The 882,490-nt window shown below is 37.5% G+C and overlaps 10 protein-coding genes, 1 long non-coding RNA gene, 2 other non-coding genes and 2 pseudogenes across 43 annotated transcripts; 9 read left to right on the plus strand and 6 right to left on the minus strand.

Moving 5' to 3' along the window:
* Positions 1-9,118: 9,118 nt before the first annotated feature.
* Positions 9,119-129,184, minus strand: ERBIN (erbb2 interacting protein). Of its 8 annotated transcripts, none has more exons than XM_043887895.1 (27): positions 128,894-129,184; positions 88,142-88,189; positions 81,132-81,329; positions 77,836-77,953; positions 67,155-67,233; positions 64,968-65,057; positions 62,832-62,888; positions 58,746-58,809; positions 56,505-56,579; positions 54,590-54,734; positions 53,228-53,300; positions 52,792-52,921; positions 52,365-52,480; positions 50,836-50,905; positions 40,317-40,416; positions 36,601-36,722; positions 35,144-35,317; positions 33,903-34,088; positions 30,401-30,515; positions 28,378-28,561; positions 25,149-26,697; positions 21,075-21,218; positions 18,373-18,492; positions 15,792-15,920; positions 14,585-14,677; positions 14,025-14,099; positions 9,119-11,206 (listed from the first exon to the last, which is right to left on the minus strand). In XM_043887895.1, the coding sequence occupies exons 3-27, from the start codon at positions 81,318-81,320 to the stop codon at positions 11,099-11,101; spliced, it is 4,305 nt and encodes a 1,434-aa protein (XP_043743830.1). In that variant the 5' UTR covers positions 81,321-81,329; positions 88,142-88,189; positions 128,894-129,184; the 3' UTR covers positions 9,119-11,098. The 8 variants fall into 8 exon arrangements, with proteins under 8 accessions (XP_043743830.1, XP_043743828.1, XP_043743829.1 ...); XM_043887893.1 differs by having other exon boundaries at positions 15,792-16,001; XM_043887894.1 differs by lacking the exon at positions 128,894-129,184 and adding an exon at positions 119,974-119,998 and having other exon boundaries at positions 15,792-16,001.
* TRNAG-CCC lies at positions 102,155-102,227 on the minus strand. The gene has a single exon. It is a non-coding gene; the product is annotated as a tRNA-Gly (tRNA).
* A 6,845-nt stretch (positions 129,185-136,029) lies between the features above and the next one.
* On the plus strand, positions 136,030-136,586 carry LOC122683937 (annotated as a pseudogene).
* An 81,899-nt stretch (positions 136,587-218,485) lies between these two features.
* Positions 218,486-315,898, minus strand: NLN (neurolysin). Of its 4 annotated transcripts, none has more exons than XM_043887698.1 (13): positions 315,708-315,898; positions 278,409-278,668; positions 274,237-274,385; positions 263,450-263,557; positions 261,903-262,005; positions 260,895-261,055; positions 256,923-257,058; positions 253,998-254,364; positions 245,118-245,319; positions 234,289-234,475; positions 233,636-233,764; positions 232,296-232,432; positions 218,486-220,423 (listed from the first exon to the last, which is right to left on the minus strand). In XM_043887698.1, the coding sequence occupies exons 1-13, from the start codon at positions 315,746-315,748 to the stop codon at positions 220,289-220,291; spliced, it is 2,115 nt and encodes a 704-aa protein (XP_043743633.1). In that variant the 5' UTR covers positions 315,749-315,898; the 3' UTR covers positions 218,486-220,288. The 4 variants fall into 4 exon arrangements, with proteins under 4 accessions (XP_043743633.1, XP_043743634.1, XP_043743635.1 ...); XM_043887699.1 differs by lacking the exon at positions 315,708-315,898 and adding an exon at positions 307,529-307,603; XM_043887700.1 differs by lacking the exon at positions 315,708-315,898 and adding an exon at positions 303,102-303,126.
* Positions 315,832-364,916, plus strand: SGTB (small glutamine rich tetratricopeptide repeat co-chaperone beta). 3 transcript variants are annotated; one of them, XM_043887712.1, is made up of 11 exons: positions 316,051-316,188; positions 317,324-317,443; positions 324,593-324,696; positions 327,685-327,754; positions 331,563-331,662; positions 352,346-352,450; positions 357,877-358,015; positions 358,112-358,174; positions 358,853-358,890; positions 359,727-359,810; positions 360,885-364,916. In XM_043887712.1, exons 2-11 carry the CDS (start codon positions 317,344-317,346, stop codon positions 360,994-360,996), a joined length of 915 nt encoding a protein of 304 aa, XP_043743647.1. In that variant the 5' UTR covers positions 316,051-316,188; positions 317,324-317,343; the 3' UTR covers positions 360,997-364,916. The 3 variants fall into 3 exon arrangements, with proteins under 3 accessions (XP_043743646.1, XP_043743648.1, XP_043743647.1); XM_043887711.1 differs by lacking the exon at positions 317,324-317,443 and having other exon boundaries at positions 315,832-316,188; XM_043887713.1 differs by lacking the exons at positions 317,324-317,443; positions 324,593-324,696; positions 327,685-327,754 and having other exon boundaries at positions 315,832-316,188.
* Positions 364,917-365,646: 730 nt separating this feature from the next.
* On the minus strand, positions 365,647-397,006 carry TRAPPC13 (trafficking protein particle complex subunit 13). Of its 4 annotated transcripts, none has more exons than XM_043887708.1 (13): positions 396,869-397,006; positions 387,530-387,598; positions 386,877-386,976; positions 385,149-385,233; positions 380,557-380,684; positions 377,663-377,735; positions 376,606-376,650; positions 373,338-373,355; positions 371,339-371,472; positions 369,904-370,102; positions 368,692-368,792; positions 366,032-366,179; positions 365,647-365,906 (listed from the first exon to the last, which is right to left on the minus strand). In XM_043887708.1, exons 1-13 carry the CDS (start codon positions 396,912-396,914, stop codon positions 365,799-365,801), a joined length of 1,254 nt encoding a protein of 417 aa, XP_043743643.1. In that variant the 5' UTR covers positions 396,915-397,006; the 3' UTR covers positions 365,647-365,798. The 4 variants fall into 4 exon arrangements, with proteins under 4 accessions (XP_043743643.1, XP_043743642.1, XP_043743645.1 ...); XM_043887707.1 differs by having other exon boundaries at positions 366,032-366,182; XM_043887710.1 differs by lacking the exon at positions 373,338-373,355.
* Positions 391,795-396,998, minus strand: SHLD3 (shieldin complex subunit 3). The gene is made up of 2 exons (XM_043887714.1): positions 396,869-396,998; positions 391,795-393,270 (listed from the first exon to the last, which is right to left on the minus strand). The coding sequence occupies exon 2, from the start codon at positions 393,151-393,153 to the stop codon at positions 392,395-392,397; it is 759 nt and encodes a 252-aa protein (XP_043743649.1). The 5' UTR covers positions 393,154-393,270; positions 396,869-396,998; the 3' UTR covers positions 391,795-392,394.
* A 598-nt stretch (positions 397,007-397,604) lies between the features above and the next one.
* TRIM23 (tripartite motif containing 23) lies at positions 397,605-431,039 on the plus strand. 4 transcript variants are annotated; one of them, XM_043887702.1, is made up of 11 exons: positions 397,605-397,746; positions 404,335-404,497; positions 409,485-409,606; positions 411,840-412,118; positions 412,690-412,872; positions 415,693-415,908; positions 420,349-420,483; positions 423,574-423,703; positions 424,524-424,634; positions 425,895-426,019; positions 428,979-431,039. In XM_043887702.1, exons 1-11 carry the CDS (start codon positions 397,666-397,668, stop codon positions 429,156-429,158), a joined length of 1,725 nt encoding a protein of 574 aa, XP_043743637.1. In that variant the 5' UTR covers positions 397,605-397,665; the 3' UTR covers positions 429,159-431,039. The 4 variants fall into 4 exon arrangements, with proteins under 4 accessions (XP_043743637.1, XP_043743641.1, XP_043743640.1 ...); XM_043887706.1 differs by lacking the exons at positions 397,605-397,746; positions 404,335-404,497; positions 409,485-409,606; positions 411,840-412,118; positions 412,690-412,872 and adding an exon at positions 412,975-413,111; XM_043887705.1 differs by lacking the exons at positions 397,605-397,746; positions 404,335-404,497; positions 409,485-409,606; positions 411,840-412,118; positions 412,690-412,872 and adding an exon at positions 413,129-413,633.
* A 2,192-nt stretch (positions 431,040-433,231) lies between these two features.
* On the plus strand, positions 433,232-439,082 carry LOC122683618. Its single transcript, XR_006337790.1, has 3 exons — positions 433,232-433,288; positions 435,927-436,063; positions 438,616-439,082. It is a non-coding gene; the product is annotated as an uncharacterized LOC122683618 (long non-coding RNA).
* PPWD1 (peptidylprolyl isomerase domain and WD repeat containing 1) lies at positions 433,581-454,808 on the minus strand. Of its 2 annotated transcripts, XM_043887353.1 has the most exons (11): positions 454,593-454,808; positions 451,296-451,398; positions 450,264-450,364; positions 450,001-450,121; positions 446,271-446,718; positions 441,903-442,093; positions 440,883-441,072; positions 437,763-437,944; positions 436,499-436,580; positions 435,390-435,572; positions 433,581-433,890 (listed from the first exon to the last, which is right to left on the minus strand). In XM_043887353.1, exons 1-11 carry the CDS (start codon positions 454,780-454,782, stop codon positions 433,747-433,749), a joined length of 1,935 nt encoding a protein of 644 aa, XP_043743288.1. In that variant the 5' UTR covers positions 454,783-454,808; the 3' UTR covers positions 433,581-433,746. The 2 variants fall into 2 exon arrangements, with proteins under 2 accessions (XP_043743288.1, XP_043743289.1); XM_043887354.1 differs by lacking the exon at positions 454,593-454,808 and having other exon boundaries at positions 450,001-450,047; positions 450,342-450,364; positions 451,296-451,347.
* A 48-nt stretch (positions 454,809-454,856) lies between these two features.
* On the plus strand, positions 454,857-487,754 carry CENPK (centromere protein K). Of its 4 annotated transcripts, XM_043887357.1 has the most exons (11): positions 454,929-454,998; positions 459,486-459,574; positions 459,651-459,789; positions 461,824-461,880; positions 466,310-466,382; positions 470,497-470,543; positions 474,832-474,914; positions 475,014-475,112; positions 475,440-475,566; positions 481,768-481,821; positions 485,416-486,312. In XM_043887357.1, exons 3-11 carry the CDS (start codon positions 459,673-459,675, stop codon positions 485,572-485,574), a joined length of 816 nt encoding a protein of 271 aa, XP_043743292.1. In that variant the 5' UTR covers positions 454,929-454,998; positions 459,486-459,574; positions 459,651-459,672; the 3' UTR covers positions 485,575-486,312. The 4 variants fall into 4 exon arrangements, with proteins under 4 accessions (XP_043743294.1, XP_043743291.1, XP_043743290.1 ...); XM_043887356.1 differs by lacking the exon at positions 459,486-459,574 and having other exon boundaries at positions 454,860-454,998; positions 485,416-486,311; XM_043887355.1 differs by lacking the exon at positions 459,486-459,574 and having other exon boundaries at positions 454,887-454,998; positions 459,638-459,789.
* A 1,140-nt stretch (positions 487,755-488,894) lies between these two features.
* LOC122683735 (WASH complex subunit 3-like) lies at positions 488,895-489,488 on the plus strand. Its single transcript, XM_043887555.1, has one exon. It carries the CDS (start codon positions 488,895-488,897, stop codon positions 489,477-489,479), a length of 585 nt encoding a protein of 194 aa, XP_043743490.1. The 3' UTR covers positions 489,480-489,488.
* A 3,506-nt stretch (positions 489,489-492,994) lies between these two features.
* Positions 492,995-776,074, plus strand: ADAMTS6 (ADAM metallopeptidase with thrombospondin type 1 motif 6). 9 transcript variants are annotated; one of them, XM_043887166.1, is made up of 25 exons: positions 492,995-493,115; positions 506,721-507,093; positions 509,414-509,778; positions 522,249-522,417; positions 529,165-529,376; positions 529,812-529,895; positions 530,389-530,534; positions 603,325-603,368; positions 607,452-607,557; positions 629,467-629,613; positions 638,544-638,685; positions 662,905-663,012; positions 673,372-673,517; positions 675,648-675,711; positions 694,926-695,028; positions 701,423-701,556; positions 703,182-703,305; positions 703,811-703,891; positions 717,530-717,693; positions 718,109-718,247; positions 736,888-737,017; positions 745,929-746,133; positions 756,208-756,384; positions 759,039-759,195; positions 772,958-776,074. In XM_043887166.1, the coding sequence occupies exons 2-25, from the start codon at positions 506,997-506,999 to the stop codon at positions 773,065-773,067; spliced, it is 3,354 nt and encodes a 1,117-aa protein (XP_043743101.1). In that variant the 5' UTR covers positions 492,995-493,115; positions 506,721-506,996; the 3' UTR covers positions 773,068-776,074. The 9 variants fall into 9 exon arrangements, 5 of the variants coding, with proteins under 5 accessions (XP_043743101.1, XP_043743104.1, XP_043743103.1 ...); XM_043887165.1 differs by lacking the exon at positions 492,995-493,115 and adding an exon at positions 499,072-499,614; XR_006337768.1 differs by lacking the exons at positions 492,995-493,115; positions 745,929-746,133; positions 772,958-776,074 and adding exons at positions 499,064-499,614; positions 718,915-719,003 and having other exon boundaries at positions 759,039-759,175.
* Positions 621,056-621,162, plus strand: LOC122684014. The gene has a single exon (XR_006337910.1). It is a non-coding gene; the product is annotated as a U6 spliceosomal RNA (small nuclear RNA).
* A 32,372-nt stretch (positions 776,075-808,446) lies between the features above and the next one.
* Positions 808,447-822,157, plus strand: LOC122683849 (annotated as a pseudogene).
* Positions 822,158-882,490: the final 60,333 nt, after the last annotated feature.

Consider the following 882,490-nt stretch of genomic DNA (forward strand, 5'->3'; position numbering starts at 1 on the left):
TGGAGTTCTTTGAGCTTCTTGACTCTGTATATCTGTATATCCATTCCTATTTGGGAATTTAGGAGCCACTATTTCTTAAAATAGATTCTCTGCTCCTCCTTCTCTTTCTTCTCCTTCTGGCACTCCAATAATGCATATGTTTTTCTGCTTGCTGGTATTTCATAAGTCCCCCAGGCTCTTTTCATTTTTCTTCATTATCGTTTTTTTTTTTTCTCCTCTGCCACAATAATTTCAATATCCTATCTATGAATTTGCTGATTCTTTCTTTTGCCTGGTCAAAGTTGCTCTTGAGTCCCTCTAGTGAATTTTCTAATTCAGTTATCATATGTTAGTTTCAGAATTTTTGTCTTCATTGTTTCTCTTTGTCAGTATTCTCATTTTGTTAATGAATCATTTTTCTTTTTTTAGTTGTTTACCTGTGTTCTCTTTTAACTCATTGAGCACCCCTATAATGATAGTTTTGAATTATTTGTCTGGTAATTCGTATATCTCCTGTTTCTTTTAGGTCACTTTGTGAAGACTTCACTTGTTCCATTAAATGTGCCATGTTTCTTTGCTTCTCTGCATGTTTCTTGTTGGGATTTTGGCATTTGACAAATCAGCAATCTCTGTTAGACTTGCAGTTTGGTTCTGTATAGAGAGGATTTTCTCCACTCAACCTGATTAGAGGTTCTGGAGACCTCTCAAACCTTTTCTGTGGATGCAGTCTCTTTGGGCTTATCTATGTAATCTCCTAAATGAGGAGTTAGCTGGTTTCTACTCAGGAGTTTTCTCACGTTTGTCCGCACTAGGGACTCTCTAGGGCTATAGTAAGCAGTGATATCATTGCTTATTGCAGTTCCACATGTCTGTTCCACAGTACTGCACTCTGGTGTATACTGATTGTTCTCTAAGACTCACAAGCTTGCACCTTGTTCCTGCCTGTGCTTAGATTCAGGCAAGACAGTAATCAGTCCCTCACACAGCACCCACTAAAAGTCAGAATGTTAGGGACTTTCCTGGTGAGTCACTTGATCTTAGTCAAAAGGCCGAGAAGCGATTTTCCTGGTGATTCAATGGCTAAAACTCCATGCTCCCAATGCAGGGGGCCCAGGTTTGGTCCCTGGTCAGGGAACTATATCCCACATGCTGCAACTAAGATTTCACATGCCACAACTAAAGATCCCACATGCAGCAGCTAAGAACTAGCACAGCCAAGTAAATAAATACTTCAAAAAGTTAATAAAAGTCAGAATGTTAGACGTATGTTCTGTTCTTTTCTCTCCCCAGGCAGTAGATGGGATCTGAGGGTTTTCTCCAAATCACACTGCACAGCATAAAGGGCTCTGGCAAAATCAGTTGAGTTCAGTGCAGTCACTTAGTCGTGTCCAACTCTATGCAACCCCATGGACTGCAGCATTCCAGGCTTCCCTGTCCATCACCAACTCCTGGAGCTTGCTCAAACTCAGGTCCATCGAGTCAGTGATGACATCTAACCACCTCATCCTCTGTTGTCCCTTTCTCCTCCTGACTTCGATCTTTCCCAGCATCAGGGTCTTTTCAAATGAGTCAGTTCTTCATATCAGGTGGCCAAAGTATTGTAGTTTCAGTTTCACCATCAGTCCTTCCAATGAATATGCAGGACTGATTTCCTTTAGGACTGACTGGATCTCCTTGCAGTCCAAGGGACTCTCAAGAGTCTTCTCTAACACCACAGGTCAAAAGCATCAATTCTTCGGCGCTCAGCTTTCTTTATAGTCCAACTCTCACATCCATACATGACTACTGGAAAAACCATAGCTTTGACTAGATGTACCTTTATTGGCCAAGTAATGTCTCTGCTTTTTAATGTGCTGTCTAGGTTGGTCATAGACAACACTTTTGAGGAGTAAGCATCTTTTAATTTCATGGCTGCAGTCACCATCTGCAGTGATTTTGGAGCCCAAGAAAATAAAGTCTCTTTTTCCATTATTTCCCCACCTATTTGTCATGCAGTGATGGGACCAGATGCCATGATCTTAATTTTTGAATGCTGAGTGTTAAGCCAACTTTTTCACTCTCCTCTTTCACTTTCATCAAGAGGCTCTTTAGTTCTTCTTTGATTTCTGCTCTAAGTGTCCCAGATTTTCGTACCAGGGTTTGACATGGTTATTTTTGCACCTTGCCTGGGGTGCAGGAGCCTTTTAACTTGTTTTCTGCTATCTCATGTAAGTATTTGGTCTATGTATTGTTGTGCCTCCACAAAAGGATGAGAGTCTAGGGTCTCCTATTCTACCACTTTACTGATATTTTTCTGGTTTTGTATGTGTGCATGCTCACTCACTCATGTCTGACTCTGTGCGACCCCACCAGGCTCCTCTGCCCATGGGATTTTCCAGGCAAGAATACTGGAGTGGGTTGCCGCTTCCTCCTTCAGGGGATCATCCTGACCTAGGGATCGAAGCCATGTCTCTGGCATTTCCTGCATTGGCAGGCAGATTCTTTACCACTGGGTCACCTGGGAAACCCATTACTTCTGAGCTTGACCCTCTTTTAAAGTTCTCACCTGATTAGGCTGGGTCCATAAAGGATAATCTCCCTTTTGATTCTTAAAGGAACTTAAAGGAACCTGATTAGGTATCTTAATTTCATCCACAAAACCTTTACAATTTGCTATATTCGATTAATTAGAAGCCAAATAACAGGTTCTATCCATATTCAACGGGAAGGAATTATACAAAGATACATGTATCAGGGATCAGAATCATGGATGCTTTGTGAGAATTCTGCCTACCACACTAGTCACATCTTAGTTGGTGATATGGGTACTTACAGAGATGCTAGAGTCTAACCTGAAGTGCTTCCAGGACCTATATTAAATCTTGGCATAGAAGTGTTCTCTGACCCTCTGAAAGATAAAAATGGAACTCTTGTTCTAACGCCAGTCTCTTCTCTCATTAACCAAGGATGTGACAAAGGCTAAGAGTACATGAGGCAGGCTCTGACCAAAGATTTTATTTTCGAGTAAATGACTACATTTAGATTCCCTGGTGTTTCACTCCATTGTTCCCTGAATGCCCCACATCTCTCAGCCTTTGTTTGGAAAGTTTTATGTGTCACTGAGTTGTACAAAACAGAAACCCACTCAAGTGAGCTTCAGAAAACATTGAGAATTTTTAGTGTGGATCTAGAGGAAACTCCCAGAATCCAAGAATATTAATTGGGTTTTTATCAGGGACTGAAACTAATATATATAATTTTAGTTAATAAAGAAATGTAGTACATAAAATACATAAAAGCTAATCTAGAAAAATGTTAATGGAAAAATCTAGATGACGTATGTTCCTTAAAAGCTTTTACACTTACTGGAAAAAAGAAAAAGGTGTACGTATAAGAACAGAAAAACAGACCAAAATACTATAGAGAGCTTGGAAAGTCTGTGTATGAAGATATATCTGATATATAATAAAGACTGCAACACAGATCAATAGAAAGACACAAGTTTGTTTAGTAAATGATGTAAACAAGGAGGCTGATCCCAACATTAGATCATATACCATGATGGACTTCAAAGGATTAAAATCTGAATATTAATAATAAATAGCTAACTAGTGGACAGAGGAGCCTGGTGGGCTGCTGTCCATGGGGTCGCACAGAGTCGGACATGACTGCAGCGACTTAGCATGCATGCATTGGAGAAGGAAATGGCAACCCACTCCAGTATTCTTGCCTGGTGAATCCCAGGGATGGAGGAGCCTGGTGGGCTGCCGTCTATGGGGTCGCACAGAGTCAGACACGACTGAAGCGATGCAGCAGCAGCAGCAGTAGAAGTAAATGTGAGAAAATAGCTTTTTGATACAGCAACAGGGAAGACCTAAGAACAATAAAGCATGATAATTTGTCTTCATCTATGTTAAACTTTTTTTTTCTAAAACACATCATAAACAAAGTTAAACAAACTAGACTGGGAATGGATATTTGCAACGCCTAAAATGAAAGGAGAACATTTAGGACAGACAAGGAACTACTACAAATCAGTCTTGCAGACATCAGAAAAATGGGCAAAGGGAATAGATAATTATTATAATGGTAAACCTTAATGGCTAAGAAGTCTATGTACTTGTCAAACTCACAAGTAATTAAAGGAATGAAATTTAAACCAAGTCAAATAGAATGTTATATTCATCAAACATGCAAAAGTTAGAAAGTCACATAATACTATTTGCAAATATGTGGGGAAATGAGATCCATATTTAGCTAGTGAGAGTATCAACTGATGCAGACTTTATGGAATATAGTTTTAGCAATATTCTGTGAAATTAATAGTATCTATGACTAAGCAATTATACTCCTAGGTATATATTCTAGACAAATTTTCACAGTTTCAAAAGAATGAAATGAATGCAGATACTTACCATTGTGGTGTTTATGGCAGCAGGGAGGTGATGTGGAGGCATCAGAAGCGTCCTTCACTATAAAAATGGATAAGTCAAAGGTAGTGGAGTCAAACTGTATGTATACACATCATGTGTGACAGAAAAAATCAAGAGCCTGTGGCATTTACTTGTGTAAACAGAAAACACAAACACGCATAATACTAAATGTCTATTCTTTGTGTTATCACTATTCACCACATGAGTTCCAACTTAGAATCTTCTAATATTTCATATCCACATTATTATCAATACTAAGTACACTTATCTCTGCTCTACAAGTGGTTTTGGTTCCATTATTTCTTGGATCCCAATCTACTTTTGAGATTAAATTTTCATTTTATTCCAGTATATTCCCTAGTACATCTTTTTCATTTACATTTAAAAAATTCTTTTTGTCTGTACCACACAGCATGTGGGGTCTTAGTTCCCTGACCAGAGATCAAACCCATGCCCCCTGCAGAGGAAGCAGAGTCCTAACCACGAGACCACCAGGAGTCCAATCCTCTGGTACACCTTTTGGAAAGGTTATATGGGAGATAAATTTTGAAACCTTGGATTTCTGAAACTGTATTTTGTTCTCAGACTCAAACAACTTAAAAGTTTTGGATATACTGCTTTACTGTATCCTTGCATCCAACGATGCTGATGAAAAACTTTAAAGTCAATCTGATTTTGTTCAATTTGCAAGTAACTTCCTTCACATTTTGGAACTTTGCATGGTGTCCTTTATACCTGCTCTGAATGTTATGAAGATGTATTTAGAAGTGTGTGCAAGTTACAGCTTTTGTTGCGTTATGAATGGACCAAATTTTATCTGCGGACCTATGTTGTGCTTCAGAACTAGGAAACTTTTGAATTTTTTTCCTCATTCTGTATCTATCACCTCTCTTTTCCCTTTAAATTCCTATTGGATCCAAGTTGGAACATGAAGACTTCTCGTCTCACATCACACTATTTAATTATTTTGCCTTATATTCTATGGGATCCAAATCTAGACGGGGTGATTTTCTCTTTAGATGTATACTTCCTACTTCTCAGCACAACTGTTGAACTTGTGGCAAATTCTACTTTACACTATAAAGATATTTAAATGTTCCTAAGCTTGTTTTGTAAATTCAACATTCTCACTTATCAATCAGAAGACACTGCTTTCAAATATTGATTTCTTTGCTGAGTTTCTTCATGGTGTTGTTTTTCAGTTGTTTGCTAACTATTGTTGTCATCATAGTATCTGATTGCGATAAGTGAATAACCTTCTCAAAATACCCACACTGATGGTAGGTGAAGGGGACATTAAACTGGGTAGGCCATGCCACTTCAAAATGACCTCACTTGTTTTCTTTCTAATCTATGCATCCACACTCACTGCTGCTGTCCTGAGTCAGACCTCTCCTACACACTGCTTGGCATAAAAAAGGCCGTTATCCTAAAGAATCTCAGTCATTACAAGAACACTTTCTTCATTGTCCCTCTCTACTTTTGAGGTTTCCTTGATATCAAATTCACCTTCCATGGTAGTCTTCTGTCTCTATCTGCCCTAGATCTTCCAACTTACTCTTCAAAGTTTATCTGTCCACTGCACTCCTGTTTCCCCAAACTTTGGAAATTTAAATACTTTCACCTATTGGAGTATTAAATAATGTTTGTGACTTCTAGGGTTGTGGATGGGAGGGGAAGCAAGAAGCATGAGTGAATATGCAACCGTGAACAATTTTCTTTGGGAGATAAACCTGAACATGGTTCTAGGGAAAACCAACGCTCTCTTGAAGGACAATCCTAATATGAAAGAAATGTTTTAATATCCATTCCAGGATGGCATTAGTTCTGAGCATTAGATTTTGCCCTTCATGAAGAAGGGGAGCCCTACAATCACCCATCCTAAAAACTCATGCTCCACATACTAATTTTTCTTCAAATTTAATTTTTATTTGATTTTTTCATTCTTACTTTTCCTTAGTGTTCTATCAAGGCAATTAGTTGGGAAGAATACATAAAAAAAGATCCTTCTAAAGCTCTACCTTGGAGGAACAAAATTTGTTTGATTAGATTTAAGGAAGGTAGTTAGGAAAACTATATGTCAGTAATGTTCTTCATAGAAAATAAAAATAGCTCTATTAACTCACAGGGTGGTGGGGAAGAGAACATAATTTTATATACTATTTAATTCACCAGTGATACATGAGCTTCTCATACTTCATCCTGAAATTATACCGAGGACTGTTTTAGAAGTTATATTGGCCAGATGAAATCCCATGAGATATTGTAATTGTCCCTCCTTGTTATATTTGAAGTGGGAATGCTATCAGTTATATCATTTTGCAGGCTCTTTCTTAAGACTCCCACAGTAAGGTTCAGGAGTACCTTAATCTTTCTCTAAAATAAAACCTGAGTAGATTCTACTGAAGTATTTTTCCCAAATAAACTTTCACAGTTTAGAATTTTGCTTAAATTTTAGAACCGTACCTTCTGAAAGTGAAAGCATCAGTCACTCAGTCATGTCTGACTCTTTGTGACCCCATGGACTGTAGTATGCTAGGCTCCTCTGTCCATGGAATTCTCCAGGCAAGAATACTGGAGTGCATAGCCATTCCCTTCTCCAGGGGATCATCCCAACCCAGAGACCAAACGCAGGTCTCCCACACTGCAGGCAGTTTCTTTACCATCTGAGCCACCAGTGAACATTTTTGGGGAGTATAAATTTTAATTTTGCAAACTGCTTCACAAAGAGAACACAAAGTTCTAAAAAGAAGATAGCATTCTCTTACACATTTTCCAAAGCTATAAATGACTGTGCTTAAAAATTCTGCAGATGTAAAGAAACTATAGCTTTAGATGTTAAGATGGTCAACCTTGTCTAAATTCTCTTTTAGAAACAAAGTGATTACCTAAAGGTTTGAGTTGGCTGTTTATATAATCTAGAGTACCTTTTAAAAGTAGTTTCTTGTTCTCTGTACATCAACTATGTATATTTATTAATGCTTTTGACAAAACAAAATTAATTTTAACTTCACTCTCTTTCATAAGAAACCTATTTATTATACATTAGATAAGAAGGATAGCAAATAAGAACGTTAAATAATGAAAAAAAAATCTTTTCAAATAGATATGACTGATCACCAATCTTGAACTAAGTGAAAAAACATTTCCATCCCCATGGCTTCCTTCAGAAGTAAAAAAACAGTAGGGTAAACCTGTATTTCCTTCACACCCAGGAATACAAGGGACTAAATGGTTAAAGAAAATAGCCATCTTTTTATCACAATTTTTCTCACCCTGAATTTCTAAATCACACTTTAAATAGCATTAGTTGATTTAGTTTATTATAAACTAATTTATTTATTAAATTTATTTGTAATAATTTATAATTATTTATTATAGTTTATTATCTATTCATTGTGCTATTTCTAACAATCTAGATGTATAATAAAAATTTAGAATGTTTTACAAATGCTAATAGGATTTGCTTTTAAGCATAGCAATTATCTAAAACTTTACTTCTGTTCATGGCAATGTTTGTGTTTAAAGAATTTTTCAAGTATATATACAACTTTAAGTCCAAAGATCAGAGAAATATTTACAAAATAAGTATGTAGGGAATTTTAGAATTTCATGGACTCAGAGGAAACAATGATTCTTTAATGAATCAGCATAAAACTGTAGTTTGTGTAAACAATTCTATATTGGACATATAATTTTTAATTGTTTAAAATTTTAGGGTGGTCAATTTTAAACACTGTTACTAAAAATAAGATAGTTTTGGTTTTAATGACTTGCTACATAATACTAATTAAAAAGAAGTATGTCAATTATGGGCATGGGCTTTAACTACAAATTACTCATCCTATTTCTTCAGAAGATTTAAATTATTACTTTTATTCAAATTTTGAAATTTTATCACTATCAAAACAAAAATTCTAATGAAGCGTTATTATTTAATTCTAATTTTCCAGGAGTTTAGAAGAAAACTTTGGCTATCCATTTAAGTACAAAACTACTTTTAGTTTTTTATATGTCATGTTACTTATCTTGGTAACAAACTTTCTTACTTGACTTTGTGTTATGAGAACATTAAAAAAAATTTTTAATTAACTAGAATAGAATACTAGTGCATATAGAATACTAGTGCATATAATACTTGTTGCACTTGTAATATTTCAATATAATATGCAGACAACTAACTTAAGTTTAATCACTGATAAATCAATTGTTCTTTGTGGGTTATTTCCCTTTCCAAAATCATAGTCTGTGTATCTGATTCAAGGTAAAGAAGTAAAAAATGTCATAATTATACTTATTTTTATGAAAAGCAAAAGTCGCTCAGTCGTGTCCAACTCTTTTGGCCCCATGGACCATACAGTCCATGGAATTCTCCAGGCCAGAATACTGGAGTGGGTAGCCAGTCCCTTCTCCAGGGGATCTTTCCAATCCAAGGATCGAACCTAGGTCTACCAAATTGCTGGTGGATTCTTTACCAGCTGAGCCACCAGGGAAGTCCAAGAATACTGGAGTGGGTAGCCTATCCCTTCTCCAGCGGATCTTCCCCACCCAGGAATTGAACCAGGGTCTCTTGCATTGCAGGCAGATTCTTTACCAGCTGAGTTACCAGTGAACAGAATGTGACTGTGAAAAATCGACTGAAACCAATACAAGATGGGAATAATTTTAGAATGCCAAAATTAGTATTTTAAAATAAACTATGAATAAAGGGGACACCGAGTCTTGTCTTAAAGAAGCTGTTTGTCATTTTTTTAGAGATTACAACACACATACAATAAATGAATTTTATCAAAATACAGCACATTTTTCTACTATATTCATAAAAATCAATTCCTATGCAAATAGTACTGAAAATCAACTAAAATGAGTTAAAATTTACAAAGAGTTGTTAAAGGGTTTCAATCAATATTATTAAAACTATACAGTACAATAATCAATTGATAACATCTTGAAAGAAGTGCAGTATTGGAGTTCACATCTTTTAAAAAGTACTGCCTATTTACGATGACTAGCAAGAAACAAACGAGTTCAACTCACTTTTGCAAAAATAATGTCGATTACTATTTTTGCTAGTCCTATAAAAGACTTAACCTTCAAACAAGGTTGAAGAACAAAGCATAACAGATTAAAAATTCCAAAATTATATTCTTAGTAATTAAAAATGAATTGTAATAACTGAATATTGCTCTAAAGAAAGGCTCTAGACTAGCCTCGACTAAAAACAGTTCTTGGTCTTCTACGGCACTTTTTTCTGGTCCAAATAACTATGCGTTAATTCTCACCATTGCATGTTATTCAAATTTTATTTGATTACATAGACAGAACAAAAAGAAAGAAAAGTAATGGTCTGAAAAAAATTCATAAACCTCTATCAAATATTTGTTACACTAACGAGGAACAAAGGCAGTTGGTGGTAAAACACTATTACACTGATACGCTTAGAAACCCTTTAAAGACTCTGAAGTGTCGAGTTCACATTTAATGTTACCTGTAGGAACAGCCCTTTTTTTGAACACCATTACACACTGGTAGGCCTCAAGGGCCCACTCCTTTGCTCTACAATTCTCCACAGCAGTTCTCTATCACTATGCCAGTTTCACAGACTCACTTTGGTTTCCTAGCTCCATGCACAGTTTCCTTTTACTTTACCAAGGCAATGTGAGGCCAAACAACATCAAGAGGCCTTCCAAAATCTTCTTCCATTTTCTGTTACAGCAACACTATCTCAAAACTGGCCATTTTAGTTTCACTTGTTGCTTAAGGTAAAAATTATAAATTAAGTTTAAAATGGAGTACTAATTGTAAAACAGATTGCAAGTACCACCATTTGAAAAAAAAAAAAAGGGGGGGGGGATTTCTGCAACACAGAAAATGCATGGACCAAAAAAAAAAGAAAGAAAGAGAATGCATGGACATGCATCTACAGGAGAGTTAAAAATTTCCTTTGACTAAAAAATTAAAAATTGATTCACTAGTAGCAACTGTATAGTCAAGGGCTATGACAAGAACAAATCCTATAGAGCTCATAAAACACAATTATTGTCTTTTTTATTTCTTTAAAAAGACATCACATTTTATTTATTCTATTAATAAGAACACATTAACAACTTTTTTCATTCTTTGCTTCCAGATTTTTATAGAAAATAACTGTTTTAATCTGGCCTTGGAAAGTGAACCCACCTGCACCACCTTCACCTACTCACTCTTCAACTCAATATGCACATAGCAAAAGCCAACACTTCAAATCTCTTGCCCACATTAAAAAAAAAGTTTCAGCAGAAAAACATTAATACCAGTTGAATAAAAATAAGGGCATAAAAGCTATGAGATAGACAGCTCTGCCATCTGTCTCTGGGCTACAATCAAGGCTAACTAGAGCCTTGCACAGAGTTCAATCATGTGTATGAAATCCAAAAATAAACCTACACTCTATACAAAAACAACATACATCTGTTTTTGTAGCCTTGACTGCTATGTTTAAAAACCTAACGAGAAGTTTTATATGGTATGAATTCAATAGTCTCCCCCATATACTGTACAGTGGTTCTTTCCCTCTAACCACAAGGTCCATTACTTCATTAATGTACAAATTTGAATATAATTTTTTGAGTTCTTCTTTATATATAAAAATAGTCAAAATATTAATTTCCCCTGCAAGCATCTTCCAATAAATCTTGCTGTCTCTCCATTTTTTTAGTCCACGGCTCTTATGAGGAAACCTCTCTTAAGATGATGAGTTCTACTGTGTTCTGGAAAGTTTTTAGCAAGGACACTGCTTGTCCATGTTCAATATTGATAAAACTGTAGCCGTTAGCCTAGAAGAAAGAAGAAAAAGACTTAAAAATTTTTTTCATAATAATTTGTGTTTGCACATTTAAATTTCTGCCAGGTAGTCCACAAAGCTGGCAGAAAATAAGAATCATTTTGGCAATTTAAAACAACATCTACACTCCTGGGCTCCATCCCATCTCTATGGAAATAAAAGCTCTAAAGCTAGGACCTAGAAACCTGGATCTTGTCCACTTTTCCAGATGATTCTTATGTAGCAATCCTAATATTAGGAAGCACTTGTCTAAGACACAGTGTTAGACATGGCGTTGAGTTTCACACTACGATGAAACTGAGGTTGCCAAGTTACAAGGGTGGTAGAAGAGGCACAATAAAGGACAGAAATGGTATGGATCTACAGAAGCAGAAGATATTAAGAAGTGGCAAGAATACACAGAAGAACTATACAAACATATCTTCATGACCCAGATAATCATGATGGTGTGATCACCAACCTAGAGCCTGACATTCTGGAATGTGAAGTCAAGTGGGCCTTAGGAAGCATCACTACGAACAAAGCTAGTGGAGGTGATGGAATTCCAGGTGAGCTATTTCAAATCCTAAAAGATGATGCTGTGAAAGAGTTGCACTCAATATGCCAGCAAATTTGGAAAACTCAGCAGTGGTCACAGAACTGGAAAAGGTGTTTTCATTCCAATCCCAAAGAAAGGTAATGCCAAAGAATGCTCAAACTACCACACAATTGCACTCATCTCACATGCTAGTAAAGTAATGCTCAAAATTCTCCAAGCCAGGCTTTAACAGTATGTGAACTGTGAACTTCCAGATGTTCAAGCTGGACTTAAAAAAGGTAGAGGAACCAGAGGTCAAATTGCCAACATCCGCTGGATCATCGAAAAAGCAAGAGAGTTCCAAAAAACATCTATTTCTGCTTTATTGACTATGCCAAAGCCTTTGACTGTGTGGATCACAACAAACTGTGGAAAATTATGGAAGAGATGGGAATACCAGACAACCTGACCTGCCTCTTGAGAAATCTGTATGCAGGTCAGGAAGCAACAGAATTGGACATGGAACAACAGACTGGTTCCAAATAGGAAAAGGAGTATGTCAAGGTTGTATATTGTCACCTTGCTTATTTAACTTATATACAGAGTACATCATGAGAAACGCCAGGCTGGATGAAGCACAAGCTGGAATCAAGATTGCCGGGAAAAATATCAATAACATTAGATATGCAGATGACACCACCCTTATGGCAGAAAGCGAAGAACTAAAGAGCCTCTTGATGAAAGTGAAAGAGGAGAGTGAAAAAGTTGGCTTAAAACTCAACATTTAGAAAACTAAGATCATGGCATCTGGTCCCATCACTTCATGGCAAATAGATGGGGAAGCAGTGGAAACAGTGGCAGACTTGGTTTTTTTGGGCTCCAGATGGTAGAGATGCAGCCATCACTGCAGATGGTCACTGCAGCCATGAAATTAAAAGACGCTTACTCCTTGGAAGGAAAGTTATGATCCACCTAGACAGCATATTATAAAGCAGAGACAGTATTTTGCCAACAAAGGTCCACCTAGTCAAGGCCTTGGTTCTTCCAGTAGTCATGAATGGATGTCAAAGTTGGATTATAAAGAAAGCTGAATGCCGAAGAATTGATGCTTTTGAACTGTGGTGTTGGAGAAGACTCTTGAGAATCCCTCGGACTCAAGGAGATCCAACCAGTCCCTCCTAAAGGAAATCAGTCCTAAATGTTCTTTGGAAGGACTGATGCTCAAGCTGAAACCCAATACTTTGGCCACCTGATTCGAAGAACTGACACATTTGAAAAGACCCTGATGGGGGGAAAGGTTGAAGGCAGGAGGAGAATGGGACAACAGAAGATGAGATGGTTGGATGGCATCACTGACTCAATGGACATGAGTTAGCGATTGACAGGACTGATGCTGAAGCTGAAACTCCAATACTTTGGCCATTTGATGCGAGGAACTGACTCATTTGAAAAGACCCTGATGCTGGGAAAGATTGTAGGCAGGAGGAGAAGGGGATGACAGAGGATGAGATGGTTGGATGGCATCACTGACTCAACGGACAAGAGTTTGAGTAAACTCCAGGAGTTGGTGATGGACAGGGAGACCTGGCGTGCTGCAGTCCATGGGGTCGCAAAGAGTCAGACACGACTAAAGTGACTGAGTCACTGAAGTGACTGAACCGAGAAGAGGTTGAGGTACAGTCTTCCCACTTGCCTAGGAGTCATGAGAGCAAGAACACTACACCTATTGTGATTTAGGTTAAACATTTAACGAGGTCTTACTATACACCAGATACACAGTTCTAAATGCCTCTCAGTGCTTCTTAAATCTTTCAATTCTCATAACACAGAAAAGGGATTCTTTCTCATCTTATTTTAGAACAAGTTAACATTTATAACTTGCGCAACTTGTTCTTGCCATTAATGGTTGGATGGCATCACTGACTCAATGGACATGAGTTGAGCAAGCTCTGGGAGATGGTGAAGGAGAGGGAAGCCTGGTGTATTGCAGTCCATGGGATCCCAAAGAGTTGGACATGACTGAACAACAACATTCATAAACTTAATCAAAAGGCTAAGATATATTTCAAAAATGCTAAGGTGTATTTAAAACTATTAGTATGATTTTCCAAGGTATAAGGTAGAAATATTTCAAGCTATGAAAGCACTAGAGAGTAGCCCATAAGAAATGCCTCTGTTCATCCAAAAGTATCTAAGGATAACTTCATAAAATGCTTATTTTCTAATCTGGCATTTGATGAGATCAGATATTATTTTAAAAAAAGAAAATAGTGAAAAATGTATCTTAAGTTACCTGAATAATTTTATCACCTGGCTGCAATAATTTTGATGCAGGTCCTTCAGGTTGTACCCTTGTTACAAATATACCCTTTAAACAACAAAAAAGATAATTATTTACTGGAAAGAAGTATGCATAAAAAGAGAGTACCAAGGAGCAATCTTTTCTATAGTATGCAAATATTTGAACTGTGGTACAAGTTTTCTCCCTGTCTTTTCTAATATTGTGATAATGCTATGTTATTTGTGCTTCTGGTTATTCTTACAGTAGTACAGTGATTTTTTTGTTAAAGTAATAAAAAAAAGTACATATATAGCTGTGTAGAAAACTATTAACAATTAAAATGTCACTTCACAATATAATGAACATTAAAATTTTAGAGTTAAATTTGTATTCATCAAACAATTAATTTGTACTGATCACATTTCAAAACTAAAAGCTGAACGGGGAAATCATTAGGTGATGTCTGTCTAGATTTAAATAAATATCTGTTAGATTTTTACTTATGCATAAAAGACATTAATTTAGTGAATAAAAACTAATGGGCATTTCAAGGATATATAAACAAAACTCACATCGTCATCAGGTCTGAACGGGTTTCCTCTTCCCCCAACCCCTCCTGATATGCTAAATCCAAGTTCTGGATCCTTTTCAACTCTCACTCGAATCTGAGTTAACACAAAAATAAAGTTACTGCTGTATCAGAAAAAGTTACAACAATATTCATATTGGTAAATTAAGTTCAAGAAAACATAAATATGTAAGAATACACCTAAAATAAATATTTGGGCAGATGAAATGAAACTACAATGTGAATAATATGTTAATGAGTTAGTGAGTTAAAGGCACAGCTAAGATTATAAAGCACAGCTCCTAAATCAATCTATTGCTATCTTATGAGGATTATACAACCAATTAAAGTTGAGTTTATATATTTTGGACATCACACACTCTAATGACATAGAGTATACACACAAAACATGGACTTTATCATCAATTTCCATTTGCAAACATCTAAATTACATAGTATTTCTTACTATAATATGTTTCATAAGACATATAAAAAGATCCCTGGGTGGTTGTTGGGAGGCTAACTTCTTTCCTGAATCTGTTTATACCCTTCAAAGGAGCTAGGATTTATGATCAATTGGTATTATTTTTTACAACCAAGCTATAGAAAAAGAGGCAAGAGCTAAATTTTGTTGTAAAACACTCCCTTTCTCCAGAAACTAAAACGAAATGAATGATACATTTCTCTAAGTTTCTAATGATATTATTTCTCTAAGTTTCTAATGATATTATTTTATTAATAAGCTATCAAAATACATGAATATATGACTGTTGGCTTTCAAAGTACTTTTTAAGATTTAATTCTCAAAGCTCTTTGGAGACTATAGTCCAGTTTCAGAAACCAAGTATCAAATAACACTTAGCAGATATAATACACCTTTCAAGTTTAAAAGTCTACTATTTATACTCCTGAAGAATGTCTGATTATTGGAACATCATCAACCAGTTTGGAAAAACAACCACCTTAGGGAAAATAAATCATGCCCTCAACGCTATATCCTATGTCAATTTATCAGAATGGGAGGGGGAATCATATAATCAAGTTAAACCACAAAGTTTAATACCTTATAAACTTAACATGAAACCAAACCATTAAACAAAATGGTAAAAACTATGTTAAAATTCTATATGGATTTATTGCTATAATTAAATCACCTATAAAATACATTAAAAGCTTAGTCTCATATTCCAAATATTCTTGTTCATTCTTACCTCTTGCCTTGCCAGTTCATGGCCTTGTCTAGGAGAACAATGGGGCTGTGTGTATGGAGGCTGGTGGGCCACTTTCAGCATCAAGTAATCAATTAGTTGTTCTCTAGAGGGATGCCTTGCCACAGATGCCTGAGGAAGGGGGTGATGTATTTGACTATAATTTGCCTGAGGCCTGAGAGGCTGGCCCATCTGTCCATTACTCAAAGGCATCTAAGAAAAACATGAAGTGTCTTAAAATGACCAATAATAATGCCTTATAACAAACACTTGGATTTTCTTCTTGGAGCATTACAAAAGCACTTGAGTTTAACATTCTAAATCACATTATCATGCCATGTATGCCTTTTTTTTTCCCTCTGATTTTACACTTTTAAAAGGAAAAGAAGAACCCTGTTAATGTCTTAATTCTAAGTTTGCCTGATGCTTGCTGATAAGATTCACTCTTTTAAAGCTTCAAATTAATCACATCTACATTTAAAATTATTTGCTTTTCTGTAACTGTAACCCAATGTTAAAATGATAAACAGTATGCCAAAATTTTAAAATTTAAGTAAGACCGTTAAAAGGGAATCTTTTCCTATACTTAGTCTCTCACATACACTCCAAAGACGCAGTTGCTGTTTTGTGGTAGAACATTTTCATAACCTGAGTATATTCTTGTACCTCCATTCTCTCCTTTCCAGAACTAAAAAGCCAATCAGCAATGCAGGAGGAAACGGATTTATTCCTTGTGTGTGTGTGTGTGTCAAGTTATGAAATTTTACACTCTCTAAATACTAATTTCATAGAATGTGAGCCACAAAAATTAAACCTTGACATTTTACTTTTCACAGACTAAACAAAAAAGTCAAGATTATTCTGTTGCTGTTAAAGAATTATCTTGGTTTAAAGACTCTTGTCTTTTAGACTTAAAAATAACCTTTGTGGAAATGTGATAATAGCTTATTCTGTTAGTGTGAGGAATCTATCTGAAAAATAAAAGGTTATATTTATATTACAAATATATGCATATAAAGAGATTTTTGTGTATAAGAGGAAATAAATACATTTAAGCTATTCAATCATTTAAAACTTCACTGTTAACTTTTAACCCACAAGGAAATTACAGAAAAACTGTGAGGGAAATTATTTGAGTCCCGTTTCCCTAAAATTACCCAAAGTAGAAAAGTTTGGGAAAAGATCATGACAACAATTTCAGAACTATTTATCTTCTTATGTGCATCTTGCTGAGGAATACAAACTTTGGTTCTGGTGAAGATATTTTTATTTAAACAGAAAGTTCTCTTTTTCACTGTATTATACTTGAGAACTTAGTAAAATATGAAGTCTGGCTGTTTTATGACAGGGCACAAAGATAACCCTCTATCACAAATCTTACATTGCTTAGGGAGAAGAAACAGATGCTATATTCTCTCTCTTTTTTAAACTGTGGTTGTTTCCCACTTGGTCACTAGACTTGAAGCAATTAATCTGTCCAGGAGCGCTTAAATATTAAATACTGTGTGTGTGTGTGTGTTCAGTTGTGTTCGCCTCTTTGCAACCTCACGTACTATAGCCCGCCAGGCTCTTCCGTCCGTAAGATTGCAGCTATTTTTTCAGGCACGCTCTGTAGACAGCACTTGTTTTTCTCCATGCTAATAAAATTTATTCCTATGGCCAGATTCAATACCTTTCTCCCAGGGAGAACACTATAGACAATAACTACTTCTGACCCATTCTTAAGACTCCTTGACACATAGAACTTACGCATATTTGACATTCTACATCAGTGTTAAACACAGCCATGGAATATACTAAACTATGATTAGCAGGTAACTCAGGAGAACAAAACACATAAAACAAACTCAGCAACCAAAACTACAAAATGGATATTAAAAAGAAACTGGATAGGAGTGCTCAATTAAAAGAAAAGCAACCAAAAACGGGTAAAATAAATAACTATGTATAAACTTAAATGGCTGGGTTCCTACTCTCAAGAACAATGCAAAAGTTTATATAACTGTGCTTCACAACTATATCTGGTTATACTAGGGATATAGGCTTAGTTAAGATAAAAGAACTGAGGAAAATACTAAAGAAAAGAATTACGTATCTAGCACTGGTGACAAAAAAGTAAACTCTCTAAATGAGTGATGTTTTAGTTATAAAAGTAATAAGACTACAACCATCATCTATTTTATCATATACAAAAGTCTTTCAAGGTGATTTCCAACTACATTAGAAGTATTATCTGTTAAAATGCCTTCATCATCCAATGATGAACTTGAGACAAGTTCATTTTTAACTCTCCAAATAGTTTACTATCAGGAACGCCAAAAAGCCTTTGATTCAAATGACAAGGTGATAATACTACAGAAATCCAAAATTAACAAAATGATTCTTCAGTGTGGACAAAATCATGAAATAAACTAAGAAACAGCAGAGTGAAATTTTATATCTTATTTCTCAATTATTAAAAAACTTACTAATCAAGAGGGAAAGGTCCTCACAAAAGCGTTTTCAGTGTTAAAACATATTTCCAGTTCAAAAGCTGTAAAACACAGTAAGCTCACAGATACTACTTCATTCCCTGAGCACCTACTTTCATCAGGCTGTCTGGAAGAACATCTTTGTGACTAATTGGAGCTGATGGGTAGTTCTGCTGTCCTGAAATGAATATATCATCTTGACAAGGATCTCCTGGACAAGATGTCTGGGGATGCTTCAAATGAGGGGGAAATAAAAAATAAACAAATAATGATCTTTAAGATGTGAAACCAAAACAGTGACGACACTTAAGAGGAGATACTGCTAGACAATGGAAAGATGAAGGACTAAATCAAACATTACCATCATAACTGCACCTTTATAAGGGCTGTTAACTAGCTTTATTGTGGTAATCACTGTACAATACATACATGTATCAAACCATCAAGATGTATACCTTAAACTAAAACAAGGTTGTATGTCAGTTGTATCTCTAAAACTGGAAACAATATTAGTACCTTTAACAGTCTTTCAAAGTTACGTGGCAAAATGTTTATTCTTATAATGTGTAAAAAGTACATCTGAATATATATTGTTAAGATATTCCTTTATGATGCTTTTATGATTTTATTTACAGTAATACCTAGCTTTTAATATTTGCAGCAATAAGTTTAGTTATTAATCCAAATTAAGAGGCCCAAATTTTTTTTTTTTTTTAAGAGGCCCAAATTTTAAGAGCAACTAAAACATATGTACTTCTGTTGGGTACAGCAAAAAGTTTTAGTTAAAAAGAAAAAAATTAACTGCTGTTCTTTTAACAGCACAGCATCATCCAGGATTTACTTCTTAATGATGAGCAATATCAGTAAATATACAGTCTTATGTGCCTATTTTTCACCTTAATTTAGCTCTAAACACACCTAGTTATATTTTAGAAAACTAAACAGATTCTGATAAATAGCAGTATTGTTACCTCCAAAAAAGTGTTATGGCTGGCAACACAGATACACAAACTACTGCAAAAGGTGTTATGTAAAAACCCAAACGAACTTTCTGGCCAACTCAATATATCATCATGTTGAAAAATAATGTGAAATCTACTTCATTATTATATGCCACAGGATACAAACAAATCTAAGTGTTTGTAATTTAGTCTTAGGAACCGTATCTGCAACAAAGCTATCATGTGCAGTGTTGCTAGTTCACATTATGGCTTAGGGGGCTTTTGTTTGGTTTCTGCTGTTTTGTTTCTCTCGTGGCCGGGCTGTACAGCATGTGGATCTGAGTTCCCTGGAGTCTTAACCACAGGACCACCAGGTAGGTCCTGGCTTAGTATTTTTAGATGTAGCTTGATCTGATTTTGTGTATTTATACAGTGAATACTTTATTTGCCTTTTCCATTTTTGAGATGTGTTTTCAGAAATGTGTAATCAACTTAACTCACAGCTTGAAGTTTAAACTCAAGTGTGAATGTACAACTATATCTTTAAATGAACATGTACATTACAGATGAAAAAGTTAAAGTGCAACAGACTCAAAGATTCTGAATTTAATAAGAAGCAAAAGATATTATTGATCAAGAATTTGTTTAAAAAAAAAAAAAACCAATTGCTCTCAATGACTATAAAGATTATCCCTGAGTTAATAACCCCATGGCTTCAGCTGGAAAGAGCACCAAAAATTCAGGGCTTAGTAGCCATCATCCCCTCTCTCCCTGTTTAAACTGCTAAGTTCCAAAATGACTGCTGCCACTAATATGTGACACAGAGACTGAGTGGCCGCAGGTGACAGAGGACAGCAAGATGAGGGAGGTCCCGGCAGAGCAAAGTGAACCCTGGACACTGCTCCTGAGAAAACAGACTCAAGCCAGGAGGGTAATAAAAAGTCGGAGGGGACTGGGGGTGGTGAGAAAGGGGACGCTCAAGTAAAAAGCAAAGGACCCAGAAACAGGGTCAGTATGGAAATAAAACTATGTGGGAGAGAATAAGCTTTACAAAGGGAGAAAGGTCTTTCCAGGATGGCAGAAGGGCAGAGGAAATATTTACTTAGAGGTCATGCTACCACCTCAAGCTGTCATGGAAAGACAAATTTTATAACAGCCAGAGTTGTTCTGGTCTTTCTCCTTTTCTGTCCTTCTTATCTTCTACCCTTAACTTTCATATTAAGAATAAACCTTCCTTCTTCCCACAAATGATTAGGTGGGTGTTAATGGATTTGGGTTTTGCCTTTTCACTGGTACTTATTGCAATTTCTCCAGCCTCACATTTAATCATATTCTGCAAATTATGATTAAACTGAATTCCAGGTATTTATTTGCCAACTCTCAGTCACTAAAGTGAAAATTCTTCTTTCCTACAACCCCTCTATGTATTATGCATGGCACAGCATTAACATTCTGAGTTAGCGGAAGCAAGCTAATTTTAAGAGAGAGCACTGCAAAGAAAAAGAATTTTTAAAAAAACCTCTTCAACTCCTATTGCTCACCCCTTTTTACATAAATAAGAGCTGACTACACCTTTAAGTTATGACCACAGAAACTTAAGAGGTAAAGTCTAAATCAGCTTTGCAGAGCTTTACAACTAAGCCATGCAAGAACTGGGAGGTAATCAAGGTCTTTAACCCACAGTACAGATTTATTTTCTAGAACTGTTAACACATTATTGACCCAGGGATTTTTGCAGAAACTGAGGCCTGTGGCAGGTGATTTGTTATGTAAGTGGATATTCAAACACTCTGGTCAGTAACATTTGGGTAACATGAAATGTGGGCTTCTTTCTCATCTATGTACTGAAGTACTGATCTACTGCAGGTACTCACTCGAAAAGTGTGCCCACCAGAACCTCTTCCGTCTGCAACACTCAAGGCGAGACTGCCCTGGCTGCCATGCAGATCCCTAGAGCTGCCATAGTGAAAGTTGCTTACAGCAGTAAAATTGGAATTAAAGGACCTTGACAGCATGCTCTGAATAAAGAGGGGATAGATTTAACAGAGATTAGTGTAGCATGCAAAATTCACAAGACACGTTATACACATAGACATATATACAAGTAACCCCCAGATTACGCAGGAATACCATGCAACACTGAATTTTCAGAGACACTAAAAGAAATTGGCACTATTTACCATATATTTACATGAAAACATATATGTATACGCACATAAATTATATGTAAACCCAACCATTTACATGTTTAAACACCAAAAAAGAAAGTGCAAACATACAGCCGCTCTTAGGCTATTATGTTTTACTCCTAACCTATCTTATTAGAAGTTCATCAGAAAATAGGAATTGATGTCACATCCAGAAGTATTTGTATGTATAAGGTTACACACAGAATACGAACTAATTTCTTTGTAAAGGCAAACTTTACCAACACTCAGTTATTTCTAAGTCAAAATGGTTTTCTAGAAAGAATGCTTCATTCTGTAGAAATGAATTGTCTTATTAAGTAAATGGAGACTTTAAACATACATAATATAGCACAAAATGTATTTGCAAAGAAATACTTGGCTCTTATAATGTCTAATAAAAATTACCTTTCACACTTAAAAAATGTTTTAAAGAAAAGTTTAACACAAACACAGACTTTTAGGGGTATAATATTTAAAAGGCTCCTACTGCTCTGCAATTATCAGGGAAAAAAATCCAATAAATCTAGAAAATGTACATGAAAACTCTTTTCTCATTCAAATAGATATTAAAAGTAATTGTATTTTTAGAAGTCAGTAGTGGCTCTACTGTTTAACCTTGAAGAAGCCTTCAAGTTTCACTGATAGATGCCTTCCATGACTGAGTTTACATAAATGCCTAATCGCCAATCTCAGAGGTCCCTGAACAATGTACTTCAAAAAAGCACCGCCTGACTCTCCCTGTTCTTGCTTGGTTATTCCCGGAGTTCACTACTGTCCTTTCACATGTGGATGCTTGTAGTCATGTCCCTGAACACTGAAGGTCTGATGGTCAAACCAAGAGAAACCTCATTTTGAACATGGCTTCTTAGTAAGAAAATACACAAATGCTTGTTATGGCCATAATAAGCATTTCTGTATTACTCTTAGGAAGTACTTAATTTTCTTCATATATGAAGTTGATCTCTTATACAAAGAAACAATATAACATTTCAGAAAGAAAGGAATCTATAAAACTACAACGAACAAATTTAGTTATTTTGTGAATTCTAAAGTAAATATCAAGGAAAAAGCTGAATAGGCCAGGCTCAGTACTTTCTCAAAGCATTTCACAAAGAATAAGGATTTGGCAGAAGCAATTCATAGGTTCCCCAAACATGTGATTAGAAAGTAAAAATAAATTATACACATAATCACACACAGAAAACATATAAAAAACACACATTCATGCATTATAACACAGTTTTACATGTTAACTTGAGTGGTCTGATTGATTCTTTTTAATACTATCTTGGAACAAAGTCTTTGCTGTCATCTTTGAACATATATGAGGTTTTCGTAAATATCTCACTGAGTAAGAAGGCTAAAGTCCAGAACAGGTCTGACTTTGAATTTAGGCCTGTACAGATACATCCACGTAAAACTGCACCCTATCAAAACATATCAACACATTGTGCAAAGTTCAATTAAGTGCTGAACATATGTCCTGGACATTGTTTACTACATGCTAATAGTTGTATAACAGCAAGTGAAAATGGAAATTATCATATTGTGTTAATCATATGGAGTGCTTATCAGTTTTTAATATAAGAAGGAATACTGGCAAATGTTGACATTAGGAATAACTTTACAAATTTTTATTTCTTTGCAATATCTGTTGATAAGTTTAATTGAGTCAGTCTTGAGATTTCTGAGGTGAGATCTATTTTCTTGTTTGTGTTCCAGGTACAGTTTGTAGGGGAAGTTGGGAAGGAGGGGTTACTACTTAAAAAAGCCAAGTAAGCTTCAATAACTAATCGCTTTCTGTTTTACTATTAAACTCCCAGCTGGGCAGAGCAGCACCTTTTCCTCTAGAGGTCAGGCAGGCATTGTGAACTCCCCTGAGGAAATTTTTCAAATGCCCACCATGCCATTAGAATTATGTTTAAAGAAGAGGGGGAGATGCAGAGGAACAAATAGAAATTTCCCATCACCCTCCACCATTTTCAGCCAATGCTTTCAAGTCTGGGGTCTAAATTATGTTGCCCTGTGTCCTCTAAAGCTTTTTCCTAATTTCAATGAGTCAATTCTCATCTCTAAATTACCAGTGGGCACAACTGGGAAACTACTGCCATGTATTCTCCAAGCCATCATACAGTAAATTCTAAACATAAAAAGCAGAAAAGTGCAAGGAACAATGAGATGGCTAATCTTTGCTTCATAATTACTGAAGTCCAGGCAAATCTCTGACCAACAGGAAAGTAGTGGAGAATAGCCATCTGAGATGTCAACTAATAACATCAAGGTAACCAAACTCATTTCGTCCTCCAAATCTGCTATTCCTCATCAGTATCTAGTTTTTTGGGCATTCCCCAAAAAACAATTATTTAAGGTACCAACCTCAAGTTTAATCCATTTTCCTCAATGAATGATTACAGGAATATTCCCTTCAGAGTAAACCCTTAAAAGTCTATCTCAGAACTGCCTCTTGAATTTGCTGTTTTGTCTCAATTCCACTGATACATTTCTCATTCTATTTATTCTCAGGACTGTCAGACAGTCTCATAACTCAATCAACTTAACTGTAACTATAGCTATAGCTTCTTCCTCCTCAAATCCAGTTCCGCACCATCACCAGAAGTTTATTTATAAAACAGCTGTGTTACTCCTTTACTTAAGAAACTTCCAAATTCCTCAGATAAAGTACACAAATTCAAGAGCCTCAACAGAATGTACAGAATTACAGCTGAAAAAAAATGGATAAATTACAATGAAGTTGCCTAATGCTACAGATGCTCAGCTATTTAAAGCTACAGAATTTAAAAGAGCTAATTATTACAAAGGTTCAATGTAAATTGATATAAGGTATTGATCCTTATTTTAGGCATTGATTTCCAAACATTTTGACTTAAAGAATTTATTGAGGTTGTATACACTTAGCTCCCTAAAAATATCTTATATCAATAAACAAAGCTGAAATAATTCTTGGGTAAAATACACTGAGAGACAGGAAGCTGAATCTTGCAGAATGAGTATGCCTTATATATTTGGGCCACAGAACTGTCCTAATATATCAGTTTTAAGGTTAATTTTTTAAAAACATTTATCTCTTTTCAAAAAAATAACATCTACATATAAAGTTATAAAAGCTCATCCATATGAGCTTAAGTTACTTAACAACAATCTTCTAACTATATTAGAGCCACAGACACCTGAGTTCAAATAGGCCAGAAATGCAATATAGGAGAGTCAATAGTAAATGCCATGCCAGAAGCCATCTGAGTCAGTGACAGTGTTAGTTATACAACATGAACTGGGAAAAAAAATCTTAGGTGAAAGATATACATTTACAATACATTTCTTGTTATTCTGTTAACTATATAGTAAACTGTTGTTTTTACACACATATTTACATAATTAATTATTAATAGATGAGCAGGTCAGAAAATACTGAACAGGGGTAAACATGTAGATACATGTATTATGAGTAGTATGTGTGGCACAATCTAAGAAACACAAATGAATGTAAGCCCATCAGAAAACTTTAAGGAGTAACAGGAAAGAAGTTCCTATCACTATCGCAACTGTTTTGATTCTGGGTATGTCTCAATTTGGACCTCTAATCCCACTACCAAGGAAAAAACTTCTAGGATATAATAAGTATGTATTCAATAAGTCAGAGTATTTTATTTCATCTTGTTTAAAAAACAAAGTATGCCAAAAATTTTAAAGGAAAATTAGTAAATTCATAAAGAGGCAAATGAAAAATTCATGTTTAATTACCTTTTCTAATTTTTTGGCCTCAATGTGTCGTAGTACTTGTTCTCGCCAATCATGAGGAACTTTACTTTTTCCTGGCGGATCTAATAACGAATGCTCAGAACCAACCCTTGTATTTGGTCTTTTTGAAGGACTAGTCCGTGAATAACTGAAGTCACTAACTGACATAGTTCTCTCTGGTATTTCACTAACAGAGGGTCGAGCACTCTGAGGCCTTGAGGCATTTGGACCATCAACGCTGTAGGTTCGTGCAGAAAGAGGTCTCTGTGATCCTGACATCATTGGAGGAGTTCGTCCCACTGAATGTAACTCTCTGTATGACAAATAATCTCCTTCAGGAACTTGGGTCCGCCTCGTGGGACCTGGATCACCAAGATTTACAGAGGCTGTTGAGGACACACTACTCTGTCGCTGAATTGTAGTTCGAGTTGCTCCAGGAATGAGTCGGTCACTTGGTGAGATGGCCCACATGTCCCCATGTCTTCCTGGACCAAGTCTCTGGTGTAAATGATACCCAGTATTAGCTCGAACATTGTTATGATTAGAGAAATTCATATTGGCAGAATGTTTAGCATAACTGTGACCTTCTGTACTCTCTGATCTAGGAAAGCGCTGTGAGGGAAAATTGACAGGATCTACTTGGGGATTTTGTTTGGAGTGCCACAAAGTGTCCTTGACTGCAGCACTGCTACTGTACTGAATATTATACTGTGGAGGACCATATATCTGAGGCATAGACTGGGGGCCGCTTGTTGTGGGACCTCTTATTATATTTGGTTCTTCAGGATTATGATTTGAATCAAACTTGAAAATTGCCTTTGCACCTGATATTAAATCAGAAGATGAAGAAGAACCAGTAAACACTTGCAATGGTTGATCATATAAAAGCGTAGCTGACTTGCTCCTGACTATATTTTTTCCATCAATAGTAGATGTTACTTTAGCTGTGGCACTTGGCTGCTGAGGTCCATTGTCACTCAGAATGTCATAGATTTTTAGCCCTCCAGTTTCCATATTAGTTATGCTATGAGATTTCACAACAGATCCAATTGGCCCACTTTTCTGAGGGGAGAGATCTTCAGTGCTTTTGGAATGACCCACATCAACAGAAGAATCAGTGTCATGTGGTTCGGTCCTTGTAGGAGATTGGGGAGTTTCCTCAGAATGTCCATTTACCTTATTTATGCATTCAACATTAGGAAACTTGTTTCCGTTTTCCAAGTGCTCAGCTTCTCCTTTAGCATTATTGCTTAAAAAGCCCATTCCAAGCGCTGTATCTTGTGTCTTTGATCTTTCCACTATCTCTGGTTGAAATGTATCATTAGTTACAAATTTATTTAGATTCATATTGATATGGTCTAATTTGTGAGATTCATCAGATGTGGCTGTTGAGTCAACACCTTTTTCAATAAGAACTAACCTCTCTTCAATATTCAAATCATACTCAGTTAAGTTAAAATCTTTTTTATCAGGAACCTTGATTTTTTCCTCTGTTGAATGATTTAAAATATCTCCATTTTGTAAAAGACTGTTAAAATTTTCATCCTCTTGCCTAAAAGAAAGATAATTTTATCACAAACATCATAAAGCCCAGTTAATGGGGAACATTAACAACTAGCTATTGTGTAGATACACACAGGTAAGAGTGTTGACAGGAGTCACAGAAAAAAGACATTTAGTATCAAGCATGTAATTTTAAAATATTATTGTAACAGTCAAATAATAGAGATTTATATTAAATAGAGACAAGTAAAACATACTAATCAAAATGCACAGATAAGATTATTGCCACTATCATAATCACTATATCACAATAGTTTAATAGAGCTAAACAATGAAGAAAAATATGCATATTTTGTAATGAAATAATTCTCTTCTACTGCTTCACCTTTTCATGAATGTTCTAAAATATGAAATGCTTGAAAGATAGGCACATACATGGAGATAAGGTCAGTAAGTTGAATAGCTGAGTAAGAGCACAGAATATTTTTATGAATAATTCAAAACCTCATAGTATTGATTATATTAAGTAGGTATTATTAGATTCAAATATATATAAGGAAATTATACAAAAAACTAAACAATCACTCAAAGATCTACAAAGTATGAGGATCAAAAGAGAATCTAAATCTAATTATTCTCTTAAGTGACTACATTGTGTTTGGCAAATATTTATAAAACATGCCATTCCAAAATTATAGAAGATATTTTATTTCTATTTGATAATATGAAAACATATTTGTGTTCTTTTGTGTAAATATGCAAGTTACATTTCAACAAATATTTTTTAATACCGATCTTCTGATTAGATAACAGAAAATATTATTAGAATTACAACCAAAGAAGGTATGACTATACCCCTTTCTTAGCCTTTATTTCATTACAAAACACATGATTTAGAAAATGCTGAACTACTTGCCAACTATATCAAATTTTACTTTTCAACAAATTAACCATTATTTTAACATCCAAGAGGTTATAAAAGTAATATTTTACCACACTAGATTTTAGCCTCAAATTCAAACAGTATAAGTGATTAATCTTAAATACAACTACATAAGAGTTAAAACTCAATGTGAGACATAAAATTCATCTTCCTTTTAAAGTAATGCAAATCAATATATAGAAAAATTTGACTTAAATATACCCAGAATTTAAGTACTATATAACTCTAAAAATCAGTTAACAATATCCATACAATAAGCTTTGGATTCAGCAGTAATCCAAATCCTTCTATCAAGCATAACCCTTTAACTTGAATTATTCTAAACAGGCTATATTAAAAAACATTATAAAACTGTTCAACCTTTTAAAGAAGAGAATTAGAATATATTTTAAGCCTTTTCATTTAAAGACTAAGGTGAAAATATATGTGCTGTGCTGTGCTGAGTCACTCAGTCTTGTCCGACTCTCTGCGACCTCATGGACTGTAGGCCGCCAGGCTCCTCCATTCACGGAGAATCTCCAGGCAAGAATACTGAAGTGGGTTGCCATGCCTTTAGCCTACGGATCTTCCCAACCCAGGGAAATGTATAAAAGCTAAGTAATTATAATTAGTAAATAAACTGGGGAAGAAATTATATATTGCCTGAACCAGTTCTATAATATTAATTTGCAAAGTCTTTTATGTTTTAATAATATATAATAATGTACTATAAATAGTATATATTTATTTGCCTTGCCATCTCTATGTATTGTACAAATAAATTATCTCATTAAGATGGTCACAAACCTGATTTTGGAATTAACACCAATATGAGTTTGTTTCACTGGGGAGCAGAGTGAGGTATCTTGACTGCTGTCAGTATTAAGAGAAACTGAATCAGACATCCGAGATGGAGAAGAACAATTGCTGTTATTCTGATTGCTATTGTGTGTAACTTCATCTGATAAAGAATCCGTATCCTTTGTATCATCTGTAAGAAAAAAAATTAAGCTACTGATAAAAGCCACACAGAATTTCCAGTAATGACAAATGGCATTTATATTGTCTTGGTTCAATATATAAGATAAGGAATTATTTGGATAGAAGATAACCAGAGGCTCACCTCAGAAAATTCAGTCCTAATACATACAAAGATTTAAGAATTTAAAAATAGTGATACCTTCAGTTAGTTTTTAGTGATACCTATATATTTTTTTAATATGAACAATGATAGAGTTACCCAGAATCTGATTTAAACTACTGACACAAATATTATCACATGTTTTTAAGGCCATTTTAGTGAATATACTTTTCCATGAATTTAGTTTTAAAAAGTTGTAACAGTAAGAAATACATACTATAGTTCATAACCTCAATAAATTTGTTATCTGGGGTATAAATGATTTCACATGTGTATGGAATTGTTTTCACCTATTCTGATAATAAAAATGAGCAGCATAGTCAACCAAAAAAGAAACACCAAACAAATCCAGAAATTTTCACAAGGTCAGCTTTCCCCTTTCTAATATCATTTCAAAGAACTATATATGAATAGTGAACTCTCAATACGTGAGATGGCTATATAAACAAATAGCTAATATTCATATTCCACTATAGGCAGGTAGTAATAAAAAGTACCATTTTTTAAAAGTAGTGATAAAAAGATAATAACTTAGTATGTTTACAACCCTACAGGCATGGTAGCACATGGGGCTCTGTAAATTCTGCTTTAAGGAGTTTGGGTCTGAGAATCTGAATTTTTAAGACACTGTTAAACTACAAGGCACTTAAGTTCTCTATTTATATTCTCCTACTTCCTTCTCATGGGGTAACTGTGACAATCAGATAATAATATGTAAACTATTTAGGATAGTAAGTAACAATTAGTAACAAATATAAGTACCATTATTATGAAACCCCAAGCTATCCTTTAAAGGGCCACCTTGCCAATAAGTTTCATCAATGCCATAAAGGTACAGGCTGGATAAATCTTTGGTGGAGATAATGTAGACATTTTCAGACATTTGGTAGAGAAGAGTGAGGAAAGGATAAAAGGAAGGGATAGCTACTCTCCAAGTTGTCTTTCATTTCTAAGAGTCTGAGATTCTATGTTAGGTGGGGGTGAGGGGGTATGTTAAAAAAAAGTTCCTTAACAGATAAAATAACAACAAGCATCTGCTATACATAAGGTACTATGCTAGATCTGAGTACACTAAACCAATATATTTGAAATTCTCAAAATCTTTCCTTAGCTTCATTGTATGTCTAGTTAGATGTATGTGTGCTAAATCACTTCAGTCATGTCTGACTCTTTGCAGCCCTATGGGCTGTAGCCCGCTAGGCTCCACTGTCCATGGGAGTCCCCAGACAAAAATACTGGAGTGGGTTGCTGTGTCCTCCTCTAGAGGATCTTCCCAACCCAGGGATCAAATCCACATCTCTTATGTCTCCTGCATTGGCAGGTGGGTTCTTAACCACTAGCACCATCTGGAAAGCCCAGTTAGATGTATACACATGGACAAAATTAAGGAGCTCAAAGATCATACAGCAAATAGGTGGTAGAGATGGAATCATAATCTAGGCTTATCTGCCTTAAAAAATCCATGTCCTGTAAGTAAACTTGCATGAATGAAGGAAGAGATTCATCAAGATTTTTCTTTAAAAACAAGAGATAAGGAATAGACCCTTTACGAAGACATGTTTGAAAAATTGCTTCCGAAAAGTATTTTAAATAACATAGTCACATTTAGTGAAATTTATTTGAAAAAGAAATTTATAAATTTTATTCAGTCCATTTCTGTTCTTAGCGAGCTTTCTTTTGACATCTAACCTTTTTTGTTACTACTAAGTGCTACCACTTTGGGCTGGTTAATAGAGGTTTCAATTAATGGTGGTCGCATCTCTGCCATTTTCATCTCTTCATCAGAAGAAAGTTCTTCAGATTCCTATTTTAAAGAAAAAAGAGAAAAATATTCACAAAAATAAATTTTGGTTTCTTTAAATGAATATTAAGTTATATGAACTTCAAAGAGAAAATACATGACACAGGCATAAAACCTTTTTAAGGTAACCGAATAAAACTAGTAGGTGACTTAAATTTTTCAAGGCATTGGCAATAAAACTATGGAAATTATTAACACTACACCAAAGTGTCTAAGGTATAATTTTCTGTGTGGTCCTTAATTCAACTGTGTTAATGATTAGTGTGTACCTGGTACTATATCAAGTGCCAGAGAAACAAAAATGAGTAAAACAATCCCTGCTGGTGAAAAACTCAGTTTAGTGAAGATGCTCTAACAAAAAGTCTATTCCTAATTCTTAAATTTATTCCTTCAAGGATCACCGGGTTCCAAGGAATCAGAAGGACTGAGATGCTCTTCCACCAAGATAAATTAATGGCAATTTCTGCCCAATTTGAAGACAGAATCTTTTATTACTTTCCATTATTTTTTTCTCTGATATTTGGCAATTGTCCCAGGCAATTTACCATTGAGTGCTGTTAGCACACACACAGAGACTCTTGTCAACAAGTATTAATAGAAAGATTTTAACATTGTATATAATAGACATAAAATCAGAGCTTCTGCAGTTTTAGATAATATAATGAAAATAAATAAAAGGTCTTAAAACAGTATTCTATTAAAAATACTAAGATTTCTAAGTGCTTTAAGTGTCACAACAAAATATGAACTGAAATCAGAAAACTATTTCAATAAAAAGGCCAGACAGTAAATATTTTATACTGTGCAAGCCACACATTCTGTTTCAACCAACCAATTCTGCTGCTGTGGCATAAAAGTAGTCACAGACAATATGTAAGCAAATCACCATGGCTGTGTGCCAGTGAAACTAAATGTCATCTAATTTTTCATATTTCACAAAATATGCTTTTTCTTTTGACCTTTATTCAATGTTCAATAATGTAAAGCTGTTCTTAGCTTGCAAGCCATATAAAAATAGGCAGCGGGCCAGCTTGGGACAACAGGCCATAATCTGCCAACCCTGTTCCAGACTGTACTACAATGGAGTTAGACTATTAAGTAGTTAAGGGAGAGAAATGTAAATTGGGTTTAGTCTTCAAGGGTAAGTTAAGAGGTAAATAACATTCTGAGTAGAGGAAAACATGGAAATAAGAAAATGTATGGCAAGTCAGCTCCATGAAGCTGAAATTTAGAAAAAAGGGCAGGAGAGACAGAAAAGGCAGACTGGATTGCATAGTAAAAGGTTATGCTCTGAGTATGAACTCAACTAAGTACATGCTTTCATTACTGAAAGTTGCCAAGCTAGAAACTCACAAGGCAGATTATCTTTTAAAATAGTAACTCTGAAAAAAATAAATAAATAAAAATAAAATAGTAACTCTGATATTAAAGGTTTATGGAAAGAGAAACTAACAGAAAGAAAACTAGGTATAGCAATAGTCCTGAACAAAAAAAGACTACATTTGTCTTGCAATGGCAATAATAGCTAGTACAGAAAAAAAAAGAACTGGACAGAAATTTTATTACCATTAACAGAACTTGACTGGTACAACGAATACAAAGAATGAGATAACAGGTTAAGGAGGTCTGTCTCAGCCTTTTGATATCTGCAGCATCTAAACTGCTGACCAGAGCTTCTTCTTCATGAAATTATATTATACCTGGGCTTCTGCAAACTATAGTCTCCTAAATCTCCTACCACCTTTCTGTTTCCTTTGCTCATGTCAATTAATCTTCCTGCAGTTTGCTCATATTCTTTCCTTTCTTACTCTTTCCCCCAGCTACTGCATTTTTTCCAATGATTATGCTTATTTTCTTAATTAAAACTTTTTATTTATTTATTTTGACCATGCCCCACAGCATGTGGGATCTTAGTTCCCCAACCAATAAGCAAACCACTGTCCCTTGCACTGGAAGCATGGAGTCTTAACCACTGGGCCACCAGGGAAGTTACAATGATTATGTTTAATGTAGATAATTCTGCTAAAAAATGTTCAGTGGCTCCCCAAAGACTATAGTATAGAACATTAAGTCCAGACTTCTCAGCATAGCTATCAGGAAACAATCTACTCTACTAATTTTATATCCTCTGATATATTTGGTCAGATGGTCTGACCAATGCTCTTTCCTACATTTTCTAAAGGCCGTTCATTTGCTCTCATTATTCTTTTCACATTTCATTCAATTCTCCTATTTCTGTTAACTGAAATACTTCAAAATACAAGTTAAACAATTCCTTCATCTTAAAGCATCTGTGTGGTTCTTTATAGCCAGAAAAAACCTCTTTCTAAATTGCTATAAAACTTATTTCCTCCAGCAGTGTATGAGGGGAATGTAGAATGGTACAATCACTTTTGGAAAACTGGCAGTTTCTCAAACAGTTAAACAGAGTTACCACACAATCTAGCAATTCAACTCTAGAGGAAAGAAAATATATATCCACACAAAAACTTGTATACAAATATTCAAAGGAAACTCACTCATCATTAGAGACAAAATGTGGAAATAACTCAAATGTTCATAATGGACGATGACAATGAAATATATAGACATTAAAAAAAATGGATGAAGTACTGATACGTGCTACAATGTGAATAATCTTGATGACATTATGTTAAATGAAAGAAACAGTTACAAAGACCACATACTGTGTGATTATTTATATGAAATGCCAAGAACAGCCAAATCTAGAGGCCGAAGACCACTAGTTGCTCAGGACTGGGGAGGAGGATACAGAAGTTGTAGGGAGACAACTAAGAAGTACGGACTTTCTTTTAGGGTAGTAAGAATGTTCTAAAAAGTGTTTGTGGTGAGGGGTGCACAACTTTTAACACTAAAAGCCACTGAACTGCACCTTTTATTTAAATAAGTGAGTTGTATAGTATATGAGTTATACCTCAGTAAAACTGCTTTAAAAAAAAAAAAGCTTTTACTGATCCAAGGGGAAAATCTCTTTAAAAAGTCTCAGATATTCAAGAAAAAAAAAAACTTTACAATCAATGATAAATGCCTAAATAAGTCAAATAACTGACTTATTATTTGGTAAACCAACAGCAACTTTCTCATTTTTAAGTTACTGAGATTAAAGCAACTGCTATTATAAATTTTACAGAATTAGAACTGCCACAATCTAATTTAAATAGTAAAATTTTTTATAACCTCTGTACTCCAATGTTGAAGCTTAAGTGATAAATGAGTGGTAAAACAAATATTATGAAATTTCTCAATAGCAAAACTGTATTAGCATATTTTCTGCTATTGGTATCAGGCTTCCCCTACCTCTAGTGAGCAACAATGAACTGTTAAATTCTTATCATTTAACATTACTCCAGAATAATCATAAAGCCATACCTCAAAAACACCATCATGATTAACAATATGCTTCAAGTTCTCAGAGGCTTTCACATTTGCAGTCACTGGCAGATTTCCAGAATTGACCTCAGCTTCAGGCTCATTGGTCTTCTGTATTGAGTTTCCTATCATATACTTTTCTCTTTCATCAGCTTTGCTTCTTACTGGAGTGGTACTTTCAGAAGTCTAAGCAAAAGAAAAGATAAAGAACTCACATTCTTTACACTTATTACTGTATCAAAGTTCAGATGAAAATTTAAAAGTATCTTCCTATTATGGGTAAACTGAAGAAGTTTTAAACATGGAAATCTGTAGCACTGAGAGAGAAAACGCTCACTGTGGGAACAGGCAGTCACAAAGGTCCATGAGCCACATTAAACTTTACAATTTAGCTAAGGTTCTGTTTCATCCTAGAAGGTGCAAAGCTGGTATTTATGAGTGAGTCACTTGGCATGTGCAAACTCAGGAAGGCTTGATTTTCTCCTGCTCATTGTGGAATGTACAGTAACTTCAGTGACAAGAAAAAACTTCTGTTTCTGTGATACAGGTGCAGAGGGGAAAGTTCATTAAAGGAACACACAATTTAGGGATTTGTGTAGGTTTCGGAAACATCCTAGGGAAACGTCAATGATCTGTCACAGTAATTACATTTAAAATTAAAACTGGGTAGAATGGATCAATATTACCAGGGGAAAAAGTATTTCTATAACCATGAACTTTCTGACACTATTATCTTATTCTTTGTTAGGGCAATGTTAGTTCAAAAGCTATGCTGATACTCTCCTGCCCATTTGGACAGTCTGTAACCACAACTGAAGTGGTAATAATAGCATTTCAGTTTGCTCACTATGACAGCTTTTAGTTCAGGTATCTGAGGACTCTGGTCACCTGATGTGAAGAGCCGACTCACTGGAAAAGACCCTGATGCTGGGAAAGATTGAGGGTAGGAGGAGATGGGGGCAGCAGAGGAGGAGACGGTTAGATGGCATCACTGACTCAATGGACATGAGTCTGAGCAAACTCTGGGAGATGGTGAAGGACACGGAGGCCTGGCGTGCTGCCGTCCATGGGGTTGTAAAGAGTCGGAGATGACTGAACAACAGCAACAGTCTGAGAATACTCCCCAAGTCTGGGAGTGTATTTTGGTGTATATAAAAAGGATCATCGTATCAGTTATCATTTAAAAATTTTGAAGAACTGGAAATAGACTTTAGTCAATGTTTTAAATTGAGTTTTCTAACCTTCACACCCACATCATTATTTACAACTTGCTGATCTTCATGTGGTTTCAAATCTTTTCCAGAGTCATCATTAGTCTCTTCATCTTTTAATCTATGTACAATGGTTTGAACAGTTTTGACCATATTTTTAAGCTCATCCGGGTATGGTGTTGGGTATCTCTTCAAATTTCCCTCCTGGAGAAATAAAATAAGAGATAATTTTAAATTATCTCACAATTCAAAGTACAGGTATTTCTTTTTTAAAAAAATTTTATTAGAGTATAGTTGATTTATAGTGTTGTGTTATTTTCTGTTGTAGAGCAAACTTAATCAGTTAAATCTATACATAGATGTACTCTTTTTAGATTTTCCATATTGGCCATTACAGAGTATTGAGTAGAGGTCCCTCTGCTATACAGAAGGTTCTTATTAGTTATCTACAGATAAATATTTCTAACATCAATCTCAAAATTTAATAAATAGTCCATCTTAATTATACTACATACCTAGCTCATAAGGTAACTGTGAAGACAGATGATAGGCCTTTGAAAGCATTTTAGATCAATAAATGTATGGTTTTATTGATAGTAAAAAAAAAAAACTTCACAGTTACAGATTTCAATGTTTTAAAAGCTTTTTTTAGTACACTTAAATATATTCCATTTGGAGATATATGGTATGGATATTGCCAACACTGTCACTTGGCTTTGAAACAGATACATGTTTTCCAGCTAGATAATTATGCAAACAGACATAAAATTCCTACATTATGATGACTTATGTGCCAGAAACCAAACACCTCTAAGATCAGCCTAATCATCATTTTCTAGAATTCAGCCAGCTTTATTATACAAGGAAAAAATAATCACATCCATAACTAACTTGGAAATGTGTATTTGCTACTTCTATTACTACAACACAGTCTCATAAAGAAACAAAATGTTCACCTCAAAGAGTTGTTCATCCCTTTAATATACAAATAAATTATTAAAGAAAGGAAAGGGGAAACAATAATCTGTTTTTCTCTTATATTTATGTACACTATGAAATTTGGTTTTTATTCACACAATTTTATATTGTTCTCAAATACTTGCACATCATAAATGTACTGGATCAATAAAATTTCAAGTGCCTTGAGGGTAAGGAATGAAACAAATACTTCTTTGTATCCCCGAAAATAGCACAGATGAGCTATATAGTACCTAATAAATGCGGGCTTCCCAGGTGGTGCTAGTGGTAAAGAACCCGCCTGCCAATGCAGGAGACAGAGGCATAGGGTTGAGAGGATCCCCTGGAGGAGGACATGGCAACCCACTCCAGTATTCTTGCCTGGAGAATCCCATGGACAGAGGAGCCTGGCAGGCTTATGGTTCACGCAGTGGCAAAGAGTCAGACATGACTGAAGCGATTTAGCATACATGCACCCAATAAATATCAGGAGACTGGTTTAAAATTTGAAGGAAAGCAAAGAGACTCACTCTGGGAGGCGCCTCCCTCTCATCTTTGTCTTCGTCGCACTCAAAGGCCACTTGCGCTCGCTGTTTCCTCTGTTCCTCCCACAACGAAGGGTTAAAACTTTCATTATCTGATATAAACATAACTAGAGAAAAACAAAAACAAACAAAGCCCCACTATATTTTACTATAAGTATGAAAAACTGTTACTTGCTCATAATTTTTTTTTTTTTTACTTGCTCATAATTTTATGAGATGTTCATTATAATAAATTAAGACCGGTCAATGTCAGCAGCTATAAATGCTACACTAACAACTAGGCTGTATTTCTAACATTTCTTCACAATAGCGATCACACATCTTTTCTTTCTTAAAGCTGATCTGTCTTGTTTTTTAATGAGAAAGATTCCTGAAGAGAATACAATATAATTAAGACACTATAGATACGTAATTGTGTGTAGTTCCCTACAAAAAATAACACGGTACTACAGTGTTATTTCATGCAATCATTTCATCCAAGTTTTGGCATTCAGAAATCTTAATTCCAATATTGTTTATTATGTACTAGAGGAGGAGAGTTAACACAGAAAAAAGGAAATATTTTGGTAAAAAATGACTACCCTGATGGCCCCTACTTGCATTAAACATTATACATAGTTTGACTATGTAAACAAAGTAATTGCAAGATATTCTTTATATCAAAACTAAGGAAAATTTAAAATTTAACAAACTCAACACTTACATATCCTGCTATCTGATACAATATTAAAGAATTAACAGCTGTCAAAGTTTTTTGCTTCCTAACAGGTAACCAAAACAAAAGGTAAGGCTTAAAAAATTAATCCATTTGACTATTATATATCACCTTACAGAAGTTTGTACAATTAAAAAAAAAAATCACAACTTATTTTCTGCCCATTAAAAGAAAACAACAAAAGAGATTAAAAGCACCTTTTTAGCTAATAGAAAAACTGAAAACTCAAATACAGTCAGCTTGATTATTTCCACAAAACCAGCATAATTATCATTCATTTTTAGTCCTTCTTTTCGGCTTCTTACCCTTCTTTAAGCTCATATCCACAGGAAGAATACCATGAAACTAAATACTAACAAAAGGCATAAAGCTTTATTTACCTTTTTCTTTAATTACTCAGTTCAAAATTTTTTACTTGCTTTGTGTTGTTGCTTAATATTAAATGAATTACAGTGTTTGTTTGTGCAATGAGGTTCAAATTCCTGGGAAACCTTACTGACACACTTTTTGTGGTATACTTGGAAACGCAAGTATTTCCAGCGAAGTCTACTTCCAGGATTGAGAGAGAGGATTTCCCCTCCCATCTTAGGATTGTTTTGTTACCAGAAGGATTCTTGAAGAGAATCTAATAAAACACTACAGATGTGTGACTTTGTGCAATTCCCTACAAAAAGTAACATGGCAATTATATAAATATTTCATTCAAGGTTTGGCATTCAGAACTAGTCTTCCTAATTCCAATACTGTTCATTATGTACTAGAGGTGGGGATGAGGGTTAAGACTACCAATCATCAGCCTAGTCCAAAGATCTCTAAGAGTTTTAGATTTTATCAAAGCACTATTACATCAGAATTTTTTCAGAACCCCAAGGAAAATAACTTTAACCATTCCTCTCACTCCTGTCAACTTCTGGTCACCTACACTTTCTACCCTTTAGTATAAATCTCACATCTTTTGAGATAGAGGGCATTAGGTAGTAACATTACTTTTTCTGCATTTTAGAGGCTACTAGATCTGATCACACTGGCATATTCATTTGGATTCTAGCATTTGCCTAGCATGTTTCTCTCTACCTATATGTCATATGTGAAACTTGCTCAGTTGTGTCCAACTCTTTGTGATCCCATGGACTATACACAGTCCATGGAATTCTCTAGGCCAGAATACTGGAGTGGGTAGCCTTTCCCTTTTCCAGGAGATCTTCCCAACCCAGGGATTGAACCCAGGTTTCCTACACTGTAGGCAGATTCTTTACCAAATAAGGCACCAGGGAAGCCCAAGAATACTGGAGTGGGTAGCCTATCCCTTCTCCAGAGATTTTCCTGACCCAGGAATCAATCCAGGGTCTCCTGCATTGCAGGTGGATTCTTTACCAACTGAGCTATCAGACAAGGCCTACCTACCTAAGACCTGTCAAAATCCTGAATGATGACGATGTGTGATGACCCCAACAATACAATTTCATAATTTCTTGATGTCCTCAATTTCAATGTCCACCTGCATCTCACCCATGTGATTCAAAATCATGGTACTCCTCAATACCTTAGCTTGTGTAATACCTGACCACTCAACTTGTCCTTCTAATTCATTCATTTATTATTGCTGGTAAATGTTGAATTCCTTAACCTCATTTCCTTTTCTTCCTGTAAAAGCATTCTTTTACTCCCTTCTCTATTCACCTTAGATTTCATGACATATTATTTCTACCGCTCTCATCTTTTTTCCCCCTTTCCTTAAGTCATACCTACCCAATATTTCCTGTAACATGGTATTTCAATCACCTACCTTTGCCCTGGAATTCAACCAGAGAAAAATGATATAACCTTGTGGTTTGGAACCACTACAAATTTATGGTACTCCCTACTCTTTGTTCCATCTTCAACACTGCTCAGGAATTCATTCCAAGTCAGCCTGCTCTCCCACACAAAATCACCACCACTTACCTCAAATGCCCTTCCCCCAACCTTTACAGGCAATTTTCTCTTTGACTTCACTGAGAAAGTAAATACAATAAAAACCCTCAGACTGATACTGCTCCCCAATATCCTGTTTTCTCCAGTTATAAATTTATTGTTATATGGATCCATTCTTCCCCTTTTTCCTGTTTAAGACTGATTCCGCTAACTAGGCTCAAGATACCACACCTTCTCTTTCAAATTTATCCATCATTATCCCCCACCTTCTCTTTCAAATTTATCCATCATTATCCTCCTTTCACATCATGAGCTTCTTGAAAGTAAGTATGTAAGATCTTTAATACTTAGATCTGGGACTTCCCTGGCGATCTAGTCGTTAAAAGACTCTGTGCTTGCAATGAACGGGACATTGGTTCCATACCTGGATGGGGAACAAACACCCCACATGCCTCAAGAAGCAGCCAGGGGTGGGGCAAAGATCTTACATACTTAGATCTAAAACAATGCCTGGCACATGTGTGGTAATAAAAATAGAATGAATTAAACGTGAAGTGTCTACTCTCAAAGTATTAAAAATTTCACCTAAAGCACATTATGTTTTCTGACTCATTTATTTCTCAGACACTGTGATAAAGGAAGATGCTTCTCTTGCAGTTAAATAGAAATTCAGCTGCCTGACCATACCAACTGTAGTTTCTGATTCAGTACTGTGTACTAGTTATAGTGCTCCCATAATACCCATAGTGAAATACTTTACATATGAACTCTTAAGAGGACTCAGAATATTATAAACTTACACTTTTCTGGTAAAGTCTCCCCACACTAAAATGCATCCAACAAAATCAAAGGAATCATTTAAGGAAACATGCTATAGACATACCTCTAAATTCAACTATCTATAACTCTGAGATGCTGCCTTATTTTCCTATTTTCAGAGAACTTCATTAACCAATTCGCTAAATTTTCTTCAAACTAGTACAAGTCTCTGAGACTTAAAATTCAATTCACATCTTTGCTATACTTCATCAGTATTAGTTTTTTTAAAGAAAAGAGATTCTTAAACTCCTACCATCCTCAGTCCTTGGCTGCTGGGGGAACATGTAGTTAGTAAGCGCCATGTTCTGGGTCTCTGAGTCGGTCTCTTTTTGAAGAGGTATCAGGGGTTTGGACTAGGGAAAGAAAACAAATGTTCAATTTTCAATAATCCTATAGCAAATACATATCGAGCAATACTTCTGAGTAAGTACTCACCATTTTTTCTATTAAGTATCAATGTGTAGGTTACAAAAAATATCAATATACATAATAAAACTTTAAACATTGATTTGAAACCTTGTACAAAACTAAAAAATAAAATTTAGCTTTTATTTTTTTTTTTTTTTTTTTTTTTTTAATTTTTTTATTAGTTGGAGGCTAATTACTTCACAACATTTCAGTGGGTTTTGTCATACATTGATATGAATCAGCCATAGATTTACACTTATTCCCCATCCCGATCCCCCCTCCCACCTCCCTCTTCACCCGACTCCTCTGGGTCTTCCCAGTGCACCAGGCCCGAGCACTTGTCTCATGCATCCCACCTGGGCTGGTGATCTGTTTCACCATAGATAGTATACATGCTGTTCTTTTGAAACATCCCACCCTCACATTCTCCCACAGAGTTCAAAAGTCTGTTCTGTATTTCTGTGTCTCTTTTTCTGTTTTGCATATAGGGTTATCATTACCATCTTTCTAAATTCCATATATATGTGTTAGTATGCTGTAATGTTCTTTATCTTTCTGGCTTACTTCACTCTGTATAATGGGCTCCAGTTTCATCCATCTCATTAGGACTGATTCAAATGAATAATACAAAGCAAACTCATTCTGTATTGCAATTATCACTATCAATAGTTTTAAAAGTTCTCATATATTAAGTACATTAAGTACATCCACAGTCCAATAATTACTTATCACAGTGATTTTAGTAACACCAAAAACTAAGCCTCTTCATTTTATGTTATTTTGCCCCTACTAGCATTCTCCTATGAGAAGATGCTTTTGCAGAAACGAGTTAAGAGGTTTAGTCTAGTTATTTGCAGGTTTATTTTAGCTGAAAACAGAGTACAAACACTAGGCTGTAACCTTTTCTCTTCTCTCTTATTCCCTGTGTCTCATTTCTCCATTAATACAACACCAAGTTATTCACTGGCAGAGCTGGAAACTCCAATTATTTCAGATCTCATTTTTCCTTAAGACTTTTTCCCTAACTGGTTATTAAGTGTTCTCAATTTACTTCTTAAAATAACTAATACTTTTGCCAGCCTATTGACCCAACATTCTACCAATCCAAGCCTTGGCTAACTCCAAACAAGCAGGAACTACCCAATTCGCCCCTCAACCTGCCACTCCATCAATTAAATCTTTGGACTTACTCTTGTGAAAACTGTGCCGCTAGCTGATGTCATCCTACAATCTTACTCCCATTCAGACATTTCCTCTGTGCCCCTATCCTTGTTCCACAGTAAAGATATTGCCCTGTGTCTCAAACATCATCAGTGAGAACTTTCCTGACCTCCTCAGATAATAGCAATGGTAGACGTACTTCCTTCCCAAAGACAGCAGTTTCCTGAAGCCTTTTCAGATACAAGCTGCTTCTTCTCCCACATTGCATAAATGCTAGTTCATTAGGTGGAGATAGTTTACAAAGGCTACAAGATCATGACTCCTCTTTCAAGTATAAACACCCCATCTTTTGAGAAAGATTAAGCCCTGCTTCACTCAAGCTCCTTTCCTTTCCTAATATACAATGACTTTCTAGTAGTATCCAACCACTTCTGACTCTTTTACGCCAAATCCTTCAATAGTAATGGGTAATTCCATAGATATAAAAATGACACAGCCATACTTTTAGCCCAGTGATTTCTCAGTAGATGAGGAGTGGGTTGGAAGAAGGAAAGAAGTCTACTTAGGTGGACATATCAAAATTATCTGGGAGGGACTTCCCTGGTGGCCATGTAGTTAGGATATTGGGCTTTCACTGCTATGGTTCAGTCCCAGGTTGGAGAACTGAGATCATGCAAGCTGTGTGGCATGGCAAAAAAAAAAAAAAAACACAACTAAATTTAACTACAATTTCATGTAATTACACAGGGAGTTACATAAAAGACAAAGTTAAAAAAAAATTATCTGGGGGGGAATTCTCCAGCAGTCCAGTGGTCAGGGTTCTGGGTTTGATCCTTGGTTGGGGAACATCACATGTTATGTGATGGACTAAATAAATAAATAATTTTTTAAAGGTAAAACTTATGTTAAAAAATTATGAGAGGCTTCTAAAAAACTAATCACACTCCTAAAAAAGTTCAAAAGTAACTGTGGCAATGGTTGTACAATTCTATGAATATATTAAAAACCTAAGAATTTTGCACTTTAGGTGAGCTGTATAGTACATGATTTATATTTCAATAAAGGCGCTATAAGAAAACTAATCATCTTTTATTGAGAGCAAAGACAGAAAGAGATTGAGAACTATTTATTGAGCCTCTCCATTCCCTAAATACTTAACTCCAATGATCTATTTCATTTTGGATACTCATTCTACTCCTTTGTCATAATTTCTCTAACATAGCCTGTTAAATGTTCTTTCTCTGAAACCTAAAATTACTTGTTCAACAAGTATTTCCTAAGTGCCTCCTATATGCAAAGCACTATGATAGTCACTAGTATAGAGTGGTGAGCAAACCATCTTTACTGATTCTGCAGAGCTCACAATACACGAGAGGAGGGGCAGAGACAACAAAGTAAATACGGTACAGTAACGTCAGACCTAGGTAGAGAGGGCACAGGGCGCTAGGAAACACAAAGGAGGAGGTATCTGCTTACCAACATCTTGGGCGATGAGGAAGGCATTCCTGAAAGAAAGCCCTCCAAGATGAGGATGAGTAGACATTAACAGGTCAGAAGAGGGAGGAAGACTGCTCCAGGAGCACAGAACTCATTTGGGGAATGAGAATAAAGATGTGAGGGGAGGAGATAAAACTAGGCAATAACAAGAGTAAAGGGCCAGATGAGTTACAGTGTGGTTCTGAATGGAATTCGGGTGATAGAAGACTGGGGCTGTGGCAACACTGGAGGAAGAGACCTCTTAGGAAGCTATCTCAATGATCTTAAGTCAACACCATCCAACAGAAATATAAAGAGATAAAAAATGAGACCCATAGATAATTTACAATTTTCTGGTAGCCACATGTTCCTAAAAAGAGATTAAATTCATTTTGACAATGTATTTAATCTAAACTTATTCAAAATACTGTCATTTTAATGTGTAATCAATAGTAAAAATTGTTGATTGATTTTACACTCTGTTCATACTAAGTGCAGAAAATTTAGTGTGTATTTTACACTGATAGCACATCTCAATTTGGACTACTCACAATGACTACTGTTTTGGACAGCGCAGGTCTAACTGAAAGATGATGGTGAACTCTATTTAAGGGAAGGAGGAGCAGGGATAAAGCAAAGCATAGAAACATCTGATATATTAGTATTTAATGGTTAAGCCTAGACAGAGTTTAGTGATTCACTGCACTGAAGTATAGGGAGACTCAGTAGTTAAGAATTACATTCTCAGATCTCTGTATCCAGCAAGTACTTTTTACTGACCTAGGGAACACTAGCAAAGAAAAAGATCTGAAGCAGAAGATGAAATGTTCAGCTTTAGGTTGGTTGAATTTGAGACATCTAAGGGGCAGTGTTAAACAGACAGTGAGTGTAAAGTTAAGGAAACAGAACTGAGTTGAAGACAATTATTAAGAATAATGATGATATAGTCAGTAAGTGGTATCTGTAGCTTATATGGTAAAGAATCTGCCTGCAACACAGGAGACCTGGGTTGATCCCTGGGCTGGGAAGATCCTTTGGAGAAGGGAATGGCTACCCACATCAGTACTCTTGCCTGGAGAATCCCATGGACAGAGGAGCCTGGTGGGCTACTGTCCATGGGATCACAGAGTCGAACATGACAGAGCCACTAACACTACTAAGAGAGTCAGTAACTGGTACAGAGAAAGTAAATAAAGCAGAGCCTAGAGCACCATGAGGGGCTTCAACGTATAAGATACTGGCAGAAAAAAATCCCTGAAAAGGAAACTAAGGAGTGCTCAGTCAAAAGACAATCAGCAAAAAAAAAAAAAAAAGGCAATCAGCAGAGCATGTAACATAGACTTCATGCAGATTCCTCACTTCATTGCTCCTACATACTTGCTCATCAATCCCACCAAGACTGTCACTCTCTTCAACTTTCAACTTTATCACTATCATTCTTTCCTGTCTTCGCTTCTCTTTTCATACCTCAACTTATCTCTTTATAACCACTTTCCTGCCAGTTACCAGACCTCCTTATTGCATTGGCCTTCTCTTGCACCTGGGTTGACAAAGTGCAACCCAGAATTATTCCAATTGCATGCTTTCTCTATATCACAGTTGAGCAAATTTGTATTAACAACAAGGTTGTGGTAAAAACTTCAACAGACTCCCAATGCTGCTTGAAAATTCTTCCAAACTTCCTAAATTGAATTTTGAAGAAGATAGTATCTTTGAAAAAAATTTTTAACAAATATAGGATTCAAGAACTGCTAAGAGTTTGGAAAATGTTACGTTCTAAGAATTTTACCGTGAACATTTTTAGCCCTTCCTCTCACAAATGTCACATCCAAGATCCCTTCAAGAATGTAAGAATACCTGCCAGAGCTTTTGATTCCATCAGCTTCCACTCCAGTTATCCATCACTCTCTAATCCCAATCTCCATAGAGCCTCTTTCCAACAACTTAGAAACATGCTCTCTTGCCCCTAGTTACCAATTTCTTTCTGTTCTATTCCTTTTCTTTCTTATCCAACCTTCTTAAAAGACTAATCAATAACCATAGGCCTCCATTCAGTCATCTATTTATTCCTTAAACCACTTCAATCTGGTATTTGACATATACTTCTAAAACTGCATTAGCTATAGCCAAGGTAAGTGGCAAGATAGCTATGACTTGCCAAAATATAATTGATGTTTTTCAGACTTCATTTGAACTAACCTCTCATTAGATTTATCCTGTTGCAACTCCTTTCTTCAGGCCAGCTGCTTCATCCTTATCTTAAAAAACACTATCATATAGTTCTCCTTCTACCTCTATAGCCACTCCTTCGAAGCCTAGTAACTTGTTTGCCACTTAAATGTTAGTATTCCACAGGATTAATCCACCCCTAACATTAAAAAGAGAAGGAAATGGCAACCCACTCCAGTATTCTTGCCTGGAGCATCCCAGACAGAGGAGCCTGGTGGACTGCCGTCTATGGGGTTGCACAGAGTCGGACACAACTGAAGCAACTTAGCAGCAGCAGCAACATTTGAAAAATAATCTGACAACAATCCCTTTTGAGAAAATAATAAAAAGCTATGAAACCACTCCCAAGAAAAAGTGATTAAGATGATGGGCTGATATCTCTTGTCACACTACAAGTCTTCTATAAATTTTACAAATGAAAGGAATAAATATATAGCAGTACTGTGAAAAAAGAAATTAGGTCTTCAAGAGTAATTTGAAGAAATCCTTGGAGGTTAAAAATTAAAAGAATGGAGAAACCAAGAGCACAGAAACCTTAGTTTAAAACAAGGTGGCAGGTGGTGGTCATGGTAGTGGTTCAAGGTCACTCGAATTGTTCTCTGCATGTCTACTTAATATGCCAAAGGTACTTCAAACCCAATAAACCTTACTAGAACTTAATACCTTTATATAAACATATTTCCTTCTCTTGTGGTTCTTAGTTATGGAATCAATATCCACCTAGTCACTCAGGGTACACCTCTGAGGCTGATCTTTGCCTTTACTCCTTTTCTTCTCACATATATGCATTTTCCACACATTCTACTAATGTGATGTTTAAAGTTATGTCCTAAATACAGTCTTTTCACTGGCTCTGTCATCACCACTTTACTTCAGCCAACATTTTCTGTTGACCTGAGTATGGCAATGGCCTTCAACAGGCCTTCCCATGGGCATCACCACTACTAAATCTTCCATAATGCAGGCCCCAAAGCCTTTCTAGTAGACCCATCTGACCATGTCACTTGCCTGCCTATATGTTACACAGGTTCCTTATCTCCTATAGTAGTGCTGGCATGTATCCCAGGATCACTTCTCTTAAACTGATTCAGTTCAGTTCAGTCGCTTAGTTGTGTCCGACTGCGACCCCATGAATCGCAGCACGCCAGGCCTCCCTGTCCATCACCAAATCCTGGAGTCCACCCAAACCTATGTCCATTGTGTCGGTGACGCCATCCAGCCATCTCATCCTCTGTCGTCCCCTTCCCCTCCTGCCCTCAATCTTTTCCAGCATCAGGGTCTTTTCGAATGAGTCAGCTCTTTGTATCAGGTGGCCAAAGTATTGGAATTTCAGCTTCAGCATCAGTCCTTCCAATGAACATCCAGGACTGATCTCCTTCAGGATGGACTGGTTGGATCTCCTTGCAGTCCAAGGGACTCTCAAGAGTCTTCTCCAACACCACAGTTCAAAAGCATCAATTCTTCGGTGCTCAGCTTTCTTCACAGTCCAACTCTCACATCCATACATGACCACTGGAAAAACCATAGCCTTGACTAGACGGACCTTTGTTGGCAAAGTAATATCTCTGCTTTTTAATATGCTGTCTAGATTGGTCATAACTTTTCTTCCAAGGAACAAGCATCTTTTAATTTCATGGCTGCAATCACCATCTGCAGTGATTTTGGAGCCCAGAAAAATAAAGTCTGACACTGTTTCCACTGCTTCCCCATCTATTTCCCATGAAGTGATGGGACCAGATGCCATGATCTGATTACATACATGAATAATTGATTATGACTATAATGACCAAACATTCAATTTGCCTGGGACATTCCTATTTTTACACTTACTATTCATTCTGACAATTATCACAGAGGACCCTTTCACTATCAAGTGTCCTAGTAAAGTCAATAAATTACACTGAACCTAAGCACAACAATTTTCCTCTGAGCCTAAATATGGCTTTAGAATCCTTTTAAAAATTATAATTTATCAAAGTTGACATGTAAAATTTTAAAAATCTATTTGTCATCCTTGAAATATAATGCAAGTTCCTTTGTATGGCATATAAGATCCTCCATGACCTGGTCTGTGTCTACCTCTGTGGCCTCATATCCAACTCTTCCACCTTACAGGTTATGCTCTAGTCATAAAACCACTTGTACAGACACTGATTACACTGCTTTACTAATAAGTGCTTAGGCTGCTGATATTCCTTCTAACCAGAATACTCTTCCTCTTTCATCATTTAATACTATTACTCTCTTGAGAAGATGTATTCCTCTTTTAGGCACAGCAGGCATTTCCTCCTCTGGGAAACTGGCTATCCCCAAGTGAAGTGCCCCTTCTCTGATCCTGAAGCCTATCAAGTCTTTTATCATACCATATTAAAACTAGTTTCTTAATATCCTTATTTGGCCCATCTTAGTTTGCCTGGCACAGAGTAGCTGTTCAATAAATGGTTCCTGAATAAAAATGACAAAATGAATGAGGAATGAATGATCAACTGTTCTGTTTGAACCTTCTAGAGACTTATGAAAGATTATGTTACTGCATGTACTGCCTATAGGTTTATATTCTTCATGGTCAGTGAAATGTCCAGAAGCAATTTATTTTCATAATTTATAATCAAACTACTTTCACATATTTTTCTCCCCTACATTTCATCCTTTTACATGGAAATGACTACCTCATACTGTAAGGGAGGTTTTATAGCTACATCACGTATGTTTTACTATTTATTACTTTGCTACACTAGGGAAAACAAAGCCCCATATCATCATAATTTTTACTTTAATCTACAAATGAGGTGCAAGAAGAGGTGAATGACAGAACATTGTAGACACTACGCTATTAATTTCACCTTAATAAGTCATCTGGCATAATTTTCTGGCACAGATTTATCCACAGCAGTTCTAATATATTAACAGTTCAGAGTCCTCAAGACCAAGAGCCATGTCTCATTCATACTATTGTAATAGGTACTTGAGCCAGAGCCCAGCAGATGTTTAAACGTTTTGTGAATCCAGCAGCTAAACTTCGTATCAGACTTAAAATGTAAATATTCAAGTAAGAGAGATATATATATACACACACACATGTATATATACATGAACTGACACATTTAATAGATGTAGTAATCACTTGTGTTCAAGTTCTAATGAAAACAAAAGTATCATTATTTTAATATTTCTTTCTCTAATTTGTAGAACAAAAGGATATACAGACTGATTCATAAGTGTGGAGCAATATCAACATAAGGTTTTTAAGATATTATTAAGAGTTAGGGCAAAAGGGTTTCTTAGTTAAGAAGTTTAGAGAATTCTGAAATATAGACAAGATGGTTTCTTTACTATCAGAACACATCAGGGTTGCTAACATAATCCAAAAGAGGGATATAACATGTCTCCCAAGCGAATTTGATGATGGAATTTAGGACTATCTATTTATATGAGACTTGTGTATCTAAACCTTGTGTTTTCCCTGGGAAAACACAGCTTTAGGTAAATTATAAAGTATTGCTCAAACATAAAGCTTTAACTTATTAAAGGGATCAGTAAATGTTATATTGTTTTGTTTAAAAACATTTACTAGCAAGAAATACTTGAGAATAGATACAGAAAAAATGGTTTCCTCATAATTACAGATGAGGTAGTCCTTATTCTTTTCTTTTTGATCAGAACCTACAATCCATTATTATGGTGACATTATACAAGAGATTTCTTATCCATTAAAACAAGCTTAACAACAGTCTACACAATGAAACTTAGCTAGGCTACTAAGATATGTTCATTGCCCCAACCTTCTTTCTTTCCATGCACTATAATACACTTAAATCAAAATTTAACCCCCACCATTTCACTAAAACTATTACTCCTCAGCATCAGTAATTACTTCTGTCTTAACAAACCCAATGGCTAATTAGCAGTCCTCATATACCTAACTCATCAACAACATCTGACTAAGTTGATCTTTCCTGAAGCACTTTCTTCATATGTCTCTCTAGATAACACATTCTCTTGGTTGGCTGGTGGTTTTTATTTTCTTTCTGGGATCCCTTTCATTCCTGAGTTCAATGTTTGACCTTCTTCTCTATTTCTCTAGTAACTGAATGTACTTCCATGGTATAAAATTCCCTTTGCACAATGCTGACTCCCAAATTTTATCTCCAGCCAATACTTGAGTTGCAATTATAGACACTCAACTAATGACTTGACGTTCATAAAATCAAACTATTAAGTTTATCCCCAAACATACTCCTCTCCCATCTTTCCTATCTCAGAAAATGGCAACTCCAATATTGTACTTCGTTAGGTTAAAAACCTAAAAGTCATACTGTTTCAGTTCTTTCTCTGAAGTTCCACATTGAGTCCATCAGGAAGTCCCTCTGGCAACAGCTTTCTTAAAAATGCATCCCAAATTGGAGCTCTCCTCACAATCTCCACTCTTATCCTATTAGGTGAAATCCAGCAACATGTCCTTCTAAACTAACTGCAATAGCTTTCTTATTTAACTTTTGCTTCCAATACAGAATATCCCACCCTCACCCTCAGCACCCACAGTCCATTCTTCACAAAGCAGCCAGAATGATCTTTTAAAAATGTAAATCATATCTCATTATTTCCTGGAATGAAATACTTCAACAGATTTCTTTCTACCTCAGGGTGAAACCCCAAGGGATTAGTATGCCTACAAGGTCCCAGGGGACCTAACCTCAGTCTCCCTCCCCAGATCTAACTATATACGTCTCTCCCTTGCTCACTACACTCCAGTTCTCTGGCCTTTCATCTGTTCCTCGGTCACACTGAGCTCATTCCAGTACTGGCATCTTTATTCTTAGTAGTCTTTAAATGTACCCCTCACCCAACTCACATTGTGGCTCGCTCTTAATTTCATTTGAGAAACTGCTCTACTGTTCCCTTCTTCAGACAGGTATTTCCTAAATCACTCGATTTAAAATAGTATATTTACTCCAACCTTGCTACTTTTCCAACGCCTAGCAAACTCTTTCTCTGTAGTTCTGAAATATTATTACTTAGTTATTAATTTGTCTCGAGTGCTTCCCATGAGAATGTAAACTCAATGAGAATGTAAGAAGATTCTATCTGCTTCATCAGTATAACTCCAGCTCCCAGAGTCATTCACGTCCTACTATAAGTTTTCAATAAATGTCTGTCAAAGAAAAGTTCAAGGAACAACTCTTAATTCGTTAGAAATACTTCTCTAAGGTTTGTCAAATTGTTTGATTAGAAATATAATTTAAATTATCAAATGTATACAGATATAAACCACAGAGAGTCTCTATAAAAACATTAAAATTTAGGGAGGATTTTGTCCTAATCTACCTTTTTACAGATTTAGGAGAAGTCAGGCCAAAAAGGACTTCATAAATCTACACATATTTCACAAAAATGATCTGCATCTGTATGTTTTTACATGTGTATCAGATTAGAACTACTCTTAAATAGTCCTAAATAAATGAGAATGCATAATCAATTTACAAAATCAGAATGCCTACCTGATTATCTGAGAGCCACATAGCAGTCAATTGCTGTAGCTTTGTAAAGCTAAAGGGCAAATTTTTTAATCTGTGGGAAAAAATGCAAACAAAAATTAAACTTTAAAAATGAGAAACGTTAAAATGAGAACTGGATCTAATGGTCTTCTAAATAATGCTATGTTATTGCATATGAAAATAGGAGAAAAACATTTAATTCAGGAGAAAATCAATTATCAGTCTTTGAATAGGACATAATACTATCCAATTTTATAAGAATTAATTTTAAAAATACAAATCTTCCATTGAGTCAATTTGATTGGGGGGGGGGGGAATTGGATAATTTAATAACCTCAAAAAAATTACCTAGGAAAATCTAGCAACTATCCATACTTTAATGCAAAGGCAAGGACAAATTAAACAATGTTTCATAAAATTGATTTGGATGTTTTATTTGCATTTAGAGAGAACAAATTGCTATAGGAACCACTCTTAATAAGAGTTTATGTTATAAATATGGCACTCTTTTTATTTCACTGTGAGCCAGCACTTCCATATGCAAGACTATTTTAACATTATAATGAGTGAAAATTGAGTAACGGAGATATTTAGTAGAATGCTAACTTGAAACAGGACCCTGTTTAAAACAAAATGACTACTTAAACTTTCCATCTTATGTTTATCTATTCTTCTATACCTAATTTCAAAGGAACCTAGGGAATCTAGGTCTCTGAAACTCAAGGTGTTGGAACTTAGGGCTCTAGTTTTAGGGTATAAAGTATGAGCTGAAAGAATTTAATTTTAAAAGGGATTTAGTTTAAAACCACACTGCATAGCTATAATTAACAATTTAAAAGGAGGAAGGTGTGAACAGTCTGAATACCCTAGTCAGAAAACCAAGTTTACACTAAAAGCTCTCTTTTATAAGCAATGTGAATCACCTTAAATCTGAGTCTTAATTTTCTCCCCTCCATAAAATGGGAATACCTGTTTTATTATTAGGGCTGTTTTGAGTATTTTTAAGATACAACAAGAACAAAACATAAAAATGCTCTACAAATATTCTTTTACCACTATTAGCCTCTTTACACCAGAAAAAATTATAGACATTTGTTCTTAACTTAAACATTGCTTCAATTTAGCATCCCTAGTGATCTATTTGCTTTGTACCTTGGCTGTGTTGTCCAAATTATTTGAGTGGGTGTCTAGTCACATGTCTGCCCAGATTAATACAAGGAGTAGGTAAGATTAAAAGCTGCTTTGTTCAACAGCTGTATTAAAGCAAAAATCTGACTTTAGGAATAAAAATGGCTATCATAAGATGATTAAGACTATACAGCAAAAGTCAACATAAAATAAACCATAACAATCACTGTATGATAATTAACATCAGGTAAAATTAGTCTTTCAAATGAAAATTCTACACAAAACCCAAAACTAGATATGCAAAGAAAAACATGTATTAGATTTTCTATCACATATAATGGAACTTTAATTTCATCCAATAGATGTCTTCTATAAGCCAAACGATGAATTACACTGTTACAAACCTATTGTCACTCAAATTAATGACTTTTAATTTCTGCATATCACCCATTTCCTCTGGAAGTGTCTCAAGTTTATTAGAATGGAGAAATAGCACAGTTATATTTTTCCAACTTCCAATCTGAAAGAGAAACAGAGAATTATTGATTAAAACTTTAGCCTACTGCTTAATAAATGTAAGTGAAGTATCATTTTCAAAAGTAATAAAAGTACTCTTCTCATGTATAAAAGTAATTACATTTTTCCTTTTCAATTATTGACTTTCACATATGAATAAAAGTATTAGCAAATCAATATAACTAATTATTATCCAGAAAATACATAACTTAGTTACATAATTATCTCTGAAAGAAACTAAAGAAAACCACACTGGACACCTATAATTAATAATTATAAAAAATAAAAATTCAAAATAAAATGTAAATACAGTACCTCTGGGGGTAACTGTTGTAAGTAATTATGATCCGCAGCAAAGGTTCTTATATTAGTAAGCTGCCCAATAGATGAAGGCAAAGCTTCAAGTTCATTGAAGCTACAATCCAGTTCTTCTATTGATACTAACCTTTAATTAAAAAAGAAAACACATATTTTAACAAAAAATTTCCTGTATATAATCCAAAACTCAAGAACATATGACCGTTTGAACTTGACTTTAACTAATCTAGAAGAAAATCTATTTCTACTAAGCTAAAGTTCACCTGTAGAAAAACTGGCCTATCTTGATTATAAATAAACCCAACCTGCAGCCAATTGCTTATTTAAATGTTTTTAGACTCTCCTATTGATGTTAACAATTATCTGAAAAATTATATGGGATGCTGAACTGAAAGAAAAATCTTCTGGTTCTTTTAATACACAAAAATCTTACCCTCCTATAGAGTCTGGTAGATACATTAACTGATTTTCATCTACTTTAAGAGTTGTTACATTCTTCAATGAACCTATTAAGGGAAGAAATAATAAACAATTTTTCATCTTGAACTAGAAGTCAATCAACAGTCAAGTGAGCCACATATTACATTTGACATGAATCATAAAGAACTTTTAAAAAGCCAAGCTATCTAATAGAGACACCACCCCAACCCTATCATCTCTCCATGCCCTTACCCAGCATTTACAATTTTCACATACGTATTCTCTCTTAACATTAGTGTATACTTATCCATTTAGGCCTCACTAAAATGTAAGCTTCATAAAGAGTATGTACTTTTTGTCTCCACTGCTCACTGTTGTAGCCATGCTCCTTGAAACAATTCTGTGACATCACATTGAGGATACACAGCACAAACTTATGGTATCAAAGATTAAAGAAGTGGTAGTCCTAAGGGAGCTTTCTTAAGAGTTTAACAAGCTATTCTGCATACTTTAAGTGTACTAAATCCTAAAACAATAAAAATGGAGTTTAATTTAAAATAAAAAGTGTTGGAAAAATTATAGTAGATTTGCAAAACACAACCTGAGCTATAACAGTTATGTAATTCAATTGAAAAATATGTAAAAATATTTCTGATTTTTATATTCAAACATCATGAAGATGCCAATATGTAAGTTTTTGGTTTTTGATAATTCAATTCCCTTGATGCACCACCAGGTAAGTAACTACATAAATACAGCTGACCCTTGAACAACACAGGTTTGAAGTGTATGGATCCACTTACATGTATGTGAACTTTTTTCACTTTACTACTACAGTACTACATGACCCACAGTTGGTTGAATACAGAGATGCAGAACCATGGATAGGGAGGAAGTAAATGTGAATACAAAAGTACATTTATAAACTATATGAGATTTTCCCACTGCAGAAGGTTGGCCCCCTAACCACCATCACTGCTGAAGGGTCAACCGTATAATTTTCAAAGGATTTTGCTCATCTGGCTGTCTTCCTGTAAGTATAAAATGAAGTTAAGATAGGAAAAAGTTAGTAGGTAAGGGCCATAATCAAGAGTTAAAGCGAATTTGGGTAAATTAATCTCTTTTAAAGAATTCAAACTTTATTACAGTGATAAAAATGGTATTTCCTTAAAGAAAAACAGTAATGTCAACAAGAGAGTAAACTGAGTAACTGATCACAACAGGAAAAATTCAAATAGGATCTGTGACTTCAGAATACAGTAAAACTATCTCATAAATAAAATTTGATATATGGAAGCTTTGAATCAAGCAATGGCAATAAGTTTCTCAGATTGTATACTAGTTTTAATCACATGAATTAGAAATCAATACAAACCAATAGTCTCTGGCAGTTGTTGAAGTGAATTGCTTGATAATAGGAGATCTTGAAGGTTTTCACATCCTGAAATTCCTTCTTCAACCATCTCAATATTATTTTTAGAAATATCCAAATATGTGAGCTGTTTCAAACTACCAATAAACTGTAAGTTAAAAAAAAAGGAAATCTAAGGACTCTGTCAATAGCAGTTTGTGGAAAGTTTAGATAAGAAACTTAGTGACAAATTATAATTTATAATTAAATGTTTATATGAGAGGATTCATATTTTTTAATGCCATTAGTGATACAGTCAGTAAAAGCTAAGAGCCCCTACTATTTTAGCCTAGCAGAGTGACAAGTACATAATTTTCTTTGGGAATTTAGTTGCCCACCATTTGCAAGGGAGTTAGCACATATGGGGATTCATATGGCTTTAGGTCTGAGAATGAACACAATTGTCAGCTGCTAAAATAGCCTATTTCAACAATTCCCTGGGCAAAATGAAACAGGATATAAGCTCAACTGCAACCCCTGGGAAGGACATGCTCCATGACATTAGAAAGAGACTTAAAGTTGACCCTTGAACAACACAGAACTTCACAGACCCATTTACACATGGATTTTTTTCAACAGTAAATACTACAGTACTCCATTGTAGTTGGTTCAATCTGTAGATGCAGAACATCAGACCCTGAGGAGGAATCCTTGTTATGAGGAATTTCAAATAGGGAAAGGTGACTATAAATTACACACACAGATTTTTTTCACTGTGTAAAGGGTTGGTGCCCCTAATCCCTGAGTTGTACACAAGTCAACTGTGTTTTACAAAAATTTATTATAGAAATATAAAAATTTTAATCAAGAATGTGTTGACAAACCCAATCAAAAAATGCGTGGAAGATCTCAATAGACATTTCTCCAAAGAAGTCATACAGATGGTTAAAAGGCATATGAAAAGACGCCTGACATCATTAATTATCAGAGAAATGAAAATGAAAATTACAATGAGTATCACCTCACATACAGTCAGAATGGCCATCATTAAAAAAAATCTATAAATAATAAATGCTGGAAAAGGTGTGGAGAAAAGGGAGCCCTTATACACTGCTGATGGAAATGTAAATTGGTACAACCATTATGGAGAACACTATGGAGGTTCCTTAAAATACTAAATATAGAACTACAATATGATCCAGCAATCCCACTCCTGGGCATATATCTGGAGAAAACCACAATTCAAAAAGATACATGCACCCCAAACTTTACTGCACTATTTACAATAGCCAAGACATGGAAGCAACCTAAATGTCTATCGACAGAGCAATGGATAAAGATGTTGTACATATATACAATGGAATATTACTCAGCGATCAAAAAGAATGAAATAATGTCATTTGCAGCAACGTGGATGAACCTAGATACTGTCACAATGAGTGAAGTAAGTTAAAGAAAGACAAATGTCGTATGATATCACTTGTATGTGGAATCTAAAAAAAAGAAAAAATGGTACAAATGAGCCTATTTACAAAACAGAAAGAGTTACAGATGTAGAAAACAAACTTATGGCTACCAAGGGGAAAGGGGCCAAGGGATCAATCAGGAGATCTGGATTGACATACACACACTACTATATACAAAACACGTAACTAATCAGGACCTGCTATAGAGCACAGGCAACTCTACTCAATACCCTGTAATGACCTACGTGGGAAATGCGTCTAAAAAAGAGTGGATATATGAATATGTATAACTGACTCACTTTATTGTACACCTAAAACACAACATAGTTGATAAAAAAATATAATTTGCTTCCATCTAACAGTATTAAGAATAATCATTTTAAATTGATTAATCGTACTTAAAAACATATGATCTGTAAAAATGAGAAAGACAGACAGCAATAAGCAAAGTCTTTAAAATTTGATATACATACCCCTGGAATAAAAGTCAGTCTATTACCATCCATCCAAAATTCTTTCAATCCACTTAGCTGCTCAAGTACTTCAGGCTGTTTAGATGGAAGTGGAGGGGGAGATACATTAATTTACTTGAATATATTTATTTGGCAAAAGAAGCTCCCCTGGGTATTTCTACTTTAATAATAACTTTCAGTTTTAAAGACTTTTTTTTTTTAAATTACAAGGGGAAAAAAGCAGAGCCAAAACTCAAGTCTTTCCACTGTGTTATAATTATTACACAAATATTACTTAAGACATTCCATAATAGCAGATTGTATAAATTAAGCTTTTGATTACATAACAGGTTAAAGTATTTACACAATTAGTAAGATCCATTACTTTCAAGAATACAATCAAAGTATACTCTCAATCATTCTCCACAAAAAGATGTAGACTTTTAGGAAATCTTAAAAAAAAGCTATTCCCTGTTGACTAAGAGGGGGGAAGAAAGAAATAAGGCAAGCTACATCTTAAAAGCCCAATAATAAGGAAAAGTAAGTAAACCAAGGCATAATCATATGATAAACCTATTGTGTTATTTTAAACTTCTAGTAATTACATAGTAGAATGCTGTTTAGAATAAAATGTTGAGGACCAAAAAATTAAAGTTACTTAGTGGACTTGGTATTCAGGCAAAATTTACCCTTAGGTTATTCACCCCTGGAGGCTCTTCTGAATGAATCCTTTAAAGATATTTCTGTTAACCCACAAACCTGTGTCCAATCATTGACAGTATGATGGCATTGAGGTGTCATCATATCTTATCACTATAACACAAGTAACACATACAAGGCATGTCATTTAGATTTACTGTTAACATATAAGTAAGAATTCTAGGTTTAACTTGGATTAAAAATCTCTCTCTTTGTGCTTTGAATGTGTGTGTGCTCAGCTGTGTCCGACTCTTTGTGACCCTATGGACTGTAGCCTGCCAGGTTCCTCTGTCCATGGGATTTCCCAGGCAAGAATACTGCAGTGGGTTGCTGTTTCCTTCTCCAGGGGATCTTCCCACCCCAGGAATTGAACTCGCGGTCTCCTGCACTGGCAGACAGATTCTTTACCACTGAGCCACCTAGGAAGCCCCTTTTGTGCATTATCTGTTACAACCGTAATAGTAATTTTTTTTAAAATGTGTAATGCTTGAAGAAGGAAATGGTCCAAAATTTAATGATTTTGAATTCTGCTCTGATTTATAAAATTAACAGCAATTTAGAAACTTAAAATAGTTAATATGGCAATAGATTAATACATGTAAAGACAAAACACTGAGAAAATATGTAACAGATAATTTACAAAGCACAGAACATGCATTGTTTAAAAAAGAGTAAAAACATCTACAAAACAGTAAGAGTCATCATATATCAGCTTCAATTAAAATACAGAATATGAAGGATAGTATTTTAGAAAAAATATGAGATACCCAAAACCACCATGCTCCTCCAGTGACTTCAGCTGAAAAGCTATTTAGTGAGCTAATAACTGTCCCACAGGACAATTATGCAGCACCAGTGCTGAGAAACTCTTGTTCTTGAGACTAGCACTTGAAACTTGCAACAATTAAAAAAAAAAAAACTTGTAAACATAGTGTAAAATTTTTAATGATGATTTTTCAAGTTAACGAGCTTTTCTTCAAAAAACAAATATCTAGCTTATTATCTGAGTTCTCTTGGAGCAATGACTGAAGACAACAAATTGCTTATATTATTTTCTTTTTGATTCAGCATACTACTTTGGAAACAAAGCAAAAACACAATCCAGACGTCTCATTATCAACTCGAAAATAACAGTTGTTTCATTCAGTTTTTCTTTTAGCTATTAAGTAAAATTATAGAGAAGTATACTACCACTGAATAAATTCCTAAGCAATATTCCCATGAAGTTATTTTTGACTCAAGTTCTTTTCCTGATGCATTCTAGTCTGATGAAAGCTTTTCCCTTATAATCTTTCAGAATTTCTACTTTCTGTGCCAAAAACTTTTAATTACCTTTTCCATGGGCTTCTCATTAATTTTACATTTTTACCCTCACTCCTATTAGATGTTGTTATCTGTTTAATTATCCTGTCAAAAACTTTTATATCTTGTCTCTCTAAAATATGTGTCTATCTTTATCTGATTTTATACTTTAAAAATGCAAAGAAATAAATACCTTAATTTTCACATTTTTTTCTTGATCAAATGAATGACTTATGGATAGTAAGGCTGGTGAGAACTTACCACTTCTGTGAATTCATTACTTCCCAAGTCCAGTCTTTCCAGCTGGGTCAGTCTATTCATGGTTCTATGCACAATGGAGTAATAAGGAATTAAGTATACAAAAATAACAACAAGGAAACTTGTAAAATATTCTTATGTATTACCTAGTAACATACAGGCTTTCAAATGTTGACAAAATAAAAATAATGATTTTCTAAGAAATAAGTCAGATTTAATTTCTAAATAAAAATGAAATAAGTTATTAATTATTCTCTGATTTTGGTTACTTCTTCTTTGGTTAATTCTCTTCAGGTTATTTCTATCCTTTTTTATTTTACTTTTTGGCCATGCCACACAGTATATGGGATCTTAGCTCCCCAACCAGAGATTGAGCCTGCACCCCCTGTATTGGAAGTGTGGAGTCTTAAAACACCGGGCCGTCAGGGAAATCCTAGGTTATTTATATTCTTAAGAAGTAATTGCAGTAATTACACAGTCCAGAATGCCAGTAACTGACTTTTCATTTTTTGTTTTTTTCACAGAATAACTTCTCAGATAGTATAAATCAACTAATGATTAGATTGTTAGGTAGCTTCATATTAATTACTACCATTTTTCAAGACTGATGGTGTATTTGTAAAAAACTTTAAGATAATTAACTGAAAATTCCAAGAACAGTAAATATTACATTGTTCTCCACATTTTCAAATTAAATTCAATACAATTCACAACAAAGTTTTACATGAATCAAAAATATAATTAGGAGACTGTATTTATTTGAAATTAAAGCTACAATATACCATTTTCAAACTTTCAACTCAATACCAACAGTTCCCTGCCGTTACAGAAACCTGAATGTACAAACTGATTTCATGATGAAATAAACTAAGTTGTATTTTACATTCCTTCAGTAACTTCTTAATTGAACTGTTAATTAATTCAAATATATTTTTATTCAAATATATAATTCAAATATATTTATATATATTATAAATATATAATTTATACTCTTAAATTATTATTTTTAGAAAAACCTAATATTTAATAGATTGCTACCAGGTACCCAGTTAAGGAACTACATTAAATTAAAAAAAATTGGGGGGCGCACCATCCCACATGGCCTGCAGGAGGTTCCCTGACCAGCGACTGAACCCTGGCAACAGCAGTAAAAGTGCTGAATCCTAACCACAGACTACACTAGGGAACTCCTTAGGAACTATATTAAATCTTTTTTGCATATGGCAAAATACAATCATTATAATATCAATATATCAGTGTGTTAACTGGGAAATTAACATCATTAAAAACCAACAGACTCCTTAAATTATGACATAAGAACACATATTATTTCTATCTTCTCTTGACATTCAACAAATTCGTAATAGAAAGTAAGACAAAATCAGCTTAAATCTCTCTGGCTTTTTAGTGAAAAAAAAAAAATATATAATAATTGTAAAGCAATGTATTATGTTGTGCATGCATGCTAAGCCACTTCAGTCGTGTCCAACTCTGTGCGACCTATGGACCCAGGCTCCTCTGTCCATGGGATTCTCCAGGCAAGAATATTGGAATGGGTTGCCATTTCCTTCTTCAGGATATCTTCCTGGCCCAGGGGCCAAACCTGGGTCTCTTATGTCTACCTGCATGGCAGGCAGGTTCTTTACCACTAGCGCCACCTGGGAAGCCCAATTATTATGTTACTCACCTAATATTACAGAAAGCTAATTTTCCCAAACCCTTTCATTTTAAATATGCCATTTTATCAACACTCCTTTAATTTAATTCATCTCCCAGTACCAATTTTTCTCAAAGTTGCTTTATTTAACTTTGATTTTCTGAGTGCCTATTTTCAGGTTCTATGAGCTATAAAAATTTGACTTCCTTTACTCATATCCGTCTTTGTCCAGAAAACCTGTAATTCAGTTCCAATTTGCTTTATTACAAAGTGAAAAGGTGTTTCCAGGATCTTTCTCAAGAAAGATTAGATACTAATTCCTATGTCCATAGTATTACACCAGGTTGATATGTGAGAAAGGTAAAGAGAGCTGTGTGGAGGGAGTAAGACTTAAAATATGGCTCTATTTTTCTTAATTCAATATTGTTATAATGATAACACAGAAATTCTCATGTAGCAATTCACTTTATATCAACAAGGGTAAATTATTTTTCTAAAAGGGTATAAAAAATTTTACACTGGAAAACTTAATTACAAACAATATCCTTAAAAATCTAAGTTTTAAAACTGATTTAGGAAAACACAAATGACACAGATATGTAATAAAAAAGAGGAAATACATTGTAAAATTTTAAAAGTGTCTCCATCTCAACTTGCTATAGCTAACATGGGCATATCTGGTCCTACTTCATTTAAGATCCAGCTTCCTACTTCAAGGAGAAAGTAAAAGCAACCATCCCTCAAATTTCCTCCTGCTTATCTCTAAACTTTCTTCATATTTAACTCATTTTTACCTTCTCTTCTCCTGTCTCAGATGGAAAATATACATCATTTGTGTTTTTGGTACTGGGCCCTCCAGGATTAACATGGTATTAAATTTCACTGAACTATATACTTAAAACAGCTTTTTCACTGTTCGAATCTTTGATCATAAAAAGATCTACTCACACACACACACAAAAAAGATCTACTCACATAACCTGAATGCACATGACTTTCCTGACACATAAAACCATGGCCTCTTTTTAATTTATGAGGCCTCATATATTGTAAACATGTCTTTAAAAAAGCAATAAAGAATTACATATGCAAATACATGAGAGAGTCCAATCTGAGGTTAAAATTAAAATATAAGAAAAAAAATTAAAATATAAGGAGATAAAATAAGTGAATTACCTATGATATCAGAGACACCGTATTAACTGTAGGCTTAGCTATTTCAGTAAACAGTTTATACCCTTATTATTCAAATCTCTTAACAGTCAAGTTCTGAGCTAATGATTCATCAATGCCAATACCAAATCTCCAAAAAGTCAAACCTTTTTGAATTTTAATAAGGATAATTCTCATTTTAATTTATACTAACAACCAACAATATACACTGTAATCATTCCAGTCTTTTGGGAATCAAAACCATGTACCTTCTTGCCCTCAGAGATTTATACTCATGGGTTGGAGTGGGGAAGAAGAAGGATCAAGTACATGTGCACATGAGAATATGCTAGCCAGGTAGGAAGAGAGTAAAATGCATTTTAAAAATTAGACTAATGTGGTAAATGTCATAACTGATATAAACAAGATGCTACAGAAGTTGAGTACACAGAACAACTAACTCCTGGAAAATGGGAGATGCTTCTATCAAGAGGTGACAACTCTTGACAAATAAATTGCAACAGGAGACTGGGAAGTTTTCTGTAAGGGTCACATATTTTAAGCTCTGCATACAGTCTCTGTCACAACTACTTGACTCTACCACCGTAGAGCAAAAGCAGCTATTAACAACATGAGAGTGAATGAAATGAATGAGCTTCTAATGCCATTTATTTAGGAAAAAATAGGCACTGGGCCAAATTTAACCAGTCTGTAGCTTGCCACTGCCTAAACTATAAAAACTCAGTAGTGAATCAGGATGTTTTAAGATATATCTTCAATATAGGACACAGACGTGCATTTCGAGGCTGTAGATCTGTTTTCATTTTCTTTTTTGCTCTTGGACTGTCATCTCCTCCTGATTTTAGCTTACCAGTAGGGGGCCTTCCATCCCATTTCTAATTTACAACTGACTAAACCATACAAGTTCTGAGAACTAGAGTTATCAGACTTCACACGGAAGACTTTATGGATCTCTCTAAGGAGTACTAAGAAAGAACTGTAGTATAGAAATGGAGACCTTTATTTGGGACTTAGGTGGGCTTTACGTGGTTTTGACTTTTGTCACATAAGACTGAGTTCCAGAAAGCTATGAAATCACTAATAAATACTAAGAGATGTATAGATTGTTATATTGAACACCACTAATTTAAATACAATGACCACAAATGTCAGTCTTTTAAAATAATTTGTACTCATATTTTAGATAATAGAAAATTAATATTTCTCTAAGAATTTAAAATGCTGAACTAAATTTTGGAAAAGATAACACCTTTACTTACTTTGGCAACATTTTCAACTGGTTTTCTCTAAGTTCTAATATTTGGAGTTTAGTTAATCTGCAAAACAAATAAAATAAATCAAGCACCTATGACAAAGATGAAGAATTTAATTAATGAATTAATGTCATCCTCTAAAGTTTTAAAGCAACCAATATTTTTTGTGTAATTACAATGTGTAGAATCCAGTGTTAAAAATTGCACAAAAATATAAAGACAGAAAAGACGAGTTTTGCTCTTCAGAATTAATGGGGGAGAAGCTGCAGTAAATATTTCTAAACATATCCGAAGCACAAAGTAATGGTCCCCTAATGTCAATCCTAATAAACTTCCTGCATTTTAATGAAATCCTCCCCCAAATTATTAGTCATTAGTAGATTAGAGAATAATAATTTAAGTCTAGAGTTGAGGTCTGAGAGAGAAAATAAAGAAACACAACAGGACATGGAAAGGGAGAAATCCTCTGGCACTTCAGTGATGCACGTTCCAATAAAATTAGAGGATAAATGAGCAGAAGTACTGGTCCAGAAGTGCTTGCTAATGCTACAAGTGGCAACCATATTATAATATACAACATATCAAGTCAACAGGGTATATACTTTAAACTTTACAGAGTGTTACATGCCAAATATATTTCAATTTAAAAAAGTGGTCCAAATGCCAGACACAGAAATCTAACAAGTACATGAAATGTATGTATATATGTGTGTACATAGATCCATATATATGTGTATGTATATAAAAATACAAAGTATTATAATGTGGGTCCCACAGTTCACTGGGATACAACAATGCCCCAAATTCATTTTTCTTCATTGAAGTACAAATAACAAACAACATTTTGTTAGTTTCAGGTATACAACATAATGATTTGATACCTGTATATACATCTGACCGTTGAACATGGGCATCAGAAGATGGAGTACCCCTTGAGCTAAAGTTAACCCATGGTTGACCCTTGAAAGGCATGGGTTTCAATTGTGTGAATCCACTCACATACAGAGTTTTTTTCCCAATAGTAAATACTATGGTACCACACGATCTGTGGTTGGTTGAATCTAATGGATTTGGAACCCTGGACACTAAGGAACTATAGATATGGAGGGCCAACTGTAAATTACATGCAGAGTTCGACTATGTTGGGAGGATCAGCACCCCTAACCCCCTGCATTGTTCCAGGGTCAACTACATTGGGAAATGGTTACCAGAACAAGTCTAGTTAACATCTGTCACTATACTTAATTATAAAAAAAAAAAAATGCTTCTTCTTGAGAAGACTTTTAAGATCTATTCTCTGAAGAAACTTTCAAATACACAATATAGTATGGTTAACTATAGTCACCATGACCTTACATCCCCATGATTTATTTTATAAACTGGAGGTTTGTATCATTTGACTACCTTCACTCATTCTGCCCATCTCTACCCACTACTCCACTTCTGGCAAACACCAATCTTTTCTCTGTATTTATGAGGTTGGGGTTTTGGTGGTTACTTTAGATTTCACATTTAAGTGAGACCATATGATACATCTCTCTTTAAGAAAAAAAAAGAACATTGCCATATTAACACATATTTGGATAGCACTTTCTCTAGTAATTAATTGGAACACATTAATAGTTTAATACCTACTGTTCATTTACTGATTCATCTTTTCATTAGAAAAATTACTCAGGGACTATAATACAACAAGAAGCACAAGTTTAAGGAGGGAGCAACGGGCTGGACCCCAGAAACACATTTTTCTTTTCTCTAGAACTTCGATTCCAGTGAAGACAGATAAACCAGTAATTAGACCATTTAAAAAATATGTAAGTGCTGAGAATAAAGCATTCCACCTCAAATATACAAAAATTATTCCAATTTAAACTCATTCTTAAGTACTTTAAAACCAACTCTTAAATTACTTTTTTCTTTTAAATTTTCACTGCTTAGTTTTATTTGGGAAAATAGATTCCAAGTCAAAATAACAAGTGCTGAAGAAACTATAAAAACTACAATGCTTGGAAATAATTACAAAAGAAGAGCCCACGAAACTGTAATTAACAGTATCGCTAAAGCAACCTGTAGTTTGGTAAACTTTGCAAAAGTTTTGTTAAGAGCTAACAAGAGAAGGTTTTAGAAGAAACTATAACTTACCTGCCAAAATTAGCTGGCAAGAACTCAAGGAAAGCATCATTCAGATATAACTGGGTTAAGTTTAACAGCTGAGAAAATCCATCAGGAAGCCTATATAAAATAAACCAGGATTTAAATTTAATTCATATGCAGAATTTAGTCTCCTATTAAAATTGAAGAAACAGTCTAACCAACAGATGTTCTTAACAGATAACAGCTATCTCTTTTATGAGTGATCCTCAAATTGAGATTTACCTTTTATAATAAGTTACAGCTTCAATGTTTGTATCTTCATCATTTTGTAAAAAAGAAGTAAAGCAGTATTTGTCTCAATAAGATAAAATCTGCATATAACAGTCAACTATGAATGAACCTCAACACAGAGAAATGTATTTAGGACATGACTATGACATCAGTAGGCACCCTTGAAATTCACCTTATCTACCAGAAACTGAAAGGACTAAATAAAGAATTCTGAACTTTGACAGTATTGACTTTTGTTGTTGCTTAGTTGCTAAGTCGTGTTCAATTCTTGTGATCCCATGGACTGCAGCCAGGCTCCTTTGTCCATGGGATTTTCCCAGGCAAGAAAACTGGAATGAGCTGCCATTTCCTTCTCCAGAGGATCTTCCCAACCCAGAGATTGAACCTGCAACTCCCGCAATGGGAAGTGAATTCTTTACCACTGAGCTGCCTGGTAAGCCAGCTGACTTTTAGGGCTGGATAATTTTGTGTTGCCAGGAGGCTATCTTCTGCATTAGCACCTTAGCCTCTAAATCACTTGAAGCCAGCACTGCCCACCACAAGTTGTGTAAACCAAAAAATGTCTCCAGAATTTACCAAATAACTGTTAACAGCAAAACTGTTCCCATTTGAGAACTATTGGTTTCAATTATTTTCCATTTCAATATTTGGTCCCTAAATAATCAAATAAAGATCATATAATTTTATAATGACCAAATGAGAACTAATATGAAAAGCTCAATGACATTTAGGGTCATATAAGAACCTATAAATAACTTTGCTTTTATTTCTTCTGGCTAACAAAAGAAATTACACATCTAGAACTTGATGCTAGAATAGTATTTTCAGGTAAAGGTAAAACATCATCTTTACACGTTTTCCTTTACATGTTTGTCTACGTTTGGAAAAACCTGTTAAGTTTGTACAGTAAGTCCGCTACATACAAACCTTGAAGTTGTGAGCTTTCAAAGAGGCAAACCTGCATCTACAGGTTCAAACATCAGAGTCCACGTGTCTGGAATACACTGTCATAGGCATGTGTCCTCTGCAACTGCTTGTGCTTCTGTGTACTTTACTGAAGAGTATTATATACAGTAAGAAGTAGTACGGTATCTTTATTTCAAGCCCAGGATGTGCAGAAGCAAGCATAAAAGCAGCACTGATGTAGCTGGTAGTACTGCATTTTTCTAGGTACTATACTGTAAGATTAAAAATGTTATCTTTACATTTTGTTTGTTTTTTATGTATTATTTGTGTGGAAAGTATTATAAACCTATTACAGTATTGGGTATCTAGGCTAACTTATGAATAAACTAGCCTTATGAATGTGCTCTCAGAATGCAACTCGTTCATATGTAGGGGATTTACTGTAATATGTGAAAGCTGGTTTCAACTTTCATTTTAGCTATACTAAGCTATGCTTTACAATATTCATCTTTTGCTTTGTCATTCTATTTTTTCAAAATTTAACAGCTCTGTTACTAGGAAAGCATTCTGCTTCAAGCCATTATGATCACAAAAGAATATGTGTGACCTTTCATATATAATACAACCAATCATCTAGCTTTTTCTTTTTTTGTTTTTAGCTTTTTAACTTTTCAGTTTTTCTTATTATTTTCAAAAGTTTGAGTGTGCCACACATTGGATGTGCAAGTGAAGACATTCTTATATTGCACAAGTAGCACTGAGCTAAGAAGGCCTAGGTTCTAGTCTCATTTTTGACATTAACTAATCATGGGACTTGGAGAACACCACTTGCATTATCTGTATGGATGTCAGATTCACCTTTATAATATATGGGGTTGGAAAGAATATTAAAAAGGCTCCTTTTTAATCTAAAACTAAAATTTTGTATAGATTTAAGATTGATATGAACTGTTGATTCAAATGTAGAAAGCAGTATTCTACTTTATCAGAGTTGCTTTATTCACATAGGTAACTATAATTCAAAGGAGAAGAACTTACTTGGAAATAGGATTTACACTGGCCTCCACAACTGTCAAAACTTTACAATTTTTTATATTTTCTGGAAACTCTTGTATTCCTAGAAAATGAACAAATAATCATTAAGTGTAAAGAATCTATTACAAAGGAGAAAATCATAACAATATTAATAATTAATGTACACTTTACAGATTCAAAATATATCAACAGAGTAAAATATTGATAAACTGACACCAATGTCAACCAAACAGAATCACCTCCACAACAATTTCTCTCTTCTCTTTGGCCTCTTTATGACAACTGCTAATTATCAGACATGACTAAGAAACTAAACAACGACGACAAACCATCTTTTTTAGTTTTACCCTCCTTTCCTTCTCTCTGTTCATCAGAAAATCAGTGCCTTCTCTGTGTGGTGGTAAGGACACAAAATGCAGAATAATCAGCATTCTTCCTGTGTTTTCACATAAAAAGAGGCACTACTTTAAAAAAATGTTCATTGGAGTAGAGTTGAGTTATAATGCTGTGTTAGTTTCTGCTGCACAGTAAAAGTCAATCAGTTAAACATACACATACATTCATTTTTTAAAAGGTTCTTTTCCTATATAGGTCATTACAGAGTATTAAGAAGAGTTCCTTGTGCTATACAGGAGGTCCTTATGGTCCTTATTATTTATCTAATTTTTATATAGTAGTGTAGAAAAGAGGCATTACTTTTAATATCCTGGGTTCCAGATTGAGCTGGCCTCTAATACATATAGGGTAACAAAGCTGAAAGCAAAGCTGAAGACAGAAGAGGTACTGATAGAGAATATGCATCAGATATGCCAATGGACATGCCTGAGGCAGTTATACACCAATACTTCTGCAAAATATAACACAAACGTGACAAGTCAAATTATGGTAGAAGTTTCTAGGAACTTAATCTTACCTCAACTTACCTCAGCAAAAACATAGCAACAATAATTGAGTTAGCAACAATAATTAAGTTAGCAACAATTCATAGACCAACCTTAAGTAGCACTGTTGTAATCCAGACTAGAGGAATGCAAATTAATAACTTTAAAAAAATGTTCCCAAAATTCTATTAATAGAAAACTCATTCCTTCACCAACACAACATGACTATTCAAGAGGGCTGACACTGGAGGGTCACTGAAGGCTCTGTCAACTTCATGAATGTACGATTCTAAGCAAGTTTATTACCGAGCCAACCACAGAATTTCAGATGATGAAAAATGAAATGATACAAAATCATCAACTGGCAAATACTATAGCAATAACTGATCAGTCAAAACTTATCAATGGATACTATAATTAGTGGGTAAAAGAATGAAGAGAAACAGTATATCAATATAGTTTCAAAGCTTCTCCCGCAAAATGCATATTAATTTTTAAGAGGGGAAAGAGTAAAGAACTCTCCTAGGCACCAACCACTTCAGCTATTTAAAAGTTAGCAGTTACCAGTGTCATCATAGTGCAATTCATCTTAAGATACACTGGGAAGGGGTGCAACACCTACTGTCATATTCCTTCCCCAAACACCAACCTGAATTTAATCATAAGCAAATATCAAACAAATCCAAATGAAGAGAAATCCTACAAAACTGGCCAGTAATCATCAAAACTATCCAGTTTAAAAAAGTTGAAGACAAAGAAAAACTGAATAACTACCCAGATAAGAGAAGATGAAAGAGAACTAGCTATGGTAAATATCTAAACCTACTACTACTATTACTACTACACACACACATGCATGCACATAAACTGAAAAGATCTGAGTAAGACTGGGAGGCCGTATCAATGTCAGTATCATTACTGTTCTATAATAATTGCAATTATTACCAATGAGGGAAACTAGGTGGTAAGGACAAGGGTACCAATTTGTACTGTTTCTTAAAAACGCATGTAACTCTACAATCATCTCAATAACAACTTCAAAAATCTGGGCTCAATGGTTCCTTAAGGAAAGGTTTTTATCATTGTTGTTGTTATTAAAAGTCAATTTCCCTAAAGGTTTCAACATGATTCATTTTAAAGAACTTTTGCTAGAATTTACAAAGTTCATGTAAAGCTTCAAATCAGAAAATGTTAACACTGATGAATATCTAATGATATTAAGGAATTACTGTTAGCTGTTTTTTATAAATTGTGGTAATAGTAGAGTGGCTTCATCTTGAAATATTTATGTATGAGAGAGATTGTTTGGCAAAGTATAAGGTATACATGTAACATACCGGTATGTTACACTTCTGGTTGATAGGCACATCAGATTTACTGTATTATTCTCTACTTAGATAACAAGATTTTAAAAAAAGGACTTTAAAACAGCCATGGTACTTAAAGGGAAAAAATTAACTAAATGATGGGGAGGAAAAGATTAAATATAAGAAATGGAAACTTTACAAGTGATAAAAACAATACATCTAAATGAAAAAACCACAGGATAGGATTTAAAGATTAGTCACTGCAGGAGAAAATGTCAATGAGACAGAAGACATGGCAACAAAAACTAGCCATTCTGAAACACAAAGGGCAAAAAGTAAAGAAACCCAGTGATACCTGGGACAATGTCAAACAGATTAACGTACTTATCTATCTTTAGAAGTCTCTTTCTAGGCACCACAAAGAGTACTTGTTCTATGAGGGGAGAATCTTTGCCTCTCTTGTGCATTACTGGAATAGGACATTGTACATAGTTACCAGTGTCACTCAATAGCTTCCAAATTCTTTACCGTGGGGGGCAGTATCAATTTTCATACTACAATGCCTATTTATATCTTGCCGACATTTGATGATATCTTTACTTTTTGCCAATAAACACTTTCTGAGAGGGTTGAACCTCACAGACATAAACGAGATATGAACTAAAACTAGATATTTTCCTGATATTTCCTAGAAAGTCAAAGTGAAAGTCGCTCGGTCATGTTCGACTCTTTGCAACCCCACGGACTATGCAGTCTACGGAATTCTCCAGGACAGAATACTGGAGTGGGTAGCCTTTTCCTTCTCCAAGGGATCTTCTCAACCCAGGGATCGAACCCAGGTCTCCTGCATTACAGGTGGATTTTTTACCAGCTGAGCCACAAGGGAGACCCAAGAATACTTGAGTGGGTAGTCTATCTCTTCTCCATTGGATCTGCCTGACCCAGGAATCAAATCAGGGTCTCCTGCATTGCAGGAAGATTCTTTGCCAACTGAGAGCTATTTCCTAGAGTTGAACACATTTTCACATTTACTGATCTATTTAAACTTAAGTATAGCTGATAAACTATATTACATCTCAGGTGTACAGAATAGTGATTCAATATTTTTTACAGATTATACTCTATTAAAAGTTATTACATGATAAAGGCTATAATTCCCTGTAATATAAAATATATCCTTGATGCTTATCTGTTTTATACATGTTTGTGCTATGTTAAGTCATTTCAGTCATGTCTGACTCTCTGCAACCCTATGCACTACAACCTGCCAGGCTCCTCTGTCCATGGGATTCTCCAGGCAAGAATACAGGAGTGTGTTGCCATGCCTTCCTCCAGGGGATCTTACTAACCCAGGGATTGAACCTACATCTCCTATGTCTCCTGAAATGGCAGGCAGGTTCTTTACCACTAGCATCACCACATAGTAGATTATATTTCTTAATCTCATGCCCCTAACTGGTCCCTCTCCCCTCCATGGAGGAATCAATCTCCCTGACTTCAGACTATACTACAAAGCTACACTAATAAAAACAGTATGGTGTTGGCACAAAAGCAGAAATTGAGATCAATGGAACAGTATAGAAAGTCCAGAAATAAATCCACATACCTATGATCAATTAATCTACAACAAAAGAGGCAAGAATAAACAATTGAGAAAAGACAGTCTCTTCAATAAACAGCACTGGGAAAATTGTACAGCTACATGTAAAATAATGATTAGAACATTCTCTAACACCATACACAAAAATAAACTCAAAATGGATTAAAGATCTAAACATAAGACCAGAAACTATAAAACTCCTAGAGGAAAACATAGGCAAAACACTCTGACATAAATCACAGCAGGACCCTCTATGACCCACCTCCCAGAATATTGGAAATAAAAGCAAAAATAAACAAATGGGACCTAATGAAACTTAAAAGCTTTTGCACAATAAAGGAAACTATAAGCAAGGTGAAAAGACAGCCCTCAGATTGGGAGAAAATAATAGCAAAGGAAGAAACAGACAAAGGATTAATCTCAAAAATATACAAGCAACTCCTGCAGCTCAATTCCAGAAAAATAAATGACCCAATCAAAAAATGGGCCAAAGAACTAAACAGACATTTCTCCAAAGAAGACATACAGATGGCTAACAAACGCATGGAAAGATGCTCAACATCACTTATTATCAGAGAAATGCAAATCAAAACCTCAATGAGGTACCATTACACGTCAGTCTAACTGGCTGCTATCCAAAAATCTACAAACAATAAATGCTGGAGAGGTGTGGAGAAAAGGGAATCCTCTTATACTCTTGGTGGGAATGCAAACTAGTACAGCCACTATGGAGAACACTGAGGAGACTCCTTAAAAAACTGGAAATAGAGCTGCCATATGACCCAGCAATCCCACTGCTGGGCATACATACTGAGGAAACCAGAAATGAAAGAGACACGTGCACCCCAATGTTCATCGCAGCACTGTTTACAATAGCCAGGACATGGAAGCAACCTAGATGTCCATCCAACCAGATGAATGGATAAGAAAGCTGTGGTACATATACACAATGGAATATTACTCAGCCATTAAAAAGAATGCATTTGAATCAGTTCTAATGAGATGGATAAAACTGGAGCCTATTATACAGAGTGAAGTAAGCCAGAAAGAAAAACACCAATATAGTATACTAATGCATATATATGGAATTTAGAAAAGTGGTAACAATAACTCTATACGTGAGACAGCAAAAGAGACATAGATGTATAGAACAGTCTTTTGGATTGTGTGGGAGAAGGTGAGGGTGGGATGATCTGAGAGAATAGCACTGAAACATGTATATTATCATATGTGAAACAGATCACCAGTCCAGGTTGGATGCATGAGACAGGGTGCTCAGGGCTGGTGCACTGGGATGACCCAGAGGGATGGGACGGGGAGGGAGGTGGGAGGGGGGTTCAGGATGGGGAACACATGTACACCCATGGCTGATTCATGTCAATGTATGGCAAAAACCACTATAATAGTATAAAGTAATTAGCCTCCAATTAAATAAATTTTTTTAGATGTAAAAAATAAAAATAAAATGCAAGTCAGATCATTCTCTGAATGACCTGACTCAAACCCTTCCAAGTGATTCCACTTGAATGAGAGTAAATGTCAAAGTACATACAAATGCCTACAAGACTCTACCTTTTTGCTACCAAATCCCTACCTTTCTGACCTCTATTCCAATCACTCCCATCTTGCTCACTATGTTTTAACTACTATAGTCTTCTGTTTCTCATACATGCCATGGACACTCTCACCTTACAAACTATACACTGGCTGTTTCTTCTTTCTGGTACATTCTTACCTTAGACATATGCATCGCTAACTTCCTCACTTCCACCAAATCTTTGTTCTCACTTTCTCAATGAGGACTAACCTCAATGCTTTCGTTAGCTTGTCTCCAAAGATGGCTCTTTCATCCTCATACATAAAGCGGGCATAACCTGAATTTCATCATGAATTAGTTCTTCATTAACAATTTCAACTACCTGTTCCTTTTTCATTCGCACTTGACTTCAACAGTGTTCTTTCTTTGTCATATACTCTTTTCATAAGAATTTAACTCTGTTGCTAAAATTTAATAAAATGAAGATACTATTAAACATGGCTATCCTGCTCAGATTAATCTATTTTGGTTATACAGAAGAGTTCTCTTTTTACTGCTGAGAAAGAGAAAATACCTCCTGAAATCTAATCTAAGAACTGGCCTGGTACTATCAGCTAGTCCTTGGTCTTTCTATGAACAAGATGCAATTAAAGGGAGACCTTGGTATTTCCCTGTTGAACTAAGCAATTTCACGTAATACCAATATTTAAGGAGGCCATTCTTTAACCACAAGAGATCAAGACAATCTTGATCAATACAATACAAGACAATACAAGACAATCAAGATCAATACAAAAGCGTATTTGTATTCACAACTTAACAAAGACAAAATGTGAATCTTGTCCAAGTCATCCCTTCTAACGTATGACTGCTGCTACTTTATTGATTATAGCTTTAGCTTTGCTCTAATCTGCCCTCCCTATAGATAACATTTATTAATATTCTCAATCACATAATTATACCTCTTGACAGCATTCCATTCATAGCAAACACTCATATTCTTAAATCCTCTTCCAATCAAGTACAAACCCAAATCCTGTAACAGTCTTTTAGCACCTGCTGCGACTCCCCTTCCATTCCCATGGCCTAATCACAGGTAACCCTGGGAATCTTTGTTTGGAGGGCATCAATATCCCTCCAATGACCCAAATGTACAATGTAAGTTAATAGTGGTTCTTTACTGTTTCTGTATTTTAAAGGCTATGGTAACAAATAGTACAGAATGTAACACTGATTTCCAGTCAAGAGTCTGAACCAGAAATTGCAAACTTAAATGATTATACTGGCTAGGGGATAACAGATGTATGGTTAGCATCAGGTATAACACAGTGAGTGCTAAGGCCTATGGTAAGGCACAGTGACTGTACACCCCACTTATGGTCTACATTAACAACACACTTAGCAGTGACCAGGGATCACCAGACTGTGTTTTTTAAGTTCCATGTCAGTTTAACACAGGATTTTTCTTCTTTCATTATCTTAAATAAGCTGATTTATTAAAACAGCTGAATTTAAACAACATTAACTACTAAGCAAATCAGCAACTTTAGAAATTTTAAAACAGAAAAATAAGTGACTTCCCCAGCAATCGATAATTTTCCTTGTAATCAATATAACTTCTTTGAACTTAAAAGTGAAGAGCCTTTTACAGTATTTTGTCCCCAATCATCAGATTTTCTCAGATTCAAGGAACTGCTTCCTGTTTTGACCCATAAACTTTCAACCCATTCTTTCTGACTTCTCTCCGTTAAAATTCCTAGTTTTTATTCAGTTTGCTTATATAGAGAGAATTGACAGCTAGATAGTCTTCATTTCTTTTCTCTCTCCATCAGCTTTCTCTATCAACCCCTTCTGCAAATTATTTTAATCATCATCCCTATTAGTCTGCTCAAGAAAACAGGCCAGGACTTCTCTGGCAGTCTAGCAGCTAAGAATTCATCTTGCAATGCAGGAGACGCAGGTTCAATCCCTGATTAGGGAACTAAGATCCCACATGCTACATAATACAGCAAAAAAGAAAAAAAAGCAGCAGCAGCAGCCACTTGAACACAATGGATATTAAATGTTAATTTCTCTAACACCAGTTGCTATTTGCAGTGGCTTGGCATAGCAGTTTGGTGAGCTTTTCCTTTCTTTAAAAAGCTAACAATAAACCAAAACTTTAGACAAGAAAAAGAATCAATTGACTCATAAATTAAGACTTTAGCTTTATCATCAAATATAAATGATAAAAAGTGAATTCCTTACAAAATGAAGAAAAATATCAACACCTTACATTTATGTACTTCCTGTACACACACTGGTTCACAGTGTGGTTAGCAGTCGCATGAGGCAGAACGGGAAGTGGTGATATTGATGAAATTATGTATAGTCTAACTGAGAACGGAGATTAATTTCCAAATATAGCAACATGGCAAATAAACAAAGAAGTAACGATCAGAATACAACTCAATTTTTCTCTTTCTAAATAAATATTTTAATCACTAAGCCATATTACTTGGCAAGTGAGAAACACTGGAAGAAATATCAAAATATCAGAAACTAAGAAAAATGAAAGGAAAGAACCCTAAAACAAGTGCTTTTAAATAAATACAGCTTGCTGAAACACTAATAAAGTATGCCACAGTGTTTCCTGCCTCCTTCCAAGCAGGGAGCACATAGATAGTAAACACGAAAAAAATGTTATATTAAGATATAATAGAATATCGTTAATTGAACTGATAAAAACACCTCAAAGGAGAAGAATACTAGAACTTTGATACGAGATTAAAGCATCTTATGCAACATTTAACATGATGAGATGCTGTAATAGAGAAGATATGTAGGGGTGCTGCTGCTGCTGCTGCTGCTAAGTTGCGTCATTCGTGTACGATTCAGCAACCCCACGGCCAGCAGCCCACCAGGCTCCTCTGTCCACGGGACTTTCCAGGCAAGAGTACTGGAGTGGGCTGCCATTGTCTTCTCCGATTTAGGGGTGTATTTAAGGGTAATTCAATTTTCTCATTCAGAATAAAAGATGAAACTCATCCATCTCTAACATAATGGCCATCTTAATACTAAATGTAATTAATTCCATAATTTGATAAACACTGCTTTCATTTAGCATATGCTATCCTTTCTTTTAAGCAAGCTGTTAAATATACAACTAATGAAACTCAAATTTTTCATAATCAACCACATCACCCTATAATATGCATAATATAGTCTTATTTTCAATAATGTAGACTTGGAGTTCTCTGGCGGCCTAGTGGTTAGGATTCTGGGTTTTCACTGCTGTGGCCTGGGTCCCTGGTCAGGAAACTGAGATCCCACAAGCCATGAGGCACAGGCAAAAAGTAATAGTAACGTAGACTTGTATAAGCATATACTTGAGGATTACACAGTTAATTAAAATAGTCTCAACTCTATAAAAGTAAAATGGGTTAATTACATCAGCTGTAATGATGACTATCAGATTAGGAATTAGAAGTACTAGAATTTTTGTCAGTCAAGGTAATGGTTCTGACATAATCATAGTTTCCTGTCTCTCCTCACTTACTTTGTTCACCATCAATGAAATGCAGTTGCATTGAGACATTAAAGACCAAGAAGAGAAGAAAACAAACAAAAGGCAAGGGGCTGATTCTGCCATTTAAAAAATAGATGAGATCACATAGAAAGAAAAGAATAGACAAAATCAACTTGCTTTTTAGTGAAATAAACTGTAAGGTTTTATTGACAATTATAACTAATGCCATTCTCTTTCAAAGCAGAATACTTAAGTGCTTATCCTAAATCTTTTGGTCACATAGAAATTATCTCTAACTCTTCAAAAAAAACTCACAAGCTGACAGAATTGTACAAAGCAGGTTTTCAATAACCCACAAAGAATTGCTGAAGCTAGAATGAAAAAAAGAGAGAAACACTATATAGTCCAATGGGTTGTCATAACTCAAACACGCTATTCTTTGTGTGAAAGTCTAAGATATTGATGGAATGATGTTGTAGGGCATAATTGCACAATTCTCAGTTTAGAGAAGTCAGTCTGGAATTAGTGCATTTTCAGGAGGATAATAAAGCATGTGCATTATTGAGCCAAGGAATAGTTTCATACTATGAAGACTAATAACATTGCTTGCTAGCCTTTCCCAGGTGTATGTAATTTTATCAATAACACCAAAAAGTAGAAGAGATAACCCTTCAGAGTGGAAGGTTACACTTAATGACTTCTAAGGTCACAATTCCAAAGTTCAACAATGCTACTTAACTGTCAGTGTATGTACAGCTACAATGGTAATGGATTAAGTTCATTTACTTTGGAATTTACGCAATACTTGCCACTCTATTAAGCATGAGGAATGGAAACAAATTTCAAACTGCCCTTGAAGAAGCTGAGGAAATTAATTAACCTCAAATAAAATCATGAGAGGAAAACTCTTAACAATTAAAAACCAGCTGATCTGAACTCTACAAAAACAACAATGTCACAAAAAGAGGGGCAAGCTGTGGCAAAGAGACACAACTGAAAGCTAAATGTAATTTTTAACTTGGTATAGGCTGGGCAAATAGCTAAAAAGGGCATTATTAGGCAACAGGGGAAAATATGGTGTCAAATTTCTTGAGTGATAATGATACTGTGGTTATGTATAAGAATTTCTCTGGTCTTGGGAAATGCTTATTCTAATATTATTCCAATATATTATAATATGCTCACTCTAAAATTTTTAAGTGTTACTTCTCGCTCACTTCAAGGTAAGGAGTTAACAATTTGGAACATCTCTTCCACACTTTAATGTTTATCAAACTAGGCACACAAAACCAAGACAGTGTACCCCAAGAGGACAGTGACTGTGTCCTTTCACTTTCCATCATTAATTTGTAATCCAAGCTCCTAATAAAGTATCTGGCGCAGAGTGGTCTCTCAATAAGTATTTGCTGATGTTCAATTCATTAATGTAGCACAAGTTTTTTTTAAACTTTAACACTACACTGTAAGTATTTTATGTCAGTATCATATGGAGCTACATTACAGTCCATGCTTACAGATCATTCAAAATGTGTGATCAACAACAGACATTACAGTTAGTTGTTACTTGTTTCTCACCATCACAAACAAGGCAGTAAATAAATACATGAAAAAAGCAGATTTAAGGACACATAAATACATATCCACAGCATTTCAATTAAAGCTATTTTAAAACATTTATACTTTTTCTTCATTTTGCTTTAAATTCTCATAGATTTATACATATATATATAAACCTAATATAACTGACTACAATCTGACTTTTTAATCCTTTTTTATCTGGTAAAATACAAAAGAAATTTTATTTATTTAACATGTCCCCAAGCACAAAAGTTAGAAAAGAAAGACTCTTACCATTCTTGCTGACATCCAGTTCCCTGAGATTAATGAGATTTGCAATAGATGCTGGTAATGCTGTTAAATCATTATCTGGCAAACTCAGTTTGTGTAGAGACTGACAGTTAAAAAGTTGCTGTTGAAACAAGGTAGAGAAAGATTTTGATTATTCCTTCAGTTTCCTTAAATATGTCATTTATTAACCTTTAGAAAGACAAATATTATCAATGTCATTAAAACTGAATGAATTATACCTACACACATACCAGAGAAGATCTCTTATTATTTTATGCTATTACAGATCTGAATACAATTGGACTACTCAGAATGATTTATATCCTCACACTTCTACCCTAGGCAAAATGCACTTAACAAAATCTACCATATGGTGTATATTCTGTTAGGATCATAAGAAATAAGTGGCTGCTAAATATAGTAAACTAAAAGGGCTTCCCCAGTGGCTCAGATGGTAAAGAATCTGCTTGCAATTCAGAAGACCCAGATTCAATCCCTTGGTCAGGAAGATCCCCTGGAGAAGGGAATGGCTACCCACTCCAGTATTCTTGACTGGAGAACTACATGGACAGAGGAGTCTGGTGGGCTATGGTCCATGGGATAGCAAAGAGTCGGACACAACTGAGCAACTAACCCTTTCACTTTCACTTTGAATCTTATGTTTCAAGCATCCTTATTCCAAAATTTAAGTTTATAATTTATATAAATTCAAATATGTAAAATTGGTTTTAAATGAATCAAAATACAGAATTCTGATTTGAGAGAGAAAAATAAAATAAGGGAGCACACATACTGTTATGCTAAAATCACAATAATGAAAATGTGACTTAAATATATTTAACCAAAGGCAGTAAGTATGTGGGCTACTTCTAAGCTTCATACCAAAAAAAACCTTTGCAGAGTACAGAGGATTTTTAGGGTACTGAAAATACTATGTTTGATTGCATAATGATGAATACATGTCATTATATGCATTGTGCTATCCACAGAATGCACAACGCCAAGAGCAAACCATAATGTAAACTATGGACTTTGGGTGATTCTGATTTTTCAACACAGGTTCATCAGTTCTAACTACTGTGATGGTTTAACCACTCTGGTACCAAAGAGGGGTGTTGATAACAGTGGAAGCCATGCATGTGTGGGGACAGGGTACATATTTGGTAAATCTATGTGCGTCTGTTAGTCACCTAATCGTGTCTAACTGTGACCCCATGGACTGTAGCCTGCCAGGCTCCTGTGTGCATGGAATTCTCCAGGCAAGAATACTGGTGGGTTGCCATTCCCTTCTCCAGGGGATAGTCCCGACGACCCAAGGATCGAACCTGGGTCTCCTGCACTGCAGGCAGATTTGTTACCATCTGAGCCATTATGTGGCCTTGGGAAATCTCTATACTTGCCTCACAGTTTTGCTGTGAATCTAGAATTGCTCTAAAAAGTAAAATCTTTAGGAAAAAACAAAAGTGTCTGCAGGATGGCACTGAATAAATCCTATTTAGGGAGAGAATTCTTCCAAAAATGGAAAATTGCTAGGCAAGATAAGTGATTCAGTTATTTGCACTATCAAAGCATCCCTCTCTCTTTTCAACACAGTCCCCAAAATGAGACCTCACTGGCAGTGATTAGAAAATGGGACTAATTTTGGTCTTCCATTTTCTCTAGGAGACCTAGCTAAGGAAGATAAATTCCCTGCTGAAAAATAACATGCAAGCAAACAGTCAATTACAAAGCACCCTATCATAACCTAGGGAATAAAGTCATGAACATACAATCCACAACTTCTAATATTTTATCCATAGCTATATAAAGAGCTCTTTATGAGACAATCTTGGATGGTGCTGGCTTTCAGAATGATTTTACTACTATACTAGCCACCCAAAGAGCAACTCTTCCAAAACAAGGCTGCCATCCAGGATGTATATAAACACATACATAAATCTAAAACAAATATTTTATGTTACAATAGATACATGCAACACTCTATTTTCTACTCTATGATAGTTAGGGTTACCAAATAAAATACAGGATGCCTGGTTAAACTTGAAGTTCAGATAAACAATAATTTTTTTAGTGAGAGAGATGTCCTATACACTGCATGAAACACACTTATACTAAAAAATTACTCTTTATTTGAAAATTGTAATTTAATTGGATGTCTTGTATTTTTTGTCTTCTAAATTCGCCAGTCCAAATAAGAGTTTATTTTTTGGAAATGCCCCATACATTAAATAGATTTTTATGAGCCACTAATGAGTCTACACCCACAGCTTAAAAAACACTGTTGTTCGGGTGGTAAAACTATTGCAACTTTTTCTGCAAAAATAAGAAACTGAGTAGGGGATGAAGTCAGGTTAGAATTTAAGGGAAAAAAAGAAGTAACCACTAAAATATTTTAGCAAGCAAGTTGTTAATGGGAGAGGATGTTTCATGGCAACAAACCAACTTTCTCCTGCTAGTTGTTCCTCCATTTCAGAAATATTAAGTCCTCCAAAGCCTTTCCAAACAAAACTGAAATGGGGAAAACAGAACAATACCTTTGCAAAGCTGTTAAAAAAACCAAATTCTGATGTGATAACTAAAAGGACAATTTATCTTCAATTGCTATAATGTAGATCGAAGTCTCATGAAAACTAGAAAAACATTAATTTCAATTCTTTGTCTAGGTAAATCTGCTGGCTGCAGAAACTGTACAGTCTTATTATCTACCTCAGGCTTCCCTGGTGGCTCAGCTGGTAAAGGATCCGCCTGCAATGCAAGAAACCCCAGTTCGATTCCTGGGTCGGGAAGGTCCCCTGGAGAAGGGATAGGCTACCCACTCTGGTATTCTGGGGCTTCCCTGGTGGCTCATTTGGTAAGGAATTCAATCTGCCTGCAATGCAGGAGACCTGGGTTTCGATCCCTGGGTTGGGAAGATCCCCTGGAGAAGGGAACTGCTACCCAGTCCAGTATTGTGGCCTTGAGAATTTCATGGATTGTATAGTCCATGAAGTCCCAAAGAGTTGGACATGGCTGAGTGACTTTCACTTCACTTCATTATCTACCTTAGTGGCTCTAACAAGCCTGGAATTAAATATAAAATTTTAAATTATTTGCATTAATAAGCAACTAACTTGAAGAGATAAAGGTTAAAAATTCAATTTAAAAATCTGAATTGTGTTACATATCCTAAAGATGAAATTAAACCAAAACAGGGGCAATAATATATACATATGTATTAGCATTATGGCAACATTGGGAATATCATACTTCTAGGCATAAAAATAACCAAAGGCAATTCTTGAAAGACCAGATTAACATACCTTTGGAAGCTCTTCAATCTGATTAGCATCTAAGTAGAGCTCCTCCAGAGTTTTCTCAAAAGTAAAAATCTCTTTGGGAACCTGTTCCAAACTGCAATGAGAATAATCAAGAGTAGTGACAGTCTCCTCTTCTCCTCGTAGACAACGACATGGTACCAACCGCACAAATAAACTTCGTTTTGTAGTCATTTTTAGACACTGAAATATGCAAACAAAAATAAGTTTAGTAAAAGCATTGTAACAATTTTTAAAAACAAACTATTCCCGTTCAATTCTCAGAGCTTATACATCACAGATAAACATCCCCTTCTGTAAACACACTCAACAGAATGCATTTACACTGCTTTCCTATCAAATTTTATATGTGTTGTTGTTGTTCAGTCACTAAATCCTATCTGACTCTTTGCGACCCCATGGACTACAGGATGCCAGGCTCTCCTGTCCTTCACCATCTCCTGGAGTTTGCTCAGATTCCTTCATGTCCATTGAGTCAGTGATGCTATCCACACATCTCATCCTCTGCCCCCTCCTTCTCCTTTTGCTCAGCAACAGGGTCTTTTCCAATGAGCTGGCTCTTTGCATCAAGTGACCAAAGTATTGGAGCTTCAGCTTCAGCTTCAGCATCAGTCCTTCCAATGAATATTCAGGACTGATTTCCTTTAGGATTGACTGGTTCGAGCTCCTTGCAGTCCAGGAGACTCTCAAGAGTCTTCTCCAACATCACAGTTCAAAAGCATCAATTCTTCAGTGCTCAGTCTTCTTTATGGTCCAACTCTCACATGACTACTGGAAAAACCACAGCTTTGACTACCCGCACCTTTGTTGGCAAAGTGATGTCTCTGCTTTTTAATATGCTGTCTAGGTTGCTCATAGCTTTCCTTCCAAGGAGCAAGCGTCTTTTTCATGGCTACAGTCACTATCCACAGTGAATTTGGAACTCAAGGGAAAAAAAGTCTGTCACTGCTTCCACGTTTTCCCCTTCTATTTGTCATGAAATGATGGGACCGGATACCATGATCTTAGCTTTTTTAATGTTGAGTTTTAAGCCAGCTTTTTCACTCTCCTCTTTCACATTTATCAAGAGGCTCTTTAGTTTCTCTTCACTCTCTGCCATTACGATCGTATCATCTGCATATCTGAGGTTGTTGATATTTCTCCTGGCAATCTAGCTTGATATTCTAGCTTGATTCTAGCTTGATATTCATCCAGCCCAGCTTTTGCATGATGTACTCTGCACAGAAGTTAAATAAGCAGGGTAACAATATACAGTATTGTCTCACTACTTTCCCAATTTTGAACCAGTCTGTTGCTCCTTGTCCAGTTCTAGCTATTGCTTCTTGATCAGCATACAGGTTTCTCAGGAGGCAGGTAAGTTAGTCTGGTATTTTCATCTCTTTAAGAATTTTCCACAGTTTGTTGTGATTCACAGTCAAAGGCTTTAGCACAGTCAATAAAGCAGAAATAGATGTTTTTCTGGAATTCCCTTGCTTCTTCTATGATCCAATGAATGTTGACAATTTAATCTCTGGTTCCTCTGCCTTTTCTAAATCTGTTAGGGGAAGCACACTGATTGAAACCGCCCACCCTGGCCAGGCACCATAGTAACCATTTGCATGAGTTGTTTTATGACAGGAGATGCTGATAAGGAATACAGAACTACTAAGCCACCACCAACCGGAAGAGTTCGGGAAAGGTCAAAAGGAAACACCGCGTGTCTATCCACTTCCCAGAATCCCTCTTGCTAGCAACCATCTTGGCTGAGTGATGCGTGAGCCACCAGGAAAGACTCTGAATTAGAATGATTGGCCAAAGACTACCCAGAAACGAATCCCATCACCATAAAACCCAAGACTGAGAGCCACGCGGCAGAGCAGTTCTCCTGGGTTCCCTTACCTACTGCTCTCCACCCGGGTGCCCTTTCCCAATAAAATCTCTTGCTTTGTCAGCATGTGTTTCCTCGGACAATTCATTTCCGAGTGTTAGACAAGAGCCCAGTTTCGGGCCCTGGAAGGGGTCCCCCTTCCTGCAACAAATCCAGCTTGTACATCTGGAAGCTGTTAGTTCACATACTGCTGCTGAGGCCTAGCTTGAAGGACTTTGAGCATAATCTTCCTAGCATGTGAAGATTTGAGCACAATTACACTGTAATTTGAATGTTGTTTGGGATTGGAATGAAATTACTTTTTCCAGTCTGGAGGCCACTGCTGAGTTTTCCAAATTTGCTGACATATTGAGTGCAGCACTTTAACATCATCATCTTTTAGGATTTGAAATACTCAGCTGGAATTCCATCACCTCCATTATCTTTATTCGTAGTAATGCTTCTTAAGGCCCACTTCCCTTCTTACTCAAATTTTATATATAGTGAATTTAAAAATAAACTCAAGCACTTTTGTACTTCAAAAAATGATCCTGAAAGTAACCATTTATTGTTGTTGTTTGTTCAGTTGCTCAGTTGTGTCCAAATCTTTTTGACCCCATGGACTGCAGTACACCAGGCCTCCCTGTCCATCACCACCTCCCAGAGCTTACTCAAACTCGTGTCCAGTGAGTCGGTGATGCCATCCAACCATCTCATCCTCTGTCATTTTCTCCTCCATCAATCTTTCCCAGCATCAGGGTCTTTTCTAACGAGTTGGCTCTTCACATCAGGTGGCCAAAGTACTGAAGCTTCAGTTTCACCATCAGTCCCTCCAATGAATACTCAGGGTTGATTTCCTTTAGGATTGACTGTTTGATCTCTGTGCTGTCCAAAGGACTCTCAAGAGTCTTCTCCAATACCACAGTTCAAAGTAACTATTTATATGCTCCTAATAAGAACCATTTTAGAATGACACCTCCCTTATGGCAGAAAGCCAAGAAGAGCTGAGGAGCCTCTTGATGAAAGTGAAAGAGGAGAGTAAAAAAAACTGGCTTAAAACTCAACATTCAAAAAACTAAGATCATGGCATCCGGTCCCATCATTTCACGGCAAATAGATGGGGAAACAATGGAAACAGTGAGAGATTTTATTTTCTTGGGCTCCAAAATCACTGAAGATGGTTACTGCAGGCATGAAATTAAAAGACGCTTGCTCCTTGAAAGAAAAGTTATGACAAACCTATACAGCATATTAAAAAGCAGAGACATTACTATGCTGACAAAGGTCCGTCTAGTTAAAGCTGTGGTTTTTCCAGTAGTCATGTATGGATGTAAGAGTTGGACCATAAAGAAAGCTGAGCACCAAAGAATTCATGCTTTTAAACTGTGGTGTTGGAGAAAACTCTTGACTTTTCTCCTGGGACTGCCAGGAGATCCAACCAGTCAATCCTAAAGGGAATCAACCCTGAATATTCATTGGAAGGACTGATGCTGAAGATGAAACTCCAATACTTTGGCCACCTTTCAAAGAACTGACTCATTGGAAAAGACCCTGTTGCTTAGAAAGACTGAAGGCAGGAGGAGAATGGGATGACAGAGGATGAGATGGTTGGATGGCATCACTGTCTTGATGGACGTGAGTTTGAGCAAGCTCTGGGAGATGGTGATGGATAGGGAAGCTGTCCATAGGATCACAAAGAGTCGGACATGACTGAGTTACTGAACTGAACTGAAAAGAACTATGGTTTATAAGTCTGCTCATCAACAAGAAAAACCCTAATATAACAAAGATATTTATTTAATTTCTGATTAAGAGCTGTTTCTTAATTAAGAACTTGACTATATGCAATTTTAAGTAGAAAAGTGGGAGTGCAAAAATATTTTCAGGTCTCCCTAACCAGCCGTTCAACTTTCCTGTAACTCTCCCACATCAAAATTCCAATCTATGCTAAGTATATTTTGTTTCAATTAATGTTGTTCTTTTAATTTTTCTAAAGTTTACAGATTTTATATTTGCTTAAGGTTACACACTAGAGAAGAAACTTGCTTCAATAAAGTGCAGACTTCATTATTTCAATCTAACCGGGGGAAAGATTCAATTTTGAATGAGTGAAAATTCTCAAGGCTAGTTTTATTAAGAATACATACACATTAAAAAAAAAAGAAAAGAAAAAAAAAGAGCACATACATACATAGGAGGCTAACATTAATTTCCTTAAAAAAAAAAAAAAAAAAAGGCCCACCTCAATAGAGTAAGAATGACTTCTAATTAATGCTATCAATTCTTTGCAAAATAATAATAAATTATTGCCCTAGGCAGAAGACTCCATTAGAGTATTAGATTACTTCTACCCAGAGCCAAGACTAGGTTGAAGCCAGTGAGGCAAATGCCTCAGACACAGTAAAACCCTTCAGAAATCAAATTAAATATATTAATGCAACATTTTTGTAAAAAATCAAACTCTTGGAAAAATAATTCATTAATCCATAGTTAATTTAAAAATAAAGACAGAATCAGTATGACTAATTTTTCTCTTTTGCCTCAGGCTCCAACATGAATCTGCAAGGCACTGCTTCTAACTCTTCAAATTATATCATATTCTTAAAGTGTTTGACAATAAGGGTAAGTATTTCCCTAGCAAGTAAAGAAAAAAAAATCTGACTATTCTTACTTAATCACCATGTGCACCAGGCATTGTACTAAATGCTTCATATAAACTATATGCTTATTCTCATTTCATCTTCATGTATCTTAAGGCATGTACTATTATCATCCCCATTTTCCATAAAGAAACTGATTCTGTACTCATACTGCACTATACTATTTCTCAATATATTAGGATATACTTATCTCAGAATTCAAACATCAATAGGTCTTTACTACATACTTCTTTAGGGTTTACAGAGACAAACAACTGATGGAGTTCAGGACAAAATACAGTACTCAGGAATACTTAGTATTTTAAACTAAAGGAGTTTGAGAAAACAGAAGCAGGAAGGTCACTCTGATCTCTGTGCCTTTCTCCCCTGAAACAGGTCATAAAAATGTTTCTGTGAAAGGTGTCCTCTTTATACTGGAAGGTATCTCTAAAGACGAAGGGAGAGAAATTCTAATGAACAGGGCCTGCTAAATCTCCTCGTTTACTACATTTACTCTTTGACCTATTGTATTTCTACACAACAGTCCACTTCATCAAACATCACATTTTATGTTAAATACTGTTTCTTTGGGTCTTCCTTCCCTTACAAAGGCTTCCTGTGTCCTTTAAAACTTACATTAAATAAATATATACATTTTTCTCCTATTAATCTGTCTCTGTCAGTTAAATTTTCCGACCCAGCCAGGAACCCTAACAGGGGGAAGGGAAAATTTTTCCTCCCTTACACTAATGTCAAACATCAAATGTTTCTATCTAAAATTTCTGAGTCATGGGGATATAACGTACAACATGGTGACTACAGCTAATAATACTGTATTGCATATTCAAAAGTTGCTAAGAGAGTAGATTGAAAGCTCTCGCCACATACTCACACACACACACACACAAATTGCTTCTATGTATGGTCATGGATGTTTGCTAGACATATTGTAAGGATTATTTTGCAACATATACAAATAATAATCATTATGTCATACACTTGAAACTAATATAATGTTATTTATAAACTATACCTCAATAAAAAACAAAAAATTACTTTGTCAATAAAGTTTACTGAATATGCTTAACCTATGTTTATATGAAGGTGCATTTTATTAAGAATAAGCAGTTTTATTGATCTAATAAGAATTTAATCACTAAAGGGGAATTTAGCTTATACTTGTATGTTTAATGAGATAATGAAAAAAAGATTCTAAAAATGAATATACACTTTCTTTTGCAACTGATAATGACTTAGGGGGACACTTAAGAAAAATGGGAAAAAACTATCTGCTTTGTCCAATATGGTAGACAGAATGGCATTTTAACCTGAAAATTCAAGTTAAATCAAACGAAATTTTAAATCTAGTTTCTCAGTCACACTGACTATATTGCAAACGCTCAATAGTCACAGGTGGCTAATGGATACCATACTGAGTAAAAAAAGATAAGGAACATTTCTATTACTGCAGAGACAGCACTAATAAAATACTTCAAACTATTACTCTGGTTCATATTATAAGTACTGTATGCTTATATTTATATATGATAGTATTCAATAATTCACAAAATATGGCCTTAAAAAAATCCACTTTCCAGAAATCACAATGGAGGTGAAAGCATAACTCCCAGCTGAGAATAATGGACATGACACGCTATTACCAAATACAATGATTTACGAGTGTGGGGATTTCCCTGGTGGTCCAGTGCTTAAGACTCCACACTCCTAATAAAGAGAGCATGGGTTCAATCCCTGGTCTGGAAATTAAGATCTCATGTGCTACACAGAGTGGTCAGAAAAAAACAAGAGTTTATTTATTTTAGTATGTTATTTAAATCATATGTGCAGGGCACTTGAGGTAGAAGGCAACTTACAGAGCAGAATAATTGTTAATGGAAGTAAAATGACCTCTAAGACATTTCTGTAGTCCTAATCATACTGCAGAACTTCTCAGAAAAGAATGTGAATTCAGAAAAAAAAACTTACTTAGCTCTAGGAAACTGCAAAGAAAGAGTTTATATCTCAAATGAATACTTTCAGAATTTAAAAAAAAAAAAACACCAAAACAGAACTTCCTGTGGACAGAGGCAGTGAAAAGAGCAACTGAGGCCTCAGAATAAATTCAGTGGTCCTTGAACAAATACAAAAATGGATCCTAATTTAGCAGACTAAAACTGCTGATTGGTAAGAAAGGAGGGGGACCTTAATTATTGAGGTCAGAGGAGGAAAGCACACATGAGAGAGAAATGAGTAACAAAATCCAAAGAGATCCTCCCTTACACAATACTGCAAGGAAGTAAACCACAGGGGGAAAGACTGACCTGATCTGAACAGGAAGTGATCCACATGGGGACTGTTCATTAAAATTTTAGTGTTGTGATTTAAGAGTCACGTTATAAATCAGGCTTAAAACGGCAGATACAAAAACAGTGGAGGAAGAGGCGCCAACCAAATAAAAGCCATAATAATAATGCAAACACTTTCTAACAAAAGAAATTAAAACTACTTACCACTGGGTTGAATTTATCTCCCTGATGTTTCTTAATTGAGCCAACATTCTATGAAAACCAAAAAAAGAAACAAAATTAACAATAAAAATAATTTTTATGACTTTAAGGAACATCTCTTCCAATTTCTTATCTCAAAATCGAAATTAAAATCCTCTATAAATCAGCCACATAAACTGACACACAGCAAATCGCTAATTTCTCAATAGTCACTGGATTTATTGTTCATAATGCATTTGTGGACTATTGAGAGCCCTCACCTATACTAAGTAACAGACACCACTCTATCTACCATTAAAATCCCATTTATTTGAGCTGAGAAATAATAAAAGTTTTCCCAAGCAAATAAACTCTAATCACCAATTATTTTTAAATCTAGTAGTTTTTGATGGTTCTTTGTAGCAAACACTGTTAACTGTTTATCAGTCTTTTCCCTCTTTTCAGAAGTTTCTTTTATTCAAGGTGGTAATGGACCTAGCTAAATACCCACTTTCAGCTTTCCAAGAAGGGTGGACAGGTGACAGATGACACAGTTAAGCTCAATGACACATACTTAGAAGTCTACTTTGGGGATAGAAGGGTAGTGGATTCTGGAAAAACATCTGCTTCCTTATCTAGGGATGGGTGTGAACATGATGAATATCAATCAACAAGCATGAGGATTAAAAGCCTACCAATAAGGATGATAAAACAGAAAGACAAAGCAAGCTGGGGTCTCTTAACAGCACTGCTGAGTAGCTAAGCCAATGCTAACCACAGAAATATCTGGATTTCTTGATGTATAAGAAAATGAAATCTTCTGTTTGCTTAAACCACTGCTAGGTTTTCTGTACCTGAAGCCAACACATTCCAAAATAGGACAGACCCAAACCCAAAACAGCAGCATTAATTAAAAGTACATATATCACGAATAATCTTTTTCTTAAAAGCTCAGTGATATTAATAAATACGTGTTTCAGAATTTTAAAGGGTCACTTTAAATATATTAGACTATTTGTCTTTATAAAAAATTGTTTAGGACTGCTGAGTTAACTTTCTCCACAAATTCTACACATAGCACATACCACAAAAAATACCTTCTGTGTTAATCAAGCAAAGACGGCCACTTATTTTGTCACTGAACATACTCCCACATACACGGTAGTCTGATAAAATGGGACTGATAATGAACTAACATGGAATACGGCTACAGAAGGAGGTTAGAGAGAAGAAAAGCTTGTGTTTAGAGACTTTAGTTTGAAATAACCTGAAAGCTGTCCTAGTGGGAGCCTATGCAGACAGCTGCATGAATATTCAGAGATGTGGAAAGAAATCCAAACTGAGACTATAAATTTGGAAGTTATCTGTTTAGATATTTAAAGTAATGAAATTAGGGACTTCCTTGGTGGTCCAATGGTTAAGAATCTGCCTTCCAATGCAGGAGACACGGATTCAATCCCTGGTCAGGGAACTAAGATCCCACATGTCACTGAGCAACTAAGCCCACATGCTCTGGAGCCCACGGATCCTGAGTGCCACAACTAAGACCTGACACAGCCAAATAAATAAATAAATATTAAAATATAAATAAAGTGATGAAATTACATGAAAGAATCAAGAGCATCAATGTGAATAGAAGGGTACAGGTTCAAAAAGAAAGGAATGAAGGAAGAAAACAAATTCAATGGTTGAGCTCTGAGACATTATAAAAACAGAAGTCATAAAGAAGAGAAGAGAACCAGCAGAGGACACTGAAGAGCAGTCAGTGTCAAGAGAAACCACCCCTCATTCGCCCACAGGATATTTTTAAAGCTAAATGGAAAAAAATATTTCAAGGAGGAAGTTATCAACTATGTTAATAAGAACTTTAATTGCCACTGTTTAATAAGGTAAAGGTACGTCACTGATTATCTTACTGAGGAGTAACAGAGACAAAACACTGTTTGTAGGGGATTCAAGAAACAGGGAAAGGATAACATCATAGCAAATACAGACAACCCAGGTAGTTCAGTTATAAACGACACTGGGAAAACAGGGGAGTGAGAATAGATGGTGAGTCAAGACTCATAATAGTGGATGTGTAGGGAATAATCTAGTAAGACAAAGACACATTTTTATAAACAGATTTGGAAAACCATTCATAGACCATCCAACAAAGTTTCCAGCCAGTTAAAAGGAAAAAGTTGCTCATGGACCCCAAAGAAACCTTGGGTGCCATGGTACAGTTTAGGGTTATTTTTCAAAACTACAGATTACTGTAGCTTCTCCCTTAGAGATTCTGATTTAGAAGATTAGCTATAACTCAAGATTCCTTATCATAAAGAAAATGCTGATGTGATTTTTTTTTCCTAACAGTTTCAACAATAATCCACAGTCATCTATACTCAAACTATCATCTTTTCCCCTTCCCATTCTTTTTTGATAAACACTCATTTGGGAAATATTTGTAACTGAAAAGTGAAATCACTATAAAAGTTTCTAAAAATATAGTATGTGTATTTCCCTATGGATCTGAAGAGATCACAAGTTATACTTGGCTAGATTAAGAGAAATCTTATGTTGGAATGATCTTTTTAAATAAGAGTTCAAGTTAAAATGCACAACAAAGGCTCCTCAGGCATGCCCATAGCTATTAGATGGTGTTTAGTTGTTCTGAAAGATTTTAGTTTAATCATGGCTATCATATTTGCTAAGCTGTATTTGATACAACCTGTGCTTAGTTCTGAGAAACTTTATGGACATTATTAACCCATTACCTGTAAGTATATGCTAGTAAACAATGAAAATAGTTACATGTGAAAGAATAAGAATAAAAAGGTAAGAAACTTATGTAATGAAAAAAACAAATACTGTAAAGGAGCACTTGATCCTGAAGGACGAAAACAACTGTATGTATAAAATGCGCTATGCCTTACAACACATACAGCAAGAGATGAGGAAAGAAGGCTGGTAAAATAGCTACATGTCACACTCTCAGGGTCAGCATTGCTGTCTGACCCCTGCTAGCCTAACTCTAATTCAGTAGAAAGTTTCTTCAATGCCAACAACGTTAACCAAACAAACTTTTATATCAAACCATGGTTAGCATATATATGTTAAAAAAATCTTAATGTGGAATAAAGCAGTTGACACACATATTGAAGTTATAAGGAATTACCAAATTTGCAGAAATTTCCACTTTTATGTTTTTACATAATTTATACACTAAAATAGACCTTTAGAGTATAGTTTGGCAAACGCATACATTCATATAACCAACAGCAATCAAGATATAAAATCTGTCCTTCACCCAAGAAAATTCCCATGTGCCACTTTCCAGTCAATACCCTCACCAAGGCAATCTGTCCTAGAAAGAGTGCTATGACATTTGTGTACAAGTATTATGAGAATGTAGGCTTCAGTTCTTGCAGGTAAATAAAGGGGAGTGAAACTGCTAGATCATAGTTCATAAAGAAAGCTAAGTGCCAAAGAATTGATGCTTTTGAACTGTGGTGTTGGAGAAGACTCTTGAGAATCCCTTGGACTGCAAGGAAATCAACCCTGAATATTCACTGGAAGGACTGACGCTGAAGCTGAAGTTCCAATATTTTTGCCACCTGATGTGAAGAACTGACTCTGGAAAAGACCCTGATGCTGGGAAAGATTAAAGGCAGGAGGAGTAGGGGACAACAGAGGATGAGACGGTTGGATGGCATCACCGACTCAATGGCCATGAGTTTGAGCAAGCTCCAGGAGTTGGTGATGGACAGGGAAGCCTGGCGTGCTACAGTCTGTGGGGTTGTAAAGAGTGGGACACAACTGAGTGACTGAACTGAACTGAGTCTATAAACATATTTAATTTTATTCTTAAAAAATAAACACATCATTTTACAAAGTAGTTTTATCACTTACCACTCCCAGAGTTCCAATTAAATCCTCACCAACACTTGATACTCTCAGTCTTTCTTAATTTTAACCTATGTAGTAGGTGCAGACCAGTATCTCATTGTATTTTTGTTTTACATTTCTCAAATTACAAAATGGCATAGCAGAGCCTTATCTGTATTTGGACCTCAGCTAGATGATAAAGATATTGGACTCAAGTCTGACATGACACTCTAGTGAGAAGAGTGATAAGATTTTGATATATATGGGAAGAATGCATATTATTGTGCAAGAGGATACACTATGTAAGAAAATAATTCTCCATAAACATCTCACATTTCTGCATAGCCTGGGTTCTCTGAGCATGTCATTTACAGCCAATTTAATATGTTTCTATAAGGATACATTCCAGATAATAACACTTAGTGACACTGAGACAGTTCAATGTCTTCTCTCCAGAGACGGTTGCTCATTGCTTAGTCGCTGTATCATGTCCAGCCCTTTGTGACCCCATGGACTGCAACACACCAGCACACCTTCCCTGTCCTTCACTATCTCCTGGAGTTTGCCCAAATTCATGTCCATTGAGTTGGTGATGCTATCTGCCGCCGGAGAAGATCTGTTTAAATTCCAGAGTAAAGATGAGGTTTCTGTCTCTCACTCTCCTGAGGAGAGGACAGGTCATGAGTGGCCCTGCGTGCGGTCAGGCTCCCCCTTCTTCAGTGCACACGACTCCCTGTGCAGGTCCCACCTGACCCTCACTGTGAGGCCCAAGTAACCAACACAAGTACGGTCCTGGTGGCTGCTTGCTTTCCAGGGGGTAATAAACCCTTCCTTTGTCTCTGCTTTGTGTTTTCTGGCAAGTTAACACAGTAGCTTGTAAGTAGGGTAAAATCCCAGACCCCTGACCTGAGATTTAATCACTAGGAATTAAGAAACATGGCCACAATGTCATTTCACCACCAAGATTAAGAGATCCAGAGTCTACTTCCCCACTACTTGAAATTGGGCTGACTGGAGGAGGAAATGGCAACCCACTCCAGTTTTCCTGCCTGGGAAATCCCATGGACAGAGGAGCCTGGCAGGCTACAGCCCCATGGGGTCACAAGACAGTTAGAAATGACTTGGTGACTAAACAACAATGACTTGCTTATACCAACTCAATGTGGCAGAAGTTAAGCAAATAACAGTGCCTCTGCCCCAAGAAGATTTACTACTACTGCTTTTACCTTCTTTGAATGCAGCCCTGAGGACATGATGCCATAAAGAAGCCAGGGATAAAAGACCACATGCTGATTCACAAGTTCAAGAGTTATATAAATTGCTCTAAACTTAAGTTTACCAATTAAACTGATTCTTTTTTAAAGAGAAAATTTTACAATTTGTTCATTTACTTATGGGACATTTTCCATTTTGCTCATTTCAGTGTTCTCTATATTTTCTGCCTTTTTATTTGTTTTGAATTTGTCTTTTTCTCTTAGGCTAAAACTTACTAAGTAATTGATTCTAATACCTTCTTCTTCAAGATTTAAAGCTATAAATTCTAAAGTTCACTTCATAAATTTTGATATGTTGTCTTTCCATTTGTTTAAAACGTTCATTTTCCATTTGATTTATTCTTTTAACCATGAGTTATTTGGAATCACCTTAATTTTAAAACATTCAGATTGGGAATTCTCCGACAGTTCAGTGGTTAGGACTCCGAGCTTCCACTGCCAAGTGCCTGGGGTTCAATCCTTGGTCGGGAAACTAAGATCCTGCAAGCTTCATGGTATGGCTAAAAACAACAACAAAAAACACCACCATTCAGGGATCTCCTAATTCCATCACTTCATAGCAAATAGATGGGGAAACAATGGAAACAATGAGAGAAAATCTTGGGGTGCTCCAAAGTCACCACAGATGGTGACTGCAGCCATAAAATTAAGACTCTTGCTCCTTGGAAGAAAAGCTATAACCAACCTAGACAGTATATTAAAAAGCAGAGATATTGCTTTGCCAACAAACATCTGTCAAGTCAAAGCTATGATTTTTCCAGTAGTCATGTATGGATGTGAGAGCTGGACTATAAAGAAAAAAAAAGCTGAGCACCAAAGAATTGATGCTTTTGAACTGTGGTGTTGGAGAAGACTCTTGAGAGTCCCTTGGACAGCAAGGAGAACAAACCAGTCAACCCTAAAGGAAATCAGTTCTGAATATTCACTGGAAGGACTGATGCTGAAGCTGAAAACTCCAATACTTTGGCCACCTGATGCAAAGAACTGACTCCTTGGAAAAGACCCTGAAAGAAAGACTGAAGCCGTGAGGAGAAGGGGACGACAGGAGGATGAGATGGTTGGATGGCATCACCAACTCGATCGACATGAGTTTGAGTAAGCTCCAGGAGTTGGTGATGGACAGGGAAGCTTGGCGTGCTGCAGTCCATGGGGTCACAACGATTCGGACACAACTGAGCCACTGAACTGAACTGAATTCTCATTTGTTACTGATTTCTAACTTAATTTCACCGTAGTCAAAGAAAATATTATAATTTCAAGTCTTCCACAGTATGTTGAAGTTTTGACATCCTCACATGAGATCTACCTTGGTGTTTCATGTATATTTAAATGTCACATTCTGCATCTCTTATGCTTAGTATTCAAAAAAAAAAGTCAGGTGAGACTGACTGACAGTGGTGTTCAAATCTTCCATACCCTTCCTAATTTATGGTATTCTTTTTCTAATAATTACTGAAAAGAGAGACAGCAAAGGGAGAAAGAAGATAAAGGAGAGAAAGGAGAATTATTCCAAAAAATAATTTGGAATACTTAGATAAGAGTGATTCCTTCACTGAGAATCTGTATTCCAAAACATACTAAGGCAAGAAGAAACTAAAGAAAATGAATCCACATTAAAAAAAAAAAAAAAATTACTGAAAAGTACCGAAATCTCTAAGTATAAATGTCTATTTCTCCTTTTATTTCTATCAAATTTTATTTCACGTATTCTGAATATCTCATAAATATACATTTAGGGTTCTTATATCTTCTTGATAAATGGATCGTTTTATCACTATAAAATGTCCTTTTACTCTACTAATAATCCTTGTTTTGAACTTTATTTTGCTATAGCAACTTTCTTTTGATAAGTGTTAGTACACCTTTTTCCACTATTGCTTTTAACCAAATTTGTCTTTAAATTGCCCATTTGTACAAAGTATATAGTTGGTTCTTGCTATTTTATCCAACCTGACAATTTCTATGTTTCAATGCTTGGATTAGACCATTGTATTTAATATAATTATTTGTATAACTTAAGTTTATTGCATTACTATTTATTTTTAACTTGTTCTTTGTTCCTGCTTTTCTGCAGCCAAATATAGCTATTTTCCTATATAATCTCATTGTGCGGACTTTTAAGTCATACACACACAACACATGTATTTTGGCTGCTCTAGGAATGTACAGCACATTTTCTTAATTCATCATAGTCCACCTTCAAATAGTATTATACTATTCTAATTACATATGTAATTTTATATATAACAAGGGCAAAAGAGTATAATTTATTTGTTTATACTCTCATATTTCATGCTATGGTCATAAATTTTACTTCTACGTGTTATAAATCCCAGGGCTTCCCAGGTGGTGCAGTGGTAAAGAATGTGCCTGCCAACACAGGAGACATAGTAGGAAATGGCAACCGACTCCAGTACTGCTGCCTGGAAAATTTCATGTCAGATAAGTATGACAGGCTGCAGTCCATGGGGTCACGAAGAGTTGGAAACACCTGAGTGTGCACGCGTGCGCACACACACACACTCACTGTAATTTATATAAATTTAAAGACCAGAAAAGACTTTTTTATTTATTCATACATTCACCATTTATTAAGGTCTATTTCTTATAACAGATTTGCTATCAAGTCCATTTGAGCAGTTTTTTTTAAAAGATATTGCATTTTTTAGTTTTAGAATTTGCATTTGGTAATTTTTCAAAGTTTCCATCACTCTCCTGAAATATTCAATCCCTCACATGTTATCCTGCTTTAAAGTCACTGTCTCCTAACTCATTGACTCCTAACTCTGGGTCATCTAAGACATTTGTTAACTGTTTCTCTTAATTATATAATCATGTTTCCCTGTTTCTTTTTATGTTTCATAATTTTTCATAGTATTCTAGATCCTTTTTATAAAATAATGGTTGAGAAATGAGTGTAAAACTGTTAAGTTTTATTTATTTCTCAGAGAATCTATGCTCTTCTCTCAGGCAGGATGCATGCACGCGTGCTCACTCACTCACTCAGTCATGTCAGACTCTTGGCAACCCCATGGACTGCAGCCTGCCACGCTCCTCTGCCCATGGAATTTTCCAGGCAATTTTCATTGCCATTTCCTACTCTTGTGTCACCTGTACTGGCAGGCAGATTCTTTACCACTGAGCTACATGGAATCCCCTAGTAAGAATGAGTCACAGATAATTCAGATTTCTAGCAAATTCAATTTGAGCTGAAACTGGCTGCAGCTTTCAGTTCAGTTCAGTCGCTCATTCGTGTCCGATTCTTTGCAACCCCATGGACTGCAGCACACCAGGCTTCCATGTCCATCACCAACTCCCAAAGCTTACTCAAAATCGTGTCCATTGAGTCAGTGATGCCATCCAACCATCTCATTCTCTATCGTCCCCTTCTCCTCCTGCCTTCAATCAGACTGAATTTTTCTGTGATCAATTCGATCCCCAACTTCTCATCCTCAACCACAGTCATATCTTTTTGATCTTGTCAAAATCTGAGATAGGAAGAAACTGGGCTGTAGTTCTACATATTTTTGGTTTGGTTTACCTTTAGATTCAACTCCAGCAGTGTCCCATAATTCAGGAACCATTAAAATTTGCAGAACTATACATTTCTTTAGGTTTTTCAACCCCTCCTGTACTCCTCTTTATGGCAAAATTCAAAGTAGATAAAACTATCAGGCTTAATGATTTAATTTTGCTTTGGGGCTTTGTCAGATACCCACCCTTTCCCAAAAGCCCAAAGTGTCTCTTGAAGATTGGATGATTCATCTTCAGCCCTTCAGTCTTTCCATTTATGGCATGTCCTGCTTCATCCTATACTGAAACCAGGCTGGGAAACTGCCACTCTTGACTCACCTATGAGAAGTTCATGTATCTCTGGAAATCAGTTCACCAAGGCTTCCTTGATTCCACTGATTTTTTGCTACCTCTAATTTTTTTTAACTCAATTTTTATTCTTTACAGGTTTTTCTTTTCTTACCAGGGGACCAGAAAGGTCTTGTGCGCTCCCATATGCTAACTCACATGCACTTTCATGGGTGGCAAAGAGTCAGACTGAGACTGAACACCACCACGCTAACTAGAAGCAGAAAAGGAGATGTCCAGTGTAGATAAAATAGTTCTCTTTACAGATAAGACACTCCCAGGGAAGAGATTCAGTCTGTTTCACCCTTTTGTGAAACAAATTTGGTAAAGGTAGAAGAACAATCTTCAAAATTCTCCTCTATCTCAGTTTAGAAGGAATTACAATTTACGAAACAAAAAGAGGGCCTAATTATTCCTACAGAAAGATCTTCATTCCACAATTAGAAATAAGACTACAAATGCAAGCATACCAGACAGAATTGATTTATTTAACTCTGAAAACCTAACATTAGATCATTCTAAAATCAGAGGGAGGAAGTAGAGGGAGTTTTTAAAATTAGTATGGCTCAGAACCAAACTTAGAGAAGGTGAAAACTGTGCCAAAAAGAGGAATACCGAAGGTTTGTGAGTAAATTTCAACTTTTTATAACACACAGTTGGTTCTTTCAACAACAGGTCAATAAAAGCTGTGCACAGAGACACTGTGGCAATAGGCACCACAAACATACTCACAATGACGTTGCACTTAATGTGATAAATCAAATCTGGGCATTATTTCAAACCTAGAAATACTTTTTCATATAGCCTTGACCAGATTCTAAACTATTCCCAAACACAATCCTGTGGCAGGACTAACTTCCTTGTATGTATTCCCTTATTTCTCTTTACTTTCTAGTATTCAACTCTATGTCAGAGTAAATCCCAATCTTCTTAGATTCTGCTTATGACTTGTAACAATTTCTTTTCCTTTGCAAACTCATTATACATGATTTGTAAGCCTTAACAGAACAAGATGGTCAAATAAACCAAAGAAAATCTTGATTCTCTAACATATCCTAAGAATCAACTGATTTTGACCACACACAGCAATATGAGACACTGAGTAGGTATATCTTCCCTCTCATCTTAAAAAGGATCTCATCTTAGATATCTCTCCAGTTATCAACCCATTTCTCTGCTATCCTTTACAACAAAATTCCAAAGAAGTTGTCTATATACACTCTAACCAATTATTACATCAACTTTTCTCAAACTCACTCAAACCACACTTTTGACCCCATTACCTCAATGGAAACTGTTCTTCCCAGGTCATTAATGGCTTCAGTTCAGTTCAGTCGCTCAGCCGTGTCCAACTCTTTGCAACCCCATGAACCACAGCACACCAGGCCTCCTTGTCCATCACCAACTCCCAGAGTCCACCCAAACCCATGTCCATTGAGTCAGTGATGCCATCCAACCATCTCATCCTCTGCCACTCCTATTTCCTTTTGCCTTTGATCTTTCCCAGCATCAGGGTCTTTTCAAATGAGTCAGCACTTCCCATCAGGTGGCCAAAGTATTGGAGATTCAGCTTCAACATCAGTCCTTCCAATGAACACCCAGGACTGACCTCCTTTAGGATGGACTGGCTGGATCTCCTTGCAGTCCAAGGGACTCTCAAGAGTCTTCTCCAACACCACAGGTTCAAAAGCATCAATTCTTCAGCGCTCAGCTTTCTTTATAGTCCAACTCTCACATCTATACGTGACCACCGAAAAAACCATAGCCGTGACTAGACGGATCTTTGTAGACAAAGTAATGTCTCTGCTTTTTAATATACTGTCTAGGTTGGTCATAACTTTCCTTCCAAGGAATAAGTGTCTTTTAATTTCATGGCTGCAATCACCATCTACAGTGATTTTGGAGCCCAGAAAACTAAAGTCAGCCACTGTTTCCCCATCTATTTGCCATGAAGTGATGGGACCAGATGCCATGATCTCCGTTTTCTGAATGTTGAGCTTTAAGCCAACTTTTTCACTCTCCTCTTTCACTTTAATCTAGAAGCTCTTTAGTTCTTCACTGTCTGCATATCTGGTAGTTATGTTATCTGCATATCTGAGGTTATTGATATTTCTCCTGGCAATCTTGATTCCAGCTTGTGCTTCCTCCAGCCCAGCGTTTCTCATGATGTACTCTGCATAGAAGTTAAATAAGAAGCGTGACAATATACAGCCTTGACATACTCCTTTTCCTATTTGGAACCAGTCTGTTGTTCCATGTCCAGTTCTAACTGTTGCTTCCTGACCTGCATATAGGCTTCTCAAGAGGCAGGTCAGGTGGTCTGGTACTCCCATCTCTTTCAGAATTTTCCACAGTTTATTGTGATCCACACAGTCAAAGGCTTTGGCATAGTCTATAAAGCAGAAATAGATGTTTTTCTGTAGATGTTTTTATTGTTTTTTGTGTGTGTGCAATAAACATTAATGGCCTACCTATTGCCAAATCCAACAGACAACTCTAAGCTCATCTCTCAATTGACTTAGTAGTAGCATTACTTCCCACTACTTCAGGTATTTTCTTCACTTAGCTTCCAAGACACGACATCCTCCTGATTTTGTTCCTACTCCACTGGCAACACCACAGTCTCCTTCGATAATTGTTCTGCTTTATATCAACCTCAACACATTATAGTGATAGAGAATGCAGATATTAGCCCTATCCTCTATCTATACTCATACTCTTGTTGATGATCCAGTTTCAGATGTTGAACTATTACCAACTCTTTCAATACTAAGCACTCTAATGATACCTGTCTTACTTTGGGTTCTCTCAAAAACAGAGGCTAAGATAAGGGTTTGAATGCAGATAGTCCATCTAAGAAATGACCTAAAGAGCAGTTAGAGTATGTGATAGGGCAGAAAAGCCAATATAGGAAACAGTATATTATTGAAATCATCCCTAACCTAAGGACAACTGGGGTTCATTCTACTTAAATTCTCTGAGAAGCACATGGGGATCTCAAAATTGTCTGTCTATAAGATAAGAGGCAAGCTGTTACATATCTGCTCCTGTCTCCTACTAGTTAGGCACTGCTTCTATGGGTGTTAACTTTCCCAAACTGCTAGCTATTGCTTGCTTTCTGGTCCAGCCGGCCTCCCACAGCACAGAAATCACTGTTATTCACTTTCACTAAAAATACAAACAACAAAACTTAACAATGGGCAAAGGATTTGAAGAAGCATGTCACCAAAGATATGCTAATGGCCAATATGCACATGGAAAGGTGATCTATATCATTAGTCATTAGGGAAAGAGAAATTAAAACCACACAGAGATTACACCGACTAGGGATAGCTTAATAAAAAAATTTTACACCGACTAGGGATAGCTTAATAAAAAAGCCAGGTATCAGAACCGATGTGGAGAAATTTAAACCCTCATACATCGCTGATGTAAATGTAAATTACTGCAGGCACTTCTGAAAAACAATTTGGCAATTCTTCCAAAAAGTTAAACATAGTTACCATATGACCCATCAATTCTATTCCTGGGTATTTAATCAAAAGGACTGAAAACATCTGCTTTCAGAAAATCTTGTAACTAATGTTCATAACAGCATTATCTATATTGGACAAAAAAGTGGAAATAATCTAATATACATAAGTAATGAATGGATAAGCAAAATGTTTTATATTCATACAATGAAATATGTATTATTCAGCTATTATATAAAGAGATGAACTATTGATACATGATACAACATGGATGAACCTTGGAAACATTATGCCATGGTAAAGAAGCCAGATACAAAAGGCCATATATTTTATAATTCCACTTTTATGAACTGTTTCAAACAGGCAAATTAATAGAAAGCAGATTAGTGGTTCCAGGGTTTAGGGGCAAAGGGAAACAGGAGTGACTGCTAACATGGATGGGGCTTGGGGCAGTGATGAGATTTTTTGGAATTAGATGATGACGGTTGCAGGGCCTTGCAAATGTACTAAAAATTACTGGAGTGTACACTTTATAAACAGGCGAACTTTTTCATTTATTATGTGGGCTTCCCCGGTGGCTCAGACTATAAAGAATCTGCCTGCAGTGCGGGAGACCTAGGTTCAATCCCTAGGTCTGGAAGGGATCTTTCTACAGAAATTTATTTTCCTACCTTCCTCCTCCCTTTAAAAACTTCAGTTACTTCTATGCAACCCTCTAATCGAATCCCAATTTATAACTTTACTGAGTCAAAGCTTTGCTCAGGTGAGGAGGCATTTTACCTTACTACTGACTCCTCTTTTCCACCTAATACTTCACTATGCTAATTACTTCTCTGGTTCTTTAAGTGGTGTTTTAAATAAAGCTGTCTATAAATAAAATGTTTTTATGCATTGTGTACACTGCCCTAGAAACAGAGTCAAATCTGTTGAAAAGCGTGACCTGATTTGTGAATCCTGGACACAAGTGCCATAGTGCTTGAAATTCCACCATTAGTTATTTATTATATTTTGGACTTTCTCCAAACAATCTCTATTATAATGCAACCTACTTAGTGAAGACAAGGCCCTAACTTAAGGTAATTTCTTTATATTCCTTCTTAAGTTCAAGAGAAAAGAAGCTTTAGAGAAGGAACCATGAACAAAGAGCAGAAAAAGATAGAAATCAGCAAACACACACACCTATAAACACATGAGGCCAGTTTGAAATCATTGTTTTTCTGTAAAGCTAATGTGTTTAACTTAGCCTGATTATGATTATAACCACGACAAACCTTCCAAAGAAAATCAGATCAGTCTTAACACCTCGTAACAGAGGATTTTAAGTTTAATTATTAATATGGTGGCACTAGTGGTAAAGAATCTACCTGCCAATGCAGGAGACCTAAGGTATTACTTTTGAAAGTACTGTCCTACCTATACCTAAATCCTCTTGGGCTTATCTAATATACAATGTGTGAAATCAGCCTTAGGTTTTCAAACAGTATTAAAGTACTGCTTTGTTTTTTAAATATTTATTTGTTTATTTGACTTACCAGGTCTTAATTTCAGCATGTGGGATCTGTTTCCCTGACCAGGGATTGAACCTGGGACCCCTGCATTGGGAGTGCAGAATCTTAGCCACTGGGCCACCAGGGAAGTCCTGAAAATACTGTTTTAAGTAACAAACTTCTTTAAAATTTTTTGTAGAAAAGAAAGTGGGAAAATATTGTTAGAACAGCTAAGGACTGCCAGGTGCTTTGTGCCAAGTTCATTCACATATTGAACTCTGACATCCCTCCAAATTAGGTATTATATACACATTTAAATATAAACAAAGGTCACAGGACAGATAAAAGGCAAGTCTGAAAGCTCCAAGTGTAATAGTGTTTCATTTCATCAGTGATTCTCAATGAATGTAAGGACACCTTAGGTCCAAAACTGTCAAGGACAGACATGATATAAGAATTACACTTTCAATATTCTTAAGAAAACACTTACAGTTATATGAGTTTGGGAGTCTCTTGCAATAAAACCCCATGGCCTAAGGGTAGAAACAATTCTAAAATTTCAATAGAAATATTCTCTATCAAAATGGATGATGGGGGAAATGACACAGCAGACGCCAGTCAAATAATCTCACAGTTCACAATGACCCTTCCTTTCTCCAAAAAAAGGCAACCACAAATCCATAAAATATTACCTTCATGCAATTTAAATAATATGGCCCTTAAGGTGATACAAAGGCACCAGTCTTCTCAACAAATGGTGCCAGAACAATCAATCACATGCAAAGGAGTGACCTCGACACAGACCTTACAACTGTCACAAAAATCAACCCCAAGTGGATCACAGGCCTAAATGTAAAATATGAAACTATAGAACTCCTAGAAGATAACATAAAAGAAAACCTATATGACCTTGGGTATGGTGATGATTTTTTTTGATACAACATCAAAGGAACAATCCATGAAAGAAATAATTGATAAGGTGGACTTCCTTAAAATTACAAATCTGCTCTGCAAAAGACAATGTGAAGAGAATGAATGACAAGCAACAGACTGGCAGAAAACAGAGCTAATCCTTCATATTCACAGTTTCTGTACTCTGAGATTCAACCAACCTTGGATATTTGAAAAAAGAAAAGTCCAGAAAATTTCAAAAAGCAAAACCTGAATTTGCCACAGGTTGGCAACAATTTACATAATATTTACATTGTACTTACAACTATTTACACAGTTTTTACATTGTATTAGGTATTATAAGTAACCCAAGATGATTTAAAGTATATGGCGAGGACATGCCATGGTTACATGCAAATACTGCGCATTGTACATAAGCGACCGGAGCACCCTCAGATTTTGGTATCCCGAGGGGAGGAAGGGTTCTGGAACCCAGCCGCCGCACATGTGAGTGGGAGGGCTGTACCTGCAGAAGACACACCCGATAAAGGACTGTCATCCAAAACACACGGAGAACTCTGAAAACTGAACAGTGAGGAAACAAACCACCCAACTAAAAATCGCCAAAGATCCTAACACTCTCACATCCCCACAGAAGACATACAGATAAGCATATGAAAAAATAAGCATATGAAAAGATGCTCCCCATCACAAGTCATCAGGGAAATGCAAGTTAAAACAAGAAACCACTGTAAATCTATTTAGAATGGCTAAAATCTGGAACACCAACAATACCAAATGCTGGCGAGGATGTGAAACTCTCATTCAATACTGGTGGAAATGCAAAATAGTACAGCCATTGTGGAAGACGGTTTGGTAGTTTCTTACAAAACTACTCTTAACATACTCTTACCATACAGTCCAGCAATCATGTTCTTTGGTATTTATTCAAAGGTACTGGAGACTTATGACCACAAAGGAAAAAAAACCTGCACACAGAAACTTATAGCAACTTTCTTCATAATTGTCACTACTTGAAAGCAACCAAGATGTCCTTCAACAGGTAAATGGTACACAAAGACAATGGATTATTCAGAGGTTAAGAAGAAATGTGCTGTCAAGCAATGGAGGAACCTTAAAGGCATACTGCAAAGAAGTCTGAAAAGACTATATACATACATCTGATTAGAACCACATGATATTCCATAAAAGGGAAAACTACGGAGACAGTGAATAGATTAGAGGTTTCCAGGGATTGGGCATGGGAAAAGGATGAAAAGGCAGAACCCAGAGGATTTTTAGGGCAGTGAAACTACTCTGCATGGTACCATAATGATGAATATATGCCATTATATATTTGACCAAATGCTTAGAATGCACAATACACGAACAGTGAACTCAAATGTAAATTAAGGACTGCGGGTGATTATTATATGTGTCATTGTAGGTTCACTAACCATAACAGAGTACCATGCTAGTGGGGGATGGTGATAATAGGGTAGGTTATGCAAGTGTGGGAACGTGCAGTATATAGGAAATCTCAATTTGGCTGTGAACATAAAACTGCTTAAATAAAAAAACCTATCTTAAAAAAAGAACAACTAGTCCTGATGTTTTACTTACTATGGAAAAAAGAATGGAGGTGCATTAACTAGAACAATTACAATCTCTGTCAGTGGTCCTCATTCCAACATGCAACCACTTAAAGAATACCTGACTCTCAGTTCAGTTCAGTCGTGCAGCTCAGTCTTTGCGACCCCATGGACTGCAGCACGCCAGGCCTCCCTGTCCATCACTAACTCCCGGAGCTTACCCAAACTCATGTCCAGCAAGTCGGTGATGCCATCCAACCATCTCATCTTCTGTTGTCCCCTTCTCCTTCCGCCTTCAATCTTTCTCAGCATCAGGGTCTTTTCCAATAAGTCAGTTCTTCATATCAGGTAGCCAAAGAATTGGGTCCACTTCAGCATCAGTCCTTCCAATGAATATTCAGGACTGATTTCCTTTAGGATGGACTGGTTGGATCTCCTTGCAGTCCAAGGGACTCTCAAGAGTCTTCTCCAACACCACAGTTCAAAAGTATCAATTCTTCGGTGCTCAGCTTTCTTTGTAGTCCAGCTCTCACATCCAAACATGACTACTCGAAAAACCATAGCTTTGACTAGACGGACCTTTGTTGCAAAAGTAACACCTCTGCTTTTTAATATTCTGTCTAGGTTGGTCATAGCTTTTCTTTCAAGGAGCAAGCGTCTTTTAATCTCATGGCTGCAGTCACCATCTGCAGTGATTTTGGAGCCCCCAAAAATAAAGCCTTTCACTGTTTCCACTGTTTACCCATCTATTTGCCATGAAATGATGGGACCGGATGCCATGATCTCCGTTTTCTGAATGTAGAGTTTTAAGCCAACTTTTTCTCTCTCCTCTTTCACTTTCATCATTATGCTCTTTAGTTCTTCGCTTTCTGCCATAAGGGTGGTGTTATCTGCATATTTCTCCCAGCAACCTTTTAACCATAGTGTTTTCTTTTTTAATCAATTTATTTTTTATTGACGGATAATTGCTTTACAGAATTTTACTGTTTTCTGTCAAACCTCAATGTGACTCAGCCATCAGTTTAGTTCAGTTGCTCAGTCGTGTCCCACTCTTTGTGACCCCATGAACCGCAGCACACCAGGCCTCCCTGTCCATCACCAACTCCTGGAGTCTACCCAAACTCATGTCCATTGAGTTGGTGATGTCATCCAACCATCTCATCCTTCGTCATCCCTTGTCATCCTGCCCTCAATCTTTCCCAGCATCAGGGTCTTTTCAAATGAGTCAGCTCTTCGCATCAGGTGGCCAAAGTATTGGAGTTTCAGCTTCAACATCAGTCCTTCCAATGAACACCCAGGACTGACCCCCTTAGGATGGACTGGTTGGATCTCCTTGCAGTCCAAGGGACTCAAGAGTCTTCTCCAACACCACAGTTCAAAAGCATCAATTCCCATAGGTATACATATACCCCCTCCCTTTTGAACCTCCCTTCCATCCCACCCCTCTAGGTTGATGCAGAGCCCGTTTGAGGTTCCTGAGCCAGACAGCAAGTTCCCGTTGGCTATCTCTTTTACATATGGTAATGTAAGTATATAATAATATAAGTGAAAGTGAAGTTGCTCAGTTGCGTCAAACTCTTTGGGACCCCATGGACTGTAGCCTACCAGGTTCCTCCTTCCATGGGATTTTCCAGGCAAGAATACTGGAGTGGGTTGCCATTTCCTTCTCCAGGAGATCTTCCCAACCCAGGGATTGAACCCGGGTCTCCCGCATTGTAGGCGGACGCTTTACAGTCTGAGCCACCAGGGAAGCTCATTTTACATATGGTGATATAAGTATCCATGTTACTCTTTCCATACATCTCACCCTCTCCTCCCCTCTCCCCATGTCCATAAAGTCTATTCTCTATGTCTGTTTCTCCACTGTTGCCCTGTAAGTAAATTCTTCAGACCATTTTTCTAGATTCCATATATATGTCAGAATACGGTATTTATCTTTCTCTCTGACTCACTTCACTCTGTATAATAGGTTCTAGGTTATTCCACCTTATTAGAACTGACTCAAATGCATTCCTTTTTATGGCTGAGTGTTATTCCATTGTGTATATTTCTCACAACTTCTTTATCCATTCATCTGTTGATGGACATCTAGGTTGCTTCCATGTTCTAGCTATTGTAAATAGTGCTGCAATGAACAATGGGATACGTGTGTCTCTTTCAATTTTGGTTTCCTCAGGGTATATGCCTAGGAGTGGGACTGCTGGGTCATATGGTGGTTTTATTTCTAGTTTTTTAAGGAATCTCCATACTGTCTTCCATAGTGGCTGTATCAATTTAGATTCCCACCAACAGTGCAAGAGTGTTCCCTTTTTTCCACACCCTTTCCAGCATTTATTGTTTGTAGACTTTTTGATGAGGGCCATTCTGACCAGTGTGAGGTGTTATCTCATTGTAGTTTTGATTTGCATTTCTCTAATAATGAGCGATGTCTCCCAGCAATCTTGATTCCAGCTTGTGCTTCATCCAGCCCGGCATTTTGCATGAGGTACTCCACATATAAGTTAAAAAGCAGGTGACGACATACTGCCTAGATGTACGCCTTTCCTGGTTTGGAAACAGTCTGTTGTTCCATGTCTAGTTCTAACTGTTGCTTCTTGACCTGCATACAGATTTCTCAGGAGGCAGGTCAGGTGGTCCCATCTCTTTAAGAATGTTTCACACTTTGCTGTGATCCACACAGTCAAAGGCTTTGGTGTAGTCAATAAAGCCATCATAGTAATGCCACCTGACTCTAAATCACCTCTTCCAACTACCTGAAAAATTTGTCTCTTTTTTAAAGACAACTCAAGACACCATGCTGCCCCAAATCTGACATTCCCTGAGACTAAAAGGATTTTTTTTTTTCTTTTACAGTAGACATGTGATTGGTTATACTTAGGAATCTTGAAAATCCGTTAGTCTAAATCATCTGTACCATATTGTTTGGTATTTAAGTGGTTTCAGTAAAGCACCTACATTAGATGCCAGTAACAGCTCTAAACCTGCCTCCTGAGGAAACTACAAGCTTTATAATAGCAAGTGCCCCTTGTAAAGAAGGAATGCTGGCCAGTCAGATATAAATGCTTACCAACTTTCTTAATCTGACAATAAACATACCACTTTCTCAATGATTTCTGAAGCATTAAGAATATAGAATTCTGATATGCCATTATTTAATTAGAAAGAAAAATCCTGAAATTGTCTGCTATTCAACTAGCAAAACTACAAATTAGAACAATGATGGTTAAGAGGAGTATAAGAAATACTGTCTGCACCTATGTATATTTTGACCTTATCAAGTTAAAAGTAGCAACAATATATGTATGTATATACACATGTGTATGTATATGCTTTGTGTGTTTGTGTACCTATGCATGTATAAAATCTTGAACCATATTAGCCCACCCTCATATATGATGCATCTTTACCAAGATTTTTTGGTATAACATCCCTTTTTATTAAAATATATATATTTTAAAAAGTCTGAGAGCTATAGAATATGTGCTATTAAATTACTGTCAACAATACTGTACATTCATTGCTCAACAGCTCGTACATAAGAGAAGTCACATTTTAGAAATCATTTAGAATTTAATGCAAGGAAAATCTTCCAATCCTTTGGATAATTTGTGATGTACTGGGTTGTGATAGGCTGGCCAAAAGTTGCCTTTGGTTTTTTCCATAAAATGGCTCTACTAGTGCTTAGTTGTCTTTAACTTCATTCAAAACAACTTTGTTAAGACTGTATTGCGACAGCTGTCAGAGCAGTGTACATTTTTTAAAAAACTTATCAACTGGTGAATTTTTGTATAGTCATTTTAATATTGAAGATGGAAGGGGAAAAAGCAACATTTTAGCATATTATGCTTTATTATTTCTAGAAAGGTAAAAACACAACTGAAATGCAAAAAAAAAAAAATGATTTGTGAAATGTATGGAGAAGTTGCTGTTACTGACTATACATATCAAAAGTGGTTTACCAAGTTTCTTGCTGGAGATTTCTCACTAGACAATTCTCCATGGTTGAGTACGCCAGTTGAAGTGATCAAACTGAGAGATTAACTGAGAAAAATCAACATTATACCATACAGGGAGATAGCCAACACACTCAAAATATCCATATCAAGCACTGAAAATCATTTGCACCAGCCTGATTACTCACTTCGATGGCTGGGTTCCATGTAGGTTAAGTGAAAAAGACCTTCTTGACCATGTTTCCACATGTGATTCTCTAGTGAAACATAATGAAAACTTTCCATTAAAAAAAAAAATTTTGACGGATGATAAAAAGTGGGCACAATAATGTGGACTACAAAAGATCATGGGGCAAGTGAAATGAACCACCACCAACCACACCAAAGGCCAGTTTTCATTCAAAGAAGATGATGCATGGTGGGATTGGAAGGGAGTCCTTTATTATGAGTTCTTCTAGAAAACCAATTAATTACAAGTACTGCTTTCAATTAGATCAATTGAAGGCGGTATGTGATGAAAGCGTCCAGGATTAGTCAACAGAAAACACATAATATTCCATCAGGATACTCCAAGACCTTTGATTTGGCAACCAGGCAAAACTGTTACCCCTTGGCTGGGAAGTTCTGATTCATCTGCCATATTCACCAGACACTGCACCTTCAGATATGCATTTATTTTGGTCTTTACAAAATTCTCTTAATGGAATAAATTTCAACTTCCAAAAGACTCTAAAATTTGATACCTGGAAGAGTTCTTTGCTCAAAATAATAAAAAGTTTTGGGACAATGGAATTATGAAGTTGCCTGAAAAATGGCAGAATGTAGTAGAACAAAACGCTGAATATATTGTTCAATAAAGTTCTTGATGAAAATGAACAATGTATCTTTTATTTGTACTTAAAACACCAAAAGAGTTTTTTCCAATATTTCTTTATTTAGGATAATGAGAACCTTGGCTCCTAGGAAGCTTAGCTAAATCTGATGTTCTATCACAGCTAAATTACCTTAAAGTTATATATTTCCTCACTCCTTTCTTTGTATCTGATTTTTTATTTCTATTATCTAGTATTCACATCCTATTAAAAGTCACCTCAAATCTTATTTTTAAGAAGAAATAGTTAAAAAAAAAAAAAAAAGAAGAAGAAAGGTTAAACTGAACAGACAGGGATCTTAATATGATATAATTTCATATGGAGAAAAAATAAAAGAAAAAAATGTTAAGGCTGCCCTTGAATTATCATTTGAACAGATCCCCAAACAGATCCACAAAATGCTAGAAAGTCACAAAGAAAACTAACGGCATAAGTACAGAGGCTGAATGACATAAACAATCCAGGCAAACCAATGCCTATGTGCCTCAGCTCACCTGTTTACCAGATCATAGGTAGGGCTACTTACAGACTAGGAAAGTAGGACCTCAAATATTTGTTCTTTGTCCTCTCCTGAGCTTACAACAGTTCTTATTCTTAGCACAAAGTAGATGCTCATGTGTGCAGTTATATCTAATATCTAAAGCAAGAAGAAAACATAATCTAGACTTTATATTATCCACCAAAAATCTACCTCAAATCCCTGCTCCTACATGGTGAGCAGACTCTATAGGAGAAGCAGTACAGTGCAGACAAAACCTGTACTCCATAAACTGCTACACTGGAACCTTTTCACCTTATACACAATTCAAAGAATAAACACACTATTCTTAAGAAAGGGCTCAATACTAGTTTGTAATCCAATGCATGGCAGAAGACAGTAACTCAAAAAGTGGAACTTTTTTTGTCTTTTTAAGGTATGATGAATAGGGCTAAATTAATTTATCAAGTATATGCTGAGAATCTATTGTCTTAAATACTATGCTATGAAAATAACTGATAGAAACACTATAAAATCCAATCAATGATACACTACACCAGAGTCGCATAAAAGAAAATTACAAAATCACTAAAATGGTGTCTCTTTATGCAGAAATGGAAAACTACTCATAATTAAAAGAGAACAAAGTTAGGAACAATTTTTTTTTTAAACACAAAGTATATAATCTTATGTACATATACACAGGCTTAAGAACAGACTAGAAACACACACATAAAAATATTAGCAGTAATTATCTTTGCGGTGAAACTGCATGTGATTTTTATTTTCTATTTTGTACCTCTCCTTATGTCACACACATATATTCCCAAGCAATTCAAGAGAGGAAGAATACAGCCTTTTCAAGAGGCGGTGCTACAGCAATTAAGACACCCAGAGGCCAAAAAAATATCCTTGACCTAAATCTCATACTTTACAAAAAAACTGAGTCAAAATGGATTACAGATTTAAATGTAAAATGATAAACACACATGAGAAAATTTTCAGACTACAGGGATAGGCAAAGTGTATTAAGCACAAACCATAAAGAGTGACAAACTGGACCTCGTGAAAACTAAAACCTTCTGCTCTGCAAAAGACTTGGTTTAAAAAAAATGAAAAGACAAGCTATAGAATGGGGGGAAAATATTTGCAAATCACATATTAAGAAAGGATCAGTTCTAGAATTACAAAGAACTCTCAAAATTCAACAGTAAAAAACAAACCCAATTAGAAAGTGGACAAAAATCATGGACACTGCACTGAAGAAATACACAGATGATGAATAATCACATGGAAGATATTCAACATCATTTGCTATTAGGCTAAAAGTAAGATATGATGAGATACCACTATGTACCAAAAAAGAATGGCTAAGATAAAAATAGTAAGAAAGGAAGAAATAGTAACACCATCAAACACTGGTTAAAAAAAAAGTGGAAAAAAAAAAAAGTGGAAAAAACTGGATCTGTCCTACGCTGCTGGTGAGAATAATGCAAACCAGTATGGCCACTCTGGAAAACACGTTAACAGCTTCTTATAAAATTAAAACAACACATTAATTACACTCTTTGACATTTATCCCAGAAAAATGAGAACTTACCTTCACAGAAAAAACCATACACGAATACTCATAGCAACTTTATTCCTAACAGCCCAAAACTGGAAACAACCTAGATGTCCTTCAACGTGAAATGGTTCAACAGACCGGTTGTACTTTCAGACTGTGGTGCTGGAGCAGACTCTCTAGAGTCCCTTGGACTCAAGGAGATCAAACCAGTCAATCCTGAAGGAAATCAACCCTGAATATTCAATGGAAGGACTGATGCTGAAGCTCTAATACTTCGGCCACCTGATGCAAAGAACCCACTCACTGGAAAAGACACTGATGCTGAGAAAGATTGAGGACAGGAGGAGAAAGGGATGACACAGGATGAGATGGTCGGACGGCATCACTGACTCAACAGACATGAGTTTGAACAAGGTCTGGGAGATAGTGAAGGACAAGGAAGCCTGGCGTGCTATAGTCCATGGGGTGGCAAAGAATCGTACCAGACTAAACAACTGATCAACAACAGTGTATCCATACTGTAGAATACCACTCAGCAATAAAAATCAATGAGTTATTGCTATAAGAAACAAGTCTGATGAATTCTCCAGGGACTCAGGCTATCAGCCAATCCCAAAAGTTATATATGATTCCACTTACACAGTTTTGAAAAGACAAAAATGGAGGGAGAGGGATGGGAGGAGGAAGTCATAGTAATAATAAAAGGGCGACAACAACAGGGATTCCTGTGACAATGGATCTATTTTGTATCCTATCAATTTCAAAATCCTAGTTGTGATACTGTAGTATAATTCTTGAAGATACTGCCTCAAGGGGGGAAAATCTCACTATATTATTTTGTAAAACTGTAGGTGAATTTACAATTATTTCAAAATAAAAGGTTTAATTCAAAGATAAGCCTAAAAAGCAGTATCTATAAACTAGGGGGAGAGAGAAGAATGCTAGCATTTCTACTTTGACTTTCAAAAGAAAAAATTTAGTTAGGCAAACCAAATATCCAAAAATAAATAGAAAACAGTACGAAACAGTCCATATTATTTAAGCTAAGCCCTTTTTAAAAGTTACAAATCCAAACTACACTCTTGGAAGAAAAAATGGGGCAAAAACTTCCCAACATTGGATATGGCAATGAATTACTGGCTATGACACCAAAAGCTGCGGCAACAAAGGAAAAATCAGGCAACTGGATTTCATAAAAATTTTAAAATGTTTGTGCCTCAAGCCACTATCAACAGAAAAAAAGGCAACCTACAAAATGAGACAAAGTATCTGCAAACCATGTATCTGGATAAGAGATTAACATCCAGAATACAGAGCACTCCTAAAGTTCAACAACAGGACATGATTCAAAAATGGACAAAGACATTTCTCCGAAGAAAACATAAATAAGCATGTGGAACTATGTTCACTATTGCTGTCATTAAGGAAATGTAAATAAAAAAGATGAGATACCATCTCCACACACATTAGGATGGCTACTATCCAAAAAACAAAACAAAACAGAGAGTAAGTGCTGACAAGGATGTACTGAAATTAAACCTCTTATTAGACCACTTGGGCTCCGTTGGTGGAAATGCAAAATAGTACAGCCAAATGTGGAAAATATGGCAGTTCATCAAAAAACTAAAAATGAAATGATTATATGTTCCAACAATTCTGTTTCTGGGTATACACCCAGAAGAACTGAAAGCAGGGTCTCTCAGGATGGGGTGGGGTTAGTGAGTAGGAAGGAAGGTGGGGGAATCTAATGCACAGCACTGTAACTGATTATAATTGACAAGTACTATATACTTGAAAATCGCTGACAGTGGGTCTTAAATACATAAAAAGGAAAAGGTAATTACAAGAAGTGATGGAGGTATTAGCTAACTCCAAGATGGTAGTCATATTGCAATGTATGTGTATCAAATCAAAAAGCTTACATTTTAATTATATCTCAGTAAAGCTGGGGGAGGGACAGGGAAGATGAGAACTGAAACAAGGCAAAAATAAACATTTGGCAAATTTTTTAAAAATAGTGCTCTTCTACAGAGTCTATTTCAGAACGTATCTAGGAAAACTCTGATATAAGAGAAAGCCACAGAGTCAGGGAACTTGGATTCTTTTTTTTTTTTTTGGTGCCAAGTGGTCTGTGGGATCTTAGTTTCCTAACCAGGGGCTGAACCTGGGCCCACAGCAGTGAAAGCACCTCTGCCAGGGACTGCCAGGGATTTCCCTAGATTTATTTTTTGAATCTTTTTATGTCAGTAATAAACTACATGACCTCTAGGATTTCATCCCCCCCTCCCCCCTTGGACCTAAAGTTTCCTCTTCTGTTAAAGATAAAAGAATGGTTACCTAGATTAGACTGTTTCTAAGCCATTTTCAGTAATAAAATCCACTGAATCTGAGGAAAATACCATCATTCTGGGGACGTCTTTTATTTACACCAAATTACCTATTAGACACATATTTTAAGAAAGGATTAGATCAAGGTCATTGATACATGAAAACTAACAAAAATAAATCCAACGGCAGGGGTCCCCAACTCCTGGGCATGACAGGTACTGGTCCGTGGCCCATTAAGAATCAGGGCACACAGCAGGAGGTGAGCAGCAGGCGAGCGAGCAAAACTTTGTCTATATTTAGACGAAGCTGCTCCCCATCACTCGAATTATCACCTGAGCTCTGCCTCCTGTCACATCAGTGGCAGCATTAGATTCTCATAGGACCACAAACCCTACTGTGAACTATGCGTTCAAGGGGTCTATGTTGCACGCTCCTTTTGAGGATCCAATGCCTGATGATCTGAGATGGAGTTGAGCTGGAGGTGGGTCACTCTGGGGAACGACTCCAAATACGGACTATCATCAACAGAGGTGTGACTGCACAGAGACCATAATAAATCAACTGCTTGTAGACTCCTATCAAAATTTTATCCATGAATGGCAAGTCACAACTGAGCTGCATCTGGTGGCAGACTTTATAGTGGCAAGTGAGTTGATGTACTTCGATTATACAGCTACATCTGGTGACAGGCTTTAAGTCAGAATCCAACACTTTCGCCCATGCATGGCCCGCCAATTATTTACCATTTCTGTCCATGCCTCTCTCCTGCATTGCATACTTATCTCAGTCACAGCTTTTGTAAGCCCACAAGCTAACTCTAGCCAAAATGAGCAAAACACAAAGCAAGCTTCTTTGAAAAAAAGGAAAGATCTGATGATGAGACAGCAAAAGACTATAAGACTGCCAACAAAAAGAAAGCTAGATTTAAAAGAAAATACCAAGAGTCCTACTTAATTGTGGCTTCACTGCAACAGGTGATTCACATCTCCAAGCTCCTTTGACTAATATGTGGTGACCAGCTATCCAACAAAGCCATGAAACCTTCAAAACTGCTTCACCACATGGAGACCAAGCATTCCACATTGAAAGACAAACCTTTGGAGTTTTTCAAAAGTAAAAAATGTGAATACAAAGAACTTCTCAAAATAAAGAAAAATGAACATCATGAACAGAAGCAATTACCGAAGTCCACCACTTCATCAATTGTGTCTACACTGAGAGCATCATTCATAGTGCCTAACTGCCTTATTAAAGCAAAGAAGCTTTTACTACTAGCGAAGAGAACTTTTTAGGAGAGAATTCAATTCAAAAAGGTGGTATGTGTCCCTCTTTTGGCTAGCACCATAACTAGATGAGCTGATGAAATAGCAGGGGATATTGAGGCACAACTATTAGAGAGGTTTAATGAGTCACTGTGGTACGCAGTCTAGGTTGACAAGTCTACTGATGTTGACAAGATAACAACACTTGTTTCTGTGAGCTATATTTTCAGGAGGATGTGCACAAGGATATGTTATATGCACTTTTGTGCCAACCAACACCACAGTTGCAGAACCATTTAAGTCTTTGAATGATTAGATATCAGGAAAACTGAATAGGTCATTCTGTGTCAGTATATGCACAGACTGACCAGCTGCCATGACTAGACGGTTTTCTGGTTGCACTACTCAGGTCAGAGAGGTAGCTTCAGAATGAGAGTCTATGCACTGTGTCATCCATAAAGAAATGCTGCCTAGCCAAAAAATGTCACCTGAACTTAACATTTTGAAAGATATAAGTAAAACTGTCAACCACCTTAAAGTGTATACCCTTAACTCATGTCTGTTCATGCAGCTCTGAGAGGACATGGATGCACGGCACACACATCTTCTCTTACACACAGAAGTGAGATGGCATTCTTAAGGTGGATCACTGGCCAGAGTTTCTAAATTACAAGAGCCACTCCAGAGATTTCTTTTAGAAAAACAGTCACCACTGCAGCACATTTCAGTGACACAAAATGGGTCGCAAAACTTGCCTGTGTGACATTTTCAACCTGCTCAATGAACTCAATCTGTCACTTCAGGGGAGAACAACTGTGTTCAAGTCAGCAGATAAAGTGGCTGTACTCAAAGCCAAACTGGAATTATGGGGCGATGAGTGGACACTGGGATTTTTCACGTTTCAAAACATTAGTAGAGATTTTGAAAGATACTGAACCTGGGCCTTCTTTCTCCCAAGCTGCATTATCACCTATGTCAGCTTTCAAAAGAGTGGGCATTACTTCTCAACCACAAACGACCCCACTACTGGAAAAGAATGGATCCACAATCCATTTGTGAATGAGCCAGGCGAACTGACTTTGTCCAAGCTAGAAAAGGATCAACTGCTTGAGACCGCAAATAACAGTGGCCCTAAAAGTATGAGACAACTTCAAATCTGTCCATTCTGGATTCAAGTCAGGGCGGAATATCCTTAGATTGCTGCAAAAACACAGAAAAGCCTGTTTCCACTTTAAACATCCTATCTTTGTGAAGCAGGGTTTTCTGCAGTGACAGCAACCAAAACGAGATTACAGAGTAGACTGGACAAAGACTGGCCACACTTTTGAGTCACTGACTCCCACCACCTCCAGATGGGACAGTCTAGTTGCAGGAAAACAACCTCAGGGATCCCACTGACTCTGTATTATGGTGACTTGTATAATAATTTCATTATATATCACAACATAATAGTAATAGAAATGAAGTGCACAATAAATGTAACGCCTTGAATCACTCTGAAAACACCCTGCTCTGCCCTCCAGTCTATAGAAAAATTGTGTTCCATGAAACTGGTCCCTGATGCCAAAAAGGTTGGGGGCTGCTACCCTAGGGTGTAGTAAGCAGTGGCAAAGATCTCTTGGGAAACATTTACTATGTGTATAAACTACAAAGCTGGAGTTTAGTATTATAATCAAATGAAGGACCAAAGTAACTATCATTAAAAGAATATACATAATTACTACTGTGCATCACAGTAACATACCAAGAGTTCAAGGGAAATGTTTATAAGTCGTACTATTTTTCTCAGAAATAAATCAAAAAGCAGTCAAGGAAAAACAATATTCAAGAAGCCATTCTCATACCACTGAAGTCCCCGTCAAAGGCAGTTAAAGGGCAGAACAGTGATAGAAGGAACCAACTTCTACTTAAATCCACCTCAAGAGTTTAGCAAGTTTTCTCATTCACTTTCCCATTCCCAAGTCAGACAATGCTGAGAAAGAAAGTGTAGTATGATTAAATTGAAACTCCTGGATAATAATAAAAATCCCCCTTTCGAAGATTAATCAGACTGCAATCCTAATCTTGGAGGATGCTCTCAAGCAATGAAAGAAAACAAGGAAAGAATTTTACAGTTAAAAAGATAGGTTATTAAATACTTGTGAGTATCCATATTAAATTATGAAACATGAGAATATACAATTTAATAATTATTCAATTTTTTAAAAAGTGCTATACTGGTTCATTTATAATTATATATCTAGAAAATCCAAGCATACATCTAAAAATCTATTAGTGATTTTCTAAAGTCTTCAGGAGAATGCAATAGGTAATGAACATGAGAAATCAATCTCTCCCTTCTATTTAAGTATCCAGATAAGAATACAATTAAAGAAATAGCCCCATTCACAGAACAGCAGCTCTCACCTTCCCCTCCATTCAGGTTTTTGGAAATAAGCTTAACAACAACAAAACCCAACATAATTCCTCACAGTATTACACATACTAATAAAAATTTTTAAAAAAATTGGATATAACAAGAAGAAAATACTAAAATCCACTGAAGAGCATCAAGTGTTAAATGAATGGAAAATTTACTTTCCTAGAAAGAGCTATGCTATTCTAATGGTATCAATTACTTCTTAAACTAACTTATAAATTCAAGCATTCTCAATCAACATACACACAAGAAGTATTTTTTAGAATTTAATGATTCAAATCCACCTGGTAAAATTTTTCAAAAGTAGAGTAATAAACTGACACTTCCAGATATTAAGAATACTATAATGGGGGAGGGGAGAATCAAGATAGCATAATATTAAAAAATAAATACATAAAAAAGAAAACTTTGATATGGTTAAGTGTATTTGGGAATTTACTATTGATAAAGACAGAATTTTTAGAAGCAAAAAGATGATTTATTCAACTAATGGTGTTACACCTGGAAAGAAATGTGGAGAGAATCAACCTAGATAATTACTTCACTCCTTAAGCCAAAGTAAGAAAACAAGTTATTATTTTTATAATCCTTGCATTAATGCTTCCTAGAATACCATTAAACCCAAAAATGCATAAAAACTGACAAACTTGATTATATTAAAATTTAAACTACTATATAGCAAACAACACAACCGAAGTATATAAGCAACAAATCAACTAAATTCATGTATAACACAAAAGACATACAAATACGTAGTATTTCTAAAATAATTTTTACATTTAACTTGGCAAAGTCTCACTCAGTAAGTAGCAATCTGACTCCAAAGCCTAAATTATATATAAGCCATTCTACACTGCCTGTCTCAGATTTATACAAATATTTCAGGACAGCTAATATCCAATTTGTTCAAGAATGCTTATAGTGAGGTACTCTCATATACTATTGGTGAAGTATAAATGGACACAAACTCTTCAGAGAGAATCTATCAATCAATTTCAACTACACATACAGCAAATGCACTTTTGGTATTTAGCCACAAAAAAAAAAAAAAAAATTCTATGTAACAATGTAAAAATTTACATACAAGGAATACAAGAATAGGGGCTTCTCTGAGGGCTCAGGGGTAAAGAATCTACCTGCCAATGCAGGAGACACAGGTTCAATCCCGGATCTGAGAAGATCCCACAGGCTGCGGAACAACTAAGCCCACGTGCCCCAGCTATTGAGCCGGCGCTCTGCAGGCCGGAGCTGCAAATACTGAGCCATGCGCTGCAAGTACTGAAGCCTGTGCACCTAGAGCCCACGCTCCACAACAAGGAAAGCCACCGCACTGAGAAGCCCATGCACCTCAGCCAGAGTAGCCCCTGCGTGCCTCAACTAGAGAAAAGCCTGCGCAATGACGAAGACCTGGCACAGCCAAAAAAAAGTAAGTAAGTGCAATTGTTTTTCAAAAGAGTATAAGAATAAACCTATATTCTGTACAGCACTGCCATGAATATGAAATAAAATTCATATTTATGCCAAGGAAAATTTAAACATAAAAATTTCTCTACCCTTTAGTCTCCTCTGTGCGTTGTGGATCCTCATTTTGCATTGAACAAACCTCCCCTATCAACAGGCACACCTGCTCAACCATAAACAGCAACATTCTCCTGGACGTCCAGTGGTTAAGAATCAGCCTGCCAATGCAGGGGGACACTGGTTTGATTTCCGGTCCAGGAAGATTCCACATGCCACAGGGCAACTAAACCATGGGCTGCAACTACTGAAGCCTGAAAGTCTGACAGGCTGTGCCTGGCAACCAGACAAGCCACCACCACGAGAAGCCTATGCACTGCAACCAGAGAGCAGCCTCCACTCACCACAATTAGAGAATGCCCATGCACAGCAATGAAGACCCAGTGTAGCCAAAGGGAAAAAACCATTATCCCAACAACAACAGGACAACTCAAAGGATAATATTCCTTCTTGACCTTATAAAGGGTCACATGACCCACCACGATGGTGCTTAAATCTGGATTATGTAAACTGCCAATAATACTTCATTTAATGTAGAGCCCTCTGTCTCAAAAAAGCTTATATAAACCATGTGTTGACTTCTAATGGGCGGGACAGTTCTCAGAGCTTTCTGAGATGCTCTTTCTGGGTTACAGTCCTTAAATTTGGTGAGAATAAAATTTTCCAAATCTTAGACCGCCTGAGTAATTTTTCATCGACATGTGTAACAACCTAGAAATGTTAATGCTAATTAACATATATACATACATACCTACTATAACCTCTTACATTGAAATATTTCATCTTCCATTTTTATCTAAAGATACTTAGACATGTACATATATGCACACTTACATGTTAGAATACATATAGAAGTCTTCAGAAGAACACACAACACACTGAGAATCTCTGGGGGATGGAAGTATAGGGAATTTTCACCTTCTATATTATAAATTTCTGCATTTTATAAATAAAAAAAAAATTAAGGTAATTGTTTTAGTGCTTTGCCTAAAAACAGTCTCTCGCTGCTTGTACCTTGTCCAGCCCTCCAAGCCTGAAAGTGTTAATTGCTCAGTTGTGTCCGACTCTTTTGAGACCTCACAGGCTGTAGTGCACCAGGCTCCTCTATGGAATTTTCCAGGCACAAATACTGGAATGGGCTGCCATTTCCTTCTCCAGGGATCTTCCTGACCCAGGGATCAAACCTGGGTCTCCTGCATTGTAGGTAGATTCTTTACCGTCTGAGCCACTAGGGAAGCCTTACCCTGAAGTGTTTCACTCTACACATACCTAAAAGACAGAACTGATAGAAATGGTACTCATTTCGGTAATCAAGTTCAAAGAGATAAAGACAGACTCCCAGAGTTTCTGGTTTAGGAACAGTTTTCAAAAGAAAGAGCAGACGGGACATTATGTTGCTATCTGATGGGTCGAACTGCATCTACTATACACATGCTAATATTCTGCAGTTAGCCCCAGCACAATCAACTAAATCTTTTGAAGTCTCCAGAGATTAACAGGGCACCCAAAGAATCCATTTGTTGCTGCCAGGATCCTTATCTTTTCCTAGAAGACTGAGAGTAAATCTATTCTAGTCACAAGATGATATCCCAATATACCTCTAAAATCACTTCCATAATCTTCAGAGATGGGGCAAGTCAAACAAACTTATTCTAGACTAGGAGACAGCCTTGGTAAGGAGATTTTGAGATTACAGGTTTCTTGTGCTAGCCCTAATACAAATGACACAACTTTCCCTCACCCCACCCCACAGGATTCTAGAATTGGTCTACTGGTCTACAGATTGAAATTCCAAGGACACAATTATCAAGAAGGTAAGGTAATTCCAAACTTTGGAATTATGTAAAAATAAAACTTTCATATGGAAAAACACAGTTGCACCAAAGTCACTGCATTCAGACTAAAATCAAGCCCCAACATTATCTCCACAAGTAACCTATCCAATCTACACTATAAAAGTACTGATTCATACCATCCCCCTGTCATACAGTAACCTGGAATTACTCTGGAATGAAATATTTCACCCAAGTGTATTTTACAATGTGCTACATTTTAGAATTTTATCTCTTTATAAATACTTCAAAGATTAACTGAACTACAGGGACTTGTAGCTAAAAATGTCTGTCTTATCAAATGCTTACCTCATCTCCCTCACCAAAAAAAAAAAAAAAAAGAAACAAAACTAGTTCTCCCTAGCAGAGAAAGGTTACAAAAATATGGAAAGGGAAAACACTAGCGTGAACTCTGTGGTGCTAGACTAGAATTGGCAGTATCATTGTGAAATCATTCTGTATTCACAGAAATATAGATATGAATGCGTATGTCTGTGCACATAAAAATATTCCCTAGTTCTATATACTAAGAAGGCCAGGAGCAGCAACACTCCAAGAGCAGCACGTATAAGAAGTGCCTTGATTTTGGCTTCTAAGTACCACTTTCCACTAAAAATAACTGAAGCAGCAGGTTTGAAGGTAAGTCTGGAACAGCAAGCATATTGTGCTAGATACAAAAAAGTGCTCAAAGAAGGAAGAAAGAAGATAAAAGTATGTCAAAAAGAAAATAAACCAGCTGGAATGGGTTCTCACTAGCAAAATCAACAACAATTTGAGCATCACAATAAATAATAATGGATTGTAAATCAGTGAATATAACAGGTAATCATGAATAGATAGATGTAAATAAATAAATTAAAAATCTGATGAGGAACAAAATATTTACATAGTTTCAATACTCAGTGCCAAAATACTTAATAATTACAAATGAAAAAGGAGTACCTTGACATAGGAGATGTCTAACAGTTACAATCTTAATTACCAATTCCTATCAGTAATAGGACAACTTAAATTGCTTGCCACCTAATAAGATACAAGAATCCAAAATCACTTCCATGATAATCCTGCCATGAAACTCTAATCAAATCGAATTAAAATGTCAGAAAAAATGCAAATTAAGATTTTAAAAAATAGATCTGTAATCTTTAAAGTATCAAATCCCCTGAAAGTAAAGATTAATTAAAATTGTTCCAGATTAAAGATGACTAAAGAATATAACTAAATGTAATGTATGATTCTAAACTGGATACTTTTAATCTAAAAGACTTTAGAGTGACTTGTCAAATTGAGATGTTAGTAATGGATTATTAACTTCCTAATTTTGACAGTTATGATATTATGTAGGAGAATGCCCTTATTTGTAGGAAATAAGCATTAAAGTATTTAGAAGTAAGTGATAAGGCATCAGGTTGACAGGAACAAAAAAATTATTTGCACTATGCTTCCAACTTTTCTGTGTATCTGTCATTGTTCCAAATTTTAAAATATGAAAAAAATACAAAAAAAAAAAAATTCCCTGGATAGAAGGGTGGTTTAGGGGAGAATGGAAACATGTACAAGTATGGCTGAGTCCCTTCCCTGTTCACCTAAACTACAACCACATCGTTAATCAGCTGTACTCCAATATAAAATAAAAAGTTTCAAGTTTGGAGGAAAAAGAAAGGAAAAGGCTTTCCAAGAGTCTGCCAATTCCCAAAGCATGGATTTTCACGCTACAGCAATAAACAAACTTATTTTTCACTGGCAAAAATGTGTTGATTGCAATGGTTCCTATTTTGATAAAGGTGTTTAAAATTTAACAAAGCCTAAAAATAGCTATAGTGGTATTAAAAAACCTAGGAGCATCTTCATACATCTTCAGATAAGAACAGAAAGGAAAAGTGGATTGGGATGTGGGGTTGGTAGGGGGGTAGGGTAGACAACAAACACATTTGAAGAACCAGATACACAAAACAAGCATAAAGTGGGATCTCCAAAAAGGGTAAGTTTTCTTAGCAAGAAGAATTGGGAGAAGTGTGTCCTGGGCAGTGAGCCAGGTACTAAAACCACAGCAGAACAGCTGCATGGCTAAGGCCTCTGGCCAGGGAGCTCCCTCTTATACGACACTTGGGCAGTTTAACTGTGAAAAGAGGGGAATGCTATCTCCTGCGGGACAGGAAATACGTGTGAGAGGACAAGCTACTCTAAGGAGAAACTTATTAGCTAAACAGACCAAAGACAGAACAGGGATTCACTAGGTCTGGGGAAACACACTTAAATAACCAATACAGTATAGTCTGGACCGTAATACATACTTTTGAAAAATCTAACATCTGAGGAAAAACCAAAAGCATGACATAAATAAATCCCAAGCACAATAAGAACAAACTTCCTATATTTTTAATAGAGCAAAAAGAAGATAATGTAAAAGTAACATGTATCTTGACTTTCCAGGTGGCGCAGTGGTAAAGAATCTGCCTGCCAATGCAATGCAGGTGACACAGGAGACTTGGGTTCGATTCCTGGGTCAGGAAGACCCTCTGGCAGAGGAAATGGCAACCCACTCTAGTACTCTTGCCTGGAAAATTCCAAGGACAGAGGAGCCTTGCAGGCTGTAGTTTATGGGGTCACAAAGAGACGGACACAATTGAGTGCACACGCATATACACACACACACTATATATATATACATAGCAGAGATTCAAATACATGTCGACCAAAAATAACACTTAAAAAATAAAAATCAATTCCCACTATATCAACAGCAACAGTAGATAAAATCTCTAGTATCTTAGCACAAAGGCATGAATATTAAGCTAGAGAAGCAGCATTATATACTCACAGATTTCTTTTCAAACACTTCAGGATATTTTTAATGAAGCAATTAGAAAAAGAAAACTTTTCTTAAAATTTGACAATGCGGCATGGATCAAATTTGGACCCTCCGCAGTAAAAGCATGAAGTCCTAACCACTGGACTGCCACAGAATTTCCCCTCCAAAAAAATAATAAATTTTATTAAATCTCAACTCTTCAATATATGTCTTCTTCATATTCTGTAGAGAATTGGCAATCTTGAGGAAAAGGACTTAAGACTTATGAAGTAAACTGGCCTTTTTTTTTTTAATGGAACAACATTTTGACCTTAAAGAGAATGAGAAACTATGGTTATACAGATTTAGGAATTTGGCAGACATTTTCTCAAAAATAAACCAAGTAAGCCTGTAACTTCAAGGGGAAAACACTGACAGTTTTTGTTACCAATGATTAATATTTGAGCTTCCAAGTGAAAATCTAGAATTGTGGAAAACTTATATCTGCCATACTGAGCTTGACAGCTTCATAACTAATGAGATCACTGGTGATATTAACAACTTTTTTGGTTTTGTTACTGCAAAATGAAATGTGTCAACTTTTGGAAAAAACATGTAATAACGAACCAGTATTTCCCAAACAACCAATACATGGTGTAAGATTCATTTGAAGTGCAAGCTACACCATGGACTTTCAGGAAACAAGAAATGGAAATTCATTGATATGATTTCAGATTCAACACTGCAGGTCTCCTTTAAAAAACTACCACTTGCCAAGTTTTGGCTAAAATATCTCTCCCTTTTCCAACCATATGTGTGTATGATACTGGATTTTCTTCATATACTTCAACCAAAACAGTATACTGCAAGATTGAATGCTGAAGCAGATATGAGAATCAAACTGTTTTCTATTCAACCAGACACAAGAGCCTTGCAAATACATATAATAATGCCACTCTTTGCTAAAGATATGTTTTGGGAAACAGTTATATCTTTGTTAAAAGTGTTACACTAACACACAATGGTTTATTTAATTTGTAAAACTCTGTAATACAGGAAATAAATATAACCCATGTAAACTAAAGCTCTGTGGGGTTCTCAGCAAATTTTAAGAGTAAAGGGAACCTAAGAACAAAAAGTTTGAAAACAGCTGCTTTAGGGCTAATTAGTATTACTTGTAATTTTACTATGCTATAATTGAGCGAATCCTCCAAATGACAAATAAAATGTATACAGCACTCTTTCCTAAAGCAAGCTGAGACTATTCTTTAAATTTTTATCTTTATACAATTTTTAAAGGTTACTTTCCATTTAGTTATTACAAAACATGGGCTATATTCCTTGCAATGTGAGACGACTCTGTTTTCTAAGTCAGTCTTTTTTCCACTTTTCTGTTCTCTCTTTGTATCACAGTCCCTAGCTTCATGATGATGTCAACGTGCTTTCTCACCTCTTCTAGTACATGAAAGGCAGGAAACAGCTCGGTATAATCAAAAACAAATGCGCTGTGAATAAGGACGCCCCTATGAATGAAGCCCCCAGATCTTAGTACATCTATTTTAATTATTTAAATATCTTTATTATTTTCAAATTTTTATACTACATTCTATAGGTAAATAATCTCCAGATGAGTAGAATCTTCTTTTATTAACTTAATTTTTAGATATTCTTTTCTATTGTCTCATACACTGTCAATTATAAAGGCTGGCATGGCCTTCATCCAATGGTACCTGGAAAAATTTGAAGTGAGAAGAATAAAATAAGTGATAGAATTTCATGCTATTTCATAAAAAGATAAAAGAAGGCAATTTCAAAAATTGAGACATTGACAAATATGACACCTAATCTGAGAAGAAGGAAAGGAACAGACAGAGAAGGGAGATACAGAAGTACAAGCTTTAGTGCTGTAAGAGGCCAAGAGCATAATAAAGCAAGAAGGTAACGGGGTTAGTTAACATAAGAATACATAATAACGTGATATTATCTTAACAGAGGTCATTTTAAGCATATTGAAGAGAAAAAAGAAATGAAACAATGTAAAAGTAAAACAAAATATACTGATGAGTATTAGGTTAAATATTGGCATGTAAACTGAGTGGGAATGAAAAGGGATGTTGAAAGTTCAATGGAACTGACCAAATAAATGTCTTCTACTCATCTTTTAAACAATTTTTGAAGTGGTCAGCATAAACTGGTAACGTTCAAAAATGGGAGACGAGCAAAATATAATTAAAAAAACAGAAGCTGAACATGTAGAGAATAGGGGAAGTAAATGAAGCTAACTATAAAAATAGGAAGATAAAGGAATTAGAGAAGAATGCTGAGTAAAGCTAGATTTCTCCCTTACAATTAGGAAACAAGACAGAAAAAGTTAAAAGTTAAAGCTGAAAAAAATAGGTGTACTACCATTCAAGTGATTACAGGCACAAAGAAATAAAAAATAATAGGGAGTAAAATCACAGAAAAAGTGGAAAGCAGAAATGCTGAGTTTATTTCCTTAGACAATTCAAAAGTAGGTATTATACAGCATAATTCACACACAGATTTTTTTCATGGTAAATAGTGTGCATTCAAAAACTGAATAATCTATTGTGAAAAACTAAACACAGGTACAATATATGTTATTAGGAAAGGAAAAGAGAAAGGCTTCTTTAGGAATTTATAACACAGGTATCCACCACCCCCCAAAAAAGACATGACATGTGATAGAGAAATGGATGAGCAAGGGTAAGAGTCAAAATTAAAATGCAAGCAACAGTCTGTTTAAAGACAATCTAGATAAGTAGCAATTACAAAAGAAAAAATTACTTTCCTATCCAACATTACTAAAATCTGCATTAGCCCAAATACTTTATAACTGCCATAATCTATTTCTAAACCAAAAACAACTTAAACTCTAAACTGTGTCATCCATAAGCAATTATTTAAAATAAATGGCCAAATATGCACCTAATTTTCTGAAATTTTCATGTGTTTCTTACAGTAAGGTATTGTTTCCAGACCAAGAGCTCAATACCAATATCACTAAAATAGCTGAATTTTAGAGATTTGCCAACAATACATACGAAATATCGCTAACTATAGTTACCACTTAATTAAGAAAAAACATGCAATAAAAAATTTGCTTTCTGTATCTGAACCTCTGTAAGCTTTTTAGACATGAAAAATTTGTAATAGTTTGTTCTGAAACAGCAGGCAGACTTCATAATATAATATTTGAATCAATCAGTTGAAAGATTAAATTTATCGCCACGGAAAACTCTTAAGTACCTTCAGTAACCAGTGCCATTCCGTGTGCATTTTGTGCAGACACCTTAGAAGTACTCTAGATTTGCCAATTTAATCCAAGAAAACTCTTAGAATATTAAGAATATCCAAATCTTGAAGCCATTTTAAAATATTTTAATTATCATCTTTTTTTAAATCTTTTTAAACCACTGTCACATTTTAAACAAGATTTTGAAAAATATAGTTTGATAATACTTTAAAACCTAAAATTCATTTAAGTTAATTCAATATCAAACTGAGTCTGCATTTAAACTTACTATTGCTCCCCCAAAGGAAAAAGAAAAATCAAGAACTGTATCTAAAAACAGGGATTTAAATAAGTATTTTCCAGGGCTATAATACTTTTTATAAGTAAAATTTACTAATGCAGAGAAACATTTTTGCAAAGTGATAGCTCTCTATAAAAGACTTGCTCTATTAAGGCTTTGTTGCTCTGAAGCCAAGTATAAACCATATAAGGAGACTGAAGTTCAATGCCATTTATTCTGTTCCCCTCTTTCAGATGCCCAAGAATAACCTCTTTCGTTGCCTAATCATATGTTCCAAAACCATAAAGTAGATCAGTTAGGTACTTTAAATTCCTTGATAGTTACTTTGACTTAACAGAAATTACCTGATTGTTCACAAATCTTAGCAACAATTAAAAAAAATTTTAAACGAGCTCTAGAGATTAAGCTTTAGGGAAAAAATTCAAAACAGAGGCGAAACAGATTCCTATTTTGAAATGTATTTGTGAAATAATTTGATCCAGTCCTTTACGACCTAACTTTTCTCTCCTTAGAACTAAAGAAAGCCAACTATTCTTTCTTGAGGTAGCATGGGCAATTAAACTTCCATTTATATTTAAGATATGCCTACCAACTAAACACCATACTTATTTAATATTTACTCAAAAGCATAGTATAATCTTTCACCTCCCTTTACCACAAAAGTACAAACGGAAAAAAACCAACCTTAAAGACACACTTTAAAACACCACTGAAGAAACCGTTTTGTGTTTTCTGCGACCAGGGCTGATTTGATCTATAAAGACTACCGATTGGTCTAGAAGTGTTTATATTTATGACTGACTGGTGGAATGTCTCCCATGCTTCAATAACCCCTGCCCCCACCGTAGATACTCATCACCTCTTAGGCGGCCAAAACATTCGGGCCAACACAAAAATGTAAATACTGTACTATTCCAAAAGCACAGATGTTTATCACAATCACTGTGATGCCCATGAAAATTGTTGCAAGCGTTTTGGTCTCCTTCCTCTGTGTCCTGTTCTGAATTGCACCTAAGTCCCAACAAACGAAACGACTTCACAGGTGTTTACGTGTTTTTAATTCTAACACTCTTTATCGACAATACTTACTCCCTCCTTTTTCCTTCTACTGTCAGTAACAAGAGAAATCTAGCCGACAGTTGTTTTCAATTGAAACAAGTATAATCGAGTTCTAAATGTCTGAAAGGAACAAGTTATTGAAGGAATCTATTTATTACCCACCTAGAAAAACGACTAAAAATGGCAAAGGTTTCTGTTTTATAAAACCCAATGAAATACATCCATAAAGACTGCTACTAAAAACATATCTATATAGATACAATTAAACGCAAAGGCCAAGTAATCGGTAACAGTATAAACAAATGTGGCAGCCATCTCAGCAGCAGCAAATAGCTCCCCGCAGTGAGCTAACTTTCTCCCGAAACAAAAGTTGCCAGGTTCAGCAACTTAATGAATCAGAAATATACACACTGTATATGTTCCAGGAATCTATGAGTTCTGGACCTTGTGCCGAACAAAGGCACTCTTTCTTCGGATTGCTTAAAACTTTTCGTCCCACCTCATTCTTACAACCTCTTCTAAAATAACCAAAGAGGGAGTAACATCTTACTATTCAGCACCTAAAACATTATCCCGTTCAACATCAGAAAAGGAGAATTTAGGGGAACTTGAGAAAAAACTGAAAAACACTAAAGTTTCCTCTCTTTTCTGGCCCGGGAGCTTTGTGGCTTGTAGACACTTCTCGTGAAATTTACCTTTCGGTCGGGCAGTGTCTCAAGGCAGCTTTTTCAAGGCTTCGCCTGACATGATTTCCTTCCCTTCATTAGTCACTTCGGATCCAGATGAATTTCTCTCTCCGGTGAGAGCGGATGTGGAGTGGCCTCCCGCAGTAGGAAGAGTGGGTGGCTTTGGTGGGGGCTGGGACGCGCGGGCTGGTTTCCCGGTCTCGAGTTTTGCAGGAGTTTCCCAGCCCCAACTAGGATCTCCGCCGAAAAAAAAAACTTTTCACTCGTGACACCGCCCGGAATTACCGTGCGAAACTCACTTCCTGCCTTGGCGAACGGCAGGATCCAGCTCGGTCCAGGGGAACCCGGAAAACCAGCTCCACGCGCGCCGGGGAGGGGGAGGGGGAGGGGAGGGGGCGTCCGCCCCGAGCCTGGGACTCCGGGCGACCCGCGCGCCCCGATACCCGACGGCGGCCGAACGCGGCCGGCGGGGGCGAAGACGTCGCCGGGGCGGGGAGAGCCGCGGTCGCGCTAGGCCGCCACCTCCTCCTCGCCGCCGCCCCCGGAGCCGGGCGGCGGGGTTATTGTCTCGATAGAGCCTGCCGCGCCCTTCGCCTGCGCCGCCGCCGCCGCCGCCGCGGCCGCCCCGAGCCGGAGCCGAGCGGCCGGGCTGGCTCGATGGCGGCCCCCTCCCCGGGCCGTCCGTCGGGCTGTCCGTCCTTCCGTCCGTCCCTCCCCGCCTTCCCTCCTCGCCCTCGAGCCCTCTTCTCCTCCTCCTCCCGTTTTCCCGCCGCCGTCCCCTCGCGCCCCTCCTCGTTCTTCTTCCCAGGCGGCGGTGGCTCCCCCGGGAAGCGCAAAGGCTGAGGGCAGGCGGCGGCTTCGTCTCCTCAGGAGCTCGCGGGGCCGCGGCAGGGGCCGAGGCTGCGTCCCGCGCCGCCGCGCCACATTCACTCGAGCGAGAGACTGCGAGGGGCGGGGAGGGGAGGGAGGGAGCGGAGAGAAAGGAGGAGGAAGGAGGCTGGGGCGCCGGGGAGTCACTACCTCACAGGCCGCGGCGGCAACAGCGCCACCGCCCCGGCGGCGAGGGGGGAAGAGCAGCGCGCGGCGGCGGCTCCGCGGCGGGGCGGGGCGGCCTCCCGCGGGCTTCGCCCCAACTGCCAACAGCCGGGCTGGAGGCCGGCGCGAGCCAGTCACCGCGCGCGGGGGCGGCGCGGGCCGACGTCGGCGGCGGGGTGCGGCGGGCCGGGGACCGGGGGGCGGGGCCGGTGGCGGCCGGGGGTTCGCTGGTGAGGCCCGATGCAGCCCAGGCCCCGGAGGCCTGCCTGCCGCTTCCCGGCTCCCCAAGGTGGGGGACTCCGACGTAGTGGAGCCCGGCTTGCCCGGTGCCCAGCGTGAGAGACCGAGAGGCTCCAGGCCTCCGCCACCCCGGCTGATTGAGTTTCTTTGTACGACAGTGATCGGTTCAAGTCCAACCCCGATTTCAAGGCTGCAGGTATCTCTTTCAACTGCAGCACTCCAACTTCCTCTAATGGCACGCTCGGTTTGCAGGAAACCACAGCGGCAGCTCGGAGAAGCTTCCCACGCCGGCCCTTGCTCCGAGCTTGCTCGCTCAGCAACGCAGCTCCTCCGAGTCTCAGCCTCACACCGGCGGGGAGACAAAGCTGGCCCTGGGAGGGGAAAAATGGCCCGCGAAATTGCCTCAAGATAATGCCTTTGTTAGAGGAAACTCGGATACGCGACGTAGGCTTCCAACCCTGGAGGTTTCGGTGGTGCAGTCGTTGAATTTCGCTGGCCCTGGTGATTCAGCCTGGCAGCGTTTGCGTTTATTGCGGAGAGAGCTGCTTAGGCATTCTGTCAACACATATGGCATAAAACGCCTCAACCATAACATTGCACAGTTTTTGCAGTTACTGCCTTACATATGTTAACAGACAAGACGGCCTTGTTTTACCCCGAGAAGGAACGCAATAGCTACGAAACAAACCATTCCCCGCCCCCAGTCTCTGCTGTACTTAACAGCGTACAAGGATGGTAATTAGTCTAACTCTGTGTCCCTGAAGTCATTCCTCCAGTTCTTCCTTCTGTGTTCCAGAGATAATTATTTATAACCAAGTTTGAATAAAGAGCTGTATGCCCTACAGATGATTTTGGCTTGGATCCAAAGGAAGTAGTTGATAAAGTCCATCAAAGAATTATTTACCAAAGTGAGTTGTTCTCTAGTGACAAACAGTTGAAATAACTCGGGAGACGTTCAAGACATTCTATGAGGGTGGGGAGCTATTAACTACTTCAGGACTGCTAGAATTAACAGACCTAGGGCCTTAGCCTAAGAGCAGAAGTGTTCAGGTTTATTCCGTGCTGAACTGAAGGTAAAAGCATTAAACTGGAAGTTAGGAAGAGAAATAGCAGCAGGGTATACGAGTAATACCAAGCTAGTTATCCATTTGGGCCATTGTATAAAAATTACCGTATTATATAAACTAATTTTAATCATCACAAGAAAGATCTCCTACCCCACTTTCAAAAACTGATTTAAGTTTGCCCAGACTCAGTGGTAGAGCTCTTTCTCCTAAAGCAAGCCAGGATGGAGAACCTCCCAGACCAGCAGGAGACCGGATGGCTTCTGGGATTCCAGTGTTGCATCTGGTCTCAGGTGGGTTCAAAATCCCCTTGAATGTGGCATCATAGATTCAGGTAGACTTAACTTCCCCTTCCCCATCCCAATCTTCAACCTAAATAAATAGGACCAGACCAGTCTGTGGGTTAGAACCTGCCCTGTTCCCCTAGCATCTTTTTTTTTTTTAACCTTAGACTGCTACTGGTTCCAATAGGTTCCAATCTGAACCTATCTGGGAGATTACTGTGTAGGCTTAGAAAAGTACCTATAACCCAAAACCCCTCCTCCAACTCACCTGCAGTTTTGCCACTAGAGTCTAATCCCTTTGAGTGGTTTATTTCTCTAGCACAAAGCCATAATCTGAGCGAAAGGTAATATTTTAAGCCTTATTAGTCATTTATACCAATTCATCAGATTGTTTCCCCAAAGCAGCTTTTGATGGAAGGGAATGTAGAGAGAGCATATGCTGATGCTAGTAGGTAGGAGAGGGAAATGTGGTTTCATTCTTTGGGGCCATCCACAGAGAGTAGAGAGGTAGAGACAATAAAGTGCCCCTGTCCCCATTGGCTGTTAAATAAGTCGTACTTACTCATACTGTTAGAATGAGCCCCAAAACACTAGCCTTAACAGAATAGAAGCCAGGACACACTTATCAATGTTACCCATTTGGGGCAGTTCCCTAGTGGTCCAGTAGTTAGGATTTGGCACTTGCACTGCATGGATCTGAGTTTCATACCTGGTCGGGGAACTAAGATCCCACAAACCATGTGGTACAGACAAATTTTTTTTTTTAATACCTATTTTGACATATTTCTTTAATAGCCCCTTTGCAAAGTTTCTTCAGCAGAAATTCACACAGGTGAAAAGACAGCCATATGATCACGGTACTCAATAATCAAAAATAATGATTCATCTTTGTTATTCATCGATGACTACTTAGTTCTAACTCATATGAGCAGCACATACAGATGGAGCTAAATCTTCCATTTGTTCTTCCATTCCTGTTCCATGCTAAATGTTCTTCCATTCCTGTTCTGTGCTATACAGATTAGTTTGTTTTGAAAGTCCTACTATAGTTGAACTAAGATGGACTTAACATTTCAATTTATGATTAAAAGGAGAACTTAAATCCCACTTTAAATAAGAGTGCCTGTGATTCTGTAATAATTAACGGAACTCCAGGACCACCTTAGAGAGTAAACTAATAAATATTTGTTGATAGTGTAGCTCAATCTTCCCCATTGTGATTCTCTAAATAATTCTCTGTGAAAGCAGGAATTCCTTCTTAGGGATTCCTCTTGCCAATGGCTGGGCTCAGGAAAGGTCTATGAGAGATAAGCCACATATCTGAAGGAGAGCTGTAAGGCCTTAAACGTTCCAGGGAATGCACATCACCGGCTTGGTGGCAGGGCGGGGGTGTGGGGGGAGATGCAGAGAGCCTACCCACTGTTTTAGAAAGAATTCCCCTGTCATTTCCCCCAGGCCTGCCCAGCAGCTGTGCCGAAGCACTGTGGGCACAATGTCAGCAGAAGGTGAGGGAAAGTTTCGGGTGCTCATTTTTTTCTCCTGTTCTCAACAACTGTAAATAATTGGTTACCTAAAAGCCAAAGTTTTTATCATAGCAGTTTCGGGAAAAATTAATTTTTGAGCTAGAATAGTGTTATACTTGGGGGGAAAGCTGTCTAGAATCCTTAGATGAAGTAGATCAAAATGCATTATAACACGTATTTTTAGTAGGAACTGACTTTCCTATTTTCACTTCCATCTTAGTGCCTAGATAGAGAGGGCAAGAGGTTAAGGTGGCAAGTGTGTGAGAAAGGACTTTGGGCTCAAAAGAGGAAGTACATACAGGAAGCAAAATTAAGAATTTTATAATATACAGGGAATGGAATCATCCCTCCCATAGCATATTTCTTTCTTTCAGACCTATTTTCAATAATATTTTATGAATCACACGGAAGTCTGCCTAAACTTATGAAAAGGTTTTGAAGTATTCCCCCCAATATATGCTTGATAATTTTTTTCTGTCTTATACATTTGGTAGCCCACTTAAGTTAAATTTTCAGATGTCTTATGAAATTTTTAAAAGTATGGAGAAAATAAATGGTGCATGGTGATTATTCTTGTGACCTCTGAAATAAGACTGCTTGAATTAGTAATGGCTACTGTATAACCTTGGCCAAGTTACTGAGTATCTATAAACATAAGCTTGAACTCCCTCATCTCTAGAATGGGGACTATAATACTGTCTCATAGACTCTTGGAAGGACAATGTAAGACAGTGCTCATAAATTGCTAGGCAGACTCAAAAGTGTAAGCTGTTACTAGTAGTGCAATTAAAATGCACTGATAATATTTACCATGCTGCCTCCACTTCTAAGGTGACCATACAGTGTATCATCCAACATAGAACACTTTTGAGAGTGAAAACAGACAATAATAATTACATGGGGACAAGAAATGTTAAAACCAGGACTGTCCTGGGCCAATTGAGGCAAATAGTCACCCTAATAATTTCCAACTTTATTACCATATCCTGATACACTTCCCCTGTCAAGTCTTCCCTGATATGAATCACAATCTGTTTCAATTATATCACAATATGCACACTTTTTTTCTAAATGATAACAGTGTTAAGTCAACAAAAGAAAAGATTAAATACTGCTGCTTATTGTCCTTCCATGCAGGCTTTCACTTAATATTTCCTTTGGGTAATGAAATTGCTGTTCTCCTACTCATTTAAGGCCACTTATAACTTTACATTTTTTTCTATGCATGTGTGCGTGCTAAGTCGCTACAGTCGTGTCTGACTCTTTGCGACCCCAAGGACTTTAGCCTGCCAGGCTCCTCTGTACATCCTCCAGGCAAGAATACTGGAGTGTGTTGCCATTTCCTACTCCAGGGGATCTTTCCCACCTAGGAATCAAAGCTGTGTCTCCTGCTATTCCTACATTGCAGGCAGATTCTTCACCGCTGAGCCACCGGGGAAGCCCTTTTTTTCTATAGTACTTAAGAAAAAAACTGTTTAACATCACATATGCCAAAAAAAAAAAGTAGCCAGTACATGGCTATTAAGCATAACTTGAGATGTAGAATAAGGCTAAATGCCCTGCTCTGAAATGCCATCTCTGTTTCATAAAACCTTGTTTTCGTTTGTTTTTTAGTTAAGCAGCAAATTATTCCTATATCAAAGTAAAATATCATCTCTATTTGTTGATGATGGCCATATACTCAGAATACTGAATAAATCTCACCTAACTCTAGCTTAGTCAGTATTTGGAAAATAATATATCTCAATTGAATTTTCTATAATAATTCTGAATATACTTTAACTCATACTTTCTTCCTTTAGAAAGAAATTTATTTTCTGGGAATTGACTGCAAATATCCTTCAAAAATGCTGATCTGAATAGCATATTTTAAAATGCTTCCTCTCTGTTTTCCTTGTCCAATCTCTGTTTTTATGCCATTAAATTTATGTCAACCATCAGATCATAGAGTATTCTAGTTCTCTTAGTTTTTAATTACTTTTAATTTTCTTGTTCTCCATTTTTTTCCTTTAAAACAGATGCTACATTTCTCTTTCTTCTATCTTGGGAACCTCCCTTTAAGGATTTTTGTTTTCCTATACCAAACTTTATATGGTACATTTTTCATATTTCCTGCTATACCGCATACCAAACTACTAATAAAAATGTCATTTCTTTTCAAAAGGTTTGCACTTCTTTATGAAGAAGTAAATATATTGAGAAGAAATAGCCTTCAAATATTTTATAATTTTCAATGTAATTTTTCTTTCATTCTTGACATTTTCTGTCATTTACCCGATTTCTAGCCACCCTTAGTCATAGACAACTGATATTTCTATTTTGTCTTCCTTAGTAATGAAACCTAGACTATAGGTTCTTTCTTGTCAATATTGTCATCTTTCAGAAAAGTTCTGGCAGAGGCATTAGCATTTACTAGCTGGTGACCTTGGAAAAATCATTTAATCATGTGCAATAGTTCATGATCTATCAAATGGAAAATAAAGCTCTGTCTTATCTACCTCATAGGGTTATTGCAGGCACCAAATGGACGGTGGACTTGAAAGCATACTATATAAACAAAAGTATTTTTTTCTTTTACATCAATAGTGATACATTTCATCATTATCATCAAATAAAATGTCATAAGCCATATTCAGGGTCCATGGACTTAGTAGCTCTATGATATGCATATTTTAGATTACATATTAAATGCAGTGTCTATTCTCTATAAAAAAATTCACCTGCAATGCAGGAGACACAGGAGATGCAGGTTCAATCCTTGGGTCAGGCAGATCCCCTGGAGAAGGAAACGGCAACCCACTGCAGTATTCTTGCCTGGAAAATCCCATGGACAGAGGAGCCTGGCAGGCTATAGTATAAAGGGTCACAAAGAGTCAGACATGACTGAGCGACTAAACACATACTCTCTTTAAAAGTCTATATCCTCCTTTCAGCTTTCGGCTAGGAGGAGGCGAAGGTGCAACTTTCTTCGGTCGTCCCGAATCTGGGTTCATCCGACACCAGCGGCCTCCACCATGCCGCCTAAGTTCACCCCAACGAGATCAAAGTCGTGTACCTGAGGTGCACCGGTGGGGAAGTCGGTGCCACGTCTGCCCTGGCCCCCAAGATCGGCTCCTTGGGCCTGTCTCCAAAAAAGGTCAGTGATGACATCGCCAAGGCAACTGGTGATTGGAAGGATCTGAGGATTACAGTGAAACTGACCATTCAGAACAGACAAGCCCAGATTGAGGTGGTACCTTCTGCTTCTGCCCTGATCATCAAAGCCCTCAAGGAACCACCAAGGGACAGAAAGAAGCAGAAAAACATTAAGCACAGTGGAAACATCACTTCTGAAGAGATCATCAACATTGCCCGGCAGATGCGGCATCGGTCTCTAGCTAGAGAGCTTTCTGGAACCATTAAAGAGATCCTGGAGACCGCCCAGTCTGTGGGCTGCAATGTTGATGGCCACCACCCTCATGACATTATAGATGATATCAACAGTGGTGCAGTGGAGTGCCCAGCTAGTTAAGAACTGCAAAGGAAAAAGAAAAATAAAGGATCATTTGACAACCAGAAGAAAAAAAAATAATAAAAGTCTATATCCTATAAGAGCAGGTAGATAGAAACTCATCAAATTTTATATAAAAATTTAAGACATTAATTCAGATGCCAAAAATTCAGAAGTTCTAATAGTTTAGACGCTGGCTAGATTTTACACTATGAAAATGTTGCTAGGCAAATTAGAAGTGATAGTTTCAGGGAGAATGTTTGGCCTACTTAAAGAAAATAAGCTTTTAAAACTTTAGAATCTAAGAATTTTCAGTAGTGTTTGAATATGCAGGAAGTAGACCTTAGAAGTCATCTGATATCTAGTCCAGCTCCATTTTATAGATGAGATTAGATTTGAAGACTAGTAGCAGAACCATAATCAGAACCCAGTTCTCTTCCTGTCCAGTATATGTTTAGTGTATATCACTTTGGCAGCACATAGAAATTGCAACATGGGACAACCAGAAACCATCAAAAAAAAAGACACCATAAACAAAGTTAAAAGACAAATGACAGTTTGAGAGAAAATATATATAAGGAAGAATAACTAGCATCCATAATATGTAAAGAGTTCTTACAATTCTATAAGAAAGTAACAATCCAATGTAGAAGTATTTACAAAATATATAAACCCACCAATACACACACACACAAAATACAAAAAGGAATAAACTTTTGAAACATGTAAGGGCCTTTAAAAGCAGGTGAAGAGAAACTCCAATTAAAAACCAGCATAACTGAAACCCTACCTAGGTTTTGCTATTGTTATTGTAGTCGGGGTGATAGTTCTTTTTCAGCAATCTCAGTGAGCAAAAGGAACTCCAGTTGGACGCATCAAAGGGTGCTCCTGTGACCTTGACCTTGAGCCAATCTAATGACAAGTAAATGGGCATTAAGCTCACGGAAACACGGTCCCAGAAGCTAGGCACAATATTTCTGGCATCCCTGTCCATGAACGTGTGCAGAGAAGCCCAGCATCACCACACCAAAAGGGTCAGGCCTCGGCACACGCTTGCAAGCCCCTCTTGCAGCATATTCCCCTAGGCCAAACCACCAGACTTCTGGATATGTATCTGCCACAAGCTGCCAAATTTGAAAGATTAGATACTTTGGAAACCATGGATTTTAAGATTTTAGTTTCTGCAAATACGGGCTGAACATGGTGAGATGGTAGCAAATTGTCCTAGCAAATTGAAAGTGCTGTTTGGGCTGGTGGTAATACATTAGAAGCTTGGGATTAACAGGCTTCCCAGGTGGCTCAAGTGGTAAAGAATCTGTCTGCAATGGAGGAGACACAGGAGACGTGAGTTCGATCGCTGGGTCAGGAAGATCCCCTGGAGGAAGAAATGGCAACCCATTCCAGTACTCTTGCCTAAAATATCCCATGGACAGAGAAGCCTGGCATGCTGCAGTCCACAGGGTTGCAAAGAGGTGGACATGACTGAGCGCACACACATACACACACACACACGGCATTAACATATACACACCACTATGTATAAAACAGATAATCAACAAGGACCTAATGCAGAGCACAAGGAACTATACTCAGTATCTTGTAATAACTATAATGGAAAAGAATCTGAAAAAGGAAAAAATACATGTGCATATCCATATCCAAACTACTTTGCTGTTCATCTGAAACTAACACAATATTGTAAATCAACTATACTTCAAAAAAAAAATTCAAGTGCTGTTTGTGTAGTGAGTTTAAAGCCCTGAAAGAAATTAATCCCCAGCTCCCCCCAGGTCCCTGGAATAAGGTTCTGTTGGGGCTGGAGAAGCCTGTGAAGGATCTGATGCAAGTGCAGGAATAGCACAGGAGAGAGGAAAGGCACGAAAGGAAGCCTCTCTCCTGTTCTGTAAGGGGGACTCTCGACCATTCACACTTCTTGAACTTGCTTCCTGCCGACAGTTATAAAGACAAGTGATAGAGACAAAATATGGAATCAGGTAGGAGTAACTGAGAAAAAAGTAGGCTTAAAATAATTTCTTTGAAAAGACTAATGCAGGGGCTTCCCTGGTGGCTCAGTGGTAAAGAATCTGTCTGCCAAGGCAGGGGACTTGGGTTCCATCCCTGGTCCAGGAGGATCCCACATGCTGCTGAGCAACTAAGCCCCTGCATCACAACTACTGTGTCTGTGTTCTAGAGCCCGGGAGCTGCAGCTACTGGGTCCACGTGCTGAGCTAGTGAAGCCTGTGTGCCCCATAGCCCCTGCTCCACGAGACAAACCTTTGCAATGAGAAGCCTGCACACTGCAACTAGGTGTAGCCCCCGCTCGCTGCAACTACAACTCGGCGCTCCCCGCCGCTTTAAGAAAAGCTTAAGCAGTAATGAAGACCCAGCACAGCCATAAATAAATAGGTAATTTTTTTAAAAAAAGACAAATGCACACCTAAAACTATGAATACTAGGGATAAGTAAAATATTTTTAAAATATTGAAATGTTTGTATGAAACAACAGATTAAGGGAGAAGAAAAATGAGAGCTAAAAACCACTAGAAAGAGCAAATAGAGAAAAAAATTTTTTTGTTTAAACTTTCCTAAAAGCCAGAAAATCAGATTCATTTCAATATATTATATATGGTGGGGAGTGGGGGACTTAACAAAAAAATCACACTGACAGTAAGAGGAGTGTGGATAAACTAAAATAAAGAGTCTAGGGAATCCCTGGTGGTCCAGAATTCTGAGCTTCCACTGCAGGGGGCAGGGCTTCAATCCCTGGTGGTGGAAATAAGATCCCACAAGCAATCCACCGGTGTGGCCAAAAGAATTAAAAAAAAAAAAAAAAAAACTGTAATATATCCCTCTATCCATCTATCAGTCAACAGTTGTGAATTGGTTAAAAAAGAAAGAAAACATCTAGAGAACATTCAGTTTCTGAGTGAGTCTGATATTCCCAGGAAATGGGCTCCTACCGCACCAGGAGCCCCCCAAGCAGAATAGTCCTGGAACCAAGGGATACTCTGAAAGTGTCTTGGGACACCTGGAGGCTTATGGCTCCCAAGTGTCCTTATCAGATACTTGTAGAAGCAAGTACAGTGTCATCCGTGGTTCCACATCTGTGGGCAGGGAGGACCAACACTCCTGTGCCATTTTATATAAGGGACTTGAGCATCCGCAGATCTGAGTATCTGCAGGCAGCCTGGAACCAATCGCCAACCACCCCCACTCCCGCCCCTGGCAGACACTAAGGGGTGACTATTTCTGACTCCTGCAGCTGGTCCAGGCAGCACAGCCTGGCCTCTGAAAACTTCTCCCAAGCTCTCCACTCCCTCCTCCTCTTGAATAGATCCTTATCAGAATAATAAATTATGTATCTGGTTAGTAGATAACCTCTTGCAAGATCACATAGGTAGGAAGTTGTAGAGCTGGAATATGAACCCTGCAATCTGAGACTAAGGTGTTAAGTGCCACCTATTCAGTTCTATGCAGTACTGTAAGTACTTTTAATACCTGTACCAGTAGATTTTCCACATCATATAAAAGCCAACATTTTCGCTTTTAGTCACAGGGGATTTTTTTTCTCTTGTAATTCACAACCTTCTGTAAAATAAAAACAAAAGCAGCTTTAATTTCATCTCGAAATACTTCCTGTTTCTTTGTCCTCTTCCTCTGCTCCTTTAAAACAAAAGTTGGTCTCTTGCTTTTCTTCTCTTTTTTCTTTCTCTTACAAAGGCAATGTGTACGTATTGCTGAAAAGCATACAAAATAAGCAGAAAATATCCTATCAAGTACAAACTACTAAAAGTAAGAACCTGATAATGGTGTTATTCAACTGCCTGGGCATACCTCTAGAGGCTAGGTGATTTCAAAGACTTTTCTCCAGAACATAATGCTCATTATTTTGTAGCATCAATAAAATAATTGTGCTAGATCCATAACTAGAGTTGTCACACATTCTTTATTTGTGAGACTGAATAAAAAATGAGCTATTCCAATTTGATACTACAGTAATTTACCTTGATGTGTTTATCAGACTGTTTTCTGCTCATTTATAATCATTCCATCTCATTTTACCAAAAAACATTTGCATTGGAATCTTACTGATAATCATTCTTTACATATGTCTAATGGAATAAAATAAAGAGTGAGCATGGCTCCAATACTGATATGCTAAGTGGTGTCCAGCATCTTGGTGTTCTCTTTTTCTTCAATGTATGTATGACTCATTGATGCTTCTGAGTCAGTAGTAGAGAAGATAGTTTAAAAGTCATTATCAATGTAAATTTTCATCTACAGACTCTACCTTTAACTTTCTCACACCACTTCATTTAAAGTCTTTTGTGTTGAAAAGTTTGTAATAGTCCTAAAAGAAGGTATTATGTGTTTCATCTGTTGTTCCAAAAGAAGCGAAAAACTAGACTATTAACCCGCTGTGTAATCCCTGCACAGTCTACAACACTTTTCAGTGGGAAGCCAGGCTCTGCCAAGAGTAGGGAGGATTGCAGTTTAAACATTACAGGGTCAAGTTCAACATTTGTTCCATTCACAGAACTCCCACTGACATCAATGAGCGTTTTGTGCAGAGTAGAATGTCTTCTTCAGTTAAGTGATTTCTGTAATGCTTTCTATTTTGCCAGAACATATCCTACAAAGATTGTAATAAAGACAATATATGTAGCACTCCTTTTTTTTTTTTAGGTCTACCCGTTATTTCAATAAAATGTCATCTACAAAAATGCTTTTTTCTCATAGAACATGATTTAAAAGGTAAATAAGACATTTTGCAGAGAATGGAGAGACTTTTAGATCATTCTAAACTCATCTGCTTGCAATTATATACATACATATATATATATATACATAGACTTCCCTGGTGGCTCAGTGGTGAAGAATCCACTTGCAACATAGGAGCCGAGATGGAACGATCCCTGAGTTGGGAAGATAGCATGGAGGAGGGCATGGCAACTCACTCCAGTATTCGAACCTGGAGAATCCCATGGACTGAGAAGCCTGGTGGGCTACAGTTCATAGGGTCACAAACAGTTGGAAACAACTGAAGCGACTTAGCATGCATGCATATAGGAATATACATATATATATATAGAGAGAGAGAGTTTTGTGTGCAATATAAAAATTACAACTGAATTCAGTCAGAAGGCTTTGACCCTCTGAAATTTTATGTCCTATGATATATCATTGATTGGAAGCATGGAGTTCTTAAACTTATTAGACCAAGATATGTGGAACTAAATATCAATTGCACAGATATTCCTAGGTAAATAAAGTCGGCTAAATAGGAAAAGTGAAAGCACTGAATTTTATATAATGGTTGAAAGGATAGGCAGTCTATAATAATGAAGAGTATGAACACACAATATAATTTTTTGTTAAGTGAAACAGTAATGTCAATGAAAATTAACAAAAGTATTTTAATAAATGTATAATCATAATTTATAGTTAGCCCATTGCTTATGTGACTTATAATTTTAAAGGACCTTTAAGGGGAAAGAAAATATTAGAATATTAAAATATTAAATTTAAAGGGAAAGAGAATATTTTCTTTCCTTGCATAGCTATAGAAATTATCTGTTTTGCTTCTATCAGTTTGGGAAATTACACATTAATTTATATTATGAATGAATTTCACCATAATTTAAAGTCATCTTTGACTTTTAAAATTTAAAAAGAAAATCTGAAGCTTCTTATAGACACAGAAATCTGGCATATGTTTTGCTTAATCTTCAGAAATATTTTAAAACAGATTGCATTCCAAACATCATTAGTATTCTATAAAAAGCATGGGCATGACACATTCATACTTCACATAAGGGAGATGCTCCTGTTTTTCTGTTGTTCAGGAAAGTTTTTAAAAAGGCAATAGGGGAAGGAGAAAACTGATAGAAAGTAAAAACAAAATGGAAAAGAAAATAGTCACTCTGGACTGTGAAACAACTCACTTCTTGTTATCTCCAACTATCACCCAATTGCAACATTTTAGAATGAATTTTAGTTTCTACCAGAGGTTCCATTTCTCCTACAAACTGTAAGGATGACAAGCCTTTCAGAAAATCATGAGGTCACCTCAACTATAACTTACTGATGGTATGCTCACCATTAATAAATGCAGTAAAAACTTCCAAGTAATTTAAACATGTATCAGATGTCACCAGCATCTGTGGACCTATTAGTGGGCTGAACATTTCACATGTAGTACCTCATAAGGTAATTTAAAAGATTCCAAGTTATGAAGTTTTAAGATTACTCTGTAAGCTATATGGGAATTTCAAAAGGAATCAGTTGTTCCATTCCATGGTCTTAGGAATTAGAAAAAGTCCCTACTTATGAATAACCATCATAAAGCGACTGTCAATTCTTTTGTGGTCTTTTGTGTTGAGGACTGTTCACCAGATGTGTGGGATGATGTGGCAGTTTTTAAATACATCTACAAATTCTTTGACATTCCTCTCACCAAAAAATGCAATCTATGAACTTTCTCCTTGAAAATGGGCTGGCTTTTTCTTCTGCTTCAACCACTGGAATACAGAGGAAATGACACTCCGGAGACTTCCCAGGTGAGGGCATAAAAAGAAGTGTGATTCCACTGTGCTCACTGAAATACTGGCTTTTGAAAACATCAGCTACCAAGTAAATACTCTATCTGCCCTCACACTTAACGAAGTGTGAGAAAGGTCAAATTCTCCCACACGGAGAGACCACATGGAGAGGCCCTGTGGTTACACATAAGAACTGAGAGAGAGAGAGAGCTGCCTGGCCAGTCTCTCGCTGCTCCAGCCTCTGCACTGCCCCCATCTCCCACCCCGACTCTGGTACAGTTCCAGCCATCAACATGAGAAACTGGGAGAGCCACGACTGCCCAGACAAGCTCTTCCCAGACTTCCAGCTCAGAGGATGTATGCTACATAGCAACAGTAACCAAAACAGATAAAGACTTCTTAGTTAAAAATTTTGGCGGGGGGTATTGAAAATTTTGAAATACATTCTGGAGGTCACATAATGAACTTTCATGTGTAATTACCCAGATTCAACCCATTAACATTTTTCCCACACTTGCTTCACTTGTTCCCCCTTTATATTTTCTTTGCTGAAATATTTTAAACTTTATCACAGATATTGTGTCATGTCAAGTGTCATATGATGCTTCAGTGTGTGTGTGTATGTTCAGTCACTCAGTTGCGTCCAACTATTTGTGGACCCATGGACTGTGGCCTACCAGGCTCCTCTGTCCATGGGATTTCCCAGGCAAGAATACTGGAGTGGGTAGTTATTTCCTCCTCCAGGGGATCTTCCCAGCCCAGGGATCAAACCTGCATCTCCAGCGTCTCCTGCATTGCAGGTTGATTCTTTTAGCACTGAGTCATTGGGGGAGCCTGATGCTTCAGTATGAATATCTTTAAAAACAGACATTTTCTTACATAACCAATATGTCATTATCACACTTAACAAAATTAACAATAATTTTCTGGGATCATTTAAAATCTAGAGCATAGTCAAATGTGATAATTGCCTCAGAAACATGATTTTACATGATTTCTTAGAATAATGATACAAATAATGTCTACACACAGTATTTGGTTGTTGTGCCTCTTTGCCTCTTCGTCTAAACAGTCACTCCCACTCCTCCCCCTTGCCTTCTGCCATTAACTAGTTGCAGAAACTAGATAAGCAGTCTTAGGGATGTTTGTTTCCTTGCAGTGTCATTTAACTGGCTTCTTTATCCCCTGTAGTCCTGTAAATGAAAGTTAGATCAAAAGGATTAATGAGATTCTGGGTCAATTTTTTGCCATCCACAGGGATACTTGATAAGTATTATATTGTTAGCAATGTATCACGTCAGGAGGCATGTGATACCTGGTTGTTCCACTTTTTTTACTCTTGGCCATGCCACCAGGCTTATGGAATCTTAGTTCCCTGACCAAGGATCAAACCTGTGCCTCCTAGAATGGAAGCATAGCATTCTAACCACTGAATCACCAGGAAATTCTCTGGTTGTTTCACTTTTAGTGATGCTAAGATTGATCCCAGCTGAGCTATTTAAAATCCTAAAAGATGATGCTGTTAAAATGCTGTACTTAATATGTCAGTAAATTTGGAAAACTCAGCGGTGGACACAGAACTGGTAAAGGTCAGTTTTCATTCCAATCCCAAAGAAGGGCAATGTCAAAGGATGCTCAAACTACTATACAATTATGTTAATTTCACATGCTAGCAAGGTAATGCTCAAAGTCCTTCAAGATAGGCTCCAACAATACATGAACCCAGAACTTCCAGATGTACAACCTGGATTTAGAAAAGGCAGAGGAACTTGAGATCAAATTGCCAACATTCACTGGAACACAGAAAAAGCAAGGGGATTCCAAAAAACATCTGTTTCTGCTTCATTCACTCTGCTAAAGCCTTTGACTGTGTGGATCACAGCAAACTATGGAAAATTCTTCAAGAGATGGGAATACCAGACCACCTTACCTGCCTCTTTGAGAAACCTGTATGCAGGTCAAGAAGTAACAGAATTGAACATAGAACAATGGATTGGTTCAAAATTGAGAAAGGAGTACGTCAAGGCTGTATATTGTCACCCTGCTCATTTAATTTCTATGCAGAGTACATCATGCGAAATGCTGGACTGGATGAAGTCAAGCTGGAATGAAGATTACCAGGAGAAATATCAGCAACCTCAGCTATGCAGATTATACCATTCTAATGGCAGAAAGCGAAGAGGAACTAAAGAGCATCTTGATGAGGGTGAAAGAGGAATGAAAAAGCTGGCTTAAACTCAACATTCAAAAAACTAAGATCGTGGCATCCAGTCACATCACTTCATGGCAAATAGATGGGGAAATAAATGGAAACAGTGGAAGATTCAAAAAAATTACAGATACCAAGGGAACATTTCATGCAAAGATGGGTTCGATAAAGGACAGAAATGGCAGGGACCTAACAGAAGCAGAAGATATTAAGAAGAGGTGGCAAGAATACACAGAAGAACTGTACAAAGAAGATCTTCACGACCCAGATAATCACGATGGTGTGATCACTCACCTAGAGCCAGACATCCTGGAATGTGAAGTCAAGTGGGCCTTAGGAAGCATCACTATGAACAAAGCTAGTGGAGGTGATGGAATTCCAGCTGAGCTATTTCAAGTCCTGAAAGACGATGCTGTGAAAGTGCTGCACTCAATATGGCAGCAAATTTGGAAAACTCAGCAGTGGCCACAGGACTGGAAAAGGTCAGTTTTCATTCCAATCCCAAAGAAAGGCAATGCTAAAGAATGCTCAAACTACTGCACAATTGCACTCATCTCACACACTAGTAAAGTGATGCTCAAAATTCTCCAAGCCAGGCTTCAGCAATATGTGAACCATGAACTTCCAGATGTTCAAGCTGGTTTTAGAAAAGACAGAGGAACCAGAGATCAAATTGCCAACATCCGCTGGATCATCAAAAAAGCAAGAGAGTTCCAGAAAAACATCTATTTCTGCTTTACTGACTATGCCAAAGCCTTTGACTGTGTGGATCACAATTAACTGTGGAAAATTCTGAAAGAGATGGGAATACCAGACCACCTGACTTGCCTCTTGAGAAATCTGTTTGCAGGTCAAGAAGCAACAGTTAGAACTGGGCATGGAACTACAGACTGGTTCCAAATAGGAAATGGACTACGGCAAGGCTGTATATTGTCACCCTGCTTATTTAACTTATATGCAGAGTACAGCATGAGAAACGCTAAGCTGGAGGAAGCACAGGCTGGAATCAAGATTGCTGGGAGAGATATCAATAACCTCAAATATGCAGATGACACCACTCTTATGGCAGAAAGTGAAGAAGAACTAAAAAGCCTCTAGATGAAAGTGAAAGAGGAGAGTGAAAAAGTTGGCTTAAAGCTCGACGTTCAGAAAATGAAGATCATGGCATCTGCTCCCATCACTTCATGGCAAATAGATGGGGAAACAGTGGCTGACTTTATTTTTCTGGGTTCCAAAATCACTGCAGATGGTGATTGCAGCCATGAAATTAAAAGACGCTTACTCCTTGGAAGGAAAGTTATGACCAATCTAGACAGCATATTAAAAAGCAGGGACATTACTTTGCCAACAAAGGTCCGTCTAGTCAAGGCTATGGTTTTTCCAGTGGTCATGTATGGATGTGAGAGTTGGACTATAAAGAAAGCTGAATGCCGAAGAATTGATGCTTTTGAACTGTGGTGTTGGAGAAGACTCTTGAGAGTCCTTTGGACTGCAAGGAGATCCAGCCAGTCCATCCTAAAGGAAACAGTCCTGGGTGTTCACTGGAAGGACTGATGTTGAAGCTGAAACTCCAAATCTTTGGCCACCTGATGGGAAGAGCTGACTCATTTGAAAAGACTCTGATGTTGGGAAAGATTGAAGGCGGGAAGAGAAGGGGATGACAGAGGATGAGATGGTTAGATGGCATCACTGACTCAATGGACCTGGGTTTAGGTGGACTCCCGGAGTTGGTGATGGACAGGGAGGCCTGGCGTGCTGTGGTCCATGGGGTCACAAACAGTCGAACACGACTGAATGACTGAACTGAACTGATACATATGCTTGCAAGAGGAAAACTTGTGATATGATATACTAAAATATTAATGTTATGTATTTGTGAAGAGTGAAATTTCCAATGATTTATTCTCATTTTTACCTGTATTTCCTAACTTCCTATAGTGATGATATACATACACAGTATGTATGTATGGTTAGTGTGTGTGTATGTATGTATGTATGTATGGTTAGTATGAGATGGTTGGATGGCATCACCGACTCTATGAACATGGGTTTGGGTAAACTCTGCGAGTTGGTGATGGAGAGGGAGGCCTGGCGTGCTGTGGTTCATGGGGTCACAAAGAGTCGGACACGACTGAGCAACTGAACTGAACATATACAGTAGTAAAGAAAATGTGATTACCATTATATAAAATATTTTAAAAATCACTTTAAAATGAATACATGAATTATTGTCATTGTTGTATTAGTCACTCAGTTGTGTCTGACTCTTTGTGGCCCATGGACTGTAGCCCACCAGGTTCCTCTGTCCATGGAATTCTCCAGGCAAGAATACTGGAGTGGGTAGCCATTCCCTTCTCCAAGGGATCCTCGAGACACAGGGACCTTACTTGAGTTTCCTGCATTGCAGGCGGATTCTTTACTGTCTGAGCCACTAGGGAATCCCCAAATTGTTGTCACAGGTGTAGAATTTTTGTTTGGGATGATGAAAAAGTTCTATAAATGGATTGTGATTATAGTTGCACAACATTGTGAATGTAATTAATATCATTGAACTGTATTCTTAAAAACAGTTAAAACAGTAAGTTTTATGTACATTTTACTACAATAAATAAATAAATGGGATTAAAAAAATTACTCCATATTATCTCTAGTCATTAAATTAAACTTATTAAATTCCATGATTTTGCCATACTTCAGTTATGCTCTGTTAACCGGTATCCAAAGCATGATTACTTGCTTGGTATCTAGGAGTAATAAATATAAACTAATACTAAAAGACTGAATAGGATTTTATACACAGTAAGTCATTTAATATTCTCAAAATTCCCTGAGATAAGTACCATTATTGTCTCCATTTTGAATGTGAAGTTAAGGCTCAGAAAGCTGAAGTCATTTATAAAAGATCACTCAGATAGTAAGTAACAAAATCAAGGCTTGACCCAAGGTCTATTTGACACCAAATCACTGCACTCAATACCAAGTTATAACAGTTTGACTCTACTGACTCTGCATTGCCATATGGAACTTACAACACAGCATCTTTGTGGTTATAAAAAGTCTTTCAAAACTTTCCAGCTATAAGTTTACTTAAGAAGCCTCCCACGTTTACTTTTAAACTTTTGTGTTTCTGCTATGTTTAAAATTGGTTAATTGAGCTTTCATGGAAATCATTGCCATGATTATAATTATTTTTATAGTCATGTCAAATAATGATAATCATGGTACACTTACTCTATTTCAGTTAGAGAAAATGTCGACAAGAAGGTACAATTTAGGATTCTGAACACATTTTTTCCAAGGTGGAGTCAGCAGGTTTCTGGAAATGCTGGAAAACAAAAATCACATGATTATATTTCTATACCCAGTACCTTCTGCATATCCAGAGTCTAGGGAGAGGACCAGGGTTCAGGTTAGGCCTGAGTTTAAGAAACATAGCGTGGATGGACCTGGAGATTACTAAGAAAAGAAAGTCAGGAGGATAAATACCATATGATATCGCTTGTATGTGGAATCTAAAATGTGACACCAATGAACGTAACTATGAAACAAAAACAGATTTATAGATATAGAGATTAGACTTGCCAAGTGGGAGGTGGGATGGGAGAGAGAAGGACTGGAAGTTTGGAATTAGCAGATGCAAATTTTTGTATATAGGATGGATAAACAATAAGGTCCTATTTAGCACATGGAACTATATACAATATCCTGTGATAAACCATAATGGAAAAGAATATGAAAAAATATATTAACATATGTACAACTGAGTCACTTGGCTGTACAGCAGAAATTAAACAAAACATTTTAAATCAACTATATATACGTCAATAAATTAAACAAACAAACAAACATAGTCAACTCACATATTCTCCTTCCAACTTAGAAGCTTACTGTGGTGTGTTAGTATATTCCCAGGGCAGCACACTGGCTCTAAAACCTACTCCCTACTTCTTGCTCATACTCCAAAATCATCAGATGTGAGCTCTGGTTAAGAGTTTGTAACACGTGGGCCCCCTCTTTTTTTTTTTCCAGGCATGGCTTAGAGCTCCTGAGATGGGGATTCAATGGGTCAGGAAGATCCCTTGGAATAGGAAATGGCTACCCATTCCAGTATTCTTTCCTGGAACATCCCATGGACAGAGGAGCCTGGTGGGCTGCAGTCCATGTGGTCACAAAGAGTTCAACATGACTGAGAACACACACTGCACCGCAAGAATCCTAGAACCAATCCCCTCCTTTAGATGCCGTTATAAATGTCAAATCTGAACCAGTCCTGCAGGGACTATTAATAGCAGCACATTTCTTTGGGACTTTTCACTGGCCTTCAGACATTGAAGACTCAACTTTGCAATGCAGTAAGCTACTTAGGGTTTGAAGTGCAAACAGCCACAAATTTAAAAAAAGGTCTCTACAAGGAGCCTGCTTATACCTTTACATTGTATTGACTTAATTTTCCCAAATAAAATTTGATTTATTCAATTAAAAGAAGAAATGCTCTTTCCAGAACTGTTGAGATAAATGTTAATTTAAGAGCACTACAAGCTCACTTCTGAAAGAAATGTGAAAAGTCATTAAAAATTATTCAATATTAACAACACTTTTAGAAGGAGGGTGAGAAGGTTAGCCTCATTCCAGGAATTTGTCCAGTCATGCAGAAATTAAGTCTGAGCTTGCAAGAAACTCAGTTAATCAGGGTCAAAAGAGGAGACTGAAACAGGTCTTTGGGGGTATGGAAAGAACACATAAAAATTGGATGAATGTTCAGAAACCAAAGTATCCAAGAACTGACCTTTTTGAAGTCCAAAAGACTTAATATTGAGAATATTTTCCACACTCTTGGTTAAGGCTCTATGAAATGCTCATGTGAATTTCCACTGCCCATAAATATGCCTCAGCCATCATGCAAATGCCCAGCATTAGACATTCTCATTTGAAAAGAAAGGGTGTCTCCCACTGAAAGGTGTGCACAGGGAATGATGAACATATCGTCTGTATTCATTTTCCTTGTTCATAGAGGAAAGCTATGGAATAGAGAATCCAAAACAGAGGACGACTCCTCTTACTCATACTTCAGTTTGACATGTATTTGTTAATTGTAATCACTTCCCTATTTTATCCTTACTTACCAGAATTTCTCAGCTTTAAGACTATTGACCTAATTCTTTGTGGGTACTCTGTGCATTATGTGATGTTACCAGCATCCTTGGCTTCTATCACCAGATGTTAGCTGTGACAACCAAAAATGTCCCGCAGGGGGACAAAGTCAGTCCCAATTAAAAAGCGCTGATTTATACCAATATCAAAATGAGTGTGTTATTTCTGCTGGCACATACAAGCAAGATGGGAGGGAGAGTGACCTAAGAGACTATAACGAGAAGCTAGCCCAGGAAGAAGAAAATTTATTGCAGTTAATTTGCAGTGGAGATAACAAGTAATTTACAGAAATTAAATATAGGGCTGGGACCAACTTATTAGAAGCAAGGTTCTCCACTGGTACACAGCGAGTGATTAAGGTTGATATAAATACCAGACATAGTTACAATCACCATCCTGCCACCAGACCCCAGCCACTGAAGATCAAATCAGTATTCCTTTTATAGAATGGAATGACTTGATACACATCGTGCGATGAGAGCTTGCTTGTTTTTCATTCATTGACAGCTGGTCCAGCAGAAAGGCTGCCAGATGCTTTGCCCATGCAACCAAATCTCAAAAAGCATATTGGGCCTGAGAAGATAGATTGGTGATGAGAAAGGATTTTAAGAAAGAAGTAATAATTACTTCTAACTTAAATATAAATTGGGTGGTATTGCTGACTCATGTAGGCAAAACATGGTTTAGTCTTCTTTACATTTCTTGAACATATTTTGTGGAAAAAAAATCTTATTTCCATCTGAAAGTCTTAAGCAGGATGGTATACGAATCCGTACCCTGAAGATCTGTGCTACAAAGTATAGGCTAAACCTCCCATGTCGTCTTTCAGTCACGACCTTCTCCAAGGATACCACTAGACTGATTTCCATCCTACAGATAACTTTTGCCTGTTTTTATGCTTTAAGTGGAAAAATTTAATGGGTGTTATTTTGTGTCTGGGGCTTCCCAAGAGGTGCTAGTGTTAATGAAGCCATCTGCCAATGCAAGAGACGTAAGAGACGGAGAGTTTGATCCCTGGGTTGGGAAGCTCCCCTGGAGAAGGGCATGGCCACCCACTCCAGTGTTCTTGCCTGGAGAATCCCATGCACAGAGGAGCCTGGCTGCCTATAGCCGCTATTGTCACAAGGAGTCAGACATGACTGAAGTGACTTAGCGTGCACGCACATTTTGTGTCTGGCTTCTCTCACTCAACATTATTTTGTGAAATTCATCCAAGTTGTTGTGTATTAACTGTAATTTGTTCTTTTCATTGCTATGTATTATTTCAATGAGTTAATATATCACAATTAATTTCCCTACCGTTCGGTTGTTTCAAGTTTAGGATTGTTAAAAACAATGATTCTCTGAATACAACACAGGCTAGAAAACACACATTCTTTAGGAGAATACACATGTTAACGCATTTCTTCTTGTTCTTCCATTAGTCACACTGACTGATCCTGAACTCTGCTGTGTGTAAAGCATTTAACAAAATGTTGCATAGATGTGCCTGTGGACTGGGAAAATCTTTATTTAGTTGTATTTATATCAGATCCAGCAATCATACTCTTTGCATGTTCAGTAACAGATTTCTATTTACTTACCCACCTAGAGAAAAAGTTAAGGTTAAGAGATATGTCTTACCATATCAAGAGGTTGATCCTTGAATTTAAGTGTGAATTAATGAAGACCTCTGGAAAGAGCATCTATTGTGCATCTAACACAGTAACTGGTGCAAGGAAAGCATGTATTTGTTGAATGGGTGAATAAATTAATGGATGGATGGCAAAAATGGGACAAAATCAGTACCATTAGTAAGAAAAAAATGTTATTTAAGAAAATAATATTAGCAAGGTAAAGTATTTTGCCCAAGAAAGAGAGCCAGATAATGGATGAGCTGAGCTCTGAGCTCAGGCTGTCTAATTTCAAAGCACTTTACCTCTAAACCAGGTAGAATGATTGGAAAAGAAATGCTAATAAGGATGAATATAATTTCCTGAATTTAAGAGGAAAAATAAATTGCAAAACTGCAGAATTGTGTACTGCTGATAGTCGCAGTTCAAACAAGAGACCTGATAGCTCTGGCTGACCACAATCTCAGCTGAGCCCATTGTGTGATGTACTACTAAAAAAGTGACCACCATCTGAGGCTACATTAATCAATGTAGAATATCTCTCTTGAAGAAGTAAAAGTCCTGTTCAAACCAGCTCAGCACCTTTCATTTTTCTCTCCCTGACCAATGTCTTGGAGAAGATGTTGTAAAAAAGATTCAGCTCCTTGTACCTGTGTTTCTGTGCTTTATTGTCACTGGAAACCTATAGGGTTCACTTCATACAGACAAGAAGCGAACAGATTAAGGAACTCCCATGCAACCATTCTGAATTACTAATCTTTTATCTCAGGTCCAATTCTTGCCCTCTGACTAATCCCCTTACTTGACATTTTGGATTGTCTCTTCTGTTCATACTTACATGGAAAGTGACCACTGAATGTCTATTTATAACTCAGAGACACAAGCCAGCAAGGTTCACTCCCACGGCCAACCTAAAAATTCTGGCCTGGATCCAGCCCTGGGTACTACTAGTGAGGAAAGGGGATTTACTCTGTGATGGAACATTGTATGTGGTTATGGGAGTCCTGCTAGCACAGGTATTGATAAGTGAGGATATAAGATAATCAAGACAATGAATTATCTAGAAACACCTGAACACAAATGATCTTAGCCAAAAGACTAAAAAAGAATATGTTATCCAAGAAAAGCTGGAGAAACTAGAAGAGTTTTACCTGGACATGAACAGGCATACTGTGTGTGGGGCCCGACTGTGGGCCGCACGTGATAGCTGTTATACAGAAAAAGGAATTACTCATTCTGTAAGGAAGAAATGCAAATGGGTGGAAACTTCTAGGGGGCACCTTGGGTTGCTGAGAGGAAGAACTCAACCATTAGGAGGTATCTATTGCAGTCATGTCTACACACTGAAGAGAAGGTAGTTTTCTTAAAAAAATTCAGAGTTCTTGGACTTGAGAAGAAAATGGAGCAAAAGTACAACAGAGGTAAGGAATCCACAATATCCATGAGTCACTTTAAATTATCTCCAAAGGTTGGAGCGCTTTAGGGTCAATTTCTTGAAAGAGGTTGGTTTATTTTGTAAGTACTTTGAAGAAAAGAACAGAGATGATTTTCGGGGAAAAAATGGCAGACTGTTTCACACAATACAGCTGGGGTTGAGAGAAGAGAATATTGGGTGTAGTGAGGGGCCCTCTGTTTGACGAGACTTTAACAAGAAGTGTACAGAAGAGGGACAGAATAGGAAATTCGAGGCAGTGGCAGGACAACTGATAAGTAAGTCTATTTCTAGTTCTTAAGGTATTTATGAAACATTTTAGGTCATAGACTCCTAAAAGTTCCTAAATGTTTATTTAAATGTAAAATAAGATCTGCTTATCCAGAAAAGAATTACAGTTTTCAAAAATATACTGATATGAAAATTTCACATATCATTGAATACTTTGCCAAAATTTTAATGAGGATATTCACAGACCTGAAATTTCTAAAGAAAATATGGAATATCAAGATACTATGCTATAATATATGCCTCTTTATGTATAGCATATCTTTGGAAAAAGATACAAGAAATTGGTAGTAATTGCCTAGGAGGGAGACCTAAAGGACAGTTGTTGGGGTGGAAAGGACAATTTTCATTTTATACCTTTTGAAACTACTTGCAATTCTATAACATGTGTATGCACTACTTATTCAACTTAAAATTATTAATAAAATAGCAATCTTTTATTCCTGTTTAAATCAATATCAAAAGTTTGAAAGACTCTATATACATCTTACCATCCATCTGACTGTTTTAATTTCCCTCCTTTCCCACATAATTTGGATCCTGTTTTAACATGTTCCTTTTGACAAGGCTTTGCTGGTGGCTCAGATGGTAAAGAATCTGCCTGTAATGCAGGAGATGCAAGTTCAACCCCTAGGTTGGGAAGATCTCCTGGAGAAGGGAATGGCAACCCACTCCAGTATTCTTATTAAAAAAAAAATAACTTTTTTTTTCAGATCATTTAGTTGGCTATGCTGGGATTGGCTATACTAGTTGCTGCATGTGGGATCTAGTTCCCCAACGAGGGATCGAACCCATGCCCCCCTGCACTGGGAGTGCAGAGCCCTAGCCACTGGACCATGAGAGAAGTCCCCCACTCCATTATTCTTGCCTGGAGATTTCCATGGACAGAGGAGCCTGGTGGGGTCACAGAGTCAGGCACCACTGAGTGACTCACAATGTAAGTGACTACCTCTCAATGTGTCCAATTTTTCTATTGCGACTGCCTTAACCCGGGGTATCATCTAACCTCTCGTGGTTACCTCCCCAGTCTCCTCAATGGTCTATCTTTAGTCTCGTTTCTCTCCAATTTATTCTCCACATTGTGGCCAGTGATGTAATCATGTCACCACTGTCCTTAGGAAGAAGTCCAGACCCAAGTCTTTCAGGATGCGTCTCCTGCCTCTTCATCGTCATCTCTTGCCACTCTCACTTCTATGCTCCAGTCTTCCTATCCTTGGCCCTCTCTTCCTCCTGGAAAGTTCTGTTATACCGTTTTGCCTGGCTTATTCCTATTCTTGAGTTCCTATAGATATCACCTCCCCTGGAAAGCCTCTCAACCCCCAAACTCTGGGCTAAGAAGCCCTCCCAGGTATCTCCAGAGTCCTCTGTACTTCCTTTCATTGTCTTTTATTTCATTACCCTGGACTTATTTTACTTTTCTTGTTTCCCACACACGACTATCATCTCCATGAAGACAGGGGCTGTTTGCTTGTGCTCACAGTTATACCCCCAGGCCTTAGAACAAATCTCAGAATTGATAAAAACTTAAGTCAATTAGAGGAATATTCAGGAGAGAGGAACTATACTTTCTCATGTGTTGAAAAATAAGATTGTCATATTTGGTAACGGAGACTTGCCTGACAGGAACATCAGATAAGAGGGATCTTATCAGTTTAATTTATTAAATTGTGTTCATATAGTTTTGTTCATGAATATTGTCTTTGGTGAATTCCTGGAAGGAAAGCATTAGAATGCTTCCTCCCCACTGAGGATATATTTGTGTCCAGGACATGTATTAATAAGGCTGGCTCTGCTGTTAGAGAATTCTATGGTATAAGAATACCTGGACATCTAATTGTATTTGACTAGAACTTCATGAAATTTTCCTGAAATTACCTTTTACTCTCCACCACTCTTTTTCTTTCTTTTGAAAAAAAAAAATTTTTTTTACAGTAGGTCCTTATTATTTATTTTAAATTTAGCAGTGTGTACATGTCAATCCCAAACTCCCAGTCTAGCCCTACCCACCACTCTTTTTCTTATACTTCTCCCCAAAATACTCCAAAATAACCTCTTTCCAGTTTTTTGTATTTTGTTCACATACTTTTACCTCTGAATAAAATAGTTGAAACTCAATTCCTATAAAATCATAAGTTTGTAGTTTCTCAATTTTAAGATGACAGAGATTCTCTTTTCTTTACAAGGCAGAAGCAAACATAAAAATATAATAGCCAACAATTTTAAAACTCATCATAATTTCAGATACATTATAATATGGAAGAATCTGTGTTTTAAGTACATGCATACCCACCAAAACATGCATTCGTTTGAAGGAAAAAAATGAAAGAAAATACTGTAAAATATTAACGTTGCTGGGATGTGGAATTATGATTAATTTTTCTTTTCTTCTTTTACTTTCCCCAGTGTTTCTATAAGAGGAAGGGCTATATTTTTTTTACATCATCAACAAAAACTAGTAAACTTTAAAAAGTAAGCATGTTGTGGGGCTTCCTTTGTAGCTCAGTGGTTAGGAATCTGCCTGACGATGCAGGAGACACGTGTTTGGTCCCTGATCCAGGAAGATCCCGCATACCATGGAGCAGCTAAGCCTGTGAGCCACAAAAGCCGAGCCTGCTCTAGGGCCTTGGAGGTGCAGCTTCTGAACCCACGAACTAAATTACTGAAGCCACGCACCTTGAGCTTGTGCTCTGCAACAAGAGAAGCCACCGCAATGAGAAGCCCACGCATCGCAGCTAGGGAATGTCTCCCCCCCAACTAGAGAAAACCGAGGCAGCATTGAAGACCTAGCACAGCCATAAATAAATAAATTTTTTTGAAAGTATGCTGTATTGAACACATTTTCTGCTTCTCCGCTAGATGCTTAAAGTCTTTGAGTTCTCAATTTATGAATTGTATTAACACATTCTTGTCTTAACTTTGGGGCCCATCCTCCATTTCTTTGAGCCTGGTATTAATGACTGCTTCTAGTCTTTGCACAAGATTGCCAATCTTCCTTCCAGATGAAATTCCATAGAAAGCTTTAACATAGAGGCTATATTCCTTTTGTTTTCACCTGTTCTTATGTGTTTTAGTATAATCAGAAAATGAATTAGTGTCTCTGACATAACTGCACTTTCTAACACAAATAGGACATTATAGAAATCACTTTCCGAGAGTCGGCAGATGACACTAGACTTGGTGGCTAATTAAATTTATTTGTTAATGATGGGAAACTTGCTTAGGGGGTGTTCAGTAAATGTTCTTTCCTTCTCAGGCTCATGGTGCCCGAGAAAAAACAAAACGACTCAAGAATAGTTTTTTCCTTCTGTTTCTTTTGTCTGTAACATTTCTTGTGCAAACAAAATTCTCCAGATCTTATGGATCCCTTTTCTTTATAAACACATAAACAAGCTTCTTGGAAAATGGCACTTTGAGTATAGCAAAGTTAACTTCAGTTCTTGACAGTTTTGCCTCAGAGCTGCCTTACTGGTTCATAGGAGCACTTAATTCCCTGAAGGGACAGGACGTTTTACCTTAGGGAGAAAGAGCCAATATGATCAACATTTGAACATCTCAAAGCACTTTTAAAAAAGCTAATTAAGTAGAAGAAACATGGACTCCCACCTTTAGTAATGCATTGTATGATGTATGAGGAGTCGCTCAGTCGTGTCTGACTCTTTGCGACCCCATGGACTATAGCCCACCAGGCTCCTCTGTCCATGGGATTCTCCAGGCAAGAGCACTGGAGTGGGTTGCCATTTGTTTCTCCAGGGAATCTCCTTGACCCAGGGATTAAACTCAAGTCTCTCACATTGCAGGCAGATTCTTTACCATCTGAGCCACCAGGGAAGCCCCAGTTAGTAGTATAGAGCTCTCCAAAAAGAAAAAACTTTTTGTTGCTGTTGTTTAATGATTTTTTAAAAATTTTATTGAAGTATAGTTGATTTACAATGTTATATTAATTTCTTCTATACAACAAAGTGACTCAGCTATACATATATATTTACTCTTTTTCATATTCTTTTCCATTATGGTTTGTCACATCATAGTGAATATAGTCCCCAGTGCTATACAGACGGACTTTGTTGTTATCCATTCTATATATAATTGTTGGCATCTGCTAATCTCAAACTCCCACTCCTTTCGTCCCCCACCTCCCACCGCCTTGGCAGCCACTAGGTTGTTATTTATGTCTTTAAGTCTGTTTCTGTTTTGTATATATGCTCATTTGTGTCATATCTTAGATTCCACATATAAGTGATATAATATGGTATTTGTCTTTCTCTTTCTGACTTACTTCATTTAGTATGATAATCTTTCGGCCCACCTATGTTGCTGCAAATGGCATTATTTCATTCTTTTTGATGGCCAACATTCAGTTATATATATATATATATACAAAATGGAATGTTTTATATATATATATACACACATATATACACATTATATACACACATATATATATACACACACACACACACATATATAATGGAATGTTATATATATATACACATATACACACACACACATATATATACACACACATATATACAAAATGAAATGTTATATATATATACACACACACACATATATATATATACACACATATATATACACACACATATATATATATATACACACATATATATACACACACATATATACACACACACACATATATATACACACACATATATATATATACACACACACACATACACACACATACACACACCACATCTTCTTTATCCGTTCACCTGTCAATGGACATTTAAGCTGCTTCTATGTCTTGGCTATTATAAATAGTGCTGCTATGAACATAGGGGTACATGTATCTTTTTGAAGTGTACTTTTGTTGATTTCTTTTATTGAGGCATAATTGATGTATAATATTATGTAAGTTTCAGGTGTACAACAGAGAGAGTCATAATTTTTAAACATTATACTCCATTTATAGTTATTAGAAAATATTGGCTATATTCTCTGGGCAAGAAAATATTCTTACCTAATTGCCACATGGTCATTTTATACTTGCCGAATCTTGGGCACTTAGCCTTGAACTTAAAAGACTATAAATTCTGATACCAATAATGGTACACTGCTTCAGTGTTGTCTTTTTGATAACACATTTATATTGTTAGCTATTTTCATGAAAGAGACTGGTGTTTAAAAAATTAACCAGTTCCTTTTTCCAACATGCCTCCATGAAGAACAGTAACTCTTATCCACTTCAATGGCTCCGGCCACCATCTCTCTGCAGGGGCTGCTGATCTACATCTCTGGCTCAGATTTCTGTTCTACGCCCAAGATGATCAACTGCTGGCTAGACATCTCAATTTGGATAGTCCAACACACCTCACACACCATATATTCAAAACTTATTCTCTCCCCATACCCTTCTCTCATCTTTAGTTTCCTACCTAGGTAAATGCCCTCACCACTAACTAGTTTCCCAAGCCAGCCACCTATCATCTTTGACCCATCCCTGTCCATCATCTCTCATATCCAGATGCCAAGTCTTGCAGCTTTTACTTGCTAAACATAACCCGAATCACTTCTTTCCATCACCACTGCCACTAATAGTCCAGGTCACTAACATTTTTCACCTCAATTACTGCAAAAGGCTTCTAAATCATTTCCTTGCCTTTGGTGTCTATCCTTGAAGCTCTAATACATACATTGTGGCTAGAGTGATCATTCTAAAACACATGGAATCATGTCACCCTCCTGCTACAAATAATGTACTAGGTAGCTGCTGCCCTCAGAAATAAATCCAAATTTCTGAACCTAGGTTTATAAAATTTTCATTATCTGGTCCCCACTTATTTCTGAGCTTCATCCCTTCTTACCTCCCCTCCTCTCAGGCCTTGCTATAGCTAGTGAGTTTCTTTTTCGTTGGCTCTATAATTTCCTGGTCTTTGTACATACTACACTTGCCACTTGGAACACTCTGGTTTTTCTGTATCACCTAACATTGGTTATCAACTACAGTCAGTCTCAGAGCTTGGTATGTGCCATGTTCCCTGGGAAGCCTTTTTAGTATTACACCCCTGCTAGACTTAGTCAGGGGCCCCTTCTTACTCCTGATGCTCCATACTTACTCCTATATATATATATTTATTTTTACTTCTCTGTGTTCCCCTCCTAGATTTTTAGCCCTCTGAGGACAAATACAGTATCATTTACTTTTATATCTCTTGTAAAATGATCTTGTCTTACAAAGAAACCAGTAAAGTTCTGGAACCAGTAAGCTCTCAATTAACATACGTTGTTAAAGTATTGCACTCAATATGCCAGCAAACTTGGAAAACTCAGCAGTGGCCACAGGACTGGAAAAGGTCAATTTTCATTCCAATCCCAAAGAAGGGCAATACGAAAGAATGCTCAAACTACTACACAATTGCACTCATCTCACATGTTACCAAAGGAATGCTCAAAATTCTCCAAGCAAGGCTTCAACAGTACATGAACCAAGAACTTCCAGCTGTTCAAACTGGATTTAGAAAAGTCAGAGAAACCGGAGATCAAATTGCCAACATTCATTGGATCATAGAAAAAGCAAGAGAGTTTCAGAAAAACATCTACTTCTGCTTTGTTGACTATGCCAAAGTCTTTGACTATGTGGATCACAACAAACTGTGGAAAAGAGATGGAAATACCAGACCACTTTACCTGCCTCCTGAGAAATCTGTATGCAAGTCAAGAAGCAACAGTTAGAACTGAACATAGAACAATGGACTGGTTCCAAATTGGGAAAGGTGTACATCAAGGCTATATATTGTCACACTATTTATTTAACATCTATGCAGAGTACATCATGGGAAATGCTGGGCTGGATGATGCACAAGCTGGAATCAAGACTGCTGGGAGAAAACTACCAATAACCTCAGATATGCAGATGACACCACTCTTGTCGCAGAAAGCAAAGAACTAAAGAGCCTCTTGATGAAAGTGAGAGGAGAGTGAAAAATCTGGCTTAGAACTCAACATTCAAAAAATGAAGATCATGGTATCTGGTCCCATCACTTCTTGGCAAATAGATGGGGAAACAATGGAAACAGTGAAAGACTTTATTTTGTTGGGCTCCAAAATCACTGCAGATGATGACTGCAGCCATGAAATTAAAAGACGCTTGCTCCTTGGAAGAAGAGCTATGACCAACCTAGACAGCGTATTAAAAAGCAGTGACATTACTTTACTGACAAAGGTCCATCTAGTCAAAGCTATGGTTTTTTTCAGTAGTCATGTATGGATGTGAGAGTTGGACCATAAAGAAAGCTGAGTGCCAAAGAACTGATGCTTTTGAACTGTGGTGTTGAAGAAGACTCTTGAGAGTCCCTTGGACTGCAAAGAGATCCAACCACTCCATCCTAAAGGAGATCAGTCCTGAATATTCATTGCAAGGACTGATGCTGAAGCAGAAACTCCCAATACTTTGGCCACCTGATGTGAAGAACTGACTCATTGGGAAAGACCCTGATGCTGGGAAAGATCGAAGGCAGGAGAAGGGGACAATAGAGTATCAGATGGCTGGATGGCATCACCAACTCGATGGACGTGAGTTTGAGCAAGCTCCAGGAGTTGGTGATGGACAGGGAAGCCTGGCGTGCTGCAGTCCATGGGGTCGCAAAGAGTCAGACACGACTGAGCGACTGAACTGAACTGAACTGAACATTTGTTGAGCTAATGAATAAAGCAGGAGTAACAGTTTCCCTGGCTGCTAGAACATTTGTAAATAAAGCTTGTCATGGAGAAGGAAATGGCAACCCACTCCAGTATCCTTGCCTGGAAAATCTCATGGACAGAGGAGCCTGGTGGGCTGCAGTCCATGGGGTCGCAAAGGGTCAGGCACGACTCAGAGACTAACACACTTACTCTGACCACTTGCATTAGCAAGTAAACCTTCAGACGTGGGCTAGATCAGGGAGAATCAGGACTCTGACTTTTGATGGAGGGCCTAATCTAGATTTAGTTCCTGTATCAGACTGAAGCATGTTACTTTAAAAGCCCTTAATTCCCGATTCTGACAGAAGAAACTTCATCTTTAAAATGGGCTAGTAACTAGGTAAAGTGAGTTTCCTATTGTTCTCTTCCTTGGATCATTCCTCTAGGGATTAGATGGTTTCAATCTTAGATTCCACAAAAACAGATAGGCAAGAAGAGATAAAGATTACTGGTAGAGAACAATGCAGTGACCGAGTTGTTGAATGCATGGATTGAATAGTTAGAATATTTTTACAGGAACATTTCAGAAACAGGTGAAGAAGAGACAATGCCCCTACTGAATAAAAGAGAAGGGTCAGACGACAAACACATAAATCAATAAAATAAAATCAGAAAGTGATCGATGCTATGATGTCTGAATAGGGCGATGTGCTAGGAGGTAGGGTTGGGAAGTGGCTGCTGACAATAAGGGGTCAGCTAAGGCCTCGGAACTAAGGTGACATCTGAACTGAGATCCGAATGGTGAAAAGGAGATAGGTATGTAAAAAATGAAGGAAGAATAATCCTGTTGGAAGGAATAGCAAGTAAAAGGCTAAATCTGCAAGTTCAAGAGACAGAAGAAAGAACAATGTGAACAAGGGAGCATTGGTAGAGATGAGAGCAAGGAGGTGACGGGGGCTGGCTATGTAAGGCCTATGGCCAGTGCTAGGGAGTTTGGGTTTAAGCGTCAGCGCTCTGGGAAGACAATGGAGGGTTCTCCCATGTAATTGACTTTACCTAAATATCCTTAAACTTATAGACTGAGGAGGAAGGAGTTAAAAGTGAAAAAAAAGAGAAAAAGTTTTTAAACTTTTTTTCCTTAAACTAAAACCATTCATCTGTGTTTTGCAGCATTTCAGTACTCAAAATGAATTGCTGACTTATTAAAATGCATTTATTATACATTTTATTTCCTTAATTGAAGGAAACTTAAAAACATCCCCTGCAAAAAAAAAAAAAAAAAAAAACATCCCCTGCATTAGTGAGTCTAGCTGAAGAACCAATATTCCCTGCACACTTTTATTTTTTCACTGTTCCTACCCAATGGGAGATTAGAAAGTAATTTTGTTTAAGAACTGAAGTTAATTACAAATTTTAACCTATTCTGCTCCCAGGTGGTTATCACAATTAAAATCAGAATTTGTAACAATCACATCCAACCAGAACTCAGGTTTTAAAACCTTTCATTCTAGACCTTTAAGTGAACAACTGAAATCTTGCAAATCTTCTCTGTTTAATTTCAATTTATACAGCCTTTCTAGTAAAACTGTTAGGTTTAAAGGTGAATTGAATCTGAGTGCAATTAAAGTTATTTGGACAGCATTCCTTGCTGGGAAATGTTATCAACATAGTGTTTGTTGGTGATTATAAAACTTGGTTTGTTATCTATAATTCAGAAACTCTGTATGGTTCTGTCAAAATAAAAATGTAATATACTGATGTATTGAAAAAATATTTTTTTTTTCCTGAGGAGCTCAAAGCACTTCACCAGTGTTTTCTCATTAGTCCTCACCATTTCCCCAAGGTAAGTAGATGGAAACTGTTACACGCATTCAAAAATGGGGGAACAAGGCCAAGAGAAATGAATGAACATGCCCAAGGTCATAGAATACGTCAGAGGCATGGGAGGGATGAATCTCAGGTCTTCTAATTCCCAGGAATCTGGCATTTTGTAATGTAGGGCAAGGTACCAAACCAGTTCTTCTTTGGTTTGGTACATTAATATTTACATGTATACAATTATAGCAAACTAATAATAAGACGCAAAGAGTCGGACACAACTGAGTGGCTGAACTGAACTGAACTGAACTGAATAATAAGACATCTGTTCTAGGGTATATCTCTATATTTGTTTGGTGTTTACATTGGCAATGACTCTTTGAGTTATTCCTAAATGACTACATTTGAGGGATCTTAAAAAATGCAGTAAGATTAAAATATTTATTTCATATACTACATGTGGGCTGTCTGCTAGGAACCTATCTGGCTTTATGATCATTATCATTTTATGAAGACTGCATTTGTTGCCTGCTGTTTAAGGACTTAGAGATACAAAAATATGTACACACACACACAAATTTCATTGTTTCATTTTCTCACGGAATGTTTTTCCTCCATAATAGGATATTGGAACTTGTGAGCTCCTGGAAAAAATTAAAGTTGTCTAAGCTTAGGTTTGGAGAAGGCAATGGCAACCCACTCCAGTACTCTTGCCTGGAAACTCCCATGGATGGAGGAGCCTGGTGGGCTGCAGTCCATGGGGTCACTAAGTGTCGGACACGACTGAGTGACTTCACTTTCACTTTCATGCATTGGAGAAGGAAATGGCAACCCACTCCAGTGTTCTTGCCTGGAGAATACCAGGGATGGGGGAGCCTGGTGGGCTGCCGTCTATGGGGTCGCACAGAGTGGGACACGACTGAAGCGACTTAGCAGCAAGCTTAGGTTTTCAGGTTTCAAAGTTTATATGCTCTTTCATATTAGTATTTATTCATACTTTGCCTTTTTCTCTCTCTTCCACATCTGAACATTTATTGTAAAAAGTTCCAAACACAGATAAGCATAGAAATATAGTACAATAAACCTCCATTTACACCCTGATTACAGTTATATGTAATTATAATTATAAAAACTTTGTGATCTTTTTTGCATCTGCCAAACTTTCAAAAAGTAAGTCTCACTCCTGTGTGCTTTACCTATGAAACTCTAAAAATAAAAGTTTAAAATCATAATCATAACCAAAAACTTAAAAATTGCACCTTCATATTATCTAAAATCCATTCCTTAATAAAATTCCCAGACTGTTCAAATCAGGATCCAAACACATGGCATTTGTTTATTGTTCCAGCTGTTCCCCTTTATCTTCATCCACTGCTGTTAACTACAGTGGACCCTCCATATCTGTAGGTTCTGCATTCTTGGAGTTAACCAACCAGGATCAAGAATATCTATGAAAAAAATACAGAAAGTTCCAAAAAGCAAAACTTGAATTTTCCATGCACTGGCAACTATTTACATAGCATTTACAACTATTCACATAGCATTATCTTGGCCTCAGTATTTACCTTGCACTGGAAATGAATTAAACTATATGGGAGGATATAAGTTGGTTATATGCTAATTCTTTACCATATTATATAAGGGATTTGAGCTTTCTTAAATTTGGTGTCTGTGGGGGTCTTTGAACCAATCCTCTGAAGATACCAAGAGACTGTAGTTTCGAAAATGAGTTTAGTTGCTGTGAAGAATATCCCACATTCTGAAATTATCTGTTTGCTTCTTTGTGGTATTATTAAATTATTTCTCTGTCTCTCATATTTTCTAACTTGTAGAGCCTTGTTTATATCCAGCTTCAATAAAGAAAAATGTTGCTGCAAGAACACGACATGGGAGATACTGGGAGTCTTCTATTACATCATGCAAGGAGGCGCACAATGTCTGATTGTTCCACTCTTAGTAATGCCAAGATTACTAAAGGGTTCATATGGTGACAGCCTGATTCCTCCATGGTAAAATTCTCCATCAGCTTTTCAACTAACGGTAGTAACCACAGATGATCTTTGCCTGAACTAGTTATTCATGTGTTTCAAATAATTATTTCTTATCATTTCTTCTACATTTATTAATAGAAATTCTTCTGTGAAGAAGAACCTTTCTTCATCAACTAAGCCTACTAGGTTAAAGAAAATCAATTCCTAATTTTTTCTTTTTATTTGACAAGGGGTTGGTATCCTAGATATACTCATTGGTGTCCAATTAGGTTAAATTTCAATGAATTGTATTCATGATTTTTCTTCATGCTGAAATTCATGCACTGAATTTTTATTTCTAACAACAGCAAATAGTGAAAGGAAATAGTACAGGTGGACTACTAGGGGACATCAATGGAACAGCACATAGACCTCTGTCTCTAGTACAAAGTATTTCACCATTTCAACTGAGCCTTTTCTTTTACTGTCTTGGGCTTTCTTCAACTTAGCGGGGATGGGATATAGAAACCCAAGAGGAGAGAAAAACAGAAAAAAAGAGTCAGGTAGAAACAAGAGGGGGAGTATTGTGATTAATGGTCCAAAACCAAGAAAAAAGAAATACAATTAAACACGCATTTCAGAAAATACTTCTATACTACCCAGGATCTCTTGAAGGAAATAAACAACTACAGAAAGTTCTTTATACCTCTGTTCAAGGCATATATAATGAGCTTTATCAGTATTTTGCTTTAATAATTATAGAATTAATTGGTGAAAGTAGCTAAAATGGGGAGATGCTGATCATCAAGACTCCTGACAATGGCGGAATCTTTCATGTTATACATCAAAACAAGATCACTAGGGAGAATACCCTTATAAATTCACGAGCCAAGGTGGATTGTACTTTTGGTTTCCCCATGAGCCACAGGGTTTGTAGGATACTAACATTAAAAGGGAACACGGTCCTGTTTATGCAATTACCACAGGCCTAACTGGTTGGATAACTTCTTTCCAATAAACAACCTTTTATTCTACAAGAGTATATTTTTTATTGCAGGTGTCAGAGATAATTTTATCTTTTGTTCAAGTACAAAATGAGGTGGGAGACTAGTTTTCAGCAATGAAATTTATAACATTTTAATAGTTTTAATATTAGAGACATTTACATAACATGAGATATTTACAAAAACATAAAAGGTAAGGTTGATTCACATTATTTTTTGAATGTCCCCAAAATTCACGTTGAACGTCTTCCCTCAAAATAAGAACACTTGATTTTTCACGCACCTTCCTATAATGGATATTAATCTAAGGTGTAATACTTTTGTCTGCCTTGCCAAGTTACACATTCTAAAAATCAAATATAGTTTGACATTCCTCGAAGATAAACAACACTAGGGACAAAAGTTTGAGAATATTTGAAGACAAAGTAGAAGTAGTAAATTACTGACATTTTATACAGAACAGGCTTAAATGGCGTTTTTTTTTCCAAAAACAGTTGAAAAGAATCTTGACACTCAATTCTGCTATCAAGTTGGTGGTAGCTCTTGTGGAGAAAGTTATCCGAAGGTTTGTTGGTGTTGTTCAGTCACTAAGTCGTGTCCAACTCTTTGCAACCCCATGGACTGCAACACTCTAGGCTTCTGTGTTCCTCACTATCTCCTGGAGTTTGCTCAAACATATCCATTGAGTCAGTGATGCTATCCAATCTTCTCTTCCTCCATCACCCACATCCACGATTCCTGCCCTCAATCTTTCCCAGCATCAGGGTCTTTTTCAATGAGTCGACACTTTGCATTAGGTGGTCAAAGTATTAGAGCTTCAGCATCAGTCCTTCCAATGAATATTCAGGGTTGATCTCCTTTAGGATTGACTGGTTTGATCTCCCTGCTATCCAAGGGAATCTCAAGAGTCTTCTCAAGCACAATTTGAAAGTATCCAAAGGTTAGATTGGGAAAGTTTGAATAATGAGTTCCCAGAGGTTAAAGTGGAAGTAATTGATTTGGGGTGTCTTGACCAAATTTTCATCTATACATAATGGACAGATGAGAATGGGCATGAATGTAAAGATCTTTGTACCACACATTAATGCCCACTGGGGACAATTCACCATGCAAGAGATTCTAAGCAACCAAAGAGATAAGATGACTGGGCTGGTTGACATCAGTCAGTCTACGTCATCTGCCAGACCAGTGCCGATGTAACAGGCACAGGAACAGAGTCATGGAGGAAGATGGAGGCTATGTATGAACCCAGTCTCATGCACTGCCACTTGCCAGATCTGATCTAAGTGTCACTGACAAATGGGCAACATGTCAGCAACAGAAACCAAGAGTCACCAGGGCAAGACTATCCCCAAAGAGACCAAAGAGCCACTCAGTAAGAAGTTGAATACATTGGGCCCCTTCTACTCAATATTTTCCTGTTAATAAGAGGCAAATATTCTGGCTATATGTTAACTTTTCCTGCTTACACAGCCTCTGTCAGCATAACTCTCTTAGAGTTTATGGAGTGTTTGCTCCACCAACAAGAGATTCCTCATAACAGTTGTGAGATCAGGACAGCCCACTTTTCAGCAAAGGAAATGTGAGAGTAGGCCCATGACCATGGAATTCTCCAAACTACTTATCACTTAACTACACCAACCATCAGGTGCTGACCAGAAAGAGAACTGAAATGGTTTGCTAAAGACATGCTTGAGTGCCAATTCAGAGTCAATACTTTATAAGAAAGGGGAATTTTCCTCCAGGGTTCAACATCTCTACGAGGAAAATTCATGGGACTGGGAACCAAGGAATCAAAGCAGGAATGACCCTAGTCACCATCACTCACAATAACCCGCCTAGGGAATTCATGCTGTTCATTCTCATTACATGTGGCTCTGCAGGATCAGAGCTTCTGATCCCCAAAGGAGGAACAGTTCACCTAGGAAACACAGTGAGAGTTCCATTGAACCAGACAGAGGCTATGCCTGAGCATTTCAAGCTCCTTGTGTAGAGAGACCAGCAAGTAAGAAGAGGAGTCCCTATTTAGGAAGCATAATGAACTCTGGAGAAGGAAATGGCAACCTACTCCAGTATTCTTGCCTGGAGAATCCCAGGGACCATAGCCTGCCAGGCTCCTCTGCCCATGGGGTCGCAAGAGTTGGACACGACTTAGCGACTAAACCACCAATTAACTCTGATGGTCAAGAGGAGACAGGGCTGCTCCTATACAACCAGGGCATGGAGGAACATATTGTGGAGCTTAGGTGCTCTCCTTGAGAATGTCTTGTTATGCTCTCACCAAAGTATGATGAAAATAGACAAGAGAAGGGCATAGAGATGAGGGTCTCGCTCCCCTCAGGAATGAGAATTGGATCATGCCACCATGAAAGTCACCCAAACCATCAGAGATGCTAGCTGAGAACCAGGGTTTTCTATAAAGGTTAGTGGAGGAGAAATTAAAATAGAATATCAGTGACAGGACCAAGACCAGTCTTATCAGCAAGGGGTATTGTTTGTTCCACCAGCTTTCCCCTTTTAAGGGACAGAGGCCCACTGGACACACAGGATGCAGTGGATCCAAGTAGCACAAGGGGTAGTCTGGGCATGCAGCTGTCAGGTCTTTTAGGTGTTGCATCGGCTGCAGAGATCCACTTTCCCGCATCCTTATGGATACCCATATCCAGTAATTGATGGAGGGGAGATCAAGGCCTGGCTAATGTGGCCCAGTTTGGGACAACTTGGGAAAATGGTTTCTGCTCCAGAGCTCCCCAAGGAATGGGCTAAAGCTGCCAGACTTGCATCACAGCTTGACTTCCCTCTTTGCCCAACCCTCCTTTCTCTCCTCTAGTGAATATCCCTAAGTGAATATCCCTAAGTGAATATCTCCTCTAGTGAATATCCCTAAGTGAATATCTCCTCTAGTGAATATCCCTAAACACTAAGCTCTGTGCCAGAGTGCACCTCCCAGTGTTCCCAAACTGTGAATACTGGTTATTGGGAATCTGCTTTCTTGAATCTTCCTCGGTCTGCAAACCTCTTTTTACTTTTTAAAAAATATTTATTTTTATTTATTTGGCTGTGTGTTTATTTAGTTGCAGCAAGCACGATCTTCAGTCTCCATTGCAGGATGCAGAATCTTTAGTTGCAGCATGTGAACTCCTAGATGCAACACATGGAATCTAGTTCCCTGACCGGTGATCAAACCTGAGCCCCCTGCATTGGGAGAATGGAGTCTTAACCCCTGGATCACCAGGGAAGTCCCTGCCAACTTCTTTTTTTTAATTAATTTATTTATTTGGCTGTGCCAGGTCTTAGCTGTGGCATGTGCAATTTAGTTCCCTGACCAGGGATCGAACTTGGGCCCCCTGCATTGGGAGCTCGGAATCTTAGCCACTGGACCATCAGAGAAGTCCCCGCCAATTTCTTTTGTTAGTTGTGTCCACGTGAGGCCTATCGATGGCCCGGGCAGAGCTGGCCCTTGGCCTCTCCGAGTCACCGTAGCTTTCAGTTTATTCTTTCCACTGTAGCACTCACTACGTCGTGCTGAACGTGTCACTTGTGTCAGCACGTCAGTCTGCCTCTCCAGACTGTCAGTCTCCCTCTTGAAACCAAGGATCCTTTCCTCACTAACCTTTGTCTTCCCAGCGCCCAGTGCACAATCAGCTCTCAGACAACGTGGCTGAATAGTAATGAATGAAGGGAAAAGCCTCATCTTTCAACAAGGCTTTTATATCACTCCTTCTTGGAGTCCTAAGCTCTTTATAAAACAGTGACCAAAAAAAAAAAAAAAAATCCTCATTAGAACATCCTCCCTATTTGACTCTGTGTCAAGGAAAGTTATACTGAATTTATTTTCCCATCGTGTTGGGTATGAATCAAGTGACAAATGGGTACTGGCAGCAAAGCAGCCATAGATTTTCCAAGCCAGGGTAAAGGGTAAACGAGCTCTGTCTGCTCCTCTGGTCCATGTCCTGGAAGTCTCTGCCTTTCTGCTGACACAAGAAGCTGTCTTGTACTGAGAAGCTGATTTTTCACCAAGTACATGGCTAGGTCAGGAGTCAGACAGGAAAGACAGTCCTATTCTAGGAAGGCTAATGAGGAAGACAGATGAGTAAATATTGTACAACTTGGGTGTAGATTAGCCAAGTTCTTCTTAAATCACCTGTGACAGCATCAGTACAAGAATGAAAGTGAAATGTGAAGGATTCTTCAAAATGAAATAATAAAAGCCAACAATAACTAGAGTTCCATTGAAGACATACACATACCCACTACCATCCCCCACCTCCTCAACATGTATACATTTTTCTCCATGAGTAAGTAGTTAAGGAGTCACAAACCTTTACAGCAGAAATATGTGTAGAAAGGGTTGCTTACTTACTGGGAAAAGAAATTCAGTGAAGAAGTGACAGTGAGGGATTTGTGCAACAGAAGCTCAGGAAGAACCGAAGATGAACTAAAGGATGAATAGAGGATGCCAGAAGGCTCCTGTTCTTTTTTTCTCTGCTCCACTTTGAGGGGGATGTGCAATCAGGGGATAGAGAAAAGAGTGGAATGATAGCTCCTTCTTATAAGATGAGAAGCTATCAAAATTGTTTTATCTAACAGCGTTTAAATGCATAGGATAGGAGGAATAAAAAGCTTTTTACCAGGATCTGAATTAATTACTTACACATGGAAAAAGAACGAAGTGTCAGAAAGCTAATGCTTCTTCTGGAAAACTAGCATAAGAGCTGACATCAAGATAATAAATTTTTTGCTAAATTAGTGTGCTGCCTTTTGTCCACAATAAGGATGCTATGCACCACTCCCTTTCAGTAGGACTTGCTCTTTGATGAATAATAGCGGATTTTATCTAAACCAGTTATACTCTTTGATTTCTTGGTCAGGAGTGAGAACAGTAAATAGGTTAGGAATTAGCAGGATCTATAGTTAGACATTCACAGAAAATCACATGCTCTGGGGAGAACCCTGAGCATGTGTCACATTCCGAGGAATGCAATAAGGGAAGATGCCAGAAGATAAGTGAAACATAGTCTAATCAAGGCAAGATGGAAAATGTGCTTACCATCCATGCTCCTCCTCCAACACTCCAGGAAAATCACTATCAAGCTTTGGTCCTAAAGTCTATATTGGAACCACAAGTCCTACAGCTGGGTAAATGGTGGGGAGCCAGAGACCACTTCTCCTCTGACCTAAGGTCTACCCCGAAAGCATGCTCTCTCCTCTGGTCTCGGAGATGAATCTTGGTTTCACCACCCCAATGGGGAAATGAGCCAAGGGGAGATAAGCCCAAGGAAATGAACCAATTAAAAGAACATGGATCTCAACAGACATACAGTGAGCAAGAGAAGCCAGACATAAAAAGAGCATACTGTGTGATTCCATTTATATGAAGTTCAAGAACAGCAAAACTAACATATGGTGATAAAAGTCAGAATAGCAGTCATCTCTGAGTCCAGGCTGGTGGGGGTGTTAGACACTGCCTGGGAAGGAATTCAGGACATCCTTCTGGGGTGTGGGAAGCATTCCATATCTTGATCTGCATAGGGATTACCTGGGTGTCTCCAATATGCAAAAATTCATTAAACCAAGCATTTAAACTTGTATGCTTTATGTATGCATGCGTGTTTCAGTCATGTCTGACTCTTTCTGACCCTATGTACTGTAGCCCACCAGGCTCCACTGTCCATGGGATTCTCCAGGCAGGAATACTGGAGTGGATTGCCATTTCCTTTTCTAGACCTAGGGATCAAACCTATATCTTCTGCATTGGCAGGTGGATTCTTTATCACTGTGCCAGACTTTATCTATGTGTTGTGCTATGCTTAGTCGCTCAGTTGTGTCCGACTCTTTGCGACCCCATGGACTGTAGCTCACCAGCCTCTTCTTGTCCACGGGGATTCTCCTGGCAAGAATACTGGAGTGGATTGCCATGCCTTCCTCCAGGGGATCTTCCTGGGCCAAGAATCCAACTGGGGTCTCCTGCATTGCAGACAGATTCTTTACCAGCTGAGCTACCAGAGAAGCCCCTTATGTATAAGACATATCAAAAAGAAGTAGACAAAGAATCTACTTATTTTTAACCCCATTTTTTTTATGCATACACACATACATGTACACTCACAGCACACAAGTTATGCAGCCCAAATGCCCTGGCTGGTTTATGTCTGCCCTCCTCTTCCCCAGGAAACCCCCGTGGGGAGAGGCAATCTTGCCTTTGCCACAGTGTTTGGTGCCAGGGATGCAGTGGCACATAAGACAGTCCCAGACAAGGGGGCTGGGTAGAGACGGAACTCCATTTCCTGAAATTTGGGAATGAGAGGGGCATATCTGGAGCCCAAAAGCAAAGGGTTATCTACAGAGACAAGACCAGATACTTATAGAGACTAAAGAGACTTGGCCACAAAAAGCTAGACCAGAATTCTTTCCTGCCTGGAAGTTGCCAGAACAAAAAAGGATCAGAAAAAGGAATGATTTTTGTGGAATACCATGAAGCTAATAGGCCAGGTTCTGTGATTCCCCTGGTCTAAAAACAGGATTAGCTCCAGAATCTGCAGTGGAATTAGACTACAGTTAAGAATTGTTCTGTGGCCCCATTTTTGTGAAAGGAGCCAGCGTAGTCATTAGAAATACCATCTGCAGCCACAGAGACCAAAGGAAACTAACTCTCACTAAGGGATTAACCTGAAACCCTAGACCCATTAGCATTGTACTTTAATCAAGTGTCTTCCAAAGAGGTAATAGGCACTCAAAACAGAAGCAATTTTGAACCTTTTTAGCATCTGCGACCTTGTTCATTACCTTCATAGCTTTTAGCTTTGAGAAAAACATGTGTCACTGGCATAGTGCATATTCTAGGAGGGCCAGATGGACCCTCCCTGCAATCGGTAGACCCATGAATATAAGCAAGGCTTGTCTCAGTTCAGACATAGATGCTATTGTGCCCAGAAGGACAGAGTGGCTCTCCATGTAGTCATTTAAGGACAACGTTAACCATTTTAGCAAGCAGAGAGAACAATGCCGTCAGAAACAACGGCTGCATCAGAGACCGCACTACTCAGCAAAGACCAGCACCAAACCGGGCAAGCAAATAGAAGTCCAGTAAGTAATTTAGAAATTGTCCCAAGCTGCCTACTGGTCTTATTCATCAATGCCATTTATTGGAAGCATTTTTCTTTTCAGCTTGTCCAAGAGTACCCGTTTATGAAGGTGAAAATACTTCGCCTAGGGACAGGAACTGCTGCTGGATTTCCCTTCCTGAAATGCCGTTTCCAGGATGTTCCTCCTCTGCTCACAGTTGTTCAAGGCTCCTCTTTCTGACATATCAAATCTGCATCGTTTTAAATGTTTTTCGGGATACTCCATTTCCGGCCTTATTCTCTGTAGCAATACTCTAACTACTTACTTGACTCCTGCTTTGGCCAGTGTTTAAAAAGCCTTTGCTGGTGCTGTTTCCTTGCTTGGAGCACCCTCTCGGCTTCCTTCTCACCTGTTCAACCCCTGAGCAGGGTGCAGAACCCACTTCTAGATTCCCCTTCTACGGACGTGCAACTATTCTTGATTCAATCAACTTTCACTGAATCCATCAAATCCCTCAGCCCTTAGCCTTCCCAGACAAGTTAACCCTTCATTTTATGGGAATAATCTTTGGGTTTTGTTCTTGTTTGAGGTAGTCTTTTCCAGGACCTGAGAAACCCCATATGGCTATCTCTTTCCACCAAGAAAAACCCTGTAGTAAATTTTTGTGAAAGAGTTTCTCTAGAGTATACACCTAGGAATGGAATAGTAAATTGTAAAGCGCATGCAACTTCAGCTTTATCAAGTAATTTCAATCTGTTTTATAAAATATTGGTATAAATTTACTTTCTACCAGGGAAGTAGAGATTTTGTATGGAAAGTTTCTTAGGGAGTACTTTTAGAGTCAACACGCGTGTAAGGGGAAAGGAATGAAGTGGGATAGGATAGAGGGAGAAGTTGGACTGCGATACAATCTCAAGAAAAGCCTCAGCTGACCAGGCCAGGAAGGAACTGGGAAGCTGAGACACTTTAGAGTTGACCCATTTGGACTAGAGGACCAGATTTTTATAATCCCACTGGATCAGGGAGAGTACATAACTCAGGGCAAGACAAGTTTTTTTAGCTGTTTTACCACATTTTGTCATAATGTGCAGTTTTGTTTCTGGGCTCTCCACCCTATTCCACTGGTCTGTTTGTCTGTCTATCAACACTGTGTTGTCATAATAGTATTCCTGCACTATAGCTACAAATCAATTTTATGAGAATATTTTTAAAATATTGAGTCTTTCTACCTAAGAAGATGGTTTATCTCTCTGGATAGTGAGATCTTCCTTAATGTCGCTCAGTAAGTTTATAATCACCTCTGTACAGGTATTTTATAATTTTTACTGCTATTGTGAATGGTGTTTGCAATAGCTTGCTGCTGGTGTTTACAAATGCAATAAATTTTGATTTTTCTCTAGAAATCTTACTACATTATTTTATTAATTCTAATAACTTTCCTGTAGATTCTTTTTAGTATTCTAGTAGTGTAATCTATCTATTCCATATTGTCAAACTGACAGCAATGTTTCAATACTAATTCGTTATAATAGTGCATGTCTAGTCACTCAGTTAGTTGTGTCCAACTCGTTGCGACCCCATGGACTGTAGCCCACAAGGCTCCTCTGTCCATAGGATTCTCCAGGCAAGAATACTGGAGTGAATTGCTATTTCCTCCTCCAGAGGATCTACCTGACCCAGGGATTAAACCCACATCTCCTTGTCCCCTGCATCACAGGTGGATTCTTTATCAACTGTTCTATCACGAAAGCCCATTATAATACAAAAATACCTTAAAAAAAGACCTGATTATTTTCCTCCTCCCCTGCCATATTCCATATTCTTTGTCTTCCTGAGTTTCCAGCCTTCTGCGCTTGTCTCCTTGTTTATTCTCCATGTGCACCTGTAGGCAGGGGTGGGTCTGTGGGTTGTTGGCCTTCACTGGAATAGACTATCACAGACATTATTCTGCAAACTTTTTTTTTACCTGCCTATTAAGAGTTTCCCTAACTCTGCCTTTTTTCCTAATATATACATTTTACATAAATGATCTCAAATCCTCTATGCTGGCTGGGGCTTTGGTTTCCTGATTATTGATTGGTTGGTTGGAGTGCCTCACTCCTTAAAGAAACAAAAAAATGATTGTGAATAATCAACAGACCAAATATGAAGGCTTTGACTCTCAATCAAAAGGTTGCTGAACTAGTTACATATATAAGTTGTAAGTTATTTTTTCAATTTTTATTGGAGTGTAGCAGATTTACAATGGTGTGTTAATGTCAGGTGTATAGCAAAGTGAATGTTTTATAGATACACACACACATACACACACACACACGTGTGTGTGTGTGTGTGTGTGTGTGTACACAGTCCATATATACAGTCCAAACTACAGTCCATGGGGTCACAAAGGGCTGGACATGACTGAAGTGACTCTTATTTTAGACTCAATTCCCATTTAGATCATTACAGAGTATTGAGCAGAGTTCCCTGTGCTATATAGTAGGTCCTCATTAGTTATCCATTTTATATACGTGTGTGTTAGTCGCGCAGTTGTCTCTGACTCTTTGCAACCCCATGGACTATAGTCTGCCAGGCTCCTCTGTCCCTGGGATTCTCTAGGCAAGAATACTGGAGTGGGTTGCCATTCCCTTCTCCGGGGAATCTTTCTGACCCAGGGATTGAACCCAGGTCTCCTGCATTTCAGGCTGTTTCTTCACCATCTGAGCCACCGGGGAAGCCCCCTTTTACATACAGTAGTGTGTAAACATCAATTCCAATTTCCCAATTTATCCCTCTCCTCAAGTTAAAGAATCCACTTGCCAAGATAGGAGATGCAGGAGATGTGGGTTGGGAAGATCCCCTGGAGTAGGAAATGGAAACTCACTCCAGTATTGTTGCCTGGAAAATTCCATGGACAGGGACGCCTGGAAGGCTGCAGTCCATGAGGTCGCAAAGAGTCATACACAACTCCGCACACACACACACATGTCCAAGACTGAAGTTTAAACAAAATATTTAAGGCTTCTTTGTATCCTTTTTTTGCACTTTGATTGACTTTTTGGATTACTGGACACAATTGGAGTTACACACTGCTGAGGGACAAAGTCCGTTTAACTATAAAGTACTGAGCAAACACACAAACCAAATAAGAAGCCGTGCTCAGAAAAATATTTTTTAGGCCTCCAAAGAGAAAATAACAATCTGACTTTATTTGCTCTAGGCTAATGCACTGTATCAGGTGACTGCAGTTGTTTCAGTGGCACTCTGCCGCGACACACAGATCATATCTGTCCGGTGGGATTAAGTGGGGACAGAAACTGTTCCAATCAAGCTGCCAGCACCTTGACTGAAATGTGAAGGCTGTAATCCAGCAGTGATTTTGAACTGGACAATGTGAGGAACGAAACATAGCAAGACTTGGTCATTCCTGCTGTGTCTCTGCACTAGAGCATTCTATCTCTATGACAGTGTATAAAATCCCATTATGTTAAAATTCTAGAACACATGGAGCCTTCTGCAGAAGCACGATGTGCTATCTGCCAAGAGACTAAATAAACCAAATTCATCTGGTGTTTTCTGTAAATAATTCACTAGTATTGTCTAGCATCTTGTATGTATTGGCTATGTTTGTGGAAATACAATTTAAGGAATGATCTATCCCTATTTTCTGTGATTTCACTGAAGAAAGAACATATTGTTTTATTTGTATATTTCATCTCAGTAATGTTTTACTATGATAACTCCATGTTACCATGTTATTCTTGGTGCCATGAAGTCATAGTATTTTCCAAACTAAGTGATTTATTTCTTTGAAGGTTAGAAGGTTATATGTATTTCATAATCTTCTCTGTCACTATTAACAGTAAATACAAAGTGTGTTTCATATAGAGCTCTACTACACAGGGTTTGGAGAAGGATTCTGGTATATATGATGTGCAGTTTCTGCCATCTGGGATTTGACCATCTAGATGGAGAGAGGACATGTCAGTAGATGAAAAAAAGATAATCATAATGACAGTTTTCGAACTATGAATTACTATGTTCTGGTGTTGTCTTAAGTACTTTTCATAATTATCATACTCCTCACAATAATCTAATATAATGGGTTGTATGTCCCCATGTTACAAATGAGAAAATTAAACAGAAACTTGAAATTGGCTGTGAAGATTCATTTCTTCAATAACTATTCAATAACAATTTTGTCGAGGATCAGATATTGCATAATGTAGGAATTCATAGGAGGGGGAGTTCTACTTGATCTGAGCTTCATTGTTCAATTGGATTTTAGTGAATGGAGAGAAAGAGAGGAGAACATTCCAAGCAAAGAAAGCGGCACTCCCAAAGGTTGAAAACATGAATGCAAATTTGGCGAGAATAGTTGGGCTTAAGTGAGTATAATTAGGAGAGTGAAGGTAAAACTCAATTCTACCCACAAACTTCCTTAAAAATTGGCAAAAGTGGTTTGGAGACAAGTTGTTGAGTGCTCATAAAGCTAAGGAGTTTAGACTTTATTTTACAGAAAATGGTGAGTCATAAATGATTTAACACATGTAAATTATTTAAATTATAATAGTAACATGTACATTAAAACAAATTTAAGCAATACAGAAGTATAGAAAGAAGAGGCAAAAGTTCTTCTCCCTTGCATCAGACCATAATTTTACTTTTCAGAAATAATCACTGTTAATAGTTTGGGTATTACCTTCCAACCTTTAAAAATTAATAAAAATATAGATCTACTTTTAAACAGTAGTGGATTACACTATACATACTTTTTGGTTACTTGATATTTTTTCACTGAGTAATATATGAATAGTTTTGCATGTTAATACATGCCATGAAGACCTTTGTACAGCCTCAAGCATTTCAAAAATTGGATGCAGTAAAATGAAAAAAAATCTAGAAAACATACATTAACATAGCCAATGATGCCATACGTATCTTTGATTATCTTCCTACACTTGCCAAATTACTCCTTTAGGCTAAATTCTTAAAAGTGGAATTGCTGAATATATTCATATTAAAACTTGATATAAAATTTCAAATTTTCCTCTGAGAAAATTGTATCAATTTATGCTTTCAAAGAAGGTGTTTAAATGCTTTTTTCTCTGTACTTCACCAATACCAGATCTTATCAACAAAGAAACTTTTTGAGTGAGAATGTGACATGATCATAGCTGTGGTATGTGAAGTAGCTGGCTTATTCTAGATCATTCTTTGTAATGCATGATTCATTGTCTATTTAAAGTCTTAAAGCCAACAACTGGGTAATCAGACACTAAGGAAATGAAGGTTTCTAATGTATTAGGAAGGTGACTAAACAGAACAAATCTCACCTGGCGGAAAACTAATCTTATTGCTTTAGGTCAATGGTTCTCAAACCTTGGTGCACATATAAATCATCTAGAGAGCTTTAAAAATTATCAATGTCTGAGTCCCATGCCCCAAATTCTCATTTCATTGGTCTGAGCCTGAGATTTCTTTTTTAAAGCCCCCTTACATGATTCTAATGTGAACCACGATCAGGAATTCCTGCTTTAACTGACAAGCGCATAATCTCCAAAATATACGAAAGGCTCATTCAACTCAGTAACAAAAAACAACCCAATCAGAATATGGGCAGAAGACCTAAATAAATATTTCTCTAAAGAAATACAAATGGCCAATAGGCACATGAAAAGATGCTCAACATTGCTAGTTATTAGAGAAACACAAATCAAAACTATAATGAGGTACCACCTCACACTGGTCAGAATGGCAATCATTGGTGGGATGGGGTGGGAGGTGGGAGGGAGTTTAAAGAGGGAGGGGCTGTATGTACACCTATGGCTGATTCATGTTGATATGTGGCAGAAACCAACACAATATTGTAAAGCAATTATCCATCAATTAAAAATAAAATATTTTTTTAAAAAACCTCTACAAATAACAAATGCTAGAGAGGATATGGAGAAAAGGGAACCCTCTTGCACTATTGGTGGGAATGTAAATTAGTGTAACTACTGTGGAAAACAGTATGGAGGTACCTCAAAAAACTAAAAATAAAGTTGCCATATGATCCAGCAATCCCACTCCCAGGAGTATATCTGGACAAAACTATAATCCAAAATGATACATGCACCCCTATGTTCATAGCAGCACTATTCACAATAGTCATGACAGGGAGACAACCTGAATGTCACTGACACATGAATAGATAAAAAGAAGATGCGGTTTATACGCATGATGGAATGCTACTCTGCCAAAAAAGAAAAAAAACTGCCATCTGCAGCACCATGGATGGGCCCAGAGATTATTATACTAAGTGAAGTAAGTCAGAAAGAGAAGGACGAATACCATATGATATCACTTACATGTGGAATCTAAAATATGACACAAATGAACCTAACTATGAATCAGAAACAGACTCATAGAGATAAACAGCAGACGTGGTTGCCAAGGGGAGGGGATTGGGGAAGGGATGGACTGGGAGCTTGGGGTTAGGAGGTTAAGCCATTATATAGAGAATGGGTAAACAACAAGGTCCTATTGTATAGCGCCGCTAACTGTATTCAATATACTATGATAAACCATGATGGAAAAGAATATTTTTTAATGTATATATTTATATGTATAACTGAATCACTTTGTTGTATAGCAGAAATTGACACAACATTGTAAATCAACTATACTTCAAAAACAAAACCCCAAAACCCAAACCAAACCAACAGAAAACACTTAGCTCAAGTAAGAATACCTGTGTCACTCTGGAGGGGAAAAAGTTCCTGCTTTAAATGTTAATTTTAAAAGCTCCTGAACTCCATGCCCATCCATCTCATAAAGATGTCTGAGGTAGCTTGCCTTTCTGAGGCTCCTTGAAAGCATGATATGGATTCTACATTTGGGGGATGTCTCACTAGCGTTATAGTACCAGCCTGAAAGAATTTTTACTTCTTTTCTTGGCAAAGACACTGGATTGTATTTCAGGGCTTGATTTCATTTCTATACCTTAAACCACAAAGACAAAGAAACATAAGTATTCATAGACTTGAGTCAAACAGTAGGTAAGCCTCAGGTGAATTAAATAGAAGCCTGGTAAGTCTGCAGAAAACAAATAAAATAAACATCATTCTTAGAACAGTTTCTGGAAGATGAAATGTACAAGTTAAAGTAGCTTTGGCCTGGCTGATATACAGAGAAGGCAGGATTTACACAGGGCACTATTAGAATAATGAATAACCCAGTCCAGTGGAGAATTGTTCTTCAGTTATTTCAGTTGTATGAGGTCTAATTTCTCCCATCTTAGTAAATCATAATCTTTAAACATATTCATTGTGATTAATAATACTGGAAGGAAAATCCCATAAGATTTTGAGGGATGAATGTCTCCTCACTTTGCTGACCAGGGGAATGAGTCATTCACTTCCCTTAGACCTTGGGATATTTTAGTTTTCCATGTCACCCATCACTGCCAAGCAGCAGCTGACACTTTAAAGTGAACTTCTCCCTTTCAGAGATAAAAACTGAGCTCTAAATATTGGTATTCTGAGTTTCACATTTACCTCGGTTGCTAATTTTCTAGGTATGATGAAAAGCAGGTTGCTGATAAATGATGTCAGAACATCAGGCTTGGGGTTAGTTTCCTGACATTTCACTGGATACAGGATAGCTTGACCCAAGGTGTGAAGGCAAGCCAGAGCTTTGGGATGGAAACCAGGTGTAACGGGGTGAATCTGCAGTGTTTGCCAACTTCTGTGGTGTAAATACTCCCACTGTGGCTAATTTTAGGCTACCAAGTTTTAAAAATCAGCACTAAAACTGCAAATATTTAACAACTGTCTCTCTCCAGCTGCTCAAGCATGCTACTGGTTCTACCTCACTAAAAACCGACAGTCTTGGTTTTCTGGTGGGTAATTATAGATTGACAGCTAAAATATGGCATAGTTATTAGACTTGAGGTTGTCTGTTGTTCAAAACTCAGCCTAAGCAAGCGGCAAAGCTCAGTACCCACCTAGATCACAAGTTTCACAGCATCTACTTTCAAAGACTCTAAGGGTCCAGCAGTGTGAAAGCTCAGTCATTAGCACTTTGGAACATTTTATTTACAAGAGTATAAGAATTACAGTCTAAGGACTTCCCTAGTGGTCCAATGGTTAAGACTCTGTGCTTCCAATGCAGGGGTCTGGTTCAATCCCTGGTCAGGAAACAAAGATCCCACCTCTGAGGGGTGGGGTCAGAAAGTGAAAAAAAAGAAAGAATTATAATCTAAACCAAAACAGTTATTTTGGACTGGCACCGTGAGATGGATTGAAAATTAAAAGATATTTAACTTAATAACTAAATCACTTTTCTCAGGAGTAACGAGAAGGTTGTCACATGCTTGACCACGCTCCATCTTTTCTCATAAAGTTCAAAGGCTCGTTTAGGAGTGAGCAGCTCTTCCAGACTCCGTTTTATTTGACCCAAATAAAAGTTGTAATCTCCTTGGAAGAAAGGACTCCTCTGTTTCTTCTGTGAAAGTCTATGTCCATCAAATGGACGGCTTCTAGACTAGAAACAAGAGCCACTGGTTGGCCTGGCTCCTGTTTGAAAAAAAGAGTCAGTCCCATGTTTTCCTAGAAAATGATCATTTTTATACACACACATGTAGGAGGTAGTCATTATTTTTATTTAGCACTGTTCCCATAAAAATATAAGAAATGAATATGTAAAACATGTCAGTCAATAACTTTGAAATAATTATACAGATATTCTTTCTATATCACCATGTCATAAAACTCACTTACGTTATTAACATACAAAATAATAATAATACCTTGCATGTGCAGAGACGTTAAGAGTAATTTGGAATCTGAACAGATGTTAGTTTGTATCCTCACTTGCATCCTCAGTTTGTAAATCAGTACCCACATTTGTGGGCTTCCACAGGTAGCTCAGCGGTAAAGAATCTGCCTGCAATGCAGGAGACCCAGGTTCCATCCCTGGGTCAGGAAGACCCCCTGGAGAAGGAAATGGCAACCCACTCTAGTATACTTGCCTGGAAAATCCCATAGATAGAGGAGCCTGGTGGACTACAGTCCATGGAGTCACAAAAGGGTCAGACACAACTTAGTGACTAAACAACAGCATGTTTCAGGCACTGCTCAGCCAAGCAAGTTATTGTATCCTAAGAATTCCAAAGAACTTTATACTAACAACACATCTTGGCTTTACACATCAGCTATACATATCAACTTTACAGGCAACTATCAACTTTCATCCTTATTTGTTAAATAAAAATAGTAACTACTTCATGGGATTATTGTGAGGATTAAACGAGATAATGTAAATGAAGCACTTAACATAGGTTTAATATTTAGTAGATGCACAATAATTGAGAAATTATTATTTTTATATAGTTATTCTTTTGACCTTTTGCAAAGTTCATTAATTAAACCAATGTCACACGATCTTTTACAATAGTTTCATGCTGAGTATGTAATGTATGCATTATGATAGCCCCCCCTTTTTTTTATAGCCCCTTTTAAAGATAAGAAATTGAATTAAGAATTTTCTTAGCAGCTACATGGCAGAGTTAGGGTGTGTTTTTCATTGTGTTATTTCTAATAAATAGATCAAAACTGATATTCTAGTCAGAAGATTTTTTTCATTCATGAACAGGGTAAATATTGCTAGCTACTGATTTGGGCAACACTATTATACCTTGAAAACAACCACAGATTAGTTAGTAGCAGCAGCAGCAACTATTTCCACGTGTTTTCTGTGAACCAAGCACTACGTTAAGCACTTTATATGTTCCATCCTTTTTGAACCTTAGAACAACCCTCTATGGTAGGTATTATATTCCCTTCACAGATAATCACAAGAGCCAACATTTATGACCACTTGGTCTGTCACAGATATTGTGCCAAGTATTTTACATCCATTAATCTCATTTATGACTTAGCGACTAAACAACAACAAAAATCTCATTTTACTCAACCCAACAAACTTCTGAGACAGGGAGCCACTATTGTTATTAGTATTGTAGTTTGTCAATAACGATAATATATAGACAAATTTGCTGTTAGAATTTTAGCGCAGGAAACTTTTTATGAGACATTATCTCTGTGTATTATAGAGTTTAAAGGTCCTGCCAGAATTATCTTGCTAGACCCAGTCCCATTAAAAATAATCGTTGAGATAGAGATAGGAAAGAAACAGTTGTTGGGTTAAAATTATGTTTCAAGCGTGTTTGCGCATCACTTTGATACAATCCCCTCTCTCAGAGTTGTAAATTAAAAGACAGTTTGTGGAAAACTTGAATTTGGGGGAGTCATTGTATTAGTCAGGCCCTATCCAGTTTGAGTAGAAATAAATTCAGTTTGGCAACTGCATTATGAAGAATAAACTATTCTTAACACCTGGTATCACTTAATAGACTTTCTGAAGATAAAAACGGTGATGGGGTCAAAGAAGGATGTTATTTCAGGGCATGTGTTGCTAATAATAAAGCAGTCTCTTTGCAGGAAGTATACACAGACAGCTCACAAAAACAGGAAAGTCACTCAGGAACCTGCTATAAAACTCCTGGTCTAAACTCATGAAACTGCCCTAAAGTCACAAGGAAGAGGTACCCCACATTAGAAGTCAAAGAGAGGAACACAGTTTTTCTCACACTCCAACCTCAACAACACTGTGTTTTCAATCCTGTGAAGACTGATCTAGACAGACGAAGGAATAGACCCTTCGACACCAAACCCCTAAGCATGCACACACCCATCATTTTTCAGATAAAGAAACTAAGACCCCAGCTGGATATGATGGACATCTAGTGTTTTTGTCTGCCCAGAATCAATTTCCCCTTCTGGTAATAATAAATTCCACCCCATGGAATTTTCTTTGGTATTCCTCCTTGATTCATGATCTTTGGGTTTGGAGAAGGCCAATCACACCCCTAGTTCCAGGGGTGGGCACAGAGCAGGCATGGACAGACGGGGTGATACCAGAGCATTCAGGGGAAGCACAAGGCGGAATCTGAACTGATTTAATACAGAGGTTAAAGTAAACCCCAGACCACACAGGTGATGCCAAAGCTAGGACTGTACCTCAAGGCCCATGCTCTTTTCCTATTATGATACCACATAACTTAGTTAAAAAAAAAATTCTTACAACTTAAAAAATAATTGTAGGGTCCATTTCAGTGCTAATAAGCCAAGCTGTCTCAGGGACTATGCTACTTCCTGTTTATATATTAGGTAACTGCAACATGTACCCACATTTTTTTCTTTCTCCTTAAAGAGAGTAACACTTTATACCAGGGTAAGGGTAAAGGATAATTTACTTTATAGTCAATTTCCTCTAAGGCCTTTAAAATATTATCTTATGCCACTAGGATACCACTATATATTTTATTCTATTAATGATTACAGTATGGTTTATAGCTATGTGAAAAGGGGGCTGGGAAAGAAATTGATAGAGTATTTCGTGATGTTTACAGTGGTTGCACTGAAGTGACTGGGTTATAATTCCCCTCATGCCTTAATTTTCCAATTTTGGGGTAAAATTATATTTCAAAAATAAATAAGCTTATTTTTTCTAATAATCTAATTATTCTAAGGTCAATTATGTGTGCTTCAAATTATTTTTTTACTCTCTTACAGCTGTTTCTATTTTGACCATTAATCTCCTCCTTAATTCTGCAGTGAGAAAAAGATATGAGAATCAAATTAGACAATAATCTGCCTATCCCGGGCGGAATTTTCCTATGAGCATCCATGTGTAAGTGTGACTGGGTCAGAGTTGGTGCAACACGGCTCCCAGGAAATCAGTGAACATTGAAGAGAAGGTTTAGAAATTACCCAAATCAGTTTTAATTAACTATATCAACATGGTTTTTCATTACTTCAGGAAAATTAAAGTCAGCATCTCTGAAAATCATATTTGGGAGTCACACAAAATGTCTGAGCTGAATTCTTTATTTTCCCCTTTCCAAAACAGTTGTATACTCAATACACCCATATCTCTCAATTCTTCCTTACCACCTACCTTTACTAGTAATCAAGTCTTAATATGTTTTTGTCACCATTCTCATACTGTGAAATGGCAACCCACTCCAGTATTCTTGCCTGGAAAATCCCATGGATAAAGGAGTCTGGTGGGCTACTGTCCATGGGGTCGCAAGAGTCAGACACGTCTTAGGGACAAAACCACCATAACAAGTGATGTTTGGACTATCGTTTCATAGTCAGCAGTCTCCTCTTCCTCCCTTTAATCCTCCACAAAGATCTTTAAAATCACAAATCCAACAAAAAGAAGAAAAAAGATTTATAAAAAAAATCACAAATCCAATCCTTCCATCCTCCTGTCCCACCTCCCTCCACTCAAAATCATTCCCTGGTTCCTTATTTTCTTCAGGATAACACCCATACTTAGAACGGCATTCAAAGCCTTTCAGGATCTGGCATATAGTTACCATTTCAGTATCCTCTGTCAGCAGCCCCTGAACACTCCCTGACTTCACCTGTCAGTCCACCAAGCTACTTGAACTATCTAGTTGCAGATTTATAGTCCACTCTGAACAAATTACTGCCTGAAATACCTTGACCATTCTTTCTGGGGTTGATTAATTCACAGTTGTTGACCAAAGAGTTTGTGCCTTTTCAATTTTTTGCTATTTAAACACACCAACAATTTGACTAAAGCTGAAGATATGTCCCCTCTGTGACCAAGCAATTCCACTCCTTGTTATATGCCCAAGAGGAATGAATGCATATGTCCACCAAAAAAACATGTGTAGGAATATTCATGGCCGCTTTTCTCATAATAGACAAAAACTGAAAACAACCTAAAAGACCCTCAATGAGAGAAAGCATGTATAAGCTAAAGTATATTTATTTAATGAAATAACCACACAGCAATAAAGAGAACAGACTATGATATAATCCATCAGGGATAGAGTGTTGAGCTAAAACGTCCAACATAAAAAAGTAAATAATGAATGTTTCTAGTTATTTCAAGTTCAAAGACAGGCAAAACTAGTCAATTGTAATAGAAACCAGAGAAGTGATTACCTCAGGCAAAGGTGGGGCATGGGGAGCTAGGTAAAAAAATAATTGAGCTTTACACTGTAGATTAGCATATTTCATACTGTATGTATATTGATAACACTTTCAAAGTTTTAAAAAAGCATAACGAATGTACATAACCAATTTGAAAAAAGTAGATAAAATAATTAAAAAAATGAATTCTCCCTTTGCCTTGATAAAAGTCAATGCAACTTCCATACTGGGGGTCAATTTAAACAAAAAAAGAATAGGGAGAAGGGTAAAACTTTCTTTAAACTAAGAGAAAAGAGAATGGTTTGAAGCAACTTTGATTTTAAGAATAAACTTTTGATTGGGTGCTGTGTTTAGTCCCTCAGTTGTGTTCAACTCTTTGCAACCCGACGGCTTCCCCGGTGGCTCAGGCGGTAAAGAATCCACCTGCAATGCAGGAGACCTACGTTAGATCCCTGGTTTGGGAAGATCCCCTGGAGGAGGGCGTGGCAACCCACTCCAGTATTCTTGCCTGGAGAATCCCTGCGGACAGAGGAGCCTGGAGGGCTACAGTCCATGGGGTCTCAAAGAGTCAGACACGACGGAGGGACTCAGCACAGCACAGCACAGACTCCTCTGTCCACGGGGATTCTCCAGGCAAGAATACTGGAGTGGGTTGCCATGCCCTCCTCCAGGGCATCTTCCCAACACAGGATCAAACCCAGGTCTCCTTAATTGCAGGCTGATTCTTTACTAGCTGAACTACCAGGGAAGCAATTATAAAACAAACAAAAAGACTCCAGAATTTTCTATGATGACCATACGGCCTCAAAGTCTGTAACGGAATGCTTCAGCCCACCAGGGGCAAAAGGTTCTTTTACAAATTTATTAATCAGCTTTTATAAATATGTGATATGATTCCATTTAGACTAGCATTTTATCAGGAAATGCCATCGTAACTCAGAGTGAAGAGTTCAATTTGAGGGAAAGTGGAAGCTAGAAATGGAAGTGACAGGGGCAATATTGAGTAAATAAGGTTTATCTGGTCTGCCGAGAGGCAGAACAATGGCGATCTTTGTAGTTAAAAGGAGAGAAGAACCAGGTGGATAAGACAAAGGGAAAGAAGCAAGGAAGAGACAGGTCTCTAGGCATTCCAAATACTTACAAGGGAATTTTAAAAGGTATGTGAAGCTGTAAAAGAAGCTGCTTTAGAATATTTCAGGTGGGCTCAAGAATAAGAGATTGGAGGGGGAGAGTCTCCCAAAGTGAAAGCAACATTGCTGCTTTTTTAAAAGAGTCCTTTTCAGTTCAGGAGAGGCAGTAAGATTCCAAGAGAAGGTGTTTAGGTCAGCCTTCCCCTCCCAAGATTTAATAATTTGAACATCTAATTTGTCAGGTTTTTTCCTTTCTTAATAAGGATTTTTTTTTTTAAATCAAAAAGAGCCCCAGACGTCCCTGGTGGTACAGTGGATAAGAATCTGCCTGCCAATGCAGGGGACACAGGTTCGATCCCTGGTCTGGGAAGATTCCACATGCTTTGGAGCAACTAAGCCCATGGGCAAGCCACAACTACTGAACCTGCTCTCTAGTGCCTGCGAGCCACAACTATTGGAGCCCATGCACCTAGAGCCTATGCTCCTCAACAGTGAGAAGCCAACACAATGCAAGAAAGAGAAGACCCCACTTACTGCAATTAGAGAAAAGCCACGCACACACAATCAAGACCCAGTGCAGCCATTAAATAAAAAGCCTCATTGTCGTATATTTAGAAAATACAAAAAAATTTTAAGGAGAAACCAAAAATTACTCAAGGGATGATCATTGTAACATTTCAGTGTGGGACAATGTCTAATTGGCAGAGAGATGCAAAAAAAAAAAAAAAGAGCAGACTTGGAGATCCTCCTGCCCTAGGAACCCAGATGAATTTATTACTGGAGCTTTCGCACTGTTATTTTACTGGTGCATTTTTTCACTAGAAGCTTTGTGAGGGCAGAGATTTTTGTCTGTGCTGTTCATGGCTGTAGCCTGGTGCCTCACACTCCAGAAATATTTGTTGAATTAGATATATTTTTCCACATTTACTTATGAAGAGTAGCTGCTACTTGTTTTTTCCCCTTAATTAATAAAGCAGTTAAAATTCTTCTCATGTTCTTTCATGACTTTATCAGAGCAAGCCAGTTATTAAATGAAAATGTCTTTTGAAGTTTAGGAAAATGTAAGCAAACTTCATTATTCATATTAACATCACATTGCATTTCTTCTGTAATGTCTTAATGTTCACTCTCCCTGAATACTCATGGAAACAATTCCTTCCGTTCCTTAGGTTAATCTATTGCCCACATAACTTATTAAAAACCAATTTAACATTTGGGGCTTTGTAACTGCATTTTTCTTGAAAACCAGGGTTTCTTTTCCAAAATTTGAGTCAGAATATTATATTCCAACCCCCCCCCCCCATATTTAGGACTTTTCTTTGAATAAGTGAAAAATGATGGAGAAGATTTCATGATGCTTAGAAGTCTAGTAAAGGAAGTTAAGAATATTGAATATTCTTGTAGGAAAAGTTTTTAGGGAGGGCAGATGGAATTACTCAAGCTTGAAATGTAGCCAGAATTCTGTAGTCAACATTCCCTCACTTGGAATTAAAATGAGACCCTTGCAATCTTTCATAAGAGGTAGGCAGGGCCCTTCAACAATTCCAAGGCAACCAAGGTCTCCAGAGGCTACAATGCAGTTATTTTGGGGGAAAAAATGCTACATAGTTAAGCAAAAGGGGGTTTTATCGGTTCACATAACTGGGAAGTCTGGAGGAGCAACTATACTGGACATTGGGTACAGAGGTTTTCACAACATCAGGGTTCTCTCAACTTCCATGTGATCAAATCTAGGAGACCCAACGGTCTTGCTTGGATCATGTACTCTATGCTGGATCATTGATGTTGTTGTTTTTCAGTTGCTAAGTCCTGTCCAACTCTCTGCAACCCCATGGACTGTAGCATGCCAGGCTTCCCAGTCCTTAACTCTCTCCCAGAGTTTGCTCAAATTTATGTCCATTGAGTCAGTGATGCTATTTAACCATCGCATTCTGTCACCCTCTCCTACATTCAACCTTTCCCAGCATCAGGGTCTTTTCCAATGAATCTTGGAGCTTCAGTTTCAGCATCAGTCCTTGCAATGAATATTCAGGGTTGATTTCCTTTAGGACTGACAGGTTAGATTTCCTTGCCGTCCAAGGAACTCTCAAGAGTCTTCTCCACCACCACAATTTGAAAACAACCAATTTTCTGGTGTTCAGCTTACTTTATGGTCCAACTCTCAGACCCATACATGACTACTGGAAAAACCATAGCTTTGACTATATGAGCCTTTGTTGCAAAAGTAATGTCTTTGTTTTTTTAAAAATATCCTGTCTAGGTTTGTCTAGGTTTGAGTAAACTCCAGGAGTTGGTGACGGACAGGGAAGCCTGGAGTGCTGCAGTCCATGGGGTCACAAAGAGTCAGACATGACTGAGTGACTGAACTGCACTGAAGTAGGTTTGTCAAAGCTTTCTCTCCAAGGAGCAAGTATCTTTTAATTTCATGGTTGCAGTCACTGTTTGCAGTGATTTTTGGACCCCAAGAAAGTAAAGTCTGTCATTGTTTACATTTTTTCCCCAACTATTTGCCCTGAAGTGATGGGACCAAATGTCATAATCTTAGTTTTTCGAATTTGAGTTTTAAACCAGCCTTTTCATTCTCCTCTTTCCCCTTCATGAAAATGCTCTTTAGTTTCTCTTCACTCTCTGCCTTTAGAGTGATATCATCTGCATATCTAAGGTTTTGATATTTTCCCCCACAATCTTGATTCCAGCTTGTGATTCAACCAGCTCAGCATTTTGCATGCTGTACTCTGCATATACGTTAAATAAACAAGGTGACAAAATTATAGCCTTGATGTACTCCTTTCCCAGTAGTGAACCAGTCAGTTGTTCCATGTTGGGTTCTAACTGTTGCTTCTTGACCCACATACAGGTTTCTCAGGAGACAGGTAATGTGGTCTGGTATTCCCATCTCTTCAGGAATTTTCCATCTTTTGTTGTAATCCGTGTAGTCAAAGGCTTTATTATAGTCAATGAAGCAGAAGTAAATGTTTTTCTGGAATTCCCTTGCTTTCTCTATAACCATTGAATGTTGACAATTTGATTTCTTGTTCCTCTGCCCTTTCTAAATTCAACTTGTACATCTCAAAGCTCTCGATTCATGTACTGCTAAAGCCTAGCTTGAAGAATTTTGAGCATAACCTTACTACCTTGAAATGAGCCCAACTATAGTGTAGTTTGAACATTCTCTGGCACTGTCCTTAGGAACTGGAATGAAAACTGACCTTTTCCAGTCCTGCTGCCACTGCTGAGTTTTCCAAATTTGCTGGCATATTGACTACAGCATTTTAATAGCATCATCTTTTAGGATTTGAAATAGCTCAGCTGGAATTCCATCACCTCCACTAGCTTTGTTGGATCACTGATGGTAACCAAAAAATAAGATACTTGAATGGGCAGGGCATGGGCAAAGCCTGGACTGGATACCCTTCCATATACGGAACCAAGTGGGGTCCACTTCACTCAAACCAAGTGAAGAAGTGGATTCACCACAATGGATGTTCTGTTACCATATGCAGTGGCCAAGGGTATTGTGACAATGTTGAAATCACCTAAGCCCCTTGCTCTTGGAACACTAACTCCTCGGATACACACCCACTCACCTTTGTGTTGCAGGGAATGTTTTACTGCAAAGAAACCCTACCCACATGACTTAGACAGGACTCAGGACCCCTTGGTCTACCTATGACAAGGCCAGACATAGACTCTCTAACTTCCTATTCTTTGTCTCAAACCGATTAGCTGAGCTGTTAGTTCCACTGGCTAAGCTGGGCAAAATACCAGCTAACTCAACTTGAGCAAACTTTAGTCAAATTTATCTCCTTCCCCCTGAACTTGGTCCCAGAACTCCACCTACCATTGAGCATGAGAACAGGGAATAACCCCTCCTTAACTGCCCCTTCTGACAATCAGCTGATGTCTGGGGAAAAATTCTCTGACCAACTGACTGTCTGATGACTCCATCTACCATCCCAATCTCCCACACCTGGTTCTTTCCATCCTCATTCACTCCTCGCACAGGGAACCCTGCTCAGTGCTCTGTGGTGACCTATATGGGAGGGAAATCCAAGAGAGAGGGGATATATTATAGGTACAGCTGATTCACTTTGCTGTACGGAAGCAGCTAACACAACATTGGTAAAGTAACTACAAAAAAACAAAAAAAGGACTGATCAGAGAGACCTTTGAGCTGTTTGCAGACCTTACAGCCTATGATCGAAGCACTCTCCCTATGCAATAGTCCTCCACCCCTTGTTGCAATAATCCTTGTGAGTTAAGTCTCTCCTTACCTCAGTTCATACTTGTGCTTTATTTGACACTGGCCAGACAAAACAAGGAGACACGGGAGATGTGGGTTTGATCCCTGGGTTGGGAAGCTCCACTGGAGGAGGAGGAAACGGCAACACACTCCAGTATTGTTACCGGAAAAAACCTCATGGACAAAGGAGCCTGGTGGGCTACAGGCCATGGGGTCACAGAGCAGCAGACACGACTGGGTTGCCATTTCCTTCTCCATTATTATTTAACCCTAAAAAGGATGGTAAAGTTAACACATGTTACAGTACGGATGAACCTTGAAGACATTATGCTGAGTGAAATGAGCCAGTTACAAAAGGACAAATACTATATGATTCCAATTAACAGAAACAGAAAGTATAATGGTGGGTTGTCAGTGCTGGGAGAAGGCGGAAATGAGGAGCTGTTGATTAATGTGGGTAGAGAATTTCCGTTCTACGAGACAAAATAATTTCTGGAGACTGCACAAGAATGTAAATATAATTAAAACTACTAAATCAGTCACTCAGAAATGGTTAAAATGAAAAATTTTGTTATGGGCTTTTTTATCATAATAAATTTTTTTTAAAGTCAGCTTCATTACTAATAAAGCTAGTCGGAGAATGTGACATAGATCTGCAGTTATATGGGCTCACTAATACTTCACTGAATTAAAATAAATTTCCCTAAACATCAGGCCTTTTCAAAGGACATGGCTTATCACAAAGTCCTCAAGGACAGGCCACTCTGAAAGAAAGAAGGACTGAGTAACACTATAATTCCTTCCCTCATTTTCACTCCTAACCAGTACAATGCAGGAAAAACATAGTAGAATAGAGACTAGGAGGGAATATACAAAACTGTGACATTTTTGTAGTTTTGTTACTACGATAACAGAATTTGAAGTGATCTTTTTCTTTTCTCAAAACAGTATAATTGGTATGCCTTTAAAAAAAAGTTAATTTAGTTTTTATTGAAGGATAATTGCTTTACAGAATTTTTCTGTTCTCTGTCAAACATCAATATGAATCAGTCATAGGTATACATGGTATGCCTTTTAAAAAATATAATTTGCTAACATTGAGAATATCACATTTATAATTATCTAATACACCAATTTATTAGGTGGCTGAAAAGGAAAAATAAAAGGGATTATTAATGTACAGTTTGCATTTCATAATTATCTTATTTTCTGGCTTTTTATCATGTCATATTCATTAATGCTGTCAGCGAAGCTGAATAATTTCAAAATGCTTTTAATTGATATTAATGCCAAAACAAGAGGACAATTTCACATAGTAACGCATGCATCTGACTTCTATGTTTTCATTTGAAAAAGACCCTCCCTTGGGCACCAAAACTTCAAGGTCAGACACAAGTAAATTCAATATATTTGACTGGACACATATTTATTTAAATGTATAATTCAAATCACTAGAGTACTGGGACAACCCCCTCTTTTCAACATCTCTCTGGAGAAGGCTGAAGATTTCACATTTCTAGGTTATCAGATGAGGAAACAGCATATCATGTTATGTGCTTGAGCTCTTATATTCAGGATGTGAAATAGTTGAATTCAAAGCTCTATTCTTTTTTTGTGTGCTTTCTCAAAGAGAGCATGTTTAAATATATATTCCTCTCTCCTTAATTTGTGGTGAAAGGGCTATCTTAAAATGTTGCAGTTGTTTACAATCAGATTTTAAAGAGAAAAATTTATTTACATTGAGCATACATTATGCCTCAACTTAAAATTTTTAAAATGATAAAACCAAGTTAGGAGAAAACTCCCCTGTAGGAATTTCCAACAAATAAATGAGTACATTCAGAATAGGCTATAGTATGACACTTTGGATAGTATAAAAACACTTAACATCTTTTGAAGAAAGATGGATACTGTTACACAAAAAAAATGTATCTCCTCTATCAACCCAAAGCACATTTGTTTTGAGTAATTTCTACATACTCAGAGACATTCTCTAAAGAATCAATCCATCTGGGAAATTACTTCCTTGAACTTATACTAGAAAATGAAGAGGGCTTATCTGTCACATTTGCTTTGAGGGGAAAATGGTGTGTTTCAGATAAAACAGTATAGCGACCAAAATACTTCCCATCTGTCAACTTCATATTCCTCTCATTTAGTTTCACATCATGCACGTTGGCAAGATTCATAGGAGAAAAACAGACAAGAACAAATATTTAACGTTGTTGAAAGTATGCCAGTTTGGCAAGCGTGTGGAACAATGGGCATTCTCACACAGAATGTCAGCTAGTTCAGCCTCTCTGGAAGGTAGATTGGCAATGTGCAGGCTATCAAAATTTTAAATATGCATATCCTTTGGCCCAGAAATTCAACTTCTGGGAATTTATCCCAAGTGAACAAACTGGACAAAGATGCAAGACCTACATACAAGCTTTTCATAAAGCACTGTTTACAACAATGATGAGTTAGGAGCCACCTAAATCTTTTCTCACTGGTGGACTGATCAAATACTTTATGATACATCTATTCAATGGAGAACTTTGTAGTGCATTACAATAATATGAATATCTGTGTGTATTGTTAAGGAAAAGTTATACAATAGAGTATATAATCTGTGCTGTAAAAAAATTTTCCACATGCTTAGGATAAAACCTGGAAGGATATATACACCAAAATATGCTTTTATCTCTGAGTTGTGGGGTTTTGAGCAATTTTTACTTTTCTATTCCTGTGGTTTTTTGAGAAGTGTTCTGATACTACACCATGAACATATGTCATTATTTAGTCATAAAATATACATGTTCTGGCTTGAAAAAAAATTAAAACACATCAACTTAATTGTTTTTCAGGAGAAAATATTTGCAATTCATATCTGAAAAGAAATTAATATCTACAATACATAAAAAAACTCCTATAATTCGACAACAAAAAAATCCCCAAATCACCCAATTTAAAAATGGGTGAAGAACCTAAATAGACATTTCCTCAAAGAAGATGTATATAAATGGACAATAAGTATATGAAAAGATGCTCCACATCACTACTTATTAGGGAGATGCAAAGCAAACCCACAGTGAGGTATCACTTCACACATATTAATATGGCCATTATAAACAACCAAACAAAATATCGAGTGTTGGTAAGGATGTGGAGAAATTGGAATCCTGCATGACTGATGGGAAATACTGCTCTGGAAAACAATATGGCAGTTAAAAAAAAAAAAAGAAATGTAACATTAACACATGATCTAGCGATTCCACTTCTGGATATATAACCAAAAGAATTGAAACCAGGAACCTGGGGAAATATTCACCCGTTAAAGTTCATAGCAGTATTATTCACAATAGATAAAAGGTGAAAACAACCCAAATGTCCATCAACAAAATGAGTGGATAAATGAAATGTGGCATATTTATATGGCGGTATATTATTCAGCCTTAAAAAAGGAAGGAAATTCTGATACATGCTATGAAATGGATGACATTTGAGGACATTATGCTAAGTAAAATAAGCCAGACACTAAAAAATAAATACTGTATGATCTCACTTACATGAGCTATAGAAAGCGGTTAAATTCTTAGAGTCAGAAGTAGGATGGTAGCTGCCAGGGGCTGAGGGAGAGTAGAATGAGGAGTTGCTGTTTAGTTTATATAGTGGTGACAGTTGCACATCAATGTGAATATACTAAACACGTTGAACTGAATACTTAAAAATAGCTCCAATGCTAAATGTTATGTATTATTTTACCACAATTTAAAAAGAAAGAAGGGAACTATATTCAGTATTTTGTAATAACCTGTAAGAGAAAAGAATCTGAAAAAGAATATATTTTAAAAAGTTGTTTTCTACATAGAGGTATTTATTTCTATCATGACTAAGGAAGATCTAACTCATCAGAAAAGTATCTATAGACTTTAAAGACAGAAAACATATATTCATTTCAATTCATATTCTCTTTCACACTGGCCTACATTGGTAGACATGTGACATTAATCCAAATCAATAGGAACTGAGTTAATCCTCTTTATTTGCCTCAATCCAATTAGGTTTATTTATATATGACCCTTATTCCAGACTGCACCAGATACCTGAAAGACGAGGAGAGATTGTGGGGTAGTGACAGGCAGAGATATATTCCAGTTATGTCAGCTCTTGCAGCCCACCCGATGTAGTCTGGCTTATAAGTGATTACAGCTCCTGGAGTTCTCAGAAACTGACGTGGGGCTTCCTACCTTTTGCTGAGTCCGACTCAGAGGTTCTCGATTTGATCCAGTTCTTCCCTGTGTGAAGGCAGCCTCCAGATGAGTGGCCTGTTGTTTATTCTTGTCCTCTTTTCTCCTGAACATGGTCCCTGCCACTAAGAACTTAGAAGGCAATTTCAAGTTGAAATGTGGGCATCCCTAAATTCCTTCTACTCTTTGCAGTTTCTTTGGTATGTTGGAGGCATTCTGACCAATACAAGTCATACTGACCATCTTTAAATTCTCTGGGGCCTCAGAATCTATATCTGTATGTTGCCTATAGGCTTATACCTATCCTGTAGACTTTAAAAACCCTTTCTAGAAATTCTGAAGAATCCTCATTCTGTTCCTGTTATACCTCCTGTGCTTTATTAAGGCTTCTTTCTTTTGGCATCTCTTTTCGCAATCCTGCAAGAATGCAATTTTGATAATGCTCAAGTTTTGGCCTATCCCCAGCATTCACATCTCAATGAGGATCAGCTGTCGGTATCGCTACGCTTGCTCCAGCTCCCATGGGGTTGCCAGGGGTTTTTGAACGTAGCCGATCTGCTTCCTCCTGGCCTTATCCAGCACTATTCTACATTCTTCTGAAGTGAGGGTATTTAATAAATTTTTAAAATTTGCCCAGGTCCAGTTGTGGGTTGCAAAAATCAATGAAAAAAAGATTTTGCAGTCTCTTTGAATCACCTCTAAAAGTTGGCTTAGCGTTCTCCTAATTAAATAAACCTGACGTTGAAAAGGGCACGTGGGACCCAGATCGATCCTATTGGCCGCCGGGTCTCAGCATTCACTCCCCCACTGGGCACTTGCCTTAATGGATGTTGTGCTCTATGAGCTTGGGTAACTCCCTGGCCACACTGCCCTGGTGGGTATAAGAGAAGGAGACCTTTTCTATTTTTCTGAGCCTCAGATCCTGAGGCGGGAGTCGGGGGTGAGCCTGAGGCTGCGGCTCAGGCGCTGCAGCGAAGGAGCGGCAGCACAATCGCCATCGCATGGGGGTGCAGGAGGCCTGGTCTGAGTGTTTGAATGAACCACAAGCCCTCTTTTTTCTCACTAGAGTCAAGCACAACAGGAAAACAACTTTCCATCTTCTCTGCACAGGTTTATTCTGACACAACAACATAAAAGACTGTACACAATGTATTTCATCCCGTTTTTCTTCCATTTACAAAATAAATCTAGTTGCAAAAGTTGTAATTTAAGGGTCCATTTTCAGGTCATTTTTCTCTGGAGTCTAAACAGTATGCAGGGTTAGCAAAAAAATACCATCATTTTCTTCTCTATGGGCTTGTAACTGAAAGCCATTCAGTTCTGGAGAATGAAGCCTAGAGGGCTGCAAGAGAGACCTGAATTAACTTTTCCCATTTTGAAGGGGTTTGCTTCCAGGTGGTTGATGTAAAGCAATCTATCTCTATAGGTCCTTGCTACTGACATGAAGAAATTCAGTCACCAACAGCCCATTCTTAGCAATTAAGACAATCAGAAATAGATGGACATGGACTAACGAGACCCCCCCCAAAAAAGCAAAGAAAAACCAAAACCAAAGCCCAGAGGTCTCTAACCCATGTATGGAATATCTTGGCAGAGTAACCTTTTATATATTCTGCCAAAAGTACCAAAATCCCTCCAGATGGTACCCAGTTGGAGGATCAGTTGTTCTATCTAGTTTGAGCTGAGCTGACTTCAAGTTCTTGGAAAACAGCAGCTTCATATATCTCATTGTTTAGGCTATGTGCCCTAGGAGGTTATGTGCCATGTTAGGAGGACATGCAAATCATAAAATGACCTTGATTACTGAAAGCAGGTGAAATATATTTGTCTAATCATCACCCACAGTTTCAATGCTCCCATTCTCATTGATATTTGAGTTTACGGAATTTAGCATATACTTAAAATTAGCTTCTATGATAAAGTGCTATGGGTTATTCAGCAAAATAGCCAGTTGAAAAATAATCTAATTTCTGAAAATAAAGTCACAAAGTTAGGTGTGTACACACACAGAGAATTTTCAGTCTCATCATTGGAAAACTGGGTCTTACTTGCTTTTTGGAAGAGGCCTTATTCTCTATGATCAAGCCATTCATGGTTAACTGAAATTGGTCTTTCTAACCACCTTTTATAGTGTATGCCATGAATATTGGAAGCTTGGTGCTTTGCTGTGGCTGCATGGAACTGGTAAGGTGGGAAAGGTTTAAGATCTGCCTGTCATGGTTGAACAGCAAGATGGACCTGGCTGCAAAAGTTGACTCCAGAAGTTTAGCCACCTGGGACAGGGAAAGCTACTTACACCATGTCCAAAGGACACAGTCATGTTAATTCCAGATGTGGCGACCTCTGGCTTCCTGATAAAGGAGGCTGGGTACAGTAGTAGGAAATTCAGATGGTACTCACTACTCAGGATTTAGACTAAAGGGTGAAATAGTGGAAAGGGTTAGAAGGATAGGGAAGGGCTTAAGTCTGGTATAATTTGGGTATAGTTATCAATATAAAGCCTGTCATAGGCGTGGAGAGGGAAGAGATGGTAATATATCCATGATCATTCATGTAGACACCCTAAGTCCAGCTAACAATATGAATACCCAGGGAATAATTAGCCCCAGAAATTAACATTAGAACACTAATAGTTGGAAGAATTCACATTCTTTCAGCACTCCTGCATGCTTTTTGTAAGTCACACACAAACTTTCTCTCTCTCACACACACATACAGGCAAAGAGAGATTTATTGCAAGGAACTGGTTTATGTAACTTGGGGGGCTGTGTAGGCAAGTCTGGAATCCGCAGAGCAGGCCATCAGAAAGGGTAGGCTGGAAACTCTCAGAAAGGAGTTGACACTTCAGTCCACTGGAAGAATTTCTTCTCGTTCAGAAAACCTAAGTTTTTTCCTTAGGCCTTTCAACTGATTGGATCAAGTACATCCAGATTATAGAGTATAATCTTTCCTTAAAGTCCACTGATTGTTCATGTTAATCATATCTACAAAATATCTTCATAAAACACCTAGATTAGTATTTGATTGAAAAATTAGGCATAGCCTAACCAGGTTGACAAATAAAATTGGACCATTACACCAGTTAAATATCATTAAGTAGTATCAAGTGTCTGATTTTTGCTTTGGATTTGAGCCTCTGAAAGGTAATGACCGTGGGTTTTTTTGCGTTATACTATGTCTTCCAGATGGAGAAGGCAATGGCACCCCACTCCAGTACTCTTGCCTGGAAAGTCCCATGGACAGAGGAGCCTGGTAGGCTGCACTCCATGGGGTCGCTAAGAGTCGGACACTACTGAGTGACTTCACTTTCACTTTTCCCTTTCATGCATTGGAGAAGGAAATGGCAACCCACTCCAGTGTTCTTGCCTGGAGAATCCCAGGGACGTCGGAGCCTGGTGGGCTGCCATCTATGGGGTTGCACAGAGTCGGACACGACTGAAGTGACTTAGCAGCAGCAGCATGTCTTCCAGAGGGGAACAAATACATTTTAATCATCTGTATGATTAGTGTTCCTAAGATCTTAAATGTGTGGGAGAGACAGAACCATAGATGTATTGCATAGCTCAGAGATGTATAAATCTGAAAACAAGTGAGACTAAGCTTTCTGGTTGAGAACTCAGTGGGGCCAGTCCTGGAAACTAGGTGGGGCAGAGATGACGGGATGTGGCATAATTTCTTAAAAAGATGACAGACTCTGGAATCAGACCCACCAGACATACTTTGAATTAGAGCTTTACTACTTTGCAAATACTGAGACCTTAAGCAAATTGCTGTCAGTTCAGTTGCTCAATTGTGTCCGACTCTTTGCGACCCCATGGACTGCAGCACGCCAGGCTTCTCCATACATCATCAACTTCCAGAACTTGCTCAGACTCATGTCCATCGAGTCGGTGATGCCATCCAACCATCTCATCCTCTGTCGTCCCCTTCTCCTGCTACCTTTAATCTTTCCAGGCATGAAGATCTTTTCCAACGAGTCAGTTCTTCTCATCGGGTGGCCAAAGTATTGGAACTTCAGCATCAGTCCTTCCAATGAATATTCAGGACTTCCTTTAGGATTGACTGGTTTTAAAAAATTGCTAGTTTTAAAAAATTCCCTTTATTAACATATAGTTTACATATAATAGTAATGTACCTATTTAAGTGTACATGTCAATGAGTTTTAACAAATTTCTACACCTGCATAATCATATCCATAATTCTAATATACATATGTAGAAATATACATATTTCTACACCTGCATAGTCTATATACATAATATAGAACAAGTTGCTTGTGTTCCTTCCCAGTCAAATCCTCCTACTCACTGATCTGCTTTCTGTCCCAATTTATTAATGTATTCATTTCAAACAATATTTATTGAGCACCTATTATGTTTAGGTGTTGGTGCTGGGATATAGTAGTGAATAAAACAGAAAAAAATAGCTGCCATCATGCAGAGGGAAACAAAAAGCAAACTAAGTATGTAAAAAGTATATGGTAGGTCACATGATGAACACTTCTACAGAAATTATGGGAAGTAATTGTAGAGAGTCAGAGTAGGGTGGGACACATGTTGCTTTTTTCAAAGGGCAGTCAGGGATCACATCACTACTTTTTTTCAGCTTGAGATGGATTTGTTTTTTTTCTTACAAAAACAAATAAATGAATACACTGACTTGAATGTTCTTTTCTCTCTCGCAATTTCCCCCTTCCAAAAAGCAATCACTGTGAGAATCCTTAAGGCGGAAAGGCAGAGAGTGCGTCACCGGGACCCACGTTAGAGGGAAAAGATGCTCCACACATTAGAGGTCAGAGAAGGGCAGTGTGGGCGAGCGTGGCTTGTACAATCTTGGCCGCTGTGAGGGGCAGAGTCCTTCTTCAGCATGGACTGGTCATAAAGTGCGTTGGAACAATGATCTGATGGAAGTGAGGCATGAGTAACGTGGATATTAAGACAAAAATGTTCCAGGTAGAGAGAACAGCAAGGGCAATGACCCAGAGGTGACTGTTGTTGGAATGTTTGAGAAACTGCAAAGAATCCAGTATGGTTGGAATGAAGGGACAGAGACAGATAACAGAAAAGATAAGAGAAGAAAAGGGGTCCAGGTATGAGATGGTTTTGTAGTCCACTGTGAAAACTTTGACTCTTAACCTTAGTGTAAAAAGGAGCCACTGTAGAGTTTTAAGAAAAGTTGTGACATCATTTGATATATTTAAAAAGATCACTCTGGCTACTGTGTTGGGAATTGACTGTAGGGGCAAAGTTCATGATTAACATAAAGTACCTGATAGCTAGTAAATGTTCAAAAAAATTTTATCTATTTGGAGGTTACTGATTTCCTAGTACAAATGATACTGTGACCTCTTTTTGTTTGTTTATTTGTTTTTGTGTAGTGCAAATATGGATTCATTCATTTACTCACCAAGTATGAATATAGTAGGTGCTGAGTAATAAAAGTGAGGTATGAAATATAAGATTGCCGCAGATTCATAGAAAGTAGAATGGTACCAGGGATGGTGGGAGTAGAAAATGAAAAGTAGTTGTTTAATGGGTGGAGAGTTTCAGTTTTGCAAGATGAAAAAGTTCTGTACATATATTGCACAACAATATGAGTATACTTTATGGAATTGTAAAATTAATTGAGACCAGTAAAAAAAAGACCATACGTTCCTGTGTATGTAAAGGTGTATTTAGGTGTCTGCTGCCTGTCTAGACTCTACTCACTTATAAGCAATATCCCAAAGAATATGAAAAAGACTTACCTCTTTTATCCTCTAGGATGTAGAACTGGCTATACAGTTTTAAAAGTACTGCTATTTTTTCTTTTTGTCTTTCTAAAAAAAAAATGTGTACACATATGTAAATGACATATATGTCTGTGTAATGTACATATACAGGCTTCCCAGGTGGCACTAGTGGTAAAGAACACAGTGGGACACAGTGAAAGTCACTCAGTCTTGTCCGACTCTGCGACCCCATGGACTATACAGTCCATGGAATTCTCTAGGCCAGAATACTGGAATACTATACAGTCCACAGAATTCTCCAGGCCAGTATACTATGGAGGGTAGCCGTTCCCTTCTCCAGGGGACCTTCCCAACCCAGGGATTGAAGCCAGGTCTCTCACATTGCAGGTAGATTCTTTACCAGCTGAGCCACAAGGGAAGCCTAGTGGTAAAGAACCTGCCGCCAATGGAGGAGATGAAAGAGACTCCAATTAAATCCATGGATTGGGAAGATCCCCTGGAGGAGGGCATGGCAACCTACTCCAGTCTTCTTCCCTGAAAAATCCCACAGACAGAGGAGCCTGGAGGGCTACAGTTCATGGGGTCGCAAAGAGTTGGACATGTCTGAAGCGACTAAGCATACACACACATACATATATGCACACATATATGCTCTTCTATATGAATGTGTACATATGTGTACATGCCATATTAAACAGAGAAGTGTCTAGTAGCTTATCCAGCATCCAAGTAATAAGATGTAATTTTGGGTGACTTTTGTTACATTTTTGTACTTTTCTGTATTGTTTGAATTTTTTTAATTAATAGGAATATAATTTTCTTAAATAGTCACTTTATTTAAAAAATTAAAGCTACAACAATGCAGCAATAGAGTTCTGCTGTATGGAACTGATGAGTGTGAAGTGCTTGGAACATGTCTGGAACACGGTGAGTGCTAAGTAACTGTCGGCTGCTATTATTCTGCTTGTTGCTATGCGGCAGGCCCTGATCTAAGTTTGTTACAGGTGTTTCCTCCCTTAGCCCTTACAGATACTACACGTACTGAGACTCAGACAGGTTATGACAAAGATCACATGGTTTTTAAGTAAGAAGACCATATTTTACAGACAAATGTCTTTTAAATCCTTTAACATAAATAGCTACTGTACTTGTGTAAAAACTCATTGCTGAAAATGTTCTCAACTGATACTGTAAATGTGTAACTATTTTATATGATATAAAAGAGTGATGTGTAAATTCTCATAGAGTTTCTGGAAGTATCTATCAATTTAAAATAAGTTGAATGGTTATATATTCTAAGACATACATAATTCCTATAGTGAACAAATAATTTGTACCTCACACTTCATACCAAAGTTATTTTTTCTTTGTCATTATGGTTTGTACCAGGATATTAAATATAGCTCCCTGTGCTATACAATAGGACTCTGTTATCCATTATACATATAACAGTGTATATCTGCTAATTCCAAACTCCCAATTCATCTCTCCTCCGCTCCCCTCCCCCTTGGCAACCACAGGTCTGTTCTCTATGTCTGTGAGTTTGTTTCTGTTGTGTAGATAAATTCATTTTGTCTTATTTTAGATTACATGTGTAAGTGATATCATACGGTATTTATCTTCTCCTTTCTGACTTCACTTAGTGTGATGATAATCTCTAGGTCCATCCACGTAGCTGCAAGTGGCATTATTTCATTCTTTTTTATGTATAATAAAATCATTATTGATACTACCAGTTTGCCCTTGAACAGTAATTTATAGCTTACAAAGCACACTCACGTACTCATCTTGATCTCCAAAGCCACAGAGTGAAGTAGGAGGGCAGGGCAGGCAGTAATGTCCCCGCTCACAGTTGAGGAAGCTGAATCATATATGTCTGCTTCATTCAGTAACAATGTCTTTGGCCACAAGTAACAAAAACCCAACTCTAACTGGTTTACACAATACAGAAATAGACTGACTCGCTTGCTTGGATGCCCAGAGGTGAGGTATTCTTCAGGGCTGACATAATCTAGCTGCACTGACTCTGTTCACTTTAACTCTCTTGGTTCTGTTCTTTACTCAGGGTAGGTAGTTAGCTTGATAGTTAACTTCAGCTTGATAGGTAGGTGGCTGGTACTGTTCTGGGTCTCAAATCTATATAGAACAGTGACAGAGGAAAAGACCCTTTCTTTCTGTAACTTTATCTTGAGAAGTAGGGACGTGTCATTGGAGGTCCTTAGTAAAGTTCTCCTTACTTTTTATTGGCACAGATTAATTTGTATAACCATCCCCAAATCAGTTATTGGCAAAAGTCTTGTGATAACCCTTAGATAAATCAAGGTGCTTGATGAAAGTCTGGGCTGTGTTAAGAAGAAGGAGAAAGGGGGCTGCTAATGAATATGGGTCAAGCACTACAACCTGGGAAGGAGCAGTAAGGGATCTAACCCAGCTCCTGTAGATCAAGTCTTGGGGCCAAGCGTACCACTGGGGCCAAGGTTGCAGGACTCAGGCGTGCTAACCCCCATGCTTTTCATATAACAACCTCAACTGTTTCAGATTTTCATTGGAGTAGGGTGCTCATTTTTGGCTTTTATGGAGGCAAGGGACATTCTTAAACAAAATGTTTGACTGTGGGAATTCTACATGACTGAGTTTACAAAACTGAAGTTGGATGGACTGGCAGAAATTTGCTTTGAAAGCTACATTCTTACAAATTCTGCATAAGTATTATTATATTTTATTTATAAAATATTTCAAGCAATAAACAACAAAACTTTGAAAATCTTATATCACACAATATTTGCACTGGATTTTGTAAGAAAAAAATTGCAGTTAGAGTTGAAGTTCCCTGAATATGTTTTGCAGATCCCCTTCTTCTTTATGCTTCACCACAGGGAAACACAGTTCTGAGTTTGGTTTCCATTTTCATGTGGATGCTTGTTTTTTAACCTAAAATTTTTTTTATTTTGGCCTGCCATGTGGCATGTGGTTCTTAGTTCCCCTGCCAGGGCTTGAACCCTCACCCCCTAGAGTGGAAGCACGGAATCTTAACCAATGTACCACAAGGGAAGTCCCTGCATGGGTGTTTTTATGCTTTTACTACTAAGAATAGATCCAAGATACATAGTATTGCTTTGAATATGTATATAAATAAAGTTTTATACACACACACATACACACACATTTATATATATGGTACCCCCAGACATATCCTTCTGCAATGACACTTTTTGCTCAACATTGTTCTTGAATTACATATATATTGATATATATAGTTTAGTTCACTCATCCTAAATGCAATATAGTCCATTGTTCAAATATATCACAATGCATTATTCACTCTTATGTAGATGGATATTTTGGTGATCTTCACTGTTACACAATTCCCAACAAAGATATTGTGAATGCCCCTGAAGACCCTCATGGTACATATGCTGGAGAGTTTCTGGTGGCACCTATGTTGGGGTGGAATTACTGGATGTGTGCAACTTCAATCTTAATAGATATTGTCAGGTTGCTGCAAGTCTGATGGTGTGAGTGGAAATATAATAATTTCTTTTCTTCTGTGATATTTCTTACGCATTTGAAACTCATCAGCTTCTAACATTTAATCCCATTTTCAATATTGAAAATTTGTTTTCTTTCCTTTATCATGGGCAATTGCAAAAGCTATTATGAATCTCTTCATTTTGTTATGTAAGTTACCCTGTTTTGTCCTTTGAAATATATTTTATTGCTTATTGGACATAAAGAAATGACAGTGAGAGAAAAACAATAAATACATGTATTCAGACACTTGTCGTTTTCTCTCCAAACTGTTATTTGAGACAGATAATTTTGTCTTGATAATTTCCTGCTCACTTGACTAAGTGTATAATGTGATCGGAATTTTTGTATTTTGTATGGGGAATGGAAAATAGCCCCCTTTCTCACTGGAGAAATCCCCAGATCAGAAAATTTAAGAAGAGCATTGATAATAAATTAGTTTGATTCATATTTGGCAACCATGTCTAGTAGAATTCTTGAACTTGCACCTGGAGAATGACAGTGACGTTACTGAATGATGTCTCTTTAGCACCTTAAAGCATCACTCTATTTTTATACATTGTCTACCTTAGCGATTCAGCTGCTCTCGGAGACACTCACAGCAAGCTCCCTGAAGAGTTTCCCTGTGTTTGGGGGACGAAGTAACATCAATAAATCAAAATTTATCCCGTATCGTATTGGCCTGTGAAATAGAAAGGCAACACAATAAACAAACATGAGATCATATTTCCATTTTGGTTGAGCACAAGGGGAACATTTAATCCTGAGCAGAGTGAGAGAGAGATGGGAGGGAACAAATGCACACCGACTGAGGATGGATTGTTTCTCTTGCAGTTTGCTTTGCAAAATCCAGTTGGGAAACGAATAAACATTTACTTCTCTAATTTTTCTATACTTACCTTTAAAGTGTCTTAGCATCAAAGGAAACCCCCAACCTAAAACTGTATTTTCTTTCCTCAAAGAATGTGGTGTGAGTGAGAAAGTGTATGAGAGGGTGGAGGTGCAGAGTGAGTTTTGCGGGCACCAAGAAGTGTTCATTCAGGATAAAAATGATAATTTCCAATTTTTGTATGTTGATTCTAGGTTCCTAGAGGATGGAGCAATACCATTTTCCCCCTTTTATTTATTGATTAGGCTGTTTAGGAATGTTATAAACTGTTGTTACGTTTGCCAAACAGCTCCTATTATGCTTCCTCTAGAGTCTCAAGGTGACAGCTAGGTTTCTCTGGCATGTGCAGTAAAGGTCACCTTTGGTAATGTTCCATTAAAATATGACTATAAAGCTTTGAATACATAGCAGGTAATAAGGAAGTATCTAGGAGTTTCCTTTTAATTTCATACCTGTTATTATGAAAGCTTAGCAAGACCTGAAAAAATTTTGGAAGTGGTTAGATATTTGCTATATTGTTTTTGAAAAGTAAAACTCCCCCTACACCTCTTGAATTAAAGTAATCATTTGTTAATCAAGTAGGTCCTTGAAAGACGACATTTTCTTCTCTTGAATGTTAGTTCTGCTCCCCCTTTGTTTCCCAAAATTGCCCCAGTTCATAGACAGTCCTTCGAACTGTCAAGTTCTCAGCGCTCCATTCTAGCACTGACCTCTCAGCGTTTACCTTCTGATTTACCTTCTGACACATTTAAACTTCAGTGTCTATCAGCAACCACTGTCATTACCATCTCAAATATCATAAACCTCAATGCTCCTTAAGTGACATTTCTGTCTCACTCTCTCCTGGGTATTAGAACTCTTCCAGCTGATGGATTAATGACCTTAAACTGGGAGAGGCTGTGTGTTCAGGGTGAGACGTGTACCTGGACCCATGACTCATTTTCTAATGCAGTGACTTCATTTCTATTATCCCAGAGGAATGCAGCAGGCATATTGACATTTTGTCTCCTGGCACTATAGAAAACAGTGTGTTGTTGAACTAACACACCCTGCCTGAATTCTGATAGGGCTCTGAGAAACCGACTAGGTAGTCAGAGCAACTAATAAGATCGTTATAGACTTGAACACAATTGCACACCACCCTTATAACACAGGTTGTTCTTAACTAGGGAAAAGTTAAACTAGGGCTTAAAAAGTTTAACCAGGGCTTAGCAGTTTTTCCCCCCTTCATCTGAACTTCAGCAGATAAAGGTCAACCAGGTAGCTGTCTGGCTTTCCTAGAACAAGTTTATAATCTTATTTAAAATTTAGTCGATGAGTTATGAAAGAAGCCAAAGCTTTATGCGCTCTCGCAGATCCTGTACAGACATCGAGGGAACTTCCCCAATCAGAGCCCCACTCCCCAAAGGAGGAAATATACTGGGGTGCATAAAGGCTTGATGAAGTGTGAGAAATTTCTCTCTTGCCACCTGATCCCAGTTGGAAATTCACTGGCTCGCTGTGCTGCTGACAGAACAAAACAGAGGATAATAGCCTCTGGCTGAAGATTTTATAATTGAAGCTGAGACAGAGTGGGCCATGTGCATGTTTAGAACAGTGATTTCATTGTGAATTATAACAGAAGTCCCACTTGTCAGTCACACAAACATTTAAGACCACAGAAAGCCATCTGATTTGAGACAGGGGATGGCAAAATGGATCTTTTGGTTTTCTCTACTTTGCCCCGAATACAAAGGGACTGATGACGGCTTTGTTCTGGGATAAAGTCTTACATTCCTTTGGGGACCTACCCAATCATTAGTAGAGAAAGAAAATTCCTGTCTGGACTCACTCCTTCCATTTTCTAAAAGAAGTAACCTTTAGTCCTCATCAGCCATGGAGAAAGAAAGCGATATAAATGATGTCACACCAGATATTTTGCTTTGTTTGCTGATCTCTTTTCCTCAGTTATCTCTAGTGACTGCCTCAATGTTAAACAATTATTGTAAACATTATTTAAGAAATATGGCTACTTTGACAATATATCTCAACATTATTAACATGTCTCTACCCTCTGAGCAAGGAATTATACTTTTAAGAATTTGAGAGCTAAACTAACAGATTTGGAAAATGACATATTTACAGAGATAATCCTGGAAGCATTGTTTGTAACATCCAAACAGTGAAAATGACCGAATAGTTCATAGACAGGGAAATGATTAAATAAATTAATGCACATTTACACAAGGAAATGAGGTGTAAGTTGAAAGTCTAGTTCCAGTCCTTCTCATGAACCTGAAACTCTGAAGCTTTTATAGTCCTTCACTGATCTAATGCTTAATTAGTTGTCATCCTCATATAAGGAGGTTACAAATACTGACAGTGAGGGACTGAAGAGTTGGGTGCTTTTCCTTTGGCTTTTATTGGTAGTAAACGAACATTAACGACACGGACGGAAGAAGGAAGGAAGGAATCTTGACTACTCTTGGACCTTCTCTACATAGCTCAAAGCTCGTCTTAGCCTGTCTTCTAGATTTATAGGATGTACTGCTGCCTCTTTGGTATATAATATTTATCAGGTCAAGAAAAATCCCATACCATTCCTCTAATGGCTAGAGGTTTGATCACAATATGTAAAAATAGTTAAAGTAAACATTTTCATATATTGCTTATGAGTCCTTTAGACACAGAGTCTTAAAAACTCCTGGGTTTAACCAATAGTTACTCTGTTGTGTCTGACTCTTTGTGACCCCATGGACTGTAGCCCACCAGGCTCCTCTGTCCATGGAATTCTCCAGGCAAGAATACTGGAGTGGGTTGCCATTTCCTACTCCAGGGGATCTTCCCGACCCAGGGATCAAACCTGGATCTCCTGCATTGCAGACAGTTTCTTTACCATCTGAGCCATCCCAGGTGAGAACACCATTTGATCTCACTGGCGACAGGCTGAAAAGAGAAAGTCAATCATTATGTTAGAAAGAAGTTTCTGGTGGGGGGTGGCTTTGCTGTTCAGTAGCTAAGTTGTGACCAACTCTTTTGCAACCCCATATGCTGTAGCCCACGAGACTTCTGTCCATGGGATTTCCCAGGCAAGAATACTGGATGGTTGACATTTCCTTCTTCAGGGGATTTGCCCACACCAGGGATCAAACCTGTGTCTCCTGCTTTGGCAGGCAGTTCTTTACCACTGATCCACCTGGGATTTTGTGGCACAAAGATCTAACTGTATAATGAAATCAACCAGAGTTGGAGAAAAACAGCAGAAAAGCTTTTAAACAGAACTTTCTTTTATAATTTTTCAACATATTATGAACTGAATTGCCTTCCTCATACATTGTGAGCAAATTGAGTTCAAGGTCGTCTGTCATTTTTGTATCCTCAGTACCAGGCACAGCACCTGATACATAATGGGTACTTTGTAGCCTTCAAATTGAATCATAAAAACAGAAGTCTGAAAAAAAATTAAGATAGTAGTTCTTAAAAGTTTCTGATTACTGGTAGGGGCACTTGCCCCAGAAAGTCTGCGCTTATTCATGTATACAAAAATGTCAACATAATTTTAGGGCAATTGTGGACATGTGTTCTCTTCCTCGTTTTGTAGATCTTCTAATGAACTGGGGATTCTAGATTAAGACATTCTGAGGTTTAGAACATAATCTAAAGTGGAGGAATCTTCAGAAACATTCTCTACTCCCTAAGTTTTCTTTTTTCAAACAGCATGCTTCTTCCATCTAATTCACACAGAAACTTTCTCAGGACACTATGGAAAGGGGTCTTTTCTTGTGGAAGATGCAAAAAAAAATTGATCTATGTCATTTTAGATTAATTTATAAATTAGATATTATATTTAGATATCTAGATATAAATTAGATAATTTATAAATTAGCTATCTAACTTATAAATTAGATAGTAGAAAAAATGCTATAAGGATTTATAGCAAAAAGTAATCTCAAAGAAGATGTGTTTATTTAACAAACGTTTATGGACTATTCCCTATGAATCAAGAACTGTGGAAGACAGAGATAGAAACAATGACCCAAAGAGATGGCAATGAGGTGGAGTGCATGCATAATAAACTGAGTATTTGAGTTAGATTTTTTGTCTCTTTGTATGTTTGATGAAGAGCGGTGGGCGGAATGGATAGAGAGCAACTCTTAACTCTCTAAAGGAAGAAAAATAATTTTTATTCACTCTGTAAGAGGCTTTGGCTTTCTTATGGTCACATACGGCTCTTAACCCCCCATTCTCAGTTAACAGATTAACCACCAGGAAACAATAATGTCTAGATAAACATGGGCTGATCATGAATGAGGAGGAAGACAATGCTTCAACTATATCTCTACAGTATAATGGAGCTGCAGTTATCTAAATGCCATTTCTAAGATCCAGCATTGTAAACATTTCTTTCATCTCAGTGATGTTTTTCTGATGATTATTTGTTGCAACTTAAACTTTGAGGAGGAGACTTCAAAGTTGATCTGGCATGACTATCTACTCAAAGGAGCGATTCTCTCTTTAACACTCTTGGTAGCCACAGGATTTGTTTGAACATTCATTAACAGCAGTAACATAATGTATTTGTAGTCAACAATAATCATTAGAAACTCGTTCCTCATACTGAGCTAAAGTCTCATTAAAATTTTCAATCATTTCTCTAAAGCTTTGGCTTCTGAAGCAGTGACGAGTAACCTTATTCTCTCTTTCATACCCTTCAAGTATTTGAAAACAGGTATCACTTGTATGTGTGAATTCAACTCCAGACTGAATTTCCCTGATTCTTTTATGCAGTCTCTTGAGAAGTCAAATCATCACCCTCCTGTTATTTATCCTTCCACACTCTGTAATACGCACCCCAAATCTGCTTAAAATGTGACACCTCTGTTGGAACACGATATTCTAACCATGACTGATCTTAACATATTGGAGTCCAGTGGCACTATTCTTTGGACCTGGACACACTCTTCCACTGACATACTTTTACGAAGCTTTAGCTCTCGCCTCCTGTTCCCTCCCCAGGTGTGCAGTGTTGTGGGCTTATACTGGAATTTGGGCAGATAAAAATTCCAGGACATTTTTTCCTGAGTATACCACTATCCAGTCAAGTTTGACACAGGCATGAAATGTGCCAAATTTTATCTTAAATTTGTCTCAGCAGTGAAATAGCTCTAAATCTTAATAATATCATATTTAACCACTATAGCTCTGTTATCTGTAACTGATAATACCTTCTACAGAATATAGAAGCTTCCCTGGTGACTCAGATGGTAAAGAGTCTGCCTGCAGTGCAGGATACTCAGGTTCCATCCCTGGGTCAGGAAGAACCCCTGGAGAAAGAAATGGCAACCCACTCCAGTGTTCTTGCCTGGAAAATCCCATGGACGGAGGAGCCTGGCAGGCTACAGTCCATGGGATCACAAAATGTTGGACTCGACTGAGCAACTTCACTTTTCAATAGAATACTTTCTATAGAATTCCTCATGGCTTCATCCAAAATTTCCTGCAGTTCAGTTCAGCTCAGTCACGCAGTTGTGTCCGACTCTTTGCAACCCCATGGACTGCAGCACACTAGGCCTCCCTGTCCATCACCAACTTCTGGAGCTTGCTCAAACTCATGTCCATTGTGTTGGTGATGCCATCCAATCATCTCATCCTCTGTCATCCCCTTCTCCTCCTGCCTTCAATCTTTCCCAGCATCAGGGTCTTTTCCAATGAATCAGTTCTTCACATTAGGTGGCCAAAGTATTGGAGTTTCAGCTTCAGCATCAATCCTTCCAATGAACACCCAGGACTGATCTCCTTAGGATGGACTGATTGGATCTCCTTGCAGTCCAAGGGACTCTCAAGAGTCTTCTCCAACACCACAGTTCAAAAGCATGAATTCTTCAGTGCTCAGCTTTCTTTATAGTCCAACTCTCACATCTATACATGACCACTGGAAAAACCATAGCCTTGACTAGACCGACCTTTGTTGGCAAAGTAATGTCTCTGTTTTTTAACATACTGTCTAGGTTGGTCATAACTTTTCTTCCAAGGAGCAAGCGTCTTTTAATTTCATGGCTGCAGTCACCATCTCCAGTGATTTTGGAGCCTAAAAAGATAAAGTCTGTCACTGTTTCCATTGTTTCCCCATCCATTTGCCATGATTTCCCTCAATGTAATGTAAATTATTATTCAACTCATTCAGTTTGTTTCAATAGCTAGGAATCCACCTGGTTAACAATTATCTTGTCATATCCTCCATCTTAGCCTTAAAGACATCAATAAACGTGTCAAGTGTCTTGTTGGATTCAATGAACACGTACCTTTAAAACATTCTAAGCCATACAGTTTCTTTGACAACAAATGCTAACAACATTTTATCATGGCAGTAAAATTTTAGGTGAGCCTTCAAGCTCTATGAAATAAGCAGCTAGAATGTCAACTCATATGGGCAGGAACAAAATAGCTTGTCATATTCACTTTTTCCCTTTTCTTGTACACACATAGTGGACCTGATGCATTGGATCTGTATTTTATCAGGAAAGGAAACTACAAGGTAAATGTAGTGAAATAAAAACTCAAGAATCATTCATTGGAGTGGATGTTTGAAGGGCTATTGTGTTCATTACCCCAACTTTTCAAAAAAAGTTTTTCTACAAAATACCTGTTAATATAGCATTATTATGGCTCAGTTAACAAAGAATCTGCCTGCAATGCAGGAGACCTGCCTGAGTGCAGGAGACCTGGGTTCAATCTCTGGAGGGAGAAGATCCTCTGGAAAAGGATATGGCAACCCACTCTAGCACTCTTGTCTGAGAAATCCCATGGACAGAGGAGCCTGGGTGGGCTACAGTCCATGGGGTCACAAGAGTCAGACATTACTGAGCGATTAAACCACCATTGTGGTTATGTTGGAAAAGGCTACATTAACCTGGTATTTAGATTATATAACATTTACTTTGATACAGTCGGTATTAGATAATGACTTAGGTGGATTTGTTTCTAGTGGAAATTTCTCCTTTAAAAATAATCTGATCATTCGCCTTCTGAGGTGGCCTATACCCATTCTTGAGATATCAAGAATCTGAGCTTTATTAGGTCTTATTATATAACATTTACTTTGATACAGTCGGTATTAGATAATGACTTAGGTGGATTTGTTTCTAGTGGAAATTTCTCCTTTAAAAATAATCTGATCACTCGCCTTCTGAGGTGGCCTATACCCATTCTTGAGATATCAAGAATCTGAGCTTTATTAGGTCCTAAACACAGGGCTCCCTCCCCCAGCCCCCACTTATGGATGTGATGTCGGCTCTGGCTCTGTCCTGCTGTCTGTCCCTCCTTGTCCTCCTCTTGCCCCTGGCCATCCCTCGGGCATCTACATCAGTGAACACATATGCTTCCAACATCAGTTCAGTTCAGTTCAGTCACTCAGTCAGTCCAGCTCTTTATGACCCCATGGACTGCAGCACGCCAGGCCTCCCTGTCCATCACAAGCTCCTGGAGTCTACCCAAACCCATGTCCATCGAGTCGGTGATGCCATCCAGCCATCTCATTCTCTGTCATCCCCTTCTTCTCCTGCCCCCAATCCCTCCCAGGATCAGGGTCTTTTCCAGTGAGTCAACTCTTCGCATCAGGTGGCCAAAGTATTGGAATTTCAGCTTCAGCATCAGTCCTTCCAATGAACACCCAGGACTGATCTCCTTAGGATGGACTGGTTGGATCTCCTTGCATTCCAAGGGACTCTCAAGAGTCTTCTGCAACACCACAGTTCAAAAGCATCAATTCTGTGGCGCTCAGCTTTCTTCATAGTCCAACTCTCACATCCATACATGACCACTGGAAAAACCATAGCCTTGACCAGACGGACCTTTGTTGGCAAAGTAATGTCTCTCCTTTTTAATATGCTGTCTAGGTTGGTCATAACTTTCCTTCCAAGGAGTAAGCATCTTTTTATTTCATGGCTACAGTCACCATCTGCAGTGATTTTGGAGCCCAGAAAAATAAAGTCACCCACTGTTTCCCCTGTTTTCCCATCTATTTGCCATGATGTGATGGGAGCAGATGCCATGATCTTAGTTTTCTGAATGTTGAGCTTTAAGCCAACTTTTTCACTCTCCTCTTTCACTTTCATCAAGAGGCCTTTAGTTCTTCACTTTCTGCCATAAGGGTGGTGTTATCTGCATGTCTGAGGTTATTGATATTTCTCTTGGCAATCTTGATTCCAGCTTGTGCTTCCTCCAGCCCAGCATTTCTCATGATGTACTCTGCATATAAGTTAAATAAGCAGGGTGACAATATACAGCCTTGACATATTCCTTTTCTATTTGGAACCAGTCTGTTGTTCCATGTCCAGTTCTAACTGGTGCTTCCTGACCTGCGTACGGGTTTCTCAGGAGGCAGGTCAGGTGGTCTGGTATTCCCATCTGTTTCAGAATTTTCCACAGTTTATTGTGATCCACACAGTCAAAGGCTTTGGCATAGTCAATAGGGCAGAAATAGATGTTTTTTGGAACTCTCTTGCTTTTGATGATCCAGTGAATGTTGGCAATTTGATCTCTGGTTCCTCTGCCTTTTCTAAAACCAGCTTGAACATCTGGAAGTTCATGGTTCACGTATTGCTGAAGCCTGGCTTGGGGAATTTTGAGCATTACTTTACTAGCATGTGAGATGAGTGCAATTGTGCGGTAGTTTGAGCATTCTTTGGCATTGCCTTTCTTTGGGATAGGAGTGAAAACTGAAATTCTCCAGTCTTGTGGCCACTGCTGAGTTTTCCAAATTTGCTGCCATATTGAGTGCAGCACTTTCACAGCATCATCTGTTAGGATTTGAAATAGCTCAACTGGAATTCCATCACCTCCACTATCTTTGTTCATAGTGATGCTTCCTAAGGCCCACTTGACTTCACATTCCAGGATGTCTGGCTCTAGGTGAGTGATCACACTATTGTGATTATCTGGGTCAGGAAGATCTTCTTTGTACAGTTCTTCTGTGTATTCTTGCCACCTCTTCTTAATATCTTCTGCTTCTGTTAGGTCCATACCATTTCTGTCCTTTATTGAGCCCATCTTTGCATGAAATGTTCCCTTGGTATCTCTAATTTTCTTGAAGAGATCTCTAGTCTTTCCAATTTTGTTGCTTTCCTGTTTCTTTGCATTGATCACTGAAGAAGGCTTTCTTATCTCTCCTTGCTATTCTTTGCAACTCTGCATTCAAACGGGTATATCTTTTCTTTTCTGCTTTACTTTTCTCTTCTCTTCTTTCACAGCTATTTGTAAGGCTTCCTCAGACAGCCATTTTGCTATTTTGCATTTCTTTTTCTTGGGGATGGTCTTGCTCCCTGTCTCCTGTATAATGTCACAAACCTCTGTCCATAGTTCATCAGGCACTCTGTCTATCAGATCTAGTCCCTTGAATCTATTTGTACTTCCACTGTATAATTGTAAGGGATTTGATTTAGGTCATACCTGAGTGGTCTAGTGGTTTTCCCTACTTTCATCACATGCTTCTATAACTCGAGAGCCAATGTCTCCTCCGTCTGGAGCCATGATGAGGCTCTACAAGCCATCATCTGCTACTTGCAGAGCTGTCAGCCTATGAGAGAGGTGCTTTTTCTTACAAAACAGTGGAACCACACCTGTGAGCTGCAACCAGTGAAGCCAGGCTCCTGGGCATGCAAGCTGGTCCTAGGACATTCTCCAGAAGCTCAGAAACTGACCACAATGGACGTTATGAAACTGACGGTGATGTGCTATGAAGGCGGGGAGTGGAGAATGATGACCCAGGATATCAAGCCCTTTGCTTACACTCCTCTGATTCTGCCCCACTCTCTCCAAGTCATCCACATAGAGACCCAAAAGTGAAACAAAACCTGGACCGCCTCCCAGGTATCCCACTACATTCAAGACGATGTGGAATTCAAGGTCCGGTTACGGTGCACGGACCACAGCTGGGAGGACGCCCTGCTGCTGACGCTCAGGCAGGACCAGCGATGGATCTCTCTGGAGAATCTCACTCCAGACACGAAATATGAGCTTCAGGTGCAGGCCAAGCCCCAGCTAGGCAGCCATGAGGTTTGGAGCCACTTGAGCCAGCCCCTGGCCTTCAGGACGGTCCCTCCAGTTGCTCTGAGACATGTGGGATCTTACAGGACCAGAGACTGAAGTTGCGTCTCCTGCATCTGCAGGTGGATTCTCCACCTCTGAGCCACCAGGGAAGCCGCTTCCTATGGAATTCACGTTGCTATTGCATTTACTGTCTCTGCCCACCCATTGCTATTGTCTCCCCCATCCCTACTCCCAGCAGACTGTAAGCTCTCTATTGTTATCGTCCAGGAAGCTAGAAGAGAGCTGCTACATAGTAGGTACTCAATAAAAATTTGTTGATTGAATGAAAAAAAAAATAATCTGAAAAAGTAAACCGGATATTCACTACTTTTCAAAGAAAATAAAAGCATGTATGTCTTTTTTGCTTTTATTCTCATCAAGTGTTCGTAAGAGAAGGCATAGTCAGTTTTGAAGGGCTATCCAATTTCAGATGAGACATAACTGTAATAATGTCATGCTGAGGGAAGAAAGAAACCTTGGTCGTTGTATCTGGTCAGATGGAATAAGGTTTCTTTTTTAACACGTTTGGGGATCAGCTAACTATGCCAAAACCCAATTTTGGGGATTAGTATTTTAATGTAATTTCCTCCAAACGTGAAAAATGTCATTCTTGTGAATGACAGAAAAGGAAAACATGAAAAATAGTCATGAACGAACCAACACATTCACTAGGAAGGCCGGATCCCTATACACCTTAGTTCACACCCAAAGGATAAAGGTAAAATGGTAAAGTAGAAAGTTGTCATTCCCTACTAATTAAGGCAATTAGCCACAAATACAAAATCGTATCAAAAATGTTTAAGAGCTACTTTCTTGATTTTGGTCTCTTACATAATGCAGTCTGTCAAGGGTAAAGAGCTACAGATATCTATCCTTCATTATAGGAGCCTTTAGGAAGGCAAGATTTTGGTGTAACTACTCTTCAAGATAATTTTCAGTTCATCTAGGTAACATGCAACATTTGTATTAGAGGGAAAAAGTCTGTATTAAGTGGCATCACATTAGAACTTTTGTCTTCTTTGTTGCATCTTGAAATTAAATGTTAGGAGCCAGGCACACTACACCTGAGATGTTTAAGAACCTGCCCTCAGTGAACTAACGACTCCCTGAAAACCTGAAACAGGTCCAAATCTCCTGTTTCACTAACTAAGAGATACCTTATTTTATGTGTCTTAGTCCATAAATCTAAAGTGTAGGTTGTCAATTACAATTTTTATAGTTTTCCACCATTCAGAACACTCACCAACACTCTATGTGCAGATCTAGGGGGAAAAAAAGAACAACCAGATGTTTGGCCACATTCAAAAAGGCTTAAAAACCAGGTCCTTAGTTTGAATTATGCTAGAGAATATTTCTTGATGAGTGTTTGCTTCTATTACTGTTATTTGGTAATTTTGTTTTTTATTTTTATTCAAGTATAGTTGATTTACTACTTGTTGTGATTTGTTACTTGTGTTAATTTCTGCTGTACAGTAAAATGATTCAGTTATACATATATATATATATTTCTTTTTTATATTCTTTCCAATATGTTTATCATAGGACATTGAATATAGTTCTCTGTGCTGTATATAGCAGGACCTTGTTGTTTACCCATTCTATATATAAGAGTTGACATCTGCTAACCCCCATCTCCCACTCTGTCCCCCCACCAATCTCTATCCTCCCTCCCCTCTGGCAGCCACTAGTCTGTTCTCTGTATCCATGATTCTGTTTCATAGATAGACTCACTTGCATAATACTTTAGATTTCACAACTTAAAAGTGATTAAGTGCTATTATTCCCTTGGACTGCAAGGAGATCCAATCAGTCCATCCTAAAGGAGATCAGTCATGAGTGTTCATTGGAAGGACTGATGTTGAAGCTGAAACTCCAATACTTTGGCCACCTCATGTGAAGAACTGACTCATTTGAAAAGACCCTGATGCTGGGAAAGACTGAGGGCAGGAGGAGAAGGGGACGACAGAAGATGAGATGGTTGGATGGCATCACTGACTTCAATGGAGATGAGTTTGAGTAAACTCTGGGAGTTGGTGATGGACAGGGAGGCCTGGCATGCTGTGGTCCATGGGGTTGTGAAGAGTTGGACACAACTGAGTGACTGAACTGATATTATTTGGTATTTGTCTTTCTCTTCCTGACTTGCTGTGCTTAGTATGATAATCTCTAGCTGCTGCAAATGGCATTATTTTTTCTTGTTTATGGCTGAATAGTATTCCACTCTGTGTGTGTGTGTGTGTGTGTGTGTATCACATCTTCTTTACCCATTCCTCTGTTGGTAGACATTACGTTCTTTGATAGATTTTAAATATCAGATGTGAACCCTAAATAAAAAGAATACCACAGTACTTCCATTTTCTTATGCATTTCAGTTTTAACATTAAAGTATAAAAGAAATGTGAATTCATTCTCTTGGATAATAATGTAATTTTATTGTGTGTAGACTTTTCCATACCAAATATTAGTTTTTCCACATGAAATAAGTTAAGATTTAAAATGATAAAAGTTATTGTTGTTAATGAGACACACTGGGCAATAGAAAAAGCTGAAGAGAGTTTTTGCCTGAAACTGGAAAACAGAACAGTCTGGGCAAAAAAAGATATGAAAAAAGTACCATACGTTGCTAAGACCAAAAAAAAAAAAAAAGAACCAAAACAAAACAAAAACACCAGCTTTAAGGACCGGAGATGATGACATGGGATGAATATGGGGGCGAGAGGGCCAGGCAATTGTCTCAGAAGGGAGGGTGGGATTTCCTGTGATGTTTAGGGTATTTTGCTTGACAATAATAATCTGAATTTTCTTCTGTGTCACTACAGCTCTTGATTTTCCTGCTGTCTATAATTTGACTAGGCAGCATAATATCTTTTTATTTAGCACAAAGTCCATTTGGATAAGAGAATGGAAAGGTTCTAATTTTGTTCCTGGCCAGCGAAGTCATACCTCAGTACACACTGGGAAACAATTAGAAGTCCTATGCAGAATGCATACACTCCAAGTTAGTTTTTAATTAAAAAAATTTTTTATTATCCTATTTTGGTTTCCTCATTGAGTAGACTCCTAGAGGAAAAGTAAGTATGTAAGTTTCCTGGTTTGCAGAATTGGAATTTAGGCCCAAAGTAAAGAGACCTAAAGAGCTCCAAAGACTCACAAAATCACCAGATAAAACAAGCCGCGGAGGAGCTCCTCCCCACGGCTGAGCTGGAGTACGCGTAACACTGGGAGCGGCCGTCCTCACAGACTCCTGTGCAGAATCCACTCATTTCCTGGGGTTTCTGGGCTTTTCATGCTTCAGTTCCGCTCTCCTCCTGCAGCACTTGAGACGGTCTTTGTGACAATCTACCTACCACTTCAGGTGAGGAGCCCAGTAAAGCGGGCAAAGACCTTGCTGTTTCTTAGAAACCCGAGAAGAGAAAAATAATCTTAGATCTGCTTTAGTGTTCTAACTGGTAAATATGACAATCTTACATGCTGAAGTGGAAATGAACCTCTAAGCCAAGATCTCAAATTCTCTAACATGAGATATTAAAACTCATAGTATACATTAGGCCATTTCAGCTAAAACTCATTTTTTGGTACTCTCTGACTGGACATCAGACAGCAAAGACTAAACCAATTGGAGGAACATTAATCAAGTGTGGCAGAAAGTTGGAAATCATGAGGCCTGAAATACAAAGATACATGTATTACCGAGGCATAGTCCCCTGGCCAGGAGGTATGCAGGCAAAGAGGTCACACTTTACTGGAAGACAGAGAGTTAAAGTGGATGCAAAGCTCTGAGAAAATATTTATCAGAGGAATGTGATGATTCATTTATCAGCCGAGAATCCCAAGTACAAAACTTTGAGATATAAGAAGGATCAAAGTAGATAATGTATATGATTCAATTAAAAAATTCTTAGCCCTCTTACATTATATTATCTAGGTTATAATAGTAAAAAAATCAAATTGCATTCATATGAAACTTTTATAAAAAGAAATCACATCCATTTTTATGAAAGTTTATAGTACAATTATTTTCTAATGTATCTTTTCTTAGGTCACAGTATTTAGAATTCCATTTACATCTGTATAATTTTTCAAATTAAAAAACAAAGGAAGTTAATAGAAATCTACATTTTCATTTGCAAAACTCCCTTCAGTTTCCAGGCCAGTAACACGTGGTGATGTCGGCTTATCCTCCAGACATGGACGGCTCCCAAAGAGCCCCAGTTCACGAAGCAGGCAGGCCTCGGCTCATTAGAAATGCTTTTTGGTTTGGCTCACGTGTCAAGAAATTTTGGAGCATGTCCATGCCGTCCAGAGATCCCCCAGGTTTCAGGATCAGGTTTCTGTATTTCATTCCAACCTAATAAAATAAAGCATGCCTAATAATTCATGGTTATAGCAATTTTCCAAATCTCCAGATGCAAAAGAGAGAAAAAAAAGGGACTTTAGCTTTACTCTGGATGTTCTCCTTCCCCTAGACTACAGCTTTGTAGTATTTATTTACTTTGGTAGCTAAGAGATCTGGAGCTTAGACCTCCGGTCTTCCACACTTCCCTTTATTACCGTCTTGTCTCCTTAGATCCACAGCAGCATGCTGACAGTAGGAGCAAACAGACAAACAAACAAAAAATAGCCAAATGGAAGCTGGGACAGTCTTCTATTTGCTACCGCATCTAAAATGCGATTTCGAAAGGGTTAGCAAAATAGGAGTTCAATTAGGCTACAAACAGGGATTCTGTGTACCTGGAAACAGTAGCTCAGCTACTATTGTCAACACGGCTTCTGCCATAACTTTATGAAGGGCTCATAAAAACACTCTTCTTCCTTATGGGTGGGGGTAAGGCCACAACCCATGTCCCATGGTGGAGGGCAGATAGTTTTGTGGGCTCAACATGAGGAAGGAGGACCTTTGTAAATTTGCTGGGGACAAGGTCTACAAGTTTAAAGCATACAACAGTTCCTCTGCCTTTATTTACACAAATACATAAGCAGACAAAGTGAAAGAAAACAACTGAAATTCAGTATCAGCATTTTTCAATATTTTCACTTCCTTTTCATTGTCCTTTTGAAAGGCAAGACAATTCAATGAAGCTTAATTCTAAATCTATGTATAAAACAGCTCAGGGTTAAGACTCAAATTTATATCCATTATATCATTTGAACAGCGACTAATAGCCTCCCTGAGTACATAAATAGCTTGAGAATTTCCAGAAACAAAAGTAATCTCATTTTTGACTTATGACAATGATTCTGTTTGGTACAACCATCAGAGACGTCTAGTCAAACTGTTAAAGAAAATAAAATGTTGATGAAGGAAATCTACCAAGTTAGATACAAAACTACTTAAAGGCCTACAAGGGTCTCACACACACACACAAAACTTTTCAGGTTTTGATTATAAACAGAAATAATCTGAAACTTATTAATGATCTATAAGCACATAGCTAACTTCACAAATGAGTCTTAAACAGGAGTAAACAATTAGTGAAATGAAGTTACTTTCCATAAACTCTAGAGAGCACTGTCCAGTAGAAATATAATGTGAGCCACATATATAACTTAAAATTTTCTAGTAATCAGATTTAAAAAGAGAAGAAAATAGGTAAAATTAATTTTAAAATTTAATTTAAACCAGGAGGTCTATAATATTATCCTTTCAACACGTATCAACTATTGGGATTTATTTTTTGTGGTATGTCTTCAAAATCTAGTGTGTTTTTTACATTTACAGCACATCTCAATTCTTCAAAAGCACTGGCCACATTTCAAGAGCTCAGTAGCTACCTGTGGCTACTCTACAGGGCTGAGGCCTAGAATATAAGATGACTGACCCGTAGGGGGGCTTGTTAAACAATGTGCTAGTATGACACTGAAGAAGCGGTAGCAACCTTGTTGCCTTATTTACAGGTTTTGAATAAATTTTCTTAAAAAGGAGGGACCTATAATCACTGATAATGGACTTCCTGAAAACCTTGGTAGTGACAGTTTAGAGTTAGGTTTAATTTTCTTTAGAAGGAAAAAAAAAAAAAAGATGTGTCATTTCTTGTTTGTTCTGGAGCAATTAATTACTGTTTTAATAGTGATCTAGGACCTAAAACAGGAGTGTAACTAACTAAACCTTACCTAATCCACTGATTTAACACTGGTCAAATTTAGACATGTTGGGCAATGAAAGAAAGGGAAGGGGCAAGCTGTGTTGGGCTCAAGATCTCTGATCTGCTACTTTTTAGAATAATAAAGTCTGTAATAAGGATAGCCATCACTCGTGTTTTAGGTTCTAGATCACTATTAAAACAGTAATTAATTGCTGCAGACCAAGCAAGAAATGACAAATCTTTTAAACTGTCATTACCAGGGTTTTCAGGAAGTCCATTATCAGTGATTACAGGCCCCTCCTTTTTAAGAAAATTTATTCAAAACTTGTAAATAAGGCAAGAAGGTTGCTACCGCTTCTTCAGTGTCATACTAGAACATTGTCTAACAAGCCCCTCTAGGGGTCACCTTATGTTCTAGGCCCCAGACCTATAGAGTTGCCAACAACACAAGAGACAACTCTACACATGGACATCACCAGATGGTCAACACCGAAATCAGACTGATTATATTCTTTGTAGCCAAAGATGGAGAAGCTCTATACAGTCAGCAAAAACAGGACTGGGAGCTGACTGTGGCTCAGGTTATGAACTCCTTATTGCAAAATTCAGATGTAAATTGAAGAATGTAGGGAAAAACACTAGGTGGTTCAGGTATGACCTAAATCAAATCCCTTACGATTCTACAGTGGAAGTGACAAATAGATTCATGGGATTAGAACTGATAAACAGAGTGCCTGAAGAACTACGGATGGAGGTCTGACATTGTATAAGAGGCAGTGATCAAAACCATCCCCAAGAAAAAGAAACGCAAAAGGCAAAATGGTTGTCTGAGGAGGCCTTCCAAATAGCTGAGGAAAGAAGAGAAGCAAAAGGAAAAGGAGAAAAGGAAAGATATACCCATCTGAATGCAGGGCTCCAGAGAATAGCAAGGAGAGATGAGAGCCTTTTAAAGTGGACAAGGCAAAGAAATAGAGGAAAACAATAGAATGGGAAAGACTAGAGATCTCTTCAAGAAAACAAAAGATACCAAGGGAACATTTCATGCAAATAAAGGACAGAAATGGTATGGACCTAACAGAAAGAGAAAATATTAAGAAAATGTGGGAAATATACACAGAAGAACTATATAAAAAAGATCTTAATGAGCTGGATAACCATGATGGTGTGATCACTCACCTAGAGCTAGACCTCCTGGTGTGAAATCAAGTGGGCCTTGGAAGCATCAGTACAAACAAAGCTAGTGGAGGTGATGGAATTCCAGCTGAGCTATTTCAAATCCTAAAAGATGATGCTGTGAAAGTGCTGCACTCAATGTGTTAGCAAATTTGGAAAACTCAGCAGTGGCCACAAGACTGGAAAAGGTCAGTTTTCATTCCAACCCCAAATAAGGGCAATGCCAAAGAATCTTTAAACTACCACACAATTGCATTCATTTCACATGCTAGAAAAGTAACGCTCAAAATACTTCAAGTTAGGCATCAAATGTACGTGAACTGATAACTTTCAGATGTACAAGTTAGATTTAGAAAAGGCAGAGGAACCAGAGATCAAATTGCCAACATCCGTTGGATCAACAAAAAGCTAGTGAATTCCAGAAAAACATCTACTTCTGCTTCATTGACTATGATAAAGCCTTTGACTGTGCTGATCACAACAAACTGGAAAATTCTTTACGAGACAGGAATACCAGACCACCTTACCTGCCTCCTGTGAAACCTGTATGCAGGTCAAGAAGTAACAGTTAGAACTGGACATGGGACAACAGACTGGTTCCAAATTGGGAAATGAGTACGTCAAGGCTGTATATTGTCACCCTGCTTATTTAACTTATATGCAGAGTACACCATGTGAAATGCTGGGCTGGATGAAGCACAAGCTGGAATCAAGACTGCCAGGAGAAATATTAATAACCTCAGATATGCAGATGACACCACCCTTACGGAGAAAAGCAAAGAGGAATTAAAGAGCTTCTTGATGAAAGTGAAATAGGAGACTGAAAAAAACTCAACATTCAAAAAACGAGGATCATGGCATCCGATCCCATTACTTCATGGCAAATAGATGGGGAAACAATGCAAATGGTGACACACTATTTTCTTGGGCTCCAAAATCACTTCGGATGGTGACTGCAATCATGAAATTAAAAGATGTTTGCTCCTTGGAAGAAAAGAAATTATAAACCTAGACAGTGTATTTAAAAGGAAAGACATCACTTTGCCTATAAAGGTCCGTATGGTCAAAGCTATGGTTTTTCCAGTAGTCACGTATGGATGTGAGAGCTGAAAAATAAAAAAGGCTGAGCACCAAAGAATTGATGCCTTTGAACTGTGGTACTAGAGAAGACTCCTGAGAGTTCCCTGGACAGCAAAGAGATCAAACCAATCAATCCTAAAGGAAATCAACCCTGAATATTCACAGGAAGGACTGATGATGAAGCTGAAGCTCCAAAACTTTGGCCACCTGATGCGAGGAACTGACTCACTGGAAAAGAACCAGATGCTGGGAAAGACTGAAGACAGGGGAGAAGGGAACAACAGAGGATGAGGTGGTTGGATGGCATCACCGACTCAAAGGACGTAAGTCTGAGCAAACTCTGGGAGATGGTGAAGGACAGGAAAGCCTGGTGTGCTGCAGTCCATGGGGTCACAAAGTGTTGGACACAACTGAGCAACTGAACAACAACAAATCCGTAGGTGGGGGTTGAGGGGGGAGGAAGGGCTGTCCTCCCTGGGTGAAGCAGTATAGGAGCTTAGAAACTGTGAATTAAATTGATCTGAACATAAAAGTAATTTAAGCCATTTATTATGGAAATATTTTCAATACATAGTAATCATCGAGACAAGAGGATAGTCAACCCTCTTGAACCTATCATGCAGCCTCAATTACTAGTATTTACCTGCAGAAATTCTTAATGCTCAAGATCTGAGAGTCTTTTAAAAGGGCGTATTTCATTGCACAACTATAGGAAAAATAATGAAAATTTTAAAGTTAAAGAAAATCGCCAAAATGTGGACGTCTGCCAGAATATTCCTGTTTTGCACCGAGAGCTGTAACTGTGGATGGTGAAGAACAGCGAGGCTGAGGGGGCTGCACACCGCTGTGAAGAGCCGGGTCTCCCCTCCCTTGCCGGTAAAGTCACTGTACAGCCGGGCACTGTTTAGCCTCAGAGTACGTGGCTCAGAACAGCGCAGGTCCTCCCTGCTTACAGCCCCATACACCTTGATTCAATTTCCTGAATTACAGAGCAACGGCCTCTTAATAGTTTCATTTCCTTGGCAATGAAGTTTGGAGAAGAGTTTAAGAGTCATCTTGGTAATAGGATCTTGCTTTTCTTTTAAAAAAAAAAACAACAGTTAAGTGAATTTGTGTGTTAGGAAGGTACTGTTTCCCTGGGTGAGAGAACCCTGTCTGGGAGAAAAATGCTACAGGTGGACAGAGTCTGTGGTGTGAGTGGTTTATATAATGGAGGAACCATAACTGTGAGCAAAGCAGGAAGAGAAGCTCTAAGACAACCACTAGAAACTTCCATGCTCGAAAAACCCTGCAGGAGGGTCTGTACTGAGTAAGCGCGCCTGTTAGTCACTCAGGGAAGGGAAAATCATCATTGGTCACCTTTGTGGTTTTTACTCCTGGAAGGTTAATATGTATCTTTTGGCAACTGTGTAAATCCTAACACTGATGGTTTCTTTCTTTCTTTTTTAAAAACTATGTTCAGATTTCTTTATTTTTGGCTGCTCCCCACAGCAGGCAGGATCTGAGTTCTCCGAGTAGGGATCAAACCCATGTCCCCTGCAGTAGAAACACAGAGTCTTACCCACTGGACCACCAGGCAAGTCCTCAACACTGATGTTTTTTAAAGCAAGATCAGGAGTTTTGGAGTCAGGCCCAGGTTAAAATCTTGGCTTCATCCTCAGCTATGTGGCCTTGGGCCTTAGTTCCCTTATCTGTAAGGTGGGAATATGCCTACCTCCCTCAGTATATGAGGAATCTGAGCAATGGTTTTAGTACCTTGCCTGCTCCCTAGAATCAATCTTGCTATATGGTGGTATTCAACAAACCTGACTCGCCATCTATCCTTCCTTTCATTTTCTTTCTCATACTGTCCCTAAGTTCAGTTACTCATATATAGTCAGGGAAACAAATGCATTCCTGTTTCAGCATTTCCTTAAAATTAGTTCTGTCTCCTAATAAAGCTAGAAAAAAGCACAAGAGACTTCATCTCCACTATTAGTATAAAATATTATACTAAGTATACTAGTATACTGTAGTGTATACTTGGTATACAATAGTATACTAAGTAGACTTCCCAGGTGATGCAGTGGTAAAGAATCCACCTGCCAATGCAGGAGACACAAGAGAGGGGGTTCAACCCCTGGGTCGGGAAGGCCCCCTGGAGTGGGAAATGGCAATTCATTCCAGTATTCTTATTCGAAAAATTCCATGGACAGAGGAGCCTGGTGGGCTACAGTTCATGGGGTCGCAAAGAGTCAGACATGATTGAGCATGCACACACAGGAATACTAAGCAGGAGAGACAAGGCACTCCCTATATACAACAATCTTGTGTTAGTTGCTCAGCCATGTCTGACTCTTTGTGACCCCATGGACTGTAGCCTGCCAGGCTCTTCTGTCCATGGAATTCTCCAGGCAAGAACACTGGAGTGGGTAGCCATTCCCTTTCCCAGGGGATCTTCCTGACCCAGGGATGGAACCCGGGTCTCCATTGTAGGCAGACTCTTTACCGTCTGAGCCACCAAGGGAAGCCCTTATGTATTAGACACTCAGTCGTGTCCGACTCTTTGTGACCCCATGGACTGGAGCCCGCCAGGCTCCTCTGTCCGTGGGATTCTCCAGGCAAGAAAACTGCAGTGCGTTGCCATGCCCTTCTCCCTTTATTTGAGCACTCATAATTATCTGAGTGAAGGACACCCGTCGTCTACCAGTAACGAGAACACATAAATGGGAAGCAGTTTGGGTCTCGTGACACCTCTGGCATCTCTGGAGGAGCACATGCAATCTCCCTGGCCTTCCAACCCTCCCTTCCGCCTCCTTCCTGTGACTGAGTCTGGGCAGTAGAGCCAGGTGTCTCCTTCCTGCTCTGAGTAAGGGCATCAGGGCAGAGAGCTTCCGCCCAAGGACAAGCGACGACAGTCAGGCACCTAACAGGCTCACCAGCTCGCTTTTACAGTGGGTATTGAAACCTGTCCTTCCATAGCTCATCTGTACACTTCTTCCCCACAGCACTTCCTTTGTTTTCTATGAATGAGGGTGGGGAGGTTGTGAGTGGGAAAAAGAATGCCTTTGACGACAAAGAGGAAGGGGGGAGAAGGTGAAAGACTGGTGTTGGTAGTCAGAACAGGGTAGGAATCTCCCCTTGACTCAAAGAGGTCTGGAAAAATTAAGTGAAGTTTCAATTTGTGAGGAGAGATGAGTAAATATTTATGGGGAGGGAGAAGACCTGGAGAAAAAAGGGCAGCCTGGTCAGTCCTGTGTATTAGGGGAACAGATGAGAGGAAGCAGATTGGAGAGCTACCAATTGGGTCCAGCAATATAAGTATTTTGATGCAGAGGACGAACACCAAGATGAATAAAACAGTTCCTATTACAAGAGCCTTATGATCCAGAAGGTGAGATAAAGAAATAGACAATTAGCAAGGCAGATTACTAGAGCTCTAACAGAAACACAAAGAAGGGCTGGAGGAACACAAAAAGAAAGAAAAACTGCTTCCAGCTGGTTGGAATTCAAAGCTTAGAAAGTCTGGCGTTGTAAATATTCAAGAAGTAGGTTGAACATCAACCCCATTTCCTTTCCTTTTCCTTTAAATCAGGCAGAATTTAACACTGTTAGAAAAAGTTGAAGTGTAAGAAAAATTAGCTTTGGGGTGGTAGGTCAGAGAAGCTGAAACAGAATTTAATCCACTTGTAAGGCCCATCAGGAGAGCAAATTTCATGTTCTCTCCTAGCAACACATTTAAGCAGAAATTGGGCCTACGCCCTGGAATACTTAGCTTTATAATACACTTTATCAGGTAATTTTTCTCTTTAGTTTTTTAGCCCTGTGGGGCATGTGGGATCTCAGTTCCCTGATCAGGGACCAAACCTGTGCCCCCTGCAGCGGAAGCATGGAGTCTTAACCACTGGACCACCAGGAAATTCCCTGTCACGCAATTCTTCTTCCTGTTTAGCCAAGATTCTTTGTTTCTCTGTCCATTATTGTATGCAAGATCTAGGTACTTCCTTATGGCATTGTGGACAGTTATACTCAACTATCTTTGACTTTCTCAGTATTCCTTTCTGCATGTGATACTTGGCTGTAATTCTTCTTCACTAATGGAAAAAAACAAAGCTTAGCAATTACTCTAAATGCAGAAGAGGAGGAACATAATTCTAGCTTAACAATATAATTGCCTTTGAATCTGCATGTCTATTACTTTTTAGGAAATTTTCCCATAATGAAGTTGCATTATAAAAAGAAATGGCCCTTGTTAAAATGCCCTCATTCTTTCAACCCTACGATTAGCTGCTGGATTTTGAAACCACGTTTTGGAACCTTAAAGGGATCCTTAAAGAGCTCCTAGAGTTTGCTGGGAAACTGTTACTCCCTTCCATGGTTATTTAAGAGATGGGTTGAAAAAGTAAAAGCTAAAGATATTTAAGAGGTGGGTTGAAAAAGTAAAAACTAAAGATACTGCTATATTTAACGAACTATACAGTTAAGATGTTATACCTAATTACTATGAAGATCATAGAAAATTAGAGATAAAACCAGAGGGAGCAAACTTTCAGGCTATTTCAGGTAAGCAGCCAGTTCTAAACCTTTGATAGAGGCTATCAAACAACTGTACTATAAAATATTTGTTGCTAACATGTAGGGCACAGAAGACTGCAGGCTTATATTTGACCCCTCCTACTATCGTTTTCCCAGTGAGTAGCACACTTTCTACAGTGCTGCTTGTTGAGATCTAAAATGGTTCTCAGACCCCAGGCTTTGCAGGATGGTAAGAGGTTAGAGGTAAGGCCTGGAGATGCTCTACTGTTGATACTAATGACCATGAACAATAATGTCAGTACACGATCTTTCAGCTCCCAGCCTCTCTAGAGCCTGGGGACTAAGAAAAGCAGGTACTGACTCCTTGAAGGGCCATCCTGCTATTTTCTCAAAATGTACCAGGGAGGGTGAGGGGTCTTGAGACAACAAGACTGTATGATATATTGTGTCTGCTCTGATTTCCATAGCTTCAGATCAAATTCAGCACTTCTTCCTCCCACAAGAATTCTTTCCCTTCATCATGACATAGTTGTAATAATGACAGAAGTTTCTGTAGACCAGGATTGTTATTCTAAAGTGTCAGTTTTTAAATAAATGGGTATTTGAATTGAAGAGCGTGAGGGTGGGTGCAGTGGATTCTTCTCGGCCTCTGGAGCCGGACTCACTATTGCTGTTACAGCAGAGGAACAGGAAACGACATGATGTTCCAGAGTACTTAACAGGAAGGAGAAAAGGAGGGATTAAAGCCAACTTCCTGGCATAAGTAATAATATATTGCACAGCTGAATCTAGAATTTCAAACTTAAAACAAGTTTTGACACCACAAGGCAACAACTCCAGGTCGTAGGGAATCTTGCTTCCTCCACGTTCAACCCTGCCCTTCTGTCTGAATTAAGAGCAGTCTGGCTGCCTGTCAAGCAGTGAAGCCTGAGAAGAAAGGAAGCACACAGAGGCGATGGCAGGGATCCCTCCTGCCGGAACTGCAAGTTCCTTGGGATCCACTGGAATCAGTCCTTTGACCGTTACTGTGACAGCTGAGAGAGAAGGGCAGACAGTGGAGGCTCCTGAGGTGTGGTCACGTGAGCGGAGCGGAGGAGGCGAAAGAGGCGACGTAGTCCTTACGCCAGGAAGCCTCGCCAGTGACTTGAGAGCCGGTGGAGGTCACAATTACACTCTCACATACCTGGACCTTGTGTCTCTTTAAACACTGTTTTCTGATTTCTACAATAATCCATGCTCTATGTAAACATAAGGAAAAGCTCTATAAAAAGTACAGGAAAATACTGAGTAACCATAAATTTACCAAAGATAATAATGGAAAATATTTTGATGTACTTTTTTTCTAAATGCATATTTTAAAATCAGAATTCACATTCTATGGTGTAAAATATTTTATAACCTGATTTTGTCATTCCGTAAGATAATTATATTAAACATTCCAGACACAAGAAAAAGCTTATTGAAACCGTATACCCCATGCCCAAGTTCACTCTTCTGTTCAGAGGATGGAAAGATCACTTCTGGTTTCAGTGATCTGGAAGACTTCATAAACGAGTGGCTGTTTGAATAGGGCCTTTATGAATGGCAGAGTTCTGGAGAGGCACAGACAAGGAAGGCATAGATTTTAGGTGGAAGAAGCAGAATGAATAAATCTGTGAAGGAGGAAAGACCCAAGGGAACACAGAAATCTGGCTGCCAGGCTGAGAGTTCTGGGAAGTACAGACGGGATCTGTTTGCTTAGCTAAGGGCTGTGACAAAGAGGAATACCGAGAAGCAGGCATAAAACAAGACAAAAGGTAGACGAGGGCCTTTGAGAGTTGGCAACTGGATCATCAGTGGTTACTCTGGGAGGGTAACAACTTTCCAATTCAGTTGGTGGAGGCAAAAGCCAGGAAGCAGAGGTGTGCAGAAACTGTTTCTTACACCTAGACAGTAGGCTGTGAAAGGAAGAATGACTCAGTGGGAGCACTGAGATTATCAGTCAGGGGTAAGTCTTTTTCCTGAGATGGTAAACCAGTGAGTCTTAGTATTACAGACCTGTCTTCTGAGACAGGAGGGAAGAAGTTAAATATTGAAGATGAAGGTACTCACTTTCAATGCTCTTAATGTCCTTAGTAGAGAGGACAGAGCATTTGCTGAGTGGGAGACAGGTGGTGGGGACCCCAATTAGAGAAGTGAGCGGGACTGTGGAGTTACGCTGGGGGTCCAGACAGCCGGACTCTGCAGTGGGGCATCAAATGGAGCCTCAGGATATTCTGCAGAAGGGGAATCTGAACCCCAAGGGTACCATCTCTAAATGAGATGGTAGAGGAATCCAGGGATGGACACTGGCTGAAGGTCATGCAGAAGTCAGGGTATTTATGAGAACAGGCCAGTGGTTGATCGTTCTTTAAGTGGGGTTGCCAGGGGATGGAAGGAGACTTGCAGGGACCTAAGAGCCTGGGTAGGATAGATGGAAGATGAAGGGATTGGAAAGGCTAGTGAACAGAATGCAGCTGCCCTGGAGGTGGGGTTTTGGGGGCGAAGGGTGGAGAGAAGGGATGGTGGTCTACATCACATCTGTCATTTCAGAGCTCATGTGTAAGGCAGTATGCAATCCAGAAACACGAAGTTTTGAGAATAAGTCGGTTGAAATACACACAGAGAATCTGATTTTGACACTTTGTTCTTCTAATTTCTGCATCAAACAGAATGAAAAACACACTGGAAAATCATCAGCCCTGGAAATAATCTGACAGCTGAGTCTTCAACAAGAATGGAGACAGAGGGACTGTAACTGAGGAAGGCTTGGCTGGCAGCCACCTGGCAGTCAAGTCACTGTACACGGAAGGGAACGGCTCAGTTAATGAAGCAGCTTAAAGCACTCAGAGGCATTTAGGTTACACACTCTGTGTTGTAGGTGGTGTGTACCAGTCACAGAAAAAAGGGTGACTTCCACAGAAAATGTATAATGAAAGTGTGTAGAGTGTATCAAAACGTAGGCAGATCATTTATATCAGGAAGGAGTTTACCTTTCTTTCCCAACCTATAAAACGAAAACACTGTAGGGCACATGTCAAAACTAGCAGCTATAAATGCACAGATGCATAAACAAAGCTTTGAATTTTAATTATGCAATATAATGGAATGCTTATAAGCAAGAAAATGCAGTAGGCTTTTTTTTTTTTCCAAATTACAGAATTAATCACCTATACAAAGCAAATGTATGATGTATGATGATGTGAGAAGATGCTAGACTTTTAAAGTTAAAAGTTGTTACCAGATCTCTTACTCTCAAAATCTAGGTGTAAAAAATATTTCACACTAGGAGTTAAGGGGGATAGGGCAAGTATAGAAGTAAAAAAAGGAGGAAAAAAAATAATACAATACCTCAGGATTCATTATCCCTTCTTTTTTAAAACAGCTGTAAAACATGTCCATGGAAAATACTTCACTCCAAAGATATCCATAATATTGGCCATCATACCCCCCAGCCAAATGTCCAAAAGTTGCTGGCATATTTGTGCCTTTAAAAAAAGATACATTTCAAACAATGTGATGTCAGAAGCTGAATATCAGGTTCTCAGCTAGCTAAGGCTTCCCTATGGGGAGTTTAGCTACGGGAGGAGACAGTGCTAGGTCCTCACATCTAGTCACCTCTAGCACTCCCAGGGTTTATGGGTGTCTGTGGCCAAGATGTTTACAAACTTCTCTCCTCTGACAGCTCCACCTCAGAGCTGGTTTCGGCCCTATGCTCTGGAATGCCTAACAATAGTTTCAGAGGCTTTGTCCACACCCACGAGACAACTCAGTCCTTTCTTGTCCCTTAGACACATATGTGTCTTATAAATATTCTAATAATATTGAGCCTTCTCTTTGTCACACCCATTTATATCTAAAATGGGTCAGAATGGTACTTACTTGAGGTTCATAATTACTGAAAAAGAACTCTTTACTTGCAAAGCTAAAAAAAGGTAGATTCAATCTACCTCCAGGGCTACTTTACAGAAAGGATTTTGTCAGAGAAGCCTGAGGCCCAAAGTTTGCTGTTCAGTGTACTAGATCACAAAAGGAAGTGAGGGGCCAGGACAGACTCAGGGCTGTTGCGACCTTTATTATCACTAGAAAAGTGACTGCCTCAATTAGACAATAGCTTCTTTGATAGAAAAAAGTCACCTTTCCAACTATGTTTATATGCACAGCTACATGTTTGCTTGAAATAAATAAATATAAATGTAATGCGTATGTCTGACCATCTCCCACCCTCTCACATGAGTCTCATAAATCGTATCAGGTTAGAAAGTCAAACTGCCTGAACTGACCTCGGAAGTAGAATCAGACACAAGGCAGAAGTTTGTGCCTTTCTCTAAAATGTCCCTCCTGCCAGTGTCTTACTGAAATCCTACAGAAGTCACAGGCACACAGGGAGGGCGGGGCCAGGCCATGCTCCCAAACTGAATGGCTTTCTCTGCTCTGGGTGGAGGCCAATTGCTCACGCCTGATTACACTAAAATGCTGCAGAGCTGGAGCCACCTTCCCTTCAAGCACATTTGGACAGGATAACTCATAAGGACAAAAGTATGCTTATCTGAAAGTCATGGCCTGGTTTCAGAAATCAGAAATAAATTATATTAGGTAATCTGCCTGACACACTCTGCCTTCTCTAGCAGTGCTGAACATACCCTGTGCTTCCCAGGAAGAAGGAACCTGCAGGGAGTATATTTACATACCTGGAGTAGCTGCAACACCTAAAATTTCTGTGCAGTATTTGGCATATTCACTTGCAGCATCCAGCGCAGTGTTGGTGTGGAGAGACTGATCAACTTTGCTCAAAACAATCTGGCGTAAGGTCAGGAGACCTAATAACATAAGAATGTTTGGGCATGTTTGGGAGAAGAGAGAACTACATGTTCTAATATCACAAGATCAGAGATTTCATAAACGGATTCTAATAGTATTCATTACAAGGTCGGAGCAAGACACCTCATTCTATTTAAGATTTAAAAGGAGATGCATCTTTTTTTCTTGGATATAATTCCAGTGTTCAGTATTCCAATATGCTTAGTGGCCTTCCCACCTCATGTTAACACTCTAGGGTGCTATCATTACAAAAGAGGAAATAAGTTCTATAGAAGAAGACGCCAGCAGGCCTTTTGCCTTCTGAGATGGCCTACACTCTGTCTGCGGAGTGTGTTTTTCTCACTGCTGTTCTCACTTTCTGACATGACCCCAGGCCCCGGAGCCACTCTTGCGTTTTGAAACAGTCCATATTCTGTCTATGGAAACTGTATTTCTCTAAATAAATCCACTTCTTACCTAAAAAAGATGCCACCAATTCTCCATGAAGCAATTCTAATTTATTTTCTAAAATGGTAAGTCATACCTGTGTTGACCAGTCTAGAAGCAACAAGTTTTTCAAGCAGATCATCTGTAATAGGGCTTCCATGTTTATAATGCTTAGATAGTCTTCGGAGGGAATCAGCGTCCCACACCCAGTTTTCAAGCATTTGTGATGGCACCTCTACGAAGTCAGTTTCCACGTTTGTTCCACTAAATCGTGCAAAGTCAGTCTAGAAAGTAAACACAAAAATCTTTTTTAAAAAGCAGTGAATGAAAACTACATATATGATGATTTATAATTGACTCACCAAAACTTAAGTCAGAATCAGAGTCAACTTTGGATGAAGATGAGGAAATGAAAATAAAACAAGTAGCCAAGCAGCCTGAAAAATAGTCCCCAAATATCTACATTAAAATAATATTTCATTCTTCTGAATCACAGACACACTTGAAATAATCATCAAGAAATCATAACTGAAAAAAATTAGTTTAAGTTAAAAGAAACCTTAAGCTTTGAAAGTAAAAATATTTTAAAAGAATTTCCCAGGGACGTCCCTGGTGGTCCAGTGATTTAGGACTCAGCGCTTTTACTACCAAGGGCGAAGGTTTAATCTCTGGTTGGGGAAACTAAGATTACGCAAGCTGAGCAGTTTGGCCAGAAAAAAAAGAGTTTCCCATTAAAATTGAAGAGATTCATAACCTAAGACAATCTCTCCCTAGTTCCCCTTGCTATTTGCATATTTTTGTTTACTCAGTACATGCCTTTCTGGTGTATTTATCGATCTATTATTACTTAACTACTCAGGTTTTCATCAAAATCAGTTAAAGAGTTAAATTACAACCTTATAGACTGATATCCCTTTCAGGTGTATGATGTTTTGTGCTTTAAGCTTTACATAAGTTTTTCTAAAACAACCATATTGTAGAAAGCCTGAGTTGTACCTCTCAGATTGGGTAGAAGATGTTACCTTAAAACAAGAAGCCTCTACAATAGGAGTTAGCATCGTATGATAGTTGGTAAGTGAGGTGAGTTTAATGCAACTATAAGAGAAACAAAGGATATATTCAGAAGTTAAAGTACCCCTTGTAAAACTAAAGGACTTATTCTGAAGGTGTGGGTTAAGCGTTAAAAAAAAAAGTTTTATTTAAAAAAGGAAAGTTTAGTAAATTGTTGAATCAGATGTCAGGAAAGCTCTTAACCAGAAAGATGGGAATTCATTAGGCTGGTGTTTTTCAGCCTTCACATCATCCAGAGAACTCACGTAAAATCGCTATTGGCAGAGGAATACTTAGCATTTACCCAACTGGGTCAGCTGCAGAATGGGGGTGATTCTATTATCTTCCCCTGAACCTCTGTCCTGCTTCCCTCTTTAGATGCTTCACAGCCGGGTCTTCTCTCCCTGACTTCATCATCCCCAGGGCTCTAAATGGAACGAAGGGAGAGGAGGGGGCGTCACCAGCGGAGGAGGCAGCAGATGGGCCATTCTGCTTTTGGCCCAGGGCAGAGCCACAGATGTCAATGCCACCTCACATTCGGCCTCCCTCTCTTTATGCAAAAAAATGTTCTGCTTGACTTCCTATTATAACTGTGCTGATTCTAGATATGAAGAGCTTCAAATACTGATGGGCCAAGGGAAACTAAATTCACTAAGCAATGGAATTGGGTAACCTCTGTTTGAGGACATCCCAATAAAAAATTCTTACAGGGAAAAAGTCAAGGGCTCCAGAAAAACTGAATATTTTTGCCTCTTTCTTGTATATAATCTTCTAAAAATAACTACAGCCTACACTATAGAGAAAATAATTCTATACAATAATTATAATAGCCAACATCTATTGAGACTTTACTATGTTAGGTGTTTTGCTAGGCTTTTTCATGGATTATCTGATTTAAATTTCAAAACAACTGTATAATAATTGCAATCTCCATTTATGAGATGAGGAAATTGAGGCATATTGAGATTAATGGTAGAACCTGGATATTAAACCAGGTGGTCTGAGTCAGAACTCCAATTTTAATCACAGATACTATAATACCTCTCTTACAGAAAAAAATCAAAGGAAAAAAAAAGTTAAATTATGATTTTACAAAATGGTGAAATCATTTTGGATCTAGTCTTATATCAAACTTGCCTTTATGTGAAGAGTAAAAGTGAAGTGTCAGTGTACTTCCTTAAAAACCTGATTTCCTCTAAGTACTGGAAGATTTTTCAAAGATCAAACATGACATTGAAGTGTAACGGCCAGCCTTTGTAACCATCTATCCTGGACTTGGGATTCTGTAATCCTAACCGCATAACTTTGTAATGATGGTATCTATAACTGCAAAATAAGTACTAACAGAGAAAATAAGGACAAAATTACACCATCAGATATTACTATACAGTATTTTGACCAAAAAATAAATAAATTTTGTACAGTCTGCATGTGTGAACTTTTTTGGTTAGTATTTGCTGGGGAGAGGGAAAATCCACCCCAAACAACAGTGAAATATATGTGTTAGTGGTGGTGCTCCAGAATGTAGAAAAACATGAACAAATGAGTAAGTCATGAGTTAAAATTAACGAGAAGTAACACTAGTTCCGTCACGCAGAGTAGAGAAGAGAGGGCTTATTCTATCTGAAGCCAGTTGGGGAAAGACCACAGCACATGAATGAACAGATCAACAATGTCTTCTAAAGAACAAAAGGAAATGTTTGCTAGGAGTAAAAGCTAAAAATAACTCTACTGCTTACTAATTTCCCGAAAGTCACGCTGTTTCTCTGTGTGCCCTTTGGGCAAGATCATTTAAATATTTTTCAAATGAGGAGGACAAAGAACTTATAAAATTCAAAAACTCAATTTCCCTGCAAATAGCTAAATTTGAAAAGGAAAGGAATCCACAGTCAGTCACTGTGTCCATTCACAAAGAAACCATGGGTAAGTCTTAGGAACCGGCAGCTTGTTGGGGGCCTGGTGAGCAAAACAGCCTGGCTTTGAGTGATATTACTCTCTGACGACCAACAAATACCACTCCCACTCCAGTTTTCAACTGTGGGTTCCAAAGAAGTGCTTTCTAGTTTTCAACATGAATAATTCAATGGTGTTGAATATAGATCTCAGGAGCATTATTGCTACAGGAAATACTTTAACAATGAAAGCCTAGAAAACAAGGTAAACTTAGATTCCTGTTTGGTTAGAAGTTTTTGAGAGGAAGAAAGCTGTCTAAAACTATGAGATGCTACAGACATTTGTTTCTCAATGGATATAACACAGTAAGACCTGGAACAAAATTATATAAACTCAAGCTCAAAGTTATGTGAGCTTTTGTTATATTTAAGGACCAAATCTTATATAGGCTATTATTCTAATTAAGAGACTCACTTGTTGCTTTTAGCATTTACAAGTAAAGTGTTATTTTCATGAGAGCAAATCTCAACTCAAAGAAAAGGCAGCTGCTGAAATCAATAGGTGTACTCTGTTTAGGGAAAAGAACAGGGCTCAGGAGAGTGGACTTTGCCTGTCTGAGGTGATCCCCTAATGATTTCCTAGCAGTCATTCCATGTCCTGACCTGTCTGATCCAACCCTAAATCCAGGGATGATGAAGTTTAAGAAATAAGGCATTAAAAAAAGAAAAGTGCCACTGTCTCCTAGGCTTTGCCATAAACAGAGGGTTAAAGGTCATACTTTTAACTTCGCATATACCTAGCAATCATTGGTAATAATAATAGTAATAAAGAGAACCTGAATAACACGTTGTTAACTTTCACAACAGCCCTACAGTTCCCCCGGTCAGTATTACCATCATCATTTAAGACATATGAAACAACACATTATCTAGAGAAGTCTGTTTTTTTGGCTGTGTTGTGCAGCTTGTGAGATCTTAGTTCCCCGACTGGGGACGGAGCTCGGGTCCCAGCAGTGAGAGTGCCAAGTACTAGCCACTGCGCCACCAGGAAACTCCCTACAGAAGTCCTGAATACTGCACCTTAAGTTCACATATAAAGTACTTCTTTGGTGGCCCTAGTGGTAAAGGATCTGCCTGCCAATGGAGGAGACAGGGGTTCAATCCCTGGGTTGGGATGAACCTCTGGAGAAGGGAATGGCTACCGGCTCCAGTATTCTTGCTTGGAAAATTCCATGGATAGAGGAGTCTGGTGAGCCACAGTCCATGGGGTCGCAGAGAGTCGGACATGACTGAGCGACTGAGCACTCTACTCCATTCAAAGTCAATGCTAAGAACAACCTTATATGTATGAATCCCTCACTAACAACTGTACCTCCAAAATCCAGCACATGCTCAGAAAGTGGTGGATAGTCAATTAATCTTTGTGAAATAAATGAAGGTGTGAGGAGAATGTTTCTGTATGAAGCCCAAACCTGAAACAACCCTAAGAGATTTCTCTTGGTCTTATACTTGACCTGACCTCTTAGCTCCCAACCCAACATCACCTCTCCACTTTGTCTTCTTTCAATACTCAATCAGTAAATCAGTATATAATTTATATCATTTTACTTAATAATATTCTGATTTTAATTTTTTAATTGTTACATTTCATATCCTCACACTTTAGGCATTCAAGATACTATATCTTCTGAACCCCATTCTATCATATCTACTATAACATGTCAGACCCAATATATAATAACTGCTTCTAAGGAGTCGATAAAACATTTCTCTTTTAAACATATTTTTCTAATTATTTTTCAGAAATCACACACAGAAAACACAGTAAGGAAATTAAAAAAAAAAAAAGTTTCCAAAGAGAAACAAATGATGTTGTATGGCATCACATTTGGTTCATGACTTCAGCATTTATTCTATGCACGTATGTCTATGTGCTTGTGTATGTATAAACACACAAATATTCAAATAACAAAAATGGATCCTGAAAGAAACTGCTTCTAACACTGATGCTGGAAACTATAATGGTGCAGGGTTGCGAGCAGGGAGCAGAGGCTAAAAGGTTGTTGATAGGTGTTCAGTGGACTTCAGGACCGAGACCAAAAAGGTCAACTTACACAAAGGGAAATGTGAAACTAGATAACCTCATCATTCCACACACATTTACAGGAGATTGATTTAGAGGGAATTCGATAGAAGAAACTCAGAGAGAAGAGGTCCATCCAACAGGAATACATACCTGGGAGCCCAAATTCAGACCCCATGACATAATGTTGTCTCCATCGCAAGGATGGGGGTGCAAAGAACAGTTATAAGCAATAAAATAGAGGGATAAGGAGCAGGGTGGTTAGATCCTGGGTGAACATTTAACTTTTCTAAGTCTTAGTTTTTTCCACTTGAAAATGGGGGCAAAATAGCCCATTCCAGTATTCTTGCCTGGAAAAATCCATGGACAGAGAAGCTTGGTGGACTGCGATCCATGGGGTTACATGACTGAGCCCGCATGCATGAGGCGGGTGGAGGGAGGTGGGTTGTTTGCAATAAACTAGTAGAACTTAAAAAAAAAAAGAAAAAGAAAATAGGGGCAATAATAGTATAGTAATAGAAGTAGATTGGTCAACCCACTTCTGAGAATATTGTATGTATAAAATTAAAGAATGAATGTAAGGCAATGACTACAATGCCTGGCACATGGTCAGTGCTCAGTAAATCTTGGCCGCCATCTCTCTTCCTGGCCTGCCCAGTATAGTCTTGGCTGGTCTGACCAAGCCTCTCCTTAGCTTCCTCCAAGCACCTATTCCTTGGTGTTAATGCTCAAGATAAATGGACCCAGATTTCCTTTCCACCTCTGCCAATACTCCAAATTGCTCAAACTGGGGAACTTCCTGGTCCAGTGGTTAGGACTCTACCCTCTCACTGCCAAGGGCCTGGGTTCAATCTTAGTCAGGGAACTAAGATCCTGTAAGCACAACCAAAAAAAAAAGATACTTTTAAAAAACAAATAAATGAATAAACAAAGTGCTCATTCTGCTCGTGCTCTAGGAACCAAACTTCTAAGTAAAAAAGACAAATGTGATGGTTTCCAATCACCTTCCATAGATCTTCACCCAATACCCATGGAGGGTAGGCATTTGTGAACTCTCTTAAATCTGAAGTGACAGTGCTTTTCTTCATGGCAATCTTTATAATCTTCTTAAATTATGACCTGTGTGCTACTTATTGATTTCAAAAGAGCTGAATTATATATAAGCATAGTTACAAGCACACTTCAGATATGTATGGCACTTTATTCTTTTCCAAGTACCTTTTCACACATTATTTAATCACATCAGCACTCCAGGGAAGTATACATGAGAATTGTTGTTCCCATTTTATGAGTAACAAAAAAAGAGATGGCTCAAGGAGGTTGAAAGTGAAAATTTCTCAGTTGTGTCTGACTCTTTGCGACCCCATGGACTATATAGTCCATGGAATTCTCCAGGCCAGAATTTTGGAGTGGGTAGCCTTTCCCTTCTCCAGGGGACCTTCCCAACCCAGGGATCGAACACAGGTCTCCCATATTGCAGGCGGATTCTTTACCAGCTGAGTCACCAGGGAAGCCCAGGAATACTGGAGTGGGTTGCCTGAAAAATGTGCCAATAGCCAGGCCCACAAATACATGAATGATTTTTTAATCTAGTACTCTTTTTATAACACTAGGGTGCTTCCTAACTGATATAGGCTATGTTTATTTAAAATAGTGTCTAATCCAAAATATTTAAAGCAGACAAAATACTTTATTAGTTTTTAAATGAAATTGACAGATTATTTGAAATGTGAAGTTTTTCTTTCACTTTAATAAGGCTTTATCGTGATTCTTATGTGTTGCTTTAAAATAATGACCTCTAACAGTTCAAAACTCATTATTGCTCTTAATGCACAACCAATACAGACAGCACAATGGAAGCTGTTAAGAAGCATTACTCTTCTATTCTACAGAAGTTCAAAAGGCCAGCAGTTACTGACAGCCCAAACCACAAAAAAGTCATGAAACAGGAACAGATACTAGAGATGCCACCTCCTGACTGCTATCGTCAAAATTATCTACCCTGTAGTGTAAATACAAAGATACGAGTGAAACTCATCTCCTGAATGATGAGATAGTAGACACCTTGAACTAGTCCATCTACATGTTTGAAAACTGGATGTTCCTGCTGACCTATTTAAATATTACTATGACAAGCTCTAGCAAGCTCTTTTGGTCATCAAACTTGCAAACTGCCTGCCTGGAGAACTGAAACACTTGGCTGCCATATCTTAAAACCAATCTACTCAATATATATGGTAAATTAATAAATTCACTATATATTTCTCAGATAAGTCAGAAGTATTATTGCACACAGAAACTATTATACTCCTTTTTCATTTCCATCTACTTTAGGTCAGTACAAAAGGTTTTAAAATCATTATAAAGCTGCAAATATGTGGATCTCTGTCTGTGATTTTTAAGACAAAAGCAATGATCACTGGTTTCAAATACATTACTTTAAAAGATCTTAAAATATTATAGGACATTTGAAAGGATTAACAAACAAGAGATTTTTCAATGATAATTTCATTAGGAGATGACCGAACAAGGGATTGTACTACATACACTATTCATCTGTATGACACATTTTATGTTCATGAAGGAGGTTAGGCAAAGTCTTTGAATATAGTCTACTGTTTCAAGCGATATCATTCACCATCAGTATACCAGTATATATACTGATTCATATATATTTGTTGTTGTTCAGTTGCTAAGTTGTGTCTGACTCTTTGTGACCCCATGAAAGGCAGCACACCAGGCTCCTCTGTTCTCCTCTGAGAGTTTGCTCAAATACATGTCCATTGAGTCAGTAATGCTATCTAACTATTTTATCCTCTGCCACCCCCTCCTCCTTTTGCCTTCAATCTTTCTCAGCATCAGAGTCTTTTCCAGTAAGTCGGCTCTTCACTGATTCATATATAGATAGTTGTCACATATAATTATATACATGCATACATAGTTCATTCATATATATGTATGTATATATATATATGAAACATACATGTATTTCATTCATCAGTATATATATTGATCATCAGTATATATACAATCATCAGTATACATATTGATTCATATATATTCATAAGCATGTTCAGTCACATATATAATTATATATTCACATATAGTTCATCCATATCAGTGTATATATATTTCAGTCATGAGTCACAGAGCTTTAAAATGAAACAGTACCAAGAAATTTATTTTCCAGTACTAAAGTGGGTATTTCAAAGGATCAAAATTAATATAAGAAATAATGAGAATAACAGAATAGTAGAGAACTGCTTTGTGAATACATGATAAGCATACGACATTAAGGTTAAATGAGGGTCGTATTTCAAAATAAGAACATGCATCAAAAACACAGAAAACCCTATTTGAGGATCAGTATTATTTTTAAATGTGATTAAGACACCAAATGACTTCCTCATGAAATCATTAGCTGATAATTAACATCCAGACAAAGGAGGAAATAGTTCTTAACTTGGAATTCAGTATGACCTAGGCTTTAGGGGGTTAGCAGCCCTTCGAAATTCCATGTAAAAATTTGGTTGTGTAAATTTATGTCCATTTTTCTCGAAGAGACTTCTATAGCTTAAATCAGATTTTCACAGGTTCTCAGATCCAAAGAAGATCTCCTGTTTATCTATGTACAAGTACATAACTGGATCTTAGATAATCTAAGTCACATAAGTCTGAAATTAAGAAAAATATTTGACTTTTCCAAATTATTCATAAAAATGTTTTAGAAAAATGGAATCTAGTTTTATTCTACTTAAAGGAAATGCTGGACACTGATGGAAAATAAATATTTCAGGAACCCTATTGCTGTGAAAATAAGACTTTAAAATTATCTAAGGAAGAAAATTTATGTTATTCTGAAAGCTTTATTTTCTTTGGATTAAATAGAGAGTAGAAATGGCTGTATTAGTATACCAGGATTTATTTATCTGAATAGATTCATATCCTATTCCCCTCTGCCTTTTAAAAATAGAACATGGAAGCACCAGGAAGTAAAGATAAAATGTTGAAAGAACTAAATAGTTTTTTTTTTTTTTTTTCTTTTAACAAAAGTGATAGTCGTTTTCTGGAAAAGAATGGGTACATTTTTGGTTATTACAATGATTAGGGGCTACTCTAGGTGTGGGATGCTGGATGTCCAGCATTGAACTGCACATGTCAGGACAACATGCTATTTATAAGTCACCCAATCTATGGTATTCTGTTATATTAATAGCACTCTGAACTAAGACAAGTGGCTATACTACTCTTGGTCTTGAGTTGACAAAACCACTTACGTATCAGTCTGCAGTTTTTGCTGCAAGATTCAAGTTTATTCACATATAACCTGAACTCTTCATTATGTCATACTACACAACCATGGCTAGGACTTGAAAAATGTAAACAAAATGTTTTCTTTTATGTTCAGTGAGGATATTGAGGGGTTTTCCTGATGGCTCAATGGGTAAAGAATCTGCCTGCAATGCAGGAGACACAAGAGACGAGGGTTTGATCCTTGTTCGATCCAGGTCATGAAGATCCCCTGGAAAAGGAAATGGCAACCAACTCCAGTATTTTTGCCTGAAAATCCCATGGAAAGAAGAGGATGGCAGGCCCAGAATTTGAAAAATATAAACAAAATGCTTTCGTTTATGTTTAGTGAGGATATTAGCTAGATTTGAAAAAAAAAATCGGTATAGAAAAGACAGTTTGGGAAAAACTAGAAAAATCCAAGTAAAGTGTTGAGTCTAGTTAGAAGTACCACACCAAAGTTAGCTTCCGAGTTTTGGCAAAGGTACTGTAAGACGTTAACAGTGAGGGAAACAAGGTGAGGAGTACTACCTTTGCAATTTTTCTGTAAATCTAAAACTATTCTAATAAAGAGGCTATTTCTAAAAAGTTCACCTTTAGAGATGAGTGGAGATTTCCAATTTGGAAAGCTGTCCCTCCATTTATGTAAATATCAATTTTAAAAACTGTTAGGTTGAACAACTGAACTAGATGTTTTCGTGTCAACAGTGGTTAAATATTAGCAAGTTCACATGGTTCATCCTAGAACAGTCTGGGCCTAGTTTACTGGACTGTGTTATGAAGTTGAGAATAAATATACTTTTCATTTTTAGAAATAAAGAGAAATTAGTTGCAATCCATTGCACACACACATCTCTTTCTTGGTAAGTTCCCCCCAGGGTTATACCATGTTATCTGTGATTTTAATTGATGCCTAGTAAAGGATGGTATAAGAAATTATTCATTATTTAAAAAGGAGTATAAAGTCTGGATGATTGAAAACCATTGAACTAAACAAAGCATTAATAAGCAAAAGAGACAGATTATAGCACAGTTTATCTCTGAAGCTTACACCAAATTCCTCTGAGGAAAAGATTTAAAAGGGAAAAAAAAAAAATCTGACACCCTTCCTTAACAATAGTTTTCTTTCTTTTTCCAAAGGGTGGGGCTTCCAGGTGGCTCAGTGGTAAAGAATCCACCTGGCAATGCAGGAAACACCAGGGAGATGCAGGGTTTGAACCCTGGGTTGGGAAGATCCCCTGGAGAAGGAAATGGCAACCCACTCCAGTATTCTTGCCTGATAAATTCCACAGACAAAGCCTGGCAGGCTGCAGTCCATGGGGTCGCAAGAGTCAGACACGACTGAGCACGCATGCACTCACACCACAGGATGGGATTCAATGAAGCTCTTTCATCAGTGGCTGGATCTTGCAGTAAAAATATGTTGTGAAAGAGGACACAACCAGAAAAATGTTGTGGTTTTGTATAAGGCCTATGACATTTTTGAACATGTTCAGCTTCTGAGAAAAACATGCTAAGAAACAAGTTGAGAAATCTGACATCAGTGGGAAAAAAAATTCTGGAAAAGCAATTAGTAGGTTTACCATTAAAAAAAAAACAACAAGCACTCACCTGTGCACAAATCTGATGCATGACATGACCGAATTCATGGAAGTAAGTCCTCACCTCATCGTGTCTCAGGAGAGAGGGACGACCTGCTAGTGGCTGTGAGAAGTTCACCACGAGGGCAGCCACAGACATCATGCGGCTCCCGTCAGGCAGGAGGCATCCAGGCTGGAGACCAAAGCAGGCTGCGTGGTTATACTTCCCTTCCCTAAGGGACCAGAAGCACAGTTGGTGAGATTCACACACTCTTCTTTAGCAACAACATTGGCATGGCCTCTCTCAGTCTTTTGATAACAGAAGATGCTTTGAAACATTTAACTCACCTTTTATGAAGCAGGTCAACGTTCTGTCAAAATGAAACAATGAAAATTGAAAAAAGAACAACAAAAAACCCACTATCACTTGATATGAGGTATATTTCCAAGATTTCTTGTGTTGAAATCTTAATGTAAGAATTAATATATACCTCAAATAGGGTATAGCTGAACGTCCAATTTAACGTGCTCCTGCTTTTCGTCTTCAAAGATGGACTCATTAAACACTAAATAGCGTTGATGCAAATATGAGATAAAAGATACAGAGTTTGACTTACTAGGCACTTTTTCCTTAAAATTAAAATTGATTTAAAAAAACTGATAAAAACTAAAATCCAGATAGTAAAGTTGTTCTTTTATTCAATAAGGGGAAAATCAGTACTCATAATTAAATGAGCTCCTTTTATAAACCAGACAGGCCTTTTTGGAAACAATGGTTTTAGTTAGCCTGGGAAAAAAAGCATAAATTATACTATAAAGTCATCTATGCTAGGACAATGTGATATCTGTGATGATCTCTCCAGAAGCTAAGGGCTGTTAGACTTTGTTATAGGAATAGGTTTCCTCCTCTTTTCTTTGCTCAGAGCACTAAAATACATTTAAGTTTAGTTTGATGTTTTGATTTTTAAGTCTTTTTCTGTATTAACTTTTCTTGACTCATAACTGTTTTTTTCCTGCTGAAGTTATTCAGGTAAAACAAAAACAAACTAGTCTCTTTACAGCTTCCCATTAAGAAACAGCTTGATTAAGAATCAAGCTGAACAGGGCATTGATCCTATTCTTACAGCAACATGATGGACAACCTGCAAATCACAACTTTTCTTGAACCCACCATAAAGTGAAAGTTGAAGAGCAACCAACCTGCAGTCTAAGACAGATGCCTCCAAGGATAGAGAGAAAGGAAGCAAGCACTTTTTTTTTTTTGCTTGTGTGTATGTGTGTGTTTTTTAACCTGTAGACACCAGTAAGAGAATTTTTAACAAATTGATAAAGATTGATGGTGGATCAGCAAAAGTAGGGAACCACTAGGAGTTATTAGATAAGGGAAATTTTGCATCCATTTGCAAGGTCTTCTCCACAGATCTTACTGGGTACACATGAAAAAGTCAGGGGCAGGATGAGAACGCTGAGAAAGAATCAGTGCTGACGCTGGCCCGGTGGAAGGGAGCCCTGCCCAGGTCTGTTTCATCTTCCTCCTAGAGAACATGAGCCTGGACCTTAAAGGCAAGAAACACTGTTGCCTTAAGAGCACTGCTAAAAACTCACTGCTACTGAGGGGTGGTAACAGAAAAACAAACAAACAAACAAAAAAACTCTACTCTGAAGCTGGGGCAGGAAAACATCCTCGGCCCAGACCTACAGCTGAGGATGGGGCAGATTCACTGAACAGGCCCACTCCTAACACCCAGGGACCCAGAGCCTTCCTAAGACCGACCTTTAATCTGAACAACAGAATCGACACTCCCCTAACAAGGCTAATAGGAATCCAGTAATAAGTAACAGCAGTCTACTGCAAGGAGAGGAGCAAGAGCATGAAAAGAGACCTCTTTAAAGCACAGAACACATGGACAAACTCACATTGCGTGGGGAACAGAGACTAAAAAAAAACTCTGGCAAATAAGCTCTCATCCTAAACACATACAGGAATCTGAGCTGAAGCTTTGGGTTCACTGAGGTTAACCATAGCAATAACAAGGCCCAAATCCAGCTCCAGTACTAAATAGAATGAATCAGACACTCACATTAAAGGCCTAGCAAGTATGTGCCCACTGCTAGGTATAAAGACTATCTTAGTTTTTACTGTTTTATATAAGATATCTGACTTAAAAAAAAAAATTGTAAGGCATATGAAGACACAAGGAAAAAACACAATGTCAAGAGGCAAAAAGAGCAAGAAAAATAGATTCATATGACAAAAATGTTGGAGCTATTAGAGTATTTAAAATAAATTGTTAAATGTTAAACATTCTTGAGGAAAAGGTAGACAGTCTTCACAGTCAGAAGGATAATTTTGGTAGAGAGCTGGAAACTACGAGAATACAATGAAAATGCTAGACGTGAAAAGCACAGTAATAAGGATGAAGAATGCCTGTGATAGTCTCATTGAGGGACTTCTTACAGCCAAGGAAAGAATCACTGAATCCAAAGATAGGTCAAGAGAAATTACTAACATATAAACACACACACACACAAGAACAGAGAATCAAGACTTATAGGACAATATCAAATGACCTACTAAATATGTAACTGGAGTTTCATAAGGAGGACAGAGGACAGAAGAAATATTTGAAGAATAGCTGAGAATCTTCCAAAATTAGGGGACTTCCTGGCGGTTCAGTGGTTAGGGCTCCACGCTTTCATTGCCAAGGGCTTGGGTTCAATTTCTGGCTGGGGAACTAAGAGCCTGCAAGCTGTGCAGTACAGGCCAAAAAATCCAAACAAAACAAAAGAATAACTGAGAATTTTCCAAAATTAATGACACTAAGTCATAAATCCAATATGTTCAGAGAACACCAAGGAAGACAAACACAAAACAAAGAACCAGGAAAAAAAAAATCCCATATTCCTAAGTGTATGAAACTGCTAAAAATGATGAACAAAGAGAAAATCTTGAAGGCAGTCAGAGGGAAAGAACACATTGCATGTAGTAGGACAAAGATAAGAATTACAGCCATCTCCTGTCAGAAACTATGCAAGCCAGAAGACAATGGAATGCCACCTTTAAAGCATTAAACGAAAATACCTGTAAACTCAGAATATTACTAAAGATAATAAGGAACATTATGTACTGAAAAATGGGACGGTTCTCTAAGTGGATATAACAATTCTAAATATGTATATGTCTAAAAGCAGAACTTCAAAATATATTAAGCAATTCAATATCCCATGATAAACCATAATAGAAAAGAAAGAATGCATATATATATATATAAAGAATGTGTGAATATATATAATTGAATCACATTGTTGCACAGCAGAAATTAACACAACATTGTAAATCAACTATATTTCAATTTAAAAAAATGCACAAAGCAAAAACTGATAAAACTGAAAGAAGAAACAGACAAATCAGTCAGAGGCTTCCTTTCTCAGTAATTAGCTGAACAGGCCAAGAGAAAATCAGCTGAGATACAAAAAACCTGAACAACATTATCGGTTATCTTTACCTAACTGGCATTTGTAGAACTCTCAACTCAACAACAGAAAACAATACTCAAGTACACATGGAATATTCACCAAGACTAATTATATGCTGGACATAAATCAAAACAATTTATAAGAACTGAAAAGATATAAAGTACACTCTCCAACAATAACAGAACCAAACTAGAAATAACAGAAGGCTATCTGGAAAATATCCAAATATTTGGAAATTAAAAATATACTTCTATAAATATAGTCAACTTCTTTTTGACAAAAGGCAAAGGCTAGACAATTTTTTTCAACAAATGGTGCTGGAACAACTAGACATCCACATGCAAAAAAAATGAGTCTAGACACAGACCTTATACCCTTCACAAAAAATAACTCAAAAAATGGATCACAGACCTAAATGTAAAATGCAAAACTATGAAATTCCTAGAATACAACACAGAAGGAAATCTAGATGACCCTGGGTTTGGCAATGACTTTTTAGATGCAAGAAACACACAACCCATGAAAGAAAAAAAATTAATAAGCTGGATTTCACTGAAATGAAAATTTTCTGCTCTGAGAAAGACACTGTCAAGAAAATGATAAGACAGGCCATAGGCTAGGAGGAAATATTTACAAAAGAGATATCTGATAAAAGACTGTTATCAAAAATATACAAAGAACTCTTAAAACTCATCAATAAGAAAATAAACAACCTGATTAAAAAATATACCAAAGACCTTAACAGACACCTCATCAAAGGAGATACAGAGATGGTAATTAAGTATATCAAAAGTTATTCCACACCATATGTCATCAGGGAAATGCAAATTAAAACAAGATACCACTACACACCTATTAAAATTACCCAAATCCAGAAAACCAACAACACCAAATGCTAACAGGATGTAGAACAACAGAAACTCTCATTCATAGCTGGTGGTAATGCAAAATAGTACATCCATTCTGGCAGACAGTTTGGTAGTTTCTTACAAAACTAAACATACTCTTATCAAACAATATAGCAATTGCACTCTTTGGTATTTATCCAGAGGGACTGAAAATTTATATCCACACAAAAACCTGTACAAGGATGCTTAGATTAGAATTAGAAAGTCACTCGGTCATGTCCGACTGTTTGAGACCCCATGGACCATACAGTCCATGGGATTCTCCAGGCCAGAATACTGGAGTGGGTAGCTGTTCCCTTCTCCAGGGGATCTTCCTAACCTAGAGATCAAACCCAGGTCTCCCATATTGCAGGTGGATTCTTTACCAGCTGAGCCACAAGGGAAGCCCAAGAATACTGGAGTGGGTAGCCTATCCCTTCTCCAGCAGATCTTCCTGACCCAGGAATCAAACCGGGGTCTCCTGCATTGCAGGTGGATTCTATACCCACTGAGCTACCAGGGAAGCCCCTTATGTCACAAGGATGCTAATGTCAGCTTCGTTCATAATTGCCAAAACTTGGAGGCAATCAAGATGCCCTTTAGTAGATGAATGAATAAACTGTGGTACATCCAGACAATGAAATATTATTTAGTGCTAAAAAGAAAAGAAATGAGCTATTAAGCCATGAAACACATGGAGGGACCTTAAATGCATAATGTTAAATGAAAGAAGCCAATCTGAAAGGGCTATATGATTCCATCTATATGATATTCCTGGAGTAGGAAATGGCAGCCCACTCCAGTATTCTTGCCTGGAAAATCTCATGGACAGAGGAGCTTGACAGGCTAATGTCCATGGGTTTGCAAAGAATCAGACACTACCGAGTAACTAAGCACATATGACATTATTTCAGAAAAGGCAAAACTTCAGAGAAAGTAAAAAGAGCAGTTGTTTCCAGGGATTGGTGTGGCAGGGCAAGAAATGGATAGATAGAGCAGAGGATTTTTAGGGCAGTGAAACTACTCTGTATGATACTCTAATGGTTTATAGACATTATATGCTTTTTCAAATCCAAAGAAAGTATAACATCAAGAGTGAACCTGAATATAATTTAGGTGATAATGATGTGTCAATGTAGGTTAATCAGTTGTTAGCAGATGTACCACTCTGGTGGGGGATGTTGATAATGGGGTAAACTATACACATGTGGGGGCAGGGAATATATGGGAAATGTCTGTCCTTTCTGGTCAGTTTTGTTGTGAATCTAGAAGGGCGCTAAAAGATAAAATCTATTTGAAATAAATAAGTAGAAGTAAGTCAACAACAACAAAAAGAACTTGATCAAGCCTGAGCTAGGAGCGAGCAGGGCAATGGGAAGGGAAGGCAGACAGAAGCGGAGAGGAAGGAAGAGAATCCATGGACATATACACCGGAAACCATGCACTAAATTTCATAGCATTTTCAGCCAGCCAGTCTCTGGATGTTCAAAGGGCCAATCAGTGTTTCTACAATGATTTCATGTAGTTAGACTCAATTGTTTAAACAGGCAAACAGATCTATAAATATTATTTTTAACAGGGGAAAATGAACTAAAGTAATCTGGAAAGTGTTTATCGTGGTATACTTTATACCTCTTGGTCCATTATGAAAAGCCATAAAGACTGCTACTAATTTAAAAATCAGTGCCACTGAGGGGCTTTTAATTTTTCCTTTTAAAAAATAAACTTGATTCACTTAATTTCAGAGGTTTCCTTACTCCAAGATTACATCTTTACATTTTGTTTATAAAAGGACGGTGATTTAAAAAGATGCCCTTACCTGGCACTCTTACGTTGGAACTATTTGAGTTTTTGTTTCTTCTATTGCTTGAGAATCTCAGGGTTTGATGAATTAAAATTGATATGTGATAAAAAAAAAAAAAAAGGAAACTGATCTTTCCTAACCTACTACAAATATCCTCTTTTTGAGTCAAGTGGACAAAGAAAACGAGAAGCAAGCATGTCAGGTGACAGAAAGCGACTGTTAACTAGGTCATTACCCTCATGGAATATCACTCGAACATCACTCTCTGGTCCCCACACAAGTGCTGGTAGTAATAACCAGATCTCTGAGTACAGAAGACGGCAGTTATATCTGGGACAAAGGAACAGCAGGATGGTCAGCAAGAACTACTACCTTTGGCCGCAGAAGGCAAACTGAGGCACGGTTATAGGAGGCTCCGATGTTGAAGGATTTCCCCTTGAAGAATTCTTGGCTTCAAACTATATATCCTGACATCATTCAATTAAAAACAGACATCCACATCTGACATGCGTTTATCTTTAGATCATACCAGAAGTGAAAGAAAGTTCATAAAGCAGTCGGATAAGACAACTCTGCCTCCTGTCTGGCTGATAGGAGTTATCCAGCCCCTTCTTGAAGCCACCTCTCAGTAGATTATGAACTTGTATGTGTTGCTGATCTAGAGATATGCTATTATTTACTCTGATCTAGGAAAATTGCAACAGTGTGGTTTTTGTTTTGGAAGGCAGCCCACAAAGAATAACCTAAATCCTTTCAAGTCTGATGAAATACTGTGACGTCCATAGTTACAACACGCTACAAAGATAATAATAATAATATTTTTAATTCTTACCATTGATTGAATAATCTAATGTACAGAACAATCCTGAAAAGGGAACATCATTCCCGTACTACAGAGGTGGATAAAGAGACCCACAAAGGTTATGTCACTCAAGCATTCCACCTCAAATTTGAACGACTGCCAAGATTTTCCTGTTCCTTAATACTATGCTGCCTTTCAGCCAGACTGAAGGGAGTGCTGACACGTCTAAGAGTATTGGCAGAGTACCTGAAAAATAAATGTTCTGAGGTCAATTTTAGATTAAGAAATGCAGAGACTTCCCTGGCAGTCCAGTGATTAGGACTCTGTGCTTCCATTATCAAGGGCCTGGGTTTGATTTGTGGTCAGAGAAAACATCTACTTTGGCTTCATTGATGATGCCAAAGCCTTTGACTGTGTGGGATCACAATAAACTGTGGAAAATTCTTCAAGAGATGGGAATACCACCCTCCTGAGAAATCTGTATGCAGGTCAAGAAGCACCAGTTAGAACTGTACATGGAACAACAGACTGGTTACAAATCGGGAAAGGAGTACGTCAAGGCTGTATATTGTCACCCAGCTTATTTAACTTATATGCAGAGTACATCATGTGAACTGCCAGGCTGGATGAAGCACAAGTTGGAATCAAGATTGCCAGGAGAAATATCAATAACCTCAGATATGCAGATGACACCACCCTTACGGCAGAAAACGAAGAAGAGCTAAAGAGCCTCTTGATGAAAATGAAAGAGGAGAGTGAAAAAGTTGGCTTAAAACTCAACATTCAGAAAACTAAGATCATGGCATCTATTCCCATCACTTCAAGGCAAATAGATGGGGAATCAATGGAAACAGTGAGAGACTTTATTTTCTTAGGCTCCAAAATCACTGTACATGGTGAGTGCAGCCATGAAATTGAAAGACACTTGCTTCTTGGAAGAAAAACTATGACAAAACTAGACAGCATATTAAAAAGCAGAGACATTACTTTACCAACAAAGGTCTGTTTAGTCAAAGCTATGGCTTTTCCAGTAGTCATGTATGGATGTGAATGTTGGACTATAAAGAAAACTGAGTGCCAAAGAATTGATGCTTTTGAACTGCGGTGCTGGAGAAGACTCTTGAGAGTCCCTTGGACTGCAAGGAGATCCAACCAGTGCATTCTAAAGGAAATCAGTCCTGAATATTCCCTGGAAGGACTGATGCTGAAGCTGAAGCTCCAATGCTTTGGCCACCTGATGCGAAGAACCAACTCATTGGAGAAGACCTTGATGCTGGGAAAGATTGAAGGTGGGAGGAAAAGGGGACGACAGAGGATGAGGTGGTTGGATGGTATCACCGACCTGACAGACATGAGTCTGAGTAGGTGCTGGGAGCTGGTGATGGACAGGGAGGCCTGGCGTGCTGCAGTCCATGGGGTTGCAAAGAGTCAGACACGACTGAGCGACTGAACTGAACTGAACTGAACAGAGAACTAAGATCCCGCAAGCCATGTGGCACAGTAAAAAAAAAAAAACAAAAAACCAGAATCTAATTATAAAAATAAATAAGTAAATTAAGAAATGCAGCACACAAACTAGATGATCATGATGGTGATGATGGAAGTAGCTCACACCTATCAAGCGCTTGTTGTGTTCTGAGCAGTCTTCTAAAATCTTTGCATGTAATGAACCATTTCAATCCTAACAACAACATTACAAAGCAGGTATGATTGATATTCCCATCCCATTCCCATAGGACCTATAATATACATAAGGAAACTGAGGCAGAGAAAAATTAAGTAACTTGCCTAGTAAGTGATGGAGCTAGACATTCTGGCTTCAGAGCCCACATTTTTAATCCCTTTACTAGGAATCACGTATGAGAATTATGAAAGACAAGAGTCTCAATCTGGGTAGGAGATGAATCTCTAAGGTCCCTTCACCACTGTGATCCTCAGTACCTTGGATAGAGGTCCAAGTAGAACTGTCCTAATACTTCTCCTGTAGCTTTATCCTTCACAGAGTAAAGTGTGACACTTTTATTCCAAACGTGAGCATCTGTCACTTGCTCAAATGAAAGTCCCAACAACTCCTGGTAGATGCTCAGTAAGCCTTCAGTGACCACTTCAATTGGGAAGTATTCCTTGAGGGTCTCCTGGTCTACAGAGTACTTGAGTTCTTCTGTCCGAGTCATGTAGTAGTGGAGATCCCAGGCATTGATCTTCCCATCGTATTCAAAACCTCTCTCTTCACATTCCTTTTTCTTCAAGTTCAGAATGAACTCTCGTTCTGCTTCACCCAAGGGTCTTAATTTCTGGCTTAAATCATCTGTGAGGAAGAGGGTAAAGTTAGCAATCCATTGCTCTTGGGAGCCAGCATAACCATACATACCACCAGTAGCTCATCATGGTGCTTCCTCCTTTGTCAAATCAGGAGGAAGGAAGGAAGGAGAAGGAAAAAGAAGGGGGGGAGAGAGGAAAGCAGGCTTCATTATGACAGCACTGCTGTTCTCTTCAGGGTAATTTATTTTATGGCTCTCTCTCTTTTTTTGGGGGGGGCACCCCCTAAATCAGGCCACAACTTCCTCACAGCATCAACAAAGCTGAAATTTAGCTCACAGAACTCAACGAAGTGATAGTGAAACTAAATTACTCTTCATGAACATGATTATTTTTCGGTGAGGTTAGGCTCCTCTGTTCTGTTCCATGTGCCCAGCTGTGTCAACTCTTTGTGACCCCATGGACTGTAGCCTGCAAGGCTACTCCGTCTATGGAATTTTCTAGGAAAGATATTGAAGTGGGTTGCCATGTCCTACTTCAGGGGATCTTCCTGACCCAGGAATCAAACCTGAGTCTCCTGTGTCTCCCGCACTGCTGGCTACTCAGAGCTAGGGAAGACAAATCGGATGTGACCTACGATTGGAATTACTGGAAACTGCTCAGTTCCTTTGACAGTCACGGACTCAGTTAATAACTACTCCATTCCTATGCTGCTGCTGCTGCTGCTGCTAAGTGGCTTCAGTCGTGTCTGACTCTGTGCGACCCCATAGATGGCAGCCCACCAGGCTCCACCATCCCTGGGATTCTCCAGGCAAGAACACTGGAGTGGGTTGCCATCTCCTTCTCCAGTGCATGAAAGTGAAAAGTGAAAGTGAAGTTGCTCAGTCATGTCTGACTCTTCACGACCCCATGGACTGCGGCCCACCAGGCTCCTCCGTCCATGGGATTTTCCAGGCAAGAGTACTGGAGTGGGGTGCCATTGCCTTCTCCACTATTCCTATGAAGAAGGTCTATTCGGACATAGCATTTCTACTTTTTAGGTGGACACTGCAATTTAATGGTCAGTTTTTGACTATTTCACTGTATTTGGCTAAAGCAGTATGCTTTTATTATGTGTTTGGTCTCCACAGTTTGTTACGTATGTAAGGTAAAAAATGTTGGCTCTATAAGGGATGTGGACGTCTGGGAAGCATACCCATAATGAGTGAATGCAGAGGCTTGAGGAGGGCTGTGAGGTGAAAAGAGGAAACTCATGGCAGATACAGAGAGAGATGTCGTTCTGATTAGGCCTGTGAGAGAATCAGACAGGAATATGCCAATTTTAAAAAAGAGGGGAAACTGCTTTCAAAAATTAAGTTCATTAAGGAAAATGTTCAGTGTGTACAGTCGCCACCACTAAGGGAAACATTCTCGCCAAAGCTGTCAACTCCCTGAGCAATTTTCTTGTGTAAAATACATCAGAACATATGGCAATTACCGGGTCACATTTCTATCGTTTCCACTCAGCGGAAAGTTCATTAAGAAAAGAACCTCATCTTAGTCTTTTCTATCGTCCAACCATGTAGCATACCCTCCATTAGTGGCAGTTATTTTATAAATGTCTCATGAATGAATAATATAATAATGAATAGCTACTATTTATGGCACACCTGCTACATGTTATATCTGATGCCAGCATATACATTAGTAATTCAAGGTATTGCCACTGAGAACACAGAGGTCTAAATTTCAGGCTGAATGCAGATCTTGATACATTATTCATCATCTCCAACTTAACTAAGCTAATAAAATTATATACTAGTAGTTAGAAGTAAATAAAGTCTGAATGGGGTCAAAGAGAAAGTTGAAAAATAAATCATACTCTGGTAAACTCTGACAAGAGAAGATAAAAACAAAAATTAGTATCTTTACAATGGTTATGTTATTCAACCATTTTCACTAAAATGAAAGAGAAAATCAGTGACTGCTGGAATAGCGACACTGAGATTAAGAGGAGTAAGTGTGACAGAGTGCCAGAGACTAAATGTCAAGGACACAAGAACTGTGGTTTTAAAAAGACCGATGAAAAAGTGATTTTAAATGAATGTGAAGACAGTTATTAAATAACAGTTTTGATGCCTATTATTTTATATTCTTTTATATATTAACAAGTGGCTTCTGGAACATAAAATATTCTTGTTCCTGTATGTTCTACTTGTCATTTTTGTCCTCTTTGTCAGCTTATTTCACACAAATTCATAAGCAGCCATGCTGTAACTAACAAACACCTAGTGATACTGAATAAAGCCAAAGGCTAATCTTCTTGTAGGTCTCTAGGTATCTTGCTAGGAATTAATACAGAAATCCCCATCAAGATACAGATAGAATGAAGCAAGGATAAGGACTATAACCAAAATATAAACCATGAGCAAACCTTAGAACCAAGTACAGTATCTAATGCATAACAGGTGATCAATACATTTCTCTTGCATGAATGAAAAATAATATTTTCAAGGGCATGTTAGGTTTTGAGGCCCTCTGTCAAGTTGGTGCCATGCAGCAAAATAGTCACACACACAAAAAAAGAAGAAACAGGGACATGTGAGAAATTAAGAAAAGAAGACTAACCGAGAAAGGTTGTTACATGCCTTGTACTCTTGGCAGTATTCATCTCAAGGACAAAGTCAGCATGTGTGCTATAGCCGAGCAGTTTGGCTACTTTGGCCCGCAGTGGGAGTAGCTGCTGTAGGATTACAGTGTTCTCCTAGTAAGAAACAACAACAATAAAAATCAAAATAAAGGTTAATAATTAACTGGATCCAAAGCACTAAAAAGAAGGGCTATTACATTACTTTCAGGTTGGTAAGACTGTCAAATATTTTTAGACATCTCAACTAGTAAGTTATTCCATTTCAGTGTTATAGACTTTTTTTGGATTCATGATCCAGTTTTATTTCTGAAATTATAATTGACTTTTTAAATCTCAGGAGATAGCAATGAGGGTCCTAACAAAATTTTAGGTGCTGTTAAATTTATTTCCCTTTAAAAAAAGGGAAATAATAAGCATTGATGATGATGTAGAACATCTGGAACCTTTGTATATTGCTAATGAAAATGTAAAATGGTAAAGCTGCTATAAAAAACAGTATTATGATTTTTCAAAAAATTAAACAAAGAATTCCCATGATTCAGTGATTCTACTTCTGGATATACATCCCAAAGAAATGGAAACAGAGACTCAAACAGATATTTGTATACCTGTGTTCACTGTGGCATTATTCATAATAGCCAAATGGTAGAAGCATCCTACATGTCCATCAATGGATGAATGGATTAAAAAAATATAGTGCATATTACATATTATTCAGCCTTAAAAGGGAAAGAAATTTTGACATATGCCAAATTATGGACAGATCTAGAAGACATTGTGCTATGTGATGTAAGTTAGTTACAAAAGGATAATCACTGTATGATTCTACTTATATGCAGCTCCTAGAGTAGTTAAATTTATGGAGACCAGGAGTCGAATGATACATGCCAGGGGCTTGGTGGGTGGGGAGAGAGGGAAGTTTGTGTTCAATGGGTACAGAATTTCAGTCAGGAAAGATGAAAAAGTTCTGGAGATACATGGCGATAGCTGCATAACAATATGAATATACTTAATGCCACAGAACTCTAAGCTTAAAAATGTTTTAGGGATTTTCTCAAATTATTACACACGTTTTACATATTTTATTTGTATTAAAATGCAAATAGTGATACTGCTTTATTGTTTTGTTAACAATAAAGGAAAAAATAATCTCCCAGAGAAAGGAAATAAGTGTTGAGGTCAAAGAAAAACTGCTATTAAATCATCATTTATAGACATGTTTCTAAGGAAGATCACACTACCAAAATCTGGCTCCACCATTTACTGGTTGTCGAAATGTTAGCAAGTCACTCAATCTTCCTAAGCCTCAGTTTTCTCATCTGGCAGACGAACATAATAAAAGTAGCTACATTATAGAGTGATTATGAAGATTCAAGGGAGAATATAAATAAAGCACAGAGAAAAATGCCTGGTACAAGAGCAAACACCACATAATTATGCATTATAATTATTTTAAAACTAGAATGGAAACATGGATATGAGAAACATAAGTTCTAAAGTTACCTAGTTTGAATCTTTCACCTTTTCCAGTCTCCTTAGACTGCCAATTTTTCCCCAATACTATTCCCCCCTTCTTCCTTTTAGTAGCACAATTCTCTGAGCTTTTGTTGGGTACATGGTCACCTGCCTCCCTTTCCCAGCCCCTCTTAAAACTAGCTGTGGCCACGTGATACACAATGGGACAACAGAATATAAATGAGGTGATGAGTGAAATTTCTGGGTCATTATAGATCTCTGTCTTGCTAGCTGTGAACTGAAAGTGAGAACAATGACCTTGAAGCCACACACTAAGGACAGCAGAGCTATCTTCCAGCTCTGGACCACTCACCTTTGTATGTTAGTTGCAAGAGATATAAACCTTAAAAAAAAGGTAGTAAAATACACCCAACACAAAATATACCATTTTAGCCCATTTTTAAGTGTACAATTCATGGCACCAATTACATTTATATTGTTACGCAACCATTGCCACTATCTGTTTCTAAGACATTTCTGAACAGAAACTTGGTAACAATAATCTCCCAGTCTCCCTGGCCCTTGGTATCCATTAATCCTTCCTGAAGAAAAATAATTTTTATCTTATTTGAGTCACTGTGCTTTCGGCTGACTTTGTACATCGGTTTAACCTGTACCCTGACACCCACAGAGACTAAACATAGGAATAGAGTGCTGCTCTAACAGAAATGAAAAACCTACAGGAATGGAAGGTGAGGACACAGATGCTGTCATGTAGGAAGCTGGTAATACTCAGTATACCATAGATAACATTTGTTAAAAAATTGTTGCTCACCATAACTTGGAAGGCAAGCCAGTCACCTACCAAGTCTTAGCTCTGCGGGAATTGTTTGAGAAAACGAATAATGTTGGTGTAGGTTTGTTGATATGTGCTGTTTTTGGAAAGATTACACAAGAGAGATGAGCTCAAGTGAGAACTGGTCAGTTGGCAAAGACAGAGGGAAAAGAGTCCTGCTAAGAGAATTTTGCCCATGGCCCCTGATCTGGGGCATCAGATGACTGGAAAGGCAATTGCTCGGTCCTCCTGACACTCAGCGCTATTGAACTATGATTAGCGGTGAGGGTGCTGCCTTCCTCCTCAAGTCTATGGTTTTGGAGGGCCCTGAAGCAGACGCTGTTAGATTGAGGACCAGAGGATGGACACCGTATAGAAGCCCACATATGAGAAAAAATTTGGCAGGTTTGGATATTGTTATTTTAACACGAATCTGGTTGTGCGCAAAGAGAAAAGAAAACTATTAAGTTTCTGAGGGCATTTTATTACCAAAGATAAGTGAGCCTGGCCTACAAAAATACCCCTCAGACTTCAAACTGGCATCAGTAGGAATGTATACCAGTAGCCATCTAGGATACAGTCATGGAGGATAATGGACAAGAAAGAATTCCCTGCAGGTAAAACCAGGGGCCACCGCATACAACTGCTAAAGGAATTCTTGCTACAAAGGAGACCCAAGTAAGTCCAACAGGCGATCCCGGGAAACTTCACAGAGCTCGAAATCCCTACAGTTTCTGCCAGACTGTTCCTGAGAATTGGTCTGGGCCTGCTGTTTCCCACTCTTTCCTTTCTCAAATGGGAGTCTTTAGTGTGGTTTTCTGTTCCTATTCTACCACTGGGGGTGTGTGTGTGTTGGAGCTGAGCGGGCCAGGCAAGTATTCCACCCTTTCACAGGTGGCCAGGTCATGAGAAGCTATAATTGGGGAAGACTGTATGACACTCAGAGATTCTGGTCTAAAGGCAGTTAACTGGTTGGGATCTGACACATGGTCAATGGTTTCTGTGTGGGGGAAAGAAAAAAGGGTACTCATGATTATTTGGATAGCCAGAGAGGCAGACTGTTTGGTGGAGCTGGCTAGCTGATTCCTTGAATTCATTTCTAATTCTTCCTTTTTTCCTCTCAGTAATAGAGTGCCCTTAGCTGACCAAATGGCTATCAACTGAAGATTCTACTTCCCAGCCTCCCCTGCAGTTGGATACCGTTATACGATGGAATTTAGGTCAATGGAATGTGAACAGAGTTGACATGTGTCATTTTCAGGCCTTCTTAAAGATGCTTGCTCTGTATTTTATTTTCCCACTTCCCAACAGGCTTGAAAATGGTGACAAACTGGCCTTAGAAGTCACTTATTGACGAGAGTTATTCCACCAGCCCTGGACTGTTGACTTGGAAGAAGAATACGACCATTAGCTTCTGTAACCCATTCAATCTATATTAGAACCGCTGAACCTATGGCCACACTAAGAAGGTTGCCAAAAAAACAAGCCAAAAGCTAAGCCTTGTAAGTCTGAGGATTTAGGAGGCATGACCTTCACACAAACATGTTTACATGGAAAAATCGGAAGCCACTTCTGAGCTAACTTCAACACTGGCGAACAGAGCAAACCCTTTTCTTAACATCTTCCGTAAAAACAAAGGAAAGGCAAACATTTATAATACCTCTTTGCATCTTGTATTAAAAGCCATTTCCATCTTCCTTCTGGTTTCAGGTATACAACATTTCTTCATGACAGGAAAATAGTGTGGATATTTTAAAGTAATTTTATACTTGTCACCATCTGTCTTTTCTAAACTGTTAATGAAATCATCAGGAAGAGCACCTGCAAAAAATCATTTTCTCACACATCAGTTTTTCCACTCATGGTTGGTTTATTTAGCACTGGCATGGTGCCTTTAAGAAGCTCCAGGGATTTTGTGGAGTAATTGAAATTCAAGTAAAATAATGACAATCCTCATAATATTGCTTTGCTGTTACTGGAATGGGGTGGTGGTTAGAGGTCGGTGGCCTGGGAGATGGTAATTCCAAATACGAGCAGGCCTCAATGCACTTGCACAGACGGCATTTTGATGAAGAGCAGGCAAAATTAAGCACCACCCCCCCACCTCCCCGTGCAAATCTGTAACAAATAAGAAAAGGCTAGTTTAAGTGACAGGGGCTTCCCCGGTGCCTCAGTGATAAAGAATCTGCCTGCAAATGCAGGAGATGTGGGTTTGATTCCTGGGTCGGGGAGATCCACTGGAGAAGGAAATGGCAACCCATTCCAGTATTCTTGCCTGGGAAATCCTATGGACAGAGCAGCCAGGTGGGCTATAGTACATGGAGTCACAAAAGACTCAGACACGACTCAGCAACAAAATGCCAGTTTAAGTTACAATGCAGAGGACACTGTGAGGCAAAAAATTTTTAAAGTGCTGAAGGCTGTTAAACACCAGCATGAATTGTCAAGCAAGATTATAAAATTTCTTCTAGACTGTCTCTACAAACAGTATATATTCTTGTAGCCTAAAAGTTAGGTGTGGTTTGCTTGTGCTTTTTCTACAAGAGGTGGTGGGTTCTGCAGAAGGTACATTTTTTAAAGAATTCTTTTAACTTTGATTTGGTAAACTGTGGGGTGACATTATTTGTCTAAATTATGGACTTATTTTAAAAAAACAACAAAGGTTTACCAAGTTCGGCCTTGGAAAATACAAGGAAGGTGTCATCCTCATTGAGGTTTTTGTTAAAGTCAATACATAGCTCACTCATTCTCTTCTTCATTGCTTTAATTTCCTGAAACAAAGATACAAATACAGGACAATAACAATAAAATGCAACTTTCATTCTTATTTCCATCAGTCAAGGAAGCTTCACTTTTATATGAAGACTAGGTTCTGTACCCAACTCTCAGGAAGTACTTTCTTAGAGATATGCCTGATAATACAGTTTTCTGCAATTTTCTACATTGTGTCCATGAGAACCTGTATGTAATACGTACAGAAAGGTAATCCTGGTAATGTGTTAGACATCAAGCATAAATTTTTAAGAACTAAATATATTTAGGAGGTATAGTGAAAGCAGAGTCTGGCATATGGTACATCTACAGTAAGTAGCTAGCTGCTGAGTAAATGAATGAATCTGGTAGCCTATTGATAATGAACACTTTTAATCTTTTCCAATCCAAAAATTTAATTTAGTAAATCAGTATTGGGTACTGAAGTAAATGAAGCGGTAAGAACCGAGTAATTAATTCCATGGTTCCTTAGGAAAACAGGCTATGTTTTAGTTTTATACAGCATTTGCAAATAAAGGTGATTTATGGGCCCTAACATTTGTATAAGAAGTACTAGATTAGGGGGGGAGCAGAAAGTACTAGGTGGGAGATCAAAGAAAGCAATAGGCAGGAAATCACAAGAAAACACATGAGATAATTTATTAACCTGTCCCACTCTTCTAAAAATTCTAGATTATAAAACTTACATAAACCACACAATTTCTCAAAGCATGCTTCTCACCAGTAGCATCACCATCACCTGGGAACTTGTTAGGAATGCCCACTCTGGAGACCCACACATGCCTGCTGAAGCCCACCCTCTCAGGAGGCGGGTCCTGTAAAATCAGAGCTTTAACATGCCCTCCGGGTGATTAGGATGCACACTAAAGTTGAGACTGCTGACTTAACACATACTGTGCAGTGTCCTCCTATCCTGAAGAATGCGTTAATTCTGTAGCTGAGCTTCTGAACCTGAAAGATCTCACTGGGTATTAGACAAAGGAGAACGTTTGAGAAGCTAATCTCTCCATTTTTATGGTGCGTATATTACTCAGAGGGTTTCATTCCAAAATGCTGGTTTTAAAACTTTCCATCATAAGGATTTTACTACCAGTGCCCTATCTCTGTATGCATAAAGAAATGACAATACAAGTTGACTACTAAGGCCTGAACTTGCTATCAGAGGATGTACAGCAGAATGGGGGGAGATAAACCCGGCACACATAAAGCAAATAAAATCCACACAGAATTAAAGAACAATTAAGTCATCAGCTGTTTGACAGTCAACACGCGGTTAATAGGAGTTGTGGAATTTAAAATCATTGACTACCAAATACATTGTAAATTCATTTGTATTATGAGTTATTTTCCACGTTACAAACACGTGTATCCCAATTTCCTGTCCTTTCATTGCATTTAAAAAAATTTATTCTTTTGTTTTCTAATTAAAAGAAATAAACTCACATTTTGTACTTGTTCTGGAAGATGGAGCCCATTCCTTTTTCCCATTTTAACTGATTTTTCCAAGTATCGTCTGGCTTCAGGTTTTATCTTTTCCAGATCACAGGTTTCCTGAAATTAAATAGTGTGACAACCTCTTTCATTTCTGTTACAATAGTGTATGGGTAAATTATAAACTATGAGGCCAAAGTAAAATTTATTCATCATCTCTGGTGGGCTGTGAAAGCACACAGGTGATTATGAGGCAGCCCTTTTGGAAAACCTAAGTTCTTTTATGCTTTAGTGAGCTGCTTCTGCTCATTTAAAACAGAAAAAATGAAATAAAAAGCTAACCAGAATTTCCCTGCCTTGCATCAGAATCAAGTGTGCTGTACCACTTGAAAATATGATAATAGGAATATTTGCATAATCTCATTCTGAGTGTTCTTTATGACTGAGTGGTCTTTTTCACAAAACATCTTTCTTATCACAAAGCATCTGGATTTAATTTTCTATCGTTTGCTAACCTGGTTCCACTTGAGAGGCAAGAATAGAAATAATGGGCAAATTCCGCACAAATGGAAGGTAGGACTCTCTTGTAGGACTCCAACATACCAAACAGGGACAGCTGGATAGAACACTAGCAAAAGGCTTCCAGCGCTTCAAAAATGCCTTACTATCGTTTGGCAAGAAAGATCAAGGGACCATGACAAGCTGCTATGAACAAGTATCTGGGAAAATGAGCTAGCACAGCACAAAGAGGAGGAGAGCTAGACAACACCTGTGAACCCGCACGCAGCAATGCACACAGCACTCGCTAAAAAGGACCGAGGGCCCTGCAGACAGAGCAGAAAACTCCCCTGGCCACAGCACGGTAATAAACACGCCAGATGTCTCTTTAAAACATGGCGCATCTGGGTGGCTGGCTAGTTTCTGGTCCTTGGGAGGAAACAGGCTCCAGACAGATTCGGCAGGTGCAAAGGCTCCAGCGTGGCTGAGAGCTGACGAGGGCCTGCGGTCTGGACGGCCTTAGCACCCTCTCAGCTTCAGAGACCGAAGAGGGCTGCATTCTCTCTCCCTGAAAGACTTGGGCTGGTCACCTCAAGCTTTGTATTTTCCCACCTAATCATGTCTTTAAAATGCTCAGCTTTAGAGCCTGCATGTTGGACTGTTGGTAAAGAGCTCTCACTGCAACACATCTGTAGTTTTTTACGTCCTGTTGCCGCAGGTAAACAGAGTTGTACTTTAACCGAGGGTACGACTGGGGGTGGCCAAAAAGTTCATTCAGGTTTTCCTGTGAGATGGTATGAATCCAATCCAACCCAATACTTAATACAGCAGCTTGTATCTCACTTTACCCACCAAAAAGCACTTTGTGCCACAGTACTAAAGTACTTATCGTGCATACATTACTCACAGTTTCCTCTGAATTTATTCTCAGTGGAGGCAGAGAACAGTTAGACTTCTTTTTCCACAATAATCCTTTCTGTGTCCCTGGAGAATTCCTGACCCTGTTGGCATGAGTGGAGGTGGAACCCTCCCAGCTGGTATCGGCACACACTGGGATACCAGCAGCAGGTGGCTCAGGGGCAAGACCCCCGGAAGGCTAGGGAGATGGCTGAGCTGGGGGCTGATCTCCCCAAGATGGCCAGTCGTTCAAGTTACAGTGTTCATGCGGATTTTTGATGAACGTGGGCTGGCTGAGGCTGGCTTTAACAGCGCCAGGAAGTCTGTCCTGAGATGTGGGGCATGGCAACAAGAGTCCCCAGGCAGGAGGACACGACGGGTTGTAAGGCTGGGGAGAATCTAGGTGGCAGCTGTGTGCAGTGGAAGAGAGGAAAAAACAGTCCCTAGTGAGAAGGGCCTGGCAAGGGCCAGGTACACGGTGAAGAACCCAAGGGGGCAGGCTGAGATCCAGGGCAGAGGGCCGTCCCATCTGGGCAGTGGCCAGGACAGAAGCAAGGCTCAGAGCTGGGCAGCCGCGTGGGTGCTCAGGTTCCTGGCATTCACCTGGTCACAGGTGGCCCTGAGCTCAGGACAGAGGCTCATCAGAGGCCTCGCCCGCGGATGTAAGCAGAATTTGTCCTCTCCTCCGGTGCTTGATCAGGAGGTGCCCTCACACTCAGAGGGCTGGACTGGACATATCTGGTGGTTGCAGGGTGCTAGCTCAGAGAGCCTGAAAGGGCACTCAGCAGTCAACTCAAAACTCCAGATCTAAATTAGGTAACTACATATCCTCCCCAAATAGTTAACCTACGTGTCAACAGGTAGAAGGATGTTCTGAGAAAAATCACTTCTGAATTAGGTATAATTAAAAATGACCAAACTACATGTACTGAAATATTTGACTTATCACAAAAATGACATTTAACAAAAGTCTGATTCGATTATAACCAGACACCCTTTGCCTTTCAGACTCTGAGGTCCTGGGAAATTTCCGGACGTCTCTGGTAGGAGTAAAGCACGTCTAAAATGTGCTTTGAAAGCACATTCCTTTCCCAAAGCTGATCATAATAATATTCTCCCTTATAATCTCCAGGCAAGGTCAGAATTACTGCCCAAGGATTTTCTAAGAGGGAATCAGCCGACACTTCTGGACCGCTCTGATCCAGTTGTATCTTCCTTCCTGAAAAAGAATTTAATCTCCTTGAACTTGAACCAGGTCTCAGGCCTCTTTGGTGTGGGCAGGCAGGGGCTAAAGTTCTCTGAAGTCATTTTCAAATTTATATAATCTGACAGCAGGAGATCTTGCTTTATTATTTTTTAAAAAATGTATTATTTAAAAAATTTTTATTTTATATTGGAGTTGTAATTACAACAATGTTGTAATAGTTTCAAGTGGTCAGCAAAGGGAGTCAGCCATACATACGCATGTATCCATTCTCAGGGGATCTTATTTTAAACTCTGTGGTAACAAGATTTAGTTTTCCCAACTTCCTCCTGTAACTAAGAACTTCTATATACAAGTATGAGCACACAAACACACATACTCTTACATGTATGCTTTTGGGCTTCCTTGGTGGCTTGGTGGTAAAGAATCTGCCTGCCAATGTAGGAGACATGGGTTTGATCCCTTGGTCAGGAAGATCCCTTGGAAAAGGAAATGGAAACCCACTCCAATATTCTTGTGAATACTGGAAATACCTGTGAAATCCCATGGACAGAGGACCTGGGTGGGCTACAGTCCATGGGGTTGCAAAAGAGTCGGATAAGACTTGACTTAACTAAATAACAAAATACTCACTTCACAGACAAGAAAACTGAGGTTAAATGATTTCCTCAATATCCCACAGCTGGTTAGCTATAAAAGTGGGGATAGAAATAAATTTTTCTGTATTTGTAGTGTCTTTCCCTTTCTTCTGCATTTCATTTTGGTTTCTTTTTTCAATCACTTTTACTTGCTGTCTTGGGGAAGCAACAGAAACAGTGAGAGATTTTATTTATATGGGCTCCAAAATCACTGCAGATGGTGACTGCAACCATGAAATTAAAAGACACTTGCTCCTTGGAAGGGAAGCTATGACCAACCTAGACAGCATATTAAAAAGCAGAGACATTACTTTGCCAACAAAGGTCTGTATGTCAAAAGTCAAAGCTGTGGTTTTTCCAGTAGTCATGTATGGATGTGAGAGTTGGACCATAAAGAAAGCTGAGCACCAAAGAATTGATGCTTTTGAACTGTGGTGTTGGAGAAGATTCTTGAGAGTCCCTTGGACTGCAAGGAGATGCAACCAGTCCATCCTAAATGAAATCAGTCCTGAATATTCATTGGAAGGACTGATGCTGAAGCTGCAGCTCCAATGCTTTGGCTACTGGATGCGAAGAACTGACCCATTAGAAAAGACCCTGATGCTGGGAAAGACTGAAGGCAGGAGAAGCGGATGACAGAGGATGAGACGGTTGGATGGCATCACAGACTGATGAACGTGAGTTTGAGCAAGCTCTGGGAGTTGGTGATGGGTCGACTGGGAAGCCTGGCGTGCTGTAGTCCATGGCGTCACAAAGAGCCGGACAGGACTGAGCAACCGAACTGAACTGATACTCACTGTCAGGTTTTTGCCCTACTAAGGTGAAGAGAGCGTTCTCGGGCAGCTGCCTGCACTCTGGGCAGGCGGGCTGCAGAAAGGCCAGCTTGCCGACTCCTATATGCTGTCACAAGGGTCTGCATTTGTGTGGGCCACAGGCAGAGTGAGAAACCGCACTACATGAGGACACATTTATTTTTTTTAGACTTCCATTTATTTTTTTCCAGTTTTTTTTTTAATATTTATGTATTTATTTGGCAGCTCCAGGTCTTAGTTGTAGTATGTGGGATCTAGTTCTCCGACCAGGGATCCAACCCTGGCCCCCTGAATTGGGAGCACAGAGTCCTAGCCACTGGACCACCAGGGAAGTCCCCATGAGGACACATTTTGACTGGGAATAGTTCTGTTCTATCCAACATCACTTATGGAGCTCCAATTAACATCAGGCACTAGGGAAACAAGACAGACTATCTCCTTGAAGCTTTTTAAGTCCCACAGAGGAAGAAAAGATACCTTAGCAAACAATGTTAATCTGCAGTGAGTGAAAAGAGAGGGAAGCACAAGAGGACATTGGGCTAATGGAGAAACTAAGGCAAGGAAGTTGATGCTTTATACTGGATCTACTGACTTTTAAGAGTCTGACAAAGGTCCAAGTTTCAGTAGTATCATGACCAATGACTAGACTTGTACATTTCAAAATCAAGAAGGCATGGTAAGCAGAGGGAATTACCGTTGCCATGTTGAATTTTGGGCTGAGTTTTTCCTCTTTAAAATGTTTATTTGTATGTGCACTCTTTCCTTTTTTTTAAATCATGGTTTTAAGATACTGCTTCTTGTATTTTAATTTGGAACCAAATCTCCACAGCTGGTAGATCACATAATGCTTAAAAACATCTATACTTAATCCTGTGACCTACTCATTTACACTAACTTTAAAACTTTCCTGTTGAAATCATTAATTGGCTAAAACGAACTGGCAAGACCAAAGCCCACAGCTCTGAAAAAAATATAAATAATATTATAATAGATAGTTGCATTTCTCAATTTAGCATAATTCACTTAATTTCACTAAAGAATTCTTTTCCTGTACTTCTTACTCAGCAGGCCACTATAATAAAATATTATATGCCTGGAGACATTGCACATTTTTCTCACCAATATGGCTTTTTTTTTTTTTATCTCTGCAGGCTTTTTAGCCAATGATTGAGAAGCCTTTGTCAGGACAGGGAAATATTAAGACTTGAGGCCATAGTTGCTGGCTTTTGATATTTGGACATTTTGTAGCTAAAGGGATGTGTTCATTTTTTTTTCTTCTGATAGATATAAGGATACATTAAATGTTATATTTCAATGTAATGTCTGAAATTTACAAATGATTATAACTACCTATATATATTATGAAAACAAATTAAATCCACCCTTAAACTTATGAAACAGAATATTAAAACACTGCTGCCTTTATCTGTGTAACAGGTAACGACTCTCTTGAATTTTGTGTTAAATATTTTCTACTAGTTTTACCACTTAGGTTTACATTGTTTGGATTCAGGAAGATCCCCTGAGGAAGGAAATGGCAACCCACTCTAGTATTCTTGCCTGGGAAACCCCATGGACAAAGGAGCCTGGCAGGCTACAGTCCACGGGGTCACAGAAGTGTTGGACACGACTTAGGAACTACACACTAAAATCCCACTAAATACATTGTTTACTTTTGCTCCTTTTGGCCTTTTAAAATGATATCTTGTTGTATGCAGTGTTATGTAGTTTCTTTTTTTCATTTGTTGTTACTAAGATTTTCCTCTGCCTTTTCTAAAGGCAGAACCAGAGATCAAATTGCCAATATCTGCTGGATCATCCAAAAAGCAAGAGAGTTCCAGAAAAACATCTATTTCTGCTTTACTGACTATGCCAAAGCCTTTGACTGTGTGAACCACAGCAAACTCTGGAAAATTCTTAAAGAGATGGGAATACCAGACCACCTGACCTCCCTCTTGAGAAATCTGTATTCAGGTCAGGAAGCAACAATTAGAACTGGACATGGAACAACAGACTGGTTCCAAATACGAAAAGGAGTACATCAAGGCTGTATCTTGTCACCCAGCTTATTTAACTTATATGCAGAGTATATCATGAGAAACACTGGGCTGGAAAAAGCACAAGCTGGAATCAAGATTGCTGGGAGAAACATCAATAACCTCAGATATGCAGATGACACCACCCTTCTGGCAGAAAACAAAGAAGAACTAAAGAGCCTCTTGATGAAAGTGAAAGAGGAGAGTGAAAAAGTTGGCTTAAAACTCAACATTCAGAAAACTAAAGATCATGGCATCTGGTCCCATCACTTCATGGCAAATAGATGGGGAAACAGTGGAAACAGTGGCAGACTTTATTTTTTTGGGCTCCAAAATCACTGCAGATGGTGACTGCAGCCATGAAATTAAAAGACACTTGCTCCTTGGAAGAAAAGTTATGACCGACCTAGATAGCATATTAAAAATCAGAGACATTACTTTGTCAACAAAGGTCCGTCTAGTCAAGGCTATGGTTTTTCCAGTATGTATGGATGGATGTGAGAGTTGGACGGTGAAGAAAGCTGAGCACTGAAGAACTGACGCTTTTGAACTGTGGTGTTGGGAGAAGACTCTTGAGAGTCCCTTGGACTGCAAGGAGATCCAACCAGTCCATCCTAGGGGAGATCAGTCCTGGGTGTTCATTGGAAGGACTGATGCTGAAGCTGAAACTCCAATACTTTGGCCACCTGATTTGAAGAACTGACCCATTTGAAAAGACCCTGATGTTGGGAAAGATTGAAGGCAGGAGGAGAAGGGGACGACAGAGGATGAGATGGTTGGACGGCATCACCAACTCTATGGACATAAGTTTGAGTAAACTCCTGGAGTTGGTGATGGACAGGGAGGCCTGGTGTGCTGCAGTCCATGGGGTCACAAAGAGTCAGACATGACTGAGTGACTAAACTGAACTGAACTGAAGATTTAATCATGCTATTGAATGTTGCTGTAGTTTATTTTCTTCACTAATATAAAACATTCTATTGTGAATATACTAGAGTGTATTGACCCACTTTCCTTTTGATGGAAATCTGAGTTGTTTCAGTGTTTTGCTATTATAGATAATGTTGTTATGAATACATGTTCAATTTCACCTGTGGACAAATGTAAACATATTTTTAGGTAAATACTGAACTGGGGATGGGGAGGGTATGCTACATTACAGAGAATGTAAGATACAACTTCATAGGATTAGATTTTTTTCTGAATTAGTTATTACTATTATTTTAAAAATCAATTTACACATGTCCTAGCAGTGCACAAATATTCCCACTGATTCCTATCTGCACAGATGCTTGGCATTGTCAGACTCATTTCTGTCAATCTAGTTAGTGAAGAATCTTACTGCAGTCTTTATTTGAACTTCCCTGACTTAAAGAGGTTACACATTTTTTTCATGTTTAATTGCCATTTGTGTTTCATCTGAACCACCTTTCATGTCGTCTGCTCATTTTTCTATTGGGATGCTTGTCTTTCTTACTGATTAGAGTATCACTTTATATATCCTAGGTACTAATGCTTTGCTAGTTTCATGTTCTGCAAATTTCTTTTTTTAGTATTTCAGGTTTTTTTGTGTGTGTCAGTGTCTTTTCACTTTATTAATAGAAGTTCTTTATTTTAATGTAGTCATGTTTATCAGACTTATAGTTAGCACCTTTGGTGTCTTTTTTTAAAGAAATACTTCCCGGCTCAGATGTCATAAAGTTTTATTTCCATATAAACTGCCAGAAGCTTTAAAGTTTAGCTTTTTAAGATTTTAATCCATTAGGGATTGTTTTCCATTTGGTTGTGAGGAAGCAATATGATATTTTTTGCCCCACATGGATAGCTCATGTCCTTACATCAATTACTGAAGGCCTGTTTTTTAATTTGTCACCATTTCTCACTCTAGTTTCAGGAACATTTACTAAATATTTACTATACTTTGTACCAGGCACTCTGCCAAAGATGCAAAATAAAATCAAATGTGACACCTTTTTCCCTTGAGGGCTTTAACATAAAGTCTACATGACTTCTGGCAAGTATTTACCATCCACTTCCATGACTTGGAGAAGGAAAGGCAACCCACTCCAGTATTCTTGCCTGGGAAATCCCATGGAAGAGGAGCCTGGTGGTCTACAGTCTAGGGGGTTGCAAAGAGTTGGACATGACTGAAAGACTAACACTTTCACTTTCTTTCCATGACTCTTGGAAAGTTACCATTTCTGAGCCTTAGTTTCTCTACTTGTAAAAAGGGATACTTCACAAGATTGGTATGAGAGTTAAACTAGATAACCATATTGCTATATAACTAAAGTAGCATTACTAGCCATGCTTGGGAAGGAAGTATGAAGACTACAGCACGCTGGTTAGTCTCATGCCCTACTATGATTTCATCCATCCATTTAGTCAACAAATTGCTGATTTTAAAGGTTGTGAAATGAGACTGTGAATCAGATGATACTCCCTAGACTATAATGCAGTGTCCCTTGAATCCGGGAGATAGTCATGACTCGTCAGTCAACATGGTGCTGCAGAAGTGATGCTATGTGACTTCTGAGACAGGTCATAAAATGCAGTGCAGCTTCTGTGCAGACTGCTGTAACATCGTGTTGAAGCCCTCTGTCTCCAAGAAAAGAAGTCCTACTGCCTGCTGCTGCCATGCTGGGAGGAAGTCCAGATTAGCCCACGTAGAGACACTACACAGAAGGGCCCCGAGGGGACACGAAGATAGAGGTATCTGGCTGGTCTACCTGCTCCGTCAGCACGGCCTGAATCTCATGCAAGACTCCAAGCCAGGGCTGATATCTCCTGAATTCCTGACCTGTACAAACTATGAGAGAAGAGAAAATGACTGCTACTATCTTTAGTCACTAAGTTTTAGAGTTACATGTTGTACATCAACAGATAACTAGAACGCTTACTGGGCACAGATTCTGCATTAAAGAACTGTGAAAAAAAGTAATTTCATGTTTCTATACATCAATCTTAAGTGAAAAATAACACAGGAGCTAAAATAGCATTTTATGTCTAACTAAGATAATACATTTGATTATTGGCTACATTGGTGGTACCTTGAGATTATTATTTAGAGCACCCTTGTTCAGGTAGAGCAAGCCCAAAAATTGATGACTCTACATAAATTTAAAATCCTACTACTCAGTCTAATGAAGGCTTTATGAATTATATCATGGTTGCTCTATTTTCACTTAGAGGAAAATTAAAGGAAAAAATAAATAGAATATTTAGATACATCTAACTTTGGTAGCTATGAATGGTGTGAGATTTACCATCTATTCAAGTATCCAACTCAAGCAAAGAACTGAAACTGATAGTTCTAGATTTTTAAAAATACCAACTGAAAAGTATTAATATTTGTCAAGGTAGGTATTTAAATTCACCAAATAAGGTCCAGTACATAAACAAGCACAATAGTTATTTAGTGGGATCAGAGGTCAATACATACAAAATATAAAAGTTTAACAAAGAAATCTAAAGTGACAAGTCTCCCAGATCTTGATAATATTTATAAGAAATCAGAAAAGGTGGAAAAGTAACAAAAACAGGAGACTCAATTAATAACATTAAGGTGCAATACTTTTTTGAGGCTAGAAAATCCCAAATGAGAACTCAGAAGTCAGGATAAAAAAATACTTAATCAAAAAAAAAAAAAAACCTAATCAAAGAAAACTAGAAATACTAGGGAAAATTTCTATAGTACATATATAATATCCAGGTACAAAAGAAATTAGATTATTCTGGGATGAAATAAAAATCGGAAATTATAAGGGCCATGATTTGAATTGTATGGAATAACAACTGGAATCAAAAGTTGAAAAGAGAACAATTTAGTAAAAAAATACTCATAGTTATTTTATGTTATTTTTGAAGTGCCAAAGATGAACAATTATGAGTCATCATAGATGAACACAAATTAAGGGTGAAAAATGTCTGACATGAAAAAATAGCACATATGTCTTACATGTCTAAATAAATTTTTGACTACACATGCCACAGTGAGGTACAAATAAAATATTTGAAATAAAATGGCTTTTTATTTCAATTCTTGTCATAATTTGCTAAAAAGAAAACAACCTTAGAGATTTTGCATATGCAACATGCAAAATTAACAAAAATGCCTAGGATTGTAAAACCTTGGTTGTTTTCCAAACAAATTGCTGAGAACCATGAAAATGAAAATTCAAAGCAAAGACATGATGAAAATGCTAGGAAGCAAATCAACATTGGTGATGAAAAGAGTCAAAACACTCAAGGCAGACCCACCTAGAGATTTCATAATCCATAATTTCTATGAGTTCTGAGAAATGTAAGAATGACAGAGAGGAATGGCTCCAGCATGCAGAATCAAACAGTAAGTCATCAGTTTTATGGCCAAAACCACATGATTATTTATAGACAACTCAACTCCATTTGAGGTGCAATTTTTTTTAAAATTCAAAGTTTTTCATTAAACTATTAAAGTTCATGATAGTTAAAAAGTCTTAGATTTATAGATGTATACTCTTTTATTATACTTGGTCTTAAAATTTTTAAATGAATGTAATTAGTAGCTCAACTTAAACCTAAGTGGCATAATATAACACTATGTTGTGCCCTCTATTATAATAATTAGAAACAAAATCTAGGTGCATTCAAATACTTTTTATCATTGGTCAAACGCTTTTATGTCTTTATTGTTGGGTTTTTTTCCTTTTAAAGGAATTGTAAGATCATTTACCTTTAAATGAACAACTCTCAGAAAGATATCTTGTCTCATGCTCATCTCAATATCAAAACGAGAAAGTCTTTTGTCTGCTTCTGTACTTGCAGCTCGTACTTCTTTGTCAGAGGAGACATGCTGGGGAAAGTCTAGCATGGTTCGTTCCACTGTTAATAGAGGAAAAAAAACCACAGGGACTCATCAAGTCGGTATTAAGAAAAATACCTCATACATAGATGAATGATTATCCTAATATAAGTCTTTCATTATATATTTTCTCTAAAGGCTCCTAAGGCTTTTGAGAAACAGTGTCTAAAATAGGACTTCGCTATTCCAGGGGCATTGCTAAGAACAATAAGGGTGTACACTGAGTAATTAATGAAGTATGGTTAGAATGTAATTTATTAACTGGGAATGTAGGGGGAAAAAAGATGTCCTTTTTTTTTTTTTTTTTTTAAGATGTCCTTTTTTTAAAAAAAAATTTTATTGGAGTATAGTTGACTTACAAAGTTGTGTTAGTTTCAGGAGTACAAAAAGGTGAATCAGTTATACATATACATATAACCACTCTTTTTAGATTCTTTTCTCATATAGGCCATTACTTAGTATTAAGTAGAGCTCCCTGTGCTATACAGTAGGCTCTTACTACTATCTATTATATATATAGTACGGTGTATACATCAATCACAATCTTCCAATTTAAAAGATATAGTTCTCATACTGAGGCATTTTATAGTCTGGGAGTTGGGGGTAGGCAACAGTACACGAAAAGATAAACGATACCAGGACAGAGCAGCATAGCTGTCAAATGAATGGGACAGGAACTCAAAGGCAGCAAAACCAAGGGCTGAGGCATTAAGCCATGCCTGTGGAGAAGGCTGGACCTTAGAGGATGGGCCGGGCGAGAGGAAGAGCTCACCTGGGGACTGCAGAAGTAGAGACCGCAAGCATGGGGACTGGCAAAACAAAGCATGTTTAAGAAACAAGCAGGTGATTTAGAGGGATGGGTTTGTTTAGAAAAGGAGTTCTTAACCTTCACAATAGACTTTTCATTTAACCAAAGTCATGAACCCTCCCCCAAATGCAAGCATTCATACAAACATAAAAAGCTGCTTATAATTTCAAATGATCCTCAGAAATCTCATATCCAATAAGCAGCTGAATACTGGGGCCCTTCCTGTTAAATGATAGTGGTAATGTCTTCTGTTCTCACTTTCACATATCAAACTTGGTTGTTGGATTTTTCAAACATTTGTATTTTGACTTTAATTAGCCAAAAATCTGATGTCTTGAAATAATCCATACTACAGCAAAAAAAAAAAAAAAAGAGTATCATTTATAGGGAAGTTTTGGCTAGGCTGTGACAATGAATATATTTTAATTTTACTCTTTAGCACTTTGAAGGTATTGTAAATAGGTAAAATTTACACATGTGATACATGGTAGACAGCAAAGCTACCCTTTACATAACAAAGAATTGTCCAGTTAAACAAGGTACCTTATGCATATCAGTCCTCTTAAAACATGGTTACAAAGAAAGCTATAAAAATGCCACAAATATCTAAACAAATTCATAGTGTCTGTTTTTAAAAAGATTAGATAATTATTATTTTAAGATTTGACTGAATATATCATGTTTTGTCCCTTGGTGAAAGAATGAATGGAACATACGATGTAGCATTTAATATTAATACATAGAGCATTTGTTTAAGTGAATTAACTAGAGAGTTATAATTTTTGTTTATTTAATACTTTTTAAAGTTAGCTCAAAAAGATACTAAGAAGGAATCAAAATTGCTCAAGAACTTAAATGAGCAGAATGAAATGAAGAGTCTGAAACTGGAAACATTCTTAAACAAACAATAATACTGAAAACCATTTCCTTCCTTACTTTCCCACAAAGACCTGGAGCCAGACTTAAGCTCTCACTTTCAGACTACAAACAGTGCTGATGCCCATTACCTGATGCTAGATAAAATGCAGTTTTAACAGCTATTGCAGGAGGCTGAGAACATACACAGATAAGAGAAACTTTTAAAAAATCTATTCTGAAATTCAAACATTTTTATGATTAACCTATGAAAATAAATTCACAGGAGAGGGAGAACAAATATCACAAAACTAAAGTTATATTTAAAAGATGTATGATTTGGGCAGAAAAAGCAGAATTTAAGATCATTCTGTTTTAAAAGATTTTTTCCCCACCTATTTTTACATTTCTTAAATGTGTAAGCTGTTACCGTGGCACACCATCATAGCCATAAGTGACTGAAAATGTGAGTGTGTGAACCAAGGACAAACCACTTACAGGGTAGAAGAGGAATATGAAACTGCCTGCTGAGAAAGTTCTGCTGAATGGGGACCAACTCCCTTCTTTCGACTAACTACAAGCCCAATCAGATTTTCTTTACTGAAGATTTTAAGTTCAAGGCTCATAGCAAAATTTAGTGGCCATTAATGAGAGTGGAAAAAAAAAAAGTCACTGAGTCATGATTCTGTGTGACCCCATGGACTGTAGCCAAACAGAGTCCTCTGTCTATGGAATTCAGGCAAGAATACCGGAGTGGGTAGCCATTCCCTTCTCCAGGGGATCTTCCTGACCCAGGGATGGAACCCTGTATTGTATGCAGATTCTTTACCGTCTGACCCACCAGGCAGAAGAGGGTGGCAGAAGATGAGATGGTTAGATAGCATCACCAGCTCAATGCATATGAATTCGAGCAAGCTCCGGGAGATAGTGAAGGACAGGGAAGCCTGCTGTGCTGTAGTCCATGGGGTCGCAAAGAGTCAGACACGACTGAGCGACTGAACTGAAACGAGAGTGAAGAAGCTGGTGGTAAGCGGCAGAAACTGGAACAGAAATGCAGAGGGAAGAGAAAGTAGTCGAGTGCCTATATCATAGTAGGACACAGGGTAGGGAGCTCGTGGTATGGGTAAAGAGATGACTTGCTCACTAGGGCCGCTTAAGATTTTGGACAACCTTCCAAATTCCAGAATTCATACAAATGTTTATGATATTCAGTTATAGCCTATGTTCTTAGAAAGCCCAGTTACCACACAGTCAAGATTGTTTGGCCATAATTATCCTACAAAATTCTTTGCAATAACTGGCATGATTCTTCATTCCTTATAATTCAAAGGGTCTAATAGTTATATTGGGGGTTTCCCAGGTTGGCCAGTGGTAAAGAGTCCGCCAGCAATGCAGGAGATGCAAGAGGTGGGTTCGACCCCTGGGTCAAGAAGATCCCCTGGAGCAGGAAATGGCAACCTTTCCCAGTATTCTTGCCTGGAAAATTCCAGGGACAGAGGAGACTGGTGGGCTGCAGTCCATGGGGCTGCAAAGAGTCAGACATGACCGAGCAACTGAACACACAATAGTTAGATTATAAAAATAATATATTTTAAGTGTAGGAAATATGGAAAATAGAGAAAAGTATAAAGAGTAAATTAAAAATCAACTATAAACTTAGTACCCAAGACACTGGACAGTATTAAAATTTGTTTTCTTTCTGTGTCCTTTTAATGTTACTAAATACTGCTCCTTAATGCCTGTTTACTGTTACAGAGGGTGAATGTACCATAATTTATTTAGCTATTCTACTAGTTGACACTTAGCAGTTAGTTGTTTCCAAGCTTTTGCTATGATAGAGTACCTGTTTATACATAAATTTATACATGATTTTTCCTATATCTGATTATTTCTTAGATTATACCTAAATAGGGAATTAATTATTGGGCTAGGGTATGCACTTCTTAAGGCTTCCCTGATAGCTCAGTTGGTAAAGAATCTGCCTGCAATGCAGGAGACCCCGGTTCAATTCCTGGGTCAGAAAGATCCGATGGAGAAGGGATAGGCTACCCACTCCAGTATTCTTGGGCTTCCTTTGTGGCTCAGCTGGTAAAGAATCTGCCTGCATGTCTTAAAAAGTTTTGATAGATATTGCTCTCCAGAAAGCAGCTGTAACAAGAGTGTATATTTTATAGCACCTCAGGCCACATAATAAAATTTTTTAACTTAGGTAATATAATTCCAAGCAATTATGAATCATTGATCATTTAAGCAATTACAAATCATTATGTAAAAATCAATGTCTTGTACAATTGGAAAATGAATTGTTGAGTCGGGAAGCATAAAATGGCTTATGATGCCCACAAAATGAAATATTGATATGCTTTTGCATCCTACTCACCTATATATTTCACTTCCACGTCTGCTAGTGCCTGCAAACAGTTCTCATAAGTTACCTCCTTAATGTCAAGCATTCCAATAGCATCGTACACCTGTTTGGTCTGCGAGATGAGCTCCTCAGTTCTTGTTTTGATTTGCTCTGGTGAAAGATCCCATCTTAAAACATTCCTACCAGCTGCCATATAGGAAGACATTGCCTGAAGGGGAGACACCTCTTCTCTTCCTAAAGTCATTCTGAATAAAATTCTGGAACCACCAACTCTAAAAACAATCAGAAAAAGGATAAAAATTAGGCACTCTGTTGGTCCAAAGTCAACAGACAAATGTGTATTATTTAATTAAATTTTAAATTAGAAAGAACTGTTTACTCAAATTGAGCAAATTTCTTTCAGGTGAATACATATTCATGAAACTAAATGCTCTTGTATTTACTTGTTTTCTTGACTAGTTACAGAGTTAATGGAATTTGGACTTTTCAAACACTGAATTACTTATGTAATTAAATCAGATAGAGAAATAAAGTTAGGTGTCAAAGATATAATATTGATAATTGTCCTTTATAAATTAAACCAGTAGTCTTTCTTAAACTTTTTTTTTTTGCTAATATTCAGCCACTGTGTATGTAAACTCAATATTTTGATATTTAGGAATGAAGTATTTTCAAAATTCTCTTTATGTTGAACAATTAAAAAAATGTATTACCAAAATTTCATGTAAATCAACTATGTTGATTTGAATTTATGACTTAAAAAATAAAATCTGGTATGGTATTATCCTAAAAGATAAAGGGGGAAAAAAATTAAAAATTATACCAATCCTTTAACCCCTTAAATACTGAAACTAAAAATTGATGCCACATGCTTGCATATATAGTTATGTAATTCTAGAGCTTATAAATAAAAATATTATGATAGCTAACATTTATTGTGTTTAGGTACTATACTGAATGCTTTCCAGTTAAAACTCACAATAACCCTATGAGGTAGATATTGTGGTTATTTTTATTAGCCAACGGGGTCACTAAAGCACAGAAAAGTTAAGTAACTTGCCCAAGGTCACACAGCTGGCGATATAGTGACAGCTAGGATTAAAAACCAAGAAGTAGAGAGCCGGAACCTACTCTCCTAACCACAATACTAAACTTAATTCCTATTATCTTACAAGGCCCCAAAACGACCTTATGATGTAGGCAGGACAATACTCCCCTTTAACAGATGATGCAGTTGAGGCTCAGAAAGGCTAAGTGACTGATTTAATGTCATTTGTTCAACAAATACTTATACGCATACACTATGTCTACTCCTTGTTACAGGTACCAAAGATAAAAAGGCAAATTGACTGGGACCCTTCTATTTATAATATATATAATTTATAATATAGTGAAGACAAATTGATTAATAGGCAATTGTACTACATTGAGACGAGTTTTATAGGGTAAACAGGGAAAACTCTGAAATATCACAGAAGGAGCTTTTCTAGAAAGATTTTCTAAAAGGAACAATGAGCAAGCCAAGATCTGAACAATGTACAGAAATTATCCAAAAGTAAAGACTGTAAGGAATGAAAAATCTGAAAAGCTTAAGTATGGACTAGAGAATGAACAGCCTTGGGAATCATTTAAGAGTTCATACCTACTCTAAGGGTCACGACAAAGCCACTGAAGGGTTTTAATCAGGTGAGAGACGAGAAAAGATATGTGTTTTAAACAAATCACTCAAATTATAATGAGTTGAAACGTTTAGAAAAGAGGGCTCATTCCAGAGGAAAGCTGTGATGGGAACTGGGGGATAATATTATGGAATACCTCACTAGGAAACAGGGGGAACTAGAGTGACTTAGAAGATACTCAGGAAGTAGAATCACTATGACTTGGTACTGAACGTATTTTAGGAAGAGGTGAGATGGTGTCTAGCCTTCTCTTTTGAACTAGAGGGACGGACAGAGGCACCATTGCTAAAATAGGGAACTTAGACAAAGGAGGAGGCTCTCTGGTGGGACACAGAGAAATTTGGTTTTGGATGCACCAAGTCTGAAGCGGCTGTGGTGCAAGTCAGCAAAATTCATTACTGTTGAATGTAACTGGAGTGACATGGGTGGTTGAACTGGCCCAAGGGAATCTGCAGAGGGAGAACAGACCAACCAGACTCTGACTCTAGTTTAATCATTGAAGTAGAAGGAAAGAAAACCAAATAGGAAGGGTTCAAGGAATTGTGAAAAGTGAACACTGAAAAAGGGAGGAGTGAATGACAGTATGAAATGTATGAATTTCAAGAAGACACAAAGTCTCTGTTGAATTCAGCAACAGGAATGTCACTGATGACTCTGGTAAGAGCAGTGTCAGCCAGGGGGCAGGGGTGGAAGTCAGATTACCATGACTGAGGGAATGGAGAAGGTGAGGAAGCGGAGAGCGTGCACTTCAGCAACTCTCCATGGAGCTGGCTGTGAGAACAAGGAGACTGAGGGGTGTGAGTGTAAGGGGCTGAGACACAGAAAGGTACATTATTAACACAGGAGAAGCCTTAACCGTCTGACCCCCTTAACCGTCTCTCCTAATAACTGATGAAACATACTGTGAAACATACTGGTTGGTGGTTACACTCAAGACTGGCAGACTATTTTCCAATGTATTTTCACATTTCTCCTTCAACCAGCTGAATTATATATTCACCAAGAGTCAAGTTTATTTGTTACAAAACTGTTTATACTTATTATACTCATTTTCATGTAACTGAAGTATTTAACTGATTAAATGTGTGCCAAAAGAATGATCTGTTGTTTCGGTCAGCTATCTTGGGAATACTTTAAACATGACAGTTACTAAAAAACCAACCAAAAACCTGCTGTTAGAGAAGATTTAAAACAGAATTACAAAGATCCAGCAGGTTTCTTAACTCAGATCACTTATATGTGTCTGGAGTGTTCCTGCTCCACTTTAAAGAGACTGAAACTGGAAATGAAAAATAATGCATTTTTGGTAGAGTTTACTCCAGGACAGTGAGGAATGCCGATCAAGTGATTCACATTTAACAAAAAGGCCTTGCTCTTACATCAAAATATTTTTAAAATGCTCATTTATGTTTTGTTTGAATATGTTATTTGAGCAATTTGTCATTTTTAATGATTCTGTGTGAAACCAGTTTTTTAAATTACTTATTAAATGACATCTGGGTTCAACCCCTGGTTTGGGAAGATCCCCTGGAGAAGGGAACGGCAACCCACTCCTCCACTATTCTTGCCTGGAGAATCCCATGGACAGAGGCGAGCCTGAGGGGTACAGTCCATGGGGTCGCAAAAAGTTGGACATGACTGAGCGACTTTCACTCACTCAGCCACTATTAAATGACATACGAAGTGGAACTTCCCTGGCGGTCCCATGGTTAAGACTGTACTTCCACTGCAAGGAGCATGGGTTTGACCCCTGGTTGGGGAACTAAGATCCCACATGCTGTATGGCTGGCCAAAAAAAAAAAGGGGACATATGGAGCAAGGTGCTAATGGAGGTAGGAAGAAGTGTCATATGTCCCTGGGCAGAGCAATTTGTATGATATAGGAAGAGAGACGATAGTCTCAGCAAAATCAATGAAACAGGTAATATGGAAGTAGTTAGGCTACAGTAAAAACGATTGATGTCTGAATTTAAGAAACCAAAGGTTAACCCTGACAAGGATATTTTCCTGGAACTGGATGGCTGATATAAATGAGTTGAAGAGTGCAAAGAACCGACAGCTTGGTACTGGACAGACGGTCTTCGTGAACACTGGAGTCGGCAGTTTGATGGCTGGGCCTGGGAGCAGAAAGGAAGGCTGAACCAGGAACTAAAATCATCAAAGAACGGGGGGAACCAACCAGGTGGGTGGGAGAGGACATCACAAGCAGGGTACTGTGAGCCTCAAAGGCATTTTTACGCTGCGGTGAAGAGGTGCTGGCCTATGAGCAGAGCTGGGGTAAGGAGGGAATCGGGAACAGAGAAGATATCAACCTTTCCTCCTTACTTTGTGATATGAGGTGTGGAAGAAAGAGGGATGTGGGGAAATACTTTCCTCAGAGCTAAATGGATTTCAATAAAGGTTAGGAAGAGAAAAGAGGATCCAGAGAATATGAAAAAATGGAGGAGTCTGTTTCCCATGGGACAAGGGTTCTGGAAATAACAAAGGATGAGCCCAAGTATGACCAATAGCTAAGAATGTGTTTTTTTTGTCCAGCTATTCACCTCTCCCCCTATCTGATCATATACACGCTTTCTTCCCAGGCCCCATGCATCCCCGACCCTCAGCACTGCTGTAGAGAGAGAGGTCTCATTCCCCCTGAATGTAACTGAGCAGGCTGCTGTCCTTGACCGCAGGTGGCATCCATCTTAGAGAATGAGTGGAACCTGACCTAAACGATGAAATAAACACTGCGACTGGAAGAATAAAGGAAGTAAACCAAATATTTACTGACATCACTGATCCCTTAGAACAACTAATTCTGAAGCCTGACCTAGAGCTAGACTTTCCAGTTATGCAAGTCTATTGTTGAAAGCCAGTTTGAATGTGGTTTTATGCTATTTGCCTCAAACAGGATCCTAGCTGAAAAGGGAATGAAAACTGATAAAGAAATGAGCAGAGAAAAAAGCAAGAAGAAATGAGCAGAGAAAAAAACAAGACATACAGAGGTCAGAGTACAAGACCTTCCAAGCCTGGAGGGTCTCCCAGGCTTGGTGGTGGCCTAAAATAATAGGGAGGTGAAATGCAGTGTGTTGGCTGAAAATTTCCAAAATACATATTCCCACAATCCCTCATGGATACACAGAACTGAGGCCTTGAAGAAGGAGTGAGCCATGGCCCTGATTGGTTAGGACTTCCAAGGAAGTTGCAGGACAGATGAAGAGGCTGGTCATGGGATCACTGAGGTAAGGCATAGTAAGAGGGACAAGAATGAGTAAAACATAAGACTTCTACATCCCAATACCCTGCTCCTTTCACCACTCCTCTTAGTACAAACCAACTACTATGGACAAGTTTTCATTAATGCTAAATAGCTTTAAAAGAAAATTATGTCAAACATCTCACTCATATGATGACTTCCACTGGTTTTCATTTATTTCCTAACATTTATCAAAAGATGGAGTGTTTGGTCACAGCACACCTGACCTTAACTTGGTTAAACTGATGAAGACGTCAGCAGCTCTATCTTGGCTGAATGCCTATACCCATAACCACCCCTGTACAGCTTCTATGGCAACTAACAAGAAGCTACCTTAAAGTACTATGATTTCCTAAATGTAGATGCGGTAAGAAGAAAGGAACAGAAGTTAGAAATCATGATTTCATGGTCAACAGAACGCATGACAATTTTAATCTTATACCTTCCTTTCTCACCGTCTGGGATTCTGTCGTAGTTCCATTCAGGATTTATAATTCTTGTTACTGAAGAAAAGGAATGGGGACAGAAGGATGCCCTAATACTTCTAACTAAAACATTTTGACCTATTGAGAATTTTCCTCCCTGCACCATGTCTGCTTTCTCTCTTGCACTGTTTTTTCACTGAGTATCCCTTCTTCTCTCCTTTATTACGATTTCAATCTCACTGGGTGCTGTGGATGCTGGTACGCTGATCTGTTCCCTTCAGTGTCTCTGCAGCCCTGGGGAACTGCACTTGGGAGGAAAACCAGTGCACCCGCAGTCTTCCTAGCAACTGTCTACCCTTGAGGATCGAGTGAGGATTTTTTATTGACTTTTTGCAACTGAGAGCCACGAAGTTTGAAAGCAGGCAACACACCATGATCTTGTCTTTCTCTACAGGAGTTATTACACGCAGTTATGTGAACACGAAAATCTAGATTAAATCCAAGATTCCTACAGTCTAATTTAACTCGAGCTTTCCCGCCCCCTCTCCACAAGCTCCCAGGCTGTCTATTATTTCAGTCCCAACCACACCTTCATTTTCTCCTCTGTCTTTGACGCACTTTCAACATACGGCTCTGAATTTCTAACCAAGAAATAATACAAAATACCATAGTAGAATTGACAGGAAGATGCATTTGCTGGGACTCTAGTCTCCTGTGTCCAAAAACCAAATATTTAGGCAAAGAAAGCAAGCGGCACAGATTTTGATTGAGATTACCAGGCTAAAGAATTTTGTTTTGACAAATGAGCATGCCATTGTTACTGTGAGTTAATAATTGTCTGGAAAAGTTTAGCAAAATATTTTATGGAATGTACTTTCAGAAATGTTCTCATTGGGACTTCCCTGGTGGTCCAGTGGTTAAGAACCCACCTGTCAATGCAGGAACACGGGTCCCATCCCTGGTCCGGGAAGATCCCACATGCCACAGAGCAACTAAATCCTCATGTCACAGCTAGAGAAAAAGGACCATGCACTGCAATAAAAGATCGTGTGTGCTGCAACTAAGACCCAACAGAGCCAAAAATAAATAAATATTATAAAGAAAGAAATACTCTAATTTACTGGGTTAATTTTCTTTCAAAGCATAGTTTAAAGGCCTCCACGTCCTTCCACAAGGTGTCCTTGACTGCGTCAGTTCATACAGCTCTGAGCTTGTATCACCTTTTAGCTGTGGCATACATTTTAGACACTGAAATAACTGTCATCCACTTGTTCAATTGGCTTGTGTTGTATGCCAAATCAGACTAGGACTTTTCTAGCACAATAACCACTGTACTTATCTGGTGTCACAACCCTACCATATTGCTAAGCACACTGTAGATGCTTTATGTATTTGAAATGAGACGGTATTGACACGGCTGAAACATTACCACAACACTGTCTCCCTTCATTATCACAAATAAACATCCATACAGGAAAGTGTGTCTTATTAGGGCCAGGACTAGTGTGAAACTCCACTACGTAAAATGTCACAATTTCCATTTCCCCAGAATTTATATTTAATCCATGCTCCCATCCTTTCCACATAGTGTTGTAGTTTACAGTTTGCATGGCATTTCCTGAAATTTGTCCCAATCCTTTAAAATACTTGGCAAGTATTCCTAGTATTTACCTTGGAACTAATGCTTCTCTACGAGCTACGAGGGCTGCATTTCATGAACCTCTCAACTGGAATTTCTGTGTCTCTTTTAGTTAGTTCTTCTCTGGTTATTTTGTCAGAACCATGCCGTTTCAACCTTGATTCCCATTAGTCACAAAGCTGTCTTTTTCAGCCATTGATCTAACTAAATCACCCCTGCCTTACAACTTAGAAGCCACAGCTCAAGTCCAGGTTCCTTTCAGCAGAGCATACGGGACTCCTTAATTTTGGATTTCAACAATGCCAAATCCCAGCCGTGCAACTCCCCAAGGCTCACCTGTTCCTTTAGGCACCTAGCATTCTTCTACTTTGAAGCCTCGGGCCAAGCAGCACTTTATCCCCTACATCTATCCTTTCTAACACAGTAGCCACATGTGGTTATTTATAGTAAACAAAACAAAAAATTCACTTCTTTAGTTGCACTAGGCACATTTCAACTGCTCAGTAGCCACCATGGCAAGTGGCAACCATAATGGACAGCACAGACAGAGAAATTACCATCAGAGCAGATAGATCTACACGACAGTGCTGCGCTAGGTGATCGCCTTTCAGGAATGAGATGCATGCCTAAACCCTCCTATTGGTATCCTTTCTCTTTTCAACTCACAAAGCAGTTCCCTGGTGTCTTCTTTGGAGGAAAGAAAGAACAGAGACAGTGAGGAAAGGAGGAGTCATTTGCCGAGTAGTTTCTACGTGTCTGACTCTTTGCGACACCATGGACTGTATAGTCCATGAAATTCTCTGGGCCAGAATACTGGAGTGGGTAGCCTTTCCCTTCTCCAGGGGATCTTCCCAACCCAGGGATTGAACCCAGGTCTTCCGCATTGCAGGCAGATTCGGGCTTCCCTGGTGGTTCAGCTGGTAAAGAATCCGCCTGTAATGCAGGAGACCTGGGTTTGATCCCTGGGTTGGGAAGATCCCCTGGAGAAGGGAAAGGCTACCCACTCCAGTATTCTGGCCTGGAGAATTCCATGGACTGTATAGTTCATGGGGTCGCAAAGAGTCAGACACAACTGAGTGACTTTCACTTCCTGTGTGTCAGGCAATGTTAAAAACACTTATTTAACTAACAACATTCTGAGAAATACGTCTGAGGAAGCAGTATTTTCAAGAGCATTAATGAAGAAAAAAAGACCTTATAGTTCTTTCCACAAGAAGCAGGCAGGGCCAAAAGACACCAAGAGTATAATTAAAATATAAAAAACACTTCCTATGAGATTGTTTGTGTATGTGTTATTCACTCAGTCGTGTCCGACTCTTTGTGACCCCATGGACTGTAGCCCACCAGTCTCCTCTGTCCATGGAATTCTCCAGGCAAGAATATTGGAGTAGGTTGCCATTTCCTTCTCCAGGGGATCTTCTCGACCCAGGGATTGAACCCAGGTCTTCTGCATTGACAGGAGGGTTCTTTACCACTGAGCCACCAGAGAAGCCCTTAGACCCATATATCTACTACCTGCTGGATAACTCCACCTGGATGTCAATGGTCACCTCGAATCCAGTATGTCTAAAATTAAAGAGACCAATCTTCCTTAGGTCCCACAACCAAACTTTTCTTCTTGTACTCCTAACTAGTAAAAGGGGTATACTCAATGAAGATCACCAGTGTGCATCCAGTTGCCCAAGTCCAAAACCTCAGACTCTACAGATGTCTTCTGATCTACTTTCCAGACTGTCTGCAGATAATCTTCTTAAAAGGTAAGTTTGATCATGGTGCTCCTTCAGTGGCATGGTTTAGGATCAAGTTCTGACTTTACAGGCTTCAGGATCAAGTTCAAGCTGCTTAACATACAAGGCCCCATGGATCTGTCCCCTTTTCATGGCTTTCTCAACCATCTTTTTGCCCTCAAATCTCTGCTCTAGGCATAAGTAACTACTTTCACATCTCCTAAAATTATTAGGCTCTCTTCAGGCCTCTGCAGTGTTTTCCCTCTGCTTAGAACACCTTTCTTCTTCCTTACCTGAGGAGCAACACCTCTTCCATGTCTCATTTATCTTTCAGATCTCAGTTCAGACTTCATCTTCTCCAGGAAGGCTTCTTTGACCACCTCTAGCTGTTTTAGAATTTCTTTCTCTGTGCTCTTAATCTATTCTACATGTCCAGTGAACAAAAGCACTCATCACGCCGAAGACTATTCACCTACATACCCAGCTCTGTCGGCCATAGACTCTGAGCAGAGACTGGGTTTTAGTGATATCTGTAGACCCTGAACCTATCATAGTTTGTGGTACATGCACATTTTAACTGTGACAAGTTTACCCAAAATTTTTCTCTTAAAGTTATTTGGTTCATATTTTCCTTCTATCCACGTGTTTAATATAAAAGTAGTTCCATCTGAGAGTGTTTAACGTCCATGGAGCATTATACAGATCCCTATTTTGCATTTAGGGAATACAGACCAGATAGAAGGGCTTCCCAGGTGGAGCAAGTGGGAAAGAACCACTTGCCAATTCAGGAGACATAAGAAACACGGGTTTGATCCCTGGATTAGGAAGATCCTCTGGAGGAGGGCATAGCAGCCAACTCCAGTATTCTTGCCTGGAGAATCCCATGGACAGAAGAACCTGGTAGGCTACAGTTTCAAGGGGTCGCTAAGTGTTGGACAGGACTGAAGCAACTTACGTTGTTATGTGCACACACTCATGGAGACTAGACAGAATGGCAAATATTGGATACTTAAGTATCCTGAATACTGCTAATAATTTTTCTTCTGAATGAACTGTTGCCACTGGGGAATCAGATTCAGGAGTAATATTCACCAGTTAGTTATTGAGCCTCCCACTTTGCACACTTACATCAGGATTGCCAGGAGAAACATCAACAACCTCATATATGTAGATGATAACATTCTAATGGCAGAAAGCGAAGACAAACTAAAGATTAGCCTCTTGACGAGGGTGAAAAAGGAGAGTAAAAAAACTGGCTTGAAACTCAACATTCAAAAAATTAAGATCATGGCATCTGGTCCATCACTTCATAGAAAGGGAAAAAGCAGAAGCGGTGACAGATTTTATTTTGTTGGACTCTAACACAATGACTGCAGCCATGAAAGACCCTTCCTCTTTGGAATGAAAGCTATGACAAACCTAGAGAGCATATTATAAAGCAGACACATCACTCTGCCAACAAAGGTCTGTATAATCAAAGTTACGGTTTTTCCAGTAGTCACGTATGGATGAAAGAGTTGGCTGGGTGCTCAAGAATCGATGCTTTCAAATTGTGGTGCTGGTGAAAACTCTTCAGAGTCCCTGGGACAGAAAGAAGATCAAACCAGTCAATCCTCAAGGAAATCAACCCTGAATATTCATTGGAAGGACTGATCCTGAAGCTCCAATACTCTGGCCACCTGATGCAAAGAGCTGACTCATTGGAAAAGACCCTGATGATGGGAAAGATTGAAGACAAAATGAGAAGGGGGCAGCAGAGGTTGAGATGGTTAGATGGCATCACTGACTCAATGGACATGAGTCTGAGTAAACTCTGGGAGATAGTGAAGGACAAGGAAGCCTGGCTGCTACAGTCCATGGGGTCACAAAGAGTCAGACACGACTTAGCGACTGAACGACAACAACAAGAAGAAGCCCCTAACAAAGTTAAACACCTGGTATTCGAGCCACTAGTGTTCCAGACAACAGCTTTTACATTTGCAGACCTTTTAATTTGACTTAGGATCAAAATGTTTTATGAACAGAATGTTCTGGAATTAAATGCCTTAGGATAAGTCAACTTAACAGTAAACAGAGAAATCACATTCTTGGCCAAGATTGTTTCTTTTGATGTTTTTTAGTGGCATTAATGTCCAGAAAGACCATTCTGGCTTGGTTTTTAAGTTTACAGAAAATATAATTAAAATACAAAAAAATGGTACTTCTATCTCCACTTATTCCCACTTTCTTTCTCTGAATTTTAAAGAATGATGTGTCCCCTAACTCATGGTCTTCAGCTTTTGAGTTCTTGTAATTTTCTCACGTACTGACTACACTGCCTTGTTTATCACTGATTCTTCTACCAAAAGAGCTCTGGCAATGTCGCTTTTCTGCTTTCCTAGTCCTTCAACTTTTCTGACCATTTCTTCTTAGTCTCCTTTGCTGGCTTCTCTTCCTGTAACCATTCAAAAAAAGTTGGGTGTTTTCCATGAGTCCATCCAGATGTCAAGCTGGGGCTCCAGACCCATAGATATCTCAAATGCAACACACTCAAAACATGATCTTTCTTCTGAATTCTCAGCCTCAGTTTACCACTCTTCACCTATGCTCCTAAGCTAGAAACTGGTCACACATGTGAATGAGGATCATCATCACCCCTAATATTTATTGAAAGTCTATTAATACGCCAGGCACTATACCAAGAGCTTACTTGCATTTTCTTATTTAATCTTCCCAACCACCCAAGTCCATACCATTTCTGTCCTTTATTGAACCCATCTTTGCATGAAATGTTCCCTTGGTATCTCTAATTTTCTTGAAGAGATCTCTAGTCTTTCCCATTCTGTTGTTTTCCTCTATTTCTTAGCATTGATTGCTGAGGAAGGCTTTCTTATCTCTCCTTGCTATTCTTTGGAACTCTGCATTCAAATTGGAATATCTTTTCTTTTCTCTTTTGCTTTTCGCTTCTCTTCTTTTCACAGCTATTTGTAAGGTCTCCTCAGACAGCCATTTTGCTTTTTTGCATTTCTTTTCCATGGGGATGGTCTTGATCCTCGTCTCCTGTACAATGTCATGAACCTCAGTCCATAGTTCATCAGGCGCTCTATCAGATCTAGTCCCTTAAATCTATTTCTGACTTCCATTGTACAGTCATAAGGGATTTGATTTAGGTCATACATGAATGGCCTAAAGAAATGGCTTCAAGAAACTTACCAAGGGAACATTTCATGCAAAGATGGGCTCGATAAAGGACAGAAATAGCATGGACCTAACAGAAGCAGAAAATATTAAGAAGAGGTGGCAAGAATACACATAAGAACTATACAAAAAAGATCTTCACAACCCAGATAATCACAATGGTGTGATCACTCACCTAGAGCCAGACATCCTGGAGTGTGAAGTCAAGTGGGCCTTAGGAAGCATCACTACGAACAAAGCTAGTGGAGGTGATGGAATTCCAGTTGAGCTATTTCAAATCCTAAAGGATGATGCTGTGAAAGTGCTGCACTCAATATGCCAGCAAATTTGGAAAACTCAGCAGTGGCCACAGGGCTGGAAAAGGTCAGTTTCATCCCAACCCCAAAGAAAGACAATCTCAAAGAATGCTCAAACTATTGCACAAATGTACTCATCTCACTAGTAAAGTAATGCTCAAAATTCTCCAAGCCAGGCTTCAGCAATACGCGAACCGTGAACTTCCAGATGTTCAAGCTGGTTTTAGAAAAGGCAAAGGAACCAGAGATCAAATTGCCAACATCTGCTGGATCATCGAAAAAGCAAGAGAGTTCCAGAAAAACATCTATTTCTGCTTTATTGACTATGCCAAAGCCTTCAACTGTGTGGATCACAATAAACTGTGGAAAATTCTGAAAGAGATGAGAATACCAGACCACCTGACCTGCCTTTTGAGAAAGCTATATGCAGGTCAGGAAGCAATAGTTAGAACTGGACATGGAACAACAGGCTGGTTCCAAATAGGAAAAGGAGTATGTCAAGGCTGTATATTGTCACCCTGCTTATTTAACTTATATGCAGAGTACATCATGAGAAACGCTGGGCTGGAAAAAGCACAAGCTGGAATCAAGATTGCCGGGAGAAGTATCAATAACCTCAGATATGCAGATGACACCACCCTTATGGCAGAAAGTGAAGAAGAACTAAAAAGCCTCTTGATGAAAGTGAAAGAGGAGAGTGAAAAAGTTGGCTTAAAGCTCAACATTCAGAAAACTAAGATCATGGCATCTGGTCCCATCACTTCATGGCAAATAGATGGGGAAACAGTGGAAACAGTGGCAGACTTTATTTTTTTGGGGCTCCAAGATCACTGTGGATGGTGATTGCAGCCATGAAATTAGATGCTTACTCCTTGGAAGGAAAGTTATGACCAACCTAGATAGCATATTAAAAAGCAGAGACATTACTTTGCCAACAAAGGTCCATCAAGTCAAGGCTATGGTTTTTCCAGTGGTTATGTATGGATGTGAGAGTTGGACTGTGAAGAAGGCTGAGTGCCAAAGAATTGATGCTTTTGAACTGTGGTGTTGAAGAAGACTCTTGAGAATCCCTTGTACTGCAAGGAGATCCAATCAGTCCATCCTAAAGGAGATCAGTCCTGGGTGTTCATTGGAAGGACTGATGCTGAAGCTGAAACTCCAATACTTTGGCCACCTGATGGGAAGAGCTGACTCATTTGAAAAGACCCTGATGCTGGGAGGGATTGGGGGCAGGAGGAGAAGGGGACAACAGAGGATGAGATGGCTGGATGGCATCACCGACTCGATGGACATGAGTTTGGGTAAACTCCGGGAGTTGGTGATGGACAGGGAGGCCTGGCATGCTGCATTTCACGGGGTCGCAAAGAGTCGGACAAGACTGAGTGATGGAACTGACTGAAGCAGCGAAGATGCAGGCATGATTAACACAATTTTCCTGGGCAGAGAAATAGTGTGCTCAAGGTCACACAGGTGGTATGCAGCTGGAATTTAAACCCTAATTACAAAGCCCATATTCTTTTTTTTCCCCCTTTATTTATTTATTTATTTTTTTCAGTGGCTTTTGTCATACATTGATATGAATCAGCCATAGATTTACACATATTCCCCATCCCGATCCCCTCTCCCACCTCCCTCTCCACCCGATTTCTCTGGGTCTTCCCAGTGCACCAGCCCCGAGCACTTGTCTCATGCATCCCACCTGGGCTGGTGATCTGTTTCACCATAGATAATATACATGCTATTCTTTCGAAACATCCCACCCTCACCTTCTCCCACAGAGTTCAAAAGTCTGTTCTGTACTTCTGTGTCTCTTTTTCTGTTTTGCATATAGGGTTGTTGTTACCATCTTTCTAAATTCCATATATATTTGTTAGTATGCTGTAATGTTCTTTATCTTTCTGGCTTACTTCACTCTGTATAATGGGCTCCAGTTTCATCCATCTCATTAGAACTGGTTCAAATGAATTCTTTTTAATGGCTGAGTAATATTCCATGGTGTATATGTACCACAGCTTCCTTATCCATTCATCTGCTGATGGGCATCTAGGTTGCTTCCATGTCCTGGCTATTATAAACAGTGCTGCGATGAACATTGGGGTGCACGTGTCTCTTTCAGATCTGGTTTCCTCAGTGTGTATGCCCAGAAGTGGGATTGCTGGGTCATATGGCAGTTCTATTTCCAGTTTTTTAAGAAATCTCCACACTGTTTTCCATAGCGGCTGTACTAGTTTGCATTCCCACCAACAGTGTAAGAGGGTTCCCTTTTCTCCACAGCCTCTCCAGCATTTATTGCTTGTAGACTTTTGGATAGCAGCCATCCTGACTGGCGTCTAATGGTACCTCATTGTGGTTTTGATTTGCATTTCTCTGATAATGAGTGATGTTGAGCATCTTTTCATGTGTTTGTCAGCCATCTGTATGTCTTCCTTGGAGAAATGTCTGTTTAGTTCTTTGGCCCATTTTTTGATTGGGTCATTTATTTTTCTGCAATTGAGCTTCAAGAGTTGCTTGTATATTTTTGAGATTAATCCTTTGTCTGTTGCTTCATTTGCTATTATTTTCTCCCAGTCTGAGGGCTGTCTTTTCACCTTACTTATAGTTTCCTTTGTTGTGCAAAAGCTTTTAAGTTTCATTAGGTCCCATTTGTTTAGTTTTGCTTTTATTTCCAATATTCTGGGAGGTGGGTCATAGAGGATCTTGCTGTGGTTTATGTAGGAGAGTGTTTTGCCTATGTTCTCCTCTAGGAGTTTTATAGTTTCTGGTCTTACATTTAGATCTTTAATCCATTTTGAGTTTATTTTTGTGTATGGTGTTAGAAAGTGTTCTAGTTTCATTCTTTTACAAGTGGTTGACCAGCTTTCCCAGCACCACTTGTTAAAGAGGTTGTCTTTTTTCCATTGTATATCCTTGCCTCCCAAAGCCCATATTCTTAACTACTGTGCTACATTCATGTTGCACCTGAATCTTAGGGGAAAAAAAATCGGATTTGTCACTATTTGCATCTGCCTGATTTCCCACCCTGATTGTAATGAGGAGAGAAGAAGGTAGGTAGCTAAAGCATATACACTGATATCACTTGTCTGATTTCTCTGTACCACTCTCTGAAGGGTTGCTGTCGGGACTGTGGAAGGGTGCCCCACTTCAGCTTTCACCCAGCTCTGAGAAACAGACCAAGCAGGCATGAGCACCTTTTAGTTACCTATGTCTAAAGAGTTGTTGTTGTTCTGTCACCCAGTCATGTCAGATTCTTTGTGACCACATAGACTGCAGCATGCTGGTCTCCCTGTCCCTCACCATCTCCCAAAGTTTGCCCAAGTTCAAGTTCATTGCATTGGTGATACCATCCAACCATCTCATCCTCTGATGCCCTCTTCTCCTTCTGCCTTCAACCTTTCCCAGCATCAGGGACTTTTCCAATGAGTTGTCTGTTTGCATCAGATGACAAAAATACTGGAGCTTCACCTTCAACACCAGTCCTTCCAGTGAATATTCGGGATTGATCTCCCTTAAGACTGACAAGCCCAGGCTGGATGCATGAGACAAATGCTTGGGCCTGGTGCACTGGGAAGACCCAGAGGAATCGGGTGGAGAGGGAGGTGGGAGAGGGGATCGGGATGGGAAATACTTGTAAATCCATGGCTGATTCATGTCAATGTATAACAAAAACCACTACAATATTGTAAAGTAATTAGTCTCCAACTAATAAAAATAAATGAAAAAAAAAAAAAGACTGACTGGTTTGATTTCCTTGCTGTCTACAGTACTTTCAGGAGTCCTCCAGCACCACAGTTTGAAGGCATCAAAAGAGTAAAACAACTCAAACTGAGACAAGCTGATGGCGACCCTTTGCACTCAGGCCTCACTCTTTCCAGAGTCCTTTGATTATTCTTAGGTAAGCAAGTATACCACTTGATGAAGTGTATGCCTAGCAAGTTCCAAATGCTTTCTTAAGGTACTCAGGCAAACCAATAATATACATTTCTTGAAGACAAGGTTCAGTTGAGGCATCCTATGCAATGAATGCTAGTTCTTTAATCCCTGGCGATTTCTCAGGTAAAGATACTGATTTGTTACCATCCTCTGTGAATATGCCTCCATTGCAAATTATATCTCCCACTCCCAAAAGAGCTCATTACAAAGGGCTTTCCCAAGAAATAAATTATTTGATTTGCTCATTCCTTTAGTAAATACTGAGATTAGGAAATGAATAAGATCACAGTTCCTGCCTTTCAGCTTATAGACTTGTGAAGAAGAGACACAGAGATAGATGAGAACATCAGGCAGCAAATTTTAAACAAATACAGTGATGGGGAATTTGTAAGACAGAACAAGTAACTCTACCTTGGAGAGATTCTTATATTTCTAAGCGTGCACACACACAACCGTAGAACTTGGTTTTCCTCTTTTATATTCTTTGTATAAAATACTTTATTATTATTATTAGCTGTCAGTAAACAGTTAATAGAATTTATATAGAATAGCTTGTGCTCAGTCGCTCCAGCCATGTCTGACTCTTTGCGATCCCATGGACTGTAGCTCGACAAGCTCCTCCGTCCATGGGATTTTCCAGGCAAGAATACTGGAGTGGGCTGCCATATCCTCCTCCCGGGGATCTTCCCGTTCCAGGGATCGAACCAGTGTCTCCTGCATTGCCAGTGGATTCTTTACCACTGAGCCCCTGGGGAAACCCCTAGAATAGCTTACTTTTATTTTATTTTGATTAGTATTTGTGGAAGGTCTTCTAAGTATATTCTAGGAAATGTTACTCACATTAGTTGCTTATAACTTCTAAATTCTAAGTTTAATGTTTTAGGGTCTATATGTCAACTGCATCTATAAAACCTGAATTGAAAATTTTAAAAATAAATGATACTTCTCCTGAAGAGTGTTTTGGTCTTTTCTCTCTTTTTTTAAGTTCTGTTAGGAAAAAAGCACAAGTTTATAAATTAAGCTCCTCTATAGTACCTAGTACCTGGTAAATATTTGTTGAATGAACTAAAATCTGTGTGAATACTGAATGCCAGCCATAGGTTAGTTGGAGATCCACTAGGATGGCTGAGTGATCTGTTCTTCCCAGGCCAGGCCAAGAATGAAGAAAACATCCTCCTTCTCATTCCACTAGAAAGTAAGCTCTTTGAGAATGAAGATCGTATCTTAGTTATCTTTTTACTTCTCGGCAAATGTGGAAGAATGTATCAGCACATAGTATATATGTTGCAACTGTTAAATCAAGTATAAGAAAGCAATAAAAAATCTAAATTAGCCTGCCTTACAATGATTATTAAATTCAGCCCCAGACACTAAGTAAATACGTTGATAAAGCAATCAAGAGAAACTTCTAGGATAACAAAGTTGCTGAAGAAAAGTAATTAAAATAAGGGCTATATCATAAAGATATTTTGAGTCACGGACAGATTATCTACGGGACATGCCAGTACACTTAGAAAGCAGTCTTACAATTCAACTGCTCTTGCTTCCACCTGCTGGCATAGGAAAGTAATTTTTAGATTGGGCAGAAAATGTTAAGCACCTCTAGAAAGAAACTGTATGAAAAGTTTGAACTTTCAAAGTATTCTTGAAAAGGTAACAGTATGCTTCCTATAAACAGCCATTTACAAAAAGGTCCACCATGAACTCAGCTACAAACATACTGAATACAGAGCAGAGTTATCCTAAACATGGAGATATTCCAGTGGTCTTTTTTTTTCCCCAGTGGTCTTTATTCTGAGTACTTCCAGTAGCTGATAAAGTCAAAAGCATTATCCATTTTCTCTCATTATGCCATCCCATTTTTATATTCACAAACATAGCACTTAAGTTTGATGACTAAAGTGACCAGGGAAACACTGATGGTTCAATCTCCGTCTTACACAGTGAAAACATACTATTTGGAAACAGTACCACATATAATCTCAGTGTACAATTTCCTCTATCAATAAGGCTTAAGAGTAGACCTAATTATATTATATGAAGGCTCCCCTGGGAATGAAGGATTCACTTCCAACTCTTTCTTAAAATGTTAGGGAGCCATTTAGAAAAAAATGGAAAAAGTAATTTTATTTTAGATTTTGGAATGTAATGGAAGTAAGTCCTTGTTTCCAAATTTCAATGCAAATAAATGAATAAAGGACTCTTCAAAGTCATCTTTTCCAAGAAACAGGAATAAAAAAAAAAGTTTGAAAGAAATGGCTTAAGGTATTATGGAAGCACTGTGATACTAGAGATGTTTCTAATATTTCTACTTTTAATAAACAGAACTTTAAGAAAAGGTTCCTATCACTAAGTTTTTATAGGATGAAATAGAAAAGTGGCAGATTCTGAAAAATAAGAAAAATAATAGAATAATGGTAAAAATTGACTTTCTTCTAGTTTTGTGTAGAGGACAGTGGTTTCCTAATTATAAATTTTAAATAAAGTTATTATAAATGGACATGCAAAGACTTCTTTTCTTAAATCTTTTAACTGGCTTAAGAAAAGCCACCTGAGACTCTGAAGCATCTAGAATAGACTGCTGTGTCACAAATGAAATCAAGACTTCTTCAATAATTCAATAGTAAAGGGTCTACCACATACATGGAAAACCACAACTCAAAAAGACATTCCATTTTTATTTTTCTCTGGGAGGATGAATAAATTGCTTCTGGCACATTTTATTGGTGTTTGGGGCATACTTTTCAGAATTGAAATCCTTAATAAATTACTCAGGAGAGAGATTTCTCTCCTCAGTACATTGCTTAGTACTTAGTCCTTTTTTGGGGTCATCTACGTGTGGGTTTTGTTGCGTGAACAACGATGTCTAAATCCTCTTCCTAGGCCTGGGTAATAACTAGTTTGCTTTTCTTTTTAAAGACTGGTTCAACCACAAATGAATGTTCATTATTTTCACATGTGACAATGGGATTGTGATTATATATTTTTGAAAAAAGTTTATCTCAGAGCTACATGAAGTACTTATGATCAAAGTAACATTGGGCATATGTTTCAAAATAATTGGAGGGTTAAGAGGTACATGAAAAGAGTTTGGCCATGAGCTGACAATTAAAAAAATTTTTTTAAATTGGAGGATAATTGCTTTACAATGTTGCGGTGGTTTCTGCTATACAACATGAATCAGCTCTAAGTGTACGCATATCCCCTCCCTCTTAGACCTCCCTCCCACCCCCATCCCACGCCTTCAGGTCATCCCAGAACACCAAGCTGAGTTCCCTGGGTTACACGGCAGCTTCCCAATACCTATCTATTTCACACACAGTAGTATATATATTTCAATGCCGCTCTCAATTTATCCCCCCTCTTCTTCCCCCACTGTGTCCACAAGTATGTTCTCTATGTCTGTGTCTGTATTCCTGCCCTGCAAACGCGTTCATCACTACCATTTTTCTATCTAGATTCTATATACAATGAGCTGACCATTTTAAAGCTATCCTAATTTCATGACTTTTAGTTATGACTGAAAATTTACACACTAAAAAGTTAAAAAAAAATTAAAAATAGGTCTAGTTGCTATTCTAAACTCAGACATGTGATTTGAAAAACATGATAACTTAACATTAAAAAACCCACACAAGCTGACAAGCAGATTAAAAGGGATAATAAACGGAGTACACCCCAAGAGGAAATTAAAGCACACATAAGGAGAAACTAGAGGCACTTCCCAGGTGGCACAATGGTAAAGAATCTGCCTGCCAATGTGGGAGATGCAAGAAATGCGGCTTGTAATCCTTGGGTAGGGAAGATTCCCTGGAGAAGGAAATGGCAACCCCCTTCAGTATTCTTGCTTGGAAAATTCCATGGACAGAGGAGCTTGGCGGGACCACAGAGAGTCAGACAGGACTGAGTGACTGCGCATACACACACCTAAGAAGAAACTAGAGCACAAAATATATTTGACCAGAAAATGAAGATTCATAAATTCACAGTGGGAAGGGGCCTAAAAAATCAGCTGGTTCAAATTCTTGAATTCAGAACAAAGCTCAGTGATATTACGTCAGGAAGTAATCATTGCAGATACAGTGAATGTTACATTATAAATGGATTATTAGAGAAGCTTCAAAGTGATACCGCTTTCTAGTGTATCTACAACTTAAGGCTGACAAGCTGGAGCACAAGTATTAGACGGCTGGCTTGCGACATCATCCAGTTAATGAATAAACCTCTCGTTGCTGTTTGGCCATTACCATCAATAAAAACAACAATGTCAAACATTTACACAGCAGGCACTGCTTTACATACACGAACTCATTTAATCTTTGAACACTGTGACAGAGACTCTATTATCTTCATTTTTAGAAATGAAACTGAGGTACAGAGAGGTCAAATCACTTATCTAAGATCACTCATCCAAGGTAACTCCAGCATCAATGCTGTTAAATACATACCAGCAATCACACCAATCACTCTTGCAATTCGGCCATTCTCTTCAAGTTACCCATAGTTATTAACCTAACACCCATTACTTTCCTTGATTCCTTCCTGTCCTAATTGAGACAGGCAGACATAATCAGAGGACATGGGCCATGTGGCTCTGTGTTGACCCATGCCATGTTCCAATTATCCTGCTGGTCTGGCCCTTCTTCTAGGGGGAATTCAACCGTCATTTACTTTTGTGAAAGTGAAAGTCGCTCATTCGTGTCCAACTCTTTGCGACCCCACGGACTATGCAGTCCACGGAATTCTCCAGGCCAGAATACTGGAGTGGGTAGCCTCTCCCTTCTCCAGGGGATCTTCCCAATCCAGGGATCGAACCCTTGACAGACTATGTGAGAAAGGAAAACAACAAGGATACCTTGTATTTAAGTTACTTCAAGATGATAAAAATGATTTCAAATTCTTAGACTGTATATCAAAAGTGAAAGTTGCTCAGTTGTGTCCGCCTCTTTGCAACCCCATGGACTATACAGTCCATGGAATTCTCCAGGTCAGAATACTGGAGTGCGTAGTTGTTCCCTTCTCCAGGGCATCTTCCCAACCCAAAAGCTACTCTTTAAAGCAGAGAAGAGAGTTTCCTCACCAATAAAATACAAAAAGGCAGGTTCTTAAAACATTTCCTAACAAAGATGAAAAATGAATTGCCACCCTTAGGTTCTTGAGATTTGGAAGTCACACTGAAAGCAAAGGAAAGCACCTACCTGAGTATAATATAAAGTCATTTGTGTTCTTATGAAGTCTCTAATTGTATCCATGCACTGTGCTGTTTGTTTGTTTTATCCATTATCTCATTTAGTCATTATTCTATAGACGAAGAAACCAAGGCAGAGAAAGGTTGAGTTAGTCTTACCAGAGTCACACAGCAAAGTAAGTAGCAGATCTGGGATGTGAACCAGGAAATCTCATTCCAGAGTCTGAAATCTTAACTATCAATATTTACTAAGCTGCCTCTTTCAACCTAAAACAGTTATATTATTTTGTATAAGCCAAGCTGCTGCTTACCAATAGAATAATAGTTTCAGAACTGGAGGTCACCTAGACTCAGTCTTTCTATAGCAGCCCCACAAGCCTTGGTGAAATGAGGGTGAGGGGAGAAAGAGAGTCTAAGAGGACCATGTTGGTTTTGCCCAGATGTGGGTGATAGCTAGAGAGTTCGGGAAAAGCAGAGTTCCTTTCCTTTTCTACTTTTTGGGGGGAGAGTGAGAAGGTTGGGGATGTGGGAGGTTCACGGACATTCAATGTTAGACATACTGAGTTAGTAATGCGACATTCAATGTTAGACATACTGAGTTAGTAATGCAGGTGAGATATCCATATAGAGATGTGGAGTATGCATTTAGGGCTCAGGGGAAAGTGACCACAGAGCCAGCTACTGAAGATAAAAGATGAATAAGGCCTCAAGGACCTTACTGGCTAATCTGGCAAAAAAACATATTAGAATGAATGTAGCATATACTCATTGATCAGACATGTATCACACACAGATAACAATATAGTAAAAATGAAATTATAGAGTTACATACAAGATGGACAGAACACCAATACTCAACTCAGACTGGGGAGTCAGAGCAAGCTTCTTGAGGAGGGGGCATGAATAGGAATTATCCAGAAAAGGATGGGATGGCGTGTGTGAAGAAACACAGAATAGAGAATACAGCAAGCCTAGAACAAAGAATAGGATTAGCAAAGGCCCATTTTCAATCACTGGTTTAGCATATTACAAGAATTACAATCAATTTAGAAGTTAGAAATGGGAATTAGAAATGGGGTTGGAGAGGTTGATAGGCAAGATTCCACGGGTTTATTTATGTCATGCTGGAGACCTTAAACTTTGTATCAAAGGCAATGGGAAGCCTTGAGTGGGAAGGTAAGATCTTTTTTTATTTTATTTTTTACTGAAGTATAGTTGAACTGCAATTATGTGTTAGTTTCTGGTATATAGTAACATTATTCAGTTGCATATATATTCTTTTTCATTATGGTATTACAGAATACTAAAGATATTAATAGTTCCCTGTGCTATACAACAGGACCTTGTTGGCTATCCATTCTATATAAGAGACTGCACCTGCTAATCCCAAACTCCCATTCCTTCCCTCTCCCACGCCCCTCCCTCCTGGCAAGCACAAGCCTGTTCTCTACGACTGTGAGTCTGTTTCTGTTTTGTAGATAAGTTCATTTGTGTCATATTTTAGATTTCACATATAAGTGATACTATATGGTATTTGTCTCTTTCTGACTTACTTCACTTAGTATGAAGGGTGGACCTCTAGGCCCATCCATGTAGCTGCATATGGCATTATTTCATTCTTTTTACGGCTAGAATGTTCCATCGTATATATGTAACACATCTTTTTTTTTATCCATTCATCTGTTGATGGACATTTAGAGATGAATGGATAAAAAAGATGTGTTACATATATACAATGGAATTATTACTCAGGTTGTTTCCATGTCTTGGTTATTGTAAACAGTGTTGCTATGAACACAGGTGTGCAAGTGTAAGACCTATATTTTAACTAGGTACTCTATCTGCTGTGGAAACTGTGAAAGGTCCATTTTAAGAGGCAAAGGAGAACCAGTTAGGAGGCTTCAATCCAGATAAACAACTAAGTTAAAGTGGTAGTAGCAGTGGAAAAGGAAACAGTGGGTTCAAGAAATATTCAAGAGGTAAAACCGGCAGGACTTGGTGAAAGGCAGGATGTCATAGTTCCTAGTTTAGGTGGGTTTGGTGGGGACAGTAACAAACTAACATAGCAAATTTACCCCTGAAAACAGAAAATATAAGGTCAGGTTTGGGGAAACATTACTAGGTAAGCTTCAGAAATGTTGATTTTTTAAGTGCCTATGAGATACACCAGGGTGTTAAAGTCTGGTGATCTGGCAATTCGATATATGAACCTAAAGGCAAAGAGGGCTTCAGGTGGGAGACACAGCTACAGATGTCTTCAGATGTACAAATCTTCGAAGGGACTGGGGCCTCTCAGGACAGTATGTAGATAAGAACACTGGGGAAGTCCAGAAAAAGTAGGGTAAGGAAGAGTGCATACCTGGTGGGCTGAGGGAATGTTTCAGATGGAAATGTGTGTGGGAGAGACTCCAGCATGTATGTCTGCTCAAGGAAAGGTGTCCGAAAAGAGATTTACAGCAGAGAAAAGACTAGAGTTTGAGAGGCAAGTGTCAGGAAAATAAAGCTTGAAGGAAATTTGAGGAATGTTCATAACAGAATAAAATTAGGAATTTGTTTCTCTGCAAATCAAGAAAGAATGCGTGGCCAACAGTGTAAATGTTACATGGAGACAGAGCAGAGGCAGGACTGAAAAGTTTGCACTGCATTTGGCAATAACACCCCAGACTCAGAGAGTCATCTGATTAGCAGCTCCTTCCTCTCTTGTTCTTCGGCAGCCACATCAAGTGACTGATTCACACTGAAACCGAAAAACAAGTCAAGGTTCTAAGTTTTTCCCACGAGCTGCTCTTACATCATCCTGCTCTCATACAGGTGATGTGTTTAGCTTACATATAAGATTTCATCTCGGATACTATTAAGACTTTCCTCTTTAGAATGGTGTCCCAGGGAGTTGAGATACTCAGGAATTCTAATTTTTCACTACTAAGGTTTCACTAGTAGGTCTTTATATCCTGTTCAGTCACAGATAAAGCAGTTGTAACTTTCAATATCCATGAATATACACAGCCTTTGAATTACAACGGCTAGATTTAAGATTCTTTGACTTATGATGGTGTGAAAAGCATTCCATAGAAACTATTCTTCAAACTCTGAATATTTACCTTTTCTCAGGCTAGTGCTACACGGGACGATACTCTGTCATGGAGCTGGGCAGTAGGCTGCAGCCTCCAGTCAGCCATGTGATCACAAGGATAAACAACCAGTACACTTACAATCATTCTATACCCACGCATCTGTTTGTCACCTTCAGTACAGTATTCAGTAAATTACACAAGACATTCAACACTTTATTATAAAATAGGCTTGTGCTAATGTAAGTGCTCTGAGAATGTTTAAGGTGGTCTAGGATGATGTGATGATGTTTGGTAGATTAGGTGTATTAAAAGCATTCTGACTTTTCAACTTACTATGCATTCATCATGACGTGACCCTGCCATGAGTTGAAGATCGTAGTCAGTCCTTAATTATCTGGGTCCTTAGAACTACTTTTTTCTACCTTGAAAGGCGGGAAGAAAATGATAAGTTACTATGTACCATGGTATCAACCACTGTGCTAGAAGTTCTCATCTACACTAGTTCCTGCATGCCTTACAAAAATTATGAGAGGTAGTAAATGTTATCTTTATTTTAGGGTTGAAGAAACCGAGGCTTTGTGAGATTATACAAGCATCTAAAACCAGGTCTGCCTCCAAAGTCATGCTGTTTGCACATTCTCTTTTCTATTTTTTTGGGGGGGAGGGGTAAATCTCTACACACTGAACTTTGTTCTTTTTCCAGCTTTACTGAGCTATAATTCCCATATAACACAGTGTAAGTTTAAGGTGTAGCAACATTCTTTTTCTTGGAGTCATTTCATTAGTTTTAGCATGTTTGCCTTAGATACTCAACTTACTTCAATGTGCCTGTTCCTAAATTCTGGCAAATAGTCTTAGAGGAAGGGAACTCCCTCTCCCGGTCTTCCGATGACCAGATCCTACCTTCAAGGACCAATTATGACTTTGCACTTTCTTTTATCCTGAAAGAAATCTCTCCTTCCCCTGAACTCCCATATCAACTTGTCTATTACTCTCCAGGGCACTTATCACCCTCTATCTTGGATTCTAATTATTTATGTATGTGCCTTATCACCCTTACTAGCCTGTATTGCCTTGGCCTTTTCAGTTCAGTTTGGTTCAGTCACTCAGCTGTGTCCAACTCTTTGTGACCCCATGGACTGCAGCACGCCAGGCCTCCCTGTCCATTACCACCTCCCAGAGTTTACTCAAGCTCATGTCCATTGAGTCAGTGATGCCATCTGACCATCTCATCCTCTGTTGTCCCCTTCTCCTCCTGCCTTCAATCTTTCCCAGCATCAGGGTCTTTTCAAATAAGTCAGTTCTTTGAATCAGGAGGCCAAAGTACTGGAGTTTCAGCTTCAGGATCAGTCCTTCCAATGAATATTTAGGACTGATTTCCTTTAGGATGGACTGGTTGGATCTCCTTGCAGTCCAAGGGACTCTCAAGAGTCCTCTCCAGCACCACAGTTCAAAAGCATCAGTTCTTCAGTGCTCAGCTTTCTTTGTTGTCCAACTCTCACATCCATACATGACTACTGGAAAAACCATAGCTTTGACTAGACAGACCTTTGTTGGCAAAGTAACGTCTCTGCTTCTTAATATGCTGTCTAGGTTGATCATAACTTGGCCTTTTAAGAAAGATCAGAATAAGAAATAGCCCATAAAAATCTACTTATACACATATATAATACATACATTATACTATGTAAGTATTCACTGCATTTACACAATTTCCCCTATATCATGCACATTTCACCACATGAAAATTGTATCCCACAAACAGTACCAGGAAAAACTCTGTTCCAGATCATTTTTAATGATATGATTGTTTTCCCTTTGTCTTTATTGCCAGAAAGCTCACATTACAATTCTGAGCCCAGTCAGAAGAACTAGACTGACCCTAATGTTTAATTTTTTTTTTGCCTAATATTCTTTTCCCTTTATTAATCTTAAGGTGTATTTTTTAGGCAAGTGATCATGAATTAAGTAATGATAAAGACTGTATTAGCAAATACAGTCTAAGTCCTTTGCAAATAGGACCTAAGTTTGTTACATCTACATTCCTCATGGTATGTAGCCCAGTCCTGGCATAGAGTAACTGTATTCAGTGAATATTTGTGGCATGAGGGAATGAAGGTTTGAAAGTTATGTACAGGTTTCAATCGACCACATTCTACTATGTATCTCTTCTGTAACTTTATAATTTTTCAATGTCATTAAAAACAGTTTTGATGAGCTGCTAAACACCTTACTGAGTAGCCTTGGGTCCTTTTTGCCATTCCGAGAAGGTTTACTCTGTTCTTACGTCCCTTCGGCTACCTCTGTGCAGTTATGGGAGCACAGCTCTGACAGCGCAGGGTCTAGATCTAGTGCAGCCGGAATGAGACGGGCTCCGGGACATGAACCCACATCCTGTCTCCTCAGCATTCTTCTGGGTACTTTGTCCACCAGGCAGGGCAAGTGCATGTTATTACCTTCTTGGTCTGAACAAAAGTAAGTATTTTGGCTTTTCTCAGGATTATGCTCTGCTTAATGTCATGAGTTTCCCCAGGCCCGAGCAGCTCCCAGGTCATACAAGTCCAGAGAGTCTGGCTTCCCTGGCCTGGGCCAGTCCAGACCCACTCATGAGAAGTTCACTTTCTGTTCCTCATCAGGCGGGTTGCCTCTGACCCAGTACTGCAGAACCTGGTACCGTCTTCAACTTCTTCCATATCCAGGTTGACATATGTAGAATAAGCTTTGCTATTAATATATTAAAGTATATTAACATATATTGTGTGCTCACTTGCTCACTGGTGTCTGATTCTTTGTGATCCCATGAACTACAGCCCACCAGGCTCCTCCGTTCCTGGGATTTTCCAGGAAAGAATACTGGAGTGGGTTGCCATCTCTTCCTCCAGGGGATCTTCCCGGCCCAGGGACCAAACCTGTTTCTCCTGTGCTGGCAGGCAGATTCTTTACCACTGAGCCCCCTGGGAAGCCCGTATTAATATATATAGTATTCATTAATTAGACTATTACTGTACAGAGCCATCAACTGGGTTTGTAGGGCACTGAGTCACTATTTGGATGTCCCCTGTGGTGACAAGAGAATATGACAAAGATCATGTCTTTTAATGTGTAGCTACTTTTCGGCCTCATAGTCAACTGGTATGCACTCAAAATTCTCATGAGTCTGCTGGTCAGGTTAGCTTCCTGCTGCATACTACTATACACTATAATTTTTTTATTACACAACTAGATAATAGAAATTTCCTCTGGCAACTTTTTTTTTTTTGCATAAAGAAATTCACAGTGAGCTATTTCATAAAGAGTCTGAAATATTTACTTTCTAGTGGAAGTTATAACTGTCATTGTCGATATAAAAATGCCAAATCTAGGCCTCTGCTGCTGCTCCTGCTGTTGCTCAGTCGCTTTAGCCGAGTCCGACTCTGTGCGACCACATGGATGGCAGCCCACCAGGCTCCCCCGTCCCTGGGATTCTCCAGGCAAGAACACTGGAGTGGGTTGCCATTTCCCTTTCCAATGCATGAAAGTGAAAAGTGAAAGTAAAGTTGCTCAGTTATGTCTGACTCTTCGTGACCCCATGGATTGTAGCCTACCAGGCTCCTCCATCCATGGGATTTTCTGGGCAAGAGTACTGGAGTGGGGTGCCATTTCCTTCTCCAATCTAGGCCTATATTCCTTAGATATCAGGAATGAATGCTGAATTTTAAGTCATTATCACTGATGACATACTTTCATCCATCCATTCACTAAATATATTTTTTAAGCAACCACTCTGGGAACACCATGAATTCTCTGGCTAAAATACTGAGTAAGAGAAGCCAGGAGAGCTAAGTCACGGTCAGACTGCATAGGGCTTTATAAACCATGTTGAGTGAGTTTTGGTTTTATCCTAAGATTCATGGCAATCAAAAGAAGAATTTTAAGAGTGTGATGCATCACATTCACATTTCATAAAGATCTTGGTTTTCATAAGGAAAGTATATAAGTAAGAAGCAAAAGCTGTGGCTAAGACTGACAATGAAGATTTGGATTATAGTGGTGGCACCTCAAATAAAGAAGAGAAAGAATTTGAAGACTTGGGAGTTGATAGTAAAGTTAGAGAGAAAAAGGCAAGGAACAAGTCTTTTGACTTGGGTAACTGGTGACATTCATTGAGACAGAGGACAATGGCCAAAGAGAGGATTTATAGGAATGTTGTAAATATAGTTTAGGATAAAGTGGCATTGAGATTAAACAGTAACGTAACAGATACTCAATAAATATTTGTAAAATGACTGAATATGAGACCTCCAAAAAAGCTGTCAAATTTGTAGTTGTAATCTAATATCATTCATCGTCTCTTTTACTTAAATAGTTAAGAGTTTCTTTATGTTGTGCCTTGGCAGAAAATGCCTATGAGAATCTGAATGCTGTATAAATGTATAATTTTCAGTGTTAGAATGATAAGATCTGACAATGTAGCTTTATAGTATACATGTCATCCATTGTGGCAAGCAGGTGTTACCTGAAAGCTATGATTATTTCAGTCCTCATAGCTCTGCCTATAATGTGAGGCAGAAAAAGAATTTTCTGCTGGTCTTTATGACAAATAAGATTAGGTATCAAAGATACCAGCTACGTGTGGCAAGAAATATGAGACTATCCTTTTGAATGCTAAGCAGGAGGTAGACATAATCTCAGAGTAGGTAGAAAAGGACAGGGTCTTTGAAAGTAAGCTATGGTAAATCAGAAACCCATATTTAGTAAGCTGGCCTTTCTCTTATACTTACTGTAGTTTCTGTGCTGATTTCCATTTTGGTTCACTTAATAATTAGAAAAAGTCTTTCCAAAAAAAAGTCAGTCTTCATGACAGAGAAAGGGTTTAACTGTGAAAAATGAAACATAAGAGTACTATAAGAAATGTAGGTAATCTATGCCCATCAGCAGATGAATGGATAAGGAAGCTGTGGTACATATACACCATGGAATATTACTCAGCCGTTGAAAAGAATTCATTTGAACCAGTTCTAATGAGACGGATGAAACTGGAGCCCATTATACAGAGTGAAGTAAGCCAGAAAGATAAAGAACATTACAGCATACTAACAAATATATATGGAATTTAGAAAGATGGTAACAACAACCCTATATGCAAAACAGAAAAAGAGACACAGAAGTACAGAACAGACTTTTAAACTCTGTGGGAGAAGGTGAGGGTGGGATGTTTCGAAAGAACAGCATGTATATTATCTATGGTGAAACAGATCACCAGCCCAGGTGGGATGCATGAGACAAGTGCTCGGGCCTGGTGCACTGGGAAGACCCAGAGGAATCGGGTGGAGAGGGAGGTGGGAGGGGGGATCGGGATGGGGAATACGTGTAACTCTATGGCTGATTCATATCAATGTATGACAAAACCCACTGAAATGTTGTGAAGTAATTAGCCTCCAACTAATACAAAAAAAAAGAAATGTAGGTAATCTAAAAAACTTCCAGCCTTGGGGTAGGACAGGGCTTTCTAGGCATGAGACCAAGGCAGAAGTCATAAAGGGAAAAAGACTGATATGTCTTATTACAGTAAAAATGTAAACTTCAATAGGGGAAAAAAGCAAAAAGCAATAACAACCCACCCCAAAATTCAAAGATAAAAAAAAACTGCGACATCTAGACGGGCTCTTACAAATTATTAATCTCAATTTAAAACCCCCAAAATACAACTAGGCAATTCAAAAATATAAAAATAATATCCAATATTTTGGGGCTTTTGTGTGCCAATGTGGTAAACTAATGGCTAAAATGGCCCCATCCCTCTACATATTTATACCTTCCTATAATTTGAATCTGCTGTTCCCTCCCATCAAAAGTCAGGATCTATTTTCCCATTTTTTGAATCTGAGATGGCTTTATGACTTGCTTTGGCCAGTCCAGTAAACTGTGGCAGAGCTGACAGAATTCCAGTTCTAAGCCTAGGCCTCAGGAGGTCTTTATATAATCCTATGCTCATGGAAGCCTGCCCTGCCATGAAAGCAAGCCAGTTAGCCTCCTGGAGGATGAGAGATAATGTGGAAGGGAGCCAAGTGGCCTCAGCTTTGGCCACCCTAGATCCCCAAACATGTTAGAGAGCTTGGCCAAGATCAGCAGAACTGCCTACACAACCCGTGGCTGACTCGAGGTGCAGAATGAGCCCAGTCAGGGCCAGAAAAACTGCCCAACAAACATATGGATCTGTCAGCAAAAATAAATATTTATCCTGGTCCTCCACTGAGATTTAATTTGTTATATGCATTATTGGGGCCATAGTAATGGATTTAGCCTGACAATGCTCAAAGCCTTCTACATGTATTCTCTCTCAATCTAAAAAGGTGATGTGAATTAACAGAAAATAGATGCATATTGTTCTCTGGCCCTGGTTCCTGACACAGAGCTCCTAAAACACTTGTAAATCCCTAAGCTGGTAAGAGCTTCTTTTGTTCTAATATTCCATCTCCGACCCTGGTTCCTGATACAAGGCTCCTGAAGCCCTGGAGTCTTTTGTTCTCATGAGGGGACTCTGGGTGGGCTCTGGGATGAGGGTTGGTCACTAGAAAGACCAAGCCATGATTTCAAGCTTGGAATTTTCAGCCCCAGGCCCCATTTTCTTGAGAAGGGAGAAGGACTGAAAAAATGGAGTTAGTGATTGATCATGCCTACCTGATGGAAGATGCCGTAAAACCCCTTCGGAGGCCTTCCACAAGTGAAGACACCCACACTGGGAGAGGAACACACCCCAGCTCCAAGGGGACGGAACCTCCTGGGCTTGGGATTCTTGAAGACCTTGCTCTGTGCATCTCCTTCTCTGGTTGCTCATCTGTATCCTGAAAATGTCCTTTAATAAAGCGGTAAATGTATTTCCCTGAATGCTATGAACTGCTCTAGCAAATTAATAAAACCCAAGGCGACTAAGCAACTTCACTTCACTTCACTTCAAGGAGACGGTTGCGGGAACCTCAGATTTACAGCCTGTGGGTCAGAAGCAGAGGTGAGAACATGGACGTGCAACTACCTTCTGAGGAGGGTCTTGTGGGACTGAGTCCTTGAGCTGTGGAATCTGATGCTATCTCCAGGTAGAAAGGGGCAGAACTGAGCTAAATTACTGGATGCCTAGTTGGCGTAAGAGAATTGCTCGTTGTGGTAAAATACCTCACACACATCATGACCAGAAGCGTTGGGAGTGAACTGTTCTGTGTGAGTAGTAAAGGAGACTCTCAGCAGAAGGGAGAACTATGTCTTCTAGTCCAGCTGAGGACAATTTCCCCCTCTTGTCTCATCCCCTGCCCTCCTATCTGAAATGTATTCCATTCTAGTCACAATGGCCTCTCTACTTTTTCAAACATGGTATTTGAGGCACAGAATGACCTTCTCAGTGAGCCCTTTTCAGTCATCTCTGTAATTTTGGGGTGCCCTGTTTCTGGCTTTACTCTTGCTCTTTTTAAAAAAAAAATTATTTTATTTTATTTTATTCATTCATTGCTGCACGTGGGCCTTCTCCAGTTGTGGCCCTTTGTTGCAGTGCGCACGCTTCTCATTGCAGTGGCTTCTGGCTTCTCCTGTGGCGCACAGGCTCAGCAGTGGCGGCAGACGGGCTTAGGTGGCATGTGGTATCTTTCTGGACCAGGGATCGAACCCATGTCCCCTGCATTGGCAGGTAGACTCCCAATCACTGGACCACCAGGGATGTCCCTACTCTTGTTCTTGGCACAATTCCCCATCTAACACTCTATATTTTCCTCAGTAATCTCTTCTGCAAAGGTAAGCTCCATGAACACAAGGTATTTTGGCTGCTGTGTTCATTGTTGTATCCTTAGACTGGAATCCTATCTGGCACACATTTAGATGCTCAGTAAATATTTGGTGAGTGAAGAAACCAGCCAATCAATTCCCAATTAAGAGATGAAGAAAAAGATACAGAGAAGTTAAGCAACCTTGCCTGAGATCACAGCGCTAGTGAGCGGCAGAGCCAGCATACAAACTGAAGCAACCTGGCTCCAGATGACTATAGCCTGTATAATCTAGTCTAGACTGCCTGGCCATAGGCATTCCTAACACAGAGGCTTATGGATGTATTGTACAATATGTACTCAATAAACATCAATTTCCTTGGTTCTTCAGACTTTAGTCTAGGTGCTTCTCCCTATGGAAGTTCTGTGTGTTGTGTGTTAGTTGCTCAGTCACGTCCGACTCTCTGCAACCCCACAGACGGTAGCCCACCAGGCTCCTCTGTCCATGAGATTCTCCAGGCAGGAATACTAGAGTGGGTTGCCATTTCCTTCTCCAGGAAAGTTCTGTGCTTTGTCTTAATCAAAGAGGTGACAGAACAAAAACAACAAAGATCAAAATAAATCTTTCAACTTTTAAAAATCCATTTTTATAAATAATCTCAGTCTAGCCTTTGATAATTGTTAACTATTAACCTTTCCTCTTATTAGTCAATTTTTCTTTTTCTAGCACCATTGCTCTAAAAATTTGGGGCATGTATATACTGGATTTGGGGGGAGAACTTCAATTTTATTTAATTATAATCAGATACATAAATATTGTTTAAGTTATGGATGGCTGTAATTTAATTTGTCTGACTTTCTAAGATTTCCCATATGAATAAATTCTCACATCAGAAAGCAAACGACTTTTATAATAAGTTTCCACTTATCAAATTGGTAAGGATAAAAAATACTAAAATGCTCAGTGTTGGTAGGAAACTAACATTGCACATTCTGCTGATAAAAGCATACTTTGGTGGAAATATTTTGGCAGAGAATATGTAGCTAGCACCAAAAACCTGAAGGCCATGCATACCGTTTGATGTTCAAATTCCATCATTAAGAACTCTTGCTATGGAAATAATTAAGGACTTAAGAAAAATTTGATAACTAGAATGTTGATCTAAGCACCATTACACATAGTATAAAGTTGGAAATAGTTGATATGTCCAAAAAGTAGGGTTTATTGGATTACCAAATCTCCCACAAATGAACTACATTATAGGTATTTGTATTATGGAATGATGTTTATATTACAGAAAGATTATAGAATAAGTATTATATAATCTCATATTTGTAAAAATATGTCTGCATACAAAAAATATTTTAGAAGCTATTAATGACTGGTTCTTCTGGATAGGTGAATTGTGTATACTTTCTTTTGCTTATCAATAGATGGTTAGGTTAGATAGCATCACCGACTCAACGGATCTGAATTTGCACAAACTCCAGGAGATGGTGAAGGACAGGGGAGCCTGGTGTGCTACAGTGCATGGGGTCACAAAGAGTCAGATATGACTTAGTGACTGAACAACAACTACTACAGGGAACATGTATTGCTATCATAATTTTACAAATAAAGGTTCTTTGTTTAATGGAAAGATGAAATTAGCACTATCATAGCTATAATTTGGACTAAGCACTGTTGAATCATTTCTCTCATTTCTCTGACCATCTCAACCATCTCTTACTTTATAATATACATCAGATTTTGCTTGGCTCACATGCTCTGTCTGCAATCTGGCCTCCATGAGGGGAAATTCTCCTGGTTTAATTGCAATGACAACAGGAACTGAAAGAAATCTTAGACATCATTTAACCTACTCTTCATTTTACAAAATAAGAAATTCAAGAGAAATCCGAGAAATTGGGTGATTTAATTAAGGTCACAAGGTTAGATGAACAGCAACTACAATTCAATCTCCAGATTCCCAGTCTACTTATTCCCAAGAAATTGGCTAAATACCCACATCAATGATCCTGGCTGCCATGCTGACTTTGGGAAGGGGCTCTGTAATAACTCTGGCTTCAGGAAAACCCAAGAGAAATCATAAGCCAGTTACCTAGTTACTTATGTAACACTAAAATGAATTCCCAAGTGTCAGAGGGAACAGGAAAAAGATTAGGGGCACACAGAGGGCCTCCCATGTGGTCAAGTACTTACTCTTTAAGGAAGACACAGGTTTTGAAACAGAGATTCTGTTATTAAGTCACTTTTAAGAGTCTGGGGTTGATGACTACTGGACCATCATAGAGTACACTGATTAACTGCAATATATGCCCTTGAGTAACAAAACAGTTGATACACTCATGGTAGATTGCTAGCTCCTAAAAAAGTAACAACTGTATGGCTTTTTAGGTTTATTTCCTTCCATGCATAAACAAAGAATCTGCATAACACGTATCAGTGGTTCTCAAAATGTGGTCTGCATTCCTGGGTGAGCATATGGGCAGTAGTTCTTGAGACCATTTTAAGGAGTACGTGAGGTTGAAAGAATTTCATAAAAATACTAAGACACTATCTACCTTTTTCACTTGGTTGACATCTGCACTGATAGTGAAAAGCAATGGTAGATAAAACTCTAGGCACCTTAGAATATTAGAAAGATACGTGTAATACAGTGAGCCACATTTTCCTAATGATAAGTGTCTGATATTACAAAATCATGTATAGTTAAAGATTCATTCAAAGTGTAAGACAGACCCATGGATTTTAATGTAACAGTAAGAAAAAAAGTACATTGATAGTTTCATAATTCACATGGCAACCACCCTTCAAAAACTACCACTTGTCAAACTGATGTGATATCAAAGAATAGCCATGATTATCTAAAAAATTCTATTAAAATACTTCTCTTTTTACTACTACACATGATGGGTGGGATTTTCTCAATTTTCTTAAACCAAAAAAAAACCAATACAACAGAAAAAATGTGGAAGGAAGCAGATGTAAGAATCCAGCTATCTTCTATTAAGTCATACATTTGTCTTGCAAAAGTAGAAAACAGTGCCACTCCTAGGATGGTTTTTATTTAAAAAAAAAAAGCAGAACAGAAAATAAGTGTTGATGAAGATGCAAAAAAACTGGAACTCCTATGCTTTGCCAAAGGAGTGTAAAATGGTATAGCTGCTGTGGAAAACAGTATGCTGGTTCCTCAAAAATTAAACATAAAATTACCATATGATTCAGTCCCTTCTAGGCACATATCCTGGAGAACTGAAAAGAGACACTGAAGCAGATATATGCACACCAATGATCACAGCAGCATTATTCAAAACAGCTAGAAAGTAGGAACAACCCAATGTCCGTGGATGGGTAACTGGACAAATAAAATCCGTACTCCATGACAAAACCCACCGAAATGTTGTGAAGTAATTAGCCTCCAACTAATAAAAAATTAAAAAAAAAAAAAAAAAATCCGTACTCCAGAATAATATTCAGCCTTAAAAAGGAAGGATATTCTGACACATGCTACAACATGGATGAAGTTTAAAGACACACTGCTGAGTGATATAAGCCACTCACAGAAGAACAGATATTCTAAGATTCTAGTATAAAGAAACTAAAATAGTCACATTCAAAGAGACAGAATAGTGATTACCAGAGACTGGAAAAGGGGATAATGAAAACTTATTGTTTAATCCCCATGCAGAGTTTCAGTTTGGAATAATAAAAAAGTTCTGGAGATGAACAGTGGCGATGGTTACATAACAATGTGAATGCACTTAATGTCACTGAATTATGCACTTAAAGATGATTAAAATGGTAAATTTTATTTATATATTACCACACACACACACACAAACCCAAGGGGGGTGGGGAAATCCATAATGTCACCCTTCTCAGTGATTTTTTTAGGAAACATTTTGGAAAATGGTTATTTTTCATTAAAAATCTTTGGCATGTAACAAATGTATTACTGTTTAAAAAAAAAACTAATAAAAACTTTTAAATCTCCCTGGTTTCATTTCTAATACAGTAAATATAGAAAGATATAACCCACATAAACAGAAGTTCTTAGGTTTTCAGTAATTTTTGAGTGGTAAAGAGATCCTGAGACTAAAAAGTTTGAGAACTACTGTCTTATATGAAATTTATTCTTTCTTCTTAGCCCTGTCTTACATTTCCTCATTTGCTGGTATAGCTTCATTTGACAGCTCTACCACCTGCAGCCTGCAGACTAAAAGGACAGCTTGAAATATGGCCAAAACCATCACACGAACTCTTTATGATTGTTTTATGGTTCCCAATGCACCAAAACTATGAAGACTGAACAGCGTAAGATGGGTGACAACGTACAACAGAAAACTGTTAAAAAGCTTACACGCTGACTGCTATGTTCTAAAGTGGGTTTATAAGGATCTAGCGAGAAACACATTTCCCTTTTTCTGTTGGTTCTTCATTCGGATTTTCAGTTGAAAGCTAGATTTGGGAATGCGGGTGATAGTCGCATTGTTTCTGAAAACCACTCCATCTGTCTCAGCGGGGAAAAGAATTTCATGCTCTCATTCACCATCTTGCTACTGGTCTATTGCAGAGGGGTGTGGTTAGGCGCTAAGCAGTCTATCCAAAACAGCGCTGAAGCTGCCCCAAACCTTGTCCAAGCAATCTTTTCCTCCATTTTGGGCCATGTCAATTTGCCCCGGCAAGAAGCAGAATGTTTTATACGGAAGAAGTAAATGAAAAGGAAATTAGAAAGCATGGACAGAAATAAGCGGCAAAATCACTGCGATTCCATTCTGCGTGGATGTTAAACGATCTGTGTGCCAACGATGCACACGAGGAGTAAATGAGAATTGTTATCTGAGTCTACAGCTGCCCTCACTTTTAACGACAGGTCTGCAGTTCCGGATGGGGGCGAAAGTCCAACGATTTTACCCCATCATCTTTCTGCACTCCTTCGGGCCGGGCCTGTGACCAGTCTGACTGCTTGCAGTCGAGGCAGCCCCAAACAAAGGGAATGGATGCCCTCCCGAGGGAGCAGAGGAAGCAAAGGTGGCCCCACGTTCCCGCGCCAGGTGTCCCTGGGGTAGACCAAGAGGGCGGTGGGGAGGGAAGGTTCCAAGAGCGTCGTAGGGGTGCTGTTGTGAAAGGCTGGGCCCGGGGCGCCTGGCACTGACCAGGCAGAAGACCCCCGCCCACGGTCAAGGTTAACCCGCGCACGGGAGGTACCTGTGGAGGCCTCGCACAGCCAAAAGGCACTGGACGATCATGGGAGAGCCGGGAGGCGACGGTGGCTGCGGGCGCGGTGTCCTCCGGTCTGGGGGTGGGGCTGGCGGGGCGCCGGGAAGCGGTGCGGTGGCCTAGCGCAGGAGGCAACCGTGGCGGCGGCTGCCAGCTGGGCCTGAACCCTCCCACGTGCGGCAGCCCCACGCTGGCGCCCACTTCAGCCCCGCCCCGGCCCCGCCCCGGCTCCGCCCCATGCGTCTCGCACCGCCCCAGGGGCGGTTCTGGCGAGACCACGGCTGGGAGCCAGGCGCAGCGAGGAGTGGGCTGAGGGGCGGCGGCGGTCTGGGAGCCGGGGAAGTTTGGGCCACCTTTGGCGGCGGTGCTGCGCTCCGGAGCCAGGCTGAAGCCCGGAGAACCAGGGGGCAGGCGGACACCCTTACGGACGCCCTCGGGCCGCTGCCACCGTTTCGCATCCTCTTCCCTGGTAAGGGGCTGCTGTCTGGGAAGGGTGCGTCTCCCGCCGCCCCAGTCCGGGCCTGCACGGCTCACCCGCAGCAAACGCTGTGGAGGCTAAGGCGAGGCCCGGGTAACGAAGGGAGGGAGAAGGAGGTCGATGTGCTCCGGGGAAAGGAACGGGGAGAAGCCTGGAGGAGGTTGGGCTGCTTCATTTTGCCTCGCGTCCCCTCTCCCCCTCCCCATTCTTTTTGCACCCTTCTGCCCTGGGTCCTTATTTAGGACTTGCAACCCCGTGGCCTATAGGCTGGGCTCTCTTTTAAAATAAGCACACGAGTAATAAACGTCCTCGCGGTGGGTACCACACCCTGGCTTTGAATTAGGGAACCTGGGAAGCAGATGGATGATGCGATTTAGTGGAAATAAGCCATTAATGCCGGCTGGCCCTGCGCCACTGTTTGGATGCGATAGTATTCCATGTGAATGAACATGACCCGGAGCGTTCAGTCTGTCCACGAGAGCACAGCTGCTGCAGAGAGCATCGGTCGGCTTGTAGTATCCATCGACTTGGGCAGTGATTATCTGACATGTCTGTTGATTGAATAGAAATGGCATTTTTATTAAAAATGACCCTCTATGGTTGAACAACCTTTCACTAATGAATTTCCTCATCCCGTACCTGTCTCCACCTACAAAAGTAGGTGGACTGTAAATTATGCATACATTTGAAAAAAATCTCATGGAATAAAGGAAGATGCCCTGCGTGGATTGGCTTCTGAGTCAGCAGTATGAAATCTCCCTCAAAATAGTACTAAAGCCTTTTGGGGATTTCTGTATCTGTACCCCTATCCTTATCTGTACCATATAAACTGTTAAGATATAGTGAACTGTTCAGTGAGAATGTCAGCTTATGTTGTACATGTTTTGAGAAAAAATTTACTTTTGCAAGTTTTAACATAACCTAGTATTCCTAGGTGTAAATGAAAATGTTATATATTACCATATCAATATTTTGTGCTCTCTTGACTTTAAAAGAAAGGAGTGAAAGTAATACAGCCTTTTGTTTTTGCTTTTTACCTTTAATATAATTTATGACCTGTATGATTTATAATCTTCACTGCTTCTTTAAAATTACTTAGTTCAGTGTTTTCCTTTTTCTAATCAAGGAAAAGTTTAAGCTTTAAACATGTCATCCATCAAGCACCTAGTTTATGCAGTTATTCGTTTCTTACGGGAACAAAGTCAGATGGATGCTTATACCTCAGATGAGCAAGAAAGTTTGGAAGGTAGGCTCCTGTTCTCTGTGTTCATTTGTGTTATGATTATAAAGACTAAAATATCTATAAGTCTGACTTTATGATCTGTTGTTTCAAAATCAGAATATCTTGTTGATTTTTCAAGAAGAGAGATCTTATGGTAAGGTTGTAATGTTTTCATCCTCTGAGGCTTTTTTTTTTTTTTTTCAGTTAACAACAAGATAAGAGGACTTTTGTTTATTTATTGAACAACTACTATGTGTCAGAACTATGCTATTCATATTATAGGGAAATTTTTCTCCATGGTAACTGTTAAATTAGTTATTATCCCCATTCAACAGAGAAGTAAGTGAAACCTGATAGATTAAGTAATCTAACACAGCTAATATGTGACAAAGCTGAGATTTAAATCCTGGTTCTTACTCTGAAGATCCTCTCTTTTAATAGAAAAGCATCCAGTTTAGAATCAATATCTGAAAACACCTTAGTCATTATTAAAGCACTATGCAGAAGTCTAATAACTATTAATCTCTGACAACTTCCTACTGGGGGACTTGAAATAAGAGGATATCACCCTTGTTTTATGTTAGCTTTAAATATTAGATTTGGTAATCTGTAAAGTTGAGCAGGACTTGGATGATAGCATCACATGTTTCCTTGACACCATCTTTTCTGCTTCATGCTTATGCGTTAGAAAATTTAAATTCAGTATAACTGTAAGAAGATAGAATTCTGCAGAAGGGGTCATGAAGGTTCAGTGAGCCAGCTTTCTTGTGGCCTAAAGACTTAATTATTTCAATAAGATAGTGCATTGGGGAGAATTTAATACATAACAGTAGAATTTGAATTTTCCATCTTGAGCTGTTTCTCCTATAAAGGGGGACACATCTATTAATTTCAACAAGTACTTCCCCTGTGAATATGCTTTAGGAAGTGGGGGTGAAAATTGAACATTTGCTCTAAATCTGCTTGCAATCTGGTGAGATAATCTTTCCAGGTGGCAGTGAGAGGAGCTTGTGACTCGCAGTTGGAGATTGCAATCAGTCCATTAAGGTCTTTTTGTCCTTCTTGGATGTTAGACCATGTGAAGATAAAGGGGTCTGGTTATCTAAGGAAAATGTTGTTTATAGTTACTCTGTAGCAAACAGATAATGGAATCATTTAATTAAAGATGTTTGTTTTCTCATCAAAGGCAGTATAATACTTTTAAGGGCCTGAAAGAAAATCGAGAGTTTTTTTTAAAACCAAGATGTTGTGTCCTATTTTGAGGGTAGTATTCAGCCAAAAATATGTGCCTTCAGCTGCGTGTTATATATGGCAGTCAGAAATGGTGCCAGTTGTTTTTGACCGACCCCTATTTTTGACTCGGTGAGTCTAATTTAATTGAACATAAAATCATGTGGTAATGTCTGCCCACCTTCTAGACATTTAAAAAAGCTCTCGGAGAGGAGCCTGAGTTCTCATACTAGCTTTTCCACTACAGGGAAGCTAGTATGTTAGCATCAGCTTTGAACCTTGTCATCTGATTATATCACCCACTCCTCTTAATTGTCATCTGCTGACATCTGCTTCATGTTTTGACTATCTGGCTCCTGCTCACTGTCTCTCTAACACTATCCTGTCTTAATTCTTGATGATTGTAATACATTCATTCATAATGCTTTCAGTTCTCTCCCACTAAGTTCCTTGACCTTCTCTACACCAAGTGATCTCACCACTCACTTGCTTGGTCATAACCTAGACCAGTGGTTATCAGTTTGGGGTGATTTTATAGTATCTAGAGATACTTTGATTGTTGTGATGGGAGTGGGGCTAGTGATATCTGGTTGGTAGAGGCCACAAATAAAGATACCACAGGTGTTCAAGATGGACCCCAACAATAAAGAGTTGTCTAGTCCAAAATATCAGTTGCCAAGGTTGAGAAACTCTTCCCTAGGCCTTGTTATTGTTATTCTCCATAAACTCTGCCTTAAACATTTCACTTCTGCTGCCTGTTAGTCCAACTCACTCTTTATAGAATTCATACTCCATCAGTTCTTTGACCCTACCAATACCTCTAAGCTGTTGATCCCTTACCTTTCCACACCCCTCTTCTTTTTTTTTTTGCTTTCTTTTTTTATTGGAATATAATTGCTTTACAATGTTGTGTTAGTTTCTGCTGTAGAGCAGTGTGAATCAACCGTATGTATATATCTCCACTCTCTCTTGAGCCTCCCTCCCACCCCCCCACCCCACCCCTCTAGGTCATCACAGAGCACCGAGCTGAGTCCCTGTGCTATATAGGCTCTCACTAGCTGTTTATTTCAACGTGATAGTGTGTATATGTCACTGCTAGTCTCTGCTTGTTCCACCTTCTCCTTCCCCACCCCAGGTCACAAGTCCATTCTCTACATCTGTGCCTCTATTCCTGCCCTGCAAATAGGTTCATCAGTAACATTTTTCTAGATTTCATATATGTGTGGTAATATAAGATACTCATTTTTCTCTTTCTGACTTACTTCACTCCCCCAGCTTAAAGTCCGTGGTTGATCATTATAATCACGCTGGTGAACATGGCTCCCTTTCTTGCAAAACCCTGCCTTGTTTGAATCCGACCCTCCACCTACTCCTTGCCCCTATCTCTGTGACTGTGTATAGATGGAATGACACAGTCTTACTGACTAGTCCTACTTTGAGTTCATGACCACAAGCCTCAAGGGAACCTTTAATGCTGCCCTCTGTTCCAAGTTCATTCACATTTGTGCTCTCCTAGATGACCACTTTAACATTTTTTCATGCCTTCTCAAAACCCCAAATCTTCTCCCTTGTACTCATTTTTTTGTTGATGTCCTTGCTTCTTACTCCATCAAGAAATTGAAGTAATAAGAAAATTCCATAGACTCCCTCTGCTCCATCTACCTGCCACCAGCATCTATCCACACATACTCTGTCTGCCTGTTACCATATACTATGGACTAAATATCTGTGTCCTCCCAAAATTCATATGTTGAGACCTAATGCCCAGTGTGATGGTATTAGGAAGTGGGGTCCTCGTGACTGGGATTAGTGCCGCCAGAGAGTTCCCTCACTCCTTCTACCGTGTAAGGACAAAGTAAGAAGGTGCCCTCTGTGAACCAGAAAGCAGATCCTCACCAGACTTTGAATCTCCTGGCATCTTGATCTTGAACTTCCCAATCTCCAGACTGATAAGCCACCCTGTCTGTGGTATTCTGTCATAGAAGCCCAGAACACACCATAGATGAACTATCCATTGTCCTTCCTAAATGAAACCCCTCTACCCGCAGACTAGATCTCATCCTGTCTCCCCTACTCCAGACTCTCACTGTAGTTATTTTACCCTCCTTCACTTACATGAGCAAATTTTCAATCTCTTCTAGATCATTTCCATCAAAATATAAACTTCCTCCCTTCTTAAAAAAATCAAAACCCAACTAATTACTCTTGCCAGACTACTACCCACCCCTTCCCCCACTGAACTAGTGCCTGCTTTTTTTGTCTCCCTTTTGCTGGAAATTTTTTTGAAAGAAGTGTCCATACTTGCTTTCTGCAATTCCTCTTCTCTTCTTTCTTAAACTCACCTCAGACAGGCCTTTGTCTCCATCTCTCCACTCATACTGTTCTCATTAAGGTCATCAGTGATTTCTGTGGTGTGTAGTTCAAACGGTCAGTTTTCAGTCTTCATCTCACTTATTAGCAGTCTCTGATAAAGTTGATGATGGCTCCCTCATTCCCTCTCCCCCCTTATGCTTTATTCCATTGGCTTCCAGGATACCTCATACTCATCTTGGTTTTCTTCTGATCTCATTGTTTGCTCTTTCTCTGTCTCCTTTGCTGATTCCTCTTTTCCCTGCCCTGGAATATACTAGGAATATACTGGTCACTCAGCTGGTAAAGAATCTGCCTGCAATGCAGGAGACCCTGGTTCGATCCTGGGTTGGGAAGATCCCCTGGAGAAGGAGTAGGCTACCCAATCCAGTATTGTTGGACTTCCCTGGTGGCTCAGCTGGTAAACAATCTGCCTGCAATGCGGGAGACCTGGGTTTGATCCCTGGATATATCCAGGGTCCAGTGCTTGATCTTCTTCTCTTCATTATGTGCACTCACTTTCTTGGTGTTATAGTTCAGCCTCTTGGCTTTAACTATCCTTTTTTTACATGTTTTTATCTGTCAAATGTATACTCTCAGCCCAGACCTTTCTTCTGAACTCCAGGCTTCTACATCCAACTGCCTACTAGCTATCTTCATTTGTATGTCTAACAGGCATCTCAAGTTGAATATTTCCAAAACTGAACTCCTGATCCTCCCACCCAAAATCTGTTCTATTTCACAACTTCCCTAACTCAGTTCCCTAACTCCATCTTTTCAGTTCTTAGGCTAGAAGTTTTCTTATCATTGTGAACTCTTCTCTTTCTCTTAGACTCTGCATCTAATTATTCAATAAATCCTGTTGGCTGTCCCTTCCAAATATATCTTGACATTTTCCCACCTCCACCAATATTACCTATGGATAGAACTAAATACTTATTTACAGTGATAGCCTCTGACTAGTCTCTCTGCTTCTATATTTGTTGCTTCATTGACTCATCTTAATACAGCCACCAGCGATCCTTTAAAACAGACCATGTCAGATCTATGTCAGTTCATAGATTCCTTCTCTTTCTCACTTGGCTTTAATCAAATTAGCCTTCTCACTCTGAATGCACCAAATCCTCTTTCCTAAGTCTTTTGCAGGGACTTCTCTGGCAGTCCAGTGGTTAAGATTTTACCTTACAATGCAGGGGGTGCGGGTTGATCCCTGCTTTGGAAGCTGGGATCCCACATACCTTGGGGTCAAAAAACCAAAACATAAAACAGAAGCAATGTTGTAACTAATTCAACAAAGACTTTAAAATGGTCCATATCAAAATAAATAAATAAAGACTTTTGTTACATCTGTTTTCTCTGCCTAGCATGTTCTTCCCCTAGATAACAGTAATATCCCCATCTCCGGGTCCTCTTTTCTGAATGAGGCCTTTGCTGAGCACTCCATTAAATCTGGAACTTGCTTCCCTCCTCTGCCTTCTGCATTCCCATCCTTTTCGCCCTGTTGCACTTTTTATCATTTTTTGTTTACAGTCTTCTTCTCCATCTCCCAGTAGAATGACCGCCCCGAGAGGTCGGGAGTTTTTTTCTGTTCACTGATATATAAAAAGGGCCTTAAAAAGGGCCTGACACATGGTAGGTGCTCAATAAATATTTGCTGAATTGAACTGACGAATTAAATCCAGTGATCCTGGGCATCCTAGTTAGTCTGTATCTTAATTTCTAATAGGTGGCGTTCTTTTCCCGCTTCATCTAATAGACGTGTCAAAAGAATCAGAATTGGTGATGGCAGGTGTTTGGCATATGGTGCTTTATAGATGGGATGTGGTATCATTGAATAGAATTCTTTGCTTTTCCTTACCATCATCAGCATCAGACTCTTACTGTTTGGTGTAAGAGTGGAGCAGACTTGTATACAGAATTTCTCTAGATTTTTATGATTTATTCCTGAAAGGAGGACCATATGTAATAATGCCTGTTTCGTAAATGAGAATGTTGAGGTAAAAGTGAGATAAATTGTTGTACCCAGGTTATTAGATTTTAATTTTATGGATTAATAATGATAATGAGAGTCCTGAGTTCCAAGGCTGTGGTGGTTTTTTTTTTTTTTACTAATCCATATGTCTCTCTAAATATGTGTTAGTGTTGAACACTAAACATTTTGGCAGCAAATTTACTTATTAAAACAACTGTGCTTACTTTAATGTGGAATCTAGAACAGTCAAATGCGTAAAAGCGTAAAAACAGAGAGCACGATGGTGGTTACCAGTGCTGGGGTAAGAGGAGATGGGGAAGTAATGGTCAAAGGGTACACCGTTTCAGCTATACTAAATAAAGAAGTTCTGGAGATCTTTTCAGCATAGGGCCTATAGCTAACTGGATTGTACTTAAAATTTGGTAAGAGGTTCAGCCATAAAAAGGAACAAATTTAAGTGAGTTCTAGTGAGGTGGATGAACCCTATTGTACAGAGTGAAGTAAGAAAGAGGAAAACAAATGTTGCATGTACATGGAACCTAGAAAAATGGTACTGCTGAATCTATTTGCAGGGAAGGAATAGAGACACAGACATGAACAGACTTGTGGACACAGCAGAGGAAGGAGGCGGGGAACGAATTGAGAGAGTAGCTTTGAAACATGTATATTACCATCTGTAAAATAGACAGCTAGTGGAAAGTTGCTATATAACACAGGTGCTCTGTGACGACATTCGGGGGCGGGATGGGGTCGGGGGTGGGAGGGAGGCTCGAGGGAGGGGACATGTGAATACTTTTGGCTGATTCATGTTGTATGGCAAAAACCAACACAATATTGTAAACCAAGTATCCTCTAATTAGAAATAAATTTAAAAAATTTGATAAGAGGGTAGATCTTATGTTAAGTGTTCTTAACACACATACACACACACACACCAGTAAACGGGACAAGCTCATTAAAATGTGCACTTTCTTACATGTCAATCATGTTTCAGTAGAGTGGTTTAAAAACAAACAATTGTGTTTATCTGCCTCCTTCTATTAAGGGTAAGCTTCATCATGTGGATTGTGATTTTCGTGCTAACTGTTGTATCTCTGCCACCTTATAAGAGCATCTTGCACATAGTAGGTGCTTGGTAAATTTGCATACCTGAATGAGTTTTTAAAAGCCAAACTATCTTCACCTAATTAAGTACATCAGGATAATATTTAGTGGTTCTTACATGCCAGAGACTATTTCTCTTACTATTTTTAATCAGATAGAGAATTCTATTTTTCACATTAAAAAAAGATAGTTTTTTAGTTTTATTCAAGATATTGATAATGGGGAATATGTTAATGACTTGCTTTAAAAAGAATATGATGTAATACACATATTGAGAAATTATATTCTAGGTAACATTTTTCTTAAAGTGAAGAAAAAGAAGCCAAGTTGTCTTCCCTCAATAGCTGGTCTATAAACAGAAATCTCTATGCAGCTGAACCATTTAGTTTTCCTTATGTTCTGTGATCAAAATGCTGAATTACCACAGATTGCAGAGTGCAGATTTCTACCAGAAAAAAAAAAAATTGTTTCTTTTTTTAGATTGCTAATTTTTTTTCACTATTAAACTTTATTTCAAGTTGCAATTCAGTGCTTGGAGACAGTTTTTAAAATCAGTGCAGAAGATACACATCTAGCAGTTTCACAGCCTTTGACAGAAATGTTCACAAATTCCTTCTGTAAGGTAAGCTCTCATCCTTTTCTCATTAGTGTGGGATTATCTGAGTGTGACTACAATATTATGTTGGATTGTTAATATTTGAGGGGCCAGGCTTAGGTAACTAACTTCTTCCTGGGTATAAGATAGTTGGTCCACATGGATGATTTGGGACCTAAAAATGTAACTTTTAATGTGCATTAGATTTTAATATTAGTAACTCTACTCATCCTCTCACCTTCTTTTATATTTAATGATATGTCTTAGTTGACTTCTTAAGTCTTTTATAGTATTTGGGTGTTTTTAAATTTCTGACATCTGAATTAATGTCCCCCTAAAACGTGAAATACAAATTAAAAATAAAAATCTTAATGTTTAAGAAGAAACTATATAAAAAAGGCATCATCATTTTGAGACAGATTTTTATCGAATTTGGCCGTTAATGGGGCTCTTTAAACAGGGAAAGTTTCTGCGCTCCGTGTGCAAAACCAAGACTGAAATCCAAGGATGCTGCTCCCTGCTCCCCGGGACTGTTTATATGGTCTCTGGTTTCTGACCTTTGCAGGAAATATGGATGATAAGATTGAAAACTCTTAAGGTTGGTGAGTTTAGGGCCCCAGCAGGACCTCCCATGTGTTTTTTCATTACATTTTGGTGCCACGTGAATCTCTTTTAGTATTCTCACTGGGTATTCAAGCTTCAGTACAGATTGAGGAACTCAGGAGAGGAGCTGAAACATGCAGGGTATCTTCAGCCTGGCAGGGACATTGCTGAGAATACCACACAAACTGTTTCTAGAATTCACTGGGAAGAGGTCCTTAGAGTTGCATTGAAAATGGTGATTTGGCAGTGAGCTGCTCCCTCCTTTTATACTTGGAAACAAGATAACACAGTTACACATTAATTCATCAAATAGATGAATTCCAATTATCTGAGAAGATGTAAGGAGATAGTGGCATGTCTCCGTGGTGCTTTCCTTCTCTTTGGTTTCTGTGGTTCCTTCACTGTCTGGGCTCGCGGCCTCCTCTGGGAGCCCTATTTCAGAGGCTGGGCATGGCAGCGGCAGGGCTGACCTTTACTCCGGCATGCAGGAGAGGCTTGTGCTTGAGACAGTGCTTGGATTTGCTCACTCTTTTTGCTCCTGTCATCACTGACTAGTACTGAAGAGATCAAGACTTTTTTTCTGCCCAGGAAACTCAGATTGATTTTTACCCTCTGGTTGAATAGAGCTTTTTTTTTTTTTTTTTTTTTTTTCTATTTCTGATTGGATTAACTTGTAAAATTTTGTTGCTTACTATTTTAAATATATAGTTTCTTAAAACTGGCTCCATAGTATATCTACATGGGGTTATTTGTGGTATCAGTCCTTTCACAGTCCTATTAACAGGTGTGACTTCATTGTGTAGGTGTCTGTTAGCAGGGTGTGGCAGAGAAAGTCTAAAACTTGTTTGAAGCAGCAGCGAGACTGTTATAATTAGAGGAATCACTGCTATTCCCATTGTATTTGGTTGTTATGTTGGACAGTTTATTTTTAGGATACTGCTTTCCTCCCCAATTAACTTCATATACGAAATGGATTCTTTCCTTCTATATAAAGTAGATCACACTTGTCTTCACACTGTGGACTGCTCAAATGTTTTCATGAATATGAGGATTAATTTTCAAAGTTGTAAAACTGGCAATTTCATTAAAATCATTCAGAAGGATTTAGAAGACAGAATGGACTATAATCCATTTTTCAATATGCTATTTTTTGAGCCCCCCAAAGTCACTGTTTCACACATAAACTGCCTAGGCTTGTTAGGAGATCTGAAATGGAAGGAACTCTAAAAGCAAGTACTGCAGGGCAACAATGCATCTTTGAACTGCACTTACATCCTGAGGAGCTGAAACAGTCCATTTTGAGTAGTGATCTCTACTTATTAATGTTCCTATTTGATTCTGTACTTTTTTTTTCTAATACCTTGCTTAGAAAAAATGATTGATAAAGATTAAAAAAAATAAGCACAACTTACATACCTTATAGTGATTTTGTACCTTTGAAGATTTGTGTATAATTAAGAAAGTGTATTTCCAGTGTTAGAACTATCAAGTTTATTGCCATTTTACTCAAAGGTAATGGTGAATATATTTTAAATATGATACATAGGTATACTGACTCCAAATTATGCCTTTTTGAAAATTATAAACATTTATGAACTTCAGAGTCAAGTTTAAAAACAACATAATTTAAAAAGAATCTTACAAAAATGGGAAAATACATTGTGTTCCTATTACCACTCAAGACATTTCTAAATTTTTATTTAGTTTTCATAAGTACTTTGGTTTGAACTTTATTATTGCAAAAGAGGTTTGAGGATGATAGTAGGTGCTAAAAGCAGGAATCTTATACTGTTTTTTATCTTATGAGGAATTTATGACCATTGTTTTTAAAAGTTTAAACAATATGGAATGATATAAAAAAGAGACTGAAAATCTTACTTCCAAATATTCCTACTGTTAACCTTTTGTGTGTACCTTACCATTGTTTGATTTTCAGCCAGCATGTTTATGAATATTTGTGTATATATTTAAATAATAGGATCATATTATAAATGCTTTTTTGGTACCTGTGAATTTGACTTAGTGGGTTTTCTCTTGGAATATTAGCACTATGTTTCTGAATTTTCACTAAACAATCCCTTGAACATATTTTTATTACTATTCTTTGTATATTGATTCCATTCTTTATTCATGAAGTAGGATTTCTAGATTTGGTGAAAGCAAGTAAAAACAATTGATTCATAGTTCACTTTTTTCTAGGAAAATTCCACATATTCATTTTTCTAATAAACGTATGTGAGGGGACTTTTTTCTTATTTCTTGTAAACACTGTTATTTAGATGGTAAATTTCGTGACATGAAATTATAGATGATGTACTAAATAATGGTTAAGTCATTATTGCTGTAACTTATAGTTCTCTGGGATGACTCTATGTAGCTAAATGAAGTACATTGTATTTTATTTAATTTCAGAATGACATTCTGCCTCTCTCAAACTCAGTGCCTGAAGATATGGGGAAAGCTGACCAATTAAAAGATGAAGGTAGATATTTCCTAGCAAAATTACTTATTTAGTAAAAGTTTCTGCAGTGGTAGGGAAAGTGACTATGAACTGGTAAGATTCTGGTTTATACTGCCAAGACTGGATTGTCATAAGTCCTCCTGGCATTTGTGAAACAGGAATGAATGTGATAGGGAAGAAGCCTGGAAATACAGAATAGCTTGTGAACGATACAAGTATGGCTTGTTTCAAGAGAAGCAGATCTGTTGTGAGGAAAACTTGCAAAACAAATCACTTAAGGGGTGATTCTTATACCTGCGTTTGCTATGTGTACTCTAGGATCGCAAATTCTTTATGCTAAATAAAAGACATAAAAATGGTTTTCAGTATCGTTTTTAACTTTCCTGTATTTAGTGTTTTTGAGTTCTTTGACATGTGTTAATGTATGTATATGGCACTTAAGGGTTTATTAGCTAGCACATTTGATTACTATGTTACTAAATTTTCTAATAGTGGCTCTAGAAAGCATGAACGTGAAAGTGTTAGTTGCTCAGTCATGTCTGACTGTTTGTAAACCCATGGATTGTAGCCTGCCAGGCCCCTTTGTCCATGGAATTCTCCAGGCAAGAATACTGGAGTGGGTTGCCATTTCCTTCTCCAGAGGATTTTCCTGACCCAGGGATTGAATCTGCGTCTCCCACTTTGCAGGCAGGTTCTTAACCATCTGAGCCACGAGGGAAGCTATTGAAGCATACTTGATTTTTATAAATAAGTCGGCACTGAGAATCTGGGCTCAATTTTTCCATCATGGTCAGTTATGTTAAGCTATAGAGGCAAGCCAGGTCAGGCCTATAAGATTTGTAGTAAGGAGCTGTAGGGCAGATCCCTGATCTTCACCAGTGAATGAGAGTCGGAAAAGACCCTGTCCAATGGGCAGAGAGTTATTAGGGAATTTGTAATGTTCAGAAGCTGTACAAAAATGTTTTTATTTTCTGGTCTTTTTTTTTAGTTCATACTCTGAATAGGACTGTTGAGTTTTTTTAAAAAATCAGTTGGTGTCTAAAAAGTAGATATGAAAAAGAATATGCCTTTCCCATTTTTCAAGCATGGTTCTCTCTATTAGGTCTATAAATTACACTATATCAGTGTTTTTAATGGCTGCATAGTGTTTCATGATACTGTGATACCATGATTTACATACCTAGATAGATAATTTTTTAATCCTAAGTAACACTGTCTTTGTATCTTTGTCTATATTTACTTTCACTATTGTGTGATTATCTTCTTTGGATTACATTAGAAAGTGCTGTGTTCAGTTTTCAATGTTTTATTTTTCTCTAAGAAATCTTATTACTACAGTGACTTAAAATTTTAGAATTAGGACTTTCATAAATTACCCATAGAATAAAATAACAGTCAAATCCTCATTGCTGCTTGAATTGCAGTGTTCCCCAAACACTGAGTTTAAACTATCTAGATACAAATGCATTTTGATATATTATTCTAATTGAAGCAATTTAATCTGATTTTTTTTCCTTGCACTTAGACTTTTGTAGTGTGCGAAATCCTCAGTGATGTATAATATTATATGCTTCGCTAAACATTTTGCTTTTGTAGCTCTCTTGCTTTAGCTCTAGTACTAAATGGCCAGTTGAAGTTTTATTTTTTGTCCCTCATATTTACTCCGTCTGCATGGCAGAACACCGGGAGTATGCATTTCCTCGAGTTTATTTTGATATAATGAACATTAGTAAGTTGAGGGTTGGAAGGAGCTGCAGAGTGAGGCTCATTTACCATGGCAGCATGGGTAGACTGAATTACTTAACTGCTTTCACCTCTAACCAAAAGCTCCTATCCTTTGCTTTTCCCTAGGACATGTCACATCTAAGACACATTACCCATAAAGTTAAAGCAGCTGTCTTACAGATTTTGCTGTTCATGTGAAAATAGATGGCTGTGGTAGATGGTCAAGCATAGTTATTCTAGGCTGCGTGTTATACTTACCTGTGTTAATCAAGGTTTCTAGCTAGCTAGTACCTTCCTGGAAGGTTGCTTTCAAATATTTTTGTGCGCTTTGCTTCTGAAAAGCGGCAATAAGATCAGACAAAACCAGTAAGTGTTCATTGCTGTCGTTTCCTGCCTTGTTTCAGAAGTAAAGACATATCTCAAAGGGTTGTCTTGAGAAATAAAGGGGACAGGAGAGTAGTGTTTAAGTGTGCTGTGCAGTGCCCGCTTATGGTTAGCTTCCCAAATATCTGTGTCCTGAGTTTTTGTATATTGAATGTTTTCTGACTTGAATCTTTTTATCATTAATATCACTATCTATCTAGACATAGATACATTTTAGTATCTATACACTTGATGTGGCTTATGGGAAAAGACATACTATAGGTTTTAATACAACCCAAGAAAGGTCATGGATACATGATCCATGTTGGACACAAAGATCCAACAAAAAGAAAATCCACATAACCCAGAAAATTTAAATCTTTTACATGGAACAAGCTAATCTATTTAAGTACTGAGTAGTTAAAGTACTAATGTAGTAATTTCTTACCCAATCATAAAAACTATGTAATCCTTTTCTCTTCCTTAGAGGCTTGATACTCATTTCTTATGGAAGGTGGGATTTAATTTAATTTTTTGACTTTTAAAGAAAGCGTTAATGAGCTATAATTAACATACCACAAGATATACTGTGACATGTATTAATTCATTGGTTTCTAGTAGATTAACAGAGTCGTGTAGCCATCACCACAACTATAGAACATTTTTCTCATCCCAAAGAGAAATCATATAGAAATCACTTTATATCCCTTTAGTGATCATTCTTTATATCCATTTCTGCTTCTTAATTTGCAGTAACTTTTGTATGATTTTAGATGTCTTTCCTTTAATCTTCCTGTTCTCTGCAAATTTACATTCTTCTACATACCATTAAGTATGTAATGATCTGTTAAAAAAAAAAGGCTAATAGGAGAGCTTCTAGTTTAGAGATAACTGGAAGGAATAATACAGGCTTTTGTTATATAAATCCTTCCCTGTAATCCCAATGTTTTAAAAATTTCCATTTGAGCATTGGTTATTATAAGTGAGCATGCCGCTTTTTTTCTGTTTAATGGAATACAGAAGACAGCCACAGAAAAATCCCTTATTTTGCTGACCAGTTGTTAACGTAGCTAAATTGTTACCAGATGTATCTGCAGATGCCCTTCCTGAAGCTCAGCATCCTGTGGGCTAGCTGTGGTATCTGAAATGCTGTCTTTCTAGAAATTAATCTCCCATAATCTCCTTTAAAAAAGAATCTATCTCTGGAAAGGATAACACATAAAAAAAATATTATCTGCCAATAACATATTGACACAGTTAGTTTTTCTAGCTCACCCCACAGCATGTTTGGAGGGCTTGCTCATTAGCAGTTGTATGTTTTGACAGGGCAGGAATGGAGGACCAGGTCCAGACTGAGATAGTGATTATAGAGGGTGGTCCAGCTGGAAGGCGGTTGGGCAGCTCCAAAAGGGAAGAAGGAGATGAAGATAAGGAAAGTGAGAAGAGATTAGATTTTGCCAAGAGATAATCATTACTGTAGCATTCACTCACTTACTGAAGTCTGTTTTTATAAGATAGTCAAACATTAATATTTTTGAAAGACTCTGCACTTCAAAATCATTCAAACATACTGACGGCTAAGGAGTATCAGTTCTACAGTACTATATAAAATTTATCTCCAGTGTGACTAAAAAATCATGTTATTGTCCTTTGTATTACTGTAATTTTTTATGATTAAAATTTATCTTCCATTTTTTCCTGTATGTTGCACTTACTGTACCTGTTGATTACTTTGTTTTAGGCAATAATCACATGAAAGAAGAAAATTATGCTGCTGCGGTGGATTGTTACACACAGGCGATAGAATTGGATCCAAATAATGCAGTTTATTATTGTAACAGGTAAACTGGCATGATTGTGGCAAGTTTACAGTTCTTAAACATTTACACTAATAGCTCTGAAGGAGTTTTTTAATAGCTCTGTAAAATTTGTTTTTTTATTTAGAAAACTTTGAAAGTTTAGAAACGTATAAAGAAGGGAGAAAATAAACTCATAACCTTACCACTTACAGGCAACTGCTGTTACTAATACCCTTTTGGCATATGTTGTATGATGTAAGTGTAATCAATTTCAGGTTCATCTTTTATTTACTGGGCATATCACAAACATGTCCTTAGTTTATTTAAATCCTTCGTAAACATTATTTAAATAGATATGAATTAGTCGGCTATTACTTCCTAATCTTTTTTATATTTCCAATACCTTTCATTGTGGCTGGCAAACAAACAGGACTGTTTTTTGATAAATGGATGAATGTACCTTACTTTGCTTAACTCTTGACCTACTGATGGACATTGAAATTGTCCATTTTTCCCCAATACTATACAGCTGCAATGAACATCTTTATTTCTAAAATTATTTTCTGGACTTAAGATTTTCTAGACTTTGGATCTATCCTTGGAAATATACTCGGTTGGTCTAACGATATATAAAAGTATGGAAAATGTTAAAAAAATTTGCTGATGCTAATTTCAAAATTATTTCAGCTTCTTTGAAAATATTTGAAAATTCTTTTCCACCCCTAGGATATATGAATGTATCTGTTTTTATCACACCCTTATCAGCACTGTGTATTTGAATTAGTATTTATTATTATTAACATAATAATACTCTTGTTTTAAGAGTGTTATTACTTACATTTAGTTACTGGTGAGGTTGGACATTTTTCAAATATTGGCCATTTGTGGGTTTTCCCCCCCTCTAAATTCTCTATTTGTATCTGTGGCAGGCCTCAGGCTATTTGTTTGTTTGTTTGTGTTTGTTTGTTTATTTGTATTTCAGGCAGGCCTCAGATTTGTTTCTTTCCTCCCCTGTTCTTTCCTTTTTCATGAGGGTTTCACCACTGTGGTCTGCATTTCCTAGGACCCTCTCACACCTGGGTTTTGTCTGTGTTCAGCCATGCGAGGCACGGCAGGAAATGGAGGGCAGAAGGAAGGGAGAAGTTGGGTATTTCTTGCCCTCTTTTCCATCAGGGTATTCATCCAGCAGAGGCTGCTTCTCTTCCTTGTCTCCAGCTCCCCCCTAAGATATCTGCCATGGTCCCAGCTTGTACCAGGTGACACTGGGTTCTGGGCTCTGCACTCTGTTCTGTCTTAGGGATGGTGGTGGCTTCCTGCTGTTGCTAATCTCTGGATTCCTGCACAACACCCTGTTAGGTCTCTCAGCTCAGCTATGTAATGAATTCTCTGCACTAAATTATTCTGTTTTAGATATTAAAATTCCAATAGAACTTTCTGCAGTGATGGAAATGTTCTGTATCTGCATTGTCCAGTAGAGTAGCCACCGAGTACAGTAGCTGTTGAGCACTGGGAATGTGGCTAGTGCAATGGAGAAACTAAAATTTTAATGGTTCATTAATTTAAGATGAGTTTAAATTAACTTAAATTTAAATAGGCATATGTGACTGGTAGTTTGTGTTATGTTGTCTGGGCTTCCCTGGTGGCTCAGATGGTAAAAGAATCTGCCAGCAATGCAGGAGAACCTGATTCGAACCCTGCATTTAATTCAGATGACTGTTATATTTACTGCTGTGGGCAAGAATCCTTTAGAAGAAATGGAGTAGCCCTCACAGTCAACAAAAGAGTCCAAAATGCAGTACTTGGGTGCAATCTCAAAAACAACAGAATGATCATGGTTCATTTCCAAGGCAAACCATTCAACATCAAAGTAATCCAAGTCTATGACCTAACCACTAATGCTGAAGAAGCTGAAATTGGACAGTTTTGTGAAGACTGACAAGACCTTATAGAAGTAACACCCCCGCCCCCCGCCAAAAAAAGAAGATGTCCTTTCATCATAGGGGGCTGGGGTGCAAAAGTAAGAAGTTAATAGATACTTGGAATACTAGGCAATTTTGGCCTTGGAGTACAAAATGAAGCAGGGCAAAGGCTAACAGAATTTTGCCAAGAGAACACACTGGTCATAGCAAACACCCTCTTCCAAAAACACAAGAGACAACTCTACACATAGTCAATACCAAATGGTCAATACCAAAATCAGATTGATTATATTTGTAGCTGAAGATGGAGAAGCTCTATACAGTCAGCCAAAACAAGACCTGGAGCTGGTGTGGCTCAGTTCATGAGCTCCTTGTTGTGAAATTCAGACTTAAATTGAAGATAGTAGGGAAAACCACTAAGCCTTTCAGGTATGACCTAAATCAAATCCCTTATGATTATACAGTGGAGGTGACAAATAGATTCAGGGGATTATATCTGATAGAGTGCCTAAAGAACTATAAACGGAGGTTCATAACATTGTGCAGGAGACGGTGACGAAAACCATCCATAAGAAGAAGAAATGCAAGAAGGCAAAGTGGCTGTCTGAGGAGGCCTTACAAATAGCTGAAAAAAGAAGTGAAAGGCAAAGGAGAAAGGGAAAGATATACCCAACTGAAAGCAGAGTTCCAGAGAATAGCAAGGAGAGATAAGAAAGCCTTCTTAAGTTAACAATGCAAAGAAATAGAGGAAAGCCATAGAATGAGAAAGACTAGAGATCTGTTCAAGAAAACTAGAGATACCAAGGGAACATTTCATGCAAAGATGGGCACAATAAAGGACAGAAATGGCAAGGACCTAACAGAAGCAGAAGATATTAAGAAGAGGTGGCAAGAATATACAGAAGAACTATACTAAGAAGTTCTTAATGACCCAGATAACCATGATGATGTGGTCACTCACCTAGAACCAGTCATCCTGGAGTGTGAAGTCAAGTGGGCCTTAGCAAGCATTACTATGAACAAAGCTGGTGGAGGTGATGGAATTCTAGTTGAGCTATTTCAAATCCTAAAAGATGATGCTGTGAAAGTGTTGCACTCAGTATACCAGCAAATATGGAAAACTCAGTGGTGGCCACAAGGACTGGAAAAGATCAGTTTTCATTCCAATCCCAAAGAAGGGCAATGCCAAAGAATGCTCAAACTGCTGTACAGTTGCACATATTTCACATGCTGGCAAGGTTATGCTCAAAATCCTATAAGCTAGGCTTCAGCAGTATGTAAACTAAGAGCTTCCAGATATACAAGCTGGATTTAGAAAAGGCAGAGGAACCAGAGATCAAATTGCCAACATCACTTGGAACAGAAAAAGCAAGGGAATTCCAGAAAAACATCTGCTTCATTCATACGCTAAAGCTTTTGTGTGAATCACAACAAACTGTGGAAAATTCTTCAAGGGATGGGAATACCAGACCACCTTACTTGTCTCCTGAGAAACCTATATGCAGGTCAAGAAGCAGCAGTTAGAACCGCACATGAAACAACAGACTGGTTCAAAACTGGGAAATGACTACGTCAAGGCTGTATATTGTCACCCTGCTTATTTTACTTATATGCAGAGTACATCATGCAAAAAGCCAGGCTGGATGAATTACAGGCTGGGATCACGATTGCTGGGAGAAATATCAATAACCTCAGATATGCAGATGACACAACTCTAATGGCAGAAAGCGGAGAGGAACTAAAGAGTCTCATGATGAGGGTAAAAGAGGAGTGTGAAAAAGCTGGCTTAAAACTCAACATTCAAAAAAGTAAGATCATGGCATCTGGTCCCATCACTTCATGGCAAATAGATGGGGAAAAAGTGAAAACATGGCAGATTTTATTTTCTTGGGCTCCAAAATCATTGCAGATGGTGACTGCAGCCATAAAATTAAAGGACACTTGCTCCTTGGAAGAAAAGCTATGACAAACCTAGACAGTGTATTAAAATGTAGAGATATCACTTTGCCGACAAAGGTCTGATAATCAAAGCAACTACTGGTTTTTCCAGTAGTCATGTACAGATGTGAGAATTGGAGTATAAAGAAGGCTAACACCAAAGAATTGATGCTTTCCAATTGTGGTGCTGGGGAAGACTCTTGGGAGTCCCTTGGACAGCAACAAGATCAAACCATTCAATCCTAAAGGAAATCAACCCCGAATATTCATTGGAAGGACTGATGCTGAAGCTGAAGCTCCAGTACTTTGACCACATGATGGGAAGAGCTGACTCATTGGACAGGACCTTGATGCTGGGAAAGATTGGAGGCAAAAGGAGGAGGCAGCAGATGGTTAGATAGCATCACTGACTTAACAGTCGTGAATTTGAGCAAACTTTGGAACATAGTGAAAGTTAGGGAAGCCTGACATGCCGTGGTCCTTGGGGTCGCAGAGTCTGACAGAGCCTGGTGACTGAACAACAGCAACCACACTGTGACTTCTGGCTGCCGTATTGGACACTAAGCTGTGTTTTAAGGCTAAAACCTCTTTATCTTAATTGCACAGCCTATTGTTTGCCTTTTAATGTTTTTCACGTATAAGCGTTTTAAATATTTATATAGACATATTTGTTTTTCTTTTTTTTTTAATTCTATTACAGTGTTTTTAGGCTGACAGCTCTGTTTACAGACTTGGAAGATAACTTCTAGTTTCTTATTTTTCCTTTACATTTAAATTTTATCATGCCAAGTCTATTTTGGTCACTGGTATAACCATTTGAATCAGTTTGAAGCTTTTCATGACTGAGATTTATAAAAATTACCTTTTATTATTTAAGTACTTGGACTTGAAAGCAATCTTTATGTTAATTTGGCCCAATCTTTCATTGAGTTTTTTTTTTTTTTTTTTTAGTCATACTTAGGGTATTCATACTCTTCTGAGATGTCTGTTCTCCCCCACCTTTTCTCTTGTGGTTATTTCTGTTAGAAAATTCTTCCTTGTTGATGCTGATTTCGTTTTCCCTGTAGCTTCTGTACCTTCTCTCAATTGACTTTATTTTTATTCTAATGGCAGTTACAGAATAACCATGATTCTTCTTTTTCATGACAGTACCCTTACATTTTTTAACTTTGTTACTATACTCATTTGAGTTCTTTTCTCCACATCAAATGTTCACAGCTTCTTCAATTTTACCTCACATAGTTCAGCTTTAAATCTTGCACTTTTGCTCTAAACTTTTCCGGTTTACCTGTATCTATTACTCTGTACTTCTCAGAAGTTAACATATCCAGCATTGGCTTGACTGAAACAGTCAAGTCCTAGGGTTCTCATTTAATCTACTTCCAGGTGATAGTTATATATTAGTGTTTTGTAGCATTCTTTATTAAATTTATCTTTTGCTTTTGGCTTATTGAATCCTGTCCTCCTCCTTCACACACTCTGTCTTGCCACTCAGTTGTATATTCGTTTGACAGGTTCTTGCCCAACACATGCTGTGCATCAGTGTTGTCTCAGGAGGTAAAGTTGGTTGTTTGGACTCAAAAAAAGGATCTTATATTTTATCCTTATAGAATTTTATCTCGTTCTAGTCTTCGATTTATATGTTCCTTAATTGTTTGGGATAATTTGTAATGTATCTGCTTTTGGTCCTAGCTTCATGTCATCCACAAGCTTGAGAAGAGCACCATATATTACATTATATGAGTTACAGAGTCAGCTAGGGGAGCTGAGTTACAGAGTCAGCATGGGGAAGTAGTTAAGAACAGGGGTTCTGACCCATACTCTTTGAGTTCTACTTTCTGGCTCTTCCACTTACATATATGTGACCTTGAGCAAATTACCCTAACATCTTAGTTTCCCCATTGGTAGAATTGTGGATAATAGTATTTATCTTATCACATTGTTGTAGAGATTAAATAGTTAGTACATATGAAGTGGTAGAATAGTGTCTAGTAAAGAGTGTTGTACACAGCAATAGCTATTATCATTGTTGTTCATGTAATCTGGGGGTTTGCTTTAATCAGAATATGAAGAGAGAGCCAAATTTATCAGGATCCAAATATGTTGTCAGTTATTTTTCTCTGAGTTACCAGTCTGATAGTAATCCTGTTAAAATAGAAAAGAAATGATGTTGGTCTTATAGGACTTGTTCTGAATTAATGTAGTGTTGTTGTTTTTTTCCATTTTTTGGGGATCTCAAACATATTTAGTGAAAATTTATGAAATTGAAAGTTTACAGTGAATATGCATATGTCCACACCAAGATTTTGCCGCTAATGTTTTAGTTTACTTGCTGTATCCCATTTATTCATCTGTTTGTACCTCTCTTATTTTTGCTGCATTTCAAGGTAAACTGCAGCTATTGGTATACTTTCCCCTTAAATATTTTATATGCATATCATTAACTAGAGTTCAGTATTTTACCTTCTTTTCTTTTGAGGTAAAATTTACACGCAATAAAAAGCACAAATCTTAACTATGTGTTCACTGAGTATTGACAAGTGCATACACCTATGTAACTCAGCACCCCTGTCATGGTAGTGAAAATTACCCCAAGCCCAGGAAGTTCCACCTGCCCTTCAGAGTCAGGTGCCTAAAACACTCACTGGAGAAAACTATTGTTTTTCCATAGATAATATTTGTCTCTGTTACAGTCTCATAAAAAAGGAACCATACCATACATACCCTTTTGTATGAGTCTTCTTTTGATCAACATAATGGTTTTGGCATTCAGTCTCATTGTTGCGTGGTTCTTTCTTTTTAACTACTGAGTATTGTTTCTTTGAATGCATCACAGGTTGTCTAGGCATTTTCCTATTCATAGGCATCTGGGCCACCTTTAATTGTTGTTGTTGGTTTTGTATTGTCCAGCATTTATAGTTGTTACCTTTGGGAGAGTTGGATCCATAAGGAATTTCATCTGGCCATACTTAAAGCCTACATTTTCTCTCTCCATAAAAAAATTGCTTTACTGACCTGTTCTAATAATTCAGGTCAGAAAAATAGAAAATCCAAATAATTTGTGGAGAATTAATTCCCCAACTCTACTTTTATGTTTGAATTTTATTCTTTGTAATCAGATGACTGGACAAATTTTCATTTAGCATATGAAATCTTCAAATAAATACATTTAATACTGTCACAGAACATTATGACCAGATGTAAATGTTAATGTAAAATAGATTATTTATAGAGCTCAGTAAGGCATGTACTCTTAACCATAAATATGGTGAATTGGAAGCAAAATAAAGGATTTATTTTTAATGAGATTACCGTTTGTTAATAGTCATTATGTCCACTAGTTCTATAATAGGAGAAATTCTTGCCAATTCCCATCTTGCATTTCATTTAATTATTGTCAAATTGAAATGAGTAATTATGCTCCTTTTTTGCATTTGAGTGGTATCTTCTTCCTTGAGAAATTCAGTAATAGTGTATGAAATTTAATATTAAATAATTAGAAAACTTTATTTGTATTTTATTACAAATGTGAAAGCTTTAGGATTTTTTTTAGACTCTGGTGGCTATAAATATCTCAGTAGCCTGTAGTGTTGCCAACTACTCCTTGCCATTTTTCTCAGCCAGCTGACTGCCAAAAGTTGGAAGCTCAGAATAGCAGATCTGAATCTTTCTTTTGATCTTCATTTTCACAGTTCATTATTAATCAAAATATTGTTTACATGTTAAACTTGCTAGGATGAACCAAAGTTTACTTTTTATAAAAGTGATTTTTTTTATATGTTAGAAAACAATCATTTGGTATATTTCTTAAGCATGTCTTTGTTTTCTAGACTTAATTGTCTATTTGGGGCCTTTTAGGATTCTAATGATGCTTAAGGCTCGGCTTGGATACCAGCAAAACATGAGTCCTTTCTTGAAAACTTATGATTTAGTTTTACTTTTTTTGTCTATGTCCCTAGCACTTATCATGATGTATAACACTTACACAAGTTTATCATGTATGTTCTGCCTTGTAATTATATGCATGCATGTTCAGTCGCTTCAGTGTGTCCAGCTCTTTGTGATTCTGTGGACTGTAGCCCACCAGGCCCCTCTGTCCATGGGATTCTCCAGGCAAGAATACTGGAGTGGGTTGCCGTGCCCTCCTCCAGGGGATTTTCCCAACCCAGGGACTGAACTAGCATCTCCTGTGTCTCCTGCATTGCAGGCGAATTCTTTACCACTGAGCCACCAGGGAAGCCCCAATTATGTGCATACTTGTTTACTTCAGCTGAGGGGCAGATATTCTGTCTATTCGTATTCCCTATAGTACTCAGCATTGTACCTCCACCAGAGTTTAGCCAGTTTTTGTCAGATGCATGGAAGACTGTAGAAAAAATAAAAGGAATTTCCAGTAATGTTGAAGTGACCAGACACTTAGATTAACACTTGTATACATAAAACAGCAAATGATTTACAGGTCTAAAACATTTCCAAGTACTTTATAATATGAAATGGTATTTCATATGAAACTGGCTAGTTTTCTGTTTTCCATCCCTGAAGAGTACAGATCTTTCTCAGCTTGTGATGTTACATCCCAATAAACTTGGAAATGTCATAAGTTGAAGATGCATTTAATACACCTAATTTACTGACCTATTTTAGCCTGGTCTACCTTAAACATGCTCAGAACACTTATATCAGTCTCACAGTTGGGTAGAATCATCTAACACAAAGCCTATTTTATAGTAAAAGTGTTGAATGTCTTGTGTAATTTATTGAATACTGTACTGAAAGTGAAAAGCAGAATGGTTGCATGGGTACAGAATGGCTCTAAGTTTGTCAGCTGTTTACTCTCGTGATCACAGGGTTGACTGGGAGCTGAAGCTCCCTGTCACTACCCAGGGTCACCAGGGAGTTTCATATCACATATTACTAGCCCAGGAAAAGATCAAAATTCAAAATTTGAAGTATGGTTTCTACTTATGGGTACTGCTTTTGCCCCATTGTAAAGTCAAAAATTGTAAGTTAAACCATTGTAAATCAGGGCCATCTGTATTCTTACAGGTCTTTTTGTTTGTACAGCCTCATGGCTAAGTACATTACCTTACCCAGGGTCATGTCATGTTTTTGGGATGGATACATGGTTGAATGACTGAAGCAATAAATGAAATTAAAATATTTGAAAAGAGAAGGAGCATGATGGAAAAAAGTCATCGGGAAGGCCTCTCCCATGATAGGAATTTGAGTTGAAGGTGGATTTGATGGACAGGTAGAACAAGGGTAAACAGAGGAGAGGGAAATGTATTTTATGTTGGAGAGCATAGTTTAACAGGAAAATGAGAAAGCATCAGGTTGTTATACCAAGGAATGCTTAGAGACTGCATGAGCTCCCAGAAAGATGGAAACGGAGACCACATTGTTACACATTTTGTTTTCTTCCACCTCTACAAGCAGCACATAGTCATTAGGTTCCCTGGGACTTGGAATTAAAAATATCAGGAAAGAGAAGGAGCATGATGGAGAAAATTTATTTGGAAGGCCTCTCACTTGATGGGAATTTGAGTTGAAGGTGGATTTGATGGTTTGTTGAACTTGGAGTTGAATATCAGTTAAGCTACTAACTAGCTGTGTGACCTTGCTTAGCCTTACTAAACCGTTTTGAGCCTCAATATCCTCACTTGTAAAGTAGAGGTAATACTAACCATTTCATAGAGTAGTTGTGAGGAGTAATGATACGTGTGTGTGTGTGTGTGTGTGTGTGTAGTTCTAGGTTTTCAATATTTGTTTTTTTCAAAAACAGTGTAATTCCTAGCTGTAAGAATAGGTTTTTGCTATAACATATATGTATATATATAATATACAGTATGTGAAATGTTAGATACCTGTAAAGTTTTTTCTGCCTGTTTTTTCCTATAAAAGATCACAAGTTATATTCATGCTCTTGCTCTAACAAGGTAATGAAAGTGAGGGTGTCTGAAAACATGAGGACGCCAGCTGCTTTGTTCTGTTGGAGTTTCTTTAGTTATGCCCTGATAATCAGACAGCAGGGCCAGAGAGAGCAGACCACATTGTTATTCAGTTCAGACACTGTGTTTGGCTGCATCTCAGAAGAGTCAAATATAGCCTGATTTCTCTTTCCTTTCCTAGTGGCAGATTCAGGCGCTTCTCCTCTTTCTTTTGTGAACTGCACAAATCTTTCATCTCAGCTTGCAGTGTGTGATCTAAAGCTCAAGCTATCAGGATTGAAATACAGTCACACTCATTCTTTCTGCCCACTCTTTCTTTCTGGGTCTGATTCTGTGTGCTTTATTCCCTGATACCAGGATCTGAAGGTAAGTATCAGGGAATCTTCCTCTTTGTTTTCTTTCTCTCTCTCTCTCTTTCTTTTTTTTTCTTTCGTTTATTAGTTGGAGGCTAATTACTTTACAATATTGTAGTGGTTTTTGCCATACATTGACATGAATCAGCCATGGATTTACATGTGTTCCCCATCCTGAACCCCCCTCCCATCTCCCTCTGCATCCCATCCCTCCGGGTCATCCCAGTGCACCAGCCCCGAGCACTTGTCTCATGCATGCAACCTGGACTGGCGATCTGTTTTACACTTGATAATATACATGTTTCAATGCTGTTGTCTCAGATCATCCCACCCTCGCCTTCTCCCATACCTCTTTGTTTTCTTTTATCATACACCTCCCAAGTAGCTCATTCGCTCCTTCCTTCATTTGCATCCAGATTCTTAACTTTGGCTAAACTAGTACACTAGTCACTGCAGTTGGCTTCCCATTTCCATTCTCTACTCCAGTCTTCTGCCAAAAGGATTGTTCTAAAATATGAAATTAATCATCCACCTCTTGCTTTGTGTTCACTAGTTCCAGATAACCAACATGATCAAATTTGAGCTTCTCTGAATGACGCTTCAGATGTTTTATAGTATAGGCTCTCTCTTTTCTTTTAACTTTATTATCCTCACTTTTCTTACCCAATCCTTCTTTACTCTCTATGCACATGTAATGTGAAATTTACTGACTTCCTAAAAATGCCATCTTGGGATATTTTTTCATGCTTTTATGCACTCTTCCTTGCAGAGAAAACTTCCCATCTTATCTAATCGGTCAAATGCTAGTCATCCTTCAAACCCTGTTAGATGTTGCATATTTGGGGAAGACTTTTCTTAATCTCTCCTCAACCTCTCCTTCTCTGCCATGGCCTATGGAGTGGTGCTGTCCAGTATGGTAGCTCCTAGCCACATATGGCTATTCAAATATAAATTAATTACAATTAGTAAAATAAAATATTCAGTTCCTTAATTGCACTAACATATTCAAATGTTCTTTAGACATACATGGCTAGGGATTTCTGTATTGGGCAGCACTTGTCAATTACAGAAAGTTCTATTAGACAGAAAGAAGTTCTGTTAGACAGCTCTGTATAGGGTTAATCATAACTTACTCTATATTACCTCTTCCTTTGATATTTCCATTGTTGCACTTACCATATTGTTTATTTATTTACATATCTATTTCCCTATTAGAGAGTGAATGTTTAGAGGGCAAAGATATATCCTCTCCAGTTCTGTATATTTGCTTTTGAGCTGTGTTAACATATTGTAGGTATTCAACAAAATTTTGAGTTGAATTGATTCAGTGAATTTTAGAAGGCAGAATTGCCTCTAGTTGAAGACTTCTAATGGTGAGACAGTGACATGGCAGCATATTGCATATATATATTTGTAAATAATATTTATTATATATACTACTTGTATTTATGTTTATTAGTTTAGGTAAATGAATTTAAACCAATTTAAACTTACTTCTAGTTAATGAACATTATATATGTTTACCCTGGAGATAACAGTAGCTAACGTTTTGCCATGTTTGCTTCCTCTCTCTTTGTCTTTTTTCTCTATAGATGTATGTACACACACAGAAATTTCTTGCTGATCCTAAATTCTTCAGTTGTATTACAAAGAATAAGATATACTGTGTATAACTATCATGTCATTCACATGTAAGAAAATTAGCATTAATATTGAGATTTCTTCAGTTGTTCCCCAAATACCATCTATAGTTATGTTTTTGATTCAGAATCCAATCAAGAATCATGCATTGCTTTTTTTTAAATATCACTTCAGTCTATTTTAATCTGGAAAGTATCCCTATCTTTTTTGATTATGTTTCATGACAGATTTTTTCAAAGAGTTAAGCCAGTGATCTTACAGAATGTATCATGTTCTCAATGTGTGTGATTGCTTCCTCATGATTAAATTTAGGTCACATTTTGACATAAAGCCTACATAAATAATTATGTATACTATTCATTACATTATATTAAGAGGCCCATAATTTCAAACAGTCCTGTTGATAGTGATTCTGAGTTTGATATCTTAAGGTGGTGACTAACATGCCTTTCTATTACTCTTCTTTTTTTTTAAATTTTGACTGTGCCAGGTCTTAGTTGTGGCATGTGGGATCTAGTTCCTTGACCAGGGATCGAATGTGGGTCCTCTGCATTGGAAGTGCAGAGTCTTAGCCACTTGCCTACCAGGGAAGTCCCTCTATTACTCTTTTATAATTAAAGATATGGGGTGCTTCCTCAAGATAGCTGAGTATGAAGACACTGAACTCACCTCCTCCTAGTGGCATATGAAAATTAGAACTACTAACAGAGTGAATATATAAGAGGATGACCTGAACATTAGCAGAAAAGATATAAAGTAAAGATAAAAAGAAGGAGGGGTGGAAATGTGATATAGGCAGGATCTACAATCCTAGGTCAATGACCCACAAGCAGGAAAGATATTGTAATTGCAGAGACCCTCCCCAAGGAGTGAGGGGTCCAAGCCCCACCTTGGGCTCCTCAGCCCAGAGTCCTGCACAAGCTAGGTGAGTCACCAGAAAGTCTGGCTTTGAAAACTAGCAGGGATTATATTCAGGAGAGCCAGATCACTCCAGGAAAGAGAGGCTCTACTTTTAACGGGTGCAGGGAAAATCTAACAGTCTCCAAGTCCCAATGCAGAGGCAGTTGTTTGAAGGGAGCTGGGTTAGACCCACTTGAACGATCTTGAAGAGCCTCTCAAGACTGAACTAGGTAGAGATAGAAAATATGAACAGACCAATTACTAGTAATGGAATTGAACCAGTAATTAAAAACAATAACAACAAAACACTTCCCAACAAACAAAAGCCCAGGACCAGGTGACTTTTCAGGTGAATTGTATAGAATATTTAAAGAACAGTTGACACCTATCCTCAAAAATTTAAAGAGGAAGATATACTTCTAACTTATTTTATGAGGCCAGCATTGCCTTGATACCAAAACCAGACAAACACACTACAGAAAAAGAAAATTATAGGCCAGTCTCACTGATGATATTAAGCACAGCACAGCACAGCACATCACTGAAGAACATAGATGCAAAAATTCTCAGCAAAATATTAGCTATTTGAATTCAGCAATACATTAAAAGAATCATACATCACAATCAAGTGGGTATCCCAGTGCAACAAGGATGGTTAAATATTTGCAAATCAATCAATGTGATACACCACTGAAGATAAAACTCAGCAAATTGAAAAATAAAAGTCATATGGCCATCTCAACAGATGCAGAAAGAGCTTTTGACAAAATTCAACATCCATTTATGATAAAAGCTTTCAACAGAGTGGGTATAGAGGGAACATACCTCAACATAATTAAGGCCATCTACCTGAACTGCCTCTTGAGAAACCTATATGCAGGTCAGGAAGCAATAGTTAGAACTGGACATGGAACAACAGACTGGTTCCAAATAGGAAAAGGAGTACGTCAAGGCTGTATATTGTCACCCTGCTTGTTTAACTTATATGCAAAGTACATCATGAGAAACACTGGGCTGGAAGAAGCACAAGTTGGAATCAAGATTGCTGGGAGAAGTATCAATAACCTCAGATATGCAGATGACACCACCCTTCTGGCAGAAAGTGAAGAGGACGTAAAAGGCCTCTTGAAGAAAGTGAAAGAGGAGAGTGAAAAAGTTGGCTTAAAGCTCAACATTCAGAAAACTAAGATCATGGCATCTGGTCCCATCACTTCATGGGAAATAGGTGGGGAAACAGTGGACACAGTGTCAGACTTTATTTTTTGGGGCTCCAAAATCACTGCAGATGGTGATTGCAGCCATAGAATTAAAAGACGCTTACTCCTTGGAAGGAAAGTTATGACCAATCTAGACAGCATATTAAAAAGCAGAGACATTACTTTGCCAACAAAGGTCCGTCTAGTCAAGGCTATGGTTTTTCCAGTAGTCATGTATGGATGTGAGAGTTGGACTGTGAAGAAAGCTGAGTGCCGCAGAATTGATGCTTTTGAACTGTGGTGTTGGAGAAGACTCTTGAGAGTCCCTTGGACTGCAAGGAGATCCAATCAGTCCTGGGTGTTTATTGGAAGGACTGATGCTGAAGCTGAAACTCCAATACTTTGGCCACCTCATGCGAAGAGTTGACTCATTGGAAAAGACCCTGATGCTGGGAGGGATTGGGGGCAGGAGGAGAAGGGGATGACAGAGGATGAGATGGCTGGATGGCATCACCGATTCGATGGACATGAGTTTGAGTAAACCCTGGGAGTTGGTGATGGACAGGGAGGCCTGGTGTGCTGCGATTCATGGGGTCACAAAGAGTCGGACACGACTGAGTGACTTAACTGAACTGAACTGAACCGTGGCAAACCCATAGCCAGCATCATCGTTAGTGGTAAAAAGCTAAAATCAATTCTTCTAAAATCAGGAACAAGACAAGGACTTGTTTATCTTACCACTTTTATTCAACATAGTTTTGGAAGTCTTAGCCAGAGCAATCAGACAAGAAAAACAAATAATGGGAATCTGAATTGGAAAATAACAAGTAACACTGTCACTGTTTACTGATGACATGATACTGTATATAAAAAACCCTCAAGACACCACCAGAATCTACTGTAACTAATAAATGAATTCATTTAAGTTGAAGAATATGGAATTAATATATAGAAATATGCTGCATTTCTATATACTATAGACAGACTAACAAAAAGAGAAATTAAGAAAACAATCCCATTTACAGTTGCATAAAAAAAAAATAAAGAAGCCACCTGCAATGCAGGAGACCCAGGTTCAATCCTTGGGTCAAAAAGATCCCCTGGAGAAGGGAATAGCAACCCACTCCAGTATTTTTGCATGGAGAATTCCATGGACAGAGGAGCCTAATAGGCTACAGTTCACAGGGTCGCAAAAGGTCAGATACAACCGAAGTGGCTAAGCATGCAAAAAAGAATAAAATACTTAGAAATATTTCTAACTAAGGAGATAAAAGACCTGTACTCAGAAAACTATAAGACACTGGTGAAAGAAATTGAAGATGACACTAACAGATGGAAAGATACACTGTGCTCATGGATTAGAAAAATTAATACTGTTAAAATGATCATTCTACTCAAGGCAGTCTACAGATTCAGTACAATCCCTATTAAAATAACAATGACAATTTCTACAGAAGTATAACAAACAATTCCATAATTTGTATGGAAACACAAAAGACCCCAAATAGCCAAATCATTCTTGAGAAAAAAGAACAAATCTGGAGGCATCATGCTGCCTGTTTTCAAACTACTCTACGAAGTGAAAGTAATCAAAGCAGTATGGTGCTGGTGCAAAACCAGACACAAATCAGTGAAACAGAAAAGAGCCCAGAAGCAAGCCCACACTTACATGGTCAGTTAGTCTACAACAGAGGAAGTAAGAATACACAGTGGAGAAAAGACAGTCTCTTTAATATTGTATTGGGAAAACTGGATACCCACATGCAAAAGCATGAAACTGGACCAGTTTCTCAAACTAGGTGTGTGTTTAGTCACTCAGTTGTGTCCGACTCTTTGTGACCCCATGGACTGTAGCCCACCAGGTTCCTCTGTCCATGGAATTCTCCAGGCAAGGATACTGGAGTGGGTTGCCATTCCCTTCTCCAGGGGGTCTTCCCAATATGGGGATCAAACCTGGGTCTCCTGCATTGTAGGCAGATTCTTTACCATCTGAGACACTAGGGAAGCCCCAGACAAAAGGTAATGTTTAAAAACAGAGACAATCTGCAAAAAATACCAGAGTTGGTTCTTTCAGTGTATGAATAGCAGAGACAAAGGTTGGGGGTGGGGTGGGGCAGGGAGGAAGATTGGCAAGAAAAAAAGATTTTGTGAGATTAAAGGTGGGGGAGGAAGAAATTAGGAGTAAAACAGAGAACTACAGATACAGTCAGAACTTTTAAAAAACCTTAAGTGAATATAAGTATTATGAACCTTGGACAAAATGGGCAGTTTCCTAAAAGTTGTAGCTTACTAAATCTGACTCAAGAAGAAATAGCAATTTTCATACTACATGCAAAAATAAACTCGAAATGAATCCAGGACTTTTTTTTTTTTTTTTTCCAATCTAAGACCTAAATGTAAGACTTGAAATCATGAAACTCCTCAAAGAAAACATGGGCAGTACACTCTTTGATATAAGTCTTAGCAATATTTTTTGGCATCTGTCTCTTCACGCTAGGGAGATAAAAGCAAAATAAACAAATGGGACTGTATTAAACTAAACAGTTGTTATACAGCAGAGGATATGACGGAAGTGACTTAGCATGCAAAAAAGAGTAAAATACTTAGGAATAATTCTAACTGCTAAATGAAGAGGCAGCCTGCTGAATGGAAGAAGAGAGTTGCAACTATATGTTTATTAGACAATTGCTTACTGTACATAAAAAACTCATACAACTCAATATCATAAAAACAACCAACCAAGGGGGCAGAGGACCGGAATAAATATTTTTCTGAAGAAGACACAGTTGGCCAAGAAACATATGAAAAGATACTCAACATCACTAATCATCATGTAAATGCAAATCAAAACCACAATGGTATTGAACGGCTATCAGCAAAAGTGAAGTGAAGTCCCTCAGTCGTGTCCGACTCTTTGAGACCCCGTGGACTGTAGCCCACCAGGCTTCTCCGTCCATGGGATTCTCCAGGCAAGAATACTCGAGTGGGTTGCCAGTTCCTTCTCCAGGGGATCTTCCCGACCCAGGGATCGAACCCGGGTCTCCCGCATTGCAGGCAGATGCTTTAACCTCTGAGCCACCAGGGAAGCCCATATAGTAAGTATTGGTGAGGACGTATACAAGGGGGAATTCTCATGCACTGTTTGTGGGTGTGTAATTTGGTGTATCCACTCTGTAAAACAGTGTGGAAGTTTCTCAAAAAAATAAAAATAGAACTACTGTACAGTCCACCAATTTCAGTTCTAGGTATTTATACGAAGAAAAGAAAAACAGTAATTTGGGGAAATGAAGCCCAGTATTCATTGTATTAATAGCATTATATACAGTCCCCAAGATATGGAAGTAACCTAAGTGCCCATTGATAGATGAAGGGGCAAAGAAGATATGGTTTTATATATATAAAATGGAAATTATTCAGCCATAAATACTTCTAAATCTTGCCATTTGCAACGATGTGGCTAGATCTAGAGGGTATCAAATAAGTGAAATAAGTCAGAGAAAGACAAACATTCTATGATCTCACTTGTATGTGGAATCTAAAAATCAAAACAAATAAGCAAACAATATGAGAATAGATTCATAGATATGGAGAACAAATGGGTGTTTGCCAGAGGGGAGTGGAATGATGGGTTGGGTGAAATTAGACGAAGGGAATTAAGAGGTGCAGACTTCCAATTATAAAATAAATAAGCCAGAGGATATAATATACAGCATAAGGAATGTGGTATATAATTTTGTCGTAACTTTGTACCGGGATGGTTGTATACTAGAATTATTGTGATCATTTCATAACAAATATAAACGTTGAATCACTATGTAGTTCACCTGAAACATAAAATTGTACATAATTATATTTCAGTTAAAAAAGGTAAAAACTATACGGTCAAATCATGTTAATATCCTGTTCACCGACAATCTTTTACTCAGTGTTTTGTTATCCATTCATGAACTGTCCCTGAATCATTATTACATAAATGGTTACAAAATAGTAATTTTCTAATTTTGTCTTTTCCTTTACCTATATTTGCTCACGTATTTCTATAAAGAAGAGTTTTCTTTCCTTTTCACTTTCTTCAGCTTCTCTCTTCGTCTTCTCAAGGTATCATATGGACTCATGAATTTTAAAAAATCCACTATTCAATGTGTTCTAATAAGTTACCTACTTATCATTTTGACCCTTAAATTATCCTGTATTTGTCTAGTGGGAGCCTTTTAACTGGTTGTCCTTTTATATACCTTCATTTGTTTTTGAACACTTTCTTGCTTTCTGGGAGAACAAGGTATTCCAGATATGCCTTGTACTTTCTCTGTCTTTAAACCTGGGCTCAACTATTTCTGCAAGGAACTCCTTTTAGTGGAAAATTGTATTTAGAAACCGAGATCTGATTGCAAGGCATGATAGCTTCTACTGAAATGTTACTGCTTCAGGTCCTTTCAAAGGACAGAGCTAGAAAATAATATTTTTTGAAAAGTCATCATTTTATCCAGATGTTCTCAGTTCACATCTAGTGTCACAGAGATTTTCCTTACCTTCCCTCATTTTGTATTTGTATCTCTCTCCAGAAGAGAGCCCTGCTTTCCAACAGCACCGGTGTACTTTCCAATAAGCTTTATTCTTCAGCTGGTATTGGGTTTCCCAGGTGGTTCGGTGGTAAAGAATCTGCTTGCCAGTACAGGAGATGCAGGAGACGTAGGTTTCATCCCCGGGTCAGGAAGATTCCCCTGGAGGAGGAAATGGCAACCTACTCCATTCTAGTATTCTTGCCTAGAAAATCCCATGGACAGAGGAGCCTGGTGGGCTAGAGTCCATGGGTTGCAAAGCGTTGGACACAACTGAGCGCACACACGTGCTGCCAACACGCTCTAGCAGGCTTACTAAGGAAACTTCAGAATTTCTTTGCAGTCTACTTTTTGTTCTTAGAATGCAGCTTACTAAGGCTGCATACTCAGAACACTGTGTTTGAGTTACTTGAATTCTTGCTTTTGATATATAGTTAGGGTTATTTGCTTCTGTTTTATTCTGTTTGAAGGTTTACTTTTTCATCCTTTTTGAAGTGTCATTCTCGTTTCTATCCCATCTACCCCATTGCCAACCACCCTCTGGAAGATGAAGATGAGCACGAGGCCTTTAATATATGTCTGACTTCTGAGTCATGTAAACATTTTTTTGTAAAATTGAACTAAGAAAGAATGTTAATAAATGATGACTTAGTAGCCTTAATAAGGTCCTTTGCCTTATGTCTATTGTTAATGTTTCTATAACAGCTTTCTTTTGCTTGGTTTTCAGTTTACCTCATTGTCTTTTTCTATCCCTTTAACTTCAACTTGTGCGTGCTTATTTGGAAGTGATATGTATACAGCTTGAGAAATTGATGTTAATCTGGGCAATTTTGTCCTTCCTTGTATTTTTGAATTTTTTCCTGCTAGCTTTTATTTTGTTTTGTTCTCCCTCTCCCTCACTCTGTTTTCTCTTTTGCTTTCTATTGATTGTTAGTTTTACTTGATTTTCTCTAATTATTTGGAAGTGATAGCATTCTATATCTCTTCTTTTAATTGTTTTTTCAAATTTTATTGATTTACTTTTGGCTGTGCTGGGTCTTCACCACTGCGAGGGCTTTTCTCCCACTGGGGCGAGCAGGGGCTAATCTTCAGCTGTGGCCCAGGAGCTCCTCACGCAGGCCTCAGTCGCTGTGGCTCCGGGGCGCTGGAGTTCAGGCTCAGAGGTTGCGGTGCACAGGTTTAGTTTCCCATGGCATGTGGGACCTTCCTGGATCAGGGATCGAACTTGCATCTCCTGCATCGGCAGGCAGATTCTTTACCACTGAGCCAGCAGGGAAGCCCTTAATGGTCATTTGTAATGGACATTCTTGTCATCCTGTTAGTTTCGTAGTGAGTATTCAGTCAAATCAACCATACCACTTTTTTACATGAACCACCAAGACAGGTTTGTTGAATCCTCTACCTTCATATTTATATTTTTTAACTCAAGCAAAGAAGACTATGTTTATTTTTCAAATTTTTATAACCTTAGTTTGAGTAGTCTTATTCATGCAGTGTAAACAAAGGTTGATGGAAATCTGAACTCACCACAGCCTTTCTTTTATAGTCTGCTAGCCCTCAGCGCCCCACTTCCCCACCAGAATATAATTATGATTACTGTTCTGTCCATTATGTCTAGAAGAATAGATATGCATTAGCTTGCCCTTAACAGATAGATTAGTTGAGCGAATAAAGTAGAAATACTTAGTCTGGAGGAGAAGGTATGGGGTAATGGTTGGGATGGAGGGCAGGAGACATTATGGAACCATTCAGTCTGAAGGACTTGCAGTCCTTAATCTCTCTGAGATTCTATGCTAAGTAGATTGAATACATTGCCATACTCATTTTACAGTCAGGTTTAGGCACATAGGTTAAGTTTCATTTTTCATCTTTGACTTGTAGATGATCTTAACCTTATGTGATCATTTAACAGCACAACACTCTGAGTGGCCATTCACAGCCATCACTCTCTATGCCTCCCAAGTAATCCCAAATGTCTTGCTGTTTTCAGTTTTCTGTTTGGGCAAATTAGAAAGCAGGCAAACCAGTTGTAGGGTTCTCATATTTTACCTTTTCTATAGCAAAGCAAACTGGGGGAAGCAAAGTATATATTTTCTCCGAATTTTGTTTCTGAATTTTCACTTGGTTATAGAATTATCTTAGTTTGATTTAGATATTTATTGGGAGTGATATGCAAATTGGGACAAGGAAAATATAATTTTATAGCACCTGGAAATCTACATTAGTGCCTTGAATGCTTCTTATAATAAAAATCTCTTCTCTTTCTCTTAGGGCTGCTGCTCAGAGTAAATTAGGTCACTACACAGATGCAATAAAGGATTGTGAAAAAGCAATAGCGATTGATTCAAAGTACAGCAAGGCCTATGGGAGAATGGGGTAAGTTATGGAGAATGTTCAAAGTACTACCAAGTAGTATCAGATATGCTGTTCTTAATGGCTTGGTTTTGAATTTCCTGCTTCATATGCACCCTCTGGACTAATAAGATAAATATAACATTGAGGGAGGAAATGACTGCGATTCTGTCTTGGGAGGGAGATGATTAGTGTATGATGAATGGGTGGTGGTTGTAGAAAATCATAACAACCTTACTGAGTAGGCCTACTTCATATTCAAGGTTGCAAATCTCAAGCACACAGTATTTTGGCAGCTAATCCTACTACACTTCTAAATTCACCTTACCCCTCTCTGAGTTGACTGTTTCACACATACTCTTTCCAAATTTCCACTGCATTTTCCATGGTCCTCCCAACCTTTTACTAAACTGATAAAATAGATGCATTTAGAAAAAAATTCATCTTCTTACTTGCAAATCCACCAGTTTACCCACATGTGTATTTGCACAGATAGCCTTTTTTTCCTATTCAAATGGAAGGGGTCTTATCTAAGACTAATGCATTCACTCATGCTTTAGATCTCATGCCTTTGGACCAAGGACTTTACATTTGTAATCTTCTCCTGTATCTTCTACAATACCAGTTTTCCCGTCTGTAACAGCGATAATGACTACATATGAAAAGATCATAAAAAATCATCTGTTAGAACCATCCTTTTACCCAGCTACATCATTCCTCTGTTCCTCTTTCTCTGCAGAGCCCCTCATAGTTGTCTGTACTTGCTGTCTGGTCTTCATCATCTCTTATTCTTTCAGCTCACTCCAGTAGGACATTTATCTGTATCACTCTGTTGAGAACTCTGTTCAAGGTCACCAGTTGTCCGTACTTTTCCAAGGTCAGTATTTAGTTCTGTATTCTCATCCTACCCCATCTTTTAGTATGTGGCATGATTTTTTTTTTTTTTTTTTTGCTGCACTGCACAGCTTGTGGGATCTTAGTTCCCCGACCAGGGATTGAACCCGGGCCAAGGCAGTGAAAATGTTTAGTCCTAACCACTGGTCAATCAGGGAATTCCCAGGATTAACTTCTCTATGAAATTCTTCATTCTCTAGGCCTCTGGAACACCATGCTTCCTGGTTTTCCTTCTACTTCACTGGATGCTCTTTTTCAGTCGCTAATACTGGTTCTTCCTCCTCTGCCACCTCTAAATAATGATATGCCATGGGGCTCTTTCCTCTGCGGCTGCTCTCTCTCTGTCTGTATTTTCTCTCTGATTTCATCCTGTCCCATGTTTTAAAATTTCATCTGTTGCCAATACTCTGTATTAATGGATCCAAATCTGTACTCAGTATGCTTTGTGGGCATCTGCTGAATGGCGAAAATCTTAAGTCACCTGATGTACAAGATCTCAGTTGAGGTCAGATAAGGCAGTGCTCAGTCTTTTTTGTTTCAGCTCTCATGCTCTAAAATGAGTGTCCTTTTCACAGTCTGTTTAGTGCTATATTTTTTTGCATGTTTGTGTTTTTATTTACAGTGGCTGCCCAGACATAGGCCGAAGTGTGGTCTAGCGTTTCTGTGTGCAAAGAGGCTGTAGTGTGCCCCAAGAAAATACCTGAGTTAGATAAGCTTTGTTCAGGCATGAGTTAGTACAATTGACTGTGAATCAATTAGATAAGGTTTCTTTAAACAGAAACACACATAAAAACAAGTTGTGTAGTGATTGGTTGATGAAAATGTTGTGACCAGAGGCTCACAGGAACATAACATTACATTTCCCCTAGGAGCAATTGTTCAGTGTTTGCTAATTTAGTGTTTGCGGTGTCCTTGTAGCGCATAATTATTATAGATAATGAAAATCAACTGTGTATGTTTATGGATCTCTTAAGTTATACGTCTAAACTCCATACTCATATAATCAGCTCTTTTTCATCTCCACTTAGATTTTTAATAAGCATTTAAACTTAACATGTCCCAAACAGAACTCCTGTTCCCTTAAATCCTTCTCCTCTCAGTAAATATACTGTCATTCTACCTACCCAGAACTTAGTTCAAAACCCTTGGAATCATCCTTCATTCCTATTATACCTGACACATCTAACCTATCAGGACGTCCTACCAATTCTAGTTTCCACATATTTTTTTAATTCAAGCATTGGTTGCTGTCTTGTTTACATAACTCTAGTCCAAATTACCATCTCTTATCTAGGCCACTGCAGTAGCCTCCTAACTCATTTCCCTGCCTTCACTCTACTCTCTCCACCCATGTCGATCCTCTGCAGAGAAGCCAGAGTGAGCTTTTTAAAGCATAAATCAAATTATGTCATTCTGTTGCAACCAGGATAAAATCCAGACTCCAAATTGTGGTCCCATAATACTCCCTGACATCATCTCTTCCCACACTTTTTTTTCGGTGCTCCCACCTCAGCCTTTGTCCTTTTCCTTAAGCATACTAAACTTGCATCATTCTCAGGGCCTTGGTGTTCTTTGTTGCTTCTATTTAAAATGTTTCTCCTCTAATTTGCTTATGACTGCTTTCTTCTCATTGTTTAGTGCCCCTATTCATTCTCTTTAATATTATGTTTTTTTATTTGCATGTTTATTGCTTGTCCTCCCCTGATAGAATAAAATTTTCTTAAACCCAAGAACTTTACCATTTTCAATGAGGAGTCTAAAATAACGCCTGGTACATAGTACGATTCCAATAAGCATATATTGACTTAATTAATTGAGGCTTGTGATAAAGTATCTTTCATGATTGGGAGAAAACTAATTAGGTTCAGAGATTTTCCTCTATGATTAGGCATTATATTTTATCTAGATCAGAAGTCTGTGAGGTAAGTGAGTAAAGAAAGAATTGGAGTAATTTGTTAAAAGTAAACTTAGAAAAATAAAACCCTCAATACTCTCTCCATATACACCATTAGTTTTTAGTTCTGAAGTAATTTCCCAGTAAATAAATCCTAACTAGGTAGAGGAAAACATTAAATTTAGTAATTAACTCTTTGACTTGTGCCTGGGATAATGTGTGTTATTTGAGGCATAAGGATTGCCAGTTTTATCTATTAAAAAACTAACATGTCTTATTCAAGAGTAATTAGCTGACACATCACAGCTTACTTTTTTTACTTTTTATGGTAAAGTGATATTTACTGTGGTCCAGTGTCTCTGTTAAGAAGGAAGAAAGTGGGCCGTAGTGAAGGACAAATTTAGTTTGGAGTTCTTAAAGTAGTTTTAGCATCATGGAGTTACATGACCACAGAACTGTTAGTCAACCCACATTTTTGTGGAGCTTAATCATTCATAAAGCAAATTAGTTCACACAGTAAGCTTAAAAGTGGAAGGGTATGTAAGATTCATTTCTAATCATTAAGTTTTTTAAAAATTTATTTTTAATGGAAGGATGATTGCTTTACAGTGTTGTTGGTTTCTGCCGTACATCGACATGAATCAGCCACAGGCATACATGTGACCTCCCTCCCACCCCCCACCCACCCACCCCGCTAGAATGGCACAGAGCCCCGTCTGGGCTCCCTGAATCCCACAGCAGATTCCCACTGGCTCTCTGGTTTACGTATCGCCGCACTCTCTCCTCCCCCCACCCCTGCCATATTCACACGTCTGTTCTGTGCACCTGTGTCTCCATTGCTCCTCTGCAAATACGTTCATAAGTGCCATCTTTGTAGATTCCTTGTTTATGTGTGAATATGATATTTGTTTTTCTCTTTCTGACTTACATCACTCTGTATAATAATTTCTTTTTAAAAAAATAGTTATTTTTATTGAAGTATAGTTGAGTCACACACGACTTAGCAACTAAACAACAATAGTTGATTTACAGTGCTGTGTTCATTTCAGGTGTATAGCAGTGATTCAGTTCAGTTCAGTTCAGTCGCTCAGTCGTGTCCGACTCTTTGTGACCCCATGAATCGCAGCACGTCAGGCCTCCCTGTCCATCACCAACTCCCAGAGTTTACCCAAACTCATGTCCATTGAGTCGGTGATGCCATCTAACTACTCATCTTCTGTCGTCCCCTTCTCTTCCTGCCCTCAATCTTTCCCAACATCAGGGTCTTTTCAAATGAGGCAGCTCTTCGCATCAGGTGGCCAAAATATTGGAGTTTCAGCTTCAACATCAGTCCTTCCAATGAATATTCAGGACTGATTTCCTTTAGGATGGACTGGTTTGATCTCCTTGCATTTCAAGGGACTCTCAAGAGTCTTCTCCAACACCACAGTTCAAAAGCATCAATTCTGCGGTGCTCAGCTTTCTTCACAGTCCAACTCTCACATCCATACATGACTACTGGAAAAACCATAGCCTTGACTAGACGGACCTTTGCTGACAAAGTGATGTCTCTGCTTTTTAATATGCTGTCTAGGTTGGTCATAACTTTCCTTCCAAGGAGTAAGCGTCTTTTAATTTCATGGCTGCAGTCACCATCTGCAGTGATTTTGGAGCCCCAAAAAATAAAGTCTGACACTGTGTCCACTGTTTCCCCATCTATTTCCCATGAAGTGATGGGACCAGATGCCATGATCTTAGTTTTCTGAATGTTGAGCTTTAAGCCAACTTTTTCACTCTCCTCTTTCAAGAGGCCTTTTAGTTCCTCTTCACTTTCTGCCAGAAGGGTGGTGTCATCTGCATATCTGAGGTTATTGATATTTCTCCCGGCAATCTTGATTCCAACTTGTGCTTCATCCAGCCCAGCGTTTCTCTTGATGTACTCTGCATATAAGTTAAATAAGCAGGGTGACAATATACAACCTTGACATATTCCTTTTCCTATTTGGAACCAGTCTGTTGTTCCATGTCCAGTTATATAGTTATATGTGATTCACTTATACATACATAAATATTTATTTTTTGTTGTTGCTCTATTTTGGTTTTTTGTTTTGGCCATGCTGCACAGCTTGCAGAATCTTAAGTTCCCTGACCAGGGATTAAACCAAGGCCCTCAGCAGTGAAACCACTGGGCCACTAGGGAATTCTAATCATTAAGTTCTTGATTCATGTAGGACAACCTAGGTTGGCACCAAGCAGAAGGGAGAGAATCCAGACTTACAGAATCTTGGAGTTAAAAAGAAGTGATATTCCTGTGAACCATACAATAGTTGATCCTTGAACAATGTGGATGTTAGGAATACTGACCCTCTGTGTTCAAGAATGTGTGTGTAACTTAGTCAACTGTTGTATCCACAGTTCCTCCACATCTATGGTTCCTCTGTGTCTGCAGATATAACCAACCTCAGATTGTACAGTACTATATAGTATTTACTGTTGGAAAAATTTTACGTATAAGTGGGTTTTTGCTATTCAAATCCATGCTGCTCAGGGGTCAACTGTACAATGAATAAATAAATTGTGATCTGGACTCAAACTGAATACCAAGATAGACTTTGATGACATTTGTGGTGTCCTAATGTTCTTCAGTCTTACAGCTTATACTCTCAAAATGTATTCTTTTCAGGCTGGCCCTCACTGCCATGAATAAATTTCAAGAAGCAGTTACAAGTTATCAGAAGGCATTAGATCTTGACCCTGAAAATGATTCCTATAAATCAAATCTGAAAATAGCAGAACAGAAGTTAAGAGAGGGATCTAGTCCTGTAAGTTACTAATGCCAAATAAGTGAAATATTTTATCATTCACAATTATCAAATTGTAGTGTTTAAGAGTAATTCTCAGATATAAATGTTTTACAGACAGGAACTGGACTGAGCTTTGACATGGCTAGCTTAATAAATAATCCAGCCTTCATTAGTATGGTGAGTATATTTCCTTTTCTGCTTTGCTGGCTCTATTTCCCATTAGAACTAAATAGTTCCAAAGTTTTTAGAAACAAGAAAGAGAACTTTTGCGATGGCAATGGTAGCAGTGGTGGTATGTTATCGCTGAAGTTTTTAACCTACTCATGCACTGCTTTGTGAAAAAGCCATGGGTGAACTTCAGGAAGCCCATGGATTCCTTGGAACTGTAGATGAAACTTTGTATATATATGGATATGTACATTTTTCTAGGGAGAGAACTGTATTTTTCATGAGATTGGCAAAGGGATCTGCAAATCTACAGAAGGCTAAAAACTACCCTCTTAGGTGAAAGTGACCCTAGAAAGGTATCTAGTATTTGAAGTCTGAGGATTTTGGCTATTGTGGTTTCCTAAGCTCTTTTGGCTTTATTTGTCTGATCAGTAGGAGGAAGTAAAGTGCTGCCAATATCCTTAGTTTATAGTGTTTGTAATCTCTTTATTGTGCAGTGTAATGTTAATACCATTTTTCCTAGTACCTCTTTTTTACATTCCCACTCACTTTGTATAGCACACCGAATCTCTGTAAAATGTTAGTATATACATGATCTAGCTTCTCTCTGCTTAAAAAAGAAAAACTTTTTTAAAGATCCCTAAATATTAACTGCCTTTGATGAGAGATACCATTTTTCAATTCTAGGCAGCAAGTTTAATGCAGAATCCTCAAGTACAACAGCTGTAAGTATACAGAAAGAGTATATTACATTTCTCCCTTCCACTTGTCAGGCTCCTAGTTTGAGCACATTAGCTCCAAAATGATACCTAATTGTCAGTCAATTGGCACTTAAAGTCACACTCATCTGGCCTACCCAATGTGGGTATATCTACCTCCTTTCCTTGGCTGGTATGCTGCCTGTTAAAAATATATGCCAATTCATTGAAAAAGACACATGTACCCCAATGTCTGTTGCAGCACTGTGTACAATAGCTAGGACATGGAAGCAACCTAGATGTCCATCGACATATGAATGGATGAAGAAGTTGTGGTACACATATACAATGGAATATTAGTCAGACATAAAAAGGAATGCATTTGAGTCATTTCTAATGTTGTGGATGTACTTGGAGCGTGTTAAACAGAGTGAAGTTACAAAGAGAAAAAAAGCAAATGTTGCATATTAACACATATATATGGAATCTAGAAAAATGGTACTGATGAACCTATTGCAGGGTAGCAATAGAGGCAGACATAGAGAAGAGACTTGTGGACACAGTGGAAGAAGGAGAGTGGGACGAATGGAGGGAACAGCATGGGAACATATACATTACCATATGTAAATAGATAGCCAGTGGGAATTTGCAAACTCGGGTGCTCTGTGACAACCTGGAGGGATGGGATGGGGTGGGAGGTGGAGAGAGGTTCAAGAGGGAGGGGACATACGTATACCTATGGCTGGTTTCACGTTGATGTATGGCAGAAACCAACACGACATTGTAAAGCAATTACCCTCCAATTAAAAATATTAAAAAAAAAAGAATATATGCCAATTTGACTTATCTCTTGCCTACTCTAGAATGTCAGGAATGATGACAAATGCTATTGGGGGGCCTGCTGCTGGTGTTGGGGGCCTAACTGACCTGTCTAGCCTCATCCAAGCGTAAGTTGTATTTAAAATAGAAATAGTTAAAAAAACAAAAAAGGTATTTTATGTTTTACAGTTTGAGTACTTTATGTTTTACCATTTGTCTCTAAGGTAAGGGGACCAAGGCTTTCTTTTTAAATTTTTATCTTTTACTGTTAGTTAGCAGTGACCTCATTAGTTATTAAATTTAGAAGTGGTTCATAAATTGAAATTTTCTGCCTGAAGGGCAGGTGTCCAGAAGATTGGATCCAAGAAAAACTTTTTAAGCAAATCAGATGGCAAATATCTACTTAATGAGTTTTATGTACACATATGTATTTAAAAATCATATATTGCATAGGATTTAGGATACTTTAATTCAAACTTTTGCAGTGCATGTCATTGCTAAAGGAACTCATTTTATTTTCTCATTATTTGAACACATTACTTCTACCTCCATCCAAGTTGCTTAGGCTACTGTGCTTTTTGAATCTGTGTGATGCTGTTACTGGAAATGTTGCATGAAGTGACAAATATCATTTTTTGTTTGTGATCACAACTGTGTAAACCGACTTGCAATATGGCATTTTTAGAGTGATCTTTAAGTGGCATGATTTTAGTGATACCGAACACTTGCAATTGGGAGGTTCACACTCAGTAGTTTGGATTAAATCTCTGCCTTTCGAAAACTCAGTTCTGTTACGTGACTTCATAAGCATTCCCAGATAGGTGTGACACCTGCCATATGAGAGACTGACTTGATTACAAGAACAAATACCTTGCGTTATATTTGCACACATATAATAAAAAGCATATTCCTTTTAGCCCTTTGCGTATCTGTGGTTAAGCATGGGTGGGGGAGGGGTGGATTTCACTCAATTCAGGAACTCACTTGTTAGCTTGGGTGTTTGATTTCTCATAAAGAACACTGCACTGTATTAATGGTATATGGGGGTGCTGGTACACTTGCAGATAAGTCATGAATCTAAAACTTGTTTTTATAGAAAACACTCCCTTTGGGTAGTATCCACATCGTTTGCAGTTCTTTTTGTGTTGGTTTTGTGTGGTTGGAAATTCCCTAATTCATACTACTTTGCTTCTTTACTACAGGGGACAGCAGTTTGCTCAGCAGATACAGCAACAGAATCCTGAACTCATAGAGCAACTTAGAAATCACATCCGGAGCAGGTCATTCAGCAGCAGCGCTGAAGAACACTCCTGACCTGACCAGGGCCCCTCACCCAGAATGCAGTTGGTGATGGCTCTCAAGTGTCTGCTGTAGATAGTGGCCAAAACAAAAACAAATCTAAAACATAATATGTCTAGACAATAGGTGTATCACAAACAGATAACATAACATGACTATGTTATGTTGACTTGACCATAACATGATTCCTTTGTAAGCAGGTGATCAGTAGCCTTGTTAAGTGCCAGTTATAGCACTTAACTGGACACGGTTCCATTTTCACATCTTCATTGTATTTGTATGCTAGACTTAATAGCAGAGTGTATTTATTGAACAGTAGGGCTGTTTACTGGTGAGTTCTCTAGCACCAAATTCCCATAAGCAAACTTTTTGAAAGGGGAGATAACTAAGAGGAAAGGATTCTCATGCTGATTTAGGAGAAATATACTTGCCACTGAGTAGCGTCTTTGGAGAAGAAATTCGTTCCTGGGTTTAGCTTTGATAGTGCTATCAGTAGTGAAGATATGACAGGGGCCAGTACTGTCTTTAATGCTGCTTATTTTGTTGGGTGACAAAATCTTAAGAGCTGGTGGAAAGCAGTATTCGGTGTTGTTTAGAAAAGGAAAAAATAGATGCTGTGAATGTATAGAAAGTGAATGTAGGGTGCTCAGGTTCTTTGCATAGTTCTTAACTAATCTTGCCTACAGTTTGGTATAGATAACATTAGCATGGCCACTTATGCTAAGTACATAATAAAATACATTTAGAAATCCTTAATAATATTGGTTAGGTCAGTTGTATAACTATTCAATTCCACTAGCACAATTTATGTAGTGACCTTACCATGGAAACTTTCAAATATATCTACATTTAAATAAGCCAATAGCTTGGCCCTTAAGGATTTCCTAAGTGGCATTTAATTATGTGCCTGCAGACACTGATTTTTTAAACTTGTAATTATTTGATGGGTTACAAAAAGTATCTGTCATTAACACTTCTTGTTCATGTTCATCCTCTGCTATAATTTGGCTTGGCATGTCACTTTTATGCTTCTTCTTAATTTGATGCAGCTTAAACATAACAGGGGACTTGAAATATTGTACTGAAATTAGAATACATATTAGTTAGTGAAGAGAAGTGGCATTAAGTATTGGAATGTCTTTAACTAGAGTGATGGATGAAACTGTTCTAATTCCAGTTGAAATTTCTTTGGTTTGTTAGTTATACAATTGGTGGACACATAATGAATTTCACAAATGTTGTGAAAGAAAACTAAAACAGTAATACAAAATTAAATCAGTAATACTGATGACTGATTTAATTTTGTATTACTATAACTCTTCATCTCAAAAGGCTAATTACTTGGTATCTTAAAATTTAAAAACCTACTTTCCCTTCTTTCCCTTTGTTGGATTAGAACAGTTCGATAATTTTACTATAAGAATCAGCTTGGAATTCATTAAAAAATCCAGATTCAGGGGCATACTTTTCAACTTTATCAGGTCCTATAATGAGGTCTGGGAATCACCATTCCACACAGCACACCAAGTGGTTCTGATCTAGGTCCCAAGGGCTCTAATTTGAAAGCAACACTAGGTTAGAGATGTCTCCTCTTTTAGGTCAGCAAATATCTAAAATGCCTGGGCTCAGGATACAAGGAAGAGCTACATGAACCTACAGTTCTTTTCCAGGGAAAATTAGGACTTCAGCCTTCTGAATTGTCTCCTATATTGCACTTAAATGAACTTGGGTGGTGATCTAGTGGTTAAGACACCATACTTGCAATGCAGAGGATGCTGGTTCAATCCCTAGTCAGGGAACTAAGATTCTGCCAGCCTATGGTGTGGGCAAAAAAAAAAAAAAAAGTCAATTCTTGCTGGTGTTGCATAAGAAAAGGTTCCTAGCATAATTATCTTGAATGCATTACAGATGCTTTCAAATTGATAAAACTGGTAAGCCTCTGAGTAGGAAAATAAAGAGAATATGAATCAACAGTAAGAGAAGTGAAAGAAGGGATATCACTGCAGACCATGTAGACAATTAGATAATTAGAAAATACTATGATCAACTGTAGGTCTATATCCATGAAACAGGCAAATTCTTTAAAGATACAAACTACCATAACTCACTGGAGAAATAAGGTACCTCTGGAAAACCACAGGCCCAGACAATTTCAATGGTGAATTCTACCAAACACTTAATATTAAATCTACACAATCTCTTCCAGGAGAAGAGGAAACACTTCCCAACTTCATTTTATTTTGCCAACTTTGATACCAAAATCAGACGTTATAAGCAAAAATACTTACAATGTCTTTACTAATATCTGTAGGTAAAGTAGCCATTCTTTTTACATGAAGGAATGTGAATTGGTTGTATTTCTTCCATTTCATTTTTCTAGTTTGTTTCTTTTCTAATGTATCTCCCATAACACATCTAGGTAATGAATCCACTTACCTGGATTTCCATTCTATTCAAGCCACTTTTGCTTTTTAAGTACTTTCATCACTTGGAAATTACTTCATTGCATGCTATTTCAAGAAGGTTTTGTGTAGCTGTATTGTGTTAGCTACTCTTAAAATTATAAAGAATGCTCCAAAAGTTATTTTGCTTGTCTGAAACAAGAGGGCATTAAAGTAAATCTTTATATACACTCTACTTAGGAATGATTGATTTCCATTAACCACTTTTCTTTATAGTAGCTGTAATTGTTATGATGCTATGTAAAATTTTTTATTGTTGTTCAGTCGCTAAGTCGTGTCTGATTCTTTGTGAACCCATGGACTGTAACACGCCAGGTTCCTCTGTCCTTCACTATCTCTTGGAGTTTGCTCAACTTCATGTCCATTGAGTTGGTGATGCTATCTAACCATCTCATCCTTTGCTGCCCCCTTTGCCTTTTGCCTTCAATCTTTTCCAGCATCAGGGTCTTTTCCATTGTAAATGTAAAATTTACAATGTCCTTTGTATGCAAATAACATTTCTACTTAATGTACCAAATTGTTTATCTAATTTTTATAATATGGTTTAAACAGATCCTAAGATGACATTATGTAACCTTTACTTAAGGAAGGAACAATATGTGTCTAGGTTATTGCTTATAAAAAAGGGAGTCTTTGTAACTAAGTCAAATTATATAGCAGAATCCCAAGTGACCATCATATGTTACTTTTAAAATTTGAATGGAGTGAAACAGAAGGTTCAGTCATGAGAAGACACCTTGAAAGCTACTGAAGTATCCAGTGCAGGGGCTATAAAGTCTTATTTCATCATTTAATCAATTGTACTCATTTTGGAGAAAAGACTGTCTCTGGACAAAGACAATTTTACACTGCTTGCACTTTATTTTGCACGGACGTTTCATTAATTACCTCTTCAATTTAAGGGCAAATCTCATTCTGAATACAGCTTTCATTTTGGACCAAACAATCTGTCATGGCAATAAATAATTATGCATTTAAGAAAAACCAATTTTTGTATTTGACTTAATGCATTTACATTTAAGCAGTTATATATACATGCTTGAATTTCAACTTAAGTTTTTATTTAACAGTATTAGTTTTTGTTTTGTTTCAAAATATTGAAACTTTTATTACATCCATGTTGCAAAGTTGTTTATAGTCTTAATTTCCTCACTGTTTTGTATATGACATAAGTAAATTAATGTGATTACATGCAGAAACAGTTTTGTAATAATAATACATGATATAGAGTTCAAAATCAAGTATCAGAAGCTGGAAATCCTTTAAGTGTGCCTTTAAAAAAAAGTGGTTTATTTTTCAATGGGAAAAAAACAGGACTTTCTTGGCTTAGAATTAGAAAATGATCTGGCTTCTTAGCTTAGAGTTATCAGAGTAATTGACAGTTTAAGAAATAAATTCTGATCTGCTTTTAGTAGCTGCAAGTTAGATTTATGTGTATGCACACAAAAATACAGATGCCAATATGATAATTTTGAAAACAACTAGAAAAATTCATACTGTGTTAGCAAATACAAGATTATATGAGGACCACCCCAGTTGTTTTAAACTTTTTTTGTTGACTGAGGAAAAAAGCCTGGGGTTAACAAAAATACTTCTAAAGAAAGTATGATGAGAATTCTAAAGTTTTAAGAAACAACTGTATCTTCTAGATTGAAGTCAGCAAACTATGGCCTGCAGGTCAGATCTGACCAGCTGCTTGTTTTTGTAAATGCTGTGGTACAATTTTTGCCTAAAGTGAAAGTCACTCAGTTGTTTCCGACCCTTTGCGACCCCATGGACTGTAGCCTGCCAGGCCCCTCTGTCCATTGAGTTCTCCAGGAAAGAATACGGGAGTGGGTAGCCATTCCCTTCTCCAGGGGATCTTCCTGACCCAGGGATTGAACCTGGGTCTCCTGCACTGCAGGCAGATTCTTTACTGTCTGAGTCACTAGAGCCTACTGGCTGCTTTTGTATTATAACCGCAGAGTAATTTCAACAGAAACCTCATGGCCTGCAAGGTCTAAAATATGAAGTATCTGGTCCTCTACATGAAAAGTTTACTGACCGTTGTTCAAGATACCTGCTAGGAACACATGGTCTCAAATACAGAGCTTTTGGAGAACAAAGTCCAGTGGTCATTTAAAGTGAAACAAAATCACATGTGTGTAGAAAATATACAAATGTTCATTTGGAATATAACTCACAAGATAAAATCAGTAGATGGTTCTTTTCAAAACAAATATTTAATATTTTAACTTTTATAGGAAAGAAATTTAAATAACATACTTATTTTTACTGTTGATCATTTTACAAAGGTGGCAAAAATGCAGAAAATTCTGGGCAACTCAATGAAAAGTGTAACATTGGACATTTTCTTCAACTTTCCACTTTAATGGCCGAAGATACCACACAGACTTGTGCGATGTCATCATATTCGTACGTTCTCTTTAAGAATGTGTCTGTTAGTCTTAAGCCAGAGACGCTCTATTGAGAGAAAAATATAGACCCAAGTTTTCATTCATTGGTAATGACCAGACAAAGAATGGATATAATAAATGACTATGGGTTAATAGCCCCTAAATACTGAAATTACTGAAAAGACAGCATACTTGCAGTCCTTGTACTGAAGACAGTAGTGTGAGGGCAAGGCAGAGAGAGGAACTTGGATGCAGCTTTCCAAGTTGTCTTCCTGAAATGCCACACCAGTGGATAGAATTGGTATTGCACATTTCCAAAACTAGATCCATTGTTCTTTCACTGCTGGAGGAATCAGAAAGACAGGAATAAATCTTGTTCTTTTTACAAAGCGATACTGCAGTGTTTCTAAAGCACTGTTGCCAGTGAATTTCTTCTCATGGTGTCCAGCTGCAAACCAGGAACAGAAATGAAAATCCATCACATCGTTTTTATTTCACTTAAGACAGAATCAGGAAAATGAAAGATGGTTTTGTTCTGGAGTTTACAGTAGCATTAAGACTAATCTGCCTGTTTGGATGCAGGCCTTCTGGTTCTGTTACTGAACACTGGCTCCCTGATGCTCATCTGTTAAAAATAGTTTGGCCTTCTCTGGGAGACTTCCAGACATCTGTGTCTAATTTTGTTGCTATGTATCCTTCCAATTTCTGTTAGATGCTCTGTAGGAAAGAGAATGAAAAACTGAGGCTGGTCTATTTAATCTATGTTCCTTTACCACGCAGTGTTTGCTCAGTCACTTCAGCTGCGTCCGACTCTTTGTGACCCTATAGACTGTAGCTCGCCAAGCTTCTCTGTCCATGGGATTCTCCAGGCAAAAATACTGGAGTGGGTTGCTGTGCCCTCCTCCAGGAGATCTTCCTGACATAGGGATCAAACCCGTGTCTCCTGCACTGCAGGAAGATTCTTTACCCACTGAGTCACCTGGGAAGCCCTTACCATGCAGATAACATAGCAAATGACTGGCAAGATTTATAAGTAAAACTATTCAGGTATTCACTTGACATGAAAAAGACTGCTTCTCCTTATAATTGATACCACCAGTTCAATTAAACTTATTAAGTTAAAAAAACACTTTTAGTGAAAGTATGTGCATTGTTTTTAAAACAAAACAAAAGTTTCATAATGAAAAATGGTCTGCTACTCTACCACCATGCTTGACTTGCTTTCAACTCTTTAAGCTCTTTTTCTCTCCTTAGCTGGCTCCACATTTAAAATACTCATTTAAAATTTAAATTTTAAACTTGAATTTTAGATGTATTGATTTAATGATATTTAGCTTTTATGTGTCTCTGTCTCCCCTCTAAAATTTGAAATGTTCACTGTGTGCCCCAGACCAGTTTAGGTGCAATGCATGAATTTCCTCATTACATTTCACAAAAATCCAGTAAGAGTAGACTGCATGTATGTGTCTGTGTGTGTTGTGGGTTAAGGGTAATCCCACTTTTATAGATGAAGAAACTGAAGATCTAAGAAGTAAGTGCTTTTGAGAAAACTTATTTGAATTACCAAAAGGTAAAGTTAATACTCAAACTGTTATTTTTTTATTTATTATAGCATTTTGTCATTTGGTCAATAACTGATTTTTTATAACTCAAGAAACACAAAACAAATAATCCAAGAGCACACCCATAAAGGGTACATGTAGCACACGGTCTTTATCCTGTGTGTGTTGTTTACTGAGCTCCTATGATGTGGCAGGCACTGCACTTATAATGCTGGTAAGACATGATCTCTTCTCTTAAATTATTTGCAATTCAATACAGAAGAGACTAGTGATTAATTATAGGAATATATCAGTATCACAAAAAAACTATATTACAATTTGCTATGATTATGTGTGAGAAGGTCTAGGAAGCTTCACAGGTTAAGTAGGTATTTTGTAATTTTGAAGGATAAATACTTCTTATCTTCCTAATACCATAAAGTTGTAAGGGATATAGAATTGTACATTCAGGCTATGATGATTTGGATTCATTACTGTGATATTATCAAAATGCTCCAATGGCAACTCACTCTAGTATTCTTGCCTGGAGAATCCCATGGACAGAAGAGCCTGGTGGACTAAGGTCCATAGGGCTGAAAAAGAGTTGGATACAACTGAAACGACTTAGCATGAATGTACCAAATAGTACTACAAGGAGTAGCGAAGTGATAGGACTGGGATTTAATCCTAATTTTTCTGGCCTCAAACCCTGTGCTCTTTACCTCTCAACAGCCAGATTATACTCTTTATCAAAGTCCTGTTTTCCAGTCTGTGGCTATCCCTTATATTAAATTCATAACTACTTTTTAGTTTCTTAATACTAAAGATACAGCTCAGGTATAAATATGGCTCAGAAAAATCTACCTTATTACAGTAAATCTATAATGCATTATTCGATAAGAACCTACTAGTTCCTGTTTAGTAATCTGAAGTGTGAAAGGAGTGTAAATGAAACAAACACGGACCTTGAAGTCAAATACACTGGTTTCAAATTCTGATCCCATCTTTTCTAGCTCTCTGAGACTGAATAAGCCACAAGCTCTGGGTTAGCTTGCTCTTGCAAAGAATGTGAATAATTAACACCTACCTCACAGGTATGGAAATAAAATATTAAAAAATGCCTAATACAGTAGGACCTCTAAAATATGTAATATTAGCTACCAGATGAAGAACTTTACAGTATTCAATGGCAACATCAGAGATGACTATATGGCAAGAGGGAACTTACAAGAAGATAGCATATTTAAAAGCTTTAAGAAGTCTCTCTTAGGTAAAAAAGAAAGGATATTCATCCACAAATATTGGCATTACCTGCAGTTTGTTATTTTACAAGTAATATGAAAAGGTTCTTCGAGGTTTACAGTGTCTGGGATTGCTTCCAAAGACAACCTAACATCTCCATAACCTGGAGCCTATGAGAAAAAGAAATACAGTTAACATATATCTATTATAAAAATCTTTCCATTTTAAGAGAGTACTACAGTCCTACTATTATCCATTCTAACTTCTTTTGCTGCTACTATTTATAAAATAGCACTAGAGGCCCTGACTGTTTTTGTTATAATTACTCCATGTTTAGTAAAGTTGAAATGAGTCTCACAGGCAAATAGGAAACCAATTTCAGGGGGTCTGATCTTAAGGGGAAGCTTCCAAAAATACTGTAGCTTAAGAAACATAACTCTGCATAGATAAGGTTATTGCCTAAACAGGTAGAGGAAGACACTGAAATAACTGAAGAAGCAAATCACATCTGTTTCACAAGATACACTGATATGGACAGACAGTAGAATCAAAATGCCATGGCAGGATGATAGCTAATGGCTATGTTTTAAACTAGGCCCAGTGGTAATCTCTCTCTCTTTTTTCAATTTTTACCTCAAATAAAGTAAATTTTACCTCAAAGTAAAAGTAAATTTTAGAATGTATCTCAGCAGGTAATACTCAGTATAAACAGAGGATTCTATAGTATATTTTCACTAGCACAAGAAAAAGAAGGCTAGTCGCTATCCATACTCTCAGAGTAGAAATTAGATAAAATGTCCAACCAGCGTTTATAAAATAATTTGAGTGGGACTCACATGAGTTTCAGATGACTGACATTTTAAAGATCTTTAAAGAAGGAATGAACTGAGTAGGTAAATGCAGTATAAATCTAAGAGTTCCAAGACATTGCAAAAATAAAGAGATAACTCTAATACAGTGGAAGTCAGATAACAATGAGCATGAATTACTATAGGAGGGAACAACTGATATGCAGTTATTTTGTTTGGTAAAGTAAAAAAGTTCTTTACAAGGTAGAAAATCATGTATGATGGATAAATTAACATCTGAACACTTCCCATTCATATCAATACCAATTTTCTACCTAGGTATCAGTGAAATTATTTGTCTTTCATTCTCTGGTAATATTAATGCCTTTTATAGTGCTCTGATTTTTAGTGACAGACCTAGAGAAATTTAACTTGTTCTAACTATCTGACCCCCAACACACCAAAACCCCATCAATGCTTTTTCTAGACTCACCATTCTTTGAAGTTGGCTGGTCTGTAATCTTCCCCTTTCACCTAGATTTGTTTTCCATACTATATCCAATTTTCCAATTACCGTTACTCCCTTAATTATGCCTGCTTTTTCTGCAAACTCCTTCTTGGGTTTTAGGCAGTATAAGTACTGGCGTGTATCCATTGGCTGCAAATATGCTCTTGACCCAAATGTAGTTACACTGAGGGGTGAAGACAGAGATGGAAAAAATTCTCTAGAATCTTTTAAAAGAAAAACCATAGCTGTGATTGTTCCTTTGGATAGGACCTGAATGATCTACCATCCAAAGATCTAGGATACAACAGGTTAGTGGTTTCAATACAAATGAAAAGAACTTGAACTGAAAGGACTTACTTTTCTTTAATTTTTTTCAGTTGATTTGGAAAATCTTCAGATTTTTTATAATAGAATGCAATATATTACCTAAAGTATTGGACATATATCAACTAACTGAAAAAATGCAAGAGAATTCAGAACCTTAAGTATCCTGTCCCTTTTCTCTAAAATTATGAAAGAAAATAAAGAAACATACCATTCTAAACTAAGCAATCATTTTCAAAATGAATAAAAGGATCAGGCCAAGAGGGGAAAATTATTGTTTTCCTCTGTGGGGGTATGAGAGGCTACAAATTTTACTGTATTCTAACATAATAAAAGTAAAATTTCCATTCTTGATTAATAAAATCAGGTATTCCTCCAGCTATTACCTTCTTATCTATATTAATGTCAATCTTACATTTATTTATTCTTCTTTTTCTAAATTACTCATAGATGTCTATTTCATTTTTCTAAAAAATTAAATCATCTATTTTCTATGCTCGCTCCTTTTGATGTTGAGAGAATACATTGTCTTGAAGCTCATTGTTCACTTTAACTTCTCCATCATTCCTTCCCATGCCTCAATTTTATCATTTGCAGGATAAAGGACGAAATGTTCCATATTTATCTCACTGAATTATTATCAAAATTGAAAGAATAAGTGCTCCAGGTACAAATGGTGAAGATCTTATTTTTATGTGAAGGGAGAGCTTGATGGACCATGAGAGACTTTAAGGGCAGTGAAATTATTTTATAAGGTAAAGTCATGATGGCTATGTCATTACATTTGTCAAAACTCATAGAATGCACAACACAAAGAGTGAACATGAATGTAAACTGGATTTTAATTAATAGTAAGTATCAATATTGATTCACTAATTGTAAAAAATGCACCAAGTTAAAATGTAAACGATATGGGACCCTGTAAGTGGGGAGGACATGTAAGAATGTTGCACTTTCTGATAAATTTTTCTGTAAATTTAAAAATTCTCTTATAAAGTCTATTAATTAAAAAAATCATAAATCACCCAAGAGTAACAATGATAGAAAAGTTCATGTCTTTTAAAATAAAAATAAACAGTTCACAAATCATATTTACCATTCTCCAGCTTGGTTGACTGAATTTAATTCTGCTACATTGTACATTATAGATGGCTCCAATGAAACCTTCTCCATAAACATGGGTGAGGTTGTAATATTCTGAATCTGGGCTTCAAGAAATACTTCATCAGTCTGAAAAAAAAAATGCACCAAAGGATGATGGTATTTAAAGTATTTACCTCAACAACAATATCTGATTTATATGAAGAAAAAACGTTAACCATAAATGTGATTAGTTCATGCCTGCAAATCAAAGTTATCATAATTAATGCAAGAAAAGAAATCTTTATCCTAACATAATTAAGAGGGGCAAAGTGAAGTGTTAGTCAACTGATAAGTTATCAAACAATGGATGGGGGATAACTATAATATTTTTTGTACTGACATCCAAAAATGTTTAACTGGAATTTCATTCACATATATCCTAAATTTTCTGGTAAGTCATTAAAATGTGAAAATGCAATCTAGGATAACGAATATACCTGTGCACTTAGCATTTCAGAAATGTGTTAAGATAATTAGGTCTTTGTTATAATATTACAGCATACTTCAATTTTCATATTATTTCAAATTAGATAGTATAGTGCATAATCTATTTTATAATCTTATAGGATTTAACTTTATGAAGCAATTATTGTAGTGTTCATTAGTGATTTCCCAGTTCATTAAGTGTATATTTAGGACAAAAAAAAAAAGTGAATTATACTTGAAATCTTTGAGTTTTTAAATCAAAGAAAAGGTACTTTGTAGTCTGACAGATACAGCAGTATTTCAATCATGGGGTAATTTACATATGTACTTTTACATAATTTTTAAAATTCCCTAATTATGCTAAACATTCTTCCTTTTATGCTACTGTGTTATTTTTGGGGGTATATAATTGCAGGATAAAAAACAACTTGCCTCTTTTTTGATACAAATTTACATATAAAATGGTATACTAAGGATATTCTAGAATTACTTTATTCAAAAGTTTCATAGTAATATATATATGCAGAAATAAAACAAAATAAACCATGACCAAAAAATGTTGGCACTTAGCTTTTTTAACACTAAATCCAGAAAAATGGAAATTATTTGCAAAAATATAATGATGGAGTTATAATTTAATATATTATTATCTAAAACAAAACAGATTCTTTTGTCCTGGGTACATGTGTCCTAATAAAATAGAAATACAATGATTTATCAGTTTAAAAGAAGGTACACATTCAAAGGCCTTTTGTTATTTTTTTCTCAAAAAAACAAAAAGTAAATATATCCCATCAATCCATTGCTTAAAAAAAAATAACCATAGACCCACATTTCAAATTTAAAAATTCAATTTCTGCATAAGTTTAGAAGAGCTTAGATAAAATGAAAGGAAAAACAAGCAGCATAATGGAAAATTAAGTTAGTTTGAACAGTTAGTATACAGTTACTTGACATGTAAAAATTTAAGAATTCAGTGCTAAGTCAGTTTTTATTGTGTATATGATACGTTATAAGCAAATGTTGCTTATATTAAACAGAAATTTGAAAATATGATTTTAACCAACTTGGGAAAATTTAATTTTCTTCAGTTTGCTCTTAAAGGGCCATCTTCACCTGACCCAGAATTAAGACTAAAACCACTGTGCATTTGAAGATGAATTTCAACTACACAGTTCATTCAAAGATGTGAAGGATCACAGGATATTTTATGTTAAGATGTTGATAATTCGAAGGCTATTTAAACAAGGCTAACAAGGCCTCTTAAAAAATATCTACAGAAAAACACACTAAAATAAGAATATAATTGTTTCAATATGACAATTTAATCTTTGATGTATATTTTCTCATATGATAAGACAATCAATATAAAAAGTACAAATTATATACATATTTTCAAAGTCATATAAGTATATTCACAACTAACTTTGTTTTTCCACTATGTTTGTATGGAGAGATTAATTAAGCAAAGTCAAAAAGTGGTAAGTAAGAAAAGCATATAAATTTATAATAAAAAATCAAATTACCACAGAACTGAGGTCACTCTAATGGAAAAATAAAAAGAAAAATTAGAAAAATCAGATTAAATGTTAAAGGAAAAGAATAACTAACTTTAAAATAAAATGCATTTCTGCATTTTTTAAATTTACTAAACAAGACAGCATTAGTAAAACAAGGACGTAAACAGAAAGCAACACAAAGAAATATGACAAATCATTTTTCTAAAAAGGTGAAACTGCTAAGGTTAAATGAATAGAGAAGAACACTGCAGGGGGGCACTTAAACAGGAGCAATATTCAAGGGCATATCCTGGGGGAGAGAGGCATATCCCATGCCTTTCTAATTCTTTAAATTCTTACCCACTTTGTAATTCTTCATAGATTACTTAGGATGGGTATACAAATATCTGCCACAGTCAGGACAGATACTGTATAGCTTCTAAATTTATCTAATAATGGGATCTTACACTTCAGGGAATGCTGAACTAGACCATCAAACAATTGAGAGTTAACAGTTTCATAGTTTGTCTTCTTTTCATATATATATACATATAGCTAAAGTTACTTATTTCCCAAGGGCCATCTCAAATGTCAGCTCTTTCATCAAACATCAAGCTGGAAATCATTTTTCACCTGTGCTCCCAGAGTATAAGTACACTTCATGATCAGGGTGGGTGGGGGTGCGTACACTGTGATATGAAGTTATATCAAGTGCTAAGTCACTTCAGTCATGTGACCCCATGGATTGTAGCCCGCCAGGCTCCTCTGTCCCTGAGATTTTCCAGGCGAGAATACTGGAATGGGTTGCCATTTCCTTCTCCAGGGGATCTTCCCCACCCAGGTGATTGAGCCTGGGTCTCTTGCACTGCAGGCAGACTCTTTACCATCTGAGGCCCCAGGGAAGCACTGTTATGTCTCCTCCACTAAATCTAAGTGCTATGAGGATAGGGAAGATGTTCAGTTTATATTTATTTCTCCTCCATACCTGGCACAGAGCACTGTACTCAGCAGGTGACCAAAGGTTTGAAGCCTAGCTTCTTATGTCATTTTTTTTCCTAGCAAAGCTTTCTTATTTTAGAAGACTACAACAAAGTTTCTCACAAAACTTGTTTTCCTTTTGGTGATGCACATAGTATTAAAACTTTTAGATGCAGCATAAAAAAACATGTTTGTGACAAATGTGGGGCTAACAATAGTTGTCAGGTAAGGTCTATGGAATAGTGCAATAAACTATTGATACTAGTGTGCTTAACTAACTCCCAAATTTCCTAGTTGGGGTTAATAGAATCTGCTTTATGCTACAGGCAGGACAGAATTACTTTACCTAGTAGGTAATACCAAGTATATTAGAAAGATCCTAAATGCTATTTGCTCACTTCTCACTTTTAAAGAAACGTCACTTTCAAAAGTTCAGAATTTTATGAAAATTTTTTAGCTGAAGTTGGTTGGCAAAGTCTACATTAAAGATTATGTCTATATTTAATGTTAATTGAAGAAGCAAAATTGTTACTATAATTATAAGAACAGAATATTATATATAAATGAAGAGAAATATAAATGAAAGAGAAAACTGGTTAATGAAGAACCAATTACTTTTTGCTGTGGTAGAATTGTGGGTTTCTTCCTTTCTTCTTGGGGAGTATGTTACTTTTATGTTATTTATGGAATTATTAGCAATTTTAAAAAAATTTGCAATTCACCCATAATATTGGTGTGATAAAACTACTTGACAAGAACCCTCATGTACCCCTATATTTCAACAAACAAAACTTAAAAATAGTTTAGTATGTGCTTTCCTGGGAACCGATTACAGGAAAAAAAGACCCACCTACATATTTGTTTTTAATTTTCCAAACTACTTTTTCTAGTATAATAGTTACCAGTCTCCCCTCATACTATGAATGAAATCTTTCCCAGCAAAATAATAAATTAAGACTATTTAAGTACAGAGCTATACTGTAATTAATCAATGATATATTGTTAATAACAAAAAAAGGTAGAACAAATATGTATTATCCCAATCCTCCTATCCCTCCCCACAAAGAAACATCAACTCTTTAAACATCTAATAATCTCCTTGATGAGACTGAATCCTTCCATCAAATACTGATATGTATACACTTCACTACATATTCAATGTTCCACTTGCAACTCTGCTTGGAATGCCTTCACTGCTCTGACACTACATTTCCAGCACCTATTACTTCTAGACTCTGAGGCAGTTCTCTTTCTTGACTATGAAGCGTTCTTAAGACTACTCCAAAATCTCATTCCCAGAGTTCCTGTATCACATCTTTTTGTACCAGTCTCTCTAGTCTCACTATACACTATACTAGTAACTTTTTTATTTTATGCACTTTTTTCTTTTCTCCTGATAGGTTTTTACTTCAAGGTTAGGTTCCTTATCTTAGATGTTTTAGTATGCCCAGTTGTAGCACAAACTTTATAGTGAATAAAAACTCTGAGATGCTGATGGTAAAAATAATATTATCAAATTTGACATGTGACTACAAATTTCTTATCACCTGGTTTTGGAGTAACAGACATAATTTGCATTTCAAAATGCTGTATTTGAATAAACACATGATTTTATGGGGGTAAGAGGCCCATTAGGAAATCTGTTTTTTCCGGAATTCTAGATACCAGAATAAAATAGAATTTTGTAAAAGAAATTCAAGCAATAAAACCTTTTCCTTATGACCAATTCTATTCTATATCTTTTGTTAGAACAGAAGATAATCTTCTATTCTAAAAGTTACTCCTTTCTATATTTTTGCCAAATTTGTTTCTCCTAAGGAGACGTTCAAATCATTCACTAAACTTAGCAATCTCACACTGACTTTTCAGGACAAAGAATTTAATGTATTGAGTTCTACTTAGTATTTTTCTATATAAATATTAAATATTTTTTGAAGGTTTAGATTTAATACTTCAATTTTTATAATATCACAACCACATTTATAAGTATTTAACAGTTTTGCTAATGTTTTTAGACAGGAACAACTATTAAATGGAAGCACAGGGTCGTCATTTAATGAAAGGAGGTAAAAGCCTCAAAGTTAATGAGAATAAAATTCAAGGCATATTGATTCCATGAAATTGAAAACAGCGGATTAAAAGAGATCTGCAGTGAAATTAATCACTTGTGATTTAACCTTATGCTCATTTTTCACAAGTAATTTGTAGTCATATCAGCAATTTACTCTGATATGAAAAGAAGTATAATACATGAGAATTTTAGTCAGGTAAGATCTTAATGTTGAACCTGAAATCCCATTAAGTGCTCAATACTTACCTCTGCATTGTAAAATTTGGTTTTCACATCCAATGGTTTGAGAACCTAGTTGAATAAAGCATACCAATCAAAGAAGATTATTATCATTTGACCATTTATTTTGCTTATTTGTTTTAAATCTTGGGTTTAAGCTTGCCAAAGGCATTTTCCAATTTTAATTGTAACAGACTTTTCAAATGGGTATGCAATATTCTTGTAAAAACAAAAACAAACAAAAACAATCTCAAAGGCATCTTTAAAAAAAGCTACCATAATTTCTTGACTGGGTGACAATTACATGAGTTATATGCATTTGTCCTTCACAGTATTTGCTAAACTGAACACATATATGTTTGTGTATTTTTCTCTATATCAAAATAAGCAATCAAACCTGTTATTTTCTTTTAAAAGGCATGCAAAATCTTAAAGAGATGAGTGATAACAAAAGCAATAACAAAGCAATAGCAATTTTTTTCTTCCTATCAATAGTACTTTTTCTTCCACATACAGAGCAATGAAAAATATATATAGTGTCATATCTAGATCTACATAACTGTATATGGTCATCTTATTTCCCTATCTATACACACAGATATGTTAAAACAGTGGTTTTAAATTATTCTTTGATTATAGACTTTGAAAACTGTGTATAAATAAAAACTTCTAACTGCAATTTCAGTGACTCATGATTTCTCTGAAGGAAGCTTGGTCCACTTAACCCAAATCAATAATCCTTCATTTAAATATGTCTTTAGAAATCTGATATTATTTACACTTATTTTGTCTGGACTTTCCAGTCATTTTATCCATCTTCTGGATTCTTGCATTTTGTCAAGGCATGAAAACCAAACAATTTTTTTTAAAAATAAAAACATTATACTGCCAATGATAATTTCTCTGTTTTTATTTAACTTAGTCTGACTTTAGATTGCTAGTAACATGACAAATTCAAAAACATTAGGGTATTTGCTTTATTTGGAGTCTGTTTTTACTGCAGATAAATAGGTGTAATTTCCTGGGGGCGGGGGTGGCAGGGGGAAGGCATCTATACACAATTTACCACCATCAGATTTAATACCTGAAACTTGAAGAATTTTCTAAAATACATTTTTTCTCCACCCTGAGTTGTGTAACTCACTGCACACACCAAGCTGAAACAGAAAGATGTATTAATGATTTCTGAATCATTTTCAATTTTGTTTCTCAATAGTTTATCTACTACATTTCAACTCTTATCAACAAATCTGGAAAATATACCAATGTCGTGAAAGTGTAGTCAAATGAGCCTAGAGCAGGAAAAAAAGTTTCAGTAGATATAGATATAATTCCATGAACAAGAAAGCTATGATTAGTTAAATAAGATATACCATTTTTAAAGCCGGAAGTCAGAAACTTTTTCTTCAAAAAGTGAAGCATGATCCAAAATAAATACCAGGGTAACTAAACAGTTGAATATTAAAAATAAGTTCACATAAACTAGAAGAAAATACAAATTTTTTAAAAATTCCAAGATGAGGAAAGCCTTTTTAATATAAATCCAATGGAAAGGATGACCTCTACAAATTTACAAACTGGATAAATCAAAGACACTAAAACAAAATTTAAAAAAGGACAACATATTGGGGTAAAAGGTTTCTAACAATATCAAGTTTTGTAGGCATAACGTTAATATCTCACTCAAAATAGGAGAAAAGAATATATATATATATATATATATATATATCCCAGTACCATGATTTACTAACAAAAATGTGAAAATATTCACCCTTACAAGTAGTCAAAGAAACAAATTACAAAAAAAAAAAAAAGAAACAAATTACAATAATGAGGTAAGATTTTTCCCCATCTTAGGATCTGGCAAAAATTCTTTCCAAGAAATAACAGGGTTGTTGAGGGTTTAGAGAAACTGACTCTCTTTATACCGCTACTGGTTATAAAAATTGAGAAAACAATCCTTCAGGAAAGGAGTCTTAAAAATGTTTATATGCTCCTATAGTAAACCCATTTGAAGCAACCTATCACAGGAAATATTAAGGTGTTCATCACTGTGTTATTTATAACACTGAACAGGTAGAAATAATCTAAAGTTTAACATCAGAGTAAGTAAACAAATTACAGTACATGGTCCAAGTGTGTAGATAAAATCATTTTAAGAAGAATCTTTTCAAAAAATACTGACTCAAGTGGGAAAATGTTTTTGGTGCATTAAAAAAGATTAAGCCATAGATAATTTTATCAAAATTTTATAAAATATTATTTACTTATACATATCTCTTATACATGCACATAAAAAGACTGAAGTATACCAGTTATTTTAATAGTGGTTATGCTAGGTGGTGACATTATAGGTAATTTAATTTCTCTTTTATATTTGTACCTAGTACTAAACTAGGTGCTAGGGATTTAGAGTTGATCAAAACTCAATACCTGCTCTCCTAGTGCTCACGGTTGGAAACAAAAGTACAGATTTTGAAGCTAGATTTGAGCTCCATGCCATTATTTACCAGCTATTTAATTCTACAAGAGTCTCATTTTCTGTAAAATGGAGATTTTACACATTTATTATCGTTTCAATAAACTCAATTTCAACAAGTGTTGATCGTTATTTCTCTGCTAAATTCCGAGGGTACAGCCAACTTTGTGCAATTCATACTTTAATGAGATCAGCAGGCACTCAGTGAGTTATTTCAAGTACAAAAGACATAGAAAAATATTTGAAGAAGTAGAATTAAACTAAACAAAATGACACAGGCATTCCTTTATAAGAGAAGAATACATTTCAAGTTGTGGAGGTAAAAGAATCCAACATAACCGCAGTGTCAAGCGGGAGCAAAGTATGATGAAAGGTGGAACTAGAGCATTTGGTAAGGATTAGGTATGGAGAGCTCTGCAAAACCTAGACAAAGTCAGAATTTCCTAAGGGCACTGAAGTGTCAGGTGACTGATTCAAGATCACATAGTTAAATAAAGCATTGAGCTAACATCTGAATTCCAGAAAATCTGACACCAAAGCTTATACCAACCACAGAATATATATTAGTGTTAGTTGCTCAGTCATGTCCAACTTTACGCGATCCCATGGATTGCCTCCTCTGTTCATGGGATTCTCCAGGCAAGCAAACTGGAGTGAATTGTCACTCTCTTCTCCAGAGGATCTTTCAGACCCAGGAATCGAACCTGGGTCTCCTGCATTGCGGGCAGACTCTTTACGGTTTGAGCCACCAAGGAAGCCCAGAATATATTTCAAAAAGTGCCTAAACAGAGCCTGTCACTAAAATGAATTAAATGATAGACAATATCATATGTACTTCTTTAACACAAGAAAGAGAAACAGAAATGGTGATGTAACAAGAGATGGAGAGAGGCTGCTGAGAGATAATTAACAAGAATAGGACTTTGTGACTCAACTATATTTGGGAGTGGTAAGGCAGATAGAGAAGTCTAAAATTACTTTAGGTGGCTCTGAAATGTTCATTTTCGCCTCTCAAAGAAAAACAGAGTATTCATATTCAAATACCTACACACGCCAGGGATACAGAATTTGACATTTCTTTTTCCCTCATAGTTTGTTTTATTTTGGTTCACTACTTTTGAACTCTCAGCATAGAGTGTATTTATATAGTTAAACCCAGAACTGAAAAGCTGTGAATTTAAAAATAAATGTTATTAACATCAGTTGTTAGCATTCCAAAAGAGTACCACCTGGGTTTTAAAGATTTGCAGCATGGATTTTTACTTTTCAGTCAGATTGCAGATGCAAAAATAAAACTACAGATAAATGAAGATTTTTTTTTCCCTTACACAATAAATATTTTGTTTAAAGTCTGTTTCTGGCAAACATATAAACATGGCACATAAAACTCCTTCTGAAGTAGTTTTTCAGGCTTGATAATAAGTGGAAATAAAGCAAAAATTTCAAATAAAGCCTTTTATAAGTAAAAGCCTTTGAAATGTAGTAAAATTAATTCTTACATGTGTGTTCCAATTTCCTTTACTTCATGGTGTATGACATCATCAATACAACAATCGGGTTTAAGTTCGGCCACTGCAGCGTTAGAGGCTGAAAGATTCAAACGCTGAGAACTTGTCTGAAGATCAGCCTTGAAAGAAAGAGAGAATAAAATACAAGTGAACTGGGTTACCTACAGGCTGTGGGTGAGCATGGGTAGAAGGAACAGGGGAACAGGAACAAAGCAGTAGGGATGAAAGGAGAGCAGCACTTCTCTGTACACATCTCTCTGTATAGATGTCACATTTCTCTGATGCTTAGAAAAGAGTAATGGCTCAGACAAACGCACACCTGCAAATAAATACAATCAGCCATGAAGTTGGGGGAAATCCAAAATGGAATCCATACAGCATCAAATGAACCTAACTCTACTGCAATGAAACCAACCACACCAAGAGAAAAGGAAAAGTAAGAACCAATCTAAGTTTGGCGAATAAAAACTAAAAACAAAAATAATGGCACGCAAATGTTTTACTCTTGAACATCTGCTTTTTGGCAGGGGTACATGTAGATTAGCAATTCTAAAACTTCTATTTGTATACCAGGATTAAACAAAAAATATACACATTATGGGTAGCAAGAGACAGGTTTCTGATCTTTGGAGACAAAAAAGTACAATAAGAAAAGTGAGAAGGCTACAATGAAACCTTTGGTACTGGACTGGAATTTGGGGCATCCATATGAACCTATGGTTTTAAAAGTTATATATATATACAGATGGATATTACAGGAATATATACAGATGTGTACACATGTGTTAGTATATAGCACTAAAAGGTAAACAGTCATTCAAAACAACATTAGATGTCAGAAACCAACTGATTTGTAGAAGTAGAGTCAACATTCAAGTCATCAACTAAGAAAGAACCAGTTTCTCTAACTTAGCAACCTGCCCCCACTAAGTTACTTTCTACCATATTCCCTGCTAATTTCTTTTGTAACATTTATTACCATCTATAATTACCTTATGATTTTTTGTCCACCTGTTTCCTTCCATCTCCTCTACCAAAAATGTAAGGTCTATTGAGGTAGGAACCTCTTGTCTTCTCTTCTTCACTGCTATAACATGGTGCCTGGCACACAGTAAGTAATTAATAAATGCTTGTCAAATAATGAAATTATGATAAAATTTCAAGGCAAATGTCAAGAAAAATACAGATAAAGCAAAGGTCACATTAAGTCACAGGGAGTGGAAGCGGTTTTGTCTTTAAGAGCTAAGACTTTTAAAAAGATTTTGTTTAAAAAAATTCAGTTAAGTTTTTGGCAGTAAATTCTAACCTAACATTCTTAATGCAGGCACTTCAAAGTGGGATATTTATTATATCCCTCTCTTTTGTTATTATATTCAGTTACTAAACAGTAATAGTAGCTCACATTTATTGGGCCCCTACCATGTGCAAGGCCCTGTTCTAAGCACATTACTCATTTGATGCCTGCTACAAGCTTCAACAGTAACTGAGACCTTTCCGATGTACAAGCTGGATTTAGAAAAGGCAGAGGAAACAGAGATCAAATTGCCAACATCCGTTGGATATAAAAAAAGCAAGGGAATGCCAGAAAAACATTTACATCTGCTTCATTGACTACGCTAAAGCCTTTGACCGTGTGGATCACAACAAACTGGAAAATTCTTAAAGAGATGGGAATAGCAGACCACCTGATCTGCCTCCTGAGAAATCTGTATGCATGTCAAGAAGCAACAGTTAGAACCAGACATGGAACACCAGACTGGTTCAAAATTGGAAAAGGAGTACATCAAGGTGTATACTGTCACCCTGTTTATTTAACTTATATGCAGAGTACATCATGTGAAATGCCAGGCTAGAGCAATCACAAGATGGAATCAAGATTGCTGTGAAAAATGTCAACAACATCAGATATGCAGATGATACCACCCTAATGGCAGAAAGTGAAGAGAAACTAAAGAGTCTCTTGCTTAAGGTGAAAGAAGAAAGTAAAAAAGCTGGCTTAAAACTCAACATTCTAAAAACTACAATCATGGCATCTGGTCCCATTACTTCATGGCAAATAGATGGGGAGAAAAAGGGAACAGTGGCAGATTTTATTTTCTTGGGCTCCAAAATCACCGCAGATGGTGACTGTAGCCATGAAATTAAAAAGATGCTTACTTCTTGGAAGAAAAGTTATGACAAACCTAGACAGCGTATTAAAAAAGCAGAGACATCAGTTTGTTGACAAAGGTCCGTACAGTCAAAGCTATGGTTTTTCTAGTAGTCATGTACAGATGTGAGAGTTGGACCATGAAGAAGGCTGAATGCAGAATTGATGCTTTTAAGCTGTGGTACTGGAGAAGACTCTTGAGAGTCCCTTGGACAGCAAGATCAAACCAATCAATCCTGAAGGAAATCAACCCTGAATATTCATTTAGGAAGAACTGATGACTGAAGCTGAAGCACCAATACTTTGGCCACCTGATGCAAAGAGCTGGCTCACTGGAAAAGACCCTGATGATGGGAAAGATCGTGGGCAGGAGGAAAAGGTGGCAACAGACAATGAGATGTTTGGATCGCATCACTGAATCAATGGACATGCTGATGCTGCTGCTAAGTCGCTTCAGTCGTGTCCGACTCTGTGCGACCCCATAGACGGCAGCCCACCAGGCTCTACTGTCCCTGGGATTCTCCAGGCAAGAACACTGGAGTGGGTTGCCATTTCCTTCTCCAATGCATGAAAGTGAAAAGTCAAAGTGAAGTCGCTCAGTCATGTCCGACTCTTCGTGACCCCATGGACTGCAGCCCATCAGGCTCCTCCGTCCATGGGATTCTCCAGGCAAGAGTGCTGGAGTGGGTTGCCACTGCCTTCTCCATCAACGGACATGAGTTTGAGCAAATTCCAAGAGGTAGTGAAGGACACGGAAGCCTGGCGTCCTGCAGTCCTTGGGTCGTCGCAAATAGTGGGACACAAGTTAGTGACTGAATAAACCCTGAAGCATGTAATTGTACCATCCCTGTTTTACATACAAGTGAAAGAACACAGAAAGAACAACTCCCCATAGGTTATACAACTAATAAGAAATGAAACTAAAATTCAGAATTCTTTAACATTTTAGGCATTAAAGAAGGAGGGGAAGAAAAGAAAACAGTCAAACCCATGGGCTTTCTGTCCAATTTGTTTCCTTATGTGTTATCTGTTAAACATTAATCATAACTACAGTATGCATTATATATATAGCTAAACACTTTTACCTTTTTCCTTTTCCATGTTATAACTGCCGCACTTAACATTTATTTCCTAATTACCATCAGGACTTTTCCAGGAACTGGAGATAAAGCAGTGAACAAAAGAGACCAAAATCTCTGTTGCTATGGAATTTAAATGTTTGGGGAAGATAATACAGAGTAAAGGAGGAATGGATGGCTGGCTTGAGGAAGGGGAATACAATTACAGGGTAGGTTTCATGCTCCAAATTGGTTTTTGGATGAACAGGATTTACAAAGGGATTTCTTCTCTTCTTTACCATTATAAAACAGAGCCTGGCACACAGTAGGCAATTAATAAATGTTTGTCAAATAATGAATGAAATTATGATAAAACTTCAAGGCAAATGTCAAGAAAAATACAGAGAAAGCAAAGATCACATCAAGTCATGGGGAGTGGCAGTGGTTTTGTCTGTAAGAGCTAAGACTTTTAAAAAGATTTTGTTTAAAAAAAAATCAGTTAGCAAGCTTTCTGCAGTAAATTCTAACCTAATATTTCTTAATGCAGGGACTTCAAAGTGGGGTATGTATTAGTATTGTCTCTTTTGTTATTATAAATGCCATGTGAATACAGATTTGACAATGAATTTTTTTCTTTTTCATGCTCTTTCTCTTTGTGAATATATCCAAGGTGTTTAACTGAGCTAGCATATTCTATCTCTTGATTCTCAAAACTGTAAGATTCTTCTAACTGGCTTATTTCCTACAAACCATCCCATACAATGCTTTCGTGTCAGCCTTCCAACACGAACCTCTGCTCAAAAGTTTCCACTGATTGCACACTGTCTTAAAATAACCTCAGCCTTAGTCTGGCTTTTAAGATGCTCACTTACTGTATGGTTACTACCTGTCTATGTGCACAACCTTACTTGCTCTTACTAAGTGAATTCTGTTCACTGCTACAAGAATACATTACATATTCCTATGTTTCTGCTTCCAATCACCATGCCCCTCTTCTGTCTTTTCTTGTAAATCCTGCCATTCTTTCAAGACCTTGTGTTCCCTCTCCTTCAATAGCCCTTCCCGAATGATGCAATCTCCAGTGATGATCTTTCCTCTTTCAAACTTTATTATGTTAATCATAAATCATTAACAGAAATTTAAGTGCTAGTTACCTTTGGTATATTTTCTCATCCAAGCTATCACAAACTTTGAGGATAAGGAATAATGATTCTATGCATAGCATATCTTATAACTTAGGGTTTTCAATTAACGCTTGCTGTTAATAACAATTAAAAAGTCAGTATCAAACATGTATTTTAATGAAGTCTCAAAACATAAGAATAGAAATTAAAAAGTAAAAAAAAAAAATTATCCCCAAAAAGAATGCCACTTACTTTAACCAATATATCTTTTACAACTTGATTGCTATCATTATGGACGCTGATATAACTGGAAAAGGTCTCTCCCAAAAATATATTCCTGTGAAGTAAAATAAATTTTTAGACAGAAATCCATTCAAGTTTTATCACAAATATTCTAATTATGCACCACTGAGAATATCAAATGGAGAAGTTACTAAAGGATAGTAATCCCTTCATGGATTACAGCCTTGTCATGGCAGAGTGGCTTCTGTAACTCAGGTGAAATACTATTTCAATATTTCTTCGTTTACACTAGGCTGCTCACTCATTATCTAGTGCAATTCAAAATACAGATTTAATCTATAAAGCATACTATATAACTTGACCCTCAACTACTGCTAAAACTAACAGCCCTCCTAAAAATAAGTCATTGAAATCAGATCCACGTTAAAAGTCTTAAGATTTGTTAATAAGGAGGCTACAAAAGGCAATATTTGAAATAACTTATGCCCTGAATCAAGAAGGGATCAAGTTATTGATATCAGAGTAATTTTAACAATTTATTTTATTTTTCTAACAGAGTAATTTTAACAATTTATTTTATTTTTCTAACTTATTCTAATTAAAATGACTAGTGGCATTACTTTATAAGTAGTGGCTCAGTCATGTCCAACTCTTTGCGACCCCATGTCCTATACAGTCCATGGAATTCTCCAGGCCAGGATACTGCAGTGGGGAGTCATTCCCTTCTCCAGGGGATCTTCCCAATCCAGGGATCAAAGCCAGGTCTCCTCCATTGCAGGCGGATTCTTTACCAGCTGAGCCACAGGGAAGCCCAAGAGTATTGGAGTGGGTAGCCTATCCCTTCTCCAGTGGATCTTCCCGACCCAGGAATGGAACAGGGGTCTCCTGCGTTGCAGGCAGATTCTTTACCAGCTGAGCTACCAGGGAAGCCTCAGTATATATTATATATGATGCATATTAACATATAAATGTATGTAGGTTTATATAAAAATATTTTAATATGAACATTTTTTACATGAATATATTTCTAAGCTCTCAAGACACTAATCAATGACCAAATTCTATAAACCTTTAAAAATTATCTTGGTTGCAAAAAGAGTGGAACCAGGGGCTTTTACCTCAGTAATAATCTAAAATAAGAGAATAACTAAGAGCAAGAGAAGGAATAAAACATTTAGAGTTCCTAATAAGCTGACAAGTCCAATAACTTATGTTAGTAAAGGGCCGTGAAGGTGAAGAAAAAGAGCTGATTTTGAAAGACACTGAGAAGGAACCCTTTAAAATGAAAGGAATACACAGGCATTTAAAAAGCTCTATATGCTTGTCTACGGGCTCAGTTGGTAAAGAATCTGCCTGCAATGCAGGAGATGCAGGCTCAATCCCTGGGTAGGGAAGATATCCTGGAGAAGGAAAAGGCAACTCACTCCAATATTTTTGCCCAGAAAATCCCATGGACAGAGGAGCCTGGAGCCACAGTCCATGGGGTCACAAAGAATTGAACTTAGCAACTAAACCACCACCACCAAAGAAGAAAGTTAAAATTCTACCACCTTAGAAACCACTATTAATACTTTGGTATGCATTTATTTAAAAAAGAAAAACAGAATCACATAGTATAATTTCAACCACTTAAAGGTATCATGAGCATTTTTCCATCCTTTAGTTATCTTTTGAAAACATGATTTGTGATGGCTTCAGAGTGCTACTGTATTTCAAATGTGAGCATATGATTCTTACCCAAAATTCTGTGGTAAGGTCAACATTTCTCCCAACATTAAAATTTCTGCACCATTTACAGTTGAAGGATCATCTCTCATAAGTTGGTTAAAGAGATCTCCTGTAGAAAGACAAAAACATCAAATTCTAACATTGACCTTGTAAATAACTTTTATTTATGTGAAGAAATAGTTTTGAGAGATATTTTAAAAAATAATCTCACAGCAAAAATTATATTTAAAAAAATCTGATTTCTAGTCTTCATTACAACAATGCACACCAAAAAATTCTGTTTCTACAGAAAATGAACACTTTAGGGACAAAGGAAAATGTAGGTCATGAGATATAAAATACAGAAGCTCCAATAATTTTAAACAAGGGGAATGCTAACATAGATTGATGGAACATGTGAGGATAAACAAAATTTTAATAGCATTAATACAAGGAATGTGTTTTTACTAAAACTAAAAGTGTCTGTTGCCATGAGATATCAATAGTATCTTGATTTATAGATTATGAGTGAGACTTACTGCTCAGATGGCCATATTTACATGCACAAAAACAAGCAATGAAGGATACAGCAAAGAGTCAATGTAAGATTGGCAAGGCTAGGCTTATCCCCAAAGTAATACAACTCTTTCCTAGGTACAAGAAGAATAAAGTATGTGTCATACCAGGTAAGTCTTTCTCTTCACATGTTACTGGAATATTGGTGAATAAAGTAGGCTTGGTCAACCGCATTACTATCAATTAGAAAAGTAGGGGAAAAAAGAAAGAAAATATTAATATTTTATGCCAGTGTTCCCAAGTTGAATCTATGATATTAATCAATTTTATACTACAGTAAAATATAATCTAAATACTACCTAAACTTAGTATATTATTATTTCCCAAGATTACTATACAGCAATAATTTACTAAAAATGTTAATATGTAACAAGAAGAATTTTATATATGACAAAAACAATTTTGCTTTTACTTACAATCTAAAGAATTATAAAAATCATATGCAAATGTAATGTCTCATTATACAAAAAGGAGAAAATAAAAGAATTTGAAAACTTAAGGTATAGTAGGAGAACAGACTTTAAAAAGATCCTGAGTGACTTCACTGTAAGCAATACCAACAAATTATTATTAACCAATATTAGTCTGACAGGGAAAAAAGTTAGGATGCACCATTTTGAATATGAAACAATACTTTTATGCCAAAAGGATTTTTGTAAACTTTATCCATGTGTTATAATCATGGATCACTGAAGTTCAGTAAGTAGTCCTTTAAGTAATATTAATTCTCTGTAAACATTATGAAAGTATCAGTAAATGTGTAGGTTTATAGAACTCCAACCAAAACTAGTATTTGTCTGTGGAAAATGACAAAATGTATCTAAAGTTTATCTAGAAAAACAAATAAAAATAAGCTATAGAAATTCATAGGAAACAATGAGAAAAAAATGGACATAATAGCAAAACATGTAAGTCCATAATCAACTAATAGGCTTATTAATATAAGACTATACAGATATGTTAGAAAATTTTAAGAAGCCAAACCAATCAATACTAATAGTATTAGGAAACTGGCTCACTATCTGGGAAAAATGAAATTTAGTTTACATTTTAAATATCAAATACTGTTATGTATCAAATAATAGACAAAAATTAAGTAATAGAGAACCAGAAAAAGTGAAAACTTATTACACCTAATCTAGCAAGGATAGGACATTCTAATTAAAAAATCTTTTTCAATTATTTCCAAAGATTGACTTTTTACCACATCAAAATAAAGACAAATATATAGAAGCAAAAATCATACAAACTCTACTACAGAAAATGAATCCTAGAACTTTTATTAAAATGTTCATTCAAATCTAAAACCCAAAACTTTATTGACCTAGGAGCTTCCCTGGTGGCTCAGTGGTGAAGAATTCAGCTGCCAAGGCAGGAGACATCGGTTCAATCCCTGATCTGGGAAGATCCCATATTCCATGGAGCAACTAAGCCTATGTGCCACAACTATTGAGCCTGTGCTCTAGAGAACTGCAGCCGCAACTACTGAGGCCTCCGCGCATCTCTCATAGCACCTTGTATTTATCACGAACTATGTTTACTCACTTATTAGTTTATAGCACTCCTATTCAAACTCCTTGTAGTTTAAGCTCTTATGTATCATGTTCAGTTTTGTAGCCTTGCCACAGGTTCTGGCAGAATTAGCACCTCATGCCTAATCCTCACGTAAGTGGTATTTTTGAAGATTTAACTTTCATGAACTGAGGCCATTAAACAATGTTATACTGAACAGATGGCTGCTGAGATAGTAAAAAAAAAGCTAACCTTAAAATTTCTAAAGCCACTTGTGTAGTTGATATTTACTGAACATTTACTAGTGCCAGACTTCATGCTAAATACAATGTACTGACACATTTAATTCTCAAAACTATAAGGTTGAAATTATCATTATCCTCCTATAACAGATAAGGATGGTGCCTTGAGAGGATAATTTATACATAAAAGATTATAAAGCAGATAGATGCCAGAACTAGACTCTGATGACTTCATTCTGCTCGAAAATAATTTTCCCTATTATTAATTATAAGCCCAGGGTCATAAACCTGGAATGTCAAGCTTTATTAGAAACATCTCATGGGAATTCAAAGTCCATCTCTCTCTCTCAGAACATTAACGAGTTGCACACCAGTGACGTGGAAAAGAAGTGAATGTGGAAGTGTTTCAAACCTCTTTCACTCTTACTTTTAACTAGGAAAACAGATTAAAACCTGAAGAGGATACAGGCATTTGATTTACACTTGATTATGAAATTCAGATTTCAGCTAAAATTTTCCAAAAAAAAAAACCTTTTTAAAGTCTTCAATAAATTAAAATATTAAAAAAAGGTAGGCTTGATGTTATTAATTAATGAATGAGGCTAGTTCAACTTGCATATACATTTATCTTGGCTAGAACATTAAAAAAAATTATGTCGAATCCTTAGAATTCTTACTGTATTTAGTTTTACTTGTCTAGTTCCTGAAGGCATTCAATTTTGTGAACCTTGGAATAATCTGGGATTTTTTTAGCGATTAAATAAGTGAATCATGCAGGAACACATCTGAGAAGTTCATGTGATACCCTTCACATCTGTTTTCTTGGAATGAATTACATTTATAACATTGACAGAGAAAAATAAAATTATGGTATTGTTGCCTCTTTCCTAGAGAGTAAATGCTTTGGGATTCTCCGGGCCAGAATACTGGAGTGGGTAGCTGCTCCCTTCTCCAAGGGATTTTCCCAACCCAGAAATCGAACCAGGGTCTCCTGCACTGTACACAGATTCTTTACCAGCTGAGCTACCAGGGAAGCCCTAAATGCTTTGGCGTTTCACCAAATGCCCTCAGATTCACCTTCCTGTACATGTTTTTGTTTCCTCAATTTATTTACATTGATGACTTAACAGTGGAAGCTACAAATATTACTGAGCTGTACTATTAGTGCCAGAATCATCAGTCCCAAGGCTTTAAATACTCTTAAGAAGGCTTCAAAGATGTGGCAGTGGACTCTCAAACCTTTAAGTATTGTCTAGGAAGATGAGACATGAATTGCTTCTTCAAGATGACACCATTTGCAGTAAAATTCATTTTCCCAGTTCTGATTCACCTTTTCATTGCTTCTCAAAGGGGAAGAAAGCAATTTATATAGAGTAAATTAGAGAAATTTACATCTGCCACATAAGACGAAGAAGCTCTTTTTAATGTGATTCTTGAATTAAAGAGCGCTCATAAGAAGCTCATAAGAAAATATTCCTAAGAATATTTTCAGTTCTGTGTATCATCATTTTAAAGTAATAAGAATGTATTACAAAAGAAACACTGTGGTCTATGTAAGTGACCCTGCCTTATGATTACTTAACTTTTACCCCTTGATTACCAACCTAATGCTGTGTAAGACCTGAACAACAGCAACAAAAATGTTTACGATTGCCTAATAACATTGTTGCTGCTGTTTTAGTCACTAAGTCACGTCCGACCCTTTTGTGACTCCATGGACCGTAGCCCACCAGGCTCCTCTGTCCATGGGATTCTCCAGGCAAGAATACTGGAGTGCGTTGCCATTTCCTTCTCCAGGGGATCTTCCCGACCCAGGGATCGAACCCTGTTCTCTTGCATTGCAGGCAGTTTCTCTCCCACTGAGCCACCTGCAAAGATCGCTGGTAAAAATGAATAATTTCTGACTTTTCATCAGCAGTTTTGACTGCAAAGATGACTAATGAAAGAGGAAGTAATTACTGAAGAAGTTATCTTGGAAACTCCCTCTATACCTGGTGATTTTTTTCATTTGAAGATTTTTGGAAGCATTCATGTACATGATAATTGTTTTCTACAGAGCAGTCTCCTTTGAGACAATAAAAAAAGGTGCTAATAGTTGAAAAAAAAAAAAGTGTTTGAACAGTGTGAAACCTAATTAGAAAAGATAACCTCTTCAGTTAAAAACTGGTAGACTTCTCAGGTTTTAAGGAACCTCAAGAGGCATGTTATGAGAAACCCTGCAAAGGACACATTTACCTTGCCAGGCACTTTGCCACAAGGCAAGCATGTTTTTGCCTTCCTAATGAATATAGTCTTACTGATTTTTTTACAGATATAGTTTAAATATTGTTAATAGTGTCTCTATGTTAGCTCTGTGAGGGCAGGGTCCATATTTGTCCCTTCTCCACTTTAGCACCTATTTCATGGTAGGCATTCAAATTTGTTAAATATACTTTCTAATAAAACTTTTATTATATAACCATTTTGGAGATTTTTATAAAATGATGTGTAAATCCATTAACATTTTGCTATGGGAAACCCACAGTGAACCCAAGACCCAGAGAACTAGTGATTAGCATTACCAATATTAGACTGAATTATCTGTATTAAACAAAGAATAAATTGATCTCTTATCCATATTTGATACTTCACTCAAAAAATGTTTATTGCCTAAAATATATATTACGGTCTTAGACAAATTATACATTTTGTACTTTTGTTTCAAAACAACACATCAGCTATCGTCTATTACATATCTTTGGCCATAATAAGCAGAATATGGGCTGGTCTTTCAATCTGAATTACATTATGCCACATGAGTATCATTCCCAACAGAACTGGTTTTAGTTTTATTTTTAAAAAAAAATCATTACACTTTAGGCGAGTTAAGAAAAAAATCCTATAAAATTAGATTCTGGGAATTTACCAAAATCCAAACCATTCACTGTAATTCACAGGAATATCTAATTGAACTAGTGGAAAAGCAGTAACAGAACAAAGGAGTAGAACATTTTACCTCTAAATTCAGTTTGAATAATAATTCATCACAATTCATTTAAAGGAAAGCTGCTCAAAGTAGAACCCAGAAAGTTCCTGACTTAATTGAAAAGCCTAGGAATGCACCTGATATTTACTTCTGGGACACAAATTTTATATATAACCACACACTTAAAAATTCTGTTTCACTTCCTACTCGGTTCATTCAGAATATTCTTTTTTTGGACAATCACTGTAATTCATTACATACTAAAAATAACACCATATTTATGCACAAATAAATTAATTTTCCCAGTAAGAGCTAATCTTCCTTTAAGAAGATTCCCCACATATTCACAGTACATAATATCACAGAACACCCATATCTGGCCTAAATGTCTCTGAATTGTAGCATTACAAGATGGAAGTTCATTGTGCCTGATAATTCGATTGAGTTTTGCCCAAATGTCTTCCAGAGTCTGGTTGTTACAAATAGTGTGATCTATTGTCCATCTTGCTCTATAAAATGAGTGCAAATTTAGTGCCTTTAGATTATCTTGCAATTTTTTAGACAAAGGAAAAACATTTTCAGTACAATTACTGCTGGGAAGTGATGATACACTCCAAGACCTTTTCTTGTGCCGTTTTTCTTTTTCTGCCTGTTTCTCCAGACTTCCAGAATTAGTCTGTTCATTCAGCGTGTGTGATTGTATTAAGTGCTTCTTTCTTTTCAAATTGGGTTGAAACTCCAACAGATCTACTGTGCAATCATAACTCTGTGATTTAATACTATGTTCTGAAATGGCTAAGTACTGTCTCACATCTTCAGCTGCCTCTTCAGAAATCCCAGGCGGTGATCTTTTAGGTTTGAGTGGAAGTCTGGACCCATCATGTGGAAACCAAGGAATAAATCTCAATAGCGGACGTGTAGGAAAGTCTTGAATTGATTTCTCTGCAATTTTTGGCAGTTGTGTGGGATCACTCTCATATGGTCGATAATGTAATATTACTTCTGTAGTCATTCTGCAGTAATCCTTCTATTCTTAATGAAGAGAAAATTTCTTAGCTGAGCTCCTCAGAGCTAGAATGTAATTTATAATTACAAGACTCTCTCTTTCCAAATCAGAGGGAAACAGGACCTAAAGTGGAAGTATTACAAAGAATAAGATATAGCAGGGAGAGCCTATATACAGATAGGCAGGGAAAAAAAGAAAAAAACAAAACCAATTCTAATATATTTTATCAAAGTGTTACTGGTAAATGTGAATGCAGTCCACAAAACTGGAAGTCCTTTTTCTCAAGAAAATAAGGAATCTGGATTACACATCCTTAACATCCTTTTAGCCTAAAACTTCTACTAATCAACATATTTAACTGAACAGATGTAACAGATTTGGAAGTACTGCTATTAACACTATAGCAAAAACAAAAGGTAAATTAAGATTTTAAAAATACTAGAGTCATATGAAGATAATGAACAAAAGTGCAATACTACTTAAAAATCTGAAATGTGAATTGAGGACAACAAAAATGACTGTAATTTTTAATCTACCTTGAAGAAAATGGATCCTCTCATACTTTAAAATTACATGAATTCTACCAAATAGAATACTTAAATGATTTTATTTCATTCTCAGAAGTAAACACTTGAAGTGGAAATGCAAATTAAAACATGAAAATGGTTTAACCTTGCATTTTAATCAGACTAGGAACTGGCTTCATGACAAAGTCTCATCTATATAATTGGGGCACTTTAGCAGTGTCAAAACCTTAGCGGCATGGCTCCTGAATTCCAGTTGGGAGGATGAACAAGAAGGCTAGAGCCTTAGTTCCTTTTAGAACACAGAAGTCTTCAAGTTACACCAAATCAAGTCATCGAAAGTAAGTGCCAGTACACAACACACAGGTTCAACAATGGAACCTTCTCTGGATCTGCAAGTTAGACTTCCTAATTGGGCCCAAAGCTGCGTAAGTCATAATGCAGGCTCTTTTAAATCTTAGCTTCTGGAGTTAAAAACAAGAGGCTGGGGCTTCCCTGGTGGCTCAGAGGTAAAGAATCTGGCTGCTAATGCAGGAGACACAGGTGTGATTCCTGATCTGGAGGTCTCATGTGTGGTGGAGCAACTATGCTCCTATGGCACAACTACTGAGCCTGTGCCCTGCAGCTAGAGAAACCACCACAGGGAGAAGCCCGCGCACTGTAACTAGAAGCAGTCCCCGCCCGCCGCAACTAGAGAAAAGCCCGAGCAGCGATGAAGACCCAGCACAACCGTGCGTGTGTGCTTAGTCGCTCAGTCGTGTCCAACTCTTGCGACCCCATAGACCGTTGCCTGCCAGGCTCCTCTGTCCATGGGACTCTCCAAGCAAGGATACTGGAATGGGTTGCCATTTCCTTCTCCACGGGACCTTCCCCAGCCAGGAATCGAACCCGGGTGTTTTGTACTGCAGGCAGACTCTGTACCGACTGAGCTATGAGGGAAGCCCTAGCACAGTAATAAATAAATAAAATTTTAAAAACCAACAAAAAAGAGGTTGAATCATTTCTTCCAAAAATCATCAGAGAACTACGTGATGATGGTTCTCCCGCTGCCACGATGACTGTGAGTGGAGGCTCCCTGTCATGACGTCACAACACTCATTTGACCAATGTTCTGAAAAGTTGAAAGTAACCAATCTCATAATGATTCTTTTCCCTACTGTTAATGTTCACTGACTAACAGATTTGACAACTCTTAAATTCGAAATGACTGTGATCCTTAACATCCATTTTTAACATGGTTCTAAATATAGATAGCATATTCTTTCACGACTTAACAATGCTTTTAGTTTTACTTCCTTTCATTTTTACATTTCAAGATATGGCATTGAGAATTCTTTCACTGTTGTCTGAGCTTATCCAGTGTTGTATTCCAGGCACACAGAAGTTGTGGGAACGCCTTAATATTTTACATATATATGAAAGCAAACTGATATATTTGCCATTCAATGATTAGAACTTGTGAAAATTCTTGGATAATTAGGACAATGGAGAAAATGGGTCCAAAGAGCTTTAAGAAAGCTGAAACTAACAGTGACTTTCAAAGAACTTGTCCTTTCAGGTTGCCAAAATACTCCTTCTCAGGAACCTTCTATTTTGGAAAATAAAAAACACCTGGGAAAGACTACTGTAGCAGCCTAAAATGACAATGGCAGTTAGCCTCCACATTACTGGAATTTAACTGTATATAATATCCTTGAATGTGTATAAAATGACATCTAGTAGCTAACAGAACTTCTCCAAATTCCCATCAAAATGCTAAGGGAATGAGAGCATCTGAAAATGCTCTTTCCTTCATTTGGAGGCAACATGGAGTCTTGGAAAGATGAAGGCCTAATGTTGAAATATTACCTCAATCACTTACTAGCTTTGTGATCTGGAAAAAGTTTAACTGGGTAAGCAATATATGTTCTACATATCTGATATAAGATTGAGATTAAAAAACATGACAATTTCTCTTCTTTCTTTCAGAAATAAGCCATTTTAGAACAGGCCATTTGCTCAGGCTAAGCTCACAGGTCTTACTGCTATTAGTTAACATTTCAAATTCTTAGTTCCATAGTCAGAGACAGTTCTGATGACCCCAACTATCAGTACACGCTTTTTGTACAAATGAAACTGATGAGCTTCTGGAATGTCTGATGCTTACAGCATAAGTGAGGGGGTAAGAATCCCTCAAAATGGATACCACAAGAAAGGTTAAGTGCACTTCAGTTGAATTCACATGTCTACCAAGCATCTTCTCAGTTCAGTCCAAGAAGATATTGGTAACCACATAGTGCACCCAAGAAATAAGTGCATATGTGGCAGTAGAAAACAGATGAAATAAAGCTAAAGGCATTTCAAATAAAAGATCTCAGAGAACAATCTGAGATCCTCAGAACAATTCCTCAGAGATCTCAGGAATTTTAGAGAAAGTATGTCATGCTGGTTCTCCCTAAATAATAACCCAATCAAATCATCAAACTTACTCAAAACTGTATGCTGTACACAGAAAATGAAAATTGATACCAATTTTCCCATACACAATACCCTGAAGTAAACTGCAGTGAGTTTTAACAAACCTAAATTACATGTTGTAGTACTACGCATTTCTAAATGCTTGGCACAATACTAGACTAATTTCACAGGTAAAGCTGAAGCCTGGTAAATTTGTCACTGCCAATGAAGAGACAAGAAACAGGAGGAAAACCCACTTTAGATACCCACTATTAATCATCTCGGTTCACACACGGCTCTCCCCGGGTAGGGGGGGGAACTTCAGCATCTGCGGCTAAAATCTGTTTGGTGGCTTCAGCAACATACAACAGGGTAAGTAATTTACCAGGTATCTATTTCATTCTAAGCGGAGTAGGAAATGGCAACCCACTCGAGAATTCTTGCCTGGAAAATCCCAAGGATAAAGAGCCTGGCGGGCTATAGTCTATGGAGTTGCAAAGAGTCGGACATAACTGGCTGACTTAGCACACATATTCCATCCCGTTGCAGGGAGGAGAGGGGGTCTCAAACCTAAAAAGCGAAGAAGAAAATAGCTTCCTCTCGCTCCACGGCAAGAAACTGAACAGGAGGGCGAGCACTGACTGTTTTAAGAAGAACGCGGTCTACATCCCAGGGGCCAGGTCTACGTGCCAAAAGCTGCAAGAACTAGTGAGAAAAGGGGAGAAAACAGTGTAGAGGGAGCCGGGTTCGCAAAAATTTACCTTTCAGGGCCAGTAGGTGCTCCTGTTTGGGGGGATTCACCTCCATTTTGACCGGCACTTTGAGCCCACTGCCTACGGAGGCTGAAGAGGTTCACTTCGCTCGGAAGAAAACAGAAAGCGCACGTTCCGGAAGACAGGGCATCACATTCCCAATAGTTTCTTCTCTGCCGGTGGTGCCTTAAATTCTCTTCTTACCACGTCCTTTAGCGACTCAACGGCTTCTTTTTACCAAAGCCATCTCTTGCCTCTTTAGAGACTATACATAAAATACTTCTCTATTTTCCAGCCACAATCACACACCGCGACTTCAAGAAACCACTCCTAGGAGACAATACGCGGTCCTGCAAATACCTACATCTCCGAGTAAACGCTGGAGATGCGGCATGCTGGGATTTGTAGTTTCAAAAGCCGCATGGCATGCAGGGAGATGCAGTCCCCTTTCGTCCAGTCCATTTTACAACTAGGGAGAAAAGGTCGTTACTGGAGCAAGAATTTCACCCCAAACCTTACTTCTGTTTTAGCCCTTATTTTTTGCTTTAATTTTACTCCTCCCATCAATCTGATGGAAGTCTGACGGAGACTGAAAATCTCCAGACTCTTTAATAAAAACAACAAAGCTCCCATTCGCAAGCTTCTGCTGGCGTGAAGGGGTACGAGGAAGCCGCCTCAGCTGCGCCCGGCGTCGTACTGCGCCTGTGCGCTAGCGTTAAGCGCCGAGGCTTCTGGGTAGGTGGCTTTACCCCGCCTCTCCTGTTGAAGGCCTTCGCGGCTGCTTCAGTGGCGAGGCTCCTCCTAGGATGGCTGCTCAGGTTGTAAACAAGCCTGGAGCGGGACTAGACAGTGGTCGTCAGGGCAGCCGGGGGACGGCCGTGGTGAAGGTGAGGGACCTTGCGTGCTCTGTTCTCCGCCATCGGCCTCTCTTCGGTTCATCCCGGAGATCTGGCTTTTTTTGGGCGGGTTGCGCGGACTCGGGTCCCTCTCGGCTTTACAAGCCTATGCTTCCCCTCCGGACCTTTATCCCTGCAGGCCTGAGGTTACCTGGCCTCCTGGTCATTCTAGTCTTCTGCAGTCGCCAACGGGGACTTTTGTGAAAAGGAGCCGATAGGCCTGTGAGAGTGACCTGGGCTGATCTTTCCCCAGGCCCTCTGTTTTTAGCTAAGCCCAACAGGCATTAATAAGCTTATTTTTATGAAATTGATCCATTATTATTGACTGACACTATTTTAGATATTTTACCTAGTTAATATCTATTTATGAAGTAATTGTTGATTCTAGTTTTACAAGTGAGGAAACTCAGGTTTCGGTTAACACTGTAGCTGAGCCAGAGTTGACTGCTCTATAAAGTATTCTTTTCGTTACGGCACTACTTTGTAATCAGACCTCTGTTATTGGTTGACCTGCCCTCTCCTCTTTTGGTAGTACGGGTGTGTCGACAGCCCCGTTAATGCTCGGGAATATGAATTACCCTATGTTTGAAGTTTGAAATTCTGCCATATTTAAATGCTCTAAAATGGGTTTACCAAAAATTCAGTTGAAATAACGTAGAATTCACTTTTCCGTATATAGATAGATCTGGAAGGGAGAACTGATTTTAATAATCTTCAGAATCCCCTGTAATCTCGGATAGTGGTAATTCTTATTCCTGGTTACATATTACTGAGGGCTTTAAAATAAAAAACACAAACGATTTAATCCCCCAGTTCTGCTTAAGTTGATATCAGTATTTTTTTTGCATTCCCAGAATGCTTTTAATGTGCAACTAGGGTTCAAAACCATTGGAGGAGATATCTGAAGTTCTTTTAAGGTCTTGAGTAATAGGCACCTGTGGTTTTTCATCTAATGTTGGTTTCATATGACAGCGAATGATACATTTTTGCCTTCAACTGTATTATCGATCAGTATTGGTGGTTGTTGATTCATCTTTTTTTAAATATTAATAAAGTTATTTTGAAGATACATAGCATATCTGAGATGTGAAGTTGCCCTCATTATTTGGCTTGTATGGTTGGGATTTTATTTATTGAATTGTGCTTTTTCTAAGTAGAGAATACCTGAAGATTATTTTGTGAAATAACTTGAATTAAGAAGTAATAGGAATAGATATTACTGCTGTGTCTGCTTTTGTTACCTTGTTTGCCTTAAAATCTGAAAAATATACCAAAACCTGATGTAACTCCAGTTTATTAATGCACAGAGTTTGATAAATTAGAGGCTCATTTTGTTAATTTTCATTTTTATATGTAAAATGTGACTGAGATGTGCAATAGGATAGTCCTTTTTGGCGATCCTCATGGTTTAATTTGTAAGATAAATTACAAATTAAATTTTAAAAAATCTCATGGCCATTGTTACAGATGAAAGCAAGAAGTGTTCATTGGAAGTTAAAAGTTGAAATTTAGAATGCTAATGTTTGCATATGTAAAATGACTTCCTGCTTAATGAACAAGTTGATATTGATAGAGTTTTCTCGTTAGGAAAAACAGACAAAAATTGGGTATGAAATTATTTATGTTCACAAAAGAAGTGTGAGCTGCCTTAGTCCTTTGAAAATATGGCCTGCTTTATTAAAATTTAATTTACATGTGATAAGTTTGAAGCCCTCTTTGGCATATTGTGAAGTTTGTAAAACTAAGAGCTTTTTTCCTATCTAGGACTTAAATTCTTATGCTGTTAGCCACAATTCCTATTCATAAATACTGAAGAAAAAAATTTCTTACTCTATTATTTACTGAGATGATGCAGAATAGTCTAGTAACTGTGATTTACTAATCTGTGGAATTTTACTAGTGCTTTTTGTGAAAAAAACCTATGGTAGTAATATGAGTGATGATGCTGTTAAAGATAACAAGATATGAATGAGAAAAGTAAAATTTTAATTTGGTTCTTTGGAGTTTATTGTCATATATAATTGTAATATATTATGGTGTCTCTGTAGTGAGAACATTTATTTAAAATGTTGCAGTTACTTTGTAATATCTAATTCCTATTCTGAATATCTTTTCTGTAATTTGATATTGAAGATTTTTTTCTTTTCTTTTTTTAAGTGAAGATATTTAAGTGATACTTTTTTACTGACTAGTTTAAAAAATGCAGGATAATATGAAGTGTGTATATTGTATATATGTGTGTGTAAATATACATTAGTTCAGTTAGTTCAGTCACTCAGTCGTGTCCGACTCTTGTGACCCCATGAATCACAGCATGCCAGGCCTCCCTGTCCATCACCAACTCCCGGAGATTATTCAAACTCATGTCCATTGAGTCGGTGATGCCATCCAACCATCTCATCCTCTGTCGTCCCCTTCTCCTCCTGCCCCCAATCCGTCCCAGCATCAGGGTCTTTTCCAATGAGTCAACTCTTCGCATGAGGTGGCCAAAGTATTGGAGTTTCAGCTTCAGCATCAGTCCTTCCAATGAACACCCAGGACTGATCTCCTTTAGGATGGACTGGTTGGATCTCCTTGCAGTCCAAGAGACTCTCAAGAGTCTTCTCCAACGCCACAGTTCAAAAGCATCAATTTTTCGGCGCTCAGCCTTCTTCACAGTCCAGCTCTCACATCCATACATGACCACTGGAAAAACCATAGCCTTGACTAGATGGACCTTTGTTGGCAAAGTAATGTCTCTGCTTTTTAATATGCTATCTGGGTTAGTCATAACTTTCCTTCCAAGGAGTAAGCGTCTTTTAATTTCATGGCTGCAATCACCATCTGCAGTGATTTTGGAGCCCCCAAAAATAAAGTCTGACACTGCTTCCACTGTTTCCCCATCTATTTCCCATGAAGTGATGGGACCAGATGCCATGATCTTAGTTTTCTGAAAGTTGAGCTTTAAGCCAACTTTTTCACTCTCCTCTTTCACTTTCATCAAGAGGCTTTTTAGTTCCTCTTCACTTTCTGCCATAAGGGTGGTGTTATCTGCATATCCGAGGTTATTGATATTTCTCCTGGCAGTCTTGATTCCAGCTTGTGCTTCTTCCAGCCCAGCGTTTCTCATGATATACTCTGCATATAAGTTAAATAAGCAGGGTGACAAAATACAGCCTTGATGTACTCCTTTTCTTATTTGGAACCAGTCTGTTGGTCCATGTCCAGTTCTAACTGTTGCTTCCTGACCTGCGTACAGATTTCTCAAGAGGCAGGTCAGGTGGTCTGGTATTCCCATCTCTTAGAATTTTCCACAGTTTATTGTGATCCACATGGACAAAGGCTTTGCCATAGTCAATAAAGCAGAAATAGATGTTTTTCTGGAACTCTCTTGCTTTTTCGATGATCCAGCAGATGTTGGCAATTTGATCTCTAGTTCCTCTGCCTTTTCTAAAACCAGCTTGAACATCTGGAAGTTCATGGTTCACATATTGCTGAAGCCTGGCTTTGAGCATTACTTTACTAGCGTGTGAGATGAGTGCAATTGTGCAGTAGTTTGAGCATTCTTTGGCATTGCCTTTCTTTGGGATTGAAATGAAAACTGACCTTTTCCAGTCCTGTGGCCTTTGCTGAGTTTTCCAAATTTGCTGGCATATTGAGTGCAGCACTTTCACAGCATCATCTTTCAGGATTTGAAATAGCTCAACTGGAATTCCATCACCTCCACTAGCTTTGTTTGTAGTGATGCTTTCTAAGGCCCACCTGACTTCACATTCCAGGATGTCTGGCTCTAGGTGAGTGATCACACCATCGTGATTATCTGGGTCGTGAAGATCTTTTTTGTACAGTTCTTGTGTGTATTCTTGCCACCTCTTCTTAATATCTTCTGCTTCTGTTAGGTCCATACCATTTCTGTCCTTTATCAAACCCATCTTTGCATGAAATATTCCCTTGGTATCTCTAATTTTCTTGAAGAGATCTCTAGTCTTTCCCATTCTATTGTTTTTGTCTATTTCTTTGCATTGATCTCTGAGGAAGGCTTTTCTCTCTCTCCTTGCTTTTCTTTGGAACTCTGCATTCAAACATACATATATATGTGATTTATGTGTAGTTACTCCCCAGCTGTTTCCATTCTTCAAAGAGAACTACAGTTCCAATGTAATGTTTCCTGTGTATCATGCCAGAAAGATAGTATGCTTGTAAAACAATATATATATAAATATATATTCTCTTTAGCTCCCCGAAGTAGTATACTTGCAAAACAGTGTATATAAAAAATATGCCTCTTTTATATCTTCTCCATCATGCAGAAGTTAAATATTTTATATTTCATTTTTCACTTTGCTTTATTGATATGGAATCATACTGTGTATACATAAAAAGTTTCCTGACTTTTCCTCCCTAGACTGCATGTGTGCGTGCGTGCTCAGTCGTGTCCGACCCTTTGCGACTCTATGGACTGTAGCCCTCCAGGCTTCTCCTCCATGGGATTTTCCAGGCAAGAATACTGGAGCGGGTTACTGTTTCCTCCTTCAAGGGATCTTTCCAAGCCAGGAATCGAACCTGCGTCTCCTGCGTTTCCTGCATTGCAGGTGGAATCTGTACTGCTGAGCCATCAGGGAATCTCCCCACTAGACTGCATAGTTTTGCAGTATATGAATGTTGCTTAATTTATTTTCTGTGTATATTTACTTTGTTTTCAGTATTTTGCTAATGCAAAAGATGCTTGAAGGAATAATATAGATTCTTATACATATGTGATACTTATAGGATAAATTCCTGAAAGTAGAATTACTAAGCTATTCATATTGTTGATAGGTTTTGTCAAATTGCCTTCCATGGGGACTATATCAATCAATACACAGTTCACAGCAACCGGCAGTTTATCTACTCTCCCACACTTTGATCAGTAGAAAGTGTTACCCGCTTTTTAAAATACAATCTGAAAAAAGTATATTGGTATAGCTTCGACTGATTTCAAAATGTTTTGAGTGAGATTGGACATCTTTTCGTATAATTAAAGATCTGTTTTCATTGCCTTTTTCTGTGAACTATGTATTACATTTAAGCTTCTTTTGGACCATACTGGGATGCAAGCCAGTCATGAATTATCAGTTTATTTACAGTGAAAAACATTAGCATTTCATGTGCTGACTCCAACTTGATTGTAGAGTTAATATTAAAGTTTTACTGGATTAAGTCTGATTTTCACTGATTTTTCTGTGTGTGTGTGTGTTTGTTTTTAACCTTGTAGTATGTATTTGTTGGGGGGTGGTGGTTGGCTGAACTGTTTTAAAATTTTTATTTTGTTGGACTTTAGTAACCTAAGCACATTGGTGCTTGGTATTTGGAATACCCTATTCCTGAGGGCTTTGGTCTAACAGGGTAAGACAGGCTGGAAAGCCAATTAAAGTATTAAAAGTGTTTTAGGTATTGAGATTAACACTTATCCATGGTACATGGGAACCCTAAGGATAGTGTGTTTATCTAGGAATTTGTTTGTTTATTAATGTAAAAAAAGAATCCCTAGGAAAATGTCTGTTTAGCTGTTTCTTCAGTGTTAATGTGAAGAAAGAAGCAAAAACAGTTTGGTATGTGCTGTGAACTGCAAGTTATTTGATACAGTTTGAGAATAGAATTTGAATGAGAAGAGAAGCAATAGAACAGCAGCTGTGCTGCGTTAGGTCACAGATGGTGGTCCTGGAATTTGGGGTACAATCAAACAGTTCAGTGTGGGTATGTTTAAAACATTTATTAAATTGTGAAAAACTTCAAATATATTAAGAAGTAACCTTCATTGATATAAATATAGTTTGTTGACTAATTATAAAACAAACTCATGGGCTGAAGAATTAGAATATGCCAATTCTTGTCACCCTTCTTTTCTTTTTTTATTGAAGTATACCTTTTTTTTTTCTTTTTTACTTGAAGTATAGTTGATTTGTCATCTTTCCTATGACTGACTCCATGTACTTTCACAAGTCAGGTACCTGTGATTGGAACTAGATAAACAAAAAACTTTCTAACCCAGGGACGTTATTAATTGAGAACAAGGAATTGAAATTTAAGTCTAACTGCATTCTTACATTGTATGATGTAAATGTATGTTAGAAGATACTTGAAAATTACTCATAGTCTTGTCTTAACAACTTCTTTATCATTTACAAGGTAAGTTGTCATCCTAGCACATTTATCAAATTATTTTTGTCCATATTAATGATGGGTTTTCTGAGAGTTAGTTAATTGCAGAGAAATTGTTTAAGAACCCACCTTTGGTAGAGTTATATACTGTTAGGGATTCACATATAATGAATCATGTCATAATTTTCAAAACTTAAGATGTTAACTTACAACATTATTTTGATCCCTGACACTTATCCTTCCAAGGAGATTTCACTGTGATGTAATTTTGGTGAGATCTATCAGATGAAGTGACAAAAGATGATTTAAGATTTTACACCTAGACAGTTTTTTTTCATGGAGGAATAAAGTAATTTAAGAAGATTGATTCATTAAATAAGATCAGGCTTTTTTTTTTAGCCTAAAATATTTGTGCTTTGAAGTCATTTAAAGAGCACATATGTTCTTTCCCATTATTAGGTGCTAGAATGTGGAGTTTGTGAAGATGTCTTTTCTTTGCAAGGAGACAAAGTTCCTCGCCTTCTGCTTTGTGGCCACACAGTTTGTCACGACTGTCTCACTCGACTGCCTCTTCATGGAAGAGCAATCCGTTGCCCTTTTGATCGGCAAGTAACAGACCTAGGTAGGAAAAAATACATATATATAATTGTTCGTGTAACACAAATGTCATAGTAGACAATTTCTTTCTGCTTGATTTTAAAAATTGTAAAATTCTGGGAGTTCCCTGGCAGTCCAGTGGTTAGGACTCTGTGCTTCTACTGCAGGGCGAATGGGGTCTTTTCCTGATCAGGAAACATGCTAACGTATGGCCAAAAAAATAAAAAGAAACATAAAATTCCGAGAAGGTTTCAGTTTCTTCTAAAACCAGTAGTCCTGAAGCTATAAACTAACCCACTCTTAGGGACTAACTTTATTTCATCTTCTAGGATTTTTATATTCAGTACTTATAGATCAATAGTTTTAAAATTAAGACACCTGAGAAAGATATGCTAACCTTTTCCACTTTGCTGTAAAACAGGGTTTACCTTAGACAAGGATAGGCTATTAAGGGAAATACAGATAAGTACTTGGGGTTTCAGCATGTTATTTATTGATATCAGAGACAGAAGTATTTTTAGCATTTGATAACTATTTAAACTACTTCTTGTTCTCTGTTAAAATGTATTTAAAGGTCTGGTGGATTTTTTTCAGTTTTTTGCATGCTTTTAAAACTTTGCTTTATAGTTTTCAAAATGAGTTATTACAAAAAACAACAACAACAAAATGAGTTATTACTATAGGATACCAGATTTGGAAATGACATTTATTAACATTTGAACAGTTATCTGACAACCATAAATTCTATGTTTATTTTGTTTAATGGTGGAATTTTCTCCAAAATTAATAGTTTAAGGTTGTCATTTATTTTTAGCACTGTTTAAGACTGTTGAGACTATATATCACATGGAACACATTTGAAATAACTGAACCACCAGGAAAACAAGCAAGAGTACCCACATTTTTAGACCAGACAGCTTTAAAATGCTAAGAAACATTGTTGTAAAATATTTTCTTATAAGGGTAGGATAGAATGGTTTTTTTAAGATTTTGGTAGACTTTGATCTAACCAAGTAGTATGCTCATTTGCCAGAAAACTAATATGAGACAGTATTAGTAGTATTATGCGTAGCATATAAGGTTCAGGGGGGAGAAGTCTTTATTTTGACTTTTTTTTTTGTCCTTTTATTCTGTAATTTATATATACCATACCATCTTCTTTATAAACTGTGTAGACGTAGTAATACTTTGCAAACGTAAGATGGACCCTTTCTTCCTCTTGAAGGGCACTGCATACCACAGTGTGGGTTGTTACTACCCTCACTGTGATAAACTAGGAATTCGTGACAGATAATGGTTAGTGATATCCTAGTTGAAATCAGTCAAACCAATAACTTTGCCTTGAATATAGGTTGTGATTTCTATGTTCTTGTTCAGTGACTAAGTCATGTCCAGTTCTTTGTGACCCCATGGACTGCAGCACACCAGGCTTCCCTGTCCTTCACTATCTCCTGGAGTTTGCTCAAATTCATGCCCTTTGAGTTGGTGATGCCATCCAACCATCTCATCCTCTGTTGAGGATCCATCTCATCCTCATCAGCAGCTTATCTCATCCTTCTCTGCCTCTGCTCAATCTTTCCCATCTTCAGGGTCTTTTCCAGTGAGTTGGCTATTCACTTCAGCTGGACAAAGTATTGGGGCTTCGGTTTCAGCATCAGTCCTTCCAATGAATATTCAGGGTTGATTTCCTTTAGTATTGACTGGTTTGATCTCCTTGCTGTCCAAGGGACTCTCAAGAGTCTTCTCCAGCACCACAACTTGAAAGCATTAGTTCTTCAGCGCTCAGCCTTCCTTATGGTCCAGCTCTCACATCTGTACATGACTACTGGAAAAACCATAGCTTTGACAATATGAATGTTTGTCGGCAAAGTGATGTCTCTGCTTTTTGATACACTGTTTAGGTTCATCATCGCTTTTCTTCCAAGGAGCCACTGTCTTTTAATTTCATGGCTGCAGTCACTCTGCAGTGATTTTGGAGCCTGAGAAAATAAAATAGGTCACTGTTTCCACTTTTTTCTCCATCTGTATGCCATGAAGTGATGGGACTGGATGCCATGATCTTAGTTTTTTGAATGTAGAGTTTAAGCCAGCTTTTTCTCTCTCCTCTTTCACCCTCAAGAGGCTGTTTAGTTCCTTCTCGTTTTCTGCCATTAGAATGTTGTCATCCACATATCTGAGGTTGTTAATATTTCTCCTGGCAATCTTGATCCCAGCTTGTGATTCATGTAGTCTGGCATTTTGCATGATGTATAGTAATTACTATACCTTGTAGCTTAGAATTTTACTCTAATTCGAGCCTATGGAATATGTGTTAATGACCCGTGATATAGTTTGATGTCATTATGTTTTAATTTGTGTTTAAAATCTTTATAGAAATTATATATATATATAAATTGCATAAAATTTGGAGAATCTATTAAAAAGTATAACAAAAAAATCATTTGTATTTCCTGCTTATAAAGTCAAATTACTGTTTTTTTTCTTTTCTGTTATGACTGATTACAGGATATTGAATAGAATTCTCTGTGCTATACAGTAGGACCTTGTCATTTATCCATTCTATATGTAGTAGTTTACATCTACTAATCCCAAACTCCCAAGCCATCCCTCCCTTCTACCACCCCAGTCCCCATGAACTGCTGTTAATATGAAAGAATCAAAATTAGAATTCTTCTTTAGTATCAGTAGTTGTTTATCATAGTTATTAGTACTGGTCAGCATTATTTATGGTTCTTCTCTTCTTTCCTCATGGTAAAATTACACCTCCCTGCTCTCTTATGACTAGGTAGGCAGAGCTGTGTGATTTTCCTTTAACTAATGAAATTATGAGTGGAAGTGAAATGTTAACTTCCAGGTAGAAGCTGTTAAGAATGGATTTATGATAGTTTGTAGTAAATTGTTTTTCCTGCTACAGTGAGGTGATACAGGTGGTTGGAGCCTCACTGGCCTGTGTCCTTGATCATGGACAGTAGGGAACAGAATCTCTCTTGTCTTCACCAACCCCTGAGATGTTATATGAGCAGAAAGCAAATCTTTGTTGTTTTAAGTCATTGAGATATTAGATTTATTTTGATAGTCACAGAAAAATTAAGTCATATCTTAGGCAGTAGATACATACTGTTTAAATACTACTAGGAGTTTTTGTGTTTGTGTTTAATATATAATTAAAGTATTTGGATACTGTTAAGATAATACTTTTAAATAAAGGACTTAGTGTACTTCTTAATCTTTTATAAACAAAATGGATAGAACTCAGTTTGGGATAGAATATGGGTGAAAAATTAAATCAGTTGAGAAAGCCTTGCTAGGGTGGCGAGACAGGTGGAGATGCTGGCTAGGGGCTGCATAAAGATACTTGGGAAAGGAGGTCACAGAAATCAGAGAAGGGGGTAAAGATATTTAGCCTAGTTTAAAAAAATTTTTTGGAAAACCATAACTAGAAATGGCTTTTTTCCTTACCTTTTCTTCCAATTTTCCTTCTTCCTTCCTTTTTTTCTTCCTTCTCTCCCTCCCTTAGAAAAGAGGGGCCAAGAAGGACGGAAGCCTTGTAACCATTGACTTAATCATTCTTTTGTTTTTACAGTGAATATGTATTAGGTGGCAGCTTTGTGTCAGATGGTATTTGTTGTATAGAAGCTCAGCATAACAGATATCCTTCTAATTTCTGGAGGATCTATCTTTTATTTATAGTCTTAGGAAGAGTTTGTGTTTGTGTGTGCTTATGTGTGTGGCCACGTTTGCATGCACATATGTATGTTCACCTGGCCTTTTATGTTATACGTATGTTCACCTGGTCAGTTCTGGGGAAGAAAGGCATTGGTCCTTATTCAGATGTGCCCTAAAGTCTTATCTACCTAAAAGGGAGTATCGTCAGACTTTAGTGTGAAACTCTGTGTTTGTGTGTGAGAAGGAGTTTATATATTTATTGATTGCTCTTAGGGTTCTAGGTTAGATGAGATGGGGAAAATATCTTTAGCTGCTCTGGTTCCAGTTTAGAGATGGATTTATTTTAGGTTAAGTGTATCTTTCTTTCTTTTTTTTTTTTTTGAATGTTTCCTAGATACTTTAATAAAACTTTGCATTTTGAAATTAACTAGATGCAACCTGGGAGGCAACATACAGATTCCATGAGCCCTCCACCCAGCCTCCCTACACACTTACAGCAGAAACAGAGGAGACACTGAGATTTAAGTTACCCCTAAAAATACAAAATGCAGGTACAAACCGTTAGGTTCTTTAAGGGCTCATTCCAATGCATGATGCTGAGTGACTTTTGCCGATTCAGAAACAGAGCTGCTCGCCCTTTTGTTTGCAGCGCCCTGGTTGAAACAATTCCAAACAACTTAACGATGCACCGGTCGCAGGGGGCTGTGAGCAACCTTGTGAGCGGGGGGGACGCAGGGCTGCTGTGGGTCCTGGCCCTGGCCCTGCAGAGGCGCTGGTTAAGTGTATCTTTCATACTGTGGTTTTCAAACATGCATCATATTTTATGACCATATTTGTGGTCATAAAATCAGTTTAATTGTCTGTGAATAAGATTTTTAAAAAAGAAATAGGATAAAACTTATCAATGTGTTGCACACTGTGAGGGTGAATTTTGGTTTGTAAATCTTCTGTTTCAGTTGTGTGTGTGTGTGTGTTATAGTGGGTTGCAATGTAAAATGTATTTCTTACTGTAGGTTCTGTTAAAAATATTTAAAGCACTTGTTTTAGTATATATAGAAAAAATCAGTAAGGAAATAGGCTTTATAAATTATATTGAAGTTAAATTATAGAAAAAGAATAAGAGTTTTAAAAAATGTTTCTACTTAGAATGCTAAGGAGTTCTGTGTTTTAAAGAGAATGTTAAGATTGCTGTTATAGCATTAACAGGAAATGGAGAAAATTTGAATTTTCAAATTTTAAACATTATTAATGATTGAACTGTGAGACATTGAAATTACTATCAGGATATGGGGTAAAATAAATAATATTCCATTTTGTTATATTTAGTTTATATGTTTATATTCTAGGAGATTCAGGTGTCTGGGGATTGAAAAAAAATTTTGCTTTATTGGAGCTTTTGGAACGACTGCAGAATGGACATATTGGTCAGTATGGAGCTGCAGAAGAAGCCATTGGGATATCTGGAGAGGTATTGATTGAACAGTTGAAATATTTGTTATGACCATGAATTTTTTCTTTTAATTTAAAATATTTGCCATTATATGCCCAATATTACCTCACTTACCATATAAAGTAGGATTCCAGAGACACGACTTTTCATTACATTATAATTCTGAAGGCAACAGAATCCCCAACTGAATAAAAGCAAAACTGAAGCTTGAATTCTCTGAAAATACTATACGCAAACTGTGTTTTTTGTATAAACTTGTTTCCTTATCATCATTAGTTCTACATAAGGGTAAAGTGAAAGAGTAAGATTATGGATGAATACGAAGGATATGTAGCCTGCATTAAAGCAGAGGATGCAAAAGTGAATCATTCAACAGTTAAAGCACAGAGAAATAAAGAGGAGCTCCATGAAAGGGACCTTTTAGCGTAGAGACAAAATGCCTTACAGGGAGCCGTAGCTCCCGCTGCTGCTGCGGCTAGGTTGCTTCAGTCGTGTCCGACTCTGTGCGACCCCACAGACGGCAGCCCAGCAGGCTCCCCCGCCCCTGGGATTCTCCAGGCAAGAGGACTGGAGTGGGGTGCCATTGCCTTCTCCGATAGCTCCTGAGGGAATTACTATTAAATATCTTCATGAAAAGTTAAATTGTATGTAGATGTACTCTCTTTATCTAGATAGGTTAGTGTCCAATAATTATTAGAAGACCATTAACACAAGTTAAAATACATTTTTAGCATAAAATTTATCTACGTAACTTATAGACTATTCTGAATATAGGAATAGTTGTTTAGTAAATAGTTAATAATTTTTATGAACACCTTGAGAACCACATGTTTAGTATCAAGGAAAATGTCAGATTGACTTTTTACTTCTCTTTTATTAGATCATGATTTCCTATATAAAGTGAATCAGTGAAAGTAATCTCAAACTGAAGCACTGTTTTCTAAAAATTTTGCAGTTCTTTACCATGATTTATCTTTTACCTTTATTTTGAAAGACATTGAGGATTATCTAACGTTGATCTTACAAATTTGTCAGCTCTAGAAAGCAGAAGACATGACTCTTCAATTTTATACATATGCATTTCTCATAGTTGCAAACAAAGTTTTTTAACTTTGGATTCATTTTTTATTTACTGTGATACTACTTAATGTCACCATTGGTATATTTTCTAATTTTTATTTCTACGGAAATTTATACCAAATCTTTCCCTTTCTAGTAATGGCCTTTTAGTATTCAGAAAAAGTTTTCAAAGCATTCTTGATTATCTGACATGTAAAACTGACAACTTGGAATGCTTTTTACTAATTCATAAAAATAATAAACATTTAAAAGGTTACATGTAACATAGGGTTTTATTTTATTTTTTTCTTAAATTAATGATTTTCAACCAGGATAGTGCAGTGGACTCAACTATGGAGCTTTAGAAAAAATACACAGCTTGGACTTCATCTACCCCTATCGAGAAAGGAGTATTTCTCACGTTGGAGTCTAAGCATCTATGTTTTTAAAAGCTTCACTTGGTTATCTAAATAATAAAATTTGTGCTTCTTTTTTTATCTACATTATGCTGACAAGTATATTTAAAGCAGGGGGAAGTATTTACTATCAGTTCTTTCAGTCTTAAAAACTAATTTCTATCCTCTGTTGTCTGTTTCTTGTGTGTCAAGTGAGGGGATTTTGCAGTAGATACCTTTGCACTGATAGTGAATCTAAAACAGTGGTTGTATTTTTGGCCTCAAATTCATAGCATATATTGATGATCAATTTTGGAAATAGCTTTCACTTACCTATAGAAGTGAGTAGTGAATGACTTTTTAATTTAATTATCAGTTTATTTATATATATATAAAGATTATGGGTTTTTATATTTCAAAATTTTGCATGTTATAATGATTGGGGTTTAATTAAAAATTTTTTTTAATCAAAGTATAGTTAATTTATAATATTATGTTAGTTTCAAGCATACATCAACATGATTTGGTTATATACACACAGACACACACACACACACACATATTCTTTTTCAGGTTTTTTTCCATTATAGATTATTATAAGATGCTGAGTACAGTTCCCTGTGTGGTACAGTAGGTCCTTGTTGTTTAGCTGTTTTATATATAGTAGTGTGTAATTTATTTCTCCTCTCTCTCCCTTGGTATCTCCTTTGGTAACCCTAAGTTTATTTTCTGTGTCTCAGTCAGTTTCTGTTTAGTAAAGGGGTTCAGTTTTAATACATTACTTTTTTGTTTATCAGAGCATCATTCGTTGTGATGAAGATGAAGCTCATGTTGCATCTGTATATTGCACCGTATGTGCAACTCATTTGTGTTCAGAGTGTTCCCAAGTTACTCATTCTACGAAGACACTAGCAAAGCACAGGAGAGTGCCTCTAGCTGATAAACCTCATGAGAAGACCATGTGCTCTCAGCATCAAGTGCATGCCATTGAGTTTGTTTGCTTGGAAGATGGCTGTCAAACTAGCCCACTCATGTGTTGTGTCTGCAAAGAATATGGAAAACACCAAGGTCACAAGGTATGAGTGTAGTTAAACTTGATAACTTCACCTGCTTTACCAGCCTACTGTTTATTTTCACTGACTTGGTTCTTTATAGTAAAACTGGAAACTGAAGAAGAGCTAAATGATAAATGAGTTGAGCTTGGTAGCATGAAAAGAAAAGAGAGGTTTATTTTCTGAATGACTTATCAAAAATTTCAGAGTCCTTATGATTCATTCTTTATTGAAAATGGCTTTCTAGCAGGAAACAAAAAGTTCTTTTCTTTGTGTGCATGTTTTTGTAAAGCACTGGATTGTGTTGATAATATATCTGTTGATGAACTAATGCTTGTGATCAAATTTTAGAGAAGATTTCTTGGTTTCTTAGCAGTATATGGAATTCCAAATTTAAAATTATTTCTTTGAAGGATAAATAATTTTGGAATGAAGGCAGATTAGTATTTCTTCATGCTGTGATTTTGTAAATATGTTATAAAACCCACTTGCAGCTAATGCTTTGTTTTTTAATTAATAGGAGCCAGTTAAGTAGCATTTTATATCATTAGTCAATACTGTGAGTTCTTTTCTATAATTATGTTGCACCTTATAGCATTCAGTATTGGAACCAGAAGCTAACCAGATCCGAGCATCAATTTTAGATATGGCTCATTGCATACGGACCTTCACTGAGGAAATTTCAGATTATTCCAGAAAATTAGTTGGAATCGTTCAGCACATTGAAGGAGGAGAACAAATAGTAGAAGATGGAATTGGAATGGCCCACACAGAACATGTATGGATTTTTTTCCTCCTTACCCTTTCTCCTTCTTACTTTTTCACCTTGTAGGATTTATTGAGCAATTCCATTGTGCCAGTACTGCACTAGTCAGTGGAAATAAGTTTTTTGAAAAGTCTCTGTCTTTGCGGAAATTTATAATCCATCATGGAAGAGTTTCAAGTGTGGTAACTGTTTACTTTGTGGGGGAAATGCAGGATGCCCTGGCAGTGTGCATAAAAACAGCATTAACTTAGGTAAGTCTTGGAAGGCTTTCTAGAAGATGTGATGTCTAAACTGAGATTTGAAGGAATTTAGTCAGGGAGAAGAGTGAGGTGGGGAGAGAGTTGTTCCAGAGAGGGAAGCCTATGTTAAAATACCTGGATGTGAGAATTGGACATATTGTAGAAACTTAACTAAGTTCACTGTGGTTGAAGCTTTGAGTATTGGGGTGGCACATGGTAAGAAAAGATGTTGGAGAATTAAGGGCCAAATTGTGCAACATCTTGTTAGCTATGTTAAAGAGTTTGGACTTTATCTCACAGGCAGTGATGAGCCATTGAAGAATTGTCATAGGAATAACATAATCAAATTTGCATTAAGAAGGGTTGCTGTTTAATATAAAAAATGAATTGGAGGAACAACAAGATTGGAAGCAAGGAGACCTCTTGTGAGGTTGCTGAAAGTATCTACTTGAGAATTGTTTGTGGCCCATAATACTGCAGTATTGAGGATGGAGAGAAGCACATGGCTTTGAGATGTTAAAAGAAGTAGAATAGGTAGGTCATAGTGATTGATTGGAAATATTGATTGATAGGTAACTTGCAGGGTCAAGCATGATGCCTGGGTTTCCACCTTGCCCAGCCTGGCAGATGGTTGTGCTCTAAACGGGGAGAAAGAAGAATTTGGGAGGGGATGATGAGACCAAGGTGGTAAGTTTAATTTGGATGTTGAATTTGTTATGTCTGTGAAATAAACAGAAATACCCCCAACCCCCTACAGCAAGGTGAAGAGTAAGTGGGTATTAGGAGGTGAGTGTGTCTAACTTCTAAGAGTTTGGCTATGAAGAGAAGGAAGGGACTTAAGCAATGGTGGTAGTTGCTTTTAAAAATTGAATTATAGAGGAGAAGCGTTGGGCTTCCCAGGTGGCACTAGTGGTAAAGAACGCGCTTGCCAGTGCAGGAGTCTTAAGAGATGTGGGCTCAATCCATGGGTGAGGAAGATCCCCTGGAAGAGGGCATGGCAACCCACTCCGTTATTCTTGCCTGGAGAATTCCATGGACAGAGGATCCTGGAGAGCTACAGTCCTGGTCACAAAGAGTCGGACATGACTGAAGCGACTTAGCACACATGTGTAGAGAAGAAAGGGATATTTTTAGACAGGAATATAAAACACAGGGTCAGACAAAGTATAGTGGTTTTTTTTGGTAATAAAAATTAAAGCGAAGTCATAGGGAATAATTGCTAGAATAATGCTCCGTCAAACTAGTAGCCAGTAGCCTCATGTGGCTATTTAAGTTTAAATTATTTATCAATCCCAAGAAATACAGAATTTACTTCCTCAGTCTCACTAGCTACATTTGAAGTACATTTTATGTGTGTGTATCTAGTAGCTACGATATTGGTCAGCACAGATATAGAACATGTCTGTCATCACATAAAATTCTATTGGATCTTGTTGTACTATGGTGGAAATATTTATGCCCTCAATAAATATTTATTGAACATATCTCAAGTGCTAAACACTATTCTAGCTAAGGAGACACCACTGTACAAGTCAAAAATATCACCTATGTGGAGTTTGCATTCTAATGTGGGAAGAGAGACAATATATAAGTAAAATATGGCAGAAGTATGTTATTAGGTGCTTTGGAGAAAAATCCAGAAAAGGTGGTATTTGAGGACAGACTCCCTGAGAACGGGCATTGAGCAAAGACCTAAAGGAGCTGAGAGAAGGGAACCATATTAATATTTGGGGAAAGAACATTCTAGATCAAGTACAGAGGCCCTGCAGTTGGAGTGTGCCTCGTGTTCTTAAGAAACTTAGAGGATGCTGAGTATAGCTAAAACAGAATGATTGATGGAAAGCATAGCTGGAATTGAGGTCAGAAAGGGCCTAATAGGCACTTGCTTTACTTTATTCCAGGAATGCTCTTCTTCAAAATGTTCATGTGGTTCCCTCCTCCTACCTCCTTCAGGTCTTAGCTCAGATGTCTTTTTCTCAGGGATTCTGTCATTGAACATCCCATATAAAGGACTTTGGCATTTACTCTGTGTGGGAAACCACGGAGTGTTTTGAGCAAAGTAATAATTAACATTCTGACTTAACATTGTAAAATGATCAGTCTGGCTTCTGGATGGAGAATACATTACAGGGAGCAGGGGTGGATCTAGTGAGCCGAGTTAGAAGGCTATTACAATAATCAAGTGAGAGATGACGATGGCTTTGATTAGGTTGGTAGAGGTAGGGATGGTGAGGCATGATCAGATTCTAGATATATTTTGAAGTCAGCAGAATTCAGTAAGAAACTAGTTGAGAGATAAAAAAGAGAAGTGTTAAGGGTGACTCCAGTTTTTTTAGCTTGAACAACCTGGAAGTTGTAGTTGCTGTTTATTGAGATAGAAAAAACTAGGTTTGCGGTTGAGGGAGACTTGTTTTTTTGAAATGTCATTTAAACAGTTGGATATCCAAAGGTTGTGTTTAAGGGGAAAAGTCCTCTGTGGAGATATACATTTTGGGATTTTTAAGGTTATATAGATGGTATTGAAATTTTCATTATTTCACATAAAAAATCTTTTTTAAGGTTACAGTTGTTGAAATTATTTTTATTGCCTAAGGTACCAGGTACTGCAGAGAATGCCCGATCGTGTGTCCGAGCTTATTTTTCTGATCTGCATGAAACTCTGTGTCGTCAAGAAGAAATGGCTCTAAGTGTTGTTGATGCTCATGTTCGAGAAAAGTTGATTTGGCTCAGGCAGCAACAAGAAGATATGACTATCTTGTTATCTCAGGTTTCAACAGCCTGTCTCCACTGTGAAAAGACTTTGCAACAGGTACATGGTTTAAAACATGGTTAGGACATAGTTTAAGAAGGAGAATTTGTAAGCTTAATCAAATCATTACCGGAAGTACATACTAGTCTCTTTTATTAATTTAATAAATATTTTTATATTATTACTGTATGTTACTGTGGGCTTTAATGTGGACTGTGCTTAGGACATGATCTCTAACCTTGAATTGCTCCAGTCAGCCATATCAATGCCCTCTCTTTTGAGTGTCCTCCCCACCATAAAACCATAGGTTCTAGAACCTCTTTAACTTCTTGTCATTCTTTATTCATCCCAAGTCCTTTAACCCTTTTTTTCCAAATGTATACTATTCTTTCAGCTTGGTGGCCTTATGTCTCCCTTTTTTAATATTGGAAATCTTTCTTCAAATGTTTACTGTTGTTTGAAGTTCCTTTTTCTTGCTCTTTTTGTTCATTGGTTTTTGGTGGGGGGAGATGGGGAGTGCATCTGTAACACGAACTACCCATCTTGCTCTAATTTATTGGTTCTTAACTTTGATGTCACAGAAAATCCATGTTTTTTTTTGATGCATGATGTATTATAAGCAATTTGTTACCCATTTTGCAGATAATATGCTTTTAAAATGAATTAGACTTAAGGTTATTCTAACAAAAATGTCAGTCTTACTCATTACTGTTTTCGATCTGCCTTCATAAATGTGCAAATTAAGACTTACTGTTGCCCTAGGAATCCTAATATGCTGCAGACACTCTCATCTTTTGATATATTGCTGATGATTGTGTTGATATCAAATCATTAGAGAGCTAAACTTTCTACCATTGTAGAGCTTTTTCTCTTAAAAATCTGATAGGCTAGGCTGTAAGCACATCAGCCTTGCGTCCTTTAGTCCTTGTCACATTGAATTGTAATAATTGATGTTTTTAGCCATTTATTAAGTTGTTTTCTTGCTCCAGTCCTCTTCTTCTGTCCTCTCCTTTGTGATGCTGAGATTGGAACGCTGAAAACCTGCTCTGCCAGCTGGTTCCATGTTATTTTAGGCTCTGCCAGTAGGGGGCAGTAGAGGGAGGCTGAAAGGTGGACGTGATTTCCTGTGGGTTCCGGTTTACTTGGGGTTCATGTGAATGTCACTGCTCACGCGAGGAGACCACTTTCCTTAGAGATCTGAGTTTCAGCTCCATGGGATCCCTCCTATAAGTGTCTAAGTTTTAATAATTTTAGCATCTCTCCTTTATTCCCCCAGCCCTGAGAGTGCTAGCTATTTCTTACAGTTGTTCCCTCCATGAGACCTCCGAGCTCTTTTTACACTTTCAGTTGCCTTGTTAATAACTACACCTAGTTAACATTTCTTCATATTAGTTTTTCTGTCCACATGATTGTTGGCGTTTTTGTCTCCTGATTTGAATCTAATGATACATTGCGCACAACTGTCCTTCTGAATGTTGGCTGAATGTATCTTTGTATCTAAATTATTTGTATCTGGATAGAAAGAGCTTAATAAATACTTGTTTAGCTCAAGCTACACAGAAGAATTACAAACGGAGCATGTCCTAAATCATAGTTAAGTGACTACTTCAAAATATTTTTATATTTATTTAATTTAAAAGTATGCTCATGGCTACTGAAATATTCAGAAGTATTTTAGAGTTTCTGAAGCATTTTGTCAAAGTGACTGATAAATGTTAATGGCAGGGTATTATCTCCCTGGGTTAATGCAAATGAAATTGGGGTCTTGGATTCATTCTTCATATGTACTTATTAGTTTCATTCTGATTTATGGCCACAGAACCATAATCTCAGCCAGTAGTCTTAAAAGTTCCTGCCACAGAGATTCCTTAACAGAGGAATGGATGAAACATCACATATTTATTATCAATTTTGAGGATAAAATTTAATCATCCCTCCCCTCCAAAATAATTGATCTAAGGCATGATGCTGCTTTGTTAGGATTTATTTATGAGGCATACATCTTTTTTTGTGCCTGCTATGTGCCATGTAAATTCTAGGTACATGGAATACGTCAATAAGCAAAATAGGCCAAAAGCCATAATTTTGTGGAATTAGCATCTTAGCAAGAAGACAGTACAATAAGCCATAACCATTTCTAATAAGTAAATTATATAGTATGTTAAAAAGTGATAAGAGCTAAGGGAAACGGAAAATGTGTGAAGGTACAGCAGATTGCATTTTGAAATAGGGTAAGCATCATTGAGAAAAGGTGAGATTTAATCAGACTCAAAAGAGAAGAAGGTGAAGGGAACTATCTCACACCTTAATGAACAAGATTTTAGTAGAGGAAGTGGTTAGTGCAAAAACCCTAGGGTGACATGTATTTGAGGAACAGCAAAAGAGGGCACTATGGCTGGAATAGATGGATAGTAATAAGCGATGGCGGAGAAGGCAATGGCACCCCACTCAGTACTATTGCCCAGAAAATCCCATGGATGGAGGAGCCTGGTGGGCTGCAGTCCATGGGGTTCTAAGAGTTGGACATGACCGAGCGACTTCACTTTCACACATTGGAGAAGGAAACGGCAACCCACTCCAGTGTTCTTGCCTGGAGAATCCCAGGGATGAGGGAGCCTGATGGGCTGCCGTCTGTGGGGTCGCACAAAGTCAGACACAACTGAAGTGACTTAGCAGCAGCAGCAGCAGCAGCTATAAGCGATGGAGAGAGTAATAGGAGCTGAAATGAGAGGAAATAGGGAATTATATAAGGAGAGCCTTGTGGCCATTGGAAGGACTTCAGCTTTTACTGATTGAATTCGAGAAACCATTGTGAGGTTTTGAGCACAAGAATGATTTAATCTTACTTAAAAGGATCTGGCTGATGTGAAAAGGCCAAAGAGAAGGAAGGCGTTCAATAGTTAGGGACTATTGTGGCATTCCAAGTAAGAGAGAATGGTAGCTTGGATAGTAGGGGCTAGAAGTACCCAGATTTTGGAAATCCAGTAGGATTTGTTGACAAATACATGTGAAAATGAGGAAGGAGAAGACAAGAAGGACTTCAGGGTTTTTGTTCTGGGGATTGGAACAGCCAGATTGCTGTCACCTCTTATGAATATGGCTTCCCTCGTAGCTCAGTTGGTAAAGAATCTGCCTGCAATGCAGGAGACCCCAGTTCGATTCCTGGGTTAGGAAGATCCCTGGAGAAGGGAAAGGCTACCCATTCCAGTATTCTGGCCCAGAGAAGTCCATGGACTGTATAGTCCATGGGGTTGCAAAGAGTCAGATACTACTGAATGACTTTCACTTTCTTTTCATATGAATATACAACAGTGAGCAAAAACTGACAATGCTATTTCTTTCATGGGGTTTATATATTGTTGGAAAAATCTATATCTTATGAAGAATACACTGGCATATGTATAGAATATTTCTGGAATAATATTTGAGCAACTGAAGGAAAGAGCCTGGGACTCTAGAGTGAGACAGAGATATCACAGTTTAACCTTTAGTCCTTTGTTTTTGGAACCAACACGTGTATCTTACATTATTTTGAAAAACTTTTATAGGAGTACTATGTGTGTATATTTATACACGCACACAGAAATATGTGCATACACGTTCAACTTGCTGTATTTTAGGACTGGACATTGCTATGTAACCAGCATTCAGATCCAGTAACAGGGCATTACCAGGACCCCAGAAGACCCTCAGACTCTCTTCTAGTAACTACCTGCCTTTCCTCCTAAGGATAAACGACTGTCCTGATTTCTAATGTATACTTTGTTTTTGCCTGTTTTGGTAATTAATAAAAGTTGGAATCATACAATAAGAACTCTTCATGTCATTTCTACCCTTATTTCATGTGAAATTCATTTTGTCAAAATGTAATTGTAGTTCATTTTTATTGTGATAGTGTTGCATTTGTGGATATAAAATTATTTATCTGTTCTTATGTTGATGGGCTCTTAAATTATTTATTAATGTCTGACTATTGTTATCTTAGTCAAATTTACACATAAGTTAACTTTGAATGTTGTTGTTGAATGTTCAACTCTTGCGACCCCATGGATTGTAGCATGCCTAGATCCTCTGTCCTCCACTGTTTCCCAGAGTTTGCTCAAATTCGTGTCTGTTGAGTCAGTGATGCTGTTTAATCATCTCATCCTCTGCCATCCTCTTCTCCTTTTGCATTCAATCTTTCCCAGCATCAGGGCCTTTTCCTGTGAATTAACTCTTTGCATCAGGTGGCCAAAGTTTTGGAGCTTCAGCTTCAGCATGAGTCCTTCCAGTGAATATTCACAGTTGATTTCATTTAGGATTGACTGGTTTGATCTGCTTTCAGTCCAAGGGACTGTGAAGAGTCTTCTCCTCCAGCACCACCATTCAAAAGCATCAGATCTTCAGCAGCTAACTTTGAATACTGTAATGTTAAATGAGCTTTTCTTGAGTTTTAGTGATATCTCTTTTTTTCTGATCTCTTTAAAAGGTTTATAAGAAATATCATCTTCTCCTTTCTAGGATGATTGTAGAGTTGTCTTGGCAAAACAGGAAATCACGAGGTTACTGGAAACATTGCAGAAGCAGCAGCAGCAGTTTACAGAAGTGGCAGATCACATCCAGCTGGATGCCAGCATCCCTGTCACTTTTACAAAGGTAATATATCCTGTACTTCATTTTTAGGTGTGTTTTTGAACAAATCGTAATTGTTTTACCTTCCATGGTAATTAGCTTGAAGAGACAACTAAAAAATTAATGAACCATAGGATTAAAAAAGAAAACTTTATCAGTGGAAAATAGAAGGTGGTGTAATGAATCTTCTATACTCATCACCACCTACTGGAACAGTTAATAACTTTTTATTTCACCTACCCTTCTCCCAGTCTCTTTCTACCTACAATCTCCCAGGTTATTTTGAAACAAATCTCAACATATTTCATCCCAACATCAAATCATTCTTAAAACACAATAAAAATACCATTACCACACCTAAGAAATTAAATACATCTTTAATATTACCCATTATCAAATTAGTATTCAGATTTCCTAGATTGTTAAATGAATTTTTTTAGGTCTGAGACTGAATCCAACAAGGTATGTATTTGGCATTTTTTGATATGTTTTGGTCTCTTTTCAAGTGGATTCCCCCGAATTTAAAAAGGTACATGTGTTTCATTTTGCTCTCTATTTTTGAGTGGCTTTAAAATTGTTTTTAATCTTGTTTTATAATTAAGTGAAGCATTCACATGGTCCAGAGTCATATCTACAAAGCAAAGTACATTCAGTGAAGTCTAACTTAAATTCCTGGCCCCTCCACCCTTTTCTTCCCTTCGCCATAGAAAACTATTAAGAATTTTTCTTAGTTTTATTAATCATTTAAAAAAATAGAGAAATATGTTTGCATGTACTCTCCACCCATTTAAAGGTAGAGTACTGTACTCACTTCTCCACCTTGCATTTTAACTTGAGGGTACATCCTAGAGGTCACTCCATAGCTGTATATAGTGACCTTTTCCATTTCCTTTTGCATCTAGAAGGTTCTTGATTGTGAGTATGTACATTTTTTTTATTATGGTAAAAAACACAAAATTTTTTACCATCTTAACCATTTTTTAAGTGTATAGTTCAGTATTATTAAGTATATTCACACTGTGTGAAACATTTTCAGAAATTTTTCATCTTGAAAAACTGAAACTATACCTTATAAGCAACCACTCCCCTATTCCCTGCTTCTCCTCATATCTTGGTAACCACTGTTCTACTTTCTGTTTCTTTGAATTTGACTACTCTAAATTTAGTGTATACGTGGATAGTATTTGTCTTTTTGTGACTGGGTTTATTTCACTTAGTATTATGTCCTCAGAGTTCACCTGTGTTGTAGTATGTGACAGGATATCCTTTTATTTTGTCTAAATAATATTTCATTGTTTGTATATGCCACATTTTGTGTATACATTCATCTATCGCTGGATATTTGGGTTACTTTACCTCTTGGTTATTGTGAATAGTGCTGCTGTGAACATGATTGTATAGACATCTCTTTCAGGCTTTGTTTCCAATTCTTTTGGATAAATACCAGAAATGGGACTAATGATTTATATAGTAGTTCTGTTTTTGATTTTCTGAGGAAATGTCATACTGTTTCCTTAGCAATTGCATCACATGATATAAATCCCACCAAAAGTGCATGAGGATTCCAATTTCTCCACATTTTCACTTATTATTTTCTGTTCGTTTTGTTTTTGTTTTTGTTAGTAGCCATCCTGATTGGTGTAAAGTGATATCTTATTGTGGTATTGATTTGCATTTCTCTGATAATCAGTGATGTTAAGCATCTTTTCATATGCTTCTTGGTCAGTTCTGTGGAGAATTTTTTAGAAGTCCTTTTGCCTATTTTTCTGTTTCTGTCTTTTTGTTGTTGAGTTATAGGAGTTCTTTATGTATTCCGGATATGAACCCATTATCAGATACATGATTTGCAAGTATCTTCTCCCATTCTATAGTTTTCTTCTTCACTCTCTTGATTGTGTCCTCTGATTCAGAAAAGCTTTTAACATTGATCTAGTCCCATCTATCTATTTTTGCTTCTGTTGACTGTTTTTCATGTCATATCTAAGAAAATCATTGCCAAACCCAGTGTCGTGAAGCTTTTCTGCTGTTCTACGAGTTTTATAGCTTTGGTTCTTATGTTTAGGGCTTTAATCTATTTATTTATAATCCAGATATTTAGAATTATTATATATTCTTTATAAACCTTCCATTTCTCCATTATATAATGAACTTGTCCCTTATAACAGTTTCTGACTTAAAAATCTATATTATCTGATATTCGGATGGCCAGCCCTGCTTTCTTTTGGGTATGATTTGCATCCCAAAGAGATTTGCATCTTTACCATCCTTTCACTTTCAAATGTGTGTTTCCTTAGATATAAAGTGAGTCTCTTTTGTAAACAGCATATTTTTAGATCTTGGTTTTTCACCCATTAGGTCACACTATGTCTTTCGAGTGGAGAGTTATGTCTATTTATATTTAAAGTAATTATTGTTAAGTAAACCCTTACTGTTGTCATTTTGTTCATTTTCTGCCTAACTTGATAAGTTTTTTTTTGTTTCACCTTTCCTCTTTCATTGCCTTTTGTGTTTTATTGATTTTTTTTATAGTGTCATGGTTTGATTTCCTTCTCATTTCCTTTTGTTTATATTCTACGGATTTTTTGTGTGTGTGTGTGAGGTTACCATTGCAATTACATAAAATATTTTAGTTGTAACATTCTGTTTTAACTTGATAACAAATTAACTTTAATTGCATACAAAAATTCTATTTCTCCACAGCTCCACCCCCTGTACTTTATGTTATTGATGTCACAAATTATATCTTTATATACTTTATATATCTTTATTTTAATTAATATATTTAGCACAGCATGAAAAATCTTATTTAAAGAAGATTTAATAGAGCTAGAAAATCTGGGAAAAATAAGTGTGTGTGTGTGTATTTTTTAGCTTACATAGTATGTAGTAAGTTTTACTAAGCCAAGATTTAACAAAACAGCGAGGATACATTTCCTCTTTCTATATATCAGAATCAGGGTATTTTAATATGGGAATAGAACTCTGATTTTAATGGATTGAGGAATGAGTAGGAGACAAAGTAATCAGCAAAGGTATTTTATAAATAAAAGTGTAAGTGCTAATACTTTTAACTCTGTATCAAAATTAAAAGATTTATTTTTTTAAAAATTATAGGACAATAGAGTTCACATTGGACCCAAAATGGAAATTCGAGTTGTTACATTAGGATTGGATGGTGCTGGAAAAACTACTATTTTGTTTAAATTAAAACAGGATGAGTTCATGCAGCCTATTCCAACAATTGGTAAGTATGCGTATTGCTTTTACCTTAATGAATATTTTATAGGAAAAACCCCTAACTTACAGATGAGTTCTCAGGGCCTTACTTTACGCCCATCTGATGTGGAGATTGGCTGTAAGACATCAGCATTTCAGAGGAAAAATGCAAGGTTCAGTGACTGTGGGATTGAAATGTGGATTGAGGAGGGATAGTAAGGAAGAACAGAATATTGGTGGGACAGCTGAAAAGAATAAAGAAAGTATTGATGACTCTGGCTGAAAATTAGGGATGAGGAGGTGGCAGTGCTACAGAGCTGGTACTCGGCTGTCAAGGTCTAAGGACTCTATTGGGTTAGCGGGCTAACCCTGGTTAAAGGTATACATTTCCCCATGTATGTTTATTACAAGTGGAGTTGGTTAGATAGTGCGGTATGAAGATGATTTGTAAGTCACAGCTACAAATGGGGTTGCCTGTTTTTGGTGTGTCACGCATAAGTCAGTTTTTTAAATTCATTTTTTATTATTATTTTTTTCCATTTTTTTTTTAGTTGGAGGCTAATTACTTTACAATATTGTAGTGGTTTTTGCCACACATTGACATGAATCAGCCATGGATTTACATGTGTTCCCCATCCTGATCCCCCCTCCCGCCTCCCTCCTCACCCCATCCCTCTGGGTCTTCCCAGTGCACCAGCCCTGAGCACTTGTCTCATGCATCCAACCTGGGCTGTTGATCTGTTTCACCCTTTATAATATACATGTTTCAATGCTGTTCTCTCAAAACATCCCACCCTCGCCTTCTCCCACAGTCAGTATTAAAGTAAGTTTTTTTTTCCAAAAAACAGGTTTTAATGTGGAAACTGTAGAATATAAAAATCTAAAGTTCACCATTTGGGATGTAGGTGGAAAACACAAATTAAGACCATTGTGGAAACATTATTACCTTAATACCCAAGGTAAGAGTGTAAAAATTACATCTTAATTTTTCAAATTTTTAGAATGTCAGTCCAGTTTTCAGTGCATTGATTTAGCTAATAAAATTGATATTTTAACATTGATTAAATACATGACCATACTATTACATATTGGTAGCACGCCCCACACTATTAAGAAAATTAAGCTAGATAGACTGGGATATGTACTCTGGTATATTTCATGAAAAACGATAACATAATATTTATCTTATACATGTAAGCAATTAAGGGTACTATCTTCTTGGTATTCTTAACAAAGAGTATTATTAGTGTTCATATGAGTATAATCATTGGCAATAGTGTGGTATAGGGTAGAATTTGTGGTGTATAGTTCTATTGCTCTATTCAATTCAATTCAACTCAACATTTGTCCCATTATAATCTCTAAATAGCTCCACTCCTTTATTTCCATTCACAATTAGTTATCATCAGCAGAAGAACCCATAGTGGTTTGATTTTAACCAAACTGTGTTATGTGACATACGTTCCACTTAGCATTTATTAACATAAATGAATTGTACATTTTGCCTCCTGTACCCCAGCATAAAGCTTATGTTCATGCTCCTTGTTCCATATATCGTCCTGTTTTCCAGCTAGAAGAAAGACCAGATAATTTTTACTTTGAAATTTTTGATATTAGGTTAGTATGAGCCAGTGATTAAGGGGAAGAAATGGAATTTTGAACATGAGGAATGGTTGAAAGCCTAGGATGTTTAGCTGCCATTAGATAGCTGGAAAGTTTTCAAAAGACAGTTCAGTAGATATTCGTGAAGTTTCTGCTATGTATTTTGAGTACAATTTATGGAAAAGTGCTGTGCCAGGCACCTAAAGAGAATACCTTGGAGAGATAAAGTTGGTGACTTATTTATTTTTAAAAGACTATCTTTTGGTAAAGGAAGTAGAGTAATCAAAGTAAAGTAATCAAAGAAGGAGCATCAGTAGGTAGATCATGAAAGGTACATTTTCATTCATTAAGAGAAAAATATTAAATGATATGCAAAGCAATATGTGTTTGGTAGTGCAAATGTTGTAAATCCTGTTATAAATGAGGAAAAAATAGACCAAAAGTTAGGTGAACTGCTTGAGATCATATCATTAATTATTGCTAGGTGCTCCTATAATAGGCAGCCTTCCTGTGAAAATAATGATGGTAGACTCACCATAGTATAACATTAAAATATTTAGCCCACTTACTGAAATTAAACAAGTGACTAAATGAATATTTTTGTCTTTTTTTGATAGCTGTTGTGTTTGTTGTTGATAGCAGTCATAGAGACAGAGTTAGTGAAGCACACAGTGAACTTGCAAAGTTGTTAACGGAAAAAGAACTCCGAGATGCTTTACTCCTGATTTTTGCTAACAAACAGGTAATACATTTGTATTTCAGAATATTTATTTTAGCATTCCACATTATAAGGTAACTGTTAAGATTTTGAGAGAAATAACTCAGAAGATACAAAGTTTCTGCATTGTATTTTGAATGCAGTCTATATGGAAGGTGCTGTACTTGGTACCTTGGAGTATAAAGATAGAAATAAGGTAGTTGATACTCACCAGAAACTCCTATGTATTTAGGTTTGCATGTTAAGTGTTTATTTCTAGTACTGCTAAGTGCAGATTAATAAGAAGACTGCTAAGTGACTTCAGTAATATTAATATAAAGTATTATGGAAAATTAGAGAGTAGTTCTAAAGTTTGTATTTTCTAAGATTTATAAAAAGTAGGATTTGAATTGAAATTATAGGTAATACTTTGAATTAGTATGTGAAGCAAAGAACAACTACAGACAGAAAAAATAAAAACATGAATATTTTTAGAGAGCATCATGGAGACCAACATATGCCAGCAAATTTGAAAAATTCAGCAGTGACCACAGGACTGGAAAAGGTCAGTTTTTGTTCCAGTCCCAAGGAAAGGTTATGCCAAAGAATGTTCAAACTACCATATGGTTGCACTCATTTCACATGCTAGCAAGGTAATGCTCAAAATCCTTCAGGCTAGGCTTCAACTGTAGCGAGGATCGAGAACTTCCACATGTACAAGTGGGATTTAGAAAGGCAGAGGAACCAGAGATCAAATTGCCAACATCCATTGGATCATAGAAAAAAGCAAAAGAATTCCAGAAAAATGTCTACTTCTGCTTCACTGACTATGCTAAAGCCTTTGCTGTGTGAATCACAGCTAACTGTGGAAATTCTTAAAGAGCTGGGAATACCAGACCACCTTACCTGTCTCCTGAGAAACCTGTATCAGGACAAGAAGCAACAGTTAGAACCAGACATGGAACAACGGACTGGTTCCAGATTGGGAAAGTAGTATGCCAAACTGTATGTTGTACATCATGCGAAATGCCGGGCTGAGTCACTCACAAACTAGAATTAAGATTGATGGGAGAAATATCAACAACCTCATATATGCAGATGATACCACTCTAATGGCAGAAAGCAAAGAGGAACTAAAAAGCTTCTTGATGAGAATGAAAGAGAAGAATGAAAAAGCTGGTTTAAAACTCAACATTCAAAAAACTAAGATCATCACTTCATGGCAAATAGACAGGGAAAAAGTGGAAACAGTGACAAATTTTATTTTCCTGGGCTCCAGAATCACTGCGGACAGTAACTGCAGCCATGAAATTAAAAGATGCTTGCTCCTTGGAAGAAAAGCTATGACAAACCTAGACGACTTAGTAAAGCAGAGATAGCACTTTCCTAACAAAGGTCCATATAGTCAAAGCTATGATTTTTTTCAGTAGTCATGTACGGATGTGAGAGTTGGACCATTAAGAATGCTGAGCGCCAAAGAACTGATACTTTCAAACTGTGGCAGGTGAAGATTCTTAGATTTTGAGACAGCTTCTAGGAGGATAAGAATGCTTTTCTTTAGAGTGATAAAGTGGCTTAGATGTCATAAGAAGAAAGAGTTGGATAGACAGTAAGGATTTTCCCCTTAATTTAAAAAAAAGGCAAGCTATTAAGAACTGATACACTTCACTTTATGATTAAAGATATGCAAATAAGGCAGAGTGAAATACCATTTTCCACTTATCATCTTGTTAAAGATGAAAATGTTTGATAATCCTCAGACATGGATACACTGCTGGTGTGGTTATTAATGTGAGATATTTTCTTGGAGGGCAATATGGCAGTACTTTGTCAAAGTACTGCATATAAAAAGTACTGTTTTAGATGCATATGCCCTTTTACCCTGTAATTCTCTAGTAATGTATTCTGTAGACAGATATCCTAAGGTTGTCTTAGAGATAATTTTGCAAGTGTATGTATTTAAAAACATGTTTGCCTCCATGTATATGCATATGTAGTAGCACATAAGCACATATTTTCAATGTAAATATTCAGTATAGGACTGGTTAAGAAAATTATGTTACACCTACAGTGGAATGCAATACGGAAGTTAAAAATACTGGTGGAAAATTTTTTCTGCTTGTCCTGACAATGGAAAGGTATCTTTATTTTCAATATATGTGTTAAGAAAACAAACCAAAAAAACTAGAATGTGTCCTGTTCATTTACATGAGTGTGCATAGAAGTTTTCTGGGAAAATATGAAAGAAATTGTTACTGATGGTTGCTTCTGGGAAGAAGGGTATTCAGGGCTGTTTGGAGAGATTTTTGTTGTTGTTGGCCTTGCTGCACAGCTTGCAGGATCTTAGTTCCCCTACTAGGGACTGTACTTGGGTCCCTGGCAGTGAAAGCAGTGAGTCCTGTCTTCCGTCCGTCTTAACCACTGGACCGTCAGAGAATTTCCTGGGAGAGTTTAATAAACTCTTTATAAACCCTACGTAAGAGCCATTTCTTCTGATATACGTGTATTAATTTCCTTTTAAGTAGATGCCTTGTAATGACATGGGCAGTATCTTTCATTCAGGGGGCACAGCCTTCATTGATTTCATTGCAAGACTATTGCATGGTGGTCCAGTGGTTCAGAACCCGGCTTGCAGTGCAGGGGATGCTGGTGTGACCCTGGTTGGGGAACTAAGATCCCCAGTGCTGTGGAGCAGCTAAAAGCTTGTGCCACAGCCACAGTCCCTGTGCTCCAGTGAAGCATCCCTCACGACACAGCGATGATCCTGTGAGCTCATGCAGCCAAATATTTTTTTTTTAAAGACTGTTCTTACAAACTGTTATAGCCAAAACAATTCTTTTTCTGTTCTCATTAATCTCTGAATAATTACCGAAAGTTGAATTTAGGTTTTAACTTTAGGCTTCTGTTAAAGTGATACCAGCAAAACTGTATATAGCAATAATTACAAAAATGCTAATTTGCATAGACTTATGAAAAAATTTTTTTATGTGTATTTATCTTTTAGGATGTTGCTGGAGCTCTGTCAGTAGAAGAAATCACTGAGCTTCTTAGTCTCCATAAATTGTGCTGTGGCCGAAGCTGGTATATTCAGGGCTGTGATGCTCGAAGTGGTATGGGACTGTATGAAGGATTGGACTGGCTCTCACGCCAACTTGTGGCTGCTGGAGTATTGGACGTTGCCTGATTTTAAGTGTAGCAGTTGTTTAAAGTTTCGTGGTTAAGAGTTATTTTGCACATAACATGATGTAAGAAATTCTACATCTGAAAGATAGCTAATTGACGATGTATATATAGGAATCTTGGATTGGGAATTCAGTACAATATTGCTTTTAAAAACTCTGTAGTAAAATTTAAATAGCTGATTGAGCAGATTAAATTGGATTAAACAGGGACTTACTGGATATGCATTTTTTTAAAACATACATTTGTTAAGTTTTTCAGATTACGTGTGTACACACAGATTACTTAGCACACACACATGCATGTTCTACTTACTGTTGGTACTACTGGTATGAATAACTGGGATCCATTAGTATTTGATCCAGCATTGGGAAGTAAGTAGTCACAGTGAAGAACAGGTGAAGGTTTATTCATTCGAAGAAAGAATAGCCAACCAAGTGTCTAATGGACCCTCTGTATGAAGCAGGTGAAGCATGGCTTCTTAACTTGCCTTTTCACTGGATTTTGGCAGTATGCAGTAGCAAAAAAGGCAGTGACTTAATGAAATAAAATCCAAACTGCATCTTTGGGTAATAGGATTACTTTAATGTTCAGTATAACAGAACATCTTTAATGCTAAGAACTATAAGCTATAGAAGATGAATATTTTATACAGTATTTTATTAAAGCTCTCTTAAAGCCTTTTGTATAAAACCCAGTAAGTTAGAATGAAATGTAATCCAACTAGGCCTGATGTTGTCAGATCAGTACTACACTGAAGAACAATTAATAAAAAACTGTGAAAGTCAGTTATATTCTAGTTGATCTTCACTTATGAAAAGACTGATTTGCAGAGCTGAACCTGGATGTATTATTTCCAGGGTCAGAGTTCTAAATTTGTCCTTCTATTTTTCAATATAAAGTACTTAGTAGTGTGCTTTTTAAAAATAATATTGCATCTTTAAGGAGAATGACTATAGGTAAAATGTAGTAAGTTATACGCAGAAGCCAGTGTTGGTCTTACATAAAAGGTAGAGATCTAAGTAGAAATTACCTCTACCTCAAGAGAAGTTATTTAAGCAGTGGAAATGATTACCTTAAAATGTTTTCCCAAAATAAGTGCATTTATTTAAACAATAAAATGTGATCAAGGATTTTCATGACAAGGCCTTAAGAGGTGGTTTGAGAGAAACATGTCTACAAAAGGAAAAGAAGAAATGTATAAAAAGTTTATATCACATTTATTACAGGGTTGTGAGTAAAAAATTTAAAGTGTGTGCTCTTTACTGTTTTTCATTTTTTAAGGACACTCCCTTATTATGGCAGTCTAATTTTATATTTAAAAATACCTAGATTGGGTTTTATAGGTTTTTTTTTTTTTTAACACTCTTTTAGACTTTAGATGAAGTGCTTCCTAGAGGGCTCTTTGATAAAGAATCTACATGCCATCATAGGAGACACGGGTTCAGTCCCTGGGTTGGGAAGATCCCCTGGAGATGGGAATGGCAGCCCATTCCAGTATTCTTGCCTGGAGAATCCCATGGACAGAGGAGCCTGGTGGGCTACCGTCCATGGGGTCACAGAGTCAGGCACGACTGAGCACATACTTTAGGATGAGGTTAAATCCTTACGATGGCTGATGACAAGATGTGACTTCTGGGTGGCACTGTTTTGGTTGTCTTTTCAAATATATTTCATTTAAAAACAATGAAACTTTTAGAAAACAAAGCATTAAAAAAAATCCATCAGTTGTGGGCAGTGTGTAAATAAGTAAATGTAATATCTCATCCTTTATTTTTCAAGTAAAAGGTCATGCTGTTACAAGTATAGTTTGTGCATATAATACTTCTGAATTAAATTAATATTTGATTGCAGTAACTGTGAAAAATAAAAAAACGCGTTACATTTGCCTGTGAGCCCTTGAACTGTTTTGTCTACTAGGTAATTCAAAAACAGTCTAACACTAATATGTTAACTTGCTTTCTTCTGTAAATTTATTTTACCAGTTTTGCTTGACTTTTAAATCACATTCCTAGCATATTTCTACAACACAATTTAAAAATTGTGCTTAGACCTGATTATAATGTATCTAGTAGTAGTAGTTACTATTTTTTTAAGAAGTTTTTTTCAGGCTCTTATTTCTATTTCTGGTTGTACTTTCACTAATTATTAGCAAGACTGCGCTAGTTCCCTCTGGGAAATGTCAAACTTGAGAGGTTTTAAATACAGTCTATTTGGATTTGCCTCCTGGCACTGAATTTCTGTATTAAGCTAAATACTATTGTATAGTTTACGTAAAGCAGGTTTTTCAAGTGTATAGTCTTGCCTGTAATTCTGGAATGCTTTATAATCACCAGAAGCCATTATTTGCATTATACAAATCATCAGAATGGATAGCAATAAAATGTTAAGATCACTTTAAAGAAATCCTATCATCTTTCTAAAAATTCTCGAATCATCTATATAGTAGTATGGCTAGTAACCAGTTAAAGTCATACTTGTGCTGTGGTTAGGAGAAACAAAACAAAATGACATAGGGATTGACTTCAGTGTCAAATTGAGATAGTTTATTAAAAGTTTAGAAATGTTATTCTTTATTTGCAACTTACGTCACATTTAAATATGTATTAAAACTAGTGTTTTTTAAAGGAGAGCTAAAATTCTGCACTGACTAAAGTGAAATAGTTGCTTTTAAAATTTTTAATTTAACCTGTTTCACATAGAATATCATATTTTAAATAACTGTTTTCAGAAAAGGCCTTGGAAAACCTAGTTATATCCTGAGCTAATATTGCTAAAAGAAAGACTTTTTATGTAACACTGAGATACTTCTCAATTTGCAAGGTGCTAATAAGGAAGAAAATAGCTGTACTTTTCCCTATAAAGAGTAATAAATGAAAAGGACTAATGAGTAAGCATCAGTATCTTGCTAATAGCTTAAAACATGCTTTAAAATAGACATATAGCAATATATATATTTTTTAGGTCTACTGATTATGGTAAATTTGTGACATGGAATGGAAAAATTCATTAATCAAACCTGATTTCCTCTCAAAGCAAAAATAATTGTATTTTGGGGAGGATGAGGCATCACCACCACCACTTGGTGGCAGTTATCAGCCAAAGTTTAGGATTAAGCTTTTATGAATGAATTGATAGGTAAGTCTAAACACCTAAAATTAGGGGAAAAAGGTAAATGTCATAGTGGAAAGTCATTTTGTGTCCCAGTTTTAGTTCTTTTTAAAAGGAGGACACAATATTAAAAGTTAAGGCATGTTCTTCCATCAGTTTGTGGTACAAAATGGGTAAAGGAAATAATCCTGCTGATCAGTAGAAGGAAAAGTATAAGCTTAGATATTAAGCATGAGAATGTGAATTTCCTAAACAGGTCTGTTGAACATGTTCCTCCTGTAAATTCCTAAGAGTTTGTTTGGAAAGTAGAAGCAGTGATTCTGAAGTTATGAAGTAATTTATGAGGGTGGGTGAAGAAATCAGTTTAAGACTTAAACTCACATTGTTCTAATTTCTACTAATCTCTCCCTTGTTAGATATTAACATTTTTACTCAATATGTAGTTTTCTTGATGATATATTTTGTAAGATAAGAAGAGATACCATAACCTGAAGACAAAAGTTGTTTAGCTACATTAGAAAAACGATGTGAAAATAGTAAATGAACTATTGTATAAAACCATGGACTCAGGTATATTCATTTATTGTGATTCTTTTATTTGAAGAATATTTCATAATTATTCAGGAATTTAACACTTTTGACCACAGGAACTTGCTGTTTATTGAAATTTTGCTCCACTTACTTAGACTCTTGAGAGTCCCTTGGACTGCAAGGCGATCAAACCTGTCAGTCCTAAAGGAAATCAGTCCTGAATATTAATCAGAAGGACTGATGCTGAAGCTGAAGCTCCAATACTTTGGCCACCTGATGCAAAGAACTGACTCACTGGAAAAGACCCTGATGCCGGGAACGATTGAAGGCAGGAGGAGAAGGGGACAACAGAGGATGAGATGGTTGGATGGTATCACTGACTTGATGGACATGAGTTTGAGCAAGCTCCAGGAGTTGGTGATGGACAGGGAGGCCTGGCATGCTGCAGTCCACGGGATCGTAAAGAGTTGGACACAACTGAGTGACTGAACTGTGAGTGCTCAAAAGACAAAACTATTTGGTGTGAAAGACAAACCTTATAAAAAAGGAAATGGTATATCACCAAAGATGCCCTTTATTAAGATCTAAAGAAACATTTGAGGGCAGACTATTTGGCATGTTTTTAAAAAGCTGAGGAACAAATGCATACCATTCTTATTATTTAATATGGTTTTTAAGACTCTTGAGAAATTATGTATAAAGAGTGCTATTTGCTTGAGTTTTAGTCCATTTGAGTTTATCTCCTCTTAGGATGAGAAATACTGCAAGAAAACTCAGAGGCAGAGCTTTTAAAAAATAGCCTTTAATGAAAAAATATATACACAAATATAATACTGAATCCCTGAAACATGATTTGTACATTCAGCAAATCTTGACCTTCCTTATGTAAAATAATCCTGTGTTTAATGTATGTGTATTTTTATTTATACAGACAATGAGACAAATCTATTTTACTTGACAGTAATATTTATGATGCTGACATCCTCATAGGGCTTATCTGTTTTGGGATTGACTTTGACATTGGAGATCCTTTGTACAACTTCCATTCCTTTAGTTACTCGTCCAAACACTGTGTGCTTATTATCAAGCCAAGGCTGTGTTGGAGGACAAACAGAAAATCTTGGTAAACCCTAAATTCTTAAATCACATCCACTGGATGAGCAAATTAAAAAGAATTAAACTTTGGCTTCATTTTAAACTATAATTAAAAAGATTATTTTCACTTAGCTTTTAAGAGTAGTTTCCATGTTATAATAAAAATAAAAAACCATAGTTAAATATTTAATATCTGCATCTTTTAGATCAAAGGGAGCTGGGTGATGTTTGCTGAAGGTTAAGTTTCTTTGTAGTAACCTTACCTGCACAAGAAGCAGTCTGGAATACTATAGGCATCATGTGCTCTGGCATCAGAGATAGGAGTTCAGACTCTGGCTTTGCTACTAACTTGACCTTTGGCAAGTTCATCAGGTCTGTTTCCTCATCTGTTTTTTAAAACTTGCTTCCCTGGTGGCTCAGAAGGTAAAAAATCTGCCTGCAATGCAGGAGACCCAGGCTTGATCCCTGGGTGGGGAAGATCCCCTGGGAATGAAATGGCAACCCACTCCAGTATTCCTGCCTGGAGAATCCCACGGATAGAGGAGCCTGATGGGCTACAGTCCATGGGGTTGCAAAGAGTTGGACATGACTGAGGGACTAACACTTTGCCTTTCATTATAATACTTAGAAGTATTGTGAATATTACATGAGATCATGTACCTGGCAGACAGTAGTTATAAATTGTTTTCTTTATTTAATTCTAAAAAGAGTTTTTGTAATTTTGTAGAACTGCATAGCAATAGAGCTAGATATTCTTACAAGTATTTCATGAAAGCTACAGTGTCATTCATTAAAAAGAATTAAACTTTGGCTTCATTTTAAAATATAATTAAAAGATGTATTTTCACTTAGAAGCTTTTAAGAGTAGTTCCATGTTATAATAAAAAATAAAAAAGCTTAATGTTTAATATCTGGATCTTTTAGATCAAAGGGAGCTAGAAAATGCATTCTGATTTCAGAGACAGAAAAATGTGGGGAAAAAATGTATTAAAATCGGGAATTCTTACACTCTAATCCTACTATTCTAAAGATGAGGAAACAAGCCCAGAGGCAGAGTAATTTGTTTTGGATTGTCCAACAAATAGTGCAAAGCTGACTTAAACTCACGTGGCCTGAATTACAAAAGTACTGTTTATAAAGTCAAGTCTTATTTGTTAGGTAATTTTCCATTTTCCTTTCTAAATTGTTTTCATTTTTATATCCTAGCATATATAAATAATAGAGAATAATAAAGCTCTCTTTTCCACTGAATTCACTCTCTTAGATCAAAACCCATGCATCTTTGGCTTACAGAAAATGCCTCCCAGGTGGCGCAAGTAGAAAAGAAACTGCCTGTCAATGCAGGAGAGATAAGAGACATGGGTTCGATCCCTGAGTTGGGATTCTCTTGACTGGAGAATCCCATGGACAGAGGAGCCTGGCAGGCTACAGTCCATCGAGTTGCAGAGTCAAACATGACTGAAGTGACTTAGCACACACACATGCATGTTCTACTTACTGTTGGTACTACTGTTATGAAAAACTGGGATCCATTAGTATTCGATCCAGCATTGGCCATGCTGAGTGTATATGGTCTGTCATGTCGTAATGTTGAATGAAATTCATCTTCAAATTCTCCTCCCCATATGCTTTCTCCTCCCATACCAGTACCTGTTGGATCTCCTGTCTGAATCATGAAGCCCTTAACAGAAAGTAGACAAAGTAATATTACACATATTACATATATGTATGCTTTGGAGTCATATGTTTGTCGAGTGCTTTATATTCAATAAAATCTTAACAGTTATTCTATAAACTGATTTTAAAGTAAACCCTTGGTTATACTTTAATTTAGATTATATATTTCCATTGCATAACTGCCATCTTATCTCAATGATGGAAACAAAAATGTAAGTCTTTCCATTTATAGACAGGCACTATCTCACTCAATAATCTTTAATTAAAGCCAATTAATACTGTAGGTAAGTTTTAGGATCTTGTTTAATGTGTTAGGTCTTATATAATTGGCTCACTCTTTTCTCTCCCCTTTCCCTAGACACTCTGAATGTCCTAGTCAGTCATTTCACCAATTCCTTCAGAACTCTGAAATCTAATTTTTCCGTCTGACATTTCTTCTGCCATTTCTGACCTGCCAGTAACCAAGAACTACCTCACTGCTCCATACACTTCATGGTATGTTGCTCAACAAAAACCTGGGCTGAATTCATTCTATCCATCAGGTATTAGTGGTAGTTTTCACAGATAAAGTGGCAACATGGCTCTTCTAACACTTAATCTTCTAGATCTAGACCTTATCTAGCCACTAGAAACAGGTTACCTTGGCTATTGATTTTATCTCAGCAAGACCCTTTACTCATTACCTGATCCTTTCCTTTAACTGCCGACAAAAGACTGCTGCAGTGTTTCTAAAAAGGCTACCATGCTACTGTCCCTATCCTTGATTTTATATCTGATTTTCATGATCATCCATTATTCTTTTGACTTCCATAGTCCATTTTTCCTATTCCTAATAAAGTGCGAAGTGTGAATGAGATTCCTTAGGTTCTAAACCTCTTGTTATACAATAACATACTTTTCCTTCAATCATATAAAATTTGCATAACTTACCTTAATTATGCGGTGAAATGTGTGTCCATTATAATAACCATTTCTGCTGTGAACGCAGAAATTTTCCACTGTCTTAGGGCACCTAGTGAGACATATGTTAAAAATATGAAAATTTAATGGAGCATCTTAGGAAAGTTTTCTTTGTAGTTTGCCTTCCCAATGGTATTTTCAGAATCTTTTCAATGTTTCAGGACAGTCTTTTTTTGTCATCATTTCTTCTGATCTCAGCAGAAGCAAGAGCTGATGGCATATAGGCAGTAGCCTGTTCTTATAGTTTATATAATATACCATCTTTAGATCACAACTGCTTATTTTACTTGAATTTGAGAGTATTTAGGTTCCAAAGTCATTTAGTATTTTTAAAAAATATAACCATAGCACCATAACCCACTGTATATAGTCCTGGGAAAGGTAATTTTCTTATAAAAACAATGTTATAGTATAGTGACATTTCCTGACCAAGGACTTATTCACTGCTATGATAGCTACTAAATCTAATAAACTTTAAATGATAGTCACACATTCAGATACACTTTCTAAATAATATTAACTAATCTCATGAGATGATTTAATACTGTATATTATCATATAATAGCTCCCAACACTGAGAATGGCAGAGAGAATCAAGAGAATCTTGTACCAAGCACATCAAGGAATAGGCTTAGTGGATGCATGGGTTCTCTACTTAAAATGAGATAGTCCAGGTGTCTAGAACTGCCTAGTTTTTTGTCCAGTGTCAAGATACGGTAAAATATTGGACATAAAACATTCATATCAAAATAACAAAAGTACTTTAAATCAAGGCACTGTAAAAGACGTCTTCTTTTGGATCAAGAATAACCAGTTGTATTGCATTGTATTTGGGACTGTATGTTCATTCTGCAAACTGAAATGTCAGGAAGGAAAAATAATTATCCTCCCCTTAAAGATTTGAGGGGAAAGCCAGTTATAACAAGTGAACCACAAAACCTATAGTTGGCACGTGTAGTTGATGGTAGCAGTAATATACATTTGTATGTCAATCTATAGTTTACATTCAGCACTGTCATATCTACTATATTTTGTCCTCATAATAATAAACCTGTGAAATATGTATATGTATGTATAAAATTTTCACATTTTCTAATGTAACAATTATCAGAGAGCTCAGGAAAGATGTTTTATCCAACACAGTTCAATTTTTCAAAATAACAAGAAGTTGCAGTTTCTTCAAATATACACATTTACACTGCTATTTATTTATGACAACAGAAACAGTACATACTCAACAGGAAAGAGTTTGATGTGAATGTCTCCCATGCTTGTGTGGATAATGGCACTATCTGACACTCGTTTGGGTCCCTCAGCTTGAGTAGCTGCCATGACTTCTTCTTTAGAAGGTTTCTCATTAAAAACATCTCGGTCAGAATCTGCACTTTTTGTATCTTCTGGTTCTCGTTTAGTAAACTCAAGGAGGAAAATAAAAAGTAAGTAAATGAATTAAATTTTTCATCTGGTTAAAATTTATGAACAAGAAAATTGCATTTCTAATGAAGTATTTGAGGAAACTAAGAATTTACATTTATAGAATAAATGCTTATTTCAGGAATTGCTTCCAATCATAGGATGTGCAAGGCAACTAAATTTATACATTTGCCTAACGAGAAAATTCATATGATGAAGATGAATGATTTCAAATGGAATTTAATATCTTTTTTGGTGAAAACTTTTTGGGGTACCCATTTAAAAAATAGGCAGTTTTTAGGTAGCTCTCTGCTTCTGTCTTCTAGTATGTCCTACCTAACCTGCCATCTATTGCTTACTTTTCACAATTTAGATTGCCTGGGTTTGAATTGTAGTTTGCCACTTAACTAGTTACATGACTTTGGGGAAGTAAATTCATTACTTTCATTTCCTTACTCATAAAAGAGAATGATAATAAAAACTACCTCAAAAATGACACCTGATATGAAGATTAAATGAAGGATATAAAGTGTTTAGAGAATAGTGCCTAACAGAGAAGGCAATATATACATCTTAATAATTGTTATTACTATGAACAGGACCTGGTGCTGGTAGGATGAGGATTCAAAGATGAATCAGTAGTGGACCTTGACCTCCTCTTTTTTTTTGGACAGAGTCCCATCTGACCTATCTAAACCTTGAAGCTTGGAAGAAAGGATGTACAGTACATTTTGAATGAAGCAGAAATCTCAGGATCCTCAAGTCTACAGAGAATTGAGAGAAAACTTTCAGTTGTTAAAATTCTGGACTTCTAAAGGCCTACTCTTTTATTTGACTCTCAGTAAGCAGAAATCCTTTCTCCCCAAGAGAGGTGGATGCTCACTGAGCTGCAGAAAGGTAAATCTGGAGCCCACGCTCTGACCCTAACGTCAGCCCTCGGCCTGCTTGGGTCAACTCCAGATGAGGAAACAACTAAGCCAGCATGTCACTGCTTTAACACAGTATTCTCCAGTTACCAAAGAGTGGCATGTTTGTTCCACTAGTTAGTTGTATGAATTTTTAAAATTATCCTGATTTAGTTCACATATAGAACTATTAAAGTTCAAATTTTATACAATTTTACGGTACTGGATTTGAAAAAAGGGACATAAAATTTGTATGTATGAATACCATTTTAGTTTTATTTAAGAATATGTACATCTAATAAATCATGAAAATGTTAGCAGTATAAATACTCAGTGAGTGACTTAATTTTTTATTTTTCTATTTCTTCAGAATTTCTAAGGAACATGTGTGGTTTAATCAACAAACAAACTCTGGGGAAAGACAATTTTTAAATAAAGTGGATGAAAATTAAATTTAGTGTATATTAAGAACTGTCTCTGATGATTTCTTTTTACCTTCAAAACAGTTAAATTATAGGGAATAACAAGTATTTTTCTTTACCATATATATTAATAAATCTTTAGCAGTGAATTTGAAAGTTTATAAGCAAAATTCTTATCTTAAAAGAATATATCCATTTTAGGCTAAAAGCTTGGCTGGAGTAGATAAATTGCTATTTCCCACATTTACCAAATGCCGGTAACCTTCAGAGCACCACAGCTGCTTGTAAATTGTCAGACCAATGAATGAGTATCCTATAATAGGTCAGACAATTCACCAAACTCTATGGAGTTTGGTATGTGAAGAAAACATAGTGCTCTGTATTTATGGATTTTATATTATCTTGAGGAAGAGAGGACAGTGTCAGAGACCCCCTTCCGACCCCGCCACAAAATCACCAAATTAATTCCAAAAAGTGTGACATGTACACAAGCAGGCACACCTAATCCAGACTTGATGTCAGGAGAAGGCTTCCCAGCTGAGACCTGAAGTATGAAAAGGAACTGGGGAGAGGTTTGTGGCTGACAGAAGGAATAACCTGGGCAAATACCACCAAGTAAAAATTACATCAAGTCCTGCAAGTGGGATCAAGTTCAGTATAGCCAATGAACTAAAGACGAAGAAAGATAAACTAGGAAAGTGGTTAATATAGACAGCTGGAGAGTCATTTAAGGATTTTAGGCAAAAAAATAATCACACCTGGGTTTTAGCAAGTTGCTAAGCGTAAAAGACAGATACAGAGGCAGAGGTCTCTACACTTCAGATTTTTCTGCTTGACTGAACAAAATTAAAACAGTGTTACTCCTAGATAGCTTAGTAGTTTGATTTTCAGTCCAATCTTACTTAACATGCAAAGTACTTTTAATTTTTCCAGAAGAAAAATATCTCTCAGGAATGTACACCACGGTAGCATCATTACAATGGAATCAAAAGATGAAAAAAGATTTGTATCTAGAGAAGGAAATGTGCAAGTCATGTTGAAGAATAAAAGGTGAATAATACTAAAACAGAAGAATTTTTAAAAGTCCACAGGAAAAATCAATTTTGGATGCAATTATTACCACAGCCACTTACTTCCTATTGTCTTAGACAACACAAATAGTTGTAGAAGCTAGGTTGAAAACTAGTTCAAAACAGGATGTAAAACAGTACAGAAATACTTAAAATCAAACCCTAGTTAAAGATTCTACAATACTAATTTTATAAGATGGTATTCTGGTTGTTTAGAAAGTCTGCTATTATGGCCAACATTCTCTTTAGTTGAAAGTGAAAGTGAAGTGGCTCAGTTGTGTCCGACTCTTTGTGACCCTGTGGACTGTAGCCCACCAGGCTCCTCCGTCCATGGGATTCTCCAGGCAAGAATACTGGAGTGGGTTGCCATTTCCTTCTCCAGGGGATCTTCCCGACCCAGGGATTGAACCCGGGTCTCCCGCACTGCAGGCAGACGCTTTAACCTCTGAGCTACCAGGGAAAAGCACAAGCTAAAAAAATAAAACTCCAATCAAACTGGAAGAAACATTAAAGACTATCTCCTGGTATTGATACTTCCACATACCATATAAAATCTATTCTTTTTGAAGGATGTACAGACTATTGTTGGGTCAGCTTGAATATTCTGAAGAACTGGGTTTTCAGAAGCTTTCATTTCTATAGTAGTTGCAGCACGATGTTTTTTGGCTATTCCCTGGAACAAAGCCAATTGCATCACTCTAATATTTTCTTGCTTGCCTAAGATCCGCACACACCTGGAAAATACATATAATAAAATTATCAGGATTAACTCCAACTATACCAACTCTGCAGATAAAAGCTAGGAATCAACTATCTTTTATTTTTGTACAAAATAACCAGTAAAAGGTTTTTGAAAAGTATTTTTCTGCCTCTCCCACTCCCCCCAAAAAGTTATTTTAAATTGGTAGGTGTTTATAATTTTCAGATTAAAAAAAATATTCAGTTAAACAGTTTTAACCTATCCCTATCATTTTAATCTTTCTTCAAGCCTTCAAAGATTCTGTATTGCCAAGAACTACAATATAAATTTGTTTATATGTGAAAATGTACAGCACAAGATTTTTTTCCTTTAAATATACTTTAAGTTCTTTTCATTTACATTGAGTGATAGTATCTGATTGTAGCAATTTTGTTCTAAGACCAAATGGGCTATTTGCACAAAAGGCTTATTGTGGTTTCATGCATTTTAACTTCTGATTTTATGTCTAGCAGGATGTAGTGCTGAATTCTGTGGTTAAGATATTTGGCAACATTTAACATGAAACGGGCTAATTTAAATCAACAAGCAAAAGACAAGACTGAAACTTGTTAAAAAAAAAACAAACTTGAAACTATGCATATCTTTCTTTCATTTCTTTAACAAACATGAGTGGAAACTTTTTACATAAGATTATAAACAACCAAAAGACCACAGAAAAATCCAGTCAAAACATTTGGTTAAGTTTAGACATCTGGGACCATTCCACTTGTCTTGGAACAAACAAAACCCCCATTGTTTCCCCAAAGGAGGAAATGGTCCTTTAGAAGTAAATTTTTAAAAAGCATATGTGATATTAAAGCTTACCGGTTTGTTTCTACATTTATAACTTTAATGCCCAGCATTGTTCCATACAGCACAAAGTGTCCAGTTTCATCAAAAACTATATTAATTAATCTCACTGCATCCACCTTCTCCAATTCACGTTCTACAGCCATCCGTCGACCAAATTCCATGTCTGGTAGCTGTTGCCTCATCTGCTGCAGTTCAGTAAACATCTAGGAAACAAACCATTTATTAACAAAAATAATGTTACATGATAAAGGGAAGGAGAATTTAAATAAAAGCAGAGTGTCCATTAATAGCCACTGACAGTTTATGTACTTATATATCTTCTTAAGGAGTACTCTATAAACACTATAAGCAGGAACTGAATTAGAAAATTCAATCAAAAAACATAGTATTTATACTAGCTGCTACTGCTAAGTCACTTCAGTCGTGTCCGACCCTGTGCGACCCCATAGACAGCAGCCCACCAGGCTCCCCCATCCCTGGGATTCTCAAGGCAAGAACACGAGTGGGTTATACTAGCTGGTTCTTCTAATTAAAAAAAAAAAAAAGAGTTAAGATACTGCTTTTTCTGCAGAAACAATATATCTGCTGCATTTTATAAGCCACAGATTAGCACTTTCCAATATAAACCATATATGTAATTTTAAATTTTTTAGTAGCTATGTTAAACGAAGCAAAAATGAACATGAAATTAATCTTTTATTCAACCCAATATATCTAAAATATCAAAGACATTAAGCAAAATCAAAATACAAAAAAGCGACATAAAGACATTAAAATATTAAGCAATATTTAAAAATTGAGATCTTTTTTCCTTCTTATATTAAGTCTTTGAAGTCCAGTGTGTATTTTATACTTTTAGTCCAGCTCAGTTTGGACTAGTCACATGCCAAGTGTTCAGCAACCCTATGTGGCTAGTGGCTATTAAGCTGCACAATGCAGATATGGACTGTGAGTTCTTGTTCCAGGATCATGGACCTGCCATTTAACAAGCACCCAAATTTTATTTTTTATGATTTCACTAATTTATAACAATTTCATATTTCAGAAAATGTTTCAAGTTATTTTGGAGCACCACTATATATTTAGATTATCATTAAGTAAATGTGATTTAGGATGGATGAATGTTATGAGTGCCCTTTAGTTTGGACATTTGGTTTACTTTTCTTTTGATATTTAATACACAACTTTCAAGATAAGGGTCATATCTCAGTTACTATGTACAATCACACTACCAGCCTCCCCAAAGATGTGGTCTTTACATTCAGTTTTCCTGACATTTAGGGCATCAAAGCGCAGAAATCAAAAGTGGCTCTCTATTGCAAATGCAAAGAAGTCAGTCAGGCTTATGTACCATCTACTACTTTTTTTCATGCTTGCATTAACAAAATCTCTGGTTTTTTTAGATGTGGAAAGAACAACAATATATGTAACTCCAAAAATGAAAAGGAGGTATACATGTTAGGGAACATTAGGGTTTCTTGTTGCCAGTCTCTGAACTGATATATTATTGCTTTATTCATTTGCCAGAAATAGCCTAGATGCTAGACTACATTTTTGTAGTATGGCAGCCTTGATTATTTTTGCTAGAAAGAAGATTCATTTTCAAGAAATAGAGTTTATAGATGGTCATCTGCCCATGTAAAAGTAATAAATGCTAATCTAACCTTTTAAGCACATCAATATCTTTAAAAAAATTAATTCATTTTAATTGGAGGATAATTACAATATTGTGGTTTCTGCCATACATTGACATCAATCAGCCATAGGTGTACATGTGTCCCCCCATCCTGAACCCCCCTCCCACCTTCCCATCCCATCCTTCTGGGTTGTCCCAGAGCACCAGCTTTGAGGGCCTTGCTTCATGCATCAAACTTGAACTTGTCATCTATTTCACGTACGGTAATATACATGTTTCAATGCGCTTCTCTCAAATCATCCCACCCGCGCCTTCTCCCACATAGTCCAAAAGTCTTTACATCTGTGTCCCTTTTGCTGCCTTGCATATAGGATTGTTGTTATCATCTTTCTAAATTCCACATATATGCATTAATATACTGTATTGGTGTGTTTTTTTTTTTTTACAATATTCTAGCTTTAACAGCTGCATCTCTGGTCATCTCATCATCTCTGTATGGCCATATGCAGTACTCCTGATTAATAAAATACCAAAAGATACAACTTCACACCGTCCAATTAAATCTATTAAACTAGGACTCTAACTAGTTAGAACCCTTAACGTGGAACTATGAGATCATTAACTAACTAATCACTAGAATTATTACTAAATTAATTGGCATTTGCACCAATTGCAAATGGCGCAAACCTTTTTTTTGGCAAACTCCCTCATCCTGAATCTCAACTTCTGCCCTATACTTTGCTACTGATCTTATCACACTAATCCTATAATTTCAACAAATATTAAAGACAACAATGAAATAGAGTGAATTCAACAGCTCACATATGTATATGTGTTAATTTATATCCAGAGAATAGATTTGTTTTCTTAAGGAATCTAGGAAGAGTTGCAAATTGTGAAGAGTTTTAAAATTATATTTAAGTTGAAGCCATGATTAAAGAAGAAAACATCAGAAGGTTTCTCCTTTTCCCAAAAGCATAATGGAAAGCTATATTCTTCCAATAAGAAAATGAGTTATGAGGATAATTTGACTAGCATACAAACCTTCCCTATTGTCTGGATTCCTATTCTTTCAGGCAGCTAATTCACCCAACTTATTACCACATCACTAATAAGGTGACAGCATTTTTGAAGCACTTAATGCAAGAAATCTATTATAAATTGGTGACTACAAAGGCTGTAGAATTGACACTGTTGTACAATAAACACTATTGTTACAAAGTCTCCACAAACTTTTGGAGAATTCAACATACCAATAGCAGTTACAGAATCACAAGATGGAAACGTGATGAGACTCAAATATCCACAAAACCAATTATCTTTGCATGGATAAAAACTCATTCTACAGCTACATGCTCTAATAAACACTTCTTTTCTTCTCCCTGTTTTTTGGCTATGCCATAAGGCATTCAGGATCTTCATTCTCCAACCAGGGATTGAACCCATGCCCCTGCAATGGAAGTGCTGTATTTTAACCACTGGACCACTAGCAAAGTCCCAATAAATTCTTGTTAGCAGTAATTACGTGTCAGGTATCATTCTTAGTGCTGGAGATTCATTCACGAGCAAAACAGATAGAAGACCATAAATGACACACAGTTTAATCTACTGGAGGGGGTGGTGGGTTGGCACACATTAATCAAATAATAAGACCAAATATTATAAAAGAAAACAAATAGTGATACACTACCACATTAAAAAAAATATAAGTAGTCTGAGGCTGGAAGAATAGTGGAAGATCACTGGGGGAAATGATTCTTTGAGATTTGAAGGATGAGTTCAATAGCTAAGGGGAGGAATGAGGATTAATGGGACTAGGGGTCACTCCAAGCAGGACGGTCAGCATATGCAAAGGCGCTGTGGTGGGAGACGTAGTCAAGAAATTGAAAGAAGGCCTGATTGGGTACAGCAGAGGCAGGGAGGGAGGTGAATTATAGTAGGTGGAAGTGGTAGTGAGAGGTACAATATGGTAGGCCACGATTTTGGTCTCAATCCTAAAAACAACAGGTAGTCACTGAAAGATTCAAAGATGACATGATAAGATAATGTGTTTTGAAAAGATTCCTCTGGGTGGAGCATGGATAACAAGTTAGGAAGAAGCTAGAATAGATACAGGGAGCAGGCCATGCAATAGGCCAGGCAACAGATTATGAGCTAGGGTAGTCACAGCTGTGCTAAAAGGAAATGTATGTATTTAAAGTATATGTAGAAAGTAAAATTGACAGGACTCATGATGGATTAAATAGACGGGTAAGGAAAAACAATTAAAAATGACTCAGATTTCTGGCTTGTGCAAGTAGATACATGTTGGTGCTATTCATGAAGACAGCAAAAATAAATAAATAAATTAAAAGGATAGGGCAAGGTCTGTTTATAATAGAAAGCTGGAGAAATAAATTTTTAAGTAGTCATACGGAAAGCAGGAGTGAAGAGAATGAGAAGAGAAGGAGGCCCAGCGTGGGTTTTGAGGATCTCAGAAGAATGAGCCTTCAAACAACAAAACTACAAAAACAGCCACATAAGTGTAAGAAAAACTGGCTCAGAAAATATCACATCATAAACCTAGAGAAGAGAGTTTTGAAGAGTAACAATGCAAGACAGCAGACAAACAGTCTCTTTAATGTGATAAGCAAATTAATCATCAATCTAAATGTCCATGTCCAGAAAAAAATCTTTTAAGAAACAGCATAAACTAAAGACATTTTCAGAAAAGTAAAATCTGATTAAATTTATATGGTACTTACACTTAGTGATTCATCAAAGACTCTCATGAGTTTTCCAGTTAAGAATCTGAAAATTCTAACTTTTCTGTCAGAACCAATAGTGGCTATTTTCTTCCCATCAGGTGAAAAACATATGCTGGTTGGATAAGCCTTGCACTTGGCAAATTCATATAAATCTGTGTCAGTTTTATATTCCCAGTTCACATTTTTGGGGAATTTATACTCATAAGGAGGACCAGTCCAGTATTCAATCATTCCAGATTTGTCAGAAGACACTACTGCTTTGTAAACTGGGTTTAGCCGTATCTGAGTAAGAGGTGATGTATGGAGTTTGTCAAAGATATGCAGTGGCTGGTTATCTCCTCGACCATCATAAATGAAAATTTTTCCTGTACTTTTCTCAGAAGCAGCAACTGAAGATATGGCATCCCCCGGGCAATAGATCCACTCACACTGTCCAGGGAAATACCTAAAATAGTAAAGAATTGATGGGGATAAGAAGAGGCCAAAACAAGTTGTAAACATCCTTACTCATTCCCATCACCAAAAAATGTCCCTGGCCAGTGATTTAGCCAGTTTTAGATTTTTTGATCAAAAGTAGCAGCGAGATACAGAATGGGGAAGAATAGGAAAAGTTACTAATTTTTCTCTTTCTGATCTCATAATGAATGATAATAACTTCTGAGGACTGATCAAACCACAAGAAGAGAACTCATACAGCAAGTATTTACAAGGAAACCGAAACAGACCTGGTTCTTAAAATATTCTGAGGCAATTTTTTTTTTTTGGATCTCCATGTCTCTGTCTATGTATGTGCTATTCTAAGTCACTTCAGTTGTATCTGACTGGGATACAATGGACTGTAGCCTGCCAGGCTCCTCTGTCCATGGGATTCTCCAGGCAAGAATACTGGAGTGGGCTGCCATGCCCAGGTCCTCCAGGGGATCTCTCCTACCCAGGGATCAGACATGCATCTCTTATGTCTCCTGCATTGGCAGGCAGGTTCTTTACCATTAGCTCCACCTGGGAAGCCCCTGTCTATGTATACCTTATTTTTAAATAGGTTAGCATGCTAGTATACTTTACAAATCCATTCTTGAAATATTTAAGGTCAAAATATTTTAGTCATGGTTTTGCTCTAAAGAAAAATATTCTGATATCACTCTCTCATTATCAGTAGCTTGATCTTAATACTGTGAGCTTTTAACATGTTACCTGATAAAGTGTAAAAAACTGGACAAATGTAATCAACATACTAAACTTATATATTCAATTGTGTGTTGTCTCCTTCAAAATCATCAGTCTGAGAAGTTACAGTTACTCCAATGACAGAGCTAACGCTCAAAACTTTTTGAGGACTCTCAGAATTCCTATCAAATCTTAAAAGACACAGGTATAGCTTGGAGATGTTCCAGGTTTGGTTCCAGATCACAAAAATTGAAAATTGCAATAATGTGAGCTGTATGGATTTTCTTTGGTTTCCTAGTGCACAATGTTTGTTTACACTACCTGTATTTCTATTGAAGTGTGCAATCACATTATGTCTAAAAAATTACATGTATATATACATATCTTAATTTAAAAACTTTATTGCTTAAAAAATGCTAATTATCATATGAGGCTTCCGCAAGTTGTAATCTTTTTGTAACAATAACATCAAAGATCACTGATCACTGTAACAAATATAATAATAATGAAAAATGAAATATTATGAGAATTACTAAATGTGAAATGATACAAACTGAGCAAATGCCATTGGAACAAATGGTGAGTACAGACTTGCTCCAAGCAGGGTTGCCACAAACTTATTTGAATAAAAAAAAAAAAACCTGTGTGTGCAAAGTGCAATAAAACAAGATATGCCTGTTCTCTTTCAATACCCTCAAAGGTGGCAAATGTTCAACATATATTTGATTAAAAATATACAAACAAACAGCTAAAGTCTGGGGGAAACAAAGCAGGGGATATGACACATGATCAATAGGTATTTCTATCTGTAGTCAAAAAATAAGTTTTTAATCATAAATAATGAGACTGACTTCTTTTAGTGGTTCATAAACTGGTTTTGAAGGAAATTCCCAAAAAGTACTGTCACATACTCAACTATGTAGTTCTAATCCTCACCTTTCTCCAATTCACATGGTGAAGCCCTCATCCCCAAAGTTACTGTATCTGGAGAAAGGGTTTTAAACAGGTAATTAAATGTTTATAATAGCCAGGACATGGAAGCAACCTAGATGCCCATCAGCAGATGAATGGATAAGGAAGCTGTGGTACATATACACCATGGAATATTACTCAGCTGTCAAAAAGAATTCATTTGAATCAGTCCTAATGAGATGGATGAAACTGGAGCCCATTATACAGAGTGAAGTAAGCCAGAAAGATAAAGAACATTACAGCATACTAACACATATATATGGAATTTAGAAAGATGGTAATGATAACCCTATATGCAAAACAGAAAAAGAGACACAGAAATACAGAACAGACTTTTGAACTCTGTGGGAGAATGTGAGGGTGGGATGTTTCAAAAGAACAGCATGTATACTATCTATGGTGAAACAGATCACCAGCCCAGGTGGGATGCATGAGACAAGTGCTCGGGCCTGGTGCACTGGGAAGACCCAGAGGAGTCGGGTGAAGAGGGAGGTGGGAGGGGGGATCGGGATGGGGAATAAGTGTAAATCTATGGCTGATTCATATCAATGTATGACAAAACCCACTGAAATGTTGTGAAGTAATTAGCCTCCAACTAATAAAAAAATTAAAAAAAAAAAAAATAAATAAATGAGGTCAGAAAGGTGGGGCCCTAATCCAACAGGCCTTTGGCCTTCTAAGAAGTGGAAGAGCAAAATATTCCACTCTTTCCCCTGTACTTAATGAGGACAAAGTGTGAAACCCGGAAGAGTCCTCACCAGAAAACACACACCGCTGTAACACTGATTTTGGACTTTCCACCTCCAGAAGTTTTGGACTTTCCAATCTCCTCATTGGAAAAGACCCTGATGCTTGGAAAGATTGAAGGCAGGAGGAGAAGTGAATGACAGAGGATGAGACAGTTGGATGGCATCACTGACTTGATTTACATAAGTTTGACTGGGCTCTAGGAGTTGGTGATGGACAGGGAAGCCTGGAATGCTGCAGTCAATGGAGTTGCAAAGAGTCGGACACAACTGAGCGACTGAACTGAACTGAACCTCCAGAAGCGTGAGAAAAATATATTTCTGTTGCTTAAGCTACGCAGCCCATGGTCTTCTGTTTAATTTCGTTACTGCACAGTCTAACCACATAGTTTGGCTATCAATATACTTTAAAGTTTAAAATCACCAACAATTCCAAAAATGAGCATAAGCCTTATAAAAACACAATGCTATATTACTGAAATAAGCATTACAAGGAAGTTAATTTAAATGCCAGTAAATGAGACATGATGGATACTCATTAAATTATTAAGTAGTGTAAAATGGATATAATTAATCCTTGTTATGGTGCTACTTGGACATTTCTGTTGCAGTTAACAACAAAACTCACAGCAGAAGCCCACAAACAACATCATAACGAAGAGTCATAATACTTAATTTTCCCAAGCAAAATATAAAGGCACATTTTTTAATGGAATGGTAATATATTCTGTTTAGAAATACCTATGAAACGGTGAAGTTTAGTTCAAGAATTCTTTCATTACGTTAAAAAAAATATATATATATATATATACACACACACACACACACTTAAAAAAAAAACTCACCCAAGCTTCAGCATATTGATCATGTCAAAGTTCACTACATCAAACACCTTCATTGCTTTATCATCACCCACGGAACAGAATAAAGCTCCCTCAGAGCTAATTGCAATACTCTCAATAACTCCTATTTAAAGAAACCAAATCAAAACATTCTAGTGAACATCAAAGAAATGGATATAATTAAAAGGAAAAAAAATGTAAAAAGAAACTTTAATCAATACAGTTGAAATACAGCCAAAAAAAAAAAGAAAAAGTGAAATTCTTACCTAGGTGACTACGAAAATGTTTAACAAATTCAATTCCTTCTTCTATTTTTTTCCAGAATTTAACATGTCCATCGTGACTAGCAGTAATAATAAAGTCTGTCCTGAATATAAAATTGTAGAAGTTACTTTCTAAAACAGATGCAAAAATCACTTTGTGCCTGTTTAAATTAAATATCTTTATATTCCTTTTATGGAATAATTTTGACCAAATATTAGCTCTTTTCCTAGTATTAAGTTATCAGTTAATAAGGCAGCATATAGGACTAGCTTTCTGTCACTCTAGGTTTCTTTGTTTAACCTAAGGCAGCAGACTATAATGGAAAGATTTTTGAAGATTTTATCGAAATCTAGTGTTTTGAAGTTTACACACACACGCCTGTTTCCTTATCTATAAAAAGGAGATGGATACTACTTGTAAGACTGTTAAGATAAATGGGACAGTTAATGAAAAAGCTTAAAATTTTTTAATGAAAAAGCCTTGGGGTCCTTGGCTAAGAGGAGACTCTGCCTTGGGCCCGCCGGCATAATAAACTGCACTCCACTAAAAAAAAAAAAAAAAAAAGAAAAAGCCTTGACACAGGACCTAGACATAATATGAACTCAGCAAAGAGTAGAGTATTACTATTCTTTCTACAAAACCCTATTCAGCTATTTTGAAGGTTCTGTGACATTTCCAGAATGTTTTGGATTTCATCATTTTCCCCATTTGTACTGAAACAGCCAGCTACCAATTACTCCCAAATTATTAACACACTCTCCTTCACAGAAGCTCTGATACTATCCAGATTATCCCCTATTGGCATTTGTCTCCAAAAGACATGTACACAAAGTAGGGAATTTGGTCTTAGAGAATGTATCTTTGGATGATATAGGAAAGAGCCTGTAGGTCTTTATTTAACAAACTATTTTAAAACCTATGGAATAAAATAGAAATCCTCAATATCCTAAAGCTACTTTTACAATTCACCTCAAAACTGAAGTATTTTTAAAAAAAACAACAAACTTCTCAGAAAAAAATATAGACAGACTTACTTGGTGCACACCACATGGGTGATAACATCTCTATGCATGTAACTGCGCTCATACATGGATGCACTGGGGAGATTATCAAGATAGACTTTTTCAAACTCTAGAACTAAGGGGAAAAAGTAAAGAAAAATATTTTTTAACAACTGGAACTAAATACTATTTTATATTTTCTTTTAGATTTTAACTTCTCTCAATTCATGCGTAATGAAAAACATCCAGTGTCTGTTATGTCAGTTGTAACTTATTATTTCATGGTACTGAATAGAACCATTGTTTATTTGGTCATGATTCATTCTCAGGTATTATACAGATGCTTAACTGTGTCCCAGAACTTAAGAATTGAGTGGCTCTGGCTTAACATACAAGTTCCATTAAAAGACAAAAATCTTAAGTTTCATGAAAATATCACAACCAACTTTCCAACCATGTAGATCCAATTATTACTGCTAATTTAAATAAGTAGTACGAGGTCAAAGGCCATCCAGAACATCCCAGTTTATCTTGAAGGCAATGATCATCTTTGAAGCAACTGATACTAGGTTTGAGTAAATGTAATAAATGCTTAGATTTTTGGAGCTGAGAAAATCCTAGAGAATGTCCAGTTGAGTGCTTCTCAAACTTTTTCCAAGGGCAAAACATTTTTAAGAGTGGTAATCTGAGAAAATATTTCATGATATGAGCTATAAAAAATATACTAACAAAAAAATGACATACTTGTACCTAAAAACAATCCAATGAAGGCCAAACATGCCCATAAAAAATTCATAAATTAAGCATGATCGTTTCATGGCTTTTCATTACTGCTATTTAGCAAGCTTAAAGTTGTGTCCAACAAATTACTTCTCTCTTCATTTTCAGTAAAAGAACCTCCGTTTTTATATGTGAGTATTGACATCCAGCTATAGTATCTTCCTCACCTTCTCTGAAGTTCGGAGTGACTAAGCACCAATGAAATAAAAGTGGAAGTGTTGAGTAACAGTCAAGAAGTCTCCCTCAAAAGTTGTGCCGTTCTTTCTTTCCCCAGTCTGACAGTTTGAAACTGGGAGATAACCATCAAGGACAAACATGAGGTCCATATCCTAGTGATGTTGGGGCAGAAACCAGGAAGGAAGAACCTTTGGAGCCTCCACACCAATCCCAGACTGTCTACTTTAGGACTTTTATCTTTATTGTCATTTTTGGATTTTTTTCTTTATTTATTGTCCTTTGGATTTTTCTGTAATATACAGCTAAATTTAATCCTGATGCATATTCCTTTTGCTGTTTGTTAGTTCACTTGGTGAACAGATATTTACTGAAAACAAACTAGGTTCCAAGGGACATGGACATGAAGAGTTAACACTGTCTTGAGAAAACCATCATTGGTAAAGCCATATAATATATAATACATATATATAAAGAGCACCATATAATATAAGGTAGAGCCATATAACCATTTATAGTATCTTTCTGAAAATGTGTACAAAAGTCCAATGTCCAAAGAACATGTTAAAGGGGATGGTTCCATTTCTAAGTTTTAAACCCCTATCCTTTTAGATAAAATCTTCAGTGATATTTTTCTAATATTTTATACATGCTTTTGAATTTCAACTTTTTCTTCAAACTGAATACACTACTGATTAATTTGAATAAGCATCTCACTGTCTCAACTGTATTAAGTTTATAAGCTTTTTGTTAATGCTAATATAAGCTTTTTGTTAATGCTAATATCAGCACTTTGATATTTTTGGACTTTTCCATTCCCACTGATTTCCACAAAAAAGGACATGTATCAAGTGCAAGAAAATAACTGCAAACCTACACAGTAATATTCATTCATTCAATACTTACTGAGTACTCGCTATATGGAAAGCACTGTACCAAGCACTGGAGCAAAATAGGCATGGTCTTTGCTCTTATATGCTTACAGTCTTAACAGTAAAGAGAAACATTCATCAGACAATCACATGAACAAACATACAATTTAAAAATGTAGCAAGTGCAATGAGGAAACAACTGCTATGGTAACATTTAACTTAAAAGACTTAGCAGTAAAAAAGGTAACAGCACTTCAAGGGTGTTAAGGAACAATTTTCAAAAAAGTAGCTTCTTCAAAATTTGGATACATAAAATTTTGCTGTATCTGTATCCAACTTGTACTCAAAATTTGGATACATAAAATTTTCACTCTGATAAATACATCTCATTCTTAAGATCAATGTATTTTTTTTTTTTTTTTAGATCAATGTACTTTAGAAACTCAGCCCAGACTGGAAAAGTCATATGTTTTCCAGAAAAAGTAACAGCTGAGCTAAAGGTTGAAAGACAGTAGGTTAAGTTAAGTGGGTGAGGAATATTATTCCAGGTAGACCTTGTGACACCCACGCAGACATTCGCAGCTGTAAAAGGGCATGCCCCATTCTCTAGTGTTATAGTATGGCTTGGACAAAGAATAAGGAGGATCAAGGATTTGGCCGAGGAAGTAATGGAAATGTGCTGAAGGAAGAATCATATCAAGGGCCTTACATGCTATATTAGGGAGTTTGGACATTGTTTTAAAAATAATGAGAAATCACTTAAAATTTTTAAGTTGGAAGAGTAATAAAGATTTGAGCTTTCAGAAAGATCACATTTTAATGGTCTTATACGTTTAAGGGAAACATTCCAAAGAACCTGAAAAATAAGAAAACTTAATGTGACCCTTTCACCAACATCTCCCCCTTTTTTTGGATCACCCTTTTTATTTGATAAAATTTTGTCACTATTACACGCTAGTGGCAAAATGCACGAGTATGGTTTGAAAACCACAGATCTTGGTTTCTGGATGAAAAACTTGTAATCCAGGAAAGTTTTGTAATTGTCAGAAAACTCATTACTGGTGGAGTCAGGAATTAAATTATTCTCATCTATTCCTTAAGATTCTAAACAGGCACCACCTTCCCAGGTGGCCAAATACACTACCACCACTCTTCAACTAAAAATCTTAAATAGAAAGTTTTCTTTTCCACATCTGCTAAACGGGATTAAAATTTCCAACCTCATACGGCAGCTGTACGGATTAAATGAGCGGTGCCAAACACGTAAGTTATGGCAAATTAGCTCTAGCCTCTATTGTAACAAACCAGATTGTTAGGTACTATTAAAAAGAAGCTTTACTCTGTCCAAATCACTATTTCGGAGTAGAGAACGGCCAGAAGTGAGAAGACGACCCTCGACATAAATCCCCACAATCACACACCCTCCGTTTGGGGGTCTGGTTTGAACTCTCCCACTCGGAGGACACAGTATTTCATCTCGCCCTGTGCCTGTCTCTGTAGCTACCTTTCCTCTTCTTCGCCAATGTTGCCTCTACAGGTAGAGGCCCAACCCAGCGCTCTTCATTTTCTTCTTCGTTCTGTTGAGGCACTGCCACTACCAGCTCTCGAGCGCTGACTTCCGTATTTTCCGGTTCCTCCGGGTCCCGGTGCCTTCTTCTCCTCAGCTGTGAATCGCTACCACACTCGGCCGCCATGTTGTCCTAACCGTCAGAAAATGCGCGACACTCACAGCTGCTCGGCTACCAATCCCGAAGCAGCGGCGCGGCCTGCTCGTCAGCGCCGAGCAAGTTCCAGGATTGGGTGGAGTGGGTGGAAGCAGATCCAATCAGCAATCAGCGCGCGTGGGTTCTGGGCCGTAGAGCCGCTTCTCGAGTAGGCTGAGGCGACCTGAAGTCTGAGGTGTGGAGGAGGTAAGCGTTTGGCCCGGAGAGGGTTTTAACGGTTGAAACTTACTCCCGGGGTTGACAACTCCTAGGATATGGAGCTGCAGACCCCCACGGTGGGACCCTTACCTCCGAGAAACCGGATCCCTGTCGTCCCACTAGGCCTGAGTCCCGTTCTTCTCCGGCTCTACAATCCCACCTGTTAGGAGAGAAAGACATGGGGGTGGGGAATTTGAAAGAACTAGTTAACTTTCGGGCCTCCCTTCGGGTTTGCCAAACATCTTATTTCCTGAGCTTCTTGATTCTTTCACACACAGTCTGAAGAAGATAATGAACGCTTGTTACTGTGGGGGTTGAGTGGTGGGGCTGGGGAGTGGGGAGGGAGGGACTGGGCAGAAATCCAGTCACGCCGAAGTGACCCAGGCAGGACCATTTACCTTCTCGACTAGGTTTCCATCTCTTAGTGGATTTCTGGACTTAAGCTCTCTTATTTAAAAAGAAAAAAAAATTTTTTTTACTATGTAGATATACAAAATTTTTTTACTATGTAAATATACAAAATTTACCATAAAAATTGAGATATAACTGACATATATTAGTTTCAGGTGTACAGTGTAATGATTTAGTATTTGTCTGTTGTATGTATTGGGAAATGATCACCACAGTAAGTCTAACATCCATTACTCTACATATTTACAGAATGGTTTTTACCCCCTGTGGTGAGAACTTTTTAAGTCTACTCTCTTAGCAACTTTCATATATGCTTTCATATAGTATTATTTTCTGTAGTCACCGTGCTATACATTGTATTCCCATGACTTACTTATTTTGTAACTGAGTTTGTACCTTTCAACCCTCTCCACCCATTTGCATGGCCCACCTGCCCGTCTTTGACAACCACCGATCTGTTTTTTTTTTTTTTAATCTGTGAGCTTGTCTTTTTTATTATTATTTTTAGATACCACATGTAAGTGAGATCATGTGGTATGTCTTTCTCTGTCCGACTTATTTCGCCAACATATGCCCTCAAGGTCCATTGGTATTGCAGGTGAGGAGATTTCATTCTTCTTTATGGCGGAATAAAATTTACTGATATATGTCTGTCTATATTATAAGGCATTTTCTTTATTTATCAGTCGATAGACACTTAGGTTGTCCTGGCTGTTGTAAATCATGCTGCCACAAACATGAGACTGCATATATATTTTTGAATTAATGTTTTTGCTTCCTTTGGATAAACACCCAGAAGTGGAATTGCTGGATCATATGGTAGTTCTGTCTTTACCTTTTTGAAGAACCTTTATAATATTTCCCATAGTGGCCACACCAATTTATGTTTTCACCAACAGTGAACAAGGAATTCCTTTTTCCCCACATCCCGGCCAACACTTGTTTTATAATTGCCACTCTAACATCTCATTGTGGTTTTTCTAAAAAAATTAATTTATTTTAATTGGAGGCTAATTACTTTATAATATTGTAATGGTTTTTGCCATACATCGACATGAATCAGCCACAGGCGCACATGTGTTCCCCATCCAGAACCCCTCTCCCACCTCCCTCCCTATCCCATCCTTCAGGGTCATCCCAGTGCACCAGCCCTGATCACCCTGTCTCATGCATCAAACCTGGACTGGTGATCCGCTTCACATATGATAATATACACATTTCAACTCTACTCTTTCAGATCATCCCACCCTTGCCTTCTCCCACATAGTCCAAAAGACTTCTTTACATCTATGTCTCTTTTGCTGTCTCGCATATAGGGTAATTGGTACCATCTTTCTAAATTCCATATATATACGTTAGTATACTGTATTGGTGTTTTTCTTTCTGACTTATTTCACTCTGTATAATAGGCTCCAGTTTCATCCACCTCATTAGAACTGATTCAAATGCATTCTTTTTAATGGCTGAGTAATATTCTATCGTGTATATATACCACAGCTTTCTTATTCATTCGTCTGCCTGTGGGCATCTAGGTTGCTTCCATCTCCTGGCTATTGTAAACAGTGCTGCAATGAACATTGGGGTACCTGTGTCTCTTTCAATTCTGGTTTCCTCAGTGTATATGCCCAGCAGTGGGGTTTGATGGGTCATATGGCAGTTCTATTTCCAGTTTTTTAAGGAATCTCCACACTGTTCTCCATAGTGGCTGTACTAGTTTGCATTCCCACCAAGAGTGTAGGAGGGTTCCTTTTTCTCTGCACCCTCTCCAGCATTTATTGTTTGTAGACTTTTTGATAGCAGCCATTCTGGCTGGCATGAGATGATATCTCATTGTGGTTTTGATTTGCATTGACTTGATAATAAGTACTTTTTCATGTAACTTGGTCATCTGTATGTCTTCTTTGGAACATTTTCATTTTTAAGTCACATTACTTTTTGGTATTGACTTGTCTGAGTTCTTTATGTATTTTGGATAGTAACCTCATATCAGATATATGATTTGCAAATATTTTCCCCCATTCAGTTAGTTGCCTTTTCATTCTGTTAGTGGTTTCCTTTGCTGTGCAGAGGCTTTATAGTTTAATATAGTCCTGCTTGTTTATTTTTGCTTTTTTGCCAAACTCCCCAAATCATCACCAGGACCAATGACAAGGAAGTCGCCACTTACGTCTTCTTCTAGGAGTTTTAGAGTTTTAAGTGTTACATTCAAGTCTTTTAACCATTTTAAGTTAATTTTTGTGTATGGTATAAAATAGTGGTCCAGCTTCATTCTTTTGTGTGTGGCTGTCCAGTTTTTCCAACACCATTATTGAGAAGACTCTCCCTGTCATGTATTCTTGGCTCATTTGTCATAAAATTAATTGACCTTATATGTGTGGGTTTATTTCAGGGCTCTTTATTCTGTTTTGTTGACCTATGTGTAAAATTTGCCATCTTAATCTTTTTTATTCAATAAATATAACTTGTCAAATGGTCTCCCTAAAACACTTCCTCCAGAAGCCCACTCAGAAGGCGTCTTGTTGCCTGTTTCAAACCAGATAAATTGCTTCTTTGCTTTTGCTTTGTGGTAGACCCCAAATGGGCTTTTCCTGGTAGCTCAGCAGTAAAGAATCCACCTGCAATGAAGGAGTCACAGTAGACATGGGTTTGATTCCTGGGTGGGAGAAGATCCCCTGGAGGAGGGCATGGCAGCCCACTCCAGTATTCTTGCCTGGAGAATCCCATGGGCAGAGGAGCCTGGCGGGCTACAGTCCACAGGGTTGCAGAGTCAGACATGACTGAGGCAACTTAGCACGCATGCGCACACAGACCCAAAATACAGGAAGATAATTGCCCATAGGGAATACTTCTTAAAGGTTCCCCCCCTCCCCTAAACTTTAAATTCCCCCTGACTTCCCAGGTGACTCAGTGATAAAGAGTTTACCTGCTAATACAGGAGATGTGGGTTGGATCCCTGGGTGGGGAAGATACCCTGGAGAAGGAAATGGCAACTCACTCCAGTACTCTTGCCTGGGAAATCCCACAGATAGAGGAGCCTGGTGGGCTGCAGTCCACGGGGTCTCGAAGAGTCGGACACGACTGAGCGACTTTACTTTCACTTTTCACTCTGGTGCATTGGAGAAGGAAATGGCAACCCACTCCAGTGTTCTTGCCTGGAGAATCCCAGGGATAGAGGAGCCTGGTAGGCTGCCATCTCTGGGGTCGCACAGAGTCGGACACGACTGAAGTGATTTAGCAGCAGCAAACTGGATTCTTAATCAGCATTATCTCATGTCTTGCTAAATCGGTTTCTTTGATCATCTTCCCCATCTTGGTAACTGACAATTCCATCTTTCCAATTGCTTAGGCCCAAACTTTTAAAATAATAATTGATTCATCTTTTTCTTTGACACTCTGTAAACAGACTGTTAGGAAATTCTTTTGGCTCTGTCTTGGAAATATATTTAGTATTGGACATTTTGTACCATCTCAATATTATCCTGGTCCCCATCTTACTTGGATCATTGCAGTAGCATTTTAACTGGTTTTCCTACTTCTCTCCTTACTGGCTGTAGTAACTCAGAGTTACAGTGTTAAAATATAATTCAAATCTTGTTATTCCTCTTTTCAAAACTCTGATCATTTCTCATTTCAGCCTATGTCCTTAAAATGACCTGTAAAACCCACATGATCTCATCCCTGTTATCTCTCTGACCTCATCTTGTTTTTTCTGCCTTACTCTGCTCTAATCACAGTGGCTTCTTTACTGCTTTAGGACACAGCAGTCATGTTACTTCCCCAGGGCCTTTGTACTTACAGTTCCCTCTGCCCGAAGCCTCTTCTCCTAAATATCCATGTGTCTTACTTCCTTCTCTCCGTATTTTTGCTAAGTTGTCTCGTTGACCTTATATGACCACCCTGTGAAAAATCATGTTGCCCCTGTCTGAGCACTCCCTATGTTTCTTCCTTGTCTTGCTTTTCTTCATAGTACTTTAAACTATTTGATATATAACACATATGTATAGTTAATCTTTTATTTTATTTATAGTTTATATTTATTTATATTTGTTTTACTCTTTTTTGAGTTTATATTGTTTTCCTCAAGTGAAATGTAAGCTCCTTGGTTGGAGGAATATTTGCCTGTTTTCTTCACTGTTACATCTTTAGCTTCTAGGTGAGTATCTGGCAGGTAGTGGGTATCAATGAATATTGTTAAATGAAAATATTTTAACTTTAGTTTTTCTTACAAGGTTAACAAATATCATAAGGCACATGTCAGTGAATCAGCAAGATTTAGATCCAGATAGTACTACAGATGTGGAAGATGTTGCCGATGCTGAAGAAGAACTTATTAAAAAATGTGAAGAAATGTGGAAAGATATGGAAGAAGTAAGTATCAAGACATAAAAGTGATATACTAATTAATTACTGTAAGGTTGAATTCCATTTCAGTAATAGGCTTAAGAAAGAATTACACTGGTTTCTGTAAGCAATTATGCATGTGTGCAGTTGTGTCCGACTCTTTGTGACCCTATGGACTGTAGCCATATGTGACCCTATGAACCTGCCAGGCTCCTCTGTCCATGAGATTTTCCAGACAAGAATACTTGAGTGGGTTGCCATGCCCTCCTCCAGGGGATCTTCATGACCCAGAGATCGAACCCGCATCTCCTGCATCATCTGTATTGGCAGGCAGATTCTTTACTGCTGAGCCACCAGGGAAGCCTGAAAGCTGTTATATTATATGATAAATACTTACATATTTTTTAGACTTATAAGCATTCATTTTAGAAATTTTATACTAGATGAGCTGTAGAAAGAGAAAAAATTATGGCAGTCCCTGCCCTCAAGGAGATTATCATCTAATGCAGGTAATCACAAATTATAATATGGTGGTAGTTTAAAGATTATACTTAAGAGGAGTACTAAGCCTAGCCTGAAAGTGTCAAAGATAGCTTTCTTAAAGAGGAAATAATACTGAATTCATTTCAAAAGGATAAATAGGAGTTAGCCTGTGAAAGTGGGAGAGGTATACAAAGTATAAAGAACAAAATATATAAATGTTGGGAGAATTTAGAGAACTCTAAGTAGAATAGTATGACATTTAAATTAGGAGAAGAAGGATTTGTAGAGTGAGACTGGAGAGGTAATTAGGGGCAAGCACATGAAGGATTTTGTTGAATGAATATTATGGGGAACTATTAAAGGATTATAAACATGAAGTGGCATTATGAGATACCTTGTTTGAGGAAATAACTCTGGTGGTATTGAAGAAGATGGAATGTAGAAAAGTGAGACTACAGAAGGAAAGAATATTCAGGAGGCTCTAGTAGTGGTCCTGTAAGAAGTACTAAAGCCAGAGTCTTGTCATTGCGAATAGAAGAATGGATTCAAGAGGTACTAAGAAGATTGGACTTAAAGGACCTGGAGGTTAATTGTTGTGAAATGGTGATGGGGAATTACAGATAGTTTTAGGTTCCTAGCTTGGGCCATTGAGTGGTTAGTGGTTTTTATTTTCCAAGACAGAGAGTAGAAAGGGTAAGAAGACTTTATACTTAATGGAGTTTGAGTGAAAATATGAATTAATTTAGAAAATTTGATTGAATTATTTGTACATTTCTGAGTTAATGAGATAGAATCACTCTGGTGCACTATAGTATGCTTGTAAAAATTTGTTTTACTCAAAATAGTGTGATATATGATATGAGCCATAGACATTTTTTTACATCTTATTCCCAGTAAAATTTTACATTAAGACAGGTTAATGGTTTTTTTATTTTTTTCCTTTTTAAAAAACTATTATTTTTTAAACATATATCCTTGATACTCTGTGATTACTGAATTTTTAAGGTACTTCGTGTTGCTTTTGAAATATTTTCAATATAGAATTTTGAATTTAAAAAGTAACAAAACATTTTTATGGAAAAGTATTGCAACTAGAAATAAGCACAATTAAAATTTAAGTTGCCCATATTTTTACTTAGATATAATCACTATTAACAATTGTGAATTCTTTTTTCAATAGCATAGTAGCAATGTCTCCTGATGATTTTATTTTCTTATGATTTTAATTGTCTTCTTGTTATCTTTCTGTAGTGCTTTCCCCCTTGTTCTATTATTTCCCATTTTTCCATTATCTAGTTTCTAATTCACCCTAGCTATTTTTGGGTTTTTTATGCTCATTTTTTCATTCTGTGTTGAGTCAAGAGTCCACTTGTACTTTTGTTGTGTTCATGTTGGGACCTGTTTGGCTTCCTTCTTGATCCTCTTGCTTAGGAAGTAAGGATTTTAAAGATTGTTCTCATACATAAGATATTTGTATATTGTTTTAGAGGAATATTACATTGGTATAAAAGGATAGAGGAAAGAAATTGCCTATGGTATATACTGTGTGATTTGTTTTTCTTTACTTTTTAAATCAAGTGTCAAAACAAATTATCACTTACTGGAACTGAGACACTCACAGATTCAAATGCTCAGGTATGATTCCTTTTGTCCTTCCTAAAAGTAGAATACATTGTGTTTTAGGTACAAAATGTGTTTGTGTTTATGCCAAGTATAACATTTTTGTTACTACCTGTATACTTAATGATTTGGAAAATTTTCTTTTCTTTCTGATTTAAGAGAAATATTCTAAAAACTTTTTGAATAATCTGTTATAAGTAAATTCTTTATTATTTATGTTTTAACAACTGTGCATGCATTCAGCATGGAGTGAATTGCTCATTGGCTGCTATCGTGATACCTTGTTAAAAATTAGAACAAAGACTGTCCTATGTTGTGTTAGGTGCACTAGCCACAGTTATTTACTTTCTGTGTGGAATCTTTAACTAATTTTACCCTAAGGTTCATAAAAGGATTAAACTATTCATCTGAATAATCAAAGACCTATGGAATTAGTTTAGAAATACACCAGTGGTTCAGTGCAACAGGTTAAGAATTTAAAGTGTGGCAGAGATGACAGCGCAATCTTTGGGAAAGGGATGAATTAGTTAGTAAAGAATAGTGGTACAACTAGATATTCATCTGGAGAAAATAAAATTGGACTTCTGTCTTTTATTATAGAAACGTAAGTTCTAGATGAATTGCTATGAAAACCTAAGAAAAGCTGGAGACTGTGCAGTCTTGGTAGAGACAAAAGAAAATGGCTTGGCTAATAATAGAAATCTAGACATGGTAAAAGAAAATTTAGATGCATTTGACCATATAAAAAGTTAAAAATGTTTTTATAATAAAAACTCTAAGAACAGTTAAATATGCAAATAGTTCCAGTGAAAGTTCTCCAGAAATACTGGGAGCATGTCAAAAGACATTGGAACCTATTGAAGGCACTCAGCTGTCCGTATTTGGTATCAGGTGAGCATCAAAAAAAAAAAGGCTTCAGCTGATTATAACTATGAAAATATTAAAATCTATGAGCATAATACTCCTAAGTAATAAATGAGAATGAGTGAGAAAGAGACAAGGAAAATGCTAATTTGTCACTTTGAAAAGTGCTTATTACAGCAGATCTTTGAAAACTGGTCATAAAAAATTAAGTCATCTTTTGTAAAAAGGTTTGTATCCATCAATAAGTAAATAATGTTCTTTTGTACAGGGTAAAACTGAATTATATTTGGGAAATCATTGTATAATAAATAAATTATCTAGTTTCCTTGGGAAATGTGATTCTTTTCTTGTAGAAATTGAGACCTACTGAATCAGAATCATTAGTTAAGTTTCCTGAATGATTTTCAGGCAATAAGCCAAACATCAGTTTTGAGGGAAGTGCTTAGGTAGTGGTAAATAATCAGAATCCTGAGATAGTCAATAATAACATTATCCAAAGATTCCACAAAATGTCTTTTCCTATTGTATTGGGGGTCTCCGACATTCCTCCCAGGTTTGATGATTCTCTACAATTATTCAGAGGGCTCAATCTATAGTCATCATATTCATGACTGAGATAATTATTGCATTGAAATGATACAGAATAAAATCAGCAATGGGAAAAGAAGCATGGGTTTAAGTCCAGAGGAAACCAGGCATGAGCTTTCAGGACCCTTTCCCAGTGGAGTCACAGAAGACATACTTAAATACCCCAGTGAGTTGTGACGAGTGTGAAACATTGTCTACCAGGGAAGCTTATTAGAGACTCAGTCCAAAGTTTTTTGTAGGAGGTAGTTAACATAGGCCGGAGAAGGCAATGGCACCCCACTCCAGTACTCTTGCCTGGAAAATCCCATGGACAGAGGAGCCTGGTAGGCTGCAGTCCATGACGTCGCTAAGAGTTGGACATGACTGAGTGACTTCACTTTCACTTTTCACTTTCATGCACTGGAGAAGGAAATAGCAACCCACTCCAGTGTTCTTGCCTAGAGAATCCCAGGGACGGGGGGAGCCTGGTGGGCTGCCGTCTATGGGGTCGCACAGAGTTGGACACGACTGAAGTGACTTAGCAGCAGCAGCAGCAGTGACATAGGCACCCTTTTGCCTGTCAGTTATCAAAATACCAGACTCTTAGGAGGAAAGCAGGTGTTCAGTATAAATTGTATTTTCTCACAGTTTAGGCACAGAGAGCCACTCTTGTCAGATTGGTGGGAGCCTACTTAAGATCCAGGTTCCTAGATGCCAGGGGCCAACCTTGCAAGCAGGCCTTTAAGGATAATTTCAAGCTTGCTTAGTTTATTCTCTTCAGCATATCTATTCATTTCAAACATTCAATATTAAAGCTCAGTCCATTTTCTAAAGCAAGAAATTAAATGGGAAAATGGTAGGATTTCTCAAATTTTTTAAAAATCACTTTAGAAATACTACTTTTTTCTTTGTTAGAAAGGGTTTAATTTTATAGCAGTATCAGATGTAATTTGCGTATTTGCCTTAGCTGGGCTTTAAAAGGTAAGAGCTGAGTTTCATCAGTATAGTATGAGGTTGAATTATATTTTTTAATAGGTTAAAAAAACGAGTGTCGGTAACTTTATGTATTTTGATCTAATATTTTCAGGAAAAGTGATATAGAGTCCTTATCATTTTGATAGTTTTGCCTAGTTTAAATTTAACTTTTTAAGAATTTGTTATGCTTTTATAGTAATAATAATAATTAGCATTTATAAGTGACTTTATAGTTCTCAAAAACTTTTTTACATTGTTAATTATCTCTAAGAAAATTATGTTATACTCTTCTTTGGTAAAAATTTGTAATACCTACAGATGCATTTTTATATAATTAAGTAAATCTTTCAGAGACTAGGTTTTTCCATCTGACTATTCAACAGCCAATGTTATGATCAGGAGTAGGGTCTTGAAGCTTCCTGATCTGTATTTTAAAAATTGATTAAACAAGAGTACTTGAGGGACTTCCTGGTGGGTCAGTGATTGGAATTCGCCTGCCAATGCAGGGGCTGTGGATTTGATCTGTGGTCTGATCTGTGGGTCCAGAACTAAAATCCCACCTGCTGGAGCGCAACTAGACCCTCGCACTGCAGCTACTGAAGGTAGTGCACTGTCGAGCCCAGGCTCAGCAACAAGAGCAGTTCCTGGTCCTTGCAGCTAGAGTAAGCCTCAGCAACAAAGAGCCCACGCACCACGGCAAAGCAAAGCACAGCCAAAAATAAATACGTACATTTTAATTATTAAAAAAAAAAAAGTACTTGGTAACTTTTTAATATAGTTATTACAGGAATATTTATTGCATTTTTAAAAATATTTATTTATTTTTTTTTAAATTTTTTACTGTGTTGGGTCGTCTGCTGTGTGAGGGTTTTTCTCTAGTTGTGCAGAGCAGGGGCTGCTCTTTAGTTGCGATATGTGGGCTTCTTGTTATGGTGGCTTCTCTTGTTGTGGAGCATGAGGTTGTAGGCACACAGGCTTCAGTAGTAGTGGCTTGAGAGCTCTAGAGCACAGGCTCAGTAGTTGTGACACATGGGCTTAGTTGTTCCGTGGCATGTGGGATCTTCCTTCACCAGGGTTTGAACCAGCATTCCCTTCATTGCAAGGGGAAGTCTTAACCACTGGACCACCAGGGAAGCCTCCCTATTGCATTTTTGAAATGTAAGTTTTTGATCTATTTGTCTACCTATAAAAATTATGTAGAAGAGATAAAAATGTTCTGAAATTTAAGCATGTGTTAGTCACTCAGTTGCGTCTGACTCTTTGCAACCCCATGGACTTTAGTCTACCAGGCCCCTATGTCCATGGGGTTTCCCAGGCAAAAATACTGGAGTGGGTTGCTGTTTCCTTCTCCAGAAATTTAAGCATACATAGATGTCAATTTTTTGGTCTAATCTGGCAACAGATTTATCACATAGATTTGTAATTTATCAAGATTAAAATGATTGGAATCACCTAATATCAGAAACATTTATTTTAATTTAATTTATTTTAACATTTATTTTAATTTTAAAGGGATATACAATTTACAAACTTCGGTATAGTAAAACTTTCTTTGTGTGTGAATGTGTGATTTGTGGAATAAGTCTCATTTTATAATTGTTTTTTATATATGTATTTAAACTTATTTTTAACTGCTCAGTTAAACTAGTTGCAATTTTGCTAAAAAGGCATAGAAAGAGGAAAAAAGCATCTTTCAAGCAAATTTGTCTTTAAAAATTGGCAAGAAATAACATTTTTTTTTTAAAGAGAATAAACTTAATGTACTTAGTTGTTTTAGGTTGAATGCTGAAATTAGAAATGATCATTTTTAGGACTGTATTGCTGCTATAATGGCAATTTATAGGCTATAATTAATGTGATTTAAAGGAAAATTATGTTGGGAGTAATAATTTTTTATAGTTTAGATGGCTGTTACATTAGCCACTTATTTTAGGGACTTGTATTAAAGTATTAAGACTGTTTACACATTTATCTATGAATAGATATGAATATTCCATAGGAAATAACTTTGTTTTATTCTCTTCTTTTTTTTAAATAGCTGTCATTATTAATTATGCAAGTGAAATGTTTGACTGCTGAACTTAGTCAGTGGCAAAAAGAAACTCCTGAAAGTAAGATTCTTAATTTTAGATTTATATTTTTATAAGCAAATTAATGTTGAATTAATTTAATGATCACAAGAAGAATTCAAGATGTATTTAACTTTCTTGAAATTGGTCTAAATTCCATTGCTATAAGGAAGTCACCTTATTTTTCTTTTTTTACACACAGAATTTCATACTTCTTTATTATTATAGATGAGCATGTCTGCCTCACATTAGAATATAGTAATCTTGATTATGCAGACTTTATTATAGCCATCACTTTATCCTCATAGACACTATTTTATATGTTCAGTAGAAACTGTATTGTTTCCTAATGAATGAAACTTACATAGTGGAAGAGAGAAATTATTTTAGATACTTGCATTAAAAGCTACATAAATTTTATGTTGCCTTTTGATTTGTCCAACAGTATTTTTGCCTTTAGTTGAGAAACAGAAAATTACTTAAAAATCTGTGGTTATAATACCCAGCTAGGAGATATTTTTCTGTTATTAAAGATTGCATTCCTTTAAGTGGTATGTCTGTCTGTATTCGATCTTCCATATGGATTGTGCTCTCTTGTTTCGTTTAGGTCTTCCTTCTGCTTTCTTCTACCCCTCTGTCTCCTTTCCAACTTTCTTTGTTTCCTCTCCATTTTCTTCCAGTTATCGGGATTCTTTTTTCTCATTCTCTTCCTAAACAATTTTATCTGCATTCTTGTTTTAAACTATCTTGTTTTAAACTAAACTATTAGGTTGATACAAAAGTAATAGCAGTTTTGCAGTGTTGAACCTTGCCATTTAATATTGGAATATAATCTTAAATAAATGTGGTTATGTTATACATTTAATGCACATTTCTAGCTTTATGGGTTTTTTTTTTTTTGCTAATGGCATTACTTGCTGCTTATTTTACATTTATTTTAGACTAGAGAAATGGTGTTAGACAAAAAGGAAGTTCTAGTGATTTTTCTTATATGAGTTCAGAATGGTGATGAAGCAGCAGAGATAACTTGGAGCATCAACAATGCATTTTTCTCAGGAACTGCCAATAAACGTATAGTGAAGTGGTGGTTCAAGAAGTTTAGCAAAGGAGATGAGAGCCTTGAAGATGAGGAGCACATGGCCAGCCATCAGAAGTTGACAACAACTCGTTGAAAGGATCATTGAAGCTGATCCTCTTACAACTACACAAGAAGGTGTGGAAGAACTCAATGTTGGCCATTCTATGGTTGTTCAGTATTTGAAGTAAATTGGAAAGGTGAAAAAGCTCGTTAAGTGAATACCTCGTGAGCTGACTGAAAGTAAAAAAAAAAAAAAATTGTTGTTCTAAGTATTTTCTTACTGTATGCAACAACAATGAACCATTTCTCAATCTAATTGTGACGTGTAATTTTAAAAGTTGATTTTATATGACAACCAGTGATGACCAGCTCAGTGGCTGGACCAACAAGAAGCTCCAAAGCACTTAAAGCCAAACTTGCCCAAAGAAAGGCCATGGTCACTGGTGGGTCTGCTGCTGGTCTAATCCACTACAGCTTGCTGAATCCTAGTGAAACTATTACATCTGAGAAGTATGCTCAGCAAATTGATGAGATGCACTGTGCACCTACAACTGGCATTGATCAACAGAAAGGGCCCAGTTCTTCTCTGTAACAGCACCTGACTGCACAGCACACAACCAGTGCTTCCAAAGTTGAATGGACTGGACTACGATGTTTTGCCACATCCACCATATTCACCTGATTTCTTGCCAATGGACTACCACTTCTTCAAGCATCTTGACAACTTTTGCAGGGAAAACAACCAGCAGGAGGCAGAAAATGCTTTCCAAGAGTGTCAAATCCTGAAGCCTGGATTTTTATGCTACAGGAGTAAACTTAACTTTTTTCTCATTGGCAAAAATGTATTGATTGTAAATGGTTCCTATTTTGATTAATAAAGATATGTTTGAGCCTAGTTATAATGATTTAAAATTCACGGTCTGAAACTGCATTTACATTTGCTCAACCTAATATTATGTTCATGCCAATGTCCACCATTGTTTTATGTCTTCACTACCACCTTTTAATTTCAGCACCTCTGATATGTATGTATATACAATTGTGATTTTAATTTACATTCAACCTTATATCTTGTTGCCTTCTCTAGCATTATATTGGGCATCTCAAAGACCGCTCATACTCTGCTATTAAAATGTTGGTGTTCAGTGCTTTTTGCTTCTTACTCTATATGCTATTTCAACATTATATTTTTATATAAATATTATTTTTATTATTATTTTTTTATTTTATTTTTTTATTATTTATTTATTATCCTATTTTAATGTGTTATATCTGTATTAATGACTTCTATATTAGTTTCTTAGTGCTGCCATAACAAAGTAGCATGACCGAGTTGCTTAAACAACAGAAGCTTTTTTCCCCCCTCACAATTCTGGAGGATAGAAGTCCAAGATCAAAGTGTTGGCAGGGTTGGTTTCTTCTGAGGCCTCTCTTCTTGACCAGTAGACTGCCTGCCATCTTCTTCCTATGTCTTCACATGGTCACCCATCTGTGTTCTAATCTCTTTGTATAAGCCATTCATAATGGAGTAGGGTCCACCCTGTTGACCTCATTTTAACTTAATTATGATCTAGCTCCAATACAGTCATGTTTTGAGGTACTAGAACTTAGGACGTCAAAATATGAATTTTGGTGGAGTGGGAATGGATGGAAGGATAGGGAGAGGACACAGAATTTCCACAGCTTTCATGTCTGTATATCCATAGCAGACTTCTCTGTAACATCACACTTGTATATCTCTCTACCTTCCAGATGTCTTACAATCTTACATAAAGACCTTGTACTGCTAACACTGAACACACTGACTTGTTGGTCAAATACCCACCTTGCCTAAGTTTGTGAATCCCATAGGCTGCCATACTGGAAAGAGTTTTAAAATCTTTATATTCTTAGAGCCTGCCATATTGGTTGAAAAATTTGTATGAATATGAAGTGCTACTTTTAGTCACACTTGTCAAAAGGGACATTTTTAAACTTTATATTCTTAGAATCCTTTTCATTGTATAGCTATCCCGGGGCTGCCTATAGTTAGTCCTATTTAGTTCTACAGGGCCTATGAATTACATAGCTCTTTTCTGTTAGAAACCCTCTAGCATGGAAGAAAGCTTAGGAAGTTTCTGGTAGCGTATCATTTGAGAAATTTTAGTAATACTTTATTAGGAAAAGTAAATTAAGTATAAGAATTGAACTTTTGTAAGTATAAGGATTTGATTTTGTTGTATGAAAATAGAATATTAATTTATATTCACCAGACTGGCAGAATTTTTAGAAGAGTTTATAATATTTTTGCTGTTTCGTAGTCATTGCTTCCAGAAAATTAAAAAAAAAAGAATCTAGCATCCTATTTTAAAATTCAAAATACACATTTTCTTCTGTGAAATCTTTCTGGGAATCTATCCCACAGAAATGAAAGAATCAATGTATAAGGACATAAATAAAAGAATGTTTCCTGCATCATTGTTTTTTGAGGCTAAACTCTAGACACAAAGTCAGTGCTTGATCAATAGTGAAATTGCTCAACACATTTGATGAACTTACCCTGTGGAATATTATGCAGTGATTTAAAATTATGAATTTGACTTACTCCTGATGAATATACAGGATTTCCATGTGGGTTTAGTTGAGTGAAAATAAGAGTAATGTGTATGGTATGATCTCATTCTAGTAAAACTGGGAATGACAAAATTAATCATCCTTTGTTTGTATATGTACAAATATGCATAGACTGTATACATTGGATCTATGTTTGTATGCATAGAATCATTTAACCAGCGAGAAATATTTAAGAAACACACTGTAGAATATTGATTTTGTTTTTGATGGATTGGGAAAATAAGAGAAAAAGGCACTGAAAACAAAATGTGAAAATATGACATTTGTCTAATGTGATATATAATTTGGCTATATATGCAAAGGTGTTAAATAAAAATGTTTATAAAAACTGAATACATCTCATAAACATTCTATTGTATATAAATGAAAAGGGAAAGCAGTATCTTAGAAACTACAAAATCAAATTCTTAATTTTTGAGAGATAACTAAGCATATGTATAATTTTTGTTTGTTTTGTTACTGTAGTGATTCCCCTGAATGAAGAAATTCTGGTAACATTAGGAAAAGAAGAGGTAAGTCACTGAATGAATTTGTAGTAATCCAGAATAGCTTATGACAAAAAGTGTTTTGGATAAGTTCATGCCATAGCAAGTGAGATGAAACTATTTTAAAATTGTATTAATTATGTTTTATTGAATAGGATTCTTCAGATTATTTGAATTTTGAAATATATAAACTTTACTCTTGTATTTAATTTTTGTTGATTAAACTTCATAATAAATGCTAAAAGTTTAAATATAACTAAATGATTATACATAAACATCTGTCCTTAAAGCCTAACATAAAGGTCAATAAAGATGTTTTTTAAAGCATCAGTTTATTAGATCAAAGTTTAGGAGGTAAGATAGAAGCAAACAAGAATTTTAAACAAAGTTGTAGAGCATTGAAATAGATAAATATCTATATTCTTAGAGACAGAATCTGCCAAATAGAACTGAAGAAAGGCTTTGTATTTGAAGGAACCTGGTACTTGAAAATTCAGGGTTCAACTGTAGAGCTTAAAATAAGATTTTTTTTAAAGTAAGAACAGACCTCTAGGCCTTTTCTCTCTTTCTTGCAATCAAGTGGCTAACTTTCACCCACACACCTGAAACTGGAGGTATGTTATATGAAGACATTAAACTATTGAGGCTTTGACCTCAGCACACCAGGTTTAATAAGATTGGTATGAGGTCGAAAGTCAGAAAGTTCAAGTTAACATTTTTAATACTGTGTGGTGGAAGTACCAGCTCCTTCCCTTGATCTATCTACAGGGCTCCCTTGTTGTTGTTAAGTTGCCAAGTTGTGCCCCAGTCTCTGTAACCTCATGAACTGTACCACACCAGGCCTTCCTGTTCTTCACTGTCTCCCTGAGTGCTCAAACTCTTGTCCATTGAATCACTGATGCCATCCAACCATTTCATCCTCTGTCACCCCCTGCGCCTCTTGTCCTCAATCTTTCCCAGCATCAGGGTCTTTTCCATTGAATTGGCTCTTCACATCAGGTGGCCAAAATATTGGAGCTTCAGCTTCAGCATCAGTCCTTCCAATGACTATTCAGGGTTGATTTCCTTTAGGGGTCCTACAGTATGGTATAAAAGTAGCCTCAAACTGGAGTTAAAATAACCTCTGGAAAATGTAATGGCCCTAGAAAAAAGGTCTATGAGTATTAGTACAGGGGGGTTCCCAGTGGAAAGCAGGATGGATGTTCATCAAATAGTAATTTATGAATGGAGTTTGTTTTTGAGCTTTAAATGTGAATTACCAAATTTCATTCAACATAGTGTTGGAGGTCCTAGACTCAGCAATCAGTCAAGAAAAAGAAATAGAAGGAAGCTAAATTGGAAAGGAAGAAGTAAAACTATCACTGTAGATGACATGATATTATACATGGAAAATCCTAAAGACACTACTAGAAAACTACTAGAACACTTCAGTGTATTTGGTTAAGTTTCAGGATACAGAATTAATACAAAGAGATATATTACCTTTCTCTACACTAACAAGGAACTAATGTAGACATGTAAGATAGTCCAGAAAGAAACCCACACATTTTTGGTCATTTAATCTACAACAAAGGAGAGAAGAATTCACAATGGAGAAAAGACTGTCTCTTCAGTGAGTGGTGCTGGGACATCCATAAATAAAAAAATAAAACTAGAACATTCTGTATCACCATATACAAAGTAAACTCAAAACAGATTAAAGACAGAAAAGTAAGACCAGAAGCCATCAATCTCCTAGAGGAAAATATGGATAGAACACTCTGACATAAATCGTAGCAATGTTTTTTTAGCTTTGTCTCCTAAGGTAAAGGAAATAAAAGCAACAGTAAACAAATAGGACCTTATTAAATTTAAAAGCTTTTGCACAGCAAAAGAAAACATCAACAAAATGAAAAGGCAACCTACTGAATGAGAGAAAACATTACCAAATGCTATGACTGATAAGGGGTTAATATCCAACTTATATAAATGACTTATACAAGTCAACATCCAAAAAAAAAAAAAAGCTAGGATTTCCCTAGCAGTCCAGTGGTTAACACTGCATTTCCACTGCATGGGGCCTGGGTTCAGTTCCTGGTTGGGGAACTAAGATCCTGAATGCCACATGGAAACAATCCCCCCAAAATAAAAACAAGCTGATTAAAATGATAATAGCTCACGCTTGTCAGTATTACTTGTCAAAAAGAATACAAATAACAAATGGTGAGGACATGGAGAAAAGGGAACCCTCAAACACTCTTGGAAACATAAATTAGTGCATTCTCTGTGGAAAACAGTAAGGCAGTTTCTCAAAAAAACTAGACTACCATATTACCCAGCAACTCCACTCCTGGGTATATATCTGAATAAAACAAAAATACTAATTCAGAAAGATACATGCACCTCATTGTTCGTCAGTTGAGTCATTCAGTCATGTCCGACTCTTAGTGACCCATGGACTACAGCACACCAGGCCTCCCTGTCCATCACCAACTCATGGAGCTTACTCAAACTCATGTCCATCGAATCAGTGATGCCATCCAACCATCTCATTCTCTGTTGTCCTCTTCTCCCACCTTCAATCTTCCCCAGCATCAGGATCTTTTCAAATGAGTCAGTTCTTCACATCAGGTGGCCAACGTATTGGAGCTTCAGCTTCAGCATTAGTCCTTCCAGTGAATATTCAGGACTGATTTCCTTTAGGATGGACTGGTTGGATCTCTCTGCAGTCCAAGGGACTCTCGAGAGTCTTCTCCAACACCACAGTTCAAAAGCATCAATTCTTCGGAGCTCGGTCTTGTTTATAATCCAGCTCTCACATCCACACATGACTACTGGAAAAACCATAGCTTTAACTAGACAGACCTTTGTTCGCAAGGTAATGTCTCTTGCTTTTTAATATGCTGTCTAGGTTGGTCATAGCTTTTCTTCCAAGGATCAAGTGTCTTTTCATTTCATGGCTGCAGTCACCATCTACAGTGATTTTGGAGCCCAAAAAAATAAAGTCTGTCACTGTTTCCATTGTTTCCTCATCTATTTGCCATGAAGTAATGGGACCAGATGCCATGATCTTCGTTTTCTGAATGTTGAGCGTTAAGCCAACTTTTTCACTCTTTCACTTTCATCAAGAGGCTCTTTAGTTCTTTGCTTTCTGCCATAATGGTGGTGTCATCTGCATATCTGAGGTTGTTGATATTTCTCCTGGCAATCTTGATTCCAGCTTGTGCTTCATCTAGCCTGGTGTTTCGCATAATGTACTCCGCATATAAGTTAAATAAGCAGGGTGACAATATACAAACAGCCTTGACCACTCCCTTCTTGATTTGGAACCAGTCTGTTGTTCCATGTCCAGTTCTAACTGTTGCTTCTTGACCTGTATACAGATTTCTCAGGAGGCAGGTAAGGTGATCTGGTGTTCCCACCTCTTTAAGTGTTTTCCATAGTTTGTTGTGATCCACATAGCCAAAGGCTTTGGCATAGTCAGTAAAGCAGAAGTAGATGTTTTTCTGGAACTCTGTTGCTTTTTTGATGATCCAGATGTTCAAGCTGGATTTAGAGAGCTTTCTTTTTTCTAATACAGGCTTTTAGTGGTGTAAATTCTTATCTGAATACTTCTTTTGCTTTATTCCAGAAAGTTTAATCTCACTTTTATTTTCAAATAGTTTATCATAATTTCTTATTTTTCTGAGGATTGTGTTTTTGACCCATGGATCATTTGCAAGTGTATTTTTAGCATCCAAATTTTCACATTTTTCAAATAAATTATTTGATTATTAATTTAAGTCCGTTATCAGTGTTGTCTATATCATACCTAAAAATGCCATCCCTGCTCCTCATTTCTGTACTCTTGCTTTGACCTGTTTTTACAATATCGTATTTATCCCTTTCTGGAGTTTCAAGTTTGTTTCTTTGTTTGGATTCCCCTCTTTGTTCTGTTCACTTTTGCATCCCTGACTCCTTCAACAGTACCTAATGTTAACAATTGATCAAGAAATATTTGTTCAATGAGTGATACTCATCTGTGTCTGTTTAGTATAGTCTCCTTAGAAAAGAGACCTAATATGCCTGGTTACTGAAAATTTTCCATACAATTGCCTTTCAGTATGAAGTTGCAATTTATTGCTCAAAACCTCTTATATTTTTTAATTTAACAGTGCAATATTACATAGAACGTAGTACCTGGTGTATATTTCCCTTTCAAAGACTTTTTTGCTAGCCTTTTTTTGCTGTTGATTTCTGAATGTATATCCTAGTATGTAAATTTCACTATTGTTCAGACATACAGCTATCTACAAGATTAAAGATTAAACAATTAATTTTAATTATTTTGTTCTAGTTCCAAAAATTGAGACATGATCTTGAATTGGTGCTATCTACTATTCAGTCAAAAAATGAAAAATTAAAGGAAGACTTAGAAAGGTATATTTATATCATAATTGCCATTAGTCTTTTATATGTATTGAATTAGCATTAATGTTTTATTTGACTATTGTTTGTTTTGCTTTTTCATGTTCAAAGGGAGCAAAAATGGTTGGATGAACAGCAGCAGATACTGGAATCTCTTAATGTACTACAAAATGAATTGAAACAGCAGGTTGTGACATTTTCTGAATCAAGGTATTGATTTTGTGTTCTAGGTTTTCAAAATAGGAGAAATTATTTCCTTTTTTATGTTATATGAAATGCATAGATGAAAAGCAGGTGAATTTTACCAGAAATTGTCTTACCCTGACTTTTACTAATTGTTAAAAGTTACATAATCTTTTATTAATAATTTGACTTTTAGTTTTCCTATGTTAAATAGACTATTTATCTCATAAAGCTAGTTATTTGATTTGAGCAATGAAGATTGAATAGAGTGTTTGATTAATTTTATGAGTAACCAATTCTTTATATCTAAGTATTTTATCAACAAATTATCTTAATTAAAAAAAATCTTTCTAGAATTTTTAATGAGCTGAAAACAAGAATGCGTGATATAAAAGAATATAAGGAGAAACTCTTGGTTACCCTGGGTGAGTTTCTTGAAGACCATTTTCCTCTGCCTGATAGAAATGTTAAAAAGAAAAAGGTAAGTTGTAGAGAAGACATTCTTGTAGATATTCAGATATGAAATTGATGTAGTAAGTTCAAATGTAAATTTTCTGATGAATTTTCTTGTTTAATACACACTTCAGAGATATAAGCTTGCATCCCTGGTGGCTCAGATGGTAAAGCGTCTGTCTGCAATGTAGGCGACCTGGGTTCGATCCCTGGGTTGGGAAGATCCCCTGGAGAAGGAAATGGCAACCGACTCCAGTACTCTTGCCTGGAAAATCCCTTGGATGGAGGAGCCTGGTAGGCTACAGTCCATGGGGTCGCAAAGAATTGGATATGACTGAGTGGCTTCACTTTCTTTCTTTCTTTCTTTTCTTTTGAAAGATATAAACAGATAGGTACATGTACAGAAGTATTCCATCATCACGTTATGGTATTTATTGAAAAATTAGAAGGAATCTAGTTAGTCAATAAACTATAAATATAATTTTTTTTACATTGTATTCATATAGTGGAGAAAATGGAGCTTTTAAAAATAATGTATTGAAAAAAAATAATAATAATATCAAAGAAATTGATGAAATGCTAACAAATTTTTGTGAGAGGATAAAGCATATATGATTAAATTGTATACCAAAAAGTCTAATTGGTACCAAAAAATGTAACAATGCTTTATGCCTGGGGCTAAGATTGTAGGTGAGACTTGTTTTTGTTTTCATTTTCATTATTTTACAAGTTTTCTATAATAAACATATGTAACTTAAAATCAGAAGATACCTATAGCTGAGGTAAGTTATTGACTATTTTAATAGTAGTTTTAATGAAGTAAACCTTTTTCACAGAGCAAATAAATATTTCATTGGGTGACAGAAAGTTGGAAACAAGCACTTTAATTCATTTTTAAAAAGCAAAATGGGGTATAAATAACAAGAACTTGTGGGCGTAGGATAGGCATTGAAACTGGTTCCAGAATGATCTTCCTAAAACTTTACATATTTAATAGTTTATTTAATCAGATATTTAAAAATAGACATATTTTAATCTTTTTAATGTAAAACTTTTTTTCCCAACATAAAACTTTTGATCCCACCCTCTGGGATGAAGTCTATAAACTCCTTAGAGTAATGAATTTGTATTCTGAATTTTGTCTGTCTCTGTAGCCTCCTTTCCATCTTTATCCATCTCTTGCATGAGTCCATTCATTCATGCTGTTGGAGCAGATGTACAGTTTGACCTGTCACTTTTTTGTGCCTTATACGTGCTACTCCCTCTGGTTACAAAAGAGTTCCTATCTGATGAGGATAGTAAATTCCTTCTTAAAGCAACTCAAACACCTTTTGTATGAGGCACTGAATGAAGGTTAGGTGTCATCTTACTAGCATTTATTACATGATTTTATAGTAACAATTTATGTCTCTCTCTTCACCTACCATGCTCTGTGAGCTGCTTGCTTGTTTAATTCATATTTGTATTTGTACTGTCTTTCATACCTATTGTAGTACCTCTGAGTTCATGTTTCTTGAATTACTGTGCACATGCTAGGGAAAGGAGAAAGTTTTGTTTTCTTATAATCTGTGTTTGTTTGTTCTCTTTCTTCTTTGTAATCATCAGTAGGCTTTACATTTGTTATGGAATATTTTTCTGATTCTATCTGTTATTATTTATACCCATTAGTCATTTCTGAAATTGTTGACAGGCTTCTGTTAACCATTTCAGTTAATTTAGGATCCGTTATGTCTTAATGATCATAATCTTTTTTTTTCCCCAATTATTTTTATTAGTTGGAGGCTAATTACTTTACAATATTGTAGTGGTTTTTGCCATACATTGACATGAATCAGCCATGGATTTACATGTGTTCCCCATCCTGAACCCCTTAATAATCATAATCTTAACTCAGTGATTTATTTCCTGATTCTAGTCTCCCTTTTTTTAACTGTTTTTTGGGTTTTTTTACACCTCTTAAGGTTCTCCACTAATAGAACCAGAGATTTGAGATATTCTTAAAAGGAAGCATTCATTACCAGAAGTTATCATGAACTTGTTAAGTCATATTGGATAAGCTCAATTTTTTTAAATGAAGTATATGAACTATTGATACATATTACAAAATGATAGGTTACTTTCTCTGTCAAGCTAGAAAAATGGATGTATTAGTGGTCTCAAGCTGCTATAACAAAATACCAAAGATTAGGTGGCTTAAACAAAAGAAATTTATTTTCTCACAGTTTTGGTGGCCAGACATCTAAAGTGCATTCAGTTTATTTAAAATAAGTAAATTGATTTTTTATTTTTAACTTTCCCAGTTTTATTGCATTTATATTTTGTTCTATACCATCATTCATGTATACATTTAGTCTTTATTGTACATTGTTAGATTCCATTCTTATCATATTTTACCTTTGATTTTTGAGTTTTTAAGTTTAATCCATTATTTCCTATGATGGGTTTCTTTAACAATTAATTTGCTCAAGAAGAATTCCTGGGTGTTTTATTTTTGATATTTTAACTGCTGACATAGTTTGCTGTATAATTAGAGGCTTATCTTTGGCAGAGATTTTAAAAAATCACAAGACTTGGTAGTGGGTTTCTCCATTTTTCTTAGATGGAAATGTGCTGTGGAGAAGTTGAGGCCATCCTGCAGATGTTTTCTGGCATGACTACTTGCCTGAAAGATTCTTTATGTCTGATCTTCAGTAACTTAATGAGGATATGTCACCATGTTGATCATTCAGTATCAGTTTTGCTTTGATGATATATTGTTTCTTGGGGCAGATTTAGGTCACATTTCATTTCATGAAAATTTTATTATATTTTATAGTGCTTTTGTTGTTCAGTCGCTAGGTAGTGTCCAACTCTGTGTGACCTCATCTTCTCTATCCTTACTATCTCCCTGAGTTTGCTCAAACTCATGTCCATTGAGTCGGTGATGCTGTCCAACCATCTCATCCTGTCACCACCTCCTCCTCTTGCTCTCAATCTTTCCCAGTATCAGTGTCTTTCCCAAAGAGTCGGCTCTTCACGTCAGGTGGCCAAAGTACTGGAGCTTCAGCTTCAGCATCAGTCCTTCTAATGCATATTCAGGGTTAATTTCCCTTAGGATTGACTGGTTTTATTTCTTTGCTGTACTAGGGACTCTCGAAGGTCTTCTCCTGCACCACAGTTTGCAAGCATCAATTCTTTGGTGCTCAGACTTCTTTATGGTTCCATTCTCACATCCATGCATGGCTACTAGAAAAACCATAGCTTTGACTATATGGATCTTTGTCAGCAAAGTGATGTCTCTGCTTTTTAATATGCTGTCTGGGTTTGTCATAGTTTTTCCTCCCAGACGCAAGCATCTTTCAATTTCGTGGCTGCAATCACCATCTGCAGTGATTTTGGAGCCCCAGAAATTTCTGTCACTGTTTCCAGTTTTCCCCCATTTATATGCCATGAAGTGATGCGATCAGATGCTGTGATCTTCATTTTTTGAATGTTGGGTTGTAAGCCGGCCATTTCACTCTCTGCTTTCACATTCATTAGGAGGTTCTTTAGTTTGTCTTCGCTTTCTGCCATTAAAGTGGTATCCTCTGTATAACTGAGTTTGTTGATACTTCTCCCCGCAATCTTGATTCCAACTTGTGAATCTTCTAGCCCGACATTTAGCATGATGTACTTACTCTGCATGTAAATTAAATAATCAGGGTGACGGTATATAGCCTTGACGTATTCCTTTCTCAGTAACGTTGAACCAGTCTGCTGTTCCATATCCAGTTCTAACTGTTGCTTCTTGTCCTGCCACACAAGTTTCTTAGGACACAGGTAAGGTGGTCTGGCATTTCCATCTTTTTAAGAGTTTTCTACAGTTTGTTGTGATCCACATAGTCAAAGGCTTTAGTGTAGTCAGTGAAGCAGAAATAGATTTTTTTTTTTTAATTCCTTGCTTTTTCTGTGATCCAGTAGATCTTTGCAATTTGTTCTCTGTTTCCTCTGTCTTTTCTAAATCCATCTTACACACCTGGAAGTTCTCGGTTCACATACTGCTGAAGCCTAGCTTGAAGGATTTTGAGCATCGTCTTACTAGTGTGTGAAATGAGAGCAGTTGTAACATAATTTGAACATTCTTTGGCATTGCCGTGCTTTGGGATTGAAATGAAAAGTTATCTTTTCCAGTCCTGTGGCCACCACTGAGTTTTCCAAATTTGCTGGCATATTGAGTGCAGCACTTTCATAGTATCATCTTTTAGGATCTGAAATAGCTCAGCTAGAATCCCATCATCTCCACTAGCTTTATTCATAGTAGTACTTCCTAAGGCTCATGAGACTTCACACTCTAGGATGTCTGGCTCTAGGTGAGTGACCACACCATTGTGGTTAGCTAGGTCATTAAGACCTTTTTTGTAAAGTTCTGTGTATTCTTGCCACCTCTTCTTAATCTCTTCTGTTTCCTTTAGGTCCTTGCTGTTTATGTACTTTATTATATGTTGTTATATTGCCTTTATTATAGAACTATATTGCCATTTCTGTCCTTTATTATATGCTTATCATATCTTGATGTTTAAACATTTTCTGTTTCCTTTCATTATAATTTTTCTCTGCATTTTCTTTGATTGTCTCAAACCTTTATATTTTTATCTGTGCCTAGCTGCTGCTTCAGAGAAGGCAATGGCACCCCACTCCAGTACTCTTGCATGGAAAATCCCATGGACAGAGGAGCCTGGTAGGCTGCAGTCCATGACGTTGCTAAGAGTCGGAAATGACTGAGTGACTTCACTTTCCCTTTTCACTTTCCTGCATTGGAGAAGGAAATGGCAACCCACTCCAGCGTTCTTGCCTAGAGAATCCCAGGGACGGGTGAGCCTGGTGGGCTGCCGTCTATGGGGTCGCACAGAGTTGGACACTACTGAAGCGACTTAGCAGCAGCAGCAGCAGCAGCTGCTTCTTACTTCTTTATCAGTTTGGTAATTGTATTTGCTTTCATCACTAGTGAATCATATGCTGCTTTTTACCTCTCTTCCATTTAGTAAGGTATTAGGGGGACAGGAGATGATATCTCCAGCTTTACCATCTTTACTCAGTAATCACATTTGTTTTTGTCAGAATTATTTTGCTATTTCTTTTATATATTTGTATTTCTATGAGACCTTATAAGGACTCTGTGGTAATCTTTGACTGCTGTCAGGAAAGTACTGGATTTCACTATCATAGGAAATGTAGTTAATTGAATATCTGAACTCAAAAGCTCCTGGTTTCACTTAGTACATCGTCTTGGAAGATTTCCCATAGAACCTTATCCTATTGAACATTTTTAGCAGTAATTTGGATAGAGGTAGAAAACATAGTCATCAAAGTTTGTAAATGATATGAAACTGAAGAGGACTAGAGTAAATTTTTTGGATGACAAAATTAAAACTGTATTTTTTAATTGCCATGATAAAATAGTATAGTCTGAATAAAATAGAATGATATTTAGTGGAGGTACATAAAATATCTTTCTTGGGTTTAAAACATTAAAGAATAAAGGAGACATATCTTAGCTAGACACAGTGAAACTCTAGAATGGAACTGGAATGAGATCTATTCTCTGTCTTTCCAGGAAAAAAAGAACTAGTGAGTTGAGTTAATATTAGGAACCATCAAGAACTGTGAAAAGATGAGCAAGTCTCCCCAGGAAGCAAGTTTTCTGTCCTGAAACTGTATCATTTCAGTCTAAAATGTCATTTGATATTTCGATTGGGGAGGTTCAAAAATTAGATTTCCCTTTATATGAGTATATATAATATGTGTAATATACTTTACCTATTATGTATTTATAGATAGGTAGGTAGATAGTCTGAATTGTATGTTTTAGTAATTACAAAAGATTTCCCTGTCTTAGAGAATGTTTCAGCTGTATTTTTATGAACCTTAATATTTAGTACAACAGGTTGTTTTCTTTCAGAATTCTTTTTTTATATATAAATTAATTAATTAATTAATTTTACTTTACAACATTGTATTGGTCTTGCCATACATTGACTCGAATCTGCCCTGGGTGTACATGTGTTCCCCATCCTGAACCCCCCTCCCACCTCCCTCCCCACAGAATTCTTTTAAAGTCATCTCATTTTAAATGTTTGGTTTTAGTATATCTTGTATCATTGCAATCGAGAGATATTAATTTAAAAGATTAAAAAAAATTTTTAATAGTCTAATAGCTTGCCATTGTCAGAACTGAAATTTTAATTCCTTATTATTCACACTTCCCTCAAAGAAAGACATTCAAGAATCAACTGCACAGCTGATAACACTGCATGAAATGTTAGAGGTAAGTGTTTTGTGTAGTTGTTTTGTCTTCAAGATTTGTCTTGATTAGTGATTTATCGGCAATTATACACAAACTTGGGGCTTCCCAGGTGGCTCAGTTGTAAAGAATTCACCTGCCAGTGAAGGAGATGAGTGTTTGATCCCTGAACAGGGATGATCCCCTGGAGGAGTAAGTGGCAACCCTCTCCAGTATTCTTGCCTGAAAAATTCCAATGGACAGAGGAGCCTGACCGGCCACAGTGTATGGGGATTGCAAAGAGTTGGATGCAACTGAGTGACTAAGTACAGGCACATACTCAGGTTTGAAAAAGAAAAAAAGGCTGCTTTAGTTTTTAAGGTATACACCAAATTTTATTACATATATTAATTTATCTTTAGTATAAAATTAGTTTCTATTTTCTGTGTAGTAAGAAAGAATATTTTTTAAGAGAAGATGAAACTAAAATCTTACCCTTAATTGTATTCCAGATTATTACTTTAAGAAAATTTTTATGATGTTATTTAGTATCTACACAGTGAAACCCTTTGCTGTTATGTAATCTATACATACTTTCTCTGCCTGACATTTACTTTTTTTTTTTAAATGAATATCTTTGACCCTTAAAAAAAGTTTTTGAACTTTGGCCAAGTTATCAACTTTATTAAATACTTTAGATCTTGATATGACGACCTATTGCAAATTGGGTGAACAGGAAGGTAGATGGTCTGTGAAGAGCTGTTTAACAATTAATGTGACTTTTTAAAATAATTGATAAGTTAGAATAAAGTGATTTCAGAAAAGTTGCTTCATAGTAATTTTATGAAAAGTCTTTGTCTAGTTAAAGTCTTCATTTATCTAGTTAAGTGTTTTTGAATACTAAAGTCTTTATCTAGCTAAGTGGTTATGGTACCTCTACTTTCCTGTTCACCCAATTTGCAATAGGTTGTCATATCAAGATCTAAAGTATTTAATATAGTTGATAATTTGGCCAAAGTTCAAAAACTTTTTTTAAGGGTCAAAGATATTTGTGAAAAAAAAAACAAAAAAGTAAATGTCAGGCAGAGAAAGCATGTACCTTTGATACCTCAGGATATCTTAATATAGAATATTATTATTTTGAAAAGCAAAATACAGATTTTTTTTTTATTTTTTCCATTTATTTTTATTAGTTGAAGGCTAATTACTTTACAATATTGTAGTGTTTTTTGCCATACATTGACATGAATCAGCCATGGATTTACATGTGTTCCCCATCCCGATCCCCCCTCCTGCCTCCCTCTCCATCCCATCCCTCTGGGTCTTCCCAGTGCACCAGCCCTGAGCACTTGTCTCATGCAAATAAGGTACCATTACACGCCAGTCAGAATGGCTGCTATCCAAAAGTCTACAAGCAATAAATGCTGAAGAGGGTGTGGAGAAAAGGGAACCCTCTTACACTGTTGGTGGGAATGCAAACTAGTACAGCCGCTATGGAGAACAGTGTGTAGATTCCTTAGAAAACTGGAAATAGAACTGCCATATGACCCAGCAATCCCACTCCTGGGCATACACACCGAGGAAACCAGAACTGAAAGAGACACCTGTACCCCAGTGTTCATCGCAGCACTGTTTATAATAGACAGGACATGGAAGCAACCTGGATGCCCATCAACAGATTTTTTTAGATTGTAATTTGAATCTTTCAGCATATTCCAATTTACTTCCAATTTATACTGAAACTAAAACTACCATTTCTCATGGATGACTTGATTTTTTTTTAAATAAAGATTGTCATATGTGTGGCAAGTATTGACAGTTAACTCGGAAATACATGTGTAATTTTTGAATAGTGCACTATGGGATACCATATAAAGCTTAGATTTAGGAGCCATTACATACCAAGGCTTGTATTATCAATGATAACTGTAAACTAAATTTATACTGCTGTTCAATGAAAAGTAAAATAATATATACATATTCACTTTAAAGTAGAATTTTTAACATTTAATTATTTCTGGCATTTAGTAGGATTTTGATTGATATTATTTATGTAGCAATGAAAAGTAAGATTTTAAATTATATTAAAATTTGAGCAAATTGCTCTAAAGTGGGAATAATATTCTCTTATGATCATACCTAAAACAAATGAGACCAACAGCTTTTTTCTCCAGGATGTGGTTCTTGAAATAACTAAAATTAGGGAATTCCCTGGTGGCCTGGTGGTTAGCATTCTGGGCTTTCACTGCCACAGTCCATGTTCAGTCCCTGGTTGAGGAACTGAGATTCTGCACTGTCACAGCCAAAAAAAAGAAGAATTAGCTAAAATTTATGACACGTGAAATTTTAAGAATTGGAATGTTAAAAAACAAAAATTGTGGTGTTGATATTATCATGAAATGTGATTGAGATGAGAACTTAGTAGTTTAATTATATTTCTATGACACTTTTACTGTTGTTAGCTGTTAAGTCATGTCCAACTCTTTTATGACCCCATGGACTATATAGCCCGGCAGGCTCCTTTGTACATGGGATTTTCCAGCAAGAATACTGGAGTGGGTTGCCATTTTCTTCTTCAGGGGATCTTCCCGACCTAGGGATCGAACCCCTGTCTCCTGCATTGCAGGCAGATTCTTTACTGCTATGATATAAATTTTATTTTTCCTTTTCTGTGTTTCTTAAAATAATATCTTAAAAAAAATAATATCTTTAAGTTAAAACTTTGGCATGGCAGTTCAAAGATATGGATTGTAATCTATTATCTTTTACTAATTATGTACCCCTTGAGGAATCTTTTAACCCTATGAATCCTGGTTTTATAATTTTTGAAGGCACTTTGTGGGAACTGAGGAGGTAGAGTAATAATTGATACATATTTAACATTTTTCATTATATCTCATAGAATATTAATGTTCAAATATTTAATGTGTGTTTCTTACAAAACTTCTTTAATGCCCTGAATCTGGGAAAGATGGGTCATTCTCAGTGCATATTAGCATCTTTCTTGAGCTTATTTAACCACAGAACCCTGTTACTCCACGCTGAGAGCATTGCTAGGGAGATCAATTTCATGGAATGTGGTTCAAGAAATGTTAGTCTTACATAATTTACTACAGGTATTGAAAACTTCTCAATATCCTTAGTGAAGAGATCAAAGATGTTTGAGATAATTTGAAGGAAATAATGATGATAGAATTTTTGTTTTGAAGGTTTATCAGATGAATAAGTGGCTTTGAGTGGAGGGGGAAGATTGGTGTTTTCTATTTCCCTGAAATATTAAGATGTGTACAATTTTTTGAACTTTGTTTTTCAATTTGAAGAAATGGTTATAACCAAATTTCTAACATAAATTATTAATCTTGAGAGAAGTGGGAGAATTGTAAATGCTTTTTAACAAGTTTTTAGGAAATGTTTTAAAAATTCAGGTGCAAAGATTGATTTTAAAGCTATTTCCATTCAGTAATATTTGTAGTTTTTTAAAAAAGAGAATCAACTATTTAATACATAGAAATTGCGATTAAACAATTATTCAAAGAGAAAAGAGATCAACATTCTTTGGTTAAAAAAAAACTGTTTTAATATATCTGTATCAATTTTTTTTTCCAAGTAAGATGTATCTTGAATGATGTTTTTTCCTAGATTCTTTTAAATAGATTATTTGGTGTTCCACATGACCCATATGTCAAAATTAGTGATTCTTTTTGGCCACCTTATATTGAGCTGCTCCTGCGTAATGGAATTGCCTTGAGACATCCAGAAGATCCAACCCGAATAAGATTAGAAGCCTTCCATCAGTAAAAAGATGGTGTTTTTTTCACACAGTACATAAAGAATCTTGTCATTCAAGGATAATGGAAACACAGAATTACTTGGATAAAGAATGTTATTTGCTAATCAAAGCCCATAATATAGTCCATTTTCCTTTCAGGCTTAAAATGACTCATGCTGCCATCTACTATTCACTTAAAAATGATAGCTTCATAGTCAATGCTTTGTGTTTTCAACTGAGTTGACAAGAATAAGTAAAAAACATTCTAGACTTAATCATTATAATACTTTAAATATACCTTACTTCTGCAGTATTCTTTGGAAAATTCTTTGTTAATTATATTCCTAATGTAATGTTTTTCTCTTAAAATATATGCCAGTTTATTTTATGCATTTCAAGTTCTATTTGGTGCTTACATCCTTTAAATTTATAAATTATGGTGAAAGGCCATAATTTGCTGGAGGTTAAAAAACTGACTTAGTATCTTAATGTATAATGTAGCATAATTTTTAAGTATATAGTACATCTGTTCCATGTGTACTACAATATTTCTAGGTTTGTTAAAAATTGGAATATTAAAAAATAATGAATAAAGGTAGCATGAAAACTATTTTAATGTGTATTATATTACAAGTGATATATATATTAAACCTTTCTTGATTCTGTTAATTATTACTAATGATATTGTGTTCATAAAATTTTTTTAATCCTCTGTGACATTTTTGTAAATAAAATTCTCATTTAAAATTCTCTAGCTTTTTTGGGGATGTGGCATGATATTTTAATAAATAGACTTTATCATAGGTAGATAAGTGACAATATAATTAAATAAGTGACAATATAATTAAACTACATATATGTATAAGTATATACATATAACTAGAGAATTCCAAACACTTTTTGTATCATTAGTTTTCAGAGTGGACTTGGTGTATATTTTTATTTTTTGAAATTGATTTCTACTGCATTCTATTATTCAAGTTTATTTACCTTGAATACTAAATCTCTCTTAAAACAGGCAAAAACTTCCAAGTAAACTGTGTCCCTTTTGTAGAAAATACAATGCTGTTATATTTTAGAAAACTTGTAAGTTCTTTTTCAGGAAGATGACATACAAAAATACCTTACTAGAATACTCTAGTTGAGATTCAAAGGAATGAGCAACTTACTATTCCTTGAAGTTACTAGAAAAAGGAAAATGGTGGTGGCAGAATAAGTTTGACAGTATTTCTACAGAGCAGATAATACTGTTGTCTGTGAACTTCTCTGTGTTGTGAATTACAGAAATCAATAGATAAAAGCAGTAAACAATTTGATGATTTATTTGGTAAGTCTTGATTTCACACTTATTAAGTTGGATCTTTTTATCACAGCATCTTTTGTAAAATTTTTTTTATATAATTTAATTTATTTGTTACTTTTGGCTGTACCGAGTCTTCATTGCTGTGCGGGCTTTTTACTTGTTGCAGCAAGCAAAGGCTCCTCTCTAGTTGTGGTGCACAGGCTTCTCATTGTGGTGGCTTCTCTTCTTGCCGAGCATGGGCTCTAGGGTGCATGGGCTTGTGTAAAGTTTTAAAGAAAACTATGATGATTGCATCCTACTTTTTAATTTGCTAATCCAGCCTTCTTATATAGCACAGTTTTTTGCCCACTTTTCATCTCAATCATAAACAAAGTAAATTACAGTAGAATTAGTCTTGATTTGTACCCCATCTAAGCTTACAGGCCTTGAAGGGTTTTTTTTGTTGTTGTTTTTGTGTGTGTGTGTGTGGTTTTGAGTATGTTGGAGAAAATGTTTCAGTTTTTGAAAACTTGTATGTAGGGGCCATCACTGTGGATCCCAGGAACATTAAGAGGGTAATGAGTATTATGAATAACTGTTCTCATAAATGTTATAAATTAGATGAACTGGACCAATTTTATGGAAGACACAACCTACTAAAATTCACACAAGGAAAAATCGCCACTTTGCATAAGCCTATATATTAAAGAAATTGAATCAATAATTATTAAACTTTCAAAACAGAAAACATCAGACCCAAATGGTTTCACTGGTGAATTCTATCAAATATTTGAGAAGAAAATGATGACAGTTCTGTACAATCTGTTCCAAAAAATAGAAGCTTATTCTTTCTATGAGGCTGGCATTACTCTAATACCAAAACCAGACATTACATTATCCTAATACTAGAACCAAAGACTTTTTAAGAAAGGGCAACTACAGATATCTTTTATGAACACAGGCACAAATATCCTCAACAAAATAATCAAATTCAGCAATATATTAAAAGAACTATGCACCACAGCCAAGTGGTATTTATTCCAAATATTCAAGACTGGTTCAACATTCAAATATCAATTAATGTAACCCTTCATATTATCAAAATAGAAAATAGAAAAATCATATGATGACACCAATAGGTTATTAAAAAGCTATATGACAAAATCAAATACCTATTCATGGTGAAAGCTCTCAGCAAGCTAGAAATAGAAACTTCCTTAGCTTGATAAAGAGCATCCACAATCTTGTACATTATTATTCTTTTTAAAAAAATTATAGAAAACGTACAGCTGACATGCTTACTGGTGAGAAACCAGATGCTTTTTCTCTAAGACCAGGAACAAGGCAAGAATGTGTCCTCTCACCAGTGCTATTCAGCATTGTACTGGGAGTTGAATAAATTTATGTGGAAAGACAAAAGACCCAGAATATCTGCCATATTGAAGAAGAACAATGTGGAAGAACTGACAGCAACCTTAAGATTCATTGTAAATCTGTAGTAACCAACATTGTGAAGTTGGTGCAAAAGCAGATAATGGATCACTGCAACAGAGTAGAGAGCTCAGAAGTAGACCCATACAAATATGATCAGCTAATCTTTGACAAAGAGGAAAGGCAATCCAATGGAGAAAGCTCTGTCGTTTTCAACAAGTGGTGATAGAACTGTACATGCATATGCAAAGAAAGAAAGCTGGGCACTGCTATAGTGACATTACACCTTTAAATTAACTCAAAATGAATCATAGACCTAAATATAAAATGCACAACTACAAAACTTCTAGAAAATAATATAAAATCTAGTGTGACTTTGAGTTTGGTGAAGACAAAAAGTTGATAAACTGGATTTTATTAAAATTAAAACTTTTTGTTCTGTTAAAAACAAAGTGGAAAAATTGTTTGCAGAACACATATACCAAAAAGATAAAAGATAGAACTCACCAAAATACAGAAAACTCAACAATAAGAACAAACATCCCAATTAAAAAGAGGGCAGATTACCGGGTTGGGCGGGTCGGGCTGGGGAGGGGTTTGGGGGTGAGCCCTGGGTCCCTCCCCCACAGTGAGGAGATGGGTGAGGATGTGCTCCCTCTCATGGGCTCAGGCATAGAGCTGACTAAGGTGCCAGCTATTCAACAGAAAAAAACTATGGCATTTCTAAACCAGTTTGTGGTGCACACTGTACAGTTCCTCAACTGCTTTTCTACAGTTTGTGGGGAGAAACTAGCAGACCTTTCTCTTCGTATCCAGCAGATTGAAACAACTCTCAATATTTTAGATGCAAAGTTATCATCTATCCCGGGCCTAGATGATGTCACATTTGAAGTATCTCCTGTAAATGTCGCTAGGATCACAAACGGAACACACTCTGAAGCCACTTCAGAGCAATCACAGCAGAACAGTTTACAAGACTCTGGACCACAGGAAAGTAAAGTAACACCAGAAAGTATCTTAACTGTAGCCAAGGATCCAAGATATGCCAGATATCTCAAAATGGTTCAAGTGGGTGTTCCAGTGGTGGCAATAAGAAACAAAATGATATCGGAAGGACTAGACCCAGATCTTCTTGAGAGGCCAGATGCTCCAGTGCCTGATGGTGAAGGTGAAAAAAACACAGAAGAAAGTTCAGATAACAAATCTTCTTTTAGTGACTAAGCTTCATTTACATAACAATTACATACACATGTGTTAGTGTACCTTTACATTCTATAAGAGAGCCTGGACTGTAATTAGTTAAAACAACATCAAGTGGCTACAGATCTGCTACCAAGCTTCCTCTGTGTTAAAAAAAAAAAAGCATTTATAATATATATATACAAAAAAGAGGGCAAAATGTCTAAACTGACACCTGTCCAAACAAGATAAACAGCAAGTAAGAAGATGAAAAGATTTCCACATTGTATGTCATCAAGAAAATGCAAATTGAAAAACAATGAGATACCACTAAACACTCATCAGAATGACCACATGCTGACAGTGTGGAACGACAGAAACTCATTTATTGCTGGTGGGAATGCAAAATACAGTCATTTGGAAAAAAAGGTACTAAGCATACTCTTACTATGCAATCCACCAATTATGCTTCTTGGTATTTACCCAAATGAGTTGAAAACTTACATTCACACAAAATCTTGCACACCAATGAGTTTAGCAGCCTTTTTCATGATTGTCGAAAATTGGAAGCAATCCAGATGTTCTTCAGTAATTGAATGGACAAATCATGGGACAATGGATTGCAATGGCTTATTCAGATATGAAATCAAATGAACTATCAAGCCACAAAAAAGGATGAAGGAAACTTAAATGCATATTCCTAAGTGAAAGAAAAGTGAAGTCACTCAGTCGTGTCCAACTCTTTGCAACCCCGTGAACTGTAGCCTACCAGGCTCCTCTGTCCATGGGATTCTCCAGGCAAGAATACTGGAGTGGGTTGCCATTTCCTTCTCCAGGGGATCTTCCCAACCCAGGGATTGAACCCCGGTCTCCTGCATTGGAGGCAGATGCTTTAACCTCTGAGCCACCAGGGAAGCCTCTGAAAAGCCTACATACTGTATGATTCCAGCTGTCTGATATTCTGGAAAAGGCAAAAATATGAAGACAGTTGAAAGATGATTGATTGTGGTTTTAGGGGATTGGTAGTGGGTAGGGCAGGAGGGGTGGGATGAATAGGTGAATTACAGGTGATTTTCAGGGCAGTGAAACTATTCTTTATGATAAGTGTATTGGTGGATACATAACATTATGCATTTATTAAAACCCATAGAACTATACAAAAAATGAATCCGATGTAAACTATGGACTTTAGTTAATAATAATGTATCAATATTAATTCATCAGTTTGAACAAGTGTAACACCAAATATAAGATGTTAATGATAGTGGAAACTGTGCGCAAAGGAAAGGAAGTATATGGAAACTGAGGAATTGGAGAAAGATTTTTCTTACTGATTTAAAAAAATAAACATGAAACTGTTTGTGGTGTTCTGGTGGATGTTATTACATCTGCATGAAACATCTATGAGTCTTTAGCCATTTTGTAACCATTTGGAGAGCTGCCATGGAAGAATCTGGCATATTTAGTGTGGCAGTATCTCAAAAAAGTAACAAATCCTGATGTTATTGAACCAGGTAATTGACCATAGAGCTGCGGTACTAGGGAGCATGATTTACAAGAAAATACATTTTCTTTCTGAGGCAGATTTTTTTTGTTTGTTTTTTGAAACTGAAGACATTCTACCAATGTAACCAAACCATCAAATAGAACTTTAACTTGCTGAAATTAATTTTATGAAACAGTCTGACAAAGACTTTAAAATGTGTATTTTGAGGTTGCTGGGAGAAATTAATTTACATTGTAATACAAAAATAGGAACAAATGAAACAACATTTGGTTATAAATAGGAATTAATTGTATGTCCCATATATGATTAAATATAGTGACTTAAATACAGATTCTACAAGTAGGATAAACTCTTGATTGGATAGAGTTATAGATTGAATTAGTTAATTGAAAGATAATTTGAAGAATTCATCCAGAAAAATTAAAAAAAATTATGAAGAGCAGATAAAAAAGAACAAATTGAGGCACTTCGACATAGAAGTTCCTGTTGGAAAGAATAGCAGGAATGATTGATAAGCAATATTTGAATAGATAATAGCTGAAAACTTTTCTGCAGAAGAACTAAAAGCCTCAGAAAAATGTACACTGAATACTGTGCAGGATAGGCCACACTGTGAAACAGTTTATAAAGCTGTCAAATATCAAAGAAAAAGAATTTTCAAAGATACTAAAGAGAAAAGATAGTTTACAAAGACAAAAATAGCAATTATATCATTCATTTGCAAAAATAGAAGGGCTGAGGGGGTCTCTGTATGGTTTCTTTTATAAAAAGACTCATCCTGTTTATGAGTGTTTTATCCTCATGACCTAAGCATCTCCCCAAAGGCCCACCTCCTAATACAGTCACATCAGGCATTAGGATTTCCAGAAGTTGGGAGCAATCAACTGAATTGAATGTTATTGGGAGTTCAAGTGAGAACTAAAAAATCGACCACAAAATTTGTCTACATGTATGCCCAAAAAGGGCTTCCCTGGTGGCTCAGAGGGTAAAGCGTCTGCCTACAATGTGGGAGACCCGGGTTCAATCCCTGGCTTGGGAAGATACCCTGGAGAAGGAAATGGCAACCCACTCCAGTACTCTTGCCTGGAAAATCCCATGGACTGAGAAGGCTGGTAGGCTACAGTCCACGGGTGGCAAAGAGTCGGACACGACTGAGCGACTTCACTTTCACTTTCATGTCCAAAAAAATCATTATTTAGGCTGCACTGAGTTATCTTGTTTGAAGCCCAGAGTACTTACTCATTAAATTATGTAAATTATTGCAGTCCATCTGTAACTTCATTGAGTGGAAGAACCTTGCCTTTTATTTTTATACTCTTGCCCTCTGAAGAGTAGGCAGTTGTTATTGGCATATCAGGGTCTTTGCTATTGTTGTTCAGTCGCTAAGTCATGTTGGACTCTGCGACCCCATGAACTGCAGCACACCAGGCTTCCCTGTCCTTCAGTATCTCCTAGAGTTTTGGTCAGACTCATGTCCATTGAGTCAGTGAGCCTATCTAACCATCTCATCCTCTGTCATCCCCTTCTCTTGCCCCTAGTCTTTCCTGGCATCAAGGCCTTTGCTGTTAGCTCAGTGATATTCTTTGACTTTTTCTTCTCCTTTCTGAATGATAGATATTTGTATAATACAGTTAAAAGTAATTGGTTATACACACACTTTTCTTAGCAAGTTAAAAAAAAAATCCTGCAATTGATCTCATACTCAATAAGTTAAATAAAGAAAGAAAAGTTAAAGTGAAATTATTTTTTTGTCACTATCTGTAGAAAAAGTTTTGTATATAAAGACTGAAATTATAAAATAAAACACAGTACATGAATTTTAGTGAGCTTTGCTCACCCATAATGTATCATTATATTGCTGATTGCAAATTTAAAATATTTTTGAAATTGCCAGGTAAATGCTAACAACAAATCACAGTAATCTTTTTCCTGTTTTTATAAAGTTGCAATTTTTTAAAATTATATAGAGATTAAAATTAATACATACCCATGTATACTCAATACCCTGAATTAGTAGCTGTTAACATTTTGTGGTAATTCAAGTTGTTTTGTTTTTTAAACAGAATTTTATAGATTAGCTGATGCTCACTTTGTACTCCTTAATTCCATCCTGTTTCTCTCCTAGGTTAGTATGATCCCTGAGATACTATGTTCTTCCTCTGCAGACTTTGGTAAGTTTGAGATATATATTTAGTGTTAAAAATATTTATAATAAAGCTTTATATACATATAGTCATATATCTACATTCTATCCCAATTTGAATCATAATGTATCCTATTGCAGCATTTCAACTTAATGTTATATAATTTATCCATGTTGATGTATGTGCCTTTAGTCCATCATTTAACTGCTATATAATACTCCAATGTAGAAATAGATTACAACTTTTTTTTCCCTGTTGATAGCCATTTTGGTTATTTCATTTATTCACTGCTACAAATAATGTTCCCTTACTTATTGTGGATGCTCATCTGCAAGAATTTCTTAGGGTTATGTATTTTAAAATGAAATGGCTGGGTCAAAAATGCACGTCTTCTTCTGGATTAGATATTGCCAGATTTGCTCTTTGTGGTGTTTGCACTTAATTTACCCTTTCATCAACAATATATTAGATGTCACCTCACACCAGTCAGAATGACCATTATGAAAAAATCTACAAACAATAAATGCTAGAGAGTGTTGAGAAAAGGGAACCCTCCTACACTGTTGGTGAGAATGTAAATTAGTACAGCCACTATGGAGAACAGCCTGGAAGTTCCTTAAAACTCTAAAAGTAGAGCTACCATATCATCCTGCAGTCCCACTCCTGGGCATATATCTGAAGAAAACTATAACTGAGAAGGAATCATGCACCCCATTGTTTATTGCAGCACTGTTTGCAATATTTAAGACACAGAAGCAACCTAAATATCTATTGACAGATGAATGGATAAAGAAAACATGGTGTGTGTGTGTGTGTGTGTGTGTGTGTGTGTGTGTAAATACATATATACAATGGAATACTATTCAACCATTAAAAAGAATGAAATAATGCCATTTGTAGTAACATGGATGGACTTGGAGATTATTATACTAAGTGAAGTTAGATAGATGAAGAAAAATATCATACAGTATCATTTATATGTGGAATCTGAAAAAAGAGTTGCAAATGAACTTATTTATAAAACAGAAACAGACTCACAGACATAGAGAATGAACTTATATTTATCAAGGGAGAAGTGTAAGGGGAGGGATAGATTGGGAGTTTGGGATTGACATATATACACTGCTATTTAAAATAGATAACCAACAAGGATGAACTGTGTAGCATTAGGAACTCTGCTCAATATTCTGTAATAACCTAAATGGGAATAGAACTTGAAAAAGAATAGATACATGTACATGTATAACTGAATCACCTGAAACTAACACAACATTGTTAATCAACTGTACTCCAGTATAAAATAAAACATTTTTAAAAATAATAAATAATTTTAAAAAAGAGGAAAAAACCCCAAATATTATATGTCCAGTTTGCCCAGTCCTCCCAAACACTTGATATTATCAAATTGTAACATTTTTGTCACTCTGATGAAAGAAACACTTCCATTTCTATGATTGCTAGCAAGATTGAACATTTCATTACTCATTTATTGGTCCTCAGGTTTTTTTCTCCTGCTACTTTCCTGTTTATACCATTAAAAAATTTTTTTGACCTGTCCCTTATATACTCTTGCCTGGAAAATCCCATGGACGGAGGAGCCTGGTAGGCTACAAGTCCGTGGGGTCACAAAGAGTTGGACACGACTGAGTTACTTCACTTTCACTTTCTATAGATTTATGAGAGTTCTTTCTATAGATTTATGAGAGTTCTTTCAATATTCTTGATATTTATTATGCTTCAGTTATATTGTTAAAATTTTTCTCCCACTTTCTGGTTTATGCTTTTTTAAATGTTTTAAAATTTTTCATTAATAAGTTTAAACTTACCAATCTTTTCCTTTATTGCTTTGAACTTTTGCACATTATCTAAGAAATCCTAAAGTAGTCTTTCAAAGATTAGAAGATATTTATTTTAACTATGTCAAATTCAAATCCAGTCCTATTGAAAGAATAAAATGTTTTGTATAGAAAGTGTATGGAATCTGGTTTTAATGTCTGTGAGGTAAATTTAAAACTCATCATCTTTAGAGATAGTCACTTGCTTCAATTTAATAATTTCAAACAAACACAAAATCAGAATTCTTCATCTCATTTTTTTCTGAAAATACAAGAAAACACAGTAACTTTAAGACATGGCTTGATTTTTAACTAAAAAAATTAAATTTAATTTATATGCTAATAATACATTAATAAACTACCTTATAATTTTTATTACCCTTAAAATTCCCTTGGTCCTTCTTCTCTGACTCTCAATCTCTTCTACCTTTGTTTTTCAGTCTCTGAAATAAATACACACATGTGTGCAATATATGTGTGTAGTGTACAAGTTTCTTCCTCTCCCATGTTTCCATTCATTTCATCTTTGATTTCCTGAAAGTGTCCATTTATTTACATTTAATTATATTTTTAAAACTGATAGCAAAGATATTTTTAGGTAGGGAGATTGCTATCAATTCCACTTTGCCCATAATCTTTATTTCTTTTTAAAATTTTAAAATTAATTTTTACTATTATTTTTTAAAGCCAGTGTGTCTCCCACTGAGAAGTGAGTGCTTTGTATACACTCTTTATCTTCCTTTCCACTATGGTTTATCACAGAATATTGAATATAGTTCCCTGTTCTATGTAGTATGACCTTGTTGTTTATCCATTCTACATATAATAGTTTGCATTTGCCAAACTCCCATTCCATCTCTCCTCTACCCCGATTCCTCCGTCATTTTAAAATGAAACGGTGAAAAGAGAAAGAAAGCTGGAGTAAAAACTTAACGTCTAAGAGTAGGGGATTGTTCGTTATAAAAATTTTAAAGAATTTCTGTTGCAACTTAAATTCATTCAGGGTTTGATTTAAATTTGTTACATATAATTCAACTGAAAAATAATGTCTGGGTAGTGCACTAAAACATTTCCATGCTAATGGAAGTGGTATGTATAGTGTTAGGAGGGCAAAATATTAATACAGTGTTTACATTGCAAGGTAAGGAATGCATGTGCTCTTAGTCACGTCCAGCTCTTTGGGACCTATGGGCTGTAGCCTCCCAGGCCGCTCTGTCCATGGGATTCTCAAGGCAAGAATACTAGAGTGGGTAGCTATTCCAGCCTCCAGGGGATCTTCCTGACCCAGGGATCGAACCTGGGTCTCCAGCATTTCAGACAAATTCTTTACCAGCCTAGCCACCAGGGAGGCCTGATAAGAAATGAGGGGGAATCGAATAGATTAAAAGTTACATGGTTACACGGGTAGCTTCTTTTTGTGAAAATACATTAGGATAACACTTTCATCAAGATATATTTATGTACTTTTATTTATGAATATTCTACTTCATTAAAAGTTCTTTAAAAAGGAGACATAAGAGATCAACCTCACGCAATGTATAGATCTGATTCCAATAAGTTTTTTAAGCCTTTATTTGCCATTGAGGAAATCTAGTACTTAATGAAATTAAGGGATTGGTGTTTTAAGTCAGTAGTGTAGTAGTGGCTATTTTTTTAGTCCTTATATTTTATATTTTAGAAATACAGTAAATATTTAATGAATGAAATGAGATGTTATCTGAGTTTGGCTTTAAGGTAATCTAGTGGGGTGGAACCAGTAATAGGAAAAGTGAACATGATTTGATACTTGTTAATAAAACTGGATAATGGATACATTGGGATTCATTGTACTATTTTTCTATTTTTGAATGTGTTTGAATTTTCTGTCATATAGTGAAAATGTACACACACACACAGAGTTAAACTGAGAATTCATCATTTCTTATGCTGATAATTTTTTACCCTTTTTCTTGCTATTTTTCTTAGGTCATTTGAAGGATAAGATAGGAATTTCTTGGAAATTTTTCATTACTCTGTTTAGACGCAGGATGGCACTCTTTGAATAAGTAATTAGCCAAAGTCCACTTCTCATTGAATAAGCTCCTTTCCTTTACAGTACTGCTGTTTCCTAAGGCAGTTTGTCTTAGATGAGAGTAAAAACTTTCCAGTCAGCTTATAGACATGATTACTACTCATACCTTAACTTTAAATTTTCTCTGCTGGTTGTGTCTACTACCAGGTTTTGAAAAATTAAGGATAAGTTTCAACTACTATTTCAAAGGTGGTTTGATGCAAAGCCAGCTCTGTGCCCACTCTTATTTTTAGTATTTACATTTATTGCTAAGAGATTAGCCAACTTGTATTCAGTTCAGTTCAGTCGCTCAGTCGTGTCCAACTCTTTGCGACCCCACGGACTGCCAACTTGTATATTTTAATGCAAATATCTATTATATCTATATATCTCCATATGAATCATCTTTATTTAAAACTGTCAGTTCCAACCTCAGGTCATGTTTCTACATTCTAAATGGAATTGAGCCAGATATAACTGATTGAGGTCAAGATGCAAACTATTGACTGTGGACAGATGCTTTCCCTTTTCAGTCCTCAAAGAAGAATAGAAATAACTGTATTCTTGGATGTTCTCAGTCTGATTCATGCCTTGTTTAGCCAACTATTCATGTATTCACCAGAAGTATTACACCTACTACCTCCGGTGTAGGAAGAAAAAAAAAAAATCAAATGAGCAATAGTGTTAACAGAAGCTTGAAACTTAAGAGCTGGTATTCAGAAACGCCCTCCTCCCCATCACCTTCCCTCCGGTCCAATTCCCCTTTCTGGTTCTGGCCATCGGAAATTGACTTGGCATTAACAGCGAACTGGAATTTCGAGGCGTCAATTCCCAGCCTCCCTCCCCCACCCCGCACTCCCCTCCCCTCGGAAACTCTTAAACCTCTCCCTACCCTCCTCTTAATGGTAGAGACAGATAAATGATGCAGCAGATTACACCGCTGAAAGGCAACATTTGTCCTGAGCTATTTTCACCTTTTTTCCTGTTTCCGATTTGTGTGCCAGACTTTGTTTGCTTTCTTTAGGACATGGAAAATATATTTGGGCATTTCACTCACAGTTGAATGCCAGTGACTTTTCCCCAGCAAATGAAAGTGAAAGTGCTACGTTGTAGCCTTGTTTTATCCTTAAAGTGTGGACGGGCAGCTGGTGTGTATGGCGTTGGTGGGGGAGGGGTTGGATTAGGAAACTTGAAGAACCAGTTTTCAGGTTTTGTTTGTTTATCTTGAGATAGCTGGAGGGTATCTGTCCCCTCCCCCTACTCTGGGGTCTGACTTGGGATTTATTTTCGTTGGGGCAGTCATTGAAGTTTCATTCAATATACTGTCTTAAAAAATATATACTTGTAGCTTTCCCCGGTTGCACTTTAAAACACCATCCAGTCTCACCCTCATCTGGAAATAATGCAAGCTTCTCTCTCTTCCCCCGCTCTCTCCTCCCCCACTTTTTTTTTGCTTTTAAAGCCCCACATAACCTGAAGTCAGTAATCAGATGGAAAATGTGCTGGTCTTAGTTTATTTTAGTCTACTTTCCCTTTTGTTGGCAATTTTGCTTGTTGAGGTATATTAAGGGGGAGAAAAAGCTCACACATAGGCATTTTGTGCACTTGTAGCTACCGAGTCTTGAAATCTGCCACTGATTGATGTTTACTATAGTTTCCTCAGAGACACTGTTTATGTGAAACTTTTAACATTGTTGCGTGGACTTTAAAAAAAAATACACGAAGAAGGATACCAGAGATATTAACAGTGACATTAGTTCATCTAAAGCCATTCATCCTCCCTCCCCCTTGCCTTTTCCAAGAAACTACTAATCACAAACCAAGCTAGAATTTCTAAAAAGAGGTTAGAGGAAGAGGAGGAAACGAGGCGGAGTGGGGAAGGGGATTGAGGTTAGAAGGGCCAGGATCTCTCTCATTCACAGGGTGGAAAAGTTGACATTGTCTACACCCTTCTGAATGGCTGGTAGTTGGTTACCCCGATTGTACCTCTACCTCCCCTCCCCCTCCACGTGACGGCCCAGGACACATGCGCACCCGACGCAGCCCGGCACATCTGCAGACTGACGTCAGTGTGCTCTGCCTCTGAGGAAAAGCTGCCAAAATTTTCTACTGCTGCAATTCAAGTTGGCTGGGGGCCGGTAGTGAGATCTAGGGCTACTTCAACAAAACTTTGCTGCCCTTCCTGCTCTTCTTGTCTTCTTTTCTCCTGATACCTTTTGATGCTCTTCACATGTTATTTGCATAGCAAAGGCACTAAGCTGTCCAGGAAGAGAGGGCACCACTTCCACCCCCAATAAGTCTTTTTTTTTTCTTCCTTCCTTTCTTTTTTTTTTCTTTCCTTTTTTTTTTTTTTTGTAGGGAGGGGGTGCGGGAGAGAAAGGGGGTTTGCAAAGGCAGCATCTCAGGATGATAGCCTGGATGTATTGAAGGCATCTTTTTTCCTGCCAAATCGGAAAGTCCGTTCTCTAAAGCCCGGGTTAGCCAGACTATAGGGTTTTATTCTGGCTGCAGAATAACTAACTCACTGCTGTGGCTTTGCAAAGGGGGGCAGAAAAAAAAGAGGAGAGGGAGTACGTGAGTCGTCCAGTGCAATCTCTATTGTTTGAAACTTACTTTTTATCAGAATTTGAAGATGAAAACGGTAAGGAAGAGTTCACAATATTCAATGAAACCGGTTTTTTTAAAATTAAAACTTGTGCTTTGCTTGTCTTCCGAATAACGCGTAGAAAACTTTTTTCTGTGTGTGCTTTTTTTTTCCTTTTTCTTCTTCTTTTTTTTTTTTTTTTAATGGCAATGAGTGAGCTTGACTGAACTCATTTTACAGATAGAAATCTTTTAACTCCAGACTAGTCGGGGGTTGGAGAATTCTGGGTCTTGCAAATATTTTATGATGCAAAAAGAAATATATGTTTATTATACAAATAGACATGTTTTGTGAATTATGACTTGATTATGATTTTTGTGGTCTTTGATCACCAAGTAGTAATTGGGAAAGTAATAATGATGTGATTTTAATCTGATTTTCAGTTCTTAAAAAAAGACCTGCATTTTACAGTTTCAAGTCAGTGTCTTAAGTAGTCAGACAAGTGCATATTTTATGCCTGGGCTCAGAGGGCAGAATTAATGTGCTAGCTATAGTCCCGATGCTCTAGATATGTTAAGCTCTTAATAGGCTAATCAAAGAGATGGAAACGTGTGTTTTTGATTTACTTTTGGCCACTTGGGACATGGTAGGCTCATAACCTTCTGGAGCCTTGAATATCGGGATATGTCCGTGTGTATGGTATATGGGATCAAAGTTCAGAGACTGGAGAGGGGATTGTGCTGGAGGGGTTATTGGAAAGCTGCCTTCAGATAATGTTTACTATAATTCCTGTCTTTGGTAATTTCTTTCCTTGTTGTAGTGGAGAGAGGGAGAGAGTGAGAAAGCGCACTGAGAGGGAACAAGAGAGTGAGTTTCTTACTCTTGTTTTTATTTGAGCTGCCGGTGCAACGCGTTTGGGCCAAATGCCAACTGTCTGGGTCACACGCGTTTTATCCAAATAGATTTAGCGCTGCTGTCTGGAAATGGGCTGCTGAATGTTAACTTTAGGATCAACTCAACCAGGGCAGCTCAGACTGTTACCCTCTGTCTGGGTGAAGTGGGGTGGGGGTGGGGGGGCTGGAGGGGGGGGCGAGACTGAGCAGAATGACGGAGGAAAGGGGAAACTGAACTATTGCTTGGAACTTTTAAAAACACACTGGAGTGTGATTTTCAACATACTCTTATGTTCAAATTTCTCAGACAATTTTTTTTCTTTCCTTTTTTAGGTTATGTTGATTAGACTGAAACTTAGATGTGTGAATGACAGCTCTCAAAATTCATGACAGGAAAATAAATGTAACATAAGACTGGTGTAGTTGAAAGGAAATTGAGAAAATTAATTTTGGAGATAATTGTTTTCCTGTGTTTCGCCGAAGTGGTAGCTGCAGTTCCAGTTTATATTAATTTAGTGTTTATATGTGATCATTGGTATTTTAGATTTTTGAAGAATAGCTATAGAGGCAAATAAGCTGATTTCAAACAAATCAACCTCATTCAATTTCTTACAAATGGCAGCAAATGAAATCTGTGTTGTGGTATGAATAGTTTTGTGATTCTCAAGGGCAAAACTCTCTAACCTCAAGACTTGAAATACTTTAATACTTTTCATGTCTGAGCCATTGCATGTAAGATTAATTCTTATTCTTGTCTATTCTTACTACTTCCTCTTCATTTCCTTAGCAACCATTAGTAGTTGCTGGTGCTTTGGGATGGTCCTCTATGCCAAATCTTATGCTGTGTGTGACTTTTGTGAGAGAATAAAGAGAGTTAACATATTAAGAGAGTTGATAGCACATTCTCTGGAACATTTCTGGGGAGAAGAGTAAAAGGTGGAAGAAGTGGATAGCTCTCTTGGTTCTACTAAAGGATTATCAACATTTTGAGCTAATGTCAAGAGAAAAAGGTGTTTCTGTTTTTCAGGAGAGAAGTTATAATACAGATAACATATTTAACTTGCCATCTGGAAAAAACATTTGGGCACTATATGTAATTTGGGACTTGATTTTTATAGAATAATATTGTGTAATTTTGCTTTTGGCTCGTTTGCTTTTCTTGCTAGGTAAGTTTTAAGTCTCCTTAACTACACCTTTCCTTGGAAAGCAGTCTCACAGAATTTACTAATGACCTGTAAACTTTTGTATTTCAAGCCTTAGCATATAATGGTGATGGTTTTGTTGCTAAGTTGTGTCTGACTCTTGCGACCCCATGGACTGCAGCCCGCCAGGCTCCTCTGTCCATAGGATTTCCCAGGCAAGAATACTGGAGTGGGTCGCCATTTCCTTCGCCAGGGATCATGCTGACCCAGGAATTGAATCCGTGTCTCCTGCATTGCAGGTGGATTCTTTACTAATTGAGTCACCAGGGTAGCTAAATATTTGTTGAATGAATAATTGGAAAATGAAATAAGAAATTAATTTTCACATGTAAAAATTTAAGTACCTGAAGGAAATGTAGTATTATTGCTTCCTCAGTGAAGATAAAATCGGCTTTAAAAATATAATCAGAATTAAGATGAATGGAAGAAGTCAAGAAGGATGTCATATGTGTTCTTTAGCTCCATAATGATAGTTCTTGAGAGGAAATTATTACCTTGGCTACTCCTAGATCATTTGAGTCGGAAGTACAGATGATAGAGGAAAAAGACAAGCAAGTACCCTTCAACCAGGGTGAACTAGTGAGGAAATCAGTAAAGTTTAAGTTGTTTAAAATTATTTCTACTTAGTGTCGCTTTGATCGATGGAAGCAGGTAAATGATCCCTTAACTCTACTGATTGGTGCATTTGTCTTAGGGGAAAAAGTTATGTAAAATCAATGTAAAATGGAAGTTTTGATTCTGTTTTCAAATTTAAAGTAGTTGTTAGTCCAGTTATCGTGACCTAAATTCTTTACTGTTCGCTCTAATAGATGATATGACCTAGTTGATTCCATCATCATATCCAACTGTTCCACATTCTTAAGGGACGAAGGAACATGAAACTCCTTGAAGGAAGGCCTTTGAAAAATGATGAGTCAGATATTGAGGAGAAGGGGACTAATATTTATTTAACTATTGAAGTGAAGCATGTGGACACTTTACATCATGTATAATCTAATCTCTCAGCAAGCCTTTGTAAGGTAGATATCATAATCATGTTTTTATAGATGAGGAAACATCTTATTAGAGTTAAGTAACTTGCAGCCAAAACAGGACTCAAAACCTTTTGTATTTTCCACAGCATAATGCTTCTGCTGTCCAATGTAAGGACATTATGCTTTTTGGATAATTATGTACTATTTTAAGATTAATCTGAATTTTGGAAACTATATCTGGAAAAGTTAGTACCTATACATATTTGCTTATGATGTCCAGGTTAAATTCTCCAGTAGGTGTCAGAAAGTAAGTTCAGCTGTTCATTTTTATTGTATAGGTGACTAAGAGTGGTTAGATATATTAGTTGTTGACTTTAATTAAACTTGAGCCCACTAATTTACTTATTATTAAATTTCTTCACTGGCACTGGAAGCTTGAAAAATGTGAGGAGGGGAGGAATGAATGAGAATGGAGAAAGAGACTGAAATTTATTGAGTGCCTATGCGCCAGATACTGTAGCCAATGGTAGAACCAGGACTATAGCACTGGTTTGTTTATCTTCAAAACTTCTGCTCTTTCTATTATGCATCAATGTTCTTTTTTACTACAAGTTCTTAAATCAAATGTTAGTGTACTTTTGGCCAGGTAATTCATACTGCTTTTTCTCTGAATGTTATACTTGCTTACTTAACTTGGGCACTTATAAGATAGTGGTAGTAATGGTAAAGTAGAGGTTAAAAAACTGTGAAGAGCAGGAAATTTCTCAAGGGGAAAAAACAGTTGTTTCCTAAACCTGGCTCATTATAAGTTTGTCATTTTTAGAGCCTAGGAAAATAGGAAAAAAAGGATAAATATGATTAAATACAAATCTATCATCACTTACTAAAAAATTAACTCAAATATGTTTATTATATATTCCTCTTTAAAGGAAGATTAAAGTATATGAGGGACACACTTAATGTCATATATTTTTATGCCCAACACTCAAGTAATCTGAAAAAACAATAACGAAGAGTAAATGTTTATGAAGCAACAGTTAAGCAGTTGGAGACTGTACATAAATAGGCTGGGAGTCAAGATAACTGGATTATTTTCATTACTGTTGACCTTGTACAACACAGGTTTGAGCTGCAAGTCCCATATACAAGAATTTTTTTTTTCAATAGTAATACTATAGTACTACACTATCCTTGATTAGTTGAATCTATTATGGAGAAGTCACATATGTAGAGGTCCTCCTGTAGTTTATAATTCACATTTTTGCAGAAACTGGGTACTGCCCGCTCACACATTATTCAAAGGTCTGTTGTGCTGTTATTGAATGATGGTGTAATTTAATCTCTTTATAGATTTTTGCCTGGAAAGAATATATAGTGCCTGTTGTTTTGCCTAAATTACTGTAGAAGAAATTTTGAGATAAAACAGTTATTGTGTATCAAGTTGCTTAAAATTTCATGTTAATTAACATCATTTATGAATATTTAGTTTGATACTGGTCATATGCAATGGCTATTGAATAGTAAGTTAGAATAATTTAAAATGGAAATGTGATATAATAGAAAGAATTTAGACTTTAAAGCCAGATAATATTATATATGACTCGGTGCCCTGCTGTTTTCCAGTTATGTGGCCACTATGAGCTTCAACTTCTTTTTCTGTAAATTAGCAGCTGTATTAGTTATCAGTTGGTGCAAAAATTATCACCATAAATTTAGCAGCTTAAAGAACACACTTTTATTAACAGTATCTGTGAGTCAGGAGCCTGAGCATGGCTTCCTCTGTCTTGTGCTTCAGAGTCTCTCAAGAGGCTGTAGTTAAAGTGTTGGCAAGGACTAAGGGCACCGCAGAACACCTGAGTGGGGAGGGATATGCTTATAAGCTCACATATTCAAGATTTAGTTCCTTGCAAGCAGTAGCATTGAGGGCTGCATTTCTTAACCAGTGATTATCTGAAGGCTGCTCTCAGTTCCTTGCCATGTGAGCCTATCCATATGGCAACTTGTTTCATTAAAGTCCAGTAAGGGAGTCTACCGTTAAGATGGAAGTCAGAACGCTGTGGGAGAAGGTGAGGGTGGGATGTTGCGAAAGAACAGCATGTATATTATCTATGGTGAAACAGGTCACCAGCCCAGATGGGATGCATGAGACAAGTGCTCGGGCCTGGCGCACTGGGAAGACCCAGAGGAATCGGGTGGAGAGGGAGGTGGGAGGGGGGATCGGGATGGGGAATACGTGTAAATCTGTTGCTAATTCATGTCAATGTATGACAAAACCCACTGGAAAAAAAAAAAGATGGAAGTCAGAATCTTTTGTAATCTAATCATGGAAGTGACATCCTCTCACTGTTGAGGTGTCATATTAGTTAGAAACAAATTACTCCAAGGAAGGAGGTTACAAAATGGCATGGGTATTAGGAGGCAGGATCACTGGGGCCATTGCTCACACAGGGGCAATAATACCTACTTTATAAGATTATAATGAATATTAAAAGGAGTAACATATATTTAAAGTTCTCTTTGTTTTTAGACCTGACCTTAAACTACCTTTCTAGATAATACCTGTCTTCTGCATAGGAACCAAACTTACTATCATTACTAATAATATTTTCCATTTTTTCTTGCCATCTATACTTTGTGGAATATGTTTCTTTAATTTGTAATGATTGCCCCCAGAAACTTGACTTGTCAAATTCTGTTCATCTTCCAGGGTGTATCTCAAATGTTTTTTTTTTTCATAACATTTCCTTCACCTATCTTTCTTTGACTCATAAGTCATCCCCTTCATCTGATCTCTTATAAATACTTTTGTAAGTTTATTATGGCATATGTCAGTTTGTCTTGAGTTTTTTCTTTTTTCTTAGGTTATGATTGCCTAAAGATTGTGTCTTAATCTTTTCTTATCTCCATGTTGTTATAGCATCATTTTTAAAACATGTAACACAACAGTTGTTGATTGGTTGAATTAGTTTTTCAAGGTTTATCAATTTAATAATTTATAGACACAGACTTAAGAGACTTGAAATGATAATGGGTTTTTTTTATATATTGTAATAACCAATATTTCTAGCACTATAGGGGATGAAATATTCCAAATAAGTTAATTTTACAGTTAACCTTTTGAATATCAGGTATTTAGCTATAACACAGTCATACACACAATATGAACTGTTAAGCTATGTAAGGACCATTTGTCTCTACCTTCAATGTATTACTTTGGGTTTCCAAAGCTACTTTTTGGTTTTTCCTCTTTTTTTTGGTTAACTTTTGTTGTCTTTACTGAGCTACTTTTTAGTCCTTTTTTTGTTTCCTTATTCCAAAGTGCTGTGTGCTAGAAGCTCAGGTAGCCAAATACGCCAGTGTTCTGTGTAAAATGTGAAATCATGGCCTCTGAGTGAAGTTGTTAAGTCAGAAGAAAAGTACATGAGATAGGACATGAAATCTGTTGTATTACCTGAACTGAATTTTTAAAAATTCTTTTCAGAAAACAAATTACTTTTCTTTATACTTATATTCTAGATAAATTGTCTCCTATGTGTTGCTTTATGAGTCAAAAGATTTTCAGATAAAGTCAAGGGTTACAGTAAATATGCTTCAGCTTTTCAGAAGTTTAATTTATGCTACAGTCTGAATTTTCACAAATAGCTGCTTAATACCACTGTGTATTTATAGATCTACTCTCTAAGAATAAAATGATAGTCAACAAATCAAACTCTAGATAGAGGTGTACTAAATGTTAAAGAATACAGTCACATACTGTTTATCACTTTCATAAAATGAACTTTGTGAAGTCAGCCTGGTTTATATCAAAAGGTTAGTCACTATACAATGTTATTTTCAAAGTTTTAAGAAGAGAATTTTTATGATCCTCTTTAGGTTCCTTCTTTGATTATTAAGTAGCTTTGATATTATCCTTCTAAACATTTAGGTTTCCAGTTTGGTACTTAGTCTTGTGAATGTTTATTTACACTATGAAGGACAACAGTGGTCTGATTTAATTATGTAATTTTGTAGTATATGTCCTTTGGCAAGCATTCTGCAATATTGATCTGTCCATTCAGAATGTTTATCAATTAACCTTAATTTTTTTTTTTTAGGTTAAAAAATGGCCATACTTTAGTGACTATTCAGCCTAATGCCCTGCTTATGAAAATTTCCATCATTCTTTTTTTCATTTTGGATTGAGAAAATGAATCCAAATATTGAAGAAAGTACGAGATGTTGGGAAAAAATACCTGCTAAATAGTGGAACATCTAATAACTAATCTGCAAGAAGTTGTAAAGAAATAAAATTGTTATGCTTCGATTTTGGTATGGTATTGACTCTCTAGAACATAGGTAGCCCTCTAAAAAATCATCCAGTTATCTAAATTATGGAAATTTTGTGGAAGACGTTGACCTGGATTTTGAGCCTCGTCATGGCTTCATCGGAATTTCAGAGTGACTACAGGCTTTCATACAGTTCTCAAGGTAGGATTCCTGCTTTTGAAACTGACAAAAAAATATTGCTATTAATCTAACAAGGAAAGATTCTGAATATTTAGTTGAATGAACATTTTCTTTGAGATGTATAATGGTAGGAGCAGAGACCTACTGTGTCAATTCAGTGCTAGTTTCAGAAATGTTAATGTTAATAGTCTTTTAACTTGTCCTACTAGTATTTAACATCTAGTGCATTTTAGAGTTGACTGGTCTTCCTCAGAAGACCCTGGCCTCTTCTTCTGATTCTTAACTTTACTAATATACTCACTGTCAGGGTTTACAGTAAAGATCATGTTCAAAAGGAATCCAAAAGTTATTGCTATAGAAGAATAGAAACCAAATTCTGACATAAGATCCTTGTGGACCCTTAATATAAAAATGTGTTTCCAAACTTAAGAATTCTGATCTAAGGACTAGAAGCTAGATAAAAGAATTAGAAGAAGTTCAACTTGTCAAGTTCTAATCCATGTTTGAAAGTCGCTCAGTTGTGTCAAGACTCTTTGCGACACCGTGATCTATACAGTCCATGGAATTCTCTAGGCCAGGATACTGGAGTGGGTAGCCTTTCCCTTTCACAGGGGATCTTCCCAACCCAGGGATTAAAGCCAGGTCTCCCGCATTGCAGGTGGATTCTTTACCAACGGAACCACAAGGGAAGCCCATAATTTTAGTCCATAAAATTGAACTTTTTATCATAGAAAAGATGTTACCAGAGGTCCTAGGAATGAAGATAATTTTGTTTTCCACAGACCAGTCCAATTCTTAAAGAGTTATTGAAAGCATACCTCTTTGAATTGTCCTCCCATGAATGTATAGGAACAGATTTTTTTTTTTTTTTTTTGTCCTGATAAGCCAGGTTTTCAGGACCATTATGGATTGATATATATATCTAAGAAGTCCATATGTACAAAATGTGGCTCTCAAATCAACAAAGCCATAGCATTTAATATAAACTGTTATTTATAAGTGAAATAAGTATTATTTTTAAATTTTTTTCCATTTGGTCATGGTTTCATGGGAGTTTATATTTGTGGATGAACTTCATATTTAGACAGTGAAGCAATGTGCAGACATTTGGTTCTGCCTTAGTGATAAACTTAGCTAAAGGAAGATATGGTTAAGAAGGTAAATTGGTAATATTTAGTGCATCTAGGTGAGGAAAATATATTTAATAGTCTTCTGAATTTTTTACTGATCTAGTAATTTTTAAACAGCTGTACTGTAATATACATACCATATAATCACCCATTTAAAGTATACAATTCCTTGGTTTATAGTTATTTACTCACAGAGTTGTACGACTATCATCACAATCAAATTTAGAACATTTTTATCAACCCCAAAAGAAATTCTGAACTCATTAACGGTCACTCCCCACTTCTCTCCAAACCACCTTATCCCCAGTCCTAGGCAACCTCTGGTCTGTTTTTGTCACATAGAGGTTTGCCTGTTCTGTATATTTTATATAAATGGTATAAATGGATCATATGTGACTGGTTCTTTTCATTTAGTCTAGTGTTTTTATAGTATTAGATAATGAACTTTGATTATGAAGGCTGTTATGAAGATTCATTCATGTCATAACATGTCTCAGTATTCCTTTTTATTGTACAATAATTTGCTGTATGAATACATCACATATTATTCATCCATTCATTCATTTATCAATTGATGGACATTTGGGTTATTTACCACTTTTAGTTATTATGAATAATGCTGCTGTGAACATTTTTGTGCAAGTTTTTGTGTGGATGTATGTTTTACTTTCTCTTGTAAAAATACCTGAGAGTGAAATTGCTGGGTCAGATGGTCGTTCTATGGTTAACTTTTTGAGGAACTGCCAGGCTGTTTTCCAAAGTGGTTGCTGTATTTTACATTGTGACTGATAATTAAAAAAAAAAGTTCGACAAGGTTGTAGAGGTTCTGTGTAAACTCTTTTGGGTAACTTTCACAACATTTTATCTGAATGAAATTCTGTTGCTTTACATATGTGTACTTTTACCAATATTCTTATGTATTATAGAATTTAGCTGTTAGAATTCATGTTTTCAAATTAAATTTAAAAAAAAAGCACTTTTCAAAAAACTTTAAAATACTTTTTTAAGGAATGGAATATTTGGAACTTAATTCATCTTGAGATTTTAAACTTTTGCTTTTTCATTTTTGCTTAATATGTTTTCCCATACTTCACATATAATGATGCATAGTTTTAAGGAATATAGTTGCTTATACTGCTACTTCTTTGATCTGTTAAATTTTCTTTTCTTCCATGTGTTTTTTCTGGATTTTCTGCCTTGTGATTACAAAGAGGAATTCCTGACTTATCTAGAACACTACCAGCTAACTATTCCAATAAGAGTTGATCAAAATGGAGCTTTTCTCAGCTTTACTGTGAAAAATGATAAACACTCCAGGAGAAGACGGAGTATGGACCCTATTGATCCACAACAGGCAGTATCTAAGTTATTTTTTAAACTTTCAGCCTATGGCAAGCACTTTCACCTAAACTTGACTCTCAACACAGATTTTGTGTCCAAACATTTTACAGTAGAATATTGGGGAAAAGATGGACCCCAGTGGAAGCATGATTTTTTAGACAACTGTCATTACACAGGATACTTGCAAGATCAACGTAGTACAACTAAAGTGGCTTTAAGCAATTGTGTTGGGTTGGTAAGTAGATGTTATAATTTTAAATTTCTGATGGGGAAATAAATTCACAATGTAAATGTCTTTTCTCAGATTAATAATATACACACATATATTTATATGGTTTATCTAGGGAAGGAAACATTCTAAAATTTTTGTTATTTCTATTGCCTTTGCTTTTGATAATCTTTTTCATAATGTTTGCATTGAACTTTCAAAGTAGGAACAATGTTTAAAACCCTGTATTATTAGTAGAGGAGTGAATGAAACCGCTCATTTCCTTTTAGAGTTATATTTTTCTGATCAAATACTATATGCTTAATGCATAGACAAAACTCAGTCATTGATGAGGAACTTAAGGGTATTGTGTGTATGTATGTATTTGTATTATGCAGGAAACCATGACACTGATTACCTCTTTAAGTTTCTTTCATGTCTTTCTCTGGTAATCAACATAACTTAAAATTACTTATGACCTATTTAGGTTTATAAGTCCTTGAAGCAAAATCTTATGTATCAATCAATGTCTCTTTAGAAAATATTTTTTTCCTACATTTATCTGATAATTGATAATCTTATTTTATCCTGAAACTGGATTTCAAGAGTATAGGTTCTATGCTGGGCATTTGAGTCCATTCTAGTCTAATGGTAAATACACAGTTCAAGGTTGCACATAGTAATGATTGTAGAACAAAGCACATTCTTCCATTTCTACTTCCTGTATTTCACACTTCATCTACTGCTTTTCAGGCTAGTGTAGATGTTCTGTTACAGCTTTATTGGTTTAAAAGAGTACAGACATTTTGATGCTCAACTCACATTTTCAGAAGCTGTTTTTTTTTCCTTATTCTATCATATCCATATCCTCAATCTTATTTCAGTATAAAAAAGTGTATGGAGTTGAGTTTAGATAGGTTTTAAATTTCAGAGAAGTATTAAGAACTACATAGTGGAGAAAAATTTTTGCTATAGGTATATATAAGAATTTGCTCAAATGTCAATTTTCTGTAATATTAATAAGTCAAAATGATTACTTAGATTTTAATATTTGGGTTAATTCCTATAGTATAGACACATTGAATATATTCATCACTAGTTTCTTTGTCTCTAAGCAGTTTTAAACTTTATATACAAAAGAGATTCCTCTTTTTGAATAAATTATCTAAAATATTTTAAAACTTATGATATTTACTGTTAAATATGATAGAAAAATACTGTTCTTAGTCATTAACCAAGCTCTTTAAATTTGGCATTAACATTAATTATGCCATTGATCATTTTAACACGGTGGTCGAATGAACAGATCTGAGATTTAGGAAAAAAGCTAATTCCATTGTGAAAGTTGAGGGAAGAGGAGTGAGTGGAGATATGAAGATGAGTTAGATTGTATAGGAGATAATGAAGGTCTATACCAAGACTATGGCACTGGGAATGGAGCAGTTAGAATGAATTTGAACCTCATTTGGGGGAGAAAATTTATAGGATTTGTGTCTTATTGATTTTTCTTCCCTAGCATATAGTACATAGTGGATATTTAATAATATTTTAAAAAATTGAAATATTATTGAACTGGATGTGAAATGGAGGAGAGAAAGTAATTGAAGATGATTGAGATTTCACTTTTGGATGGGGCCATATATGAATTTTACTAATAGAGAAAAGTCATGATAGTGGAATGCTAGATTCTAAAGGAAGATGAAGATAGTGATTTTGATATAGTAAATGTGAAGAATCTGAAGAAATAAAGATTAAAGATTCCAGTTGGCTTTTGGAAAATATAGCTTTGAAATTTACAAAAGAATTTTATTCTGGAAACAAATAATTTGAGAATTGCTGATATAAGTGACTGCTGATGGAATGGTGAAAGACGCTGATAAGGCAAAGGTGAGAAGAAGGTTTTAAAGGGAATCTGTACTTAAGGGAATAGCAGAGTGTCACTCATCCATTTTTCATCCTCATTGAAACTTTCTGTGTCTCTCGTTCTCTTTTTTTTCCTATTCATTAGCACCTGTTTTGGGCTTCCCTTGTGGCTCAGCTGGTAAAGAATCTGCCTGCAATGCGGGAGACCTGGGTTTGACCCCTGGGTTCGGAAGATCCCCTGGAGAAGGGAAAGGATACCCCCTCCAGTTTTCTGCCCTGGAGAATTCCGTGGACTTGTAGGGGTCGTAAAGAGTCGGACCTGACTGAGCGACTTTCACTTTCACGTTTAGCACCTGTTTTACTTTGCTTCCTATTGAAACTGTGTGGTGTTGATTCACTTTGATTTCTTGATTTAGGGGTGGTCTACCAGGTTTATAACTGAAGTTTCCATTTCTCTTTGGCAACTAATAAGGAATTTGTGAGCAGATACTATGTAAATATCCTTTCTCATCACACTTTCATTCGCCAGTTTTAGTAATTCTCATGTTTATTCTTCTTTTACATCATGTTATTTTTAAAATGTGTCCAACTCTGTGACCCCATAGACTGTAGCCTGCCAGGCTTCCTCTGTCCATGGAATTCTCCAGGCAAAAATCCTGAAGTGGGTAGTCATTCTGTTCTCCAGGGGATCTTCCCAACCCAGAGATTGAACCTGAGTCTCCTGCATTGCAGGCGGATTCTTTACCTTCTAACCCAGCAGGGAAGCCCTATATCATGTTACATTTTTAATCAAATGGAATATATAAATAAGTTTTTCTAAAATCCCATTTTTCTAAGGTCCTTTCTAACCAATTTTGTTTTTAATTGTTCTATATAAAATAGTTTTCAATGTGGAGATTATTGGTGCTTCTAATCATATTTCCTTACCCATAATTTCAATTTTACAATGCTTATACCACTCATCCATTTCCTCAGCCCTTGTATCTATTGCTTGGAATATATTCCATTCTTCTTTGGAGGCATTTTTCTTGGAGTATATGGGTTAATCAATTTCTTAAGCTAGTAATAGCTCAAGATCTTGGGGTTTCTTTTTTCCTAGGTTAGTTCCACATTTTCTTTTTGTTTACAGAATTTGCATACTTGTTTTGTTGGAGAACATTGTTAAGTAATTACCTCAGAAAAGGTGCCTGAGAAGTAAAATTTCTGAGTCTTTGCCTATTTCAAAGTGACTTTATGTTGCCCTCTTGTTTGGTTAATAATTTAGCTATATATAGAATTCTAGGTTCAAAAATAGTTTTCCTTTAGGACCATGGATGGTAGAATTGGAAAAGGGAAATATGGGGTATCAAACTTATCTCTATGGTTTTATATCTTAGGAAAAGATTTAAAGGTCTAAAAAAATTAGCACTGATTTATTTTGGTGGCAGATAAAAGTCTGCTTCTTGTTCTTTACTTTAAAATTTTTTCTTTCTTCAAGATGGTGTGCTTTTCTTTTTACCCTCTTTGTTTCAGGAATTGTATAATAATGTGGTGAGCTGTGGGTCTTCTGTCCTTACTCCGACTTTGTATTTGATAAGCACTTTCAATTTAAAGACTCTCCTTCAACTAAGAGATATATAAAAAAAAATTTCTTAGTAACTTTCTCTCCTTATCCCCCACCATCCCATTCTGTAATTGGTTCTCCTCTTTTCTACCCCCGCCCTTTTTTTTTTCGTTTTTGTTCTAAGGTCTATGAAATTTTCCCACTTTTGCTTTCTTTTTCTTTAATTTATTTAAAAGTTATAGCAGTCATATTTATTATTTTCAACAGATCTTTTCCAGGTTGTTTCTTTCTTTGTATTTTGTTCTTACTTCATGAAAAATTATTTTCTTTTATCTCTCTAAGAGACTAAATACTATACACATAGTTAGAAAAGACTAACAACCCCATTAGACTTTCTGTTCATTTAGTTATATTCACAGTTGCCTCTACATTTTTCATTATTAATTCATCCATTCATCAAATGATTATAAGTACTTATCATTGTAAGAGGCACTGTTCTAGGTGATAGGAGTATAACAGTGAGCAAAACAAGAATCCATGTAATCATATAGCTTGCATTCTAGTGGAGGAGATGCACAATTAAGTAAGTAAGAATCATAATATGTTGGATAGTGAAAAGTTCTAAGGTAGAAAAAAATATTTACTTAAGACCTTAAAAGGAATAAGAAAAGAAATAATGACATCTGAGGGATAAGATTTCCAGGTAGAAATCTTTAAATATAAAGGTCTGATTTGAGAGTGTTTGAGGAACACCAAGATTACCATGGCTAGAGCTAAGTGAGAGAGAGCAAGAGTAATGGAAGGTGAAGTTAGAAAGAGAACTGGTGGCAGATGTTAGGCTTTAGAGAAGACAGTAAGGAAAGAATCAGTGATGATTCCAAGCTTGGGGCCTGAGCAACTAGAATATATTAATAGCAGCCATTAATGAGATGAGAAAGATGTAGGCATTAATTGAGATGGAAAGCTGTAGGAGTACTAGGTTGGGGGGTTTTATATATCATAATTTCACATGTTGAACTTGAGATACTATATAGGATGCTAGATATGCAAGCCTGGAGTTTAGGAGAGGGATGTGAGTTGTGAACTTATTTTGGGAGTCATCTATCTATGTGTCTGTATCTGTATCTATCTATATATATGGCATTTAAAGCCAGGAGGTAATATGAACTTTCTTTGAGAGAGTATATATAGAATAAATTAGAGGTCTAAGGACTGAGCCTTTGGGTGCTCCAAGAGGTTAGGGAGATCAAAAAGATGTGGAGGGGCATCTAAGAACAGTGGAGCAAGAAGGCTGAAGAAAAACCAGGCAAATATCCTAAAAGCTAATAGAGGGAAGTATTTAAAGGGAAATATGCTGCTGAGTCAAAATAAGAGTAGACTGAAGACCAATAATTGAATTTATCAGTGGCTTCTCTCCTAGACCTCCAGAGGGATTCAGGGCACATACACAAATACAAATACTAAGAACCAATGATATAAGAAAATACTCAAGTCAACAATTATTCAGGAATGGTATTGCAGTGAGTGACAATGATCCAGAAGCTAAGGTCTTTGAGGAGTGATGAAAGTGACTTTGGGTCAGTAGTTGTCAACTACTACTTGTAGAGGGAAAAGGTGATGGTATGGGATTTGAAGGGTATGGATTTTTTTTTTTTTTGAGAGCAGGGTGATAATTGCTTAGAAATGGCATTGAGTACAAGAAATCTTAACCCTCCCTCCAGGTCCAATAGGAGGCATGTAGGAGAGAAAGTAGCCACCATTCCAGAAGATTACAGGGAAGGAAAAATGTTATTTAGGGAGATTCAGGCTTTTGTTTGAACATGATGAAATGAACATTCACAGATGAGGCAGAGGGTATATATCAATTATATGTAATTGACCTTGAGTTTGAGAGGATATAATCGCAGTGTTTTAAATGGTGAAGGGGGAAGTAGAAGATGAGATCACAAAATGTGATGAAACCATATGTACCTAACCATATGGGGAATGGAATCCAGGGGATGAGCCTTGGGGTTTTTGGAGGGACTGGCATGTCAGGGAAAGGAGGACTCCATCATCTGACCTCCAGCACATAATCCTTTCCCCTTTCCCTCCCTCTATCCACAGAACTCCTGAAATACTGTGTGCATGCTTCTGTCCTGTTGTTTCTGCATTTGCCATTCCCACTGTCTGATTGGCTCTTTTCTAAGATGTCTGGCATACTCCTTCACTTTATTCAGGTTGCTGTTCAAATGCCACCTTAATATAGAGGATGTTCCTGACCATCCTAAATAGTTTGTATAATTCTTTCTGTCCTCTGATTACTTTCTGTCCTCTTACTGCTTTATTTCTCTTCTTGATATTTCTTGCTACCTGATTGTTCATTTATTTATATAATGAATGAATGACTTTTTTTCAAGTTCTTCCCCAAAGAATATAAGCTTCATGAAAGGGCCAAAACTCTTTTTTCACATTTGTACTCCTACCACCTAGAACAGTACCTGTCATGTGGTAGGCTCTCAAAGCATACTTTTTAAATAAATAGATGAAGTTAAAAGCAACCCTCAGACTAAGGGCATTATAATCTAGTGACTAAGACTTCAGCCTTCAAAGATAGTTGAGTGAATGTTACTGAACTTTGCTCAACATAATTTTCTTATCTGCCAAATAGTAGTACCTACTTTATAGAGATACTAAGATTAAATGGGATAACGTGCATAAACATTTTACAGACTACTTAACACATCAGATTTCTGGATTTTCTTCCAGGACCTTTACCTTCTTGAAATTAGAGATTTTATTTACCAGGTTTCTGACTGTTTTTCTCCAGCAGCTTGAGTTTCTTGTTTTTGACATCTACTCACAGTCCAGCATCTAGACCCTGCTTCCTACACTTCATGCTTATCAAAATGTCTTATATAATCCCTCCCTTCTGCATGCACCCTCTTTTCTTCAGGAGACTTGCTCAGTTTGTTATTGCTTTGTTAATCTTCTTGGTAAAGTAATTCGTAATCAGATATTAGGGTTTCAGTTCAGTTCAGTCACTCAGTTGTGTCCAGCTCTTTGCGACCCCATGAACCGCAGCATGCCAGGCCTCCCTGTCCATCACCAACTCCCAGTGTCCACCCAAACGCACATCATTTGAGTCGGTAAGGCCATCCAGCCATCTTATCCTCTGTTGTCCCCTTCTCCTCCTCCCCTCAATCTTTCCCAGCATCAGGGTCTTTTCAAATAAGTCAGCTGTTCGCATCAGGTGACCAAAGTATTGGAGTTTCAGCTTCAGCATCAGTCCTTCCAATGAACACCCAGGACTGATCTCCTTTAGGATGAACTGGTTGGATCTCCTTGCAGTCCAAGAGACTCTCAAGAGTCTTCTCCAACACCACAGTTCAAAAGCATCAATTCTTCGGCGCTCACCTTTCTTCACCGTCCAACTCTCACATCCATACATAACCACTGGAAAAACCATAACCTTGACTAGACGGACCTTTGTTGGCAAAGTAATGTCTCTGCTTTTTAATATGCTATCTAGGTTAGTCATAACTTTCCTTCCAAGGAGTAAGCGTCTTTTAATTTCATGGCTGCAATCACCATCTGCAGTGATTTTGGAGCCCAGAAAAATAAAGTCAGCCACTGTTTCCACTGTTTCCCCATCTATTTGCCATGAAGTGATGGGACCGGATGCCATGATCTTAGTTTTCTGAATGATGAGCTTTAAGCAAATTTTTTCACTCTCCTCTTTCACTTTCATCAAGAGGCTCTTTAGTTCTTCTTCACTTTCTGCTATAAGGGTGGTGTCATCTGCATATCTGAGGTTATTGTTATTTCTCCTGGCAATCTTGATTCCAGCTTGTGCTTCCTCCAGCCCAGTGTTTCGCATGATGTGCTCTGCATATAAGTTAAATAAGCAGGGTGACAATATACAGCCTTGATGTACTCCTTTCCCTATTTGGAACCAGTCTGTTGTTCCATGTCCAGTTCTAAGTATTGCTTCCTGACCTGCATACAGGTTTCTCAAGAGGCAGGTCAGGTGGCCTGGTATTTCCATTTCTTTCAGAATTTTCCACAGTTTATTGTGATCCACACAGTCAAATGCTTTGGCATAGTCAATAAAGCAGAAATAGATGTTTTTCTGGAATTCTCTTGCTTTTTTGATGATCCCGCGGATGTTGGCAATTTGATCTCTGGTTCCTCTGCCTTTTCTAAAACCAGCTTGAACATATTAGGATTTGTTAGTGTTCTATTCTGTTATTCCTGTCAGTTGTTGTTATTTACTCACTAAGTCGTGTCTGACTCTTTTGCAACCCCATGGACTGTAGAGGGCCAATCTCCTCTATTCATGAGATTTCTTAGGTAAGAATACTGGAGTTGGTTGCCATTTCCTTGTTCATGAGTTCTTCCCAAGTCAAGGATTGAACCCATATCTCTTACATTGGTAGGCAGATGTTTTTATCATTGAGCCACCAGGGAAGCATTCCTGTCAGTATTTCTGTTTAACTTAGGGACTGATATCCTTAAATAAAGCCAACAATAGTGAAAATGATGTGAAGTGACTAGGCTGCATTTTTATTTTTTTGCATTCTTTTGTTATTGTTGTTCAGTCGCAAATTGTGTCCGACTCTTTGTGACCCTGTGGTTTGCAGCACACCAGGCTCCCGTGTGCTTCACTATTTCTTGAAGTTTGCTCAAATTCCTATCCATTGAGTCAGTGATGCTATCTAACCATCTCATTCTCTGCCACCCCCTTCTCCTTCTACCCTCAATCTTTCCCAGCATCAGGGTGTTTTCCAATGAGTGGGCTCTTCATATCAGGTGGTCAAAGTATTAGAGCTTCAGCTTCAGCATCAGTCCTTTCAATGAGTATTCACCGTTGATTTCCTTTAGGATTGACTGGTTTTATCTCCTTACAGTCCAAGGGACTCTCAAGAGTCTTCTCAAGCGTAATTTGAAAGCATCAGATCTTTGGCACTAAACCTTACTTCTGGTCCAACTCTCACATCCATATGTGACTACTGGAAAAACCATAGCTTTGACTATATGGACCTTTGTCGGCAAAGTGATATCTCTGTTTTTAATATGCTGTCTACGTTTGTCATAGCTTTCCTACCAAGGAACAAGAGCCTTTTAATTTCATGACTGCAGTTACTGTCCACAGCAATTTTGGAGCCCAAGAAAATAAAATCTGTCGCTGTTTCCACTATTCCCTTTCTATTTGCCATGAAGTGATGGGACTGGATGCCATGATGTTAGATTTTTGAATGTTGAGTTTTAAGCCAGCTTTTTCACTTGCCTCTCCTCTTTCACCCTCATTGAGAGGCACTTTAGTTCATCTTTACTCTCCGCCATTAAAGTGGTATCATCTGCATATCTGATGTTGTTGATATTTTTCCTGGCAATCTTGATTCCAGCTTGTGAGTCTGGCATGCTGTACTCTGCGTAGAAGTAAATAAGCAGGGTGACAATCAACCTTGATGTACTTGTTTCCCATTTTGGGACCAGTTCATTGTTCCGTGTCTGGTTCTCACTGTTGCTTCTTGACCTGCAAGAGATTTCTCAGAAGACAGGTGAGATAGTCTGATATTCCTATCTCTTTAAGAATTCTACAGTTTGTTGTGATCCACACAGTTAAAAGTTTCAGCATAGTCAATAAAGCAGAAGTAGATGTTTTTCTGGAATTCCCTTGTGTTCTCAATGATTTAACAAATGCTGCCAATTTAATCTTTGGTTTCTGTCTTTTCTAAACCCAGCTTGTACATCTTGAAGTTCTTAGTTCACATGCTCCTGAAGCTTAGCTTGAAGGATTTTGAGCATAACCTTGCTAGCATGTAAAATGAGTGCAATTGTAAGATAGTTTGAACATTCTTTGTTATTGCCCTTCTTTGGGACTGGAATGAAAACTGACCTTTTCCAGTCTTGTGGCCACTGCTGAGTTTTCCAGATTTGCTGGCATATTGAGTGAAGCATTTTAACAGACTCATCTTTTAGGAATTGAAATAGCTCAGCTGGAATCCCATCACCTCTCCTAGCTTTGTTTGTAGTAATGCTTCTTAAGGCCCACTTAACTTCACACTCCAGGTTGTCTGGCTCTAGGTGAGTGACTACACCATCATGATTATCTGGGTCATTAAGACCTTTTTTTGTTTAGTTATTCTGTGTATTCTTGCCACCTCTTCTTAACCTCTTCTGCTTCTGTTAGGTCCTTACCATTTCTGTCCTTTATCATGCCTATCCTTGCATGAAATGCTCCCTTGTTGTCTCCCTGTTTTTTGAAGAGATCTCTAGTCTTTCTCATTCTGTTTTCCTCTATTTCATTGCATTGTTTGTTTAAGAAGGGCTTCTTATCTCTCCTTGCTATTCTCTGAAACTCTGCATTTAGTTGGGTATATCTTTCCCTTTTTCACTTGCTTTTTGCTTCTCTTAACTCATTTCTTTTAGCTCATTTCATGTAGGTGACAGCCAGCTTCATCTATTAATTAGAGTAGCTCTGATTATGTCTTATTTTTCTCTTCCAGCATGTGGTACTTAGCATGAATTTCCCTAAACAGAATCATGGAGGTTTGGATTCAAAGGGATCTTAGAGATTATCTGCACCAGAGGCTTTCAGCTTTTTTCTTTTTCTTTTTAAAGCAGAAAAATTCTTTTCTCAAATGAAATGTTATGTGGAAACTTAATATATAGATTAATAAAAGCACAGCTGATTCCTAAGCCTAGCAATCCAAGTCATGTAGGTCTCCCTTTGTTGTCTGTGGCAATCTCCTGAAGGCACTTCCTTGGAACCCTTAGGGCTCCCTAGAGTGCTGTTTTAAAAGCACTAATTTACAGCAACCCTTTCATTTTTCCAGCTGAGGAAATACACTCAGTTTGTGTTTTATCCAATGTTACAGGGTAAATTAGTTGGATTAAGAACAGTCCTTACATGTGCCATTCTTAGGAAAACACTGTTAGACAAGGCTGGAAGTTCTTATTTCTGATGCAGATAACTTACTATCACATTTCTTTTAATCAGCTATTTTTTTTTGTTATATATACTACATATGGAACACTTTCTTTGCCTGTAACTGATACAAGAAACCCTTTTCCAGCATTTAATAGATGGGGATTGGAGAGATAAGAAGTGTCCCAATCTCTGTTTAAGAGAGCACATAGTATGCTTGGGAAAAGAAAACATGCAGTTGAAAAGTTAAAAATTGATTCAAGACTTGAGATGTAGCAATGCAGTGTTGAATTAATTAAGCATAAATGATACCAAGAGTAGGCTCTCTTGGAGTTCAGAAGAGAGTGAAGCTACTCCAGTTGGGCTCAAAGACGTTTTAAAGAGAAATGATGACTGAACTAAGTAGGACATGACTAAGTAAACAGATGTAAGTCAATATAATATTGCAAATAAGAGCAGAGCTTTGTGTGACTGCCAGTTCCTTCACTTACCTCTGTCTAATACTGGACAGGTTCTTAACCTCTGAACCTAGTACTTCATCTGCAAAATGGAGATGTATGGCATGTATATCAATTAAGGACATATATATTGGTGTAACATAGAGCTTTAAATATGAGAAGTTTATCACAATAAAAGTTTATTTCTCCCGTATATGTGTCTAGACTGGACAGCTTTCCATGAGGTCACGTAGGGACACAAGTTCTTTTTTGGCTTCCACTTTTCCTAGGTTTTCTCTTAGAGAGAGTGGAGAATTCCAGCGGAGACGCTCATAGAGGCTTGACCTGAAAGTCGTATATGCTCTGCCTATTTTCTATTGGTCACAATTTGACATACCTAAGCACATATGATTTAGTTAAGTTGTGTGCACAATTTGGAAAGGAAATAAGTCTTAGTGAATATACAGACCGGGAGAAGGAAATGGCAACTCACTCCACTATTCTTTTTTTTTTCATTTATTTTTATTAGTTGGAGGCTAATTACTTTACAATGTTGTAGTGGGTTTTGTCATACATTGACATGAATCAGCCATGGAGTTACATGTATTCCCCATCCCGATCCCCCCTCCCACCTCCCTCTCTACCCGATCCCTCTGGGTCTTCCCAGTGTACCAGGCCCAAGCACTTGTCTCATGCATCCAGCCTGGGCTGGTGATCTGTTTCACCATAGATAATGTACATGTTTCGATGCTGTTCTCTCGAAACATCCCACCCTCGCCTTCTCCCACAGAGTCCAAAAGTCTGTTCTGTACATCTGTGTCTCTTCTTCTGTTTTGCATATAGGGTTATCATTACCATCTTTCTAAATTCCACATATATGTGTTAGTATGCTGTAATGTTCTTTGTCTTTCTGGCTTACTTCACTCTGTATAATGGGCTCCAGTTTCATCCATCTCATTAGAACTGATTCAAATGAATTCTTTTTAATGGCTGAGTAATATTCCATGGTGTATATGTACCAGAGCTTCCTTATCCATTCATCTGCTGATGGGCATCTAGGTTGCTTCCATGTCCTGGCCATTATAAACAGTGCTGCGATGAACACTGGGGTACACGTGTCTCTTTCAGATCTGGTTTCCTCGGTGCGTATGCCCAGGAGTGGGATTGCTGGGTCATATGGCAGTTCTATTTCCAGTTTTTTAAGGAATTTCCACACTGTTCTCCATAGTGGCTGTACTAGTTTGCATTCCCACCAACAGTGTAAGAGAACAGGGTGTGGACCCTCTTCTCCACACCCTCTCCAGCATTTATTGCTTGTAGACTTTTTGATAGCAGCCATCCTGACTGGCGTGTAATGGTACCTCACTGTGGTTTTGATTTGCACTCCACTATTCTTGAGTGGAAAATCCCATGGACAGAGGAGCCTAGTAGGCTATAGTCCATGGGGTTGTAAAGAGTCAGACACAACTGAGTGACTGAGCATGAACCACACGAACATACAGAGATCTCTACTATCTCACTTTGTTATTGGGAAGATTGGAGGAAATAATTTATGTTTTATGCTTAGTACAAGGCAAAGCATGTAAAGGTATTTAAGCATCCTTTTTAAAGAATAGCAAAATTCATGTGTTTTAGCCTCCTTTTTGGAGAGTTATCACCTTATTTTTGACTCTTGGCAGTAGTAGTAATTAATATTTAAAATGATTCTTCTTCTTAAATTCTTTGCTTCTTTTTCTTTTAGCATGGTGTTATTGCTACAGAAGATGAAGAATATTTTATTGAACCATTAAAGAATACCACAGCGGATTCCAAACATTTTAGTTATGAAAATGGCCATCCTCATGTCATTTACAAAAAGTCTACCCTGCAGCAAAGGCATCTATATGATCACTCTCATTGTGGGGTCTCGGGTGAGTGTGTGGCTTTTAGAAAGTATAGTCTTGTATTGCCACTTTCTTCTAGCACATATGGTAAGATTAATAATAAAAAATAAATAGGAATTTGAGTAGTTAGAATGATAATATCCAGAGTTTACTTAAAAGATGTCACCTGTCAATAATTTCAAGTCGATTTTGGAAGCTTTTTAAGAAGCCTGTAAAATACAAGTCTCTATAAAAGTTGGCATTTTTTTTCTCTGAAAGTGTTAGTTGCTCAGTCATGTCCATCTCTTTGCAACCCCATGTACTGTAGCCTATCAGGCTTCTCTGTCCATGGAATTCTCCAGGTAAGAGTACTGGAGTGAGTAGCCATTCCCTTCTCCAGGGGATCTTCCTGACTCAGGGATTGAACCCTGCATTGCAGGCATATTCTTAACTGTCTGAGCCACTAGGGAAACCTGTTTCTTTGAAGGGGAAACCTTATTTTATCCAGGTAATAGTTACAGCTTTCATGCACAGGTGTTCTGTAGTACTCTTTGCTGTTTGGTTTACCTGATATAAGAATCTAAACACTTGAATAAAACTTGAAGAGTCTTAAAGGTAGTATTCAAAGATGGTGTTAGTTCAGGTACTATGGAGATACATAAGAGAGACAACAAACCTAGACTTCAGTGGTTAAAGAAGGCTTCATGGAGGAAGTGAATTTTAAGCTGAGGGAGTAATGGGTAGAGTGTTCCATATAAAAGGAATAACATTTACAAAGGTTGTAAACCAAAAGAGAAAACATCACATTCCTGAAACTGACAGTTGATGTAATTGGATATTAGAATATGGATTGGAGAGAAGGGGTGAGATTCATAGTGGTTTGGGGTGAGTAGTTGTGAGAGGTGAAACTGTAAAGAAGTGGCCTGGTCACAAAAGGCTTGTAAACTTTGTTGAAGAGTTTGTTTATCTTAGGAGAAGGCAATGGCACTCCACTCCAGTACTCTTGCCTGGAAAATCCCATGGACGGAGGAGCCTGGTAGGCTGCAGTCCATGGGGTCTCGAAGAGTCCGGACACGACTGAGCGACTTCAGTTTCACTTTTCACTTTTATGCATTGGAGAAGGAAATGGCAACCCACTCCAGTGTACTTGCTTGGAGAATCCCAGGGATGGGGTCGCACAGAGTCAGACACGACTGAAGTGACTTAGCAGTAGCAGTTGTTTGTCTTAAGTGTATTGCTATCCCACTGAAAGGTTTTACGCAATGAAAATCAGATGATTAGATTTGGGTTTTAAAAAGCTTACTCTGGCAGCCTTATGGAGAATGAATTGGGCAGAAGAGAAAGACTAGAGGTAAGGGGCTAGGAGGCTATTTAGTCTAAAGATTAGGAACTTGGAGAAATAGAGGATATAGCATACTATAGTAGAAAGAACATGGGCTGTGGCATATCTGTGGACAAATTACCCAACCTTCCGAGTACTCCTCTCAGCAAACATTAGTTACTCAGTCCAGTGGCAGCAGCCATCATTATTACTGGGATGACCTTTGAGACACTATATTTAAAAAAAAAAGTAGATTTGTTCCATGTATACAGTTCTGGAAGCTGGAAGTAGGAGCAGAGTATTTCAGAGACAGCTTTCAGCCTAATACAAGGAAGAGTTCACCAACCAGTAACAGGTAGATCTGTAAAAGTGGAATAGTTTACCTTGTGAGTTAGTGAATGCATCACCCTCTGTTTCTTCTCTGTATCCTTCATAGGCTTTTTTTCTTCTGCTTCAAGTACAAGTTTTCTTTGGAGTTCTTTCTTCAGCTTACTGTTCTTGTTCTCCATACTCTCTTCCTGAGTAATTTCTGAGGCTTTTAATTGTGGGAGATTCTTATTGGTCAAGAATAATTGGTCCTAAAAAAGATCACTTAAAGTGAATCTACCTGAGAGATGAAATACAACATCATAGTAAACAATGAAAAAAAAGTTTAATTTGTCTTTGGATTGAATAATGAAACTAAACAGTATGGGAATCATTTATTTATCTTATAGTTAACAAAATTTAGGGTATAAGTGACAACCTTATATAAATTCTTTAAAAAGCAGGATTCACATATTTAGCTGTTTATTGTGATATAACTTTCCCACCATTTTTTCCTTAACATGACATTCTCCACGTCATGATTGTAAAGATCACCTTTGCAAAAACATTTAAAAATTTCATATTCTGAAAAGTATCTCTTAACTATCTGAGATTCAAATTATCGACTTTTGCAGTGCCTATTTTGTTACTAATTGATATTTACCAGGAAGATTCTTATTTTTCAATGGTTGAGACATGAATCAGGCAATTCTATTTTCATCATCATAAAATTCTGTCCTCTTGGGAGAAGATTTTTATATTCTACAGTGTCTTTCCCTAGATTATGGAAATTGTTTCCCAAATGGTCTTTGCTTTTAAATGCATCGTTTCACTAGACGTTTCTGCTACCTCTAACACTGGCCCATTTAGCTTGAACCCTCATTATCTTTTGCTTACACCATTGTAATGAGTTTCTATCTAGTCTTCCTATAGAGTTTCTATCTAGTCTTCCTATCTCCAGGTTTGTCCATTTCTGTCTTTTGTCAGGTTTGTCTCCTAATTCTGGCTTACACACCTTCCCACTGGCATCCCAATAGTGGGAATATAGTAGTAGTAGTAGTTCCCTAAATTCCATGGATATGTCACTAGATATTATTGGGGAAAAAAGCATTTTGCATTTAATAAGTTTGGGAAATGTCTGGTTAAGAACTACTGATTTTAATTTTAATACTAGTTCAATGGTATAGTTCAGTAAACTGAGATGTGCATTTACAGGTATACACTGCCTGTTATCAGGAATTCAAGTTTATATTAAAATATATAAAAACTGTTGACAGTGGGTATATTTATCTCAAATTAAAATATGGATTTTCCCATTCTAGTTAGATTTAAGCTGTTGATTAAAAAACTTTTTATGGAGCTCAAAGTGAGTCTCTCATGTCTGGTCCCGCTCCCTGCGCTTAGTCACCATGCCTCACCAAATTAAATCAAGGACTTTCTGCTCACAGCCAGGTGAAGGGACACCAGATCTGTCAAGATCAAGAAAAATAAGGATAATGCAAAGTTTAAAGTTCAATGCATCAGATACCTTTACACCTTCATCTTCGCAGACAAAGAGAAGGAAAAGAAGCAGTCCTTGCCCCTAGGTTTGACAGTGAAGGAGCTAAAATGAACCACACACGTTAATTTGAACTGTATTAAATTTTTAAAAATTAAAAAGAAAACTTTTTGTGAAAGAAATGTCTGTTCTTTGTAGAAATTTTAGAAAATACAGGATGAAAAGAAAAAAAAGAAGTTGCTCTTATACCACTACCCAGAGATAACTGAATGCTCTTATAGTCTGTTCATACAGATATGTCTTTATACCTGCATTATCTACTAATATATATTATTAAGTAAATATTCGTTTGTCATGCATGCACAAGACTATTCTCAGTCTTGATGCAGCAACAAATAAAGCAGAAAAAGTTCGTGCTTCCTGGAATCTTATATTCTAGTGAGGAGAGTGTTACTCAGTTGTGTCCAACTCTTTGCCACTCCGTGGACTATAGCCCACCAGGCTCTTTGTCCATGTAATTCTCCAGGCAAGAATACCGGAGTGGGTTGCCATTTCCTTCTCCAGAGGATCTTCCCCACCCAGGATTCAAAACTAGGTCTCCTGCATTGCAGGCAGACTCTTTACCGTCTGAGCCACCAGGGAAGCCCAGTGAGGAGAGACAGTTACTAAATAAGCATTTAAATAAACAAATAACTACATGGCCAACCGTCAAGAGGTAGTGAGTAATGAAAAATAAAGCAGATCAATGAGATAATTTTGCATGGCTGTATATATTAAAAATGTTTTGATATTGATCAAAAACTTAAAATTCTACTTTAGATAACGAAGAGATCTATGTATTTGGCTTTGTACATATATTGTACAAGTTCTTCATTGTACAATATATGTTTGTGGAAGAATGTTTTCTTTAACATTCCATACTCAATCCAGGATTACACTGAGCAAGCCACATGTAATGAGTATCATTTGAAAAACTACTTATCTCTGTTTTGAAACAAAACAAGTCAGTTGTGTGTTCTACTTCACACTAAAAAGGATGTTGATTACAGATCATTTAACTTAATGTTAAGCAGTCAGTTGACAATTGTAAAATGTAGATAATGTTTTGTAATGATCTAATCACATGGGAGAGATTTTAATTAATCTTTAAATTTTATTCATTCAGAATACATGCATGTTTATTACATGTATTTATCAGACTACAAGTCTTTTGAGTATAAGGATTACATTTTTTCATTTATGAATGTCCATCAAGGACATTGTGAATATATATTTCTGATGGAGCAGTAGCCAAGCAAACTAACATTTAAAAACATTTAAAAACCCTAAAAGTTGAAAGTTGTGAAAATGGTAATAGCAAAAGTTACCTTATACTAAACGCTATAAAATGAGAAACACTGTTGCTAATGTTTATTTTGCCCAGTTATGTCTAATTCTTTATATAATACTTTAAATGAAAATAAGGAGAAATTGAATGAAAAGTGAAAATGATAAAAACAATGGAAATTCTGTCTTGTGTTTAGACCTGTAAGCTGTCCAGCCAGAGGAAGAAGAAAACTAAGCATGATTTGAATGCCTGAGTGGTTTCATGATCACAAAAGACTGAGCAAGAGAAATTGGGAGTAATATTAATGCAGAAAAGATTTTGGCTGTCTCATATCGATATTACCACAAACCAAATGGCTTAAGCAATATACTTTTATTATCTTGCATTTTCTGTGGACCAGAAGTTTGTGTATGGATAGGGTATTTATTTAGCCTCAACCAGGCCTGGGTTCTCATCCAGAGTTTTTACTGGGGAAGAATTCACTTCCTCACTCCCATAGTTGTTGGCAGCATTCAGTTTCTTGCTGTTACATGACTGAAAGCTTTAGTTTTGGCTTATTGTCTGCCAGAGTCCACCTGCAGTGCCTCAGCATGTACAGTTTACCCACTTGGTTGGTTCCTTCCTGTAAGTCAGCAAGGGAACAACTGTAGTAAGAGAGATGCTACAATATTATATAACATAGCTATGTAGGCATATACATGTAATCATGTACATCTTATCATTTTTCCTGTTTTCTGTTAGAAGCTAGTCACAGTTCCAGCTCATACTCAAGGGAGGAGATAAGGACACAGGCGGTTATGGGAACTACCTTAAGAGTGTCTGCCACAATGGACATAGAGGAATACTTACTGACTGTCTTGGGGATATGCTATTGAATTAAGAAGTAGAATGTTTCTTTCTTGACCTTTAGGAATAGATACTCATTTAATTTATTTGAGTTTCAAAGTATGTGACTGTTACTTCCTGTGGTTATTTCTCTTATTTCTTAAAATTTATAACTTCTCTCAAAGTCATTTTTAAAAAGGCAAAGCTGAAAACACAGTAATGCCACTGCTTTTCATCAAGTAGATTACTCTAATTTTTCCTCACTAAATTTTTCAATAAGTGATGGTTAGAAAGATTTCCTGTTCAGTCTGAGGATCCAAAAGTGGGGTATATAGGGACTTCCCTGGTGGTCCAGCTGTTAAGGATCTGCATTTCTAAGGCAGGGGACACAGGTTTAATCCCTAGTCGGGGAACTAAGATTTCACATGCTGTGAGGCAACTAAACCTACAAGCCTCAGTGAAGACCCAGCACAGCCAAAATACTAATAATAAAAAAGAATGAATCTATAGTTAAAAGTCTTCCCTTAAAAGAAAAAGAAAATGTGTACAAAGGATCTGTACTTGCTCAAGTTTACTAAATGAAGATGAATATAAGTTAGCAAGTGTTTACAAATGCCATAGTACTAAAGGGTTTACTTTGTGCTGAAGGACCAAATATCTAGAAATCAAAAGAAAAGCTACAATCCACACTGAAATCTGGTTCAAAGTGAGTCATGTTGGAATCATTGCCTTTCAACTCTGATTCTAATCCCATTTACCTCTAGAGTTTGGAAAAGGAATATATTGGATACTTTGTCAGGATAAAGAGTTCTAGACTGTGAAACTAAATGAAAAAGATAATTCATATCTTTTTAGAACTGAGATTTCTAGAGCATTTGTTGTTGTTGTTCAGTCACTAAGTCATGTCTGACTCTTTGCGACCCCATGAACTGTAGCACACCAGGTTTTCCTGTCCTTCACTATCTCCGAGTTTGCTCAAACTCATGTCCATTGAGTCAGGGTCTTTATCTAGAGCAGTAAAATTGCTCTATTTAAAATAGTTTAATAAAAGCATCTTATTTTAAAATAAATGCTTGCAGAGCATTTTAGGAATAGATTTTTGCAATATTAATATTCTTCATCAGAACTGTTGCTTAGAAAGTTAATGCTTAATAGTTGCTTTTTAAACAACTTGAAATGATGTTTTAAAGTATAGATTTTAAATTTAAAAGTGTTATGACATAATCACTCACTGGAAAAATATGAACTGATTATTTGAAGATTCCTTTTTTAAAGTTAACTATTAGATTTATTTTGTTTTCATGAACAATTTAAGGTTATTAATTTTTTCAGATAAGATTATTTTGAAAAATTTCAAGAGTTTAATTTTTTCACTGCTGCATTTCCTCATCCCCTTCCCTCACTTTGAAAAATCTTAATATGTTAGAGAATTTGAGAAGCATGTCTGCATGAAAGTTCTATGAATAAGTAGGTTAAATTAGTTAACCTATGTGAACTATGTAATTGTTTTTATTGCAGACCTCCTAAGAAGTGGCAAACCTTGGTGGTTGAATGAGACATCTGCTTTTCCTTCTTCACTACCAAATAATGGCACACATATCCACCAGAGACAGAAGAGATCAGTAAGCATTGAGCGGTTTGTGGAGACACTAGTAGTGGCAGACAAAATGATGGTGGGCTACCATGGCCGCAAAGACATTGAACATTACATTTTGAGTGTGATGAATATTGTAAGTTTGATCCCTCTATATAATTTTTTAACTTAATAATTTGTTGTGATTTTTGACTAAGGTCATGGATTTTTATTGTGAAATAATTTTGAGAACTAGCTCATCGAAAGTTAGAATTGATCTATTAGTGTTTCAGTTCTACAGAAGATGAATTTAAAGGTTACTTTATTATTCATTTAGATTGACTCACCCTCTTAATTACTATGTTGTAGTTCATCTTTAGAAGAAAATTTTTCTTGAAGTAGATTTGTATAGCAAACCTTTTACTAAGATGTCTTGAGGGTAGAGTTCCAAGTGATATGAGATAAAAGAATACCTTTTTATACACACAGTGGTTAATTTGATGAAAAATTGTTCTACCACTCTAAAAAAATTGAACAATCACTTTGTGATTTTTGTCTGACTTTGTGTCTTTTCTTATTTTCTGGAGGTCAGGTTGCCAAACTTTACCGTGATTCCAGCCTAGGAAACGTTGTGAATATTATAGTGGCCCGTTTAATTGTTCTCACAGAAGATCAGGTAAGAATGAATTAGTTTATAAGTCTAAAACTCTTAACAGTCTGTAGAAATATTAAAAAGTATATTTTATTGTTGCTATTCTAAGAAAGTACTAGCTGAATATGACTTTCAGCTCTAAGCACTTAATATTTTAAGCAAATTTGAAGTAGTTTATAAGAATATACCTCGTATGTACAAGATGTATATATGTGTGTGTTAGCTATATATTTCAGTATAAAGATGAGCATTTGTATGGCAGACCTTATAACAGTGGTTTTGGTTGGTTTTGTAGGCTGATAATTACATTATCTTTAAAGTTGAAACTGGAAAGAATATCTGTTCAATAATACACTAAATTAATTCTAGGCCAGATATGACAGAGATGAAAATTGGCAAGAGGTTATTCCTAGAAACCACTATGTCTAATTATAGTCCCACTTTAGTCTTCAAAAGTTTTAACAACTGACCTTAGTAATTTGTTTGGAACATTTCTGGTATGCATGTTGTATTGCAGCCAAACTTGGAGATAAACCACCATGCAGACAAGTCCCTCGATAGCTTCTGTAAATGGCAGAAATCCATTCTCTCCCACCAAAGTGATGGAAACACCATTCCAGAAAATGGGATTGCCCACCACGATAATGCAGTTCTTATTACTAGGTATGGTTTGTTGAAAGTATTTTACCTTTGATTGTGTGTTTGATATTGTAACTATAATTGGTTCTGTCTAAAGCCTCATTCAGGTAATGAGTGTAGAGAAAGCAAAATGGTACTTTATTATTCACCACTGAGAAAGAATATATTACACTGTTATTGTGTTTGCATTGAATGAACCAAATAAGAGAAAAGAAAAGATTTAGAGTTGACTTAGAAATTTAGTAAATATCTTTCTTCTATTAAGGTCTGTTCATAAACTTTAACTGGAAACACATACATGTTTTGTTAATTGAACAAAATACTTGTTAAAGCAAGATTGAAAAGTATGAGAAAAATCTGTCTTAAACATAAAAGTGGGTCATTACTCTTGTTTATAAAATATATTAATTATTCTTACCTCCAAATTGTTAAAAGGGAAGACTTCAGTAGTTACACATTCATTTAGATGAATGCTTATTTAGTTAAACATTTTAATTAAGAGATACATAAAGAGGCATATTTGCTATACTGTATGTTGACTAGCTTGTCTTTCAGGCAGAATTATTACTTGATGATAACTCAGTGAATTCATATATTTCTTTCCAGTTTTATAAACCTATATTCAGATCCACATTATTCCTTAGTCTTCAACAAAAACTCTGTGAAGTAGATATTGTTATTATTTTTCTCATGTAAGAAATGAGGAAACCAGTTCAAAATATTTAAGTAAAAGAGAAGGACTCAAGTCCAGGCTGTCTGTCTTAGTTTTGTAATACTTGGATTATGGTTGGTTAGAACCATACTTAAATCAACTAAAGATGCTTTTCTTTTGATCTCTTATTAGTATTTAAAAATGAAAATAAAATAAGTTTAACAAATAGACAATTAAGCAAAATGGAAGCATTATTTTATCTTTGCAAGTGGATTACTTTTTTTTTTAATTTGCAAGGCCATATTTAACATCAACATCATCTGTGGTATACCCAGTGACTCCACGTTAGACTCTCTAGAGGGGGAGTAAAAAGTATGTAGGATCAGAACTGTGAGGCCCAGTGTGATAATGTGACTTTAGCTTTTTGAAAAATATTCCTGTTAATAGAGTTGTCAAGTTTTTGATTTCACCTTTATTTATGATTACAATCGACTTCATCTACCTCACATTGTAAACCAAAAAAAATTTTTATGATATGCTTGCTGAATAAAACCAAAGTTCTGTGTTTTAAAGTTCTGTGTTCATATATGTTGACTCATCAGGCTGATAAATTCTTCACTTCTTCAGAGTCTTCTGGTCTGGTGTGATTCCCAAATATATTTGAGGAGTTAAAAATATACTAGGAATTGTGCAAATATAGAAACTTTTATATAAAGGTATATATGATATGATTGGTTTCTATGAAATTACTAGAGGAAGATATTTATTATATATGTTTAGCAGAATGATCACAGATACTTGCATTGGTATCTGTACTCATAGTACTTATATTTATAAATGCTACCTCTCCCCAAAAGGTTCCTGATGATTCATATTTTTGCTATTGTATCTGCGCTGGATTTTCAACATTTTAAAAAATCTATTTATTTATTTACTTTACTGTGCCACACCGCATGGCTTGCAGGATCTTAGTTCCCGTTCCAGAGGGTTGAACCTTGGCCCCTCCACAGTGAAAGGACAAAGTCCTAACCACTGGACTGCCAAGGAATTCTTGGATTTTTAACTTTTCCATCAAATGACAGGAGTTATACTAAGAGTGCAAAATTATAAGTATTCAAGTAGGGAAATACATCTGGGCAGTTAGCCACCCTATCTTTACACTGGCTACAGCATTCAACTGTCTGACTTTTTACTCTAAATTGGCCCGGATATTTTTGCGATCCTCTGCAGAACTCTTCTTTGCTTCTATAAGCTACTTTGAGTGACTGTTTGATGTCTGAGATTTGAACACAAAATTTTCTTTTAAAATTTTCCTCCTAATGTTCAGAAAGCACTAGAAATGATCTCAGGACTTAAAGGTCAATACTACAAAGAATTCGTATATAGTATCATTTTAGATTGGTTTTATAATGGAGGTTAGGAAAATGCCCTTTAGGACTGCATAGAATACCTTTTTTGATTTGTTACTAAAGTCTCAAAATAACTTTCACCTTAATTAAAAATCTGTAATTATCTTTATTAGGGCCCAGAGTGACTTATAAATGAGTTTCTGAATATTATTTAGATTTTTTACTGGTTGGAAGTTTTACCAGTTCTTGACTCTCCGTTGTATATTTTTGATTTGAGAAATTGAATATATGTTTATATCATAGTGCCACTTTTAATAAAAATAATTATGACACTTACCTAGATGATTTTATGTTAACTTTGAAAATTGCTTCATGTAACTCATTTGTTGACATGTTCAGGATTGTGACTCCACCATTTGGAGGTAAGATTGTGATTTATGCTTGCTCGAAATGTCAGCTCACTAGGGAGAGTGTATAATGTGTTCATCAAGAATTCCAGAGAAAAATTGACGTATATGTTTATCTCTACTAGGCCAAATTTTGTTCTAGGGATTTAAATGTTTTAATCAGAAAAACATTTGGAACCTAGTTATATAGGTATAATAGTTACTTTTGGAAAAAAGTATAAAAACTCAAAATGTTATCTCCTCTTATCAAATGATCTTTTATTGATATAAATTTAAAACAAGCCACTGTACAAAGCTATCAGACTACCATAAGTAGACAGAAAGAAAATAAAGAAAATTAAAAAATAAAATTTTGCTGTTTTATCTGGTATCAGCAGTATTGAATTAACACTAAAGAGCATATTAAAAATGATTAATATATACATATATTTTAAAATGTTTATATACTTTTTTTGTGTGTAAGCATATATGTATATATAATATATAGTGAAATTTGTTATACCTCAACTAGCTTTAGCTAACTTTTTTTTTAAAAACTGAAGCTGAGAATTCCTTGGCAGTCCAGTGATTAGTGGGGCTTCCCAGATAATACTAGTGGTAAAGAACCTGCCTGCCAATGTAGGAGATGCGGGTTTGATCCATGGGTTGGGAAGATCCCCTGGAGGAGGGTATGGCAACCCACTCCAGTATTCTTGCCTAGAGAATCCCATGTATAGGTCACAAAGAGTCAGACATGACTGAGGCAACCTAGCATGCATGCACCAGTGGTTAGGTTTTGGTCTTTTCACTGGGAGAGCCTTGGTTCAATCCCTGGTGAAGGAACTAAGATTCCACAAGGCATGCAGCATGTCCAAAATGAACAAGAAAAACTGAGGTATAACTAACAAGCAAAATTATGTATATTTAAAGTGTACAATGTGATGATTTGATATACATATACATTATGAGCTGATATATATATTTGTGGATATATATATGTATATACCCATTGTTGAAAGTGAAATATTAAAATTCCTACTAGTATTGCATTGCTTCCTATTTCTGCCTTCTGATCTTCCAATATTTGCTTAATGTGTTAAGGTGCTCTGATTTTGAAGTACGTATATATTTCCAGTTAAATACTCTTGATGAATCCATCCCTTTATCATTATATCATGACCTTCTTTGTCTCTTTTTCAGCTTTTGACTTAAAAAGTCTGTTTTGTCTAATATAAGTTTATCTTTTCTCTTTACATGAAATATCTTTTATATGTTTTTCCCTCCCTCCACTTTCAGTCTGTATGTATCCTTAGAGCTAAATCATTTCTAGCTCTGGAGATGGTCCAGCAGTGTAGTCTTCAGCAGCTTTATCAGTTGCAGTTAGCGTTGGTGAAGATTTCAGGGGTCCCCAGTGGTCAAGACCCCTGCAGCAGCAGCAAAGGCTGCTGGAGACCAGCTGATCTCTTTTTCTCTCACAGGGGATATCACTGTGCAAGGGATTCCTCTTGGTGTTGGGTCTGGCTTGGAAGAGCCTACACCAGTGTTGGTGTCTGATGTGTGGGAACCTGTGGAGCAGTCATGGAGCTGGGGACTGGAATGCTGGTGCTTGCAGAGTGACAGCGGCTCTGGGGTTGGTGTGCTGGCTATACCACAGCAGCAGTGATGTATGAGTTGCAGATGTGTGTGAATTAGCCATGTAGATGAAGTCTGAAGCATGGCACTTAGAGAGCAATGGTGGCATTTGGGTCCAGGTGCTGGCTAGCTGGAAGTGACAGTGCCTCCAAGTCTTGAGAAGTGGTCATGTGTGGACCCGTGACAGAGCTGGAGTCTGGTGCATGGGTGCCACAAAGTGGCCCTAGATCCAGGTCTGGCATGTGGGAACAAGGGGAGCAACTATGACCCTGTAGTGTCCGGGATGTGCTCAGGGTCGGGGAGTGCTGGAAGTTCTTTTCCCAGGCCAGCATAATAGTGGCTCTTTTCTGGGGTAAGCACAGTGACATCTCCTTCCCCAAGATCTGTGACAGCAATAACTTAATTACTTGGGCGGTAAAAACTGCCAGTCTCCTCGGGAGCAGCTGTTGTGAGGGCTCTTCAGTCTTGTGGCTGATAGTTTCCACCTTTCCTCTTTGTTCCTAGTTGCCTTTAGACATCTTCAGTAAGCTGATCTCCCCAGAGATCCTTTCTATGCAGTTACCCTTTATTTTTTGCCCTCTTATGTTACTGTAGTTTCTTAATTAGACTTAATTAGACTCAAGCCCTTTCAGGACCATTTTCATTTGTGGATTGCTATCTAATTGTCTTCTGTTGGGTGATGGAGGTTGATATTTCCTACTTCACCATCTTGCTGATATTACTGTCCTTGCTTTATTCAATCTTAACATTATGTCCCATCAAAGAGCAGTTTCATGTCACTTTCTGAACTGATATACTTGCATTGATCACTTCTCTATGGTATATCAACTACCTGACATTTTAGTTTTGAATACCAGAGAAAGTGCTGTAATGTATAAATTTGTCAAAATATGACCCTGTGATGCTTTTTTGAATAATGGTGCATTATTGAAACTTATCTTCCATTTTTGTGATCTGTTTATAGTTAAAATAGAATAGTAGTAATTTACATTGCTTGCTTCTATAGGCTAAATCTATTTGGATTATCTGACAGTTATTAGTGCTCATCTAAATCAACTTGACATTTATTAACTCTGAAAGAGTTATAATGGAGTATGACATGATATAATTAGATATAATTAGTTCAAGAAGTGATTAATAGTTTGTACCTGATACTCTAGAAACAGAATTTAAGAAGATAACATAGAACTGTGTGTACACTTAAAATGTTACACTTGCTACAAAAATTTTAGATAATCCTTATTATTGGTATCGAAATTGTTAATTAATGCTATTTAGGAGTAGAACTCTACAATTTGACAAATTTTTAAAAAATTATTTATATTTCTACATGAACTCAGGAAATAGCCACCATAAATTTAAAGTCAAGTCAATTTTTAAATTTATCTTGAGTCAAAGACATTCAAGAAATCTATTTATAGTCTGAAAATAAGTAGAAAATTTCGTGACATATAGTGTACTTGCATCATTGTTTTGAGCAAATTAACATGACTAATGCATATATTTCATGGTTTTCTCCCCTAAACATGCATCGGAATCATATTTTGCATCTTTAAGATATTATATAACAGTATATATTTTGAATAGGTATTATAATCTAAGTTCTCCCCTTTTGGTAATGGCTTTATTGAAATAATATTTCATAGACCATACAGTTTATCCATTTAAAGTATATGATTCAGTAGTCTTAGTATATTCACAGGGTTGTACAGCCATCACATAATTTTAGAACATTTTCCCCATTCGCTTCATCCTCCCCACCCTAGCTTCAGCCTGAGGCAAGTGGTAATTTACTTTAGCTTTGCTTATTATAAACTTTTCATATAAAAGGAATCATACAGTGTATAGTATAGATGATGACTGCAGCCATGAAATTAAAAGATGCTTGCTCCTTGGAAGAGAAGTTATGACAAACCTAGACAGCATATTAAAAAACAGAGACATTACTTTCCCAACAAAGGTCCGTCTAGTCAAAGCTATGGTTTTTCCAGTAGTCACATATGGATGTGAGAGTTGGACTATAAAGAAAGGTGAGCGCCGAAGAATTGATGCTTTTGAACTGTGCTGTTGGAGAGACTCTTGAGAGTCCCTTGAACTGCAAGGAGATCCAACTGGTCCATCCTAAATGAAATCAGTCCTGAATATTCATTGGAAGGACTGATGCTGAAGCTGAAACTCCAATACATTGGCTACCTCATGCAAAGAGTTGACTCATTTGAAAAGACCCTGATGCTGGGAAAGATTGAAGGCAGGAGAAGAAGGGGACAACAGAGGATGAGATGGTTGGATGGTATCACTGACTCAACAGACATGAGTTTGAGCAAGCTCCGGGAGTTGGTGATGGACAGGGAGGCTAGGTGTGCTGCAGTCCATGGAGTCACAAAGAGTTGGACACGACTGAGTGACTGAGCTGAACTGATAGTGTATAGTCTTTTGTGACTGGCATAAATAAAACTTTCATAGTACACACAGGGTGGATATTTGATACACAGATCATTAAGATTTGGGGTGGAGATTCTGTGGGTTAGATATGGAGCCCACATGTTTAATATTCACTATTTTAAATTACCATTGTTAGTATGAGGAGAATGCAGTGGTAGTCCTTGGCCTATTTTTAAACTAGCATAATAAGCCTAGTCATACCATTCAGTATGTTTGCTTTTTAAAATAAGTAACCACAATTACTGGAATCCACCTGCCAAAGCAGGAGACGCAGGTTTGATCCTTGGGTTGGGAAGATCCCCTGGAGTAGGAAGTAGCAACCCACTTCAGTATTCTTGCCTGGAAAATTCCACGGACTGAGGAGCCTGGCAGGCTACAGTTCATGGGGTTGCAAAGAGTTGGACACAACTGAGCGACTGAAGAACTCTTACTTTGCGTGGTTTTTTCAAAGTTCATCCTATAGTAGCACATACCATGACTTTTTTCCTATTATCTTAAATTCTTGGAAAATTCAAGGTACAGCTCTTTTAAAAGTGTCTCTGTCAATAGGCTTTTCTTCAAAACATATACTTTCTTTTCAATTTTTCATTAATGAAATGTACATGATATATAAATACTACTCAAAGTACAGATGCAAAAATTATACACCAAGTGACATAATTTAGTCTTTAATTAAAATCAGCATATTTATCCTCTTAAGGGATCATGACTATTTGCTTTGATGCTGCTGGGTTTTAAAGGGATTAGAATTTCCAAAGTCAACTAATGTTTTCAGGTGGGAGATTAAAAATAACTATAAAAATGGTTTCTTGAAAACTTGGCCTGTAGCATACAGATTTAAATAAATTTTAAAGACTTTCAGAATTATATATATAGACTTTTTGATTATACATTAAAAACAGAGGAAAGGGAAATTAAATATGGTACCTTAATATTTATTTGGTATTCATTTATGGATTTTTTAATCCTTAAGGAAATGCCAGCTATGGTTTTTATGAAGTATTGTTAAGCTTTTAAGAATATGCTGTGTTTACAGGCAAAAAAGAAATCTTGATTTCATGTTGTGGGTATGTTGATTTTTTTGTTTTGACATTTTGAAGTGTTTATTATTCTCTTACCACCCTGGCTCTACCATTCTTACCTGTCCTGCTGCCTACCTTTCTTCCTCCTTTTTCAGGTTTTTGTTGTTTTTTTTTCTTTTTTTCTTTATCCCTGGTTTGTTTGTCCCTTATGTAGATGTGTTTATCTAGATTCAGTTTCCATTCCATTTGAGGATTATGACACACTTGTGTGACCCTAATTTTTGTGCAGTCTAGGGGCACTTTAAGAGTAAAAGAGGGTACCATTGACAGTTTTGGCTAAATAATAGGCACAAAACTAGTACCAGCTAAACAGGATTATGGTCATCCCAGACATTATGTATGTTTGCTTGTTAAAATTTGGTTAAAAAATGGAAATAAGAAGATACCTTTTCTTTAGTCCATGAAGATTAAATAGCATGCAATTTAGTAAATTGTCTTTGTATACATCTTGCCTAAAACTGTGTTTTATTTATAATGGGCATCATTAAATAATTAAATCTAAGAAGGATATGTTATAATCAACACTTTAATAGTAAGTAAATTTTCATGTTGTTTGTATGGATGTATTATGCAATTTTTTATTATGCGCCAAATACTTGGTACTTTACAGAATTATATTTAATCATTTAAACTTCTTAACAACTATATGAGATAGGTTCTATCATTATCTCTATTTTGTAGATGAGGAAGCTGAGGCATGGAGAAGTTAAATGATTGGCAAGCTCACACATTAGTTAGAAGAGCTAGAATGTAAACCAGGTAGTTTGGTTCCAGAGTACTTGTAGAGGAATTACAAGGGTATTCAACAAAAATTAATATGGAGATACTTTACTAATATTGGTGCCTGTGGTAGGCAGTCTTCTAAGATGGTTCCCAGCTATCTCTACCTCCTGATGTTCATGACTTTGTGCAATCAACTTCTCTTGGATTTGAGCTGGACCTTGTGATATCTTAATAATGAGACTTCTTCCTACCTACTGCCAGGGTATATTTTTTCATTTCTTTAGATCTTTAATTTCTCAGGAATGTTTTGTGGTTTTCAGTGTTTTCACACCTCTTGTCCTTTTTTGATGTTATTGTAAATGATACTGTTTTTTAAAATCCAGTTATTAATTGTTCATCACCAGTATATTCACTTTCACTTTCAGTATATAAAAATGCAGTTGATTTTGTATAACCGTGCTAAGTTTATTGCTTTAAGTGAAAGTTGTTCAGTCATGTCCAACTCTTTGCAACCCCATGGACTATACAGTCCATGGAATTCTCCAGGCCAGAATACTGGAGTGGGTAGCCATTCCCTTCTCCAGGGAATCTTTCCAACCCAGGGATCAAACCCAGGTCTCCAGCATTGCAGGCAGATTCTTTACCAGCTGAGCCACAAGGGAAGCCCTTATTACTTTAAGTAGATTTTTTTTTTTAAGATTCTAGTCATATTTTCTACAAAGATGATAATGATTTTTGAGATTAGAGATATTTTTACTTTTCTCTCTTAATCATGAAAGATTTTTTTTTCTTGCCTGTTTCACTGGCTATACTCTCTAGTACAATGTGGAACAAAGCTGGCTGTATTGCAGCGCCAGTTGTCTTGCTGTATCTCATTGTGTGCACTGTTCACTGAACCTATGGTAGGCAAGGCTGTGATCTGAGAGACTCAAAGAAAATTCGAGGAGCTGTAGGAACTGCAGACACATTTATTCTCTTCTGGCTGACAGAGCAGCCATAACAGTGTTCTCTCCTGGCTGACAGAGCAGCCATATCAGTAGACAGGCTGTCTTCTCTCCTCTCGTGGCTGACCCAATGGACACAGTCGTGATGCAGCAGTATTGCTGCCACTTTTTAGGTGGAGCCCATGTAACAGAGGTAGCCTGTGTCCAAGGGAGTACCGTGTGACGCTCATGCTCAGTGCTTTAAATGATCTCAGCTGTTACATAGTCATTATTTACAAAACGTGGAGCATGAGAGCCTAAACATGCCATCTTGGCTAGTTTGCTTTCTCCCCACAGTGGCAAAAGCAGGCATCATTGTCTTGTTCCTTCCTGATCTTAGTGAGAAAGCATTTCATCTTTCATTATTAAGTGTGATGTTAGTTGTAGGGTTATTGTAAATGCCCTTCAGTCAGGCTAGCAAAGTTCTCTTGTGTACCTAGTTCTCTGAGAGTTTTTATCAGGAATGGATGTTGAATTTTGTCAATAGCCTTTTCTGCATCTATTGGGATGATTATATATATGGTTTTTCAATCTTTAGCTTAATACAGTGAATTGCACTGATTGCTTTAGAACATTGTATCAACTTAAGTTTCTAAGATAAGCCCAATTTGGGTATGTTATTTTTTTAGTATACCATCAGGTAAGATTTGCCAAAATTTTATTTACAGTTTTTTGCATCTATATGCAAAATGGGCTTCCCACATGGTATGACGGATGAGCTTCCCAAGTGGCTCAGTGGTAAAAAATCTGCAGTGTGGAAGCTGCAGGCACAGCAACCCACTCTAGCATTCTTGCCTGGAGAATCCCGTGGGCAGAGGAGGCTGCCGGGTTATAGTCCGTTGTGTCGCAAAGAGCCGGACACAACTAAAGCGACTTATCACGCACATATGCATGTTTGAGGGATGTTGTGCTGTAGTGTTTGTTAATAATATCTTTATCTGGTCTTGGTATTAAGAGGGTAATGTTGACCTCGCAGTGTGAGTTAGAGAACATTGTTTCCTTTTCAATTTTCTGGAAAAACTCACATTTCTGGAAAAACTCAATATTGTTTCACTGTAAATGTTTTATAGAATTCACAAATGAAGCTCTCTGGACCTGGAATTTTCTTTGTGGGGTAATTTTTAGCTACCAGTTCAAATCTTTCAGAGATATAGGCTTTTAAAAAATATACATATATTTGTTTATTTATTTACTTGGCTGCATCTGGTCTTAGTTGCAACACGTGGAATCTTTTCTTTGAGGCATATGAGCTCTTAGTTCCCTGACTAAGGATCAAGCCTTTGTCCCCTTAAATTGGAAGGTGGATTCTTAACCACTGGAGCACCAGAGACATCCATGGGGGTATTAAGACTATCTTATTCAATGTAGTTTGGTAGTTTCAGTCTTTCAGGAAATATATTTCATCTAAATTGTAGAATGTATTGACAAAATTCTTCATAATTCTTTTAAGTAAGTGGTACCTTGTAGGGAGGCATAGTAGTAATTTGGAGCTGTTACTAACTGTATGTTAGATACGATCAGGTTTTGAGAAAAAAAAGAATTAGCTTCTATTTTCTTTACATAATGGATGATACTGTAGAAATTTAAGCAGAAAAGTGACATGAGCAAATTCAAAATATGTCCCTGGAAGGGGTATGAGGATAGATTTTGTGTGTGTGTGTGTGTGTGTGTGTGTGTGTGTGTGTGTGTGTGTGTGTGTGTGTGTGTGTGTGAGAGAGAGAGAGAGAGAGAGAGAGAGAGAGACCTAAGTGCTAATATATGCAAAGCAGTGAAAAATGGGTAGAAAAAAAATTCAATGCCTCTTTTCTGTCCAGTTTACAAAGGCTTTTTAGAGCCATTTGAATTAGCATTTCACTTTCCTTTTTTTTTTGTTATCCTGTAGAATGGGATGCCAGGCAAAAATCTTTGAGTTTTGGTGTTGGAAGATGAGGATTTCTTGATGAGTGATGTACAAGGGTGAAGGAGAAAGAGAAAAAGGAGATTTGGGGCTTAAAAAAGGGGAAAACTCCACTTGAAGTTTACGATTGGTTCTTCCTCTTTTTTGGTAATTTTACACTGGATTCTTTTGGGGCAATATTTACTAAATTGGCGTTATCTTTCTTATCCACTCCCCCAAAAGTTATCAAAAATCGGCATCCTTATAAATGATATCTTTCTCATTTCATAAATTCTCAGCACCTTAATAAAAGGCCTATGTTAAAGAAATGTTGATAGAAATAATTCTGAAAAGCTTTTCTGGAATAAGAAAAAGTACTGTTTATGTCTTTTACCAGTTTCTCTCACAGTCTCTTCCCAGCTTGCATTTACTTTTAGCGATCTTATTTATTTATTTTTCCTCCATGATTTTAAGTACCATCTATAGGGTTAGGTATGTATACAGTTTTAAGCACCACTTATATTTAAATATACATCCTCAGCTGGGTCCCTCCCCTAAACTCTGTATTTTTTTTTTTATGAAGTTGCATAGTTGACATCTCCATGTGTCTCAAACTAAACCAGATTCCCAGTCTTTCCTTTAAACCTGCTCTTTCTGCAACTTTTCTTATTTCAGGTTGTCCCTGAATGGCAATAATAGTATTTTTTCCTGTCATAAAAAGTGAATGAGGTTCCAATTAGGGAACTAATATTGAGAAATTGTAACATGATACTGGGAAATTAATATATATTTAGCTATTACAGAATTTTCAAGCATTTCCTCTATTTCCTTGCTTTAAATTGATATTTTTTGTTTGCTAATCTCGCATATCTTTGTTCCTGCCTCCTCATAGTTTATGTATGTCATGAGCTATATTAGCAAAATATACAAACTTAAAAACACTATTAAGAGGAAAGAAGATGAATTATGGTTCTTGTAAAGGTAAATGATGTATTCAGGGGATCCTGCCAACCAGTCCATTTCTCTGAAGTTTTGGGTTTAAATTCTGAATGAATTTAGGGGCCTAAAAGAAACACTTGAAATAATACAGTAACTTTTCAAAAGTTTTCTTCAAAAAATAAACTTTTTCCATTTTACTGATGACAAAGGGTAATTGAGAAAGCAAAAACTAAGAAGAGATGTTTATTGGGCTCTATAGGGCTGCAGTGGAAAAAGAAATAAGTAAACAATTTAAAAATATTCTTGAAGTGTAAAAAAATTGTTATCTCTTCTAAGAAATATCTTAAAGCTGCATTTGTTCATTCACTAAGACATTCTACAACATTAACGTATATTCAGCATTTATGGAGTGCTTACTGTGTGTAAATTGTTGGGATCACAGTGACTGAGTTAAAAATCTGGGCACAGCTTATATTCTGCAGAGAGAAATAGATTATAAATAAGTAAACAAAGAAATGCATGTGATATAAACTATGAAAAGTCTCATTAATAAGGTGACTTGATTTAAAAGTTCTGAAGGATGAAGCCTACTGGAGGAGGAAATGACAAGGGCACATATATGTTTTAGGCAAAGGAAACAGCATATGCAAATAATAAACACTAGCAAGTAAAAGAAGTGGTAAAGAGTTTAGCTTCTATGAGAATATTTCCTATAAGTACAAGCACACTAACTCTTTTCTCACTTATTTGTGCTTTGTCTTTCCATGAGCACCCTTAGCTGTCTGTTTATATTGAAAAAATGCTAATTGGGAACCTTACTTACATTGGGTCGGGCTTGTTGAGGGCTTCCTTAAGGTGATTTCAAGTTGTTTAACTTTTTTTGTGTGTGGGAGCAAAAGTGTCAGTGTTTTGAGGGCTTTTCTCTGAGATCATTCTTTTTCTCCACAAAATAACCAAGAGTTCCTGCCCATTTGCACATGTTCTGAAAACAAGATGGATGGAGGGAGTGGAAAGATTCCATGTATGCACATTCTCATTTTTTTAGCCTTTAGGCTTTACCTTTGCCTTCCACTGAGTAAAATATGCTTGAAATTGAGCCTCTCTATTTTTGTTTCTTCATATAACAAAACTGGAGGTTAAGGCTATTTTCTAGACTTGTAGAAATACCTAATTTTTTGTGTACAGATTTTGTACCAATCCTAGTTTTCAACCTCTTGTCTCAGTCCTTTCAGAGGTGGTTAATTTTTTTGTTTTCTTTGGTAGTTGCCACATGCTGGCTCTCCATTGTGGCACAGGGGTTTAGTTGCCCTGAGGCATGTGGGATCTTAGTTCCCACACCAGGGATTGAACCCATGTCCCCTGCATTGCAAGGTAGATTCTTTAAACACTGGACCACCAAGGAAGTCCCAGAGATGGTTAATTTTTAATTTCCTACTTCCCTTTTGCAAAGATAATGTATTTAAATCTTTCAGAAATATAGAACAAATGTTGATAATGATAGCTGAAGTTGGCTATCATAATAATAATTGCTTCCCTAGTGGCTTCGCTGGTAAAGAATCCACCTGCAATGCAGGAGACCTGGCTTTATCCCTGGGTTGGGAAGATCCCATGGAGAAGGGAACAGTTACCCACTACAGTATTCTGGCCGGGAGAATTCCATGGACTGTATAGTCCATGGGGTTATAAATAGTGAGATACGACTGAGCAACTTTCACTTCACTTAAAGTGATATTGATAACGAAGTATGTGGAATAGACAAAATTTGTTAACTTTGAGATAAGTTAATATTAAGTATAGTTTTGTGACTTCATGGAAACTATCATTGAGTAAACAGGTATTAAAATGTCTACTTTCTTAAAATACTGCCTATAAAATCAAACATGATTGGAGTGCATAGTTTGTAATATTTTATAATTTTGTTTATAAAATCTTGATTATTTAAATAGAATTAATTTGTATTTTTTCCATGTCAGATATATTACTAGCCTTACATTTATTGACTTTAAAAAAAAACACATCCAATTTAATGATTTAATTTTGTCTTGTTACTTAGGGTTGTTTAATTCTGAGTAATCATTCAGTAGTATGATGATAAATAATATGTATATAATAAATTTATTTTTATTTCCCACTGACTCTGTTCCTTCCGATGACAATTTTTCACTTCCTCAGTTTTTTTCTTAAGTAGTTGGTTATGATACTTAATCTAGTTAGAAAGAAAGCTTTGATTTCCTACTGTTTGTGCTTAGGTCAATTCAGAATAGACTGAGCATCCCTTTGGATTTCTGCCAGGTAAACTCTAGAAAATCATCAGGGTTGCTAGTAAAGTACTTTGGTGTGTAACATAGTCCTTAGGAACGTGCAAATATGTAAAATAAGTTAATCATTTTCAGAAAAAAACAAGTAACTTTATCTACAGTGAAGGTTCAGTTCTATTCAGTTCATTCACTCAGTCGTGTCTGACTCTTTTTGTGACCTCTTGTACTGCAGCATGCCAGGCTTCCTTGTCTGTCACCAACTCCCGGGACTTGCTCAAACTCTTGTGCATCAGGTTGGTGATGCCATCCAACCATCTCATCCTCTGTCGTCCCCTTCTCCTCCCACCTTCAATCTTTCCCAGTGTTGGGGTCTTTTCTAATGAATCAGTTCTTCACATCCAGTAGCCAAAATTTTGGAGCTTCAGCATCAGTCCTTCCAATGAATATTCAGGACTGATTTCCTTTATGGATGGACTGGTTTGATCTCCTTGCAGTCCAAGGGATTCCCAAGAGTCTTCTCCAACAGCACAATTCAAAAGCATCAATTCTTCGGCACTCAACTTTCTTTATGGTCCAACATCCATACATGACTAATGGAAAAACCATAGCTTTGACTGGATGGACCTTTTTTAGGCAAAGTAATATCTCTGCTTTTTAATACACCGTCTAGGTTTGTCATAGCTTTTCTTCCAAGGAGCAAGCATCTATTAATTTCATGACTGCAGTCACCATCAGGAGTGATTTTGGAGACCAAGAAAATAAAGTCTGTCACTGTTTCCATTGTTTCCCCTTCTTTTTGCTGTTAAGTGATGTGACTGGATGCCATGATCTTAGTTTTTTGAGTGTTGAGTTTTAAGCCAGCTTTTTCACTCTCCTCTTTCACTTTAACCCAATGTGGGTACAACATGTAAATTACTGAGTCATTTCAGTGCTTATTGGGCAGGTACTCCGTGAAGCCCTTTGTTTCTCTCTGGCTTTCTTCCTTTGGCATGTAAGTCCTTTTACTTTTCCATAGAGTTTGTGGAAGGATAATGATTATATTCTTGATGCTGAATGTTTTATTTAATGAAAGTGACTAAAAATAGTAACACTTACTGTGTGCTTAGTGAACCTTTTGTTGACTTTAAAAAAAATGAACAATGTGAGAGTTGCGAGTTATGTTTTATTTGGGGCTAAATTAGGACTGCAGTCTAGAAGACAGCTCCTCAGGTAGCTCTGAGAACCTGCTCCAAAGAGGCAGGGAGCAAGTTCAGTATATATGTGATTTTAGTGAAATGGGAATACATGCAATCAAGCACATATTTTTCCAAAAAGTTTCTGCTAGTCTCCTGAAATTTTTTGCTAGTCGTGAGGAATAGTCATCACCATGAAGGATTTTAGTGCTTTTCTAGATAAGAGGACATATAAAAGTTGGGCTCTTAAAACTGCTCCTGAAAATATATAACTATCTGAAGACCTGTCTTGTCATCCATACTTGCCCACCCCCAAGTACAGAGTGCCTCACTTCTGCTCTTACCCTGCATTTCTTTCAGGGAATGGTGGAGGTCAGCAACTGCAGCAGCACATAATGTAATCCTTGTAGAGGTGGATGGCAATTGCCCATGGGAAATGCCAATTTGTAGTTGACACTGTCTGTAGGAAATAGTTGGGCAGTCATGTCCAACTCTTTGGGACCAGTGGGAATAAAGACAATGATTGAAATGACTTACAAATCATGATTTTTGAGCTTCTGAAGTATACTTTTTATATTACAATTCCTTTTTATAAATAATTCCTTTTTCCCTTAAATTATATTTATTTATTGACTCTTCATCTTCATTGCTGCATGGGCTTTATCTAGTTGTGCCAAATGGGAGCTACTCTTTATTGCAATGCGCAGGTTTCTCATTACAGTGGATTCTCTTGTTGAGGAGCATGGGCTCTAGGGCACATGGGCTTCAGTAGTTGTGATGCATGAACTTCGTTGCCCCACGCAAGTGGGATCTTCCCAGACCAGGGGTCAAACCCATTTCTCCTGCACTGGGAGGCAGATTCTTAACCACTAGACCACCAGGGAAGTCCCTCCTTTTTCATAAATAATTTCTTAGAGCAAGAGAAGTTTGTAATAAAAATTCATGTATTAACTTAATTGTGATTAGAATTTTGACTAGTTATATTTTCTCATTTTCAAAACTTACCATTTTTACCCTAGGAGTGTAGCTTTAAGTTAAAGAAAAAAAAATTTTTTTCAAGTATTGTTCTGAGTCATATTGGCATTTTGACCTACACCTGCATTTAGCTGTATTTGGCTATCTATATACTTTTAATTTAAACTTTGGGGTTTTTTTTTTGTATACTAAATATGATATTTGCACTGTCAATAAGCTCTCTTCTGTTGAGCCCCTGAAGTTCCCCTTCTGTCCCATCTGATCTCCCTGCTGGTTAAGAAACTTCCCCAGATTCAGGAACCTTTCCTTACCTTCAGTGCTATGCCAGGGGAGCAGGTTCTGTCCTACTTCCTCTCCTCTTCTTCCCTTCTTCTTTCTTTCATTCTACTCAGTTATGTGGGGATCTTTTAAGTGTCTGAGGCCCTCTGCTAGTGTTCCACAGGTGCTCTGTGAGAATTGTTTGATTTGTAGATGTTTTCTTGATGTGTGTGTAGGGAAATGAACTGCATGTCCTCCTACTCCTCTGCCATATTGGAAAGTTTTCTCTTCCTCATCCTCATTATAAGCCTACTTTGAGTTTTTGGCTAGCTCATCCCATTTCTCTCCTGACAGGATCACACATTAGAGCTGACATCAGGAAAAATGGGGCCAAGCTTATTGTGCAGTTCACAGCTACTTCCAAACAGATTCTGAACCAATTTTAGCAGTTGTTATGGGAAAACTATGACTTTTAAAACTTTTGGTTTACTTAAGTGATTTTATGACTGCAATGATAAAAAGTGGACACTGATATGAAGAAGACGCTTTGAGAATTCATATAATGTTGCATGTTGGCTTTTAAATTACTTGTTAAAGATTTATTTATAAATCGGCATTATAAATGTATTGAATCCTAGTAAGGGCTCTGCTGGAGCTTCAGAAATTATTAAGAAACAGAGCTCAGAGAGCAAGACCCATATATAGTGGGAATCAGATTTAGAGGCTAAAAAAACACTGGGCACTTAAGATAGAAAGGAGAATAGAGAACAGTTGGACAGTTTTACATTGATGAGTTTTTAGTAAGATCACATTTGTGGGAGAATGAAGGTAATAATGAAGGAGACAAGTCAGAGACCCTGAGAAATTTATGTGGAAGAATTTTGTGAGGACTGGTGGGACTGACTGATTGGATGGATGGACTCTTGGAGATGATATTAGGGTAAAGAGACCAGAAGGAAAGAGTTACATTGGATGAAAGATTGGTAATGAATTTCTAAAATGCTTTTTTATCTTATAGAAAATGAATTGGTTACCACTGTTCTATGTCTGATATTAAACCTTGGTTAAAACATTCTTATGAGTTTGGTTTAAGAGAATGCAAAGGCAAAAAAGGTTCTCAGAAATTTAATCTAAAATGCCAATTTACAGGTATTTAAAACAAATAACAGCTTTCCTTTTGGCTCAGACGGTAAAGAGTCTGACTGCAATGCAGGAGACTCGGGTTTGATTCCTGCGTTCGGAAGAGCCAGTGGAGTAGGGAATGGCAGCCCACTCCAGTATTCTTGCCTGGAGAATTCCATGGACAGAGGAGCCTGGCAAGATACAATCCATGGGTTCACAAAGAGTTGGACACAACCGAGTGACTAACACTTTCACTTCACTTTTAAAAGCAACTAAGATAATTGTTTTTAATATTAAAGACCAGTTACCAATAGGATTTTATCCAAATTTGACTGTGTTAGGAAAATTGGAGAACCTAAACAGAATTTTATCTTTAATTCATTAACTCATGTGACTTCTTTGATGCTTATTTAGAGGAAATTTGGTTTTTTTAAATAATAACCTATTGATTACTTCCTTACTATTATCTTCAGTTGTAATCTTTTGTTCTTTAAATAATATTGAAATTTTGCACTAGAATTCAATTAAGAATTGGGTAAAATATTCAGTAGACATTTCTTCATAGAAGATGTGCAAATGGCCAACAAGCACATGAAAAAATGTTCAGCATCATTGGTCATTAGGGAAAAGCAAATCAAACTACAATTAGAACAGACTTCACCCGGCTAGGATGATTGTAATCAAAGTGACAGAAGAACAAGTTTTGGTGATAGTGTGGAGAAATTGGAATCCTCTTGTATTGCTGATATAAATGCACAGTGGTACAGTCCTTTTGGAAAACAGTTTGAATTTGTTGAAAAAAAACAATGTGACAGTTATTCAAGGGTTAAATGTAGAATTACTGTATGATTCAATAATTCCATTCTTAGGCATAAATCTAAGAGAATTGAAAATTTAATGTCCAAACTTGTCCACTATTACTAATAACAACATTATTCATAATAATCAAAGAGAGGATATAATATCACAAAATCCAACAGATCAATGAAAGCTACAATGTAGTATATCCATTCATTGTTATATTATTCATTTATAAAAAGGAATGAAGAAATGTTTCATGGTGCAGTATTAATGAACATTGAAGGCTTTATATTATGTGAAAGAAGTCAAACAGAAAGGCTCTGTGTGTGTGTATATATATATATATATATATTCTATGGAACCATAGAATATATATGGAACCATATATTCTGTGGTTCCATTTATATGAAATGTCCAGAATAAAAGAAAATAGAGAAACAAATAATAGATTAGGTGTTGCTTAGGGCTAAGAAGAAATGCAGAGTGACTGCTCATGGGTACAAAGTTTCTTGAATACAGTAAAATGACAGAATTGTACACTTTTTAAAAAAAATTATTTTAATTGGAGTTTAATTACTTTTCAGTATTGTGGTTTTTGCCATACGTTGACATGAATCAGCCACAGGTGTACATGTGTCCCCCCATCCTGAAACCCCCTCCCATATCCCTCCCCATCCCATCACTCTGCATTGTCCCAGTGCACTGGCTTTGAGTGCTCAGCTTCATGCATCAAACTTGGACTAGTCATCTATTTCACATATGGTAATATACATGTTTCAATGCTATTCTCTCAAATCATCCCACCCTCACCTTCTCCCAGAATCCAAAAGTCTGTTCTTCACATTTGTGTCTCTTTTGCTGTCTTGCATATAGGGTCGTCATTATCATCTTTCTGAATTCCATATATATGCGTTAGTATACTGTATTGGTATTTTTTTTTCTGACTTCACTCTGTATCTTAGGCTCCAGTTTCATCCACCTCATTAGAACCTACCTATGTGTTCTTTTTTATAGCTAAATAACATTCCATTGTTTATATGTACCACAACTTTTCTTATCCATTTGTCTGCCGATGGACATCTAGGTTGCTTCCATGTCCTGGCTATTGTAAACAGTGCTGCAGTGAACATTGGGGTACATGTGTCTCTTTCAATCCTGGTTACCTCAGTGTGTATGCCCAGTAGTGGGATTGCTTGGGTCATATGGCAGTTCTGTTTTCAGTTTTTTAAGCAGTCTCCACACTTTTCTCCATAGTGGCTGTACTAGTTTGCATTCCCACCAACAGTGTAAGAGGGTTCCCTTTTCTCCACACCCTCTCCAGCATTTACTGTTTTGTAGACTTTTGGATGGCAGCCATTCTGACCGGCATGAGATGGAACCTTATTGTGGCTTTGGTTTGTATTCTCTGATAATGAGTGATGTTGAGCATCTTTTCATATGTTTGTTAGCCATCTGTATGTCTTCTTTGGAGAAATGTCTGTTTAGTTCTTTGGCCCATTTTTTGATTGGGTCATTTATTTTTCTGGAATTGAGCTGTGTGAGCTGCTTGTATATTTTGGAGATTAATTCTTTGTCAGTTGTTTTGTTTGATTTTATTTTCTCCCATTCTGAAGGCTGCCTTTTCACCTTGCTTATAGTTTCCTTAGTTGTACAAAAGCTTTTCAGTTTAATTAGGTTGCATTTGTTTATTTTTGCTTTTATTTCCATTACTCTGGGAGGTGGGTCATAGAGGATCTTGCTGTGATTTATGTCAGAGAGTGTTCTGCCGATGTTTTCCTCTAGGAGTTTTATAGTTTCTGGTCTTACATTTAGATCTTTAATCTATTTTGAGTTTATTTTTGTGTATGATGTTAGAAAGTGTTCTAGTTTCATTCTTTTACGAGTGGTTGACCAGTTTGCCCAGCACCACTTGTTAAAGAGATTGTCTTTTTTCCATTGTATATTTTTGCCTCCTTTGTCAAATATAAGGTGTCCATAGGTGTGTGGAATTATCTCTGGGCTTTCTATTTTGTTCTGTTGATCTATATTTCTGTCTTTGTGTCAGTAGCATACTGTCTTGATGACTGTAGCTTTGTAGTATAGACTGAAGTCAGGTAGATTGCGTCCTTCAGTTCCATTCTTCTTTCTCAAGATTGCTTTGGCTATGCAAGATTTTTTTGTGTTTCCATACAAATTGTGAAATTATTTGTTCTAGTCCTGTGAAAAATACTATTGGTAGCTTGATAGGGATTGCATTGAATCTGTAGATTGCTTTGAATGGTATACTCATTTTCACTATATTGATTCTTCTGACCTGTGAACATGGTATATTTCTCCATCTATCTGTGTCATCTTTGATTTCTTTCATCAGTGGCTTATAGTTTTCTATATATAGGTCTTTTGTTTCTTTAGGTAAATTTATTCCTAAATATTGTATTCTTTTTGTTGCAATGGTGAGTGGGATTGTTTCCTTAATTTCGCTTTCTGTTTTCTCATTGTCAGTGTATAGGAATGCAAGGGATTTCTTTGTATTAATTTTACATCCTGCAATTTGCCATATTCATTGATTAACTCTAGTAATTTTCTCATGGTGTCTTTAGGGTTTTCTATGTAGAGGATCATGTCATCTGCAAACTGAGAGTTTTACTTCTTGTTTTCCAATCTGGATTCCTTTTGTTTCTTTTTCTTTTCTGATTGCTGTGGTTAGGACTTCCAAAACTACGTTGAATAGTAGTGGTAAGAGTGGGCACCCTTGTCTTGTTCCTGATTTTAGGGGAAATGCTTTCAATTATTCACCATTGAGGATAATGTTTGCTGTGGGTTTGTCATAGATGGCTTTTATTATGTTGAGGTATATTCTTTCTATGCCTGCTTGCTGGAGGGTTTTTGTCATAAATGGGTGTTAAATTTTGTCTAAGACTTTCTCTGCATCTACTGAGACAATCATATGGCTTTTATCTTCCAGTTTGTTAATATGGTGTATCACATTGATTGATTTGCAAATACTGATGTTTCCTTGCATCCCTGGTATAAAGCCCACTTGGTCATGATGTATGATCTTTTTAATATGTTGTTGGGTTCTGTTTAGTAGAATTTTATTGAGGATTTTTGCATCTGTGTTCATCAGTTATATTGGCCTATAGTTTTCTTTTTTTGTGGCATCTTTGTCTGGTGATGGTATTGGGGTGATGGTGGCTTCATAGAATGAGTTTGGGAATTTACCATCCTCTGCAATTTTCTGAAAGAGTTTGGGTAGGATAGGTGTTGGCTCTTCTCTAAATTTTTTATAGAATTCACCTGTGAAGTGAATTCACATCTGGTCCTGGGCTTTTTTTTGTTGGAAGACTTTTTATTACTGCTTTGATTTCTGTGCTTCTGATGGGTCTGTTAAGATTTCCTACTTCTTCCTGGTTCAGTTTTGAAGGTTATACTTTTCTAAGAATCTGTCCTTTTTTTCCAAGTTGTTCCATTCTGTTGGCATATAGTTGCTGATAGTAGTCTCATGATCCTTTGTATTTCTGTGTTGTCTGTTGTGATTTCTCCAGTTTCATTTCTAATTTTATTGACTTGATTCTTCTCCCTTTTTTTCTTGATGAGTCTGGCTAATGGTTTTTCTATTTTATGTATGTTCTCAAGGAACCAGCTTTTAGTTTTGTTGATTTTTGCTATAGTTTCCTTCATTTCTTTTTCATTTGTTTCTGCTTTGATTTTTATGATTTTTTTTCTTTCTACTAACTTTGGCAAATAGATGGGAAACAGTGGACACAGTGGCTGACTTTATTTTTCTGGGCTCCAGAATCACTGCAGATGGTTATTGCAGCCATGAATTTAAAAGACGCTTACTCCTTGGAAGAAAAGTTATGACGAACCTAGACAGCATATTAAAAAGCAGAGACATTACTTTGCCAACAAAGGTCCGTCTAGTCCAGGCTATGGTTTTGCCAGCAGTCATGTATGGATGTGAGAGTTGGACTATAAAGAAAGGTGAGCGCCGAAGAATTGATGCTTTTGAACTGTGGTGTTGGAGAAGACTCTTCAGAGTCCCTTGGACTTCAAGGAGATCCAACCAGTCCATCCTAAAGGAGATCAGTCCTGGGTGTTCATTGGTAGGACTGATTTTGAAGGTGAAACTCCAGTACTTTGGCCACCTGATGGGAAGAGCTGACTCATTGGAAAAGACCCTGATTTTGGGGAAGATTGAGGGCGGGAGAAGAAGGGGACGACAGAGGATGAGATGGTTGGATGGCATCACCGACTCAATGGGCATGAGTTTGGGTGGACTTTGGGAGTTGGTGATGGACAGGGAGGCTTGGCGTGCAGCAGTTCATGGGGTCCCAAAGAGTTGGACATGACTGGGCGACTGAACTGAACTTTTTTGGGGTTCTTCATTTCTCCTTTTTCTAGTTGCTTTAGGTATAAAGTTAGGTTATTTATTTGATGTTTCTCTTGTTTCTGGAGGTAAGCTTGTATTGCTATGAACCTTCCTCTTAGCACTTCCTTTACTACATCCCATAGGTTTTGCGTTGATGTGTTTTCATTTTCATTTGTTTCTGTGCATATTTTGATTTCCTTTTTGATTTCTTCCATGATCTGTTGGTTATTCAGAAGCATGTTGTTTAGCCTCCATATGTTTGTATTTTTAATAGTTTTTTTTTCCCCTGTAACTGACATCTAATCTTACCACATTGTGATCAGAAAAGATGCTTGAAATTATTTCAATTTTTTTTTAATTTACCAAGGCTAGTTTTATGGCCCAGGATGTGATCTGTCCTGGAAAATGTTCTGTGTGCACTTGAGAAATAGGTGAAATTCATTGCTTTTGAGTGATTTGCCCTGTAGATATCAGTTAGGTCTAACTGGTCCATTGTATCATTTAAAGCTTGTGTTTCCTTGCTAATTTTCTGTTTGGTTGATCTAACCGTAGGTGTGAATAGGGTATCTAAGTCTCACACTTTTATTGTGTTACTGTTAATTTCTCTTCTCATACTTGTTAGCATTTGCCTTATATTGAGGTGCTTCTATGTCGGGTGCATATATATTTATGATTGTTATATACTCTACTTGAATTAATGCTTTGATCATTATGTAGTGTCCTTCTTTGTCTCTTTCCATGGTCTTTATTTCAAAGTCTTTTATCTGATATGAGTATTGCTACTCTTGTTTTTTTTTGGTCACCATTTGCATGAAATATTTTTCCAGCCCTTCACTTTCAGTTTGTATATGTTCCTTGGTTTGAGGTGCGTCTCTTGTAGACAGCATGTATAGGGGTTAAGTTTCTTTAGAGAAACCATTGTCATCTGAGAGGATGTCCTGCTGAGTCTGCTTATAGTTGTAGCCAGTGATTCTTTAAGAAGATATAGAGGTTTTATAAGGTCATTTTCAGAGGCTACAAATTGATCAAAACTACAGATTCTTCCTTTGGTGCTACAGAGAAGTAAATACAGCTCTGTGAACTTTAATCTTTAATATGTAGATTAGGGCTGTTTATTAGCAAACTACATAGCACTTTATAGGGGTTCCAAAGTGGTGCTAGTGGTAAAGAACCCATGTACCAATGCAGGAGATGTACATCCCATCCCAGAGTTGGGGAGATCCCCTGGAGGAGGGCATGGCAACCCATTTCAGTATTCCTGCCTGGAGATTCCCGTGGACAGAGGAGTCTGGCAGACTACAGTCCATAGTGTTGCAAAGAGTCAGACATGACTGAAGTGACTTAGCACACACAAGCAAGTTATAGAGATTTGGGAAAACTTAGTATTCATAAAATTAAGCAACACAGTAGAAAGTACTAAGATACACATGATTAGGGACTTGTGTTTTAACATTGAACAGTTTCCAGCTCTATATAGTTACATTTTCAGAAAACATTATATCAGTGTTATTTTGAATAGTTTTCAGTAAATTCATTGTTTTCAATTACATTATTTAGTTTTATTTAATTTTGTTGTTTGATACCAAGTATATGTTTTGCATGAACAGTCTTTTCTTTTATTTTTTATATGTAATATCCCAATAATTTAGCTATCATATCTCAATATGAATCATCTGTAACTTTATTGCTAAAGCAGATGTATGTAAATTACCCTCTACTCAAAGTTTACTTATGTAGGCATATATTATTGGTGACATGTGCTATGAATGTGTAACATGAAAACAGGTTACAACATACTCTCGTGGTAAGAGTAATAAAATTATTGCTTTAAAATATTTAAAGGACATTGTTACACAATATGAAATTATGTGTATATGGTTAATGTATATATGTGTGCTTGTACTCAAAATGCTTATATGTGACACCCCACCAAGGACCAACTGTTGATAATTGAGACTCTGCATTTGTCTTTGTCATTCTACTCTTAAAACATCGTTTCTTGGTTCTAAAAGCTTTTAGCTTTTGATAATTGTATTTTCACCTTTGAAAATATATATTCTCCCAGAATATATGTCCCATCATAATCATTTGTTAAAGATCCCGCTTGCTTTCCTGTGTGTCCTTGGACAGATTATTTCTTTGTGCTTAATTTTCTCACCTATAAAATAGGGATTGTAATAATGAGTTACCTCACCGTATGATTATGATGATTAAATAATTCTTGTATTTTAGAGCAGTGCTTGGTATAAATTAGCACTCAATAAATGACAACTGTTATTAATATTTAGCACCCTAGTGAGGTTAATTGATTTAGTAGGAGACTTACAAATGGAATATATTGTAGAACAGCTCTCATTCCCTACTTCCCTACCCTTAAGGGCATAGTAATGTGGTCTACAGGAGAACCTACAACTTCTAGCTTGTGACAGCCTTCAAGAAATACATAATATCTTTCAAGGCTTCTGTGTACTGCAGTTTTAATATCCATGTTTATTTTAATAATAAATGTTTTCTGTTAACTTTTAAGTTGTTTTTTTCTTTCCCCAGTGTACCCTTATCTTTGAATAAAATTGAATGAACAGGAAGAGGCACCATATTTAGCTTATGACTTTGTATACTTTATGGCAACCTGCCAAGCTCCTCTCATTACTCATACTCCAGTTTGAGAAGTAACAGAGACTAGATAGACTATGAGGAGGACAGATTGGTAGCAAAAGGTAGGAGGTGGTTGGAATAGGAATAAAATGCTTATGAAAGAAATAGTAGAATTCTGTTATGAGTTATTTATATAAATTTAACTTTTAAATATATTTTTTTCCATTTAAGTTGTCTTAGCTCAAGATGCAAGTGACAAAATACCACAGATTGGGAGGCTTAAAAAGCAGGAATTTATCTCTCACAGGAGGCTGAGAAGTTCCAAGATCAAGGTGACAGTCAGTTCTGTTCCCTGATTTTGCTCTGCCTTGCAGGCAGCCACTATTCTGCTGTGCCCTAATGTGGAAAGGAAGAGGGAGTGAGAGAGAGAGAGGTGGTCTCTTCTTTTTCTTTTGAGGACACTAATCTTATCATGGAGACCCATCCTTATGACATCAACTAAATCTAATTGCTTTTTTAAGGCTCAACCTCCAAGTACCATCATATTGGACGTTAGGGCTTCAACATATAAATTTTGGGGAGGACACAAATATTCAATCTACAACATAAGAAAAAGAATGCTAGCAACTATTATTAGCTCTAACTTGTATCCATAATTTGTTTGACTTAATGAATTATGCATGGGCCAATAAACTGTTACATGATTGGATTTTTATGTAATAATAATTTATATAAGAATAAATGTTATTTTTTATAGTAAACAGACATGTTTCTTAATTGGTTACCAGTAATGTCCAGGACTTGAGCACTTATGACATGGCCAACTTTGTCAGTGGGGCTCCAAGTTTCTCTTTTTGATGCCCTTTCTCATTCTTTCCTTGCTCCTACTGTTACCTGGGACTACAAGTATATTTTTAGGAAATAAAATGCTAAATTTAACCAAATGGAGTTGTAAGCAGTCCTCTGAAATTACAAATACTATGTTTTCTCTTCTTCGAGTATGTGATTTTCATAGAGGCCAATGCATTTAAGTAACCTATGTGTTTATATTAAAAACTGAGTCAAATATAGTTTATTAATTCATTGATTAATTAATATCAATACTAAAATGTGAAACTTTATTCTAATTTTTTTAGGATTTATTATATCTCATCTGGATATAATAGACAACCTGGATGAAGACTCTTAAACAATGATTTTAAATTGGGATAAAGTGTAATATTCATTATTTTTTTCAAGCCCTTATGTACCATGCATTCTAAGAGCTGAAGTACAATGATGAGCAAACGAAATTCCTCCTGCCTTTGGGAGAGCTTGCATTTAAATTGGGGACACAGGTGAAAAGCAAGATAAATACAGAATAAATTGTTAGTTCTAAATGTGTGAAGACATTAGAGTCAAGAGAGTCACAGTATGTGTTTGTGTATGTGTGTAGGAATTGCTATTTTATGTTATGTGGTCAGGAGGCTTCTCTTAAGGTGAGATTTAATTTTAGAGACTCAGTCGAAGTGATAGAGTAAGCCAGGTAGATATTGGGAGATAGTAGGAGAAAGGCACCAGGTCAAGTGAAACAGGGAGAATAAAGGCCTTGAAGCAGGAGCAAGTTAAACATATTCAAGGGAAAATCTAGGGACCAGTGTGGCAGGAGTTGATTAAATGATAGGAATAGGGAGAGGTAGAAGGCACGATCAGAGAGGTTCAGGGACTAGATCACTTATTAACTTGGAGACCAAAGTACAGATAATATTTACTCTGAGAGAGAAAAGCACTGCAAAATAATTTTGACTTCTAGGTGGATGCTGCTGCTGCTGCTGCTGCTGAGGTGCTTCAGTCATGTCCGACTCTTTGTGACCCCATAGACGGCAGCCCACCAGGCTCTACCGTCCCTGGGATTCTCCAGGCAAGAACACTGGAGTGGGTTGCCATTTCCTTCTCCTATGCATGAAAGTGAAAAGTGAAAGTGAAGTTGCTCAGTCATGTCCGACTCTTTGCGACCCCATGGACTGCAGCCTCCCAGGCTCCTCTCTCCATGGGATTTTCCAGGCAAGGGTACTGGAGTGGGGTGCCATTGCCTTCTCGGTCTAGGTGGATAACATGCTCTAAAAAACAAGGGTAAAAGTCGAGTTACCAGTTAAAAGTTATTCAGCACTTCCAGTAAGACATGATAGGAGCTTGAACCAGTATTGTGGCAATGGAATCACATTCTAAATAAGTGCTTAGAAGGCAGAGTTAATGGAATTATGCCAGTGTATTGTATAGGGGCCAGTGGTATTAGATAAAGAAAGGAGTAAATGAAAGCTCCAAAGTTTTAGGCTGACTAAGTGAATGAATGGAATTGTTTTTTTGTTTTTTTTTTTTTTACAAGGGATGAGGAAGGTTTTTAGAGGAAAACCAAGAGTTCTTGGTCTTACTAATTTTAAGATGCTTGTTTGTATCAGTTCAGTTCAGTCACTCAGTCATGTCCAACTCTTTGCAGCCCCATGGACTGCAAAACACCAGTTGTCCATCACCAACTCCCAGAGTTTACTCAAAATCATGTCCATTGAGTTGGTGATGCCATCCAACCATCTACTCTGTCATCCCCATGTTCACTCTTTTTCCAGCATCAGGGTCTTTTCAAATGAGTCAGTTCTTCAGGTGGCCAAAGTATTGGAGTTTTGAGGAACTGACTCAGGGGCTTATTTATATAGCCAAGAGAAAATGTTAAGATACACAAGTCTTGATTTTAGTAGGCAAAATAGCATTGTAGTTAAACATTTGAGAAAATTTTTAGGAGTTAAACAAAAAAACAAAACTAAAGTTAAATTTCAAGAATGGTTGTGGTACATCAAAAAAAAGCATCCATTGGAATTTAAGGAAGAATGATGTCCCATTCATCATAGATATATGCTATTTATATAAAATTCACAGCTTTCTGCTCTGAAATCTCTAATTGTTGAAGAGGAAGTTGGAGAGCTAAAAATAGAAACAGAAGAGAGGTTGACAGTATGAACTAGATGGGTTAGGTCAGGAGTGACCAGGGGATTAACTGGGTGGCCATAGATAGGAAACGTCTGCTCCAATCAGATAGTAGTGTAGTTTTGTTCCTTATCTCAAATCAAGACATTTTAAGTCCTGTAAATTTTATCATAATGTTTCTTTTTCTGATAAATGTTTTACTTAGATAAAATTTATCTCATCCCAGTTCTTGGCAAGAATTATTAAAAGATTGTATGCATGCATAAAAATGGGCACGGAAACTAGAAATGACATCATCTCAACTGTTTTTATGTATTTTCCCAAAAAAGGAGGGAGGGACAAAATGTTTTTAGAGGTCTAGTTTACTTCCTTGAAATAGTTTACCTTATATATTTTTTTCTATGTAAATTTTCTAGAGGGAAATAATCAGGTTAAACTCTCTTGGCATATTACCTTGATTGTATTTATTGCTTATTTTTTTAGGCACTGAAGTGCCATTCTAATGATTAAGCCAGTGCATTGTGGCCTGTGATGGGCTAACATGACAAGAATGTAACTTGAAGCCAGTATGTATCTGTTGTAATAGTACAGCTTATTGTTTAACTATCAAAGTGTAAGATGTGTGGTTTCTTTGTACCATCAGTTGGAGGAATTTTTTTGGTATATATTTTCAATGTTGCAAAAGGGACTAGGGATTTACAGTATAACTACAGAAGCTTTAAAATATTAACAGCCCATTAAGTACAGGATATGGTTCATGAGTTTTAATGGGAAGTTGTTAAAAGGAGATGGAACTATTCCAATGGTGAGGGAGGGGTGGTTAGTAGGGCAAAGAATAAAAAAACTTTGTTTTTTTCCTACAATCAATCAATGTTTGGGTACACTGAACAGAAACAACAGTAGCAACAAATATCTTCCATCCTGATAAGCAGTACTTGGAGTTCTAGGAGATTTCCATTTGGTCCATATGTTAATCTTCCTTTTTGGAGGATCTCCAGCAATGTTGTGTTAAAAAAAATTTCCTGTGGATTTGAGATGCTTGGCATTCATTAAATCAAAACTTTGGACTTTGAAATAGCACCTACTTTGTTTAATGTTTAAAAAATTATAAGGCTCCTGAGACTATTCCTTGGAATAGCCTTTGGTGATTATCCAGAGAATAATAAAAAAAAAAAAGTAAGTTTTTCAGGGGAGGGTTTTTTAAAGCAAAAGGAGTATAACATTTAAGAGCATAATATTTAATATACACCTGAGTCTTCATTTTTTGGAGAGTGGCACATTTCCAGCATATACCACATCGTCAGCGACAATTAGAGTCTATCATTTCATGTTGCTCCATGCATGTACTTTTGTCTTGAATCCCAGGTCAGGCTAGCAGATCAAGTCTTCTACTTGTTTGGATTAAAAACATTTCCCACCCCCCAGCTCTTCAATTCTAAGCAACCTGTGTATCTTCTCTGAGTCTCAATTTTCTCACTATGAGGCTCTGCTACTTCACAGGATTATTTATAAGATCAAATGAAATCATGTGCATGAAAGCACTTTGTAAATTATTATTTACAAAGTATATATATCATATTAGTATATTAGAGTAGGTAAATCAGAATCTAAGTCTCTGGAACTTTGGCAATAGATCCAGTTATTGGAATCATAACTCTATTTAATGCTGCTGCTAACTCTTTCTAGCAGACCAAAGTTAGCTTTACCACTTATTCTTCATGATTTTTTTTTTTTTTTGGCTTAGATCAACATTACTGAATGAACTTTGAGGAAAACTGAGAACCCTATGGACACTTGAATGAGAATTATAATAACCATGCAGCATGGTTTTCATACCTTCAATTCTTTACCTGACATTCCTTTTCTGACCAGGCCATGGTGTTACTCACTATTGACTCACTATTCCAGACTACTCACTGTCTGGAATGCAAACATGTTATGTGGCATAACATCACCCCACAACTTAGTGGCTTAGAGCACCTGTCATTTCTATTATTGCTCATTGATTCTCTGGGTCAGAATTTGAGAAGTGTTCAGTTGGGCAGTCGTTACTTGTTCTCTAGTGCATTTGCAGGTAGACTGTGGCCAGAGTTGATAAAGGCAGTCGATGCAGCTGAAGGCTGACTGGGCATCTTTGTTACCTCATGTAGTTTTTCCTTGTGATCTCTTGGGAGTTTCTCACAGCATGCTGACTTTAGGGCAGCCAGCCTGCTCACAGGAGAAACCAAAAGATAGTGTCCTGAGCAAAACAGGAGGAAGTGTGATGCCTTTTATGACCTCACCTCTGAGGTCACAAAGCTGTTGAGATTCCAGAGGAAGAAACATATCTCACCTCTTGAGAGGAGTGTCAAAATCACAGGTGCATTAGAGATGTTATTATGACCATCTTTGGAAAAAAGAATCTGCCATATGAATGATGATTGACCTATTATTTCATATATAGCTCTTGCCACCTGTTATCCTGACTTCTCTGGAACCACAATATTGAATGACTTAGTTTCAACTTTTTTTTTTGTAATTAAACAAATTTCCTGCTACATATGAATAAGGAAGAAACAAAAACTAAGTAGCAGTAATAGGACTACTCTCTTAAAACACTCTTAAATCTAAATTCAGCATCATTTTGGAAAGATTATTGACAAAGCTAATGGAAAACACCCTCAATTTTATTTGGAGTCATATTTATTTATTAAAAGTGTGCTACTAAATATTAGTTTGGAAAGCACATGTTAAAAGTATGCATTGCCATTGGCTTGCATTGAAACTCCAGACACTTTTATTGGGGAGAACAGTTTTTACTATGATAGATAGTGATGATGTTTATTCTTATTTCCTTTACCTTATGTGCATGTTATTGTATTTGTTACTTTATACTATGTTATAGTTATGTGCATATCATCTTCAGAATATGTTGTCATCTCTTTATAAGTAAAATTAATTGCTGATTTATCACTGTGTAGGTAATTGATAAACGTTTGTTGAATTTGATAATCTGTATTTTCAGGGAGCTGACAGGAATAGCTTTTGGGATAAGAGATGAACATCCTGATTCCTCTACAACCAGTGGCTAGTGCCCATAGGTAGTGACAGTTATTCAGTATTAAAGAACATTAGTTATTAGCCCATTTCTGGTTTTGAAACCCCCCTGGTGGTTTAGACGGTAGTCTCCCTGCCTGCAATGTGGGAGACTTGGGTTTGATCCCTAGGTCTGGAAGATCCCCTGGAGAAGAAAATGGCAACCCACTCCAGTATTCTTGCTTGAAAAATCCCATGGACGGAGAAACCTGCAGGCTACAGTCCATGTGGTTGCAAAGAGTCAGATACGACTGAGCAACTAACATTTTCACTTTCTGTTTCAGAGATGAACTGGGTAGTTTACCCACACTAAATACCTACTCTATTCTGTTTCTCCCCCGCCCCAAATTTATTGTGATATAAGTGACCTATAGCATTGTGTAAGTTCAGGATGTACAATGCAACAATCTGACATGTATATATTATAGAATGATTACCACAATAAAGTTAGCTAACATCCATCACTTCACATAGCTACCTTTTTTGTTTTTCTTTTTGTGAAGAGAACTTTCAAGATCTACTTTCTTAGTAACTTTCAGATTTACAGTAAAGTTTTGCTACCGTAAATAGAAGAGAAAGAGAGGCTCTTGCTTATAATAGAATGTTAAGGGTTAATTGTAAATACCACGACCTGAGTTTGAAAATCATCATAGTAAAGAGAGATCAGGGAAGGATCATGTATGGATGATAAATCTAGGGCACAATTTGGATGAGAAGCTGGATGTTTGATTGACTTCAAGTGTGAGTCTACTTAGTAGGCTGCAATTAGAAAAATATCCATAATATGTGTGGAGAAATCATGCAACAACTTGACCATGTGACTAAAATTTACAGAATGAATGAAGGACAGTTAGACCTGGTATGTCTCCAGCTGTGACATTCTGGTCAAGAATGCTTAACTTCATCCTAATCACATCAGACAAATGCAAAATGAGGAATGTTTTATTTAAAGAAAGGAGTGAGCACTGTGTCCTTTAAAAATGTCAATGTCAAATAGACAAAGACTGTGGAAATGTTCAGAGATTGAAGAGACATGACAACTAAATATAATACCTAACCCTAAACTGTTTCTAGTACTGGAAGAGAGAAAAATAAATACTATAAACAGCATTATTAAGTCAACTAACATTTAGAATATTAGATACAAGTATGTTTATCAATATATAATGTATACAGTTTATAATTTTTGTGGTTAGATAAGAGAGTATCCATAAGTAGATTTCTTAGGAAATACCCACTGAAATTTTAGGGGTAATGGACCGTGGTGTATGTAACTTACCATTAAATAGTTCAAACAATATTTTATATATGTGTATAGAGAGCTTGGTGCAAATAATAAAGCAAATAGGGTAAAAGGTTTAACAATAGAGGAGTCTGAACATATGTGTTCATTGTGCTCCTTTTGTTTTGGTAGTTTTGTGTAAATTTGAAATTTTCAATTAAGATTTGTTTTTGTTTGTTTTTTGGGGAACAGAAAACCTAGCTGATGTTAGAATTAAAAGATAAAATAAAGCAAAATGAAATAATTTCATTTAATAAGCTAGTAGGAGATCTATTACTTTGAGACATTTGAAATTATATCTCAAAGATATTAAAGAGATCATTTCATGAAGGTATCAAAGTGAACAATATGATGGAATTTTTTCTTCTGTCTATGGTTCTTTCTGTGATTTTGGCAACTGGTATAATCAAAGCTGTGAGAAAAGATCAAGGAAAAAGTGAGCTGATTGGTAATGTCCTAACTTTTTTCTATTATTTTGAGGTATTCAAATGTGTAAGTAAGAAAAAGAAACTCAAACTATTATCCTATCTTCTAGAATTGTAGAATTAGAGAACAATATGTGTTATTTTCAGTGACCTGAATGACTATGAATTTATGCTGTTACTTGTGAAAATAGTTGCTTGCCAATCTGTGCTGCCGTATTAACCATTCTTTTGCTTATATCTTGCTTTGAAAGCTCCCTTTGCTTCTGTTCTGCAGCCCTGTAATTAGATCATTAATTTTCTAATCTACCCTAATTTTCTCCAGCTTACTGAAATCTCTGGCAGCCTACTCTGTCAATGCCTTTCTTACTTATGTTCCCCTCTTGTCTTTGCCCCAGTGGTAAAAGTTCCTCTTAAGAACTAGTCAGGAGGAATTCTGACCAACTGAAGCAGTTTTAAAATGCTTAACTAGGCAAGTCATAACACCAGGGTGATATCTCTCACTGCATTAGACCTGGAGACCTGAACTGTGATGAAATTTGTCATATCTATGGCTTTGTTAATTTTAATATGCTTATATCAAATTCTTTATGGGAAGAGGTTATAATTAAATGCATAAAACAAGTTTGTTTTCAGTGACTTTCTACATCTACTTTGAGGATTGTTAGGGCTAGAGTTACTTTGTAACCTGTTAGGCCCTAATTGCTGCTGCTTCTAAGAAATTGTCTATGAGTCTATGCTTTGAGTCTAAGCTTTGAGAGTTCCCTTGAATACCTGACATCCTATTCTCTTCGTTGAACCAAAGACATACATATGTAATGATAATTTTTCAAGAATGGCCATTAAAGGTGACTTTTTTTTCACTTAAAGCTATGACAATTATGACAATTTGGGGGGACAGTGTGATCCAGAACACAAATACCAAAGCAGCACTGACACTACATACTGGTTCTCTAAGATGTTCACTCACTTTACATGCTTATTTTTTATTTTTTAATCATACTTGTGTTTATTTTTTATCATACTTGGGTTCATTATTTTAAAAGATTGTCCTCAAAATGAAAATATAAAACAAAAACAATTATCAGTAAATCTGTGACCAGAAGGAGTTTATGCACTCCCAGGATGAGAGACACTACATTATCAGATTTAATCATTACTTAAACCCTAGGTTGATATTATTTTTTACCATTTTATAGATGAGATTGAGGTTCAGAGAAGTTAAATAACTTGCTTTAAATCATATCATAGAAAGTAGATTTAGGAGAACCCTTAGATGCAACAAACTACAGAAGGGTGGTAGTGGAGGAGTGATAAGGGTTGGATTGCATATTATCTTACTGTATATACTTGCATATTATGCTTGCTTACTATACCAGTCTTACAATATTTATTGTACAATTTCTACCATCTATTTCCTTCTTTGGTCTCCTACCTTATGTAAGTATTCTTAGGCAAAAGAATGTGGTGTTAAATATTGTTTCAGCTCTCTGAATAGTCTTATACGGTAGCATATGGTAAACTATTTACTAACAAACCTCACTATGAAAAATTTCAGGGTAACTCATGAGTTTAACCCATATGAGATGTGCATCAAAAAACTTATTAATAATGGTCTCCTTCATTATAACCTTCTGATATCATAAATATCACTTCTATAAAACTGCTGATGATTACATGCTTAGAAATTAAGAAATTTGTTCATGCTGTTCAGTGCCCTGTTCCACCACTCAGATATCAGTTTGGCTTGACTTAACCATGAATCTGAAGTTTACAGTGACCTTACTGACAAAACCTTTGATTTAAAAGGTACACTGTCACCATATATAAAGTATAAAATTCTTGTCCTGTGCTGGAGATAGAATTATAAAGTTTGAAAAATGTGTTACTGAACATCTATTCATAATAGTTTAATGACTAAGGAATGAAGTCTTTAGCTAATCTATGAGTTACATTTTTATCTCTTATTATGAATATGCTTTAGATGACATGACTACGAATATGCTTTTTGTGGTTTAGGGTAATTGCATATATATGTGTGTGTGTGTGTGTGTGTGTGTGTGTGTGTATGTGTATACATATATATATATGCAGCTCGTTTTACAGCTTTCACACTAAAATTCAGACTAATAGCATAGGTTTTGTTTCTTAGCACTGATAATTTTTTTTTAATCAATAGATCACCTATGCTGAGATCAATAAATGTCAGTTATCATACATACTGCCCCATGTTTTGAACCAAAGAGTAACTCTACTGAAGGAAGAACTTCAGGTACCATGGAAGGACAACATGAGATAATTTTAAAGTTGTACAGTTTCCAAATGACTAACATAGAAACCAGCTTGCATTATTGTTCTCCCTTCCATAACAAATCCAATGAAATCATCTTTGTTTCTCACTAATCATTTTATATTTATCAAGACCTAAAAGGTAATAGTAATTGCTTGTTAAGATGTTAAAGAAGCTAATAGCAATCTTTATTAAGGTATTGTGTCAATCGCCCTCATGTCCTCTGTGTTTGATAGTATAAATTGGTTTAAGATTACCAAAAGGCATTTTATCAATATGAATTAATGGCATTAACATTTGTGTATCTTTAGATCCATCAAGTGCATTTCTTGGAATCCCTTTTAAGGATGTAAACAGATACGTCATTAAAGATTTGTGAAAAACACATATTCATTACCATATTATTTATATAGAAAAAAATAGGATGCAACTTAAAAATCAAGTAAAGGAGGATGTTTAAGTGTAAAATTTCAAATGTACACAAAAATAGAGTAGATGTACTCATTACCTATTGTTAAAAAATGAGATGTTTTCAATCCTCAGGGAAAATGTAATAGTATATAGGTTAAAATTCAATTAGAAGAAACATATCTAAAGATGTAGCCAGGACACCAATGCTGTAATTTTTGTAGAGTACCCATGACTCTGGTAAATTACAGCTTAATTAGTAAATTACAGAGCCTCTATTGTGAAAATACTCAAATATCAGACTAGAGGAGTTCTGATAAAATAAAATCTGGTCGCCATAAACAGCTTCTCTTTTTTCTGACCATAGAGGTCATCACTGTCCCATAATTCTTAGTGCTTCCTCTATGCTCAGCCAAAATGAGTAGTGGTAACTATTAAGGACCACATTGAAACTTAAATGCGCAGTCTTATACTCTGAGATATTTTTCATACTACACTATTCCTTTTGATAATTTTTAAATTCCTACAATCACTCCTTCTCAGGTATAGAACTGGATGTATTTGTCCTTTTTTTTGTAAAATATTCAATACTTGGGTATAGTATCATGCCATAGTAAATATGAATAACAAGCATCCTTCTGTCCTGATGCTTTTAAAATTTATTGGGAATCAGAATTAGTTTTGAGAAATTATTGATCTTTATATGGAAAGAATTGTTCATAAAATATGAATACTATAAGAATTAATAAAAATGTGAGTAACAATAAATACAGTAAAATGATAGTAATGGATTTTTTCTTTTTTTTTTTTTTTTTTACTAAGTAATACTATGAACTAGTCCTGCTAAGCACTTTATATATATTTAATGGAGTTTTTAAAGAGGATTCACATGTTGGTAAGAAGTGAAGAAAACAGTATATTTGAAATGGATTGTCTGAATGAGGAGACCTTGAAAGTAGAAGGATGCCAATTCAGAGACTACTGAAACAAATCTGACTCACTGGATTAAACTGAATTAGGGCCATCTTGAAAGAAAGGTTGATAGATGTGAAAAGAATAAGTCAAAAATTAAAGATGTCTGGGAGCATGGAAAAATTTTGTAAGAGAAAATACTGCATTTTATATTTGATGGGATAATTAGATATCTAATTTGCAATATCCATTTGTCATATGCTATGTGGGTTGGATTGAATCCCCCTAAAAAGACATGTTTAAGTCTTAACCGCTAGTACCCCAATGACCTTACTTGGAAATAGGGTCATTGCAAATGTCATTACTTAAGATGAATTCTTGTAATGACATGGGCCCTTGATCCAATATGACTGGTGTCTTTATAATAAGAGGAGAAGAGACAAAGAGATAGAGATATACAGGGAGAAAATGGCCATGTGATGATGGAGTCAGATATTGGAGTGAGGTATATATATACAAGGCAAGGAGCCCCATGGATCACAAGCAAATGCCAGAAGCTAGAAAAGGCAAAGAGTGATTCTCTCCTGTAGATTTCAGCGGGAGTATGGCCCTGATCACACTTTGATTTCAAACTTCTATTCTCCAGAAATATGAGGCAATAAATTTCTGTTGTCTTAAGCCACGGAGTTTGCAGTGCTCTGGTATGGCAGCCACAGGAAACTAATACAGATGCTGATGCTATTCTTTGATTTTTTTTTAATTAATTGATTTATTTGGCTGCACTGGGTCTTATTTGTGGCACATGGGATCTAGTTCCCTGACCAGGAATTAAACCCAGTCCCCTGCATTGGGAGCCCAGAGTCTTAGCCGCTGGACCACAAGGGTCATCCCTGATTCTTCTTTTTAACTATTCCTTTCCCCTAACTTCCTCCTTGGGAAAAATGTACAAAAACATAAATAAGTAAATGGAGTCAAACTTAGAACAGTTTGTTAACTTTTATAATAACCTGTTCATTTATTAGTATTTTATTCACTTAATATCATCATTCTTAAATGGGATTTTAATGTGGGCCAAGTCATCTTGTTGGGTTGTGCAGGGATATGTCACTGGGATATGTGCATATGCTTTTAGGGAATAAAGGTAATAAGTCTTTCTAGCTTATTTGGCAATCTAAAATCCCATTACCTACATTTTCAAGAATATCAGATGTCAGAATAAAGTGGAAATATAGCCATATGAAGTGGGGAGAATATGGGGATCACAAAATGAGGAAAGAGAGCGTGAGTCACAGAGCATGTGGGTAATGGCATATGCTCAGATGCTTTGGGGACTTGATGTAATAAAAGAAAAAAAGGGAGAGTGTATTAAATGCTTGTCCTTGTCACTCTCTCTGAAGAGGTCCTGTGTATTAGTGCTATTGTCTTAACTGACAAATTCAATTTTTTAATGATTGAAATGATATAAAGGTTGTATCTAATTTTAGACACTGTTCCCTTTCCCATTGATCTGCTTTTTTGACTTGGTTTCTGATATATATGTCTTCCAAGCAGGAATACCTTCTTTTTATTTTCTTTGTTACATTTTGGAGATTGGTCAGTTAGGCTACCAAATAACTGAAGTAATTTGGAAAGTTAAAACTTTTAAGTGCATGTGAACATTTGCTTTTTTGGAACTCCTCATGCCTAAGCCACATTTTTTATTTTTTTAGTGAAAATACAGACCGAGGAAGGCTTTCTTATCTCTCCTTGCTATTCTTTGGAACTCTGCATTCAAATGGGTATATCTTTCCTTTTCTCCTTTGCTTTTTGCTTCTCTCCTTTTCACAGCTATTTGTAAGGCCTCCTCAGACAACCATTTTGCTTTTTTGCATTTCTTTTTCCATGGGGATGGTCTTGATCCCTGTCTCCTGTACAATGTCACAAACCTCTGTCCGTAATTCATCAGGTACTCTGTCTATCAGATCTGGTCCCTTAAATTTATTTCTCACTTCCACTGTATAATCATAAGGGATCTGATTTAGGTCATACCTGAATGGTCTAGTGGTTTTCCCTACTTTCTTCAATTTCAGTCTGAATTTGGCAATAAGGAGTTCATGATCTGAGCCACAGTCAGCTCCCAGTCTTGTTTTTGCTGACTGTATAGAGCTTCTCCATCTTTGGCTGCAAAGAATATAATCAGTCTGGTTTCACTGTTGACCACTTTCATAATTTTCTTGTTTCTATTCCATTTCATTCTTTTCTTTTCCATTTAAAGAAGTCCCTTTATCTTGTATGGGCTGGCTTAGTGATGATAAACTCCTTTAGGTTTTGTCTGTCTGGAAGCTTTTTATTTTTTCTCAAATTCTGTATGATAATCTTGCTGGGTAGAGTATTCTTTTTTCTAAGTTTTTTCCATTTAGTACTTTGAATATATATTGCCAGTACTTTCTGGCCTGTAAAATTTCTGCTGAAAAATCAGTTAACAGTCTTACAGAATTCTCTTGTATATACCTAGCTATTTTTTTTTCTACAGCTTTTATGATTCTCTAACTTTTGGCATTTAAAAAAATATTTATTGATTGATTGGCTTCATCAAGTCATACTTGAGGCACCTGCTGCATATGGGCTTAGTTGCCTTGTAGCTTGTGGGATCTTATTTCCCCAACCAGGGATCAAACCCATGTCCCCTGCATTACACGGTGGATTCTTCACTTTTGGACTACGGGAAGTCCCCATCTTTTGGCATTTTAATTATAATATGTCTTGGTGTGAGTCTTTTCAGTTCATCTTGCTTGCACTTTCAGTACTTCCTTGACTTGGATGTCTGCTCCCTTTACTAAGTTAGAAGAATTTCCAGCCATTATTGTTTCAGGTAGGATTTCTGTCGTATTTTTCTCTCCCTTCTACTTCTAGGACCTCTGTGGTGCAAATGTTACTGTGCTTGATGTTATACAAGAGGTCGTTAAATCATCTTCATTAAACAATTTTTTTTTTCTTTTTGCCCTTGCCATTGGGTGATATTCATTACTCGGTTTTTGGATCACTAATCAAATGTTTCTGCATCCTCTAATCTACTGTTGATTCCCTCTTGTTTATTTTTCATTTCCCTTATTGTATTCTTCAGTTCTGATTATTTCTCTTTTATATATTCTACCTCTTTTTTAGTTACTCAGAGTTCATCCATTCTTCCTCCAAGTTGTTGAACATCTTAATGACTGTATCTTTGAACTCAGGTTAATTGCTTATCTTCATTTCATTTAGTTCTTTTTATCTTGCTCTTTTGTTAAAAAGTATTCTTTTGTCTCATTTTCCCTAACTCTCTTCTATGTGTAGCAGGTATATTAGCTACAATTCATGACTTTATGCAGTGGATGTCCTGTGGGACCCAGTAACAAAATACCGCATGCTCACGAGAGACAGGTCGTCTCAAGTGATATCCCGTATGTGAGCAGGGTGCCCCTTCTGTTGTAATTGGACTGTGACTGCTGCAGGTGGGCTGGTGGTTGTGACTGGACCCTTGAAGTGGGAGATACTTTTGAGGTGCCAATGCTGGCCAGTGATGCCCACTGGGTGTGGTAGTTTGGGGGCCATTTTGTAGGGGCATCAGTGCTGGCTGTTTATCAGATCTATAGACAGAGTGACTGAAGAACTATGGATGGAGATTTGTAACATTGTACAGGATGCAGGGATCAAGACCATCCCCAAGGAAAGGAAATGCCAAGAGGCAAAATGGTTGTCTGAGGAGGCCTTACGAATAGCTGTGAATAGAAGAGAAGCTAAAGACAAAGGAGAAAAGGAAAGATATACCCATTTGAATGCAGAGTTCCAAAGAATAGCAAGGAGCGATAAGAAAGCCTTCCTCAGCAATCAATGCAAAGAAATAGAGGAAAACAATAGAATGGGAAAGTCTAAGAGATCTCTCCAAGAAAATTGGAGATACCAAGGGAACATTTCATGCAAAGATGGGCTCAATAAAGGACAGAAATGGTATGGACCTAACAGAAGCAGAAGATATTAAGAAGAGGTGGCAAGAATACACAGAAGAACTGTACAAAAAAGATCTTCATGACCCAGATAATCACAATGGTGTGATCACTCACCTAGAGCCAGACATCCTGGAATGTGAAGTCAAGTGGGCCTTAGGAAGCATCACTACAAACTAAGCTAGTGGAGGTGATGGAATTCCAGTTGAGCGATTTCAAATCCTAAAAGATGATGCTGTGAAAGTGCTGCACTCAATATGCCAGCAAATTTGGAAAACTCAGCAGTGGCCACAGGACTGGAAAAGGTCAGTTTTAATTCCAATGCCAAAGAAAGGCAATGCCAAAGAATGCTCAAACTACTGCACAATTGCACTCATCTCACATGCTAGTAAAGTAATGCTCAAAATTCTCCAAGCCAGGCTTCAATAGTACATGAACCGTGAACTTGAGATGTTCAGTCTGGATTTAGAAAAGGCAGAGGAACCAGAGATCAAATTGCCAACATCCATTGGATCATCGAAAAAGCAAGAGAGTTCCAGAAAAATATCTATTTCTGCTTTATTGACTATGCCAAAGCTTTTGACTGTGTGGACCACAGCAAAGTGTGGAAAATTCTGAAAGAGATGGGAATACCAAACCACCTGACCTGCCTCTTGAGACACCTATATGCAGATCAGGAAGTAACAGTTAGAACTGGACATGGAACAACAGGCTAGTTCCAAATTGAGAAAGAAGTACATCAAGGCTGTATATTGTCACCCAGCTTATTTAACCGATATGCAGAGTACATCATGAAAAGTGCTGGGCTGGATGAAGCACAAGCTGGAGTCAAGATTCCTGGGAGAAATATCAATAACGTCAGATATGCAGATGACACCACTCTTATGGCAGAAAGCGAAGAAGAACTAAGGAGCCTGTTGATGAAAGTGAAAGAGGAGAGTGAAAAAGTTGGCTGAAAACTCAACATTCAGAAAACTAAGATCATGGCATCCAGTCCCATCACTTCATGCAAATAGATGGGGAAACAATGGAAACACTGAGAGCCTTTATTTTCTTGGCTCCAGTATCACCGCAGATGGTGACCGCAGCCATGAAATTAAAAGATGCTTGCTCCTTGGAAGAAAAGTTATGACAAACCTAGACAGCATATTAAAAAGCAGAGACATTACTTTGCCAACAAAGGTCCATCTAGTCAAAGCTATGGCTTTTCCAGTAGTCATGTATGGATGTGAGAGTTGGACTGTAAAGAAAGCTAAGCATTGAAGAACTGATGGTTTTGAACTGTGATGTTGGGGAAGACTCGTAAGAGTCCCTTGGACTTCAAGGAGATCCAACCAGTCCATCCTAAAGGAAATCAATCCTGAATTTCCATTGGAAGGACTGATGCTGAAGCTGAAGCTCCATTCTTTTGGCCACCTGATGCAAGGAACTGACTCTATGGAAAAGACCCTGATTCTGGGAAAGATTGAAGGCAGGAGAAGAAGGGGATGACAGAAGATGAGATGGTTGGATGGCATCACCGAATCAATGGATATGAGTTTGAGTAAACTCCGGGAGTTCACGATGGACAGGGAGACCTGACGTACTGCAGTCTGTGGGGTCGCAAAGAGTCGGACACGACTGAGCAACTGAACTGACTGACTGATAGTGCTGGCTGAGGTGGCCTACCAGATAGAATGAGGCAGGGGCAACTTTATAAGTATTGGGGTTGGTGTCTTGGGCAGGGCTAATTCTGGAACGCTAGAGTGGGGCATTAACTTATGTTCACTGTGTTAGCTAGGTTGATAGTGAGTGACAGAAATGATGCCTGCCATCTCAGGACCTACGGGGAGAAAGAAGAGTAAAAAGAAGAAAAAATGTTACCTACCAGTGCTTCATCCACAGAGTTCCACCAGATCCCTGCCTCTCTGGCACATGTCCTAAAGTGAATTTCCTTCTTGTATGAACCATGTGCTCTTCAAGCTGTTGCCCCTGTGCTGTGAGTTTGTGCATGATCTCTTCAAGAGTTGGTTTTCTGTTTCCCACAGCTCTCTGCCTCTCCAGGACATAAGCCCCACTGGTTTCAAAGCCAGGTTTATGAGGACTCCTTTTCCTTATGCAGGACTCCTTTTCCTCCCAGGCTGGGGAGCCTGGTGTACAACTCAGACCACTCACTCCTCAGAGGCAACTTTTATAGTTGTGACATCCCTCCTCCTTGTGGGTTGCCACACTAGGAGTGTAGATTCTAATTGGACAGTGTCTGCCCTTCTTAGTTGTCTTGATGTGGCCATTTCTTTATATCCTTCTTTGTGGAAAATCTGTTCTGTTAGTCTTTAATTTGCTCTCAGAGATAGTTGTCTTTTATGTAGTTATAGTTTTGGTGTGTCTGTGGGAGGAGGTAAGTTCAAGATCTGCTTACTCCATACCGTTGTGATTACTTAAAAAAAAAAATCCTTAATTAAGAAAAAAGAATTTTGTGTACTCGGATGTGATATAGTATGATCATAAATAGGATTTTATGTGATTGGTTATATATGTAGTCTTGTTTGATTTATATAAGTAATCTTGTTTGATTTATCTACAGTAGTTGCTGGTTGGTTCCCTGGAAGCAGGATCAACATGCTGGATGTTGTTGTGAGAACTTTTGGGATTTATACCAATGGTTAAAGGGAAGGAAGCAGAATTGGGCTGAAGGAGAAATAGGGCTGTGCTGCTTCAATCAGAACAATAGCCTTAGCCAAACCTACAGGGAGGCAGTTCAGAGCTGATGTAGGGTGAAGTAAGCGGGCTGGATCTTTGTTCCCCTACATTGATAAGTCATTTGATGTAAGCTGCCACCAAGAGGTGGTGTAATCTTAAACAAAGTGATCTGTAGAACTGAGAGAAATTCTTGGAGAGGGCTGACAGTTGAGCTAATAGCCATTTGCAGAATAAATCCTTCAAATTTAACATTGTAACCATGAGAAAATCAGATTTAACTTACAAATTTTTTTTTTACATTGCAGTATTTAGGAATATTACCCATGCTAAGTGCAAAATCTACAGATATAGGTACTTTTTAAAAGTGAGGTAGAATTGATTTGCAGTGTTGAGCCAATTTTACTGATATGTGCTTTTATTTAAGGCTCTTGAACTATTAAAAAGTGACTTATTCTAATAAACAGGTTTTTTTTTTAAGATTAGTATGAACTTCGCTTTAGTCTCCCCTGCCTTCAGAAATGTTAATTGTATTAAATCACATTTGTAATACCATTCTGCATATGTTGAATACTAAGTAAGAATAGTGACTAGTTTTTCAATTTTTTTAGTTTTAAATTTAATCTACTCATGGGAATATTCATTTTAGTGCATTTCCATAATTATCTCTGTAGTATTTTTAAGAATTATGTTTGACATCATTCTCTTTTCCTGCCTCATAAATTAACTGGCCTGTATTAGAAGAATCCCTTCTTGCTTCCCATTCTTTTTCTTGGAATGGAAGCTTAAAAGAGAGACTGTCTTGGTTGTTATCTGTACCCTCCTTGCCTCTTGGTTAAGCTGCTATAATTTATTTTCTTTTGGACTTTCCCTGAAAATCATCCAGAAGCAACAGTATTTATAGAACATAGCAGCTTACTACTGAACCTAGTAGGGGGTAGAGGGTGGGGATATCTTGTATTGACTACAATGACAGCAATAAGATGGATTGAATTTAGATTTCACAGATTTTACACTTAGAATAACGTGGGCTTTAAGTCTATAGCCAGTTTTTGAGAACATGGGATCAGTAAAATAATTTTATGAACATGGATTTTTATAACAAGACACACGAGTTATAAGAGAGTCTTACACATCTTAAATAACAAGGTTACACTTTTTGGAGTGTAAATCCACAAGGCCAAAAAAAAAATCAGTAATGATTTAAGCATCATTTTACTTAGCTTCCTTTGGCTTTGTTCTTTTTTTTTTTTTTAATTAATTTATTTTTTTCAGTGGGTTTTGTCATACATTGACATGAATCAGCAATAGTGGCTTTGTTCTTCTTGTACTCCGGGATTCAAATAAGATTGGTAGATTTTGGCTGACTGTCTATATTAAGTATTTTCTTCTTCCTTCTCTCACTCTTCTTTCTCTTTGGCAGTTTGAAGACACAATCAGAATGGAAGTTACAGAGATGCTATTTTTTTAGGCCTGCCAAACCTTTTACCATTACCATTAGCAAACAATTTAGACTAACTGATGTAGGGTTCTCTGAATAATAATTCTCAACTTCTGCCTTTATGTAGCATGAAAAATTATGTATCCCTTTGTTCCTTGTGAGGTTGCATTTATGAAGTTAGCTCCTTTTTTCAGGTTAGTTTCTGTAAATCTGATGAAATAGTCTGGTTTAAACTTGGAGAAAGTGGATTTTTGGTTTTTCAGTTTAGTTGATGACTTTGTGCCTATGGCATTAAAAGAGATGTTTTTCGTTTCATGTGATGACTGTGAAGTCCAAAAGCAGAACTAGATGTTTGTCTACTAGCATTTGCTTATATAGGAATGCTTATTCCCTGAAACTATAGATACAGTAAATCTCTAATGTGCTAAAGTCTGTACACAAGTAAAACAATTGGCAGGTAAAAACACTGTTGTGCATGATAATCTAGTAATTGTTATTCTACCTGGTAGAAAGAGTGACAATGCTTGCTTCTTTAATTCGATTTGAGCTAGTTTTACATAAAAAAATGACCCATCTAAGAGACCCTAAATTTAGTATGTGCCGTGCATATATATGCTCAGTCACTCAGTCCTGCCCACCTCTTTGTGACTCCATGGGCTGAAGCCCATGCGAGAATACTGAAGTAGGTTGCCATCTTCCTCCAAGGTTCTTCTCGACCCAGGTATCAAACCCATATCTCCTGCATTAATGGATAGATTCTTTTACCATTGAGTCAACTGGGAAACCCCAGTACTTAGAACAAATAGACTCTTGGAAATTCTGTTCCAAATAGTTTACTTAATATTGCTATATTCAAATAATATTGAGAAGACTTAAAAATTTTTTTTAAAGTATGGTTGATTTACAATGTTCCAGGTCAGTTCAGTTTCAGTTGCTCAGTTGTGTCCGACTCTTTGTGACCCCATGGACTGCAGTACGCCAGGCTTCCCTGTCCATCACCAACTCCCAGAGTTTACTCAACTCATGTCCATCGAGTCGGTGATGCCATCCAGCCATCTCATCGTCTGTCGTCCCCTTCTCCTCCCACCTTCAATCTTTCAGGGTCTTTTCCAAGGAGTCAGTTCTTCACGTCAGGTGGCCAAAGGATTGGAGCCTCAGCTTCAGCATCAGTCCTTGCAATGAATATTCGGGACTGATTTTCTTTAGGATTGATTGGTTTGATCTCCTTGCAGTCCAAGGGACTCTCAAGAGTCTTCTCCAGCACTGCAGTTCAAAAGCATCAGTTCTTCAATGCTCAGCTTTCTTTACAGTCCAACTCTCACATCCATACATGACTACTGGAAAAGCCATAGCTTTGACTAGATGGACCTTTGTTGGCAAAGTAATGTCTCTGCTTTTTAATATGCTGTCTAGGTTTGTCATAACTTTTCTTCCAAGGAGCAAGCATCTTTTAATTTCATGGCTGCGGTCACCATCTGCGGTGATACTGGAGCCAAGAAAATAAAGTCTCTCAGTGTTTCCATTGTTTCCCCATCTATTTGCCATGAAGTGATGGAACTGGATGCCATGATCTTAGTTTTCTGAATGTTGAGTTTTCAGCCAACTTTTTCACTCTCCTCTTTCCAGGAAAGTTCCAGGTATACAGAAAAGTGATTCAGTTACATATAATCTCTAGGAGCATTCATGTTGCTGCAAATGGCATTATTTCATTCTTATTAAAAAAGTATTTATTTTTAATTGGAGAATAATTGTTTTGCAATATTGTGTTGGTTTCTGCCATACATCAACATGGATCACCCAAGTATGCATATGTTCCATCCCTGCTGAAGCTCCTCCCACCTCCCACCCATTCCACCCCTCTAGGTTGTCACAGAGCAACAGGTTGAGCTCCCTGTGTTATACCGCAAATTCCCGTTAGCTATCTGTTTTACATATGGCAATGTATATGTTTCAATGCTACTCTCTCAGTTCGTCCCACCCTCTCTTGTCCCTGCTGTGTCTATAAGTGCTTTATGTCTGAGTCTCTATTCCTGTTCTGAAAATAGGTTCCCTAGTACCATATTTCTAGACTCCATCTACATGAGTTAATGTACATTAACTCATATGTTAATGTACATAATATGTTGTTGTTATCACTTACTTTTCTCTGCATAACAGTTACATTCACCTCACTACAACTGACTCAAATTCATTCCTTTTAATGGCTGAGTGAGATTCCATTGTTTATATGTACCATAACTTTATACATTCACCTCTTGATGGATATCTAGGTTGCTTCTATGTCCTGGCTATTATAAATAATACTTCGGTTAGCATTAGGATACATGTGTCTTTTTCAGTTATAGCTTTCTCAGGATATTTGCCCAGTAGTGGGATTGCATCATGTGGTATTTTTAGTCCTAGTTTTTAAAGAAATATCCATACTCCATAATGGCTGTATCAGTTTATATCCCACCAGCAGTACCAGTCCTTCTAATGAATATTCAGGGTTGATTTCCTTTAGGATTGACAGATTTGATCTGCTTATAGTCCAAGGGACTCTTGGGAGTCTTCTCCAGCAGCACAATTCAAAAGCATCGATTCTTTGGTGATCAGCCTTTTTTATGATCCAACTCTCACATCCATACATGACTACTGGAAGAACCATAGCTTTGCCTATACAGACCTTTGTTGGCACAGTGCTATCTCTGCTTTTTAACATGCTGTCTAGGTTTGTCATAGCTTTCCTTCCGAAGAGCAAGCGTTTCTTAATTTCATGGCTGTAGACACTGTCCACAGTGATCTTGGAGCCCAAGATACTAAAATGTGTCACTGTTTCCACTTTTTCCCCATGAAGTTATGAGACCAGATGGCATGATCTTAGTTTTGTAGGTTATAAGAGATGTAGGTCTTTATGAAGCTCCCAAGAAGTATAAAGTGATAAGGTGGTCTAATCTAGGCAGCATATCTAAGGTAGATAGACTATCTCAAAATAAACCAGGATTTCATAATCAGGAGCTTATCAGGGCGTCAAAACAGATTTTACAATGATGGTAATATCGGGGCTGAGTTTTGAAATTCCAAGGGGAATTCTCATTCATATTGTATTCTCTTTGAATGTTATCCTGTAGAGTTGTGCAACATGGCAGTACTCCGTGATGTATTAGGAATACTAAAAGACAGTAGTTATTTGGTGAGGATGCTCTGAAGACTGAGGTCTTTTATTCTGGCTAACTCTGATAATCAGTAAATCATTTTCCCAGACAGAATCCTTTGATCTTAAAAGACTGAGGTCAACTCTCACAGCTGCAGTTTCTTCAGGGAAAAATAGTCCTTGTACTTTGCCAAAAGACTTTCATATCAATATTTGAAGAGAGAGAACCATGCCCTATAGTTAAATTGAGAATATGTATGCCCCTTCCAAACACAGAGTGGTTGACTTTTTAGATGGTGAACTGTTTGTCAAAGTGACAAGAGTTCAGAACACCAGAATCTTTACCATATATTTGTGTGATGTTTGTGCTTCAATTTTTCAAAATAGATTGTGAAGGTAACTCTCAATTAGCTCTGAGAACTTTGTTATGGCTTAGATCAACTTGAAGTATCCTGAGATGATTTTTAAATGATTCGTAATTAGATACAAGCTTTTTGTGGTATTAACATTTCTATTTGGTACAGAAAATTTTTCCTTTTGAATAGTTGATGATTTATTTTGATTTGAAACTACAAATCTCAAAGATAATTTTACCAGGAACTCTGTGTGGTTTGGCAGGTGGCTCTCCATAAAGATTATTTAAAAGTCTCTTACCTTTAATTGAATACGTTACATAGCGTAAAAGTGCACTAATCAAGATGCAGAAACATGCATTGCCGAAAGAATAAGAAATACTGGTCTGAAATGAATTAGCAATAAACTTTGTATCTTATATCAGAAAGTATCATTTTGGAGGAAAAATTTAATTTTTAGAAACTCATGTTAATGCTAAAATTTTCTTTTGCTTTCCTAATGCTAACTTTAAAATTTGCCAAAATACCATTATTTGCTGTCTGGGCATAAAGGATATGTAATTTTGCTACCATAAAAGAGGTTGAAGCTCTTGCTACAACCTTTTTGGCACTGATTACTATCTTTGTATCTCATTTTGACTTATAAGTAGGAAAACTGGGAAACCAGTAACTGAAGCACCTTAAGTGCTTCTTCTATTTGAATCGCCTATTACATCAGTAGCATGCTAGAGTATTCTCTATTTCTTTCTTCAAAAAGATGGAGTATTTAGTATTTTATTTATATGAGAATTATATTTTTTCTATGCATTAGGGACTTCCCAGGTGGCACAGTTGGTAGAGAATCCTCCTGCTAATCCAGGAGATGCAAGAGATCCAGGTGTGATCCCCGGGTCAGGAAGACCTACTGGAATAGGAAATGGCACCCACTTCAGTTATCTTGCCTGTAGAATTCCATGGACTGAGAAGCCTGGTGGACTACAGTCCATGGAATCGCAAAGAGTCGGACATTAATGAGCAACAGAACGCATACGCATGCATGCATGTATCCATGGATTAATATGTATTCATAAAACTAGGCTACAGTAAATACTCGTATGAGAATTCCTTTGAATATATTTTAATACATGATGCATCAGAAACCTTGATAGGCTCCTGCATTGTCTTGGGTGTATCTTTTTGAATTTTAGATATTATACAAAATTATGGGAAAATGGTAGTTGTTTTAATTTTACCTGTTGGATTTTGGATAACTGGGATTTGTTATGTATTCCTTCTGCATTCTGTGATGTCATATTTTTGGAAAGAAATTATTTTTATTCAGTGATATTTAAAATATTCCTTCTTTAAAAAGTTTTCTACTGAAACAGGATAATTATCTTTGGTTTTAAAATCACATTTATGAATGACTTATTTCCTGGAAATTCGTAGACTGGGCTTTGTTTGTCTCTTCCTCAACTTGTTTCTTCCTCAACTGAAGGCAGAAATCTTTTCTGAAGTCAAGAAAAAGTTAGCGAGAGAGAAATAAAATATGTGATTAGAAGAATTGAGTCCAGTAATTCCTGGTATTATGTTAACTTTCATATGAAACATGTGGGATACTCTTCAAGCTCTATTTTCTATTGTTGAATTAATATAATAAATATCTACAGAATATGATTTGAATAGTGTTTCCTCTTCTAGATTTATAATTTGATCTTTTGAGAAACCACCTTAGAAAAGTACTTAGCCTTGGAAAATTTTTTGGAGAATAAATAATATTCATTGACAGAATTCTCTCTGGGTTAAAAAAACGAAATGCAGTTACCTTTTATTAATTTTGATTCACTAGTTTATTATATTCATTAAGTACTTTTCTGTACATGTGGAATATTTCATCTGGCTCTCCTGGCAGGATACTATGAAGTTGAGAGAGCCAGTATGAGAAAGTTATGGCACAGTGAGCTGACTTGTCAAGGGAATATAACTAGATGCTGATAGCACCAGAACTAGAACTCAGATCTTCTGACAGGCTAACTTCTTGTTCTCTTTAGCCAATCACAGTCTCCTTTTGTAGCCTATTGATCACTGTGTTCTAAAGTTTTACCATTATAAAAATTCACTCTTTCAAAAATCTATCAGAATGATTCCTTTAGGTACACTACCATTAGTTCATATAAAGCAGGTTTTTTGAGTGATAAATACAAAATTACCATGGTAAAAATAATTTTTGCTCAAAAAGATAGAGAATGGAAATAAGGTGATGCCTTTGGTTAAGGCACCAATTTCTAGCACAACCAACTTAGATCTTTATCCTGGCATGAATTTGGTGGCACCTCCTAGTCCCTCATGGATGTTTTTCCACATCAGACAAAACCACTGGATGGTTTTGTGCAGTCTGGCAGGATTGTTAGTTGCAGTGGTGTAGAAACGGAAACAATTTGGGAGTTGTAGGTTGAAACTGAGGTGCCTAGTTCTATGAAGTGGTATTGGTACTGAACTTTGAGTACTAAATTTGTGTATATATTTAAAACAATTTTTTTTTAAGGTAGATGGCAGTGGTGGCTATTTGAGTGTCTTTGGAATACTGAGGCATTTGACATAATTGTACATCTTTTAAAGAGGAATTTTGGAGCAGGGTGGCTTATAAATTCACTGCAAATTTAGAATCCAAACAAAACTTGTTTCATGTTTGTATAAACTATTTTAAGCCATCTTGCTCTTACTGAAATTTTTTTCCTCTGGTCTGTAGTTTTTGTGTCTAAGACTAGCTTCCAGTTTTCACTATGGGATTCATATTCCAGGGTCTGATGAATCACTTCTAGATGGTCCCTAAGGAGGTTGATGTTATGCTATCTGGTTACATACTTTATAGTCTTTATTTGCAAGTTGTTTGTGAGGATTCATAGTTTTCACTAAGTTCTTAGAAGAGCTTACATCATAGAGAGAAGATATGATCAATACCTTCCAAAAGCTTACTTTAAAGGAATATGAGGCCAGCATGGCTAACTACAAAAAAATATAAAACATTTAATAAAAGAGACACAACATTACGGTTGTATTTTAACAGCTTCTACAGATGAAATGGCTTCCCTTGTGGCTCAGTTGTTAAAGAATCCACCTGCAATGCAGGATACCTGGGTTCGATCCCTCAGTTGGGAAGATCCACTGGAGAAGGGAAAGGCTACCCACTCCAGTATTCTGGCCTAGAGAATTCCACGGACTGTATAGTTAAATTTGCAGTTCTTTTGATGACATACTGTCTTTCTCCTCTTAATTCTCTTTAACATTCACTGTATTTCTTAGGTCTCTGGGACAAAGGACTATTCAAAGTGCATTGTTATGGTAATTTCTCAATGTGTGAATGAAATAATGAAAATGGTTTTGAATTACAAATATGATAGTGCCTTAAAATCTACAATTTCATTAATTTTTTACAAGACCATCTTATCTAATTGCTTCTCACGTGCTATAACACATGGAGCTTTTTTGTTTTTTTCAAGCCTTATTAAAATTTAATTGATGTACAGTATGTTGCATTTGTACAATATAGTGATTTATAATTTTTAAAAGTTATACTCCATTTACACTTCTAAAATATTGGCTATATTCTGTGTTGTATAGTATATGTTCTTGTACTTTATTTTATATGTAACAGTTTGTACTGCTTAATTTCCTACCCCTACCTTGCCCTATCTGCTTCCCTTTCCCCTTGGTAATCACTAGTTCTCTGCATCTGTGAGTCTGCTTCTTTTTTCTGAGATATTCACTAGTTAGTTGTATTTTTAGATTCCACATGTAAGTAATACCATACAGTATATCTCTCTGTCTGACTTATTTCACTTAGCGTAATACTCTTCAAGTCCTTCCATGCTGTTGCATATGGCAGCATTTAATTCTTTTTATGGCTGAATAGTATTTCATTGTGTGTGTGTGTGTGTGTATGTGTTTGTGTGTAGCACATATATAACACATCTCCTTCATCCATTCATCTGTTTATGGACACTCAGGTTACTTCCATATTTTGGCTATTGTAAATAATGCTGCTGTGAATGTTGGGGTGCATATATCTTTTCAAATTAGTATTTTTGTTTATTTTGGATATATATCCAGGAGTGAAATTGCTGGATCATATGGTAGCTGTCTAGTTTTTGAGAAATCTCCCTACTGAGGTTGCACTTCCTACAGAGGCTTCACCAATTTACATTCCCACCAACAGAGTATGAGGATTCCTTTTTTTCCACATCCTCACTAACATTTATTGTTTTTGTTCTTTATGACAATAGCCGTTCTGACAGGTGTGAGGTGATATCTCATTATACTTTTGATTTGCATGTTCCTGATGATTAGTGATGTTGAGTATCTTTTCATGTACTTGTTTGTCATCTCCATTTCCTCTTTGGAAAGATGTCTGTTCAGGTCTTCTGCCCATTTTTTGATCGGGTGGTTCATTTTTTGATGTTGAGTTGCATAAGCTGTTTAGATATATTGGACAGTAATCCCTGATAAGGGTCATATCATTTGCAAATATTTTCTCCCAGTCAGTAGGTTGTCTTTTTGTTTTCTCAGTGGTTTCCTTTGCTATACAAAAGCTTTTAAGTTTAGGTCCTGTTTGCTTATTTTTTATTTCCTTTGCTTTAGAAGATAGGTCAAAAAGATGTTGTGATGATTTATGTCAAGTAGTGTTCTGCCTGTGTTTCTCTCTAGAAGTTTTATGGTTTCCAGTCTAACATAGAGGTCTTTAATCCATTTTGAGTTTATTTTTATATTTGGTGTTAGAGAATGTTCTAATTTCACTCATTTGCATGTGGCTGTCCAGTTTTGCAGCATCACTTACTGAAGCAACTGCCTTTTCTCTATTGGATGTTCTTGCCTCCTTTATTGTAGTTTAATTGACTATAAATATGTAGGTCATGGAGTAGTTTTATACATAGCTTTGAGTGTAATAAATTCTGTTAATTATTATTTAATTATCTGACACTCTTCTTTACTTTTACTGCTACCATACTCAACAGCAAACTCCATGCCAAACCGGGTTAGTTCCTTCCAATCTGCAATAGAAGCTATTACATTCTTAATTTTATCATTCCTGAAAAATGTATCTTATCTTCATTTAAAACTGAAAGCTAATTAAAGTGTGTTCAGATATGGAAGGAAAGCAGAGGAAGGAACCTGAACACCTTTATTTTTCATTCTCCAAAACACACAATTTTGACATACCCTTAAAATTTCAGGGAGCAGCTGCATCAATATTTGGTTGGAACTTAAAATCTCTCATAAATTCCAACTTCCCAGCAAAATAGAATTTGAGCAAAGTGATAAATGTTAGTATGGTATCATTGGCTTGGATTAATCAGAAGAGACATACACAGGGGGCATCCTTGGCAGGGATGAAGAAATATTTGAAGAAAAGATATTAAATACTAAATAGGAAAAAGTGCAAAATGCATTCTCTCAGACAAGAACTGAAAAGCATAGCTCTTTGGGGCTGGCCAGCTGCTCTCTGGATCTTGGGAGGTAGGGTCCTGTTGTTTGCCTCTTGCTCTCATACTGCATGCCTTCCATTATTATAGACTCTGCTTTTGAGGTAACAAGAGGGAAAGAATAGCACTCTTCATCTGACATAGTTGTGGAAAGGTTCACTGACACACCACAATCAAGAACAGGATGTAGTCCTCCTATTTGCCCAGATCAGAGCTTTTTTGAGAACACTAGTTAGAAAGAGACCTACAAAAATGTTTTATTTTCAAGATAAAATGTTTGTAACTGAGATTATTTCAGTGGATTATTATTGAAATGGGCCTTGCTTTAATTTTTTGTGATTTATTTTTCTGGCTATCAAGCTTGCAAAATAAATATATCGATGAATTGGAAGTATGAAATATATTGACAAAATCTGAAAAAAGGTATATACATTTTTAATTATTTAAATGTAAGCTAATAATATGTCTACTAAAAGTAGGAGCTCTGGTATTTAAAAAAAATCTCATATTACATGAATGGTTTCTTAGCGTCACTTTGTTGTATGAATGTGTGTGTGTTTGAACTAGTATTGAGAAATGTGATGATGAGATTAGGGGATGGAAGAGAGCAACTTTAAAAAAATAAACTGAATTAAAATATATAGTTTAATGTTTGACAGCAATTATTACTCCAGACATATTTATGAAATACTCTCATACCTGAAGAGTATGTACTGTTAGTATCATTAAAATGTTCCTAGACCTATTTGAAGCTGATAGTTTTATTAAAATATCCTTCTGGCCATGCATTGGCGAGGGTGTTTGATTTCCTTGTTTACTCATTTCCCTTGGATCGAGTAAACCCAGGTCTGTTTATCCAAGGTGATTTTGTTTTATGTCTCAAGTGGTCATTAATTTTAAACCTGTGTGGCTTGGTGCCAGGCTAAAGAAGGATTTAGAGAAGTCATTTGATTTCAATGAGTAAAATACTATCTTTACTTTGGTTAAACCTTTTTTTCTTGGTTCATTGATGCCAAATGTGAATGTCACAGTTCAGTTGCCCTCCTTTTGCCATAATAGTTCCTTGGTGAGAGTAGAATCATGTCCTATATAGCATAAGTTCATAATGGAAGTTGAAACTTTGAGTGAAGAGACATTTTTTAACTATCTTGGTATTTTGAAGATTATTATTCGTTCTAGAATTTCACTCTTTGTCTCTAAAGAATGATCCCACGTTCGATTATTGCCTTGTCTTTGTATAGTTTTAACATAACATTATCATTATACCTTTTAACTATTTACACAGTGATTCATTTTCGTGTTATATTCATATTCACATCACTATCATTGTTTTGTGACAGAACATTACCACATTACATTGTGACATACCTTTTGGGTTATAATGAATCCACAAAAGTGGCCATTAGGACTTTTGCTCATAAACATTTTTAGTCTTGGAAGCAATACAAGCGGCAAAGAACAAGAGGAAAATACTAGAAGATATACTAGATTTGGCCAAAAAAACAGCAAGAGCACTTTGGGGATTTAAAATTTGATTTATACCTCTTCTAGAAAAAAAGCTGACTGTGTTTACATTGCTCACGAGACTAAAAGAATAGTGGTTTTGGAAGAAAGGTGAAGTATTCTTAAAATTGGCAGATAGAAAAAATTTACCAGCCAAACAGGCCTTCATACTTGCCACAGAACCTTTCTTGACACTTCATTTATCTTAACTGCATTAGGGCTAATAATTTTTTAGTTTGGCAACTTCCAAGGAAACCTTGTTGAATACTCAGAATAAATTTCAACGTGGTTCCTAGCTTGCTATTAGTTACATTATAATTTTATAAATATCATCTTTCAATGGATGCTTTGTGAATTCAGTTAAGAGGGAATCTGCAGAAAGTAAAATATTGTTAATTGCTTCATAATATTCAATAAAAGTTATTGTTATTTTTAGATTATGCAGTTTTTACTGATGTGAAATTTGGAATTTGTGATTAAGTTTTAATAAGAGATGAAAAATTTTAACACCAAAGTAATGTATTACTCTGGTACTAAACAATTGTCTTTTGTCCTATTCCTTCTCAGCTGTTACTTCTGAGAGTTAGTGCTCTGTCTATAAAAAATATGATTTTTATGATAGCTTTTTGATTTGTCAATTTGATATTCTCTTTTATTTTCTTCTTTTATGGATAATAACTTCACTGATTTAAACCACTGACTATTCCCATCTTCCTAATATAATCATTTTAAATTTAAACAATAAGTTAACCTTTGTTTCTTATTTATAACTGAAAAGTTAAATGTCTTTTGCTTTTGCACTTTGTAGAAGACAGTATTTGTGTCCATTTGATATTTTTAAAAGTTGTGTGGAACAGCTTTGTTCAGATAAAGCATAAAATACCATGATTATTTTTCTTCGTGACATTTATGTACTAATCTTTGTTTTTCATCTCTTAAGTACATTTACTTTTCAACAGTATTTAATATGGAGAAGGCAATGGCAACCCACTCCACTACTCTTGCCTGGAAAATCCCATGGACAGAGGAGCCTGGTAGGCTACAGTCCATGGGGTGTCGAAGAGTCGGACATGACTGAGTGACTTCACTTTCACTTTTCACTTTCATGCATTGGAGAAGGAAATGGTAACCCACTCCAGTGTTCTTGCCTGGCAGATCCCAGGGACAGAGGAACCTGGTGGGCTGCTGTCTATGAGGTTGCACAGAGTTGGACACGACTGAAGCGACTTAGCCTCAGCAGCAGCAGCAGTGTTTAATATATAATTCATGTCTGTGTGATAGCAGTAGGTGACTTGATGAATTTTATCTGGCTATATATACTTCCATCATAATAAATTCCTACCCAGTGGAAACCAGGTCAGTTTAATTTTCTTGGCATTTTATCTGATACAGCTCTACATATAATAAGGTCATTATGAAAGTGTTTTTTTTTTTTTTGATTAGTGAACTTATTCAAGCAAATCTTGTTCTGTTAATGACAGAATGGAAAGCCTGCCTAGTAGAGAGCAAAGAAACCCAAATAGTTATAATGTATTGTGATCCTGAAAGCTTTTTATTGTTTTCTGCAAAAGGAACTGGTCAGTATATTGGGAAAATTTTAACGTAGCTCTTTGAGACCTTTGGAAATTATGAAAGCATTTTGGTCCATCATATATTCTACCCTCTAGCTCCTGAGATGGACAGTTTGAGCCTGGGACCTGAAGGTGATGGAGCAAATTTGACAAGATCTCTGTGATCATACTTTTTAAGAGGATGAATTCTGGCATTTCTTTTTTTTTTTTTAAGAACACCTCATCCCCTCTTACAGATATGTAGTGATTATTTATTTTAATATTCTTGATAAAATATTGGAAGTTGAAATTGGTGAGAAATATGGCAAGAGACGTCAATACCTTACTATATCAGAGTTAGAAAGTAGTGTTAGACTAAAATAATTTAGTAATGGAATATAGATTAGAAACTAAGATAATGAAATATTGTAGGGGACAGATATAAAGCAATGTGATTAGAGATGAAAAATATCATGAACTCCAAAGAATAAGTAACTGAATTTAAGTAAAGTTAGAAGGCCCCTCAGTAATAAAGAAATAATAAGGTTATTATGGGTTAACAATTATGGGTTAACATTATGTAATGTTGTGGTTAAAGCAAGCACATTATAAGGTCATATAAATAAGAATAAAAAATGTGGGAAACTTGAGATTATTTCCCCATTGTACTTGCCATGGTCAGAACGTTTTGAGAGCATTGTTTCTGGTTCTGGGCTCTACCACTAAAGAAGGACGTGGAGAACTTGGAGGAAGTTCAGAGGGGGACCACAAAGATGATTAAAGGGTTGAAAAAGAAAACTAAAAGAAGAATTTTAAAGTAGCAGGGATTTTTATTATTCCAGAGATGACTTAGAGATATTTAATTTATGCATTAAAGTATGGAGAACAGATTGTCTCAATCTTCACTGAAGGTCAAACAAGAAATCAATTTAAACTGTGTCATGAAGGGTTTAGATTAGATATGAGGAAAATTTTACAGATAGAATGATAAAATAAATGACTATAGTATATGTGAAACCTTTTGCAACACTGTAGATCCTTATTGATTACATCAAAGGGCATTTGAGGCATTTATGATCACAATAGCTTATTAGGTAAGCCTGCATCTTTTTGGTTTTTTGTTTTTTTTTTCCCTAAGGAAATATAACAGTTAATTCTGACTTAACGATCAGTCTTTTGGAAAATGTTTCTAATTGACTTGATAGAGGTAATATAATTCAAGTTATAATCAATTCTGTTAATAGCAGTGTAGTATAATGTTCTGTTAAATCAGAATAGTCAATATGACCTCTTCGCCCACTTTCTTTAACTAGACCATGCTTTAGAAGACAAATGACAGCTGTTCATTGGTTTCATTGTGACTATCAATAAAAGAGAGAAATGATTAGTTTGAAGTTTTAAAATAGATTTCTATTTAATATACATATTTACAAATGATAAAATGCTACGGTGGTATCTTTTTCTAAGAGTAGCCCTTTCATATATATTTTGAAAATGTAGTCAGACTTTTAAAATCAATGATGTAAAATAGTTTGCTGACCATAAATAAATATTATTTATCTTTGCCAATCAACTACTAAAGTACTGACAGACAGAACTAGACTATTGGTTGCTTGTGGCTAGATATAAAAAGATCCACATACTAACAACAGAAAAATTCTTCTCCCTATTGAGCAGTGCTTTACATGTATATTATGCTTTTCCTTTTTTGCTTTAAATAGCTTCTTTGGTTTTGAGGTTTTTGAGGAAAAAGACAAAATAAGCTATGTACTTTATTTTAAGGCAGAGAGCTCTTGTGGTCTATCATGTTCCATAAAACTAAAAAGATGCTGTCGTAAAAATATAGAAAGAAAAAACATTTCAGATGTAGTAAGTATGTAAAGTTATTTGTATAAAGTGTCCTTGTATTATAGATAATATAAAATGGACTGATGGATTTTTCATTGTTTATAAAGCATTTTCATCCTAAATTGATATCAAAAGGAATTTTTTTCTTAGTACTAAAGGAAGTTTTTTACAGGTAGCTAATTAATTTTCTAACCAAAGAGAAATTTTATTTTTTAGAAAACCAACATTTTTTTTTCATTCAACAATCGTATCCCTTTTTGTTCTAGGTGCTATAATGATTTTAAATATTTTAATATTGAAAGTATATGATGTGGGGGGCTTCCCCAGTGGTCCAGTGGTAAAGACTCTGCACTCCTACTGCTGGGGGTGTGTATTTGGCACTGGTTATGGAACTAAAATCCCACATATCACATAGCGAGAAAAAAAGCGAAGAAAGAAATGACGTGTTTGTTCATGCAACTGCAAATTCAGTTCAGTTCAGTCACTCAGTCGTGTCCAACTCTTTGTGACCCCATGAACTGCAGCACACCAGGCCTCCCTGTCCATCACCAACTCCTGGAGTTTACCCAAACTCATGTCCATTAAGTCAGTGATGCCATCCAACCATCTCATCCTCTGTTGTCCCCTTCTCCTCCTGCCCTCAGTCTTTCCCAGCATCTGGGTCTTTTCAAATAAGTCAGCTCTACACATCAGGTGGCCAAAGTATTGGAGTTTCAGCTTCAACATCAGTCCTTCCAATGAACACCCAGGACTGATCTCCTTTAGGATGGACTGGTTGGATCTCCTTGCAACTGCAAGAGAATATTGAAATTTGTATTTACTTTCTAAAGAAGAAAGTATATATCTCAGGGTGGCATTTATTAATTAGATGAATTTAGATACTCTAGAACTTGGTGCTTAACCTTGGAGATTTCAAAAGCTGATTTTTGTCAGCATTCAATTCCACTTTTAAAGATTTACTCACAATTGACCAAAGTTTTGAAACTGATCTATACAAAATAAAAGTGCCCCATTTATTATTAATTTACAGTAACAAATATGACTAAACTGTACAAGTTAACAAGTTTTTCCTCCTTGTTGCTAAATCACATGAAAAGCTTAATCATAATCTGAGCACCATTTAATAATTTTGCAGTGATAGATACAGATATCCCAAGGATAAAAAAATCCATCAAATTCTCATCATTATTGTCTTTTGTTCTCTTTCTCTCTCTCTTTTTTTTGGAGGGGTATAATGATGGGTGGATTTTTATTATAATTCCTCAATACTGATGACAGTATTTGGGAAGAAAATGAAGTTTATATAAGTATTTATGGTGTAAAGCACCAATGTAAAACATAAATATGCTGTAATAATTAGATAAGGAATAGATCACATCAGGCATAATGCAGGATGAGATATTTGAAATGAGCTTAAAGTATCTCTAGAATTACACTGTATAAATGGGAGAGAATATTGCATCATCAAAGTATGTGTTACAGGAAAATTGAGGGCCTTTTAAAAAATATTTTTAAATTTATTTTGTAGTGAACTATAGCCAACTTACAATATTGTGATAGTTCCACATGAACAGTGAAGGGACTCAGCCATATGTTTATATTTATCCATTCTCCCACAAACTCTTGTCCTATCCAGGCTGCCACATAACACTAAGCCGAGTTCCATGTGCTATGCAGTAGGTCCTTGTGGTTATCCGTTTTAAATATAGCAGTGTGTACATGTACATCCCAAACTCTCTTAACTGTCCCTGCCCTCATCCTTCCCCCAGCAACCATAGGTTCACCCTCTAAGTCTGTGGGTCTTTTTCTGTTTTGTAAGTTCATTTGTATCATTTCTTTTTAGATTCCACATATGAGAAATGTCATATGATAGTTCTCCTTCTCTACCTGACTTGCTTCACTGTGTATGACACTCTCTAGGTCCGTCCATGTTACTGCAATTGGCCTTATCTCATTCTTTTTAATGGCTGATTAATAGCCCGTTGTATATATGTACCACGTCATCTTTACCCATTCCTCTGTGGATGGACATTTAGCTTGCTTCCATGTCTTGGCTATTGTAAACAGTGCTGCCATGAACATTGGGGTGCATATATCCTTTTGGCTCATGTTTTTCTCTGGATATATGGCCAGGAGTGGGATTTCAGTGTCGTATGGTAGCTCTAATTTTAGTTTTTTAAGAAACCTCCATATTGTTCTCCATAGTGGCTGTGGCAATTTACATTCCTACCACTTTTTGGACAGTGGTGAATATCATGTCAAATTTAGCTAAAATAAAAGACGTATGTAGGGAGAAGTAAAAGGTAGTTGTAGAGGGTCTTGAACTCCAAGCTAAAGTGTTTAGATTTTTTGGAGACAACTGAGTTTTTGAGTGGGAGAATGGTATGAGTAGAGCTAAGCTTTAGGTATTATAATAATAATATAAGGTACAGTTGGATAAAAGATATTTGCATTCACCCCAACAAAAGATACATAGCCTATAAATTAGGGAGTTATGAGTAGAGTTGAAACTCAAAGGAAGAATATAGCTAACCTGAGAAAAGGTTATCTACTTCTTATTAAAAAACAAAGGAAAAGTAGGGCACAAAAATAACTAAAATGACTAAAGTTGAGTCCAATAAATTGTACTCCACTGATGTAAAAGACTGAAATGATTTGCTCTTTTTGGTGATACCTGATTAGTCTTTTGCTGATCTTAGAAAAGCTTCTAAGTTTCTTCAGATGAGAAATACATTAGTCTTGTCCATGTTTTTCCCTACCCCAACACATGGTAAACTCTCAGTAAATATTTGTTCAAAAAATGAGTTAATTTTCTAAATTTATTAATATGAGAGAATCTTTTAGTAGATAATTTTTTAAATGAATCAAACTTATTCCATTATATAGGCATTTCTATGTTAAATGTACCTTTAAAAAAATTCTGCTTCCCTGACAAACACACAAGAACTTCATTAGTTAACTTTCAAATATTCAAATAATACCTTAAAATAACTTTCTCCTCATTAACTAGTGGCAAGTGCATTAGGAAATATGCTTGCAGAAGCATAAACTGACAAATGAATAAATTTTCTCCTTGATTTTCTTTCTAAATCGTGATATATTATTTACCATGAATAAATTGTTTCTATATTTCTACATGTTCACAAAAATGGGATATTTTTCTAGAGGACATTAATTCTGTAAACACTAAGTACCTATTGTGTGCCAGGCCTTTTGCTGGGAACCGGGATACAGTAGTGAGCAAACAGTCTAGTCTCTAATCTCAAAGAATTTGCAATCTAGTGGGAAGACATACATATCGAAACACCCATCTGATGGAAAAGAGAAGGTATGGGAAGGCATGAGGGGAACTTCAGGGAGTCCCACGGGTACTGGTCAGGGAACCTCGTCTAGTCAGGGAGGACTTCTTTGAGGAACTGTACTGACTAGGAATGTGAAAGATTAGTAAGAGTGACTCAGCAAAGAGAGCAGGGTTGGTTGAACAGTGTTTCAAATAGAGGAAAGAGCAAGATCAGAGTTCGTGAAATGGGGGAAAATATGATATGTTCAGGAAACCAAAAGAAGACAAATACAACTTGAGTGTAGAGAGGGGACAGAGGTAGACCTAAGGTTATTGAGGTGAGCAAGGATGAGATCATTACAATATCAATGATACTCCTTAAATGTGTTTCTTTTCTAGGATTTTATTATGAAAAAAATTATCAGATAAATGTGCCAAAACACAGTGATATTCATTGCAGTTAAGTTTATATCAGCGAAAACTTAGGAACCTTTTATGTTTTCAATGATAGAAAATTGTTTAAATAAATTTTGTTACAGTAGAATTTGATAAAGTCATTAAAATGACGTGCATATTTCTTTACTAACTTAAACAGATGCTCAAAATACATTGTTAACTAACAGACAGAATGCAAACAATGCAATATCCTGATTTTTGTGAATGTGTAGTAATATAGAAACAGTTTATTCATGGAAAATAATATATCATGATTTTAGTGACAAAACAATCAAGGAGAAAATTTGTCAGTTAACCAGGAGATGTAGATAGATTGAAATGCTATTGAGGATAGACCCGGAGGACCAAAATGATGATCTTTTGAATTGAGGCTACTGGTGATTGTAAAGTAATACAAATCCTGTGTTGGTAGGCCTTTTATAACTTACATAGAAAGTTTCAATCTTGTCAGGTAGATCAACATTTTGCTATAATAGTTTGGAGACTGTTTTGCAAAATCATTCTTTGCTAACTATCTTTATGCTTCCCAGTAGAAAAATCCTAGTAGACTGAATGGAAAATTCATATTATAATGTGAATAACCAGAGTTGTGTTTTACAGTTTGAAGGTAAATCTTTGTTTCATCCCATGAGCAAAAACATGGGTAGCCTGTGACATAAGACAGGAATTAGTAGCTAAATATGTCTAATATTTATTAAACAAATAATTGACATATCTTTGAGGACTAATGTATAAGGTATTCACATAATAATAATTATGTCCCCATATCAGATAATATACATATGGTTAGTCTTGCATTTTAGGAGTTCAAAAATATTAGCAAGTAACTTTTCCAAGATAGTTAAGGTCATTTGGATAAAGAGATAAGTATTATAAAACATGCAACTTGGGGAAAAAATATAACTTGTGAAGTGAAGTTCATAAATTGAATCAAATTTGCTGTTTAAAGTAGTGTTGTGGACTGAATGTGGTCCCCTAAAATACATATGTCATCATCTTAACCCCCAGGGTTATAGTATTAGGAGGTAAGACCTTTAGGAAGCAATTAGATTAGATGAGGTTTTGAGGGTAGAGCCCCCATGATGAAATTGGTGCCCATATAAGATGGCAATACCAGAGCGCCCCCCCCCCCCCTGCCATGTGAGGATATAGTAAAGAGGTGGTTGTCTGGGAATTGGTAAGAGGGCCTTCACTAGACCTAGGATCTGCCAGCACCTTGATCTTGGACTTGCTAGCTCCGGAAATATGAGAAATAAATATTTGTTGATAAAGCCACTCAGTCTCTGGTATTTTGTTACACAGCCCAAGCTGACTAATTCAGCAGTTGGCACTGAGAAGTGGGGTAGGTTTAAAACTGGGTGGTGTGTAAAGACTGAAAAAGTTTTAAGGTGCCTGCTAGAAGAAGCTAAGTTGCTATGAAGGGGATTTTAAGGGTGATTCTGGTGAGAGCTCATAAAAAGAGGAGAGTTAGTTGTAGAGAAAGCTTCAATGTTCTTAAAGAATACATAATTGTGAGCAGAATGTTGATAAAAATATGGATAGAAAGACCATTTTGGCAATGTCTCTGTCAGAAGTGAGGGTTATTGGACAATGGAGAAAAGGTGAATCTTACTGAAACTTGTCATAAAGTGGCAAAAAAGCCTGGCCAAATTATGTTCGTGTTCTAGTTCGTGTTCTAGTTTGTAGAAGGTAGAACTTGTGAGAAAAGAAATTGGATATTTAGCTGAGAAGATTTCTAAGCAAAGCATTGAAGGAGTGCCTTAGTCCTCCTGACTGCTTAAAATAAAATATAAGAAGAGAGAAATGAAGAAGGAATTATTAAACAGAAAAGAATCTGGACTTCAAGATTTGGAAAATCCTCATCCTGTCCAAATTGCAAAAAGTGAGGAAACATGTTCAAAAGAGAACACTAAGTGTGTGGCTGACTGAACCATTTGACAGAGTAGTGTGGTTATAAGCTACAGACCTCTTCAGCCATCTAAACAGTCAGGAATAGAAATGGGATTATACCAGGAAAAAATTGCCAGCGGGGACAAAAGGAAACAGAAAATAGGATGGAATGAAGGAAAGCTGTGAATGTGAATTATCCTTCAAGAAAAGGGAAGAAAGACCCTAAAGACAATTCAGAGACCAGCAGGGCTACTTCTCCCACCACAGGCCCAGACTGTGCAGCCTGGGAAGCAAGACTGCCTCTACCTGGTTTCAAAGGGCAAGGCTTTGCCCTGCAGAGCTGCATGGGAGGGCCTTCACAGAAAGCTGAGTGGGTGAAGCCAGGTGGGCGGCACTCTGCCAAGTTGAAGAGGTGAGGCCACCTCAGGAAGCCGTGGGATGATACCACCATCCCAGTGGTTCTAGAAGGGAGAACATCATATCAGAGAGCATCATCCTTAAGCCTTAAGGTCTAATAGCATTTGCTTGCTACATTTTAGACTTACTAGGGACCCATCACCCCCTTCTTCCTTCTGATTTCTACCTTTTGGAATAAGAACATCTATTCTATGACTGTCCTTCCATTTGGAAACACATAACTTTTCTGATTTCAAAAGTCACAATTGAAAACGAATTTTGCCTCAGGATGAATTATGCCTAGAGTCTCACCCGTATCTGATTTAGCCGATACTTAGGTAAGACTCTGGACTTTAGAGTTGTTACTGGAATGCATTAAGACTTTTGAGGTTGCTGTGATAGAATCAACATATTTGGACATGAGAAGGACATAAATTTTGGGGGTAGGAATGAAATGTTATGGACTGAATGTATGTCCCCCCTGGAGTGCTGTAGTCCACGGCCATGGGGTCGCAGAGTTGGACACGACTGAGTGCCTGAACCACACCCCTCATTCCAGTGTTGAAGTCCTAATCCCCAGTATGATGATATTTGAAGGTGGAGCCTTTGTGAAGTAGTTAGGTTTAGTTGAGGTCATGAGTTCTCATGATGGGATTAGTGCCCTATTAGAAGAGGAAGGGACACAGAGCTCTCTGTCTCTTCATGAGCAAGTACCAGTGAAAGGTCATGTGCACACACTAGGGACAGTCAGCAGTGTACGAGCTAGAAAGTGGGCTCTCACCAGACAGTGAATCTGCAGCTACCTTGACCTTGGAATTCCCAGGTTCTCACATATATTAGATTAAAATAATTTTTCTCATTATTTTATTACAGTTTTTTTAGAACTGAGGTCATTTTTTTATAATAAGCCTTAGTACATGAAAAGAAAGCTGAAAAGTGCTGTGTCACCATCACTTGGCTTTTGCCACCACATCTAAGAGAACAAAATGAGACAGCACAGTACATAGGACGTTCTCTTTGGAAGTTAGTCTGTGATTTGGTGTTAAACAAATGAGACTCAAGGTTTAGATTTTGATTCATTTCACTTTCAAAAGTAAATCATTGAAAGGAATGCTTCTTTGCATAAGTGTTTCACTTGCATAAGAATGAAATGTAGTTTTTGAAGAGAGGTCTGAAGAACCCACCCAGGTATTACATCACTGTAAGGTAGTGCTATATTTTACAGACTTTAAAATGGAGCTTCATGATGTGTTTTGGTCAGTTTCCTCTGATAGCCCTGTCTAGCCAAAGTGATTAGAAGATTAAACAGTTTAAAGTATCCACAAAAAAAAGTATACCAGTGTTACAGTAACAGATATTTAGCTAACTCTGGTTTTGATCTTGCTTAGTCAGTTCAACCTGATGAATTGAGGGTAAAGAAATGACAGTGTATGCATTCATCTACTCATTCAAAAAGATCCCTGATTTCCTTTAGGTATCTGGCTTTATCTAGAATCCTTTTGATAACTTTTCTTAGCTCTTTTTCACCTGCCTTGATTGAGCCCTTAATTATTCTTTCATGAAAAGAAAACAACGAAAAAAATACCATAGTGAAAAAGTGCTATTTTTCTATCTAAATTCAGAATCTGGAAAACCTTTTCTAATCGTATTTCAGCTTTTCTCTCACTGCTTAGGACTCCAGTGTATTTCTTAGCCTAGCCTGTAGTTTAGACAAAGGCCCAAGTTTGGGGACTCCTGCCATATTTGGGTTGGTCAAGATTTATTAGAGATTGATAAGGGTGCTGAGAGTATTATTTTTGTGTTACTGTATCACCTCTTCCTTCCATCAGCCAGGAATTTTTATTGTCAGACTGACCTAAGCTAATATGATAAGGCATACTCTTAGGGTTTGGTGAGTGTATGGTATCAACTGTAATGAAGGGAAGTTTTAGATCAAATTTCATTAAGCATACAAATATTTATAAAGTAAGCAAGGAGTCAAAAAATAGTTCATACTCCTTGTGTTATATGTTGGATGACATTTCAGCTGTTTTGGTGCTCTTTGTGTGAAAGAATGAATTGCATGTGTGCATGAACATATTTTAGGGACAGAATTCTATTACTCTTAGAGTTGTCCGTTAGTGCTGTAATACTCAAACCACTGAGTGGACACACGGGACAAATCTTAGAAGTTTTACCCTAGTGTACAGCCTGCAAAGTTTGCTGAATTATTTTAAGTGTTCATGAAGAGTAGTAGAGTACTTCTGTGATCTTTCGACCAATCTACAGATCTGGAGCATCATTAATTTTTTTTTTCAAGGAAAAACACATTTTCAACATTTGTTGTTGCTTTTCAGTTGCTAAGTCATGTCCAACTCTTTGCGACCTCATGAACTGTGGCATGCCAGGCTTCTCTCTCCATCACTATCTCCATGAATTTGCTCGGATTCATGTCCATTGAGTCAGTGATGTCATCCAACCATCTCATCTTCTGTCACCCCTTTCTCCTCTTTCCCTCAGTTTTTCCCAGCATCAGGGTCTAGTCCAGTGAGTCAGCTCTTTGCATCAAGTGGCCAGAGTATTAGAGCTTCAGCTTCAACATCAGTCCTTCCAATGAATATTCAGGGTTGATTTCCTTTAGTATTGACTGGCTTGATCTCTTTACAGTCCAAGGGACCCTCAAGAGTCTTCTCCAGCACCACAGTTCGAAAGCGTCAATTCTTTGGCTCTCAGCCTTCTTTATGGGCCAACTCTCACATCCATATGTGACTACTGGAAAAACCATAGCTTTGACTATATGGACCTTTGTCAGCAAAGTGATGTCTCTGCTTTTTAAAACACTGTCCAGGTTTCTTTCTTTCTTTCTTTTTTTTAAATATATTTTTTAATTGAAGGATAATTGCTTTAAAGAATTTTGTCGTTTTCTATCAAACATCAACATCAGTCAGCCATAGATATACATATGTCGCCTCCCTCCCATTTCCATCTTCATCTCACCAATACAAAGCCCTTGTTTGAGTTCCCTACGTCATACAGCAAATTCCCATTGGCCATCTATTTTGCATATGGTAATGTAAGTTTCCATGTTACTCTCTCCATACATTTCACCACTATCTAGGTTTGACATAGCTGTTCTTCCAAGAAGCAAGTGTCTTCTAATTTCGTGGTTGCAGTCACCATCTGCATTTATTCTGGAGCCCAAGAAAATGAAATCTGACACTCTTTCCACATTTTCCTGATCTATTTGCCGTGATGTGATAAGACCATTATCTTAGTTTTTTGGGTGTTGAGTTTTAAGCCAGCTTTTTCACTCTCCTCTTTCACCTTCATCAAAAGGCTTCTAGTTCCTCTTCACTTTCTGCCATTAAAGTGGTATCATCTGCATATCTGAGGTTATTGATATTTTTCCTGGTAATCTTGATTCCAGCTTGTGATTCATCTAGCCCAGCATTTCAAATAACGTACTCTGCATATAAGTTAAATAAGCAGGATGACAGTATACAGCCTTGACATACTGCTTTCCCAATTTTGAACCTGTTCATTTTTCCATGTCCAGTTCTACCTGTTACTTTTTGTCCTACATACAGGTTTCTCAGAAGGCAGGTAACATGTATTAAACATTAATAGGCTAGTTATCAGTTATCTCTTGTGTTGATAATCAGAGGCCCGTATAGCCAAAATGCTTTCTGATTAAATCTTGGCTAAATAAAAATTTATTAGGCTTCCCTGGTGCCTCAGACAGTAAAGAAATCTGCCTGCAGTGCAGGATACCCAGATTCAATCCTTGGGTCAGGCAGATCCCTGGAGAAGAGAGTGGCAACCCACTCCACTGTTCTTGCCTGGAATTTCCATGGACAGAGGAGCCTAGTGGGCTACAGTCCATGGGGTCTCAAAGTGTCAGACATGACTCAGCGACTAATACTTAGGGAGGATGTAATAGAGTATACATTGCCTGGATAGTTCGGTCGTTGGAGCATCAGAGTTTTAATCGGAGGGTCCAGAGTTCATGTCCCTGTTCAGGTGCTAAGGCCTCATATTTTTTTTTTTAGGAGACTTCCCTGTAGCTCAAACAATAAACAATCTGCCTGCGAGGCAGAAGACCAGAGGTCGATCCCTGGGTTGGGAAGTTCCTCTGGAGAAGGGAATGGTAATCCACTCCAGTATTCTTGCCTGGAGAATTCCATGGACAGGGCTACAGTCCATGGGGTCGCAGAGAGTTGAACATGACTGAGCAACACACACACACATAGTAAAAAGAGTAAAAATCATTATATTCTCCCCACTCTTGCACCTCCCACTCTCAGATACCCACCATTTACCTTCCACACTTATCTGTATGCAAACTTAATCTGTATACACATTCATATAAACATACTTAAAAATGTTTCCTATTGTGCAAACTTATTTTTAAGTTTCTTTTGCCTATATGAAAAAAAAAAAACCTGCTTGGCATTCAGGGTATTTAATACTGTAGCCTTCCCACAACAACTCCCCAAATTCATATTCTGATATTTTACCCTATACTTTGAGTGTTTCAGCCTCTCTCAACTTTTCATGGTTCCCTGCACATGCCATACCCTTTCCAAACTCTGCTTCTTTGACTATTTTGTTATCTACCTAGAATGCATTTACTTTTCTATTTTATCTATCTAGATCTTTGAAATCCATTTCAGATGTTATGTTCTATATGCATCTGTTTCCTAGTTTTCTATTACGGAATCTTTCCTTCACCTGTATTTCCACAGTATTTTGTTCATAACTTGATAGTGACAATAATCTTAATTATAATAACTAGCAAATATTGGCTCTGTTATGTGTAAGTTTAGCTTTTTAACATTTATTTAATCATCTTTTCACATTTTGTAACTTATCTGCTTATGTGTCTTTTCCCAAATAGACTATAGCATACTTGTTCATTTTCAGGTTCAAGTATGTGGCACTATATCTGGGCACATGCTAGGTACTCAGTACATCTGTATATAAAAGAATGAATATAAAAATGTTGCTTTTAGTACTTGATATTATAGATGAAGCGTAGGTCATAATTGTTCTCTGTGAGTATATAATAGAGAAGGATAGAGTGTGAATTGAATGAAGAAGCCAATAAGAAATGATGTCTTTTCTCTACAGAATGGCTTATAGAAAATTCTATAGATATATTAAAGGATTGGAGAAAGCTGAAGAAAATGCAAATAGAAATATCTTAGTCTAGGATGCTTTAGCTTTTATTATTGGTGTCTTTAGCCTTTGTGTAAGTATTTTTGCAGTCATGACAGAATGAAATAATATTCATCATGAGTGTAATATAAAGGGTATAGGCAAAATGAGAACAAGGAAAGAAGATAAGAAAGGACTGCTAAGAGGTGGAAATATAAGTTGTTTGTGCTTTTCAAATTTTTTGCTTAATTTGACCCATAAAATAATTTTGAGAAATGATGTACCACTTTTCATATTTTAAATCTAAAATACTTTTAATTGCAAGTTTAAGTAGCTACAGAGACTATAGCTAAAAACATATATTGTGCATATGCTTCAAATAAATTTTTTCAAAACCTTGGAGGTGCCTGTTTCATTGTCATGAAAAAATGTCTATGTAAAATCTAACTGGCTACATCATTCCTGGAGAGGGAAATGGCAACCCACTCCAGTATTCTTGCCTGGAGAATCCTAGCGACAGGGGAGCCTGGTGGGCTGCCGTTTATGGGGTCGCACAGAGGCGGACACGACTGAAGTGACTTAGCAGCAGCAGCACATCATTCCTAGCCTCCAAACTACTTAGCTAAGTCAAACTTTGATGTCTTTATTTTTTAGATCAAATCAGCCTGTTAATACACTCCATGACAACCATCTCACTTCTGAATTCTAGTTATGAGATAGATAGATAGATTTACTTATAAACAGTCAGACTGACAGACACAGGATCTTCCCAGGATGAAACAAGCATCATCCCCTTCAGTTTTTCTTGCTTTTCACATAAAGGATTGTCCTCTAGGATCAGTGCATTCTTGAATTACCCACTTGCATTATACTCAGGAGACTTTTATCCCCAGGGGAACAATGCACCGTGACAAGGTTTGGGATGGGTGAGAAGTATGCTTTCTTTTTTTTTGTAAAGTAGAAACAGGATAATTATGAAAAGTGAAAGAGGGACAGTATATTGGTGACTTGCAGATGCATTTTCAGCAAATCAACTTTAGGAAAGGGTACAAATGGAAACTAATGATTTGGAAATAGGCTCCGTTTAACAGGTAATGGACTTCGCTGGTGGCTCAGACGGTGAAGCGTCTGCCTACAATGTGGGAGACCTGGGTTCGATCCCTGGGTCGGAAAGATCCCCTGGAGAAGGAAATGGCAACCCACTCCAGTACTCTTGCCTGGAAAATCCCATGGATGGAGGAGCCTGGTAGGCTACTGTCCACATGGTCGCAAAGAGTCAGACATGACTAAGCGGCTTCACTTCACTAATAGGTAATGCATTTGTATCTGCGTTACCAATGAGACGTCTGTTTATGTTATGTTGAAGACTGCTGGTTTGGGTGGTGTCTATGTAATGTCATAGGCATTACACATATAATCACAAGATAAATTGATTGTGACACCCAGAATATATTTTTTGGTGCTTTGATAAGTACACCGAGTACCCTCTGTCTTATATTCAAGAGTGTACTAGGTACTGGTATCTATCTCATATTTAAGAGTGTACCAGATACTGCGATCCTGTGGTTTACTAATTACAGGAAAAGAGAGGGCGTGAATGTGTGAATGGTCAGAACACAAAGTTATGCAAGAAGAGAAGAAATCCCTTTTCTCAGTCATCAAGATCAAGATTTTGAAATTCAAAAGTAGGCAAAAGGAATCTTCAGGGATTTTAATGAAATAACCAACAGTATAATATTTGTTTCTTGAAAATACATTTTGATCTGATGAACAAGAATGAGACTGATCATTAACCCCTTCTTCAAGTGTTACGGACTAAACATTTATATACAATAAAAAAACACTTTTCCAACTTAGATTTTACTGTAGTTGGTGAAAGTTTATTCTTTTTTCCAAAAAAGCTTTTGATTTCTAGCATAAATTGTAGGCAAACAAAAATGTTCAGTCTTTTTAACTTTATTTTTATTTTCATTTTAGTACTTTGAATACTTTTGATTTAAGAGATTAGATTAAAAAGATATTATAAAAGTACTTAAATGTCTGCATCAATATTGATTTAGCATTCTAAATGTAATATACATTAAAATATGCAGTATTATGAATTCCATTTTTTATATTGAGTTTTAATGTAGTACAACATTGGAATAAGTATCTGACCAACATTAGGAAAGCTTTCTATTGAGCTATTTTTTTAGTTCTTTGTAAAATGTTTGTGTTTTAACCACACTAAATTATTGGTATACAACTAGGAAAACTATATGATATCAATTTTATTCCCATTGTTGTTTTGCCCTATTTTTTAAAAAAAAAAAAAACAAGAACCTGTGTTAGAGTCGAAGGAATTCCACATATTGCTTATAGCTCAGAAGTATAAAATACCGTCTGTGGCTATAATAAAACAAAATGTTCCAGCAGGTCCAAAAGATATTGGGAATAAAAAGCCACCCGTTTGCTTTTTGTAGAAGCAGTAGCAATCTGCAGACAAGCTATTCTAGCTTCAAAACAGTATGGTAGATGGTTTTATGAAACTTGCAATTACAGAAATCCACTTTAACCTTTCTTTCTTACTGGCAGGTGTCCCACTGGCTCGCAGCCAGAGGCTGTGAGTGTAGTGCAGCCGGCGTGTCCCCCAGAGTGCTGAAAATGCGACACTCCAGCTGGCTGTTTATAATTGCACTGATTGTGGTCTGACAACCAGAGCTACATGAAAGAAATGTGATGAATATACAAAATATTCAAAAAATTTGATCAGATTACAAATTTCATTTCTCTTTTTTCTCCTCTATAGATATGATATCTGCACTTATAAAAATAAGCCCTGTGGAACACTGGGTAAGTTTTTTTATAAAGGGAGGATAGTTCAGATTGTCTTTTTGGTCCAATAGTTTTACTTTTTAATCATTATTAATTTGGTAATTTTCGTTTCTGGCACATCTGAAATTATTCCTATAAAGTATTAAACCTGACCTTTGTGGATATGTCACTGATTAGGAAACAAGTAGAATGATGATTAAAAACAGATTAGAAGGTGTTTCAAAATTATCACACAGTAATACTAAATCAAAAGTTACCACTCATTTTCATATAGTCCATCTCTGTAATGTATTTTCCAAAAATACTGAGAGTTTGAGGGCAAATTAAAGCACCTTCAAATCTCAGGAAAGGAAAGGAAAAAGAAACTTGGGAGATACTTCATGCAGAGACATTAAGAACAGTACTTCTTTTGGTCCAATTTTGTGGAAAGATTATGTCCTCATAAATTAAGATATTATTGGAAAATTTTATTACCTGTACAGAGAAAAATCCACTTAGAGAGAGAGCAAAATTATCTTCCTTGTTCTTCCCAAATATCATATTTTTAGGGCAGTTCTATACTATTCTAGAATTTAAAAAATTATGATTGTTGTGGAGCATAATTTCATAGTGGTTAAAAGTTAACTGCAAATACAAATGAGGGAAAATGGTAGCTTTCAAGTCAACTAAATTGTTAAGCAACTAGAATTACTTTAAAAAAGGAGTAAAAAAGGAGTCTTTTCTATGTTTTTTTTTTTTCAGTGTCATAGTGACTTTTTACAGACCTAGAAGTTAAGCAACTGAAGGTGAATTCTCTAGACTGTCTAACAAGTCTCACTTTTCTTATCTGTAAAGGAATAGTTATAAATCTGTTCCTGTGCACTTCATGAGAATTTTGAGAAGATCAAATTTAAAGTAGAGGTGGGAGAAAAGGTATTACCCAACTCCCTGAGGAGGTCAGTGAAATACCCCTTTAGAAATTAAAATTTCTCTTGATGATTTTACCTGCTTTCCCAGGCTTCTCCTTCACCATTTCCCTCAGGCCATTTCCCTCAGGATTTATGGTGAAAGAAATCCCAGTTTGCCAATGACAAGTATTATGGTGGAGAAGTTTGCTAGTTAAAATCATAACAGAGAAAGAGCTCTTTTTTCTGAGAAAGTTCACATCAGAAAGGTTTTCTTCATAGTGTTTTAGGTTAACAAGACCAACAATAATCCAAAGGAAGGGAACCGGAGCTAAAAACCAACCACTGGCTTTGACAGTTTTAGTACATTACCTTTTACAGTTTATTTAGCTCTTTGTTCTTCAATTTCCTTGTCTATGAAGTTAAGAGTAATATCTGCCCTTATGCTGCAAGGATATTGTTAAAGTCACTTAAGGAAATATAAGGGTGTTTACTATAGAAACAAACTGGTATTATTTAATGTAGAAATTATCTATACTGTTTAACTTATTCCCTCCATTATTGTGCAGATTCTGTAAGCCTTTATTAAGTGCTTAATCAGTTTTAGGTACAGTATCCACTAAATCCCAAAGAGGATACCAGCTACAGCTTGTATTCTCTAGTGAATATACTGTGAGGAAATAAATATGTAGAGCTATATTCATATGTAGGATCTGTACCTAGTCTATTCTGCTTCTTAAAAGCAGTTTTTTAATACTTGAGATACATTCTTCATTGGTACATAAATAATAACACTGCCTAATGCTTTGGGATATTTTAATGTCCAGAATCAATATATTAATACTTGGGTACATGTCAGTGTATTTTCAATCATAATATAAATTATATTTTTCAAATTATAAACTATTATAAATTTATTTTTATACTATCTCTTATGCTGAAAATTGAATTAACTGCATTATATATACATGTGTTGATTTTAATATGTGGCAAATATGTTCTCAGTACAGTTGATCAGGTTTTTTTCTTTTTGAGTGGTCTTTTTAGTAACTTTCATATTGGTTTTATGCCAGTTCTTAGATATTGTCTTGCTTAGTACTGCTGGTGACTAATTGTGACATGGCTAAGTAGATTTAAGCATGCAAACTGGCCATCAAACTGAGGAAATCTAAATGACCTGATGGTAATCAAACCCTTATTAACATAATCACACATAAAAACTGACAGCTTCAATTTTACAAGAATAGAAAAAATGGTGGGGAGTTGTAAAAAAATATATTAGCATCTAAATTATTTATTTTAGTGAAGATATACCTTGTATTTTCAATAAATTGTAGTTATTTCCCAGAACTGTTCTTTCTTAGATTGTTCTTTTAGTAGAGCTAACAATTTTATAGCAGATGCAGAAGTAAATCTGTGCTTGCAAATACACCTTGGGGAGTCATTTAGAATTCTCAATTAAAAATAGGGCTATATGGCACATACGAAACAAGAACAACAATAACAAAAAAAAGATAACCTTTTGAATAATATATTTGGGAAATATAAATAATGTTAATTTAGCAATAAATATTAGCAATTTTTTAAACCAGATTTCATAAAGTTCAAAAGAGAAACAATATTCAAATAGAGTGGCTTTATTTTTCCCATATTATGGATCATATTGAACACAATAGCTTAAAAAAGGTAATGGACTGCAAACTTTTTTGTATTTTCCCTCCCTCTCTTTTTCTCTCTGTAGAGTTTAGAAGTAATATTCATTAAATTTTTTTGATTAACCAAAAAAAAACAATTAAGTCATCTTGCCCAACTAATCCCTCTTTTTACTTCCTCTTCTTCAAGTCTCAAGACTTCTAGTTGAATGGAAGAGCAGAACAAAGTTATCACTATTAACTCTGTGAGACAGAAATTACCTCCTTCCCCAATTCCTGCCTACGCCCCAACATAAAACAGTAAGAAAAGCAAACAGTCTATTAGTAAATCTAATACTAACCTCAACTTTGTTCCAATATGGTAGTAAGTGTTGATATTTCATATTAATGGATACAATAGAAATGCAATTTCTAGAGTTTTCTTGTCAGTAAGAATATGAATTGGATAGCTTTTACCGTTCCAAATTAGTGCAACTGGGATATTGCTCCTAGCACAGAACATTGTTTATTGCATTCAGTAAGTATTAATTGAAATTAGATTGAAATTACTTTTTGTGGGAAGATAATTATTAATACCTGGGTGATGATAGTAGACTACTAATATATGACATTTTTTTTTTTACTGTTTCTTCAGTTTATTCTAAATAACTTAAGTACATATGTGTGTTAAGTATGACTTGGCATCTATTTCCTTATAACACATGAAATTTTATCTTTCACACAAATTTTTTTTTTTCTTAGCACTGTTTAAAGTTATGGACTAATCACAGAGCATGGTATTCATTTGGAAATAAATATTAAAAATTTTACATAATAAAATTCCCAAGAGAAGAATGCCTTTAGTAACATAACATTTCACCAGAATCAGTGAATTAACACCATAGTTTTTGCTTTATTACTAAAACTACTTCATTTAGGGGAATGAGAGAGGGGAGAACCACACGAATGTGTGAATGACTTTCTGTCCATTAAAATACTTAAAGAAATTGTTGCATCACTTGCAGGACTAATTTCAGAAAATTTTAAAAAAATGCAAAAACCTCCCATCTTTAACAGTTCTTTTTTCTGTTTTGAATCATTCATTTATGTTTTTATAAAAATGTCATTTTAAAAAACCATTTGGGATTCCCTTTTTTTGGTAACTAAAAAGTTGCTTGTATATTTTTATGAACCCACTAAACTTAAACAGATCTCTTTAGAAAAATAATGTGGATATATTTTGCTTTCTACAGCCTGAAGAATGTTAAAATAGAAATGCTTTCTTGAATTCCCTCTTCTGGCTCAAGTTACTAGGTGGTCCCAAGTTACCAGAAGTAAAATTTATAAATCTAACCCCTAGTCTAGACATTTTCCAGCACTGACTGCAGTTCAAAAAATATTAATGTCTAGCCGGCAAAGTGAAACTCCCCCCAGTGATTTTGCAAATGACTAGAAAGTTAACCTTTTGCCAACTGCTCCTTCTGTGCATGGAGGTTATTAAAAAGAATCCAGGCATTTATAAGTATGGGCTTTTTAAGACTGAAACACCTTGGCTTGACCCTTTGTGTCTCCTTCTGTTTATTCAGGCTTGGCCTCTGTGGCTGGAATGTGTGAGCCTGAAAGGAGCTGCAGCATTAATGAAGACATTGGCCTGGGTTCAGCTTTTACCATTGCACATGAGATTGGCCACAAGTGAGTGAGTTTAAGAAAATCAAAATAAATTTCAGAGCTCCACTTTTTTGAGCAATTCATAAATAACTACTGTGTGAAATGCCCGTACTCAACCATATTTTATGCCTTTTTGTCTGATTTCAATAGAGAGTGTTATCATTTAAGGTATTGGGATAAATCATCTTAAGAATTGGAGACTTGTTAAATAGTCTCTCTGATTCAATGATTAGTGTCCTCAGAGTAGTGAATGCACTACACTTGTTTTTTTTATATACGTTTGTAACAATTTAGCTTTACCATGATCCACTCAACACCCAATTTCTCACAGTCAAATTGTTTAAATGATCTTTCATTTCCCTAAGTGACAATAATATATATTTAAAAATCATTATTGACATCATTATCATAAAGTGTACTTTGATTTTTCACTATTCATACAGCTATGAGCATGGCCTTTTCTAGGTTTGTGTAATTACTGCTGTGCAATTTGCATTTTCAGGTATACTTGTGTGTCAGTAAAAAGCAAAATCCTGATATTACAGAGTAGTGAGATATCATTCTCACTACTTTTTAGGAGGATCTGGAGTTTTTAATATTTGTTTTCAAGAAATCTGTGCCAAAAACTATCCTATGACTTTCCCCTCCCCCAATCCACCACCCAGTCACAATAAAACCCTTACTTTATTTCAAGAAACAGGCAATAGTAAATATAAAAGCTTGCTGATGTGGAGAGAGAGAAGTTTGACTGATTTAAAAAGATAGTCAAACATTTTAAACTAAAAGAAGCAGGCTATTTGCAAGAACTTCTGATGTTGTTTGTATGACTTAAATTTTTTATAGTCTGCTTTTTTTGGTAGAAAAATGGATGCGGGAGAAGAACAAACAAAATGAATGTTTATTGTATACTTGCCTCAGAGGTCATTCCTGAGATAAATCTGTAGTTCATTTTTTTTCCCCTAGGTGAAGAGTAAACTTGGGTCAGTCTCTTGTGTTACTTTGAAAGTTGCAATTTAAATTTTACCACATTGGTATTGATTTATGTGTGAATTCAAGAAACCAACAAGTTTCAAACCTGACTTAATTCAGACACAAGGAAAAGTCAGTATTACACTTTTAATGAAGTCCTAAAATATTGGTATTCTAGTTTCCATTGCAGTAACAGCAGGGAAACAAAAGGGAAAAACCCTCTTAACCAGGCAGTTTATCTTGAACTCACTTAAAAATCTGACTCATTAATGACTGTCATAATCTTATGCAACCAGACTGAATTTAATAGGGTCTTTTAGGTTCAATTAAATTGAAAGGTTAGGACAAGTAACATGCAGCAGATGAATAATGTGTCAATGAGGGCACTATTACCTCATGCAATCACAAGTTAGTGTCAACATATGCATTACAAGCCCCATTCTTATATGCACTTAAGTAGGCAAGGTGAGGGTTTATCTCTTTTGTATTTTTTATTAGATTCTAATTGAGCTACTCTAAGCTTATTAGATTTTTTTGTTGACCTTATGGATAAATCCTTGTAATTCTTCCTAAGATGAATGGTTTGTACCCTATGTAGAAGAAATGTAAAAGAAAAGTAGAATATACCTCTTAAGATGTATGTGCCTTGGAGTAACTATTTCACAGCTAATTCTTGTTTGATGCTGTGAGGGAAAATTGGGGGAAAATCCACAAAATGCTTTATATTGAAAGCCAGAATGCTTCAATTCAAAAACGTTATTTGAAACACTAGAAATTAGCTTTTTTTCCATGTTGATTCCTATATCACTATCTCCTTATCCCTTTATCTTCAGACAGCTAGGTAGGGTGTGCTAAACATACTGCCTATTCATGGATGAAAATTCTTTTACTTGCTTCTAAGATCATAAGGTTGAACTTTAAGGAATTCAGCAGGTCAACTCTGGTACAACTCATGTCATTATTAAAATAAAGTGCTGAAACAAAATAATATGGTAAATATATCAGGTACTTTTCAGAGTATAATGAGCTCTATATAGAGTATAAGACAAAAGTTTTTATCATTTTTATCATTTAGTAAGATAAATGTTAAGTGACTATGAAAAATCTTTAATCATGAATTAGTGAGAAGTGCCTCTACTATGTTACTAGACTGTGAATATTTTGTACTAATTTTTAGGTTGTGTATTAATAGAATATGGTTTTGCACCCAGGGTATACTTACGTACTGGAGAAGGAAACGGCACCCCACTCCAGTATTCTTGCCTGGAAAATCGCATGGACAGAGGAGCCTGTTGACACTATAGTTCATGGGGTCACAAAAAATAAGACATGACTGAGCACATACACATACTTATGTGGGGATGGTATATTTTAAACAGCAGTAGATAGCTAAGACTAGACCATGTTCATTCCCTTATGCAAGCAAGAAATCAGCTTCCTTGTCAAATGAAAAACTGATCTGTATGCTTTATTTAAAGGTGTCTGGCTTTAACGCAGGCCATAAGCTATCAACACTTAATGAAACCTTAGAGAAAAGAGTCTTCTTTGATTTTTTTTTATTAATTATGTAACTGCCATCAGCTTTAGATATTGAAAAAAATTATGTTGAACAGAATTCACAAGAATTCAACCAGGCATGTATATATTGAGAAAGCTAGATAATATATTTATACTGTGCAAAAACAGATAATGTTAAAAAGAAATCTTTTAAGAAATCAATATTTTTTAGAGATATATGTTGAAATATATTGATTCAAGTAGCAAGGACATCTGAGATTTGCTTGTTAAAGAAAGAAGAAGAAAAGAGAAAGATGAAACAAAAATAATAACATTTTGAATTTGTAATCTTGATGGTATGTGGCTGGGTCATCCCATTCATTATGTTACTCTACCATTATATATGTCTGATTTTTTTTCACAAAAAATGAACAGGTTTTGCAATCATAAAACTTTTAGATTTGACTTAACTCATTTATTAATTAATAGCAATTGAGTGAACTATAATTCTAATTTTGGAAGAATTGTCGAAAGTTGTATTGAAAGCTGCAGGGATATATAAGTCTCGCTTTTGGAAATCAGTATCAGTATTTCGTCTCCAGTAGAGATATACTTTTTAAAGGAGATTGGTTAGGAGATGAATTTTTTTAAAGAAAGAGAAATGTAGCAAGACTTCAGGATAAAATTGTAAATTAGATTACTTTTGTTAGGAAGCTATTATTATTGTTCTCTTTATCCAAATTTCCCCTTTCCTGCTGTAAATATCTATGTATCTTTAATTTTATTTTTTTTATAATTTTATTTATTTATTTTTGACTATGCTGGGTCTTCGTTGCTGCATGCGGGCTTTTTCTATAGTTGTGAGTAAGGGTACTCTCTAGTTGTGCTTGGGCCTCTCATTGCAGTGGCTTCTCTTGTTGCAGAGCATAAGTTCTAGGGCTCACGGGCCTCAGTATTTGTGGCACGCATGCTCAGTAGGTGCAGCTCCTGGACTAGAGCACAGGCTCAATAGTTGTGGTGCATGGGCTTCATCGCTCTGTGGCACGAGATCTTCCCTGACCTGGGATCGAACCTGTGTCTCCTGCTTTGCCAGGCAGACTCTTTACCAATGAGCCACCATGGAAACCCCCTAAGTATCTTTAAATATTTGATCAGTGCTGTGTTTTGGGTTTTTTTTTTCTTTTTTTGGTGGATATAGAATATATAGAGACTTTATTTTTTCTTTATATATATAATATATATTTTTTTAACTTTTTGTTTCATATTGGAGTATAGTCGATTAACAATGTTATGGTAGTTTCAAGTGTACAGCAAAGTGATTCAGTTATACGTATACATATGACTATTCTTTTTCAAATTCTTTTCCCGTTTAGGTTGTTACATAATGAGCACAGTTCCCTGTGCTACATAGTAGGTCTTTGTTGGTTATACATTTTAAATATAGCAATGTATACAAGTGTGGTGTTTTCTTGATAGAAGGCTAATAATAAACACACACTAAGGTAGTTGGTACTTGAATGCCTTCGTCTAATTTTGGTATCAATATAGTGTTAGTCTTATAAAATGAGTTAAGTATTCTATTTTTTCAAAGTGTTTGCTTTCCCATGAGTAAGTTTTAAAACAGTTGGGTATAATTTGTATACAGTAAATATGCATCCATTTTGTGTACAGTTTGATGAATTTTGACAAATGTATATAACCATGTACCCATCACAACAATCAGGATATCAACATGAATATTACCTGAGAAAAGTCCCTCTGCTCCCTTTCACAGTCAGTGTCCACACTCCTACAACCTTTCCTTGGCCCCAGACAGCCACAGATCTAGTTTCTATCTTTAGAGATTAAACTCGTCTTTCCTGAAGTTTCCTGTAGTTTTAAGTAGACTTATATAGTGGGTACCCTTTTGTGACTAGCTTTCTTCCCTCAGCACAGGTTTGAGATTCATTTCATGTTGTTGTTGTGTATATCGATAGTTCTTTTTTTTGTGAAGAGTATTCCATATCATAATAGCATACATCACATTTTAGGCTATTTCTCGTCTGGAGCTATTTTAAATAGATTTGGTGTAAACATCCATGTATAAGAATTTGTATGGGCATATGTTTTCATTTCTTGGGTAGTCCTGCTGGTAGTATGGTATATATGAGTTTCACTTTATGATAAACAAACTCTAATTCAAAATGGCTGTATACCATTTTGCGTTCCCACTAGCAGTCTATGGGAATTCCAGTTACTTCAGATCCTTGCTGGCATTTATTATTATGTCTTTTTGATTTACCCATTATTATACATTTTAGTGGTATCTCATTGTGGCTTTAATTAGTTAACTATCTATTTTCTGATAAATAGTGATAATAAACATCTTTTCATGTGCATATTTGTTATTATCTTCTGAAATGTCTACTCAAATTCTTTTCCCATTTGAAAAAAAAAAAACTGAGGTGTTTCTTATTGAGCTGCAATTATTCTCAATATATTCTGGATAAAAGTCTTTATCATATATATGCAATGTGAATATTTTCTCCAAGTCTTTTGCTTGTCATTCATTTTTTAATGATGTCTTATGAAAAAGTAGAATTTTAAAATTTTGATGAAATCTTATTTATAATTTTTGTATGATTTGTGTTTTTGTGTCCTAAGAAATCTTTGTCTACTTCAAGATGGTGAAGATTTTCTTCAATATTTTTATCTGTTTTATACTTTTAGCTTTTATATTAAGATCTATAATGCACTTTGAGTTAACTTTTTTTGTATGATGTGAGGTAAGGGTTGAAGTTCCTCTTCTTCCTCATAGGAAGATCCAGTTATTTCAGTCCAATTTGTCAAAAAATTGTTGGTTTGTAGCTTTCTTTTAATTTCTTTGACTAGTTTTGGTATCAGAATAAAGTTAGTCTTATAAATTGAATTAAGAAGTGTTCTGTTTTCTAGAAGAGTTTGTATACATAAGTTTGATATTATTTCATTTTTAATGTTTAATAGACTTTACCAATGAAGCCATCTGAGCCTGGAATTTCATTTGTAGGACTATTATTAATAATTTAATTTTAAAATTAGATGTGAGATAACATTTATTTAAATCTTTGAGTCTTTTTTTTTCTTTGGTTAACTTTGTCTTTCAACATATTTGACTCTTTCAGCAAGATTACCAATTTTGTTTTACAATTATTCTTAATATTATTGTCTTTTTTAATGTCTATAATATAAATAATGACATTTCATCATTTACTCTTGATATTTGTAATTTGTGTTTTCTCCTTTTTTTCCAGCTTTATTGAGATATAATTGACATATAACATTGTATAAGTTTAAGGTGTACAGCGTGGTGATTTGATACACGTATATATTACGAAATGATTACCATGATAAGGTTAGTTAACAGATCCAGCACATCATATAATTGCTTCTTTGTGTGGGTATGGTGAGAATATTTAAGATTGATTCTGTTAGCAAATTTCAAGTATACAATATACAGTGCTTGCATGCGTGCTAAGTTGCTTCAGTCATGTCCAGCTCTGTACGACCCTATCTATGGACTGTAGCCCATCAGGCTCCTCTGTCCATGGGATTCTCCAGGCAAGAATACTGGAGTGGGTTGCCATGCCTCCTCCAGGAGATCTTCCCAACACAAAGACCGAACCTGTGTCTCCTGCATCTCCTGCATTGCAGGCAGATTCTTGACTGCTAAGCCACAAGGGAAGCCCATACAATACAGTATTATTAACTATAGTCAGCCATGCTTTCCTGAGACCCCCAGAACTTATTCATCTCATAACTGGAAGTTTGTACACTTTGAACAACAACATCTTCCCATTTCTTCCAGACCCTAACCCCCTGACAGTCCCCAGTCTACTCTGTTAGAGTTCAGCTTTTTTAGATTCCACATATATCGTGAGATCAAACAGTGTTTGTCTTTGTCTGACTTATTTCACTATCATAAAGCCCCAAGTTTCATCCATGTTGCAAATATTTGCTTCCTTTCATAGAGTCCCTTTTATTTTGTTGATTGTTTCTTTTGCTATACAGAAGGGAATGGCAGAATTTCCTTTTTATGACTGAACAATATTCCACTGTGTGAGAGGGGATGTGTATCACATTTCCTTTATCCATTCGTTCATTGGTGGATACTTGGTATGCTTTCGTATGTTGGCTGTTGTGAGTAATGCTGCAATGAAGATGAGACTTTAGATATCTGTTTGAAATAGAGATTTTATTTCCTCTGACTACATATCCAGAAGTGGGATGGCTGGATCATATGATAGTTCTATTTTTAATTTTTTTGAGAAAACTTAATACTGTTTTCCATACTAGCTATACCAATTTACATTCTCACCAACAGTGTAAAGTAGTTCCCTTTTCTCCACATCCTTGCCAGCACGTATAATCTCTTGTTAGCCATTCTAACAGATGTAAAATTATGTCTCATTGTGGTTTTGATTTTCCCAGGTGATTAGTGTCATGAGCATCTTTTCAAGTGCTTGTTGGCCCTCTGTATATCTTCTTTGGATCCAGTTTATAGTGCTGTTCAGGTCAACTGTATCCTTACTGATTTTTTACTCCTGTTTGATCTAATAGTTATTGGGAAAGGGATGTTTAAGTCTCCAATTATAGTGATGGATTTGTTTATTTCCCCATACTTTTGTATCAGTTTTGACTCAAATGTTTGACACTATTGTTAAATGCATACATTCTTGTCAAGTTTTTTGTCTCTTTGGAGAAATGATCTCTAAATTATTATTTAATATTTTTATCCTGAGAATTTCTCCTTTCTGAAGTGTTCTTTGTCTACAATTAATATAGCTTCTCCAGTTTTCTCTTGATTCATGTGAGCAAGTGTATCTGTCTCTGTCCATCCCTTTAGCTTCACTGGGTCTTTATATTTATAGTGGATTTCTTATATTCAGTATATAATTGGTTCTTATATCTTTATTCACTCTTGATAGTTTCTCTTTTAATTGATATATTTAAACCATTTATATTTAAAGTGATTATTAATATAGTTGAATTAATATCTACTATTTTTGTAACTTTTCTCTTTGTTGCAGTTTGTTTCTTTTCCTTCTCTTTTTCTCCTTTCTCTGGTTTTAACTGAGCATTTTACATGGTTTCATTTTATCTTTTCTCATAGCTTGTCAATTATGCTTCTTTTAAAAATTTTAATGGTTTCTCTTGAGTTTTAGCATAAAAATTTTATATAAAATTTATATATTTATTTATTTATTTATTTTTAATTAACTGATTTATTTAATTTTCCTTTTCCCTGAAGCACTTCTTTTAACATTTCTTTCAGCACAGGTCTACTGATAATAGCTTCCCTCAGTTTTTGTTTGAGAAAGTATTTATCCTTTAGAGCCTTTGAAGAATAATTTTACTGGATATAGAATTTGCATGATGTCTGATGAAAAATTGCTTCTGTTCCTATCCTTGTCCTCTAGAAGATATTTCTTTAAGATTTTGTGTCTTTTGTCTTCTTCAATTTGAGTCAATATAAGTAGATATTGATTTTTTTTGGTATTTATCCTGTTTGATATTCTCTGAACTTCCTGAGTCTGTGGTTGGTATCTGTTCATTTTAGAAAAGGCTTGGTCATTACTTCAAACATTTATTCGACCATAGTCTTTCTTTATTCTATTTCTGGTATTTACATTGCATACATGTAATACCTTCAGATATTGTTCCAGAGTTCATGGATGTTTTATTCTGTTTTGGGGGTGGGGGGCATCTCTTTCATTCTTTTTTCTCTCTGCATTTCAATTTTGGCAGGTTCTGTTGAGCTGTCATCAGGCTCACTGATTATTTCCTCAGTTAGTCTAGTCTACTTATGAGATCATCAAAGGAATTCTACATTTCTATTACACTGGTTTTGGTTTCTTGATTTTCTTTTGATTTTTTCTTAGAGTTTTCATCTTTCTGCCTGTTACCTGTCTTTTCTTCTATATTGGCTACTTTTTTCATTACAGCCCTTAAATATTAATTATAATTATCTTTAATTCCCACTCGGTTAATTCCAAAATTTGTATAATATCTGAGTCTAGTTTTGATGATTGTTTCTTCCCTTTTGACTGTGTTTCAGCAGGTCTTGCCATTGTTTATTTAAAGCCAGACATGATGTATTGCATAATAGGGACTGAGGTAAATAGTACTTTAATGTGCGGTAATAGGCATTCTGTCGATAACTGTCAATGAATGAATAAATGATTGAATGATAAATGTTCATATTACAAGGTCTAACTCTAAAATGAATGTTGTGGTTCCTTTAAGGTTTTACACCCTTTAGGAAAAGCAATGAACTTATTTTTTTTCTAATATAGAAATATTTTATTCAGTGGAAGATGACAAACATTTTACTCTGTCAGTTGATTCAGCTTTATAGCTGTATGGTGCCATTGTTATTTACCTAAACTAGTAATACCATGTATGGTATAATATGCCTGTTTCTTCCTATTTGTATTAGATTTTATGAATCTACTATAAAATTTTTATATATTTCAAATTAGAACATATTGCTATTATTATTAAAATGCCACTCCATTACTGTCAGGGCTAGGAAGAAGCCAAAATTATGTTACCTGCCTGTCTACATATGCATACATGCACAGATGTACACATACATATATATATATATATGTTATATATATCAATACAATATGCATTTTAATATATAGGCTGTCACGTATGTAGACATACTCCCACTAATAGCTAAAACAATGATAGTAACATTAAGATTTTTAAAGAAATGTTCTTATAATAAATTCTAACAAATTGAATTATTTCAATGATTAAGTCTTTGCTATGACATGCAGTAATACAAAAGTAGGTAAAACCAATCAGGTAATTACTGAATTAAATGTCTAGAATTACAGGACAGAATAGGTGTATGTATGTGTGTGTTATATAAATATTAAACCTACTGAAGTAGAATTCAGTCACTCTCAACTTTAAGAACTTTGATAAGGCACTCTCTTCATTTTGCAAGAAAAACAAAGAATGAATTTATAGGCAGACATGATTGTACTAATTGGTTGACATAAATTTCAGATGCCATAATGAATTCAGTTACATTTTGCTCATAGTACATGGAAGATTATAACAACAAAGGTTTCCTTGTTTCAGCTACCTTCCCTATCTTTGCCATGATTTTCTGTCTTCCCTACCTTTCACTGTGCATGCACACACACAAATGCACATACATATACACACCTCGCCCAAAATCTTAGTATGTCTCAAATAGCTTGTTTCCTCTGACCCCTACCATCTTTGCAGTTAGATGAAAGGAAAAAAGTGTGAAGTAGAAGTAGAAAAGATGTAAATGCATTATAGTGATATCATTGGCTTTAGAAATCTAACTTTCAACTCAAATGTTTATACTAAATGTGAACATTGCTTTCTACCCATGTGGAAAGAGTCTAGGTCCTAGATTCTTTTAGGCACCTTGCTTGTTAAATATCTTCCTAAATAAGTTCAGAATCTTGAGTTCACTTAGTTTAGTAAATTGTATATAAAGCCCAAAAGTAGAAGTGAATTCCAAACTCTGTTTTAGAAAACACATGAACAAATGGTAATAGCTATCCTAGTGGGTAACTGTTAAATCTAAAAATGTTTGCCAGATGTGGGTAGAGAAGTTTCTGACTACATCCCTTAAATTTCATCTTTGCTTTTTTATAACAAGTGATTCATAGCCAAGATCAGTTATGACTAAGAACAGATCAAAGAGAATAAATGGAAAATAATTGTAAAGAAAGATGTCTCTTTGTTCCTTTGTATTTTTCTGCTACAATGAGAAGACATAGTTTTGAGATTTTTTAATTGTCACAATTTAGACTATAATTATTTCTTCACTTTCTGAAGAGAAATTTAATCATATTGAAAATGTTAGGAAACTATTCTTTTTGTAATTGTAAATGTGTTTTATTTTTGAAGAACTGAGTAGTCATCTACTTATTTTAGTGAAGAATTTATATTTAATAAAATGAAAGGCAGAGTTTAAAGTACCATGGTTTTCTAAAAAGAACAATGATGTTAATATATTAGCAACATGGCAAAATTAACTGCTTAGACAAAAAATTGAATTAAGCATTTTAAGATTTTCCTTAGCTATATAGATTTCTGTTAGGTTTGAAAACATCTGTTTTGATTTTTAGAAGAAATCCTGACAATGCATATTAAATTTTTACTCAGTAGTCTATATTTACGCTTTTTCATTTTCACAAATCTTCCAAAAGAACCAGTATTATTTGTGTACCAGAATCAAAAGTAAATTGTTGTTTTGTGTTACAAGAGATGCATGTTCAATCCCTGGGTTGAGAAGATGCCCTGGAGTAGGAAATGGCAGCCTGCTCCAGTATTCTTGCCTAGAAAATTCCATGGACAGAGGAGTCTGGTGGGCTAGAGTCTGTAGGGTCACAAAAAGTCAGACAGGATTGAGAGCATGTATGCGCGCGCGCACACACACACACACACACACTGTATTACTTTTGCAATGTTAAATGGTCATATAATGTAATCACATTACATAAATGTGAAATGACATAAAATGTAATCACAAATGAGCTACCTTGTATATATCTTGAAACATAAGACATTCTTTCCTAAGATATATCTCTTCATATCTGTGTATCATAGAAAGGGGAAGTTTGTTTTGTTAAATATAGTTTCAAATGAAAAAATAACACTTGCATAGAAAACTATGTACATATATTTGAGAAAAGCATGTGTAACAATAGATTAATATGTATGATCAATTCCTCAGTTACAGAAACTTAATGGTAGCCTTTATTGCATATCTCTTGGTCTCTATATAGCAACCACCTTGCCTCTGACTGATGACGCCATTTATTTTGACCTGAAACCTGCCTTCTAGCCCATTTATTACTGCTTATATGATAGTACATACTTTCAGTATATTATTCACCATCAAGGGAGGTATAAATGTATGATACCTCACAAATTATGTCTGTTATGGTTCACAGTTGATCAGTATGTACTCTCTCACTGATGTACAATTTATTTGATTCCAGAGATTTATTGAGCAGCTGCTATATTTACCAAATATATATGTATTATGGATACATTGATAATGAAAACAGTCTTCTCTTCTGAAAGAACATGTCTTTTTATCACTCTCTCTTTTCCTCTTTTCCTTGATCAGTTTTCCAACTCTTGATTGTTTCAAGAACATCTTCTAACTCACTCTTTTCTTTGTATTCTTTTTTTCTTTCATAATAATACTAAGAATATTTTTGTTGTTTCCTCTGATTGTACAAAAACAGTGCTGAGTATGTACTGGCACTTTAGCTTGAATCTAGGCAACCTACTAATAGTCATTGTATTTGTTATCATCACCCTAGTTTCACTTAAAAATGTCTTTAATAAAGCAGAAGAATTATTAATTTTATTAAATCATGACCCTTAAGTACATGTCTTTTAACAAATCATCTGTTTCACAAAATGGGAAGTATGTAAACCTCGTTTTGCTTCATGTCTTAGTCTGTTGGTTGTTATAATGAAAAGCGCTTGTGCAGTTGTTTGAGATGAACTAGCTGCTTTTTCCCGGAACACAATTTTTTTATTTAAAAGAACAAATGAGAAACTATGGGTGGTTAGCAGAAATTCACTTGAAAAATGAACAAAAGAGCTTACTATTCAAGGAAAACAACCAATCCTGTTTATTGCCAATGATATAATTTGAACTTTTTTGAGCAAAAATTCAAATTTAATAAAAGTTCTGTCAGTGTGAGCCTGACAGCTTCCTAATACTTAAAGACTTTTCCAGTGAGATTGGTGATAATTGATGAAACATCAGGATGCAAAGAGATCATTGATAACGGTTTCAAAATCTGCATTGCAACTAAAACTTTTTAAGAAATTTCTAGTTGTCAAGTTTTATAGTAGAATCAAAAAAAAACTACCATTATCTGAAAGGACTAATGAAAATACTATTTCCTTTTCTAACTATATGTTAATGTAAGGCCAGATTTCCATCATATACTTCACCAAACCAAAAGAGCACAATAGATTGAATGAAGAATCAAATATGAGAATCCAGTTGTCTTCTAATAAGCCAAATACTAAAGAGATTAGCAAAAATATAATTAAACAATGCTATTATTCTCAGTGACATTCTTCTGTTTTAGAAGATTATGAATCTAATCATTTAATTATTAAAATGAATTAATAACTTTAAATTTTTTCTCAGTTTTAATTTTTATTATGATAAATATCACTACCCACAACCTCATAAACAAAAGTTCTTTGGGGGCCACTCATACTTTTAAGAGTGTAAAGGATACCAAAAATTTAAGAAGCTATTGTAGAGATATTCTTACATATGTGACCAGGATATTTAAGAATCCTCATAGTAGCATTGTCCATAGTAGCCCCATATCAAGAACTACAGCAAATTCTTCATCATTGAATGGATAATTAAATGGTGTATTTACAGTGGAAATCTATATAGCAGTGAAAATAAATGGTGTGTATAGCTAGGCAGCTCAGCAGAGATGATGCTTTCTAACAGACTGTTAAATAAAAGAAGCAAGTTATAAAAGAATATGTACACTGTGATTCCACCTTTATAAATTTTAAAGCCAGGCAGAGTTAACATATATTGTGTTAGAGTTGCATAGGGAATGATTATCCCAGAAGTCAGGATAGTGGTTCTCTCTCAGGGTAAAAAGAAGGATATAACTGTTAAGGTGAGTACAGGAGACAAGTTCTTATTATTCTGAAAATGTGTGTCTTAAATTTGGTGGAGATATCTTGGATGTTTGCTTTATAATTTTTCTCTAAGATGTAAATATATGTTTTATTCTCTCTTATATCATATAGTATGAACACAAGAGGATAAAATTAACCTCCCCAGAAAAACAAAACAGCAAACAAGAAAATGTGATTAAGAAATATGATAAGGGAGTTGATCTGACTGGTGACTAAATTCCTGTGTGTTGTATGTACTGCCTGCTATGAAACTCAGAGTCAATAAGCCATCACACCTTTACATTGTTTTTAAACAGAGCTGGAGTTTATCCTGAAAGCAGTTGTTATAAGAATGATTCATGTGCTCGCTTCGGCAGCACATATACTAAAATTGGAACGATGCAGAGAAGATTAGCATGGCCCCTGCGCAAGGATGACACGCAAATTCGTGAAGCGTTCCATATTTTTAAAATAAAAAAAATAAAAGAATGATTCATAAGACCTCTGTTTCTTGTGGTCTTATTCAAAATGACTTTATACTCAGTTTGGCTGGATACAGACTTTTCCTAGGCACTGCTCTGTTGTGAGCTGTATTAAATATCACTGTGGAGAAATCTGAGGTTCATCTGATTATTTTACTATTACACGTAATTTGTTCTTTTGCCCTGAGTTGCCCCAAATATATTTTAGTTTTGATGTCCAGTGATTTTACTAGGATATGACCCAGTGTGGATGCACCTGTGTCAGTTTTTCCTAGGATGTAGAATAATTCATGTTTGATGAGATTTGAGCCATTTTTATTTCTTGAAAGTCTTCTTGTACTTTTAAATCACTTTTCTTAGTGTTTATTATTTTGAGTCTTCTCTTTGGGAAAAATAGTGATACGTATATTGGATACTTTTACTTTGAGCCTCTTAAACTCTGCTCTTTTTACTTCTGTGAGGAATATTTTTAGCAGTTGCCTGTTTTTCTTTTTGCTACCTCAGCGTGGCCTTTTTCTTGTAATAGTTTTATTCTCCCCCTCCTCCATCTATTCCCTCTGACAGTTCATGTTTTCATCTCTTGTCTTACCATATCATCCCTGATTACTTCTATCTCTACATTGAATTCTTGTTTTTCTGAAATGATGACTTCTTTAACTTTGGGTTCATAGGTGTCCAATTTTTATCTTTTCTGTAGCAATATTTTTTTCTGCCAGATGTCCTTCATCTTCTGTTTGTATTTTCCTGTTCTTTTTTATTTTAAATATTTAATATATTTGTAGACACACTTCGTTTTGTATTTTCCTGTTCTTTTTTATTTTAAATATTTAATATATTTGTAGACACACTTCGTTTTCCTTTTGAACCACACATCTTTGAATGAGTTTGATTTTTCTGGATAAACTACTTGTAGAAGGTTATGTTGCAGAGGGACCAGAGCTACTTTGTCAACAGAAATGTATTAATGATATACAGTGTTGCATGACTGAAATTCTTTAACCCTGTATTTTTTTTTTTTTTTTTGGATAACTACTGGCAAGGTAAAATCTCTCTTTCACCTTTCCTCACTGACAGACTGATTCCTACAAATACGGTTTGTTTGACTCCCCAGTTAGCCCCATCTACTCTTCTGACACCTAGAATAAGGGTGTATAGTCCAACAGTTTGCACTGTTATTGCAGTTGTTTATAAGAAAGTATTGTTGGTTCTATCCCTCAGGTTGTTGCACTTAACTTCGGAGAACGTACTCTACTCGTTTTAGCTTAGATCAGTTATTATTGTCCCCTCTGTGTCCTTCTTCATTCTTCTTTGATTTTTCTGTATTTAGTCACCCTTCCACATATATTATGACATGGTGGTTTATGGTTTTACAAGTTTTCTACTTTTCATTGAATGTGGAGTTTATGTTTCTTTTTTCCCATTTTTTTTATTGCTTTTGAGTGATATATTAGAGGAAAAGGGAAAACTTTTTACTCACAGTGTAGAAATAAGAGTGTCCTTTAAACTTTTGAGATACAATCAGAAGTATTAAGATATGAGAAAGGGAATTCCTAGTCTTTCATTTGTATCGCCTGGGAGAGGTTTAGCTGAAAATGTTCATCAAACAATTTATTTCCTGGGAAAGAAAGAAAGCAAAAAGCTTACTTTGTTTTAATAGATTTTGTACTTCATTTTCTGAAAAGTTAAGAATAATTTTGTAGTACTTTGGTTTCAGGATTACTTAGCTTTCCATAATTGGCTATGCTATCCTTGTTATTATTTAGTCACTAAGTTGTGTGACTCTTTGCAACCCTATGGCCTGTAGCCCACCAGCCTGCTCTGTCCATGGAATTTCCCAGGCAAGAACACTGGAGTGGGTTGCTGTTTCCTAATGATGTTATCCTAATCTAGTATAAACCTCTATCATTGGATTTGAGATTTGTTTTTGCCTTACTTTTAAGTCAGTAAGTTAGCTTATTACTGTTGCATGTATGCTAGCAAAAGGCATGAGTTCCTGGATCAGACACTTAAGCACAGCAAGTAGTATAAGCATTAGCATACTTATTTTGGTTCCTTTTGGAAGGAACCCAAAATCCCACATGGGCAGCACAGTATGGCCTCAGATAAATGCCACACAAGTAGTGGGTTTATATCAAAACTAAGAAACAGTGAGTTAGGGGAATCTAATACTTCTATGTGTGCTATGTTGCTTCAGTCATGTCCAACTCTTTGCAACGCTATGGACTGTAGCCAGGCTCCTCTGTCCTTGGGATTCTCCAGGCAAGAAAATACTTGAGTATGTTGCCATTTCCTTCTCCAGGGAATCTTCCCAACCCAGGGATTAAACCTGAGTCTCTTGTCTCCTGCATTGGCAGACAGGTTCTTTACCACTAGGGCCACCTGGGAAGCCCAATACTTTTATGACAAGTAATAAGTAAACCTGCTGTTTGTCCAGGGGGATGTAACCTCATTTCTCAAGTTATTCTGAGGAATATACTGGGGCCTGGGTTAAAAGCAAGCCTTGCAGACTTACCATACTCAGCAAAATGTGGAAAATCACAAAAGCATCTCTCCCATTTCTCTCTACCTATATGTGTCTTTATCTCTCTCTGTCAAACAAATGAGAATCATTACCTAATCTGAAGTATTTTATTAAACACATAAAACCAACCATGATAATGTTCTCTTCCTATCACTATTCTTTCAGTGGAGTGGGCACCAGGTTCACCAACTCTCCTTTGTTCTTTTTTTTTTTTTTTTAATTATTATTTACCTCAGGAGCAGCGAGCTGAGTTTATTTTATATCTATCTATCTATCTTTCCTTAGATCTTGACACATCATCATTATCAGTCCCAGCAAGAACCCTTCTTGTTGAAATATGTGTTGTGCTTAGCTACTCAGTTGTATCCAACTCTTTGCAACCCCATGGACTGTAGCCTATCAGGCTCCTCTGTCCTTGGGGATTCTAGGCAGGAATACTGAAGTGAGTTGCCATGCCCTCCTCCAGGGGATCTTCCCAACTCAGGGATTGAACCCACGTCTCTTGCATTGCAGATGGATTCTTGACCATCTGAGCCACGAAGGAAGCCCAAGAATACTGGAATGAGTAGCCTATCCTTTCTCCAGGGGAACTTCCCAACCCAGGAATTGAACTGGGGTCTCCTGCATTGCAGGCAGATTCTTTACCAGCTGAGCTACCAGGGAAGCCCTGTTTTAATATATGTAAATGCATATTTCTATATTCCCATTTTCACTCCCATTTCTTCCCTCTTTCCTTTAATAAATTTGATACCTATATCTGGGCTCCCCAGGTGGCACTAGTGGTAAAGAACACCTCCCAGTGCAGGAAGCATAAAGGATGAGGGTTGGATACCTGGGTCGGGAAGATACCCTGGAGAATGGAATGGCAACCCACTCCAGTATTCTTACCTGGAGAATCACCATGGACACCTGGTAGACTACGGTCCATGGGATCACAAAGAGTCAGACATGAATGAAGTGACTTAGCATATTTGAAATCCTATGTATCCTTGCAAAATATTGCAGATTGTTTTATATATGTCTTTATTTTTTGACTTTTTAAGTTTGAAATGTTTTCAAAGTTATGGAGAAAATGATATAGTAGAAAGAGTTCCCATATGTCCTTGAGTCATATTTTTTAATTGTTAATATTTTGCAGCATTTCTTTCTCTTTTTGTATATGTACGTGTATTTTTTTCTGTACTATTTGAAAATAAGTTGAAGACATGTCCTCTATCGCTAAATATTTCAGTATCTTTCCTAAGAAGAAAAAACAATCTCTTATGTAACCACAGTATGATTATCAAGTTAGTCTAACATTGATACACTATTATTATCTGATATGTATTCCATATTCAAATTTCCTCAGTTGTCTCAGCAGTGTTTTTTTTAAACTTTCCCTCCTCCAGTCACGTTTCTGTTGCATTTGCTCATGTCTCTTCAGTCTGTAACTCTCTGGAACAGTTCCTTGATCTTTCTTTGTTATTTGATAATATGTATGTAATTTTTGTTTGTATGATATACTGCTGTAGACCTTGTTCCTTTTCTCAAGTTTTCAGTGTTTCTAAGATCCACCTATATTTATGTATAGACGTCTATCTTGTTTGTTACTTCCAACTTCTGCCTAGTTTTCCATAGTATGCACCTGCCAAAGTTTACTTATCTATTCCCCAGTGACAAACACCTATATTGTCTTCAACTCCTTGCTCTCATAAATAATTCTGTCACTAACATCCTCATACATGTTCCTTTGAGGAATATTTCTGGAATATCTCTCCAAGAGTAGAATTGCTGGGTCATAATGTTTCTTCTATTTAATTTAATCAAAGTACTGCTGAATTGCCCTATGGAACAGCTGCCTGACCACACTTTAACTGTTGTAAACAAAGATCTCAGTTTCTCTATACCATTGCCAATATTTAGTCCTAGGTAACATTCTCATTTTTGCTAATATGGTGGTTTAAAGTTTGCTCTCATTTATTTTCTCTAATCACTAGTGAGTTTCATTTCTTTTGCCAAACGCCGCACTGATAGAGTTTCCTCAGGAAGGAACTTTTCTGTAATACACACACACATACACACACCGCAGTCGTGCACACACACACACACACACTCCAGCCTGGTCAGTGTACTAGAGGGATATTTTGAAGCTGACCTCATGAATGGCAGTTGTAAAGTCCCATTTCACTTTGTGTCGCTGTCAGTAAGCCAGTTGACATTAGTCATATCATTTCTCGGATTTCTTACATTTTAAATATAATTTGTAAAAGTATACATTCTCCTAGACAACTGAAACCAAGATCCTTGGACAGCTATATGCACCTGACCCTTAAACTATGAATATTGTGTAGAAATATAATTTAAGATTTACTTCTTCAGGTACTTGAATTCATCAATTTTTAAATCTTTTACCTTATTTGCTTCTGAATTTTAAAAAACTATGTACCCTATTGGTTATTTTTCAGTTGGTGTCCAAAATTTGTTATGTCTAACTAATTGCAAAGGATAGAATTTCTAGAGTACTGCAAAAATTACTATGTAAAAGGTAAAAACCTCCTTAAATATACCTGATTGAATCTAAATGCCATAGCTATTTGATAACTATCATTATGCATTTTAAAAATACACTAATAGGTTCTTCTGGTTTTTGTTTCTTATTTTTACAATGTTGTGTTGGTTTCTGTCATATAGCAACACACATTAGCTATAGTTATACATACATCCTCTCCCTCCCTAGCCTTCCTCCCCTCCCTCCATCGCATCCCTCCAGGTCATCATGGAGCACCAGACTGGGCTCCCTGTGCTACACAACAGCTTCTCACTAGCTATCCATCTTACACCTGATAGTGTATATATGTTGATGCCACTTTCTCCATTCCTTTCACACTCCCTGTCCCGACTGTGTCCACAAGTCCATTCTCTACATCTGTGTCTCCATTCCTTCCCTGCAAATAGGTTCAAAAGTGCCATTTTCTAGATTCCATATATATGCATTAATATACTATATGTGTTTTTCTCTTTCTGACTTACTTTATTTAACAGGCTCTAGGTTCATCCACTTCACTAGAACTTACTCAAAGTCATTCTTTTTTATGGCTAAGAAATAGTCTATCGTGTATGTGTACCACAGCTTCTTTATCCACTTGCTTCTTCTTTTATAGTCAAATTTACATCTTTTGTTCCCCTTCTTCAGCTCAGTGTTTCTGCTGCTCCTTTCCCTCTGAGAATATCATTTCTAATGCAAATTTTAATATTTCTTAATTTTTTTTAAAAACATGTTTTTATGTTTAAAAGTATTTCAATTATATAAAATATCTAGAACAGAAAATTTAAGTTACAAATACATTTTTTAAAAATTTCCTGTGATCATAAAAAATCTTTTTTCTGGATTATATGTTCATTGCATTACAGTTATTAACAATTGATTAGAAGAATATATACATATTATGAATTTTAATAAATAGTTAAATATAAAAGTGAAGTTTATGTTAGAAAATATATCTTTATTAGACTTGATTTTAGCCAAAAGACCAAGAAGCAATAGAAGATCTATCTTTAAATGTATAGATTCAATTACTGTATTTACCTCTGTACTGTTAGAATAAGACAGGATTTCAGCACCAATTCAGTTTCTTTGTTTTTTTTCTATAGATGTGAATGTTGAGAAAATTGGATCACATAAGTAGTTGAGATGAGGAGATTTTATTATAGAAATATCACTCAATTCTTTAAACTTCTTTTGAATTATTTGTTAAAACATAACCTTGGGGATCTATCATCAAAATTTTTAACAACCCATCAGCTGTTAATTTGATTATATCATCCTATAAACTTGATGAAACCAAGAAACTACGTATGTTACTCAATCACTGAAATCATTCTTCTTCTTAGTGCTGACACTGTTTCTAATTGTCTCTTTCCTTGACACCCATGTTTTTATACCCTGAGGCAATGAACTATTATAAAATTATGGATGAGTGAAAGGTAAATTTTTCTGTTGTAAGGTGGGAGAAATATGATTTCAAAAGAAACTTTACTTTCATAGAAAAGAGTAAATAAGAAATTATGGAATCTTTAAAAAATGATTTTCTTAAGCCATCTATGCCTGCATACACCTATCTTAACATAAGTCAGGGATTTGTATGAGACTGCTGCTAAACAGAAATGATATTTTTAAAGCTGTCATTATTCCAAAAAAATCATAGTAGCATCAACCTTTGTGAGAAATATAGACTATTAAGTTTATTGAATTATAAATTTACAGTAGGGAACTTTTTAATGTAAATCTATAGCTGTAAATTTATATATGTTTTGACAAAATGTATATCTAATTCAGCAAACAGTATACTCCATCATTATGTTCCTGGAAGAGGTTGACTTGAGTGTGTTGATGTCAAACCCAAGACTAGGTATTGATGTTCTTGGAAGGTTATTTGGTGGTTTCATTTAGGGCTCTCATATAATTCTCTTCTTTTACTTATGTTAGTCCCTACACCTGAATAATTAGTTCCTCCTCCATCTCCCCACCATATCTGTCTTAATGATAGCTCTTTTATATTTGTGAATTCACCTTCCCATACATGTCTCAAATCCAATCCCTTTTCTCTATCCCATGCCCTCATTCAGATCTACATCATTTCTCAACTGGTTATCATCTTTTATCTGTGCTCCCTGGCTCCATTCTCTTTCCACTCCATTGTCTCCACCACAAAATTACTATAATAACTTTTCTAAAATTTGGATCAATTCCATATTATCCTGCTTAGAAATCTTCAGTTGCTCTTACTGACAAATCTTTAAAGTCTGTGCACTTCCAAAAGTGTTGATACTTTCTTACATTTATTAGCTTGAGACTATCTGTTCTCAACTACTTTTCCAAATTTTTCTCCAGCAACTATTCTTATCTGTTTTTTACTTGTGTCACACAAATTACTTATCTCCTTGAACAGATATAATGGTGCACTTACTAGAATGTCACAGTGGACAGAACAAGGATATTTTTTAGTGATTTCACCTAAACTTCTGGCTACTTGTGATGAAAGACTTAAATTTATTCATATGCAGTGATCCTTTACAGAAAAATTTTATGATTTATCATTGAGATATGTTTTTAGATCACATTGATAGCACTCAGCATGGCTATTGGACACAGGAAAAAAAAATAACAAAGAAAAGCTTTAAAAAACCAGAGAGGCCATGTTAAAGAAAAGACTATATTCATAATCCTTAAATGTATCAAGATTTTTCAAAAGGTGATTTGAAAGCACATGCACACACAAACATAAATTACATAATGTATTGAATTCTCCTTTATACATATTAATAAAAAAAAGAGTTTTTATGTTTGGCCTATAACGTAAAACTCTATGGATCATAACTATCTTTTCATAATTCCATTTTGGATTCAGCATTGTGAAGTAGCTTGAACTCTAGCAGGTTTTCGGTAGGTTCTACTAACAATTTCAACACTTAGTAACTATAATTTTTATGGGTCAATTATATTATCCCCTGTCTGTTCAAGGAGAGACTATATCATATGAGATAACATTTGAGAGTATATTATAAATTTAAACAGATTTAGAAGCACATTATATCATTGAATTATTCCTTGATCTCTTTACAGTAATCCTATATTTCCTTAGAGAATCTAGTCTATCTTGATAGAAGCCATATGTTGATAGGGCTAATAAATGATCCAATAAGGAAATAAAACATATTGAGGGTTTGTTTTATTTATTTTTTTCTTATTTTTTCTTTTATGTTTCTTATGTTTCTTCCTTGTCAAAACAGTTTTGGTATGAACCATGATGGAATTGGAAATTCTTGTGGGACAAAAGGTCATGAAGCAGCAAAACTTATGGCAGCTCACATTACTGCAAATACCAATCCCTTTTCCTGGTCTGCCTGCAGTCGAGACTATATCACCAGCTTTCTAGAGTAAGTAATCTCTGGAGAGTGATGATGAATTGCTCCAGAAGTAAGCCATTGATAGAAGCCTCATATGTAGTGCTTCAAACTTTGCATAATGAGTAACTTTTATAGGTCCCAGTGATAATTCAGACTGTTCCCCCAAATACTTTAACATATCATTGTGGCAAATTTTTAATTTTTATTTGTACTCAAATAGAACACAGACTAAATTAGGGGGACACAAACAGATTAAAGAACTGGAGTAAGACTGTAAAAGGGGTTGATGATGTGAGTGAGAAATGTTAAATAAATGGGAAGGAATGTCAGAAAGAATTTAGATTTACATAATTTAGTAATGCATAAGCCAAGCCTTAATTCAGTGATTACATATTTCATTTTGTTAGTTAAAAAAAAGAACTGAGTTCTGTAGAAATGCCAAAGTATCTAATAGTAATAAACAACAACAACAAAAAACCAAACACCCAGGAAATGAAAATAAGAAAGTGAAAATTTGTCTTTGAAAATATATTAAAGTGACTCATTTTTCTCCAGTTTGAGAACTTCTTTGCTGGTCCTTTAACGTATATTCTAAGTGTCCGGTTATTTAAATTTGAAGACTATAAATTAGCTCAGGTGTAACTATATTTAGGAAAGCAGATGTTTTTCCATATTTCACCTGCGTAGAACTTTAAGATTAGCCTTTGGAAACTGTTAGACTTAGGTCTCACTCTCTAACAGTGTAACCTTGGTCATGTTTGTTACTTAAACTTTCTAATATTCAGTGAATTCATTTGTTGAATAAATTTAGGTAATGATACACATATCATCAAGTTGTCATGTAAATAATTATGTATAACACTATAATGAGTATATTTATAATTTAATATTATATATAATTTATTATAATATAATAAGTTATATTTATAATTTATATAAGTATATAAAACACTTAATAGACAGTCATTATGTGGTATATTAAATAATATCGAGGTTTTAAGCACTGTTGTTCTATCATTACCTTCAGCTGTTTTCTGCCATTTTTTTCTGAGGAGGAGAGATTAAGTATTCTGAAAAAGTTGGTCATACACAAAGTACAGGAGAGCAACAGAAATTCTTTTTAAAAACTGTCTTTGTTTAAAGTTAACTTTAACATGATTATAGTGTAACGTTTTAGAAATTCAGAGGGAGACCTGGGTTTGATCCCTGGGTCGGGAAGATCACCTAGGGAAGGGAATGGCTATCCACTGCAGTATTCTTGCCTGGAAAATTCCATGGACAGAGGAGCCTGGCAAGCTATAGTCAATGGGTTGCAAAGAGTTGGATACAATTGAGCAACCAACATTATCTTTCAAACACTATGTAGGGTAACATTACTTATTAAGACTTTGGTTCATATCTGCTAAGAACCAGATTATATTCTTAAAACTTATAATTGCATATTTTTAAAAGCCCCAGACAAGAGATTTTATTAATAAATTACCAAGAGAAATGCTTTGCTCAATCAAAGATCAAAAGACAAGTGTTTAAAATGGGCTCTTTTGAATTAATGTGATAATGAAATTGAAGGAATTGGAAGTATATTTAGAAGGCAGCTCTTCTGAATAGCTATACTATAACCTAACAATTTTTAATCTTTGTAATAGATAAATTATAATTCTTGCCTTGTGCCAAAACTGGGTGAAGGACCACAGAAAATTTGTTTGACATCTTTTTGTAGTTTTTTAATACAAAGCACTAGCAATATCATTTTCTGAGATGTTTTAACAAGATCATATAACCTAAATTTTAAGCACTGTTGAAGATCTACTCTCCCCAGAAATCAAGCCAGATCTGGAATTTCTCCCTTGACTTGGCTCATGTTTTTATAATGGAATCTTAGTGTCTATCTCCAGAAAGGCAAACTGTATGAATGCTCAGTATTCCTGTGCATTTTTGAAGACTTTCCTCTGCTTGTTTTTTTTTTTTTTCTTCCCCAAGTACATCATTTCTCTCTCCTCTGTCTTGTTTCTGTTGTACAGCCCATTTGCTAGGAATATCTCTTTATACTAAATACAAGGACTGGTTTTGATCTCTTGCCAGACCCTGTGTAGTTAAAACTGTGTTAAGGCTGTTAAAACTTTCCAAAAGGGAATCCCTAAATTGCTGATAAAATACAGTTAAGAAATCACCACTGGTTTGGTGAGAGATGTAAAATTATTACTAGTTGCAATAAATCATTCCACTGAATTAATTGAAAGAATTAATCCAAAAAGCATTATGTAAGCCTTATTGCCTCTTTGCATTTTCTATGTGTAAGCATAATTAGTGTTGACAGGGTTCTAGTGGGTTTATTATCCTGTATTTTATAAGAATATTTCTGTTGCATCCTCACGGGAATGCTCACAAAGTTAAAGCCATTAGTAAAAGAGAGATGTGAAAGACAATGGGTAGGGATTTGGGGAGAAGTTGGCATCTTTTCCCCCTCTCTTTAATAGTAAACTAAACAACTCTGATTGTAATCTGACCAAGCAATAAAGGTTTTTTAAACACAAGGCCCTTTAAAAAGGTCAGTTCACTGGAGCACAAAGATATAATAGTAACTTTCTTGAATTTCTTTGTTCCTCTTTATTAATGCAGGGGACTTAATTGCTTTAACAGCTTTGTGTGATATTTATAAAAATCCAGTGATATTTTGATTAGGGATTGAGGTTACATTTATGTTTTATAGTTGGCTCAAAAAGACTCATAACATTTTATTTTAGTTTCTCTTCTCAAGAAAAAGAAATCTTGAAAGATGAATTGTTTAGGAACTGCAGCCCTGCCAACAGAATGCATACTTTTCTCTACTTAGTGACTATATAGGCCAAAGATGATGGTGGATTTTAACAATAAGCTTTCTATGATTTATAGAGATTCACTATTCACTATGTTCAACTGAAAGCAATTCCATGGCCTTTAAATGCCAATAGAGTAAAAAAGTCTCTCGTGTCATTCTGAAACACTAGGTGCTATTGATCCATCAGGAGATGGTGTTTACCAACTCCCAATATTTTTTTTCAGATTTCTTAAACTCGGTGATTCAATAAGTGGTTCATGAATCGCCCAGAAGCCGTCCTGATTAAATAATAAAGAACCCATTACCGTTAAAATGGACGTGTTATGCCAGCTTCTGATGTTTTCGACGACGGCTTTGCAGGTAGTGTCCTTCCTATCTGCCTGCGGGACTTATTTATTTATTTATTCATCTATTTATTTATTTAGAAACTAGAGAAGATGAACCTGGTATTATGGCTCACATTCATTGCTGTCTATGGGCTAATTTACCAGGCAGTAGAAGGCAGCCAGAAGTAATTGAGGCCAGTTTTTCATACATTTTCCACCACTTAGTGGTAGTACAGAGTAATTTCATATAGTCTTCAAAAATCCTGGGGCCTCTGTGAATCAACTCTTGCTCTATTTAAATTAAAGTCTGTTATATTGTTTGAACTGTCAGAGATCCGTAGCAAAATTTCCTACAGTTCCAAATTAAATATTTTCACAAAAAGGATGGAAGCTGAAAAAAAGAGAAGCAATATTATGGTTGAAGATGAACTAGAAAGAAAGGTAGAGCTGCAAGAGAAGTGATATAAGATGAACAGGACAAGTAAGGCACTTAACAATTCTTCTAGAGCAATTACTTTTGAAGGTCACTATCAATAGTCTATTAGACAGAAACAACTTTTATAGATGGGACCTCTTTTTTATGTGGAGCCAAAAAAGAGCTTAGCAAAACAAATTTCTCCTCCTTCCATTTATCTGACATTTTTGGGGGACTTCACTCTAACCCATAAATATCTTTGATAAGTCATAATTACATATGGAGAAAAAGAGCATAACTTAGTAAACATGATTAGCATAGTGTTTGCATAATGGAAGCCTCTAGTTCAGTTGTGTTCAAGTATCCCAGTCCTATAGAGGGCAAGAGATAAAGATCTGACTTAGAGTAATTCATTTTGAAGGTAATGTATTGTTAGTTTTGTGAAGATTGGTAGAGCAATTTATGAAAATGTAGTAGGTAAGACACTTGACTTGCCATAGATGAGACACCCAATTCATTTTTGCTTAATTTATGTATGTTAGCACAACTTTATAGAAAAAAGTAGATGTTATATTATCTGTTAACTTTTTGTTGTTGTTGTTAAGAAACTGTTCAGGCATAATCAGGGTTATATAGAAAGAATTATTTCTTAGATTGACCCACTGTTACAGGCTGAAGATCTGTACTTTATAGTGTAATTGTTTAACTGAAAAATAAATCTAAAATTGCAGTTATGTTTTCATGTGTTCTGGAAACAAAGCCAAGACACCATATTTTACATAAGAATCTGTACATTTTAATTGAAGACACAAATCTGGCTCATGTTCCTATTTTCAAGGCTAATTTTTGAACTCTGTAAATAAGACTTCTCTAAATTAGAAGTAGAATACGTAAAATATGACTTTGCTATCATTCTGTAAGGATTTCTGGAAATGTAAATATACTTTGATTTACTGAGAGTTTCATAATCAAGGGAAAAGCATGTTCTCAAACTAATACACATTTTTTGCCTTGTCTTAGAAGCATAAACAAAAGTGGAGTGTATTAGTTCAATAATTACCTATATTGCTGTAGATATTAACCAGGATTAGACTTTTAGTTGTGAAATATGTGCTGCTAGGGAACTAATCATAGTTCTGCTTTTATGGAGTATACAGTTTTGCTCAGGACAAGTATATCTTGTCCCAAGCAATAGTAAGTTGTAATAACATCTTATCGGTGGAATGTACAATGTTCTCCATTTCATTTATTAATGAGTGAGGTTTATGTTTTCTGAGTGAAAAAATTCACCTATGACTCTAGGGCACAAGCTCGCTATGTTTAAAAGTGGCATTTTATGAGAAAATTCAAGAAAATTTATATATAATATTACCACTATTAATTTTAAAATAGCATAAATAACATTAGGTTCAGTATCATAATTATATGATTATATTGATTAATTGGAACCTTAGATTAGTAAAAATTACTCATAGCTTCTTTTTGTTAAAAGGAAACAACTATAAAATATGTGTAATTAACTCATATCTAATATTTTTAAGAAAATCATTTATACCAGAAGACAATACAAAATGATTTATATCAGCATAATTTGCAATTTCCAGAAATTAGAAATAATTTAAACACTTGTTAATAGAAGTGACATAGTCTTAAATGGAATATCAAAGGACAATATAAATTAATAGCTTACAGTTGCACACCTCAACATGGATGTGTCTCACATTCATAGTATTGAGTAGAAGGATAAAGTCATAAAAGAAAACCTGCAAAATGACTCGTTCTATGTAGAATCCAAGAACTGTCAGATTAATAAATTGAGAGATGAATAATTACTGAGAAAACCAAATAAATTATTATTTTAAAAATCAGGCAAAAATAATTATTTTAAAAATCATTAATTGCATCCTCTTCCCTGTAGATTCAGATAATAAGGTATAAACTTTTATTTATTTGGAGAATGAAAATGTAATATGTGGGCATTAGAAATTTGAATTACACAGAAAAAACCATTAATTCTTTGGGAGACAAAGAGAGTTGTGATTGAGCACTTGGAAATTTTCTAAGGGGAAAGAAAAACAAAGAAAACACATCTTAGAGTTAAATGTACATCTCTTGGGTTTATGTCCTCTATCTTCTTTCTATACCTATATCTGTGATATTTCATAATGGCAATTGATGGCACAGAGGCATGAAAATATCCAGAATTATTATCTTCTGAGGGCTTCCCTGGTAGCTCGGGGCTAAAGAATTTGCCTGCCCAATGCAAGAGATGCGGGCACAATCCCTGCGAAAGATCCCTGGAAGAAGGAAATGGCAACCCACTCTAGTATTCTTGCCTGTGAAATCCAATGGACAGAGCAGTCTGGCAGGCTGCAGGGTCTCTTAAGGGTCAGACACAGCTTGAGCCACTAAAGAGTTAATTAATACTTACTGTTTAACTTACTTGAAAATAACCAAAAAGTAACAGACAGATTTTAGTAACATCATGCAAAAACTGTTTTTGTAGCTTAACCCTCAGTTAAGAATTAAAGTATGAAGACTATCTTACCCCTCAAATACTTCAGTCAAGGTTTTACTGTATGTAATATTTATCATTACTAGAAGGAAAATATGTGGGTACATTTTCTACCCAAAATGTAGAAACAGTTTAAATCAACCTTGCAGATATCACACACTTGCTATCCTAGAGCCAATGCTAGTAGGTTAAAACACTTGACTTGCAAACATTGATATTTTGTACAACTATAGCCAAATCCATTTTAAAAGGTTTTTGTTGATGCTGTATTCCTAAATACATGTTTATTATTTAAAGGTCTGTTATTTTTTTCACTTGTATTTCATGTGGTGTTTCTTCTACAAAAAAAAATATATATTGGGAAGAGAATGACACATGTCTAGATAACTAACTAGACCACATCAATACAAAGCAATTGAAACACAAATCACTTTTGGGGTAGACTTTCTCAGAAAGATTTTCCCACAGGGGACCACAGTACCTGGCATTCTTCATTCTCTGGAGGCTCCTGCAATAGTCATCTGATTTGGTAGTTTTTAAAGAATGCCAACCAGTATTGAAAGTGAAAACAAAAAGTGAAGGTCACTTAGTTGTGTCTGACTGTTTGTGACCCCATGGACTGTACTGGAATTCTCCAGGTCAGAATACTGGAGTAGCTAGCCTTTCCCTTCTCCAGGGGATCTTTCCAACCCAGGGATCTAGCTGGGGTCTCCTGAAGGCGGATTCTTTACCAACTGAGCTACTAGGAAAGCCCACCAACCATGATTTGTAGACCATTAATACCTGGCAACAAGAACTTTAAATGAAGTAATTATTGTTGTTTCTTCCTAGGTTGAACCAGTTCTGTTAGCTATCAGGAAAGAATTTTTTCCAAGTTTTATTTTTTTCCTCAGGTTATCCTGTTTGTAACCTTTTGGGGGGTCCACATACTTCTTCCTCTTAAGTTTTTAGGTTAATTTTAGGTACTAAAAATAATTATGTGTACTAATTTTTAATGGATTTTGAGTTGATGCCAACTCAAATTAAGTGAATATATCTTATACTTTCTTTGTTATGCTATTGGCAAATATTTAATATCTGTAGGATCCTGTACTTAGTATGTCAGTGTTTAAAAGTTTTCCATTAATTTTATAGAACTTAGCTTGATATTTTATTTTTATTACATATTTAGCTCCTTTCAGAGAGACTTTTATAATTTGGTTGTAGATAGAGATGAAATTTATAACTTAGGAAGAAAATTAGGAAATAAAACTACTAATGGAATTATCTAATAAATTCTTCTTTTGTTATACTTTCACATTGACCTCTTTATCACTAACCTTAATATAAATTTCGAATTTACTAGTAGAATTTTATTTGGCTAAAATTTGTATACCTATGTGAAGCTATTTTATATAATAAAAACAACTTACTATTTTTAAAATTCATCTGGAAATGGTCTTTCTTAGTATATGTCAATTTCTAAAAGCATTGTGAACAGAAAATAAAAAACATTCTGTCATGAGATATGGATAGCTGGGTGAAAAAATTTCTCTATTAGCTAGACACCTAGAGCAGTGACAAATGAAATGATTATAATAGCCAATAATAACATCCATCTATTCGGTACTACGTTTATTATTCCACCTAAATGTCATTATTGTTTAAAAATTAATCAAAAAAGCAAAACAAAATTAAAAAATTAATCAAGAGGCATAAATTAAAGAAAAAGGGGTCTTTGAATCTATCACCTTATGAATAGCATGGTTCAGTTTTTGAAAGGTATTTATTTGCTTCTAGGCAAATATATATTAGTATATAACATTTACTTTCGCATTACAAGAATGTAAAATTTGAAGTGAATATGAAATTTATTTTTATGCATGTTTTTTTCTTGCTTACCTATAAGTGAAAATTTGTACTGTCCTAAATAATAGTTGAGGAACTTCTACTTGTGAAATTATTTTCCTTTGGCAAAGTGGATGGAAAAGATTTGGAAAAAAAAACACAAGTGCTGGCACAATTGACAGGAATGTTGGAAAAAATTTTTAAATGTTGGCATAGGAATTCTTTAAAAATTCTAACTTACTCACATGTGAAATGAAAGTAAAAAAGCATCTGTCCTATTTTATGCACACTGACTAAATAAAAAGAACAATTATATTTAGCAAAGTATAAAGCTCCTTAAACTAAGATATTCTGTCTGACTTTTGGCGATCTTTATGTTATTTGTTCCACTGAATTAAATATTATGTTTGAATGAAGCATACTTTGAAAAGCAGAAATTATAGAGAGGAGAACATTCTCTTTTCCAATTCTGATGGTCCTAGATGAAATATGAAATTTTTGAGAGACTAAACACTTTTAATATACTTGAGAAGAGAATTTGGATCTTGGCCTCATCTGTCATTCAGCCCATTTGTTATTGAAATATTTCAAGAACCTTTGGACATGTTTTACCACACCATCTATTTGTTCTACCCAAGGTGGAAGTATATAGATTAGGTCTTTAAGAATCACAACCAGTTTTTTTCCCATATTTTGTTTTTGATTCCACTACCAGATATGGTTATGTTTTCACTGAAAACAAACAAGAAGCTTAGAGCAGTATGAAATTGTTTTGATTCCTCCAGAAATTAGTTTTAAATCAGTGTTTAAAGGCCAACCTGACATTTTTAAATTATTTTGTAAGATGCTTTTATTGTGTCTTAGTTCTGGAAAAAACTATTGGAGGTCTTATTCAAGTTTTAGTAAAGTTATTCTATTTTGCCATGATTATATATTGATAGAATATATTGTTTTTCATGCATCAATTATTAAAATAAAGAACTCAATACATGGTTTCATGACTGAGATTGAAATAGTCCACAGTGTACCTAATCTCCTTTGATCCTTTATGTTGAACAGTTCAGGCCGTGGTACTTGCCTTGATAATGAGCCTCCCAAGCGTGACTTTCTTTATCCAGCTGTGGCTCCAGGTCAGGTGTATGATGCCGATGAACAATGCCGTTTCCAGTATGGAGCAACATCTCGCCAATGTAAATATGGGGTAAGAAGTCTTAATCCTTCTGTTTAGTCATTTATATGGTTTTTTTTCATGACACAATTGTTAAGATGGAATTTTGATGAATGTAATTTCTCTGGTATCAGTATTAACACAAGTATGGCCTTTGACATTGCTCCTTTTCTGAAATCATTTGTATAATATTTATTCTAAATGTTTGAATAATCCTTTAATTAAATAAATTTCAAATGTCTTGGGAGGGATGCAGATAGAATTTAAAAATTTTCCAGTGTATTTCTTTTTTAAGTTCTGAGTTTATAATGCCAACTTTTGTCTTTAAAATGTTATGATTTTGAAACCTCCCTCACTTCCCACCTTTTCTGGTACTATAATAACTGGGTTAAGGGCATTTTCACTTTGACTCAGAGTTTTTAACTTATACTTTTAGTATTAAGTCATTGCAAGTTGCCCACATTCTAACATAGTTAACTGAGTGGGGACAAAATGACATTAGGCTAAATAGAGAAACAAGGAAAATTGCTATGGGAAAACAATGGAGGTATCATGGTTTACTCTTCTTGTCTGTCTAAAAAAGTTTAAGGATCTACCACAGAAGATGTTAAAAAATAATTCTTTTTAAATTTTCGTAGAGAAAGATTTCAGTATCTAATATAGAGAGACGTTCATAGTAGATACACAATGTAAACATGTTGAATGAATGTATAGGATTTTTAAATGATGAATTGTATGTCAAAAATTTTTGAAAGTAAGTTTAAAGGCTTTCTCCCAATTTTTTGTAAACTGTGTTTAAAATCCCTTTTAAGAAAATAATAATGATAAAAGGTAGTTAAGACTAAATGATACACACTTTGTACTCTACCAGTTATTCTTCTTGGGTGCAGTACAAAGGAAAGTGATTTTTTAAATAGTCTTTGAGGGACAAGTATATTATTATTCCTAGGAGGCTTTGGCAGCACATTTTGTGCATTAGATTTAAAGATTGTGTGCAACTATCTAAAGATATATAGCCTTAAGTAAAACTTTGTCTCTCCATAAAGAATCTTTACTTCTATTCTTGTTTCTGTATGGTTTTAGTTACTTTTTTCCCTAGGTTGCTTTTTCCCTCAGAAAAAGCCAAACTTTAATCACAATCTTTGTATATACTTGTAGCTTCAGCTCAGTTCAGTTCAGTCGCTCAGTCGTGTCTGACTCTTTGCGACCCCATGGATCGCAGCATGCCAGGCCTCCCTGTCCATCACAAACTCCCAGAGCTTACTCAAACTCATGCCCATCGAGTCGGTGATGCCATCCAGCCATCTCATCCTCTCTCGTCCCCTTCTCCTGCTGCCCCCATCCCTCCCAGCATCAGGGTCCTTTCCAGTGAGTCAACTCTTCACATGAGGTGGCCAAAGTATTGGGGTTTCAGCTTCAGGATGAGGTGGCCAAAGTATTGGAGTTTCAGCTTCAACATCAGTCCTTCCAATGAACACCCAGGACTGATCTCCTTCAGGATGGACTGTTTGGATCTCCTTGCAGTCCAAGGGACTCTCAAGAGTCTTCTCCAACACCACAGTTCAAAAGCATCAATTCTTTGGCAGTCAGCTTTCTTTATAGTCCAGCTCTCACATGCATACATGACTACTGGAAAAACCTTGACTAGATGGACCATTGTTGGCAAAGTAATGTCTCTGCTTTTTAATATGCTTTCTAGGTTGCTCATAACTTTTCTTCGAAGGAGTAAGCTTTTAATTTCATGGCTGCAGTCACCACCTACAGTGACTGTTTCCCCATCTATTTGCCATGAAGTGATGGGAAGAGATGCCATGATCTTCGTTTTCTGAATGTTGAGCTTTAAGCCAACTTTTTCACTCTCCCCTTTCACTTTCACCAGAGGCTTTTTAGATCTGATGTTGTTGATACTTCTCCCGGCAATCTTGATTCCAGCTTGTGCTTCATCCAGCCCAACGTTTCTCATGATGTACTCTACATATAAGTTAAATAAGCAGGGTAACAATATATAGCCTCGTATATTGTCACAGATGTAGCATCATCAATAGATGCAGCATCATCTTTTAGTATTTGCAATAGCTCAACTGGAATTCCATCACCTCCACTAGCTTAGTTTGTAGTGATGCTTCCTAAGGCCCACTTGACTTCACATTCTAGGATGTCTGGCTCTACGTGAGTGATCACACCATCGTGATTATCTGGGTCGTGAAGATCTTTTTTGTACAGTTCTTCTGTGTATTCTTGTCACCTCTTCTTAATGTCTTCTGCTTCTGTTAGGTCCATACCATGTCTGTCGTTTATTGAGCCCATCTTAACATGAAATGTCCTCTTGGTATCTCTAATTTTCTTTTTTCTTTTTTTTTTTTCTAATTTTCTTGAAGAGATCTCTAGTCTTTCCCATTCTGTTGTTTTCCTCTATTTCTTTGCGCTGATCACTGAGGAAGGCTTTCTTATCTCTCCTTACTATTCTTTGGAACTCTGCATTCAAATGGGTATCTTTCCTTTTCTCCTTTGCTTTTTACTTCTCTTCTTTTCACAGCTATTTGTAAGGCCTCCTCAGACAGCCATTTTGCTTTCTTGCATTTCTTTTTCTTAGGGATGATTTTGATTCCTGTCTCCCGTACTATGTCACGAACCTCTGTCCATAGTTCATCAGGCACTCTATCAGATCTAGTCCCTTAAATCTATTTCTCACTTCCACTGTATAGTCATAAGGGATTTGATTTAGGTCATACCTGAATGGTCTAGTGGTTTTCCCCACTTTCTTCAATTTCAGTCTGAATTTGGCAATAAGGGGTTCATGATCTGAGCCACAGTCAGCTCCCGGTCTTGTTTTTACTGACTGTATAGAGCTTCTCCACCTTCGGCTGCAGAGAATATAATCAATCTGATTTTGGTGTTGACCATCTGGTGATGTCCATGTGTAGCGTCTTCTCTTGTGTTGTTGGAAGAGGGTGTTTGCTATGAACAGTGCGTTCCCCTTGCAGAACCCTATTAGCCTTTGCCCTGCTTCATTCTGTACTCCAAGGCCAAATTTGCCTGTTACTCCAGGTGTTTCTTGACTCCCTACTTTTGCATTCCAGTCCCCTGTAATGAAAAGGACATCTTTTTGGGGTGTTCATCCCAGAAGGTCTTGTAGGTCTTCATAGAACCATTCAACTTCAGCTACTTCAGCAGTACTGGTCAGGGCATAGACTTGGATTACTGTGATATTGAATGGTTTGCAAACTTGGAAACGAACAGATATCATTCTGTCGTTTTTGAGATTGCATCCAAGCAATTCACACTCTTTTGTTGACCATGATGGCTACTCCATTCCTTCTAAGGGATTCTTGCCCACAGTAGTAGATATAATGGTCATCTGAGTGAAATTTACTCATTCCAGTCCATTTTAGTTCGCTGATTCCTAGAATGTCAATGTTCACTCTTGCCATCTCCTGTTTGACTACTTCCAATTTGCCTTGATTCATGGAACTAACAGTCCAGGTTCCTAAGCAGTATTGCTCTTTACAGCATCGGACCTTGCTTCCATCACCAGTCACATCCACAACTGGGTGTTGTTTTTGCTTGGCTCTGTCTCTTCATTCTTTCTGGAGTTATTTCTCCACTGATCTACAGTACCATATTGGGCACCTACAGGCCTGGAGAGTTCATATTTCAGTGTCCTATCTTTTGCCTTTTCATACTGTTCATGGGGTTCTCAAAGCAAGAATGCTGAAGTGGTTTGCCATTCCTTTCTCCAGTGGACCACATTTTGTCAGAACTCTCCACCATGACCCTACATGACAAGGCTCATAGTTTCATCGAGTTAGACAAGGCTGTGGTCCATGTGATTAGATTTGTTAGTTTTCTGTGATTGTGGTTTTCAGTCTCTCTGCCCTCTGATGGAGAAGGATAAGAGGTTTATGGAAGCTTCCTAATGGGAGAGACTGACTGAGGGGAAACTGGGTCTTGTTCTCATGGGTGGGGCCATGCTTGGTAAATCTTTAATCCAATTTTCTGTTGATGGGTGGAGCTGAGTCAAGAGAAAGGATAGTCTCTTCAATAAAAGACTCTGGAAACACTGGACAACCACATTCAGAAGAATAAAACTGGACCTTAGCTTACACCATATTGCAAAAATTAACTCAACGTGGATTAAAGACTGAAGTGTAAGACTGAAAACTATAAAACTCCTAGAGGAAAATATAGGAGAAAAGCTTCTTGATCTTGGTCTTGGCAGTGGTTCCTTGATATGAAAAACAGGCAACAAAAGTAACTATAGATGAGTGGGATTACATCAAAATAGAAAGCTCCACACAACAAATCAAAATGAAAAGCCAGTTTATGGAATTTGCAGAAATTATTTGCAAACCATATATCTGATGAAGGGATAATGTCCATAGTATATAAGGAACTCTTACAGTTTTAGCAAAAAAAGCAAATAATCCAATTTAAAAATGGACAAAGGAACTTAATAGACATTTCTCAAAAGAAGACATACAAATGAACAATTATATGAAAAGGTATAAACCTCACTAATCATCAGGATAATGCAAATCGAAACAGCAATGAGATAACACCTTACACCTGTTAGGATGGTTATTATTTAAAAACTGATAATTAGTGTTCACAAAAATGTGGAAAAAAGAGAATTCTTACACACAGTTGGTAAAGATGTAAATTTGTGCAGCCACTGTGGAAAACAATATGGAACTTTCTCAAAAAATTAAAAATAAAACTGCCATATGATCTAGGAATCCTACTCCTGGGTATATATCCAGAGGTACTGAAATCAGGATCTTCAAGAAGGTATGTACTGTCATATTTATTGCAACATTATTCAAAATAGCTCAGACATGGAAGCAACATAAATGTTCATTGACCACCAAGAGATTTTACTCAGCCACTTTTTACAGTGAACATCAGCTAACTTGTTCTTGAAGACTTCAAAAAGCTAAAGAGTATGACAAGCATACTTTTCATTTACCTTTTTCCTGGTAGACATTCAATACATATTTCCCTTTCCTCTACGAATATCTATGTCAGCCATGATACCATCCTATATAACTAGTATGCTAGTAGTGCTTTAGGAGAGTCTGAGCCATCTGTACTTTGGGGAGTATGTTAACATACTCTAAGGGTCACATTTTGACTAAATTTCATCCTTCAATCTCAGCTCACATGCAGTTTCTCTTCAGGCTGGCCTTCAGTCTGATCCATCTATATGAAAAGTCTTCTCCCAGTTACTTACATTTATGCTCCCAGTTAAAGCATAAAGGAAATTATGCTTTTTATTTCCTTCACGGCACTTACTAGTCCATATTCATTTTACTTATTTGATTACTTGTTAGCTAGTTAAATGTGATCTTCTAAGTAAGGCCTGCCCTAACAACCTTATCTGAAACTGCACACACACACATACATACACAAACACACTTCATGTAATTTTTCCTGACTTTTTTTTCCTTCCTTATTATTTGTTACTGATACTTTCTAACATACTGTATATTTTGTTCATTTTGCTGCTGCCTGCCTATTTGCTCATGGCTGTTTATAAAGTGAATTGCACAGTGTCTGCCTCATAATAGGAGCTCGGAAAATATTTGGTGGATAAATGTGTGAGAGTATGGAATGAATCAGGGCAAAGGCTAATAGAGTTTTGCCAAGAGAATGCACTGGTCATAGCAAACACCCTCTTCCAACAACACAAGAGAAGACTCTACACATGGACATCACCAGATGGTCAACACCGAAATCAGATTGATTATATTCTTTGCAGCCAAAGATGGAGAAGCTCTATACGGTCAGCAAAAACAAGACTGGGAGCTGACTGTGGCTCAGATCATGAACTCCTTATTGCCAAATTCAGACTGAAATTGAAGAAAGGGGGGAAAACCACTAGACCATTCAGGTATGACCTAAATCAAATCCCTTATGACTATACAGTGGAAGTGAGAAATAGATTTAAGGGACTAGATCTGATAGACAGAGTGCCTGATAAACTATGGACGGAGGTTCGTGACATTGTACAGGAGACAGGGATCAAGACCATCCCCAAAAGAAATGCAAAAAGGCAAAAGGGCTATCTGAGGAGGTCTTACAAATAGCTGTGAAAAGAAGAGAAGCGAAAAGCAAAGGAGAAATGGAAAGATATTCCCATTTGAATGCAGAGTTCCAAAGAATAGCAAGGAGAGATAAGCAAGCCTTCCTCAGTGATCAGTGCAAAGAAATAGAGAAAAACAACAGAATGGGAAAGACTAGAGATCTCTTCAAGAAAATTAGAGATACCAAGGGAACATTTCATGCAAAGATGGGTTCGGTAAAGGACAGAAATGGTATGGACCTAACAGAAGCAGAAGATATTAAGAAGAGGTGGCAAATATACACCGAAGAACTGACAAAAAAGATCTTCACAACCCAGATAATCACGATGGTGTGATCACTAACCTAGAGCCAGACATCCTGGAATGTGAAGTCAAGTGGGCCTTAGAAAGCATCACTACGAACAAACCTAGTGTAGGTGATGGAATACAATTGAGCTACTTCAAATCCTGAAAGATGATGCTGTGAAAGTGCTGCACTCAATATGCCAGCAAAATTGGAACACTCAGCAGTGGCCACAACTGGAAAAGGTCAGTTTTAATTCCAATGTCAAAGAAAGGCAATGCCAAAGAATGCTCAAACTACCACACAATTGCACTCATCTCACACGCTAGTAAAGTGATGCTCAAAATTCTCTAAGCCAGGCTTCAGTAATAAGTGAACCGTGAACTTCCAGATGTTCAAGCTGATTTTAGAAAAGGCAGAGGAACCAGAGATCAAATTGCCAACATCCGCGGGATCATCGAAAAAGCAAGAGAGTTCCAGAAAAACATCTATTTCTTCTTTGTTCACTATGCCAAAGCCTTTGACTGTATGGATCACAATAAACTGTGGAAAATTCTAAGAGATGGGAATACCAGACCACCTGACCTGCCTCTTAAGAAACCTGTATGCAGGTCAGAAAGCAACAGTTAGAACTGGACATAGAACAACAGGATGGTTCCAAATAAGAAAAGGAGTACGTCAAGGCTGTATATTGTCACCCTGCTTATTTAACTTATATGCAGAGTATATCATGAGAAACGCTGGGCTGGAAGAAGCACAAGCTGGAATCAAGATTGCTGGGAGAAATATCAATAACCCCAGATATGCAGACGACACCACCCTTATGGCAGAAAGTGAAGAGGATCTAAAAAGCCTCTTTGTGAAAGTGAAAGAGGAGAGTGAAAAAGTTGGCTTAAAGCTCATCATTCATAAAACTAAGATCATAGTATCTGGACCCATCACTTCATGAGAAATAGATGGAGAAACTGTGGAAACAGTGTCAGACTTTATTTTTGGGGGCTCCAAAATCACTGCAGATGGTGATTGCAGCCATGAAATTAAAAGATGCTTACTCCTTGGAAAGAAAGTTATGACCAACCTAGACAGCATATTAAAAAGCTGAAATGTTACTTTGCCAACAAAGGTCCATCTAGTCAAGGCTATGGTCTTTCCAGTGGTCACGTACGGATTTGAGAGTTGGACCATGAAGAAAGCTGAGTGCCGAAAAATTGATGCTTTTGAACTGTGGTGTTGGAGAAGACTCTTGAGAGTCTCTTGGACTTCAAGGAGATCCAACCAGTCCATCCTAAAGGAGATCAGTTTTGGATGTTCATTGGAAGGACTGATGTTGAAGCTTGAACTGCAATACTTTGGCCACCTGATGCGAAGAGCTGACTCATTTGAAAAGACCCTGATTCTGGGAGAGATTGTGGGAAGGAGGAGAAGGGGACGACAGAGGATGAGATGGTTGGATGGCATCACCGACTCGATGGGTATGAGTTTGAGTAAACTCCAGGAGTTGGTGATGGACAGGGAGGCCTGGCATGCTGTGATTCATGGGGTTGCAAAGAGTCGGACACGCTTGAGCAGCTGAACTGAACTGAACTGAAATTAGTGAAAATCATCTGGTAAAGAAATGGAGGAGAGAAGACACTTGTGAAGACCCTGAGGCTGTGTATTTGAAGAGCTGAGAAGGCCAGTGTGACTGACGCTGTTAAAGCAGCCGTCATGTACATGAGGCAAGAAAAGAGGAGGATCCAAATCAAACTTCCAGCCTTTGTTAAGAATTCTAGGTTTTTATCTTAATAGCAGTAGAAAACAAAAGATTTTTAATGAATGAGACCAGGAGAACTTATTGAGAACTTATTGATGAACAGAGGATCACAAAATTTTGAAGACAAATTATCTTAGGAAGTAAATATAATTTTATATAGGACAGTATAAATTATTTTTATCAACATATTAATTGATGTCTTTATATTTTTAATTATTAATTTTAATTGGAGGCTAATTACTTTACAGTATTGTAGTAATTAATATCTTTAAGAAGCCTTCCATCAAGCTGTGCCTGCCTGAAGTATAGCTCTTTGCAGTAAGGGTAACCTGCTAGAGATAAGATATTTGAGTTATTTAATCAAGGTATTATCTCCATGGAGTGTACTTAAGACTGACTTATTTTGTCTCTTAGACTCACTTTTTAATATTTTCATGCTCACTCTCTTTTGTTTATTATTTCATCACTATGAGTTAGCTAAGGTTCAAGTAATTTTTACTTTGTCATTGAGAATCATTTCACTAAAAATACTTTTTATTAGTCTTTTTTGGGTACTTTTGACTACCTCCATAATTTTTTTAAGAGATTCAGATAACTTGAGAGAGGATAATAGTGAAATACTTACAAGTACATATAAGGGAAATTTAAAGAAATTGAGTTTGAGTAGCCTGTAAAACAGAAAGCTAAATGTTGGCTTCAAAATCACTTTCAGGCTTTGGAACATTTATTATAGTTTGATTGCTGGTAACAAATTGTTCTCCTTCCCCACCAAGAGCATAAAAAAGCACAGTTGCCTTAATTTTTACAGCTGGAAGGTTGTCAATTAGGTAGTAGGAAGAATTTCAAGTTATTAAATACTGGAATTTTGTACTGAGGGAAATTGTAGAATCACTTTCCTTGAGGATTTAAGGTGACATAAATATTCTACAATATGGTTTGATATGGGCTTAGGGAATAAAAGACATGGAATTGTTTTAACACCTCAATATTCTTTTGGAGGGCAAACATATGTATTTATCAGGCGTATACTTGACAAGAAGTTGATTTAATTTTTATTTTTCCTCAAATTTCAAGCCCAAATCATAGGTTTATAATCATTTGTATTCTTGGAGATCAGTAGTTTCTACTCTGGGTTTGCTTCTTCTTACTCTGGGTTTCTAAAGAATCTGCCTGTGTTGCAGGAGACCCAGGTTTCATCCCTGGGTTGAGAAGATCCCCTGGAGAAGGACATGGCAACCCACTCCAGTGTTCTTGCCTGGAGAATCCCATGGACAGGGGACTGTGCAGGCTACAGTCCACGGGGTCTCAAAGCGTCAGACACAACTGAGCGACTGACACTTTGACTTGCTTCTTAGAAGTGTTTTTATAAACCATTTAATATTTTTGAATCCCTTTAGATTGATAGTTATTTAATCTGAATTTCTAGGCTAGTCTTTTGTTTATATGTATGTGTGTGTGTTTAATGTATATGTATAAAATACACACGTAACTATATATATATATGCCTTTTTTTTTTTTTTTACCTTTTTAGGATCTCTTGCACTTAAATTACACACATAACAGGATTAATCTGTTTAAAGCTGAAATAAGGGTGCATTATTCTCTTTCTTCAAATAGTTAGTAAACACCTGGAGCCAGGCCACAGGGTCACCATATGTTGGTTTTCAGTTTTCCTTTGGGTGATAAAATGATAAGTAACCTTTCTAATCACCGATGCTCCTTCTTGACCTCTTTAGTGCTCTGCTCTCCCCTTTGGCCATTAGGATCTTTTATTGCAAACAGCTGTTGAGAGATTTACCAATAGGATAATGAGGACAAAGAGAATGTTTCATATCCAGAACCAGGGACCCAAGATGTCATAGGGTTAGGATTTCACAAGGGCAGAAAATTTGTGTATGTCTCTTAATTGATCTTTAGAGTTGTTTAAAAAATTGAAAACAAAAACCATCTAGCAGTAAAAACATCATTTTCTCTTCTTATACTGTTTTAATTTCTTAATGATGTAATAATTATGAAATGGTTTTGTGTTTTTATAATATCCCTTTCCCCTATTGGAGAAGGAAATGGCAACCCACCCCAGTACTCTTGCCTGGAAAATTCCATGGGCTACAATCCGTGGGGTCGCAAAGAGTTGGGCACTACTGAGGGACTTCACTTTCACTTTTCACTTTCACTTTCCCCCATGTCAGCTGCTAATTTTAATTTTCTCAGGTAAATCAAAGGGCCTTTCTTCCCCTTTTCTCTTTAGCATCATTTAACAACTATAGTTACTTGAAAAGGATGGAAACACTAAGAAAGATAATTCTAATATCTTTGACTATAAAATAACCAATTATTCTATTTTGATCAAAGGAGCCCAAGTTCAGTGCTTTACAAAATTACTTTCTTGATATCAGCTAAATTATTTTTCATAATTAGATGATTACTTTAAAACTCTACTCTCTCTATGTATTTTTGATTATGATTTATACTTGCTAATATTTTTATTGTTATTAATGTTTGCAAACTTCCATCATTTGAAAAATCAAATGGAGTAGAAATCTTGGAGTTGATATTAAAGTTTTAGATAAGTTTTGAAGAGTATGTTAATAGGATCTTTAATTATATTGGAGATGTACATTCTAATGTACATGACAATGTTACATTCAGAAGTTCCAATAATAATAATGTATAAGTTGATGCCTAAGCTCATACTTTGAAAGTGAAAGTGTTAGTCACTCAGTTGTGTCCAACTCTGTGCAGCCCTATCTATGGACTGTAGCCTACCAAGCTCCTGTCCATGGGATTCTCCAGGCAAGAATACTGGAGTGGGTTGCCCTTCCCTTCTCCAGAGGGGTCTTCCCAACTCAGGAATCGAACCCAGATCTCCCACATTGCAGGCAGATTCTTTACCATCTGAGCCTCCAGGGAAGCCCTCAAGCCCATATATTGAATGAATATATTATGACTTAGTACATGATAATATTTTAGTATACATTTATTTATTTTAATTGGAGGCTAATTAATATTAAGTTGAAGTATCTTCCTTTAAAATACAGGTAAAGTGTAGGGTTATGATTATGTTCATAAAGGACATGAATATTGAGTGGGGTTTTGTATGATGTTGTTGTTGTAAGTAAACCTTTACTAATCAGCCTTAATTGACCAATGACTTTATTCAGTTTTGATACACTTAGAAGAAACTGAGAAGTAGCTTAATTGTGTGGAGATATTTTAGGCATTGATATTAGACAACTGATTGAAATCTAGGTTTAGGTAGGATTGAAGCAATTGCTAAGTCTTTCTGAGCTTATGTTTCTCACACTTTCTAAAAGATTGTCATGATGAAATGAGATACAGATATGAAGATGCCTAGCATAGTAGTTGCCAGTATACCCTAAAAAATTATTAGTTTCTTTCTTTTTTCATGCCTACAACATTGCTGAGAAGTTATTTAGTGTATGCTGCATTATCTCCAATGATGAGGAAATTATGATTGCTCAGGTCTGACTTTTGGAAGATTTTTCTGTACATTAAACCGATCTGCATAGTCCCCAGCTTTTTTTTAAACCTTTTTTCCCAGTTTTATTGAAAAATAATTGGCATAGATCACTGTATAAGTTGACAGTGTACAGCATGATGATTTGATTTACATATGTTGTGAAATAATTACTATAATATGCTTAGCTAGCATCTTATCATTTCATATGGGCGTTCCCCGGTGGCTCAGCATTAAAGAATCTGCAATGCAGGAGATTGAGGAGATGTAGGTTCGATTCCTGCATCGAGAAGATACCCTGGAAGAGGGCATGGCAAGCCACTCCAGTATTCTTGCCTGGAGAATCCCATGGATAGAGGAGCCCAGTGGGCTACAGTCCACAGGGTTGTAAAGATTCGGACATGACTGAAGTGACTTGCGTATGCATGCATGCATCATCTCATATGGGCTTCCCAGGTGGCTCACTGGTAAAGAATCCTCCAGCCAATGCAGGAGACATGGGTTTGACCCGTGGTTTGGAAAATCCCCTGGAGAATAAAATGACAACCCATTCTAGTATTCTTGCCTGGGAAATCCCATGGACAGAGGAGGTTGGCAGGCTCCAGTACACGTGGTCACAAAAGAATCAGACACGACTTAGTGGCTAAAACAACAATCATCTCATATAGATAAAATAAAAAGAAAAGAAAAAAGTTGTTCCCTTGTGATGAGAACTTTCAGAATCTACTCTTTTTTTAAGTTTGTTTTTTTTTTAATGTGGACCATTTTTAAAGTCTTTATGGAATTTGTAACAGTATTCCTTCTGTTGTTTATTTTCTGCTTTTGGGGCCTGTGAGGTATGTGGGATATTAGCTCCTCAACCATGGATCAAATCTGTACCCACTGTATTGGAAATTGAATTCTTAACCACCAGGAAAGTTCTTTAGGATCTACTCTTTTAACAAATTTCCTGTGTACTTTCTACCTTTTATCCATTAGTTGAACTGACTTCTAAGTCAGCATACATATTTTATCTCCAATCCTATATGTAATGTTTTTTTTGAAGTCGTGTTTCAAAAACATGATTGAAGTAACAATCACTTCTTCAGATACAAAAACATAAAATAGTAGATAAGTAAAACTAACAAAGGGCTTCTCAGTTTGTGCTAGGGTTAAACAACCCACCTTCCAATGCAATAGATGCAATTTGAGATGCAGTTTGATCCCTGGGTCAGGAAGATCCCCTGGAGGAGGACACAAGAACCCACTCCAGTATACTTGCCTGGAGAATCCCATGGACAGAGTCACCTGGCTGACTGTGATTCATAGGGCTGTGAAAAATCAGACACGACTGAAGCAGCTTAACATGCATGCACACAAAACTAACAAAATATAATTAAATATCATGGTTTTAGCTTCAGCATGTACTTCTCTGATGAGGAGAGGCACAGGAAAATTTGATATATTGTGGAATGATGCCAGTATAATCCATAAATCTTGTTTCTTCACTTAGATTGTTTCTAAGTGCATTAATGGTATGAAGCTATCGGGCAAATTTTCTTACAAAGAGGAAAATCTGTAGCATAACATTAGATTCTTAGAAACATTTGAAAGTCCTATAGAATGGTCTCTTTACTGGACACAGATAGCTTAGTAGCTTGATATCCAAAACTAAGATGATGAAGTCATTAGGGCAAGTGAAGAATCTGTAAAGATGCATTCATTTGTTTTATTTTTAAAACATTGATAGAAGCTATATCTGGAAGTCACTTACTAATATTTATGACACTGATATCTCTTGGAGGTAAAGACCTACATCTCTAAAAAGGAAGTATCGCAAGCCACAGAGTTTAAGCCTACAAAAGATCAATTGATGTGGAAAATATGGAAAGATATTAAGAGACGTGAGTTAGAATGAGTAGGTCCAATGTAAGTTGAATAGAAAGTTCTAGAAGAAAGAATGGAGAAGAGGTATATTAAAAGATTTAATGACTAAACTAATAATTTTTCCAAAACAAAGATACAAATCCTCAAAGCATAGATAAATAAAAAGAACACATAGTTACAGTGGTGAGACTGCTCTAAAGCAGAAACAAAGAGAACTCTTGAAAGCAACTAGAAAGACTTTGTGAGAGAGAAACAGCAATTAGACTGGCAAGTGATTTTTCATCAGCCTCTGAAAAGTCCAGGTGTCAATGAACTTAATATCTTCAAAGGCAGATGTAAGATACACAGCGCCTAGGACTCTATATTTGACTAAAATATTACTTTTGAAATGAAAGTAAAACAAAGATATTTTCAGACAGACAAGAATAAGTCCCTTGCTATTTTCAGTTCAGTTCAGTCATGCAAGTCATGTCTGACTCTTTGTGACCCCATGAACTGCAGCACACCAGGCCTCCCTGTCCATCACCAACTCCCGGAGTCCACCCAAATCCATGTCCATTGAGTCAGTGATGCCATCCAACCATCTCATCTTCCGTCATCGCCTTCTCCTGCCCTCAATTTTTCCCAGCATCAGGGTCTTTTCAAATGAGTCAGCTCTTCGCATGAGGTGGCCAAAGTATTGCAGTTTAAGCTTCAACTACAGTCCTTCCAATGAAACCCAGGACTGATCTCCTTTAGGATGGACTGGTTGGATCTCCTTGCAGTCCAAGGGACTCTCAAGAGTCTTCTCCAACACCACAGTTCAAAAGCATCAATTCTTTGGCAGTCAGCTTTCTTTATAGTCCAACTCTCACATCCATACATGACTGCTGGCAAAACCATAGCCTTGACTAGATGGACCTTTGTTGATAAAGTGATGTCTCTGCTTTTTAACATGCTGTCTAGGTTGGTCATAACTTTCCTTCCAAGGAGTAAGCGTCTTTTAATTTCATGGCTGCAATCACCATCTGCAGTGATTTTGGAACCCCAAAAAATAAAGTCTGACACTGTCCACTGTTTCCCCATCTATTTGCCATGAAGTGACGGGGCCGGATGCCATGATCTTAGTTTTCTGAATCTTGAGCTTTAAGCCAACTCTTTCACTCTCCTCTTTCACTTTCATCAAGAGGTTCTTTAGTTCTTCTTTACTTTCTGCCATAAGGGTGGTGTCATCTGCATATCTGAGGTTATTGATATTTCTCCCAGAAATCTTGATTCCAGCTTGTGCTTCTTCTAGCCCAGCGTTTCTCATGATGTACTCTGCATATAAGTTAAATAAGCAGGGTGACAATATACAGCCTTGACGTACTCCTTTTCTTACTTGGAACCAGTCTGTTGTTCCATGTCCAGTTCTAACTGTTGCTTCCTGACCTGCATACAGGTTTCTTAAGAGGCAGGTCAGGTGGTTTGGTATTCCCATCTCTTGAAGAATTTTCCACAGTTTATTGTGATCCACACAGTCAAAGGCTTTGGCATAGTCAATAAAGCAGAAATAGATGTTTTTCTGGAACTCTCTTGCTTTTTCAATGATCCCGCGGATGTTGGCAATTTGATCTCTGGTTCCTCTGCCTTTTCTAAAACCAGCTTGAACATCTGGAAGTTCACAGTGCACGTATTGCTGAAGCCTGGCTTAGAGAATTTTGAGCATTAATTTACTAGCATGTGAGAGGAGTGCAATTGTGCAATAGTTTGAGCATTCTTTGGCATTGCCTTTCTTTGACATTGGAATTAAAACTGACCTTTTCCAGTTGTGGCCACTGCTGAGTGTTCCAATTTTGCTGGCATATTGAGTGCAGCACTTTCACAGCATCATCTTTCAGGATTTGAAGTAGCTCAATTGTATTCCATCACCTACACTAGGTTTGTTCGTAGTGATGCTTTCTAAGGCCCACTTGACTTCACATTCCAGGATGTCTGGCTCTAGGTTAGTGATCACACCATCGTGATTATCTGGGTTGTGAAGATCTTTTTTGTCAGTTCTTCGGTGTATATTTGCCACCTCTTCTTAATATCTTCTGCTTCTGTTAGGTCCATACCATTTCTGTCCTTTACCGAACCCATCTTTGCATGAAATGTTCCCTTGGTATCTCTAATTTTCTTGAAGAGATCTCTAGTCTTTCCCATTCTGTTGTTTTTCTCTATTTCTTTGCACTGATCACTGAGGAAGGCTTTCTTATCTCTCCTTACTATTCTTTGGAACTCTGCATTCAAATGGGAATATCTTTCCTTTTCTCTTTTGCTTTTTGCTTCTCTCCTTTTCACAGCTATTTGTAAGGCCTCCTCAGACAGCCGTGTTGCTTTTTTTGCATTTCTTTCCCTTGGGAAGGTATTGATTCCTGTCTCCTGTACAATGTCCCGAACCTCCGTCCATCATTAATCAGGCACTCTTGTCTATTTGATCTAGTCCCTTAAATCTATTTCTCACTTCCACTGTATAGTCATAAGGGATTTGATTTAGGTCATACCTGAATTGGTCTAGTGGTTTTCCCCCCTTTCTTCAATTTCAGTCTGAATTTGGCAATAAGGAGTTCATGATCTGAGCCACAGTCAGCTCCCGGTCTTGTTTTTGCTGACTGTATAGACCTCCTCCATTTTGGGCTCAAATAATATAATCAATCTGATTTCGGTGTTGACCATCTGGTGGTGTCCACATGTAGCGTCTTCTCTTGTGGTGTTGGAAGAGGTGTTTGCTATGACCAGTGTGTTCTCTTGGCAGAACCCTATTAGCCTTTGCCCTGCTTCATTCTGTACTACAAGAACAAATTTGCCTGTTACTCCAGGTTTTTCTTGACTCCCTACTTTTGCATTCCAGTCCCCTGTAGAGAAAATGACATCTTTTTTGGATGTTCGTTCTGGAAGGTCTTGTAGGTCTTCATAAAACTGTTCTACTTCAGCTTCTTCAGCGTTACTGGTCGGGGCATAGACTTGGATTACCATGATATTGGATGGTTTGCAAACTTGGAAACGAACAGAGATCATTCTGTCATTTTTGAGATTGCATCCAAGTACTGCATTTCGAATTCTTTTGTTGTCTATGATGGCTACTCCATTTCTTCTAAGGGATTTCTGCCCACGGTAGTAGATATAATGGTCATCTGAGTTAAATTCACCATTCAAGTTAATCTTAGTTTGCTGATTCCTAGAATGTCAACATTCACTCTTGCCATCTCCTATTTGACCACTTCCAAATGCTATTTTAATTACTGAAGAATGTACGCTGGAAGAAAGAAGTTGAATTCAGAATATAGTGGTAGGATATAAGAAACAATTGGTTATTAAAGGCATTGGTAAACACAGAGCTATATCTAAGCACACATTTGGTTAATGATGGAGGGTCACAAACTTAGATTTTTTGATGCTAGGAAAATTTTTCTCCAAAAGTTAACACACCAGCATAGGGGTGCTATCTCTCACATTTGCCAAGTAGGAACATTTTTATAAACATTGTCATAGGCACACATACCCTGCACTGAGAAATTTTACAGTCTTTTGTGAAATTTAGAAAGTAAAAATAATAAAATTTAATAAATAAGGACATTTCATTAAAATTAAACATTAGTGAAAAATCTAAGCATATTGACAGTATTCTTCTAATTTCTTTCCCGAGTATTAATTACTTTATCACAGAGCATTACCAATTCATGGCAATTGGGTTACATGTCTAATTATATCCTACCTTCTCCTGTTTCTCATAAATTCTAAGTTATAATATTATTTTTTCATAACACTAACTATATTACCTGGTGAATAGTGGATGCTCAACAAGTATTCTTGAATGAATGGGAAATAAGCTGTTACTTGTTTTACCATGCAATTCTCCTAACTGGTTAAATGTTGATCCTATGAGGTTAGAAATATTATTTCCAATTTTCTGTGTAATGTAACAAATTTCCCTTAATGGAGATTGTTGAGGACTTCTCTCTCCTTCCTTAATTTCAAGGGCAAACATTAAGACCCAAGTTTCTCATAGAGAGCCTTCTCAAATGAATTGTAGGTTTACTGAAGGGAATTGATTGCCATAAGAAATAGGCAATTATTTATTAGTTCATAGAGGTTGTGAAGCTAATCTTTAAAAAATCTTACCTTATCCCATGAAGAATAATGCATATGTGAAAGAGAACTATGTTTTTCTAGAGCTAAGCTGGTGGATAATCAAAAAAAAAAAGTCATCAATGCCTCACACTAACTGTACTGTATTTTTCACTGTTCAGTCACCCAGTCATGTTCTATACTCTATCACCTTATATATTTTATTTAGGGAAATTAACCTACCTACTATGATTGTTATACAATTTCTCCAAGAGTAAAATTGTTTCAGTATTCATTTAATTTAATTAGAGGTTGGGACCTACCTTTTGATGCTTATTCAGCAATTGATACACATATGCAATTGGAACTGATATTCACATGCAAATATATCAACCATGGTGTAGGATTCAGTTTAGAGAAAAAAGGGTATTTCTGAAAGTGTGAAATTGTTCTCAAATTCTTTCAGAAAATGTACCTGTTGCTCTCTCAGTAAGAAATAAAATTTCCTTGGTTTTTTTTTTTGTTTTTTTTTTTTTGTCTTCCAAGACAGTATTTTTTATCTTGGTATTCTTAATTGGGATTTCAAAATCTTTCTTATTCAAGCTGGTATTTTAGATGAGAGGTCTATTTGAAAACTGCAGTCTCCTCCAAGACTAGTTTAACATCTTGAGCATTTCCCCATACGTCGATTTCTTGTCCCATACTTTAAACAGCAATATGTGAAAAGTTAATACCTAGCAGATTCAAATTCCCAGGGGCCCACTAACATAATAAAATCTTTTTTTAAGAGTGGGAATCAAACTTTCAAAATGTGTTATTCCCTGAAGCATATGAGTGCTTTATCAGAGGACTCAATTGTAGAATCTTGTGATTAAATTTTTGGAAAGAATATCTTAAGCACTTGCCATTTTAGGGTAGAGATTTTCAAGAAACTTTTGGAAAATATCAATAGAGTTTCTATAACTTGACTAAATAGTGTGTTTTCCTAATAGATACTATGAATCTTGTCCTTTACAATGATAGGATTTTCTTTGCATCAGTTCAGTTCAGTCGCTCAGTTATGTCCGACTCTTTGTGACCCCATGAATCGCAGCACACCAGGCCTCCGTGTCCATCATCAACTCCTGGAGTCTACCCAAACCCATGTCCATTGAGTCAGTGATACTATCCAGCCATCTCATCCTCTGTCGTCCCCTTCTCCTTCTGCCCACAATCCTTCCCAGCATGAGGGTCTTTTCCTATGAGTCAACTCTTCTCATGAGGTGGCCAAAGTATTGGAGTTTCAGCCTCAGCATCAGTCCTTCCAATGAACACCCAGGACTGATCTCCTTTAGGATGGACTGGTTGAATCTTCTGGTTGAATCTTCTTGCATGCCAAGGGACTCTCAAGAGTCTTCTCCAACACCACAGTTCAAAAGCATTAATTCTTTGGCACTCAGCTTTCTTCACCATGCAACTCTCACATCTACACATGACTACTGGAAAACCATAGCCTTGACTAGATGGACCTTTGTTGGCAAAGTAATGTCTCTGCTTTTTAATATGCTATCTGGGTTAGTCATAACTTTCCTTCCAAGGAGTAAGCGTCTTTTAATTTCATGGCTGTGCAACCACCATGTGCATTCCGCAATACGTGAACCGTGAACTTCAGATGTTCAAGCTGGTTTTAGAAAAGGCAGAGGAACCAGAGATCAAATTGCCAACATCCGCGGGATCATCAAAAAAGCAAGAGAGTTCCAGAAAAACATCTATTTCTGCTTTATTGACTATGCCAAAGCCTTTGACTGTGTGGATCACAATAAACTGTGGAAAATTCTTCAAGAGATGGGAATACCAAACCACCTGACCTGCCTCTTAAGAAACCTGTATGCAGGTCAGGAAGCAACAGTTAGAACTGGACATGGAACAACAGACTGGTTCCAAGTAAGAAAAGGAGTACGTCAAGGCTGTATATTGTTACCCTGCTTATTTAACTTATATGCAGAGTACATCATGAGAAACGCTGGGCTAGAAGAAGCACAAGCTGGAATCAAGATTTCTGGGAGAAATACCAATAACCTCAGATATGCAGATGACACCACCCTTATGGCAGAAAGTGAAGAAGAACTAAAAAGCCTCTTGATGAAAGTGAAGGAGGAGAGTGAAGAAGTTGGCTTAAAGCTCAGCATTCAGAAAGCTAAGATCATGGCATCTGGTCCCATCACTTCATGGGAAATAGGTGGGGAAACAGTGGACACAGTGTCAGACTTTATTTTTTTGGGCTCCAGTCTAAAGAAATTTTAGGCTTCTTTTCTTCTGTCTAAAGTAAGATTTCGACCTAATGAAGATGTTAGTCAGTTGTATCAGACTCTTTGTGATCCCATGGACTATGGCCCGCCAGACTCCTCTATCCGTGGGATTCTTCAGGCAAGAATACTGCAGTGGGTAGCCATTCCCTTCTCCAGGGGATCTTCCCAACCCAGGGATTGAACCCAGGCAGATTCTTTTTTTTTTATTTATTTTTATTTAAATTTTTATTAGTTGGAGGCTAATTACTTCACAACAGGCAGATTCTTTACTGTAGATTCTTTACTGCAGAAAGATTCTTTACTCTCTGAGCCACCAGAGAATCTCTTATACCTAATGAAAATAATAAAATATCAATATCAATATAGTCAAGGATCATAACGTTGTTAGTAATTTCTCAATCATTATCCTAACAATGCTTTCTGTTTTTGTGAATATATTTCTCTTTGAAATGAGAGTTTATTTTTATATTTGCATTGAGTATTTTTTGATACTCTATATTTTGATAATATATTTGATATCTGAAATGAGTATTTTTGATGTATGATATATTTTAAGAGCATAAAATAGTAATCCTACTGCTTTTAAATAAACTAAGAGAATATATTTAGGAGCATATAGTAAAAAACCATCTCCTGTAGAAAAGGAAGAATAAATTAGTACAAATAGCTTTCTATTTAAACAGAAACTGAAACTTTGAAAGAAAGAAGAATTTGTAATATGTTGGATTGTAGGACAGGAAAGTTTTATCTTTATATTATGATCCACAGCACATGTTTTTCTTTTCTGGGGTTTTAACTTTCTTCTGGCTCAATAATTCTCCACATGGGATTTAAAGTAGATAAATTAGGTATAATAGATGAATTTTTTAGAGTATTTTAAAAGTCTAATATAAATTTTGCTTCTTTCTCTGCCTGGTGGAGTGAAACACCTTAAAGAGGGGCCCCAAAAGATCCTTCCCTTTTGCTATGTTCTGTAGGGCATCTCTGTTTGTAGCAATGATTAACTAGTGAATTCAGTATGTTACTGCTGTATTTCCAAATTGTGTTTATGTGGCAAAAATTATTTTTTAAAAGTTTTAATTAAGATACAGTTGACAACATAATATTAGTTTCAGGTGTACAACATAATGATTCAATATTTGTATATATTGCAAAATTATCGTGACAATAAATATTAATATGTATCACCATAAACAATTTTTTTTCTTGTGATATGTGGCATAAGTTCTTACATTTATGCTTTGAGAATAAAAGAGCAGTTGGGGAGTAATAGCAATAGAATTGAATGTTGCATATAAATGCATCTTTACACTCCAGATTAAAATGTTCTTACTGCAAATTTATATATTATATATTGGTTCCAGTTTAAATTGAAAACTTTTAATGTCACTAATGATGCTAGTTTGTTGTTGTTTTTCAGTTGCTCAGTCGTGTCCAACTCTTTGCAACCCCGTGGATTGTAGCACGCTAGGCTTCCCTGTCCTTCACCATCTCCCGGAGTTTGCTAAAACTTGTGTCCGTTGATTCAGAAATGCCATCCAACCATCTGATCTTCTCTCATCCATTCTCCTCCTTCCTTGAGTCTTTCCCAGCATCAGGATCTTTTCCAGTGAGTTGGCTCTATGCATCAGGTGGCCTCACTATTTGAGTTTCAGCATCAGCCATTCCAATTAATATTCAGGGTTGATTTCCTTTGGATTGACTGGTTTGATCTCCTGGCTGTTCAAGGCACTCTTAAGAGTCTTCTCCAACACCACAGTTCGAAGGTATTAATTCTTTGGCACTCTCCCTTTTATATTGTGCAGCTCTCACATCCGTACATGACTGCTGGAAAAACGATAGCTTTGACTATACCAACCTTTGTAGGCAAACTAATGTCTTTGCCTTTTAGGACACTATCTAGGTTTGTCCTAGCTTTTCTTCCAAGGAGCAAACGTCTTTTAATTTCATGGCTGCAGTCACTGTCCACAGTGATCTTGGAGCCCCAGAAAATAAAGTCCCCCACTGTTTCCATTGTTTCCCCATCTTTTTGCCTTGAAGTGATGGGGCCAGATGCCATGATCTTTGTGTTTTGAATGTTGAGTTTTAAGCCAGCTTTTTCACTGTCCTCTTTCATCTTCATCAAGAAGCTCTTTAGTTCCTCTTTGCTTTCTGCCATAAGGTTGTGTCATCTGCATATCTGAGGTTATTGATGTTTCTACTGGCAATCTTGATTCCAGCTTGTGCTTCATCCAACCCAGCATTTCACATGATTACCCTGTGTGTAAGTTAAGTAAGCAGGGTGACAGTGAATAGCCTTGACGTACTCCTTTCCCGATTTGGAACCAGTCCATTGTTCATGTCCAGTTCTGTTGCTCCTTGACCTGCACACAGGTTTCTCAGTAGACAGATCAGGTGGTCTGGTATTCCATCTCTTTAAGAATTTTTCCACAGTTTTTTGTGATCTACATAGTCAAAGGCTTTAGCATAATCAATGAAACAGAAGTAGATGTTTTTCTGGAATTCTCTAGCTTTTTCTGTGATCCAGGGGATGTTGGCAATTTGATCTCTGATTCCTCTGCCTTTTGTAAACCCAGCTTGAATGTCTAGAAGTTCTCGGTTCACGTACTTTGAAACCTAGTGTGGGGGATTATGAGCATTACTTTGTTAGTGTGTTTAATGAGTGCAATTATGCAACAGTTTGAACATTCTTTGGTGTTGCCCTTCTTTGGGATTGGAATGAAAACTGACCTTTTCCAGTCCTGTGGCCACTGCTGAGTTTTCCAAATTTGCTGGCATATTGAGTGCAGCACTTCAACAGCATCATCTTTTAGATTTGAAATAGCTCAGCTGGAATTTCATCACCTTCACTAGCTTTGTTTGTAATGATGCTTCCTAAGGCCCTCTTGACTTCACACTCCAGGATGTCTGGCTCTAGGTGAGTGATCATACCATCGTGATTTTCTGGGTCATTAATATCTTTTTTGTATAGTTCTTGTGTGTATTCTTGCCCCCTCTTCTTAATATCTTCTGCTTCTGTTAGGTCCATACTGTCTCTGTCCTTTATTATTCTCATCTTTGCATGGACTGTTCCCTTGGTTTCTCTAATTTTCTTGAAGAGATCTCTAGTCTTTCCCATTCTATTATATTCCTTTATTTCTTTGCATTATTCACTTAAAAGCACTTTCTTATCTCTCCTTACTGTTCTCTGGAACTCTGCATTCAGATGGGTATACGTTTCCCTTTCTCCTTTGCCTTTTGCTTCTCTTCTTTTCTCAGTTATTTTTAAGGCCTCCTTAGACAACCATTTTGCCTTTTTTGCATTTCTTTTCTTGGGGATGCTTTTGATCTCTGCCTCCTGCTAGTTGGTGAGCATATATTAGAAACACCTAAAAATTTTCAGTATTTTCTCCAAAGTAATCTTTTTGGCCATTCTGTTCAAACGCTTTATTTTGGTGTATGTTAGACAGCTTATTTTAAAATCTGATAGATTAACATGGGCATGCATGCTCAGTCATTTCAGTTGTGTCCGACTCTTTGCAACTCCATGGGCTGTAGCCTTCCAGGCTCCTCTGTCCATGTGATTCTGCAGTCAAGCACACTGGAGTGGGTTGCCATGTCCTTCTCCAGGAGATCTTCCTGGCCCAAGGATTGAACCCGTGTCTCCTGCGTTGCAGGCAGATTCTTTACCCACTGAGCCACCTCGGATATGTGAAGAAAATGAGATATTTTAACTTGCCAGCATTACAGTTAAATGTTGCAATTCTCCTGTGCTGGAGTGGGGTAGTGAGAAGTCATAATCAAGAAGACAGAACAGCTCCAAATAACATCGGAAATATATCAGTTATGGAAATGGCACATAAATAGCAGCATTTGTTCAAAATCAAATTTCCCTTTCATGAAAGTGGGCTACATTGATGAACTGCAAATAACATTGCTAGATTGTTCTTTTGGCATATAATAATTTTAGAAATCACTCCCTGGACATTCCCATAATCTCTCTTTTTTAAAAAATACTCTTTAGTAGAATATTTCATTAGGTCTAGGAAATTACCTACTTGGCAACTCTATTAGTTTGAAAGTTTGTGCTATCGTATGTTTTGGGGAGTAATAAACATATGTGTCCTTTCCACATATTCTTTCCTTCTCACTACTCTCTATTAATAGAATTTGTGTACATTATTTTAAAAAGAGTCTGATCAGTATTAAAAATGAAGATATACTTTATCTATTGAAAAAAGAATTATGAAGACATATATTAAAAAGTATTCTGTGAAACGGGTAACCTACCTTCCAAAAGGACCTCCTCTAAAATCCTCATCTCTGATGCTTCAGTACTAGCAAAAGAAAAGTAATGCTTAATATGGCTTATATACTGTGGGTATTTTTTATGGACAAGTGGATATGATTTTAGTCTCTACTTCTGATCAACTTGCTTTTGCCTTCTTTCCTAGGAAGTGTGTAGAGAGCTCTGGTGTCTCAGCAAAAGCAACCGCTGTGTCACCAACAGTATTCCCGCAGCCGAGGGAACACTCTGTCAAACTGGGAATATTGAAAAGGGGGTAAGCTCAAAAGATTCATTAGCTTTTAACATGTAGACTAAATTGACAGATTTCTTGTTTTGATATTCAGCCATTAGAAAATCATGCATACTAATTAAAATGTGCTTGAGAAGATAGTAATTTTCTAGCCTAATGAATTATCTTGATACCTGCAAATATGCATTGTTTAGGAAAGTATACTGAGTATTTTGTGAGTCAGTTTCATCTTTCTATATGTATACATTTGAGCTATATTCTCACAAAAAAAGCCCAACAGCAGTCTTATTTAATAGAGTCTGTTTAGCCATATGGCTGTTTTTTTTGCAACAATTTCCAAGAAAATTATGTGATCCTAAAATAGATATTATAACTGTAGTCTAATGAGTCATTTTTAAATTGTAATATGAGAGAAAGCTCTAATAGTAGAAGAATAATTTATTGAGCATAGAAATGATTGCTAAATAATTTTTAGTATCATCAGCCTAGTTTTCAAAAACTGTAATTATTAGGAATTGTTTAAACAGATAAGAATATTTTAGGCTATTCTTGAAATTCTTTAGGAATTGCTATATATGTGATTCTAAAATTTATTGCTATGGACTGAGTTTACAACAGTAACTACACTATCATCTATTCTCAGTTCTGACTTCTTCCATGTCAGTTGGTCTAGTTTCAACAAAGATTATAGTAAATTTCGGCTTGAAATCTAATGTTTAAATAAAAAGAATGAAAGCTTTTGGGCAGCTGTCACAGTTTATTAATCCTTGCTGATGGCTTCATTCAGGACCCATGACCTAGTGCCATGTTGATGGTTTTTCCATGCTGAGTTTGAAAATGTTGGTAAATTATGCTAAATGTATAAATTGATAGAGTCATTTTTAAAAGATTAAGAATCTTTTTTTGAATCTTTTGTAAGTAGCCAATAAAAATACAGAGACCTTCACACACGATCAAAAATTCCTTCTGTTTTTTCATAGATGTAATAGAAATATTAGGAACCATGTTCTTGAAACAATAGTCTAGGTTTATTCTGGAACCAACAATTCTTGTCAATGACAAGTAGCAATTTACATCGATCTGTACTTAGAAGAAATACACAAGTGTAAAGGGAAAGTCACAGTGAGAATCTGTTTCTTTACTTGCCATTGATTGATGATTATTCTTGTGATTTACACCAGCAGCTCACTGTTTCTATTTGCCTGTAATAATACTGTTACTAGACCTGATATCTCTTTTTATTTTACTTTAATTTTTAACCCAAAGCATGAAGAACTCATTCTTTTAAACACTTAAGAGCTCTCCTGAAAGCATCTGTAAATTATATGATCACTCTAATTAGGTAAACCACAAGTAGTGGCTATCTGAGAACCCAACTCAGTCATCTTTATGGCAAACACAGTTAATATCTCATAATTTGTGCTTAACAGCAGGGCTCTGAAATATCATATTTTAAAGCTTATGTGCATATAATTGATAGAGATATCATTTACATACGCATTACAGTTTTGAAGGCTACTTAGAAAATGTTCTAAATAATATCAAAGCTAACAATATTGAATTTAAACTTAGATTAGCAAATAGAAGGGAAATATAATTATTTCTAAGCATAAGTAAGAATAAACACAGACAAGAGAAAGTAAATCAAATGGGGCAAAAATGTATTTGATTTCTAAAGATTCAATTTCTTAATCTAGGCTAATGGTTGTCAACTTTTTAATCGTTAAATACTTTGTTTAAATGCATTCTACATTTATATACATTTGAAAACATTTGAAATGCTTAGGTTAAAAGAACCCCTTGCCTGCCTCCTTACCCTCTCCTTATAATCGGCTCAGCTTCCAGTGGACTTTGGCACAACAACTTGCACTCCGTTAAAGTCTATTTAAGAACTTGTAAGTGTAGCAAAGTTTGCCTACCCAAGAGGTCATTAATATTCACAACAGTTTCATAAAGTCAATACTTTGGATTTCATCATCTCAAATTAATATGTAAAACAAATCTTAGCTGTTCTTCCAAAGTCATGGAAGGTCTATAGATAGAATAGCCTTAGGAGATTTTTAAATGAATGAATGAAAAAAACAAATAAACATAAAAACTCTTAGAAATAGAAAGGACAGAGTGCTAGGAGAAGACTCTCAAAATATCCCTATCATTAATTTTGAATTTATGAAAAAATTTTGAAAGCTAGATCATCTTACATTTTTTTCCCAACTTACATTTTTAAGGGAGAAAAGTACAAAGAACTATTCATGTGAGCTGAATTTATTTTATTTTTCACTTACTGCATTTGCCTTGTTATCTGTTTATGAATTTTTATTGTTGTTGATCTCAAGCTGCTTTTTTCCTTAGAGAAGCATGGTACTATTAACAAATGCAGATTTTCCTCTTAAAGCTATACCTATTTGGGTATTAGGGCTTCCCAGGTGTCACTAGAGGTACAGAACCCACCTGCCAGTGCAGGAGACATAAGAGACAAAGGTTCAATCCCTGGGTTGGAAAGATCCCTTGGAGGAGGGCATAGCAACCCACTCTAGCATTCTTGCCTGGAGAATGGCTCCTAAGCACAGAGGAGCCTGGCAGACTGCAGTCCATAGGGTTGCAGAGTTGGACAGGATTGAAGCAACTGGGCATGCATACAAATTTGGATATTAAATAAGAGCCCAAAATTTAATCCAAACAAAAATAGCCATGCAAACACCTAGTAACAAAATTAAAGCAAAGTTTTCAGTTGGTCTGGTCAACTTTGTGTAACCAGTCTGTATTCGTGCCATCTATACATAGTTGTCATTATCAGTAATAGTGGTTATAAATGATAATGAATAGTTTTATACTTACAAACAGTTCTGTTTACTGTTGACAAAAATCTTCTACAGTGGGTACTGTTTTAATTCCATTTTACAGATGAAGAAAGTAAAACTTGAAAGCCTAAGATTACATAGCAATTGAATAGTAAAGCTGAGATTCTAGCCCAGGTCTTTCTGATTCCAAAGTTGAAAACTGTCCCTCTCTACCGCCTCTGATTATACTTTACTTTCAAATGGGAAATTATGTGGAATAAAAGGCAAATTTTCACTGTCAGAGGAATGCTGAGTCACTGAGCCTGAAATGGTTTAGCAATATGTTTTACCCTTTATTACTAAGTGGATTTTTCATTTATTTACTTGTAACAGTTTGTTATCTCTGGAATCACAATAAAAAGGCCCCTGGACAGAACATTGAGCTAAATATATATGGTAGTTGGCAAAATAATGAATTGGCAAAATAATGAATCTTACTTTAAAGTGAGAGAAAATCTATTTTTACATATTTCATAGAGATAGAGTGAGAATGGAATGAGATACTATCTTGGTGAGCTTTTTGTTGGCTTCCTCAGAGGAATGGTGCTAATATATGTTACTAGAACATCATCATTACTTTTCATTATTATGTGCCAACCTTAGATGGTGGTGGGCAGAAAATTATTTGCCAGACTGTCTTAACTGGTAGTAATGAGCATCACAGACTGTAAGCATGAGTTTGTGTGTCTCAGAAGCATGAATAGTATATCACAACCTCTGATCTTAATTCTGAATTTCAAAACTACTCTCAGCAGAAGGAACAAGAAAGAACCTATATCCTGTCTAGCCAGCAGGATAAAACCAAAGCTGCTCATAGTTTTTTAAATAAATCTTTTTTTTAAAAGGTTGGGGGAGGGGAGAAATATGGCTCAAGTGATAGCATAGACATATCCAGAGGACTGGATCCACAATGATCTCGTCAAACTCTGGCTGCAAAAGATACGGGATCTTTGCCCGGGGGCGCAGTTCCACAAATGTTCCATGTAAGTATGGGAACTGTTCCATGCACATTTAGCAGATGGAGTAAGAAATATGGCCAAAAAATTAAAAACTGATCTTTGCGTGAGTCCTGGGGGGTCTGACATCGCTATTACAGCCATTGGATGTTTGCCTGAATAAGCCATTCAAGGGCTGAATAAGAACCATATGGTCTGAATGGATGTGCTCTGGGACAGTAGCATTAACCAAAGGAGGAAATTTGATGAGCCCAGACAGTGCACTGGTACTGTATGTCCATGGGTCACACTCCTACAAATCAGTCAGTATAACTTGTAGTAAAAGAGTTTTCGTTAGACATGCCATCAGCAATAGCCCTTTGGACAGAACTCGGAGGGATGCCATATTTGTTGAAATAGTAAACAAAGATCTACACTATAAAAATTCTGATAGTAGTGTTGGCATTGTTACTAAACAGGATATTAAGGATAATCAAAACCCAGCTCTTGTAAGCTCTGATGGTGACCACAAAGAACATTTCATATACTTGGTTTATTGCCAAAATATTAATGATTCTACAAGACCCAATTAGAGACACAGTCCAGAATTTAGGCTTACATATACATGACATTGATTCCTAATATTTTTGCATGATAAACACAAGACTAGATTAGAATAGAATTATTAAATGTCCTTTTAAAGCACCAGCGATATAATTGGACATTTTCAGTCTTAGATCTTCATTCTCTTAGAGTAGAATTTAATATGTTTTGACTGGGTCCCAAACTATAAACACAGGAAGTGAAGAAAGAATAACTCTTCCAATTGCTCTAGAAATTTGAATTGTATGGGATGACAAGTTCTGATTTAGGATTTGGGCTGAAATAAACTTTAGCATTCCCACACCTGCACAGCGAAAGATAAGCCTTCTAATAGCACTGTGCTCCAACTCTCAGGTTTTCTGATTTGGGAAGAATGTTCTATATTGAATCACCAATATTACATCCTTTAAAATCTTAGGATTTCCTTAGAATTATCTTATTCCAGATGCTGGCTAGACCCAGTGCTGGCTATGGTACAAAATCTACCATAATTACATCCTAAAATATATCTAGTTTAAAAAATTTATTTTAAAATACTGTGTGTATACTTATTCTGAAATTTTACTTTGTAGAATTCTGACAAATTTTCAAAGTTAGATTGTTTGATTTATAATATTAATAAAATTAGGTGGCTTAACAGAAAGAAATGTTTAATGATGAATAAGTGTTTCTTAAGAAAAATTTAAAAGCCTCACTGGAATATATCGTCTTTCTAGATAGTTTTAAAGACATATTTCTTTTATTTAGAAGGAATGTGAAAAGCAAGAATGAGCAGTACAAGATTTTATGTTTGTAATGTGATAGTTTCACTTCTTTCACCTTTCTGAATCTGGTTAAACACACCTGAGTTAGCGAAAAGAAGGTCAAATTTATCTACTGTATCTGGATAGTTTAGGCTAAAGTAATATGACTGATATTTAGAATAGTACAAGATCACTAGATTGGATATAACCCTTGAGAATAAAAATTAAAAACTAGTTTCCCTCTGAATATTTAACTTTTGTAGTTTAAGAAATGAAGTAAAACTCTATGCCTGTGGAAATAGAACTTTTACAGTTTGGGCATCTTCAGGTTAAAAAAGGATAAAAATAGAAAATACAAATCTCAGAATTCTCACCTTTAGTGTGCTTATAGGATTTGTGTACTTAAAGTTTATTTGGTGTAATCTAATTATATTAATTATGACTTACATTAAAATCTTAGTATAGATTGATTAATATCGTCATCTAGAAAATTAGCTCAAATAACTTGATTCACATGTAGTTCCCTATAGGTTTCTTAAAAAACTTGTTAAGTTAAATGAGTTTCTTCTCTTAAAATCATGTACTACATTAAGATACATAACACTACCAGGAGAGGTAGCAAAAATTCCAGCCATCCTTTCCTGTAAACACAAGGTTGAGAGGAAAGTAAACAAGCACAAAAGAACATTTTGCCAGAGAGCAAACCTAAACAAGTCATTTGATAGATTTTTAACTTCTTTGAAGGTATGTTTGTATAGAACTAATTTCCGTAGTCATCCTAATCCAAGCCATATTATAATCAAAAACTGGAATTAATCCCAATTTTGTAGTTAGGGAAACTAAAGAAAAGAAACAAAGGACTTGCCTTGGACCGAAGAAGGATGTTGCTAAAATGAGAACTGAAGTTTGTAACAGGCTCCACACAGACTTCCCTGGTGGGCTTCCCTGGTGGCTCAGATGGTAAAGAATCCCCCTGCAATGTGGGAGACCTGGGTTTGATCCCTGGGTTGGGAGGATCCCCTGGATCTTGGCAACCCACTCCAGTATTCTTGCCATTGGGAATCCCCATGGACAGAGGAGCCTGGTGGGCTACAGTCCATGGGGTGGCAAAGAATCTGACCCGACTGAGCGACTAAAATCAACACACTGACTGAAGACTAAGTTGTTAATTAATTATTAAACTAGACACTAGTCTCTTGTCAACTGCTAAATGGCTGATACTTATTATTATGAATTCTTCATTCTTTCCCATTAATTTATGTTATTTAACTTTATGATATAATTGTCTTATTATGTTATGACTGTAGAATAGATATAATCAATAGCATGAATTTTAACGATAAAAGGTTTTAGCAAACTGCTTACAGAATACTGCTGCTATGTATATTATTAATTAATGGTAAAAACTGAGCAACATTTTACAAACTGAATATTTGTATTTATCTTGTACCTTAAGTATACATTTTAAAAGGAAAACAAGAGACTTTATGTGATTTCTTTCCCCGTGCTGTATTTTGTGAGCATCTAGAAAACATGTGAAAAAATATTATTTAATATTTTAGAACCTACATCTTTCAGTGTTTTTGTGGCCTTCACAATTTCATGCCCTAAAAAATGCACAAAGTGGAATTTTTTCCTCTGCTAATTATAAGAATATTCAAGGAGGTATGAAAAAACATATGTATATACTTGCAGCTAATTGAATTTTTTAAAAATCTCTAGTGTTATTTTGTATTTTATGTAGTAAAAACAGTTCAATAAAGTATACTAGCATATTCTTTAATGTCTTCAGATATATAGTCCTACACCTCCAATTGATTTTTCCCCACATTTTTTATGTGTATTTGGACAGCAAATCCTTTTCTCTCAGTAAGTGATCTTGGGCAAGTCAACATTCTTAGATTCTAGTTGCCTCATATGAAAGAATGAAGTGCTTAGACCACATAAATTTTAAAGTCTCTTTGAGCTTTAAGTGCAGCTCTGTGATTATATAAGATAAATGTAAAATCAAATTTTATTCTTATTTGAAATCAGTAATGCTAAGTTTCCAACTTAAAAAATATGCAAATTTGGAATTTTTAAGTGTTCAGTTGGTTCAATCTCTCTGTCGTGTCTGACTCTTTGCGACCCCATGGACTGCAGCACGCCAGGCTTCCCTGTCCATCACGAACTCCCAGAGCTTACTCAAGCTCATGTCCATTGAGTCGGTGATGTCATCCACCCATCTCATCCTCTTTCATCCCCTTCTCCTGCCGCCTTCAATCAGTCCCAGTATCAGGGTCTTTTCAAATGAGTCAGTTATTCGCATCAGGTGGCCAAAGTATTGGAGTTTCAGCTTCAGCATCAGTCCTTCCAGACCACAGGGGGGAAAAACAGTAATTGCTGATTAATACTACATTACTCAGTTACTCTCATAGGAAAACAGGTGAGGCATAAATATTTTTACACGTAGCTACTTGAAATAACATTTGTAATACCAAAAATATAAAACCAGAGGATATTTGGTTCACTGTTATGATTTTTATAAAGATGAAGATCTAACACAATTGATATACCATTATACAAACTGGTTGGTCTTCAAGATCAATTAGGTAAATCACAAGCTGGCACCTTGAACATTCTCCCTCTCACATGTACTTAATTAGCGGCCCTGCTTCCAGAGTTGGTGCTGTATTATCGGTTCAGCCAACTACCTCTGCTACATCATTTTTGACAGATTTTTTTTTTCTCTTCATAATACTTTTTAATTGCCCAAAACTCATTATCTTTTTTAATGCACTACTTTAACATTTATTCGATTTAGGATCAGAATGTTTGGCCTTATATAGTCAACCAAATTTTAACTTGCTCTTGCCTAATTTTTTATGGACAAATGATAATTCCTTTGCACTTTTCTTAAAAAGTCCTTATGTTGTTACAACTACTGAAACATTCTCTGAATGCCAACTACCAAGGATGCAAAGATGAATTTGACTTTCTTTACTCTCCAGTATCTCCAGTTCCTTCTTGAAATGTAGTAATCAAAATGGGACACAGAATTCAATAACTTAACTAATGTATTCATTCATTCAATAAAGCTTTGTTAAATATCTACTACATTCTGGACACTATTCTAGACATTCAGCATTTTCAATTAGAACATTCTGTGATGACAGAAATGTTCTGTATCTACTCTGTCAAGTATCATAGCCACTAGACACATGTGGCTATGGAATCCTAGAAGGGGTCTCAGGAACAGAATTTTCAATTTTAATTAATTTAAATTTGAATAGCCACATGTGGTTCTTAAGGCTTTTGTATACTAAAGAGAGTAGACAATAAAAGTAATAAAATATAATTTGAAAAATAAGTTATTCCTGTTCAGTGGCTAAGTCGTGTCTGACTCTTTGCAACTCCATGGACTGTAGCATGCCATGCTTCCCTGTCCTTCTCTGTCTCCTGGATTTTGCTCAAGTTCATGTCCACTGAATCAGTGATGTTATCTAACCCATGGCATCTTCTGCCATGGATAATTTAAATGAGTGGTAAAGGGGACTAAAACAGGAAGTTGTAATCTCTGTACATGCTGGAGTAGGAGGAGGGGAGGGCGGCAGGGGTAGTGAGGTACAGCCACTTCATAATAAGAGTGGTCAAGGAAAGATGGCCCCCTCTTTGAATGACACTTGACCTGAGACCGAATGAGGAGAAGACTACTATAGAAGGAATTAGAAGAGTATTTCTGGGAGGACCAGCAAATCCAAGTACCCTGAGCAGAGAACAAGTTTAGTGTATTGAGGAACAGAAAGAAAACCAGTGTGTCTGGAACATTCTGTACCAGAAAGAGAATAAGGCTGGAGAGGGAGGCAGGGGCGAGGTCACAAAAGTCACTGTTGACCTTGGGGAAGAGGAAACCATTACAGTCTTTTGAGGAAAAGAGTAACATGATACCATAGTATGTTTTAAAAGAGCTCTCTGATAGCTCCCTGGAGAATAGGTAGATTATAGATAGAAGAAAGTGAGGCAGGGGGACCAGATAACAAGCTATTCCATTTGCCAGTTTGGTCTAGTGTGATAGCAGTACAAATGGTGAAAGTGAAAGAATTCTGGATATATGGAATTAATATAATAAATTGATTACTTTTAAAACATCACATGTCATAAACCCTTTACATTTTAATATAAAGTTGAATTTTTATTTAACAGTCTAACATTGCTGACAGTTACTCAACTCTGATAACGTTCACTATTGTTATTCACCATATAAGCAAAGAACTTTCATAACATCAGCATGCTGCTTAGTCACTCAGTTGTGTCTGACTCTTTGTGACCCCATGAACAGTAGCCCACCAGGCTCCTCTGTCCATGGGATTCTCCAGGTAAGAATACTGGAGTGGGTTGCCATTTCCTTCTCCAAGCATCAGCATGGTTCATCAAATTTTGATAACTCAGAAAAAATGCACTAATAAAAGCCTTGCATAGTGCTTGGTTTTTTTTAAAACGGCTTTCATTTTTACCATATTCTGCAAATAAGATTTATCATGTTAGAGTTATGAGCTGATTATGTGATGTCTGCATCTCGATAAATTATTCCTGGCTTTCTACTTATGTACAGTATGTGTGGTTTATTGCAGAGAGTAAAGCTGAGAAGAAATCCAGTTCACATGTTCATGTAAGGGCTATACACATGGCTAGTCAGTGTATATAAGGGGTTTTTTTGTATCCTGTCCCTAGTGTCTTGGCATAACTTTTATTATGTCTGCAGTACTCATGTAGATGAAATGCCACAACACATTCTTTTACTATTGTAGCCTCAATCGGCCTTTTTTTTTTTTTTAAAAGAGAAAGCAATTGCCATCATAAAAATTCCTTACTGGGGAACTTTCCATATTGCGTTATCATTCTATGAGTCTAATAATAGTGGAATATAAAGAAAAAAATGTTATAATACTAAAATATCTAAAAAAGACTTTTGAGGTCTCTATAATGAGAAAACACCAAAAGTCTGGAGGAAGAGAAAGAAGGAAAAAAAGAAGTAAAGTCAAGTTTTTTAGACGCCTGGTATTTGTTAGAGATTTATAAATCATTGCTTAGCTAAAGATAATTTGCAAATCACATGCACCTTTACCAATGTCTAAACACAGTTAAAGAACTCTCAGTCTGTTATCTATTGGGAGAATGCTAATGCCTATAATTGGTCAGTGCCTGACCCTTATGTATTTATTTCTATCCTGGTAGCCCTGTCTGCCTAAAAGCTAATTCTGTGTTTTCTGTGAAATCTTGCAGTGGTGTTATCAGGGAGATTGTGTTCCTTTTGGCACTTGGCCCCAGAGCATAGATGGGGGCTGGGGTCCCTGGTCACTATGGGGAGAGTGCAGCAGGACCTGCGGGGGAGGCGTCTCCTCATCCCTAAGACACTGTGACAGTCCAGCGTAAGTAGCTAAAGTAAGCCGGAGCCAACAAAAAGACACAGTTGGAAATGATTCAAAGCTGTGGTTTCACATGTTATCTGTAAAAACGTTTCGCCAGTGAGCCAAGTGCTTGTCTTCAGAACAAGCAATAGGCACTGGAAAGTGGAGGAGCCTTGTTAGACAGACTTTCTTTTTCTTCTTTTCACCTTACTGTGTAACTAAAAAGAAAAGAAAAGCATTGTGTATCTATCCCAGGTATAGCCAGACTTTTAATCTAGTAATAATCAGATAGATTTCCTCCTCCAAAAACTACTGAATTATGGATGAAACCAGGTCTGGTCTTAGCTACATTACCATTATTCCCAGGAAACCTAAGGTCTTTTCACATGTCACATAAAATTATTACTGCTACATTAGTATTAAAAAGACCAATGAGAGCACTTCAAGGGTTGAAATGCCTTGATTCGCATCACAAATCACAATGAAAAGAATACTGCCCATGTGTTAAAATAGTTTCCATTCACATGCCCCCATTAATCATCTTCCGGAACTGCCACCACTTTTCTCCTCATGACTGTTTTATGCAGGTCAGACTGCTCCTCTCCCACCACTCTTTCTCTAGCCAGAGTCCCCCTGGCATAAAGCCAGCCCATCCGTATTCCTTGCTAAGCTGTACTGCTTCTCCCTCCCACCAGTGCCCATTACAGGTGGATGATTTCTCTAGTTGGTCTTTTGTGTCCTACCAGAGACTAAACTGCTCCTTAGCTGCTTCATGTCAAGTGCTCCCATTTTTGTCTAGAACTCAGGTTAAGGACCTTCTTGCTGACAATTATTTGGTGCAGAATGATGTTATGATATCACCTCTGCTTTTTCCCCCTGCTGGGGTAAAAGATGGTCTATTTTTATTTTTTCCCATTTTAACTTAATATCCCTGTCTTTGGTTCCTCCCTCTAAATGTGTCTTCTCTTTTCTTCTTTTTTAGTTTGAAATCGTTTCCCTTTGTATTACTTCTGTTTTTTCATTCTATTAAACAGAGCTCACTGTCACCCACTCATAACACAACAGTGCCACCACTATTCCCACTACCTTGTTTTTGTCTGACCAACCCATTTCTCCCATCCTGGCTCAAACTGGGCCACTTTTTTCCCCTTGTTTAAAGTCAGCATTCACTGTCATTCAAAATATATTCAAAGTGTAACTTTAATTATCTCATTTGTAATTAATATCAATGAGATAATTGATAATGTAATAAACTGATAATAGTTATCAGTGAACCAAAATTATAAATTGAGACTTGATCTTTTTAAAACAAGTGCAGAATAATGAAGTTCAGCTCCAAGCTACTGTAATTTAATAACCAAAAGTATAAAACCCTATGGTAGTAAATAATATACCGAAATACTTAAGAGAATGACTTGGACCACTTTTGAAACAAGAAGTTAGTTTTTCCATTCAAATATTACATGCCAAAATGATAGCATATGACTTTCTCTAATGTTAAATACTCCAGAAATTAATTAAATTAATTAATTAATTAAACAAGTATTTAACACCCTAATTGAATGTACTATAAAGTATCTATATAATACAAGCCTATCTGATGTTTAGATTTAATTCTTTTAAACTTTATATAATATTTGAAATGAGATAGAGATTTATTTCTGCGTTATATACTCTGAACTGAAGCTATTTCCAGAGAGTTATTTAGTGTCTTCTCCTTATTTCTAGTCTATAAAAACAAACTTTCCACTTCCTACTTGATAAACATATAGTATCAGATTATGTGTTTTGTTGAATATGATTCAAATGGCTTTTCATTATAAATGATTTTTAAACTCATTATGTTGAACTGAATACCTGTTTACTATGTTAATTAGAAAGTACATTAATCACATTTTCTTAAGAATGTATATATCATCACAATTAAAAGCCTAATAAAATTACTTATAAAATTACTCATAGTAAATTGTCTTAATTTTTGTTTAACAATCATAATCATTATTGCTGTCACAATGATTATTATTTTAATAACTAATAAAATGTCAAATTTTTTATTTTCTTAAATGTCAATATGTTTTCATCAAGCAATTTATGTATTCTTTATGTGGTTAGATATATTATATTCACATGTTAAACAAAATGTGTTTTCAGACCTTCAGGAGGTGGAAAATATTGCCTTGGGGAAAGGAAACGGTATCGCTCCTGCAACACAGATGTAAGTAAAACCAAATTTTGCTATGAAAAGTTAGCTTACATTTCCCCTAGAGCAGGGAAACTTTTTAAACTGTGAATTAGTTTGATCAGAAATCCATGTGTGTGAGGGTCACATGAATTTTTGAAATTGGATGAAACCAGCCTTTTAGGTCCATCAATTCCATCGACAAGAGTCAAGAGGAAGCTCCAGCACTAGGAGCAAATATGCTCTCCTGAAAAGGAATCAAGAGAGAGACACACACCCCCTGAACTTCCTAGCCCATCATTACTCATAACCTTGCCACCATTATCTTTCTTGAGTTCAAGAAATAAGGATTAATCTTAGTATGGCCTTTATTCCATTTTACGTTTGACACTTCAAGAAGTCCCAGACTTCCACATCATTCCTTGTCTCTTTCCATTCAATTCCATAAATCTTTGCATATCCCTGCTGTTACCTATACCTTCCCAACCACTGAAACTCCTCTGTGCCCCCAGAAACTCGTGATTCATCATCAGCAAAATCCCTTATATCTTGAAGTCTCTGAATTTTCTTTCCTTTTACCTTCTTGTTCTAATGGAAACTGGCTTTCCTCTGAAGATACTGCTTCCTTTGCAGGCCTCTGAAATTAAGGACTTGTGTTTTCTCCCCTAGCCCATGATTGATTGGGCCTAGAAGTGAATTGACTATCTTTTTTAAATCTTATTAGTGTGTGTTAATTGCTCAGTCATGTCCGACTCTCTGTGACCCCATGGACTGTAGCCCACCAGGCTCCTCTGTCCATGGGATTCTCCAGGCAAGAATACTGGGGTGGGTTTCCATTTCCTGCTCCAGGGGATCTTCCCCACCCAGGGATCGAACCTGCGTCTGTTGCATCTCCTGCATTGAAGGCGGATTCTTTCCCACTGTACCACCAGGGAGGCCCATACCCAGTCATTATATCTTATTACTCCTTCCAAATAGTTTTTCCTTTCTCCTATCTAAAAATCACAGCTTTTAATTTGTTACAGTATCATGAGACTATTACCCACACTCCCACACTATTCCTCATTCATATGCTCTTCTGTGTTTCCTGTGTCTCCTGCATTACAGGTGGATTTTTTACCACTGAACCGTCAGGGAAGTTGTCCCCTATCTTTCCCTGGGTTATTCTAAATAGCTTTTTCAGTGAATTTCCCGATATTACTATTGCTCCCTACAGTGCTCAATATAAGAGGCAGAGTTTGGGTGTATTTTACCCAACACCTTTCAATGGCTCTCTGTTTTACTAAAATCCAAACTCATACAGAGGTCTGCAAGCCTGCACATTCTGGGCTTCTGTTACTTCCCTGAACTCATCTTTTACTGTTTTCCTCCTTATTCACCCTGCTGCAGGCACATGGTCTCCCTCCTTGTACATGCCAGGCATGCTCCCACCTTAGGGCTTTTGCACTAGCTGTTCTCTTTGCCTTGTATACTCTTCCAACCCAGATATCTACACCACTAACTCCCTTACCTCACCTTTACTCAACTGATCATCTTCTCAGTGAGGCCTAATCAGAATACTGAATTTAAAATTGCAACCCTCCCTTCTCCCTACAACCCTGGGATTCCTACTCTACTCTATTCCTACTCTACTCTACTCTATTCCTTACCCTACTCTATTTCTCCTCATATTATTGCTAACACACTTGTATTTATAGCTTATGATATTTAGTTCTATTAAACTTATTTTTAATAATACATGTAGCTTCAATTTAATAATTAGATGTAGCTTCAATTACAATGATTATATTAAATTTCCAGCATTAATTAACAAGTAATTTATCAGGCTATGCTCGAGTGAGAGAGTCTATGCCTTCAAGGATTTTATAATTTCTTAGGAAGTCACAGAAAATCACAAGGCAGGGTGACAAGTGATATGATAGAATAAGTATGGAATGCTATAAAAACATGTGGAATTGGCACATAGCCTAATTAGGGAGTTAAGGATTTCTTCCCTTAGGAAGCTAAAGACCTGAAGGGCAAATTGGAAAAGAAAAGAAGGAAGACACATTGAGAGATTTCTAGGCACAAATAAAATAAAGTGCAAAGTGTGTAGGTTAAAATTTAGTTTCAGAATTATGCTTTAGATGAAAATGGGTTAGAGAAAGGTGAGACTACAACAGAACAGCATACAAGTCAAGAAGAATTTCAGGATACTGGTGAGTCATGCACTGCACACTAGGGAATGACAAGGAGTCTATAAAGAGGGCTAGCAGGGAGAAAGTTAGATCTCTAACTTTGAAAAACCCATAAAAATGAAAGAACCAGGGTTGCAGGATAAACAGGGTGAAAGAGATAGCAAGTCACAGGATCCAAGAGTGGAATGTATTAATATATGAATTTAAGATGTGAGAAGTGAGACTGTTCTCATTGAGGTCAGATCTAGAGTATGGTCATGGGAGTGCTCCCCCAATGTTGAATGGAGGTCAAAGAGTTCAAGGATTGTTAAGGGTAGGGAGTTTGGGGAGTCTTCCATGTGGGTGATATTAGGACTTGGAGCATATAGTGAAACTGTGAAGTAGGTATGAAGCTCTTTAACCAATGACAGGAAGTGGTCATCATGAGGTTAGTAAAAAGCAATGATGAAACCACATAGTGATTTGGATGAATAACATAAATCTTGGAAAATAGAGGTTTTATGCATGAGAAGAAGAAGGGAGTCCTACTATATGTTAGACTGTGTTACATAGGAGTGTGAAAGCCAAACCCACCTCTCAATCCCCATCTATTTCTATTATATAGTTGTAGAGGTGGGCCCACATTTTGGGCCTAATAACACAAGTGCTATATAATATGAATAATGTATGGTAGGTAATAAAAAAACAGTTAAAGATATGCCAGACACACATACCAAGCTTGTTTCATTTTTACCCATATTTTATATGCTCAGAGTTTTTATAAAGCTTGCTGTTGGTCACTTGACATTTCTATTAGTATCTTTGTCTTCTGTTTCAGCTTTCATCAAATGTTAAGGAGATATATTTAAGATATATATATATATATATATAATGGATATGCAAATAACGTTTTTTCTTTAATCTTGTCTCTACTAGTTCAGAATTTGAGACAATTACCACACCAAAATTTATTTTCATGCTATCCAAGTTAATAAAGCTATCTGAGCATAAACTGTGCAAGCTGGAGCCTTTTAAAATTTAATCTAATTGAAAATTTAAACTTTCTAGACACATAATCTAGCCCAGCACTGTCCAAGAGAATGGTCCTCAATGATGGAAACATTCTATATATGCATTGTCCAGTGCATAGTCAAATTAGCTGTTGAGCACTTGAAATTCATCTAGTGCAACAGAAGAACAGAGTCTTTAATTAATTTAGTTTAAACAGCCACATGTGGCGAGTGGCAGCTGTATTGAACAGCACAAGGCTAGTCTGGCTTTGCAGTAGAAAACTGATTGTTATAAAGAAGGTTGTGTTTGTCATTCCCAAATTCCTGATTTATCCTTCTCCCTTCTTCTTTTGCTAACCTTAAGTTTTTTTTCCTATGTCTGTTGAGTCTATTTTTGGTTTGAAGGACCTACTGTATAGCGCAGAAGACTATATTCAATATCTTGTAATAACCAATAATGAAAAAGAATCTGAAGAAGAATATATATATAGATAGATATAACTGAATCACTTTGCTGTACACCTGAAGCATTGTAAATATAAACTTTAAAAAAAACAATAAAAAAGACTATAAATAGTATGTATAAAATTCTTTAATCGAATCAATCTTAGTTCATTTTAGAAACAAATGTGAAACCTGTTTTTGGTAATGACATTACTCTGACAGAAAAATTTTTTTAGATTGCTGAATAAGATTTTTTTTCAACATTTTGAAATCAGCAAAGAGCTGACCAGATAGTAAGGAAAATATCCTAAGGTCGTATTTTTTTAAAGGAAACTGAAAAGCGTCAAAAAGGGAGCAACGGAACAACTAAGGTACTTTTCCCTGACAATATTCAGAGGAAGAGAAGAGATAAAGTACTCCCATGTGTCTTTCTTAAGTATATGAAAAGTTTTTACCAAAGCTTCTTCCCTGCTCCCTCAGCAGACTTCCTTCATGTTTTGTTGGTCAAGACGCCACATGTCCACCCTTAACCCAATCACAAGCGAAAGGAACGATATTACCATAACTGGTTTCAGCTAATACAGATAAGTCCTTAAAATGGGGTTAGGATCATCTTCTCTGAGAAGTAGATTCCTGAGCAAAAATTAGAATTCTGTTTAGAAAAGGCAGAGGAACCAGAGATCAAATTGGGAACATTTGCAGGATCATAGAGAAAGGAAGGGAATTCCAGAAAAACATCCACTTCTTCTTCATTGACTACACTAAAGCCTTTGACTGTGTGGGCCATAACTGTGAAAACTCTTTAAGAGATGGTAATACAGGACCATCTTACCTGTCTCCTGAGAAACCTGTATGTGGGTCAAGAACAGTTGGAAGCAAACATGGAGCAACTGACTGGTCCAGAATGGAGAAAGGAGTACAGCAAAGCAGCATGTTGTCACCCTGCCTGTTTAACTTCCGTGCAGAGCACGTTATGCAAACTGCCAGGCTGCATGAGTTACAGGCTGGAATCAAAATTGCCAGGAAAAATACCAGCAACCTCAGATATGCAGATGATACCACTCTAATGGCAGAAAGTGAAGAGAAACTAAAGAGCCTCAATGAGGGTGAAAGAGGAGAGTGAAAAAGCTGGCTTAAAACTCAATGTTAAGAAAAACTAAGATCATGGCATCCAGTCCCATCACTTCATGACAAATAGAAGGGAGAAAGGTGGAAGCAGTGACCGATTTCCTCTTCTTGGGCTCTAAAATCACTGTGGATGGTGACTGCAGCCATGAACTTAGAAGATGCTTGCTTCTTGGAAGGAAAACTCTGACAAACCTAAACAGTATATTAAAAAGCAAAGACATCACTTTGCCAACAAAAGTCCATATAGTCAAGGCTATGGTCTTTCCCTGGTGGCTCAGTGGGAAAGAATCCATCTGCCAAGCAGGAACTCAGGTTCGATCCCTGATTCAGGAAGATCTCCTGGAGAAGGAAATGGCACTATACTTGCCTGGGAAATCCCATGGGCAGAGGAGCCTGGAGGGGTACAGTTCCTGGAATCGTGAAAGAGTTAGACACGACTTAGCGACTAAACAATAATGGTCTTTCCAGTAGTCATGTACGGATGTGAGAGTTGGACCGTAAAGAAAGTTGAGTGCCAAAGAATTGATGCTTTCAAACTGTGGTGCTGGAAAAGAGTCTTGAGAATCCCTTGAACAGCAAGAGATCAAACCAATCAAGCTTAAAGGAAATCAACCCTGAATACTCATTAGAAGGATTGATGTGAAACTGAAGCTCCAATACTTTGGCCATCTGATGCAAAGAGCTGACTCATCAGAAAAGACCCTGATGCTGCAAAAGACTGAAGACAGAAAGAGAAGAGGACAACAGAGGATGAGATGGTTGGACGGCATCACCAGTTCAATGAACGTGAACCTGGGCAAACTCTGGGAGATGGTGAAGGACAGAGAAGCTTGGCGTGCTGCAGTCCATGGGGTCTCAAGGAGTTGGACACGACTTGGTGACTGAACAACAACAAGCAAGCAAGAAAGTAGGGAGTGATAGATGTTGAGTATACCTCAGATGTCTGCAGCAGAACTCCTTTAGTTTCTATCTTTCAGCAACAAAAGTAGTAGCATCAGTATCAGGACTAGTACTAATAGCAATACCAGCAGTACCCGCAGCAACACTAGTAGTAATGGCTGTAGCTGCTGCTAACATTTATTGAGCACTTTCTACATACTAGACCTATTATTTTAACCTTATTTTCTGTACTCACCACTCCTTAGTGGTGACTTGACTTATAGGATAATTTTAATTTCCATTTGTTCAATAGAAATCTAGAAAAACCATGCTATAATCTTGTATTATAGTCTGTTTTTCTACAGCCTTGTTTCTACAACACAGATTAGTTCATAAGTGATTTATTTTGTGCCACTAATACATTACTGAAGTCAAAATACATTTTGACTTTATACAGCTGAATAGCAGATGAAATTATGAAAGTATGATAACACATTTATAAGAGACTTGGAAAATTTAGAACAAGGTTATATATATTTCTACTATATATCAAACTTATTTTTTAAGTAGATAAATTAAGATTTTTTTTAGTTGGAGTTTCAATATCAAACTCTCAAAAATTAATAAGATGAATATACAGAAAAGTGGAAGGGCATAGTAGACCTGAAAAACATCATGAACCAATTCAACATAATTAAGATTTATACAATTTTCTTACAACAGTAGGATACAAATTATATTCAGGTACACATAGACTCTAAACTAGGAGACACTGGAACATATCCAGGGACATAAAACAGGGTGCAAAAATTTCATTGTCTAAAGGTATTGAAATCACACAGAGTCTGTTCTCTTGTCACTGTAGAATTATGTTAGAAGTCAATATCAAAAGATATTTGAAAATAACCCACATATTTTCAAGTGTAATGTGACATTTAGCAAGAGAGGTCTTTGACTTAGCCATTGAAAGCCACAATAAAGTTAGAAGACTGAAAAAACACAGATGGTGGTTGCAGAAAAGAAAACATTTAAATGAGAAATTAATATTAAAATGAGAAATTAATATCAAAGATACCTTAAAAGCCCCATGTATATAAAAAATTAAATGTTCACTTTTAAATGATGGGTATGTCTAAGAAGCTATTAATATAGCAAGAAATATTAGAAAATATTTGTAATGGAATAAAAATGAGAAGAGAATTTACCAGAATTTGTTGCATGCAGCTGAAGCTGCTTAATGCAACTAAATACAATGTGGAATTTTGAATAAGGTATGAAAACAAATAATGGCCACTACCGTAACATTTTGTGAAATTGGGACAAAATTTGCACGTTAATAATACTGTATGAAAAATATAATAATTATACTATATGATGTTAATTTCCTGTTTGTTTGTTTTTTTTACAACAGTATTTCTTTATATTCTTAGAACTGGATTAGAAGTTTCCAGCCTCATTCAAATTTTCTTTTAAAGATCACTAAGATAGTAGACTTTCTAGTCTTTTAACAGTAATATTAGATGCCAGAATACATGAACTGTATCAAACTTTTGAGTGAATATAAATTAGAAATTAAGCATTGTTTTCATACTAAGTCAAACAAGTGGAATCAAAATATCATAAATTTTTTAGCTAGGCAAAATTTCATAGATTTTCTAATATATATATATATCATATTATACATACTATTTATATATATGTGTGTGTGTGTACAAAAGCTTTTCTACTACTCTTGATGAAGGCTTGAGAAAGAACAACAATAAAAAGAGACACAAAAATTGGAAAACATAAACTAAATGAAAATGAGAGTACTGAATATGAAATAGAATAAATGAAACAAACTAGATAAAATCATCATATAGGCCAGTTGTTTTTAAACATGGATGCTCATTAGAAACACATCTGGAGCTCTGGAGGAAAAAAGCAATACCTGGACATTTGTATTTTTCAAAAATTTCAAGATAATTCTGATTTGCATCTGGATTTTTAAAAAGTGATTACCAGTTTTCCTATTAAATGATAGTTTTAGTGATATAGAATTATATTATTTTCTGTTGACCAATCATAATACAGTGTTATTAAGCAGATAATAGTTAAATAATCACAGTAGTAAAAGACATTTAGCAATTTTCACAATCAATAGTCAGACAAAAAAGATAATTACAGTTGCAAGCTATAATGGAAACATGATTAACCTAACAATGTAAGACGATTACATATAATTTGGGGGTTTAAGTAGAGTGATGTGGTAAGTGGAAGTACATACATGCACATGTTTCATCCACCCAGCCAGCCTATGTCTTTTGTTAGTACTTTTAATCCATTTATATTTAAGATAATTATTGATATGTATGAGCTTATTACCATTTTGTTAATTTTCTTGTGTTTATTTTGTGTAGGTCTTTTACTTGTCTTATGTTTCTTGAAAGAGGCAACTTATAAAGAGAGAATCTCAGTCTGTAAGATTTTTAAATAAAGCAAGCTATAAAATTGGTCTAATCACTCTCAACAGCAGCATGACCAGCCTAGGGGCCAAAGCTATTGCACAATAGACTCAGGCTGGCTGGCTGCATCAGGGTGTGTTAGATGTGTAGTATGTTCCCTCTGTGTATGATGCCTCTGGCATCTAGACAAGGATTCTTTCTATGATATTCACATCATTGTTTCTAGGACAGAATAGCAGGTAAAGACAATAGCTGTGGCAGGAACAATGAATATGCTTCTTGCCTTGAAGCTACTGAGAAACTAAGGGATTGAAGCCAGGTCTCCCACATTGCAGGCGATTCTTTACCAGCTGAGCCACAAGGGAAGCCCTAGAAGGCATCTATTAAAGACAGGATAATTAGATGAATTTTGGTCTCACCATTAAACAGGAACTTCAAGAGAATATTTGGAATCATAAACTAATCTAATAGACATGGTCTTACAGAACTTGGGTTTGGAGAGCAGAGCTTTATGGAAGCTATGATGCTGTGGGTTCATTGGTTGAGGACAGTTGCCCTCTTTGGACTTAAATGATTGATAAGGTCCTGACAGTGTTTATAAATGAGCACAGGTAGGAGCTAACATGATTATCCAGTAGTGCCATTATGAGAAATAAAGATCCAGATATGTACTCAGTCTTCTAAAAGTGTTTACTCAAGTACTGCTCAAAAAATACTTTATTTTGTATATGGAATCTTCTTTTTATTGGCATAAAAGAATATTGACTGTTAAGCAGACATTTCTGCTTTCCTGAGAAACTTTTCACTGCAGTCACTTAAAACTATTATGTAAAATGTTCTAAGAAGGTAAAAATTGGTGTACATAGTATTTTAAGTAGAAGAATTTATACCTCAGTGTGGTAAATACTCAAACTTGATTTTTGTCATGGGTAAAAAATATACCTACATTAAGGTTATAAGCCAAACTTTATATCAAAGCCTAAAGAGGAAATATTAGCTACAGTACAAAGAACTTTTCTACATTTCTAAAAAGAGCGTTCTGGTATTGTTAGCTATTTTCCAGAAAATCTTTAAGTTTTTCTTTCCATACTATTTGTGATTTGCCTGTCTGCTTGAAAATGTGACTAGGATAGAACTTCTGGTGAAAAACCTAAGCTCCACCTTGGTTAGGATGCAATTGTATTATTCTTACATCTTAAGTACCTCATTTCCTCCTTTATTTTATGCATCAAAACTATAAAAAATTATGGAGACAAAGGATTTTCCAGTTCACCTGTGGTTTGTTCTAAAATTTAAGCATAGTTTATGTAGTACATGGGTGTTTTTTCAGTCTACTTTGCTAGAGGTGCATGCTGTCTGCAGTTCTTTACTTCCATTCATTGCTCAAGGTCAGTTAAATGGTGTTATTGCCTTGGTTGTGGTACACAGGAAAAATATAGCCTATATTTGGAGGTAAGACTATAGTGAAAGAAGTATGCACTTTGGATTAGAATTGACTTAAATTTAATCCTGGTTGTTGCTATTTTACCCTGGCAAGATACCTAACATCACTAAATTTTTAAGGAACACCTGTATAAATAGAGTATAATTATATCAAACTTGCAGGTCTGTTTGAGAATTAAAAGAAGTAACACTTTAATCAGGCTTCCCAGGTGGTTCAGTGGTAAAGATTCCACCAACCAATGCAGGAGACACAAGAGATGACGGTTTGATCCCTGGATTGTGAATATCCCCTGGAGTAGAAAATAGTAACCCAGTCCATTATTCTCATCTGGAAAATTCCGTGGATAGAGGAGCCTGGTAGGCTGCAGTCCATGGGGTCACAAAGAATCAGCTGCGACGGAGCACAAACACTTTAAAACATTTAGTGCTATTCCTAGTACTTAATCTTTACTCAATCAGTGCGGCTATTACTGTATACATTTATGTTTTAGAGATTACAAAGTACTTTTATATATTTTAAAAAGTACTCATTAAATCTTCAAATCACTTTCATAAAGGGAAAGACAAGGTTGGTTTTTTGTTTCGTTTTGTTTTGTTTTTCTGACCTTGCTGCATGGCATGTGGGATTTTAGTTCCACCAACCAGGGAACCTGTGCCCGCTACATTGGAAGCACAGTCTTAACCACTGAACTGCGCAGAAAAGTGCCTTGTTTGTTTGTTTTTTTTTTAATATTTTTAAATGAGGAACTAAAGCTTAGCAATAGGCTAGTGCCATGGAAAGGATTCAATAAGGCATAGAATTTCCGGATGCTGCTCTAGCCTTCTTAAAAAAGATGGAGCCTTTGGGAGGTGGGTGTGGCAAAGTAAGCTCTGAGTTTAGTCACCTTTGACATTGTCTTACTTCCAGTCTAACCTTAACCTGCAGCAGAACCAGATAGCTGAGAAAATTATGAAACTACAGACCTTGCCCCAGGGAAAGGTATGGGGTAAGTGATGACAAAGTACAGAGTTGATCTATTAACTAACAGTGTTATAACTGTGTCCCAAGTTATAATTAGAAATCAAATGTGTATCAACCACATTATTCTTTTACGTACACTTCAAAATACTTATAAAAGTTTACTTTCATGTATATGTATGCATGTATGTGTCTATATATATATATAAGATGGCAAAAAATAGCAGAAGCAGTGTCATTAACCTTTAGGGTAGTATGAATTTTATAGTGTGTATCTTGTTTTCAGAAATAAAGACTAGCTTTAAGCATAGAAAAAAACTTGCTTTTTATTTTGTTCTTTAAAGAGACATTTTTAAAATCACATAGTAAAAGTTTTTTTACAGGCTTAGAGAAAAGGGTCATGCTATGGATAGAAGGCATTTAAATAAAATACAGGCTATACAAGGCATCTAAAAACAGCTTTAATTTTGAAAACTTGTATAAGAGACTATAATATCAAACATGAGATTGAGATTTAAATTTTTCTAGACAATGTAGGATTATCAGACTTTTGTTTTCTTCAAAAGTAAAAGTATAGCGCAATTGCTCCCATAAAACCAGGAACTATTTGGGAGAGAAAAGATGAGAAGTTTACATTTAAACGAGTTGATATCCCAGTGTTCATCACAGCACTGTTTACAATAGCCAGGACAGACGAATGCTGCTGACATTTGTCAGCAGACGAATGGATGAGAAAGCTGTGGTACATATACACAATGGAATATTACTCAGCTATTAAAAAGAACGCATTTGAATCAGTCCTAATGAGGTGGATGAAACTGGAGCCTATTATACAGAGCGAAGTATGTCAGAAAGAAAAACACCAATACAGTATATTAATGCATATATATGGAATTTAGAAAGATGGTAAAGATGACCCTATATGCGAGACAGCGAAAGAGACACAGATGTAAAGAACAGACTTTTGGACTCTGAGGGAGAAGGCGAGGGTGGGAAGATTTGAGAGAATAGCATTGAAACATGTATATTACCATATGTGAAATAGATCGCCAGTCCAGGTTGGATGCATGAGACAGGGTGCTCAGGGCTGGTGCACTGGGATGACCCTGAGGGGTGGGATGGGGAGGGAGGTGGGAGGGGGGTTCAGGATTGGAAACACATGTACACCCATGGCTGATTCATGTCAATGTATGGCAAAAACCGCCACAGTTTTGTAAAGTAATTAGCCTCCAATTAAAATAAAGAAAAGAACTGGGGTTGAAATGATTCACTACATATATTGAACACTAAATTTAACCTTGGAAATGCCTTTGTGAATTTTTTTAATGAGATAATAAAACAGTTCCTGGTAATTAAGAAATCAGTAATTTTGTTTGGAACTTATAAGAGAGGCATGTGGTATCTTTATGTATTTGACACCTGTCTGGATGAATGAACAGAAATAATGTCCCTTTTACATAATCCCATGTCAAGTGCATGCCTTGCTAAGTAAAGCAAGGGTCAGACTCCAACCTCCACTTCTGCTTCTTCAAGTAATAGTGGCTAAAAATATGTTTCCATCTTGGAGAGAAAGAACATTAAATTTGGGCACTGTATAAAGTTGGTCTAGTGTAATAGTGAAGAAATACGAGTGCATTTGTCATGCATGTAAGAAAGAAAGACAAAACAGGAGGTGGAAAAGAGAAAAGGCCAACAAAGTGCTCATTTTGTTGTTTTTCCTGAGGCTGTAGGTATCCTCCTGTCTTCCTGGACTTCCCATCTCTTTTAGGAAGAAAAGAGGAAAGGGAAAAGTGGGGGGAGAGGATCGAGTTTTTATTCTCAGCTAGCTTCTCATTCTTTATTACCCATAAGACAAGGAAATAAAGAGTCTCTTGTTGAGGGCGAAAGAGGAGAGTGGAAAAGCTGGCTTAAAACTCGGTGTTCAAAATCATGGCATCCAGTCCCGTCACTTCATGGCAAATAGATGGAGACAAAAGTGGAAACAGTGACAGATTGTATTTTCTTGGGCTCCAAAATCACTGCAGCTGCTGAATGCAGCCATGAATTTAAAAGACACTTGCTTCTTGGAAGAAAAGTTATGACAAACCTAGACAGTGTATTAAAAAGCAAAGACATCACTTTGCTGACAAAGGTCTCTATAGTCAAAGCTATGGTTTTTCCAGTAATCATGTATAGATGTGAGAGTTGGAAGGTTGAGCGCCAAAGAATTTATGCCTTCGAACTGTGATGCTGGAGAAGACTCTTGAAAGCCCCTTGGACAGCAAGGAGATCAAACCAGTCAATCCTAAAGGAAGTCAGTCCTGCCTGAATATTCATTGGAAGGGCTGATGCCAAAGCTGAAGCTCCAGTACTCTGGCCACCTGATGCAAAGAGCCAACTCATTGGAAAAGTCCCTGATGCTGGGGAAGATTGAAGGCAGGAGGAGAAGAGGGCAACAGAGCATGAGACGTTGGATGGCACCACTGACTCAATGGACATGAATTTGAGCAAACTTCAGGAGATGGTGAAGGACAGGGAAGCCTGGCGTGCTGCTGTCCATGGGGTCACAAAGAGACACAAGTGAGTGAACAACAACAAGAAGACTTACTTCAGTATTTGCAGAACTTTCCTCATTTGCAAACATATTGGGATGTATTGCTCTTGAAGGTAAGGACATTTTGGGTGTATTTTGCAAATGAAAGAAGGCACAAAGAGATCCCAGGAATTTCCCAGGTCACCCTATTTTTTGGAATAAAACGAAGATTTCAACTCTAGTAGTAGAAAAACCCCAGGACGGTTTGTCAGCAAAAGCTGAGGTTTCTTTTTATAACACTTTATGCCCCCAATGAATTACTCTTTTTCTTTTTTTTAGATTTATCTACCAATAAAAAGTATTGTGAAAGGAGATTCTTGTAATCTGTCAACATGATTGGAAGCCTAAGATAGTCCATAGAATGTGCTAACATACACATTTCTCTAAAAAAAAAAAAAGAGTGAGGAAAAAGATGCTAATATTAAGATTTTTCATATTTTTGAAAATACTAAGATCAAAAGATAACTGAGACCTGCAGTGTTGCTTTCTAAATTTATGTGGGGCCCTGCTGGTTGCTTTTTAGAAGGAGAGGATGCTTGATTAGTGTTAACACTAGGAAGCTGAAAACCTGTCAAGCTTTACATAAAAAATTTGTTGCCTATGCCTATTTCCTGTTACAGTTTTGACATTGTGTCAGCATTTATTATACTTAGGTAATATAAAAAACATTGCTCCCTAAACTCGCCACTATTCTTAAACAAAACAAAAATATATTTTATGGAATTTTTCCTTAAGAAATCACTCTTTTCTTTGCTCTCTCATTCTTTGCAACCAGAATATACAACTCCTCGTAAGCTTATTTCTAATCAACACAGATTCAGAGCATCCACTGAAGGAAACAATTAAAACATAACACTAGCTGATATATTCTAGAAACAGAAAGGTATAGAATCAAGTCCCCAAGTCTGCTGCAGTTTCCAATTTACAAGACCTTCCATCTTCCATGTTATTTTGTGAATTTCCCAAACACATTCCTGCCTCAGACCCTTTGCATTTAATGTTTCCTGGAACACTGTTTTAAAGATATGTACATAAGTCATGTCCTCAGTTTTTTTTAACTCTCTGCTTCAGTGCCACCTTATCAGAGAGAATTTCTCTTAGTCTACCATTTAAAACAACTTCCCCCAACCTCCATCTAACCACCATCTTAGTACCCTGCATTGTTTTTCTTCTTTCTCATCTCCAACTACAGTGAGCTCCATGAAAGCAGGGACCTAATCTGTTTTATGTACTGCATTATCTCCTAGATCATATGTGATACATAAAAATATTTTTATATATATTTGCTGAATATAAAAAAAGACCCTTAAGGCCAGTTCTTGGTGCCTGGTTTTAAAAGTACTAATGATAATTTATTATGTCCCCATAAGAAAGCCATCAAGGTCTAGATACCTTTCAGTTAGGGATTAGATTTGTTCAGAAGAAAGGCACAAGACCACTGGGTTGTAGGAAAAGAGATTTTGGCTGAAAGAAAGAACTGGATAATAATTGTGGTCATCTGAAAAGTATTTTATGTATCTTTCTGTAGATTATACAGAGTGTATGACCCCTATGGGGATAATTGTACAGGAAGTTTAAGCATTTTATGCAAATTATTTTATAATGACATCAGTTCTTTAAAGTGTATGATTCTGTATTGACTCAAAAATTAATAATTGAGCTTGGTTCTTCTGCACAATGCTGACATACAGATGTATCTATGTGTTAACATCCTGAATCAGGGATTGGCAAATTGTGCCTGCTGGGTCAAATTTGACCCATCACCTCTTTTTGTAAATAAGATTTTAGTCGAACACAGCCCTATCATTTACATATTGTCTATGTCTTCTTTAAAAAATGTAATGGCACATTTGAGTAGTTGTAACAGATGATATAGGCTCCCCAAGTGGTGCTGGTGGTAAAGAACCCACCTGCCAATGAAGGAGACAATAGAAGCGAGTTCAGTCCCTGGGTCAGGAAGATCCCCTGGAGGAGGAAATGGCAACCCACTCCAGTATTCTTGCCTGGAGAATTCCATGGACAGAGGAGCCTGGTGGTACAGTCCCTGGGGTCACAACGAGTCGGACACATCTGAGCGACTAACACAGTGTATATTGAAATATTTTAAAAGAGGGGAAGATTCCACTGGATTAGTAAATTAGAAAAATAAAATGTTTGCTTATTTGTAAAATTCCCTGGGCATCTTTTATTTTGGTCAGTAACAAGGAGTCAGACACAGATCTCAAAGAACAGATACTACTGAAGCAACCAAGCACGCACACACGCAACAGAGATTATACGACCCATGAAGTCTGAAATATTTACTGTGTGGCCCTTGACAGAAGTGTGCCAATCTCTGCCCTTAACCAATTAATTGCAAAATATAATCCAAGGAAATGTATCTCTATTCAGTCTCCCAAGTACCAATACCACTACTATCATTTCCTCCTTTTTCTTCTCTTTTTTTCCTCATTATTCCTCTTCATCATTATCATCAACTGTAGTATCTGTGAAGATCCAACCATAATAATACGAACCTCTGAATATTTGAATCGAGGGAATTTAATGCAAAGGATTGGCTACATGAATAATGGAAGAGGCTGACAAGCCCATAGATCAGCATCAGCAGAAAGATACCACCCCTCCTACCAGAGAAACAGGAAGGAGGTAGTTTTATTACATGCTAGAGACTGAAATCGCACAGCTGAATCTGGAACCTTAGGATTGAGGGTAAGGGTGGCTATTTGATGTTGAAGCCACAAAAGTACTCTGCTTCTGCCTAAGATGCTGCCGGAGGTAGAGAAGAAATGAAATACCCTGGCTTCTCCCACTAGTGCCTTCCAGTGCCTGAACTCAACTAGAAGTCAACTGACAGAATCCTATGAAATAGAGCCTGCAGATTTGTCCCCCTGAAATAAAGAGCAGACCAACAGGAGGGTGAGGAATGAGTCTTAAGGATGCCTAGACCAAAGATCACGCAACTGCTAGTAGTTATTGAGTGCTACCACCATCAGGTAGCAAGCGCCAGGAGTTGGTGATGGACACAGAAGCCTGGCGTGCTGCAGTCCGTGGGGTCGCAAAGAGTTGGACACGACTGAGCGACTGAACTGAACTGAGCCACTGCCAGGTACAGAACTAAACAGTTTACATAAATCCTCACCTACAGAGTAAATACTAGTATTATCCCTAGATTATAGATGAGACCTGGAAAGTTAAGTACATTGCTGAAGGCGGTAAATGAAATAAATCAGTTAGAATCAAATCTAAGTCTGTCAGTCTTCTGTCTGAAAATTCATATTTTAACCCTCTCATTTTATAAATAAGAAAAAAGTAGTTGAAGCAGATAAACTTGCAGCTGGTGAAGACAAGGCTAGGTCTAGAACCCAAGTTACTCCTATTAGGTTTTTGTACATTGTAAGAGCTAAAAACCTATGTTGTTATTGTAGCATTTATAGAGTCCAGTGGAAGCCCCCACTCAGATGAAGGAAGTGTCTTTGCACATTGAAACTATTACTAAGCAGACTGTAATAAAATATAATTTACTCAGTTGTAAATTGGGATTTCTAATTATAACCACCTCAAGAGTGGTGAGAGAACTTATAATAGATCTAGAGACCTGTGAACAGTGTGCCATGGAATAGGTACTTACTAAATGCTTAGAAAAACATAAGTATGTGTTGTTACTGTTAATATTTTTATTATGCTGACCCTGGGAGGGGTTATCACAAGAAAAGAATAGGTCAGAAATCTTATGAAATGTTATCCAAATATGTCATTAAACTAATATTCTTCTTTTGGACTTTTTACTTCTCTGCTGTTTAGGATAATAATTACAAGATGGTCAAGAATAGGATTTTTGTTTCTTTTTTGTTTTTTTTTGAAGTGAGTGTCCCTCAACTTCGTTTATTATTTCAGGGCTTTTTTTTTTTTTTTAAACCAATTTTTATCTGTGAAATGTTAACTTATATGCTTCTATACAGTTCCTTTCTTTCATCCAGGATGGCCTTTATCCAACTATTCCCAAAATTGACCTTTTCTTTTCTTTCCCCATGGCTTTACTTGGCTTAATTCTTTTTTTTTTTTTTTTTTATTTGGCCATGCTGGGTCTTAGTTGTGGCACACGGGATCTTTTGTTGCAGCGTATGAGATCTAGTTTCCTGAACCTGGCTCCCCTGCATTGGGAACATGGAGTCTTAACCACTGGACCACAGAGAAGTCCTGGCTTCTTTCTTAATAGAAGTCTGTTTTCTTTCTTAAGCAGCTCAATTCCTATAATATTTTAATATTTTATAATGTTATAAAGAGTAACTATGTATGACACTTTTATTATAATTCTTATGATACACTCAAGATTTTCTTCCTCAACAAATATTTCCCTGATTCATTTGACACTTCAATCTTTCACCTATATACAGCACCTGTAGACAACATAATGCGCTATCATATACTTATTGCCTCAGATAGGATTATAGTTTTTCCATTTTTATATTTTACTCCAAATAGATTGAAAGACATGCCTGGATGAAGTTTTAGGTGGTTGAATACAAATTCTTAAGTATTGTGTGAAAACTTGTATTTCTTTTCTTTTCTTTCTTTTTTTTTTTTTTGTATTTCAAATTACTTGTGTTTTGTAAAATTGAGGATATTTTCTTTAAAACTAGTCTCACTGCATACAAAGCCACTGGTAACCTTGGTCATTTTCTGGGGTTTCCCGAAAATGTCTTGTAATGGGAAGCTTTTCTTTATTCCAAAAACTAGCACACCATGAAACAAAAGATGGTGGAAGCATATCATTCTAGTGTGGTGCATTGCAAAGCCTATGTGAATAGTTCTTTTATTTTTTTAAAGGGCAAATATGAAGGATAATTTGATAAGTAAAACCATTGGATTTAGCATTGCAGTGTCATATTTCAATGTGCAGAAAATATCTTACAATGCAAGGCTCATAACAGAATGTAGACCTGCTGCCACTACTTTCAGAATCTGAGGCTTTAAACTTGATATGGTGGAATTTCAAACCTCAGTATATAGCAAGTAATGATGACCTTGCACATGTTTGCACATTGTAGCCTTATTATTTTTTGCACTTGATTTAAAGGACATTTTCAATGTACTGATCTCAGAAAACTGTATCAAGGAAATGTAGAGATCTAAGAGAGGGTAGTAAAATGTCCTCAAAATGATCTCTGAGAATGTAACATATTTGTTCACAGTTGAGAATTTCATCTAATGACTTGTTTTGTTCTGTCACGTTTAAGGGAAATATTTTCTCCATCCCTGTTTCAAAAGCAATACTTAGTTTTTTAGATGCTACTGGTACAGAACTCTAAAAGATAAGTCAAATTAGGTCATATTTCCTCAACACTATGAGAAGTTATATTTTTAATTCTTTGTGAACTTTAAGTTTAGGATGGCCCTAAATAATGTGTAATTTGGAATCTAGACCTAGCTAGATTGGCAAGATTTTCTTCTCTAAAAAACTTAGGTAGAAAAAGCATTCCAATCTTTTAAAAACAAATAATCCTCTCTTCATTCTCTCAACATCCTTCTCTTCTCCAACAACCAACACATGTACATGCTTTGAAAATTTAGTATTTTATTTTCCGTGATGTTAATGGATTAAATGTAAATCTTAATAAGTCCAAATTCCTTGATTTAAAGGTGTTTAGACTTGAGGCCTAGGATTTTGCCCAGTTCATTCCACATCTCAAAATATGGTTTTTGTCAGGACTAGACAGTAAACAGCTATAGTAGTTGGGATCCAAACCACAATTAATAGTGCTGAATGTCATGTTACAAACCTGCCTCTTGATTTCTTAAAATAAAGAGCTGGGAGCAGTTGTGGCAACTGGACTTTTCAAATACTGTTACCAAAAAGGATTTTGTGTTTTAGTTTCTTCACCTAGTTTTTACCTCTGTTTATAAGGAGATACCTAATTGATTGATTGCAAAGTGGACTGTGACATGCATCTGAGTGTAAAGTTATATGGAAACTGTCTAACACTTAACTTTGTTTAAATTACTTCAGTTATTTCTTCTGTGGCTAAGATTACAATTCAGACACTTCAGTCAGAATACTGGTTGTAAAACAGTAAAGCAAATGCCAGAATTATAGCCCAAGAATAAGGGAGTGAGCTAATGTGTTGGGAGTTCAGACATTTTTAATTATAGGGGCATTGTCCCTTGGTTTTGGTATTTTTCAACAATTATGCTATTTATTATTTTATTTTATTTTAGCCATGTCCTTTGGGGGCCCGAGATTTTCGAGAGAAACAATGTGCAGACTTTGACAATATGCCTTTCCGTGGAAAGTATTATAACTGGAAACCCTATACTGGAGGTAATGTATAACCTGGCAGAGTTTTCATTATGCTTGAGAGCTTTGCAAATATAAGAGAATATATAAATACATACAAACATACCCATACATTCGTATACAGACTAGTAAAAATTAATGTTTACAAATCAAAGCAGGAAAGTGCTCTAGTACTAAAAAGGTCTCCTGTTTTATTAATAGTTTCCCTGTAGTAAAGTTAATATGTTAGTACAAATGATCAGAAATCATTTTTTAAAACCTAATTCTATTTAGATACAGAGTTCCTAGAAAGGGTGTAAATTCAAATATTTCTGAATTCTTGAGACTTCCTTGAGGTGTATAGACATTATAATAATTTATAATTATCAAATATTTGGAATTGTCACCCTGATATAAATCAGCTCAAAAGAAGCTAAGAAAATGTGTTTCTCTCTTGGCCAAAGGCCAAGAATCTTTTTTTTTCTTTTAATGTTGGCTATTATTTTTATTGTTATTTTTATTATTAATCCAGTCCTTTGAATGGAAGGCCAAGGATCTTTACACAGGTGATTATTGTTCTTTTTTAGGGAAACATGTTTTGCTCTAATTTAGGCAAGCATCAGACACTAATTGTTCAAGTTTTCTTATGCTCCCAAAGCACAAACTAAAATTTGTTCAAATTTTCTCTTAGAAAAATAAAATGTACTCTTTAAAAAAACTTTTATTTATTGTTTTTCCAACATCTTACTTTTTTTTTCTCTTGGCTATACCATGCAGCTAGGGGATTTTAGTTCCTCAAGCAGGGATTGAACTCAGGCCCCAGCAAGTGGGAGTGCTGAGTCCTAACCACTAGACCGCCAGGAAATTCCCTCAGCATCCTACTCTGAAAACTTTCCAACACAGAGCAATGTTAAAATAATTTTTCAGTGACAACTGTATATGCCCCACCAAGATTCTATCATTAATATTTTAATATACTTATTACATGTCTAGTCATCACTTTATCCATTCATTAATTTATTCTGTTTTTCAGGTGCATTTCAAAGTAAATTATAGTCATCAGTATACTTTCCTCTCTAAATACTTCAGCATGCATAAGATTAACTGCAGTTCAATATTTATTTTTCTTTTGAGGGAAGGTTATGTACAATGAAGCACACAGATCTTAACCTACCTAACTGTACTTTCCCTGAGTTTTGACAAACACGTGCACCTATAAAACCTTACTGAGTTATAGAACTTTACCATTGCCTCCAAAATTCTCATAGTCCTCATCCTTCTTATTCAGCAACTGGCTCCACCTACTTACAAGAGACAACCAGTTCTAACTTTTTTCCCCCTATCAATTAGTTTTGTCTGTTACAGAACTTTGTGTAAATAAAATCATGCCATATTTACTCTCATGTAAGGCTTCTCCAAGCCTGATGTTTTTGAGATCCATCCATATCATTGCAAATGTAATTAGTTCATTCTTTTTTATTGCTGAGCAGTATTCCATTGTACTAACCAGTTTGTTTTTCCATTCTGCTATTGATGGAAACCTGTATTGTTTCTAGTTTTCAGCTGCTATCAATAAGCTGCTGTAAACATTTGTGTATGTCTTCTTATGGGCATAGTTTTCATTTTTCTTAGGTAAATATTTAGGGGTAGAATTGCTAGGCCATAGGATAGCTGTGAGTTTAGTTTTAAAAGAAACTTGCAGATGTTTTTCCAAAGTACTGTACCAAGCACTCTCCTACCAGCAATGTATGAGAGTTCTGTTTGCTCCTCACGCTTGCCAGCATTTGGTGTTCGCAGTCTTCTTTTGGGTCTATTATAATGTTGTCTCAATGAAGTTTTAATTTGCGTTTTCTGACTCTTCAATGTGTTGAGCACATTTTCATGTGCTTATTGAGCATTTCTATATCTTCTCTTATAAAATGTTTGTTCGAACCCTTTGCTTATTTTTAAATTGGATGTTTATCTTTTTATTTTCAAGTGGTTCATTTATAAATTTTATAAGTATTTTCTCATAGCTTAGGAGAAAATATTTCTTTATTTTTACTTTACTTTTCATTATGTTTCAAATAATATTTTGGATGAATATAAGATTTTAATTTTGATGACCTAATTTTTCAGCTTTTAAACATTTTATAGTCATTGTGTTCTCTGTCCTGTCCTAGAAATCTTTGCCTCCCTTAACTCAGAAAGATATTTTCTTATGTTTTCTTTTAAAACCTTATGTTTTTGGTCTTTAGATCAACAGTCTAAAAATAATTTGGGGGTATGATATATATTTGTAGTATATTTACAGACTCTATTTTGTTTCATTGATGTATTTGTCAGTCCTATCCTGGTGTCATACTGACTTAATTACTTTAACTGTATAGTCTTGAACATAGGTAGTATAAGCTTCTCCTACTTGGGTCTTTTTTTCAAGAGCTCTTTGGATATTCTAAGGGTTTTGCATTTCCACATAAGTTTTAGAGTCAGTTGTTAATTTTTACAGAAGAACATGTTGGACTTATGATTGTTGTCCTGTTGAATCTATGCATCAGTAGAGGGTGAACTACTATGCTAACTATTGAATTTTCCAGTTTATGAACATGGTATCTCTCCACATGTTTTACTTAACTTCTCTCAGCTGTGCTTTATAGTTTTAGGTTTAAGGTCATGCACATCTTCTAGTAAATCTTTTCCTGAGCAATTTATGATTTTGACAATATTGTAAATAAAGATTAAAAATTTTTCATTTTCAATAATTTGCTCTAATATATACAAATAAGATTGATTTTTATATATTAACTTACATATTCTGTGACCCTTCTAAATTTCCTTACAAGTTCTAATAGTTGTTTTGTAGATTGTTTAGAATTTTCTTGGTAAATAGTCATGCTATCTGGAGATAGGTACTATTTTTTTCCCAATCTTTTTGCCTTTTTATTTTATTTTCTTCCCTTAATTAACTGATTTGGCCCTTCAGTACAGTTTATGCATGTGTCAATTTTATGTGTTTTCTTCTTTATTCTGTTAATAGAGTGACTTAGTTGATAGATTTTATAATGCCAAACCAACATTTGCTTTTCACATTAAACCCCAGGTGTTGATGACCTTTTTTATATGTTATTGGGCTTAATAGCTTATATTTAATTAAGGATGTTTGCATCTATCTTCATAGGAATATTTATTTGTAAATTTTTTCTTCTCATGGTTTTGACAAGTTTTGGTGTCAAAGTTAATCTGGCTTCCAGAAATAGAATTCTTATTTACTTTGAAAGTGTTTGTAGAGTTGATAATATTTCCTCCTTAGAACAGATTTTACTAATTAAACCATCTAGGCTCAGTATTTTCTTTGTGAAAAGAATTTTTTTTTTTATTTTAAACTCAACTCCATTAATAGATACAGAGTTATTCACATTTTTTATTTTTATGTCAGTTTTTGAGTTTGTCTTCAGGAAATGTATGTTACTTCCATGTTGCCAATTTATTGGCAGAAAACTATCATAACATTCTCTTATTATCCTGTTTAATATCTGTAGGATCTGCAGTGATATATACTATTGTATTTCTGATATTGATAATATGTATCCTCTCTCTTTTTCTTGATCAGTCTTGCTTGAAGTTTATCAATTTTATTACTCTTTTCAAAGGAAAAAAGTTTTTATCCTTTTTTCTAATTAGTTTTTTTCTCTTATTATTATTTTGGTTGAGGGGTTTATTTTGCTATCTTGCATTCCCAAAATTCTATATATTTTTAGTTCCTTCAGTTAAAAATATTTTCTCATTTAAATTGTGATTTCTTCTTTGGCCCATGTATTATTTAAACCTATGTTATTTTTATTTCTAAATAATTTAAAATTTTCTAGATTTTTTGGTTATTGATGTATAATTTATTTATATTATGATCAGTAATAGTCTACATGATTTAAATTTTTAAAATTAGTCAAAATTTGTTTTATGATACAGCTTCTTGTCCAGTTTGATGAATGTTCTATGTATACTTGAAAAGGATGTATTTTCTCCAATTTTTGGATATTGTGTTCTATATGATCATCATGTCAAGTTGACATAATATTGTTCAGGTCTTTTATATAATCCTTATGATTTTCTTTTGCTCTGGTTTTTTAATTAGTTCCTGAGAGAAGTGTCTTAAAATCTTCAAGTATTTTACGGCTTTTCTTTTTGTGTGTGGTTGAAGTTTTTGCTTCATGTATTTTGAATTGCTTTTATTAGATACATATACATTTGGGATTGTTTTGTCTTACTGTAGAAGTAAGTCTCTGAAATAGTTCACAGATTTAATCACTAGCATCTTGATAATTGTGTGCTTAGTAAATTAACCCTAAATTCATAATGAGCTTTAAATGAAGGTAACTGATAATGTGACCTTCCATTCAATCATCTTAAATCCCTTCTTGAAATAGTAACATTACCTCTTCTAAAAACCTATTGTAGTGGAGGAAGCTGAACACATCTTCAACAATAAAAGAAGAATAAATTTATTTGTATTATTATCATATAGCATAATGGGCTAAGGAATATACCATAGCATTTATATGTCCTGCCTATCAAATACTGCCTTACATAATTAATACTAAAATTGTATAAATAAAAGACTCAGGTTCTCTTTTTAAAACCTGATGCATGAAAGCTGTATTAAATTCCAAAGCATTGCAATAAAGAGATGGGGAAAGAACTATATTGGGTAGTAATGAAAAAAAATTCCCAGTAAGATCTGTGGAAATTTAGAGCAATTTTATTCACAAGAATCTTATAAAAATAAATATAATACCTTGATTATCAGTTCAGGAAGAAATTATTTTATTTATTACTTGTTATTTCTGTGCTTAGTACAGCAAAATGTATCATTAACCTAAGCCTAATAATAACATTATAAGTTATATAGAAGTTCTATAGCCTGTACACATTGAAAATGGAAGAAAACATGGAATTCAGCCAGAAGTTGTAAACTGGCAGTTCAGGAACCGTTTTTACTTATATACATGTTTTAAATTCCACAGTATTTTTGAAAACTTTAGATGAGTTGCCAAGAAGAGTTTATAGTTTTAAAATGTTTTTTATCTTCTCTTGAAAAAACAGAAGGTCTGGCAATATTGGGCCATCTTCTTACATGACAAACGTCAACAGTGATCTCCTCTAATGGATTGTTCTCTCTTATTGTCTCCTCTACTCAGCTGGCTTCTCTTTTACTTCACCCTGTAGAGATCTGGCTTCTACCTTCACTAAGACCTAGGCATGTCATCTTCCTGCCTAATTTTCTTGTTTAGAACTAGTCTTTTTTTATTTCAAAGATAAATTTTATAAGGTCATTATAATAATACCAAAGCAAGAGTTCAAAAGAAAGCATTTTAAAATAATTATGTATTTATTAATAGCTTTTTTATGTGTAGTTTTGAATAAAATAAATTCATATTTATTGCTGCTTTTCCAGTATACTGAGAAGTTATGATATGCACTCTTCTTATTTTTTAAATTGCTACTATTTATATCTATTTTTACCTGTTTCACATCAACCTTGAAAAATACATACAACCATTGAAATACAGATTTCAGTGACAAAATAAAAATGCTCGAGTTACTATATGCATTTATTCACAGTATAAAATTAGATTTTTATTTTTTTATTTTTTTTACATTTTTAATTAAAGTTTATTTTTAAGTTTTTATTCAGTTTATTTAAGCTAAAATACATATGATGCTATGCAATATTTCTTTAATTTATTGATCTCATAGAATTATTCAAATTTAATATATTTTTATCTTTGATTTACTGATCTCATAAGAATTTATCTCCATGCTAAAGCCATATTCATGGAATATATTTATTTATTTTTATGTTTTTAATTTTTACTTTTTGGCAGCACCAGGCGACAAGTGGGACCTTAGTCCTCCAACTTAACCTGCGCCCCCTACAGTGGAAGCACAGAGTCTTAACCTCCAGCTGTGAGGGAAGCCCCTGATATGTTTAAAGCAGGTTTAAGTTTAATTTTACAACTACCGTATCTCTGCCTGAAGTACCAGTTTTTGTATCATCTTCAGTAACAAGTGATATCATTTGCATAAATTTGTATTTGTCTTATGAGGTCATTCTCAAGGTCTTCTTAAACTTTTCTTTTTTTAGTTTTTAAAAATTGCTTTTATTTCCTCCATTTCTTTTCAATATTCACTTACCTCCACTATGATCCCTTTTGACCTGAAATATATTGAAAATATATATGGGAAATACCTGAAATTTTAAAACCATAATATTACTCAGCAGATCCTCCGTCAAGTTGCACAAGCAATGCAAATAAACATGAAATTTTAGCAAAGAAAGCAATAGAACAGAGAGTGATGTCTATATCAATCATAAATTTGCCATGGATAATATTGAATCACTGTTCCTTAGGAACACTCCATTTACTTTCGTCTCCTATCTCTCCATTTATTACCCTTCCAGGTGGGGTAAAACCTTGTGCGTTGAACTGCTTGGCTGAAGGTTACAATTTCTACACTGAACGCGCCCCTGCGGTGATTGATGGGACTCAGTGCAATGCGGATTCACTGGATATCTGTATCAATGGAGAATGCAAGGTTGCTCAGACTTTGAATCTCACTCCATTTTTGCTGGGGTTTTTGAGGCTGTTATCTTTTTTTTCTCAGATAGTAGCTCCTAATTAATACTGTGCTAATTTTTAATACAGAGTGCAGTATTTTGGACTCATTTGATTTTCTATAAGAAATGTACACAGTTAAAGGTAGAATTATCCATTCACAAGCACCTTGCAAATGTGATTTATTCTGGTGTTCTAGTTATAGGAATTGCTAGAGCTATGAAAATATTTTGGAATTTAATTTTCATTATTCCTATGTTCTGCTTATAAACAAGATGATAGCAAAAGAGAAGGAATGAGGATTCAATTCTTATTTGTATGGCCACTGTGTGTTCTCAATGAAAGAATATTTGATGTATTTCATAGCAAAATATTTCCTCAAAATGTAAAATAGCTATGCTCTTCTCATTTTGTCTTCTTTTGAAGCATTTATAGTGGTTTTCATTATAGAATTAGTCTTACCTTTTTAAAGCGTTTACTTCAGAGAATTAGCCAGACCAGTCAGTTGGAAATTGCAGGAGCAAATCCATGGTGTTTTCCTAGAACTGTGTATGAATCTTATCGTAAGAAAAGCCACAAAAGCCACTGTTCTCTTAACTTTTTTCCTTGTCTGCTTTTGTTTTACCTTAAAGATAAGCATAAACTGAATGCCAGAAACTGAGAAAGATAAGATTTAAAAACAAACAAAAACCACTGTCTACTTTAATTGATGTTATAATTTCTTGCAAATTCTGTCTTTATTAACTTGCCTCCGAATGTATCTTATATATCAGATGATGCAGTGTGTGTGTGTGTGTGTGTGTGTGTGTGTGTGTGTGTGTGTGTGTGTATTTATGTATTTACTTGAAGAAAAACTTGTTTCTGGGATAGTATAAAAATGTTTTTCAGATAAAAAAGACCCTGGCACAGGTTTTATTCCGAGACTACATGCCTAATATTAATGGCTAAAAGACAAGTTACAAATAAAGTGCCCAAATATGCCAAAAATATAGATACAAACTGTATTTCTATGATTAAATGCAAAACAGAAAGGTAGACTTTCAGATTCTAAAATTACATGTTTACATCTTTTTCTTTATGATAATTTTATTCAGCTGATGGAAACAGGTATTCACTTGTAGGGATTTACCCAGGCACCAATTCCACAACTAGTCTTTGACACTAATACTAACAATTGGATATCCTTAAGGGTCAGTGGTTTAGAAAGGGCAAACCATAATGCTCAGTAAAGAGTCTTATTGTTATCACCCGTGTTGTATAGGACCATATGCCATTTTTTCTTAGTTAATTGAGGTTATAAATAAGAGCCCATTGCCAACAAATTACAATATTTTAAGAATTGAAGCATGGTATCTATAAATGAAGAAGAAATCTAGTCTAGAAATGTAGGTATACATTCCTGGGGAATCAGAATATTTTTCTTTCAAATTATATGTTGAGAAATGTTAGCTAGAATTACCAGAGAATGAAGGTAGAAGTGGTTCACATTTCCTGTTTAGTTTTCCTTTACTGGAAAAGCAAGTAGATAAGTAAGTTGTATTCATTTGATTAGTGGGTCCAAGAGTTCCTCTTTTTGGCGCACTGAATATTCTTCTCTGTTTTCAGCATGTAGGTTGTGATAATATTTTGGGATCCGATGCTAGGGAAGATAGATGTCGAGTCTGTGGAGGGGATGGAAGCACATGTGATGCCATTGAAGGGTTCTTCAATGATTCGTTGCCCAGAGGAGGTGAGTGTGTAGAAAGAACTCTTCCTCACACCTCTGGTGTACTTGAAATAGACAAATTACTTGATTTCCCCCTTATTTTAAAAATTTCTTTATTTAAGCAGACAGTGATTTCTCCCCAAATTGCTTTCAATCTTTTAAGTACTAAATGTGGCTTCAGATTAGTTATTTTAAGGAAATATTATTCCATTTCTACTTGGCTTCATTTAGTAATGTTTCTTTAAGATGGGAATTCCCATAGAGCCTGTGTTGAGGAAGAAAAAAAAAGGCATGAACCAATATTATATGTTTTGAGGCTTTAAAGATATTTTGAGATGATTTAGAGAAAAATAATACTCTAGATGTATTCATGAGCCCAAAGGGGAATTTACTCATTACTTATAATTTAATAAAGTGCATAGAAAGAATGGAAGAATAAGGAAACTTAACTGCTGAATGGTTACTAAACACTCATTTTCTGATGAAAGCTCCAGATGCTGCTTATTACTGGTAATCTTCTGTGTTCCAGGCTACATGGAAGTAGTGCAGATACCAAGAGGCTCTGTTCACATTGAAGTCAGAGAAGTTGCCATGTCAAAGAACTATATTGGTAAGTAGCATATTTTGCTAGATTTTAAATTTTAATGAGGAAAAGCAGCACAGTATCAGGAAGGAAAAGACATACAGCTTTGAGGTAGAACACTTTGATGTTAAAAAAGAAGTTGCACATGAAAGAACTAAACAAAAAATTAGCAGTTTACACCTTACTATTTACTGGTGGTTTGATTTTTAAAAAATAATTTGCATAAAATAAATAGTTCAGTTCATTTCTTTTTTATTGCCAAATAGCATTCCATTGTATGAATATACCATCATTTATTTATCCACTCATTTGTTGATGGATATTTGGGTCTTTGCTGTCTTCAACTATGATGAATAAAACTTCTTTGCACATTCTCAGACAAGCTATATATGGACATGTATTTTCATTTCTCCTGGATAAAAAGCCTAAGAGTGAAATATCTGGTCATGTGATAAATATATGTTTAACCTTTTAAGAATGCTTCCTGGTGGCTTGGCAGTAAAGAATCTGCCTGCCCATGGAGGAGACATGAGTTCAATCCCTGGATCTGGAATATTCCCTGGAAAAGGAAATGGCAATCCACCCTAGTATTTTTGCCTGGAAAATCCCATTGTCAGAGGAACCTGGCAGGCTATAATGAGGTCACGAAAGAGTTGGACATGACTTAGTGACTAAACAAAAACAAATGAGAAAACCTTATAAGAAATTGATTGAATTAACTGTTTTAAAAGTGATTGTATCATTTATATTCCCACCAGGAATGTAAAAGAGTTCCAGTTGTTCTACGTCCTCATCAATTCTTGGCATTGTCAGTCTTTTTAACTGTACCCATAGAGATATTTTTTGTGTGTGAAGTACCTAAACAAATATTTTACCTATTTACTTTTTTAAAATTTATGAAGTTGTAAGTTATTTATAAATACTAGTTATAAATCCCTGCTCAAGTATATCTTTTATGAATATTTTCTTCTAGTCTGTGGCTTGTTCTTAATTGTGTCTTTTAGTTTTGATGAGATATAATGTGTAAATTTTTTTATGGTTTGTGCCTTCACATCTTACCTTAAAATTTTTTCCTACCCTAAGGTTGCAAAGACTGTCTTCAGTGTGTCTTAAATAAATTATGAGTTTAGCTTTTACATTTAGATATTTGGTCCATTTTGAATCTTTATGTAAGGTATGAAGTAAGGATTTAGGTTAAATTATTTTCACATAGATATTCAATTGCTATAGCACATTTATTTAAGACAATTGTTTCCCCTTCAACTACCTTGACATTTCTGTGAGAGGTCAATCTCACATAACTGTATGGGTCTGTTGATGTTCCCTCCCCTTAAACCAAAACCACATTGTATGTTAATAGAGATTTCCATTAAGTCTTGAAAATAAGAAGCATTAGGTCTTCAAATCTGTTCTTTCTCAAAATTATTTTTGCTTCACTGCTGCTGCTGCTAAGTCGCATCAGTCATGTCTGACTCTGTACGATCCCATAGACGGCAGCCCACCAGGCTCCCCTGTCCCTGGGATTCTCCAGGCAAGAATACTGGAGTGGGTTGCCATTTCCTTCTCCAATGCATGAAAGTGAAAAGTGAAAGTGAAGTTGCTCAGTCGTGTCCGACTCTTAGCGACCTCATGGACTGCAGCCTACCAGGCTCCTCCGTCCATGGGATTTTCCAGGCAAGAGTACTGAAGTGGGGTGCCATTGCCTTCTCCATTTGCTTCGCTAGGTCCCTTACATTTCTATGTATTTTTTTGAATCAACTTGTTAATTTCTACAAAATGAGATTATTTGGAATCTCTAGATCAATTTGGGGAGAATTGATATCTTACAAATATTGTCTTCCACACATGTAGCCCAGTGTTCATTATAGCACCATTTACAATAGCCAGGACATGGAAGCAACCTAGATGTCCATCAACAGATGAATGGATAAAGAAGTTGTGGTACATATACCCAATGGAATATTACTCAGCCATAATAAGAAATGAATTTGAGTCAGTTCTAGTGAGGTGGATGAACCTAAAGCTTGTTATACAGAGTGAAGTAAGGCAGAAAGGGTAAAACAAATATCATATATTAATGCATATATATAGAATCTTTAGAAAACTGGTACTGATGAGCCTATTTGTAGGGCAACAATAGAGATGCAGACATAGAGAACGGACTTATGGACACAGTGGAGGAAGGAGAGGATGGGACAAATTGAGAAGGTAGCACTGATACATACACCTTACCAGTGTATGTATGTAAAATAGGTAGCCAGTGGGAATTTGCTGTAGGATGCAGGAAGCTCAACCCAGTGCTCTTTGACAACCTAGAGGGATGGCATGGGGTGGGAGATATGAGGGAATTTCAAGAAGGAGAGGACATATGTATACCTATGATTCATTCATGTTGATGTATGGCATAAACCAACACAGCATTGTAAAGCAGTTATCCTCCAATTATAAATAAACTGTGAAGCCTGGTGTTTTCTGTGTGGGAAGTTTTTAATGAAAAATTCAGTTTTTGTAATAGCTATAAAGTTGTTGAAATTATTGGCTTAATGCTTTATGTAATATTACCTAATTATCCTCTTTGAATGCGTATGGGAACCACAGTGATGGCTCTTCTCTCATTCTTCACATTGGTGATTGGTGTCTTCTTTTTCTTAATCATTCTAGTATTCTTTCAGTTCAGTTCAGTCACTCAGTCGTGTCCGACTCTTTGCGACCCCATGAATCGCAGCATGCCAGGCCTCCCTGTCCAACACCAACCCCCGGAGTTTACTCAAACTCATGCCCATCGAGTCGGTGATGCCATCCAGCCATCTCATCCTCTGTCGTCCCCTTCTCCTCCTGTCCCCAATCCCTCCCAGCATCAGGGTCTTTTCCAATGAGTCAACTCTTCACATGAGGTGGCCAAAGTATTGGAGTTTCAGCTTCAGCATCAGTCCTTCCAATGAACACCCAGGACTGATCTCCTTTAGGATGGACTGGTTGGATCTCCTTGCAGTCCAAGGGACTCTCAAGAGTCTTCCCCAACACTATAGTTCAAAAGCATCAATTTTTCAGCACTCAGCTTTCTTCACAGTCCAACTCTCACATCCATACATGACTACTGGAAAAATCATAGCCTTGACCAGATGGACCTTTGTTGGCAAAGTAATGTCTCTGTTTTTTAATATGCCATCTAGGTTGGTCATAACTTTCCTTCCAAGGAGTAAGCATCTTTTAATTTCATGGCTGCAGTCACTACTGCAGTGATTTTGAAGCCCAAAAAAATAAAGTCTGACACTGCTCCCACTGTCTCCCCATCTATTTCCCATGAGGTGATGGGACCAGATGCCATGATCTTAGTTTTCTGAATGTTGGGCTTTAAGCCAACTTTTTCACTCTCCTCTTTCACTTTCATCAAGAGGCTTTTCAGTTCCTCTTCACTTTCTGCCATAAGGGTGGTGTCATCTGCATATCTGAGGTTATTGATATTTCTCCCAGAAATCTTGATTCCAGCTTGTGCTTCTTCCAGTCCAGTGTTTCTCATGATGTACTCTGCATACAAGTTAAATAAGCAGGGTGACAATATACAGCCTTGACGTACTCCTTTTCCTATTTGGAACCAGTCTGTTGTTCCATGTCCAGTTCTAACTGTTGCTTCCTGACCTGCATACAGGTTTCTCAAGAGGCAGATCAGGTGGTCTGGTATTCCCATCTCTTTCAGAATTTTCCACAGTTTATTGTGATCCACACAGTCGAAGGCTTTGGCGTAGTCAATGAAGCAGAAATAGATGTTTTTCTGGAACTCTCTTGCTTTTTCAATGATCCAGCAGATATTGTCAATTTGATCTCTGGTTCCTCTGCCTTTTCTAAATCCAGATTGAACATCTGGAAGTTCAACGGTTCACGTATTGCTGAAGCCTGGCTTGGAGAATTTTGAGCAGTACTTTACTAGCATGTGAGAGGAGTGCAATTGTGCAATAGTTTGAGCATTCTTTGGCATTGCCTTTTTTTGGGATTGGAATGAAAACTGACCTTTTCCAGTCCTGTGGCCACTGCTGAGTTTTCCAAATTTGCTGGCATACTGAGTGCAGCACTTTCACAGCATCATCTTTCAGGATTTGAAGTAGCTCAACTGGAATTCCATCACCTCCACTAGCTTTGTTCATAGTGATGCTTTCTAAGGCCCACTTGACTTCACATTCCGGGATGTCTGGCTCTAGGTGAGTTATCATACCATTGTGATTATCTGGGTCATGAAGATCTTTTTTGTACAATTCTTCTGTGTATTCTTGCCACCTCTTCTTAATATCTTCTGCTTCTGTTAGGTCCATACCATTTCTGTCCTTTATCGAGCCCATCTTTGCCTGAAATGTTCCCTTGATATCTCTAATTTTCTTGAAGAGATCTCTAGTCTTTCCCATTCTGTTGTTTTCCTCTATTTCTTTGCATTGATCGCTGAGGAAGACTTTCTTATCTCTCCTGGCTAATCTTTGGAACTCTGCATTCAAATGGGAATATCTTTCCTTTTCTCCTTTGCTTTAGTATTCCATAAATTATTTAGTATTCTGTAAATGTCAATTAGATTAAATTGATTAGTAGTTTTTGTTTATTAATTTTATTGTCGTTTCAAAGAGCTAGCTTTTGATTTAAATGACTTTCCTATTATTTCTCCATTTTCCATCATATTGATTCCCATTCTTCTCTTTATTATCTCTTTATTGTTATTTCTTCTCTTTATTATTGTGTGAGTCACACAAAGTGATTCAGTTTGTGTTTAATTTGTTATTTTTCTAGCTTATCAAGATGGAAACTTAGATTATTGATTTTTAAAGTCTGTTCTCTACTCTAAAATAAGCAGTTTGCACTATAAATTTCCCTCTAAGCACTGCTTTAACTTCATCCCATATACTTTTGATATGTTGTTTTCTCATTAACACTCAATTTAAAATATTTTCTTATTTACCATAAATCATGGCTTAAAAGGTATTATTCCATTTCTAAATATTTGGGGGGCCTCCAGATGTCATTATTGATTTTTATTTTAATTCTATTATGGACAGATAAGATACTTTGTATGATTTTAGTTCTTTTGTTGAGGTTTGTTTTATGCCCCAGAGCATAGACTCTTGTAGTGAATGTTCCATGTGCCCTTGAGAAGAATATGTATTATAGTGGTATTGGGTTTAGTATTCCAGAAATGTCAATTAGATTAAATTGGTTCATAGTTTTGTTGAAGTCTTGTACATTTTTATTTATTTTCTGCCTGTTTGTTTCAGCAAATACTGAAAGATTCATGTTCAAATGTCCAACTGAAATTGTGGATTTGTTTATTTCTCCCATTAGTTTGTAAGGTTTTGCTGCATTTATTTTCGAACTTTGTTGTTAGGTGTGTAGACATTCAAGATTGTTAGATTTTATTGATGTATTGAACATTTTATCATTATCCTATATTCTTCTTTATTTCTGATGGTATTCTTTGATCCACATCTGTTTTGACTGGTACTAATCTAGCAACCCAGATTTCTTCTGTTAGTGCTTGCATTGTAAATTCTCTTCTGTTCATCCACTTTTCATATGTAGGTGTTTATGAACCTTAAATATGTTTCTTCTAGGCAACATGTTGTTTGATTCTCATTTCTTATGGTATCTAACAATCTTTGGTTTTTCAAATATAATCTCTGAATGCAGGGGCTTGACAAACTTTTTCTGTAATGGGCCACGTGTTAAATATTTCCAACTTTACAGGACATGAAGACTTTATCTCAGTCAGCTATGTCTGAATCATTTGTATTTTGTAGGATTATTAAAATCATTGGATTTCAGTCTGTCGTGCTGTTTTTCTATTCTGTCCTTGTATTTTCCCCTTTATTATCCTTTTATGTTTTCTTTTTGTCTTATCAAATGTTTTATGGTATTCCAAGTAATGGACTTCTCTGGTGGCTTAGACAGTAAAGAATCAGCCTGCAATGCAGAAGACCTAAGTTCAGTTCCTGGGTCGGGAAGATCTTCTAGAGAAGGGAATGGCTGCCCACTCCAGTATTCTTGCCTGGAAAATCCCATGGACAGAAGAGTCTGGCAGGCTACAGTCCATGAGCTCCCAAAGAGTCAGACACAACTGAGCGACTAAGCACACATACACACAATGACTTATTAGTTATATTGCTTTGTTCTATTTAAATAGTAGTTGCTCTAGAATTTACAAAATGCATCTTTATTACAATATACCTCAAATAATATTGCAACATTTATGTATGATACAAGACTCTTACAACAGATTACTTCCATTGTATTCCTCCATCCTTTGTGTTGTTTTTTAAAAGCACATTTTACTTCTTTGTATGTTATAAACACAATTCATTGTTGTTATTTTTTATTTAAAGAGTCAGTTACTCTTTTAAAAAATTTAAAATAAGAATTATTTTCTGTTTACCTACATATTTACTGTATCTGTCATACTTTCTTTCTTTGTGTTGACCTGAGCATCCATCTATAATATATATATATATATATATATATATATATATATCTTCCAGTTTTTTTCACTAGATTTGTTTTCCCTTAAAGTTCTTGAGTATATTTATAATAGTTGTTTGAAAGTTATTTTCTACTAATTCTATAATTTCTGTCATTTCTGAGTCTCTTGCTTTTACTTGGCTTTCTTGGTTTAGACCATATTTTCCTCCTCCTTGCCATTTGTAGTAGTTTTTCATTAGATGTTGTACATTGTGAATGTTTTCTTACTGAGAGTATGGATTTTTTTATTGTTGTTTTTTTTTCCTTTGATGTGTTAAGAAACTTGTAGGTGAGCTTGGTCTTTTTGAGGCTTGTTTCTGGGCGTTGTTGAGATGAGTCCAGAGTTGCTCTGCCCCACTAAGAAGGCATTATTCTCTGATGAATGTCCTAGCGCTTGAAACTTCTGAATTCTTGCTCTAGAAATGTTTCTGCTTATGATTATCTAGTATTAGGGTGGGGAGGTCTGGCCTCATGGAATTTTATCCTGTGTATACATAGACTACTATTCAGTAACAGATTCCCTCCTTTTACTCTGATTTTCTGGTTCTGCAAATTCCAGCTATTTTAGCCTTCCTAGTTTCTGATCTTTGTCTCCTAACTCAATGAGACCACCATGTTCTGCTTTGGTTCTCCTGGTCTACACAGACAGAAAGTGCCTCCAGGCAGAAAGGAAGGGAAATGATGTGACTCACTTTGTGTTCCTTTTTGCATGACACAGCCCTTCACCATCCTGGCCAGTGTCTAAAAACAACTGCTTCATATATTTCATGAGTCTTCTAGTTGTTTGTAATTGGAGGGTAAGCCCAATCCCGGTTATTTCCCGTGTAAGAAAATGGAAATTCTATTTATTTGATGTTTGATTCCTTGAGATGGATGTAGACTCTGTTATGGCCCTTATGAGTTCTTACTCCCCTTAAAATATTACCTCTTTTTCCTTAAATCTTTAAAAAATAAGACTGTATCTAGAATGCACCTTTAGATAGAATATCAGTATCATCAGACTCTTCCTTTCTTTGTTTAAGAAGACTTTTTTATTTTTACAGCATAATTTTAGATTCCTTTGTGCAACAGAAGAATCAAAACAAAAATAAGATTTCTAACATCAGATGTTTTACCTTTGATAATTCTCTGTCTGTAATGCCACATCCTCCTCACATCCTCCTCCCTTACCCAATTTTTGTTCAGTCCTTTAAATGTTTGGTGTTGCTCTGAAATACATTATGATACTAGCAAAGGTGACTTAGGATTCCTTAACTGAGTAGATAAGAAAATGGAAAAGTGAAAGCTTAAATTGAAGGAGAATTCAAAGCTGCTAGATGTCTTGTTTTTATTTTTGTTTTCACTGTTTTGTATTGTGCAGATTCAGATATACTTATATTTGTTGTTGTTAATCACTCAGTCATGTCTGACTGTTTGCAACCCCATGGACTTCATCATGCCAGGCTTTCCTGTCCTTCACTATCTCCTGGAGTCTGCTCAAACTCATGTCCATCGAGTCAGTGATACCATCCAAACATTTCATCCTCTGTCACCCCCTTCTCCACCTGCCCTCAATCTTTTCCTGGCATCTGGGTCTTTTCCAATGTGTCAGCTCTTTCTGGTCAAAGTATTGGCGCTTCAGTTTCAGCATCAGTCCTTCCAATGAATATTCACAGTTGATTTCTTTTAGGATTGACTGGTTTGATATTCTTGCTGTCCAACGGACTCTGAAGAGTCTTCTCCAACACCACATTTCAAAAGCATTAATTCTTCAAGGCTCAGTCTTCTTTATGGTCCAGCTGTCACATCCGTACCTGACTATTGGAAAAACCATAGCTTTCACTAGGCGGACTTTGTGGACAAAGTGATGTCTCTGCTTTTTAATGCGCTGTCTAGGTTTGTCATAGCTTTTCTTCCAAGGAGTAAGTGTCTTTAATTTCATGTCTACATTCAGCAGCTACAGTGATTTTGGAACCCAAGAAAGTAAAGTCTGTCACTGTTTCCATTGTTTCTCCGTCTATTTGCCATGAAGTGATGGGACCAGATGGCATGATCTTAGTTTTTTGAATGTTGAGTTTTAAGCCAACTTTTTCACTCTTCTCTTTCACTTTTATCAAGAGGTTCTTTAGTTCCTCTTCACTTTCTGCCATTAAGGTAGTGTCATTTGCATATCTGAGGTTATAATATTTCTCCCAGCAATCTTGATTCCAGCTGTACTTCATCCTCCTCAGCATTTCATATGATGTATTCTGCATATAAGTTAAATAAGCAGGATGACAGTGTACAGCCTTGATGAACTCCTTTCCCGATTTGGAACCAACCTGTTGTTTCATGTCTGCTTCTAACTGTTGCTTCTTGACCTGCATACAGGTTTCTTAGGAGCCTGGTCAAGTGGTCTGGTATTCCCATCTCTTGAAGAATTTTCCACAGTTTGCTGTGATCCACACAGTCAAAGGTTTTAGCAAAGTCAGTGAAGTAGAAGTAGATGTTTATGTGGAATTCTGTTGATCCAACAGATGTTGGCAATTTGATCTCTGGTCCTCTGCCTTTTCTAAATCCGACTTGTACATCTGGAAGTTCTTGGATCATATTCTTTGAAACCTAGTTTGAAGGATTTTGAGCATTACCTTGCCAGCATGTGAAATGAGCACAGTTGTATGGTGGTTTGAACTTTCTTTGGCATTGCCCTTCTTTGGGATTGCAATGAAAACTGACCTTTTCCAGTCTTGTGGCCACTGCTGAGTTTTCCAAATTTTGCTGCCATATTGAGCGTGGTGTTTAACAGCATCATATTTTAGGATTTGAATTAGCTCTGATGAAATGCCATCACCTCCTCCAGCTTTGTTCATAGTGATGCTTCCTAAGGCTCACTTGACTTCACAATCACAGAATGTCTGTCTCTAGGCAAGTGATCACACCATGGTGGTTATCTGGGTCATTAAGACCTTCTTTGTATAATTGTTCTATGTATTCTTGCTACCTCTTCTTAATCTCTTCAGCTTTGTTCAGTTCAGTTCAGCCGCTCAGTTGTATCCAACTCTTTGCAACCCCATGGACTGCAGCACGCCAGGCTTCCCTGTCCATCACCAACTCCTGGAGTTTTCTCAAGCTCATGTCCATTGAGTCAGTGATGCCATCCAGCCATCTCATCCTCTGTTGTCCCCTTCTCCTCCCACCTTCAGTCTTTCCCAGATCAGGGTCTTTTCAAATGAGTCAGTTCTTTGCATCAGGTGGCCAAAGTATGAGTTTCAGTTTCAACATTAGTCCTTCCAATGAATATTCAGGACTGATTTCCTTTAGGATGGACTGGTTGGATCTCTTTGCAGTCCAAGGGACTCTCAAGAGTCTTCTCCAAAACCACAGTTCAAAAGCATCAATTCTTCAGTGCTCAGCTTTCTTTATAGTCCAACTCTCACACCCATGCAGGACTACTGGAAAACCATAGCTTTGACTAGACAGACCTTTGTTGGCAAAATAAAGCTGTCTATGTTGGTCATAACTTTTCTTCCAAGGAATAACGTCTTTTAATTTCATGGCTGCAATCACCATCTGCAGTGATTTTGGAACCCCCCAAAAATAATGTCTGTCACTGTTTCCACTGTTTTCCCATCTATTTACCATGAAGTGATGGGACCAGATGGCATGATCTTCGTTTTTTGAATGCTGAGTTTTAAGCCAACTTTCCCTCTCCTCTTTCACATTCATCAAGAGGCTCTTTAGATCTTCTCTTTCTGCCTTAAGGGTGGTGTCATCTGCATATCTGAGGTTATTGATATTTCTCCCAGCAATCTTGATTCCAGCTTGTGCTTCATCCAGCCCAGCGTTTCTCATGATGTACTCTGCACATAAGTTAAATAAGCAGAGTGACAGTATACAGCCTTGACGTACTCCTTTCCCTATTTGGAACCAGTCTGTTCCATGTTCCGTTCTAACTCTTGCTTCCTGACCTGCATACAGATTTCTCAAGAGGCAGGTCAGATGATCTGATAGTCCCATCTCTTTCAGAATTTTCCAGTTTGTTGTGATTCAGCTTAGTTAGGTCCATACAATTTATGTCCTTTATTGTGTCCATCTTTGCATGAAATGTTCCCTTGGTATCTCTTACTTTTCTTGAAGAGGTCTCTAGCCTTTCTCATTTTATTTTTTTCCTCTATTTCTTTGCATTATTCACTTAAGAAAACTTCATCTCTCCTTGCTATTCTTTGGAACTCTGCGTTCAATTGGGTATATGTTTCCCTTTCTCTTTTGTCTTTTCCTTCTCTTCTTTTCTCAGCTATTTGTAAGGCCTCCTCAGACAGCCATTTTGCCTTCTTGCATTTCTTTTTCTTGGGGATAGTTTTGGTCACTGCCTCTTGTACATTGTTACAAACCTCCGTCCATAGTTCTTCAGGCACTCTATCTATCAGATCTAATCCCTTGAATCTATTTGTTGCTTCCACTGTATAATCATAAGGGATTTGATTTAGGTCATACCTGAATGACTTAGTGGTTTTCCCTACTTTCTTCAATTTAAGTCTGAATTTTGCAATAAGGCGTTCATGATCTGAGCCACAATCAGCTCCTAGTCTTGTTTTTGCTGACTGTATAGAGCTTCTCCATCTTCGGCTGCAAAGAATATAATCAATCTGATTTCAACATTGACCATCTGGTAATGTCCATGTGTAGAGTCGTCTCTTGTGTTTTTGGAAGAGGGTGTTTGCTATGACCAGTGTATTCTCTTGACAAAACTCTGTTAGCCTTTGCCCTGCTTCATTTTGTCCTTACATTGCCTAGGTAATTTTGATGTTTCAAATGAGACAGAATCACTCTGAGAGTTGAAAACAAACAATTTTAAATATAAGACAAATTTAAGACTAATTTTTAGCTAGCATGTTCCTGTCTCCAAAGTTTAGACTTTTTGACAGTCAAATGAATTTACAACATATTTGAAGTCAAAAAGGTACAGATATATTTTCCAGGCAGTTAGGGATTAGGGAATGAAAATGATCTATACTCCTAAGGATAAGTGGTAGATTTCCAGAGTCAGAGACTCTGCACCTTGACCCTTTTAGTCTATTGGTGCTGCATGGTCATCTGGTCTCAGGAAGTTTTGTTGTTGTTGTTGTTGTTGTTGTTTTCATTTATTTTTATTAGTTGAAGGCTAATTACATTATTGTAGTGGTTTTTGCCATACATTAACATGAATCAGCCATGGATTTACATGTGTTCCCTGTCCTGATCCCCCCTCCCACCTGCCTCCCCATCGCATCCCTCTGGGTCTACCCAGTGCACCAGCCCTGAGCACTTGTCTCATTCATCCAACCTGGGCTGGTGATCTGTTTCACACTTGGTAATATACATGTTTCAATGCTGTTCTCTCAGATCATCCCACCCTCGCCTTCTCCCACAGAATCCAAAAGTTTGTTCTATACATCTGTGTCTCTTTTTCTGTCCTGCACATAGGGTTATCATTACCATCTTTTTAAATTCCATATATATGCATTAGGTATACTGTATTGGTGTTTATCTTTCTGGCTTACTTCACTCGGTATAATGGGCTCCAGTTTCATCCATCTCATTAGAACTGATTCAAATGTATTCTTTTTAATGGCTGAGTAATATTCCATAGTGTATATGTACCATAACTTTCTTATCCATTCGTCTGCTGAGGAGCATCTAGGTTGCTTCCCTGGCCTCAGAAAGTTTTTGAATAAGTTATCAAACTAACAGAAAGATTAAGCTGACATGTTTGTCACTGTCAAAGCATGATAATCATTATCAAAATTATCATTCATTTATTTATTCAAGTTTTTATGTAGTAGTGCTGATAAACATTTTTGTATTACATATTTTTAAACTTTTTTATACAATTTTTTCCTAAGGAGGTTTAAAAAATGATGTTAATCTTTTTCTTTATACCTTCTGAGGTTTTGATCATGCTTAAAAAAGCCTTTCAAAAAAAAAAAAAAAGCCTTTCAATTCCCCAACGTTATTTTTTTTAAATATTCCCACATTTTCTCCTAACATTTTATGACTTAACTGTATTTACATTTAAATAATTACACATCTGGCATTTATTCTTTTCTCTCCTTTTCTTTAAACTTTGTTTTTATTGAAGAAAGATTCAAATAATACAGAATTCAAACATTTTAAAATGAACAACATAAAAAAAAAATAAAAAAAATAAAATGAACAACATAGTGGCATTTAATACATTCCAAAATATTTTCAGCATTCCAGAAACAACCCCATGTCCATTAAGCAGTTACTTCCCATCCCCTAGCCTCTGGCAGCGACCAATTTGCTCCTTGTCCCTATGGATATACCTATTCTAGATATTTCTTGTAAACAGAAGAGTAAAATAGGTGATCTTTTCTGTCTAGCTTCTTCCACTTAGTGTAATTTTTTTTTTTTTAGTTTCATCCTCATTGAGTCATGTATAGTACTTCATTCTTTTCTATGGCCAACTTTTATTCCATTGTCTGGTATATGCCCCAATTTGTTTATCCAGTCATTCACTGATGATCATTTGGGTTGTTTCCACCTTTGGCTACTGGGAATTACTACTATAAGCTTGTGTATACAAATATTTGAGTACTAATTTTCATTTCTTTTGTATATATACCTCGAATGGAGTTGTGATAGCTATTATTCTTATATAAAGAATGAGATAAATTCAGCATTTTTTTTTGTTTTTTTTTTTGCCTAAAATCTAGTCTTTTGCCTTAGTTCCATTTCTTGTTATCTTTCCTCTACTAATTTAGGATGCTTCCTTTGTTATACATTAACTCCCTATTGTACTTGTGTTTATTTCCTAGCTGTCCATTTTGTTCTATTTTTCTGTCCATCTGTCTGCCAGACCACAGGTTGCCCCACCCCTGTCTTTGTATAATTACTGTTTTAACATTTGGACAGGAAAGTCTGCTCCTCACCCTTACTCCCATCCTTTAGTCATAATTTCCCTTGCTTGTTCCATATTTTTATTCTTTCAGATAAGCCTTTCATTCTTTTCTATCAATAACATTATAGATACTCAATATCTTCTTGACATTCACATGGAAAATTACTATTTTAAATTGTACTTAAGAAAATGGTCAAGAATCCCGTATCTAAATGAAAATGAATATTCATTGTACACTTCAGTGCAGTCATTAATCAGTTACATTGTAGTGAATGAAGTTTCACATTTTAGCTAAAGTGGTTTTTTTTTTTTTTTAGCTTTAAAATCTGAAGGGGATGATTACTATATTAATGGTGCCTGGACTATTGACTGGCCGAGGAAATTTGATGTTGCTGGGACAGCTTTTCACTATAAGAGACCAACTGATGAACCAGAATCCTTAGAAGCTTTAGGTCCCACCTCGGAAAATCTCATTGTCATGGTAAATATGCCTGTGCCACTTCATTTCTCCTCTTTGTAATCTGTCCTTTGAAGTAGGATGGGGCAGGATTTATTATCTGAAATTAAAGTGATGAAATTAAATAATGGTAAAATGCCCAAGAGTGAAAAAATCTGTGTAAAGTTAAGACTGTGCTGCTCTTTCCATGTGACTGATCTTTTCAATACTTGCTTGAATAATACTTGTATAACCAAGCAAGGCAAATGAGAGAAATGGCTTCAAATTACCCATGAAAATGGAAGGAGAATATTCAATATAAGTACATGTGTTCTAAAAGTTGTCTTAAATTTCCCTTAAGACTTAGATTATGACATTTTCTTCTTCAAAAGAAATAATAAATATCTGAATACAGGCTCATTGTACTTTAATTATCTTCACCAGTTGTTTTCAATGGCAGGTTCTGCTTCAGGAACAGAATTTGGGAATTAGGTATAAATTCAATGTTCCCATCACCCGGACGGGCAGTGGAGACAATGAAGTTGGCTTTACATGGAATCATCAGCCTTGGTCAGAATGCTCGGCTACTTGCGCTGGAGGTAAGACACCCACTAGGCAGCCCACCCAGAGGGCAGGATGGAAAGCAAAACATTCTGAGCTATGCTTTGTGTTTGCTAAAGAAGCTAATTGGAAACATTTCTTGCAGGTTTGCTTCAAGCTGTAATTTAGCAAAAGAAACTTTGCTTTAATTACATTATATTCCGTTTGTTTTTAACCTCATGTAATTTGTACAGATTTGTTGGTAAAATACATCTTGGCACAATGAGTGTCTCTGCTGGTGCTTCTCCCAAGACTATCTTGAAGGTGGGCTGTTTGCTTTCCGTGAACACTTTCTTGGTAAAGAACATCAAGAGTTTTAAATAAGAAAATGAGCAAGAATCAGACGGCACAGATGCAACATCTTGTAATGGGGGATGAGAATGTATGTCTGTGTGCTTGTATGTTTGTGTTTGTGTGCTTGTGTGTTTCCCACAATCCTATTCAAACTCCCTTCTGCAGCCATCCAAGTTAAGGGGCTATATTCTGGGATACTACAATAATTACTGGTCTGGGTCTCTGGCTTAATGGTGTTTGCAGACCCCATGGTAGTCCCTCAGAGAGGTAGCTGCTAGGCGGTGGTTGGTGATGTGTTGGTTGTCCCATGTGCGTTTTTCATGGGTGCCTTTTCCCCACAATTTACTCTATTCCTAATCCTCCTCCCTCTAGTGGCCACCAATGCAATTCTTTACCTCTGGCTGGGAGAGCAGGACAGTTGGCTTCCTTCAAAGCCAACACCCTTGCTGCTGCATGGACTGGTGAGTAGAAGTGCTGTGCAAGCAGCATCTTCCTTCTCTCTGGAGACTAAATGCATCGCCTCCACCGTACACCTTGATCCTAATAGGCCAGGAAACAAACGTATCCCTCAGGTCTGTGCTGGACTAGAGCACCTCACCATTCCAAAAGCAAAGGTGGAATTTTGAATAGTGATATATAGAATGGGAGAGATGGAACTAAAGTGAATCATCCCATTTTACCCCATGTTCCAATTACCTATTTTTCCTTTCTAAACTACTGAGAAACACATGGTTTACATGGATTTTATCCTACTAGTCCTGTACTCACTGATTCTCTAAATACTTCTGATTCTCAAAGCTTGAATCAGAGAAATTATTTTTCACAGAAGTGAATAATCACAATAATAGATTCAGTAATTTTAAACTCATATAGAATTAAATCATGGATTAACTCCAACTACTGTAGTAAGCACCATAGAAAAAAAAACAAATGAATAATAATAATGTTTTCCTTCTGTGTGAAGTGTCATGAAACATGGTTATGTGTAATCTGTGGCATATTTATAATTCCCATCCGTTTTATGTGTGAAATGGCTGGTGATTTATAAAATTTTAAAACCATAGGGCATTACTACTTCTTTTAATAAAATAAAGAATATTTGAAATGAATCATTCAAGTGAATGCCATTATATTATAGTGGCATTTATACATATATCTTTCTTTGTTTCAATTAAATTCCTTTTAATTTAATCCATAAATTAACTTTCCCCTTTTCACATACCAAAAAGAAATCTTCATGATAACAGTAAATACATAATTCAGGCCCTGAGGTAAGGTGGGATAAGCTTATTAAAGAAGAGTCAAAAGAATTTAAGTTTAGGAAATCTAATGAAGTTTAAATGTCGAGGTTGATTATCTCAGAGAAGAGAAGGCTGAGGGAAAGTATATTAGTTTCTTCAAGTATGTGACAGAATGTTGAATGGGAAATTCTTAGTGTCTATTCATCTTTGTACTGACAATTGCTATATTTGGGGATGGTTTAGATATAGTCTTGTCTGAGGCCAAGGAGGGATTAAGTAAATTCTCAATGTTCCTTCTAACTCTGATTCTTTTGTTCAGAAAGGAGATAGTCCAACAAAAAGGGGGACTGAATTTAGGAGAGAAACTATGATTTTATTAAAGTAAAGAAGTATGAAAAATCTGAATGTGTGTTCTTCTTTTCCATGACCCTAGTTTTGAGAAATCATAATAGAAGATAGACTTCTTGTGCTAGGAGATAAAACAAAAGAAAAACAAGGAGGAAGCAAAACCATTGCAAAGAGAATTTTCTCTTTGTTATTTGTACTTCTTTCTTCTCTTGTGGGGCTACCATCCTAGACATTTGAGGTGGTTCTGGAAACTAGAATTCTGCCCAGTTATGAGTGACAAGCCTTTAAAAGGCCATTGCCTTCTTTGGAAGAGAGATGTACAGTGTTTTAAAATTGGCAGGCATAGTGTGATGAGCTGTTATTTCTTGCTAAGTAGTTTGCAAAGTGTGGTCACCAGACCAGCAGCATCAGTGTTATCTGAGAATTTATTAGAAATGCTAATTTGGGACCCATCTCAGACCTACCAAATAACATCTCTCTGGATGGGGCCCCAAACTCTGTTTTAACAAGTTCTCCAAGTGATTCTGATACTCACTCAGATTTCAGTACCACTGGTCCTAGTTCACAGAGAATCTGAAACCTAGGGCTCTAGACACACAGAATTCACATCCTTATCACTGAAGTCTATGTATCTCACTAGACTCATTTTGCATCTAAAACAATTTCTGGAGCATACTAGGAACTCAGGAAATGTTTATAGTAAGTGAATGAGCAAAAGGAGTGAATTACTTTTTACAATTTTATATTCGTGTTATTCTTTCCAGTGGGGGAAATTAGAGTTTAGAATTGCTGTTTTTCTTGTAAGGTGGATCAAAGCAATTGCTAGAGAAAGACAGTATAATTTTGATTATAGTCTTTTGTTTGAATAGGTTGAAAATATTCCCTAGAATATAGAGTATAGATATCAATCATTAGAGTTATTCTTCCTACACATAACCCCACTTTTAACCCTGGGTTCTTTAAATATTGGAGGCTTAGGATGGAGGGAAGGAAAATCCCTAAGGGCTCCAGGAATCCTGATCAAAGGAAGAGCCAGAGTCATATGCTCAGTGGTGGTAAATGGAACTTCATCTGTAGTTAAGGAGTCTTTCAGGGAAAGTCTTTTCTTCTCAGTTTCACTCAGAAACTAAAGATGAATACCAAACATGAGTTTTTAATTGGAATACTCTATGCTCATCTTTCCAAGGTGGTGCTAGGTATCTTGAAACTGCCAAAACTTTTTAAAATGTAAAACAAAGGAACAGGAAAGATCTCAAAGAACTCTCTATTGCTCGTCAGCTCATGACTCGTCAGTGTTCTCACCTATGCTATCCTGCATATGTCTGATTAATAGCAAGACCTTTGGACTTTGAGTTTGGGAGCAATGTTGGTATTTTCTCTTATGAAATCTTTCAAGATAAGAAGTTTTGAGACTGTTTTTCTGTTGCTTAGCAGACACAATGACAAATCTAACACTGCAGGAAACATTACTGGTGATTCAGTCCAAGAAATGGTCTTTTCTCTGAGTCAGTGATGACACACTTCCTTAGCCTGAATAAAAACATTGAGATGCTGTGGGGTGTTGTCTTCAGGATAAATGTGATTTTTAAGATACAGTTGTGACTCTTCCTCTCTGAGAGAATTAAAACTTGACTATTTTCTAAACCATTGTTATTCCCACTATTGTGGGAATTCCTTATCCAAAGTATTGTATACTCTGTAATTAATCTGACTTCTAAACTTATATACTACTACTGTATTCATGATTAATGTGTTAATTGATAAAGCTTGGCCAGTTAGTGAGAACTATACTATTTTAAAATACAAAACTTTAGGAGTTTTTTAAGTAGCAATTTATGATGATATGCCTTTGCTATGACTTTTAAACATTTAAATAATAAATAACATTTCTTATTTAAATATTTGCGCAGGCGGTAAAGAACCCGCCTGTAATGCAAGAGACCTGGGTTCGATTCCTGGGTTAGGAAGATCCCCCGGAAGAGGGCATGGCAACCCACCCAGTATTCTTGCCTGGAGAATCCCCATAGACAGAGGAGCCTGGTGGGCTAAAATCCATGGGGTCACGAAGAGTCAGATACGACTGAGTTACTAAGCACACACAATAAATAATATATGTTTATCTTTTGATTTTAGTTGTATATGCTCTCTTTTTACTGATGTTTGGGTAGATGTATGGTTTTCAAGTTGTAGCATGCATCAGAATCACCTGGAAGGCTTGTTCAAACAAGATTGCTAGATTCTGCCTCCATTTTCTGATTTGGTAGGTCTGGGGCAGACTCCAAGAATTTGCATTTCTAACAAATTTTCAACTGATGCTGGTAATACCAGCATTCACTGGTATCAGTGAACCATACTTTAAGAAACCATACTTCAAGAAACAATGGGCTAGATGCTTAGATTTCATAAAGTAAATTATTAAACTGATAAATCTTTTAGACAATAATCCATATTACAGTTGTAATCACATTACAACTAATCTTTTTAATGATAAATGGTTCTAGCTCATCTATGTAATAACAAATAAAATTTTACAGTTTATGAAACATTTTTTGGTGCTCTGTTTCATTTGCTCATTCTAAAAAGCACCAGGAGATAGGTAAAACTTGAGTTTTAACTTGCTGAAATCAAGACTTCAAACTAGTGATTTTCTAAGTGTAGCATTTTCTCTTATAGTAAAAAATGGTCCTTTACCTTGAACAGAGCTTTTTCATCAGTTGACATTATCAGTAGAGCAACAGGCCTACCTTTGCACGAAATGTTCCCTTGGTGTCTCTTAATTTCCTATTCTATTGTTTTCCTCTGTTTTTTTGCATTATTCACTGAATAAGGCTTTCTTATCTCTCCTTGCTATTCTTTGAAACTCTGCATTCAGTTGGGTATATGTTTCGTTTTCTCCTTTGGCTTTTACTTCCCCTCTTTTCTCAGCTATTTATAAGGCCTCCTCAGACAACCATTTTGCCTTCTTGTGTTTCTTTTTCTTGGGGATAGTTTTGGTCACCACCTCTACAATGTTACAAACCTCTGTCTATAGCTCTTCAGGCACTCTGTCTATCAGATCTAATCTCTTGAATCTATTTGTCACTTCCATGGTATAATCATAAGGGATTTGATTTGGGTCATACCTGAATGACCTAGTGGTTTTCCCTACTTTCTTCAATTTAAGTCTGATTTTGCAGTAAGGAGTTCATGATCTGAGCCACAGTCAGCTCCCAGTCTTGTTTTTGCTGACTGTATAGAGCTTCTCCATCTTTGGCTGCAAAGAATATAATCAATCTGCTTTCACCATTGACCGTTTGATGATGTCCATGTGTAGAATCATCTCTCATGTTGTTGGAAGAGGGTGTTTGCTATGACCAGTGTGTTCTCTTGATAAAACTCGGTTTGCCTTTACCCTGCTTCATTTTGCCCTCCAAGGCCAAACTTGCCTGTTACTCCATGTATCTCTTGACTTCCTACTTTTGAATTACAATCCCCTATGATGAAAAGGACATCTTTTTTTGGTGTTAGTTCTAGAAGGTCTTGTAGGTCTTCATAGAACCATTCAACTTCAGCTTTTTTGGCATTTTGTTTGGGGCAGAGACTTGGATGACTGTGGTGTTGAATGGTTTGCCTTGGAAATGACCAGAGATCATTCTGTCATTTTTGAGACTGCACCTGAGTACTGCATTTCAGACTCTTTTCTTGACTATGAGGACTACTCCATTTCTTCTAAGGGATTCTTGTCCACAGTAGTAGATACAATGGTCATCTGAATTAAACTTGCCCATTCCTGTCCATTTTAGTTCACTGATTCCTAAAATGTCGATGTTCATTCTTGCCATCTGTTTGACCACATTCAATTTACCTTGATTCATGGACCTAACATTCCAAGTTCCAATGCAATATTGTTCTTTACAGCATTGGACTTTATTTTTACCACCAGACTCGATATTGTTTCTACTTTGGCTCAGCCTCTTCATTCTTTTTGAAGCTATTTCTCCAGTAGCATATTGGATACCTACCAACCTGGGGGTCTCATCTTCCAGTGTCATATCTTTTCACCTTTTCGTACTATCCATGTGGTTCTCGAGACAAGAATACTGGAGTGATTTGCCATTCCCTCCTCCAGCGGACCGCGTTTTATCAGAACTCTCCACCAGGACCTGTCTGTCTTGGATGGCCCTGCACAGCACGGCTCATAGTTTCACTGAGTTAGACAAGGCTGTGGTCCATGTGATCATTTTGGTTAGTTTTCCATATTGTGGTTTTCGTTCTGGAGGCTGACTCATTGGAAAAGACCCTGATGCTGGGAAAGATTGAGGGCAGGAGTAGAAGGGGGTGACAGAGGATGAGATGGTTAAATGGCCTCATTGACTCAATGGATATGAGTTTGAGCAAACTCCAGGAGACAGTGAAGGACAGGAAAGCCTGGCTGCTACAGTCCATGGGGTTGCAAAGAGTCAGACATGACTTAGTGACCAAACAACAGTAGAGCAGCATGATATATTCCCCACTAATAATTTCTCCTTTACTAGCTTGAAATTTCATTTTTTCAAATGTTTTTCCTAAAGTGGTGATTCTCAGCTTTGACTGTTCATTGGAATTACTTAGGGAGCTTTAAACAACTTTGACACTCGGTCCTGCCCCCAGATATTCCAGTCTAATTGTTTAGGAATATTGCATGGGCATCAGATTTTTAAAAGCTCCATTGCTAAGTCTAATGTGTAGCCATGGCTAAGTACTGCCTTTGAGGCTGATTGAAGGTTTATTTAGTCTTCAAATTGCATTCAGATGCAAATACCTCTCGAAGCATTACTCACATCTCTGTTATTAATTGGCTACTAGTTGAATGCAAAGGTTAATGAGCTTTTGGTATAAGTATCTGGGGTGGAAAAGTAACTAGAGGCATCAGAGAAGGGAATGAAAAGAGTGCTAGAATACTAATTAATTTTGTAATTTTGTTTAGTGTGGTCATTGTCCTTGGACTTGTCTTTAGAAAGCTTATTGTAGTTTATTTACATGCTTTCTTCTTTACCTAATAAATCACTTATAAGCATCTAAATAATGCTTTTAAAACTGACTGAAATTGTGTTAAATATCATATTTTGACCTTTTGGCTAAGATCAAGTGAAATTATACTAAATAGATTTTCCAAAACCCTTTTTGCTCATTTCAAGTTTCTGTGTTACTTAGGGAGCTAAAATGAATAAGTGATATATATACTCAACCAACTTTAATTTAGACGCACAAGTCAGACTATGAGGCCCCTGTTTTAACATTTATGAAAAACCGATAACAGACTTTTTTTTCTCTCTTTGTGACTAAAAGTTCTAATCAGAGAAGGCCTTTTATTGTTTTAGGAAATTGTTGTTTTTGTTAGGGAATGAATTTTTGCAAAATGCAGCAGTATTCATGATAATTTCCTCCCCTATCTTTCTAGATGTATTCTCATTTCCCACTATTCAAACCAGTCCCTTTACACCTCACCCCCCAAGTCCTCCTTTATTTAATACAACCCTTAAACTTTAAAGCTTCCCTGCTTGCAATGTGGGAGACCCTGGTTTGATCGCTGGGTCGGGTAGTCCCCCTGGACAAGGAAATGGCAACCTGCTCCAGTATTCTTGCCTGGGAAATCCCATGGACAGAGGAGCATAGTGGTCTACAGTCCCTGAGTCACAAAGAGTCGGACAGGACTGAGAAACTAACAAAGACTTTAAAGCAAAACATTCCAAAACAGTTAACAAGAGTTGCTGCTGTACTGTTGTACCTGCTCTGTTACAATTCAGGAAGTCTTAAGGATGCTTTAGTTGTGCCAAGAAGAGTCAGCCATACATATGTATTTTAATGTATTAGTTTTACATTTATACTCTAAATATACAGTCTTTGTCCTGCAATCCTGTCCTTCAAATTGTTTTTTCTAGGCTTTTCTTTCTCTTTGTATTGAAGTACAAAAATTATATACCAATTTGGTCAGGTTTCTGCTGACAAAGCATCTCTCTGCTAGCTATTCATTACTTAGCAGCTCAGGGGAAAAAAAGAAAAAGATAAGCTAAAGCTATGCTTAGATGGAGGACTGGAAGAGTGAGACAGATTTATTTTTAGAGGCAATTTTGATTTTGCTTGACGATCAAAGAGCACGGATTTTTCTTATACAATGGCATGTTTCAGGAATGTTTCTGATCAATTGTCTTTGACTATTTAAAATGTTACCAGTTTTTCTTTTGCATTTACATAGTCTGTTTAATTTTATTATATGTTTGATGCCTAAATTTTATATAGATGCTTATTTTACTTGTTATTCTTTTTCCTCCCTGGATATCATCTTAAGCCTAATGTGTATGTGTGTGTGTGTGTGTGTGTGTGTATGTGAATAGCATATAAATTTTAAAAAGAAATTCTATGTTTTTCGTCTTTCTAAGACAGATTTTTTTATTTTACTGTTTGTGGTTTTACCTGGCTCACCTAGATTCTTGTATGTATTGGAACTGTTTCTACTTTTTAAGATTTTTAAGATGCTTTACATAGTTTCCAGTTACTATTTTGTTTGTATTGTTTGTTTGTTACTGTTCCAGTTTGTATTTTCCTGATTTAGGGTCATATTTTTCACACCGCACTGTGATTCCCCAGGACTCTACAGCAAACTCACAGAGGCACTGCTAAATATTGTACATTTCCAATGGAAACACAATGACATAGGTCATACACTAAACAAATTATTACTTTTGAATTGTTTGGACCTAACTATTTAATAAGTGAAGCTCTTATTTTTTTTCTTCCTGGGAGAGCTCTGAAAAAATTATTGGGACACTAATGGTGCTGTGAACCAAGAAAATCTGAGAACTTTTAATTTAGAGTTAAAATGAGTATCAGTAAAGTTGGACAAAAATTAGTCACCTCACTTCCTTTCAGTAGATGGTGAATTTTATTTCATACAAGGAAAAAATGTATAAAAACTCCTTATTCAGGGTCTTAGTGATGTTCAGAGTTTAAAAATGGAGACTCCTATGCACTTTCATTAAGAAACTAGGGCTTTTGAGTAGTATGTAAATTTCTCCTTCATATCTGTATTATTTTTTCTGATGTGCCCTGCTTGAATATGTTTCCTTCCTCTGTGTTAGTTCAGTTTCAAGTGATTAAAACAAAAGAAAAAAAAAAGGGAGAAAGGGAAAAGGAAAAAAAAAAAAAACTATATATTTAAAAGAGCCCCTAATAGCAAATTCCTCTTTGCAATTTACTACCTAACAAGTTTATGTAATAATATACACTATTCTATTTACTAATAATAGATTTTTCAGATTGTTTTAGTGAATCTTTCGTGCAGATTACCTGGTCCCTTTAGAAAGTTAAATATTTCTACCTTGTTTCTATAAAAGCACTTAATGTTACATATTTTATTGTTTTCAAGAATGATGCAACACAACCATAATTGTACACTTAAAAATAAAATAAATCCATTCTGAAATAACAATTTTGAAAAGTAATTATTAGAAAAATATGATGCAATCCTTATGCCAGTACTAATATCTGGCTGAAAGAGACCAGCTCTCAAAGGACTAGATAGAACAAAGGCAAATGCTTTATATATTCACAGATGTCCTTTTAATTTCTTTGCTGATTCTGTTAGTGATGTTAAATATGCCTAAGATATTTAACATCACTAATAATGGTCATTTGACATTATTAGTGAACTAACAGAATATGCTTCATACAAACAAGGGTTTTGAAACTTGACTTTTATAGACTTAGTAAAGATAATAATGACTAACACTTGTATTGCAGCTTGTAAATGACACATACACTGTAACATGGAAACAAACTCAAAGTGGATGGGGTCCCAAAATGAAACAGAAGAAAACAAAATTCAATTATTTTTCGAGTTTCAAGATAGACTTGACTGGAATGAAGTGTGAAAGACTTTAATAAGTCATATAATTGTTTTCTTCCCTTTGATATAGAATTACCATCCATAAGTTACTTTCAGAGTTAAGTAAAAGATAAGAGATGGAAATTTTAGTTTAAATAATTAAAAACCTATTAGTCATTGTCTTTTCTTTCCCTTTGAAGAAATATAGTTATAGAATTAGTTTTTAGGAAAATTCCCTATAAAAGATATTTTGTTTAAGGTTTGTATTGTGTTTGGTTTGAAACTTTGAGGGTCCTGTTACATTTGGTTCCTGTATATACCAAACTTAGACATAAAGCAGATCACTGTGATATTTTTAATGATCAAGGCCTTTGTAAAAACTGACTTGAGTTTACAAGGAATTAAAGATTTTCATGAGCTTTGTTCATTAGTCCCTAATTTTCGCTTTGCTCTTTGAAAAATAAAATATTTGTTAGACTAGACAATAGTCTATCATTGTATTGACTGTGGCATTCACCTACTCACTCTTTCTCATCATCCCCTTCTTTCAATTTACTTTCAATGTTGAGAAGGATAACATACGGGGTTAGTTGTACCAGGCTCATAGCAGGGCACTTGTGAACATCACAGCTCCTAAAAGCCTATGCTGTGTAGAGAAGAGTGAAAAAGCTGGCTTAAAACTCAGCATTCAAAAAATGAAGATCATGGCATTCAGCCTCATCACTTTATGGCAGATGGGTGGGGAAACAATGGAAATAGTGACAGACTTTACTTTCTTGGGCTCTAAAATCACTGCAGATGGTGACTGCAGCCATGAAATTAAAAGATGCTTGCTCCTTAGAAGAAAAGCTATGACAAGCCTAGACAGCATATTAAAAAGCAGAGACATCACTTTGCCGATAAAGGTCCGTCTAGTCAAAGCTATGGTTTTTCCAGTAGTTATGTATAGATGTGAGAGGTTGGACCGTAAAGAAGGCTGAGTGCTGAAGAATCAATGCTTTTGAACTGTGATGTTGGAGAAGACTCTTGAGAGTCCCTTGGACTGCAAGATCAAACCAGTCAATCCTAAAGGAAATCAATCCTGAATATTCATTGGAGGGACTGATGCTGAGGCTGAAGCTCCAATACTTAGACCACCTGATGTGAAGAGCCGACTCATTAGAAAAGACCCTGATGCTGGGAAAGATTGAAGCAGAGGGAGAAGAGGATGACAGAGAACTAGATTTTTGGATGGCATCACCAACTCGATGGACATGAGTTTGAGCAAGCTCCAGGAGTTGGTGATGGACAGGGAGGCCTGGTGTACTGCATGCAGTCCATGGGGTCTCAAAGCGCTAGACACCACTGAGCAAATGAGCAACAAATGTAGCCATCGACTGCATTTAGCTTAGTTTTCATGTAACATACCCTTCAGAGGAGTATTCCGCTAGGTAAACTCATACTCTTGGCTGATTCACACTTCTGGAAACTAATATGTTTTTTCTTTTATTTTTCTAATTATTTCTATTTATCATTTTTCTTATGTGGCTTCCCCTATGGAATATACTTTCTAAAAAATTCTTTGAATTCTACTCTGTATTTTCAATATAACTTACGCTTTCTAACTTCTTGTAAAAAATCTTGCATATGAAAGTTTAGTTTGAGAACCTGACATTTTTTACTGTTTACCCTTGCATACTGTGGCTTGCGTTTTCTCTAATGTTAAGATTTATAACTGAGGGCAAGAAATCTCTGCTAACCTAAAATATTCCTCCTAATGCTGTTTTCCTTCCTCTTTCATTTTGTTTCTATTGCTTTAGAGATTGTGTTCTTCCTTAACATAAATAAGGTGTGCGTATATATTTACTCATTGAAAAACTTGGATAGGGCTGAAAGCAATGTTTGAGTGCATTCCTGTTGTATTAATGATCTATGTGTCACAGGTCATGTTTCACTTCACAGAAATTTTGTCCCAAATCTCATTTTTGACAGTCATAACATTATGCATGTTTACAAGGTATTGTGCATAAAATACTTTTGGAAAAAAATAAAGCTTCTTATAATGATAAGCATTATCACAATTTTATAGGATCTTATGATATTACTACTCCCATTTTCTATGTAAACAAAATTAAGATTTTAGTTTAAAAACTGTACAGCTTGTTTATGATTGTGTCCTTGTTATAATTTAAATCTGAAATATTTGCTTTTTGGTTCCAAGAAAAGGATTTCACATATAATTAAAGAAAAGCTTCTTTATTTGGGAATGAATAAAAGAAGCTCAAAATCTTCTTGTACTCCAGCATCATTCCTCTAAGATTTTTAATGAAATACCCAAAACAAATAAACTCCTACTAAAGTTCATGGAAATACCTTTTTAGGATAATATGAGTTAATTCTTTATATTAGGAAACTTGCCTCTCATAAAGTCTTTTATTTCTAGTGTTCTGCCTCTTGATGTGTCTGACTCCTTTGCTACATACCTCACACTGCTAAGAACTGAGACATTTAAACAACTCAAAACCAAATGGAATCTTATCAAATGCCTGTTCTCCAGACTTATATTCTGTAGAATACAGGGGAAAAGCAGACATAGAAGGGGGAAAAATGAAAAATTAAATTGTGGGGGGAAAAAAAGAAAAGCCAGCTTTCATAGAATTTTGGATCTGAAAGAAACATTAGAAATCATCTAATTTTTTTATCTCATTCTACAAAGGAGAATGAAAACTTGCCTTAGATCATTTACCTACACTGCTAGAACTCAAAAAGAGGTGGTAACTAAATATGGCAGAAATTGGAGTGAAAAAAAAAATATCATAAAAAGATAAAGTGGAAGGAGATGACCACACAGACATTTGGCTATGAGAATTCTTAAGATCCACGAATATCAAGGAAAAAGAAATCAGACAGCAACTTAACAAAATGAGAGGACTATAAAATTAACAATATTAGGTCTGAAAAGTCATGATCTTATTAGATAAGGTAGCTTCCAAAATATAATTGTAATTGCCTTATCTTCTCCCTTTGTTATTAATGTAATCTCATTGAAGTCAAGTCTGTCTCACTCATTTTCCCCCTTATGATAATAGAAAATCCATGACTTAAACTTAGTAGGAATTCAATGAGTTAAGTTAGACTCTTTCCATGGAAGAGATTACTGTTAATTTGTAATGAGTAGTAGGAATTCCCTTTAAGGATAATGTGATTTCCAATAAACACAGTATTTGTGTGTTCCACCCTATCTAACCATCACTAAACACAGTTGCTCTAGAAAAATAAATATTTTTAGAGCCTTATTTTCCTTTTCTTAATCCTGCTTTCTTAGGATGTTTAATTTTCCTCAAGACAGAAGGGAAGACACTGGAAAGACAGAGAAAGGAAACCTTTGGAAGATAAAAAAAAACTAGCACGAGGCTCTTCAGAAGAAGGAAGCTAATGGGTGGAGCTGATTGGTACCCTGATGCCAGCTGTTAGACCCAAGGCGGATGGGCTTTGCTCTGCCCTACGAATGCTTATGTCTGGCCAATAATCACAGCGCAGCAGCCAGATTCCAGCAGAGCAGAGAGACATTTTTTTTCCTGGCACTTGTTGCTCTCTGGATGCTATCTGCACTAAAGATTTAGATTAAATTAATATTGTTGGCCATATGTTCTGTATACTGTGGTTATATAGTGTTGTCTTAGTTGTCAGCTACTTTGGATGCTGTGGTTAAACAAATTGTTGCCTTAGCCACCAACCACATTTTTACTATAAGCTCTGATTTAACTAACCTCCCCCCTCTTCTTCAGAAAAACTGTTTCTTGGGTAAATACGATGTGCTTTGCCACTAGATTAAATTATCTAAATGTTGATTAGCCCATCAATCCTAAAGTTGCACTTTTTCTCTCTTTCTTTCCCTTATACTCACATGTAGTTATAGACTACACACTTACCAATTGAATGGTCTAGAACTGAAATGCTGGTTCTTATGAGTAGATTTGAGAAGACCTAAAATATCTTTCTCTTGCCCTTAACATCTCTCCCATCCTTCTTAGTTTAATACATGTCACTCTTTTAAATGAAACTTCAAGTGGTTATTTCTGTGCACTAAGTGCCTTCTCTCTACTTTTAAAATGATGAATTGCCCAGTTCAGTTCAGTAGCTCAGTTGTGTCTGACTCTTTCCAACCCCATGGACTGCAGCACACCAGGCTTCCCTGTCCATCACCAACTCCCAGAGCTTGCTCAAACTCATGTCCATCGAGTCGATGTTGCCATCCAACCACTTCATCCTCTGTCACCCCTTCTCCCCTGCCTTCAAAGACCCAGCATCAGGGTGTTTCCAATGAGTCAGTTCTTCGCATCAGGTGGCCAAAGGATTGGAGCTTCAGCTTCATCTCCAGTCCTTCCAATGAATATTTGGGATTGATTTTGTTTAGGATTGACGGGTTTGATCTCCTTGCAGTCCAAGGAGCTCTCAAGAGTCTTCTCCAACACCACGGTTCAAAAATGTAAATCCTTCGGCACTCAGCTTTCTTTATGGTCCAACTCTCACATCTGTACCTGACTACTGAAAAAACCATAGCTTTGACTAGACAGATTTTTGTCGGCAAAGTAATGTCTCTGCTTTTTAACATGCTGTCTAGGTTGGTCATAGCTTTTCTTTCAAGGAGCAAGTGTCTTTTAATTTCATGGCTGCTTCACCATCTGCAGTGATTTTGGAGCCCAAATGCCACTGTTGCCATTGTTTCCCTATCTATTTGCCTTGAAGTGATGGGACCGGATGCCAAGATCTTAGTTTGTTGATCATGGCATTTGAAAAAAATGCCCTGAGAAAAGCAATAAATTAATAAATATTTTTACACATGTATGTATAAAATGATTTAATTATCTGAAAGAAGAGAGATGGGACATAAGAACTCTGAACAGCTTATAAGAGGGATAGAAGAGGGACTGAAAAGGATGCAAGAAATGAGAAGTAGGAAAGTTCTCTAAAGTCTTTACTCAGGGTTGGCCCTATGACTGCAACTGCTGAGCAAAAGACCCTGTATTCTTGAACCCATCACCATTTCCTAGAATAAGCACAGAAGATGAAGGATTCCATCCAGGACTTCTTGCTCATTTTCCTATGGTATATGCCATTTCAAATACTAAATGCCATTTCTTCATGTGTACCTTGAGCAGTGATTCAACCTGTGTACTCCTTCCTCCTATTGGACAACATAACTTTTGATGGGCAAGTAGATCATCTGTAACCTTTAACTACTGGCAGAAATGAAATAAAAGATCTGTCAAATTTAAGCTTCCAAGCTAAAAATAAAGGTTATGTTTCTATGTTAAGAAACATGTTTGCTGCCCTGTAGCTCAAATGGTTAAGAATCTTCCTGCAACGCAGGACACCTGGGTTCGATTCCTGGGTCAGAAGATCCTCTGGTGAAGGGAATGGCAATCCACTCCAGTACTCTTGCCTGGAGAATGGACAGAGGAGCCTGGAGGGCTACAATCTGTGGAACTGCAGAGTCGGACATGATTGAGCAACTCACACTACTACTACTAATCAAAATGATAGACGAAAGACTCTAAACAGGATACACTCATTTTAGAGAGTTTAGAGTAAATGTGGTAGTGATATCTTTGTACTTAAATTTTGTAATATGAAAGCAGTAAAATTTTTTTGTTTTTTTTAAACATGGAAGAGGAATTGCATTTAAAAACAGAATTAGGTATAGAATTTGCATGCCTGTAACTTCAGGTGTTTAAGAATAAAATACAATTAGTGCAGTTTTAAGTTTGACCATTTAAATTCTGCTGAACACCTGCATATCTCCAGGGGATATGGGCACTAAACCACCAGAATTTTATTTTTGACTAGGCATGTACTGACTGGTCATACGGACATTTTATGTTTGGGGTTATAAACTATACGTCTTTAGATTTGGAAGCATAGTGGTTTTGTATAACGGGATGTAGTTATTCCCAAAAAGGTTTAAATCAATTTCTTAGCAATGTTTTACAGATTACTTTAAAAGAAGCTATGTACAAGAGGGTTAATCATATAAAAGATTCTAAACTCAATCATTTCTCTTGTTGATTTAGTTTAGATTATTTCCAGTTGATTTAAATTTTCTAACGCTAAAAGCCACATTTTCCTTAATCCATAAGTATGTGTTGAAAAATCCATTCAGTTAAGTGCATTGCCTTAGAGAGCTACTCTGTTGCTACTGACTTAAAGAGAAAAAAAAATCTGTAAACCTGCCCAGTGTCGGGGTATAAGTTGGAAGATTTGTGCTGTTGAAGGAAGACAGTTCAGCATTTTAGGAAGATTTGGAATAGATTACTGGTATAGTCAGTTCTTGAGTGTGAAATACCACACTGTCTAATGTGACATTTTAGAAGAAAATTAATAAAAGATGAATGCAAGGAAAATGTGTCTTTGTAAAATACAGTTATTTCAACTGCTTATTCAAGAACTTTAATTTTTGCTTCATAAAAAATAGCATTCTGAAATTATGAAACTGAAATGCACCCCTAAATATCCTAAATTCCAGTTGTTAAGAAACTGGACATGAGAAAATTAAGTCAATTTGTAATTCTTCACACTTAGCTCAGTATCTCGTAAGAAGTGCAGTGCCTTGTATTCAGTAATTATTCTCTGTTGAATGAATGAATGGATGAGTTAAAGAATGAATGACCCACCAACCATGTTTAGCTGGCCTTTTTAGTTTGTGTACTATATAATTTTAATTACTGGATCACGCCAAAGAATAAAATAGCCTTAAAAATAAAGATCCAAAGCAAAGATATGAGATTGTGGATAATTTTTATTTTGCTCTTTCTGTTTTTGTGTATTTTCCAAATTTTTGACAACTAATGTTATGTAGTTGAATTTTTTTCAAGATCGTACATGGATAGAATTTATCTTAAAATCAAATGTAAGTCTTACCTCTAATAACTAGTATCTCATCTGTGATTCAAATTGCAGAGGCCTCGCTTTTATAATTAAGGCTACTTTTAAAACCTAATATCATTATAACCAAACAACATTTCTAATATTTTTTAAGGAAGTAGAATTTTATCTTAACCTGTAGAAACTGAATTGATATTTCTGCCACTGATATCAAGCAATATCAGTCACATTTTGTAATGTTGAAAATGTTTATCCTCCCTCAATAAACATAAAATTAAAAGCTTATCCTTTTCTGAAAAACACCCAAGATACTAGATTGAATGACAACTTTCTTATTGCAAGTATAATCGTATTTTTTTAATTATTAAATATATTTATAAAAGTTAGTCAAAGTTGTAAGTCCTTTGTGTAAATGGATATTTTGAGTCCCCCCACTTCAAGTATAATCATATTTGAATGACTTTTTAAAAATAACCATGCTAACCTATAAAAACAATTCCCTGCTCTTCCTGATAGGAACAAAGTATTGAAGCCAGGCGGATATATATTCTGAGCCATTGTGGCATTTGGTAGTTGAATCCGATGACTAATAATAGAGATTTTTGTCTAGGTGAATCACATGCACTTAGTTATCTGCCCACTGGAATGACACAATGAGGAGCTATCTGGTAAATATTGTGGAACATCTGTGAATGGGTCAAAGATATGCCTGATATGAATCATTCTTCCCTCAAAAATCTTAAGTTTAATAGTTAAAAAATTCCAAACTGTTGTTGCATAAACTGAGATGTTTGGCCTGTTCAGTGGATTGGGAAGGAATGAATACAACACATACTCTGAGACATTTTACCAGTAAGTTGTTTGGCTGTGCTTTAAAGCTCTAAATTTAGGAAAACCAAAAAACTTGTTGAAGATGATTAGTAAGAACCACTGCAAGTAATCAAATACATCTTCTTCAACTGCTCACCACCATTATGGAGACTATGGGACTTAATAGTTTTCCCTATCAGGGAAATAGATTTCCCATCTTCAAATTCAAAGGACTTAGTTAAAAGTGTGCATAAGATCTGAAATATTTAGCATTGTCTTGTAGATTGACTTTTCTCTGAGACTTTGATAAACCTTATCTTTGCTTCTTTTGATTCTTCCCCACTGAAGAGAAAATGAATCTGCACAAAGTCTATTTCCAGGCATGCTTACAAATAAGAGTGTGTTTGTGTGTGTCCTTGTATTTTGTGAAATGTGAGCAAGTTGTGGTGGATATCTTTGCCAAAAATAACAAACATATATTTAGAATTTTACAGCTTTTATGAGAATATCTTTAGTTGTGGCAAACAAGTTACATAGACCAATATTTAAGGATGAAAAGTATTCTGTAAGTTAATATTTGATGGAATATGTATATATCTGTTTGACGATGGTGTGATCAACAGGGCCAACTTTACAAAAGCAAACAGAGAACTTAATGGGTTGCAGTTCAAAGAGGCTCACTGCTGTCTTTAAATTCTAGACTTTGTGGGCTTTCAGAGAAATAAACCTTTTTTAAATGGAAGGGAGAAAAATGAAATGTGTGAATGTTATGTGTTCCTAACATAGACTAAATTGATTGGATTTGTCCTACAAAATATTAAAATGTAAATTTGTCCCTAATGTTTTGTTTTTAAATAGATCTACAACCATTGTTTTGCATTGAAATGTATATTCGTACACTTTATCTGATGATATTTTGGGAAAATAAAGTTTCTTTTTTTAAAGGAAAGCATGAAGAAGAATATACATATGGATATACCAATTGTTTAAAATTACCAATAGTTTCTTTTCTGAACTTGAAAACAGTTATGTTTCTAAATATGAGAACAGTGATTTTGCCTAAATTTGCAATATAATGACCAGGACTTCTCTCCTTTTTAGAGAAGCAGTCAAGTATTCTGGAACAGATAAGACAGCATCGATCCAGTGAGGTTGATTCCCCACAGAGGAAAGCTATGCATACCTAACTTGCTGGAAGGTAAACTACTCTTCAATTAATGATGTCCTCCTTCTCTCAAGGTGTCCAAAGACAGGAGGTGGTCTGTAAAAGGTTGGATGACAGCTCCATTGTCCAGAACAATTACTGTGACCCTGATAGTAAGCCACCTGAAAATCAAAGAGCCTGCAACACTGAGCCCTGCCCACCTGAGTAAGTAAGAGAAAGAGAAAAACATTAGATATTCTTATCTGGAAACATACATTCATATGATATTAATAAATTAAGCTAAGAAAATCAAGTAAAACAGCACAGAGGGTAGGATTTTGATTCCTATTTATTCACAAAATTTAGTAAGTAACCCCTTTAGAGCAGGAACTTCAGTAGATTGATCCTGGCATAGTGCTGGCAGTTGTCATATTTCCTTAATTCTAAAGCACATATCTTTCACATTTTAACATCTCTGAAATTAGATTCATTTTGCAATTGATGGTGTCTTACAGTAATAATCAGCATTATTTTTGTTTAATGGTATATAAAATAATGATATCTTAGATTCAGTAAACTATGAAAGATTGGCATGCAGTCCTATCTTTTCCAGATATTTATCTTAAAGGCTTACAGACTTTTTTAGTTGTTTAGAAATATTCTGTAATGGAATATCAGTGCTTTAATTTGCTGACCCGGTTTTAAATTTTGTCATCCTAAGGCATCCTGTCTTCTAAGTGTTGAGCACAGGCATAGAAGTGTACTTCAGTCCCTTTCCGTTGATTAATGTAGCAATTACAACTTACTATAAAAGGAGGCAGAAGAAGAGAGCCCATCCATCTTAATGATGACTTTTAAAAAATTCAAAAATATGAGACATGCTGTCAGTGGCCACACTCTATAATATGAAAGAAAGGTTTTTTGATTGAGCAAAAGGCAATAATTATGTGCAAAAAGATGAAGATAATGAGTTAATCCTTATCATGGATGGAAGACAGAACATGTATGGAAGGCATTTCATTCTTCTTTCAGAAATCAGAGAAACCATTATCCCAAGGTTAGCTAATTATTCCCAACATGAAATTTATTTAAAAAAAAGAAAGTAGGCAAAGGAATTTATGTATTCCAGGCTCTCTAGAACTGGAGAGAGAAATTCTATAACGAAGTAATTCTTTTTCTAAAAGAAAGAGTCACAAAAATCTGAGACTTAAAATGGATAAAGAATTCTGGTCCCTAATATGGTTTAAAAAAAGGCTATGGCATAGACAGAAAGCAAAGAGGAACTAAAGAGCCTCTTGATGAAGGTGAAAGAGGAGAGTGAAAAAGCTGGCCTAAAACTCAACATTCAATCTTTCTCTATGTTGTTTCCTATTTTATTTATTTTTAATTTAAGTTTATTTTTTTTCATTTATATGTTTTTATTTTTTTTAATTAATTTATTTTAGTTGGAGGCTAATTACTTTACAATACTGTAATGGGTTTTGCCATACATTGACATGACATACATGTCATGGTTTTTGCCATACCTATGACATAATACATATAAAAATTTTTAAATAAATAAATAAAATCTGTTTTTAAGAACACTACACATTGCCCATTTTTTGGGAAAAAAAAAAACTCAACATTCAAAAAACAAAGATCATCACATCTAGTCCCATCACTTCATGGTAAATAGATGGAGAAACAATGGAAACAGTGACAGACTTTATTTTCTTGGGCTCCAAAATCACTGTAGATGGTGACTGCAGTCACAAAATTAAAAGGCGCTTGCTCCTTGGAAGAAAAGCTATGACAAACCTGAACAGCATATTAAAAAGCAAAGACATTGCTCTGCCAACAAAGGGCCGTCTAGTCAGAGCTATGGTTTTTCCAGTAGTCATATATGGATTAATGAGAGTTGGACCATAAAGAAAGCTGAGCACCAAAGAACTGATGTTTTTGAACTGTGGTGTTGGAAAGACTCTTGAGAGTCCCTTGGACTTCAAGGAGATCAAGCCAGTCAATCCTAAAGGAAATCAGTCCTGAATATTCATTGGAAGGACTGATGCTGAAGCTGAAACTCCAATACTTTGGCCACCTGATGTGAAGAGCCAACTCTTTAGAAAAGACCGTGATGCTGGGAAAGATGAAAGGCAGGAGGAGCAGGGGACAACAGAGGACGAGATGGTTGGATGGCATCATCAATGGACATTAGTTTGAGCAAGCTCTGGAAGAAGGACATCGAAGCCTGGCATGCTGCAGTCCATGGGGTTGCAAAGAATCAGACATGACGGAGTGACTAAACAACAGCAACAAAGTATGGTTAAATCAGGATACATTTATTGATATGTGTTCCAAAACAATAATACCTTCTGAACTTTCAATAGCCAGAGTCAGTATCTGCCTGAATGTTTTAATCTTTAAGGGAAATTGTGGCTCAGACAGTAAAGCGTCTGTACAATGCAGGAGACCCGGGTTCGATCCCTGGGTTGAGAAGATCCTCTGGAGAAGGAAATGGCAACTCACTCCAGTACTGTTGCCTGGAAAATCCCATGGACGGAGGAGCCCAGTAGGCTACAGTCCATGGGGTCGCAAAGAGTCGGACACAACTGAGCGACTTCACTTCAGTCTCTGGAAAAGTTCAAATGAGGAGCACACAGAATCTAGGGTGATAGAAGTTTTTATTTTAGAATTTATTTATTTTATTTTTGAAATTTCATGTCTCTTCTTTTTCAAATGTGATCACTATGTAACTAACACCTTAAAATCCAGACATGGGAAAGTATAGAAATACAACCTATGGTATGTATTGCAAAGACAAGATATTTAATTATTTTTTATTTTCCTTTCTTCTGCTAATTATTTTTGTAAATTTGTCTCAACAGAAACTGAAAAGCTATATAAAATAAAGTGATGCTCAAAGTGCACAAGCTGTTTTTTGACATTTCTAAAGACCTAAGTGTATTTCCATATAATTGTGAACCTCAACCTAGTTAAGTTACTTCCCTAACACTCAGTACTTTTGAGTATTATGTTTATCATGATAAGCCATTTAAGGCATTTGAATGGGCGTGGTCACACTTGTTCTATTTGTGCCTCAGCCTTTTCAGTTAAGTTCAAATGCCTGTTATTCAAGCATCCTTTGAGATTTCAGTGGTTGGTCATTCCATCCCATATATTACATGCTTGTATATTACATTGAAGTTTTTTTGTAACACTTTAAGGATAATTGACATATTGGAATTAACCTAAACAATTAAAATTGTTTTGTATTTCCCTTTCTTTTGTAGTTCTAAAATAAAAAGTTACTTCTTAACTTTTTTGTTGTTTGGAGATAAGAGAATGGAATTTGAAAAAGAAAATTCAGTCAGTTTTCTTTGTTGAAAAGAGCTAATATACATATTTAAAATATCCTTTATTAGTGTAGTTTTTCTTGTTAGTTCCTTTTTAATTTCTTCCTTATTTCTTTGAATTCAGACTATGAAAAAGGGATTTTTTAAATTTAATTTTTATTTTTTATACCCCAATACCAAATGAATAAGGAAATCTTAATAAACTATCCAGAATGGTTATCATATGTAATAAGATTCCCATTACATTGGTATTATAGAGATAAGGCTCGCTGAAAGACTACTGAATTCAAAAAGACTTAAAAAGAGTGTGGGAGAAAGAAGTTTTTTCAGATGACAATGTGACAATCGTGTTTGGTTTTTGTAATACACATTAAAGCATAAAATTCCTTAAATATAGATAAATAGAAGAAAATTTTAAAAACTTAATAATACTTGTAAGATCATGGTTAATATTTTTCATCTTTTTTAATGTCTACATTGGCACGTGTATATAACAAAGTGGTATTATATTATTTGGGCTTCCTTGGTGGCTCAGTGGTAAAAAAAAATACACCTGTCAATGTAGGAAATGTGGGTTCAGTCCAGGGATCGGGAAGATCCACTGCAGAAAGAAGAGGCAACCCACTCTACTATTCTTGCCTGAGAAATCCTATGGACAGAGGACTCTGGCAGGCTACAGTCCATGGGGTTGCAAAAGGGTCAGACACAACTTAGCGACTAAACAACAGTTATTTATGATGTCTTGTAGTCAGTTCTCAGCATATTGAACATTATGTTGTTCTGAACATTAAACACTGTCTACAACATTTAGTAGATACGTCATGTTTATTTGAATTGACTTTCCACTGTAGAACAATCTTCTCTGGGTCCTAGCTTTTGATCCCTTTCTATTCCACAGCATTAACCATTTTTGCTTCTCAAATTTCTGGTGTAAACGGAATTATGTATAACCCTCTGGGACACATTGTCATATCGCCCTCTAGAAAGAATGTATAAAAGTGTATTCTCACTGATAGTATGTACATAAGACTGTTGTTTCCCTAACCTGAACTACACTTGGTAATATTATTTTTAAAACAATCTTTAACTATTTAAAGGGGAAAAAACCCTTGATATCTAATTGCTGTTTAAGTTTTGTACTTCTAGAATTGTTGATGCAGCTAAACATTTAAAAATTATGTTCAGTGGTCATTTCTTTTTTGTTTTTCCTCTTCATGGCCTGTGCCATTTTTCTATCAAAGTGCTTATCATTTTGTTACTGTTTTGTATGAAGTCTTAATGTATTAAGAATATTAACTCTTTTGGAAATATTTTTCCTAGTTTGTTATGATCTAGTTTTACTTATAAAAGTGTTTTTTAAATACTATGTAGGAAAGCTATCTAACTTGTATTTCTTTCATTGGTATAATGTTAAGAAGGCCTTACCCACTTTATATTTATGCTTTCAAAGTCTTTTTTTTTTTATGTAAACTCTAATCTATCTGAAATATATTTGCCTGCTTGGAGGAAAGGATCTATATTTATTTTCAAATATTACTGTTTTCCCAGTACCATTAATTTATAATCCTAAATGGTACTTTTTAATCAGAAATTATCTTTTCAAATAATGAAATATTTTAAATGTCCTTTAGTCATATTGGAGACTTTTTAAGTAGAGAATGGGAAAAAAAAAAGAGGGCAATAAGATTTGTCCTTATATTATGTAAAGAAAATGACAGGGACTAGGAAGAATAGACAAAAGAGGCATTGATAAAGAAATACTGATAATCGTGTTTATTTGAGAGACTTTAAAAAGCCAAAGGAAGCCTTGCTGGGAAAAAGTAATGTGGTCAGAGGAGCAACTCTTTTATGAGAATAATAGTCAAGGTGGTGAGGTGACTAGGGAGAGAGAAAAAAAAAAACAAGAATTCTAGAGGCTTTGAATGAAAATGGTGGGATTCATGACATAGGCAGAAATCATTAGGAAAAGGAAAAGGGAGGAGTTGATATTAAAGAGCATGACTGATAGGAAGTTGGTGCCTCACCATAGGAAAAGGAAGTAATGTTGAGTTAGAATCCAAAGAGAAAGGCCAAGAGTTCAGTTTTGACCATGCTGTCTTTTAATAGCAAAAATATTTCTGTATATGACCTCATGTGAAGAATCGTTAAATACTGAATATAAACCTGTATGTAACTTTGATTTTTAAATTTGTGAAAATCAGAGAGGTGAAAGCGATAGAATACAGTACATGGTGCTGTACCGTGCTTAGTCCTGTCCGACTCTTTACAACCCCATGTACTGTAGCCCACCAGGCTCCCCTGTCCATGGGGATTTTCCAGGCAGGGATACTGGCCTGGGTTGCCATGCCTTCCTCCAGGGGACCTTCCCAACCCAGTGATCAAACCCAGGTCTCTCGCATTGCAGGCAGATTCCTTACCGAGCCACCAGGGAAGCCCTATAAAAATAACTATAGTACAAGGCAAAACATGTTAAGTATGATAAGAGTTGTAAGCGAAAGGAGTCAGACTGGAGAGAGATTTTTACCCAGGGGCAAGGTTTTCTTTAATAGTATCTTTTTATTTTGAGTCATTGCACCTCACTCCCATGTACAACTATACTCTGTTATAAGTTTAGGAAAAGATCATCAGATTCCTGTATAAAACTCCAAAATGTCAGACCTGGGAGGGATCCTAGAAGTCAACTCCCATCATCTCATTCCCTTCCCCCAGTATTATTGTTTATCCTCTTAATGTACAGATACTGTAGATTGGATTACACAGGCTATATCAAGCCACTCTTATTTCAGACACTCAAAAATGAATCCCACTAACTGTATAGCTTCTTCATCCTGGTGAGAATGAAGACAATTTTATTGTAGGTTCTTCAGCTCAGAAAGAAATAGCCCCAGTACTATGCAGATTATATTGATTCAGCAGTTGATAATCTCTGAGAATTTTTATGCTCATATTTTACCACTGAATCTAGAGCATGAAAAAAGAGAAATAGGGAGAATGTCATCAGAGGGTCAAATACATGGAAAATGATGGAGGAAACAGTCTGTCTTAAACTGGACAGAAGAGTGGTGAAACTGGGACTAGTAGATATAGTGGTAAAATTGCAAAACTACTTAAATATCTGGATGGTGATTTAATCCTTTAGAGAGACATGGGAAGGGATGATTTGCTGAGCAATAAAGATACAACAGGGAGGAACTGAGTGTGAAGCCTGAAATCAAAGTTAAAGTCAGAAGGGAAATTAGGAGGATAGATAATGTTTTTACTTTCATACATTCCGAGTTAAATGCTAGAGTGATACATCTAGGCTAAGAGATGGTTGGCAGTAAGAGAGAGGATGAAGAATAAAAAGGCAGAGGTGGCCCTGGCCTTGTGAGCAAAAGTAACAGCAACACCTCCTGAATCATTGCTGTTACTCTGGGCACCTGTGTTTAATTTGAAGGCCTCCATCCCTCTTACATTATGAGACCTAATGAGATCATGGCTGGAGGTGGTATGACTGAACTTTTTGTGGCTGAGTTATACACATTACTGTTTTATCCCCTAATCTTGGTGATGAAATCATTGTTTCGAATTGAATCAGAGTTTCACTATGGCTGGCATGCAAGTTATTATTCTCAGTACACATTTTCCTCTTTACCAAAAATGGTACTAACAACTTAGGATCCTATTCATCTGTGGAAAACAAAATGGAAAGAATATGAAAATCACTTTAAATCTCCTCTGGAAAATGACTTAGAAAAAAGATGTTAATGTCAGATTTCTAAAATTCCAGATTAAATTGTCACTCTTTAAGTAAATTTTAGATTGAAAAATTATAAATTTTTGACAAAATATATTTTAAGTTTGGGAAACTGGTTAATTATGATATTTCTAAATGCTGGTTTCCCTCTGTCAGTAAAGATAATAAAAATAATAATGAACAAAGGCCATTGTGGCTTATTTGGCTGAGTGTAGGCTCAAATTTAGGATACTAGTACTCTGACTTCACTAAGGTATTATCTTCCACATACAAAATTGGCACAAATGAATTAAGCTCATGGAAAGAGGTGACATTTGTTCTTAACTTTTATACTCTTCTCTCTGGTTAGTCTCCTACCCAAGAGCATGAGCATCTCCATTTAGGATGTATGCATGATTTATAAGCATGGATTGAAGAAAATGTCTTTTGGCCTCATGTTTCTGGTTTAGATTCTACTATTTGTTAGAAATGTTGAATTGTTGGAAGTGAAATTCAGTGAATAACAGTGGATGCAGGATCTAGTTCTAGCTCCATCATTGCACTTATCATGATTTTGGAAAACTGCTTTCCTAACACAGTGTCTTACTTACTTCTATAAAACAAAGCACAGTGCCTTTAGCATAGTAGGCATTCAGCATATATTCATGACATTAAATACAATAATGTATCAGTCAGGACTCTGGTGAAACTAGCACAACTTCAACTTTGGCTAGCTTCTGCACTGAAGAGAATTTATTGGTTTATATTAACAAAGCTGAGGGAAGTATAAAAGTGGACCTAGCTTCAGGAATGGCTGGAATCAAGCACTCAAATACTTTCAAGACTCTAGCTCCTCCTCTGCATTCTTTCAGATCAGTTAATTCCACTTGACAGGAAATATGGCCATCATCGGCTCTTATATCTTTATACACCCTTGTGACCAGAAAGGAAAGTATTCCTTTTGCTTACATTTAGATGTAGAAATTCTAAAGCTGAATTCTTCTTGGTTTGGTTGGGATCATAATTCATACCCTTGGACCAATTAATGTGCCCAAAAAAGTGAGTCCTGCAGAAATATGACACAGACACAAACATACACCTGAGATTGCATATATGAAAGTTCATTGATGACTTCAGGCATGGTATACCTACAAATATGAGATATGTTCTTTTATTAAGACATTACTGTTTCTTCCCACATTAGCTCTGTAGAAGCTGTTTTTAGGAGTTAAGGGGGTCAAAGCAAGGGATCTCCATGTTTTCACAGCCCTGGCTCAGCACTCTACTCCTACTGCAGAGTTTTCAGCACTCCCGTGTCTTCTGATGGATACCTGGGCCATCTCTGCCCCTAGAAGGACAGTAGAGACCTTCTGTCTTATGCAGAGCGTGATGTACATTTCTGGGAGTCAGGAAACAAATCCCTTGCTCCTGCAGGGTGGTTTCATCACCAAACACTCAATTGAGGGAGAACCGCTCTCAATATAACAATAAAAATGGCTTCTGTTTCTTGTTTGTTGTGTGTCACATGTTGTCAGGAGCTCCTGAGACCCTGTGACTAGCATGTCTTCTCTTGGTCATGTTCAGGGTGATAGCTTGAATTTGGCCATAACGAAGTATCTGTATCACAAAAACTGGCAAATGCAATGGATCAGGACTCTCTCTCTCCCAGGAGGAGCCAGTTTTTAACATTTACCAGCACGTGGCTTGGAGCTTCATATGTACCTTGCTTAATCCTCATGAAAATCTCATGATTGGTAGTTATCCTCATTTTAGAAATTAGTAAAAAAAAAAAAAAAAAGGAGAAAAACAAGTTTAAAAACACATAATGCTTTGCTTGTTTGAACCTGGATTTGCCTTCTGCAAAGCCCATGCACTGTACTCTAGAGAGCGGCTAACAGTGGTTTATCTTTTCCTTATGTATATGGAAGAAGTTCTTCTGTTTGTCATTTGTCACATCAACAAACACTGAAATGTTAGCTCTTCTGGGAAGAGGAGGTAGTCCGCTGATACCGTGCCTTCACTCTGCTGAAATCTCTGGCTGCACTGAGGGAATGCTTTTCTGTGTTTCTTTCACTTCCTGCTGCAGGTGGTTCATTGGGGACTGGTTGGAATGTAGCAAGACTTGTGATGGTGGGATGCGCACAAGGGCAGTACTCTGCATCAGGAAGATTGGACCTTCTGAGGAGGAGACACTGGACTACAGTGGTTGTTTAACACACCGGCCTATTGAAAAAGAGCCCTGCAACAACCAGTCGTGTCCACCTCAGTGGGTGGCTTTGGACTGGTCAGAAGTAAGGAAATCTGAGGCTGTATGTTTTGAGATGTCTTAACTATCAATACCAAAGCATTTAATATTAAGGACACCTGAGCGTGTGAGCATCTTAGAACTTAACAAGTAAGGACTGCATAACAGTGAATTTGGCCATGTATATTTTTTTGCTGCTTGCCAGGAACTAAAGGTTTTGGGGGTCAGGAAACTCAATGAGAAACTAGTAATCAATTTGATTAAAAACAAACCTGAAGTGAATTTGAGAGACTATTATAGTGAGTTAAGGTTTATATCTATGTACATATATATACCTTATATATTTTTTTTTCTTTTTCTTTGCTATTATTGAACAGCATTTATAGGCTTAAAATGAGTGATATGTTTATCTTTTTTTCAAAGTAATGTTCAAGCCTAACTATATAACTCTTACATATGAATTTGTTAGTTTATTGTCACATGTTATATATCTATATATATTTTAATTGCTTCTGTGGAAGAAATATGGAGTTGAGGGTTATAACATATCAAAAAGTCAAATTCAGATTTTATCATTACCTCCAGTTACATGATCAGTGAGGAAGAGCTGACTAAGATAATGTTTTTGTGACATACATGTAGAGTCAAATATAATCCCAAAGCCTCAGAGAAACAGTCTTATGAAAAATGAGCTAAGAGGTAGAGTTAATTGACTCTTCATTCTGCATGAGACATACACATATACATATTGTACCATTCTCCAGTTTTCCTAAAGAGGAACTGAATCTTTCTCAAGTGTTGTTTAGTGTTAGAAAGGATGAGTATCTGGCTATATAACTAAAGGTCATTTTTCTAAGTTAGCAAAACAGGATGCATTTCCTGCTGGAAACATTGTGGTACTTGCTTTAGGTATTTCCTGTAGACCTCATAAGTTTGTCAAAAAATAAACAAAAATAATTAAACATTGTTCTTTAGGAACCTATGGATGTAACTTTTCTCCCTGTGAATCTTACTACTTGAGTGGCCTTATTTTGTTAGAGGGCTGGGGTTGAAAGAGAGACTGAAATGGAGATTGTACATTGAAATGGAGATTCTGACCAGTTGTGGTTATCTGTGGAATCTTTGGGAGAAGTTGGGAGTGTTCTCCCAAGTTTCCTGGCCATAGTCCAGCTTCAGTAATTATATTCTGCCTACATAACTTTTATTTGTGTTTCAATCAAATGTAGAGATATTCCCAGTATCATTCACTCAGTGATTATGGAAAAGGTATGAACTCTTCTGTTACCTACAGTGGGCGGATTAACTCCTAAATTCATTTGGAAGATAAAATCCATTGATAAAGAAGAGACATTTTACAGAATTGTACATGTTAGTAGTTGTTTTACTTGCAAGTCAGTGCCCAAAACCCTTGTAGAAATTCATAAATAGTTGTTGATAATGATGGCAACATTGCTACTGGAAAATCATAATGGGAGACCTGATGATTGGCTGCAATGTTTGAAGGATTTTAGGCCAACTCAATAAGTATAATTGGGTGCTTTCTAACCTTACTGGGATAGGGATTAAGGAGAATTCAAAAGAATCTCATAAACTTGGGAAAATAAGGAATATCTATGAAACAACTGGAGAATAACATAAAACAGTGTTTAACACAATGATGGATTGTATGAGTGATACAGAAATTCAGAGCTAAGAAGGTCAGAATAGCCTGGAGTAGAATCAGAAGGCTTTTTAGTTGATGAGAGTTGAACTGAATATTGTAGGAGTGTAAAATTTGAAGCAGGGAAGAGAACTGAGAAACTGGAGAAGTATTCCTGATAAGAGAAACAACAAAAACACAAAGAATATGTGGTGAAAGTAGGGTGGGAGGAAAGGATTTGTTTTAAAGAATAAGTGGAAGATAAGATTGAAAAAGTAGTGATAGGTTAAAGAAGGCTTGAATACAGAACTTTATACCACATCATTCTTCTGCAGAAAGTAGAGAAAAACAGACAAGTTCAAAAACAAAAACTAGAAAAAGACTTCTGCCAATCACTAAATCAGCAAAACCTTCTCATGTGCAGACTCACTTCACATTGGTCTCTGGACCTACATTTTTCTGTGTCATTATATTTTTATTTTTAACATAAAACACCAAATATTACCACCTTAAAAAAATAGATTGTGTGAACTACTGTATATTTCCATTTCAAATACCATTTTAAGATTTTCTTCCTAATTCAACCTCATGTAGGTTGTAATTACCCTACTCTTAGCATTTCGATTCTCATCTCTCCAGTCTTATAAGTGACTTGCTCAAATGATTCTATGAGGCTGTTAGGTACTCCTGGAATCTGCCTGAAGAAATATATGTAAGTGAAGGGGACTTCTAATCACATTTCTGCTATCTCTTTAAGATAGCTGAGTCAAAGCTTAGGGGAGAGAAGTAGAGGGCATGGAGTACACATGTTGGGACTATCACCACTCCCCCCACCCCCCCAAAAAAAATTAGTGGGCTATTATCTCTCTACAGGCAATGCAGGAAAACTATTCTGGGGTAAGCATGAGTCAGGAAATCCTGCCATTACCATCTCAAAGATTCCAGTTGAACATCACCAATACCATCATGTTGACCCTTTTCAGTCTCTCCTGTGTATTTTCCAAAGGAGAGGGTGTACTCTCACTGTTCTACTTCCCTTTACCACAAAACCTACCTCTTCTCTAGGTGAATTAAAGATAAGTAAAAGTAAAAAACATTAAGTGAAAAAATGTTTCAGTAGCTATGGAGAACAAAGTGAGCATAAGGAGCCTGATCTTCCCAGAGGAACGTAACATCTCCCACTAATGAAAAGAGGGGGTCCCAGCAGAGGAGCAGGCAGTGTTCAGGCTCTTTCACTTTACTTTTGCAAAGATATTTCACACAATAGCTTTCTGACACGCCCATGAAAACTTTCCTTCTTTTTCTGCCCCCTTCCCACTTCCAACTATCAGCTGTCTGAGCTCTGCTAATCACAAGGGTGAGGTTCAACTGGTGAAAACATGTTGCAGTAAGAGGAATGTACCCTCTGACCTTTTTCTTTTCTTTGCCGGCTGCTCTCACATAAAATTTCCATTGTTGCAAAGCCAGGAACCATTTTCCCCATCAGTGAATCCCACCCCATGCTTATGGCAAAAAAAAAAAAAAAAAAAAAATTCAGCCAAGTTACCTTCGTGGAAAACGACTTTTCTGCAGTCTTTTGTGGAACTAATGAAGCCATGGCTTTCCCACTTCCTACAATCTAGCCTCACTCCTGGGATCACCCATGCTATGTTGGACTTAAATGGCTTTCTGTTTTTGCCCTGTCTTGGCATGTGACTCTGAAAGCATTGCTGTGTGCTATAGATGGACTCCAGCAATCCTTAGCCATTCTTTTGATGTATAAAAATGGTTTCTTTTGACTCCCACAGAGTACCCATTGAAAAAGGTCTGTTTTCTTGTACTTATTCTTTGACAAGTCGATGACTGGCATCATACTCAATTGACTTTATGGGATTTACATTTAGGTAGCATTACTTAAGGAGGATGGGGGTGGGGGAAAATATACCTCCAAGTCATTCTTTGTTTTAGTAGATACTTATGCTATCACCTGGTTTACTCCTAGGTTCTACTCTGGTGCCATAACTAAGTAAATTAAACCCACTTATCCAGAGAGAATTCAGTCTAACCCCAAAATATTAATGTTTCTATCCTTTATAAGTGAGAGCCAAATTATTTTCCCTGGTGTGGTTTCAAATTTTCTTTCTGCAAAATGTGTTTTTGCTTCTTAATCATAAAATGTTAAACTGAAGTATAAATCTATCTCTTGTAAAAATCACCGTCTATATGCAACTGAGATAAGAACAAAAAACAAATGGTCTGATCAGATTTTAAATAATTGTAAGATTCTGATTATATGAATAAAAGAAGAAAGATAGATGTTTTATAATATATACAATAAGGAGAAATAGTGAGAAATAATTATACTAAAGAATCATTATCCACTGAATTACCTTCCACCCAGCTATTATAAGAATGAATTGTGGAGAAGGAAATGGCAACCCACTCCAGTACTCTTGCCTGGAGAATCCCAGGGATGGCGGAGCCTGGGGGGCTGCCATCTATGGGGTTGCACAGAGTCGGACACGACTGAAGCGACTTAGCAGCAGCAGCAGCAGTCTGATAGAATGCTGTAGTAATTGAACTGATGGTTGTTAACAGACAACATGAGCAGTGATTTGGAGGAAATTATTCATTTGTTACATTTTTGGCTACAAACTTTACTGTCCAGTGAAATGATTAACTTATGCTGAACAGAAGACAGTAATTGGAGATAGAAACAGTACCCATGTAATCTTTGGCTGATACTGTTTTCAGTCTGTTGTACCAAAATAATTCACAAAGATGGTTTCAGGTTGTCTCTTGTATACAAGGTCTGCATCATGAGATGACTGAACATTGATTTGTTAAATCTTCCCATGTGTTCCCTGCAGCCTGAAGCAAGTTCTCCTCATTCGTGCTATGGTCCCTTCCTGGTTCTAGAGATTGGTCCACTTCTGTTTTGAGATTTTGTAGATCCATGTAACTGAGGACCTGAGAGACAAAGATGACATCATAGAGTAACATGAATAGACATTCTATATTTGATCATCTTGAGCTCCTATGTACAGACTTTTTTTGCTCCAGTTATTAGTTAGACTTTACATTTGGAGACTGTGGCTAAGTAGTAAAGTTTATATTTACTAAAGCAATAAAAATCATGTTTGCATATTTTAGCATGTTAAAAGAATGAATTGAATGGATTTTGATATTTATAACTAGACTTTAGTCTAAAAAATGACTTTATTACTGAACTAAGTATTCAGTTTCTAATTATTTCTAATGAATTTTACTGCATACTCAAAAAATGTGCAAAAATATGCCCTTTACATGAGTGTAGACTAATATTGTCTCTAAAAAAATGCTCTGAATCATTCATGATTAATTTACTGCCTACTAATCATATGCATAATCATGGTTACTCTTGATTTTCTAGGATTTCTTATTTTTTTTTGGTAACTAAATAAAACTGAGGCTGTCAGATAGATAAACTTCTTTATTCATCAGAAGGCTAGAGAGGCAAAGATGAAATGTAGCCTAAATAAAGCGGAGGGACAAAGTAAAAATAAAAACAAGCTGAGGGATGTCTCTGCTTGAGCATCGCTGACATAAGGTCAGAAGAATTTGCAGGATGAAGCCCTACTTAAATCAAAGCCAGTCTGAGTAACATCCCCTTGCCTTTATTATTTTTTACAAGCAATTTTTAAACACTTAATTTTACAATCACCCTCTGAAGAGTTGAGATTATGACTATAGACATGTAATATTCATGGCTAGATCTTCAGGGCTTGGGGCCGTTGTATTCATTGAATCTTAATGTAGTTCTCAGTCATTCACTATTTTGAGAATCCAATTCATTATCTCTTTATTTCCAGTGCTATAGGATAGAATATCCGTGGCTTATTTAGTGGAGCTTGGGCTATAATTTTCTAAAATTATTCCTGGCCTCAATAGAAGATGTATGTTAAGCTTTGCATATAACTTCACATTGTCCCACAGAGGATTTGTACATTTATCTTTCAGATCATTATCTTTTTCAGAACTGCCGTGTGAATTTATCTGCACTACTCAATACTTCAGCTTCCCACTAGTAAAATGAGTGTGAAAACAGCACTTTGTGAGGTTTCTGTGACGATTAGGTAGATTATGATATGCAGAGAGCTTAGCACACTTAATAAATTTCAGTGTTGCTTTCTCTTTTTATTCTTCTCCCTATTGTCATCGATCTCATTTGTTTTGTTTTGTCTTTGGTTCCCTGGGGACTTCTCAGAGACAAATGAATGAATCGTCTGTCTTTGCATTGTCTGCTTCCCCTAATTGTAAACAGGACTTTGGCACAGGCTCTTTGGGAAAACTGCTAGATATCACTACAGTGTTCAAATAAGAGCAGAAGCTTCTTGCTACTGTAAAAAGATATTAGAATAAACAAGAGACTTATGTCCCAGGCTTTAATTAACTTTATTTTTTAATTGCAATATCGTTGATTAACAGTGTTGTGCAGATCTCTGCTATCCAGCGCAATGACTCAGTTACACCCATATAGACATTCTTTTATCTGAGGCTTTAATATATATACATATGCTTTTAAAATATGAAGAGAGAAACAGAAAGGCTTGAGTGCATTTTTCAATAAATTTTCCCAATGTAGAAAATTAATCATAGCTTCAAAATATTGACTGAACACTAAACTGAATACTAAATACTGATCGGAATTCCCTGTACATCCTATATGTCTCGGCTCATATCCCTAAAGTCAAGTACCCCTCTTTCCTCTTGTACTTCACCACATTTATTTTTATAATAATTAATACTTATGTATTCATGAGACTTTGTTTCTATGAATGCTAAGAGCTAAAGGATGGATCAGAACAGAAGCCTTAGAATTTAGTTCCAGCTCTACCATTTGCTATCTGTTTAACCTCAATTAAATTGTTTACGCTTCCTGTAAAAGACTCAAAAATATATATGAGAATAATGTACTGAACTGTGAAACTCTAGTGGAATATAAAGCAGTAGGATTATCATTGTCAGTAATAATATTAAACATTAAGAGAGTGACAGAAATTCTCTAAGGTTGTGTCTTCTAACTCTGATAAATGGTAGAAGAGACTTGTGTGAAGTCAAGAGGACCAAACACAAGTGGAGCAAGCTCAAGAGACTCAAATCAGGGTTCTATTCATTCTACAGAATGCATGATTGCAAGATAGTGTTGCATGTCTAATGATTTGAAATATAAATATATCTTGAAATATAAAGTAAAATATTTTGAAATATAAAGTAACACGGCTGTGGTGAGGATTAAATGACATAATATATACAAAGTTCATGGTCTAGGGTCTGACATCCAGGAAACACTCAATAGATGTTAACATTAGGTCTGCCATTTAATCACTGCATGTCTTTGTACCAATCACTTACCCTAAGGTTTTTTTCTTCCTTTTAAACATAATTGTCATCTCATAGGATTTTTGTGAGAACTTTGTCAATTACAGCACTTAGCATAGCACTTGATGCCTATCCCTTCTCCAGCGGATCTTCCCAACCCAGGAGTTGAGCCAGGGTCTCCTGCATTGCAATCGAATTCTTTACCAGCTGAGCTACTAGGGAAGCCATTGATATCTAGAGTATTTATTAAATGGCGGCTGCTACCATAATTACCGTTATTAATAGCAGCAGTAGTCATAGGACTAAGTCTCCCCAGGTGGCTCAGTGGTAAAGAAACCGCCTGCCAGTGCAGGAGATGAAGGAGACTCAGGTTTGACCCCCAGGTCAGGAAGATTCCCCTGGAGTAGGAAATGGCAACCCACTCCAGTATTCTTGCCTGAAAACTTCCATAGACAGAAGAGCCTGGCAAGCTGCAATCCATGAGGTTACAAAGAGTCAGACACAACTGAATACACACACACACACACACACACACAGAGTCATAGCAGTAGCAGCAGCATTAGCTTTATGCCTATTGAAGTGAATCTGGAAAGGTATGCAGAGCCTTCCTATCAGTGTATAGTAAGCATATTTAAAGAGTTTGAGTTTATATCTTGAAGACCACTGTAGGATTTTTTTTTTAATCAAAATAGAACATAATCAGATATGTGCTTTAGAGAGTGGATTGAAGTAAGACAAGAGCAAGAAACAGACCTGGTAGAAAGTCATTGCAATATTACATGCAAGAAATGATGTTTGTTGGTAGGGTTAGTGGCAGTGCAGACAGAAATCAACATATGTGAGAGAGGTTTAGGACTTCGGTTAATAGAACCTAGTGATTGATTATATGGGTAGAATGAAGCTGCAGCTGGAAAGAAGGATGTTGACTTGGCTGTAAAACATAATAACAGGGATCAGGAATTTCTCTCTTGACCTCTAAATCCCTAACTAAAGCCTTTTCTGGAACCATATTGGAAAAAACTGGATGTGATTCTCCTTCAACTGTATCTTAATTAAATGTTTTCTAAGTTGGAGGAAATGCACTCTGTTACTACATTCATTATGATGAAGAGTGTTCGTGGGCCCTTGATTTACACATGAAAAATTTGTATTATTTTTCTTTCTCTGTATGACATGTGACCAGTTCAAGATTGCACTGACAAAGCCGCTCAGGGGAGTGTACATTGTTCCTTAAGACATTCCCATCCCACGGCTAGTAGGTCTTGATTTACCTAAAAATAAATCAAAACCATCATCTTTGCAAATATATTTATGTTTTGAAGATATTTCCAAATATCTTTACTGAGTACATTCTCAAAGTCCTTTGTTGGACCCTGAGGATGGGGTGAGGTTGTATATGAAGATGAAGCAGAGATGAAATGATTTTAAGCTTATAGTCTGATAGGAATGAGAGGACATATGAATTCATAATCATAAAATAGGTAGATGATGACTAAGGGCACAAGAATTTATATATTCTTACATTCTCTTTAATGTTACTTATTCTTATGTTCACATGTATATCTCCTTCATTAAAACCATGAGCTCCTTGAGATACAGACTGAGTTATTCATTCTTAGGTCTTCCTTCCCCCTACAGTCTACACTACACTACAGTCTAGTGTAGTTCCTGTAGGAAATTTGGTAGTAGTTTTTGAATGAAAGATGTAGAAACAGGGCTTCAAAATATTGTGGGTAAGGGTCTCACTTCACTGAGAAGTACAGATTTTAAGGAAAGGCTCAGATGTTCAGGGGAGAAAGCTGGAGGACTTCAGCCAGCCACCACGTTGAGTAGGTAACTCCTGAACAGTAACTGTAGAGCACTCCAATTAACTTCAAAAAGAGGTAAATAATAGACTTTGTGACAGGAAGAAGGCTCTTTTCCTCAGTGTGTAAGAGCTTACTGGTCGAACTAAACAATCATCAAATTCATTATGTTTAACTGATGGACAAGGAAGAATCCAGAGATTCTCTGCAATAAATCTTTACCTGTGATCATGTATTCTTAGCTACCGCATACTAAGAGTACATTTGGCCTGCTATATCTCCGGGTTCCACATTCACAGATTCAACCAACCGAAGATCAGAAATATTTGGGAAAAAAATTTCAGAAGGTTCCAAAAAGTAAAACATGAATTTGCTGCACTGGCACCTATTTGCATAGTGTTTATATTGTATTAGGTATCATAAGTAATCTAAAGATGATCTAAAGTTCACAGGAGGATGTGTGTAGGTTATATGCAAATACTGTGTCATTTTATACAAGGGACTTGATCATCAGCAGGTTTTGGTGTCCTCCAGGGTCCTGAAATTGTCCCCTGCTGATACTGAGGGCCAACTGTACACATCTAAATCAATCCTTAGCTTGCTTCACAAAGGTAATTTCTCATGGCCTACTAGTACCCATAAGAATTTTTTTCAGAAGACTACACCTCAGTTCAGTTCAGTCACTCAGTCGTGTCTGACTCTTTGCAACCCCATGGACCTCAGCACACCAGGCCTCCCTGTCCATCACCAACCCAAAACTCATGTCATTGAGTCAGTGATGCCATCCAACCATTTCATCCTCTGTCATCCCCTTCTCCTCCCACCTTCAGTCTTTCCCAGCATCAGGGTCTTTTCCAGTGAGTCAGTTCTTCGCATCAGGTGACCAGAGTATTGGAATTTCAGCTTCAACATCATTCCTTCCATTGAGTACTCAGGATCTCCTTTAGGATGGACTGGTTGGATCTCCTTGCAGTCCAAGGGACTCTCAAAAGAAACCAAGAATTCCACATTTCAAAAATCAGCAGCATCTTAACCACAACTGAATATGGCCAGGGATAGGGAGGAGTCAAAAGAAATAAACCTACAGACAATAACAGAAGATAAGCTGCCAAGAAAAGCAAACTCTGGATTTAGCTCTTAAAGACCTTAGGGCAAAAGATAGAAGTTCTTCTATTTAAAAACTTAAGGAATTTTCATATCTGTTAAGACTTTGCTTAAGATTTAGTACATGTGTATGTTGTTTACTCAAATACGCATTTAGTTGGAGAAAGATTTTCCTCAAATGTTTCTCTATCTTTAGACTATCATTATTCATTAGTATTTGTTTTATTTACAGTGTACTCCCAAATGTGGTCCAGGATTCAAGCATCGGATTGTTCTGTGCAAGAGCAGTGACCTTTCTAAAACATTCCCAGCAACACAGTGTTCCGAGGAGAGCAAACCCCCTGTCCGCATCCGCTGCAGTTTGGGCCGCTGCCCTCCTCCTCGCTGGGTGACAGGAGACTGGGGCCAGGTAAGGCAGTTGGACCATGGGCCCCTGCTGAAGCGGCAGCTTGAGACACTTGAGGTTCCTGACTGGGTCATTATAGGGGCTCGCGACATGAGTGACAGACCTAGGTATGAGATGTGAGTGTGAACAGTGCACTGGCAGCAGCAGTCACGTATGGACTCCCTGAGCCATGCTTCTCCCACACCTACACACTTCCCACCTTCACCTACTTCTCGGGTTCTAACATTTTAACTTAAAGAGAAATAATCTAGATGACCAGAGATTTGACCAGAACTTTGGCTTCTACTGCCAACTCTCTCAACTATTTCAAGAACAAATCAGTTAACACCATTTTCTTAATTTTCACACTAAGAAAATGAATCCTCTTAACCTCACAGAAAACATGTAAGGATCTTAATTAGGTTTTATCTTTTTTTTTTAATGGCTGCGCTGGGTCTTCACTGCTGTGAGCAGCCTTTCTTCAGTTGGGGTGAGCAGGCACTACTCTTCATTTTGGTGCAAGGGCTTCTCACTGCTGTGCCATCTCTCATTGCAGAGCATAGGCTCCAGGCACGAAGGCTTCAGTAGTTGTAGCACTTGGGCTCAGTAGTTGTGGCACACGAGCTTAGTTGCTCCGCAGCATGTGGGATCTTCCTGAAGCAGGAATCGAACCCGTGTCCTCTGCACTGGCAGGCGGAGTCCTGTCCACTGTATTGCCAGGGAAGTCCCTGTGGTTTTATATTGATTGGATTCATTTATATTTTCTCCTCCAATTCCTATTTTTTTCTTTCTCAGTTTTAAATTATGTTATCTTGCTGAAGGTCCTCTTAAACCCTTTGAAAGCAAATTGGTATATTTGGATAGAAGGCAAATTAAGTATTGTTCTTTTGAAAGTCGAAAAGGAAACCTATTTAGGTTATATTAAAAAATAATGCTCCAGAAAGTAAATTTCTAGTGACTCAATGCCCTTTTCCTGTGGTTTTACAATTAACCTTGTAGCTAGTTATTTTCTAATATCTGAGAGTCCAAGTAAATTGTAGTGGCATATAACTACACCAGCATGATTTTGTCTGTGCTCCGGGCCTGCCATTACTTAGTAGGAATGACATTTCATAGAATTACCAAAACCGTGGCCAAAATGCATTATTGCCAGAGTGTAGCTGTATCTACAGACTTCTCTGGGGAGTGGGCAAAGATTTTCAGTCTCCATTAAGGCAAATAAATATTCTTGGTCTATGCTCAGCCCTGTGGGGAAATAAAAGAAATGTGACCATAAAATAATTAACATTTGCATTTGTCTAACAAATAATTAATAATGTTCTTTCATATAATGATATTTAGTTTAATTTACAAAGTGCTCAAGTGGAATATACATCATAAGCTTAAGTAAGAATCAAATGCAGTTAAGTATTTATCTGTAGACGTGTGATAGTTTCACAATTTATAATTGATATTATGCTATTAAAGAATCAGAGCAGACATACTCTTATGATTTTTATTTAAATCAAGTAGGAATTTCCTTTCTTATATATTCTTTGTTGCAATGTAGTGTTATATAGAGGTCATGTAGAAGTTTTTGCATGTTAATAATTTCACCAAATTTCCCTGTTTGAGTTTATTCTTTTAAATGTTATCAAGTCCTTTTCTTCTCCTCTATACTTTCAATTCAGTTTCCTAAAATTGAAATTAACCAGTGAAAATACCTTTCAAAGATGCTTTATTACATCTTTATGGTGCATTTACTCATCGTTCTGTATTTAGAAAGTTAAAAATAAAAGTATCTGTGAATATCATGGCAAGTCCTATAAGTGCCTTGAGAGTTTTTGCAAATTAATCCAACAGGGCCTCAGTCTATTTATCTTGTAAATATCACCATCACCTATCTTTGCACAAGTAGTTCCTCATCTCCTTGATGCCAAATCTCAAAGGCTTTCCAGTATTCTGAGTGGCAGTCCCCGAAAATAGACCACAGCTTCACTCTTCAGCCAGGATAGCTGATCAGGCCCAGCTGAATCCTAAGCCCTCAGAGAGCACTTCAGTTCTAAAGTAAATGAATCCCAAGTAGGTGAAAAAGGAAAGGGAGACATGCTAACTGGCTAGCTACAGACCTCTTCTCAGATTTGTCTCATATTTGTATACCTTACAAAACAAGGTACTTATTTAGTGTCTCTTTTCTTTTTTTTTTTTCCAAACTGGTCTCATCACCAGGGCCCACAATGGTCACTGCTGTTAGACTGAACTAATATTTTAATCAGATTCAGAGCACTGCAGTAGACCACTGATTTGTCTTCCCACAAGTCTTTAATAAATAGGGAGCAATAGTGATGTCCCAGCCCTAGAGTCCCTGACTATTTTACTTCATCACAGGTATTTTCTCTTTATACTCTTGTTTAACTTCACTGGCACTGCTTGACACTGTTGGAATAACAGCCCAAGAAATCTCCATCTGTTGTCTTCTGGAAACGATATTACTTCTATATTCTAGGGTAATGACACAATCCTTGAGTTTCCAAACCAATGCTATGTAATAGAATGATTTAATCATATACCTCTCCAAAATGAACTACATATGGGCTTGAAAAGCTAGTATATATAGTATTTGAAATGACATAGTATCTATTTTCTCTCCTGAAAATTGTTGAGAACAGTATTTTGTCTCTTCTTGTCTTTTGGTTTAGTGTTCTGCTCAGTGTGGCCTTGGACAGCAAATGCGGACTGTGCAATGTCTTTCCTACACTGGACAGGCATCAGGTGACTGTCCAGAAACTAGTAGACCTCCATCAATGCAGCAGTGTGAAAGTAAATGTGACAGTACCCCCATCTCCAGTACTGAAGGTAAGTTCCCCAGTACCTCCAGTACAGATGGTAAGGGGACTGTAATCTCTAGTGATTTAACTGTATTGATTTACAGGGTTCAGAGAGCCCCATAAAACCACTGTTGTATTGTGTTTGCATAGAGTAATTGTGAAAGCTACACATGTACTGGATATATAATCAGGAAACCTAAGTTGTTTTTTTTTTCCTGACTCTTCCACTAACTGTATGACCATATTAAGTCACTTAACATTTCTGGAGCTAAGTTTACTTATCTATACAATGAAAGACTGGAATGGAGATAATCTCTAAGGTTCTGTCCAACCTAGCATTTTATGTTTGACTTGTGCTAGAAAGATAGAAATGATTTCTAATGAACCAAGCTTGAAAGTAAAAACTTCTGTTTCTTTTTGGCTATAACAATGGATTTATGCTATTGGAAAGGTTAAATTCTTGCTTGTTATACATATAATGAAAGCATATGTTTGGAACGTCTTAGGTTTCAAATACTAATTTTCTCATTGAAGAAAAATAGAAGTTTTTTACAGTTATTGTATAGCTGTTTATGTAGGAGGACAATGTCTTCAGACTCGGAAAATTTTCTGTTACATATGGGGAAGTCTCTGTATTAACAGCAGATACCCATCCAAATTCTGAACTTTCTTATATCATATTTAAATGAATGTACTTTGTTTACTCAATCAGGCATCCATTTGAAATCTCCTGAATGCTACTATGTGCAAGGCACTATCACAGAAACTGGAGAGTCCAAAGACAACTGTGGCATAGTCAGGAAGTTTAGACTGCCTTCTCATATATAAATATCTGAAGCATGAATTTTAATTATGTAAGAAACCCAGCTATAGGGCTCTACTTAAAAAAAAAAGATAAAGAGCTATGCTGAGTATAATTTGTTAATACTTATCAAATGAAAATGATATGGTAACTAATCTATTAAAAAGAGATTGTACCTTTTGATAAAAATCTATCCAGTTCCAGGGATATTTTTTAATCTTATTTTTCAATATTTCCATGAGGAATTTCATTTTAGGAGGAGCAAGCCTCTTGCATGACAAGATGCAGAAAACTTGCATCTTTGCAAGTGGCCCGTTTCTTATATCTGAGCAATATGAAAAGTGAAAGTGTTAGTCGTTCAGTCATGTCTTGACACTTTGTGACCTCTTGGACTGTAGCCCTCCAGGCTCCTCTGTCCATGGAATTATCTAGGCAAGGATACCAGAGTGGGGTGCCATTTCCTTCTCCAGGGGATCTTCCCAACCCAGGGATCAAACCCGGGTCTTCTGTACTGCAGGCAGATTCTTTACCATCTGAGCCACTAGGAACCTCCCTAGTGGCTCAATACAGTATACTTACTTTATAGTTTACTGTTTCGAAGAAGTATAGCTTTACCCTACATCAATTCAAAATCACAATTTTAATTTGCAGAATTTCTGGCTGTAATGCCATCTCCTTTTTTCCCTTTGGTAAGGGATATTCTATAAATCTAGCTTTCCTTCTCTTGAGAAGGGCTCAAAAATCTATGACAAACAGAAGTACTTTTCATAGCAAAACTATTTTCCTTAAATGATCTAAAATTTAAAGATTTCTTTAAGCCTTGCAGCAAACAAGTCTTCATCTATTGTAAATTATTGGCTATCAATCAGTTCATGTGGGTTTGGGAGTCTGTTTTTCAGAGTTGAAAGATAAAATATTAAGGTGGGAAAGAGGATATAACTATCATAGTAAAGTATGTTGGGTATTATGTTAGGCCCTTTATATTTATTATCCATTATATATATCTCATGTACATAAATATCTATGTGTATTATATAATCATGATAACAACCTTTTGAGAGTTGGTATTACTGATGAGGAAGCTAAGGCACAGAGAGAGTGACTTACCCACATTACAAGAGTAGGATGTAGAAGAGCCAGGATTTGAACATATATTTGGAAGAGCCCTACCTAGGACATATCATTTTCAGTTACATATATATGCTGTTTGTAATTTACTCTTAAAATCAAGAATTTTAACATGAAAACAGAGCTTCTGATTGTGAAGTACAGAGACTTCTGGCATGACTGTCAACGGATTAAGGCTTAATAATTGTTGAAAGACCTGGCTTTTTGACATGCCCACAATAATGTGTGTTGAAATTATATTTATAACTTTATTTTAGGCCATTTTAGTAATTTCTCCAAACAGTTCTCTACAGTGGATAATTATTGTACATAAACTTTGCAGCTGAAGATGTAAGGCTGTTTTTATAGTGAGAAGAATATCTTTTGCAACTGTACTTATTTCTGCCTTAAAAAGATCCTCTTAAAATGGGTAGGTTTAATCTGATATTTCTTGGATTATTTGGAAAAATACTTCATAGTTATTTCTATCTGGCCAAATCACCTTTTGATCACCGTAATCTGAAGTATGCAGTTAGGACAATATTTTTAGCCTTCTCAGTAAAGAAGGAAACTTTTAGGAAATTATTAATCCTGCAAAGTATGACTAATCTTAAAATTGTTATTCCCTAAAGCTGTTGACTCATTTAAGACAGGATAAAATTAGAATTAAAGTAGAAATAGTATAGCTGTTGTAACCTGTTCTGTGTTCTCCTTAGCTTCCCAATAGCATATATATTGAGTATATTAAAATGTCTGAAACTATCTGATCATTCCATCAGAAGCTACTTATTGAATGCTTGCTGTGGCCAGCCTCTGCCATTTATTATGGAAATTCAAATACACTTGTAAGTTCATAGTTTTACAGGGTTTTACAGGGAAATACTTCTTTTAAAAAAAAAAAGCAAGATGGAATGTGTTATGTGGAACCATTTACACAAATGCTAAGAGTGCTCACTGATGACTCTAATGTTTGGATCAAGGCAAGCTTCATAGACTAAGTGGTCTGTGAGCCAGTTGTAATCTGTAGTTGGAAAAATACAGATGAAACAGTTGATTTAAGTCATAACTTGTCATCCATAGAGATATGAAATGCACAGATAATACGGATTTCAAAAAAGAAAAGGCTCTTACATGAAAGTAATGTGTAAGAGTGATCTGATACGGTTTCTGGAAATCAGATCAAGGAGAGAGGAAGTCGCTCTTACAAAGGGGAAACTGGGAGGAAGGTCCAGTTGTGAGGGAAGGTTACCCAGGTCAAGTTCTGGTTATCGCAGGGGGTAAAAGAGGACTGCTTTTTTCTACCAGAGTCAGGTTCCCTTGTTTCTTAGAAAAGGGGCTAGTGAGAAGCTAGTTCATCTCTACTCCAAGCAGGACAGAGTAGGACTGAGGAAGATCTCTTGGGAACTAAAAGACCATCTTTCAGTGGGATCTCTATGGGTAACATGAACCACTAATAGAATCTTGATTATTGTTTCAACTACTGAAGTTTAGGAGATGGTTCCCCTCCTGATATCTTATTTTAAAATAATAAAAACTTTCAAACATACAGCAAAGTTGAAAGAAGTTTATAATGACTATCCACCATCAGATTCTATCATTAATATTTTACTGAACTTGCCTTATCACAGAGAAATATATCTGTCCATTTGTCAAGCGATGGTGTTTAAATAATGTGCTTTCCAGTCATCCAACCAATAAATTCATTTAATTTGCAAATATGCCTACCATGTACCAGCCACTGAGACTACAAAAGATTCCTGTCCTTGAAGGAAGCACAGTTTAGTAGGGGTGACAACATGCAAACAAATAGTTTTCACCCTATGATCAGTACTGTGATGGGGTAGACAGAAGCTCCCAGGAGTACAGAGAGGAAGGGGGTATCAGCAGAAGCATCACTGGGCAGGGCACTGGAAGGCGAAACAGTTGGCCGAGAAGATGTTGAGATGCTGGGCATTCCTGGCAGAAGGTGAGTGTGTGCAGTCACAGAGCGGTGGAGTCAAACATAGTTCAGTATGGCTGCAGAGGGTGGCAGATGAGCAGGCAGTGGAGATGAGGCTACAAAGAGACAGGGACTTGGTTTGGGGGGTTCCTGTATGCAGTGGAAGGAAGGTAAGACTCTATCTACCAGTTCTGGGAACAAGTGAAGGAAATCGGGGAGTGACAGACTGACAGGTGTATAAAGGGGCAGAGGGAAGATAGCCTTGTGTGGGAGAAGCGTTTACAAAGTTGTGCCAAGAGTCCAGGCTAGAGATAATGAAGGCTTGAACTCAAGCAGATATGGTAAGGATCAAAAAGAGGGCAATGGTGACAATCTAGAGGCTGGAATGGTGAGGGAGATGGGAGGCAGGTTCAGGAGGGATGGGACATGGGTGTACCAATGGCTGATTCTTGCTGATGTATGAAAGAAAACCACAAAATTCTGTAAAGCAATATCATTCAATTTAAAAAGGTGGCAAAAAAAGAGGGTAATGAATTGAAAAAAAAAAAGGACAAAATAGAAAGGAGAAGAAAAAGACACTGATGAACAATTGGACATAGGAATGAGAATATGTTGTGGAAGTATTACATATGACTCTCAAGTGTCAGATGTAGGGAACTGGTTACTATTAATCATGGTATGGAATTTAAGCATCTATATGGAAATTAAGCACATTAGTCCCCCAAAGCCATAATAAAATAATGGAATTTGAATAAAGTTTTAAAAAATAAAAATAAACAATGGAGAGAGATTGAAGAAATGGAGGAAGGTTAAGGCAACAAAGGGTAGTAAGAGAAAGAGAATCAGAAGTGGAGCATCAAAAAATTAAATGGTGAGAGGGAGCTAGGAGGAAGAAGAAGGAAGATACAATTTGCCACGTTTAACATCTGCTTTAGCTTTTTATTCCTAAAAACCTTCAGCTAAGAGTAAAGGCATTATAGGTCTGATTTTGACAGACTGCCACTGATGAGGGTAACACTACATTGCTGCTAAGAGTGAATTACAGACACACTGGGTATCACTGCATTTGAAATACTACTCAGAGTACTTTTTCAAAGTGTGTCTGGCAGCTGAGACTAGCCTACTCAAGCTCACCTGAAATTCTATCCCAAATGCCATTTTATTCATCTTTATGCAGTTTCAGATTCCCTTGTAGTTTATATGGTGAGTCTTTTCAGCTTCTCAGTTGCACAAAGCACTCTGTCATCTAGTATTTATTGCTGCCAGGTAATGATTCATGGTGTGGAAAGGTGAGCAGGAAAGGTGTGGCTAGTGAACATTGGTTTACCAGACCAGGCTGTCTAACAGTGCCTTTGGCGGGTCTCAGTCCCCCTTAAGTAAATGACTCTGAGCTGCCTAAGCAGCTCCAGCAATCTCCTGAGATTCATGGAACAAAACGGCTACTGAATTTGGGTTTTAAGGTGGCATCTGATATATTAAAATCAGTGAAAGGAATGAATGGTGAAGGTCATTTGGACTTTGAGTTCAAGCAGGTGAGGAAGACCAGACATTTTTGTTGCCATTTTAAAGAGCTCATAATCCACCATAACATTCAGGGTCACATTCCTGCTGTCTAGTTTGGAGGGAATCCTGGATTTGTATTGGATCAAAGCACCTCAAGTTGACTGTGGGTGGCATCCAGAGAATAAGACTGGGTAAGAAGAAACCAAGATAGTAAAGAGAGAAAGAAATGGCTCAGTCCATGGTAAAGTGGACTCAAAATGAAGTCCCATAGTTGATATTACCTTGCTCTACTAGTAAAAGTCAGTGGACTGTTCCCACTGAAATGAATGCTATCAAATTCCCAAGCAAAACGTGCTATTTCATCCTTTTCCAGTTTGAATATGTAAAATACTAAGGACTCAAGTATAGTTTATCAGGAAAAGTATGCTGATTTCACATCCCCTACCCCTGACTCCTGCACCATACCTGTACATGCATAGCCTTTGCCTCTCTCTTCTCACCAGGCTCTGCATCTCTATGGGCTCTTTGACAAAAGTACAGCTGGTTTTACTTTTGTAGTCCAAAGGATAGACCCTTAGATGAGAGTCATAACTCTGCTTACTGTATTCCCCCTCTGAATTTCATAAAGAACTTACAGGCATAGAGAACATGCATTCTCCAGAGAAAAATCCTGAATGGTCCAACTTGGTCATGGAAGAATATGTCCTATGTATCCCAACTCCTCCATTAATAGAATTTAAGCCTGATTTAGGCAGGCTTGGCAGTGTTTTATGAAATAAATATAGGAACACTGCATTTCAGGAGTTGCTCTTATACTCCTTGGATTAAGTCAAGCCATCAAAGTCACAGTGAATCTCAATCCATTTGCATCCTAAATTCATAAGCTTATATTCAGTGTGAGTAGTTCAAAATCATGTCTTTTAGGTCAGAGTTTTGAAAGATTAATGTAAAGTACCTGGGGAAAAACCATTGGCACATCAATGATAAGTAAATTCATGTGTTGCCTATGAAACAGGTTGTCTAATTTTATTGTTCAACTCTACCAGAACCCAGATTACCAGTGAGACCCACTCCAGCATACCTGGCAAGTTACTTAAGAGTCTAATAGTGGGTCTAATTCATATCATAAGGCCTAGAAGCTGGCTTTCAGCCCTTGATATATCCCTAAGTCTCTCTGAGAAGAATTTAGAAATAGTCCATAAATTGTCCCTCCAGAAATCTCTCACCTTGGATAAAGTAAAAGTTTATTTTAGGGCAGGGACGTGAGAGGAGATGTTAAAAAAGGAGAGACTAGTTAGGTTCACAAAATATTTCCCAGAAACCACACTCTAAGGACCTCTCACCCTTCTAATAGCCTCAGAAGAAAAAAGATAGAAAGAGTGTCTTCTCATTCTCCTCCCCAGAGAGTGCTTAGCTGGTACATGAAGATAGTAGAAGAAAAATATCAGACTCTGTCATCTTAAAATCTTTGACCTGCTAGCTCAGATTCCACTGCTTTAAAAGCAGTAGATATAAGTGTATCTGCATGAAGAAAACTTGATAGTAAAGACCAGACCTTCAAAGTAGATCAATTACAAAGAGATTATATTACAGAAAGATTCTACCTAAAAAAAAAGGATTCCTTTCAGTAGCTTTCCTAGTATAATTGTTTATGTCAGATTATGTATTACTTGGGTATAGAGACACCAATTTTTAGATATTTTAGATATTAGCTAGAAATCAATGTCAACTGAGGATCATTCAGAAATCCAGTCAAAACATAGCTGTCATTGTTTTTTTTTTTTAATATTTACCCCTTCTCTTGGATGGCAGAGCAGACCTCCTAATAATGATGTCCCAAAAGATTGACTTATCAGAGTTATCAGCTGAGAATAAGTATTGACAGGCAGAAACTCTTTTGCATTAAGATGAGAAGAATGCTGCCAAAATAGAGTAGTTTTGGAATCAGAAAAACCTGAGTTCTGGTCCCACTTCTTAGACCAACCCCCTGTGTGACACAGGATGAGTTTTGTATGTAGCCTTTTTGAGCCTCAGATTTTCCATCTGTAAAAAGCTGACATTTTACTTACTTAAAATGATTGTTGTTGTTGTTTAGTCACTAAGTCATGTCTGACCCTTTTGCGACCCCATGAACTGTAGTCCGCCAAGCTCCTCTGTACATGGGATTTGCCAGGCAAGAATACTGGAGTGGATTACCATTTCTTTCTCCAGGGGATCTTCCCGACCCAGGGATCGAACCCACATCTCCTGCATTGGCAGGTGGATTCTTTACCACTGACCCATCAGGGAAGCCCACTTAAAATGATTAAATATATATAAATATGTAAAACTGCCCAAGTCAATGCCTGGGATAAAGGAAGCACCTGATAAATTATTTTTAATGTTATCATTACTAGATTAATCCCTCATGGACTTAAAAGACAAAGAATGAAAGACTGGTCATTGGTTGATCTTCTTTGATGAGCAGGTTTTCACCTCTCTGAAGACCAATTCTTCCAGTGTAGGTAGTCCCTAGGCATCACTATGAACAAAGCTAGTGGAGGTGATGGGATTCCAGTTGAGCTATATCAAATGCTAAAAGACGATGCTGTGAAAGTGCTGCACTCAATATGCCAGCAAATTTGGAAAACTCAGCAGTGGCCACAGGACTGGAAAAGGTCAGTTTTCATTCCAATCCCAAAGCAAGGCAATGCCAAAGAATATTCAGACTACCGCACAATTACACTCATCTCACGCACGCACTAGCAAAGTAATGCTCAAAATTCTCCAAGCAAGGCTTTAACAGTATGTGAACTGAGAACTTCCAAATGTTCAAGCTGGATTTAGAAAAGGCAGAGGAACCAGAAATCAAATTGCCACCATCTGTTGAATCACAGAAAAAGCAAGAAAATTCCAGAAGAAACATCTATTTCTGCTTTATTGACTACACCGACGCCTTTGACTGTGTGGATCACAATAAACTGTGGAAAATTCTTTAAGAGATGGGAATAGCAGACCACCTTACCTGCCTCCTTAGAAATCTGCATGCAGGTCAAGAAGCAACAGTTAGAACATGGAACAACATGTTCACATGGAACAACAGACTGGTTCCAAATTGAGAAAGGAGTACGTCAAGGCTATATATTGTCACCCTGCTTATTCAACTTATATGAAGAGTACATCATGCAAAATGCCAGGCTGGATGAAGCACAAGCTGGAATCAAGATTGCCGGGAGAAATATCAGTAACCTCAGATATGCAGATGACACCACCCTTATGGCAGAAAGCGAAGAAGAACTAAAGAGCCTCTTGATGACAGGGTAAGAGGAGAGTGAAAAATCTGGCTTAAAACTCAACATTCAAAAAACGAAGATCATCACATCTCATCCCATCATTTCATGACAAATAGATGGGGAAACAGTGAAAATAGTGACAGACTTTATTTTCTTGGGCTCCTAAATCACTGCAGATGGTGACTGCATCCATGAAATTAAAAGATGCTTGCTCCTGGAAGAAAAGCTACAACAAGCCTAGACAGAATATTAAAAAAACATAGACATTACTTTGCTGACAAAGATCCATCTAGTCAAAGCCATGGTTTTTCCAGTAGTCATGTATGGATGTGAGAGCTGGACAATAAAGAAAGCTGAGTGCCGAAGAATTGATGCTTTCAAACTGTGCTGTTGGAGAAGCCTCTTGAGAGTCCCTTGGACTGCAAGGAGCTCCAGCCAGTCAGTCTCAGAGGAAATCAATCCTAAATATTCATTGGAAGGACTGATGTTGAAGCTGAAGCTCCAATACTCAGGCCACCTGATGTGAGGCACTGACTGACTGATTGGAAAAGACTCTGATGCTGGGAAAGTTTGAAGGCAGGAGGAGAAGGGGATGATAGAGAATGAGATGGTTGGATGGTATCACCGACTCGATAGACATGAGTTTGAGCAAGGTCTGGGAGTTGGTGATAGACAGGGAAGCATGCCGTACTGCAGTCCATGGGGTCACAAAAAGTTGGACACAACTGAGCGACTGAACTGAACTGAAGCAATCCCTAGAAGGTAAAACCATAATATAGGAATGGAATCTTCCTCAGGGCCCCTTCTTCACGGGAGCCCCTGGCACTCCATCAATACTGAGTGTCCTTCCATAGCCCAAGAATCACCATTTACTATCTCATCAAGGCCCGTTATCTGCTTGGCAGTCTTCAACCCTGGTACTTACCCCAGATTACTCCTCACCTCATCATAATTTACCTGCTCTCTCTTAAAATCTTATTGTTAATTTACATATTCATGGCAGTGAAGAGCCTATATATTTTTGACAGGGATCCCAGAGAAATAATACAGGATGGTTGTTCTCAAATGTGTTATTGGTAGCAGTAATGAGAGCTGATAAACTGAGTGCTCACTCTTGTGCCAAGTCACACGTGTTGTAGATGTTACCTCATACGAGCTTCACAACATCCTATGAGCTTCGTTTCACAGATGAAGAAACCGAGGTTTAGAGAGATGAAGTTATTTGGCCAAGGACAAACAAATACTGGGAAGAGGCGATGCTGGAATTCACCCCTGGATCTGCCACTCTCACCAGTGATACTCTCAGGTCCTGGGATGTCCCTGCCTCCCTAGGCTTGATCCTGCTCCTAGGACCCAAATGAATTCCTGCTTTCAGTCAAGTTACTTGGAATCAAGGTAGTTGAGAACTACCTCAGAAGAGGTTTTGGGAAGTTCAGAGGGGTACATCCTGGCAGTGGGCCTCCAGGCTGCCCCTAGACTACACATAGCTCCAGCCAAAGGGCCATGCTGGGACCTTTGTGTCCCAGGAGCTAAATCCTGAATATTTTATTTGTAATGGCCCGAATGGGTGACTGGTTGGAGGAAGAAATTTATGAATATTTAATTTATGAATATTTTGTTTCATTCATTATCTACTATTGAATCAAATTCTAAAGTCTAAATCTAAAAGGAAAATCTGTAAATTTTCTTGTATTTTGCTCATCTCAGAATTTTCCTGGTTCAGAAACTCTTCAACAATGGAGTAATGAGGGAGCCTGAGAAACGGCTACCACATCCAAGGAAGGCAGCAGGCGCGCAAATTACCCACTCCCGACCCGGGGAGGTAGTGACGAAAAATAACAATACAGGACTCTTTCGAGGCCCTGTAATTGGAATGAGTCCACTTTAAATCCTTCCGCGAGGATCCATTGGAGGGCAAGTCTGGTGCCAGCAGCCGCGGTAATTCCAGCTCCAATAGCGTATACTAAAGTTGCTGCAGTTAAAAAGCTCGTAGTTGGATCTTGGGAGCGGGCGGGCGGTCCGCCGCGAGGCGAGCCACCGCCCGTCCCCGCCCCTTGCCTCTCGGCGCCCCCTCGATGCTCTTAGCTGAGTGTCCCGCGGGGCCCGAAGCGTTTACTTTGAAAAAATTAGAGTGTTCAAAGCAGGCCCGAGCCGCCTGGATACCGCAGCTAGGAATAATGGAATAGGACCGCGGTTCTATTTTGTTGGTTTTCGGAACTGAGGAAAAAAAAAAAAACAACAATGGAGTAATGAGCCTCCCAATAAACTTGCACCTCAGGAAATATTCTTTGTCTTCATACTGACTTGTGTCTGTAGGACAGCATTTTCTAAGTAGTAATCTAAGTATCGCATCCTTGAGAAATTCAGAGCACCACGTACTTGTCATCTGGTGGTAAAAGGTAGTAATAACTAATAGTAGTAATAGTAATTCAATATTTTACACTTACTGAGAGCCGATAACCATACTATGCACTGTGCTAGGCAGAATCATTGGATATACATGCTACTTGTGGGAGTGGGAACAGTCATCTTTCCTATTCACAGGTGAGGATGCTTAACCTCTTAGGCACCGAGAGGTTAGGAAATTTGTTCAGTCATAAAGTTTGTAAATAGAAAGCTGGTCTTAAATCCAAGTAGTCTGACTACTAATTTTATTTCCTTGTACTGTTAAAAGAGCCAGTTCTCCTCTATCCATTTATCAACTAAATCATTTCTGTATTTTGGCAAAGAAGATGAAAGCCAAAGTTTATTTGGAACTTTAAGCAGTCCCACCAAACCCTGTTACAGTGCGTGAGAGTGATGGTCTCCACTGAAGGGCTACCCTATTAGGATGGCGTTTTGAAATTAAAGATGAGTGATATTATATCAGCTTTCCTCATCCTTTCAGTTCATTTCAGTCACTCTTTGCAACTCTTTGCGACCCCATGGACTGCAGCACACCAGGCCTCCCTGTCCATCACCAACTTCTGGAGTTTACTCACACTCATGTCCATTGAGTCGGTGATGCCATCCAACCATCTCATCCTCTGTTGTCCCCTTCTCCTACCGCCTTCAATCTTTCCCAGCATCAGGATCTTTTCCAATGAGTCAGCTCTTTGCATCAGGTGGCCAAAGTATTGGAGTTTCAGCTTCAACATCAGTCTTTCCAATGAATATTCAGGACTGATTTCCGTTAGGATGGACTGGTTGGATCTCCTTGCAGTCCAAGGGACTCTCAAGAGTCTTCTCCAACACCATAGTTCAAAAGCATCAGTTCTTCAGCGCTCAGCTTTCTTTATCATCCAACTCTCACATCCATACATGACCACTGGAAAAACCATAGCCTCAACTAGACGGACCTTTGTTGGCAAAGTAATGTCTCTGCTTTTTAATATGCTGTCTAGGTTGCCTCATCCTTTATGCTTAGCTTTTCTCATCACTTTAATAACTTCACTATCTGGATAATATATTCCTCTAGGTAACACTGATACAACTCTTTTTGTACAACACAAAACAAAAATATTCTTTTTTATGGAAAATCTACAACACAAAAATATCCTTAGTCTAAAATTTTGGGGTTACTTTTCACTGATCGTGACAGAGAAGAAAAAGAAAATAACAGGTGACCTCCAAATTAAAATATATGGAGATACTTTCACCTCAAATTCAAACTTGATTCACCAAACATCTGATTTTTTTAGCACAAAGTTTAAAGAAATTTTTAATGTCTCTCCTACCTTTTTTCAGCCAAAACTTAAATTTATTGAGAATCTTAGTATAGAAAGTTTCTATTCCAATTTATAACAATTATTCTTTTTGAAAATCAGAACTCAAGGGAGTCCTATGGTAGCAGAGCTTATGCTTTCAGAAGATTAAAGGTTACAGTTTAAAATTTTAAGTCTTTCACTGAAAAAGCCTTAAAAGTGAGGTCAATAAAATTGTTACCTTACTTTTTAATAATAATGACTAGAAATTTTTCCATTTCTTTGCATTTAATTTTCCATGTTTATCATATGGCTTATGTACCATGCATATGATCTCTTGAACTTTAGTGGATTTATGAAGCCAAAGAAAAAAACAGGCAAATAAAGAAACAACAACAACTCTGTTCTGTTACACTAAACATTTCCCAGTGTTCTGCCTGATTCTAATTACCTTAAACAATTTACCCAGGATGCTTCAGTATAACCACCTGGAAAAATGAGGGTGGAACTTTGATCCTGGGAGGCATATGGAAATTTAATTACTAGATTTACAAAGTATTTTAAAACCCCCAGGTAAAATTGACCAGAGAACTGGAGAAGAATATCCTCATTAGCAGTAGTGGGGTTATATGGAATGGTGGGAGTTTCTGAGACTCAAAAGCCTGTGTCTATTTTGCTACATTGGCCCCTCAGCCCCATCTTCTACAACCAGCCTCAAGGGGAAGTGGAGAAAGAATCATTTATTCACCTTCTGGCTGCAAGAACTGCAGATTTCAACTGTGGCAGTTCTAGCACTGAGGAGAAAACACACATAGGAAAAAAGAAGGCCATGTCTCACTTCCAAATTAAAAAAAGACATTTCTACATGTTTCCATAACCCACAGACTGCTGCCATTTGAGGCCAGCCCCCTCCAAGTTTCCCTCTTTGTCTCATGTCGTTGCTAAATCTAGGCCACTGTCAGCAGTCCTTTTCATTCACCGAGGCCGTCCCCACACCCCACAGATGCAGAGATTCTCTGGAGACATGTGTACTCTGGTATCAAACAATGCAACTCATGTTTGATTTTGGATAACCTTGCACTGCTGAATAAAATAACCCTTGAGAAAGAAGCAATAAAAGCTCTGTAAGAAAAATGACTCATGTTTCCAAGCTGTCTAAAGTGATCACTTATCCCAACAAATGGTAATTCTTTCAAGACACAGTGGGCATGCACCATACTTATAAAAGTCTGGGAGAAAAGCCTTGCAAATCATTTTTTTTTAATTCGTGTTAAAATGTATCAAAAGAATATTTCTGGTAGGGTGTACCAGACAGGGTATGCTTGAAAACAAAAACCACATGGAAGTGAAAGCCAAGGTGCTTTGGCCCAGGGAGGCAGCAGGGTGGGGTGGGGGAGGGGTCCCTGCAGAACATCCAAGCTTATTGTTTATGTACTTGTTTATGTGTCTCTAATTGTTTTCCCTTTTCTTCCCCCACTTGTTAGAGTGCAAAGATGTGAACAAAGTGGCTTATTGCCCACTGGTGCTGAAGTTCAAGTTCTGTAGTCGAGCATACTTCAGACAGATGTGTTGTAAGACCTGCCAAGGACACTGACCCACGGAAAGCCAGAGAGAGCGCCTTGTCATTTCATCGTGGAAATGTATCCATCACAGAGAGCCACCCAGAGGAAGAGGATTGATGTCCTTGCAAATGCATTACCCTGTGGAAAACGTAACCACTGGTCAGCCCTAGCTGACAGGATTTCAATATTATTTTAACTTCTGTGAAGTGGGATTTATTGATCCAAAGTGCTGGACACGGTAGTAGGAGGGAATGCCAGATTGGAGAGATCCAAACAACACAGGGAGACTTGCTTACTGTGGAACCTTTGTGTTCTTTCGAGTAAATCCAATAGCCTGTTTACCTCCTTGGACCATTAAGATAATTTTTATTATGGACTTAGCAATGACACTGAATCCATTTGTGTTTAAAACTGTTTAAAATGTAGCTGTTTTGACTTGGTCAACTATTGAAGTAAAGAAGATTCAGAAATCTTAAGTCATAGCTTAAAAATATTTACTATACTTTATCTCACTACAACAGCACCACAATTTAAATTCTAAAATGGGCTTTGAACTGTAATTTAAGGAACAATTATAAATCAGAAGTAATGAAAGTTTGTATTATTTTTCTTCATTCCACTTAATTTCCTTAGGAATAATCCCCCTGTTCTGAACACTGCTGTGAGCCATATATAAACTATATTAAACTGAACAACAATGAAGGACTTAGTTTAAAGCAGTGCATCAGTTACTGCGGCTGTGCAAGTCTATAAATTCACTGCTCAAAGACTGTGGCCAACTTGCCATTGTGCAAGTGAAGCTGAGATTTCCATTAAAACTTTAAGAGAAAAATATGTCAATTTCATGCAGAAGCAGACCTGGGGTATGGTAGAGACTGAAGTACCAGGCCTTTTGCTGCCAGCACACAGGCTGCCTCAGTTCTCATTTGAGTCACCCCAACTCACTCGTGTTTACATCCTCTCCAGCCACAGACCGGCTTCTGCCCTGTTGGATCGTTGCATATGCATGCTGAGCTTGCTGAGATGATACCATGCAAAAGACAGACTGGCTCGGTGACAACCAGGCAGACCCTTTTGCTGACAATTATGATGGGTTCCAGATGTCCCTTCTTTGATATGGCAGAGGGGCATTTATTTATATGAGAGCAAGTGTGTGTGTGTGTGTGTGGGCGCTTTTGAGTGTGTGGGTAGATGAGTGTGCTTGCACATAGATGTGCTATTTCTGTGAGTTCTAAGGTAGGCAAGGGACAATAACCAAAGAAGAAAAACTCATGAAGACTAGAGATCATAAAGCATCATTTTAATAGTCACCTAACCAAGGATTTTGTATTTTTTATGGATACTCTGAATGTCAATTAAATGTGAAACCCAGTTTCTTGGGTAGCTCAAATTCTAGAATCAAATCCACCTAAATTAAATTGACTAGTTCACATTTTCCCTGTCCACAAGTTTCACATCACGCTCATTAAAAAGATTTGACAGTGAGATTTTTTAAGAAGAGAAACAAAAAGAGGGTACTTGCTTATATGAATATGTTGTACTTGAACACTTGCAGCAGGATCTTGACGAATGTGTTTTGTGTCCAAAACACGAGTGCACCATGCGACACCAACACCTCAAACTGAAACCAAATGGCTACTTTGCAAGATACTCCTTGCAGCTAAAGAGTGTGCGTGACTTAAACCCTCACTGTGCTCTGAAACGACGTGTCAGGTGTATCATACACCGTGACCTAAGAATGGTTGGTTAGGTTTTTCAGAAAGGAAGAGAAACTCATACTCTTCAAAAACCAACCTAAACGTCAGGTTTGCTGTGGACAGGCAGCCTGGGACGTTTATTGCTCGGCATGCCCAGTCATGGTCGTCTGTGTCTCCTTGCCTGCTTTCTCTCTCAACACCACAGCTCACGTCCCTGAGTTTCCAGAGGGGGCTGTTGACAGTGGACGAGAGTGGCCAGTGCATCTCTCTCTGCTGCCTTGGAAGACAGCCCAGGTGCCACCTCAGCCAATCAGTGAAGGGCAGGCAGCCCGCAAGCACTGACTTCCTTTGGTCCCTTGCAAAGAGCAGTTAACTCGGTGCTAACGTGCCTGGTGAAATAAAATAAACCAACAAAGGACAGGTGGTTTCTGTGGCACCTTTTAGACATAGGTTTGCTGTCAGGATTTGCTTTTTTCCAACGTAAATACCAGCTTATGTTTTTATTTCAAGAAGATTTCTTACATTGCTGACTAGAGGCTCCTTTCCCCCTCACCCAGGAACTAACATTGTAAGGGCCGTAACCCTGGGCCCCCTGCAGCTCCCCAGCTGGTGCAGCGGCAAGGCCAGGGGGCAGAGAGCACCTGGAAACAGCATCAGATTACTTTCTGGAAAGATCCAAGCACAGAATATACAACAGGACTAAGCTTTCGATTGGCCTCGAATTTATACCTGACTGAGAAAGTCATATTCCATATCACATCACAACATTGCTGCTGCTCTCTCATCCATCACCTGGCTGCATGATGCCCTGTTCCTAAATATTAACAATAGGATTGTCTATGGAGGCTGAGCCACCCTGGCAGGCCCTCCAAAAGGAGTGAGCTATGTGGGCTACTTAGAGAAGCCTAAGGAAACTGGTACCCCATGACTGAGAGCAGTATCTGCCACTGCATAGAGACCCACCAAAAAAGGCAAGGTAAGCGTAGCCAACTGACTCCCTGAACAGTCCATTTCATTAGGAATTTTATTATTTGAGTGAATGTCACATAGGTATCCTTAATAATACAGAATGAAATTACCTTTGTATTATTGTGATTAGTTGTTGCTTATTTTATATTCAGTATTAATGTGGTACACTGTTACTTTTTTTTTTTTGCTTTGTAAATTATATTCTAATTTATTGCCATGTTTCCTAACACTTGTTCTACATTCAGTCTCCTGCTTGTAATGAAAATGAAAAAGTCATTGTAACACTTGATGGAGTGAAATTCCACACCAGGCACAGATTTTTTTAACATAGATAATTTAGTAAAAATAAAAATTCAGCTTGTAAGAATGATTCAGATGGAAGTTGTCTATTCCCTGAAAAGCTGGTATTAAACTCACAGTAGGAGAACGCTCTCCCTTGCAATACCATACTGCAGTGAAAGTGAAATGGAAGCGTTTGTCACGTCTGACTCTTTGCAACCTTGTGGACTGTAGCCCGCCAGGCTCCTTTGTCCATGGGATTCTCCAGGCGAGAATACTGGAATGGGTAACTGTTCCCTTCTCCAGGGGATCTTCCCAACCCAGGGATCAAACCCAGGTCTCCTGCACTACAGACAAATTCTTTACCATCTGTCACCAAGGAAGCCCCTACATTGTCTAAATTTTCCAGGAAGTGTCTGGATTGAGATAACTTGCTGCATTCTTTTTTCTTTTTTTGGCCACACTGCGAAGAATGCAGGATGTTAGTTCCCTGACCGAGGATCGAACCCGCACCCCCAGCAGTGGAAGCTCAGAGTCTCAACTGCTGGACTGCCAGGGAAGTCCCACTTGTTGCCTTCTTATTACCCTCCTCACGATTACACCTACTTGTATGTCAGTAACATCTAAATGCAGGCCTTGGTTATTTCTGGTGGGCTATATCCCCAGATGCCACCAGCCGGCTGCTCTAAGGCCAGAAGGGAAGTCAGGTTGGCTCCTGCCGCGTAACTTTAGTCACACGGCCCACAACTCTTCTGCCCTCTCCTTTTTGCCTTACATGTAAGCTCTTTAGCATAGACACAAGGTATTTCATTGGAGAAAGGGTGCTGAACAAAGAGTTTATGCTTGAAGGGTTTTTCTATTCATATTCGACTAGGAACAAGGAACATGATAAGCATACTTTGCTACCTTCAGATGTTTCCTCTTAGGCTGAGCCACTTTGCTGAACTGGGGGACCCTATCATATGGAAAGGCAACAGTTAATAGGAAGCTTAGCAGCTATTAAGTTGTCCCTCCTGCATGCTTAGCTATTTCAGTACTTTCATAATGACAACTTCATCAATTATATTAAAAGATGTGCACTGTCCAAAACATGTTTGTGCTTTAAGCCACTCACTCCCATATCCCTACCCTACACATTCAATTGTATACGTTAGAGGGAATCAAATAAGGTGATTAGATAGTCCTGGGGGGTGCTTCCTGAAAGTCATCTTAGTAGCTGAAAACACGTGAAGTATTGTGAATGCTCAGTTAATAAGAAGACCCTGGCACCAACTATTTCAACCTCCCACTGCATCTGCAAAGATTAATTCTGCTACTATGGGTCAGGGAGGGGGAATATCAACCAAGAAATGTCTTGCTTTAGCTTTGATTCCTCAGATTCAAATCTGTCTTTTCATCTACAGTTGTTTTCAAGCTTCTGGTTAAATGTTTCTCTCCTTGTGAAATACCTCACTGTCACTATCTTGCCTAGGGTACTGATCCCAAGGACAGTCTGCCTTTCTAAAGATTTTGCCACTGCTGGAGGAGCAGTGGGACCCTTCAGCCTTATGCTCCAAGAGGCCAGGTGACATTTTTTTCAAGTAAATTAGGAAGAAATTTGGGTATTGATCTTGGTAACGAAAATAACGTGAATTTGTGTGGCAAGAGTAAGATTCATTCCTTTTAAAAGAAGGGAAAAGAAATGTAATTCAGGGAGGAAAAAAAAAAAAAAGTCATAGCCCAGAAGGACTGGAAAATTCTAAATGAGTGGTCACAGAAAAGAGATCACTCACTGAATTTAGAAAGTTATATTATTTTTGCAATTCTGTCTCATTCATATCATCAGAATGTGTGGACTAAACTAACACATGGTTTTAAAAAAAGCAGCTGTTCACAATGGTTTTGTGCCTTAGACTTCAAAACCTCAGGCTGGAACTTAAAAGGAAAATGGTCTCTTCTCCCGTTTCTTTCTCAGAGGGTTATTTCTAGCCTCGTTCATCCCTCATTTCATCCACAGATGATATCTGAGGCCAGAAATGAAACAGTGGTTTGAGGGCTGGCTCGGCTCTGTGGAGCAAACCAAGGTTATGCCTATATTGTCTCTTGGTCAGTGGCTTTTCTTAGCACTCTGAAAGCCTTGAACTCTACAGGTGCTTCTTAAATTTTTGACTTGGATACCTTGCCTTACCAAGAGGTTTCACATAAAGAGGGGCAAGGCCTCCTAGAATTCAGAGTGCTTCTTCAGGTCAGTGGCTCAAAAGTTGGTGGCCTCCACCAGCCCAAGACTGATGTAGTTCTTGGGAGGCCTGCTCTGTGGCCCTGGCAAGGGCAGTTGTGGATAGCAGGTTACCGTATGGGCTCACAGAGCAGCAATTATAAGATGACGCCCCTGAAATCCCAAGCAAACATGGCCACAGGAAGTTCCATTCCAGGCCAGGTGTGCCCACTGTGTCTGGAGACTGGCATTAGCCATGGGCATTCATTGCTGAGGCCCTATTGTGACCAGGTTCTGTGCTAGGCGCTTCGCTTATGCTGTCCCGTGGAATGTTCTCTCAACAAATCTGTGAGGACAACACTGTCAATCCCCATTTACAGATGCCAAAACTGAGGCTCAGAGAGGTTGAGTAAGTTACAAATAGTCACAGGCCAGTGAGGAAATGTCACTTCTTTGGCACCTGACCCACCTCTGGGACAAGGAAGCTCCTCTACCAAAGAGAAAACGACTCACCAGGCCAGAGGCAATGGGGTCCTACTTCCTGGGAAGCAGTGGGCCCGAGGCCATGGGCGGGGCCTCAGGGGTCACCGAAGGGTGAACTTTGGGCTCCTGTCTGGTAGGTGGTGGTGTTCACTCTGAAAATTCCTATGTCTGGTGACAAAATTACAGGTGGGGACCAGAAGTGGTTTCCGAGCCTGTGGTTAGAGTTCGTGGGAAGAGGAGGAGAAGGAAGGTCAAAGACATTGGAGGATGTGGCGGCAGCCAAGCAACGCAAAGGCTGTCACCGCTCCTGAGGCGTCCTGTTTGGAACCACGGAGCCTGTCCCTGCCTGACAGCCCCCCACGCCATTTCTAGATGAGCCAGATGGCCTTGCTGACCCGCATCCACTCAGTTGGAGCAGAATGAGTCCCGTGTTGGCTTTGGGGTAAGTTCTGAAGAAGGATGGTGGTGTTTCAGTGTGTTTCAGTCAGAGCAGGACCATAGGGACTGGAAAGCCCAGGCCATGGGGCTGCTGCCAGAAAGCACATTCTTTGACCTTCTGTGGTGGGTCCACAGAGTGGAACCAGGTGTTCTTTTAGCCCATGCCAGAATGTATTGGCTGTCCGACTGGCCACCTGCCTCCACCCCACCGACAGGGCTTTGGCTGGCCCCCTACCAAACAGCTGTGCTGGGGGCCACAGGTGGCCGCCCACGCTTGTGCCCAGGCCAGCAGCTGCATCGGCCTGACTCAGCCTAGCGAGAGGGACCTCATGCGCCTCTGCCCTCCACCCAGCTCCTCCCTCAGCCAGGCCACTCAACAGGCTGCGGAGAAGGAAAACCGAAGTGTACATAGACTAAGGACTTGCTTCTGTGGTCCAAAGGCAAGCAAAAAGCATGCTGTTCTCTTCCCCTTCTTTCAATATCATCAACTTCGGTATTTTATTTTTAACCATTCAAATCCAATATAAATGAATCAGCATGTAGTTCCTGTTTGTTGCTTATGTTGTTGTTAAAATAAAAAAACCTCCTGATGCTTTGTATCTATACAAATGTAAAGGCAAAGGAGGATGACATCCAAGTTAAAAGAGATAATATGTACTTATTAGCTAGATAGTAATAAGCATGGCTTGATATTTTTAAAAAACACTCCCAGAAATTACTAAAATGTGAGTTTGAATTAAAATGGGTAGGGGAAAAAAAAGTTCTCACAGCTGACCTAAATGCAATAAAGACAAATTTAAGAGCTTTAAACTTTGAAAGAGAGAAAAAGTAAAACTGAGAAACTAAATACATTTTATTTTGAGATTTAAAAGAGGAAGTGTATGTTGAAGTTATGAAACAAGATAATAACCTGGAACAGCCACATTTAGCTTTCAGGATTTTCTGAATGCAGGCTGGGTCAGGAAGACGTTGTTATTTACTGTGCCCAGGAGCCAAGTCCCCACCAACGTGGGAAGCTCCTGCTGAAGGGAAGGAGGAGGGGCCCCACTGTTTCATTTTTTCCCGTATTTAATCTCAACTGCAGAAACCGCATGTACCAGCTATCTCCTATGTCTGGCTTTTAAAATCAATACATTAGAATTTAACTCTCCAAATGAGTGCTGTTCCCTTCCATGTAAGCACTGGAGATCACTCTGTACTCATCCTAAGAGCAAAATCATCACTCAAAGCGGTCTTAAAATTGCTTGTTTAGACTATCTCCCCAAGTAAGATGGATTTGATTTTCACAAAATTTCAAAACCAGATCTGATGAGTAATTTGCATATAATCATTTTGGCTACAAATATCTTCTGTCTTACAAATTGACCCCAGGTGATACCACAAAAACAACTCCAAATACGCTTTGAGCAAGTGACTTTTTTGAAGGATTTCACTCATTTGGATGCAAAAGTGCTGGTGTTTTGTCTAAAAATTATTGGCATTACTTTATAATACAATTTAAGACTGACATAATACATGCTTTTGCTAAATGTCCCTATTTCCAATTCTAAAATTAGCTGAAACCTGGACCACCTAACCTGATGTGTTATCTATTAGGGAGAAGAAAGACCTCTCTGACCTCTTAGAACTGAGTTAACTCTTAAATACAGGAAGCAGAACCACCTCTCAGACCCTGGAGGTTAGCATACAGCTGTCCTTTCAGGATTCCCTTCCAGAGGGCTAATTAACCAAGGTCTATCAGCACCGCTAGCGAAGCTGCCGCCAAGTGCGCAAGACTGGGTGCTCTGCTTCCTCACCATAGGGATGTGCCACAAGTTTACACAACTGTCTGTGTGTTGCATTCCTGCAGCTCAAGTCATTTCCCATTTTCTTAAATGATAATTCCAAAATGAGCCTTGTCCTCTGAACTGAATTGGCTGCATGTGGGGCTGACAAGCCAGCACTGAGTGTCTTCGCCCTTAGTCTGCCTCCCTCCTAGAGTTTTCAAGGAAGTTGTTAATGATGTGTAAACAGATACTCAAACATATGGGGTCGACTGCTACTGTAAGGAATTCCAAGTGGTCTTTTGAAGAAGATAGTTACTCCCTTATTTATTTAACTTTGAAGTGTGAATTTTTACCATGAGTTTTTTTTATATATAAAACAGATACCCATGTAAATATCAAGACACAAACCAAAAAAATTTTTTCCCAAGATTTTTGCTGGAACATGCCTTAAAATTCACAATTTTTGTATCTTCTTTCCCACCCTCCCCCACCCCCACCAAAGTCTGGAAAATTCCATGGACAGAGGAGCCTGGCGGGCTATAGTCCATGGGGTCACAAAGAGGAGAACATGACTGGGCACACAACACTCCACTTCCCCACCCCCAAAGAGCCAGGTCATTTTAAATTCATACCCTCTCTTTCCAAACAGCTTCAAAAAGGCTCCTTGGGTGGCCAGGAATTCTTGTTCCTCAAAATTAGTGATGACAGCTATGGTCAGGGACACTTTTGGAGTCCACTGTCACTCCAAATCAAAAAGAAAACTTCACTTTAAACCTGCTTACAGTCTCCCCTCCCCCCCACCACCAAGAGTCTAACCAAATGGATCTTTTTCATCCAGTTCATGGTAATTAAGTTGCTGATAATTGCCTAGGAGAAAAGCTCTGACAAGACAGATGGGATCCCTTTAAGAAGTGTATGAAGAAAATAATAAGTGATAGTGTATTTATTTAATGTAATATGTTTTATAAAAATAAGGGGTGCTGAGAAATTAGAATTCTTTCCTGCACTGTTGAAGACATTTAATTTGATTTTTTTTTTTTTTTTTTGCTTTAGGCAAAAAAGTAAGTATCAGCTTTGTTTATTTTGTTTTATTTTGAAAATTTTCATGCATATGCAAAGAGCTGAGAGACTTGTTTAACTACTCAGCCTTCTTCACCCAAGTTCTGGCAGTTATCAACACATGACTAGTCTTTTTTCCATCTATACTCCTCTACTGTGGATTACTTAAGCAAAATTATTTCATCATTAAATATTTTAGAATATGGCCCTAAAAGATAAAGACTTTGAAAAGAGACCAGACTACTATTTTATAAACACTTATATTTTCATTGTGAAATTGCATTTGCTCTTTTTAAAACTGTTGTCCTCAAACTTAAGAAAGTAAAAAAACTGTATATGCCACTTAATGAGCACATACTGTATGCTCTATTCCAGGTCAGGTCGTATTAGTAGGGGCTTTCTGTCCATTATCTTATCATAATAATTATTGATTTTATCAAAGAGGAAACTGAGGCTGAGAGAGGTTGAGAGACTCATCCGCTGGCATGTCGTGCCCAGCAGGACTGTAGAAAACCAGGATTTATGAGAAAACAATTCTGTTACTGCCAGTGCCAATGCTTTCTTTGTTGCAAATCACATTTAGGAAGAGGAACATCCAACATCCCTCTTTGCTTGTTGGTCCCAGAAGAGTGGTCCAAAAACAAGGAACTCATGGAGAAAACAATCTCCCTCCTCTGGACCTTCTGGACCATGGGTGCTTCCAGACTGCGCTTCGTAAGACAGTGTTGCCTTCCTGTAACTGCCTTGTTGCTGCAAATGATTTCATCCATATTTTTTTTTACAATCAGTGAGTCAAAAGCTCCCCTAGTTGATGAAACTTCTCTCAAATTCCAACTCCACTGCAAAATTTCTGACTGTAACCATACGTAATTAACTGTAGCAAGTTCAGTGGTGTCATTGAAAGCTTTCTGTAGGGAAGTGTTGTGATGTTTGCAAATAGCTTTCAAAGAATTGATTTTTTTAAATGGGGCAGTTTTAGAGAGAGAACAACAATAAAGCAAATATAGCAAATGTTAATAATTGGTAAATATAGGTGATGGGTAAATAGGAAGAATGTTCATCCCCACAGAATGTGTGTGCCTGTGTGCATGTATTGCATGTGTGTACATGTATATGTGTGTTCATGTGCGTGTGTGTGTGTGTGTGTATGTTTAGAGAACATGAGAAGGAATGAGCAATGGCTTATTGATATCTCAGTTAAAAAAAAGAAAACTTAGTGAATTAATCTTTCCTACCCTTTTTCATCCTTCTAAGTAGGAAACCAAGTGAAAAGCAGGACTTGGAATCACAAGTCTTTCATGTAAGGAGTAGCCAGAGAGGAAAGCAACTGGGCTAAAACCCAATTCTGAGTCTTGGTCCAAAAATGAGTTTTTCTCAAGTTGGAGCAGCGGTTCCCAGACTTTCAGATTTCATGGACCAGTAAAATTTCAAACTACTTTGAAGACAGATGTAGAGTGGCTAATTTTTTGCTCTGCCAAGCAAAGACATTTTTCTAAAATCTATCCTTTCTAAGAGAAAGTATATTTGAACACTAAAAACATGAATACATTTTTCTTTACTGGAAGTTACTATCTTATTCTTATTTTTCCATTTAACCTCCTTTTCAACTAAGAAGGCTTTTAACTGCACCTATACAACACTAATGACTGGGCTTCTCTGGGGTGGCTCAAACAGTAAAGGATCCTCCTGCAATACGGGAAACCTGGGTTCGATCCTTGGGTTGGGAAGATCCTCTGGAGAAGGAAATGGCAACCCACTCCAGTATTCTTGCCTGGAGAATCCCCATGGATGGAGGAGCCTGGTGGGCTGAAGTCCATGGGGTCACAAAGAGTCGGACGCAGCTGAGCAACTAAACACAACACACATACAACACTGAGGGCTTCCCTGGTGGCTCAGTTGGTAAAGAATCTGCCTGCGATGCAGGAGACTTGGGTTCAATCCCTGGGTCAGGAAGATCCCCTGAAGAAGGAAATGGCAACCCACTCCAGTATTCTTGCCTGGGAAATCCTATGGACAGAGGAGCCTAGCAGTCCGTGGGGTCTCAAGAGTCAGGCACGACTTAGTGACTCAACCACCCCTACCACTTACCACCCCTACCACTTACAACACTTGAACACTAAGGGCAGTGCAGTTCCAGTTCCAGGTGGAAGTCCGTTGTTCCACAGGGTCCTGGAGGACCCAGGGCTCCCTCTACCTCTCCCCTCTGCCTGTCTCCACATGCCTGTGGCTTCCCTCGTGTGCAAGACGGCCATGGCAGTTCCAGGGGCGCATGCAGAAGAGTCAGCTGCTCGCGGAAAGCACTGTCATGGAGACAGAGTGCTCCCAGAAGCTGTAACACATGGACCCTGAGAACACAGAGGCTGGTACTAAGCCTCACTCCATGCTCCAGCTCCAAGAAGGCAGAGATGAAACCCACAGTATCTCTGCTACCGGCGCCTAGGATCTGCTGTTTGTAGGGAACTAGGGACAATATCACATCTCTGAAAGCCTCCTCGGGGGCTGAAGCCTGATGTTTGGGAGCTCTTCACTTAGAGCTTCCCACGCTGAGGCCTGCAGCGCCTGCTGAGCATATATCCACAGTCTAAGAAATGCTTTCCTTAGTTTCATCCAAGCTGAGAGCAGAGATTTATGTAAATAATGCTCAAAATCTTCCTGCATTTCAAGGGAGCCTGAAGAAACCTGGCCAAATGATATCATAGCTCCGCTGAGAAAAGCTTGAATCATGTCCCATCATTTCACCCCCAATTGCCTGTGAACAACTACTCATCTTTATTAACTGCCTTATTGAATTATTCATGAAAGCAAAAATATTCAGACCCACAGAACTGGTCTTCCTCTGCTACATAAAGGAAATTGTAACAGCTCCTAGTGAGAGTTGTTAGTGTCATTAAAATGAATGTTTTACTCTCTCGACAAGCTATGGAAAATGTGATAACCCACAGATAATTTTCAAACAACATCTTAGCCTGGAACTCCAGTCTCTTGAGACATGTGCCATTACTGAAATTGTATAAAAGATAAATTGCAATTTTAAGCAAAAACTAAAGAAACAGGTTTCCAGGATTAAATGACAGAATAAAGTCATAATATAGAATCTCTCTTCCCTCAATCCAATAAAATAAGCAAGAGAATTTTTTAAAGGACTAAAAAAATCACCAACAACAAGCCAACAATAGAGGCAGAATAATTGTCTGCTGTCAGTGTTGAAAAACAGTGGTTGAAGGGAAGTCTTGTGCAATCCATACAGTTACATGCAACTCCTACCTTTGAATTTACCCATCATAACTGGTACTCAGAAAAGAAGGTGAGTCAACAAAATCCTAAAAATTCTTACTAATATTCTCCAACATGGGAAGAAGCAGTTTGAGGGACTGAATCAGTGACTCTGGGAAAAACAGACCTAAGTCGTCAACAGCAGAAGTCTCTGCTTACCACAACTTCAGAGAGAAGGATGGCCAGTCTATGGACACTCCTCAAAAAATTCAACCTAGAATTACCATATTTTCCAGCAGCTTCACATCTGCGTAGATAACCAAAAGGACTGAAAGCAGAGACTCAAGACATTTGTACAGCCATGTTTGTGGTGGCATTATTCCAAACAGTCAAAAGCTGTAAACAACCCAAGTGTCCATCGATGGATAAACAAAATGTGACACATACAATGGAATATTATCAACCTTAAAAAGGAAGGAAATTGTGATGCCTGTTACAATATGGATGAGACTTGAGGACATTATGGTAAAGAAAACAAGACAGTCACAAAAAGACACATACTGTATGAAGGTACCTGGAGGAGACAACTTCATAAAGACAGAAAGTAGAACAGTGATTGCCAGGGACTGTGGGGAGGGGAGTGAGGAGTTATATTTCATTGGAATTCTTGTTGAGGAAAATGAAAAAGTTCTGGAGATGGATGATGGTGATGGCAGTACACGATGTGCATGTGCTTATGCTACGGAATTGTGTTCATTAAAAAAGTGTTAGTTGCTCATTGTGTCTGACTCTGCAACCCCACGGACTATAGCCCACCAGGTTCCTCTGTCCATGGGATTTCCCAGGCAAGAATACTGGATTGGTTGCCATTCCTTTCTCGAGGGGATCTTCCTGAGCCAGGGATCAAATCCCGGTCTCCTGCATTGCAGGCTGATTCTTTACCGTCTGAGCCACCAGGGGGTTACCCTCCATTAAAAAGACAGTTGTAAATTTTATGTTGTGTATATTGAATCACAATTTAAAAAAGAAAGTCTGTGAGGATTTGCTGTCTCCTAAAGTGAAGAGGAACTAAAGGGCCTCTTGATGAAAGTGAAAGAGGAAAAAAGTTGGCTTAAAACTCAACATTCAAAAAACTAAGATCTTGGCATACGGTCCCATCACTTTATGGCAAATAGATGGGGAAACAATGGAAACAATGATAGACTTCATTTTCTTGGGCTCGCCCCAAAAATCACTGCAGATGGTGACTGGAGCCATGAAATTAAAAGACACTTGCTCCTTGGAAGAAAAGCTATGACGAACCTAGACAGCATATTAAAAGACAGAGACATCACTTTGCTGACAAAGGTCCATCTAATCAAAGCTATGGTTTTTCCAGTAGTCATGTATGGATATGAGAGATGGACCATGACGAAAGCTGAGCACCACAGAATTTTGACTTTCAAAAGCCAAAGATGCTTTTGAACTGTGGTGTTGGAGAAGACTCTTGAGAGTCCCTTGGACTGCAAGGAGATCCAATCAGTCCATCCTAAAGGAAATCAGTCCTGAATATTCATTGGAAGGACTGATGCTGAAGCTGAAGCTCCAATACTTTGGCCACCTGATGTGAAGAACTGACTCATTGGAAAAGACCCTGATGCTGGGAAAGATTGAAGGCGGTAGGAGAAGGGGACGACAGAGGATGAGATGGTTGGATGGCATCACCAACTCGATGGACATGAGTTTGAGTAAACTCCAGGAGTTAGTGATGGACAGGGAAGCCTCGCATGCTGCAGTCCATGGGGTCTCAAAGAGTCAGACACGACTGGGCAACTGAACTGAACTGAAAGCACTGTGGAGGTTTTGGGAAAAGACCCTCAAGCCCACAGGATGGGGATATACTAGCTACATAAGTGGGTCTTGATACAGGGCTGTGGTGGAATATATTGTTCTTCCCAGCTGCTCCTTTACTTTCTCATCCTTGCCCTTTGCCCTGTGACATGAGGGGGCCCCTGCTGCAGAATAAAGTCTGTTCCCTGGCCTGTTGATTTTGGGCTTGGCCATATGACTTTCTGTGTTTAGCCAACGGCATGTGAGCAAATGTGACATACTCTGTGTCCTGGCCATTGGTGGTTGTCTCTTTCTTTTTTCTTTCTGCCATGAGACTGACTTGTCCAAAACAGCACCACTTAGGTGGTTTCTGTTTTGGATGTTCATTTGAGTACATTGGAAGCACACATCCACACTAGGATACAAGAAGAAAATGTTGACACGTTAGCACACATGATCCCCTTCCTGTACCTTCTCTTCTCTCCATAACACTCTACCTCCCATCCCCTCTAGGGGGATGCTTCCTGAAAACAGCGCCCCAGGTAGAATGTTCCTTTTCTGCCACATGCCTGGCTGCCCAATCTTGTGAGCCAGGTCCAGCTGAAGATGACTATTCTGAGATTCCATGTAAAATCTGTCTTCCTCCAAATTTATCTAGAGGAATGAAAACAGCCCATCCTTATAAGCTCATGGGAAAATCTTGGCACTCTTGCCAGAGCATCAGAAAGGGCAGGCCATTGCTTCAGACAGACAGGGATGTCCAGACCTGGAGTGGAGGGAACGCTCATCACCGTAGCCCCATCCCTCAACTTCCTTCCTCAGCTCATATAAATATACCCTCCATGGTTCTTGGTTTTCTTATTTTTTCCAATATTCAGAATTTCTCTCCTCCTATTTGAGATGTGTAAGTTGTTAAGTCCAAGGCAGATCCTTTCTTTACCGATCTAACGCTACAGGAATTCTTGCCTGTTCCCTCAGTGTCTGCCCAAAATAGGTACAGTTATGAGAGCAGTTCCTGCCCACAAAGTGCGGGCTGCTATTCCCTGGGCTGCAGAGCAGACAGAGAGGGTTTTTAGCTAAGAAGGTTTGTGGCAGAAGCCTGGACGCACACACTTGCCAGACAGAAAATAGCCCAAGATGATGATCTCAACTGAGTCTTGATTGCTGCTAATTTCTAGTTGCTGTCCTGAACACAGAGTTAGAAACAGTCTGTGCTCGGAGTGTTCGCTGTCTAAGTTGCCAGTGGTGGGCCCTGTGCATGAGGCTGGCCAATAAATATCATTTGATGAGCCAGAGGTCTTTCATGGGGGACAAACTGGCTCCCTGAAGAGTTCAAGCTCTCAGTCCAAGAGGAGAGAAATGGGATTCCACCAGAAGTCAAAGTCTGGCCTGTTTGAGAAGTAGTAACAAAATAATAGATGATCCTGCCTGTTTATAAGCAGGGAACATTCCTGCCACAGGACTCAGGTACTTCTGAACACAGCTCCTGTCCTTGTCCAGGGGCCTCAGGAAGCTTCAAGGGACAGAATCGTCCCCATTTTTGAGAAGGAGAAGTTGAGTGATGGAGATATGAGTTAGCTTTTCCATGGCTGTATCGTACAAATAGCTCCAGAATCAGTTTCCTGCCTCCCAGCCAAGAGAGGCACTTTTGAGACTTCTTGCCTCCTTCTCAGGAGTATTCCTGATGCAATATCAAACATCTAAAAATTTCTACAGCCCAACATAGTTTGGCTTTGAATTCAAGTTGGCAGTGGTTGGCGACATGAAATGGAGACCTTTCCCCAAAGGGGCAGGAGTGAGCATGACCCAGGCTGGGTCCTCTGCTGGAGGGAAGCAGATGGACACCAGACACCTCTGCTTCCCTGACGTGTGGCCCCACAGGTGACAAACGGGACAGAGTCACCTGCCAATCCTTAGATCACCATCTGAGGCAGTGGGTAACAGTTGGCAAAGAACAGACTCCACGCCTGGCTGGTCCAGGTGAGACCTCTCAGAACGAGCATGTGGCCGCAAAACCCCTCTAAGTGCCTCCGTTCAGCTAGTCTAGGGCAGTCTGAAATGTCTAGAACTTGAAACAACAGGAAAACTAAACAGCTTCCTCACAGGCATAGATGCCAAGTTGATCACCAGCAAAGGGAAAAATCAACACACTGAGTTATCCTGAGAAATGAAATGGAAGCTAACTAGTTTCACCAAAGAGGCAGGACCCTTAGTTCTTTAAAACAAAGAAAAGAAAAGAAAAAAATTCACCAGGCACCACCAAAAAGAATAAAATGCAAGGAGGTGCCAGTCAGTAGAGACTTGGCATGTTGAACAGGGTGGACCAGCTGTCCAAGATGATAAGATTGCTGTTGAAGGGTATAGGCCTCCAGGGAGATGGGCTTTGGATGGTGTTGCCATGGCCCGATCACAGTTGTTTACATCTGTTCCTCGGAATACTAAAACAGCATTGTACTCCAAGCCCCATGCCTCAGGAACTAGCTGCTGCCCCCTTGGAAGCACAGACAGCCCTTCCTTGAGAAGAATCCTCAGGCACAGGTCAGCTAGAGGGCGCTAGGGGACACTGGGGCAGAGAAAGCATTAGGTGAGGGGTCAGAAGAGCTGTCTTCCTCCCCTGCCTGTCACCTGTCTGATGTTGCTGCTTCAGTTTCCTGTGGGTGGAGTGTAGCTCATACTTCCCTACCCCATGTATTGATACGAGGCTCCAAGGACATCTTGCGTGTAAAATGCGAGGTCTTGAGGTTGTTGCTGTCCCAGGGCTGTTCCACCACCACCTTGGGCTTCTGGTAAATCTCAAGGTGATCCTGTGCCGTCATTTCAGTCACAGGTAGGGGCTTGGACTGCCACTCCCCCCTTAATTCTTAGAGTGTGAGTGTATCTTTGAGTGTTCCTGTGGACTGTTGCTTCCATTGGATATTTGCCAACCAGCATGTGCCCTGTTCCCAGACGTGTTTGCTAGAATCTAGTGTTCATTCTACTCCAAGCAAAGATACTGAAGATTCTGGCAAGGCGTAGAAACCTGCTTCCAAGAATCAGTCCTACAGAAGATTGTTTGACCACTCATGAGAATCAGCATGACTATCTCTTCGTTAGAGGAAGGAACCAAGAAACTGTGACTGAAAATGGAGATAGAGCACTTAATGAGTTGAAAAGATTTAGATGACCACAGTGAATACATGAAAACAAATAAATTCATGGAAGCCGTGAGTTGAGATCAGACTGTGAAGGAGGACTAGCCGTGACACGTTATGGGGTGCCTGTTCAACCACTCTTCTCTGAGAAGGGGCCCCTCATCCTTCAGAGCCGTATCTGTTATATGCGTTCCTGCAGCCTTGACGCAGCTGATAAGGTGGGGCCTTGGGGTGGATAGGCTGATGGAGTTTCCCTGAAAATGTGGAGTTGGAATTTAATGTGGTCAGTCTCTGGGTATGGCTGGGCCTGCAGGACGTATAACCTTCTTTGTGAAGCAGATATCTTCTGCCATGCACATGGTGGTACTGGAAAGCGGACCTATGTAGAACAGAGAAGAAGCAGACACACATCAATAAACAGAGGTGAGTCCATACAGCCCCAGGAGAGTGGTTGCCTTATTTCCTGACAGCCACCCAGTCCCTTGTGAAAGCAGCTCCTTCCTGCTATTCCATGAGACACTTCTCAATCCTTATACCACGTCCTCCGTTTATCACTTTTACTAGATTGAGCTCATTTCTATTACTTGTAATTCTATAATATAATTGTACAATGTAATCATTAGGCATTAGAGAATCTTTACTGATCAATTGAAGAAGATAAGACTTCATTTTACAAGCAATGGGTTCCATGCACAGTCAGTAAATCCATAGCTCTTCGAACCATCACGTCGAGAAAATGTTGAAATGTATTCTTCACATAACAGCCACTCAGTGAATGGTTCTTGAATTACAAGTCAGGATAGGACTAAGTCATCCATAGGCCACTATTTTATTTCAGTAAAGGAGAGGAAGACAATGAGAAAAAATTGCTAATAACTCTTACTAATCATCATGACAATTGAATGATCTGTTGCTTGGGAAGTGATACCTGGGGGCCTCCTTCTCCTCTGAGTAGTATATTTTCGGAATTTGTCTGTATATTCTGGCACCTCATGGTGTTTAGACAGTACAGGAAAGGTAATATTTATGAAGTCTTCTTTTATATATGGTAATTACAGTCAGGTGGATCTACACTTCAAAATACTTCCAAGATGTTTCCCAAATGCATATAATTATTAGACAAATGCTAAGAAGAAAACTTAGATATTTCCTTTCCAGTGATATAGGGCTTCTCACCAATACTTTGGCCACCTGATGTGAAGAACCGACTCATTAGAAAAGACCCTGATGCTGGGAAAGATTGACGGTGGGAGAAGAAGAGGACGACAGAGGATGAGATGGTTGAATGGCATCACCAGCTCAATGGACATGAGTTTGAATAAGCTCTGGGAGTTGGTGATGGACAGGAAAGCCTGGCGTGCTGCAGTCCATGGGGTCGCAAACAGTCGGACATGACTGAACGCGACTGAACTGAACTGAACTGAACCCTCTTGCTGGAGACTGTGCTGAGGACCAAAGAGGGACAGACATGAACCAACTAGAAGATGTACAGGTAACTCACCTTACGAGGGGACTTTACATTAAGCAGTGAGGTTTTGGACCAGAGAATACTTGGCATGGAGATCAATTCTTAGTCTTCACACCTGTCTTTAAATATTTTGATGACTTTCAAATTGGAGAGAAATTAGACTTGTCGTAGGCTGTTCCAGAGGAGGAAACTACAGGGGCATATTTTTCATCCCCCAAAAAAGTGCTCTATTATCCCAGTATTAGGCAGTTGGTATGGCTTCACTACTCCTGCCAATAGCAACTGCTGTGCTTGGCCTCACGGCCATTCATGGAATCCTATGACTTGGCCTTACCTGTTTATTTGATATACGTGAATCAGGAATTTCCTTTCCATTGGTATCTTTGCTTGTTAACGTTGCTATAATAACACACCACAGGCTGGGTGGCTTATAAGAAGCAGAGATTTATTTCTCAGAGTTCTGAAGACTGAGAATTCCAAGATCAAGGTGTCAGCATTTTGCATTTTGGTGAGAACCCTCTTCTTGGTTCATAGCCAGAACCCCTTGTTGTCTCACATTGTGCAAGGGGCAAGGGAGCTCTCTGGGACTCCTTTTTTAAGAGCGCTAATCCTGGACTTCCCTGCTGGTCCAGTGGTTAAGAATCCAGGACTTGGGTTCAGTCCCTGGTCCAGGGAGATCCCACACATGGCATGGGGCAACTAAGCCCATGCGCCGCAGCTACTGAGCCCGCCCGCTCTAGATCCCGTGCTCTGCGACAAAAGAAGCCACCACAGTGAGAAGCCCAGGACTGTAACTAGAGGGTAGTCCCTGCCCACCACAACTAGAGAAAAGCCCATACAGCAACAAAGACCCAGCACAACCAAAAACTTTTTTAAAAAGCACTAATCTCATTCGTAAGGCTCCACCTTCATGACCTAAGCACCTCCCAAAGGCCTCAGTACCCCCCAGTACCATCATCTTTGGGATTAGGATTTCAACATATGAATTTGAGGGCACAAACATCCAGGCTGTAGCAATTGGGTTCATGCTACAAGCAACCGAGAGAGTCGTGCCCATGATCTGTAAGGGCTGCCTGACAAGAAGAAGCAGTTAGTTCCCACAGTGAGGCAGGCCCCCAGAAGGGCTAGAAGCACCTTAAAGGGGACACTGGGGGACGTGAAGAGTTAAGATGTCCTCTGCACTAACTGATCCCTCCAGCTTCCTGATCACTGAATAATGATAGAAGTCTTCTTTCACAGATTTATTCACTGCCAAGAGGAAAATAACACATGGTCCATGGCCCACAAAAAATAAAAAGACAGGAAAATGCTGTAGGTAAATTAATATTATACTCATTGACAATTTAAATGTATTACTCAGCTCATTTTTTTGAATATCTACCTCTCTTCCTGGCCTGTAAGTTCCCTGAGGACAGGGTTCGTGTCTTTCTGGGGTTTGGAAGTTTTGTTTTTTTCTGTAACCCAGGACCTGAAACAAACATTTTTAAAATAACTGAATATAGGTGGATATTTGTTTTAATAGTTTTCAGCTTTTAAAGGAAATGACTCAGTTGAATGTAGGGATTTACTTCCAGTAAATCCAGTATACCGGCATGTATACTATCTTAGCCTGGGGTACTATAACAAAATACCATAGAATGAGTCGCTTAAATAACAGATATTTATTTCTCACAGGTCTGGAGGCTGGGAAGTCCAAGGTCAAGGTGCTGACCACTTCCGTTCCTGCTGAGGGCCCTGCGCTCAGCTTATGAACAGCTACCTTCCCATCTGTGTGCTTGTTAGCAGAGAGCTCGCTCCAGGGTCTCATTCTCTTCTGATAATGACACTAATCACATCATGGAGGCTCCATCCTCATGACCTCATCTAAACCTAATTACCTCTCAAAATTCCCACTACTGAACACCATTATACTAGAGTTAAGGCTTCGACATATACATTCTGGGTGAAAACAAACATTCTGTCCATGACACACACTTATTAGGAAAAGAAACTCTCCTTGGTCTCACTCAAGGTCCAGACTTCCTCTTGGAAGAAGACGAGATCCTCATTAAGGCTGTGCACTGGGTTAAGTTCTGACCTTCTACTTCCCCAAGGGCAGCCCGCCACACTGGGGCTTTTGAAGCAGCCTCTTTCATATCCTGGGGTGGGACTGGGCCTCGTGGCAGGTTGTCCTGCTGCTGTGAGACTATGTTAGTGTCAGACTTCTTACCTTAGCCCCGACTGGACAAGACTTGGAAGCTTCCCTCTGGACATCAGTCTTGACAAAATTAGCCCCACCCAACTCAAAACAGAAGACACCACAACTCCTGCATAGGCTGACCCAGGGCCGCAGAAATTGTTAGAGTGTTTTAGCAAGATTTCTTGTGGCCATCATTGTTCCCCTCTGACCCCAACTGCCTATCCTCAAGGCCTCTCAGATCCCCATTGGACCAGGGCCTCAGGTCTCCCTTCCATAAGCAGGTGCCAATCATCATCCAATAGCAGCCATTGGATGTGGGAATCTGAACATATGGAAGCACTGGGGAAATTTAAGTTGTAATTTTTTTTTTTTTTTAAATAGAGTACAGGATTTTATAGGGTGAAGGTGACCAGACAGAACTGTGATCTCTGTTCCTGGAGAGAGAAAAAACTTAAAAATCATTTAATTATGACTTTGGGGCTTAATATTAACAAGCGCAAAAGTTTTCCAACACCCTTCCACAAAGCCTCTCAGCCTCCAAATGATTTCAGCTGCTCCGAGACAATCCACTCTGTGTCTGGGGCATCAATTTGATTTACAGAGCATTTCAAAATATTTATATATTTTTTAGGGTTTCCATCACGGCCTCAGCCAGTAACCTGCTGTGTTTGAAAATGTCTGGGCAGTAATTGTCATTGTTTGCAACAGCTATTTTGGACTCCACCGAGTGCCGTGGCATTTTGTAGGATCTAGGAATGCAATTACCAAAATTGTATACATAATCCAAGTGACCTCCTGGCTTCAGAAGCTCAACCCCTAGGAAAAAAAGGATAACAACAGCAAAACGTTTGTTTAATTTTTCTTCTGTAGTTGGTCAGTGGTAGGTGGATTATATTGTGGCCAATTTGGCAAAAAGATGATTAGTGTAACAATTCCTTATAAGTACAAAACAATGTTGAATAAAACATACAACAAAGAATATGACATGGATGACAGGCTCTTGTGACCCGCTTTCTCACCTATGTGTTTGTGGAGGAAACTGAGGGGATGTCTGGGTCCTATAATGACTCATTCCTCCTGATGCAAGAGATTGCTTTTACCAATTAAAATGACTCTAATGTCATTTAGAAAAAAGTTGCTAACTGTGAAGAAGTTTAAGTAAAACAACAATAACAAAAAACATTTGTTTGAGAAAGAGACCATTTTGGAGTCATTAAATGAATTTACAAGTTGCCCCCAGTGTCATTAGGGATTTAGGTTTCTTGAATCTTATCAGCTTCTGATAGTCTCAGGTCATTCTCGAATTATCTTCTCCTCTCCTATTGTTTCTCTGCTTTCAGATACTATCTGGAAACTGCACTGTGAAAGCCCTCCCTTAGAGTGAAGCAGAGTCGTCAGATCTCGATAAGGAATTGATAAGCAGGATCTCTTGATTTCCAAACAGATCCATGGTTTAGGTAACTCTTTTGCTGGGAACACAGAATTGCCAAGAACAGCCTGCAAACTTCCAGTCTTCCCTTAAGGAAAAAAACAATAATTTGTCATAGAGAAATACCCAGGGTCATGTTGCCACCACCTTTCAGGCCTGTACAACAGATCCCCACACCTGTCTGTCCACAGCCATGCTCGGGGTCTGTGGACGTGGACCCTGTGAGTTTCAAGCCTTTGCCAGAGCGTTCCCTCAGATCCAGATCCAGTGCTGGGCTTCTGCTTGATAGTGGTCTTTGCTTTCCAGCTTGTTCACAAGGCACTGTACTAAAACAAAACTGGCCATAAGCAGGTCTTCTGAACCCCTGTGAGGGCCTACACCTCCCTGATGTGACTCAAGACCAAAGAAATGGGACCCAGCTGACTCTGGGCCTTCTCACTGTTTGGGGTTCATTTTTACTTATTCTACTTCTTTACCAACCCCTTCACTTCATCTACAGTTTCCTCACTCCTGTGTGGAATTACACTGAGTATAGACAAACACCCTCCAACCCTCACATCCTCCAAAACCACACATTCGTTCTGGAGTGCTGCTCTAAACCCAGGCCGGGCTCCCCGACCTTCTAGGGGAGCCACTGTCTCTGCAGAAACGCACTGCCAGCGAGTCTCTGTTTGGGAAAGAGCCCCGGCAAGATGGGCTGATGACTCCCAGTCGGGCTGGGTACTGCGGGACTGTGTGCAGACAGCTGTCGGCCATGGTTACGGAGGAGGCAGCCGGCCCAGAGAGGCTGGGGAGGGGTCCTGAGCCCAGGCTCAGGAGGGTCTCCAGTCGTGGTCATAATAATTATCTCCAAAGCGTCTGCCACCTAAAGAGGTGACCTCATGCGCAGTCTCTTGATAAATCATCCAGAAAGCTCCAGCGGGAAGTTGTCCTCCGGACGATGTCCAGTTTTTTTTTTTTCTTTTCAGATTATGCACATGACCAAGATAAAATATCTCTGTGGCTACGGTTTACATAAATTATATGGCTCTGAAATGCCAATTTCGTATCCAGACAGGCAAATCTTTCTGCCAAAGGAGGCTTTATAATGTAAGCTTTACTAGGTACTTCCTCCCGCTTTCATGTATTCTCAGTTACCCCGGTTTGTCTTTTATTACTGTAAGCATGGCTTTTGATGAAAGGAAATGAAAGCATTGACATTTTTGTTCATTCATTCATTCATTTTAAAAGGAGACCGATGCTTTTGTGATGTAAAGATGTTCCCTGGGAAGCAATGACAGCTCTGCTGGAAGAGCAGATTTAACAACAAATACATTATTCTTGCGGAATTTTTCCTTGTGCCAGGAAAGTGAAGTGCTGTGAGCTTCCTGGGGGAACACTGCCCTGTCCCTGCAGATTCTAGGCAGCAGAAAGGGCTCCGTACCCTTTAGGGTTCACTACAACTCTCAGCTAGAATGGCCTTGAAGAAGGAATTCATAGGGCCTGAACTCGATCTCAGGCCTGTCCGTGCTGGCTGTGCTCGACTGCCTCTCCAGTGGACTCTGAACTCTCTGCTTAGTGCCTGTGAGGACGACAATGGAAGGATAAGACCCCCTCCAGACAGAGGAATCCTGAACATCACATCCAGGCTACTCATTGCCTAAGAGGAAGCATACCGTAATCACACCTGTCTCCGGACAGGTCATAAACTTTTTTCGCATCTGTCAAGATGTAATCACAGGCTTATCGATTATTAACTGGTTGGAATGTAACTGCGGGCTTATTGACTATTGACTGTTTAAGACACGTACACATGGGGCAAGTGGTGTGTTAAGACACGTACACATGGGACAAGTGGTGGGTTAAGACACGTACACATGGGATAGGAGGTGGGTTTAGACACGTACGCATGGGGTATAAAAGATTTTCACAAATGCGGGACGGGGTCCTTGGCTAAGAGGAGACTCTGCCTTGGGCCCGCCGGCGTAATAAACTGCACTCCACTATCTGCATTGTCCTTCTGAGTGAGTCTGTTTCCCGGAAAGCGTGGCTATAACAGCCTCACCACGAGCAAGCAAATTAACCCTTTGATGTGTTTAACTCTATCAAAGTCCAGATACCAGGAGGTAATGGGGAGGCTACAAGTTTGTCTTCCATTGTGTATGCCTGAGTCTGAATGAAGTATTTAAGAGCAGATTTTGACAGATGGGGCCTTCCTGGTGTCTCAGACAGTAAATCATCTGCCTGCATCGTGGGAGACCTGGGTTCGATCCCTGGGTTGGGAAGATTCCCCTGGAGGAGGGCATGGCAACCCACTCCAGTACACTTGAAGAGCTTCCTTGATAGCTCCGTTGGTAAAGAATCCGCCTGCAATGCAGGAGACCCCAGTTCGATTCCTGGGTCAGGAAGATCCCCTGGAGATGGAGTAGGCTACCCACTCCAGTATTCTTGAGCTTCCCTTGTGGCTCAGCTAGTAAAGAATCCACCTGCAATGTGGGAGACCTGGATTTGATCCCTGTGTTGGGAAGATCTCCTGGAGAAGGGAAAGGCTACCCACTTCAGTATTCTGGCCTGGAGAATTCCATGGACTGTATAGTTCATGGTCACAAAGAGTTGGACATGACTGAGTGACTTTCACTTTTGATAGATGGGAACACAGAATGTTAGAGTCTAAAGAATTTTGTGTGTGTGTGCACACTCAGTTGTGTCCAACTCTTTGTGATCCCATAGACTGTAGTGTGCCAGCCTCCTCCTCCCATGGAGTTTTCCAGGCAAGAATACTGGAGTAGGTTGCCATTCCTTCTCCAGGGTATCTTCCCAACCCAAGGATGGAACCTATGTTTCTTGCATCTCCTGTTTTGGCCAGCAGATTCTTTACCACTAGCACCGCCAAGGAAGCACAAGAATCTTCAGAGGAGATCAAATCCGATCTCCTAGTCCTACATTCTGTCTTATAAGTTGTTCTGGACAATGCTAGCCTGTCTATGGGACAGGTCTGAGGGAGAGCGGAATTCTATTTCTGTTGTTTGGAACAAAATACAAGACATTCTTTTTTTCTACCTAAATGCCTCCACATATTTGAGGATAACCACTGTGTTTCCATTCAGTCTTCTCTGGGTTTCTGTTCCGTCAATCTCTCTTCATATGGTATGATTTCCAGACCTCTCATGTCCTAACTGCCACCCGCTGAACCAGCTTCAGTGGATCAATGTTTTTAAAATGTGGTGCCCAGAACTGGTTATGGTATTCCAGGTGCCCTGTGGATCACATCCTGTGTACCAAACAATCCAATTCTTCTCTCAGAGCCCACTCTCTTGTTGCACTCAAAGCCAACTTTCTTCCTTATGAGCTGGTATCAAGCCATGTCATCCCCAACCTGTGCTTATTCTTAATGTAAAATTTATATTTGTCTACATTGAACATTTCTCCTTGATGCTTCCAGTATTGGCTATGTCTTGATCCTGCCATCTTTGTACTTGCTAACCTACTTAGTTTTCTGCCAATATAAAATGTGACAACTAGGTCTCCTGTTATTGTTTATCAAAGTCATGGCTAATAAATAATATTACATAAGGTATGGACAATGCTTGAGATTTGTGGCATGCCACTAAAAACCTCCCTCTAGATAGAAATCAATTCACCAAATGGCATTTTTGGATTCTATTCTTATTTCCTTTCTACCACAATTAATTTGTCTGGTGTCTCACTGAATTAGCCCAGGGCCTGGCACTGTGTAACTTACCTGTTGACTGAATGTATGACATCCACCATATTTCTCCACTCAGGGCACAAGAACAGACTCTTTATGTATGTATATGTCTGCGTTGTCTTCTCAAATCTATTAATGTGATAGGCCATGTAAAAGGAAATGAGTTTGTTTACAATAACTAATTCAGGGCTGTATTCTTTTCCAACCAGGCATAGCATACCTGCCACAGCTGGGAGCTCAACCTTCTTTGGAGTTTGCCTGTTCTTCTGATTAAAACCTGGTCCTTAGTTTTCTCTGTCATCCTGAAGGATCTGGGAGCCTTTTTTGTATGACACCTGGGAGGCCCTTTGCTTTCGTACTTCACTGTCTATTGCCTGTTTTTTGCTTTTAGCCTTTCATTATCTTTTTCTAGTGATGTGGGGCTTAGCAATATCCATTCAGTTTCATTGACTTTACACTTACTGTTTGCCTCATATACCTCTAAAGCCTGACACTTTGCCCCAGTTCATGTCATTTCTTTCTGCTACTATAATATCTTCATTCACAATAATGGAGCTCTGTCAGCTGGACTTCCACCTTGTGCTGGGGGATATCTCTGCTCTACCTACCACCACACAGGCTATAAATGACCCAGCTCTAAAACCCAATCTTACCATCTGTGCTCCCAGACTACTCCTGGCACCAACTTCTCCAGGAAGCAGGGTCAGATAAAACTTACCATGCAGGATGTTTATTAGAAGTACCCTTGCCTGAATATGACTCCCAGATGCATTCACTGTGTTATCAAGGTTCAATAAAGAAACAGTAATGCATTAGAACTCTGGAGGAAAAACTGGCTTTATTAAACTTTCTAACAGGCAATGACTTTGGGTCCTGACATAGCATCTTCTTGAGGAAATGTTAAGTGGAATTTTGGCTTCTTGTGAATTTCATATTGTTTATCTTACTCCCATGCATTTCTGCTCCACTGGCCTGCACAGTTTCCCTGGAATCTCTGGCTCACTTGCCTTCACCTGTTATCTCTAATTTCACATCATTCCCAAGGGTGGAAAGCAAACATGAGTGCGCTGACACAAGAACTGAGGGGAAACTTGCCTATGTCACAATTTTCTCCACATCTGGAGATGAATAAGCCACAGAGTGTTCTCACTTCTCACTGTACCTTCACTGATATATTTATTCATTCAACAAACATTTTTGACTGTCTGCCATACTGGGACTCAAACGTAAAATGCCATGGGCCCTGCTTCTAAGTTACTCTCTCATAAGACAGACAGAAATAAACCAAATAATGTATTTAGTGATAAAATATGTGTGTGCAATAACAGAGGTACAGAAAGCAGCATGGCATAAAGCACCTGAGCATAGACCTTGGAGCCATGAGACTTGAGTTTGAATCCTGACGCTGGAAATGTATTAAGCGTGAAGACTTAGACAAGCCATTTAACCTCTTTACCTCAGTTTCCAGTTTCTTTATTGGACATAACAATCCATATAGACTAATGGGTTAGTAGCAGAGAAACTAGTATATAGTATATATGTGATACATTATTACCATTATCATTATCTTCCTTCCATCATGGAAGGAAGACTACTCTAAACCTGCTTAAGAAAGTTATGGTAAGCTTCCCAGAGCTCAGCTTGGCTTAAGCTGGCCAAGCTGACTTAGGAGAAAGCACATTCTAGGCAGAGGAAACTACATATGCCAAGGTACATAGGCATGAAAGATAATGTAAGTATCACAGACAATACTTGTATGCATTTATTTTGGCCGCGCTGAGTCTTCCTTGCTGCATCTAAAGACAACTCTGGGTACAATGTCAAGACTAGACTGAAATGAATTAAGGCAGTTAATCAATGGGACCAGTTGGGAGGCTACCACCTCTACTAGGTAGAGTTGGCACAGCCAGAGAGTAGAAGGGATAACAGATAAGCTTTGTTGATTGAATGCCTATTGGGGAAGAGGGAAGGAGGTGTCAGAAAGTGACTCCCAGGCATCTAGATTGTTTTCCTAGGAGGATATGGACCATAGAAAGTGGACTGGTTTAGGATGCAGCTGGAAATACACATCTGGAACCAAGGGAGAAAGTATAGAAATACATTTGAAAGCCATCAATGGCTAGGTGGTAGCTAGTATTATTAATTCACAGTGTTCACCACTGTTCACTCTCTGGAAAAGCTGACATGGACTTGCTCTCAAGTGCTTATCAACTAGTGGGGAAGGGTAAGACATTTAAGAAATAATTTTTGTAAGAAGTGTGATGGGTAGTGTTATGATCAAGGAAATAACAGAATACCTAACCCAATTTAGGGCTTCCCAGGTAGCTCAGATGATAAAGAACCTGCCAATGCAGGAGACTTGGGTTCAGTTCCTGGGTTGAGAAGATCTCCTGGATAAGGGAATGGCAACCCACTTCAGTATTCTTGCCCGGAGAATCCCATGAACATAGGAGCCTGGGGTCGCAAAGAGTCGGACACGACTGAGGGACTAACACACAATCCGATTTAGAGTTCAGAGTCTCTCTGACAAAGTGGCATTTTACACTTTGACTTTAAGGATGAGTCAAAATTAGGAGAAGAGCAATTCAAGCAGAATGGAGTCTACATCAGGGTACACAGCATGTAATAGAGAGAAGTAAGTAGGAGCAAGGGTGCACAGGAAATTAGACTTTTAAGTCAGGAGTGTCTTGATCAGGCTTGAGTTCTAGAAAATTCATGGTGGCTGCACTGAGAGTGACACAGAAAGGAGTGAAACTGTTTGCAGAATTCAGTGGGAAGGCTTAGTGGCCTGGGTGAGACTGATGGTGATATGCATAGAATGAGAAGAAATATGTCAGATTTGATTTTTTTTTTATATTAATAGGAACTCTCAAAGAGCAGAAATGACCTCTAAGAAGCTGTTAAAGGTGGGGAATTTTTTGGCTCCTGTAACCAAATCATGGAAATGTAAGGCAGCCACTGGCCCTGCCACAGCTGGTTTGGGGAATGGCATCCTGCCATCTCTTTCTATTTTTGTTCTTATCTCTGGAAGTTAGCTGTTCACTCTTTCAGGCCTGGGTACATGACCTGTTGGTGGCTCTGAAATCATGTCTTTGCAGCGTCTGATGAAACCAAGGAGTCCTGCTCTCTGTGATTCAGAACAGCTTCAGAATGTAGCGGCCCAAGAAAAGCTGTTATTGGCCAGGCCTCGATCGTATGCTTACACCTGGGCTCATCTCTGGATGCAACGGGAGAAGTACTGTGTCTAAGGGACGTGCTCTCATCAGTGGTCAAGGAGGTAAGTACTGTCACCAGGTAAGTAGAGGGGAGTTTGGGGCAGGCCTGGGCAAACACAAGGCATGCTAGAATAAACTGAACTTGGTGACTGATTGAGATTGATTGATTGATTGATTGATTGATTATGGAGGAGGGGCAGGAATGAGCCAAGAAGGGCACTTGGGAGATTTTCATTTGGGGTGACAAGGAGATTTCTAGTTGGGGGCATTCTCTTGAAAAGAGGAGAAGCAGGTTTGAAGTAGAAGACATTGAGTTCAGATCTGTACCTGGGGCGTGTCGAGGAGCACATGGAACCTCCACCTTGAGATGCCCAGTGAGAAGCCTGGTGCCCAGGAGAAGCGACTGAGCTGGACAGAGACTTGTGAGTTATTAGTGCTGAGAGAGTCCTTGCGGCTCCAAGATTGGAAGTGATCTTCCAGGGAGAATGCAGAGCGAGGAAAGAAGTGGCTGAGAAGGAGTTCTGGGGAGCACCAGCATCTGCAGGAGAGTCAGAAAACACTAAGGCGTGGTAGGAAGGAGGAAAGCAGGACAGGACCCTAGTGTTGTGTGAATTCTGGTTCACCAGGGAGGGAAGAACTGTCAAAGAAGCATCAAAAAGCTGGTGGCAAAGGATGAGAGAGAAGATAAACATTCCACTTCACAATGCCTCCAGTGCTACATGAACCTATTCGCTGACCAAACAAGTAGTTTGTCTCAGCTGCCAAAATGGGTTCTAGGAAGGAGGGAGAGAGAAGAGCACTGGGATCGATCAGGGTAGCCAGAGGAAGCAGGGTTTAAGTGGATTCTAAATATTGTGTAAGATTTCAATAGCTGGACAGTGGGAGGCAGGGGAGGAATTCCAGGTTGGGGGATTTCATAAACAAAGGAGGGAACACAGCAGGAGCATTCAGGAGATGTGCTTAACGTTGAGAATCATTTTAGGAGGGTAAGCTCAGGCCAGTGGGAGAGGGTCTTGAATGCCAAGCTAAGACATCCAATAATCAATTCTAGTTAGTAGGGAGCCTCCAAAGATTTTGACTAGGCCCTAAAAGAAATTGTCTTGTGTTGTTATTTTTTCCCTTTCACAGCATCTCTGTCAGACCAGTCCGTGTTACATGCACTGATTTCTCTCCCATCACATTCTTTCTCCCCTTGTTGACTTTGTTTCAAGAGCACTAGGTGTGCCTGACACTTCTTGAGTGTCAGAGTTGATCTGGACCTATTCAGAAGCTTTCTCCAACAGGTAGTTCAGTTTTCTTTTCCTCCGTCCTATTACTTCCAGTTACATCCCTCAGGGACTATGTGAAACAATTCCATGTTCTCCTCGTGTTTATGTTCTGAGGATGCTTATAGAGTTTCCACATTCCCTCTGCTTTGAGCTTAGCCAAGGTATACATGTTTAATTCTTTTAATCTCTCCCCTTAAGTCACTCCCTCTGGCCTCTTAATCATCCTAATTGCTCTTCTCTGAATGGCGGCCAACTCAGTGTGTGCCTCTTCCCTGTGAGGCCGTGAGGAACATAGTATTCCACGTGTGGCCTCACTAGACCCATTTATTACCTCCCAGTTTCATCATCTGATGGTTGGGCATGTGAGGCTGCACCGCTCCTGCCCTGCCCCCTTCCCACAGCGCACCCTGGCCCGGGTGAATCCCTTATCTCGACAGGTTATCTTTCATTTCCAGGTGGCCTGTTCCAGAGCTTGGAACCTGTGTTTGTTTTCCCCCAAGCTCCCATCCCTGCGGGCTTCTTCCCTGGGAAGGTGGCCCGGGACCAGGCCAAGGATCTGTGGAAAATTGCAGCTAAGCTTGCATAAGTAAACCTTGGAAGAGGGGAGGCTGAGGAATGCCCAGAATGGATGGATGCTGCGGCCTGCCCTGAGCTTTCCAGCCTGCCGAGCTATGAGCCTTCAAGAAGGTGCGACTTGGAGGCAGCTTCTCTGTTTCCAATTATCCTTTTTATCTCTGCTCTGGCCCCTCTGGTTACCTAAGTGTTTTCATAGCTCTCAGCCATTATTGTTTAGCTTTGGGAGGATAAACGTGAAACCAAACAAATTATAAATATCCTGTTTCAAGATGTGTTATCACTCTGTGAATAGAGTCCCCCAGAAGCCCGAGTCTTTTGAAAGCTCTAGTCTTTTTTTTTAAGCCTTGGGAAAAAATCCTCTGCCCCTCTAAGGATGTGGTGGCAGAGGTTAAACTGCCTTTGAGAAAGTCAAATGTTTGGATTTCAGTGAGGGTTGACATGGAAACCCACCTGAGGCTTCCTCAGGCTTCTCGGGAGGAAATAAAACCCGAGATGGACGTTCTTGTTACAAGAGGAAGAGCAGCTGGGGGGCAGCAGGTGGGGACCCCCCCTGGGATGGGGAGTTGGAACTGAAAGCCAGGGAGGGCACGAGGGGTGCGTCCGCGGGAGCCGGGAGCTGGCCGTCCTGGGACTCGTCGGGCTGCGACTGGAAAGTTGATTTTTATTTTATTTTGTGAAGCCCTTCCTGTGAGCAGCCTGATAAACAGCAGCGGCCGCAGGAGGCCTCCGGGAGCCCCCGGGGATGGCGGCTGGGGGCACCCTCCTCTTGGGGCCCCACCGCCCCTCCTGCTCCCGACTCGCCTCCTGACTGGTGACTGCAAATCCCAGAGAAGCATCACTCACACCTCAGGGTTAATTGCTTCAACCATGTCTGCACCTCGTAGGTTGAAAATCTACCAACCTACGTGAAACCACAGTGGAAACAAAGGGGTTTTTTTTTTTTACTTTTTGTTTTTTTGGGGGTTTGTTTGTTTTGCTTTAGGAGATACTGGGGAGAGGAGGAAGAGAGTCGAAGGGGAGAGGGGGAAAAAGAAAACGTGAGAGAGGAGCTTGCAGGAAGGGGGAAGCGCATACCCTGCTTGCTATCTCCTTTTCTTTGATTCCTCTCCCACTGCCCACTGCTGGCCAGGGCGACGGGGGGGACCAGGAGTACCAGGCTCATGGGATGGACTAGCCCTTGCCCTCTAGGAGTCTTAGACTCTCTTCTTCTACTTTGGGTACTTGTGGCTGCCCTAGAGATCTTGAGAACCTTTCTCTTAGGGATTTTGAGGGCCTCATCCTTCTACGGCCCCTGTCTCCTGCAAGTCTGGGTTATCTGTTCAGTGGAGAGTTGTGAGGACGCCCAGTTCAAGTTGAACCTCAGAGCAACAGGGACTATATTGTAGTATGTCACATACAATAGTTTCTGTCTGTTTTGCTACATCTGGCAATGCTAACTCCATGTGTATCTATGGTTCTTCTGGTTCAATTCCCGTCCGTCCAGACAGCAATTCTTTAAAACAGGAAGGGAGCATGCAATCTCCAGGCCAGCCATCAGGCACAACTTCCTGTGTTCCCCTCTGTCCACCCCCCCAAATTGGTGCCAGTTCATCTTTAGGCTAAACCCTCGGGTGTTTTCCGGGACAGTCAATGGAGACAGTTGAGGTAGGAGAAAAGATCAAAGGGGCAGTAATTCAGGTCACCTCAGTCAGCGTTGCTTGTAAGTACTGTTTTCTCATTTATTGGAGGCATTTGCAAGATGTGCTGTGAACATGAGAGTTAAATAGTAATCAGCTTTTGTAAGCAGCAACTCTAACTGGGGTTTACATTTGGGATTAATAGTAAACTCCCCAGGCCTTACTGACTGAAGAATGTAGTTGCCCAAATAAACAATATTTTCAATCAGGAGTCAGGACCAATTCTCAGAGCACACAGCCTCTTCCTAGCAAGGAGCATTTCCCAACTCTGAAGTAATTTGTAATGTACTAGGAAAACATTTTCAAAAAATGGATATCTTCGATGCCATAAAAGGGAAAACAGTTCTCTCTTTTGAAGTAATAAATACCATTTGTAGCAAAATTCTTTGTTTGTATTTCTCAATTATTTCCTGATAATGCTAGGCTTAGAGTGCCCAAGTGGTGCATACTGCCTAGTAAGGAAGAGTCTAATGGAACAATGTGGGTCTGGGGTTTACTGTCCTCTAAATGTTACACATTCTTCTTGGGACATAAAACTAAGAATGCCTCCCAGTTATTGGATTACTGTCAGTTTCATGGGGCTGGCCATTCAGACACTGAGTGGAAGGCGCCTCAGACAGTGGAATTGTGTTACACAGTCTCCCAGCAGTAGTGACTGTTCCTTCAGCCTCCCCAACCAAAAGGGTAGGATGAATTATCCACCTTTCCTGAGAAATCACAACTTTCCAGCTCACTGCCTTCCTCCTCTTCCCATCCTGACCCGGACATCGCACTCTGGATTTCAGAGATACCACACTTCGACTAGAAACATGAATGTGCCGAGAAGCCCAGAAAATATGTTGTTGTTCTACTGGGAGGTCTCAGACGGCTCCAGGAGGACTCTCTTGAAAAGGCACCAGCTCCCGGCCAACTCCAAAAGTACTGCTCACTCTGCCCCCTGGTGCATGTGTGTGCGGCTTCTCCAGTAAAGAATTCCATCCTCCCCGCTTCCAGGTGATGCTGTGAGCAGTTCTGCAGGATCCTCCCTCCCAGGGGCCCAGGGGATGTTTCTCTGTGTGTCCTGTGCTTAAGGCGTGGGGAAACCAAAGACTTGGATTCCTGGCCAATTCATTCCTTCAACAAATATTTATTGGTTTCCTTCTGTGTCCACATCACTCTTCACCAAGCTGTCGAGGGAGGCAGGCTTGTGGATAAATGTAGGGTTCTGAATCATCGTGGGGTGTGGTGAGGGGTGGGCGGGTGGCAGGGAGCAGGGTAGGCTTGTGGGAGTTTAGCAACAGTAATGCTGCTGTGTGCCTAGTGTCCCGACTATGCCTGGCACTAAACAGACGCTCAGAAAATATTTGTTGAATCTGTTTGAAGATGAAATATTCTGGGTATCTAAGTTTTTTGCTTCCCCTAAACTAACTCCTCTTTTCATCTCAGTAACTATCTCTTACCAGTACTACCTTAGTTAAGGGTGTGTACTAACAGTTTTTTTGTGTGTTTGTTTTTTCCTTGGATGGTTAATAACTTGGTATCATATCAGACTCATCCTTGGATCTTGTCTGCCCAGTGGGGAATGTGTCCTCGGCCAGAGGCATTGTGGGTGGTGGGCTGAGCATGCGCTGACCCAGGGACAGGTGTGGCTCATCTGAAGGAGTCCCTTATGTGAGCTGCTTTGTGGAGAGGACATTTCTCACTGAGATCCAGCATATGATGTTTTGGGTCAGGATGGGAAGGAGAGGAAATTAGTTAGCTAGAAAACTGGGACACCGTGTGTGTGCTAAGTTCGCTTCAGGAGCGTCTGACTCTTTGCAACCCCCTGGACTGTAGCTCCTCTGTCCATGGGATTCTCCAGGTGAGAATACCGGAGTGGGTTGCCATTTTCTCCTCCAACAGATCTTCCTGACCCAGGGATCACACCGGAGTCTCTTAGGTCTTCTGCACTGCCAGGTGTTTTATTTACCATTAGCACCACCTGAACTTCCCTGGGGGGGTCCCTGCTAATTCAGGCAATGGATGTATCCAGCTCGTGGCAATATGCAGGTGCTTTAGGTTTGCTTGAGTAAAGTGGATGGGCCTCTCCTCAGCCTTTGGCTTGTAAGAATGTTCTAGGAGACGCCTATTAAATCCATGTGACTGGCTGCTTACCCTGTATGAAATTTTCAGTTTGCCCAAGAGCTGACATGTGCAATAATGCTATTGACTTTTCAAGCAATTAAATATTATTCAAGCAATTAGATGTTGAAGTCTAGAATGTTCCACAGCACTCAATGTGGTGGGAGAGAGAGACGGGGTAAAGGGCTCTGCCTCTCCCTGGTGGGAGCTTGTGGTGCAGTTGAGGAATCACAACTAACACACAGAACCACCAAGCCCTGTGTTAAGGAAGAGTAGAGAAGGCAGAGAAAGGCATGGGTCTTAGGAGCTGGAGAGAGTTGGAAGGCGAGGAGGGACTTGAGTTGGCACTGTCACTGGCAAAGCCCATTAACAATTCCTGGGAAATATAAAAAGGAATCTGAGTAATGAAATAAGGTTTACACTTAAAAAAAAAAATCCTTTGTGCTGAGTCTGGTTTCACTTGCTCACAGGGGGCCACATGCAGAGACCTCGCACCCAGCCCTTTAGACCAGAGTTTCTGAGTTATAGCTGTTTCCTATAACTCAGTTCTGGCCAGGCCTGTGCAAAAGCGCTGAGCACAACGCTCAAGTCAAGATGTCCGCGGTGGCCGCAGGCAGTGCGCAGAGAGGCGTGCTCAGCCCGGCTCTGTGGAAGCTGAGCCGCGCGCTTGAGCCAGCCCCGCGAGAACTCTGCCCCCTCTCGCGAGATCCCTATAAGGCAGCCGGGCCCACTACGTGTGGGATGAGCTTGTGCTGTAGAGCCCGAGCTCCTGGCGCTCCATTCTCTGAGCTAAGAAAGGTTTCATTTGTGTCTGCACCGGACTAGTTCTCGCTGGCCTGAGATAGCCGGCAGGAGGTGGGGTCGGTTGGGGTCCAACTGAAAAGGGTCAGTAATGGTAGGAGGAGGCCAGGCAGTGGCCTAAGAGAACTGAGTAGCGGGATCCCGTCGTCCTCACAGAAGCTCCGCGGTGGTTGTACCATTGTTGCCCCCCTTTTGCATGTGAGAAGACAACCTTACGGAAGTTAAGTAACTTGCTCCATGTCACTCAGCGAGTGGAGGTGAAATACGGTTGTGCAGAAGGTAAGAAGGGTGGGTGAAATTGTAGGTTAGTGGAAAAAACACCATTTCCTCTCCCCCTTCTCTCTTTACAGCGCAGACAATAATTCCCACCTTTCAGGATTGTTTGGTCGGATAAATGAGAGGGTTTGTGAATGTTCTGAGCTGCATGTGCTCAGTGGGAAGTCAGACCACATTAGGGAGAGGGAGGCGAGGACAGACGTGGCATGGAGGGAACTCTGACATGACTAATGGCAGCCATGGGAAATAAATTTGGAAAGGAAAAGGACTCTGGTTCATAGAGGGCTTGCAACCTGAGAGAGGGTGGGGATTGATGTGGCCTAGATATTTTCCTAAAAGGGATTGTTCTCTTCGTATTTTTAAAATAGTACATACTCATGAATATTTTGGAGGGAAAAACCCAAGAAAGTATAAAGATGAAAATAAAATAATTCTACTACCCAGAGACACCCACTTGGAGCCTTTTTAGCATTATCTAACTTTGATCCGAACTTTGTGAAAGGTGTTATAAACTAGGAAATTAAGGTATTAAAGATATGAAATAGTGTTTATATGCATGATATGTACATAAATACAATATTCTTTATGGTTATACTGTAAAATAAGTCCTGCTTTCAGTTTATTGTGAACATTTTCCTCATCACTATATTATTATAAAATTTTTAAGGCTATAGAATATGAATAATAAGGTAGAACCATAATATACCTAACAATTTCTCTGTTGTTGTCTATTTGTTTCCAACTTTTCAGTATTAGAAATAGCACTGTGATGGATATCCTTATACAAAAGCTTTAATTGCATTAAAAATTATTTCTTTAGGCTGAATTCCTAGAAACAAGAGACATTAGGTCAAAGAGTATAAGTGTTTTTAAGATTCTTGATTCATATTGCCAAATGGCTTTCAAGAAAGGTTGAATTCATTTATACTCTCATCAGCACTCTATGAGTTTCCATTTTATGGGCTCTCCATTTTATAGAAACTTTGCCAACAATGAGGTCTTTTTTTTTTTTTTTTTTTTAACTTTGTCAATTTCAAAGAAAAAATGGTATCTTGTTTCAATTTGTATTTCTTGGATTATAAGTGAGGTACAAACAATTTTTTCCTAGTTTATTGTTCTTTTGTGAATTTTTTGTTTTCTTAATCAGCCTTTTTCAATAAAGACCTAATGTGTCTTTATTCTAAAACAGCCCTTTTCAATAAAGACCTAATGTGAGCCATGTATGTAATTAAAATTTTCTAGTATCGACATTAAACAAGTAAAAAGAAACAGGTGAAATAATTTTAATGAAAAGTTATTTTAATAATAAAATTTATTTAGCCAAATATACCCCAAATATTATCATTTCAACAGTGACACTAGCCTTGTTTCAAGTATTCTTGTGGTTAGTGGCTACCCTATTGGACAGTGCAGATTTAGAACAATTGGATAGAAGTAGCTTAGGATGTTGGAAAAGGCAATGGCACCCCACTCCAGTACTCTTGCCTGGAAAAATCCCATGGACGGAGGAGCCTGGTAGGCTGCAGTCCATCGAGTCGGACACCACTGAGCGACTTCACTTTCACTTTTCACTTTTACACATTGGAGAAGGAAATGGCAACCCACTCCAGTGTTCTTGCCCGGAGAATCCCAGGGATGGGGGAGCCTGGTGGGCTGCCATCTATGGGGTCGCACAGGGTCGGACACGACTGAAGTGACTTAGCAGCATAGAATGTTAGTATCTCTGATATTTATGAGACCCTCATAAATTCAGAATAATACCTTTTGTCTGTTGTACCTGTTATAATTTTTTCTAGTATGTCATTCACCTTTTTTTTGGATTACGTATTTTAAAATTACACAGACAAATCTTTCATTTCTTTCTTCTGTTGTTTATTCATTGTTTTTAGATTTACCCATTCTCGGATCAGTTAGTTTTTCACCTAGATTTTTTAATGGTTTAATTTTTAATGTAATTATTTAATTCCAGAATTCATTGCATTTATTTTTAGTCTACCTGACTTACCAAAAAGGTCATTCTAGTTTTATGTCTATTGACTTCTTATAATTTTTTATTGAATTTTATTAGGCTGGGCTGCATTTTCATTGCAGTGTGCAGGTTTTCTCTGTGGTGAGAGGGAGGTACTCTCTACTTGAGGTACTCGGGTTTCTCATTGCAGTGGCTTCTCTTGTTGTGGAACATGGACTCTAGGGCTCTCAGGATTCATCAGTTGTGGTGCTTTGGGTTAGTTGCCCCGACGTATGTGGAATCTGCCCAGACCAGGGATTGAACCCATGTCCCCTGCATTGGCAGGCAGACTCCAACCACTGGATCACCAGGGAAGTCCTCCTTGTAATTTTTAATTGTTTCTATCTTATGTATTTTGATGCTTTGTTACTTAGTAGCAGATCCCGATCAGTGATCCTTATGAAGGAATATGGTCTTCCTTGTCCTTCCTACTGTCTTTTGCTTTAACTTTCCATTGTTTGAAATTAATGTTGTCATATCTGGATTTGGTATCTGCATTTGCTTAAGAAATCATTGCCCAACCTTCAATTTTTAGCTTTTCAATTTTATTTTGCACAAATGTGTGTGTGTGTGTGTGTACTCAGTCATGTCCGACTCTGCAACCCTATGGACTGTAGCCCACCAAGCTCCTCTGTCCATGGGATTTTCCAGGCAAGAATACTGGGGTGGGTTGCCATTTCCTTTTCTAGGGGATCTTCCCATCCTAGAGATTGAACCCATGTCTCTTGTATCTCCTGCATTGGCAGGCAAATTCTTTACCACTGGTGCCACCTGGGAAGTTTTGTGGAAAAGGGGACGAAAAATAAAGGGTAAAGAGAATACATCAGCTGTCTCTTAAAGATGCATGAGCACCTTTGTCTTAAAGGCCACTGGTGAGAACTTCATTCGTGGGGATACCTAGGTGAAGAGTAGGTGATGGTTCCTTCCTTGGAAGCTGTCATCTGGCCATAGAATGTTACCAGAGAAGAAGAAAGAATTGATATTGGGGCAGGGTTGGGGGGCAATGAGAAGTTTCTGCCACACCAATAGTAGGGTTATCTCTGCCTCCATCCAATCTGAAGCACCCTGCATCATGGGAGACCTGTTCACCATACCCATTTTTCTGTATCCCTCCTTATTGTAGGCTGGGAGCAACAGTCCTAGAAGGACATAGTAGGGGACATGCTTAGGATAGTTTTGAGGATATGAGGGTCAATTTTAAGTGGCAAAAATATGTCACCTTCTATTTTTTTTGTTGTTTTTTAGTTGCTCAGTCGTGTCCAACTCTTCTGCGACTTATGGACTATAGCCCACCAGGCACCTCTGTCCATGGGATTTCCCAGGCAGGAATACTGTAGTGGGTTGCCATTTCCTTCTCCAGGGGATCTTCCTGACCCAGGGATCAAATCCACGTATCCTGCATTGGCAGGCAGATTCTTTACCACTGAGCCACCAGGGAAGCCCTTGTTACCTTCTATAGAATTTCTCAATTCAGTTCCAAATGTTTTGTAATTAGTAGATTGTCCTTGCATACGTTAGAAATGGATTGACAATCTCGGTTTTAGTTTTTCTTGTACATATGTATATGTATGTCTTTCATACATATACAAGCATTAGGAATTGTTAATCAAACATCACATGTTTTTTCCCCTGTGTTAATAATTCGTTTTTGATTAGAAGTTGAGATCATGAAAGCCATGCTTCAGAAGGATGCCTGACTTTACAAAAGATGTTTGGAAGAGATTGAGCTTGGAGGCATGTACACAGGCTAGGAGTCAATGGCAGCAGTCTTCCACTGGGGCAGTGAGACCCTTGATAGGATAGGGATGTGAAGGATGGAGCAGAAAGTGTGTGTCCACGAACAGTTCCTCTCAAAGGAAACACTGAGTCTTTGTAAAAGACTGGGCACAGCTGATAGAGAAGAGTTGACTTAAATTTTTTGTTTGGGTTGACAGAAATTCTGTGTGAAATCAGAAAATCTCACAAAAATATGAGAGGATTGGAAATCTGACTTACCAGAAAATGTTGTTTTAATTTGGGATCTGTTAAATTTTGAGAGGGAAGCAGTCCATACAGGGAAGAAACTGAAGATTAGCTTCTTCAGCAGCCATTCACTTTCCTTCCAGGTGTCCTCTATCACAGGGTATAGAAAGATAACCAAACACACCTATTTTTCTCAGTCTTTGTAACAGATAGGCTATATGTATGTGACTTAGATCCCACAATTAACTGCACCTTGTGAAATTAAATTGCAGAATTGAGTACACAGAGGCTTGGAGAAGAGGTTACCTTTGAGCTTGGGTCAGTAATTATGTGCTGAGAGTAATGAAGTAGGAGGATGGCTACTCAAAGAGAGGAAGAAAAATGTGTTGGTCAAATATGCAGGAATTGTGTTAAGGGGATACTCTGAAAAGCATAAAAGGATTGATTAGATGCAATTGTGGGGCTTGTTGAGGCTAAAAGGCATGAAACTGTAAGGGCCATATCAATTGAATCTTGCATCTTTTTTTCGTTTGGGACCCAAAGCGGTGTCTGGTGGAGTAACATGATATGTATTTGCTATGACTGCATTATTACTGTTATTTTAAGTTTTTTTTTTAAACAAGAAGTCTTTAAAAAAAATTCTATTTATTTATTATTGGCTGAGCTGGTCTTCATTGCTATCAGGCTTTTCTCTAGTTGTGGTGAGCAGGGGCTGCTCTCTTGTGGTGCACGGGCTTCTCACTGCGGTGACTTCTCTTGTTGTGGAGCGCAGGCTAAAGGGCATACCAGGCTTCAGTAGTTGTGGCTCCTGGGCCCTAGAGCACAAGCTCGAAAGTTGTGGCCCATGGGCTTAGTTCTACAGCATGTGGGATCTTCCTGGGTCAGGGGTCGATCCCGTGTCTCCTGCATTGGCAGGCAGAACCTTTACCACTGAGCCACCAGGGAAGTGCACCCCCCCGCATTATTACTTTTGATAATGTGACCTTCAGCAAGTTGTTTAGAGTTTCTGAATTTTAGCTTCCTCCTCTGTAAGAGGAAGATCATCTTACATGTGTAACAGAGTTTGCTAGAATTGAAGCATCCTCCAAAGTGAGTGTGCAATCACAGTTCCTGCCCCTGTCAATCAGATAACAGTCTAGGCAATTAAGATACAAAGCATATTATGACAAAATCCCTGCCCTCAGGAGTTCACATTCTACTGGGGGAAACAGAGAGGAAAATGATGATGGCAGTACAAATAAAGTCTGTGATAAAGGTACACAGCAGGTTCATCTCTGTTTTGTAGGACTGGGAATTGCAGAGGAAATCAGGTGGGATTCTCAGAGGAGGGCAGAATTTGCTGTGGATCAGAAGGGTGAGTGCAAGTGTAAGACAGAGAAAGCAGGGTAAGTGGGCAAGTCATTTCCAACTGATAGAACAGCGTGAGGCCACAGATTAAGTGATTTCATACCACAGCAGTGGCACAGTGGTGTGAAAATTCTCTGCTAGCCCAGGGGAAGAACTAGTAGTGTGTTGAGGTTGCTGGGGAGGAGAGGTAATCACGATCAACCCATTCATTGGTTCTGGGACTGGCTCTGTCAATTGACACCCTTTTCCCTATCTTCATAATTCCTCTCCCTTGACAACCTCTCCTTGGTTGAAACTTGTACACTCATGTTTCCTCAGGTCTGAAATCACTTTCCTTGTTTGCTCTTTCCTTAGTCTACTGTCCTGTATCTCTCTCTCTTTTCCTTTCATTCCTAGCTTCCTTTTCTTCTGTTTACAACTCATTACTCAATGCCCTGTGCTCTGGATTCTCTGCCCATTCCTGTTCTGAGGGGTTCTTACAGGTCACCATGGCCCCGTGGTGGCCAGAATTTGTTGCCTTCTTTTTTATTCCCTTTTAATTTATTTCTGTGATGTCTAGCCTTTTGCCATCTCTTCCTGAGTTTCTGTCTCACTGTCCCCTCAGATCCTGTTGTGTCTTCTGTCACCTTTGTCAGCACTCTTCTACTGCCCAGCCCTAAAGTTTGATGTTTCATAGCATTCTTTTCTAAGCTCCTTTCTTACAATCAACAAGTCTCTCTGGGTAGCGTCATCCACTCTTGAGTTTTCCATTCAGTTCAGTTCACTTCAGTTGCTCAATCGTGTCTGACTCTTTGCAACCCCATGAATCGCAGCATGCCAGGCCTCCCTGTCCATCACCAACTCCTGGAACTTACTCAAACCCATGTCCATCGAGTCGGTGATGCCATCCAACTGTCTCATCCTCTGTCGTCCCCTTCCCCTCCTGCCCCCAATCCCTCCCAGCATCAGGGTCTTTTCCAGTGAGTCAATTACCTCTCCTAATTATTCTCTTGATTTCCACTGGGTATCTGTGGAAATCACTTAATCTGTGATCTCGACCTCTGTCCTGGGGTTCCAACTCATATTCCCCATCTCCTATCAAGGACTCCACTTCTCTGTCCCTCAGGCACCTCTGAGTGAATATATCCCAAATCAAGCTTCCTATTCTCTCCAACATTTCTGTTTCCTGTGTCCCACTTTCATTTCACAGTCCAAATGTGAAACCTGGGAGTGGTCCTTACTCTCTTCTCTTTCTCTCTCCTGTCTATCCAGTCTGTCAACAAATCCTTTTGTTTCTACTTTCTACATACCTCATGAGTTTGTCCTTTTCTCTGTCTCTTCCTGTTACTGTCAAAGCTCTTATCGTTGTTCAACTTGAGTAGCTTCCTTTCACTGTACTCATATTCATCCTTGAATATCTTTTAGAGTGATCATTCCAAAATTCATTCATTCCTACAGTGAATGATTTAAATCATGCTGCAGCCCTTATTTAAAGTAACATTTTTTTTTATCACCCAAAATAGTATTTCCCAATCCTTTTTGCATGGGTTTTTTTTTTTTTCATGTCAAAAAATATCATGGATGCCCCCATGAGAGCTATGCTCTTTTCACTTGTTAATTGAGATTACCTAATTAAAAGCTACTTTGAATTCAGCAACAATTTACAATTTATTTAGTTATTAAGAAATAAAGCATTGACATACAATTGACCAATAATAATATCTATCCAGAAACATAAGATACATTCAATCTGTAGACAATGAATTCTTGACTTCTTGCCATGACTACTTACCTCCAGTCAAGAACCACTGCCTTGAAGATGACATCCACATTAATTAGCGAGCTGTATAAGCTACTTTAAATTGTTTCCAGTTTCATCTCCAGTCACTTTGCTGTGCTTGCCTTCTTGCTCCACTTCAGCCATACAAGCTGCTCCTGTTCCTTCCACTTCTCACTCATCACCATTCCCAGAAATGCCTTTACATCCTTTTCTTCGCCTCGCCTTATCCCATAAGATCTTTTGCTCTTTTGTGTAACTCATAGTATTTCATACGTCATCTCTAGTGCAGCACTTACTATATTGTATTGGGGTGGTTTTTAACATTTGTCTGCCTCCCCAGATTCTGGGCTCCTAGGAGGCAGAGTCTGTGCCCTATTCACCTTTGTACCCTGGGTCCCTGGCAGAGTGCCTGGTGTATAGCAATTGCTCATATGGTAGAGGTGGATACATAGTGACTGTCAGGATATCTTTCACAGCCTTAGAAAGAGAAGTCTCCTGGCAGAAGAAAAACAAAATAGCCCTGTCCTGAGTGCCCAGGTCTTTCCTTGTAATTGCCGTTCTGTACAGAAACAAACAATAATCTTACACTCAGCTGAAACGCTGTAGAAGAGTCACAGCTGGAAGCAACTGCAGCTCTCATTCAATGTGACTCCTTCGTATTGCACATCAGGAAACTGCACCAAGCCTTTCCTTGTCTAATTCCAGCAACACAGTTTTCAGCTTTCTCCATATTCACGTTCTTGATTCATTTTCTTTGGTCCTGACTTGTCCACAGTCCTCCTAGTTTGTTGGAGTAAGTTGTTCATTTACAAAAGGTTTAAAAATCGTTTTAGTCCCTGACTTTCAAGTTGTCAAATGGCTACAACTCCTAGATAATTTATGCTTTAAAATGGTTTAGACACATAGGGAGCCCGGCTCAGCGCTCTGTGATGCCCTCGAGGACTGGGCTGGGGCAGTGGGAGGGAGGCCGACGAGGAAGGGGACATGTGTATGTATGTGGCTGATTCATGTTGTTGTACAGTGAAAAGTAGCACAATATTGTAAAGCAATTATCCTCCAATTAAAAAAAAAATGGTTTAGATATGTCACCCTTCTTCTTGGTCACATCTCTTACCAGGCAGTATCTAAGGAGGAACCACATTGGCAGATTTGAATCCTAACTTCATTTAACTTCTCTTGCCCAGGCTTTGGTGGCAGTGTCAATGGGCAGCAAAACGCCAAAGGCAAGTGGCCAGAGGAAGAGCAGCAACCTGGACATTCAGCCTCTGGAAAAATGAAAGCTCACTGGAGTCTCCTCTCATTTCAGAGAGCAGAAGCTGCCTGGTTTTTAAACTTGGAAGTGCTGAGCCTCAAATGCCAGGTATCAGATAAGAGATGGGTGTTTCTGTGGCAACTCAGAGTTTTGTGTAAGGGGAGTGCTTTGTATGGAGCTGTGAAGTACGTAGATTGGGGAGAATATGGGAGAAATTTGCCTTTGGCAAGATGCTAAACCTCTGCAGTATCTTCAGGGCACAGCATATAACTTGGAAAAAATGAAACCCTCTTCTGTTGCATCCAACTGCATGGTCACTTTGAGAACAGCAAAGTAGTAGTCATTCTTAAAGTGTGTGCAAGGAAAATTAGCAAAAGGAAGTTACAACCTAGGATTTCTGAAGAGCCTGCCTCAGAAAGCCTGGGCCTCCCTCTGAATTTAAACAAAGTATGACTGCTAACCATTAAAAATGAAAATCCTCCTTCATCCAGTAGCCTGTAGGTGTGCAGGCATCCTTACCAATCTGTGTTCCATCTTTTGGCAAGTAAGTATGACCTGAAATCATCTATTTATACTTTATATAAAATTCCTAACTCCAAGGGATAAAAATTGTCAGGCTCCCAAATTCAAGTCTATAGAAGTTAGAATCCTGATTGTTTACAAAGCTTGCCATCAAATGGAGCTGGTGTTAATTAACTCTGGCATCCCTAAATTCAACTTTGCATATTCAATAGTTGCTATGAAAAGCTGGGTCTGAGTAGCAGATGCACAGACGGCAGCATTCAGCAGAGAGCAGGCATCACATAGTTTCCCTTGGGTTGCTTCTGTTACCAATCAAGCTGGTAGACGTGAGGCTAGAGGGTTTCTGACAGTAAGTTCCACAAAAAGATGCTGTTCATTTATTTTGGCAGTGGGCTGCACTATTCTAAGAAGGCAGCTGTGCGTGGCAGAGCCCAGCTTTATAACTCAAAGTGTGTCCTTCCTTCACAGTTGCAGGACATTGGGTTATGGCATTTTAGAGGGAGATGGAACAGATAGAAGGCTGCATTGAGAAACAGCAGTTAAATTGCTATGCCTCATAAAATCCCTACGTGCAGTACAATGTTTTCAGTTATTAAATGAGCATAATTCAAAGGGCAATTTACTTTTCATCATTTGTACTATTGTATATTCCTACCATATTTGTCACTTTTATTTCTTTGCAGACAATTTTCAACTTGCACAGCTTGATAGTAGCTCATGGATATATTTAAATCCCAAAGCCAAGAAGGTTTACATTGATATTTTAGCAATTATAGTGAGCATTTTCCAAGTTCTACAAGAGCCGTATTTAAATAGAATATTTCTGGACATAAAGCAAGCCAGCAATACAATAGCTGAAAAGTGGCCCTTTATTTTTCACCTGATACTTTTCTGGACAGCACAATGGTGAGGTCCCTCTGAGGGGATTTGAGGCACACAGAGAAACACCCGTGTATACAGCCGAGGAGCAGACTGACCTGTGGTGAGCATGGCTTTGTCCGGGCTCATGGGACAGAACAGTTCACAGATGGTCTAATGACAGGCACATTGTTTTCCCTTCGGTTCTTGGCAGGATGCTTACTGTAAACCGAAAATGTTTAGCACCTGAGAGCAGGGTTCTGAGCAGGGTTGGGGGGTGAGAAGGACAGGAGAAGATGACAAAGCGCTCCAAGCAGTCTTCAGTCCTTTTCCTTGATGTGAAGAATACACAGTGTGTGTGTGTTTACTCTATGAATTATCAGGCAAATATCTAACTGTCTTTGCATATGCTCAAATCAACGGTTTTATCAATGCTTCTAGGATAAAATAGCACAAACACCCAGAGCCATATTGTTCATCATATATTGTTGTCTTTGCATATATGCTAGAGTTTACTAACTCCAATTCACCCCATTGCATCCATGTAAGTACACAGTAGTATCTGCGTTGTTTGATGTTAGAATAGAGATTTGGGTTTGGAACTGAGATCTATCCATAAATCTTTTTTGTAATTCTTCTTTCTCTGATTATTTCCTTTAGTCTACTCTATTTTAAACCAGACTCTCCTAAAGTAGTCTGTACCTTGAACAGACTGGGCATTGTTGAGGTTGCATGCTTGTAGTTCTACGGAAACCATGTCCATGAGTCAGAAAGCAAACCCCAGGCCTGTTGTATCGATACCATGATGTGTGCTACTAATGTAACACCTAACACATGTGAACTGGCCAAGAGTTTCTCTGCAGGATGTGGGGAGGGTTGGAGCTAATTGGAAGCATAACCCATGACTGTTTGGAGAACGTAAAGTCATGCCATCTCAGAGGCAGGCCTTTTCTTATGCTTCTCAGTGAGGCTCCTCTTTCCTTACTGGTGCTCATGGGACTTTCCTGCTGGTCCAGGGGTTAAGACTTCATGCTTCCAATGGAGGAGACACAGGTCAATCCTTGGTTGGGGAACCAAGATCGCACGTGCCACAGGGTGAGGCCAAAAAGTTAAAAAAAAAAAAAAAAAAAGATAGTGCTCAGGGTTTTAAGGTAGTGAGTAGAAGACTAGAGGCCTTTTGCTTCCTGTGCATCAATCACTTTGCACCTCAGACCTTAGAGTGTGTTTGTTTATAAGAGGGCAGGCCACACAAGCCTTGCTTCTGAATTCTTGGAGAGTTCTCAAGTCAGCTAACTGCAAGAGCCCAATTAATCAGACTCTATGGTAGAAAGAGGTGAGAATAAAAACTCAAATGTCTCAAGTGATTAAGCAAGACAGATTTCGTATCTGTTGTTGTCTGTGGCTTCAGGGGTCAGCAAACTATCATCTGCACCCTGATATCGTGCAGCCCACAAACTAAAAATGATTTTTTACATTTTTAAAGTGCTGTTAGAAAAAAGCACTAAGCCCACAAATTCTAAAATATTTATTATCTGGACTTTCACAGAAAAAATGTCTAAGCAAGGAGGGTGCAATCATGAGAAATTTCTCATTTTTAGCTGCTGTGTCATTTCTTTTTGTCCCTTAAGTTGTCTGTGTCGTCTGTCAGCTTAGGAGAGGACTTTGGCTCCAGGACCCTATGAGAACCAGCTGTAGTTGGGAAGCTTTCTGCATTACTCTGAGGCATGCCTTACCACAGTCCAAGGCTGCCATACGTTATGTTCCGCAGGTAAGTGGATGCAGAACCAAGAGCTTACAAAGAGGGAGACTGAGTGAGGACTAGAGCAGTGCTCTCTAACTTCCCAGCCATGAAGGGACTCCAAGAGCAGCCTTGCCTCCCAGCAGGCACACGTGTTTATCAAATCGTCTGAGCCATTTGATACTTGGGTGTTTTTCTTCCAATACCCTGCTTTAAGAGCTGGCTCACCTCCAAGGTTTGGGGAAGATAAGATTCTAAGTTGATTCCTAAAGTTTCTGGTGAGAGAGAGACTGCCTTTCATTCCAGGTTCTTCCTCTTTATTCTTTGATCTGAATCCCAGAAGAGTCATGAGTGTTTCTCCTGCTGCAACTTTGTCTGAATGTTGCCAGGAAGCTCTGCTGATGTGTCTATAGGTTGATTACCAGGGATTGGGGTTACAGAAGGGGAACATCCTTTATCTTGCTTTCTCATTGGGCCAAACTCTCTTCTTCAAGGAACACAAGTCCTAAGTCTAACGCGCTCCTCCTGAGATAGGTATTTCCCACATAAGCAGACTAAGCAACAAACCCAGGGCTGATATCACCATTTCCTCATGACGCTCATTTCCCCCACTCTTCATCCTATTTGAAGTTGCCCCAGCTCAGGCCCTCCTCATCTCTCACAGAGACCAATGTAGTGACCCCTTTACTGGTAACTTGACTCCAGAGGCCAACTCAGTCCACTGTGCATCCTGCTTCCAGGGAGCTGGAAACCTGGCCACATCACCGAAGGTTGGAGTCCTCCTTTTGGGTCTCCACTGCCTACAGAATGAAAAGTTCAGTTCTGTTGCAGCATTTTGAAACCTACCTAGTTTTCTAGTAAATCTGCCTCCTTCCTTCCCTCACCTTCCATTTGCTCTTATCCTTCAATGGTGGTTACTGAGAGGTGTGATTCCTTAAGCTGGTTTTGTCACCTGCCCGTGCCTTTACTAACTCTGGTTCTACCACCTGAAATGCCCAGCTCGTTTCACTAATACCTAATCATTTTCAAGTTGGAGGTCAAAGCTCATGCTAAGGATTGAATTTTGTCCCCCCAAAAGATGTTGAAGTCCTAATCCCAGTCCCTTATTTGGAAATAGTTTTGCAGATGGTCAAGTTAAGATGTGGTCAGTAGAGAACCGGAAGCAGCCTGCAGATCTCTTCCCTTCTGTGGCTATCGCTGAAGCACCAGTGGCCAAAATGAAGTTCAATCCCTTTGTGACTTCTGACCAAAGCAAGAATCGAAAAAGGCATTTCAATGCGGCTTCCCACATTCACAGGAAAATTATGTCTTCTCTTCTTTCTAAAGAGCTGAGACAGAAGTACAACGTTCGATCCATGCCCATCCGAAAGGATGATGAAGTTCGGGTTGTACGAGGGCACCACAAAGGGCAGCAAATGGCAAAGTGGTCCAGGTTGACAGGGAGAAATGCGGCATCTACATTGAATGAGTGCAGCGGGAGAAGGCTAATGGCACAGCTGTCCATGTGGGCATTCACCCCAGCAAGGTGGTTATCACCACTCTAAAACTGGACAAAGACCGCAAAAAGATCCTCGAATGCAAAGCCAAATCTCGCCAAGTAGGAAAGGAAAAGGGCAAATATAAGGAGGAAACAATTGAGAAGATGCAGGAATAAAGTCATCTTGTCTACAGCTTTCATTAAAAACTGTTAAAATGGAAAAAAAGAAAAAGATGTGGTCACTAGAGTGAGCCCTAATGCAAGATGACTGGTGTCCTTATAAAAAGACTAAATTTGGTTGCAGATAGACTTGCAGAGAGGAAAGACCATGCGAAGACACGGAAGAACACCATCTACAAGCCAGGGCATGACAAAGGCCACCAGAAGCCAAGGAAAGGCATGGAACTGGTTCTCCTTTAGCCCTCAGAAGGAACCAAGGCTGCTGACACATTGATCTTGGGTTTTTAGCCCCCAGGACTGTGAGGAAATAAATTTTTGTTGTTTGTGCGTGTGTGTGCAAAGTTGCTTCAGTCATGCCCGATTCTTTGTGACCCTGTGGGTTGTGTAGCCCACCAGGCTCCTTTGTCCATGGGATTCTCCAGGCAAGAATACTGGACTGGGTTGCCATGTTCTTCTCCAAGGGATCTTCCCAACCCAGAGATCAAACCCACATCTCTATGTCTCTTGCATCAGCAGGTGGGTTCTTTAGCAATAGCGCCACCAGGGAAGCCCTTCTGTTGTTTAAGCCACCCAATTTGTAATACTTTGTTATGGCAGTCTTAGTAAACTAATATAGGTCATTTTTAGTGTAGAGCCTTTTTGGATCCATATAAAGTAAAAATGACCAACCTGTCATGTCCCAGCTTGTTCCTGGTATAGCCCACAATCCCAACAGCCATAACACATTAATGCAGTACTTTATAAAAAGCCATTTCTGTAACTCCATGGCTGATTCATGTCAATGTATGACAGAACCCACTGCAATGTTGTGAAGTAATTAGCCTCCAACTAATAAAAATAAATGGAAAAAAAATAAAAAGCCATTTCTTAAAAATTGAATTATAGTTTGTTTACAATGTTTTAAATAACACAATGGTCATAGCAAATACCCTCTTTCAATAACACAAGAGAAGACTTTACACATGGACATCACCAGATGGTCAACACCAAAATCAGATCGATTATATTCTTTGCAGCCAGTGGTGGAGAAGCGCTATACAGTCAGCAAAAATAAGACTGGGAGCTGACGATGTCTCAGATCATGAACTCCTTATTGCCAAATTCAGACTTGAATTAAAGAAAGTAACTAGACCATTTAAGCATGACCTAAATCAAATCCCTTACTATTATACAGTGGAAGTGAGAAATAGATTTAAGGAACTAGATCTGATATACAGAGTGCCTGATGAACTATGGACAGAGGTTTGTGACATTGTACAGGAGACAGGGATCAAGACCATCCCCAAGAAAAAGAAATGCAAAAAAGCAAAATGGCTGTCTGAGGACGCCTTACAAATAGCTGTGAAAAGAGAAGTGAAAAGCAAAGGAAAAATGGAAAGATATACCCATTTGAATGCAGAGTTCCAAAGAATAGCAAGGAGAGATAAGAAAGCCTTCCTCAGCAATCAATACACAGAAATAGAGGAAAACAAAGAATGAGAAAGATTAGAGATTTCTTCAAGAAAATTAGAGGTACCAAGGGAACATTTCATGCAAAGATGGCCACAATTAAGGGCAGCAATGGTATGGACCTAACAGAAGCAGAAGGTATTAAGAAGAGGTGGCAAGAATACATAGAAGAACTATACAAAAAAAGATCTTCATGACCCAGATAATCACAATGGTGTGATCACACACCTAGAGCCAGACATCCTGGAGTGTGAAGTCAAGTGGACCTTAGGAAGCATCACTTCAAACAAAACTGGTGGAGGTGATAGAATTCCAGCTGAGCTATTTCAAATCCTAAAAGATGATGCTGTGAAAGTGCTGTACTCAATATGCCAGCAAATTTGGAAAACTCAGCAGTGGCCACAGGACTGGAAAAGGTCAGTCAGTTTTCATTCCAATCCCAAAGGAATGCAATGCCAAAGAATGCTCAAACTACCACACAATTGCACTCATCTCACACGCTAGTAAAGTAATGCTCAAAATTCTCCAAGTCAGGCTTCAACAATATGTGAACCGTGAACTTCCAGATGTTCAAGCTGGTTTTAGAAAAGGCAGAGGAACCAGAGATCAAATTACCAACATCCGTCAGACCGTTGAAAAAGCAAGAGAGTTCAGAAAAACATCTCTTTCTGCTTTATTGACTATGTCAAAGCCTTTGACTGTGTGGATCACAACAAAGTCTGGAAAATTCTGAAAGAGATGGGAATACCAGACCACCTGACCTGCCTCTTGAGAAACCTGTATGCAGGTCAGGAAGCAACAGTTAGAACTGGACATGGTACAACAGACTGGTTCCAAATAGGAAAAGGAGTACGTCAAGGCTGTATATTGTCACCCTGCTTATTTAACTTATATGCAGAGTACATCATGAGAAACACTGGACTGGAAGAAGCACAAGCTGGAATCAAGATTGCTGGGAGAAATATCAATAACCTCAGATATGCAGATGACACCACCCTTATGGCAGAAAGTGAAGAGGAACTGAAAAGCCTCTTGATGAAAGTGAAAGAGGAGAGTGAAAAAGTTGGCTTAAAGCTCAACATTCAGAAAACTAAGATCATGGCATCTGGTCCCATCACTTCATGGCAAATAGATGGGGAAACAGTGGAAACAGTGGGTGACTTTATTTTTCTGGGCTCCAAAATCACTGCAAATGGTGATTGCAGCCATGAAATTAAAAGATGCTTACTCCTTGGAAGAAAAGTTATGACCTACCTAGATAGCATATTAAAAAACAGAGACATTACTTTGCCAACAAAGGTCCGTCTAGTCAAGGCTATGGTTTTTCCAGTAGTCATGTATGGATGTGAGAGTTGGACTATAAAGAAAGCTGAGTGCTGAAAAAATTGATGCTTTTGAACTGTGGTGTTGGAGAAGACTCTTGAGAGTCCCTTGGACTGCAAGGAGATCCAACCAGTCCATCCTTAAGGAAATAAGTCCTGAATATTCATTGGAAGGACTGATGTTTAAGTTGAAATTCTGATACTTTGGCCACCTGATGCGAAGAGGTGACTTAGTGGAAAAAACTCTGATGCTGGGAGAGAGTGAAGGCAGGAGAAGAAGGGGACAACAGAGGATGAGATGGTTGGATGGCATCACTGACTCAATGGACATGAGTTTGAGTGAACTCCGGGAGTTGGTGATGGACAGGGAGGCCTGGAGTGCCGTAGTCCGTGGGGTCACAGAGAGTTGGACACAACTGAGCAACTGAACTGAGCTACAGTGTTGTGTTAGGTTCAGGTGTACACCTAAGTGATTCAGTTATACCTTTCTATATATTTTCAGATTCTTTTCCATTATAGGTTATAATAAGACATTGCATATAGTTCTTTGTGCTATATAGTAGGTCCTTATTGGCTACCTATCTTATATACAGTAGTGTGTGTCTGTTAATCCCAAACTTCTAATTTATCTCCAGCCCCCCATTCCCTCTCATAACCATCAGTTTGTTTTCTATGTCTATGAGTCTACTTCTCTTTTATAAATGTGTTTATATCATTTTTTAAGATTTCACATTAAGTGATATCATATGATATTTGTCTTTCTCTGACTTACATGATAATCTCTAGGTCTATCCATGTTACTGCAAATGGCATTATTTCATTGTTATGGCTGAATAGCATTCCATTGTATGTATATACCACATTATTTTTATCTTCATCAGTCCCTGGAAACTTAGGTTGCTTCTGTGTCTTGGCTATTGTAAATAGTGCTGCTGTGAGCACTGGGGTGCATGTATCTTTAGAGTTTTTTCCAGATATACACTGAGGAGTGGGATTGCAGGATCATATGGTAACTCTATTTTTAGTTTTTTAAGGAATCTCCATACTCTTCTCCATAGTGGCTGCACCAATTTACATTCCCACCAACAGTGTAGGAAGATTCCTTTCTTTCCACACCCTCTCCAGCATTTATTATTTGTAAACTTTTTGATGATGATCATTCTGACTGATGTGAGATAGTACTTCATTGTAGTTTTGATTTACATCTCTAGTAATTAGTGATGTTGAGCATCTTTTCATGTATCTGTTGACCATCTGTATGTCTTCTTTCAAACAAATGTCTACTTAGGTCTTCTTCCCATTTTTTTATTGGGTTGTTTGTTTTTTTATATATATATTAAACTTTTTATATTTTGGAAATTAATCCCTTGTCAGTAGCATTGGTTGCAAATATTTTCTCCCAGTCTGTAGGTTGTCTTTTCATTTTGTTTATGGTTTCCTTTGCTGTACAAAAGCTTTTAATTAGGTCCCATTTAAAGCACTACTTTTAAAGTTATAATGTACATACAGATCACCTTGTAACCTTGTTAAAATGCAGATTCTGATTCATTAGGCCTAAATTTAGGCCTCACATGCTGATTTCTTTTTTTCATTAAGTGAAAGAGATTTATTTAGGGAAATAAACACTCCATAGACTGAGTGTGGGCCATCTCAGAAAGTGAGAGGAGGGGGGCACGGTGTTGTCAGTTTTCATAGGGGGTGGGTAGTTTCATAAGCTAATGAGTGGGAAGAGTATTCCAGCTGTTTTGGGGAAGAGACAGAGATTTCCAGGAATTTGGGCCACTGCCCACTTTTTGGCCCTTTATGGTCAGTCTTGGACCTGTCACCTGTGGGTGTGTTGTGGGTAGCTTGCTCATGTATTATGAAAGTATATTAAGGCTCAAGGTTTTGTGGAAATCAGTTATCCGCCATCTTGGACCTAGTTGGTTCTAGCCAGTGTATGTTGTGTCCTCAATGACTGTCATTCTTTTAAAGGTTGTGCCCTGCCCCCTTCCCTTCTGTTTCATTCCCCACTTAGAAATTTTACTCCCATAATCTTATGAGAAGCAGAGGGGGATAGTCCATTTTCTGTAGCTGCTTCAGGACTAAGTAGGGGCATCAACTCTGCCTGTCAGGAAGTAAAAATCCTTGGATGCCTGATCTGGGGGCCCCAAGGGCAGGACAACTTCTTGTTTTATGTAGGTTTGGGCTGGAATTCCTGCACAGACATCATCTTAATGTGGAACTGTTGTAACTGCTTCCGTAGTCTTTCTATGAATCTTCCTGAAGATAAAGCACTTTGGTAACACCATCAGAGTAAAATAATAATTGCCTATGAATGACAAAAGACTGAAAAGGCATGGCTAGACATCTGATTATAGTGTAATTGATATAGAAGCTTAGTTACTGTTGTGACATACAACCTTTTAAGATAACGACTAGAACTATAGCATTATACCAGGACTTATCCAAATTTTAGAAACTTTATATAATTTTTAGAATGTCTATTAATAGCATTCATCTATACAGTATATCTTAAGTAGGTTTATTGCTCATGTAGTAATGAGCTTTATGTAATTTAATATACCAAATAGTATTAGTTAAACATTTCTCTCTGAGATGCCCTCTAAAGCATCCCAAAGTTAGCTGGAAATCAAAAGAATGTTAATTAAAATTTGGTATTTGGGAAGTTTGTCAAAAAACTTTGAAATACTTGGTCAGATAAGATCATCAGTCACAGTGAGACAATACTTATTTCTTAACCAAAGTTAAAGAGACCAAGATGCTGAATTTCTAGCAAGTTCCCAGGGGATACCAATGTTGCTGGCCCACAGGCTACACTTTGAGTGCCAGGACTTTAGGGCGCTTGTTTATATGTCTGCAAATGACGCTGTAATGTGCCTGAGGGCTAAAGCTTTGAATACCCAGTGCAGTGCTGGGTACTTGACAGGCACATAATAAATGCCAGTTGAATGATTGATGAATGAATGAATAAACCTATGTTAGTAGGATCATAGTGGAGTGAAAGTCACTTAGTCTTGTCCAACTCTTTGTGCCCCCATGGACTGTACAATCCATGGAATTCTCCAGGTCAGAATACTAGAGTGGGTAGCTGTTCCCTTCTCCACGGGATCTTCCCAACCCAGGGATCAAACCCAGGTCTCCCGCATTGCAGGCGGGTTCTTTACCAGCTTGAGCCACAAGGGAAGCCCATATACCTTGGTGCTGAAGGGTCATTCCCAAGATATGTTGGGCATGTAATAATTGCACTGCCAATTATCTTCTAGCTTTCCATACCCTTCAGCATTTTTATTCATTTAAAACTCATCTTGGAAAGGAAAAGAAACTCTAACAACAGTTGAGAAAAAACATTCTGGAATGCCACACTGTTGGTAGGTAGGTGTATCACTCTTCTTTCAACTGTATGAGTCAACTCATTAACACCAGCTGACAAAAGCTACCCCTGCTCCATCCTTTTTCTGCATCTCCTCTCTTCAGATCACTGTGAAGAAACTGGTCACCGAGAGCTGGGGGACAGGCAGGAAATGTACATGACTAATCTCAAAGTAGGAATCTGGCACTGTACACTTAAAACAAGTCACTGGTGTAGGTATTAGTATCCCTATTTATAGATAGAAAGTTGAGGCTTGAAGTAGTCTTTTGTCCAAAGCTATTAAACTAGTGGGTGATAGAGGGGGGGTCAAACAGATTTAACTTCAAAGTCTGTTTTTTTTTTTTTTTTTATCACACTGTGAAAAAGAGATCTAACAGTCTAACTGGCTACACAGGTTAAAGGTATGTAGGTCTTGCTTTCAAAATCAAAAATAACTCACATTAGCTGCTAAGAAAAGATTACCAAGATTTCTTATTGGATGCTTTCTGTTGAGTAGAAAACAATATTCATTTGGCCTTAGACAGAGTCTTAAGTAATTTAAACAATGCTATTATCTTTTATCGTATTACTTACATGTAAAATCATTTCTAAAGACTAGAAAGATAAACTCTAATCTCAACCAGGTTGAATTATTGTAAATTCCTAATGAATTCCTAATGAATAAGGTATAACTTTATTATGTGTGTCTGTATATAAAATAACATATATTTAAACAGCTAAAGAGTCATCTCAGTGACATCTTGACATTTCACAATTTAAGGTTTTCCTGCACCTTTGGGAAGCAGTTTTTAAAGGCTGAAAGGGAATTTTATTTATATCTGCTTATCAAATTAAATGCTACAGTTTTTCCTTTAGAAAGCTGAGAAGAGAACAAAGGAAGAACAAGGGAAGATGAAGAGAAGGGGGGACATTGGCCAAAATTAGGTGTGATGTCTGTAGGCAAAGGGGGCCAGAGGATGGGCCCTGCTCTGATTGACTGGAATGCTTGGGTAAGAGTAGATGAAAGGCACAGCCCCTGGAGGCAGCCTAGTTCTTATTTTTACAGACAAACGACCCTTAGGTTCTTCTCAAAAAATAGCATTTGAAAAGTCAGTGTGGTTTATCTAAGAAGAATTTCCTACCAGCAAATTAGTTATTTTAAAAATGCAAACTATAAGGTTTATTTTCTAGACTGGATTTTTCATTCCAAATAGCTTTTGAATAAGGAGATTCACTACACACTAAAAGTATGTTCATCTCAAATAGTGCAACAAATTTGTGTTCTAACAGGATTTCCTGGTTTAACAGAAGTGTTCCATAACAAATTAAAATTGTAATCTTAACAAAAACAAGGAAAACATACTTTATATGTCTTTTCTTACCTTTTATTCTTTTGAAATAACAGCAATTTTTTTCTTGTTTCAAAAAGTTTTTATGATTTAGTGAAATAGACTAATATGTTGGAGTTTAGAACTAAACACCAGGCAAACATGCAGTTTAAAGAAATTTACAGCTTGCTAGCCAGAAACACATCTGTTGGGCAAAAAACCTTCATAGATAATTCTGAATATAAATAATTAACTTTGGTTTTCATTGGTAATATAGAAAAATTAAGAGCCATTTCTTTGGCCATAATCGGACTATCCAAAAAAAAGAAAGATAAACGGATATAAAAAGGACATTTTAATAAGATGTATTGACTATGCCAAAGCCTTCAACTGTGTGGATCACAATAAACTGTGGAAAATTCTGAAAGAGATGGAAATACCAGACCACCTGACCCGCCTCTTGAGAAACCTATATGCAGGTCAGGAAGCAACAGTTAGAACTGGACATGGTACAACAGACTGGTTCCAGATTGGGAAAGGAGTACCTCAAGGCTGTATATTGTCACCCTACTTATTTAACTTATATGCAGAGTACATCTTGGTGAACGCTGGGCTGGAAGAAGCACAAGCTGGAATCAAGATTTCTGGGAGAGATATCAATAACCTCAGATATGCAGATGACACCACCCTTATGGCAGAAAGTGAAGAGGAACTGAAAAGCCTCTTGATGAAAGTGAAAGGGGAGAGTGAAAAAGTTGGCTTAAAGCTCAACATTCAGAAAACTAAGATCATGGCATCTGGTCCCATCACTTCATAGCAAATAGATGGGGAAACAGTGGGTGACTTTATTTTTCTGGGCTCCAAAATCACTGCAGATGGTGATTGCAGCCATGAAATTAAAAGATATTTACTCCTTGGAAGGAAAGTTATGACCTACCTAGATAGCATATTAAAAAACAGAGACATTACTTTGCCAACAAAGGTCCGTCTAGTCAAGGCTGTGGTTTTTCCAGTAGTCATGTATGGATGTGAGAGTTGGACAGTGAAGAAAGCTGAGTGCTGAAGAATTGATGCTTTTGAACTGTGGTGTTGGAGAAGACTCTTGAGAGTCCCTTGGACTGCAAGGAGATCCAACCAGTCCATCCTGAAGGAAATAAGTCCTGGGTGTTCATTGGAAGGACTGATGCTGAAGCTGAAACTCCAATACTTTGGCCACCTCATGCGAAGAGTTGACTCATTGGAAAAGACCCTGATGCTGGGAGGGATTGGAGGCAGGAGGAGAAGGGGACGGGAGAGGATGAGATGGCTGGATGGCATCACCGACTCTATGGACATGTGTTTGAGTGAACTCGGGGGGTTGGTGATGGACAGGGAGGCCTGGCATGCTGCGATTCATGGGGTCACAAAGAGTCAGACACGACTAAGCGACTGAACTGAACTGATCTTTACACAGTCTAAACAAATTTTTAAAGAAACATAACCACTTAGGTATAAATATTCTCCTAAACTTCAATTTTTAACCAATATTTTACCACTGTTATTTTTTGTTATTATTTTGGTTTAAGGAAAAAGCTATTTCCACACAGTGCATCAAAGAGCATGGCAGTCTCTATCAATAATCTTCTTTAAGCTGTCTGCTCATGCACATCAAAAGGCTTTAACTATTTATTTATTTATCTATTTATTTGTGCCCTAGTCAGAGAGATGGCCTTCTTTTCATGCTCTAGACCGCTCTCTAACTGTGGGAAAGAAATATGCATTTTACTAGGGAAAATGCAAACTGTATTTGCCTGTACCCATAGTACTTGCATCTTTTCTTTACAAGTTGAAAATTTCTAAATCAGTCAGAAGCCAAGGAGGAAAAGAAAGAGGAAGATCGAGATGTTGGCAAGGCTCCCTACAGCTTGTGAAAACTCCTTGATGGCTTTTTTCTAACTAGGAAAAATTTCTCAAGAAAAGTCACTCATTAAAACACACATACACACAAAGCAAAACCAAAAACACTTCCTCTTTTGTCTGTATCATTGAAACTCAAGTTTGTATATAAATTAATTTGGCTTGAATTGCCAAGCCTCTTGTTGTTTTCAAAGCTGCTTCTCAGAAAAGCTTAGATCTTTTTTCGGAGCATTATAAAAAAAAAAAGCCAGTATAGAGAAAAGCAGTATTATCGCAGAGTCCATTTTGCAGGTGAACAATGAGGACAATTTGTTAGAGACAAGAATTACTAGTGGTTCGGTTAGGGGAAGCACACTGATTGAAACCTTCCACCCTGGCCAGGCACCATAGCAACCATTCGCATAAGTTGTTTTATGGCAGAAGGTCCTGGTAAGGAACATGGAACTAATAAGCCTCCACCAACCGGAAGAGTTCAGGAAAGGTCAAAAGGAGACACCACAGGTCCGACCACCTCCCAGAATCCTTCTCACTGGCATCCATCTTGGCTGAACAAGGCGTGCATCACCAGGAAGGACTCTGAGTCAGAATGATTGGCTAAAGACAACCCGGAAACTAATCCCATCACCATAAAGCCCAAGACTACAAGTCACGTGGCAGAGCAGTTCTCCTGGGTTCCCTTACCCTCCTGCTCTCCACCCAGGTGCCCTTTCCCAATAAAATCTCTTGCTTTGTCAGCACATGTGTCTCCTCGGACAATTCATTTCCAAGTGTTAGACAAGAGCCCAGTTTCGGGCCCTGGAAAGGGTCCCCTTTCCGGCAACACTTCTAAGGCCCAGCTACAAAAACACCCCTATGCAATTATTCAGGTCACTCACATGATTGCTTTCAGGGTACTCCATATCTGATTATCCATAGCCAGGATAAATTAATGAACTTGGTTCATTGACATTGTATGTTTTGGTTACCTACTTTTTCAGCCATTTGAAAAAATAAACATTCTGTATACATGCCAAACTTGTGTTTCATTATGAGAAATGAACTTTAAATGCTTTTTGGCCAAGGGGAAATATTTTTGGCTTCAATATCATGTCAGGCATTTCTTTTTTCCATCAAGTTTGTAAGACCTTGGTGGACTTCTACTTCTTGGAATCCAGGTCTTTTGTGTGTGTGTGCGTACTGTTTTTAAGTACATGCCGAGACATTTAAGTAAATGTTTTTAAGTGAATTTGATTCTTTATTTTATTTTATTTTTTTTTCTTCCCCCCCCCCCCTTGATTCTTTATTTTAAACAATTTTAATTTCCCTCTCAAAATTGTGGTTATGGGTGAGAAACTCATGGTCCCAGTGTTCCAATGATCCAACTTTCCAATTACTCAGACTGTACCTCCAGAAAACCCCAGTGTCTTCCCTCAAGAGAGGCTGCTCCCACAAATTCTAAGGTCCTTATTGATCTTCCTTCAACAGTGAGTTGATAGATATTTCATGTGGTGCCCGACTGGGCAGCCTCTTTTCCTTCCACCTTCATGGACCTCACCCATGTTTGCTATAGGAATGGATTTTGTCTTTCTGAGAGAATCCTGTTCATTGGAATTGGGTATTCTGTTAGTTTTTTGTGGTAAGGAAAAAGCATTTCAGCAATTCCCTACCCTTCTGCTGGAAAATATGTCTCACCATGACCCTTATCTTCTTTTTGTGTAGAGTGAGGTAAAGAAATGATTTATCCTCTCAACTGCATGTTCTGCATTGTCTCGCTGACTTCCCTTCCAGGCTCTCTGTGGGATTTGAGAATTTATATTTCCTTGCTTTTGTTTGCTGATTGTATAAAGGATTTTTATCTTCTTGTTTCACGTTAAGTCTCACAAGCTAGGATTTCCTTTCTTTAGTAACACTTTGTCCCCTAAGCATTTTTAAACTTTTTTTTTCCTAGAGTTTGTTCACACTCTATTTCACTCTTTTTCTGTTTCTTGTATACTCTGAGGCCATTGCTTTTCAGCTTTATCTATTGTCTTTTTCTTTCTTTTATTTTCCTGGAATGGCAAAGTATTGCCTCTCACTCTCCTGTCTTTCTTTCACTATTATTTAAAATGACCTAAAAGGTGAAGTCCAGTATCCACCCCATGGCTCCTATTTTTTGCTTCTAAATGCACCATCAATCAGAACTTACACCCATACAGAATAGCTGTTCTCAATTTAGAATCACCTATTGTCATTCACCTAAGTGTCATTTGTCCTTGGGGTGTAAGTTTAGCTCTACACAGGTGAAATGGAATATACACCAGAGGGAACAAAAGAACAAAGACCATCATTCTCTGAGCTCCCACCTACCTAATCACTAGCAGACAAGGACTTAGAGCAAATAGTTTGGGCCTAGGACTTAGAGTGTTTCACACCAGGGTGTGCGTGTTTGTGAGAGAGAGAAACATATTAATTTCTGTAAGAATAAAAAAATTAATCTCATAAAGACAAAAGAAATAACATTGCAAGTTAAATTCAATTTGTATAAAATAATTACAACAGAAGGTATATTTATAAGATATTTTCCAAGCTGCAATTGATGGCTTACTTTTTTTTTTTTTTTGCTCACATATTTTTTTTTGATTGCTTACATTTTGAAGATAATATTCTGTATGATAAAATTCCAAGTCAGTGAAATTGGAATGTGCCTTAAAATTTGCTGTAGGGAAATCTGGCTTGTATTTAGTTAGTTCAATTGTTTTGAAGTTTTCCTCTTAATACTTTAAAAATATTTAACTGATAAGTAGTAGCATTAGTTTGATTCAGGTTTATAAGGTATAAAGTAAAAGACCTAGTAAGTTACGTGGTTTAAGGCAGCAATGAAAAAATCTGGCTCTAAAAATTTCACGTATTAGCAAAAGCGGCAAAAAGGAATCAAATTATCAGCCTTTTCAAACATTAACTCTACTGTCTTAGAGGATCAGCAGCAGCAGGAGAAAAATCACAGCCCTAAGATGTGTAGGATTTCATCTTATGAGATGACTCCTGGTGTGCAGTTAGGAGAAAAGATCAGAAAGAGCTAACTAAAAAGCAAGAGTTTTAAAAAGCACAGTGAACATTTATCTGACTTCGTCTCTCCCCTGTTTCAAAATTGCTAGCTTTCATGGTTGTGTCAGACGTTTTTTTAATGCATATACTATTGACGTCTTATATCACAGCCTAAATACACCTATAACAAATGTGCAAGAGGATTTTTAGGAGAGTGAAATTAAACAATTGTGTATGAACTGTAATGGTGGACACATGTCATTCATTATACTTTTGTCCAAACCCATAGGATGTACAACACCAAGAGTGAACCCTAACGTAAACTGTGGTCTTTCAGGGACTATGCTGTGTCATTGTAGGTTCAGTTGTAGCAGTGGAGCATGTTGACAATAGGTGAGGCTGTGCGTGTGTGGGGACAGGGAGTATAAGGGAAATCTCTGTATCTTCCTTTTAGTTTTGCTGTGAACCTAAACTGCTCTAAAAAAATCAATTAAAACAATGTACACATCAGAGACCTCCCCCCATCCCCTGCCTACTCTCTCCAGGCATTTCAGTTCAGCTTTTCACATGCTTTGGAGTAACAGAGAAAGCACGTAACTAGCCTCCAGACATTCCTGTATCTAATATGGCCAAAGAATTTATCAACTACATAAAGCATTTTGGGAGTGAAGGGACCACTATTAATAATTGTGTAGAGACAACAGGCACCTGAGACTATTCTAGCAAAGCAGGATGTATGATTACCTAATATTCCCCGGTTTACCAGCATTTTTAGACTATGAAAGTAATGTAGCAACATGATGGAAAACTTGAAAATGAGGGGGAAAAACATCATCTCAGTATCCTAAAAGAACCATTCAGTTAATAATTTTGGATTTGCTTCCAGTGTTTTCCCTATTTCTTTTTTTACAATTGCAATCTTAATATGTATACAATTTTGTATCCTGTGTTTTTCTCTTAGTTTATGTCATAAACACTTTTTCACATTGCTTGTTTTTAAAATCATTTTCACATCCATTTCAGTATTTCATGGAGGAGGTGTACCTATCATTTATTTAGTAATGTACATGTTTGATTTTTTTTTTTAAGTTACATATAAAGTAAGCCCCTTGCTGCTCAAAGTGTGGCCCGAGTAGGATGGATATCACCTGAGAGCTTGTTAGAAATGCAGAGTTGAGAGCCATACTCAGACCTACCAGATCTACTACGTCTGCCCTTTAGGAAAACCTCTAAGAGATGCACATCGAAGTTTGAGAAGCTCTGAGTTTGTCTACTTATAAATAATGCTGCTGTGAACATCTTCATGCACATGCATTTCCCCTGCTCATGGATAGTTTAGTTGCATCCAATTCCCAGAAATGAGATTATAAATTAAAAAGACTTAGAGATTTTTATGATTGCCAGAATTATGGGAGAGTGCTTTAAGAGCCAGAGGGGCAGGTTTAACTGAGCACTATAACCTGAAGATTGGTCCAGTTAGTGCCCTCTGTTGGGTGGTGGACTATGATGGACCCGTTGGCCCCTCTGGTGTTAAAAGTTATACAGCTTAAAGAACAAGCCTCATATTCCCATCTGAAGGCAGAACCAGAGAGGAAAATAACTTTCTATTCCATCTTCCTGCCCCATTGATCCACAGAGCTCCTTGCAATGCCCATCAGATTTCAAGACTGACAAATCCTAAATATTCCAATTAGAGGCCAGAAACCTCCTTAAGTTTCGTGTCTAGGGAATTCATTCCTGACTTTCTCTGAGTCATGAAGAGAAAGAAATGCTTCTTTTGGGGGCCTTTAGAGTCACCTCCAAGCCACAGTAATTCTAGCTCTGCTCTGGCATCCATACCCAAAGGATCACTGTGCTGCTTCCTTGATGGCTCCTAAGCCTTTCTTCCTCCCCGGGAGCTGCTGGTATTTTCTTTTACAGATCATCTCAGCCCTTTAGGGGCCTGTAATTCCAGTGTTTATGCCATCCCTCTTGGGTTCCAAAACACCATCCAGACTTTGCTCACCACCACTTTCCTATCTGACCTGCTTTTGTACTCCTGAATCTAGTTTTTCAGCTGGCCCTCTGGGTTGCTGTTTTTCTTGGGGCAGTGTCACATGCTGAGGTTTATGATATGCTTTCCTGATAGTGATACTGTCCAGATCCTCATTTTGCTTCTTAGTGTTCTTAAGCCTGCCCATCTCCACTGCCACACGTCAGGCCTGCTTATCGGTGTGGACGTCTGGAATCGAGTCTGGCAACTTCATCCTGCTGGCTCACCTTCCTTTAAGGATGGTTTCAAGAGAACATCTGGATTTCTCTTAAGATAACTGGGATTCAATGTCCATCCTGATGGACTTGACTAGATCACTGATCTGCCATTACTATTTCTTCTGAAGACATTTTCCTCAGTTAAGTTGCTTTCCCTTTCCCATCAGTGACAGAGCTTAATGTTATTTCAGAGAGAAATGGAAGAGTGGTTTCTGTGACCTATTCTTTATGGGATTAAACCTGTAATTCCTACTTCATGTTTATGTAATCATCTTTGGGGTTCAAGCATGGTACTATAATTGGCATCATTTGGAACTGTTTGTGTAAGTGTGCGTGTATGTAAGGAAACATGAGAGAAATGTTGAGAATCTAACTGACTTTTGCTGTAGTTCATTTTGCTCTGAGATAGGCCAAGTAGATTAACTTGTCCCCAAGATGACTACCATCCCTTCATTCCTAGAGGGAAAAAGTGTGCTCACACTGAGCACTAGAATTCATGCCTCCACATATTTGAGTCTGGGCTAATCTGTGAATGCTGTGACCTACAGAATAAGTGAAATTAGTTCACAAGAAGGCTTAAAGCTTTTAACTTGCTCTCTTGCAATGCTCACTTTAGGGGGAAATCAGTTATGAGAAATCTGACTGCCCCAGGGTTACCATGCTGTGAGGAAGCCCAATGTAGTCACGTGGACAGAGATATGACCAAGAAGCCCACAGTTATCTCAGCTCATTTGTCACACATGTGAATGAAAAAACCTTTAACTTAAGACTCCCAGCCTCTGCCTCCAATCTGCTAAAATTATATGAGGGACTCCAGAAGAAAAACACCCAGCTGAGTCTTTAAAGGCTCAGAATCATGAAAGATAATAGTAAATATTTGTTGTCATCTACTAAGTTTCGGAGTTTTTGGGGGGCAAAAATAACTAACTATGATATCAAGTATCTATTTTTATCAGGACATCTCTCAGATCCAGGGTAGTAAGACAATGGAATCTGTTATTATGCCACAGGGTTTGAAGTTCTGCTTCAACTTGTCTTTAAAAGCTACAGCATGCTGAATTAGCCTGGAAAGGGTAAAGTGTTATGGCTACCTTAATTTGTTGTCCAGATGTGGCTTAGATGTGCTCCAGAGCTGGGTGATGAAGGATGTCAATTCAGTGCTGAAGGACTAGCTGTGTTCGAGGACTTTATTCTTGGAGAGTCTGACATTATGAATACTAACTACAGTACGAAAACAGGCAATAGTCATAGAAATTTAGAGGAAGAAGGAGCCATGTGTATAGAAATTGCTAGTCTTATTCATGCATTTTTTAGATTAAGTGAACAGAGGTGCACAAAGGTAAAATGTCTTGCCCAGACCAGAGAGCTGGTTGGTTTTCATGTTCACACAAGAATTCAGGTCTTCTGGTCCAGAATCAGCTCCTTTTACTATATCACTCTGTCTTCTGGTTTATAAAGAAACACTGAGGAAATCAGTATGCTATGTGGCTTTATCTTCCCTTCCATTTATTACGTATGTCCTATGTGCTATTGATCTGTTTTCTTTCTTTTTTTTTTTTTGATCTGTTTTCAATTAGCAACAATTGCACCTTGGATAAACCTCATTGGCTGTGATACCGCCACTGCACAAAGCTATTGATCTATATAATGGGACTTACAAAGACCTTACATAATCATTATGAGAGTTAAAGGAGACAGAGTATGGAAATTATCTGGCACCTACTGTGTACTCAGTAAATGGTGAGTATCCTCTTCAAGAGCCTAGTGAGACAAATTCTTGGGATAATCATCTCAAGGGCCTTTAAACTGAAAGAATTTCCCCCCACAAACAATACCCTAGGTATGAGAAATTCATCCCTGGGGAGGAAAACAGAAGGGAATTCAGTATCCACCCAAGTTCTAACCCAGACGAGGAGACATTTAAACGACCTGTGAGAAAAGAAAGGAGCTGGATGGGGATGATTAGCAGGAGCGCGTGGAATAATTCACCATCCTGCGAAGGGGAACAGAGCTGAGTCAGCTCTGGACAGGACTGAACAGGGAGCGGGCCTGGACGTCTGGAGTTCTTTCTGTCAGCTTTTTATAAAAATAAGTACCTCGAGCTGTCTGTCTGTCTGCTGAGGAGACGATCCATCACCCGGTCTGTGAAAGCGGCTTTCCTTGGGCCCATCTCTCCAGACTTCTGTTGTGGTTACTTGTCTCACTGTGGTTATCCCCACGTCTGCTTCTCTGTCTCCCTCATATCGCATGTGCTGGGTATGTGTGTAAAACTCTTTATGTGGAGTCTGGGAATGGTTTTTAATACACTCAGAGCAACAAGCCAGAACCTCCACCTTTAATACCTGCTTCTGCCATTTCTCATCAGTGGGGCTGTGAGCACATGTGGGGAGCAGCCGCCCGTAATGCATCAGGGCCTCACTGAGCAAGGAGAAGCAGATGGAGGGAAAAGGGAGCTATTGTGTTGAACACCTGTCTGGCAATAGAGACCAGAAAAAAAAAAGAGGGTTCGTAGCAGCTATGAGGAATAGTGGACAGAGCCCAGATTGTGGACACAGTGATCATGGATGCCACAGGTTAACTGTCATAGCAATTCCAGGTGATGAGCAGGATAAATTATTCTCACTAGTTTTCTTGCTCACCTCATGGCAAGGTGAAATCATTTCAGAGCTGTTGGCAGATGCCTGTGGAGCTAGACTGATGGCTTCAAATTCCAGGTCTGCTGCTGGTTGGCTTTATGGTTTGTGGTAAGCTATTTAACTTCTTTGAGCTACAATTTCTTCACCCAGAGAAACCCAGGGTGATGATTATGCCTGCTTTATAGGCGTGATGTAAAGAAGGTTACATGGAAATAGTGTAAGAAAAGTGCCTACCACTGCCCTGGAATATTATTCATGCTGCATAAATTATAGCCATTATTATATTGATAATTTTCCAAATAAGTGGGGGAATATTAGAGAAATGCAAATTAAAATCATAATGAGGTATTGTCTCATGCCAGTCAGAATGGCCATCATCAAAAAGTCTACAAACAGATTCTGGAGAGGGTGTGGAGAAAAGAGTACCCTCTTACCCTGTTGGTAGGAATGCAAGCTGGTGTAGCCACTATGGAGAACAGTGTGGAGATTCCTTAAAAAACTGGGAATAGAACTGCCATACAACCAAGAAATCCCACTACTGGGCATACACCCCAAGGAAACTGGAATTCAAAGAGCCACATGTACCCCAGTGTTCATGCAGCACTGTTTATAACAGCTAGGACATGGAAGCAACTTAGATGGCCAATGGCAGATGAATGGATTAGGAAGCTGTGGTACATACACACAATGGAATATTACTCAGCTATAAAAAGGAACACATTTAAGTCAGTTCCAATGAGGTGGATGAAACTGGAGCCTATTATACATAGTGAAGTAAGTCAGAAAGAGAAAGACAAATACTGTATGTAAATGCATATATATGGAATTTAGAAAGACGATAATGACTGTCCTACATGCAGTGCAGCAAAGGAGACATAGATGTAAAGAACAGATTTTTGGTCTCAGTAGGAGAAGGCAATGGTGGGATGTTTTGAGAGAATAGCATTGAAACATACATATTACCATATGCAAAATAGATGACCAGTGCAAGTTAGACGCATGAAACAGGGCAGTCAAAGCCAGTAATCTGGGACAATCCAGAGGGATAGGGTGGTGAGGGAGGTGGGAGAGGCATTCAGGACGGGGGGCACATGTATTCCCATGGCCGATTTATATTGATGTATGGCAAAAACCATCACAGTATTGTAAAGTAATTATCCTCCAATTAATTTAAAAAAAAAATAAGGGAGAGAAGTGCTGTAAAGTGAAGAAAATTAGCTTACTCTTGTGTACTAAATGTTCACCCTAACACTTAAAGTATCACTTAACCTCTCTGAACGTTTTAGACTCAATAGTTGCAGCTCCTGGGCTCTGGAGCACAGGCTCGGTAGCTGTGGTCCACCGTCTTAATTGTTCTGCTGTATGTGGGATCTTCCCGGATCAGGGACTGAACCTGTGTTTCCTGCATTGGCAAGCAGATTCTTTACCACTGAGTCCCCAGGGAAGCCTCTCCCTGGGCCTACTAAATGAGGATCATTTTGTTTGACCCATTCACATATTTGGTGAATCTTAATCTTAGGTCTAGTTGGACTTCCTTTTCACTTCCTTTCCTCTTCAACATCAAAATATCTAGCTCCAGAAGAAGTGAGGGCCCACATGATTTTAATCCAGGGGTCAGAATTGGTCTGAATCTGTTGATAAGACAACATTCAGTCGTGTCCAACTCTTTGTGACCCCAAGCACTGTAGCTATAGCCCGCCAGGCTCCTCTGTCCATGGGGATTCTCCAGGCAAGAATACTGGAGTGGGTTGCCATTCCCTTCTTCAGGGGATCTTCCTGACCCAGGGATCAAACACTGGTCTCCCGCATTGCAGGCATCATTACCGTGAGCCCCCAATCTTAGGTCTAGTTGGACTTCCTTTTCTCTTCAACATCAAGATGTCTAGCTCCAGAAGACATGAGGGACCACAGAATTTTAATCCAGGGGTCAGGATTGGTCTGAATCTGTTTATAAGACAAATTCAGGGTGGGTTTCTTTTTTTCCTGATGGGAGATGGTTAGAGCTCCTCCTCAAAAGGACACATTATAAACATCTGCTACTATTGTTGATGCTTTTAAAATGTTAATGTTCTGTATAAAGACTGAAAAAGGAACTTCTACGTGTTTTGCTAACAGTTTTGTAATAAGTATGATAGTGAATTGTGTTTATAGACTCAGCTAATAATAAAAAAAAAATGGAGAGAGAAGAAAACCATTTATTGAGCGCCCGCTGTGTGCAGGCGTGTCATAGTCCTCCTCTAAGTAAGGACTATTGCATTCCTGTTTTACAGAGAGGAAATCTGAGACTCTGAGAGGTTAAGTCCTTGTTGAAGTCTCTGCTGGCAATGGGTAGATTCTGGGTTTGGATGCAGATCTGATTCTAGAGCTCTTGTTCTGTCCAGTCCACTTTACTGCCTCCCTACGCAGCTGGATTTGCTGGACTTTGATGTGGACCTAGTAGAAACAGCCTTGCAGTTTTTTGAGGCTCTTGAAATCCTACGAAGGATGCGTGCTCTCATCTTAGGCGTGGCTTGCTGCTTCCGCTCTGGGTGCAGATGATAGAAACTCTCTGTGCATATGTCAGTTATTTCAAGACGCTGAGTGTGAAACTTTTAATCAAGTCTTTCAGGGTAAGGCCCCATCTGGAAACAGTTATCCAGATGTTATAAACCACTTTGGCCAGCAGTTGCCAGACTGCTGTCCAGGTGATGAGTGGAGGACCCCCCTCCATATGTGGAAGATGTTCCGCAGGGACTGAGAGCTGGGAAGTTTGTAACTACTGGGCTTCGTTCTCCCCTGGAATGGCTGTCAGGGCCTTGTGTCCTCAAGACCGAGAGTGTCCTGATGACTCCCAGAAGTCTCTGTGCTGAAGAGTAAATGTCCCCATTTCCTCAAGATCCCCAGCACCTACCCTGAAAGTGGAGTGGGGGAGTAGTCTGTGCAATTGCATTGCTATGGGCACCTGCCCTCTGCAGCTCCAGTTTGGGACTTTGTTTATGGATTGTTTTCTATTCCCCCAGGCCTCTACAGAGAAAGCACTGAGTCCCAGAGCTGCCTAACAGAGAAGAACTGCAGAATTACAGAGTTATTACCACTGGGAGACAGAGGCATGGAGCAGATCCTTTGTCTGGATCCTCCATATACAGTCCAGATTTTTAGTGAACTAGAATTGGCATCCACAAGTGGGAGGGCTCCCTACGATTCACACAGCTCTGTGACAAAAATGACACAGCTTCTAATCACACTTTATGATTTGTTTTGTATCACATTGCCTTTTGGTTTTGATCTCAGAGTTCATTGCTGCTATTGTCAACTGAAGTCATGCTACTTATAAGCAATATGACATCAGGCAGAAAGGGTGGAAAGCTTAGATGTGAAAATTAGACTGTCTGCATTCACATCTGTTGCCTTCTTCCTGTGTGACTGGGGATGAGTTAACCTTAATCTCTCTGAGTTTTTGTTCCCCCCTTGAAAAATGGCCATGTGACAGTACAGTGATATCACATGCCATAGGTCTGCTATGAAGGTTTCTCTGGTGGCTCAGATGGTAAAGAATCTGCCTGTAATGTCAGAGACCTGGGTTAGATCTTTGGGTTGGGAAGATCCCCTGGAGAAGGGAATGGCAACTCACTCCAGTATTCTTGCCTAGAGAATTCCCCAGACGGAGAAGCCTGGCGGGCTACAGTCCGTGGGGTCACAAAGAGTCGGACATGACTGAGTGACTCACACTTTCATTTTACAGGGCTGCTATGAGGATACGAGGAGATGATGCATGTAAAGCACTTAGTACAATGTAAATACCCAATGGATCTCATGATTGTGGGGATGGCTGCTGACGACCATTGTTCTAAGAAAACTTGATGTTTTCCTGTTAGCTGGAAGGTGTTGGGATCATTTGTTCAGTTCAGTTCAGTCGCTCAGTCGTGTCTGACTCTTTGCGACCCCATGAATCGCAGCATGCCAGGCCCCCCTGTCCATCACCAACTCCCGGAGTTTACTCAAACTCATGTCCATTGAGTCGGTGATGCCATCCAGTCATCTCATCCTCTGTCGTCCCCTTCTCCTCCTGCCCCGAGTCCCTCCAAGCATCAGGGTCTTTCCCAATGAGTCAACTCTTCTCATGAGGTGGCCAAAGTATTGGAGGTTCAGCTTCAGCATCAGTCCTTCCAGTGAATGATCATTGTATTTAAACTCAATTGGCTAGTGATTTGGGGCTTCCGAGGTGGTGCTAGTGGTAAAGAACCCACCTGTCAAGGCAGGAGACATAAGAGATGTGGGTTCGATCCCTGGGTCAACCTCCAGGAAGACCCCCTGGAGGAGGGCATGGCAACCCACTCCAGTATTCTTGCCTGGAGAATCCCCAGGGACAGAGGAGCCTGGTGTGCTACAGTCCATAGGGTCGCAAAGAGTAGGATGCAACTGAAGTGACTTAGCACGCATTGGGTCAGAGAAGGCCAAGGCTGACTGGGAGGGAGGAGATCCCGCTGATGCTATTTACATTCACACTAGCAGACTGGTTCTGTAATCTGGCCCAGCCAGTTTGATTCAAAATCAGCCTCTCCACAGGAATGTCACACATGCAAATGAGGATTTTGATGGTCTCTTGTAAAACAACCTTCAGTTTAGTCTGCGTAGCCCTGCCATTTGAGAGCCAAAGTTCCCAAGGTGGGCCAAACTCACTGCATAATTGCTCTAGTCTGATCCTGGCCTCGGGAACCACAGAGGCAAGTTTTCTACCTTCCAGTCCTGGGGGATGCTGTCAGCATTGCTACTGAGTGAGCAAGCCCTGTGGTTATTTCCGAGCAGAGGGAGCCAGGCAACACACAGGCGGGGAAACAAAAAGTGAACCCTCACTAGTCCCCTCTGTTTAGTAATATGTTCTAGCAAAAATGTCAGTTGAACCTTTGAGGATGAGAAAGTGTGGTCTGTAAAACCAGTAGGACCCTTTCAAGGTCTGCTCATTTAGAAACTTTTCTTGATACATTCAATGTTTTGGATTAGGATTATATGCTTGTAATTATTCACTTACTCCCTGAAAACCTTTATTTATTTTTAACTTTTTTTTCAGACGAGTAAAATAGTAGAACTCTTGAATCTATTTAAGTATAATTTTGCTTTGTTTTATCCAGTACATCTGGATTAATTTAACCCCAGGCAAAAATCCATTCACGTCAAACAAAGCAAAACTATCGCCTTCAAACCATATTTTTCACTAAAAATTTCCACCTTAAAGCAAATGTTATTTACATAGTTCGATACAGAGAGGACTCATTCACCCTCTGACTTCTTGAATGATACCTTTGTATTTACTTCTTTCCTCTTCTCCCTCAAATGTTGGTCTATCCCAAGAGTCTCTTGTTGGTCCTCTTCCCCAGTCTTATAATGCTCCTGCCCACAGAGATCTTAGTCACCCCTATTGCTTTACTTGTTACCTCTGTTCAGGTACTACCCAAACAGTGACACTAAGAAAAAATTAGAATGATTTTCAAATGTGTCAAGTTCAAATACAAAAGTCTCAGTAGAAGCATACAGAGACACTCTTAGGAAAAGGCTTTTTCTCTTGCCTATAATTATGTCTTGAAAAAGCTCCTGTTTTAATAAATCATGGGTCATATCTATTTGCCAGAGAGGGTGATGAAGCAGGTCTATTTTTCTAACTTTTTTCCCTTAGCCTGTGGGGTCTCCCATTTCATGCTTCTGTTTATCCAAGTTTTATTTACAATATCCTAAATAAATCTTTGTGCTCTGGGATCATGTGGACATGAAGACGGTTTCATGGGTTACCCATGAGTGTTCTAATGTTATGAACCATATGGCAACACTTTACTGTTGAGGACACAGGGATCTCACTGTATGAGACTGAAGTCAGGCTTCTCACTCTTGTCTTAAGGAAAGCGATTCAGACAGAGAACCAGATGGAATCTTATGCAGACCCCATCCAAACCACCACTGGGCTAGGAACAGTGAAAAATGCCCATGCTCTCCCTTCTTTGCTTGGATGATGACAAGTAGGAAGCAAATTACTTCCATAATAAAAGTGTAAATAAAAATTCTTACTGTCTAGATGTCCCCAAGTGTTACCTGCCTGCAGGTATAAATGAAATCACATCAGTGTTACTTCCTTAGCCTCCCTCTAAAACCCGACCCACATAATTTTGGGGTGTCTCCAGGACTGTCTTGCATGGGTGAATATTTTGATATTATTCCATCTGGACATACACTTGGTATATATTGCTTGTGTTATTCCCTTTTTCATTTAGTGTACTGTGAATTTTCTCCTATGAGGGGATATTTTCTATTAACTGATTTTTAAATGGTTTATTCATTTTTAAGTTTAATGTTTTTGGCTGGGCGGGGTCTTCATTGCTGTGTGGGCTTTCTCTAGCTGCGGTGTGCAGGGGCTCCTCTCTAGTTATGGTGCAAGGGCTTCTCACTGTGGTGGCTGCTCTTGCTGTGGAGCGCGGGCTCTAGGGTGCTGGGGCCTCAGTGGCTGCAACTTCCTGTCTCTAGAGTACAGGCTCAACAGTTGTGGTGCAGGGGCTCAGTTGCTCTACAACATGTGGGATCTTCTCAGATTAGGGATTGAACCTGTGTCTCCTGCATTGGCAAGCTTCCCCTCCAGGGAAGCCCTAACATGACTTCTTTAAATTTACTTTTTTATTGATGTATAGTTGCCTCTTGAGAAACCTGTAGGCAGGTCAGGAAGCAACAGTTAGAACTGGACATGGAACAACAGACTGGTTCCAAATAGGAAAAGGAGAACGTCAAGGCTGTATATTGTCACCCTGCTTTTTTAACTTATATGCAGAGTACATCATGAGAAACGCTGGGCTGGAAGAAGCACAAGCTGGAATCAAGATTTCCGGGAGAAATATCAATAACCTCAGATATGCAGATGACACCACCCTTATGGCAGAAAGTGAAGAGGAACTAAAGAGCCTCTTGATGAAAGTGAAAGGGGAGAGTGAAAAAGTTGGCTTAAAGCTCAACATTCAGAAAACTAAGATCATGGCATCTGGTCCCATCACTTCATGGCAAATAGATGGGGAGACAGTGGAAACAGTGTCAGATTTTATTTTTTTGGGCTCCAAAATTACTGCAGATGGTGACTGCAGCCATGAAATTAAAAGATGCTTACTCCTTGGAAGGAAAGTTATGACCAACCTAGATAGCATATTAAAAAGCAGAGACATTACTTTGCCAACAAAGGTCTGTCTGGTCAAGGCTATGGTTTTTCCAGTGGTCATGTATGGATGTGAGAGTTGGACTGTGAAGAAAGCTGAGCACCGAAAAATTGATGCTTTTGAACTGTGGTGTTGGAGAAGACTCTTGAGAGTCCCTTGGACTGCAAGGAGATCCAACCAGTCCATCCTGAAGGAGATGGGTCCTGGGTGTTCATTGGAAGGACTGATGCTGAAGCTGAAACTCCAATACGTTGGCCACCTCATGCAAAGATCATTGGAAAAGACCCTGATGCTGGGAGGGATTGGGGGCAGGAGGAGAAGGGGACGAGAGAGGATGAGATGGCTGGATGGCATCGCCGACTCAATGGACATGAGTTTGAGTAAACTCCAGGAGTTTGTGATGGACAGGGAGGCCTGGTGTGCTGCGATTCATGGGGTCGCAGAGTCGGACACGACTGAGCAACTGAACTGAACTGAACTGACTTACAATGTCGTGTTAGCTTTGAATGTATAGCAAACTGACTCAGTTATAGACATGTTGTTGTTCAGTTGCCAAGTCATATCCGACTCTTCGCAGCCCCATAGTCTGCAGCACGCCAGGCTTTCCTGTCCCTCATCATCTCCCGGAGTTTGCCCAATTGAATCAGTGATGCCATCCAACCATCTCATCGTCTGTCACCCTCTTCTCCTCCTACCTTTGATCTTTCCCAGCATCAAGATCTTTTCCGATGAGTCAGCTCTTTACATCAGGTGGCCAAAATTTTGGAGCATCAGCTTCAGCATCAGCCGTTCCAATGAATATTCAGGGTTGATTTCCCTTAGGATTGACTGGTTTCATCTCCTTGCAGTCCAAGGGATTCTCAAGAGCCTTCTCTAGCTGCACAGTGGAAAGCATCAATTCTTTGGTGCTCAGCTTTCTTTATTGTCCAGCTCTCACATCTATACATGACACATATACATTCTTTTTCATATTATTTTCCATTATGGTTTATCCCAGGATATTGAATATAGTTCCCTGTGCTATACAGTAGGACCTTGTTGTCTATCCATTCTATACATAATAGTTTGCATCTACTAACCCCAAACTCCCAGTCTACCCTTCCCCCACCTGCCTGTCCCTTGGCAACCACAGCTTTCCATGCCTGTGAGTCTGTTTCTGTTTTGTTGACAGGTTCATTTGTGCCATGTTTTAGTTTCCATATATAAGGGATATCATGATATTTGTCTTTCTATGTCTGACTTACTTCACTTAGTATGATAATCTCTATGTCCATCCATGTTGCTGCAAATGGTATTATTTCTTTTTTATGGCTGAGTAGTATTTTGTTGTATGTATGTACCATATTTTCTTTATCCATTCATCTGTTGATGGACATTTAGATTGTTTCCTTATCTTGGCTATTGTGAATAGTGCTGCTATGAATAGAGGGGTGTGTGTATCTTTTTTTTTTTAAACTGTGGTATAATTGCTTTACGATGTTCTGTTAGTTTCTGTTGTACAACAAATTGAATCAGCTATATGGAAACATATATTGGGGGCTTTCCTGTAGGTCAGTTGGTAGAGAATCCGGCTGCAATGCAGGAGACCCTGGTTCAATTCCTGGGTTGGGAAGATCCCCTGGAGAAGGCATAGGCTGCCCACTCCAGTGTTCTTGGGCTTCCCTGTGACTCAGCTGGTAAAGAATCCGCCTGCAATGTGGGAGGCCTGGGTTCGATCCCTGAATTGGGAAGATCCCCTGGAGAAGGGCAAGGCTACCCACTCCAGTAGTCTGGCCTGGAGAATTCCATGGACTATATAGTCGATGGGGTCACAAAGAGTTGGACACGACTGAGGGGCTTTCACTTTCACTACTGAATTCCTACCCCCCCACCCCCATCCCACCCCCCTAGGTTACTCAGAGCACCGAGCTGAGCTCCCTCGCTCTGCAGCAGCTTCCCACTAGCTGTCTGTCTTACACATGGAAGTACATTTATGTCAAACCTAATCTCCCGATTCACCTCCCCCTCCCTGACCCCCTGCCCCATGTCCACACATCTGTTTTCTACATCTGCATCTTGGTTCCTGCCCTGGAACTAGGTTCATCTGTGCCATTTTTCTAGGTTTCACATGCATGCATTAATATACAATATTTGTTTTTGTCTTTCTGACTTCACTCTGTATGACAGACTCTAGGTCCATTCACCTCTCTACAAATGACTCAGTTCTGTTCCTTTTTATGGCTGAGTAATATTCCATCACATATATATATACCACATCTTCTTTATTCCTCTACTGATGAACATTTAAGTGGCTTCCATGTTCTGGCTATTGTAAATAGTGCTTCAGTGAACATTGGGAAACATGTGTCTTTTTAAATTATGGTTTTCTCAGTATATATGCCCAGTAGTGGGATCACTGGGTCATATGGTAGTTCTATTTTAGCTTTTAAAAGAACTTCCAGACTGTTTTGTATAGGGGCTGCACTAATTTACATTTCTAACAAGAGTGTAGGAGAGTTCCCTTTGCTCTACATCTTCTCCAGGGTTTATTATTTGTGGACTTTCTGATGATGGCCATTCTAACTTGTGTGAGGTGATACTTCATTGTAGTATTGATTTGTATTTCTCTAATAATTTGCATTGATGAGCATCTTTTCATGTGCCTATTGGCCATTTGTATGTCTTCTTTGGAGAAATGCCTGTATTGGTCTTCTGCCCATTTTTTGATTGGGTTATTTGTTTTTTTGTTGTTGAGTTGTACAGACTGGTTGTCCTTGGTGGACGTGTTGTTTGAAAATTTTTTCTTCCATTCCATAGGTTGTTTTTTTGTTTTGTTTATGTTTTCCTTTTCTATGCAAAGACTTGTCAATTTGATTAGACCCATTTGTTTATTTTCGTTTTTATTTTTATTGCCTGGGTAACTGGTCTAAGAAAGTACTGGTATGATTTTATGTCAGGGAATGTTTTGCTTATGAGCTCTTCTAGGAGTTTTATGATGTCTTGTCTTATATTTAAGTCTTTAAGCCATTTTGAGTTCGTTTTTGTGTGTGATGTGAGGGTGTGTTCTAACTGCATTGATTTACATGGAGCTGTCCAGCTTTCCCAGCACTACTTGCTAAAGAGACTGTCTTTTTCACATTTTATATTCTTGCCCCCTTGTCAAAGATTAATTAACTCTAGGTGTGTGGATTTATTTTGGAGCTCTCTTTTCTGTTTCATTGATTTCATATGGCTGTTTTTTATGCCAATACCACACTCTTTTGATTACTGTAGTTTTGTAGTATTGTCTGAAGTGTGTGAGGGTTGTGTCTCCTGCTTTTTATTACATTTTTAATGATTATATAGTATTCCATCGTATGGATAATTTGTTTAACCAGTCCTTGATTGTCGTACATTTACTATCAATAATAAATAATTCTGTGATGATTGTCTTTGCATGCACGTCTTTACATTCACATCTTTGCACACATCTCTAAATGCTGTCCTGAAATGAATTCTGGGCATGGAGTTGCTTGGTCAAGGCTATAGTCATCATAAAGGGTTAATTCTGTTATTATTAATAAATCATAATGATATAAAGTCCTGTTAAACATTGGGCCAATGGGAGGCAATTACTCTGGAGACAGTGCTTGAAAACAAAAATGCAACATGTAAATTCTCTAAAAAAATGCATATTAAGAAACAAGAACCAGTCCAAGTTGATCAATACAAAGGAAAATTTTAAATTTTTAAACTCCTTTATAATCTGACATTTTTGTTCCTAAAATTTAAATTTGATACAGTATTTTTACATAGGAGTAGTAAACATCTCTTTAAAGGACAATAATGTTTCAATTGTTTATTAGTGATATTTTTCATCAATAAATCATGCAAATCTGGACAGATATTTTCACTTTATGTGAAGAAAGCTCAGCATCCTAACATTTGCCAACTCTCTACAAGAGAGATTTTCAAGTTCCTGAGGTCCCTAAGGGATTAAGTGGAATGCATGACTTGTATCCTTAACTAGATTTTAAGAGAAAGGAGTTGTCACCAATATATTTTGCCCAAATGTCTTATTAAAGACACCACCAAGAATGGAGCTTGGAAGCAAGGGAGGCCCAGACACTGCTGGCAGCTCCAACGCTCTGTACTTTAATAACTCATTGGCAACAGGATGAAGTAGTTTATGTTCCAGACTTTGCCTCCTGGTATCTAGATTTTTATAGGTGTTTTGACTGAGGTGTAGAGGAGGCATTTTTTTGGCCGCTGATTTCTATTCCAGATTGTGGGATGTGAATAATTTGGTAAATTAACATCAATGGGTTAGACTGTTCTTTGTTACCAAATGCCCCTGGGCTGCCTGTTCCACTGGATGGTCACATTAATTTGCAACCACAGGAGGATGGCTGCTGGGCAAACACGCCCAAGTTAAATTTCCTTTTGCAGGCTTTCCCCCTATTTTGGATATTCAGGTAGCCACTGAAGCAGCTCTCTCTTGTGCATTCATAATTCTGGCTAAGCCTAGGGCTTCCAAAACTAATATCAGGGAGGAAAGATCCAAACCTTACTGCTTTTGTGGCTTTTTTTTTTTTTTTCCTGGGGCCAGCTTTCGGCCATGATTCCAATGATCAGTCTGTACTTCTAGTTATATACTAAATGCATAAACTGTGTGTGCTACAAATGATGTTTTTCTAGCCTGTCCGTATAGCCTATTAAACCAGAGTTGGCAGTTTTCCACCCCTTAGGAGAAGCATTTGGCATAAATAATATTGTCATTTGGGAAGGCTAGACGTGGTTTGAAGAAGTGACCTTGTATAAATATTGTCTGAGGTATGACTGAGGCTAAATTATATGACAGGGAGCTAGTATAGTCTGGGCTGTGGGCCCTCCTGGTAATGAAGTTGCTTCTTGTAGTAATGGAACCATTTGAATTGAAAATGTAATCAAATACATCAGAGGCTATTAAAACACAGGAACCAGGCTATTTATGAACTCCCAGGGTCCAGAGGATGGCAAAAGGGTACTGGAATTTCTTTGTCATTCAAACAGCTTTGTCTTTTGAAGGGACGAGATGTCCTAGAAAGTGCCTTTGTCCTTGCCTTGGAACTTCCCTCAGTGCTGAGCCTCCTGGGCATGCCAGATGTCTGTTGATCCTCCACCCGTGTTGGGGGTGAGCTATGGGCACTGAGCATGGTGTTGCTGGCTATTTGTGGGTGACCTGGTATTTCAGCACAACACAGCCCCCCAAGGCAGTTACTTTCCATTCTACATGCAGCATCCTACTTTAGGATTTTGTTCCTCTTTCCTGACCTGTGTTAGTCTGCCTCCTAACTGTGCAGAATTCCCTTTCTCTTCCTTCTGTTAATTGATTTGCCAGATCTGTCTTTCAAAAGTATGATTTTATTTTCATCAGTCTATCAATTTATCTATTCATTCAACAAATATTTATTGAGTGCCAACTGGGTGTCAAACACTTTGCTCCCTGCTGTAACAAGATTTATAGTCTAATGAGGGAGAGACATATTTGACAAAGAATTCCAGTACTGAATAGACAATTATAAATTAGCATTTCTGTAGGAAAGATTCTTTGATAGTACCTATAAAACAAAGGGGTTTCCCAGGTGGCTCAGTGGGTAAAGAATCTGCCTGCAATGCAGGATACTTGATATGTGGCTTCGACCTCTGGGTTGGGAAGATCCCCTGGAGGAGGAAATGGCAGTATTCGAGTACTCTTGGCAGCCAAATCCCATGGACAGGGGAACCTGATGGGCCATAATCCATGGGGTCGTGAAGAGTTGGACATGACTGAACGCACAGCTCAATTGGACAGAGTAGTCAGGGAGCTCCTCTGAAGAAGTGATGATTAGGTTGTGTGAGTATGTGTAGGTATAGGTCTCAACTAGGCAAAAAGCAGGGCTGGGGAACGGGAGCAGGCTGGGCTGAGGAGTGTTTTCCAGAGTAGCAGGCCATGGTGAGGGGAGCATGGTGCCCTAGGAGGAATGGAGAGGAGGTCACTGTGGCTGGAACAGAAGAGGCCACAGGTGGAGGGATATGTAAACTGTGTTTAGAATCTGTGATCGCTGTCTACCAGGAGTGGGAAGCCATTGAGGAGCCTTTGAACAGGCTGTGATTTGACTGGATTTGCATTTCAAAAAGACCACTTGGGCTTCAGTGGGGGGAATTAATTGGCAGTGGGCAAAGAGCTCAGGAAGGAGAGATCATAGTGAACATGGGCTTTAGCAGTGGAGATGAGAAATAGGTTTGAGCATCGTCTATGTGGGAAAACAGGGTTTGATGATGGATTGGACTCAAGGGAAAGGGATCACCCAGGATGACTGAGGCTCCAATTTGTGCTGCTGGATCAGTTGAGCTCCACTTATGTGTGAGGAATCACCGAAAAGGAGAACAGAATTCATGAGCAAAGGTAGCCTTGAATTGGACAAAACTCGATGGTTTTCAAGGAATAGCGTGGGGGAGAGCAGTAGGAGATGAGATCAGAGGTGTGATTGGAGAAGGTAGATGATATAGGTCACTAGGAAAGGATTTTACCTTTGGACGGGATGCTGTCGAGATGGGATGCTATTGATATGGGATGGCTATTGGAGGGTTTTGAGCAGAGGAATTACATGGTCTGATTTAGGTTTCTGAAAGATTTTTTCTATATGGAGAAAAGACTCTAGGAGGATGAGACTAACATCAAGGAGATCAGGTGGGTGACAGTTACAGTAATCCAAGTAGAAGGTGCTGGTGGTGATGACTTACTTCTGGGCAGTAGCTGAGATGGTGGTGAGAAGTGAACCTGGACAGATTTTTAATACAGAGTCTTAGTCACTCAAATATGTCTGACTCTTTGCAGCCCCAGGCACTGTAGCCTCTGTCCATGGAATTCTCCAGACAAGAATACTAGAGTAGGTAGCCATTGCCTACTCCAGAGTATCTTCTTGACCCAGGGGTTGAACTGGGGTCTCCTGCATTGGCAGGTGGATTCTCTACCATCTGAGCCACCAGGAAACCAACAGCGTTTTCTGGTGGATTAGATGTAGTGAGCAAGAAAAAGAGGGAAGGATGACACCAAGAGTTTTTGTTTTGAGCTGTTAAAAAGATGGATTGCCATTCACTAAGATATAAAAGACTACTGGAGATTAAGGAGTTTGATTTTGAATATTAGGCTTGAGATCCTTACTAGATAATCAATTTGAAAGCGTGAATAGACTGACATACAGGTTAAAGTTTAAAGAGGGGAACTAAAATAAACATACAAATTTGGTTATATTTGGGGTATAGATAGATGATACTCAAACCAATGAGAAAGGACAAGTTCACCAAAGGAATTACGATAGAGAATAGGAAGAGTATGTTTAGAGGCTGAGCATGAAGAAGGTAATTCTAGTCAGTAATCAAGGTTGATATCAGCAGTAATAAAACATAGCAATATCACCTACCCCTTGATATGATGTGCTGAGAAGAGTATGAAATTACTTCTGTGGCATTTTTGCCAAAAAATACATAATCTCAATCTAACCGTGAGAAAACATCAGGCAAATCCAAACCGAGAGACGTTCTACAAAATAACTGCCCAGAGCTCATCAAAAATAAAAGACGAGTGACTGAGAAACTGTCACAGATTAAAGGAAACTAACAAGTAACAACAACTAAATGCAATGTGTGGTCCCAAATTGCATCCTGGGACAGAAAAAAAGATGTTAATAGGAAAACTGTTAAAATTCAAATATAGCCTGTGGTTTAGTTAGCAGTATTGTACCGATGTTATTTTCCTGGTTTTGATCATTGGACTGTGGTTATGTAAGATGTTAACATTAGGGAAGCTGGTTTAGAGAAATGGAGGAACTTTCTGTTTTATTTTCGCAACTTGTCTGTAAAATTATTCCACCCAAAAAAAAAAAAAAATTTAAAGAAAATTAAGTTCATGACTTTCAGGCACATACCCCCAAGGATGTGGGTGCCCTCACATCCAGTCTAGAGATGCCGGAGAAGTAGGCAGGGCCATCCTGCAGTGTCTTCAGACCATGTTAAAGGCTTTGACTTTCCTCTAAGAGCCAGTGAAGGATTAGACCGGGAATGTGGAGGAAGATGGGAAACTAGACATGTTTGTTTTAGGCAAAAAGAGACAAGAAAACAGAATAAATACTGGGTTAGGCCCAGATTCAAGCAAACACCCAGTTACTCTCAATTATTCATCCTGTTCTCCAAACAGAATTGACCATGAGTTAGTTCATGACTCACAAGGGTGTTAGCACATTGTAACGTCTGGCTGGGAAGATTGCTCAAATCCCAAAGGATTATCCTTGAGGAGCCTCGCATCCTCAGTCCTGTTTTCTCCTGGCACTCCTACGGTCCAGGCAGAACTGTGGAGGGGATCTGAAGCTTGTAGGCCTGAGAGGTGAACTGTGTGTGCGTTACATCTGGTGCTGTCTGTGTGGAATGATTCCAGAACAAGGACCGCAGCTGGACTGAGATACCAGCCTGCAGAGAGTGAGGAAATGACCCTCTAGAAACGAGGGGACAGACTCTTTCTCTTCCCTTCTCAGCCAGCATTGGTGGGGGAGGGCTTGTGGCAAAGCAGGGTGGGGTTTGTTTCATCACATCAGAGTCCCCAAGGGGCTTGCAGAGCAGTTGGAGATGGTGACTGGGAAGTGCTAATTATAAAATTATATATTAAACATTAGCCAAGGGGAAATTGTAAAAGTGGCTTATATAGAAGACAGAGGGTTCCTTGAAGCTGGAGAGTTCATGCCTCTGCCCAAAGAAGGGGTGAACCGTGGAGAAAAGATGTTCCATTTAACTCCCTGCTGTCCTATGGGGCAAGGGCTGAGAATCCAGAGAATCCCTGGGGTCTAGGGTCTGATCACCCCTTCCCCACCCTCCCACCAGCAACCCACCCTCTTTGCTTGGCCTGGCAGGAAACTATCAGCCCCTAAGTCTGCTCTCTGAAACTCTGAAATCATGCAGTCTAACACCTTGAGCCTCCAATCCTACAAAATGTTATTTTTAACAGTTGCTATCGGTTTCTGAATCCTTACTGTGTGCTAGAATCTTTATATAATTGTTTCTAATCCTTTCAACAACCCTTTACAGTAGTTATTGTCACCTCCATTTTCTGAGGGCCATTCTTGGTGAGGACACAGAGGCTTAGCTTGTCTGAGTGCATGACTGAGCCAGGATTTGAACCCAGGTCTGTCTCCCCAGTCTTGAATGAGCCCAGGAGTGAGGAACCCTCCAGGAAGTGCCATGCCTGGCACTGACCATCACCCCCAGTAGCCCAACTTCATAAACATACACCCATGTGCTGGATTTCAGGAAATTTCACTGGGGATGTGGAATCAGCAGCCCGTGACTCATGGGGCTGAATTCAGGGGAGGCTGCCTGGTGGGGCTGCTGCAGTCCGTTTCTGGGAACCGAGGTCTGGGAAGAGTGAGGGGGAGGGGCATAAAGAGTTGCGACCAGCACACCTGTGCTCCTAATGTTGGAAAATCACGAGGATGTGCTGTCAGTGTTGGCCTGCAGCTACATTTCTGGCTTAAATTTTGGGTGGCTATTCTAAGCCTTGAAAGTGGAAAGAACACATCATATTGAGAGTCTGACAGTGAGTGAGGTCCAGGGTGCTAGCTGGCTCGTTGCCATGGACTTGACCCGTGAAGAGGAGCAGAGAAGCGCTTTCATTACCATCAAAGTCTGTCCCGTGCTCCAGGCATCCTACAGAGGGAAGGGTAGCCAGGCCTCAGCCCCACTCCCGGGATGCAGAATCACGGAGACGCCCAGGCCCACATAGACACTGTAACGACCTACCACACTGATTAAATAGATCTGCTGTGAGCTATTTTTAAAAGTGCAAGCAATGGGGCAAGAGCATTTTGCATGTTGCAAACATTTTAAGAAGTTAGCATTCCCCAGAAAAAATAAAGGAAGGAAAAAGAAAAGTCAGTTTTCATGGTAGGTGTTGAGAAAAGGGAGTTGAGAAGGACTCCATCACACTGTTAGGTCATAACACTGCTGTTTTCTTGTTTTACCTCCACTGTTGCCTTCCTCTGCTTCATTCCCTTTTGTTCTCTGGCTTTTCTCATTATCCCTCTCCCCGGGTTATCTCTTGCCATTTTCCTCTCCTCACTTCCCAGCACCTGAGTAACTCCTACGTGTACTTCACAGTGCGGCCCAGTGTCTTTATGGGATGTCTTCCCTGCCCACCTGAGCTTAGGCAGGAGCCATTCCTGTGCATCCTGTGGGTTCTTCTAGCCAAACACTCATCACTTTGTTTTGTTAGCTCCTCCAAAGCAGCGACTGAATCACTGTTCCTGGCTCTTTGTGTGCTAGGCTTCAGGGATATGTAAGAACCAGAAAGTAAGAACGTCCAGCTGTAGACTAGACACGAATGTCCTTCCGTGGTTTCCGTGTCCCTTCAACCATCTTTGATTCTTCTTTCCTCCTCTCCCTTTATCCAATCACCCACAAAGTCCTGTCCATTTAAATAACAGTAAAATGAAGCTCTTAATATATGTTAGTATATTAAGCTCTTAATCTATGCGTCACAACTTTGTAAGGTGGATGCTGTCATACTCTTGCTTTACAGATGAGGAAATTGAGGCAAAAGAGATTGGACAGTTTGCCTGAAGTCATACAGCCAATCCGTGATAGAAGTAGGATTGGAACCCAGGCAGTCTGGCTTCAAAGCCCTAAATGCTAAATGTGTCTCAGTCCTCTCAGGCCACCATGATGTCATTTCCCCTACCCTCCATTCCCTCTAACATTCCATTCCCTATAATGCAGCAGAGCAATTGTTCTAAATCAGCTCTCTTTAAAACCCTCCTTAACTCTCTATTTCCCTCCAGACAAAGTCCAAACTTCTTAAGGCAACAGGCAAGACCCTTCCCCCAGATGCCCTTACCCACCTTCCAGACTTTTCTCATGTTGCTCCTCACTTCAGCTCCCAAGCCCAGGATATTCTGAGCATGGAACACCATAGCCTCCTCCTCTCTCTGCCTGGCTAATCCCCTCTTGCCCTCAGATCTCTGCTTAGATGTTACTTCTCCCAGAAGCACTCCTTGACCCCTTGACTCATTAGTGCTGCCACAGTATCCAGTGCTTACCCCTTTGTAGCAATTTTTGTGCGTTCAGAAAGCCTGCTCCATCCCTCAGATCTCCTCCACCAGCTGTAAGCTACATAAATGCAAATATTGGCTCTTGTTTTTGGTGAATCCCCCAGGAATAGCACAGTATTCAATAAACATTTGTTAAATGAAGAAATTAAGGGATGACTTTTTAAAGAAATATTTATTTATTTAGGCTGTTCCTGGTCTTAGTTGTGGCATATGGGATCCTTAAAAAAAATTTTTTTTTTGATGTGGACCATTTTTAAAGTGTTTTATTGAATTTGTTGCAATACCGCTTCTGCTTTATGTTTTGATTGTTTGTCCTTGAGGCATGTGAGATCTTAGTTTCCTAGTCAGGGATGGAACCCACACCCCCTGCACTGGAAGGCAAAGTCTCAACCACTCGACCATCAGGGAAGTTCCGGCATGTAGGATCTTTCAGTTGCAGCAGGCAGGATCTTGATTTATGGCATGTGGGATTTTTAATTGCATCATGTGTGATCTTTTAGCCGCAATATGCAGGATCTTCAGTTGTGGCATGTGGGATCTAGTTCCCTGACGGGAGATTAAACTCTGGTCTCCTGCATTTTGAACATGGAATCTTAGCCACTGGATCACCAGGAAAGTCCCTAAGGGATGACTTCTAAGCTGAAGTTCTGACCTTGGCTGTTTCTGTGAGCATTCCTACCCCTGACTCTTCCTACTTTATATAGTATACAGAATTGCCGGATTCCTGAGTGAAGATGGTATCAAAGGGCAGGTGACATGGAGTAGGGGACTGTACAGGGGGGCAGACTCTCTCCCCATGACACAACATCAACTTCTGCTTCCCAGGGGAGACAGAAGACTTTCTGGGACCTTTCTCTTGAGAGTCTGTGGCTTTAAATCATATCTCCTGCACCTGTCCATAGCCAGAGTGCTATGGGAAAGGTCACACTACCTGTGGCTCCTTCTAGGTGTCAGCACTACTCATGTAGTGGCTTTTGGACCTGGCTATAGTTTTATCACCATGACCCGTCCGTCTTGGGTGGCCCCACACGGCATGGCTTAGTTTCACTGAGTCAGACAAGGCTGTGGTCCTGTGATCAGATTGGCTAGTTTTCTGTGATTATGGTTTCAGTGTGTCTGCCCTCTGACGCCCTCTCGCAACACCTACCTCCTTACTTGGGTTTCACTTACCTTGGACGTGGGGTATCTCTTCACGGTTGCTCCAGCAAAGCGCAGCCACTGCTCCTTACCTTGGAAGAGGGGTATCTCCTCCTGGCCGCCCCTCCTGACCTTGAACATGGAGTAGCTCTTCTTGACCTCCTGTGCCCGCGCAGCCGCCACTCCTTGGACGCAGGGGTAGCTCCTCTTGGCCGCGGCCCCTGTCCTTGGACGCGGGGTCATCCTGAAAGATGATGCTGTGAAAGGGCTGCACTCAGTATGCCAGCAAATTTGGAAAGCTCAGCAGTGGCCACAGGACTGGAAGAGGTCAGTTTTCATTCCAATCCCAAAGAAAGGCAATGCCAAAGAATGTTCAAACTACCGTACAATTGCACTCATCTCACATGCTAGTAAAGTAATGCTCAAATTCTCCAAGCCAGGCTTCAGCAATAATGTGAACCATGAACTTTCAGATGTTCAAGCTGGTTTTAGAAAAGGCAAAGGAACCAGAGATCAAATTGCCAACATCTGCTGGATCATCGAAAAAGCAAGAGAGTTCCAGAAAAACATCTATTTCTGCTTTACTGACTATGCCAAAGCCTTTGACTGTGTGGATCACAATAAACTGTGGAAAATTCTGAAAGAGATGGGAATACCAGACCACCTGACCCGCCTCTTGAGAAACCTATATGCAGGTCAAGAAGCAACAGTTAGAACTGGACATGGAACAACAGACTGGTTCCAAATAGGAAAAGGAGTACATCAAGGCTGTATATTGTCACCCTGCTTATTTAACTTATATGCAGAGTACATCATGAGAAACACTGGGCTGGAAGAAGCACAAGCTGGAATCAAGATTTCTGGGAGAAATATCAATAACCTTAGATATGCAGATGACACCACCCTTATGGCAGAAAGTGAAGAAGAACTAAAAAGCCTCTTGATGAAAGTGAAAGAGGAGAGTGAAAAAGTTGGCTTAAAACTCAACATTCAGAAAACTAAGATCATGGCATCTGGTCCCATCACTTCATGGGAAATAGATGGGGAAACAGTGGAAACAGTGTCAGACTTTATTTTTTGGGCTCCAAAATCACTGCAGATGGTGACTGCAGCCATGAAATTAAAAGATGCTTACTCCTTGGAAGGAAAGTTATGACCAACCTAGATGGCATATTAAAAAGCAGAGACATTACTTTACCAACAAAGGTCCATCTAGTCAAGGCTATGGTTTTTCCAGTGGTCATGTATGGATGTGAGAGTTGGATGGTGAAGAAAGTTGAGCACTAAAGAATTGATGCTTTTGAACTGTGGCGTTGGAGAAGACTCTTGAGAGTCCCTTGGACTGCAAGGAGATCCAACCAGTTCATCCTAGAGGAGATCAGTCCTGGGTGTTCATTGGAAGGACTGATGCTGAAGCTAAAACTCCAAACTTTGGCCACCTCATGCGAAGATTTGACTCATTGGAAAAGACCCTGATGCTGGGACGGATTGAGGGCAGGAGGAGAAGGGGACGAGAGAGGATGAGATGGCTGGATGGCATCACCGACTCGATGGACGTGAGTTTGAGTAAACTCCGGGGGTTGGTGATGGACAGGGAGGCCTGGCATGCTGCGATTCATGGGGTCGCAGAGAGTCGGACACGACTGAGTGACTGAACTGAGCTGTACTGATAGCTTTATCAAACCTCATTTTACTCATCTGGAAAAAGATTATCTGGGTTTTAGTTTCTGGCAGTATAACAGATTAATACACCGAATGACACTTCCAACTAAACCAACTAAAATGAAAGAAGGAAAAAAAAAGTGCCTTTAAAAACAAAACAAAACATGTTGTTAAAGTGTCTTGAAAATAAAGAATCTGTGATTCCCAAAAGGAAAGGAACAACAGTCACTGAGAACCCAGGAGTCCAGGAGTCATGAGAAACAAGGTAATTTTCACCCTGAGGTTTTCTGGGGGGCCAGCAAATTTCTATTTTGATAGATATGTCAGACTCAAGAAGTTGGAGATAACTCCCAGAGCTTGCTCAGCATGGAGATTGAGTAAGACACCCTGGCACGAACTGCCACAGAGAGAAATCAGTGCACTGACCTGGTTACTGGGTGAAGGGATTAAACAACTCCTCCCCCTGAATTATGTAACCACAACTGAGCCCTCATAAGGGTCTATCAGCCTGAATTCATACTCCTTCAGGGTCAAAACAACTTTAAGTAAAGTATTCAACTTCTAATAGTACCAGATTAGTGCCCCCAGGAGACTGGCAGAAGCAATTTGAATCTTCTGAAGGAGGAACTCACCTTCAAATCTAGCCTTAAAGAATTTTTTCAGATAAAGTTACAAGGAAAATGAGCAACTCACAATAAAATCAAACCCAAAAAACACACTAGGAAAACAGAACACTATGAATGAGGGAGAAAAAAAGAGCAGAAACAAAACTTCAATTATGAAAAAATTTCCTAGATATAAAGATGGCATTGTGAACAATTTTATACCAATAAATTTGAAAACTTAGATGAAATGGATTGGGTCCTACAAAAACATAATGGAAAAACTGACTCAAAAAGTAGGAAATCTGAATAGTTCTACTACAATAGTTTTTAAAAAATGAATTAGTAATTTAAAATCTTTCCACATACAAAAACAAAACAAAGAGCTGCCAGGCACACATGACTCAGAAAAAGGCATTTGATAAAATTTAAAATTTATTCATGATTAAAAAACAAAGAAACAGAAAGGAGGTTTACCTAATTTGGAAAATGGTGTCCATTAAAATCTCTACAGAATTCATTATAATTTTTAAGGAAATATTGAAAACGTTCTACATAAGATTCAGGAAAAAATAAGGGAGACTGAATAGCTATTCAGTATTTTACTAGAAAGTCATTCACAACAGGATACCGTTTACAAAAAGCAATGCATTTAAAAATAATAATACTTTATGGAAACACCAAAATATATATGATGAATAAATCTAAGAAGAAAATGTGAAATGCCTAGTGGAAAGATTATAGAACTTTATTAGGAAAAAGATTCAGTCAGTCACTCATTTGTGTCCGACTCTTGTGACCCATGGACTGCAGCACGCCAGGCCTCCCTATCCATCACCAAATCCCGGAACTTGCTCAAACTCATGTCCATTGAGTCGGTGATGGCATCCAACCATCTCATCCTCTGTCGTCCCCTTCTCTTCCCTCCTTCAATCATTCCTAGCATCAGGGTCTTTTCCAATGAGTCAATTCTTCACATCAGTAGCCAAAATATTGGAGTTTCAGCTTCAGCATCAGTCTTTCCAAGGAAAATTCAGTGTTGATTTCCTTTAGGATTGACTGGTTTGACCTCCTTGCAGTCCAAGTGATTCTTAAGAGTCTTCTCCAACACCACATTTCAAAAGCATCAATTCTTTGGCACACAGCTTTCTTTATAATCCAGCTCTCACATCCCTACATGACTCTTGGAAAAACCATAGCTTTGACTAGACAGAACTTGGTGGGCAAAGTAATGTCTCTGCTTTTTAATATGCTGTCTAGGTTCATCATAGCTTTTCTTCCAAGGAGAAAGCATCTTTTAATTTCATGGATGCATCACCATCTGCAGTGCTTTTGGAGCCCAAGCAAATAAAGTCTGTCAGTGTTTCCACTGTTTCCCCATCTTTTTGCCATGACGTGATGGGACCAGATGCCATGATCTTAGCTTTCTGAATGTTGAGTTTTAAGCTAACTTTTTCACTCTCCTCTTTCACTTTCTTCAAGAGGCTCTTTAGTTCTTCTTTGCTTTCTGCCATAAGGGTGGTATCATCTGCGTATCTAGGCTATTGATATTTCCCCCAGCAATCTTGATTCCAGCTCATGCTTCATCCAGTCCAGCATTTCTCATGATGTACTCTGCATATAAGTTAAATAAGCAGGGTGACAGTATACAGCCTTGACGTACTTCTTTCCCGATTTGGGACCAGTTCATTGTTCCATGTCTGGTTCTAGCTGTTGCTTCTTGACCTGCATACAGACATCTCAGGAGGCAGGGAAGGTGGTCTGCTATTCCCACCTCTTTAGGAATTTTCCACAGTTTGTTATGATCCACACAGTCAAAGGCTCTGTGTAATCAGTAAAGCAGAGTAGATGTTTTTCTGGAACTCTCTTGCTTTTTCTATGATCCAGCAGATGTTGGCAATTTGATCTCTGGTTCCTCTGCCTTTTCTAAATCCAGCTTGAATATCTGAAAGTTCATGGTTCACATGCTGTTGAAGCCTGGCTTGGAGAATTTTGAGCATTAATTTACTAGCGTGTGAGGTGAGTGCAATTGTGTGGTAGTTTGAACATTCTTTTGCATTGCCTTTCTTTGGGATTAGAATGTAAGTTGACCTTTTCCAGTCCTGTGGCCACTGCTGAGTTTTCCAAATTTGCTGGTATATTCAGTGTAGCACTTTCACAGCATCATCTTTTAGGATTTGAAATCGCTCAACTGGAATTCTACCAGCTCCACTAGCTTTGTTTGTAGTGATACTTTCTAAGGCCCACTTGACTTCACATTCCAGGATGTCTGTCTCTATTTGAGTGATCACACCATCATGATTATCTGGGTTGTGAAGATCTTTTTTGTACAGTTCTTCTGTGTATTTCTTCCCACCTCTTCTTAATATCTTCTGCTTCTGTTAGGTCCATACCATTTCTGTCCTTTATTGAGCCCATCTTTGCATGAAATGTTCCCTTGGTATCTCTAATTTTCTTGAAGAGACCTCTAGTCTTTCTCATTCTTTGTCCTCCTCTATTTCTTTGCATTGATCACTGAGGAAGGCTTTATTATCTCTTCTTGCTATCCTTTGGAACTCTGCATTCAGAAGGGTATATCTTTCCATTTCTCCTTTGCATTTCACTTCTCTTCTTTTCACAGCTATTTGTAAGGCCTCCTCAGACAGCCATTTTGCTTTTTTTCCATTTCTTTTTCTTGGGGATGGTCTTGATCACTGCCTACTGTAATGTCATGAGCTTCCATCTATAGTTCTTCAGGCACTCTGACTATCAGATCTAATCCCTTGTCCCCCACAATGAAAAGGACATCTTTTTGGGGTGTTAGTTCTAGAAGGTCTTCATAGAACTGTTCAACTTCAGCTTCTTCAGTATTACTGGTTGGGGCATAGAGTTGGATTACTGTGATATGAATGGTTTGCCTTGGAAATGAACCGAGATCATTCTGCCATTTTTGACATTGCATCCAAGTACTATATTTCAGACTCTTTTGTTGACTATGAGGGCTACTCCATTTCTTCTAAGGGATTCTTGCCCACGGTAGTAGATATAATGGTCATCTGAGTTAAATTCACCCATTCCAGTCCATTTTAGTTCACTGATTCCTAATACGCCGATGTTCACTCTTACCATCTCCTTTTGACCACTTCTAATTTACCTTGATTCATGGACCTAACATTCCAGGTTCCTATTGAAGACATCTAAGATCTCTCATCTTTCCCATTCTATTGTTTTCCTCTGTTTCTTTGCATTGATCACTTAGGAAGGCTTTATTATCTCTTCTTGCTATCCTTTGGAACTCTGCATTCAGAAGGATATATTTTTCCTTTTCTCCTTTGCCTTTCACTTCTCTTCTTTTCTCAGCTATTTTTAAGGCCTCCACAGACCACCATTTTGCCTTTTTGCACGTCTTGGGGATGCTTTTGATCACCGCCTCTTGTATAATGTCACAAACCTCTGTCCGTAGTTTTTCAGGCACTCTGTCTATCAGATCTAATCCCTTGAATCTATTTTCACTTCCACTGTATAATCGTAAGGGATTTGATTTAGGTCATACCTGAATGATCTAGTGGTTTTCCCTACTTTCTTCAATTTAAGTCTAAATTTGACAATACAGAACTCATTATCTGAGCTACAGTCAGCTCCCAGTCTTGTTTTTGCTGACTGTATAGAGCCTCTCTATCTTTTAGCTGCAAAGAATATGATCAATCTGATTTTGATATTGACCATCTGGTGATGTCCATATGTAGAGTCTTCTCTTGTGTTGTTAGAAGATGGTGTTTCCTATGACCAGTGCATTCTCTTGGCAAAACTCTATTAGCTTTGCCCTGCTTCACTTTGTACTCTAATGCCAAACTTGTCTGTTACTCCAGGTATCTCTTGACTTCATACTTTTGCATTCCAGTCCCCTATGGTGAAAAGGACATCTTTTTTTGGTGTTAGTTCTAGAAGGTCTTATAAGTCATCATAGAATTTATTCAACTTCAGCTTCTTCAGCATTAGTGGCTGGGGCATAGACTTGGATTACTGTGGTACTGAAAATGTTTTGTCTTGGAAACAAACTAAGATCATTCTGTTATTTTTGAGATTGCACCCAAGTACTGCATTTTGGACTCTTGTTGCCTGTGAGGGCTACTCCATTTCTTGTAAGGGATTCTTGTCCACAGTAGTAGATACAATGGTTATCTGAGTTAAATTCACCCATTCCAGTCCATTTTAGTTCACTGATTCCTAAAATGTCTATGTTCACTCTTGCCATCTCCTGTTTGACCACTTCCAATTTACCTTGATTCATGGACCTAACATTCCAGGTTCCTATGCAATAATGTTTTACAGCATCAGACTTTCCTTCCATCACCAGTCACATCCACAGCTGGGCACTGTTTTTGCTTTGGCTCTGTCTCTTCATTCTTTCTGGAGGTATTTCTCTGTTCTTCTCCAGTAGGATATTGGGCACCTACTGACCTGGGGAGTTCATCTCTCAGTGTCATACCTTTTTGCCTTTTCATACTGTTCATGGGGTTTTCAAGGCAAAATACTGAAGTGGTTTGCCATTCCCTTTTCCAGCAGACCATGTTTTGTCAGAACTCTCCACCATGACCCATCCATCTTGGGTGGCCCTACATGACGTGGCTCATAGTTTCATTGAGTTAGACAAGGCTGTGGTCCATGTGATCAGTTTGGTTAGTTCTCTGTGATTGTGGTTTCCATTCTGTCTGCCCTCTGATGGAGAAGAATAAGAGGCTTGTGGAAGCTTCCTGATGGGAGGGACTGGCTGTGGCAGAATCTAGGTCTTGCTTTGATGGGTGGGGCTGTGTTCCTTCCCTGTAGTTTGGCCTGAGTAATGGCTACCTCCTTCAAAAGGAAAGAGGTTAAAAAGACCTAAATACATGATCCAAGAAAAAGAAATGCAATAAGGCAAAATGATTGTCTGAGGAGGCCTTACAAATAGCTGAGAAAAGAAGAGAAGTGAAAGACAAAGGAGAAACAGAAAGATATACCCATTTGAATGCAGAGTTCCAAAGAATAGCAAGGGGAGATAAGAAAGCCTTCTTCAGTGATCAATGCAAAGAAATAGAGGAGGACAAAGAATGAGAAAGACTAGAGGTCTCTTCAAGAAAATTAGAGGTACCGAGACATTTCATGCAAAGATGGCCACAATAGAGAACAGAAATGGTATGGACCTAATAGAAGCAGAAGGTATTAAGAAGAGGTGGCAAGAATACACAGAAGAACTATATATAAAAAATATCTTTATGACCCAGATAATCATGATGTTGTGATCACTCACCTAGAGCCAGACATCCTGGGTGTGAAGTCAAGTGGGCCTTAGAAAGTATCACTACAAACAAAGCTAGTGGAGCTGGTAGAATTCCAGTTGAGCGATTTCAAATCCTAAAAGACGATGCTGTGAAAGTGCTACACTGAATATACCAGCAAATTTGGAAAACTCAGCAGTGGCCACAGGACTGGAAAAGGTCAACTTACATTCTAATCCCAAAGAAAGGCAATGCAAAAGAATGTTCAAACTACCACACAATTGCACTCATCTCACACGCTAGTAAATTAATGCTCAAAATTCTCCAAGCCAGGCTTCAACAGTATGTGAACCATGAACTTTCAGATATTCAAGCTGAATTTAGAAAAGGCAGAGGAACCAGAGATCAAATTGCCAACATCTGCTGGATCATAGAAAAAGCAAGAGAATACCAGAAAAACATCTGCTTTACTGATTACACAGAGCCTTTGACTGTGTGGATCATAACAAACTGGAAAATTCTTTAAGAGATAGGAATAGCAGACCACCTTCCCTGCCTCCTGAGAAGTCTGTATGCAGGTCAAGAAGCAACAGTTAGAACCGGACATGGAACAACGGACTGCTTCCAAATCGGGAAAGAAGTACGTCAAGGCTGTATACTGTCACCCTGCTTATTTAACTTACATGCAGAGTACATCATGAGAAATGCTGGACTGGATGAAGCATGAGCTGGAATCAAGATTGCTGGGGGAAATATCAATAGCCTAGATACGCAGATGATACCACCCTTATGGCAGAAAGCAAAGAAGAACTAAAGAGCCTCTTGAAGAAAGTGAAAGAGGAGAGTGAAAAAGTTAGCTTAAAACTCAACATTCAGAAAGCTAAGATCATGGCATCTGGTCCCATCACGTCATGGCAAAAAGATGGGGAAACAGTGGAAACACTGACAGACTTTATTTGCTTGGGCTCCAAAAGCACTGCAGATGGTGATGCATCCATGAAATTAAAAGATGCTTTCTCCTTGGAAGAAAAGCTATGATGAACCTAGACAGCATATTAAAAAGCAGAGACATTACTTTGCCCACCAAGTTCTGTCTAGTCAAAGCTATGGTTTTTCCAGGAGTCATGTAGGGATGTGAGAGCTGGACTATAAAGAAAGCCAAGCACCGAAAAATTGCTGCTTTTGACCTGTGGTGTTGGAGAAGATGCTTGAGAGTCTCTTGGACAGCTAGGAGATCCAACCAGTCCATCCTAAAGGAAATCAGTCTTGAATATTCATTGGAAGGACTGATGCTGAAGCTGAAACTCCAATACTTTGGTCACCTCATGTGAAGAACTGATTCATTTGATAAGACCCTGATGCTGGGAAAGATTGAAGGCTGCAGGTGATGGGGACAGCAGAGGATTAGATGGTTGGATGGCATCACCGACTCAGTGGACATTAATTTGAGTAAACTCCAGAAGTTGGTGATTTGACAGGGAGGCCTGGTGTGCTGCAGTTCATGGGATGGCAAAGAGTCAGACCCAACTGAGTGACTGAACTAAACTGAACTGAAATAAGTGAAGCCATATAGCAGATTTTTCAGTACGAAGTTACAGTAGCTTACAAGTCAATAAATACAGAGATTCAGTAGAATTCCAGTCAATATTATCTGAGAGGTTTTCCTGGAACTTGATCAAATGATACTAGAATTTTTATGGGAGTACAGAGGCCTAGAATAGCCAATATTCTCTGATAGAAGACCGCTAGGAAACTTGCCCTGCCAGATCTGCTAAAGCTATGGGAATTAAATCAGTGTGATATTTATACGGGAACAGATAAAACAGGCCAGTGGAACAGAAGAGAGGGTTCCAAACAGACATGTACACATGGACGCTTGAAAGAAGACAGAGTGGCCATGGTGGATTGCATGAAGTTGACAAATGGTATTGGGACAATTGGTTATCCATGTGGAAGAACCTGAAATCAGATCTGAACTTAAGCTGCACACAAACATCAAGTTCAAATTGAATAAAGACTTAAATATGAAAGGCAAATGTATAAAGCTTTTAGAAGGCAAATTAGGAGAATATCTTTATGGTATTCTAAGGGTAAAGGAGGGTTTTTCTAAGCCAAAATATGAAAGCATAAACCATAATGAAAAATTGAAAAATTCAATTTGGTTAAATATCTTTCAAAAGATACCAAATAAGGAGTAAAAAGAGGTCATAAAGATGAAAAAGGTATTTCAACACATAAAATCAAGTACCAAAAAGGACTAACATCCAGAATATATTAAAATGTACTATCAATAAGAAAAAGACAGCATGGTCCAATAGAAAAAAGAATGAAAATAGGCACTTCATGAAGAGAGTCTCAAATTCACTAGTGGTCATCCTTTTCTAACAATCAAGGAAATATATATTATTATTAAAATGATAATTTCCTACTCATTGGATGGGTGAAAATTTTAATTCTGATAAATGCAGACGGCAAGTCCATGGAATAATGAGCCCTCTAATCTACTGTAACTTGGAATAATGTAATTATGCAGAAAAGAACTTGGTATAAACATTTTACAAACATTTTGGCATTACCTAGTAAAGTTAAAATGTGCATATTCTGAATCTATTCCTTATACATCAGAGTATGTAACCTGGAGAAACTCTGCTTATGTGTGTTAAAAGACATGTAGAAGAATGTCCCATAGGCTTCCTCGGTGGCTCGGGTGTAAAGAGTCCACTTGCCAATGCAGGAGATACAGGTTCGATCCCTGGGTTGGGAAGATCCCCTAGAGAAGGAAATGGCAACCCACTCCAGTATTCTTATCTGGGAAATCCCATGGACAGAAGAGCATGGCAGGCTGAGTGACTAAACAACACAGAAATAGATGAATATCCTAGCAGCATTGTTCATGATAGCTCTGACTGGTGACATTCCAAATGTCCATAAAGAGTAAAATAGATCGGCTATGGCTTATTTATACAGTGGAAAAATACACAGCAGAGAAAATGATTGAACTACTATAACATGGATGATTCTCAAAAAACAGAGTAATGATAAAAGATATAAAAAAGCATGAAAAATGTAACAAAATAATCTACTAAGACTACAAATGGCATGATTCCATTTATATAAAAAATAAAAACTGGCAAAACCAAGTATTATACTCGAAGACGTGCATACATAGTTAGTAAATTATAAAGAAGATCAGGGCTATGATTAATAAAAATCTTAGATACAGGGAGTGGAGGCAGTTTAACTGGAGAGAGGTCCACAGAAGCCTCTAGGATACTTGGTAATATTCTGTTTCTTATTCTGGGCACATTCTGGTTACACATTTCACCATTATTTTAAACATTTACAGATAACATTTATTCATTTATCTGTGATACATCCTGCAATTAAATAAAAACTCTGCTTTGTGGTGTTATGGCAAAGATTAAAAAGATTAAATGACCCACGACACACACATGGTGCCAGGCATAAAAGTGATCAATATAATACGTGTGTAAATTTTTTTTAAAAAGAGTAAAATCATTCTCCCCTGAGCCTTGGCAAGGGTGGGACTGGAAGGCACAGAGGAGTAGGCTGTGGACAGCAGGGGAGTCTGATGTGTCCCAAGTAAGGATGCAGAGCCTTGGACATTGGCTGGAGCTCATCCAGTCCCTGAGGAATCTGCCAAGTGAAGCAGGCAGACACATTCCAGAGGATGGCATGTTTACAACCTCTTGGCCCAACACCACTGCCATAAAAGCAGCCAGCTCAAATCCCTTTCTTCTTATCTACAAATGAGCCCCAGGACATTATACCCTTCCTGGAAGAAAATACTGTTTTCTAAGAGAAGATGACCTGAAGTCTCTGCAGCTCCTCTCCACCCACCAGCCCTGCAGAGATTTCACAAGGAGTAATGTGACCGTCTGGCGATGCTTTTCTACCTCACCGTGGATGTATGTGTGTCTTAGTCGCTCGGTTCTGTCCGACTCTTTGCTACCGCATGGTAGCAGGCTCCTCTATCTATGGGATTCTCCAGGCAAGAATATTGGAATGGGTTGCCATTCCCTTCTCCAGGGCATCTTCCCGACCCGGGGATCGAACCTGCATCTCCTGCATTGCAGGCAGATTCTTTACTGTCTGAGCCATCACAGAAGGAAATCTCAAACACACTGGCTGGAGGGCAGGTCTCACTGTGGGCCCTCCAGGCCTTTTAACCAAACTTCAGTGAGCATTGATAACCTCAGGACACTTTGCTGGATGCGTGGTGTGACGGGTTGAATTGTGTCCCCTCGAATGTGTTGCAGTCCTAACTCCAGTCCCTATGAATGCGACCTTATTTGAAAATACGGTTTTTGCATGTGATCAAGTTAAGATGAAGTCATGAGGGAGGGCGCTAGTCCAAAGTGACTGGCTGCTTATAAAAGGGAAATTTGGACACAGAAAGACCAGTCACACAGGGAGAATGCCATGTGGAAATTAGTGTTTTGCTGCTACAAGCCAAGAGGCTACCAGAAGCTAGGAGAGAGCCTGGAGCAGATCCTCCCTTCATGCCTTCAGTGGGGCGTGGCCCTGCCCAGACCTTAAGCTCAGACTTCTAGCCTCCAGAACTGTGAGACAATGTGTTTCTGTTGTTTAAACCACCCAATTTGTGGTACAATATTTGGTAACCTCAGGCTGAGCTGTGCTTAGTCACTCAGTCCTGTCCGACTCTTTGCGACCCCATGGACTGTAGCCCACCAGGCTCCCCTGTCCGTGGGGGTTCTCCAGGCAAGAATACTGGAGTGGGTTGCCATGCCCTCCTCCAGGTGGATCTTCCCAACCCAGGGATCGAACCCAGGTCTCCCTCACTGCAGGCGGATTCTTTACCGTCTGAGCCACCAGGCAAGCACCAGGAAACTAATACAAATGGGCAGACGTGAAGATGAAAAGGATAAAACTCCCTGCCCTCACGGAGCTAACTGTCTCCAAGGGCATGGGAAGAAACAGTTGTATTTCAAGCAGAATGAAGTACATAAAATAACAAAAAAGCAAGGACACTGTTCTGGTTCAGGCTGGAGAGTAATTCCAACAGTAGAATGCAAGATGAAGCTTCACACTTTCATTTATTTATTCTTTTTTCCCACATTTTCATTTATTCACAGGGAGCTATCAATTATATTAAAAGTATAAGCTTTGGAATCACAAGTTCAAATTTCAGCTCACTTGGTTTTTAGTGATGTGATCCTGGGAATGTTATTTGTTGTTATTGTTCAGTCACTAAGTTGTGTCTGACTCTGCAACCTTGTGGACTGCAGCACGCCAGGCTTCCTGTCCTTCACTTATCTCCTGGAGTTTGCTCAAATTCACGTCCATTGAGCTGGTGATGCTATCTAACCATTTCATCCTCTGCCGCCCCCTTCTCATTTTTGTATCTTCATTAAGGCTCTTTTCCCCCAATCTGTAAAATGAGGATAATCATACTTAAATCATAGAGTCATTATCTTTATTTAATAAACAATATATTGGAATCTATATATGCATATATCATATATATAATATATATAAATATTTCAGTACATTGCCTGACACATAGGAAGTGGCATAAATGGAGTTGATTACATGCAGCAGAGGCATCAGCAGTTCTATTTATCCACAAAATTTATTGTGTCTGCTATGAGTCAGTCAACATGTTAGGGATACAAAAATAAGGCAGTTGTTCCTGCCCTCAAGGAGTTCATAGTCAAAAAAAAAAAAAGGAGTTCACAGTCAAGTTCCTTCCTGTCGCAGAGACAAATGTGGAAGCAAAGAATTACAAAATAATAGAATAAATACTGGTAGAGGCAGATGTCAAGGGAGAGCCAAATCTGGGGTGTCTCAATGAGGGATCAGGGTAGAGGCAAAGAGGTGATGCTTGAGATGGGTTTTGAAGGATGAGTAAGAGTTTGTTGAGGAGAAGGCCATTCCAAGGAGCAGGAAGAAGTGTGTACAAAGAAGCAGAAGCAAGGAAGAATGGGCAACAAGGTTTGGAGAAGGGCAAATAGTTTGGTATAGTGGAAGCACAGGAACCTGGAGGTGATCGTGAAAAGATGGGCAGGGCCATGTTACCAAAGGCTCTCTATGCCAGGCGAAGGAGTTTGGACTTTTCTCTAGGCAATGAGAGCTTTTGAGAGACTTTTTGTTTTTTAGTAATGGATGGTATGTAACGGTAAGCTTTTAGACATGTTGCTGTAGCATTAGTGAAGAGGTGAGAAAAGAGACAGGGGAAACCAGTTAGGAGGTGATCATATTAGTCAAGACCACAAACTATGAAGACTAGTGCTGAGTCCGCAGCGGTGGGTGGGCTCGGGAAATGGGAGACAGTGTGAGCTGACATCTGTGATGCCTTGCGGCTGCCCTGCATTTTTTAAACACTCTTCCAATGCTTTGGGAATTTCCCAGGAAGCCTTCCTGACAGATGGGGAACAGGCATGTGATCTAGGCTCTGCCCATTAGTACTTGATTTTAGAAAAGAGGGATGTGAAGAAAGAGATAACAGGGAACACATTCTGCAGAGGAGAGTGGGGGCCACTGAGTTTTGAGAGACAGTGGCCCTAGCTATAATTTCCCACTCTGGAGTTTGTTGTGGTCTTTGGGGCCTGGGTCAGCAGTGGCAGTGACGGGTTTCCTCTGGACAGCTCGGCAGGGTGACGTGGGCATAGTTCTTGTCTGCAGATCTGCCACGTTGGGCCTTCGGCCCTCCTGGAGGTGCTGTGTGCTACCTGATAGTTTAGTAAGTGCTTCTTTATTTTACTTAAAGCAGCTAGAGTGGATTCTGTTGTTTGTGACCAAGAACACAATCTGATGCCAGTAGAAATGATGGAATTTGGTGGTAGACTAGGGGTGACACAAAGGGTGAAATCTAGAATGACACCCAGAATTCTGTCTTGAGGGCCGAGATGAATAGTAGTGCTGTTAATTATGCTTGGAAATGGCGGGGGATGAATGGAAGGAATAGTGAGCTCAGCTTCCATGCTGAGTTTGAATTTCCTTTTGGACTTGTGGGTCAGGGACAGCAAGTTATATGGATCTGGGTATCAGTGAGAAAGTCTAAAACAAATTGTGGACTGGTTGTTGTTGTTCAGTCCCTTAGTTGTGTCTGACTCTTTGTGACCCCATGGACTGTAGCAGCCAGGCTTCCCTGTCCTTCACTATCTCCTGGAGTTTGCTCAAACTAATGCCCATTGAGTTGGTGATGCCATCCAACTATCTCATCCTCTGTTGTCCCTTTCTCCTCCTGCCCTCAATCCTTTCCAGCATCAGGGTCTTTTTCCAATGAGTCAGTTCTTCGCATCAGGTGGCCAAAGTATTTGGAACTTCAGCTTCAGCGTCAGTCCTTCTTTATGGTCCAACACTCACATCCATACATAACTACTGGAAAAACCATAGCTTTAACTATACCGACTTGTTGGCAACGTGATGTCTCTGCTTTTTAATATGCTGTTTTGGTTTGTCATAGCTTTTCTTCTAAGGAGCAAGCATCTTTTAATTTCATGGCTGCATCACCATCTTCAGTGATTTTGGAGCCCAAGAAAATAAAGACTGTCACTGTTTCTATTGTTTCCCCATCTATTGGCCATGAAGTGATGGGACCATATGCCATGATCTTAGTTTTTTGAATGTTGAGTTTAAAGGCAGCTTTTTCACTCTCCTCTTTCACCTTCATCAAGAGGCTGTCTAGTTTCTTTTTGCTTTCTGCCATTGGGGTGGCTCTATGTGCATATATGAGGTTATTGATATTTCTCCTGGCAATCTTGATATTCATTCAATAAATTAATATAAACTGAACACTTACAAATTACCAGGCACTGGGGAAACACTTGTGAATAATACAATTATGAAAGTTAGTTGCAGAGTTGGATCCAACTCTGTGATCCCATAGACTGTGGCCTGCCCTGCTCCTCTGTTCATGGAATTCTCCAGGTAAGAATACTGGAATGGGATGCCATTTCCTTCTCCAGGGGATCTTCCTGACCCAGGGATCTAACCTGGGTCTCCTGCATTGCAGGCAGATTCTTTACCAACTGAGCCACTAGGGAAACAAGACAATTATAAAATTGTCAATTTCATAAAATTTATAATCTAATAGGATAAGTAAAAAATAAACAAGTAAATATAAAATATGATTTTGGAATGATAAGTGTTCACAAAGAAAAATAGAGCAAAGCAAAGTGGTAAAGAATGATGGTTGGAGGTGGTTGGAACAGCTATTTCAGAAAGGGTGTTCAGGAAGTTGTCTCTGAGGAGGTGACATTAAAAGGAATTAGGGAGTAGGTCCTACAAAGGTTTGAAGACAAGGAGAAGCAATCTGAATGAAGCAGTGCAAAGGGAAGATAAGCATAGGGTGTTTTAGGGACAGCAGGAAGGACTACATGGGCAGAGGAAAATGACCAAGAAGAGAGTGATAGAAATTGCTTTTGGAGAGGTGGTCAGGGACTAGTCATATTGAGTTTACATTGTTGGCCTTGTTGAGGGATTTGTATCTTATTCTAAGTTTGATGAGAAGCCATTATAGAGTTCTGAGCAGGGCGTGAAATGATGTCACTTAAGCTTTTAATGACCACTGCTGCCATTTGGAGTAGAGTCTTCAGGAAACAAGGGCCAAAGAAGGTAGACCAGATGCAAGGCTAGTGCAGGAATCCAGGCAGAATATGATGGTAGCTTAGACTCAAGAGGTGATGAGAATGACAGGGTGATGAGAAATGTTTGGATGCTGGATATCTTTAGAAAGTACAACCAGTGGGACTTGCCAGTGGAATTGCTGTGGATATTAGGGAGAGGGAGATCTCGAATGACTCTCATGTTTTTGGCTTAAGGAATTAGGTGACCAGTGGTATGATTTAACAAGGTGGATGAGAGCCAGTTTGGGGAGCAGTGGTGTAAATCAAGTATTTCAATTTGAACTTAAGTTGGAGACGTCTATTAGATATCAAAATGGAAAAGTTTGGGGCAAGAATGATCGATTTGGAAGTCATCATCTCAGAGACAGTATTTAGCCATCTCCCTTCCCTCTCTCCCCCATAAATCTCTTGCCAAATCCCCCCTGAAACCTTGGGGGAAGCTTCCTGTTGTGGGTGAGTTATGGGGGGAATCTTCATCTTCCCTCTCTGGCATAAGTCTTTTCCCAGGAGGTCTGTGCTGAGTCTACCACAAGTAAAATATAGAAAATAGGAAAAACAGAAAACCACGGCAAGAAATTTTATAGAAAAGTGCATTGCATTGCATTGTTTTTGTTGTTCAGTCGCTGAGTCATGTCTGACTCTTTGCAACCCCATGGACTGCAGCACGCCAGGCTCCTCTGTAGTCTGCTCAAATTTATGTTCATTGAGTCTGTGATTCTATCTAACCATCTCATCCTCTGCCTCCCCCTTCTCCTGTTGCCTGCAGTCTTTTCCAGCATCAGGGTCTTTTCTAATGAGTTGCCTCTTTGAGTCAGGTGGCCAAAGTATTGGAGCTTTAGCATCAGTCCTTCCAATGAATATTCAGGGTTGACTTCCTTTAGGATTGACTGGTTTGATCATTACATTGCATTATGAGTTTTAAATTTTTAAGTTGAGTGAATACATAGTATATGTGTACTACATGTTTTAGGCTTTAATCCTCTGTAAAGTAGCAACTGTTTTGTTTTGTGACTTCTTGAGAAGCAGTTTGGAGAAGTGGTTAAGATCACTGGCCTTGGAATTCCACTTCTTGTTCCAATTTAGAATGCATAATCTTGGTTTTGGTCTATAATCCCAATCTTGGTCTAATTTGGATCCTTTCATATCCTTATCAGTTCAGTTCGTTCAGTTGCTCAGCCATGTCCAACTCTTTGCGACCCCATGAACCGCAGCACACCAGGCCTTCCTGTCCATCACCAACTCCCGGAATCCACCCAAACCCATGTCCACTGAGTCGGTGATGCCATCCAACCATCTCATCCTCTGTCATCCCCTTCTCCTCTTGCCCTCAATCCCTCCCAGCATCAGGGTCTTTTCCATTGAGTCAGCTCTTCGCATCAGGTGGCCAAAGTACTGGAGTTTCAGCTTCAGCATCAGTCCTTCCAATGAACACCCAGGACTGATCTCCTTTAGGATGGACTGGTTGGATCTCCTCGCAGTCCAAGGGACTCTCAAGAGTCTTCTCCAACACCACAGTTCAAAAGCATCAATTCTTCGACACTCAGCTTTCTTTACAGTCCAACTCTCACATCCATACATGACCACTGGAAAAACCAAAGCCTTGACTAGACGGACCTTTGTTGGCACAGTAATGTCTGTGCTTTTTAATGTGCTGTCTAGGTTGGTAACCACTAACTCTTAGTATTATGTGTTTTGTAGGAATCTAGGCCTGCTGTGTGCCCTGCATAGGAAATGCTCAAGCAGAGGCTAAAATACTCCTACTGTTAAAATGTTGTAAGGGGATACAGTACTGGGACATGAGGGGACAAGGGTGTCTGGATCTAACATCGTCTTAGATTATTTTCCGTTCTGTGAGATAATTCTTTTGCTGCCTGGGAGCACAATATGTGAACCTGAGGACAAAGAATGAGGCTGGTGAGCAGGGGGCTGCTCAGGGCCCTTTCAATGCCACTGCCTTTCTTGACATGCTCATCCTCATCTCAGGTGCCAGATGTTTGGTTGTGCTGCCTGCTTATTTGGGTTCCCTGCTTCTCCTTTCCTCCTATTTGGTCAAGTCCCATTGCCACATAACCCTTTTGTCTATCAGCTTGAAAAATAACCCATCTTGATTCTTCAGGTAAGTCTTCGATAGCTACCTGGCCGTAAGGATGCATCTTTCATCCTTCCTTCTAGGCACTATTTAGCATTTTAGCAAATACTACTGTGATGAGGTTGCACAGGTGAATGAGATGTGCACCAAGCTGGAGGGGGGGGCGGATGGCAGAGCCCATGCTGGACAGTGTAGTGGGATTTGGACAAGTCCCCATGGCCCACCCTGCTGGAGCCCGTAGAAGAGTTATTCTAGAAAGGATTGAATTCATCTAAACTCTAAGCTCTGAAAAATAGGAAATGAAGTTTGTACACCCAATGGGTTTCACCATGCCTGTAGCATGGGACTCTAATTTCTCTGGAGAGAATGGATAAGACCTTTCAGGCTAGCAACAAGGATAATAAAACTCTTTTGCAGCTATGTTTGAGTGCTGTGCTGCTATTCTGAGATAGGCACCATATACCTGCACTTGTCTCAGAAAATCCAGGTCAGTATATGTGGTTTGCATTTTTTTAAAAAAGCACATAATAGAACCTAACCGTAAGAGTGCCCTCCCCGGGTGATTCCTTCCAGATGCAACTGGACAAGATCTCACTCTCCTCTGCCTCTCCCTCACTGAGAGTGTGAGAGGGGTGGTCCGTGTCTAAGTATTTATTGGTGTGAGGGGGGTCTCACTAGGGGAAATGTCAACACTTTGACTGAGTCTTTGTGTAACCAAGTGAGCAGCCAAGAAAAAGCTCACATCCTCTGTCTAAAAGGACATGACAGCCAAGTGTAATGAATGATTCCTGACCAGATCCTGAGTTAGGAATAAAAAACTGTCAAAGATATTTTTCAACTATTGAAGAAAGTTGAATATGGATTGTATATTAATTAGATCCTTACTATTTAGAGTTCGGGCAGCTGACCAGCAGTGGCAGCGTCTAGAAGCTTGTTAGAAACACAGCTTCAACCCCAGGTTGTTTGTATGCACATTAAAGGTTGAGAAGCATTATGTTAGAATATTAGATGATATTATTAAATCAGTTTAACACTTCTTTGTAAAAAATTTTTAATTTTTAGTTGAAGCACAATTAATTTTCAATGTTGTGTTAGTTTCGATTGTACAGCAGGGTGATTCAGTTATACACAGATATATTATTTTTCAGATTATTTTTCCACCATAGGTTAGTATAAGATATTGAGTATTGTTCCCTGTACTATACAGTAGGTCTTTGTCATTTACCTATTTTATGTATAGTAGTAGTATGTATATGTTAGTCCCAAACTTCTAATTTATCTCCCCCTCATCCCCTTTTGTAACCACAAGTTTGTTTTCTATGTCTGTGAATCTATTTCTGTTTTGAAAATAAGTACATTGGTATTAGTTTTTTAGATTCCACAAATGAGTGATATCATATGATATTTGTCTTATTCTGACTGACTTCACTCAGTATGACAGTCTCTAGGTCCATCCACGTTGCTGCAAATGGCATTATTTCATTCTTTTTTATGACTGAATAGTATTACGTTTCTTGGTTGTGATATTACGACGTCAGGGGAATGCTTCTGTGTGTGTGTAGAGGGGAGGCGCATCTGGGTCATCCAAGTGGCATTCAGAGGCATGTCTTCAACCCAGACCAAAGGTGAAGCCCTCAAGGGAACTGGACTCTTGAGGCACCATGGATTGTCCTGCTAGAGCCGTTTAGAGTCTTTACGCGATGGGATGGCCCAGATGTGGAGACGGGCACTACACATAGGAGAGAGCAGTGGTGGAGGCAGGCTGCCCCCATGGGAAGAAATTCCACTCCCAGAGGCGCCTGGGGATTCGTTCCCAGTGTGTGACAAGGCGACTGGGTTAGGAGTTTGGGTGTGTCCCCTTACTCAGTGGAGAATTTTCCCCCTGTGTTGGATGACACAGCTGAAAATTCCTTCCTTCATATGTTATAATTCCCTTTGGTTTTCCCCAACCCTTTTCTGAGGTCTGACAACACCCGTACAATGCTGTGCATCAATGACTGGGGAGAAGAGGCCTGTCTTGTGCTCACAGCCCTCAGTGGAGGACTTTGCAGAGGGAGCAGTGTCCATCCAGAGGGTGAGGGTCTTGGGGTTCCAGGCTGCATTTTTCAGAAGGGGAGGTGAGCTGCTGCCAGCTCCTGGGTCTCAGTTCAGTATCTCTGTCTCCTCCGCAGGTCTGAATTTTGTATTCAGGATTATTAACTTGGAGACCTTTTCTGTACTTGCCAAATCACATAAGGGAAGTGGTAAGGATGGACCTCCCCCAAGCCCCATATGTCTGTAGCTGTAGAGGATTTGATTCATGCTGGGTGTTTATTTCAAATAAAGAGACTAGCACAAATGGAAAAGATCTGAGAAATTGCCTCCTCCCATTTGTTTCCAAATTCCACTCAGGTTTGGAACTTTTTTGAATAATTTTCATTTTGAAACTTGAAAAGGTAGAAGAATCCAGCCTCCTTCGGCTCATAGGAGACATAGATAAGCATCTCCCACAAAGGTACACGATTATGTTACCCTTCTGGAATCCTGGTAGCCAATTCAAGTTGTTTTTGAAGCACAATGCTACCCATGAGGCCTAAACTAAAAGAACCAGACATTCCAGATTGACTCAAATAATTCCATTTTTTAAATGTAATGTTCTGGCACCTCTGTGATTTCCATATTTGTTCCAGTTTTCATCACACCCTGTGATATTGAATGGCAAGATCAAGAACAAAATGCTTCTTTGAATGACTCAGCTGCCTTCCCACCTTATGGCTGTCAGGTATACAACACAGTTTGTCAGGAATTAGAGGAAAACAAAATTTAGAATTTATTTCTCTTTGAGAATTTAGAGAATTAGAATTTAGTTTTCTTTCAACAAATATAAAGAAGGTAAAATTTGTTATGTGTTTGTACGGGGAGAGAAAATCTCATTAGAAAATAAAACAAAAAACAAAGGAAGGAAATCCTCAATAGAAACTATGGATCTTTGATGGCTTTTTCATTTCTGCATGATTTGAGATTTAGAAGAGCCAAGCTGAAACCTATTTTGTTCCTCACTCTATCTTATAATTTGAGGGGAAAATGACATTAGTAACTATTGGACCATATCATTCTCGAATACACAGTAATTTAGCTTTGCAGGCAAGTCACAACGCAAGCCACCCCAAGATAGGAAGGTTAAGTCTGTTTCACTTCCTTTGGAACTGTTTGTAAACATTCAGAGCTCAGATCTGGGCTGTCCAGTCTATGGTCCATGCTGCACGGCTGTGTTGTCTCTGACTCTACAGAACAAGAGTTTATACAACTGAACTGGAAAACAGCTCTCCTGTGCTATGTCTAGTCCAGTCTGTGTAGGCCAGGCTTTATCAGTTTTGGGTACTCTGTGTGATAATTACTCCTTGCCAAACACACTTGTCTGAATTATTCCATGAAACGACGTGATAAATGGGTTTATCAAGACCATTAAGTCTTGAAGAACTTAAATTAGTCCCAGATGACTCTCTCTCTAGTTAAAAAATGAATTTAAATACAATCTGAATGTAAACATATTTTTAACTCCGAGTTCTATTTCAACCACTGAAGCACCTTCTGGCACTAGGCACTGTGTCTATTTTTTTGGCATTTATGACTTTTGTGCTTGTTGGAAACAAAGAAGATCTCAGGTGCCTATATCTATTTTTTACATTTATGACTCTTTTGTGTTTGTTGGAAATGAACACGTTCTTGATTTTTTTATCTGTAAAATAAAATAATAACAGCTGCTTCATAAGGATTTTAAGATGATTAAGATAGTAGACATAAAGTGATTTCACAATATGAGGTACATAGTGAATGTTTAATAAATTTAATTCCTTTAGTTCATGGTAGATGTATAAAGACTTGGAAAATGAGTTAAATATAGGTTTCTCCCACTATCTGAAAATAGAGAGTTCCTAGGAAATATTTCACAAGGTGAAATGTCAAAAAGTAAAAAAGCAATTATCTTAGGACACATCTTGCTAAGGATGCACAAAAGAAATCAAGATAAAGCACAGATCCTCACAGACAGTTCAAAGCTATCTTTTTTTTTTTAATTGAGGTTTGGTTGATTTACAATATTGTGTTTGTTTTGGATATACAGCAAATGATTCAGTCATACATACATATATATTTCACTTTATTTTCCACTGTAGGTTCTTAGAAGATACTGAATATAGTTCCCTGTGCCATACAGTAAACCTCTGTCGCTTATCAGTTGTATGTATAGCAGATTGTGTCTGTTAAGGCCATGCTTCTAATTTAGTCTCTCTCCCCGTTTTCCCCCTTGTTAATCATAAGTTTGTTTTCTCCATCTACAAGTCTGTTTCTGATTGATACAAAGATAAATATTATATGATATAACTTATCTGTGGAATCTAAAGAAGAATGCAAAAGCTATGGCATCCTGATGCTGAGATGCTGAGTGTAGTTTCCGGGGAAGGAGGTTGGCAGGGCCACTCTCACCACATGAGCTGGGTGCTACCTCTGTCAGTCTCTACAAGTCAGACACTGAACTGTATTTTTGTTTTTCACCTTTTTTCATAAAAGCAAAAAAATCCTCTTCAGATTTCTTTTAGCAAAAAGAGGTACTAACAGGCCTTTTGTAAAAGTGAAATGATATAAGGTCAAGTTTTGAAAAGTGGGTAATACCTGTATTAATATCCATCGGTTTTCAAATTAACATTTGTCTTTTATTGTAAAATAATGAGTGTTTTTTTAAAGATTCATTTATTTTATTTATTTTTGGCTGCGCTGGGTCTTCGCTGCTGCACACGGGCTTTCTCTGGGTGTGGCAAGCAAGGGCTACCCTTGGTTGTGGTGTGCGGGTTCCTCGTTGTGGTGGCTTCTCTCGTTGCTGAGATGGGCTCTAGAATGTCTGGGCCTCCGGAGTGGTGGTGCACAGACTTAGTTTCTCTGTGGCACGTGGGATCTTCCCAGACCAGGGATCAAACCTGTGTCCCCTGCACTGGCAGGTGGCTTCTTAACCACTAGACTACCAGGGAAGCCCAATAGTGAGTTTTAATGGCAATCGAGAGCTAATATTTTGTGCATTAGTTAAGTTTTAGAGTTGAAGGCTGTTCCCGATCTGCTTTTAAAGCCCTCTGCTTCTCTGGTCCTATTCCACACCACTTCTTTCCTGCTTCCAACTCACCAGTCTGACAGAACCATGTTCTAGTCCTGATACATTCCACAGTTTCTTTTCCACCTTTACTGAGATAAACTGACATGTAGCATTGTGTAAGTTTCAAGTGTATAATATGTTGACTTGATTCACTTATATATTGCAAAATGCTTACCACCACAGCATTGGGTAGGGTGTGACACCTGCATCACGTCCTAAATGACCATTTCTTCTTTGCAGTGAGAACATGTAAGATTCCCTCTCTTAGGAACTGTAAAGGATGTAATATAGTATCATTAAGTATAATCACCGTGCTATGCATTCAATCCTGGGAACTTAATGACTTTACAACTAGAAGTTTGAACTCTTTGACCAATGTTTCCCTCTCTCCTACCACCCCATGTGTCTGGTAACCACTATTCTATTCTGTTTATTTGAGTCTGACTGTTTTAGAGTTCACACATATGTAATAATCATATAGTATTTGTCTTTATCTGGCTTATTCTGAGTTAATTTCTCATAGCATACTGCATTCAAGGTCCATGTTGCCATTAAGGATGGATCTTGAATGCAGTATGCTAAATGAATCCATTCTTCTTGTGGCTGAATTATATATATACATACATATCTTCGTATCCATTCATCTGTTGATGGACACAGGTTATCTCCATATATTGACTATTGATTGTAAAATTTCTGTCTTTCT

The sequence above is a fragment of the Cervus elaphus genome, chromosome 25, assembly GCF_910594005.1.
Source record: "Cervus elaphus chromosome 25, mCerEla1.1, whole genome shotgun sequence".
Lineage (NCBI taxonomy): Eukaryota > Metazoa > Chordata > Mammalia > Artiodactyla > Cervidae > Cervus > Cervus elaphus.

Excerpts from the sequence above, each read along its gene's own strand:
- ERBIN (XM_043887893.1), bottom strand. The coding sequence starts at position 81,320 with ATGACTACAAAACGAAGTTTATTTGTGCGGTTGGTACCATGTCGTTGT. Across the intron at positions 62,889-64,967 it reads TTGCCAGCTAATTTTGGCAG|ATTAACTAAACTCCAAATAT; the intron begins GTAAGTTATAGT and ends TTTGTTTTGCAG. Across the intron at positions 16,002-18,372 it reads TTCCAGACAGCCTGATGAAA|ATGCCTTTGAGTAATGGACA; the intron begins GTAGGTGCTCAG and ends TGTTTTTCTTAG.
- NLN (XM_043887698.1), bottom strand. The coding sequence starts at position 315,748 with ATGATCGTCCAGTGCCTTTTGGCTGTGCGAGGCCTCCACAG. Across the intron at positions 263,558-274,236 it reads TGAGAGTTGTTCATTTAAAG|GAAACCTGTGATCTGGAAAA; the intron begins GTAAATGATCTT and ends ATTTAATTTCAG. Across the intron at positions 232,433-233,635 it reads AGGTGTTGCAGCTACTCCAG|GCACAAATATGCCAGCAACT; the intron begins GTATGTAAATAT and ends CTTTTTTTAAAG.
- SGTB (XM_043887711.1), top strand. The coding sequence starts at position 315,957 with ATGCGTCTCGCACCGCCCCAGGGGCGGTTCTGGCGAGACCACGGCTGG. Across the intron at positions 358,016-358,111 it reads TAAGAGAGGGATCTAGTCCT|ACAGGAACTGGACTGAGCTT; the intron begins GTAAGTTACTAA and ends AATGTTTTACAG. Across the intron at positions 358,891-359,726 it reads AATCCTCAAGTACAACAGCT|AATGTCAGGAATGATGACAA; the intron begins GTAAGTATACAG and ends TGCCTACTCTAG.
- SHLD3 (XM_043887714.1), bottom strand. The coding sequence starts at position 393,153 with ATGACTACAGAAGTAATATTACATTATCGACCATATGAGAGTGATCCC.
- TRAPPC13 (XM_043887707.1), bottom strand. The coding sequence starts at position 396,914 with ATGGAGGTGAATCCCCCCAAACAGGAGCACCTACTGGCCCTGAAAG. Across the intron at positions 376,651-377,662 it reads GAAAATTCTTCAAGTTTCAG|GTTCTCAAACCATTGGATGT; the intron begins GTATTAAATCTG and ends TTATTCAACTAG. Across the intron at positions 366,183-368,691 it reads TGTAAAATAACAAACTGCAG|CAGTGAAAGAACAATGGATC; the intron begins GTAATGCCAATA and ends TGATTCCTCCAG.
- TRIM23 (XM_043887702.1), top strand. The coding sequence starts at position 397,666 with ATGGCTGCTCAGGTTGTAAACAAGCCTGGAGCGGGACTAGACAGTGGT. Across the intron at positions 409,607-411,839 it reads CCATTGGGATATCTGGAGAG|AGCATCATTCGTTGTGATGA; the intron begins GTATTGATTGAA and ends TTTGTTTATCAG. Across the intron at positions 426,020-428,978 it reads TGATTTTTGCTAACAAACAG|GATGTTGCTGGAGCTCTGTC; the intron begins GTAATACATTTG and ends TTTATCTTTTAG.
- PPWD1 (XM_043887353.1), bottom strand. The coding sequence starts at position 454,782 with ATGGCGGCCGAGTGTGGTAGCGATTCACAGCTGAGGAGAAGAAGGCAC. Across the intron at positions 437,945-440,882 it reads AAAAGAATAGATTTTATATG|TTTACTAAACGAGAACCAGA; the intron begins GTATGTGGAAGT and ends TTCCTCCTTGAG. Across the intron at positions 436,581-437,762 it reads ATCAAACTCTTTCCTGTTGA|GTGCCCTAAGACAGTGGAAA; the intron begins GTATGTACTGTT and ends ATGTCTCACTAG.
- CENPK (XM_043887356.1), top strand. The coding sequence starts at position 459,673 with ATGTCAGTGAATCAGCAAGATTTAGATCCAGATAGTACTACAGATGTG. Across the intron at positions 470,544-474,831 it reads TAACATTAGGAAAAGAAGAG|TTCCAAAAATTGAGACATGA; the intron begins GTAAGTCACTGA and ends ATTTTGTTCTAG. Across the intron at positions 474,915-475,013 it reads TTAAAGGAAGACTTAGAAAG|GGAGCAAAAATGGTTGGATG; the intron begins GTATATTTATAT and ends TCATGTTCAAAG.
- LOC122683735 (XM_043887555.1), top strand. The coding sequence starts at position 488,895 with ATGGGTGAGGATGTGCTCCCTCTCATGGGCTCAGGCATAGAGCTGACT.
- ADAMTS6 (XM_043887166.1), top strand. The coding sequence starts at position 506,997 with ATGGAAATTTTGTGGAAGACGTTGACCTGGATTTTGAGCCTCGTCATG. Across the intron at positions 522,418-529,164 it reads CTCTCATTGTGGGGTCTCGG|ACCTCCTAAGAAGTGGCAAA; the intron begins GTGAGTGTGTGG and ends TTTTTATTGCAG. Across the intron at positions 663,013-673,371 it reads CTGGGAATATTGAAAAGGGG|TGGTGTTATCAGGGAGATTG; the intron begins GTAAGCTCAAAA and ends GAAATCTTGCAG.